The sequence below is a fragment of the Bos indicus x Bos taurus genome, chromosome 2 (assembly GCF_003369695.1).
Source record: "Bos indicus x Bos taurus breed Angus x Brahman F1 hybrid chromosome 2, Bos_hybrid_MaternalHap_v2.0, whole genome shotgun sequence".
Taxonomy (NCBI): Eukaryota; Metazoa; Chordata; class Mammalia; order Artiodactyla; family Bovidae; genus Bos; species Bos indicus x Bos taurus.
This window is the reverse complement of record NC_040077.1, coordinates 114,640,160-115,793,592: the sequence shown is the minus strand read 5'-3', so window position 1 is coordinate 115,793,592 and position 1,153,433 is coordinate 114,640,160. Positions and strand designations below refer to the sequence as shown.

The following is a 1,153,433-nucleotide window of genomic DNA, read 5'->3' as shown; positions in this document are numbered from 1 at the left end:
TGAGAGCAGCTCTAATCACACCACTCCCCTGCTTCAAAGTCTTATCTGGTTCACCGATGCCCAGAGGGTAAAGTCTAACCACCTCAGCCCAGTTTATGAAGGCCCACCAGGGTTCTGGGCCAACTCTAGGCAACCATGAGTTTCTTTTGACTCCCCTTTCGAGGAAGAAAGAGGCCAAGTGAAGACAAGAGACCTGAGAGCAAGCAGGTGGAGATGTAGACAGGCCAGCCCTTTCCGACTCTAGAACCTAGAGGCACTTTAATTTTTTCATTTTGTCCCATTCTAGATTGGACAATCTACTACTGCAACATAAAATTAACATATGCTGAATTAGAGGGGTGGATAAACAGACCCTCTGAAAAGCTGGATTGCCTTGTGGTCCATTTCACTACAGAATTACAGTTATCCAGAAAAATATGACAATTCATATTGAAAAAGAAAAAAAAGTGACTCTTTACTGTAATCTCTTAACACATTTAAAAGTGGGAAATGAATTAAAGAAGCCAGAGAGGAACTTCCCTGACAGATCAGTGGCTAAGACTCCATGTTCCCAATGCCCAGGTTTGTCTTTCTGAACTTTTTTCATTCTCTGCCCTCAGAACTGGCAGGTAAACTCAAAAACTATGGGGTGAGGGGAGGATATCATATTTACTCATGACTTGCCTTTATCTAAGTAATGTATGTGACATTTTATCTAAGATACTGTCCACACACATGCGTTTGTGCCATGCCAATCCCACTGCAGTAAGTTCACCTAGAAATAGGTAGGATGCAAGGGGCTACATGCAAGAGAAGAAAACAAAGCCTCTTCTATGCTCTTTGTTAATGTTTTTTAAATATTTTTTGATATGGACCATTTTTAAAGACTTTATTGAATTTGTTACAATATTACTTCTGTTTTATGGGGTTTTTTTGGTTTTTTTTTTTTTAGCCACAAGGCATGTAGGATCTTAGCTCTCCCCACCAGGGATCGGACCCTTACCCTCTGGATTGGAAAGGGAAGTCTTAACCACTGGACCACCAGGGAAGTTCCGAAGTCTGGTTTTCAATGCACACAGAAACAAGTATTCACACATATTCAGTAAAATGCCTTACGTTCTTTTGAAAACAGAGAATAGTAGCTATCAACTGTGTTAATTATTTATGAAGCTATTTTCTGATGTTTTACAGCCAATTATGAAACTTCAGCCTTTCCTGGTCTGGTGCACTTTACTCTCCTGTGCTGCATGCTGAAAGATTGGATGACTAAGTGTGCCATTCACCCTTATTTTGCATAATTGTCATTCCAGCAAGTGAATAGTCTTTGTGCTGTCTCTGCAGCCAGCTTTTTTCTCTAGGTCAGAACTTGTGTGCAGACCATCACAAAAGTGCTCCAGCCCCAGAGAGTAACTGTAGCTGATGTTCCTTCAAAAGCAAACTGTTCCCAGCTTAAAGTAAAATGTGACATGAAAACATACCTGGACCTGTCACCTTTCATGGACTCACACAGCTTTTAGTAACTGAGTTCTGCTATCAAATGGTTCCTGGGTGCAGGTTTTGGAAAAGAAAGGGAAGATGTGAGTCACTGGACGCAGATGAAAACATGAGCCCTCCCTCTCGACACCCCCACTAACCTAAGGCATGAAATGGGGACAGGTGAAAACCCAAGACCAACCATAATCTTCTTCACCAATTGCTCAGGCCAGCCCTTCAAAATCCATGTTCTGGATGCCAGCCAACTGCCCCTCATAAATTAGCATCACTGGGATATAGTCCAACAACCAAGCACATACTTGTACACATGGTCCACGTCTTACACTCCAGAAAGCCAACAGTCTGTATGATTCGCTACAGGTAAGCAGCTCCTTTACTCCTCTCCCATTTGTTCATCTTTATTTTACTTAGACCTTAATCATACAGATGAGATCATTATGCAACATTGATCTTAGCTTTTGATTCCTGCTTTTCTAAATATCATTGTCATTGCTGAGTCGCTAAGTTGTGTCCAACTCTTTGCGGGTTGCCATTTCCTTCTCCAGGGGATCTTCCTGACCTAGGGATCGAACCTGTGTCTCCTGCATTGGCAGGTGGGTTCTTTACCACTGAGCCACCCTAGGGAAGACCTGTTATTACAGTCTTAGTCAAAAAAATGTCCAGCAAAAAGAAAGTTGTCCCATGAATGGAGAATATACATGGACAATGTAGTTGTGAAGATATACAAGGAATAAACTGTTTTTTCTAAAGTAACAAAACTTTATGTTTTATTACCAAAAAAACTACCAGAAAAGTTATTTTTGTCTACGTTGAAATTTTAAAGTATATATTTTTCTAACACAATGTCTTTTTACTAGTCAAGTGCCACTTTATTCCACAAGATTTTTTTTTCAAGTATAGAAATAAGAATGAAGGAATAACTAGGAAAGAAATTATAGGGTAAAGTCAGGAGTGAGTCTCATACAAAAAAAGGATGCTATGAGGTCTTAATAAAAGATCTTGAAATTTGGGATCAATAGCTCCAAAAGCAGCACTTACACAGACAATATGAGAAAATATTACAAAGTTGTAATTTGTATTTTTGAGACAGGTCATAGGGTGGGAAGACAAGAGGCAGATGGTTAAACCTCCAACTAGATTTCAAAACTAGAGGCTATGAATGGTGTCTCTTGGGGGGAATTCAGTCAAACTATTTTTCTCAAAGTCTTTGTTGGCAAGCATGACCTTGAGGGATGGCTAAGTGGTGCAAAAGAAGAACAGTTCTACAGTACGTGGAAAAAACGTCTACGTTGAAGAATAATTGACATAGACCATCGAGAACACAACACATCTGAATGTCCACAAACAAAAGTGTGAGTATGAAGATCTACCTCTGGAAATGAGAGGAGATCATTACTGGTGCAGTCATCTCTTCCAGTCTCACCTCGCCTACTTCTCTCTGGCATTATACACAATTTACTGTCTTGAAGAATTATTGGGTCCATTTTTTCACCATGCATAAAAATAAAACAGGTGGAAGTTTGAGGGAAATGGGCATATAGAAAGGTTTTTCATAAAGTATGTGCTTTTCCTGCAGGAAAAAAAAAAACAAAACTCAGGGTGGATCAGCAGTAACAGCAAAAAAAAAAAAAAAACATTTTCTTGGCTGAAGTGCAGATGGCTTTTACTTATTTTCTTTTTTGCTTATTTATGTTCCACTTTATTTCACAGAGGACTTGAGATGGCTTTCAAAAAACACACAGAAGATAAAGAGTTGAAAAGGTAATGGCAAAGGGAAAAATACAGGTGTGTAAATCAAAGCTACAAGGAGAGATTAATACTGAGAAATATACATTATTCAGTGCTACTCACCACTAGAGATGATAAAAAGTTGACTTGAGACTTCCTTCCATCAAAGTCAGGCAGTGAGAGTTATGAAACCCATTTAACATTGCATCCTTAATGTTTAAAGTATGTACTTTTGCAAAGTTTTTAGAAGTTTATTCAGAAGATGACTTTTGCACGCAGGGGCACTAGACTGTAGCCCTGTCTCAATAAACCAGACTAACTGATTCCATCATAGTCCCCAAGTACAATCATAAAGGTGCTCTCTTTCTCATTTTTAAAGATCTTTTTTGAAATAATGTTATAGTGTGTATATGTATCCATATCAATGTATAGTAATATTGAGGAAGGTCTTGATGCTATTTAAATTTATGTAAATTGTATAATGCTACATCTTGTTTCATTTACTCATTGTTTCTGAGATCAATATCCTTGTTGACTCAGTTGACCACAGGTGGTACCCAACTTATGATGGTTTGATTTATAATTTTCTGACTTTAGGATGGTGTGAAAGCAATATGCATACAGTAGAAATTGTATTTTAATTTTGGACTATGCTCTTTTCCTTCAATGCACTTGTGTGATATCCAGCCCTAGCTCCCAGTCAGCCATACATACAACCATTCTGTTTTTCCATGTTCAGTACAGTAGTCAATCAACTACATGGGATTAGTTCAGTTCAATTCAGTTGCTCAGTCATGTCTGACTCTGCAACCCCAGGGACTGCAGCACGCCAGGCCTCCCTGTCCATCACCAACTCCCAGAGTTTACTCAAACTCATGCCATCCAACCATCACATCCTCTGTCGTTCCCTTCTCCTCCCACCTTCAATATTTCCCAGCATCAGGGTCTTTTCCAATGAGTCAGTTCTTTGCATCAGGTGGCCAAAGTATTGGAGTTTCAGCTTCAGCATCAGTCCTTCCAATGAATATTCAGGACTGATCTCCTTTAGGATGGACTGGTCGGATCTCCTTGCAGTCCAAGGGACTCTCAAGAGTCTTCTCCAACACCATAGTTCAAAAACATTACATGGGATAGTCAACACTTTATTATACAATAGGTTTGTGTTTGCCCAGCTGTAGGCTAAGAGTTAGGAGCATGTTTAAGGTAAACTAGGTAAGCTATGATGTTCAGTAAGTTAGGGGCATTAAATGTATTCCAATTTTTGTTATCTTCAACTTATGATAGATTTGTCAGGATATAATTTAATATATAATCTGTATTTATAACTGTTATATCATAATCTATAGTATGAAAATATTGTTGTTGTTGTTCCAGCACTCAGTTGAGTGCGACTCTTTGTGACCCCATGAACTGAGCATGCCAGGCTTCCCCGTCCTTCAGTATCTCCCTGAGTTTGCTCAGACTCATGTCCATTGAGTCGGTGATGCCATCCAACCATCTCATCCTCTGTCTCATCCCTTCTCCTGCCCTCAATCTTTCCCAGAATCAGGGTCTTTTCCAATGAATCAGTTGTTTGCATCAGGTGGCCAAAGTATTGGAGTTTCTGCTTCAGCATCAGTCTTTCCAATGAATATTCAGGGTTGATTTCCTTTAGGATGGACTGGTTGGATCTCCTTGCAGTCCAAGGGACTCTCAAAAGTCTTCTCCAACACCACAGTTAGAAAGCACTGAGCCTTCTTTACATCCAATTCTCACATCTATACATGACTACTGGAATTTATTGATTTAGGAATTTTTCATTTAAATTGTGCCATTGTACATAATGCTGCAATAAATACCTCTGTACATATTTTCTTGTATGACTTAGAAGTTATTTTGAAACATGAACTTAAAAATTTAATTGCTGATTTGGACTGTATGCAGAAGCGAAAAGCTACTGCCAAGTTGCTTTCCAAAATGGGGTGTTATCAGTTTATACTTCCAACAGTGTATGATAGCTACTGTTTCCTTGAATCTTTACTAACTGGAATATCTCCTTTCTCTCCCACCCACATGTACACTCCCTAATCTGAGAGGTTATGGCATATCATTATAGTTTTAACTTGAATTTCCTTAAGATTGGAAATTATTTTAATTTCTTTTTATGTAAATGCTCCATTTGTATAGTTTATTTGCTTTTTTTCTGTTGGGTTCTAGGCACTTTAAAAATATATTTGGTCGGGTTTTATATTTACCTTTAAAAATCTTTTCAAGTTTTGTTTGGAATTACATTAAACTGATATATTTATTTGAAAGAAAACAGAAATCCTGACAAAACTATCCTCTTTCCATCTGTGATCCTTGCATATGCCTTCATTAGTTCAGATTTTCCTTTATGCCCTTTAAATATTTTGTTATTTTTTTCTCAAAGATTGTATTCCACATTTTCTCTAAATTTATTCCTAGATGCTTATAGCTTTTGTTAGAATAGTAAAACATGTCCTTACCCCGGGCTTCTCAGGTGGTAAAGAATCCTCCTGCCAGTGCAGAAGATGCAAGAGACATGAGTAAGTTCAATCCCTGGGTTGAGAAGATCCCCTGTAGTAGGAAATGTCAGCCCATTCCAGTATTTTTGCATAAAAATTCCATGGACAGAGGGCTACGATCCGTGGGGTCAAAAAAGTCAGACATGACTGAGCAACTGAGCATGCCTGCATGTCCTACCCTTATTACATTTTTGTTAGTTGTTGTTAGTGTATAAAACATTACTGATTTTTTATGTCACTTTCCAGGAGCATTTCCATCTTATTCAGGGATTGGAGGTTCACTGTGATTGCTAGAGACACAATTATATCACCTACAAATAATGATGATTTGATTTTTCCATTTTGATCCTTATCTCTCTCACATTTTTTTTCCTGCATTAGTAGAATTGACTAGGTGTGTGTTAGTCACTCAGTTGGGTTTCTTTGCAACCCCGTGGGCTATAGCCCATCAGGCTCCTCTGTCCATGGAATTCTCCAGGCAAGAATTCTGGAGTGGGTTGCCATTTCCTTCTCCAGAGGATCTTCCCAGCTCAGGGACTGAACCCAGGTCTCCTGCATTGCACACAGATGCTTTACCATCTGAGCTACTAGAGGAGCATAGCATTGACTAAGACCTTCATTATTGCGGAACAGAAATGGTCACAGCACACACACACGCACACCACACACAGAACAAGGAAAGTGACATCATATTTTTAAGTAGCAACACTGGTACCAAAAATACAATAAAGTAATGTTTTAAATTTTTGAAATAAAAACTCTTTGAATCCATAATTTTATGCCTAGTTAAATTTTCCATTTAACATAATATTGCAATTCATCATTATAACATTTTTAGTGATACTCAAACTGTCTTATATTTGGCCAGTGGGAACTTCTCTAAGTTGGTTTCTAAGTTGTCTCAACAGCTTTTTATGAAGTAAATGGTATTTAGGGACCACAGTCTACGCCCTAGGAGTAGTCATTGCTAGTAGGCTAAGCAGTGCTTTCCAGATCTTCTCAGCAGACAGAATAGGAAAATTTAAATACATCATTGCTACTGCTGCTGCTAAGTCCCTTCAGTCCTGTCCGACTCTGTGCGACCCCATAGATGGCAGCCTACCAGGCTCCCCCATCCCTGGGATTCTCCAGGCAAGAACACTGGAGTGGGTTGCCATTTCCTTCTCCAATGCATGAAAGTGAAAAGTGAAAGTGAAGTCACTCAGTCGAGTCCGACTCTTAGCAACCCCATGGACTGCACCCTACCAAGCTCCTCCGTCCATGGGATTTTGCAGGCAAGAGTACTGGAGTGGGGTGCCATTGCCTTCTCCAAATACATCATTAGCTCATATAAATAGTTCTCATTCAAAATCAAGACTACAGAGGCTTTACCAACTTAGCTCACATCCGTATCCTCTTCCTTCTATACCAAAATCTGGTTTACCAGTTAACAGCAACATAAGTGCTCAACAGTCTCAGTCTGACAATAGCAAACAACCACCAAATATTGGGTCACCAAACGCCAGTTTTGTCTGCTTTCTTTTTAGTTCTTTCGTCCGCTTTTGTAGTTCATTTGTCCTTAGCATATATTTCACTAGAGACGTACAAGTCAAATTATTGTGCTTTTAAGTTGCTTGAAATGATTCCTTTTTGGTTATACTGCCTACTCAGTTCACATTGAAGCACCTCTGTTTCGTTTTATTTTCCATTTTTATAGATTTTCAAATGTGAATTGTGTTGAATAATTATGTAAAATATTCACATGCTTCCAGAGTCAAATGTACAAAACAAGGTACACTGAGAAAAGTGCGACTTCTGTTCCCTCTTGCCTTCTACTAGCAATCAAGTTTTTCACTTTTTCATTTACTTGTGACTTTTTGAAAAGGTTAAACAAATACATACATTTTCAAAACCCTCTTAGATAAACTTAACAAATTCTTTAAAATACTTAATTCCTTTCTTATGAATCTGTGTTATAAAATAAAAAAAAAGAATGAAAACTACCTTTATTATTTTTTGAGACAAATGTCATATGGATTCCAAATTAAAGATCTTGCCAGAAAAGGAATGTGTAGAAACAATTCACTTATAAAATTCGCTAATTCACTATGCTGAAGGAGAAAATTTAGAAAACTATCTTAACTTATACAGAAAAATTCTTATAAAATTTGAAATCTGTTTTTGGTCTTTGAGAATATAAAGAATATCAGTTACTACCTGGAAATTTCCAGGTAACTTACAAAAAATATTATATTTAATGAAAAGACTTTGGCTATATTCTAGTTACTGTTAGAAACAAGACCGGGATACTTAGAAATATTAATAGAACCAACTGATAAATCATTACATCTAGTAAGAGAGCTCAGAAAAGTGCCAGATGTAGAACCAAATGGAAGAAACCAATAGCAGGTCTTTATGTGCCACTCAAATGCAGGATACTTAACCCTGTGTTAATTTCCTAAGATTTCTGTAACAAAGTTCCACAAATTGGGTGAGTGAAAACAACAGAAATGTATTTTTTCACACTTCCAGAGGTCAGAGGAAGACCTGGGTTCGATCCCTGGGTTGGGAAGATCCACTGGAGAAGGGAAAGGCTACCCACTCCAGTATTCTGGCCGGGAGAATTCCATGGACTGTATATTCCATGGGGTCGCAAAGAGTCGAATATGACTGAGCAACTTTCACACTATACACTATTCACACTATGCTTCATAAAGAGTATTTAATAAATGAACTATTTGTTTTAGGAAATTCTCAAAGCACCAGAAAACCACTCCACCCACCACCTTTAAAAACAAAATCAAGGTTCAAGAGAGAGGGGACATATGTATACTTATGCCTACTGTATGGCAGTTCAGTTCAGTTCAGTTCAGTTGCTCAGTCGGACTCTTTGCAACCCCACAGACTGTGCACACCAGGCCTCCCTGTCCATCACCAACTCCCGGAACTTACTCAAATTCATGTCCATTGAGTCGGTGATGCCATCCAACCAGCTCATCCTCTGTCATCCCCTTCTCTTGCCTTCAATCTTTCCCAGCATCAGGGTCTTTTCAAATGAGTCAGTTCTTCACATCAGGTGGCCAAAGTATTGGAGTTTCAGCTTCAGCATCAGTCCTTCCAGTGAATATTCAGGACTGATTTTCTTGGCTGGAAGCTGCCCTTGTTATCACATGGTGTTCTCCCATGGCTGTTTTCTTATAAAGACCTCAGTCCTACTCAATTAGGGGTTCACCCTACTCCGGTATGACCTCACCTCAACTAATTATGTCTGCAATGACCCTGTTTCTAAGTCAGGTCACATTCTGAGGCCCTGGAGGTTAGGATTTCAACATGTAAATTTTTGATGAGGGAGGGCACCATTGAAATCTGCAGCAGGATATAGCAAGTGCCTAAAGAGCAGGCCAAGCAAAAGGCTACGGACAAGAGACAAAAGTGATGCCTTGAATCCCAGCACATCATGAAAGGCAGAGACAGCACTAGGAATTGACCTTATAGATTTGGGGATGGCAGAAAGCATATTCCAGGTGGAAAAACAACCACTGAATTCTTGACATCAGAAATGGTGGAAGAAAGTGTATGAGTTAATGCAAATATAGACTGATAGAGGAGAATTGAAAAAATTCAGTTCAGAAAAAAGACTTGGGAGGATCTTGAAGACATTGGTACTTGAGCAATTAGGAAATCAGACTCTCGGTATAAGCAGCTTTTGGCGGGAAAAGCCTTTTGCAGAAAAGAGCTCTCTGCAGGAGGTACCCTTTTTGTCTCATCACTAACCTTAAACCAGGCACCCCCATGCTCTACTCATTGCTGCCCCCCAGCAAACCTTTCTGTCTTCTGATCACACAACACCTTGCTTGGAAAAATTCAAACAATATAGAAGTTTATGGGCTTCCCAGGTGGCACAGTGGTAAAGAATCTGCCTGCCAATGCAGGAGATGCAGGAGACAAGGGTTCAACCCCTGAGTTGGTAAGATCCTCTGTTGTAGGAAACAGCAACTCACTCCAGTATTCTTGCCTGGGATAGCCCATGGTCAGAGTAACCTGGCTATAGTCCATGGGGTGGGTCACAAAGAGTTGGACACAACTGAGCAACTGAGTGCACACACACACATACACACATATATGCATATATATACATACATGTGTATATATATATATATATGAAAGTGAAAGTCCCTCAGTCGTGTCCAACTCTGCAACCCCATGGACTGTAGTCCATAGAATTCTCCAGGCCAGAATACTGGAGTGGGTAGCCTTTCCCTTCTCCAAGGGATCTTCCCAACACAGGGATCAAACCCAGGTCTCTTGCACTGCAGGCAGATTCTTTGCCAGCTGAGCCACCAGGGAAGCCCAAGAATACTGGAGTGGGTAGCCTATATATATTTATCTATAAATATATATATTTATTTATCTATAAGAGATATATATATAGTTGCCAGTAGAAGGCAAGAGGGAACAGAAGTCGCACTTTTCTCAGTGTACCTTGTTTTGTACATTTGACTCTGGAAGCATGTGAATATTTTACAGAGAATGAGATAGTTGGAGGGCATCACCGACTCAATGGACATGAGTTTGAGTAAACTCTGGGAGTTGATGATGGACAGGGAGGCCTGGTGTGCTGCAGTCCATGGAGTTGCAAAGAGTCGGACACGACTGAATCACTGAGCTGAACTGAACTGAACTGACCCAGTCTTGGAGTCTATGACTCTGTGATAGGGTTACTGGCATCTCCAAAAGGCCTTATACCAACACGCCTCTCAGGACTACTGCTGCCAGTGCTCCTGTCCCTGCAGCAGGCCACTGCCGACCACAGCTCTGCAGGAGACCCTGAAACACTCACAGGCAGGTCTAGCTCAGTCTCCTGTGTGGTCACTGGTCCTTTTCCCTGGGTCCTGATCACACAAGGTTTTGTTTGTGTCCTCCAAGAGTCTCTGTTTCCCTTGGAGACAGATAAAACTGGAAAATGGAAATCATCTTCATTATAATCCCAATGAAATGCAACACCAAAGAATCTTCAAACTACCATACAATTGTGCTCATTTCACATGCTAGTGAGGTAATGCTCAAAATCCTTCAAGATAGGCTTCAGCAGTACATGAACCAAAAAATTTCAGATGTACAAACTGAGTTTAGAAAAGGCAGAGGAACCAGAGATCAAATTGCCAACATCCATTGCTGCTGCTGCTGCTAAGTCACTTCAGTCATGTCCAACTCTGTGTGACCCCATAGACAGCAGCCCACCCGGGCTGTGATTCTCCAGGCAAGAACACTGGAGTGTATTGCCATTTCCTTCTCCAATGCATGAAAGTGAAAAGTGAAAGTCACAGAAAAAAAACATGAGAATTCCAGAAAAACATCTACTTCTGCTTCATTGACTACACTAAAGCTTTTGACTGTATGGATTACAACATACTGTGGAAAATTCTTCACAAGATGGAAATCCCAGACTACCTTACCTGTCTGCTGAGAAACCTGTATGCAGGGCAAGAAGCAACAGTTAGAGCCTTACATGGAACTACTGATTGTTTCAAAATTGGAAAGGGAGTCTGCAAGGGAGTCTGTATATTTTCACCTTGTTTATTTAACTTCTATGCAGAGTACATCATGAAAAATGCCAAGCTGGATGAATCACAGGCTGGAATCAAGAGTTTCAGGAGAACTATCTACAACCACAGGTATGCAGATGATACCACCCTAATGGCAGGAAGCAAAGAGGAACTAAAGAGCCTCTTGATGAAGGTGAAAAAGGAGAGTGAAAAGGCTAACTTGAAACTCAGCATTCAAAAAACTAAGACTATGGCTTCTGGTCCCATCACTTCATGGCAAATAGATGGGGAAAAAGTGGAAACAGTAACAGATTTTATTTTCTTGAGCTCCAAAATCACTGCAGATGGTGACTGCAGCCATGAAATTAAAAGACACCTGCTCCTTAGAAGAAAAGCTGTGACAAACCTAGATAACATATTAAAAAACAGAGATATCATTTTACTGACAAAGGTCCATGTAGTCAAAGCTATGGTTTTTCCAGTAGTCATGTGTGGATGTGAGAATGGACCATAAAGAAGGTTGAGCACCAAAGAATTGATGTTTTCCAATTGTGGTGTTAGAGAAGATTCTCGAGTGTCCCATGGACAGCATGGAGATCCAACCAGTCAATTCTAAGGGAAACCAACTCTGAATATTCACCGGAAGGACTGATGCTGAAGCTCCAATACTTTGACCAACTGATGCAAAGAGCTGACTCATTGGAAAAGATCGTTATGCTGGGAAAGATTGAGGGCAGGAGGAAAAGAGGGTGAAAGAGGATCAGTAGGTTGGATGGCATCACCGACTCAATGGACATGAGTTTGAGCAAACTCCAGGAGACAGAGAAGGACAGGGAAGCCCAGTGTGCTGCAGTCCCTGGGGTCACAAAGAGTCGGGCACCACTGAGAAACTGAACAACAACAACGTGAGCTTGGGGGATACAATTCAGTCCACAGCGATCACTGTGGTCCCACCTTGCCTATTCTGTAATCACGACATCAGAGACATTTGCTGGGTTTTGTATTTGCCCACAAATACGCGACTCTGCCACTGTTTCAGTTCTTATTGCTTGTCCCAGGAACGTGATGTAACTTCAGTTCTCCCCATAAACCATTAACTGTGCAGGTGGCTGCACCAAGTTCCTTCTTGAAAACCTTCACTGGCAACAGCATTGCTGCATGTCAGAGCTCCACCAGCTGCAGCTGTGTGCTCAAACAAGTCATTTAACTTCTCTGTGCAGAGGGCATTGTAATAGTGCTTCTTTCAAAACAGGGGCGTTGTTAGAAAAGTGCCTGGATTTTAAGGGCAATGTGTGTGCTGGTCATTGCTGTCATTGTAAATGATAGATTTAGCATCTTTTCAGTGCTTATTTCTAACTATTTATATTTATATGCTCGTACTTAGGTCAAACACATGGCTTGCTAGTTTCCATATGTGCTTTGAACTTTTCCATCCATCACTTGTTTGCCCTCCTTCTAGAATGTCTGCCTCCAACTATCTCCACTTGTCACAGTCTTACTAATTCTGCAAAACAGCTCAAAATGTCATCTCTTTCTTGAAGTCCCTCTACTTGTTGCACCCGTTTCTCACCCAACAGTGAGGAGTCCCTCCTGCCATGACACATGACGTCATGGTCTCCTGGTATGTTTATTGTTATTCTGTTTTGTGTTCATGGTTATTTGTGTATGGCTGGATTGTAGAGTAAATAAGATTGTAAACCACACCAGGGCATAATTATTCGTGTATCCTTGACAGCCCCAAGCCATGGGAAACTATAATTAATACCAGTTTAATAAGAATATCTCTAAGGATAAAATAAGAGCAAAGGTTCAGAATTTATTTTTGTATTTTATTAAGACATTTTTAGGACATAATCTATTAAAAAAAACTCTATGGCCACAGGAAGGACAGATATTTATGGTAAACACAAGAAGACAAGGCAAAGACAGAAAAGAATTTCACAAAAAAAGTGAGAATCATTACCTCATTTTGCTGAGCTTAGTAGGCAAAATGCCCTCCATCATTTTTCTTGGATAACTTTGAATAAAATATCCATGTGTGACTATATTAAAAAATGGAAAAAGATACTTAAAGTCAGAGCATGAGAACCAGAGGGAAGTACCATAAAGCCCAGGTGCCAAAGAGAGAGCACAGTACAGATGGATGGATGGAGAGCAGTCTCAGCAGTGGGAACAAGCAGATGCCCAGCAGCACCTTCAGACCAGCTCACCTAGTGGCAGCATTGCTTCTGGCAGCTGCACTTCTGCTGACAACAGCTCTTCTGCTGGCAACAGCCCTTCCCACCACCGCAGCCACACGAGTTGCAGCTGCAGGTGCGGCGGTGGCAGCAGACCACGGGGACGCTACAGCAGCCCCCACAGCAGCCATAGCAGCAGGGGCAGCAGCTGGTGCAGCAGCCCACCCGGTAGCATCTGCAGCTGTTGCAGCTGCCACAGCCACCACCGCAGCCACCACCGCAGCCACTGCCGCAGCCACCGCCGCAGCCACCGCCGCAGCCACCACAACTTCCACAACCACAGCAGCCCATGGTGTCAGTAGAGAGGACTTGGACTCAGGAGAGGTGAGGAGGGAGTCTCAGGATGTGAGGGAGGTTGAATGTCACCTTCTTCTAGGGGGACCCTTATATACCATCTTCAGGAGCTGAGCCAAGAATATACAGTTTGTGCCTTGTTGTTCATCCCACTTCCTCTAAGATACCTCACAAGACTCACATCCTTCCTTGTTGAGACTGTGTCCAGTTACTATTGCTATTTTAAACCATTACCTGTCTCTTAAAGCTATATTTGGATTAGAACACACTTCGAACAGCTTTGCGCTCCTAAGAACTTACACGTGTATGTATGTTTTGCCCCAGGGACTAGAATAGTGCCTGACCCCTTGTACATATTCAACAGCCAGCTGTTGTATTAAATGCCTGAAATATTTAAGAACTATCCTCATTTTTTATAACCGTGACAGTTTGCATCTGGAGTCAGGTAAAAGTCCCATTTTTTAACATATGCTTCTTAGTTACCACAGATTAGGAAAAAAGATTGTTTTTCTATCTACTGAGATTCACTGCTTATCCACTAAGTTACAAAAACCTCTTGGAAGAATAAGTGAAAAACCAGACCCCAAACAGAAAGAGCATCCTTAACATCTCACCTTAAAACGCAGGTATGGTTTCCAGTCCAATTTAACAGAGTAGAAAGACACACACTCCTCTCCTCCTCCAAGAACACCAAAATTGCAACTAGCTGTTGAACAACCATCAACAGGAGGGCACTGGAACCCATCAAATAAAAACACCCCATGTCCAAAGACAAAGAAGGAGCTGCAGCGAGACAGTAGGAGGAGCACAATCACAATCAAATCAAATCCCATATCCTCCATGTGAGTGACCCACAAACTGGAGAACAATAATACCAAAGGAGTTCTCACACTGTTCTGATAGTTCTGAACCCCACATCAGGCTTTCCAGCCTGGGGATCTGACAAAGGAACTGGGAATCCCCAGGGAATCTAATCTTAAAGCCAGTGGGATTTGATTATAGAACTTCCAGAGGACTGGGGAAAATAGAGACTCCAGTCTTCAAGGGCACAAACAAAATTTTGCATGCACCAAGACCCAGAGGAAAGGAACAGCTAACCCACAGGAGACTGAACCAAAACTACCTGTTAGTGTTGGAGGGCCTCCTGTGGAGGCATAGGTCAGCAGGGGCTACCACAGGGACCGGGGCACAGGCATTATCAGTCCAGGAAGGTCCTCCTTGGTGTAAACCCTCTCAGAGTTCACCATTAACTCTACCATAGAGCCCATAGACCCCAGGGCTGGGTCACCTCAGGCCAAACAACTACAAGGGAGGGAGTGGAACCCCACCCATCAGCAGATAATTGGATTAAAACTTTACTGAGCAAGGCCCTGCACACCAGAGCAAGACCCAGTTTTTCCCATCACCAGTCTCTCCCATCAACAAACTTACACAAGATTCTTAGCCCCATCCATCAGAGAGCAGACAGAAGAAGAAGCATAGTCTCACAGCAGCTAAAACAAAAACCATATTACAGAAAGTTAATCATGGTGAAAAAGCAGAATGTTATGTCCTAAACAAGATAAAACGCCAGAAAAACAACTAAATGAAGTGGAGATAAGCAACCTTCCAGAAAAAGAATTCAGAGTAATATAGTGAAGATGATTCTGGATCTCAGAAAAAGAATGGAGGCAAAGACTGAGAAGATACAAGAAATGTTTACCAAAGACCTGCTGCTGCTAAGTCACTTCAGTCGTGTCTGACTCTGTGCGACCCCATAGACTGCAGCCCACCAGGCTCCCCCGTCGCTGGGATTCTCCAGGCAAGAACACTGGAGTGGGTTGCCATTTCCTTCCCCAATACATGAAGGTGAAAAATGAAAGTGAAGTCGCTCAGTCGTGTCCGACTCTTAGCAACCCCATGGGCTGCAGCCTACCAGGCTCCTCCATCCATGGGATTTTCCAGGCAAGAGTACTGGAGTGGGGTGCCATTTCCTTCTCTGCAGTTAGGCTCACTGCAATAATAAAAACAGCTTCTTATTAAAACTTTTCATCCTCTCTACAGAGAAGCTGTAAAGTTAGGCAAAGTTCCCAGGTGGCTCACTGGTAAAGAATTCACCTGCCAATGCAGGAGACACGGGTTCAATCCCTGGTCTGGGAAGATCCCACATGTCATGAAGCAACTAAGCCCGTGTGCCACAACTATTGAGCCTGGGAAGCGCAACTACCAAAGCCTGTGTGTCCTAGAGCCCCAGCTCCACAGCAAAAGAAGCCACTGCAGTGAGAAGCCCGCACACCACAACTAGAGAGTACCTGCCCCCCAAAACTAGAGAAAGCCCTCGTGCAGCAATGAAGACCCCATAAGCCTAAATAAATAAATTTTAAAAATTTAGAAACAAAACTGCTTACCAAAGACTTAGAAGAACTAAATAAAGAACCAACAAACAGAGATGAATAATACGCTAGAAGGAATGGATAGCAGAATAATTGAGGCAGAATGGATAAATGACCTGAAGGACAGAATGGTGTAAACCACAGCCCCAGAGCAGAATATAGAAAAAAGAATGAAAAGAAATGCAGACTGCCTAAGAGACCTCTGGGGCAACATTAAAAGCACCAACATTCACATTACAGGAGTCCCAGGAGGAGAAGAGAGAGAGAAAGGACCTGAGAAAATATTTGAAGAGATAATAGCTGAAAACTTCCTGAGCATGGGAAAGGAAATAGTCAACCAAGTCCAGGAAGCACAGAGAGTCCCAGGAAAGACAAACCCAAGGAGGAACACACCAAGACACATAGTAATCAAACTGGCAAAAATTAAAGACAGAGATAAAATACTAAAAACAACAAGGGAAAAACGACAACATACAAAGAAACTCTCGTCAGGCTATCAGCTGATTTCTCAACAGAAATTCTACAAGCCAGAAGGGAATAGCATGATATATTTAAAGTGATGAAAGGGAAGAACCTACAACCAAGAATACTCTATCCAGCAAGACTCTCCTTCAGATTTGAAGGAGAAATGAAAAGCTCTCCAGACAAGCAAAAGTTAAGAGAATTTAGCACCACCAAACCAGCTTTACAATAAATGCTAAAGGAACTTCTCTAGGCAGGAAACAAGAGAAGGAAAAGACAGAAATAAAACCAAAAAAATACAGAAAATAAACCCCAAACAATTAAGAAAACAGTGATAGGATCACGTATATCAATAATTAGCTTAAATGTAAATGGACTAAATTCACCAACCAAAAAACATAGACTGGCTGGGTGGATGAAAATATACGCACATATGTACTCCCACTTACCACATCACTCTGCTCGGCAGCCTCCCCCCCCACCAAACTGTATGTAATTATTTTATATTGTTGTTAATCATGTTCCCATTATGGCTTGTAATTATAATTATCTTTTTTTTTTTTTGGTCTGGCTATTGATTGTGAAAACTGATAAAACATCTTGTACTATTGTGATTATGTTTAAAAAAAAAAAAAGCACAGCTATGCTTTCTCTGGCTCCCTGAGGTCCTTATTTTATAAAAATTGACTGTTCATTAAAGATTACCCTGCCCCTGCCAAAAAAAGAAAACTTGTGTGATGTCAGATGCTAAAACAATAATTTTGTGTAGCCCACACCTAACATCTGCTAGGAGGAAGTTCCTCCTTGTCATTTGTCTGTTAAATAATTGGGTAAACAAAAATAAGAGATTTCATCCAGTGGCTGGCCTTTTCCCATGCCTCTCTGGGTTTGAGACGTGGGGCCAGCCCATCGGTTCAGTCCAAAAATGGCCCAGGGGAATGTTTATCTGAAGTGACTGGTGTCCATCCAGCTGGCTCTGCGGGTATAGTTTCCTTCTTTCACCCCAAGTAGCTTGCAGGTATAAACAGTAGTCCCCCTTGCTTGACTGTGTTGAGAATTGAGGCCTGCCCAGCTAGTCCAGGAACTCCAAAGAGCTCACTGCCAGTCTTTCTTGGGACTTACACTGCAGCTTCTGCATCAGAGACACCTGGGCTTGGGCAGGTCCGTGCTTCTCCCAGGACGTTGGTATCCCTGGATTGACAACTGGCATCTCTTTGTTAAGTTTACCTTTTGAAAGCTAGAGAAGGAAATCTTAACATGCCCTCCTCCTTTGATTTACTTCTCACCATTGAGCAGTCTCTCCCAGCTCCCCATTTCTGTTGCCCAGCGTCGTGGAAAAACCCTGGGGCACTTGTGGGAGCTCTTCAACTCTTCACTCATGTGATCTCTAGGCTGGTCATTTCTGACACACAGGCAACATTCTGAAGCCCCTGAGGCTGCTTTTTCCCTGCACCTTGGCCATCACTTTTCCGTTTCTAAACTAAAGATCTGATACACAAGTACTTCATTCCCAACAGAAAACTCAAAGTTATGAGGCTGCTATTCTAAAAATAGCAAGTTATCATGGCACGGGTATTCAAGAAGGAAGTAAACAAAAAGTCTTGTGAGACTCTTCCAGGGAAACTGGGCCAAAAAACAGGAAAAGGTGTCAGTATATAAGGGTCTCCCCCAGCAGAAGGCGACATCCAACCTCCCACATCTCCTGAGTCTCCCTCCTCACCTCTTCTGAGTCCTCTCTACTAACACCATGGGCTGCTGTGGTTGTGGAAGTTGTGGTGGCTGTGGCGGTGGCTGTGGTGGTGGCTGTGGCAGTGGCTGCGGCGGTGGCTGCGGTGGTGGCTGCGGTGGTGGCTGTGGCAGCTGCAACAGCTGCAGATGCTACCGGGTGGGCTGCTGCACCAGCTGCTGCCCCTGCTGCTATGGCTGCTGTGGGGGCTGCTGCAGCGTCCCCGTGGTCTGCTGCCACCGCCGCACCTGCAGCTGCAACTCGTGTGGCTGCGGTGGTGGGAAGGGCTGTTGCCAGCAGAAGAGCTGTTGTCAGCAGAAGTGCAGCTGCCAGAAGCAATGCTGCCACTAGGTGAGCTGGTCTGAAGGTGCTGCTGGGCATCTGCTTGCTCCCACAGCACAGGCAGTGGGAGCACTGCCTCCATCCATCTGTCTACTCTGCACTGTCTCTACTCTGCCACTTGAGCTTCTTAGGAATTTTCTCTTTGGTTGTGTATATCATACTTTGAGGCTTCAGTGATTCTTCATTTCTTGAGAGTGATGGCAGGACATCTTATACAATGACATCCAGTGGGAAAAGATGGAGCTGCTGTTCATCAGTAGCAGTAGCACTTAGCAGATGCTGACGGTATGGTGGTTGTAGAGACCAACTTCTCTCAATTCAATCTTGTCTGCTTCTCCCAGATCTGTTACCCTGCTGTGTAGGATTTAGACTCTGTGTTGGGACTGTTTTAGTATCTTCTCTTTTTGCTTTGAGCAGTTCAAGTCTTCATACCTTTAAAGTGTTTAAACCCACGGGAATAATTAAATTCAAAGCTGTGAGCACCTCTAAGCATCTGATAGCAGCCCATAGCCCTGATCTCAGACTAGTAGGATTGAGATCCTCAATATTTTGACCTGTAGCAGGTGTTCATTGTTTCTGTCCACCAAGTTTTGCCTTTGCCATCTCTAAGCACAACGGATTCCTGATTTTGCAATGCTTGCTTTATATTTCTAGTTATTACATTGCCATCTTCTAAATGTCAAATAAAATAAACTAAATCATCCTCAAAATATTGACTCATGAGATCTTCTTACTTGGTGGTAACCTCTGAGGGAAGATGGAGAGGTAATGTTGAATAATGAGGAAAGAGACCTCCCTTGCTCGCTTGAATTGATTGTGAGCACAAACTACTTTGATGGAAGACCTACATTAATAAACATTAAAATTTTAAATGATTTGTCTGTTTCTCCTCTATTTTGTGACCTGATTATTTTTTCAAGGATATCTTAAATGAACTGATAATAAGAGCCAAAAACACACAAAGCTGGACAAAGTTTATCTTGGCTGTCAGAATTTCTGCCATTGTGATCCATGCATATTTCCTTCTCGGGCAAAACAATTTCATGAAAGTATGGATTTCACAGGCAATTTAAATTTGATTTGTTAAGAGTGTCTTTTTGACAAGTAGATTTCCTCAATTAAATTTAAAATCCTTGTTTAGTCACAAAAGATTAATTTCCACAGATTTTTTAGCCAACTCTGTATCTAATTACAATCTAAATATCCTCTATAACAAAACACAATACTGCTTCTCAGTTTAGAACTATATTTTCACATTTACTGTGAGCAAATCAGATTTTGGAATTATGAAGCTTTTAGGTGAACTCTGCCATCTCTTTTGAAAAAATGAATTTTCCACAGAAGATCACACTCATCCAACAACCATCACAGCCATCATCACCATCCCGACCACAGTCACCAGCTTCACCACCATCAATTTGCATTAAAAAAAGAATGAATTGAAAGAGTAGCACTGAAACATATACATTATCATATGCAAAACAGACAACCAGTGGGAATTTACTATATATCTCAGGAAGATCAAACACAGTGCTCTGTGACAACCTAGAGGGGTGGGATGAGGATGGAGGTGGGAGGGAAGATGTTCAAAAGGGAAAAGACATATGTATACCTATGGCTGATTCATGTTGGTGTATGGCAGAAACTAACACAATATTGTAAAGCAATTATCCTCTAAATAAAAATTTTTTTAATTAAAATTAAAAGGAAGCGTGAATAGACAAACTTAAGAAACTCACCTTTCAATGGTCTTTTAAACAGTGTTTTCAAGGTTCCCATAAGCTACTTTTGAAAACGAGTAACAGATTGGAATGCACACGGAAAAACAGTCACTCCTCTACAATATCTGTAAGAATGCTGATAATACTATTTCTTGAGACAGCACTTAAGCAGTCTGAACTTTCATTTTTTTAAGTACATGTCTTTTAATTCAGAAATTTCATGTCTTGGACAAAAGCATACTCTTTACAAGCCTATTCACATTACCAAATCAAACTTGAGTCTGCTACCCACACATAAAGCCAATCTATTGACCCCAGGTGGTGGTGAGGGAAAGTACAGCGTTTACTATAAGGCACCTCACAAGGAGAATGGGTGGCTCATGCCCAGAAACCCCAAACTCACCAAAGGATTTCAGCAAAGCCTTTTAAAAAGCCAAGTAAGGGAGAAGGTCACAGGGTCTATGATCAGCTCATGCATAGTGCTCTGACTGGTTGATGGTGAGGGAACAGGGTGGTGTCACAGGGGTTAATATATCAACCCTTAGGCACCAGAAGGTCTGTAGGACATGTGCTCGTGATCATCAAGTCGCTAATTTCTTCCATTTGGTGGAAGTTTCTAAAAAAAAACTTAGAAAATATGCATCAGATATTACTATCTAAGTATTCAGAGAAAAGTGATAGCAGAGGATATAGGGGAGGTGTCTGCCCTAGGAGGGTCCCACTTGGTTGAACTTATGGCATTGAACTTAAAGACTTTGTTGTTCAGTCACTCAGTTGTGTGCAATTCTTTGGGACCCTGTGGACTGCAGCACAGCAGGCTTCCCTTTTCTTTACCATCTCCCAGAGTTTATTAAAACTCATGTCCATTGAGTGGGTGATGCTATCCAACCATCTCATCTGTCACCCCCATCTCCTCCTGCCCCCATACTTTCCCAGCATCAGGGTCTTTTCCAATGAGTCAGCTCTTTGAATCAAGCGGCAAAAGTATTGGAGTTTCAGCATCAGTCCTTCCAGTGAATATTCAGGGTTGATTTTCTTTAGGATTGATTGGCTTGATCTCCTTGCTGTCCAAGGGGCTCTTAAGACCCTTCTCCAGCATCACACAGAAAGACTAGAAAAACACTATCTTCCTCTGTGTGTATGTGTGTGTATGTGTTAGTTGTTCAGTTGTGTCCAACTCTTTTGACCCCACAGACTGCAGCCTTCCAGGCTCCTCTGTCCATCCATGGAATTCTCCAGACAAGAATACAGGAGTGGGCAGCCATGATACCACCCTTATGGCAGAAAATGAAGAGAAACTGAGGAGCCTCTTGATGAAAGTGAAAAAGGAGAGTGAAAAAGCTGGCTTAAAACTCAACATTCAAAAAACTAAGATCATGGCATCTGGTCCCATCATTTCATGGCAAATAGATGGGGAAACAATGGAAACAGTGGCAGACTTTATTTCCTTGGGCTCCAAAATCACTGTAGATACTGACTACAGCCATGAAATTAAAAGACACGTGCTCCTTGGAAGAAAAGCTATGACCAACCTAGACAGCATATTAAAAAGCAGAGACATTACTTTGCCAACAAAAATCTGTCTAGTCAAGGCTATGGTTTTTCCAGTAGTCATGTATGGATGTGAGAGTTGGACTATAAAGAAAGCTGCTGCTGCTGCTACTGCTAAGTTGCTTCAGTCGTGTCCAACTCTGTGTGACCCCATAGATGGCAGCCCACCAGGCTCCTCATCCCAAGGAAAACTGAGCACTGACTAATCGATGCTTTTGAACTGTGGCGTTGGAGAAGACTCTTGAGAGTCCCTTGGACGGCAAATCAAACCAATCAATCCTAAAGGAAATCAGTCCTGAATATTCATTGGAAGGACTGATGCTGAAGCTGAAGTTCCAATACTTTGGCCACCTGACGTGAAGAACTGACCTACTGGAAAAGACCCTGATGCTGGGAAAGATTGAAGGTGGGAGGAGAAGGGGATGACAGAGGATGAGATGGGTGGATGGCATCACCAACTTGATGGACATGAGGTTGAGCATGCTCCAGGAGTTGGTGATGGACAGGGAAGCCTGGTGTGCTGCAGTACATGGGGTCGCAAAACGTCGGACATGACTGAGCTGAACTGAAATGAGCCATTCCCTTTCTCAGGGGATCTTCCTAACCCAGGAATAGAAATCATGCCTCCTGCATTGCAGGCAGATTCTTTACCATCTGAGCCACCAAGAAAGCCCTGAAATCACATTCAATTTCTCTTTATACAACAGAATCCTGCCCAGTTGTCAAAAAAAGGAAATAGATCTCCATGAACTGAGAAGGAATGATTTCATATCTATTAAATGTTCATAAAGCAAGCTACAGTGTACAAGATCAATTATGTAAACTGAAATTTATCTAAAAAATTATAATATACAATCAAGAGAAATGTGTTAACCATGATGTATACGTGAGGTGTTGTCCGAGTATCTGTGGGGGAACAAAGGGGACTAGGGAGCTTTGGGGCTTCCCAGGTGACGCTAGTGGTAAAGAACCTGCTGGCCAGTGCAGGAGATGTAAAGCGATGTGGGTTCCATCCCTGGGTTGGGAACATACCCTTGAGGAGGGCACGGCAATCAATTCCAGTATTCTTGCCTGGAGATTCCTTTGGACAAAGGAGCCTGGCAGACTACAGTCCATACCATGGCAAAGAGCTGGACATGACTCAAAGTACTTAGCACCCATGCAGGGAGGTTTCAGGAAGAGGACCTGATACGATGGCTCCCTGCAGGCTTTACATGGTACACCTATGATGGCACTGCCACCGTTGCAGCATCCTGTGACATCACAGCTGAGCAGTATTAGTGCCCTGGGGAGCACTGAGCCAGGGGGAGCACTGCTCTGAGTTCTTCCTCTTTGCTGGCCTCGCTGGATGTCCAACCACAACTTCCTCGGTACTGGGGCTGAGGGATTCCAGGGAAAACAGAGGCAAAGAAAGCCTGGTAGTGGCTCCCTTCCTGCTGTGTTGGATGCAAGTGTCTGATTCTCAATTGACCAAAGACTTCGATGTCTCCAGATTCCTAGTGGGCAAAATAATTTGGGGGGGAGTCCATGGATTCTTATGTACAAAATCAGCCCAATCTATAGATGTCATTGGCCTTTCCTGGTGGCTCAGTGGAAAAGAATTCGCCTGCCAGTGCAGGAGACATGGGTTCAATCCCTGGTCAGGAAGATCCTCTGGAAAAGGAAATGGCAACCCACTCCAGTATTCTTGTGTGGGAAATCCCATGCACAGGGAAGCCTGGTAGATTGCAGTCCATGGGGTTGCAAAGGGTTGGACATGACTTAGAGACTAAACAACAATAACAATAGGTGTCATTAAACGATTCACACTTACCTTATTTCCTGCATGTTTTTAAATTTCAGTAGGTGCTATCCAAAAGATCTTCTGTAGTCACAGAAATAGACCTACAACAATCTCTCAGATTCCTAAGGAGACACACCCAGATAAGAGAGGCTTGTCTCCAAACACATTCAGGACAGAGTGAGGACTGTATGATTAAATTATCATTATGCATTTAGAAATCTGCAACAGTATCACTGTTGAAGTTGGATAGTTGGAAGTTCATGACATGCTTAAAGTTTCTTTACAATAAACAGTTTAAAAATACAAAGATCAACAAATAGTGTAAAATTAGAAAAAGATGCTCAACCTCACTAATAATCAAGAAAAGTATTGATCTTCTCATCTGCTATAGTAACAAAACATTGCTTTAATACTATCTGGTGTTGGTTGCAGAGTATAAAGCAAGCATCATACAAAGTGGGTGAGAATAACTGATGTACATTCTATAGAGGGTTATTCAGTTAACTTTCATCACTATGCAAAACATAGATAATCTTTGATATAGTAATACCATCCCTAGGAATTTGTTCAAAGGAAATAATCAGAAGAAAGAAAAGATGTAATATATAGTTAACATTTATGGAATGCTTATTTTGCGCTGGGGATTGACTCTTTTAATCTGTATAATAACCATATGGATCAGATATTAATATTATTATTATCATTTCTATTGGTTCAGACACTAAAGAATAGACCTGCAATGCAGGAGACCTGGGTTCGATCCCTGGGTTGGGAAGATCCTCTGGAAAAGGGAACAACTACCCCCTGCAGTATTCTGACCTGGAGAAATCTGTGGACAGAGGAGCCTGGCAGCTACTGTCCATGGGGTTGCAAAGAGCTGGACACAGCTGAGCAACACTCATTTTCATTTTAGGAATAGGAGACCAGAAAGGTGAAGTTATTGCACAAACGAGTGAGCATTAAAGCTGAGAATTGAACCCTGGGAATCTGACCCCATATGGGGAGTGTTGTGTTTGGACATTCATGACAACATTAAAAGTTCACTTATATGGAGACTTCCCTGGTTGTCCAGTGGCTAAGCCTTTGAGCCCTTAATTCAGGGAGCCCAAGTTCCATTCCTGGTCAGGGAACTAGATCCCACATGCCTCAACTATGAGTTCGCATGCCACTGCTAAGACCCAGCGCAGACAAATAAATTAGATAAATAAGTTTTTTGAAGTTCACTCATAGGCATTTGGCCAAATAAACTGTGCTATCTACAACTATTACAATAGTTCCTAGATGAGCATCAAGCACCTTTGACTCTCAGACTCATCCTATCTGTACTTGCATGTGTACAAAGCTGAAGTTCCCTGTAAAATAGCCCACAGCATATTCCAAACAAGGACAAACTGTAGCAACATGCTTTAGCCACCCTAATGTTCAGGCCTCTAATTAGAGCAGGGTCACATTTCCATCAGCCTCCACAGCCATGGTTGTGTCATGTGGGGTAATGGCTGAATCCGCCCCATTTTGTGTTGGAATCGCATCCCTCTGGTAGTCACTGCCAGGCTGCCCTACACCTCTGCACATTCCCACCTCCACTTGTCGTAAGAGATCCCTAGGGTGCCAGGTCACCTACTCAGCTGTCCCTCCTCATGGCACCCACCCACATTCCTCCACTTTCAACCTCCTCACCACAGACCCTCTTTGCTGCTTCTGACCAACTCTTGTGGATCCTTGCTCGGCTGGGCTGAGGGTGCCCTTCTGGCATTCACCACTTTTACACCATCCATACCCACCTCCCCTCCTCTGTCCCAGAGGTGGAGCAGGGTCTTTTTTTAATTCCCCACAACCTTTCAGACTCCAGATGACAACCAAGCTAGTCTCTACTTAAGGTACAAAGACAACAGAAAGGGATTTAAAATCATACCAATTCAGCCATGCTCTTTACCCCTGGATGCCTCTGTGACCCCCTCCATTCCACTAGTGGTGTCTGGAGGGAGCACCAGCCAGCTCCCCTCCTCCAACAGAAATGCCCTCAGGCACCTCTGCTCCCCTTGGAATTCAGGCACAAACCACAATTAGACTCCAATGAAAGGAAAATTGGCCCACCCTGAGTGGGGCCTCACCCTGATCTTATTCTTAAATCTACCCCAGGTCTAGGCAGGGACTATGGGAAAACCTGCTCCCTTCAGGATAAATCCCACTTTATTTTCACCCACACAGATGTGGTCTTGCCTCCAAACCCAGAGTTCACAGCAGGACAATTACTTCAGAACTCAATAAACCAACATCTGTACCACCTGATACCTGGAGTATTTCAAGTGTCATATGTATGGGATGGGCTTCCTGGGTAACTCAGCTGGTAAAGAATCTGCCTGCAATACAGGAGATCAGATCAGATCAGATCAGTCGCTCAGTCGTGTCCGACTCTTTGCGACCCCATGAATCGCAGCACACCAGGCCTCCCTGTCCATCACCAACTCCCGGAGTTCACTCAAACTCACGTCCATCGAGTCACTGATGCCATCCAGCCATCTCATACTCTGTCGTCCCCTTCTCCTCTTGCCCCCAATCCCTCCCAGCATCAGAGTCTTTTTCAATGAGTCAACTCTTCACGTGAGGTGGCCAAAGTACTGGAGTTTCAGCTTCAGCATCATTCCTTCCAAAGAAATCCCAGGGCTGATCTCCTTCAGAATGGACTGGTTGGATCTCCTTGCAGTCAAAGGGACTCTCAAGAGTCTTGTCCAACACCACAGTTCAAAAGCATCAATTTTTCGGCGCTCAGCCTTCTTCACAGTCCAACTCTCACATCCATACATGACCACAGGAAAAACCATAGCCTTGACTAGATGGACCTTTGTTGGCAAAGTAATGTCTCTGCTTTTGAATATGCTATCTAGGTTGGACATAACTTTCCTTCCAAGGAGTAAGCATCTTTTAACTTCATGGCTGCAGTCACCATCTGCAGTGATTTTGGAGCCCCCAAAAATAAAGTCTGACACTGTTTCCACTGTTTCCCCATCTATTTCCCATGAAATGATGGGACCAGATGCCGTGATCTTCATTTTCTGAATGTTGAGCTTTAAGCCAACTTTTTCACTCTCCACTTTGACTTTCATCAAGAGGCTTTTGAGTTCCTCTTCACTTTCTGCCGTAAGTGTGGTGTCATCTGCATATCTGAGGTTATTGATATTTCTCCTGGCAATCTTGATTCCAGCTTGTGTTTCTTCCAGTCCAGCATTTCTCATGATGTACTCTGCATATAAGTTAAATAAACAGAGTGACAATATACAGCCTTGATGTACTCCTTTTCCTATTTGGAACCAGTCTATTGTTCCGTGTCCAGTTCTAACTGTTGCTTCCTGAGCTTCCAACAACACAAGAGAAGACTCTATACATGGACATCACCAGATGGTCAACACCGAAATCAGATTGATTATATTCTTTGCAGCCAAAGATGGAGAAGCTCTATACAGTCAGCAAAAACAAGACCAGGAGCTGACTGTGGCTCAGACCATGAACTCTTTATTGTCAAATTCAGACTTAAACTGAAGAAAGTAGGGAAAACCACTAGACCATTCAGGTATGACCTAAATCAAATCCCTTATGATTATACAGTGGAAGTGAGAAATAGATTTAAGGGCCTAGATATGATAGATAGAGTACCTGATGAACTATGGAATGAGGTTCGTGACATTGTACAGGAGACAGGGATCAAGACCATCCCCATGGAAAAGAAATGCAAAAAAAGCAAAATGGCTGTCTGGGGAGGCCTTACAAATAGCTGTGAAAAGAAGAGAAGTGAAAAGCAAAGGAGAAAAGGAAAGATATAAACATCTGAATGCAGAGTTCCAAAGAATAGCAAGAAGAGATAAGAAAGCCTTTTTCAGGATCAATGCAAAGAAATAGAGGAAAACAACAGAATGGGAAAGACTAGAGATCTCTTCCAGAAAATCAGAGGTACCAAAGGAACATTTCATGCAAAGATGGGCTCGATAAAGGACAGAAATGGTATGGACCTAACAGAAGCAGAAGACATTAAGAAGAGATGGCAAGAATACACAGAAGAACTGTACAAAAAAGATCTTCATGACCCAGATAATCACAATGGTGTGATCACTGACCTAGAGCCAGACATCCTGGAATGTGAAATCAAGTGGGCCTTAGAAAGCATCATTATGAACAAAGCTAGTGGAGGTGATAGAATTCCAGTTGAGCTATTCCAAATCCTGAAAGATGATGCTGTGAAAGTGCTGCACTCAATATGCCAGCAAATTTGGAAAACTCAGCAGTGGCCACAAGACTGGAAAAGGTCAGTTTTGATTCCAATCCCAAAGAAAGGCAATGCCAAAGAATGCTCAAACTACTGCACAATTGCACTCATCTCACACGCTAGTAAAGTAATGCCCAAATTCTCCAAGCCGGGCTTCAGCAATATGTGAACCATGAACTTCCTGATGTTCAAGCTGGTTTTAGAAAAGGCAGAGGAACCAGAGATCAAATTGCCAACATCCAATCATGGAAAAAGCAAGAGAGTTTTTCCATGGATCATGGAAAAAGCAAGAGAGTTCCAGAAAAACATCTATTTCTGCTTTATTGACTATGCCAAAGCCTTTGACTGTGTGGATCGCAATACAGGAGACCCCAGTTCAATTTCTGGCTCAGGAAATTCCCCTGGAGAAGGGATAGGCTACCCACTCCAGTATTCCTGGACTTGTCTGGAGGCTCATATGGTAAAGAATCCACCTGCAATGCGGGAGACCTGGGTCCATATAGTCAAGGCTATAGTCTTCCCAGTGGACACGTATGGTTGTGAGAGCTGGATAGTAAAGAAGGCAGAATTCCAAAGAATGGATGGCTTCATACTGTGGTGCTGGAGAAGACTCTTGAAAGTCCCTTGGGCAGCAAGATCAAATCAGTCAATCTTAAGGGAAATCAACCCTGAATATTCACTGGAAGGACTGATGCTGAAGCTCCAGTATTTTGGTCATCTGATGCACACAGACAACTCATTGGAAAAGTCCCTAATCCTGGGAAAGATTGAAGGCAGAAGGAGAAAAGGGTGTCAGAGGATAAGATGGCTGGACAGCATCACCGATGCAATGAACATGAACTTGGGCAAACGCTGGGAGATGGTTAGGGCCAGGGAGGCCTGGCATGCTACAGTCCATGGGGTCGCGAAGAATCAGACACAACTGAGCGACTGAACAACAACAACAGTGTATGGGACATAAATATTATGTCTCTGTTAAAAAGTGCCCAACTCTGTCTTCTTCATGTTCATGGTCCTTCCCTTCCTCTCTAAGGGTAAAACTGACCTGGAACATCTTTCCTTTGAAATGACTGCTCCAAACCATTTGCAAATATGGGCTTGAACAAGAGTGTGAACTCACACACACTCCCCACACCAAGAAAAGAAATAGGGTGGCCCACACAGTTCTCTACAAACACAGCTAAAATACCCATCAAACAGCTGTTCCCTGAATGAACCTCGCTATCTGCCTCTGCAAGATCAGGATAAATGCTTATCTAGTGGTGGACCCTGGTAGCTCAGCTGGTAAAGAATCAGCCTGCCATGTGGGAGACCTGGGTTCAATCCCTGAGTTGGGAAGATCCCCTAGAGAAGGGAAAGGCTACCCACTCCAGTATTCTGGCCTGGAGAATTCCATGAACAGAGGAGCCTGGCAGGCTACAGTCCATGGGGTCACAAAGAGTCGGACATGACTGAGCAACTTTCACTTTCACTGGTGGACCCAAATCAAAGGAGCAGTAACCTGAAGGTAGCTTGAAGTCGCCATGTTGAAGCCAGACACGGCTTTCAATTTTCCTATGAAACCTTTGCTGCTCTCTCCAAAGTATTACCAAGGGGCATAATCATAGGATGGAAGACAGTTGATAACTTAAGCTTTTCATGTTTGAAACTTAACTCTTGATCTTCCTCAAAAAGATGCATTTGTCACAAACATCCCTTCCTGGTTACCCTCACTTAACAGCAATCTCATCCTTTTGCACCAGCCTAAAAGACCTGTGGTCATGTATGGATGTGAGAGTTGGACTGTGAAGAAGGCTGAGCACCGAAGAATTGATGCTTTTGAACTGTGGTGTTGGAGAAGACTCTTGAGAGAGTCCCTTGGACTGCAAGGAGATCCAACTAGTCCATTCTGAAGGTGATCAGCCCTGGGATTTCTTTGGAAGGAATGATGCTGAAGCTGAAACTCCAGTACTTTGGCCACTTCATGAGAAGAGCTGACTCATTGGAAAAGACTCTGATGCTGGGAGGGATTGGGGGCAGGAGGAGAAGGGGACGACAGAGGATGAGATGGCTGGATGCCATCACTGACTCGATGGACGTGAGTCTGAGTGAACTCCAGGAGTTGGTGATGGACAGGGAGGCCTGGTGTGCTGCGATTCATGGGGTCACAAAGAGTCAGACACAACTGAGCGACTGAACTGAACTGACTGAAAAGACACTGATGCCCCCTGGATCCTGTTTCCCTCACACACAGGCACTGGGTTTATCAGCAAGTCCAGCAGACATTACCAGAGCCCAAAGCACTCATAATCCACTCACCACCTCCGTCCAGCAAGAACTTCCTCAAGATGGTGCAGTTTCTATTCCAACCCCTCCAAAGTCAATTCTCTACGTGCTGTTGAGTCATCCTTTTACAATGAAAGGCAGGTGATCTCTTTTCTAAAATCACGCTCTTCCCAGGTTGCCAGCTCCAGTCACGGTCAAAGCTGAAGTTTACAATTATCTATAATGACACCCATGAAACGCAGTCCCCATCACCTTGCTGAACTCCCTATGCTCAGCACCCTCATTGACCTGCCCTCTCACTGCCCCCTTCCCACCATTCACAATGCTCTTGTCCAATTAACTGGCCAGTTCATTCCTCCATCACTTTCTTCCTTTCCTCAAATGGCACTTTCTCTTTGAATCCTATTTGGACTGCCCAATACAAAATTGAAATCCCACCCATCCTCTCTGCTATTCAAACCTCCTGTACTCTGCTCTATTTCTTTTCTTTTGCATCACATTTTCATTTGCTTTGTTCTTTTTAAAGGACTTCAGAGGCCCAGAAAATGATGGACTGTAATCTCTTTGGTTCATAATATACCCTAAGCATAGTTTTTCTTATTTATTTTGCCAAGCATTTTAATAATTTATCAAGCTAGGATCTTAACAAGATAGCCTAACTATAAGGCTCCTCACCACCCCAACCCACCCCCTGTAACCCCACACCTAGGCAAGTCCCTACCCTAATGCCTGTGCACATAAGTCCTTTGATTTTCTTTGGACATGGATTGCTTACAACTATATGCATTTTTTCTATGAATATGCATCAATTTATTTGTTCATATCCTCTCTGGATAACGGGAAGTTCCATTGTTTCCAAGTTTTGCTATTTTTGACAATGCTGCTATGAACATTCTTGTATATATCTCCTGGAGACATATGCAAGAACTTACACACATTTATGAGTGGAATGCCTAAGTCTTATGGAAATAAATGAAGATCAATCAAAGAAAATGGGTAAAGGTTATTTATTCAGAGTTACTATGGCAAAGGGGCCACCCTCACTGTGTTACAACAGAGACTCAAAGGCAAACAGAGGAGTGGGAAAGTTTTATGGTGGAAAAAGGGGAGGATCCATGTGGACTCGGATTGGAGGCTGTTGTTGTAAAGAAGCTGTTGTAAAGTGGCTAACTAGAAGTAGGGTGTCCTATGTGATGGGTTAGACATACTTGACTTTCTCTGACTCGACCTAAGTTAGAAGAAGGGGAAAAAATTAGGGAAGTTGTCAGCTTTTAATCAAATTGCTATAGACATTATCATTTGACTTCCTGCACCCTTTGCTAGAGATACTTGGCTGCCTGGGCTGGTCATTTAGATAACCATGCCATTGGCCTGCATGCAACACAGAAGATCAGCCCGAGACTAATACTGAGTTGTCCACTAGATCTGAAGTTTCACATATATAATAAATATTTCTGTACAATTTATCTTCCTGAACTTTTTAATTATAAAGTAATTAATTTAATTATAATTATATTATTTCAATTATAAAGTAAATTGTACATATCTCCAAGTTAATTATTTGTTTCATCCTTTGCAACATTTAATAAACGCTCATTCTTTGTAGAAAAATGTGTTAATATTTTCTAATTCTCTGTGATACTTCTTCAAAATTTGCATTGTGTTGTTCCTACATAAGCTCTCTGGAAATATCTATAAGCAATGGGACACATGCAAGCCCTCAAAGATCCATCAGGAATTCAGTACCGCGCAAAGACAGTGTCTGGACAGAGCTTTTAGACAGTATGACCTTTATACTTGTGGATGTCAATGTGTGTATCCATATTTAAGGTGTATTTACTATTACAACTCCATTATCTATTATATTACAGTTATAAAAATCACCATGGTATGTAAGTTTCTAATTGCAGGAACAATCTGAAGACAATGAAGTATATACAGCATCAGTTGTGTAAAAAGAAAAAAAATGTCTGAGGGCAAGAATTTTTATCTCTTTTGTTCATTGGAGGATTCTCAGTGATAGAACGGTGCCTAGTGCATTGTGGGCACTCAATATATATATGTAAAATGAAGGGATATAATGTATCTATAAAATATTATGTTACGGGTGCATATGTTTCATCTTGCCATTACCCTCACAAGTAAAGACTGCATCACTCAGATCTATGTCCCCTCCATTAATGCAGGCTGGCTTCCAGCTTTTGCTTATTTTTATATAATCCACTGCAACATGCACAATGTTTGGCAAAGTTAGTGATCACCAGGTATAGGCTGAAGCAAATTCACTTATTTATATTATTAACCTTTGATGCACTTATTAATGTGAAGGCTGGCAAATAGTAATGAGTAATAACCCCCCAGTAAGCTGGATCACTCCTCATTGTCTAGGGACATCTGAACAAAGACTGGGCCGGGTGGGAAGGGCCTGTTTTTCCCTGAGCCTTGTTAAATCCTCCCACAGCCTCTTCCTAGACGCACCCCTGTTGTTGTTATTGTTGCTGTTGTTTAATTGCTAAGTTGTGCCCAACTCTTTGCGACCCCCATGGACTGTAGCCTGCCAGGCTCTTCTGTCCATGGGATTTCCCAGGCAAGAATACCAGAGTGGGTTGCCATTTCCTTCTCCCGGGGATCTTCCTGACCCAAGGATCAAACCCACGTCTCCTGCACTGGCAGATGGGTTCTTTACCGCTGAGTCACCAGAGAAGCGCGTGTCATTGTTTTTGCGTGTGTGCTGTAACCTTGCACCCAGAACCAGTGTCTTCTGAAGTTCTTTTCAATGCAACACTTCTAAAGTATCCACCCACTGTGAGCACTGCCCAGGGGAGTGGGAAAGACACAGAGGGCAGGACCTCTGTGGTCCCAGCAAAGTCCAGAAGGAATAAGTCACCTTCTCAGCAACTGCCTGACCACTGATGCAGTGACCTGCCCCTTTCTTCATCTCTTGCTTTGACCAGGGAACAGATTTAGGTAGAAAATCCTAAGGGCACTGCATTCCGAGGGTGGGTTTATCAACATCGTACACTCTAAGTGGTTTCACCTTCAAGGCACTGTGAGAGATGTGATTGAAAGTACTTGTTGTAACCTCTTCATTTTTATGTTCCTACAATGTTCACTTATGATAGAATATAATCAAAGTGGGTAGTGTTTCAGTAACTCACTGCTGCTGCTGCTGCTGCTAAGTCACTTTAGCTGTGTCTGACTCTGTGCGACCCCATAGATGGCAGCCCACCAGGCTCCTCCGTCCATGGGATTTTCCAGGCAAGAGTACTGGAGTGGGGTGCCATTGCCTTCTCTTACTAATAGATTTATTCACTCATGACCAGACCAGTATTTTATAATCATAATCTTCCGAAAGAAAGTTGACTAGTACTGGTAATGAAATTTTAAAATCTCACTAAATTGTAGTCAGATGTTAAACAAATAAGACCTACACAAATAAACTAAGATAACCAAGACCTAAACAAATGCACATTGCTTTAGGCATCGAATTTCATCTGGCGGTAGACACTGAGATCAAAATCTGTTAGAAGGTTATCTAGGGGTAGAGAGAAAGTTATGTCATATGAGTTCATTGATATGGTGTTCCTAGAATCCTTTTCTCACTTACGTAAGAGGAGAGTTGAAGCCACAAATTTTTTAAAATTTATTATTGGAATATAATTGCTTTACAATGTTGTGATGGTTTCTGCTGTACAGTGAAGTGACTCAGCTCTATGTATACATATATCCTCTCTCTGTTGAGCCTCTCTCCCAGCTCCCCATCCCACCCCATCCCCATCCCACCCCTCTAGGTGGTCACAGAGCACCAAATTGAGCTCTCTGTGCTAACAGCAGCTTCTCACCAGCTCTCTATTTTACACATGGTCGTGTATATATGTCAGGGCTACTCTCTCAACTCGTCCCACTCTCTCCTTCCCCCACTGTGTTCACATATCCATTCTCTACATCGGCGTCTCTGTTTTTGCCCTGCAAATGGGTTTATCAAAACCATTTTTCCAGATTCCATATATATGTGCTAATATACAATATTTTTCTCTTTCTAACTTACCTCCCTCTTTATAACAGGCTCTAGGTTCATCCACCTCATTACAATGGATTCAAATTCACTCCTTTTTATGGCTGAGTAACATTCCACTGTATATATGAACCACAACCACCAAATTTTTACCATCATGTGAAAACCTATTAGGGACAGATTATTCATTAATTACTTTAAATCCATCTCAGAAAACATCAGGGGGTCTTACTCACTTCAGTGGGTTTAGTTGCATCTTTGCATGAGACACATTCAAACAATGAAAAAAGAGGAGATATTGACACATTTTTGAATGCCAGTTTTGTGGTTTATTAGGAAAAGAACTGTCTACGGTTTACAGAATCAGAAAATAGTAGCAGAGACAGAGAATGCAGAAACCACAGAGAGAAGGAGAAAGAGATAAAACAAACATTTCAACAGTAAAATTTCGAGAAAGCATAGCATTAAAAATCATCACTCCATTTTGTGGGGCTCATACTTTGGTGATGGATGGAGAAAGACTGTGTGGGTGTTTTTCATTTGGAGGCAGAATCTCAGTGACCAGAGGATATGAATTAAATTCCTCAGCCTGAGAATTCATCTCAAGTCACCTATATGACATTCAAATCAGGGAGGACTGGCAGAAAGAAAGAAAATCTTACCAACGAGACAGTTACCAGCAGCACCTTCCCAGAGGCCAGACTGGCAGCCTAGTGGCAGCATTGCTTCTGGCAGCTGCACTTCTGCTGGCAGCAGCATTTCTGCTGGCAACAGCCCTTCCCACCGCCACAGCCACACGAGTTGCAGCTGCAGGTGCGGCGGTGGCAGCAGACCACGGGGACGCTGCAGCAGCCCCCACAGCAGCCATAGCAGCAGGGGCAGCAGCTGGTGCAGCAGCCCACCCGGTAGCATCTGCAGCTGTTGCAGCTGCCACAGCCACCACCGCAGCCACCGCCGCAGCCACCACCGCAGCCACCTCCACAGCCACCGCCGCAGCCACCACCACAGCCACCACGGCAGCCACCACAACTTCCACAACCACAGCAGCCCATGGTATCAGTAGAGAGGACTCAGGAGAGGTGAGGAGGGAGACTCAGGAGGTGAGGGAGGTCGAATGTCAGCTTCTGCTGGAGGGGACCCTTATATACCAGCTCTGGGAACAGGAGAGGGAAGACACATGACCACTTCCCTGTTGCTATTTGGCTCTGTAGTCATGGAAGAACATCATAATATATTAATTAGTACCCTTTTTAGGAATGTCAGCAAGATTTACTAGATGATGTTTATTTTTCTAAGTCAAACACCCTAAACATTCCAGTGAGGGCCCCTGGGAACTCTGGAAAAGGGGGTGCTATGATTGGTCATGGGCACACAAAGAAGTCTCACCTAACACAACATGTTGTGCTTGAAATGACATTTGAACAGCAAATAAACACTATCAGGAGGCTATTTCTGTGTACGGCCCAGAAGTCCTCTTTCCAAAGACTGGAGAAATTAAAGCGGTCTCAGCCTCAAAAGTCATTGCCAAGTTCAATAGCAGCCCCAGTCCCCTCACCAGAGCCTCTTTACTGGGGACTGGAAGGTCCTCACCACATGGTTTAAGGATGGCCACTGTGTTCCATTATGTAGTAGGTTTCACTTTGTGTGCTGGCTTATGAATAAACTTTTTCAATGACTTTTTCCTGTAAAAATTCCTATTGCGATTAAAATAAGAAAGCTTGGACTTCCCTGGTAGTCTAGTTGTTAGGACTTCGCCTTCCAGTACAAGGGGTGAATGTCTAATTCCTGGTCAAGGAGCTGAAGTTACAGGTGCCTTTGGCAAAAACAACAACAACAACAAAAATCAAACAGAAGCAATATGTAACAAAGTCAATAAAGACTTAAAAATTGATCCACATCAAAAAACAAATACATACATATACACATACATAAAATAAGAAAGCATTTCCTAGCTAGAAGGAAAAATGAATTTAGGTGCTTGAAGAATTTTTATTGATTGATATCTAAGAGGAAAATCTTATATGCAAAATCATATGGCCCACAGTGGCAGAGAGATGAAGAGAAACAATACAAAAACCAAAAAAATTAAAAATAAAAAGGAAAATACTCCAGAAAAGTGAAAGTCACTCAGATGTGTCTGACTCTTTGCGACCCCATGGACTATATAGTCCATGGAATTCTCCAGGCCACAGAATACTGGAGTGGGCAGCTTTTCCCTTCTCCAGGGGATCTTCTCAACCCAAGGATCAAACCCAGGTCTCCCACATTGCAGGCTGATTCTTTAGCAGCTGAGTCACAACTCAACTATCAAGGAAGCCCATCCAGAAAAAAAGGAATATAATCACAGTATATAATTTTTATTCTGTGATGAGTCATATTTATATTGTAAAATTTTATCATCAGTTACAGATTTTACTAAAAATAGTGACATAAATATTAATACATTAGGAGTGACATAAAAGAGTTCAATCCTCATTTTAACAAAACTAACAATGGCTACCAAGAAACAGTCATTCAAGAAATTAATAAGAAATATGAGGGTTTCCCTGGTGGTCCAGTGGCTAGGACTTCACACTCCCAATGCAGGGGACCCAGGGTTCAATTCTTGGTCCAGGTCCCACATGCTTCAGTGAAGATCAAAGATCCCATGTGATGCAATTAAGACCAAGCACACTCATATAAATAAATAGTTTTTAAAAATAGAAAAGAAATGTGGGGGTGGGGGCAGCTCCTAGCAGAAACGATTGGCAAGATGGCAATATTGCCTTTGCAGAGTGGCCTAGAGGGTGAGGTGGGATGAGAGAGGGCAACTTAGAATTATTTTAACTGTGTACATACATATATTTTGTTAATAATATTCAAGATATCCTGGTAATTGACTGACACCTCCCCTGTGGCACATTTCACGTGACCCTATTACCCAGTCTTACTTCCCATTCTAAATCACAGATCAAATAGTCACACAAAATTTCCACTTACATCTCCCAGCACAGAACATCTCCACACCAAGAACTCTGCCCACCTTTATTAACTAACTGAAGGACAGTTTTCTTTCAAGCAAGTCTCAGGCAATTATATTGTTGCGAAATACTAGATGGAGAGATGCTTTGGAGAGATAAAACACTATCTCAGACTTGGCACTACTGACGTTTTGAGTCAGAGGTTTCCTTGCTGTGAAGGGAGTCCTATGCGGAATGTGGAGCAGTATCTCTGGCCTCAACCCACTAGTTATGACAACTTCTTCCTCAGTTCTGACAACCAAAGATGTCTCCAAATATTGTCAAGTGCCCTGGGGTGGGGGGGGTGCAAAATTGCCTCCCATTGAAATCTAGTGCCCTATAGAAATGTGAATGGATCCAGTGGTAAAGAATCGGCCTGCCAGTGCAAGAGATGTAGGTTCAATCCCTGGGTTGGGAAGATCCCCTGAAGTAGGAAATGGCAACCCACTCTGGTATTCATGGAATTTTCCATGAACAGAAGAACCTGGCAGGCTACAGTCTATGGGGTCACAAGAGTTGGATGTGACTTAGCAACTGAGCACACACAGAAATGTAATAGGGATAATCCATGCCAAGCTGTTCTGGACAACGATGCAAGTTTAGAAACAGCCCCATGAAATCTGCAAAAGGATTTGGGGTGAAATTCTTCTTTCCTCTTAAATTCTTGGGAGAAGCCCCTGGACATGTGATTCTGAAGGGGCTAAGCCCCTGAGCTGGCTGGTGAAAGAGGACAGGAGAGGCCTCATCCACTCTTACTTCTCCCTGCTGCCGTACTTACGAGCAGAAATGCTCAGAAAATGCTTGCTAGAGTAAATTGATCTGCATTTTCATGTAGCTTCTTTTGTGCTAAATGTCACAAGGCAGGCAGTAACAGTAAGAACACCACAGGAAATTCTACTGATGCCAACAAAACAAAATCCTGCCTTCCCTTTCTAAAAGTGGAGTAGAAAGACACACACACACAAGCAAAAATGCCAGACAACATTCACACGGTCTTGCTAGTCAATTGTAAGCCAACATTTTATCTCGCACCCCTGCAGGAAGTGAAAAAAGGAAGACCAAGAAACACAAGCGATGCTTGGTGAGGGGAAGGGCAACTGTTGGAAGTGGGGTTTGCCTGCTGACTCCTGGCTGCCACAGACATTACTGAAAAGACAGGAGACCTGAGGAAGGGGTCTGGGGAGACGGTCTTTTCTATAATATTGGGTACCCCAGGGAACTCAAAGGGCTTCCAAAAGACCTAGGTTGTGGAGAAGAGAAAGACAATAAGGAAAAGGGCCATAAAAACAGAACTGGGAGAATGAATGCAATGGACACACTCAGCTCCATGCTTCTCCCACAGCTCATCCCCCCACCCCAATTTATATCGTCTATAGGCTAGGTAGCCTGCCATAGCCTTCTTCTTGGCTTCTGTTTGGAAGCCTCCATGGTGGTCCTTTAACCCAAATTAAAGTTTAACTTTAACCCAAGTTTAACCTGGATTTAACATCATCTCAGTTTGAGCCACTATAACCAAATACCAGATGGCTTATTAACAGTAGAAATTTATTTCTCATTGTTCTGGAGACTGGAAGTCTGAGATCAGAGGGCCAGCAGTATGAGGTTCTGGTGAGAACTCTCTTCTAGGTTGCAGACACCCAGCTTCCAGTTGTATCCTTACATGGTAGAAAGAGGGTGAGAGAGATCTCAGTGGTCCCTTTTAAAAGGGCTCTAATCTCATTCATGAGGGCTCCATCCTCATGACCTAATCACTTCCCAAAGGCCTCCTATTAATATCACATTGGGGTTAGGATTTCAGGATATGAATTTTGGGGGGACAGAAACATTCAATCCATTGCAACTTCCTCATTACTCTTCAACTGGCCCTTTATCGTTTCACTTCTGTGTTCCTGATACAAGGATGAAAATATAAATACAATATGATATCAGACTTTGAAAAGTTCACAGTCTGGTCAAGAACACAAAGGGTTATTATCTGTTAATGTGAAGACATCAAGAAAGAAATAGAGAAAGTTCAAAAGAAGTGAGTGTTGATCTCTGGGCAATGATGGTGGGCAGAAGATGCTTCAGCTGAGTTTTGAATAAGACCAGAAATCTTCCCAGAGTCCACAAGTGAGGAAAATAGAGATGGTGAGATTTCCTTCTTAAAAGATGATTTCTTAAAATGATTGATCATAGTATCTTCCCAAGTATAAAAACGTAACAAAGGAATTAAGCTTGACTGTGAAAGCAAGCTTAATCCCCATTCCTCCAGGCTTTGCAATCTATGGTGGCATTTGCAGAGGGTACCTGAGTGGCAGTGTGACATAAGTGCTTCTTGAGAAGTGATGGGTCACTGAGCATATGTGATCCATTGTGGGCTTCTCTGCAGAGGAACATAGTACTGACTAACCATTGTTCTATACAAAATATCTTAAATATAATAGGAAATCATTGTAATCACTGCCACTGATGTTGGATATCAAAGTCATCAGTTCAGTTCAGTCGCTCAGTCGTGTCCGACTCTTTGCGACCCCATGAATCGCAGCACGCCAGGCCTCCCTGTCCATCACCAACTCCCGGAGTTCACTCAGACTCACATCCATCAAGTCAGTGATGCCATCCAGCCATCTCATCCTCTGTCGTCCCCTTCTCCTCCTGCCCCCAATCCCTCCCAGCATCAGTCTTTTCCAACGAGTCAACTCTTCACATGAGGTGGCCAAAGTACCGGAGTTTCAGCTTTAGCATCATTCCTTCCAGAGAATACCCAGGGCTGATCTCCTTCAGAATGGACTGGTTGGATCTCCTTGCAGTCCAAGGGACTCTCAAGAGTCTTCTCCAACACCACAGTTCAAAAGCATCAATTCTTCGGTGCTCAGCTTTCTTCACAGTCCAACTCTCACATCCATACATGACCACAGGAAAAACCATAGCCTTGACTAGACGAACCTTTATTGGCAAAGTAATATCCCTGCTTTTCAATATGCTATCTAGGTTGGTCATAACTTTCCTTCCAAGGAGTAAGTGTCTTTTAATTTCATTGCTGCAGTCACCATCTGCAGTGATTTTGGAGGCCAAAAAAATTAAGTCTGACACTGTTTCCACTGTTTCCCCATCTATTTCCCATGAAGTGATGGGACCAGATGCCATGATCTTCGTTTTCTGAATGTTGAGCTTTAAGCCAACTTTTTCTCCCCACTTTCACTTTCATCAAGAGGCTTTTTAGTTCCTCTTCACTTTCTGCCATAAGAGTGGTGTCATCTGCATATCAGGTTATTGATATTTCTCCCGGCAATCTTGATTCCAGCTGTGCTTCTTCCAGCCCAATGTTTCTCTCGATGTACTCTGCATATAAGTTAAATAAGCAGGGTGATAATATACAGCCTTGACGAACTCCTTTTCCTATTTGGAACCAGTCTGTTGTTCCATGTCCAGTTCTAACTGTTGCTTCCTGACCTGCATACAGGTTTCTCAAGAGGCAGGTCAGGTTGTTTGGTATTACCATCTCTTTCAGAATTTTCCACAGTTTATTGTGATCCACACAGTCAAAGGCTTTGGCATAGTCAGTAAAGCAGAAATAGATGTTTTTCTGGAACTCTCTCTCTTGACTTTTTCTCAAAGTCATAATTGAAAGCAAAAAGTTAGCCCGATAGTCTCAGCAGTAGGTTCTGAAGAAACAAAGCAGATCTTAGAATCGAAGAGTCATGGTAGACCCTTCGCTGTGTGCAGAGTGAGGAGGAATTGAGTTGGAACCCCACTCAGACCCCAAATGTTACCCTGAGCAAATCCTTGGACCCCTCTGAGCCAGAACTGCTAATGAATCTACCTTGAAGGACTATGCTGAGAATAAACACAATAAAGTACCTGACATGTGGTTAGTCCCTTTCTTCTAAGAAAGCTAAGGATAAAAGCTAACATGGTGTGCAAAGTTTCTTATATTTACACGAACCTCATTAACTGGTAGTCATGATAAATGTGTGATTTTTTTCAGACCTGGCAACACAAATATATATGGGACAAATTATTCCAACTAGAAGACTTTCTGGAAAAGGTAAAACTGGAGGCAGGGTTTAGTGGGGAAGGAGGGATAAACAGGTAGAGCATTTTTTAGAGCTCTTTTCTTTAGAGCAGTTTGCTCTGTATGATACTATGATGGTGGCTACCTGTCATTATATTGAGTTTGCCAATAAGTTTGTTTGGACTTTTCCATAAGATGTAATGGAAGAATCCAAATGAACTTTTGGGCAACCCAATACTTATCGAAACTCATAGGATATATAAGACCAGAATTCAACCCTAACATAAATTATGAACCTTGGGTGATAATGACTTTCCAGCGTAGGTTCAAGGTTGCAACAACTGTAGCTCTCTGGTGTGGGATGTTGATGACTGTAGGTGTAGGGGGGCAGGGAGCATATGGGAAATCTCTCAAACAATTTTCCTAAACAATTACTAAAACAATTTTACTATGAACCTATATCTAAAACTACTCTTAAAAATACAGTCTAGTTCAAAAAAATAAACATGATTTAACTTAAACTAAGGAAACTGATTCACAGAGAGACTGTGGTTTTCTGGGGACATGAACTCAGTTGGTGGTTGGGGTTCTTGGTTTCTTTGGCCCTTACCCTGAGTATTGATTGGAGAAAAGAGACAGAGATAAACCAGCATGGGATATTCATTTTGAAACCCATCATCACAAAACCTCCTACCCCATAGCCATCCCCTTGCCAAGCAACTTGCCCATAGTTCAGGTACTTTCAAAATAAGGACAAAAGTGAATCTGCAAATAAATGAGAAAATTCTTTGACTTTTTAGCTGCAGAACCTTATGACCTACAAGGAGAGGCAAATTAGGGTGCTTTGCTTCCACACGTGGAATTCCACTTTGTCTGGGGTTCAGCAAAGAATGTCTGCAAACAGGAGGATTTCCCTCTGAAACTGAGGGAAAGAACGTCACTAGATGCTGAGCGAGTGATCCCAATGCCCAGGAAACAGGCAAGTTTTCATCAAATGAAACTCAAGGGAGGGTTAGACTTGCACTTAAAAACTGCTAGACGAAAACAAAATTTAACATTTTAGAAGCATGCTGTTTTATTAGAAGCATAACCCGAGGAAGGGGTCAATGCTAAAATAAGCAGTTGGATGAGGTCAGCGATGTTTCACAAGGAAATAGCCTCAAGGTCTGGTGAAACTCTCCAGAGGAAGCTCGTGGAAACCATAACAAAGGAAGTGGTCACTTGCTCTGTGTTAAGCCCTGAAGATGGTATTTAAGGGAGGGCCCCTGAGACAAAGGGCGTCAGACCTCCCTCCCTTCCTGAGTCTCCCTCCTCACCTCTCCTGAGTCCAAGTCCTCACCATGGGCTGCTGTGGTTGTGGAAGTTGTGGTGGCTGCAGTGGTGGCTGTGGCAGTGGCTGTGGTGGTGGCTGCGGTGGTGGCTGTGGCAGTGGCTGTGGTGGTGGCTGTGGTGGTGGCTGTGGCAGCTGCAACAGCTGCAGATGCTACCGGGTGGGCTGCTGCACCAGCTGCTGCCCCTGCTGCTATGGCTGCTGTGGGGGCTGCTGCAGCGTCCCCGTGGTCTGCTGCCACCACCGCACCTGCAGCTGCAACTCGTGTGGCTGTGGCGGTGGGAAGGGCTGTTGCCAGCAGAAGAGCTGCTGCCAGAAGCAATGCTGCCACTGAGTGGCTGGTGGGCTCTGCCTCCCAGGGTAAGAGATGTTGGGAGCACAGCTCACAGCGTTTGGTAAGACTTCTCCTCGGACTTCCCTGGTGGCTCTTATGGTAAAGAATCTGCCTGCAATGCAACAGACCCAGGTTCAATCTCTGGGTCAGGAAGATCCCCTGGAGAAAGGAATGGAAACCCACTCCTGTATTCTTGCCTGGAGAATTCCTTTGACAGAGGAGCCTGGTGGGCTACAGTCCATGGGGTTGGGTCACAAAGAGTCGGACACAAGTGAGTGACTAATACTTTGACTTTTCTTTTTCCCTCCATCCCTCCCGCCCACTTCCTCCTGTCCCAGGAACCTGGCTGCCTTGTAACTGATGGTTCTGCCCCTTTACTCTGAGGTTTCAGGGCTTGTTCTTTCCCGTTAGTGTGGTATCATGATGACATTAATTTCTTCTCCCTGTATCTTCAGAACTCAGCATACGGAGGTATCTATTCCCTGTCACCTTTTTATTTTTTGTCTCCACTTGGGGAAAAAAAAAGATGAAAGATGACCATATATTATCAACATTAGTGCTTGGGAACACAGCCACTCATGTCAAAAATCTATTTATATTATAAATATGAAAAAATTAAATAATGATGGTAATAATTCATTTTTTTAGAAAACATTACATTTGATGGACTTTTTGTTCTATTCTATTGTCCATTTACTAATTTTTCCCCTATTTCAGTATTGTTAAAAAAAAAAAAAAGGAACTTTTTCTTAATTAAAAGTGATCTTTATTCTGATATGTCTCTCTGGACTATGAGATAGATAGCTGCCCATGGGTGATCCAAGAGCACAAAAGACAAAAGGTGATACCCAAAGATTGGGATAAGTTTCAGTTAATGGACGATTAGTTCTCTACTATCCTATATCTGGGTTTATAATAAAGATAGGAATTTGGGGGAAGTCCCCAACCTTTGGTTGTCAATATCTTTGAGGGAAGTTCCTAGGCTCTCCTACAGATGCTGTTGTGACATCTGTGTCTGCAACTGAGTTCTGGCTTTAAGAGTTGACTGCACCAGTCTTCAGAGGTCAGAGCTTCACTCCCTCGTTCCATGTGTTTCTTACTCACTCTCATTCAGCAAGCATGGCTGTATTAGGCTAGATATTCAGCCAAGTACTAGAGGTCTGAGACTAAACAATCCTTTGCCCTCAAGGAGTAGACATCTCAGAGGAAAACGGAGAGTCAATTACAATATAGCTTTCTATTTCAGTTTTCTTTGGTCACTTTTCTCCAGGATGGATCCTACATCAGCAATCCAAATAGATTTTAGGGGTACATAACTGCAGCCACTGTGCTGAGTACCAATGTAAGAGACACTCAATTCATTTCCTGGATAAGCCAATCAAGGAAATAGTTGATACTTTTCACAAGGCTTTTCACCCAGCCTCCCAGCTGACCAGTTCCTCCTCCCTAATAACAACCCCCCCCCCCTCCTTTTTCCTTTCTCCTTCCTCTTAAGCCTCCTCTGTAGCTCCATTCCCAACATTGGTACCCAAGGCCCAAGCCTTCATCTTCTTCTCCATCGTTCTATGCCCTCATCTGGCCTCTACTATTTTTTCTTTCCCATGGTACTCAACACTTCCTAACATACCATATAACCCATAAATTTACCATGCTTACCCTTTGTCATTCCCTCCACCTCACCCCACACCCAACAAGAATGTAAAAAGCAAAGATTCTCACTCTTTTGTTCACTGACCTATTTCTGGCACCTAGGATAGTCCCTGGTACGAGTCCAGTTCAGCTCAGTCGCTCATGTCCAACTCTTTGCGATTCCATGAATTTCAGCATGCCAGGCCTCCCTGTCCATCACCAACTCCTGGAGTTCACTCAAACTCATGTCCACCGAGTCGGTGATACCATCCAGCCATCTCATCCTCTGTCATCCCCTTCTCCTCCTGCCCTCAATCCCTCCCAGCATCAGAGTCTTTTCCAATGAGTCAACTCTTCGCATGAGGTGGCCAAAGTACTGGAGTTTCAGCTTTAGCATCATTCCTTCCAAAGAACACCCAGGACTGATCTCCTTTAGAATGGACTGGTTGGATCTCCTTGCAGTCCAAGGGACTCTCAAGAGTCTTCTCCAACACCACAGTTGTATATACTCAATAAATAGTTTTGTAATGAAGAGATGATTTTTCAAAAAGTGTTTAATCATGGAAAATGTCAAACATACACAAAGGCGGAGAATAGTATAAGAAACGCCTAAGAACCATCACCCAAGAAAACAACTGTTAACGTACGGCTCATCCCTTGTCATCTATGCCCTCCTCCACACCCCTCCCATCACCGGATCATCCAGACCAGAATCCCCACGTCATCTCCGCAGCAAATATGTTCACATTTCTGGGAACAAATGGATTCCTCGTCATCTCTCTCTGATTTAGACTATGGCTAAGAGCTATCCGAGGAATGCGGCAATAAACTTCTCAGGGTCCAAAGCGAAGTGGTCTCTCAGGAAATCATTTAGAGGAAAACATGATACCCTCACCTCTAAGAAAACTTCAGCTTTCCCTGGGAGGGCCCTACAACTTATTCTTTGCCACTTCCTAGGAGCATCTTGCTAACTTATAGGCAGACTTCTTAAAAAAATCACAGGAGGATGAGAATAGAAAATCCAAACCTATAGGACAGTGACCCAAGACACCTGGGGAGACCTTTAATCAATGGCATTTTCACTACTAGCCTTCAGAACCAAGCACTGTTCATCTTTGGGGAGAGTTTTCTGTTTCAGCAACAGATACATGAGGGGAGCTGCCCGTGAGAACGGGGTCCTTTGTCCGAAGGACACAGCTCTGGGAGCTGCCTCAGTCCTTGAGGGTTTGCTTGCAAACACAGCTCTCTGTCCCGCCACCCCAGAGATTAGGCGCTTATTTACTGCAGGCACCTGGAGTTCTGTGCAAACTTCTCACGCACAGAGAAATGTTATCTGGTGTAAGAAATAATAACAGGGAGCCATTCTCATGCTCTCAAGATTTCTTGTGACTGTTTGTAAGATGTATAGGCCAACCAGGAAAAAATGTCAACTGTCTTGTCTTTCTCACGCTCTTCTGTATAAATATGAGATGCTGAATAAAGTTGGTGTCAGACTGCGTCCCTTCGTGGAGACGTGTCTGAACCTCTCGACCCCATCTTTGTTGTAGTCTCTTGCTTTAGTTTCTTTCTTAGCCCCGCCGTGCACGCTCTCAAGACCTGATCGACTTTGCTAGCTGGCACCGGCAGGTGGCACCCGAACAGGGACTCGGGAATCGGAGCACGACGACGACAGCCGCTGCCCACCAAGACTGAGGTAAGTAAAGAGGAATTCCTAATTAATTAAAGTAAAGAGCAGGGAGGGTGATTGTCGAGAGTAATAAATCATGGGACAAGGCAATAGCCGCCAGTTATTTGTACATATGTTGAAAACTATGTTAAAAGGTAGGGGAATTCATGTAAATAAGTTACAGCTAGAAAAGTTTTTACTTTTTATAGAAGAGGTTTGTCCCTGGTTTCCAGAAGAAGGAACAGTTAGTCTGGAAACTTGGAAAAAAGTAGGAAAACAATTGCAGACGTATTATTCCTTACATGGTCCCAATCGTGTTCCTATGGATGCTTTTTCTTTGTGGACTCTCATAAGAGACTGTCTGGATCCTGAACATGAGGGACATAAAATTCAAACGGCTCTCAGAGATTCCATAGGACCCGAAGTTGCAGAGCCTTCTGCCCCTCCGCCTGAGCCGCTTTATGCTGTGCCTAAGGGAACAGCTTGTAAGGCTGGAGGGAGTGATGATGTGTTAAGCTCTGATGAACAGAAAGAGTTAAATGAACAAGCAGCTCAGTACCATAGAGAGGGATATGCCTTGGGAGATGATGGTTAACATGCAATCCCCCTCGGGAAAAGGGGAATTAAAGCATTCAGGGCTTTCTGAAGAACAGCTGGAAAATTTAATTCAGAAGATTGTTATAACAGTAAAAAAGGATACACAGGGAGATTCCCACTCCAGCCAGCCTGCGCCTCCAACATATCCTCCCTCGGTTCTTGCTGGACTCGATCCACCTCTGCCTTTCATAGAACCGCGAGAGCTTATATCTATCCCTGCTTCTTTGCCCGGTGAAAACATAAAAATTAAAAGTGAGATATTATTATCTCCTCTTCAACAAGCGATTAAGCGAGCTCATGAAAAAGGAAAACATATTCCCGAGTTTTCAGAAATCTATCCAGTATTTGAAAATGCTCAACAGCAGAGGTATTATGAACCGCTGCCCTTTAAGCAACTGAAAGAGTTAAAAATGGCTTGTGCACAATACGGCCTGACTGCACCATTTACTCAGGCTATTATAGAGGCTTTAGGAAATCAAAATCTGCCACCTAATGATTGGAAACAGGTTGCTCGGGCTTGTTTATCTGGAGGAGATTATTTACTATGAAAATCTGAGTTTGCTGAACAGTGTGGGATCACAGCTGATATCAATCGGCAACAGGGACTGAACACCACTTATGAAATGATGGTGGGAGAGGGAAAATATCGAGACACTAATAGTCAACTTAATTATTTGCCTGGAGCCTACCCTCAGATTAGTGCTGCGGCTCTACGAGCATGGAAAAAACTTCCAAATTCTGATTAAAAGACCAAAGATTTGTCTAAAATTAGCCAGGGGCCAGATGAACCATATCAGGATTTTGTTGCCCGCCTGCTTGAGACAATTGGTAAAATGATAGGGGATGAGCAGGCGGGGATGGTGTTGACTAAACAGCTTGCTTATGAAAATGCCAATTCGGCTTGTCAAGCTGCTCTGAGACCTTACAGGAAAAGGGGAGGCTTATCTGACTATATACGGATTTGTGCTGATATTGGCCCTTCGTACATTCAAGGCATAACTTTGGCCTCGGCATTACAAAGAAAGACAGTCAAAGAAGTACTGTATCAACAACAAAAGCGGGATAAAACTAGTGGTCGGCTTCGAGTCCCTGGCTCTGGCTTCTTTTCTTGTGGCCACATGGGTCATCAGGCCACCCACTGCCCACAGAAACAGGCCCGGAGACCTGCTCAAACCCCTAACCTTTGTCCTAGGTGTAAGAAAGGCAAACACTGGGCAAAAGATCGCCGTTCTAAAACTGACTTACAGGGAAAGCCACTTCCTCCAGTCTCGGCAAACTGGGTGAGGGGCCAGCCCCAGGCCCCGAAACAATGTTATGGGGCGATACAAAATCTGACCAAATTGGAGATGCTTCAAGGCCAAAACGCATAACTGTTACCGAGTTGTTCAGAACAACTGCAGATAGTACAAGATTGGACCTCAGTTCCTCCACCTACACAGTATTAACTCCTGAAATGGGCATGCAGGCTTTACCAACTGGAATTTTTGGCCCTCTTCCGAAGAACACTATGGGCCTCCTATTGGAGAGAAGCAGTACTACGATGAAAGGTTTATTAGTAGCCCCTGGAGTCATAGACTCTGATTATATGGGTGAAATAAAAATTATGGCCCATTCACCACAGGGCATAACAGTAATACAATCTGGTCAACGTGTTGCTCAATTAATTCTACTTCCTACAATTCCAGTTGGAAAAGCCATTAAGCAAGAACGAGGATCCCGAGGTTTCGGGTCTTCAGACGCTTATTGGATTCAGGCCATTAATAAACAGCGCCCTGAGCTGCTACTGTATATTCAAGAAAAGCCTTTTAAAGGTATTTTGGATACTGGTACGGATGTTTCCGTCATATCTCAAAAACATTGGCCTGATAAATGGCCTAAGCAGGTTGTAATTTCTACTTTATAAGACATTGGGCAATCATACAACCCAGAACAGAGTTCAACCTTTTTAAAATGGAGGGACGAAAGAAGACATGAAAGACATTTTCAACCTTATGTTTTGCCAAGACTGCCGGTTAATCTATGGGAGAGAGATGTTATGATGAATATGGGGGTATATCTTTATAGTCCAGATAAAAAGATTAGTAATCAATTGTTAGACCAAGGCCTTTTACCCCATCAGGGGTTGGGGATAAATTCACAAGGGCCTTTACAACCCCTGATCCCTGCAGTTAAAAATGATAAAGAAGGTATAAGATGTTTTTAGGAAGGGTCATTGATCGTCCTGCAATCCATGCTGATCCGATAAAATGAAAGTCTGATGATCCAGTATGGGTTGATCAGTGGCCCCTATCAGTAAAAAAGATCACGGCCGCCAATCAGCTTGTGCAAGAACAGCTTGCTCTCGGCCATATTACCCCGTCAAATTCACCTTGGAATTCACCTATTTTTGTCATTAAAAAGAAAACAGGTAAATGGAGGCTATTACAAGATTTACAAAAGTTTAATGAAACAGTGGAATTGATGGGCCCCCTTCAGCCGGGGTTGCCTACCCCCATGGCCATTCCAAAAAATACTTACAAGATTATTATTGACTTAAAAGACTGCTTTTATACTATTCCCCTTGCCACTAATGACTGTCAAAGATTTGCTTTTAGTGTCCCTTCTACAAATTATAAAGAACCTATGAAAAGATATCAGTGACAAGTTTTACCTCAGGGAATGGCTAATAGTCCTACTCTCTGTCAGAAATTTGTTACTCAAGCTTTAAAAACCACTAGGTCCTTGTACTCCCAAATATATATTATTCATTATATAGATGATATTCTTTTGACATATCAAGATGAAGAGTTGCTATTAACAACATTCGCTTATATGCAAACTACATTACAGGATTATGGTTTGATTATCCCAACAGAAAAGGTGCAGCGCTTCCCCCCCATTCTCATTTGGGGTTTTTTTCTGGAAAAAAAATGGTTTCGAGCTCAAAAGATAGAGATTCGTAAAGATAACCTGGTTACCTTGAATGATTTCCAAAAACTGTTAAGAGATATTAATTAGATAAGACCTTACTTGAAGCTAACTACAGGGAAAATAAAGCCTGTTTTTGATATTCTGAAAGGTGATCCTGATCCAACTTCCCCCCAAACTCTGACTCTGGAGAGAAGACAAGCCTTAGATAAAGTTGAACAGGCCCTGTCTAAACAACAAGCTACTTATTGCGACTATACTCAAGAATGGGGTTTATATATTCTTCCTACTAAACATGCTCCTACAGCAGTCTTATTCCAAGGATTGCCTTTAAGATGGCTTCACTTGCCTGCCTCTCCCTCTCGGGTACTAACCCCCTATTATGATTTGGTTGCTGCCCTAATAGCTCTTGGGCGGTCAGAATCCACTATATATCTAAAAAGAGACCCACATTTTATGTGTGTTCCATTTTCTAATATTCAGCAGGACTGGCTGTTTCAGTTTAGCGACAATTGGGTTATTGCCTTAGCTGGTTTTAGTAGACGACTTGATAATCATTATCCCTCAGATAAAATTTTACAATTTGCTCACTATCACCAATTTCTCTTCCTAAAAATCGTTGTTTCTCAGCCCCTTGCCGACGCCCTAACTGTATTTACTGATGGCTCTTCTAATAAAACAGCTAATTTGATTATACAAGACAATACTACCACCTGGCATACTAATTATAAGTCCACTCAAGAAGCAGAACTATTTGCTGTTTTTCAGGCTCTATTGCAAATTTCTGCTCCATTTAATTTATATTCTGACAGTCAATATATCATAAGAGCCTTAAACACTATTGAGACTGTTCCATTTATTGGTACCCTAAATTCTACTATCCAAACTCTTTTTCATGATATACAACATTTAATTTGTTCCAGAGTTAATAAATGCTATTTCGGTCATATTCGTGCTCACTCTGGGCTTCCTAGACCTTTAGCACAAGAAAATGCTTTGGCTGACGAAGCTACACATATTTCCTTCATTGGAACAAATGACAAAACTTCTCACAGCTTACACCATCAAAACAGCAATAGCTTAAGACTTCAATTTGACATGACTCGAAAAGCTGCCAGACAGATTGTTAAACAATGTCAAACATGTCCTCAATTTTTTAGCATCCCCCATTATGGAGTTAATCCTCGAAGATTGTTGCCAAACGATATATGGCAAATAGATGTTACCCATATTCCTAAATTTGGTAAACAAAAATTTGTTCATGTTACTATTGACACCTTCTCCGGCTTTTTACATGCCTCTCTACAATCCGGAGAAGCTAACAAATATTGTATAGCTCATTACATTAAATGTTTTGCTGTTATGAGAACCCCTAAAACCATAAAAACAGACAATGGTCCAAGATACACTGGAAAAAATTTTCAATTATTTGTACACAATTGTCTATCTCACATAAAACAGGTATCCCTTATAATCCTCAAGGTCAAAAAATCATTGAACGGACACATCAAACTCTCAAACATCAATTGCAAAAACTAAAGAAGGGGGAATTGTATCCTAATATCCCCTCCAACTCTCTAAACCATGCTTTATTTGTTCTAAATTTTTTACAATTGGATATAAGTGGCCGTTCAGCAGCACAGTGATTTTGGAACTTTGATGCGCAAACAATAAGACCTAAAGTCTTTTGGAAAGACTTACTTGTAGGAAAATGGTATGGACCAGATCCTGTACTAATTTGGGGACGAGGGCATGTTTGTGTTTTCCCACAGGACGCCGAAGCACCGCGCTGGCTGCCAGAAAGGTTGGTACGCACGGCGGAGACAATCTCTAGCAAACCAGATGAGAAGATTGACTATTCAAGAACATGATGAATCACCATCTCGGCAACAACTTCAGGCATTGATGCGAGAGGCACAGAATCGTGTTGCTGTGCAGGGCGATCCGATATCGCCTTTAAGCTTCCTGATAACCTTATTAATTATCTTAAATCAGATTAATACTGCACATTCTGAAGAATATTCACGTGCTTACTGGGCTTATTTTCCCAACCCTCCCCTTCTCCAACCGGTGGGCTGGGAGGGTCAGTCTATTCTCATATACACTAATGACACTGTGGCTTTGGGTGGTTTTTCAGATAAACATATTATTCCTAATCAAGTTAATTTCTCTTATCATAGAGTGTTTGATCGCTTACCTATTTGTCTGTCTAGATATTTTAATTCAACAGGATGTCTTTTTGTTGGGGAGTCCGGATATGCTGATTATGACAATGGTTGGAGCCTGTATATTCCTGGAATAACGAAAGAGTCTGGAATTCCTCAATGTCGTAATAAAACTGGTCCTTTAGATATTCCTTTCTGCGATTTGGAACAAAGGGAAGAGTCACTGCTGCACCATGGAAACTGTGTCGAGATGGAACTGCCACGGTTTATAACATATTTGGAACAAATGAGTCATTGTGAGACTGGTCTCCAGACTCGGCCCGAAACCCTGGAGCTCAAGATAATAGAAACTTTGCATCTCGTATTTGGAACTTGGGCGGCTCTAAAGTGTTCCAAACAGAAATCTGGAAACTAGCTGCCGCCCTTGGATGTGAGGGTTCCTACCTTCAGGTGGGATTGAAAGTGAGACACGGTTATTTGTGGAATCTCACCATGAGATACCCTCGTACATGTGTGCCTCACCCTTATGCTTTACTAGTAGGATCTGTAAAAATACAACCTGGGTTACGAAATTATAATGTAACTTGTAACAATTGTACCTTAACTAACTGTGTTAGGGGAATTACTAATCAAACTAGGGTTCTAGTCTTAAGACAGCCTGCTTTTGTTATGGTTCCTGTAAAGATTAATGGGTCTTGGTATGATGAAAGGGAACTTAAACTTTGGAGAGAAGTAGAGGATGCTTTAATGCATTATCACAGGGGAATAGGGTTAATAATTCTGGGATTTGTAGCTTTGGTAACTCTTATTGCTTCCTCGATTACTGCAGCCCTGTCCTTGGCACAATCAGTGCAAACTGCAACTTTTGTTAATAATCTGGCACAAAATACATCCGTTGCCCTGGGGACTCAGAAAGATATTGACAAAAAGCTAGAAGATCGATTGAATGCCCTTTATGATGTTGTAAAACTTTTAGGTAAAGAGGTTCAAAGTATAAAGTTGAGATTACGAGTACAATGTCATGCTGATTTTCGATGGATCTGTGTTACTCCCAAAAAATATAATGGTAGTATAACTGCTTGGGATAAGGTGAAAGCTCATTTAGAAGGTATTTGGCATAATGAAAATATTTCCTTAGATTTGCTGCATCTACATCAGGAAATAATGAACATTGAAAATGCACCCAGACCTGATTTGGATGTTGCAAAAAGAGCTGAGTCTTTTGTTAAAGAACTTTTTCGACATGTACCTACTGTCAATAGTATTTGGTACTTGAGAGCAGCCATAGGAGGACTATTCTTAATAATTTTAACTGTTTTATTTCTTGCACCTTATTTAATTAAAAAACTGATTGATGATCTATGGATGATAAAGGCTTCCATCTATGGAAATGGTCTGCGGTTAAAAGAACATAAGTGTGCGCCTATATAAAAAGAAAGGGGGAGATGCGGGGAGCTGCCCGTGAGAATGGGGTCCTTTGTCCAAAGGACACAGCTCTGGGAGCTGCCTCAGTCCTTGAGGGTTTGCTTGCAAACATAGCTCTCTGTCCCGCCACCCCAGAGATTAGGCGCTTATTTACTGCAGGCACCTGGAATTCTGTGCACACTTTTCACGCACAGAGAAATGTTATCTGGTGTAAGAAATAATAACAGGGAGCCATTCCCATGCTCTCAAGATTTCTTGTGACTGTTTGTAAGATGTATAGGCCAACCAAGAAAAAACGTCAACTGTCTTGTCTTTCTCACGCTCTTCTGTATAAATATGAGATGCTGAATAAAGTTGGTGTCAGACTGCATCCCTTCGTGGAGACGTGTCTGAACCTCTCGACCCCATCTTTGTTGTAGTCTCTTGCTTTAGTTTCTTTCTTAGCCCCGCTGTGCACGTTCTTGAGACCTGATCGACTTTGCCGGCTGGCACCGGCAGATACAGAAAATAATTTTTTTTTAATCCATTTACCAATGAGAATTTCATAATGCTTTTTTAAAAAATCTGGACTTCCCTGATAGCTTAGTTGGTAAAGAATCCACCTGCAATGCAGGAGACCCCGGTTCAATTTCTGGGTCAGGAAGATCCACTGGAGAAGGGATAGGCTACCCACTTCAGTATTCTTGGGCTTCCCTTGTGGCTCAGCTGGTAAAGAACCACCTGCAATGCAGGAGACCTGAGTTTGATCCCTCGGTTGGGAAGATCCACTGGAGAAGGGAAAGGCTACCTACTCTAGTACTCTGGCCTGGAGAATTCCATGGACTGTGTAGTCCATGGAGTTGCAAAGAGTCAGATATGACTGAGCAACTTTCACACTACACAATACTCACACTATGCTTCATAAACAGTATTTAATAAATGAACTATTTGTTTTAGAAAATTCCAAAGCACCAGAAAACCACTCCACCCACCATCTTTAAAACCAAAATCAAGACTCAAGAGAGAGGGGACATATGTATACTTATGGCTACTGTATGGCAGTTCAGTTCAGTCATGTCTGACTCTTTGCAACCACATGGACTGTGGCACACCAGGCCTCCCTGTCCATCACCAACTCCTGGAGTTTACTCAAACTCATGTCCATTGAGTTGGTAATGCCATCCAACCATCTCATCCTCTGTCGTCCCCTTTTCCTCCCATCTTTCCCAGCATCAGGGTCTTTTCCAATGAGTCAGTTCTTCACATCAGGTGGCCGAAGTATTGGAGTTTCAGCTTCAGAATCAGTCCTTCCAATGAATATTCAGGACTGATTTCCTTTAGGATGGACTGGTTGGATCTCCTTGCTGTCCAAGAGACTCTCAGGAGTCTTCTCCAACACCACAGTTCAAAAGCATCAATTCTTTGGTGCTCAGCTTTCTTTATAGTCCAACTCTCTCATCCATGCAAAGCAATTATCCTCCAATTAAAAAGCAGAAACAGAACCAGTGATTATAAACACAACCTGACAAAGATAACCTGACAAAAATCTAGGCTTCTATATTTAACAGTCTTATTTCCTCGATCATCTTATTTGCAAAACTGGATCATGGCTGAATCTCTCTCATAAGCTTCCAGAATAAATGGATTTATGATGTTGTTCAGTGGTGTCCGACTCTTTGAGACCCCATGAAATGCAGCATACCAGCCTTCCCTATGTTTCACTATCTCCCAGAGTTTGCTCAAATTCATGTCCATTGAGTGGATGATGCTATCTAACCATCTCATCCTCTGTCGCCCTCTTCTCCTTTGCCTTCAATCTTTCCTGGCATGAGGGTCTTTTCCAATGAGTTGGTTATTCACAACAGGTGGCCAAAGTATTGGAGCGTCAGGTTCAGCATCAGTCCTCCCACTGACTATTTAGGGTTGATTTCCTTCCAGATTGACTAGCTTGATCTTGCAAATTTACACGAAATGTCATATTTAAAAGCAGATGATTGGCACTGCTCCCAGTGTCTCTTGCGTTGTCACACTGGGTATCAAGCGAGTATGGATACACTACTTTCAGTTAGTCTTTCTGCATACAGAGGTGTTTGCCCACAAACCGCGGATTCCCGCCTCCAGTTTAAAGGTTCTGGAAGCTTGTGAAGAGCACTCGAAAAACGTTGGAGCGGGGTTTCCGACTCCTAGTAGGGCCGGCTCCGCCTCCGCCCCGCCCATGGCCCCGCTCCAGCCCGGTCCCGGCCCCGCCCACCACCCCGCCTCGCCCACAGCCCCGCGCTACCTTTAGATCCTGGTTCACTGGACCGGACTGGCGAGGTTGCTGGTCCCCCGAACTTGATAACCCAGGCTGTGAGCGAGTTGGTGAGCAGAAATCCCCTGCTGTAGGTAAGGATGTCTCTGGGAGGTAAATTAATTGATGAAACAGATACCTTCATCCTTCGGCAGCCTTGTCTCCCCTCCCCCACCGTTGGGAGCGTGAGGGGGCGGGCACCTGCGCTGCCGCGGGCGGGTTCAGACTGGCCTGGGTTACACGCCACCCCCGCCCCCCACCCCCAGCCCTTGGCGGACTGCCAGCTCCTTCCTGCTGCGGCTCCCCTGGGATCCTCAGCCCTGCCAAACACAGTGCTGAGACGCGCGCAAGTAGATTTGGCTACAATTGTTACTCTCAACCATCTGGAAAAAACAGATTACATAAAACCAGAATTCTGATACAGGGCCAGCATTCCCCATGGTTACATCCATGGTCACAGATTTTTAACTGTAAAGAAATCTTAAAGCACAATTCTGAATCCTCATCCAAGAATGTCGAAGAGGTCCTAGTGAGGGAAAGAACGGAAACTTTGAAGTTAGGAGATCTGGGATCCTGTTGAGACGACTGTGATTGAAGTTAACAAATAACGCAACGTGTACCTTACAATGATACTCTGGAAAGGATACCATTCATCAAATAACGTGTATAACAATGACTCATCAAGACCTTGTTGCCGAGGTAAATATGCAAACACTTTGAGCTTGTGGAGTGCTTAAAATTTTTCAAGGGTAATGGAAATAATATTTATAAAAATACACAGAAGAGTTTTCCGTCTGCAGACATCAGAGTCTCCTGAGGTAGAAGATGTATTTCATTAAGATATATATTTTAAAGAGCCGTAAACATAACTTCCAGATACAGACATACTTCCCTTTATTGAGTTTTATATACAAACTGAAGGTTTGGGCAACCTCACCTCTGCGAGCAAGTCTATCCGCACAATAGTTCCAGCAGCATTTGCTCCCTTCTGTGTCTGTCCCTTTTGGTAATTTTTGCAGTATTTCTGACTTTAAATTATTATTGTATTTGTTACGGTGGTCTGTGAGTTTTGCTGTTACTCCCACTATTTGCTGAAGGCTCACATGATGGTTAACATTTTTCTTACTGAAGTATTTTTAAATCAAGGTATGAACATGGGTTTTTTTAGACATAATGCTATTGCATGCTTAATAGGCTACAATATAGTGTAAACATAAATTTTTACATGTCCTGGGAAAGGAAAAAGCTCCAGTGACTCTCCTTATTGCAATATTTGCTTTATTGGGGTGGTCTGGAACTGAACCCATGGTAGCTGGGAAGTATGCTGGTATGTTTTTCTTCAGACTATCTTAGTGGTAGCTGAAATGGACAAAAATACTAGTTTCTTTCAGTCATTATTGGTTATGGGCCAACAGTGGTGTCTCAAGTTTGGGTAATGGTAAATGCAATTCAAGCGTAAATATTTAAAGGTGAATTGATTTGGCTCTCTTCCCAGGTGGCGCTGTGCTTAGTCTCTCAGTCATGTCCCACTCTTTGTGACCCCATGAACTGCAGCCTGCCAGGTTCCTCTGTGCATGGGGATTCTCCAGACAAGAATACTGGAGTGGATTGCCATGTCCTCCTTCAGGTCATCTTCCCAACCCAGGTATTAAACCCAGGTCTCCTACATTGCAGGTGGATTATTTACTGTCTGAGCCACCAAGGAAGCTAGTGGGAGACAAAAGAGATAATGGGTTCCATCCCGGAGTAGGAAATGGCAATCTGCTGGAGTAGGAAATGGCAACCCACTCCAGTATTCTTGCCTGGAAAATCCCATGGACAGAGGAGCATGGTGGGCTACAGTCCATGGGGCCACAGAGAGTCAGACACAACAGAGCAGCCAAGCGTGCACACACTCAGAGACACATACACAACCTTAGCAGTTTAGGTGAAATGAACTACTGTGTGTGTTTCTGGAAATTACTGTCTCTGAACTATGCAGGCCCAGCTGTGTTCATTCTGGTTGGATTTGCAATGCCCGCCTGTATGAGAGAAACAGGAAGGGAGGTGGACTGATTCCCTCATAGGGGCCGAGAACCAGATGGAGCAGCTCCCGAGGCAACCTAATGCGGTGGATGTGATTACCTACATTTTAAGAGGTGGCTCGGAAAGGTAGGTTACTTGCTACAAACAAGGGTGGGGCAAGGAGGAACATGGGCTTCAGACTCCAAAGTCTCTTTCCACAGGACCATACTGATCACAGCAAACCCAAACCTAGGCAGAGGCGGGGGCAGGGGGCGGGGGTTGGGGAGGGGGGATTAAATAAATGAGCTTAAGGCTGGGCAGTCTGTAGTGAGATGTCAAAATATTAAAGCTGATTTGGTAGTTTTAACAACTAGTCCCATATCATTTAAATTCAGAAGAGTAAATTAGAGGTTATGTGCATAGGGCCGAGGCACAGCAAATGCTTAACAAATATTAAAAGATAATTTTCAGAAAGAAATAGTCATGACTCATACAGATATAAAATAAATGCATGCAATAAAGATTTTATTAACTCATTAATAAGGAAACTGGGACCCGGATTCAATCCCTGGGTCGGAAAGGTCCCCTGGAGAAAGAAATGGCACCCCACTCCAGTACTATTGCCTGGAAAATCCCATGGACAGAGGAGCCTGGTAGACTACAGTCCATGGGGTCACAAAGAGTCAGACACAACTGAGCAACTCCACTCCACTTAAAGCTGTTAGAACCAGATCAAAGAAGAATCCCTGAAATTGGTACATTATAGGTCAGGAATGTTGAAATGGAGGTAAAACTGGTTTTCCATGGAAAAGAGGGGCAAAAGGCTATGTCTTCCTTGGATAGAACTCATTTTCATGTCTACAGACAAGAGTTCTTTCACATTGCCTGTGAGTTATTACAATTCAGGGCTCAGTCGCTCAGTCATGTCTGACTCTTGGTGACCCCATGGACTGTAGCCCACCAGGCTACTCTGTCCATGAGATTTCTCAGGCAAAAATCCTGGAGTGGGTTGCCTTTTCCTTCTCCAGGGGATCTCCCCAACCCAGGGAAAGAACCCATGTCTCCTGCATTGGCAGGTGGATTCTTAAACCCCTGAGCCATCAGGGAAGCCCGAGTTACTGCAGAGTTGTAAAATAGCTCAAACAATGCCTAGGTTTTCCTTGAAACACCACTTTCCCCTCCACTTCCACCCACTCCGTATTTTTGACTAGTTACCACATTGCATTTCAGTGACAGGATGTGATGGTTGACTTCTATCAAAGTCTTCCACCAGTTTAAATAGGAATGGTTAAATAGGAATATCCATCCAGCTACATCAGACACCAGATTTATCTAACCATAGACACACAGAGAATAAACAATCTGAGAGGGGATGATCAATTTATCAACAAATGTTTTGTGCAAATTAAAAAAAAAAAGTGATGCCAAATATGATAAAATAAGACTTGAAGCATGTATTTTATTTTATTTTATTTTTTTTTTTTATAACCACGCCTGACTGACTTGTTTTATTGGAGAAGAGGACGTGGAGTTAACAATGTGAATGAAGACAGTTGGGACCTGAGGTTGGGAAGAACACCCTCCCCTCCCCATACAAGCCCACTGCCCCAAATAAAAAATAACCAACTATGGGAGAGCAGCCGAGACAGCGACTGGGGGGCAGGGGAAGGACCATGCGTGTGCTGGGAGGGCCCAGAGGCAGCACCTGCACGAATGCGCGAGTGTAAGTCTCTGAATCTTCCATGTAGGTCTGTATAAATATATAGATACGCTGTTCGCTTGTCGCCCCTTCTCTTCCTTCTGCTCCATGCTGCGTGCCACGGTCCCAGCTCCTCTTTCCACATGAGGGCGAAGGGAAGGGGATGATGCGCAAGTCATCACCGGATGGCTATCAGACCCACATCCATCAGCTTCTGGATCTTCTGTGCTATCACAGGGTTCTTTAAGTGTTCGCTGAGCGCCTGGGGGTCCTTCTGCATCTGTTCCAGGATGAGCCGCATGGCCGGGTCACTCATTATTTGCTGCACCTCCGGGTCGGCCATGGCCCGCCGCTTCACATCCTCGGGGCTGTCGTGTCGGTTATACTGGGCCATCATGCAGTGCTGGTAACCATCTGCGGCCTCCTTGCAGTTAGAGTCCAGGTCGACTGCTTTCTGGTAGACATCCATGGCTTTCGTGTAGTCCTTCATCGCCTCCAGGGCAGCTGCTTTCCAGGTATAACCCTTGATGAAGGTTGGCTCCAGCTGGATGCACTCCTCACAGTCCTTGAGCGCCAGCTGGAACTCCAGGAGCTTGGTGTAGCAGGCAGCTCGGTTGCTGTACAGCTTGGCGTCTTTGGGGTTCCGTTTGATGGCTTCCGTGTAGTGCTTCATGGCCTGGGGGTAGTCCCCTTTCTGAAAACACTCATTGCCTTTGTTCTTCTCCTCCAAGGCCAGGTCAGGGTTTTTGTAGGCCAGCCGCTCTTGCTCCTTCAAGATTTTCTCTGCCTGCTGGCATTTCTTGAGCACATCTGGGGTTCGGTGCTCTGCCAGAGACTTGTTATAGAAATGGATGGCATCCTTGTACTTTTCTTCTTTGAAGTAAGAGTTGCCAATTCGTGCATAAGCTTTGGCAATCTGTCGGTAGTCTTCTCGGTTTTCTCGCCCCACTTCAATGGCCTTCTCACAAAGCTCCCGGCATTGACCATAGTCACCCTTTTCGAAGTACACGGCTGCTTGGTTGGTTATGTACGTCATGTTGGTGGGATCCAGGTCTTTGGCTTTGTCGTAGTGCTTCAAGGCCGTGTCAAAGTCTTTCTTCTTGTAGGCTTCATTCCCCAGCTCTTTTTCTCTCAGCGCCTGCTTCTTATTCTCTGGAAGATCTTCTTCCATTGGCTCTGGTTTTGTCTCCTTTTTGGGAGGAGGTGGTGGTGGAGGTGTTGCAACTTCCTCCTCTTCATCCATACTGCCCAGATCAACTCCGAGCAGGACGCTAAGAGTAGTCATGATCCGGGGATCTTGCAGTTTCGTGCCCAGGTCGGACGGCTTGTTCTGCAGCTGCTCGATCAGTTCCCGGTAGGTAGGATCTGCGAGCAGAGTCTTGGTCCTGGGATCACTCTCCAACTTCTGGTACAGATTAGGCATGTTGAAAGGGTTCATGAATTTCCTTTCTGCCAGCCGGGCCTCCATATTCTGTAAACCTTCTTTGAGCTGAGGATTGTTTGCTTCATGTTTTAAACCCTCCTCATAGGTTTGCTTGGCTTCTTCAAATCGGTTTAAGAATTCAAGAGCCGCTGCTTTTCGTGAATAGCCCTTGCCCCAGTCAGGCTTCAGGTCAACGGTCTTGCAGCCGTCCTCGTAAGCCTTCTGGTAGTCTCCCTTCTTGGCATAGGCCGCGGAGCGACTGCTGTAGAGCACGTGGTTCTGGGGGTCTAACTTAATGGCTTCGGAGTAGCACTGCAGCGCATCGTCAATGTTGCCGGCACTCAGGGCCTTGTTGCCCTTCTCTTTGAGCTCATTTACCTGCTTCATAGCCCGGTCCGGAACCCCGTTGAATAGACTCCGTCGGCTCCGCGTTCCCAACCGCACGCTTGAAGCATGTATTTTAAAGGTCACTTGTATCTACTCTTGCTATGGTTTTGACCAAAAGCAGAACTACCTCAGCCTGAATGTTGAATCTTATTGTTGTTATTCAGTCGCTAAGTCGTGTCCAATTCTTTGGGACCCCATGGACCGTAATCTGCCAGGCTCCTTTGTCCGTGGGATTTCCAAGGCAAGAATACTGGAGTGGGTTGCCGTTTCCTTTTCCAGGGGATCTTCCCGACCCAGGAATGGGACCTGAGTCTCCTGCATTGACAAGAGGATTCTTTACCATCTGAGCCACCTGGGAAGCATATTGAATATCTGGACCTAATTACTTTTTGAAGTGTGGATGCTTCATTTCAGTGAGGAGTCCATGGTTTTGGGTTTGATTTGTTTGGGAGGAGGGAGATACCTGAAGGATTATGAGTGGCTGATGGGTAATAGGGCTACTTCATAGTTTCCTGCGATTCTAAGTCACTTCGACAAAATTCTGGAGAAACTAGATTACTTCAGTAATATTACTCAGAAGAAAGTGTTTTGATATGTTTACCTCCCTAATCATCTGTTGCAGAAGGGAATAGCAACCCACGCCAGTATTCTTGCCTGGGGAATTTCATGGACAGAGGAGCTGGCAGGCTACATACAGTTCATGGGGTCACAAAGAGTCAGATACAGCTGTGCAAGTAACTTTCACTTTCAATCATCTGTGTTTTAGAAAAATCTGAATCTCGATCTTATTCAACAGCATTCCAAAGAGGGTGGCTTCGGAAGAGGGTGGGTTCCAAGATACGAAAGCATTAGAAGGAGGTGTGGTTTGGTGCATATAAAGCCATTGCTCCTGACAACTCAGTTCTGAAGGAGGAGGACTTGAGACTCCAATGAAAGGAAGGGACATTGTGATAGGGACTCACAGCGGCTGCTGGCAGGAGGGAGCCAAAGTTGGATCTGAAGGCAGGAAATTGGACTAGGTTCTAGGAAGAAATAAGTTCAGGGCACAGAAGGAACAGGTAATTCTGACTCTATCTGTATTATTTTTTAGGATGTTATATGTGGTCAGACTTGCAAAGTTTGTTGGCCTGTCCTGAGTTTGATTTATGAGCCCTGTTTCCATTCTAATATTCTAGGACAGACCCAATTTCAAAGATGCTGTTCTATTTTCAGATTAAATTGAGGGCCTGCTCCATTATAGAATTTGGGAAAACCTTAGTAGTTGCAGCAGTAGGAAAGTTCCAGGGCTTTGGAGAGTCATACACAGTAAAATGCTCTGATGGGGGGTGAAGGGGTGGTGGAAGGTAAGGGATATGTTTCTGTTAATTGAAGTATAATGTACATGCAATATACAAAGTATAGATTTTTAGCTTGAGTGTCTATAATTGCATACATGTATGTAACACTAGCATACCAGAACTTAGGATATTTCATTATCCCCAGAAAGTTCTCTCTTGTGCCTTTACAGACAGTTGCCACGTCCTGCCCCTCCTTCTAATTTTAATCAGTGGTGTATCATATAAGGATGTTTTTGTGTGTCTGGATTCTTTTTAGGCAGCATAATATTTGAGATTTACTTGTTTTAGTCCATGTATTAATGATTCACTCCTTTTTTAAAAATTACCTTTATTGAGGCATATAATATACATAAAGTGCAAATAGATTCTGACAAATCTAAGTTTATAATCACCACTACAGTAAAAAAAAAAATAATAATTTTTTTAAAAGAAAGGAAAAAAAAAAAGATGTAGAGCTTTTTCATCACTCCAGAAAGTTCCCTTGTTCTACTGCAGTTAGTCCCCACCCCCATCTCCTACCCCATGCAACTACTGACCTAATTTCTATCACTACAGATTAGTAGTGCTTGTCTTAGGGCTTTATATGTATTAATGAAACTGTATGGCTTTGAGTCTTGGTTCTTTAGAACAGCATAATGTTTTCCATATTCACCCAAATTTTTGCAAATCATTCTTTTCTATTGCTGATTAAAATCAGTATTAGTTGCTTAAATATACAGTATTGGTTATTCATTCACCTTTTAATGGACATTTCAGTTGCTTCCCTTTTTTTTTTTTTTTTACTATTATGAATCACATGAACTTTCTTATATAGATTGCCAAAAGGTTTTCCAAAGAATTGGTACCATTTCACTTTGTCCCAAGCAACTGTCTCAACCCAGTTGCACTAAATCTTTGTGAACATTTGGTATGCTAGTGTTTTTGTACTCAGACCTTCTAGTGGTTATGAAGCATTTTCTGTGATTTTCCTTTCTGGTTTCTAAATGGTATCTCTTAAAGAGCAAATATGGTTTTTTAATGAAATTCCATTTATCTTTCTTTTTGTTTTAAGTTTAGTCCTTGTTGTCATTGCAATGAAATATTTACCAGCCCTGGTCATAAAGATCTGTTTTCTTCTAAATGGTACTCTCTGGTACTAGAGTCTATTATGTGAAATTAGTTTTTCTGTATGGAATGAAGTAGTGATAAGTATTAATGCATTTTAAATAAGATGAAGTCACAGCTAAAATGCAGTCAGTCTCTCAGTAGAAACTGGTGAAACCACTCTCCAACCTTGATTTTGCAACAGAGCAATAGTAGTTAAGCAATTCCCTGGAGGCATTTCCCCAGGCCTTCCTCCAGCATCATCTTGCCTTGCTTAAGCAGACTTGGATTTGGATGTTTTACTCAAAATTATATTCTCTTCTGTTTTAGTAGTAAATAGATTAAAAGGCATAATTAGTTGTTATACTCTATCAGCAAAATGCAGATGTTTCACTTTTCAGTGATTAAAGTTTTGATTTGCGTCTGTCTGTTGAGGGGCTTGGTGTGGCAGGGTTGAAAAATCTAAAAGGGGAGCTTGAGTTTTTTGGAAAATGTAACAAATATTGGCCCTAACTCTATTTTCACAAAGGCTTTGGGCCTTGGGGAGTGAAGTAAAAGTGAAGTCGCTCAGTCGTGCCCGACTCTTAGCGACCCCATGGACTGCAGCCTATCACGCTCCTCTGTCCCTGGGATTTTCCAGGCAAAAGTATTGGAGTGGGGTGCCATTGCCTTCTCCGTTGGGGAGTGAAGCCATTTGCAAATGTCATCTACTTCCCAGCTGCCCAGCCCCTTTGGAATTTAGAGGTTGTGTGATGCATGATCCCTTTGAATTACCAGTCTCATGCTGTGTTGTTTGAGATAGGTGTGAGATTCTGGAGAATAATGTGAAAATTAGGCCAGTCCCCTTCTCAGATGCTGGTTGTCTTGTCAAGCACCCTCTCAAAGGTGAATGGAACAATTAGTAAGGAGGGGTGGATGGGAATGGGGTAGAGACTGGGGCTTCTAGATAGTTTCCCTCTAAATTACCAGCATCTCAGCTAGTTCTGGCAGCATCTTCTAAACAAGCATGGAAGAGGATATGATAAAATGATTGCTTGGTGCTGACCCATCCCTTGTACTCTAGATAAATGTTCTGGGAAACTTCTACAAAACCAGATTTGTAGGTCTTTGATCAGGTCACCTAGACCCCTGCCTCAGGGAGCCCCACAGCTCTGAAAACTGGCTCTGAGCAGAATTCCATCTTCTGGGAGTGGGTGGAGGAATCTAATCAACTAAGATTTTTAGCTAGGAAATCTACCCAGACCTCAAAGAACCAGAAAGCCCAGTTCTTGCTTTTTAATAGCTGCCTTCCTATGCAAATGAAAATATATATTTAGAAATACCTATGGTCATAAGAGTTTTTATGCATATACACAGCCTTTGGATTAGGAAATAGGACACTGCCCATGCCTAAAATTTAGATGAAGTTGTCATAGGCCCAATATGTTTCCCTGTGGCATATAGGAATAATACATGAAAAATTTTTGTGTGAACAAATGTGGAAAAGGTTTGTTCCACACAATGAGTCTACAAGTGAAGACTAACTGAAGTACATACAGCAAAGTGGAGGGTCTGGACTTTAAGAACCAAGAAATGTGAGTTCTGGGTTAACCTTGCAACTCCTTGAAAAGGAGTCAATTTTTTTGTTTGCTTTCCATTTAAAAAAGTTTCATTTTCCCCACATTGTAGAATTATAATGACAAATGAACTTCTTTTGCAGTCCATATAAGAAAATTGAGAGTTTCAGAGATGATATTATAAAATCCAGGAAATACCTAAGATTATTACTAAAGCTATGCACATTCATATGAAAAAGAATGTTTGCTTGAAAGCAGTTAGAAAGATTTAAGGATATGGTTAAATAACAGTAGAAATGGAAAAAGTCAATAACACAGCAATTCTTGGAATAAAAGAGAAGAGGAAAAACTGAACTCTATACCAAGACACTAAAAACATGCAAGAGATTGCATAGAAAGAAATTTTTCCAAGGCAGATGGAAACACCCAGCCCAACTGTTCATAGTTGAAAGACAAATAAATCTTCATTTTTTTTTTTCTTCAGGAAATAAATAAAAACTTATGAGCACCTCAAAGTGAAGTCAGATAAGACATGCCAGTAAAGACATTATGTTAAGAAGGTTGCCGCCCCCACATACCCTGAGAAAGGGAAGCAGCAGTAAAAATATGGGACCTTCGAGACCTAGATCCATGTCCAGTTCTAACTGTTGCCTCCTGACCTGCATACAGGTTTCTCAAGAGGCAGGTCAGGTGGTCTGGTGTTCCCATCTCTTTCAGAATTTTCCACAGTTTATTGTGATCCACACAGTCAAAGGCTTTGGCGTAGTCAATAAAGCAGAAATAGATGTTTTTCTGGAACTCTCTTGCTTTTTCCATGATCCAGCAGATGTTGGCAATTTGATCTCTGGTTCCTCTGCCTTTTCTAAAGCATCTGGAAGTTCACGGTTCACATATTGCTGAAGCCTGGCTTGGAGAATTTTGAGCATTACTTTACTAGCATGTGAGATGAGTGCAATTGTGCGGTAGTTTGAGCATTCTTTGGCATTGTCTTTCTTTGGGATTGGAATGAAAACTGACCTTTTCCAGTCCTGTGGCCACTGCTGAGTTTCCCAAATTTGCTGGCATATTGAGTGCAGCACTTTCACAGCATCATCTTTCAGGATTTGAAATAGCTCCACTGGAATTCCATCACCTCCACTAGCTTTGTTCATAGTGATGCTTTCTAAGGCCCACTTGACTTCACATTCCAGGATGTCTGGCTCTAGGTGAGTGATCATACCATCGTGATTATCTTGGTTGTGAAGTTTGAGTGAACTCTGGGAGTTGGTGATGGACAGGGAGCCCTGGCATGCTGCAATTCATGGGGTCACAGAGTCGGACACAACTGATCAGCTGAACTGACTGAACTGAGACCTAGATCCACATGAGCGACTGAGAGATGCTGGAGACTTAAGAGTAGAATATGAAGGGACCCTGATGAGATGGCTGTGGATTTTAATGAAAAATAATCATTATCTGCCTGCCAGCAAAAAGAGAAAAGAACATGTAGGTCCCAGAGTAGTTTAGGAGAGTCACTTCCAGTCGAAAAGGTGGTGGTGGTGGTTTGGGGGCTTGTTCAAGGGCCCAAGGGCTGGCTGGTCACCCCAGTGGTGCACGTGGCAGTGTACGCCCAGGGCCTGTGTGATATGCTGCCTGTGTGTACAGATGGCACAACTAGATCTGGTCTGTGGGGCAGGCTGAGCCAGGAGACTGCCACCTGCCAGGTGCCACCGTGGCTCAGCAGTGACCAGAGGCTAAAGTTCAGTGCTCAGCTCACCTGTCAGCAGGAGCTCACCCTCCTAGGAGCACTCCAGGGTATCCCAGGCTCCAAATCTCTGTTGATTCATTCAGCCTCCCTTGTTACTTGCAGCATCTTCATTGTAGATTTCAAGTCATGGTAGCCTGATAGGCTGAATTTTGTTTGGAGACCATCGTTTTTTTTCCTTTTTTCCCCCTCTTTCATCCTATTGCCTGCTGCAGTGTTTTTATACCTTTTTAAAAATGGTGATGGAGCATGGAAGTAATATGTGAGAATTGCTGCCACAGGAACAACTTTTGAAAGGGTTGTCATATTTGGAAAACACAGAAATGGGAAAGATAAGCATATTCTTTCAAAACTGCCAACTCAGAAAATCAATGTGATTCATATCCTCAGGTTAGATTCACTGAAGCAAAGGGAAGTTTAAAATACTCTTTAGGAGGAGGAGAATTTTGTGTGGAGTCCAAATGGAATGATAAATGGATAAAGTAGCAAGAGAACAGCTTTTTCAGGATGGTGCATTGCCATGAAGTCTGTGGGCATCCCAGACAGAACAGGTGTTCTATGATGACATAGACAGGTGAGTTTATTATGAGGGATGTGATTAGATATTTAGTTCTCTTCTTTCCTCTGCAACATCTAACCAAGTGGCTATATGCAGTAATGTAATGTAAAGTCCTGGTCATAAAGTTAACCCTTGAACAACATGGTTTTGTGCTGCATAGGTGTGCTTGGTCATAGACTTTTTTCAGTGGTAAGTACTACAGTAGAATACAGTCTGTTCGGTTGTATCCATGGATCCAGAATCGTGAATAGAGTAGAACAGTGGACCACAGAAAGCCAACTATAACTTCTACTCTGATTTTCAACTGTGTGAAAAGATGGCATCCCTAACCCCCTGTGGTTCAAGGATCAACTGTATTGATGAACTGATAATCCAAACTAAAGTTTTGGAAGAAACAGGCATACTCTGCAGTGCACTTTGATACTTACTGTTTTTTATGAAACATTTTTTTTAATTCTATTGACAACCCACTAGAATTTTTTGACACTGACCATCTGAAAGACACAGTTCTAAAATAAATTGGAATTGGAATTCTGAGGATATAGCCAAGCAGTCTCAACACAGTATGAAAGGAAAGATTATTGACCTTGTAATTAGAAAAACTGAGTCCAAGTCCAGGTTTCGATGTTGGTTAAACATGAAAACCAGTGCAAATCTTGTCTCTGGCCCTTGGTTTCATTACATATAAAACAAGGACAATACCACCTCCTTTATCTACTTCATAAAATTTTCAGAAAAAAATTGAAATAACTGGCAGCCACTGAGGAAAACAATATGGAGAATCCTTTAAAACTAAAAATAGAATTACCGTATGATCCAGCAATTTCATTCCTGGGTATATAATCCAGAAAAAATACTAATTCAAAATGACACATGCATCCCAGTGTTTAGAGTGGCACTCTTTATAATAGCTAAGACATGGTAGCAGCCCAAGTACCCATCAACAGACAATTGAATTAAGAAGATGTGGTGTGCATATGTGCAATGGAATATTACCCATAGAAATACTACCATCTGCAGCAACATGAATGGACAGTATTATGCTTGGTGAAATAAGTCAGACTAAAACATGCTACATGATACCACTTGCATGTGGAATCCAAAACTGTATACAAATGAATGTGTATACAAAATAGAAACAGACTCAGACATAGAAAACAAGCTTCTGGTCACCAAAGGAGAAAGGCAAGTAGGGAGGGACAAACTAGGAGTATGGGATTAACAGATAACAACTACTATACATAAAATAGATAAGCAATAGGGATTTACTGTATACCACAGGGAGCTATATTCAGTATCTTCTAATAATCTATAATGCAAAATAATCTGAAAAAGGAAATATATATATATAACTGAATCACTTTGCTGTACACTTAAAACACACAATATTTTAAAGTGACTGTACTTCGGTTTAAAAAAATAATTTTCCAGATGTAAAAATTGTACAAAGAAATTGCATAAGTAACTTGATTGTCATAGTCATAGCCATGATGACAGTAAATCGTAGCATGTCAATAAGATAAAAATATAGTGACCAAAAACTTCCAATCATTGTGAGACCAGTAGCCTCAGGTTTCTCCAGGAGGAGAGCGAGGATTTGGGTGATAACCAGGTGGTTTGGTTGGAATCCTAGAGCTCATATCAATAGTGCTTTCCAGGGTAGCTGGCAAGGAAATGAGGAGGTGGTGGAAATGGTGCCATGGAAGTAGGAAGCATTACCCATCAGAGAAAAGGAAGATATAACCTTGGAACCAACAAACCCAACCCTGAATTCAGCTTTAGCCTTTTATAGCTGAGTGCCCATGAGCTTTGGGGAGGCTCAGTTTCTGTATCTGAGCAATTGGGGGCCATGTATATATTTTATATATATATAAAATGTATAATACATAAATTACAATTTTATATTATAAATATATCATATAAATATACAATTTGATAAAATATATAATATGTTTACATTGTTATTTAAATATATACATTAAAATATATAACGTATAATAAAATATGTGGGTATATATATATATATATATATATATATATATATATTAATAGCTGTGGCAACTAAAGGAGCCAGTTGTTGTTCAGTCACTAAGTTATGTCTGACTCTGCAACCCCATGGATGGCAGCATGCCAGGCTTTCCTGTCCTTCACTATCTCCTGGAGTTTGCTCAAATTCGTGTCCAGTGAATTGGTGATGCTATCTAAAAATCTCATCCTCTGCTTCCCTCTTCTCCTTTGCCTTCAATCTTTCCCAGCATCAAAGTCTTTTCCAGTGAGTTGGCTCTCTGCATCAGGTGGCCAAAGTATTGTAGCTTCAGCTTCAGCATGAGTCCTTCCAGTGAATATTCAGGGTTGATTTCCTTTAGGATTGACTGGTTTGATCTCCTTGCAGTCCAAGGGCCTCTCAAGAGTCTTCTTCAGCACCACAATTCGAAAGCATCAATTCTCGTAGGTCTTCATAGAACCATTCAACTTCAGCTTCTTCAGCATTACTGGTTGGGGCATAGACTTGGATTACTGTGATATTGAATGGTTTGCCTTGGAAACAAACAGAGATCATTCTTTCGTTTTTGAGATTGCATCCAAGTACTGCATTTCGAACTCTTTTGTTGACCATGATGGCCACTCCATTTCTTCTGAGGGATTCCTGCCCGCAGTAGTAGATATAATGGTCATCTGAGTTAAATTCACCCATTCCAGTCCATTTGAGTTCGCTGATTCCTAGAATGTCGACATTCACTCTTGCCATCTCTTGTTTGACCACTTCCAATTTGCCTTGATTCATGGGCCTGACATTCCAGGTTCCTATGCAATATTGCTCTTTACAGCATCGGACCTTGCTTCTATCACCAGTCACATCCACAGCTGGGTATTCTTTTTGCTTTGGCTCCATCCCTTCATTCTTTCTGGAGTTATTTCTCCACTGATCTCCAGTAGCATATTGGGCACCTACTGACCTGGGGAGTTTCTCTTTCAGTATCCTATCATTTTGCCTTTTCATACTGTTCATGGGGTTCTCAAGGCAAGAATACTGAAGTGGTTTGCCATTCCCTTCTCCAGTGGACCACATTCTGTCAGATCTCTCCACCATGACCCGCCCGTCTTGGGTTGCCCCATGGGCATGGCTTAGTTTCATTGAGTTAGACAAGGCTGTGGTCCTAGTGTGATTAGATTGACTAGTTTTCTGTGAGTATGGTTTCAGTGTGTTTGCCCTCTGATGCCCTCTTGCAACACCTACCATCTTACTTGGGTTTCTCTTACCTTGGGCGTGGGGTATCGCTTCAGGGCTGCTCCAGCAAAGCGCAGCCAATGCTCCTTACCTTAGATGAGGGGTATCTCCTCACCACTGCCCTTCCTGACCTTCAACGTGGGATGGCTCCTCTAGGCCCTCCTGTGCCCATGTAGCCACGGCGTGGGGTTGGTCCAAATTTGGCTTTGGAATACAGAATGAAGCAGGGCAAAGACTAATAGAGTTTTGCCAAGAAAATGCACTGGTCATAGCAAACACCTTGTTCCAACAACACAAGAGAAGACTCTATACATGGACATCACCAGGTGGTCAACACTGAAATCAGATTGATTATATTCTTTGCAGCCAAAGATGGAGAAGCTCTATACAGTCAGCAAAAACAAGACCAGGAGCTGACTGTGGCTCACCATGAACTCCTTATTGTCAAATTCAGACTTAAATTGAAGAAAGTAGGGAAAACCACTAGACCATTCAGGTATGACCTAAATCAAATCCCTTACGATTATACAGTGGAAGTGAGAAATAGATTTAAGGGCCTAGATCTGATAGATAGAGTGCCTGATGAGCTATGGAATGAGGTTTCTGACATTGTTCAGGAGACAGGGATCAAGACCATCCCCATGGAAAAGAAATGCAAAAAAAGCAAAATGGCTGTCTGGGGAGGCCTTACAAATAGCTGTGAAAAGAAGAGAAGCGAAAAGCAAAGGAGATAAGGAAAGATATAAACATCTGAATGCAGAGTTCCGAAGAATAGCAAGAAGAGATAAGAAAGCCTTCTTCAGCGATCAATGCAAAGAAATAGAGGAAAACAACAGAATGGGAAAGACTAGAGATCTCTTCCAGAAAATCAGAGGTACCAAAGGAACATTTCATGCAAAGATGGGCTCGATAAAGGACAGAAATGGTATGGACCTAACAGAAGCAGAAGATATTAAGAAGAGATGGCAAGAATACACAGAAGAACTGTACAAAAAAGATCTTCACGACCCAGATAATCACGATGGTGTGGTCACTGACCTAGAGCCAGACATCCTGGAATGTGAAGTCAAGTGGGCCTTAGAAAGCATCATTATGAACAAAGCTAGTGGAGGTGATAGAATTCCAGTTGAGCTATTCCAAATCCTGAAGGATGATGCTGTGAAAGTGCTGCACTCAATATGCCAGCAAATTTGGGAAACTCAGCAGTGGCCACAGGACTGGAAAAGGTCAGTTTTGATTCCAATCCCAAAGAAAGGCAATGCCAAAGAATGCTCAAACTACCACACAATTGCACTCATCTCACATGCTAGTAAAGTAATGCTTAAAATTCTCCAAGCCAGGCTTCAGCAATATGTGAACCGTGAACTTCCTGATGTTCACGCTGGTTTTAGAAAAGGCAGAGGAACCAGAGATCAAATTGCCAACATCTGCTGGATCATGGAAAAAGCAAGAGAGTTCCAGAAAAACATCTATTTCTGCTTTATTGACTATGCCAAAGCCTTTGACTGTGTGGATCACAATAAACTGTGGAAAATTCTGAAAGAAATGGGAATACCAGACCACCTGGTCTGCCTCTTGAGAAATTTGTATGCAGGTCAGGAAGCAACAGTTAGAACTGGACATGGAACAACAGACTGGTTCCAAATAGGAAAAGGAGTACATCAAGACTGTGTATTGTCACCCTGCTTATTTAACTTATATGCAGAGTACATCATGAGAAACGCTGGACTGGAAGAAACACAAACTGGAATCAAGGTTGCCGGGAGAAATATCAATAACCTCAGATATGCAGATGACACCACCCTTATGGCAGAAAGTGAAGAGGAACTAAAAAGCCTCTTGATGAAGGTGAAAGTCGAGAGTGAAAAAGTTGGCTTAAAGCTCAACATTCAGAAAACGAAGATCATGGCATCTGGTCCCACCACTTCATGGGAAATAGATGGGGAAACAGTGGAAACAGTGTCAGACTTTATTTTTCTGGGCTCCAAAATCACTGCAGATGGTGACTACAGCCATGAAGTTAAAAGACGCTTACTCCTTGGAAGGAACGTTATGACCAACCTAGATAGCATATTAAAAAGCAGAGACATTACTTTGCCAATAAAGGTTCATCTAGTCCAGGCTATGGTTTTTCCTGTGGTCATGTATGGATGTGAGAGTTGGACTGTGAAGAAGGCTGAGCACCGAAGAATTGATGCTTTTGAACTGTGGTGTTGGAGAAGACTCTTGAGAGTCCCTTGGACTGCAAAGAGATCCAAGCAGTCCATTCTGAAGGAGATCAGCCCTGGATTTCTTTGGAAGGAATGATGCTAAAGCTGAAACTCTAGTACTTTGGCCACCTCATGTGAAGAGTTGACTCATTGGAAAAGACTCTGCTGCTGGGAGGGATTGGGGGCAAGAGGAGAAGGGGACGACAGAGGATGAGATGGCTGGATGGCATCACTGACTTGATGGACGTGAGTCTGAGTGAACTCCAGGAGTTGGTGATGGACAGGGAGGCCTGGCGTGCTGCGATTCATGGGGTCGCAAAGAGTCCGACACGACTGAAGCGAATGAACACGCACACAATAAATGGTAAACAATGGGCCAATGGACATGTGAAAGTAAGTAAAACATCAGCTAGTGAGTCTCTGGTGTACAGGCATACCCCAGAGATACTGCAAATCTTTCAGACCACCACAGCAAAGCAAATATTACAATAAAGTGAGTCACACACTTTTTGGTTTCCCATTGCATATAAAATTGTGTTTACATTGCACTGTAGTCTATTATCTCTGCAAGACCATTATGTCTAACAAAGATATGATCTGATCAAGGGATTAGTGGGTGGGGCAGGGTTTGGGAGTCTTATCTGAAACATCAGACTGTCTTCCACCTATCTCTTACATTCCAGGGCTTAGAGGACCAGCAAAGAACTTCAGGGTAATAGGTCTATGTGTAGGTTTGGGAACTCTCCCTAGTTGATTTCTACCCACTTCCTTCCCAACCCTGTGGCATGGAGCAGCTCGGCCCAGTGCATGGATAAGGAACCAGGGGTCCTTGGGGCTCTGGCATCAGCATCACTCAGCACCTATAAATGTAGGTTCATGGGCCTCACTAGACTTACTGAATGAATCACACACACTTAAGGGCTGGAGTCCAGGAAGTCATATTTTCACCAAACCCCCAGTTATTCTGATGCTAATCAAGTTCACAGGCATAGTAACTGGCCAGAATAGGGAAGGGCTATGCAATGAGGCAAGTGCTTGACAAGATGACCTGGAAAAGGGGGCGAGGGGTGGGAGGAAGGAGGGATGTGAGGAGTAAGGACTGTGGGGGTAGAACAGCCAGACATTAGCAGCCAAGAGTCCTAGAGTGCCCCAGTGGCAGGCAGACAGAGAGAGGGTGAGTGCAGAGGAAACACTTCAGGCTCACAGCAGGTTAGTATCTTTCCTGTGAATTATGTTGGAGAACTTAACCATGTCCAAGACCACCAAAACACATGTCCCCTTTACAGGGGAAAATTTGATGCAAAATTATGAAGGCACAAGCTCATTGTAATCCACATGAAAAAGCAAGATGTTCTCAAATGTGGCTGCCGTAAAATAAAGGCTTTGTTCTTGTTTTTCTGAGCATTGGCAGATGAGATCCTTCACCGGAGTTTTTGTCTGAAATTTGAATTTCAAGCAATGTTATTGGTGAGCTGGCAAAAGAAGTATGAACTTGTATGAATGATCAGTAAGCTACCTGCCCCCTTGAGTGGTGTGAAACTGCAGACTTAGAGATGAGATGGGGCCCATCATAAAAAAAAGTGGAAGAACAGTCTGAGACATGCTGCATTCTTTTCACAACACAGAGTTACACCAAGATGGAAAAGAAGGGAAATAAGAAAAGGATGGCAAGTCAGAGCTTTACCAGCTCAATTTTTTAACCAAAGAATTACTAATTCCCAGATCATAGACACATAAAAATAATGTGGATGTCTGTTTTGTGTCAAGCACAATACTAAGCAAGGAAAGAGTCTGATGGAGAGAAATTGTGTAAATAAATACCTTCAGCATATTAAGTAAGATTTCAGAGTCAGAAGTTTCTGTGCAAAGTGTACTAGGCAGATTATAGAAACTTTGACCAAGTCAATCTCTGTTCTAGGTTTGACCTCCTAGAAGGTCTTGCACAGACTGACTTCCTTTTATTGCACTTAATTACGCTTTGAAGATTATGCATTTTTACAAATGGAAGATTTGTGGCAACCCTGCCTTGAGCAAGTCTATCCACACCATTTTCCCCAACATCATTTGCTCGCTTCCTGTCTCTGTGTCCAAACTACCCCACAGTTGCACTCATCTCACACGCTAGTAAAGAAATGCTCAAAATTCTCCAAGCCAGGCTTCAGCAATATGTGAACCGTGAACTTCCACATGTTCAAGCTGGTTTTAGAAAAGGCAGAGGAACCAGAGATCAAATTGCCAACATTCTCTGGATCATCAGAAAAGCAAAAGAGTTCCAGAAAAACATCTATTTCTGCTTTATTGACTATGCCAAAGCCTTTGACTGTGTGGATCACAATAAACTGTGGAAAATTCTGAAGGAGATGGGCATACCAGACCATCTGATCTGCCTCTTGAGAAACCTGTATGCAGGTCAGGAAGCAACAGTTAGAACTGGACATGGAACAACAGACTGGTTCCAAATAGGAAAAGGAGTATGTCAAGGCTATATATTATCACCCTGCTTATTTAACTTATGTGCAGAGTACATCATGAGAAACACTGGGCTGGAGGAAGCACAAGCTGGAATCAAGATTGCCGGGAGAAATATCAATAACCTCAGATATGCCAATGACACCACCCTTATGGCAGAAAGTGAAGAAGAACTAAAGAGCCTCTTGATGAAAGTCAAAGAGGAGAGTGAAAAAGTTGGCTTAAAGCTCAACATTCAGAGAACTAAGATTATGGCATCTGGTCCCATCACTTCATGGGAAATAGATGGGGAAACAGTGGAAACAGGGTCAGATTTTATTTTTGGGGGCTCCAAAATCACCAAAGATGGTGACTGCAGCCATGAAATTAAAAGATGCTTACTCCTTGGAAGGAAAGTTATGACCAACCTAGACAGCATATTAAAAAGCAGAGACATTACTTTGTCAACAAAGGTCCATCTAGTCAAGGCTATGGTTTTTCCAGTAGTCATGTATGGATGTGAGAGTTGGACTATAAAGAAAGCTCAGTGCCGAAGAATTGATGCTTTAGAACTGTGGTGTTAGAGAAGACTCTTAAGAATCCCTTGGACTGCAAGCAGATACAACCAGTCCATCCTAAAAGACATCAGTCCTGGGTGTTCATTGGAAGGACTGATATTGAAGCTGAAACTCCAATGCTTTGGCCACTTGATGTGAAGAACTGACTCATTGGAAAAGACCTGGATGCTGGGAAAGCTTGAGGGCAGAAAGAGAAGGGGACGACAGAGGATGAGATGGTTGGATGGCATCACTGATTCAATGGACATGGGTTTGGGTAGACTCTGGGAGTTGGTGATGGACAGAGAGGCCTGGCATCCTGCAGTTCATGGGATCACAAAGAGTCGGACGCGACTGAGCAACTGAACTGAACTGAGCTGTCTCTGTGTCACCTTTTGGTAATTCTCACAATATTTCAGACTTTTTCATTTTTATAATGTTTTTCATGGTGACCTGTGACTAGTGATCTTGGATGGTAGTGTGGCAGAAAGATTATTACGATTCACAGAAGGCTCTAATGGTGGTTAGCATTTTTTGGCAATGAAGTATTTTTTAATGAAGTTATGCACAGTGCTTTGTTAGACATAATGGTCTTGCAGAGATAATAGACTACGGTGCAATGTAAACACAATCTTATATGCAATGGGAAACCAAAAAGTGTGTGACTCACTTTATTGTAATATTTGCTTTGCTGTGATGGTCTGAAAGACTCGCAGTATCTCTGGGGTATGCCTGTACACCAGAGATTCACTAGCTGATGTTTTAGTTACTTTCACATGTCCATTGGCCCATTATTTACCATTTATTGTGTGCGTGTTCATTCGCTTCAGTCATGTCCAACTCTTTGGGACCTCATGGACCGCAGCCTGCCAGGTGTCTCTGCCCGTGGGATTCTCTCAGCAAGAATACTGGTGTGGGTTACTATGCCCTCCTTCAGGAGAGCTTCCTGACCCAGGGATCAAACCCACACCTCTTGCATTACATAAGTATTCTTTACCACTGAGCCTCTGGGGAAGCCCTTACCCTTTATTGCATGCTAAGTCACTTCAGTTGTGTCTGACTCTTTCTAACCCCATGGACTGTAGCCCGCCAGGCTCCTCTGTCCATGGATTCTCCAGGCAAGAATACTGGAGTGGGTTGCTGTGCCCTTACCCTTTATTAGTAGCTACTTATTACCAGGATTATGATGGAGAGCACTATGAAGTGGGCCTCTACTCCCAGCAATAATGAGTAAGAAGTTTGTTGATAAAGTAGGGTTGATTGGCTTCCATAAGAAATATTTGAAAGCAGTTAATCACTCACCTTTTCAGGTCAGCTTGAGATAGAGGAAACTTTGTCCTCTCATAAAACATTTAGAAATCAGCTCTTCATGATAACCAGAATGCCAGAAAGAATAAACCTCAGTTCATTTTGGTTTTGTTTTCACTTGATCAGCCATGAGTTGTTTCCAGACTTCAGAGAGCCAGTCTTGGATTTATCCCACTGTGATCCTCTGCCTGTTTGGATTTTTCTCCATGATGAGACCCTCAGAACCCTTTCTTATGGTGTATTTATCTGGACCAGATAAAAACCTGACCAGTGCAGAGGTGAGTTAATATCCATACGAACCTTAATGTTGTTTAATCTTACAGGACTTACACAAGGACATAGAGTCAGGGTGTCATTCAACTGGAAATAAGATTAATATACTGACCTCAGTGAATCCCATTTTCATGGTATTTGTTATTTTATAGAACTGTTCAAACCACTCTTCGCTCCTCACACTTGCAAAGATGGGAAACCTAAACACATCACATGTATAATAAATATTTTCACTTTTACAGAGTTCTAACATTAGACTTAATGCATGGGAACATGTCAAGTCTCATTGATTCTGTTACACTTATCCTAAAATACAATCACTGCCAGGCACGGGATCTAGTCCTAATAAACTTTTAATTTGCTGGGGTATAAGCAGAATATATTTTTTTTAATTGTAGCATTTCTTTGAAAGTGTTGAGAGTGTTAGTTACTCAGTCGTGTCCAACTCTTTGCCACCCCATGGACTGTAGCCCACCCAGCTTCTCTGTCCATGGAATTCTCCAAGCAAGAATACTGGAGTAGGTTGCCATTCCCTTCTCCAGGGGATCTTCCCTACCCAGGGATTGAACCCAGGTCTCCTGCATTGCAGGCAGATTCTTCACTATCTGAGCCACCAGTGAAGCCTTTCCTTATGACACTTAATTTTGAAAAACTGTTTATCAGCAGATGAGACATTAACAGTTTATCTCCCAGCTTTATCTTCCCTGGAAGTCCCAATTCTCTAATTCAAAAGGTCCGCCGCTTTTTTTTTTTTTTATAACAAGGAAGTGCCCTGACCCAGTTGAAGAATTACCCTAGGCTAGTTCTGTAGTCTCCAGTCCTAGCTAAGAAGACACTGCAGATTGTGAGGCTTCACTTGAAAGGGTCATTGATGCTGTTTTATTTGGTGATGAGGCAATAAGGACAGAAGGGCAAGTTTATTCTGCTGCACTGTAAATCACTTAGGGGCAGGTCTGTTTCAGAGTTTCCGAGACAGGAACGTGACTGTTAAGACAAAGCAGACCACAGACAGAGGTCCAGAATCGGCCAGCGAACGCCAAGCCTCTACTTCTGCAACCATTATGGACCAGTGAAAAAGTGTTAGTCGCTCAGTCATGGCCGACTCTTTGCAGTCCAATGGACTGTAGCCTGCCAGGCTCCTCTGTCCGTGGAATTCTCTGGCAAGAGTACTGGAGTAGGTTGCCATGCCCTTCTCCAGGGAATCTTGCTGACCCAGGTCTCCCACATTGCAGGCAGATTCTTTACTGTATGAGCCACCAGGGAGCTGCTGTGGACTAGCTAGACTGCAAAGGTGCAGCCCAGTCCCACTAGCCTTTCAAATCACTGAACTTCCCCTCTTGTCACTGACACGGGAACCCATTGAGGTTGCTGGAGGAAGCAGAGGGGCACAGAAGAGAGGCTGCTGTGGCTGACCTACACCTGTACCCACCATGCCCCAAAGACCAACAACTTCCTCAGTGCTTTCCATGAATGAACAGTGAGGTCCCCTGCATTTCTGACTAAATCCACGAGATAACTCATATTATGCTGAGACCGAGAATTGAGTAAACAGATAAATCAACAGAACTGAAGAGAAACGGGGTTGGAAGCCCATACAATTTGTCCAGGAAGGAGACAAAATGCATTACTGTTCCCACATCGTAATTCTGCTGGGTGATTTACTCTTTGCTGTCTTCCTGTGTGTGTTCATTCAGACTTGCACGGGCTATTTTTTTGCCATGATAGTGAATCAACACAAAGATAAAGGTTGCTGAATTCTTCTAACGCTGTAGCTGCTTTATGAAGTGTTGTTAATCTTCAGGCAAGACAAGGATAGTATTTTTTTTAATAGCCTGAAAAGCCCACAAGTCTGTTGAACAATTTTTAACTAGTTTGCAGGCATATCTCAGAGACATTACTTGGTTACAGACACAGTAAAGCAAACAATGCAATAAAGTGAGTCACATGAATTTTTTTTATTTCCAAGTGCATAAAACAGTTACGTTTATACCATACTAATCCCTGGTGGCTCAGACAGTGGAGAATCCCCCTGCAATTCAGGAGACCTGGGTTCGATCCCTGGGTCCGATCCCTGGGTCAGGAAGATCCCCTGGAGAAGGGAATGATTACCCACTCTAGTATTCTTACTGGATAATTCCATGGACAGAAGAACCTGGTGGGCTACAGACCATGGGGTTGCAGAGTTGGACATGACTGAGCAAGTAATAGTCTCAGCTGAGCATGACTTTCGCTCAAAGACTATTAAATATGCAATAGCATTATGCCAAAAAATAGTATATACCTTAATTGAAAAATATTTTATTGCTAAAAAAATGCCAAAACAATTATAATAGTAACATCAAAGATCACTGATCATAGATTCCATAACAAACATAATAACAATGGAAAAGCTTTAAATATTGCAAGAACTACCAAAATATGACCAAACTAAACTAAATAAAATGAGCAAATGCTGCTGGAAAAATGGCACCAATAGTCTTGCCCAATGCAGGTTGCCACAAACCTTTAATTTGTAAAAAATAAATGAATAAAAAGAACAAAAAGTAAAAAGCACAGTATCTGCAAAACACAATAAAATGAGGTATGCCTGGACTCTAGTGTGTATACAGTTAGTATAGTTCACATTGGGCTTCCCTGGTGGCTCAGTGGAAAAGAAACTACTTGCCAGCACAGAAGATGCAGATTCGATCCCTGGGTCAGGAAGATCCCCTGGAGAAGGACATGGCAACCCATTCCACTATTCTTGCCTCAGAAATCCCATGGATAAGAAGAGCCTGGCAGACTACAGTCCATAGGGTCTTGAAAGAGTCGGACATGACTTGGCAACTAACCCACAAATTTCCGATTGCACGGGAAGCTGATGTATTCTTGTATTGAAATGCATGTAGATGTATAAAGTGGGTTTTTGAGGGGGTGGGGGAGTTCTCCTTTCCTAGGGTTTCCTTGAAAATCAGTTTTCTATTCTGTTTTCTCGTCATATGAAGATACCCTATCTAATCAGGGCTTCCCTGCTGGCTCAGATGGTAAAGAATCTGCCTGCAATGCAGGAGACCTGGGTTCAATCCCTGGGTTGGGAAGATCTCCTGAAGGAGGGTGTGGGACCCTTCTCCAGTATTCTTGTCTGGAAACTCCCCACAGACAGAGGAACCTGGCGGGCTACAGTCCATGGGGGTCACAAAGAGTCAGACACAACTGAGCAACTAAGCACAGCACCCTATCTGATTAGATACAAAGTTTTATATTGGGCAAGCCACATGGATCAACACTTTAGTAATACACAAGTCTGAGAAAGGTAACCCTCCTCACTTCCCAGTGCTTCGTGGTCACAGAATCCATTTTCCACCTCTGCAGCTCACAAATGAGATCTTCCCCGTGTGGACCTACTCTTACCTGGCACTACTGCTTCCAGTCTTTGTCCTCACGGATTATGTCCGCTACAAGCCAGTCATCATCCTCCAGGGCATTAGCTTCATCATTTGCTGGCTGCTGCTCTTGTTTGGCCAAGGAGTCAGGACCATGCAAGTGCTGGAATTCTTCTATGGGATGGTCACCGCCACTGAGGTGGCATACTATGCCTACATTTACAGCGTGGTCAGCCCGGAGCACTACCAGAAGGTGAGCGGCTACTGCAGGAGTGTCACGCTGGTGGCCTACACGGCGGCCTCCGTGCTGGCCCAGCTCTTGGTATCCCTGGCCGGCCTGTCCTACTTTTACCTCAACGTCATATCCTTGGCCTCTGTCTCCGTGGCCTTCCTCTTCTCACTTTTCCTACCCATGCCTAAGAAGAGCATGTTTTTTCATGCAAAACCCAGCCAAGAAGCCCTTCCAAAGCCACCAGGAACGGACGCTGTCTCAGAGGAACCTCAAAAGAATCACAAACCAGTGGGAAAAGTAGTGTTCACTGATTCAGGGAACCCAGATGATGGCCAGGTGACCAACCCAAAGCCAGGAAATGTAGCTCTGAGAGTTTTTGTGCAGTGGTTACAAGATTTGAAGCAGTGTTACTCCTCAAAACATCTTTTTTACTGGTCCCTATGGTGGGCTTTTTCCACAGCAGGTTATAACCAGGTTTTGAACTATGTTCAAGTCCTGTGGGATTACAAAGCACCGTCCCAGAGTTCAGTATATAATGGAGCAGTAGAAGCTATTGCAACCTTTGGAGGTAAGTAAACATTGATCTATCTTCCTTTCTTGCCCAATCCCTACCCCCTCCACCCCTGCAAACTAAATTCATTTCTCCAGTTGCTGAATTCTCCACAGTGGTAAATTAAGTCTGTTCAGAAGGCATATTAACCATTTTCAGAAATAGAAGGCAATGGGGGAAAAAGACATGACATTTCTGTTTAATGTGTTACAGGAAACTCAAGAGTTCAGGATTCAACACCAAGTGATTACATTCTAACCAGATTCCTAAAATTCCGTTTCCTCATCAAGAAAAGTGTTAATAGTGCCCTCTTTTCTTTCAGGATTGTTTTTAATATCAAAAAGAAAATGGACATTGTGTATTAATATATAAACAAGGTGTTCTGTTATCTTAGAAAATGAACTGAAATAGTAAGACTTCCAAATTTTCACTGGAAGGGTTTTTGTTAATAAAGAATTTGATTTAGCTAGTCCCGGTCTTTAAGCAATTCCAGGTTCTACACCACACATTTCCAAAATTAGCTTTCTTACGAGATTGAAATCAGAAGTGGAAGGTATTTGAGAGTCAAGATTCTAATATCAGAGAGAAGTCTGCCTTTGAAGTTCACTCTGCAATAAATATTTATATCCTGGTTAACAGAAACTTAAATTCAGCTAAGACTTTGAAGATATTTTCTAGGAAGTAGGAGATTTCCACACCCTCCTTTACAAAAAAATTTCAGAAACTTCATGTGGCATCCATTTTACTATTGTTTCCCTTTTAAGAAGACTTACATTTAAACTCCTAGAAACCAGGGCAGTCTTGGAATTGGTTCACTGAAATTATTTATTCCACATTTCAAGTTCTGAGAAGAAAAGTAATTTTATTTCTTTTGTAGTAATGGTTCTTGCCTACATCACGTATGGAAAAGTTAGTCAAATCTCAGTAATTCAAAACATAAATACCTCTCACTTCCTTAAAGAGAACTATAATTACTAACCCTAATTTCTGTCAATTACTCAATCTCTTAAATTCTGTAACTTGTTCACCTCAAACCTGAAGTAGATTAAGCCAAATCTTGAAGACACTGGGATGGAGATTAGAAGAAAGATGAAGATTAGTACTAATGACTAAAACTTACTACCCAGTGCAATATATCTGTAACATATTGCTGAGAAAAACAACAAAGAAAGGCATATATGAACAGGCTAAGTGTACTGCCAGAACAATTGTTTCATCTTTATCTATCCCTGCCCTGAGCTTGTTATATTAAGCAACTGAGTTTATGTATCTTTTTTCCCCACTCTGATGATTAGGAACCTTTCTGGTCCCTCTGGAACCTTTCTGATGCATAGAACAGTGTTTGGCATATAGTTGATGCTAATTTAAAATGTGACAACTAAATGTTTGAAAGAATAGAAATTAAAGAGTAGCCAAGGGAAAACATGCTTGAGAAGTGGATAAATCCCCATTTAGGCGGGTCACATTATTTTCACAAATTGTGTAAGTAATATATTCCTCTTTCAGAATTGCCTGAAACCTGAATTCTTAAGACAGCATGTTAACATTTCACTGGATGTGTTGGATCTTCCTTAATGTTTCTTCTGTAGGGGCCCTGGCTGCCTTTGCGGTGGGTTACGTGAAAGTCAACTGGGATCTTCTGGGAGAGTTGGCTCTGGCCATCTTCTCAGTTGTCAATGCAGGCTCTCTGTTTCTCATGCATTACACGACCAACATATGGGCGTGCTACGCTGGCTATTTGATATTCAAGACTGTCTACATGCTCCTTATCACCATAGCAGTGTAAGTATTACTTAGCATTTCTTCTCACTCCTGAAACAATACCATGTTCTCTTTTCTGTTTTCCTGTAATTCCATTGAGAACTTTGGAAGGATTTTAATCAATGCAATAGTAAATGTTGACTACTTCATATTAAATTAGGCACAGTTAAGCCATCTTTTCATTCAATTGTTTATCCATTGAATATTGCTGATATTAGTCAGCAAGGAAAAATGTTTTGTAAGTTCATAAACCAAAGGCATGTTACAGTGTCATTTATAATTTTTATTTCAAGCAATTTTCCGGTTTGCATAGTATGATGGAATTTGATTTGTGATTAAGTTGAGATTTCGTCTCTAATTTCGCTTGGTTGCTAAAGCAATTCCAGGCATATACTTTTGTATGAAACAAAATATTCTCAGCCCGTCATAACAAGTTGGCTACTGAAAAAAAAGTAAATGCAAAAATCACGGGAAACTATAAATCCCAGTGATTTTTTTTAATGATTAAAAGAATTTGGTTCCATATTTAAGTGCAGAGAAAGTTGAGTGTAGGAAATATGATTTGGTTTCACTGAAAGAGATAAGAAACATTTGAATTTCAAACACATGAAAGAAGTAGTATGAAATTTTAGGTTTTAATCTGTGAAAAATGCTTGATAAGTAATTGACAAAACACAGAAATATAAAGACCCTGAGAAAAGATCATGAAACATAGGAAAGAGATGAAATTTGTGGCATGCTCTTTTTTTTTTTTCCACTGAACGGAATCAGGTTAATGTATCAAACTCATGTGTCTTGAGGTTTTTTTAATGTATTTTGTTAAGGTAGAATGACATTATTTCTTTTCATTTCAGGACTATTCAGAACCCAAAGCCTTTTACCTTCATTCCAAGGAAGAACTGCAAATATCATATATTTGCCAGCCTTTCAAAAGTGTTTTGTAATAAGACTTCAAAATTTATATAATTATTTAAAAAAAAAAAAGAAGTTAGTTATAGATTCACTCACTTATACCACCAGTCATGGTTTGGATCTTCCAAAGAACAGTTCACCTACAAAACTTTAAAACTGCCGATAGAGTCAACAATAAAATGAATAGCTGTCCAAAAAATTCCTTAGGTTGGATATTGCTGATTTTCATAAAAAGTACACTGTGAAACAGTATCTAATATCAGATAGCCTGCCATATTCTCAAGTTATGAGACCTAGAACATTTACGTTTAATTTCCGAAAGTATTAAATTGGATAGGAGCAATTTTGCCGTATTTCCCTTAACTACATTTTAATTCAGCCTTTAAGTATGTATATGTTTTTTCTCTGCTCTGCCTGTTTGTCTATACTGGAGGAGATTTAGACCAAAAGTGCTGGTAGTGAGACACTTTCTCTTCAGTCTCTGTCTTTTAAAGATAAGAATCCCATGTATGTTCATGTTTTAAAAGTTATTATGTGTTGAATGACAGGTTTCAGATCGCTGTTAATCTGAGTGTGGAACGCTATGCCCTGGTGTTTGGAATCAACACCTTCATTGCCCTGGTGATTCAGACTATTATAACTGTAATCGTAGTAGATCAGGGAGGACTGGGGCTTCCAATCAGCATTCAGGTATGTTGCAATACTTCCACTTACCTATTCATGTAATTGGGGGAACGTAGAATGAAAGGGCTTTGTTCAGCCTAACCACTGCCAGTATTTAATGTCTTGAATTCCTTGGCTAGGCAAATTTTAAAATAAGCCATTCCTTTAATTACCACCTGTAAAGTCAAGCAGAGTTTGAGCAGTAATCATTATAGGTTAGCATTCGCTTTGGCTCCTAAAGCCCCATCAAGTGGCGCTTACCATTGTGTCCCCCTTATGCCTCCTCCTCCTCCCGTGGTCTAGGGCCCAGGTTTACTAAGATGCCACTGGGGAGGAGCACATGCTTACCGAGTCTACTTCCCTTTTCCCTTTAGCACTGAGAGACTTAAAATTACACCAGCATCATGTTTTACATATGGTTCCGAAATAAAGGGGATAAGGCAGGTGAAAAATAACCTGTGTTTATAATCCATTCCTGGAGACACTACATATGCACTGTTCTCCAAAAATGGACACATACATCAGTGGGATTTAGTGTTTTTGTTTTTTACCATTAGTGGTATCTGCTAGAATTTAACCCAAGCAATCTTGACTGTAGAGCCCACACTCTTAGTTACTGCATAGCTTATCCTTTCACACCTGGTTCTTCTAAAAGGGGAGAAGGAAGTTTTATGCAAATCTAAAAGATCTGTATTAAGACCCTAAGTCTCAGTAACCCCATAATCCAAGTAAATCAAGTAAATACACAAGCATCGCTGTGTATTATTAAGGACAGTCATATTTCATGTGTGTCTAATTCACTCTATTTGTTTTTCTCTAGTTTTTAGTTTATGGAAGTTACTTTGCAGCCATTGCTGGCATTTTCCTAATGAGAAGCATATACATTATCTACTCAGCCGCATGCCGAAAGAGAGTACAGAACTCTGCTGTTACAAGTCAGAACCAATATAGGCCACACCCAGAGGAACCAAAGAACGTCTAATGAGCAAAGCTCTAACCTCTGTCAAACGCTGCAGCCTCTGAGCAAGGATTCTGCTGCAGGTCACACTCACATATATACTGAGTGTCGTATCTTAACACCCTTCACAGGTCTAGATTCCAACGAACATTTTCAAAACCAGGGAAGGTCAGCTTTGGACTAGCTGTGCCCAACTGACCTGGATGCAGCTGACCAGGGCTATCATCTCAATTCAACAACCCATGTCGGGGAACTCCAATGAATAGCCATGACTGGAAAATTCTGGTTTTGATTGCTTACAAGGATACGCACATGGTGTGGAAACAAACCGTGAAAAAAACCCAGTCATCCTTAAGTTGATGTTCCCCCGCTGTGAACAAAAATACTAACTGAAGTGACCTTGTTCCTTTATTAGATATTTGTTTTATTTTACCAAAATAGGCAACACAATGGACACTTTTTGTCACATGAACCATTGTCCTTCTTCCATTAAATATATTTCTTTAAAACATACAGTTCCTTGAGAAAATTGTAAGACTTGGTCCCATTTGTAAGGCCTCCTTTTCTCTCCTGAGAACACAGTATTATTCACAAGCTATTATTTGTTAATATCACCGCTTAATTTTTTTCAAGATGACTTCTCACTTTGTGCTCTGCTGAGCTTTGTTGTTGAACCTCTACCTCAGGAGTAGCTTCAGACACTCCTGTGTGGCCACAGAATGACATTCATGCCAATTTCCAGTGGTCCCAGGAGAGGCAATAAACTTACTCCTGTCATGACTCCTGAAGACGGAAATGGCAACCCACTCCAGTATTCTTGCCTGGAGAATCCCATGGACAGAGGAACCTGGTAGGCTGCAGTCCATGGGGTCACAAAGATTCAGACACAACTGAGCGACTGTCACTTATCACTCACTATCTTGACTCCAGAGAGGTGTTTTAATATCATGTCAGTGTGATGTCTGCCTAAAACAGAAAAACCTAAATAGACATTTTAGGGATTTCTAGAAGTATTTGTAAATAAGAAAATCTAATTTTTAGATGGGAGAAATTGTGCTAAATAAAATAAATGTGTGCAAAAAAAGAGCCTTTCTCATTTTTTGATGAATTGTGCTGAAAAATGTCTTGAGTTTGCATGTCCTTTGAAACTTCAACAACAGTCCCATTGAACAATCTGCCACTGGGAATAAAGAATGCTGATTCAATATTTGTCTTTCCAATAGACTTTTCTCCAAATCTCCAAATTCAGTCACTGGATGAAAAATTAAAATTCAGTCCAAAAATCAATATACTTGCTTAGTGGAGAAAGCTAATACATAATTATATCAAAAGCAAGGAAAGAATGACCACTGTTGTCCTTCTTGGTTATTGTAGTGAAGATGTTAGTCAACACAGATAACGAAAAGTCAAAAATTGGAAAGAAGGGGAACTCCCTGGGGGTCCGGTGGTTAGGTCTCTGCACTTTCACTGCCGAGGGCCCAGGTTTGACCCCTGATCTGGGAACTAAGATCCCACAAGCTGTGCAGCATGCCGTAAAACAAACAAACAAAAATTGAAAAGAAGGAGGAAAGACTATCACAATTCCAGAGGCTATAGATATGCATCCAAGAGACTCAAATAAAAACAAATAGTAGTAGAGAAAGTAAGTGTATAGAAATCAAGAGTTTTTGTGATACAACAACCATTTAGAAGATACATGTGAGTAAAAGGCCACATTTATAGTAGAATAAAAATAAAATACCTAAGATTACAATAACAATTCAATAAGTGTGTAAGACATATAGAATATGCCTGAAACACTTTTGAAAATTACTTAACAATACCTAAACATATGGAGTCACCTACCTTGTTCTTGACTAGTAAGAAAAATACATATAAAGGCATTACTTCCTAAATAATTTATATGGTAAATCCTATCCTAGAGGGAAAAAATACCTTTTTTAACTAGTATAGGTGATTCTAAATTTATTTGGAAATTAACAAAGAAGAACCAATAGAATGGTTTTTTAAGTGGAAAATGAGATTAAATTATTTGCAAAGAATAAAATCTAGCTCTAAAATCTTAACTACAGTAACATAATCAGCATGAAGAGACAGTTTGAATTAGTGCCTAATTCATATGAAAATTTATTATAAAAATAGCATTTCAGCATAGGAGTGAGCCCAGGACAGGAAGACATTGTCTTGAGGAGCCAACGGCAGACTCAGGATATTTGGAGTCAGCAGAAGTAAGCTCACATAGGTTATCAGGTCCATCTAAGAGGTACAAAGTCAGAGCACAGAAAGTAAAGACACATGAACGCTTTTAAGTTACAAATGGTTGCTCAAACTCCTGCTACTGCTGTAGCTTCCTCCAACTACTATTTGGGGCCCCTGGATAAGATATCCTCAATATGAGGATTAGGAGAATATGTTGCCTCACCAATTTAGGGACAACGCCCCTTGTCAGCTCAAAAGTAGTTATGGAACGAGAACGACGCCCCTTTTCCCTAGACAACATAATTCTCCTAAAAGAAAAGGGGGGAATGAGAGAGTCATTTCCTAGGCAGGTTGATAAGGAGTCTAGGGGTCCCCAAGGAGAGAGGGGTCTGGAATTCTCAAGGAGAAAAAAAGGACAAACTTTTTTTCTTTCTCCACATTCCTTAGGATTATATAACAATAATGTATCCTGCTTAAAGACAATCTCTAGATTAAACCTTCTGGCTAATTCTGTTATCTTAAAATGTAAATTATGGGAGTAGGTCTGGTGAGGTCTTTACAACCTCCAGACATTGTTTAGATTCATTAGAGAGTATATAACTTCATTGCTAACACTGGCAAGCGGGTACTCTTTCTGCCCCCTTCTAATGCCTATGTCAGAAGCTTTCTCTATCTCCTTTATACTTTAATAAAACTTTATTACACACACACACAAAAAAAGTAGCATTTCATACAAGAAGAAACATGAATATTTAATAATATTGAAATTATTCTTTTCAAAGGTAAAACTAAGCTGGACTAGAATAACTATCAATATGTAATGAATGTATTTATGTATCAATAGGCAAATATGAAAAATGAAACTGCAAAACTACCGGAAGAAAACATGTAAAACTTACTTTATAACTTTAAACCTTTCTAAAGTAACAGAAAATCTGGAAGTCATAAAAAAGTGAAACTAACCTTAGGCATGAAAAGTAAAGCAATATAAGCAAAGCCAAAAGACAGCTGATAATCTGGAAGAAATACTGCAATTCATCAAAGCTACTTTTCCTAATTTATATAGAACCAATACGAATTGATAAGAAGTCAAAAACCTGAGGAAAAAATGGGCAAAGAATGTGAACAGGGAATTCAGAGAAAGAAAAATATAAATGACTCAGATATATGAAAAAAATGCTTAAATTAACTCATAAGAGAAATGCATATCAAAAGTACAGTGAAGCTCCAAAATGGCAATCCGTTCCAGCACTCTTGCCTGGAAAATCCCATGGGCGGAGGAGCCTGATAGGCTACAGTCCATGGGATCGCAAAGAGTTGAACACGACTGAGCGACTTCACTTTCAGAGTAGAAAGTAATCTAAATGTGTGATAATAGAATTTGTTCTCTGGGAATGGGTCAATGGCAGTCTTGAAGATTCTTGGTGAGAGTGTACATTGTCTTCATGGCTAGGAAGGAAAATTCAGGATTTTCAAAATTACAAATGTGTATATCTTTCCACCTATAGATTTGTCTGATAGAAATATGTATTACTGATATACTTGCATGCCTGGGAACTGACTTGTGTAAATGTATTTCATTAGAGCAAAATTTCAAGGCACAAAGGATTGGAAGCTATTTAAACTTCATTAAAAGGGGAGAAGGGAAGTGTATTATGGGACACCAGTATATTCACTTGTAATAATATTAACTAGATTAAAAAAGGAGGAATATCTTTTCATTGTGATAAAGGGCTCGGAAGTGTATTATGGGACACCAGTATATTCACCTGTAATAATATTAACTAGATTAAAAAAAGGAGGAATATCTTCATTGTGATAAAGGGCTCTAAATATATTATTACTATTTAGCAAATAATGATAAATTATTGTTAAGTGAAGAAAAATCAAATGACAAAATAGTAATGAATGCAATAGCTCATCATTCATGTGAAAGTAAGGAGAAAAATAACTACATTGGCTTATATACACATACAACTTTTCTGGAAAGATTAGAAAAAGCTGATAATAATCTTTCCCTGCTGTGGGGTAATGGGAACCCGAAGGAGTTGTCATCTCGTCATGTTTTTTGATGTTTGCACCCTCAAGTTAAAATATTAATTTTCCAGAAAAGCATTTAACTTCTTGGGAAATAAATTAGCATGGATGAATAATGAGCTAGAATTTTTCAATTATTTCTATATAACCATTTCAGTGTTTTTACATTTTGGGCAATATGCAAGGTTTACAAAATGTACATTCATTAATCAAAGGAACAAACACACAAGAAAAATTGAGTATTTTTTCAACAGAAAATTTTATTTGGTATCTCAATAAAGAGAAAGGTTATTACTTTTTTGAATTGAAACATAAGTTTGCTTGGTAAAGATGTAGGATTTTGTGACTGATAAGTACACCTTATGGAGAAAAATTTTTAATGCTTTGCTTTGTACACGGAATGACTCAGAAACAACAACAGAAACGGAACTCATAGACAAATAACAGAAACAAGGAGGAAGAAATAGCAAAAGAATAGCCTTTTCTGAGAAGGAAAAAAAATGGTTCTGGTTCTAGCATTTTGGTTTGCTCTCTGCCTGTATTTAGTCCTTGACGAAGGTGAAATATGTTGCTCTAGTTGAGAAACTTGTCACAGAAGAGGCACTTCTGGCAGATAAGCAGGGTCACAGGGCCTGAGGAAGAGGCATACAGGTAACAGAAGTGAATATATCCAAAGGAAGGTGGCAGGCGGCTGGGAGGCCTGGGCCCCAGAGGCCCTGCACGTTCACCGCTGCCAGAGAGAGTCAGGCTGGGGCTGTGTCATCGGGGAAGGACCACTGGGTCCTGACTGGGGCCAGGGAACAGCTTTGACTCCAGTATGCATCATTTAGCTTTATTCCATTACCACAACCACAGACTATATCTAAACCTCCCTATTGTCTTGTAAGTGTTCACCAAGGTGTGGCAGGTTGACTTAGGTGAGGAGATGTGTATTGCTCAGAGCAGATCATGACAGCCTCTAGACACACAGTTGAAAATTCATGTCTTTTGACAATGACTAAATCAAAGGCAGAAACAATTACTAAATCAATTATTAACACTCATTGTCTCAATACAATGAAAGTCAGAAGACAGTAGAAGATAACTGTCAACCGAGAACTGTACCCCAAAGAAACTTCCTTTCACATTTTTTTATCACAGGGAAGAAGGATATCCCCTGTATTTTGGACAGCATTCATTTGCAAGTTTACAGATAAGAATTATTTTCTGTCTCTTTCAGTTATCTACAATGTTCACCTCTGTGAAATAGCCCACCTGGCCTTAAAAGGCTAGAATCAGGTCACTGGAATCTAGATAATGTCTCTAGAATCTAGATAATGTCTAGTTTTCCACTGATGCACAAAGTCTTCCCTATGTATCAACATACCTCATATTCAACAAAAAAGTAAAACAGCAAGATAAAAACAATATTCTAAGACCACCATTCTGTGTCACTTTACTTCTGCAGAGGCTGGAAAAACATCACCTGAGGTGGGACGGGCTAGTGGGGAGGGGAGTATCCTGCCAGCAGTGACTTTGGGCTGGAGGCTATCCTGGGAATCTTTTCTAAATCTATGCGCCTAGGACTTCAGGTCACTGAGCACAACATTCTAAAAACATTCTGAATTTGGTTTCTTTGATCACATCAGTCTAGGAGAAATCTTGGTTTATGATTTTTTTTTTCCTTATTTCCAAGAAGAACTAGATCCAAGAATGGAATTTTGTGTGACTTTACAAAAGAAGCTGGCTTCAGCAAGGTGTAGGCTTCAGTGTCCAGACCCTGACATTTTAGCAGTGGAAGGTGGTAACTCTGGGGCTGTCTCAGAAACTGGGAGGCCAGAGGTACTGGGAGCAGGAGAAGAAGAAATCAGAACTCATCCAGAAAGTAGTCAAAACAGACAGAAATGAGAAAAGGAAACTGCTCCAACCTCCCATTTTCCTCGACAACAGAGAGGGCAATTGGGTGATTTGACATGGTATTCTGATGCAGTTTCAGGGAGGTTTGTGTTTGTGCAGTCAAACTGCCCAGCTTCCCACATCCATGTACTGCATGACTTGGGGACACTTGTCTGCACCTCAGTGTTCTCACCTACAAAATGGGAACAAGAATGGTGTTAGGTTGCAAGAGTGTTGTGAGGATTAAATGGGTTAAGACATACATGTCACTTACCCACAGGGCTCAGGACACAGGGCAGGGTAAGTCTTGGCTAGTATTACTGTTAATAATTATTTTTCTAAACGTGAGATGTTCAGGTATATAAGTTTCCTTGAGTTGCCCGAGTTTTGATTCAGAGATCACATCATTAGCATTTTTCTAAGTAGAAATTTCAAGTATCTCAGGATACTGAGTAATTACCTAGCAGAGCAGTAGCTTGGGTTTCGGAAACTATGGTTACTGAACTACTAGGAAAAATAAAGGTCTTGAAAAGAGACAGTCTGTATGAGGCTGAAAATACTGAATTGTCCTGGAGGAGGTCCCTTCAGAAGTAACACATTTTATGTACTATTAATTAATGGAGTGGGCTTCCCTGGTGGCTCAGTGGTAAAGAATCTGCCTCCCAATGCAGGAAATGAAGATTTGATCCCTGGGTTGGGAAGATCCCCTGGAGAAGAAAATAGCAATCCACTCCAGTATTCTCACCTGGAAAATCCCATGGACAGAGGAGCCTGGCAGGCTTCAGTCTATGGGGTCACAAAGAGTTGGACATGACTGAGCAAGTAAACCACAGCAACAATTAATGAAGTGCTTGATATGAACCAGGCATTGTTCTAGTCCTGCATTAATTAGAAGGCTTAAAAAAAAAAAAAACCCTCCATTTTCCTATTTTCAGCAGAGAAATAGAAATTAAACAGTCTTTTTTCTTCCCTTAGCGTGTGCTTCTGCTCCATCTGGACCAAATTAGATCTTGGACCAGATTAGATCTTGGCCCAGATTAAAACATCATATGATAGTTTTATCTAAATGGATGAAGGATTTTCCCTGCTTTAACACTAGGAGTAAATTTAAGAAATTTATTTTATTTGACTGTATATGAAATTCAGCTAAATCCTTAAATTTCCATTTCCAGGTATCCAATATTGGTAGACCCTACCCTCAACCCCCGATCTATAACTTTATAGTCAGAGTTTGTTTCTGGGGACAAGTACAGAAAAATAGTAGGTTATGCAATGTTCGTTGCAGCACTGTTTACAATAGCCAGGACATGGAAGCAACCTAGATGTCCATCGACAGATGAATGGATAAAGAAGTTGTGGTACATTTATACAATGAAATATTACTTAGCCAAAACAGGAACAAATTTGAGCCAGTTGTAGTGAGGTGGATGAACTTAGAGCCTCTTATACTGAGTGAAGTTAGTCAGAAAAACCGGTTGGATGGCATCACCTACTTGAAGGACAGGGAGGCCTGGCATGCTGCAGTCCATGGGGTCGCAGAGAGTCGGACATGACTGAGCGACTGGACAACAAGTCAGAAAGAGAAAAACAAGTATCTTAATGCATATATGTGGAATCTAGAGAAATGGTACCGATGAACTTAGGAGAGAACAGACCTGTGGGCACAGTGGGGAAGGTATTGAGAAAGCAGCACTGACACATATACACCATCATATGTAAAAGAGATGGTGGCAAGTTGCTAAATAACACAGGGAGCCCAGCCGAGCATTTAGTGTGATGACCTAAACGGCTGGGAGGGAACGCAGGAGGGAGGCTTAAGGTACTGTGTTTGGGTTTATCTCCCAGGATGATCTAGAAAAGACGAGGGATGAATCTTGAAGGGCAAGGGAAGGCTAAAACCGCCCAAAGCAAATTCTTAAGTGTATCTATGAGGATATACATCCCATGCTCTATTCTCTTCTGTGCTCTGTTGCTCAGTCGTGTCCGACTCCTTGCAACCTCACGGACTGTAGCCCACCAGGCTTCTCTGTCCATGGGATTTTTTTCAGGCAAGAATACTGGACCAAGTTACCATTTCCTTCTCCAGGGTATCTTCCTGACCCAAGGATCAAACCTGCGTCTCCTGTATCTCCTGCCTTGGCAAGTGGATTCTTTACCACCGCGCCACCAGGGAAGCCCTGTCCCCTTCTACTTTGCGCAAACTGGAATCTTGGGAAACATTGTTGTTCCTTTTTGCTTTCTCCTTGAATGTCATTTCTCTTCCAGATCTTTCAAAATGATTACGGTTGATTCTGAGGGTTTCACATCTGAGGATTCAATCAACCTCAGAGCAAAAATATTCAAAGAAAAAAATTCCAAAATTTCCTAAAAGCAAAACTTGAGTTTGCCACTTCTTGGCAACTATTTACATAATATGTACATTATTTTAGATATATAGGTACTCTAAAGATGATTTAAAGCACACAAGAGGGTGTGTGTAAGTTATAAACAAAAACTATGCCATTTTATATAGGGACTTGAGCATCTATGGCTTTTGGTATCCGAGGGAGTCCTGAAACCAATCCCCTCCAGATGGCTGTATAAGGACAACTGACCTGACCTACAAATGTCTATGGGCTTCAGGGTCATTACATAAAATCCACAGTGTTGACTGGCAAACGTCTAGCACTGAGCTACACCCACAAACAGTCAGAAGGGTGTTGGCCTGGAGCCAGCGTGTATGTTTTAAAGGAGGTGGTTCAAGAACGGGTTGGAAGAGATATAGCAGGAAAAATGGAGGGGCATGCTGATTATTGATTGCAATGAAAGGAGACAGATGTCTGCATTTTAATCCTAAAAGACCAAAATACTCTTGAGACCCTGGAAGGGGAAACTTTATCAAAGAAAATAATAGGGAAATAATGTAACCAACCTTCAAGATGGGAATTAATAAAATGTCTTGGGGAAAAAGGACAAGCATGCAGACTTTTAAAAATTCAACCCAATTAAGTGTTCCAGGAAGAAAACTGTGACTTTAAAGAAGCCTTCTGGCATAAGATTTAAATACGAAGCCTGTGAAAGAGTAAGAATGTGATGGTTCTTCTGGTCACTAACAAAACCAGGTGCTCACTTCACTCTGTAAACAAGGTTATACCGAGTTCATCGTATACTGATGCATGTACAGGAAATTGAGAAAAACGGTACTGATGAACCTATTTGCAGGGAAGGAATGGAGACGCATTTGTAAAGAACTGACTTGTGGACACAGTGGAGGAAGGAGAGTGGAATGAATGGAGAAAGTAGCATTGACATATATACACTCTCATGCGTAAAATAGATAGCTAGTGGGAAGTTGCTATATAACCCAGGGAGCCCAGCCTGGTGTTCTGTGAAGACCTGGAGGGGTGGAGTCGGGGGAGGGGAGGCAGGCTCAAGAGGGAGGGGATATATGTACAATTATGGCTGATTCACGTTGTATGGCAGAAACCAACACAATACTACTGGAGAGCAATTTTCCTCCAATTAAATATATACATTCGTATATATGTATGTATATATAGGCTTCTCTAGTAGCTCACCTGGTAAAGAATCTGCCTGCAATGTGGGAGACCTGGATTTGATCGCTGGGTTGGAAAGATCCCCTGGAGAAGGGAATGGCTACCCACTCCAGTATTCTGGCCTGGAGAATTCCATGGACTGTATAGTACATGGGGTCGCAGAGAGTCAGACATGACTGAGCAACTTCCACTTTCACATGTATATATATTTATATATATATAAACTAGGTGCTGGGAAAATCCAGAAACTTAAATTCTTCAAGAAGTTGCTGATATAATAACAGTGATTTATTTTTAATACAAGGACAATGCAAAGGTGAAGATTTCGTTAATCTGTGATAATGAAACTCTGACGTGGTTCTTCCTGTTTGCTAAGGATGGCAGCATGCCATGACTTGCTTTATTGCTCAATAAAGACTTGTGGCAGGTGTTATCCCATCTGCCTTATAGATGGAATATCTGAGATTATGACTGTTTGTGGCTGGCCTTTGTGTTCCAAAAGGAACACAGTACAGAGCTCCACACACCTTGTTAATTCCGGGTTTTCTTTTGGCTAACACCCCCTCTTTGTGTAAAGCCTTCTTTTCCTTTCAAGATCACAAAGGTAAACCCAGACGATCTTGGTTTATCTGCTGGAAGGCGCTGCTGATGAAAGACATCTTTCTTGTTTTTGCTTCAGACATTGGTTTCACCAAATGAAACCTCTCTCGCTTGATCTTAGTAGGATAAAATATAGTACATAAAATTATTCATTCCAGAGGGAAGTAAAAAACTTAGAATAGCAAAATAGACAATTTGTATGAATTCCTATTTCTACTCCTCATGAGTTAAAGAGTCATTTAAACATCATTGACCTTGTGATTTTCCATAGGTTGGAGAGGGTGTGCAATATGTACTCAAAATTATAAGCCATTAGGTGCAATAATAAAGGCAAAACATCTTTGTCACAACCTCCAAAACTCTTGTTAGTGGCATCAGCAGCAGACTGGAACAGGTCCTGGGGGATAGAAAAAGAAAGGGTCTTCCCCCTTCCTGTGTCCTGATATCTCATGGACACAAGCATAAGTCTTGGTGTACATGCTCCTTACCTTTCACCCAAACTTTCAATCTAGGAACCTTTCCAGATGGGAAATTAAACATCTTATCACTAAAAGCCTGACAACTAGTAGAGGTCACCAGCGTTAAATCATAAAGGATCGCTTTGGGGGATGCGGTGCTTAAACTATTCAAAGAAGAGCTTCTGTAAATGTGCTCTGAACTGATTTCAAGAACTCATCCTCCACTTCTTATCAATTAGGATGGTACATGACCATTTAAGGACACTTATTTGAGAAGACAATCTTAAGTCAAATACCACACAGGTTCAATCTTTGGGAGTAGCCTGTAAGAACAGAGGAAGTAAACAAGCTTGTGGGTTAACCTGAAAGGAATGAGAGAAAGAAATGAGATGATAATCACGTCCTAACCCAGTAGGTAGGGAAAAAATAAAAAAAAGAGTTTAGGCTTTGCATCCTTACAGAACTGGATTCTAAACTCCATGACCCTGGGCAAGCCTCATTATCTATCCCTGAATTTCTGCTTTCTCATCCACATGGTGGAAATAATATCTACTTTACAAACTTTTCAAAGGATTAGAAACAAAGCATGGAAAACAAGTGCTATTAATATCTGCCCAAATAGGAATTAAGTAAAATATGGCAGCTGCCAGAAATGTTACTTTCATAAGCTTGTTGAAAGCATTTTTTGTTTTTGTGTTTTTGTCCGCACCATGTGGCTTGCAGGTTCTTACCTCTCTGCTCAGGGATTGAACCCTGACCCACAGCACTGAAAGCGCCGAGTCCTAACCACTGGACCACCAAGAAACTCCCAGAATTTGATTTGTTTCTTTTTTAAATTAATTAATTATTTATTTTTGGTTGTGTTGTGTCTTCATTGCTGTGTGTGGGCTTCTCACTGAGGTGGCTTCTCTTGTGGCGGAGCACGGGCTCTAGATCTGTGGAATCTTCACGGATCAGGGATTAGACCCCTGTACCCCACATTGGCAGATGAATTCTTACCCACTGGACCACCAGGGAAGTCCCAGAAATGATTTGGTTTTACTGAAGAGTTGCATGCTTGGAGGACAAGCTAAACACTCAGAATCTCAGGAAATGTGGACAGACAGGAACAACCAGACTGAACTATGTTGCTAGAAACCATATTTATAGGCAGTTATTAAAGTTAAAGGGGCAGGGGCTTCCCTGATGACTCAGTAGTAAAAAAAAAAAAAAAACCCACCTGCCAACGCAGGAGACATGGGTTCAATCCCTGATCCAGGAAGATCCCACGTGCTTCGGAGCAACTGAGCCCGTGTGCCACATATTGAACCTGTGCCCTAGATCCTGGGAACCGCAACTCCTAAAGCCCTCTCACCCTGGAGCCTATGCAGCACAACAAGATAAGCCACCCCAATGAGAAATAAGAGCAGCCCTCACTTGCCACAACTAGAGAAAAGCCCATGCAACAACGAAGACCCAACACAGCCAGAAATAAATAAATAAAATTTAAAAATTACTTTTAAAAAGACCCAACACAGCAAATAAACAAAAATATTTTTAAAAAATTAAAGGGACTTCCCTGGTGGTTCAGTGGTAAAGACTCTGCCTGCCAATGCAGGTGTTATAAGAGCTGCAGGTTCAATCCCTGGACCAGGAAGATGCCCTGGAGTAGGAAATGGCAACCCACTCCAGTATTCTTGGCTGAAAAATCCCATGGACAAAAGAGCTTGGCAGGCTAGTCCATGGGGTTGCAAAGAGTCAGATGCAGCTTAGCAACTGAACAACAACAAAATTAAAATTAAAAAGGTGTTAGAAGAAGACCGGTTCAGTTTCACTTCCAGGGACTTCCAGGAGGTGTGAGGGAGGTAGAAGTCTTCTGTGGGCTGACGAATGTCAGCTATTCGTGTGCCTGTCTCTTTTCGACAGTGAAGCCCTGTCTCTTCACTCCGTGCAGCACTAACCCAGGACAGCATGGAGGTCTGACTCTCAGGTGGTCCCTTTCTGGGAAATCTATCCAGGCAGGGACTCCAGACTGGTCCTCAGCTTGGGGATGGGGCACATCAGAAACAGAAGAATCACAGAATAGAAGCTGAAAATTGCACATAGGAAATTTTAGTACCTCCTCTTGGTAGGGCACGCCAGGATCTTCTTGAGAGACGGGGAAAGCCCTAAGTAAGGTGTAATAAATTCACCTCCCACCTTTGTGAATGTCACTGTGGTATATACCTCAGGAGGTTGCCTTTGGGAGACCTAGACCAATGGAGAGGATGAAATGCAGGGTCCCCTGGTCTGCTGCTACGAACTGTGACCACTCTCCATCAGTAACAACAGTGCTTTGTGAGCATGCAGATTCTTGGGCTTTGAACCTGACCTATCCAGTCAGAAGCTGGAGAGATGAGACCAGGACATTTATATTTTTCCCAAGTTCCCCAAGTGAATATAATCCTAAAAGTTACTCATTACAGTCTTGGTAAATCACCTGCGTGTGCATGTGAACAGATCAAAGGATAAGGTCAGCATGTAAATACGTCAGTTGGGACAGCCACCCACACATTGGAATAAAGGTGGAGCCGGAGGAGTGCCCACATCTGAACATTTGAGAGGCAGGATTCCGGACTCAAAAGCCTCACCGACAGATCTCATAGTTGAGGTTGAAGGTCGAGGCCAATAAAATTGCTCCTTCCCAAGGCATCCTCTGATTCCTGAAAACCTCAGTTCTCTGCAATCCTGGACTCTGGCCTCTCCACCCGTCCTCCCAAGAACAAAGGTCTCCAGTTGTTCTGAGCAGATGATCTGCCTGTCACTTACCCCTGACAGAAGCACCTGCTTTGGGTACAGTGGCTGTGAAGAAAGAACCTCCCCAGAAGTCGACAACAAGCCTCCACCTCTCCCTAGACCACTACTCACTGTTTTCATCTGCCAAGACCAGTATCTGGACCACGAACACCCACACACTCATGCAGGCAAGTAAATAGTTGCTAGTTATAAAATGGAAGAAAAGACGGGGGAAGAAGGAAAAACTGGAACCAAGACAATATTGAGCAGTAACTTCACACCAGATTCTGTGTTGGGTTCCTTACCTGCACAGATATCATTTAACTTTCACAGTCTTAGTCTAAAGTCTGTATTATGCTCCCTAATTCAAAAAAATGAGGCAACTGGGGCTCTGTAGATTTTCCATTCATTAAAAAAATATTTATTAAGCCCATACTCCACCAGATCCTTTTCTAGACACTGGGGATAGACTTGCAATCAACAAAAACACACTTACTTCGTGATGGCATGGAGCTCACAGACTAAGGGAGAACTCAGCTCCTAATACAATAGACACAATAATGAATGTAAAATCACAGACTAAAAAATTGGCTCTGTAAAAATCCCAGTTTTTCCACACAGGTGTGATCAAAGCATTTACAGGCAAGAGAGTTTAGGGCATTGGTATGATTATTACAGAAATAAAAAGGGAAAGAAAGGAGAAGCTTGGGAGATTGGAAGGAAGGAGAACAGAGGTATCTTGATGAAGTGTGAAGTGGAAGTTGTGTTGTTCGGTCGCTCAGTCACGTCCGACTCTTTGCGACTCCATGGACTGCAGCACACCAGGCTTTCCTGTCCATCACCAACTCCCAGAGCTTACTCAAACTCATGTCCATCAAGTTGGTGATGCCATCCAACCATCTCATTCTCTGCTGTCCCCTTCTCCTGCTGCCTTCAATTCCCAGCATGAGTCTTTTCTAATGAGTTGGCACTTCACATCAGGTGGCCAAAGTATTGGAGCTTCAGCTTCAGCATCAGTCTTTCCAATGAATATTCAGGGTTGATTTCCTTTAAGATTGACTGGTTTGATCTTGCTGTCCAAGGCACTTTCAAGAGTCTTCTCTAGCACCAGTGAGAGTAGTTCATCCAGTAATAAGCAAGAGGAGATGCCTGTAGTCAGAGTCAGATGACTAAATTCCTTATTAGAGGGGTAATAGGGTATGGCCACTCCATTACTCTTGCCTGGAAAATCCCATGGACGGAGGAGCCTGGTGGGCTGCAGTCCATGGGGTCCCTAAGAGTCGGACATGACTGAGCGACTTCACTTTCACTTTCCACTTTCATGCATTGGAGAAGGAAATGGCAACCCACTCCAGTGTTCTTGCCTGGAGAATCCCAGGGACAGGGGAGCCTGGTGGGCTGCTGTCTATGGGGTCACACAGGGTCAGACACGACTGAAGCGACTTAGCAGCAGCAGCAGCAGCAGCAGCAGGGTGTGGTCTTGAGAGTGGGTGACTGAGGTAGAATGCAAAAAAAACAAAAACAAAAAAAAATGTCTTTAGAACTAAAGAAGTCTGGGGAACCAGAAAGACAAGATGCCTTTCATGTGGCTGTTGAAGAACTTGCACGATAACAGCAGGACTTGGGATGAAGACTTGATGCCAAAGAGGTTGATGACCAAGGAAAAAGATCAAGAAGTCAACAAATACCAGCAACTTGGAGAAGGTGGTCAAGTTAAACGAGTTTCCAGAAAATGAACATGTTAATGTTCTCCCAAGGAGTTGGGGATAGTTGTCTGGACACAACAGTAAGAAGCAAGAATAATACCAGTTAACATATGTTAAAAGCACCCCTAGAGAATGATGAAGCTAGTATTTGAATTCAAGAACCTGAAAAATCCTGGCAGCATTATTGGTCTCCTTATTAACTGGGCAAAATAACTTCCATCTCCCTTCCTCCTAAAGATCACCTGCCTGCATTTCTCCTTGATCCTAGCACCTTTTCCGATTCATCACCATCTCTATGAGGAGGCTCTCGTCCTCTCCACCCACATTCTTTTTCTGGGGAGTACCATGTTTCATGACAAGCCTTATTTCTACCCTCTTTTTAAAGTGAAATTACCTGAGGACTAACTGATTGTCACTAGCAAGTTAGTGTGAAAGTATTTATCCATAGACTTTCATCTCTCATGTGTACAGGATTACTCTAGCTGATAATAGAAGCCGGGTATTTAACATGTGAGTTATTTAACACATCAAATCTATTTTCAGGCTTTCTTTTATTTTGAAGCTCCCCCCTCCACCCCGACTGCCCCCCCCCCACACACACACACAGCTCTACTCCTAACTCCTATTACCCTATAACCTCATTCAGCACGGGAAGAGAGGGAGGGGCCTTGTGATTCAAGGAGAAAAGAGAAAACCCTCAGAGACTTAAGCATGGCTGGTGGGGAAGGTGGACCTTATCACTGTAAGTCAATTAACCTCAAAAACAACTTTGAAAGATCCTGGGCTTCTTTGTTGGGAACTCAACCTCACCCTTTACCACCACCACCACCTTCCAGGGCCCCCTCCCTCCTGCAAGGAAGAAGTCTGGGAAGGTGTTTGCCTGGATTCGTTTCCCATTATGGTTGTAGATCAGTGTGTTGATCAGAGGCATTCCTGTGACGTTTGGAGAGGGGAATTTTTTACAGTGGCCAGTTTTCTCCAAGGCAATTATCTTCTCTCTTTTTAAGAAAGCTATTGGGTCGGCCAAAAAGTTTGTTCAGGTTTTCTCGAAACATCTTACAAAAACCTAGATGAACTTTTTGGCCAACCAGCCATGAAATTGAAAGATGCTTGCTCCTTGGAAGAAAAATTTTGACCAACCTAGACAGCATATTAAAAAGCAGAGACATTACTTTGCCAGCGGGGGGCTTCCATGGTGGCTCAAATGGTAAAGCATCTGCCTGCAATGTGGGAGACCCAAGTTTGATCCCTGGGTCGGGAAGATCCCCTGGAGAAGGAAATGGCAACCCACTCCAGTACTCTTGCCTGAAAAATTTCATGGACAGGGAAGCCTGTCGGGCTACAGTCCATGGGGTCACAAAGAGTCAGACACGACTGAGCAACTTTACACTTACACTCACTCACTACTTTGCTAACAAAGGTCTGCCTAGTCAAAGCTAGGGTTTTTCCAGTAATCATGTATGGATGGGAGAGTTGGTCTATAAAGAAAGCTGAGTACTGAAGAATTAATGCTTTTGAACTGTGGTGTTGGAGAAGACTCTTGGGAGTCCCATGGACAGCAAGGAAATCCAACCAGTCCATTCTAAAGGAAATAAGTCCTAAATATTCATTTTAAAGACTGATGCTGAAGCTGAAACTCCAATCCTTTGGCCACCTGATGTGAAGAACTGACTCACTGGAAAAGACCCTGATGCTGGAAAAGATTGAAGGCAGGAGAAGGGGACAACAGAGGATGAGATGGTTGGATGGCATCACCGACTCAATGGGCATGAGTTTGAGTAAACTCCGGGAGTTGGTGATGGACAGGGAGGCCTGGCGTGCTGCAGTCCATGGGGTCACAAAGAGTCGGACACGACTAAGTGACTGAACTGAACCGATATATTCAAAGAATCTTCCTGCAAGCTAGGAGACCTGGGTTCGATTCCTGAGTCAGGAAGTTACCCTGGAGAAGGAAATGGCAACCCATTCCAGTATTCTTGCCTGGAGAATCCCATTAACAGAGGAGCCTAGGAGGAGTTGCAAGAGACGGACACGACTTTGTGACTAAACCACTATACATTCATTAAAACTTTTGGTGCAGATTTTCTTGAACACATTGTCTAATAAGGAAACCCATTAAGTCACAATGGGGTTCTTATCTTTTATAATTTTATTTTTTATACTTGTTAATCTCTGCTTTTAATTATTTCCTTCTGTCAGCTTCCCTGATTGTATCTTATTGTTTTCATTTTTTTAATTTTCTTTTAATTTTGGTGAGGTAACACTGGTTTATAATGTTATGTCTTAATTGCATAAAACCCAGTGCAGACTGCCTTCTCAAAGAGCCCTTTCCATAAACATAAATACCCATTACCTTAACAATATTTAAATTCAAACTTCCTGAAGTCTGTAAGAATATTCTCTAACATAAGCAAAGTATATAAAAATAAAAATCACATTAAACTTAAACAATTACTGCAGTGTCAGATAGTGTAATTTTAATGCCAGAAATGCAAGTGGAAATGTTATAAATTGTAAGAGTGTTCATGTTATCTAGGTCCTATTGGAACTATTTCGTAAGGCACTCCAGTTTTTACCATCTAAACATATTTAACATTTAATATTCTTATATGCTAACAATATTGTCCTATTGTTCTGTTTCTCTGGAGAACCCTAACTGATACAATAATGAATCTTATATACTTGAGTACCATTAATTAATTTATCCAGAAATAGGTTAATGAACATCTACTTAGTACCAGCAATATAGCAGACACCAAGATGGATAAAATTCCTTCTGCAAACAAGGATTTACTATACAGGGAACAATACTCAGCATTTTATAATAACCTACAATGTAAAAGAATCTGAAAAGGAATATATATATTATATAGATGTGTGTATATATATATGTGTGTGTGTAGGACTTCTCATGTGGCACTAGTAGCAAAGAACACAACTGCCAGTGCGGGAGACCTAAGAGATGCGGGTTTGATCCCTGGATCAGGAAGATTCCCTGGAGGAGGGCACATAGCAACCCACTCCAGTATTTTTGCCTGGAAAATCTCCATGGACAGAGGAGCCTGGCAGGCTACAGTCCACGGGGTCGCAAAGAGACAGACACGACTGATGCAATTTAGCATGCACGCACGCATATATGTATAAACTGAATCACTTTGCTGTATACCTGAAATTATTAATGAACAATATCGTAAACCAACTACACTTAGATTTTAAAAATCTCTCCTGGGGACTTCCTTGGTGGCCCAGTGGTTAAGACTCAACCTTCCAGTGCAGGGGTCATGGGTTTGATCCCTGGTCAATGATTAATATCCCACATGCCTTGAGGCCAAAAAAGCAAAACATAAAAAAGAAGCAATATTGTAACAATTCAATAAAAACTTTGACGATGGGCCACATCAAAAAATAAATAAATACATAAAAAAGTAAATAAGTAATCCCTTCCATTATGCCTCTTCTATTTTAGAAAGTGAAAGTGAAATCTCTCAGTCGTGTCCAACTCTTTTCGACCACATGGACTATAGCCTACTAGGCTCCTCCATCCATGGGATTTTCCAGGCAAGAGTACTGGAATGGGTTGCCATTTCCTTCTCCAGGAGATCTTCCCAACCCAGGGATTGAACTTGAATCTCCTGCATTGTAGGCAGACGTTTTACCATCTGAGCCACCAGGGAAGCCTTCTATTTTAGAGGGAAGAAACAAATATAAGTGATTAAGCATATTAATATATAACAGATGGTAACAAAGCAAGGCAGGGAAATAGAGGATGATATCAGAAGGGCCATGTTGAACAGAGTGGGTCTGAGAAGTCCTCTCTGATAAAGAGCATTTGAGCACAATCTGTACCAAGTGATGGGGCATGGCCTGCAGGTAACCGGAGGAAAAATGCTCCAACAGGTGGAACTGAAGGTCCAAAGCCCCGAAGTGATACACCAGTCTGGGTGTATCACTGCGTGCAGTCCTGTAGTGTTTGATCCATGTGAAAGAGTCACTTCCTAGGCAGGTTAGTCCAGGGTCCCCGAGGAGGAGAAAGGGGCTTGGGGCTCTTAAGGAGGAGATAGGTGTCTGAAATTCTCAAGGAGGAGGAAAGGACAAACATCTTTTCTTTTTTCTACATTCAGATACAACTTAGCAATGAAACCACCACCACATTCCTTAGTCTTAGTCACATAAAACGGTTTTTTCTTTAAACCCAGAACTGATGATTACACAACAAACAACTCAGTTTAAACTCTGGATTATATAACAACAATGTATCCTGCTTGAGGACAGTTTCTCCTTCCTGAAAACCTTCTGACTAATCCTGATATTTCAAAATGCATATTATGGGAATGGGTCTGGTAGGATTTTTCTATTCTTAAGTTCTAAGCCTGTTACCCTAAAATGTAAATTGTGGGACTGGATCTGGTAAAAATTTAACAACCTTGAGTCATTCTTTTGATTTATTGTAATAATTAATTTTAAAAGTACATAACTTCCTTGCTAACACTAGCGAGGGGGACACTCTCTGTCCTCCCCCTCCTGATGTCTATGTCAGAGGCTTTCTCTGTCCCTTTTAATACTTTAATAAAACTCTGCTACACAAAAGCTCATTGGAAGGACTGATGTCAAAACTGAAACTCCAATACTTTGGCCACCTGATGTGAAGAGCTGATTCATTTGAAAAGACCCTGATGCTGGGAGGGATTGGGAGCAGGAGGAGAAGGGGACGACAGAGGATGAGATGGTTGGATGGCATCACCGACTCGATGGACATGGGTTTGGGTGGACTCCGGGGGTTGGTGATGGACAGGGAGGCCTGGCGTGCTGCGGTTCATGGGGTCGCAAAGAGGCCAACATGACTGAGCAACTGAACTGAACTGACACAGAAGCTCTTGAGTGATCCAAGCCTGGTCCCTGGTCCTGAAGTTAAATCTTCTTTGGAGATCATGAATCTGATACCATAAGCTATCACCGTAAGCTATCACATGGAATGTGCCCTGGTCTGTAGTCAAGGAGGAGATTCTATCACTGTCCAACCACCATTTTACTTTCTGGTCTCTGATTCTTTACAGGACAGATGAAGGATTAGGACCAGATCCTTGTCTCCTGTCCAAAATACTCACAGTCATCCTGCATTCTACATCCTCTTCCTAGCTGTTTGAAGTGGACAAATAAAGGCCCTGAGGAACGTTCCAGTAAAGGAACCTGTATAACTTAACCCAATGTCTTCCAACTTACTTGGTCTCAAAACCTTATCTCCATTATTAATTGACCTTTGGTTCAAAAGCTCAAAATTGAAAACACCCTTAGAAACATGAGTCTCAAAGAGCTAATTCATCTTTCAATTCTAAAGTTGCCTGAATTAAATATCACATGATAATCGCTTATATGTGGAATCTTGAAAAAATTGTGCAAATGAACTTATTTACAAAACAGAAATAGAGTCACAGACATAGAGAACAAACTTATGGTTACCAGGGGGAAAAGGAATTGGGGGGGATGAGTCAGGAGATTGGGACTGACATATATATACTACTATATATGAACTAGATAACTAACAAGAACATACTGTATAACACAGGGAACTCTGCTCAATACTCTGTAATGAGTAGAGTTGGGAAAAAAATCTATATGGGAAAAAATATTAAAAAGAGTGGATATATGTATAACTGTTTCACTTTGCTGTAAAACACAACACTGCAAATCAATTTAAATTTTTTTAAAAATTTAAATAAATTTGTCTGAAAAATGGGACATATTAAAAAGCAGAGACGTTACTTTGCCGACAAAGGTCTGTATGGTTAAAGCTATGGTTTTTCCAGCAGTCAGGTATGGATGTGAGAGTCAGACTATAAAGAAAGCTGAGCACCAAAGAATTGATGCTTTTGAACTGTGGTGTTGGAGAAGACTCTTGAGAGTCCCTTGGACTGCAAGGAGATCAAACAAGTCGATCCTAAAGGAAATCAGTCCTGAATATTTATTGGAAGGACTTATGCTGAAGCTGAAGCTCCAATACTTTGGCTACCTAATGAGAAGAACTAACTCGTTTGAAAAGGCACTGAGGCTGGGAAAAATTGAAGGCAGGAAAAGGGAACGACAGAGGATGAGGTGGTTGGATGGCATCACCGACTCTATGGGACATGAGTTTGAGCACGTTCTGGCAGTTGGTGATGGACAGGAAAGCCTGGCATGCTGCAGTCCATGGGGTCGCAAAGAATCGGACAAGACTGAGTGAATGAACTGAACTGAACAGAATGGAACATAAAATCTTGCACACATATGCCCAGAGCCCCGGTTCTATGACTTTAAAAAGGAGTGCAGCTTTTACACTTATTTTTAGCATCAGAATCTTTCTTATACATACACTCCAATGTGAAACATCAATAAACAAAACAGGTAAAATCAAAGATGCCTGGGCTGCAGCAACAGATGGAAATCAGTAGGCCCAATTCAGTGTGTGTGCTGTGGTGATACCGCCCTCTAGTGTCTAATCTTCAAAGATTAGAAGACTTTTGCAACTTTCAGCCCTAAGAGTTGACCAAGTCAGCTATTTGCTAAGCAGTGACTCTCCAAGTGAGGTCTCCAACCAGCAGCATCAGCATCACCTGGGGACTTGTTAGAAATTAAAATTTTCAGTATGAACCTGTATCTCCCTCTCCAAGACCCATTGAATCAGTTTATGGGGGAGGAACCCAAAACTCAGTGCTTAAACACACCCTCCGGATGAGGAGTAAAATCACAACCCAGCCTGGGTTAAATTTTTTTTTTTTTTTAATCTATCACCCACCCCCAGGTGGAGCAGAAATTTTTTAAACTGTATTGCCTTCAATTAAGAAAAAAATGAACTTGGGAACAGTCTGTCAAAAACCCAAAAGTTCATAAAGAGAAGAGATTCTATACTTAGCCTTTGGTAAGCAGTTTTCATCCATTCCAACAGGATGTTACATCCATTCCAACAAACCACTGGAGCCAAATTGGTGTAGCACTGCTGTGAATAACAAAAGAACATTCTAGAATGGACCTGATCGACCCATTATGAACACCCATTCTAAAAAAAAAAAACCAGGCGTTCCACTTTGAAGCAGTGGTGAAAACGGTATAAAGCTGACCTATGATAAGATGAATAGAGGATGATATTTCTAGCATAAGTTTTGTTTTCTTCTGGTCAGCCTTCATGAAATTATACAATATTCATGACCAGGGAAACCGATAAATATGCATAAATGAACTAAATCAATTTCACTACAAGAAAAATAAATGGCTTTCTTCCTTCCTTCCCCAGAGGCTGCCTGAACTCTTAGAATGGATGAGGGCTCTGTTGGCTGAAAACATGAATTCATGAAATGTCCTGGGAGCACCAGCCTCCTAGATAAGACACACCTCCATTGTCACCATGCTGCTGCTACATGGCACACTTGTTTCCAAAACTTGACAGCTTGATAAAGAAGGTGTCAGTCAAAAGGAGAGCAATAGTTATAAACACCCATCTCAAGTGGAAAATCAGTACAAAATAAATTTACAAGTAATGCTTAAGCTATAACTAAATTTACAAATTTTTTACTTGAAATTTACAATTTGCTTAAAAAGACAGGTCACCCAAAAGGGTGAGGCAACCCTTTATTACTTCTGCAATATATAACATTACATTTAAAAAACTAACCTTTCACTCTTATGAGAACGCTTAAGTTTTCAAACAGCCACCATACGGGGTATAACCAGTGTTTATTACCTAGCTAACGATACTTATGAGTAGCTGTGAAAACAAGCTGGAAAATTTTACTCCGTGTGCAAATGAAGACTCACCTGTCCTACTTACGTTTAATGATAATAAAAGTATGGACACATGGAAATCCAGATAGACTATATCTAATGAAAATCTTTAAATGTGAAATGCATCTACATTTTGTCCAAATTATCTAAAACTCAGAGTAAATATTTCAGAGTCTACATCAATTTCCTAGAGCAGCTGTAATAAAGTATCACAAAATGTGGTTTAAAGCAATAAAAATTTATGGTCTCACAGTTCTGAGGATTCTAAATCCAGCAGTATGTCAGTAGGACCATTCTCTCTCCCTAAAGCCTATAGTGGAAGATCATTCCTGGTGACTATTAGCTTCTGGTGTTTGCTCTCAATCCTCGGTGATCCTTGTCTTGTAGATACATTACTCCCATCTTTGCCTTTGTTATCACATGGCCATCTTCTCCCTGTGTGCCTTTGTGTCTCTTCTTCTTAAAAACATTTCAGTCATAATGGAGGAAGGAACCACCCTCCACCAGCATGACCTCATCTTAACTAATTATATCTGCAATAATCCTGAAAGTGAAAGTCATTCAGTCATGTCCGACTCTTTGCAATCTCATGGACTATATAGTCCATGGAATTCTTGAGGCCAGAATAATGTAATGGGTAGCCTTTCCCTTCTTCAAGGGATCTTCCCAACACAGGGATTGAACCTAGGCCTCCTGCAATAATCCTATTTCCAAATAAATCCCATCCTGAGGTCCTGGGAGTAAGACCTCAGGACATTTTAGGGGAGGACACAGTTTAACCCTTAACAGTCTACCCTCTGCCCTCTCCCCAAATTCATGTCCTTCCCCATATGCAAAATATATTCACCTCATTCCCAACATTCTCAAATGTCTTAAACATTCCAGTATCAACTCAAAGTCCAGAATTAATCTCAATATCATCAATTCAAAGTTTCAATCCCAAATTTCATTATCTAGATCATCTAAATCAGTACCAGTGTGATTTATCTTGGGGTAAAATTCTCCATCTGAGAAACTGTGAAATCAGAGAATAAGTTGTCTGCTTACTAAATACATTATCCAGGCATAGAATAGACATGTTCTTTCCAAACAGGAGAAATTGGAATGGAAAAGGAGATAATAGGTCCCAGGCAAGTCTTAAAAACTAGCAGGGAAAGTTTCATTAGATTTCAAAGCCTGGGAATAATCCTCTGTGGCCTGATGCTCTGTCCCCTGGGCATGATAGGATGAGAGCCTCAGCCCCTTGGTTCAAGGAGATCCCATCATCACAAGCTTCTGTATTTTGGTTCTGTCCTAAGAGTCATTCTTTCTTCATTTCATGCTGTCTCTGTCCCTTTTATCCCAGGCTGGTAGTGTTTTTGCTGGTATATTCTCAAAAACCTTGTCAGTCTCCCATGTAACTTCCAGAGTCCTAAGTCATCAGACAAGACTGTCCTCCTTAGAGCTCTCCTGGATAGTGAAGTGAGTGAAGTCACTCAGTTGTGTCCGGACTCTTTGCGACCCCACGGACTGTGGCCTACCAGGCTTCTTCGTTCATGGGATTCTCCAGGCAAGGGTACTGGACTGGGTTGCCATTTCCTTCTCCAGGGGATCTTCCCAGCCCAGTGTTCAAACCCAGGTCTCCGGCATTGGAGGCAGATGCTTTAACCTCTGAGCCACCAGGGAAGCCCCTGGATAACCCCATCTCTATTCCTAGCTCCTGCTGAGATTAGATCCACTGTTAGTTGCTCAGTTGTGCCCAACTCTTTGAGACCCTGTGGACTGCAGCCTACCAGGCTCCTTTGTCTATGGGGACTCCCAGGCAAGAATACTGGAGTGGGTTGCCATTTCCTTCTCCAAGGGATCTTCCCAACCCAAGGATCAAACCTGGGTTTCCTGCATTGCAGACAGATTCTTTATCGACTGAGCTACCAGGGAAGCCCTTAGATCCATTAGCTAAATATTTAATTTCTTTGCTGCTAAGTCACTTCAGTCGTGTTCGACTCTGTGTGACCCCATAGATGGCAGCCCACCAGGCTCCCCCGTCCCTGGGATTCTCCAGGCAAGAGTACTGGAGTGGGTTGCCATTTCCTTCTCCAATGCATGAAAGTGAAAAGTAAAAGTGAAGTCGCTCAGTTGTGTCTGACCCTCAGCGACCCCATGGGCTGAAGCCTTCCAGGCTCCTCCATCCAGGGGTTTTCCAGGCAAGAGTACTGGAGTGGGGTGCCATCGCCTTCTCTGAATCTCTTTAGCATTAATAAATGATTTTGCAGGCACACTTTCAGTTCTATAAAGTACGCTGTCTGGGTAGCCTGAAAATCTTTCAGATCAAGTGCTGATTCATTTTTGCCTGTCAGTTCCTTCCTCAATTTATCTTTTTACATTCACATTTTACTGTAAACAGTATGAAGAAGCCAAGCTACACCTTCCACACTGCTTGGAAATCTCCAAGCAAAATATCCAAGTTCATTATTTACAAATTCTACTTTCCTCTCAACAATAGAAAGAATTCAGACATGTTCTCTGTCATTGCATAACAAAGATCACATCTCCTTCAGCGTCTGATAATATGGTCCTTTCCATCTGAGATCTTGCCAGAAGCATCTTTACCATCTGTATTTCTACCAGTGTCCTGTTCATAGTGATATATGTTTCCTCTAAGACAGTAGACACTTTCTCTATAGCTACTCTTTCTTCTTTCTGAGCCCTCAACAGAAATTCCTTTAATCTCCACATTTGTACCAACAGTCTCCTCAAGGCATTCTAAGTTTTTTCTATCAAGTACTTCAAAACTTTTCTAGCTTCTACCCAGTATCTGGTTCCACATTTTTAGGTATTTGTTACAGCAGCACTCCACTTCCCAGGACCAAAACTGGGAACTGTATCAACAGTTCATTAGTCCTGTGATTTCCTGGGCGCCTGGGAAACATACTATTGAAATGAGGCCCTCCACCTAGCTCATAGCATCGAAATAGCAAGATGAGTTAAGAAAATCTGTCTAATCACCATTAAAAAATGATGAGGCTGCATAGTCAGTGTGTAATAACCAACACTACGGGTTTTAAGAAGGCAAATCAGGGTCCAGACAGAGAATGTTGTTATGGAATATTGACTTAGTAATCTGGATAAAATCATTTTTAACACTGAGTCATGATGAGCTGGAATATAGAGATCATTTCCTTTCAATTCTTTAAAAAGTACATACAGTAAATGTTCATTAATTTAGACTATTTGGAGAAGAACCTAAATGAACTAGAAAGACATCTGAATGGGGACTTTCCTGGAAGTCCAATGGTTAAGACTCTTTGCTCCCACTGCAAAGGGCATGGGTTCAATCCTTCGTTGGGGAACTAAGATTATCACCTGCTGAGTGGAGAAGCAAAAAAAAAAAAAAAAATTAATTTAACATCTAAGTGGAGAGGTATGTGTATGGACAACATGCATTTTGAGCAGAACCTAAATAAACTGACCTAGTGTTCTTGTAGTGAAAGACCATAAAATTTTGGTTAAAAGGCAAATAGTATTACTTAATTTTTTATGTAAATTAATATTTTAAAGGGGTTTTCAGACAAGGTAATTCCTTCAAGAAATAGTTTTCCTTGTGACCTTACTTAAACTATAAATTTACTTTTTAAATATCTCCTTATTGTCTTAAGATTAATTTTACATTTTGTACTAATGATCAACAATTCAGATTAGCTGGGTCTGATATTATGAGCATTCACCTATTAGCAACTCATTGGACCTTGTGATTTCCTGAGTCACTGAAACTAGATCGAATTCCAAAAGAAAGGCAAGGGAAAGACCCTGGTATTCATTGTGTAGGCACTGCCCTGAATCTGCTCCTGTTGACCTCATTTACTCCTCACACAAAAACAGCTTCTCTGGTGGCTTAGTGGTAAAGAATCCTCCTGCCAGTGCAGGAGACACCAGTTCAATCCCTGGGTTGGGAAGATCCCTTGGAAAAGGAAATGGCAACCCACTCCAGTATTCTTACCTGAGAAATCCAATGGATGGAGGAGACTGGAGAGCTGCAGTCCATGGGGTCGCAAAAGCATTGGACACAACTTAGGACAAAACAGCAATAACTCCTCACAAACAATAAAATAGATAATGAATTTTTATCTTCTAAATCAATGGGACTCAAAAAGACTAAAGAATTTGAGTAAGGTCAGCCAACTATGATTAACTACAACAGAAAAAAAGTATATATCTGATAGCCCACATCACATAATAACTGGGCTATTTATTTAATGCCCACCCACTCATGGAGTGAGCCAGCTCCGCAAACAGCCAGGACTCCAGAACTAAAATGGGACCGGGAAAGACCAGGGTCCTGAAACAGAAGCCCACTACTTTCAATGCACCCAAGTTTCCCAGGAAGGATAGAAACTTGGATTTTAACATCATCAGAAGCAAATCAGAGCATCTGTTTAGTAACATTTCAACTGACTACCAGTCACCTTTGAAGCAATGTGTTAAAATTTAACTAAAAATTATCACCTGCTTCAAATATTAAAATTTGCCCTACTAAGACAATCTTGACATACTCCTTTTTCCTATTTGAAACCAGCCTGTTGTTCCATGTCCAGGTCTAACTGTTGCTTCCTGACCTGCATATAGGTTTCTCAAGAGGCAGGTCAGGTGGTCTGGTATTCCCATCTCTTTAAGAATTTCCCACAGTTTATTGTGATCCACACAGTCAAAGGCTTTGGCATAGTCAATAAAGCAGAAATAGATGTTTCTCTGGAACTCTCTTACTTTTTCCATGATCCAGCAGATGTTGGCAACTTGATCTCTGGTTCCTCTGCCTTTTCTAAAACCAGTTTGAACATCTGGAAGTTCATGGTTCACGTATTGCTGAAGCCTGACTTGGAGAATTTTGAGCATTACTTTACTAGCATGTGAGATGAGTGCAATTGTGTGGTAGTTTGAGCATTCTTTGGCATTGCCCTTCTTTGGGATTGGAATGAAAACTGGTCTTTTCCAGTCCTGTGGCCACTGCTGAGTTTTCCAAATTTGCTGGCATATTGAGTGCAGCATTTTCACAGCATCATCTTTTAGGATATGAAATAGCTCAATTGGAATTCCATCACCTCCACTAACTTTGTTTGTAGTGATGCTTTCTAAGGCCCACTTGACTTCACATTCCAGGATGTCTGGCTCTAGGTGAGTGATCACACCATCATGATTATCTGGGTCATGAAGATCAGAGTACATCATGAGAAACGCTGGGCTGGAAGAAGCACAAGCTGGAATCAAGATTGCCGGGAGAAATATCAATAACCTCAGATATGCAGATGATACCACCCTTATGGCAGAAAGTGAAGAGGAAATAAAAAGCCTCTTGATGAAAGTGAAAGAGGAGAGTGAAAAAGTTGGCTTAAAGCTCAACATTCAGAAAACTAAGATCATGGCATCCAGTCCCATCACTTCATGGGAAATAGATGGGGAAACAGTGGAAACAGGGTCAGACTTTATTTTTTTCGGCTCCAAAATCACCAAAGATGGTGATTGCAGCCATGAAATTAAAAGACGCTTACTTCTTGGAAGGAAAGTTATGACCAACCTAGATAGCATATTCAAAAGCAGAGACATTACTTTGCCAACAAAGGTCCGTCTAGTCAAGGCTATGGTTTTTCCTATGGTCATGTATGGATGTGAGAGTTGGACTGTGAAGAAAGCTGAGTGCCAAAGAATTGATGCTTTTGAACTGTGATGTTGGAGAAGACTCTTAAGAGTCCCTTGGACTGCAAGCAGATCCAACCAGTCCATCCTAAAGGATATCAGCCCTGGGTGTTCATTGGAAGGACTGATGCTAAAGCTGAAACTCCAATACTTGGGCCACCTCATGCGAAGAGTTGACTCATTGAAAAAGACCCTGATGCTGGGAGGGATTGGGGACAGGAGGAGAAGGGGACGACAGAGGATGAGATGGCTGGATGGCATCACCGACTCGATGGACATGAGTTTGAGTGAACTCCGGGAGTTGGTGATGGACAGGGAAGCCTGGCGTTCTGCGATTCATGGGGTCACAAAGAGTCAGACATGACTGAGAGACTGAACTGAACTGAACTGAAGACAGTCTTGGATGGTAAATTCAGTATTCCTATTTTTTTGAAGGTACAACTCCACCCCTAATTTTTAAAATTTAAAGAAAATGCCTTAGGGGGGAAAAAAAAAAAAAAGCTCTAAGAAAGGAGTGTTTCATCTTTCAGGTTGAGTTTGTTTTTTTTTTTTCTTCTCCCTTAGTGTTAGCAGAGACCACATGTTAGGAGGACTATTGTACCCTCATGCTTTTAAAGTTCTTCCTTGGAAGTCATCAGTTTTCCATAGACCATAAGGAAAAATCATTCAGTTCAAAGGCGTTGTCCAGGCAGAACATCCATAGATGAAATAGAAACATGTATATGGATGGCGGGTCGCTTTGCTGTTCACCTGAAACTATTACAGGATTGTTTAATTGGCTATACTTCAATATAAAATAAAAAGGTTAAGAAAAAAAGTTTTTTTTAATTTAAGTAAATTTAAAAAAAAATATTGTCTTTTTGCAGTAATAACAGCAGGGGACAAAATTGGAGCCTGTCCTAATTGGAGCATTGAAAATCTCCCATATGAGGGAATTTGCTGCACTATTTCCCGTGTGGTTTTTGTTCAGTCGCTAAGTCATGTCCAATTCTCTTATGACCCTATGGACTGTAGCCAGCCAGGCTCCTCTGTCCATGGGATTTCCCAGGCAAGAACACTAGAGTGGGTTGCCATTTCCTTCTTGAGGGGATCTTCCTGACCCAAGGATCAAACTCTTGTCTCCTGCATTGGCAGGAGGATTCTTTACCACTGCACGACCCGGGAAGCCCATTTCTCCATGTAATCAATCACTTGTTGCTGAGTCTTTTCCTTCTGGTGGTAATAGATTTCATAGTCTAGCCAAACCAATCCACCCATTTTGAGTCCAATATTCTGCTTTACAAACTGGCTGCCAACATTATGGGTGGAATGAGAAGTCATTTTTAACATAAAAACCTAAGACATGATCTCTTTGAAACCAAAGTCACTGGTCTTAGAAATGATGATATTTCATCCCTGCCAACACCTGAGGCATGGATTCAGAAAGATGATTTGAGATTTCCTCGATATGACCTCTGTTAGAAACTGATTCTACTCTGCATTTTGTTAGTAGTATCCCAAGTATTACTAGTCTCTCAAAAACACTTTCAAAAACTTCAATGGGTATGACAGTGAGAAATTATGAATTTTTATGAATTATACAGTTACTTAATATGTCACTCTTTAGGGGGTTATTTCCTGTTGAGTAGAAATCTCCCTTGGATGTTTCCCTTGACTGCTAGCAGGACTGATCTGTGTAAAAACAATCTAAAGTACTAAGTGTATTCACTTAACACCTAATTGTCTCAGGTTCTAGAACCTCCCTGCAGGTTAAGCATGTCATACTCCAACAGAAACTAGCTCAATGGTGCCAAGCCCCACCACTGTCTAGTATTTTCCCTGTTCATTCCCACAGAAGTTGGGTGTGGATTCTCTAGCTAGAGGCGGGAATCTAGCCCATGTTATATACCTGCAACAATGACAGGCATCATACCAAGAAATTTCCACACAACTACACTTGTATGATGGACATTACTACCACTGTGCAGGTTAAGACAATATTGAGGTCTCAACAGAATAGGAAACTTATCCAGGGTCACAATCGAGATTTGAATTTGCTCAGCCAAAAGCCCATGTTCTTCCCATCAGGAAATCCTCTTTTCCTTATTCCAAAACTGCTCCAAGAGTAACCTACACATCTTGAAAATCAAATGGCGTGCAGTTCCCACTCCAGAGAACGCCTTTAAATAACTGAACACTTGGAAAGCATCTTGCTCTTAGAATTTTGATTTTTTCTGGCCAGTTAGAAAACCCTATTTGGTTCAATAGCTGTACAGCACTTCCAGGAGACCTTCAATATGTCGGATCCTGTGCTAGACTCTGGGTGACAAAGATGAATCTCTGCTCCCAAGGAGCTCCCAGGTTAAGGAGCAGAACTGCGTGTCCATACATTAGTACCTTTCAGGCCATCAATATTACAGATTGCATGCTCATGCTTAGCAACTGGCCTTGTTCTAACAATTAGAGGATTACTAATGTGTGTGCTGCTGCTGCTGCTGCTAAATCGCTTCAGTTGTGTCCAACTCTGTGCGACCCCATAGACAGCAGCCCACCAGGCTCCGCCATCCCTGGGATTCTCCAGGCAAGAACACTGGAGTGGGTTGCCATTTCCTTCTCCATTGCGTGAAAGTGAAAAGTGAAAGTGAAGTCGCTCAGTCGTGTCCAACTCGTAGCGACCCCATGGACTGCAGCCTACCAGGCTCCTCCATCCATGGGGTTTTCTAGGCAAGAGTACTGGAGTGGCTTGCCATTGCCTTCTCCGACTAATATGTGTAATCCTCATTATATAAGGTAGTTATTATCAACCTCATTTTACACACAAGCAATCTGTACGAAGAGGTCCAGAAACTTGTTGAAGGTCACATGGATGTAAGTAGCAGAGAAGGATTTGGACCTATTTGACTCCAGAACCCTGTTCTTGTTAGAAATATAAATTCTCAAGCCCAACTCAAGATCTGCTAAATCTGAATGTCTGCCTTTTGAAAACTGAACAATAATTATTTTACAATGCTGTGTTGGTTTCTGCCATACATCAATATGATTAGCCATAAATACACATATGTCCCCTCCTTGTTGAACCTCTCTCTGACCCTCCACCCCAAATGTCTGTTTTTAGCTGATACAGCCAGCGTTCCTTGGGAAACTGTGACCCAAATTGACTTAAGCAAAAGGCTGACTGAGCAATCTCTCATGGCTCCTCCGTCACAGCCAAGTGAAATAAGGCCAAGAATGTGGAAGAGCAAGATACACCAGTACATTTCTTTCTTTGACTCTCAGTCTTGAAATATCATTTGTTTTATAGTTGCCTGATTACTATGATGGTATCGCAGTTTGATCTGGGCATTTACACTGATGCAGATCAAAAGTGAAGATGCTCAGGTTCTTCCAGGACTGAAACATCCTTTTTACCCTCGTGGTTCTGACTTTGAAGAAGAATAAACGACTAAGTGTTCACAGGCAGCAGTACCTGAGCATGAATTGCCCTGGAACTACCACGCGGTGTGAGAGATGAATGAATGTATGCGTTGTGACCTCTGCATATGCATAGCTTATGCAGATCAAATCACATGTTAAAATGTAAGAAGCACTTAACAAGGACAAGCAGTCTTTCCTTACACTTGGAGGAACGAATCCACATGTTAGAAACATCTATTATCTTTGCAGTTTGTTTCCTCAATTTTCAGTTGTCTTTTGTTTTTCATTCTACTATCAGAAAAACATGTAAAGTATCAAAATGGACCCCCTTGGTCAGAGGCCAACCAATGTGTCCTCAGATTGATACATGCCATATGCTAATGTCATGATGCATTTCTCTTCCTGGAACTTTTTCCTCACATCCTGTCCATTTAATCTTGTAGATCACAAAAGACATCTTTCACTTTGAATCTTTTTTTTAAGTGGGGGGTCTTTTCACTTTGAATACACTCTTATCTAGCATTGCTGCTCCCGGTGTTTTTCCTCACTTATGTCCATTACAAGCCAGTCATCCTCCAGGGAATTAGCTGCATCGTTTGCTGGCTTCTGCTCTTGTTTAGCCAAGGAGTCAGGACCATGTAGGTGCTGGAATTCCTCTATGGGATGGTCACCGCCACCGAGGTGGCCTACTATCCTACATTTACAGCGTGGTCAGCCCGGAGCACTACCAGAAGGTGAGCGGCTACTGCAGGAGTGTCACGCTGGTGGCCTACACGGCCTTCCCATACACACAGTGCTAAATTCCCTAACTTGATACCTAATCTTTGATGTTCAGACTGCCTGCTCCCTTTGTTGCAAACTTGCGTACAGCCTGATTTCCCTCCTGCCTCCTTGGAGCAATTTCCTCAGAGCTACTGAGATGCAACCTCCCAGGCCCAGAGTCCTAAACACTCTCACCAAATAGAATAACTACTTCCAGGTTGTGACTATATTATTTAGTCGACACAGGAAAGAATGCTGTCCCAGAGGAACATCAAAAAGATCACAAAGCAGTGGGAAAAGAAGTATTCACTGATTTAAGGAACCCCGATGGTGGCCAGGTAACTGACCCAAAGCCATTAAATGTAGCTCTGAGTGTGTCCACAGTAGTTCTGAGACTTGAATGAGTGTTACTCCTTTACTCATCATTTTTACTGGTCCCAATCTGGTGCACTTTCTCCATAGCAGGTTTTAACCAGGTTTTGAACTATGTTCAAATCCTGTGAGATTACAAGGCACCATCCCAGAGTTGCATGATACAATATGCAATGTTGTATATGTTGTGGCTACGTATAATTATCTTATATAATTATCTTATACATACCCCCAAAGATAAACTATACTTACCCCCACAGTTTGCAAAAGCTTCTACGCTCCATTATATATTATGGAACTCTGGGAGGTCCACATAGTAAAAGCTATGGTTTTTCCAGTAGTCACGTATGGATGTGAGAGCTGGACAATAAAAAATGCTGAGCGCCAAAGAATTGATGCCTTTGAACTGTGGTGCTGGAGAAGACTCTTAAGAGTCCCTTGGACAGCAAGGAGATCAAACCATTCAATCCTAAAGGAAATCAACCCTGAATATTCATTGGAAAGACTGATGCTGAAGCTCAAGCTCCAATACTTTGGCCACCTGATGTGAAGAACTGATTCATTGGAAAAGACCCTGATGCTGGAAAAGATTGAAGGCAGGAGAAGAAGGGGACAACAGAGGATGAGATGGTTGGATGGCATCACTAACTCAATGAACACGAGTTTGAACAAACTCCAAGAATGGTAAAGGACAGGGAAGTCTGGCATGCTGCAGTCCATGGGGTTGTGAAGAGTTGGACACGATTGAGTGACTGAACAACAATCAATGTGCAAGAAATGTATTCTTTCAAATTGTATTCTTGGATAATCTTGTAGTGATTTCAACAGTGAATACCAGCTACTTTGAAAAATAAAAGAGTTTTGTCACAAAACGTAAAAGAGACAAGGAATATAACAAAATGTTTTGATGAAGCTATACATGAGTTTCAGTCATCTCTAAAAACAGGGGCTGCAGATTGGTATCCCACTGGTCAAACACAGTTTGGCCATGGCAAGTTAGATGGTTTAAGGTCAAACTATCAAAACTCTTTCCTCTCTTTAGCCTTTTAGTAGCTCTAGTCTTTAATCTGTGATTTGCAAACCATTAATATGAGGTGGCAAATGATGGCCAATGGGCTACCATAGCTAACAGTTTTTACACCTTTAAAACATTGTAGGCAGGGGCACTTCCCTAGTAGTCCAATGGTTGAGAATTCTCCTTTCAATTCAAGGGACGCAAGTTCGATCCCTGGTCAGGGAAATGAGATCCCTCAACTACTGAGCGCGGCAACTACTGAGCCTCTGTGCCGCAACGAGGGAAGCCTGCGCGTTGCAGACAAAGAAGAGCCTACAGTGAAAGATCCTGCATGCCGCAAGTAAGACCTGACACGGATTAATTAATCAAAATAATAAAACATTGTAAGGGAGAACAGAGAATATATGACAAGGGTTGTGAAAATACATAGATCCCATCTAATAGCCAAGTAAAAACAAAGAAAGATATGTGGCCCACAAGCCTGAAATACATACTATCTGGCACTTTACAACATACAGATCTTGAAATCAAGTTAGGGGATTTCTAACCAGAATAGAATAGAGCCTATCAACTTGTCACGATGAATTCTGTATTGTGACAATTCAGTTTACACATGCGTATGTACTAACATGTAAAATATATTTCTTTCTCAGACTATAGTCCAAGAAGTTTGGAAGTTACTGCCCTAGGATCTATCTTATCATTTCAAAGATTCCCAGTTGAGACAACTGAAATAATTGTATCTTTCCCTCACTATACATTTAGGGATTTGCCGAAGTTTTTGCCCTCTATTAAGACTATTTTCCACACCCAGCTATCCCCTTCCCTACCATATCCTGATATATGCTAGAATAAAAGTGAATCCAGCCTGGATTCTAATAAACTTCCATCCAGTCTCCTCTCTACAACCAAGCTATTGTGTTATCCCATATACTTGTCTCACCAGCTTTTCATTCATATAATACTTTCACTCAATTGTCATTAGTAAGAACAAGGACACAGTTGCCCTTAGCAAATGAACAGTAATCCTTGATTTTTGGTGAAAATGACAGCAGAGGACAAACAGCATTCCAGAAAGGCCCAGGCCCTTCAAGAGGACATGGTGAACCTGAGTGTTTACAGCTTTTCCTTGAGCTGTCTGATACATGTCTGTTTCATCCTTATTTACTACAGACAGATTTCTGACATTGCGTCTTGTCCAGTAGAAAAAAGCCAGGGAGACCAAGTGGCCTGGAGAAGCCTTGGGAAGGTCTCTAGGGGGTGGAGGGCCTCCAGCTTCTGTTACTGGAGGGGATATTACCTTCCACTCCTCCTGAGCATTTTGTTTTAGTAAAACTTCCCTCCCAGCTGAGAAGCTACGGTCTTTGGTGGTTTTAGATGTGTATCCACACACCCTTCCTTGTTCCTAGAACATATTGTGAAATTTGAAACACTTTTCCAGAAGGAGTAGCATGCAGAGAGAGAGGGAAGGTGGGCTGATGCAGGAGTTAACATCCTAGAGTCTGGGAAGAACCCAAAGCCAGCTTTGAAATTAGCCCAACAATGCACACGGACCTTCCTGAAGAAACAAAGCCTTCATATCAAATAAGACTTTGAAGATAATTGTTTTTGAAGTTGGGGTGTTCCACACCCACTTATTTATTGAGCATTTTAGGGCCCATTGTTGAGCTCATATTCTTCTCATTTCCCTTTCTGGAAATTCTATTTTGACTCCTAGAAAACTGTTCTGGTTGGTTCTCCTCCACGTATTTCCTCTGTAAGTACTTGGTCCTGGGGAGAAGCAGGGGAAAAAATCGTCTTCTCTCCAGGTAATGTACCCTTACTTAGGCCATGTGTACAAAAGATAAAATTCTCATAAAATGTATTCTATACAAGCCCATTAAACACAAACAGTCTTTATAGTCTCTTGGTGATAGGGAAGACCTTACTTAGTGTCAAATTTTTAGGCAAAACTAAGTGAAGTAGGATTGGGTTGCTGACTTAAAGAAGCACGTAAATTAAACCACATCTTTAAGAAAGAAAGCCTTCCCTGGTGTCTCAGATGGTAAGAATCACCCGCAATGCAGGAGACCCAGGTTTGATTCCTGGGTCAGGAAGACTCCCTGGAGAAGGGAATGACAACCATCTCCAGTATTCTTGCCTAGATAATCCCTCGGACAGTGGAGCCTGGCGGGCTCCAGTCCATGGAGTTGCCAAGTCAGACATGACTGGACGACTAAACTTGAAGAAAGCAAGCTGAGAGTAGTAAGAAATTTGACAGTTGACTACTTAGCTCCCAGCACATTGTGGGAACACACTGGAAAGACATCTGTATAATGTATATTATAAAACAGCACTCTCCTAAGGAGGTGTCCTGTGGCCACATGTGCTTCCAACCACTCCATTAGTTGGGCGAGGGCTTGGGTCAGGGTTTCTCATCCTCACACTACTGACATTTTGAGAGGGGATAATTCTTTGTCATGGGGTGGGGGTGCAGGGAGGGGATACTGTCCTGTGTGTTGTAGGATGTTCAGCAGATTCTCCAGTCTCCAGCCCACTAAATCCCACTAGCAACTCCCTCATCCTGTCATGACAACAAGAAATGTCTTCAAATATGGCCATCTTTCCCCTGGAGGCAAAAACAACCCTGGTGATAACCATTTGGTTAGGGTTAGGTTCCATTTGAGTCAGGGTCAGAATTTTTACAATCTTTATCACAAACTATTAAAACTACAAATTTATTACTACATGGTATCACTTATATGGGGCTTTGCAGGTGGCACTAATGGTAAAGAATCTGCCTGCCAATGCAGAAAACTTAAGAGACATGGGTTGAATCCCTGGGTGGGTGGGGAACATCCCTGGAGAAGGAAATGGCAACCCACTCCAGTATTCTTGCCTGGAAAATCCCATGGACAGAGGAACCTGGCAGGCTACAGTCCCTAGGGTCTCACAGTGTGAGATATGACTGAAGCGACTTAGCGTACATGCACACATTACAATTGGAAATGTGACATGTTATCTATGAAACAGAAACAGACACACAGTCATAAAGAACAGACTTGTGGTTGCCAAGGGGGAGAGGAGGTGGGGGAGGGATAGACTGGAAGTTTGAAATTAGTAGATGCAGACTATTATATATAGATTGGATAAACGACAAAGTCCTGTTGTATAGCACAGGGAACTATATTCAATATCCTGTAATAAACCATAATAGAAAAGAATATGAAAAGTAATATATATATGTATAACTGAGTCATTTTGCTGTACAGCAGAAATTAACACAACATTGTATGTCAACTGTAATAGATTTCTTTAAAAACTACAAATTTGTCTCATTTTCCCAGTAAGCTATATGATTTTCAAGAGTCAGCCCTGCAAAGATCCAGCGGGTGGGAGGAAAGCACAGGAGGGAGGGGATACACGTATAGTTATGGCCGATTCCCATTGCTGTACAGCAGAAACCAACAAAACATTGTAAAGCAATTATCCTCCGATAAAAAATAATTTTTTTTTTTTTAGAAAAAAGAGCCAGGGTCCATAGTTTAGCACCACAATTTCCCACAGAGAAGCTCAAAAATTCTTGGTGGGCAAATAAGTGAATGAATGAGGAAGCGAACAAATAAAGAAGAGGATGAACACACACACAAGTGGGGAGAAGTGTGTAGAGAGAATTCTGGAAGAGAAGTTTGGTATCTGTCGGGGATCTTGAAGAAATATTTTAAACGATATTTCAGAGGAGATAGAGAAAAATAGAACCAAGGGCAAAGAGAGGTCGTACTTGCTAGAGCATCACAACGTGGCCTGAAGGAAGGGTGGGCTGGGGTGAGCCGACATTTCGGTTGAAAGACTTGGCACCTCACCAGATCATGCTATTAACTGTCCATTTCTTACCTATTGCTTTTTCTTGACCAAACTTTAATCCAGCTCCTCTCTTTCCTGCAGGTCCCTACACCCTGCACACCCACAACCCTGAGCAAGGACAAAAAAATGTGGACCGCGCCCAAACCCTCTGCCACTGCCTGCCCCTCCTTATCAGCTTCTCCCGGGAATTGGCTGGCCACAGCGGGGCCTTCCTGTCAGACTCCACTGGTCACTTCCCCTGGCTTGTCCAGCTTCCCTCCAAAGTTCTGCTTGCCTCTGCTTGCCAATAGCAAAGATTATCTTTGAAAATATAGATTGATTTTAAGACAATCTTACAGATTGATTTTAAGACACTTGCAGATTCCAATAATCGCAGCACTTCTCCCAATTCCGGTAGTCTTTCTCATTAATAAGGCTCTCCCTGGAGACGTCTGGATTTGCTTTTGACACCAGATTTCTAGCCTGAGTTTAACGTCTAGCAAAGAGAAGAGAAGAGGGGAGAAAAAATGGCCCCTATGGGTCCTTTCCAGTCTTTGCTTTATGGAGACCAAAATTTAGGTGGTCTATTTCAAATGTTAAGAGAAAAAAGCTATGTGCAGTTTGCAGAGTTGGATCAAGTGATTTTTCATTCAAAGTTCACAAGTCAACCTTCTGTACCATAGCCTAGAAACGCTTCAGTGCTTATACAGTTTGGATTTTGGCAAAATGGTGCACTACTTTATCATGCAGAGAATAACGGGATGACTGCGGTTTCCTCTCTCTTCAGGGGCAGAGGGCAGTGGGCCATGTGAGTGTCAGCTGAAATCTTCTGGGAGGGTGGGCTTTGGGACTCTCTCTGCAGCTGATGCAGGTGCTCTTTTTCTCAACCGTCCACAGCTAATATTTGGGTGCGCTCCGCTGGTCTTTGATATTCAAGTCACAAGCTTCTTATAACTAGCAGCTTAGGTATTTATCATTTCTTTATTTAACCATGTAAATCTGAAGCAACAAAATACATTTCTTTCTTTATTCTTCCAGTTTCTCTGCATAGCATTTTGCATTATTTATATATAATGCTTCACATAAGAGACGATGGAATTATATTTCTATTTTTAACCAACTTTCTCTTGGGTCTTATTGTTAATTAGGCAAGAAAATTCATTTCTCACAGTTAATAAACAGGGACATACATTTTCAGGTTTTGATTTTTTATCATTTTGGTATTCTATTTATTTATTTGACAGAATAGTTTTACTGATTTTTTTTTCTTTCGTAGAGCTCCCCCATTTTTCTGGTAAGAACACTTAACATGAAGTCTGTCCTCTTCACAGATTTTTCAGTATACAATACAGTATGGTTACCCATAAGTACAGTGTTGTACATCTGCTCTCTAGAACTTGATTCATGTTGCATTACTGAAATATACACATTTATATTACAGTTCCTCATTTAAATATACAGTTTAAATCCCCAGTTTAAATATACAGATCTTCATTTTCCTCTCTACCCAGCCCTTGGAAACCACCATTCTTTGCTTCTATGAGTTTGATATAATGGAATATATCAGAATAATGGAATCAGGCAGCATTTGTCCTGCTGTGACTGTGGTATAATGTCATAAAGTTTCATCCATGTTGTCCTATATTGCAGAATTTTCTCTTTTGAAAGGCTGACTAATATTCCATTGTATGTATATACCTCATATTCTTTATCCATTAATCCTTCAATGGACATGTAGGTGGTTCCCATATCTTGGTTATTGTGAATAGTGCTCCAATGAACATGGCAATGCTCACAGCTCTTCAAGATCCAATCTCTGCAACTACACTCACATCTAATGGTTATTCTAACTTCTAAGCAAATTTTAAAATGAACTTAACAAGTGTAGGGTATTAAGTATATCTCTAATGCAAAGGGTTAGTGTTCAGGTTTGGAAGAAAGTCTGAAAGTCATTGACCACGTTTTCAACCATCATGTAATATAAGAAGTTCACATAAAATAATTGTGTTTCTTCTATAAAAACATATTTACTTCCTATTTCCTTTTCACAATACAAAAACTGATAAATTTCATTCAATATTAGACAAAGCAGATCAGTTCAGTTTAGTCAGTCCAATTTAGTTGCTCAGTCGTGTCAGACTCTGCGACCCCATGAACCGCAGCACACCAGGCCTCCCTGTCCATCATCAACTCCCGGAGTCCACCCAAGCAGTTATCTAGTACCAATTACTTATTCTCTGATACAGTGTGAGCCCTGTGAGGGTAGAGTCAAGCTTATGCATGATTATATACCTGGTGTTTACCCTAGTTCTTGCTCCATAGTGAGTACTTGACTAGCATTTCTAGAGAAAAAAAAAAGAACAAATACAACATTAAAAAATAAAAATGTGGGCTATTGAATTTTTAAACATTCTATTTTCATATAAGCACAAATTAGTGTTCTTATTACTTTCCTTGAAGCTACAGGGTAAATTGGTAAATGCCAATCTCATGATTCCATAATGGGACATAACCAAATAACAATTCAAGGTGACTCTACCTTTTAAAGTATAGACTATCCCAAAGACTCACTTGTATTAAGTGCTAAATGCCTAACAGAAGAACATGAATACTATTCTAAGAACTTATTAGCTGGGACCAGGTACTCTGCATGGTAGCTTTATGGTGAATAAGCAGGTGCCATTGAGAAATGACCCAGCAGGAATTTTGAAATAAGGTCTTAGATAATATGATTATACATGCAATTTCAGGTATCTGGAAAAGTAATCTCTGGGTTTAGACTGAGAAATCTTAGGAGTCAATGCCACACTCAGCCTGCCCTCAAAATTGTGTTTTCTTCCGAATTCACTATGTGTATAGGTCTTATCGAAAACCAAGTCGTCACTGACAAGCTGTTTAAGCATCTGTACAAGTGAAATCAAGATTCTAGCCTGGAATAATTTACATTCTAAATGGGAATCTGCCATTTGATTTAATCTAGGTTTCGAAACATCAATCTAGTGTAGTATTTGGTCAAGGGAAAAAAACTTTAGCTGAACAAGAAATACCTGGAATTTTAAGGCCCATTTGGACCACCTGCTCTGTTTTCTTTGTGGGACCTCTGATTATTTACGGTTTTACTTATGTTTAGTTGGTAATTCTTTGCACTGAAGTAATGCATTTTCACCAAATCACATAATTTGTAAATGCTTATATTTGTTTTTCAGTGTGAGAATTTGGGAGGGGATATAAAAATAGTTAAAACTTTTCGTTTGGTTTTATATTTTTAAACAGATTCAAGTTACAAGTGTTTGAGCTGCATTACCTGGAAGAAATTTAATTCATATACGCTGCTGCTACTGCTGCTGCTAAGTTGCTTCAGTCTGTCCGACTCTGTGCAACCCCATAGATGGCAGCCCACCAGGCTCCCCTGTCCCTAGGATTCTCCAGGCAAGAACACTGGAGTGGGTTGCCATTTCCTTCTCCAGTACATGAAGGTGAAAAGTGAAAGTGAAGTCGCTCAGTCATGTCCGACTCTTCAAGACCCCATGGACTGCAGCCTACCAGGCTCCTCCGCCCATAGGATTTTCCAGGCAAGAGTACTGGAGTGGGGTGCCATTGCCTTCTCCTTATATACGCTAGTCTTGTCTAACTAAATTTAAAAGCCAATACAATTGCCAGATTGTATCATCTGTGAAAGGAAATAATTTGTGAGTTTTCCAGAGAAAAAAATTCACCTTTAGACTCTGAAACTGCTAATTTAGACAATCAGTGATCCAATGAACAGTCTCCAAAGAAGTAAATGTTTATCAGTTGACCTGTATTTTCACTCACTGATATGGCCCATTTAAAAAGCCACTAATGCTCTGTAAGGGGCTTCCCTGGTGGCTTAGATGTAAAGAATCCACCTGCCAATGCAGGAGATGTGGTTTCAATCCCTGGGTTGGGAAGATCCTCTGGAGAAAGAAATGGTAACCCACTCCAGTATTCTTGCCTGCAAAATCCCATGGACAGAGGAGCCTGGAGGGCTACAGTCCATGGGGTTGCAAAGAATCAGAGATGACTTAGCGACTAAACAACAAATACACTGTAATGGCCCATATGGGGAAAGCATCTTTGAAAGAGTGGGTATATGTACTTGTACAAAAGATTCACTTTGCTGTAATATGAAACTAATACAACTTAGTAAATCAATTATGCCTCAAGAAAAATTGAAAAACTAAAAAAAAGTCTTTAAAAAGTGACGGCCGAACCTCAGCTACATCACATAATGTTCATGTTCTTTAGTTTTAGAGCAGTGGAACACTTGGCTTAATTTTAGAACAAGTTAACTAGTTTTAAATTCTTATCGTAATCTATCACATCCCATGGAATGTTAAAATACAACATTTCACTATCCCATTTATCCTTTCCTTCTTCTCTGCTAGAAGAGTTCTTAACAAGCAACTGTCAACAAAAGCCTGGGCTTCTGAGCAAAGCAATACCATTCACCACTCTGTATTTAAAAGCCCACATATGTGCTCTTTCAAAACTCTTGCATTTGTACCATGTGAGATTTCAGATTGTTTTTAATCTCAGCATGGAACCCTGCTCTCTAGTGTTGGAGGTCATGCCTTCATTGCTTTGCTGACCCAGACCATCCTGACATGGCCATGGTTGAAAATCAGGGACCTGGGCTTCCAGCCAACATTCAGGTAAGTGCATTGCTTCTGTGTCCACACTGACACAGAAGCATATCTTTTAAAATACATATTTTTTTAAAAATCAGGTTTATTGAGGGACTTCTCTGACTGTCCAGGGGTTAAGACACCAACCTTCCAACACAGGAGGTGTGGGTTCTATCCCTGGTCAGAGAACTAAGATTCCACATGCCACGTGGAAAGGCCAAAAAAATTTTAAAAAAAGAAAAAAAAAAAAAACTCTAGATGAGGGGGTAGCTGTCAGCAAGTTTGTCCTTTTGAATAAAAGTCAGCCTTTAAAAAAAAAATGTCCTGGAAATGGAATCACATATTATAGAACCTTTTGTTTCTGGTGTCTTTCATGTCTCATAGTATCTTCAGATGGAATAATTCTGTACTGAGAAATAGAAATATAATGGACTTAAGATGCATTCTGTTTCTTAAGAATCTTTTTCATTAAATAGATGAACTTTTTATTCAACAGGTGAAAGAATTAGAAAAATAGAGCCATAAAGTCATGCCAGTGTAAGTGGATCTCATTACTTATTGAGTTTTTTCCTTGTTACTTGTTTTTTCCTTTTTACTTCTTTCCATTACTTACAAAGGTTGTTCCTTGTCTTGGTTAAAGTTCATTCTTACTAAAGCTTAGTTCACAAACTCTGTAAACCTACCCAATCTCATGAACAAAATGGTCAGCCTTACATATCTCTATAAATATTTATTTCAAAACATTTAGAATATTGAGCCACTTTGGAAACAAAAAGATAAAATCAATTCATAAAGCACAATTAAATAAAATAACATTAGAATATTTTTAAAAATTTATTTTAATCCCCTACTTATTCAATAGAAGGAAGAATATCTTTATTTAGTAAATATTAAAAGTAAGGTTCATAAGGATTCAATAATATTTGAGATAATAAAGCAAGCAGTTTTTACTTTCTAAAATTATTTTTGAATTCCCAATTTATTATCCAGCTGGAAATTTGCTCCCCTATTTTTCAGAAATTATTCAGTGTGTGACGGAGAAAATACAAGCTTAAAATGAGAAAAATATAGATTTGAATCTTCAAGTTTGTTGCGGCTACTGCTGCTAAGTCGCTTCAGTCATGTCCGACTCTGTGCGACCCGATAGACGGCAGCCCACCAGGCTCCCCCATCCCTGGGATTCTCCAGGCAAGAACACTGGAGTGGGCTGCCATTTCCTTCTCCAATGCATGAAAGTGAAAAGTGAAAGTGAAGTCCCTCAGTTGTGCCCGACTTAGCGACCCCATGGACTGCAGCCTACCAGGCTCCTCCATCTATGGGATTTTCCAGGCAAGAGTACTGGAGTGGGGTGCCAAGTTTGTTAGTAAGTTTTAAAAAGCTCCTCATTGTGGAAAATTTCAAATACATTTTAATAGAATAGACAACGTGGTGGGACCTCACCCAACTTCAATCATGATCATTTTGTGGCCAATCTTGTTTCATCTATTCTCCCCACCAATTCCTCATCTTTTTTAATGTCTCAGTTTTCTCATCAAGAAAATGAAAAATGTAACATCTACTTCATGAAGTTCTGCAGTCAAAATGTCAGCCTTTAAACACGTGATTCCTGGCCCACAATGTACTCAATACACGGTGCTTCTCTCTGATTTCCTAACTGAATATTCATATTAGTCACACCGCTAGAATGCACTTACTTTTTCTAAGGACTTTTACATTAATCGTCTCCAGATATTTCCTTTATTTTTTCACAAACCCATTGTGTCGTAATTTGAAATGAATGCATCCCTATGACTGAAGTAGGCAAAATAGAACTTGAGATGGAAATTAACCCATCAATCTCTCTATCCTCCTTCTGCTGCTATTTTGTATAACTCAATTGAAATGCCTGCTTTGTTGGCAAATTATGTTGCCCTTTCTGAGGAGTTCACGCAGGCATCAGAGACTCAGGAAAAAATTAAATTGGGTGGAAAAAGTCAGGGTTCACCTTGTTTCTCCTGATAATTCAAGATTTTTAATCTTTTTAACTTCTCAACTAAGGGAAATTTAGATTTTTAGAAACGTCTCCAAAATCTTCCTTTGTATTCCTGTAATATATTCTCCTCTAGTTTATGTCAACATCCTCAATGCTAGAGCAACTTTCATTGAGATCCTTTCCTTGAAAGTTACTTTAAAACTCAGCTCCCAAAGGAAGGACTTTACCCAAGTGCCAGAGCAGAGTAAGCAAAAAAAAAAAAAAAAAAACCCACACACAGTCCAAAGGCATAACAGAAAACAAATCTTATTTCAATAAAATATTTCCCTAGACAAAAATGTGTTATTGCAAGCTCCTGGTTTTGAAAAGCATACTTCTTCAAAATTGATTTTTGGTAGGAATCTAATTAAATGTACTTGAATTAAACTTCTAAGTGACAAGACTATAGAGATACATTGATTAATAACTCTTCAATCTCCATCATAAACATTCATTTATCATTGATTATACACTTATGATATCCCATGAGCTCTTCAATGTAATGCCATTTTAAAAGATTGGAGCCAAAAAAACAGAAAATACTATGTCAGCATTTTCACATGACACAGAGATTCATCAGATAGAAGATTGCATTGGAACATCCTAAAGTAATTCTTCTATCTTCTCAGCATTTCTCAAACCATTATCACAACATAAGCTATTTATGAATTTCACAATTTAGAAAAGCTATGCATAGCTTAAAAAGAGATTTCAAACACATTTTTGAAGATTAATGAAAGGCTAGAGGTGGGGAAGGCCCATGAGAAAAGCTTAAAAAAATCCTTTTACCTCATCTAGAAAAAGCTAAGGAGTAACTCAATATCTTTAAATATACAGCCAGTTAGGCAAGGAATGCCACTATAAACTATCTTTACTGAAAGCATAAGAATATATTGTTGTATACCGATGATATAAGATAATTTTCTGGGGGACTCTCGTTTTTAAAAAAACAGATGAAATTTCTAAATCTAAAATATGGGCTGGGGGCAAGTGTTGTTGGAGAGTGAATAATCACACAACCTCTCAATAAAAGTTAATTTCTTAAAATAACTCATTACTTAGGCAAATGAAGTAATAACACTTTAGTAGTATCACACCAAAGACCCAGCTATTGACAGACTGTTTGCCTGTTACCATCTCTCTCACACACACACAAACACACACACGTACCCTTCTACCCTCCACCTTGCAAAGATACTCCTCTGAATGGGAAACAGATCGGGTGAACATTCATTTCTTCTTGATCAAGGGAGTTGACAGTAAAAAAAAAAGATTCATATATGATCCATATATGAATCTCACTGCCTTCATGGTTCTCTGCCCTGGATGGTCCAGAGACTTGAGCTACAAAAAAGCAACTGTGTAGTTTTAGAAAATTATTTTTTCTTCCTACCTCCTTTGGTTCTCAGCTGAGTCTCTGTAGCAAAAGACAGATTAACAAGAGAAAAGCGTACAAATTTATTTGCCATAAGTTTTACGTGACACCAGAGCCTTCATAAGGAAATGAAGACCCAAAGAAACAGTTAACCCTGTGTGCCTTTATCTTAGGTTTGATGAAGAGTGGAGAGTCATGAAAAAATGTGATAAGACAGAAAGGATATGAGCTAAGAGTAGTAAACCAAGGGGAACTTAGCGAGGCCTGGTCATTCACATTCCTCTCTGCGTCTCTTGGAGGTAAGGAGTCTCCTTGCCCTTGAGTGGAGGGAGGGCATCTCTCACATGAGTGTCTTATGACCTGCTCCAGGGGAGAGTCAGTCTTTCCTGCATGTGCAGTGTCTCCAATTTCTATTAAAAGATATTTAGTATGTCAAGATGCCGTATTTGGGGGTAGCATGTCCTGAACCCCATCACCACCAAGTTTGGAAAGTACAGATTAAAAAGAAAAGGGGAAGACCAGTAGTGCAGATCAGATCAGATCAGATCAGTCGCTCAGTCATGTCCGACTCTTTGCAACCCCATGAATCGCAGCACGCCAGGCCTCCCTGTATATCACCAACTCCCGGAGTTCACTGAGACTCACATCCTTTGATTCAGTGATGCCATCCAGCCATCTCATACTCTGTCGTCCCCTTCTCCTCCTGCCCTCAATCCCTCCCAGCATCAGAGTCTTTTCCAATGAGTCAACTCTTCCCATGAGGTGGCCAAAGTACTGGAGTTTCAGCTTTAGCATCATTCCTTCCAAAGAAATCCCAGGGCTGATCTCCTTCAGAATGGACTGGTTGGATCTGCTTGCAGTCCAAGGGACTCTCAAGAGTCTTCTCCAACACCACAGTTCAAAAGCATCAATTCTTCGGCGCTCAGCCTTCTTCACAGTCCAACTCTCACATCCATACATGACCACAGGATGGCCCCTTAATGTCAGGAAAACCACAGCTGCTGTGCTGCTCTGTCCTCCCTGTCCTCACTGGGAAATGCAAAGTGATCTTTTCTATCCATGCTGGCAGGAAGCCATTGCACTCAGCTACCCTAGGACCAGCCAGATGGATCCTGATTATACTGTCCATTAGGTTATCTAGCTCGGGTAACTGGTGCTTTCGTCTACCCTAAATTAAATAAAAATTAGAATCATGAAAATGGCTTTTTAGTTGTAACTTCCAAGGGCTTAATAAAGGAAAGGTCACTGTAAACAGAGAGATTATCTCACAGAAAGTAGAGCAGCAATGCTGTTATTTTAAGTGCATGAAACAAGGATGTGTTCAAATTTGGGGCAGCCTCACATACACCAAAACTGAAAATTTTCAGATGTATTTAAAGCACATAATATTTGCAAAATGTCCAGATAATTCAGACAAGTGTTTTCACCCTCATACCCATTCATTCAAACCTGTGATGTATGCAGTTGCTCAGCCTCAGGCTTCACTACTTCATACATTATTTTGTGACCCCGTGAATCACAGCAGCAGTTATTTTGGGGCCAACTCAAAGTATAGCTGAAGTTGAAAGCCAGATTTTCAATATCAAAAAAAATGACAATATATATGGATTTTCGATAAGTTTGGCTCCTGATCATTAGGACAATTTTTTTCTTATCTTTCTGTTCTCATGGAGATGGCCTCATTGCAGTTATTCAGGGGAATAGGATTGAGGGATTGAACCTGAAGGATAAGAGAATTTAAACAATTTCAACAAGTGCTTTTTTAAAAAGCCATTTTTAAAAAATGTTAAAATAAGAAAGGCTTACTTCCATTAAGGCAATAATAGAGTAGATATCAGAAAAATCCTTACACTACAAAACACCTAAAACTTGTGGATATAATTTTAACTTTTTAAAATAAAAATCTGAACTGGTGATAAGTAAGAAAAATTCTCAGAGGCCAAAGCAAGACAGGAAACCAGATAAGGAAGCAGTGAGTCTGTCATGTGCTCAAGGCATCTGCTGATTCAGTGACGAGGAGTTTGTGTTTCAGAGGCATCCCCAAAAGGCTGCACCTTCAGTAAGTGCTGAAATAGAATAAAACGGAGTTGGGGGGACCTAACAGAAAAGATTAATTTGGATAGAGTTGGAGGAATTTACTCTAGGAATTTGTCTTCATAACCTAGCACTCCTAAATCTGGAGCCCAATTCCTACAACCTAATTTTTTTTTTTTTAAAGCAGAGAAGTCAGTGTAAATTGGTACTCAGTGGCAATGGCCTATGTACATATATGTATTAAAAGCAAAGGAAGTGTCCGTCAAAACAAGAATCAAAAAATTGCCACAGATAAAATTCTACCAGATAAGAGTTTATGATAACAAATCCAAAATCACATAAGGATATAAAATATCATAAGCAAGTCAACTGAAATAACAAACAGCATAATCAGACCAACAAAGATTTTAGAGTAATTATCAGCATTAAAATATAAAATATGTAGTATGTTTTTACACAGAAGGAAATAATAGCAAAAGAGAGAACTGATTCATAAAAAATGATCACGAAACAAAGGGGGAAATAGAATTAATCAAAATTTAAAATTTAATAAACATGTTAAGAGCAGTGTAGACATATATAAAAGGAAATTATAGAACTGGAAAAATATCACTTAGAATGTAGCACTTTTTTGTGAGAGATAGAAATGGAAGAATTAACACACACAGAGATTAAAGTGAGAATGTTTAACAAATCTCTCATTGGAGTTCCTAATAGAGGTGACAGAGTGAGGAAGATTTTAAAATTATTGAAGAATTTTTCAGAAGTGATCAAAGTTATGTATTCTCATGCCTTTGATTACTTCTGAAAGTAATCAGAAGTAGTTACTTTAGGGAAGCCCCCAAGATCACACACACACACACACACACAAAATAAGTGAAAACAGATTCATATCTAAGCACATGGATGCTGCTGCTGCTGCTGCTAAGTCGCTTCAGTCGTGTCCGATTCTGTGCGACCCCAGAGACGGCAGCCCACCAGGCTCCCCCGTCCCTGGGATAAACTGCAGAAAACCAAGGGAAAGACAAGCAGAGAAATGAGAACTTCTGCTACAAAGAAATGACAATTAGTTTAACAGCTGATCTTTCAGTGGCACATAATGGAAGCCAGAAAAACAATGGCTCTGAAGTGTTAGAGGAAATAATTGCCAGCCTTCAATTATATGCAAGGAGAAACTACATTTCAAAAATGAGTGGGAAATAAAGACATATTCAGACAAACAGAAATGGAGTGACTGTACTATCATCAACAGACCTTTTCCTGAAAGCAACTTCTACAGGATGCCATTGAGGAAGAAGGCAAATTATCCCAAAGGAAGAGAATCCCAAAAGAAGGAATGCAAAAAAGGAGGTTAACAAAAGAAAACACTGACTCTGTTCTTCTAAAAGATGACGAAATACTGACCAACAATATATTAGTCAAAGAATGTCCGAAATTACAGATTTTTGTATTGTTCTGAAGGAGGGCAAAAACTACACTGACTAGACGCTGCTAGGATTGCATTCGGGAGAAGGCAATGGCACCCCACTCCAGTGCTCTTGCCTGGAAAATCCCACGGATGGAGGAGCCTGGTGGGCTGCAGTCCATGGGGTCGCTAAGAGTCGGACATGACTGAGCGACTTCACCTTCACTTTTCACGTTCATGCACTGGAGAAGGAAATGGCAACCCACTCCAGTGTTCTTGCCTGGAGAATCCCAGCGATGGGTGAGCCTGGTGGGCTGCCATCTATGGGGTCGCACAGAGTCGGACACGACCGAAGTGACTTAGCAGCAGCAGCAGTAGCAGGATTGCATGCGAGCAGGGAGTTGGGAAGCAGACCATGTGGCAGGGAGGCGTTTGTTTATCAGCATCATTGTTGGAAATTGCTGATTAGTGGTAATAATAAAATGTAGACAGAGTTTTAATTAGTTTTATTATTGCTTTTAAATTCTCTGCAGACAATTCTCCCCCTTACTACCTATACCAGGGCAGACAACTCCCACCACCATCATTCTTATACATCCCTGCTTTATTTATTCAAGAATTAATATGTCCAGTGCAACTACCAAAAACTTAGAGATAAATTACATAATTTATAAACAGAAGGGAGGGATAAAACATATGGGAAATGTTAACACTAAAGAACTCAAGAAAGGAATGGGAAAATTAAGGAGCATGAAAAAATAGGAAACGAGTAGTAAGAAATAAATGCAAATAATAAACGTGCTCCTAGATTGAACTACCAATTTACAGAAAAGAGAGGAAATAAAAGGAGTCATTAAATGACATCCAAGGATATCACTCAAAAACACCAGAATCTGGGAAAGTGTGGCTTTTTTCAACAAATGGAATTCCATTTGTTGTTCCATTCAACAAATGGAATTTGAGGGGAAAAGAAAAAGAGGTATTTTTTCTTTTAGGATAGTATTTTAGGAGACCTATCAGTCGCCATGTGTGAATCTTGTTTGAATCCTGTTTCATACCAAGAAACTAAAAATATGAGATAATCAGGACATTCTGAACGCTGACTAGAGATATTAAAGAATTATTCATATTTTTAGGTGTGATAGTAGTTGGTGGTTAGGCTTTGCGTGTGTGCTAAGTTGGGTCAGTCGTGTTCAACTCTTTGCAACCCCGTGGACTGTAGCCCTCCAGGCTCCTCTGTCCATGGGATTCACAGGCAAGAATACTGGAGTCAGTTGCCACGTTCTCCTCCAGGGGTTCTTCCTGACTCAGGGATCAAACCCGTGTCTCACGTCTCCTGCATTGGCAGGCAGGTTCTTTACCACTAGCGCCACCTGGGAAGCGAGTGGTTATGCTTTAGTAAGTTCTTATTTTTAAAGATATAAACTTGCAATCATGAGCCATTAGACCAGCCAATATTCAACAGAGGTGATTTCATGAGTAAACCCGAGGCAGGAATCATGGGCACCATCTTAGAGGCTCCCACTATTAAGAGCTTTTGAAACTTGTTTGCAGGGAGGTGTTTTTGGTATTATTTTCATCTATTTCTCTTCTCGCCTCAATGCCCCACTATCTTTGCGTCTTCCTATCTAGCAGTTTTGTATTAATAGTTATCTTTCCTGCCCCATCCCATAGTAGTTGCAGGATAGCATAGGTGATTCTTGAGCAAGATTGTTGTTCAGTCGCTTAGTCGTGTCCGACTCTTTTTGACCCCATGGACTGCAGCATTCCAGGCTTCCCTGTCCATCACCAACTCCCAGAGCTTGCTCAAACTTACGTCCATAGAGTCAGTGATGCCCTCCAACCATCTCATCCTCTGCCATCTCCTTCTCCCACCTTCAATCTTTCCCAGCATCAGGGTCTTTTCCATTGAGTCAGTCCTTCACATAAGGTGGCCAAAATATTGGAGTTTCAGCTTCAGCATCAGTCCTTCCAATGAATATTCAAGACTGATTTCCTTTAGGAAGGACTGGTTGGATCTCCTTGCAGTCCAAGGGACTCTCAAGAGTCTTCTCCAATACCACAGTTCAAAAGCATCAAAACCAGTGTCTCTGGTGAAGCAGTTTAGAAGCCATAGCCCCAGGCAACCAAGAGCAGTAAATTATTTTTTAAGATCCAAGAGGATCTGGCACTTAACCTCAAAAGTAAGCCTGACTCTGATCCCCCATATCAAGTGAGATACATCCCCACTCTCCGTTTAGCCCACTGACAGACCCAGAACCCAACACATGCAACCTCGTATTCTGCATTTCCATTCTGAGTCTCTTCCACAGAGATATTTGTCTTGATTTTGAGCCCAGCTTTACTGTTAACTTGTTTTATTTTTCTGTTATCCACACTGGATTTTTTCCACTTTTTTGAACATAGAGGTTGCATCAAAGTGAAAAGACTGAACTATTGTGATCCAGATCTCCTCAGCCTCCCATCTCTACTGCTAATAAAACAGCAAAATCTCAACAACTGGAAAAAGTTGTAGAAAATAATCAGACATGATTGGGCGCATTCAGGTTGATACGGCTGTAGACCACAGAAAATAATCAGAAAAAAGAAAAAAAGAAAAGGAAAAGCAGGTAAAGGGGGAGGAGAGAGAAAGAAAGGAATAGAAAAGGGAAGGGGAAAAAAGCAGTTACCCTGTTGCTTTTAATGAAATTTAAGCAGTGGAAGAAAAGACTTCCTCCTGGAAAAATACATTGAAAGCTTCCTTTCCCCTTGATGGCCTTCCATCCTTCCTTTCCTTCATTTCACTTATTACTTTTGCTAAAGATAATTGAGAAGATAGAGGCATTGGGAGAGTTTGTGGCAATTTAATGTGTTTTATTTTTAAATATTTCAGTGTGTTTTTATTGAATGTTGCAGTGTGCTGAAAAAAAAATGAGAAAAGAAAGCATCACACACGAAGAACAGGAAGAGGCAAAGAAAAAGATTGAATATATCAGTAACAGAATTCATCCAAAGCTCAGATAGTCTTATTCCCACCACTGAATTCTGCGTTTGGGTCCTGAAGAGAGTGGCCATGCTTGGCTTTCAGAGCAGCTGCTGATGGGCCACGTTGCGGTGCATCAATAAAACAAAGGAGTCAACACACGGGGATGTAAGGGAGGGAGGGGTCACGGAGGCAAAGTGATGCTTCACTGGGAAGAGAGGTTTGTCCTCCTGGACCTGGCAGAGCTTCTTATATGACCTTTGCTTGCGATGCTGCCACTGCGAGGGAGTTAAAGGCTTTGTTCAAGATAAAGTCTCTGAAGTTTCAGAACAGACAAACCAGGATTCAGAACACAATGAAAACAAAAAGACTGCTTTCTTATGAGTATCTAGTTTTTATTTTATTACGAAATTTGGACAACATTATGGGATAACTAAGAACAAGAAAGGGAAAAAAGAAAACCATGCCTGCAAGCAGGGAAAAGTAGATCAAGGAATGAGCTGAATGGTGGTATTCAGCTGGATGTATTCATATCCATCAAACCAAACATTAGGAATCAAGATTTCCTTCAGCTGAGTTTACTGATGTGCACAATCACTCAGGGGCTGGGCTGCACACAGAATTTTTCCATTAGATGTTTCCTTTTAGTTGGGAAACTTTCCAGATGGTGGGATTTGTGGTACCAAAGAAAGCCAGGAAGAGGGTCCAGGACCATAGTGTAGAGGAAAAATGGGTGAGAAGGAGGGAAGCTTTACTAACAGAATGGGTACCAGCAGCACCCGAAGAGCAGCCCGCCTAGTGGCAGCATTGCTTCTTGCAGCTGCACTTCTGCTGGCAGCAGCATTTCTGCTGGCAACAGCCCTTCCCACAGCCGCAGCCACACGAGTTGCAGCTGCAGGTGCGGCGGTGGCAGCAGACCACGGGGACGCTGCAGCAGCCACCGCAGCAGCCATAGCAGCAGGGGCAGCAGCTGGTGCAGCAGCCCACCCGGTAGCATCTGCAGCTGCTGCAGCTGCCGCAGCCACCACCACAGCCACCGCCACAGCCACCACCACAGCCACCGCCGCAGCCACCACTGCAGCCACCACAACTTCCACAACCACAGCAGCCCATGGTGTCAGTAGAGAGGACTCAGGAGAGGTGAGGAGGGAGACTCAGGAGGGCAGGGAGGTCTGATGCCACTTTCTGCTGGCGAGGCCTTTATATACCATCTTGGGAGACAGGAGAGGGAGTGACCCAGGACTCATGACCAGTGGTCACTTCCTCCTTGCTGCCATTGCAGCTTCCAAATAGGGTTGTCTAGGCTTCTTCCTTGTTCACATGCTTATGGACTACATTTAACCCAACACATTTGCTAATTTTAGCTTTCCTCTTTAAAGTCATTTTAGAAACAAGCCAAGAGGCGCTAACCTGTTGGAGGGGATCTTTGCAGAAGCACAGTTGAGTCTAAGATTCTGAAGTAAGAAGGCCCTGGATTGCTACAAGCTCCCGTTCTGTTTCTCCTTAATGGTTTTCTCTCCAAAGAGTCAGTTGAAATCCCCCTGCTTTCACAGAAATTTTGAGAGGCAGGCAAGTCAACATGAATGCCCACACTGAGCAAGCCATTCTCTTTCAAATATTTCCCCTTTGTTAGTACTGTGTACTTTTGGCCTCATTACGTTGGCCATTTTAGTTCTTATGAAGCTACATGTTCACAGCTCTATTTCCAAAAATTGTTTTTGAATGAAATTAACGTCTTTCCTTTTTGTAACCTCAAAAGTTGTCTACTAGAAGCCTTGATTCATGCTCTCCTCTCTCACTCTACACTATCTCCCTGAATGCTTATGTCCACACCCATGGTTTCCATTTCCCCATGTATATGCCTGGATTTGTTCCTCAGATGCACACATCCAGCTTGGAATCTTCTTCAGATTCCACACTTAGCCAACTTGCAGTCCACCTTCTCCCTGCAGGCATCTCAGAGGCACCTCCAGTGTCACTTGTCCCAGACTCAATTCATAATCTTCCCTGACTCCCCATCCCCCCAAAATGTAAATTTCTCCACAGTTCCTTACCCATCAAGTTGGCAATCCGTTTAAAAAATTGCCTTTGGCACTTCCCTGGTGGTCCAGTGGTTGAGAGTCCGCCTGCCAAAGCAAGAGACATGGGTTTGATCCCTAGCCTGGGAAGATCCCACATGCCCCAGAGCAACTAAACCCATGAGCCACAACTACTGAGCCCACGTGCCCTACAGCCTGTGAGCCACAACTAGAGAGTCCACTGACGTGAGAAGCCCACGCACCGCAAAGAAGACAGTTCCTGCTTGTTGCAACTACAGAAAGCCTGTGCACAGCAACAGAGACCCAGCACCGTCACAAAGAAATGACTAAATAAAATTTTTAAAGTCATCTTTGAGTCTTTCCTTTCTCTCAGCCCATATCTAGTCTTTCACGAAATTCAGTTTACTTTTGCCCCTTTGAAAGCTCTCACATCTGTTCACCTATCTCTGTCTGCTCCACTGCCCCCCTCACCCCAGATGAAGCACCCCCTGAGCAGTTGGAATGCTCTTCAGCCCACATACAGAAACAGCTGTGCTCATTGATAACACCACCTATCAGTCCTGGGGCCACAGCATCTCCTTTCACTCAGATTGCCGAAGAACAGTCTCACCAAATTGACAATGTGGACTCTGAGCAGCAAGCCTGTTGCCAGAGAAGCTCCGGGAGACAGTCAGCCGGCAAACGTGCCCACAAAGGTCTCTGGACTCAGTGATGGCGAGAGATGCTCCTACATCAGCTTATGTGATGAAAAGGCCACTGGCACTCTCATTTTTCCTTCCTTATATTTTTACAGCCTCCGTTTTGGTCCCCAGCGCTCACATCCCCCTAGGATCCACAGCTACATGCTTCACCTCATTGCCACAGACTCCATTTTTCCCCTACTTCTCTGGCCTCTGTACCTGTACTCCTCGGGTATCCACCCTGCTCTCAGAATCATCTAAGTCAGCTACTTAGCACAGGGGTGCTTCTCTCAGACATCAGCTGATGTCATATCATCAAAGACAAAATCAGTCCCTCATCCAAAGCTACACATGCCAAGAATACACGATCAGTATGCAGACTCTTCAGAGGATCTGTTGGGCTGGCCAAAAAGTTCGTCTGGGTTTCTTCATGAGGGGGTACAGAAAACCCGAACGAACTTTTTGGCCAACCCAATATTTGTTTTTAAAAGAATCATTACAGCCTGGCTGTGAGAAGACAAATCACAAAGGTACACTTCAAATGAAGAGGTGGAGAATGAAAACTTCGAGCCTCAGCAGTTCCCACTGGTCATGAAGCCTGATCACAACATCTGGCCTTGTTTGGAATTTGTGGCCATTTTCACATCCCCAGCTTCCAATGTCACTATATTGCAAACTCTTTGAGGTCAGGGATTGTACCTCAAGCTTCACTGTCCCGACCCCCTTGGAAGCTCACAGGTCACCTGGCCTGGGGGCTGTCCAATGGCAGGTGTGGGCTGCAGACAACCCCGCCCAGCACTCACACTCACAGTGATAGTCCCTGGTATTGCGGGATGATAGAGAAGTCTGCCCATTCCTGTTGACAGCTGGGTCCTCAGCATGCTTCCCTGGAACATTTAAGCCTTTTCAAATTGCATTGGAATATAGTTATACAAAAGAAAAAAAAAACATTGAAAATATGGTAAAGACAAAGATATCTAAAAGGGAAGTAAATAAAAGACGATGCAGTCTTCCATGTAAATCCAGACAAATAGTAACAAGGAAGTGGTCATGTGTCTTCCCTCTCCTGTCCCCAGAGCTGGTATATAAGGGTCCCCTCCAGCAGAAGCTGACATTCGACCTCCCTCACCTCCTGAGTCTCCCTCCTCACCTCTCCTGAGTCCTCTCTACTGACACCATGGGCTGCTGTGGTTGTGGAAGTTGTGGTGGCTGCGGTGGTGGCTGCGGTGGTGGCTGTGGCGGTGGCTGTGGTGGTGGCTGTGGAGGTGGCTGCGGTGGTGGCTGTGGCAGCTGCAACAGCTGCAGATGCTACCGGGTGGGCTGCTGCACCAGCTGCTGCCCCTGCTGCTATGGCTGCTGTGGGGGCTGCTGCAGCGTCCCCGTGGTCTGCTGCCACCGCCGCACCTGCAGCTGCAACTCGTGTGGCTGCGGCGGTGGGAAGGGCTGTTGCCAGCAGAAATGCTGCTGTCAGCAGAAATGCAGCTGCCAGAAGCTATGTTGCCACTAGGCTCCCAGTCTGGCTTCTGGGAAGGTGCTCCAGGGAGCCATGTTCTAGGTAAGACTACCCCTGTCTTTCTGTCTGCTCCTCTTTGACTTTCAAGTCACAAACATGGCTGGATCCTTATCATCAGTCCATGGAAATCTCACATTTCTGGAGTTTCTGTTTTCCTTCCTGCATTTAATAAACAACAGCCAAAATAATAAATGTGTAGTCTTCTCTGTTTTGTGTGTGGGGGGTGTGTGTGTGTCTGTGTGTGTGTGTGCATTCATTCACTCAGTCGTGTCTGACTCCTTGCGATCCCATGGACTGTAGCTGACAGGCTCCTCGGTCCATGGGATTTGTCAAGCAAAAATACTGGAGTGGGTTGCCATTTCCTACTCCAGGGGATCTTTCCAACTCAGGGATAAAACCTGAGTCTCATGCATTGGCAGATGGATTTGCCACCTGAGAAGCCCCCTTCTCTTGTCAATTGCTGTTCAAATCATGTTCTCAACAAAACTGAGTCAAGATAGTCAATGTTCCACATTCTCGAAATGCCTCTAACTTTGTTTATTTGTGTCTTATTTTCACCATTGCATTGACATCCCTGTATACACAAAGCCACTGTTTTAGTAAATTGCATTAGTGTTAGCTGTGGCTTCCCTGGTGGCTCAGAGGGTAAAGATTCTGCCTGCAATACAGGAGACCTGGATTTGCATTAGAGCAAGACTCATCACTTTTCTCTTTCAAGTCTCTCAACAGTCTATCAGGAGAAATGTGTTTTGATCCCAATAGACAAGGCAGATGTTACATAAGTAAAGGCAGCAATGAATCAAAAACTAGATACATTTTTTGTCATAGATGTAGTTAGTGAATGAGTAATCTGTGTGGGTTTATAAAGAAGCAGGGGATTAGGGGCACATCCTCAGTGTTAGCACTTCAATGTAGTCCACTAGACTCTCCGCAAATCTCTCCCTGGATAGAGTCTTAGCAGCAGAAGTCTTAGTGCATCAGTAAATATTTGGACAGATCCTGCATGGTCATGGGGTCACTCAGGAGCTTGGTCACCTTTAGGCTCATGTTTATGATGATCACTCTTCGTCTCTTCACAGAGTTTCCTTCTCCTGCATTTTGATTATAATTGTCATGCCTCATTACTAAGAAGAAAATGGCCACCCACTCCAGTATTCTTGCCTGGGAAATCCCATGGACAGAGGAGTCTGGCGGGCTACGCTCCATGGGGTCTCAAAGAGTTGGACATGACTTAGCAATTAAACAATAACAACAGCAACAACTTCAAAAAGCAACATAAATGGAGGTGCTGGGTCCCACATGTTCCTTTGGCACTAGCTCTGCAGTTCACCTGTGCTTTCCAACGAGGCATCTCCCTCACTGACCATCCATATCCTCCAGCTCAGACCTCCCAGAGCCGGACCACGAAGTTCAGCTCTAGCCAAGACCAGCACCATGGATGTCTGAGACCAGCCTCTGAACACAACAAGATCAGCCCTCGGTTATAACGTGAGACTGTGAGCACTGGAATCCAAGCAATCAAAAAGGGCAGCTTTCAAGCACCCTGTTCCCTGAAGAGTCCATATACAGGATAAAACGTGTCCCCAAACACCCCTTCCGTCACTCTCCCATACCCTTCCTTGGCCCTTTTCTGTGGACTCCAGCTGTTTAATCCATCATGGTCAGTTGGGAGTTCCCAGCAGGGTTGGACAGGAGAGTAAAGCCTGAGGGAAGCCAAGCACCTAGGAAATGTCTCTCAGAAGGACATTCTGGCACCAAACCCACGAGGTTCACTTGCGGTGTTTTCTTGTCCCTCTATACAGAGCCTGACACGAGGCAGATGTTTAAACAGGTTGAACTGACCAAATGGAACTAAATAACCAAAGGAGACATGAGTGAAGTAACCATGTCAGGTAAGACTTCCAAAGGAGGTCTTCCTTCTCAGCTCCTTGAAATTCAGAAGATAGCATTTGACGAGAGTGTGTGTCTCCCCCAATTCTAAGTTGACGAGGTAGGTTTTGGCAGCCACCTGACTATGCTTTCATTTTTTTTTCCCCACCTCCAAGAGCCCTGATCCTCTAGTGCTCTCTGGTTACCCACCTCCCCTTAGTTAATCTCAGCCTCAAGGATTTATCCCCTGGGACCTCCACCCTCTGATTCGTCCTTCTGGTCCCACACTCCACTCTTAGAACCACAATCATCACATGGCTATTCCCAGCTAGGAGGGAGTGGTCAAGAGAGAAGCCCCATCCATCCTTCTTACCCAACTTTTCCTCACTGGGGATCCTTGGGGCAGTTTTCCCACAAAGAAAGGTTGAGCAGACAAATTCTGGAGATACAGCCACTCCTCCCATGGAAGATGGAACCCTTTTTAGGCTGTTGGTCCCTTGTCCCTCTCATTAGACATATGCATTTGCTTTCAGTCACTGTGAATAAAAGACACGAGGCTGTCAGGGTGAAAGAGATGTCACATTCATCATTGACACTGATTTGTGAGAAAGGGACCCAGGTGGCCAGTCAACCACTGACAGTTACTGAACATTTATTTGCCAGGCATGGAGCTGGGTCTTACGGGGGGATACCCAGAAGACATGATTCCTTCAGTTAGATAGGTGGCAGTTTGATATAGAAAAGAAGATATGTGTACATCCATAAAGGCTACAGAGAAACAAAAAGCGAAGCAAATATAGGTCACAAGCAAAATCACAAGAATGAAGGACATGTGATATGACATCTCTAGGTTGTGTTGCTCTTTTGTTATGAGTTGAACTGTGTCCCCCACTCATGCTCAAATCAATATGTTGAAGTCCTAACCCTTTGCACCTCCGAACCTGACTATATGTAGAGATAAAATATTTAAGGAGGTAATTAAGTTAAAAGAAGATCATTAAAGCGGGTCCTAAACAAATGCGGCGGGTGCCCTTCTAAGAAGAGGAAGTAAGGACACAGACATGCCCAGAGGGAAGGATAGGCAAGATGGAAGCCATCTGAAACCAAGGAGAGAGGCTGCAGAAGAAATTTAACCTGCTGACATCTGGATCTTGGACTTGCAGCCGAGGAACTTGAATTTGATCTTGGACTTGCAGCCTTCATAACTGTGAGAAAACAAACTCCTGTTTGAGCCGCCCAGTTTGTTCTACTTTGTTATGGCAGCCCTTGCAAACAAATCCACTCTCTCGGTAATGTGTGATGAGTATCAACCACGTGTGTTTCTGTGAGTGTTGAGCTGTAGGCCTAAAGAGATGCTGTGACTTAGGTGAACCTGTGTAATGAACCATTCTTGATGTTTAAATGAAAGAAACATGCTGCTGTTGCATCCATGATGTGGTCCAGGTATGCAGCCTGGTTCCTGGCTTTCCTTGACATGCTCTGCTCTCTGCCTCCTTCTGAACATGGTCCACACTAATTCCCATCACAGGAAACTGCCATGAACAGACTCTATGCATGGACAGGGTTGGGGGAGGGTGTGATGGGGGTTGGAGAGTGTAGGAGGAGCACTCTGAGTTCACACATTCTACACCATAACTCAGTTGGTGAATAGTTTGCTTTCTATAATCCTACTGAGAATTTGGATCTTCACTAGGTTATCTAAATAATTGGCATAAACAGTCTGTATGCCTTACTGTGGGAAACAGATAAGCAGGGCCTACAGGAATTTGCAAATTAAGTGCAAATAATATCAGATTGAAAAATGAAAAGATTTGCTGAGCTCAACTGAGCTACAGAAAAGATTTTCTTTCTTACATTGTGACCCATCACTTTCTTCTCAGTACTTGGTCCATCTGAGAAACTCATGCCTGTAGCAAAGGAATGAGGAAACTTATGCAAAAACAATGATGCTGACCACCCCATCTAGGGACAACAGCCTCTGCCACTCTCTGGCTCTTGTCCAAACTGGACCACGTGTGATGGAGAAAACATACACTGAAAAGGTCAACAAGAAGCCACACAGTTCAGTGCAATGAACCCGTTCTGGGTGTTTGTAAGAATGGTCTTCCTACCTCTGATGGAAACATCTACAAGGCCAGGCATCACATTAGCCTTAGGATTAGAATTATTTGTGTGCACAGTCATCCCCCACAAACATTCTAAGGCAGAGTCTGCTCCATCTTTGACCTGGCATCATCTCTTTAGACCTATCTTTATACCTAGGAGCCTTTCAATGAACATTTGTCAACAGAAAGCAAACTCTTCTGAAATATTCAAATCCTTCTAAATACTATCATGGTTTGAATCATAAACCATCACTTGTATTTCAACTTGCGTCTTCAAAATGAATGACGATTATCGAGGATTAACTAAGGTCTAGTTTCCTCCAGGAATGAAAGAGGTAGATCTTACCCACATAATGATTTTCCAACAGGAAAGGACTTCCAACAGTCTGGGAAAGGGACACAGATTAGATGACGGCTCAAAGTCCCAATAGGCTAAAGAGTCTAAGAAACGGAAATAAATACACAAAAGCATAAATTTTATCTTAAGCTATTAAGATCTGATACAAATTAGAAAGAAACCCTAAGTCTTAACAATAAACCTCAAATGAGGGTAAATTATTTGGTTGGTCAAAAAGTTTGTTCACGTTTTTCGTACGATCTTACTTTTTGGGCAACCCAATTAACATAAACAGAAAAGCAAGCAACAGTTACTTCAAAAGCACCAGTGGGGCCTAAGGCTGGTGCAAGAGAACAAACATAACACAAATATCACATCTACCAGTGCCAACTTGTATAGCACAACCTGATGGTGTTGATTTTTGTAGTTGTTCTGTTTGTTTTAGTCACTAAGTCATGACCCCACTCCTTGCAACTCCATGGACTACAGCCCCGCCAGGCTCCTCTGTCCATGGGATTTCCCAGGCAAGAATACTGGAGTGGGCTGCCATTTCCTTCTCCAGGGGATTTATTCCCAACCCAGGGATCGAACCTGTGGCCCTGCAGTGGCAGCCATATTCTTTACCACTGAGCCACCAGGGGAAGCTAAACTAATAACAGCAAAATTCTAACTGTACACTGCTGCCTGAATTTATACGGGGAAAAAAATGAAAAGGCCCGCACTGCAGGGGTGGAGCTCTGCCCTCTAAGCAAAGAGTAAATGGCCCCAGTGGATGGAAATCTTAAGGCAATGTAGTCATCCATAGTTTGGTAGTAGATGTATTTATGAAAACTTTGTTTAAACTGGTTCTTTGTGAATAATACAGGACTTTTAATACACTAGGGAAACATCCATCTGTAAATAAATCTGTTACCTCAAAACTGAATTCAAATTGTGAACAAAGCCGCACTTTCAAGTATGTTTGTTCTGCTTGTATTGAAACTGGAGTTCATAGACAGTGGAGACAGAAAAACTGTCTCATGGTCCTTCCTGGCTCCGCGGTCACTGCCCCTCCACCAAGAGACTTTTAAGAGATTGAGATCTTCTAGGAGGTAAAATATAATTAAACCAAAACAAAGGCAAAGAGAAACTTCTACATGATAAATGGAATTATTTTATTAGGAAATTTAAAAAACAGTTGTTGATAAACAGGAATATGTGATAGAAAAGGTACAGCAATAAGAGCACATAACTGAGAACTAAACGTTCATCTAAGGATACTGGGAATTGTGATCCTATTTGATGGAGCTCAGTGATGTCGACTCTTCTTTAGGAGTCAGGCTGTACTTGGGCCTTTATTTTGGATGTTTGCTAATCGATTGGGAACTTTTCAGAGAGAGAAACTAAAAATACACAAAGCAGAAGAGACAGGAATCCGAATCCAGGAGCAAAGTTGCAGCCCAGGAAGGTAAGTCCTAGAATCCCAGGTGATGTCAGGTAGGGCAGGTGAACAGGGTAGAGAGACATCCAGAACAGAGACTGAGCTGGTCACCTAGTAGCAGCATTGCTTCTGGCAGCAGCTCTTCTGCTGGCAACAGCCCTTCCCACCGCCACAGCCACACGAGTTGCAGCTGCAGGTGCGGCGGTGGCAGCAGACCACGGGGACGCTGCAGCAGCCCCCACAGCAGCCATAGCAGCAGGGGCAGCAGCTGGTGCAGCAGCCCACCCGGTAGCATCTGCAGCTGTTGCAGCTGCCACAGCCACCACCGCAGCCACCACCGCAGCCACCACCGCAGCCACCACAACTTCCACAACCACAGCAGCCCATGGTGTCGGTAGAGGGGACTCTGAGGAGAGAGGAGAGGTGAGGAGGGAGACTCAGGAGGTGAGGAAGGTCTGATGCCTGCCTCCACCAGGGGCCCCTTAAATACCATCTCTGGGGAGATAAGTGACCTAAGCCTCGAGGTCACTTCCCTGTTGTTGATGCAGATACCCACAGTGGAATCTCACATGGCCTTGTGCACTTCCTTAGTGGATCCTTCTCACTTAAAAAACTTGCTAAATTTAGCTTTTGCTTGTCTTTTTAAAGCCATCTTTAAAAATAGAACAGGAAACAACTATTAACCCCCTTTTCTCTTTAGGGAGTTGTAAAGGTCTGAATGGACCAGAATTCTCTTGGCTGCTTTTACATTTCTCAGCCTGTCAGCCCAGGACAGAGATCCTTCATTCCCGATTACCAGGTTGGGAAAACATTGTTTTAGGGGAACATTTTGAACTCAAAAGGGAAATGGTATCCCCGGTCACATTATTTCATCCTGGGATAATCCCTCACCCTCTAACGCAGGTTAGGACTCCGATTCAGAAGAGAATGGTCCTGTGTTATCAGGGGTTACTCCAGGGCATGCTTTCAGTTGTGTCAGATGATAGAAGCACATCCTAAGAAGAACATTCCCAGGTCACCTGCCAAATTTAAGGACACTTCTGCTATCATCAGCCTGTTCAAAAAGGACAAGCAGCAACAGAGACGCAGACACAGAACAGACTTGCGGACACGGCAGAAGAGGGTTGGACAAGTTGAGAGAGTAGCATGGAAACATATGCTTTACTGTGTTTGGAACAGATAGCCAGTGGGAATTTGCTGCATGATGCAGGGTTCTCAACCCAGTACTCTGTGACAGGCTGGAGGGGCGGGAGGTTCACAATGGAGGGGACATGTTTCAGTCTATTCCCTGGTGGCTCAGATGGTAAAGAATCTGCTGGCAATGTGGGAGACCTGGGTTCGATCCCTGGGTTGGGAAGATCCCTGGAGAAGGGCATGGAAACCCACTCCAGTATTCTTGCCTGGAGAATCCCATGGACAGAGGAGCCTGGTGAGTTACAGTCCATGGCAAAGGGTCAGACACAACTGACTGAGTAACACACATGGCTGATACATGTTGATGCATGACAGAAGCCAATACAACATTGTGAAACAATTATCCTTCAATTAAAAATAAACAGATAAATAAAAAGAAGGACAAATCAAAAAACAGGTTTCTCACATCTCTGTGTTGCTGGGGTAGTCAGAGACCATCCACGTGGAATACTTACTTGAAATCATTGCTTTCACATGGCTGTCACTGCACAGACCACTCTTTCCTGTTAGAGGTAATCACTGGAGTCTGCAGGTCAGGTTCTATTAGCCATTCTCAGAAGATTAAAATACTCCTATGGGTCACCCTCAGAGAACTCTGCAGTCAAGGAAGAAAATATTTTTTGCAGCAAATGAAACTTGAACCCATGGGCTCTTCAGTTGCCTTCACATACACCCAGAGGACTAAAAAGTTTCCTTATCCAGTGACTATACCTTTTTGACTCCAAAGAACATGTAACTACTTCTGTAGTGTTGGGCTTCAATCAGTTACTTGTGTATTAGTATCAGAGTTTACTACAAGATGGCAGAATAGAAGGACGTGTGCTCATTTCCTCCTGTGAGAACTCCAAAATTACAACTTGCCTGCCACAGGGGCAGAGGCTCTGGGTGCAGCAGACCTGGGTATGGCATAAGCTCTCTTGGAGGAGGTCACCACTAACCCCACCATAGAGCTTCCAGCACTTACACAGACCTGGGGAAACAGACCCTTGGAGGGCACAAACAAAACCTTGTGTGCACCAGGACCCAGGAGAAAGGAGCAGTGACCCCACAAGAGACTGACCCACACATGCCCATGAGTGTCCAGGAGTCTCTGGTGGAGGCATGGGTCAGCAGTGGCCTGCTGCAGGTTTGGGGGCACTGAGTGCAGCAGTGTCTGCATGGGACCTTTTGGAGGAAGTCTCCATTATCTTCATTACCTCCACCATAGTTTGGCCTCAGGTCAAACAACTGGGAGGGAAGACAGCCCCAGCCATCAACAGAAAATTGGATTAAAGATTTACTGAGCATGGCCCTGCCCCACCACTGCTGACCCATACCTCTGCAGGAGACACTCAAACACAGTTCCAACTCAGTCTCTGTGGGGTCTCTGAGTCCTAGTGTACATAAGGTTTGTTTGAGCCATCTGAGCATCTCTGCTGGGTATGGGGTTTGATTCTAAATGTGATTTTGCCCTTCCTACCGTCTTGCTGGGGCTCCTCCTTTGCCCTTGGATATGAGGTATCTTTTTTTGGTGGGATCCAACATTCTCCTGTTGATGGTTGTTCAGCAGCGAGTTGTAATTTTGGAGTCCTCACAAGAGGAGATGAGGGCACATCTTTCCACTCTACCATCTTGTAGTAAACTCTGATACTACAAGACCCAGATCCAGACTACAAGAACAAGACCCAGTTTCCCCCTCAGTCTCTCCCATCAGGAAGCTTCCATAAGCCTCTCATCCTTATCCATCAAAGGGCAGACAGAATGAAAACCACAATGACAGAAAACTAACCAAACTGATCACAGGGACCACAGCCTTGTCTAACTCAATGAAACTATGACCCATGCCGTGTAGGTCCACCCAAAACAGATGGGTCATGGTGGAGAGTTCTGACAAAATGTGGTCCACTGGAGAAGGGAATGGAAAGCCACTTTAGTATTCTTTCCATGGACAGTATGAAAAGGCAAAAAAATAGGACACTGGAAGATGAACTCCCCAGGTCACTAGGTGCCCCATATGCATACGCTACTGGAAATCAGTGGAGAAATAACTCCAGAAAGAATGAAGAGACAGAGCCAAAGCAAAAACAACACCCAGATGTGGATGTAACTGGTGATGGAAGTAAAGTCCAATGCTGTAAAGAGCAATATTGTATAGGAAACTGGAATAGGTCCACGAATCCAGGTAAATTGGAAGTGGTCAAACAGGAGATGGCAAGAGTGAACATCAACATTTTAGGAATCAGTGAACTAAAATGGACTGGAATGGGTGAGTTTAACTCAGATGACCATTATATCTACTACTGTGGGCAGGAATCACTTAGAAGAAAAAGAGTAGCCATCAGAGTCAACAAAAAAGTCTGAAGTGCAGTACTTGGATGCAGTCTCAAAAATGACAGAACGATCTCTGTTCATTTCCAAGGCAAACCATTCACTATCACAGTAACCCAAGTCTATGTCCCAACCAGTAATGCTGAAGAAGCTGAAACTGAATGGTTCTATGAAGATCTACAAGACCTAGAACTAGCACCAAAAAAAAGATGTCCTTTTCATTATAGGGGACTGCAATGCAAAAGTAGGAAGTTAAGAGATACCTGGAGTAACAGACAAATTTGGCCTTGGAGTATAAAATGAAGCAGGGCAAAGGCTAACAGAGTTTTGCCAAGAGAAAACACTGGTCATAGCAAACATCCTCTTCCAACAACACAAGGGAAGACTTTACACATGGACATCACCAGATGGTCAATATCAAAATCATATATTATATTTTTGGCAGCAAAAATGGACACGTCCTATACAGTCAGCAAAAACAAGACAGGGAGCTGACTGTGGCTCAGCTCATGAACTCCTTCTTGCCAAATTCAGACTGAAATGGAAGAAAGTAGGGAAAACCAGTAGAGCACTGAGATATGACCTAAATCAAATCCCTTATGATTATACAGTGGAAGTGAGAAATAGATTCAAGGGATTAAATCTGATAGAGTGCCTGAAGAACTATGGACGGACGTTCATGACATTCTACAGGAAGAAATGATCAAGGCCATCCCCAAGAAAAAGAAATGCAAGAAGGCAAAATAGTTTTCTGAGGAGGCCTTACAAATAACTGAGAAAAGAAAAGAAGCTAAAGGCAAAGGAGAAAAGGGAAGATATACCCACTTGAATGCAGCATTCCAAAGAATAGCAAGGAGAGATAAGAAAGCCTTCCTCTGGGATCAGTGCAAAGAAATAGAGGAAAACAATAGAATAGGAAAGACTAGAGATCTCTTCAAGAAATTAGAGATACCAAGGGAAGATTTCACACAAAGATGGGCACAGTAAAGGACAGAAATGGTATGGACTTAACAGAAGCAGAAGATATTAAGAAGAGGTGGCAAGAATACACAGAAGAACTATACAAAAAAGATCTTCATGACCCAGATAACCAAGATGGTGTGATCACTGACCTAGAGCCAGACATCCTAGAATGTGAAGTCAAGTGGGCCTTAGAAAGCATCACTATGAACAAAGCTAGTGGAGGTGATGGAATTCCAGTGGAGCTATTTCAAATCCTGAAAGATGATGCTGCGAAAATGCTGCACTCAATATGCCAGCAAATTTGGAAAACTCAGCAGTGGCCACAGGACTGGAAAAGTCAGTTTTCATTCAAATCCCAGAGAAAGGCAATGCCAAAGAATGCTCAAACTACCACACAATTGCACTTATCTCACACACTAGTAAAGTAATGCTCAAAATTCTCCAAGTCAGGCTTCAGCAATATGTGAACCATGAACTTCCTGATGTTCAAGCTGGTTTTAGAAAAGGCAGAGGAACCAGAGATCAAATTGCCAACATCCGCTGGATCATGGAAAAAGCAAGAGAGTTCCAGAAAAACATCTACTTCTTCTTTATTGACTATACCAAAGCCTTTGACTGTGTAGATCACAACAAACTGTGGAAAATTCTGAAAGAGATGGGAATACCAGACCACCTGACCTGCCTCCTGAGAAATCTTTATGCACGTCAAGAAACAACAGTTAGAACTGGACATGGAACAGACTGGTTCCAAATTGGGAAAGGAGTACATCAAGGCTGTATATTGTCACCCTGCTTATTTAACTTATATGCAGAGTACATCATGAGAAATGCTGGGCTGGATGAAGCACAAGCTGAAATCAAGATTGCCAGGAGAAATAGCAATAACCTCAGATATGCAGATGACACCACCCTTATGGCAGAAAGTGAAGAAGAACTAAAGAGCCTCTTGATGAAAGTGAAAGAGGAGAGTGAAAAAGTTGGCTTAAAACTCAACATTCAGAAAACTAAGATCATGACATCTAGTCCCATCACTTCATAGCAAATAGCTGGGGAAACAATACAAACAGTGACAGAGTTTAATTTTGGGGGCTCAAAAATCACTGCTGATATTGACTGCAGCCATGAAATTAAGACACTTGCTTCTTGAAAGCAAAGCTATTACCAATCTAAACAGCATATTAAAAAGCAAAGACATTACTTTGCCAACAAAGGTCCACCTAGTCAAAGCTATGGTTTTACCAGTAGTCATGTATGGATGTGAGAGTTGGACTATAAAGAAAGCTGAGAGCCAAAAAATTGATGCTTTTGAATTGTGAGTGAATTGTGAATTTAGAGAAGACTCTTGAGAATCCTTTGGACTGCAAGGAGATCAAACCAGTCCATCCTAAAGGACATCAGTCCTGAATATTCATTTGAAGGACTGATGCTGAATCTGAAATTCCAATACTTTGGCCACCTGATGTGAAGAACTGACTCATTGGGAAAGACCCTGATGCTGGGAAAGATTGAAGGCAGAAGAAGGGGACAACAGAGGCTGAGGTGGTTGGATGGCATCGCTGACTCGATGAACATGAGTTTGAGTAAGCTCCAGGAGTTGGTGATGGACAGAAATGCCTGGCATCCTGCAGTCCATGGGGTCACAAAGAGTAGACATGACTGAGCAATTGAACTGAACTGATGGGTCACCTTCAGCCTGTCCAAGCAGCAAACAGCCAAGGAAAGCCCAGGTGCCCCTTCAGCCCTCTTTGGGACCCTGAGGGAGGAATTTGTAATTATCCTGGAATAATGTTATGATTTGGGTCTTTAGCATAGGCTCTCTTCAAGTTAGTTTTTAGTTACTTTAAGAAGTCTTTTAAATGCCTTCTGTATACTCCTTAGAAAGCCAGAAAGTTAATCAAGTTGGTTGAGTGCTCTAAACACAAAACCACTAAACCCTGACTACACTCACCTGACATTAGTCATTACATTTTCAGGATAACCCCCGTGTAAAACACCCAGTTTATTTCTGCTGATATTTTTTGGCTGACGTTTTATAATGTAGTTATATTGGTAGTTTTTCTTTCCTGTAACAGAGTAAAGACAGAATTGTAAAATTACTTAAAGAACTATACCAGAAAACACAGGATGAACAAGCATTTCTTTCATGCCTTCAGCTAGTACACAGTTCTTTCCAACTCTCTAATCTTCTGGATTTGTTTATTTTTATTAAAAGGGCACATGAACTTCTGTTTTAATGCATCTTAATACTTTCCCTTCATATAAACTGAGAGGAAGGCAGTGTAATCAGCTTAATAAATAGTTGTTGAGTTACTTCTCATCCGAGGAAGTGGCTCTGCATGGCACTATGAGAACTTTTGGTGGTGGTTTAGTCTGAAAGTCATGTCCAACTCTTGCAACCCTATGGACTGTAGCCCACCAGGCTCCTCTGTCCATGGGATTCTCCAGGCAAGGACACTAGAGTGGGTTGCCATTTTCTTCTTTAGGGGATCTTCCCAACCTAGGGATCAAACTCAGGTGTCCTGCATTGCAGGCAGATTTTTCCTGACTTAGCCACCAGGGAAGCCCATGAAAACATAACAAGATGAATCCACAAGCTCTTTGTCTTGTAAAAAATGCATATAAAGAAATCTCGATGCAATGGGACCAGAACTAGAGTAACCCTGTAAATAGATGTTCTTAGAGGTCTGGAGTTTGTTGATTCTAAGTGTGTGAGAGAAGGAGAACTGGGATGACTAGGAGGACTGTCACGTGAAAGGCCTCCTACGTAAGAGCTTTGGTAAAGACTGGAGACAGGAAAGTGTGAGCGGTGGTCAGGCAGCAGCTGCTATAGGTCTATGGGTGGGACCTGCAGGATAGGACTTGGGAGAGGCCCAGAAGGCTAAGAACAGTGAGAACAGAATCTGGGGACAAAGTACAGTCAAAAGGGAGAGATCCTTGGGTACCACAGTGAAGACTCATTGGAAGTGTGGAAGTCGGTGAGAACATTACCAAGGCTGTTGCCCCGCCCCTGAATGGAAACAAGCTGTTCTTAAATGGGTTTCAGGCTCAATGATAAAAACAGGAAGCTTCAAAAAGAAAAAAACAACTGGCTTGAACTAACTAAGCTCAAGATGGTGGAAGACCAGACTTCCAGTGGACCTTGGGAATCATTCAACGCTCTGAGTGACTTCGTATGTGGTTCAGTGGTAAAGAATTTGCCTGCCAATGCAGAAGACACAGGAGATGCGGGTTCAGTCCTGGGTCTGGATGATTCCCTGGAGGAGGAAATGGCAACCGATGCCAGTATTCTTGCCAGGACAATCCCATGGACAGAGGAGCCTGGTGGGCTACAGTCCATGGGGTGACAAAGAGTTGGACACGACTGAGCGACTGAACACACACACGCACACTCACTGTAATGCATTAACAAACTAAACGACACTCCTACCAGTGCCCTGACAGCTGGCAGTTGCCATGGCAACAGTGGGAAAAACCCACACAAGAACTGAAAAGTAGTGTTGCCTGAGTTCTGGGTCCCAATCACACCCCTGTTCTTGGATAAGTCATGAATATTCCTCCCTCTCTTTACTCAATTCCCTCCCTTTTACCTCAACCTTCCTATTTATATGGTGCCTATGCCCGAATGGAGCTGAGAAGTCAATATGTGTACTGTGTCCCCATTTCTCCGTTCTTTGGCCATTGAATAAAGCTTCCCATCTCAGCTTCAGTTTCACTGTTGGCTATGCAAATCTGAGCAGAAAAAGAACCTCTCCAACTAAGACAAGGGATCCCAGCCTGAGTTAGGACCCCGGCAGAGGCCCAGGCAACCAATTTAATAACAGAAAATGCAATTCATGTTTCAAGAAAGTGACTAACAGCAAAACCAGGACTTGGGAAATGAAACTGAACATGGGAGTGAGTTAAAGATGTTTGCAACAGTCCTGGCCAGATAGAGTGTGGCGTCCAGCGGGCAGAAGCTGGGGAAGTAAGGGAAGGAAAGAGCGGTAAATTGGGGGTGGAACGTTTCCTAGGGGAGCATCACCGCAGGAGAGAAAACAGAGTCACAGTAAGCGTAGCAAAGAGTGTTTTACCAGACCTGTTATTAGTCACTTAGTAAAGTGGCCGATAAACACTTGTTGAATGTGTTGATCAATTGGTTGATGAATTAAGTGAATCCCCCTTTATGCTCCATGTGGGTCTCCTCACCCTCTTCAAAGTCCTCCTGCTTCAACAACCATTAACCCAGGTGTCCATGTGCTCGGGAGCACAACACACTCAGCTGTCCTGTGGACCACCTCTTTCCTTTGCTTCATTTTCTACCCTACACAGTCTCCCAGGCCAGCGGTGATAAAACCCTGAGGCCTTTCAGCAGGAAACACCATGAAAGTACACGGTGGATGTGACCTCCTGCAGGTACCAGATGAAGGTCCTAAACTGCAGCCATCAGTGTCACCAGCTACCAGGCTGTGTTGTACGTGCTGCCATGGTAACACTCCTGGCCACATCTGCGGCACGTCACCCTGCCCTGATGTCACTCTGCCACAGTGGAAAGAATGTCCTGCCCCCACTTTTTGCCACATTTTGTTATGTGGTCCCAAAATGCTGACTCCCCGTGACTCATAGGGAATTGTTCTCACTGCCTTTTCTCTGCACCGTCAGGTTCAAGTCCATAGTGGGATACAACTATTATAGTTCCATGACTTGGACTACTCAAAAGATCTCCAGTAACTAGGGCGTTGTCATCAAATCAAGCTTCACTGTTGTTGTTCAGTCACTAAGTGGTGTCCGACTCTCTGCAACCCCACGGACTACAGCACACCAGGCTCCTCTGTCCTTTACTATCTCCCAGAGTTTTCTTAAATTCATGTCCATCGAGTCAGTGATGCCATCCAAACATCTCACCCTCCACTGCCTACTTCTCCTTTTGCCCTCAGTCTTTCCCAGCCTCAGGGTCTTTTCTAATGAGTTGGCTCTTCACATCAGGTGGCCAAAGTATTAAAGCTTCAGCTTCAGCTTCAGCATCAGTCCTTTATGAATATTCAGGACTGATTTCCTTTAGGGTTGACTGGTTTGATCTCCTTGCAGTTCAAGGGACTCTCAAGAATCTTCTCTAGCACCACAGTTCAAAAACATTAATTTTTTAGCACTCAGCCTTCTTCATGGTCCAACTCTCACATCCGTACATGACAATTGACTGGAAAAACCACTGCTTTGACTAGATGGACCTTTGTCGACAAAGTGATGTCTCTGCTTTTTAATACGCTGTCTGTTGGTCATAGCTTTCAAGCTTCACTGTCTGATTTCTTTCCTTTAAAATAACTTTACTTGCTTTTCTGACACAGTGGGGAAGGGGATGGTGGGATGAATTGGAAAATTAGGATTGATATATATACACTACCCTGTGTAAAATAGCTAGCTAGTGGAAGCTGGTGTAAAGCACAAGAAGCCCAGCTCGGTGCTCTGTGAAGCCTAGAGGGTGTGATGGGGGTGGAGATGGGATAGAGGTTGAAGAGAGAGGGGATATATGTATATGTATAGGTGATTCACATTGTTGTACAGAAGAACTAACACAACATCGTAAACCAATTATATTCCAATTGAAAAAATAAAATAACACTACTTACTTTTGTTTTTGTTTAAACACCCCTCAGTCTTCATCTCAAGGGGCTCCTGGCAATCCCCCTTCACCATTTCCCTAAATCTCACCAGACACATCAGCACCTCCAGACCAGTGAAGCTGAAGTTCAAGCTGGACAGTCACTGGTGTCAGGGACATAGTGGGAGTAGAACTGATAAAAATCTGTGGTTATTCAAGAGACTTTCCATTTTGTGCATATAAAGAGGGTATGCACACTGTCCTAGAGGAAAGACCAAAAGCTGAGGGATGTGGCAAAAAGGTATGTCAGGGACACTTCACAGAGTCAAAGAGGTGATAGAAGGATTATACATTGACAAAAGGCAGATAGAGGCTAAAGAAATAAAGACTCAGAGTACACCAAGGTCACCCATGGATCCTGGACCATCATTTTTAATCCTAACAACACCTTGCATTGCAAAAGAATGCAGGAGTCCCTATAATTACCTGAAGACTAAATTAGACTTCCAAACAATTGCCATATAATGGATTATTTGCTTTTCATGAATTTTTTTACACAAACTCAGAAAAAATATTGGGCAATAATCAAAACACATTCAATTCACCTACATACAGAGCCATCAGCTTGGCCCCACTCTGTGGGGGCAGACAACAATCCCAAACCCAATTCAGCCAACTTGTATGACAAAGGTCATTGAAAACCACAGGGCATTCAAACTTGTGACCCATTAATCAGTAACACAAATGCCTACATAAAGCATGGCTCCCGATGTGTAAGCATACCAGTTAAAAATAGCCAGGTGCTGCTGACCTAAATATAGGCAATTGTGTAGCATATATATCAATTAACTTCCTGCTTACAATAAACACTTTAGGGACTTCCCTGGAGGTCGAGGGGCTAAGTCTCTGCCCTTCCAATGCAGGGGGCACAGTTTCTTTCGATCCCTGTTCAGAAAACTGAGATCCCACATGCCTCACAATGTGGCCAATAATAATAATAAACTTTAAAGTCTTTTTTTTTTTTAATAAAAAGATAAACACTTGAGCAAAAGCAAACCAAATCAACAAATATTTGTGGAACCTCTGTCATGTGCCAGGCTACATAGATGATACATAGAAATGTGCTTCTAGTAATAAGCAATTCCAAACTAACAAGAAGTCAAGTCCAGTCACTCAGTCGTATTCAACTTTTTGTGACCCCATGGACTGCAGCAAGTCAGGCCTCCCTGTCCATCAACAATTCCTGGAGCTTACTCAAACTCATGTCCATTGAGTCGGTGATGCCATCCAACCATCTCATCCTCTGTCGTTCCCTTCTCCTCCTGCCCTCAATCTTTCCCAGCATCCGGGTCTTTTCAAACGAGTCAGCTCTTCGCATCAGGTGGCCAAAGTATTGGAGTTTCAGCTTCAGCATCAGTCCTTTCAGTGAATATTCAGGACTGATTTCCTTTAGATTGGACTGGTTGGATCTCCTTGTAGTCCAAGGGACTCTCAAGAGTCTTCTCCAACAATCAATTCTTTGGCGCTCAGCTTTCTTTATAGTCCAGCTCTCACATCCATACATGACCACTGGAAAAACCACAGACCTTTGTTGGCAAAGTAATGTCTCTGCCTTTTTAATATGCTGTCTAGGTTGGTCATAGCTTTTCTTCCAAAGAGCAAGCGTCATTTAATTTCATGGCTGCAGTCACCATCTGCAGTGATTTTGGACCCCCCAAAAATCAAGTCTCTCGCTGTTTCCATTGTTTCCCCATCTATTTACCAGGAAGTAATGGGACCAGATGCCATCATGTTAGTTTTCTGAATATTGAGCTTTAAGCCAACTTTTTCACTCTCCTTTTTCACTTTCATCAAGAGGCTCTTTAGTTCCTCTTCACTTTCTGCCATAAGGGTGGTGTCATCTGCATATCTGAGGTTATTGATATTTCTCCCAGCAATCTAGATTCCAGCTTGTGCTTCTTCCAGCCCAGTGTTTCTCATGATGTACTCTGCATATAAGTTAAATAAGCAGGGTGACAATATACAGCCTTGACATACTTCTTTTCCTATTTGGAACCAGTCTGTTGTCCCATGTCCAGTTCTAACTGTTGCTTCCTGATCTGCATACAAATTTCTCAAGAGGCAGGTTAGGTGGTCTGGTATTCCCATCTCTTTCAGAATTTTCCAGTTTTTGGTAATCCACACAGTCAAAGGCTTTGGCATAGTCAATAAAGCAGAAATAGATGTTTTTCTTGAATCCTCTTACCTTTTTGAGGATCCAGCAGATGTTGGCAATTTGATCTCTGTTTCCTCTGCCTTTTCTAAAACCAGCTTGAACATCTGGAAGTTCAACGGTTGACAAATTGTTGAAGCCTGGCTTGGAGAATTTTGAGTATTACTTTGCTATTGTGTGAGATGAGTGCAATTGTGTGGTAGTTTGAGCATTCTTTGGCATTGCCTTTCTTTGGGACTGGAATGAAAACTGACCTTTTTCAGTCCTGTGGCCACTGCTGAGTTTCCCAAATTTGCTGGCCCGGTGAGTTTACCGCACAAAATTGACAGAAGCAGAGAAAGAATACACTGCTGTGGGAGGCAAGGCCAAGGACATCAGCTAGAGCAAGAGCCTTGCAGAACCATCCTCGGCACTCAAGCTGGCCACCCTGGCCAGGAATTCCCAGGCTCTTCAGAAACCACTGCGCTCTGCAGAGTAGGGGGGCTGTGTGAGTTCTGCCTTCCTCTGGGGCCCATCTTTCACCTCCTAGATTTTACAAAAGAAAACAAGACCCACCACATCAGTCCCCACCCTGGAAAAGCCTTGGGCGAGTCTGAGCACCGAGAGACCCCAGGAAAAGACTCATTACGGGGCAGCATCAGAGGGGGCTGGGCTGATAAACACACATAATCGGCTGATAAACGGCTCTGCAAGCAGGAACGGGAGACACCACACCAACAAAGGGACTGATGATACATGTGACAAGTGAACAGTTTTCCTTGGGCATTGAGTCATTTTATTAGACAGCGTAAAACAGCAAGTGTACACACACAGCAGTGGAAAAGAATCCACACAGGCAGGAAATGCCAAAATGACCCAAATTGGGGCCTGAATGGGTTGAAAGATTAAACAACACAATCAAATATCCTAGGGTTTATTTGTAAATGAGGGTTCTCTGCAAACTTGGGCTTTGTCCAGCTATCTTGTCATCAGTTCTTTGCAGTATATTTGTTTCCTGCCGTGATGTGTGGTTTGTGGGCAAAGGAAGATCTCAGAAAGACAAGGCATGGAGCACAGGAAGGAGAAGAAGAAAAGCTGGTGATGGAGGCTTTACGGGAAAGAAATGGACCGAAGAGGGTGAAGTAGCCTTACCAGTAGGAGAGGACGTGTCCTCCGCAGCTCCTGGGTGGAGCCGGGCAGTCACCTAGTGGCAGCATTACTTCTGGCAGCTGCACTTCTGCTGGTAACAGCCCTTCCCACCGCTGCAGCCACACGAGTTGCAGCTGCAGGTGCGGCGGTGGCAGCAGACCACGGGGACGCTGCAGCAGCCCCCACAGCAGCCATAGCAGCAGGGGCAGCAGCTGGTGCAGCAGCCCACCCGGTAGCATCTGCAGCTGTTGCAGCTGCCACAGCCACCACCGCAGCCACCACCGCAGCCACCACCGCAGCCACCACCGCAGCCACCACAACTTCCACAACCACAGCAGCCCATGGTGTCAGTAGAGAGAACTCAGGAGAGGTGAGGAGGGAGAGTCAGGAGGGCAAGGAGGTCAGATATCACCTTCTGCCAGAGGGGACTCTTATATGCCAGCCCTGGGGACAGGAGAGGGAAGACACGTGACCACTTCGTTGGAACTGTTTGTTTCCTTTTCTCTAGGAAAACCTCTTCCTCCTCCTGCTCATTTTCCTTCTAGACACCGTTTGTCTCATTAAGTCACATCTCTTCAGTTTAGCTAAATTTACCTTTGTTTCACCCAATGGGAGCATTTAGCAAAGGACCTGCCCCTGTTTTCAAATACAGCCAGTGTTAGCATAGGTGAACTGGGGATACCTTCCTTCCCACTGGCGTTTTCCTTAGTCACTAATATTTTCCCAGGGGAACCATGTATTTCCCGTCACCTCTCCAGAGAAAACTCCTAGGGGTCTTTTCAGTAGGAGAAAGTGAGTACAGAACCTTAAATAAAGAAGGTAACTTTCAACATGGCTGTTGCCATCATTGGTCTGAAAGCCATAGATCCACACATATATAAGCTAGCGGATATGTCTGTTTCTCCTAACCTGGGATAGAAGCTCTGATTGCAAAAGGTGAACTCAGTCAGCAAATTATAAAAATCACCCTCTCTGTGAGGAAGCCCAGATCCATCTACAGGACTTCCTAACCCTCACATTTCTGTCTTGTAATTAATACTTCTTGCATGAGTCATATGTATGTCCAGTCTTAATCATCGAGCAGGCGACAAAACCACCATGAGATGAGACTTCACAAGCCCTAGGAAACTCTGTCCCCCCAAAGACCCCCTCCTCTGATGGCTGACTTCAGCAGTGTCAGCTCAGGACTCACATTAGATCCTTGGCTAGAGAAGGGCTATACTCAATGTTGAAAAAAGAAAGTGAAAGTGTTGGTCACTCAGTCGTGTCTGACTCTTTGCGACCCCATGGACTGTGGCCGGCCAGGCTCCTCTGTCCATGGGATTCCCCAGGCAAGAATACTGGAGTGGGTTGCCATTTCCTTCTCCAGGGGATCTTCCTGACCCTGGGATCCACCCCATGTCTCCTGCATTGCAGGCAGATTCTTTACGGTCTGAGACACCAGGGAAGATCCCATACTCAACACTGGGCTTCCCAAAATGTGTTTGGTAGAACACTAGTGCCACAGGATGTTAAAACTTACAACAACACAAAAAAAGACTCAGTTATGTTTGAAAAGTAATCCTTTGAAATAAAGCTAACCGGATGTTTTGACTGTAGATCTTCTCAGAGCTTCAGTGAGTCCTGTGACTCTCAACAGAGCAAACCTACTAGACCACAGAGCCTACTCTCAGCTAGGAAGCTCTGCTTTCCTTCACTCCTCAGGTGAGAGAGCTCCCAGGACAGTCCCAAATTCAGATTCTTACGGTGAATTTAGAAAAACGTTGACCACAGGGAATGGAAAGGGTAGAACAGTGGTTCTCAAACTTTCTGGTCTTGGGACCCATTATGCTCTTAAAAAGCACTTATGACCCCAAAGAGCTCTTATTGTATGACTGGTATCTATTGCTACTGACTTTATTAGAAATTAATCCTAAGACATTGTTAATACTTAATTATGAATTCATTTTAAAATAACAATACAATCCCATTACTTGCTCACATAAAATAACACATTTTGGGGACAAAAACACTTTCCAAACAAAGAAAAGTACTTATTGAGCACAGTGGCATTTGTTTTACATTTTTGCTGATCTCTTTCATGTCTGGCTTAGAAGATGGCTTAGAGTTGGCTGGGCGGTCACATCTACTTCTGTGTTGACTCCATCGTATTATGTTGTTCTTGTTGAAGCAAATAAAGAAAACTCAGCCTCACAAAGACAGGCAGTTGAAAAAGGAAGATAATCCAAAGATCCTAGAATCACACTTCAAGGACTGCTAGAGCAAAGATTCAGAAACTTAGTTCCCTGTGGAAACAACCTATGTAAAAATGTTCCCAACTATTGATTTTTGCTTCATCAAGGATACATCTTTATGCTACTTTATGGAATTTTAATGCTTCTATATTAAATTAGTTACCACATGCTGCCATTTTCTAACAGCATTTCTTTTTTTTTTTTTTTTTTGGTTCAATTTATTTATTTAAAAAGTAAATTCAACTCATTAAAAAAAGAAGCAAATTCATAGATACACAGAACAAACTAGGGGTTACCAGTTGGGAGAGGGAAAGAAGAAAGAAAGAAAAAAAGAAAGAAAATGAAGTCACTCGGTTGTGTACTGACTCTTTGCGATCCCATGGACTGTAGCCTACCAGGTTCCTCTGTCTATGGGATTTTCCAGGCAAGAATACTGGAGTGGGTTGCCATTTCCTTCTCCATCTAACAGCATTTCTAACAGTATTTTCTAATGCATTTCCCACTCAACAATCCTGTGATTGTCTCTGTCTAAAGCTGAGACTCACCAGCAGAGCATTCAATGCCCTCAACAATCTGGTTTCAATTGACCCTTACAGCCTAATCCTCTGTCCAGAGTTCCAGGGGGACCCAAGACAATCAACAAGAGGAAGGCTGGAAATTAATACCATTACTAACAGGCTTCCCTGGTAGCTCAGTTGGTAAAGAATCTGCCTGCAATGCAGGAGACCCTGGTTCGATTCTTAGGTCAGGAAGGTTGGCTGGAGAAGGGATAGGCTACCCACTCCAGGATTCTTGGGCTTCCCTTGTAGCTCAGCTGGTAAAGAATCTGCCACAATGCGGGAGACCTGGGTTTGCTCCCTGGGTTGGGAAGATCCCCTGGAGAAGGGAAAGGCTACCCACTCCAGGATTCTAGCCTGGAGAATTCCATAGACTGTATAGTCCATGGGGTCACAAAGAGTCAGACAAGACTAAGTGACTTTCATTCACTCACTCTCTGGAATAATAGTTAATCTTCATGGTACAAGCACTAGGTACTGAACACAGTACTAAGCACTTACAAATGTAAGTGAGCAGGTTCTTTAAGACTTCCTGGAACAGACCCCCACCCCATGTCCTCCACCTGTCTCTTGTATATAGAAAAGCTGTAGTCTCCCAGGCCTTCAAGAGTTAATGATTAGAAGGATGTGAACATGTAGTAAAAAAAGATAGCAGTTGGGTCAGGAGAACTGGTGACAATTTAAACAGTAGATCAGCCATATCACAGAGTCACAGAATCTTTAGTTCCTACATGAAGGACATAGATAAGAGGGTCTGATGCAAATACCTGAGTTCTGCAGACACTAAATCTACCACCAGAGGGAAAAGGCTAACTTCATGATGACCAGACTGTAGCCATGACATAAGCTGCTCCATATTGAGCAGTACAGAATCTGAGGCTTACATATTTCCAAGAACTAGCCTCAAGGAAATGGACACAGACCAACCATGGAGTTAAAGATCAACTGCACTTAAAACAAGCAAGATGACGCTGACCATCACGTGAGTTTCAGGATGACTGCTGGAGCTGACCATGCTGTTCTGCACGTAGTCCCTGCCCACACTCCCCTGAAACTTCCTGATTTTCCCTTTTCCCCCTAATGGGGAATTTGAAGATGGTTTGGGGGACACTAGTGCAACATCTCTCCAGGGTTGCCTACTTCCTAAATAAAGTATCTCTCTTTTTCCATCAACCCTTGTCTCTTGAACATTGACTTTGGAGCAGAGCAGCCAAGCTCGAGTGTGATTCCAACTGCAGCCAGTGACAGAAATGAAACAGAGACAAAAACAATGAAACAGGCAGGACTCAGGCCGTAACACACACATGAAGGAACAGTGTCAACAGAGCAAAGGTGGCGAAGGCAGGGCAACACTAGATCACACCTGTGACGCAGACCTTTTTTCTCCCATGAAAGAAACACCCCAGCCACATGGTCACACCTTGTACTTTTATACTCCCGTACCTCCCTTGTGGCTATGCTTTTAGCTGAAAATGCCTTCTTCCACCATCCAAATTCTACTCATTTTTAAAGATGCCCTTTTTGTCCCACCTGTTTTGGTTGTAGCTCCATTACATTCTAATAAAGGAAGGGAAGAATGAGAGCAGGGAAAATAGGAGGAAATGCTGTTGTCATAGGAGATGAAGGAGACAGGAGTTAAGGCTATCAGCACCACTGCCACCGTGAATGGCATTCTCCACACACACACACACACACACACACACACACACACACACACAAGGTAACTAGGCAAGCAAGGTGATGGATGTATTAATTAACTTAGTTATGGTAATCATTCCATAATATATGCATGTAATAAATCATCACATCTATACCTTAACTATAAACAACAGCTGATTTTTTAATTATACCTCAATAAAGCCAGAAAAAATATTTGTTCCAAGGAGATAGACGTGTTAGGGAAAGATTTGAGTATAATGCAAATTTTGCATTTGTTTTTGTGGGATTCTGCACCTGAAAAACACCAGGTAAATGCAAAAAGCTGCACCCAGCCAACACGTGCGCACACACACACTTCAAACCACCACCAGCTCCCCGTGTGTCCTATGGGTTAAGAGCATCACTATCCACACCGGCAAGTACAACTTTCCCTCCCATTTTGGATACACCCTCTTGCACCACTTGACAATAACACAAGCTGCAACCTTTCTCAGGGCCACTTCCAAAAGCAAACTTTAGGTCTTTTTCAAGGTAAAGTACCATATTTATTGTGCTTTCCTCGTGGCTCAGCGGTAAAGAATCTGCCTGCAATGCAGGAGATGTGGGCTTGATTCCTGAGTCGGGAAGATGCCCTGAAGAAGAGAATGGCAACCCACTCCAGTATTCTTGCCTGGAGAATCCTATGGAAAGAGGAGCCTGGTAGACTACACTCCATGGGGTCACAAAAGAGTAGGGCATGACTTATTGACTGAACAAACAAAAGACCTGTTTATTATAAGATTTATACTTTTTAAACATATAACGTGTTAAATTGTGCACAATTTTTATTGTTTCAACTCTGTGAACAAGTCACTGATGAAGTTTTTTAGTGCTCTTCCCCAATCCCATAGCCCCGTGGTTTTTACTACATGATCTTGTAGAGTGCCATGCTGTGTAAGAACACCTGTGTTGTGTTACAGCTGAACTGTGAGCACCGAAAACCACCTCAGCAGTGAGCGCACCTAGCACCTAGATCTTGGAGTTTAAATACCAATCTCCAATAAAAGAGACAGACTTTTTGGAGAAATGACTGATTTCAGATCTGAGGCTGGGAAGGGATGAAACAGACTTTGAACATTTTGTGCCGGACCCTAAGTCAGTGCTCAAAAACTAGTGGAGATATTTAAAAGCTACAGGGGCCAGCTTGCAGGTATGGCCAGATATGCAGATGACACCACCCTTATGGCAGAAAGTGAAGAACTAAAGAGCCTCTTAATGAAAATGAAAGAGGAGAGTGAAAAAGTTGGCTTAAAGCTCAACATTCAGAAAGCTAAGATCATGGCATCTGGTCCAATCACTTCATGGCAAATAGATGGGGAAAAGGTGGAAATAGTGACAGACTTTATTTTTGGGGGCTCCAAAATCACTGCAGATGGTGACTGCAACAATGAAATTAAAAAATGCTTGCTCCTTGGAAGGAAAGTTATGACCAACCTAGACAGCATATTAAAAAGCAGGACATGAGTTTGAGTAAACTCCGGGAGTTGGTGATGGACAGGGAGGCTTGGCATGCTGCATTCCATGGTTTCGCAAAGAGTCAGACACTACTGAGCAATTACTGAATTGAAATGAATGGAGATGAGCTTCTCCTATGTCAAGTTTTGTTCTCTGTAACCCCTTAATTTATAGCCTCCTTGTATTTTATCTATGTATCTGTTGACTTATCACTTCCCCTAAAATATCTGTATCTGTATTTGTCTATCCATCTCTCTCTCCGCACATGTGTATACACACACACACACACGCACACATTATGAGGATGTGTGCATGCTCAGTCACTTAGTCATGTCTCACTCTTTGCAACCCCATGAGTCATAGGCTGCCAGGCTCCTTTGTATAGGGGATTCTCCAGGCAAGAATATTGGAGTGGGCTGCCATTTCCTCCAGGGGATCTTCCCAACCTAGGGACCCAATCTAAGCCTCCTGCATTGGTAGGTGGATTCTTTACCACTGAGCCACCGGGAAGCCCTAACCATGAGGATGGATCTTCTTTATTCAGTCTACTGATTCAAATACAATTCTCCTCTAGAAATTCCCTCACAAATACACCCAGAAATAATGTTCTACCAGATATACAGGCATCCCTTAGAGTGGGCAAGATGGTTAAAATGTCTTTTATCTATTGAGACTTTCATTCATGAATCTATTTTCCTCATTTCATTTTTTGTGTGCTTCAACATTTAATAAATTCCTCCATAAAGATCCTTACATATCATTAGATTTACTCACTGTTATATTACAATTTTTGTTGCTCTTCAGAAGGTGTTCATTTTTAAATTACATTTCTATTATATGAGTAAGAAATTTCTTTATTGCTGAATACTAATATTTTTAAGGGCTTTTTTTCCCTCCAGGATTTATTATTTCTGGGATGCTTTGTCAATCTCCCAAATGGAGACATAATATATAGCATTTCCTAGGCATATTTGACTAAAAACTCCATTTTAACGGACTCTATATATCTAATTTAGTTTGTTAAGGGTGAGTGGATGACATAATGTACATAAAATGTATCTAAGAATGGCAGACTAAAAGATGGATCAGATTAGAACTGATCTCTTTCCTCTGTGAGGCTCTTACTAATCTGTGCGAGCAGAGGGAAAGCTTGGCTGGCCTTGACTTAGACCATCTAATACTCAGCAGGAGAACTGCATGCTCAGGCGGTCATACTGGGAAAACACAGTGTCTTATTAAATATTTCAGTTCTGATTCGATTTGTGAAGTAGAAGTGAATTTTGCTAAAACTGGAAAACAATCAAGTTCCAGGCATCCACGGAGGTATTAACAAACTGGAAATAAGCATCTGCCATAAAAACTGGTCAAAAGAACAAGGAAGTGACTGCATACCATGTGCCAAGCCCCCAGATGGACTATTTAATGGCCCCTTAGCCGAGCCAAGCATCAGACCTCCCTCTTCTCCTGAGTCCTCTCTACGGATACCTGTGGTTGTAGAAGTTGTGGTGGCTGTGATAGTGGCTGCAGTGGTGGCTGTGGCAGTGGCTGTGGCAGCTGCAACAGCTGCAGATGCTACCAGGTTGGCTGCTACACCAGCTGCTGCCCCTGCTGCTGCAGCATCCATGTGGCTTGCTGCGCTGCTGGTAGCATTTACTGGAACTGGGTTTGTCTGTTGGTAAGTCTTTCCTACAACCCTCCTCATCTTTCTGTGACCTAGAACTCACTGGTGTGCACTCAAGGGCTGTAACTGGATATTTTCCTTTCTGTCACATCACAAACTGTTTAATTTCATAAGACCCTGCGGCCGAGGTGAAAGAAAGAACTGGGCCAACAAGACACCCCAGCCACTGCAGACAATCCACATATTGAAAAAACTTGAAAACCGAATCATGGTCACAAATGCTTTTGCTTTCCTGAAATTCTTTGACATAACTTCAGGGCCTGCCCTTGTTCTCTTTGTGCCTGTACATGACATGCCATTTCTTCTGTATTCTTCTGCCCACCAGTGCTCTACTGCTGAAAATGAAACCATAAATAGAATAAGGCATCATATATTGATGTTTAAATCTTTTTTTTAACTTTTATTAATTGTCTTGCTATGAAAGGACCTTCTCTAGTCTATAAATTCGGGCAAGCCAAATAAAGAAAGCCTTGTTGGAAGAATTTCCCCAGTTGTCAGATTCACTTCTTTTACAATCACAGCTGCCCTGAGATGCATTATGGCAGAATCACAAGCAGGTCTCAGAGTAGCCTGACTTGTCCACATTCCGTCTCCTGATACCACTGTGACACCTCATTTCTCTGAAGTCAGTGAAAGTGAATATGGCAGTCACTAAGTCGTGTCTGACTCTTTGTGACCCCATGGACTGTGGCCCGCCAGGCTCCTCTGTCCATGGGATTCTCCAGGCAAGGATACTGGAGTGGGTAGCCTTTCCCTTCTCCAGGGGATCCTCCCAACCCAGGGATCGAACCCAGGTCTCCTGCTTTGCAGGCAGATTCTTTACCATCTGAGCCACCAGGGAACCCAGTGAAGTCCTTGGGGATGTTACTATTTTTCCAAGAATGCCTCGAACATGAACCCACCTTGAGTTGCTGCCACTCCAGAAAAAGATGTTTTACCTAAATCAGCCGACCCCATCCCTGAGGACATTCTTAAGACAAATGTCATACGTTTCCAAATCTGCCTTAAGTCTTTTCTTTTCAAATCTCATTGGATGTATACGGCTTTTTACATAATAGGCTTATTACAGAGAGTTGTTTTTGGAAGAGGTACTGAACAGCTCAGGCAGATAGGCAGGCATCTAGCTCTTAGGCGGCAATGGCCTGATGACAGGGTGTGTTGAGATGGATTAGGAGCAGGTGTTTTCAGGTGCTTTCAAAGCTCACTGACCCCAGGTTAGGCCTGCCCCTGAAGATTTAGGTCCTACTCTCTGTTTTTATTCTGGTACTATTCTTGGGAATGGTGAATATGTTTTCATTTTGTATTTGAGAGTTTCTGAAGGCAATTCTTCACCCCATACTTATGAGGAGGATAAATACAGTCAGTGGGCCAGACAGAACCAAGATGTTGATCAAGGACCCACTCTCCTACTCTATTTATGTACGTTAATGTGCAAAAGGATGAAGATTTTTGAAATCTCTGTGTGATACAGGGATAAAAAGTCCCTGCATGAGTCTTTGCCAAGCGACACCAGGAACATAACATGAGTACCTGACTGGCAAGACCCAGGAAAATTCTCCTTGTGTGCAACTAAGGGAATGCAGGTCTAACAGAGAGAGAAAATGTCTATAAAATCAAAGGATTCAATGACTATATTTAGGTTTAGAAATGGGGGAGAATTCATCTACACTGACTTTGTGCCATATCCTACATTTTTAGAAACTTAATCATCTACCTTGAAACAGGAAACTTTCAATTCAGAGCAAAGAACGGCCTTTGGCCTTTAGAAGGACTCTCAGTATAGAAAACCCATGCTCTCCACCGTTGGCTTATCCCACTGTAGCATCACCCTGGTTCCTCATGTCTCCCACATGTAGAATCTCCGCTGCTTTCTCTGCTTTTGTTTCTCCTTGTCCACTGTAGACCTAAAAGTAACATCCAGGACTCTGCTCATCAAAACCCTTAATAGATGGGAGGATAATCTTCAGGTTTTTTTTTTTGCAATAACCAATGACCTCAGTTTTCTTAGCCTTCAGTAGAGTTAGAATACACTGGTCTAGTTCAGGGTGTAACTCCTGAGCCAGCAGCATTGGTATCACATGGGAACTTGTTAGAAGTTCAAATTCTCAAGACAGCCAGAGGGTGAAACCAGTAATCTGTGTTCTAACAAATCCTCCAGGAGATCCTGGTGCATGCATGAATTTGAGTCCTTTGGACTGTATCGGTATAGGGGAAGACACTTTTTTCCACCTAGATTTGGAGAACCATCTCATATTAATAGGAATCTAGTCAACTATTTCATTTTTCCAGTGAATATTTTTTTTAATGGAGAAAAAAATCTTTGGAAACCAAGGCTTGAGGAAGAGTTCTTAGACTGCACACAAAAAACAAGAACAGTAAAATTTTTAAAATTCAGTTCAGTTCAGTCACTCAGTTGTGTCCGACTTTTTGCGACCCCATGAATCACAGCACACCAGGCCTCCCTGTCCATCACCAACTCCTGGAGTTCACCTAAACTCGTGTGCATTGAGTCAGTGATGCCATCCAGCCATCTCATCCTCTGTTGTCCCCTTCTCCTCCTGCCCCCAATCCCTCCCAGCATCAGGGTCTTTTCCAATGAGTCAACTCTTCGCATGAGGTGCCCAAAGTATTGGAGTTTCAGTTTCAGCTTCACCATCAGTCCTTCCAATGAACACCCAGGGCTGATCTGCTTTAGGATGGACTGGTTGGATTTGCTTGCAGTCCAAGAGACTCTCAAGAGTCTTCTCCAACACCACAGTTCAAAAGCATCAATTCTTCGGCGCTCAGCTTTCTTCACAGTCCAACTCTCACATCCATACATGACCACTGGAAAAACCATAGCCTTGACTAGACAGACCTTTGTTGGCAAAGTAATATCTTTTAATATGCTATCTAGGTTGGTCATAACTTTCTTTCCAGGGAGTAAGCGTCTTTTAAACTTATGGCGGCAATCACCATCTGCAGTGATTTTAGAACCTCCCAAAATAAAGTCTGCCACTGTTTCCAGTTTCCCCATCTATTTCCCATGAAGTGATGGGACCAGATGCCATGATCTTAGTTTTCTGAATGTTGAGCTTTAAGCCATATTTTTCACTCTCCTCTTTCACTTTCATCAAGAGGCTTTTTAGCTCCTCTTCACTTTCTGCCATAAGGATGGTGTCATCTGCGTATCTGAGGTGACTGATATTTCTCCTGGCAATCTTGATTCTAGCTTGTACTTCTTCCAGCCCAGTGTTTCTCATGATGTACTCTGCATATAAGTTAAATAAGCAGGGTGAAAATATACAGCCTTGACCTACTCCTTTTCCTATTTGGAACCAGTCTGTTGTTCCATGTCCAGTTCTAACTGTTGCTTCCTGACCTGCATATAGGTTTCTCAAGAGGCAGGTCAGGTGGTCTGGTATTCCCATCTTTTTCAGAATTTTCCACAGTTTATCATGATCCACACAGTCAAAGGCTTTGGCATAGTCAGTAAAGCAGAAATAGATGTTTTTCTGGAACTCTCTTAGATAAGTTCAAATTAAAACCGCAATGAGATATACTTACCAGAATGACCAAAATAAAGAATAGTGACAACCCCAAAGCTGGCAAGGAAACCAGTTCAAAGCAGAGAAACCAAGTCATTGTTAGCAATTATATAAAATGGTATAGGTATTCTGGAAAAGTATGTTACAAAACCAAATATATGTTTACAATACAATTCAGCAATTGTACTCTCAGACATGTAGTAGAGAGAAATGAAAACTTAAGGCTCACCAAAAAAAAAAAACCTATACATAAACGTTTATGGTAGCTTTATTCATAATAACCCCAAACTGAAAAAAGCTCAAAAGTCTTTCAACAAGTGAAGGGTTAAACAAGCTATGGTAACGATATATCCATCCCCAGAATAGCACTCAGCCATAAAGGAGATTGATACATGTAAAACTTGGATGATCTCAATGGAATAATGATGTATGCAAAAGCCTAGCTCAAAAGGATATATACTGTATAATGCCACTTATATAACATTCTTTTTATTGGAGTATAATTGCTCTACAATGTTGTGTTAGTTTCTGCTGTACAACAAAGTGATTCAGCTATATACATATATCCCTTCCCTTTTGCACCTCCCTCCTACACCCCCATTCCACCCAACAAGGTCATTATGGAGCACCAAGCTGGCTAGCAGGAACCTGCCATATAACATTATTGAGATAAGAAAAGTACAGCAATGGAGAACAGATTAGTGGTTACTAGGAGTCAGAGTGGAGAAGGCAATGGTAACCCACTCCAGTACTCTTGCCTGGAAAATCCCAGGGACGGGGGAGCCTGGTAGGCTGCTGTCTATGGGGTCACACAGAGTCGGACATGACTGAAGCAACTTAGCAGCAGCAGCAGCAGCAGAAGTCAGAGAGGAAAAGTGGGAAGGGAGTGAGTGTGACTGTAAAAGAGTGACGTGAGGGGTCCTGGTGACAGGATTGTCATCTTCACTGCTGTGGTCATACACACCTACCCATGCAATAACAAAGCATAGAAATAAGTGCATGCAAGTAAGTGCCCGTAAAACTGGTGAAACCCAAACACAGCCAATGTCATGTTAGTTTCTCAGATGCAATTCTGTACTATGTAGCTATGCAAGATGTTCCCGTTGCAGAAAACTAGTGAAGGCTGCTAGGACCTCTCCATATTACTTCTTATTAGTGTGTGTGAACCTACAACTTTCTCCAAATAGAAAGCTTAAAAAATAAATATCACTCAGTTGTGTCCAACTCTCTGCAACCCTGTGGACTGCAGCACACCAAGCTTCCTTGCTCTTCACTATCTCCCAGAGTTTGCTGAAATTCATGTTCATTGAGTCAGTAATGCCATCCAACCATCTCATCCTCTGTCATCCCCTTCTCCTGCTCTTGATCTTTCCCAGCATCAGGGTCTTTTCCAGGGAGTTAGTTCTTCACATCAGGTGGCCAAAATATTAGAGCTTCAGCTTCAGCATCAGTCCTTTCAATGAATATTCAGGACTGATTTCCTTTAGGTTGGACCGGTTAGATATCCTTGCAGTCTAAGGGACTCTCAAGAGTGTTCTCCAACACCACAGTTTGAAAACATCAATTCTTTGGTGCTCAGCTTTCTTTATGGTCCAACTCTCACATCCATACATGACTACTGGAAAAACCATAGCTTTAACTATATGGACCTTTGTTGGCAAAGCAAAAATAAGCTGCAAAGGAAATGTCTAGATCAAAATGGCACCCAGTTTGAGACCCCCAATGCTCTCCTTTCCAGCTTCTTTCTGGCAACCCCATTTGCTCATCCTCAGCCAGACTATGAAGATTATGATCTCTCCATACTCACCCCTGCGCCTGGATTGTCCTGTGTTCACCTTGTGTACTTGGGGAATTCCTTTCCTCTGTCAACAACATCCAATTCTTTCTCCAGCACTATCAACCTTGGGACGAGCCACTGTCTCTTTTCTGAACTACTGGTGTAAACTCCCTATTACTCTCCACGTTTCACCCTTACCACCAGTAAATTCTGTTTTGCATGCTGCAGCTAGGGTTCGGACCACATCATGCCAGAGCTGACAATCCACCAGTGGCTCCCTTCATGCTCTGAATTTGTTTTAATCCCTTACCCCAGCCCACAGGCTCTGCCTGATTGATCCCTGATCGCCTTTCGTTAGCCTCACCCACTTGCCACACTCGCTTTCTTTCCATTTGTCAAACACATAAAACATGTGCCAGTTTGCACACTTTTGTCCTGTTTTCTATGCCTGGAGAAAAGTTTTCCAAATCTTTGCATGATTGATTCCTGCTTAACTTTCAGGCCTAAAATTAAACCTCACCTCCACAGAGTGACCTTCTCTGATCACTCAATCTGAAGTAACTCTTAGGGTACAGTTTATAAACAAGGCAATTTTGCTTCTCCGTTGGCCCTTATTTATTGTTTTTCTCTCTCCCCGTGTGACAGCTGAGTCCTACCTGCCTATCTACTCACACAGTGCTGTGTGCCTGGTGCCTGCAAAAACACCGGGCACAACCTCAGTAAACACCCACTTAAAGAAACAAAGCTCTGGAGGCTTTTTATGCCTTTCTCTGCATCATTCACGGAGTCAATTACTCCCTCACCTGTGCGAGCAGCTGCTTTTTACAGGATCCCACTGGAACACCAACACAATCATGCACATGCTTGTTTACAAGACCTTGAAGTTCTATGAAGGCAGGAACCATGGGTTTTGAAGTCCCAGGTCCTTTCACAGTGTAAGTCCTCAGTTAATATGTGAACGAATGACCTCACCCTCTTTTCAGAGGATGACAGCAGGTGGTCACATCCCCAAGAATACATTTAAAGCCATTTACAAGGCCAGTGATGATGGGCATCAAACAGTGTCTCACATGAGGCATGAGGGTCAGACCCAAATCAACACTTGCCTTCTCACTAAGTATGCAATTCAGCCGTGCCCTTAAGCTTCTGGCCAAAGACATTCTTCACAGAAAACTCACAAAATAAAGGAGCAAAGCTGAAAACCAAAAGCACAAATGTATTTTCTAGAAAGATTTTGGGCTTTCCCGATAACTCAGTTGGTAAAGAACCCACCTGCAATGCAGGAGACCCCAGTCTGATTCCTGAGTTGGAAAGATCTGCTGGAGAAGGAATAGGCTACCCACTCCAGTATTCTGGCCTGGAGAATTCCATGGAATGTATAGTCCATGACGTTGCAAAGAGTCAGACACGACTGAGCGACTTTCACTTTTTTCAGAAAGATTTTAAATTGGAATGCTTTTTTAAAAAGCAAATCATCTAAACACCAGGGAAAGGAAAGCTCCATAATAACAATACAACACAATTAAATTACTGATTTTCATAAGGGATGCCCAGGTGACCTTGCTTCTGGGAGGTCACCAGAGAAGATGATGGAAACTCAAAGGTTAAAGTCAACTTGGAAGTAAGTATTCCTTTTTTAATTCACGCTAATATAAAATCATGCTAAAGTCCTTTTTGTTGCCTGTTACAAAGAAGTGTAGTAATTAGATACAAGCAAAAATGAGCAACCAACAAAAAATACATAGGCCCCATAGCTGGACAAGAAAAAGCCTTGGGAATGAGGTACCTGAAGTGTCCAATCTATGTGGATACTCCATAACATCCACCATCTAAGTGTCTCAGTGGGTTTCCAACAGGCCAGAAACAGCTTCCCTAGGGAAGACTTACCCTGGATGCCTCCCACTTGAGCAAGGACCATGCTGCACCCAGCTCCCCTCACCCTAGCCCCAGGGGGTAGGGCCTTTGCTCAGTTTAATCACCAGCCTCTCAAGGTGGCTCAGATGGTAAAGAATCTGCCTGCAAAGCAGGAGACCCAGGGTTGATCCCTGGGTTGGGAAGATCCCCTCGAGAAAGGAATGGCTACCTAACCCAGTATTCTTGCCTGGAGAATTCCATGGACAGAGGAGACTGGTGAGCATGTGTCCATGGGGTCACAAAGAGTTGGACATGACTGAGCAACTAACATTTTCACAATCTTGGAATATATCAAGGCAAGATCAAAGAGATAAGCCTAATTGCCTGGGACCCACGATCTTCAAAATGGCTATTTTGACTATTTATCAAGAAGGGTGTTCGTGGATATTCCTTTTGACACAGAAAAAACAATTAGAAACTAAGAGCCACTGAGGGGAACATAAGAGGTATGTGGAACACATCATTAACCACCAGGAGCCAGCTGTTTTTGTTATTCAGTCACTAAGTCATGTCTGACTCTTTGCAACCACACAGACTGCAGCACATCAGGCTTCCCTGTCCACTATCTCCCGGAGTTTGCTCAAACTCATGTTCATTCAGTCAGTGACACCATCCAACCATCTCATGCTCTGTTGCCCGCTTCTCCTCCTGCTCTCAGTCTTTCCCAGCATCACAGTCTTTTCCAATGAGTAAGCTCTTCACATCAGGTGGCCAAAGTCTTGGAGCAGGGGATAGGACTAATATTTTCACCAAACACTTCTCAACAAAAGCCACAGAAACACGGGACTGAGTATTTTCACCCAGGAAATAATTTCACCCAGCTCTGTAATTGTTCATAAAACTGGGAATACAACGTGGGAGGCTGTTAATTACCACTGATGGCTCTGTGATGCCTTTTAAACTTGAGGTCAGAATACAGCCTGAGTGCTGTAAGGTTGATGGGCTAGGATGGGTTGGGAGGCTGTGAAAGATGGAAGATATATATTGATTGAACTTGGTGAGCTCAAACAGGTAACTGAAGGGATAATACTAGGTCAGACCTGAAAGGCAAGTGACCAGCATCACTCTTCATCTTTTACTTAAAACAGGAATTGGTACCTTGGAATGAGCACTGACTGAGAAGGATGGGCAGTGTTATCTGGTTTTGTCCACATCACAAGGCAGCTGTTTGCCTGTCGATAAGTCACTAAACCTCTCTACTACTGCTACTGCTAAGTCACTTCAGTCGTGTCCGACTCCATGTGACCCCATAGACGGCAGCCCACCAGGCTTCCCCGTCCCTGGGATTCTCCAGGCAGGAACACTAGAGTGGGTTGCCATTTCCTTCTCCAGTGTGTGAAAAGTGAAAAGTGAAAGTGAAAGTGAAGTCGTGTCCGACTCTTCTCGACCCCATGGACTGCAGCCTACCAGGCTCCTCTATCCAAGGGATTTTCTAGGCAAGAGTACTGGAGTGGCTTGCCATTGCCTTCTCCGCAACCATTTTTTTCCCCCTTGTAATCACTGAGCTCAGACCCTCCCAAGGGTCCTTCCAGCTCTTAATTCATCAATGAGTTTAATAATACAGAATGATCCATTAAAACTAAAAGGTATTCTGTAACTATATGCTCACAAAGGGAATTACTGATTTATCTAAAGAGGGCAGAAGTGATTTTTATTTGATGTGGATTGAAAGTTTCATTTTTTAAACTTGTATACAACTAATTGTGAGATTTCAGTCAAATTTATTTACACGATGAGAGGTTAAACAGATAATGCTAGAACTGTGATTTAAATTAATACAAGCACATAAGCCCACATTTTCTTAAAAATTAAGCCTCATCTAAAGAAATTTAGACTCTGAACAAAAACTAGAAAATAAAACCCATGATGCTAATAAAGAAGATACAATAATTGTCACCACTTACAGAGGGCATACTGCCATCAGTCTAACTTAATTCTGGTGGTCAATACCTTGAACCACCTTTTCAAAGGGAAAAGTGAATGTTTCTCAGAAAGCTGCCCATGGTGCAAGGCTTTCTAAGATGTGGAGCTGGAGTCCGAATCCAGATTTGAGAGCTTCAACAGGTGGCTGCTAGACAAACTAGGGCAAATCACGACCAGATACCTTCATGTATCTTAGCAGTAACTGCCAGCAGTGTTCATTCTCTCTGGACAAACAATTTATCGGGATAACTAAATTCTTTCTTGATGTGAGCTGTGCCAAATGCCCTATCACATTAAAAGCAGCAGAGAAACCTAAATATCAGGTTCTTTCCAAGCTGAGGACAGGATGATTTTCCCTTTGTACCTTGGCCAGTCCAGCCCTTGCTTTTCTCACCCACTCATAGCTTCTCTTTCACCTCCCATGCTGCCTTAACCCACAAGGGGCCTGGTAAAAGTCATCAGATATTTCATCACAGACACAATCCACCTCATGTCTTCATCCATGTTATCATAGCATCCTATAAGAAATCTGAAAATACCCGTCAATAAAGCGTGGAAACAATTATGACCAGACTGCTCATCACATCACTTGAGTAAGTGGATAATATTTGCTAAGTGGCTGATGGCAAAAATCATTCCAGGAAGGGAAGCAGTGGAACCACCAGCCACATCATTAGCAGGAAATGAGACACAGAGATACATTTCATCACTCCTGGGACATGAGTCAAAAGAATTCAATTTAGGATGACATATGTACTTAGTTCACTTGTTGAACTGCTCCAAAAAAAGAAAAAAAAAAACACAAAATCCTACCACTTGCTAGCACCAGTGGTTTGGTGTGAGAGATTCAAAGGAAATCCCCATAGTCCAATTAGGAGAGAGTAAATTTTTGAATAACTCATGCATACAGTCCTTTTATTCTCGCATTTTCAATTGTGATGTCATTCACATAAACTATACATTTTTCCTTCTGTAATTCAATAATTTTTGGTATATTCACAAAATTCTCTATTGTAGAACATTTTTTCACACCCCAAAGAAACCCTATGCCCATTAGCAGTCACTCACTGTTCCTCCATCCCAAGCCCTGGGAACCACTCTTCTGTCTCAGTGGATTTGCCTGTTTTGAACACTTCATATAAATGGAATCATACATATATGGTCTTTCGTATCTGGCTTATTTTATTTAGCATGTTTGCAAGGTTCATCCATGTTACAGCATGCATCTGTACTTCCCGTTTAATGGCTGAAAATTGCTCCTTTGTACACTCATACCACATTTGATTCATCCATCTACCAGTTGATGGACATTTGGGTTGTTTCCACTTTTCATCTATTATGGAAATGCTGAAACGAACATTTATGCACAAGTTTTTGTGTAGACATGTTTTTATTTCTCTTGGGTATATACTGAGCAGTAAAATTGCTGAGTCATATGGTAACTCTATGTTGAACTTTTTAAGGAACTGCCAAAGTGTTTTCCAAAGCAACTGTATCATTTTAAATTCATACCAGCAACATTATGAGGGTTCCAACTACATCCTCACTAACACTTGTTATTGTCTGCCTTTTTTCTGTAGCCATCCCAGTAGGTGTAAAGTGATATCCACTGACTTTTTGATTTATCCTTAATGACTAATGATGCTGAACATTTTTCATTTGTTTACTGGCCATTTGTAAACTGTTTAATAGAAAAATGTCTATTCAGATCTTTTGCACACTTTCTGGTTGGGTCATTTGTCTTTTTATTACTTAGATAAGAATTGCTTCAAATAGTTAAAACTACAAAAAGGAAATGTATTACACTCATGTTTTACCAAATTTGAAATACATGTTTAAACAAATTCAAATGTAGTCATATTTTGCTTGCAATTTAAGTAATTTTTATGAATATTTAGAAAATTAAGATCTATTGTTATAATAAAAAAGGAAAATGCAAGAAATACCAAAAGCTCTACCAACTCTTAAACAGACAGTAACAAAAAGTACCAAGTAAATTTAGATTTTATTATAGGAAAATAATTTCAATACTTGATATATTAATATTATTAAGTCACATATTAAGCTATTCTTTTGTAGACTGGCCACACAATTTTTTCCAATGACAAGAAAAATTACCAACAGTTGCTAGATGTCCATCAATAATTGATAACTGTCTTCATGTAATTTGAACCACAGACTTGTTCAAAGTCAAATTTAGTAACATTTTGTTACGTCAAGATTCAAAGAGAAATGTTATGTGCATTTATTATATTTCTTACCATTAAAATGTCTCCTCAGGAATGTGACAATTCCTAAAAAGATAGAAAATCTTCCTTGCATATAATTTTCAACCTTTTAATATTTCAGAGATTGTCCTATCTTGGAATCTTAGCGGAAATCATTTCAAAGTTTTAAGATGGTACTTCTTTCTCAAGCACCTCAAAGAGTATTTGTAAATATTTTATTTTATAGATAATTCCTAATTCCCCATTATGGTTGAGTTTTATGCATCATATCCACTATCCAGGTCCTGGTTTCCAAGTGAGTCCAGACAAAATATAAGGCAGAGGCTACCCACTGGGTGAACACAGCGATTCTTTTCAGGGTCCAGTCAGATGGGACAAGAATTTGCTCCAAGAGTCCTTGGAGATGCACTAAACCAAAGACAACACATCTGGAAGGAAGCCAAGACTAAAGCCAAAACAGAACGCACGGTGTGCCCAACTAAAAGCATCAGGTGAAGATGGAAAGTGGATGGAAAGCTTCACCCTCACTAGCATAAACTCCACGAACACAGGGGTCTTACTTTTCATCTACCTCCACACATACCATCATGTAGGCACGCTGCAAATAATCTATTATTTGCTAAACTTATGAATGAAAGTAAAGTTTGGAGCTTTATGTTCAGGGGCTGAAAGAAACTGAGTTCTCCCCTATGTGTGCTGAGGGCCCTGGGGAGGAGTGGCCAAGAGCCCAGTCCACAGGTGCTGAGATCAGTGCAAGCAAGAACACCAAAATGAGTGGGGAATAAACAGTTCATCAATGAACATGAATCTACATCTCAAAGAACTGCCAGTCCTCCTCTGGTTGACATGCTGTCGACATTTCTCAAGTACAGGTCAAATTTTCCTACTTCTTTATGTATATCAGGGGTTGGCAAGCTATGAGCCGCTGGTCAGATCTGGGAGGTAGTCTGTTTAATCAAGTTGTATAGGAATATAACAAGTTGTATAGGAATATGTGTACAGTTTGCATATTATCCATGGCTGTTTTCATAATACAAGGGCTGCCCTCATCAGCCTTGCACATACATAGTTTAATCAGATATATAAATATTTTTAAAACTAAGTTTGAGTTGCCCACCATGAAATCAACTGGAGCCTGCACACAGGCAAAAAGCTATAAAGCAGGAAATTCAGTGTTCCCTTCTTCTCATTGTCAACTCCTCAGTATAGCAGTTTCTGCCTGCTATTGGTTGCTCTCCAATGCCTTCAGATCACTATATCCAATATTTTTCCAGAATCCATAATTATTTCTGAGTTGGTCACACAGGAATTATTGAAAGATGGAAGTTCTTTCCTACATTTCTTCTAAATGCTATGAATGTTCAGACTCAAGGCTGTATCTCCAGCTGAGACCTTTCACTTCAGTCTCTGAAACAACCTATAGGTTTTATCTGCATATTGAACTCTCAGTTTATATAAACTGACCTCAACAACTTTTCTTCCAACTACTTCAGCAAATGTCACTCCCATTCATCCAACTGTCTGAGCCAGAACAATCATTTGGGTTGTTCTCTTACCCCTAGAATTTACACCATCTCCCCATTATGCTGGCTCAGGTCACTATCACTTGTCACATAAATTACTAAAAACCTTTTAATTGTCTCCCTGCTTCTACTTCTATCTCTTCAGTAAATTCATTCTTCACACTGCCAGGCTAAGCCATATTTCTAAGCAAGTCTGATCACATCAATCATTTCCTTAAATCTCTTAACATCTAAACACTCTTGTCCACAACTTCTAAAGTCAAAACCCCTAAGATGGCATGTTAGGTGTCTGCATGCTCAGTTGTGACCCCGTGGACTGCAGCCCACCAGTCTCTTCTCTCCATAGGATTTTCCAGGCAAGAATGCTGGAGGGAATTGGCTTCCTCCTCCACGGGATCTTCCCAACCCAGGGATCCAACCATCTCCTGTGCCTCCTGCATTAGAAGGCGGATTCTTTATTACTGAATCACCAGGGAAGCCCATCTAAAATGGCAGCAGTCCTTCAAGACCTGGCTTCTGTCTTTGCAATCTGAGCTCTCATCATTTTGACTCGTCTCTGTACTCCCTTTGAGATTCTCTAGCATTTCCCCAGATTTTTTGCACTAGATTATCTCAGTGCCTGCATTTCTCTAGGCAACAAGCTAGATGATTCTTCCTCCCTCTTCAAGTCTCAGTGGGTTATTTTCATAGAAAACCTTTCTCAGTGCTCTAGTTTGTTAGGTGTTTCTCCTATAACCACAGCACCTGACTATCCTACTTATTTTATTGAGCACTTGTGTCTACATCCCCCACTGCACTGTAACTTATATTACACTGTAATTCTAAGTTTCCCTCTAAACTTCAGAACAGGCACTGTTCCTTCCTGTTTAATCCCAGTATTTTACTTGGTTCCTGGTTCATAGTCCATACTTTATATGTGTTGATGAATCCTCAAAAGGTATGGAGTGGAATTTTTTAAAGGGATTATCTTACCAGTGCCAACTCTTATTTTCTCAGAAGTTGATCCAAGAAACCCTCATTCATCCAAGCAACATTTATTGAATGCTTCGCATGTGCCCAGCCCAGCGGTGGTTACAGTTATTCAGAGGTAACTGAGACAGCTATTGCTAGCGAACGGTTCACTGCCTAGTGGGGCTGCAAGTGAATAAAGGAGTGATGAATACCACGCTAGAGCAGAAGCATACGTTAGACACGTGAGAAACCCTGCTGATGGTAAGAGAGAGACGTCAGGAATCAGCTTTTGGAGAATGGTTTCCAAATAGCTAAAAAGTTGCATTTACTAACCAATTAAGAAACAGGCTAAGGACACCTCTAGGCAACCTCCTCCGGGCACAACCCCTCCCTCCTGGCTGCAACGCCAAAACACTAAGTAGACCAAGCAAATAACTCCTGGGGAAAGAGCCTGCTTCTGTGGCAAGTTAACTATTTAAAATGCAGAAAATGAGATACTGTCTTTTTGCTTATAATAATGCCTAAGACTTCTTACAAGTCCCACATCAGTAAGGATCAAGCAAAATAAACATTCACATCCTGCTGATGGGAGTATGAACTTGGTAAAATCTCTTCAGAAGGCAATTTGGCAATGTAAATACTTAGAAAAGACCAATCGCCAAAAACCTACTCCTGGAAATTAAGCTTTGAAATAGTAACATTATATAGCATGCATACAGATGTATGGGTAAGAATGTTAAAAATACTATTTGCAGTAATACCAATGGAGTGTTGGGGCATTACTTCAGCCTGCGGCACACCAGGCTTCCCTGTCCTTCCCAATCTCCTGGAGTTTGCTCAAGCTCATGTCCTTCGAGTCAGGCAAGGGTGTAAGAAGACAATTTTAAACACGAGTTCTTTAAAATCACCATACATTATCCCTCTTCAGTCAGTTTCCTGCAACCTGGGCCATAACTCAGCCAGCAAGGAATGTAACATGCACGCATCTTCCTCCTCTGAGCCACCATCCTTCTGAGTCACACACTCAATCCCAAGTGGACTGGCACAGTTCAATTACTGGCACCAAGAGATAATTCTGGTGTCCCTGGGTGGTTCTGTTCTGTCTGCAGAGCTGCCTCCTCTTCTCCAGTGACTGGTTTCATGGTGACAGTGAAACCTGTGCTCTTCAAATTCATCCTTCATCTTAAGCATCAACCAATGCCTTATGTGCTATGAGATTAATACTGGTATGTTTCTTTACTAATCCTTCTTCATGAATAGCCTCCACACTGACTCCTAACTCCTAAAAACATTTAACCTGAACATTCTTAAGGAACTTAATTCAGAAGTGCTTCTACATAATTTCTTTTGATGGGCTTTTAGTGTACCTTTTAAGATTCTTTAGAGCAATTTTTCCAAAACAGATGGACTTTTACAAAGATTTAAAAAGCTAAAACAAAAATGACTTATCTAACATAGCGTGCTGTGGTTCATGGGGTCACAGAGTTGGACATGACTGAGCAACTGGACTGACCATAGTACCTACACCAGTGCTTCTCGATCTTGAATATGCTTACAATTTACCTGAGACTCATTAAAATGCAGCCTGTGATTACTATCCTGGGATGAGAATTGACATGACTAACAAGAGTCCAGGCAATGTCCAGGCTGCAGCTCCTCAGACCAAACTTTGAGTAGCAAGTGACCATAATCATCTTTAATGGAAAAGCTGAAATATATATGCTTTAGAGGATTCCAAACTAATACTATTTTACAATAACTTTAAATACAGTTACTGTTATTGACTCCTACTCTGCTTTCCCTGTTCTTTCTGCCCTAAGAACCTGGAAGTATTTGCAACAAGTATTCTTACACACAAACACACACAATATTCGTTATTCAAATGTTGAGGACAAACCTGTACAAAATACTGCAAATAGCTGCTTCTCCAATATGGAGTCCCCACAACACATGCTTAAGAACTGTGGTGCTGGAGAAGACTCCTGAGAGTCCCTTGGACAGCAAGGAGATCAAAGCAGTCAATCCTAAAGGAAATCAACCCTGAATATTGACTGGAAGGACTGATGCTGAAGCTGAAGCTCCAATACTTTGGCCACCTGATGCAAAGAGCCGACTCACTGGAAAAGATCCAGATGCTGGGAAAGATTGAGGGCAGGAGAAGGGGGTGAGAGAGGATGAGGTGGTTGAATGGCATCACCGACTTGATAGACATGAGCTTGAGCAAGCTCCAGGAGATTGGAGGAAGACTGGTGTGCTGCAGTGCATGGGGTTGCAAAGAGTCAGACATGACTGACTAACCATTCAGGTATAACCTAAATCAAATCCCTTATGATTACAGAATGGAAGTGACCAACAGATTCGAAGGATTAGATCTGATAGAGTGCATGAATAACTATGGACAGAGGTTTGTACCACTGTATAGGAGGCAGTGACCAAAACCATTAGAAAGAAAAAGAAATGCAAGAAGGCAAAATGGTTGTCTGAGGAGGCCTTACAAATGGCTAAGAAAAAGAGAGATGTGAAAGGCAAAGAAGAAACAAACAGACAGACCCAACTGAATGTAAAGTTCCAGAGAATAGCAAAGAGAGATAAGAAAGCCTTAAGTGAACAATGCAAAGAAATATTAGAGGAAAACAACAGAATGGGAAAGACTAGAGATCTCATGAAGAAAATCAGAGATACCAAGGGAACATTTCATGCAAAGATGGGCACAATGAAGGACAGAAACAGTAAAAGGACCTAACAGAAGCAGAAGAAATTAAGAAGAGGTGGCAAGAATACACAGAAGAAGTGTACAAAATACACCTAAATGGCCCAGATAACCACAATGGTGTGGTCACTCACCTAGAGCCAGACATCTGGAGTGTGCAGTCAATTGGGCCTTAGGAAGCATTACTACAAACAAAGCTAAATGGATGTGATGGAATTCCAGTTGAGCTATTTCAGTCCTAAAAGATGATGCTGTCAAAGTGCTGCACTCAATATGCCAGCAAATTAGGAAAACTCAGCAGTGGCCACAGGACTGGAAAAGGTCAGTTTTCACACCAATCCTAAAGGAAAGCAATGCCAAAGATGTTCAAACTACCATAAAATTGTGCCCATTTAACATGCTACCAAGGTAATGCTCAAAATTCTTCAAGCCAGGCTTCAATAGTATGTAAATTAAGAACATTCAGATTTTCAAGCTGGACTTAGAAAAGGCAGAGGAACCAGAGATCAAATTACCAACATCCACTGGATCACAGAACAAGCAAGAGAACTTTAGAAAAACATCTACTTCTGCTTTATTGACTACACTAAAGCCTTTGACTGTGTGGATCACAATAAACTGGAAAATTCTTAGAGATGGGTATACCAGACCACTTTATTTGCCTCTTGAGAAACCTGTATGAAGGTAAAGAAGAAACAGTTAAAACCGGACAAAGAACAATGGACTGGTGTAAAATTGGGAAAGGAGAAAGTCAAGGCTGCATACTGTCACCTTGCTTATTTAACTTACAACTTGGCCACCTGATGTGAAAAGCCTACTCACTGGAAAAGACCCTGATGCTGGGAAAGATTGAGGGCAAGAGAAGGGGACGACAGAGGATGAGACGGTTGGGTGGCATCACCGACTCAATGGATGTGAGTTTGAGCAAACTCCAGAAGATAGTGAAGGACAGGAAAGCCTGGTGTTCTGCAGTCCACGGGGTCGCAAAGAGTCGGATAAAACTTAGCAACTAAACAACACATAAAAGCAGGTCAGACAGCACAGTGGTAAAGATCCGCCTGCCAATCAAGAGACAAGATCCAATCCCTGGGTCAGAAGATCTCCTGGAGAAGGAAATGGCAACCACTCCAGTATTCTTGCCTTGAAAATTTCACGGACAGAGGAGACTGGTGGGCTATGGTCCATGGGGTCGCAAAGAATCAACACTACTAAGCTTCTGAATACTCACAGAACACATAAACTCCTCTCCCTCCCATTTCAGTTCAGGCTTAGTCCTCAGTCTTACATTTTATTCCTTCAAGACTGACACTCCTTTATCAGTCTGTTGTACACAGGACTGAGATCTCTCCTAGTCTCCAGAGCCCTTTTCTCTGCTCTTGATTTGCAGGGATCACCCTTCCCCCATCAGTTGCTCCAAGGAACTGGGGTGGAGTGGTTCTGAATGTCTGCTTTGACAGCTGGGTTTAAAGCTCAGTCCTGCTGCTTAAATTCCTTGAGCCAAGTAAACCACCACCTAGTCTGTTTCATCTGGTAAAATAAAGTCATTCCTACATATAAGGTTACGAGAATAACAGGAAATGTTTAAAAAATATTCAGCAATGTGACACCAAATTAATACAGATTAAATGGAAGATACTACGACACTGATATACAGCATTTAGCACAATTTCCTTCACCTGAGAAATCCTCGACCATTACTTAAAAAGTCAAAATTTTCTGCATTTAAAAAGATAGCTCTGAATAAAAGAAACTGAAAATAGTGGCCATAATATGAAACTATATGGTGGTGGTGTTACCTGTACTTTCAAACTAGAAAATACAATAGTTTATGCTCAACCTAACAGCTATTATTATGAAATGTCTAATTCCAATTTCCAAAGCTAATTATTCTCTAAACATATATTCCAAATGGCTGATGGGAATCATGTTTTACCATTTGGAAGATATTTCTCTTTAAAGCTGGGGAACTGGCATCTAAATTACCTGCTCATTGAATGCCGGTTAACGCAGAATTTAAAACTGAAACACAGGAAACTTGACTCTGGGTCAGTACCTTTCAATCCTCACGTTCAGTTTTAATTTTAAAAACGTTAGCATACGACTTAAAAAAAAAATTTTGAGTCTTTCTTCACCTAATAAGACTAAACTAAACTTTAGTCTCCCTCTAGATGGAGGGGAGGGGGTGGGGAGAATAGTGGTAGTTGAGTGAAATTATTGATTCAGAGGAAAATAAATTTTCTTCTGGGTTTTGATGATTAATGAAAGTAAACAACAAAAATGTACAGAATTGGGACACAAAAAATAATGGCTACTACCAGGAAATAAGATTAGACATATGAAGAACCAAAGATAGTTTACTATGTGCCTTTTAAATTTCAGTTCGTAGTAGAGAAATTAAAATCTAATTACAAAAACCACTGTCTTAAAAATCAAGCTAGAACAATATGAATTTCAAGAAAAAATGTCATCCTTTGGGGATCGGGAATCAGTACTGGAAATTCAGTAATAAATACGTGCCTTTAAAAAGCAGATGCTTTGTAATTTAAAAATCAAAGAGAAAGTGACAAAAGTTGCTATTAATGCACAACTAATGGAACAAAGAAAGTAAGGCTGGAAGCAGATGCATCGTGTGCTTGGCAGGAACAAACGTGCACGACAAAAGGGAAATACATTACTCTTCAGTGTTCCAGATGTCTTGTTATGTTCTGTGACCATCAAAGGAAAAAGGCTACTACTTTCAAATGGTACATAAATTCAGGAGTCTTTATTTTGAAAAAATTATTCCAACAATGTTTCACAATGAACAATAAATCAAATATATCTACCATATATTTGAAATGAAAATTGAAATCAACCTGTTTTTGCCTAATACCTAAGACCACCTCTTGCAATTAAGACTGGTCTTCATAAATCTTGTCATATCAAAACATCTTCCAAGATATGCCCTGCTGACTAAAACGGCCTCGCTCTTTCTTTCAGATTTCTCAGTTATCTCATTCCCTATTCTTAGCCTTAAGTGCTGATATTATTTCTCATAAACTATTCCAGAAACCAAGACTTGTCCTTGACTAATGATAAACACAAATAAAGAAATTCTTGACTCTATAATCTTGTGAGGAATGAGAACTGGAACTTTCAGTTATTACCCAAGTCTTTTCTAAGGCAAAGGGAGTTAATTTTGGAGAAGTAATAAATAAAACATGTGGTTGTGCCAAAAGATTTTGCCAAATTAAATTCTATGTTCTCATCTCAAAAATAAGTTATATTCTAAGCTAATGTAGATAAGGAAAGGCATAATACCAACAAGTAGTAATAGAAAATAGTCCCAAACCTTGAACGTTTAGAAATGTCAAGGGTCACGGAAAAATTAAAATTAAGGTGCTAAATAGATGTGAACTTGCACAATTTTCAGTGAACTAACTGAAGGCCTTCACAGTTCAATTAAAAAGTATGAGATTTTTCAAACATCTTAAGACAGTCATACAGAATCTGCAGGTGAGATTCAAAATTGAATGACGTCTATTTTATTGAGTTTAGAGTCAGGCAGATTCATGACTAACCTTCATATATGCATAAGGATATTCTCATTTTAACAATGTTTTTTAAGTAGAAAAACTCTATAAACAAATATTCTTCAAAAGGGGCATCCATATAATGAAATCTTGGAGCTCCAAAGAGATAATGAATTAGAGCTGGATGTGGTAATATGGAAAAATAACCAAGTTAAACAGAGAATCAAGTTATAAAACCATACATTTAGAACAACAGAGGACAGCAAGTGGCATATATATAGAGAGAAAGAAGTATATAATAAATGATAACATTTCTGAAAGACTACAAAAACACAAGTAACTGTATTTCCCTGGGATGTGGGAAGAGAGTCACAGGAAGGAGACACACTTTTCCACTTTATACCCCTTTGTATATTGCGTAATTTTTAAACATCATAAACATGTCTTATATTTTGGTAACATATAAAAAACCTTTAAAGTCTTTAAAAAACCTGATTGTACCCACAGCATTCTATGAAACACTGGGTAACATTAATTCACAATCCTTTCATGCCTTTTACTTAACGATTATTTAGTCAAAATTAGAAGGCTTCTGGGTTGTTTGCTTTCTCTGTCCCTCAAGATTGAGGAAAAGGTGAGAAGTTTTAAGTCTCACTGGTTAAACTGTAATTTGGATAATATCTATTTAAGATTCCAGAGAACCAATTAAGAAACTAACCAATGAACATCTGAATCACCAATTAAAATATTTTATCTAGGATCACTTTTCCTGGTTACAAAAGCCTGAATCTTTAAACTCCATAGCCCTGTGAGTTCAACGACCCTAGATTTCAAAAATATAGTTAAGCATGTTGAATCTTCCTCCATTAGCATAAAATAAGCAAAATACATAGAGGCTATCGAGTTTGAAAGGAAATACATTTTTGGCAAGTCTTCACCAGAAAATAGCATCATAAATTCAAATCCTACAGAACTGACTCCAAAATCAGAACAGTTAACAGCTGGCATAAGAGGATCCCTTTTATGTCTACTCAGAATTTGCCAATTCAAAGGCCTTAAAACGTTTTTGAACGTTTGAGGCTCAGAAAATTTATAGTAGTAGGCTAGTGGCCACCTTGAGAGTACGAACACCCTTCAAACTACACAAAATTCAAGTTTTTAAAACACAGTGATGGTCAAACAAAACACAACTGCAGAGAGAATTCAGAGTAAATGCCATAAATGTGCAACCTCTACATTAGAACAATAATTGGACTTTTTAAACCAGGGTTTTCACAACACTTGGGGGTCTTTCCAGATTAAATACTTCAGTGCCCACTACACTTCTAGAAGTAATTAATTACTATGTTTAGTCGTTCAGTTGTGTCCAACTCTTTGTGATCCCATGGACTGTGGATGGCCAGACTCCTCTATCCACAGGATTCTCTAGGCAAGAATGCTGGAGTGGGTTGCCATGCCCTTCTCCCACGTTGCGGGCAGACTCTTTACTGTCTGAGCCACCAGGAAAGCCCTAAGTAAACTAGTGTTCAAATGCTTACTGAATTAACAACACAGAAGGCTCTTCAAATACTACATACAATCACCTAATAACCAATAAATTTAATGAACTGGGTTGTGGAATTACCCATCTGTGCCCTGCTGGAGCTGGCCTGCAAAGTGAGGCTGATGTGTCTAACTCCAAGTTTAATTAAATTAACATCAGACTGGTAGCTGAAATCAGCCATGGTGAGAGTATTAATATCACATGTATCAGTAAGCACTACAGAACAGGACACTTTTTCATGAGAGAGAAGCATTCACCAGCACAACATATGACCAGCACATCTTGGTCGTATATTCAATTGTTCAAATATACCACATAAAATTTTTAATGAATGACATGTTTTAAAATATACAAGGCAAAAGTTAACTAATGAATATAAATTCAATACAATAACACATTTTAGTAACAGCACCCTTTCAAAAGTAATTTTACTACTGTTTAGGGCACAGACTTAATAGTTGGAATGTTTCTCAAAACAGGAGTTATTGTGATACTTCAAATGTCTCTTAATTTTAAAACCTGACCCACTATTTACCCCCATGAATTTACTTGTAAAGTTTAAATAAAACCCTAGAGAATAAACTACTGATTTCAGCAAATTATGAATGGAATCAAAATTAAAAATGATTTTTATTAGGTATATAAGATATAGAAAGAGATTCTCTTAGAATTTCATGCGATTTTTAAAAAATCTGCTTACACATAAATGTGAGAGCATCTTAATCCAGCAATAAAACACCTGCTCCCCAGAGCAAAAGCCCTGTCATTAGCCAAATGCCTTGCTTCTTTCATCCTTAGTATGAGCCCACTTTACGGACCATATGAGATAATACATGAAAAGCATTTAGCAAGTTTCTGATACACTAAAAGAGCTTAATAAACCACACTCTGTAATACCGTCACCATTATTACTTTCAAGTCATATCTTTAAAGAAATATATCTTTATAAGGTCCCATAGAGATTAACTTTCTGATATAAATCTGAGACTGCAAGTGGAGGCCAAAGATGAGGTGAGTCACTCTGAATGTGAGTTTGGAGCAGGAGCACAAACATGAACAAAGAGGCCCAAGAAGCAAGGCACAGGCCGGCCTGAGGACAGCAGCATGTTTTACTGTATGCCAACCACAGCAGCAAGAGGTGACTGACTATGTATCATAAACTACCTTTTACAAAGTCACAATGTCTTCAAAAGAATTTAAAAACATTCTGTTTAAATGAGAAACAACAAGTGTTCTTTCTAAAAATGGACAAGTATAAAAAACCACTGGGGGAAAAACCCAGAGCAAACTTCTTTCTTAAGTAAATACATCATTCCTTTAACTGTAGCCGACGTCTTGGAAGGTAATGATTTTTGTTAGAGAAATCCTATTTTCATTCCTATATATGTATATATATACACACACATACATACACAAAGTTAAAATTCTTTGTTAACTATAAACACAGTAGAGATAAGAAATTATTCTTCATTTTTGAACTTTCTTTAGCAAGGTGTAATTTTAAAATAGCTATCTGACACTCTACCAAAAGAATACCACAATTTCAAAGTGGTCAAAAGAATAAATAATTCTAATATAAGTACTAATATCCAAGAGCCACAACTTGGAATATTCCTTTTAAAAATGAGATATTCACCAATTTCATTATTACTGAAATACATTCAAATAAAAATCAAAGGAAGAAAATCCAGAAAACAACATTTAAAAAGTTTGCCATTTCAACTGAAATTTAAATTTTTCTCATCAAGCCAACAAAAACACTCAGAAGTTCAGGGAGAAGTATATTTACACTACAACTAAACATCGTTGTCACAGAAAATACAAATTTAAAGTGTTGTGCAGTGGTTCTCAAACCACTGTAGTCTGAGAAACCCCGCGGGTCCCCCGCAAAACCCCAAGTCAAAACCATTTTCAGCATACTAAAATGTGTCTGCTTCACTCGTGGCTTCCCAAGTGCGTGGTGGAGTTTCCCAGTGCCTACACACTGTGTCACCTAAAAGAGCTGCAATGTGAAAGCAGTGTGAGAATCCCACTGCTTCTGTTGGGCCAGATTTTTAAAGAGATGTGCAAAATGTAAACAATGGTCTTCTGTTTGTGGAAAACAGTTATTTGCCATCAAAAACGGTATTTATGTTAATGTGTAATGAGTTTATTATTGTTACATTTAAATGAATAAATATGTTTTAAAACTATCTCAGTACTAATTTCTAATACACCAAATACTGAGCAATACAAGCTACATAAACAAAAGCTTTTTGGAGATCTTCAATAACTAAAAACAGTTAATAGTCCTGAGGCCAAAATGTTTGGAAAGCAGCCAGTTAAGTTATTCTCTTCATTTTACCAACTTACAGGAACTGTACCAACGAGGATATATGTTGGGAGGTGGGGCAACTCAGAAGTAAAAAGCAAGCACTGATGTGCTTCTTCAAATTTACAGAAAGAATTATTCTGCAGAAGCAAGTGACTACTTGATCTCTATCTTCACAAAAATAAGAGTAAAATATACCTTTAAAGTAATCAATAAAGCTTGTCACCCTAAAAGAAAATTTTCTTTCCTGAGCAAACACAAAAGGAGAGAAGATGACTCAACCAGTACAGTAAGTTAGGAAACTGCGTCTTCATGTTGCTACCACTGAGTATTTTCTCCTCTTCACTGTTCAACACAGTTCTGATAGTCCATGTAAAACCAGAAGCAAATCTGAATATGAAAGTCTGAGGATTCAAATCCACATTAAAGTTGGATCACTTCTTACACTAAGCATTTTGATTTTATAGCATTCAAAGTCAACAGGAGTTTCCACTTAATTACAAACCTCAAGGTTTACCCAGAAAAAAATAGTCTTTAAAATAATTTTAATAACAACTGTTTAATTTACTTATTTCTTAGATGGAAAGCCTGGTAGGTTAACTGGGTAATGGCCTTCAATGGTATAGCATAACTTGGTACAAGAGTTGATTGGGACCCAATACAATCTAAAACATAGGAATTCAAAGACATCTCTTAAGTATTCCCTCCATGAGGGGGCTGGAAGGTGACTCCAAAAATTTGGAGAGATTTCAAGTATACACCGACATACACCCAGACCTTTGCAGCATTCATTTAATTCTAAGAGAAGAGGCATACTGTTCAGAAAGGGGGCAGAGACTTCCCAGTCTGATCAAAGTAGTTCAGACAACTATACATTCAGCTAGATAATGCACTGGACAGCAATGCTTCAAGAAGTTTAAAACTCAACACAGATTTTAATATACTATGAAAACAACTCCTGTAGTCACCATTTGAAAAGGTATTCAGCACGAATAATGTTTGAGGAAACTGATGTTCACCTCTTTTAATACCAAAGCTTTAAAAACAATTTTAAGTATTGTAAGAAAACTTTTCAAATATGTATTACATATTTACATATGTAATTTCACCTTTTCTTGATGACACAGAGTCACAGTAATAGGCAATTTTCAGAAGATGGTGTATATAGTGATGCCCTCTAAACGGCTGGCTGTCCCTACACTAACTAGTCTTGGACAGTGTATGCTTGTCATACATTCTATCTCCTTCGTTTCAAGCCATAACTTCTGAACTGTTAATATGCCACGGTCTGGGAAATCTAATAATCAAAATTTCACATAAAAACATGAGCTCTAACATATGGACTGTGTGACTTCTGTGGGCTGCTCAAAGGCATTAAAAAAAAAACAAAAACTATTACAAGTTTTTCAGTTGTGTTCTGTTTTGATGAGATTGCCAGATTATCACTGGATGAATCAGGCATTATATAAATATTTAATCAAGTTCACTTGAATATTAACATAAAGATATAACTAAACATTAGTATCGTTGCCTTTTTAAACAAAGTATTCTATAACTTTAAGGTAACACTGGGTTCCAGTTTCTTTCCCCTAGAAATGAACATAAACAAATGTCCTATTAATATCAGTTTGTCCAAAGAAAAAAAACTGAGGTGCAATCATGTCACAGTTAATGCATGTCTGCTTCCAATACATTCAAAGACAATATTTTTTTTAAAAAATCAATAGTTAAAATAAGCCTTTTGCAGTCTGAGAATTCAAGATACTTAAAAAAATTTGTAAATACACATACATGCAAATTCTTCATATATACAAATTTTCACAAAATTAAGAAGTTGCAAAGAAATTAGAAGGATTACAGTGAATCTAACAAGCTACATTAAATGCTTTACCACTGACATATTCCTAAACATAGCAGTCATAGTAGTTTTAATAAATTTTCTACATGGCCTTTTTATAAAATTTGCTTTTAGACATAAAAGTTAGTTACTAGAAGTCTTCTGAAACTCTAATTTAAGAATTCAAGATGTTCTCAATTCACTACTGATATTTAAGGCCACTTTGGTAAAGGCATTGCAGCAAGAACACAAAACAATAGCATATTTTCTAGTATTTATTTTTTTCACCTGCAAACTGTTGCAAAACATGATCAGCTTTATTATGCAGACAGGTATCCCTCTACATTTTTAAAGAATTTAGGCATGTATAAACAGAAGAGCTCTTCAGAAAGGAAAAATTCAAGAATGACTAAAACCTTCCAATTTTGACTTTGTAACTTTCCAGTAGCAATGGTTAAAGTGATTTTAGGTCATTCATTTCCCAATTTAAGACAGCACCTTAAAAGTGGCTGATCTATTTCCCCAGTAACATTTCTCACATAACAATGTGTTAAAGTTACAAATACTGATATGCACAAATAGCTAATTTCTAAGAAAAATATGTACAGTACTGCAGCATAATGAATGTGGTATCTGCAATAACTTAATATTAGCCAATTTTTAATATACATGATACCGCTACGTTTTTTTTTTTGCCAATTCACAGGTTAAAAGTTGTTACTGGAGCCCTCTGTTTCGCACATATTACCTGGTGTTTAATACACAATGCAGGCTTTTTAAAGACTTCTCTTGTGTTTAAAGCTAAGATCAGTGAAACAAGACAACAGTGCAAGAGGCGGAGAGATGTAATGTGACCATGTAAAAGTTCGTTCCAGTAAAGTGTCTATATAAGGCTATAAGAAAGGATTGGTTGATGAGCTTCCTGTTGGAAATTGTCCTGTTGGTGCACCAGTCTAAAGGAAAACATAAGACAAAATAAATAGACAGACAAGAGTGTGTGGGAAAATAATAATATTTTTTTAATTAATAGTATTTAGATTAAGTATTATTAAGTGAAATCTCTCAGTCATGTCTGACTCTTTGCAACCCCATGGACTGTAGCCTACTAGGCTCCTCCATCCATGGGATTTTCCAGGCAAGAGTAGTGGAGTGGGTTGCCGTTTCCTTCTCCAATTTAGATTAGGGTTTTATAATTACTGGCAACCATATTTATTCATTCCTATTATTAAGAAAGGAGAAGGAGGCAACAAAGGATGGGATGGTTGGATGGCATCACCGACTCAATGGACAGGAGTCTGAGCAAACTCCGAGAGACCATGAAGGTCAGGAAGCCTGACACGCTGCAGTCAGTGGGGTCATAAAGAGTCAGAACACGACTTAGTGACTGAACAACAATTACTGTTCTTAGCAACATACTGTAACACAACTATAGGTTACCAGGCACTGTGTTGTGTCTTTTATATCCATTACCTCACATAATTCTGTTAACAGATTCCAAGAAGGGATTGGTCCTAAAAAATACATTTACCACACAAACCAAATGACTGCAGGATTCCTTTTTCACATTGGTCACTAAATCGGCAGCCTCTCATAAAGCAGAATTTTGATAAGAAAGCACAGAAGTTTCATGTCTACAATAGTTTACTGTCAACGTTTTGCTTTCCAGCTGATTAATGTGTTTTCTTAAATCAACAAAGATTGTGCACAATGGCTGCCTCGATTCGTACAATCTTGCATCTGGGAGGAATCACATCCTGCTTTTCCCACTCTGAAAACAACGCAACGACTTACTTACAAGTGCTTAAAACTGCATCTCACTTACCATAAAAGGATTACTAGACACTCCAGCAGCTCCAACTTGACCAAAAGGGGTTACCACTGGCTTTGTTTGTCCAAATGCTGCAAAACCTGCACCTTGTTTAAAAAAAAAAAAAAAAAAAACCCAACAATTATAACCTATACCTCTGAGCGACAATCAAGGAGTTTCAGAAAAATCCCCACCAGAGCAACAATAATTAAAAAAATCAATGTTAACTTGTTGAGTCTCATGTTCTTCAAAGTAAGTTAAAAATTTCAGTGGCATGTCTTAAAGAGACATGTCGATTCCCCAGAAATGGTTAATTCCAGTCTGTCCCAGCTATGTAAGTTGCTGACAAAGGATTTAATCAAAAGATGAGTTTGTTGACTATTTAAGAGGGGATGTGACCCAAGGATTTCAAACTTCAGCAAATGAACGGCCAAAAAATAAACAAAATCCACCCAAAACAAACAAAAAAGACCACAACAACAAAAACAGAAACAAACCTGAAAACTTTCTCTAGTGAATCTTCCTAAAAAAAGTAACAAACTCGAACTACAATACAGTTACCTTTAGTCTATGTCACCACCACCACCAACAAACAACAAAATATATACAATAAATGCAACAAAATCAACAATTCTCCAATGCAAAGCAAACACTCTAGGTCTATAAAGTTTCCTTTTAAAATCAAGAAGCATATTATAACACAGAACATACAAGAAAGATACTGGAGATCCTGAGAAAGAAGAGGTACTCTTTAGTTTCAGATTACTCCCAAATCTATAATCTGGTCACAAAAACTTACTAAATCACTCAATTTTCTGAGGCCTAACTCACCAAAGGTTTCTATATCTGTGTAATAAACAATCAGTACATAACACTAGAGCATTCTTTAGATAAATCCTTTTGTCCAAACATTCAAATTATGATAAAGGATACATGCCATGAACTTGGCACCAGCCAAATGTTAACTCTTACCATTGGGCTGTTGAGAAAAAGCTGTCTGTTGAGGAAAAGCTGCTTGGGCTGGGAAGGCTGGCTGCTGGAAGCTGCCACTAAAGCTGGTGGGAAGACTATAGGGAGCGGGAGTCCCAAAGCCCGCAGGCATGCTCATGGATGCAGTGCCAAAGGTCGCCGCTGGTGGGAGAAGGAAAGGCTGATCACTTACAAACAAAAACGGAGGTTGTCTATACTCATACTCAACAATGTAAAATAGACATCATTTACCTTAAAAATAGAAAGATGTATTTTAAATCCCCAAACTCCAACAAACTTAATAGCAAGTTTTAGTGCCATACAGTTGAATGTAAGCTATAAAGCTATCATTTGAAATCAAAAGTAAACCTCCCAAAGTAATTATATAAATGAGTCTAAATAGCAGTCTACTTTTAAAGTCCATCATCATGCAATTCACATGTATACTAGTATATATATTTTTAAGTTTTGCTTTGTTATACATAGTAAAATAGTCAAACATTTATATCTAGTGAACTGTCTGCTATAATGTAGTATATGTATTCCTGGAAAAACCTCTGCAAAATAGTTCACTTAAAAATAAAACTTACAGGAGAAATAGGGTCTGCAGCAGGCCACTCAAAACCTATGCAGCTTTGTAACCATAGTCAAAAAATGGATGGGGGATAATCCTAATAAAAACATTAACACAATTAAACTATATAGACTCTCATTCCTTTTTTGAAAAGTATAAATAAACCAAGATTTCTTTGCATAAGGGGTATAAGGAAGATAATATTAGGACCAATGAGTTATAGAAACTGGGGCAAAGTACACAAAAACTGAACAGAAAATGAAATAGGCCTTCTTAAAAGAGGCAAAGAATGTAGGGATTAATGACACTGTACCCAATAACTACCATGGCCTGCCGTATCTACTCACTATAACTTCATGGAATGAAGCACTCATTCACAGGTTGGGGAAATCTGTGTGTGAACTACAGCTATACACACACACACACACACACACACACACACACACACACACACACACACGGTATACACACACACACACACACGGTATACACACACACACACACACACACACACACACACACACACACACACGGTATGCTGCCATCACCCCCCACTTATGGAATGAAGCACTCATTCACAGGTTGGGGAAATCTGTGTGTGAACTACAGCTATACACACACACACACACACACACACACACACACACACACACACACACACACGGTATGCTGCCATCACCCCCCACTTACAATGAGTTTTAAATTCACATTATTATATTACTCATATAAAAACACACATAGTAACAGAACAATATATTACTTTTTCCTAATGATTCAAAACAGAAGCTTTCAACTATATGTTCTAGGAAAGAAGAGCCAACAATGTTGCTTTTAATACAGAACACTAGCAATTACATAGTAAAGCATTTTCAGCACTATGTTATCAAACAAGATAATTCACTGCATTTTCTGATTCTAAGAAAAAAAAATTACCAACTTGAATGCTGACTTAAGGCACTGAAATTAATACTACACGTGCTATATAGAATTATCTTTTATTAAAAAATTAAAAATCTGTTATGGATGTTGCTCAAAGTAATTCTCATAATCCTTATATTTGTAACAGTGCAATTCTCCTCAGTGAACCTAATTAAGATGGTAAAATTTTAAATATTACTTTTTATTATTCATAAGAAAAAGGAAACTAAGCCACTGGGAAGCAAGTGAATTAAAGAATAATAAGCACACTGCAAGGGAAACAGAAGGGTTTCAGAACAGACAACAATACACTGACATAACTTTGACAGCTCACTTTTTAAGAAAGCAGTATAAAGCAAAAGTTGGCTACAGTTAAGCAAAGCCAAACTCCATGGAATAATGTGGTAAAATGGTTTGGTACATAGAAAAGGTGTGTCACTCAAAGTACTATGAATTCAAACTTAAGAAAAATAATCAAAAAAGCTATTAACATTCTAATGTGACCATGGAGGTAAGCAATATGCTTTTCAATATTAAAACATAAATTACCACAGAAGATTTTCATGTAACTATAAAGTAAATATAAGTTATTCCCAATGCCACACATCCATGCCCACTCCATTTTAAAACATGGAAAAAACTTAACTTCACATGCAGGGATCCAGAACACTAGCAGAAGCTTCCACAAGCAGGTAGACAAATTGCCACACAAACCTAGATATTAGCTGTGGCCACCTACCAAAATGAGCGTGAGGAAACACTTGAGAATGCATTGCTCCAGAAAGGCCTTATGGAAAGCCATAAAGAGACCAGTGTCAATTAACTTATGAGTAACTATTGTCGAAATAAAAGTAAATTTATTTCATTAAAAAATTCTAAAATTAGAATACACTTACAAAGGAGATAGCATAAGAATAAACATAAAAACGCACCCAGAGTCTTTACTTCAACTATATTCATGATACTAGTATTTACAGTATTTGAAACAAAGAGATTAGAATAATACCAGAAAAACAAATATCAAACAAAGAAACATTTATGAAATACAACTTTTAAATAAACACTAACATTTTTTTTCATGTGAAGATGCAACAATATACATAAAATGATTTTCTAGGCCTCAGCAGTTACTCCCAAAAATGCTATTCATAGAATCACCTAAAATGATCTAGTATCTACCTTTTAGCATTTAAAAAGTCAAATCTCAGAGAAAGCACCTGAATAATGTTTGTTTTATTTTCAACTCTACATTAACTAGAAACTAGTAAAGACAACTCAAGGGAACAAATTATTCAGGGAAAATTAGTCAGTGGACTCCATAAGAAAGGTGAGCAGCACTTTCAGTTTAAAATATGATGGCTAAAAAGAGAGAGAAAAGAGAAATTCATCCCATGCAGATCTTAACCTGCATGACTGAGGTCAGACAGGTTATACGTAAAGAAAAGTTCTCAACAGAAATCAAATTTAGGTTAAGTACTAGAACCACTGTTTGAACTATACCGAGTGGGACTGTTTCTAAAAATACATGTCCACACATTTTAAAGAAGCACACTTAACTAACTAAATTTGGGGAAAAACAACAACTGAGATATGAAAGTGGTTCTGAGTCTTGGGTCTGTTGTTTTCTAATTTATAGGACACTACAACTTCTTTAAGCCTCAGTATCCTCATCTGAAAACAAGGGATGGAGAGGCAGATACAGTAATACCTAATTTACAAAGCTGCTGTGATTAAAAGTACTAAAGAGTAAATATTCAATGAATCTGTTCTTTTTTCTTGCTAACTTAAAAGATGCTGTTTATAGCTTCTTATAAATTCAACAAAAGGTTGACTGAGGTAGAAGGATTCTGTGATAAACAGGCTTGGTCACTTTATGTTTATCTCCTTTCTTAGAGCATGTTACAAGCTCTGAGAAATCGTGCATTAATAATACTGGTTCAACTTTGTGTTATTAACTCAGCACTTCCCATATGCTTTTGGGCACAGAACCCCTTTCCACGAAGCACTGTGATAACATCACCTCAGGAGACGTGTTCTACATAATACGCTTTGGCAAAACCTGACTTTTAGTCAACAATGATTGTTAACTAGTAGTAATTGCAATACTCAATCTGTAACACTGATGCCTAGTTCTGGGCTGCTATCAAAATATTTTAGACTTCTTTTTAACAAGCTTTTTGAGATATAATTCATGTATCATACAATTTGTCAACTTAAAGGGTAAAATTCAGTGTTTTGTTCTTTTTAAAAAACACATTCACCAGGTGTACAACCATCATCACAATTTAATTTTAGAACATTTTCACACACCTCTCACTAAAAGAAATTCCACACCTATCAGCTCTCCATTTTGCCCCATCTCCTTTCTGTCTCTATAGGTTTGTCCATTATTCTGGACAGGTTATAAATAGAATCACACATTATATGACATTTTGTGACTAGCATCCTTTATTTTCCCTGCTGTTTTCTAGATGCATCAATGCTGTACCATGTATCAGTACATATCATTACTTTTCACTTTTTATTATCAAAAAAACTCCACTGTACAGCTATACACATTTGCTTTATCCATTCATCAGTGGATGTTCACCTGGGATGTTTCCGTGTTCAGTTGTGTCCAACTCTTTGGAGACCCCATGAACTGGAGCCTGCTAGGCTTCTCTGTCCATGGGATTTCTCAGACAAGAATACTGGAGTGGGTTGCCATTTCCAACTCCAGGGGATCTTCCTGACCCAGGGATCAAATCCCCATCTCTTGCACTGCAGGCGGATTACCACTGAGCCACCTCAGTTGAGCCAAGACCATTTCCACCTTTGACTACTAGGAATAATGCTGCTGTAAATACTTGTAATACAAGTTCTTGTGTGGACATATATTTCATTTACTTTCCTGTAAGTGAAATGAGTGGCACCAGTGGAAATAGTGCTGATTTAGATAGAAGCACTCTGGGACTAATACTGCTGCTGCTGCTAAGTCGCTTCAGTCGTGTCCGACTCTATGTGACCCCACAGACGGCATCCCACCAGGCTCCCATGTCCCTGGGATTCTCCAGGCAAGAACACTGGAGTGGGTTGCCATTTCCTTCTCCAATGCATGAAAGTGAAAAGTGAAAGTGAAGTAGCTCAGTCGTGTCCGACTCTTAGCAACCGCATGGACTGCAGCCCACCAGGCTCCTCCATCCATGGGATTTTCCAGGCAAGAGTACTGGAGTGGGGTGCCACTGACTAATTAATACTAGTCATTGGTTAATCAGGCAAATCCATCTAATTGGCCTCCACCTAAATAATAAAATGGCGATGCTTGGCTAGATGCTACCATGGTTCTTTTGGTTCTACATTTCTACAAGTTTATTTCTTGGGGCAGGGGGTGGTAAATGAGACACGTTTAAAATCATTCATTCATTCAATGAATATCAGAAAATAAAGGGTACTCATTCAGGGGCAAAGGAGAGATTTAAGAGTTTTAAGAGAATGTCCTAATAACTGAAAACTATAAAATTATATTAACTTTATTAATTAAAGGGTTCAAGGGCTCTAGAAAAATAGAATGCTAAATATTACAGAATCCTAAAAAAAAAAAAAGCCTTAGGCCACATTGGCCAGCCTTTTGAAGGTTTCTATATAATGTGGTAAAAGAAGGCCCAAAAGCTATTAAATGCAGGAAAAAAAATTATTGTTAAGATGTGCATTTTAACAAAGAAATGTATCAGCAAAACTTTCTAAATAGTTTGCATAGAACTATTATTTAACACCTCTTTCAAAAGCTACCTCAAATGGAATTTAACAATACTAATATATGAGAACAACAAAACATATTTCCTAAAGAACTAATATTAAGTTTGATGATATAAAACACTGAAAGTACTTAAGCATAGTGTATTTGTCAAAGTGTTGTTTATATTTCAGCTTCAACAGAAACACATTACATAGTTAACACTTACTTTGACTCAGTCAATTCAATAAGATGACCAATGTGATAAATCAAAATGGTTTACAAGAGAAAAGATATTTTACCTTGAAATAAAAATTTGTGGACATACTAGATTCACCTTTCAATAAATTTTGCTTAGACTAATATTAAAACTACTTTATATTATCTGAACAAGCTTTTTAAGATATAATTTGTACACTTTACATTATTTCACATCTTATATAGAACCTTAACTTTAAGGACTTTTGTACTCTAAATAACAGCGGGTGTGGGGGTGATAATCCTCAACTCTAATAAACAGAACCAGTCTGGAGGTACAATCACAAAAGAAAAATAACAGGAATGATTTACCAAGTACATGGGCTTCCCAAGTGGCACTAGTGGTAAAGAACCTGCCTGCCAATGCAAGAGATGTAAGAAACGCAGCTTCAATTCCTGGGTTGGGAAGATCCCTTGGAAGAGGCCATGACAACTATAGTATTCTTGCCTGGAGAATTCCATTGACAGAGGAGCCTGGCAGGCTACAGTCCATAGGGTCAAAAAGAGTCAGACACAATTGAGTGACTAAACACACACACACACACCCCAACTATATACAGTAACGCAAAGACGATGCAAGGTGATCTCCATCATCTAATTCTCACAATATCCCTGATAGAGAATACTGTTCACATTCTATAGAAAAAGACAATAAAGTTCAGAGGAGTTAGATCAGCATGATCAAGGTATAATATGTTTCCATCCTTCAGTTGTCAAATGGGGTTATAATAGCTATAAACATCTCAACAGTTATTATTATTACTGCAAATAATGTATTTTCCTATCACTTTTTCTCCATTCATTAAAAAAATAATATACAGAAAGCATTTTTAGAGTAAATGCTAAACCAGGATTTGAACACAGATCTGGCTCTATCCAAAACATATACACTTAACTTCCCTGAGCCTCAGTCATCTCAGCTGTAAGAGTGATTAAAACATCTGATGAGAGTTAAGAGGACTAAATGAGACAATGTACAAAATACCATATCATTAGACATTTTAAAAATTCATTCCATGAAGTCAAAATAATATGCTCAGAAACAGAAATATTATATACATCATTAGTGATGAATAGTATATTTTGTCCAAAACACAACAGAAATCTGAAATAATCACTGATTGTGTTTAAGCATAGTGTATTTATATGTATTTGAATGAAAATAAATCATTACAAATTATGTGCAAAATTCAAATACTTATATAACATACATTCTGTGAGATAGCAACAGATTATGAATGAAGACATTATATGAAAATGGAAGTTATGGTTCAAACTTCCAATATTACAGTTCTCAACCTTGCCAATGACAAAAAGATGTGCTAGTAATTAGTAATTCTTAATGGTGCAAATTTATTGTGATGTAAAGCACCTTACTCTCTCAAAATATCCCATCAACATATGCTATAAGTCAACCTTAAGGCTTTAGTTCTAAAGTTATCTAAATCTAAAAATGGACAAATTCAGCTTAATGGGTACTGGGTCATACCACATGCACCTGCCAACATTCCAAGGTACTGGCAAATATCTCTGGTGTTCAGGGTAATAAGACAAAAATCAAAGAGGCAAAATATAAGAAATACGTGGCTAGCTTACAATATGAATCAAATAGAAAAAAGAGGGGGAAGGATAAAGAGGATTTTTAAAAAAAATTATAAAAAGAGAAAATATTCAAATTATTATATCCCAAATTAAACCAGTTTCAACAACCCCCTCAAAAATGTTAACAACCCTAAAAGAGATACACACTGGAAAAATTCCTCATTATCAAGATCTCATGTATCAATAATAAAATCCATCCATTCCTTGCAATCCCAAGCAAAGGAAAAAAACTGACACATTTTTTCAATTGAGTTATAATCAATAATTGTGAAACCTAGTCAACAAATAAGTCAGAATTATAATGTTCAAGTACCACCTCTGTCATGAACTGGCAGTGTGAAGTCAAGGCTTTAACTCTCATCTCTATGCTTGATTCCACACCTAAAAAGTAAAATCTTTCAGTGGTGGGTGCTAGGTAACTTCCATGGTCCATTTTCAACTATTAGGTTATAGGATTCTATAAACTTTCAGCTAGCATATGTTTTCAAAGACGAAACTAATCCACTTCACAGTCACTTCGGTAAGAAAGGAACCTTATTTTCTAATGTTCTTCACATAGTGTCTTTGCGGTATATACCTTTCCCAAAGTTTAGTGTTCTGTAATTTACATTTCTTACCTGTCGCTCCTCTGGCATTGGTCTGAAATGGATTTGTAGAAGATGCCACAGAAGGACCAGCAGCAGCAACAAATGGATTTGTGGAAGGTGTAGCTTTAAAAAATTATAAGATACACTATAAAATCCTAATGCATTTGTATTCAATTACTTAAAGTATTTGTTCATATATTTATGAAGATAGAAAATTAGAGCTTTCTGATAATAAACTGGTGCTTTGATCATCTTCTGGTATCCCTAAGAAAATGCAATACAATGTATACATATATTTGGACTCCATATAAAAACCAATATGTATACCAGAAACACATACCTCCAAATGGAGCAGGCACACTTGAAGACGCAGGCTGTGTCTGTGCAGAAGCACCCACTGGCACTGTTCCAAAAACATTACTGAAAACAAGTATTGAAAGAATTCATATTTTGAGAGGGGAAAAGAGCAAAGGTAATCTAATAACAGGGTTGCCATAAAATATGGAAAAAATAATATTGAACATATCATGTATCACATCAGCTCTCAACCTTTTTGTTTTGTTTTTTTTATTCAGCTCTCAAACTTTTAAGTCTTAGAATTCATTTATATTCTAAAAAAAATGAGAACCCCAAAGAGCTTCAAGATGCTATAACTACCAATATATAGTGCATCAATTAAAACAGAAATTTAAGAATTTTTAATTCATTTGAAAATAACAATAAAGCCATTCGTATCTGATACTTTTACAAATGTCTTTAATGGCTGGCTTAATAGATGATCAATCTGTTGTGATATGTTGTTTAGCTTGGTGCATTATGGAGAGAAAACTGGCCTCACGTGGCATCACGGTTGAACAAAACAGGAGAATTTTAACACCTTTTCCAGATAACTATGTATATCTTGCTTGATATCATTCCAAAAACAACAGTTACAGTTTCCTAAAGGTTAGCTGCAAAATGGTCCAACTCTCATATCTGTACAGAGGAGAAGGGAAGGACAGAGGATGAGATGGTTGGATAGCATCATCAGCACAATGGACATGAGTTTGAGCAAACTCCTGGAGACAGGTGAAGGACACGGAAGCCTGGCATGCTGCAGTACATGTGGTTTCAAAGTTGGACATAACTTCGCGACTTGACAACAGCTGTGATATGGAATCTGAAACCCTATCAATGAACTTTGATGTACTCTCTTAAAGTAACATCCAGTAGTCTATCTTACACTTTAAATGAATCTTTTACTACTTTTGTATCATTTGGAAAATACTTGATGCCAATCTTCAAAATGTCAATATATTTCCTTATGCAAAATAAAAAAACAACAATCATTAATATCACCATCCATCTCATCAAAAAAGCAATAGGAAGATTAATATTAAGCTCATGGTGGCTAATGAATTTTCCAAAATTCTACTTAGTTGCTTGAGAGAGTGTGTATTTTAGCCATTGTTTTCCCTAAATTGACAGACTTAAAATTTTATTTTTGAAAAAATGTCTAACAAATATCCAAATCTGAATAACCATGGTTTGTTTAGCAATCATACTTCCAAGAAAAAAATGGTGTTCCATAAAACAAGTAGCTGGTTCATTCCACAACTCAAAAAACCATACAAGTTGATTTTCCTCAAGACAGCTTTATACTTCAGTATACAGCAGAACTACTTGATGCATACCATACTTCAATACACAGCAAATTAAGACATGTTTAAGGGTCTAGACTTAATAAAATCAAATTCCTTTACACTGCTTCATCAGGCATATTCATAATAAAAACTGAATCAAAAATATTCCTAATTAAAACTGAATGTGTGGTAGCAAGGAATGACTATTAGATGACTGCTTGTACAGCTTGGCACTGGAGCCATAATTCAATGCTAAGTCACAATCAAGTCTTACCTATTAAGAGTTTCTATACCATCAATACAAACGTCAATTAATGAAAACACAAACAACCACTCCGAATTATTCTGAATTTAGTTTTAACCTCACAGACCTTTGGAATGGGTCTTAGCTACTTCAAATATTCCATGTGTTATACTCTGGGGACCATTTATGATTATAATGTAATACCAATAAACCATTTCATTACATATACCTGTGTTTCCAGACTTTATGGCCACCTCGCTATAGTTCACTATTTTTTACGTCTAATGTAGTCAATATTAGTAAAGCAAATATACAGAAACACTCTGAATTTTATTCTTTGGATTCAATTTTTCCCATCTGCCACACAGAAAATTTGTTCCTGGAGAATAAGCCCAACTAACTAGTGTTGCAATTCTATCATTTTTTTCTGGAAAAGGTGCTAAAAGGGAAAAAAAAGTTACTCGGATAAAAGAGACAATCTATAGGAATGGAAAATCAAGGGTAAGACATTGTACAGATAAGTTACCTATACTTCTGGGTCTGCTTCCTTGACCCAAAAAGAAGTCAAAAAACTAGAGTTTTTAAAGATCAAATGTTTTTAAAATGTGGTAGACTCTCTTCTGCCAAGAACTCCCTACACCAGACATATACAAACACTGTAACAGATACACCTATTTATAAATACCAGTAAGACAGAAAAGATATAGGACTAATTTTGGGTTCTGGTGCAAATCTTTCTAAAACTTTACTTACAACTCAGGCTACAACATGTTACTTTCAGTGTTTAATCTTCATGACTAAGAACTGTACCTTAAAAGTAAGTAATTCTGTAAATGGATTCTCTGAGTATAATTAAATTTGTATTTAACAATTTACCACATCCATTTCAAGATGTGTATATACTCTAAATTACATTTCAGCATTCAAGGAGAAAAGGTGCTTTTGATTAAATAAAAAATATAAAACGATGGTAAATCCCCTATGGTAATTACTCAAGAAGTATATTTTAATTAAAAAATGTAAACTTGTAACTTTCTTCAAACTTAGGAAAATATTCAAGAATCTTTTAGATTAAGCCCCAAATAGTGATTACTTAACAACACTATTATTCAAAGTTGAAAAAAAGTTTCAAATACAAAACACAAGACAATGACAAGCTACCTGCTAGCATTACTTGTGGAAGTATATGCGTTACTGGAGGTGGCAGCAGAGCTGAAAACACTGTCCAGTTCTGCCAGGGCTGCATACTTGTCTGAAGATGCACTTGACTGACTGGGAACTGAAACCACAGAACCAACAGGAGCTTTACCTGTGGTCCCAAACCCACTACCCTGATCACCACCTATGAACAAACAAAAACAAATTAAATCAAAGACTTTAACTTACGCTTATCCTTTCAACTTACCAACAGCATTTGCCATGATGTGTGAATTTAAAACTGATTTGGAGCTTAGCAAATAAATGGACATGATTCTAGAGTCTTACCTAATAAATAAATACTCCATAAAATACTGGACAAGTTTAGTGCTATACATTCCGCTCTGTAAAAAATTAAGTACTCTGTCTGAAATAAAAACTAAGACCCAGTACCAATGACATGTCTAGGTTATATTAAGGAAATTCTCAAAGTGCTACATTAAATCTGCAAGATGGGGACAACTCAATCAAGCACACATATACACTCATTTAATGCTGGATCTATGTGAACTCAATCTATTAACAATATCATCTTCCCAGGGTTGTTTACAAAAAAATTAAGAGATAGTACTAAGATAAGTAAGAGTAATAAGTAATAAGTGACACTTACTATGCGCCAGACGCTGTTCTAAATACCACTCATGCAGTAACACATACGACACAACTTTTTAAGTCGAATGCTATTTCTATTACTCTTGGAGGGGAGATGAGAAATCATGCTCAGAGATCAGGATGCAGAATCCAGTCTGAAAGCAGACCCCAGCTGTTCTTCTTACTACACTATGCACTTTGAGAGGCAAAAATACTAGCCTTACGACCATAACTGGGTATAAAAATACACTGCATTTAGTATTTAGTATTTAAATAAATACTAAAATAGTCATAGAAAATAGTTCACAATTAATACATCATAGAAACCACCAAATAATCCTCTAGTCATCTCTTGGCCTTTTTGGCCTTTAGAACAATAAAGCATGCTAAGACAAAATTAAATTTTTGTCAATTATTTTCTTTTAAATCTAGAAGTTTACAAACTAGTTTCTAGGCTTTCTACCGTGTGGTTATTTCAGATGCAAAATGTGCTAAATAGTCACGAACATTTAATGTAGATAAAACCTATACACAATGAAGAAAAGCATCCTCATAATTTAATAAATACAACCAAATGTAGAAGACTGCTTAATACACAAATTTGTATTCTTTTCTTTAAAGCTTGATACCTTGCCCAGCACTGAAGATATTGTCTAAATTAGCAAGTGCCGCATATTTGTCTGTAGTCTGTAGACCAGCTTTGTTTGCTGAAACTTTACTAACAGCTGAAGCTGTTTGATGACTCTGGGAAGTATTGAAGGTTCCAAAATCAGCACTGGAGGATTTGGGGAAGTTATCAAAATGAGCAAAATTAGCATTTACTGATCCAGCACTTCCACCTGTAATAAAATAGACAGAAAACTTGAAACTGCTAGACTTGCCCAATATCCTTTGATAGATTATATGATCATTTCTTCCTAAACTAAGTTTCCTATAAGCAATCCTAAAATCTTAAAAGTAAAAACTGGCAAATGGCATTCAACTTGAATCATCTACACAGGACTATTCACAATGTGCAAAACTAGATTTTCAAAGGTCCTGACAACATACAGGTCAACAAGTTCCTATGTGTAATTGTGTAATTACCTATCCCGGAAAGAACACAATAATTCACAGGAGAGTCTCCATGCTACTCAGTTTTATTGTACTTGAAGAGCTACTACTCAATTCCACATAATAATTTAATGTACACACAACACTACAAATTAAATTACAAGTAAAATTATGCTAACATATATTTCAAGGAAAAAATAAGAGCACATAATTATAAATAATATAAATATTACATTTTATCATACTAAGATTTTAAAGACTGTTCTATATTCTAAACCTTCCCTAACATACTACCAAAATACTAAAAAAACAGTATATATTCATTCTATGCTTCTGATGCTATACTTTTGACTGTTCTTTATACCTACACATTAGTTTCAGTAATCAAGATAGTAGATATATATGCAGTAACATGTATATGCAGTTATAGATTAAACTGAGAGCAACACGCACTTAAAGGCATTTCAGAAACAGAAAGATTACACCTTATTAAAAAAAAAAAAAAGCAACAACATTTCCATCAATTAGTTGTTTATACATTCTAAAACAAATACATGTCTTACAGAAATTAAACTCTATTTGTTTTTGATTAAAACTAAATAATGTCTGTATTTAAAAGACTGTGATCTGTTAAAAGGAACTGGTGAACAAAGCACATACTAAGTTTTTAAAATCTGTATGAAGAAAGTTACTTCAAATTAATAAAAACAATTATTAAAGCAACTGTTACTGTACACTATTGTGTTCTCCGAGTTTAGCAATAGTGAGGAGAGTAAAAGTGTGAATTTATGGAGAATTATCATGAAAAGATGATTAAAATGCTATAACTGAAAAACCTATAAAATATACCATTAAACATACAAATTAGTAAAAGATGCCTACTTGACAACAGAACTTACTGTTGGAAGCCTGGAGAGGAAAAGCTGAAGTAAATTCACCAAAACTGCAGCTAGATGAAAGCATTCTAAATGCTGGACAGCCAGAAATTATGTAAATGATGAAATTTAAAGAAAGAAAAAGAAAGTTGAAAGAAAAGGCTTTAAGACAATACAGAGTTAAAAGTTGAAAGAAAAGCAATCAGCCAAAGATCTAAACAAAGGTTCAATGAGTTTCTGAAAATAATACAGTTTATGGGTAAGTATTCAATGTTTAAAGACCAATTCCTGCACAGAAAACTATTTGAAGTTTACCAAAGTGATTATTAAATAATCTACTCAACCAATTATTTTCTGAAGCTTGTTGCCCTGAAAATTACTTACATTTTTAGTTCTATGGAAGTAAATTAACTAGCTTCCTTTATTTAGAGCCTAAATTAAATCAAAACGTATTTTGTGAACCTAAAAAACTATTAATACTTTTATGTCTCCTTGTGTAAGAAATTTAAGAAAGATTCACGTGCAGGAAAAGGAGAACAAATGTGAATTAGACAAAACACTAGTGTCCAGAAAAACAAATAAAGAAAAATATAAAGATTTCAGGTTTCCCCAGAGCTTTGTAAAACAGAACTATTTTAAAACCAGATAATCACAGAATTTAAGTTTAGAATAATTTTCCAAAACTATATCTACAGAGTTGTATTCTATTTTTTAAAGTAAACATTTAATCATAATGCTGGAGAGGCTCTACCTGTAGTTTGGGGCTGAAAAGAAGAGTGACTTGCTGTGGGGAAACCTCCAAAATTACTCGAACCACTAGACTGTCCAAATGCATCAAAGTTTGCAAAATCTGCATTTGCAGAATTCTGAGCTGTAAATGGTAAGGAATAATACATGTTAATGAATATGAAAACTATAAATGAAAAATATGATAAATGAGTTTGAGAATTTTATGAAAGTTTCCATGTTTCATAACTTAAAGAAAATTCATTTAGAAATCAGATTTTAAGTTCTACAAATGTTTATTTCACCCAATCGCAAGCAATTCATCAAAGGGCATCCAGTACAATGATAAATTTGTACACAAATAGCCTTTGAATGGCATCACAAATAGTACTATAAAGTGACTCTATTAAAGGAATCTCTGAATTAACAGCACTAAATAACACAAGTTTCAGTAAAGCAGAGAGATGTGGGATACAGGATACATTTGGAAAATTGAGATTTAAAATGGTGATTCACCAGTTACATGAATCATATGAAAATGGCTTGATTACATTAAAAATTTTTGTTGTTTTTAAGCTTGCAACTATGTTACATCATAGCATACTTTAAAAAAAAAGCAAGTATACAAAAAGATGGACATGATCATCAAATAAACTGAAGAAACTCGTATTAGCCTGTCATTTTAAAACACATATTAACTTAAGAAACAATAAAAACTAGTAAAAATTATACCATAAATACACATCAAACCTACTGAAAAAGACCAACTGGCTTTTCCCAACTGGTAACCAATCTAACAGCAAAGTCCTAGGCTTCTATAAAGTTAATATGTAAGGTAAAACAAGACTTTTTTAAAGGCCAAAACAGATGCTGGATAAGATTTTTACAGAGGATAAGATAAGAATAAGAAGTGGTTGATATGCAGGAAAGTGAATGCTAAATGGATGAATGAAAATGAAAAGGATGTCCAACAAAGTGAGTGAGCCACTTTAAATACCTTGGCAGGCAATTCTATTTCTAGGCAGTTTTTGTAAAACTACTACAAATGAGCATACAGCTAATTCTAATAGCTAAACAATGTATTTTTTACAATAATGAAAAATTAGAAACTCAAATGGCCAGTAATTAGGGATTACTTAATTAAGGAAAATCACACGATGGAACATAATGTAGCCATTAAAAAAAATCATGTAAAGAATATTTAGCCTTATACAAAATACTTATAGCAAAGTCAACACGATAAATAGGTTAATAAATTCCAGATATATCTTCATGTGGTAATTTCGTTCAACATGATATCATGTGCATACAAAATCTGTGTTTTAGTTCAATGGAAGTAATGAGATTTCAGGTAGATATCATGTCCTGAACTTGCCAAGCTTTTTCAGTGAGTCTGTACTCTACTTGGGCTTCCCTGGTGGCTCAGAGGTAACAAGCCAAAAGAAGTCACTAAGCAAAAAAACTGTCTATTAACAAAGTAAAACATTATTCTAGGAAGAAAATCAGCAAAACTTACAGCATCTCCTGTAACTGCTCTTTTTTTGTTTTTTTGTTTTTTTTAATCTAAATGGGTATGGTAATGAGCAGGGGGACATGTACATAAAGAAGATCAGACCCCCTTTTCCTACACATCTGTGCCAATCTACCACTTCTGACATGTGGAGTGCTATCCCACTTTGCTCTTGAAAACCTTTTTAAAACCAATTGTCTTGGCCCTCAAATACCACACAGAAGTACCTAAATTAAAAGACTGCTTAACAACATAAATTCTGTATTTTCTGGACTCCCTACATTATTTTGTCTGTTTTTACTTAATAAGATAAAATTCAACTTTACAGGCTGAAATTTTACTTTCCTCAAAATACATATAATAAAAAAATACTAATAGATTAAAAAATGTTTTAATTAATTTCTTGAAAAATATTTTGAAACAAGTATCTACACCAGTTTAAATTATATATAAGGTTAAACACAGTTTACTGACACATTGCTGACAACACCATAAGCAAGTGCAGTTTAGTGAAAAGGGAATCTAAGGTAAGAGTCAAACAACTCCATCTTAACATAAGAAATTGTAAACCCTTGGATTAGTCCCTCATTGTTCTGGTGCTACAGGTATTCTTACTAACAATATGAGAAGACTCATTAGATGGCCTCTACCAATAAAACCAACACTATGATTCTACAACTTATAAAAAAAATGAATAATTTATCAGCTTTAAAATGCTAATCCAAAGAAAATTCTAAAAGACAAATAAGTTTATTAAGGCGAAAACAGATAATACAACTGTAAACCAAATGAAAAGAGAGCATGATATACGAAGTTCTCAAATTCAGAGTAGATTATATTCCAAAAGGCAAGTTTCCAAGTTTTTGGAACCCTTAGCTATTCGGTTGAGAACAACAAATGAAATACATCTGTCCCTTGTAGAAAAAGGAATGGGTCCCTAAGCTAGTTTGTGGCTTATAATCTCAAATATATATGACTATGTAGTCTATAATAATATATACTGAACATTTAACATATTTAGAACATCATATGGGAAAAACTTACATTTCACATGCTTTAAACATAAGGAAAAAAATTAGTTCAATGCTATCCATTTTGCTAATCAAGTCTATTTTATCATATCTATAATTTTCCAACCAGAGCACCAAACGATCAAATACCTATTCATTACAACAAAACAGGATTTTGTAATACTTCTATCAGTTCTTATTTGTAGATACTGAATCTACTCACTGTTTTCAACAACTTTTTACAGTACATTTTAAAAATTATGTGTTATGGAATGAAACTCTGATAAACACAACTTTGGAATTAAACACTGATAATACAATAAACAAAAACTATCTAGAACCTCAAACAACTTCTACACAAAGAAATCCAGACTAAAAAGAATGTGACAAAATAGTAAAGAATGCTTTTTATATACTCTTATTCAAAAAGTACAAAAGGGTCAACTCAGTTTAGAATTTAAGGTACTAAGTCAACGAGCCTGAATCTTGCCCAGAGATGTCTTTACACTTCAGTGAGCAATACAGACTCATGTAAAAGGAAAAAACAAAATAAAAATGTAGAGACCAGAGGATAGCAGCCAGCAACTCTCATCAAATCCAGATAACAGACTTCATTCCATCTATACAATATTTTAGATTATTTTCATCAATTCCTAACATTTAAAGAGAGCATTTCAACAAGATTTCTTGCTTCTCTTAAAAGAATCAATATATTAGGAACCCTGAGCCCGCATTTCCACGTGGCAACAGGAGATTACAGAACATCCGCCTCTGAAAGGGGCACTGTGGTCCCTTCCACAGTGCACTACACCACTCATCTGTGTTAAATGGGTGGCAAGGCGATTGAGTTTGACATCCCTCATATAAGAGGTGACAATAATCAGTGACAGTTTACAGTTTTTGTGATATGTTTATTACCAGGTAAGATAACTATTACATTCCATAGTAAATTATGTTTCTAACTGCCATGTATATTTCCGTAGAAGATGACTTTTTCTGAACATAATACTGACCCCATCATCGATACACATCCACACACACTAACTCAGCCAGAATGTTTAAACGAAGAAGGGTAAAGACTTCTGGTTTTTAAGCCATTAAATTGTCTGTAAAAGAACAGGATTTCCTATAAAATAATGCTAGCCAGATTGGCTTATCTGAATAATTACTGTTTGCCATTAAAGGTTCCATTTGTCACATCAATCAGTTCAGGAGAAAGTTTTCACCCAATTTTTTTTTTTTGACATGAGAATTTCAGGGCAAGAATTCACCTATCAATGAATTTAAATCTGCAAACCATATATGAAAAAGTAAAAATTCAGAGTGCTTACAAAGGTTCTGGGAAAAGATATTTCAGATTGAACCAAGACATTGGCTTACACTTAAAAACTACGTAAGGTAAAAAGTAAAAGATGGCATCAACTATACTAGAAGGGAAAATAAATAACTAATTTTATTAGCTTTTTCTTAAAATATCCATATATATTTTTTACACTCCTGGAATCAAATAAAGTAAGAAAAGAGTAATCTGAGTGGTCCTTTGTAAAAACAAAAGAACTTTAGGCTAAAAAATTATTACTCTCAGACAACCTGACCTATTAAACTACTTCCTCACAGACATATCTGTCCTCTACTATATTTCTGTCATATGTGGAAAAAAGACAAACAATATTTAATATCTTCAATCTGATAAAATCATACATTGCTATTTTTTTAACATTTATATGTCACAATTAAATAATGACAATTATTTTCAAAAAGCATTTTAAGGGAGTTATTGAAAACATAAGGGTAATCATGGTATAAATCAGTCCGTGGAGTACATTGACTTGTCTCTTTTTTTGCTAATATGGCTACATAGAAAAGTGTAACATTAATCCCCTGACCTGCAAATATTCACAAATTGCATTCAAAGACCAAACATACACACACACATGGAACATGAAGTAAGTTGAAAATTTCTAAGAGTTTGGCAGCTTATCTATCTATCATTTCAAATTATATCTCAATAAGCCTAAAATTGAGATAAGTAGAATATTCATAAGTTACAGAAGCTTCACTCTCTATTCATTGATTCTTCCACCAACTCTTTTGACCATCATTCAAAAAGCAAGAGGTAAGAACAGAGAGCTGGAGCTCCTGTCTGCTCAGAGAAGAACAACTGGCTTCCCGCCTGGAGGATGAAGGGGAAAGATTCTTTTCAGTCTCCTGGACTTCTGCTACTTGGCTAATATAAGAAATGGAAAATGTACCACAGTCCCAACAACTTAAGCTTCCTGATTTCTTACCCTTCTCAGTATAATCTCTCTTGAACGAAATCTTCATCCTAGGATCTCTTTTTAAAGTAAACACATACAGACACAAACATACATAAATCACACCACAACTTCCTTCTGTAGCATAGTCTTAGAAAATGTTTTTATTGATATTTAAAACAAAAATTCCTTTAATGCTTGATAGAAATGTGGCTGAAGGTTTTCTATAATTTTCCAAATTATCTCAAACAGCGTATTTTTTGATACATATACATAAAATAATTTGTACCATTATTATCCAACTATAAGCCAGGACATGAAACTGAAAGGAAAAAAAAGGCAGAGAGCATCACAATTTCACAGGTGAGTAAAAAGAAGGTAAAGTAAGTCCCAAAATACAAATAGGAAACCAATTCAGTAAGTACTGGCTTTTGTCATGTTTATAAAAGAGTGAAATACATACATGCAAAAATATGTCTCAAATTATCAAATAAAACTGCTTCAAAATGACCAAACGAATTCTTAATTTAGTGCTCCACATTTAATTTGATGATTATTCAAACACTGGAAACAGCTGCTAGGAAAAAACACTTACCTGCGTGACTGTTGAAATGTGCAAAGTTAGCAAAATTGGCTGTAGCTGTTGACTGAGGTGCTGGAGCAGCAAAGATGTCTGAGCCAAGATCACTTAAAAGGTCAAACTGCTTCTTTTCCTGCTGCTGCGCTTGGGAGCGTCCTACAACAGGGGACTATAAACCACATATTAACTACAAAGAGCTTCCAGTTAGATTTGCTAAACGTTTATAAAACTACTTCCAATTCACCAAACTTAAAACAGTTCAAAGATTATATAATCTACCTAGAGTTTTGAATAAAAAAAGGTAAATTGAAGAAGCTCAGTCGTGTCCGACTCTTTGCGATCCCACGGACTGTAGCCTACCAGGCTCCTTTGTCCATGGGATTTTCCAGGCAAGAGTACTGGAGTGGGTTGCCATTTCCTTCTCCAGGGGGTCTTCCCAACCCAGAGATCGAAGCTGGGTCTGCCGCATTGCAGGCAGACACTTTCACTGTCTGAGCCATGTTTTCTGAAAAGCACAAATTTTCAACATCTATGCCCATAATTATCTTTTAAGTACAGAGTCAAGAGCAATGAAGTATAATTACAGTAGTTGTTACACCTCAAGACACAAAACAGACTTGTTACTAACAGAGTATGATGATAAGGCTTTCACAGAACAAATCTTTTATCCAAGGGAAGAGTACAATATACTGACTTTACCCTTCTCTTCATTTTTTACTCAAAGCTTTGGTGAAAATGGAGCAATTTATCTAGCTGCCCTAGTATATGCATTTTTTAAAAGGGCGGAATTTAATTCAAATAATAACATGCTTCAGAATCATTCTTATGTAAGACAGACATAATGCCACACAGTAACAGATTTGTCATAACTCATCTGACTGTCATGAACTATAGAAGCATAAACTCTAGACACCAACTGCTGAAAAGACTTCAGTCTACTCAGTTTTTTAGAATAAGTTATGTAATGCAAAGCTACCTACATTTCAATGATAAACATGTTTCACCATCAGGATGGGGAAAAAATTCTGTGCTTGAAAAATCCTTTCCTGTAAAAGTATATCACAAAGGCTATACTGTTTTAAGTAACTCTGATGGTCACCACAGATTCATGTTTTACCACTATATGTTACATCTATGACAATGCTCCTGAATACCTTTACAAACTCATATTCGCAATAGCAAAACCCACAAAAATAGACACACTGCAACCACTTAACCAAGTATCTTTTAAGGTATTATAAACCATTAGGACATAATGCTACTGGTATACCAGTAGCATTATGCAACTGTCTTAATTCCCAAATTCATTGTACTCAATCCTCCTCACGTAGAAGCTTCTACAAAGACTTAAAAATGACTCACCTGACTAGGTGTGCCCTTATTTAAGTGCAGTGCTGGTGCTGAATCTCCTAAAAGAGATTTCAGTGGTTTGACCTCAGGTGTGCTGCTCGTGCTACTGGCAGAGGACCCTGAAATAGATGCATGGACTGACGCCACCACTTTGGCTTGTTCTGGTGGGACATACCTAAAACATATGAAAAGTTGAGGAGGCAGTTAACTAAGGAAGAGGTAGGGAATACTAAGCTCAAAAAGCTTAACTCTATAATTCTGTACAAGACTGCTTCATTATTAATCTTATTTGAAAACCCTCTAAGAATTGATACCATAAGAGTACACTTAATTAAAATATTCAGAGAAAAGGTAATAAAACAGCAACCACAAAACTTGCTTCAATTATTTACTTACAGTTTTTCTAAGATAACAATATTAACTGCTTTTTTAAAAAAAGACTTGTAGTTCATCAAGTACTGTAAAATCATAAATAACATTTGAAAGCTGAGCAAAAGGAAGGAAAAATATTTATGTTACAGTTAATAGCCCAAAATATAAAGGTCTATTACAAATCTATAAGAATAAGATTAACTACTGAATTTTTAAATGGACAGAAGACATTCACCAAGAGAGACACAGAAATGAAAATATTTTTAACCTAATAAAAATTTAAATTAAAATGACACGCATTTGGTCTGAGTATAAACTTTACAAATTTTGTTACTCTCTATTAAAATACTCTGTGCCCCAGAAGTACCATTTCCAGTAACCTATCCTTAGGCAATAATTGGGTTAAGTGTAAATAAATGTATGTTACCACAGCACTCTTGAAAATTTCAAAAAAACAGCAATAAACCAAAATTCATCAGGAGAAAAATGCTTGAAGGGTTATGCTAGTTTCTATATAATACACAGCTGCTCTGTCTTGACACGGAAAGATGTTCATAAGACCTTACAGGTTTTTTAGGTTTGACTCCAGTCACGTAAGGATTCATGGGGTGAAAGGAATAAAGGAAAGAAAGAGGGGAAGTGAGAATACAATGCCCATATATTGGCAGTGCTGTCTCCAGGGCTGGCATTCTTTGAAAGCTCTTGCTCACAGAATTTCTGGGTTTGGTTCTAACTACCTCCCTTCCCCATATCACACAGATGGGAGAAGCAGAAAAGCAGAGTTTTTCTACTGTGTTCCACATGTGTGTGCGTGTGTGCTCAGTTGTGTCTGACTCTTTGCGACCCCATGGACTGTAGCCCGCCAGGGTCCTCTGTCTATGCTCCAGAATCAGAGTTCAAATCCTAGCTCCATCACTCAACAGATGTGAAACCCAGGGCAAACAACTTCAGCACTCTGTGCCTCCGAATTTTCTTCTAAAACACTAAAATATGGTTACTATGAGGTATAAACAAATTAACATTTACAAAGTACTTATACAGTGTTCTGGTACACAAGTCTTGGCTATTATCAAATTATATAACAATCACAAACAATAAAACTTCAGTTTTTTCAGTATATGGAAGAGATGAAAACAGGAAGTTACATTTTCCGATAGTTTGGCTTATCAGTAGTGATGCCAATTTCTGAGAATAGCCAAGCCTTTTTAAAGCATAAAATCAGGTAAGAATCTTTGGCTCAAAGGCTTATATAGTTACAAGTACAAAAGCTAACTAAACATGTACAGCATAGGAAATGAGCTCAAAAACTTGTTAACAGAATAATTTCAAAAACCCTTTAGATGACAGCACCAGTCTCAATGTCTTAAGTGTAGCTGCCCACATTGAGGGTTTTTAGGGAGACTGCATTTGGATAATGCTTATGTCGCAGAGAAGGAAATGGCAACCCACTCCAGTACTCTTGCCTGGAAAATACCATGGAGCCTAGTAGGCTCCTCCATCCATGGGGTCACAGAGAGTTGGACACGACTGAGCGACTTCGCTTTCACTTATGTCACACTACAAACCCACTGTACCACCCACTATGTACATGTCACAGGTGTGCAGGAACATGAGTTTAAAATGCAAAAGTCCCAGCCTACCTGAATGCTGTCACTCCCTCTCCCCTACCCACCAACTGAAGTTTGTATTTATCTTACTCTTATTACTATTCTGTTTCTCAGGACAGAAAAGATAACACAAATTATAATAATTATTTGAGGTTTACAATTATTTGGTTATGGTCTGAATAAATAATTTTTATTATTTTATTTTGTGGCTGTTATCACTAATGCAGAGAGAGGGGACTTCCGGTTTTAATTCTATCAACTCTTATTCACACACGCTTTCCTCTTATCAGCTGAAGGTAAAGCATTTGAAAACCCAGCTAAGTTCTATTCAAACTAACTCTGAGCTGGTAAAAGTGAAACTTGAGAAAATGAAAAATTAGGCCAAGGCTATCAAGGAGAAAGGTCTTAACTACAGGATAAAAGGTCTGGAAATTTAGAACTAAAATGATAAAAAGATAATTATATGCCTCATTTTAAGAGAATTATTTATGGCACCATGTTTTTACTATCACCTCATCTTCCAAGTTTTTTTTTCTTTCCTGAACTAAAATCTTGCTGTTATTTTTTCTTCTATATTCATACCTAATGTTTCTAGTAATGCTGAATATGGCCCTGGCAAAAATTAGTCTCCTCCACAGAACAGTAAGAATACAAAGTTCACAGAACATACAAATTAGAGCCACTTCTTTCTACTATGCTCACCCAATGGAGGTGGAGATACCTCACTCATAACCACAGCAAGTATTCCCTCAACTAGAACAGTTGGCAAACAAGAGGCCATTACTTCTTCATTATCCCTCTATTTATGATTCTCTCTCATCTTTTTAACCTCTCAAGAAGGAAAATACACACTACTGAAACTAAAATACACACACTAAAGAAATAACCAAGAATTCATCACTAATGAGTCTTAGTAAGCTGACTTAAATTGTTCTCATACAGCTAAAATGAAGAGCTCAAAGTAGCTGAACATTAGTTCTATGAATATACCCTTGCTCTGCTTTAAAACACTTCACTAGCCACACGTACATCTGTTTTAACTCCTTTTCAAAAATTAACATCTGACAGATCTAGTTTAAAAAGTATAAACACTTCCTTCTTAACAAGGTAGAAAAATGACTTCTTGGGTGGGTAGTTTGAGCAAAGAATTATTGTAACCTGCAATTAAGTGAATAGACTGCTTCATGAGTGCTTTAGCGCAGTGCTTACTATATTAAAGAAACTAAAGAAACACATGCTAAACGAAGGAAGATTTTTAAGAAAGGAGGTTTTACATGACTATAATGTCTAGAGAAGCTAACAGGGGTAGTAAAGGTCTAGAAGGAAGAATCCCCGACTTCCCAAAAAAAGGTAAGAGGCCTGGTGGTGACAAAAAGGCTACTGCCAGGCACAGATGAGTTACGACAAAGCAGAATGATTTCCATTTTATTGGAAATCAAATCCAATAAAAGCCAAAGTATAATGAGTATCTACCTACTTCCTTATTTCCTGTCTACCTACTTATTTCCTTCCTTCCTGTTATACTAATCTTACCCATAATTAATGCAATCTGGGGAGCCTTTGCTCTAAATAGAAACTATTCACTCACCATCTTTTCTTTTCATATTTTTCTTGTAGGAACTCTTTCACTTTTTGTGGATCCCTGAAGTCTGGAATTGCTGAAGATCTATCATCAAATAATCCTAGCCAAATCTGTTTACAGACCTTTGGAAAGAATTACAAAAACAAAAGAGTTAAATTCAACATCTTAATGAAATTTTAAGAGATAATTAAGATTCATTCAGAAAGCTAACCTACTTTAATTTTAATAATATTGCTTTCAATAGGATATTAATCACAATGAGCAATGAAGAAGCAACAAATGAAGGAACTAAATTTATTTTAATGTTATAGCATGCAATAAAGTCTTATCAACAGCATCACAAAGACCAGCTCCTCAAAGGGAAATAAATAGTGAAACGGGATCTAAGAGGACCTCAGATTGTTTGATCTTAGAATAATCATAAGCTGTAAATCATTAGCAAAGTCATGTAACCTTTATGAACCTCAGTTCCTTCACCCCATAAAACAAAGGAATTTGATCAAATTAATCTCTTAATTAATTGATCAATCAATCAATCTCTTAAATCCTTGACAGGTTTAAAAATCAACCAAAAAACAAATAAAAAGTACTAGAATCATATATAATTTGCTTTTAAAGTATAATATAAGAAAAATACAAGGCAGCTATGACTAGCTTTATAACTGCCTCCTATGCTTTTTCCCCCCCAATGGCTAAAAAATGAGAGAGATTATCTAACTTTTTAGTAAAACTCAAAGAAACAAAATGATGCAGTACTCAAATAGGATACAAAGTATAAAGAGAACTGTACAAAAAAAGTTGATACAGTGTGCTTCATCAAAATTTAAAACTGTTGCTCTTCAGATAAGGCAAGCCACCAACTGATAAAAGGAAGTTACAATATGTTGAAGAGTGGATAGAAAATTTGAACAGACACTTCATCAGAGAAGATATACAGATGGCAAATAAGCAGCCCAAGATCACAGGCCATGTAGAAAATGTAAATTAAAATAATACTGAGCCCCACTACACAGACACCCATACAAACCACCAGAATGGCCAAACAGACTAAACCAAGACAAAGCGAGGCTTTTTTCATGAACTATATCAATCAGAAATGTAATGGAGCATAAGTTCCTGCATTTGATCCCCAGGACCCGCACCAAAAAGAAAAGTAATGGAGAAAATGCTTTATGAAGCTTCCCCTAGAAGAATTTTCCTTTTCTCCTCTAAAGATCATTGTTTAACTCTCTTGTGCCAGTAAGTTTTTTGATACAGAACAGTTATTTCTGGACGTTCTTATAAATAAGTGTATTATTATTGAAATAGTTGGTGTTTTGACAAGTATTTATTACGATAATCCAGAAATAACTACTCTACCCAACTCAAACTACACAGAATGCTTATTTCTGAAATAACAAAGGTTCTAGCCAAAAAAATTAAAAATGACTGGCCATATCATATGCTGGTGAGAATGTGGAACAACTAGAACTCTCAGGAATGTAAAAATGGTACAATCAGTTTGGAAGATAGTTGGCAGTTTCTTAAAAGTTAAACATATACCTACCATGCAACCCAACCATCCCATTTCTAAATAAGTACTTAACTCAAGAAATATAAAGGTACATGTCCATGCTCAGATTTGTACACAAATGTTCACAGAAGCTTCATTAACTCCAAACAGAAAACAATCCCAATATCCATTAACAGGTAAGTGAATTAATAATTTTCGAATATTCAAGTTAGATACTTGAATATTTGGCAATATAGATACTTTATTTGGCAATAAAAATGAACAAATTATTGACACAAGAAACTACGTGAATATACCCTCAGTTATGCTGATTGAGAGACATCAGAACCCCCCACAACAAAGTATACATAGTTATGTATACATGCATAGTATACATATTATGTAATTCCATTCATTTAAAATTTGAGGAAATGTAAACTTATCTATGGTGACAGAATGCAGATCAGGGGATGCACTACGAAGGAGCACAACAATATTCTTGGGGATGATGAAAATGTATGTTATCATGTTACTATAATGATGGTTCACATATGTCAAAGCTCATTAAATTGTACATTTTAAATATATACAATTTATTATAATTACTATTCCTCAGTAAAGCTCTAAAAAACAAGTCCACAAGTTTCCAAAATTATATTACTTTAAAGAACAACACTGTGAAAAGAACACAGTATATAACTTCCAAAGCTTAACAAAATTTTGAGAAATCAGAGATGGAAAAGCAGTATCCTTCTCTAGCTTACTTGCATGCTCACTGAAGTAGATGCAGGAGAAATAAAGACAGGAAAAAAGCAGTCACCCTTCTCCTCTCCTACCATGTACCCCAAGCATGTTTCAGAACATTTCTTGTGGTTCCTTACTACTCTGGGCTCAATACAAATACTATAAAGTCATTACTTAAGGCAGTACAACAAACACAAAGGCAGTCTATTATAAAAACATTTCCGTGGAAAAGCCCAAGAAGTGCAAACACTCAGGAATGGTAACGCAACTTACACCGCAAGTACTATATAAACCCTATTAGAGGACCAGCTTCTCTAATAAATACTTAGCTACTTAAAAAAAAAAAAAAAAAGGATCCAAAAGGGTACCTGCACCCCAATATTCACTGCAGGAGTGTTTACAATAGCGAAGACATGGAAACAACTTCAGTGTCCATCAGCAGAGGAATGGATGAAGAAGATGTGGTGCATATGTATAAAATGGGACACTATTCAGCCACACAAAGAATGAAATAATGCCATTTGCAGCAATATCGATGGACCTAGAAATGATCATACTAAGTGAAGTAAGTCAGAGAAAGACAAATATTATATGATATCACTCATATGTAGAATCTAATTTTTAAAAAAAGATGTAAATGAATTTATTCACAAAACAAAAACAGACTTACAGATACTGAAAACAAATTTATGGTTACCAAAGGGGAAACTGTAGGGGAAGGGGGAAAAAATCAGGAGCTTGGGATGAAGACACACACACTACTATATACACGATAACCAACAAGGATCTACTGTATAGCACAGGGAACTCTACTCAATATTCTGTGACAATCTATGTGAGAAAAGAATCTAAGAAAAGAAAAATACGTATGTGTGTGTATAGAATCATTTTACTGTATACATGAAACTAACACAGTGTTGTAAGTCAAGTATACACCAAAAAAATTAATATTTTTTAAAAAGTCCACACGAGACTCTTCTCAACAAGAAACCTATAATGATTCTCCCAAAATGTAATTTAAAAATTTTAAATTCTATGGCTTTAAAATTACATTTATAAAGAAATAACTGGTAGCTCCTAATTCTTTTATTTAAAAAATTTCCAAGTGAGAAAACAAGACATTTGCTCAAAGACTTATTAAACTGCAATTGAAAGCATTAGCTTACGATAATTTATGACATTTAGTCTTTGTATTCCAAAACCCCTATTAACTAACGCATACAGTTTTTTAAACTAAAAACAATTAATGAATAGCAAATAATAAAAATACAAACAAAAAGGAAATGGGTTAAAGACAGATCATATAGTTAACTGTCTTGGCATTCAACATGGTAACACAGAGCAAAGATAGAGTGCCTGATGACAAGTTCTATAGATACCTGAATTAGCAGCCTGTCACTCAGGGCTTCCCAGGTGGCAATAGTGGTAAAGAATCAGCCTGCCAATGCAGGAGACATAAGAGATACCTGGGCCAGGAAGATCCCCTGAAGGAGGGTATGGCAACCCACTCCAGTATTCCTGCCTGGGGAAAACCATGGACAGAGGAGCCTGGCGGGCTGTAGTGCATAACGTCGCAAAGAGTAGGACACAACTAAAGTGACTTAGCACGCACGCATGCACAAGTCACTCAAAATTTCATACTAACTGCCAGAGAGTCTGTTCTTTCTCCCTGACAGGTCAAACTGGTAGGCAAAATCATGAAAACTCACTGCCTCGGTCCACCACAAATTCATGCTATCTTACTATCAAAGCTCCATGATGTTGTTGTGTGTGGTCACTCAGTCGTGTCCGACTCCTTGCAGATCGGACAGGCTCCTCCATCCACTGGATTTTCCAGGCAAGAAAACGGGAGTGGGTTGCCATTTCCTTTTCCAGGGGATCTTCTGGACCCAGGGAATGAACCTGGGCCTCCCGCATTGCAGGCAGACTCTTAACTGCCTGAGCCACCAGGGAATCCCTTGACACTGACGTTGTTGTTAGTCAGCTCTTATTTCTGACTCTGCTACCCTGCAAAGGCTACTTCCTGTATTGCTCAAAATTCTAGCTATACCTGCCACTCATGGCAGTTGATTTCTTATTCAAGTGAAGTGACTCTCAAAATGGGATCCTCCAATCTCTTGGACTTGGCAGCATCAGCATCACCTAAAAACTTATAAATGCAAATTTTTAAGAGCCACCCAAGACCTGTGAAATCAGAACCTCTGGAGGTGGTATGCAGCAATCTGTCTTAGCAAGCCCTTCCAGTGATTGTGAAATAGGCCAAAGTTTGAAAAACAAGCCTTTAGTAAAATCTAGGCCAGCAGATGGAAACTTCCTTCCATACGAATACTATATATAGTTTTCAGCATTTCTCAAATTTACTTAGCCATTAAATCTTTTCTTGGGCGAGATTCATGAAACAAAGACAGTATTCCAGAGACACAACTGGGAAAATGTCACAGTCCTACCTCCTTTTGATCCATTCACATTTTAATCCCTGAAAATGGCTTCTGCTCCTATCATTCTCCTGGAAACTGCTATTTCAGGTTTGTAGATCTTCTGATCATGAACCTATTGTGAAGTTGCTCAGTCGTGTCCAACTCTTTGTGACCCCATGGACTGTAGCCCACCAGGCTCCTCCATCCATGGAATTTTCTAGGCAAGAGTACTGGAGTGGGTTGCCATTTCCTTCTCCAGAGGATCTTCCCAACCCAGGGATCGAACCCGGGTCTCCCACATTGCAAGCAGACGCTTTACCATCTGAGCCACCCAGGAATCAAAACGCTGCACACAAAGTTCTCTTTTCTCCATGTTTGTTTTGGCTTTTTTTTTTTTTTTAAAGAGTAAAATAATGAATACCTTCAACTGAAAAGAGAGGGTTTCTGAGTTGAAGGAATAATGAGAGCGTGAATAAACTACAACTATCAGACAGCATTAAGGTTTTAAGGTACAGGTATTTAAAGTGAAATTAGTCAAAACAGTTTTGTGTTTTCCTCCAGGCTCATCTGGCTGTTTAGGTACAAAGTAGGTAGAGTGCTGGCTTTAATCAGGTAAAATACAACAGGTGTTAAGGGAGTGGTTATAACAAGAGACCTACAGACCATGGAATCAAAGCTAGGTTAAGAAAAACGGAAACATGGTAAGAATGATGCACAACGAAGAAATTTAGCATCAGTGGACTGGAGGTCTTAAAGGTTATCCTAGAACTCTTGGGAGTCAGAAATTAGAGGGCATGAGCTGGGAAGAGAGGAGCAGTGGTGGTCAGAAAACAGGACACTTACACTTGAAATCTAAGAATACAGTTACTGATATCTAAACTAGAACAAAGGATTCTGGACACAAATAGCCAAAGAATTCAGGAGGCTGAGGTATATTATGTGGACACTGGGACTGCCAGAAATGATTAGTAGAAAAAAAATACTCATCATGTGAAGTGTTAAAATATATACTGAATGAGAGGGGCTGACTGGTATGACAGAGCATGTGATAAATTCTACTGACAATAACATGGGGCTGGGGGCCTTGAAACATCACTGAGGACAAGGAGGACACATGAAAGCCATCATTTAAAAGGCTTCATACATGATGAAATTCGTTTTGATGATCTCTTTGGGGAGATGGATAATTAGTTTTAATTACAGAATAATATGGTAGGTGTGGCAGTTATGAGCCTAGTTGAGGAAACCAGATTGCCTTAATGTGAATTCCAACTCGGGTGGGTAAGAGAACCTGCTTCATTGAGATGCTGGACGAGTTAAATGAGTTAATATGTTTTCCACTCAGAACAGGTATATACAAGTGGATTTTAAATGGCATTAGCTATTATTACTTTGGTGCCTAGTCTCTTATGTGGTTTGCAGTGGAGTGTTATGGGGTGACAAAGTAAGCAAGGATTGGAAAGCAGAGGTCTTACCAGAAACGCAGCAAACGGTGGGTCTCTCATTCCTGCTGCAGACAGAATCAAAGTGGTCTTAACGGAACAATCACCCTCTTTGAACTTCTAGAACACTTTGTACCTCTCACAAGAAACTTACCACAAACTGCCCTGTATTAGGATTACTATGTGTCTCATCTACTTTTGAATTCCCCATAATGCTGAAACAATGGGTTGTGCCATACTAAGGGTTCAGTAGCCAGGTTGATAATATTAAAACCAGACCTTATGGAAGAATTAAACATAAAATCACACATCAACCAACGGAATAAATTCGTGAAATTGTCAAAATAATTTTCTCCCTTATTCTACTGCTAATCCACTTTAGAATTGCAATCACGATAAACACTGAAAGAATCTAGAATATTTCAATGTATATTTATCAGTCAGGGTCAGCCTTAGGAAACAGATGACACACTCAATTTGGGTAATCTGAGAATTGCAACAGACTGTTTAAAGCCGAAGTAGGCTGTCAGGAAATCACCAGTGAGAGTATAGTGTCCCAGGGTTATTACCAACAGCTGCTGCTGCTAAGGTGCTTCAGTCATGTCCGATTCTGTGCGACCCCATAGACGGCAGCCCACCAGGCCCCTCCATCCATGGGAGTTTCCAGGCAAGAGTACTGGAGTGGGGTGCCACTGCCTTCTCCGTTATCAACAGCAGGGCCTGCCTATCACCACCTACTGGCAGCAAAGGGAGGAGGAGAGGAAGTGGTCTCAACCTTAACTTGATGGGAGCTTTGACCTTCAGTGAAGAGGCAGCCAGGCTACAGAAATCCCACACTAAAGAAATTAAGAAAGTAAATATCCTAACCTTTCCCTTCTTCCTTTCTTTGATCTGCTAACAATATTCTCCATCAGTTAAACCCTTCCAGGAGACAAGAAAACCCACTCGTGTACCCCGACAAACCAGGTGCTTGGAGACATAACAGGGTTAAAAACTAGGGCTAGAAGGGCAGATGAAAGATATACAGCACTGCACGTAAATCACGTAATAAATACATGCAGTGCAAGCAATTTAACAAACAATTCTGAAAACCAAAAATACTAATACTAATCAATACTAATAAATCAAATACTAATTCTCAATTACTCACATATAAAAGAAAGAGTTAAGAAAAAAGTGTTGCATCAGGCAAATAGATATGACATGTTATAGTTTTATATTCCCTTCAAGGACAACACAATAAAGAAACCTGCTTCAATGGATACTGACCTTTATTCAGACAACCTCAATATTTTCGTAAAATAGATACAAAGAATAAACAATGTCACATGACTCTACCTGTAACCTCTAGGTCCAAAGATACAAAATAAGGAAAATACAGGAAGATGTTCTGGAATTACAGAAACTTTTGTCATTAAGCCAATCTACACATATCAACTAGAGTTCAGTTTTTTGGGGTTTTTTTTCTGCCCCTTCTCTCCTCAGTAGAGAGAGGATTACTGCCTCCTTCTTTTAAGATACAATTACAGCAATTAACAATACTGCCTATAAAATACAGGAACAAATAATAGGAGACTTAAAGAACTGAAAAATTCATGAGCATAATATCTACTTTTGAGGAGCAGAAAGAAAAGATTAACAGAAATAATTATGAACAGGAAACACTGAAACTCTCTAGTGAGTTACCATGGATGTACACAAAGTCTGTCAGCAACATATCATTTTGCCCTAAAAGGGACAGAAAATAAGGGTTTTGGGGGCCTTAGTTTGTCCTAAAAACTCATAATCAGAAAAAAATATACTTCAAATATGTGTCATGACTTAAGTTAAATACTGGGGAAAAAAACTACATTATTAAAATTTCCTATACTCACCCTGACTATATGAGCATGACTATGCTAATATTTCTAACAGGTATTTCTCAGTAACGGCCTATCTATAAAGGATTTATACAAACTAATAATGCTTAAAGAAATAATAACACTATCCATATGCCTTATGTAAAGATACAGATAGTCTTGCATTTATATAAATCCTTTTAGGATCATGTGGTATATTCCATCTCAAAATTTGGTTTTAAAAAATCTTTTAGCAAGAATTAGAACATATACACCTGAGTCACTGAAAACAGGCACACACAAGCTCTATGTGCAGACCACCAGGACACGAGACTTGTGAACCAGATATCTAAATGGGTAGGTGAGGGAGTATCAGATTAAAGACATTGAATCCAATTTATTTAATCCCAGTTTGTTGTTGTTTTTTAATTTAAGCAAAAACTGCCTTATAATGGCTTCCTTAGCATAGGAATCAAATTCTTCGTCACCACCTATTTAGGTCCCAAAGGATCTAACCCCTGATTAACTCTCCAAACTCATCTTACATCATCACTCTCTCCAGCCATAAAGTCTTTCCTAACCACCAATTCCAAAGGGGCAAATTCCCCACACCAAAACACATACAATATTATCACAATGTATTATTTATTTAATACCCTTTATCTAACTTTTAAATGTAAATTTCACATGGCAGGTGCCTTCTCTCCAATTCATCACCATTTATTTGTATTCTCAGTGCCTGCCAAACACAGAGGAGCCTCTGAATAAATATCTGGTGCATGAATGAAAGCAACCTCCTAACAGCCATGAAATATAAGTACAGTAGAACTTTTTTTTCCCTTTGTTCCATTTGAAATACACATGCTGACCTAGAACATTTAGCGTACCAACTTACGAATAAGTAATAAATACACCAAACCAAATTCTCAAATCAAATTTAGGCCAGATGTTAACAAATTATACCTCTCAGGCTAAATCTGGCCTATAGCCTGCATTTACAGCTGAAGTTTCACTGGAACACAGACACGTCTGCTCGTTTATCTATTGTCTAGGGCTGTTTTGCTGGGTAGCTGTAACAGGCACTGTATGATCTAAAAGCCTAACATTTACTATCTGGCTCTTTAAAGAAAATGTCTGCTGACCCCTGAACTACTTGCAAGACCCCTGGACTTACTATGATACTACCCCAGTATCCAAGAATAACAAAGATTTAAATAAGACAATAAATAAAAGCCCGTTTTTGAGGTATGAGTTAATGTACATGGGGAATAACAGAGATGAAAATAAAATGAAAGAAGTCTTTCCCTGGAGGAAGAACTTTCCAAGAGTGAGGACTATCTAAGGACCAATTTATTATATACACCCACTCACTTGAGAATAACAGAGAGAGATTAATGGGTATTTCACACTTATTCTCAAAATAACTGATAATCACAAAGAAATAGAAAAAAGAAGCAAATACTAGGACATCAAAAAGAAATCAAATGAAGCAGAAAGACCAAACTTAATTCCAAGTGTCTGTGGGTTCTGAAGGAGACCAAGAGCTCTAATTCACCAAGAGCTCTAATTCAGACACCTACAGTAGAGACTAAGTAAGTAAGTCAGCGTACAAACCTCACAGCACACTCCATGCCCTGTTCCATTTAATGTTTCAAATGTCAGAACCGCATTCCAGGTAGGCTGCAAAGAATCAAAACTCATCCACATTTGATCAGATAAAACAAGTTTACTCAAAGTGAACAGTAGCTCTTAAAAACTTTATGGGAACCTGGGCTGCAAACAGGAAGTCATCCAGGGCCTAGGCAGTCTGATTACCTGTTTCCTAAGGAGAGTGAAAAAGCTGGCTTAAAACTCAACATTCAGAAAACTAAGATCATGGCATCTGGTCCCATCACTTCACGGCAAATAGATGGGGAAAGAGTGGAAACAGTGTCAGATTTTATTTTGGGGGGCTCCAAAATCACTGCAGATGGTGACTGCAGCTATGAAATTAAAAGATGCTTACTCCTGGGAAGTTATGACCAACCTAGACAACATATTAGAAAGCAGACAACAAAGGTCCATCTAGTCAAGTCTATGGTTTTTCCAATAGTCATGTATGGAAGTGAGTTGGACTGTAAAGAAAGCTGAGCACCGAAGAATTGATGCTTTTGAACTGTGCTGTTGGAGAAGACTCTTGAGAATCCCCTGGACTGCAAGAAGATCCAACCAGTCCATCCTAAAGGAGATCAGTCCTGGGTGTGCATTGGAAGGACTGATGTTGATGCTGAAACTCCAATACTTTGGCCACCTGATATGAAGAGCTGACTCATTTGAAAAGACCCTGATACTGGGAAAGATTGAGGGCAGTGGGGAAGGGGACGACACAGGATGAGATGACTGGATGGCATCACTGACTCAATGGACATGGTTTGGGTGGACTCCGGGAGTTGGTGATGGACCGGGAGGCCTGGCATGGCATGCTGCAGTCCATGGGGCTGCAAAGAGTCCGACACGACTCAACAACTAAACTGAACTGAAGCCCTTCTCCATGCTCCCACTCCCTGCAAATACATAGTTTACACACATATGTCTCTTCCGTGCTCATGTTTAATCTCAGCACAATTTTTTTTTTTCTGTTTACTTATTAACATTGCACATGGCCCAAGTACATACTGCCTTTTTGGTTAAGTGACTTATCTTTTCAGTCCAGCCTCTGTGAACCTTAATTCAATTTCATAAAAGAGAGAGGATCTGATTAGTCCCTAGTCCCTAGGCTTAGGCATCCAATCAGTTGTGTGTTTTGTGGCTTTCCCAGCAGAGGGAGCCTTCCCGCATTTCTTACTTCAGTAAGGGGAGTATGAGCTTGGTAAGCAGCCCCTACCTTCTAAACCCAAGTTTATTCATAAATGTAATTTGTAAACTATAAACAGCTTTATAAATGTAAGATTCATTATATTAGCCAAGGAAAGTAGTCTGGAGAAAGATTATCAACTGCCCTATTTTATCAAACTAAGATGACATATGTAACTTACCCTGTATGTGTAACAAAACAGTCACCTGTCTTTTTTTATATGTCTTTAATAAGTTTCCATGTTTTAGCTAGCTAAATTTATCAATTTTACTTTTGTGATTTCTTCCATTGCTTTTAGTCTATAAATTCCTCATACGTTTAAATGTTAAAATATGTAGTCAGCTATTTTTTATTAATTTTACAGTAATAACTGCTTTTGTTTTTTGATGTTACCTACAAGTGTATACCTCCTTAAACACTATCATTTAGTTTATTAGTTATAAAATAATCTGTTTTACAGAGAAGTTGCAATTGTGGTGGAAAGAAATCCCATAAATGCTATTTACCCACAGTCTAACATCTGCTTTATCATTCCTCTCTCCGAAAAAATTTTTGGAACCAGTTAAATTATAGAAGTAAACCTTTTACCTCTAAATGTGTATCTCCTAAAAAAAGGACATTCTTTTATATAACCATAACACAATTATCAAAATCAGGAAACTAACACTTCATAATATTGTCTAATCCAAAGACTAACCAATTACCATAATAGTATTCTTTAATAGCAAATGGGAAAAGTTCTCCCAGTACAGTATCCATAACTGTCCTGTTTCGTTAGTCTCCTTTAATCAGGAACAGTTTCTTAGCCTGTTTTTGTCTTTAATGACCTTGACATCTCTGAACAGTATAAGCCAGTTATTTTATGTTTCTAAATTTAGGTTTCCTCATAATTAAATTTATGTTATGCATTTTGGGAAGGAATACCACATCAGTGATGTTGTTTCCTTCCCAGCACATCATATTAGGAAGTACATGATTTGTCCCATTCCTGGTGATGCTAACTTTAATCACTTGGTTAAAATGATACAGGCCATGGGACTTCCCTGGTGGTCCAGTGATTAAGACTGCACTTCCACTGCAGAGAGTGTAGAGTCCATCTCTGCTCAGGGAACTAAGATTCTACGTGCCACGCAGTGTGGCCAAAAAACAACTGCAAAACCAAAAAAAAAAAAAAAAAGATAGAGCCTAGATTTTTCCATAGTAAAGTCACTATTTTTCCCTTTAATAAGTATCTTATCGGGAAATACTCTGAGACTACTATTTGTATTTTTATGGCTTTCTTTATGGCTTAACTAAAATTTTTCTGGATTCTGGCATACCATGTCAGTTAACATTTTAACTGACTCTACATTAACTGAATAACCAACTCCTTTCACACAAGACTGAATTTTGTAATAACTTCATATACATATTTACTATATTTACAGGTCTAGGCTACCATGCCTTGTACTAGTTTCAGATTGCTGTAATTAATGACTTCAATTTTATATTACAAATTACTGCCTATAAACAGAGCTACATTTAGTATCTACTAGAGCCAATCCTATTTACTCTTCGCTTCATAAATTCTTTCCTGCTAGTTTTACTTTTTTGATCTTTTGAATAAACTTTAGAATCATTTTCTTAAAAAGGTAAAAAAAAAAAAAATTCCCACCAATGTTTTGGTTCCATTTGTTCTAAACTTAATTTGTGAAGGCTCTTAAAGCAAAGCGTTCTTATTCCCTAAGACAGTATGAATCTGATAAGCAAGCTTGCCAAGAAGGAAAAATTACCAAAGGTTTATGTTTCTCTCTCTACAGAGCAAGTTTTACATTTTTTACATTCCTAAAATATAACAAGAACACGGAGGTAAGCAAGGGAGTAGAATGGGCAAGACAGTCTGATATTTCATTTAGAACTGAAGATTAAGAAGTTTTATTCACTTGTCCTACGAAGTAAGAACTGTTCTCGGATTATCAATGGTTTAGGGACAGACAGCACCAGCACCAGAGGGCTACCTCCAGCATGAACACGACTCACCCATTGTTCAGCTTCATCTAAGGCTCAATGATAGCAACTGATTTAGATGGACACTCTATTGTCTGGTTGTCCTGGTGACTGAAGGCATGCATTTGCCAGGCAGCTGACTAAGGTTGGGAATGTAGCCGTTGGCAAAGGAACAGAGAGATGAACTGGGCCAAATGCAGAACAAGTCTCTGAAGTAAGCTTGATTTGTACCATATTCTACATAAATTAATCATGAGAAGAAGAAACATTTAGTTTTCTTGGAATATTTGCAAATAGATGGTTCACAGGTTAATATAAAAAGAGGAAAAGGAATATTTAGACAAAGCCCTTCTAAGTAAAAATGGAATCTGCAGAAGTGGTATAAGTTATAAATAGGTTTCCAAAAAGATTACCTAACTGTCCAAAGGGGACAACTGAACATCAAGAATAACTGCTACTGACCAAAATAAAGAATTTCACAGTGATACACACACACACATAAATACCAGCTACTTATTGTTGCAGATGTTACAGAACTAACTCATTTTGAAAACAGCTAAATATTGAGGGGGCTTCCCAGGTAGCACAGTGGTAAAGGATTCGCCTGCCAGTGAAGGAGACAAAGGAGTCAGGGGTTCGATCCCTGGGTAAGAAAGATCCCCTGAAGTAAGAAACGGCAATGAACTCCACTATTCTTGCCTGGAAAATGGACAGAGGAGCCTGGTGGGCTACAATCCATGGAATAGCAAAAAGTCAGACACGACTGAGCGACTAAGCACAAGTAAGCAAATATTGAGGACCACAAATGGCTTTATTTATGTGCACTGTATCTACTGATATTTATAAGAAATAGTTTTAATGTATTTATTTTGACTCCTCAAAAGCTTTACTGAGATACCATATAATTCACCTATTTGTACCATTTAATGTTTTTAGTATATTCACAATAGTTGTGACACTATCACACCCAAATTTTAGAATATTTAATTAACATCACCAGAAAAAACCCCACACCCATTAGCAGTTGTGCTATACTAACCCCATGTCTTAGGCAATATTGTTTTTCAGACACTCAGTTGTATCTGACTCCGTGACCCTATGGACTGCAGCATGTCAAGCTTCCCAGTCCTTCACCACCTCCCAGAGCTTGCTCAAACTCATGTCCGTTGAGTCAGTGATGCCATCCAACCATCTTGTCCTCTGTCGCAATATTAATATACTTTTGACAACAATAAAACTACTGTATGCTAATGTAACCAACTTGTAATTGTAAAAATAGCTATATTTTCTAAAAAATAAAAAGAGTGGCACTGCTATACATTTTTACAAATTTCATTAGTACCTGGTTAAACGGAAGAGTTGATTTCTCATCAGCTGCTGCATTTTTATGTTATGCAGCTTCTGGAAAACTCCACTGTATATTCATGAGACTGGGAGTAAACACCACAAATCAAATCTGAGAATTATTATTTAAAAAATCTTGACCTTACAGAAACCCTGTAAAGGTCTCAAGGATTCCCTTCTCACAGGATCCTAGACTAAGTTATCACCATTTTACCATTCCTACTAAATGGATATCAACAGAGTATTAGCCACCCCACCCCAACATACACACAAACACAAAAATGTCTCTACAAAAGAACACAACACCCAACCTATGAGACACCGAGTCTTCTCCCTTCCCTCAGTTAAATGTAAATCTTAGCAATCTACTAGATCTGACTATCTATTTACAGGTAACCGAGATGACAGAGGAACACTGACACTTCATGGATGCAATCAGCAAAATCCTGACAGTGGGAAACTACTGAACAAACTACTGAGCTGACAGAGGAGGAGAAGGGGGGAGAGAAGAACAGGAATGCAAAACAGAAGGGGACTCCTACAGAATGAAGACGACTTAAAAGACAAGCGGAGCAGATTCCACTTCCAATAATGTCAGAGTAGCTCATACAAAAAAAAAAAAAAAACCTCCCAGAAATAACAACTATAAATTCAGCAAACATTATAAAATTTCTCAGAAGATAATAGAAAACAACCACAAGTAAACAGAATCTGGAGAGGACTCAACACCTGGAAGAAACAGCTCAAGGTATTTGCCTTTTTTAAGGATCATCATTGAAAGCAGGCCTCTGTCAAGCAGAGCTGTCAAAACTCAAGGAGAAATCCCCAAACCTTAAAGCTTAAAGACAGAGTTCACCACCACAGCATCCAGAAAGTGGGGGTATGTCCAAAAAGACAAGAGCTACAAGATTTGCATAATGATGCTGCCCGAAACTCTGGCTCACCCTTGACCTTGGCAACCTCAGGAATGATTCAAAGCAGTTCAATTAAGGACTGAAAGAACTGAGCAGAGATTTCAATTGGCTCCCACCAGGAGAGGCAGAGTTTGCTAAAGTAAAATGTGAACAAAACTAACGAACAAACCAATACTTTCTGGACAAACACAACAGAATCCAGAGGCTCTACAACCAACACTTCCAATGGTCTACATATAATCCAAAACCACTACATATCCCAAAAGAAACAAGAGTGTGATCCATGTTCAAAATAAAAGGCAATCAGTAGGTCTTTGTTGATCATCTATTTTAAATATTGTAGTGTATATATGTAAATCTCAAATTCTTAATTTATCCCTCCCCACCACCTTTCCCCTTTGGTAACCATAAATTTGTTTTCCAAGGCTGTGAGTCTGTTTCTGGTTTGTAAATAAATAAGTTCATTTGTATCAATGTTTTTTTAGATTCTACATGTAAGTGATATCCCATGATAAACCTTTCCAGTTTATTTCACTTAGTACAGTAATCTCTAGGTCCATCCATGTTGCTACAAATGGCATCATTTCCTTCTTTTTTATGGTGGAGTAGTATTCCACTGTGTATATGTACCAAATCTTCTTCATCCATTCATCTACCAATTGATACTTAGGCTGTTTCCATGTCTTGACTATTGTGAATAGTGCTGCTATGAGCAGAGGAGAGCTGTTATCTTTTTGAATTATAGTTTTGTCAGAATATGTGTCTAGGAGAGGAATTGCTGGATCATATGGCAACTCTACTTATAGTTTTTTGAGGACCTCCTACAGTTTTCCAAAGTGACTGCACCAATTTACATTTCCACCAACAGTGTAGGAGGGTTCCCTTTCCTCCATACCCTTTTCAGTATTTGTTACTTGTAGAACAAAAAAAGCACATTCTAATTTTATTATATGAGTATGAACAAAAATCAAAACAGTGGTTGCCTCTGGAAAAGGGAGGGACTGAATAGGAAGAGATATCGGGGGAACTTTGGGGATAATGGTCATGTTCATATCTTCACAGGACTCTGGGTCACCAAACTGTATACATTAATCAAAACTCTTTCAAAGTTACATGTAAGACTTTTACATTCACTGTAAGTAAATTATACCTCAAAAAAATCTTACTGAATTTTGATTAACGATATACAAAAGATTTTAGGAGTGATATGAACTAATTTTACAACCTACTGTGAAATGCAAGAAAAATGTTAAGACAGGTGGACAAATGGAGACACAGATATATTTGCTAGTGCAAATATGGCAGTGTTCAATGTCTCTGCATAATTTTAAGTTTTATGAATTTCTCATAATAAAACATTGGGAGGTGTGGGGCAAAAGACAGGCAAATACTGCCACTGTGCTGTGGCTTGAAGCAGCCTCTGCCAGGGACAAGACCTTGCTATGACCACCCATGAGAGAAGGTTCTACAGACAATGTAGCAGATAGGCAAGCAGCCCCCCACCAACAGAGCAGTTGCTGCACTCACTGCCAGAAGACTTAGCTCACCCTCAGTAAGACTTAAAAGCTGCATTATGCAGCACAATGCAGGTCAAGTTCTGCAGAAGATGATGGCTCAGAGCCACCCCCACTCTTGGAAAAATCCTAGCATCACAGGCCATTATGAGATCATCCTTAGGGAACTGGTGAAGTCCATGGTCCACGAGAACACTGATGAAAGACATTACCCTAAAGCTCCATTAAATTCCTACTGGGCATGACCTCTGGCTTCTTCTACAAAAGCTGATCTTGCCTGTACAGGATGGCTTGAATTTCATAAAACAGAACCAAAAAATCTTCAATGTCATCACCAATTCCTCAAAAATCTATGGCCCCAGAGTTTAAGATCCTTCTTACCAGCTTATACAGCACCCCATATCCAGATGGCATCCTCTGTTGCCAAGATGAATGCCTAGCAACCAACTAGCATCCCTGCTCTGCAGCAAGAATTCAACATCAATTTTCAGGAGTCTGGTTAGCAGGTGATGCTGGAGCAATGGAAGATTCACATGAAAGACAACAACTCAATGTGAACCAGGGGAATGTATACTACAAGTTTGACTGCAAGGCTTAGAATTCACCTCAACTGCTATGTTTTCCAGGGACTTGCGCTGGCAGGGCCAGTGGTTACAGGGTATCCGGCCCCAGAGTAACCACCTGGTCTGAGGTTCCCACTGTCCTGGCACAAACCTGGCTCTATCCCACAGACCAAGTGGCACAGGTCCCAGGAAGCTGCCTGGTTCCAGCCAGAATTATGCAAGCCCAACTCTGACCCATCTAGCCTCCAATACTTTGTCAGAGTTTCAAAACCCATATTAACCACTCATTAACATGTGAGCGTTACTTGCACCTCTATTTAAACATACGCTTAAGGGAAGAGAAAAAATGAAAATTATGAAATAAAAGGAAATACGCACACTGGCTAAAGTGAAAGGTGCTCAATAGTGTCTGACTCTTTGTAACCCCATGGACTATACAGTCCGTAGAATTCTCCAGGCCAGAATACTGGAGTGGGTAACCCTCCCCTTCTCCAGGGGATCTTCCCAACCCAGGGACCGAACCCAGGTCTCCCATGTTGCAGATGGATTCTTTACCAGCTGAGCCACAAGGGAAGCCTAGAAATTAGATTACCATTAAGTTTTATGGATGTGAAAATGGTATGGAGTTATATATTTTTTAAAGTCTTTCTTCCAAGATAACATCTAGTTCATGAATTTATAGAGGACTTGTACGTCTTAGACCTGTTTCACATAATAAAAAAGGAATAGGAGTTTGTTATATAATTTTGTCTACTGTGTAGCTATCTGGGAATCTCCATAACAAAAAGTTTTTTTTTTTTAAAGGAATAATTTATATTTTTAATTGGATTCAAACAAATCTGTTTTCTTTTTTTAAGTAACATATTTATGGCAAAAAAAGAAATTAACAAGAAAAGCTGGGAGACAGATGACAGGAAGCAAGAATGAGTGAAGCAGTCGGAAGCAAATAAATAATATGACCTGGGATACCAAGGCAATAAAAAGCGAAATAAACGCTCAGAGTAGTTACATAAACTATCATCAATCTCCTTCTACAGTACCCTTTGGGTTTTCAGTAATCATTCAAAAAGATCCACGTTACAGTACGTACAAATATAACATTTCCTACATTCTTTTTGTTAATTAGTATTAGATATTTCTCTGAAAGCCAACAACTAATACCAAAGAATGCACCATGAATATTTAAAGATTACTATGTCACTACCGATTTGATTCAGAATTTTAAGAAACTCTTAACACCTCGCCTTTCTTTGAAAATAGAAGCTAGATTTAAAATGTTTCTTCACAAATATGTAGAAACTGAAAAAATAACCTATTAAATAATAGCATGTGTTTCAGTATTTTAGCTGGATGGTTTTAAACCTCAAGTATCTCACTAGAAAGCCATTCTCCCAAATAATTCCATATTTTTAGTCTAAAATTGTTTGAAATGTTACTATTATTACTGAATTAGCTTTCCATACTGATCAATACCATCATATTGACTACAGTTCTGCAAAAATCTGCCTACACTAACTGAATTCAGTTCAAAGCACATCATTTTTCTACATGGTACTCCCCCAACCCACTCTGAGCTTAGAAATCAATGAGAAAGTGTATTTGCACTTAAACTGACATCTTTTATCTACATAGTACATTGGTTTTCAAAATGTTTTCACATATACTACCTTCAACTCAACCTCATGAAATAGGCAGGACAGGTACTTCCCATGCAGTACAAAAGAAAATGAAGCTCAGGGAAAAGCAGTTCCCTCAAGTAACAAGGCTTATCAATTGGTGGTGCTGAAACTTGACTACAGAGTATTTTGAATCTAGACTCAATGGAGCCTTCAGTTATTATACTGGTTCTCTCAAAAGATGGTCAGCAACAGAATTACATAGGGCTTCTGGCTGAAAAAGCAGACACTCCTATATCCCACACCCAGGGTCAGAATCTCCGATGGAGTAAAGCCCAGGAATTTTTATAAAAATTAAATAATACATACAAACACACACACAAAAAAATACACACATACTCACAGCTCTAGATGTAATGATACAGTATTTAAGATTATGCCATGGAATTATGTTTTGAGGGTAGTAAGATCAATACAGAAGAAACTGAGAGCAATAAAAAAAAAACACCTGCATAAAATCTTATAGTCAAATATATTTTTAAAAAAGTTTAAAGTATGAGGGGGTAGTTTCATCCCTGTGTGCTAAAATACTCCTGAAAGACTTGATGGAAGGGTAAAAACCAATAGGTCTTGGAACAAAGGTGAATGACAAATGAACAACTTGAGCAAAATATCAAGAAAACTGGGATATAAACAGCATATATAAGAAACAAACCAGAAATCATTGGGGTTTAAACATTTCTATTGATAATGAAGAAAGTTAACTAGGAAAAGAAGCAAGGTTATAAAAGGATTTACAATGAGGACTGGAATTTCATAGATTAGGAGTCTTCAATCAACCACCTGCAGATCAAATTGGGCCATTGGCCTGTTTTTGTACTGCCCCTGATCATTTGGTTCATATATGTTTAAAGGGCTACTTTTTTTTTTCAAACAAGAATATACTATAAGCAGTTGACCTATAAAACCTACAATATTTACTACTATCTGTGCCAACCTCCGCACAGGCAGTTAGGTAACTGTAAACCCTGGAGTAATGAGGATGTAACTTAACTCTGCCACTCAATAAAGACATTTAATATGTCATTATTAAAATAACTACCAAATTTTACTAATATTATTTAGGCTCAGCATGTAGTTAAAATGCTCCAAGAGTTTAAATACTCAACCTAAATATTAATGTAACTGAAAAAAAGACTCTGATGCTGGGAGGGATTGGGGGCAGGAGGAGAAGGGGACAACAGAGGATGAGATGGCTGGATGGCATCACTGACTCGATGGACGTGAGTTTGAATGAACTCCGGGAGTTGGTGACGGACAGGGAGGCCTGGCGTGCTGCGATTCATGGGGTCGCAGAGTCAGACATGACTGAGCAACTGAACTGAACTGATATACTACCATATTCTAAGAAAACTGAAAAATCCTCCAAAAAAAACCCACTTTGAGCAAGAAGTGAAAAAAAAAAAAGTTAATCTTCCTGTAACTTCTACTACCTCAGGTTCTGATTCAATAGATATTTGAATATCATTCTACAACAAGTATGCTGGGAACTCTCATGGTGGCTTGAGCTCAAAGCATTCCACCCTTTCCACAGTAAGATACTATCACCATTTTACACTTTTAGAAATCGAGGCTCAGAGGTAACCTGACCAATGTTCTCAACCCTCCAACTTCAAATCCAATCCTTTCTGCACAAGACCACTGAACTTCAAGTAACATTTAACAAGTCTAGTCCAAATTTTATCAATTTCTGTACAGAGTTGCAGTTTGGGATAGACTGTCTGGTTTTTAATCACACTTTAAATGAATGTAACACTTTGAAGCTATGTAATAGTTCCATACCGTGGTTCAGGATTCATTCAAAAGTTCATCATCTTTACTCTGACAATGGCCTACAGGCTCTTTCAGATATTGGCCTTCCACTTTACAGAGTCCACTATTCTGTACTGAGAGTGACCATCTCTTATTACAGTTTATAAGACAAGATGATTTAGGAAATAACCACAAGTGTCCTGTTTAACATCATAATAGGTTGAGTCTAATACTATAAAATGATACCTGAATATTCCAGCAAAATTGTCACAGCATGTGAATTTGAAATTTAAAATGTTTTTAAGATATCAGAATACTTTTCTTTGTGGCAGTGCTTATTTCTGATTATAAAATAGCTCCAATCTTTCCCAAAGATGCAATTCAACTACCCAAAAGGCCTGAAGTGCTGTCTTATAAAATAAGGCCTATTTAAGCCACAAGTATAACATCTTAAAAAATAGACTGTCTCCATAATCCCAAGCATCTACAATTCTAAACTGAAGCCCTTTCTCACTCTTACCCAAAAATAGAACTGGGGGGAATAAAAAGATTTTTATTGTCTCTCTCTCTCTCCCACTAGACTGAAAACTTTACATGAGGGCAGGAATCATAGGCAGTACCCCTAGTACCCAAAGACAATCCCAGACACAACAATAGGTGATTAATAAATCTCTGCTTCAGGAATGAAGAATGAGATGATCGTGAATACTGACTAGGGAAAAGCACAACTTACCTTATGGGTCTACCACTTTGGAAGGATTTTTTTAAAATCTTTAGTTTCTGGTTTGAGGGTTATGTTTTGAATCTAGCATAAAGATAACCAAATACTGTCAATCAACGCATGATTTTTATTTCTACATGTAGAGTGCATGCCTATGAAGCATCAGCAGTAACCCTTTTACTCAGTCCTGAAATGTAATTAGGAGGGTTAATTTATTACTAGAAAAAAAAAAATGTATGGCTCAAAATAAAACTATTCCTACATTTTCCTTTTACTGAGTTAGCTATATAGCACTGGTACTCAGTCTTCTTTCCATTAAGTCTGATAATCAGAAGTTAACCCAATAGTGAAATTCCTTTGATTGACCCACAATACCATAAAAGAGGGCATACGGAGTAAACCACTAAAGATTTTTTTTAATAACACATGATACAAAAGAAAGCATTATGTGATGTGCCAAAAACAGTGGACAATTCTTAAGTTCTGAATGAAAAGTGAAATCTTTCCCAGATATACAAATGCATTAAGTCACTGCACTGATTGTGTCAATGAATGGCTTCCTCTGTCCAAGCCCTCTGCCCTATAACTTGTGGTCCTCTCCCACACTTTATTCTAGACTTGGCAGCATGACTTTCTCTGACAATAAGTTGTTCACAACTGTAATGAAAGCATGTAAAACAGATTTAAGTTCTACATGCAGACTGACTGTAAAAAGGTTTCTCCCACATATAAATGTCTGGAGGAGAATTCAAAGCATGTGGAATACAAGATGATTTAAAAAAAATCAACACCTTGTGAGTCATCCAGCAACCACGGTGCTTGCCTGATGCAAATAATGACAACCAACAAGCCCCGCAGAATGTTAAAACTCTCTCATGGGGGTAGAAGACCCAAGACTTCTGCCAGTTAATATACATTTTGATCTTTTAAGTTCAGACATGAACCCACTCATTCACCAGACATATGACAATACCTTCTTTTAATCCAACATTTACATGACTGAGTACGTTCCTTTTCAGACAATGGAGAGATTTAACACACTGTTCAATACGGCAACATAATTTGAAATAAAAAATAAACATCTGCAGATTTTCTCTATGCATATTATACTTAAGATTTAAGTGTATAAGATAAACTGATAATTAGGCACTTGTACTTGAAGTCTATATAATTTTTTACCAAGCTGTATCAATCTCCCTGCATTTCATAATATCAATCCTCACCTTCTACACACCTCATAAAACTTTTAAGAATGGAAATTCTGCTAATAGTGTAAAGAATTAAATATACCTACTCCAATATTTTGGGTATAAGATGTCTTTAGGGACACAAGAAAATATGTTTGTCTCCCTTAACAAGTAATTAGAGGAAAAGTAATTAGAAAAGTAAACTTTCTAGCAGTAAGACTGTTGGAAATTTCTCTTTGTGCACTGTTTACTCTGCTTGTAGAATCTTTTCCTGTTAGCCTAAGTCCTAGTCACCCTCAAAAGCCAGCAAATATTTTGCCTCCTCTATGAAATCTTCCCAATCCTCTCCTTTCCACATTACTTCTGAAAATTCTTATTCTTATCATTAATTACTAACAGTGTTACAATTATTTGTTATGTATCTATCTCCTACCTAGACCATGAGCTTTAAGTCTATTGTATCCAAGTACTAGCAAAGTCACTGTAACAGTGAGGGCTTTAAATGGACTATTAATTTGCATGACTCTTTTTAGAATTTAAAATTCATAAATCCATTCCAGTCATCTCTATTGCTTGTATTCTGTTTCCACTATTTAATATAAAGAGTTGTCTAAGATTTCCTTTCATGTATTATAAATTTATCTTGATATTACAGTCATAAAAACTATTTCTTCAGAAATCCTATCATATGCAACATGGATGAACCTTGTGAACATTATGCCAAATGAAATAAGCCAGTCACAGAACAGCAAATACTGTATGATTCCCCTTAAGATGAGATACCTAAACAGTCAAACCCACTGCAGCAGAAAATAGAATGGTGGCTGCTATTCACTGGCTACGAAGTTCAGTTATGCAAGAGTAAGTTCCTAACACTTTGCCTATAGCTAACAATACCACATTTTACACTTAAAAATATTTTAAGAGAGTAAATCTCATGTTAAGTGTACTCACCACAATTTCAGGAAAAATGTTTTTAAAAGGGGTCCTTCAATCATAGTATTTTGGGACCAATTTCCACCAAATCTTATCTACTGATAGGTTTGAATATTTTTTTACTTACTTCTCCAATAGATTGTTACTTTTACAGTTCTACTACTATAATTTTATCTACTGTTATTAGATTTTTAACATTAAGAACAGATGATATTCTTTCATTTCTGACTTCATTCTGATGTCCAAAATTTCCAAAATTCTAAGAAAATAACTTAAAATTTGCACTGGTAGGCTAATCTCAAACTTTATACAAACTGTTCAAATTGTCTTTTAATCGAAATACATTTCTACACTTACTGTCATTATACACCTCTGCCTTTTCATCTTGCTTCAGATTTTCCTGTAATATAGAACTTGATTACTAATGATAATTTTTTACTGACAAAATTTGGAAACTTAAAAATGTGTGCTTACTTCTCTAAATCATGTATTAAAACATATTTCATAATCTTTACTACTTTAGAACCAAATACACACATGCATCAAAAGTTGGAAAGCAAGTTTAAGACATAAAAAGAAGCCACGTACAAAATGCTTGCATACATCTTCTGAGGTGAAAAAGAAGACTGAAACTAATAAAATCTGAAGACTTATTTTCTATTATCAAAAACATGCCAAAAAAAAAAAAAAAATGCAACCACTGTAGTACAACTAAAGTACTTCCCTTCTAGGAAGTGATTAAACTGTCTTACTAAATAATGGCAATTACTAATCAATTGGGTTGACTGGTTCATCCATGCCCCAAGATTATAAAACATGCTGGCTTTCTGTTAATTTTACAGTTTTTTGTATTTGTTTTAAATAGCAGACCACCACTCTTAATAACAGCAAAACATGGAACTAAAACAAGAAAGCAAGCAAAGAGAACGGAATTCCTGGAAGCCCATTAAAGCAGAGTAGAAAGAAAAGGCTCCCCTACAAATCTTGTCTCTGTTGGGTTCCTCATGCTGCTAGGCTGCCCGCTCAGAACTACTAATCCCCACCCTATTGAGCACCTACTTAACACTGCTGTGTTGTGTGTTTATTCGCTCAGTTGTGTCCAACTCTGTGTGACCCCATGGACTGTAGCCTGCCAGGCTCCTCTGTCCACAGGGATTCTCCAGGTAAGAACACTGGAGTAGGTTGCCATGCCCTCCTCTAGGGCATCTTCCCAACCCAGGAATTGAACCGGGGTCTCCTGCACTGCTGGTAGATTCTTTACCAGCTGAGCTACCGGGGAAGCAGCTCAAGATTAAGCATCACATATACATCTAAAGTTAAAAATGTAAGAAGGAAGGAGGGGACCATCAAATGAAAGCCAATCATACAACAGCCTAACAAAAGTTTACTACAGTACCACAATGTTAATTCTCTTTCTCCCTCTTTTTGTCATTTAAAGCCATAACTAAGTTACTCCAATACTAGATGTCCTTTAAAAATGCCTTTTACATTCAATACTGACAAAGCTTAAATACAGGTTTTATCTCAGGTTTAGGTAAAGTATTTATGTAGTAGACATTAATTCCAAATACATTGCTAAATGAGTACATTCTGAAACACCTAAATACAGAATACAAAAATACCTTTTTTAGACAGTGAAAATTTCTTATCATTCTAAACAACTCAAGTTTTTTAAAAGGACTAAAACACTTACTTCATTTCCATGTTTTTGAAGGAATTCAATTTCCTGTTGTGTGAATGTTGTCATGGAGATGGATTTCACCCTGTGTGGTGGATTTAACCCTCGCCTAAAAGATAAAAAAAAAATACCATTACAAACTATAGTATTTCAAAAATTATGTCAATGAAAAACATTTTAATTAGCACATTTAAACTTAGAACTGTTTTATGCTATAAGCTAAATTAAATATTTTAAACTACACACACAATAGATATATCAAGGTGAATTTGTTCAGACTGACACTAATTTATTTAAAGATAAATTCAACTAATCAGTTAGAAATATACAGTACCTGTAACACATTAGTTTACTGGGAACACAAATACTGCTTTAGTGTAAGTCTGATGGAAAGAGAATAATTTATATGATAGGCTCAATGGTAAAGAAAGTTATTAAATATTTTCATATTTTCTAAGAAAGTGATGATGATATGTCAGGTATGGAAATATACAAATACTCAAATCAAATAGCTACCATCTTTAAGACTGACTTAGGAAACTGAAAACTAATCCAAGGAACCTTGAAGGTATTGATGGATAAGAAAAAGTTCCATCTCTCCATCAATTCAAATAAGGGCTGATAATGAAGAACACCTTCAACCATCTCAGGAGGTCCTAAGTGTTCAAGAAGAAATAAAGGGATATGACGGGCTTCAAGAAATACCTGAATATATATGAATACTCTTAAGGTCCTTCACCACTTTGAAATCTTTTCTGTATATGTGGCCTTAAGAGGACTTTTATATTTTTTCACACACATGAAAAACTAAATAGAGATGCACTCAGAGAGACTAAGAACTACTGTGTTCCATCCAACTACCACACAGTGGCCTACTCGACCCACAAGAATGAGGAGTTAAGTAATCTATGCAAAGTAACAAGTTATCTACGCAGTTTCATCTAATCAGTTTGGAGTCATATCCTCTGACAAAGACTTCATCTGAAATACTGGTCTAGGGCAGATCAATCGTTTTACAGAATTTGCCATACTCATTTTGCAATCAACCATGATAATTAAATGAGAGTTAACAATGATGCAAAGTAACAAACTTTCAAAAATATTCTAAAAACATTTCTGAATAATTAAATATGGTACGTAATGTTCTAGAAATACAAAATATTTTACGTTAACATAATAATTCAGAATTAACAGAAGCTCAATTGTTATACACTGCTGCTTCTTTCTCTCCCTTCTGTCAGACATAGACGGCACATATTTCAGCTCACACTTTGAATTAAATCAAGTTGCACTTTATCTGCTTCACATTTCAAGGTGGAGAAACAACAGTTGGGTTTTGTTGTTTTGCTTTAAGTCTTAAACTAATAAATTATTTTTCTTTCAGCTCTTGGTAAGTCATGAAATATAGAAATGAAGATTGCACAGTAAGAAATTGAGACACAGCCATTTCATCCTAGTAAAACTTTGAGGCTGTATATTATCACCCTGCTTATTTAACGTGTGTGTAGAGTACATCATGAGAAACTCTGGGCTGGAGAAAGCACAAGCTGGAATCAAGACTGCTGGGAGAAATATCAGTAACCTCAGATATGCAGATGACACCACCCTTATGGCAGAAAGTAAAGAAGAACTAAAGAGCCTCTTGATGAAAGTGAAAGAGGAGAGTGAAAAAGTTGGCTTAAACTCAACATTCAGAAAACTAATATCATAGCATCTGGTCCCATCACTTCATGGCAAATAGATGGGGAAACAGCTTTGTTCATAGTGATACCTTCTAAGGCCCACTTGACTTCCTACTCCAGGATGTCTGGATCAAGGTGAGTGATCACACCAACATGGTTAACTGGGTCATTAAGATCTTCTTTTTGTATAGCTCTTCTTTGGAGTCTTGCCACCTCTTCTTAAATATCTTCTGCTTCTGTTAGGTCCATACAGTTTCTGTCCTTTATTGTGTCCATCTTCGCATGTGTTTTCCTCTATTTCTTTGCACTGATCACTGAGGAAAGCTTTCCGATCTCTCCTTGCTAGTCTTTGGAACTCTGCTTTCACAACGGTTTATCTTTCCTCTTCTCTGCCTTTAGCTTCTCTTCTTTTCTCAGCTATTTGTAAGGCCTCCTCAGACAACCATTTTGCCTTTTTTGCACTTTGTTTTCTTGCTGCTACTGCTGCTAAGTCGCTTCAGTTGTGTCCGACTCTATGCGACCCCATACACGGCAGCCCACCAGGCTCCTCTGTCCATGGGATTCTCCAGGTAAGAACACTGGAGTGGGTTGCCATTTCCTCCTCCAATGCATGAAAGTGAAAAGTCAAAGTGAAGTCGCTCAGTCGTGTCCGACTCTTAGCGATCCCATGGACTGCAGCCTACCAGGCTCCTCCGTCCATGGGATTTTCCAGGCAAGAGTACTGGAGTGGGGTGCCATTGCCTTCTCCATTCTTGAGGATGGTCTTAATCATCGCCTTCTGTACAATGTCAGGAACCTCAGTTCATAATTCTTCAGGCACTCTACCAGATCTAATCCCTTGAAACTATTTGTCACTTACACTGTAAGGGATTTCATTTAGGTCATACCTGAATGGTCTAGTGGTTTTCCCCACTTTCTCCAATTTAAGTCTGAATCCGGCAATAAGGGGTTCATGACATGAGCCACAGTCAGCTCCCAGTCTTGTTTTTGCTGACTGTATAGAGCTTCTCCATCTTCGGCTACAAAGAATATAATCAACCTGACTTTGGTATTGACCATCTGGTGATGGCCATGGGTAGAGTCATCTCTTGTGTTGTTGGAAAAGGGGTTTGCTATGACCAGTGAGTTCTCGTGGCAAAACTCTGCTAGCCTTTGCCCTGCTTCATTTTGTACTCCAAGGCCAAACTTGCCTGTTATTCCAGGTACCTCTTGACTTCCTACTTTTTGCATTCCAGTCCATATGATGAAAAGGACATCTTTTTTTGGTGTTAGTTCAAGAAGGTCTTATAGGTCATCATAGAACCGTTCAACTTCAGCTTCTTTGGCATTAATGGCTGGGGCACAGACTTGGATTAGTGTGATATTTAATGGAATAGAACAGAAGAGAAACCAAATGAGATCACTGTCATTTTTGAGATTGCATCCAAGTACTACTTTTGTTGATGAGGAGGGCTAGTCCATTTCTTCTAAGGGATTCTTGCCTACAGTAGTATATATAATGGTCATCTGAATTAAACTCATTCATTCCAGTCTATTTTAGTTCACTGATTCCTAAACTGTTGATGTTCACTCTTGTCATCTCCTGTTTGACCACTTCCAATTTTCCTTGATTATGGACCTTGATTCATGAACATTCCAGGTTCCTATGCAATATTGTTCTTTATAGCATCAGACTTTACTTCCATCACCAGTCACATCCACAACTGGGTGTTGTTTTCACTTTGGCTCCATCCCTTCATTCTTTCTGGAGTTATTTCTCCACTCTTTTCCAGTAGCATATGGGGCATCTACCGACCTGGGGAGTTCATCTTTCAGTGTCCTATCTTTTTGCCTTTTCATACTATTCATGGGGTTCTCAAGGCAAGAATACTGAAGTGGTTTGACATTCCCTTCTCCAGTGGACCGTGTTTTGTCAGAACTCTCCACCATGACCCGTGCATCTTGGGTGGCCCTAACAAGGCATGGCTCATAGTTTCACTGAGTCAGACAAGGCTGTGGTCCATGTGATCAGTTTGGTTCAGTTCAGTTCAGTTCAGTTCAGTCAGTCGTGTCCTACTCTTTGCGACCCCATGAATCGCAGCACGCCAGGCCTCCCTGTCCATCACCAACTCCTGGAGTTCACTCAGACTCAGTTCTTCAAAAGGACTTGTGCATGTACTGTTATATTCAGAGTCCCTGATCACGCAGCAGGCCACTGTCGACCCATGCCTCCGTAGGAGACTCATGGACACTCACAAACAAGTCTGGTTCAGTCTCTTCTGGGGACACTGCTGTTCCTTTCTCCTGGCTCCTCAAGTGCACAAGGTTTTGTCTGTGTCCTCCAAGAGTCTGTTTCCCCAGTCCTGTGCAAGTTCTGTCATCAAATCCCACTGGCCTCCAAAGTCAAATTCCCCAAGGGTCCTCAGTCCCTTTGATGAATTCCCAGGTTGGGAAATCTGTTGTGGGTCCCAGAACCTTCTTAACAGTGTGAGAATTTCCTTGGTATAACTGTTCTGCAGTTTGTGGGTTGTCTGCTCGGTGGCTCTGTGGCGGGGCTAATAGCACCTTCCTCCAAGATGGCTTAATGTCACACGCTGCGTGACCCAGGTCTGCTGCAGCCTGAGCCCCAGTCCCTGTGGCAGGCCACTGCTGACCCGTGCCTCCACAGGAGACACTCAAACATTCATGGGCAGGTCTGGTTCAGTCTGTGTAGGGTCTGGGTCCTGGTGTGCACAAGGTTTTGTTTGTGCCCTGCGAACGTCTCTGGTGGGTATGGGGTTTGGTTCTAAATGTGATTTCACCCCTCCTACCATCTTGTTGGGGCTTCTCCTTTGCCCTTTGGATGTGGGGTATCTTTTTTTGGTGCAATCCAACATTCTCCTGTCAACGGTTATTCAGCAGCAAGTTGCAATTTTGGAGTTCTTGCAAGAGAAGATGAGCCCGTGTCTGCCGGGAGCCGGCATATTGCATATTGAGTGCATATTGCATATTGAGTGCAGCACTTTTCAGGATCTGGAATAGCTCAACTGGAAATTCTATCACTGCCGGTAGCCAGCGTGAGGAACTCCGCCCATGACAAAGGTCATGAGGAAGGAGGCTCGGCATACGCAAAGGCGGGATCGAGCTTCAGGAGTCCCCCTGGAAATTCTCGAGCATATACCCCCAAAACCAGAGTCTGCCTACTTTCTGCTTTGTGCTTTCACCTACACCTCTGACTTTACGGGGGGCTGTCCCCCACTACCTCTCTGAAAAAAGTTAGCTTACAGCTCCAGTTAATAATTCCTGGGTGTGACAGTGTTTAACCTACAAACTCCTTTGGAAATCCTCTAGCCTGCCTGAATAGGTTTTTCCGGCCACATGTGATTGTTCAGAGCCTCCCAACTGTGAGAGGCAGGAGATGTTCTAAACTGTCTAAACACAGATTCTTTTGAGTAGTTAAAAGATTGATTAGAAATTGTATTGGTGAAGGGATTTTCACTTGTTGGGCCAATGTTTGCTGCTAAGTTTCCATATCCCTTACCTGCTGTGTCCCTGGCAGTGTATTGATTAATATAATTGGTGTAAGTAGTAGCTTTAATGTTTGTAACCTGGGACCCTTGAGTTAATTCTTTTTCTTGTTGTAGCCCACCACACCTTTGCTCTGTAGGAATGCAACTTTATCTAATGCTTTTGGAGGGTGGCTCCTGACCAATCACCTTTAGAGAAAAATAAGTTTTCTGAAGAAAAGGTCTTAAAATGTTAACAGGCCTCCGGGCCAGAAGATGATGCAAATCACCTAAGCTTTTGCATATGATAAGTTTGCAGGAAGAAAGCCTGGTTTGCTGCAAGACTCTACCCCTTCCCCCATTATCCTCTGTGCATAACTTAAGGTATAAAAACTACTTTGAAAAATAAAGTGCGGGCCTTGTTCACCGAAACTTGGTCTCACCATGTCGTTCTTTCTCTTACCTTCTGGCTGAATTACTCAGCCTCTTTTCTCCACTGAATTTCCTCACTGAGCTATCCTCATTCTATTACTCTTTATATCCTTAATTAACGTTTAATTAAGCAGTTGTTTCCTGATCCTCGCCGACGCCATCCCCGCTTCGAATACCCTGGATCAGCCGGGGCTGGTCCCCGGCAGGTGGCGCCCGAACAGGGACTTTCGAAGGTAAGCTCCCCAAAGCAATCAGAGCCATCAGCCCTATTGCTCCCCGTTCTCGGAACAACTGGGTGACCAGCCCTCTTGTTCCCCCACGGAGCAGTTTGGGTGACCAGCCCTACTGCTCCTCCCTTGGAACAGTTTGGGCCATCAGCTTACTGTTCCTCCCCCGGAACAATCTGGGTTATCAGCCCTATTGTTCTTCCAGTGTTCGGGACGGCTAGGACCCCACTCAAGGGTGCCGCGGACCCCCCTGTAGGATAGACAGGGCGAGAGGAGTGGGAAGTGTTGAAAGTGTTAAAAGAGTTAGACTTAGAGAGAGAAAACGGTTTCTGAAGTTAAAAGGCCAAAGAAGAGCCTGATCTTTTAAAAGCTAAAAGCTTTATCTTCTATTATACTTAATTTTCTGACATGGGTAACACGAAACTAAGAATGGCAACTCTTTATACAAGTAATCTTGAAACTGTTAAAGAGGCTACTGTTAATTTAGATACTTGGGTGAAGGTAAAAAAAACAACTAAAAACGTATCCTATAAATATGATTAAAAATGTTCTGGACCCTCGTCATGAGGCTGTGGGATAGTCTATGGGAGAGGCTATAGCGGTGGATGGTAGTGGGTCTCCACCTTCTGCGCAGATCATATTTTCTGCCATTGATGAAGAAAAGGAGGGAGACTGTGCTCTACCTCCGGAGGAAGGAGAGGGCTTACAGGACGCTGCGGCCGGGCGCCCTGGCGAGCCCCCTCCCCCTCTACACAAACCTTTAAAATTTATCCAACAATTTCTGATTTAAGGCGACTACTCCACCTCCGCTTGCACCTCCCAGGGCCTAAAAATTCCCCAGTTTACATCCAAAGTCTCCCAGAGCATTGCCTAAAGCTGAAAAAGATAAAAAAGATTTCTCTTAAACAAAGGAGCTTTTAAAAAATACACAATATACAGAGCCTACTCCTTGCAGAAAACCCCCTCAGGGGGGCCTCACCCAAGCAAAAAAAGAAAAACAAAAACAAAAAAAGTGAAAAAGAAAAAAGGAAAGAAAATAAAGAAAGATCTAAAGATAGAGAAAGAGCTAAAGAGTGAAAAGGAGAGGAACGGAGAAGGAAGGAATCAGGGAACGCAGCAAGATAGAGAAAGGAAGTTAAAAAAGGAGATAACAGAGAAAAAGATAGGGAGAAAGAAAAAAAAAAAGATTAGGGAAGAGAAGAGGGTAAAGGGAAAGAAACGAAGGAAAGAGAAGGGTAGCGAAAAAGGAAGGGGGAGAGAAAAGTGAGAAAAGCAGGAAGAGAGGAAGAGAGAGACTGTAAGAGACGCTGTGATCAGGTGCCCTGGCGAGCTCCCCCTCCCCCCCACCCCCCCTGCGCAAACCTTAAAAAAAAAAAAGTATCCACCACTTTCTGATTTAAGGCGATCGCCGCCGCCTCCGTTTGCGCCTTCCAGGGCCCAAGAGTTCCCCACTTTGCCCCCAAAGCCTCTCAAAGTGTTGCCTAAGCCTGAGGAAGATAAAAAGTTTTTTGAACAGTGGAGATTTTAAAACAGACTGCGTGCACAATATGCAGAGCACGCTCTTTGGAGAAAACCCCCTCAGGGGGGGTCTCACCCAGGCTAAGAAAAAAGCGGACCGGTAAGGGGATTTAGCAACAATTTTAACCCCGGACTTGCGGTTGCTCCGATTCCAATGGGAGTGGCTGGCCCCCTGCCTGAGGGCATTGTAGGACTTGTGCTAGGGTATAGCTCGCTTTCTTTTCAAGGAATTTGGGTGGTGTATGGTGTAGTAGATTCAGATTATATTGGAGAAATTAAAAGTTTTGATCTCGCTGCCTACCAAAACTGTGCAAATTAATAAAGGTCAAAGAATAACACAGTTTTTGCTTTTACCTTACTATCAGACAAGAAAAACCTTGACTTCTCAAGCTAAGAGCCACAGAGCATTTAGATTTAGTTATCTAGCTTTTTGGGTGCAGGAAATTACAGCTCCAAGGCCTTTAAAAGATCTTTTAATTCAAGAAAATAAAATGTCAGGGCTATTAGACACAGGAACAGACGTCTCTTAACATTGCTGGGAAAGACTGACCCAGCTCCTGGCCAACACATACTACTGAAAATGAGTTGAGATTAGAAAAACTGGTATGCGGGGTGGGAATGCTGTAGAGAAAAAGGTGAGGGAGAGTTTAAAACCTTGAAGAGTAGTGAGTTTCCTGTTGTTGGAAGTATTCAAGCAAAGATTAGATGGTTGCTTGTCATCTAAAAAGCTATAGATCAGATTTAGGTTACAAAACGATAACTGGAAAAGCTTATAAACATGTTGTGCAACACCTCTTTACTTACTTCTCATATTTAGGTCGGCCAAAAGTTTTAAAAAACTGATAATGCCCCTTTGAAGCTGCGGAGAGATTGTTTACTAACTTTAAATGATTTCCAAAAATTATTAGGGGACATTAATTGGATATGCCCACATTTAAAACTGACTACTGCAGATTTAAAGCCTTTGTTTAATTGCTTAAAAAGCGACCCTAATTCCAGTTCTAAGTTGACTAATGAGACAGAGTTGGCTCTTGTTAAAGTAGATGAGACTTTAAATGATCAGTTAATTAGGATTAATATTACCAAAAGATGAAATTAAATTATTCTTGCCATAAAACACACCTACAGGGTGATTGTGACAAAAAGGCCTATTGGTTCCATCTACCAGTGACCCCAAGAAATATAGTTTTATCTTATCCCCGCTTGGTGGCACAATTAATTATAAAAGGAGGAAAAAAAGAGTGTGGAACTTTTTAGAAAAGAAGTAGCAAATATAATAATTTCACTCAATAAGGATCAACTGCAAGTCTTTTATAAAATAGTGATAATTGGCAAGTTGCCCTGATAGATTTCAGGGGTCAAATTTTGTTTCATTTGCCCTCAAGCCCCCACAGTAGTTAAAAGTTCAAAAATGTTAGATTGGCAGTTTGAAGATACCTGTGGAACTTTCCAACCGTATGTAGTTCCTACGCTCCCCTTTACCCTATGGGGGAGGGACGTGCTGTCTCAAATAGGAGATACTCAGAGAAGGGTTTTCTCAATTTCTTAGTTATCAACAGGTGGTACAATTAACAATACTTTATATATTGTTATAAATACATAATATAAATATATTTGCCTAATTACAGTTTGCCTAATTAGATATGGGTATAAATAAAATATAATAAAGGTATACCTAATTCTATTTATAGATCTATACTTACTTAATTTGTATATAAATCAATATATGTATTATATATATACTGTATAATTAAATGTATATTGCAGTAATATAATGTGTGTGGCTGATATTAATTGGTATGGATTGATGTGCTGTGATGATATATGTTCTGTATGCTGTATAATTATATATGTGTGACATGTATTATTACAGTACATTGGTTTGTGTTGGTTGGTATTGGCTGTGTGTGTGTTGTATTGCTGTAATATGTATGAATTGATATATTAATTATAAGATTAATTCAAGTATATTGATTTATATATATTGTATGTCAATAAGTTTATACTTGTTGCCATATATGAATACATTTTACATTTAGCTATATCTGTATACTAAAATGAGATAAGGAGGTTATACATTTATTATTTAAATTTATACGGAGACCTAAACTGAACATTAGACCTAAATTAACATATCTCTAAATTTATATTGTTAAAATGTAAATTTTAAAAATTAAATTGACAACTGCTTGATAATTCCTTTGCCATAAAACCCCCATAGGTGTAATTGGGGTGGCCAGACAAAAAATTGGTTTTATAGCAAAATGGCCCCCTAGAGTGGGTCCATCTTTCCGCTCAAACTAAAAAAGTAGTGGCTTCTTATCCAGGATTGACAGCTACTTTGATATTAAATGAAAAAAGCGGAACATTGAATTATTTGGTAAAGAGCCATCAGAAATTGTAATTCCATATAATAAGGAACAACTTGATGCTCTTCTAATGTTTGAAAATTGGCAGATTGCTATAGGAAACTATTTTGGTCAAAATTTTTGCATCATTTACCCTCGCATGTTTTGCTGAATTTTATATCCAGACATCCAGTTATTTTTTCTGTCAGATGTAAACAATCTCCTATTCCAAATGCTCAAATAGTTTTTACTGATGGGTCAGCAAACGGTAAAGCCTCCATAGTTACTAAAAATCACCAAAAAGTTTTAGAAACACGGGAAATTTCAGCTCAAAGAGCTGAAATAACAGCAGTCATAGAGGCTTTTGCTATGTTTGCAGATGAGGAATTTAACCTTTATTCTGATTCTCAGTATATTGTCAGGTTGTTTCCACACATTGAAACTGCGGTTTTGCCTGAAAATAAAACTACCATATTTCATTTGTTAACTAAATTACAGCAACAAATTTGGAAAAGAAATAAAATATTTTTCATTGGACACATTCGGGCTCATTCCAGATTGCCCGGCCCTTAAAATGCCTTTAATGATTTGGCTGACTTGTTAACCTGAAATACAGTGGCTACTGTGATTGAGGAGGCCAGAGCCTCTCACTTACTTTATCGTCAATATGCTACTGCCTTAAGATATCAATTCCAAATTCCCAGAGAGGCTGCTCAAGAGATTGTGTGTTCTTGCTTATATTGCCCCACTGTTTATAATAGTCTACCTATGGGAGTTAATACTCGCGGTCTCAAACCTAACGTACTCTGGCAAATGGATGTAACTCATGTCTCTTCATTTGGAAAACTGTCCTTTGTTCTTTAACTGTAGACACCTTTTCTCATGTTATTATTGCAACTGCTCATACAGGGGAAGCAATTAAAGATGTAATACAACATCTCTTTACTTGTTTTTCATATTTGAGCCTGCTAAAAGCTCTGAAAACTGACAATGCTCCTGCGTCTAAGTCTTTTCAAGAATTTTGTATAAAGTTTCAAATTAAACATAATACTGTCATCCCTTATAATCCCCAGGGACAGACCATTGTTGAAAGAGCGCATCAAACATTAAAAATCCAAATTCAAAAACTAAAAGAAGGGGAGTTTAAGTATAGTTCTCCCCATCAAATCTTGCAACATGCTCTTTTCATAATAAATATTCTAAATACTGATCTGGCTGGAACTACTGCAACGCTTCGTCATTGATGCCTGGAGCAATTAAATGCAAAACCATTAGTCAAATGGAAGGACCTCCTCTCAGGACAATGGAAGGGTCCTGACCCATTATTAACTAGCGGTCGAGGATGTGCTTGTATTTTTCCACAGGATGCAGATTCTCCAATTTAGATCCAAGACAGGTTGATTCGCCATGTTGCAGACCCCCAGACATCCAGTTCCCCCATTGCTTCGATCACAAAAGAGAAGCCCGCCAGAAGGGGAGGCAATATAAACATTGAGATCCTGGCATGACCGATGGGGCTGCTGCAGCGCGAACTCCAACCAGAAAATAATTCTACTTATTCTGTTTTGGCTTGTCTACCCTCTCCTTATGTTTTTCTCTTTACCAATGGTTCTGGAAAACTTAATGTACATGTGACTTTCACTGGTGGACCCAATGTAGTGACTTGTGAACAATGCATGCTCTCATTTTGTTTAAACCCTCAATATAATGTTTGCTCTTTGGTAGTGTTACAATGTCCACCTTATCTTATGATGTAACCACTTATTGATATAACTATAGTCTTGCTATGTTACAACAACTACAAGATTTAATGTGATCACGACGATTTGTGGGCTTTACTTATTTTAGGAATATCAGCTTTAATAGCAGCAATTACTTCTGTTACTGCGGCAGCAATATCATTGACTCAACAAGTGCATACTGCCCAATATGTTGATACCATGTCTAAAAATGTTTCTTTAACTCTAGCAACACAGGAAGTTATAGATAGAAAATTGGAGATGAGAGTAGACGCCTTAGAAGAGGCAATAATGCATATTGGGACTGAGTTACAGGCTTTAAAAGTGAAAATGGCTCTGTCTTGCCACGCTGATTAACGGTGGATATGCGTGACATCTTTAAAGGTAAACGAGACAAATTATGAATGGGAAAAAATCAAAAATCGTATCTCAGGTGTTTGGAACAGCTCTGACACTGGCCTGGACTTAGGGAAATTTCATAATCAAATACAGACCCTGGAACACTCTCGACTGGATTTTACCACCGCTGGAGCAGCTAATGACTTATTTCACACCTTCTCTAACTTTACTTCTGGAAAAAACATTCTGTCTAATATCTTTAGTTCTAGTTGTGCTTCTCATAATCATTCTTCCTTGTATTGTCAGGATTCTTCGGCAGAACATTCAAAAGCTCGCGACTGAGCTGCATCTGGCTGTTTTAAGAAATAAAAAAGGGGGAGATGCCGGGAGCCGGCATATTGCATATTGAGTGCATATTGCATATTGAGTGCAGCACTTTTCAGGATCTGGAATAGCTCAACTGGAAATTCTATCACTGCCGGTAGCCAGCGTGAGGAACTCCGCCCATGACAAAGGTCATGAGGAAGGAGGCTCGGCATACGCAAAGGCGGGATCGAGCTTCAGGAGTCCCCCTGGAAATTCTCGAGCATATACCCCCAAAACCAGAGTCTGCCTACTTTCTGCTTTGTGCTTTCACCTACACCTCTGACTTTACGGGGGGCTGTCCCCCACTACCTCTCTGAAAAAAGTTAGCTTACAGCTCCAGTTAATAATTCCTGGGTGTGACAGTGTTTAACCTACAAACTCCTTTGGAAATCCTCTAGCCTGCCTGAATAGGTTTTTCCGGCCACATGTGATTGTTCAGAGCCTCCCAACTGTGAGAGGCAGGAGATGTTCTAAACTGTCTAAACACAGATTCTTTTGAGTAGTTAAAAGATTGATTAGAAATTGTATTGGTGAAGGGATTTTCACTTGTTGGGCCAATGTTTGCTGCTAAGTTTCCATATCCCTTACCTGCTGTGTCCCTGGCAGTGTATTGATTAATATAATTGGTGTAAGTAGTAGCTTTAATGTTTGTAACCTGGGACCCTTGAGTTAATTCTTTTTCTTGTTGTAGCCCACCACACCTTTGCTCTGTAGGAATGCAACTTTATCTAATGCTTTTGGAGGGTGGCTCCTGACCAATCACCTTTAGAGAAAAATAAGTTTTCTGAAGAAAAGGTCTTAAAATGTTAACAGGCCTCCGGGCCAGAAGATGATGCAAATCACCTAAGCTTTTGCATATGATAAGTTTGCAGGAAGAAAGCCTGGTTTGCTGCAAGACTCTACCCCTTCCCCCATTATCCTCTGTGCATAACTTAAGGTATAAAAACTACTTTGAAAAATAAAGTGCGGGCCTTGTTCACCGAAACTTGGTCTCACCATGTCGTTCTTTCTCTTACCTTCTGGCTGAATTACTCAGCCTCTTTTCTCCACTGAATTTCCTCACTGAGCTATCCTCATTCTATTACTCTTTATATCCTTAATTAACGTTTAATTAAGCAGTTGTTTCCTGATCCTCGCCGACGCCATCCCCGCTTCGAATACCCTGGATCAGCCGGGGCTGGTCCCCGGCACGTGTCCTTCTACTCCACCATCTTGTTAGAATACAGCGGCTTAATATCATCAAAACAAACAACCCAATCAAAAAAGGTAGACTTAAATAGAAATTTCTCCAAAGAGAACACACAGATGACCAAGACATAGATGAATAGATGTTGACACTGCTGATTATTAGAGAAATACAAATCAAAACTACAATGAGATATCACCTCACACCAGTCAAAATGGTTATCATCAAACAAATCCACAAATGACAAATGCTGGAGATGTTGTGGACAGAAAGGAACCCTCCTACACTGTTGGTGGGAATGTAAATTGGTATAGCTACTGTGGAGAACAGTATGGAGGACCCTTAAAAATCTAAATATAGAACTACCATATAACCCTTTAATCCCACTCTTGGGTATCTATCAGGATAGAAAAATATGGTCTGCAAGGATACATGCACCCCAGTGTTCACTGCAGCGCTGTTTACAATAGCCAAGACCTGGAAGCAACCTAAACGCTCATCAACTGAGGAATGGATGAAGATGATGTGGCATACATATATAAGACAACATTTTACTCAGCCACTGAAAAGAATAATGTCATTTGCAGCAACATGGATGGAACTAGAGATTGTCACACTGGGTGAAGTAAGTCAGACAGAGGAAGATCATATGGTATCATGTATACATGGAGTCTATACAGAATCTAAACAGAAATGATACAAATGAACCTATTTACAAAACAGAATTAGACTCACAAATTTAGAGAAAAACCTATGCTGACCAAGGGGAAGGGTGGGTGGGAGGGAGAGTTAGGGAGTGTGGGACTGACAGGTACACACTGCTACATTTAAAGTGGATAACCAACATAGTGCTGCTGTACAGTGCAGGAAGCTCTCCTCAGTATTATGTGACAACCTAAATGGGAAGCTTCTGAACTGTGGTGCTGGAGAAGACTCTTGAGACTCCCTTGGACTGCAGGGAGATCCAACCAGTCCATCCTAAAGGAGATCAGTCCTGGGTGTTCATTGGAAGGACTGATTTTGAAGCTTAAACTCCAGTACTTTGGCCACCTGATGTGAAGAGCTGACTCACTGGAAAAGACCCTGATGCTGGGAAAGACTGAAGGAAGGAGGGGAAGGGGAGGACAGAGGATGAGATGGTTGGATGGCATCACCAACTCGATGGACATGGGCTCCGTGAGTTAGTGATGGACAGGGAGGCCTGGCGTGCTGCAGTTCATGGGTTGCAAAGAGTCGGACATGACTAAGAGACTGAACTGAACTGAAATGGGAAGAGAATTTGAAAAAGAATAGATACATGCATATGTATAACTGAATCACTTGCTGTATACCAGAAACTATCACATTATTAATTTACTTCAATATAAAGTTAAAATAAAGTCAAAAAAATACTTCATTATCAAAGGGGAAATGGTTAAGTGACAGTGTTGTTATTGTTTAGTTGCTAAGTTATAGCTGACTCTCTTTGACACTATGGATTGTAGCCCAACAGGCTCCTCTGTCCATGGGATTTCCCAGGCAAGAATACTGGAGTGGGTTGCCATTTCTTACTCCAGGGGATCTTCCGGACCCAGGGACAGAACTTGCATCTCCTGCATTGGCAGGGGGACTCTTTACTGCTGAGCCACCAGGGAAGTCCTAAGTGGCAATAAAACTGGCCAGTCCTACTGGCCCCCAACCCAGTAAGAATAATGAAAAATGTTTCAAGATAGTGCCAAATGTCCCCTGAGGGTGCAGGGGGTGGAAGTGCAGAGTACTACTCAAGAACCACTACTCTAAATATACTAAATATGTTAATCACCAAGTGAAGAAAGAAGTAGTTTCTTTGGATCACTACTGAGATATAAATTATACCTAGGTTCAATCGTCTACAAAGCATTCCACACATTCACCATTCATATGTTGTTGCTGTTGTTTTAGTCACTGAGTCATGTCCGACTCCTTTGCAACCCCACAGACTGTAGCCTGCCAGGCTCCTCTGTCTATGGAATTTCCCAGGCAAGAATATTGAAATGGGTTGCCATTTCCTTCTTCAGTCACCTCATATATAACAATAATTTCAATTTTCACATAAATTTACTATTTCCAGCATAACAAAAAATAGAAATCCTTAAAAGATTAAGCCAAGTGTCCACACACACACAAAAATATGATATTAAGTACATTTATACAAATTAAGAGGTGAAAAAAAACTTAATAAGACAGAAGGAAATTAATATCCTAAAGTTCCTAGACTGGCATGCACTTTGCATATCTAATCTCATTAATTTCTATTTACAACAGTATGGCAGACATTTTTGAAAAGTTTCCTCTGCTAAAATATGATAACTTTATAGACTACTAAAAAAATAGAAGAAAAACCCTAATTGCCAATATTTCTAGAAAAATCCTAGTTGTTAACACTTCTAATAAATCTCAAAGGACTCCCCCTTTACAAGAGAAAAAAAACAAAGATAAAAAGTAAAAGTGAACTGAAACTAGAAGAGTGGCCTACGTTATACAAAAAATTCAGTATTGCTCAGAAGGCAAATATAACAATAGCTAAGACAATGTGAGAGGTAATCCTGAGCTATCCCTATTAAACCCAAGACTTTGGATGAAGAATTAAGAAGCTTCAGGGTGGCAATATACCTAGATCCCAGCAGTAGAATATGCAAATCCTCTCAAGAAAAATGCATTTATAATTTACAAATTATGCTATGAGGATTTGGAAATATTAAGTTCAATAAAAGATGAGACTACAATAAAAATCATTACATAAGAGCAAATCATTACTGAGCTTGAGACAGTAGAACACAGATGTATGCCCCCTCTTCCAATGACTTTAGTTACTGGATTTATCAAATACAAAATATAAAGTAAACATAGCATATAGGAAATGTTAAATGGTGGAATAAAAATGAACAGGAAATATGAAATTATCAGAATAAACTGGTAAATCTAAAAGTCAGAACTTATAAAAATGAAAATTTATCAATGTGGAAATCAAAAATTTAACAAATTAGTTAAAGGGCAAATTAAACATACCAGAAGAGAGATTTGGGGAATGAGAAAACAGAAGAAATAGCCCAGAAGGCAGCACAGATGCATAAGGAGATAGAAAAGACAAGGATAAAAAAAAGAAAAAAAAAGAGTGGGGGACACTATTACAAGGTGTAATCAGTATTCTTGCTTTTGCAAGAAAGAATTCAAAGAATGAAGGACAAGCAATATTAAAGAGCTAATAATAGCTGAGATTTTTACAATCCAATGAAAGTCATGCATCTACAAATATAGGAAGCACAGCTTATGAAAATCAGCACAAATAAAATTTATACTTAGAAACATTTGGGTAAAACTTCAAAGATAAATAGAACATCTTAAAATCCATCAGAAAGAAAAGAAAGGAAGTGAAATCTAACTGAAAAGACTTCTTCTCACTGAAAACCAGAAAACAGTGCAATATTGTCTTTAGGAAGTTTTTAAAAAACTAAAAATTAACATTTGTGAATCCAGCAAAAATATCTTTGAAGTGTAAGACAAAATAACAATTTCAGATTAAAAACTGAAGTTTAGCCCCAGGAGATCTTCACTAAAGAAACATATAGTTGGCCTTCTGTGTCCCTGGGTTCTACATCCAGGTACTCAACCAACTGCAGATCAAAAACAATTCCACGAAGCTCAAAAAAGCAAAATTGGAATTTGCAATGTGCCCAGCAACTATTTGGGTGGTGCTAGTGGTAAAGAATCTGCCTCCCAATACAGGAGACGTAAGAGACGTAGGTTTGATCCCTGAGTCAGGAAGATCCCCTGGAAGAGGACATGGCAGCCCACCCTAGTATTCTTTCCTGGAGAATCCCACAGACAGAGGAATCTGGTGGGCTACAGTCCATAGGGTCACAACTGGGCATGCACACACCATTTCATGTTCTGCTTGTGGTGGTAGTTACATGCATCTATACAGATGTTAAGACTCCCAGAACTACACAACAAAAAAGTTGCTTTTAATGTACGCCAACTTAAGAGTCCATGTTACTATCTACAGTAACCACAATTTTCACACAAACTAAAATTTTTCATTGGCAGACCACCTTTCCTTCTCCATCTACCAAATCTGATTATTTATTTAAATGAATGAAATCCTCAAGTAACCAAAACTGAATTATTCATTTATCTAGTTATTTTCAGGATACACTCCTGAAAGCTGGTGCCATTTCCCCGTTTTTTGCTAAGCCAAGTCTAGCTATCATGTGAATCCAGTGTTTATAAAACACTTTACTGTAATGACATTAGTCATAACTATTGGATCAAAGCGTTACACAAATAAACCACATCATTTTTACAGTGCCAATACTGAAGTACCACCCATTCTGGATCCTAAAATACACATTTTAAGTCTCCAGTTTAGTGCAAAAAAAAAAAAAAAATTAATAGTGACTATTTAATAACAGCAGTATTGATGTTTTGAAAGCATGTTTGCCACTTAATTGGCTTCAAGAAGTTTCAAAGTCATCTACTGGTAGAGCCCAATATGTTTTTGCAGCATAATTAAGTCATATGCAGATCCCCAGGAGTTTCAGTTTTAAGGACCACCACCCAGGTATGACTGCAACCAGATGGTGTGACTCATTCCATATGTCCACCAGTATGTTACTCTTAACTATGCCTCAAACAATCTTGCAAATAGCCATTTGTTCAACTCAACAAACAATGTGTGCTGGATGAATAAGTAAGAAAGCTCATTTAGCTAGTTTTATTCACTGCTTTTCTCCTGCTGGAGGAAAAGCTGGTTCAAATATTTCATTAGGCTGTGGAAATTTAAGTGGTTTGCTAACGTTGGCATTAAGTTAAGAACGCCAATTTGACATTTAAATCTATCCCAATCTTATGGAATAAAAATATTGTATATAAATGTTCTGTATTATATAAATTATACATTTAAAATCTACAACAAATAGAAGATGCCTTTAACAAGTTACCAAAAATCTATAGATTTTTAATACCAAGATCTGTATATATTAGATAGTCCAGATATTAGTTTATCCAGAACTCAACTTTAAAATACACACACACACCCCCCCCATGGTGCAAACCATAATTTCTATTTGGAGTTTTTATTTTTAAAAGCCAGCAACACTACACTGAAAGGTCCTTGTAACATTTAGGGCAAGAACCTAAAAAAATAATACTCGGGTAACAATTTAAACCTAACTAATGCATTCCTGTTAACAGTGGACAAAACCCAAGAATGTCTTTACTACCTCTCTAAACCCTACTGAAAAGATAGCAAAGGAATAAAAAGTCATTCTTCCACAAAGAGAGGAATAGAGAACAAGGAGGGAACCCAAAGGCATACAGAAAATACAATACCAGCAGTAACCAACTATGCAGAGTAAAGAAAGCTAAAACGAAGCTCCTGTAGAGGTGGGAGAAGCCAACTAGAAGATGACTCCCACCACAGAATCCCTAAGAGTCACAAAAGCAATCAAGCCACAAGTTGGGGGATTTATGCAGGCTCAAAATTAGATTTCCAATTTCCCTACTTCCAAAAGACTGCTCCCCAGTGGCTCAGCTGATAAGAATCTGCCTGCAATGCAGGAGATCCAGGTTTGATCCCTGGGTCAGGAAGATCCCCTGGAGAAGGGAATGGCAACCCACTCCAGGATTCTTGCCTGAAGAATCCTATGGACAGAGGAGCCTGGCAAGCTACAGTTTATAAGATTTCAAAGAGTCAGACACGACTGAAGCAACTGAGCACACACACATACCAAATGCTAGGTAGGAAAATTTAATCTGCAGTGGTGGTGGTTGTAGTTCAGTCGCCAAATCGTGTCTGACTCTTTGCGACCCCGTAGTCTGCAGCACACCAGGTTCCTCCATCCTCCCCTATCTCTCAGAGTTTGCTCAAATTTCATGCCCATTGAGTCAGTTATGCTTTCTAACTGCTTATTTAATCTGGAGAGCCTATACCTAATACACTGTGGCACAGCTGAGGACTGCTACTGGGTATTATGCCAAAACCTGGAGACTTATCTGAGACTACACACTGAACAACAATAGATTCTATGTCCCCAGTCCCCTCCCTCAACCTGGCACTCAGAATGACAGTCAGACTTTTTTTATTCACCAAAAAGACTGGAGAAAAAAAATCTATGAACTAGAAAAAAAGCATGGATAGAAAGATCATATATACTCCCAAAGAGGGAGTGGAAAATGGGGCACAGAGAATGACTAGTAAGAATAGCATCAAACTTCTCAACAGCAATACTGAAGGTTTAAAGACAATGAAGCAATGTCTTAAAAACTGCAAGGGTTTTTTCACCTTGTGAATATAGACAAAGTATTAATTTTAACATGAGGGCAAAATAAGACATTTTCAGCAATGCAGATATCAAAAATGATCTCCCATTAACCTTTAATCAAGAGGCTAATGGAAATGTGGGGATCCTGGAAAAAGAGGTTTCAACACAGGTTAGGCATGATGGGAATTTCCAGAACTAAGGTAGAAGAAGAAAGTCCAAAGATAACAGCTGCACAGCAGGCCTGCTGCTGCTGCTAAGTCGCTTCAGTTGTGTCTGACTCTGTGCGACCCCATAGACGGCAGCCCACGAGGCTCCCCCATCCCTGGGATTCTCCAGGCAAGAACACGGGAGTGGCTTGCCATTTCCTTCTCCAATGCATGAAAGTGAAAAGTGAAAGTGAAGTTGCTCTAGAGCACATTATTTCCAGATCAAAATGACAGAAGCACCCAGCATCTGACACACCTGATCATACTATAAAAAAGGTACATATCGCAGCCAGAGATAATTTTATGTGAGGAAATATTAATGAAATCCACATGGAAAACAAAGCAAATGAAGAAACCTAGACAATTATAAACTTCAGAGAGAAAAGTCTATATAAGAAAGAAAATGTAGTACTAACATATTATAGGACTTAGCTGAGACAGTATGTAGGAGAAGCCAATGGCACCCCACTCCAGTACTCTTATCTGGAAAATCCCATGGACGGAGGAGCCAGGTGGGCTGCAGTCCATGGGGTCTCGAAGGTCGGACACGACTGAGCGACTTCCCTTTCACTTTTCACTTTCCTGCATTGGAGAAGGAAATGGCAACCCACTCCAGTGTTCTTGCCTGGAGAAACCCAGCGATGGCGGAGCCTGGTGGGCTGCCATCTATGGGGTCACACAGAGTCGGACACGACTGAAGTGACTTAGCAGCAGCAGCAGAGACAGTATGTACATAACAGTAACATACTGTAGGACTTAGCTGAGACAGTATATACATAATAGTAACAAACTGTATGATTTAGTTGAGACAGTATGCACATAATGCAATAAGGTAAATACTTAATAGTGATTTAACCAAAACTGTGATAGTCTATTGAAGTAGATGCAGAGTACACATGCAAAGTGAGAGGAGTGTTAAGAGGGCCAAAGCCTTATCTTCACTCTTCCAGAGCAGAGAAGCCAAAGTTGAAAAAAAAGCTATAAGCCTGTTAGTTAGAAATACAAAGGCAAAAAGAGAAGGGAACAGACTGTCCATGATAAACAGAAATGGGGAAAGGGAAGAAGTGACTGCTGTTGCTCATTATAAGCCTTTTTAAACTATGTGCAAGTATTTTTTAAATTAAAATTAAATTAAAAAGTAAACAGAAAATATGGAAAATAAATGGTTCTTTCCCTTCAAAATGAAATTTGACATATAAACACACTGTATTCTTTAACTGAAGAAAAACCATTTCTAGAAAATATGAGGAATTTTTTTAAATTTCAAATTTCTCGTATTTCAAAAATATCAAGACTCTACTAGACATCAGCAATTTCTTTATAGAAGTACCTCTGAACACAAATGCTCCAAGTCAGAGCCAACAAGATTCATTAAGAGATAAAAGCTTGAAGAGAGAAATGAGGAAGTTTTCCCATCTTCCCACATTATTAGTTCTGCTGACTTTCTTACTTTCCCCATCAAAGATCTTGCAAAATTTAACACAAAAATGGGGCAAGAATAAAAATTTTTGGAATCTGACACTACAAGAAAAATCCCTCTTCTTTTCCTAAACATGTATGTTTCACTATGACTTCCATACCTGGTCTTCTATCTCCCTCTACAGAACCTAGACAGCATATTAAAAAGCAGAGACATTACTTTGGCAACAAAGGTCTGTCTAGTCAAGGCTATGGTTTTCCCAGTGGTAACGTATGGATGTGACAGTTGGACTGTAAAGAAAGCTGAGCGCTGAAGAATTGATGCTTTTGAACTGTGGTGTTGGAGAAGATTCTTGAGAGTCCCTTGGACTGCAAGGAGATCCAACCAGTCCATCCTAAAGGAGATCAGTCCTGGGTGTTCTTTGGAAGGACTGATGTTGAAGCTGAAACTCCAATACTTTGGCCACCTGATGTGAAGAGCTGACTCATTTAAAAAGCTCCTGACGCTGGGAAACATTGAGAGCAGGAGGAGAAGGGGACGACAGAGGGTGAGAATGGTTGGATGGCATCACTGACTCAACAGACATGAGTTTGAGTAAACTCCAGGAGTTGGTCATGGACAGGGAGGCCTGGTGTGCTGCGGTTCATGGGGTCGCAGACAGTCAGATATGATTGAGTGACTGAACTGAACTACAGAATAAAACCTATTACCTTTTCTGCACAAAAAGTGAAAGTGGCTCAGCCCTGTCCAGCTCTTTGCAACCCCATGGACTATTCAGTCCATGGAATTCTCCAAGTTAGAATACTGGAGTAGGCAGCTTTTCCCTTCTCCAGGGGATCTTTCCAACCCAGGGATAGAACCCAGGTGTCTGGAATTGCAGGAGGATTCTTTATCAGCTGAGTCACAACAGAAGCCCAAGAATATTGGAGTGGGTAGCCTATCCTTTCTCCAGCGGATATTCCCAACCCAGGAATCAAACCAGGATCTCCTGCATTGCAGGCAGATTCTTTACCACCTGAGATATCAGGGAAGCTCTTCTGCATAAAGGCCTTAAATTACTCAAAGATAGTGACCACATGTACAGCTCCGTAACCCCACTCCCTAGTTTTTTCTTTTTTAAGCTAATATACTTCTGGTCCCTGGAGCTATTCCGCTCATTCAGAATTTCAAACCTCCTTATCATCCTAACCAATTTTCTTACACCATGCTCCAGTTTGTTAATTCATCTCTTAAGCTAAGTAACTAGAATAAAAGCAAAGAGTAATTACGACTTCCTTCCCTGTAAAAGACAGTTATGATACCAATCAAAAGGAGACCATGTCTTACGCAGGAGTCTTTGGAAAAACACATTCTAACTTAAAAACAAAACAAAACAAAAAAAATTCATTCCCCATATATAGAACAATTCAAATAAGGTTCCCACCCCTCCTCTACTCTAAGTTAATAAATTTCATTCTAATCATGTCCAAGCAGGTGTTTTTAGGGTAACAGCTCTCATGAGTGAGGCTGAAAAGGATGTCTGGAGGAACCTATTAAACAAAGTACCCAAAGTTATGAACCATTTATCTTTTTTATATACATTAGAGGAATCCAAGGTGTATCAATCCTAGACAACGATTGATTTGATCAGGTGGACTGGGAAATGCATAACTGAGTGGGGGAAAAAACAAGCTAATGGCACCTAGTACTGAATATCTCCACAGAAGCTTCTTAAGAATGTAAGCATTATACATGTTGTACAGAAAAGACAGAAAATTATCACTTTGGGTATTTGCTTATTTTCCAAAGACTGTACTGAAACTAGACACAGAAGTTTCTAAAGAGGCAAAATATTTAAATTGAGGTCCAGAGGTCAGCAAGTTCCTTAAAAGAATGTTTTAGTTCTTTTTATTTGTAAAACAACTCACTAATATTTAAAATTTTAATATAAATTTAATTAGATAAATGATACAACCACTGATTAAAGGTCAAAGTGCTTACAAGCACACTGAACCAAATTCACAGACAAATGAAAGAAGAACACAGACAAACAATATAAAAATGCGTGGTAGCAAGTTAAGGTCAAATGATGTCACCATCCCTTGGGTTCCAAAGGACACCAAGACAGGAGGTGCTCACAACAGTTAAGAAGAGTCTCTCTCGATCAGTTTGCTGAATAATCCACGTTTATCTTTCCTGCTAAAAAACCTATAGCAAACGCCTATTCCACAATGAACATTCATGCTAGAAGGTCCTATCTCTTGCTCCTTTCAACTGAGTTTTATGCTTATCTAGAGTCGTTTCATATACTACTAAATCATATTTACTTGGTATAGTATTTGGCAGGTTTTTGTTGTTGTTCAGTTGCTAAGTCATCTCCAACTCTGAGAACCCATGGACCTTCTGTCCAGGCTCTTCTGCCAGGCTCCTGTGCACTGATTTCTCAGGCAAGAATATATGGAGTGGGTTGCCATTTCCTTCTCCAGATCTTCCCACCCAGATAAAGAATCTGAATCTCCTGCATTGGCAGGTGGTTGGTCCAACAGGGAAGCTCTATTTGATAGATATATAGTTTAACTAAACATTATATAAAACAATCACTTGAGTAAGAACTGTTTCCACGAAAATGAAGTATTTTAAAAACTCCACCAAATAGTCACTATGAAAAGCTGTTACTCAACTGTAGACAAGAAATGTAAAACATCTAAACTGAAGAGATCTAGAACAATTCAGCACTCAAACCGCTTTAAAAGTAGCTTAAAATTATAAAAATCTTTTATAACACAAAGTGAGTCTAAATTGTATCAAGGGGACGAAAATCTCATCAGCGGAACCATATTCAAAGAAAAGTCCTAGGTGTTACATAACGCTCTGGCAAATTAACAATTATATGCTAAAATTCAAAAACCTAAATTTTATCTGTGTGTATGTTTTTTAATGACTGTCTTTTTTGATAAACCTAATGACTATCACTGTTTTTTTTCACTGCCTTTTTGGATAAATCTAACCACTATCAATCCTGAACACATGGTATGAGGGGTTTTAATTACAGTTCAAACACAAAAAATAGCAAAGTAATTAATTCCGGACAGGACTGATGTGCCAAATTCAAAAGAATCAATATCAGAACCAATCGCACCATAACCCATCACACTCACAACACATGACATTAGTTTTTGAAGAAATTCAAAGAGCAGACATTTGAAGCTGGCTAAAACTACAATTTAAAGAAAAGCATGACATAACTATAAAACACAAAAATACACAATACATTAATAAACTGCCTGTCCTGCCCTTTAATATCCAATGAAGTAAAATCCACCATTTAAATCCCCCAAATAAGAATTCACAACAATTTACAATAAGCATTAGAGTGTAAGCTAACTTTACAATTTAAAGTTGTTAAGGATTACACTACTTTTCTTTATGACGGTTACTAGAATAACGCCTGACACAAGACTACCTAGTAATTGTAGCTTGTAATTATTATCTTATTTTTCATTTAAATATTTTAATTTTTGTATCCCCTGGATACATGTACTAGTGCCTGGACTTAATGAATATTTACTTAAAAAAAACCTCTGCCCTTCACAATTGAAAAAGTTATCAAAATAGCTTTCCCACTTAAACTGAAATTGTACTACACTGTCAAAATATTTTCACTGAATGTACCCATGCTGCCGCTGCTGCTAAGTCACTTCAGTCATGTCCGACTCTGTGCAACCCCACAGACGGCAGCCCACCAGGCTCCGCCGTCCCTGGGATTCCCCAGGCAAGAACACTGGAGTGGGTTGCCATTTCCTTCTCCAATGCAGGAAAGTGAAAAGTGAAAGGGAAGTCACTCAGTGGTGTCCGACTCTTAGTGACCCCATGGACTGCAGCCCACCAGGCTCCTCGGTCCATGGGATTTTTCAGGCAAGAGTACTGCTAGTGTACCAAAAAAAGTGAAAAGGGAATCAAAGATGTAAACTGCCACTTGTGACATCCATGAGGTTCTGAATATTATACACAGAGGTCCAAAAGGGTATTTGATTCAATCTACTCAAATGCTAGTGAATATATAAAAACAAATGCCTCTTTTCAATTGCCCAACTTTAATTTTAAAGTAAAAATTCTTATTAATAAAGATTCATCTTAAGACTCAAAATGCACACAAAACTGAGTGTAGGTTACTATCTGTTTACATTTATCTACCTGTGAAATCCAAGTTTAAATGCACTGTCTACATAAAAGGGCTGGTATTAAGCAGCTGGACTAGATGTTTCTCAAATGTTATTTTTTATTTTTATCTAAACTCTCTCTGCAAACTAAATGAATCATTTTTTAAGTATAGAACAATTCTTATATTATTTACCAATTAATTAATGCTAACAATCTCCACAAAATAAATAATTTGGTCTAAACCTAGTCTTTTCATCAACTATAAGTTCGTTAACATGAAGGCGATATTTTATGCTGGCTATAATGGAATGCCATTTATAAGTCTGAATAGTTCCATAGATAGAAGCAGCAAGAATGACAAGTCAATCTGTTAGAACACCCCCTTTCTACCTCAGTGACAGTTTAATATACCTAAATCTGAAGTCTATTTTAAAGTTTCACAATCTTAATTCATTTACATATTTTAAATAAGCATCATACAAGCACAGAGTGCAATCATCTGAAAAAAAAAAAAAAAAAAACAGGAAATAAAAGATCAGCTCTGAGTCTAGTAATATTAACAAGATACTTGTTCAATTTACTTAACAAAGATACTGCTAAATAATAAAAAGGCATTTGACTATCTTAAAATTCATAATAGCAGATCAGATCAGATCAGTCACTCAGTCGTGTCTGACTCTGCGACCCCATGAATCGCAGCACGCCAGGCCTCCCTGTCCATCACCAACTCCCAGAGTTCACTCAGACTCGTCCATCGAGTCAGTGATGCCATCCAACCATCTCATCCTCTGTCGTCCCCTTCTCCTCCTGCCCCCCATCCCTCCCAGCAGCAGAGTCTTTTCCAATGAGTCAACTCTTCGCATGAGGTGGCCAAAGTACTGGAGTTTCAGCTTTAGCATCAGTCCTTCCAAAGAAATCCCAGGGCTGGTCTCCTTTAGAATGGACTGGCTGGATCTCCTTGCAGTCCAAGGGACTCTCAAGAGTCTTCTCCAACACCACAGTTCAAAAGCATCAATTCTTCAGCGCTCAGTCTTCTTCACAGTCCAACTCTCACATCCATACATGACCACAGGAAAAACCGTAGTCAGTCAGTTTTCATTCCAATCCCAAAGAAAGGCAATGCCAAAGAATGCTCAAACTACCACACAGTTGCACTCATCTCACACGCTAGTAAAGTAATGCTCAAAATTCTCCAAGACAGGCTTCAGCAATACGTGAACTGTGAACTTCCTGATATTCAAGCTGGTTTTAGAAAAGGCAGAGGAACCAGAGATCAAATTGCCAACATCCGCTGGATCATGGAAAAAGCAAGAGTTCCAGAAAAACATCTATTTCTGCTTTATTGACTATGCCAAAGCCTTTGACTGTGTGGATCACAATAAACTGTGGAAAATTCTGAAAGAGATGGGAATACCAGACCACCTGATCTGCCTCTTGAGAAATCTGTATGCAGGTCAGGAAGCAACAGTTAGAACTGGACATGGAACAACAGACTGGTTCCAAATAGGAAAAGGAGTTTGTCAAGGCTGTATATTGTCACCCTGTTTATTTAACTTATAACAGCAGATACGATTTATTATGTATCAGCATTTTCTAGGCACATCAAGGTTTCTGAAAGGCAGCTAACATGCCTCAATTCATGTATGTATATTCCCTGCTTAGCCCCATGCTCAAAAATAATATATGCTCAATTAATATTCAATGAAGTGTACCATTTAATCCTTTGAACAAACTTAAGGCATATTTTATCATCCTCTTCTCACAAATAAAGAAGCTGAGGGGATGGATCCAGGCCAACCCACACACAGTGGTCTTGCTCAATACTTTACCTTTGCTTAATACTTTGCCCTAAGTCACAAAGCTGGGCTTTCCTGATAGCTCAGTTGGTAAAGAATCCACCTGCAATGCAGGAGACCCCAGTTCAATTCTTGGGTCAGAAAGACCCGCTGGAGAAGGGATAGGCTATCCACTTCAGTATTCTTGGGCTTCCCTTGTGGCTCAGCTGGTAAAGAATCCACCTGCAATGCAGGACACCTGGGTTCAATCCCTGGGTTGGGAAGATCCCCTGGAGAAGGGCAAGGCTACCCACTCCAGTATTCTGACCTGGAGAATTGCATGGACTGTATAGTCACTCCATGGGGTTGCAAAGAGTTGGACACAACTGAGCAACTTTCACTTTCAAGTCACAAAGCTAGTGGTAGAGTTAAAATCTAACTTCATAATAAATATTCTTTCAATTACAGCATGTCATCTAAATATCAAAGACATAATTATCATTAAACTCAATAGCTATTATTCTTTAAGTATTTTCCTATATTATTGCTTTTCAAAGAAAAAATCCTCAGGAATTATTGTTCTTCCAGAATTTCTGAGTAGACATTTCATCAGGGATCCAGTCTTTCCTCCACAAGGATCCCACATTTCTGATTTGGGAATTCTATTTGGGATCTTTGTTATTCCAATAGTATCATCGTACAACGTATCCAATGAGGGTACTGGTTCTATGCAATCATATGACCTAACCCAATCCAGAATGAATTGCAGAATTTCTGGAAGAGTTGTAACAGTAATATAAATTAAGGCAGCTGGGAGCAGCCGTCTTTGAATGAGGGAAATCTAGGCAACATCATTAAATCAGAGCATAAAGTTTCATTTTAAGACAAACAATACATTCCCCTCATATTCTTAAACCAACTTCAGTCACACTGAGTTAAATCTAAAGAATCCAAATCGATAAATTTTTTTATAAGGGTGCTTCTCATTTTATCATCTTTCATACATTGTTCCCTACTCATGGAATGTCCTGTCCCCTTCGTTAATAATGCTTCTCACCTACTGGGCAGCTATTATTAATATATATCCCAAGAGTCATGTGAGATGTCAGACATACAATATCTCTAATATTGAAAACTAACCTACATCCAAAATGCATAAGGTAAACCTCATCCTTGCCTTTCAAATGTGAGAAAATTCACACTCATAGAGGCTGAATGACATTCTCAATACTACACAGCTAATAAGTGGAGCCAGGATTCAAAACCAACTTTATCCAGTTCATAAGCATTAGTATTTGTTTTTTCACTACATAAAGCCACTGCCATGTGGCTCTTATCTTTAAAGGTCTTTGCTCAGCCATTAAGTCTTCTGTGAAGCTTTCCCTATTCATTTACATATTTCGTGGATAGCTCATTCAAAGAAATGAAATTACAATATATTGTAACTGTTTCCATACTGAGAATGTAAGCACCTGAAATACAGTGGGATCCCAACAGGACCAGTGCCTCCCATAGTACACGAAACAGGCCAAGCAATAAATATTTGTAGACTTACAACTAAATAGATACAGAGTCCTATCTGTTACACATTAAATTCCATTAAAGTGAACAACTGGCATGTATGAGATAGCCTCTCATATATAATGTTTCTGAAATGCAAACACTCTAGGAAGAAACTTGTAAATAATTCTTCATATTACACATTTGTGGCAATAAATTCATACTTATAAACAGATACACAGAAAAGTCAGAAATTAAGAAGAGTAAATATATACATTGCTGTTGTTCAGTCCCTAAGTCACGTCTGACTCTGTGATCCTGTGGACTGCAGCACACCAGGCTTCCCTGTCCTTCACTCTCTCCTAGAGTTTGCTCAAACTCATGTCCATTGAGTCGATGACACCATCCAATCTCACATTCTCTGTTGCCCCCCTTCTCCTGCGGCCCTCAATCTTTCCCAGCATCAGGGTCTTTTCCAATGAGTTGGCTCTTCGCATCAGGTGGCCAAAGTTATTAGGGCTTCAGCAACAGTCCTTCCAATAAATATTCAGGGTTGATATCCTTTAGGATGGACTAGTTTGATCTCCCTGCTGTCCAAGGGGTTCTCAAGAGTCTTCTCCAGCACCACAATTTGAAAGCATCAAGTCTTCATCAATGCTTCATAAAGCATCAATTCTTTATGGTCTAACTCTCACATGCCTAAATGACTACTGGGAAAACCACAGCTTTGACTATACGGACCTTGGTCTGCAAAGAGATGTCTCTGCTTTTTTATACGCCGTCTAGGTTTGTCACAGCTTTTCCTCCAAGGAGCAAGCATCTTTTAATTTTATGGCTGCAGTCACTGTCCGCAGTGATTTTGGAGTCCAAAAAAATAAAATCTGCCACTGTTTCCTGTTTTTCCCAATTTATTTGCCATGAAGTGATGAGACTGGACATTTTTTCAAATCAAATACTTTAAATGTGTTAAAGGACCTTGTGTTAAGTAAAAACACAGCCTACTTACTATGCAAAAAGTCAAGTACCACCCTCAAAACAAACTGGACTACAGCCTTCATTGTTTTAAAACCAAAGTTGCCCACAGTTTTTATTTGTAAATGTAAAGAATGAACCAGACTATCTCCTAAGCACTACCCAGCTCTAGGATTCTGTTGTAATTCAACAACATCACTAATTATCAACTTCTCAGAGTGCTTTCTTGATCCTACAATCTAAAAGTGACTTCTCAGAGAAGGTCTCTCCTCCTATCTTACTATTTCAGTGCACTCTTGCCCCTGACATTTTTCTCACTTGATTACTTACTATGTTACCATCTCCCCAACAAGAATGTAAGCACCAAGAGAACAAAAGACCTTGCTCTATTCATCAGCACTCCCCAAGGCTTTACAGAGAACCTAGTAGGCACCCAATAAATATGTTAAAGAAATAATCATCATGGGAGACATCTTTGCCCAACTTAGGAAGATGAAAAATCGTACATAACTGGGCATGCCTTACATTTTCCAAAAAAAAAAAAAAAAAATCAAGTTTTCTCACATATTATACACTTCGCCTCAAGATTAATCTTACAAAGTTTCTGGAGGGGAAGGGGGAGACCAAATAATTGATTTCAAAGAATGGAACGAGAGAAAGAATTTGAGTAGATGTTTGATATAACAAAGGTTTTAAGACCATTTAGTAATCACCTCTTCGTTGGTAACTTACTACAAGATAATTTAGTGTATAAAAACAACTTAGTTCCAGAATCAACTATAAACTCTCAAAAAAAAAAAAGAAAGAAAAGAAAAACCTTCTATCTCAGCAACAAACATCTTAATAGAAAAAAAACAGCTTAATGAAGAAAAGAGGAACAAATGCAAACCATTCCAGTAATTCAAGACGGCAGTCTCCCTTTTCCTGAAACAATACTGTCCTCCATCTCTTCTCGTTTCTGTGTACACGACAGGACACTTGGGTATTGATGGGGAAATCTTACAGATAACACCACCACCATATGGACAATGACACAGCTCCTAGTCAGTCCCTTACTTCCATTTAAAACTTTACCCCAACTCTTCAAGGCTCTCTTTGGGTCATAAAGCTGAAGTCCCACAATCTCACGCCTGCTTTCTCTGGCTCCTTCTCCCGCAATTAAACGCGGACCCTCTCCCCTCCCCTCAACTTTTCCCTTGGGATTCCCATCTCTGCCATCAAAACATTTTAACCCCGCTACTATTTCTAAGTGCTGGCTTTCTCAGTGTCCTAGGAACTCTGGATCCAAGAGAAAAAAAAAACAAACATGCTAAGCGTCCCTGCTCTCTCTCCCACCCCAGCCTTACCCACCACCCCTCTACCGGGGACCCAGCAGGTGCCTCGCTAGGGACCGCCGCGCCCCGGCCGAGAGGCGGGGCACACAAAGGACCCGCGAGGCCCTCCCAGCCTCCTCCCGTCCTCCCACTGCAGCTCCATCGGGTCTGCGCTCCCGGACTAGCGGAGGCCCGAGGGAGGCGGGCAGGCGCCGGCTCCGCGGGGACCAGAGATGCTCACCCCGGGCGCCCTCTCCCGACCCCGACCCCGCCCACACCCCAGCCACCAAGGCTACCCACCCCCGCGCCGGGCCTGGACCCTCGCCCGGCGAAAACCGAAAGCGCATCCCCGGCCTCGCGGGCCCAGCGCATCCCGGCCCATGGTCCCGAGCCGCGTGAGGCCCCCCGCGCGCGGCCAACCGCTCCCCACGCCCGAGGAAGGGCCGGCCGCCCGCCCGGCCGCCCCGCACTCACAGACTGCCGGAGCAGGAGGTACAGACGAAGGAGCCGACCGTCATGTTCACGTAGGTGGGGCCGCGCTGGTCGCAGTCGAAGCACTTTCGGTTGTGCGGGAGGCCGGTCATGTCCCGCAGCATCTTCAAGTGCTTCTCCTCCTGCTTCCGCTTCGCGCTGGCCGCCATGGCCGCGGCGCCGAGCGAGGAGGCCGGCAGGGCCGGGAGCCGGGCGGCGCTGCGCCGGGGACCCTGCGGTCCCACCGGCCGCCCTGGCCGCGGCCGCCGCCCTCCGTCAGCGCGCGCCGCCTGCGCCGGACCCGGGCCGCTGCGGCTCGACTCGACCGGGCTGAGCGCGAGGCGGACACGCTGCGGAGCGAGGGCTGACGGGCCACGCGAACCGGCCCGACGGTCGTGGGACAACCGCCGCCGCCGCCTTCCCGACTTCTCCTGAGGGGAAAAGACGAGGAAGCGGGGACGGCAAGAAGAGGCCCGCCCCGGGCGGCCGGAGGCCAAGTGTCGGCTCGCGCCCTCTGCTGGCCGGGAGGAGTTACTGCGGCCGCACTTGCAGGCAAAGCGCATTAGTTGGGTTGCCTTCCTCCCCCTGCCTGAAGGGGTTCAAGGGCTGCCCAATGCTTTGGGGATAATTCAGAGTTCATCACCCTGTGTCCTAAACAGCTCTCCATCCGTCTAGCCCAGGTTGCCTCTCTCACTTCATCCTAATCTACTCAGCCACACGGGATTTCCATTTGGATCCAGAACACAGTAAGCTCCCTCTTGAGTCAGGAACCCTTGCCGGGGCTGTACACTCTATAGCAGGGTTTCTCCGCTATGCCTCTGTTGGCATTTTGGACTAGATGATTTCTTGGTGTGGAGGCTGCCCTGTGCCGTGTAGGATATTGAACATCATCTCTGGCCTTGACCCACTAGATGCCAGAATGACCTCCCCACCCCATGCCGTGTTGCTGTGGCAACCGAAAATTCCCTGAGGTTGCTAAATGTGGAGTCATGGTAGAGGGAGGTGAAATCCACCTGGCTGAGAACCACTGCTACATGTGGGAGGCTGTTATCCATGCGCCCACTGCAGGCAACTTCTGTAAGCCCAATCAACCTACTTAATATTGCAGCCCGGAGGATCTGCAACATTTCCACGTGAAAATTTCCACGTTCAGGAAAATCACCCGCAGTGAAATGGCTGTGCTGTGTTTTCTTCATAGTTCTGGCTATTTAAAATCCTGTTCCTGCTACTCTAGAAGAGATTAAGGGAGAGCAAGCCCTGCTCACTCCCTTAATCTTATCAGAGACCCCCACCTTTGACCCACTGTTATAAAGTAAATAAAATCCTACTCCTTCTTTAGTGTTTACTGTGTTTTCCCTGGGATCTCCCTTTAAGGCTCCAAATAACCTGGACCCCACTGTTTTCTTCTCTGCTCCACCCCCTACCCCTCCCAGAGCTGCAGGCTGGGTGCTTAGTATTTATGGAATGAGTGCATTATGTATCTCACTTAATCTTCACAAGATCCCTTATGGTTCTTACAATCGGGAAGCCAACACTCTAGAGGATTAAGTAAATTTACCCTTGGATATACATGGGTTGGCCCAGACAGTCAGACTGCAGAACTCAAATCTTTTAATCACTCCAGGAATCCACAGCCAGCAGGATGTTAAAAATCATTCTTGTCCCTCGTTTCCCCAGGGAGTATCCAGGAAGACCCAGAGAGTCCAGAGTCCCTCATCCGGTGAATAGGAAAGTAAGATTAGAATCCAGGTTTCCTATTGCCAAGGCTAGCCTCCAGATCTCCAGTGAAAGTGACTGGACAAGTCGACCAAATGAGACTTCATATTACTAGTAATAATAATGTGTTTAATAGTAAAAGAAAAGGATTGACAGATTTTGGATTGGCCAATGAATTTTTAACTTAGGCTCGACTTGTGACTCAGACAGTGAAGAATCCACCTGCAGTGCAGGAGACCCAGGTTCCATCCATGGGTTGGGAAGCTCCCCTGGAGATGGGAATGGTTACCCACTCGAGTATTCTTGCCTGGAGAATTCCATGGACAGAGGAGCCTGGTGGACTACAGTCCATGGGCTTGAAAAAAGCGGGACACAACTGAGGGAGTAACACTTTTACAATGCCAGCAGCACATGTAAAAAATTAATAATTCCTTAAAATCTTCATATATCCCATCAGAGTTCAAAGTTCCAATTATCAATGTTTAAAAAAAAATTTTTACAGTTTATTTGAATCCCCACCTCGCAATTGAGTAATGTGTCTCATATTGTAAAATCTCTTTTAGTCTATGGTTACCCCTACATCTCCTTTTTTTTTTTTTTTAATTTTATGTTATTTTATTGGCTGCACCATGCAGAATCCTACTTTCCTGACCTTTGATTGGACCCTTGACCCCTGCAGTGAAGGCTTAGAGTCTTAACCACTGGACCACAAGAAGTCCCCACTATCTCCTTTTTTCCTTTCAATTAATGGTCATGTCATTTACCATTGTCTATGTCATTTAACATTTTTCTCTATCCTCTGTTTCCTAAGAAATGCATTCTTGGGTCTAATTCACTTGTATCCAGTTCAGTTTTTTTTTTTTTTAATTTTGGCCAAATTTTATCTTTGTGTTCTTCCATCAGGAGGTACATAATGGGCGGAGGAGGAGGAGGGGAATATCTTTCTGTCTTTTTTGACATTGATAGCCCTTGATGATTAGTGTCTAGATTTATTAATCCGTTACAGTTTACAAAATGGTAACAGTCTAACTCTGTTGTTCCTTCTTCACGTATCAGCTGAAAGAAAATGTTTTTTATAAAGAAAAACTGGCCCTTAGCCACTGTTTAGCACAGTTCATGTCAGAAAGGCAGGGTGACTGTTTGATTCCTTCTGTTTATTCACAAACTTTCAAAATAATATATTGGTTTCCTAACACCTTGCAATGGTGAGCAATGTTTTTTAACGTGTCATTACAAACTCAAGAATTTTTAAATGTATTTGATATATTTCACATCCTCCTTGGAGCTCACGTTGTCTCTTCATGAGTGAGGGGGAGCCTTAGAAAGTTGACTTGGAGTCTTTTTGACAAGACTGTTGACTTAACATCAGCTGGAACGCCAAGGCAACTGGATCCTTGGCTGTCTAGGAGAGGAGAGTACTGAAATGTCCAGTCCTGGACTGACCAAGACAGAAGGCTTCACAGCCCCCCTGTGACCAAGTGTGACACCCAGCCATCTCTCACTCATCACTAACAAATGCATTCAACCCACAGCCAGTGGCTTCCTTGTTTCTATATTTGTAATGCTCACTTGTTTGTATGTTTTCTGATTGTTCATCTCTCCATGGTCTAACATCTAATAAATGCCAAAATCAGAAGGCGTGACTGCAGCCCCTTGTATAAACAGTTTAATAAGTGGTTGTTGTGGTGGTGGTGTTGTTGTGTTGTTGTTGTTGTTGTTGTTTAAAGAATCAGGAGTCGGTATTTCCAGACTGTCATTCTTTAGGAAGGTGGAGTTCAGGTGACGTCCAAAGTGCTTTCTCCAAATGAAGCTCAAAGTCCGTATGACCTGCTGAATTTTAGCTTTTTTAATCTCCCATATAATATCAAAGTAGGTTTCTACTCTCTCAGATCCCAAGGAGAATTTGTGGTGTATAAGGCAAGGCTATTTATTTACTTGTCTTGACTATCACAACAAAAGGAGGTATTTTTGTCCCTATCTCATATATGAGGAAGCTGAGGCTGTGAAGTGCCGGCGTACCCAAGGCCAGAAATGAAGCATGAGGCTGAATTCAAACCCAGATCCAGATGCAAGGTGCCAGCTTCTACTTCTAGTAACTGAATACTGATCCTGCTTATTGGATTTGCACAGAAGTTACCTTCAGAAAAGTTAGCTCTGCAGCCAGTGATCTTTCCCAATGCAAAAATGATTCTGGCATTCTCAGTCTCCTCTCCCTGCCTTTCAGAGACTTCCCATTGCTAGGAAGATAAAGACCCTAAGAAACCCAGAAGCCTTGTGGTCCAACCCGAGTTCTTTCACCCAACACACAGTGAGGCCAAACAAACTAAAAAGTCAGAGTTTGGAGCAGAGAAAGGTTCATTCCAGGGCTTCCCCGGTGGCTCAGCGGTAAAGAATCCGCCTGCAGTACAAGAGATGCAAGAGATGTGGGTTCGATCCCTCGGTCAGGAAGATCCCCTGGAGGCAGGCATGGCAACCCACTCCAGTATTCTTACCTGGTGGATCCTCATGGACCGAGGAGCCTGGCGGGCCATAGTCGCAAAGAGTCAGACACGACTGAAGCAACTGAGCACACACAAGCGCAAGGTTTATCGCAAGGGCCACACAAGTGCATAAGGTCACAAAGAGCTGGACACAACTGAAGCAACTTAGCAGTACGCATGCACCTCTCCTTTAGAGCACTTGCTACTGCAGCGGCTTTATGTTTTTCAGATCGGGTAGCCCCACTACCCCCCAACCCTCCCCACTACACAGTGGGCTTCATCAGGACCAGGTCTGTGTTTGCTCACCACTGTTTCGGCGGCCCTTGGCATGGGGCACAGCCCTTTGAAGCGGCTCAATAAATATTGGTTGAAAAAATGCAATCAAAGAATAAAGCTTCCCTCTGGGTCCGCCTTCTATTTATTGTTGTCTCTGCTGCTTTGGCTCCCAGAATGACTACAGTTCTGTCAAAGCTGCTAAAGGTTTGTTACGGAACTTGCAAATTCTGAAATCAAACCTCCAAGGATAGGAATCTAAAAACCTGACTTGCTTAGAGGCTCCTGCCTGTGCTTATCACCAGGGGTGACTCAGAGAAAATGTCCTGAACAAACCCTGGTGTTTGGAGAGGCCCCATGGAGCCAGCGACCAGGCTGCCAACTCATCCTTGGCCACCCCACCCTCGGGGCCTGTAGGCAGGGCCCGGAGAGGAGGCCCATCCGTGTCTTCTTGAGAGCAAAGCAGGACAAACAGTAGCAAATGTAACAGCCGTGGTTTGATCGCTGGAAGTACTTGAGTGAGGAGAGGAGAGTCCCCCCACTTTTATGTGAAAGACTCAAATTTAGACTATTGACAGGGGCCTCTCTGGCAGTCCGGTGGTTAAGAGTCCTCCTTCCAACACAGGAAACGCGAGTCCAATCCCTAGTTAGGGAACTAAGATGCCATGCTCCATGGGGCAACAAAGCCAGCATACTCAACTGGTGAGCCTGAGTGTTTTAGAGCCTGTGTTCTGCGACAAGAGAATATTGACAGCATCCATCACTGAGTTGCCCGCAGTGTCAACGAGATCCGCTGACAGAATAGAAAGATGTTGCCCGAGACACACACGGCCTGTGTGCATCTTTGCCACCTACAGCACTCTCTGAATTCCTACTTTTAATAAGTCCTGGATTTAGCCTGTGAATAACACAGTTGGCTCGTTTGCTTGTATATTAAAAGGGCTAATCTGTTGAGTGTAAGTATTTAAAAATATGCCACAGTGGCCCTGTTTTGACATCTGTTTTCATATACTGGAAACCTTGAAAAATTTGAAATGGCCATGACCCCCCTCTGAAATGAATCTCCTTCTCTTTCCAAGCCCCCAGACCCCTGACTGCCCCCTGCCCAGCCTCAAACCCTGAAGCACAGAGCCTCTCAGAAACTCTCCCAATCCTCCCTCAAGGCACCCCCGTGGTAGGCTAGTGAGTTGGGGTTATTGGGGACCCCACTTCTCATGCTTGGGGTCTTCAGATCTTCCTTCTGCTCAGGACCCCTTGATGCCTGGAGCTGATTTTGCTTATGGAGAGGAGTTAACCTGATAAGTTAGGAGCCTTTCCAAGGTAGGAAACTGGAGCTGTGGGTTTTCTCTTTTTATTAGCATTCTTCCTTCCCCAGAGCGTGACTTTTTCCAGTTTGTGACCAGGGAGCCAATGCTAACCTTTATGGCCCATTTAAGTAATGGCAGAGGCAAGTCACATGGGCCCATTAACTCCCCCAGGCCCCCGAAGGTCTCACAGAATGAGCAGTCTCGGGGCCTGGATGTGAAGCACTGTGGAATAATACTCAGCTTGGTTTTTTGTGGGTTTTTTTTCCCCTTTTCTTCTTTTGCTAGCTCTTTCCCTTAGCTGTGGTTTGATTATTTTTAACATTGCTTCCTGACTTGCTTTTTAATTTGCAAGAAACAGTGAGATAGAAAGGGAAGAGGGAAAGAACCTACAGAGAACAAGCAGTTGGTGTGTACTTCCTGGAAACATCAGCGTGGTTTCTGGGTACACTCTGCACAAGAGCGCCAGGAAACCGCACACCTGAAGGGCCGATGCTGTGGGGCGAACAGGCACTCGGTCACCTGGCCTCCTGCTCCCCGCAGACCTGCCCCCAAGCAGTCCCCACCACCATCAAAGCTGTACTTCTCTACCTGGATTCATCTTACTGTGGCCTTTGCGAGTTTTGTCTTGAGGCACCCAGCTGAATGGTGTCTGCTCGGAGAGCAGGGACCAGCTGCTAAACGTGGTGTCCCTAGCTTGCCAGACCACAGAAGGACCGTGCCGGTCCATTGACTGATCTAACCTCAGGTCATGCTGGAAGCCCAGAACAATTCAACTAGATTCTAATCATCCATTTGTCAGAAAGGCACTTTCTGGCTGTTAGAGGGAAACCAGAAGTGGCTTTCAGCTTGCATTCATCCATCTGTTTGTTCATTCAAGCAGTATTTTTTGAGCACCTACTGTGTACCAGGCATTGTGCTGGATGCTGGGAACTCAGCAATAAAAAAGAGAGTCTCTACTCTCCTGGAAGATGTGGTCCCATGCAACAGAGACCAGACTGTATCCATGATAATGGAAATGCAGCAGGTGATGCTAAGTGTTCTAATTCTAAATGAAGCAAGGTAAAGGAATATAGTGTGAAGAGGATGCTGCTGGATGTTTGGGCAGGCCCGGAGGTCCATGAGGCAGGGAAAGCTCTAGGACGTGCACCTGTCAGAAATCACAGGACAAATATCATGTGATACTGCTTATAAGTGGAATCCAAAAATACGGTACAAATGAACGTATTTACAACAGAAATAGAGTCACAGATGTAGAAAACAAACCTATGGTTACCAAGGGGGAAAGGGAAGGGAATAAGTTGGGAGATTGGGATGATATATCCACACTACTATATATAAAAGGGATAACTAATAAGGACCTACTACATAGCACAGGAAACTCTGCTCAATATTTTGTGATGATTTAATGGGAAAAGAATCTATAAAAGAGTATCTGTGTATGTATAACTGATTCACTCTGCTATACAGTAGCAACTAACACATTGTAAAGCAACTATACGCCAATAAAAATTAATTAAAAAAAAACCCACAGGTCAAACAGCCTGGTGTAGAGACCCTGAGACCAAGCAGCCCCCCTCCCTTTGTCAGTTTTTACTGGAATCAGGGCCCCTGGGCTGCCTAAAGAGAACGTGAGTCATCGTCTTTGGAAGCCAAGGGACAGAGGAAAGGGCCCCGCGTCTACAGCAGGGAGAGCGTCCCGGGTAAGAAACGTTCCATTCACGTCGTCAATGGAACGTTGTTCTTGCCCGATGCTGAAAAGAGAAAGGGGACCTTCCCTTCTGGTTCGGGGGGAAGAATGGGGCTCCTGTGGGGAGAGAAACCTGCTCTGGTTTCAGAAAAGAAACCCCAGCATGGCTTGTAGGGCTGCCCAAAAGGATTATGGACCCTACCAGCAGCCATCTGTTTGGATGGGCTCAGATGCAGATATTGCACACGCGGGTCTCCGAAAACACTCATCTCCCCCCACCTTTTCTTTTTTTTCACCAAATGCCTGCAGAACAGGTGATGGTTCAACACGGGGTGAACTGAGCACAAAGAAGCTCTCTTGAGCCCAGCTAACTGAGGTGGCCATCACAACTCAGCCCCTGAAAAGTGAAGCGATCACACAGAATTCCACTGTTGATGCCCAGGAATGATGACAAATGTTTTCTGGGACTAAGCATGAGGTGCTAGGCAAAGCATGCTCTGTGGAGTGACTCCATGAATTCTCACACCAGCCTTCAGCGGTAGGCTACAGACATAAAGACATACCGACATGTCCATTTTACAAATGAAGAAACTAAGGCTCCCGAGTCAAGGCCCATGCCAAGGTCTTACAACTGGGAAGTGATGGAGCTGAGATTTAAAGATCAGTGGTGGGGTGACTTCAGAACCCATGATTTAGTGTCTGCAGTCAGCACTGGGCTATCTGTTAGGTGCTCTTGTCAGTCAGACCCAGCCCTACACGAGAGCAGGAAGAGACAGGAATATGTGCTTCTTTGGTCTTGATCTGGCCTTCAGGGGTATAAACACCCTGGAACACAACCGGGCTGGTATAGCCCGAGGATGTCACACCACCCCCAGAGCGTCAGGCTGTGTGCTTGGACCTGTTTTCACTCAAGTTATTCAGATGAGGGAAATTACCTGGAAAGTTACAGACACCAAACTTCCCCCGGTGAAAATGTCCCCAATATTCATTCAGGTAGTTGATGAAGTGTAGATTTGTCCTTACAGAATGTGCAGAGAGTCACAGAGCAGAGTCCACTTCAGAAGTGGGGGAACCCCTGGAGCAGGTTTACAGGAACAAGCCTGTAGCCATTTTTACCATAAAGATAACCTACTGCTTTATTAACAGTCACCCTTCCAGCCCTGGGGCCAGCAATGATTCAGAAGGTCATAGCATTTGGCGAAGGTAAGGCTCAAATAAGAAAAAAGACTCAGTAGGGGACCTGACATTCGAATGTAAGCACTCCACTCATTCTTCTCCGGTATTTTAAAGATGCCTGCTAATTCCAGTTTTCTTTGCTCAGTGTGTGTTGCTTGTAATGTACAAGTCAACTGCAACTGCGGTTTAGCTAAAATTTGCTAGAAGCCACTGTAATTGAACCCCCTTGGGTACGTGGCTACTTTGACCATTGTGACGCTGCACTCTGATTGGTTGAAATCACTTGTGGTCTGTGTGGTTGGCAAGGCAGTTGGTGATGCTCATGCACATCTGTATATCACTCAGTCTTGGACTTTTCTGGTGGCTCAGACAATAAAGAATCCACCTGCAATGCAGGACACCTGGGTTTGAACCCTGGGTTGGGAAGATCCCCTGGAGAAGGGAATGGCCAGAATTCTTGCCTGGAGAATTCCATTGACAGAGGAGCCTGACAGGCTATAGTCCCTGGGGTCGCAAGGAACAACTAACACTTTCATGCTAGTCTTTATTTGTTCTAACTATCTGACAACATCCAGTTCAATGGATTCTGCAGATGAAGTGTCCCAAACTCATCTAACCATGGAAACGACATGCTCATTTATTATTGTTGTTGTATTTGGAGGGGGGAGGGGAGGATGTAGGTCTCTTTGTGTTTAGGAAGTGGTGATAGGCTGCTTTAGTCAGACCTCTGTCTCCTATGTCTGTCTGCTCATAGACAGACAGGACAACAGGGCAGCTGTGAGCACAGCTACTGAGTCACACCGTCTGGATTCCAATCCTGGGTCTCCCCTGGGAGCTTACATAAGGAACTTAAGTCTTCCATGCTTCAGTTTTCTTTTTTATTTTCTGTAAGATGGAAATGATAGTATCACCTACTTCCTAAGATTGCTATGAAGATTAGGTGATTCAGTATACAAAAAGCACTTCATCCCTTATTTTTTAAAGAAGAGGTCCCACATTTTCATTTTTCACTGGACCCCAAAAATTAATGCAACTTGTCCTCCCCGCAGCCCACCTCAGGAAAACTAAATTGAGTGCTTGCAGCTACATGATATATGTTCTGAACTCCTTGCACAAGGAGATAAGTTTTAATTTGCTACCTATTAAAAAAGGAGAAAGAGTGGATTCATAGCTAAATTTAAACATTCAAATTTAAATGCTGCCCTCAGAGCATGCTGGGGTCCTGCAGTGGTCAGCTGACCCATGTGCTCAAGGTCAGCAGCATGGCCAATGTGTGTCCTGGAGGACAGCACTTAAAGGAAAATAAGGAACTCATCCCGTTGTTTATGGTACCTACCATTTGCCCCCCAGGGCTTCCCTTGTGGCTCAGTCCGTTAAGTATTTCCTGCAATTAAAGAAACCCAAGTTCAATCCCTGGGTCAGGAAAATCCCCTGGAGCAGGAAATGGGAAGCACTCCTGTATTCTTGCCTGGAGAATCCCATGGACAGAGGTGTCTGGTGGGCTACAGTCCATGGGGTCTCAAAGAGTTGGATACCACTGAGCAACTAACACTTTGACTATCACCGTTTGCCCCTGTTTCTCCAAATTTGTTAACTTAATCTGGGGTGGTTAATCTTATGTTTATTTCCAAAACTAATGAAAGGGATCCTTCTAAAACAGAACAATAAACAAACAAAGCACTTAGGATAGTGTCTGGCAAATAATGAGCACTCCACAAGTGTTAGCTATTATTAGTATATTTCTCTGTCTTCCCATCAACCACCTCCACTACAATCCAGCCGGAATAAAGGAGTAAATGCATGCGTGTGTGTGTGTGTGTGTGTGTGTGGCTTCTGACAACACCCTTTGTTGTTGTTGTTTCCTTTTGTTTTTCAATATGCTAAATAAAACACGGATACAGACTCATTTTTTAAAAAAGAACTTCAGACAGTGCTAGCGTCATGGGTTGAATAATGTCCCCCATTCACCCAGGACCTCAGGGTGTGATCTTATTTAGAATTAGGGTCTTTGAAGATGTGATCAGTTAGTAAAGAAGACATGGGATCACTTTGGGAAGAAGGCCACATGATGAGAGAGGCAGAGGACAGAGCAATGCAAGCCAAGGAAGACCCAGGACCCCCAGGAAACTGGAAGAAGCAGGAAGGATCCTTCCCCAGAGACTCTGGAGGGAGCACCGCCCTATGACACTGCCATTGTGGACTTTTAGCCTCCAGAACTGTGAGAGAATAAATTCCTGGTGTTTTCAACCTTCCAGCTTGTGGACATCTGTCATATCAGCTGTAGGAAATGAATCCAGCCGGTAAATCCCCCGTTACCCTAAGGCACACGCCCCCCCATCCCCCCTTCTATGTCCCTTCTCCCGCCAGAGTGTCATTTTATTACCTTTCCAGGCCTTTTCCCATGAGTCTGGCATATTTCATCTAGTTGACAACAGCATATGGCCAAGGTGGCTAAACTGTCCTTACTGCATTCTGCAGCCTAGATTGGAGCCGGGCGGCTGGACCACCTTCAGGATGAAGAGAGCTGAGTTGCCTCTCCCAGGGAACCCTCTCCTGTGTCTCCCATGAGCACTGCCTGTGAATGACAACCATTGAAAGACAAAAGAATCCTCTGGAACAATGCCTCCTTTTTCATTTTTTTAGCACTGCCTCCACCACCACCACACAGCATGTGGGATCTTAGTTCCCCGACCGGGTATCAAACCCAGGTCCCCTGCAAAGGAACTGCAGAGTCTTAACCACTGGATCGCCAGGGAAGTCCCAGTGTCTCCTTTTTCATAATTCTCATGCCCTCAAGGGTCATTTTAACAACCGTACTTCCTCTTTCTTATGCAGGTTACACTTTTGTCTACTTGAGTCATCTTCCACAGATGTGACTAAAATGGGTCTATTTAATATTAATATGAGTCCATGCTCTGTAAGAACCGGAAGTTGCCATTTGAAGAGTGCTTGTGGGCCTCATCTTCCAGCTGTGAGCATATATATAGTTATCAGTTACATGAAAAGGGATCTTCACAGACAAAAGTTTCATGTGGAAAGAATTTTAGAAAGCTCCTTACTTCTTAAGGGTTTGGGGGTTACAGCCCCCTTTTGAGGACCTGATAAAAATGCCAGTCCCCTTCCCTGAACTGTGCCCCAAGCATATCCACAAGAATCTCAGGCCGGTCCTTGTGCCCAGGTTAAAGTCCCCCTCATTTCACAGATGAGAAAAATCAGACTCTGAAACATAAAGCAAAAAATGTCTCAGAAGGAGTTGGTGGCAGACCCAGGACAAGAATCTAGATTCCCTGTGACCCACCGCCTCCCTGAGACTCTCTCAGGGGACCCCTGTGTCAACAGGTGGGGGACCAAGGTGGTGAACAGCACATTGTGGGAAGGAAGCCCCAGATCGCAGGAGCCGATGGTTGAAGGCAGGGGAGAGAGTCCAAGGTCTCCACGCAGATTGTGGCCAGGACACTGCAGTAGGTTCCTCGGACATGGCACTTCTCCAATTTCCAGCAAGGCCAAGACAAAAGAACTTTAAAGCAGCAAATCTTTAGATAACACAAGGGAATTTTATTCTAAGTAACTATCTTTGCATTTCTAAAAGAAGTTTATATATTGTCCTCTGCAAGCCTCTTCAAAAATAGAATAGCATCTCATCTATCTAAGATGATTTGAATGTAGACAGTTATGGAGGCAAGAGGCTGGTCAGGAACATTAAATATGTTGTCTGGGCACACACCATTCCTGCCTCCTTAGCCCCAAGCAGACATCATTTGCCCTCATTGTACTATTTCTAAACTGATACCAGGTGTAGCCCTAGAGTCCTTCACAGCTCAGTTCCTCCCAGCTGGCAATGAGGTCTGCAACCTATATGCCATCCTCTGGCTAAATGACCTTCCAATGTTGTTCCTAGTCTCTTGTGATGATGGAATATTCACTGGAAGGACTGATGCTGAAGCTGAAATTCTAATACTATGGCCACCTGATGCAAAGAACTGACTTATTGGAAAAGACCCTGATGCTGGGAAAGATTGAAGGCAGGAGGAAAAGGGAATGACAGAGGATGAGATGGTTGGGTGGCATCACCGACTCAATGGACATGAGTTTGAGTAAACTCCGACAGTTGGTGATGGACAGGGAGGCCTGGCATGCTGCAGTCCATGGGGTCGCAAAGAGTCGAACATGACTAAGCGACAGAACTGACCTGAACTGTGATGACGGATTTCCCTGTCATCCCATTTAAACTTTCTGATGGCTTTACTTGGCTCAGCAGAGGCCTAGGGATCTCTTATTTCTAGGGCAGAAGTCTCCCTTAGGATTTTTTTCCTAATAGCTGTTCTCCTACATTCTCAGTCCTTTGAAATGATTGAGAGCCCTAAGAATCCTTGCTTATGTTTACATAGGGCTCCCCAGATGACTCAGTGGTTAAAGATACTGCCTGCCAACATAGGAAATGCAAGAGATGTGGATTTGATCTCTGGGTTGGGAGGTTCCCCCGGAGGAGGAAATGGCAACCCACTCCAGTATTCTAGTTTGGAGAATCCCTTGGACAGAGGAGCCTAGCAGGCTATAGTCCATGGTGTCATAAAAGGGTGAGACACAACTGAGCTCACATGCGTGCTTGTTAACATAGTCAGTTCTTTAAAACTATTATTGCCACAGGGCTTGTGTCTTGATTTCAAAACCCTCTTTTGTATCAGTGATCAATCTCTCTCTCTCCCTTTCTCTCCATGACATCCCTAATGCTAGATTTTGGAGAAGAAACAAGTAGACTGACACAAATCTAAGCCGCATCAGAAAGTTCAAAGACAATGAGAAGGTGAGGTGCAGTGTGGGGTTTTATGCCTCGTCACTGTAAATATCCAATAGGAGCTCTGTGTCTATGACATCAATTAGATGCATTGAGAGTAGAGCCCAATGCAGGGCCCCGTTCTTGCCTTTGTTCTTTGCTTGCATCACCATGCAGTCCAGAACTACTTCTGGAACGTTCCAACCTTGTATCTGCCTCAGTGCCCCTTGACTTGATGACTCGTCTTGTGTGATACAGCAGTGCTGTCCCCAAAGGGAAAAACCAAGTTAACTTATGTCTCATGCTTCTTGCAAGTGGAAGAAGCCATGTGCTAGGCATGTTGCCGCCTGTGATGAGAGGGTGGGCAAGCTCTCTCTGCAAGAAAGGGACTGAGCAGGAGGTCCTGGTGTGCTTGTCTTTGGTTTTCTATTTTTGAGTCTGATGTAAACCAAGAGGGTTTTTAATATTTTCTGATGTCACTTTAAGAAATCCTTTGGTCTCCCTGCTTCCACACCTACCTCGCTCTCTGCTGTCCATTCTCCACCAGATACAAGGAGGTCCTTTTTTAAACAGGAAGTTGCACCCAGCATATTGCTACTCCGGGTCCTGTAATGCCTGCCCCCACCTTCGTCCTCCCTTTCTACAAGGCTCTGCCTCTTTCTCTCTCTGCCCGGCCATTCTCACCTCTCGCCTCCTTGGGTAGATGCCAGGCTCCTGCCTGGGGCCTTTACTGTAGCTGCTGCCTCTGTTTTTAAGGCAGATAACTGGCTAACTCACCCACCTCTCTCCATCTCACTTTCTCAACAGGGCCTATCTGGATGACCCTATTTAACGTGGCAACCTGCCTCCCAAACATACACACCCCAATCCTCCATCTCCTTAAACTTGCTCTCCTTTTCATTTATGTATTTTACTCTTTCCTGAGTGCTTATGAACTTCCTGGATACGGTATTGTTCTCAACAAACTCACATGTTTGTTGTCGATTATCTCACTGTCTCCCAAGAGGATGTAAGCTCCAGAATGCTAATTATCCTTTTCACTAATGTACTGGAGGCACCTTCAGTTGTGCTAGGTAGTTGGGGTGCTCAGTTAACAGTCGATAAATAAATGGTTGAACAAACAAATAAGTACATGAGTGAATAAAATCTTTGTTCTGGGATGACTGCTGATCGGTAGCAAATATTTAGAAACCACCTGTAACAGTTTCTAACGGAAGCAAGAAAATGGGATGGGGGAATCAACATTGTAGAAAAGGGTGAACACAGATGATCGATAGCATTTATTTTTCCACTTAATATATACTCACTGGGGGTGTTGACCTATTTTTATAGAAGCAAAACTGATACAACTTCCAGCAGGTAGTTTTGACAGTAATTTTATTTTACAAAAGAAAGGTGCAGCAGTTCTCTGGGTCTTTTTGGCAAAATACAAATGGTAGCCTGGACTCAGAGAAGGCGATGGCACTCCACTCCAGTACTCTTGCCTGGAAAATCCCATGTATGGAGGAGCCTGGTGGGCTGCAGTCCGTGGGGTCACGAAGAGTCAGACACTACTGAGCGCCTTCACTTTCACTTTTCACTTTCATGCATTGGAGAAGGAAATGGCAACCCACTCCAGTGTTATTGCCTGGAGAATCCCAGGGACGGGGGAGCCTGGTGGGCTGCCGTCTATGGGGTCGCAGAGAGTTGGACATGACTGAAGGGACTTAGCAGCAGCAGCAGAAGCAGCAGCCTGGACTACCCTAGTAGCACTTCAGATTTTCCTTCATTAGAGACAGCAGAAATGCATGGGCAGGGAAGTTACTTAAAAAGCATAAATATTTTGCCAAAAGAAAGATGCTTTGTGGTTGAGTGATAGAATAATTTATGCTAACTACCTTACAGCATCTCTAATTTTGCATGCAAAGGTGAGCTCATGTGATTAGTTAGTCAAAGTCGCTCAGTTGTGTCCAGCTCTTTGCAACTCCATGGGCTATACAATTCATGGAATTCTCCAGGCCAGAATACTGGAGTGGAAGGAAATGGCAATCCACTCCAGTGTTCTTGCCTGGAGAATCTCAGGGACGGGGGAGCCTGGTGGGCTGCCATCTATGGGGTCGCACAGAGTCGGACACGACTGAAGCGACTTAGCAGCAGCAGCAGCAGCAGCAGCCTTTCCCTTCTCCAGGGGATCTTCCCAACCCAGGGAAGATCGAACCCAGGATCAAACCCAAGTCTCCCCCATTGCAGGCAGATTCTTTACCAGCTGAGCCATAAGGGAAGCCCAAGAATACTGGAGTGGGTAGCCTATCCCTTCTCCAGCAGATCTTCCTGACCCAGGAATCAAATAGGGGTCTCCTGCATTGCAGGTGGATTCTTTACCAGCTGAGCTATCAGGGAAGCCCCTGATGTTACTGACAGAAAGTAAGTGAAAGCTGCTCATGTGATTAGGAGCCAAAAAGCCTTAGTAAGGCATGCTCTCCGACAGTTAATGAAAAGGCAGACCCAGGGTAACACCAAGGCAGTGTAATACATCATCATCGAATAACCATCATACCATCCAATTAACTTTTGCAGAGGAAGCAACCTTGAATCTAAATGCTAACAATACAGGGCTGTAAAAGATACAGAATGATTCTATTGAAAAGAAAGTTGACCCTGGAGGCCTCCTGAAATTATGTCCATAAAATTCTGCATTTGAGAGAGGAGATGCAAAATAAGATAACAAAGGAAATGTACATTGAGTCTGTCTGCTTCGCAAGGAAAACGTGCATTCTGATGGCAATTTGGGTTTCAAAGATTGAAGGGTGTTTATTGTTTGCTTCAGTGTACTTTGTGGAAGTGCTTTTCACAATCTAAATGTCGATGTGATTAATTAAACATGCACACAATGACATTCTTCTGTGTGAGCTTAGAAAAATTGCAAGGCTAACCTTTTTAAAAAAACGCCTAATTGCTAAGACCTGAGGGGGGCTGACACCAATGAAAGACTTTCAGATGAATCTCTGGTTGAAGTCAAAGGTCACCAGCATTTTGTGGCCTGAGAACGGGTTAAACTTGGTTTCTTATTTTTCTTTTGTTAACATTTTATTTATTCACTCTGCTGGGTCTTGGGTGCTGTGAGGGCTTTTCTCTAGTTGTGGCAAGTGAGGGCTACTCTTCATTGCAGTGTTAGGGCTTTTCATGGTGGTGGCTCCTCTTGTTGGGGTGTAAGGGTTCTAGGGCTCAGTAGTTGCTGTTCCCAGGCTCTAGAGTACAGACTCAAGGGTTGTGGCCTGCGGGCTTGCTCGTTCCACGACATGTGGGATCTTCCCAGACCAGGGATTGAACCCCTGTCTCCTGCATTGGCAGACAGATTGTTTACCACTGAGCCACGAGGAGAGCCCTAACCTTGGTTTCTTAGACAAGGTATCTTCCTAAGGAAACAATGTGGAAAACTTGGCTTCTGTGGACTGATGTCAAATCAAATCTCAGAAACAGAGTTCTGGGTGAAGAAGAAAATAATAGCTTTATTGCTTTGCCAGGCAAAGGGGGATGAAGCGGGATCATGCCCTGAAAACCTGTGTCCCAACCTGGGAGGATATAGCAGAGTTTGAGGGCAGAGTTGCTGATAAAGATCAGGGTGTGTGCAGGGCCTGCACTCCTTTAATCAGGAAGTGTCCTAATGAGCTTCTCAAGGTTATTGAACTGTGACATTCTCTCTGGAACATCTTCCATTCGGTGGGGGTTTTATTAAGAGCTCTGAAGAAGAGCTTGAACTGTTATGTGTATCCCTTCAGGTGGAACCAGGACCCTGCCCCAAGGCTGCACTATTGTCTCTGCATCCCTTCCCTTCCCTGATTGCAACTGTTGAAAGGCTTCCATGCCCAGGAGCCTCACAAGGGTTCTGCTTGGTTTCAAACCCAGGCCATGGATTTCAGTATGGCCTCAGTTCAGTTCAGTTCTGTCACTCAGTCGTGTCCGACTCTTCGCGATCCCATGGACTGCAGCACGCCAGGTCTCCCTGTCCATCACCAACTCCCGGAGTTTACTCAAACTCATGTCTATTGAGTTGGTGATACCATTCAACCATCTCATCCTCTGTCGTTCCCTTCTCTTCCCGCCTTCAATCTTTCCCAGATTTGCAAAATCTGGAACCCTCCTTCTTACTGCCTGCACAATCAATAGACATCAGCTGGGCTCAGTGCCAGGCTGTTCTCTGTGACCTCTCTGTGTCCACTGGGGCAACCTTGTCCCTCTTGCCCTTTCATCCCTAAACTTTTTCATCATGCAAGGTTTCTCTCCGACTGTGCCTCTTCTCTTTACATGGCTTCTTCTTGGGAGAGGAGGACCCTACGTTTTCCTTCATCTTCTCTGTTCCTGTGGTGCTTCCCATCATCCCTATACCTCTTATCCAATATCCCATCTCTTCAAATTGCTCCCCGCTAAAGATGCTCTCTCCCTTTCCCAAAGAAGGAGCCACAGAATCCTAAGATGAATGTTCCCTAACATTACCTAATATACTGCCATGTGCCGTAACATACCTCCCTAACATACCTGCCCTAACATACCTCCACATGCCCAGGCCTTGTGCATCCACTGAGTGACTTGGCCTCCCAAATCCCTCAGGATTCCTAGGTGCCCTCCTAGCCATCATCATCATCAATAAAAGCTCCCGGGAAAACAAACAGACAATAACCAGTTCTGTGCTTAGGTTATGAGTTGAAGTTCAGGAGTCAGGCTGCTTGGATCTAGTCCCTGCTCTGATCCCCAAACATCCATGGGACTTGGGGTTCATCACCTTGACTCTCAGTGCTTCACCCTTCTCTTTGCAGAATAAGGATAACAACAATAACCATGTCAGTTCAGTTCAGTTCAGTTCAGTCGCTCAGTCGTGTCCGACTCTTTGCAACCCCATGAATCACAGCACGCCAGGCCTCCCTGTCCATCACCAAGTCCCGGAGTTCACTCAGACTCACGTCCATCGAGTCAGTGATGCCATTCAGCCATCTCATCCTCTGGCGTCCCCTTCTTCTCCTGCCCGCAATACCTCCCAGCATCAGAGTCTTTTCCAATGAGTCAACTCTTTGCATGAGGTGGCCAAAGTACTGGAGTTTCAGCTTCAGCATCAGTCCTTCCAATGAACACCCAGGACTGATCTCTTTAGGATGGACTGGTTGGATCTCCTTGTAGTCCAAGGGACTCTCAGGAGTCTTCTCCAACACCACAGTTTAAAAGCATCCATTCTTCGGTGCTCAGCTTTCTTCACAGTCCAACTCTCACATCCGTACATGACCACAGGAAAAACCATAGCCTGGACTAGACAGACCTTTGTTGGCAAAGTAATGTCTCTGCTTTTTAATATGCTATCTAGGTTGGTCATAACTTTTCTTCCAAGGAGTAAGCGTCTTTTAATTTCATGGCTGCAATCACCATCTGCAGTGATTTTGGAGCCCCCCAAAATAAAGTCTGACACTGTTTCCCCATCTATTTCCCATGAAGTGATGGGACCAGATGCCATGATCTTCATTTTCTGAATGTTGAGCTTTAAGCCAACTTTTTCACTCTCCACTTTCACTTTCATCAAGAGACTTTTTCGTTTCTCTTCACTTTCTGCCATAAGGGTGGTGTCATCTGCATATCTGCTGCTGCTGCTACTAAGTCGCTTCAGTCATGCCCACCTCTGTGCGACCCCATAGATGGCAGCCCACCAGGCTCCCCAGTCCCTGGGATTCTCTAGGCAAGAACACTGGAGTGGGTTGCCATTTCCTTCTCCAATGCAGGAAAGTGAAAAGTGAAAGTGAAGTCACTCAGTCGTGCCCAACTCTTAGCGACCCCATTGACTGCAGCCTACCAGGCTCCTCCATCCATGTGATTTTCCAGGCAAGAGTACTGGAGTGGGTTGCCATTGCCTTCTCCGACTGCATATCTGAAGTTATTGATATTTCTCCTGGCAATCTTGATTCCAGCTTGTTTTTCTTCCAGCCCAGCGTTTCTCATGATGTACTCTGCATATAAGTTAAATAAGCAGGGTGACAAATACAGCCTTGACATACTCCTTTTCCTATTTAGAACCAGTCTGTTGTTCCATGTCCAGTTCTAACTGTACTGTATCTCATTTAATACATCCCCTGCAACCATGTCAGGGGATGTATTAAATGAGATAATACATACAAAGTGTTTTGAACAGTGATTGATACGTTGTTGTTATGTAGTCACTAAGTGGTGTCTGACTCTTTTGCAACCCCATGGACTGTAGCCCGCCAGGCTCCTCTGTCCGTGGGATTTCCAGGCAAGAATGCTGGAGTGGGTTGCTATTTCCTTCTTCAGGGGCTCCTCCTGACCCAGGTTTCAAACCCACATCTCCTGCATTGGAAGACAGATTCTTTATCTCTGAGTTACCATGAAAGCCTGATTGATACACACTGATGCTGAACTCTCAACCTCTATGCACCATTACTGAATCAAATTTCAGAGACGGAGTTTTGAGTAAAGAGAAAAAAGCTTTATTGCTTTGCCAGGTGAGGGGGGACATAGTGGGCTTCTGCCCTCAAAATCTGTGTGTCCCCACCCTGGAGGTTTTAATAAGGAGTTAGCAATGGACTTCCTTGGTGGCTCAGATGGTAAAGCGTCTGCCTACAATGCGGGAGACCTGGGTTCAATCCCTGGGTCGGGAAGATCTCCTGGAGAAGGAAATGGCAACCCACTCCAGTATTCTTGCCTGGAAAATCCCATGGATGGAGAAGCCTGGTAGGCTACAGTCCATGGGGTCGCAAAGGACAGGACTGAGCGACTTCACTTTCACTTTCACTATATAGCAGTAGTTCAAGGCTGGGGTTGCTGATAAGATTAGTGTGTGTGCAGGGCTTGCACTCCTTTAATTTCATCTCAAGTGGCAGGTCTTCTAACCCTGGTGAGCTTCTCTGGTCCCTGTAATCTTGCCTCAGGTGGTTTCTTGGCCGCCCCTCCCTTGATTAACAACTGTTAGAATCTGCCCTTTGGAACTCCGGAAAGGTCATGGAGGCTGGAGGCTTGTCTGCAGAAATGAGCAATGAGTGACAGAAAGACTTCCCCGCTCAGGAACCTCACAGGGTCCTGCTCAGTCTCAGCACTAGCCATTTGCTACCATGTTCTTCAAAGACAGAAGCTATTTTATCCCTCAAGCCTCGGGCCAGATTTTAATCTTCTGTGAAGACTTTCTAGACTTTTTTTCAACAAGATGTGATGATTCCTGTTTAGTTATTTGAACCTTTGTCATACTAGGTTGGTGCTTATCTTATCCCCTTGGAAAGATACGACTTACTAGGTAACTAGATACGTCAGGCACTGAGCTCAGGACTTCATGTGTACTGTCTTATTTGCTTATTTGTTTTTCACTCGTTAAGTTGTGTCTGAATCTTTGCTACCCCATGGACTGCAGAACGCCAGGCCTCCCTGTCCATCACCAACTCCCAGAGCTTGCTTAAACTCATGTTCATCAAGTTGGTGATGCCATCCAACCATCTCATCCTCTGTCACCCCGTTCTGCCCCTGCCTTCAATCTTCCCCAGCATCAGGGTCTTTTCCAATGAGTGAGCTCTTCGCGTCAGGTGATCAAAGTATTGGAGCTCCAGCTTCCACTTACATTTCACAGATGGAGAAACCCACCTTCACAGAAACTAAGCTAATTTTCCAGATTCACAAAGCAAATGTGAATAAACTCTTTTGTCCTCTTAAGTTCATTTCTAGAGTGAATGCTCTCTGAAGGCAAAGTCAGCACCTCTTTCTCAACTGTGTACACCCTATGCCTCAGATGAGAAGGGGTTCGTACTAAAGTATGTTGATCTGAAGTGAACGCACGGTTTGGATACCAGAGTCTGGGGATGTAATAAAAATAAACAGCACTTACAAAGCACTGTACACTTGGCAGTGCATTTTCACATGCCTTATTTCATTAAGACCTGACCACAGTTCTGGAAGACATGTATTATTGGTGTCTCCATTTCTCAAGTAGGAGACTGGGAGGCAGAGAAGCTAATTGGCTGTCCTCAAACCAAACTACCAATCATAGCAGAGCGAGGACTCACATTCAGGCGTCCATCCATATGTCGTCCTTTCAGATCAGATCAGTCGCTCAGTCGTGTCTGACTCTGCGACCCCATGAATCGCAGCACGCCAGGCCTCCCTGTCCATCACCAACTCCCGGAGTTCACTCAGACTCACGTCCATCGAGTCAGTGATGCCATCCAGCCATCTCATCCTCTGGCGTCCCCTTCTCCTCCTGCCCCCAATCCCTCCCAGCAGCAGAGTCTTTTCCAATGAGTCAACTCTTCTCATGAGGTGGCCAAAGTACTGGAGTTTCAGCTTCAGCAACATTCCCTCCAAAGAAATCCCAGGGCTGATCTCCTTCAGAATGGACTGGTTGGGTCTCCTTGCAGTCCAAGGGACTCTCAAGAGTCTTCTCCAACACCACAGTTCAAAAGCATCAATTCTTCAGCGCTCAGCCTTCTTCACAGTCCAACTCTCACATCCATACATGACCACAGGAAAAACCATAGCCTTGACTAGACGGACCTTTGTTGGCAAAGTAATGTCTCTGCTTTTGAATATGCTATCTAGGTTGGTCATAACTTTCCTTCCAAGGAGTAAGCGTCTTTTAATTTCATGGCTGCAGTCACCATCTGTAGTGATTTTGGAGCCCAGAAAAATAAAGTCTGACACTGTTTCCACTGTTTCCCCATCTATTTCCCATGAAGTGATGGGACCGGATACCATGATCTTTGTTTTCTGAATGTTGAGCTTTAAGCCAACTTTTTCTCTCCACTTTCACTTTCATCAAGAGGCTTTTTAGTTCCTCTTCACTTTCTGCCATAAGGGTGGTGTCATCTGCATATCTGAGGTTATTGATATTTCTCCCAGCAATCTTGATTCCAGCTTGTGCTTCTTCCAGTCCAGCATTTCTCATGATGTACTCTGCATAGAAGTTAAATAAACAGGGTGACAATATACAGCCTTGATGAACTCCTTTTCCTATTTGGAACCAGTCTGTTGTTCCATGTCCAGTTCTGTTGCTTCCTGATCTGCATACAGATTTCTCAAGAGGCAGATGAGGTGGTCTGGTATTCCCATCTCTTTCAGAATTTTCCACAGTTTATTGTGATCCACACAGTCAAAGGCTTTGGCATAGTCAATAAAGCAGAAATAGATGTTTTTCTGGAACTCTCTTGCTTTTTCCATGATCCAGCGGATGTTGGCAATTTGATCTCTGGTTCCTCTGCCTTTTCTAAAACCAGCTTGAACATCAGGAAGTTCACAGTTCACATGTTGCTGAAACCTGGCTTGGAGAATTTTGAGCATTACTTTACTAGCGTGTGAGATGAGTGCAACTGTGTGGTAATGTGAGCATTCTTTGGCATTGCCTTTCTTTGGGATTGGAATGAAAACTGACCTTTTCCAGTCCTGTGGCCACTGCTGAGTTTTCCAAATGTGCTGGCATATTGAGTGCAGCACTTTCACAGCATCATCTTTCAGGATTTGGAACAGCTCAACTGGAATTCTATCACCTCCACTAGCTTTGTTCGTAGTGATGCTTCCTAAGGCCCACTTGACTTCACATTCCAGGATGTCTGGCTCTAGGTCAGTGACCACACCATCGTGATTATCTGGGTCGTGAAGATCTTTTTTGTACAGTTCTTCTGTGTATTCTTGCCATCTCTTCTTAATATCTTCTGCTTCTGTTAGGTCCATACCATTTCTGTCCTTTATCAAGCTCATCTTTGCATGAAATGTTCCTTTGGTATCTCTGATTTTCTTGAAGAGATCCCTAGTCTTTCCCATTCTGTTGTTTTCCCCTATTTCTTTGCATTGATTGCTGAAGAAGGCTTTCTTATCTCTTCTTGCTATTCTTTGGAACTCTGCATTCAGATGTTTATATCTTTCCTTTTCTCCTTTGCTTTTCTCTTCTCTTCTTTTCACAGCTATTTGTAAGGCCTCCCCAGACAGCCATTTTGCTTTTTTGCATTTCTTTTCCATGGGGATGGTCTTGATCCCTGTCTCCTGTACAATGTCACGAACCTCATTCCATAGTTCATCAGGCACTCTATCTATCAAATCTAGGCCCTTAAATCTATTTCTCACTTCCACTGTATAATCATAAGGGATTTGATTTAGGTCATACCTGAATGGTCTAGTGGTTTTCCCTACTTTCTTCAATTTCAGTCTGAATTTGGCAATAAGGAGTTCATGGTCTGAGCCACAGTCAGCTCCTGGTCTTGTTTTTGCTGACTGTATAGAGCTTCTCTGTCTTTGGCTGCAAAGAATATAATCAATCTGATTTCGGTGTTGACCATCTGGTGATGTCCATGTACAGAGTCTTCTCTTGTATTGTTGGAAGAGGGTGTTTGTTATAACCAGTGCATTTTCTTGGCAAAACTCTATTAGTCTTTGCCCTGCTTCATTCCGTATTCCAAGGCCAAATTTGCCTGTTACTCCAGGTGTTTCTTGACTTCCTACTTTTGCATTCCAGTCCCCTATAATGAAAAGGACATCTTTTTTGGGTGTTAGTTCTAAAAGGTCTTGTAGGTCTTCATAGAACCGTTCAACTTCAGCTTCTTCAGTGTTACTGGTTGGGGCATAGACTTGGATTACTGTGATATTGAATGGATTGCCTTGGAAACGAACAGAGATCATTCTGTCATTTTTGAGATTGCATCCAAGTACTGCATTTCGGACTCTTTTGTTGACCATGATGGCCACTCCATTTCTTCTGAGGGATTCCTGCCCGCAGTAGTAGATATAATGGTCATCTGAGTTAAATTCACCCATTCCAGTCCATTTCAGTTCGCTGATTGCTAGAATGTCGACATTCACTCTTGCCATCTCTTGTTTGACCACTTCCAATTTCCCTTGATTCATGGACCTGACATTCCAGGTTCCTATGCAATATTGCTCTTTACAGCATCGGACCTTGCTTCTATCACCAGCCACATCCACAGCTGGGTATTGTTTTTGCTTTGGCTCCATCCCTTCATTCTTTCTGGAGTTATTTCTCCACTGATCTCCAGTAGCATATTGGGCACCTACTGACCTGGGGAATTTCTCTTTCAGTATCCTATCATTTTGCCTTTTCATACTGTTCATCGGGTTCTCAAGGCAAGAATACTGAAGTGGTTTGCCATTCCCTTCTCCAGTGGACCGCATTCTGTAAGATATCTCCACCATGAGCCGCCCGTCTTGGGATGCCCCACGGGCATGACTTAGTTTCATTGAGTTAGACAAGGCTGTGGTCCTAGTGTGATTAGACTGACTAGATTTCTGTGAGTATGGTTTCAGTGTGTTTGCCCTCTGATGCCCTCTTGCAACACCTACCGTCTTACTTGGGTTTCTCTTACCTTACTTCCCCCCCCAGTGCCATCTGAGACCCAACCAATGGCATAGTGGAGGCAAAAGAAACTTTACATGACTCTTGAACGCTGCAAAAGAGGCAATGACCACAGATGAGCAGAAAACTGGAAACTATCTGCCAGAGTTCACTCTTTAGAAGGAAGAAGGCATATAGGCCAGAGCCAAGCCAAATTCAAGAAATCTAATCCTCATTCTGTGGGAAGAAATAGTCAGCTCAGAGAGCTCCTTTAATTCAATGATGGATTTATATAAAGTAACAAGCCAGCAGGTGTTTAGGAACTCTGAAGGTTGAACATTCTCACGCTAAGAATTCAGTTTGGGAGCATTCTTCCTTTTCTTTCAGAAAGGTCAGGCATGTCATCTCTACATGTCCCTGGCAGTGGTAGCCTTACAAAGGGGTTGGGCTAGGTAATGTAGCCGTTTTTATATTACTAAATATGAAAGCGCAGGTTGGTGTGTTATACAACAGTGAAAGAAAAGGAATAGCTGAGTCTTTAGTAACAAGCCCCATTTCAAGAAGCACTCAGGGTTTATGACAGTTTTTTCACTGCAAAAAGGTAGAAAGAATGGAAGCAAAAATGCTGACACACATTTGCAAAGGGGATGATTGCAACCTTAATCCAGGGAGTTGAACTGTAACCAGACTTTGTCTTTCTTCAACCTGACAGGGTGGAGAAGAACTTGCCTGCATTATCTTGCCATCCAGAAGAACTTGCTTGGGGTGGAACCAGATATGGACTTGGTATGTAAAAGTCTTTTATTGAACATGTGATCTGAATGCAATGTACAAAGTCCTGAGCCATGTGATATGGGAAATGCAACAAGGAACCAGAAACGTATTCTCCCTTCAGAGGGTTCCCTGGATAATGGGAAAGGAAGCATAAAAAACCTTAAAGCAAGACAGAAAGTGAAGTGTCACAAGAGCTGTGAGATAATAATGTAGTTCAAAGAAAAGTGTGGCTCCCTTGGTCTGGAAGAATAAGGGAAAGGAGACTTCTTGGAGGAGGTGGCAGTTGAGATGGGCAGGATTCAGAAGGCACGTAGCCGTGGGAAGAAAGAACATCCCAGGCAGAGGAAACAAGCCAGGCTAAGGCTGAAAGCAGGAGATCCAGGAGGCAGACCCAGAACAGAGAATTTAGTTTGTTCATGATGCAGGATGCTTGCAGGTCAAACTTCTTTTAAAGTAACTTCTGTTACAGGCTTAGAAAGCATTCTGGGGCTGTCGTTCACTTTATTAGAGAAAGTTTTCTCAATAAGCCGGTTACCTGGGTGACCCTCTCTTGGCAATCCAAGTAGATGTTTTCAGACATGTAAAGCTACGTGGATGGAGCAGCCAGTGGGCCAGGCACCCCACTAAGGAAGTATTTTGTGGAATAATATTTAGTGTTTACAACCAAATACCTGTCCTTGGCTCGTACAATATGAAAAGTTCTGCAGGCTACAGAGAAACTCGTAAAATCCACACTCCCTTCTTTATAGAACCTGCTAAGGCAGCCGTTTGATTTTAAGTGTTCAATGGAAGATTAACAGTATGCAATACTGGCACTGACACATCCATGCCTCATGCTTGATTTCACAATCCAGATGTGTTGAATCAACTTTTCTGATACGCGTGAACACTGTAATTTAAGAGAAAAAAAAAAGAAGAAGAAAAAGGAAGGAAAGAAGGGTCAGGGGAAGGGAATGGTTTCCTTTTTGCCTCAAAGTGTCAATTTCTGCATTTCATAATTCTGCTGAATCTAGGAAGCATAGTGTGATGACTTGCCCAAAAAGGAAAGAAAGCACTTTCCTGCCAAACTGAATGTATAGATTTGGCTGTGATTTTTTTAAGCCACCTGGCAACATATTTCAAGCGCTCTCATTTTGTGACTGTATCTTAGCTCCATCTATGTACAAATATGTGCTGAACTTGAATACAATAAAAAAGGATGACTTTTTATTTCATCTGAATCACTAACATTTTCTGCCTTATGAAAAATGTACACTGCAATGTTGTGTTTGGCCCAGGCTACTAAAAAAGAGATCTTTCTTCAGGAGAAGCTGACCTTGTTCCCATTGTTTTCTCAGCATGTTTTCAGCATCGGCACACTGATTACGCTGTCATTAGCCAGAATACTGAGACAGGAAAGAGATCTATTAGATCATCAAAGTCCATTCCTGGAGCAGGCCTAGGTCTCCTGGGAGAGACAGACACATCATCTTACAAAACTCTAGAGGCGTCTGAAATGTTTCCCTCTACCGTTTTTAATTTTTGAGTGTTTCTGAAATAACTCCCAGAGACTGTTCAAGAAACAATGACATGGCTAAATTTAGGTCAGTGGTTCTCAACTCGGGGCATGTTGGGTCCCCAGGAGACATTTGGCAATATCTGGAGACCTTTTTGATTGTCACAACTCAGGAGAGGGTGGGGTGCTACCGGCATCCAGTGGGTTCAGGCCAGGGTTGTGGCTAAGCATCCTACATTGCACAAGTCAGCCTCCCAGCAATGAAGCATTATCCGGCCTCAACTGTCAGTAGTCCCCAAGTTGAGAAACTCTGCTTTAGGTCTTTTTCTAACTCTTTTCCCTGAAGTTTAGCTATTCACTCAGCTCCAAACAAAGCAGAGTTGCTTGACTATATGGCACCAATGAACATATGCTATTCCGGAATAAACTATTTCAAATGAAATTCTTACTAACTCTGGTTCTTTTTCAGAACATAAGCAAGTATTAACAATCAGAGAGAGAAAACAAAAGCCCCTTTTCTAGTTACTTCAAGCGTTAGACTGTGGGGACTTCCCTGGTGGTCCAGGGGCAGACTCTGTGCTCCCAAAGCAGGGGGCCTGGGTTCCGTCCCTGGTCAGGGAACTAGATCCCACATGCCAGCGCTAAGACAGATAAATAAGTAAGGACTAGGACTTTTAGACTGTGTCAAATTTTGAAAGACTCCAGATCCAGTAAGTAACATTCCAGAGACTTTAGGAAAAGGAACTGTTATAGGCTTAAGGAAAAAGAAACCACCATATTTTCCTAAACCATTAGTATCTTACTGTTCATTAGAAGCTTATATTTTTCTTTCTACACATTCTTCAAAATTTTATAGGCAGAGTAGATCTTTAAACTCAAAGCTAGTGGAGGTGATAGAATTCCAGTTGAGCTGTTCCAAATCCTGAAAGATGATGCTGTGAAAGTGCTGCACTCAATATGCCAGCATATTTGGAAAACTCAGCAGTGGCCACAGGACTGGAAAAGGTCAGTTTTCATTCCAATCCCAAAGAAAGGCAATGCCAAAGAATGCTCAAACTACCGCACAGTTGCACTCATCTCACACACTAGTAAAGTAATGCTCAAAATTCTCCAAGCCAGGCTTCAGCAGTACATGAACTGTGAACTTCCTGATGTTCAAGCTGGTTTTAGAAAAGGCAGAGGAACCAGAGATCAAATTGCCAACATCCGCTGGATCATGGAAAAAGCAAGAGAGTTCCGGAAAAACATCTATTTCTGCTTTATTGACTGTGCCAAAGCCTTTGACTGTGTGGATCACAATAAACTGTGGAAAATTCTGAAAGAGATGGGAATACCAGACCACCTGACCTGCCTCTTGAGAAATTTGTATGCAGGTCAGGAAGCAACAGTTAGAACTGGACATGGAACAACAGACTGGTTCCAAATAGGAAAAGGAGTTTGTCAAGGCTGTATATCGTCACCCTGTTTATTTAACTTCTATGCAGAGTACATCATGAGAAACGCTGGACTGGAAGAAACACAAGCTGGAATCAAGATTGCCGGGAGAAATATCAGTAACCTCAGATATGCAGATGACACCACCCTTATGGCAGAAAGTGAAGAGGAACTAAAAAGCCTCTTGATGAAAGTGAAAGTGGAGAGGAAAAGTTGGCTTAAAGCTCAACATTCAGAAAACAAAGATCATGGCATCCGGTCCCACCACTTCATGGGAAATAGATGGGGAAACAGTGGAAATAGTGTCAGACTTCATTTTTCTGGGCTCCAAAATCACTGCAGATGGTGACTGCAGCCATGAAATTAAAAGATGCTTACTCCTTGGAAGGAAAGTTATGACCAATCTAGATAGCATATTCAAAAGCAGAGACATTACTTTGCCAACAAAGGTCCGTCTAGTCAAGGCTATGGTTTTTCCTGTGGTCATGTATGGATGTGAGAGTTGGACTGTGAAGAAGGCTGAGCGCTGAAGAATTGATGCTTTTGAACTGTGGTGTTGGAGAAGACTCTTGAGAGTCCCTTGGACTGCAAGGAGACCCAACCAGTCCATTCTGAAGGAGATCAGCCCTGGGATTTCTTTGGAAGGAATGATGCTAAAGCTGAAACTCCAGTACTTTGGCCACCTCATGCGAAGAGTTGACTCATTGGAAAAGACTCTGATGTTGGGAGGGATGGGGGGCAGGAGGAGAAGGGGACGACAGAGAATGAGATGGCTGGATGGCATCACTGACTCGATGGACGTGAGTCTGAGTGAACTCCGGGAGTTGGTGATGGACAGGGAGGCCTGGCGTGCTGCGATTCATGGGGTCGCATGAAGAGTCGAACACGCGACTGATCTGATCTGATCTGATCTTAGGTGAAAAACATTTAGTAAAAAAGCAAACACCTCTGAGTACTCAACAAATACCCTTCTGCCCTCACCCCAAATCATATCCACCATCCATTCTTTTCTAATAAGTTTAGAAAGGAAGAGCTTCCCTGGTGGCTCAGATTGCAAAGAAACCGCCTGCATTGCAGGAGAACCAGGTTCAATCCCTGGGTCGGGAAGATCCCCTGGAAAAGTGAATGGCTACCCTCTCCAGTATTCTTGCCTGGAAAATTCCATGGACAGAAGAGCCTGGCAGGCCATAATCCATGGGGGTCACAAAGCACCGGACACGAAAGAGCAACTAACACTCTCACTTTCATCGAAAGGAAAAGAGAATATAAGATAGAATGCAGGGCTAGACTAAGGACAAGGTAAGGAAAGGAAAGGAGAGAGAGAAACCAAAGTTTTGTTTCTGCAGGTTCAAAAGGACCTTGGCTGACAGAAACTTCCTGGGGGGTTGTTTAACCCCCAACTTGCTGTGCATTTTAATACTGATCTTGGTCTCACTTGAAATGTATATTTTAATAGTTCAGGTCAGGGAAGGCGGTAAAGGGGAAAACGGGATAAAACATTTAAAACAGTGATGAATTGTTACCAAAATACCAGCATCAGAAAAACAAGCAGTATTAGAAATATATTGGCTTCACGTTCTCCCATATCATAATATTTGTTTGCTTTGAGTTTCTAGGTTTGAATCTAATCTGAGTGAAAATTTTCAAAGACCAAAGGAGTTGTTATAAATTCCAGATTAGCTCAGAAGCTTTGAAAGTGTGAGAAGCAAGCTGTATCCACTGCAAATCCTTGTTAAAAACCTGGGGTTTTGTTAGTTCATTGGTTTCGGTAGCAGAATGACACGTATGCGTTTGAAGTATGACAGCTGTTTACTCTTGGCCTATGAGGCAGCCATCCCTTCTTTGAAACTGTGCTTTGACTCTGACCTTCTTCCTTCTCCGCTGTCTCAAACAGAATCAAGGTTGAAACTTTGTGTGCTATTAGGCTAAATTAAATTAAAATCTGTCACTTGTGTTCAGATACAACTCTGTTACATCTCCTAATAAACTGTGTCCCATCATCTGGCATTTCCTAGGGTACTTAAGAGAAGGGGAAAACTAAGGCTTAGTAGGGACTTCATGGTGCTAGTTCGTATGTGAAGCATCTTTACAAAGCGCTCAGTCTAGAATCTTCATTCTTTCTTGTTATTAAAATCAGTCGCCCACACTCCTCCCTACTAAATGAGGCTGTCCAGGAGAACTCAAGCACAAAATCTTCACAGTCATAGCAGAACTAGGAACTGATAAATCCGCTCCTTTCTCTCTAAACCAGGAATACATTTAATAAGCTCTTTTGCTTTCCTTTTATTTTTATTGAATTTGTACAAATTTCGATAGTCACATAATCTCATGACAAATGAAAAAATGTCTACCACACTAAATGGTAGTGAAAACAGTTTCCTTTCTCGGCCTACCCAACCTCCAGCCCCATTGCTCAGAAACAAGCACTATTAATAGTTCTTCATGTGTTCTGTTAGAAATTTTCAGAGAATACAGAAAAATGTTTTCTGTGCCCCAATTCCCTTTTTTTTTCTTTTTATCGGAGTTCACAGTACTTTATATCACCACTAAATCTTTACCGGGCCAATCCCATAAATATCTCAGGCAATTCCAAGTAAATTAGAACAAGAATTAAGGAAAATAATCTCTGAATATTAGTAACAGACATTAAATAACATTCACCCCAGCCTTCAGCGATTCTTTGTCTGTTTACCTGCTTTTAATTCAAGCCCCCAAGTTCATTTTGAGTTCTTAGCTGTTTTCCTTTCATTACAAGTAGGGTTCCATTTAGTGAAATTAATTGGAGACTTAAACTAACATTGATCCTGCAAATCCATGGAGAGAGTGTGAAACTAGGGTATTCATTAGAGATCCCACAGACCTGCTCTGATAGCCTTGAATATCTTGTTGCTTCAAACTGCTTTACTCTCACTATTTCCTTTATTTATTTATTTATGGCTGCACTGGGTCTTCACTGCTGTGTGCAGGTTTTCTCTAGTTGTGGCAAGCAACGGCTACTCTCTATATCTATACACATACTCTCTAGCCTATGCATGTGGTGTATAGACTTCTCATTGCAGTGGCTTCTCTTATTGCAGAGACAGGCTCTAGAGCACAGGCTCAGTAGTTGTGACACACGGGTTTAGTTGCCCTGCAGCATGTAGAACATTCTCACTGCCTGCGTGCCTACTCAGTCGCTTAGTCGTGTCCGACTCTTTGCAACCCCATGGACGGCAGCTCACCAGCTCCTCTGTTCGTGGGATTCCCCAGGCATGAATTCGGGTGTGGGTTGCCATTTCCTTCTCCAGAGGATCTTCCAGACCCAAGGATCGAACCCGTGTACCCTGCACTGGCAGGCAGATTCTTAACCACTGGACCCCCCACCCTCACCCCAGGAAGTCTCTCACTATTCCCTTTAAATCTTAAAACAGGAATGCAGCACTCCCCTGGCCTGTCTTCCTGGCTGATTTCCTGCTCTCCCTGGATGTATCTTGAACGTTCGATGTTTTTGAAACACATTCCACTGCTGTATCTAGGTTTGCCCCCAGCCTCTTTATGGAGTCATCTGGCCTCTGGATTGGTTTTACGGAAACTCAGCAACTTCGCCTGGGACATTAACAGGCTCTGCTAGGTGACAGATCCCATCTTCCTATTACCTACGGGGCACTCTCTGGCTTCCTGTCCACTTGGAACTGAAGCTCCGCCTGGGTCTTTTCCCCATGAGCCTGTGACGTTCCACCCTACTGGTGACGTTTCAGTTGGTAACACGCCCCCTCTGGCTCCAGCCTGAGGCCTTTTAGCATATATCCTCGTGGATGGGAGGCGTGTGAGAGAAAGTTTTTCTCTTTCTTTCTTTATTTCTGGCTCTGCTGGGTCTTCGTTGCTGTGTGCAGGTTTTCTCTAGTTGCTGCGAGCAGGGGCTTCTCTTCATTGGGGTGCGCGGGCTTCTCATTGCTGTAACTTCTTTTGTTGCAAAGCACAAGCTCCAGGTGCAGAGGCTTCGGTAGTTGTAGCACCTGGGCTTAGCTGCTCCTCGGCACGTAGAATCCTCTGGGATCAAGGTAGAAACCCATGTCCCCTGCACTGACAGGTGGATTCTTAACCACTGGGCCCCCCAGGGAAGTCCTTTTTTCTTTTCTTAAATGCAAGTCAACCCAGAGTTTTAAACCCCAGTTGGGTCAGCTGGTAAAGAATCCACCTGCAATGCGGGAGACCTGGGTTCAATCCCTGGGTTCGGAAGATCACCTGAAGAGGGGAAAGGCTACCCACTCCAGTATTCTGGCCTAGAGAATTCCATGGACTGTAGTCCACGGGGTCGCAAAGAGTTGGACACCACTAAGCGACTTTCACTTTCACTTTATGACACAGTTAATAGAAACAAAACAATAGATTTGCAGAAAGAGAGAGGAATAAGTCAAAGCCACAGCATGAGGGAGGGCTGACAGGGGGATTGGGATGGATTTTATTATTAGCCTCATCACCCAATCAGAACAACCTGAGTTTTGCTCAGGATAACTCTCAGGTTCTCAGGAGCAGCTAAACCTCCAGGATCGGGGAAGGACCTGGCTGGTGCGTGGCCAATCCCATCCCCCTCTGCTGGGAGCTGGTTCAGTGATGGGCTTGGGAGCTGATGGGATGAAAGGAGAGGTTTTCTGGGGCAATCTGCCGTGTCCTCACTCTAAGGAGAAAGCGAGAGAAAGAGAGGGTCTTTTCTGCCAGAACTTCTCAATATTCTCCTACAGATGAACTCAGCCCCCAGGGGAAAACAGAGCCCCTGGAAATGGAACTCCAGCTTGTGGATTCGGTCAGCCCTGACTGTGTCCTGTGAATGTTCCAGCTGTGGGAGCCAAGAGAGTTTCTCGTTGTGTCAATATAAGCCGGTTGAGTTCAGTGTGTGTTACTGGACACCGAAAGCGTTCTATTTACATGATACAAATAGAGGAAAGCCAGCATCAAAGGAACAAAAACAGAATTTCTACCCCGCAAACCATATTTTGTCCTCCTGGGCAAAGTAACTACTTTGGAGAAAAGCACGTTGTGGGTACTTTTTAATACCCTTATGGTTTCTTTGAATTTCTGTGACTTGTATTTGTTTTGGCCTGTTTTGTTTTCTTTATGAAATGAAGATCCAAGTTGTGTGGGTTTTGTCTTCCTTCTTTTTAGTGTTGAACCCTAGGATAACAGCTAAATGTGTGTGTGTGTATCAGTAAGAATAATAATTGCATTTAAACCATTGGACTAAGTATGGGGGTTACAGGAAGAGGTACAATGAAAGATGAATAACTTGGTCCTAGGAAGATATTCTCAAACTGGTTCTGTCCCCGGAGAATCACGGAGAAAGAGCAGTTAATGTAATTCTGACAATAGTTTTGAGCAGAGGTGACCTTTAACCTAAGTCTTGGAGCTTTTTTTAAATAAAGGAAATTCAAACATTAAAAATACAAAAAATTATGCACTAAGCACTTGTGTACTCAACACATTTTTTGAATAAATATTAACAGTGCCATTTTGACTTTAGATTCATTTCTAAAATTAATTTTTAAATGTTGAGACAATTGTGGACTCAAATGGCACCCCAGTCCCATACTCTTGCCTGGAAAATCCCATGGGCAAAGGAGCCTGGACAGACTGCCGTCTATAGGGTGGCTAAGAGTCGGACACGACTGAGCTACTTCACTTTCACTTTTCACTTTCATGCATTGGAGAAGGAAATGGCAACCCACTCCAGTGTTCTTGCCTGGGGAATCCCAGGGACGGAGGAGCCTGGTGGGCTGCCGTCTATGGGGTCGCACAGAGTCGGACACGACTGAAGTGACTTAGCAGCAGCAGCAGCACACAGTTTTAAGAAATAATACAGAGATTGATGGGGTAAGTTACATATTAAGTTTTTTTTTCCTGTGCATTTATTTATTTTTAATTGGAGGATAATTGCTTTACAATGTTGTAATGGTGTCTGCTGTACATCAGTGTGAATCAGCCATAAGGATATATATATGTATTCCCTCCCTCCTTCTTGAGCCACCCTCCTCTAACCTCAATTCCTCCCTTCTAGGTCATCAGAGAGCTCCAGGCTGGGCTCCTTGTGTTGCATAGCAGCTTCCTGCTACTTATCTATTTTACACATAATACTGTATATATATCAATGCTACTTTCTCGGTTTTTCCTAGCCTCTCCTTCCCCCACTGTGTCCACAAATCCATTTTCTACGTCTGCACCTCCATTTCTTCTCTGTAAATAAGTTCATCGGTACTGTTTTTCTAGATCCCCTATATATGTGTTAATATAAGATACTTGTTTTTCTCTTACTTCACTCTGTAGAACAGGCTGTAAGCTTTGGTAATGACCAGGGAGATTGGTGAAGAATTCCAGTCCCCCAGTTGGATGTCTATGTAAAGGGAAACTGTGAGAAGTTATAAGATGCCTTGTTTTAACAGCTACACGGCAGACTTCCCTGGTAGTCCAGTAGCTAAGACTCTGTGCTCCCAATGCAGGGGGCCTCGGTTTGATCCCTGCTCAGGGAACTAGATCCCACATGATACAGCCAAGACCCGGTGCCAATAAAAAAGTAAAATTTAAAAAAAAAAAATGCCTTTTCCCTTTCCTTGAAAAAAATAAAGGTTATCTGACACCTTTTATAAGAAATAAATTCAAAATTAAAAAAAGAAGAAATAGTACCAAGAGGTCCCCTGCAGTCTTCCCCCATTTTTCCCAATGCTAACATCTTATAGATGTAGGTAATAACAGTATCAGGACCAAGACACTGACTTTGATACAATCAAGATACTGAACATTTCCATCCCCCAAAGGATCCCTCATCGAATCCTGTTATAGCCATGCTAATATCTCTCCCTCTAGGACCCTCTCCTTAAGTCCTGGAAACCACTAGTCTGTTCTCCATTTCTATACTTTTATCATTTCATAAATGTTTTATAAATGGAATGATACAGCATGAAACCTTTGGCATTTGCTTTCTCACTGAGCATAATTCCCTGGAGATTCATCAAGCTGTTGTGTGTGTTAATAGTTCATTTCTTTTCATTGCTTAGTAATCCGTGGTACGGATCTGCCACAGTTTGCTTAACCATTCATCCACAGAAGGACATTTGGATTGTTTTTTGGTTATTACTAATAAACATTATTATTATTGCTACAAATATCCATGCATAGTTTTTTTGTATGAACATAAGTCTTTATTTCTCTGGGGGAAAAGGCTCAGGACTGCAATTGCTAGGTCCTAATGCTAGAATGTTTAATCTTTTAAGAAACTGCCAAACTGTTTTCTAAAGAGGCTATACCATTCCATATATCCACCTGTAGTGAATGAGCGATCTGCAGTTCACTCCAGCATCTTGAGTTGTCACAATTTTGTAGTGTAGCCATTCTATTAGATGTCTAGTGATATCTCATCATATTTGTTTTTTTTTTTTTGACTGAAGTAGAGTTAATTTACAGCATTGTGTTAGTTTCAAGTGTACAACTAAGTGATTCAGTTATACAGGTATATATGTTATTTTCCAGATTCTTTTCCATTATACAAGATATTGAGTATAGTTCCTTGTCCTATAATGGGAGAGTCTTGTTGTTCACCTGTTATATATATAGTAGCAGATGTAAATTAATCCCAAACTCCTAATTCTCATTGTGATTTTGATTTGCATTTCATTCATGACTGATGATGTTGAACTCCTTTTCATCTGCTTATTTGCCAGCTGAATATCCTCTTCTGTGAACTGTCTCTTCCAGTCTGCTCATGTGTTTGTTTTGCTTTTGAATTCTGAGAGCTGTTAACATAGTCTATATACCAATCCTTTGTCAGATGTACTGTTTGTGAATATTTTCCCTCATTCCGTAGTTTGTGTTTTTATCTTCTTAACAGGGTCTTCTGAGGAGAAAGAGTTTTTAATTATATGAAGTCTGGTGTATCCATTTTTAAGTATTTATTTTATTTATTCATTCCACCGCACTGGGTCTTAGTTGCAGCATGTGGGATCTTCAGTCTTTGTTGCGGTATGTGGGATCCTTAGTTGCGGTATTCGAATTCTTACTTGAGGCATGTGGGATCTGGTTTGCTGACTAGGAATCAACCTCAGTGCCCCCTGCTATGGGAGCATGGAGTCTTAGCCACTAGACCACCAGGGAACCCTGATATGTCAATTTTCATTTTCAGGGATTATTCTTTTGCTATCAAATTTAAGAATGCCTTGTCTACTCCTAGATCCTGAAGATTTTGTTCTATGTTTTCTTTGAATTTCTTTATAGTTTTATGTTTTGCAATATGTCCATGATGCATCTTGGGTCAGTTTTTTATAAGGTTTGAGACCTTAGGTTGGGTTTCATAATATGGCCTATAGATGGTCATCCATGTGCTCCAGCATCGTTTATTGAAATGGCTGTATTTCCTGCATTGTACCTCTATCAGACGTCAGTCAGGCATATTTGCATGGGTCTATTTCTGGGTATTTTATTCTGTTCCTTTGATCTATGTGTATATCCTTCCACAAATACCACACAGCCTTGATTACTGTAGCTCTATAATCAGCCTTACTATCAGCTAGGTTCCTTTCTCCTACTGTATTCTTCTTTTTCAAATTATTTCAGCTATTCTAGTTCCTTTCCCTTTCCATATAAATTTTAGAATAATCTTGCCTATATCTATAAAAAAAAATCTTGCTGGGAATTTGATAGGAATTGTTTTAAAACAATATATAAATTTGGGGGGAATTGATATCATCATTATCTTCTTTTAAAATCATATTTGTTTATTTGCTTATATTTTGGACACACCATGAAGCTTGTGGGATCTTAATTCCCCAATCAGGAACTGAATCCAAGCCCTTGGCAGTGAAAGTACAGAGTCTTAACCACTGTACCTCCAAGGAATTCTCCATTATTATCTTAAGTATTCCAATCCATATACACAGTGTACCTCTCTTTTTTTTTCCTTAGAGTTTTAAAAATTTCTTTCATTGGCTTTGTGATTTTCAGCATACAAGATTTATACATGTTTTGCTAGATTTACATTTAAGTATTTCATTTTTTAAGCTATTGTATCTCAGTGTCCATGTGTTCATTGCTTGTATGCTGCTGCTGCTGCTAAGTCACTTCAGTCGTGTCCAACTCTGTGCAACCCTATACGGCAGCCCACCAGGCTCCCCCATCCCTGGGATTCTCCAGGCAAGAACACTGGAGTGGGTTGCCATTTCCTTCTCCAATGCAGGAAAGTGAAAAGTGAAAGTGAAGTCACTCAGTCGTGTCTGACTCTTAGCGACCTCATGGACTGAAGCCCACCAGGCTCCTCCATCCATGGGATTTTCCAGGCAAAAGTACTGGAGTGGGTTGCCATTGCCTTCTCCCATTGCTTGTATATGGAAATACAATTGATTGTTGTAGGTTTATCTTGTATCACATGGCCTTTCACTCACCACTGCCAGGAGGTATTTTTGCTTTTTTTTCCCCCCTGTGATTTTCTACATAGACAATTATATAATCTTCATGGGGACAAATTTTGGTACATTGTATTTCCATTTTCATTCACATTAATGAAAATTTTTTTTCAGTTTCCTTCGAGACTTCTTTAACCCATGGGTTATCTACCATTATACTGTTTAGTTTCCAAAAGTTTCAAGCTTTTCATACTATCTTTCTATTTTTGATCGCTAGTTTGATTCCATTGTGGTTGGAAAACACATTTTGTTTAATTTTGATTCTGTCAAATGTTTTGAGGTCTGTTTTGTGGCCCAGGATATGACCTATCTTGGTATATGTTCCATTGGTACTTGGAAAGAATGTGTATTCTGATGTTTTTAGGTAGAATGTTCTATAAATATCTGTTCCCTTCTGTTGGGTATTGATGTTGAGTTCTACATCACTGCTGATTTTCTGTTTGGTTGTTCTATCAATTTCCGAGGGTGTCGAAGTCTCCAACTATAATTGTGGATTTGTCCGTTCCTTCTCTTAGTTCTAACACTTTCGGCATCACCTATTTTGCAGCTCTTTTGCTTGATGTGTATATATTTAGGAATGTTCACTAAGTTTTCCTGGTGAATTGGTCTTCCCCTTTACTTTTAGTTATATAATATCCTCTTTATCTCTAGTGATGTTCTTTGCTCTGAAGTCTACTTCCTGTGATATTGCCATAGCCACTCCTGCTTTTCTTTGACTAATCTTTACATGGTGTGTTCTTTCCATCCTTCTACTTTCAATGTGTGTATCATTATATTTGAAGTAAGTTTCCTGTAAGAGCATGTAGTTGGGCCATGTTTCTTAATACAAACTACCACACTCTATCTAAGTTGTTGTATTTAGGCCATTAATTAATAAGGTAGGGATTAAATCTGGCACTTTGTGGTCATTTTCTGACTCTTCTGTTTTTGTTTTCTTTTTTCCATTTTTATGTGGGTTACCTGAATATTTTTTAGAATCCCAGTTTGATTTATCCATATTTCTTTGAGTATATCTCTCTTTTCAGCCTTTTAAAAGTTTCTCTAGGGGTTACATTATATATGAAAACTTATCACTGTCTACTGGTGTTGTCATCTAACCCATATGAACAAAGTGGAGAACCTCAACCTCCTTTTACATCCATTTCACTCCCTGTTTACATTATTATCTTAAATATTGTCTCTATATGCATTAAGAACCATATTAGACTGTGTTATAATTTTTGCTTATTCTGAAAAGCGTAATTTAGAAAACTCAAGAGGATAGGTCAAGCCTGTTTTTTTCAATCCATAGTTTTGTTTACGATGTTCTTTCTTCCTTAAGCGCCAAGGTCCCTATTTTTATCATTTTCTCCCTGTAGTCATCCTTGAGGGTAGGTCTGCGGGCAACTATGTCTCTTAGATTTCTTTCATCTGAGGATGTCTTGATTTCCCCTTTATTTCTGAAGCATATTTTTGATAGATATAGGACTTGGGATTGACAGTTCTTTTCTTTCAACACTTGAAAACCATTGTGCCTCTTCCTTCTGTCTTCCGTGGTTTCTGGTGACAAATATCCTGCCTTGCAAATTACATATCCCCTACAGGTATTGTGTAATTTTTCTCTGGCTGCTTTCAAGACTTTTTTCTTCATCTTTAGTTTTAGAAAGCTTAATTATAATGCACCATGGATTTCTTTGGGTCTATCCTATTTGGGATTCAGTCAGCTTCAGTCAGAATCAGTAGGTTTATGTTCCTTGCCAAATTTGGAGAGTTTTCAGCTACTATTTCTTCAAGTATTTTTCAGTCCTGCTTTCTTTCTCCTTTCCTTCCAGGACTCCAATGATGTGAGTGTAGAATCTTTTGTTATAGCTTTAGCAGACTTTCTGTGACACTCGTAAGGCAAGGGAAGGGGGGATGCCACCTCACTGTGCCAAGTGGAGACAACAGTCCAGATTTCCCATTAGGTTTGCACTGATACCTGAGAGAGGGGTTCGTTGTTACTGCTGGTCACAGGTGGGGTTCTGGCTCCACCAACTCTTCACGGGATTGTGGGGGGAGGAGTGGCTCATGACTGCTGGGCTCGTGTATAAGTCCTAACTCCCTACTTGGCCTTCTCTGACACCATGCCAATGGGTTCTGGGCATGTGGTTACAGGCTCACAAGGATTGGAGTCTAAACTCCCTACTCAATCTTTACTGCCTGGTAATGGGTAGAGATGAGAGTACAGTTTTCAATATAGAGCTTGGCTGGGGTAGAGCAGTTATTGTCTAAACGTATTACATTTTGTTAGGCTGTCCCTTTACAGGTCCTTTGGCTGGAGAAGATTTTGTTGGTTTTTTTTTTTTTTTTCTATGCTTGTTGGCATTTCCAGGTTAACAACTACTTCAATTCTAAGTCTGCTTCTATATGCAACAGAAAGAAAACCCAGAGAACGTACCACCCTGTTATTCCTTGGGTCCTGAGATTCTTAGCAGTTCTGCCTTCTCCTTAGCTTTCAGAGTCTTTTTATGTTTGTTTTACATATAATTTCTAGGGTTTTTAGTTACACTCAGTGAGGGGATTAGGGAAAATTACATATACCCCAAACTTTAAGATTCATTAGTCTTAGGGAAATAAAATGTTATGGTTCTTGTTCAACATTTCTTTGTAAATCTTACATAATCTTATGATCTTTTCTCCTACTTAATGTATCTATCATATTTGTTTTTATTTTCGCATAGTGGCATTTTTAATGGTTTGAAGGTTTTCATGTCATATCTAACACAAAAATGAATCCAACAGTGGTCATAGGCTTAAATGTAAACCATAAATTTATAAAACTTTTTGAAAACAACACATTAGTCAATGTGTTCTTAGATATGATGCATAGTAATGATTCTTATAAGAAATAAATTAATAAATTGGACTTCATCAACATTAACAGGTTTTGTCCTCTGAAAGACATCTTTAGGAGGATGAACAGCAAATCATACATCTGACAAAGGATTTCTATATAGACTATATAGTGAAAATGAAAGTGTTAGTCACTAAGTTGTGTCCAACTCTTTGTGACCCCATGGTCTGTAGCCCACCAGGCTCCTCTGTCCATGAAATTCTCCAGGCAAGAATACTAGAGTTGGTTGCCATTGCCATTTCCTTCTTCAGGGGATCTTCCCAATCCACGGATCAAACCTGGGTCTCCTGCATTACAGGCAGATTCTTCACCATCTGAGCCATATAAAGAACTCTCAAATTTCAACAAATAATGCAATTTTTAAAATGGGCAAAATATTTGAAAAAAAATTCTTCAACAAGAAGATATGCCAACATGCAAAGGTGTTAAAAATGTTAGTAGTTGGAAAAATTCTAATTAAACTACAGTGAAATATTACTGTACAAAGGTCCATAGAGTCAAGGTTATGGTTTTTCCAGTAGTCATGTATGGATATGAGAGTTAGACTGTGAAGAAAGCTGAGTGCTGAAGAAAGCTGAGTGCCAAAGAATTGATGCTTTTGAACTGTGGTGTTGGAGAAAACTCTTGAGAGTTCCTTGGACTGCAAGGAGATCTAACCAGTCCATCCTAAAGGAAATCAGTTCTGAATATTCGTTGGAAGGACAGATGCTGAAGCTGAAACTCCAATCCTTTGCCACCTAATGCGAAGAGCTGACTCATTTGAAAAGACCCTGATGCTGGGAAAGATTGAGGGTGGGAAGAGAAGGGAACAACAGAGGATAAGATGGCTGGATGGCATCACCCACTCAATGGACATGAGTTTGGGCAAACTCCGGGAGTTGGTGATGGAGAGGGAGGCCTGGCATGCTGCAATCCGTGGGGTCGCAAAGAATCAGACACGACTGAATGACTGAACTGAACTGAATAATAAAATGAAAATTTGACCATGCCATGACTGGTAAGGATGTTAAGCAGCTAAAACTGTTACATAGTCACTATGGAAAACATGGCAGTTTCTTATAGAGTGAAATATGTTTACCACAAGATCCAGCAATTCCACTTCTACATTTTTACCTAAGGGAAATGAAAACCTATGTTCACACAAAAACATGTATGCAAATGTTTATAGCAGCTTTATTTATCATTGTCAAAAACTGAAAATAACCTTAAAGTCTCTTGTCTTGGGATTGGATAAACGAACGAAAGTCTGTCTACCCAATGGAATACTGCTTAACAATGAAGAAAGATATTGGTACACTCAGTGACTTGGATGGATTGCAAAGGTATTATGTTGAGTGAAAAAAAAAAAAGCCAGTTTCAAAAGGTTATATTCTCTGTGATTCCATTTTTATGACATCCTGGAAAAGGCTATGGTGACAGCTTATAAATCAGTGGCTGCCAGAGAGTCAGAGCAGTTTAGGGGACCAAGGTAAGGTTGACTATCTTGAGGTACGACAAGGGAATCTGTGCGTGTGTGTGTGTGTGAGATGAAACTCTTCTGTATCTAGATTATGGTGGTAGTAATATAGCTGTGTGCATTTGTCAAAACTCACAGAACTGTGCACCAAAAAAGAGTGAATTTTACTATATGTTACTAAAAAGTGAGGAGAAGACATACATGAATGTTGTCTTCCTTCTGTAACCTTCTAATTTACTCATCATTGTTTTATATCCAGACCTACTTCTTCTACATACTAGGAGAAATTCTAGTATGTAGAAGATTGCATTCCAAGTGATAGAAATATTAAGAACACAGATTCAGAATTGATGTGACCTTAAAGCCATTTATGCACTTGATTCTAAAATGAGAAAACGTCATTAAATGGAGCAAGTTCCAGATGATCCCTGGGGAACATCACTTTGACACGAAGGTTGACAGAGGTTATCCATCACAAGCCATTGACTCTGACCTTAAAAGCTGTAATTCTCAAAAGGTGAATCCTTCCAGGGACCTCAGCTGTTTCAATGTTAAGTGAAAAATATGAGGAACCAGTCTCTACATTCTCTTTAATTTGTTTTTTGTCCAGTCCTGTGAAAATCAAATTTATTTGTCCATACTGCCTTGGAAAAAGTATGCAATAAATTCTAGTCCTGTTTTATCAACTAAGTAAGTGGATGATGTTGACGAGTCATTTAACTCCTCGGAGTCGCTTTCCTCTTCCTTATGCAGCTGCATTGTGTTAAATTATGTGAAGTCTCTTCCACCTATAAAGTACCATAGGATATTAATCAAACCTCCGAAGCATTCAGTTGTCCATTCAACTGTCTGACGTGTCTCAGGAAGTTATCTAGGTGCCCTAGATACACGAGTCCCTGCTTGAGTGTGGACAACCGCAGGCCCATAGTACAATGGCTTGGTTGGTCAAGGTCTTGGGAGAGAACCAGCAGGAGAGCAGATCATGAATGAGAAAATGCCAAGTAAGCATCCAGCCACTCCCAGATTCACTGCTGCTTCTCTGCTCTCCCCATCTGATTTCCTTTGAGAAAGAAAGGAGGTGGCTTTTCCTCTGCTTTCATTGGTCTGTCCATGGTTGTAAAGGAATAAGGAGCTACAGACTCTCAAACTAGTTAAAGTCCAGCTGTATATCCTCTCAGATCTTCATTTCTTATTTAACTAGACATATAATGAAAGCATCTAAACCTGGAGGGTCCTCAGTAAATGTGAGACTCTAAGAGCTTTCCCAGTGATGAGTAAGCATTTAGAATCTGGTTGTTTTGATGGTTTTTATTTTTTTGGTGAGTGGTAACAGCCTAGCTTTGAGAAATGCGTGTAGCACATTTTCCCACACTTCTGCTAAAGAAACAGCAAAATAAAATAAGTATTCTGGAAGATGATTTTAAAGAATGAACATAACTCTTGCCCATTAATTACCACATGATTGGATTCCAGGAATGTTCGTTTAAAAAACAGTTAACCCACTAGTTTAAATGACAAGGAAAATTATTGTGGTAAAATGCTAAAGGTCCATTGATACAATCTCACATGTATATGGAAAAGTATAAAAATTAAATGTGGAATAAATCTTACATTAATGCTAGGAATATATTTGTCAAAGATGAAACTGGATTTCTGTATATACTAGAAAAGCACTATTAATCAGAAAGCTTTCATTCATGTTTAAATAGGAAGCAGAAATTTTTTTTTAACACTTTTCCATCTATCGTTGAAACCATTGGTAAAATATATAAGCTTTCCTCACTTTCTGAGCACAGAAGAGTCATCAAAGTTAAGTTAACCCTTGAAGACAGGTATTGAAACATCCGTGATGATAGTTAATATAGTCGAAGCCAGGACTGAAGACCAGACCTCAGAACCTCAGGTGAACCCTAGAGAATACTTTTGGAGAGATGAATTTCTGACTCAGCTTTAAAGCATTGAGTTCTCTCCTTTCACCAGGTTGTAGGGAGCCAAAACGGAGAGTTTAGCGAAGGATAACATGTCCACTTTGTTGACACTGGCCAACTGAGATTTTTCTGTCTTTAGAGAAGAAAGTTCATGAGTCGAGATACTAAATAATGTACTGGATCTCAAAGAATATTCCCTCCAAATACTTTTTAATTACAAAGGCTAAAATGGCAAACTTTTCAGTGAGGAAACCTGCAAGATACTACCTTAACCAAATGATCAAAGATAACCTTGCAGCAATGGAATAAAAACTACAGCATGTGCCTCCTGATAGTGTCAACTACAAATTGGCACTCACCATGGGCACTTGCCATCTACCTCTCCAAGGATTAAATCACGTGCTCCTGCAGCTGCTGATTGCAACATCGGCTGAAAGGAGTTCAGGGTGGAGAGCAGAAATGAGGCACTCTGTGTTTGGGGAAAAGCTGGCAGAACACGTCTTTAGATAGTTATTTTCAGGAGCTGATTTATGAGCCCAGTTCTTGCATTTCCTCCTATCTAGAAAAGCACTAAAATCCTTCATGATGATGACTGTTTCCTTGCAGAAACCTTCTGGGGAAATATGTGCTTGATTGTGTGTACTCTCCCTTCACCAAAATCACATATATACTGACCTTCCCTCCTACATCTTTGGAGTGGCTTCTCAAAGCTGTCTGAGGTGCTGACTCACAGACTTCAGTCCTTGTTCTACCCCAAATAAAGCTTAACTGGCAACTCTCACGTTGTAATTTTTTTTTTTTTTTTTAATCAACAGCAGGGTGCTCTAGGAAGAACCCAGCCTCACTACTGTGGAATTCTTGCCTAAAGTGCAGCAACTGAATCGACTCATGAGGAAATAGCCAACAAATCCGAGTGGAAGGATAATCTGTAAAGCAACTGGGATTCTGCTCTTCAAAAATGCCAGTGTGAGACAGAAAGAGTCAGAAAACGTCCCAAATCACAGGAGACCAAAGGGACAAGATGACGGAATTCAAGCATTGCATTGCTTAAGATAAAATCTTAACAAGGTCTGTAGATTAGATAGTAGCATTATTTCAGTATTAATCTCCTTATTTTTGATCACTGTCCTGTGGTCATGCAAGAAAATTTAAGAAAATACAAACAAGTGTTCTGTAAAAATAGGGAGTAAAAGATCGTCATATCTAAACTTACTCTTCCTGATACCTCAGTTGGTAAAGAATCTATCTGCAATGCAGGAGACCCCGGTTCAATTCCTGAGTGGAAAAAATCCATTGGAGAAGGGATAGGCTACCCACTCCAGTATTCTTGACCTTTCCTTGTGGCTCAGCTGGTAAGGAATCTGCCTACAATATGGGAGACCTGGGTTCAATCCCTGGGTTGGGAAGATCCCCTGGAGAAGGGAAAGGCTACCCACTTCAGTATTCTGGCCTAGAGATATTCCATGGACTATACTGTCCATGGGGTAGCAGTCGAACATGGCTGAGCAACTTTCACTTTTGCTTTCAAACTTACTCTTAGATGGGCATTAGAGGACTTTCTGGCTAACAAAAAAGTTCCATACCTTGACTACAGTGGTGGTTACAAGGGTTATATAAATGTATTTATTTGCCAAAGGTGTCAAACTTAAGTGCATGAATTTTATTGTTTGTAACCATATCTCTATAAATACAGCTGATTTTTAAAGCTGCTGTTCACTTTGATAGTGTATAATGTTGTTTGTGAAATAGTTACATAAGTAATATGAACTAAGTTCCTGTTGTTTTTTATGTGTACGGTTTCAAAATGATTGATTGATTGATTGCCTGATGCGTGAAATTCAATAAGACTGTCACTAAACTTTTATAAATTCACTCTCTCCATTGTCATTTTATCTGATCTATTTTAAGTAGTTTGCAACTACGCAGGTAAATTCTTATTCTAATCTCACTCACTTTTTAAAGAGCTGCAAATATTTGCTGTCTAAAAGCATGTCTTCTTGTCAATCAAGATATCCCCGACATAGAACAATTCTTATATTTTGTATTATATAAAAGCGAAAAAAGAAGAAAGGCATGCTGGCTGCTTCAGAGGAAATGAAAACTAGGACTGGGGCCGTTTCTGATGACTAAATAATAGGATTTCAGTTGCTCTGTGTCCCACAGGAGCTTAGCTATTAACTCAACTTAGGAAAAGGATTGCAAAACGGACTGCTTCCTGTTGTGAATAGATTCTGAGGCCTTTACATTGCGTTACCAAAGGCTGGAGGAAAGGTGAACAGTCAGGGTCAGCAAATACCACAGAAATTGGCTCCCAACCCTCAGGAGTGAAAGACTATTAGTACAAGTAGAAGCGATTCTGACCCACACGTGAATTCAGACCTGACCTACATTACCAAGGCAGGAGGAGGCTGCCGGCCGCCTCCAGGGGCCAGAGCCCAGCAGAGAAGCGAGCTGGGAGTGTGAAGGCTTTTCTTAGTCCTGCTCCATCACATCAGCCCAGGGTCCTTGTACATATTCCTTCTCTGGGGCTCAGTTTCCCTTTCTCATCTGCAAGATGAAAGGCTGCCACAAATGTTTTTTAGAGTGAACATCCTATATAATTCTGAATCCGAGTATCTCTGGTGTGGGGCACTGAGGTCTTCTCTGCTTCCTCACTTCTGCCTTTTCTTTGCCCGTGGCTTCAGTGTCACATCCACTGTCTACAGGGCTGCTTGCGGCATTCCTGGGATAGAGGAAACATTTAAATTGTTTCCATTGTGGTTTTTGTGGAGGGTAGATAGATAATGTTTCTCTCTCGCTCCTTTTCCCCACTAATTCCTGGGAATATCCATAAAACCCTCCACAAGATGTACAGCCATGGGTTGGACATAGCTAATAAATAGAACTATTTTATGTGCGCTTAACTTACATCTCCAGAAATTTCTAAAGAACTGAATAATCCTATCCAGCAGGTAGTAATAAAATCTCTGTGAAGGAGCAACTTCAAATTGGCATTTGCCATTGGCACTTGCCACAGGCACTTGCCATCTACCTCTACAAGGATTAAATCATGTGCTGCTGCAGCTGCTGACCTTCAACACCCCCTGAAGGGACTTCAGGGTGAAGAGGAGAAAAGAGGCACGCTGTGGTGGGGTGGGTAGCAGGGAACTGGCAAGACAGGTCCTCAGATAGTTACATATTTTTGGAGTTGATTTTATGAGCCCAAGTCTTTGTATTTCCTCATATCTAGGAAAATACTAAAATCCTTCCTGGTGATGACTGTTTCTCATGATCAGCAGAAAGCTTCATGAGTCTAGCAGAAAGTTTCTGGAAGAATATGTGCTTGATTCAAGCATGTACCCTCCCTTCACTAGAATCACATGTATACTGGCCTTCCCCCCTGCCTCTCTGGAGCTGTTTCTCAAAGCTATCTGAGGTGCTGTCTCCTGGGCTGCAGTCCTCATTTGGCCTCAATTCAAACTTAACTCGCAACTCTTACATTGTGATTTTTTCTTTAAACTCAACAGAGCCTATTGTTGTTGTTCAGTCACTACATCATGTCTGACTTTGTGACCCCATGGACTGCAACACGCCAGGCTTCCCTGTCCTTCACCATCCCCTGGAGTTTGCTTAAACTCATGTCCATTGAGTCAGAGATGGCACTCAACCATCTCATCCTCTGTTGTCCCCTTTCCCTCCTGCTTTCAATCTTTCCCAGCATCAGGATCTTTTCCAATGAGTCAGTTCTTTGCATCAGATGGCCAAAGTACTGGAGCTTCAGCTACAGCATCAGTCCTCCCAGCGAGTAGAGAAGACTCTATACATGGACATCACCAGATGGTCAACACCGAAATCAGATTGATTATATTCTTTGCAGCCAAAGACAGAGAAGCTCTATACAGTCAGCAAAAACAAGACCAGGAGCTGACTGTGGCTCAGACCATGAACTCCTTATTGCCAAATTCAGACTGAAATTGAAGAAAGTAGGGAAAACCACTAGACCATTCAGGTATGACCTAAATCAAATCCCTTATGATTATACAGTGGAAGTGAGAAATAGATTTAAGGGCCTAGATTTGATAGATAGAGTGCCTGATGAACTATAGAATGAGGTTCGTGACATTGTACAGGAGACAGGGATCAAGACCATCCCCATGGAAAAGAAATGCAAAAAAGCAAAATGGCTGTCTGGGGAGGCCTTACAAATAGCTGTAAAAAGAAGAGAAGTGAAAAGCAAAGGAGAAAAGGAAAGATATAAACATCTGAATGCAGAGTTCCAAAGAATAGCAAGAAGAGATAAGAAAGCCTTCCTCAGCAATCAATGCAAAGAAATAGAGGAAAACAACAGAATGGGAAAGACTAGAGATCTCTTCAAGAAAATCAGAGATACCAAAGGAACATTTCATGCAAAGATGAGCTCGATAAAGGACAGAAATGGTATGGACCTAACAGAAGTAGAAGATATTAAGAAGAGATGGCAAGAATACACAGAAGAACTGTACAAAAAAGATCTTCACGACCCAGATAATCACGATGGTGTGGTCACTGACCTAGAGCCAGACATCTTGGAATGTGAAGTCCAGTGGGCCTTAGAAAGCATCACTACGAACAAAGCTAGTGGAGGTGATAGAATTCCAGTTGAGCTGTTCCAAATCCTGAAAGATGATGCTGTGAAAGTGCTGCACTCAATATGCCAGCAAATTTGGAAAACTCAGCAGTGGCCACAGGACTGGAAAAGGTCAGTTTTCATTCCAATCCCAAAGAAAGGCAATGCCAAAGAATGCTCACACTACCGCACAATTGCACTCATCTCACACGCTAGTAAAGTAATGCTCAAAATTCTCCAAGCCAGGCTTCAACAATATGTGAACCATGAACTTCCTGATGTTCAAGCTGGTTTTAGAAAAGGCAGAGGAACCAGAGATCAAATTGCCAACATCCGCTGGATCATGGAAAAAGCAAGAGAGTTTCAGAAAAACATCTATTTCTGCTTTATTGACTATGCCAAAGCCTTTGACTGTGTGGATCACAATAAACTGTGGAAAATTCTGAAAGAGATGGGAATACCAGACCACCTGATCTGCCTCTTGAGAAATTTGTATGCAGGTCAGGAAGCAACAGTTAGAACTGGACATGGACCAACAGACTGGTTCCAGATAGGAAAAGGAGTACATCAAGGCTGTATATTGTCACCCTGCTTATTTAACTTCTATGCAGAATACATGATGAGAAACGTTGAACTGGAAGAAACACAAGCTGGAATCAAGATTGCCGGGAGAAATATCAATAACCTCAGATATGCAGATGACACCACCCTTACGGCAGAAAGTGAAGAGGAACTAAAAAGCCTCTTGATGAAAGTGAAAGTGGAGAGAAAAAGTTGGCTTAAAGCTCAACATTCAGAAAACGAAGATCATGGCATCCGGTCCCATCACTTCATGGGAAATAGATGGGGAAACGGTGGAAACAGTGTCAGACTATTTTTCTGGGCTCCAAAATCAGTGCAGATGGTGACTGCAGCCATGAAATTAAAAGATGCTTACTCCTTGGAAGGAAAGTTATGACCAACCTAGATAGCATATTCAAAAGCAGAGACATTACTTTGCCAACAAAGGTTCGTCTAGTCAAGGCTATGGTTTTTCCTGTGGTCATGTATGGATGTGAGAGTTGGACTGTAAAGAAGGCTCTGTGGTGTTGGAGAAGACTCTTGAGAGTCCCTTGGACTGCAAGGAGATCCAATCAGTCCATTCTAAAGGAGATCAGCCCTTGGATTTCTTTGGAAGGACTGATGCTAAAGCTGAAACTCCCGTACTTTGGCCACCTCATGTGAAGAGTTGACTCATTGGAAAAGACTCTGCTGCTGGGAGGGATTGGGGGCAAGAGAAGAAGGAGACAACAGAGGATGAGATGGTTGGATGGCATCACTGACTCGATGGGTGTGAGTCTGAGTGAACTCTGGGAGTTGGTGATGGACAGGGAGGCCTGGTATGCTGCAATTCATGGGGTCGCAAAGAGTCGGACATGACTGAGCGACTGATCTGATCTCTGATCTGCTATAGATAGGGCATATAGGTTCTTTAATCATCATTTATAAATTAATGGATTATGGATTTAAAAATGAGTTGCTTAATGTGGGAATATTCTTTTCATAGAATATAATCAAGAAATGCATAGAAAAAAAAACCATTCCAGCCAACATAAGAGAGCAATTAAAACTTCAGCCTCGACTTCCTATCTCTCTACTTGATGCTGAAAATGGCTGCTTTCAATATGGACCAGATTTTGAAGCTGAAAAGTGCTGAAAGGTATCAAAATCTGCCACCCCAAAACTTCTTTGGCATGTGGATTATTTTAAGAACCACAGATGCAGGGAAAACAGGGCATACAGCTTTCTTTTGTAAAGAAAATTTCCACTTATATAGATGTTTCCTCTCCTGTATCAGTAAGAGGAGGACTCAACTTTTATCAGTGGAGAAGGCACCATAATAAATGCTACTAAACAGCCCTCGTGTACCACATGTTTCCTGGTTACTTTTTGTTGCTGTTGTTTAGTCACCCAGGTGTATCTGACTCTTATGACCCCATGGACTGCAGCCCACCAGTCTCCCCTCTCCATAGGGTTTCCCAGGTAAGAATAATGGTGTGGGTTGCCATTTCTACTCCAGGGGATCTTCCCAACTCAGGAATCGAACCTGTGTCTCCTGTTAGGGTGGCGGATTCTTTACCGCTGAGCAACTTTGGAAGCCTGGTTTGCCTCCCCATAACTTGTCTCTCCTGCACAGAAGCCCAAGACCCCTTTTCCTTTGTTTGTCCTACAATGGTTTATAAGCCCAAGTTCTAACCATCCCTTTGGGTCGCTCCTCACTGGGTGCTCCCATATATATGTATGATGTACAAATCAATAAACTTCTGTTTGCTGTCTCTTGTTCATCTGTCTTTGGCCAGACTATTTTTTTTTTTTTTTTTTGGACAGATTTATTTGTCCATCCCTACAGTGCTAGAATATTAGATTAAAATATAAGAATAAACATTTTTACCTTAAAGAAGAGAAATGTGCCCAGACTGATGGAAGAAGCCACCTTTCATTCCTTTTGTGATTGCACAGGGGCAGTTTGTCAAAGCGTCTTCCTGAGAACAACAGTCATGAAAGACAGGTGTGCAGAGAAAAAGACTCTGAGATCAAGGGGGTAGAGAAATACTGCATGCTCTACTCACTATGGGAGAATCACAATCCACGTTACCCATTTTCAGGGATGTTCTGGCTGCATTAAAACACGATTAACTTTATCATTAACTTGAGCATTTCAAACCCAAGTGACCTCAGAACACTTGATCCACCTAAACCTTTCCTGTTTAGCAGGACACACTTTGGGAAACCCAGCCCAGTAGGGCTCAGTTTACTGATGAAGAGTCCACTTAAGATTTGGTAAAGAAAATAGGAGAAAAGAGGGTTGCTCATGGAATTTGACGTTTGGGCCTGAGTAGGCTCTGCTTTTTTACCCTTTTGAAAGCCGTATATTACAATCCGGGAATATGTCGAAAACTGAGCTCAATTTTCTTTGCCATATTGCTCCTTCTGTTCCTCTCCCCTGCCCCACCCTCCTAGACCCCCTCACCCAGCCCCACTTCTCACCTAAACCACAAACCTGAGTGCTGGTGTGCACTGCAACTCTCTAGAAATCAAAGAGGATCCCTATATACACGTACATTTATTAGGAGTTTTTCTGATAAGAAGAATGTGTGGGGCCTTCCCTGGCAGTCCAGTGGTTGAGACTCTGAGCTTCCACTGCAGGGGGCATGGGTTTGATTCCTGGTCTGGGAACTAAGATCCAGAATGCCATGTGGTGAAACCAGAAATAAAACTGGCACTGAAGCCCTCAAACTCAGTGTTCCTCAGTGTTCCACAACCAGGTACATGCATAATACCCAGGTGGGTCCCTCTGTGTCATCCCCTTGGGAACTGGGAGAGGGAGAACCAACACAATATTATGTTCATGCTTGGTCTACCATAAGTAATAAAATCTTAAAAAGAGAAAGAACATATGGCACACAATTTACAAATATAATAAAATATACTATGATCTTTACTGTAAATTCCATGTGGCCTGGGGACTTCCCTGGTGGCTCAGTCAGTAAAGAATCTGCTTGCAATGCAGAGGATTTGGGTTCAATCCCAGGGTCAGGTTGATCCCCCAGAGAAGGGAATGGCAACGCACTCTAGTATTCTTGCCTGGGAAATCCCATGGACAGAGGAGCCTGGAGGGCTCTAGCCCACGGGATCACAAGAGTCAGGCATGACTCATCGACTAAAACACCGCAGCCACACACCATGTGGCCTATTGATGCTTGTGCATGCGAGCTAAGTCGCTTTAGTCGTGTCTGACTCTTTGTGACCTCCATGGAGTGTAGCCCCCCAGGTTCCTCTGTCCAAGGGCTTCTCCAGGCAAGAAGACTGGAGTGGGTTGCCATGGCCGTCTCTGGGGGGATCTTCCCGACCCAGGGATTGAACCTGGGCCTCCTGCATTGCAGACAGATTCTTTACCACTAGCCACCTGGGAAGCCCATCGATGCTTACCAAATGCTTTCACTGATGTTTACTAGCTTCTGGTAAGCACAGCCATCCTATGGTGCAACTGCTCAAGGACTGTGGCCTTGTCACCCATGCTATGCAGCCCAGGCCCCTGGTGCAGAAACTGTTTTTTTCTTTCTTTCTTCGTTTGTTGTATTTTATCAGCAGTATGACACTAAGGCCTGAGACAAAACCGGGCTGAATGGACTAAGTCCAAGATGGTGGGCAAAGTAGGCTAAAGGCCACCAATTTTCTTGCTTTGCTTTATCTCTCTATTTCCATACCAACCCCTGAGAGCCAAAGGACACTGGCCTTGCTTTATTTCTGTGTTTATTTTCAAAAGTACCTGACATTTGGCAGAGATGCTTTGCTGCTGTACTTTGAGAGATATGCGCTTTGAGAAATATAGGATGGTCAACTGCCTCAGCCCTTCCCTGTCTTGACCACAGGAATGCACCTGTGCAGGTGAAACCTGGACATGTCAGAGAGTTACCTCTGCTTCTTTGTCATGCTACAATCTCCACCCAAAGGGAGAATTTGCACTCTGCTAGGCACAATTTGTGCCACACGCAAAGGAGTGTGGAAGACTGTGAGTGCCCTTTTCCTAGAGCCCTGATCACCTGTCTGCCTCCTAACTCTTCAATTCAGTTCAGTAGCTCAGTCGTGTCCAACTCTTTACAATCCCATGGACTGCAGCACGCCAGGCCTCCCTGTCCATCACCAACTCCCGGAGTTTATTCAAATTCATATCCATTAAGTCAGTGATGCCATCCAACCATCTCATCTTCTGTTGTCCCCTTCTCCTGACTTCAATCTTTCCCAGTATCAGGGTCTTTTCTAATGAGCCAGTTCTTTGCATCAGGTGGCCAAAGTATTGGAGTTTCAGCTTCAGCATCAGTCCTTCCAATGAATATTCAGGACTGATTTTCATTAGGATGGACTGGTTGGATCTCCTTGCAGTCCAAGGGACTCTCAAGAGTCTTCTCCAACACCACAGTTCAAAAGCATCAATTCTTTAGTGCTCAGCTTTCTTTACAGTCCAACTCTCACATCCAAACATGATTACTGGAAAAACCATAGCCTTGACCAGATGGACCTTTGTTGGCAAAGTAATGCCTCTGCTTTTGAATATGCTATCTAGGTTGGTCATAACTTTTCTTCCAAGGAGCAAGCATCTTTTCATTTCATGGCTGCAGTCACCATCTGCAGTGATTTTTGGAGCCCCCCCCCAAAATAATTCTGAAGGAGCCCCCCCACCTCCTCACTTTGGGGAGAAGGTGCTTCTAGAACATAAGCTCCCTCTCTCTATTTTCTGGCCACTGAATAAAATCCTGTCTTGCTTGCACCAAACTCAGTTTCGTCATTGGCACTGCGAAACCGAGTGGGAAAGAACCTCCTGACCAAACCAGGTGGTCTTGGTCCAATTTGGTAACAGCCCCAACACAGATGTTGGCTCATGTCTTTGTTTATAATAGTGAATATGAAGCAGAAGACACATATTGGAACTTCATTTGTTCATCAGTGATGCAAGTGACTTCTAAGCTGAATCAGATGACAGATCTCAATATTGGAAGAGTTTATTTCCTCAGGTTTTTACACTATTATGTCCTGGCTATAGACATAAAACTCTTTAAAGCATAACTTACATTATTAACACTTTCTCCAGCACATGTTTGTGGGCATAAAACCAAAACAAAAAAAACTGGCCGCTGCCTATTATTTTAAACTTTTTATTTTGTATTGGAGTATAGCGGATTAACAAAGTTGTGATAGGTTCAGGTGAAGAGGGAAGGGACTCAACCATATATGTACATGTATCCATTCTCCCCCAGACTCCCTTCCCATCCTGGCTGTCACATAACATCAAGCAGAGTTCCCGGTACTATACAGTAGGAACTTGTTGGTTATCCATTTTTAAATATAGCAGTGTGTTTACATCCAAAACTACAATGAGATATCACCACACCAGTCAGAATGACTATTATCAAAAAATTCATAAACAGTGAATGCTGGAGAGGGTGTAGAGAGAAGAGAAATCTTCGGTACTGTTGGTGGGAATATAAATTGGTACAGCCACTATGGCGAACAGTATGGAATGTGTGCTAAGTCGCTTCAGTCATGCCTGACTCCACATGACCCTATGGACTGTAGCCTGCCAGACTCCTCTGTCCATGGGATTTCCCAGGCAAGAATACTGGAGTGGGTTGCCATTTCCTTCTCCAGGGGATCTTCCAGACCCAGGGATTGAACCCATGTCTCCTGCATTGGCAGGTGGGTTCATTACCACTAGCACCACCAGGGAAGCCCAGAACCATATGGAGGTTCCTGAAAAAATTAAAAATAGCACTTGCCCACTGCGATGGCCCACATTCTCTCTGTGGAGTGTGCTTCTCTCTGTATTTGAATAAATCCACTTCTTACCTATTAAAAAAAAAATAGAGCTACCATATGATCCTGCAATCCCACTCTTGAACATATATTCAGAGGAAAACATGATCCAAAGGATACATGCCTATTTCATCAATAAAATGTGATCAGAACACAATAGCACTCATGGTTTACGATTTTCTGTGGCTGCTTCCACTGGACGACAGCACAATTAAATGGCTGTGATGGGAACTGTGTGGTCCAGAAAGCCCCAAATATTTTCTCTCTGGCCCTTCATAGTCAATGTTTGCTGACCCCTGAGCTAGAAAATCAACAAAACAACAAACTGAGCCCTAATTTGTAGCCTTGACCAACTTCTGTGTTTGTATATTCCCGCCATGGCAGGTTTCAAGCTACTGGGGGTGATGGTAGAGAGAGATACAGAAATGCCCTACTAAATGGTATGTCCATTAGACAGATACAGCAGATGTAAATAACCTCCAGAGCTTGGAAAAGAGTAAAATGTAGTGCGATAATTAGGCAGTGATGACTTTTGAGAATGCGTTACCATTGCTTTTAACAAAATGTATTTTATTGTAAATGTATATAATTTGATTTTGTAATGGCAATGTAAAACTTACCATCGCGTCTCCTGCTTCCTCTTGCAGGTCCCTTATGTCATCAGATTTGTCCCCAGGTCCTATAATTTCATCCCTAAACCTCTGTAAGGAGGTCCTATAATTTCATCCCTACACCTCTGTAAACCTCTGTTTTCCCTCCTCAGTGCCAATGTGTGTGTTTTTTTTAACCTCTGGACATCTTGTCTCTTGCCCAGACTACTATAATACTTTCTGAGATCTCCCTTGACTTCAGAACACACGCCTCCAATCCATCTTGTAGACAATGGTTCTTAAACAGCGATGCGCATCTGAGTCATCAGGATTCTTATTAAAATGCAGATTCTGATTCAGTCAGTCTGGGAGGAGTCTGAGGCTCTGCATCTCTAACAAGCTCCCTGCTGTTCGAGGTTCTCGGGTCACACTTTAAGGAACAGGCTGCTAAAGGCTCCTGCAAAAATGTGAATCTCACTGTTTTACTCCCCTGTATAAAACTATTTATGGTTCCCCAAACATAACAGGCTGTTTCACACCTCTGGGCTTTATTAATATTGCTCCCACTGCCAGAAATCGCTCCCGCTCCCTTTCGCATCTGCCCAGGAAACGCCTTCTTTTCTTGCAAAGCCCAGCTGTGTGACAGCCTCTTCTGACGTCCTCCATTAGAAATGAGCAGCACCCCTCTCCCCTCTCGGTTCCTGCTACAATGCGTCAGCACAACCATCTCCTGACACTGCTGTATTTATTTGCTTGCATGACTTTCTCGCTCCTTAAACTCTTGTCAACCAAAATTCTCTAAGCCTTATTCTGACCTCAGCTCAAATGTCATTTCCTCAGTTTTTCTGATGTCCCCAAGAAGCCCTTCACCCCTAACCTTGTTACTCTTTTTAAATTTATTTTCACTAGAGTATAGTTGTTTTACAATGTTGTGTTAGTTTCTGCTGTATAGCAAAGTGAATGAGCTATACATATATCTCCTTTTCTTGTTTTTTTTTTTTTTTTTTTTGATTTCTTTCCCATTTAGGTCACCACAGAGCATTGAGTAGGTTCCCTGTGCTATACAGTAGGTTCTCATTAGTTACCTATTTTATACATAGTATCAATAGTATATGTACCTCAGTCTCAGTCTCCCAATTCATCCCGTCATCTTGGTATCCACACATTTGTTCTCTAGTCTGTGTCTCTATTTCCGCGTCGCAAATAAGATCATTACCTCATCACTCTTCACGCCCTGACTGTGTCTTCTAGAATGTCATTCAGATCCTGTGATTATTTTGGTTTAATTGTTAGTAGATGCAGCCTTATTTGACTCAACTGACACCAGTAGAGGGTAAGTCGATTATAAATTAGACACTGATATTGGGGAATCATAAAAAGTGGTATTTATTTATGTTAAATATTTTTATGAAAATGTAAATAAAGGCATATTTGTTTACCTCGGTTTTAACTCAGAGACAAAAGCATCATTTTGAATGTGTTTGTTGATTCAAGTTCAGTATCATCTTTCTTACATAAATTATAGCCAAAAAGTATCATCTACAATTTCCAGCTTCAGTTTCTTTCAAGTGGAGCGTGAACATAAGGAAACTTGTAAAAGCAAGATTGAAAAAGAATTTTTTCTGTATCTTTTACAATTAGGTTTTGCCTATGCCTAATTTAACAGCATTGTTTAAAAACAACCTACCATTATCTAATCTTCCAAAGCATGTAATTTAGTTTTTTTAAAAAACAAACATTTTATTTGAGGGTAATTTTAGACTTACGGATAAGTTGCAAATATAGCACAGAGTTCCTGATTACCCCTCACCCAGTTCTCCCTGTCCTTACCATCTCCATTTGTCAAAATTAAGGAACCAACATTGCTACATTATTATTAACTAAACTGCGGGCTTTCTTTGGACTTTACAACACTTTTTCTATAGTCTCTTTCTATTCTGTGATCTAATCCAGGGTGCCTGGAGAAGGCAATGGCACCCCACTCCAGTACTCTTGCCTGGAAAGTCCCATGGACGGAGGAGCCTGGTGGGCTGCCGTCTATGGGGTCGCACAGAGTCGGACACGACTGCAGCGACTTAGCAGCAACAGCAGCAGCATAGATTTGTAGAAAGAACACACAGATGAAATGCTCCTCTCAGACACGTAATCTCTTCTCGTGTCACTACTGCTTGTAACAGTTCAGTTCAGTCACTCAGTCATATCCTACTCTTTGCGACCCCAAGGACTGCAGCACGCCAGGCCTCCCTGTCCATCACCAACTCCCAGAGTTTTCTCAAACTCATGTCCATTGAGTCGGTGATGCCATCCAGCCATCTCATCCTCTGTCGTCCCCTTCTCCTCCCGCCTTCATCTTTCCAAATGAGGGTCTTTTCAAATGAGTTGCTTGTAACAACCTTCATATAATTTAGTTTTAACAAAGTAATACTCATCCTTTTACATTTTATTGGTTTACATATAATTTCATTGAATAATGTAATCAGAAATGTAAATATAAATGTCAGACACAGGACTGGGAGCAAGCACAAGGGACTCCTGATCAGTGTGGGTTTCCACTAGCGGGAGCAGAGTGTTTGCCAGCATAATTGTCAGCCTAACAAGGACGTCTATCAGTGAGGCTTATATGATGATGTAGGAAGCAGTGGCTACTTCAGTATTACAAATTCACTGAGAAGCTAAATGAGCATTAAGCATTTACATTAGAAATTGAGAGTTTGAATTTCTTCCTGCAGTAAAGGGAAGTGGGGTAAAAGATTCCATATGCTTGTTAATTGCATTTATCTCTCCCCCCTTGAATGCAAGGAGTTGTCTGGCTTGTTCATCACAGCATCCCCAGGCCTGAGCACTGTGCCTGGCACCCAGTGAGAACTCACTACATTGTTGTTGAATGAATATCTGAACAGAGCAAACCTTAAGAGTAAGTCAGTCAGGTTCCAGTGAAGAAATAGTTGAATTGAGAAGGCTTAATTGTTAATGAAGTACACATCTGTGGACTAGAAACCGGAAGTGGCAAAATTATTAGGAAGTAGCATATAACTTTTCACTTTCATGCACTGGAGAAGGATATGGCAACCCACTCCAGTGTTCTTGCCTGGAAAATCCCAGGGACGGGGGAGCCTGGTGGGCTGCCGTCTATGGGGTCGCACAGAGTCGGACACGACTGAAGCGACTTTGCAACAGCAGCAGCATATTATTAGGGAAGTGGCAACAGTAGGAAATGGCTATGACCCCTAGGGCTTGGAGAACAAAGAGGCTGAAATGATTGAAATTTAGATGCTTGAAGGAAAAACCCCACAGAGCTGCAAACCAAACCATCCAAGAGGAGTGCCAGCTGGTTGGTGCTGATGTGTCTGAAGGGGTGTGAGGAGAACACTCTGTAAGCACTGGAAATACTGCAAACTGGATTTGGTGGTTGCCATGGGCAGGAATTGCTGCTGCTGGGGTGAAGATGTGTTGCCATGATGTTGCTCCCAGGAGCGAGAAGTGGTCAGGAAGGAGTATGACTTTCTCCATCCTCCATGCAGACCACCCTAGTATCGGTCCTGCAGGCACAGCTTTACAGGGAACCAACTCCAAAGCAAACACGTGGTTTGTAGAGACCCAGCCCCAGAATCCGGAGAAGGCAATGGTACCCCACTCCAGTACCCTTGTCTGGAAAATCCCATGGACAGAGGAGCCTGGTAGGCTGCAGTCCATGGGGTCGCTAAGAGTCGGACACGACTGAGCAACTTCACTTTCACTTTTCACTTTCATGCATTGGAGAAGGAAATGGCAACCCACTCCAGTGTTCTTGCCTGGAGAAAGAATCCCAGGGACGGTGGAGCCTGGTGGGCTGCCGTCTATGGGGTCACACAGAATCAGACACGACTGAAGTGATTTAGCAGCAGCAATAGCAGCAGCAGCCCCAGAATCACAAAGCCAAATGGAGGTTGGGTTTGGAGCTGAGAGAAGATATCTGGGTGGTCACCCGGGACAAACTGCCTGCCTGCCTGCCTGCTAAGTCGCTTCAGTCGTGTCTGACTCTGTGCGACCCCATAGACGGCAGCCCACCAGGCTTCACCGTCCCTGGGATTCTTTCTCCAGGCAAGAACACTGGAGTGGGTTGCCATTCCCTTCTCCCATGCGTGAAAGTGAAAAGTGAAAGTGAAGCCGCTCAGTCGTGTCCGACTCTTAGTGACCCCATGGACTGCAGTCTACCAGGCTCCTCTGTCCATGGGATTTTCCAGGCAAGAGTACTGGAGTGGGGTGCCATTGCCTTCTCCGAGGGGCAAACTGGATTGCAGTAATTGTTAATTCATCATTTCACTACCTCAGTTTCCTCTTCCTACCCATACTACTGCAGGGCATCAGCTCCTACTTCTTGGCTCCTTTCCCTTCCAGTGGGTCTGCTAGGTGTGTCTCAATTACAGTAAGAAGGTCTTTCATGAGCAGATTTCAACTCTGCCCCTGTTTCTAAGGCAATGATCAGGGATATGAAGATCCTAGCCAGTCTCATCTCCTTCCTCCCACTGCAGAGAAGTTCTACCTCTTCCGGATTCTGCTGTCTTAAATGAGTTGCTTGGACCCAAGATGTAACATGGTTAGCTACACCATTCTGCTAATTTTATATAAGATTCTTTCCTCCCCAGGCCATTGACACACCTCTACTTTCTGGCTGGGTCAGGTATAGGCTCAAGGTCAGGTGACTCCAGATTTAAGATCTACTTGGTTTCTGGATAAAAGTTACAAATTGAACAGACTACAGTTGAACACTTACTATCTACCCCACTTTTGGAAGTCTGTTCAAACCATGAATCTGTAGACATTTATTTTGACAGTAAAATAAAATTCAAGCAGATACATTTGTAAACAGCTAAGAATGTGAACCCATACATTTAATATCAAAGCTGTTTGGGCAATTATTTTTTGGAGGAGATTTTTCTTAATTGAGATGTCCTAATCATGGCATCCAGTCCCATCACTTCATGGGAAATAGATGGAGAAACAGTGTCAGACTTTATTTTTGGGGGCTCCAAAATCAGTGCAGATGGTGACTGCAGCCATGAAATTAAAAGACGCTTACTCCTTGGAAGGAAAGTTATGACCAACCTAGATAGCATATTGAAAAGCAGAGACATTACTTTGCCAACAAAGGTCCGTCTAGTCAAGGCTATGCTTTTTCCAGTGGTCATGTATGGATGTGAGAGTTGGACTGTGAAGAAAGCTGAGTGTTGAAGAATTGATGCTTTTGAACTGTGGTGTTGGAGAAGACTCTTGAGAGTCCCTTGGACTGCAAGGAGATCCAACCAGTCCATTCCGAAGGAGATCAGCCCTGGGATTTCTTTGGAGGGAATGTTGCTGAAGCTGAAACTCCGGTACTTTGGCCACCTCATGCAAAGAGTTGACTCATTGGAAAAGACTCTGATGCTGGGAGGTATTGGGGGCAGGAGGAGAAGGGGAAGACCGAGGATGAGATGGCTGAATGGCATCACTGACTCGATGGACGTGAGTCTGAGTGGACTCCGGGAGTTGGTGATGGACAGGGAGGCCTGGCGTGCTGCAATTCATGGGGTTGCGAAGAGTCAGACACGACTGAGCGACTGAACTGAACTGAACTGAATATATAAATCCAGAGAAGGCAACGGCACCCCATTCCAGTATTCTTGCCTGGAGAATCCCAGGGACGGGGGAGCCTGGTTGGCTTCCATCTATGGGGTTGCACAGAGTCGGACACGACTGAAGCGACTTAGCAGCAGCAGCAGCAGCAGCTTCTTAACCATTTCACAGTTAAAAAAAATTAATGCCAATAGGCATAGCACAGAGGGTTTTTAGGGCAGTGACCCTACTCTGTATGATGGAATCATTGTGGCCGTGTGTCAGTCAGTCATTTCAGTCTCTCAGTCATGTCCGACTCTTTGGGACTCTTGGACTGCAGCACGCCAGGCCTCCCTGTCCATCATCAACTCCCGGATCTTGCTCAAACCCATGTCCATCGAGTCAGTGATGCCATCCAACCATCTCATCCTCTGTTGCCCCCTTCTCCTCCTGCCTTTAATCTTTCCCAGCATCAGGGTCTTTTCCAATGAGCCAGTTCTTCGCATCAGGTGGCTGAAGTATTGGATCATTGAGAGTGAAGTCTCTCAGTCGTGTCTGACTCTTTGTGACCCCATGGACTGTAGCCTACCAGGCTCCTCGGTCCATGGAATTTTCCAGGCAAGAGTACTGGAGTGGCTTGCCATTACCCATTTACCAAAAACCGTAAGAATGTACAACACCCAGAGTGAATCCTAGTGTGAACTATGGACTTTGGATGATGATAACATTTCAGTGCAGGTTCATTGATTATAACAAACAAGCTGAATGGAGTGGGATTTTGATAGTGAGGGAGGCTGTGTACATGTAGGGCCAGGGGTATATGAGAAGTATCTTTACTTTCTGCTCAATTTTGCTGTGAATAGAAAACTGCCTTAAAAAATCTATACCCTATTGTAAATCAGCCATACTCCAATAAAAATTTTTAAAAGATTAAAAAATAAAAATCTATTAAGAAAACTAAAAAATAAAATAATTTCTTTGCTGAAATCGTTTCTTGGTTTTAAGGTATCCACCATGATGATGTTTTTCTCCTAAGGAATTGTATTATTTCCCTTTTAATTTATGGTCTATTGTTCACCTTCACCCTTGCAAGCGACATTCACCAGACCTAGGAAGGAGTGGTGAGGGAGAAAGGTTATGAATATTGGGGCTTTGGTCACCAGACAGACTTTAGCTTTTGACATCCAGGAACCCAGATCACTATTGGCTTTTCAAGGGCAGGGGCCAGGTCTGACTTATCTTGACTTTCCCAGCTCCTAACAGTGCCCGGCACATATCACTTGCTATTTAATAAATGTTTATCGAGTGACTGAATACATGAACAAACGAGAAAAATAAATGGAAATTCAAGAGTCAAGTAGAAGCATTTAGTGGAGAAAAAGCTTTGAATAAAAAAGAACAGAGAGATGACAAAGCTTATATTTTTAGTATCCTTTCTTCTGTTCCTTGGCAACTGATGTGAACAGCGACAGAGGTTGAGTCAGAAAACCTCACTCAAGGTTTAGAAAACATTGTCAGGGTGACAGAGAAAAATCTAGTCCCATCCTTCCTGCTGCCCTAGCTCAACCTGATTCCTTGCTAAGTCGCTTCAGTGGTGTCTGACTCTTTGCCACCTATGCACGGTGGCCCTCCGGAGTCTCGTCTATTCGTGAGATTTTCCACGAAAGAATATGGAGTAGGTTGCCATTTCCGTCTCCAGGGGAATCTTTCTGACCCAAGGATCAAAACTTGCGTCTTTTATGTCTCCTGCATTGGCAGGCAGGTTCTTTACCACTAGCACCACCACCACCCTGATGCCTCACTTGGGAAGGCACGGCTCAGAAGCTGCACTTAGAGAACCCCAAGAACTTCAGTCTCCAGAAATAAAGGGGAGAGAGAGAAACTGGGTATGAGACTGGATGAGTCAGATACAGACACTAAAATACACACGGGCAGACCCTACCCTGAAGCGAGGTTTTGAAATGGACAATGATGAGCACACATGAGTTCAGAGCGATTTTGACCTTCGACTTTGCAAGACAGGGTGGCCAGGGAAGGAGCGATAAACTGAGAGCTTATGGCTGGATCCAGCCCATAGACAAGACAAAAAAAAAAAAAAATGTCGGGCGTAGGTAGGGCTTGTTTTTTTTTTTTATGTAATGCATTGCTAAGATTTAGACATTGGGAAATTTCAGATCAAATCTGGATTTCCAGCTTCTCGTGATAAAGCAGATCTGGGAACCGCAGGCCCGAGATTCCTCAGGGCCACAGTGTGCTACTGGGGGAGGCAGCTTTCTCCACCTGAATGGCCTTGCTCTTGAACCCTGCAGCCTGGCCTTGTGGACACTGGCGTGTGCACACACACCTGCCCCCACCTCCCTGGACACTATTCAGAAGGGCCTTCCTGGGAAAGAAGCTGATGGTAAGGGCAGATGTGTGTGATGTATTTCTTCTTCTCTTAAAAAATTTTTAATTTATTTTTAGCTGCACTGGGTCTTCTTTGCTGCACGGGTTTTTCTCTAGTTGTGGCGAGTGGGAGTGACCCTCCAGTCACGGTGCACAAGCTTCTCTTTGCATTGGCTTCTCATTGCAGAGCACGGGCCATAGGGCTTCAGTGCTTGTGGCTCCTGGACTCTAGAGCACAGGATCAAAATCTTAGTTGCTCTGAGGCATGTGGGATCTTCCCAGATAGGAGACTGAACCCATGTCTTCTGCATTGCAGGCAGATTCTTTCCCACTGAGCCATCTGGGAAGCCCTGTGTGATGTACTTCTGAAAGGATAATGTTACACTGATGAGCCATTCTGCTGAGTAGGAATCGAAATTTCCCAGAGCCTTTCGATTATAAACTCAGAGGCTGTCACAAGGCTGCACCTGGATAGGGTGATTAAAAGATACAAAGGTCAAATTTTGTAAAGAGGATGGCTGGCTCCTCTCTTTGCTTTGGCGCATTCAGCCGGTTCTAAACGGCAGGAAGAATGCCTTCATTTTTCTATCACATCTATACCCGGGCCAAATAAATGAAGGTAAGTGTCTTCCACATTGAGAATTCTGCCCTCGTTCAGATTAAGGCAAAATTGCTATGATAAATAGTATAAGCAATTGGCTGAATTATGAAATTTGCACTTATTTGAAATACTGTTTCCTACTGACATTTCCCTTCCGGCTGCCTTGGCATTAATGTAAGAATTATTTATGACTCAGCATTTCCCCACAGCAGCTGCCCATGGGACAGAGCATGAACTGATGGAAATGAAAGAATCAGCTGACTCGGCTCTCTCTCGCCTGACAAGAGACCACGCGCTCTAGGGGCCAGGGCACAGGCTTCACGGGGGCCAAGCTGGGTTCAAACCCTGGCTTGGGAATGGACCAGCTCTGTGACCCTGAAGCTGTTGTCTACAGCTGGGGTCAGCCAACATTTTCCATAAAGGGCCAGCTAATAGATATTTTCCACTTTGCCCACTGCTGTAATTTCTCAACTCTTAACAACTCCCATAGTCCTCAAACAGCCAGACATAATATGTTAATCTCCTACAGTGGCCATGCTGAAGGGACACAGGCTGAGTGGCTGAAACAACAGAAAGTTGTTCTCTCACAGTTCTGGAGACTAAACGGCCAAGACCAAGGTGTTGCAGGCGTTGGTTTCTCCTGAGACTACCCTCTGCGGCTTGTAGATGGCCATGTGTCTTCACATGGTAGTCCATCTCTCTGTCTGTGTGGTCTGTGTCCTAATTGCCTCTTTTTACAATGACACCAGTCATATTGGATCAGGACTCACACTGAAGAGCCCATTTTAACTTTGTCGTGTCTTTAAGGGCCCTAACTCCCAGTGCAGTCACATTCAGAGATACTGGGGTTCAGACTTCAACATATGAATTGGGTATGTGGTGGAGGTGGTTGTTGTTCAGTCGCTAAGTCATGTTTGACTTTTTGGGACCTCATGAACTATGGCCTGCCAGGCTCCTCTGTCCATGGGATTTCCCAAGCAAGAATACTGGAGTGGGTTGCCATTTCCTTCTCCAGGGGATCTTCCCAACCAAGGGATGGAACCTGTGTCTCCTGGATTGGCAGGCAGATTCTTTACCACTCAGCCACCAGGGAAGCCCATAACAAATAGTAAGTATGTGGATGAGTTAGGGGACTGTGTTCCTGTGAAAGTTTCTAGAACTGAGCCTGCAGCCTGATTTGGACCATGGACCCAGGTTAGCAGAAGGCTGGTCTCCACTGGCTCCCGCCCCTCCCTTCCCACGCACTCTGAACCAGCTCTCACTGGACTCGCGCGCACACCATTCCACCTGTAAGGTCACCCGTGGCCCCAGCTCCCTTGGCTCCCAGCACTGTCATTTCTCCCAGGTGACTTCCTAGTGAGCCTTCCCCCCTGGACTTTAGCAAGGCCACATTCCCTGGACTCCTTCCCCCTTGTGTGCTTTGCTGGCACCTCCTCTTCTTTCCGGCCACTCAATGCTAGACTGTCTTAGAGCTCAGTGGTGGCTCCGTTCCCTTCTTCCAAGGTGATCTCATCAACACCCCCAATTTCAAGTACCCTTTGTAAGCTGAAGACTCCCAAATATATAGCCCCAGCCTTCATTCCTCTTCAGTGCTCCTGCCCACGAACCTAAAGACCTGCTTCACATTCCCTCTTGTCAGTGTTTCTGTAATTTTTGTGTTGTGTGTCCTATTTGTTTACTGTTTGTTTTTCTTTCACAAAGACGTTCTCCAGGGTGAATTAATTTTGTTCTAAAACTATTTCCATGGGCTAACTTTCCCTGACCTGCCTCCCTGTCCCACAGCCTAGGTCAGAACCCTCTTGTACATGCCCTGCAAGAACACTGTATGTTTCTTCCTCATTCTTCAGTCTGTAATCAGAAATTTATGTGTGTTTGTTTTCTCTGGAGGACAGTAAACCAAAGGGAGGCTAAGATCCTATCTGTTGTTCTCTGAGCACTTAGCACAGAACCAGATACATATACGAGGGCTTCAGTCAATATGTATAAAATGATGGAAGAACTGTAGGTAAATGAATTAAACTCTCTGAGATAGTGAGAATTGTCTGATTTTGGTTCAAAATATTTTGGCTTAGACTGTGCTGCTGCTGCTGCTGCTGCTAAGTTGCTTCAGTCGTGTCCAACTCTGTGCGACCCCATAGACGGCAGCCCACTGGGCTCCCCAATCCCTGGGATTCTCCAGGCAAGAACACTGGAGTGGGTTGCCATTTCCTTCTCCAATGCAGGAAAGTGAAAAGTGAAAGTGAAGTCGCTCAGTCTGACTCTCATCATGGGTTCTCCTAGTTTCCTAATTTAGTTTCAATGTATATTCTGCCATTCCTTCCATTTTCCTACATTCTACTCATGCAGAAAACTAAGGTCATTTGAAGAGTGAACACACTCACAGTCCATGGATATCGTTAGTTTCTGTGTATAGGAGAAGGGATAGCACCCTAGAGGCAGACATTCCTGGTTCAAATTCCAAGCTGACTCTGCACTAACTGTATGACCTTGAGTAAGTGGCTTAACCTCATGACTCCTCATTTTCTTCACCTGTAGAAAGATGAAGCTGATACTCACTTGTGTTAAATGTACAGTGTGTGGACAGGGCCTGACCCAGTGCTGGCATTAGTAGCGTTTCCTTATTTGCTTAACAAATATTTTTATGTGCCCACAAATGGGGCAGGCACTGTTTTAGGCACTGGGAGAATAGCAGGAAGTGAATCAGACCAATTCTATGCTTGCAGGGGGCTCACATACTGGTTGGGGAAACAGGCAGTAAAGACAAAGCCAAGTGAGGGTATAGAGATTGACAGTGAGGGGCAGAAGTTGGGGGGAGCCTCGCCAAGCCTCCACAGTGAGGTGAATCCAAGTAGACATGAGAATGAAATGAGTCTCCACAAAGTACCATGCTTTGCGCTTTCTGCTCTATCGCTGGGAGGACTCCTGCTCTACCAGGTTACTGGGGAGGAGGCTTTGCTCTAACCTGATCCATCTGAGTGGGAGCAGCACCAACAAAATAAGGGGTAGGATTCAGGGCACTCTGGGCTGTTATGTGCGTAGATATTCCACTCAGCTGGGGGATCAATATCAAGGCTTTGGTTGTAGATTCCATAAAAATTGTTATGCAAATGCGATCAGGTGCTGAGAAATGCTCCTGTGGAATGAAACTTCTGCTTGGAGAACAACAAATCAAACACCAAGAAAACCCATGTCCCCTCCCTCTTGAGCCTCCCTTCCATACATACCTATGGCTGAGTCATGTTGATGTTTGACATTAAACAAGAAAATTCTGTAAAGCAATCATCCTTCAGTTAAAAAATAAATTCATTAAAAAGAAAGAAAGAAAGAAATCCCATGTCTCAAAAAGAAAGAAAGAAAGAAATTCCACGTCTTGTTCAGTGAATTTGAGGTAGGAGTTGGCAGGTTCGTTTTTGCCTTGGCTTGCCTGGGAACCAGATGAGTCAAAACACAGTCACAATAGAATAACCAGAACCTTGGGCCTACACCGGGAAGTCTCAAGGATTACTCAGGCCCCAGGGGTCTACACTTGATCTTAACCAAAAGGTGGAGAAGTCAGTCAATCCTAAAGGAAATCAGTCCTGAATATTCATTGGAAGGACTGATGCTGAAGCTGAAGTTCCAGTACTTTGGCCACCTGATGTGAAGAACTGACTCATTGGAAAAGACCCTGATGCTGGGAAAGATTGAAGCCTGGAGAAGGGGATAACAAAGGATGAGATGGTTGGATGGCATCACCAACTTGATGGATATGAGTTTGAGCAAGCTCCGGGAGTCGGTGATGGACAGGAAAGCCTCACAAAGAGTCAGACATGACTCAGCAACTGAACTGAACTGAACACTGTCTAAGAAGGCAGTGGCTTAATTTGGCTGTGCCCCAGGCATAGCTGCTTGTCATTTCATTCCACACCTGCGCCTTCTTGAGGAAGGCTGGCTTGGTGGAGTTATTTATTGCCCTGGAATATTCAACTTGGATGATATTGGAAAGACTCAACGTCTTTCCACTCCATCATTTCTCCTCGGGAGGTCCTATACACTTTCTCCTCCACGGTCACCAAAGGGAATGAAGAAGGAAGAACCACATCCCCGTTGAGGACTACAGGTATATTTTATATCATTAAATAAATCCAAAGGAAAGGATTCCCCTTCTGTCTCTGGGATCCCTCCCCAGCTTCATGGCCTGCAACAACAAGGAGGAGGGGCTCTATGATGTGAGAGATATATTGGGCTGCTGCAAGACACCAAAAATATCAACTTTTCAGTGGAAATTTCATTTCAGTCAGATGAGTGACTGAACCACAGCAGAGGTTGAGAAATTAGTCAGAAGGTTGATACAATAAAATCTTGGAAGCTGAGACCTTTTTTAGAAGCATTTGATTGGTCACCAGGTCACAAGTATTGGGTTGGCTAAAAAGCTCAGATGGATTTTTCCATAACATCTCACAGAAGACCCAAGGTACTTTTTGGCCAACCCAATAGTTAGAGCTTTCCAGGTAAAGAATCTGCTGGTGATGCAGGAGACCTGGGTTCAATCCTTGGGTTGGGAAGATCCCCTGGAGGAGGATATAGCAACCCACTCCAGTATTCTTGCCTGGAGAATCCCATGGACAGAGGAGCCTGTTGGGCTACAGTCCATGGGGTTACAAAGAGTCAACGTGACTGAGCGACTAACACTTTCCAGACCCAACACAGCAGGGGGTGGGGGAGGGGGTCCTGTATACACAAGAGTCCCCTTCACTCCATAGACTGAGGAGGGGAATTTGAAAGCATCTGAGGCAAATCCTAGGCAAGGAAATCAGACTCCTCTCTCAGACATCAAAAAGTACCCAGCAAAATCAATTCGGTGACCAGGTATCTTGTAATCTAGATCAAAGTGAATAATTGTAATTAAAAATGATAAAATAAAATAACAGTACATGCTATAAACATTTATTTTTTAATTTGTTGCCTTACGATAGTCAACATTTAAGGATGGCCTACTTTGTATAGGTTTATCTTCTAGAGGCTATAGAGCAATTAAAAGACAAATTGCACCCACTCCTAGGCCTGGAGAGCTTTCCCTTAGGCGTGGTAGGAGGTGGAGTAGGGCAAAGAGAAAGATAAGTGACACGTTCCCTGGGCCTGAGTGCTGACCTCTGGCAAGAAGCTGAGCAGACCTGCTGTGTGGAGATGGGGCTAGGCCAGGCCTGTTCATTGAAGATCAGGCCACTCAACCAGCTGCTGTAGTTCCAGCCCATTTTAAGCTTCAGGAGCAAAACAGATGTGTCCTCCAGACCCAGCCGATTCCCTGGATTGTTTAATATGCCCCAAGTGGAGGGAGGTTCAGGAGAGAGGGGACATACGTGTACCTGTGGCTGATTTATGTTGATGCATCGCAGAGACCAACACAATGTTGTGAAACAATTATCCTCCGATTAAAAAAAAGAAAATAAATATGCCTCAAGTGACCAAGGGTCCCCTCTTGGAGTATGGCCAGGTGGATCTCCAGCTAGCTTTTCCCTTGGGTTTTAATAACAAAAGAACTCATCTTAAAAAAAAAAAATCTGTTCTCTCATTTTCAAGAATTGAGGCCCTACCCTCCGTTTCAAAGGGATATGAGTAGTAGCCAAAACTAGGAAATGATGAACTGGACATTAAGAGAGAAGTAACATGCTGTATCAAGAGTAAGTCAGGAAGGGATAAATTAGAAATTTGGGATTAACACATATTTACTACTGTGGATGAGACAGAAAACCAACAAAGACATACTGTAGAGTTCAGGAAACTCTGTTCAATATTGTGTGACAACCCATATGGGAAAAGAATCTGAAAAAGAATGAATATATGTCTGTATATCACTGAATCGCTGTGCAGTACCCCCTGAAACTAACACAGCATTGTAAACCAACTATATTCCAATTAAAAAAAAAAAGAAACTTGCCTTATCAAACTCCAGAGTACCTAAAACGCTTCCAGACTAATTACAAGTTCAGTCACATTTCTATAAAAGCAATAAAAGCAAACACCAAACAAATCACGAGGTCTAGCTTCAGGGCTTTCATTGGACAACCCATTTTGGTACATTTAACGTATATTTTATATATTGGTTTCAGAATTATCTGAAATAGGAATTAGAAAAAGTTACTTTCAGAAGCCATATGAAGAATGCATGCATGCATGCTCGGTCACTAAGCGTGTCAGACTCTTCTGTGACCCCATGGACTGTAGCCCCCCAGGCTCCTCTCTTCATAGGATTCTCCAGGCAAGAATCCTGGAGTGGGTTGTCATTTCCTCCTCCAGAGGATCTTCCTGACCCAGGGATCAGACCTGGGTCTGCTATGTTGGCAGGCAGATTCTTTACCACTGAGTCCCCTGGGAGGCCCATATGAAGAATATCTCTGCTAATTTATATGGAATATATAGGAATATGGAGTTTTCTCCCCTGTACTCACATTTGAACTTTTTGAATGTACTACCTACTCAAAATAAGTATTTTTTATTACATATGAATAAAGTGCTGTAATATTTATTTTTGTCATGAAGTCACTCCATACCACCACTTTCCCTCTGAAGAAGTTCTCTCAAAGCCTGAGGAAAATGATGAATTAAACTTTTCCTGACAGGAAAGGCAAAGTCTGAAAATTATGCCTGATGGAGAGAAGGAAGAATCCTGGCAACAGACACGTTGCTGACAGCCAAAGAAAAACACGTCTGACAGAATTTGGACTGTTCACCCAAGCTGAGCTAGAACCAGAAAGCTAAACATGTTTAGAATGATATCGTCCGTCTTAGCATCAATTTACTCAACCAATCAACGCCTTTTGGAATCAGGGCAACCTAGTCTCCGTCCACATCCACCTACCCATGGAGTTCTATTTTCATTTCTTCCAAACTGATGGATGTAAAAGTTGAGTTCCACTTTTGGTTGGAAGCACAGTGCTGTCAGGCTGAAATTTTCACTGCACTGCAGTTCCCAGTGCCCCGGGGCGAGGGGTGAGCTGTGAATGCCACTGTCTCAGGAAACTGGAAGATGCAGCAATGCAACAGAAAGGAAAAGAAGGGGATAGTAGCAGAATTGCCCACTGCAACACTTGGCGGGAGGAGAAAGGTACACTTTTCCTGGACTGCCTGGCAGAAATGTATGTGGTTTGTGTTTCAGGTCACAGCCAATGCCTGTCTTTGCTGGGACCTTTGATCCTATTTGGAAGAATGCTACCAATGACAAACCCTGAACTTGAACATGCACACCTGGAACTTGAACTCAGATGAGAAAGCAAGCCAAGTGCTGGTCATGACAGGGCCTTATGAACTTTGTGGTTGCACAAAGAATGATGAAAGGGTTTTCACGGGGAGGGTTCGTGGTGCTACCATCCAATAGGTGATATGTGTGTGAAGGAGGGGGGATGGTTTGTGTAACAGCTGTAGCTGCTTCCCATTTCCTCAGATCCCAATTTTTCAAATAGATAATGGCTGAGCAGGCTCTGGCTTCCGTCATAGCTCAGTTGGTAACGAATCCACCTGCAATGCAGGAGACCCCAGTTCAATTCCTGGGTCAGGATGATCCCCTGGAGAAGGGATAGGCTACCCACTATTCTTGGGCTTCCCTTGTGGCTCAGCTGGTAAAGAATCTGCCTGCAATGTGGGAGACCTGGGTTCGATCCCTAGGGTAGGATACGAAGAAGCTGGTACTGAGATAAAACAGGATACCATGGGCAGGGATCTGAAGTAGCCATCATCTCCCCCAACAGTGTCATGTTGTACAGAACGTAGAGCTCTGTACGAAGCATTAGAGCTCGCTTCTGGTTAGATAGGTTAGGTGCGGCTTCATGGAAGAGGGAGCGGGCATTGTTCACTTTGTTGTTCAGTCGCTAAGTCATGTCTGGCTCTCTGTGATCGCATGGACTACAGCATGCCAGGCTCCTTGTCCTCCACTATTTCCCAGAGTTTGCTCAAATTCATATCTATTGAGTCCGTGGTGCCATCCAACCACCTCATCCTCTGTTGCCTCCTTCTCCTTCCACCCTCAATCTTTCCCAGCATCAGAATCCTTTCCAATGAGTCAGCTCTTCGCATCAGGTGGCCAAAGTATTGGAGCTTCAGCTTCAGCATCAGTCCTTCCAATGAATATCACTTTGTTGAGTAAAGCCCCAAATCATTTGAATGCGAACAGGCCAGGCCAGAGACCATCTCCATGGCAATGATGAAACGCTTCCATCACCCCCTTTCATTTGGGAGAAGGCTGTTGCAATCTCCACTCTCCACTAGACTGTCAGATCCACTGCAGCCAGATGGTATCTCTAAAAATGTGGCCGGCAGCCATGCTTGGGAGTTGAATGTGTGACTCGCATTCTCTCTCAGAATAAGAATACATAATGTAACCCAATTAAATGCTTTTGTGTAGCAAAGGAAACCATCCACAAAATGAAAAAACAACGTACTGAATGGGAAAAAATTTTAGCAAATGATATGGCCGATAAGGGATCACTATCCAAAATATGTAAACAACTGATACAACCCAACCTCAAAAACACAAACAACCCCATTAAAAAATGGGCAGAGACCTGAAGAGACATTTTTCCAAAGAAGACATACAGCTGGCCAAGCAGGCATAGGCAAAGATGTTCAGCATCACTAATTATTAGAGAAATGCAAATCAAAACCACAATGAGATACCATTGAACACCAGTCAGCATTGTTGTTGTTCAGTAGTTTAGTTGTGTCCGACTTTTTGTGACCCCATGAACTGTAGCCCAGCCGGCTCCTCTGTCCAGGGGATTTCCCAGGCAAGAATACTGGAGTGGGTTGTCATTTTCTTCTTCTGGGGATCATCTCGGATCAAGGATCGAATCTGCATCTCCTGCATTGGCAGGAAGGTGCTTTACCACTGAGCCACCAGGGAAGCCCCACCTGTTAGAATGGCCATCATCAAAAAGACCACAAATAACAAAAGTTGGAGAGGATGTGGAGAAAAGGGGACCCTTGTACACTGTTGGTGGGGATGTAAATTTGTGCATATGAACAATATGAATGTTCTTCAAAAAAGCAAAAAATAGGGTGACCATAATTCCCACCAGTTCTACTCCTGGGTATATATCCAAAGAAAATGAAAGCACTAATTCAAAAAGATACGTGCACCCCACTGTTCACAGAAGCATTACTGATTCACAGTGTTACTATGTAACTGTAACTATGTTACCTGTAACTTTTGTCATATTGTAAATCAACTATAGCTCTGTTAATAAAAAAGAAAAAAGAATAGATAATGTAAATGGTGCTGGTTGGGACCAGCTGAGAAGGAAAAGAAACTACAAGATGGGAACACTGAATGTTTCTGAAGTTAATGATTTGTGTCCTGTTTGCGCGTTCCTCTCTCCTATTGGAGAGAAAGCTTTAGGTGGTTACGGCCAGGGCTATCTGACTCAAGGCTGTTTGAGTCCCAAGGCTCAGTCAGGCCTGGCATATAGCACGTGTGCAGTAAGTTTCCCACAAATGAAGAAGAGACTTTCTCAGAATAAGGTTTCTGTGATCAGGTATCGAGACAGGGGCAGACTCTCTGCAGTCTTGAAGTCTGACTTTTCTGAATATCCCCACAAGGCCATGTCTCGATTACCACCATCATGAGCATAGATTGCTGCACAGACAGTGCCATGATTCCAAACACAAGAATGTGAATTCCTCCCCAGCACCTGCCAGGCTGTCTCCTTGCGCTGACTTTAGGTTGGGGCCTCTTTGATTAAGTTTAGGGCCAATCTTGCCCCTCGAGAACCTGTTTTATGAATCCCTTTTAGGTCTGGGAGTTAACCCAGACATGGCTGCAGAGGGTGAATGTCTCGCCCTTGCCCAGGTTGACTCCTAAGCACACACCGCCCCCTTGTGTCTATGATGCATTTGACAACGTAGCTTCCAACAGCTGCTAAAGCTCAGCCAAGTGACGCCATTCATGCAGAAAGACCTCAGTATTAGGGGGAGGCAAAGCAAACACATCCAATTGCCCTGAATGTCCAGAATAGCCGACACTAACTACCCAAACCAGAGCTTTGAAAATGAAAACAAAAAAATCAGACATGATAAAATCCAAATCCAAGAGTTCAGAGACAGAAAATTCTACTTTCTAATGGAGCTGAACGTTTCCATAAACTGAAATTATGAATTAGAAAATGAAGATGTACTCCTAGATTCTTCATATTCCAATTCATTGCCCTGAAGCACTTTCAGATTCTTTTTTTGGAAGGGTGAGTTGCATTGTCCATTCACAGCACTCACACCCACATATGCAAGCAGTGTGAGGTACAAATATACCCATTCCCTGGGTTTGTACTCTCAGTCTCAATGTAAGACTGTTCATTTTCCTCACATACCTTGGCTTGGAGAGAGAGAACCCTGGATCTCTACCCTGGCCAGTCCTCTCCTCTCCAACCATTTCAGCGGATGCAAGCTGAGCTTTTGGCACAGCAGAAAAACATCTGGATCTGAAAAGCCCATGTTCACTGGCCCGGAACAGCGTGGATGAGACTCGTGACCTGAGCCTCTATTCTATTTGTTTCTAAAGCAGAGACTAGAATGAAAGACACTTCCACTGTTGACATTTAAAAATTATCTCCCAAACACTCAATTGTGTGTTGTCCTGCACAGTTAAAAAGACACTGTAGGAATTTGCATTGTAGGAATGTATGTTCTATGGCTACATCTCTCAGACAAGTGCACCTCACCTTCAGAAAATTGCAGTTAGAGCCTCTGCAGGAGACCCTGGTTGTGAAATAAACATTGTTTCAGAGGTGTGCCATGCACAACCTGACCATCCTTGTGAAGCAACCCTCATAAAATACCTTCTCCACAAAAGGGCACAGATGTTCAGACTATGCCTCCAAAACCCTGTTTTGCTTGCACGAGTGCTAAGTCTTCGGGAAAGCAGTACATCAAGGCTGTACACTGTCACCCTGCTTATTTAACTTATATGCAGAATACATCAGGTGAAATGCCAGGCTGGATGAAGCGCAAGCTGGAATCAAGATTTCCGGGAGAAATATCAATGATCGCAGATACTACCCTTATGGCAGAAAGCGAAGAAGAACTAAACAGCCCTTTGATGAAAGTGAAAGAGGAGAGTGAAAAAGTTGGCTTAAAACTCAATATTCAGAAAACTAAGATCATGGCATCTTGTCCCATCACTTCATGGCAAATAGATGGGGAAAAAATGGAAACAGTGACAGATTTTATTTTCTTGGGCTCCAAAATCACTGCAGATGGTGACTCCAGCCATGAAATTAAAAGATGCTTGCCCCTTGGAAGGAAAGTTATGACCAACCTAGACAGTATATTAAAAAGGCAGAGACATTACTTTGTCAACAAAGGTCCGTCTAGTCAAAGCTATGGTTTTTCTAGTAATCATGTATGGATGTGAGAGTTGGACTATAAAGAAAGCTGAGCGCTGAAGAATTGATGCTTTTGAACTGTGGTGTTGGAGAAGATTCTTGAGAGTCCCTTGGACTGTAAGGAGATCCAACTAGTCCATCCTAAAGAAAATTAGTCCTGACTATTCATTGGAAGGACTGATGCTGAAGCTGAAGCTCCAATACTTTGGCCACCTGATGTGAAGAGCTGACTCATTGGAAAAGACCTTGATGCTGGGAAAGACTGAAGGCAGGAGGAGAAGGGGACGACAAAGGATGAGATGGTTGGATGGCATCACCAACTTGATGGACACGCGTTTAAGCAAGCTCCGGGAGTTGGTCATGGACAGGGAAGCCTGTTGTGCTGCAGTCCATGGGGTTGCAAATTGTTGGACACTACTGAGCAACTGAACTGAACCGATCAGGCTTGGGCTTTCCTACCTCTCCTCTTGGATTCTCTTTTTCTTTTTTTAAAAATTTTAACTCTTAAATTTAAAATTTATTTTTATTTATTATATGGGGGGGCTGAGTTGGGTCTTTGTTGCGGGGCACGGATTCTTCATTGGGGTCCACGGGCTTTCTCTCGTTGCAGCGTGTGGGAGCTTCTCTTGGTGAGCTGTGCGGGCCCCTCTTGGATTGTCATTCCACCATTACTGTGCTTTTCCCTGTCCGTCATTATGCCTCCTTCATCCTCTGTCCTTTGAGGTGCACCCGTTTTTAATGGGTTCACAATCCCTTACTTCAGGGAACAAAGCTCTGCTGAGAAACTTACAGACCATGTTGGTGACCAGGAGGTGAGGCAGGTATTTGGGTAGCGTGACATTTCTAATAGCCCTTTAAGCAGGCTTTCTGTGTCTGTGTTTGTCATCTCTGTGAAAAGAGGCTTCTCGCTTCTCTCTCTCTCTCTTTACTCTCACTGATCAAAGGTCCAATTGTGTCCAGTTACCAGAATAAATCTGACCTTTGCCTCCAGGGGCTCCAACAGGCAGTGGTGATCACAGCAGTCTACCTAGGATAGGCGGAGTGTTGTTTGCTCTGAGCTAATTATTCCGGTAATTTTTTTTTTTCTGATTTTCTCTTTAGCGTAAATTGAGATTAATGGTAAAGGGCAGGGCTCTTGGGTTCACAGTTTTCTTCTGTAAAAGGGATAAGATTAAAGATTAAACACATAACAACTCTGTCTCTAGGCCGGCTCCTAAGGGTGTAAGATGCCCAGTCAGATTGATCAATTGGAGTTTCAGAGTGATTACCAAAGACATTTCCCTTTTCTGAGGCCTGAGATAGGGCTCTTCTTGGTTGGAGACTCCAAGAGAAATCTCAATGTAACGCCCACCTCCATTTTTCAGCCCACTCTAATGGAGCCTGTCACAGCATTCAGTGGCCCTTCCTTGCCGTCCATGTTGCTGGATGCTTTGTGCCATGTCCCGCCTGCCCCATCCCTGTGACCTCAGCCCAATCATTCAAAACCACCCCAACAACGAAGTCACTTCCCACACCTGGTGACTCAGAACCTGGAGCAATCTTAACTGCTCCCCTCCTTCCTTTACCTGTCCTCCTAAACATATGCTTAGTCCATTCACTTTTTTCCACAGCCATTTCTACCCCTACACCCAATCCATCCCACCTGCTCGCCTATCATAATGGCTTCCTCATTGTCTCTCCATCTCTTTCCAACCCACTCTCCACACAGCAGCAAAGGGACCACTCACTGCCCTGCCAAGAGTATACCTGCTGTCCCAGGAGAAAGGGGACTTCCCAGGTGGTGTTAACGGTAAAGAACCTGCCTGCCAATGCAAGAGACACAAGAGATGTGGGTTCAATCCCTGGGTCAGAAAGATCCCTGGAGTAGGAAATGGCAACCCACTCTAGTATTCTTCCCTGGAAAATTCCATGGACAGAGAAGCCTGGTGAGCTACAGTCCATGGGGTCACAAAGAGTTGAGCATAACTGAGCACGCATGCGTGCGCACGCACACACACATTCCAGGAGAAGGATCAGGATTCTCACTGGTCCTGCAATGCTGGATAAGACTTGCTCCTTGCCACCCCTGCAGTCTCATTGCAAGCATCTCCCTTTCTTTTTCCACAGTCCGTAATCTCCAGCTTTCCCTCAAGTCCTCTGATTCTAGAACGTTCCTACCTCAGTTTCTGTTCTTGTCTTTGCCTGGAATGCTCTCACTCCCACAGGCTGAGTGGCCAGCTCCTGTTCAGACTTTAGCCTGTAGTTGTCTCCTCCAGAGGAACCTTCCTGAACCTACAAACTTGGTTAAGCTCCCCCTGTCCTAAGCCTCTCCTTCCTAGCACTCCCACTTTTGGAACCAAAATAGATTTTTGGTTCCTTGTAACCACTATTGCTTTCCAACGAGGGTGGAACCCATGACACTGAAGGATCTCTTGGCTTCTGGACTAAGGAGTCTGACTGTGAGAGTGTACGGGAAAACAAAAACATTCTACCTCATATAGTGGTAGAAAGTAACAATAACAATGCTGGATTCTCAGAGAAATCCCAAGGACAGGAGCAAAGATGGATGGCGTGGGTGAATGCTATGGGACAAAGGGTCCAGAGAGGACCCAGGTGGAGTGACCGGAAAAGCCCTTTGAAGTGAGCATGTTATTAAAATGGGCTTCCCACGCGGCTTAGTGGTAAAGAAGTTGCCTGCGATGCAGGAAATGCCGAAGACAGAGGAGATGCAGATTTGATCCCTGGGTCAGGAAAATCCCCTGGAGAAGGAAATGGGAATGGCAACCCACTCCAGTATTCTTGCCTGGAGAATTCCATGAACAGAGGAGCCTGGCGAGCTACAGTCCGTGGGGTCACAAAGAGTTAGATACGACTTAGCAACTAAACAACAGCAATTATTAAAACGTCTTTTTACCCAGGACTCCATCAACAGATTTACCTGTCTATGTAACAGACTTCTCCCCAGATAATTCAACTACTGTTAAACTTGAGTCCAGAAGGTTTTTCCAAGTAACAAGGACAGCTGTGGCAGGAGAAATGTCTGTGGGATCTGATAGAATCAAGATAGAATCTGGAGGGATGGATGCCCTCTACCTGATCACACCCCCCTGCAAATGTGTGCCTTGCAGACTTGGGGCAGAGTGGGGCATGGAGTGGAGGGCTAAACAGGAAGTGGGCGGGAAGACGCAGAAGTGGCCAGAGTGGAGGGCAGGCTGGGTGGATTCCACCCTTGGACTCCTCTTTCCTCGGAATGAGCTGGCCTTGGGTTGACATATTTTATGTATGTAATATTACAGCAAAAGCTGTAAATGTTACCTTGGAAATTCTCCAAGATCAATCATTACCTGATAATCCATCCAATGTTCCCAGAGAGGTGCTATTAAGGCATATTTATAGCTAATCTATGTATTCCTAGACACACCTAGATAGTATAAATCCCAGGAGGATGACGGAGGTGAATACAACATCAATTGGTCATTGGTTCCTCGAGACCTACTCCACTGGCTTACGTATCTCTGTTTTATCAGTTTATGGAAAATCTCCAGAACAACAATCATGCTTTCTTAATTAAGAAAAAAGTCTTAGTCTCATTCTAATCAATCGAGTAAACCACAAAACAGTCTAAGGGAAGTTAGACCTTTAGAGCAGCGTCACAGACTTTTCCTGTCAAGGGGCAGGTAGTAAATTGGTTAGGCTTTGTGGTGATCTACCATCTCTGCTGCATATTTTTACTTTTACAATATAAAAACTATTCTGAGCTAAGGGACAGCACAAAGCCAGGCCAAGGACAGAACTGGCCTGGGGCCATAGTTTGCTGTCCCTTTCTGTAGAGTAAGGAGAAATAGTGATAGTACCAGTACTATCTGGTCTGGGAGTACCAGACCACCTGGCTTCCCAGGTGGCACAGGGGTAAAGAATCTGCCTGTCGATGCAGGAGCCACGGAAGACAGGAAGATCCCCTAGAGTAGGGCACGGCAACCCACTCCAGTGTTCTTGCCTGGGAAATGCCATGGACAGAGGAGCTGGTGGGCTACAGTCCATGGGGTCACAAAGAGCCAGGCACGACTGAGCAACTAGCTGCATACACAGTACCAGATCATACTTTTTGATGCAATGGGAAGAGGCGTCAGATGGGGAGGCTGAGCCTCAGAGATGTAAAACAAATCCTGGAGTTCCGTAACCAGAAAAGGCAGAACCTAGGTTCAAACTTCTTCTCTGCCTGCCAGTACCTTCCAGGGCTCCTCTCTCCATGAAGCTGTGAGTGACAGACCCTAAAGGATGACCAGGAGGGACTCTCAGCTTCCACAAGCACCAGCAGAAGTCTTGCAGGCGAGCAAGCATGCAGACAAAGGATGGATAGTTGATGAGAACGCCCAAGGAGGCAGTCACAACCACGCTCTTCTCACAGTGGGTCCACCACGCTCACTTGTCTTGGAAAGCCAGCCCGGACTGTTTGGACTGCTGTCTTAATAGAATCCTTCTAGATGTGGCTGTGAGGAAGCGGTGGGGGAAGGACACTGTTTCTCCTGTTTCTGCTCTATGGCAGGCACTGTTGTGAGCCCTAGGTCTACACACTGAGTTCTGTGTCTACAAGGTGCAGGATCTGATGTGTGTACAGAGTCTCCAGTTGTGCCTGTGTGCATGCTCAGTTGCTCAGTTGTGTCCAACTCTTTGCAATCCCATGGACTGTAGCCTGCTGTGCTCCTCTTGCATGGAATTTTCCAGGCAAGAATACTAGAGTGGGTTGCCATTTCCTCCTCCAGGAGATCTTCCCAACCCAGGGATCAAACCCACCTCTCCTGTGTTTCCTTATATATCACTGCAATTCTATATATACATATATAGTGGTGGAAGACAGAAAATACACAAGGAAAAATGTATGATCAGTAATAACTTACATGCAGAGTACATCATGCAAAATGATGTGCTGGATGAAGCACAGGCTGGAATCTAGATTGCTGGGAGAAATATCAGTAACCTCAGATATGCAGATGACACCACCCTTATGGCAGAAAGTGAAGAGGAACTAAAGAGCTTCTTGATGAAGGTGAAAGAGGAGAGTGAAAAAGTTGGCTTAAAACTCAACATTTAAAAAACTAAGATCATGGCATCTGGTCCCATCACTTCATGGCAAATAGATGGGGAAACAATGGAAACAGTGTCAGACTTTATTTTCCTGGGCTCCAAAATCACTGTAGACAGAGACTGAAGCCATGAAATTAAAAGACACTTGCCCCTTGGAAGAAGAGCTATGACCAACCTAAACAGCATATTAAAAAGCAGAGACATTACTTTGCCGACAAAGGTCTGTATACTCAAAGCCATGGTTTTTCTAGTAGTCATGTATGGATGTACGAGTTGGACCATAAAGAAGGCTGAGCACTGAAGAGTTGAACTGTGGTGCTGGGGAAGACTCTTGAGAGTCCCTTGGACAGCAAGGAGATCAAACTAGTCAATCCTAAAGGAAATCAACTCTGAATATTCATTGGAAAGACTGATGCTGAAGCTCCAATACTTTGGCCACCTGATGCAAGAGCCTACTCATTAGAAAAGACCCTGATGCTGGGAAAGATTGAAGGCAGGAGGAGAAGGGGATGAAAGAGGACAAGATGGTTGGATGGCATCATCAACTCAATGGACATGAGTTTGAGTAAACTCCAGGAGATGATGAAGGACAGGGAAGCCTGGCATGCTGCAGTCCATGAGGTTGCAAAGAGTCAGACATGACTTAGTGACTTGAACTGAACTGATCTAAGTTCTGAGGGAAGTCAGGACTTCTAAGCAAGAGTTACTGGGTGAGGGAGGGGTTAAAGACTCTAGAAAGCTGATTGGATGAGAAGAGAAGGCCTCTGGGCTGGTGGGCTGAAGCTGAAGGAACATCTCTGTTGGTTGTTCTCTTTCAGCTTCAGCCCCAAACCCCATCCCCAACCCTTCACCACAGGTGCTAGAGGGCCGGGAACTGTGTTTCCCGCACCACCCACCCACACACCCATGGCACTGTGGGAGGAGGCCAGACAGGTCCATATGCTTCCTCCTCGGGGCAAGGTTTGGTCTTTCATGTGCTGTAGCTCAATATCCCTGCCAGTTGCCCCTTTGGCAGTTGTACCCATCAGCAGCAGTTCCCTGAGCTCCATAGGCCTGTGATGCTCAATTGTGTCTGCAAAGCTAATCCTTTATAATCCTTTCAACCAACACATTGGATCCCCTAAATGGCATCTTTCTCTCCTTCAAAAGCAATCATTAGAGTGGTTTCTCTTTTCCTGATTCAATTCCAGCTGAAATAAACCATGAGTGCAGAGTTCTGAGGTGGGAACACATGTATTGGAGAAAGAGAGCCCGACAGGGCAGGAGGAAGGGAAAATGGTGTGGTAGCGGGGAGACTGAAGAGTTGATTCTCACACACCCCAAAAATGGCCTTATGAAACACTATAAGTCTGGATTTTATTCTGAAAGCTCTGAGAAGGCACTGGGGAGTTAAGATGAGGGAGAGAATTAAATAGGAAAAGGGAAAAATGGGCAAGACTGAATTGAAGAAACAGAGCTAAGAAAGTATAAATAAGTAAGTACCTAGAGGGGTGGGATGGAGGGGGGTTGAGAGGAGGCTTGAGAGGAAGGGGATATATGTATACATATAGCTGATTCATATGGATGGTCATACAGCAGAAATTAACACAACATTGTAAAGCAAGTATATTCCAATTAATGAATTAAAATTTAAATTAAAAAGAGAGAGACTTGATTATGATCCAAGCCTCTAGGCATGGCCAAAGGTTCTGGAGAAAAATAATTTGGGCACTTATTAGGTCACAGCTGCTGGAGCAAGGGTGGTTTTCCAAGGGTATTACAAAGTAAACAGCTCATTAAATTTTTAAAAAGTAAGTAAATAAATAAGTTAAATAATGAGGGTATGAATAACATGTTCTAGAAAAGAAAAGAAAATGGCTAAGTCGTGTTCGACTCTTGTGACCCCATGGACTGTAGCCTGCCAGGCTCCTGTATCCATGGGATTCTCCATGAAGTGGGTGGCCATTTCCTTCTCCAGGGTATCTTCCTGACCCAGGAATCAAACCCAGGTCTCCTGCACTGCAGGCAGATTCTTTACCAACTGAGCTATGAGGGAAGTCCAATATAGTAACTATTTGTCAACATCTGAAGGGCTCTTTTTAATTTCTTGCATTTGCCAGATGTTTTCCATCTATTCCAAAGACAGAGGAAGACCAAACTCAAACTACGGAAGTGTTTAGGTTAGTGACATGGGGAAAAAAAAAAATCCCTGATTGCAGAAAGAGTTTGAACACCCTCTTTTCTTGGGAATCTATATAAACAAGATAGACAACTAGTGGTTTTTAGTGGGATGAAATCTAATTTGAAGACAATACTGCATGTCCCTAGCAGTTGGATCTGCACAATTATGGATAATTTAGTCTCATGTTTAAATTCACTCCTGGAAATTTTGGTCTTAATTCTAATACTGTATGTTTGTTTACCTTCTGTGTGCTCAGAAAAGCTGGTTTCTCCATCTTCCATAAAAGAAAGATAGTCTTCGTGTAGAGAAACAAAGTCTAGAAATTACCTTATAATACTGTCATATAGTATATCACTAAATTAACAGTGATAAGAAATCATGAGTCATTGCGTCTTGAACATGTGATAGAGCTGTGGCAGGAACCCAGGTAACTGGGCAAGGGGACCCATAGGCAGGCAGAGATCAAGGAAACAGGGCAGCCACAGTCTGTAATGACCAGCCAGCTCACCCACTGACGTAGGCACTCCACTGAAGTTGCTGAGGTCAAGGTTTCAGCTAATCACGATGATGTCACAGGAACAGAATATGAAACATGACATCCAGCACTCACACAGCCTTCACCTGTCAGCTCTGGGCCCAGAGGGAGACTGGTCCATTCGAATCAGGTCCCACTTGGACTAGTGGTCTCTCACCTGGAGTTGGGAGGGGTGGGGCATGGAGCATGTTTTTGCCCTGAGGATGGAAACCTGGAAAGCAGACCTAAAACTACATCCTGAATCCTGAGGCCAAATGGAGCGGGAGACCCAGGTCTGGGAGAGAGGATTAGATACAGGAAGGGGAACAAGTCATGGGGGAGGTGGGCTGGAGCGATGCTGCTGGTGCTGCTGCCCCTCCCTGGCGTCATGCTCGGAAGGGACAGGGCCTCAGCCTGACTTCACTGAGACCTGGCCTAGAAACCTGGCTCTAGGTCACTGCTTGGGGTATGCTGGGCAAAGTACTTGACCTTCTTGAGTCTCTGTATCCTCTTTTTGTAAATGGGAATACTGTAGGTCTTCATTATCCAGGAATAATTGGTATGGGGAAAAAAGCTTGAATCTATCTAAACAGGAACTGAAGTTTCACAGCAAATAATTTAGTAACAAGTTTGACTGCAACCCGATCTTTAAAAATGAAGCTAAAAGTAATGCCTAATAATTATTTTGTTTTATAGTTAGTAAAATGCATGTTATAATTACTGCTGTGTGCTCATTTCTAGAACAACAAATAAGTCAGATTTGATTGCAGGGTTATGGCATGTTTTTCCTGATGACATACTGGAGGGCTCCATCATCTTCTCTAAGCATCTCTGCTAATATTTTGATAGGCAAAGACTTTCCTCCCATAATGTGGCATCCTATTGTCAATATATTCCTTTCAAGAACAGATAGGGAAAGAATAAATTAATTGTCTTAAACTGTAACTTTTTTTTTTTTTTTGTCTTAAACTGTAACTTTTTACAGCTGCTTTGGAAATTCTATTGATCATTTTCATTTCTGGCAATATGGTAGGCTAGCTATCCCCCCAAACCTTCCCTCTGCAAAACATTTAGATTCTGCACAAATGAAAAAAAAGCTCCCCTTTAAGTGTAGAGTTGACTCATGAGAATAAAGGCAGGTCTCAGGTCAAGAAATGGAAGAAGGCTCTACAAATTTGACATGCAGCAGAATGGTTGGGCAAAGGGGAACTGAAGCAGAGACCACTGTTGGAAATGCGGACCCTCAAAGGGCACCCTCAGTGAAAGGAGGGCTTGGGAAAAAACCCACCCAGGACAAAGCGAGCTATATAGTGTCTGCTGCAGTTTGGGTAGTGGGGATATGGGAGATTTGCACAAGTGTGTTTTGTTGTATATCTCCTAAGATCTTCTCAGACATATGCGCACATGCATGTCTGCATGAGTTCCTAGCAAACTGTTCTGTAATTTGCTTTTTTCCTCTTCCTCTTAGAGCTCTTCCATTGTGTCCATATGCATTTATCTGATTTTCTAATAGCTGCAGATAGCACATAGTATGGATATGATTTAATGTGAAATTATAAAACCATACCACATTTCTAATTTTCCTTTACTTTTCCACTGAATTTAGCACTTTCTAATGTACTTAATACTTATCCACTGTATTTATTTTCTGTTTCCTCCCATACTAATGGAAATGTCAAGGGTGCAAGGATTTGTGTTGTGTTCATTCATTGATGGACCCCATGTGCTTTTAGAACAGGGCCTTTCACATAGTAGATTCTCAAGCAAACACTTGCTGAATGAATTGAATTAATCAATGAGTTACACTTCAACCAATTCCCTAATGACTTACATAATTTCATGACTCTAAAGACTACTACAAACATCATCACATGTGGTTCTACTATACAAAACCACAGTCAGATCCTCTACATCTAATCTGCACTAGATTAGAAGCCGTATGGAAAACTACCTTGGTGGACGAGAGAACTTGCTATGATTTCACTCATGATTATTTATAGTAGATATGTAATAAACAACTGTATTAGAAATATCAACAACCTCAGATATGCAGATGATACCAGTCTAATGGCAGAAAGTGAAGAGGAACTAAAGAGCCTCTTGATGAGGGTCAAAGAAGAGAGTGAAAAACCCCGTTTAAAACTCAACATTCAAAAAATTATGGCATCCAATCCTATCACTTGATGGTATAGAGAAGGGGAAAAAGTGGAAGCAGTGACAGACTTTATATTCTTGGGCTCCAAAATCAGTTCTGATGGTGACTACAGCCATAAAATTAAAATACACTTGCTCCTTGGAAGGAAAACTATGACCAACCTAGACAGCATATTAAAAAGCAGAGACATTACTGTGCCAACAAAGGTCCGTATAGTCAAAGCTATGGTTTTTCCAGTGGTCATATATGGATGTGAGAGTTGGACCATAAAGAAGGCTGAGCACTGAAAGGACTGATGCTTTCAAATTGTGGGGCTGGAGAAGATTCTTGAAAGTCCCTAGGACTCTCAAATGATGATCAAACAGTCAGTCCTAAAGGACTGATTTCAATGATACCAGTCCTAAAGGAAATCAACCCTGAATATCATTGGAAGGACTGATGAAGCTAAAGCTGAAGCTACATGACTTTGGTCACCTGATGCGAAGAGCTGACTCATTGCAAAAGACCCTGATGCTGGGAAAGATGGAAGGCAAAAGAAGAAGAGGGTGGCAGAGGATGCGATGGTTGGCATCACCAACTCAATGGACATGAATTTGAGCCAACTCCGGGAAATAGCAAAGGACAAGAGAACGTGGAGTGCTGCAGTCCATGGGTCGCAAAGAGTCGGACACAACTTAACAACTGAACAACAACAATAACACAATGTGTAAAATAGATAACTAATGAAGACCTACTGTACAGCACAGAAAAGTCTACTCAATACTTTGTAATGACCTCTATGCGAAAAGGATCTAAAAGACGGTGGATATGTGTATAACTGATTCACCTTGCTATACAGCAGAAAAAACAACATTGTAAATCAACTACAATCCAATAAAAAAAATTTTTTTTAAAAAGCTATGTTTATTTTCTTCGAGAAATGTTCTCAGACAATGAAATGTGGAATGTGATAGAGGATCAGGGAATGACCACTACATCATAGCAACATAAGATGTGAAGAAGAAATTTGGTGAGTAAAACACAGGAAGCAAGGAACCAGCAGAAGCCCACCGTATAGAGGGGCCACCTTGCCTCCTGCCTCCCAGTGCATTTTCCTACTATATCAGGACTTTTTCCCAATTTCACACTCCATAGCATTCCCCTGAAGGATATTCTATCCATCAGCATCCCTTGAACAAGCAAGAAATGACCAGATATTATATTTTAAATAATACGTTCTTTTTTTTCTTAATATTTTTCTGCCTCAGGTGCTTCAGAGAAGAACAGTAACAAAACCCCACTGCTCTAAAAGGGATGCAACTCCATATGAAAGCAGGATTTGCATTGGACTTCTCCAAACCCTACCTCCCGTCCTTCAACTGAAGGGGCACAGCATCTTCTGGTTCCTCTCCCAGGAGGCATGGTTCTGAGCATCCTAACCGACTGGCCTGCAGAAGAACAGTTCACCTCTTCACTGTTAGGGCTTCCTCCTCCCACACCTCAACTTTCGGGGCTGCCAGTCCCCACTGGGTCAGCCAGACAATAAAGAGGGACTTTCAGGACTTCCCTACTGGTCCAGTGGTTATGAATCTGTCTGCCAGTGCAGGGACACTGTTTGATCCCTGGTCCTGGAAGATTCCACATGCTGAGGGGTAACTAAGCCTGTGTGCCACAGCTACTGAAGCCCGTGAAGCCTAGAGCCTGTGCTCTGCAACAACAGAAGCCACCGCGATGAGAAGTCCATGTACCACAATAAGAGAGTGGGCCCCGCTTTCCACAAATGGAGAAAATCTGCAGGCAGCGATGAGGACCTAGCACAGTCAAAAAAAAAGAATAAATTACTAAGTTAAATTTTAAAAAACAGTATTAAAAGAAAAAAAGAGTGGCTTTTCCCAGGCCTCTTTGACTGTGGCCCCTGCCATCCCTGCTCCTCTCTGCTCCTTCCATTCTAGACACACATACCCTGATTGTCCTGAGCCTGCCCTAATCTCTGTGTACCTCTTTTGTACTTGGCTTGGATGCTCTCTGCTTTTGTCTGCATGTAGCAAAGCCCTAACATTTGCAGGGCTGGGATTTGAGAACATATGGAACTTCAGACTGTATAGTTGCAATACTGTAAAGCAACAAATTATGCTAAGAAACTGCTATAATGTGCTTCATTCTTTTGCCTGGTCAAATGTACCATCATAAAAACCATATAAAAATTTGTATACATGTGTTACTTTTGGCAAAATATCAAAGACAATTGAATTTAATCACTAATGCTTTGTGTTTGGGTATTCTGTTGATGGGTCAGGATGTAGAGATACACATATTTTAGCTTTACTTAAATAATTTTAATTTACAATGGTCATTAATTATAATTTGATTTTCTGTTAATTTTGTAGGTAATTTTGAAGTGTTTTTTTTTTTTAGTTTTGAAGTTTTTTTTTTTTTTTTTTCCAAAAAAGTTAAGTTTTAAGCATGTGAAAAAAATACTTTGACCTTTGGCCATACCATGCAGCCTGTGGGATCTTAGTTCCCCAATCAGGGATCGAACCTCTGATCCTACAGTGGAAGTGTGGAGTTCCAGCCATGGGACTGACAGGGAAGTCTTCCTGGGACTTGACTTTATAAACCAGGACTCAGCTCGTGTCACTGAACTGGCTTGTTTGTACACAAGTGCCCACTCCAGTGCAGTTTCCTTGAGGGTCTGTGGCTTAAAGCCAAAATTTATTTGTATTTTGTTGTGTTTCAAAGGTAACACATATTTAATTTGTCAAATGAAAAATTATATTGACTCTGTTTTCCAACTACTCCTGCCATCTGTTTATATGCCTGCATGCTAAGTCACATCAGTCGTGTCCAATTCTTTGCAGCCCCATGGACTTGTAGTCCACCAGGCTCCTCTGTCCATGGAATTTTCCAGGCAAAAATACTGGAATGGGGTGCCATGCCCTTCTCCAGGGGATCTTCTCAACCCAGGGATTGAACCCGTGTCTTTTGTGTCTCCTGCATTGACAGGCAGGTTCTTTACCAGTAGTTCCACCTGGGAAGCTCCATCCTGTTTGTGTGCCCGGGTAGAAAGCCACCATTCTCTGGGGAAGAAGATGCTTCCTGTTCCTGGGCTGATAGGCTCAGCCATGGGTCCATCTGTGGATCTCATTCTTGCTGTGGGATCACACGTGGTTTCTGTGCACCAGCTGCTCTGAATCCTGAGCCTGTGACCCAAAGTCCTGCGGTTCTGAAAGAGTCTTCTTTTTGCCTGCTTTGGAGTGAATCCCGTCTTTGTAGAATCTGAACACTAACCAGGGACAGTAGAAAGCCTGGAAAAGAATGGGGAAGACCCACAGATTATTCTTCTCCTTTTATGTGAGACACAGGAAGTTTTGGAAATGTTAAGTTTGAGGCCTCTTATTGGTAGAGACATCAGCCTCAGAAAGTATTTCTTTGCTTCATCTCTTAAAGGATCAATGAAGACACTGAACAAAAGATGGGAAAGATTAAATATCACAATTTTATTCATTTTACAATTCAGTTAAGACTTCTGAGTCAGACTTGCATGGATTGAACAGAAAATAAAGACGACAGTAATGTATTTCAGACCCTCATAATCCTATTCTAAATATGCCCCTAAAACAAATAAATTCAGAACTGAAATAAGCTATTTCGTGAGGCCATAAGTCCTTAAGGAAGTAAACCAGAGGCACTGTAAACTTCTCCCAGGGAAATTGAGATAAACAACAGAGAACTAGTCATGTGCTTGGGTCAAGGCCAAGCCAAAAAGAGTAACAAGGGCTTCCTCCAGCGGAAGGAAGCTTCAGACCTCCCTCCCCTCCTGAGTCTCCCTCCTCACCTCTCCTGAGTCCTTTCTACTGACACCATGGTCTGCTGTGGTTGTGGAGGTTGTGGTGATGGCTGTGGTGGTGGCTGTGGTAGGGGCTGTGATGTTGGCTGCAGTGGTGGCTGTGGTGGGGGCTGTGGTGGGAGCTGTGGTGGGAGCTGTGGTGGGGGCTGTGGTGGGGGCTGTGGTGGTGGCTGTGGTGGGGGCTGTGGTGGTGACTATGTTAGGGGCTGTGGTGGGGGTTGTAGTGGGAGCTGTGGTGGGAGCTGTGGTAGGGGTTGTGGTGGGGGCTGTGGTGGGGGTTGTAGTGGTGTCTGAAGTGGTGGCTGTGGTGGTGGCTTGTGGTGGGGGCTGTGGTGGTGGCTGTGATAGTGGCTGTGTTGGTAACTGTGGTGGGAGCTGTGGTGGGGGCTGTGGTGGTGACTATGTTAGGGGCTGTGGTGGGGGCTGTAGTGGTGAGTGTGGTGGTGGCTGTGGCCATGGCTGGGTGGGAGCTGTGGTCATGGCTGTGGTGGTGGCTGTGGTGAGGACTGTGATAGTGGCTGTGTTGGTAACTGTGGTGGGAGCTGTGGTGGTGGCTGTGGTGGGGGCTGTAGTGGTGAGTGTGGTGGTGGCTGTGGCCGTGGCTGGGTGGGGGCTGTGGTCATGGCTGTGGTGGTGGCTGTGGTGAGGACTGTGATAGTGGCTGTGTTGGTAACTGTGGTGGTGGCTGTGGTGGGGGTTGTGGTGGGAGCTGTGGTGGTGGCTGTGATAGTGGCTGTGTTGGTAACTGTGGTGGGGGCTGCAGTGGTGGGTGTGGTGGGGCCTGTGGTGGGGGCCTTGGCCGTGGCTGGGTGGGGGCTGTGGTGAGGTCTGTGGTGGGGGCTGTGATAGTGGCTGTGTTGGTAACTGTGGTGGGGGCTGCGGTGGTGGCTGTGGTGAGGTCTGTGGTGAGGTCTGTGGTGGTGGCTGTGTTAGTAACTGTGGTGGGGGCTGTGGTGGTGGCTGTGATAGTGGCTGTGTTGGTAACTGTGGTGGGGGCTGTAGTGGTGGGTGTGGTGGGGGCTGTGGTGGGGGCCGTGGCCGTGGCTGGGTGGGGGCTGTGGTGAGGTCTGTGGTGGTGGCTGTGATAGTAGCTGTGTTGGTAACTGTGGCAGTGGCTGTGGTGGTGGCTGTGTTGGTAACTGTGGTGGGAACTGTGGCCGTGGCTGTGGTGGTGGCTGCAGTGGGGGCTGTGGCACCTGCACCACCTGCAGATGCCACCAGGTCAGCTGCTGCACCAGTGTTGCCCCCGCTGCTGCGGCTGCTGTGAGGGCTGCGGCTGCGTCCCTGTGGTCTGCTACCACCGCTGCACCTGCAGCTGCAGCTCGTGCGGCTGTGGTGTGGGAAGGGCTGTTGTCAGTAGCGAGGCTGCCACTAGGCAGTGTCCTCTTGGCGGGTGCTTCGATTTTCAGACGTCCTCAACTTTCATCTCATCCGGTTCATCTAAACATCAAGCTTATACTTTAATAGAAAGACAACTGATTGGAGGTCAGAAATCCCAAATTCACGTCCGTGCTCTGCCAGAGCAAACTAACCATGAGTGAGTCACCTCAGCTTCCCTGAATCTTACTGTCTTACTTACTCATCTATACAGCAAAAAGATTGAGCTAAGAATCTCCATGAACCTTTACACTTTAGCAGTACATATATCTACTGAGCTCTCAAAATTAAATTCACGGTTTCTCCACCCCACAGACTCATGTATATTCTTTGTTTATAGCGGGCATTAAATTTGTTTATGTATATATGAACAACTCTCAATCCAATATGATCCATTAATCAAAATTCTCTAGGCAAGCTTGGTACTGAGGGTGCAAAAGTTCCTATTAATGAGCTCAGTGGAATGACATAATACTCTTAAAGATATTTCATTCTTTTGAAACATTTACTTTTCTGTTTCTGGGATTTCTCCACTTGTATTCCTACTTTTGGAGAAGGCGATGGCACCCCACTCCAGTACTTTTGCCTGGAAAATCCCATGGACGGAGGAGCCTGGTAGGCTGCAGTCCATGGGGTCGCGAAGAGTCAGACATGACTGAGCGACTTTCCTTTCACTTTTCACTTTCATGCATTGGAGAAGGAAATGGCAACCCACTCCAGTGTTCTTGCCTGGAGAAACCCAGAGATGGTGGAGCCTGGTGGGCTGCCATCTCTGGGGTCACACAGAGTCGGACACGACTGAAGTGACTTAGCAGCAGCAGCATTCCTACTTTATGGGCTTCCCCAGTGGCTCAGCAGTAAAAAATCCACCTGCAATGCAGGAGACGCAGGAGATGTAGGTTCAATTCCTGGTTTAGAAAGATCCCCAGGAAGCAGAAATGGCAACCCATTCCAATATTCTCACCTGGGAAATCCCATGGGACAGAGGCGCCTGGAGGGTTATAGCCTATGTGGGTCACAAAAGAGTCAGACATGACTAAGCACAGCTTCCTTATATTTGTTATATACTGTACATTTCTTACAGTTTCTAATGTTCCCTAATCTTCCTGAATATAATTTATGAATAAAACTCTAGGAAAATATGGTATTTCACTGTCTTGTTTTGATGTCACTTTTTCAGAGAGGCGGGAGTGACATAGTTGATGTTTGGCAACATGTTGCAAAGGTTAGGAAGGTTATAAGGCCAAAGACAAGGGGTACACTGGGTTTCCTGGGGGTAATGCTAGCTACTCTAACACTGACACATTATAAGATGACAACGCAATAAACATTTATTGCTTGTCGATGTCAACTTTCTTGAACAGTTCTAGATGGACAGAAAGGGAAGGGCATGGGGCCTCTAACTCGTAGAGATTTAGGTTAATGAAAGCTGATATTTTCAGCACATGACTTCCAAGGCAGCTTACTTGTCTGCAACTATGGATGGAAAAGAAGAAAATAGATAACGTCCGTCACTTTGTAAGTGTCTTAGATTGAAAGTGACTTCTCATTGGTTAAAATAAGTCACATGGCCCAACCCAGATGCATGGGAAACTGGGAACTATAGTTCCCAGACAGTTCTCAACCACTGTCTTATGAAAGGTAAAAACATGAATGTTGATGGACAGTTAGCCATAACTGTGTATAAAGCCCAAGTTCTAATAAAACCCTCAGCTGGTTTGACTGCAGTGTGTTCAGAAGAGGATGCCTGACAGAACATGGGTGGGTGTTTAATACCCATTCAATATTGCGTGAATTCCTCCTGGCGTAGCTACCCAGAGTACTGTGAGGCGTACTCAGAGCATGGTTGGAGCTGCTTAAGATCACATAACCTTTCATGTGGGTGGGCTGCTGCTGCTGCTAAGTCACTTCAGTCGTGTCCGACTCTGTGCGACCCTATAGACAGCAGCCCACCAGGCTCCCGCATCCCTGGGATTCTCCAGGCAAGAACACTGGAGCGGATATGCGGGTGGGCAGAAGATGGTAAAAGCTAGAGAATTTTAGGAAATGTGGTCTCTGGTGTTTGACTATGATCCTTACTGCCCCTAGGTCCACAGTGTGCATGGGACTAGGAGGGGAAGCTTCGGGTTGGGGGAAAGAGCAGAACAACGTGCTTTTGCATTACCTCTTATTTTCACTAATGGCACAAACATGACTTGACCATGACTCCATGCTCTCTCATACGTTAACTCTCTTCTGTCTTGAAGAAACACATTTTCCTAATATTCTTAAGGGTGTTCTCATTTGGAATGTTACATGTCAGCCTAGACGTGTAAGCATATCTATAGACACCCTAGACATCCAAGCCATGGAAGAAACAGAAACATGATCGAAATCACTTAAATGATACATAGTAATGGTAATACTCCATACTCTAGAGAAAGTTTTCCTTCCATAGCATTTAAATGAAATCACTGTGGTGAATTATCTTGCTCAATGTCCATGTCAATGTCATTCTAGTATACATTTCTGTACAGTAGAGATTGTGAGGATTAAACACTACATTTTCCGGAATACTCTACCTCTAAGGTCTGGATGTTGCAGTGATTAGATCAATCCTTGTGCTCTACTGAAACAGAGGAAGATCCTATTGTCCTTGCCTCCTCTTCCGTGTCGTTACCCTGCTTTTTGTCTGCAGAAAAACTTTGACCAAAGAATAAGTTTAATCAGAGAAGGAGAAAATGCAGAAACAAAGGAAAACAATCAAAGGAGACCAAACAATAGCTTGGTCATTAAGGAAAGACAAGGACCTTTAGTTCCTCTTCAAGAGCTATAGATAATATTCTGAGGCATGTCCTGTGAGCTGTCTTATAGATACTGAAACCCCAGGTGGAGAAGTTAACTATATGAAGACCAGACTGTAGCCATGACGTAAACTGCCACAATTCTGACAAGTGGTCTCAAGGAAATGAGAACAAACCAACCCTGGAACTGAAGATTAACTGTGTTTAAAACAATCAAGATGATGCTGGTCAGATCACCAATTTCAAGATGACAGTCAGAGCTGACTGTGCTGTTTTTGCATGTAGCCCCCTCCCTCAGCCTATAAAAGCTCTTGTACCATGATTGTCAGTGGTGGGGGACAGCGGGGGAGTCAGCCTTTGGACTGGAGTCTGTCTTCTCTTTGGTTGCTGGCATCTGAAATAAAGCAAACTTTCCTTTCCCCTGGTTTGCTTCTTTATTAGCTTTTGAGCAGCAAGCAGCCAGACCTCACTTTTGATAACAATATGGAAGATGGCAGGGTTTCCCAGATGGTGCTAGTGGTTAAGAACTCATCTACCAGTGCAGGAGATGTAAGAGATGCGGGTTCGATCCTTGAGTTCGAAAGATCCCCTGGAGAAGGATCCCACTCCAGTGTTCTAGACTGGAGAATCCCATGGACAGAGGAGCCTGGCGGGCTACGGTCAATAGGGTCACACAGGGTCAGACACGACAGAAGTGACTTAGCATGCACTGGAAGACAGCAAGGAGGCGGAGGCCCTCTTTCAGCTACTTCCGTCTGTGGCTCTGAAGGAAGATGGGTGCGGGAGGAGGTTTTGAGCTTTCTGTACTGTCACAGTGTTAAGAAGCAGTTGCAGCGACAGCAGAAGTCAAGTTCAGTGTTTCGGGGTCTTGTTACCACTCCTGTGTGTGTGGAGGGGCAGGGGCAGCAGCAATGGCTGTGGCTCCCTGGACTGTGACTGTTGTGGTGCATGCTTGAGTCTGACGCTCACAGAGGTGGTTTCTCAATTTCCCTGCCTTTCTGAGGGCTGCAGAGGCGGAAGCTCTCCCTTGGCAGTCACGTCCTGGGAGGCATTCCTGGAGGCCATGCTGGAGCCTGCCCCTCCAGACCTCCCAGCAGTTCTGTACACACGGATCCCCAGTTACACCAAGCGAAAGTGAAGTTGCTCAGTCATGTCCGACTCTTTGCGACCCCATGGACTGGAGCCCACCAGGCTCCTCCATCCATGGAATTTTCTAGGCAAGGGTACTGGAGTGGATTGCCATTTCCTTCTCCAGGGGATCTTCCCAACCCAGGGATCGAACCCAGGTCTCCCGAATTTCAGGCAAACACTTTACTGTCTGAGCCACTAGGGAATCCCTCAGTTACACTTCCTCCAGCTTAATATAGCTAGAAGAATTTGGGTTTTCTGCAACTGACTCTGATACACAAAATATTATTCTGACCATCTTTTTGTGTCAAATTCTAGCCATCTTCCAAAGCCTAGAGGAATCCTAATTCTTTGCCCATCTTGTTAGAATCCTTCCTTTTTTTCTGACCTTCTTTTGCTGTTTTAGTATGGCATGTGACAAGTTACCTGTATACTTTTCTTGGTGTTAGTAACTTCCAGCTTTTGTTTGAAAAAAAGGAAAAAAAAAAAAAAAAAGGAACCCCAGTTAAAGTATTAACAAAGAGAAAATTTATTATAAGAATAGATAGCCAATGGGAATTAGATGACAGCCAATGGGAATTGAGTTTCTCAGGAAACTCAAACAGGGGCTCTGCATCAACCTAGAGAGGTGGGATAGGGAGGAAGATGGGAGGGAGGTTCAAAAGGGAGGGGATATATGTATACCTGTGGTTGCTTCATGATGAAGTTAGACAGAAAACAATAAAATTCTGTACAGCAACTATCCTTCAATTAAAAAATAAATTAAAATAAAGAATATAGCAGCATCTCAGGAAACAAAGACAGGACCCGCAGTCAGTCTTCACAGGGTAGAGATTAAGAAGTAGAAAGCCTGTTTTGTGTGTATGAGCATACAGCCTGAAACTGAACCCTAACATTTCAACTAATTAAGAATGTTTGCAGCGGAGAAAGTTTTTTTTCTCCCAATCTTATATATATTCATTTTTTTTTGTTGAACAACTTCAAAATAAGGAACTTTCATAGTTGATCAGATCAGATCAGTCGCTCAGTTGTGTCTGACTCTTTGCGACCCCATGAATCGCAGCACGCCAGGCCTCCCTGTCCATCACCAACTCTCGGAGTTCACTCAGACTCACGTCCATCGAGTCAGTGATCCCATCCAGCCATCTCAGCCTCTGTCATCCCCTTCTCCTCCTGCCCCCAATCCCTCCCAGCATCAGAGTCTTTTCCAAAGAGTCAGCCCTTCACATGAGGTGGCCAAAGTACTGGAGTTTCAGCTTTAGCATCATTCCTTCCAAAGAAATCCCAGGGCTGATCTCCTTCAGAATAGACTAGTTGGATCTCCTTGCAGTCCAAGGGACTCTCAAGAGTCTTCTCCAACACCACAGTTCAAAAGCATCAATTCTTCGGTGCTCAGCCTTCTTTACAGTCCAACTCTCACATCCATACATGACCACAGGAAAAACCATAGCCTTGACTAGATGGACCTTTGTTGGCAAAGTAATGTCTCTGCTTTTCAATATGCTATCTAGGTTGGTCATAACTTTCCTTCCAAGGAGTAAGCGTCTTTTAATTTCATGGCTGCAGTCACCATCTGCAGTGATTTGGAGCCCCCAAAAATAAAGTCTGACACTGTTTCCACTGTTTCCCCATCTATTTCCCATGAAGTGGTGGGACTGGATGCCATGATCTTCGTTTTCTGAATGTTGAGCTTTAAGCCCACTTTTTCACTCTCCTCTTTCACTTTCATCAAGAGGCTTTTTAGTTCCCCTTCACTTTCTACCATAAGGGTGGTGTCATCTGCATATCTGAGGTTATTGATATTTCTCCCAGCAATCTTGATTCCAGCTTGTGCTTCTTCCAGTCCAGCGTTTCTCATGATGTACTCTGCATAGAAGTTAAATAAACAGGGTGACAATATACAGCCTTGACGAACTCCTTTTCCTATTTGGAACCAGTCTGTTGGTCCATGTCCAGTTCTAACTGTTGCTTCCTGACCTGCATACAAATTTCTCAAGAGGCAGGTCAGGTGGTCTGGTATTCCCATCTCTTTCAGAATTTTCCACAGTTTATTGTGATCCACACAGTCAAAGGCTTTGGCATAGTCAATAAAGCAGAAATAGATGTTTTTCTGGAACTCTCTTGCTTTTTCCATGATCCAGCGGATGTTGGCAATTTGATCTCTGGTTCCTCTGCCTTTTCTAAAACCAGCTTGAACATCAGGAAGTTCAGGGTTCACATATTGCTGAAGCCTGGCTTGGAGAATTTTGAGCATTACTTTACTAGAGTGTGAGATGAGTGCAATTGTGTGGTAGTTTGAGCATTCTTTGGCATTCTTTGACCTTTTCCAGTCCTGTGGCCACTGCTGAGTTTTCCAAATTTGCTGGCATATTGAGTGCAGCACTTTCACAGCATCATCCTTCAGGATTTGGAATAGCTCAACTGGAATTCTATCACCTCCACTAGCTTTGTTCATAGTGATGCTTTCTAAGGCCCACTGGACTTCACATTCCAGGATGTCTGGCTCTAGGTCAGTGACCACACCATCGTGATTATCTGGGTCGTGAAGATCTTTTTTGTACAGTTCTTCTGTGTATTCTTGCCATCTCTTCTTAATATCTTCTGCTTCTGTTAGGTCCATACCATTTCTGTCCTTTATCAAGCTCATCTTTGCATGAAATGTTCCTTTGGTATCTCTGATTTTCTTGAAGAGATCCCTAGTCTTTCCCATTCTGTTGTTTTCCCCTATTTCTTTGCATTGATTGCTGAAGAAGGCTTTCTTATCTCTTCTTGCTATTCTTTGGAACTCTGCATTCAGATGTTTATATCTTTCCTTTTCTCCTTTGTTTTTCACTTCTCTTCTTTTCACAGCTATTTGTAAGGCCTCCCCAGATAGCCATAAGTTAAATAAGCAGGGTAAGCTTATCAACTTATTAATATCAACTATGATATCAATGTCAATACAAGAAAAAACAGGTTATATTAATTGGATACTCCTAATTTTACTTTTTTTCCCCTCCTTTTCCTAAGGAGGAAAAAAAAAATAGGAAATAGGAAAAGGAGTACGTCAAGGCTGTATATTGTCACCCTGCTTATTTAACTTATATGCAGAGTACATTATGAGAAATGCTGGACTGGAAGAAACACAAGCTGGAATCAAGATTACCAGGAGAAATATCCATAACCTCAGATATGCAGATGACACCACCCTTATGGCAGAAAGTGAAGAGGAACTAAAAAGCCTCTTGATGAAAGTGAAAGAGGAGAGTGAAAAAGTGGGCTTAAAGCTCAACATTCAGAAAACGAAGATCATGGCATCCGGTCCCATCACTTCACGGGAAATAGATGGGGAGACAGTGGAAACAGTGTCAGACTTTATTTTTCTGGGCTCCAAAATCACTGCAGATGGTGACTGCAGCCATGAAATTAAAAGACGCTTACTCCTTGGAAGGAAAGTTATGACCAATCTAGATAGCATATTGAAAAGCAGAGACATTACTTTGCCAACAAAGGTCCATCTAGTCAAGGCTATGGTTTTTCCTGTGGTCATGTATGGATGTGAGAGTTGGACTGTAAAGAAGGCTGAGCACCGAAGAATTGATGCTTTTGAACTGTGGTGTTGGAGAAGACTCTTGAGAGTCCCTTGGACTGCAAGGAGATCCAACCAGTCTATTCTGAAGGAGATCAGCCCTGGGATTTCTTTGGAAGGAATGATGCTAAAGCTGAAACTCCAGTACTTTGGCCACCTCATGCGAAGGGCTGACTCTTTGGAAAAGACTCTGATGCTGGGAGGGATTAGGGTCAGGAGGAGAAGGGGATGACAGAGGATGAGATGGCTGGATGGCATCACTGACTCGATGGGCGTGAGTCTGAGTGAACTCCGAGAGTTGGTGATGGACAGGGAGGCCTGGCATGCTGCAATTCATGGGGTCGCAAAGAGTCAGACACGACTGAGCAACTGAACTGAACCGAATTTTACTTTTTATATGGCATACTAGTAAAATGTAAAATGTATTAAAGAGCGTATCTTAAAACAAATTTTTGTTGCCTATTTTCATGCATAAATTTATCTAGTAGCACTTATAGATTTTTTTCCACCTATCCTCCTCCACCCCATCATAATATAAAATCGTCCTTACTTCCTGTAATACTCATAATAATGTCCTGCCCTATTGGACTCTGAACTGCTTTCTGTCATTTTTTTTATAAGTGCCGAGCTTTATCTAGAAGGCACAGAACAAAAGGTAAAACAGTGCCAGACAAACAGCCACCCAGACAGGATTTCTCCTAAACCAGGGGGTGATCATGACCTGCTGCGAAGGATGGACATCCTGCAATGGATTCAGCCTGCTGGTTCTGCTTCTGTTGGGAGTAACTCTCAACGCAATACCTCTAATTTTAAACTTTGTGGATGAAGACCAATTTTTTGAAAACCCCATCTCCTGCTTTGAATGGTGGTTCCCTGGAATTATTGGAGCAGGTGTGATGGTGAGTGAAATTTATTTGACTCGGTTTGGGGAAACGCCTACCTATTATATTGAAGATGACCTAAAAACAACCTTGCAGCCTTGCAGTGAGCTATGTCTTGGCTTAGGATATACTGCAGGGAAATGAGTATGGTATTAACTTGTATTGGCATCAGTAAAGAATGGCAATTTAAATGAACTGTGGTATAGGCTAGGGAGCTTGGGCCAAAACATAATAATACATTGATAAAAGTTGGTTGGATTATTATGTATCATACTGTTACCAAATCCAGGTCTGGCAGCTCACTGCTCAAAAGCCATTAGAGTTCAGGCTGGTGGAAAGGAAATTTTTCTTTATTTTGGATGCCGGCAATTGACTGTGTGTGTGGGGGTGGGTAGGGGGGGATGCCTCCAAAATCCAACTCCCCCAAACTAACAATCAGTGGGCAAGAGCTTTTATAGACAGAGGGAGGCGGCTACATGCAACAACAGTACAGTCAGCTCTGATGGCCGTCTTGAAATTGGTCACTGGTGGTCTGACCAGGGTCATCTCGATTGTTTTAGGTACAATTAATCTTCAGTTTCAGTTTGTTCCAATTTTCTTGAGGCTGGTTCTCAGAATTGTGGCAGTTCATATCATGGCTACATTCTGGTTGCCATGTAGTTAACTTTTTCCACCTGGTGGGGATTTTAGTATCTATAAGGCAGCTCACAGAATACAGCTCAGAATATTACCTATAGCACTTGAGAAGGAATTAAAATGTCCATGGAATTCTCTAGGCAAGAATGCTGGAGTGGGCAGCCATTCTCTTCTCCAGGGGATCTTCCTGACCCAGGGATCAAACCAGGGTCTCCTGTATTGCAGGCAGATTCTTTCCCATCTGAGCCACCAGGGAAGCCCGTTTAATGACTACAGTGTTCTCATTTGGTTTCCTTTCACTGTTTTCCTTTGTTTCTGCATTTTCCCACTTCTCTGATTAAGTTAATTCTTTGGCTAAAGTTTTTCCACAGGCAAAAGGCAGGCTGAGGACCTGAGGGGCAAGGATCATAGGAGGCTGCTCCATTTCAATACTTCTTCGTATATAAGTCTGCTTTCCCAAGCTTCAGAGGTAGTGGTAAAGACTTTTTGAATTCATTGCCTCAGCTTTCTTTTGCCATCCCAGTCTCCAGGTACACCCAGTGAATACAACAGGAGCAGGAAGAGCTCAGTAGGAAGGGGGAGGGTCATTTCAAGCCCAGTGAACCTACTGGATGAAAATTGTGAGGCATGAATATGACACTGCCTGCCCCTAGGGGAGTTGACCTAAGAGGTTTGAGACTTGAAACCCTGGCTCTCTCTAACCTCAGGGACTTTTTTGACTTAGATCTTACTTACAACCCAAACATCATGGTGCTTGTTTAAAGTTTGACAATTATTAATAGGTCTATCTTTGTTGAAGTCTGTAGCCGAGCAGTGTAAGGCAGAACTGCCCAACGTACCTGGCCATAAGTCACCCCAGGCACTTTTAATACATGCAGATTTATATGCCTTTTCCTGAGAATCCTGGTGTAGGTGGGTTAGGTGTGACCCATGGTGTGGCAACAAATCCTGTTTTCAGACCTGGCAGAATATCTCAGTTCTGGTTGAGTCCCCAATATATTACTACTAGCAAATCATTTATCCTGTGATTTTGTTTCCACATCAGTAAAAGTGGGAATGTAACTAAAGTTGGAAAATTCAGCATTCAAGAGGCTCATTTTTGTTATACCATTGAGGGCCTACTTAAGGGTGGTCTCATGAATGCTAGAGAAAAGCTCCCTTGTTTGGATGTGCATTTGTGTTATAATGATGATCGGTTACTGTTCTTAGTCTTATTCCCTGACTTACACGAAAACAATCTTTGTTGTTGTTGTTGTTGTTCAGTCCCTCAGCCGTGTCTGACTCTTTGCGACCCCCTGGACTGCAGCACGCCAGGCTTCCCTGTCCTTCGCCATCTCCCGGAACTTGCTTAAACTCATGTCCATTGAGTTGATGATGCCATCCAACCATCTCGTCCTCTGTTGTCCCCTTCTCCTCCCGCCTCCAATTTTTCCCAGCATCAGGGTCTTTTCTAATGAGTCAGCTCTTCACATCAGGTGGCCAAAGTATTGGAGGTTCAGCTTCAGCATCAGTCTTTCCAACGAATATTCAGGGTTGATTTCCTTTAGGATTGACAGGTTCGATCTCCTTGCTGTTGGGTCATTATATATGAAACAGACACCACTGACTTCATACATTACACTATCTTATTTAAAGTCTATAAAAATCCGGTTGAGTAGTTATTAACATTCGTATTTTAACAGACCAAGAGAAGGTTAAGAATGTTAATAAGGTCGCACAGTAGGCGTGAAACCCAATTCCAGATTTATCAGACTCCAAACCTGTTTCCCATCAGTATTAGCACCATAATCCTCATCACCTGTCTCAGGCTGACAAAGGGAAAGACAAAATCTACAACTTAACCCATAAACTCAAGTAACCAGGAAACCAAAGCATAGAAAGATTACATAAGTATGAAACTGTTTCAGAGAATCTAGACTTTCTTTCCAGATAAAGTTTCCTTTATCACCCTCAATAAATACTAACAATGTATTGCTATCACACCAGGTTCTTGCTATTACTCAGTATGATGCAACATCTTCACAGCATCAACAACTCTCTGAAGCATTCAATAGACATTTTATTGACAGAGATTCAAACTCTGGACTAGGATCACAAACAAATAGGTGGATGATAGAAAGGCTATTTTCTTGATCCTCAGCCATGTATAGAATGTGGAAGAATATCTTTTTCAAAGGAAATTGTGTCCTTTACATCAATCTAAATACTGACTTAGTTAAAAATATTGAACTCTCAATATACTTGTATATACACAGAAAAGTTAATGAAGAAGAAATCACTCCATTAATAAGCACTTTTGTCGTAGTTCTTGAAATCCAGTTCTAATCTGCAGCATTTTAAACTAGTTTCAAAAACAGGGAACTTTGCAGGGAGTCATTAATAATAAAAAGTATGGAATTCATCATCGATCACTTCATAAAATACAGTTATTTTATGGCTTTATGATTTACCCAAAACAGAAACGAATCTTTTCATCTTTGAAACCATGACTAAGAGTATTCAAATATTATTATCTTCACTTATTATCTACTAAATGGAAAATCAATACACATTCTTTTCCCAAGTACCAAAAAAACAACTTGAAATGTTTCCTTGAAATATTTCCTCTAAAAAATAGAAAGACTGTTTTATTTTATAGGTTAATTATAAGCCTAATCTTAATCATGATTACTTATTGAGTTCACTTACTATGTAATAATCAATTATTAAAGTCTTAGAGTAGAAACGAACGTTAAACAAATTAGAAAATACTGTTTAATAAGAATTTTCAAAATACAGCTTTTATATTTATAGTGAGCCATGGTCTTGTGTTACTTTCATATTCAAGTACTTTGAGGAGTCCCAGAAATCTGCATTCTAACAGAGCTGTAATGGTCTAAAGCTATTCTGGACTTCATTTATAAAATCCTATGCCATCGCAAAGAGTTGGACATGACTAAAAGAAAAGAAAAAAAAAAAATCCTATGCCTTATTTCTAAAACTGGATGAAAGTATGAGCTTCTGTAATGAAAAGTGAACAATGCTACTTCTTTTCTTTATAAAAACAAAAGAAAAATATCAAGAAAAATAGTCTCACAAAAACTCTGATACGTTCGAATGTGCTTAGGAATTGAAGAGAAAGAGTATTCTCCAGATTACGTATTTTTGTAGGAGACAATCTGGAAGATTTATAATTCAGTCATACACACACACACACACACACGTGCACATTTTAATGTCCATCCTATAAAGAATCCCTCTAATCTCCAAAGTTCTGAATGGGCAAAATCGTTGAAATACAATGAGTTATCAAATTGCCGGTAATAATGTAACAAAGATGTGTCAACATGCCAGAAGTCAACCAGGTGGGGATTCATATATGAAAAGCTATTATTTATAAAACCCCTTTGTAAGAGAAGGGAACTATGAATGTATCTCAGCATCTCTGAAATAAGTTAATCTTCAAGAAATTTAGCAGAGTTTAATTTGTATCAGTAAGGAACATGGAATGACTTATCCATCTAAATTATAATTTAATGTTGCTCCGACTTTCTTTTAACAGATTAATTTTCTAAATCGGGGTTAGCTTTTTTTTTTTCTCTGTGAAAAGCCAGGTAGTGAGTATTTTAGGTTCTGGGAGCCAGCCAGTCTCCCTCACAACTATTCACCTCTCCTGCTCGTGCACCAAACCAGCATGAAAAGTTAAGTAAGTGAACAGGTATGTCTGTGTTTTCATAAAACTTTACAAAAAAGAGGCTGTGGGCCATAGTTTGCCAGTTCCTGTTCTAAACAATTTGTTCCTTAAGCTCAGAAGGCAGTATCACTTACAGGTACAACATAAGACCTGTAGCCCGTGAACCCTGACACCTATTTGGGTGCATACATTTCTTTCCTCTTTTCTTCTGGGCTCTCAGCAATTGAGGGTCTAGGCTAACATACATACATGTACCTTCTGAATCATAAGGGTGCTGGTGTTCAAGGCAGTCTGTAAGCAAATCTTGATAAAAATACAAAGTGTTTTCGGAGTCAGTTCATGGTCAGAGAAGGGTGAAGTTTGTCAGGAAAGCTGCCTTGTAAGGTAGGAAAGCTGCCTGTTCTCTTGGAGAAGGAAATGGCAACCCACTCCAGTATTCTTGCCTGGAAAATCCCATGGACAGAGGAGCCTGGTAGATTCCCAGTCCATGGGGTCCCAAGAGTCGGACACAACTTAGTGACTAAACCAAGGTATTCAATTTTAGATCTGCTCTGAAAGGATAAAGGTAGACATTGTATTGGAAAGATAGATTGGGGGGAAGGAGCAATTAGTAGGACATTGAGATGACTGAGGGAGGTGACGATGGTGGTAGGGAAGAGAATGAATAAGCTCTGTGAAGGAAAAGAGAACTGTTAAGAATTGGCCAGTGTGGTTGGAAGGGTGGTTAAGAGTCTGGGCTCTGGAACCCTAGTGGCCAGCTTTGACCCGCGCCCCCCCCCCCCCCGCCCCCCGCCGCCCCCCGCCAATCTCTTTTACTTTCTCAGGCAAGTTACTCAAGCTTTCTGGGCTTCAGTTTTCTGGCCCAGTAAAATGGGGATAGCTAGCACCAACCTCATAGGAATTTTATGAGGTTGCAAATAAACTAAAACACATACAATAGCTATAACAGTGCCTGTTATGCTGTTAGAACTCAACAAAATGTTACAAAGAAAAGAGTGGGAGGACAGAGAACTACCCAAGGGCAGCTGTGCTGAGACAGCAAAAAAACAGAAACAAAACCAAAAACCCTGTGGCTAAAATTTCTTAAGTGGAAGGAAGTAATCGACATCCCTCCCTTCAACGATATAAAACTTCTTCCAGGAAGAATTTCTAGTCATACCTGCTGACTGCATGAGTACCTGCTCAGTCGCTTTAGTAGTGTCCGACTCTTTGCAACCCCATGGACTGCAGTCCACAAGGCTCCTCTGTCCATGGGATTCTCCAGGCAAGAATACTGGAGTGGGTTGTCATGTCCTCCTCCAGGGGATCTTCCTGACTCAGGGATCAAACTCACATATCCTATGTCTCCTGCATCGCAGGTGGATTCTTTACTGCTGAGTCATCAGGGAAACTCCAGCTGCTGACTAGTTATTAGTAAACATTTGAACTTAACTCCTGAGAATGTGACATCATTCCTTAGAGCTTTCACCAGCAGTATGTATTCGACACTGAATGTAATACAAGATTTCTAAACATCAACGTGAAGTGAAACCGTTTCATACCATGGACACAGGAGTGGAAAGGAGAATGTAGAGCTAAAAATAATTCTCAAATCACAAGTTTGGGGAGTGAGGGAGGGAGCTGGTGGTGCCCCTGGGAGTGGGAGAAGGGTGATGATAGAATTGTTAGTTCCCAACTTCCAGGCAGACAAAACCATCAATTTCCTTTCTGAACACTTGCTGGATTAACTCACACCATTTTAGGGAAATTGGGTAAGTGCTTGCAGATTATAGTTTTTTTTAAAAAAGTGAATTTTGGATGATGCAACCAACTCTTTCAGAAGCATTCCTTTCAAAATAATTGATAAATAACTCACTGTATTTAAAGTCCAAGTCTCTCTCATGGTGACTCAGAGTAGTGTTAAAATGTAGATGGGAAAGTCTGAAACTGCTATCCTGAAATCCCCTATCCTTTGCCCTCCCTTGTAATCTTTATGGTCCAAATGGCGATCACAAGATAAAGGACACTGCCACACTTCCTTCTTGTTCTCTTAAGCCTTGGCTTCCCACAACTGCTGGTAAGTAGAAGGTGAAGATTACTGCTTTATCATCTGCTGGGAAGTAATCATATTCATCGTTCCTGTTGATGTACTTTCTAGGCGATTCCAGCAACAACGATGTCCTTGGCAGCGAGGAAAAGAGCGTGCTGCAACAACAAAACCGGGGTGAGCACAGTGCAGCTGGTCTGGGAGCAGAAGGGCAGAAGCAATTCCTGGCACCTCAGCAAGGTCGCCGAGGCGTCAGCATCAACTTCATCAACTGTGTGGCTCCAGTGGTGGGACTGGTCCTAGACACGTGCTATTTAGGAGGATTTATGCGATAATACTGAGACTGAAGTTTGACTTTCTGCTTTCCCGTAAAGCTTTATTTTTGGAGCCAGCTTTTGGACCTTTCCTCAATCTTCAGTTTCAGTCTAGAGGTTTTCAAAGAAAGATTTATAAGTCACTCTCAGAGCTGTAATCAGTTTCATAATACTCAAGTACTCATTATTTTTGTGATGTGTATAAAATACTTAGGGAAAAGTACTCTGTTTTCTCATGCACGTGAAAGACTGGTTTACTAGGATCAGAATGTTAATTGTCCTTATGCAGTTAAGTTAAAAGAGAACATCACATTTTTTCCCCCAAACATTTTGGTATGTATAAGATTGTTTAAGACTGTAACTAAGTCAAAAGTGAAGGAGGACTTCCCTAGTGGTCCAGTGGTTAAGATTCCAATGCAGGGGACTCAGGTTCGATCCCTGGCCTGGTCAGGGAACTAAGAACCCACATGCCATTTGGTGCGGCAAAAAAAAAAGAAAGTTTGAAAAGTAAAGAAAATTAATATTTACTAACCTTCTCTCACTGTGTATGTGTTAGTTGCTCAGTCATGTATGACTCTTTGCAACCCCATGGACTACAGCCTGCCAGGCTCCTCTGTCCAAGGGATTCTCCAGGCAAGAATACTGGAGTGGGTTGCCACTTCCTTTTCCAGTCTCTCACTGTACTCAGAACATTTTCAAGCATGTTATCTTATTTTTCTGAAAATCGATATTTTATGATTTATTGACTGAGAAATTAATCCTCAGAGAAAGCAAATAACTGCCAGCGTTGCACCATTAGCAGGTCGATTTGTATCCACACCACCACCACCAGATTCCAAAATTCCCAGTCTTTATGCCATGAAAATGGTTACACAGTAACTCTGAGGACAATTCTTTAAGGAAGCAAGCAGATCAATAAACCAGAAATCACAGTACATATTCCTGGCTGAGTCTAAGGTTTTAAAGCAATGATTCTCAGCTTGATGGGAACATTAGGACCACCTAGGGAAAATGTTAAAAATACCCATGGCTTGTGGCCCTCCCTAAGATTCTGTATCAGTATTTTTCAAAAGCACCTTAAGTGATCCTAATATGCTCCCAGGGATAAGAGCCATTGTTTAAAAGTGTCATATTTATAACCATAAATTAGAAAATTAATTTTTAAAAATACCTTTTCTGACATTTGGTATTTGTCTAGCATTATAGTTACTTTGCTGGTTATTTATAGTCTCTCTCTGGTCCTGACACATTGCAGTGGTCCACTGAAATGGACAAGGTTCAGGTAGAGCATACAGGTTCAGGTTTTTCAGAAACAATGGCAATGATCAATTATTTTTAGTTGTGGCTGCAATGGGTCTTTGCTGCTTCTGTGGGCTTTCTCTAGCTACAGCATGTGCACTTCTCGTTGCAGAGCGTGGGCTCTAGGCATATGGGGTCAGTAGTGGTGCACAGGCTTAGTAGCCCTGTGGCACGTGGGATCTTCCCAGACCAGAGATCAAACTTGTATCCCCTATACTGGTAGGCAAATTCCTAAGCACAGGACCACCAGGGAAGTCCAAGACCAACGATCTTTTGAAGAGTCTAATGGAATGGCAGGGACCTTGCCCTCTGCGTTCTTGCATAAATCCCACCTAATCACTCCTAGATCCTAAGATCGAGGTCTGTAAGGTAGCTGGACAATGGCAGCGATGGATGATAAAGACCACATATGCTGCTGAAACTTGCAACAGACTACGCTCGTGTAATAAAGTGTGCAAACGTGCCTACTTTATTTTTCAGATGTTTCTTTCATCACTTCTGAACGCCATCACAGTCATTGGAGCTGCGTATTGCCTGCTGGTGTCCATCCAGGCTCTCGCGGAGGGCCCTCTCATTTGCAACTCTCAAAGCAACACAACTTCCAGTTGTGAATTTTCCCTTAAAAACTTAACGTGAGTAACTGTTTGCTTCCTTACACAGCTGCAGCTAATTAGGTTAGAAGACTGTGGTGCTGACCTGGTGCCATGTTTCTTTCATGGACAGTCTTAGGGATTTAGTACAGTAATCCGAGCTGGTGCAACCTCAGAGAAATGGAGGAATCACTGCATTCAGAATGCTTTGGGTATGGTCTTGGCTAAAAGGAGCAGACTTAGATGGATTATCCTTGTCTTCCAAAAATCTACGGCAGCATATGTGCATGTATATAAAAAATTTCTGAAAATGGGCACCAGAAACTTTCATCCTTGAAGAATGGTAATGAAGGATGCCCTCAGGGAGTGAAAGGAGCACTACTTCTGATCAAAGTAAACTTGTAGCGAAATGGCTGAAAGTGTTAGTCACTCAGTCATGTCTGACTCTGAGACCCCATGGACTGTAGACCGCCAGGTTCCTCTGTCCATGGAGTTTTCCAGGCAAGAATACTGGAATGGGTTGCCATTTCCAACTCCAGGGGATCTTCCTGAACAAGGGATCAAACCCAGGTCTCTTGCATTACAGGTAGATTCTTTACTGTCTGAGCCATGAGGGAGCCCAATTATACTTGTAAAACCTAAGCATATATTATTTGAAAATCTGAACAAAAACAAAGTAAGTAAATAAAATAGAGGCTTACCATTAAGCCCTAAAAAAGAAACAAAGCAGCAGCCAGTGGAATCATGCAAACATAATATAAATTACACTATAGGCACGGGGATGAGTCAAAAGTTTAAGTCATGGAGTAGCAAGTAATGCTGAAAAGTTACATGGAAATGGTTCTGTGCCTTAATCTAGGCACAACTGGTAAAACTGAAAGAAAATAACAATCTCATTTGTTAGTTATATATTGTTCAGTATGAAAAACAACTAGAATTCACTTTTGTGGTAAAAAAAACCTGCTCCCCTTTTTCCTTATCTTGAATGGTTAAAAAATAAAAGTCTCTCAAAATTTGCATACCACAGTTGTGAATCAAAATGCAAAGAAACTCACTTTACTAATAGAGTTGGAATAAGAAATCAGAGGGCTTCCCTCTGGGTGGCTCAGTGGTAAAGAATCTGCCTGCCAATGCGGGAGACTTGGGTTGGGCCCCTGGTCAGGGAAGATCCCCTGGAGAAGGAACCCACCACTTTCACTTTCCTTATTTATGGCTGTGCTGCTGCTTGGGCTTTTCTCTAGTTGCAGCAAGTGGGGGCTATTGTTGCAGAGCACGGGCACTAGGGCTCACAGGCTCAGCAGCTGTGCCTGAGTTTTCGGCTTAGTTGCTCTGCAGCATGTGGGATCTTCCAGGACCAGGGATCGAACCTGTGTCCCCTGAACTGGCAGGCAGTTTCTTTACCACTGAGACACCAGGGAATCCCTAGAAATGCTTGTTGATGAGTACATAATGAACAAACTTTTACAGCTGTTAAGCATACAAGGGTACATCCTCTGGAACCCTGATCCTAGCTAGTTTCTTGGCACAGTATTTTCTTTTTTGTTGGGGGGCACGATATTTTAAAAGCAGTATCTGTTTTACTGGACATGTCCTTTTCTGGAGGTCATGCTGCATTCTCAAGATGATCAGTGGTATTTCTGAATATTTTTTTAAATCATTTCTTTCCTTTTTTTTCAGTGCCAATTATAAAGAATCCTTTGATCTGCAGTGGTTCTTCGAAGACTCTTGTGTTCCTCATACGGATTCCAATAATCCCTCCATCACCAACACAACAGCCAATAACTGGAGAGTATACAACTTGCACTTCAATTCTATAGAAAACCAACACAGGATTATCCATTTCTCAGTATTTTTAGGTCTACTGCTTGTGGGCATTCTCGAGATTCTGTTTGGACTCAGTCAGATACTCATCGGCTTCTTTGGCTGTCTGTGTGGAGGAGTCTCTAACGGAAGAAGCCAAATCGTGTAGTTTAGTAACAATAAAACAGAAATACTAGTTCAAATCATTTGAGAACATTTAAAAGACATGCTTTTAGAAGCTCAATAATAGAACATTACCTAGAAAGCTGTGGATGAGTTAGAAAGGTTGTTTTTAAAGTCAACTTTGATATAATTAAAAAACAAATCACATTTAAGCATGCTAGTAAATGCAAATTCTCATATGGAAAAAAAATATCAGTCATTGACTTTGGAGAAAAGTGGAGAGAAGCTTTCTGGTTATTTTGTGTCTTTCTGTACTTGTGTATTATTTGGATTTTCTAACTATATTCCCATATGTGGAGAAAACGAGGGAGAGTAAGCAGGACAGAAGTTATAATAAGTCAAAGTATGTGATTTTTCTTTTTTTTTTTTATTTCTTTATAATTAAAAAAGATAAATACATACAATTGACCGTTGAACAACTCAGGTTTCAACTCTACAGGTCCACTTATGAAGCAGATTTTTCCCAACAGTAAATACCAGAGTACCACATGATTTTCGGTGCTGTTGGTTGAATTTGTGGGTACAAGAGCCCTGGATACAGTCAAACCAAGGATATGGAAAAAACAGGCATATTATATGGAGGGCCAGCCACATTTTCTTGCCTGGAAAATCCCATGGTCAAAGGAGCCTGGAAGGCTACAGTTCATGGGGTCACAAAGAGTCAGACACCACTGAGCAGCTAACACTTCTAACATTTGATTGTGTAGAAAGTTGGTGCCCCTAACCCTCCAAGCTGTTCAAGTGTGAAAGGTCATCTGAATATAATCAAGTTTTCAGACCTCATACAGGAAATCCAAGAAAAGAGGACATATTCAGACAAATTCAGACAAATTCAAAAGGTGGGACAGCACATAACAGTCAACTGTTTTCAACAAGAAAATGTAGTACAAGAAAGAAAACAAAAAGTTGGATGGGTTGAGGGAACTATTCTAGATTGAGAGACCAAAGAGACAGGTATGATTCAACCAAATGGACTATGTCATTTGGTTGGACCTTGGCAGGGTAAGTGGGGGAACGTGTACAAGTTTTAGGTATTATTAAGGACTTATTGTTTGTTTTTTATGCCTGATGATGGTTTTATGGTTATGCAGGAAAATGTCTTTATTTTTCAGAAATGCATATTTATGGGGGAAAATCAAGTCTTTCACAATCTGGCTTATACATATGCCAAGTTCAAAAGACAGGATAACGAAACAGTGTATTGGCCATATTAAAATGTTATAGACAAAACTTAAAATCTACCATTTTATGAATTATGATCATGCCTGCATTTTTATTTCAATTATTTATATATTATATTCACTGGGCTTAAGATTCTAGAAATAATATACAATTCCTATAGCTGCCTGCATCCCCCAATCAATGACATCAAGCGCTTACAGGCATTTTTTTCTGAACCAATTTACTGTATAAAGATCTTCTCCCTATGCTCCTATAAACACCTATTTACCATTAAATATCTCCTACTTGAGAAAGCTCCCAGAGTGCATGATTTCAACAAAAATCAGCAGGTACCAAAACCACTGTTATCACATCTCATCCCATGTCGCAGTGTACCAAGTTACTTGTTCTAAGAGGCTTTCCCTAATAGCCTAATGAAAAGTGGGCTTCCCATCCTCTCTCCTTCAGCATTCTTTCATTTACAGTACTTATAGCAATGACAACAGCATTTTAACTCCCTCTTGTTCCTTAAATTTCACTCTCCCCCATAAGACCATAAGCTGCACGGGGTACAAGGATGTTTCTTTTATTCACTCTGGTAGAGTCAGTACCAAGTAAGTACCTGATACAAAATAGCAACCCTATGAATACTTAACTTTATTGAATAAATGAATCCTATTTTTAGATCTCAGCTTTTAGCCAAGACTCACTGCATATTAAATGAAGGCCAAACTGCTAAGAGTCATAAAATTAAAACACAAGTAAATGTGACAGCTCCCTGTACTTGACTGAACAAGTCAGTGACGATGTATATAATCCTCATCAGCCTGGAAATGGCTGAGAGATGACCCCAGTTCTCTACAGGGTCATGAACAGAGACTTGAGCCTCTCATTTTGGAGGGCAAAAGAAAGGATGGTTGACAATGTAGCACAATTGGCTCAAACGGCTGGTAAGCTACTTCTTTGTTATTTGGCCTTGTGGAAACTGCTGCCATGGTGTATAGCAGATACACCTAAATGCCTTTAAATGCTTAAAGCTGATGGGCCACTTGCGGTGGGTTGGCTACATGTCATCTCTACCCTGGTACCTAAAATTGCAAATGCATGTCTGTACAAATGCCCTCCACCCCCACCCCAATAACATACACCTATACTTGAAAGTGTTAGTCACTCGATCGTGTCCAACTCTTTGTGACCCCAAGGATTGTAGCCCGCCAGGCTCCTTTGTCCATGGGATTCTCCAGGCAAGATTACTGGAGAGGGTAGCCATTCCCTTCTCGAGGGGATCTTCCTGACCCAGGATCGAACCTGGGTCTTCTGCATTGCAGGCTGATTCTTTGTTGTCTGAGCCACCAGGGAAGCCTAACATGCACCTAAGTCACTTAAGCTTATTGCTTTTTATTTCTCACTTCCACCCCATGTTCAATCTCATTTTGGAATTTTTTTTTTTTTTTTACTGTATCTACCATCTGAAACAGTTTCTCCCTATTCTTCAGCATATATCTCAAGTTCCTCTCCTTCATAAAATATTTTTATAATCCTCTAATTCATTAATGAGCCTTATTTCCCTCCTCCTCCATCAATCTATCAATTTCTTAACAGTGGGGCTTGTGGTGGTGTATTTGCTGAAGCCAGTGCTGTGCACACAGGACTGTCTGCTTATTGACATAAACTGTAAGTAAAAGAACAGTTACAGTAATTCAATTTTTCCAAACTTGAGGCCAGAAAAGTTCAAATTCAATGACAAATATAATTAAGAAGCTGGATAACAGACATTTATGCAGGAAAGGAAGGAAAATTCTCTTGCAAATATATTTTCATAAAATCATCTCCCAAATGTAAATAACCAGCAAATGCTTTAACAAATATTCTGAGAAGTGAAAAAAACTCCCACCTTTAAATAGAGTTCCGAAAGTAGTGGCACAACACACTTGCTGCACTTGTACTTGCTACTGAGCTGTTATGGCCCTGGTGAGCCTGGGAGGCGGAACAATGGGTGACTGGCCCCAACTGTATCCTTTTCTCCCACTGCTTCCTGCATCTGAAATCTTTTCTTCATTCTCTGCTTGTTGAAATCACGTCTTTATTTACTTTGAGATTCAGCTTGAATATCTAAGATGTATTTCTAGACCATCCTGTTTTTTAAATCATTTTTGTAGTTTCAATTATTCACAGAAATTACCTTGAGATATACATATAAAGAGAATTGCTATAATGAATGATATCACAAGGATATTATTAATATGAAAGTCAGAAGACTTTCATGGGTAAAAAAAAAACTGTCACCAAACTCATGATAAACCCTAAGAATTAAAGAAAAGAATCCCTTCTCCAAGTATTTTTTGAAGGACACAGAAGAAGCAAGAAAAGAACAGCTGAATACACCTTTAAGGAATTTTCCCTAATTGCCTTTCTCAAAACTCACTGTCTTGGTAGAAAGATACTGAAGATGTATGGCAAATGCTGTACCTAAGTAAAATTCTATCCATTTCTGAACAACAAAAAAAAAAACAAAAAACAGTTTGGAAATTAAAGGCTCCCAGCACTTGGTTTTCTTGATGCTTTTAATCTCATGAAATTTAGAACATCAGCTAAACACAACGGAAAAAGCAACAGAACTGACGGTGTTTCTATCTGAATCACTTTATAGACACTACATATTAGAAAAACAGCTGTAACAAAACCAGTGTCTACCGCTACCAGGACGAAGATCCGACTCGCTACCTGCCATGTCATTAACTGTACTAGTCGCTCCAGACATGGGGAGACTTAGATGCATATAAAGAAATACGACATGGAATATAGCACACAGCACAATATGAAATAAAATCTTTCAACAGACAAATACAGCTTTGGTTGACAGTTTATTAAATACACCACATTTGTACCTTATTCTGTAGTTTTTTAAATCATTCACACACAGACTTAGTAAAAATGTACTTTATAGAAAACCATCTGCAAAATAAAAATAAAAATGCACATTTTTGCCCACATTTTAGATAAACCGCTGAAAATGTTAGGAATTATTATATTGGAGGTGATCATGAAACATGGGGTAGCTTGATTTTATTAAATCTGACACCAGACCAGGACTTCAGTAGTGTTAATGTTGGAATGTGGATGCAAAAATGTCTATTAACTAAATTGTTTAATCTAATAGGGTTTGAGAAATCACTACAAATAGGACAAAATGAAGTACTATTTTTCCTTTACAGACATTTTGCTAAACCCATTTTCTATACACTTTCTCACACTCAGAATTAGTGGTGCAGACTGAAGAGGCAAAAAAAAAAAATTCCTTAAAAAAAAAAAAAACCAACTAGATCCTATTTACAAAACATGCAAAGTGTGAATTTTAAGTAGGTGTTATGGCGGAACTGGTTAAAAGTAAATATGGTCAAGTGACAGAATATACCTTTACTTCTGCAAATGTAAGTCCTTCCCCCTCCTTTCTGGGAGAAATACATTTTCAGGGCGTGGACTGTGAAACGGCATACAATGCAAAGACAGAAAACAAAGAAGTTTGCAAATTCTTTATATTTCCAGCTGTTGAGACAATATTTCTGAGAGCTGAGGTTACCTCTAGCGGCGAAACCAGAGCCAGCTATTAAGCAGCCAGAATGCTACAGTAATTGAATACATGACCATTTCTCTTTTAGCCCGTTCTTTGTTCTCCTCTTCCAGAAGTTGTAGACGTCTATTTAGTTTGATTATCTGAGTGAAAAACATCAAAAAATGAATAGAAGCTTTAATGCATGATTCATTCAGATTCTTATTAAGTAGTTTAATTTCTCAAAAGAATTATTACAAACATGAGAAGTTTTATTCGGCGCCAAAAAAGAAAGTTGTACATAGGGAAAAAAATGTTATCCATGACAGCTTAAATTCATTAAATTCTCTTAAGAGCTTCTGTCACTCAGCTTCAAGTTTTTCCTATTTAACCCGCTTTAACTGCTTTATGCTTTCTCTAAGTTACTCAGAGGGCCCCATGTATTAACCTACTGGAGTGGGCCCTGTGATCTGCCACCCAGGCCTTCAGGACTAAAATGCTAATTCTCCACCTGCCAGGAGTGTCACTGGTCAACAGCACTGTTCCTGGCTGTTGGTCCTTACTATGAGCAGCCCTGGGCCGAACAACTGTCTTGCCAAGTTCACGCTCCCTTATGAAGACAGTGTGCATCCCACAACTGGTTTGTGATGGCGTTAAAGGCCCAGGTTCCTTGCTCCAACTCTGAAGGGTTATCCCAGCTTCAGAGCAATATACAGCTGTATAGATTTGCTTAAAATGTTAATACCTCGTGTTGCTGGCTAGAATTACATCAATCCATTTTGGTAATACTGTTTTATGATGATGAAAACCTGTAAACCATGATTTAATATATCTTTAATCAAAATGGGAATATCAATTACAGTTTAATAAAGTTTGACAGAGAAAGTATTTTAATTCATGGGTTACAATGGAGAGAAAACTGATAAAATGGATAAAATGTTAGGAACTACCACTTTACATGTAACATGAATGGAATTTAGGGTCACATGCTGTTTGGTACAGTAAATACCTGTCGTCTTAATGAAGCTGCATCTACAACTGTCATGTCTTCTGAAGTTCCTTCAATCATTGCATCTATATTTGAAATGCCATACCTGAGAAATAAAACACGATTCAATATTAGAACAGAACTAAAAGTACCTTGCAAGTCACATAACATATTATGTAATGTTCAGAGGACTGTTATAAAGACTGGTATTTAACAGTACAAATTATTAAAACATTTATCAATCTGAACGGGTATTAATAAAGAGAAGAGCTTAAGGGAACAACTATCTACAATCCTGGGAAAGTGTCTTGAAGGTCAGAGAAAGAGAAGAAACCCTGACTAAGGACGTAAATAAGTAGACAATTCAACTCAGAGAGACTGGCAGTGTTAAAAAAGGATACCTGGTTGAAAAGATCCGAGAGCTGTCACTCTGCTCAGAAGTCCCTGCTGAGACTCACTGGCAGGGAACACAAAGTAAACACACTCCAGCTAAAAGCCTAAGACTGATCAGTTTTTATTTCTCCATCTCTTCTCTTCTACTTCCCCTCTTGCCATTTCTACTCTTCACTTATTTCCAATTATCTAATCTCTCCTGTATCTCCAGAGAAGCAGTTCTAAAATAACCTGAACACACTTTGCCACTACATTCAGATCCAGAATTTCAGTACCGTAATTAAGGAGCTGTGTATAAAATAATGCTGGAAGGCCGCTAAGACAAACTCTCGAGAAAACATTAAAAAGTTCTTCTTGTTCAAATGCAGTTACTTCTAAAGGGGCAATGATTTTTAAATAAGTGACAATCAACTACTGAGAAACATACAAATGCTATTATTCCTCTTTGCCTCGACTTCCACTTTTAAAATATATTTTAAGATACAATTTACATACCTGATAATTCACTTCACACATGTACAGTCTGTTTAATTCTGTATGGCTATTTCAATAAAATGGCTCATTAACTTTTCTGAATGAGATTATAAATAAATCAGATTTAAAAGTTACTCCTATGTAATCTAGAGTTGGCACATACATCATGTTTTTAATACTTTAAGCAAGTCCCCATAACAAAAAGCACATTACCATACAAAGGGGTACAAAGGAGTATGAAGAGAATTATATTTTTCATTCAGACATGTTAAAGACAAGTCTATTTAGAAAATCCTTTTGTTATAAATGCTACTGAAAATAATTCAAAAATACTTTAATAAATAATGTGTAACAATTTTTTATTTTATAATCCTGCAGTGCCATCATTCTGAACACCAGTTAGAATTATATAGGTTGCGGTTTCAATGACACTTGGTGTGTACTGACTTCAGATAACCTAGAATGATCTCTAAATACTCCTTTTATGGCTAAGTTAACTTGCTTTCTCCTAATCTGCCCTTTCCTTTATGGGGGAATAGAGCAAATACACTGGAATATTGACAGTAACTGCATCAGGTAGAGAAGTAAGCTACCAAGTCAGTAGGTGATCTGCCCTTTGCGTCATGAGAATAGAGCAAATACACTGGAATACTGAGGATAACTGCATTGGGTAGAGAAGTAAGCTACTCAGTCAGTAGGTGCTAGAACTATGGGTTTACAAACATCTGAATTCCTCTTAACATTAAGCAGAATTATTAAACGGTTAGTGGAAAAAAATAAAGGTTGAAGATTCCTCTTCTCTACACTTTATCCTCAAAATAAAAGTTTTCTATTTCTGTGAGGTCATATATGAGAATAAATAATTGGGGGGAAAAATCAAACAACAGAAGCAACTGCTTCAAAGGTAAACGGACCCAGACTGAATGCAGAGAAATGAACTGTAACTGAAAGGAACTCCCCACAACTTACATTCTGAACTAACTATAATTTTAAATATCTGTAAAGGAAATCTTCATTTGCTAAGAAATCTAAGGATATGAAAAAGACTCTACCTGTATAATTCAACTTAAAACATGTGTGTTTTAACCAAAACATGTATTTATCAGACCTAAAATATCTGTAAGAAATTCTAAGTCAGATCACTGGCTGAAAATAACAGAAAAATAAAAGGATCACAAATTTATGAGAAATATACAAGGAAAAACTTGTTAATAATGTAAAAATAAACTAGTCAGTTGAGTGGAATGGGACTCCTAAGGACATATTTTTCAATTTTCCAATCAGAATTTAGTATTAATGAGAAACCCATGTTTCCCTCTTCTGCCTGAAGATGAACGGTGCCAACTTGCTTCCTCTTATCATTGAAATAATGCTGCCAGTTTGAAATCAACTGCTGCAGATGTTGCTTAAAATGAAATTGGCTCTGAAAAAATTAAAGTAATGGTATCATTATTGTACCAACCATTTTTTTTCTAACCGTACAACTTGGGAAATGAGATTTTGGGTACTTGAGAACCTTAAGTATTAGTATGTGCCATTCTATCTGTCCTTGTGCACGACAGGAAGAAACACCTACTTTAGGCTAAGCATAACTCAAAGTGAAAGCGACAAAATAAGAGAGAAAAGCTTCATCAACAGATGACAAAAATGCTTAAAAACTAAATTCTCTTTCTAAACATTTACTTCTCAGGCTGTCAATCCTAATTGCCCCAATTTAAAATGATGCTTTATAGACAAGTTTATCTATACAGTGAAAGTGACGAAGTGACACTATAGACAATTAACAACTAAAAAGGAAATGCTAGACAGAACCTCAGGCAACAATTAACATAATGCGCATAAAGCAAGGTTTAAGATTCTTTTTTTCTGTGTACTAGTATGATCGTCCATTAAAACTGTGCTTAAATACACTGTCTTAGATGTTCACATGGTAATGTATTATAACTTTTTCTTTATACTCTCTTGGCCAAATGTCACAAATGATTAGACTGTTTTTAGAGAAAAGCAGGGGGTCCACCTAGAGAAAACTCTAGAAGTTAAAGCTATAATCTAAAGACATGGCTACTGCATGCATTACATCCGGCAAAATAAAACACATTCAACCAACTGTTCACCCTGGTAATTACAAAGTCTCAGAGTTTACCTGACGTTGTCATGATGAGGATTAGAAGTGGCGGCAGCAGACCCACCACGCAACACAGGTCTAAGGCAGGTTTTTGCAGGAGAAGGCACAAGACAGAATCAGGAAACAGAGAGTAATAAAATAAAAGCAAAAATAAGACAAATAAATGTCAAATAGGATTATATTGTATGTTTCAATACAATATAATATATTTCAAATACTTTACGTATCTTCGTCTCGCTATCCTCCATGTTATGACTTTCATGAATTGAGCATTTTACAATGAGTTAGAAAACAAAGGGAACCTCTTATTTTCGTAACAAAATAGCACCAACACATGAAATAATTTTTTGGTGCTCATACTTGACATCCTACTAATTCTGTTCCAAACGTGTAACTCCTCTCTTTGAGTTGGAAAAAAAAAAACATCAGCAACTTTAGAACCATGTCCAGAACTGGTTAGTAGCACCTGCATGGTAATGGCTACTCATCTGGTATCAATAGCTATCTCGAAAGCTAAAAATCTGAAGTGACTCCCACGTCCCACAATTCCTTGCCTCCACCTCATTAATTTTGCTTAGTGCCTCGTATCTTAATACAGCCGGGTCTCACGCAAACGCTCAGCTCCCAAGAGCAAAACTGGAGCTCAGTTCTGGAGCTGAGGAGGTTGGGGACAGGTCCTGAGGCATAATACAGCACATCATAGGAAGTGCAACTGAATGTGTGCGTCTGATCCCGAGAGGCAACCAGGAGTGACATACAGGGCTGCTGGAGACGAAGACTAAGGCGCACTGGAAAACTGTGGGGATTTTCACTGAGTACACACTTTGATTCTAGAGGACAATTAGTTCTCTACCGGTAAGAGGTAACCTTTTCAATAAATTTTACTTTTTAAATTAGGAAACAAAGGCTCTGTGTGGTCACTGGTCAACTCCCCCAAAAGTAATCAGCAATACTTATAACCAGAGAAAGGAGGTTGGGGTGCAAAAGCCACATTAAGGATTTGAAGAATTATTATTTTATTTTGAATGTCTCATTCTCTACAGGCTGATCAGGTTCTACCTGAATTTAAGTATTGAATTTAAGTATCAACACAATTCTTAGAGGAAACATTTAACACCAAATGCTACTACTTTTTTTCTGTAAGTTGGCACAGCTATAGAATTTTTGTTACAATATAGACCACTATTTTATGTCAAATCAGTTTATAAGAGAAAATCTTAATGCTTAGGTTGTATGTTTCCTAAAGGCACTACTGGTGCTTAAAGAAATTTATAGAACCTAGAGGGAAAGGGACTTTTGAGTCAGATATTAGACTTTTCTTTGTTGGCTAAAGAACGGTAAGAAATCATAATGCTTGAGGCAGGTTTTTTAACTCACCCCATCCTACTAATTCATTTGTTCTGTGACATCAGGAAAAATTACTTTCCAATCCTGTATCACAGTAATGTGAGAAAGGTTAAAAGTGAAGCCACTGCTGTGTGCTACCTAAAGCTTTTTTAAAAAATTCAAGCATATGCTCAAAAGGATCTGCCACATCCAACATATTCCACTGCAGAGATTTCCCTTTTATAATGCAGAGCCAGAAAATAATACAGTCTTTACCTTTCACAACGTATTTCATTTTGTCTTCTCACACTGGCAATTGACACATATAATATAAAAGTAAATTAGACAGGTGTTTGGCAAAGTTAGAAACTTTATTCAAGTACCACTTTCTACTGTAAATATGACTTAATACATTAAAGAATCATTTTAAGTTTGAAAATAAGATTTAATATATTAAAAAATCTTTTTAGGTTTGAAAATATGTTTTGTAATTAAAGTGGTAAAAGGGAATGAGATTCAAGACTCTTCCAGGATTAACTTGTATATCAACATTTTTAAGTAAATAAATGGTCTTAGTAGAATGTTATTTGCTAAAAAAAAAAAAAAAAAACATGGAAACTGCTACAGTAAGTAAGCAAGGTAGATGTACCGGCAATTACATGTATTTTTTTAAAAAGATAAATTATAAATAACAGATACTGTCTCAACTGCAACTCTGCATTTCTGGGTTTTCCAAGTAATGCATTTACATGAATACTTGCAAAAAATATAAGTTATTTACAGATTGGCTTCTTTTTCTATTGAATCAAACCCAGAAATAATCAAGCCCCTTCTTTTTTTGGACTGTGCTTGAGCAATATGTGGGATATTAGTTCCTTGACCAGGGCTCGAACCTATGTCCCCAGCAGCTGTAAGTGAAGAGTGGAGTCTTAATTACTGGACTGTCAGGGAAGTCCCTCAAGTATAAAACTTAAGCATGCTTAGCATGACTAATCTGAGTACTTAAATAGTGTTCTTTCAGAGGTACTAAGTTCCTTTTTTTAAACATTAATATTTTGTATTGGAGAGTGAGATACAGAGCTCTAGAAGGTGTCAGGAGATGTGAGCATTTCCTAACTAGCAAGGACTAAACAGCATTTTTAAATCCAAAGAACACACCTGGTACTTGCTATTTCAGATGTTTTGGTAAATTTTTTTTCTTCTACCTCAGTTTTCCAAATGCACAGCACTGACCTATGTAAGTAAACTTTTCTAATGTATACCTAGAATTTAACTTTGTTTTCACGTTGAACTTGGTTTTGGGTCATATAAGTTCTCAAGACGAGAAAACAAAAACAAAATACACAAACCTTTTAACAGTGACCCTCAGAGTATAAACTAAAAATAGTTCTTATGCCAAGCAACTGCAAAAATGCATTATTTTATGATAATAAAACAGGCAGAAAGGTTTTTTTCATTCTTTCTGTCAAACAGTTCTAACTTTATTAAATGTATCTAATGCTATGGCTTAAGACCAAAGATAAGACACTGCATTAGCATAACAGCCAGGAATAAAAAATAAGAAAGAAAGAAAAGATGTACAGAGCAAGAAACATAAAAGCACTTCAAACTTTATATGCAATATTATTTAATAGTCATGCAAGTAGAACATTATCCAAATTTCACATTCCTATTTCTTGTATCTGATAAGTCAAGCTAGACCGTTCTCCTAGTAGAAATAAAAACTAATTCGACATCTACAACTCTGATTAAATCTTGCATAACACTTAGATTAGTAAATACATTGGGGGAAAAAAAAACCTTTCAAGTTGAAAGCAACCAATAATACTAATGATAATCCACTCTTCCAGGTTCCAATGTATACATACAGGAGCAAAGAATTATTACCACAACTACTTTATGAATTTTTTAAAAATCTCACTTAAGTGAATAAGAAAAATACTTCCTTCTCAGAAAAGGGAATTTTAAAATTATCAATTTATTTCAATTAAAAAAATCACTTAAAGCTTGATAATTTTTCATAAATAAAAGAATATAAAGCAAATTTTACAATTAATAAAATTCCTTATTTTATACTTTTGAATTTAAGGCAAAACTGTTCCATTATGGATTAAAAAAAAATCCAACTATTTTTCCATATACTGCACTGAGCTGTGTGTATGCAGGGGGACGGATCTTTGTCATCTATATAGGATTTATAAAACATCTTTCCCATTCATATATTTTCACTGTAATAGCATTTGATATAATAGAATTTGACCTAATAATCTAGCCTCTTCTAAGGACCTATTACAATTAAAAAGTTAAAGAGGATACCTGGTAAAGAATAAATCTATGTTAGGGAGGGAGAAGAAAACAGGCATTTGGAAATACTAGTCAAGTGCCAGGTACTTTATATTCAATATCTTTTTAAGTATCTCTCATGACACTAAACAAAAAATTTGAGGCCATCTTTATATCTTAAAATAAAGACAGGGGAGGAAAGAAGAGTCCTCACAAGAATCCAGAAAACTAGGTAATATTAGTTTTAACAGATGAAGAAAACAAGGCCCAGAGAAGCTAGGCAATTTGTCCAAGGTCAGCATGTGGCTAATTACTCAGTATGGTGGACCAAGAATAAATCCGATCCCTTTAATCCAAGCTTTTTGTTCTAAACCATGATGCTTCTTATAATCTAATATAGTCCTTGAAGCTTTAAAGAGTGTAAGAGGGACTCTAAACCCTCAGGGAGGGATATATATACACACATATATATATTCATAATATGTATATATATACACCCACACCTATACATGAATACATGTACACATAGATGCAATTTTGCCCCTGCCATGAGCTTTCTCTGTTACGCTCTTTCTAGCACGGCTTTAAGTCCCTGGGCCCACACGTATGGGAACTCTGGCAAGGGTCAGGAAGCCTAGTCCAGCGGAACGACGGGTGTTCATCAAGGATGGTGAAACACCTGGGGCTTGTGTGAGGCTCAAGAGCAGGTAATAAGCAAAGGCTGGTTCAGAGCAAGTCACGAGACATGTCAGTTCCAAAGGTAAGAAAGGTTTACTGGAAAGCCCTGCTTAATTTATTGGGAATTCTTCAAGAAGCAAAGTTAACAGCCTAATAAAATGATTATGCAAATTCAAGCACTGACTCAACAGAGTTATTATTACATAAAACGTTTAGAGTTGAAGTGAAATTGACTGTACTTTCCTCACATTCTGCCAAAAAGCTCTCAAATTTCATCTTTTTAAAACACTATCTACTAATGAAGCAAGGAGAAAAAGGTATTTGAAATAATGGCAAAAAATTCATTTGAATGAACAATTCTAGGTATACTACTAGTGATTTTACCTGGAGACATTCAAAAGTGAGACACGCCATCCATACTGAGAACAATCAGTATTATTAATAAAAAGACAACAGCACCTGGGATTTTTAGCACAGGCTTAGAAATCTCTAGTGAAGAGGAAAGGAAAAATAAAAAAAAAAAGCCCTGGCAGCTACACTGACTTCATCTTCTCAGATTTGCTTACTAATCCAACCACATTAGTATCATAAATGATTCAAGACTTACTAACAAAAATGAGTACAATTCAGCCCAACATCCCACACTGGATCCAAAGTACCCCTCAGCATACCCAAAATGGAATCAAGTACTTAGAACAGCTCAGCAAGGTCTTGGGGGAAAAAAAAATCTGTATTTCCCGTGTATAAATAGTTATTAACTGTATCCCACCCCTCCCGCCATACCTCGACTGAAGAGAAGCTAACAGAATCTTCTGAAATGTGAATTTTGGACAATAATTTCAAATTAAAAGAAAGCAAAGCAAGCTCTTTAAATCATTGCATCTGAGAAGGAGACAAAGGTGCAAACACAAAAGGAAGACACCACAGTCCACTAATAAGGAGCCAAAAAATAATGCAGAAAAGTTGACAAGAGTCAGTGATGGCCAATCACCTGCGATTTTCATCCAGCACATCCAAGATCTGCTGGTAAGCCCTACGAGTGGAAGACTGGATAAGCGACAAAATGCCACGAGCAGAGGAAAGATTAGCTCCGTCTTCAGGTAACATACGGGGAGGGCAAACCCGAACCTGCGGTGGCGACGGTGTCACGCTGTTCACACAAGCACAGCAAACGAAGAGAAAAACACTCAAGTCAGATTTTTGTAAAACCCCAGCTCAACATTTTCCCAAAACACCCATATTTTAAAAATTAGCTTAGTTTTCTTGCCCATTTCCCCCACCCTTCATTTTCCCCCAAAAGAGTCAGGCCAAATAAGTTAATAAACATGTTAAATTGTTTCTGTGGTTTTTTTAAAACCCAGCTACCATGAAGCATCTGTAACTGTGTAGCTTTAAGCATCAAATTAAACAGACTGAATGTGAAAGGACAACTTTAAGAGGGAGGAGAACTACGGCAGAGCATCTGCAACCTCCAGCTCTGGAGAAACAGCGTTCTTAGTGTAAACCCGAGCCTCTAACAAACCACATGGCACTGCAGCTTACAGATGATCAGAAGAGTTAAGATAGGGAATTTCAGGATACAGGTGTCAGGCAAAGTTTACATGCATAAAACGAAAGGGATTCCGTGAAAACGCCAATTTCAAATACTTCACAAAGACAATGAAGCAATTAGTTTATGACGAGTAAATTTAAAGATGAACCAAAGTTTCAGAAAGCTAACAAAAAGCATTTTGATTACCCAATTAAAGCATACGTTCCCTGGCTAAATGAACAATTCTGTGAATACACTGAAAAGGCAAGGATACTTCTTAAATTATCCAGATGTAGGTTACATGATCATTTTTTGGTTTCTCAGTGACAATAATCTTGGTCATTCTTTTATGTGTGAGTTGAGACTTACAATGTCTTTGGTTCCACTTACAGTTTGTCCTAAAAGCTAAGCACGTTTCAATGAAGAGATTTTACAGTTCTAATCTGGACTCTTATTTTCAGAGAACTAATTTTAGAGCATGATCAGCAATATGAGGTATTTAACTGATCTAAGGACTTGGCATCCAATTTGTTACAATAAGATGTTTTGTTACAGTAAGAGAACTATGGGATGTGGGCTCAATAATTTTTCTCAGTGTCAGGGCAAGAACACCTTAGACTAAGCCTCATCCTTGCATATTATATACAAAAGAGTGAAGGTAGAGAAGATAGTGAACAATTGAAAGATAAAAGATTGTACTTTGATCCATGTAAGCTTTTCTTACTTAATATTTTTGGGAACCAAGAAATGAGTAGGATAATTTTTTAAAGGGTAACTATCATCTAATATCATTCCCAGAGTCCCAGAAAATTAAAAACAAAATCTTCTCCACAATTTTGTGAATAACTTTCAATGTCTTGATGATCCAAAGCAAAAAGTACAAAATACATGAAAACCATGTTTTCTAAAGACTACTTAAAGAGAGATTTAAGCCAAATATTAGCATACTGAGAAAATCTGTCAGGGCTGATTCACCATATGAATGAGGCCTCATGGTGTCAAGATAAATGTAAGTTTTCAGATGCAGACTCATGGATGGTCACCTGAAACATCTGTCCACAGACTAGGAATCTTCTGGAATACATATAGCTTATCAACAACAATAAATATCAACTGATCCATGGTACTCAGCAGAACCCCAACTGGCTATCCAAAAAGAGTAAAAGAAACAGTATATCTGGGACTCAAAGTCTAGGTACTAGGCTTGTACTCAACATTCTCTTCAGGCAGCATAGAGAATACCTGACATTTTTGCTCCTTCTAAGAAAACAGACTCAATTCATGTTAGAAAAGTGTGACCAGAGGCAGGAATAAAATGGCCAGTTCTTCATCAACATAAACAGGCACCCATCTGACACTGTTCTTAACAGCAACACCATCATACCTAGCTAAACTGACTTAACCAAGTTTTAAAAGACTATTCAAGACAATATCTACTGACATAATTGAAGCTTTTGTCTTCATATTCTGGGGCTTAAACTGAACACTGCATATACCAATTTGAAATAGTATATAAATGAGCTACCTATATAAAGTCTATGCTGCTGCTGCTACGTCGCTTCAATCGTGTCCGACTCTGTGCGACACCATAGATGGCAGCCCACTAGGCTCCTCTGTCCCTGGGATTCTCCAGACAAGAGTACTGGAGTGGGTTATATAAAGTCTATAATGATCTCTACTTAGAATTATAATATTAGAGCAAAAATGCCAACAAACTGAATCCAAATCCATGAAAAAACTTTGATGGATTTTTGCCCATCAGAATTCAAAAGGAAAGAAGGCTTCCTTGGAGTAAACTCACTTTGTCAGAAATAAGCAATAGGAATTGTTTATTTAAATTCTAAAAGTACAAGTGTTTCCTGTCCATACATGAGAAATCAGGTCATCAAGCATAAATTATTTTCAGATTAACTGCAAAGCATTCTTCAGCTGGAATGCACAGAAGACTGAGTTTTAAAAAGTCTGTAAGATCACCTTCAATTTTAAGATTCTACGATCATAAAATTAGAATATGGTAGTAAGTGGGAAAAAACCATACACAGTCCTCAATGGTAACTTAATAAGAAACATACTAATGTAGAAAGATAAAATTAAAATTAAGTCTTAATTAATGCTGCTGCTGCTGCTAAGTCGCTTCAGTCGTGTCCGACTCTGTGAACCCACAGACGGCAGCCCACCAGGCTCCGCCATCCCTGGGATTCTCCAGGCAAGAACACCGGAGTGGATCGCCATTTCCTTCCCCAATGCATGAAAGTGAAAAGTGAAAGTGAAGTCGCTCAGTCATGTCTGACTCTTAGTGACACCATGGACTGCAGCCCACCAGGCTCCTCTGTCCATGGGATTTTCCAGGTAAGAGTACTGGAGTAGGGTGCCATTGCCTTCTCCTCATTAATGCTAGTAAAGATATTTCATCAAAGGTTAACATCAAAAACATATTTGGATTTCAGGTTGTTTCCAAAAGAAAACTTTTTCTCAAAAGTTTCAAAGATTAGTTAAGAAACTTAACTTTTCATAAACAACGTTTCATAAACAGCAAAATCAGAGTAGCAAGTATTTCATACACTGATGCCCAGTTTGGGCAGTATATGTACAGATTAAATGCCCTTAATGGTTAATCTATTTCTATCTACAGATGAACTGAATGATTAAATCATAAGACGACCATAGCTACACGAATTAGAAGAAAGAGTCTAGTAATTCTTTCTTTTCAAAGCTTTAAGCAGTCTTGCGAGTCTCTTTAAAAATAAACAAATCTAAGAACAAAAAAAGAATAAGCCCCGTGTTAGTGATAGGCCTGATGCTACCTGGGATGCCCGGCACTGGGGGTATTAACCATGACAGGAAACAGTGCTTTCAGAGCTGAGTTTCATCTCTGCCCACCCACCCAAAGTGGAGTGACTTTGGTTTTTTTTTTTTTGACACATGAATTCCTGTGAAAAATAAGTAAACATATTGCAAAGGCACTGAGATTATTCAAGCAAATGTTATAGTATTAGTGATTTAATAAAAATGCATGTTGATGACAAATTCATCCTAGTAATGTTACAAAATGGCAAAATCTCAGCTTTACCTTTTTCTTTTATAAAAGTAAGGAAATTTTGAAGAATGTACTTATGTTTGTCATATTATTTCATTAGTAATAGCTCTCTCTCATGCCTATATGAACTTCTTACTATGCGAGTGTTGAATAAACAACACAAGCCAATGTTAGAACTCAAATTTAAATGAAAAGTGACTTGGCATAACTTTTATTATAATGTAAGTCCAAAGCAAAACACCTCTTTTTTCCACGGGTTTTCATAGGAATAGTGTTTCTCAAACTGCGAGGATAATCTCTTTGGTGAGGCTCCAGTTTACTATATTCCAAAAATACAGTAAAGGTAAAACAGTCAGAAAGGGAAGAAAAAATTTTCACTGAATCACAAATTTTGCACCATTTCTCTTGAAATTTTAAATACAGATAAAGGTTTAATTTCTTGCCACTAAGGTAATTTACTAGTTCTTAGAAGTATAATAAGAGAATCAGAATTAATAGAGAAATCACTGGTTGTCAGAACGGTTTCTGGTCCTTGAGAACTAAACTGGCTATTGAATCTCATACCACATGCCAAAGTGCCCCCTCCCCATAAGAGGCCACTCATTCCCATCCCGTGCTGTATCACACACACAGAAAGAGTGGGTTTAATGATCTCAAAATATTATTCCAAAGCTTAATTTTAATATATGGAATTAAAAGAAAAAACTTAAATGACTCGTTATACTTAAGACTCCTTTTCGCCTTCTGAGTGAAAATAAACAAGAAAAGATAGTGTGTTAAAATTTTTTAAAGATTAAAACTACTGAATCTGGTTGAACTGAATCCACAGAGAACTCATATGCCAACCAAAGCAAAATAAAGGAACTAGAAAGGATTTTTGGTATGAATTATTCCATTCTACCTTCACCATTATACTGCAAATCATACATAACTTCCTTAGTTGATCTAGCTTTTTTTTTTTTTAATAAAGTGTTTGATAACAGCTTGAGAAATCCTCAAACAGAGGTACTTAAAAGCCAAACAGTAAGAGAATTAGGGCAGTACATGCCAATTACCTGGTGAAGTATTAGTGTCACATAAGCCTGCAAAATTAAAACAACTCCTAATTGTGAAAAGCAGAGCAGACAGATAAAATCTTACGTGTACTCCGGTGTAGAAATCGGTGCCTGGAACCTTGAAATTTTATTTCTTGGGGCAGAATCTGATCTGTGCCACCTTAAATAATAATTATGCTTCTTTTACATATTCAGCTTTTATAACACAAAGAAAAAAGCTAAATACGAATCTGCTGATCATTTTCATGTCAATAATAAGCCCTATTATCTCTTTGAAAGTAAGGGAGAGAACAAGGCCAGCGCTCCTGCTCTTATACTCCTATGGACTTCTATTCCTAAATCCAAGGAATAAAATAAGGTGGAGGCAGGCAAACGTTCATGCACAATGACACATAATCAGATCACATCACAGAGAAAAGGCTGAAGTAGGTAAAGACAGGAAGAGTCCAATAATTACTTTGGTAGAGGTAAAATACAGCTGACCCATGTTAGTGGTTTCTTCCTTACCGTATTACCAGCATTAAATACATAATTTGCTCATTATATAAAAATTTGAAAGTTTATCAAACGTAGATTCTTAAAGATGAATACAATTATAAATAATAAAATTAATAACAGCAGCAGAAGAAAGGGCAAGGTCACACTATCAACAAAAAGACGGTTAAGTATCTTACCATGGTAACATACATAACTACCAAAACAAAAAGTATGGTTAAGGAAGGTAAGCATTCTATTGCAAAAAACTGTATAGTTAAATATTCATGCTATTTTTACAACCAAAAAGTAAAACATGAGATTCTGTTTTATTAAACATCTAGAATAGCAGACCCCAACCTTTTTGGCACCAAAGATTGGCTTCATGGAACACTTTTTCCACAGACAGAGGGGCAGAGGTGGGATGTTTCAGGATGATGCAAGCACATCACATTTACTGTGCACTTTATTTCTGTTTGTGGCAATCTCAGGACATTCTGCCTGACGCTAGAGTTAGTGTTTGTGCTCCCATGAGAATCTAACGTCATCACTGATCTGACAGCAGGTGGAGCTCAGGCTGTAATGTGACTGACGGGGAGTGGCTGTAAATACAGAAGAAGCTTTGCAGGCTTGCTCACTTACTGCTGTGTGGCCTGGTTCCTAACAGGCCACGGACAAGTACTGGTTCGTGGCCTGGGAACTGGGGTAGAAAATGCCTTTCAAGGGACTTAAAGAAACAAATAATTCAAATATTAGCTAACTTTGTTCATCTTTTCTGAGGAACTTTCATCACTGGTAACTGCAAAAATATCTATGAACTAGTCATTTACTCTAACTCATGCTTCACAAGGCTGGTTTTTATATATTATAGAGCAGAGCAGTTTCCTTTCTTGTCAACTGAACTTAGCTATCAGTAATATATACTGTTCGAGGGAAAAAAGTGATGCTATAGTAAAATAGTCCTATTTTTATTTCATTATGGGAAATTTCAAAGTAATCATGGACCTAAATAAAAAGCAATATCTTTATATAACAGGAAAGTTAATTAGAAACTTTTGGTGCCCTAAAAAGTATTACAAATAGAAAATAACAAAAGCCCTTAGGTTTATGTTTAATCATTCTGAGAGGGTTCTAAATATCAAGAAGCTACCTTCACCATAAATTAGGTAGTCTTTTCACCTTTGTGTAACATATTTTAACATAGTCTAGAAAAAGGAATTCCATGGATTGGCGATCACTGCTAGCCATGGACCTGCAGGAAAACATACAATTATCGCAAAAAATTTCATTATTAAAAATGGTTGAATCTTTCAGATAAGCCTTCCCTGAAGGAGACATATATTCTTTCAAACTTTCTATCTTCCTATATTATGCTTCAGAATAATTATAACTACTTGAGGAAGCATTTCAAGATTCTCCAAGAAATGAAAACAGTTACAGTTCTCCTTTGCACCTAATGCAAAAAAAGAAGAGACTCAATCCCCATCAAAGTCCCTTCTGTGTCCCTATATTCTTTAGTCAAGCCCAAGTTAAAACTTCATATGGTTTAATACAAATGGCATAATTGTATTGTATGCTATTTTCCATGTAAATTTAAATGTCTTGCTTTTTATCTAGGTTTGCAAGCTGTAAGGGACATTATCACCTCCTGATTCTTTATTCGTTCCCAGAGAAATTAACGTGATGCCTGACATCAAATCAGGTTCATGATAAATGAGCGTATGAAAGTTGAAAATTTAATGAGGAAGAAAGAGTAATTTATATAATTTAAATCACCAATGGCTTTGAAACTTAAAAAATTCTGACCAGTTTTTAAAGGGATATTTTATTTTAAAAACCAATCAATTTTAATAAAACAACAAAAATGACTTGTCCAATTTAAAACATCTAATGGTAGGGGTAGTTTTTAAGACCAGGGTATGATAATGTAACCAAATGAGAAAGAAAGGTTTACACAAATAGTCCTTTAAACAATGTACTTAAATTTTTAGAAAAAGAAAAGGGTCTAAGAATTCTGTGACTCAGTAGGAAGAGAGCTAAAAAAATAATCCTGGAAAGCAAAAAAAAAAATGCCATTTGCTTATGCTATATTCTTTACCATGGCTCATTAGAAGCAGAGTGGCTAGTCCTTTTACAATCTAATCACAAATTAAGTAACCTGAAAATGAAGATGTTTCCTTAACAAAGTGTTTATGCTTTATTTTCTTTCCCCAAATTTAAGGTTATAAAGAGTACTACAAAAATATAAAACTGATGTAAATGTATTACATAATAAACTGCAAACACTATTACAAGTAAATGACTTTTTTCTTCAGGTTCTTAGGTATAAAACATAACACTTCATCCTTTTTTTCTTTCTAAATATTTGAGAGTAAGTAAATCATTTAGAAAAGGATGGGACAGGCAGTGTATAGAGACAACTATGAATGAGATACAATGCTTAGTGGTTCTACTCACATGGAGTCAGTTTTGACCAGCTGTCCATTTTGGCGAACAGCATTTTCACTCATAGAGCGTTCTCTTTTTAGCCTGCCAACTGCACGGATCTGTTAGGCACAAAGAAAGGGAAAGGAATGGTAAATATTCTTAGTAGTCTAGTAGTTGCTTAGCATCAAAAGGACCTTAATCTAAGGCTACTCACAAAATTAAAAAATAACACAACCATGAATTGCTACTCGGTGTGTGTATTATATGCAGGGCATGTTAAGGAAAAAACCTCTACTTACTATAATGCAGATAAACTGGGGAATGTTTATTTTCTTTATGAAAATAGTGACTTCTAGTTGCTTTTTTAAGTCTCAATCTTACCTGGTACAATTATTAATATTTTTATTTATTATAATTATGCAATATACTTGCATTCAGTTCAGTTCAGTCCCATCTGACTCTTTGCGACCCCATGAACCACAGCACGCCAGGCCTCTCTGTCCATGACCAACCCCCAGAGTTTACCCAAACTCATGTCCATTGAGTCGGTGATGCCATCCAACCATCTCATCCTCTGTCATCCCCTTTTCCTCCTGCCCTCAATCTTTCCCAGCATCAATACTTGCATTACTTAACGAACAATTCACAACTGCTTTTAAAGGCACTTACACTATAGGAAATGGGATAGATTTGTAAATATTACAAATAAGGCTTCTGAGGTTAAAATAAATTCAGATTAGTTTAGATATTTGAATGGAGAAGGCAATGGCACCCCACTCCAGTATTCTTGCCTGGCAAATCCCATGGATGAAGGAGCCTGGTAGGCTGCAGTCCATGGGGTTGCTGGGAGTCGGACACGACTGAGCGACTTCACTTTCACTTTTCACTTTCATGCATTGGAGAAGGAAATGGCAACCCACTCCGGTGTTCTTGCCTGGAGAATCCCAGGGACGGGGGAGCCTGGTGAGCTGCCGTCTGTGGGTTCGCACAGAGTCGGACACGACTGAAGCGACTTAGCAGTAGCAATTTGAAAACTAAAAAAAATCTCACATGCTTAAATGTTTTAGAATTCTAGAAATAGTTACAATCTTCCACCTTACATGCTCTTCCTACAAAATGTTATTGGTCTCTTTCCATTAAATAGATGGAATTAAAGGATGAATCTATGTTTCCTTCCCTTGAAATTAGATGGGCTAGTGACTGCTACAGAGATGATAAATGTGACTTCTGAGGTTAAGTTAGAAACAACACTAAGGCTTCTGCTTTTTTCCCCTTTCATTGTTTGGAACAACAGCACCAAGACCCAAGCGGCCAGACAGAAAGGCTATGTGTGGTTATACCAGCCAGTAATCCTGGCTGAGGTCTACACAATAGCTAGTTATCAACTGACCTATGAGTGAGTAAGCCTTCGATGACTGCAGCCTCAAGCTGTTGAGTCATCCTGAGCCTTTGAGACTTCCTAGCCTAGGCCCAGATAATATACAACAGAAACAAGCTTTCCCCACTATGCTTGATGCAAACATCTCACCGACAAAATCCATGAAAAAAATAAGCAATTTCTATTTCAAGCCACTAACTTTAGGATGGTTTAATGGGCAGCAGGAGATAACTGGGGCTTCCCTGGTGGCTTAGACAGTAAAGAGTCTGCCTGGAATGCGGGAGCCCAGGTTCAATCCTTGGTTTGGGAAGATCCCCCTGGAGAAGAAAATGGCAACCTACTCCAGTATTTTGCCTGGAGAATTCCATCAACAGAGGAGCTTGGCAAGCTACAGTCCATGGGGGTCACAAAGAGTCGGACAGGACTGAGTGACTAATAGACACACACACAGAAGATAACTGAAACAATGGTAATCACGAACTTTTCTGCTTAAAAAAAAATTTTTTTTTTTTTACTGGAAATACCTCTGGCAACTTAATGGTTTAAAAAAAAAATAGATTTTATTGTAAATGACAACTGGTATGTGAACCAACAGACTTGAAGATTAACATTCTCAAAAATGCAAACCCAGTATCTATTAATGGTCTTAAAAAAGACCTGGGAATAGATCACCAGGGTATAAGCACCATCAGAGCAGAAAACAATCCTGTATTTCATGCCAACAAAACTTAAAATCATACTAAGCGGCGCATAACTTCAAAGTGTGGTTTAAATTTGGTTATGATTATGAACCACTTACCCATCTGAACAAAAGAAAAAAAAAAACCAAACAGAAAAGGAGTTGGCTTGGAGCCTACTGCAAGAGTTCTTTACAGTTAAACCAAAAGTCAAAATTACTTGAAGGCATTTATATATAAAAACTAATCTTGGACAAATCAATGTCCATGAGGTCTTTGTTTACTGGATCTGCAGATTTATTCAGATCTTATCTCTCCCTCAAGAATCTGCTCAGATGCCTTAATATTTTCCCCTATAATGGTCCGTTTTATTTCATATAATTTTTAAAAGTTACACTCTATTTATAGTTATTACAGAATGCCGCCTATATTCCATGTTGTACAACACATCCTGGTAGCCTGTCTTACACCCAATAGTTTGTACCCCCGACTCCCCAATTCTTAATGCTGACCCCTCCACTAATAACTGCTAGTTGGTTCTCCATATCTGTGTCTGCTTCTTTTCTGTTACGGTCACTCGCTTGTTGCGTGTTTCAGATTCCACGTATAAGTAATATCATATAGTATTTGTCCTTCTCTGACTTATTTCGTTTAGCGTAATATCCTTCAAGTCCATCCATGCTGTTGTAAATGGCAAAATTTCATGTTTTATGGTTGAGTAGTGTTCCACTGTATTTGTGTGTGTCTCTGTGTGTATCTCACGTTTTCTTTATCCATTCATCTGTTGATAAGACACTTATTTCCATATTTTCTGCCAGAAGATGCTAACTTTCATAACAGTGATATTTGTACCTACTGATCTTTTAACATCAATTAGAACCATTGCTAAACATACTATACATATTATTACACCGAATTCTCTCAATAATCTTATGTACTTGGCATTATTCTCTTCTTTATTTTAGAGATGAGCCTTGCTTTGGAACAGTTAAACAACTAGATGAAAGTTATGTGGTTAGTAAGCAGCAAAGTAGGCCCTCAAAATTAAGACATTCTCAGGCTCAGTTTTTCGCTTCAGTGCTATACACTTTGGACATTTATCACATTTGACTAAATATCATAATTATTGCAGGAGTAAACCCCACACAGGCTTAGAATCTAGGTCTACTGAGGGAAATCTTGGTAAAAAATTTTCTATCACTCATCCTTTATCATTCAGAAAAAAGGGAGTGATTTACAAAAACATAAGTGCCACTTATTTATTATTTTAAAATAAAATATTATTTTAATATAAAATAGTCATTCACGACAATGCTCAGCTTGTTTTCAGGCTGGTTATCCACACCAAGCAGTGTCTAAAACAGTGGGATCATGAAGCTAGGAAGGCAAATAAAACTAAATGAATATCAAAGGGAGGGTTTCTCTTCTGGCAGAATCCTCATTCCAAGACAGTACTATTCACAGCCGTAGAGGTCCTTCCCTCACTCAGACCACTGTGAAGGAAGCGTGTCTCACTGTCCTGTCTTACCCAAAAGCTTAAAAGATGTCTGTTAAATATAGTCCTGCTGCATTTACCTCAGTGCCTTTTCATCATGTGAAGATTCAAAGTCAGTACTTTTCATCAAGCAAATATGTGGAATGTCTAAACTGGCACCTGTATTATCTGAGTCACCTCAGCACAAACTTCCAGCCTAGGAAAAGGCTATACCTAGTACTGGGAAACTGCACTCCTGTAGATTATGTGCATGATTTACCCTCTTAGGAAGGACTATATGAAAGATGAAAGACAAAGGCAGTTTCATTACCAATAAAAACTTATCTTCGCATATTGTCTTTTATTAGACTCATGACAACATAAGAATTTAGGAATTTTAATGAAAAAATGGCAACTACAGAAATCACAGCAAAGGAGTTTTACAAGACTGGCCCTAAATCAACAGCAAAGGCAAAATCTGAACTTCGCTACTAACATCTTAGTAAGTCCATACACTGCCATACTGAGATCAAAAGGGCTAGTAACCTTACATAACACGGTAACTAACTCAGTAGAAACTTCGGAGCAAGCAAGAGAATAGGTAGTGTCAAGGGGATAAAAAGAGCTTTCGCCAACTGCCAGACAGCTCTTATAACAAAGTGATGCGTTAATTTTTTCCCATGCTAAAATTCCCCAAATTTTCTGTATTGCTTAAAGTGACTCCTACCCATAAAAGCTCTTCCTTCAAGACCCAATGAATGTTAATGCCTTCCACAAAATTGTCATTTTCCTGAAATATGATATTTAAATAAAAAAAAAAGCACAGTATCATATTTTGAGTATTTATAAACCAGAATTTATAGCAATCAATGGTTCATGCAGAAGGATATTATTACATATTGCTAATGACATGATTTATAGGCTCTTGATGCCTCTTTCTGGAGAAGGCAATGGCACCCCACTCTGGTACTCTTGCCTGGAAAAATCCCATGGATAGAGGAGCCTGGTAGGCTGCAGTCTATGGGGTCGCTAAGAGTCGGGCATGACTGAGCAACTTCACTTTCACTTTTCACTTTCGTGCATTGGAGAAGGAAATGGCAACCCACTCCAGTACTCTTGCCTGAAGAATTTCAGGGACAGAGTGGCCTAGTGGGCTGCCATCTATGGCATTGCAGAGTCGGACACGACTGAAGTGACTCAGCAGCAGCAGCAGCAGCAGCAGCAGCAGCAGATGCCTCTTTCACTTTTGCTGTTGTCTATGTTATTTCAAATTCAGATACTGTTAAAACTCTAGTACTTACTTCTTCATTTTGAGGAGTTGGAGCAGGTCTTTCTAAATCCAGAAAATCTAGTGGTCTTTCACTCAGCGTAAGCACACGAGGTGGTGTTTTTAGAGCCAGAGGCTTAAAGGGAGTTGACTGTATAAGGTCAAGATCTGCTGGTCTTGAAAATGGAATGTCTTCATTATTTCCTGAGAGTAAAAACAATAAAGAGGAGGGAGGTTTTTAAAAAGATACTGGTTTTATTCAAATGTATTTGCCACTACACACCCACCAGGAATAGCTAAAATTAAAAAGGCTAACAATACAAAGTGCTGGCAAGGATGCGGAGCAAATGGAGCACTCATATGTCACTGATGGGAACATAGCAGGGTACAACCAATTTCAAAAATAGTTTGACAGCTGTTCATAATATAATGTGATCTAGCAACTCATTCCTAAGAGATATGAAAACACGTGTCTTCATAGCAGCTTTATTCTTAATAGCACTAAAAAAGGAACTCAAATATTCACCAACAAGTGAATATATAAACTAATTGTGGTATATCCACAGTATTAGAAATAAAATGGAAGAACAATCAATATAAGCAATAATATTGAAGACTCTCAAAAACCTAACACTAAGCAAAAGAAGCCAGACCCAAGAGTATATAATATAGTGTTATCATTCTATTCATACAAAATTCTGGGAAAGATAAATCTGATCTCTGGTTATAAAAAGGAGATCATGGTTGCCAGAAATTGAGGGGTAAGAACTGAATAAAAAACTGTTCAGGGTGGGATAATGAAACATTCTATATCTGGACTGTGGTAGAGTTACATAGGAGTATACTTTTGTCAAAAATCATCAGGCTATCCACTTTAAAATTACACACATTTTATGTACGTAAATAATACTTCAATAATTATTTGAACTATTAACAAATACTATTTGAAATTTCAGACTATGGTAATTAATAAACTTTTTGAAGAAAATGTAAAGTTGCATTTCTCAACCCCTTTCCTGTGTGCTCAGTCGCTTAGTTGTATCCAACTCTTTGCAACTCCATGGACTACAGCCCATCAGGGTCCTCTGTCCACGGAATTTTCCAGGCAACAATACTGGAGTGGGCCCCAATCCTTTTTCTAAATATTTTGAAAAGTTCCAAAAGTTTTCATAAAAACATGTAATATAAAGGTTTATCAGACAACTTTATAAACAAATATAAAATACCTGCTACCACAATTCTCTCTGGAACTTGCATAATCACACTAGCGTTTGAAACTCCTTCTTGAAATCCTTGTTCCAGGTCAGCATTTGGTGGCGCTACCTTTAATTTTTCTGGGACCCTCATTCGCTGACTAATACCTTCGGTGTATTCCATTTCATACTGAATTCGACTAATTTCCGCCATCTCAGCAGCAGTGGGAGAAGGAAAGGCCGCCCCACTCACTCTGCGGGCAAAAAATTTACAGACGGGGTGAGTGAGTGCTAAAATGCTCGTCTTCTCTATGCAGTGAAGTTAGAAGACAATACCTTTAGAAAGAGCACAAGAAGACTTCTCGTTTGTGAGTACTGAACACATACAAAGGAAAAATGCAAGACTGAAGAAAACGCTTTTCTCAACATAATACCTTCCCACTTAGTTGAAGTTGCACCTTGAGTTTATTACTTAGGAGCAGATTTTTAAAATTTGTGTATAACTACAACATGAATATGCACACAGATACACTCTCCTCCTCCTCACTGCATAAACAGATAGGCATGCTGCTTATAACTAAAAACCGCCGAAAATAAAACTCAAATAGAAATTTCCTAGTGAATTATTTGAAGGGAAGCTGCTAGGACTTTATAAAAATGAAATTAGAAACTGCTATCATGCATGGAAAAAATAAAACTTTTTAATGATGAAAATCAGATTCAGAAGGTAAATAATGTTAATTCTCAATTTACTAAAAAAGAAGCAACCCCCCTGAGTTTCACAAAATACAAATTAAAACGTCTCTTACTGAATGTATACCTGATGACTGAGATGAAATTTTGAAAATCAAATAAAGAATATACATTAATAAAGCCTTAATGTATGCATTCATTTTGAGGGACCATAGTGTGAAAGGTTCACACTATTCATCATTTGTACTGAATACATTTGCATGTATATTTAAAAAAACATGACATGCCTTCAAAGGGAAAGGCAAAACATATGCACTGCAAAATCTTCTAAATTAGAGAAGCATCCATGCTCCAAGGAAAAGCAGCAGAAAGGAAGTTGCCCGAGATAAAAAAAATATTGATCACGATGTAAAAGATGATTAGCCTGTGGGCAATCAGCTTTAAAGCCACTATGTCTCAAGCCTATAATACCAGCTCAACTGAATAAAATGTCACTGACCTTCCTAGTGATGTGTCATTGCTTGTTCTTTTACTCATTTTTAATACAGTAAATACACGTCTATAAAAGCTATTAAAATACTGCTACCCTGGAGTTGTTTACTTTACACAACAATTCCCCTACAGATCTGAACTTTTTTGGAGGTGTACATAACAACACGGACACTGCTTTTCCAGCTGTAAAAAAGAAAGAATAAAAATCAGTATTTCAACAATTCATTTCATATGAAAACTACGAATCAAAGTAAATATCTACTTAAAATTATTTTTGGATTTCAACCAAAACCAATGTTCAAATCTCTCATAAAAAGAGTTCTTTACCTCAAAAATCACAAGGGCCATTTTAAGCATACTCACTATACTATGATTTTGCAAACAGGGTCAAGAAAAGTTAAACAAACATATATACAAATGTGAAGTCAGATTAGAAGAAAACATTTTGTCACAAAATTCCTCTTAAGTATTATATTCTGAAGGGGGGGATCCTTTTCTTTTTTAGACTGAGTACAAATGAAGAAATCACAAAGATAATGTAAAAGGCAGAAAAATGTATTTGCAGTAACTTAATATTTGATGTATAAGTAATGATTTCTTTAAAAGCAAATAACTTTGAAAACTAAATTACACTAAGTTTTCAGTGAAAGATATTATACTTAAGTCAAGGTAAATAAAAATTAAAGACAATAAAAAAATCAAGGAGTATAAATTTAAGTCACAGTGGGGACATTTCCTAAACTCCATGTCAGAGACATATCACACATCTCAAACTCCACGTCACTGACATGCTTTGGAGAGATCTTAGAGGCTGGTTAAGGGGCTACACCCTGACAATTGGTTAATTATGACTGCTAACTTGCACCTTTTATTCTTTACCAAAACGTGTGAATTTTAAGGATCTGGCATGCAGATGGTTTAAAGACTAACACAACAGACCCAAAAGAGATAATTTTTACTCACAAATGTGTACCAATTACTGCTTGCTGTTTGGCATTATCTGCTTCTGTGCTTCATATTAAATCCATTAACTTGCCTCAGTATGCACGTGCTGGATTTAGAGCCACTTTTGTCCCTGGGGGAGAAAAAACAGGAGCTGACTGAAAAACTAGATGATACTGACATCAGAGATTCATTGCTGGAAATCCTCTGCATGATGAAAGCCACTAAAGATGCATAGCCTTACATTAAAAAAACCACTAAAATAAATAAAGAAAAAATGAACAAACTTACCACCAATTTTAAGCCTGGAGACAGAACCCTACAACCATTCACTAGTTAATACAAGATAAAAGACTACTGTTTCTGATTTGAATTAGAAAAACTTAGCTGACAAAATATACATATGTTTAACAGAATCTTAATACTTAGGTGTATATGTAAGTGTATATATACACACACAAATTAAGGAGAAACAAATGCACTGGCGAAATTTTCATCCAGCTACTTTCATTCAGTATTTAATTTCATTCATAACTTTAATTCAGTATTTAATTTGAACCAGTAACACATGCACACGGTACAAAGTACACAAGAACATACAGAACAATAAAGTGTCCCACTGATCCCATGCTATATAACAACTCAGGTCCCCAGAGGTAACCTCTTATCAATTTCTGTGCATCATTCTAAATAAGAAATGAGATAGCCTTCTTATACTTACATGTACCTGAAGCACAGTAAAAGCTTGTATTTGGAAATAACACTGAAAGAGACACTTCAAAAGGAGTACAGCCTTAAGACATTATGAACTGAAATTTTATAATAATAAACAAGGGATGCAAATTGCTAGAACAGTATCTCCCCAAAATGTGCTGTTCTCTTCACTCCATTCACTACATTTCAGCCTTCATATTAACTTTCCACTACTACATAACATGGGTCTCAACATTTCATTCTACAGCAACATCTTTGTTTACAAGACTTTCTGAGTTTGTAAAGTATCATGGATTTAAATCACCAAAGATGGACACTGAAAAGACAACTTCTAGAAAAAGCCAAATTCTCCTGTAGCCAATCTTAGCTACTTACAAGGTAGATTAAACTTTCCTACTAAGATTTAACATTGTACTGTTTTAATTACTGGCTTTTCTGCTTAAGCAAATTTGATCAAAATCTCATTTTTTCCCCTCTCTCTCTCTCATTAGACTATGACATTTTTGGTAGTATCTTTTGGCAAAAAAGAAAATAAACTTCTCATCTGGAGTTAAGACATTAACTCCAGTTTTGTCACTTACAATCTACTAGGTTACATGAGTCTCTGTGATATAACTAAAGAGACAAAATCCTTTAATGTACACATACAAAAACAGGTAAAACGTAACTCTTAAAAAAAACCCTCACCCGCAAACCACCTAGAATCAAGTCACATCCAGTATCCTGTGACAGAAAGTGTCCCCAACTTGGGCACATAATGAATCAAGCTTTATGTTCTCATTTTCTGTATTAGAATGCTGGAATCGAAAGACACAGCCCAGGAAGTCACAGAAAGAACTTGGGTCAAATTGATCGTGGTTACAAAGATTTCTATAATTCCCCAAATACCAAAAAAAAAAAAAAAAGCCAGGTTGTTTGTCATTTATTGTGTGGACCTAGTTCAAGGCTTTTATACTGATCACCCTATTTCAGTTCTCTTTTCAAGCAACTATACTTAAAAAGAATACGTCTGCAATGTGGGAGACCTGGGTTCGATTCCTGGGTTGGGAAGATCCCCTGGCGAAGGGAAAGGCTACCCACTCCAGTATTCTGGCCTGGACAATTCCATGGACTGTATAGTCCATGGGGTCGCAAAGAATTGGACATGACTGACTTTCACATTTAAATAATGGGTGTATAAGAAAATCACAGCGTAGTAACCCAGGATTCATTTTTATTTTTAAAGAAAAGTCACTGAAAAGTTGGAAAAATACGAGTTAACGAATTTTAAAATAAGGCTATCAATCCACAGGAAACAAGTTTCAACACCAAAAGGAAGACAGTAACCCCTAAACTTTGTAATCATAAAATGCGGTAGCCCTATCAGACAGGAAGGGATAGAAAACACAATTTCCTTTGGGAAAAAAAACTAAAGAGCAAAACCAACTCACAAGTGCTTGCAACCAAAAAGAAAAAGATAGCAGGTCCTACACACAATTTAATTACACGGGCAGAGACTCCAAGGTACAACAAAATCGTTCTAATTCTCTCCGAATCTATTTTCCTAAGGGTTTTTCCTTTGGGATCTCATTAGGTGATGTAATCAACACCGAAAGAAATGTTTTTTCCATCTAGGGAGAGAAAACACTTAAGATCCTTCAGTTAAAGTCCCTCTGTGGGGTGAGAGGCCTGTATACAACTGGTTCTACATTTGAAACAAAGGCGCTAAGGCTTTTTATCTTCTGCAACTAAAAGACGCCACCACTTTTGAAAGGGTTCTCGTCCCTCGAGAATGCCCCTAGTAAGAGGCAGCCCGTGGTTTTCTTCTACCGCAGAAGGGGAACTCGTCCTGCAGACGAAGAAGGTCACACGCTGACGGAAGGGGAATCCGCGCTTTCTCCAGTTTCCAGCTCCTGGAAGGAAACCCTGGAGCATCTCCCGACATCCACACCTGCAGCAAGGATGCTTCCTGATCGGCGCGACCAGGGGCCTCCCCGGGGCGCCTGGGCTTCCAACAAGGCTTTTCTTCTCCAACACGTCCCGCCTCCCCACACACACAAAGTAAAAGAAAAACAAACCAAAAACGACTTTCAAAGAGACAGGTGTCGGGTTCAAGGTCATACGGGAAGGTACCAGGACCTTGGCTGGGAACATGACAGGAGACTACCACTCAAGCCTCGCTTGAAGCTCAGGTCGCCCTTAGGGTTTCCCACGCCAGAAACTATCTTCTACGTGGAAAACTCAATTTTTCGACCTAACGAAGGCACAGAACTAAAGCGGGCAAGGTTAGCCCCAGAACGATTGCAGCAGGGTGCGCTGCTCTCCCGTGCTTTCCTCAGACACTAAAGGGGGGAGCAACGCCCCGAGAAGGAGGAAAGGTCAGGGTTGAAGCGGGGAGGCCCCTGGGGAAGGCCAAGACCGCACCATGGACCGGCCCAGCCGGTCGCTCCATAGCCGGAGGATACCGGCCACAGCGCTAGGCCCCGCATCCGGCTCGGGCCGCGGATCCCGGGTCGGGAAGACGTCAGCACTCACCCCTGGGCCCGCTGGAGGGTCCCCGGCGAGGGCCGCCGCCCGCCGGCTCCCGGGGTGCTCGGGTGGGCGGTCTCAGAGGCCGTTGGCCGAGCGCACGGAGGCGCCCGGGCAAATCACCGGCCGGAGACGCCCGCAGCGGGCGGGGAGAGAAAGAGAGACGCGAGAACGCCCGGGACTGGTCCCTTCCGGGAGCTGTAGTTGAGACAGGTTCGTGGTCATGTGACGCGAGGAAGGGCGGACGTAAGACCCACGTAGAGGAGCGCGGCTGTACGACGGCGGTTCCGCGACATCTTTGTTGTGGGCAAAGTGCGCCCACCGCATCTCGTGTTTAAAAGGTAAACCTTCGGTAGCTAGTTAAATAATTAGTTTTCAGGACTGTCCGCATCAAAATCAGAACTGGTGTGAGGCCTAATAATCTGCATATTTCGCCCGCTCTGCAAGTGGTTCTTAAACACTATACTCCAATTTTGACGATTTTTCAAGCCCTCTGTGTCTTCCTTAACAGTGATCCCTACCCTGACCTGCTTTACTAACCCTTAAAGGTAAGGATCTCGGAAAAGAAGTTAGGTTTCACAGTAGTTAGAAGCCCTGTTTAGTTTCCAAGAACTGTTTGCTGTCTAACCATTTAAAGTGAAAGTGAAGTCGCTCAGTCGTGTCCGACTCTTTGGGACCCCATGGATTGTGTAGCCCGCCAGGCTCCTCCATCCATGGGATTTTTCAGGCAAGAATACTGGAGTGGGCTGCCGTTTCCTTCTCCAGGGGATCTTCCCCACCCAGGAATCCAACGGGGTCTCCTGCACTGCAGGCAGACAACCACATAACCACTAACTTTCTAGGAGAAAGACAATACCTTGTTCGTCAACACTGGGCGGACTGAAGCCAATTCAAGGAATACATTTGTATTCTTCGATGTTAACAGCTAAAGACATACGCATGAGTATGTACTTCTCTAGAACCTAAAGATACTCTAGAGATGTTCAGTCCAGTTCAGTCACTCAGTTGTGTCCGACTCTTTTCGACCCCATGGACTGCAGCATGCCAGCCTTCCCTGTCTATCACCAACTCTCAGAGTTTGCTCAAACTCATGTCCATCAGGTTGGTGATGCCATCCAACCATCTCATCCTCTGTGGTTCCCTTGTCTTCCTGCCTTCAATCTTTCCAGCATCAGGGTCTTTTCAAATGAGTCAGTTTCTCACATCAGGTGGCCCAAGTATTGGAGTTTCAGCTTCACCATCCATTCATATATTCATTCCAATGAATATTCAGGACTGATTTTCTTTAGGATGGACTGGTTGGCTCTCCTTGCAGTCCAAGGGACTCGCAAGAGTCTTCTCCAACATCACAGTTCAAAAGCATCAATTCTTCGGAGCTCAGCTTTCTTTATGAGAGATGTCCAACTCTCACATCCATACATGACTACTGGGAAAACCATAGCTTTGACTAGACAGACCTTCATTGGCAAAGTAATGTCTCTGCTTTTTAATATGCTGTCCAGGTTGTTCATAGCTTTTCTTCCAAGGAGCAAGCGTTTTTTAATTTCATGACTGCAGTCACCATTGGCAGTGATTTTGAAGCCCCCCAAGATAAAGTCTGCTACTGTTTCTACTGTTTCCCCATCTATTTGTCATGAAGTGATGGGACGGGATGCCATGATCTTAGTTTTCTGAATGTTGAATGTTGGTAACATCTAGAGATGTTACCATTCTTTAAAACAACGTAGGAAGTCCTCTGAGAATTTCCTTCTTGGGCCCATTTTTAATACTGACAAATCATCCTTTAAGTGCAGATGATCTTAGGAATGATCATCTATTCCAGGCCAACCTTTTGGGGGAATTTAGAGGCCAAGCTAAATAAGCTATGACCAAAACCTTTAGAAATGAGGGTCTTGCTGCTCCACTACTATCTTTCTACTTTTTAGTACTTACAATTTGGTTCTTACTCCTGTCCATTCCCCACTAAGAAAACTGAAATAAGTTTCAAATGAAGATTGTGATTCTGAAATATTGAATCTTCCATGTTACCATCTGTATGATCATTCTACTCTTTGACTCAAAGTCTTCAATGGGTCTCTAATACAAACCAATGATGTACAAGTTCTCCATGGTGTTCTAAACTCTAATATGGCCCTCACCTCCTGCCATGCCACTCCATTTACTACAAGTGTGAATGATATATATCTATACGGTCTTGATCATTGATTGTTCTCTGAGATTAGTTCATGCTTTTCTAACTATTGATACTTACCTTTATCTATTTCTGCCACCTATAATGCCATCCTGCCTCTGATCAACTTCTGTTTCTTGAAATTCTAACTAACCTTGAAAGACCACCTAAAAAATCCACTTTTGTGATTTTATGAGGCCTCCAACTTATGAACCATTGTCTATTGACTCTTAAAGTATTTGTCACATTCTGTTGTGTATTATAATTATCTATGTATTTGCTTTATTTTATCGTACCAGATGATAAGTTCCATGTTTGAGACCAAGGTCTATATCTTACTCATCTCACTGCTTTCATGGAGCAACCATATTGAGCATGTTGTAGGTCTTGGGTATAAAGTAATGAGATCTATTTCCTTATTTGACCGATAAATTGCAGTTAAGGATAATTCCAAAGCAATAGTTCTAAAAAGGTTTTGAGCAGTGTTATCATTTTTAGAAACACCTTAAAGTCTCCAAAAACCTAGAGAGGGTAGTATTTCTCTGGTCTGAGAATTGAGCCTGGTCTGAGGAGGCCTTGCAAATAGCTGAGAAAAGAAGAGAAGCAAAAGGCAAAGGAGAAAAGGAAAGATATGCCCATCTGAACGCGGAGTTCCAAAGAATAGTGAGGAAATAAGAAAGCCTTCCTAAGTGAACATGCAAAGAAATAGGGGGAAACAATAGAATGGGAAAGACTAGAGATCTCTTCAAGAAAATTAGAGATATCAAGGGATATTTCATGCAAAGATGGGCACAATAAAGGACAGAAACAGTATGGACCTAACAGAAGCAGAAGAGATTAAGAAGAGGTGGCAAGAATACACAGAAGAACTATACAGAAAAGATCTTAAAGACCTGAATATCCACAATGGTGTGATCAGTCACCTAGAGTCAGACGTCCTGGAGTGCAAAGTCAAATGGGCCTTAAGAAGCACCACTATGAACAAAGCTAGTGGAGGTGATGGAATTCCAGCTAAGCTATTTCAAATCCTAAAAGATGATACTGTGAAAGTGCTGCACTCAGTATGCCAGCAAATTTGGAAAACTCAGCAGTGGCCACAGGATTGGAAAAGGTCAGTTTTCATTCAAGTCCCAAAGAAAGGTAATGCCAAAGAATGTTCAAACTACCACACAGTTGCACTCATTTCACGTGCTAGCAAGGTAATGCTCAAAATCCTTCAAGCTAGGCTTCAATAGTCTGTGAACCGAGAACTTCCAGAGGTACAAGCTGGATTTAGAAAAGGCAGGAGTCAGAGATCAGATTGCCAACATCTGTCGGATCATAGAAAAAGCAAGAGAATTCCAGAAAAACATCTACTAATGCCTCATTGACTACACTAAAGCCTTCGACTGTGTGGATCACAACAAGCTGGAAAATTCTTTAAGAGATGGGAATACCAGACCACCTTACCTGCCTCCTGAGAAATCTGTATGCAGGTCAAGAAGCAACTGTTAGAACTGGACAGGGAACAACAGACTGGTTCCAAATTGGGAAAGGAATACATCAAGGCTGTATATTGTCACCCTGCTTATTTAACTTACATGCAGAGTACATCATGTGAAATACCAGGCTGGCTGAAGCACAAGCTGGAATCAAGATTAATGGGAGAAATATCAATAACCTCAGATATGCAGATGACACAACCCTTAACAGCAGAAAGTGAAGACGAACTAAAGCGCCTCTTGATGAAAGTGAAAGAGGAGAGTGAAAAAAAAAAAACTGGCTTAAAACTCAACATTCAAAAAATGAAGATCATGGCATCAGGTTCCATCACTTCATGGCAGACAGATGGGGAAACAATGGAAACAGTGAGAGACTTTTTTTTCCCTTGGGCTCCAAAATCACTGCAGATGGTGACTGTGGCCATGAAATTAAGAAACGCTTGCTCCTTGGAAGAAAAGCTGTGACAAACCTAGACAGCATATTAAAAAGCAGAAACATCAGTTGGCCAACAAAGGTCCATGTAGTCAAAGTTATGGTTTTTCCAGTAGTCATGTATGGATGTGAGAGTTGGACTATAAAGAAAACTGAGTGCTAAAGAATGATGCTTTTAAACTGTGGTGCTGGAGAAGACTCTTGAGAGTCCCTTGGACAGCAAGGAGATCAAACCCATCAATCCTAAAGGAAATCAACCCTACTATTCATTGAAAGAACTGATGCTGAAGCTGAAGCTCCAATACTTTGGCCACCTGATGCAAAGAGTCGACTCATTGGAAAAGATCCTGATGCTGGGAAAGATTCAAGGCAGGAGAAGGGGACAACAGAAGAGGTGGTTGGATGGCATCACTGACTCAATGGACATGAGTGTGAGCAAACTCCAAGAGATGGTGAAGGACAGGGAAGGCTGGCGTGCTGCAGTCCTTGGGGTCGCAAAGAGTCAGACGAGACTGACTGAACGATGTTGATGATGATTCAAAGTCAGTTGCTTTGCGTTCTGTGTTTGGTTGTCTTTTAGTTTCCAGTAAGCAGAGCTGGGGTAAGACTGAGGTGAACTAGCCACACTAAGTGCTCTGCAAGTGCCCTGTCAACAAGTTACAAGGAATCCCTTAGAGACTGATGAAGGCTTTTCTTTCTATAGGACTTTTATTTCTATAGGACTTTTCTTTCTTATAAACAGGCTTATAAGTAGAGATAATGAACTCAACACAGCATTCATTCTTCTGCTTGTAAAAATAAGTTCATTAAAATGCATTAGTATACTTTTTGATCAAAATGTTTTCTAATTAATTTTTTGGTCCAATTATCAAACTGTTTCTAAATATTTGGGCAACTATTTTCTTGGTTTTCTTAGAATTATTGCCCAGCATCACCATTCATTCTGTGTTTTCATATGATGATATCTTTATTGTCATTTGACACACCCCAAAAGTTCCTTACCCATGACAGTTCAGATTTTTGTCTATTAAAGGCATTCATCTTTACCAATTCTCTACCTTTGAAATTTTATGAATATTTTTCCTTGAATAGGGTGCATTATAAATGGGAAACATCAAAATATAAGATCCATAACTTCTGTAATTTATACCTTTTCCTCTTGATTTATGAAAACTCTTTAAATACCTCAATAGGAAATGCATAAAGATATGATTAGGCCTTTCACAGGAAAAAAAAACCTCACATATTAATTAAAATATATTAAATAAAAACCCCAATACTAATTTAAAGTGGTAAATGTTCAGCCTTGCTGATAATGAGCAAAATGTAAATTGAGACTGGCAAAACTGTGAAAGAACAGCAATGTCCAATATTGGTAAAAGCATAAGGAGATAAAAGTTTTCATAACATTGCATTGATGCAACTAGAAATTCTAGCCATGTTTCTGGAGAACATGTGTGTATGTATATAAATATATATATATAATCTCAAAGGCCTAAGATTGCAACTCCTTTGATTTTTGCAGTTTTCCTCCTAGAGATTTATCCTGAGGAAACAATTGGACAAATATGAAATAAAATGTTCTTAATACATCCATAATAAAACTAAATGTCATCCTATTCATTGATTTATGTAGAAAAATCCATATAAATACTGATTAGTTCTTACCTATTGATTTGAAAATATGTCAACAAGAAAAAAGTCTGAGATGATAATATCTTAATTTTCTTGGATGGGGGTGAGGGGTTAGATCATGGCAATTTTTATATAGTCTTCATAATTACTGTTATTTTTTACAGTGAACATATACTATTTTTACAATCCAAAAAAATTAATTTGTTTATATTTTGAAAAAAATAAGACCAGATATAAATTTTTCAATTTTATTCTTAGACAATACAACAACAAAATATTTAAGGTGTAATTACAGAAATATTAGTACAACATTGTAATTCTGTCAAGATATAATAATATAAAATATTCAATATATTTTAAATATATTTCATTTGGTTATAGAGTAAATATTAAATTAAGTTTAGTAGCGGTAAGTTGCACTGGATGCATAGAAAAATCTTTGTAAGTTAAATTAGCAATAAAATTCAAATTTAGAATTATTGTAATACTTTTATAAATAAGTTATTTAATAATGTTTATCTTGCAAAAACACCTCTGAGAAACCCATTATTTCAGCACACTGTGAAATTCCAAAGTTGAAGCCCCAGATTTAAAAGAAACAAGTTATTTACATTTTATCTACAAAGTTAAATCTTCATAGCTTTATAAACTACTGATGGGTATCTGGAAAGTAACGCTCATGAGCTGTGTTTCAATGCTCAGTCTTACAAGGGGAACCGAGCCACTTTGAATACGGCTTCATTGGGATCTAATGTTTAGCATCACTTGTTTTCCTCAGAAGTTAAACACTGATAATGGGACAAGAAAAGAGGGAGCCTGGGGACAAGCAGAGGCCAGTCATTTGCCATTAGCACCAATATAAGGCTTTAACTTACTAGTAAAATTAGATGACCTTGAGGTCACTTGTGATTTTGGACTTTAAAGAGAGCTATGGATGGAGTAATATTGGTTGGCCTTAACTGGTAACTGTCTGTAGAATAGTTTCTTGGATGTTTGCCTAGAACAGTTCTTCTCAATCAGAAATCACCTGGAGAAGCTTGTTAAAATATGCATTTCTGGGCCTTTCCCCCAGAGTTTCTGATTCTAAATGTCTACGCTAAGCATTTGCATTGATGGCAAGTACCCAGATGCTGCTGATGCTGCTGGTCCAGGGACCACATTTTGAGAATTGCTGACCTACAGAGGGTTTGTGTAGATCAGCTAAGCCCTATGCCATTATGGTACAATTAAGAAAGTTGGATATTTTTAGAGAAAAAAAAAAGTCTTAGTATAAGATGAGTCTAAGCAAATAATCTAAGTAAAATGCACTTCTCAGCTTAAATGTAAAAATCATTTGACAGCAGTCACATGAGCAGTGAGGGATGCCAACCAAGGTCACACTGTGTGCTTTCCTCTGGGGTCACACCTTCATTTACAAAGCAACTGAGGTCGAAGCAATAACCTGAATTTAAATATCAGCACCACCAACTCCACCTTGGTGGATTAAGAAGCATCTGCAGAGCTTTATCTCTGAACATCTGGCCTCTGAGATTAATCAAATAGTGCTACTATCAAGTATAAATGGTCTTTAAGGTTTTGTAGATTTTCATTTTCTTAACATTTTCACACCTTGACTTCTGTAATGCCTAGGAGAAGCTAGATGTCCTGGGCTTTCCCTGGGCGTAAATATTATTTTTGAGCCTTTATTGAGGCCTGCTGAATTATTCTGATGAAATATAAGAACAAAGGGAAAAAAGGAGGAAAAACAACTTAGACATGTAGAACTCTTAACAGAAACAGTAAGCTACCTTCTCTGAGATATTGGATCAGAAACAAGTCTCTTTTCATCCCCTTAGTGTCTATAATTTAGTGCAGTGCCTGGGATATGACTTGGTGTTGAATAAAATCTTAAGTTGAATTAGGTAAACTTGGGAATGTATCAACACACTGAAAAGCAAGTTTTAAGACATACAACCACCAATCTATACAATTTGTACATCAAAATTTTTACACAATGGACTCTTCAAATGGTTTAAGAATATGTAATATCAAAAACATGTCGTTAACAAAGGAAGAATTATGTAGTTAACAAGAGAATACATCTCTGAACACCCAGGTTAAATGGAATATTTAGAGCAAATGAAAAATATTTTGAGCCTGATTAGCCAACAAATGCCTTCAGTTATTCCATGGGTTGCTGAACTGCTAGTTTATAAGGTATGCACCAACATTTATAGGGATGGGGATAAAGTGCATATCAAGGAATTTGTTATTTGTGTGGGTGTAGTTAATTTACTAAGGGTAAAAATTATATCTATTTGAATATAAGCAAGCTATATTGCTGTAGTGAAATGAATTCAATGGACAAACAAAAATGTCTTTTAAAAAATGTAAACCAAAACCATACAGTATTTCCAAGGCTATTATTATTCCATTCAGGGCAATCCCCTTCTGGCCTTAGTCTTGGGTGTGTTTGAAAAAGCACTAGACAATCCATGAGCCTCAATTCAATTCTGGTTCCCTTAGGTCTTAGATTACTCACCAGGTTTGAAAGTCCAGTTTATTCATGATGCTCTAATATCCCATTTCATCCCCTTCCCTACCCAGGGTCTAAAGCTTTGGGAAGCGGGTGATCAGGCAATCTAAAACAGAATTAGCCTCCCTGAGTCTCCAAGACTGGAACAGAAAGGGGGTGAATCCTGGGAATCCAGTGGACCAAATAGCTCTTCACTTGTAGTATCAAACTTTATACAATCGCCATTTACTTAGTGCATTGGATAAAAGTGGAATACAAGATTTTGGTGATACTTTGTGAAAAGCTTAGTGCTTTGCATTAGGGAACTTTGATACAGTACAGATTTAGAGACCAGTATCACAGAACTAACTTAAAAGAAGGCTTTGTTGTGTGGGGAAACAAATAGAAACTTTGTACTGCTGTTTCAAGGGAGAAAGATACTTAAATAAGTGCATGTTCTGCAATATTACTTAGTTATTTAGGATGAAAAGTAACAGTTTTTATTTTTTATTTCTTCATGGTCTCATCTTCATGCACACTTGACAGCGACTTATTATGTTTTCTAACTCCCCAGCTTTCACAGTTGATGGAATAGGTTTTCTGAAATAAAAAACAAAAGCAAAAAACCACCAAAAATCTCATCAATGTACAGATAAAAGGGAAATACACCCTGGGTCTGAGTTTTGTTAATAAATATGGTAGCTCACCTAAACTTTATTTCAGGGAGGTATGTTTATGAAAAGATGTATATGTCAACACTTTATCATTTTAGTTGTATTTAGCAGTAACTTACAAATGCAAACTTACAGATCTTTTTTTTCCTGAAGAAATATTCCTACCCTTTTAATTCTCTGTAATACTCAAAAGTCTTCCAACACGATAAATTAAAATTAGTAGATCATGTAATAGTTTTTGTGGTTTTTTTTTTTTTTTTTTGAGCCCTGCTGCTGCTAAGTGACGTCAGTCGTGTCCGACTCTGTGCGAACCCATAGATGGCAGCCCACCAGGCTCCCCCGTCCCTGGGATTCTCCAGGCAAGAACACTGGAGTGGGTTGCCATTTCCTTCTCCAATGCATGAAAGTGAAAAGTGAAAGTGAAGTCGCTCAGTCGTGTCCAACTCTTAGCGACCCCATGGACTGCAGCCTACCAGGCCCCTCCGTCATGGGATTTCCCAGGCAAGAGTACTGGAGTGGGTTGCCATTGCCTTCTCCATTTTTGAGCCCACTTGTGGCTCAGACAGTAAAGAATCTGCCTGTAATGTAAGAGACCCAGGTTTAATCCCTGCGTTGGGAAGATCCACTGGAGAAGGAAATGGCAACCCACTCCAGTATTCTTGCCTGGAAAATTCCATGGACAGAAGAGCCACAGTCCATGGGCTACAGTCCATGGAGTCGCAAAGAGTCAGACATGACTGATCAACTAACACCTTCACTTTAGTAGTTTATTCAGTAGTCTATAAATTCATATATCAATATTAAATCTTTTTAACGATGACAAAAATAATATTTTTTGGTCTTTATTGGTACAGTATCACAAACCAGGGCTACTTGTTGACTCTAGACCTCTTGTACACTGACAGTGCCAAGCTAAACAGGATTCTATTGGCACAGGGAGATTTTTTTTTTAATGTAAGTACATCAGCACACGGGGAATGAAAATCTAACCCAGGCAACCTTTGAAAAGTTACGCAGTTGAGTCATCAGATTAAACTTAACTTTGAATAGTTACCTGAACATTCTTTTGGGGTCTAATGAAGCCAACCAGAAACTGTAGGAGTTTGAATAGTAGTTACATGTTCCTCTTCCGTGACATTCTATAAATGGACTGGCTCGGAATTCTTCCAGGCAGGAGCCGGGGGATGCGAGTGCTTGCCCAGCACCCTCCGAACCAGCACTTGTGAACTATCACAAGAAAAAGATCCAAATAAGAATTCTGTGCATAGTGCTCACATTTTCAATGCCCTACTTTTTTTTTTTTTTTTTGGTAATAGAAGACAAAAAAAAAGCAAGCATGAATTGAACTTCTTGTGCTTATTTACCCAAATTTACTGTAACACTCCAGGTGCCTTCCAAGTTGAAGGATAATCATCGAAAATAATCTAAAAGCTGTTTATTTTGCTTAGAATGCTTTTCCCCCCCAGGTCTGACATGTTCTTTTTTTGTCATTCAGGGGCCTGCTCCACAAAGCTTTCCTTGACCTCATCCCTATCAGTCTCTCCTCTTATCTTGCTTTATTTTCTCCATAGGACTGCTCACCATCTGAACTCACTATGTACTACTATTGTTATGTTGTCTTCTCACTTACATGTCTACCACTATGAAAGAAGCTCCATGAGAGCAGGAACTTTGGTTCACTGCTGGTATCCTAGTGCCTAGAATGATCATAGCACAGAGTAGGCATTCAATAAATACTTGTTGAATTAGTGATTGAGTAAAGAAGGGAGAATAAGGTATCATAAATGATGTTACACAAAATATGAATAATCACCAGCCACATCTGTGCAGGTATCAAAATCACAAATGTCAATCCATAGATTTCTTCACTTAGTACTTACATCTGGAGAATTTTTCTTTAAAAGGCTATTTCTCTTTTAGTTCCCATCTTCATAGGAACTTCAAAGGGTCTTACTTAGAATGTGTGGGTAATCTCTTTCTGAGAAGTCTGTTTTTTTAAATGCTCTATTATTTACAAAAACAAACTTAAAGCATATTTTCAGATTTTCAAGCAAATATTCACAGCAGATTGTGCATACTGATGTCTAACAATATCATTCCTGGAGAGCACATAAGATTCCATGGATAATGTTTACTATGAATGTACTGTTCCTTTTCTCCTTACCATGATGAAAGAAAAGCCTTTCCAGAGAGAAATCCAGCCAGCAGGACAGGGGGGGATATCAGTGGTTTGGCTGTGAACAGCTATGGCAATTGCAGGACCTTCACAGACTGTACATCTGTAACATAAAACAAAAAATACAGGCGCATCAGCACTTTCTGCACCACGGTGTGCTGCCTTGTATTCTGTGGCAAAGGAAGTGATTCACCTGTTGCCATCATGAAACTAAGGGACTGGGATTTTACCTGCTAATATAAGGCTCCAGGGCCCTGCCAGTAATTGGAGCCATGTCCATTGGTATCATAGCTGGTGTTGACAGCCAGTATGAATAATCGTTTCGAGATGCAAAATTACATACATCGTTGATATTGCAGAATAAGAATGGCATTGTGGTAAATCGCTGCAGGCAGCTGCCAAGTGTTCCTAATAAAACATCAGACTGAGTATCACTTTCAATGAATTCCAATTATTTTGATTATCATTACTAGATAGAAGCTAATTAAAACATAACATGTGGCAAAAACTGGAGAAAAACAGCACAAAAGAGCTATTTGCAAAATGTGTGGTTGAAAAGTTTTAATACTGATAGGAATTAAAGATCCAATAGGGACATAAATCCTCCTTCCTTCTTCCACCTTTAACACTTTCCAGGGCCCTTTCTAATCATCTAGAACTTGAGGACTAGCGGAGGTCTTTGAGAAAATGTCTTTGCTTCAAAGTCTCCCCAGTTCTTCATATGTATGTGATGGCCAATAACCAGGCCAAGCTTTGGAACAGATTTTACTTTTAAGCCTGAACAGCAGACAGGTTATTTAAGCAAAAGTTGTTTTTGTTGAATAAGACCAACTAGATTGGCTCCTTCTAGAGCTTACAATCCAGAATGAATATTAGACATGAGGTCAACGTCTTATGTACTCTCTTTAAAAAGTATTGTTGAACTTATTTGCAGGGAAGGAATGGAGACACGGATGTAGAGACTTGTGGATACAGTAGGGGAGGGAGAGAGTGGGATGGATGGAGAAAGCAGCATCAGTGCAGATATATACTATCAGGTGTAAGATGGATAGCTGCTGAGAAACTGCTGTGTAGCCGTGCTCTATGGTGACCTGGAAAGATGGGCTGGGGGGAGGGGAAGGAGGCAGGAGATAGATATATAATTCTGGCTGCTTCGCATTGTTGGATGGCAGAAACCAACACACCATTGTAAAAATTAAAAAACAAAATTAAAAAAAAGTGCTAAAGATACTCAGGTTGTTTATACTTAACTTCAGAGGGAAGTACCCCATGCCATAAAAATGTACTGTCTGTATATGGAACGAAGTGGATAGAAATTAAACAGGGGCATTACCCAGGTCCTGTCCATGGGCTTGTTCATTTCCTTGTACAAAGAGAAGAGAAAACCCACTATAGAGCGGCTCTGTCCCTTCTGGACAGGAGGGAATCGCTGTGGTCTGGCTGTGCCGGGTAAAGACAAAGCCCCTCATCACTGCCCCTGCTGCAGGTGGTCCAGTGTCTCCAGGTTTCCCCTTCAAGCCTGGCAGGCCATCGGATCCAGGTGGTCCTTTAGAAAACACACTATACATGTGGCAACACAAACAAAACCTCAAACTTGTTTATCCAAAATACTAATTCAAATATTTATATATATTTATTAAGCCTCAACTGTAGAAAGGAGTCCTAAAGAAGTATGGTTTATAAAATGGCCAAAGAACTTTATTAAATGTTGACTATTTTATTACAAATGCCTATGTTATAAATATTTGTGTATATCTGATGATGGGTTTTTTGAGATCAGTTCTTCATCTCTATGTTGCCCTGTGGTGCCTGGCATCAAGACCATCTCTGTCTACTTGCTAGTAATTCTCAACACAGTTTGTTTTGTAGTATCCTCAATCTTGCTATGGCCCCATTTTGAAAGCTAGATGTGGCCAGTAAAGTTTTTAAATTCATATAATTATTAATAGGAGTTTTGCTTTTACCACTTCGAAAAACACACTTTGACGAAAATCGAATGATTAATAGTGTCTTAAAGTGCACTCAGGACAGTACTAAATCATGAGCAATTATGCAATTATTATTATTAGCTAGCTGAGCGACTTCACTTTCACTTTTCACTTTCATGCATTGGAGAAGGAAATGGCACCCACTCCAGTGTTCTTGCCTGGAGAATCCCAGGGATGGGGGAGCCTGGTGGGCTGCCGTCTTTGGGGTCGCACAGAGTCGGACACGACCAAAGTGACTTAGCAGCAGCATTATATTTGAATTTTTAAAGACAAATCTCTAATCTTTATACAATTGTGTCATAGTAGATCTGGGCATATGTCAGTGAATTGGGAAATCACATTTAGAATTTTTTCTTACTTTAACAAAGACTCAATCCTAAAAACTAAGATTTGGACATTTAGATATTTTCTAGAAGGGTGCTTTTGAAACTTTTGCAGAAGGTAGACTTCGATTCGGGCATATCAAATTGACACATATAAGCTTATGTTCAGACTGAAGTACTTAAAAGAGGCCCCTTTTCAGGACACACACAGGAGTTGTTGAATTGTATTCAAGAATGGCATAGTTAGAAGATGGCTTTCCTGAATAATGATACTAAGTTGCTCTTCTATTCATATCAAAGTAATATTTTTCCAACTATAACTTAGGTGCCACTGTTTTTTTCTTCTTTGGAAAAAAATGTGCATTTCATATATTTCTGTTGTAAATTAGATTAATACTAAAAAACTGATTTTAACTTATTTTACAATAGCAAAATTATATAAGTATGATAGTTTGCAAATTCTATATCAATCTATGTGCTTTATTAACTCTGCCATGCTCTTATCTCATAAGATGCATGTGTATCAACATGCCAATAAGTAAAACCCATTCTTAATTGAAGTCTATAAACCTTAATCTTAAACAAGTAGATCATCACTTTCTACAGTAGGTATCAAAATCAGGTGCCACGCTTAGAGGTAGATGTTATTAACTAAGTACGCAGTATCAGCTTTTCTGAAAATAGAATTGGTGTTTCATTAGATCTATGAGCCTGCAGGTTAAAAATCAGGAGTACATTTGCCCAGTTAAGACATAGGAATAATGGTATATTCCAATAACTCTTGATTGTCTACTTCAAAAAGAATGTTTTGCCCCTGGCTTAGTCTTCTTTGCACTGCACACGCTGAAATATTTAGAGTTCTCATAAGTTCAAACAAGTCTCCTTTCTCTGTATATACAGAGAATAGCTCTCCCTCAGTGAAGAACAGCCAGCTGGTTTTTTGTTTGTTTTTTTTTACCTTGCTCTCCTTTAGAACCTTTGTTGCCTTTTTCTCCAGTTGGTCCAGGAGTTCCTGGTGGACCATCCTCCCCTGGTTTACCTTTTGGCCCACAGGGTCCTAAAGCAAAAAACCAACATTGTATTGAATGGTTCATATAGGATAAAAGGCAAGGTGGCCAACCATCCCAGTTTACCCGAGACTTCCCCAGTGTCAATAACAGAGGTCCTAAAAATAGAAGAGACCCTCATCCCTGTGCAGACTGGGACAACTGGTCATCCAACATGCTACAATCTACTTCCCAAGGGAGAAAAGAAAACTAAAAAATGAACTAGGGGTATATGAAATACAGCATTTTAGTACTGTGCTACCATTTAGATTAATGCTACCCTTATGGCAGAAAGTGAAGAGGAACTAAAAAGCCTCTTGATGAACATGAAAGTGGAGAGTGAAAAAGTTGGCTTATAGCTCAACATTCAGAAAATGAAGATCATGGCATCTGGTCCCACCACTTCATAGGAAATAGATGGGGAAACAGTGGAAAGAATGTCACACTTTATTTTTGGGGGCTCCAAAATCACTGCAAATGGTGACTGCAGCCATGAAATTAAAAGACGCTTACTCCTTGGAAGAAAAGCTATGACCAACCTAGATAGCATATTGAAAAGCAGAGACATTACTTTGCCAACAAAGGTCTGTCTAGTCAAGGCTATGGTTTTTCCAGTGGTCATGTATGGATGTGAGAGTTGGACTGTGAAGAAAGCTGAGTGCCAAAGAATTGATGCTTTTGAACTGTGATGTTGGAGAAGACTCTTGAGAGTCCCTTGGACTGCAAGGAGATCCAACCAGTCCATTCTGAAGGAGATCAGCCCTGGGATTTCTTTGGAAGGAATGATGCTAAAGCTGAAACTCCAGTACTTTGGCCACCTCATGTGAAGAGTTGACTCATTGGAAAAGACTCTGATGCTGGGAGGGATTGGGGGCAGGAGGAGAAGGGGACGACAGAGGATGAGATGGCTGGATGGCATCACTGATTCGATGGACGTGAGTCTGAGTGAACTCCGGGAGTTGGTGATGGACAGGGAGGCCTGGCGTGCTGCGATTCATGGGGTCGCAAAGAGTCAGACACGACTGAGTGACTGAACTGAACTGACTCCAGAATTCACTATGCCCTTGTACTGATCAAAGTAATAAAATCTCTCTTATCTCTCAGGTGACTCAGGTGAACCTAGAACACAGCAATTCCATCCAGAGGTCTATTACAATATGCTAGGCCAATAGAAAGGGGTTAGTTCAATTTCCATGCACCAATAATTTTAAAAGATTTCATAATAGTAAGTACATTTGCATTTATTAATTTTCCAAGTGCTGTGCAAATTGTTGGGAAGGTATAAATATTTTACATAGAACTTGGGTTTATTCAGGCAGTCATTTAGAAATAGAGCTCTAAGACTGGCAGTTTTCAGAGAAGATAGACTTCATACTTTTACCTTAATAAAAAACAATCCTGAATGGCCTATAGTGTATTTGCTCAACTTTATACTATAAACACCAATTGTCAGTAGGGTCAAAAGTTCTTTTATTTGCTGGCCTAGAGTAAAATAAGCTCAGTCCTTTGGCCACCTGATGTGAAGAGCTGACTAACCCTGATGCTGGGAAAGATTGAAGGCAGGAGAAGAAGGAGATGACAGAGGATTAGATGGTTGGATGGCATCACCAACTCAATGGACATGAATCTGGTAAACTCCGGGAGTTGGTGATGGACAGGGAGGCCTGGCATGCTGCAGTCCATGGGGTTGCAAAGAATAAGACATAAGTGAGCGACTGAACTGAATTGACTGAAAGCTGATTATTAAAAACACTATGAGATCAGATCAGGTCAGTCGCTCAGTCGTGTCCGACTCTTTGCGACCCCATGAATCGCAGCACACCAGGCCTCCCTGTCCATCACCAACTCCCGGAGTTCACTCAGACTCACGTCCATCGAATTGGTGATGCCATCCAGCCATCTCATCCTCTGTCATCCCCTTCTCCTCCTGCCCCCAATCCCTCCCAGCATCAGAATCTTTTCCAATGAGTCAGCCCTTGGGTGGCCAAAGTACTGGAGTTTCAGCTTTAGCATCATTCCTTCCAAAGAAATCCCAGGGCTGATCTCCTTCAGAATGGACTGGTTGGATCTCCTTGCAGTCCAAGGGACTCTCAAGAGTCTTCTCCGACACAACAGTTCAAAACCATCAATTCTTCGGTGCTCAGCTCTCTTCACAGTCCAACTCTCACATCCATACATGACCACAGGAAAAACACTATAATGTGTAACATTTTCTGTGAAGTTGTATCATTTGTTTCCAAATCTCCTACAAGAAGTTTGGTTCAACTGCTTCCTAGTGATCCCACACCTGGATCTCCTGGTGGTCCCGGGGGCCCGGGTTCTCCTTGCATCCCTGGTTCTCCAGCTGAACCAGGTGGGCCTGGGCTTCCTGGAAGGGAGATGATCTTCACTGTGCCAGGCTCTCCACGTACTCCTATTGGCATGAACAGAAAAGGATGACGGCTTTCCTGACGAGCTACTCTTTCTTCACTGAGAGCAACATGAAGGAAATAATATCTTTACCAGGTGGTCCTTTTGGTCCAATTTGCCCTGGAGGTCCAGGTGGTCCTGGAAATCCTGAATTACCCTTCTCCCCTTAAAAAAAAAAAGGCAATGTCATTCCACATAGAACAATGGGTTTCCTAGCTCTTCAGATTGATTGCTGTCTCTAAGGGGGGGTTCTGGGAGTGATGACTGGAGGTTGTGAGCTGCATGGCAAGGACTGCGACTTAGTTATATTCATGTGGGTTGTAGCATTTCATTTGGACCCAGTTGGTCATGCGTAGTGTCTGTTAAAGATGTATTCTAGAAGTACGTACTAAGTACTAGTATCTTAGCATTGAAGGGGAAGAGTTCTTAGTTCTTAAGTTCAGAAACCAATTTAATATTTAAGGTAAAATATGAAGTGATATTAAATCTTATTTTAGCACTTCCTAGTGAGTTATATTGGTTGTCGTAGTTATCTACTTTCTCAGCTTATTACTCTAGCTTTACTAGTAGCCCAAAGATAGTTATATTAGGAACTCTCATGAACTCATATGAAATATCTTGTTTGATGAAAACTATCAAAGTGGTAAGGTTTCTCTCCCAGCCTTTGACATGAATAAAAAGTTACCAAGAAACACTGGTTTGGAGAAACACTCTTTTTAAAAATCTTGACACAATGTACATATCATATCTAATTGTTGTTGCTGTTTTTAGTCCCTAAGTTATGTCTGTTTGCAACCCCATGGACTGTAGCCCACCAGGCTCCTCTGTCCATGAGATTTTCCAGGCAAGAATACTGGAGTGGGTTGCTATAACATCTAATTACTTAGAACTTAATACTAAATATGATATTCATAGCAGAAATATAATAAAACAATTATATTATCAAAAGTTAACTGGCAATCACACTATAAATTATCCACTTGATACCAGAACTTGAGGATATGTTAATATTTGCTTATATCTACCAGAAGATGCCTAATCTTTTGGGGAATAAACATTTCCAAATAAAGAAGTTCAAACTCATTAGTGGTGCCAGATGATGGACAGTCTTATTCTGATATCTAAGAGAATAACTGAATGTGTTTCATAGAATATATTTCAAAAGAACTGGTTAATACTTCTTATTTTATGAATCTTCCTTGGCTTCACAGGCTGCACCGCTGGTAAAGAACCCAGCTGCCAAAGCAGGAGACATGAGGCACGGGTTCAATTCCTGGGTCGGGAGGAAATTCCTCCCTGGAGGAGGAAATGGCAACTCAGTCCAGTATTCTTACTTGGAGAATCCCACGGACAGAAGAGCTTGGCGGGCTACAGTCCATGGGGTCGCAAAGAGTCAGACATGACTGAAGCAACCTAGCATGCACACACACATGCCCTCAATATACATCTAAATATTTCACCAGAATATTTCTTTCTTTGGTATTCAGCATTTCTGTAATTTTTCAAGTCTTAGCTGTTCCTGTTCTGAGACTTGGAAGAGTGACAAATGGTCCCCATCTTCCCCAGGCCAGTGTCACCCACCCAGGAGCTAGTGAGGTTTCTCAGAATCTCTTGCTTTGGTTTCTCCTTAGTTATTTGCTCTTTGAAGAGCCAGTGATTGAAAAACTGAAAAGGCTATCTTTGACCTCCACCTTATCCTCCCTCGGAACTGGAAAAGTGTCTTTCATGGAAATGTGGTTTTGTTCACTTTGGTTAATACTAATTTAGCATCTATTTATACTATGATCCGGAGAAGGCAATGGCACCCCACTCCAGTACTCTTGCCTGGAAAATCCCATGGACGGAGGAGCCTGGTAGGCTGCAGTCCATGGGGTCGCTAAGAGTCAGACACGACTGAGCGACCTCACTTTCACTTTTCACTTTCATGCATTGGAGGAGGAAATGGCAACCCACTCCAGTGTTCTTGCCTGGAGAATCCCTGGACGGGGGAGCCTGGTGGGCTGCCATCTCTGGGGTCGCACAGAGTCGGACGCGACTGAAGTGACTTAGCTATACTATGATCATCAATTCCCTGCACACACAAAACAGTCCCAGTGCATTCAACCTGCTAAGATAACACATCCAATATTCAAAATGTCATTTGAGGTCATAGTACCATTATGGGGGATTTTCTGAAAACCTGAAGTTTAAATTTTATGTGTATGAATGTTTTAAACTTAAAACTCCAAATTATGTTTTCTCTCATTAAAAAACATAATACATGTGCCCCATAAAAAACCAAATGCTTAAATCTGCATATAAAAATTTACTTACCCTCCCACATGATCAGTTTGTGAATATTCTTTTAGATTTTCTGCTTTTTACAATTATCACACAGGCACAAAGTAAAATAAATCATTCAAAGCAACACTGCTGCTATTGATGTAGTTCCCCATTCTCTAGCCCAACACACATCAGTACACTCAAAGGTCACCACAGTTTTAAGCTTTTCTAGAGTTTCCATCCTTAAGATATGGTTCAATTTTTAAGGCCTTTGGGCTTGGGTGCTGGAGTAGTCTTCCTGCTTCATTCTCCTTCATTCATTCTGTTTGCATCCAGCCTGTTCTGACACTATGGGTTCAGTAAACATCTGTGTGTCCTAAAATGTGACTCATGGTCATTGTCTTTGCATCCACAGAGGACTGAACAAAAACGGTACCTTTCATGCCTGGAAATCCATAGAATCCAGGATCACCTCTGGCCCCTGGCTGACCGGGGACACCTGGTGCTCCCTGTATTTCAAATAAGAAGTAGAACCAAAGACACATTTTTAAAATCACAATATTAATTATAGTTTTTTAAAGCATATAAGATATTTTATCATATTGGATCAGAATAATCTAAAGTTGACAGACATCATTTTTACTTTCCAATCCACTATATCACCTCCTGTAACTTCTGTGCCACCTAGACCCCACTGTAGGGCTATGATTTTTCAATAAAAAAGAAGTTAAAACTACATTTGAACACAAGAGAGAGCATAACTTCTGATGTGAATGTATGTTAGTGTATCAGATACAGTTGGATATTCTGTATTCCAAAGTGAACTGCCCAGTATTTGGAGATCTTTCCGGAAGAACAGGTACCAGATTGCCAGAATGAAAATTATAATTTGTATTTGTAATTCTTGCAAAGATAACAGAGATGCTATTGCACTGTAACAACCACCATCATTCTAACTAAGCCCTCAGAGTTACAACTTATTCTGGTCGGAGTGATAGAAGTACAGGTTCCAGGGACGGGAGTAGGAAGGGGGTGTCAGTGGAGTTTTGACACCACTCTTGGCAAGGATGCAATGATCTGACTGGGCCGAGATGCTCCCATCCTATGAGGCTCATACTAATTGCCCTGGTGGCCATGAAATGCTCAAGCAGGGCCATAGGAGGAGAGGGGAGGGAACGAGGCTTCCAGAAAGAGCTGTTTGTCAGGATGTTTGCCACCCCTAGTCTTATACTGTCCGTATGAACTGAGACAGAATGCTATTACTTGAAAACAATGAATGGAAGGTCCTGAAAATGCCAACAATAACAAAACTGGTCATTGAGCTAGCTGTCTTTGGAGCCTGAAGACCAAAGAAGGAACAGTCCTATTTCTTAGATAAGGTGGTGTGAGGTTAAAAAAGGAAGGAGAGAAAACAGGAGCATGTGATCAAGGATTCTCAGGCTTCTGAAGTCTGGCCTGTTCTCCAGAGGTAAAGGTAACCAGGGAGAAAGGTCTGGTTCCAGGCCCTGCCCTCGGGTGGGAAGGAAGCTGTTTCCTGCAAGGAGAGAGTTGTTAAGGGCCAGGAGTCAGTTTTCATTGAAAAAGACCCTGATGCTGGGAAAAACTGAGGGCAGGAGGAGAAGGGGATGACAGAGGACGAGATGACTGGATGGCCTAACTGACTTGGGGCATGAGTTTGAGCAAACTCTGGGAAATAGTGAAGGTCAGGGAAGCCTGGCATGCTGCAGTTCATGGGGTCACAAAGAGTTGGACACGACTTAGCAACTGAACAACAATAAGAACTATCTTTCAGGTGCAGATACAGAAGCCTACACTATAGAAGATTTAAGAGAGACTGCATTTCCAAACTAGACTTTCCACATTCCAGTGTTCTTGGAAGAATTTCAATGTGATTATAAGATCAGTGTTTTCCACTTTTAAAAAATCAGGAACAGGAGAAATACCTAATGCTGGAGATAGGTAAGTATCTCATTTAAAAAAAGAGTTGTTAAAAAGTAGATTCAGGAAACCATATACCAAGAGAGCTTAACATGTTTCCTGACAATAAACCAGGTCAAAGAACCTCATAATCCATCAAAAGATAACACAGACTCTCTATGACATAACTCTGATTTCCTCGTTAGTTTCTAAGAATTTTAGGTAAACAGAGAAATCTTTTCAAATATGCTGCTGAGAGAAAGCTAGGGAAGGTGCTATGGTGTTGAGTGAGATGCTATGATTGAGCGATCTTAATAGGTTGGGAGCATGAGCCTAAAGGAACAAGATGATATCTAAGAAAGGTAAATGTGAAAGTTCTGCACTTAAGTCACAAATACACAAAAGGACAAGTAATGGAGGAAACTCAGTAGCCGTTCACGTGAAAAAGGCACAAGGGCTTTCGTTGACCATAAACTTAATGTGTGATGATAATGTGGTGACTAGGCAGCCCAATAGCCCATGTGGAATTCTGTTTTTATTGTTGTTTAGTGGCTCACTCATGTCTGACTGTTTGCAACCCCATGGACTGTAGCCCGCCAGGCTCCTCTGCCCATGCAATTCCCCAGGCAAGTATACTGGAGTGGGTTGCCATTTCCTTCTCTAGGGGATCTTCCTGACTCAGGGATTGAAACCCACATCTCCTGCACTGGATGGCAGATTTGTTTTACCACTGAGCTACCTGGGAAGCCCCATGTGGACTTGTAGGCTGGATTATAAAACAGAATGTTCAGGATAGTGAGACTCGTCTGTCTCTAGCTACTCTCTGGGGTACTGAATTCATATTCCTGGAAGGTGTTCAGCTCAGGGTCTGCATTCTTAAGGTATTGACAAACTAGGATATATTCAGAATAGAGGCATATTGACGAAAGGTTAAACTGAAATTGGGGGGGGGGGGGGAACATGTACTTATTGGGAGAGAAAATACTCAGAAGGAAATGACAGCTATTCATAAATACTGGAAAGCATGTTGTGGGGAACACTAGACATTTAGGGGATGGCAAAGATGATTCTGAAAGCCTATTAATAGAGAAAATTTTTGTTGTCATCTAGAATGATTCCAAGCTTCTACATGGAATTGTTCAGAGTCTAAACAAGAGGAGGTCAGGAATGACATAGAGAAGGGCCCCAAATAGACTGAACTTTCACAGGCTTCTTAGAGACCAAATCTGCCCAACTCTTAAGGTCCTTTGATTCTTTGAACCTTCCAGACTCTGTCATTTTTGGGGTTCACTGCACAGAAACATCACAAGTGGGAGACTGGTGTTGCCTCCAGGTACATCTGAGCTGGGCAGTCAACTTAGAAGAATTCAGTTCAGTTCAGTCACTCAGTCACGTCCGACTGCAACCCCATGGACTGCAGCACGCCAGGCCTCCCTGTCCATCACCAACTCCTGGAGTATACTCAAACTCATGTCCATTGAGTCGATGACGCCATCCAACCATCTCATCCTCTGTCGTCCCCTTCTCCTCCCCCCTTCAATCTTTCCCAGCATCAGGGTCTTTTCCAGTGAGTCAGTTCTTTGCATCAGATGGCCAAAGGACTGGAGCTTCAGCTTCAGCATCAGTCCTTCCAATGAATATGCAGGACTGATTTCGTTTATGATGGACTGGTTGGATCTCCTTGCAGTCCAAGGGACTCTCAAGAGTCTTCTGCAACACCACAGTTCAAAAGCATCAATTCTTCAGCACTCAGCTTTCTTTCTAGTCCAACTCTTGCATCCACTTATGACTACTGGAAAAACCATAGCTTTGACCAGACAGACCTTTGTTGGCAAAGTAATATCTCTGCTTTTTAATATGCTGTCTAGGTTGGTCAGACATCAAAATAATTTCCCACTTACCGGATGACCTGGTGACCCCATGTCTCCTACAGCTCCAGGTGGACCTCTTTGGCCAGGCTCTCCCATCAACCCCTTGTCTCCTTTTATGCCTTCTACAGGACTCCCTGGAGGTCCAGGAGGACCAGGCATGCCTGAATTCACAAAAAGCCTGTCAGTATTACCACTCAGGGAGCTTTGCAGGTTCTGTTACTGCCCTTTTGAGTGAAGAGCAAACCCTGCACCTTAGCGTTACCTGGCACAAGGCATGAGGCAGGAACTCTTCTCCTTGATGACGGTTTGTTAGAGCAGAATCAGTGCCTGACCCAGTACCTTACATACAGTAGGGGCTCAGTCAGTACTGGTGAATGGATGCCTCTCTCTTTCCCAGGCTCATGAACTTGATATTTACTAATTTTTCTTTCTTTTTTTTTAATATATATTTTTTGATGTGGACCATTTTTTAAGTCTTTATGGAATTTGTTACAATACTGCTTCTGTTTTATGTTTTGTTTTTTTGGGCCACCAGCATGTGGGATCTCAGTTTCCCAACCAGGGATGAAACCTGCACCCCCCTGCATTGGAAGGCAAAGTCCTAACCACTGCACCACCAGGGAAGTGCCAGTATTTACTAATTTTTCAAACAGGTCCCTCTGCTCCACACCAACAGCCTTATGCACCCCACGTGAGGACAGGTGGGCATGGGAAAACAGAGAAGACCAGAAGGAAAAAGAAGCAAGATGTTCACATGAGTGGGTGGAAAGCTTCTGCTGTCAAATGTTATTTTCATTCTTTATCATATTTAAAAGTAGATACTTTACCTGGGTTTCCTCTGGAGCCAGGTGGACCTCGATCTCCTTTCTGGCCGGGGATGGTTACACCAGGAAAGCCTGGTGCCCCTTGAGGTCCTGTCACGCCAATGGGCCCTGGAGGCCCAGGATCTCCCACTGGCCCTTTCCTGCCAGGGAGGCCAGGCAAGCCTGGCGCTCCCCTGTCTCCTTTGGTTCCTGCAAAGAAAAAAGTCTGGTAAGTTTCTGTAATGCCCCTGTATTTGATGTTATAGTTTGTGGCTATCCCTAATAACAGAGACACTTTGCTTAAAGGTATTAAGATTATATATATATATATATATATATATATATATATTTTAAAGAGGCCAACAAGAGAGATGTAAGTCTATGAAGACAGAGTCCAGACTAGACTCAGTTCTGCCTCCAGCTATCTGTTGCTCCTGGTAAAGTCATTTCACTGTTTTCTTATTTTAAAAATAGAGGTAATATCTGACTTAACTCAGTTCTTTAAATATCAAGTGAGAGAACATGCAGATGAAAAGCATGGTATAAGCCCTAAAGTGTTCTGTCTGTTATTATCTGGTGAATTTTAATTACAATGACTTTATTTAATCACTGATGATGCAACAGAGCATTAAAAAGCTAAACTTCAGGGTCAGTTTGTGCATTTCAAGTGTTGCCCAGCCAAACCCTGACAAATGAATGACAAAGCTGCTGTCCCTGTTCTGTCCTCTGATTACTTCTCCCCCATAAGATAAACACTAGTCTGGGAGAAATGTGAGATTTGGATTTACCAAAGAAGACTCCCCCAGAAGGTCACAACTTAATACTAATATTTTTAAACTCAGAAAACCTTCAAGAAATTGTGCTTTGACATTCATGAATGGAAAATGTTTTATGAATTGAAAATAATCTCCCCCTCCTCTCTGCCATCTTTGTTTTACTCTAGAAATATTCTAGGAATAAAATCTATAACATCATATGGAAAAAACCTGAATGAAATTCTTGGCCAATCCAATAGTAAATGGCATGACAATAGGAAAAGATGGGAGGAAGAAAGAAAAGTGAGGATGAGGCTGGTGGCAGAGGTAAGGGCTTGGAGAGTTATATATCATGCAGAGAATGCTTAAAGTGATGATGAAAATAAAACAGAATATCAAACACTTTGTTTACCATGTTCTTTTTTCTGCCTGTAATTTATACTTAAAAAAAAAAAAAGAATTTAGATGATTTCAGCTCTCTGCAAGCTCTGAAATGCTTGAAGGGTCTGGCAACAGTCTGAGGCAAACAAAAACGTGTATGTTCTTAATGACATGTTCAGTAAATTGCCATGTCTGAGATCCTGAGAGAGTTATGGGAAAGCCCTGAAGAAACAGTAGCCTGAGCCACACACTGGCTCCAGGGGTTGGAATCAGACCAATGAAGAGAACAAGGTGGCAAAAGATTAGTGTTACTAATGCAGCTCAGAATAGCACGGAGAGGAAACTCCTTGAGAAGCAATCAGTTCCTCCTCCATCTTTTTAGGAGGTGATCCATTTAAATCATGCTGATAGCAAGAAAGGAAATACAGAAGAAGTCTTTTTACTTCCATAGATGGAAATTTGGAAGTTGGATTACTGTGTCTAGTTTGTTCATTTTGTTGTGATGGTAAATAATGGAACATTTTTACTTGAACACTAGGAATATAAATGTTCTGTGTTACCACTGGGACTTCTTTAATTCAGAATGCTAAGTGTATCTGTCAGGGCTATTAAATCAGATTCTGTCCTTGAAAATGTATATCACCAGGTTTGGGAGGAAGAACCACTCACCTTGAGGACCAGGTTTCCCTCTTGGACCTGGAGGTGCTCCCAGCAAGCCTGAAAGAGAAAATGTTGGTATTTCAATCTGTTATATATACAGTTAATTTATATCATATAATATATATTATGGAGAAGGGAAATGGCAACCCACTCCAGTATTCTTGCCTGGAGAATCCCATGGACAGAGAAGCCTGGTAAGCTACAGTCCATGGGACTGCAAAGAGTTGAGAGGGTAACAGGAAGGCTAGGGGTCTGCAAACAGAGGAAATAGGCTGCAAGTGTCAGATGTTTTTTTATCTCTTAAGCAGCAGGAGGAAACAAACTACAAGCATCAGATTTTTTCCCTTCTCTATACAAATTTAAAAGGAGGTTTCTCTTAAAAATCTGTGTTGCCATGATGACAGCTGGTTCCACCTGAACTTAACTTTTCTCAAATCATGAGCTAACCAATGCATTTTTCTTATGGAAATGTTTCTCTTAAACTATGTTAATGAATTTACCCTAAATTCTGTCTTTCTTCAAGTCAGTTCCACTTAAGATTCAGAACCAATAAGGGCTCAACAAACCAGTATGTTTTACTCACATGTTGTTCTCCTAATCTATGTTAATGAAACTATATATTTACCTGGAAACCTGCCTTCCTTCAAGATTCATGTCAATCGTTTTATGGCCCAGGATGACTCACCTTGTGCCAATGTTATCTCAAAATGCATGTTGTGGGTGAGGGGCCTGGTGCCTGTTTCTGAGTTTGGAGACATTCCCTTTCTCTAATTAGCAGCCTGCTGGTAGCTATATAACATCCAGCTAAAGACTAGCAGGGGGGCACTCTTTCTGCCCCCTTCTGATGTCTATGTCAGAGGCTTTCTCTATCTCTTTTACACTTTAATAAAACTTTATCACACAAAAGCTCTGAGCAATCAAGCCTCGTCACTGGCTGTGGCTTGAATTCCTCTCCTCCTGAGGCCAAGAATCCCAGTGTCTTTCACAGCTCAGCAGCAACCTTTCAGAGTTAAACATGACTGAGTGACTAACACACACAATACATATTCATCTTCATGCATATATATATATATATATATATATATATATATATATATATATTTATATATGGCTTCCCAGGTGCCACAGTGGTAAAGAATCTGCCTGCCAATGCAGGAGCTACAAGAGATGTGAGTTTGATCCTTGGGTTGGGAAGATCCCCTGGAGTAGAAAGCGGCAACCCATTTCAGTATTCTCACCTGAAAAATCCCATGGACAGAGGAGCATGGTGGACTACAGTCCATGGGGTTGCAGAGTTGGATATGACTGAGCGACTGATGTGCACACATATATATTCCCTAGTGTGAAACTGACCTATATATAAAATTTATTCTACTTGGTCAACTTCACTTTGGTAACAGAATTATTGCAACCCAGAACAACTTAAAGGTCATCAGTTCTGTCAGGGAAGAATTTATAGAATGGTGAAGAATTACAGTGTCACTAATCATTCTATGAAAAATAAAACTAGTATATCCATGATGAGCAAGCTGTACCTGTTTCTCCTTTTTCTCCGGCTGGACCAGGAATTCCATCAAGTCCTTGATTACCTCTCTCACCCACTGGTCCAGGATTTCCTGGCAATCCTGGAGGACCTGGAAAAAAAAGCCATTCAAAGAGAGGACTTACTTCCTATCAATGGCCTGATATGAACCCCAGATGTGTGGAATTCTGTAAAAAGTGTTCATTTTTCAGAACTGTAGTGACATGAAGCTAAATTCACAGTGAAAGCCATGGACTGGTTAGTGCTATCATGAGGATTTTCACTTTGCATAGGTTGGCTGATCTTTGAATTGGGAGAGAGAGCAAGCTAAGTCGCTTCAGTCATGTCTGACTTAGCAAACCTATTGCCTGTAGCCCACCAAGCTCCTCTGATGGGGATTCTCCAGGCAAGAATACTGGAGTGAATTGCTATGCCCACCTCCAGGGAATCTTCCGGACTCAGGGGTTGAACCCATGTCTCTTATGTCTCTGGCATTGGCAGGCAGGTCCTTTACCACGAGCACCACTTGGGAAGCCCGATCTTTGAATTATACCTAACCTCGCTTTTCCACGTTGTTGTCTGGAAACGGGGTAACTGGAAGCTACCTTCCAAGGAGCAGTTGTGGGTCAGAGATACAGGTAGGTAGAAAGATATTCCAGCCACGTGGAAAACATGCTTCCCTCACAAAAGGGAACTAGACAAAATACAAAAATGGAACCTGGAGGGCCTTTTGTTCCTGGAAAGCCAGGGAAGCCTTTAATTCCTTTGGACCCCAAATCACCACCAGGACCAGATTTCCCTGTAAATGAAGAGAGAGGGAAAGGAAAGAAGAAAACCACAAGATGAATGATTCCAACAATGGCTAAATGCTAGTTAAGTCAATTGTGCTCAAGCTGGTCTTCAGGGGTCGCTCTTGCTACCAGTCACAGTGGGTTTTGTCTTGGATGTTATTTCCCCAGAGAAGCACAGCAGAGATGTGCCCACTCATTTTCAAAGGGATGTGTACCCCAGCCAGGTGAACAGCTGAATATCTGATTTATTACTTTAATTGGGATTTAGCAGCAAATCCACTGAGCCTTTCCATGTTTGGAAAAAACAGTTTAAATATTGCCTTTAGAGTAAGACCTGAAGCTGCAAACCAGTGACTGAGTAGTTGTTTTTGATCAAATGATGTGAAAACCCAAATAACAAGCAAATATTAATAAGAAAGCAACCCAATGTTCAAACTGGAAACATGTCAGAAAAAAATAAAAAGTCTCAGATCAACCGTGTTACAGGTTAAATTGTGTTGCCCCCAAATGCCTCTGCCGAAGTCTTCATCACTTACTATTTCAAAATATCACTGCATTTGGAGGTAAGTCTTTATTTATTTTTTGCCTGTGCTGCCCCAGTTGTGGGATATTAGTTCACTGACCAGGGATAGAACTCTGGCCCCCAGTGGAGTCCTAACCACTGGACCACCAGGGAATTCCCAGGCAGGGTCTTTAAAGAAGTAATTAAGTTAAAAAGAGGTCACCAAGGCAGATGGTGACCCTAATCCAACATGAATGATGTCCTTATAAGAAGAGATTGTGACACAGATACACAGAGGAAAGACAGTTGGAGAAGGAGGCCACATACAAGCCAAGGACAGAGGCCTCAGAAGAAATCGGCTCTGGGACACCTTGATCTCAGACTCTCAGCCTCCAGAACTGTGAGAAAATGAATTTCTGTTTAAGTCACCCAGTCTGTGTATTTGCTTTGGAAGCCCTAGGAAACTGATACAAATATCCTGAGTACATTGATCTAACATTTCATGTCTTTAGGTTGAATTCATGTGAGGTAGCACTCCCAAAATTTTGTTTATAGGAGGTTTTAAGATTTCAGGTAACCAAAATGGACTGAATGGGCTCCTTGCAATTCATTTGCTGTTTCTTAGTGTCTTTGATTTTAAAGATCAAAGGTGAAAGAAGGCAACTGTAGTACAAAAGCCTAAACAGCTTTCCATTCACTATTCTAGGAAGCGAGGGCCATACACGTGTCAGGCTTCCAGCACTCAGGTTGCAAAGCCAGGCTCACCTGGGTGGCCAGGGGGTCCGGGGCTCCCAGGAAGTCCCTCTGGTCCAGCAGGCCCCGAACGTCCAGGTGCGCCAGGTGGTCCTCTTTCGCCTTTCTTGCCGATGTCACCTGGCAATCCTGGATCTCCCTTAAATTCAGTCAAACACCTTTAAAATTCTCATATAAGCAGGACATGTGATCAGAATTAAGTATAAACTATGTTAGTTTGCATTTATTGATTTATTTAGCAATTCATGGTAAATGTCTGCTGTGAGCCAGCACCCTGAAAACTTGCTGGAAACAGGATGGCTATGTAATTTGTGGGGTGCAGTACAAAATGAAAATGCACTTCTCTTGTTTTTTAAAAATAAACTTTTTAAAAGCAATTCAAGACAGAAATGGCAGAGCATTAAACCAAGCATGGAGTCCTTATCAGCATGGGACCTCTGTGGCTACACAGAGAGTCCTATGCCCAGGAAGCCAGGAATATGATGGTAATTGCATACAGATATGTGATACATACAATTCCTGCCTTCATGGAACTTTAGAGACCACTGGGAGACAGATGTTAATAACAAATGTATAAGTTCAAATTGTAATGTTTAACTCAGGTGTAAGAAGCAAGCAGAACAAATAGATGCGTGTTCATCAAATACTCTGCATGCAGATAAATAAATGCAAAAAACCCAACACTTTCCATAGTTTTCTAGTCATTAAATCTGTACTTCACTTTTATGATAAGCTAGAACATATGGATTTGATAGTGACTTATAAAATCTTGAAGGTAGCTGATTAAAAACTACTCTGTTACTAAGATTTGCCAGCATGATAAAGCCAGCTCATTTTGTGTTCAATGTACAGTTTAAAAAAAATTTCTTCTGTAGTTACCTATGAAAAATTTAAATCTAAATGAAACTGTTAATTAATTGAATGAATTAAGTTAAATACAATTTCTCATTGAGGAAAGAATGGAAAGAATCTCTCCCTGGCTTTCTGAGGATCTAGTTAAAAATAAAAGGCAAAGGAAATTTGTTTGTACTCCATGTAATAAAGGGTTACTTTCTTGGGACTTTGTGGTTTCTAAAAATTTTTCTTTCTTCTTGATTTATAGCTGGAGGAAATCTTTAGGAAAGGTGGTATTTTATTGGCTCAAAAGAGAGTCAGGGAGAAAGTCCCCTAAGTAACAATTTTTACATTCTTTGGAATCATATACTCTTGAAAGTCTGATGAAAAATAACAGACTCCTACAAAAGAAAAACAAACAAACAAAAATCCCCATCTCCAAACAGTTTTCATTCAATTTCAGGATCGATGAAATCGATCTGGGTTCAATTTTTCTTTGGCTCCAATAGGCTTCCCCAGTGGTCCATGGAATTACAAGTTAAAACCCCCTGCTTGTGGGAATTACTGTTAGTTATTCTCTATCAGCCTCGCTCTGAATCTTAGTGTAGTTGCTATAGACAGAAAGGTTGGAAGAAGATAAACCTAAAGAACAACTGAGCCCCGCTGAAACCTTTGGTTACTTCGTGATAAAACATACAAGGGAGGACTTCGACAGAGCACAAGCACTGAAAAAACTGTGACGGGATAAATAAATCCTCTGAGTAATGCAATGAAAATAAAGTTCTAAAACAAGAAAAATGTATCAGGATTTTTTGTGTGTTTGCTTTTTAATAATGCTCTAAATCTATTTTATTTTATATCTTTTATTATGTTTAATAAGTGTGTTTTATTATAAAGTTGGGAAATTTGTTTTTGTAAGCATGTGTAATAAATTTGAATCCAGAGCAGAGACTGACCCCTTTGTGCCGTGAGAAAAACAAACACTGCGTGGGCATCTTCTATGGGCCTGTGGTCACCGACTCCTTCTGGCAGCATACATAATTTGCAGGGCCAGTTACGAGAAATATCTCACGGGTTGAAACTGGAGAAAATAAACTCAGAAGTTGAAACTGTGTGATAGACATCCTCAGTTACATGTTTGTATGCGCTTAGTCGCTCAGTTGTGAATGACTCTTTGCGACCCTGTAAACTGTAGCCCACCAGTCTCCTCTGTCCATGGGGATTCTCCAGGCAAGAGAACTGGAGTGGGTTTCCATGCCCTCTTCCAGGGGATCTTCCCAACCCAGGGATCGAACCCAGGTCTCCAGCATTGCAGATGGATTCCTTATAGTCTGAGCCATCAGGGAAGCCTACCAGGAGGCATACATAAATTGCAGGGCCAGTTATAAGAAATATCTTGGGGGTTGAAACTGGAGAAAATAAACTCAGAAGTTGAAACTGTGTGATAGATATGCTCAGTTATAGAGAGAGAGGGAAAAAAAAAAAAAAGCCCAGACAAATGCCTGAAAATACAGTAATGTTTTCAATTTTCCTTGCCCACAATGAATCCAGACATCTGCTGATATTTAAAAGGACTCATTCCACTACCAAAATGTAAATACTTTAGTGGCCTACATACCTGTGGTCCTGGTGGTCCTGGCCTTGCACCTTCTGAATAACCTGGCTCTCCCTTATCTCCTTGGAGACCATGAATACCCGGGAGGCCTGGACTTCCAGCTAGACCTGGGAACCCCACAGTTCCCTTCATTCCTTTAGTACCTGAAATTAGGAAAGAAATCAGGTAAAATAGGTAAAGGCAGAGATCTTGAAGGATTCTATTTCTGACCTTTGCACAAACCATCTTTCTCCCATGAAGCTGGTTTCTCAGAAGCTCTAAAGCATCAGGTAGCCTTGGTGGATGATTTTCTGCACAGTGTAAATATTTATTTCATTCTCATGTTCTTGCTGCATACACTACCTTTGTCTAAGAGCATATCTAATTGTTTTACACCAACTTTCTACCAAGTGGAAAACCAAAGTGACAACACAGAAAATGTAGAAGCAGGACTCATCATGAGGTTGTAGGCTCACAATAGGACCTTACGCCTTACCTGGCACTCCCAGGTTTCCCATGCTTCCTGGGGTGCCACGTGGTCCTGGCTCACCGGGATTCCCAATGCTGCCGGGCTCTCCTCTGGGGCCTTAAGAACAAATAAATAGTCATAGGTTCTGTGTAGTTTCTGGACACAGTAGATGCTCAATGAACACTTGTTGCTTGCACAAATGAGTGAATCCAGAGCAACCAGACCAGCTCTTTAGGTACTTGTTTAGCTGCCTTTATGCCTTCAAACAGGGAAGGGACTGGCAACTCAGAAAATATACAACTAGAGTAAATTATATTTTGGTCAGCAGGCCTGGAGTTCAAACATCAAAATCATCCTAGGACCAAGGCCAGCAGGAAAAAAGGGGCTACTGTGAAAATACAGTAATAGATTTCCAAATGCAGTAAGGAAATTTTATTACCATGCAATAAATTTCATCACTGATGTTGTTGCAGGGAATAGGGGACTACTTTATTTATTTAAAAAATTACTTTACAAATTGAATAACGTGTTTAGAAAGAGGCAAATTTGGAAGCCTCTAAAGCATTTTCTTACTTTCTTCCAGGATATATGATATTGTAATAAATTATAGTGTACAATACATACCACCAATTTCAAAATAACATTTTGAATGCAAAATAGAACTTCATGTAGGTTAATATTTTTAGTTAAGACAGGCTGACCACAATTTTGTTAAATTATAAGAAGTAAATTCCTGTTGGGACAACATCGGGGCAGAATTCATATTCTAAAAACACATTTTTGTTAAATTTAGGCCTGGGAAATCTTAACACCTGTTATTTTCTATTAGAGAATCAGTCATACCTGGTGGTCCTGGTGGTCCAGGAAGCCCTGAGAGTCCTTTGATACCTGGGAACCCTGGAATGCCTCTATTTCCTTTCTCACCAGGCTTTCCTGCAAGTCCTAATGTTAAAAAAACATGTATTGAATATACAGGTTAGAATTCTATCAGACTTTTCCAATCCTGATTAAAATTTATGAGCTATTATTATAGTACACATAGAATATTTGTTAAGAACATGGGCAGATTTAGACTTATATTTTATTTAAAAAGAGGGTTAAATGAGATAACACATAAAAGCATTAGTACAGTTCCTGGCATGAGTTAGGTATAGTTCTCAAAGAACACTAGCAATTATCATAATGTTTACACTTTGAACCAACATTTTAGGAATTAGTGACCTAAACACAGCTCTTCTCTTTTTTCTTTAATTAATGACAGAGGGTCATCTACTACACTATTCTTATTTGGACTACTGCATTCTATGCAGATGACACCACCCTTATGGCAGAAAGTGAAGAGGAACTCAAAAGCCTCTTGATGAAAGTGAAAGTGGACAGTGAAAAAGTTGGCTTAAAGCTCAACATTCAGAAAACGAAGATCATGGCATCCGGTCCCATCACTTCATGGGAAATAGATGGGGAAACAGTGGGAGCAGTGTCAGACTTTATTTTTTTGGGCTCCAAAATCACTGCAGATGGTGACTGCAGCCATGAAATTAAAAGATGCTTACTCCTTGGAAGGAAAGCTATGACCAACCTAGATAGCACATTCAAAAGCAGAGACATTACTTTGCCAACAAAGGTCTGTCTAGTCAAGGCTATGGTTTTTCCTGTGGTCATGTATGGATGTGAGAGTTGGACTGTGAAGAAGGCTGAGCACCGAAGAATTGATGCTTTTAAACTGTGGTGTTGGAGAAGACTCTTGAGAGTCCCTTGGACCGCAAGGAGATCCAACCAGTCCATTCTGAAGGAGATCAGCCCTGGGATTTCTTTGGAAGGAATGATGCTAAAGCTGAAACTCCAGTACTTTGGCCACCTCATGCGAAGAGCTGACTCATTGGAAAAGACTCTGATGCTGGGAGGGATTGGGGGCAAGAGGAGAAGGGAACGACAGAGGATGAGATGGCTGGATGGCATCACTGACTTGATGGACATGAGTCTGAGTGAACTCCGGGAGTTGGTGATGGACAGGGAGGCCTGGCGTGCTGCGATTCATGGGGTCGCAAAGAGTCGGACACGACTGAGCAACTGATCTGATCTGATCTGATCTGATTCTTAATCCATCTATTACAACTATAATTTATTAAGTAACTGGTTTATGGAAGACATTATTTTCTTTTAATTATCTGATTTAACCTTCAGGCAATCTCAATGAATTCTTGAGCCTTTCCAGACTGAGTGGTGAGATGAGAAAATTGAGACTCCTTAAGAAGTCAATGAACTAATGTAGAGTTACAACATCAGTTAGTGGTAATGCTGGGATCTGAACCCAGTCCCACAACACCATCCTGCTTTTCCTAAAACATGGTTTTGATCATATTATTCTCCTGCTAAAAGATATTCATTGCCTCTCTTTTGCCTATAGAGTAAACGATGAATTCCCTTCATGGCGCTTAGAGCATTCTACAATCTGTCCATGGCCTCGCTTATGCCTTTCCTCAAGCAGAGTCACTTCCTTTGTCTATTTCCCCGCTTACATATTCATTCATTCACATATAGGATGAGTACTAATTAATAGACAGGTCCTGTTTTGAGTACTGGAGACATAAGTAAATCACATTCCCTTTGTCCTGGTTTTTAGTATTTAATTGGAGAGAGCCAAATAAAAAATCACCACCCAGTGAGATAGTTTCTGTAACAGAGTTGGGCACAATGTGCTACAGGTAAGAATTCTGAGGGGGAATTTTAAAATTTTTATTCGATTTTTATCTTTGGCTGCACCATGAGGCATGCCGGATCTTAGTTCTCCAACCAGGAAACCAACTTGGACCTCCTGCATTGGGAGCACAGAATCTTAACCACTGCACCACCAGGGAAGTCCCAAGAAGAGGGGATATTTTTAAGCTCAATCTTGAAGACCAAGTGGGAGCCAGCTGGATGGAGAAAGCGTGCAATGGAGCAGGAATTCCTAGACAAGAAAATACATGTGCGAAGGGGTGGTGAGTGGCAAGAGGTGAGAATTTTTTCTTTTGTAACTTTTGTTTTTTTCCATATATGTCCTTTATCATAACCTAAAATATGTTTTATTTAGTTTATTCATTTGCTTTGTATTTTAAGGGGTGGCAAATGACTGCCTGTGGGCCAAATTTGGCTTAATGTTTTATGGCTGGAGATCCAAGGATGGTTTTCACATTTTTGTGGGTTGTAAACAAACAAACACCAAAGAAGAATATGCAGCTAGGGTCACAGGTGGTCCACAAAGCCTAAGATATTTTACTACCTGGCCTGGATATAAATCATTTCAGAGACATGACTGCCTCTTTCCTCCACTGAGCTGTTAGTTTCCTCATGACCAGGATATTAGCACTGCTTTGTTTACCTCTCTGTCTTTAGGACAGAGTAAAATGCCCCGTCAGTAGGTTCTAAAAATAATTGTTGAGTAGATAAATGTTATGTGGCTGGAGAGGTAGGCGAAGGGCAAGTGGTAGAGAAACTTGGATGCTGGTCTAAGAAAGTTGAATTCTTAAAGCAGGGGGAGACTTGGAAAGATTTTAAGCCAAGAATACTCCCTTGCTCATTTGAAACCTACTCACAATTTAAATACTCCTTCATGGAGGATTCTTTTAAAATTTTATTTTATTGAAGTATAGTTGACTTACAATGTTGTATTATTTCTGTTGTATAGCAAAGTAATTCAGTAGTATACGTATATATTCTTTTTCATATTATTTTCCAGGATAGTTTATTACAGGATATTGAATACAGTTTCCTGTGCTCATGGAGGCTTCTTTGACTACCCCACTTGAGGTATTCTCTGCTTTGTTCATCTCCCACAGAGCTCAGTGTCTTGGTACCCAGCCGACAGCAGAGTGAGAAGGCTGAGTGTAGACTTTGCTTTTTACCTTTTTATTTTGTACTGGGGTATAGCTGATTAACAAACAATGCTGTGACGATTTCAGGTGAACAGTGAAGGGAGCCAGTCATACGTACACATGTATCCATTCGCCCTCAGTGAGTATGGACTTTGGAACCACATCAGAGTGAGGTCCATCTCTGCACTTCCTATCAGAATGACACTGAGTAATTTGACCTTTCTATTTCCCATCTGTAAAATGGGATGATAGCAATCATCTATTCGTAGGGTTGTTGTGAGAATTAAATGAGTCAATGTTTGTAAAATTTGGAATAGTACCTGCATGTGGGAAGGGCTTCATAGGTCTTTGCTAAAAGTAACACAACAGTTCTATTGTGTTATTCATTTTCTTTTTGTTGTTGTTGAGTTGCTAAGTCGTACCTTACTCTTTGCGACCCCATGGACTGTAGCCTACCATGCTCCTCCGTCCATGGGATTCCCCAGGCAAGTATACTGGAGTGGGCTGCCATCTCCTTCTCTTTGTACATATGCCTAAATCTCCCATGCAGACTCCTCAAGGAGAGGAAGACTGCTTTTTTGTATCCTTAATAGCTCTTCCACTATTTGCAATGGATGTTTTCAAGTCAGAAATTCAGATAAAAAAAAGAATCATATTGAAATTAGAGAGGCCTAGATAGTATGATCTTTTGCTGCTGTTGTTCACTCTCTGCTCCTTGGTTATGTGTTTGAAAAGCCAAAAGGAAACATACAGGACAGCCTCCATGTATACTGTACTTTGTTAGAAGCATAGAAATAACATGCGTCCATCTATATTTCACAGAAACAATTTTTCAATTATAAATTAGTCTCCATTGTGCATTCATGATGTTAGAGCCAAATTTTAGTTCATGCAGGCACAGATATGCTATTCATATTTTTTTTCCCAAAATGTTTGCAACACTACTTAAATCATCTAGGATAATTTAGCGAAGCAGTGTTTGTTTATGAAGACTGGACATTTGTGCCAGTATTTTTTTTTTTCTTTTTATATCTTGACTTAGACCAGTTCTAGAGGAGTTTTATAAAATTAATACTACTTTCTATTTCATTGCTAAAAATGCAACACAATCTTCTGTATGCACCTAGAACTAAATTATCTCTTTGACAGCAGATTAGTGGGGGACCATCCCAAAGACCTTAGAGTTAGGCATGACTGAAGTGACTTAGCACATGTACACATGCCCCAAAGACCTTGACTTGCTCATTTTCCTTTATAGAAAAAAAAAAAATTGTAGTTTTTTCTAGTGCTTAGCCATTTTTTTAAGTTAGAGAATCAGTTGGATTCAATCACTCTCCAGAACACTGGTCGAAGTCACTTATGTGAAGTCCTTCCAAATTCTAGGAGAGATGGCTACTTAGCTTGCCAGCTTGGTCTACAGAATTCTATACAGAATTGTAAAATCAAATCTGTACTTGGACTGTAAATCCTTACCTGAAAAACAAGTAAATATTTGTTGAATACAATCTGACTTCACAAAATTGATTACAAATTACCCAAAACTTTATATGGTTTTGCAACTACAAACACATTATCTTCCCTGCTATATAAGTTTGATCTGCAAACATTTAATTTTACCCAGCAATTCTGTTTTACTAAAGTTACTCAATTTGATCAGGAAGACTGCACAGCTGCTGCTGCTAAGTCACTTCAGTCGTGTCCGACTCTGTGCAGCTCCATAGATGGCAGCCCACCAGGCTCCCCCGTCCCTGGGATTCTCCAGGCAAGAACACTGGAGTGGGTTGCCATTTCCTTCTCCAATGCGTAAAAGTGAAAAGTGAAAGGGAAGTCGCTCAGTAGTGTCCGACTCTTAGAGAACCCATGGACTGCAGCCTACCAGGCTCCTCTGTCCATGAGATTTTCCAGGCAAGAGTACCAGAGTGGGGTGCCATTGCCTTCTCCACACGGCAGACTTTCTTGAATTTTGATTTAATATTGATTGCATTGATCATATGACGAAACCTGTCATACAAAGAGCTTAAATAATTTGAAATAATGTGAATGGGTTTGAATTTGAACTTAACAGCTATGGCTAACAATTCTCAGCCTTTTTAAGGCATTGACTTGTAATCAAAACACATTTTCTCTTCAGTAATTATTTTCCAAAGGTCTCTGAGCATGAGAAGCAGTTTTTAGATGCAATCAAAAGAATTCATCCTGGCAGTTGATAGAATAGAGTAGAATTTGAGGTGGAGATTTCTATTCCCGCCAGGGAACTTTTTTATGTGGAGTTTTCTAAAGGTTTCATTTTCACCATTCTTGGCCAAAGTGCGGCTTTGAGGCTTAGAATCTAAAAATTGACTGGTGATAGTTTAAAGACAGCAGACTGAAATGCAGAATTAACTTAGAATAAAAAGTTATGATTAAAGAGGTGATGTATTATTATTAAAGCACACAAAACCCAGTTCTAGTGGAGCTTAGCCATCAACTGGCTTTGTGAGCTTGGGTGCAAAATTAAACCCTGGTCCTCACTGTGCTCATATGGCAACTAAAGGGATTTTCCTGGATAATTTCTTAGTCCCAGAATCAGCTCTGATGTTCTGCTCTAAATGTAGAGAAGTCTTTACCTTTGAGTCCTGGCTCCCCTTTGTCCCCCACTAAGTGGAATATCTGAGGAGACCCGGGAGTTCCTCTCTCTCCTTGCTCCCCCTGGGCTCCTGGGGGTCCTCTTGTGCCCTTTACTCCTGGAATTCCAAAGCTCCCTAAAAGACAGGAATAACAGCATCAGTTCCTTAATTCTTTAGAAGTCCATGAGGATTCAAAAGCTAACAGTGCTTATCATAAAACAAGACAAATAAACCAAAAAAGGTTAATAGGGCTAAGAACTTGATGAATAGTTGCTCCTCAACAGGCAGCCACATGAGGGTAGAGGTCAAAGCCTATAGGGAGAAAAATATGCCTCTATTCAAATTGGAAAAAGGAATACAGAAAACTGCAAAATTAAATATACGATTCCCTCAGAAATAGTTTCTCCTCAAAGGATAAAATACAATTTATTTTTCTGCTAATTAAATGAATATTGTTCATACCTTCTAATAGCTGGAAGATACTCCATCACTTACCCTTCTGTCCTGGGGTGCCTGGGCTCCCAGGAGGCCCTGGGGGACCAATGTTGCCTGGAAACCCCATCATCCCCATTATTCCTTGTTCACCTGTGGGAAGAAATTAACACAAGGCAGCACATGTTGTAAATAATGAGAAAAGTAAATACTCCATAAAGTAAAGTATACTTAGAGGAAAGAGAGTTAAAAAATGGTTTCTGTAAATAGGAAAATAATCATAATAGTCTATGAGACGGATCAGGAAATCATAGGCAGCACATGTTGTAAATAATGAGAAAAGTAAATACTCCATAAAATAAAGTATACTTAGAGGAAAGAGAGTTAAAAAATGGTTTCTGTAAATAGGAAAATAATCATAATAGTCTATGAGACGGATCAGGCCTTTTTCTTACATCACAGATGTAGAAGTCATTGGTAGTACATCACACTTGTGGGTGAGAAGAGACTATGGCCGAAGTTCGGGAGCCTTTCCTCCTCCCAAATAACTTTCAATCAATAACTTTCTGTTATATTCCCTTATCATACTTCCTTCACAGCCTTTGTCTCTAGATGAATCTAGGGCCTGGAACAGTGATGGCATATACTAGAGGCTCAGTAGTATAAATGAAAGGTTAATTAGCAGATTGAGTCCTTTGTCGAATTTTTTTTAAACTTTTTAAAGTTTGAGTATAATTGTTTTTCAGTATTAAATTAGTTTCTGTTGCACAACAAAAGGAATCAGCTGTAAGTATACACATATTCTTTCCCTTTTGAGCTTCCCTCCCACTCTGCCACATTCCAACCCTCTAGGTCATCACAGAGCACCGAGCTGAGCTCCCTGTGCCATACCGCAACTTCCCACTAGCTCCCTATTTTACACATGGTCGTGTATATATGTTAATGTTGTTCTGGGCTCTTCTCATGAGGAGAGATCAGCAAGGTCCTTACACCATGAGAAGACTATTGAAACATTCTCTCCCAAACATACAAACCATAAAAAGTGATGAAATAAAATGAATTATAAGGGAATACTATGAACCATCATATGCCACCAAATTAGATAACTTAGACAAAAAGGACAAATTCTTAGAGAGGCACTGCTAAGTCACTTCAGTCATGTCCAACACTGTGTGACCCGATTGATAGCAGCCCACCAGGCTCCTCTGTCCCTGGGATTCTCCAGGCAAGAACACTGGAGTGGGTTGCCATTTCCTTCTCCAATGCATGAAAGTGAAAAATGAAAGTGAAGTCGCTCAGTCGTGCCTGACTTAGCGATCCCATGGTTTGCAGCCTACCAGGCTCCTCCATCCATGGGATTTTCCAGGCAAGAGTACTGGAGTGGGGTGCCATTGCCTTCTCCATAGAGAGGCACTGATTACCAAAATTGACTCAAGAAGAAATCGAAAGTCTGAATAGATCTATAAGAAATGAAGAGATTGAATTTGTAATTTTATTTTTCTTCTAGGAGTTTTATTGTTACAGGTCTTAAAGTCTTTTTTTGCTTGTTTTTGTTGTTGTGAGTTTTTATTTTTTTCTTTATATATATATTATTGAAGTATAGTCGACTCACAATGTTTCAGGTGCACAGCAAGGTGATTCAGTCATACATACACACATATATTATTTTTGAGATTATTTTCCATTATAGGTTATTACAAGATATTAAGTATAGTTCCCTGTGCTATATAGTAAACCTTTGTTATTTGTTGCATATCTATTTTTTTTTAAATTAGAAATATAGCATTCTATTCATGCTAAGGCAAACAAGTAGAAACATGACTGACAAAACAACAGTAACTTAAAAGGAAAATATGGAAGAAGAGGGAAGAAGAATAACAAAAGCAAGGGTACCTGGTGGCCCTAAAAATCCTGGGTTTCCTGGATATCCTTTTGGACCAGGTGGTCCCATCTCCCCTCGGTGACCTGGCATTCCTGGTAGTCCAGGTTCTCCAGGAAATCCTGACCTATCCAAGCCCGGGATACCTGGGTCTCCCTTTGGCCCTGTTTCACCTCTTCTGCCTGTATATAAATGAATGAATGAAAAAATGAACACACAGTTGCTTTCCCCACCAACTCCAGATATATTTCATGGCTCTAAATATTTAGCTTTGTGATTTGAGCAAATCACACACTTATCTAATTGATTGAATTAGGTCCCCTTTTGTAGAATTCAAAGATCCCTTCTGGCTTTAAGATTCTGTGTTTCAATGCTTCATGAAGTGATGATAATGTAGAATTTAGATTTATTTTCTAGTGCTGCAGGCACATCTTGGGAATGCACTTTCTGACCATGGCTCAGTCTTTAACCTGCAGGATTGGTACTGAACCACTCATCTGGCAAGTCTCAGATGATTCTGGAAACAATAATAGCACCACTACAACAATTAGCATTTTAGCTAAAATTTAGCTTGTGAACATATTAAAAGTGTGGTAGCTGAGTCTTGAAGGATTTTTTCCCCCCGAAATAGTTCACAAATCTGGTTGAGAGAAGCCAAAAAGATAGTAAATTTTCCATGACCACCTAATCTTCATAATTAGATTTATTTTCATATTCTATCTTTTATGTTGCTTGTAAAGCAACTGACTATATGTTCTAGTTTGTAACTTATAAAAACATATATATTTGCATACATTCACTCTGTTTCAATAATTAGGATAAATTTATCACTTTAATATATGTGTAAAAGTATTCAAGGTAAAATATTTTTGAGAGTTTATATGTGCATATATACATGTAAATATATATCTGTATGTAATTTCAGTGTTCATATTTTCTTGCATACAAGACACAGACCAATTTTACTGTAACTTCAGGTAACTTAAGGTCTCTTACTCTCTCGATGGTACTCACTGCAATGAATCTATGACAACAGGTTTCTGTTTTTGAAATCACTTTTCCCACTGAACAGTGGTCGGGACTTGTTACTGGACAGTTCTCATGTTAGGCAGCAAAGCTCAGAGTAGGAGTCCCATGTCACTTGTCCACCTGGTGATTGGTTTCAAGGGCCTCCCCCTACCTTGTTGCCCTTTCAATCCATTTAAGCCTGGAAGTCCTTGAGTTCCCCTGGGACCCTCTGTGCACCTTCCTGGGGGTCCTCTTTCTCCTGGTGGCCCGGGCTTCCCTGGATCCCCTGCAAAAGAGAGTCCAAAACACAATAAGGTGCCCAACCCAGGGTCTAGTATTGCTATTCCAGTCATTCTCCTATAACCTTCCCCCCTGAATGGAACTTATATTTAGTGCCATTGATAGTACCATAGTCCTATGTCTAATACAGAGGACACTGGTTAAAAGAAAAGAAGGAAGGAAGAAGGGGGGAACAAAGGTAGGGCAGCAATGGAATGGAAAGTTGAATGGAAAAGTAATGAAGCCTCCCACATTCTATTTATTGAGCTAGAAGTTTGAGAAGAATTCTTCACTTGTAGAGCACTTGCACACTCAAATGGCAGCATTGTAGCTGAGCTCACAGTGGAAAAAGGTAACCATACTTGCTATTGTACCTCGTGGTCCATCAAGACCCCCAGTTCCTGGAACTCCAGGGAGACCCGGAAGTCCAGGGAGTCCAATTTCTCCATGTTCCCCAGAGCTGCCTCTTTCTCCTGGCAAACCTGGCGCTCCGGGTTCTCCAGGCATGGCTAGTCCTGGCTCTCCCTAGGGCACAAAAATGATGTTAGTTTCACTGCATCATGCTTTCAAATCCTTACTGACTATAGACTGGTCTTTAGAGCTATTTACTTGAAAATAATATATCCAAGATGGAGGTTCTACATCCCTTTCTGCATAGTCACCACCATTCCATCCACTTCCTTTTTCAACTCTAGTTGCTGACCTTTTAAATAAAATTGTGCTTACTAATTCTTCCTAGCCTCCACTTTTTAAGACTGTGGAATTTCCTACCAACAGTCTAGATATCTCTCCTTTTGACAATTTTTCTCATAGCTATCCATGTTTGTTTCTAAAGTTTTTCCATTTTAAGAACTCTGAATGCTTCTGAAGATTAAAGAAGAAATAGAGAGGCAACTTGGTATTCTTACACCTTCTATCTCCTTTCTAAAGGGGAGGAATAATTTAAAGAAACTTAAAAAAATCAGTATCTTCATTATCTACAAATATATTGATAATTTCTGCACGTAGAGCATCCCCTACTGGCAGGGGCATAAGAACTGGCCAACTGTAATTGCCCCTCTACTCCCCCATATTAGTCTAAATTTTAATTCTCCAAGACCTTGATTCCTGGGAGACCGGGCTTTCCAGGTAAGCCTGGCTTTCCCATTTCTCCAGGACAACCTGGTGATCCTTTGGCTCCTGGAAACCCTCGGTCTCCTAGAGAAAAAATAATACAAGTTATAAGTCTTAAAAGAGCCTAAGCAGTAGCTCTCTCATCTTAAAGTGCTTTTGCAAGGCAAGTAGCCTTAAGTGTTTTCATGAAAGTCTGAAAAATGAGAAAGACAACTGCTAAATTAGCACTTTAAAAAAGTCAATTCCAAATTAGACTACATTGGTTCCCAGTTTAAAAAAATTAGCTTCTGTATTTTTGTTGTTTATAGCCACTAAATTCTGGCAATTCTAGTTTAAACCACTGATACTAATTGACAATTTGGCTGCTTTTTTAAAAAAAGTATATTTCACATACAGTGTACAGCCAAATGAAATTTTACATGGCTATCTGATGTGAGCACTGACTCATTGGAAAAGACCTGATACTGGGAAAGATTGAGGGCAAGAGGAGATGGGGGCAAAAGAGGATGAGATGGTTGGAAGGCATCATCGGCTCAATGGACATGAGTTTGAGCAAACTCTGGGAGATGGTGAAGGACAGAGAAGCCTGGCGTGCTGCAGTCCACGGGGCTGAAAGAGTTGGACATGACTGAGTGACTAAACAACAACAAAAACGGACAGGTATCTATTAAGAAAAATAAATTCCTTACAATCCCACAATCAAAAAGAATCATTATTACCATTTTGGTGAATTTCCTTCCAGTTTTTTTCTGTGTATTTTAAAAAATACGATTGAGATGAGATTGCATAAAATGTGAATTCTTCCTTTTTTGCTTAAAATTATTGTAAGATTTTTTTCCCCCATTTAAGACTAGTGGAAAACATCATTTTGAAGGATTTAATGGATATTTCCTACACTATTCATTACATGTGTTTACATTTTATAAATATCCACAATGTGTTTAAAATTTTTTGAAAACTTACCCTTAGGTCCAGGAGGCCCGGGGAATCCAATTCCTGGAATTCCTGGTTCACCATCAGGCCCTGGGAGACCCAGGTCACATTCTCCTGTGGATCCAGGGATACCTTGAAAACACACAGACATCCATGTCAGCACCTTCCCTGTATCTTGCCATAAAACAAGATGTTTGTTTCTGCATCGTCCCAGACCTTTTTGGAAATTAAGAAATAATAAGCCCAACTTCCTACCCATTTCTATCTAATGAGCTTATCATTAGGAAGCACAAATAATTTTTCAAAATTTTATTGTTAATTGGAGGATAATTACTTTATAAATTGTGGTGGTTTCTGCCTTACACCAGCATGAATCAGCCATAGGTATACACATGTCTCCTTCCTCCTCTTGAATCTCCCTCCCACCCCCCACCCATCTGACCCCTCTAGGTTGTCACAGCACAGTGGCTTTGGTTCCCTGCATCATACAGCAAATTTCCACTGGCTGTCTATTTTACATATGGTGCCGTACATGTTTCAATGCTACTCTCTCAAATCATCCCACCTTCTCCTTTCCCCACTGTGTGCTAAAGTCTGACCTTTATGTCTGCGTCTCCTTTGCTGCCCTGCAAATAGGATCTTCAGTACCATTTTTCTGGATTCCATATATATGCATTAATATATGATATTGTCAATAATTTTGAAAATATAATTTTAACTTCTAAAATGAATTATTTTTGATATCTTGAACTATATGCCCCCCCCCCCCCATGAATGTAATGTTAAGTTTTAGATGATGTTGGCAAAGAAGTTAAACTTTCAAATGAAGAAACTATGGGAACTGTCCCAATCAACCACCAGTTCACATTGCTTGCTCCTCCACCAAAAATCCAGGAAGTCTGTTCTCTTCAATCCCTCTTAAGGAATTGTATCGATTCTCTTTTGGAATCAGAAGTACTAATGGGAATAGTCCAGATAACCTCAAAGGACAACAGCAAGTCTCCTGTCTGTTGAGTTGTCCCCTGTGACCTGAGCTCTTTATTGGAGCCAATGAATCTGTTTTCCTTCTAATGGGAGAGTTATAACCAGGAGAGTCAGGGTGCCATCTGTTCCCATGTACCACATGGCAAAGGGGATACTCACCAGGTGGACCCCGGGGGCCAGCACGGCCTGGAGGCCCAGGGGGTCCTGGGAGCCCTGGGACTGGTGTTGAAACACCAGTTTCTCCCTCAGGACCTTAAGAAAATTTACAGCATAAGATTGGTTTGCATATTGAAGTTTTTATTTGTTCAGAAGGGAAAAACATAATTATAAGGGATTCATAAACATACCCAAAGGGATATAAAAAATAATCTCTGCTTCCATAGGCTTCAAACCTGGCTTAAAGATGACCAGCTCTCTTATTCAATTGAGAGACTCTTATTCAATTGACAAATTGAATAAGAAACTCTCTTATTCAATTGACAAATATTTATAAGTATCTGTTATTGCCTAAGCCTTGTTTTAGTTAATAGTCCAACATGCTGATGTATTAAAAGAGAACCTATTCTAAAAAAAATATTGATAATATGGAATTCAGCCTTACTGCTAGGGAATATTTATTGGGTGACTAGTTTTTACAGGAAGACAGTATAATTTACTGAATAAAGCATGAAGTGAGGCTTGACAAGTTGAACTGGGCTTGAATCTTGTCCCTGCTCTTTGTGAGGTTTGTGAGCTTGGGCATGCTTTTTAATCTGAGTTCCTCGTGTGTTGAAGAAATAATGACTGCCTCCCAGGTAAAGATTTGAGATCATGTTCTGACCAAAGTGCGCGTGTGCGCATGTTCAGTTGCTTCAGTTGTGTCTAACTTTTTGCAACCCCAAGGACCATAGCCTGCCAGGCTCCTCTGTCCATGGGATTTCCCAGGAAAAATACTGGAGTGGGTTGCCATGCCCTCCTCCAGGGGATCTTCCTAACCCAGGGATCAAACCTGGGTCTCCTGATTCTCATGCATTGCAAGCAGATTCTTTACTGCTGAGCCACTAGATAAGCCCTCTGAAAACAGTGGCCAATATTAAAATAATTTTTACTGATTAGAATCACCCATATATTCATATATTTACAGAAGAAACAAGTTTATAGTAATGTGATGGGACAAATTTGATAATATATTTTATGACAATGGAGTCCTTCATTAAAATTCCCTTTTAAAGAACAGAGGAGGATTTGAAGATGAATTAGAAGAAGGTAAACTTATTCATTAAAGGGACAGATGGTAAATAATTTAGACTTTATGGTCCAGATGTGTCTCTGTTGAAATAACTCTGCTTTCCTAGTGTGAGAATAGTGAGGAACAATCTGTGTGCCAATAAAACTTAATAGGAAATACAACTTTTAGTGTCTATTGTATTGCCTGTAATTTTCACATGTCACAAAATATTATTCAAAAAAATTTTTCCAATAAATTGAAAATATAAAAACCACTCTTAGCTTGTAGACTGTACATAAGTAGGCGGTGGGCTGGATTTAGACTGTGGTCTGCTATAATGTGCCAATCTTTGGATTAGAATATCAGCCTTAAAGTAAGGTGCAGAAAAAAATACTCATGCAGCTCATATAAGCATATAACCAGAAAATAAGCTTTACATATGTGTATGGACAGAAATGCATGCATGCAATTTATAATGTACTTTTGACCCTTGAACAACATAGGTTTGAACTGCAAGGGCCCACTTATTGGCAGATTTTTTCAATAGTAAATATTAGAGTACTACATGACAGGCTAGGTTGGAATACACAGATAGGGAGGAGCTTCACACAGAAAACCTGACTCTAAGTTATACTCGTGTAGAGTTGGTGCCCCTGACTCCCATATAGTATTGTTCAAGGAATGTATATATAAATGTATGCGAGTAATACAGGGGATACTGCATTCAAAATTTTATTCCTGGTGAGGAATGCTATAAAAAGATCTGGAGACCACTGGTATTGAATCACTAAAGTGATTTTAGAAGTAAAAAAATTACCAATGCAGCATTACTTAACACTGTCAGTAACAGGAAATTCTCCTTTTCAGCCATGTTTTCCACCACAGGTGAACATGAGGGTCCAATCCCTCCTGAATGCTGCAGCTATGTTCAGTATACATAGATCCCAAAGTCAATGGCACTTACGACTATTGTCAATACAACTTTTCTTCATTTGCCTTAGATATTTTGAAGTTTTATTCATAAACCATTTATAAGGTTATGGATCAAAAATAACAAATTGCAATAACATGAGTGGGCCCTGGGGCTAGGAAGCGGCTTCTCAAGGTCAATTCTACAGGTTTCTGCCTCCCCCTTTTTTGTCATAACTGACTTCCACTCATCTCTTAGGATCTATTCATTCCATTTATCTATATCAGGAATGGATATAGACTATTCCTAGGAAATTTCAGCTGCGTTGCCCAGTAGCGTTGCTCGGTAACATTGTTTTCTACCACAGCCTCCGTGTTCTTTCCCAGAGTCTACAAGTTGACACAGTCTTCTTATTAGAAGTAAGTTTCTATATATTCATTAGTCTTGGAGTAGTTACATTCCGTCTAGCTCTAGGAACCATCAACCCACTCCACAGGAAAACAGGACTGGAAAGAAAACTAACCAACCGGCTTCTCCAGGTGGTCCAGGGGCTCCAGGAAGTCCTTGGGCTCCCTTTGGACCAGGCTCTCCCTGTGGTCCATAGTCTGATGGTCCAGCCGGTCCTATGGGTCCTGGGGACCCAGGGATACCAGGATCCCCTGGAAGACCTGGGTCCCCCTTCTCACCGCTCAGGGCCTGTATCAATAGGAATATGTTTGGATAGTGATTCATCCAGTATCTCCTTACATAATCTCACATGAATATGAATACCAGTTAGGTCATCATTGAGAAGATCCTGAATTAAAAGGCAGTTGTTATTGAAGGCATTGTTTCTAAAACAAGCACTGAATGATGTCTGTTGTTTCCTGCCTTTTGGGATCCAGCAACATGTCATTAACTCTCTCAAGTCCCACTTGAGATGTCCTACAATGCGATGCTATGCATGTAACAGCCCAGAAAACTCAGCTCAAATTGGCCAACGATGCAAATGGCATCAGAGTTGACATTCATGTTAATGTCACATTTCTAAAATAAACCCAGTACAACAAATCATCATTTGATTGGTTTTCACCAGGTATCTTCATTACAGAGGAGATATTGAGTCTGTATTAATTTTTTCTTAAATCCTTTGTTGTTGTTGTTAATTTCATCATCTCTAGCTTTGAAAATGAGTCGTATCTTTTAAAGTTGAATTTGACAAAATAACCGAAGTTCCTCTTTCTCCCCAAGTGAAAGTGAAAGTGTTAGTCACTCAGTTGTGTCTGAATCTTTGCGACCCCATGGACTGTAACCTGCCAGGCTCCTCTGTCCATGCGATTCTCCAGGCAGGAATAATGGAGTGGGAAACCATTCCCTTCCACAGGGGATCTTCCTGACCCAGGGATCAAACCCAGGTCTCCCACATTGCAGGCAGATTCTTTACCCTCTGCACCACTTTCATTGTTCAATGTCCCTCTTTTATGACGGCAGGGTGTAAGACTCAAAACAGCTCCTTGATACTCCCTTATTTTCTGGGACATAATAAGAACTAATAAAAAAAATAGGGAGAGGCAAATAAGAGTATCATATGGACTGTATTGGGCTTCCCTGGTGGCTCAGATGATAAATAATCTGGCTGCAGTGCAGGAGACCCAGGTTTGATCCCCAGGAAGGGAAGATCCCTTGGAGAAGGGAACGCCAACCCACTCCAGTATTCTTGCCTGGAGAATTCCATGGACAGAGGAGCCTGGCAGGCTACAGTCTATGGGGTCGCAAAGAGTCAGACACGAATGAGTGACTATAACTTTCACTTTCATGGACTGTATTAATACTAGAACAAAAGAATTCTGTACTCCAGCCCTTTTTAAGCATAACTACCTCCTTGGAGGGACAGCTGGCAGTTTGCCAAAGATGAATCTGAAACATTGACACTGCTAGCTACTCTGGCCAAAGAGGGTTTTTTACACAAAAAGATGTAGGAAAGATTGCATATCATTTCTACATTTGGGGAGTCAATTCATATTCTCATATTAAAGGGTTTGTGAATGAAGCTTTAAATTGTTTCCAAGTTTCCCTGTTCAAGGTAGAACACTTTTGATTGGATGACACTGATAAGCCTTGGACACGCTGGGTAGCATGCCTTGTGAACCTCTCGAATAGATGTGATAAGTGGTCAGCCTCTGCCTCATTGACATTTAAAAATAAAGGTCAGTAAGAACTTCTCACTTGAACATGTGAGAGATTCTATACATGAAAAGACAGGATTTATACAAGCTTAAATACTGTAAATGACAACACTTTAGATTTTTTTGACTACATTAATATTTTGTCCTTTCGGCATTTATTTTTACTTAAAAGAATGAACAATGTCCCCAAAATACTGACTAAAATTTTCTGTTACTAATCATTTTCTGAACTTCCTTATAAACTCATTTGATACAAATGTGGAATTATTACTTGTGTATGAGACAAGATCATTGTCAATGTGGAATTTTATTTGGGCTGAAAAATCATTGAGAAAAAAAGATATTGAGTGCTACATATTTATTTTGTCAAAATACTATAAATATTTGTTCTGGTTTGAGGGATGAACTGTGCTGAACGACCAATAATTTTTTGAAACGAGACCAGCTGATGTCTTAACTTTAGAGCCCTTCATTCAGAAGGAAGGTAATTTGGAAAAAGTTGCTGGGTACCAACCGGTTCTCCTTTAGGTCCTGGTAATCCTTTCACTCCCGGAGTTCCAGGAATGCCATCCAAGCCCTTTCTTCCAGGATGTCCTTGGAGTCCTGGATCCCCTGGGGCACCCACTTCTCCCTCTGGCCGAGGTGTTTCACCTTTTTCTCCTTTAAGTCCTGGCTGACCCTGAGCACCTGGGAATCCCTAGGGTAGTACAGAAATGTCTCCATTGCATTGGGTACAGTTGTTCTTATCAATCTTAAAAAAATGTCAGTAAGAACTTTTCAATTGTAATGAACATAAATTATTTTCCAGACACTTTCTTTGACCCACAAGTATGTCAAGGTTTTTGGCTTTATTTGTACTTCCAAAACTATAAAAAAATTCAGTTAGTATAATTCAATGCAACGTCTATAATAATATAATTCAATATGATGCCACCATTATCATAAGTCAGATTATGTTTGAATACTGGTAAATTTTAATATGTACCCACGGATAATTGGATTCAAATACATTTATCCAAATATTACTTTCTGGTTTTAAATTTTTAACAATTTTATTGAGGGATTTACCTGACCCAGGGATCAAACCCAGGTCTCCTACATTGCAGGCAGATTCTTTCACTGTCTCAGTCACCAGGGAAGCCCCAAAATATATATCCATGGATAAATTGATTTAAATGCATTTATCCAAATATAACTTTCTGATTTTAATTTGTTAACAATTATATTGACATATAATTTAAAGATCATAAAATGAATCCTTTGTAAGACTACAACTCAATGATTTTTAGTAAATTTACACATTGAGCTGCGATCGCCACAATCCAGTGTTAAAACATTTCTATTACCCCTCCAAATTCCCTCAGATCTACTTGCTGTCCATCCCTGTTCCCAATCTCAGCCTCAGGTAACCACTGATCTACTTTCTGTCTCAGATACCATTTGAAATGATGCTAAATTCATGAATTCACTTATTCATTCACACATCATTCATTCATTCAATCCAAAAGTATCAAAGTGCTTTACTATTAAGTAAGCCTCTTTCTGAGGCACCAAACTGACAACTTACATGGACAGCAACCATTATCTCCAGAGTGCTCCAAATTGAACCTAAATAAAGCTTCAAAACTATGAAATCTTACTGGAAATCCTGGAAGACCAGCACTTCCTGGGGACCCTGGGCTTCCTTTAATGCCAGCTGCCCCTGGTTCTCCTGCAAAGCAGTAAATTATTAAGCAGTCATTGAACACAAACTTGGAGTAGCCAGGGTAATGCAGTGTGTGAGGAAAATAGGGTGTTTTCTTCGAAGAAAGAAAATTTCTATCTTAAAAAACACAGTGGAGGATGACAATGGAAGTTAAAAACCTGGAAAAAGAGTTAATGTTCAAAATAAGTACTCAAATTTTAGCTTCCTAAAATTCTTGTCTTTATAATTTTAAGGAATACATTAATTTTTTTCTAATGATAAAAGTAATGGATATTCATGGTAAAAAATTATACTGAAAGAAGAGAATAAGAATCGTGCATAAATCTACCACCAGAAGATAATATTCACTAAAATTTTCATGTGTGTTACTCATAAATTTTATATCCATAAGTGCATAGGAGTTCATAATATACTTTTTTGGTGTCATACTATGCATATGTCAATAAATATGGATTTATAGCTTCACTTTAAATGGCTGTAGCTTATTGTGTGGGTGTGCGTGTGCACATGTGTGTGTGTTTAGTTGCTCAGTTGTGTCCAACTCTTTGCGACCCCATGGACTGCAGCCCACCAGTCTCCTCTGTCCATGGGATTCTCCAGGCAAGAATACTGGAGTGGGTTGCCAGATCATTTATTCAGCAAACAGCTATTTTTAGACATTTATTTTAAGATTTTTTTGACATGGACCATTTTTAAAGTCTTTATTGAATTTGTTACAATATTGTTTCTGTTTTATGTTTGGCTTCTTTGCCTGAGATACATGTGGGATCTTATCTCCTGGACCAGGAATCGAACTCACCCCCTAAATTGGAAGTCAAAGTCATAACCACTGGACCACCAGGGAAGTCTCTATTTTCAGACATTTGAATTGTTTTACTCAATTTTAGCTGTTGTAAGCAGTCCTATGATAAATACCCCATATTTAGTTCTGCAAACTTAACCAATAATTCCCTCTACAATAAATTCCTAAAAGTGTACCTCCAGGTCCAAAGAGGAAAACCTTTCTGAGGCTCTGGCTATCTGTTGCTAAATTGCGTTTTGCTGTACAACTGTATAGTTCCTCTGGGTATTTAAATATTTCGGTAAAGAGGATCCCTTTAGAGGGTCTTTTGGATGGATCTAAGGTCAGTTTATTAACAAATGTTTATTCATATTTTATTTCATGCAAGATTTGAGTCAGGAGAATTCTTTTATAGTAATTAAAACAGTTTTACCATTTATGCATCTTCTTTAAGCTATAGCTGTAGTTCCTCAAACGTAAGGAAACCAAGGAAAATATAGCAATACAACTGGTTGGGCAGCAGCAATGAGCTGCCCACCTGCATCTCAAGCCTTGGGTCAGAGATGAGTCTGGGGATGTAGGAAAACTACGATAGCTTTCCTTCTGTTCCTTCTCTCCTCCTTTCCTTTTGGTTTTTCACCACTTTCCCCCAGAGACTTGGGTACTAAATAGAAGCTGCAGAAAAATACTTCCCCTGTTCTTTGCCCCATCCTTTCCACTCAGGCTTGTCTCAGGTAGTCAGCAACTAAAATGCAATAGAGGGAAATGCCATGTTTTATGGGGTTTTTGGCTTTCTTTATGTTAACAGAGTGTGTTTTTGAAGGTTTCCCTCCAAATTCACATAGACCACATCCTGACATTGAGCAATCTGATGTCTTTTTTTTTCTGTCCAGTGAGCAGAGCCTTCTGGTACTTGCAAAAACACTTGGGTGTAAACTGTCCTACCTTGGAATCCTTTTTCGCCTTCTAAGCCTGGAAATCCAGGGGGGCCTGGAGACCCTGGGATACAAGGACACTGTGTACACAAGAGGCCTGGCTCCCCTGCAATGAGAACACACTTGCATCACTCAAAATCCCACTCACAAACCCGAGTCCTCAGAAAGGACTGAAAATTCCAACCACATGATCATTTATTACATCCAAATTTTTTTAATGTAGTGAAAATTATGTATGCATTCATACATATCTAGGACATGTATATTCATAAAAATAATTCATCTATTATATCTGCTTATCATATCTGAGCTTTTTTTTTTTTTTTTTTGCATTATAGAAAGGAAATCCGAAGAGCCCAGTAACAAACATTTACTATCTCAGTTTTTCTCTCCTTGAGTGCAGGATAAAACTCACATGCTAGGAACAGCCAATGATTTATTGCACAGGTGCTAAATAAATGATTGATTTCCAGAGAAATAAATACTATTAGGTAATCCTTTTGGAAAAGAAGCCATCTGTGACTGTCTGCTATTTGGGATCACTGTCTCTGGGAAGTATAAAATAAGTGATGATGAAGGTGATGAGAATGACTCATTCTGATCGAACATCACCAACTGAACTAACCTTTGGGTCCACCGACTCCTGGGATACCTGGAGACCCTATATGGCCTGGAAGTCCACCGACTCCAGGTGGACCTTCGCGAAAAACAATACCACCTGCAAAGAGACAACACCAAAGCTAACTTTTTATTTAAGTATTTTTTTCAATTAGCAAGTGTTTTAGTAATGTCTTTATTTTATATGCATTTCCCCATCTCTGTTTTGCAAGTTGAATCTTGTGAAGGTTATCTGCAACTGAAAAGACTGACCAGCTTTCCTTTCACATCACACACACGATTTTTTTTTTTTTTTAATAAGGATGCAGTTCTATTGCAGGTGCCCCGGGTTCCAGATTCTGACTCAAACATTCCTGAGCTTCAGGAGTTATGCACATCAGGCTTGTCAGAAATAAAATGAGGACACAAAACCTACATTTGGGAAAAAAACCCAGAGGGCTAAGAGCCCTGACATATAGGGAAGCATTTTAGTTTAGTTTTGCTTTGTTTTCCACATAGATTCACTCCTTAACAGATTTGTTCTTAGACATTATGTCTATTAGTAGGATAATTTCTTAGATGGTTGTTAGCCTAGAGGAAAGCTTTTATTTATTATTTATTTAGACCGTTCAGCTTCTCAGATCTTAGTTCTCCTGACCAGGGATTGAATCTGGGCCACGGCAGTAAAAGCGTCAAGTCCTAACCACTAGACCACCAGGGAACTCCTTTTATTTATTTTTTAATATTGTTCATATAACTAGGTACTTAACTGAATTTCTTTATTAAGGTTTCCAGATTATTTTCTTAATTTTTACATTTTAATAATATTGTCTATAAATAATGATTCCTCCTTTCTTAAAAAGATCTCTGGAAGATTCTTAAGGCTAGTAGGAGGGCTGAGTATAAAACAAGACCTCCTAGGTACCTGCCAGGAAAGGCATTTTAAAATACATGGAGTGATGTGTATGTTCTTGAGGTTCTAGACTCCTATCAGCCAACACATTTTGTGAAGTGGCTCTGTCATAGGATGGGGAGAAAAGGACAACTTCATCAGAACCTCCAGGTACCATTTCACATCCTCTGGGCGGCAGCTCTGAGGTTTCTGATCCACTCTACTTGGCAGCATCTTGCCTCGGTTCACGTTGCTCACCTATAGTTTCCTGCTCTGGAGCTTTCCTGCTGATGCCAAGGCATGGGATGGCCTGGAAGCCATGGAAACAGGGTCTGGAAGTGTGTGTGTGTGTGTGTGTGTGATGGTGGTAGGGTGTTAGTCCTATCCCTAGATAAACTTTTGCCTCTTGGTCCCCAGGAAAAGTGTATCCTGAGACGAAGTTATACAGCTTCTTGGAAGATAGTCTCCAGGAACTGAATAAGACGTTGCACTTGGCCTAGGCCAACGTGATAACAGTCACTCCTTCTCTGCTCCACTCCTCTGTCCCTGCCTCTCTCTCTGTCTTCGGGCTACTGCTGGGCTGATCTTGCCAAGCAGTCACGCTTTTACAGGCAGCTAATAAAATGAAACACCAGTGGAAAGATAACACCTAAGATCCACACGGATGGCCAAGCTGCATGTAAGGCTCATTGCCCCCATGGGCACACCTCTGTCATTGGGTATCGTGCACAGAAGGGCGCCATGAAGCATCTTTACCTGGTGGGCCTGGAGGTCCTGGGAACCCCATAGGACCTGGAGAACCAGGACAGCCGGGGGACCCCGGAAGCCCTGCTGCAGTCTTTCCTGGGGGCCCTTGCTCCCCTTTACTTCCTTTCACACCGGGTACTCCAGGGGCTCCTTGGAGGCCAGGCCTTGATGACCCTTGGAAAAAATAATCATTTATTGTACTTAAAAAGTTCCCCCTGATTAACATATGCATTTCAATTGCAAAAGGGAGATAGTCTTGTAAACGTTGTACAATCGAAAAGTATATAGAGCATATGAAACAAAGTGAATTTTCTTCTCTGCCTCACCTGTGACCTGGTTCAACCACCACAATACAGCAGAGCTCAGACCACTCCATTCCCACAAGGTAACTTATGTGCTTTATTACAAGGGAATGAAACAGAAGTTGGGATTCACTGTAATCTCTTGATTCAAACGGATTTCAGAAGAAATTACTCAATACATGCTAAATATTTTGTAATTTTGTTTTTAGAGACTAGAAGATGCCTATCTTTCAGTGTCTCAAATAAGAAAGAGAAAACTGTAATTGAACTTTTGTTGTTGTTTAGTTGCTAAGTCATGTCCAACTCTTTTGCAACCCCATGGGCTGTAGCCCACCAGGCTCTCTGTCCATGGGATTTCCCAGGCAAGAATAATGGAGTGGGTTACCATTTCCTTCTCCAGGGGATCTTCCTGATCCAGGGATAGAACCCACATCTACTGCATTGGCAGGAGGATTCTTTACTACTGAGCCACCAGGGAAGCCCGTTTGAAGTTTATTTCTGCCAATTGTCTTGTGCACTGCTTGCTAAGTAGCTTCAGTTGTGTCTGACTCTTTGCCATCCTATGGACTGTAGCCCACCAGCCTCGTTTATCTATGGAATTCTCCAGGTAAGAATAGTAGAGTGGGTTGCCACTTCCTGTTCCAGGGGATCCTCCTGACCCAGGGATCAAACCCATGTCTGCTGTGTCTCCTGCATTCCAGGCAGATTCTTTACCACTGAGCCACCTGGGAAGACTACTGGAAGGAGCTCTTTCTTAATATTTGGTCGGACCTCTAAAATCTCCATTTGCATCATTTCACCTTCAAGAAATACCTGCTGTTAAGAGTTTGTTATATATTTTTCCATGTATATGCAAGTACACATAATATGTATACATTTTTTCTTTTCTTTTACAATAAAATCATAATGTACATATAGTCCTTCACTCTCTTTGTCTTAATTCATTTTCAAAATTATTTTTAAAATATACAGCATAGTATAGAAAAAAAAAAGAAATATAATCAATGCAAGGCTTTATCAAATCTTTGCTATTCTGTTCTTGTTTTGTTTCCTTTTGACAAGATGGCCCATTACAGAATGACAGTTAAAACTGAGGCCACTGTAGTTAATCCTTAACTAACCATCCTTGACCCTATTCTTCTTCCTCTTTCAAGAGGCAACCACTCTAATGACTCATGAATATTTTTACACTTTACAGAATTGTGTATGTACCACAAACAATATATGTTAAAATATAAAAACTATAATCTATGTCTCCTTAGGCAACTTGTGACACATTATGAAAACTATCACCTTAACCAACCTAATTGCCACGAAATTAATGTTTTTCTTTCTCTGTGCCTTTTTCTGAGTTTCAAGCCTCCTGCTCCCACACCAAAGTTACTGCCTGACAGTTAAAAATGCATGCGTGCTAAGTCTCTTCAGTTGTGTCTGACTCTGCAGTCGTGTGGACTATAGCCCGCCAGGCTCCTCTGTCCATGGAATTCTGCAGGGAAGAATACTGGAGTGGGTTGCCATGCCCTGCTCCAGGGGATCTTACCCACCCAGGAACTGAACCGGCGTCTCTCACGTCTCCTGTGTTGGCAGGCGGGTTCTTTACCACTAGTGCTACCTGGGCAGCTCAGCAGTAGTTAAAACTACTGAGAAGTGAAAGAGAGCATTTCTGTGTCACTTTGTGTCAGCTTTCCTCCCTTTTCCTCTGAAGGTCCCAAAGTTAATGATGAAGAAGTTGGAAACACTTGTATATCAATTAATGAAACATCACTCTTATGCAAATAATGCAAACTCATTAGAAAGCAGCATGTTTTCCTTTTGATAGTATTTGTATTGGTATCTGAGAAACATGTACATACCAGGACTTCCAGGGGCTCCAGGGGGACCACTGGGACCTGAGGACACATAACAGTAATTGTTCACAAAGATAGAAATATCCCCTCCTTCCGTTATTGAAATCTTAGATGGCAATATAATGATAATTACCAATACATTTTTCATACTTTGCCTCTACTCTCACATAAGTAAGTGTGAGAAAAGTTCAGTCATTTAGACAAACTGCGAAGAAGAAACTAAGTTCATCTTAGATGTCTAACACTCAAAAACAGGGAGGGGGCGAAGTAGGGCATTAAGGGACATGAACTACTATGTATAAAATAAATAAACAATAAGGACATATTGTATAGCACAGGGAAATACAGCCCTTAGTTTTTAATAACTTTACATGGAGTATAACCTACAAAAGTATTGAATCACTATGTTGTACACCTTAAACCAATATAATATTGCAGATCAACTATACTTTTTTTTTTTAAGTAAACTATAGTGCTTTATCATCCTCAGATAACTCACAGACATTTCCTAAGAGCTGTTCTGTGTTTAGTGCTTTGCTGGGATGATTCAGAGGCCAGAAGATCAAATAGCTGAAATTGTCAACAACCTCAAGTTTGGCCTGGATCCATCTCAGACCACTTATAGCTACAACACCGAGTAGGGTTCTAACTCTTTGACGTATATTAGTAACTTGTAGTGAGCGTATCAGATTTTTTAAAACCTGTGTCTAATAATTATCTGTCCATTTGTTTAAAACAATGAGAATTTTATACATTTAAATAAAATTCTCCTTTGAAATCTTATTTATATCAATCATTTTCCTGGATCAGTGGTTCTCAAGCCTGCTACACATTAGAATTAATCTAAGGAGCTTCTATGACCTGCCAGTATCCAGGGCCCTCCTCCAGGCAATTACATCAGAATCATGGGGAAGAAATGGGGACATGGTTCTTATTCAGCAGTTCTTGGGGATTTCAATGTGCAGTGAGATATAAGAGCTTATTAGCCAAGATTATCTCAACCCATCAAAAGGGACAGAATATAAGTCAATGTGACTTTAATTCATGGTCCTGGAAATCAGGAACCAAGGGCTTCAGTCCCTTCTTGTCCCTATTTGTGTAGATTTGCTCAAATGAGAGCTGTTTGGGGCTGCATTTTCTCTTCTGTAATCCCTCTGGGACTGCTGGTTTTGGACACTCCCTCTCCCTGCCCTCTGGCTATGTTAATGTCTTCCTATCAGATATGAATGTTATGTTTAAAGATATTTAATTATGCATAAAGATAAGCAGTTACTGTCTGCTGTATACCACCTAAGGGATTTTTTTAGGAAAATATGAAAATTAGGAAACATCAAAAAATACCATCACCTATGAACATTAGGAGACTGCTCCTTTCCTCTTGCAAATTCTAGGTCTAGAAACACATTTTGCCATGAATGAAAGACACATGATGATCAGCAAATGCTTCAGGAAGAAAATTATTCTCACCCTGCGGGCCACGAGCTCCCTTGGGCCCTGGTAGGCCTGGAATTCCTTCATCTCCCTTTTCCTGGTATGCGTCATAATATTCTGTCTTAAAGGAAAATGAAATTGAAAAAAAAAAAGCTATTTATGGTAACTCGCCAAATACAATTACTTCAATTTCATATTTTTTGACTAAAATGATACTTTCCTTGTTTTCCTGAATTCACAGGCTTATGTGTTAGAAAAACATGGCAGTTTTATGGGATGGATAAATTTAAAAGTTAACCTGGTATCATGACAGTGGATATTTCATGGGCTTTCATTTAGAAATACATTTTATGATGTAGCCCAAATCATATACACACTCTTAAATATATATATACATATCTATATATGTGTGAGTATGTATATAGAAATTAAAGTTTTACAAAAGAGTAACTTCTTACAACATATGATCAACTCTGATATTTTTTATTCTATTTCATTTTTAAATGAAAATATTTAATGCTTGTCCTGTGGACTAAATTTATTTCAAAGTACGTTGGGATGTATACATCAAAAAAATACTTCATTGTTTCTCTAAATTTCAGGACAGCATTGATCTTCAGACAAATGTTTCCTTAGTCCAAGGGCTGAGGATTATTAGTATTTCTGAAGTGATCAATGGACCTTCTGCTCATTTCCTTAACCATCTTCTTCCAAAGCAAAACTTTCTCTGAAGTCAGTAGTAGCTGCAAAACTATGTGGAATTGAGCATTAAAAAAAAAGATGGAAATATAAAAGTTTAAAAAAACTTTTTTCATATGTTTCATGGGGCCAATTAGTTTACTGATTTGTTTAAAGAACTATAACAAGAACTTTGTAGTTAAAACTGTATGCATAAAGTAAAAAAAAAGAATTCATAATAATAATAGTAGTAACAGTGCAATAAACTCCTCCATCATAAAATCCATCAAGATATGTATGTATCTGCCAAGTATTGGCAAAGTACTTTCACAAAATAGCCTTTCATCTTCCCAGCAACCCCTTAAAAGGATCTTGGGATTGTCATCTGAATCATTTGCTTGCAAGGTAAAGAAGCTGATTTCTGGGACCCTCCTTCAGTTACTGAGTTAACTTACTTGGCCTGGGGGGTCTGGGAACTGCATTTGTAGGAGGACACAAACACACTCCCCCAGTGACTCCTCTGCCACCAGGGAGCTTTTTGTCACACCTGCAGGTCTTAAATGGGAGTTCTGCTCTGCACTCTGAACGTGAGAACCACCGTCATTTGAGGCAGCAAAGGAAGGTACCGGAACTCAGAGCCTGGGTCCCATTCACACTCATCTCCTCAAGCTACAGAGTCACTATATACAGCGTGGCCACCCTGTTGCCAGGAGCTGACGGACATCAAATCCATGTCCACTCGAGAAGGAGGATCACCTGCCTCTAAGGAGCTTAAAAGTGAAAGTGTTAGTTGCTGAGTCATGTCTGACTCTGCAACATATGGAAGATAGCCCACCAGGCTCGTCTGTCCACGGATTTCTCCAGGCAAGAACACTGGAATGGGTTGTCGTTCCCTTCTTTAGGGGATCTTCCTGATCTGGGGATCAAATCCAGGTCTCCTGCATTGCAGGTGGATTCTTTACCATCTGAGCCACCAAGGAAGCTTGGGCTGCGGTCACTGGGTTTTGCAGGCCCTGAATTCAACCCACAGTTGAGCTGCTGCTGCCTCATAGTTCAGGGCTGTCATAACAGGGCCCAGAAGGTGAAGTCCTTCTCCCACACCCCCAGGACCTGACCTGTCCTTCACTGCTGCCTTCCTATGCTACTCAAAGGTGCAGGATGATCTTAGGCCAGGCCTGTTTAGACAAAGGCTTTTTCTTCTCTGCAGCCCAGGATGGGCATTGCTAGTACATTCCAGGGACCAAGTAGGACCAGATAAAAATATTTGTCCATTACTGAATGGACAAATAATGACAACAGCTATTTTTTTGGCCCTAAATTGATAAAAAGGTAAATACTATAATCTCTATCATAGCAGTTAATAAGGGACACTGATTCAAAATTTCCTTGATATTTGGAAAGACTTGATCAAGCATAACGTTAATATTGTCCTTCATTACACTTACTGGACCACGAAATCCTGGAGGGCCAGAGTTTCCTTTCCACCCCTGTATAGAAAGACAGTTACAAATTATGAGCACACTAATCAAAAGTATTTACATGTTAGGTATACTTAGAAATCAAAAAGCATAGTTAAACAAATCTATGCTAAAACTGATATCATTTCTATGAAACGTACAAGTCAAATTAGCACGAAAGGGATATTGACTTTTGATTATTTTCCTGGAGGGCCATATCTCAGGCAGAAATCTTATCTATAAGGTCTGGAAGAAGTGGCTCTTGTTCTCTAGGTTTCCTCCACATCACTCCCTTCAAAGGATGCTTGCATCCTTGCATGCTCTCCCTGTTCGCACCTGGACTAGAGGCACAGGGAAGCCAGGCCATGGGTTGTAGGCAATTGTAGAAATAAATTGATGTGAAACACAGTCCACAGTTCACCAATGATGACCATTCAGTTCATCGTGACCCAGGTTGAGACTCACAGGGTTCAGACCATGCTTGACCTCCGATGAGCTGATACTTCCTCCAATTACAGGTCCCTTCCAACTCCTTTCTCATGGGAAGCTAAAATCCCACTGGTCCTAAGCCAGCTTCCACTACACAGAACAGGTTTAACATCTTTCCCTTCAAGTGTTTAAATAAAGCCGCCACAGCTCTCCCTTCTTCCTAACAAATATGCTGAGGTATTTTATTGAACTCTGACTGCAGCTCCTTGCATTGAGTTTCAGGATGTGGGGAGGAAAATGGTGAGAAAACCCAACCAATAATAAAAGCTGAAAGCAGATGTCAGGAAGGGAATTACCTTAATGCCATCTTCACCCCTTAACCCAGGGAAACCCCTGTCTCCTTTGGCTCCCTAAGAGAAGAGCAAAGTGAAGAGATCAGAAGACACACTGATAATCAATTTCTTCTGTAGCAAGCAAAATGCTTTAAACTCCTTTTGGTGGGGTGGGGGGGCGGGGAAGAGTGTTCAGATGACCTCTCTCCACAGAGAGGGCGTAACACTAAAGGTGCATGCGTACTCAGCCACTCAGTTGTTTCCATATCTGCGGCCCCACGGACTGTAGCCCACCATGATTGACTCTCAAAAACCCTTCTTGGTCTAATACGACTGACTTTCATTACTTCAATGGACCAAGTCATGACTTCATGACTTTACCTCAGTGCCAGGGAAACCAGGGGCACCATCTTTTCCAGGCTTTCCCTAAAACAAAAACAAAAGAAAAACATGTAACTTATGGATACTTTAATAAACACGAAAAACTTAAATGATACAATCTCTTGATCTTAGGCAAGAAAGCCTAACTGAGGTTTCCTTCAGTTATTAGAAGGAAAAGCTATTAATTGCAGAACTGACGATGACCTTCTTCTGCCAGGAAAGGCAGAAGCCAGTGAGATTGGGAAGTTAGGGAAGGTCATGGGATTCTCCAGGCAAGAGTTAGATATGACTGAAGCAACTTTGCACACATACAGTATTCCATTGTATATATGTACCACATCTTCTTTATCCATTCATCTGTCAATGGACACATGTTGTTTCCATGTCCTGGCTAAACTAAAGTTAGCCATCCAAGCTTAGAAAGAAAATCAGGGAAGCGCTGAGCAGAGAAGTAAGCAGGAAAATTCAGAGAGAGGCGTTCACAGTCAATGTATTTATTTGCAATGTTGGCAACTCCTTGAACTGCAGACGTGTCTATATCTAAATATACATATAAAAGGAATTTTACAGTGTTTAAAGAGACAGAGCTGTTTAACTATTATGGGATTAACTATTATGGTACTTACCTTCCATCATAAAATTAAAAACAACATTAGTTGAATATTTTTCTTAGAAAAAATATACTTTTCCCAGTGTATGATTTTTAGCTTTTAAACAATGAGAGTGCTGCATGCTGGGTACTATGGGCTAAGTCATTTCAGTCCTGTGCGACTCCTTGTGACTCCATGGACTGCAGCCCACCAGGCTCTTCTGTCCATGGGGATTCTCCAGGCAAGAATGATGGAGTGGGTTGCCATGCCCTCCTCCAGGGGATCTTCCTGGCCCAGGGATGGAACTCTTGTCTCATGTCTCCTGTGTTGGCAGGCAGGTTCTTTGCCACTAGCGCCACCTGGGAAGCCCTAAGCATCTTATACTTGCCACCTATAAAGTCCTGAGTACTGACTAATTTGGGGCTTCCCTGGTGGCCCAGATGAATCCACCTGCAATGTAGAAGACCTGGGTTCCATTAATTTAGGCTGCACACGACACTGATTTCCAAACTCACCTGTGGGCCTGGTTCTCCAGGAGCACCTTTTTCTGATCCATAAGATTCTCCAGGTGGCCCCTGAATCAATGAGAGTTAGGTCAAGTTTTGTAAATTACTGATCTTTGACTTACATCGATTTTTATTAACTTTTCCCTTCCATTAAAATTTTTGAAATGATGGGTTATCTAAGTGAGACATTTTATTTATGAATATCAAGTTAAAAACAGATGCTATAGAATCAGATGCTGAAGATAAATCACAAGATGGGTGACAGAGGGTGCATATAAAACAGTGCAGGGATTTCAGCTAGAAGCGGCCATAAGATAATTCTAGTATTTATGATCCCTGCAGTAAAATGCTATCACGCTTTAGCTAATATTAAGCCTTAAAGGTAGGTCATACATCAAAATATGCTCCAAGTTTCTACTTTTAGTTTCAAGGGAACAATATGATTCTAAGTGACCTACAGAGGGTCCAGGGGGTCCGGACTGTCCCATGGCTCCCAGGTCTCCCTTCTCTCCCTTGAGGTCCTGTCACAAAAACAAGTTGAGGTCATGAGAAAGAGAGCAAACAAGATATTATCGACTACATTTGGAAAAGTCCTCTAGCTGTCCAATGAACTGGATTTTCAACTTACATATATACCTCCTATTAACATATCACCATTTCTCACATTTTGAATTTTATACCTGTTAACCCCCTGAAACGATACTCAAACATTCTGTGTGCTGGATTTTATTTTTTGAATTGAGGTATAGTAGATTTGGCTGAATAAATAGTAGATTTACAAATATTATATTAGTTTCAGGTGTACAATGTAGTGATTTAAGATTTTTGTATATTATACCCCATTTATATTATAAACCACTGGTTGTATTCCCTGTGCTGTACAATATATCCTTTGTACAGTCTCTTTTTTAAAAAAGAAAGTAATTTAGATCAAACTATATTAAACTAATTTAACTCCTGAATCAGTTTTCTATAAGCATAATCAGATCATTTCCAATATATTTTACTCTCATTTTTAATATATTGAAATTATTTTCACTGAGATCAATTATTTTCTGAGTAAATGCTATAATGAGGATTTGAGTCAATAATCAGGTTTGTTTTGGCCTTATCACATTTTATTAATATTTTGTAAAAATATAATTTTCAAAAACATCATTTTTTTAAAAAAGAAATTTTTATCCCTTGGGTCAAATCTCCCAGCTCTTAATGTTCTCAAGATAAGATTTTTTTAAATCAATTTTTCAGCCAATAAAGCTTTAGATTTTATTAAATATACTTTTGTTGATTAATTCTGAAAAGTTCAGTTATTTTCCTCAGGCAATATTTTTTCCAGTATTCAATGAGAGTTATTATTTTGGTCATATAGAACTTCGCCGTGTTTTAACTTATCAGTTTTGTTTGATAACGTCTATCATTAAAAGTTAATTATATTGAAAAGTGATGGCTAAGGTATTTCTTTTAGGGTGATGAAAATGTTCTAAAATGCCCACAGTAAGTTGCACAACTCTGTGAATACATTAAAAGCCACTGAATTGCACATTAAATGGGTAAATTATATGTTATGTGACTTATACCTCAATAATGCTGTTAAAAATTAATTGTAATGAAAATCCATGAATTTCTTCTTTAAAATGGTGAAAATCACAGCATGTAAATTATATTGCAATCAAGGTATTATCAAAACAATTAATCATAATTTTAAAAAAGAGAAATGATTTATGTTTACTTCTTAGTTTGTTTAGTTACTCAGTCTAGTTTGACTCTTTTTGACTCCATGGACTGTAGCCCTCTAGGCTCCTCTGTTCATGGTGTTTTCCAGGCAGGAATACTGGAGTGGGTTGCCATTTCCTTCTCCAATTTCTTAGTTAATCCACAGGAAAATTATTAACTTCCCTCTCACTCCCTATTACCTGTCCCAGACATTTCAGGATCAACCTAGTGTCTAGGATTGGGGTATTATGCTGTGATGCAGTTCTGAGCATCTGATTCAATTTTGTTCCCCAGTCCTTCCAGCTACCCCAATGTGAGAGCAAAAAGGACCTGATAATTTCAGAATAAGAGTCATGGTGTCCTTGGAGAGGAATGGGGGCCACAGTGTCTTGGGGTTATAATGGCAGGGTAAAAACATCCCATTTGATTATGATGACACTCCACCCTTATTTTTAGGCCATTACCACCCTTCCCTGGTGGCTCAGTGGTAAAGAATCCACCTGCCAAGCAGGAAACACAGGTTCAATCCCTGGGTTGGGAAGATCCCCTGGAGAAGGAAATGGCAACCCACTCCAGTATTCTTGCCTGGAGAATCCCATGGAGGGAGGAGCCTGGCGGGCTACAGTCTATGGGGTCACGAGTCAGACATGATTGAGTGACTAGATAGCAAAACCACCATCCAGTTGGATCAGAGACATACACCCATTGTGTTACCACCTATTCAAAAATACACACTGAAAACCCAGCCTGTGTTAGGAACAGTGAGAGGGATGAGGATAAAGGGTAAGCAAAATTAGATTGAGGCTCCTCCTTCAACAGTCTTGAAAGTGGCTTGCCTTGGGTCTTCTCCACCTCATGTTTTCCAGTTCTTGAGTAAAAGACAGGAAAAGAATAAAATCCAGAGACCCAGGCTGGCTGGACTGGAGTTAGGTGTTGTTACTGTTTTTAGTCACTAAGTCATGTCCGACTCTTTGTAACCCTGTGGACTGTGGCCCGCCAGGCTCTTCTGTCCATGGGATTTCCCAGGCAAGAATACTGGAATGAGTTGCCATTTCCTTCTCCAGGGGATCTTCCCAACCCAGGGATTGGACCTTTGTCTGCTGAGTTGGCAGGTAGATTTTTTTACCACTGGGCCACCTGGAAAATGGACTTAGGTGACAGAGCTTATAAAAGAGGTAAGGGATCACAGAGCCTCATGGCAGAGAGGGGAAGGCAGGAGCCTAATAATAACACAGAAGAGTTACCGTTCTGTTATCAGGGCCGGTTAGAGTCACAATAACTGTTCCTGGTGGTCCAGGGGGTCCTGTCAATCCTTTCACACCCTGAAGACAAACACACTCAGGAATTACAAAAAAGCTTAAGAGATCTACATTTCCTCTTTAGTTCTTACCTAAAAAATAAAGCAAACAAAACTTGAGACACAGCAAATGCTTTGGTTTCAATGTGACTTAGTAAATAAAATGTGTATTCGTAAGTCTTTTGTTGTTGGTGGTCAGTTGCTCAGTTGTGTCTGACACTGTGATACCATAGACTGCAGCACTCCAGCCCTCCCTGTCCTTCAGCATCTCCTGGAGTTTGCTTAAACTCATATCCATTGAATTAGATAGTTAGATGCTATCCAACTATCTCATCCTCTGTCGTACCCTTCTCCTACCTTCAATCTTTCCCAGCATCTGGCTCTTCGCATCAGGCAGCCAAAGTCCTGGAGCTTCAGTTTCAGTAACAGTCCTTCCAATGAATATTCAGAGCTGATTTCCTTTAGGATGGACTGGTTTGATCTCTTTGCAGTCCAAGGGATTCTCAAGTCCTCTCTAACACCACAGTTCGAAAGCATCAGTTCTTTGGTGCTCAGCCTTTATGGTCCAACTTTCACACGTGTACATGACTACTGGAAAAACCATGGCTTTGCCTACGGAGCTTTGTTGGCAAGATAATGTCTCTGCTTTTTAATATGCTGTTTAGATTTCTCACAGCTTTTTCCGAGGAGCAAGTGTCTTTTAATTTCATGGATGCAGTCACCATCCACAGTGATTTTTGAGCTCAAGAAAAGAAAGTCTGTCACCCTTTCCATTGTTTCCCCATCTATTTGCATGGGACTAGATGCCTCAATCGGAGAAGGCAATGGCAACCCACTCCAGTACTCTTGCCTGGAAAATCCCATGGATGGAGGAGCCTGGTAGGATGCAGTCCATGGGGTCGCTGGGAGTCGGACATGACTGAGCGACTTTACTTTTCACTTTCCTGCATTGGAGAAGGAAATGGCAGTCCACTCCAGTGTTCTTGCTTGGAGAATCCAGGGACGGGGGAGCCTGGTGGGCTGCTGTCTCTGGGGTTGCACAGAGTCGGACATGACTGAAGTGACTTAGCAGCAGCAGCAGCAGCAGGATGCCACAATCTTCATTTTTTGAATGTTGAGTTTTAAAAGCCAGCTTTTTCACTCTTCTCTTTGACCTTCATCAAGAGGCTCTTTAGTTCCTCTTTGCTTTCTGCCATAAGGGTGGTGTCATCTGCATATCTGAAGTTATTGATATTCCATCCGGCAATCTTGATTTCAGCTTGTGCTTCATCCAGCCTGGAATTTCTCACAGTACACTCTCAGTTCAGTTCAGTTCAGTCACTCAGTCATGTCTGACTCTGTGACCCCATAGACTGCAGCACGCCAGCCTTCCCTGTCCACCACCAACTCCCGGAGCTTGCTCAAACTCATGTCCATTGAGTCGGTGAGGCCATCCAACCATCTCATCATCTGTCATTCCCCTTTCCTTCCACCTTTAATCTTTCAGGGTCTTTTCCAGTGAGTCAGTTCTTCACATCAGGTGGCCAAAGTTGGAGTTTCAGCTTCAGCATTAGTCCTTCCAATGAATATTCAGGACTGATTTCCTTTAGGATGGACTGGTTTGATCTCCTTGCAGTCCAAGGGACTCTCAGGAGTTTTCACCAATACATAGTTCAAAAGCATCAATTCTTTGGCATTCAGCTTTCTTCACAGTCCAACTCTCACATCCATACATGACTACTGGAAAAACCATAGCTTTGACTAGATGGACCTTTGTCAGCAAAATAATGTCCCTGCTTTTTAATATGCTATCTAGGTTGATCATCTTTTCTTCCAAGGAGCAAACGTCTTTTAATTTCATTTTGGAGCCCCCCAAAATAAAGTCTGTCACTGTTTCCATTGTTTCCTCATCTATTTGCCATGAAGTGATGGGACTGGATGCCGTGATCTTAGTTTTCTGAATGTTGAGTTTTAAGCCAACTTTTTCACTCTCCTCTTTCACTTTCATCAAGAGGCTCTTTAGTTCCTCTTTGCTTTCTGCCATAAGGGTGGTGTCATCTGTGTATCTGAAGTTATTGATATTTCTCCCGGTGATCTTGATTCCAGCTTGTGCTTCATCCAGCCCGGCGTTTCTCATGATGATACTCTATATATAAGTTAAATAAGCAAGGTGACAATATACAGCCTTGACGTACTCCTTTCCTGATTTGGAACCAGTCGTTCCATGTCTGGTTCTAACTGTTGCTTCTTGACCTACATACAGATTTCTCAGGAGGCAGGTAAAGTGATCTGGTATTCCCATCTCTTTAAGAATTTTCCACAGTTTGTTGTGATGGATCACTGTCAGAGGCTTTAGTGTAGTCAGTGAAGCAGAGGTAGATGTTTTTCTGGAATTCTATTGCTTATTCCATGATCTAGTTGATGTTGGCAATTTGATCTCTGGCTCGTCTGCCTTTTCTAAATCCAGCTTGTACATCTGAAAGTTCTCAGTTCACATACTGTTGATGCCTAGCTTAAAGGATTTTGAGCATTACTTTGCTAGCATGTGAAATGAGTGCAATTGTGCAGTAGTTTGAACATTCTTTGGCATTGCCCTTCTTTGGGATTGGAATGAAAACTGAGCTTCCAAATTTGCTGGCATACTTAGTGCAGCACTTTAAGAGTATCATCTTTTAGGATTTGAAGTAGCTCAGCTGGAATTCCATCACCTCTCTAGTGATGCTTCCTAAGGCCCACTTGACTTCACATTCCAGGATGTCTGACTCTAGGTGAGTGATCACACCATTGTGGTTATCTGGGTTATTCAGACTTTTTTGTTCTGTTTTTACCTTATTGGAGTATAGCTGATTAAGAATGTTGTGATAATTTCAAGTGGACAGCAAAGGAACTCCGCCATATATATACATGTATCCATTTTTTTTCCCCAAACTCCCCTCCCATCCAGGCTGCCACATAACATTGAGCAGAATTCTTTGTGCTATACAGTAGGTCCTTGTTGATAATCCGTTTTAAATACAGCAGTGCATACATGTCCATCCCAAAGCCCCTAACCATCCCTTTCCCCCATCCTTCTCCCTGGCAACCATAAGCTCTTCTCTAAGCCTGTGAGTCTGTTTCTGTTTTGTATACAAGTTCATTTGTATCATTACTTTTTCAATTCTGCATATAAGGGTATCATCAGATATTTCTCCTTCTCTGTCTGACTTACTTCGCTCAGTATGACAATCTCTAGATCCATCCATGTTGCCGCAAATGGCATTATAAAACGTGTTGTTTACTAAGGAACCTAAAATATTTTGCCCACAAATAAACCACAGTATATATATTACCCGCTCTCCTTTCTGTCCTAGCACGTTATCACCCATGTGACCCTGTAAGAAAAGACAAAACCAAATTATCTTTTTAATGAATACAAATATACAGTCTAAGCCCATTAAAGTTCCAATGTTTGTAACTGAACACTTACATTTTAATCATAATGTTAGGACTGTAAAAGTTACTTTATTGCTTGGAGTAGAGTGGCAACATGTTTCTTTTAAAAGGAGAGATCTTAAAGTGCAGAAAGTTGAAGGGAGCTACTTAAAAACGCAAGTGATGGCATGAAAGGGTGTGGGGTGGAGGAGGAAGCCGGCTCAGAGGACCTTTTTTTTTGGCTTAGCCAGACACCAGCTACTTTTGAATCTGCTGGCTGGATACATAACTTCTGGTGCCCTGTTTTCTAGTCTTAAAAATAAGAGGGATGTGTAGCTGAACTTCAGGATTCTGAAATTCAAAACTTAACAGAGAACTAAAAACAGAATTAAAGCTAACCTGACTTCACTAGTAAGTTAGAACATGAGCTAAGTCTAATGTGAATCATCTCTCTTCAGTAAATCTATCGTTTCAACCAATGTCTCTTTGTTTCTTTGCCTCTGAGTTTGCAGATTTTCATCCCATTAGGCCACAAGCAGCAGAGAAAAGCTCAGGATGACGAATCAAAAGATTTTAAACTTTAGTTCTGCCAATTACTGTTTGATGATTCACTTAACCTGAACCTGTTCATCTCACAGAGAACGTATGTGTGTGTCTGCGTGTGTGTATATACACGCACATCAATGAAACAGTAAATGTGAAAGCACCTTGGAAAGTACCCTACACACAAAGGCTTACCTGATAGTAAGAGATACTGTGTTCACTACTAATTTCCTGGTGAGGCTCAGCCCTCTCTCAACATTTTTTTAACTTTAACTAATGAAGGAGATCAGACTATCCAGCTCCAAAATACACCACTTTGGCAGAAGAACTCTTTTTGAGCTGAAGGCATTTGAGAAACAGGGAATGCAGAAAAAGTTCTCTCCTCTCTCCCTGGGCCTCAAGGCTGGGCACAGATTTCCCCGTGTGAATGTGTCACCCTCCCCTCTCCTGTGCACAGAAGAGAAGACAACTCATCATGGGAGACAACACCAGCTTAAACCTGCATAAACAAACTTCACTGAAATAACCCTTATCTTCCACTAGTTTCCCCCATATATTTACCTTCCCACAATTTGTTGCCCCTAGAAGCTCACAACCCACTTCCTATGTCTTGATACTTCACCACAAATGTATCACCCTTTGTTAAAACGGTATACAAGCCTCTGGGTCTGATTGCTTCTTTGGGGTTTTCATTTCATTTCTGTGAGGTCTCCATATGCATATGAAATCAACCTTTTTTCTCCTGTTAACCCAGTCACTGAACCTAAGAAGATAGAAGAAAAAGTTTTTTTTTTTTTTCTCCCCAATCCTAACAGTTGGCTTTTGTAACAGAAAGACATGCAGGACCCTGTTTAATGAGCACATGAACAGTCATCTTTTATTTTCTAGTATGAAAATAACTAGAAAATAGTTATCGGTTGGTTTTGGGAAGCAGCCCAGTACAAAAATGTATAAGATAAAGTACTGAGAGATCAGCAGGACTATGAGAAATGGAAACTTATAGACTAGGAATCCTTGCTCTTTTCCCAACAAGGAGCTCCATATAATTGAATTAAGACTCTTTGTATCAGAGATCAAGTTACTGAAGTGCAGGGAAAGGAGAAGAAAGAGGTGGAGAACTGTTCACGTCCCTGCTGGGGATTCTTGTGAGTCCCAAAGAGAAGCCCCGGCAGAGACCTGCATGTGCAATCAGACTGAGTTGGCTTTTAGATTGGTTAGGATGTTCTGGCTGGTACAACATATAGATTGCAATCTACCTTAGGTCCTGGAGGTCCCATGGTTCCCGGAAAGCCCTAGAAAAATCCATCAGTTAAAATTACAGCAGATAGTGCACCAAACCTACAACATGTTTAAAATCTTTAAGCTATGATTCTTTTATTAGTTACAATGTCTATTGCAATGGTGGCTTCATACTCACAAGGAATCCTGGAGGGCCAAGTGGACCTGCAGGTCCAGGAAAACCTGGAAGGCCTGGCAAACCCTTTAAATGAAGAGAAGAATTAGAGTAAGTTCAAATTTACTTCTTACTGAAGAACAATGTCCATTAGTTAAATGCCTTACATTATTTTAGTAAAATCAGAGCATAATGTTTCCCGTTTACGCCTGCAGTTAATTTCAGTAAAGGCCATGTGCCATGTATAACTACCAGGACTATCTTGCTGGTACTACATAGGGGTACCACCATCCTGGTGGTACTATTTCCAGAAAAATGACCAAAGCACTTGCTTTACTTTAGAAGACTTTTAAGATTTTTAGAAAATTTTCCTCTCCCCGCCTCTCTTTCTGTCTCTCACTAAGCATGCTCCTACCTCTGGATCCTTCCACCTGCATTCCCTCTGCCTAGAATCCTCTTTCCCCCGATGTCTATCTCTATGACTCACTTCTGCTCCCTTTTCTTGTCTTTAATTAAACATTATCCTTTCCATGAGCCTTCCTGCATATCCAATCTAAAGCCACAGCACTCCTTCTAACCTAGATACTTCCTATCCTCAACCCAACATTAATTTTTCTCCTCAGCATTTATTACTATCTAACACAACACACATGAATGTGAGAATTGGACTACAAAGAAAGCTGAGCACTGAAGAATTGATGCTTTTGAACTGCGGTGTTGGAGAAGACTCTTGAGAGTCCCTTGGACTGCAAGGAAATCTAACCAGTCCATCCTAGAAGAGATCAGTCCTGGGTGTTCATTGGTGGGACTGATGTTGAAGCTGAAATTCCAATACTTTGGCCACCTGATGCGAAGAGCTGACTCATTTGCAAAGACCCTGATTCTGGGAAAGACTGAGGGTGGGAGGAGAAGGGGACAACAGAGGATGAGATATTTGGATGGCATCACCGACTCAATGGACATGGTTTGGGTGGACTCCAGGAGTTGGTGATGGACAGGGAGGCCTGGCGTGCTGCGGTTCATGGGGTCACAAGGAGTCGGACACGACTGAGCGATTGAACTGAACTGAACACAACACACAGGAAGTAATTTACATTTTGAAATATTTTCTCCTTCTAAAAGGCATGTCCCATGAGGGCAAGAATTTTGGTTAAACTGTTTTTGGGGATTTGTGCACTATGGTATCCCAGAGCCTAAATAGCTCCTGGTACCTAACTGGCAGGTGGATGGTAAGAGGGATTTCTTATAGAACTGAAGGTCCCACTCTTATACCTTTAGCAGTAGCATACTGTAGTACATTGCCAATGCTCAACACACATTTAAGGGATACATCGTGTCCCAGATTGCTACTGTCTCCTCTTTCTAGATCCCCTGCCCTCAGCATCTGACCCCTTATTGCTTCCTAAGGAAACAAACAAGCAAACAAGAAACAAACGAAGAGCTATCGACTTTTGCGTCTTTTCTCAAAAGCCTACGACTGGGCTTCCCTGGTGGTCCAGTGGTTAAGAATCCGTCTTGCAGTGCAGGAGACACGAGTTTCATCCCTGATCTGAGAAGATCCCACACGCCACAGGGCAAATAAGCTCTTGAGCTGCAACTACTCAGCCTGTGTGCCATAACTGCTGAGGCTCGCACGCCTTGAGCCTGTGCGGCACATCCAGAGAAGTCACTGCAATGAGAAGCCTGCACATCGCAGCTAGAGAAAGCTCGAGAGCAGCAACAAAGACCTAGCACAGCCGAAAATAAGTAAATAAGTAAAATTCTCTGATGACTTCTAATCGCATCACTGTTCAGTTTGGCAGCCCATCCATCACCAGCTGGCATGGCTCACTGGATGGACGTTCAACAACCTTAACTCAAACTCTTTGACTTGCTCAGGCAAATACCAACCTCTACTCAGGAATTTCTACATGTATTTCTGAATTAAGATATTTATGATTGATTAATCTGAAAGTGAAAGTGAAGTCGCTCAGTCGTGTCCGACTCTTTGCGACCCCTTGGACTGTAGCCTACCAGGCTTCTCAGTCCATAGGATTTTCCAGGCAAGAGTACTGGAGTGGGTTGCCATTGCCTTCTCCAGGGGATCTTCCCGACCCAGGGATTGAACCCAGGTCTCCCGCATTGTAGGCAGAGGCTTTACCCTCTGAGCCACTAGGGAAGCCCTAATTAATCTGAAAGTTAGTATCAAAAGACTCCTTTGAATCAGGAAGTAAAGGATATTCGGGGGAACAGCTGTTTCTTTGTATCTATTCTGGATCACCCTCAGGCTACAAGCATAGATATCAGAAAGCAAACTATTCAGCAGGAGAAAGATGCATTTAAATAAAGTATTACTATCACGCATACTTTACAATAGGACTGTTATTTAATATTACAGTTTTAAATCGCATTCAATGTGGGATACAAACCTATCCTGGATTTTGACAAATACTAAAAGGAACATAACCATTCCTTGAAAACTCCTCCTTAGATTGAAGAAAGCTTGGGTGATTGAGACTTGAGAAGAGACTAAAATACATATGTACAAAAGCATCTTTTTTATATGAGCTTAATGTAGTTTCTTATAATGAGGTGAAAGTTTTAGAATAAAATGAAATATATAAATAGGAGAAACATGAATGTGAAAAATATTTTTAAGAGGGTGAGAAAGATATAGGGAGAGGAAGAGAGAGAAAGAAGAGAAAAAAAGAGGTGGAAAGAGACAGAGAGAGAGATGGAGAATGATAGAGACCTTCTCTGAAATGTGTACCTGGAATCCAGGAGCTCCTGGCAACCCAGGGTCACCTTTTCCATCAAGGCCTACACCTTCTCCTTCAGCAGGAGCACCCTTGAAAAGGAAATTCATCAAACATCAGCAGCATTTTATCTTCAAGACATCTTTAAATGATTATTCAAGGTCATACTGTTTCAAGGATAAAAGTGCTTCCAGGATATATACTTACAGAAATGCTATAGGATTTTTTAGTTATTCTGTTTTGAAGAATTCAAAGCATTTTCATGTTGTCTAAAACTGACCATTGGCTATAGAGGGAAGACACAAGAATAATACACCATTTCCCAAGACACCAAAATGAGTGGCACTTCCTGACCTAGAATCTGGAGCCTTGAGCATAAGATCAGTTCTCCTTCCCCAGACCTTATTTTCCTAAAGGATGATGCAAAGCTTGCATTCCTTAAGACATATTTATGACAAGAAGTAGAAGATGCTCAATACGAATAAATATCATTTCTGAATTAATCATGAAATCTGATTTGTAATGATATATATTAAGAGATGTGCCTTTAATATGTGCAGTTAGAGATTTTTCAACAACAACATGCCACAAATCACTTACCTTTTCTCCTTTCAAACCAATGACACCCTAGGGAAAAGAGCATCATATTAATAACTAGAGGCAAACCAAATACAGAACATCCCTGCTTTGTCCTTCTCTCTGCTATTCTGCCTTCTCTTCCTGCCGCAAGCCTCCTATTGGCTTTTACATTTGCTCAAGTCTTTCTCATTTAAACAAAGTGTATGTCAGTCGCTTAGTCATGAGACACCATGGACTGTAGCCATTAGCCCCCTCCGTCTATGGAATTCTCCAAGAAAGAATACTGGAGTGGGTCATCACTCCCTTCTCCAGGGGATCTTTCTGACCCAGGGATTGAACCTGGGTCTCTCACACTGCAGGCAGATTCTTTACCATCTGAGCCATCAAGGAAACCAGTCTCCCCCAGAATACACTGCCTCATCCTGTCTTACCTATCCTTCCTGTCATCTATAAATTACTCACTTTGTTCATCCCCACTGATTCCTTAGGCCCATATCTGCCTCCTGCCTCCATCTGTCAAGGAAATGTTGTTGTTCATTTGCCCAGTTGTGTCCAACTCTTCGCGAACTCCATGGACTGCAGCACACCCAGGCCTTCCTATCCCATATCCCTTGCTAAAGTCTGCAATGACTTTGATGTTATAGAAACCAAGGACAAAACATTCGTTCTTGTTTTACTGAACTTCTCGACAGCACTAAGAAGCTGTCTGTTACTCGCCTTTACTGGAATTTGTTACAACAGAGATGAAGCCAAAATGGAATCACTCCTGCTAGGTCCAGTGCAGCAAACCAAGACTTAATACCTGCCTTGACTATGGTTTTAACCTTTTCCAGGAATGTGACCTTTGACTGGCCAACCTGGAACTTCCAGGTCAGCACTAATAAGATACTCCACCCAATAGCCCCTTCTGTTTCCCTTAACAGGCTACCTTGTCTAAGACAATGCCTTCTTTGTTAATAAAACAATACATTCTTTGCTAAGAATGTCAGATTTCCATTCTCTCTCTGACTTTAAAATCCTTTGCTATCTATGGCTGGAGGCAACTCTTTCTTTGCTGGATAGGAGAGAGCTGGGTTTGTGAATCATCCAATAAAGCCGGTTAGATGCTCAGATTTACTCAGCTGAATTTTTGTTGTTTAACAATATCTTTCCTGGGCTTACAGAATATACCCCTCTTGCTTTTCTTCTACTCCCAGGGCCCTTCTTCCTTTACAGGCTCATTGTCCTTGACCTCCCTTCACACGCTAGAGCTCTCTAAGCCCCACTTTCAAGGCCCTTCTCTCCTCTCTCCATCCTTGAGTCACGACCACCCATCCAGGTGTCTCCCATTGTCTATCTCAGATCTCTACTTCAATGTCTCAAAAGCAAAACAAAGTCTCAAAGTGCAAACCCCAGTGCATTTATTCATTCCTCTCAACTACTGGGCTCCCCAGGTGGCTCAGTGGTAAAGGATCTGCCTGTCAATAGAGGAGATGCAAGAGACTTGGGTTCAATCCCTGGGCCGGGATGATCCCCTGGAGGAGGGCATGGCCACTCACTCCTGTATTCTTGCCTGTGAAATCCCATGGACAGAGGAGCCTGGTGGGGTTGCAAAGAGTAGTCAAATGTCTACTGTTGACTGGCTTCAACTTCCCCAAGGTCATGACAGATTTCTGTATATGATCGCTTCAAAGGAAACTCCGTGTCTTGGATGGGGAGTTAGAAACATAAACCTACCGGTATTCCTGGGTAGCCTGGTGTCCCCCGAAGTCCTGGGAACCCTGGCTCTCCCTGGAAGACACATGACGCTTGTCATTCTTCTTAGTTGTTCTAGAACAGCCTATTGTGATATTTCCCCTGTTCCTTGCTTCCAACCCTGCAGCAGTAAATTTAGACAAAGTAACCCAAATTCCTCACAACTACTGGATCATGAGGCTAAAGACTAGAAAACCGTTATCTTAATTGAAAACAGGATTAGAATTTACTGTTTCTCAAATTGTGCATAAATGGCAAAAGGTTAATTGTGCCAAGAACTTTTTAATGGCTGCTTCCTTGAAATTTTTGTAATTAGTCCTTTCATGGCCACCATCCTGGGGAAAAGCAGAGTGCAGTCAGGAGACAAAGGAGATGAGTGCACATCGGAAAGCTCAGTTTTTCTCTTCCAACTTTGCATTCTAAGCTTCAGTTTCTGGTTTATATACAATCGCAACCTCAGATGCAAATATCTGTTTGAGCCCTAGTCATCTTTCTGTGGGAGAACACGAGAGAACTTTCTTAAAACATAATCTGAAAGCAAGATGGGTGGAGGGAGGGGGGATTGGGTGCAGGCAGTCAAACGGTACTCCAAACTCCCAGCTATAAGATAAACAGTCCTAGGGATACAATGTAAATGTGAGAAATCTAATTAATGCTGTTAATTTTTTAAAGTTAAGAGAATGGAACCTAAGAATTATCACACACAAAATGTTTTCCTTCTTTAATTTCATATCTATAAGAGATGGTAAGCTTACTAAACTTATGATGATAATCATTTCATGATGTATGTAAGTCATTATGCTGTACACCTTAAACTTAGGTAGTTCTATGTGTCAACCATATCTCAATAAAGCTGGAAGAATAAAGAAACAAGCATGAGGAGAAAGAAAATCATCACCTTTCTGTCCTGAAGACATATACCATTGGTTCTGGCCAAAACAACATCTCAAGGAAGGGCTAGGCCATCTCATTGCTATGTCACCCAGGTTTATTCATTGAGCAAAACACTAACTAACCACCTCCTGCGTGAGAAGATACACACCTTGGAACCATTGCATCCTGGCAAACCAGCAAGTCCATAAGGTCCAGGATGGCCCGGGATGCCCTAAAAAACAGAGAAAGTCTCAAAAAGAAAATATAATCAGGCTCTGGGGCAGGTAGAAGCAGCGCAGAGCACACAGTAGGAAGAGACAGGCTAATTTAGATAGTTATTTAAGTATAAATGGTTATTTAAATAGTTAAGTAGTAAACTGGCTATTTTAGATAATTTAAATTAAAATCATAGGAAATAACATAGGCTAATTAAAACCATAAATTATCAAGTGAGATATATTATTTAAGATAAAGCAAAAGGTCTTTCTATACAAAATGAGTCCATTAACATGCTATATTAAGCTGGGGAAAAGGAGAGGAGGGAAGTGTTCACAGTGGTAACTATCTGATTATTTTTATTCCGTGCTATTAAGTAGATTTATCCTATTCTATTCTATTCTGTCTCATCCCATCCCATCCCACCCCAATCTATTCCATTCTATTATGCTTACATTTCAGGAAATGTAATTTGACTTGATATCCTATAAATCCACACTCTTAATACACTGTAATTCTGACATTTTCATCATGTAGCCAAAACATTATACTCATTTTCTTGTGTTAGTGCTTTAACATCTTTATTAAAATGAGCTTGCTTATTATTCCATTTACACATATTCTCACTACTTACTGGAAGTCCAGGAGGACCTGAAAATCCTGGTAATCCAGTTATTCCCTAAAGACATAAAAAAGAAGAAAGATGGCAAGAAAAAAACTAAAAATGTTCAACCTGTAAACAAGACATGATTTATCATTCCAATACCCCCATTCTGTAACTATAATTGGGAACAGCTAAAAGCGATTTGAAACACACAAAAAAGCTGGACAAACTTTGTAAATCTTACATTTATATAACTTTTAAATAGACATGATTAAGATCATTTTTGGCTTTGGGGGGGATAGATTTTTTTAAGGCATAATTTGCATAAAGTGCTCCAGTCTTCCACAAACAGATTGAGGAATATTCACCTGTGTACATACGCACGTTTTGGTGATTCCCACCCAACCAGACACAGAACCTCTCCACCACCCCATATGGTACCCTCATGCAACTTTCCAGTCGATTAACACCTACCCCCAAGTGAGTAACCACTATGTAGATTTCTACCATTATAGACTGCTTTTACCTGCCCTTGAACGTCATCTACAGAATTGGCTCACACACAACCTACTCCTTTGTGACATCTGTATATCTTTTACAGTGCCAGGGTTCTTTTTACTTTTTAAAACAAGATTTCTCATCAAACAAGCAGGATAGACTGGTTAGACTACTAACCCTCACGCCTTTGGCACCAGTCAGTCCTGGAGATCCTGGAGAGCCCTAGATCCAAATGCAAAAAAACAAGGTAAGCACTGTGACAATTACTCGGCACTAATAAGCCCGTACATGAAAGGTCCTGGTTTTATTCACACGCCACACAGTTTTGCTCTTGCGATTATTTCATTGTTAACACGGTTCAATTGCTTGCTTGTTTCATTGGCGCTATAGTTATGTATCCGAAAGGACAAACAGAAATCCATTCATACCCCTGCTACTCAAGGTGGGGGGTCCAACAGTAGCATCATCTGGGAGCTTGTTAGAAATGCGCCATCCTGGGTCTCCCCCACCTCCCAGACCTATTGATTCAGAATTTGCATTTCAACAAGATTTGATGGTGATTCTTGCTCACATTAGTGTCTGAGAAGGGCTGCGGGAAAAGCCCCACATTAGCCAGACAGCTGCCGTGGGCTGATAAGGATGAATGACACAATTACAACGGCGGACGAGAATGGCAGGCAATATTTCTGCGCATGAGAACTACTTTATTAACAAAATGTGCCTGGCAGGCACAAATAAATAAATAGCAAACCGAGAACTGCCTGAACCAGAGATAAACTTGCTTGGAACACACAGTGAATACACATGGAGGTCCTGTTTCTTAGAGAATAGCCCCAAACAAAACTGTTTTAACGAAACCACTTGGTGTGAAAGTTCCATTGTCATCCAAAAGTTTTTCTTCATTCCTGGGAGTTTCAGTATGTTTTGGTATTTCTGATTATTTGAGGACAGGGTTGTTACAGAGACTTCTGAGATGGGACCGTCAAGGCCAAAGTCAGTCTTTCTTGTCTGAAGCGGAATTCCTAGGTGCGTGACCATGACCCCCTCCTCTGCCAGGGGCTGTCTGTAATCTGCAGATGCCAGAAGCGTGACTTGCAGGTTTCAGTTCGCCATTATAAACTGTCTCATATAGAAAATATTCAGAATGAAGACCTTTATAAACCTGCAACACCTTTTAATCAGGTTTTAATATTCTCTGATTGCCTATCTTTGGTTCAATTATCATTTGTGGCTATATTTTTAAGCTATGGGCTTCCCAGGTGGAGCAGGGGTAAGGAATCTGCCTGCCAATGCAAGAGACTCAAGAGATGTGGGTTCAATCCCTGGGTTGGGAAGATCCCCTGTAAGGAAACGGCAACGGCACTCCAGTATTCTTGCCAGGAAAATCCCGTGGACAGAGGAGCCTAGTGGGCTGCAGTTCATGGGGTCAGAAGGAGTCAGACATGACTGAGCACATCACAGAACACAATACAGCCGCTCTAAGCTATAGTTTACTATAGCTTTATATATATCAGCTTTTTATATATCAGTTTTCTGGATGAATGTTATGGAATACCTACACATCATGTAACCCACACAAAGCACCGTGTGTTCACAACTATAATTTTAATCCATTACTGACTTCTCTAGAGAAAAGCTAAGGAAACCAGCAGAACGGAGTACAGAAAACAGAATAGGAGTGAGTTAGCATTAGGCTGATCTTAAGTCCAGTGCTGAAGTGACAAATTCCCTTCCAGGGAAATGGAGGGAAATCTGAGACCACGCCCTGAAGGAATGGAGCAGAATGTTCAGACACTAAACATGTCTGGAACCAGACACTAAATATCCAGAATCGAAATGACTTTTTTCATATTAGGATTAGAGAAAGCAGGAATGAAGAAACAGAATGCATACATGAACACAGTAAAGTAGAATCCCTGGAAAACAGCAAGTTTTGCAACTGTAGGAATGGGTTTAATTTCTTTGACTGTAGGAATTTGATTCTGGCATCATATAATCCTGGATTTGAACTCTGATTTTACCACCTATTAGCTGTGTAACCCGGGACAAATTGCTTCATCCTCTGAGTGTCAGTTTCCTCATCTCTATGATGAAGATAATAATATGTCACCATCCTCATGACCAATGAGATCAATGTGAGGAGTAAAAGAAATCCAGTCAAGAAGAAAAGTCCCAATGCCTCAGTGCCTGACTCAGAATAGGGGAAACACACTGACTGAAACTGCCCACACTAGTCAGGCACCATGGTAACTATTTGTGTGTTATCTTACGACAGGAGGGACTGGTAAGGAACACGGAACTAATAAGATACCACCAAGCGGAAGGCTTGGGAAAGGTCAAAAGGAGACACCATGTATCCCAGAATCCTCCTCACTGGAATCCATCTTGACTGAGCGATGCGTGTGCCACCAGGAAGGACCCTGAGTCAGAATAATTGGCCAGAGACAACCCAGAAACTAACCCCATCAATAAAACCTGAGCCTGCAAGCCACACAGCAGAGCAGTTCTCCTGGGTTCCCTTACTCGGCTGCTGTCCATTCGGGTGCCTCTTCTCAGTAAAGTCTCTTGCTTTGTCAGCTCGTGTGTTTCCTCGCATAATTTATTTCCCAGTGTTAGACAAGAGCCTTGGAAGGGGTGCCCCTTCCTGCAACAAATTCACATAAAATGTTACCTAAATATTCTGTAACATTCCTTAGGAAATTTAAAAAGATTTAAAATTATAATTTAAAAATTATAATCACCCTCACAACTTATTAGTTAGTTCATAGCTTCCGGGGAAGCCAGCAGGCAGGGGAGTGACCCAGAGGGTGCGTGAGAGTCCAGGCTTGAGTCCAGGCTTAATTCCACAGCAGAAAAGAGCCATCAGCAAATCTAGTGGTTATGCAGTTATTTAGCAAATCCTCTAGGGCATTTATTTAAACAAAGCCCTTTGTTGTATCACAGACTTTAGGATAAAAATGTGTGATGAGTGTGAAGGGCGGTGGGCTCTGGTAAGAACCTTAGGAGGCCCGACATTGAAGAACCCAGCTGAGAAACAGGAACCTGGGAAAGAAGGAAAGCATTGGGGAGGGAAGAGAAGAGAAAGGAGGGTTCCAGAAACAGGCCTGTGTTTCAAGGAGAAAAGAGGGAGCCTCACAGCTGGAAACAAAACAGAGGGGTCCAGGCCAGACAAAAACACAGAGTATTCTCCACTGACCTTTTGGGGGTAGAGCGCAAAGTGGAGGTCATGGGTTTTCAGGGAGGGAGCAGAAGGCAAATTGTTCCTGGCTGAGGAGTGAGTAGGAGATGAACCACAGCCTGTGTGGTTGGTTCTTTTTTTTTTTTTTTTATTAAGAAGTCTGACAGATAGGAAAGACAGAAAGGATGGCAGTCCTTGGATTATAGTGTTGAAAAGATCCAGAGGAAGTTATATGCTGGTATGGGTTTTGCATAAAGATGGAAAGAGAAAAACCAATAACCAAGTTGACATAGCTGAGAAAGAGGACACACCATCAGAATGTGATTCTAGTGGAAATCCCAGTGACCAGGATACTGGTAGAGGACAGGGCTTGAATGGAGGCAAAAAAAACCTCACCAGGGGCCAATGCAGGTGTTCAGTTCAGTTTGGTCGCTCAATCGTGTTTAAGTCTTTGAGACCCCATGGACTGCAGTACGCCAGGCCTCCCCATCCATCACCAACTCCTGGAGTTTACCCAAACTCATGTCCACTGAGTCGGTGATAGTATCCAACCATCTTATTCTCTGTCGTCCCTTTCTCCTCCTGCCTTCAGTCTTTCCCAGCATCAGGGTCTTTTCAAATGAGTCATCTCTTCAATGCAGGTGTTCAGTTCAGTTCAGTTGCTCAGTCGTGTCCGACACTTTGCGACCCCATGAATCACAGCACACCAGGCCTCCCTGTCCATCACCAACTCCCGGAGTTTACTCAAACTCACATCCATCGAGTTGGATGCCATCTAGCCATCTCATCCTCTGTCGTCCCCTTCTCCTCCTGCCCCCAATCCCTCCCAGCATCAGAGTCTTTTCCAATGAGTCAACTCTTCGCATGAGGTGGCCAAAGTATTGGAGTTTCAGCTTTAGTATCAGTCCTTCCAGTGAACACCCAGGACTGATCTTCTTTAGAATGGACTGGTTGGATTTCCTTGCAGTCCAAGGGACTCTCAAGAATCTTCTCCAACACCACAGTTCAAAAGCATCCATTCTTCAGCGCTCAGCTTTCTTCACAGTCCAACTCTCACATCCATACATGACCACTGGAAAAACCATAGCCTCGACTAGATGGACCTTTGTTGGCAAAGTAATGTCTCTGCTTTTGAATATGCTATCTAGGTTGGTCATAACTTTCCTTCCAAGGAGTAAGTGTCTTTTAATTTCATGGCTGCAATCACCATCTGCAATGATTTTGGAGCCCCCTAAAATAAAGTCTGACACTGTTTCCACTGTTTTCTCATCTATTTGCGATGCAGGTGTGGAGACCCCTAATTCAGGAAGTAGGAGGACGTAGAGCTGAGGACTGAAAGATACTGATAGTCTTTTCTTTTTTTTAAATTGGAGTATAATTGCTTCGAATTGTGGTGGTGGAGAAGATTCTTGAGAGTCCCTTGGATTGCAAGGAGATCAAACCAGTCCATCCTAAAGGCAATCAGTCCTGAATAGTTATTGGAAGGACTGATACTAAAGCTGAAGCTCCAACTCTTTGGCCACATGATGTGAAGAACCAACTCACTGGAAAAGACCCTGATGCTGGGGAAGATTGAAGGTGGGAGGAGAAGGGGACGACAGGGGACAAGATGGTTGGATGGCATCACTGACTCAATGGACATGAACTTGAGGAAACTCCAGGAGACAGTGAAGGACAGGGAGGCCTGGTGCGCTGCAGTCCATGGGGTCGCAAAGAGTCGGACACAACCTGATGGCTGAAACCAATAGAATTGCTGTACAATATCATGTTAGTTTCTACTGTAGAGTCACGTGAATTACCTATGTGTATACACACAGCCCATCCTTCTTGGACCTCCCACCCACCACCACCCCTATCCCATCCCTCCAGATCATCAGAGTGCTGAGCTAGCTGCCTGTGCTATAAAGCAGCTTCCGTGCTGCTATATAGCTAATTTACACATCTTAGTGTAAATACATTGATATATATACACTTTCATTTGTAAAATAGATAGCTTGAAATAAGCAGCAGTTCTGAGGGCCCAGCTAAGACTGGAGCAGGAATTTACCATGGCATCCATCGTCATAAAGAAGCTTAAGTGGACTGGGGGTTTTCCAAACTCATAGGCTAACATACCTTGGGTCCCTGTGGTCCAGGCAGGCCTTCAGGACCTGGGTATCCCTTCTGGCCGGGAGGCCCAGGGGGTCCTGGGAAGCCTTTCTCCCCCTGTTAAGACCAAAACAAGACAATACACACACAGAATAGCAATGCCCAGGAGTAAACATAACCATCATTTTCTTTTCTTTATGATATAATGGTAACATTTTGCACATTTTTTTCTTGGATTAAAAAAAAATAACACTCAATGCTAAGTGTAAAAGACACTGGAATGTTTCTATTGTTTTTGTTAGTATTTGTCTGTAGGCTTGAAAGCATTTGTCTTTGGTCTTCTGGAAACTCGACTTTTACCCAAATGGCAGAGCTACACAGAGCAGAGATTCAGGGAATCAAGAACCGAGAGGGAAAGCCCAGTTAGAAGGATGGAGGTTGGTGAAGGGTGTTTTTTGGGGGATGGAGAGAGAGTGACAATCAGGTTCAGGAATGTCTTGGGAGTGTGCATAATTGCTATGTAGCTTTAAAGAACAACACACAGGCTATGAGTTTCAGTCCTTTCTTGATTACACAGGAATTAGTAATTCAATCTGCTATTTGTGGAGGAGATGCAGGAGAGATATCAAGAGTGGCAAAACCAAAAGTGTGAGCTACATAGTTAAGAGATGATAATATGGGAAAGCCCTTAGGGATCAGGGAGTAATTTTAGGCCCAGTAAGGGACGTGGTTCTGCCAACAAATAACCTTCCCATGAATACAGATCCTGGGATTACTCTTCAACAGTTAAGGCCACTGGTTTGATTCAGATAATCTAGTAGACAAATGGAAACTTAGATTTTTAAAACAGAGCAAGTCAGCTATTTCACATGATGTGTGCATACACACACTCAATAAAAAGAGAAGCAGAAGAATTTGCTAGGCCCCTCTCAAGACTGTTACCTTCACACTTTGAACAGCATCTCACCCAGAGGAGGGATTCAATAAATGCTTCTTGAATGAGAGAATGGGTCATAGCTTTTCAACACGGATCTGAACATACCACTTTCACAGCTTCAGGAAAAACCCTAAATCAAACTACACATGAATCATAGAATACTTTAAATATGGTAATTTTTATTGTAATTAACGTGCAAATTATTTTGTCTACAGAGCTTAAAATGCATTCTTTTAAAAATATTTTTAAGCGGTAATCTTTCAATATTGTTAAGCAATTCATTAGCGTATCTGAGAAAAGGGTTTTGTAAACAAAGGAAAAATTTTAGTTCTGGCTCCGTCTTAATTATCACAAATTGAAAGTTAATGGAGCGAATTAATGAGATTTCACGGCACTCATTTTTTACTCCAATTCTGCAATGGAGCTACTTTGTCTAGCTGAATTTTTGCCTGGAGAAAGTGCTTGTGCAAGATTCTTCCACCAGAGGGCGCCCTTACACCAATGCTGCAGTACAAAATCTGCGGGTTTCGTTTGTGTCCGAGTGAGCGGATCACGCTGTTTTCAATTCTCTCGCCTTCAGCAACAATGTAAACAGGGGATACATACGGATCATTCTCAAAAACTTTCTTTTTCTTTACCTTAATATTTTTTGTTTCCAGATCGAGAGAGTTACAGTAATTGCCCGCATTTATACCAGTTATCTGAAGCTCCCCTCCAAGGCTTTTCCACCACTCCAGATTAATATTTATATACAATTACTTTAAAATTGTTTTGGGGGAAGGACTTTCCTGACTGATAACACCAGTGGTTAACACTTCACCTTCCAATGCAGGGAGTGCAGGTTCAGTCCCTGGTCAGGGAGCTAAGACCCCACATACCTCCTGGCCAAAAAACCAAAGTATAAAACAGAAGCAATATTGTAACAAATTCAGTAATTCAAAAAAATTGGATTTGGGGAATGGAATATGGTACTGCTGATCTGTCTGCTACCAATGAAGGAAGAGTGTGAATCGTTAATGAACTCTATGGAGAAAAGAACCAGAATGAAGGTTTTGTTTTTACCTTCTCCCCTTTGGCCCCATCACAGAAGCACTGGCCTTTGTCTTTACAGATACAGCCCTAGGAAGAGAGAAAGAGAAAGGGTTTTGTTTAAAAACGGCTTAATAAATTCCAACTGACAGAACAAAAGCAAACATATTTTTCTGTTCTCTGAGCATCAAACACCATTTAGCAGGAGTCCTGTGATACCGTAGCAATTTATCAATAGAGACTGAGTAGAAAAGTGAGAAGTATATAGAACCGTCAGATAACTGTACATCATTTTTATTGTATTTAGGAATTTCAAGTGATTTATTCATGGAAAAGACCAAGTCAGCTCTCCTTTTTTTCTTTTTTTTCCAGAACAATATATAGTTGAATCATATGAAATTACCATTGTTGTAGGGAGAAAGTGGTCTAATATTTGCAGATTTCTTGGTTCAACAAAATGAACATAGCTGAATTTGTATATACTAACTGGTGATATCGTCTGTAGATAATTCTATAGTTTTTTTTCCCTGAAATAATGTTTAAGACTGAAAAAGGATGATCAGTATCCATCATGTATTTTCAAGAACAAACTAATTCACTGGTGCTGATATAAAAATGCTCTTTCTTATTAAAAAACAAAACCAAAAATTGAGCTGTGACCCTGGGAACTCACACATCTAAATGGTCACTTAGATCCACTTGCAACCCTAGCTTTCTCACCTATGTGCATGCCAACTCTAATGAAGGTGTTTTTATTTATTTATTTTATGAAGGCCAGTTTTTAAATTCCTCTCTGCCAGCGGAGAAAGAGAGAGAGAAATAGTTTTAAATAGTGGATTTAAACATTTTGGACACACATTCTATGGTTATATATTTATCTTTTCTGGGGGGCTGTGTTAATATTAACTGAAAATTAGTTTATTTTCCCCAGAAAAAAAAAAAAATTGATAACAGAGGCAGAGCAAGCCTAGGAGATGTGCTGGCTGGTAGGAAAAATAAAAAGAAATTGCCTCAGATAGTCCCAAAGTGAGGACTCTCTGCAATCAAAATAAAAATACACAGGGAATTCCCTGGTGGTCCAGTGGTTATGGCTCCGAGCTTCCACTGCAGGGGGCACGAGTTCCATCTCTGGTCAGGGGACTAAGATCATACATGCTGCCTGGTATGGCCAAAAAAATAATAATAATAATTTAAAAACAAAATTATAAGTACACAAAAATTTAAATTGAATCTATTTTCTAATCCCAAGGCAGTAGGTTATGTAGTTATTTAAGAAAGGGGAGACCATAGTCATTTTCATACACTCATCATTGATTCTCACCACATTTTCACCCATCACAATTTCTATGAGTGAAGAATAAGTAATTGAAAAGGAAGGTCTATATTTCCCCCAAGGGTTAGCTATTTGGCATTCTTTAAGTAGACTAAATTTTTCCACTTTTCCTCCCAGATGCTGGGGGTCATTAGGTCATATTTAGCTTAATTATTTTAATCTTGTTTCTCTGGATTTTTAAACCTTAGTGTTCATTTCAATCACATATTTAAGTATACTAAAATATATACCAAATCTAGTATACTAAATTAGTATACTAGTATACTAATATCTGGACTTCCCTAGTGGTTCAGTGGTAAAGACTATGCCTGCCAATGCAGGAGATGGGGGTTTAATCCCTGGGTCAGGAAGATCCCCTGGAAAAGGATATGGCAACCCATTCCAGTATTCTTGCCTGGGAAATCCCATGGACAGAGGAGGCTGGCGGGCTACAGTCCTTGGGGTCATAAAGAGTTGGACAAGACTTACTGACTGAACAACAATACTAATATTTATTAAAGCAGTTGTTCTCAAAGTGTGGATTTTCAGAGTAGTATCAGCAGTATCTGGAAACCTATCAGAAATGCAAATTCTTGGCCTCACTCCAGACTCACAGAATCTATAACCCTGGTGCTGGTTGCAGTAATCTATAAAAGGCCCCTGGGGTGACTCTGATACTACCAGTCTAAACCAACATCTACAAGCCCAGTCCGTAGGGTAGAGCTAATTCTTTAAAGATTTCTGAACACTTGGACCCTAGTCTGCATATCTGCTTTTTGTTTGTGATGCCATTTTCCCTCTCAATCCAAGAAAGTAGCCAGGCTTTAGGGAGGCTTTCGTCACTGGGCTGAAAGCAAAAGCTTCCTGAAGGTAAGATTTTTCCTGGCTTTTGTTTCTGGAGTGTAGGGACCTGTTGATGGTTGGCCCCAAGAATGGAGGGACCACCAAGCTGTTCCTCCACAGTGTCTGGAGGAGGCAGTAGGGCCTCAGAAGAGGAAAGTCTGAGTCCTACACCCAAGGGAACCAGATACTGGAGCAGGGAAACTCAACCCCACACAGACCTGGTGCTCTAGTTTACACAGCAGTGGTGGCCACTGTTTCATGTAGATCCTGAGCCTCGCTGACTCTTCTGACTCCCAGACCTCACACCAGACCTGGATTTGGAGCATCTCGGGACCACAGGTAGGAGAAGGCAAACTGGCCATCCTCTAACTCCTAAAAAGGTGCATGCTGTTGTTCGGTTGCTAAGTCATTTCCAACTCTTAGCAGCCTCATGGACTGCAGCACGCCAGGCTTCCCTGTCCATCACCAACTCCCAGAGTTTGCTCAAACTCATGTCCATCGAGTCAGTGATGCCATCCAGCCATCTGACCCTCTGTCGTCCCCTTCTCATGCCCTCAATCTTTCAGAGTCAGCTCTTTGCATCATGTGGCCAAAGTATTGGAGCTTCAGTCCTTCCAGTGAATATTTAGGGTTGATTTCCTTTAGGATTGACTGGTTTAATCTCCTTGCTGTTCATGGGACTCTCAAGAGTCTTTCCCATAAAGGCAAAGCCATAGCTCACACAAAGCCAAAAAAAAAAAAAAAAGAGTCTTTCCCAGCACCACAGTTCAAAAGCATCAGTTCTTCATAGATGAAGAATTGCCATCTTAAGTTTTATTTCTTGGAGTCACAGTCATATATTATTGAGAATCTTTCAGTCTTAGTTTGAACAAATAAATGTTTGCTGAACTCCTCCAAAACAAGGATCAGGTCCCCTTTCCTATATGCTCCAACGGGCCACTTGCAGTTATATGTGCCATGTATATTTTTCTTGATGCCCCCAAGCCTCAGAAGAGAAGGAATTGTCCAGTCTTGTTCACACTGTCAACCCCAGCTGTAATATGTCCTGAACAAATGCTTGTGGCTTGACTGAATGGATCAATGAGTGAATGGAGCACTGGTAATTTGTTTATATCCAGATTGGTCCTGGAATTTCAAGGCATGTGATACATATGGCTATTGCTGGGCTGCCATGATTAAGATGTTTTCTGTATATATATATACAGGCTCCTTCATCCATGGGATTCTCTAGGCAAGAATACTGGAGTGGGTTACCATTTCCTTCTCCAGGGGATCTTCCTGACCCAGGGATTGAACTCAGGTCTCCCGCATTGCAGGCAGACGCTTTAACCTCTGAGCCACCAGGGAAGCTCAGTCATATATATATACACACATATCTATATATTCTATATGTATGAATTCTGAACAACTTTGTTTGAAGTGGGAGAGAATGAAAGTAGAAGCTTTGGCTATTTTAACACATGTTAAAATTAACACAAGGTTAATTAGATGTTAGTTGCTTGGATATACACATTTCAGGGGGAAAAATTTTTAAAACCTCAGAACTGAAAACCAGTATAATGAATACCTATGTATCTTTTCATCTAGGTTTCCCAACTGTTAACATACTCGCCTAGTCATTCCAGCTGTCACTTTTTTTCCATTTCTCTCTCTCTCCACACACACACACACACATACACGCACACGCACACACTTCCCTGCCAGTCCATTGAAAAGTAGACTGTAGACACCATGACACTTCACGCCTAACACTTCTGCATGCATCTCCGCCAAACAAGAGTACATTCTTATTCAGTAACAACATCATTTTTAAACCTAAGAAAAGGACTCTGATGCAATGACTTCAAGTTACTATTAATAGCTCTTAAACAAGATCTTCAGCTTTCCAAGGCTCTTGATGACCGTTAGAAAATGAAAAGCTATTTAATTTTTAACAAATCTTTTCATACCAGAGATTTAGTCTCAATCAATGAGTTCACCTATAATCAATACATGAGGTCTGAACAAGTGACTGCCAGAGATCCAAGTGGCTTTAGAGCCCACACGACTGCACCCAGAGAGCAGGTGTGGGACTCTGGTATCAGCCTTCACTTGTTTCCTTGAATCCCCTGCTGTCTGGGGATGATCCTCCCATCGCCACCCACAGCGACACTGATCACCGTGCACTGTCATCGAAATCACGGTCCCTGACTTTTTACATTATTGTCCTGAGGTTGGGTCTTGAACCTTCATGGGTGACATATTTAGATTTTGTTTTTATTTGGTTTCATGGTTTTCACATGAAGGTAGAAGTCTTATTTTGAAGGAGGAAGGAGAACAGGTTCTATCTTGAAAGCAGGACTCCATCTTGGGCCAGACTGTGGACTTTAAGCTCTATGCCCAGTATCTATGGAACTGACACACCAACTGGAAAACCAGACCCAGGGCTCGTACCTAGACTCTCTGTCACCTAAAAGAACACCCTAATTATCTGTGTGACCGAATAGAATAATACATTCTATGATGCTTATTGGGGTATGACCACAGGCCTATTGATAATTGTCCACTGTTAACTACCTAGGCTTAAGGCGTATGAATCATGGGTTAACTTTGATTGTATCTTTCTTTTTCCTTTGTTCAGACTAGTTTCAGGGAATTTGGGGAGGCAGGTTTGTGCACATACACTTAGGGTATATAAGGTTTTCACAAAAACTGGTCGGGGTCCTTGGCTAAGAGGACCCCTGCTTTGGGCTCACCAGTGGAATAAACTGCACTCCACTATCTGCATTGTACTTCTGAGTGAATTTGTTTTCCAGAACACGTGGCTACAGCAGTTTGATGGTTTGGAGCTAGCTGGTTGGTTAGCTTAATAAGTTAAAGTGAGGAATCAAAAACAGATAGACAAAAGATACATGAGCACTTTAGGCATTTTAACTTAAAACGTGCACACCAATTCTTCAGTCTTGTGAAATAGGGCCCAGGTCCCTTCTTTGGGAATGGGGCTGCTGTTTAGAGGTCTACAGCATCATTTTTGCTAAGTCACACCCATAATGTACCGTTGCAGAAACCAGTACTCAAGAAACCAAGCACCACACTTGGAGAGTGGGAGAACTAAGGTTTATTATGTTAACTCCTCCTCTCAGCAGGCTCAGAGGAGTTAACACTCCAAGCTCTGAGCCCTGAATAAAGGGATTACAGAGTTTTTATAGACAGACTGTAGTGGGCAACATTCACTGTTAATAGGCTGGTTTAAACTAAGGGGTTTTGCGTTCATGAGAACAGCAGTCAAGATGGGGAAGGGGATGTCTGACCTGGACAGGCATGATTAAGCAGGGTTTGCAGGGACTGGGCAATTGCAAAGAGCAGGACAAGGGTGAGTGAGATAAACTCCAGTTCCTAGTATTGCAAGTCTCCACTTTCTGAGACTACGTGACCTACGTGATCTAGACTTTGCAAGGGCCAAGCTCAGTTACAGAGACAGAAGGAGAAGGAGGTCAAATTTTAACTTTTCCTCTTCAGAACCACTGACATTTCTAGTTTGGATTTTCTTGGAGCAGGCCAATTGCTTAAAGATGCTGGTGATGCAATCTGGGTATAGAGTCCTTCTAGATACGAATCCATATTTCTAACTTTTTAAATGTTGTCTCAGCCACCCTTAATTGAACAGCAGTTTCTTTTCAGTTTTAATCTTATCAAATCTTCCAAGCTAGTTTTCACAGAAACATGTCTTTTTCTGTATTTGTATTTAACCAATTTGTTATTTAATATTTAATTAGATGACTTTGTTATAATAATAAGTACAACTGGCAGAAGCAGCTAACTCTTGGCAATCATACACCTCCACCATCGAGCAGGCGAATGTCGGTGTGCTGGGAAAGCCTAGGAGTGTCAAGGGGGAGGCGGGCACTGGCACCCATCGGCCTATTGTACACAAGGTATGGAGAGTTCTGGTTAGAGGCTGACCGCTAGAAGGAGAGTCAGTGAAAGGGAAATTATCGGGCCATCTGCTCATCCACCGTATCACCCACGTGTAGACGTTCAGTGCTGTTGGCAGGACTCCAGAACCAGGTCTGGGGCTGTGTTTCTGGGCCCAGGTGAGCAGAACTGCTCCAGAATTCTTCCAACTTGAATTTTCAGTGAAATTGGCAAGGCATGGTCTGGCTGTATATCCACACAACTGAACTGACTAGGACTTCAGAGGCTGTGAAGTTGCTGACCTGTGGATGCTCCAGCTGATTTAGTTAACTCAAAATTACCGTCTGGGCAGCCATCCGGCTGATGCTCAGCTGCTTCTCTAGTAGCAGGGAGCCCAGCCCAGGGCCATATGAAATAAGGCATGTCACTGTCTTTGGATGGTGGTGACAGTAGCCCCAGACTCAAGAGACCCATTTCTCTTAATTGTACTGCTTTTCTCAAAATAATTTTTCTTTATGTTTTAAATAAATTTTTAACTCTGTGAATGTGTTTTAATAATTCAATAATTCAGACAGATCTGTTGACTAGAATATAACAGTGGCCATATTTTCATTTCTGTTGCATTTGATCCACTTTTTTGGACTCACTGTTGAAATACCATGATTATATTAACATAATATAACTCACTAATTACTACTCAAATGCTAGATCATTTTAAAACCAGTATAGCCAAATGCTGTGAACTATTAAGAAAGCATAATTATGGAAACTTCTTAACATTTTAATGATTTTTCCACTTCCAACAATAAAGTACCTCTTAGTTTCCATGTACCTTAATGAAGTAATAAATCATTCATCAAGAGCAGAAAACCCTCAATAGTGATTTTCTGACTTTTCTTCTAATCACATCAGGAAGTAATCCAGGATTCCATGATATTTTAGCACTGTTGCATATTAAACAGTTAAACTTGTGAGACTCTTAAACAGTTAAATCTTGTAGCCAACGAAGCCTAAAAGTCATAGGCCTTCTGCCAAATATTTGGGATCTATTTCCAGATTTGCCAGCTACTATCTGGAGCTTGATACGGTACCTGATGAACTATAGATGGAGGTTCGTGACATTGTATAGGAGAAAGGGAGCAAGACCATCCCCAGAGAAAAGAAATGCAAAAAAGCAAAATGTCTGTCTGAGGAGGCCTTACAAATAGCTGTGAAGAGAAGAGAAGCCAAAAGCAAAGAAGAAAAGGAAAGATATATCCATTTGAATGCAGAAGTCCAAAGAATAGCAAGAAGAGATAAGAAAGCCTTCCTCAGTGATCACTGCAAAGAAATAGAGGAAAACAATAGAATGGGAAAGACTAGAGATCTCTTCAAGAAAATTAGAGATACCAAGGGAACATGGGCTCAATAAAGGACAGAAATGGTAGGGACCTAACAGAAGCAGAAGATATTAAGAAGAGATGGCAAGAATACACAGAAGAACTGTACAAAAAAGATCTTCATGACACAGATAATCATGATGGTGTGATCACTCACCTAGAGCCAGACATCCTGGAATGTGAAGTCAAGTGGGCCTTTAGGAACCATCACTATGAACAAAGTTAGTGGAGGTGACAGAATTCCAGTTGAGCTATTCCAAATCCTAAAAGATTATGCTGTGAAAGTGCTGCAGTCAATATGCCAGCAGATTTGGAAAACTCAGCAAGTAACCACAGGACTGGAAAAGGTCAGTTTTCATTCCAGTCCCAAAGAAAGGCAATGTCAAAGAATGCTCAAACTACCACACAATTGCACTCATCTCACACGCTAGTAAAGTAATGCTCAAAATTCTCCCATCCAGGCTTCAACAGTACGTGAACCGTGAACTTCCAGATGTTCAAGCTGGTTTTAGAAAAGGCAGAGGAACCAGGGATCAAATTGTCAACATCCGCTGGATCATCAAATAAGCAAAAGAGTTCCAGAAAAACATCTATTTCTGCTTTACTGACTATGCCAAAGCCTTTGGCTGTGTGGATCACAATAAACTGTGGACAATTCTGAAAGAGATGGGAATACCAGTCCACCTGACCTGCCTCTTGGTAAACCTGTATGTAGGTCAGGAAGCAACAGTTAGGACTGGACATGGAACAACAGACTGGTTCCAAATAGGAAAAGGAGTACATCAAGCGTGTATATTGTCACTCTGCTTATTTAACTTATATGCAAAATACATCATGAGAAATGCTGGGCTGAATGAAGCACAAGCTGGAATCAAGATCCCTGGGAGAAATCAATAACCTCAGATATGCAGATGACACCACCCTTACGGCAGAAAGTGAAGAACTAAAGAGCCTCTTGATGAAAGTGAAACAGGAGAGTGAAAAGGTTGGCTTAAAGCTCAACATTCAGAAAACGAAGATCATGGCATCCACTCCCATCACTTCATGGCCAATAGATGGAGAAACAGTGGAAACAGTGGCAGACATAATTTTTTGGCTCCAAAATCACTGCAGATGGTGACTGCAGCCATGAAATTAAAAGATGCTTACTCCTTGGAAGGAAAGTTATGACCAACCTAGATAGCATATTAAAAAGCAGAGACATTACTTTGCCAACAAAGTTCCATCTAGTCAAGGCTATGGTTTTTCCAGTAGTCATGTGTGGATGTGAGAGTTGGACTAAAAAGAAAGCTGAGCACTGAAGAATTGATGCTTTTGAACTGTGGTGTTGGAGAAGATTCTTGAGAGTCCCTTGGACTGCAAGGAGCTCCAACCAGTCCATCCTAAAGGAAATCAGTCCTGAATGTTCATCAGAAGGACTGATGTTGAAGCTGAAGCTCCAATACTTTGGCCACTTGATGAGAAGAATTGATTCATTGGAAAAAAATCCTGATGTTGGGAAAAATTGAAGGCGAGAGAAGAAGGGGATGACTGAGGATGAGATGGTTGGATGGCATCACTGACTCAATGGACAAGAGTTTGAGTAAACTCAGGGAGTTGGTGATGGACAGGGGGGCCTGGCATGCTGCAGTCCGAGGGGTCACAAAGAGTTGGACACAACTGAGCGACCGAACTGAACTGATCTGGAGCTTTGGGAAAATTACTTAATCCTTCCAAGTTACATTACCTGTAAAGGAAGATAGTAAGATCTCTCTTTACACAGAATGCCCTGCCTTCCGTAGCAGACTCAGTCTTTGGGGGCTGCTACCCTCTCCTTTTTTGCTCCACTATCTTGTATCAGGAGACATTCATGTTAATGTCTGATATGTTTTTCCAAACAAACCTTTGCCTTCCCAGGCAGTTCTTCCTGAAGTCGTTTGTCCAGTATCAATTGTCCTGAACAATTGTCAGAGAGACCAAAAAGTATCATTTGTTGTTAATCCTCTTAGAGTATATTGAATATATTAGTTAATTCACCGAATATGATTTGTACATGAGCACAGAAACAACTTGTTTTATTTGTTTAATAAAATAAACTGGTGTTAGAGGCACCAGTGGTACTGGGTGCTTATAAATGAAAGGTGGCATATCAAATATGTTACAAAAGCAGGAAGCTATTTTGGGCACGCTGAACAATCAGCTCTCACACTTTGCTTTCTGTTTCAACTTCCACTGTGACCATGTATCACCTGCTATCTGACTTCTGTTTCAGGCGTTTGTGACTGAACAGTTAAGGGCACTGCCTTGGGGTAGACTTCTTAGGTCTAAATCCCAGCTCTGCCCAGCCACCTGTGTGACTCTGGGTGAGCTCCGGTGCCTCACTTTCCACATCTCTAAAATGGGGTCAAGTGGGTTACCTCTTAGAGGAATGCATAGGACACCTGCAGAGGGCTGTGAAGGAAATCAGAAGTGTCACGCCCAAACCTGCCTCTTTGATATACAAATTATTTTGAGTTGAAGGCAACTAAAAATCACTAAGTGCAGAAAAAAACTCCTCCCTTTGTTCTTAAATTCAGGAAAGAAATTTAATAATTTAATAAAGATAGAATTTATCACCCCAGAGAGGGCACTAGAGGAATCTGTATACAAACTCGTTAATCTAGTCCTATCTTCTAGTTACTCCTTCACCTTTCACTACCTCGAGCCCAAACCCCTTTGTCTAATCAATTCTTCACAAATTTACTGCTTCTTTGTCTAAAAGGTCTAAATGCTTCCTCCTCTGGTCACTTCTTTGGGTCTTGATTCTCTTGCAAAGACTCCCAGGCACATGTAAAAAAAAAAAAAGTTTTTAAAAATACATGTATGCCTCTCTCCTGTTAATCTGTTTTTCTCAATTTAATTTTCAGACCCAGCTAGGGACCCTAAGAGTGTCTAGGAAAACATTTTCCTCACCTTTGCAGGCAGACTCTTTACCCTCTAAGCCACCAGGGAAGCCCTTAGCTGTTACAGAGAGCAATCAAGAATGTAGGTTATTACTCATTTATTAGCTTAATATTGCTACTCAGATGCTTGTGAGTTGAGCACTTATTAGATTGACTAATGGCAACCCACTCCAGTGCTCTTGCCTGGAGAATCCCAGGGACGGTGGGGCCTGGTTGGCTGCCGTCTGTGGGGTCACACAGAGTCGGACACGACTGAAGGGACTTAGCAGGAGCAGCAGCTTGCAAGTAGGAACTGTGTCTCACAAAATTTACATCTCTTCAGCACTGGCAGGCAGTAACAAAATTATTTAATTTCTACTCCTCAAGCTAATGAAGGATCTAGTTATGGGCACACCTTTTAAACATTCTTCATTGAATAGACCAGGAAACAATTTCCAAAGGAAGCTTGGGTGTTTCCTCCTTCTACGCTGGAAGCATCATCCATCGCACGCCCAGGCCCAGTTTCCCTGAATCCCTGTGAAACAGAAGTGCCCAGCCCTCCCTCGGGGCGCCCCTCCCCCACACCCAGCCCAGCCTGGTTTAGCAGAAGGGGAAGTTGGCAGCGTTCAAAGCTGGTTAACACTCTACTGAGCAGCTCTGTTGATTTTGCATTATGATTATTGACCCTCTGCCCAGCCAATAGCCTGAGGCCAAAGTTTCTGTGTGTGAAAAGAAGAGCTGACAGAGTGCGGGCCAGCCGTGCCAGACAGACTGCATGAGCTGCTGCTCTTTGCAGGGTCCCTCCATCTGCGTTGGGCTTCCGTGGTGGCTCAGACGGTAAAGCGTCTGCCTACAGTGCGGAAGATCCGGGTTCAATCCCTGGATTGGGAAGATCCCCTGGAGAAGGAAATGGCAACCCACTCCCATATTCTTGCCTGGAAAATCCCATGGATGGAGGAGCCTGGTAGGCTGCAGTCCATGTGGTCGCAAAGAGTCAGACACGACTGAGAGACTTCACTTTCACTTTTCACTTTCATGCATTGGAGAAGGAAATGGCAACCCACTCCAGTATTCTTGCCTGGAGAATCCCAGGGACAGGGGAGCCTGGTGGGCTTCAGTCTCTGGGGTCGCACAGAGTCGGACACGACTGAAGTGACTTAGCAGCAGCAGCAGCAGCAGTCTGATGGCTGCTAGGTGGCAGGTATTCTTTCCTTCCTGAGTTCCCTCAGGGCTGGGACATCCTTGTTTACTGGTATGGCTGTATTATTTACTGAAAATATTCCATTCTCACATACCTATAATCATTAACCAGCAGGTTTTTCTTCTTGCCCTAAAAGGTTCTGAGTTCAGTAAAACTATGAGGTCTTTGGCATTCATGTAAGCTGAACAGACTCTGCAGAATTCCATGTAACAGATACTGTGGAGAAAATGAACTTCAATCAGGACTCTAATGATACCGGTAGGTAACATTTTGGGAGCACTGCTCAGGGTGCATTGCCTCGCACATGGTCCAACGGACATCTGATAACAGCTCTAGGAGATAGGTGCTATCATTAGTCCCTTCTTCTAGATAAGGATGGGAGATGATGAAGGGGCTAGAAGTGGTCAGGAGTGGAGCTGGGGAATCCAACCCAGGTGGTTTGACTCAAGCCATAGTCTCAACCCTATGCCCTGTTTTAGTGTTGATTGGCTCTGTGGGCCACTAGGGCTTCCTGACAGCTCAGTGGTGAAAATAAATCTGCCTGAACTGCAGGTGATGCAGGAGACGTGGGTTCCATCCCTGGACTGGGAAGATCTCCTGGAGGAGGAAATGGCAACCCACTCTAGTATACTTGCCTGGGCAATCCCATGGACAGAGGACTGTGGTGGGCTACAGTCCATGGGGTTGCAAAAGAGGTTGGCATGACTTAGCGACTGAGCAGCACCAACAGGGGGCCACTGAGACTTCAGTGGAGAGAGAATACACATCTCCTGTCCTCATCCCGTCACTGTGCTATGAGGCTGTAATCAGATCCCAGCCATAAGCATAATATAACTATTCATGAAATCAGCAGGGTGGCCCAGGGAAGCCCACAGGTCAGATTTAGTCTGCCTTCTGTGTCTGTGCAGCCTGAGAGCTAAGAATGGTTTTTCTATTTTCAAATACTTGAAAGAAAATTACAAGAAAAACAATAGTTTGTTATCATGAAAATTATGTGAACTTCAGATCTCAGTGTCTGTAAATAATTGTGTTTCATGACTAAAATATCTGTGGGATTTGTTTTCTGTCTTGTTATATGGGTGGGCTTCCCGGATAGCATAGTTGGTAAAAAATCCACCTGCAATGCAGGAGACCTCAGTTCAATTTCTGGGTCAGGAAGATCCGCTGGAGAAGGGATAGGCTACCCACTCCAGTTTTCTTGGGCTTCCCTTGTGACTCAGCTGGTAAAGAACCCACCTGCAATGTGGGAGATCTGGATTTGATCCTTGGATTGGGAGGATCCCCTGGAGAAGGGGAAGGCTACCCACTCCAGTATTCTGACCTGGAGAATTCCATGGACTGCATAGTTCATGGGGTTGCCAAGAGTCAGACACAACTGAGTGACTTTCACTTTCACTTTCATCTAGGTATCTACCCTTGATTTTTGCCTCTTGACCATTTAAGGAAAAAAACCTGTTAATTGCTGGTGTGAAAGACCTTGATTATATTTTTGTGTTAGTACAAAAGTTACATTAAAAGTAGACATGATCCTCTACATAGAAAAGCCTAAAGACTCCACCAGAAAATTACTAGAACTAACCAATGAATATAGTAAAGTTGCAGGATATAAAATCAACACACAGAAATCCCTTGCATTCCTATACACTAATAATGAGAAAATAGAAGAGAAATTAAGGAAACAATTCCATTCACCATTGCAACGAAAAGAATAAAATACTTAGGAATATATCTACCTAGAGAAACTAAAGACCTATATATAGAAAACTAGAAAACACCGGTGAAAGAAATCAAAGAGGACACTAATAGATGGAGAAATATACCATGTTCATGGATTGGAAGAATCAATATAGTGAAAATGAGTATACTACCCAAAGCAATTTATAGATTAATGCAATCCCTATCAAGCTACCAACGGTATTCTTCACAGAACTGGAACAAATAATTTCACAATTTGTATGGAAATACAAAAAACCTCGAATAGCCAAAGCAATCTTGAGAAAGAAGAATGGAACTGGAGGAATCAACCTGCCTGACTTCAGGCTCTACTACAAAGCCACAGTCATCAAGACAGTATGGTACTGGCACAAAGACAGAAATATAGATCAATGGAACAAAATAGAAAGCCCAGAGATAAATCCATGCACATATGGACACCTTATCTTTGACAAAGGAGGCAAGAATATACAATGGATTAAAGACAATCTCTTTAACAAGTGGTGCTGGGAAAACTGGTCAACCACTTGTAAAAGAATGAAACTAGAACACTTTCTAACACCATACACAAAAATAAACTCAAAATGGATTAAAGATCTAAATGTAAGACCAGAAACTATAAAACTCCTAGAGGAGAACATAGGCAAAACACTCTCTGACATACATCACAGCAGGATCCTCTATGACCCACCTCCCCGAATATTGGAAATAAAAGCAAAAATAAACAAATGGGACCTAATTAAACTTAAAAGCTTCTGCACAACAAAGGAAATTATAAGCAAGGTGAAAAGACAGCCTTCAGAGTGGGAGAAAATAATAGCAAATGAAGCAACTGACAAACAACTAATCTCAAAAGCAACTCTTACAGCTCAATTCCAGAAAAATAAATGACCCAATCAAAACATGTGCCAAAGAACTAAATAGACATTTCTCCCAAGAAGACATACAGATGGCTAACAAACACATGAAAAGATGCTCAACATCACTCATTATCAGAGAAATGCAAATCAAAACCACTAGGAGGTACCATTTCACGCCAGTCAGAATGGCTGCGATCCAAAAGTCTACAAGCAATAAATGCTGGAGAGGGTGTGGAGAAAAGGGAACCCTCTTACACTGTTGGTGGGAATGCAAACTAGTACAGCCACTATGGAGAACAGTGTGGAGATTCCTTAAAAAACTGGAAATAGAACTGCCTTATGATCCAGCAATCCCACTGTGGGGCATACACACTGAGGAAACCAGAAGGGAAAGAGACACGTGTACCCCAATGTTCATCGCAGCACTGTTTATAATAGCCAGGACATGGAAGCAACCTAGATGTCCATCAGCAGATGAATGGATAAGAAAGCAGTGGTACATATACACAATGGAGTATTACTCAGCCATTAAAAAGAATACATCTGAATCAGTTCTAATGAGATGGATGAAACTGGAGCCTATTATACAGAGTGAAGTAAGCCAGAAAGAAAAACACCAATACAGTATACTAACGCATATATATGGAATTTAGAAAGATGGTAACAATAACCCTGTATACGAGACAGCAAAAGAGACACTGATGTATAGAACAGTGGGAGAAGGAGAGGGTGGGATGATTTGGGAGAATGGCATTGAAACATATATAAATCATATATGAAATGACTCTCCAGTCCAGGTTCGATGCACGATACTGGATGCTTGGGGCTGGTGCACTGGGACGACCCAGAGGGATGGTATGGGGAGGGAGGAGGGAGGAGGGTTCAGGATGGGGAACACATGTATACCTGTGGCGGATTAATTTTGATATATGGCAAAACCAATACAATATTGTAAAGTTAAAAAATAAAATAAAAATTAAAAAAAAAGTTACATTAAAAGTATTAAAGGAGAAGCCAAGGAATTTATCAGCTCTGAGCTCCAGTGAGAGAGTTTTCTGCCTCCACATGTCAGACAGAATTTCTTTCTTCCCCCATCCCCTCTCACCTGCCTCTCCTTCCCTCTGTCACACTTCAGTCCAAGCTAATGCAGTTTGGGAATTGGAAGATCCCTGCAGATCATCTAATTCAAAAGTTCCTAGTGCTTTGGAACTTGAAAAGTGAAAGTGAAAGTGAAGTCTCTCAGTCGTGTCCGACTCTTTGCGACCCCATGGACTGTAGTCTACCAGGCTCCTCCGTCCATGGGATTTTCAAGGCAAGAGTACTGGAGTGGGTTGCCATTTCATTCTCCAGGGGATCTTCCTGACCCAGGGATCAAACCCAGGAATCCTGAGTTGTGGGCAGACGCTTTTACCGTCTGGGCCAATACAATAATTTTTAAAGTGGACACCAACAGAGGACTATCTTATTTGTAATTTGCTATGTAAGGGTAATGACTTTGTGTGTATGTGTTCACTTGTGTCTGACTTTTTGTGACCCCATGGACTGTAGCCCATCAGGCTCCTCTGTCCATGCAATTTTCCAGGCAAGAATACTGGGAAGGGTTGCTATTTCCTACTCCAGGGGATCTTCCCAACCCAAGGATTGAACCTATGTTGCTTGCATCTCCTACATCGGCAGGCAGATTCTTTACCACTGGGAAGCCCATATGACCATCTACAACCACAAACAAATCCACTCTCTCCCTCATCAGTCTATCTTCTACAACTGTCATCATTCTGTCAAAATAAGTGAATTTGAAAAACTATAAAGGAAACAAGTAAATGCTCACAGAGAACAAGACATTCCTTTAATATGAAAACAAATCAATTTTTCTTCATAAAAATCTCAATACTGTTCTTATTTTTCTTATTTGCCTTAGTTTGGTGAAAGTTTACACAGGTATGAGTTTGTGATGTGCTAACTCCGGGAGTAGGTGATGGACAGGGAGGCCTGGCGTGCTGTGATTCATGGGGTCACAAAGAGTCGGACACGACTGAGCAACTGAACTGAACTGAACTGAAACTAGGCATGACGGCCCACTTCTCTGCCCCCCACCCACTCTGGTCAGCCACTGCTTGCTTAGTGATCTATCAGTGGGTGGTTTTTCCCTTTGAGAGGTGATGCAAGTTCATCTCATACTGTATAAGGCATGCTAATGAGTTAATTTTTTAAAAATCTGTCATCTTTCAAGAATCAATGCACACACACATATGCACATATACACACCCCTGCCACAAATGTCACACATGGTAGAAAATTCCAGCCTCAGACCCACAGGTGGAGACATGTTGGGGAATGGGTCCCTTAGTCTGCATACCTGGTGTGCCTGTGTGTAGGACCAGGTCTTTCAGAAAATATTTTATAATATTTTTATAATATTATAATATAATATCTTTTATAATATTGTTTTTTAAAAAATAAAACATAGCTTGTATACAAAACTCAGCTCTCCCTTTTTCATTTGCTAATCAGTGAATAAGCACTTAATAGGATTTTACCTGTTAACTGACAATTGAACCAGGCACTTCTGGATTCTGGTTGATCTCTCCAGAACGTGCTGCTTCAGGTGGGTGAAAACCTCCCTGGAGAAGCCACCCTTTATCTCATCCATGTGGAACCACCACATGCCTTCTACCACTTTCACAAGCTGCTACTTGGCTACCTAGAGTGACTGTCAATGGTGAATCTAGAGGGAATTTAAATGTTTTATTATTTTTCATCTTTGGTTCTGGGATGGTTGCTAGAAGGTTTTAGAAACCCAGTACTTAGTCACAGAAATGTAAGACATTTTAAAGACAAATCCATTTTGTATCTGTGAAACTTAAAGTATGCAAGACGGAAGGTGTGCCTCACTCATAAAATAGGACCCCTTTTCCAAAAGTAAGTCTACTGTGGATTCGGGGGCCAGCTCTGATGTCACATTATCTGGAAATATGGACACTGCTTACATGACAATACTACTCTGAATAAAAGCAGAAAAGGTGGTGCTAATGGTAAAGAACTTGCCTGCCAGTGGAGGAGATGTAAGAGAACATGGGTCTATCCCTGGGTCAGGAAGACCCCCTGGAGGAGGGCATGGTAATCCACTCCAATATTCTTGCCTGGAGAATCCCATGGACAGAGGAGCCGAGAGGGCTACAGTCCATGGGATCACAAAGAGTTGGACATGACTGAGCAACTAACACTTTCTTTCTTGTGAGACTAAATTCAGAAAGAAAGTCAATTAAATAACTTTGTATGTGTCCTCTCCTTGTGAAAACCAGAATATGATGATGGATAAAGAATATTAAAAGTAACAACTCATAAGACAAGTGAAGTAGGTGAGAGGACAAAACCAGATTAAAAATGCCAATTAATTTTTGGAAGATGGAGGTGAGTGGAACCTTCAAGTCAAGTAGAATGGTACATATTGTCTGTTCCAATAAAAGATAAGATAAAAAAAAAAAACAGACACACTCAAAAAACAAGATGCATATTCTCAGTGTGTGGAATGCAAAGGCAACACGCAGCAGAGGTAGGGGGCCATGTCTTAGGCAGCCACACTGAGTCTGAAGCTAACCGAGGTACCCAGGAGATGGGCTCCTATACAGAATGGGGGGCATGAATCAAGAAATACCATTTTAATACCATTTGCATGGGGGTCCTGGAGGACTCCCAAGGGAGGCAGCCCTAAAAAGTGGGCATATACAGAGGAGAAAGAGAAAAGAAATAACAAAAGTTGGAACCCAGAGCTTTGGTAGCCAGCCTTCAGGATGGTCTCAGGGATACCTCGCCCTGGTGGCTACGCCCTTGCACGGCCCCTCCCACACTAACTGAGGCTGGTCTGTATGACCAAATAGAATAAAGTGGATGTGATGTTGTGTCATTTCTGAGAATAAGTCATGTAGCACTATTTACAAGAGCCAGGACATGGAAGCAACCTAAATGTCCATTGACAGAGGAATGGTTAAAGAAGGTGTGGCACATATATACAGTGGAATATTAGCCATGAAAAGGAATGATATTTTGCCATTTGCAGAGATGTGGATGGATCTAGAGACTGTCATATAGAGTGAAGTAACTCACAAAGAGAAAAACAAATATTGCATATTAACACACACTTATATATATTATGTGTTATGGCATCACCGACTCAATGGACAGAGGTTGAGCAAGCTCTGGGAGACAGTTAAGGACAGGGCAGTCTAGTGTGCAGCAATCCAGGAGGTCACAGAGAGTTGGACGTGACTTAGCACTGAACAACAACAACACATAAATGTGAAATCTAGCAAAAATAGTGCAGATGAACCTATTTACAAAGCAGAAATAGAAACACAGATGTAGACTATGGACACCAAGAGGAGAAAGGGGGGGATAAGTTTGGACTGAGACTGACATATACACATGACTATGTATAAATTAGACAACTAATGAGACCCTACTGCATAGCACAGGGGAAGAAAAGGGCACAGTCTGCTTGTAGAACATATATTAATCTTAAAAATGCATTCCAATATACAGTAGGTGGTGCAGCCAAATACTGTTTGACTCACTTACATGAGTTACCTAGAACAGTGAAATTCACATAGGCAGAAAGTACATGGGTGGAAGCCAGGGGCAGGGCAGGGCATGGAGTGGGGGATAGGGAGGGAGGTTGAAGAGTTAGTGTTTAATGGGGACTGAGTTTCAGTTTAGGAAATTGAAAAATTCCGGACACGGATGATGGTGAGAGCTCCAGCACAATGTGAGTGTACTTAGTGCCACTGAACTGTATAGTTAAATATGGCTAAGATGGTATGTTTCATATTATGTGACTCTTACCACAATAAAAAGACATTAACAACAACAACAAAAAAGATAGTATGATGTCTTCTCTCTTCTGGATTACTTGCCCTGGGAAGCCAGCTGCCATATCAAGTCAAGGAGCCTTAGGAAGAGGCCCATATATTGAGGAACAGTCTTGTGAATGACCCATTTTCAAGTATATCTTCCAACTCTGTCCACCCTCAGATGACTACTGCCTTAGTCTGTAGCTAGACTGCAGCGTCATGGGAGACACTGAGTCAACACCAACCAGCGAAGTTGCTCCCAGATTCCCGATCGTCAGAAATTGCATGAGATAATCCATGTTTGTTGCTGAAAACTACAAAATTGTATGAGTTGTTAGTTCAATTGCTCAGTCATGTCCAATTCTTTGAGACCCCATGAACTGCAGCACGCCAGGCCTCTCTGTCCATCACCAACTCCTGGAGCTCACTCAAACTCATATCCATTGAGTCAGTGATGCCATCCAACCATCTCATCCTCTGTTGTCCCATTCTCCTCCTGCCCTCAATCTTTCCCAGCATCAGGGTGTTTTCAAATGAGTCAGCTCTTCGCATCAGGTGGCCAAAGTACTGGAGTTTCAGCTTCAACATCAGTCCTTCCAATGAATATTCAGGACTTATTTCCTTTAGGATGGACTGGTTGGATCTCCTTGCAGTTCAAGGGACTCTCAAAAGTCTTCTCCAACACCACAGTACAAAAGCATCAATTCTTTGGCACTCAGCTTTCTTTATAGTCCAGCTCTCACATCCATACATGATTACTGGAAAAACCATAGCCTTGACTAGACAGACCTTTGTTGGCAAAGTAATGTCTCTGCTTTTTGATATGCTGTCTAGGTTGGTCATAACTTTTCTTCCAAGGAATAAGTGTCTTTTTATTTCATGGCTGCAGTCACCATCTGCAGTGATTTTGGAGCCCAAATGATGAGTTGTTAGGCAGTAATAAACAATACAAGGGCCCAACTAAAATTGAAAGTTTGGTGGAAATGATGAAGGAGAAATTCAGGAAATCTTTCATACTAAACTATAGGAAGTAGTGCAGGAAATAGTTTCATACTAAACTACAGGAAGATGTGCTCCAATAAAGAGAGAAGTAGATCAGGAGGGGGAAAGACATGGGGTCCAGGTGTCTCAGATGACACAGGTACACCTGACCGAGATTGGAGCCAGAGTTTGGGGCTCCAAGGGGACCCCAAGGAAACAAGAAAACTGTCTGATGAATGAGACAGTAGCAAATTTTAAAACTGCAGGAGAAATGAATGTTTGTTCAAGAAAGTCTACAAACGTGAAAAGTTGTGACTCATCTGTACAATTTTTTTCTAGATTCCATGAACGCATGAATATATATTTGTTTTTCTCCTTCTGACTTTCTTCACTCTGTATGATAGTCTCTCAGTCCATCCACCTCAACATAAATGATTCAATTTCATACCTTTTTATGGGTGAGTAACATTCCATTCGGAGAAGGAAATGGCAACTCACTCCAGTATCCTTGCCTAGAGAATTCTGTGGACAGAGGAGCCTGGTGGGCTGCCATCTATGGGGTTGCACAGAGTCGGACACTACTGAAACGACTTAGCATGCATGCATGCATTGAAGGAAATGGCGACCCACTCCAGTATTCTTGCCTGGAGAATCCCAGGGACAGAGGAGCCTGGTGGGCTGCCATCTATGGGGTCACACAGAGTCAGACATGACTGAAGCGACTTAGTAGCAGCAGCAACATTCCATTATACTATATTAAGATGTATGTACCATATCTTCTTATTTGCAGGGCAGGAATAGAGACGCAGATAGTAGAGAGTGGATGTGTGGACACAGTAGGAGAAGGAGAGGGTGGGATGAACTGACAGAAGCTGAGAATGGAAGAGCTGATGCTTTTGAACTGTGGTGCTGGAGAAGACTCTTGAGAGTCCCTTGGACTGCACAGAGATCCAACCAGTCCATTCTAAAGGAGATTAGTCTTGAATATTCATTGGAAGGACTGATATTGAAGCTGACGCTCCAATACTTTGGCCACCTGATGGGAAGAACTGACTCACTGGAAAAGACCCTGATGCTGGGAAAGACTGAAGACAGGAGGAGAAGGGGACGACAGAGGATAAGACGGCTGGATGGTATCACCAACTCAATGGACATGAGTTTGAGCAAACTCTGGGAGCTGGTGATGGACAGGGAAGCCTGGAATGCTGCAGTCCATTGGGTCACAAGGAGTCAGACACCACTAAGTGACTGAACTGAACTGAACTGATATACACTGCTGCTGCTGCTGCTAAGTCGCTTCAGTCGTGTCTGACTCTGTGTGACCCCAGAGATGGCAGCCCACCAGGATCCCCTGTCCTTGGGATTCTCCAGGCAAGAACACTGGAGTGGGTTGCCATTTCCTTCTCCACTGCATGAAAGTGAAACGTGAAAGTTAAATTGCTCAGTCGTGTCTGACTCTTAGCGACCCCATGGACTGCAGCCCACCAGGCTCCTCCATCCATGGGATTTCACTACCCTGTGTAAAATAGAGAGCTAGCAGGAAGCTGTTGTATAGCACAGGGAGCTCAGCTTGGTGCTCTGTCATGACTTAAGATAGGTAGGATGGGGTGAATGGGAGGGAGGTCCAAGAAAGAGGGGATATCTGTACACATATAGCTGATTCATTTCACTGTAGAGCAGAAACTAACACAACATTGCAATGCAAATATACTCCAATAAAAAAACGAGAGAGAAAGAAAGTAGTCGCTCAGCAGTGAACAAAATTTCCATAATCATACAGTACTGATTTAACCAAAAGTTACAATATAAGCATGATAAGAAGATTTGAGGAAAAGGAGGGAGATGGGTCATGGAGAGGCCTAACCTACCCAACTGCAAGCTTATAGATAATGACAAAACTTGCAAATTGAGGAATAACTCTAAAAGCCTGTTTTTTAGAACAATTGAGGTTAAAAAAATAATTGGCAGAAATAGCTACAAGAATTAAAAGTGATTTCATCTGTGGAGGGGAACTTGGGGGAGGGGAACTTGGGAGAGGGTAACCAGAAGGACTTTGTTTTTGTCCTGTCTTTATTATCACAAGTATTTTGTTATTATCACTATTATTTTTTTCCACCATCTGCCTATTTACTTTGCTAAAAATAAATAGTAAAAAATAAAGTTCACCCAGAACAATAAAAAAAGAAACTTCATCTTAAAAACAAAAAATTTCCTGTTCCTTTACATTTAAAGTTTTATAGTTTACTGTCTTCTCAAACAAAGCAGCATTCTAAGTTCATCTTAAGGGATGTTTTCCATCAATTTGGAAAACTACCAATTTAGTTTTGACTTCCAAGTAGTAAAAAAAAATTGAATAAATATAGGAAAATTATAAAGAAAAATGACTCAGACATGTGATAAAGAAACTGTGTGTGTGTGTGTGTGTGTGTATATGTATTCAGTCATGTCCAACTCTTTGTGACCCCATAGACTACAGCCTTCGAGGCTCCTCTCTCCATGGGATTCTTCAAGCAAGAACATTGGAGTGGGTTGTCATTTTCTACTCCAGGGGCTCTTCCCCACCATGGGATCGAAGAAACCTTAAATTGACAATTCTCTGCAGACAAAGGTAAAATTGGAGGTTGCCTGAGCGCTCAGTTGCTGGTAGGGGAGACCTCCTTTGTTACAAGTCACAGAATATCAAGACAGCTGAGGGCCTGAGGGTCATTCATCTCACGCTAATTCTGAGGTTGGTCCAGAATTCATCTGTAGCCCTGAACTTGATTTTCCCTTGGATAGAGGCGCTGATGGCATTTTGGGGAGAGTGCAAACTTCAAGCACAGAGACTGTGCTGCCTGCAGGCTTTCCTGTCCACAAACCTGCAAGCTCACCATCGAGCAGGCTAACTCTTCGTGGCTGAGTGGGCTCAGACCCAATTCCTGGCTTAGGAATTTCACCCTTATGAAAATATCTTGTCTTTAACAGTGGATAGTAGATGCTATCCAATTAATATTTTGATCACGGTTGAACATAAGCCAATAAATCATGAATGTAACTCTCTACAAAGCATAAGAAGGGAATCTGACACCCAGAATCTGCTTTGGAAGATGCACACTACAAATGTTTGGGATAGTTTTGTTGTATTTGTTACGATCAGCATCATTCTTTGATAGCACCAGTTCAAATCTCATTGTGATTCAGAAAAATTTCTCTCTTTTGTTTCATGTGACTACAGCTAAAATTTAGGATAACTGCTCTCAGCTTTTAGTATTTATAAGTTACCTGGAGTTCTTGGCAGTCATGCTTTTTCCTTTCCTCATAGAGTAGGTCTGGGTGCCTAGCACCTGTATTTGAAACAAGCAGCCCTGATAATTGGGTTGCAGGGGTTCCAAGACAACACTTTGAGAATCCTCAGCATAGGCAGCTCAGTTGGTAAAGAATCCACCTGCAATGCAGGAGACCCCAGTTCAATTCCTGGGTTGGGAAGATCCACTGGAGAAGAGAAAGGCTACCCACTCCACATCCTTGGGCTTCCCTTGGGGCTCAGCTGGTAAAGAATCTACCTGCAATGCAGGAGACCTGGGTTCAATCCCTGGGTTGGGAAGATCCCCTGGAGAAGGGAAAGCGTACCACTCCAGTATTCTGGCCTGGAGAATTCCATTGACTGTATAGTCCATAGGGGCACAAAGAGTTGGACATGACTGAGTGACTTTCACTTTCACTTTTCACTTTCAGCATATCAAGCATGGAGCAAGAACTAAGACTTATCTGGAAAACAATTATACTAACCTCTGTGCTATTTATGAAATATGAAAACAGCACTTATTTTAAAAAACATAGAAGATAGTTGAGATTAATTACCAACTCTAAATAAATTCTCCACATGGCTTCGTATCACTTCCTGGATGAAAATGATTTGTTCCTCAGCTCGATACTCATGAGTGGATGTCTGAGCCTCTTTGTATTCTGGTCCCTCTGTTTCCCCAGCCTCAGAGGTCACTGCTCACCCTCACTCTCGTGTGCTTTTCCTGTGCTTTTCCACATGGTCCTTCTTTGGCCTGCGAGCCTACTTCTCACCACCCCTTACCTTGCTTGGCTAAGTTTTGCTCATTTGGAAGCCATTCAAAGGTTACATTTTTCTGGAAGACCTTCCTAGGTAGTTAGTGGCTCTCTCCTCTGTTTTGTGCATAACTGCTCTTAAAATACATGTCTAATTGCATTGTATGTATCTGTTTACACGTCTCCCTCCACCACCTGACAAATCTTCTCACAGAAAGCCACACATTCCTCATCTCTGTGTTTCTAGCAGCAGGGACAGTTCCCAGGGCAGGTCTGGGAGAAGCAGTTCTCTCAGGGGAGAAACTGTCTCCTCAGTTGGGTCACCGGACATCATGGGCCCTTTGGCTGATAAAAGGAGGCCCTCTAGACAAACGGGAATGGTGGGAGTGGGGGACCATATGTATGAACAGGTAAAGAGAGTCATGTAGCAAATGACTCCACCCAGAGTAAGAAACAGCACATTAGGAGTACATTCGGGATCTTCGGCATTGTCTCTGGCTCGTCCATTAAGATTATTCAAAAAATTGCCTGGTTCTGGGGAAATTGAACAAGCAGCTCTCTGCCCCGCTCTGACCCATGAATGGAAGAAGAGTGTTGAAAACTGAGATGCTTGGGAGATTCAGTCTCTAGCAAGCACAAGAAGTCAGAAGGAGAACCTACCAAGAAAATGCAGACCTCAGCGAATCTGTAGAAATCTTGGGCAGGACTTGAACTTCCCATGGATTTGAGATGGCTTTCAAAGAATTTCAAGTAGTTTTAAACCTCAGAGGACAGGATACTTTGAGATAGCGTTGGGGCTACAATCACCATCAGGGGATGCTCAATAAATGTTGCGTAGATGAAAGACAGACTACAGGTTGCTAAATGCATGAAGTTGGTACCTAAAGCTGGTGGTAGGTGGCATTTACATAACTATGAAAATATATGCAATTGTAATGACAAAATGAGGTTAAGAGTGAAACTGTGTTATCAAGAGTAATACAGTGTTTCACAGCAGCCAGAGAACGGACCATGGAGGGATAAGCATGTGAATGTAATGATCACAGCTGGAGTGGGACATCCTACAAAAATAAATAAGGAAATATAAGCTCTGTCTCTGGTAAAAACAAATATGTGGATATTTTAGACATTTTGATGACAGACTGAGTTTTTTTCTTACCAACATGACTCAGTTCAGTTCAATTCAGTTGCTCAGTCGTGTCTGACTCTTTGCAACCCTGTGGACTGCAGCATGCCAGGCCTCTCTGTCCATCACCAACTCCTGGAGCTTACTCAAACTCATGTCCATTGAGTCAGTGATGCTATCCAACCATCTCATCCATCCTCTATCATCTCCTTCTCCCGCCTTCAATCTTTCCCAGCATCAGTGTCTTTTCCAATGAGTCAGTTCTTTGCACCAGGTGGCCAAAGTACTGGAGTTTCAGCTTTAGCATCAGTCCTTCCAATGAATAGCCAGGACTGATTTCCTTTAGGATGGACTGGTTGGATCTCCTTGAAGTCCAAGGGACTCTCAAGAGTCTTCTCCAACACCACAATTCAAAAGCATCAATTCTTCGGTGCCCAGCTTTGTTTATAATTCAACTCTCACATCCATATATGACCACTGGAAAAACCATAGCTTTGACTAGATGGACCTTTGTTGGCCAAGTAATGTCTCTGCTTTTTAATATGCTGTCTAGGTTGGTCATAACTTTTCTTCCAAGGAGCAAGCATCTTTTAATTTCATGGCCGCAGTCACCATCTGCAGTGATTTTGGAGCCCAAGAAAATGAAGTCTGTCACTGTTTCCACTGTTTACGCATTGCCCAACATGACTAATGCCAAGCAAATAAAATCTTAGGAGAAGATAAATGAGAAAGCCATGGGAGAATTAACTAAAGTCCTTAGGATTAGCACTGGGGGGAAAAAATCAACTAGCTGGCACAGTGTCATATTGTAAATAGGTGGGGCACTAAGTGAAGAATAAATGCATGAGCTGGAAAGCAGAGTAAGCGGAAAAGGTAAAGATGAGTGAAAAATCCTGGGTCAGAGGATAGAGATTTCATTCTACACTCTTTTATTTTTGATTCGAGGATGAGAAATTCTGTGCAATGGTGAGAGTTGTTTTGCAGGAATGTAAAAGGATATGATGAAAGAATTTTTATGAATTTGTATTTTAGAATCAAAAATACAAGTAGGCAAAAATAACATAATTTAGAATGCAAAGCAATTGAAATTCAGATCACTGACTTTCTAAATGTTAAGCATCAGATAGATACATTTTGGAGCTCTGAGATGATTCTATTTGCACACTTTGATGTTTTGCTTTGCTTTTCTCTCACGATTAAAAATATCTCTGTGTTGTTGCTGAAACAGAGTTTGATTGTTCAGAGCAGGCATCTAGATAACTTGCTTCACTGTTAGTTTTGGAAGGAAGACTACAGAAAGAATAACAAAAGTGCATTCAAATTAGTTTTCTTAAGACAGAGATATAATCAGTATCACATCCTAATAAAAAAACTGCAGTGTTTTTATATGACATCTTTTCAAATGTACAATTACATTTAGAAAACTAAAAGGGATTTAGCAATTCTGGCAAATTCAAAATAATTACACATATATATAATCTATACACACATTATATACATATATATGCAGACCATTGTACAGAAATATAAATGAATGCACACACACAAACTGGAGAAGGAAATGGTAACCCACTCCAGTATTCTTGCCTGGGAAATCCTATGGACAGGATTGCCTATGGATGACTATTGCCATGCCAGAGTCATCACACAATGTTGACACTCAGTCACGTTCAAGTTTTTTAAAAAGCATTTACTCTGGGAGTTGAAATGTGCATTTTAATGGATAAATGTGGATATCATAGCAATCCCAAGAGCATTACCTGCTCTTCAGCAAGCACAGTCTTATTTGCAGAAATACTCTGCAGAATGGAACAAGCAAAACCAGTAATGTCCAAAATAATATTTAACTTGAAGGCCTCCATGTTGTAAAACTTCATCTCCAAAGAGAAGTACTGAAGTCCCATCAGAGACTGGTGTTCAAGTCTTCTTTACGAACACATTTTTCTTGAACAATGATCTCTGCTATTGAATTCAGTTGCTGATACCACAAACTTCTGAATTTTCATATGGCAAATACATTGATAGATGACATACTGACAATTTTTTACAATTTACAGCTTCCCTGGAAAAAGGGAGGAAGATCCCAGAATTCACTATCATGTAGTGATGTAGTGTACAACAAATATTCTTTTTCTCTCTGACACTCAGTTCAGTTCAGTCACTCAGTCGTGTCTGACTCTTTGCGACCCCATGAATTGCAGCATGCCAGGCCTCCCTGTCCATCACCAACTCCTGGAGTTCACTCAGACTCACGTCCATCGAGTCAGTGATGCCATCCAGCCATCTCATCCTCTGTCGTCCCCTTCTCCTCCTGCCCCCAATCCCTTCCAGCATCAGAGTCTTTTCCAATGAGTCAACTCTTCTCATGAGGTGGCCAAAGTACTGGAGTTTCAGCTTTAGCATCAGTCCTTTCAAAGAAATCCCAGGGCTGATCTCCTTCAGAATGGACTGGTTGGATCTCTTTGCAGTCCAAGGGACTCTCAAGAGTCTTCTCCAACACCACAGTTCAAAAGCATCAATTCTTCAGCGCTCAGCTTTCTTCACAGACCAACTCTCACATCCATACATGACAACTGGAAAAACCATAGCCTTGACTAGATGGACCTTTGTTGGCAAAGTAATGTCTCTGCTTTTCAATATGCTATCTAGGTTGGTCATAACTTTCCTTCCAAGGAGTAAGCGTCTTTTAATTTCATGGCTGCAGTCACCATCTGCAGTGATTTTGGAGCCCAGAAAAATAAAGTCTGACACTGTTTCCACTGTTTCCCCATCTATTTCCCATAAGGTGATGGGACCGGATGCCATGATCTTAGTTTTCTGAATGTTGAGCTTTAAGCCAACTTTTTCACTCTCCACTTTCACTTTCATCAAGAGGCTTTTGAGTTCCTCTTCACTTTCTGCCATAAGGGTGGTGTCATCTGCATATCTGAGGTTATTGATATTTCTCCCAGCAATCTTGATTCCAGCTTGTGCTTCTTCCAGCCCAGCGTTTCTCATGATGTACTCTGCACAGAAGTTAAATAAGCAGGGTGACAATATACAGCCTTGACGTACTCCTTTTCCTTTTTGGAACCAGTCTGTTGTTCCATGTCCAGTTCTAACTATTGCTTCCTGACCTGCATATAGGTTTCTCAAGAGGCAGGTCAGGTGGTCTGGTATTCCCATCTCTTTCAAAATTTTAATCCTGTTGCAAATGTTTAAAACCAAACAACTATTCCTTCAGAACCTGCACACCTGCTGCTTGGGGGAAGAACATGCTTATAAATTGCTTGGCTACGAAAGCTGCAAAATGGTTGAAGTCAAAGTTAAGTCACTAATTCATGAAAGTGAAAGTCACTCAGTCGTGTCCAACTCTCTGCGACCCCATGGACTATACAGTTCATGGAATTCTCCAGGCCAGAATACTGGAGTGGGTAGCCTTTCCCTTCTCCAGGGGATCTTCCCAACCCAGGGGTCAAACCCAAGTCTCCCACATTGCAGGCAGATTCTTTACCACCTGAGCCATCAGGGAAGACTATACATGATGATTAAAAAGAAAGTCTCATTTGGACCCAAGGTTGTTGGGAAAGATGAACTATTCATAAATTAGAACTATTCTAATTTATAGATAACTGGAGTTTATGTCTTAAAGTGCCCAAACTTTGATCTGTCATTGTATTCCATGCTCCTCTGCCTTTGTAAACAGATTTTAAGTGACATAATCCTTCTTTTCTAAACACTATTGCAGTCGCTGTCAACACTCTCATGTCCTAATGGTTTCTTGGCACATCAGTGATGATTAAGAAATATTTGTTGGCTGATGGTATTACATGTAAAGGAGACGTGCATTTATATTATTTGACTGCAAGGTAGTATATAGTTTCAATTGTTAACTATGCTTTTCTTTATGAAAGAATTTTTTTTTTTGGTATTGGCATTCTGCCCTTCTTCCTCTCTACTGTTAGTGTACTCTCTGCAGCTGTCTGTACTTCTTGTTGCATTTCTGCTTCATATGTGCTACTTATTAAGAAATCAGGTAACTAGAGTTTGGTAGAATTGTTTATAAATTCAGAATAACGAGACTTGGGATAAAGCCTAAAGGCTTCAACCGTAAACAAAGTTCAGGAGTTTTGTAGACTCGTCTAGGTTTTTTAAAAATTATCTTCTAGATAAATGAAATTGCTGGGTAAGGGTAGTGTTTATATAGCTAATAAATTAATACTACATTTTTTTACTAAATAAAATATATAGTCACATTTTATATATTCTTTTAAAAATTGTCACACAACATAGATAACATCAAATTTACCATTTTAATCATTTTTACCTGTCAGTTCAGTAGTGTTAAGTGCATTTACATAGCGTAATCAGTCTTCAGAATTCTTTCCTTCTTGAAAAATTGGAATGCTATACCCATCAAACCAGTTGCCCTCTTCTCCAGCTCCTGGCAGCCATCATTCTGTCGCTATGAATTTGAGTAAGTGGAACCTCATGTAAGTGGACTCACAAATGATTTGTCTTTTTTTGTGACTGACTTATTTCACTTACCATAACGTCCTCAAGGTTCATCCATGTTGTAACATGTAAACACTCTCTTATTTGTTTTATAATAATTAAAATTTTAATATCAATAAAAATATCTTTAAAAGCCAAGGTCATAAGGGGGGAAGGGGTGGGATGGAAGGAATTGGGAGATTGGGCTTGACACATCCACTATTGATACCATGTATAAAAGAGAAAACTGTTGGGAACCTAGTGTACAGCACAAGGAACTCTACTTCATGCACTGTGGTGACCTGAATGGGAAGAAAGTCCAAAACAGAGAAGTTACATGTATAGCTGATTTATTTTGCTGTGCAGCAGAAGCAAATGCCATATTGTAAAGCAACTACACTCCAATAAAATTAATTAATAAAAAAAACATAAAAAATCCAATATCATGAAACCTATACCTGCCTATATGAAGAAAGAAAATACTGAGGGAGTATAAGTATGCCCATGAAAGAAACAAGATTCCAAAAGGGGCTAGTTACATACATTATACCATATTAGTACAGTGAATTATTATGGGGACACATAAAAAGTGAACAAATTTTTATACGTGTTACCTTGGAGAGGAGATATGACTGCAAGTGAAGAAAGCAAGTTGCTAAACGGTATGGTAATATTTCACATTTTTGTATGAAACATATATGTGTATGTGTAGAAGTTCTGGAAGTATCTCTGGAGGTGGGATTATGTTGCCTTTCATATTTGACTTTTTACTCTCTTGAATTGTTTTCAGACCCTTGTGTTTACCTGACCTCATAATCAGGAAAACAAACAATAAGAACAATTTTAATTTTTTTAAAAAGAAATAAAGGTGATGGTGATAATAAGGAAATAGTAGGCTGCAGACTTATCCACAAATATAAAAATAAAAATTCATTGCTGAGAAATGTCTATGTTTTAGTTTATGTCAGTTTCTCATGTTAGTCCAACATTCTAAGCCAGCTAAACAACAAACAGCAAAAAACAAACCTTCTAATACAGATTTCATACATTCAAGAATGAGTCAATCTGAAAACAAATATTATCGGGCACACTTTTCATTTCTGTGGATCGGTAAATAGTGACCTTGGGTAATGATGTGATAAGAGGCTCTTAAAGCAGACGCCCAGACTACAGAGCTCTATGAAATTACAAGAAAGCCCTTCAGAATATGGGACACTACATAAATGAGAAGGAAGCTAACAATATCCATGAGCGTATTTCAAAGGACTTGGCAATGAGTCACAAGTTCTCCAACCACGAATCTTTGACATGTTTTTCACTTTACACAGCTGGTGTCTATAACTGGTAATGAACAAGTGTTTGAAGAACGGAAAGCCAGTTGTACATCAGGACATAGTGTTAGGACTGTGATGTGTTATTAAAGCCTCTGGCTTACAGAATAGAAAATGAAAAAGACACAACTCTGAACACACTTTACAGTCATCTGGATTTAGAGCAAGAAACAAAGAAAAAATGTTTGGATGCTGAGCTGCCATGAATATGCAACTGCCTTTAAAAATGCGATAAACAACGTATGTCTAAATCAGAAAGGATATAAATGACAAAATCCCCATCAGAGAAGTCTTTACTCACAGAACATTCAAAAAATTAATGACCTGTCCGATATGCTTTCTCAGTGTGAATACTTAAGGGACTTTATTAAATAATACTAAAACATTGTATTTTAATAGGTTATCAAGAATTTTCACATTAATCACCACTCCTAATTTTGTGGTTTGAAACCAAAGAGTCCCCAAGCCATACAGATTTCTGAATGTGTGGAAGGTGAAATGAACCAGAATCCAGTTTACTCAAATCATATTCAGAAGTGATTCTCAAATAAAAAGCGTTAGTTTCTTCCCAGGAACATAGTTTCATCTGTGGTTACTTATAACATGTAATCAGATTCTTTGTTCCACTGGGGCTCTGATTTTATTTTCGTATGCTTCTTATCACCAAATAAGACTGAAACAAGAATTTACATCTCATAGGTGTGGTTTAGAGCAGGGGCAGACATACAGCCGGCAGGGCAAACTCGATCTACCACCTGTTTGTGTATGGCCCTCAAGCTAAAGAGTCCAAAGATGTAAAAACATTATCAGTATTTCCAGGAGAGCAATTGCTTAAAATATTTACCTTCTGACTCTCCAAAAAGAGTTTTCTGGCCACTGGTATAAAGTAGAAAGAACTGGAACTAAACAGAGAGCAAAAGGAGTTATTTTTCACACTATGTGATTTTGGGCTGGTTAAAGACCTTCTCTAGGTTTCAATACTCCTGTACCATATGGTCTCTTTTAATTTAATTTTAATTTGTGTTTCAGGCTACACTGTAGCTATTTAAGAAATTCTAACAAACGTTAAGTTGCACAGCACCCAGAGAATAGCACTGTGACATCAATTTGCTCTGGATAAAGCCAAGTTGTGTCAGGATGAAAGGAAGTAATTATGGTGTTTACAACTTTCTAAATGTCAAACCAAAAAGTTTGAATAAAACAGGTTTGTTTATGAATGGCCAAGGCTACAGAGATTGAGGCAAGAACTATCTCTAGTGCAAGGGCCTTGAGTTTTACTTTTTCCTTTTTAAATTGTTTATTTATTTGACTGTGCTGGATCTTAGTTATGGCATGCAGGATCTAGTTCCCTGGGTGGGGATTGAACCCAGGCCCCTTGCATTGGAACAAGAGTCTTAGCCACTGGATCATCAGGGAAGTTTCTTGAGTTTTACTTTAAGCAGATTTATCAGTTCAGTTTAGTTGCTCAGTCATGTCCCACTCTTCACGACCCCATGGACTGCAGCACGCCAGGCCTGCCTGTCCATCACCAACTCTCAGAGCTTACTTAAACTCATGTCCATCGAATCAGTGATGCCATCCAACCTTCTCATCCTCTGTCATCCCCTTCTCCTCCTGCCTTCAATCTTTCCCAGCATCAGGGTCTTTTCCAATAAGCCAGTTCTTTGCATCAGGTGGCCAAAGGATTGGAGCTTCAACTTCAGCATCAGTCCTTCCAATGAATATTCAGGGCTGATTTCCTTTAGGATTGACTGGTTTGATCTCCTTGCAGTCCAAGAGATTCTCAAGAGTCTTCTTCAACACCACAGTTCAAAAGCATCAATTTGTCAGCACTCAGCTTTCTTAATTGTCCAACTCTCACATCCATACATGACTACTGGAAAAACCATAGCTTTGACTAGACGGACCTTTATCAGCAAAGTAATGTCTCTGCTTTTTAATATGCTGTCCAGGTTGGTCACAGCTCTTCTTCCAAGGAGCAAGCGTCTTTTAATTTCATGGCTGCAGTCACCATCTGCAGTGATTTGGAGCCCAAGAAAATAAAGTCTGTCTCTGTTTCCATTGTTTCCCCATCTATTTGCCATGAAGTGATGGGACCAGATGCCATGGTCTTAGGGCCTCTGGGTCCTGATGTGCACAAGGTTTTGTTTGAGCCCTCCAAGCATCTCTGGCAGGTATGGAGTTTGATTCTAAATGCAATTTCGCCTTCCTACCATTTTGGGGGGGCTTCTCCTTTGCCCTTTGATGTGGGGTGTCTTTTTTTGGTGGGATCCAACATTCTTCTGTAGATGGTTTTTCAGTAGCGAGTTGTAATTTTGCAGTTCTCCAAGCAGGTTTATAGTCTTCAAATAAACAATAGGGTCAGTCCTGTGTCTTGACTTTGAAATCTCCTATGACTTTTACCAGGACCTACAAATCAAAGATGTTCACTATATTCTATGGCCTGATGTCTGAGGCCTGGGAGTGAGCTGAGAATGCGCTTTTAGCAGTAAGACAGGAGCAACACGCACCGGGGATGCCCAAGAATCACGGCAAGTGAGAAGCACATTCTAAAACGTACATAGAAGTGTAATAGGCCTGCGATAGCCAAAACAGATCTGAATAAAAGGACCAGGAGGAGAACATACTGGTGTAGATTTCGAGAGCTATTATATAAAACTATGGTAATGAAGCTCTGTGGCGCTGGTATAGAGATAGACAACAGACTGAGGGAACAACAGAGAACCCAGACTTAGACCTGCATATCCGGAAACCTTGTGTATGACAGTAGCATCGCAGGGCCCTGGGCGAAGGAGAGACTACTCAGTCAATGGTGCTGAGTTAGCTGGTCATCTGCACAGAAAATAATGCAAAGTTTCTCCATCTCATACCTTACAAAGGCTCCATACCAAAATGCACTAAGAATTCAAAGGGGCAAGATGCAATATTTAAACTTTTATAAGAAAATCTGAGTGTCTGTTTATGACCTCAGTAGAGAAGGCTATATAAACAAGATGTAAAATCACAGATTATATATGAAAAGATTGATAAATTCTACCATATTCAAATGAAAATATTATCTCTTTACCAAAGATACTATAAAGAGAATGAAGAGATAAGTCATAAACTGCAATATGATATGCACAACACATACAGTTAATCAAGAATCAGAAATGCAAGAACAGACAACAGATATGACCAGCCACTTCACAGAGGAGGGAACGCAAACAGTCCATAAACATATATAAATATGTCCAACATCATTAGAAAACTGAAAAACTGTATATTTAATCAAAATCTAGGCATGACTTCACATGTACCATTTTTTAAAAACTTTTTATTTTGTATTGGGATATAGCCAACAACAGTGTTGTGATAATTTACAGTGAACAGTGAAGGGACTCAGCCATACATACACATGGATCCATTCTCCCTCCAAACCTCACCCCAATCCAGGCTGCCACATAACACTAAATAGAGTTCCCATTGTGCTGTACAATAGGTCCTTGTTGGTTATCCACTTTAAATATAGCAGTGTGTACGTGAGCATCCAGCCCTCCTAACTATCCTGTGCCCCCTGCGACCATAAGTTTGTCCTCTAACTCTGTGAATCTCTTTCTGTTTTGTTAGTATTCATTTCCTTTTAGATTCCACATATAAGGGATGTCATAAGATATTTCTTCTCCGTCTGACTTATTTCACTCAGTATGACATCTCTAGATCCATCCATGTTGCTGCAAGTGGCATTATCCCATTCTTTTTAACGACCGAGTGATATTTCATTGTATACATACATGTACCATTTTGATGAAAGTCAAAGTGGGTCCCATGTATGCTTAGTCATGGCCAACTCTTTGAGACCTCAGGACTGTAGCCTGCCAGGCTCCTCTGTCCCGGGGATTCTCCAGGCAAGAATACTGCAGTGGGTAGCCATTCCCTTCTCCAGGGGATTTTCCTGACCCAGGGATCTAATCCAGGTCTCCTGTACTGCAGGCAGATTCTTTACAGCCTGAGTTGCCAGGGAAGCCTAAAAGTGGGTCCCAGATCGGCAAAATTCAGTCCGACAGCACCAAGTGTTGGTGAAGGTGAGAAGGAACTGAGTCTCCCACACCCTGCTGAGAGACTGTTAGCCGTTTTCCAACAAGAACACTGGAAATGTTAGCATTTTCTAATCAAGATAACAGGGTGCACACCCACTCCATGGCAATTCCACACCCAGGATACTCCCTAGAGAGACCCTGACACACGTGCACCAGGACAAATGTACAAACATTCACAGCAGTATTGCTTCTAATAGTAAAAAGGCAACCCCCACACATGTTTCAAGGAAGGATGAAAAAATCTACTTTATTACGTTCATAAGATGACATATTATATAGTAATGAAAACGAGACTACAGTTTTACAATAAAGAAGGATGTCTTGAAAATGACACATCTACTTGTTCTAATTCACAGGAAGTGAAGATCATTTAAGATTGGAGTTACAGAGGTTCTACAGGAGAGATGGGGCTAGAACTGGGTTCTACAGACTATGTAGGATTCAGAAGAAGAGATCTATTGGGGAAGACATATCCTGAAAGAAGAAGAATAAGTGAAGACTGAAAGTGAAAGTGAAAGTTAAGTTGCTCAGTCGTGTCCGACTTTTTGTGACCCCGTGGACTGTAGCCCACCAGGTTCCTCCCTCCATGGGATTCTCCAGGCAAGAATACTGGAGTGGGTTGCCATTTCCTTCTCCAGGGGATCTTCCCGACCCAGGGATCAAACCCAGGTCTGATGAAAAAACTGCAAAGCATTTTGAGGACTTCATGCTATTGGACTCAGCTGGCTAGAGTGAGGAGAGCAGGAAGGGAAGGGTGGGATGGTCCGCTGCGAAAGCAGTTGACTTGTAGACAACTGACATTGAAATCAAGCATCCTGACACAGCTGGATGCAGCCTGGACCACACATTCCTGGGGAACCTCCCAAGGTTATTCTCAGATAACCTTCAAAGTACCCCAGCATGTAATAGGACCCAGCACTGAGCTGGTGGCTATACCATGTTGGTGATATATGACCGTGGGTAGGCACAACTGCTTTTCCTCAAGCCACATTTAGTGTTCAAAAATAGCTGGCTTAGGCTAACACATGTTATTTTTTTAAGTTTACTTTTAATGGCCTCTTCCCACTCTGCTTTGGGAATTTCTCAGCTCTTCCCCTCTTCCCTGTCCTTCCTTCCTCCATCATTATTGTTTTAAGTAAAAATGATTTTGTGAAAACTTTAGGTAAAACAATTTTAGTATGTTAGAAATATTTGATACAGCACAGGTTCTTTTACTTTTTGTGTGCTCCCTAATTTTTTTTCTTATTTTTTATTTTGAATCTTGTTACTCTTTCTGGAATTCTGTGTCAAGGTAACTTCTATATGTGCAAGTGTGTGTGTCAGAGAGAGGAGGGAAGAGATAGGAAAGGAAATAAGTGGAGAGAGAGAGAAATACTTGGAATAGATATTTATTTTTATGTCCTTTTAGTCTGTGTTTCGGAGAAGGCACTGGCACCCCACTCCAGTACTCTTTTGCTTGGAAAACCCCATGGACGGAGGTGCCTGGTGGGCTGCAGTCCATGGGGTCGCTAAGAGCGACTTCACTTTCACTTTTCACTTTCATGCATTGGAGGAGGAAATGGCAACCCACTCCAGTGTTCTTGCCTGGAGAATCCCAGGGACGGGGGAGCCTGGTGGGCTGCGGTCTATGGGGTCACACAGAGTCGGACACGACTGAAGTGACTTAGTAGTAGTAGTAGTCTATGTTTGGGGCTTCCCTCGTAGCTCAATTGGTAAAGAATCTGCCTGCAATTCAGGAGACCCAGGTTCGATTCCTGGGTTGGGAAGATCCCCTGGAGAAGGAAATGGCAACCCACACCAGTACTCTTGCCTGGAGAATCCCATGGACAGAGGAGCCTGGTAGGCTACTGTCCCTGGGGTTGCAAGAGTCGCACATGACTTAGTGACTAAACCACCAAACCTCTGTGTTTGGTTTTTATTAATATTTTAAGTCTGAGTGACTAAGCATTCCATTTGCATGGGGGTGTTATCTTTTGTCATCATTTTCCTAGAAGTTTTCCTCTAAGGCAACAAGAACTCCTTTTTAGTAACTTAGAATGCAAGGCCAGGGGTGCAGGAGTGGGAAAGGTTAGGGGTGCGGACAGCAAGCCCCTGAGTTGTCCTACTAGAATGCTGGCAAGGGGGTGGGAGTGGGTGTCTTTGCCCTTTCACAGGCCTGCTCTTCCTTGTCCAGGACTTAGATTTCTACCTGGGGCTATCTCAAAGCCATCCTCCTCCAGGGGGTTCCCTAGACTCCCCTCAGACCACAGAAATGGTGACATGTTCTATGACCATAGGGCAAGAGCTTTGGAGTTAGGCATCCAGAGTTCAAATCCCTGCTCTATCACTCTCTAGCAGAGCAAACTATACCAAACTCTGCTTAGTTTCAGTTTTACCACTTTGAAATTGAGCTATGATGAAGACTACTTCCTCATGGCTTGATAGGAGGCTCGGCTGAGATGATAACGTGTAAAATCATATGTGAGTATATAAATGCCAGTGGTTGCCATCATGGCTGTCTGCGATCTGGCCTGTGCTTCTCAACCCTTGCTGTAAGTCACCTGGGGGTCTTCTGAAAATGCAGAGTCTCATTCAGTAAGTCTGGTGCGGGGGTCTGCATCCCCAGTGAATTCCCAGGTAATACCCAGCATGTGGGTCTGCAGGCCACACTTTGAGCAGAAGGATTCAGACAATTCCTCCTATTCCTTCTATTGGTCCCACAATAATTCACTCACCCCCACCCACCGCCACTGGCTCTCCTCTTGGTCTCTCATCCTTTTATTCCTCTCCTTAGTCCCCATCCCGATCTATTAAAATCACATCAATTTTCAGAAGCATGCCAATTGATGGCAGTCACTTCTCTGGTGGCTCAGATGGTAAAGAATGTGCCTACAATGTGGGAGACCTGGGCTCTATCCCTGGGTTAGGAAGATCCCCTGGAGAAGAGAAATGGCAATCCACTCCAGTATTCTTGCCTGGAGAATCCCATGGACAGAGGAGCCTGGCGGGCTACAGTCCAGGGGTTCTCCAAGAGTTGGACACGACTGAGTGACTAACACACTAGAATCATCCGGGGAACTCTTAAAATCCTCCAAAGTTCTAGGATACAGCCCAGACCAAGTGAATCAGATCCCCAGAGGCTGAACTCAGGCATCAGTATTTTGGAAAATTGACCACTGATTTTCACTGGGGAGACCCAGGTGAGAGCTGCTGCTCTAGAATCTCAGCTCAGAGGGTCCCATCTCCACAGATACACGGCAGACTTGCCAAGACCCTTCGCTTATGACATTTGACTTCTTGCTATTGGGTTCAGTCACATAGACCTTATCATATTCAACCTAATCAAATGAGAGCGGTTTAAAAGCAGGAACTGTGTCTTAACAAGATTTAAAGCTCAAGAAACTCAAAAGAGAGTATCTTGAACTTGGGAAGATTTCAAAAAATATTTATTGTACTGAGATGTATACCAGTATACTGAGATGTATTCTAATAAGTTTCCATCATTATGAAACAGCATACAGTACCATCATTGATAAAGTACCATATTTGCTTCCTTGTTATTTTAAATTTTGATCCATAATAATTTCAACTACAAATTAATCTTCTCAAGAAAATGTACTCATCTCTGGGATGATTAACAACTTTAAAAATAAATTCCAATATGAGGTATAAATTCTGTCACTATGGGGTATAATATTGGAGAAGGAAATGTCAACCCACTCCAGTGTTCTTGCCTGGAGAATCCCAGGGACGGGGGAGCCTGGTGGGCTGCCGTCAATGGGGTCGCACAGAATCGGACACGACTGAAGCGACTTAGCAGCAGTAGCAGCAGCAGCATGGGGTATAATAGAAACATTGCATGTCCTGAAGCACTGAAAATAAATTCTCTCATTATAAAGGAATACAACGATGTTTGTGTTATTGCAGATTGCTGATCTAGAACAAAAGAATTTACTGTTGGTTCTAGCTATCACATTGAGATAAGACTGTTTAAAACTGAACTAACAGATGTATCAGACCTCCAAATTTCAAGATAACACGGGGAAGTATTATATAATTTTTGTAAAGTAACCAATTACTTCTAAGGAAACTTTTGTTTCTTAAATGGAATATAATTGAATATTTTTATAACTTTCATTTACAAAATTTATTTTTATGTTTTTATTTTATTTTTTTTTATTTTTTTAAATTTTATTTTATTTTTAAACTTTACAATATTGTATTAGTTTTGCCAAATATCAAAATGAATCCGCCACAGGTATACCCGAGGTGAACAGAGAGGACACATGAATCTTGTTTTTCATCACTGCTGTTGCACCTGTACACAGGTTCATGATCTGTACACCCATGCATATGACCAGCCATTAGTCAAGTATGCGTGCATGCTCGCTAAGTAGCCAGTCGTGTCGGACTCTTTTCGACCCATAGATGGTAGCCCCGCCAGGCTCTGCTGTCCATGGGATTCTCCAGGCAAGAATACTGGAGTGGGTTGCCATTTCTTCCTCCAGGGAATCTTCCCAACCCAGGGATCAAACCCAGGTCTCTCCTGTGTCTCCTGCATTGGCAGGCATATTCTTTACCACTGAGCCACCTGGGACACCCTTCAGTCAAGCATACAGAAAATTAAAAATTGGTCTGATTTTTAAGATTTGTAATTATATGTGTGGACATTCACAAACATGTTTGACAACACAAGATTTTTCCCAAGGATCCAGACACACAGTGAGGGAACATTTTTTAGGTCCCTGATTAAGTAGGAAAGCTACATATAAGCAAGAGACAAAGTGTGGTTGAGGCAGGTCTGGGAATAAAATGTGAAAATCCCTGGGTTTTTGGTCCTGTGTTCAGCTAGGCAATTTTTGGCAACAAGATTAAGCTAGAGAAGAGGACTTCATAAGAAAAACACCAAAAAGGGATTCTGTTAGCCCATCTCTAGAAACTCAGCTGGAGAAGGCAATGGGACCCCACTCCAGTACTCTTGCCTGGAAAATCCCATGGTTGGAGGAGCCTGGTAGGCTGAAGTCCATGAGGTCGCTAAGAGTTGGGCACGACTGAGCGACTTCACTTTCATGCATTGGAGAAGGAAATGGCAACCCACTCCAGTGTTCTTGTCTGGAGAATCCCAGGGACGGGGGAGTCTGGTGGGCTGCCGTCTATGGGGTCACACAGAGTCGGACACGACTGAAGCGACTTAGCAGCAGCAGAAACTCAGAAATTCTGTATTATGAGTCAGTATGGGCCCCTTCGTGTATATGATGAATTTAATAATGCTTATGAGAGTCCCTGCCAGGATGAGAGCGAAGGAGAAGGGGAAAGGGGAAAGGGAGAAGCAAAAGTAATTGAGGTAGAAAGAAAGGAGAGAGACAAAAAGAAGCAAAGGAAGAAAAAATCAAAATCAAGCTAGTACCAAGTTACATCTAAAAATAATAGCTTAGATTTATTGTACATTCATGTGCCAGGCATTGTTTTTTTTTTAATTGAATTATAGTTGATTACAATGTGGTATTATTTTCAGTATACAGCAAAGTGGGGCTTCCTTGGTGGCTCAGTGGTGAAGAACTCTCCTGCCGATACAGGAAACTGCATGTCCAATCCCTGGGTCAGGAAGATCCCCTGGAGGAGGACATGGCAACCCACTCCAGTATTCTTGCCTGGAAAATCCCATGGTCAGAGTAGCCTAGTTGAGTGAGTCCATGGAGTTGAAAAGAGTTGGACACAACTTAGCAGATATACAACAATGTACAGCAACGTGATTCAGTTACACACACATATATATATATTCTTTTTTCTGATTCTTTTCCATTATAGATTATTACACAATATTGAATATAGTTCCCTGTGCTATACAGTAGGTCCTTGCTGCTTATTTTATATATAATAATGCATATATGTTAGTCCCAAACTCCTAATTTATCCCTCTCTCCCATCCTTTTGCTTTTGGTAACCATAAGTTTAGTTTTTTATGTGAGTCTATTTCTGTTTTGGGCATTGGTCTAAGTATGCTATTTATATTATTTCATTTAATCTTTACAACATATTACAGTTGAAAAAACCTGAGGCACAGAGACTCAGTAATTTTCCCAAGGTCACCCAGCTAGTAAATAGTGGAACTTAGATTTGAATTCAGATAGTTCAGATCTACTATGTGCCACTGAGATGCCAATCAGTGATATTCATGCTGCAAATTGCCCTGCTTGTGAATAATGTAAGCTCCGTGCTACCAAAGATCTTATTATTTTTCACTACTGTATTCCCAGGTTCTAATTAAAACTGTAAGTCAATGAATATTTATGTGCCTTACTATGTGCCTGGAAATGATCTAGCTGCTGGAGATCCAGACATGAACATCCCATATTCAAGAAGCTTTTGTTCTAAGGGAATGTCTATATTATGTTGATAATTTTGAAAATATTTGTAAATTTTTTTCTGTGGAATATTATTGCTGAGAAAAAAATGAACTGGGAGATAAAAACTGACTTTGCTCCTGTGATATATGGCTTCTTTTTAAAATTTATTTTTATTTATTTTTGGCCATGCTGAGCAGCATGTGGGATCTTAGTTCCCTCACCAAGTATTGAACTTGTGCCCTCTGCAATGGAAGGGCCGATTCTTAGCCATTGGACCACCAGGGAAGTCCCTGTGGTCTCATTTTTAACACCGGCAACATCGTTCTAGAACAAACAGCAAACTTGGGATGACAAAGAAAGACAGCCAAAGTATAGAAATTAAGGTTTCAAGAAATACATAGATTAAAAATGGTAACATTTGCTAAGAAGGACAATTAAATATGAAAAAAAAAATTCCATGGTAATAGTCACGAATGCAGACTAGGCTAAATTACCCAGCAGTCTGACCACAGGTGAAGTATACACTGCAGGCCGGCTGAACTTGTGCTGCCTTGATCACCCACTGGACCCCTACAGTGTCACATCATGTTGAACACACGCTGCACTCAAACATCAAACTCAGTGACCCTGTATTTAGTAGAACATACAAGAATTCTGGAAAGGAATTCTGAACATGGATTTTTGTGCTGCTACCAACCCTAAAATCAAACTTATTAAATAGGGCTTAGTGCACTGGCATTTCAGGTTAATGGTTAAGGGTTGGTATTTAAAGTGTGCTGCAATCCAAAAGTCTACAAGCAATAAATGCTGGAGAGGGTGTGGAGAAAAGGGAACCCTCTTACACTGTTGGTGGGAATGCAAACTAGTACAGCCACTATGGAGAACATTATGGAGATTCCTTAAAAAACTGGAAATAGAACTGCCTTATGACCCAGCAATCCTACTGCTGGGCATACACACCGAGGAAACCAGAATCGAAAGAGACACATGTATCCCAGTTTTCATCTCAGCACTGTTTATAGTAGCCAGGACAGGGAAGCAACCTAGATGTCCATCAGCAGATGAATGGATAAGAAAGCAGTGGTACATATACACAATGGAGTATCACTCAGCCATTAAAAAGAATACATTTGAATTAGTTCTAATGAGGTGGATGAAACTGGAGCCTATTATACAGAGTGAAGTAAGCCAGAAAGAAAAACACCAATACAGTATACTAACGCATATATATGGAATTTAGAAAGATGTTAACGATAACCCTGTATGCGAGACAGCAAAAGAGACACAGATGTATAGAACAGTCTTTTGGACTCTGTGGGAGAGGGAGAGGGTGGGATGATTTGGGAGAATGGCATTAAAACATGTATAATATCATATATGAAATGAATCGCTAGTCCAGGTTCGATGCAGGATACAGGATGCTTGGGGCTGGTGCACTGGGATGACCCAGAAGGATAGTACGGGGAGGGATGTGGGAGGAGGGTTCAGGATGGGGAACATGTGTATACCTGTGGTGGATTCATGTTGATGTATGGCAAAACCAATACAATATTGTAAAGTAATGAGCCTCCAATTAAAATAAATTAATTAAAAAAATTAGTGTGTATTATAGTTTCTTGGCCACTGGACTGCCAAGGAAGTCCCTATGGCCTCATTTTTAACACCAGCATACCAGCATCATCGGTCCAAAATAAACAGCAAACTTGGAATGCCAAGGAAAGACAGCCATAGTATAGAAATGAAGGTTTCAAGAAATACATAGAGTAAAAATGTTACATTTTTTATGTAACATTATATAAATGTTACATGTCCTTCTTAACATTTGCTAAGAAGGACAATTAAATAAGAAAAAAAAATTCCATGGGAATAGTCTAATAGAGGGATTGGGGGCAGGTGGAGAAGGGGACGACAGAGGATGAGATGGCTGGATGGCATCACTAACTCGATGTACATGAGTTTGAGTAGACTCCGGGAGTTGGTGATGGACAGGGAGGCCTGGTGTGCTGTGATTCATGGGGTCACAAAGAGTCAGATACGACTGAGTGACTGAACTGAACTGAGCTGAACTGAATAATACAACATCCTTCGGTGTCTGAAGAATCTATCAAAACAAGTAATGGTAAACTAGACCAATATTTTATTTGGGATTACGGGGTGCTTATGATAATATGAATCTGATTATGTTTCCAATAGATGTATTTGTGTATGTTCAGTTGCTAAGTCTTGTCTGACTCTTTCTCGACCCCATGGACTGTAGCTCACCAGGCTCCTCTGTCCATGGGATTTCCCAGGCAAGAATACTGGAGTGGATTGCTATTTTCTTCTCCAGGGGATCTTCCTGATCCAGGAACTCCAAACCTGAGTCTCTTGCATCTCCTGCATTGGCAGCTGGATTCTTTACCACTGGGCCACCTGGGAAGTCCTTCCAATAGATAAGAGTCATAAATTTCAATAAGAGAAGTACATATGATTGGAATGCTTAAGTCCCATAAGTGGTTTTAAATATCTTGTTCCATTCAGAATCCTTGCTATTCTACAATTGTTTTTGACTGCTGTCTGTAATAACATCAGGCATTTCTCAGAATTTAGAATGAACTATTTGTTTCTTTAAACACATGACCCCACACCTTGGATTTCAGTCTGTTAAAATCAAGGTCAACGGGAAGCTAATCTCTGCTTCCATTCTTTTTGCCTTCAGAGTTCAATTAAAACCACTGACTGAGAAGAGAGCCCCCAAATACAGTGTAAGTCTGGGATGCAACAAATTTGCTTTTTTAACCCAAAATATGTTGGATTTTCTTTCTTTGATTTTCCTTATTTTGGATTTTGCTTTTTGAACTCACTAAACTATGTCCCTCCTATTAAACTACTGTTAAAATTTTACCAACAGGGGGAATTGTTTTCCTCTTCAGTGGAAAAGTTTCATGCTTTAAAACAGCTCATGAAGTTGTAAATAAGAGGATTTGTTTATATATAGAGAAAATACCCTCTTACTCTTACACAGATGCTAAGTCAATACTGTTCACATTTTACTTTCTTGGTTCCTTACTGGGGCTGTTAGACTCTAGAAGAGAGATTCAACAGGGTAATATCTCGATCTAATTAAAGTAAATTATTTGTATAAGCAAAACCATTTTGAAAAACATTTGAGACATTTTTATGATTTTCTCATTAAAATTAACTGTAAAAGATAGAATTTCTAACCAGAATTTCAGTCAATTACAGGGAAAAACTCTTGCAAATTTTCTGCATTTAAAAAAAATTTGCATAATAAAATTTTAGAAAAAAATACAACCAAAAACCAAAAAACAAGCAGAGATTTGACCTTTGTAGTTGAACACTGAAACCATAAACTTAATTGTAATTAACATTGTGTAACTGATTAAAGAGACAAGTTTAAAAATATAAAGCACAGAGAGAACTAAAACATTCTCTTAGAGAACCGTACTTTGGGAATGTGTGCCTAGGTTTCTAGAAACTAGACTCCAAACATTTTAGCTCTATTTGTGCTGCTGAAGGGGATCAGAATATGTTACCTCGAAAATTTCTACTTTGGGTTAAGGATTATTTTGAGCTGAAGGTAAATGTGAATAGATACAGAAAGTGCCCTCTGCCCTCCCCTTATCTGCCTAAAAGCAGGTCTTATATTCCCCTTATAAAGGTGTTCTCTCCTCTCCATTCCAGGAAAAGGAACAACCCTTATCCCCAGGGACAAAGCACTGAGATGAGTCTGCATCAACAAACCTTAAGAAGTAATTTTATCTACCATTAGATTCCCCCATATATTTCAGTACAGTTCAGTCGCTCCGTCATGTCCGACTCTTTGCAACCCCATGAACTGCAGCATGCCAGGCCTCCCTGTCCATCATCAACTCGCAGAGTTTACTCAAACTCATGTCCATTGAGTCGGTGATGCCATCCAACCATCTCATCCTCTGTCATCCCCTTCTCCTCCTGCCTTCAATCTTTCCCAGCATCAGAGTCTTTTCCAGTGAGTCAGTTCTTCACATCAGGTGGCCAAAGGATTGGAGTTTCAGCTTCAGCATCAGTCCTTCCAATGACTATTCAGGACTGATTTCCTTTAGGATGGACTGCTGCTGCTGCTGCTGCTAAGTCGCTTCAGTCGTGTCCGATTCTGTGCGACCCCATGGATGGCAGCCCATGAGGCTCCCCATCCCCGGGATTCTCCAGGCAAGAACAATGGAGTGGGTTGCCATTTCTTTCTCCAATCAATGCATGAAAGTGAAAAGTGAAAGTGAAGTTGCTCAGTCGTGTCCAACTCTTAGTGACCCCATGGACTGCAGCCCACCAGGCTCCTCCATCCATTGGATTTTCCAGGCAAGAGTACTGGAGTTGGGTGCCATTGCCACTGGTTGGATCCATATATTTAGCACTTGCAAAAGCCCAATATCCTCTTTTTCTGTCTAGTCACTTCTCCACAATTTATTGTCCTTTGTTAAAATAGCATATAAGCCCCCAAGTCTAACCACTTCCTGGTTTTTCACTTCTTTTCTGTGAAGCTGTCATGCATATAAAAATATTAACATCAAATAAAAGTTGTATGCTTTTCTTCTGTTAATCTGGCTTCTGTTCATTTAATTTACAAGCCTCAGGTACAAGCACAAGAGGGTAGAGTTAAAGATTTTCCTCCCCTATACTGATGCTGAAGCTCCAGTACTTTGGCCACCTGATGCGAAGAGCCAATTCATTGGAAAAGACCCTGATGCTGGGAAAGATTGAGGGCATGTTACTGTCCATGGAGTCACAGAGTCAGACTTGATTTAGCAGCTGAACAACAATACTGCCAAAAGTTCTGCCATGAATGATTTTGTGAGTCTGAGCAGTTTTGAGTTTTAGCTTTAGTGTATACGAGAAACATCCACCATCATCTTTCTTGTTTTCTAAAACTCGGCAACTCTTAAGTCTACACGCATTCTTTAAGCACCAACCTATGCACCGTAGATGTGTTTGGAATTACGGAAAAAACTAGATAGTGGGCCAGTCCTAAAGAGCCAAGGATGTAGAAGAGAAGAGGATGGATGAGAACCAATAAGAGAACAAAGCATGAAACCCTATGTGGGAGTCAGTACTATTTGAGACAATGGAGACCAGTAGGGTGCCTTGGGCTGCTGGTACCCAGGAAGGACTTTGTGAACACTTGAATCCCATATTCTATTGGAAATTAGCTCTAGACTGGAAAAAAAAAAAAAAACCAAAACCTTGCTTAGAACTCAATATGCACACATACACTGTGGAAGGGAACAAAATTTATTCTTGTTCTTTTTCTTCCAATGACTATCATATCATAAAAAGAAATGTCTGAAGACAGGCCAGGTTCAGCCCACACTCAGGTTCTGCTAGCATTTAGACATGTGCACACATTAAAGGCTTCAGTCTTTTTGATGTTCAGCTTCCTTAGGTTGGTCAAGGTCATCTCTATGATTCCTTCTACTTTGAGCATGCTATTACAAGGTCAAATCATGTTCATGCCTAGGGAATGTAGTACCTTCAAGGCTATGAGCGAACATGCAGTATAAGTTATGAATTAGCATATAAAATATAAAGATAACACTTGCTTCAACCTTCAAGTTCTCTTAAAAATCATCCAAGGCACAACCCATCCTTCATACTAGTTTTCTAATGTTTAGGTGCATAAGAATTACCCAGGGAGCATGGTAAAAGCACAAGCCTTTCTGAACTTCTGCTCCCTGTAACCAGTCTTCATTTTGATTCATCTTAAGCCTGGGATTTTGTATTTTTAAGAAGCTCCCCCAGGTGATTTTCATGCCATGGTTGTTGTCCTGGAACACAGAAGCAGGGGATTCAGCCTGACCCTGAGTCATATCTCCAGCTGAGTATTTTCAGGGACTTTAGGGACATTTCAAATCAATCTCTTTGGAATGTTTCAGATTAGAGATAAATCCTTTAGTCTGTTTTGACCCACTCCTGTTGTAGAATGAGCCAAAATGAATTACAAAGGGGCATTGATTACCTGGTTACATTTAAGTCTCAAAAACACTTCTTTTCTACAATGATGGTGTGCCACGGGCAAGAATTTCCAGGGGCAGATATGTCCAAGTGGTGTGAGTGATAGAAACAACCCACGGGACGGTGGGCCGGGGATGATAGATGAGGAAATTGGTAACTCACTCTGCTATAAAACCACAGCGTTTGCAATTACCCAGGTAAATCCTCCAGAGGAAGATGGAATTTTTTTTGTGATAAACATCACAAGACATTTATTTTGAGATGCCCCATGGCTATGTTTACCAGTTTTTGTGCTGCGTGCTCAGTTGCTAAGTCATGTCTGACTGTGACCCCATGGACTATAGTCCGCTAGGCTCCCCTGTCCATGGAATTTCCCAGGCAAGAATACTGGAGTGCGTTCCCATTTCCTCCTCCAGGGGATATTCCTGATCCAAGGATTGAACCCGAGGCTCCAGAGTCTCCTGCCTTGGCAGGTGGATTGTTTTACCACTGAGCACACTGGGAAGCCTTTTACCAATCTTCACTTACTGGTAATGTGCTTCTCTGTGCCTCACCTGAATTTTTCATTCCTCAATTAAAATGTTCTCTCCTGTGTCCTTGAAGTGAAGTGAAGTGAAAGTTGGTCAGTCATGTATGACTCTTTGTGACCCCATGGACTATACAACCCATGGAATTCTCCAGGCCAGAATACTGGAGTGGGTAGCCTTTCCCTTCTCCAGGGGATCTTCCCAACCCAGGGATTGAACCCAGGTCTCCCACATTGCAGGCAGATTCTTTACCAGCTGAGCCACAAGGGAAGCTTAACGGTGTCCTTAGTTAAGACTGAAAAACAGCTGGTATTCTCCAGTGTTAAACCAACAGAGGAAACATTTTAGATATATTAAGATAGACCTCCAGTTTAGTCATCTTATTTTTAAGTTTTGTGAGCATTATTTTGTTTTGTTTTTATACAATTTTTAAAGATTACATACCATCTACAATTATTACAAAGTGTGGGCTATATTCCCCATATTGGACAATACATCCTTGGGTCTATCTTACGTCTGACAGTAAGTACCTTCTACTCCCCACCCCTACTGTGAGCGCTATTTTGAATCTTCTGTGAACATTTCTAAACTTTTAGAGAGGGAAGTCCCTTGTCCAAAGTCCCACTCCCTCTGTGGGCCAGACGGCATGTGACGATGGCGAGGTAGGGTGGGGTGAAGGGCAAGTTCTGGGTTCCTTGCTTTGTTTCCTTCAATTCTCACAGACCATCCGAATTCCTGCTATTTCCAAGTCACTCAGTTCTCCTTCCGGCCATCCTTCACGCCTGCACATTGTTCCTAAAATGTAAATCTGTCTTGTGTGTGTGTGTGTGTGTTTGTGTGTGTGCGCTTGCGCGCATATCCAGTCTCCCAGTCATGTCAGACTATTTGCAACCCCATGGGCTGTAGCCACCAGGCTCCTCCGTCCATGGGATTTCTCCAGGCAAGAATACTGGAACAGGTTGCCATCCCCTCCTCCAGGGGATCTTCTTGCCTGGAAAAATCCCATGAACAGAGGAGCCTGGTGGCTACAGTCCATGGGGTTGCAAATAGTCCGACATGACTGGGAGACTGGATGTGCACGCGTGCGCACACACACACACAAGATAGATTTACATTTTAGGAACAATGTGCAGGTATGAAGGATGGCTGGAAAGAGAACTGAGTGACTTGGAAATAGCAGGAAATAGCAGGAATTCGGATGGGGTCTCAAAGAGTCAGACACGACTGAGCATTTGTCAGCATGCAAATAAGGTCTTCAATTGTACTTGGTTCATTAGAAGCACAAGTTTAATACTTGGTTGACATAATAGTTTATGTTCTTAATACATGATACATTATATCTGAATTTTTAGACAAGCATTATGATAATTAAAAAAAATAAAAATTTGAGGTTAAGAAGCCACTTCTCATCAAGCTATAATGGCCATTCACATATCTAAGTTTGATTAAATCCTGGTGCAGGAAACAAATATCTCAGTTCCAGACTTTAGTTTCAATGCCACGAGTGGTTACAAAATGAAGATAACTGCCCAGCTATCACTTACATGAGATGATCCACATAGATAGCTAAGAACTGAATTTAATCTATTCTGACCAAGAGAAACATGCAACAATCCCAAGAACAATAAGCCTACAAGCTGGGCCAGCGACTCAGGTGAGAGTCAAAGAGGGGCTATTTCCAAGAGGTTGGGCATTTTGCCTTTTCTTCACCTGGGCATAAATATGATTTCTGCAAATCACAAAGCATGTGGGAAAGCAATAAACTGGAATGATGACACCCAGAGTTCTAGAGCCAGACTGCTAGCCTAGCATCCCTGCCCCACCACTCAGCAAGCCTGTGACCCTACCCAGTTACCTCATTAGTAAAATGGGATACCTCATGCCGTCATTTCCTCATTAGTCAAATGGGATAATAATTGTAAGCTATCTCATGGGAGTACTGGGACATTCTAATTAATACCTATGAAAAGCTTACCACCATGCTGGCATGCTGGCCCACAGTAGGTGGGCTCAGTAAGTATTAGCTATTATAATTATCCAACTGCTGTTTCTTTTCCAAGTTGTGTGTATGTGTGTGTGTAGTGAGAAATGACTGAAAAATTTTCTAGTGCTTTCTAGTACCTACAGAGATTTGGTTATGTTTTTTCTCTTTTGACTTACAAACATGGTCAAAAATAATTTATAAATATTTTTATAAATACAATTATATATAAAATAAATTATATTTATTTATAAAATAAAGCATTTATAAATACTTTTATAAATAAAAGTATTAAACAGTTTTGTATTTCTGGAATGACTCTCCTTGGTCCTGGTGAAATATACTGTGTTTTTATTATTTTATTTTGTTTTGCTCATGTTTTACTCTGGACTTTTTCATCAGGACTCTTACATGATATTATGATCTTATGTTTCCTGGGCTTTTTGCTCAAGTTTGCAATTGATTTATGATGCTTTGTAAAATAACAAAAATGAAAACAAAAAAATCAGGACATCTTTTATTTTTCTCTATGCATGGAACAGTTTAACAGCCCGAAACTTAACTATTTTCCTGGGATATTTACTTAATTTTCTCCATCTGATTTAATTTTCTATATTTGCATTATTAAGAAACTTTCTGAGTGGATTGCTTCCAGTATTTATCTTCTTTCTTTTGTTAAGAATGTGGCTTACGGTGGTGGCAGGTAGCTTTCAGCGCTCCTCTGTCCTGCAGGGGCAGGGGGCTGACTGTGCGGTCACACAACGAGGGGCTTCTGAGTTGTCAGGCTTCTGGCCAGAGATGGAGGGAAAAAAGGAGAGGTGAGGGAGGGAGCAGATGAAGTCAAGGTCTTTATTCTCTTGATTCCCTCCCTGCTGAGTTGCCTCGGACTCCCGGATCCCTCTACTTTTGACCTTGGCACTCCTCAAAACAGTGGTCAACTTGATACCACTGTATTTCAGGGTCCTGGGAAAGGAAGCAGACAGAACTGGAAACAGTCTGGCTGTTGTACTATCTCAGATGGTCTCTCTGAACCTCACCCTTGTTAACAATGTCTCCATAAATAAACTGCTCAAAGTATCTGATTTTTTTTTTTTTTTTTCTTTTTCAAGGTATCTGATTTTGGCTATGGCACTTGTTTCTCATTGGGACCCTGAGGGACACAACAGCTATGCATTTTCCTCAGAGGATGCTATGGACACATCCTATATAATTTCATTCCTCATCTTCTCATTATCAACATTTATTTAAATATCCTGCTACTCTGATCTTGACTTCCTCTTTAAGTTAAGAGTTATTTAGGAGGAAGATTTAACGTGTATAGGTAAGGTTTTCATTGTTGTTTCTAATTTTATCGCATTGCAAATGGTTTTTGAATCTTAACCTTTTTTTGGTGAAATTTGTGGGATTCTCTCAGTTTTTCTTTGTGGTTACGTTTTATTTTTGTAAGTATTCTAAGAACACTGGAAAAGATGTATCCTTGGATGCAGGAGAGAGAGTTTGACATCTCAGATTAATTTTTAATTGCATCTTTCAATTCCTCTAAAACAGTGCAATTCAAACAGTGTATGGGTCTCAGTTTCTCAGCTTAGAGCAACTTGGCAGAGCAATTTCATGTTGGTTAATTCTAAAATAAAATATTCGGGCTTATATTTTATATTTTCTTTATTCTACTTTTCTGTAATTCACATTCATTAAATTTTACAAAAGTACTGGTCCATGACAGAATGAAAAGTAAAACAAAACTGTTCCTTCACCACAGAAAGATTGAGAAACATGGCTCTAAACTCTTACTTTGGTCAAATTGATTGATCAGAGATCTCTTATGCACTCTCACCATACAGAGGATACATCACACCTCTTTCTGCCTTTCAGGCCACTTCTATCCCACCCCCACTCTCTACACACAGAGAAAATTCCAGAAAAAGGGGCATGTTCAGAGATTGAGGATTTGGGGCATTTACATCCCAATACCACTGCCAGGGCAAGAGGATCATGTTTATATGTAGGACATCATTTGATCCCCACAATAAGCTGAGATGTAATAAGAGTGGATAAGAAAACCGAAGCCCAGGGGTTGGGTTGGTATTTATCTTACTCTTCTGACTTTATTACTCCCTTGTTAGGTTCTGGAGAAAATGAAATGAGTAAGTCAAATGAGATAATGTATCCTAAATCACATTTAACATTTCAAAGCATTCTACACACATTGTTGTTGTTGTTTAGTCACTAAGTCGTGTCTGACTCCTTTGCGACCCCATGGACTGTAGACTGCCAGGCTCCTCCATCCATGGAATTTGCCAGGCAAGAATACTGGAATGGGCTACCATTTGCTTCTCCGGGGGATCTTCCTAACCCAGGGATCAAACCTGCGCCTCCTGCATTGGCAGGCAGATTCTTTACTGCTTGAGCCACCAGGGAAGCCCCCTGTACACTATAAAGTGATAGGGAAAAGATAACAACTGGACACAAACCTAGTCTTCTTCAAAACCCTATAACTAGGTTTGGACAAGATATTCAAGATGAAATAGGATGTCAGCACCTGGAGTCACACTTGTTTGGGACAAATTAACCCCCTGTTTTTCAACTACATTTTGCATCTGAATGGTAAAATGTGACTTAACATTAATACTGTGTGCTAAAATTATGTCCTGATTTTCAACCTACAACCAGAATGACAAAAAATGAATAATTTAGAGCAAACAAATTCTTTCTTCTAAAAAGTGTACTTTAGAGAATGAAGAACTTAACAGTGGCACATTCACAGTTGAAATTTAAGCAAATACAACTTTCTCCTGTCAACTATTGGGGTTATTCTGTTTTCCTCTTTATGACTAGCCTTAGCTTGTTTGATAAGAGCACTGCCTATGAAGAAATGATCAAATTTACTCCAATGTATTTGTTCTTAAAAGCACTTGCAATACTTTCAAGTTTTCACTATTATTAGTGTCCCAGAAATGAATTATGAAAAGAATCTTTAATTTTATGCTTTTCAATAATGAACAGTGGTTTCCATTAAAAGTTCACAATTTGTGTCTATCAGAATTACACTGAAATGTCTTGAAGTTGAAGGCAGTAGTATAAAATTTTAGCTACGCCTGCCCCCAAGATGAGTTATTAGACTGACTTTGAAATCTGATAACTCTGTTTTGCTGAGTCACTGTAATTACTGATTGCAGCCCCTTGGCATGTTTTACTTTTGAGTCCTTGATACCAGGCCTGGCTACCAGGGGTGCTTCATAAATTCTTTTTAGATGGAGCCATTCAACATTTTTATACTGCTGAGGCAGAGTGATTTTGTGGACTGCTTTTCAAAACACTTTCCTAAAGCTGATTATATTTCCTACTTTCTCACTTGCCCTCCCTTTTTTTGGAAGAAAGTCCAAATTCAAAAAATAGGTCTTTTGTATACATCAAGAATTTTGAACTTTCAGATTCCTTCATACCGGAATTCCACTTCTGGGAATTTATGCAGAGAATATAATCTAAAATCTGAAGCAGTTTTATATACAAGTATGATTATAGCAGCATTATTTAAAGTAATAAAAAAGTTAAAAGGTTCTAAATGTCCAATGAGAGAGAAGTAGCCAAGAAAGCATGAATGTTAGAAATGTTTTCAATACCACACAAATATTATTTACGGAGTCCACTTTTATAAGATAAAAAAAAGGGGCCAAAGAATTGTATGTACAGTATTTTTACACCTATATTTTAAAAAATTCTATACATAATAAAAATGCTAGAGGAAAATATTGAAAACATTAATGATATTGCCTTTAAGTAGTGAAATTATGATTAACTTTCTCTTTTTAAACTTTCAGAATTTTGCACATTTTCTTCCATGAGCATATATTACTTTTATAATAGAAAATAATTGATACATTTTATTTTTAATTAACCATTATACATCTCAGCCACAATACAGAGAATATACAAAGTTCCTCATCCATAACAAGCTTGGACCTGAAATAAAAAAGTATGTATGTTTCTAGATAATTTATAAAACACATTTATCTATTTATGTGTTTGACTTATACTGCAGCAGTATTTCAATTTTAGTTATTCAGGAATAGCAGACTTCTATGAGAAGCATCATTTTATGTCCATGTTTTAAAAGAGTGTCAGAATCTGGAAAAGATGAGATTCAAGGTATGTTTGGTGAACAAGTAGAGAAAGTAAGAGAGGATCATGGAGCAGGTGGGCCAGGGTGGCAGTGAGGCAGAAGCACCGTTCAGTCGACTATGCCTCCAGCTCTGGAGGGACATGCATATGCTTTGCACTAGAAGAGGATAATTTATTTCAAAATATCCTTGTTGGTGAGTATTTCTACTCATTTACAACAGTGCTGGCAGTCAAGATGCAAAGGGAAATGTGCTGAATGTGGTGGATATTTGCTTTTTCCCCTCTCCCCTTGACATCCTTCTTCTTCCCTCTTTTCCCTTCCATCCTTGTCCCTGGCATCTGTGACTGCTTGAGAGCACAGGACTCCCAAACATTTCCCTGAAGAGTCCTGAGAAATGAAGCTTCCTGATTTGGGAGTTGGGGGGGCGGGGAATAGTAATAACTGGTGTAGATTATTTCTCTTCATTGTGGATGTAACACAACAGGCAAGTATGTTGTTGACATAAACATAAACCGTGACAGAAAGCAACCTTGGGATGAAGCAGACATTATACAAAGAGCAGAGGCACAAGAAACCAAGTCTTTCATGATATCACTGAAACACTGAAAAAAAGAAAAAGAAACACTGGATCCAGCCTTACCCGAAACCTTCCTGATCCTGCATTTTTAAGTTACGGGGACCAAAAAAAAATTCTTTCTATTGTCTATATCATTTTGAATAGAGTTTTAGGTTACTTACAATTACAAGGCTGTTAACAGGAATTCTGAGTTATTCAATTCTTACTTGATTAAAAGGAATACCTACTAATATAGTAAAACAAACTCTCCACTGATAGTAATTTGAAAATGAATGAAGCACTAGTCCTTAGTTGAAGGCAGTGCTTTGATGACGACTTACGGTAGATACGGGCTTCCCTGGGGGCTCAGCTGGTGAAGAATCCGCCCGCAATGAAGGAAACCTGGGTTCAATCCCTGGGTTGGGAAGATCCCCTAGAGAAGGGAACGGCTACCCACTCCAGTGTTCTGGCCTGGAGAATTCCATGGACTGTACTGTCCATGGGTCGCAAAGAGTCAGACACAACTGAGAGACTTTCACGCTTAGGGTAGATACGGAGCCGTCCATCTATCATCATCAAGTTCTAGTGATGAGATCTTAAAAACGCACAGATCTGCCTGCTTCTCTCCACCCTCTTGACCTTACCCTCTCTTGAACTGCCTCCATCTCTCACTTGGATCACCACCATGTCTTAGCTTCTCCCTGCCTCCAATTTATTGTCCATACCACAACCAGAGTTCTCTTTCTAGAGCATAAATCTCATCATATCTCTGGTCTCTGTGTTCCCTATCACTCTTACGATCAAGTCCAAACCCCTTAACGTGACCCTGTATGATGAACCCTTGCCTAGCTCTCTAGCCTCCTTCCTTCCTCCTCCCAGGCATGCTGATCTTCTCTCTGGCTCACCAACAGGAAGCCCTAATCCAGCGTGGACTGCTCTCTCTGCTGGAAACTTCTTGCCTCCCTTCCTTCCTGGCTGGCTTTTCCTCATCTTTCAAGTCTTAGCGTGGATATCACTTCCTTTAGGAAGCCTTCTTGGACACGCCTCTGTTGCAGGCATCCTCCACCACCACAGTGCAGTCCTATCGTATGACACTGCGATTGCCTGACTCTTATGGGACTGGACGCTGTATGAGGGCAGGCCCACCTTTCTCACTCTTGTGTCCCCAGCAGCTGGCACACAGTAAGTACTTCAGAAACACTTGTTGAACGAGTTAATTAATTAGAAAATTATTCATTGGGTAAACCCAATACATATTACCATATGTATCTAATAATGCAAAAAACTACATTCTGTGTACACATACATTTGTGTCTAATCCAGAACGTTATTTCTCTGGTATTGTAGCACATTTAAGTGAAAATGGTTCCAGCTTTAAACAAGTGAAAAACATTTCATTTGGGTTTTCATTTCATGAATCACAGAACCTGTGCCAATTTTCTAAACAAACTGCTGTAACCCTGTTACGTGAGATGGTATCGGGGAGGAGGCTTTAAAAATAGCTGACCGGATATCCCTCTTGATGGCTTGGGTTATGTAAAAGTATTTTGTGTTAAGCCAATGTCTCACAATGGATCGCTGAGCTTTGAAAAGGCTATTTGGGATCCTTTTTTTTCAGTGTTAAATATCTGCTTATCAACAGAATCGGACTGAAAATCTCCTAGAGAAAGGGTACAATGTCCAAACAGTTATCACTTTTTAACTCCAGGTACTTAAAAAAAAAAAAATCCAATGTTAATACTAAAACTGAATTTAAAAGAAGAAAATCCTTTAACAACTTAGTGAAAAATAAACCAGAATTCCTACAAAGAAATGTTAGATTTGGGCTTAAAATACTTTTTATTGGAGCAGAACAATCAGATAAATATCTCGTGTTAATAACATTTACTTTAATTTTTAAAAGGAAGTACTTTTGAGACACTGTTTTCATAAGACCCCATGCTGCTGCTGCTGCTGCTGCTGCTGCTGCTGCTGCTGCTAAGTCGCTTCAGTCGTGTCCAACTCTGTGCGACCCCATAGACGGCAATCCACCAGGCCCTGCCATCCCTGGGATTCTCCAGGCAAGAACACTGGAGTGGGTTGCCATTTCCTCCTACAATGCATGAAAGTGGAACATGAAAGTGAAGTCGCTCAGTCGTGTCTGACTCTTAGCGACCCCATGGACTGCAGCCTACCAGGCTCCTCCGTCCATGGGATTTTCCAGAAGCAAGCTAATAGGGGTTGTTGTTTGTGAGTTTATTATGGATCATGTCCTTGGGTACAGCTCATTGGCCCAAAGCGGTGAATCCATTGTCCTATGATCTACCCTGACCCAAAAGCTATTATCAGGGCAGAGATGCAGTTATTAGCTGCATAGATCAGATTTCTCCCTGGAGTGGGGAATTAGGTGCTTGATAGTGGGAACAGAAGCCCAGACCAACACAGAGAAGGCAGAAGGGAGACAGTCTGGCAGGAGAAGATGTGAATGAGAAGATGTGAAATCATGATGTAGAAACTGAGTCAGCAGAAAGCAGGAGCCGGAACACACAGGGAAGACGGTGAGGTGGCTGATGAACTGGGACAGTAACTTCTACAGGGTTGCTGTAATTCCTGCTGTTCCAGGGACAATGAGGTGACTTGGTTACTAAACATACACTAAATTAACTAAACTAACTTCCATTAGATCTGCCTCAAGATTTAAATTCTGGTTTCTCTTATTGTTCAGTGTATATATTTACAGAAAACAATTTCTTGAGATACTGGGAGAATCTTTGTTCCCCATTAAAAAAGCATCATTCACATATATGTATGTATGCATGCACATTTATGTCTCTTTGTGTCTATCTATATCCAAAACAGCAAGCAAATGCATTTGTGTTGTTCACTGGGCTTCCCTTCTGCCATACTTTTCTCCTGCCATCCCCACACCATTCACAGTCCATCTTAGCACAAGCACAGCCAGGTGTACCAATTTCATCCCAGCTGGAAAAGTGTGATCACCATCATTCCCCCATCCTCATCTCACCTTATCTCTAATTTTCTCAGTTGGCAGAAGGACCCATTCAGTAACTTGTGCTTGGTTGCTCAGTCATGTCTGATGCTTTGCGACCCCATGGACTATAGCCTGCCAGGCTCCTCTGTCCATAGGAATTCTCCAGGCAAGAATACTGGAGTGGATTGCCATGCCCTCCTCCAGGGGATCTTCCCAACTCAGGGATTGAACCCAGGTCTCTCCCATTGTAGGCAGATTCTTTACTATCTGAACCACCCAGGAAGCCCATTTAGTAATTCAGTAAGTCAATATCTGAAAGGTTGCTGAGCTTCCCGACTCCTGAAGAAAACAGAGAATTATTCTATTATCCTGAGTCAGGTCCTCTGAACTTTTAGAGACCATGTGCCATTGGATTACAAGGATAGGAGAGCTGTGCTGGTAAGCACCTGCAGTTTCACCATGTGTAGTGAAAATAACTGGAAAATGTCTGGTAAGTGAGGAGACCCATCAGGGAGAGGAGTTGGTCCACGTAGTTCTAACTAGTTGCTCTGGGTAGAATCTTCTGTCCCTCTGAGAAGCACCTCAGATTGTGATAGTGTCAAGAACTAAATTGTCGTTTTCCCTACATTTTGGCCCTGTATTGCTAGTATTAATGGTTATTTAATTTTCCTGCTAAGTGTATTAAAGATACAGTAAATACTTAAATATACAGACATTTCTTAAATACTTATTCCTTGATGGGTTCAAATTTTCTTTTGAAGATATAAGTTAATTACATCTTCAAATATATTTGAAGTGACTTGGGACCACAATTGGGACCACAATTACCCACAGGTCTCAACAGGGCCCTCACCCTCTGATCTCAATGGGACCAAATATTTATAAAAGATTAAAATAGCAGCATGGGAGAGGAGGGAAACGGTACACTGTATAAAAAATTAAGTGAAACACATTCTCCTTTTGTGTTTGAAGATGAACCTAAAACCTGCATTTTGCACTGCCTTTCCCATAGTAACGAAAGCTTTGCCTGATACTCAAGAGCAAAAAGAGCTTGTTAGCCAGTTAGAAACAAATATATGGATACCAAGGAGAAAAGACAGGGTGGGAGGAATTGGGAGATGGGATTGACACATATCCACTATTGATACCATGTATAAAATAGGTAACTATTGAGAACATACTGTATAGTATAGGGAACTCTACCTAATGCACTGTGGTGACCTGAATGGGAACAAAAGAGGATATATATATATATACATATGGCTAATTCATTTTACTATATGGTAGAAACTAACACAACATTGTAAAGCAACTGTGTGTGTGTGTTAGTCGCTTAGTCTTGTCAAACTTTTTTGTGACCCCATGGACTCTAGCCCACCAGGCTCCTCTGTCCATGGAATTCTCCCGGCAAGAATACTGGAGTGGGTAGCCACTCCCTTCTCTAGGAGATCTTCCTGACCCAGGGATTGAATCTGAGTCTCCTGCAATGGAGGCAGATTCTTTACCATCTGAGCCACCAGCAACTATACTCCAATAAAAATTAATTTTTTAAAAAGAACAGCTTACCAGGTTGCTTTTTTTCTCAGACAGCTAGAAGTTAGCTAGTCCACCTGGAAATCTTACCTTTTCTTGGTGTTCTGACTAGCAATCACCTGTACTAACTATCTGCAGTAACTCTGAGGCGAATCACCTCAAGCCACCCATTCACTTCATCAATCATCAACTAAACCTTGTCCTTGGCCAGAGCTTTTTATTTTTTACAATTTGGTTGACTGAATCCACTTCTTAAAAAAAAAATAAGCCTAATGTCAAGAGTCAAACAAGTCAGCTATGAAAAGTAAGGGTCAAGAATGTGTACACAAGTTTAGACAGAAGTTTTCCAAAATGTGCATAATGAGAAAAAGAAAATATCAGACTTTTTATATCGTTAAAATGCTCTATTCAGTTTATTTGGTTCTGGGTATGAACTTTGAGCATGTTCAAATTAAGTTATTTAAAGCAGTTAAAAATTATTGTTGGTAGAGAAGAAAAGGCAGGGCTTGCAAAGTAAAAGGATATAATTAATGAAAATAGACATGAATACCAAAATATAGCAGTGCAGCAAAAATTTTGACCAGGTCTTTCTTGTACAAAAAGCAGAGGCCAGAACTTTTTGAGGGCTGAAATCAAGCTGGCAAACAAAGTTACCTTCATCAATGTGCTAAATAGTTGTTCCAAGTGACATCTTTTGGGAAGAGACAATATTTCAGAGGTGGTTTAGTTGCCAGCTCATGACTTGATGGCCTCGAGGTCCCCCAGGCTCCTCTGTGCATGGGATTTTCCAGGCAAGAATACTGGAGTGGGTTGCCATTTTCTCCTCCAAGGGATCTTCCCGACCCAGGGCTCAAACCTGGTTCTCCTGCATTGCAGGTGCACTCTACCGACTGAGTCTCTGGGGAAACCTAATATTTCAATGGCTACTATTTCTTTCATCAATTGATTGAGTCAATTTTGATTTGACTGGGGCCAGCTCTCAGTTGCATACAAAACAGAAAGAGCCTCATAATTCGGTGATAAGCAATGATTAATCAGTAACTCAGTTCTCACATTCCCCAGGCCATCCTGGATGACTGCCAGATGAGTTTCCTAGCAAAAGTTCATCCATGCGCACTTGTCGACCTGAATGTTGCTTCTAAGGGAAACTCTCTCCTCACATGTTAATATAAGAGACTCCTTGACTGGGGTGGAAGGTTGCTGACCCACCATTTCTGCTGGCCAGACTGCTGTCTGGATTCCTGAATCCCTGCCAGGGTTCTTTGGTGGCAAGCAACAGAAATTATGTAGGCTAACTCAATGATAAAAGAGGAATTTGCTGGAATGACATGGAGCAGCACACAGAAGTTGAAGAAAAGTTAAATAAACAGGCCTCAGAAAAGACCAGCCTGAGGGCTGTGGTGAGGATCAAGGTACAAAAACGAATGGAGAGTTTTTCGGGGCACTGCTGTCAGGATGAATCAGCTCCTTGCACTTTCAGTTGAAGATTCAAATTCCTGGGAGAGGGCACTTGACTGGCTCAGCTGAGGTCATGTGCCAAGCCTTGGCTGGAGGGCTGACAAGCAACGAGGTAAAATCAACGTGCTATCTCCAGAAGGAAGGAAGGAGTCTGGGCAGGCGAAAAGAGCAGGTGTCCACTACTCTCGGTTTTTGGGTGTTGACTGGTTTCCCTCTGTCTGTTTGTTGGCCTTGGACATACTGTCTCCTCTCAGTTTGGGTCCTTCTGGCCAAGTTCGATAACCACCAAGTTTGAGCCCATCTTCTCCTTGGGTTGACCAGGTAGATCTGAAGTCAAATACAGTTAAAGAGCCCTCTGATTTATGTTTCTCTTATTCCCACGCACTATTTTCCTCTGGTCTCTGATAGGAATATTCAGATGTTTCTGGGTTCTGGTTTCTGAGAAATTCCTCAGATTCACCCTGTCCTTATGCTGCTCACCATTATCACAGGCTCATCTGCCCCCAAAGCTTTATATTAAGGAGAACAATTCAAGATGTGTATCTTTATAATTTCAATTTTTTTTTAAATGGCAAAAAGGAAAGTGAGCAGAACCACTCTCCTCCCTTTAAAAATGCATATGGCCCACTGATAAAGAATCTGCCTGCCAATGCAGGAGACATAAGGGACAGGGGTTCGATTCCTGAGTTGGGACAATCCCATAGAGTAAGAAGTGGCAATGCTCTCCAGTATTATTGCCTGGAGAATTCCATGGACAGAGGATTCTGGTGGACCACAGTCCATGGGGCTGTAAAGAGTTGGATATGACTAAAGTGACTGAGCACAATAGTACAAGCTTTAAGAATGTATCTACTTGGAAATCACTTCACATGTTGGAAAGTCAAATCTTTCATAAATTCAACATCCTTGAATACAATGTTATTAGGAACAATTCTAATATAATTCATGTGTATCCCTCTTGGTAAATTGAAATTAAAATAAATAACTTGCCATATAACCAGGATCTCATTTTTAAAAATGAACAGCTCAACAGATCTCTCCATATGCAAGAAGAGATTGCAAAGTTAACAAAAGCAGTTTGACTGCTGGGGTCTAGTAAGAAAAACCAGATCTGATTTGGTCAAAAACTGCCAAATACCACCACCCACTGCCATGAACAAGTACTGAGCTCCCAACATGCCAGTGGTGGTTTGGTGGTTTAGTTGGTAAGTTGTGTCCAACTCTTTGTGACCCCATGGACTATAGCACACCAGGCTCCTCTGTCCATGGGATTTCCCAAGCAAGAATACTGGAGTGAGTTGAACATGCCAGACATTATGCTAAACATTTATAGACACTGTAACATTTAACCATCATCATATATAGAAATCTATAGGTGTGTATTATTATACTCATGCATGGCTATGCACACTTGTATTTCTCTTCAAAGCCCCAGAGATGGACTGTTGGAAACCATCTCCCGGGTCATGGTTCACTGTGGTGGTTTTGATGAACATGATCATTTTCGATTTGCTTATAGTTAGAACTACCACTCCAATTTTAGAAGCGAAAAGCACTGTCCTTCTTCACAGTGAGTAAACAGGAAAATTCTAGACCAGAAAAGCTTATAATAACAACAACAAAGAACCCACTCTATTTAGACCAATTCAGTGATTTATTCAAATGAAAAAGCACAACATTTTCACATGCAAAAACAAGTCTGGCTTTAGCAAAGCTTTCCTTACTGCTACCTCCTGAAGGTAAAATTCACTGAAATAGACTCCCAAGTAAATAATTTACAGTATGTTAGTGGGTGGATGCTGAGAGTAATTGGTATTAGTCTCCTGTCAGTCAGTTCAGTTCAGTCGCTCAGTCTTGTCCAACTCTTTGCGACCCCATGAACCACAGCACGCCAGGTCTCCCTGTCCTTCACCAACTCCCGGAGTTCACCCAAACCCATGTCCATTGAGTCAGTGATGCCATACAACCATCTCATCCTCTGTTGTCCCCTTCTCCTCCTGCCCTCAATCTTTCCCAGCATCAGGGTCTTTTCCAGTGAATCAGCTCTTTGCATCAGGTGGCCAAAGTATTGGAGTTTCAGCTTCAGCATCAGTCCTTCCAATGCACACCCAGGATTGATCTCCTTTAGTCTCCTGATCTTACATCAAAAAATGCTAAACACATTGCATTCATGTTCAATTCAGTTCAGTCGCTCAGTCGTGTCTGACTCTTTGCGACCCCATGGACTGCAGCACGCCAGGCTTCCCTGTCCATCACCAAGTCTTGGAGTTTGCTCAAACTCATGTCCATAGAGTCGGTGATGCCATCCAAACATCTCATCCGCTGTCGTCCCCTTCTCCTCCTGTCTTCAATCTTTCCCAGCATCAGGGTCTTTTCAGATGAGTCAGTTCTTTGCATCAGGTGGCCAAAGGATTGGAGTTTCAGCTTCAGCATCAGTCCTTCCAATGAATATTCAGGACTAATTTCCTTTAGGATTGAGTGGTTGGATCTCCTTGCAATCCAAGGGACTCTCAAGAGTCTTCTCCAACACCACAGGTCAAAAGCATCAATTCTTCAGTGCTCAGCTTTCTTTATGGTCCAACTCTCACATCCATAAATGACTACTGGAAAAACCACAGCTTTGACTAGATGGACCTTTGTCAGCAAAGTAATGTCTCTGCTTTTTAATATGTTGTCTAGGTTGGTCAAAACTTTTCTTCCAAGGAGCAAGCGTCTTTTAATTTCATGGCTGCAGTCAGCATCTCCAGTGATTTTGGAGACCAAGAAAATAAAATCTGTCACTGTTTCCATTGTTTCTCCATCTATTTGCCATGGAGTGATGGCACTGAAAGCCATGATCTTAGTTTTCTGAACGTTGAGTTTTAAGCCAGCTTTTTCACTCTCCTCTTTTATTTTCATTAGAAGGCCCTTTAGTTCCTTTTCACTTTCTGCCATAAGGGTGGTGTCATCTGCATATCTGAGGTTATTGATATTTCTCCCGGCAATCTTGATTCCAGCTTGTGCTTCATCGAGCCCAGCATTTCGCATGATGTACTCTGCATATAAGTTAATAAGCAGGGTGACACAGTCTTGACGTACTCCTTTCCCAATTTGGAACCAGTCTGTTGTTCCATGTTCGGTTCTAACTGTTGTTTCTTGACCTGCATACAGATTTCTCAGGAGGTGGGTAAGGTGGTCTTGTATTCCCATCTCTTGAAGAATTTTCCAGTTTGTTTTGATCCACACAGTCAAAGGCTTTGGTATAGTCAATAAAGCAGAAGTAGATGTTTCTCTGGAACTCTCTTGCTTTTTCAATGATCCAACAGATGTTGGCAATTTGATCCAATGAATGTTTGGCAATATTGTAAAGAGCAATATTGCATAGGGACCTGGGATATTAGGTCCATGAATCAGGGTAAATTCAGGTCAGTTCAGTCGCTCAGTCGTGTCCAACTCTTTGCGACCCCATGAATCACAGCACGCCAGGCCTCCCTGTCCATCACCAACTCCCGGAGTTCACTCAGACTCACGTCCATCGAATTGGTGATGCCATCCAGCCATCTCATCCTCTGTCATCCCCTTCTCCTCCTGCCCCCAATCCCTCCCAGCATCAGAGTCTTTTCCAATGAGGCAACTCTTCGCATGAGGTGGCCAAAGTACTGGAGTTTCAGTTTTAGCATCATTCCTTCCAAAGAAATCCCAAGGCTGAAATTAGACGTGGTCAAATAAGAGATGGCAAGAGTGAACATCGACATTTTAGGAATCAGTGACCTAAATTGGACTGGAATGGGTGAATTTAATTCAGATGACCATTATATCTACTACTGTAGGCAGGAATCCCTTAGAAGAAATGGAGTAGCCCTCATAGTCAATAAAAGAGCCCAAAACAAAGTACTTGGGTGCAATCTCAAAAATAACAGAATGATCTCTGTTCCTTTCCAAGGCATTTGTGTTAACTTGTTTAAAGAAAAGTTCTTGAATCCTTTGTGTGATGATTCAAGAGGGGTCTGTCTGATCCTGTGTTTCAGTAGGTGCAGGTCAGAATTTCCAACATTTTCCTCCTTTACAAAATTGTGAGTTTTTTGGGCCTTTTCATTATATCAATCCTGTTTTTATGTACATTATTATTTGCATATGAGATTATAATACAGTCACTATATAATTTACTCTTGTGTTTATAATGCACTAGAATGCTTATCAAGTTACTGCTCAATTTGACATAAGGAAATCAATTTAGTTCTAATTTAGATGCATGGTTTTAGCCAGATTGGCCTTCAGGAAACCTAAAATAAAAATAATTTTAAAAAATGCAGTAGATTGTAAGCTCAAATGTCACCTGCTGGGAGCTCATACAAATGCATGAGAGAAGCATGAGGAGATAGGGTAGGTAGAGTGCAATTGAGAGGGAAAAAAATTCACTGATTGAAATCAAGGCACATTGGGAAACAGCACCTTCTGTCCAAATGCTTGGAATGATCTAAAACCAATGGGATGTTCTATGGTAAGGGATAATGCAGATCTTTGAGTCAACCTCATTCTAGATTTACAGCTGAAGACAAGGGTGCAGGGCTCTAAGAAATGGTGGAGTGGCTGAGGAGAGAATTTTTAAGTCTATCTAACACTAGGCTAACTCCAGGCCTTTAACAAGGGGAATAACTGCTAAACACCATATTTAATTTGCTGTGTATCTCATCCTCAGACCTGGAGAAGGCAATGGCACCCCACTCCAGTACTCTTGCCTGGAAAATCCCATGGATGGAGGAGCCTGGTGGGCTGTAGTCCATGGGGTCGCTAAGAGTCAGACACGACTGAGCGACTTCACTTTCACTTTTCACTTTCATGCATTGGAGAAGGAACTGGCAACCCACTCCAGTGTTCTTGCATGGAGACTCCCAGGGACGGGGGAGCCTGGTGGGCTGCCATCTATGGGATCGCACAGAGTCGCTCACAACTGAAGTGACTTAGCAGCAACTTAGCAGCATCCTCAGACCCAGAGAAGGCAATGACACCCCACTCCAGTACTCTTGCCTGGAAAATCCTATGGACGGAGGAGCCTGGTAGGCTGCAGTCCATGGGGTTGCTAAGAGTCGAATATGACTGAGCGACTTCACTTTAACTTTTCACTTTTCACTTTCATGCATTGGAGAAGGAACTGGCAACCCACTCCAGTGTTCTTGCCTGGAGACTCCCAGGGACGGGGGAGCCTGGTGGGCTGCCGTCTATGGGGTTGTACAGAGTCGGACATGACTGAGGTGACTTAGCAGCAGCAGCAGCATCCTCAGACCTTAGTTCTAAGAAAATCTTGACTGTATTCAACATATCCACTTTAGGGGCAGAACTGAGGTCACTAGAAATTGATGGGGGATGGGTAGATCACTGCAGATATGATGGGAAAATTTGCTACTTTGGAGAAATTTTAAAAATTTATATCTTCTGCCTATATCATATACCAAGTCATATTTTGGTTTAAGTTAAAAAATAAAATAGAATTTATATCAAAATGCTAGCTCTAGTTATATTTACATAATAAGATTTGGCATAATTGTGTTTTCTTCTTGCTTAGTACTTAAATTATGTCTATTACTGGATGAGTAGAACTTGTGGTAGAAAGAAAGAAAAAAGCATGCCAATTGATCGAAATAATTCTGTGAGCTTATTATAAAAAATTATAAGCAGGCAAGAATTCTTCATAGTTTTGTTTATAATATCAAAATTTTAGGTTAAATTATGGTATATAAACACGATGACAGGGGAGCCTGGCATGGTGCAGTCTATGGAGTCACAAAGGGTTGGACACAACTTAGCGACTGAAAAAAAATGACAACAAACACCATGAAATGTATGCATTCACTTTTAAAGATGGTTAATGATCTGAGAAAATATTAACAATGTGATGCAACATCAAAAAAGTGGGATACAAGATGCATATGATGTATGGCCTTATTTTTATATAAATATACCAAATTATTAACACTGGCTGCCCCTAGGTTCTTATACTAGGAGTACTTTTTTTTTTTTTTTTTTGCTTTATCTTTATATTTATATATCTCAAATGTTCACAAATGGGCATATATTACTTTTATTGTTAGGGGAAAAGAATCAACACAGAAAAAATATTTTGCCAGGTCTGATAATGAGTTCTAGCAACTTCAGCATGAAACTCCTCAAGGATCAATCCTCTGTTGGAAGGCACTCCAAGAGTTTCCTTAGCTCAATGCATTGCACCTCAGATGATCTGTGAATGGGCACAAAATGAATTTACACTTTCTACGCAGTTGTAGCGGATTACATATTAACAGAATTTGAGGGAGGGAGTGTGCCAAAGCTGGCTACATGGCTTGTCTTTTAAATACAGGCCAAAGAGCCTATATCTTAAAGATTAGAAAGAACAGATTATTAGTATTAAGTGTTATCCAGGACTATCTCTAGACTTAACAGGTATTTTAGTTGCGGTGTTTGGAAAGTCACCACCAAAGCCATGAAATCACTGGCTGAGTTCTAGCATCAGTATTTGCATGGGATAGTATAAAGTCAATAAACTGTTCATTTTTTGACGGGGACAGTGCTACGGGAGGATGCCATTTCTGCTGAGGTATCCAAACTATGTTATTAGAAAATACCAGCAGCAAAGAATGCACTGAATAATAGTTTTGAAAACAAGGCACTCCTTAATACATTCCAGGAAGTAGATACTAGGTCACAAAATAATAGGAGAATTAAATGAGTATAAGAAATGTATTTGGACTACAGCTTTCTTGATATTGAAACTCATTCCTGTCTCAATACTATTTGGCATTTGTAGCAAGATAACTGTGTGCAAAATGTGTTCAACTGTATTATTTCTGGAAATACGAGAGAGAGGTTTTATGACCACATTTTTATGATTGAGGAAATGAAGAATCTTAGAATCCAAGTGACTTGCCCCGGACTGTCACAACAGTGCTGGCAGAGTGCAGGGCTCTGACTGCGGCTCAGCGTGGCCTCTCTCGGCTGGCAGGGAGCCTCAGATGTCCTTGCCCGCAAGACTGCCCTCCTAGGGTCTGGAGATGCTGCTTGTTCTGGTCACATGCACTCTGAATGCTTCATCTCCAAGAGGTCTGAGCAGGTCTCAGTGAGCAGGCACTCTGACTAGTGCTGTGGGCATAGCCCCAGGCCCACGCGGTACTGGATAAATCAACCCCTTGGCTTTTTCCAGCCTTATCTGCGGCAATCAGAGAGTGCTGGCATCTTCAGGGGCACATGGTCTGGCCTCCAATCAGCAGGAATCTTATCTCATGAGACTTCAGATACAGTATTGTTCTTAAGTTTTTATCACTTTTTGGAAGGGACTGTGGAATCTGCTTTTGCCTAAGAGAGCAAATGAAGGAGAATCCAGTCCATGTGTATAAACCTTGAGGACATTGCTGCCAAATGCTGAAGAGCTCTAGCTGAGGCAGAGGCTGAAGAAGGTGAAAATACCACCTGGTAACTCCACGCGGTTATATAACTACACTCATTCCACCTCTTTTTTTTGGTACTCTACTTTGAGGATAAGCTATGTTTTTAAGTCACTGAAATCTTACTACTTTCTGGCTCCACTGCCATCATATATTTGATTAATACACAGCCTACATGTTCAATGTTCCGTACATTTACGAATCTCTCTTCTTTCTCAGTTCCGCTCTGATTTCACTTTTGCATATTTGCCCGGTGACAGTATGTATAATTTCATTGCTACTGTCTGCATACTTATCAAAACCCTGCAGTTGGTGGCATATTCCATAAATGGAGGACGGGCCATGCTGGTTGCATCTTTGCATTATTAATTCTGATTAGCTGAATTGATGAATGAAGCATTCAATATTTCATTTGAACCACAAATAGCAAATGTTGGTAGGGATGTAGAGAAAAGGGAACTCTTGTACACTGTTGGTGGGATGTAAATTGGAGTAGCCACTATGGAAAATAGTATGGCGGCTCCTCAAAAAACTGAAAAATATTGATAGAACTACCATGTGTGCATCCATGCTAAGGCGCTTCAGTTGTGTCTGACTCTGAAACCCTACGGACTGTAGCCTGCCAGGCTCCTCTGTCCATGGGATTCACCGGGCAAGAATACTAGAGTGGGCAGCCAACCTCCAGGGGGTCTTCCCAGCCCAGGGATCGAACCCAAGTCTCTTACGTCTCCTGCATTGGCAGGCACGTTATTTACCACTCGTGTCACCTGAGAAGCCTGGTAGATCCACCCTAAGACTCAGTAATTTCACTCCTGGGTATATAGCTGAAGAAAATAAAAACATTAATTTGAAAAGATATATGCATCCCAATGTTCACAGCAGCATTATTTACAGCAACCAAGATATGGAAAAAATCTAAATGTCCATCAAGGGATGAATGAAGAAGATGTGATATATACACATAATGGAATAGTGCACGCATGTGTGTGTGTGTGTGTGTGCACTAAGTCACTTCAGTTATGTCTGACTCTTTGCAACCTGGTGGGTTACCATGCCCTCTTCCAGGGGATCATCCCCATCCATGGATCAAATCTGCATTGCAGATAGATTTTTTACCCCTGAGCCACCGGGGAAGCCCCCATGGAATACTACTCAGTCATAAAAAAGAATGAAATTTTGCCATTTGCAGCAACAATATGGATGGACCTGGAGGGTATTGTGCTTCGTGAAATAAGTCAGACAGAGAAAGATAAAATACTGTATGCTATGACTCATGTCTGGAATCTAAAAAATAAAACAAAGAGTGAATATAATTAAAAATAAACAGATTCACAGATATAGAGAATGAACTAGTGGTACCAGTGTGGAGAGGGCAGGAGAGAAGGGCATGTTAGGGGGAGGAGATTGAGACGTACAAACTACTATATATAAAATAAAATAAATAAGCCACAAGGATATATTGTAAGGGAATACAGCTAATATGTTATAATATCTATAAATGGAGTGTAATCTTTAAAAATATTTCATCTGAAAAATAGTGTTTTATTTTTATTCTTATGCCAAAGGATTAAAAGGTATGTTCATTCTTTTTTTTCAAATAGGCAGGCTTGTTTTATTTTTTAAATTTATTTATTTTTAATTGGAGGATAATTGCTTTACAATATTGTGCTGGTTTCCACCATACATGAGCATGAGTCAGCCTGTTAATTCTTCACTGACCTTTTTGTTTTAGTGTTTAATAAAATATACATTCAATTCTACAAACATTCATTGGGGATCAGTAACACCAAATATGATGTCAAGAGCTGGAATCCAAAGATAGGTAAGACATAACGTCTGTCTTCAAGGAGTCCAGTAGGGGAAGCGACATGGAAATTAGTTAAATTCTTTCTAGATTGGCAAGACAAATAAGTAAATAAAGGTATTTCATTAGTGTTGTGGTTGTAAAAAGATAGCAGTGTCGGGAATTATTCATTTTTGATAACTGAAGCATTTATTTATTTATTTAAATTTTATTTTATTTTTAAACTTTACATAATTGTATTAGTTTTGCCAAATATCAAAATGAATCCCCTACAGGTATACATGTGTTCCCCATCCTGAACCCTCCTCTTTCCTCCCTCCCCATACCATCCCTCTGGGTCGTCCCAGTGCACTAGCCCCAAGCATCCAGTATCGTGCATTGAACCTGGACTGGCATCTCGTTTCATACATGATATTTTACATGTTTCAATGCCATTCTCCCAAATCTTCCCACCCTCTCCCTCTCCCATGGAGTCCATAAGACTGTTCTATACATCAGTGTCTCTTTTGCTGTCTCGTACACAGGGTTATTGTCACCATCTTTCTAAATTCCATATATATGCGTTATTATACTGTATTGGTGTTTTTCCTTCTGGCTTACTTCACTCTGTATAATAGGCTCCAGTTTCATCCACCTCGGTACATATACACAATGGAGTATTACTCAGCTATTAAAAAGAAAACATTTGAATCAGTTCTAACTGAAGCATTTAAAAATCAATTTTATCTCAAACAGTACTTAGTTATCTAAATAATGGATGAAGTGGCATCTGATACTCTTTCCATTATCTGTGATGTTTCTGGTAGGAAAGAGCCCTATTGAAGAGCCCTAACTCCCAGTTCTAAATCCACTCCCTCCACTAACTTCGTGAACACTCTTGGATCAGATCCTCACCTGTAAATCAGGAATGATATCACCTTGCCATCTAGCTCTCAGAAAAGCACAAAGTCAGACATCTAATAAGAAAGTATATACACACAAAATCATTTAAAGTGTAATTTTAATGAATGTTTATCTTCAAGGAGTTCCACTGTAGTAGTATTTCTAAACAGTTGGAAATAACCAAAATATTCAGTAGAAGGGCATTAGTTAAATAAGTTATAGTACCACCTCTAATGAAGCATTCTGTAGATATTTAAAAATAATATTTGGAAAAATTAATGACTCAGAAAATTTTTTTCAGTCTATTCTTAGGTGGAAAAAAAAGCAGAATAAAAGTCGGGAAGGAAACTGACCAGAAGTTAACAGCAATTGTCTATGGGTAATATCATCATGGATAATTTTTATGTTTATAATTCATTTTGTACTTTTAAACATTTTACAAAGTTTGTACAACACATACAACCTTTTATTTTTAAAACCAGCATGTAAACTCTTCAGTCTTCCCAATTTCATACATAAATAAACAGCATAAAATTATCCTATCATCTGGTTAAACAATGAAATGAATATTAGCCTTGTTGCTTCTGCTCAGACATACTTCGTCATTTGACTCAAAAGGATAATATTGTAAATTTCTCAGCTTTCCACTTGTTGAACCTTTGTTTGAAAAGTTCATACAACAACAAAATATCTCGGTGGGAAAATAAATCCAATGACCTGACTGTTTTGTCTACATAATGACAAACCTCCCAAGGTTTCTAAATACACTTGAACTTATTTTTAAACATTGGGGTCACTTCTCTAAGAATTCAATTCGGAGAGACAATCTAATTAACAAACATCAGTCTTAAAGATTAAAAATGGAAAATTCCTAACTTACCCAAAAACTACTGTCAGAAAAAGAAAAGATTCTTATATGGTTACATTTTTAAATAGTTCTGAAAATTATACTTTTGGAGGCCATTATCTTTCTATAACAATCAACATCAAAATTCTGAGACTATAAAATATTCTTTAAATATATTTGTGTGTATATTTACATGTATACACACATACATATATAATACCCTATCAAGATATATGGAGATATTTTTCTTTTAAAGTTTGTTGTATCTTGTTAAAAATTTTTTTATCGGAGTATAGTTCCTTTACAATGCTGTGTTAGAATCTACTATGCAGCAAAGTGAATCAGCTATACGTGTACATATAGCCCATCTTTTATGGACTTCCTTCAAAGGAAATATTTTTTGATAGTCTGATCTTGTGTGTACAGAGCAGTACACCATGGACTAGATTTTTTTTTTCATGAACTGGATTTTTAACCTTCCTCTGTTTGTACATAAATAATTATCAAATTAACCTCACTGAATCAATTAAGACAGACTGCACACCTGCTCTACTGGTCTAGACTGGTTCTCTTCCCTTCCTTTCTTTCTGATTTCCAAGACATCAGAATCCAAAGAGAAAGCACCAGCAAGACTTGATTCCTGCGTGGTTACTTCTTCACATAGGCTGGGTTCCCAGGGAGAGAGCAGTCAACCTTCCCTGGGGATCAGCCACATGGATCTTTAAAATTGGGATCATGTTACTGTCCTTCTGAAATACTCCAGGGCCAATCACTGTTTGAAGGACCCTCCAGTGTCCTTATCAAGCCAATGCAGTTCTCGGGCAATAATATACCCAGGAATCCTCTAAATACATTAACTGCAGAATCCAGCTGGGGAGGCCTGAGTGGAGCCTGACATGACATTCTGTCTCCCAGGCCTGCACCCAAGAGAGCTTGGTGCTACTGGGTTTGGAGTGAGGAGGTCTCCAGTCCTTAAGTGGATTTCATCCTTCCCCGGTTTAGAGCCTTCCCTGGCCTGGGCCTACATCACCTGGGACAAGATCTCTTTGGCTCAGCTTCACCTCTTCATAGCCACATGGGGCAAACCCAGACCCATTCCTTTGAGGCTGAGAAGAGACAGTTAGCAAAAGAAGGTTTTCATCACACCACTTTATATGTGGGCCCATTACCAAGCTGTGCTGTGAATTTGTTACTCATCCATTACTAATGTGACAACTATCTTGTGAATAACATAAACACAGCATCATACCTTTTTTTGTTAAAATACTTATTTGTTAAGTGCAGACCTTAAAATCATACCACAATCAGCTACATACAGGCCTGTGGACTTATCCTACCCTGTTTAGTGAGCAGCTTTCCATCCTTATTAGCAGGACCACCATGAGTCATCCTTCTCTGGGGTCCCCTGCCTCCCTGTTCCCCATCCTTCCTTCCACCTCTAACAAAACACTCAGCATATTCCTTCAGGGGCATGTGTTCCCTTGGTGGTGAGTAAATAAACTCAGCTCTTTTCTTCCCTCCTTCCTTTTAAAAAAAAGTTCTGTTGGTCTTAGTTTTATGCTTTGACAACTCAGGAGCCAAAAGATTGAAAGTGTCTTGCCTCCCTCCACGGTCTAGAAGTCCTGGACCATATTTCTCAGTTCTTCCCAAGGCTATCTCCGTGCTGGTTTCTTAGGCCTTATCCTGTATGCTGCTTTCTAAGAAAGGTGGGCCAAGATAGAACTTCTTCTCCATCACCACATCCCATTCTCTTCCAGCAGGTACCAAAGTCCATAGTTGCACATTTGTTTACTGAGCTCCTGTCTCTCTCTTCTGCTCCACTAGAATCCCAAATCCATCATGGTTAGGGATTCAGGCTGTTTGGTTTATCCCCAGCGCCTCGCCTTGTGCCCATGTCTCTGTCCTGTTCTCTTTCCTGCTTTTATTAAAGATAATAAAATAACTGTGGCTAGAATATAAAAGCTGGGTACTACTTTGTATCAAGTACTGTATTGAGCACTAATGATAGTAGCATCATTTTCAGGTAAGAAAACTAGAGACCTTTTTGGGTTTTCAGGCTAACAGTAACCTTGTTACCTGGCTGAACTTTAGTGATAATTTAGTCTATAGTTTGCCTTCCCAGGTAGCTCAGTGGTAAAGAACTCGCCTGCCAATGCAAATGCAGGAGACATGGGTTCAGTCCCTGGGTCAGAAGGATCTCCTGGAGGAGGAAATGGCAAACCACTCCAGTATTCTTGCCTTGATAATCTCATGGACAGAGGAACCTGGTGGGCTACATTTTATTGAGGTTGCAGAGTCAGACAGGACTGAGCACACAGTCTATAGTTTAAGATGAAAGGTAAGCTATAACATGTTGGTTTTCAATACATTCATAATTTTCTCCATTTCTTTTGCCAAGTGTTTGCTGTTTCTGTGATGTGTCTTCAATTATTTTTGTGTGTATAACTTACTCATATTTTGATAATGGAGCAATGTAATTGCAATATAATTAAACTTGTACAAATGGTAATCTGCATAGTTTTAAACATTGTAGCCAAGGCCAACTATCTTACTTTTCTGGAGAAAAAAATTGCATGGGTATTTAGACACAACCCATGCTGATTTACTGCCTTTAATTGATGTTTATTATTTGGCCACATGTTTATTTCTTACGGCAAATAATCAAAGCAAATGTGTTCTATCCAGAGATAAATGCTTATGGACTATAACCCCTTCTCATATCTGGATGTAATTTACCTAGATTTCTGCTATCTAGAATGATGGCCACACATGGCTATAGACACCTGAAATTAGTTAGTTGAACTGGAAGTTTCTAGAAGTGCAAAACAGCAGATTTTGAAAACTTAATACAAAAAGAAGATACATATCTCTCAATGTTTATAATAGTGATTACATGTTGTGATGATATTGTTATGGATATATTAGAATAAATAAAATAGATCAAAATAAATTTCATCTGTTTCTTTTTTAATGTAGCTACTGGAAAATTTTAAATTATATATATGACTCCTAGTTATGGCTCCACTCCTAGGATGGCGTGAACATAGACATTTATTTATCCAACTTACAAAAGCAATGAAAATGAAAAAAGCTTATATTATATATAAAGCTGATATAATTTAATTCAATTTTGGATAAGAAAACACACTTGAAGCCAGAAGTCTTAATTGAAGGTTACCGGAAGAACCCCAGGAGAAATGAGAACATGCATGGGTGGGTGTTTAGAGAAGACAAGAGCCAGTGATTAGATCTTGTGAAATGATGTAGAACTTGAAGTAAGATGCTTTCTTATCAGACTGTTAGAGATGAAGACAGCTCAGAGAGGTTAAGCTCCAGGCCATGGTAGTAGAGCTAATATGGAATTTGTCTATCCTGTTAAGTTGATATAAGTTTGGTTTCCTTATTTTCTTAAACTGAAAACAGAGGTGAAATAAATGACCTATGGTGAAAATCTGTTATGATTACAAAGTTTAGGCTGAGGCTGGATATAAACTTTGTAGAACAAAGTTTTTTTTTACTGATCTTGAAAAATCTATGACTGGTGGATGGCTGCTTTTTACACTAGATCTTAGCCGAAAGGCTGAGAAGCGATGGATGGCTGCTTTTTGACTGAAGGTCAAACATGTGTGTGGTTAACTGCACAAGGCTGAAGGACCAGAGGATGTGTGTAGACCAGACAGCCCCGCTGTCAGGCGCAAACACATATAGGTTTGGGGGTCTTAATCAATTGCAGTATTTAACAAAGTTAACCTTAGGTACAGGTAACACTGGGCAGTTATTACTGTGTTCTGGGTAACACGGTAACAGTGATAAGGGAAATACAATGACAAATTGCATTTAATTCAGACTATTTCCCTAGACCATGTTTGGATACCAACCAAGGACTGTAACCCCACAGAAACACTCAAGGAGCAAGACCCTTAGTCTGTTCAGAGAGACGAAGCTGGTGGCTTTGCTGTGTGGCCTTGACCTTGCCCCGGTCATCAAATGTAAGTCTAGGCCAGAGCTCATCCTGGTGCTCTGGGACAACGAAGATGGGTGGGATGGGGGTGGTTAAGTGGGAGGGAGGTTCAAGCTGCTGCTGCTGCTAAGTCACTTCAGTCATTTCCGACTCTGTGCGACCCCGTAGATGGCAGCCCACCAGGCTCCCCCATCCCTGGGATTCTCCAGGCAAGAATACTGGAGTGGGTTGCCATTTCCTCCTCCAATGCATGAAAGTGGAAAGTGAAAGTGAAGTTGCTCAGTCGTGTCCGACTCTTAGCGACTCCATGGACTGCAGCCCACCAGGCTCCTCAGTCCATGGGATTTTCCAGGCAAGAGTACTGGAGTGGGATGCCAGTGGCTTCTCTGGGGAGGTTCAAGAGGGATACATATATGTATATCTATGACCGATTCATGTTGATGTATGGCAGAAACCAACACATTGTAAAGCAATTATCCTGTAATTAAAAATAAATAAATTTTAAAAACACTTTAAAAAATGTAAGAATAGCATGTTTGGAGGAAGTGGGCAGTAGGAGAGTCTTGAGGAGGGTGACCTTGAGGACAGGAATGGAAACGTGCTTGGGTGCCCATCCCCCTCCCCCCAACCATTACTGTTATTGCATTAGTCTGTCTAAGTGGGGAAAATCCCCCTGGGAGCCTTAGAACTACTCTGCTCTTTTTTTTCTCCCAAGGCAGGACAGCTCCAGTGTGGGAGTGATGAGTGGCTGAGGGTGCAAGCTGTGATGACAGAGGAGGCTTATTTCCCCCAAATCTCTCATTTCTAGAGTCTCCCCATGAGTGAGAGTCAGTCAACAGACTGAAGAAATAAGATGCACTACCAAATCTTGAAATCATACAAAAAGAATCAGAAAGATAATACAAATAAGTGCAAAATGACTAAAGGTATAAAAAGGAGGAAAAAATCCCTACATAAAATACTGAAAAATAACCCCAACAAATCAGAAAACCCTAGACAGACTTAGAGTCCAAAAGAACATCTAGAAATAAGAATAGTCATTTAAAGTAACATTTAGGGAATAAAAATAATCACATTTCACATTTACTGGATGATTACTATGTGACAGGCATGGTAGAGTGTGTGTTGTATGTGTTAAATCATTTAATCCTCATACAATCCTGAGGTAGATCTCTTACTTTCATTTTAAGATGAGGAAACTAAGGCAGAAAGTTTTAAAAAACTGGGAATTAATAGGTTTGGGGTTATAACCCTTGTTGAATAGTTCCGAGTTCTTTTTCATTATGGAAAATTACAGTAGATTGAAAATCTCCTGGACATTACAAACAGTAGCAGAGAGAATTAAACATTGAAAGATGGATGGGAGCACGTCATTAGATACAGCAGGTTGGGAAACAGAAGTCCAGTATGTTAGCAATAGTAATGATTGTGATGACAGTAATAATGAGAGTGAACAGTTACTGAGCCCTTGATGGACACCAGAGAGACTGTCTTGAGCATTTAAGTTGTTGACAACTTTCGGTGATGAGGGATATGGAAATGCAACAGGGACACCTTTTTCAAGGTCACAGTCACTGTGTATAGGGACTTGAACTGAGGTGGGTCATGACCCACCGGGCTCCTCTGTCCATGGAATTCTCCAGGCAAGAATACTGCAGTGGGTTGCCGTTCTCTCCTCCAGGGGATCTTTCCAACCCAAGAATCAAACCCACATCTCTTATGCCTCCTCATTGGCAAGCAGTTCTTGACCACTAGCACCGCTTGGGAAGCCCATAAGAAAGGCAGCTACTGTGATTTCTTGGGTTTACTCTCCTTTGCTGCTGCTGCTGAGTCGCTTCAATCGTGTCCGACTCTGCGATCCCATAGATGGGATTCCCAGGCTCCCCCGTCCCTGGGATTCTCCAGGCAAGAACACTGGAGTGGGTTGCCATTTCCTTCTCCAATGCACAAAAGTGAAAACTGAAAGTGAGTAAAAGTTATTATAAAGAAGCCTTAGGTTTTCCTAGTAGTTTTACTGGGGCCTATCAAGATTGCTGGGAGAATATCAATAACCTCAGATATGCAGATGATACCACCCTTATGGCAGAAAGTGAAGAGGAACTCAAAAGCCTCTTGATGAAAGTGAAAGTGGAGAGTGAAAAAGTTGGCTTAAAGCTCAACATTCAGAAAACGAAGATCATGGCATCCGATCCTACCACTTCATGGGAAATAGATGGGGAAACAGTGGAAACAGTGTCAGACTTTATTTTTCTGGGCTCCAAAATCACTACAGATGGTGACTGCAGCCATGAAATTAAAAGACGCTTACTCCTTGGAAGGAAAGTTATGACCAACCTAGATAGCATATTCAAAAGCAGAGACATTACTTTGCCAACAAAGGTCCGTCTAGTCAAGGCTATGGTTTTTCCTGTGGTCCTGTATGGATGTGAGAGTTGGACTGTGAAGAAGGCTGAGCGCCGAAGAATTGATGCTTTTGAACTGTGGTGTTGGAGAAGACTCTTGAGAGTCCCTTCGACTGCAAGGAGATCCAACCAGTCCATTCTGAAGGAGATCAGCCCTGGGATTTCTTTGGAAGGAATGATGCTAAAGCTGAAACTCCAGTACTTTGGCCACCTCATGCGAAGAGTTGACTCATTGGAAAAGACTCTGATGCTGGGAGGGATTGGGGGCAAGAGGAGAAGGGGACGACAGAGGATGAGATGGCTGGATGGCATCACTGACTCGATGGACGTGAGTCTGGGTGAACTCCGGGAGTTGGTGATGGATAGGGAGGCCTGGCGTGCTGTGATTCATGGGGTCGCAAAGAGTCGGACACAAGTGAGCGACTGATCTGATGAGAATTATCCAGGTTTCATTTAAACCCAGAAGTGACATCCAGCTTAGGGTTTTCTGATCAATATTCTACCTGCACAGGTTTATACTGAAGATATTGTCGAGGTTTCTGGAAGCTTGTTACTAGGAAAGGACCTGAGCTAGCCTTCATTTGTAGTGTATACAATCATGTGGTTTAAATTATAAATATCTGTTATAAATGATAAATATCTTTCTTCCAGAAAAAAAGAAAAGCTCAGTATGTTACAATTTGGTCTGGTACAACTGATGAGGGGGTCTCCTGGAGAGTCTGTGAGAACCTCTGCAGTTCAAGACCCTTCTTCTGTGGGGAAAAGAGAATAGTTTATCCAATGGTTCCCACCTTCCACTGGTCAGAGCTTTGCCTTACAGGTGTTAGTGGCCTGCACTTTTGGGGTGCAACAGGAAGCCATGGGGGAGTCTCAAGGCACATAAGGCCGTGCCTGTGTGAAGCCCATGGCCAAACTGGCCTCTCAGGGAGGAAGCGCCAGGAGAAGCTCAGTCACACAGGAAAGATATCTAACATAAGAAGTCAGGAGAACTGGAGGAAAAATGAGAAGGCTGAGCTTGGCTCCTGAAAATGCCAAGAGTAGAGAGCGGGGAGGAGAAATATAAAAAATAAACGTCTGACAGAGGAGAAATATCGTATGGCATCCCTTATATGTGGAATCCAAAAAGATATGATACAAATGAACTTACAGAACAGAAGAGATTCACAGACTCAGAGAATGAACTTACAGTTGCCAAGGGGAAGGAACATTTCGGGCGTTTGGAATGGACATGCACACACTGCTATATTGAAATGGATACCCAACAAGCACCTACTGTGCAGCACAGGGAACTCTGCTCAGTGTTAGATGGCAGCCTGGATAAGAGGGGAGCTTGGGGGGAGAATGGATACATGTGTATGTATGGCTGAGTTCCTTTGCCGTTCACCTGAAACTATAGCAATATTAATCGACTGTACCCAAAAACAAAACAAAAGTAAAAAAAGTAAATTAATTAAAAACATTAAAAAATCTGAGAATGTTCAAGATAATGGAAAATAGATAATCTCAGGTTAAATACAGGATATACAAAAAAAATCCCACGTATGCACACATGTCACAATTTCAATAACACAATAAAAAATCTTGATCTAGTGACAAGAAATACAGAAAAAATTGAAGTCAGAATATCATCTCTACCACAATTCAATAAAAAAACTAGAAAATTTTCCTATGTTTCAAAATTAAGAAATAAACATTTAAATAACCCATAAGACAAAGAAAAAATTGGAAAAGATTTTGAACTTAATGATATTAAAGTAGTTTTTATCAAAACTTGTATGATGCAGCTGAAACAGTGTTTAGGGGAAGCTTTTTAGCCTTAAATGCATTTGGACTATTCAAAGTTGCTCGATCAAAGTCCAAATATAAAATTCAACTACTTTTTAAATAAATTTATATTAATTAGACTATAAATTTTTAAAAGAATATATGATTTATAATAACACTAAGAATGTCAAATACTTGGAAATTAGAAAAACCCAGAAAACTCTAAAACATTGTGAGAAATTAAAGCCCTGAATTAACAGACCCATGTAAGAATTCAAGCAGATCAAATATTAATGAGTGCTTGGTTCACATGTTTGCAGATGTAACATAGCAAAACAGTGAGGAAAAGGATGAACTTATTAATAAATAATATTGGGACAATTCTTTTTCTATATGGAGAAAGATAAGATTATAATCCCAGAAATAGAAAACAATTCAAAGATTGAGTCTTAAATGCAAAAGAATTAAACTATAATTTTTTTAACATAGGAGAACATTTTTATAATCTCGGGGAAGGAAAAGATCTCAACAAGATGCAAAACACAAAATCAATGAAATCAAGGAAAACATGGATAAGTTTGAGATTATAGTGAAAAGAAAAATTATACGTTAAGGCACCAATAACTATATGAAAAGGTAAGCCAAAACCTGGAATGAAGTATTTTCTGCACATTTAAATAGCAGAATTAATTCAGCATCCAAATATAAACAACTTCTAATTAATTAGTAACAAAAAGGCAAAGGTCACAAAAGATAAATAGGCAAAGACCTATTTATGCAATTCACTCAGAGAGAATTATAGACTGTCAATCAAAAAATGCTAAGGTTCCTAAACTCACTAGTCAAAACAACATCCGATTTCACATCCATTAACATCTCAGTACATCAAGTTTTGCTGAGGATATAGGAAGACAGATATTCTGGCAAGTTGTTGGAGTCGATTTGACAATCCCTAACACAATTTAAAATATGTTTTCTCTGATAACCCTCTTTGAATTCCTCCTAGCAATTCACCATCTGGTTGTCACAATGGTACATATACAAAAGCTGTAAATTTCAATTCTGTAAGATGAGAGCAAAGAAACAAACTTACTGTTTGGGCAGATGGAAAAATAAATTGTATTTTATTTATGTAACTGGATACTATGTGGCAGCTATTACATATGTGGCAGCTATTACATTTATATGTATGTAAACAAATCACATCTCTATGTTTCAATGTGGATGAAATCCAGAAACATCCTGCTGACTGACACAAGCAAGCTCCAATAGGTATGTATCATGTGAAATCATTTATTACACTTGAAGGACCATACAACAATAGCATTTATTTTTTATGGTGACTGACATACACACAGGCATCCATGGTGCATAAATATAAAATCATGCGTGGAAGAGGAGGCAAAAAATGAATGTAGGGCTTTTTGTATTTACTTATTCTTTTCCTGAAGGGAGAGATGTGAGAACGAACAGGTCTAAACTTAATACTTGCTTAATCTCAGAGATGGATAAACTGGAGTTTGTTACATGACTTTTTGTTTGTTTGAAATGTTTCTTAATTCAACTTAATTTTTGTTTTTAGATTTAAAAACCAAATCAGTTGAGAAGCACCCTCCCTAAACACAGCTGTTATTCAGCTCCTGATATTTGCTGGCCATATTCCTGCCCTGTCTGGAATTTTAAGGCAAAGAGAGGAAGGATAAAGTACGATATCTCAAACCATGACTCTCACCTTCCCCAGATAATCAGAGAAGGCGCTTTCTCTGTGCTTCTCCCAGACCAGCCGCTGGTGGCAGTGGCAGAGTGCCTCCCAGTTTCGAGTTGGGCCTGGGAACAGCTATAAAAACTGGGCATGTACTGAATAGTCAGGCCTGGAACTGGATGCCTTCAGCAATGCAGCAGCAGGATTTTACTCAGGGTTCTTCAGAACAAATTGTGTGGGTGGACAGTTCCACCCTGCCTGAATTCCGAATAGAGGGTGAACAGTGCTATTTCTTTGTTTTGAGAAATGCTAACATGAAATCACAGGAATTTTGAGCAAAATATGTCCGTAACTACGTAGCACAAAGATGATAAATAGGATGGCCCAGTGACTATACCTGGCTCTTAACTTACAGTTTGTTTCTTCTGTAAAGTTTTAATTTCTTTGCTAATATTTAGAATTTAAGAGATTTCTAACGGAAACTAGATTCCCAGCTTCTTTTCTGAAAAAGGTGGATTCTGGTATTGCTAATTCTAAATTCTAGAATGCCAAGAGTTAGTTGGCCCTAAAGAGTGCCCCCACTCCCCGCAAAGCCTCACTCAGTTAAACCTCACCTGCTGACCTCACAAAGGGTTTAAACTCCCTCATGTTATAGATGAAAAAGAGTGAGGCTCAGAGAGGTCAAGAGCTTCGCCCAACATCAGAGTTACCCTTGGGAGGGAGCCATGCTGGCACCGTGCAAACCAGTTATCAGTTAATTTGCTGTGATTTCTTTTTTTCTATGTGATGAGGGCACATTTCATGCTTTCTAATGACACTGTGTAACTCAGCAAAGTTTTAACAGAGGCTCACTTCAAATCATGATAAAAATAATACGAATGGATTCATTGTAACATCAGCAGTTAGCCTCCAAGATTTGGCCAAAAGTAAGACAGAAAATTTCTTATGTAAAAAACAGTAAAGGAATATGACAGTATAATTGAAAATTGGTATAAGTAGAGGCGGTAGGATCACAGAGAATCTTTTTTCAGGCTGCTTTATACTCGGTAATATTTCCCCTCTTTCTCCACCTGTCCCTAATCTCCCCTCTTCTTTGGACTCTAGAAGAATGTGCAAACCCAGCCCTTCTCATACACACATACAGATACTTCAGCTATTTTTTTTTTCACTTGTATTTGTTTCTGGATTAATGCTGGCAGACATTCTATACTGACTTAGATTGAATTCTATCCATCATGTTCAGAAGTACTGAGCTACCTGGGTTGGTCATCCTTAGTCTAGGTAAAGCACATTTTTATTAGAACCAACTTCATGAAGAGATTACATGGATTACAATATCCTTTAGAGTATAAAACACTAAAGAGCCTAAATGTTCATTGATAGGGAAATGGCTCAGTTAAACTTGGCATATTCACACTGTGGTAAACTGCAACAATGCAAAAAGAAAAAGAGGTAGATCTGTCTTAAATACTGGTGTAGATAGACCTGTAGAAGGCAAAAGTATATATACAGCATAGGTATATAGTACCAGTTATGTTAAAAATACATACAAGACATATTGTTTGTGGGTCTATACATGCATATGTGCATGCACAGAAAAATATCTGAAAAGAAACCCAAAGTGGTGAGTGGATACCCTTCTTTAGACAGGGGTGGGGGAAGGTATGGAGATGATAAAGAGGGTTTTAGCTTCACCTGCAATGTCATAAAGTTTAATTTGAAAAGAAAATGCTTGGATTACTTATGGCTGTAGGTTGGAAGAATCTTTTCATGTAACACATACTTATGTGATGATTAATTTCCAATCACAATCTTAACCATGAAATTGGTAAAAAAAAAAAAAAAATCTGATCATCCTGGGAAACGAAATTTATACTGCACTGTCATCCCAAATTAAGTTCTTAAAACTTACAAAAATAGAAGTCACAGAAAGCAGCTGAAAAGTTAAATTGCACTTACACCAGTTAAAATCGAGTAAGTCTACTCCAGGAGTCCTAACAGCTTTGAGGACAAAAAAATGTATCTTCTCAGATAACAAGAAATATGCAGGGGGATTTAAATGAATCCAGGATCTCTCACATTTCGAACAGAAATGACGGAGACAGATTGCTTGATTTATCCTAACATGAGTTCTGTACTAACTTTTCAGTGATGCATTTGCTTTTCTCAACAAAACTGATGGAACCCCGGAGGGCAAGTATTGATAAGGAGGAACAGGAGGGGTAAGAGTTCGGTGTGAGATGACATCTACCAAGTGGCAGGGCTGGAACTCCAGCCCTCTGTCCTCTCTGCCAGGCCATGCTGCCTGCTCTGATTCACCAGGGTGACCTCGCGTGTCTCTACATCCGGTGCTCTTAAGCGTTCATCCCTGGCGATTATCTATCCGCCCACATCTCTCTCTCTGTATCTGCCTGCATTTCTATCCATCTATTCATCCATCTATCTACCTGCTTCCCTCTCTCCCTCCCTCTGGAGGGCTAGCTCCCACCCCTGATCTCTAGGGAACCAGAAACAAGCCTCTCCCCCCTCGCCTCTTCCTCCAACCCCGCGCATTCCACCTGTCCCGGGGCATCCTCGCTTGCTCCAACCAGGGGTCTGCCTGGAGCCCACTGTCACCGCACCTACCAGCAGAGGTTCAAGGCCAGCGCTCCCCGCGGACGGGGCAGGCTGCCAGGGGAAGCGGCGCCCCCCGCCCCTCCCCCGGGTACTCACCTTGCCCTCCGTGGGCGCCGCCACCAGGAGCACCAGCAAGAGCGTCAACAGCAGCGCCGGTGGTCTCGGCGCGGTCCTCGGGCGCATGGTGGGCGACCGCTCAGAGCCACGGCGTGGTCCAGGGACCCGCAGGCTCTCGGGCCCCCGCGTCCCCGGCGCGGCGCGCTTTGGGAGCCCGGCAGTGAAGCTCGCCTGGCCAGCCCGCCCGGGGCGGGTTTTGTAGGGCTCAGCCTCCCCACCGAGGCTTCCAGGGAGGGAAGAAGTGGCTCAGGTCCCGCCCTCGTCCCCCCGCCCTCCCCTCCAACTCTCCAGGCGACGTCCCTCAGCCCCGGGCAGCGCGCGCGGGAGGCGAGAAAAGGCTGCGCGCCTGCGGGGCAGGTGGCCGCGGGGCCAGGGTAAGGGGTGCAGGAGGTGATGCGCCCAAGGTTCAGGAGTCGCGGCGCGGCAAAGGGGTGCGAGTCGGGGTAAGAGGTGGCGAGTCGGAGGTGGGGAACTGGGGGGTGTGCGATGGGGAGGTGGCCGAACAGGGTGGAGGGAGTGGCCAGCGGCCCTGCCTCAGATTAAGCGGCAGGCGCGCCGGGGTGGGCACTCGGGTGGCCCCGCTGGCTCCGGGCTTCCCGGCGGTGCCGTCTGGCCACTTTCCCCTTCTCAACACGCCTCCATCGGGCAGCTGCAGGACGCAGCGGCGGTGAGAGCGCTGTGAACGGGTAGCCGAGTGGCGCGTGGAATTGGGCGCGGCGGAAGGTGCGCGCTGCGCGGGCGGGCGCCGCGGCAGCTCCTCGGGGCTGCGGGTGTCCCTAGGAGGTAAGGAGACCACGACTGGGTCTGGGCGATCCCGGGCCCAGGGCCCGGGCCACCGGCCGGGGGCGCGGGCGGCGGAGGAAGAGTGCGCGGCATCCCGGGGTGGGGCGCACCGGCGGGTGGGGCTGGGGAATTGGGCCCGGGGGTCACGGGAGGAGAGCTTGTCTGGCTCCAGTCTTGTCTGCCTGGGCTTGAACTGGGTGCTGTTGTGTTTTGATTAATTTGGTGGCTCAAGTTACCAGCCTGGCGGTCTGGGCACTCCGAAATGCCAAGAGCAGGAGGCAGCTGAGGGGAAAGGGAAAGCTCATCCAGCCGATTCTCCGCCGCGTTGAACTGGCTTTTCACGTTAAATCTTATCTGCGGAAGTGCATGGGAGGCCGCGCGCCAGCTTTGTCGGGGTGCCTCCGGCCTGAGAGGGCGCTTCTCCTTTCCTGAGGTGGCCTTGGAGGCGGACGTGCTGGGCACCGTGCGCAGAGCAGGGCTTGTGCCTTTTTCTTGTGCCACTGACCACATGGGCTCTGGCGAAGCATTCAGATCCTTCCTACAGTATTGCCATTCTCAGAATCTGTTTTACTGGAACAAATTATCAAAGTAGTAAAGTCATGATCTAGTAACATACATGCATCATGATTATTGCACCGAATATTTCGATCTAACAGCAGATCTGTTAAATAACCGTAAATCAAAGTAGTGATGACTGCAAAACTGAAACGTGACCTAAAGATACCAGTGGGTACAGTCTCAGGAACTGCCGATACTGTTGTGGTTTGTTAGCTGTGTTCATAACTGAAGAAACTGCTGGTCTCCCAAGAAAGTTTAGTGAAAAGACAGATGGAGTATTGATTCCCATCCACGGTTCACAGACCATCTGAATTCCATCTCCAGGTTAAGAACCTTTACTCTGTATCAGGGTTGCTGATGTCTGCAGTAGCTGGTCATCAGATACCACGTGTGAAATGTGTGGTTTGATGGCTGATGGTGGAGAACCACTTGTTTGCAATTAGAATGGGGTCATGGTATATTAGACCTCTGTAGGTAGGTGAAACCCTGACAGTGAATGAATGAAGGTGCACACTCCCCTTTATGGTTGTAGAGGGAATAATTATAAACTCCCCTCTCTTCTTTTTACGCCACCAAATGTCAACTCTGGCTGTATATTAGTATCTCTTATGGAGCCTCTAAAAATCCTAAAACATCCCAAGCCAATTACACCGGACTCCCCAGCAATGGGAGTCTGTATACTTAGGTGCCTGCGTGCTAAGTTGCTTCAGCTGGGTCTGACTCTTTGCAACCCCATGGCCTGCCCGTCTCCTCTGAGAATGGCATTCTCCAGGCAAGAATACTGGAGTGGGCTGTCACGCTTTCCTCCAGGGGATCTTCCCAATCAGGGATCGAGCGAACCCAAGTCTCTCTGGTCTCCTGCATTGGCAGGTGGGTTCTTTACCTCTAGCACCACCCGGGAAGTCCCTAGATGTTGAAGTATCTTTATTTAAGCTCTCTGGAGTTTCCCACGATGTTGCTATAGCTTCTCCACATTGATAAGAAGATTTCTTATGAAACTTTCTCCTGCCATCCTTATTAGATGAGATATAAGGTGCTCTGTTGATAAAATAAGGGTCCAAGAATACTTAGAGGCCTGTGACAGTCTTGCATGAACTGACATTACTTCCTGGAAAAAATAAAAACTCTCAATGCCGGAGTTAAATGCTCCTTCCATATGTTGAAGTCCAGAAGCTTTCTTAATTTGGATTTCAATTGCCTTTTCTTGAAACAATGTCATTTTGACTGAAATCCAGGCTAGGCTTTATTGACTTTAGAAGGGGTGGCAACAGTCAACTGCAAGTCACTTCTAATGCTACAAAAGAGCAGGAAAGAAACTTGTGATGTAAACAGGGTTGGGAGGCAGGAGTTGTTAAGTGTGGTCTCTGCAGTACAGTTTAGATTTTGCATCTTTTCCACACTTACTAGTGTGGCTTAGGGTCTTTTCTTCTGTAAATCGGCATCATCAGTGTGCCCACCTTAAACAACTGTGGGAACCTAATTCAGCAGTCAGCGTCAGCCCTTCCAGTGAACATTCAGGGTATGCTCACTAGATGGTGTTAATTAACCAGAATTTTTGATTTTTTAAAAAATGGTCTCAGAATGGACAGTTTCCCAGCTGGCTCTTGAAATGTATAAAACAAAAGGAAAGTGAGGGCAGTCCTTTTTGTAAGTACAAAGGACACAGAAATCTCTGCTTTTGACTTGGTGCCAGATGAGAGTTTTGAACAAAGTGAAATGGTAATGACCTTTGACAAGGCCTGTATTATTGTTTTTGCCCCCTTTTCATGGTCACAATATCAGGTCTGTTTTCTGCACAGGGCTTAAATGTGTAGTGTTTGCTTCCCTGTTTTTGGAGTTCAGCTCCAGTAGGACAGTGGCCTTTTTGGTGTTCTTTAATGTTATTGAATGAATGAAGTTAGTGCATGAATGAAGTTGTTTACTATTTGCTGAATGAATGAAACTGGATGACTTGACAAATTCACTCAGGATTCACACCCAGGTCTGATTTCTTCCAAAGTTTATGATCTTTCTATAGCCTTCTCTGGATAGGAACGTGCCTAGGCTTTTGACGTGATGTATTTTGCCAGACTGCTAGTAGCTCCTTCTTCAATCTTTCTGAAAGATTAAATTTAATATTAATTACATTTAAAATTAATTATTTTCAAACTTCACCTCAGCACTTAGTCATCTCTCTTCTTTCAAGAACCTTCTGTTTTAAATACTCGAAAACAATTAGACACAGGTTCTTTCACAGTCTCAATTCAGTTCAGTTCAGTTCAGTCACTCAGTTGTGTTCGACTCTTTGCGGCCCTGTGGACACCAGGCTTCCCTGTCCATCACCAACTCCCGAGCTTACTCAAACTCATGTCCATAGAGTCGGTGATGCCATCCAACCATCTCATCCTCTATCATCCCCTTCTCCACCTGCCTTCAATCTTTCCCAGCATCAGGGTCTTTTCCAGTGAGTCAATTCTTCGCATCAGGTGGCTGAAGTATTGGAGTTTCAGCTTCAGCATCAGTCCTTCCAATGAATATTCAGGACTGATTTCCTTTAGGATTGATTGGTTTGATCTCCTTGCAGTCCAAGGGACTCTCAAAAGTCTTCTCCAACACCACAGTTCAAAAGCATCAATTCTTCAGTGCTCAGCTTTCTTTATAGTCCAACTCTCACATCCATACATACTGGAAAAACCATAGCTTTGACTAGACAGACCTTTGTTGGCAAAGTAATGTCTCTGTTTTTTAATATGCTGTCTAGGTTGGTCATAATTTTTCTTCCAAGGAGTAAACATCTTTTAATTTCATGGCTGTAGTCATCATCTGCAGTCATTTTGGAGCCCAAGAAAATTAAGTCTGTCACTGTTTCCATTGTTTCCCCATCTACTTGCCATGAAGTGATGGGACTGGATGCCATGATCTTAGTTTTCTGAATGTTGAGTTTTAAGCTAACTTTTTCACTCTCCTCTTTCACTTTCATCAGGAGGCTCTTCACAGTCTCAGAATTATTTTCAATTCATATCAGTTCTTGCCATTACATCTCCAAACTCTTTCTCTGCTTTTCTATGATCATGGCCCTTCCCAGGGCTTGGACTTATCATCTGTGAACTATGGTAGCCTTCTAGCTGGTTCTCTGCAATGTTTGTCCTCTGAAATCCCTTCCATGTTACTGTCTGAATAAAAGCTCACTTTGGATCAGAAAGAACCAGTTACCTTGGGGGCATCTGCAAATAACCCCCAAAGTTCTGAGGCTTCCAATAAGACTCTTCTTCTCCATTTATACATATTCTGGGGAAGGAAATGGCAACCCACTCCAGTATTCTTGCCTGGAGAATTCCAAGGACAGAGGAACCTGGCGCAAAGAGTCGGACATGACTGAGTGACTCACACATACACACATATTTTCTTCACAGGGTATAAGGAGGTGGGAAAGGGGTTGCGGGGCCGGGGGTTCTGCTTATCAAAACCACTCAGAAACCTCCTGGAAATTCCCACTCAACCTGTTCTCTGATCTCCTCTGAAGGGGAAGAGAATTCAGCGAATCAAAAACGGCTCTAAAAGCTGCCAACTACTGTGACACTTGCTACATCTATTTCACATCTCATTGACCAAAGTGGTCACACTTCATTTTGAAAGTGATGAGGCAATAATCTCCCACATGCCTGAAAAAGCACTAGTAAAAGGTTTGGTGAATGTTAGTTACACTCCTCACATACATCGTGTAACTTGCTTTACTAAAGCTTCCAGAAGTTTCTCTCTTTCTTTACAGATTACTTCACCCTTCTTTGGGTAGAATAGAATGTTCCAAAACCAACTTTTGAAAAATCTTGTGTATCACTCATGTCTCAAGTTCACCATACACCCTTCTTTACCTTATGCCTTGGTACTTGCCATTCTTTCCACTTTCAGACACCACCCACCCTGCCCCCACCCCCCAACCTGGTGTCTATCTGATGCAACCCTTACATTTTGAGATCTAGGTCAAAGGTCAAAGATCATGGTCTCTGTGAAGACCTTTGTCCAGACCTTTATTATATAACACTGAAACAGTCGTGCATTTTACTTTTTTGTACTATGAGACCTTTGCGAGCATGAACAAAGATTCATTTTATTTTTAATATGGGAACAGTGGTATTTAAAAATAAATTTATTGAGGTATAATTTCCATACCAAAATCTGTACCTATTTAAAACACACAATTCAAGGAGTTTCACCAATGCATATGCCTTGTGAAATCAATAGCATGAATCTGGATACAGATCTCTTTAATCACTCCCCAAAGTTTCCTCCTGTCCCCTTTTAGTCCATCCATCTCTCCCCGTCCATTCCCAGGCAACCACAGATCTGCTTTCTGACTCTGCAGGTTGGTTGGCATTTTCTAGAATTTTATTTAAATAGAGTCATACAGTATGTACCATTTGGTATCTGGGTTCTTTGACTCAACAGAACAATACTGAGATGGATCCATGTTTTGTGTATCAGCAGTTTGTTCTACTCTGTAGCCATGTAAAATTCCATTGTATGGACATCACTTTTTTAAAGATCCCTTTACCTGTTAGATTTTTAAATTGTTTCCAGTTTGGGAAATATGGCCACTATGGCTAGTTTTGTACTAGGATTTGTGGGAACATGTGTTTCCATTTCTCTTGAATAAATACCTGGAGTGAATAGCTGGACCATATAGTAGGTATATGTTTAATTATAAAAGAGTTTTCCAAAGTAACTGTATCTTCATTCTCATCAGCAGTGTATGAGAGTTCTGCTTCCCCCGTATGTTTTTGGTGCCTACTTCTGGTATTGCCAGCTTTTAAAGTGTTAACACTTCAAATGGTTACACAGTGGCAGTTAGTGTGCTTTTGTTTTCTCTAGTAACTAAAGATGTTGAACATCTTTTCAGGTACTTATTAACTGTTCAGAGAACTTTTGCAAAGCATCTACTCAGATCTTTCCCTATGAAAAAAACTGGTTGTTGCTCTTACTGTTGAGTTGCAATAGCTATTTATATATTCTGGATACAAGATCCTTGGCAGATGTATTTATTTTGAATATTTTTGCCCATTCTGTGGCTTTTCTTTTAAGTGTCACTGTCCATCTTGAAGTCCATTTTTAACATAGCCAGTCTACTTTCCTCGTGCTTACTGTTTGTGTGGTGTATCTTTTTCCACCTTTTCACTTGTAACCTCTTTGAGTCTTTTTATTTAAAGTATGTATTTTTTAGGTAGCATATACTTGGGTTTTTTTCTTTTTTCTGTTTTAAATTCAACGTTTTGCCTTCAATTTTTAGTGCGTTTTTACATAGTTGATATAGTTATTTTTAGGTCTGTCATCTGTCTGTTTACTTTTTATCTGTCTAATCTGTTTTTTGTCCCCTTTCTTCTTCCTAGCATTCTTTTCTGTTAATCAAATATTTTTTAATGTTCCATTTAAATTTTTTCTACGTCTAGTTATATCTCTCTGTGTTGTTGCTAGTGGTTACTATAATGATTATAGTATGCATCTTTAACTTTTCCCAATCTACTTAAAAGTAATATTGCATATTTGAGCTCAGTTGAGTTCAAATTGAGTTCAATATTCGGTAAATTGAAAACTCAATTTACTGAATATTAAATTCAGCTAAATTGATTTCATTCTTGTATCCACAGTGCTTAGCATGGCATTTGATATAAACTGGAAAATTGACAGATACTGATATGATAGATATTTCTTGAGTGAATAATAATCATAGGTGTTTTTATGTCTTATTAAAGGTATATAGAAATGATTAAAATTTTGTTTTGGTTAATGTCAGGCTAATTAGTAGAAAAATCACTTTAAAATGTTATTACATATTTAGTGGACTTGCATTTACAAACCCTGTAATTTTCACGTGTAGTCAAGATTCTATGTATTATTTTATTTTGTTTCCATATCTTAATTGTTAAAGAATCCACCTGTGATGCAGGAGACCCTGGTTCAATTCCTGGGTCGGGAAGATCTTCTGGAGAAAGGATAAGCTACCCACTCCAGTATTCTGGCCTGGAGAATTCCATGGACTATATAGTCCATGGGGTCACAAAGAGTCGGACACAACTGAGCAACTTTAAAGAAAATAAATGTTTAAAATTTTAACTGTAAAAATTTAATATAGATCTCTTCTTACCATTAATTTTTGAATTAAAAAAAAACCACCTCATTTTCAAAGTGTAGGGGAGAAGCAATCACTTTAATAATGGAATTTCTTATGGTTTTGTGAAACTTCCAGACATTGGTTGTCTTGACTACTCTGCCCATGTGATATCACGTCCAATACACAGCACACTTTCTTGGCTTTGCTCAGTTATTTTCCGATGTGTAAAGCTGACGCTGAAACACTGAGTGTTTGGTCTGTAGCTTTATGGTCTGTAGCAGAATAGGAAATGACACAGCTCTGAAGTCCAGGGGTGAGGGATGGAGTCTTTTATAAGGTTCCCAAGTGGCAGACGCATTTCTAAAGGAGTCTAGTTCCAGGTCTTGTCCTCTAGGGAAGCACCTGCTAAGGGGACCCAGTCTCTAGTATCAGCTCCTGCCTGAAGGAAGGCAGACAGAGGTGGACAGAAGGCAGGATGCAGACACAAGGAAAAGGAGATGGTTAAGCTCTCCTTAGAAGAGCTATGACCAACCTAGACAGCATATTAAAAAGCAGAGACATTACTTTGCCAACAAAGGTCCGTCTAGTCAAAGCTATAGTAGTCATGTGTGGATATGAGGGTTGGACCATAAAGAAAGCTGATTGCCAAATAATTGATGCTTTTGAACTGTGGTGTTGGAGAAGACTCTTGACAGTCCTTCACATAGCAAGGAGAGCCAACCAGTTAATCCTGAAGGAAATCAGTCCTGAATATTCACTGGAAGGACTGATGCTGAAGCTGAAGCTCCAATCCTTTGGCTGCCTGATGCAAAGAAAAGACCCTGATGCTTGTAAAGATTGAAGGCGGGAGGAGAAGGGGACGACAGAGGGTGAGATGGTTGGATGACATCACTGACTCAATGGAGTGAGCACGAGTTTGAGTAAGCTCCAGGAGTTGGTGATGGACAGGGAAGCCTGGTGTGCTGCAGTCCACAGGGTTGCAGAGTCGGACATGACTGAGTGACTGAACTGAACTGAACTGAGGTTCTCCTTAGAAAGGGCCCATGTGTGTGCTTGGTCACTCAGTCATGTCCTACTCTTTGCAGTCCCATGGACTATAGTCCACCAGGCTTCTGTGTCCATGAAATTCTCCAGGCAAGAATACTGAAGTGGGTTGCCATTTCCTCCTCCTAGGGTATCTTCCCAACCCAGGGATTGAACCTGTGTCTCCTGCATTGGCAGGTGGATTCTTTACCACTGAGGCACCTGGAAAGCCCAGAAAGGGCCAAGACTCATATGAATACAATGTTCCTTCCCCGCCAAGACAAAGCTTTCCTCCTATTTTGAAACCAACTGCATGCTTGTCTCAGTATTTCTGTTTAACCTTAAAAGTTCATTTGGAAACTTCTGTGAAATCTTTCTCTCTCTTTTTTCTTTTGCTTACATAGCTGCTTGAAATGCTTTAACTTTCCTATAGTCTAGTTAGAAACAGTGCCTTGAAGATAGCCAACTGTCCTGTAGAAGTTTCTAGAGGTGAAATTCCAGACATGAAGACCTTCACAGGAGAACTCTCTTTTTCTAGGATTCACAGCAAACTAAATGTCTGTGTATCACAGTGCATCACTGCATTTACATGTGAATCTACTATTATATTGAAGGCCAAAGTTGTTCTTTCCAGAGATGCATTTCCTGAAATGTGCCCAGGAATTTTCATGAACTTTGAAACTGTGTTGTGTAGTGGTTAATAAGGAAAGCTTTAGCGTTTGAACCCTGGAAATGTCTCTTACTAACTATGATGGTGGTGGTTTAGTCACTAAGTTGTGTCTGACTCTTGTGACTGCATGGACTGTAGCCCGCCAGGCTCCTCTGTCCATGGGATTCTCCAGGCAGGAATACTGGAGTGGGTTGCCATTTCCTTTGCCAGGGGATCTTCCCGACCCAGGAATCAAACCTGGGTCTCCTGCATTGCAGGCAGACTCTTCACCAACTGAGCTATGAGGGAAGCCAACTACTAACTGTAGTTACTTGTGAAAGGACATTGTTGTGTAACTTACCTTTTAGGGTTATTGTGAAGATTGAAGATCGGTGTTAAACCTTTAGCACAGGATGTAGCATATAAGGAACTGACTGACAATGCTGCTTTTTATAATTTCTTATGGTGGGGAAGATGTTGACGATGGGGAAGAGGAGGAGGAGGAGGAAGGGCGTGGGGTTGGAGCAGCAGCAGTTGTGGTAGCAGCAGAAGCCTCTCTCATTGATAAAAACAAATGCTGACCTTTTCACAAGTGTCCTCTCAGAGTCCGCTTACGTTAACTCTGATTCTGGCCAGACTTGCCCTCCTGTATACCTGCTTCTACACTCACTGAGGAGTCATCCCTCTCATTGACTTCTCCCGATGTTTACAAGGTCCTTTAAGAGAGACTGTCACTGCTTATTTCTCCTCATTTCTCCAGATCTTCCTTCATTCCCAGATCAAGTATTGCCTCCCTCCTGAGGTCTGCCAGGCTTGCCCCAGTTCCCAGTTTTCTAACCCTTCTCTCATTTATTGGGAGCTCATTTTACCTGCATGACAAATTAGGAAGGCTGGAAATAGACATATATTGAGCACTACCACATGCCAGAGAACTTCCCTTGTGGCTCAGTGGTAAAGAATTTGCCTGCCAATGCAGGAGAAACAAGAGAAGGAAATGGCAACCCACTCCAGTATTCTTGCCTGGGAAATCCCACGGACAGAGAAGCCTAGCGGTCTACAGTCCATGGGGTCCCAAAAGAGTCAGACACGACTTAGTGACTAAACAACAATAACAACATAACAGGGACTGTGCTAGGCATGCATTTTGACTCATGTAGTTCTCTCCAGCATTAATTTTACATACTGAGAAATGAAGAGCTCAGAGTGGTACAGATTTGCTCAGGGTTATACTGGTAAGTGATCAAGATCTGAACACAAATCTTTCTACCTCTTAGAGTCCTGCCTTCAATCCCTCACATGAGATCACCAGGTACCAGGAGAAGGTAGCCAGTCTCTAGGGAGGAGGGAAGAAGTCCTCAAAGGTCAATGCCAGTCTTTCAGTACACTTGGTTGCGGATGGGTACTTCTCAGTGGGCAGTGGGATTTGCTTACACCAAAGGCAGCTCTCAGAAATCTGAAACCTTAACTTGGAAGTAAAGGGCACATCCAGTTTTGAAAATCAGTTGTACGTTTGTGGAACAGTGTCCCCTCTGTGTGTTTCCCACCTATGACATTCTTATGATTGTTGTCAAATGTTCTGTTGATACTGGGGGGAGACCTCATGGACAAAAATGATAATAAAAGCTTGTATTGGCAGAATTATAGATTAGCTGAGATATGGCCCATTCGGCCCTGGACTAGCAAACTCAACTCCAGGGTCCCCTGAGGACTGTACAAAGACTCTCAAACAATTCAGTTGAATCTAGAAGGAAGGCAAGGTGGGGGCGGGCTTGACCACAATCCAACAACTGTCTGGTCCTGTTGGAATGTAGAGATACTTTCAAGAATTTACTTGAGTCCTTCTCAAGTTTTTTCCCCAGTTCCTTCTCAGGGAACATGATGCTCCAGCCACATTCAGGTAGTCTGTGGACCACATGGGTTTGTGACTTGCTTTAAAAACCTTTGTGATGGTTGATGGGATTGACTGTTTTCACTAAAAAGCTCTCATCAACCTGAAGGCTTTGTAAGTCTGCAGCTAGAGGCAACCCAAAGATATGGGATTTTAGAAAGTAATCAACCTGGATGTTGGGGAAAGGTCAGGTGATCCCTTAACAGGAAAGGTATAAGCCTCAGAGGAGATATCCAGCCCCAGGCATGCCATTCTTTTTCTGGGAGCATTTTTCTAACCCCCTACCCCTGACCCCAGGCCCCTTGATTGTTTCTCTACAAAAGCTTATCCTTTAGGAATTCTACTTTGGAAAGATGAAAGTATATAGAAATACGTGTTCAGACCATCCAAAAAATTTAGCCTTGGAGAGAGAGTCTTCAGATAGCTCAGTGTCAGAAAGTCAAAGGAAAGAACATGTAGTTATTGAGTTAATAGAAAATGATTTCCCTGAAAGGGCAAATATTGTTCGAAAGAGCTCAAAGACTTAATGTTCCTTGAGAAAAAAAAAGACATTGTATCTCTGCTACCTTTTGTGGCTAGAAGATTCCAGTCCTCAGTCGCCTGTTTATCTGGTCCTCCCCTGCCCCCCTCCCCACCCGCCACAACCATGCCTAGCCCCTGGTGGATGAGAACTCCAGCAGGATGTATTTGTATTCAAGATTAGGTTGCAGAGAAAACAAATTCCCCCGGGTACCGAGAATGGCTTGGAGGCGCTCAGATCCTGTTCCCAGACCTTTGGAAAGCACTGGACAGACTCTTAAGGAGTCCCAGGGAAATTGGAGTCCAGGCATTTTCATAAAGAAGTGAGGGGGTGGTGGGAGGGGGGTGCAGAAATCCCAGAGAGTTGGAGGAAGAGAACACCATGATATCTGCTGAAAGTACATGCTAGAAATTACTGATAGAAATATACTGCTGGGCGAGAGCCTATTACGGACTGGGTTAATGCACGAAATGGATGTCAAAGGCCCAGGGAACATATGTTCAGCTTCCCTATTGGGGGTGGGTGGCCCCAGATGGCCTCCCGAGGTGTGTCGCATGCAGCCTTGGGACCAGCTGCAGCGAGGGCAGTGCTTTTTATCAGACTCGGCCGCCCAGGTCAGTTTGCTCACGAAAAGGGAGTTGACCACAAGACTGCATCAAGAACTGGTGGGGTAGGGGAGGGCTCTCAGGAATGAGCTGGTTTTCCTCCTTTCTTGAGACTATCTGTCTTTCTTTGTTTTTGCATTTTCTTGGAAACAACTTTGTCTGATTATGCAGCTTATCTGTCTCTTCCAAACTCAGACTTGCACTTGACCTTGACTTGTCGCAGTTTTCTAACACCCAGCTGTACTTGAGGATGTACTGGACATATCCTTCTTCCCTCATCTCCCTTTCTTTTCTTGGTGTCCTCATTTCAACCCTCCAAGAGGACTGGTTCAGACGATGTTTTTGTACCATCCTCCGGCCTAGAGTTCTGTGTCACTAAGCCAAGCTCCGGGTTGGGTCAGGGGGTTATCCTTAACCTTTCCATGTGCCTGGAAGATGGAATCAGGTGACGGAAACCTGGTTATCCCCTCAGTTAAGAGCCAAAGATGGGGCCTGAGGTGGAGGGCTCCAATATAGCCCTCCATAGCACTCAACACTCCCTGCTTGAGAATAACAGTTGGCAGAATAAAGCATACCCTTTGAAAGGTACAGAACTTTTGCAAAAGTTTCCTAGGTAGACAGTCTCCCAAAGCTGTTGTTTGCATATGTTTTAGTGGCATAGCACTTGAATTGTTTATACCTTCTTCTTTTTTAAAAACAAAGGAGAATGGCATTGAAACATGTAAAATATCATGTATGAAACGAGTTGCCAGTCCAGGTTCGATGCACGATACTGGATGCTTGGGGCTGGTGCACTCGGACGACCCAGAGGGATGGTATGGGGAGGGAGGAGGGAGGAGGGTTCAGGATGGGGAGCACATGTATACCTGTGATGGATTCATTTTGATATTTGGCAAAACTGATACAATTATGTAAAGTTTAAAAATAAAATAAAATTGAAAAAAAAAATAAAAACAAACTTCAATAGAAACACACTGTCTTGGCCTCTCCTATGTGATGACAGCCTTTTATTTATGAGAAATTTTATTCAGTGTCATCAAAAGCATGGTTGAGACAAAAAGTTTTGTGCTTTTAACATAGGTGGTTGCAGCAAAGGAAATATTTGTACATTGCTGTGGATTGTTGTAGACTGTGTGACAACTTTTGGGGAACTGTAGAGTCCAGTACACACCATCGTTCATGGTGTCCAGCTGACAGCCAGCTGGGCCTCTGCTTAGCTGTGACTTGGGAGCGGCACTCTAGCCAGGAGAGTGGTTCTAAAGTCTCTGTGACTCCTCTGTGGCTTTGTTTTCAGGCTAGACAGATGCGTGAGATGAGCACGTAGTCATCTGAGGCTTGCTCCGGGTAAAACTGTGAACAAAACTGTTTTACCTTTGACAGCTTGTTTACTTAGCAACTAAACAACAACAACAACTGTTTATCAAGACATGCTTATTTTTTTGGATGAATTATATGCTGCTGCTGCTGCTAAGTCATGTCAGTCGTGTCCGACTCTGTGCGACCCCATAGACGGCAGCCCATTAGGCTTCCCCATCCCTGGGATTCTCCAGGCAAGAACACTGGAGTGGGTTGCCATTTCCTTCTCCAATGCATGAGAGTGAAAAGTGAAAGTGAAGTCGTTCAGTCGTGTCCGATTCCTAGCGACCCCATGGACTGCAGCGCACCAGGCTCCTCCATCCTTGGGATTTCCCAGGAAAGAGTACTGGAGTGGGGTGCCATTGCCTTCTCTGGAATTATATGCTACTAATAACCATAATAATGTCAACCCAGGAGAAAAAAATTTTTTAAGACTCAGAAATTTATGATCATAAATGAAAATATTGAATTTATATACATATTTTTGTTGCAGAGAAGTATAGTGCGGTGATTAATATGATTTTCAAATATAAAATTATATTGCACTAGGATAGAAATGGGGGAGGGATACACTTTATCACATTAAGTGGGCAGACTAATTGCATGATGTATTTATTTTGGGATTAAAAAACAAATACCTCTGGTGTTCTTTAATTTTTGACTGTGTTTCCTATTTGTCTGAAATATCAAATACAGTTTGAATGTTTCAAGCCAATTTATGTATTCCTCTTAAAACAGTAATTTGTTTTATTGAGACATGCTTCTAGAAGGCAAATAGAAAACTACATCAATGATGGATTTAGGAATGGGAAAAGATCTAGTTACTCAAAATGATTCTGTTTCTACTTGGTTTTGAAATTATCATGGAACATCATTCTGATGCTTACTTGGAAAACTAGTCTCTCATAAATATAACATTGATTGAGTTTATATAGATTTTATCTAGAAATTTAAAATTAAGTTGTAACATTCTACACTCCCATTTCCTTCTCTGTACTTAATTCTGACAGGTACGGGTCTTTAGAGAAGCCAAAGTTTTAAAGATGAGACATTTCAAATTCTTTGAGCCAAAGAGAGCTTTTTTCAAAGTATATGGTACTTGGAGTCAAGATATTTTTTCTTTTTTAAAATTGAGATGTTTCAAAAATGAAACACACCATTTTCACTCTATTAAAGTTTATAATTAGTGGTTTTTAGTGTACTTATAATATTGTACAACCATTACCCTATCTAAATCCATAACACATTACTCTCCAGAAAACTCCATACCTCCCATTCGCCCCTCCTCCAACCTTTGATAATTACTAATCTATTAATATTTTCTGTCTCTATGGATATGCCTATTCTGACATTTCACACACATGGAATTATACAGGACGTGATTTCTTTCACTTGGCATCACATTTTCAAGGTTCCTCTATGTTGTAGCACTGATTGGTACTTTATTCTTTTCTGTGGTCAAATATTCCATTGTGGGACTTCCCTGGTGGCTCAGTGGTAGAGAACCTGCTTGCATGCAGGAGACATGGGTTCAATCCCTGGGTTGGGAAGATCCCCTGGGAAGGAAACAGCTACCCACTCCAGTGCCCTTGCCTGGGAAATCCCACGGACAGGGGAGCCTGGAGGGCTACAGTGCATGGGGTCTCCAAAGAGCTGGGCACGACTTAGTGAGTAAACAACAACAACAAGTATTTCACTGTACAGATGTAGCACGTGTTGCTTAGTCATCAACTGAAATGAGTCGTTCCCATTTGTGGCCATTACAAATAATTCTGCTGTAAATATTCATGTACAAGTTTACGTATGAACATATTTTGTCAGTTCTCTTGTGTGTATACCTAGGAATGAAATTGCTATGTCATATGGTAACTCTGTGTTTAACTTTTTGATGACCTGCCAAAATGTGATACCATTTTACATAAAACATGTTTATATGTCTTTGCTGTTTGTAGGCAAAATGTGCATTTCTATACTAGGGGATTCCTTTTTAGTTTCAAAAATTAAAAAAAAAAGCACTTGAGTGAATTTTAGCTTGAATTTTTAAGAGAAAAGACTAAATAGAAGAAAATTTCACATAACAAAGTGAAACAATAATTTTTGTAAAAGTTTTCCGTACGTATATCTTTTCATTTTTGAAAAATGTGTTTATGAACGAAAGGATTTGGTATTTTTATTTCTAAGAATTAAAAATTGATATGTATTCAGTTTACTCATCACTAAGGAAAGAGTGTTAGGTCAAAACAGTGTTGAAGTTCCCCTTTAGAAAATATTTCCATCACTAACTCTGAATAATGAAAGCAATTATTTTAGATGTGGTAATGCATACTGTATTTAAAAAGATATTTTATATTTGCCATACACAGACTTTAAAGCCAGGACACAGAACCTCAGTTATAGATGAGAGTCTTCTGGAAGAGAAGGGAAGACGGGCAGCGTTTTTGTTGAGCGCCAAGACTCGAACATGAAGTAATTTTGCACATGGCACTGGTAAGGCGTCCTTTCAAGTGCAACAAGCCCTTGGCCACCAATTCCTGGTGAGTGTCCTCAAAAGCCGATCACTGGCTTTTATTTGGGAATTTCTCCCCAGTGTTGGTTTTATAGATATAAATTATCTGAGTGTCAAAAAACCAAAGTATTCCAGAAATCTATAAATTTTACCCACTGCCGTTCTATTAAACAGCACTTTTCTTATTAAGCAGTAATTCTCTCTCCTCTTCCAGAATTTCAGCCGCACAGTCACCCAGTGGGAGAATGTACAAGGCCACAGATTCTTGCTCTCCTGTTCACTGGGTTTGAATAGCAAAAGCCTTCTCGTTTCCAGAGCCGCAGGGTCCCTATAACTAGCAGTTATAGTGGTTAGGACAATGCACTGCATGAGTGTGGTAGGCAGAATGATGACCCCCCAAAGCTGTCCACGCCCTAATCCCTTGAACCTCTGAATGTGTTCTGTTACATGGCAAGGGAGAATTATGGTTATAGATGAAATTAAGGTTGCTAATCAGCTGACTGTGCAATGGGGAAGTTATCCTGGATTATCTGAGGAACCCAGGATAATCACAAGGGTCCTCCAGCCCACTCAGCCACAGTGTCCCCTTTTGGCTTCCCTGGTGGCTCAGGTGGTAAAGAATCCGCCTGCAATGCAGGAGACTCGGGTTCTATCCCTGGTCGGGAAGATCCCCTGGAGAAGGAAATGGCAACCTACTCCAATACTCTTTCCTGGAGAATCCCATGGACATGAAGAGCCTGGCAGGCTACAGCCCGTGGGGTTGCAAAGAGTTGGGCACAATTGAGGGACTAGAGCACTGGAAGTGAAGGAGGGAGGCAGAAGATTGAGAGTCGAGAAGGAGATTTGATGATGCAAGCAGATGTCAGAGGGATGTAGCGGGAGAGAGACTTGACTGGTCACTGCTGGCTTTGAAGGTGGAAGGGACCACAAGCCAAGGAATGCAGGCAGCCTTTAGAATCCAGAAAAGGCAAGGAATCCGAGTGTCCCTTGGAGCCTTCAAAAGAGACACAGCCCTGCCGACATCTTGATTTTTTTTTTTTTTTTTCCGCCAATGAGGCCTATTTCAGACTTCTGGCCTCTAGAATGATAAGAAAATAAATTTTTGTTGTTTTATGTCACCAAGTTTGTGGTCATGTGCTACAGCAGCAGTAGCAAACTATTAATAGAATGAGATTGTTCAAAGTGACTACAAAAATATTGGGAGTTATGACAGGGAAATGTTAAATAGTGAAAAATATGGAAAAATTTGAAGCTGATGAACACGTATTGATGAGCAATGAAGGAAGAGAGGGTGATGGGAAGGAGGCTTTTTCCATACTGTTTCCCAAATCATCTCCTCAGCCCAGTTAGGTTTCTTCCATTCTCTCTCCTTCTGGTTGTTCCCACTTAACAGCGTCCAGAATACCTTAATCTTTGCAGTAGTTCCTGGGCAAAGCTGCTTGCTTCCTGCTCTCCTCTAGTTTTTATTCTGAGAGTCATCTCCCTTCACGTATCTATCCATCCAAGTCTCACCTTCCCAGTGTCCCTATGGTACCCAGCACAGTGAGGGCCATATTAAAGGGTGTGCGTACTTCTTGATTGATTAAAAAGAGGAAATATGGTGATGCTATCTGGAGAGAGGGTAACGTTTATCTGGTCACTGATGACCATCAATTGGTCATAGTAGCCTATTAGAAACTAAAAAAAAAAAATCTTTCTGGAGTTAATTCCTATGTCCTTTTGCTTTTTAGTTTGTTTTGCACAAAACCCAACAGTTTAAATTAATCTGCATTTTTGTTTTCTTGTAGGTCACTCATACTTATTTTGTTTTCTGTACAATATGCATATGGGGTAAGTCCATTAATGAGCTCTGATTCCATGTTGAAAATTTACTTTACTGAATGCATTACTTTTATTATACTGTCTTAAACCATTTTTTAAAATTGAAGTATAATTTACAATGTTGTGTTAGTTTCAGAACTAAAAGAAAAATGATTCAGTTATATATCTCTATCTATCTGCCTCTTGATTCTTCTCTATTATAGGTTATCACAAGATATTGAATATAGTTCCCTGTGGTATACAGTAAAATCTTGTTGTTTATGTTAGGTATAATGATGTGTTTATGTTAATCCCAAACTTCTAATTTATCTCCCCCACACCTTTGGTAACCATAAGTTTGCTTTCTATGTCTCTGAATCTATTTCTGTTTTGTAAATAAGTTCATTAGTATCATTTTTTTAGATTCCACATGTAAGTGAGATCATATGCTATCTTTCTCTCTCTGACTTACTTAACTTAGCTTCACTTACTTCATGGATAATCTCTATCCATGTTGCTGCAAATGGCATTATTTCATTCTTTTTTATGGCTGAGTAGTATTCCATTGCTGCTGCTGCTGCTGCTAAGTCGCATCAGTCGTGTCTGACTCCGTGCAACCCCATAGACGGCAGCCAACCAGGCTCCCCCGTCCCTGGGATTCTCCAGGCAAGAACACTGGAGTGGGTTGCCATTTCCTTCTCCATATACATACTCCATTATGTATATGTATATATACACACACATTTCATTATATATATGTGTATATATATATATGTGCATATAATATCACATCTTCTTTATCCATTCATCTGTTGATGGACATTTAGGTTGATTCCATGTCTTGGCTATCATAAACAGAGCTGCTGTGAATATTTTTTTGCATTTGTCTTTTCGAATTAGAGTTTTCTTTGGATATATGCCCAGGATTGGGGTTGCAGAATTGCATAGTAACTCTATTTTCAGTTTTTTAGGGACTTCTATATTGTTCTTCATACTGCCTACACCAATTTGCATTCCCAACAGCAATATAGGAAGATTCCCATTTCTCCACATACTCTCCAGCATCTATTATTTGTAGGGTTTTGGATGATGGCCATTCTGACTGGTGTGAGGTGATACCTCATTGTAGTTTTGATTTGCATTTCTCTAATGATTAGTGATATTGAGCATCTTTTCATATGCCTGTTGGCCACTTGTGTATCTTCTTTGGAGAAATGTCTATTTAGGTCTTCTACCCATTTTTTTTTTTTTTTTTGGTTGCTAGGGTTTTTTTTTTTTGTATTAAGCTGTATGAGCTCTTTGTCTATTTTGGAAATTAATCCCTTATTGGTAGCATTATTTATAAATATTTTCTCCCAGCCAGTAGGTTGTTTTTTTCAATTTGTTTATGGTTTCCTTTGATATATAAAATATTTAAGTTTAAATAGGTCCCATTTGTTTATTTTGGTTTTTATTTCCATTACTCTAGGATACGGATCCAAGAAAATTTTGCTGCGACTCATGTCAAGGACAGTTCTGCCTATATTTTCATCTAGGAGTTTTATACTATCCTGTCTTTTTAGGTCAATAATCCGTTTTGAGTTTATTTTTGTACATGGTGTTAGGGAATGTTCTCAATTCATTCTTTTACATGTAGCTGTCCAGTTTTCCCAGTAAAATTTATTGAAGAGATTCTCTTTTCTATATTGTGTATTCTTGTTGCAGATTAATTGACCGTAAGTTCATGATTGTATGTCTGAACTTTCTATCCTGTGCCTTTGATGTATATGTCTGATTTTGTGACAGTGCCATGCTGTTTTGATTATTGTCACTTTGTAGTATAACCTGAATTCAGGGAGCGTGATTCCTCCAGCTCTGTTCTTCTCAAGACTGTTTTGGCTATTCAGGGTTTTATGTGTTTCCATACAAATTAAAAAAAAAAATTTGTTCTAGTTCTGTGAAAAAATACCATTGATAATTTGATAGGAATTGCATTGAATCTGTAGATTGCCTTGATTAGTGTGGTTTCTTTTAACAGTATTGATGCTTGCAATCCAAGAACATGATATATCTTTCCATCTATTTGTGTTGTCTTTGATTTCTTTCATCAGTGTCTTATAATTTTCAGAGTACAGGTATTTTTGCCTTTTCAGGTAGGTTTACTCCTGGGCATTTTATTCTTTTTGATATAATGGTAAGCAGGATTGTTTCCTTAATTTCTCTTTCTGATATTTTGTTGTTAATGTATAGAGATGCAAGAGATTTTTCTCTGTGTTGATTTTTATCCTATAACTTTACTAAATTCATAGTTTTTTTGTGACATCTTTAGGATTTTCTATGTATAGTATCATGTCATATACAAACAGTGACAGGTTTATTTCTTCTTTTCCAATTTGGATTCTTTTTATTTCTTTTTCTTTTCTGATTGCTGTGACAGGACTTTCAAAACTGTATTAGGTGTAAGTGGCAAGCACTGGCATGCTTGTCTTGTTCCTGATCTTAAAGGAAATATTTTCATGTTTTCACCATTGAGTATGATGTTAGCTTTGGGTTTGTCATATATGACCTTTATTATCTTGAAGTATGTTCCCTTTATGCCCACTTTTTGGAGATTTTTTTTTTAAGCTCATAAGTGGATGCTGAATTTTATCAAAAGCTTTTTCTACATCTATTGAGATAATCATATGGTTTTTATTCTTCAATTTGTAAATGGGGTTTATCACATTGGTTGATTTGCAGGCAGATCTTGAAAAATCTTTGCATTCCTTGGATAAATAAATCCCACTTGATCATGATATGTAAGCCTTTTAACATATTGTTGGAGTTGGTTTGCTGGTATTTTGTTGAGAATTTTGCATCTATGTTCATTAGAGATATTGGCCTATAATTTAATTTTTTGTGATATCTTCATCTGGTTTAGATATCAGGGTGATGGTGGCCTTATAGAATGAGTTCAGAAGTGTTTCCTCCTCTGTAATGTTTTGGGATAGTTTCAGAAGGACAGGTGTCATCTCTTCTCTGAATGTTTGGTAGAATTTCCCTGTGAAGCCATCTGGTTGTGGACTTTTTGTTTGTTGAAATTATTTTAGTCACAGATTCAATTTCAGTACATGCAATTGATGTTTCATATTTTCTATTTCTTCCTGGTTCAGTCTTGGGAGATTGTACCTTTCTAAGAGTTTATCCATTTCTTCCAAGTTGCGCAATTTATTGGCCTCTAGTAGACTTTTACGCTCCTTTGTTGGTGTGTCAGTTGTGACTTCTTTTTCATTTTTAATTTTACTGATTTGAGCCCTCTCCTTTTTTTCTTGATGAGTCTGGCTAAAGGTTTCTCAATTTTGTTTACATTTTCAAAGAACCAGTTTTCAGTTTCATTGATCTTTTCTATTGTTTTCTTGTCTCTATTTCATTTATTTCAGTTTTGATCTTTACATTTCTTTCCTTCAGCTACCTTTGGGTTTTGTTTGTTGTTATTTCTTTATTATACTTTTAAACAAGTCACTCTCTGGGGCTTTTTTCCTCATTTGTAAAAAGGAAGTGTTGGATTAAATGGGCTATAAGATTTCTTTTATATCCTACCATCAAGACTAGTACAAAATTGCCTAGGTATTAGACATTTCTTTGTTTTATAACAGAACTATTTTTTCAAAACTTTTTTCAGAGGGCAGAAGGAAGCAGCTGGGCCATTACAAGATTAAATCAAGAAGTATAAAATTAAATTTGAACATTTTAACTCAGGAAAAGGATAAGCCTTGAACATTCTGTTCTGCTCCTCTCTAGAGAGTCTAAGTGATTAAACCCAACTTCAGACACATCTAGGAAATCCTATTGGAGGCAGTCTGTATTCAGGTTGATCTTGAGACAGTCAGACTGGTTTAAATCATGCTAATAAATACATCTCTGTCTATCCATCCTGTAGCTTGGACCTATCCAGTCCAGCTTCTGTGATTCAAGTTATCATAGGTCTTTTCAAAGTGAATCAAAATAGAAAGTTGCCATTCATTCTCCTTTATCTTTTAGTCGGGAGCAGAAAGCACATGCATTAAAGAATAGGATGCCCTGGGTTCCTCTGCCAGTGATTCATCTCATAACCTATTCAAGACTCAGTTTTCTCCAATGGGAAGTGGGCTTGATAAAACCTGCCCAGCTTAGTTCACAGGCATTTCAGAGCATCACCTCAAATAATGAACCGAAACACACTGAAATATATGTTTGTGGATTATTTGTCCTCTTACCTGACTTTTTAAAGTTTCTTTTGTATTATGTTCTTTTTTTCTATTATAAAAGTCTATAGAGTGCTAAATTGTACATCCTTTACTTCTTTATGTTTCGTATGAGTGCATATAACACCTGAACAAAGATTATTCTATCTTGGCTCTTCCTGCCAGCTTCTGGTGTGCAGAGATTCTAGACATTTCCCCAGAGCGAGACTGTACTGTAGATGGATTTTAAAGATAGAGATATAAATTGATAAAATCTCCGTGGAAAGTCAATTTGGCATCATCTATCAGGATTTTAAATGCATGTGCCTATTGACATAGCAATTTCCCTATTTGAAATTTATCGTATATATTTATTCTGACATGGATGAATATATATGCACAAGAATATTAGTTTAAAGGTAGCATTCAGAAGCAAGAGGGGAGATAATTAAATGTCCATTAATAAAGACTAGCTAAATAAGTTATAATATTGAGTTGGCCAAAAAGTCCACTTGGGTTTTTCTGTAAGATGTTATAGAGAAACCCAAGCGAACTTTTTGGCCAACCCAATACTTTGTTTAATGGGTAGCCATATGCAGTAATTCGGAATGACTTTGAAGACATAAGTGAGAAAAGCAAGGTACAAAGAAATATACCTTTTGTATAAAAGCAAAAAAAAGTTTTATATGTGTTTCTTTATTAGAATTCTACTAATCTACTTTAAACTGATTCTTCTCTGAAATGTAATTTTGCTACAAACATCTCCGTAATATTAGCGTAATAAAGTTTAAAAAATAACAAACTTGCCTCTATTATCAAACCATCTAATCAACTGACCTTCTTTTTTCTCTGGTTGTTTTGGTATTTAACCGAACACATCCCAACCTTAAATGAACCCAAATGTTCAGAATAGTTATTTTAAGTGCTTTCATGCTGTCCTGACCTGGCCCTGAGCATTTGATTTTTTTTTTTACCTTATCAGGGTTTTGAACTTAACATTTCTGCATTCATAGATAACAGTGTTACCCAAAGCTCAAGAGGTATATGTTTCTGAAACTTCAATTACATTTTTTAACTTAAATTATCTAATTCCTTAGCTCTTGTCAAGATTCAAATTTTTATGTATTTTTCAATGACCCATAAGAGTTATGTTTATAAAAATATATTTTTAATTAATGATTAATCAAAATATTTTATTGTTTCTGAGCATATTTTTCAAGAAAAAAGAGGTCTTAATCGTATGATTGAAAAGAAAAATATACCACTTAGACTCCTTGCCCTCACATCACATATACATATACACTTGTGTATGTATATGGGGCTGTATACTTTTGCACATGTATATGTAATGAAGGGGATATGTATACATTTGTGCATTTCATACATATACCTGTATACTCATGTATGTTTTACATAAGTGTGTTTGTATGTTTATGTATAGTATATTTATGTATATACACATCTTCTATCTGAACTGTGCATATTGCTGTGCAGAATCTTTTAAGCTTAATTAGGTCCCTAAGAGAAAAACAAGTTTTTTGTATTAATGCATATACGTGGAATCTAGAGAAGTGGTACAGATAAACCTAGTTCCAGGGCAGGAATAGAGATGCAGACATAGAGAAGAGACACATAGACACAGGGGAGGGGATGAATTGGAGATTGAGATTGACGAATGTGCACTGTCATATATAAAACAGATAGCTAGTGGGAACCTGCTACATAGCTCAAGGAGCTCAGCTGCGTGCTCTGTGGTGACCTGGAGGGGGCGGGAATGGGAAGAGGCAGTGGGAAAGCCACAGGAAGGGGATGTATGTATACATATAGCTGATTCACTGCAAGGACTGATGCCGAAGCTGAAGCTCCAGTACTTTGGCCACCTGATGCGAAGAACTGACTCATTGGAAAAGACTGGGAAAGATTGAGGCCAGGAGGAGAAGGGGACTACAGAGGATGAGATGGTTGGAGGGCATCACTGACTCAGTGGAGTGAGCATGAGTTTGAGCAAGCTCCGGGAGTTGAAGATGGACAGGGAATCCTGGTGTGCTGCAGTCCATGGGGTCACAAAGAGTCGGACATGACTGAGCTACTGAACTGACTGATAGCTGATTCACTTTGTCATACAGCAGAAACTAAAGCAACATCATTGTAAAGCAAATATACCCCAATTTTAAAAAAGAGAACAGTACGTATTGGTTCAGTTGTATGATGTTTCCCCGTTATGTGTTGGTCTAAAGGCTAAAGTTACAGGATGGGGAACACATGTATACTAATTAAATAATTTTCTATTAAAGAAAAAAAAAGAAAGGCTAAAGTTTACACTGTTGTTAGTTTTAAAAGATCTATTAATTATAGAAGTGTGTGGCCCTATCTGGGGCTTCCCAGATGGCACGAGTGATAAAGAACCCACCTGCCAATGCAGGAGATGCAAGAGACACAGGTTCAGTCCCTGGGTCAGGAAGATCCCCTGGAGGAGGGCATGGCAACCCATTCAAGTGTTCTTCCCATGGACAGAGGAGCCTGGTGGGCTACAGTCCATGAAAGAGTTGGACACAACTGAAGCGACTTATCAGGATGCACGTGGTCCTGTCCATACTCTCAGTTCCCAGCACCGAGAGCTGATAAACCACCTCTTCCCTCTCAACATGCAGCCCAGACCACCATGAACGAATCAATGCTCAGTGTGTTTTCACTGCAGGAATGCCATTCTGGCTGTCATTAAGGATCTCCTATGGACACCATTCCTATGACTATACTTTTGTATTTAAGTGACTGAAGACTCACCATGTACATAATGAGGGTTTGTGATTCTTCCCATAGGGGGGTGTGTGTGTGTGTGTGTGTGTGTGTGTGTGTGTGTAGGATGGGTTAAAGTTAAGAAAATATGTGATCATGTTGTAATTTAACTTTCTAAAGAGCGTGGTAGAAAAGCTAGCTAGAAGTGGGGAAAAGGAGCAAATTACTCAAGTTCAGAAGCTTTCGGTTTGAGAGACACGTCAGAGGAGCCGTCTTGGGGTGTCAGCAAGCCGTAGGAGGAAGACTCGTAATTCAAGCGCAAGACTGTGACAGCAGTGCTGACCCATGAGGGCCTCCCTGGGGGACGCATGCCCTAGCTGATCCTGGAGGGACAGGAAGAGAGTCTTGGAAGAAAAGTCACTCTTAAATTTAAGTTAGACACCGTGGTGTATGTGCGGTTTTCCCAGCTACATAGTTAACATTCTGAAATTGTTCACAACTTGATAAACAAACTCTTACCAAGAGAGACAAATCATAGAAGTTTCTGGTTAAACATAAATGACTTCAAAGGAGGTCTTTTAAAAAAAAATCCTAGCTCATGTAAACTTTTATTCGCTCACATAATCATCAACTCTTTAAAAAATTTTTTTAATTAATTATTTTTGAGTATAGTTACTTTGCAATGTTTTATTAGTTTCTGCTGTACAGCAAAGTGAATCAGCTATATGTATACATGTATCCCTTCTTTTTCAGATTTCCTTCCCATTTAGGTCACCACAGAGCACTGAGTAGTTTCCTGAGTTACAAAGTAGGTTCTCACTAGTTATCTATTTTATACATAGTACCAGTAGCATATATATGTCAATCCCAAACTCCAAATTCATCAACACATTGATTATCAAGCCACAGTGTAAGTTCTTTGCCTTTTTGTATATCAGTATTAGTCTTTCCAGAGACTCAGAGATAAAACTGTACTGTGAACTTCTCATGAGTTAGAAAAACCAAGAGTACTTGTCTTAATGTATATATCATGTACCCAGCTAGGTGATGAATACCGGTCAACTAAATCAATGCTTCACTTTCTAGGGTGGAAAGAAGTTTATTGGTCTCTGTGGAGGAAGAGATTGCTCTCTTTGCCAGTGCTTTCCTGAAAAGGGATCTCGGGTGAGTCATGTGAAATTTAGCATGGGTGGTGGGAGGGCAAAATGGGAAATTACTAATCAAAGGGCGTAAAGCTTCTATTATGCGAGATGAATAAGCTCTAGAGATCTTCCACCCAGCATTTTATCCACTGTCATCAATATGTTATTGTTGAATCACTTTGTACAGAAAGGGTCCTGGTGTACACAGCCCACTCTGGGTCGCCATATTGATATTCATGTTTTAAAAGCACTAGTTGCGAAGTATTAATACTGCAGTGAGTTAAGAAAAAACCCACTTAACTTTGTTTAAAGAAGTGTTTCTAGACATTTGACTGCATGACTCTTGGACGTCTTTATAACCTTGTGGAATAGTGTTCCATAATCAAAGTGATAGTTGCAATTATCACATACTCCTTATGTGCCAGTCACTGGTCTGACGTGCTCAAAATGCTTTAGCTCACTGATCCCTCACAATAACTCTCTTCCCATCTTATGGTGCCATCTTTGCAGAGCCAAAGACATCAGCACAGAACAACTGAGCACCCTGCTCAAGTCCACAGTGCTTTTGATGACCACACTCGATTCTCTGTCCTGAGATTCACAGTAATAACCCTCTTGGTTACAGTATATGGGGTCTCTTGAACATTTATTTATAAACCTCTCTCACATATCCTGACAGCAGCAGTTGGCAGGCACTAATTCACCTGTGCTGGGACTATTAGATCAAACTATCCCATTGGTTTAAAACACTCCCACAGTATTACAAGAAAAGAATATTTCAGAAGTTTTAGACAATTTTGAGTCAGATCAGTGATTTTTGAAATGTGTCCAGATGGATCCAATAAGGCTGTGTGTGATGCTCAAAAAACACAATTCCATAAAGATCAGTCCACCAGGATCCAAAATATCATCTTTCTGAGAGAAAGGACTGTATATTTCCCCCACAGTATTCCTTTATCTTCACACAGTAGTCATACAATATGTGTGTGGTTCCTTTGTCAAGTCCTTTGCTGTAACCAGCTTCCTTGTTGAGCTTAAGTTATGGAAAATCCCTTTCTGCTTGAACTGGTTTGTTTCTTCTCCAATACATCACAACTTTTGGTGATCAGAATCTATCTTGAGCTTTTTCCCCAGCCACTTTTATGATTTATTTATTTTTTAAAGTCTTCATTGAATTTATTGTAGTATTGCTTCTGTTTAATGTGTTTATGGCTGTGAGGCACATGGGATCCTAGCTCCCCCATCCAGGGATTGAACCCGTACCCCCTGCATTGTAGGGTGAAGTCTTAAGCACAGGACCACTAGGGAAGTCCCCACGATAAAATTTGAAAACCACATTTGCCAGAAAGCAAAGTTAGGACCCTAAAAAGGAGCAGCCTAAGAAATGCTTTAGCTTTTTTCATGTCAGTGGACCCAATAGTCAGAAAAAAAGCCTCATGTTTTTGAGGTTGTCCATGTAAACGTGCCAAGATTGCAAGCCAAGATTTTAAGACCCTTGGAGCTTGAGGTCCAAGAGAAATGGAGGGATCGGCTCCATGGCAGGAATGGGATGGGAACACCACAGAACAAAGGTGAGACCGGGTAGGTGTGGTCCTGACTTAATGATGTTTGGAAAGATTTTCTTTTTTTACTGACACACCTGCATGGACGAGTGGTGGTGCTCCTGGCTCCAGTGGTTCATAGGCCATGATCGCTTGATATCTACAATGCAGAGGACAGCCCCCATCAAAGAAGGATCCATCCTCAAATGCCGGTAGCACCGATGTTGAGAAATCCTGCTCTCAGTCCACAGAAGTTCTGAGGCTAGAAGGATTATTATGTCCATCGGTCAATACGGGGAACCCTGGATTTCCAAGAGTTTTAAATAACTTGGTTAAATGTGGAAGGGGTGGGTGTCCCTGGTGGCTCAAACAGTAAAGGGTCTGCCTGAATAAAAGAGACCTGTTTTCGATCCCTGGGTCAGAAAAACCCCTTGGAGAAGGAAATGGTAACCCACTCCTGTACTCTTGCCTGGAGAATCCCATGGACAGAGGAGCCTGGCGGGCTGCAGGGACCTCCATGGGGTCACAGAGAGTCAGACACGACTGAGCAACTAACACTTTCACTTTCACGCGGAAGGAGCAGGGACTACTTCCAGATGTCTGGTCTCAGTCCCAGCATCTGCCCCGTGGTCCAGGAGAAGAGAATGGCACGTGGGTTCAAATACCAGTTCTCATCCTAATATTCGGGAACCCCCATGGCTGCTTGAATCTGCCCAAGCCTGGGTTCCCTTATATTTGCTCCCTTGGTGCTTTGTCTTCCGTGTCCTTGGGCTGTGGAGCCATCACAGGCGTTTGCGTCCATAGGGGATGTGTTGTCTCTGATCACCAGACCTTCAGCAAGGTGGGTCAGGAGGGCTCACGGGGGTGGGCCTCTGTCTTCGTGCACTGCTGTCTTTGTCCCAGTTTCTGGGTGGTCGAGAAGAGCTGTGTGTGGAACACCGGTCAACCTCTGCCCTTCCTGGCACAGATGGATCCCTGATGATGGCTGTGAGGCGCTGGCGACGTTCTCTAGCTAGGAATTTGGGAGTGTGGCTTGTGCGTAACCGGGAAGAGGTTTGGGAGGCGGCCAGCCACTCTCTCCAGTCACTGCAGTGACAGCTCAAGGTGGGCGATAGAAACAGGAATAAGCTGAATTACGAGGGTTGAAGCGCTTTCCAACGTGGCACAGCCCCTGAGTGGAACAGCAGGGCCTTCCTAAGAGGGAAGTGATGCCTCTTCTGGTTGAATGGCTGACTGAGTGGTTTGTCCAGCCCCAAATCAAAGCTGCTGTGTCTATAGTAAGGGTTGGGGAGCCAGGCTGGGTGAGAGTTTCAGTGTAGACAGAAGCTGGGGTTTGAGGTGGAGTTGGGATGCATCTCCCTTCTCCAGTAGACCACATTTTGTCAGTCCTTCCTAAAGGAGATCAGTCCTGGGTGTTCATTGGAAGGACTGATGTTGCAGCTGAAATTCCAATACTTTGGCCACCTGATGTGAAGAACTGACTCATTGGAAAAGACCCTGATGCTGGGAAAGAGTGAGGGCACGAGGAGAAGGGGACAACAGAGGATGAAATGGTTGGATGGCATCACCGACTCAATGAAGATGAGTTTGAATAAACTCCGTGAGTTGGTGATGGACAGGGAGGCCTGGCATGCTGCGGTCCATGGGGTCTGGAAGAGTCAGACACAACTGAGCCATTGAATTGAACTGAACTGGGAAGAATCTAAGGGCAGGAACCAAGGGGGCTCCTTCAGTCTCACCCCTGCATTGCTGGAGGCTCACAGTCCAGCTCCCACATGTGTTCTCATCAGTAATCACCATCACCTCCCCTTGAACCGTCTCCCACTGCATCAGCTGGGTCGCTCACTGTCCCTCAAACACAATCTAAATATTCCCACTCCTCTACCTTATTTTTTTAAATGATTATAGCGGATTTTATTGTAATATTCATATATAATTATTATGGACCATTTAGATAATACTGAAAAACTTTTTGTTTGTTGTTGTTCAATCACTCACTCGTGTCCAACTCTGCAACCCTATGGACTGCAGCATGCCAGGCTTCCCTGTCCATCACCAACTCCCAGAGCTTGCTCAAACTCATGTCCATCGAGTTGGTGGTGCCATCCAGCCATCTCATCCTCTGTCACCCCCTTCTCCTCCTGCCTTCAATCTTTCCCAGCATCAGGGTCTTTTCCAATGAGTCAGCTCTAGAAGCAGCATAATAAAGCATCCAGGGATTCACAACCTGAAAGCAATCACTCAATATTTATTGATTTTATGACACATGCCCTCTCCCCTTTTCTGGGATGCCTCCCCACTTCCGCTCACTCTCCATCTTTTCCGCCCTCCCCAGAGGAACTCAGGAGAGACTCCACCCCTCACAGCGTCTCCTGCCTGGCCCCAGACAGTGCGGATGGCCCCCTAAGGGCAACTTGGTTCCCTCTGGGATGCTTTTTGCGCTCTGACCTATAGCTCTGGGTTCGACTGTGGATGTGTCTGACCTTCTTGATTAGATTGTAAGCATGTTCTCCTAAGAAGTGGTTGTAAAGGACACACGCAAAATGTTTATGCTGGTTCCTGGCTCATAGTGGATGCTCTAGAAAAATAAGCTGCCTACATTAGTTTCTCCTCTTTGAGAGCTGAGAGTCATTTTTGGAGGTATTTCTTTGAGATGATCACAGTAGATGGCACCTAATAGATAGTTAACACACTTAAATCAGTAGCTTAAAATTCAGATTTGAGCCTGGACAGGATTTGGGAGTCTGAGTGGGTAGCCAGGGCACAAGCAGCGTGTATGTGGGAAGACCTGCCACGTCCAAGGGAAATGGGAATAGAATTAGCAGGAAGTCTCTCCTCCGAGTCTTTTTACATGCAACATGTGAACCTGTTAGTAAGTGAGCATCTCACCGAGTTTAGAGTTTTTTGTGAATATCAGGGAGAACCAGAAATAAGCACTTTGAGCCACAGAAGGGAACATGGCCATTGCTGTATTTAGATCTTTTGAAGGTTTAGTAGCATCCTGGAAAGACCTCGAGTCTGAGGGTAGGACACTGGGAATTACCACTTTGGTTTTGGGGGGAGTTCAGAGCCCTCACCTGGGAAATAAGAGTTTGTATTAAAGGACTGGTCCTGTCCTCCTAACAGCCTATGGTTCTGATGTGGGCATGAATTTTCACATATGACAGTAATTTAATTGGCTTCTAAAATATTTTGTGACTCTGCATAACATTTCCCCAAACCCCATAGTCCCTCTTTATGGATATTAATGACATACCATTGGGCATGATATCAAATTATTATTTATCAGTTTTAACGGGAAGATCTTCTGGAGGAGGAAATGAATGGCAACTTACTCCAGTATTCTTGCCTGGAGAATCCCCCAGAGAGAGGAGCCTGGCGGGCTGCAGTCCATGGGGTCATAAAGAGTCGGACACGACTGAGCACAGCATAGTAGTTTCAAAGGAGAAATAGCTGTGTTTTTGATGGATGTCTTCTTGTAGGGAAAATTACATACATGTCATCACAGACCAGGATGGAATATTTTATAAGGTTGCTTTAGTAACTCGCTTGATAATAGACACCTTCTATATTTTATTCCAGAAAAAAAAATATTGTTTTCCATTCAAGGGAGTCTTGTAACTGTTAAGTCAATAGAACTTTATAGTTTGGTAGTTTTATACATAAGAAGGGCAAATGGCTTAAAACTCATGATCTGACTTAGTTTATTTTTGGTTTGAAAACCAAAATCACCCATTAGCAAACCAGTCTTTCTTTTGGGAATTTTAAATCACCAAAATACATACAGGTATTTTTTTCCTGCAATCTCATTCACTTGTCCCTTCCATTCCTAAGAGCTTGCAGTCTCTTAAAATTTCCTTGGGAAATTTTAACTGTTGTTAACATTTTTGGTTATCATTAAATGATTTGCACACAAAGTTCTAGAATTCAACCTCTTTATCACTCACACAACTGTGTTCTAGTACTCTCTATAACTGCAGCCCGATAAATGGTTCAGAGCAATTATTTTCATGTTCTCAAAGCTTGCGTAAGTCGATTATGTTACATTTTGATAGCAGCAAATTCCAGTGACAACAGAGAAGTTGGCGAATTTAGTCTGTCACTACCCCTTTGTGATTTGGTTCTGATGTCTTCTTTTTCTTGCTGCATCTTTCTTCTCCGAGGACCGACTCCCTAGCTCATTGTGTCTCTGCCGGAGAATCGTCTGATACATGAAGTCTTATCCGAGCTCACACGTGCAGGTGCCTTGAGGTGACAGCTGGTGACCTGAGTGAGGGGTCCCAGGAAGGGACCTCAGCCTTGGGGACTCTGTGGGGCTGAGTGGTCCTTTTGTCATGTAAAGGGATCAGCATTTAAAAAAAGCAAACATAGTGCCTAATAATTAAACAGATTTCCTGGCAGAATTCAACCTGCCACCTGCCACCTGCCAGCTTGTAACTGGTTTAGCTGGTTAAAGTAGTTCCCCTTGTCATATATATTAACCTTAAATTTTGAAGAATGGAAAACATACAGAAGTTAAAAGACTGAATCCTATATGTCAGTGCACGAGAATATTTCTGAACAGGGCATGGGAGACCTGGGGATAGAGGGGAGATATCATTTTATATCATTCAGCTTATTAATAATATCATTAATAGCCAATATCTATATAGAGGAAAATTCTGAAAGAGATGGGAATACCAGACCACCTGATCTGCCTCTTGAGAAATTTGTATGCAGGTCAGGAAGCAACAGTTAGAACTGGACATGGAACAACAGACTGGTTCCAAATAGGAAAAGGAGTTCGTCAAGGCTGTATATTGTCACCCTGTTTATTTAACTTCTATGCAGAGTACATCATGAGAAACGCTGGACTGGAAGAAACACAAGCTGGAATCAAGATAGCCGGGAGAAATATCAATAACCTCAGATATGCAGATGATATCACCCTTATGGCAGAAAGTGAAGAGGAACTAAAAAGCCTCTTGATGAAAGTGAAAGTGGGGAGAAAAAGTTGGCTTAAAGCTCAACATTCAGAAAACGAAGATCATGGCATCTGGTCCCACCACTTCATGGGAAATAGATGGGAAAACAGTGGAAACAGTGTCAGACTTTATTTTTCTGGGCTCTAAAATCACTACAGATGGTGACTGCAGCCATGAAAAAGACGCTTACTCCTTGGAAGGAAAATTATGACCAACCTAGATAGCATATTCAAAAGCAGAGACATTACTTTGCCAACAAAGTCCATCTAGTCAAGGCTATGGTTTTTCCTGTGATCATGTATGGATGTGAGAGTTGGACTGTGAAGAGGCTGAGCACCAAAGAATTGATGCTTTTGAACTGTGGTGTTGGAGAAGACTCTTGAGAGTCCCTTGGACTGCAAGGAGATCCAACCAGTCCATTCTGAAGGAGATCAGCCCTGGGATTTCTTTGGAGGGAATGATTCTAAAGCTGAAACTCCAGTACTTTGGCCACCTCATGCGAAGAGTTGACTCATTGGAAAAGACTCTGATGCTGGGAGGGATTGGGGGCAGGAGGAGAAGAGGACGACAGAGGATGAGATGGCTGGATGGCATCGCTGACTCAATGGACGTGAGTCTGAGTGAACTCCAGGAGTTGGTGATGGACAGGGAGGCCTGGCATGCTGTGATTCATGGGGTTGCAAAGAGTCGGACACGACTGAGCGACTGATCTGATCTGATATAGAGGAATAGGGCTTCCCAGGTTATTCCAAAGAACCCACATGGCAATGCAGGAGATATAAGAGATGTGGGTTCGATCCCTGGGCTGGGAAGATCCCCTGGAGGAGGGTTTGACAACCTACTCTAGTATTCTTGCCTGGAGAATCCCATGGACAGAGTAGTCTGGCAGTCTAAAGTCCATAGAGTTGCAGAGAGTCAGACAGGAAGTGACTTAGCACTCGTTGTATATAGAGGAATTGGAGAAGGACATGGCATCCCTGTCCTGTGTTCTTGCCTGGAGAATCCCATGGATAGAGGACCCTGGTGGGCTACAGTCCACAGGGTTGCAAAGAGTCAGACATGACTTAGCAACTAAACAATCCAGAGGAATAACTCCAGCTAATTAGCATGGCTTTCAGTATGCTGACGATCTCGCTCTTTAAACCCACGTTTGTGCTTGAAAAAGGAAAGCAAGCCTATATTTTCCCGCTACTTTTATTAAATAATTTGCCTCTATTATTTACCAAACGGGATAACTGCATGAAACCTCATCAAGAAACCCCAGTGACAGGTTGGGTCTGAAGGTAGATTTTGGTAAGTCTGCCCCAGTCAGTCACCTCATTAAATGGGCGGTGTTTTATAGCCGTGCCCTTGGTCTCCTGGGTGGAGTTCAATCCTGTGTGTGTGTGTGTGTGTGTGTGTGTGTGTGTTCGCGCACACGCTCAGCTCAGTCCCATAGCAACGATGATTGCTGAGCTCTGCGACCCAGCGTGAACTGTGGCCAGGCGGGAGCAGAGCTCAGCAAATGTGGGACTAGGCTGAACTTGAGAGGATCAAGGTCATTACCAAAGTGGAGTCAGCCTTGGTGGTGGTGGTAAGAAATAAGGTGCGTTTCCACGCAGGGCATCTTCCACACAGGAACACGGGAGCAGAGTTTGTGACTACGAGAACAGCTGTTTTGCACCAAGGTAGCATGTGACTAAATTAGTTAAAGTGAATTACAGAATTTTTAAGAGAGAAAATTGTATTTCTCCTTTCACATGCCACTTTCTATAAGTTGCTAAGAAGTCCACAGGGAAACAGCTGTGTTTTCAAGTGCTGTTTTTTTTTTTTTTTTTCCCCCAATCCTCTGTCACACATGTGTGAATTTGCAAATCACTCAGTTATTAGCCATTCATTCCTTCTATGCCATAAAGAAGGCTGAACACTGAAGAATTGATGCTTTAGAATTGTGCTGGAGAAGACCCTTGAGAGCACCTTGGACTGCAAGGAGATCAAACCAGTCAATCCTAAAGGAAATCAACACTGAATATTCACTGGAAGGACTGATGCTGAAGCTGAAGCTCCAATCCTTTGGCCTTTGAATCCTGATTCAAAGAGCTGACTGACTGGAAAAGACCCTTATCCTGGGAAAGATTGAAGGCAAGAGGAGAAGGGGGCAACATGAGTTTGAGCAAACTGGGGAAGGACAGGGAAGCCTGGCGTGCTGCAGTCCATGGAGTTTCAAAGAGTCGGACACGACAGAGTGACTGAACAACAGCAACAACGATTTCTTCCATTCATTCAGCAAACAGCCATTGAGCATTCACCATGTGCCAGGTGTTTGAGGAGGCTGTGAGGCCTTGGGGGTAAAGAGGTGGGTCCCTGTGGCCCGGAGCTGGGAGTCCATCTAGCAAGACAGACTCACCTTCCAGCCGTTCCTCCTGGGTGCCTGATGAGTGCCAGATGTGGGGTGGTCTGGGTGTTTCAGATGCATCATGGAAAAGAATAGACAAAGACCCTTTCTTCCGCCCTGGGTGGATAATCTAGTGCCCTAACTTGATTTTGCACAGAAGCCTATGTGTGCATGGTGGACAGTGCCAGGATATCTTGGACCTGGTGGAAACAGAGGTCACCCAGCGATGGCCTAGGGGAAGAATGGTGTGTTCTCCCCATAGGCAAGATGGAGACCCATTCTCTGCCTCTTCCAGCCCCGGCCTGTGGCTACATCACTTCAGTCTCTGCCTCCATCATCACATCACCTTCTCCCCTGTGTGTCTGGACCAAATCTTCGTCCATGTCCCTCTTATAAGGATACATGTAATGGCCTCTAGGACCCACCTGGATAACACAGAACAAAAATAATCCTCTCAAAATCCATAGGTTTATTACATCTTTTGCCACCCAAGGCAATATCCACAGGTTCCAGGCTTAGGGCATAAAAGTATCTTTTTGTGGCCACACTTCAAACCACTGTAAGTGTTTGGGCAGAGACAACAGCCCCTACTTAGGCCCTGAAGTGAGAAGGAGATGGGCAGGTGTGTTGGATGGGCCACGAGGTGGCCAGCAAGGTTTGACCATGTAGGTGAGGGAGTGAGTGGTAAAGGATGCAGTTGAGAAACCAGATACGGGTTATCCTGAAGGATAGGAAAGGCTTTGAAAGATGTTCGGAGGAGTAGACACAGGTTGGATTTATAAGAACATGCTGGCTGCTCTTCAGAGAATATAGTGAAGGTGATGAGGGGTGAGGAGAATTTTAGGGAAAATCTGTCAGGAGGCTACTGTAGTCGCCCTGGTGGGAGGTCATGGTGGCTCAGCAAAGGGGCGAGCGTGGAGGGGAAGAGCGTGGGTGTTGAGAATATTCGGGAGGCAGATGGGTAGGAAGGAGGAGACTCCAGGTGGGGCGGGGAGCCCACGGGATGCCCTGGGGTGATATGAACAGCTGTGTGAATAGAGGCGGGTGGCCGAGGAGCACATAAGGGAATGATCATGGGTCCACTTTGCATACTGATATGTGGCCAGGGCCCAGAAGAGAGTCTGGGCTAGGGAGGGAAACAGAGGATACTCAGAGCTGGAGGTGCCTGACTCCAAGAAGATGGGCAAGTCTGCCCAAGAGAAAGTGGCAAGTGGTCAGGGCAGCCCAGCGGAGCTGCAGAAGGAGGAAGGGGGGCCAGCACTGGAGACTCAGGAGGGGGAGAAGGATGGGAATGGCCAGGGGCAGGGACCCCAGGAGAGCAGAGGAGGGAAAGAGAGACACCTGGATTCTAGCTCCTCGAGTGGCGTTCCAGGAGCTCTCGGCGCTGCCTGTTGCATTCCCATAGCAACTGGAAAGCCAGATATGGGTTATCCTGAAGAATAGGAAAGGCTTTGAAAGATGTTTGGAGGAGTAGACACAGGTTGGATTTATGTTATAAAAACATGCTGGCTGCTCTTCGGAGAATATAGTGAAGGTGATGAGGGGCAGGGAGAATTATTAGGGAAAACCTGTCAGGAGGCTACTGTCACCCTGGTGGGAGGTCTGGGCTGGAGACCATTGTACATGGAGGGGTACGAGGGTGGGCAGATGTTACACCATTTCTGAAGATGGGAAAACCAGTGTTCCATGATCAAGGGGTGACCTTATTATTTTTTTTTAATTGAACTATAGTTGATTTACAGTGTTAAGGTGTATAGCAAAGTAATTCAGTTACACACACACACACACACACACACACACACACACACACACACACATTCTTTTTCAGATTCTTTTCCAAACAGGCTATTGAAGATAGTTTCCCATGCTGTATAGTAGGTGGGTGACCTTATTTATCATTCAGTAGCAAAGCCATGTCTTCTACTTCTCAGTACAGCATTTTTCCCCATTGCATCAAGCTTCTTCTTAAATAAACAACTTTTTTCTTTTATTTTTGATCTATATTATATGAGGTGAGGAATGTTCACTAACCTTATTGTGATTTCATGATGTATGTGAGTTGAATCATTATGCTGTACATCTTTTTTATTTTATTTTTTTAAAATTTGGCTCTGCCACTCTGCATGCAGGATCTTAATTCCCTGACCAGGAATGGAACTGAGATCCTGGGAATTCCCTTTCTTCCAGTTTTAATGATACACTTGATACAGCACTGTGTTAAGTTTAAGATGTATCCCATAGGGAATTAACCTGTCTGTCCGCTGGTTAGGGCTTTGCACTTTCACTGCCATGGGCCCAAGGGAACTAAAATCCCACAAACTTTGAGGTGTGGCCCTCCAAAAAAAAAACTGGAAAAAAATGATACAAAAATACAGCCTATTTATCAAATTAAAAGACATTAATAAATGAATTTTACATGATTTGGAAGAACACATTATTGTCCTGCTTATATTAATGAAAAAAAATAATATTCATTTTACCTCCATTAAGATTTTTTTTAAAACACAGCTGAAAATCCTGAGTCAGTGATGTTACAGACTTAACTGACCAATTTGTTCCTTCATTGAGTGAGGTGAACTTAAGGCACAAGAAAACACTTTGCCGTTGCAGTCTGGTCTCCTTGGACTGTCCACTCTTTGAGTAACACCTTTTATGTTATTTATTTTATGATCCTCCTATATCTCCAGCAGTTGTTTCTGCAATAGAGGAGGACTTTGGAGGCACCCCTAAAGGGTTCAGGCTGCACATTAAGGCCTAGTTGAGCTTTAAGTGCAATCTAATCACACTAGGGCCACAGCCTTGTCTAACTCAATGAAACTAAGCCATGCCCTGTGGGGCCACCCAAGACGGGCGGGTCATGGTGGAGAGGTCTGGCAGACTGTGGTCCACTGGAGAAGGGAATGGCAAACCACTTCAGTATTCTTGCCTTGAGATGAAATGGCTGGATGGCATCACCGACTCGATGGACCTGAGTCTGAGTGAACTCCGGGAGATGGTGATAGACAGGGAGGTGGCCTGCTGCGATTCATGTGGTCGCAAAGAGTCGGACACGACTGAGCGACTGAACTGAATTGAACTGAACTGAGCTTTAAGTGATGTTATAGTGCCACCTAGTGGCATAATTGTTGAATTACAATCAAGAATTAAAAAGACAGGGTTGGGTGCAAACACTTCTTTGTTAATTTCAATTATAAATAAGTGCTTGAGTGTATATTTAACTATACTGTGGAAGGCAGTGGCCAAAGTGGGCTGGGGGTGGTTTTATTATACAGATTCCTGGTCCCAATAATCTTACTGGACAACATCACCCCAAGTAGATATTAAAGTAACATGCATAAAACAATAATGAGAAATAAGTGCTAAGCTTATGTGGGTATTAATTGACGGTGGATATGAGAGTTTATACAAGAGTGAAGTTGATGAGGACTGTAGTGAAAAGGGAAGCAGCGGCTTTGAAGTCGGGTGTGGCCCTGCTTCTCCAGGTGGTGGCCAAGTGGCCTTCATCTCTCTGAGCCTAGGCTTTGTCATTTGGGACAAGTAGACAGAGGATGTCTTTGTGCTCTAAGGATGTGAGGATTCCATGCGAGGAAGGCACAGTACTTTTCCAGGGACCAGAATGGAGTGAGTGCTCAGTGAAGGGTGTCCTAGCATCGTCATTGTTGTTGTCATCATAATTTGGGTTGGGGGAAGGTTGAATCTGAGCTGCAAATGGGCCAAGGCTGCTATTCCTTCAGGCAAAGAGAATACACAAATGTGACTGGAGGAGAGGGTGTGGGTGCAGACGCTTAGGGACCACGGTTTGCTGGGGTGGAGGAGGATGGGCTGTGCTCACTGCAGTGTTGATGGAAGCATGGACACAGCAAAGGGAAGACTAAGGGTTAGTTGACATTGGTATGTGCAAGTGAGGGGGAGACTGGACTTAGGGAAGCGGGGGAGGCTGGTGCGTGGGTCGCCCATGTGGATGACCAGACCATGACCCAGGGCCTCCACAGTGGGGTGACAGAGGGACAGACATCTGAGAATTAATTCAGAGAAAGAAGCGATAGACTTGGTCTTGGGAGAAGGAGGGATAGAAGGTCGGCAAAGCTGACAGCTGGGTGGTGAGCTTAGCTGGTGGAAGAAACCCAAGCTGCCGTCTGCTGAGTCAGGGAGGAAAAAGGCAGGAAAACCAGTCTGGGCGTGTTGACCTCAGCTTCTGACATGATGAGTGTGAATGTACAGGGAAGAAGGTTCACGGAAGTTTCTAGAGAACGGTCAGAGATACAGGATGGGACTAGGACATTAGATTTGAGAACAAAAATAGAGGTCTTTAACTAATTTGATGAACACTGTTGTATGTGGACTTTCCTTATTTATACAGGGATAATAATCCACAGTCCTCAGGGCTGCTGGTTGGATTAAGTGAAGTAATATATGGACACCGCAGGTGTATAACCCAGCTTAATAAATAAATACCTTTCCCTTCCTGCGACACTTTTGACAGTCAATGTCATGGTCTTATTGGCCAAGAGTGATTTGGAAATTTATGTGTAAACAGTGTGATAAAAGGCTTTCCAGATGGCTCAGTGGTAAAGAATCTACCTGTCAATGCAGGAGATGCAGCAGATGTGGGTTCAATCCCTGAGTCCAGAAGATCCCCTGAAGAAATTGACAATCCGCTCCAGTATTCTTGCCTGGAAAATTCCAAGCAAAAACAGGGGAGCCTGGCAGGCTACAGTTCACGGGGTTGCAAAAGAGTTGGACATGGCTTAGTGACTTCACTTTCATTTTTACTTTCTGGCTCAGACGGTAAAATGTCTGCCTACAATACGGGACACCTGGGTTCAATCCCTGGGTTGGGTAGATATCCTGGAGAAGGAGATGGCAACCCACTCCCATATTCTCGCCTGGAAAATCCCATGGACAGAGGAGCCTGGTGGGCTACAGTCCATGGGGTTGCAAGAGTCGGACACGACTGAGTGACTTCACTTTCACTTTAGTGACTAAACAACAACAGTATAATAAAGACATCTTTCTTGTTTGTTCATTCATTTCATTCACTCAGACTTCTGGCACTGATTCTCCGATTCTAAAAGAGCAAGAAGTAGTGGCAGAAAGAGTGTGATTGTATGTGCATCTGCCATTGTCTTTCTGTAGCTATTTCTCCCAGTCTTCACACTGCTCAATAGATGAAGGATTTCTTTTTTTTTTTAATTTATTTTAAGTAAAATGACTTTCCAATATTGTGGTGGTTCTTGCCATACATCAACATGAATCAGCCACAGGTGCACCTATGTCCCTCCGTTCCTCTTAGGGTTTGCTTCCTGGGAGCAAGCAGACCAGTGGCAGCCCAAAAGGCTGATTTGAATATTTAGGTGTTAAAAATGTACATATCGTCTTCTCTGTTGGTCTCGTCTACTAAATGTCGTGAAATAAAGATAGTTTGTTCCTAGCCCAGCTCAAGAGACGCATCTGACACGGACGGTTAATGAGGGGGAATCCTAAAGGAATGCTCTGGCCTCCGAGAGCCAGGCAGGCGTGGGAGCCAGTGTCCACTCCGATCGCCTTCAGCCTTTATTTGTTCAGCTGGCCCGAGAGCCCGGTGCGGCTGCAGCCACAGTGGGGAGGCGCGTGAATGGGTCTGATGACTCGGCGTCCGGCTGGCCTTTGGGTAGAAAGCCATGGCCTGGCAGCTTCCCATGGCATGCCAGAGCTTCCTCGGCTGTCAGGCCGATTGTCCTTTCTGGATTCAGTGAATCCTTTTTCTGACTTCACTGTCTCTCACCGAAGGTCATAAACCACAGAGGCAATTCCAGACCCACAGTAGCAAAAAAAGAAAGAAAAAAAAAAAGAAAAAATTCAGAGACCCTACCTCTGACAGCCAGCCATTCATTCCCTTGGGCATTTTTTTCTTTTTGCTAGTGACTGAAATGCAACGCTCCATTGCCTAGCATGGGTGAAAAGTGCAAGGGTAGGAGTGGAATAGTTCTTTAAAAAAAAAACAAAAAAAAACACCTTTTTTTAAAGATGCAAAATTCTTGTGATTATTTAATGGTTCTGTAGTTACGGAAGTGTCTTGTCTTGTTCAGTTGCTAAGTTGCCTCCAACTCTTTGCAACCCCGTGGACGGCAGCACTGTCCTTCACTATCTCCTAGAGTTTGCTCAAATTCACGTCCACTGAGTCAGTGATGCTGTCTAACCATCTCATCCTCTGTCATCCCCTTATTTATGTCTATTCATTGTGAAGTTACTTTTAGTGTTGCCTGATAAATTAGTAAGCTCAACTCTTTTAAACATGTTTTCTTTTAGTGATCCCTTCTTTTATATGAAGTGATTTAATGAAAGTGGAATCATTCCATCACTGTGGATAAATGATTTACTCAGATTAGATAAACTCACAATGACTATTTCAAATATTGGTGCTCGGAAAGTTTTTGTGAACAGCTTTCTGACATAGTTAATACTGGTATACAAGGTTTTAGAGTATTTTTTAAGATGTATTCTGTAATAAGATAATGATTAAGAGGAAAAAAACAGCACTGCATGTAGAACAAAACGCAAAGTCTATCCCGTAGAGGGGAGGCCTTTAATGCTCTCTGTTAGATTTTTCACTTACACGGTAGGGGTTGTATGTGCAGTTTAGTGTGGTTGAAGGAAGACCCCTATGTCAGATCTCAGCAACCACAGACACCAACAGGGCAGCGTTCAGGGCTCAGCCCGGGTGGAGTCATCTCAGGTCCTCATCCCTACTCTCAGCCACTTCCAGGGACAGCAGTTCAGAGCCAGGAGAAAGCAGATCCTGGACAGTCTTCCCTCGGGTTGGGTGGGCGATCTGACCACGTGATTTTGTTAAATGTTGTTCTCTGCCTTTCTTGCATCATGGCCTTGGGCACCTAGACTCTTTCCGCCAGGAGCTCTGGTCTGGTGGGTGTGGGGCTGGGGACACAGAGACAAAGAGGTGATCACAGGAGTGGATGGGAAGTGTCATTACGCAGGCATCTTGGACAAGCATCTCATTCTGAAGGGTGTGGGGTGAGGGTAGCAGACAGCGGGGTTTTTCCAGGGGAGGAGTGAGAGATTACTTGGGGGGCATGGCAGGGGCACTTCAGGGACAGGACACAGAAGTCTGTGAAAGAACGGAGCTTGACATCCCTCGTTCAGGGATGTCAGTGTGACTGATCAGGGCTGGGGAGGTGGCAAAAGGAGGGACGGAGAATTTAATAATACAAATTACCATCGCTCGATGTATTTCTGTTTAAGGGTGTTTTAGCTGGCGTGTTCTCAATCAGGACACATTTCTATACTGAAGGCAGTTTTATCATTCTTGCCACTGTGCTCAGTATTTCCACCCCTTTTCTTTTTCTCTCCAAAGTTCCATTAGGCTTGGACTCGGCATCGCGTGTCTAAAGCGAAATACATTAAAGAGAATTATAGCCAGTGAGTTGGCTGTCCTTTCTGTTCCCCTTTTCTGTCCAGACATGCATTTTGTTGTTTTTAGATCATAGGTTTTGTGAAGTACAGTGTCCACAATAGATAATTTAGAACTTTTTGTATAAATGATATGTAAGACAGATAATTTCCAAACTTAGTGAAAAAGCAGTTATTTCCTGAGCCTTATGGTAATTAACCAAAACCAACTGAGATTAATTAACACGTAGAAAAGGTCAGCTGAAGTCATTATTTATGCTGACATTTAGGTTGTAGTTTAGAAACTGTATAATATCTAGAGTAAATAGATACGCCCTCAAAGTGCCCCTAAATGGATGGGGCCCATATGATTAGATTTTATATTTTATTGTTGTCTTTTTTGTAACACTTATGTATACATTTAAGCTTCCTTGAAAATTCTAAGCTTATAGTATTTTTATGGGTGCTCAAGGAATAGCAGCTATTCTAATGATAATGAAAACGCATGAAGAGAAGGGAAAGTACGAATAAAGTATGATTTTGACTTACAAAATGTAAGCAGATGTTAAAGGTTGTCAATAATGAAAAAAGGAATGAGGAAGAAAGCATAGAGTCCAGGGTCAGCTTGGTGTTAGGGGATTGGCTGAGTGGACAGAGCCCATTTTCAGTCCTGTGGATCATCCACAGGGACAGAAAAGTTATGGAAGTTCGCTTAAGTGGTACCCAGGCAGTGGCAGCTCCAGCTTGGGCTTTAAGTAGTTTCTGTTTATCCTTTGGGGGTTGAGCACATGAGGAGCTCTGGGGCTCATGCTCAGGGCTGGGGCCCATGACTGGCCCTGGTGTCAAGAGGATGGCCGCCTAACAGAACAGTCTCACTCGCCCCCTTGTGGGATTTCTTTCATAGGATTCCTGATATTGGGTCACCAGAACGGTGCTTACACATTGATTTCAGATGATTCAAATTTTTATGTAGATGGGATTCTTCAAAAAATCTTTTTCCCCTGGGCCCCACACACTCAAAGGCTGGCTCTACATTCTTGGGCAGGGTCCTGTGCACACTGGTGGTTTTTGTTATTCAGTCACTAAGTCATGTCTGACTCTTCGCGATCCCATAGACTGTAGCCCCCCAGGCTCCTCTGTGTAGGATTCTCCAGGCAAGAATACTGGAACAGGTATTCTTCCCTTCTCCAGGGGATCTTCCCAATCCAGGGATTGAATCTGAATTAGACAACACAGCTGGACATGGTGTGCATAGCACACGGTGTCATGTGGCCAGATCACCCTGCACTGGCGAATTCACTGTTATAAACTTCTCATTGAAAAGCTTCTCTTCACCTCATCTAGAGGTGTTATCTTAAGACTGCAAAGTGAGTTATTTTAAAAAACATTTGAATCTAAGATACTCTCTGCTCACATCAAATTATAGACAGAGATTGAATGCGGAGGCTGGAAGTATCATTTAGAAACCCTGACTTTAGATTCTAAAGTTCATTCAAAGAGCCTCATAATTCCCATACATGGGTTATTTTATAAAAATAAATTTGAAGTATAAAATCAAGGAATATGTCATAAACATTGCATTTGATAGCATTCCTTTTTGCAAAGTTCAAAAATCACTTTCCAGGGTCGAGGTAGGGTGTTTCTGGAGTGGATGGATGGTCAGGCTGGACCACCAAGCCTGAGAGCATAGTTACTGCCACACGAACCCTTCATTCATTCATTCATTCCTGAGCCAAAGGCCATGGCAGGTGGTAGATAGAAGACTTATATGGTGAGCAGATGTCCCCACCCTCATGGTACTAGTATCTCATTGGAGAGCAGACAGTGAACTGATGAGCAAATACATAATTGTAAAACTGTGAGGGACTTCCCTGGTAGTCCAGTGGTTAAGACTGTAATGCAGGGGGGAGATGTTCGATCCCTGGTTGGGGAACTAAGATCCCACAGGCTGTGAGGAAGGGCCAAAAGTTAAAAAAAATGTGAAATGCTAAGATCTTAAGAAGGAAGTAGACCGAGTGCCCTGCTGGAGACTAATGGGGATGTGGATGAACTGAGAATCCTCCTTCACTGGTGGCGGTTCAGGAGAGACTCATGTCATGTGCAGATCTAGGGAAAGAGCCTTCGAGGAAGTGCTTGCACCGAGGCCCTGGGACAGATAAGAGCAGCGTGCTGGATGCAGTGAGTGTGGGGTGGGCACAGCACAGGGCGCAAGGGAATCTGAGGCCACACTCTGTGAGGCCTGGAAGATGAGGAGCACGGGGTTTATTTTGCTTGCAGTGGGAAGGCAAGGAGAACTTGAAAAGCAGGGCCATGCCATGATCTGATTTCTGCTTTAATGCCACTTGGAGAAAGGCCAGGAGTGGGTAAAAGGAAGCTGGAGAACCACCTGGGAGCCTAGAGTGCAGGTCTCACTGATGCTGGCTGGACCAGTGTGGCAGCAAGGCAGCAGACAGTGAGGTGGGGAGGCTTCAGATCTCTTTTAGAAGTGAAATGGCTAGGAACTGAGCATGGGTCAAATGTAGAGTGGGAGAAAGAGGAATAGCAAGGGTGATCCCTAATTTTCTGGAGCTGGAGAAGGTGAATGGAAGATCAGATCTGGGGAGAAAAATTAGAAGTTCTATTTTGCATTTTTTTTTTAAGCTAGAGGTATCATTGTATTTGGGGCTTCCCTGGTGGCTCAGACGGTAAAGAATCTGCCTGCAATGCAGGAGACCTGGGTTTGATCCCTGGGTCAGGAAGATCCCCCTGAAGAAGGGAATGGCTACCCACTCCAGGATTCTTGCCTGGAGAATTCCATGGACAGAGGAGCCTGGAGGGTTACAGTCCGGGGGGCCGCAAAGACACAACTGAACGACCAGCAACAACAACCATTGTATTCAAGGAGATGTCAAGGAGGAAGCTAGATATGATCATCTGGAAACTGATCAGAGAAACTAACGCTGAGATACATCAGCCTGCCTACTTCAGAATAGAAAGAGTTGTGAGATTTGCTGTGGTAGCTGAACATGCATTCATGGCATCAGTGCATCTAAATGCAAAGGGGAACAGGCTTAAAGAGAGAGCTTTCCTCATCTTTGCCCCAGAGATATTCCCACTGTGTGTTCAGGGGGAGAGCTGAGTTCCTGAAACTTCTTTGCCTAAAATAAAAGGTGATATTTTCATTCATGGAAAGGAAGTTAGATTGCATAAAAATAATGTGACGAGGAGAGCCAGCTTCCAAATTAGGGATAAGAGAGCAGATAAAATCAGCTAAAAAAGAAATGTTTCTCTCTAAAAAGGCAGACAAATCATTAGCCATTTGAAGGAAATGAAAGATCTGGCAGTTTTTCCTCACTCTTGTGTCACTAACATAATGTTAATGAGACTTCATTTAAAAATTACTTACTTCAGGGGACTTCCCTGGTGGTCTCCTTGTGATGCCGGGGACGTGGGTTCGATCCCTGGTCAGGGAACTAGGATCCCACATGCCACAACTACTGAGCTCCTGTGCCACGGCTGGAGAGTCCATGCATGGCAAATGCAGCCAAATAAATTTTTAATTTTCAATGACAGAATGAAAAGAATAAGAGGACTATAATCAGTATATAGATGTGTGTGTATGCACATGCGGTGATTCAAATTTACTGTAAAGCTTTGATTCAGATTGAAAAAGACAACATTCCTTTCTTTTTTGGCAATTAATTCATCATTTGTCCTTCTGTTATTAAAATTTGCTCCATCTTTAATTTTGCAGTCTTCTGTAAACCCAAGTCACTGTATATTTGTGTTAGAAAACTCTACTTAAGGCTCACCCACCACTCCCCTTACCTTTTTAATCTTTCTTCTTAGGGTCAACCGGGACCAGCAGGGCCACAGGGTCCTATTGGACCCCTGGGACCACCGGGACCCACTGGGATCCCAGGGGAGAAAGGGATGAAAGGTGAAAGTGGCCGTCCTGGAGCAGCAGGTGACGTAGGTGACAAGGTAAGCCTCTTCCTAAGTGAAAGGCTCATTAACCACTCACCAGCGTTGCTATACCACATTTTTTTTTTTTTGGTATAATCACAAGTAGTACCTATTTGCACCTTATAAAAATTAAGCCTGAACCCCTCTTGTATAATCAGCCCTTATTTCTAGCCCCCTTTCCAGAGGAGCATGCCTCTCTGGATGTTTTCTAGATACTTAAAGAGAAGAGCATGTCAGGCTTCCCCAGTGGCTCAGTGGTGAAGAATCCGCCTGGCAATGCAGGAGACACGGGTTTGGTCCCTGATCTGGGAAGATCCCACATGCCACAGAGCTACTAAGCCCGTGCACCACTGAGCCTGTGCCCTAGAGTCCAGGAGCCGCATCTGCTGAAGACCACAATCCGGGGAGTCCATGCTCCACAGCAAGAGAAACCACCGCAATGAGAAGCCCGAGCATGACAACTAGAAAGTTATCCCCACTCGCCACAGCTGGAGAAGAGGCTGTGCAGCACAAAGACCCAGCACAATCCCAGATAAAATAAATAAATAAAATGATATGAAAAAGCATGAATGTATCCAGTGAGGAGTGGTTTTCTTTATGACTTTTTCAAAAACCTAAATGATATTATGTGTATCATGCTGAGTCTTTTCTTTTTCCACTCAATCACATGGCTTGGAAATCACTCCATATCAATTGATGTAGATTGAACTTATTCCTTTAGAAACTTTGTATAATATGCTATAATACGGAGATAAAACTATTCTTTATTCTCTGCTGAGAATTTGAGATCTTATTGTAGTGCAAGTGTGCAAAAACAGTCCTGTCAATTACCCATGTTTACATTTAAGGTTTTGTTTCTCTGGGATAAAGAGATTCCAGGAAGTTGAATTTCTAAGTATCCAGTATTGTATGCTTTGAACTGATACTGCCATGTTGGCTTCCCAAGTACAAAAAGAAGGAAACACAATGCTGATTTCTAAATGTTGGCATTTGAGCTCCTTAATGTAAAAGTAGATGACAGTGCCCATTAAGGGTTGTTTTTTTTTAAAGCAAGCCATTAATTACTAATGCTTTTAAGTAAATCAACTGGTTAATCTAATAATTTAGTAACTTTTATATCTTTGTTTTATTTTCTGGGATTTTAGGGTCCAACCGGAGTTCCTGGATTTCCAGGTCTGGATGGGATACCTGTAAGTATCCTTAAGTTTTCTCCATTTTGGGGGGGAAGAGACTCATCAAAGCCTTAAAGTCACATGATCTAATTATTTATATGATATATAGTAACTGAACAAAAGCAACAGCAAATGGCGAACTTTATTTTCTTATTTTCATAAATGGCAGGGTATATGCATTTCAATTTTGTGTAATAACTCTGAGACCAAAACACTTTACTTGAAGAACAAGGTTTTCAAGCAGATTGGAGAAAAACATTTTAGAACATGAGCTAGATATACTTGTCAGCTCAAGTATAATTTTCTGGAAATAAATTTATTCTCATTATGAAATTTTTTATTAGCTGTGAGTCCTAATGGTGGGAGTGGGCTTAAAGCTCTCATTTCTAATGTGAAAATCAAAGGAAAGAAGAGAAAGGTATTTGGCGACAGTTATAATTCATTAGAGTCTTTCTGAGGATTTCAAGGAAGATTTCCTCCCAAATCTCTGAAAATACTCCAAACTAAATGAATTTAAATTAGAGTGTATGAAAATAAATTTATGTCTTCCCAGGTGGTGCCAGGGGTAAAGAACCCATCTGCCAGTGCAGGAGACATAAGAGACATGGGTTTGATCCCTGGGTCAGGATCTCCTGGAGGAAGGCATGGCAACCCACTCCAGTGTTCTTGCCTGGAGAATCCAATGGACAGAGGAGCCTGGCAGGGTTCAGTCCATGAGGTCGCAAGGAGTCCCAAGAGTCGGACATGACTGATGTGACTCAGCATGCACATATGCACTGTACTACATAGTATTTGTGGGTGGGAAAGGAAGATTCACAAAACTGAACAACATGTGAGTCATAAAGGCCATAATCTGGGTATCCATATTGCATAACCGTTTTGTTATGATCAGTTCAGTTCAGTCGCTCAGTCATGTCCGACTCTTTGTGACCCCATGGACTGCAGCACGCCAGGCCTCCCTGTCCATCACCAACTCCCGGAGTTTACTCAAACTCATGTCCATTGAGTCGGTGATGCCATCCAACCATCTCATCCTCTGTCGTCCCTTTCTCCTCCTGCCTTCAATCTTTATATTCTTGCAAAAATACTCACCTATAACTTTGTTTTCTGTAGGGGCACCCAGGGCCTCCTGGATCCAGAGGCAGACCTGGCATAGATGGCTACAATGGCTCAAGAGGTGATCCAGGGATTCCAGGAGAAAGAGGAGCTCTTGGCCCACGAGGGCCCCCAGTAAGAGATCCACAGCTCATTTTAGTGGGAATCAAGTGAAAAGAGCCTCCAGTGGGAACAGAATTGATGTGTTCAAGAAACAGAGTTATTACAAGTATCCCAGGAGCCTGGTGAACAGATGGGGGTGACTGGAGGATAAGAACAGAGAGTTGACATGACAGCTCTCTCAGTAGCTGACATGGGGCCTTGTAGACTGTGGAAGGAAGCTGGGTTTTCTTTTCCATGACATGGGAAGACACTGGATGGTTTTAAGGAAGGAAGTGATCTGATCTGACTGATGTTCTACCAAGATGCTTCTGGTTGCTGGATAGAGAATGGATAGTAGGGGAAGGGAGGCCGGTTAGCAAAACTGAGGTTGTTTATCCTTCAGGGTTCACTGCAGCCACTTAAACCCCTCTAGGTATTTCAAACAGAAAGGAATTTAATACAGGGAATTTGGCACTTAATATAACAGTTGGAGGATTAAAACTCTGGGGTCACTGCAAGATTTCAGGGGCTCACACATAGCTGAGATCCAGAAGTTAGAAGCCGCTCCTGCACCTCAACCACTACCTCTTATCCCCACTTCAAGACACCAACAAACACTTAGGTTTCTACCTTCCTGCTTGGCAGCATCAACAGTACCAGAAGAGGATGTTTTGTTCATTTCTGCCTCCCAAATCTCAGAAGTACATCTCCCAGGTGGACCCTACTTCACAGCCAGCTGCAAAGCAGTCTGGGAAATGTAGTGTTTAGCTTTCTAGCCCCCATTATGCAAAATAAATAAATAAATGACAGGAGTTTGGAGTGGGGGTTCAGAAATAGTTGACAATATCCAGCACTTAAGAGGCCTTTACTGCTCTTAGTGGTTTTTATTTCCTTCAAATGTTTGCGCTTTTATTTAAATATAACTTTAGTAAGAATGACTCTTTCCTCTACCACGTATATCCCATTTCTCTCTTTTCTCACTTAAAGACTGGAGATGATTAGGCCTTTCAAAACTGATTTTCTGTGGCTGTTTTTCAGCCTTTCTGCTTCCCTAATTAAATATCATCACCCACAATTCCTTATAAAAGGTTTTTTCATCACCACCAGTCATCTTACTTTCTTCTATGCATTTTCCTTTTGTTCCAGATGCTAGTGGAAATGGTCTGAACACAGAACTTAAAAAAGAATTTCCATAGTCACCTTTTTCTTGTGGTATCAAGTAACACAACTGACTTCCATGGTTAAGCTTCTCAACCACCATTTATTTTCAAACTCAACCCCTTGAATATGCAAGTGCAGTCTGGTGAATGCACATTTCTTAAGATCTTCAAATTAGATCACACCGCATTCTACTGAGCGTCCATGAACATTCAAGAGAGCAGGATTCTCAATTTTAGCTTTAACACAGCAGGTTCTTCTGATCACAGTACTGAAGTTTGTCATAATGGTCTCTTTGTAAAGTGATTTTTTTTTCCCTTGACCCATTTTATACATGGGCGGTCCTCACTTTGCACAGGAGTTGAGACTTTAATAATGGCATGCAATCCGAAGGCACACAAAGCAACCTTAACATCCAATGGGAAAATTACTGTTATTCCATGACCTTTAAGATATCTCATTAAAACATCATAAATATATAGGGGTAATTTTAAAACTTAATATTTATTTATCACATTATAATCTAAAACATTAGAAACATTGAGAATTAAAGGGTTTTCTTTCTTCGTAAAAACTTGTCAAAGACAGTTTGAATTGGGCTTGCCTTCTCCTGGTCCTGTAACTTAGGACATGAAGTGGAGGGGTTTTCTGTGCTTTGGTGAATATCACCCTCTTTTCCAAGTTTGGACCAGCTTCCAGTGTGGTGAAATATCTCTAAGAGTTTCTGTAACATGAGGTTCTTCTGTCTGTGTCACTTCCTCTGGTACGTCTTCATTCTTTTGGTCACAGCCGCTTCCTTCTTTTGCGTGGATATGTTTATCTTCGCTGAATTCCTCTGGCTTGAATGACAGTAGTGACAGCACTCTCACAAGGGCTCTTTTTCCCATAACGCCACTTACATTCTGTTTGAATTTCGCCTCCAGTATTAGCGTTTTTCACTCCCTTTTCATCTTTGTTGGCCAGTCCTCTCTGTCAATGACTTATTTTCATGAAATGTCACTTGGGTGTGTCACTGGGAGGGAAGCAGGGGGCAACACAGCTACACACTTCGCTGTCTCTGTGTGAGCTAACAGATGTTAGTGACTGGGCACTGGTAGACTTTGAGAGGAGTGATAGGATCAGCTGGTGATCTTGATTCACCGGTTACTTATATAGCGATCTGTGGACCATTGAGCTAGCAGTGATGTTTGTGTTTTATGCGTTGACTCAGTTAATACACAATGGTAACTGAAATTTGAAGCCACTGGTTGGAGGACTGGTGTGATATAACTTATTTGTGGAACTGAAACACACATATTGGAACTGTGAGAAGCAACACTTGTCTGTATAAGCGAATCTGATGTCTCAAGGAAACTGATGGTGTAATTTACCACGAAACTCTAGTTATCTCCTTTTGGAAGCAAAGTCAAACACTCTCCTAACAGGGATTAACTTTGTAACCTGTATGTGCTTCATAGAAATTTGATATAATGGCACCTCACTCCAATATTCTTGCCTGGAAAATTCCATAGACAGAGGAGCCTGGCAGGCTATAGCCCAAGGGGTCACAAAGAGTCAGACACGACTGAGTGACTGAGCAACCAACTTATGATGTATTAAGATATTAAGTAGGACATTAAGATGGAGAAGGAAATGGCAACCCACTCCAGTGTTCTTGCCTGGAGAATCCCAGGGACGGGGGAGCCTGGTGGGCTGCTATCTATGGGGTCGCACAGAGTCGGACATGACTGAAGTGACTTAGCAGTAGCAGTAGCAGGACATTAAGATATTAAATAGGGAAACTTTGGGGTGAAAGTACATTAAGGTGTTTTGATCACTTTTAAAAATTACTCTAAGTAAACAAACTTGCAGCTACATGCAAAAACCTTCTAAAAGAAACAGGTTATTTTTTTAAAAAAGCTAATCTAAAGGGTACCTAAGCTCTGTTTTGAATACAAATAGTTAAATGGATAAAATAATTTTTTTGCTATTTCTGGGGCATAAATTATTAACTGACAACTTCAATGTTATTTACTTATAAGAATAATCCAAGTACTATATACATTATGTTGTAAGGAAAAATGCAATTTTTCTGCTGAATAATAAGCAAATAGCTATAAATATATTAGCATTATGTATAACCTATATAAATATATAATGTATTTATAATGTATAATAAATATTTGTAATATGTTTATGAATATATTAGTAGATATTCCATCTTAGGAGATTCCTTAATCTTAAGCAAATATTAAATAAGTATATATGAGTAACTGAGGATGATAATAATAATGAGAATAAAATAATCTCCACTAGTGAAATATGATTATAACAGTAATTTTATTGGTAATATTTCAGTTGCTAAAGAAAATACAGAAATAGTAATATGCTCTTTTCCTCTCTCAAGTGAATATTTTGTTTTCAGGGCCTTCCTGGAGAAAAAGGAGAAAAAGGAAATTCAGTGTTCATTTTAGGTGCCACTAAAGGTATGCAGGTAAGTGCTATGATCAGGGTGGATTTCAAATGAATTTTTTTCCATACAGGTAAACCCATGCAGAAAACACATGGCCTGAGATTTCCTTTGGAATGCTACAACATGGATGAACCCTGTGGTCATTATGCTGAGTGGAATAAACCGGTCAAAAAAGGACACAAAAGGGGTGATTTCCACTTAGAGGAGGTTCTTACAGTAGTTGGATTCATAAAGTTGGGGAGCAGAATGGTGCTTGTCAGGGACTGGAGGGAGGAGGATTAGGCAGCTCATATTTAGTTGGTACAAAGTTTCCACTGAAGAAATGAAAAGTTTTGACAATGGAAGCTGGTGATGGTTATATAACATGATGAATGTATTTAATGCCACAGAACTGTGCACTTAAAAATGATTGAAATATTAAATTTTACCGTATGAATGTTTTACAATGTATTTTACATTTTGCGGGGGGGGGGGGGCGGGGGGGAAGCCCATATTCAAGAGAATATACACTCCTTGATTTTTTAAAAGTAGGTAAAGTCTCAGGACAGAGTCACGAAACGGTAGATGAGCACAAAACAGGTGTGAGAGAATTGCAACACAAATTCCCTTTACACCTGCTCTGGGGTGATAACAAAGTGTCCGTTAAGGCAGCCAAGCTCTGCCAATCAGGAGAGATGGTTAAACGCTGATGAAATGGAACCGTTCAAGTGAGGATTTAGAAATGAAAGATGAAATCCTCTTTTAAAAAATTCATAATTTATTTTTATTGGAGTATAGTTGCTTACAATGTTGTGTTAGCCTCCACTGTACAACAAAGGGAATCAGCCATATGTACACATATTCCCTCCCTCGGGGGCCTACCCTCCCACCCCGCCTCCCATCCCTCCCCTCCAGGTCATCACAGAGCACCAAGCCGAGCCTCTGTGGTTACGGCAGCTTCCCCCTAGCTATCTCTTTTACGCCTGGTAGTGAATATATCTCAGTCCTGATCTCCCAGTTCGTGCCACCCTCCCCTCCCATGTCCATGTGTCCGTTCTGTACGCTGCCATCTCTATTCCCGCCCTGCAAATGGTTCCACATTCTCACACCTTCACGTCCTCACACCTTTCCCTGGTGTTGGTTGGTTTTGAATGAGTAAAAGTGCAGTTCGGGGCTTAAGACTAAAACCAGGAAAGCGCCTCCACAGAGCTCTATCCACAGCTGTCTGTTCTGTGCTGACAAACTGAGCAAACTGCACAGACTGTCCAGATAATTCCTGCGTGTGTGTGTTTCTTCTTTCATGTCCTGTGTGTTTGAGGGGAACAGTGTTGCTCTTCTAATGCGTTGTACCACTACTGTTGCAGGGCGACAGAGGGGACCCAGGACCTCCCGGCTCACCAGTAAGTCCTTGGGGCAGGCCCTGAGCTTCCGTTTGCTCCTCAAATAACCTATGGTCCCCACTAGTAGGTTAGTAGGTCCCCACTAGCAAGACAGGTTACCTAGATTTGCAGGGCCCGCTCGGTGCAAAATGAAAATGTAGGTCTCTTGTTCAAAAATTATTACAAATTTCAAGATGATGACAGCAGAGCTTTAAATCAAACACAAGGCCCTTTGTGACTGCACTGATCACAGGCTCAAGGGGCCATCCTTGAATCTCAGCTGGCTCCTGCTTCTCTGCCTCTTCTGTCTTGCAGTGACCATTTGGTATTGCTCAGGTAGCCACAGTCACTTTTAGGAAAATGTACCTCTTTGAAACTACCTAAATCATATATGTCCAGTGAAAGCAATTTTTGCCTGCTGAATCAGTAATTGTATATTGTGTTTAATATTTTTCACCATCCTCATGTTCCTGGAATTTGTAATTCAGTGATTAGACTTGTTCCAATTCATCAGTGTTCACAAGACTAAAGCGGAAAGCAATTTTGCCTCCTAATGGTTCACCGTAATTTCATTTGGTTACTTCTGGCTGTTGATGGGATTATTTCCCAGGTTGGTTCTCTTCCTACTCCGGAAGCTCATTGCAATGTTTTCAATGAGATACCTCAGTATCAATGTTAAAATAAGTAGCAGTTCATCCTCTAGGAGAGAGGAATGCCACTGCATGCTCACAAATCATCGGATGTGGGCAGGGTGAGCTGGAGAACAGAGTGCCTCTGTTCATACTTCTAGAACTGCCCCGCTATTACCCTTCCTTGTGAATTTGTGTATCATGCCACAACTTAACATGTTCCAGAAAATTGTTTAAGGCTGAATTGTCTTGATCTTGAATTGGGGACATTCCTATTCACGTTGATCCTTTAGGCATGTTGAAAGAATAGAGTATAAGTACATTAATATTTTAATTTAATGTTCAGTTCAGTCAGTCAGTCGTGTCCGACTCTTTGTGACCCCATGGACTGCAGCACACCAGGCCTCCCTGTCTATCACCAACTCCCGGAGTTTACTCAGACTCATGTCCACTGAGTTGGTGATGCCATCCAACCATCTCATCTTCTGTTGTCCCCTTCTCCTCCCACCTTCAATCTTTCTCAGCATGAGGGTCTTTTCCAATGAGTCAGTTCTTTGCATCAGGTGGCCAAAGGATTGGAGTTTCAGCTTCAGCATCGGTCTTTCCAATGAATATTCAGGACCTATTTCCTTTAGGGTGGGCTTGTTGTATCTCCTTGCAGTCCAAGGGACTCTCAAGAGTCTTCTCTAACACACAGTTCAAAAGCATCAATTCTCCAGCCCTCAGCTTTCTTCACAGTCCAACTCTCACATCCATACATGACCACTGGAAAAAACATAGCTTTGAGTAGATGGACCTTTGTTGGCAAAGTAATGTCTCTGCTTTTTAATATGCTGTCTAGGTTGGTCATAATTTTTCTTCCAAGGAGTAAGAGTATTTTAATTTCATGGCTGCAGTCACCATCTGCAGTGATTTTGGAGCCCCCCAAAATAAAGTCTCTCACTGTTTCCACTGTTTCCCCATCTATTTGCCATGAAGTGATGGGACTGGGTGCCATGATCTTTATTTTCTGAATGTTGAGTTTTAAGTCAACTTTTTCACTCTCCTCTTTAACTTTCATCAAGAGTCTCTTTAGTTCTTCACTTTCTGCCATAAGCATGGTGTCATCTGCATATCCGAGTTTATTATTTCTCCCGGCAATTAAAAGCATCTTGATGTCTATTAAAGTTATATGTAGAACAAGTTTTCTTTGATCTCTGGGTCTTAATTTAGTCTCAAATGTAGGGGTCAGGCACCCCCACCTGAGCACTGCTCCCTTCCTGCTCTGTGCCTTTTTCCCAGCTGTGTCAGGGCTGCTGTCCAGGACCACTCAGGAGGGCAGGTGTGTCTAGAACTGACTTCTCCTAGGTCTTTATCTACCTGGGATTACATGCAGCTCTTGCAAGAACAGTGCTTATAGTTTTTAGTAACAAAGGCATTGATTTTTCTCTTGTTTAGGGATCAAGGGGAGTGAGAGGCCCAGCAGGCCCAGTGGGGTACCCAGGAGAGCCCGGGTTAGCAGTAAGTACCGCATTGCTGATGCTGTTCCTCTAGAAGCCCCGACTTGACGTTTAAATAAAGCAGAAGAAAGCAGAATTGCAGTCTTGGGTCAGGCAGAGGTGGGTCCTTTGTGAGACCTGATGAATCAGCGCACACCCACCATTATGAGTGCGAGTCCATTCTGAAGCACAGATCCCCCCTGGTGGTGGCATTGGGGTGGGGGACAAGCAGCCCAGCTGTGGTAGGAAGTCCATTGTGCATGTTTCAAAATTAAGGGTTTCCTAAAGAAGAGCTTGGGACACCCAACAAGGACACGTTCAGATTTCTGTGACTGATGAGTGATTTGTGTGTTTTTGCTGTTGATTTAGGGACCTCCAGGCCCCTCTGGGAGTCCAGGCTTAAAGGTAGGCAGCCATGAGTCACATACACAAGTAATGTCCATGTCCAACAAGACAACTGACCACTGATGTTTGTCAGAATCATGTCTTCCCTCTTTTTAAAATTCCCAGAGTATTTAATAAATCGTTGTTTAGTCACTTAGTCACGTCTGACTCTTTTGCGATGCCATGGACTGCAGCCCCCCAGGCTCCTCTGTCCATGGGATTTCCCAGGCAAGAATACTGGAGTTGGAGTGGGTTGTGATTTCCTTCTCTAGGGGATCTTCCCAAGTCAAGGATCGAACCCAGGTCTCCTGCATTGCAGGCAGATTCTTTACCACTGAGCCACTGGGGAAGCCCTATTTAACACTTCAACAAATTACCTAACCAGAAGTCTTACTTGCTTGTAGTTATTCTTTAATATTCAAAGGCAATGAGTTTCTGTTTTGTTTTCTTTTCCAGGGTAATCCTGGCGTGGGAGTAAAGGGGCAAATGGGAGACCCGGTAAGAGTCCCATTTTGCATGGAGGAGCAGGTGTTAAAATGCATGAACTGCCCGTGTCTAGGAGGCTGTTCTGATTATCACTTAACCTGTGTTCATCCTCTCATCACTGCCCACTTTTGTGGCCAAGGATTTGTCTTCACTGACTTATTAAGTTACCCTTACCCTTGGCCATAGAGTGACAGTTCTGACAAAATCTAATAGTAAATTCAAATTAATTTATATGACACACTTCCTCCTAGGCTAAAGAGATGGAATGATTCTGGGAATGCATCCAGAGTAACAATTATGTTTAATTACAGATTTGTTTGACTTAATTTCACAAATTTCATCAGAATCTGAAACTTCACACATAAGTAAAAACATAAACAGCTGCAATCCAAGGCATTTAGCCACACATTCTTCCACTCCCTCCACCCCTCATACTTATAGTCCTTTCTGCTGAAGTAGGACACTAAATAAGGACAAGCTTCAGCAAAGTGCTTTATGGTGGCTGTTCATCTAGAAGCAATCTGCAGTGTTTAAGAGTTGGTGAAGGGCTCTTTTAAAAAAATATTTATTTATTTGGCTGTGTTGGGTCTTAGTTGCAGCATGTGGGATTGTGGTTTTGTCATGTGGGATCTTTCACTGCAGCTCATGGGTTCAGTAGTTGCAGACTGAGGCTTGCGAGCTCGGTAGTCGCAGATTGCAGGCTTAGTTGCTTCCAGCATGTGGGATGCTAGTTCCCCAACCAGGGATCGAACCTGTATCCCCTGGGTTGTAAAGTAGATTCTTAACCACTGGACCATCAGGGTAGTCTCTGGTGAGCAGCTCTTTCAACAACTCTGCGTAAAAAGACACTGAGCATCCACCCTGTGCCAGGCTAGGTTTGGTGCTGGGGGTGGGGCTTTAGTGCGACAGACCTGATCCCCCCTCTCTTGGGGTCCCAGCATGGTTGGGTAAGTTACTGTACATCCATTTAACAGAAGGACACACTTGCCAAAAATATATTGGAAGACATCATGATGTGGGGAAGAGCAATGCTAAGCAGAAAGTGCAGGTGACAAAGGGCTAAGCTCAACTTTGTAAAACCAGAACAACAACAAAAATTATTAAAATCTACATGTAGAGTAGGATTTCTCAACCTTCACAATACTAATGTATTATCATGGGGCTGTCCTGTGCAAAGTAGGATGTTTAGCAGCATCCCTGGCCTCTACCTACTAGATGTTGGTAAGATTCCTTCCGCTTCATTGTGACAACCAAATATGTCAAACGCTCTTGCCAAATGTTCCTGAAGGGAAGCACATCCAAACTCTCCCCTCCCTCTCCATGCCCCCCCACTCCCAATCTTGAGAACCACTAACTTAGAGAAATGACTGGGTGAAAAATAGATGAAAACAATGTTTTCCAAACTTGGAATATGTTTGTCAGAACCCCTAAACCTGTGCACCCCATTTTGAGAAACCTCACACAGTGAGGAAGCATTGCCAAGTTAGAGAAGTCAGCACCAACACAGTTGCATGTGTTTGCAAACTCAGGCCATTATTCCTATGCTGCTGCTGCTGCTGCTAAGTCGTTTCAGTCGTGTCCGACTCTGTGCGACCCCATAGACGGCAACCCACCAGGCTCCGCTGTCCCTGGGATTCTCCAGGCAAGAACACTGGAGTGGGTTGCCATTTCCTACTCCAATGCACGAAAGTGAAAAGTGAAAGTGCAGTCGCTCAGTCGTGTCTGACCCTCAGTGACCCCATGGACTGCAGCCTGCCAGGCTCCTCTGTCCAGGGGATTTTCCAGGCAAGAGTACTGGAGTGGGGTAACGTGGAAATATTTGACTGTGAGGTGGCTGTTCAAATTATCCACTATACGCTTTTAAAAATTTCTTTTGGATTGTTAAGTAAATAAAGGCATAATTTTGAAATGTTGGTGCAGAGCTCTCACAATGCCCAAGACCATGTTGCCCACTCCATTTTTAGAGCAGACTGTCCTAAATGGTTGTTACTCATGTTTTCATAGGGGATATGATTATGGATCATTTACATTTTGTTCTTTATAATTTATCTTTCTGTACTTTTGACTTAAATGAATATACAGTACTGTCACAACATTATAAAAAAGAACCAGTAGCATGACCAACATTTGGAAGAGGCTCCTTGCTTGCCAGCCTATATGGGTTTTGTAGTTTTATTCCAGTTACAGGAATAAGTATCGTTATCTTACCAATCCATATTATGTATTTATTAAGTAAGCAAATACACAGTGTTTATGCATTTGTTCAATTACTTATTCATGCAACAGACGCCACTAGGATGGCTGCTACACCCTCACTGTGTCAGGCACTAGGGCACATCAAGAGAAACAAACTGAACCCACATCCCTAACCTCCTGGTTCTCTATAGTTTCCCAGGTGTGGGTGGGAATTGAATTATTGGTTATATTTTTTCATTTACTTTGCAGAAAGTAATAAGCATTTTATGTGCATTATCTATTCAATAAAAGAATACTTTGAGGCAGGCAGTATTATATTCCCCATTTCACAGAGAAAGAGAGAAAGATTTTGAGGAGTTAAGGATAAGGAGATTTTAAGAAACTTGCCTAAAGGATCCCAGTCTAGTAAGGGCCTATTTCTACACACAGGTGACAACCTGACCTATCACCTGTTTTTAACACAAGAGGGAAGATAATTCCAGGTGCAAAATATTAGAAATATTTAGAAAAGTATGAAATAACTATCTTCTAATTAAGGGTGTGTTTTGGTTGTATTGTGGCAAAACCAATCCAAGGAACATTTTTTTCTTGTAGAGAACATCTCTAATGACCCAAATGAAAACTTTTGATTCATGATTTCCTACAAAGAGATGTAAAATATATTAATGAACTAGATATAACCTAAGTCAAACCAAAGTGGAATAACTCAGTAAGTGATAATATATTATTATGACAGATTATTGCATAGGTGTTGAAAATCAGGTTTTTTTTAAAAGAATTTCTAGTATAATAGGAAAATGTACAAAAAATATTGTTGTAAAATATATTAAATGACTTAACATTTTAATAAAATATAAAAATATAAACTGTATTCTATATTTAAATGACATTATATAGTTTTACTAGTTTTATAATATATTTTAATATGTTTAACACACCATTTAGTCACATATACACGTGTGTGCACATGCATATTATGCACATATATGTATATGTATACATGTGTATATACACAAACATATACAATCACACGCACACCAAAAGAACTGTACCAAAGTTTTCATAAATATTGTCTCTGGATAGTAGGATTATGGATCACTTTTATTTTTTTAATTCATTTTTAACAATAAGTACGTATTATTTATGAAAAACAATAAACATTTAAAATTCAGTGACATATTTGCCAAGTTTTTTATTTTAAATCCATGATACATGTTACACAGGATTATAAGCATTATATCACAGTTATGAAAAGCTTCTTTGTTTCAAATTTCAGTTCAAAATAAAGTTAAAAATGGCATTCTTATTATCTTGATTTTTTTTTTTTAAAGGGTGAGGTTGGCCAACAAGGTTCTCCGGGGCCCACTCTGTTGGTGCAGCCACCTGATTCTGGTCTCTATAAAGGAGAAAAGGTAATTCTTAACTCATATGATACTTTGATAGCTGACGTTTTCTGAACACGTTCCCATGCCAGCAAAGAGCTGAGTACCTACGTGCCACACTGCCTCCATCCCAAGACTTCACCGATTGTTACTATTATTAGCTCCACTATACAGAGCTGAAAAAAGGAGGCTTGGGAAGGTTTACCAGTGTTCTCAAGTATACCCAGCTGTTGAGTTGCAGACCTAGCTTGGGCTGCAAATGGTGACATGTCCTCCAGGATCTAGTTCCCCATTCGTGTCTTTGATATGGTGGCTGAAAAGACCACTGGAAATCCAGTTGTCCTTTAGATGTTACATATGGATCTGATGCTTGGGTAATTGAAAAGGTGACAGCTGCATACATAATAGACTCTTGGCAAATGTTAATTCCTTTGTCAGCCTCCAGCACTGATGTTATGATGCCACGTGCAAATTCTCCTATCAGTTTTCAGTCACTGGATTCAATTTCACTATGTTGTTCAAAATGAGCCTCTCCTCTCAACAGTTATATTGCATCTCCTGCCCTGGTTCCATGGTGGCTCCCTCCCCACCGCCCCTCCTCCACGCCCCATGAGGCTACACTCTCACAGAGAACCAGCCTGAAGAGTGTCAGGTTTAAAGGTGCCCTTGGATCTTAGTTGTTAATTAGCAACAGTTGAAGGGTAATCCTTTATTAAAAGGTTAGGAGAACAATTGTTGAAAGAGGTAATTTCTGAAACAGGTGTAATTCAGTATGTTAAATAAGAGTAAGCAGATTATATTCTTTGTAAATTTTAGGGTATTAAAGGAATGCCTGGAATGACTGGACTTCCTGGACCACCGGGACCCAGGGTAATTTATTCAAATAATGTTAAAAAAATTTGTATGATGTACTATCTTCATTTTTAAAAATTTTACTTGGTTATTATCCTTGCTTTAAATGCTGATCTGTTACTAGAATTTTTCACTATTTTATCATAATCATGTAGGAATACTATTCCAAAATATTCATTTTCTTTAAGTTGATGGCAGTAATTTTTATTTCTTATTTTGTTTTTGCATTCCATATTGCTGAAATATAGTTGCTTAAACCCCTCTAAACGTTGTTATGTCTTTAAGGGAGAGCCTGGTATTGGGAGAAAAGGAGAGAAAGGGATTCCTGGGTTTCCAGGACCTCGGGTAAGGCTCCTTCCTGCTCTCTTGAACTTAAGTGAGTTTGGAGGCATTTCTCTTTCACATTTTTATAAGATTCAATCAATAATTCTGAGAGCTCAAAAGTGGAGATTTTCTCAAAGAGGAGTACTGTCTTGCTCAGCAAGAATTGTGTGATAGCTAAAGGTCCCAGAGCATCCCTTCTGTGCACATCATTTGGATAAAACAGGCAAGCAAAAGATGGGACAATTGGCAGGAAGTAATGGGATCATGGTCAAAGCTCTGATTTTTCCAGTAGTCATATGCAGATGTGAGTGACGGACCATAAAGAAGACTGAGCACTGAAGAATTGATGCGTTTGAACCGTGGTGTTGGAGAAGACTCTTGAGAGTCCCTTAGACTACAGGGAGATCAATAGTAGTCAATCCTAAAGAAAATCAGTCAATCCTAAAGAAAATCAACTCTGAATATTCATCGGAAGGCCTGATACGAAGCTAAAGCTCCAATACTTTGACCACCTGATGTGAAGAGTCAACTCATTGGAAAAGACCCTGATGCTGGGAAAAACTGAGGGCAAACGTGAAGGGAGTGACAGAGGATGAGATGGTTGGATGGCATCCTTGACTCAATGGACATGAGTTTGAGCAAACTCTGGGAGGTAGTGAAGGACAGGGAAGCCTGGCGAGCTGCAGTCCATGGAGTTGCAAAGAGTTGTACACAACTTAGAGCTAAACAATAACAAAAATGGGATCATGACATTTTCTCACTGGCTCAGTGTCAGTGTGATTGTAGCTTGGAATTGTTCAGTTAAGCCTATTTGACAAAAGAAAGTACTGATCTATGGATAGTAGCTAGAAAAAAAAAGTACAGCATCAGGCCTCAACATCTCCATACCTGTCACTAATGGGATCCCCATTCACAGAGTCACGATGAAGGCCAGACCCCAACAGCCATGGACACTGAGTTTATTTGACTCCAGATTTAGTACTTAATGAGGCAATATTAACTTCCATAGTAATTTTTATTGCTGATAATGCATAGAGCAACTATTAATCTCCAGACAAATTATATTGCAATGATTCAAAGGTATTTAGCTCAGTGAAAGCATTACATTAAATAAATTAAAGTGGAAGAGCAATACAAACAACAAAACTATATTCTTAATTTATATCACTGGAGAGGACATGATTTTTTTTAATAATATTAAAGAGTAATTAAAATAGCAAATGTTGTAAAGAAATGGAATCTCTTTTATGTTTATTTCCTTTATTCAGTTATCTTTGTAGGCATGATTAAAAATCCCAAAAGCAATCTCATAAGGGGAAAAATGATTTACTGAATTGGTTTATGTATTTTTATTTAACTTTGCTTGCGTTGATTTTTGTGAATTTATTAGGGGGACCCTGGTTCCTATGGATCTCCAGGTTTTCCAGGATTAAAGGTAAATGTATACCATTACAGAGATGATAAATACATTTTCATTAGTAGATGCAATTCAGTATCATTCAAAAGTTGCACCAGGACATACAGACTCATACACAGTAGAGGAAACACATTTATTTTATAAATTATATAATTTTGCTGTGGGTGCAAAAACTAGAGCACAAAACTCTCTGATGCAACCTAAAACAGTGTTAAGATTTTATATAGAATCTCAGGGAGCATGTGTCATTCAGATAAAATGAGAATGAGATAATTTGTCAATGAGATAAAATGTCATAATCACATTTTTTTTTTTAAAAAGGGCATGCTTTTTGTTACTTGTAGGGGGAACCAGGACTGTTTGGAGATCCTGGGTCATTTGGATTTCTTGGCCCAAAGGTAAAAAAGTGAGCCTATTTGAGTACAATCTAATAATAGCTTATATCCCTTATGCTATCTAATTTATTTTTTAAAGTATTTCAAAATATCATTTTTTAAATGTCTGTTTTGCATATATTATTTTAATGCATGTTGTAATTATTATATTTTACATTTGTGAATTGATCTTTTTGAAGCAGATGAAAAGTACTGAAAGTTTCAAAAATTCCTTAGGGATCATATAGTATCATGATTCACAACAGAGGGACCTGTGGAGAACTTTGCTTTGACCGTCACTACAGTTATTCTTTCCTTTGTAACCTCTGGCCTCACCTTCAGCACTTGTGTGGGACAAGCCATGGTGGCATTGAGATGACACAATTAAGGAGGGACAAAATTTGCTGCAAAAAAAAAGCGTAGGTTCAGATGCTATAGGCAAAGAAACCATTTGTCCTAGAGTGCCAAATTAGACATTAATGCTTATTATAGATAAAGAAATTCCATGGCTTCAGAGGTATCTAATCTATGGGCATGGAATCATTTTTGGAATTCGGATATATTTTTCTTTAGGGAGAACTTTGTTAGCTGGTTGTTTACTTCTGCTTATAGGTAGGAGGTTACTTAAATTTGTTCCTCTTAGAACATCATGAGTTATTTATTTCTCTGGTAGGCCTACAAGCTTTATTTCTTATACAAATGTACTCTTGGCCCTTCTAATATTTACTTAGTGCCAGGAAACAGGAGAAGAATATTAATATTTCTAAGAAAAGTGAATGAATGAATGATTTCAGGGAGATCCTGGAGACCGAGGGCACCCAGGACCACCAGGGGTTTTGGTAACTCCATCTCTTCCACTCAAAGGTTTGTGTTCCATTTGACTTCTCTATCAATTATGCTGAAATGGGATTTAAGTTGTCCTGAAAGAAGAGTTTGGTCCACTCTTTCTGTACTGTATACACTAGGTGGGCTAAATCTATGAACTTTACCATGTATGCGTAATTGTTGTTGTTGTTCAGTCGCTAAGTTGTGTCTGACACTTTGCAATCCCATGGACTGCAGCACGCCAGGCCTTCCTGCCCCTCAGTATCTCCTGGAGTTTGCCCAAGTCCATGTCCATTGAATCAGTGATGCTATGGAACATCTCATCCCCTGCCGTCCCCTTCTCCTGCCTTCAGTCTTTCCCAGCATCAGAGTCTTTTCAAATGAGTCAGCTCTTCGCATCAGGTGGCCAAAGTATTGGCTTCAAAATGTATAAATTATACAAGTGCTAATAGAGATGTACATCTTGATCATCTCTATCAGCATAAGACATCAAATTTTATGTTAGTGTGTAAACTGCCTGCTGGGATTTTTATTATGTTACCTTTCAGAAAGTAGGTATTTTAATTGCTAAACAAATTTAAAACCATTTGACTAAGCCCTGCCACAAGGCTGCCTCCAGGAAGAAGGCAGCCTCGACCAATGACATATTCAGCACTACTTCAACTTCACATGTCTGTCGGGGAGGGTCTAAAATACTGCGTTTTAAATGTGATGAGAAACTGCAAAACCATCTCCCAGTTGTACTTGAGCAAGCCTCCCAAAAAGTAATTGTGCATGAATTTTCTAATGTATACATATGTTTGCTGTATGCATGATGTCATTATTTTTGGCAGGCCCTCCAGGGGATCCAGGGCGCCCCGGCCGCTATGGAGAAACAGGGGCTGTTGGACCACGTGGTCCTCCTGGTGCCCCAGGTAGACCAGGGGAAGCCTGTCCAGGTATGAATCCCCTGGCTTTTACAGCTCAGGTTTGCTACATCCTCCTCCACACCAGGGGTTCTCCATTCTAGCTGATACTAAAATCATCTTGTTGTTTAGTCATGAAGCTGTATCTGACTCTGTGACCCCATGGACTGTAGCCTGCTGGGCTCCTCTGTCCATGGGATTCTCCAGGCAAGAATACTGGAGTGGGTTGCCATTTCCTTCTCCAGGGGATCTTCCCAACCCAGGGATTGAACCTGCGGCTCCTACCGCGTCTCCTGCATTGCACGCAAACTCTTTTACTTCTGTGCCACTGGCAAAGCCCAACTCATCTTAGGATTGTTTCAAAAATACCGATGGCTGAGCCTACCCAGACTAGGAATGTCAGACTCTCTGGGAGGATGGATGCACCCAGGCATCTACTGTTATAAAATCATCCCCCTACTTCTAATGCACAGCTAGGATTAAGAAGCACAGAACTCAAACAAATTGACTAATTAATTGGAGAAAATCCAGGTTCCTAGACTGCTGCTCAGAAATATTCAGTCACTATCTCAGGGGTATGATAAGAAGCATCTATGTATAATGGGCTTCCCACAAGATTGCATGCATGCTAAGTAGCTTCAGTGGTGTCCAACTCATTGCGACCCTTTGGACAGTAATCCACAAGCTTCTCCGTCCTTGGGATTCTCCAGGCAAGAATACTGGAGTGGGTTGCCGTTTCCTCCTCTAGGGGATCTTCCTGACCCACAGATTGAACACACATCTCTTATGTCTCCTGCATTGGCACAAGAGTTTTTTACCATGAGGGCCACTGGGGAAGCCCTCCCACAAGATTACCACATGCAGATAAGATTTCGAAACCACTGCTAGGATTAGCGTGTGTCTTCAGGTTTTTACCACCTTCTTGGAAGGCTCTCCCTGTGGATATATAGTTGTTAAAATTTAGTTTTATCCACCTAGTCCCCAACTTAAATATTCTGTATGAAATGTGGAAATACAAATTGTGAATTAAAAAGTAGGATTTTGATTCACACTTAGTGAATAATAATAATAATAACAAAAAGCCACAGTTTTCTCCTCCCTTCCCTCCACACCAAAAAACAACAGTCTCATCCCCCACAGAAAAACCCTATGGTTCATGGTCATATTTGATGAAAAGCCTGAGAAACAATCCTATTGACACAAGGACTTTCAACTCCTTCAAGTGCTATCTTAGTTAATAGTCTCAGTGATATTAGGAAAAGTTTACAGGGTATTTTCATTCTGTGAACCCAGGAGAATTGATTAAACATGTGAGGAGAAAAGTCTGGAATAAATGTAATTTTATTCAATCTGTCTCAAGTTACATTTCCTGAGGAGTAAAAAATTTTCTGAGATATTCAACTGTGAACTACAGAGTTCTTGTTTAATCTTCCACGAAGCTGGCTTTCACTTGGGAGAGTCTGATGACCACAAAGTCAGTAAATAAAGCTTTGTTTAGTTCATTTACTCTTTAGACATTGTAGCCATGGTTTAATTGACCCAGGACTGTATAAATCATACAGACTACTCTCTCAGTCAGGAGGTACTAGGCTCTCATCTTACATTTCTCCTTTCAGGCTTGTTTATAATAAAATAGTGCTTCCAGCAGATTGAAATCAAAACCCAGTGGGACTAAGTAACACATGTCTCTAGGGAATTTCAAACCAAGTATAACAAGAAGCCTCTTTAGCCCAAAAATCTTTTAAAAAAGAATTAACCCATATTTGGACTTCAACCCATAGTAAGCTGTAATTTTATATGGTATAGTATTTACATTACATCATGCACATGTATGTATCCATAAATACATATGGTTGAAACACAAATCTCACAAAATAATATCTGTGGAGTATATGAGACATTCCCATTTCTATTCCATTCTTTTCTTTTGGAAAAAAAAAAAAAAGGTTTTAATGCTGGCCACAGCTTCATTGATACTGTGCCCTGTCGGTGGGTGATTGAGGCTGCAGTGTTATGTACACTGTAACCCATTCTCCCTGTTGGAAGCTGGTTGAGCTTTTTTCCTGGCCCTGGGGTGAGACAGCAAGCAGGCAGCATTCAGGTTCATTCTAAGTCGGGTCTAAGGAATGTTATAAAGACAAGATGGCAACCAAGTCCATAGGAGTACATGTTCATTTTGTTTTAAGGACACCCATGTATGTAGCCTTTATTATACCTATTCAGTTTTATAATCATCTATAGTATTTACCATGAAGTTTTGGAGTCAAACACCTATGATTGAATCCCAGCGTTTACAATCAACATAGTGCGGTGGAAAAGTTACGTGTTTATACAGTGAACTAACAACATTTCTTTGGCCAGCTGATGCGAAGAGCTGACTCATTTGAAAAGATTCGGATGCTGGGAAAGATTGCGGATAGGAGGAGAAGGGGACGACAGAGGATGAGATGGTTGGATGGCATCACCGACTCAATGGACATGGGTTTGGGTGGACTCCAGGAATTAGTGATGGACAGGGAGGCCTGGTGTGCTGCGGTTCATGGGGTTGCAAAGAGTCAGACATGACTGAGCCACTGAACTGAACTGAACGATGTTTCATGTGCTAGTGCTTACAAGCTGTGTAATCTTGGGCACTTGTTAAACCTCTCTGCTCCTCAGTTTTCCCATCTAGAAAACTAAGTTCTTGTTACAGTTGAAAGAAGTAATATGTATAGTTTTTAGAATACAACTTGGCATACAGACTCACTATGTTAGCTATTATTAGCATTTCTTATACTGGGACTAAATTTACTGTGCCTTATCTATAAGGTTCAACCTTTAGAAGTTGTTGAGAAACGCTGGGCTGGAAGAAGCACAAGCTGGAATCAAGATTGCTGGGAGAAATATCAATAACCTCAGATATGCAGATGACACCACCCTTATGGCAGAAAGTGAAGAGGAACTCAAAAGCCTCTTGATGAAAGTGAAAGTGGAGAGTGAAAAAGTTGGCTTAAAGCTCAACATTCAGAAAACGAAGATCATGGCATCTGCTCCCATCACTTCATGGGAAATAGATGGGGAAACAGTGGAAACAGTGTCAGACTTTATTTTTCTGGGCTCCAAAATCACTACAGATGGTGACTGCAGCCATGAAATTAAAAGACACTTACTCCTTGGAAGGAAAGTTATGACCAACCTAGATAGCATATTCAAAAGCAGAGACATTACTTTTCCAACAAAGTTTCATCTAGTCAAGGCTATGGTTTATCCTGTGGTCATGTATGGATGTGAGAGTTGGACTGTGAAGAAGGCTGAGCACTGAAGAATTGATGCTTTTGAACTGTGGTGTTGGGGAAGACTCTTGAGAGTCCCTTGGACTGCAAGGAGATCCAACCAGTCCATTCTGAAGGAGATCAGCCCTGGGATTGCTTTGGAAGGAATGATGGTAAAGCTGAAACTCCAGTACTTTGGCCACCTCATGCGAAGAGTTGACTCATTGGAAAAGACTCTGATGCTGGGAGGGATTGGGGGCAGGAGGAGAAGGGGATGACAGAGGATGAGATGGCTGGATGTCATCACCAACTCGATGGACATGAGTCTGAGTGAACTCCGGGAGTTGGTGATGGACAGGGAGGCCTGGCGTGCTGCGATTCATGGGGTCACAAAGAGTTGGACACGACTGAGCAACTGAACTGAACTGAACTGAGCTGAGGAGTAAAGCTAATGTCTGAAAATATATGTAAAGCCTCAGCACATATGCACACAAGAATGAAAGCCATCTATTTACTTTGGGTGCTACATTACTGATGACAAATGGGGTTCCAATTGTCTGTTGCTAAACAAGTAACCCCAACATTCAGCATACACCCTTCACTCTTTCCATGGTTCAGGAATTCAGGAGGCATTAACCCAAGTGATTCCAGAGCAAAGATTTTCATCTAGTTATAGCTGTAGACTAGGGACTTCCCTGATGGCTCAGATGGTAAAGCATCTGCCCTCAATGCGGGAAACCCGGGTTTGATCCCTGGGTTGGGAAGGTCCCCTGGAGAAGGAAATGGCAACCCACTCCAGTCCTCTTGCCTGGAAAATTCCATGGACAGAGGAGCCTTGAAGGCTACAGTCCATGGGATCACAAAGAGTCAGACACGACTGAGCAACTTCACTCACTCACTCATAGCTGTAGACTAGCTGGAACAGAAACATGAGGACTGGCCAGACATCTCTCTCATTTGTCTCTCATATAGTCTCAAGCCTTGCTATGTGGCTCTGCACTTAACTTAGACTTCCTTACAGCATGGTGGCTTCCGGGTGATAATATTGCTTCCATGGTGGTTCAGGACTCCAGTCCCAAGCATTTCAGCTCACAAGGCAGAACCTGAATTGTCTTTAATAATCTGGCCTGGGAAGCCATACAGCGTCACTCCCACCATACTTGATTAGTTCAAACAGTCACCAAAGGCTGCCACATTGCAGGGAAGAGGGACCTCCACTTCTTGCTAGGAGACTGTCAGGGTTCTGCAAGGGCGTGAGAAGCAAGAGCTACCAGGACACCAACTTTAATAATGACCATCTTCCATCTGAGAGATTCTGGTACTAGGTGTGCTTAGGACGAAGCAGATAGAAGTGGTTGCTATCATATGAGGGCTTCTGGCTGTTTTGAAGCCAAAGCTGTCAGTATGGGGTTGGTGAGTAGGGTATCGAGGAGGGGCAGGATTCAGCTGCTCCTGCATTACTTTGACTTCCCCTGAACATACTGAATATTACTTTGACCTCCCCTGAACTTCCAATCCTTTGCTGAGAACTTCCTATAGCCAGTCCCTATACATTAAGGTCCTTATGTGGATTATTTTGTTTCATCCTCATTAGAAGCCTCTGAGGAAGATGTAGAGAATTAAATAAGTTACATAACCTACTTTGGTACCTGTGGCTGGAGAGACAGAGGCCAGGTTCAAATCTAGCATCTCTATGCTTTCCACCAACCTACATGGTTATAGTATATCACCTCTATATAGATAATTATATGAGTCCAAGTTTTTGGCTGTGTTAATAAAGTATGCTCCCCACTTAATTTGATCATAAAAGATTAGAAGACTATCTCCATATAAGCATATTATTGCTGCTGCTGCTGCTGCTAAGTCACTTCAGTCATGTCTGACTCTGTGTGACCCCATAGATGGAAGCCCATCAGGCTCCCCTGTCCCTGGGATTCTCCAGGCAAGAACACTGGGTGCCATTTCCTTCTCCAATGTGTGAAAGTGAAAAGTAAAAGTGAAGTCAATCAGTCGTGTCCGACTCTTAGTGACCCCATGGACTGCAGCCTACCAGGCTCCTCTGTCCATGGGATTTTCCAGGCAAGAGTACTGGAGTAGGGTGCCATTGCTTTCTCTATGCATATTACAAGCATGCCCAAATATCACATTTTAGTACCTAAAAGGCAACACTAATTTTCTCATTAAATTCTCCTGCTGCTGCTGCTGCTAAGTCGCTTCAGTCGTGTCCGACTCTGTGCGACCCCATAGACGGCAGCCCACCAGGCTCCCCCGTCCCTGGGATTCTCCATTCAAGAACACTTGAGTGGGTTGCTGTTTCCTTCTCCAATGCATGAAAGTGAAAAGTGAAAGTGAAGTCGCTCAGTCGTGTCTGACTCTTCACAACCCCATGAACTGCAGCCTACCAGGCTCCTCTGTCCATGGGATTTTCCAGGCAAGGGTACTGGAGTGGGTTGCCATTGCCTTCTCCTCAGATCAGATCAGTCACTCAGCCGTGTCCAACTCTTCGAGACCCCATGAATCCCAGCATGCCAGGCCTCCCTGTCCATCACCAACTCCCGGAGTTCACTCAGACTCATGTCCATCGAGTCAGTGATGCCATCCAGCCATCTTATCCTCTATTGTCCCCTTCTCCTCCTGCCCCCAATCCCTCCCAGCATCAGAGTCTTTTCCAATGAGTCAACTCTTTGCATGAGGTGGCCAAAGTACTGGAGTTTCAGCTTCAACATCATTCCTTCCCAAGAAATCCCAGGGCTGATCTCCTTCAGAATGGACTGGTTGGATCTCCTTGCAGTCCAAGGGACTCTCAAGAGTCTTCTCCAACACCACAGTTCAAAAGCATCAATTCTTCGGCGCTCAGTCTTCTTCACAGTCCAACTCTCACATCCATACATGACCACAGGAAACCTTGACTAGACGGACCTTTGTTGGCAAAGTAATGTCTCTGCTTTTGAATATGATATCTAGGTTGGTCATAATTTTCCTTCCAAGGAGTAAGTGTCTTTTAATTTCATGGCTGCAGTCACCATCTGTGGTGATTTTGGAGCCCAGAAAAATAAAGTCTGCCACTGTTTCCCCATCTATTTCCCATGAAGTGATGGGACCAGATGCCATGATCTTCGTTTTCTGAATGTTGAGCTTTAAGCCAACTTTTTCACTCTCCACTTTCACTTTAAAATTATATGCTAGATACCTATCTGAGGGCTACCCTAAGAGTTCAGATGGTAGAGCATCCACTTGCAATGCAAGATATCTGGGTTCGACCCCTGGGTCAGGAAGATCCCCTGGAGAAGGAAATGGCAATCCACTCCAGTATTCTTGCCTGGAGAATCCCATGGACAGAGGAAGCTGGCCGACTATAGTCCCTGGGATTGCAAAGTGTCAGACACGACTGAGCGACTAACACACACACACAGACACCTATCTGTATGATTTAATGCATTACCTCTTTATTTTCTCCTTATTTAAAAATTTTAGTGAAGTATAGTTGCTGTACAATATTATAAGTTATAGGTGTCTGAGTGAACTCCGGGAGTTGGTGAGGAACAGGGAGGCCTGGCATGCTGCGATTCATGGGGTCGCAAAGAGTCGGACACGACTGAGTGACTGATCTGATCTGATCTGATAGGTGTACAGTATCAGTCAGTTCAGTTGCTCAGTCGTGTCCGACTCTTTGCAACCCCATGAATCGCAGCACGCCAGGCCTCCTTCTCCATCACCAACTCCTAGAGTTTACTCAAACTCATGTCCATTGAGTTGGTGATGCCATCCAGGCATCTCATCCTCTGTCATCCCCTTCTCCTCCCGCCTTCAATCTTTCCCAGCATCAGGGTCTTTTCAAATGAGTTAGTTCTTTGCACCAGGTGGCCGAAGTATTGGAGTTTCAGTTTCAGCATCAATCCTTCCAATGAGTATTCAGGACTGATTTCCTTTAGGATGGACTAGTTGGATGTCCTTGCAGTCCAAGGGACTCTCAAGAGTCTTCTCCAGCACCACAGTCCAAAAGCATCAACTCTTCTATGCTCAGCTTTCTTTATTATTCAACTCTCACATCCATACATGACTACTGGAAAAACCATAGCTTTGACTAGATGGACCTTTGTGGGCAAAGTAATGTCTCTGTTTTTTAACATGCTGTCTAGGTTGGTCATAACTTTTCTTCCAAGGAGCAAGTATAGTGCTTCACAATTTTAAGGATTATGCTCCAGTTATAGTTATTATAAAATATTGGCTATATTCTCCATTTTGTACAATATATCTTTGTAGCTTATTTTATACATAATAGTTTGTTGCTCCATACCCAAGTATTGCCCCCCTCCTCTCCCCACCAGTAACTACTAATTTGTTCTTTATGTCTTTGAATCTGCTTCCCTTTTTTTTATATTCAGTAGTTTGCTGTATTTTTTAGATCCCATGTATAACTGATATCATATAGTATTTGTTTTTCTGTGAGCTCATGTTTTAATTCACTGAATGTGTTGATATGTTTGTTCAGGTTAGGTTCTATCAAATTATCAAGGTGGACAGATTTTAAAAGTAAATTTAATTAAATAATATATACTACTTTCCCATTAATTCCAAAGAATGGACAAAAAGAAAATTTAATTCCCCAAATCTTTCTTATTACCACTTGTGTTCTTGTTTCAAAGGAGTTGAGGCATTTTGATGGCTGGGATACTCAGTTATTTTTAAACTACAATTTTTTTTCCTTAAAAAAATTCCACTGCCTAAGAAAGATGCACTGATTTTTATTTCTTACACAGAAAAAAATTTTGAGAGTATTAATGTGAGATTATCTGAGTATATGTGGTTTTCATTCTTGATTTCTCTTGGAGGCATGACGGGACCTCCTGGGCCACGAGGATTTCCTGGTCACCCAGGATTTCCAGGGGCAGCTGGGGTTCCTGGAAGAGCTGATTCTGCTCCAGGAAAACCAGGCAACCAGGGACCAACTGGGCTGCCTGGAGTGCCGGGACTGCCGGGACCTCCGGGATCAGATGGTAAAGTGCTCTTCATTCACATTTCATAACATTTACGTTGCATTTGATATTTGCAGTATCATACAGAAAATGTGACTTTCCAAATTTTTTAAAGGTTGTCTAATATTTCATAAGCCAAGTTAGTGTTATTAACAATACAAAAACGTCAACTGATATTGACCTACCACATCCATTAAAGTATGTGAAAATGTTTGGTTGAGAATTTTAGTGTGATGATAGAATTTTGTAAATGAACACAGTTTTTATTTTTTGAATATAGTTTTAATTTTTAGGAGTCATATGCAGACCAGACTTAAGAGTCAAACAGCTCTATAAAGCCTTTTGTGAAAAATAACCATCCCAGAGTCTCCTATTCTGTCCACCCCAGGGGCAATTATTTCCACACAGTTAGCTGAATCTTCTGTTATTTGTCTTTTATGACCATTTAGCAAACATGTGTCGCTATTTCTTAATTTTTCAGTTTGAGCAGTATTATTTGACTTTCCTGTCCACAGATGAACGTCCCTCTTTCCTTGCCACACGTGCACGTTTTCTATTTCTACAACCTATCAATACAGTTATCATCATTATTTTAGTTAAATGTTCAGTATCTATACTGAAAGATTATATAAATGTTATTCATTGGTTTATTCATATAATAATATATATTACTCTTGTGCTTTCCCAGCATGGCATTTAGTTAATAATTGTCTTAACATTCTTTTTTGTGTGTTTGCTTGGTTTTCAATATACTTATTGCTAATTCAACCTCAAATCATCGAAAATTGTATAAATCTCTTAATCATGCATTGTAACTCATTACCAGTGTTATCTCTTTGAATAAGTCTCTTCTGGAGCTTTATGACTGTTCAAGTTAGGTCAGGTTACAATTTCAAAAGCTGATGCTAAGATCCTGCCTGAGATCTTCCTTCATCGTTATCCTACATATTGTATCTCTACCTGTCTGTCTGTCTCTGCCTCTCTTTCTTTGGGTTCCTTTTTCCCCACAACTCATATATTTCTTTGGTCGCTTTCAGTTCAGTTCAGTTGCTCAGTCGTATTTGACTCTTTGTGACCCCATGGACTGCAGCACACCAGGCTTCCCTGTCCATCACCAGCTCCCAGAGCTTGCTCAAACTCATGTCCATTGAGTCAGTGATGCCATCCAACCATCTCATCCTTTGTCCTCCTGCCTTCAATCTTTCCCAGCATCAGGGTCTTCTCCAATGAGTCAGTTCTTCACATCAGGTGGCCAAAGTATTGGAGCTTCAGGTTCAGCATCAATCCTTCTAATGAATATTTAGGACTGATTTCCTTTACGATTGACTGGTTTGATTCTTTACAGTCCAAGGGACTCTCAAGTGTCTTCTCTAACACCACAGTTCAAAAGCATCAATTCTTCAGCACTCAGCTTTCTTTATAGTCCAACTCTCACATCCATACACGACCACTGGAAAAACCATAGCTTTGACTAGATGGATTTTTGTGGGCAAAGTAATGTCTCTGCTTTTTAATACACTGTCTAGGTTGGTCATAGCTTTTCTTCCAAGGAGTAAGCATCTTTTAATTTCATGGATGCAGTCACCATCTGTAGTGATTTTGGAGCCCAGGAAAATAAAGTATGTCACTGTTTCCACTGTCTCCCCATCTATTTGCCATGAAGTGATGGGGCTGGATGCCATGATCTTCATTTTCTGAATGTTGAATTTTAAGCCAGTATTTTCACTCTCCTCTTTCACCTTTATCAAGAGGCTCTTGTTCCTTTTTGCTTTCAAGCAGAAGGGTGATATCATCTGCATATATGAGGTTATTGATATTTCTCCCAGCAATCTTGATTCCAGCTTGTGCTTCATCCAGTCTCACATTTCTCATGATGTACTCTGCATATAAGTTAAAAAAGCAGGGTGACAGTATACAGCCTTGACGTACTCCTTTCCTAATTTGGAACCAGTCCATTGTTCCATGTCCAATTCTAACTGTTGCTTCTTGACCTGCATACAGATTTCTCAAGAGGCAGGTAAGGTAGTCTGGTATTCCCACCTCTTGAAGCATTTTCACAGTTTGCTGTTATCCACACAGTCAAAGGCATTGGCGTGGTCAATAAAGCAGAAGTAGATGTTTCTCTGGAACTCTCTTGCTTTTTTGATGATCCAACAGATATTGGCAATTTGATCTCTGGTTATTCTGCCTTTTCTAAAACCAGCTTGAACATCTGGAAGTTCTCAGTTCATGTATTGTTGAAGCCTTGCTTGGAGAATTTTGATCATTACTTTGCTAGCATGTGAGATGAATGCAATTGTTTGGTAGTTTGAGCATTCTTTGGCATTTACTTTCTTTGGGATTGGAATGAAAACTGACCTTTTCCAGTCCTGTGGCCACTGCTGAGTTTTCCAAATTTGCTGGCATATTGAGTGCAGCACTTTCACAGCATCGTCTTTTAAGATTTGAAATAGCTCAACTGGAATTCCATCACCTCCAATAACTTTATTCATAGTGATGCTTCCTAAGGCCCACTTGACTTTGCATTCTAGGTTGTCTGGCTCTAGGTGAGTGACCACACCATCTTGGTTTTTTGGGTCATTAAGATCTTTTTTGTATAGTTCTTCTGTGTATTTTTGCTGCCTCTTCTTAATATCTTCTGCTTCTGTTAGGTCCATACCATTTCTGTCCTTTGTGGTGCCCATCTTTGCATAAAAGTTTCCCTTGTATCTCTAATTTTTTTGAAAAGATCTCTAGTCTTTCCCATTCTTTTGTTTTCCTCTATTTCTTTGGATTGATCACCGAGGAAGGCTTTTTTTTATCTCCCCTTGCTATTCTTTGGAACTATTCAATTGGATATATCTTTTCTTTTCTCCTTTGCCTTTCGCTTCTCTTCTTTTCTCAGCTATTTGTAAGGCCTGCTCAGACAACCATTTTGCCTTTTTGAATTTCTTTTTCTTGGGGATGGTTTTGATCACAGCCTCCTGTACAACATTACAAACCTCCATCCATAGTTCTTCAGGCACTCTGTCTATTAGATCTAATCCCTTGAATCTACTTGTCACTTCCACTGTATAATTGTGAGGGATTTGATTTAGGTCATACTTGAATGGTCTAGTGGTTTTCCCTTCTTTCTTCAGCCTCATCTGTTGGTTTACTCTCTCATTATGCTTTGTGAGAAAGTGTATACATTTGGGATATTTGAAATACATTTATTCTGCTGTGAAATTTGATTGATAGTTTGGTTGAATATAAAATTGTAGATTGCAATCATTTTTTCCTTCAGGTTTTTGAAGGCATTTTCCTTTCTTTCTTTCTTTTTTTTTTTTTTAGTGTTTTTACTAAGAAGTTCAATAATCTTTAGATAGTTGATCCTTTGTTTAAAGTCTCTTTTTTCTCTGAAAGCTTCTAGGAATTTTTCTTTGTATTCAATGTCCATAAATTTCACAGTGATTTACCTCAGTGTGGGTAAATTTGCAGGCACTCAGAGCAGTTTCAATTGAACACAAATCCCTCATTTCTGGAAAAATGTCTTGAAGTAATTTTTTTGAAAATATTCTGTGATTTTTCCCTCTGCTTTCTATTTCTGGACACAATATATTTGTCTGTTTCAGAATCAATCCTATACCTCTCTTTTTCAAATCTTCACCTATTATCTTCATCTTTTTATTTTTCCTTACACTTTCTGATACACTTCCTCAACTCCATATTCCAACTCTGCTTCTGAATTTTGAAATTTCTGCTTTAATAACCATTTTTTTTTTAATTTCTGAGAATTTTGTTGTTGGTGTTGTTCTCTCTTAATGTGTCTTTTTGCAGCAGCTTGTTCATGTCTCAGGGATGAAATGCTTTCCTTTGTCTGTTTTTTAAACTATATAGTTTATTTTTTAAAGATTTCTTCTTACTGTATTGTCTGTTTTCTCTTATTTGAGGGAGTTTGTTTTTTCCTGCTGCAATTTTTAAGAAAGATTTCTTAACTGTTTAGCTGTTTCTTTGACCAGTCAACCTATGTGGGTCCTCACTGTCATTCTGCTTCAGAGGTACCAATGCCTGAACTTTAGGAGAGATTTTTCAGTTAGCTATGCTCTTTTTCTGCTTCCCCTACAGCCTGCTTGGAGTTCAGCTTTTAAAAATCTGCTAAATCTTTTTACATTTTTTTTTTTTTTTTTGCTGTTGTTTCCTTTCTCTTGTTGTTTCTTTGTCTTAAAGAATTCTGTCTTTTTATAATATTCTTTTACTGTCTGTTTGGAGAGAACAAGGAACTTACTGTTTGTACTTTATCTGTCATTTTGGTCAGATATCTCTGAATTTTTGCTTTTACAAACTCTGCTTTATGCTTTCTTTATTAGGTAATTATTGATAAATGAATGGGGGAAAATGATCTGTGCCATACACTGATTCTTACTTTATTTGTTTTGTTTTGGTATATTTGTTTGTTTTCTAATTCCCTACCTTACCCTACAATCCACTAAATTAGGGCTGAGATTAGGGATGGTTTTAATCAATGGTTATGGTACCAGAAGCTTGCTGAGACAACTGTATGGTCTATTTGTGTACATATTCTTATATCAGAGAGAAAGAATCTTAAGAAAGGAGTGGAAGAAAGAATAGGGGTAAGGGGATGATTGAAGTATGAGAGACACTTCTACTTGTTTGCTAGTAGGTATTCACAAAAATCGTGTGATTCTCTCTGCACTCCCCTATCCCACTGTGAAGCTGTATATTGTACTGTTGGGCAACCCGGACCACAAGGAACAAAAGGCAAAGTGGGTCCTCCAGGAAGACGAGGCTCCAAAGGAGAAAAAGGCAAGTATTCCTCCAAGTAGAATTTCTAGAAAAAAACAGCAGTGGAGGGTTGGGAGGCATTATGTGATATGTACAGTATGGCCTTTCATTTAGGTTTTTTTACTCCCTTTAGTTACCCTGTGACCACCTAACTCATTGTGTGCTTGTGACGTGATTAGACCTTGCCAAAAAGTCAAATCCATATTTTAGAATATAAAGGAGACATTTATCTGCCATGAGATTTGTCTCAAAGTGGTGACTCTTTTCCATGAGATCCTCTCAATTCCTTGAAAAAAGCAGAGATAGGACAGTTTTGATCTTCAATTTCAATTTCTCTCTGTGGGTCCCATCTTTCCTAGATTCACCAAATGCCTCTAGCTCTCTGTTTCTACACTCTAAATTGTTTGGTGTGTTTTTGGCTAACAGAGTCAGGCAGGTATGAAAGCTGAGCAATTTGATTATCCTAATGGTATTTTTTAGACTAAAAATCCTGATGAGTAGAAAATGCATTTAGTGAATTATCAACTGTGATATGCATTCAATAATCCTCTTTACATATTTTATTTGGATTCTTTAAATGTTCAAAGTTTATACTCTAACCAATTTTAATTGTTGTTTTTTCAGCAGGAACCAAATTAAGAGTTTTTTTTTCTAAGCAGGATCCAAATAAGAGCTATCTAAACTTTTAAAGATAAGAAATTTTCTTATTTTCAAAGTTTCTGCAATAGAATTCAGCATTAGCTTTTCCCCTTGATTTTACCAGGGTGAATTTTTTAAGACACAGAACACCCCATTGTCTAGAAACAATATGTCCAGCCACATAGACCATAGCTACCTCCACATCATGCTCTGTACCCCTCCCCCATCACATGTTGTCAGTTGTCTGCGATAAGAATTGTGTGCATCAGACCCTTTTTGTTCTTATTCACACTATTGGTTTTGTATAGTAAGGACTTTATTGGGATTTCATTCAGGAAATATAACAAAGCTGCCTTTTATCCTCTGTCTAGGGAGCTCAGGGCTCTGTGCCTGCCAGCCTGGTCCCATGGGCCCATCAGGCCCTCCAGGGCCTCCTGGGAGGCAAGGGAGTAAGGGAGACTTGGGGCTCCCTGGGTGGCTTGGAGAAAAAGGTTCCCCAGGCCCTCCTGGTGCCAAAGGATCTCCAGGGCCACCGGTGAGTAACTTCCCAGTTTTTTTATCTTTTAACAGAGTTATAATTCAGTTGTACCCCTCTGTAATTTATAGTGCTATATATATGTTTTTAATATATGTATTGTATATATTGTAATATATATAATGTGATATATATGGTTTTTAAGTTTTTAAATTTATTTTTATTGATGTATAGTTGAATTACAATATATTATATGTTTCGAATCTATAAGTATATTAATGGCAAAAAATTGTCTCTGTCCTTTTATTCATCCATTCATCATTCATTTGTTCAATCAATTGTTTATTGAGGACTTACTATGCTCCAGGTGCTATTCCAGATACAGCAGGGACCAGAGCACAATCTCTGCCCTCCTGGGGCTCCTTCTCTGTGGGGAGAATACACACCTCATGACAGATAGACAAGTGAATGTGCACTATGGCAGACGGCAATAAAGTCCATTGCCATCTAGTGTGGTTTGAGTGGAGAGAATGAGGGGCAGAGTAGCAGATGAAGTCATAGAAATGGCTGGAGGTTAGGAGGGGTTGGAGAGCATAGGGTTTTGTAGAAGGGCTGCTTAGAACTTGTGCTCTGAATGTCATGGAGCAGCTGGTGGAGAATCTTAAGGAGGGATAAATCTGAGCTTGGTTTTAACAGTATCACACTTGTAGCTTTGTTAAGGACAGACCAGAGAGGATAAGGGAGGAAGTAGGAAGATTTAGCTGAGCGATTGCTCCAGTAATCCTGGTGAAATATGAAGGTGGACAGGTTTCCATATTAATGTTGGGTGTGGCGGGAGGTGGTCGGATTCTAGATATATCTTGACCACAGAGCCAACAGATTGGCTGTGAGACCAGACATGAGATATGAAAAGCAGAGAAGTAAAGGATGGAACCAAGATGGGGGAGGAGGGGCAACGTGAAGAGTAAGCATGGGGTAAGAAAGGATGCAGAGCCATTGGGCACATTTTAAGTTTGAGGCACCAATTAGACAAAGAAGTGAAAGTGCTGGGTAGAAGCTGAGATGATTCAAGTAAGGATCCAGATGAGCGATTGATTGGCCTGGAGCTATAAATATTGGCTCTGTCAGAGTTTACATGATGTTTTGTGCCAGAGGGTGGGTGAGATCTTGCTGTGACTCTCATTTGCTGACTGTTCCAAGGAACCATTACAAGTGCCCTGGGCTGAGGCTGTCCCTCTGAATAAGATCAGTGCCCTCCAGGGCACGCTCCTCTGGAGGCTGGAGACAGCCTTTGTTACAGGGGCTTAATCCTGGGGTGGCCTGGGGCCCAACCATCAGCCCCAGTGCACTCTTTTCCATTTCCCTCAGGAAATCTTGGGAAAATAAGATCCCAGTTTCAGAGCCTTAAGTGAAGGTTTTTGTTTCACTCTTCCCACACCCCACTTGTAACATTAGCAAAGTCAACTCAAGGAGAAGCTGCATCCTTCATACACATATGTTGAATGAACGTGGTTGTAATTACTAAGTATGTTGCATTTTATAGTCTGATTTTTTTAATTCAACATTTTTTCATAGTCATTTTTCTGTGTCGTTACTTACTCTTCTTAGTGAAGGTTTTATTGACTCTAAACTTTTTCCTGCCTTCACACTGAGTTGCTTCTCAGAGCTAGCATCTTGGATTGTGAGTTACAGATTCATCCAGGGTTATCCTGGTAAAAGTTTATGTAATGCAGTTGCTCCAGGGCTTACCTCATTAGTGTTTTTAAATGTTTAATTTATATTGAAGTATAGTTCATTTACAATGTTGTATTAAACTGGCCGTATTTCTGATGTCTTTGTTCTGTATATGCTTCTGTCCATATGACTTCTCTGTATTAAATTCATCAAATTGGGATCACAGTTAGGGACCAGGTTCACACCATGGGGCACAGGAAAGGAAAGGAGGGAGTGAGGGATGAACAAAAGGACCCACAGACAGGGTGCTCTCACTCCTCCGTACATCTCTCTTCTGCTGATCCCTGGCCTCAGCAGCCACAGGTTGGTGGCAAAGTACCAAACAGAAAAATAGGTTTATGTTCTCAGCCATTTTTTTCTGTGATTGGACCAAAGCTTTATATTCCTTGCCTTAGCCTGAGAGCACTTCCAAGGAAGGGAGTTTCCCGCTAGGATGCTCTAGTGCAAGGCATAGGGCTTAGGAGCACGTGGACCAAGCTTTACACCCCAACCCTGACACCGGTGATCTCTGCGGCCTTCCTGGAAAATCTGTATCACATCACTATCCTCCAGGGTTAGTAGGAATTCAGTTCAGCCATGCATTGAGAGCTGTCACACAGCAGTGAACCAGATGACCAGGGTCACTGGCCCTGAGGAGCTGCAGGGCAAACCAAAGGTCACAGAATGACAAGGGCTCAACCTCTGGCAGTTTTGGTTTTGTCCTCACGGTCTTTCTTTTTGTATTCTTCATATGAGATCTGTGGCTGCCTTTGAGAAACTGGAAGTTCGTTAACACAGGTCAATGTGTTCCCACTGCTGCCGCAAGCGGAGAGGTGGTCATGCCTATGAGAGGAGGTTGGGGTGCTCTAGTCTCCACTATGCCCTTTTGCCTGCTTCTCAGAAGGGCACAGCCCCCTGATGGGCATCTATGGCTGAAGTCCCTGCTTTGGCTTCATATAAAATAACTGATACATGCCTGGCAGAGAGGTCTTCTTTGTTGCTGCTGAGATTTTGTTGTTGTGTTAACCTTTGCCCTGGAAGTTTTTTAGGTTCCACATTTGTTTCACTGGAATCCAGGGCCGTGAAGGCAAGATGGTTTTGTTAACTATAGTGTCTTCTGTACCCAGAATAATGCCTGGCAACTTGTAGGTTCTCAGTAAATCTCTTTATCAAAATCCAAACACAGTGCTGGTAATGTTTTTTCCCCTTACTAGCTCAACTAAGTCTATGATCTAACTCTAATACTTAAAATTCTATACCTGCAGAGTATTAGAACTGTTTGTCCTAAGTCTCCAGTGTGCTGGCCAATAAACTTCTTAGACTCCAGGGTCAATTTGATCTTCAGGGTGAAAGTGCAGGGCTTCCCTGGTGGCTCAGACAGTAAAGAATCTGCCTGCAATGCAGGAGACCTGGATTCGATTCCTGGCTCAGGAAGATTTCCTGGAGAAGGAAATGGCAACCCACTCCAATATTCTTGCCTGGAGAATCCCATGGACAGAGGAGCGTGATGGTCTACAGTCCATGGGGTTGCAAAGAGTCCATGGGGTCACAAAAGTAAACTGTTCAGACTCCCAGGGTGAGTTTGATCTTTAGGATACCCCGGTCTTGTTTATTTAAGCATGCCACTGTCAATCTCTTTCTGGAGAGAAACTGGTTCATGTGCTCTGGCAATAGCTTTCTGTCTTGATAGTTCAGGTACTAGAAGGACATTTTCATTAACCAACTCTTGGATTGGATGCTGTCTGGCATATACTTTGGCCAGTCTCATTGTTAACTCAAGAGTTAGCATAGACAGTAAAAGTAAGAATTAAGACAACGAACACTTCACCTATACTTCCACTTTATGATTTCTAAAGCTCTTCTCTTGTCTCATTTGTCTGTTTCTACAAAGAAATTTTTTCAACTCTCCCTTCTGGACATCATTGCACACAGGATGGTGTCCTAGAATGATATTTTGGGGAATATTGAGTGGTGTGTGCAAAGTGATATTTTCTTTACATTAAGTGGCTCCCAACTGTTTGGTCCACTTTAATTTTGATATCTGTTGTATACATTTTAGGCTGTTTCTTCTCTCACTGATGCTGCCATTGTGCTTATTCCCACTGGTAGCTCTACTCCCCTTCATAGTTCACCGCTCACAAACTGATAGAAACCAGGCAAAAAGATAATGAAGTCTGCTAGAACATGTTGTTAGATTGTATGAAGATAAGACAAAGTAGCATCTGTATAAGCAAAGCAAATATTCCATCCAGTCATTTTTACTTCTTTCCAGATTCTTATCTATGTTTCTTGATTATTGAAGTCACTAGATAAGTGACCTTAAGCTATGTACAGTGTGTTTCTATAATTGTATTTACTGTAATGCTTGGTCGCTCTAATATACCAAAAGTAGGCTAAAAGATTTTTGAGATAGCTTAATATTTGATCATATGTAATGCTTACAAAACCATGACCCAAATAGTCCAGTCTCAGAGCAGCGTTGAGATCAAAAGATGATAAACCCATTGGCCAAAATTAGTTGTTTACTTGTCATAAAGTGGAAATACATCGATTACAGAAGGTGTTCTTATTTTGCCTTCTCGTGTTCATCAGTGTTCATCAGTATCACAGTTGTTTTCCTCCCTAGGAATTTTCATCCCTCACGTCTGCATTCAACTCTAGTGGCAGCTCTTTTTTTTAATTGTTAAATTTTTTGGCCGCACCTTGCAGCATGTGGGATCTTAGTTCTCTGACCAGGAATTGAACCCTCTGCATTGGAAGCACAGAGTCTTAACCACTGGACCACTAGGGATGTCCCTAGTGGCTCAGATGGTAAAGAATTTGCCTGCAATGCAGAAGACCTGGGTGTGGTCCTTGGGTTGGTTGGAGACCACTGAGTGACTGACGCTTGCCCTTTCACCAGGGAGGTCCCTCTAGTGGCAGCTTTTGTGGTTACCGCCCCTCCCTTTCCTCCCAATTTTACACTGCTGCTGCTGCTGCTAAGTCGCTTCAGTCGTGTCCGACTCTGTGCGACCCCATAGATGACAGCCCACCAGGCTCCCCCGGCCCTGGGATTCTCCAGGCAAGAACACTGGAGTGGGTTGCTATTTCCTTCTCCAATGCATGAAAGTGAAAAGTGAAAGTGAAGTCGCTCAGTCGTGTCTGACTCTTTGCAACCACATGGACTGCAGCCTACCAGGCTCCTCCATCCATGGGATTTTCCAGGCAAGAGTACTGGGGTGGGGTGCCATTACAACACCCAAAATAGTAAAATTTTTTTATTATAAATTATTTTGAGATGCTTTTATTTTATGGCTCCCAAAAAGTTGCACAATCATACGGAGAGGTCCCGTGAATCCTTCACCCAGCTTCCCCCAGTGATATCTTGTTGTTGTTTAGTCGCTACATAGTGTCTAACTCTTTTGTGACCCCATGGACTGCAGCTTGGGCTCCTGTCTACGGTATTTCACAGGCGAGACTATTAGAGTGGGTTGTCATTTCCTCCTCCAGGGAATCTTCTTGACCCAAGGATCGAACCTCTGTCTCTTGCATTGGCAGGCAGATTCTTTACCACTGAGCCTCCAGAGAAGCCCCCAGTGATATCTTATTTAAACAGAGTATATTGCCAAAACCAAGAAACTAACAGTGATTTCTATTGAACCCAGTGCAGACTTTTCAGACTCCACCAGTTTTACATGCAGTTCAAGAACCTCAATTTTGTAAGGCAGGGAGGAAAGAGAATGATACCAATGGTGCCAAACTAGAATCTGGAGCAGGTGATTTAGAAGGAAAGAGGAGAGAGGTTGGAGGTATTCGAATGACTTTTGACTCATCACAATTAAACTGACTTGTTCTTCTTTTCACCAAGGGAAAACCTGGTGCCTCAGGACTACCTGGCAGCAAAGGAGAAAAAGGTGACATGGTTGTATCAAGAGTGAAAGGTGAGCATAATCAATCACTTGGCTCCCTGCCATTTTATGAATGATGTATGAACCATTCTTTTGCATTAATTTTCCCTGTGACCTAAGATCAGTTCTGTAATTCGATTTGAGATTGTTGAGATTGCTTAAACATATTCCCTGCCCTTCAGAGTCTTGTGAATGTTGAGCCTAAATCCTCTGTATCTTATCTGAAAACACAAATACTCCTTTAGTCACATACTCAAATCCTCTTTGTTGTGAATTGGGTTTGATTGAAACAAGACCTCGCTTGACTTGTCCAGTGGTTATTCACTGCATTGTATATCTTGTATTAATCAAGAAAGTTTGGGGGGACTTCCCTGGTGGTCCAGTGGTTAAGACTTCACCTCCCAATGCAGGGGATGCCAGTTTGATCCCTGGTTGGGGAACTAAGATCCCACATACTGCAGGGCAACTGAGCCTGAACGCTGCAACAAACATGACCCAACAAAGTCAAATAAATATTTTTTTAAAAAGAATATTTTGGTTGTAAGTGACAGAAACTCAGCTTGAAGTAGTGTTTTTAAAGAAGTAATTTATTGACTTACCTAAGAAAAATTTGAAAGGTTAGATGTATGATTTGCACTGGGATGCCTGCATCGGGAAGCTGTCTTGGCTTCTTGTATCTTTCATTGTGCCGTCTGCATTTTCTCCCCATCTGGTTTTCTCTGGTCTATGGGTACGTGCCCGCAGGCGGCTCCAAGTTCATGACCAGAGGTGAAAGAGAGCTCTACTTCTTTTTGCTCCAGTTAGGGAAAAAAGTCCAGGAAGGATTGGATTAGCCTGGGGCACATGCCCAACCATGGACCGTTTCCCCATTCACTATGGCCAAGGGCTGGGTACAAAGTTTGGCATCACACAAGCTGAGGAAGATGCTGTAGAGACTGGCACCTCCACACACAATCTCTTTGTCAGAATGAGAAAAGAAACACTTCTCAAATAAGAGAATCAGCAGGTTTGGCCACTGTCAATCTCCCCTCTGATTTTTGCGTGATTATCTTTGTGTGACTTTAGTCAGCTGAGACACTCAGAGGAATCTCTACCTGCCCATGCAGAGTCAAGGTCATTGCTTTATTTTTAGTCCTTTGTCTCCTTTCACCTTTGCTCACTGCTGCTGCTGCTAAGTCACTTCAGTTGTGTCCGACTCTGTGCGACCCCAGAGACGGCAGCCCACCAGGCTCCCCCGTCCCTGGGATTCTCCAGTCAAGAACACTGGAGTGGGTTGCCATTTCCTTCTCCAATGCATGAAAGTGAAAAGTGAAAGTGAAGTCGCTCAGTCGTGTCTGACTCTTCACAACCCCATGAACTGCAGCCTACCAGGCTCCTCTGCCCATGGGATTTTCCAGGCAAGAGTACTGGAGTGGGGTGCCATTGCCTTCACTGCTGAGAGGGACTTAAATCTTTTGGCCTTTGTTCCCAGGACACAAAGGAGAAAGAGGGCCTGATGGGCCCCCTGGACTTCCAGGGCAGCAGGGACAACACGGTCGAGATGGATATGCTGGAGAAAAGGGGGACACAGGGCCGCCTGTATGTATAATTCTCCTGCTGTAGAGTTTCACTCATACGGTCACAAAGCATCCCGGTTTAAAAAGCTAAACTCAGTAAAGCATCAACATGCTGCAAATCAGAGTCACCTTTGATTTACTGCCATAAGAAGTTGGTTGCTGTAAAGATATGGCATATTGCAGATAGTCTAAAATCCTGAGTGGTGGTTCATCACGGCAAGGCGTTCTGTCTCTAGTCTTTGTATTATTTTCACGGTGTTTATTTCCTTCTGGGACGCTTGTCTCTGTGAAGCCCCCACTGGTTTCAGGTCTGTTCAGTTGACTCTGTAGGGTGGAGGATACACACAGGTTCTGAGAATTGCCTTCAGTTCTGTTCCCTGATGGAGAAGCACTTGAGGCAAAGCAGCAAACAAGAAGGGAGGAACTAGTGCAGCTCTACTGGATAGACATATTGGCTGACGCAGGGTCCCACGAATAAATGACATTTCTGCATTTTTCAAACATGTTTTGGATGGAGATTACATGTAGCTAATGAAATTCATAAGAAAAGACTATGAGACATAATGTAGGGGATATGGTTTGATCCCTTGTCAGGGAACTAAGATCCCACATGCCTCGGGGCCAAAAAACCAAAACAGAAAACAGAAGCAATGTTGTAACAAATTCAATAAAGACGTTAAAAATGGCCCACATCAAAAAAATCTTTAAAAATAAAAGATGTAACACACATAACTTTCTGTATTTGAGGCATAACACACATGCCTGAAGAACATATGCTGTATATGTCTGTAAAAAATCTAGGTTAAACATTTTAAATTACACGTGCTATTAATTACTTCTGGAATCACTGGCTTTCTGCATGTGTTTCTGTAGCCTACGATGACAATGAGAGCTTTGTGTTCATGGCCTTTCAAAGACTGATGATTGACTTGTGATGCAAATGTTCCTAGGGTGATCACGAGGATGCAGCCCCAGGTGATAAAGGGCCTCCTGGACCGCCAGGGCCCCCTGGCAGAGCGGGACCTAGGGGGCCCCCAGGCCTGGGATTTCCTGGCCCTCCAGGAGACAGAGGGCAACCAGGAGCTCCAGGCTACCCAGGCAACAGGGGTCCTGATGGTCGGAAGGGTCGGAAAGGTAACTGAATGAACTTTCTTGTGGCAGAATGTCAGGTGCAATTATGGAAACTAAAGTGAGCCTCTCTTCTGAGCAGAGATATTATAGCTGTGGCAGAACCTCTAAAATAAAATTCCTACAACTTGCTGTTCAAACCTTGAATGTTATCAAACAAATAAAAACGTTACAGCACAATCAATATTTAAAACAAGCCTTTAAAATGCTAAGCTGTCTTTGCTGTTTTATTGGTTTGGCAACTTGCCTTTCATTCATTTCTCCATATCACTGTGGACAATCTGACTGTGTTAAAATTACATACGTGTATATATTTAAAATCTCTTTTTTACAGTCTTTTGAGATAATTTGTAGTATTTTAATAAAAAACCACCAACATTTCATTTTAAAATACAGCATTGCCCATGAAAACCCATTTGTAAGCATTCTAGGGAGAAAAAAAATGGTCTTTTAAATATATTTGACAGTTATTTGAATTCCAAGCAAGAAAATGATTTGTAGTTTTATAGCTGAAAACTTTTAAAAACTTGGAAACAGATTTATTTAAGATTTTCTCTTTTGTAATATCTCCATGTATCTTGGGTTACATAGTTAATTGTGGAATTTTATAATATAATAATATCTTTGGTTCTTGTTTTGACGACAAAGACAAATACCTCAAAATTTGATATGGATTAAGATTATGGTCGGTGACCATCAAAATCTTCTAGCATGATTTGTATTCATGTGGTTCATTTTTTATTTGACAGCATTTAGTGTAACACATTAGGAGATATCATTTCTATTAAAAGGGGAACATTGAGTTTTAAAGGAGAAGAGAACTCAGAGGCACAACTTTGGAGTTTTTTTTTCACTAAATAAAATGAGGGATGACAAAAACCACATTGCAGAGACATTAGGAAAACAAGAGAGAGAGAATATATTTGAAACGTTGCAGGCCTTCAATAAATGGCATTTTTAAATTACTCTCTCTCCCAGTCTCTTTTTCTTCGGGCACAATTCCTCCGCATCCAGAGCCAAATCTTGGAATCTCAGTGCTGGATGCTTACTACTGTTTCATGGTTTATCAGAGCTTCTGACTCCACTGTATTAGGTATCCATGGACCTATAAATTTATTATTTTCTATAGGCTATTAATTAAACTATTTCTTAGAATCAACATTTTCCTTATTCCCCTTCTGTTTATTACTGTTCTGACAGCTGAAGTTCAGATTTCAGGATAGATCTTCTGGAAATTCAAAATAAAAGTAATTCAAGTGACCTAATGATGGCCAGAAGTCTTGTTTTCTTTTGAATTTCACATTTTCTATATGAAAAGGCATTTTGATCAAGCTGTTATTGAGACGTGCATTGATCTATCAATCGTATGAATGTCACTTTTCTTTTTTCATTCCAGGTGATACAATTCCTTGTAACGTAACATACCCTGGGAGGCCAGGCCCTCCAGGTTTTGATGGTCCTCCAGGTACTATCAAGGAGAAGTTCCTGTCATACACATTCTCAAAGTAAAAGAACCTGCAAGACAGATAAACCAATGGCAAATCCTCAGGGAGTTCTTCAGGCTATTTCTACCCTGATTATAAAGTTTTGAGGGACTCTGGAGAAACAGGATTTGTAGGCATTACCCCTAAGTCCCCAGTCTACCGAACACACTCTGAATAATATTTCTGTGCAACAAAATTTACCTTGATTTGATCACATATCAGCAAAACTGACTGCCCTTTTAACACAAAAACTAAACATTTTAAAACTGAATCTTTTCTTTACCTCTGCCCAGAGAGTGAAAAAATTGCTTACTAATTTTAAATTTTACTCTATTCTGTTGTCCAAAAGACCCAGATTTCTGAATAGAGACATTCTGAAAAATGCCCACACATCTACATCCCGACTACACTTTTATACAATCATGTCACTTGACTCAATCACTTATTTATAGCTGAATTTAACCCAAAATTTATATAAGGGATTTTTTTCCTAATTCTTTTATACTGAGTGGGCCCAAAAGTTCATAACATCTTATAGAAAAACCTGAACAAACTTTTTGGCCAACCCAATATTTATTCAGAGTTCACTTAAATTGATCCATTAAGTACTAGCATGGCCACTAGAGGTCACCTTTTTGTTCTGTGTCACTACAGAAATTATTGAAAGGTTGAATGATGAATGACCTTTTATTGCCCTCTATAACCACTAGCTTGCATCCCAATAATGTTGTTTAACAACCTGCAAATTGCAGTAGGCTTAATAAATCATATTTATTTTCTCTCATATGGGTCTGTAGTTGGTTGGGGTTCAGCTGACCTCAGATGATCTCTATTGACTTGGTCCCTGGCTCCAGGTCAGGTCAGGTCTGCAACATGCACCTCTCTGCGGTGCCAGGGTGTGCCCTGCTCCTGTGGCTGCAGAAATGCAAGAGGGTGGGGTCCAGCTTTACCAGCACACCTCATACCTCTCATTGCTTCATGGTGTGTGTTAGGATCCTTTTGGCCAAAGCAAGTCACATGACCAAGCCCCAGATCAAAGTATGGGACATACAGGCCACCCACAACAAGATGGTAGCTTGTGGAGGTGTAATTTTGAATCTATGTAGTGAAGAATTGTTGGTTGATTCACTGAATGCTCATTTTCACATCGAGCATTGTCATGGATACTGTCATGGATAGATATATCTGTCACTCAGATATATCTGACTATCCGATATATCCGATATATCTCTCAGTTGTATCCAACTCTTTGTGATCCCATGAACTGTAGCCTGCCAGGCTCCTCTGTCCATGGGATACTCAAGGGCAAGAATACTGGAGTGGGTAGCCGTTCTTTCTCCAGGGCATCATCCTGACCTGGGGATTGAACCTGAGTCTCCCACATTGCAGGCAGATTCTTTACCTTCTGAGCCACCAGGGAAGCCCCTAAGGATGGATAAAAAAATGCTTATGATTACTTTCAGCAGCTTCACCCTCAAAGGAAGTGAACACTCAGAGTTTCAGTTAACAGTTGTTAACTCCTTTGAAATCCATAATTTATAAGTTATTTTAGCTGAGATAGCTCCTAGTAAGAAATCACAGGAAGTTTAAAAAAACTCAATTCTTTTTGCAGGTACTTTTTCCCTGTACTTCATATAAGGGCAAATGAAGTAAATGCAGGGAAATAGATTGGGTCTTTATTCTGGTGTTTTCTCATCAAGCTACCCACTGGCCACCACCTCTATCCTCTTAGAAGGAAGGTTGTACTCATGTATTTGTGTTTGAGACTCAGCGCAGGAAGGTACCAAAGGGTTCATCTGAATAGTGGTGTAAATTCTTTACTGTATGGCTTCTGAGAAAGTAACTGAATACACATCTCTGTGAAATACAGTTTGGAGCACATGACATAAAATGATTATATAAATATGGCTAAGTCTTCCCTGGTGGCTCAGTGGTAATCAGCCTGCCTGCAGTGCAGGAGACACAGGAGATGTGGGTTCGATTCCTGGGTCGAGAAGATCCCCTGGGGGAGGGCATGGTAACCCACTCCAGTGTTCTTGCTGGGAAAATCCCATGGACAGGAGGAGCCTGGGGGCTACAGTCCACAGGGTCACAGAGTCAGACTCAGCTGAGCAACTGATCAGGCGCATGCAGGCAACACTTTTACTTCCATAAAGTAAAAATATCCTAAGAAAGATTTAACATAGTTTTGGGTTTTTTTTTTTTAAGTCATCTTATTTTGTTCTCATTTGCTTTGTGTTTTACTGAGTCTGTGTTTGTTGTTATTGTTTAGGTCCAAAGGGACTTCCAGGTCATCGGGGTGCTCCTGGGCTGAGGTGTTTGGATGGACAGAAGGGTCAACGTGGCAAACCAGGAATCTCAGAAAGACCCGGTCCACCTGGTAAATAAGAGCTTTTCATTTAGAAACGTCTGGATACCTCTAAACTGGATCATAGTCAGCAAATGGCCCAGGGATCCCTACCTGAGTGGGGAATGGTTTTTTTGTTTTGTTTTGTTTTTGATACATTAAGCACTTAGCTGTTTTGGTAACTTCTGGGTTATGATACTTTTGTGACTTTTCAGGGCTCCTCAGGCCTGGAGCATGAGTTACAGGCTGTTATTGGTCTATGTTGTTAGAAACTGCTCAGTCTAGACAGTTTGCCAGTAAATGAAAACAATATGGAAACATCATTGGCTTATAGGAAACACAGTTATGATTTATTTTTCAACAACAAAAAAACCCCCAATATTGCCTATTAAGTTACCCTTTAATTTTAGTAAGTACCCCTGTATTTTAAAATAATGTGTTTTTAATTAAAGTGGTATTCTTACACATGTGTTGATTTTATATTTGTACGTGTAAAAATTTAAACACTTTTCTGTTGGATAGGTTTTCGTGGTGATATAGGAGAACCAGGTTTGGGAGGTGAAAAGGGGTCCTCGCCTGTTGGGCCCCCAGGCACTCCAGGTTCACCTGGAGTGTATGGTCAGAAAGGACCCCCAGGAGATCCTGCTATCGGCTACCCAGGACTCCCGGGAAAGAGCGGTCTTCCAGGAGCACCAGGGTCCAAAGGACTCAGAGGCGATGCCGGGCGTCCAGGGACCGCAGGTATGAGGGCTGCACTGTCCTAGGTCCAAGCCAAGTCCCTGAACAGGTCCCTGAAGAATGTCTAGACTGTTTCGCCTTAAAAATCTAGCATGTAAAATGCTCACTCGAGCATCTTCCCTCATCTATGGGCAGTGGCTCATTTCTAATAACCTGCATCCCCAGGGTTGCCTCTGCATTTTATTGGTTGGTTTTGAGCCCGTCTTACTGTGGCTCAGTCAGTTCAGTCTGATCCAGTGGCTACCAGATGTCCTCCTGCTTTGGACTCAGGACAGTACGTGCGTGCTGAGGAGTAGGGACCCTGTGACCCGCCCACTGCCCTTGCCCCGCTGAGAGAGGGCAGGACAGAATGCCAGCAGAAGCTGTATTACGTGGACAGGTGACAGGCTGGAGGAACTTTCATTCCAGCAGGGCTACCGGGCAGGGCAGAGGAACAGAAGACAGGGAGATGGCCCCTGGCACTGATTCACATTCTGTTCTGAAATCACTTTGGATTCTTCAGGATCCCCAGCAGAGGCTTTCAGATTTTAATGTACTTAAAAATAAGGTGGGGGTAGGGGTCATTAACATCATTGTCTTCTGGGGCCCAGTCTCAGAAATAGTGATTCATTGCATCAGAATTGCGTGGAACCCAGCACTCCAGTCTGAACTTTAGCCCCTGAAGGATGATGACCAAAAGTGGACCCCAGGCCAGACTTTCACAAACACTCTTCTAGTTTTTTTATAACAATGGACGGGCCTGTATTTAATAGGTACCCAGGATAGTACTATACAATAGTACAGGGAAGATGGAGGGCCAGGGAGTAAGTTACATTCTTTGTCCTCGGGGAGCTTATTCAATAGTTTGTATATAAACCAGAAACATTCATAAACAGAAACCCATTTAATTGGAACAGAACAAGATAATACATTATGTGAGTCAATGAAAATAATTTTGACCCAGTAATCCCACTATCTCACTTATGAGATGTATTTAAGGCAAGTGTTCAACAGAATGTGAAAGTTAATATTAAAATACTGTTGTAGTATTATCCACAGTAGGGGAACAATTGAAAACAGTAAAGTAATATATATACATGCACAATGCTCACATACCACGCTCAAAGGTATACTATTCAGCTATCACAATTAATGTTTCTCGGGTGGCTCAGTAATAAAGCATCTGCCTGCCAAGCAGGAGATGCAGGAGACATGGGTTCGATTCCTGAGTTGGGAAGATCCCTTGGAGAAGGAAATGGCAACCCATTCCAGTGTTCTTGCCTAGAGAATCCCAGAGACAGAGGGACCTTGCAAGGCTACAGTCTGTGCGGTTGCAAAAGAGTCCGACACGACTTAGCAACTGAACAGCATTAACAATTAAAATTATATCTGTAAAGATTACAATCAAATGGAAAATTTGATTGTAATCAAATGGAAAATATTTGCATATTAACTTGCAATGTAAAATAATGCAACAACTGAAAGTGCTCTGTGATTGCTATTTAAAAAATGCAAACACATGAACCAAAATACAATGAAAACAAGAAACAGTAAAATAGGTTTTTAGGTTAGAATACAGAATTATGGAAGACTTTTTCCCCCTCCTGAAAAGTATGGTATTGTCTTCTCAATATATAAAAATTTGAGAGTTCCAGGGATGAAATCACTTACAAAATGCAAATTCAGACAATGCACACAGGGTGTGTAAGCAGTGTGGATATTTGTTGGAAGGACTGCTGCAATTTTAGAGGTTAATTAAAATCAGGAAGAGCTACTTTTTTTTTTATTTGCATAAACAACGTCTGTATTGTCTGCATAACCTTACCAAGTAATTCTCATAGACAAGCATGGTTTTTAGGTGCACTCGGAGCTCACTACAATCTATGACAAGAAAATCCATTCAGAGGCGTAACTCATTGGAGCCCTGAGCCAGGATCAAATTTTTTACCTCCAGTACTGACCCACACGAACACCATCGTAGGCCATCTGTATAGTTTATGCCCTGAGTGTCAAATGAACTGTGTCATTTCAGGGCCAGCTGGCATGCCCGGATTTCCGGGTCTCCAAGGTCCCAAAGGCCGAGAGGGAAATGCTGGGTTTCCAGGGATCCCAGGCCCACCTGGTCACTCCTGTGAAAGAGGTGCTCCAGGGATACCAGGGCAACCAGGGCTCCCTGGGGCTCCAGGCAGTCCAGGTAAGCATTGGCAGGTATCAAGAACTGCGACAGGTATGGGATGTATCTACTTACAAAGGAATAACCTCACTTGTTCTTTTGTGGGTGCTGACAGGAGCAAGACTCTTGGGTCAAGACATTGTTATTCACAGCACAGCAAGTAGCATGAGCTTCTTGTTGGTGACATTCCCCCATGTCACCCAAGTCTCTCTGGTGTGATGTAAGAGCCTGGGCTACCATGGCTGTGTAGTAATACATTATTGATCGGAGATGTATTAATACATTTTTAGAGAGTGATTACAATTAACATCACCATGTGAAGTTGCTAGAGCTTAAAATTGATCAAGAGTTCATTATACAACTTATTGTCATTATCATTCACATTATCTTGTGTTAGGTTTTTGTTCTAGGCACGGGGGAGCCCAGTGGGCTGCTGTCTATGGGGTTGCACAGAGTCGGACACGACTGAAGCGACGCAGCAGCAGCAGCAGCAGCAGTGTATATTATAAACCCAAGTTTATTACCATAAAATTTTAAAAATTAATGCATTGCAAAAATTTTGACTGAAGAAGAATTTTTTGGTGGATTTTATACAGATACTTTCTCTGATTGTCCATGTTAAATATATAGTATTTTCTCAGGAGATGATAGTTGTTCAGAATATAGTTCTGATTCAGACAATACGAATATTAGGCCAACAAAAAGACAAAAAACCGTAGTGATTGACTCTGACATGGCAAGTGAAACTAAAACTCATGGTACCAATACATGGTACAGGGTATTACAGGTGTGTCAGATGTAACTGGGGCTTCTCCAATGGTTCAGCGGGTAAAGAATCCACCTGCAACGTAGGAGACACAGGAGACACCTGGGTTTGATTCCTGGGTCTCCCCGGAGGAGGGCATGGCAATCCACTCCAGCATTCTTGCCTAGGAAATCCCATGGACAGAGGAGCCTGGTGGGCTACAGTCCATAGGGTCGAAGAGCTGGACACGACTGAGTAACTAAGCACACACTGAATGAAATAGCCAGCAAAGAGTTAGTGAAAAAACAGAATTAATTTTTGGCCAGACAAGATAAAAATCACTGGCCACAGGCGTTAGTTTCTGTAAAAATCCTCTGGTTAATAATGAGGTAACCTGCATGATAGCTTACTTTTCTTACCGGAAAGAAAGTAAAAGTGTTAAAGTGTTAGTGGCTCAGTTGTGTTTGACTCTTTGCGACCCCATGGACTGTATCCCACCAGGCTCCTGTGTCCATGGGATTTTCCTGACAAGAATACTGGAGTGGGTTGCCATGGCTTCCTTTGGGGATCTACCTGACCCAGGAATCAAACCCACATCTCCTGTGTCTCCTGCACTGCAGGCAGTTTGATTGCCACTGAGCCACCAAGGAAGCCCCAGTTTCCTTCCCAGGGGAGGTCCTAAATCATGTCAAGGCTGCTCACTGCCAATGCAACCTTGAGAATATTCCAGATAAGGGTGGGTCTGGACTCTGTGTTCTTGGCACACCCAGAAAGACATCATAGGAGCTCAAAGAGACCCATGAAAAACTATCTCTCAACTCAGGGTGCCAGGGGGCTATTTCCAACGGGCTCTTTATTTCATCATTCAGATTGTCATCTATTGTTTAGATCCTAACGGCATTTATCCAAATCCAGGAATATGCCTTCTTGAAGGAGCCGAATGAGATGAGAGCAAACTGGGCCACTAGAGCTTTATTTTTACCACCGTAATGCCAGATGACACTGCTGTTTCCTGTGGTTCTCTCATTGCAGTAAACAGCTTGACCAAAATTCACTTGGCGATAGCTTCAAAAAGCACCTGGAATGTTTTCTTCTGTTAGTTCCCACCCTCTCCTCACCCTAGAGTAAATACAAATTCTTTACCCTTATCCGTTTTCCATTTTAAAAGACTCTTTATAATGCATCTCAACGGGGAAATATTTACTTAAATAATCTGCCTTTCTTTTTATAGCAGCCAGAAAAACGTAACCTTAAACTGATGGAAAGTCGCTACTGTTATTTTAGCTGATAAAAATTATTTACTTGGCCATAGATACACAATTGAAACTACTATGGATTTTTTTTCCTGCTCATGTGTGAAGCCAGTTCTCAGTCTTCATGCCTTGTTGTCACTGCTGTTTGTCACATCACAGGTGCCCCAGGTTGGAAAGGACAGCGAGGGGACATGGGACCTCTGGGACCTGCTGGAATGAAGGGCCTTCCTGGAGTCCCGGGATGGCCGGGGGCAGATGGAACCCCAGGTCTTCCAGGGGTCCCAGGCCCCACTGGAGACGATGGGCTACCTGGTCTTCCAGGCCCAAAGGGTGTGTATCATTTTTCCAATATGTCCCTCAGTTTATAAACGTAAAATCCACTGCCTGGTGAAAACTACTCTTGTACATGTGACCTTACTGTAGGATGTACCTGGTCTATTGAAACGGAAGGAGCAAGTCACTCAGTCATGTTGGACTCTTTGCGACCCCATGGATTATACAGTCCATGGAATGAGTTCTCCAGGCCAGAATACTGGCATGGGTAGCCTTTCCTTTCTCCAGGGGATCTTCCCAACCCAGGGATCGAACCCAGGTCTCCTGCATTGCAGGTAGATGCTTTACCAGCTGAGCCACCAGGGAAGCCCAAGAATACTGGAGTGGGTAGCCTATCCCTTCTCCAGCGGATCTTCCCGGCCCAGGAATTGGCCTGACTGGCCTATTAGCCTGACTTTATCATTTCCTATGGGACTCCCTTCTTCGTGTCCTCTGTATTATGATTTTCGCGGGCAGAATGTTTTGGTTTAAGTTAATGGGAAAAAAGGGTGTGATGGAGTTAGGTGTACAGAACCCATAAACACTTCTGCCCAAAGGACTGGGGGTCCTGATAGAGAGTGGGGTCAGGGCAGGTGTGCTTCCACCCGGGATGGGCCCCCACACTTCACCCCACCTCCCCGAGGCCCAGTTCTCTTGAAGTTTATGGAGTTGGGACTCAGAAGCATAAGGGCCTGCAGTTGAAATCTGTAGGGTGGAAAACTGAAGCTTGAGTGGGACAGCCTGGCTATTACAGGTGTGAGGTTGATAGCGCTTGAGCATAAGCTCAGAGCTGGGGCAAGTCTGCATCTCTACATGGATGGCAAGAATCACAGATAGGGACTTCCCTGGGGGTCCAGTGGTTCGCACTTCGCTTTACAATGCAGGAGTGGAGATCTGATCCCTGGTGGGGAAGCTAGGATCTCACATGCCTTGTGGCCAAAAAAAAAAAAAAAAAAAAGACATAAAACAGAAGCAACGTTGTAACAAATTCAATAAAGACTTTAGAAATGGTCCCCATCCGGCTTCCTTGGTGGCTCAGTGGTGAATCCACCTGCCAATGCAGGAAACACAGGTTTGATCTCTGATTGGAGAAGATCCCACATGCCGTGGAGCAGCTAAGCCTGTGCCCTGCAACTAACTGAGCATGAGCTCTAGAGTCCGGGAGCCACAACTACTGAACTCATGTGCTGCAACTACAGAAGCCCTAGCACCCTAGAGCCTGCGCTTCGCAATGAGAAGCCCGAGCTCCACAACAAAGAGTAGCCCCCGTTCTTCGCAACTAGAGAAAAGCCCATGCCGCAGTGAAGACCCATCACAGCCGAAATAAATAAAAAACAAAAAATGCTCATCAAAAATCTTAAAAAAAAGAAAGAAACACAGATCCAGGAACCATACTAGCCTATAAAACTTTCCCTAAATTTTCATATTCTCATTCATCAGGACCCCAGGGGCTGCCTGGCTTCCTGGGTTTTCCAGGAGAGAGAGGAAAACCTGGTCAGGATGGACACCCTGGCAGAAAGGGAGAACATGGAGAGAAGGGTTGGCCTGGCTTCCTGGGAGACCGAGGATTGAAAGGTGTCAAAGGTAAATGCAGCTGACAGCACCGTGATGCAACACAGCTTGTTTTTAGTCTTTGGACAGAAACTGTAAGTACAATCCCTGAAAAATAAAATGGATCCTTCTGCTCCTTCTGAATCTGTGGTGTTTGTTTTAGGGTTTTAAACAAAATTTGTTTTCCCTACCTCTCAGTCTTATCACATATGACTGTGGTAATGGACTGTTCTATTAACAGAAAAAAAATAACAAGGGCCTTGATGGGTAGCTTTGGGGTTTCAGAAAACGTTCTCATCTTTTGAGAATGGGATCCAAGCAGGGCTCCTGACCCCCAAATCCTGCTTCAACATTTTTAATGAAAAAAACAAACAAACCAGTTTTTTTTTTTAAGCCAGATATAAATATTTCAGCCTTTGCAGACCCTACAGTCTCTGTCGAAATTACACAACTCGGCATTTAGAGCGCAAAAGCAGCCTGGGACAAGTAAACAAAAAAACATAGCCATGTTCCAGTAAAATTTATTTATGGACACTGAAATTGGAGCTTCATTTAATTTCACATGTCATTCTATTCTTCTTATTTTGAGTCCCCTCCCCCAGTGATTAACATTGTGAAATCATTCAGAGCTCACAGATTCTGTAAAAACTGATAGCAAGCAGGATTTGGCCCTTGGGCTGTAGCCTGCCGACCACTCAGCTGTTTGAGTATGCTTTCATCTGGGCTGTGAGTTGCATCTCTCCCAGGCTTCATTTAAAAAAAGAGTTTTCATTAAAAAAAAGTTTCAAGACCACTGGTGTCAGTGTTCTGTGCCCATTCTTGTTAAATATTTACTTTGCTCTCTTGGCCAAAGAGGCTGCAGAGAGTGAAGGTACAAATTCATTTCCATTGTTAAGAATGAAGGCTTGACAATTTCTAAAAACAAAGTTTTTATCTTTAAAACCCTTTGGGCAAATAGCCTCATACTTTATTCAAATTTCTTTTAGTTGATTGATTGTACTATTATTTTTTGTTTTACTAGCCTGCAAATTATTTATGTAGAATCAAGGAATGAAAGAGTCATTCTCTGCTAGCTTAGATAAGTGATGTTTGCTGTGCTATTATGCTACTATATAATTATCTCACTAAAAATATTTAAAATTGGGTTAATGTCAGTGATGTGCCGGTAGGCTGACTCTCAAATAAATTTTTTAAAAAATGCCCAGATCTGTAGTGTTTGCAACTACTCCCACCATGGCTGATTTAAAACAACCAGTGGTTTAGCAACTAGTTTACAAAATTCTTGACTTGTTAGTAAGTGGCTCTCGCCAAGCTGGGATGAGCCCACTCCATCCCACATCTACCACTGGAAAGTGCTTGCCCAAACAAGGAGAAATATTGTCCACTCCTCCTACCTTTTAGAATTCTCTATGTGGAAAACCAAATTAATTGTCCATTCTTTTAATGTAAGAGACAATTGGTGGGTAGTTAGCAAGGGGAAAAATGAGGAACTGGAAAATATGAGATGGACAATTTAAAATTTACGGGATAAAGAGATGTATTTTAGACCTGGAACTTTTCAAGCCTTTTTTCACTGAGACCAGTTTGCTTGAATTTAGCAAACATTCCCTGAGCACTCAGTGTACAGTAAGTCCCCCACACATGAATCTTCAAGTTGTGAACTTCCAAAGATGCAAACGTGCGTTCCATCAATGTCAGGCATGAGTGAAACTGCCTTTCGCCCTCTGTCTCCTATTGCTGACGATCCTTCAGCTCTGCCATCTCCCACCTCCTGTCCCTCCTCCAGTTAGTAACTCTTCTTGCTTGTTCACTCCATGCCAGCCCCTCTATGCAGCTATTGGCTCAGACGGTAAAGCGTCTGTCTACAATGTGGGAGACCTGGGTTTGATCCCTGGGTCGGGAAGATCTGCTGCAGAAGGAAATGGCAATCCATTCCAGTACTATTACCTGGAAAATCCCATGGAGAGGAGCCTGGTCGGAAAGATCCACTGGAGAAGGAAATGGCAATCCACTCCAGTACTATTGCCTGGAAAATCCCATGGACAGAGGAGCCTGGTAGGCTCCACAGGGTCGCAAAGAGTCAGACATGACTGAGCGACTTCACTTTCACTTTCTTATTTTTCAAGATCTTCTATTATAAGATTAAAATTTGTGTGTGTGTATTTGCTTTTATATATTATTTGTGTAAAAAATATTATAAACCTATTACAGTATAGTACTATATAAGCCAACTATGTTAGTTGGGAACCTAGGCTAACTTTGTTGGACTTACAAACAAATTGGATTTACAGACGCACTCTAGGAACATAACCCGTTCATAGGTAGGGACTTACTATATATCAGACACCGTTGCTGGACAGGGTGGGAAAGGAGTGTAAAAGGCATAGACCTTCCTTTATGAAGTCAATCAACAATGTTGATACCGTGCAGTCTATGAACATAAATACAGTTTAGGTTGAATGAGAATTTGCAAACTGGATGTGAAGAGCCACAAAGGAATAATCACATGTCTGATGCTTCTTATACAGTCATAATTTGTTTTGCTCTTATATAATTAATATCTAAAGGAGCAAGAGGATCCCCGGGATATGAAGGAGAAACGGATATTATTTCCAAGAAGGGGGAAACTGGAGAACCTGGACCTTCTGGGGATGGTGGATTCCCAGGAGAAAATGGTAAATGCTTTTGTTTTTTAACCATACCAAGTAAATTAACTTCTTTATAGGTCATTCAAACAAGCATGTATATTAGACCACTTTGGCAAGGAAACTGTAATACAGAGTTTAGGAAAGGTCATTCTTTAGATAAAAATAAAAATACATGCTTAGGAATCTCCCTCATGGTCCTTTTTTTCCCATGTTAGAACTTAGTTATAGTTCATATGTGTTTAGGGGCTTCCCTGGTGGCTCAGTGATAAAGAATCAGCCTTCCAGTGCAGGAGACACGGGTTCAATCCCTGATCTGGGAAGATCCCATCTACTGTGAAACAGTTAAGCAGAATAAAAGAGAAATAGATTCGGATATTCCCAACTAGAATCAATCCAGACAGATACTTGAAATACTGGTTCCAGGTTTACAGTATTCCTGGGTTTGGGCTTCCCTGGTGGCTCAGACAGTAAAGAATCTGCCTGCAATGCAGGAGACCCAGATTCAATCCCTGGGTCAGGAAGATACCCTGGAGAAGGGAATGGCAACCCACTCCAGTATTCTTGCATGGAGAATCCCATGGACAGAGGAGCCTGGTGGGCTACACTCCATGGGGTTGCAAAGAGGCAGACAGAACTGAGTGACTAACACTTTCATTAAAACGAGCAGCACAGTGACTATCCAGAATTTCAAGTACAAAAGGTGTTACTCAGCCTTCAATGGGCAGCCCTTGTTAAAATGCAGTTACTGAATCAGCAGGTCTGGATTTCTAACGTGCTCCTCAATACCTGTGCTGTTGGCCTTCAGATGCACTGCATAACAAGGGTTTTGATGGCGAGTTTGTGTTCCCCTTCCCTGGTTTAGACCTGATCTGCATGAGATCTGGGTTCTTTCTTTAGTTGTTAGAGGATGAATGTTTTAACTTCTCTGGGTGAGTCCTTCCTCATCTGTAAAATAAGCGTGTTATAATAAAGCAAGTGATGCTGGAATAAATTAAGCATCCTTCTCTTGGATAGCCCTGGGTCTCTTTATGGAGGAATCCTTTTTACAGTGAGATCACAGAAGCCAGAAACCTTTGTGATGTGGTTTAGGGCAGGAATTAGTATTCTTAATTCCTAGGACATGGCTTCATCTCCTATATGCTTAGTCAGTCAATTGTGTCTGACTCTTTGCCACCCCATGGACTGCACCCTACCAGGCTCCTCTATCCATGGGGATTCTCCAGGCAAGAATACTGGAGTGGGTTGCCATGCCCTCCTCCAGGGGATCTTCCTAACACAGGGATCGAACCCTGGTCTCCCACACTGCAGCCAGATTCTTTATTATCTGAGCCACCAGGGAAGCCCTCATCTCCTATAAGCAGGACCAAAGACCTATAGCCTAACTATCGCCCAGCCCCAAATTTCCTCCGAGAGGTCTGTAACTCTTCCAACTCCATCAGGTGATAAAGGTCATCCTGGGATGCAAGGAAGGAGAGGAGAGCCAGGAAGCCATGGACCACCTGGATTTCACCCTGGGGAGCCCGGAAGAAATGGACAGCCAGGGCTTCCTGGACCCCCAGGCCCTCCAGGCTCACCTGGGCTGAGAGGAAACATTGGTTTTCCAGGATTTCCGGGTGACCAGGTAAGCAGCTGCTGTTTTGGAAGGAAAGAAATAATAAAACCTTTCTGTCCTGGGGATGCCCGTTAGGCATCTTACTTTGCCAGTGTATGTCAGGGTCCTTTCAACAGCTTTTAGAATATAAGAAGTTGGTCAAGAGAAGAATGGAGACTCTGGAAGGCCATGATGTAACTAATTTCTGACCAGTGCTCATGCCTGGTTCCAGGCGTGATAGATGATCAAGTCACTTACTCCGCATACTACCCCTCCTTTGTTTAAACAGCTTCAGAAAGACTTGCCTCAGGACTGCTGGTTCACCAGATTAAAGAGTCATGTGAAAAAATGACCCAATTTCTGCTTTCAAAGCCTTCCTATCTGATGGCAGATATCATAGATTTTGTTGTAAATATTTTTTATCTTTACAATCATGAGCCGAATACCCCAGGAAGTACAGCTGTAGGAGCCTAATTTACAACTTCTGGAAAAATGTATAGCATACTCTGCTACTCATTTTTTGGAGTAAAATAGATTTTTAAAGCTTTATAATATTTTATTTGGTATCAGTTCATTCATTCAAAACTTAAAGTTCAAATGATGTGATGCAATTACTGTTTTACAATCAAATATAGAGAATTGGATACCTCCTGTTGGTATCACTACTTCTGGAAGCATTTTGCCAACTTTTTACAAACTAGATGTATGCAGTGATATGCTTGCAATCCATTTCCAATTTTCTTTACCACAGCAAATTATAAAAGCCAACTTTGTTATAGAAAATGATAACTGGGTCATGTCAAGAGTGTGTCATTTGTATTTGAAATTCGGTTAAAGTCTTACTTCTGTTTCATTAAACTATCAGGGTGAGCCAGGTTCTCCAGGGTGCCCGGGACCTTCAGGAATGGATGGTACAAGAGGACCTAAAGGTATGGCTTGGAAATACAGTAGCCATCCACCAAGCTCATAGTCCTGGATGTTTGTAAGATTGTGAGCAAGTACCTTTGGCATGAAAAGCAAAGTCTATCAAGCAGCATTTAAAGAGTTCTTCACAGACTCTACTAGCTAGTCAGATAAGACCTAAATCATCTGTATATGTCATTCAGGCCCAATGGTACTGTGTAGAAAACATGTCTGCGTGCTTGGTAGGAGTCCTCACACCTGTTGTAGTGACTGCAGCTCTGTAAGTGACAGCTCAGGTGCAAGGAGACAGGGCCACATTGGTGGCCCATGTCCCATGCCCCAGAGGAACCAGTATCTCTTCTAAAAACGCATAGGTATAGCTTTTAGGGGCTCGGTTACAAGAGTCATGGTAGATAGAGAAAGCCAAAGCCATGGCTTCTCACCAAGTGTTAATAGTGCACTAAGAATTCCTGGGCCAAGTGTTATTTAAAATTGGGATTTTTTTGCCATAAGCTAAAGGTCAGTAAATGTATTTTTTACAGAGGGCCGGATCATAAATATCTTTAGCTGTGTGAGCTCTGCTGCAACAGCAGTACATGAAAACACAGCATGCATGAAAGCAGCATGAAAACAAAGGGGTATATCTGTGTTCCAATAAAACTTTATTTACAAAAGTCTGCAGGCTGCATTTGGCCTCACAGGACTTAGTTTAATTTATGCCAGGGGCAACGTTGCCTTGTCATTCTACCTTTATCATGTCAACGTACATTCTACCTTTATCAGGTTTCCAGGAAAACAGGAATAAAATGTTAACCCCAGGTTAAAAATGTCCTTAGAAAAAGAGGTTTCATTAACTCGTTATGCAGATTAAACAAACAAACAAAAATCAGGCTATCTTAAATTGCAATGTTTACACACAAGCTTTAATATTTTTCCTATTTTTGCGTACCATTGGGTTAATATTTTTCTTTAAATCTACTTTAAAATGATTCACCTTTTAAACCTTAGCCTTACCCTCACTATCTGTGAATTTATAGGCTTGATGTACAGTTATGTTTTATTTTAATATAAGTTAAAATAAATAACTCTAAAATATGAAACAGTAATTAGAAGCTGCCTAAAAATCTTCTCCCTTACTACCAGTGAAGCATGCTTTTTACTTTGAGAGACACTCCATAAATAATGGCATAATTGTTATATGAAAAACATGAACTGTGCACCCTTACTTATTCAGAAAGACTAATTTAGATCTCCTCTTCAGAAATACTTACATATAGGAAAATTTTCATGTTTGATTTTGACATTGTATAGGTTCAGTGCTCAGAACACACTCCTTGTCTCTTCTTCTACTCATCTATGCATTTATTATAGATGTTTCGCCTCTCTCAAAGAACAAACCTATTTCTTCTCATTTCCCTCCTCCTTGCATTTGGTCATCTTTTCCAGAAAATGAAGTACAATGAAGGTACTGAAGTAAGAGCTGTCTCATGGAGCCCACCAATATGAGCTATAGTTCTGCTGGACCACAGTCTGATGGAACCTACCCCTTGGGAAATCCATAGTTTTTCTCTTGAGACTTGTCTCCATTGTCTGATTTTCACTTATCTGCCTACAACTGGCTTTATCACTCTGTATTCAGTGTCCTTTCTGGATCTCTCTGGATTTGTTTGGAATGCACTTGAACATGATCTGTATCAGGACATTGTGATAACCAACCTCCATCATGAAAATGCTTTTGATTTCTGCCTCAATAGACAAGGACCTCAAATTTTTACTTTTTATTATAATTTCTCAAAGACTGGCTGACCTGGGATGGACCAGATTTGTACCCTTCAAATGACTAACCCCAATTATAAGTAGGGTCAGGTAGAAGAGAACCTTCTCTAAGGTGTGGGTGGGACCCCTTTAAAGGGGTGTTGGTGGGCGGGTGCTACAACATATGCCTAATTAGCTCTCTTCTTCTCTTACAACCTCATCAATTATTTTGCCCTTCCCTACTACACCATTTTGAATCCTCTGTTTATAATTGGCTCTCAGTTCAGTTCAGTCACTCAGTCGTGTCCGACTCTTTGTGACCCCATGAACCACAGCATGCCAGGCCTCCCTGTCCATCACCAACTCCTGGAATTTACTCAAAGTCATGTCCATTGAGTCAGTGATACCATCCAATCATCTCATCTTCTGTCATCCTCTTCTCCTCCTGCCCTCAATCTTTCCCAGCATCAGGGTGTTTTCAAATGAATCAGCTCTTTGCATCAGGTGGCCAAAGTATTGGAGTTTCAGCTTCAGCATCAGTCCTTCCAATGAACACCCAGGACTGATCTCCTTTAGGATGGACTGGTTGGATCTCCTTGCAGTCCAAGGGACTCTCAAGAGTCTTCTCCAACACCACAGTTCAAAAGCATCAATTCTTCCATGCTCAACTTTCTTTATAGTTCAACTCTCATATCCATACATGACTACTGGAAAAACCATAGCCTTGACTAGATGGACCTTTGTTGACAAAGGAATGTCTCTGCTTTTTAATATGCTATCTAGGTTGGTCATAACTTTCCTTCCAAGAAGTAAGTGTCTTTTAATTGACTCTCAGCTATAATGTATTAATGAATCTTTGTGTCTGAAAGGACACAGCAGCAGTGTGGAACAGCTCTGTGGGACTATGGGAATCACTGCCTACAATGGCCTTTGAATGTGCCTTGTGAAGTCATCAGTAAGATGACTTTTTGTGATTTTTTTTTACAAGGACACTGAATTGAGCTTCCTTGCAGAGAGCTTGAAATGTGATTGCAGTAGCCGAAACAGTAACAGTTTCGGCTTTCTTTTCCTGAAAAACAGTATGAAGATATAGTTACTCAATGCCAAGTAATTTCTTAAATAGACATCTAAATTTGAAACTCCTTTAGAAAATTAAAATTTTAAGCTTATTAAGAATAAGCTTAAGAATAAACAATCTTGTTTCTTATGACTGTCATGAACTATAAACGTGTGTGTGTGTGTGTTTAAATCACACTTTGCATCTGTGTTCTTACGTGTATTCTTAAATCTCACTTTGGATTCCCTATGTTCTTATGTAGGGGGGAAAAAGCATTTTTCAAAAAAATTCTTTTCTGGAACATTAAAGATAGACTATAAAGACACAAATAAGTGAATGTTATTATGTCACTTGAAAGAAAAAATATAAACTCCCTTAAATGATGTGTGTATTTTATCACTTACAGGAGACAAAGGGGAATCTGCAAGTCAGTTTGGCCTGCCTGGTCCAAAGGGTGAGCCGGGTGGCCCTGGATATCCAGGTACAGACCCATCATTTTTATTCAAACAAAAAAGAGTAAGTGTGTTTTGAAAAATAGAACAATTACTTCATCCTCCTAGCCGGGAATGATTATATCAGTATTTTCTTCCCCCTTTACTCATTAACATACGTATCAGAAGACTATGTATAGGGACTTCCCTGGTGGTCCAGTGGTTAGGAATCTGCCTTTTAAGGGTTCAATCCCAGGTCTGGGAACTAAGATCACAGATGCCATGGGGCGAGTATATCCATGTGCCACAACTAGAGACGCCTGTACAGTACAACAAAGGCCTGACATAGCCAAATAAATAAATAAAACTTAAAAAAAAATAAAGAAACAGAAAACTTGTGTATAACCACTGGTCTAGGAGAATACCAGAGACTCTTCATCTTCTTGCCATCATGGGTCCCATGACCTGGGATGTTAACAACACACTTCCCAGGGTCAAAAATGAAAATTTGGACCCTTTTGCAATCTCTGTAATTAAAAATGATAATTAAGCAAGAACCACTCAGCTGACTACAGTGGCAGGTTTTCATTCCAACCCTTTCTTTTCTACTCAGAAAAGCATAGGTGAATGCCCTGAGGGCTGCTGTTGCTGAGATATAATATTATAGAATACTGCATTTCCTGTGGATCTAGTTTACTAAAAACCAAACCAAAAAAGGAGAAGGCAATGGCACCCCACTCCAGTACTCTTGCCTGGAAAATCCAATGGATGGAGGAGCCTGGTAGGCTGCAGTCCATGGGGTCGCTAGGAGTCGGACACGACTGAGCGACTTCCCTTTCACTTTTCACTTTCACACATTGGAGAAGGAAATGGCAAACCACTCCAGTATTCTTGCCTGGAGAATCCCAGGGACGGGGGAGCCTGGTGGGCTGCCGTCTACGGGGTCGCACAGAGTTGGACACGACTGAAGTGACTTAGCAAACCAAAAAAAAAAAAAAAAAGGTAAAGCTCCATCATCCACAAGTCTTTGGAAACAGTACTCTGTTTATCAGCAACAGTTGATGGGTAATCCCCTCAGAACAGATGACGGTGTTCCAGTGAGTGCTTGCTCTCCATAGAGGCTATGGTTGCCTACAGTAGATGACCACAGCTGACAAAATACACATAGCCTTTTACTAATTCCGCCTGTTGGAATATACCTGAAGTCAATAATCAGACAGATGTACAAAGGTGTGTACACAGGGATATCCACTACCAGGAAAGAATATTTGTTTCTCCACAGGTAATTGGTTCAATCAGTGATGCCCAGAGCTGTTAAGCTGTAGTGGACAGGTTAGAGACCAGGTTTACATTTAGATGAGCACCTTGTAAATGAAGGGCTTCCCAGGTGGCTCGGTGGTAAAGAATTCGCCTGCCAATGCGGGAGACACAGGAAACACTGGTTCAATCCCTGGGTTGGAAAGATCCCCTGGAAGAGGAAATAGCAGCCCACTCCAGTATTCTTGCCTGGAGAATCCTGTGGACAGAGGAGCCTGGTGGCCTACAGTCCGTGTGGTCACAAAGAGTCGGATGTGACTGAGCATGCACTTGTAAATTAAATATCTCGTATTAATGGTTTCATGCTTTATCTTCAAATTCTCTTTGGTGATGGTCATGTTTCATTCCATATGACAGACTATCTGAGCAGACCTATTATGGGAATTTTTATTTCATTTGTTTACGTATTTATTTATTTTAAAGAATAAATAAAAAATTGTTTTTTTAACTTTAGACATTTTATAGAATTTCAGTCGTCTTTACACGCTATGTGTGTGTGTTAGTTGCTCAATCGTGTCTGACCCTTTCTGACCCCATGTACTTATATAGCCCACCAGGCTCCTTTGTCCATGGAGTTTTTCCAGGCAAGAATACTGGACTGGGTAGCCATTCCCTTCTCCAGGGTGTCTTTCTGACCCAAGGATCACACCCACATCTCCTGCATTGCAGATAGATTCTTTACCATCTGAGCCACAAGGGAAGCCATTTACACTCTGTGCTGCTGCTGCTGCTGCTAAGTTGCTTCAGTTGTGTCCGACTCTGTGCGACCCCATAGATGGCAGCCCACCAGGCTCCCCTGTCTCTGGGATTCCCCAGGCAAGAAAACTGAAGTGGGTTGCCATTTCCTTCTCAAATGCATGCATGCATGCTAAGTTGCTTCAGTTGTGTCCAACTCTGTGCGACCCTGTGGACAGCAGCCCACCAGGCTCCTCAGTCCGTCTCCGCAATTCAATAAATTATAGGTACAGGGAAGCCATATTTATAATAACAATGAATTAAATTTTGTTTTTATTCCATAAATTGCTAAAATGGAAATCTAACAAAAGAACAAGCCATTACCCTGGCAAAAACTTCCTTTTCCATTCCCTTCCCTTTGGGTATTTTCCCTCTGGCATGTCAAATAGATTTAGATAATATAATTTTAACTGAGATGTATAGCTTATGTGTGTACATTTGGAGGGGAAAATAGCTTTGAGGTTAGCATTGTAGGGGTTCATAAGAAGTACCAGAATGAGGTCTCAGAAAGGAAAGTCACTGGTTCAACAAAGTCAACCTCCATTACCACTGAACATGTGGTCTTGAGCCAGTTGCTTATCATCTCTGAGCTGTTTGCTCATCTGTAAACTGGCCTTCAGCAGATTACAGGTTGTTCTGAAGATCAAATGAGATTCCTTGAAAGCGATTTGTAAACTGAAAAGTGCTACACAAATGTAATGTGTGATTCATCATTGTCATCGTCAGCAAAACATGAAGAAATATTTCCACACTTACTGCTATTTTTATGTAAAACCTTTAAGAGAGTAAGATTTCATGAGCTGAAAATAGTCCAAAATGGAGACCTTTTATATTACCTAATATTTTAAGTTAAAAATCATAAAGCTGAGTTATTTTATGCATAGGCTCACTTTTTCAAGAAAATTTGCCTTGGTGTTATTTCCCTGGTCTCCTGTGGTTATCACCATTTAAATCATTCCCTTTCCCAAATGCCATAGCTTTTGCTTAAATTTTTAAAGTTACATCATACTTTATGTACCAGCACAGAGTTTACCTAAACATGCAATTTTCATTGACTGGGAAAAAAGCTGGATTGAATTTGAACAAGCCTAACAGGAAGGCATGGACCTGCAGCCTGTCTCAGGGGACTTTATATGATTGTACTGGGTTCTGTTCTACTTCCCCTTCCTTTGTTTCAGAGAGCAAATACAGTAGAGATTAACTCAGAAGTTCTGTTCTTAATACAACTGTGATTGGAGAGGCAAGCCTTTAATAGTTCAGTTTTTTCATTTGCAAAAGGGCTTCCCTGGTGGCTCAGTGGTAAAGAATCTGCTCGCCAGTGCAGGAGACTGGGTTCGATTCCTGGGCAGGGAATATTCCCCTGGAGAAGGAAATGGTAACCCACTCCAGTATTCTTGCCTGGGAAATCCCATGGACAGAGGAACCGTGGCAGGCTACAGTTCATGGGGTCGCAAAAGAGTCGGACGTGACTTAGTGACTAAACAACTTTCATTTGCAAATAGGAAAATGCTGCCCTCAGATGGTAAAGAATCTCCCCACAATGCAGAAGACCTGGGTTTGATACCTGGGTCAGAAAGATCCCCTGGAGAAGGAAATAGCAACCCACTCCAATATTCTTGCCTGGAGAATTCCATGAGAGAAGCCTGGCAGGCTACAGTCGCAGAGAGTTGGACACGACTGAGCGACTAATTCAATGAACACCTTTACTGCAGGGATATTTTCAGGATAAATAAAGCAATACACAGTGAAGCTCATAGATCTAAAATTTGATCAGGAACAAGTATAGACTAACACAGGCTTGTTTCTTGTGTTTTAGAATAGTGACTATGACCTCCGTGGGTTTGTAAATACAATACCATGTAATTTATTTGCAGATTCAACTGATGAATTTTGGCACAGACTATTGGTTTGTCCTATAAATATAAATTGTATTACAGGCATAGATAATGAATAAATACATGGCAAAGTCAACTTCTCTAGTAATCAAATATGACTTAGAGTCTGAAGTATCATTTCATTCTTACTAGATTAGCAAGAAAACAAATCCAAAAACTGAAAAGTCTTCAGTGAGCACATGCTATGCTCTCGGAGTTGTGGGGCTGTGGGTGGGTTACGTGTGGTGATGTGAGTTGATGGAGACTTTATCCAAAACCACTAGGCAACCTCTTTCAAGAACCAAATGCTGAGGGGTCTGTTCTTGAACACTAAAAGCAGCTGAGCCTTTCTCTTTAGCATGTCACGTCCTGAGAAGAGGACCATGGTCGATTTTTTTTTTTTTTAACCTAGTAGATGTATCCACCAGATGTAATATGTGGTTCTGGAAGGGGACCCAGTGAGGACAAAGCAGCTGTGAAGGACATTAAGAGGACAATTGAGGCAACTCAAGCATGGAATGAGTATTGAACATGATTAATTTTCTTGGCTGTGATGATGTTATTTTGGCCACATAGGAAAATGTTCTTATGTTTTCAGACATACCTCCTGAGATATTTAGGGATGAAATTCCATGATGTCTGTGATTTACTTTAAAATACTTCAGCCCTTAAAAATGCATTAAAAACAACCAAAATATCAGACTCTCTTACCTAAAAATTCTACTCCGAGGAATTTTTCTTAAGGAAACAATTTAATAGGAGAAAAAAAACTGATTGAAAATATATAAAGATCATTATGCATAACAGTAAGAGTTAGAAATAACTCAGATGGCCAATAGTAGAGAAAATTAATTAATTTAACTAGGGTTAACTCAATAAGCTATCAGCCCGTTGTTTCAAAACAATAATTAGGAAAATGATATGAAGCTTGGAAGATTACTTATGATACAATGCTAATTAAAAATCAGAATATAAAATTGGAGGCCTTATTTGCACAGTGTTATACATATGAAATACTGTGTTAAGTTGGTGGGATTATAGGTGTTTTGTTTTCCATTTTTCCTATATGTTATCTTTTCAATAGAAAAATTGTATGTATGTAAAAGTAAGAGTAGAAAAGAAAGAGCTGAAACTGGAGGTTTCATAGATTCACTGCTTTGGAGAGCAACTGCCACTACTCAGATGTTCGATCCTTCTTTCTTTAGGACGTTTGGGAGCATCTGGAGAGCAGGGCTTGCCCGGTGCTCAAGGTCCTGGAGGACCACCCGGAAGGCCAGGACCTCCTGGCTTGTCTGGACCAACAGGATGTCCAGGTAACTTGAAAGGCTCCTGGAGACTTCCCGGGCACTCATCTAGCTCTTGTCTTTTAGACTGGTCCAGAGCTGGCTCTGCCATTTCCCAGACCTGTGACTCTGGACAAGTCACTTAAACATACCTATCCCTGACCCCTAAGTTGGAGATAGACTGATCTCCCTGGGTTGGTCTGGGAACAGATGAAGACAGACCTGTCTCCATCCAAGGAGGATGCCAGGTGCAAAGTGATGGGCTGACAGATAAAAGCTCCTCTCCAGCCTTCCCTGAGGCCTCTTCCATTCAGGAAGCTGGTTTCCTCTTCTTTAGCCTTCAGACAAACCTCACCCATTCAACACCACATTTCAATGGCTCCTCCTCCTGCCAATTCAGAACCAAGTGAAAATTTCAAATCAAAATTGGCAACTTTAATCTGAAATGTATTTTCTCCTCTTGAGATTAAAACTAGGAGGTTAAGGAAGAAAAAGTAATAAAACAATATCCCAGGGACCCATATATTAAAAATATAGATTGTCTCCCAAGTTAATGAAACTTGTATATCACCTGGATGCCTGCAAAACCTCTCTGTTGTCCTCAGGTAGTCCAGGGGGGCCTGGGCTGCAGGGACCCCCAGGAGAAGTGGGGGATCCTGGACCAAGAGGCGTCCTGGGGGACCCAGGAGCACCAGGTCTTCCAGGAATAAAAGGTAAGTCAGAAGGAACCCTGACCCCTCAGAAAGTTCTAGCCAATGATGCTCCCACAAGTTCAGAGTGCCTCTCTTGCACCCCAGGGACATGCTCTGGGGTCCCCCTTTTTTCCGGGATGCCTGTGGACACCTCCTTTTCTTTCTTACTCAGGCAGCACTGGCCTGGTCTCCTGACCGGCTCTACCAAAATGATGCTCATTTTTTAGGACATTTCTCCCATTGTTTTCCATAATTTTTGAGCCTTTGCATTTATGCTCACCCCAGAGAATCAAGCTCTTGTGTCCTAGGTTTCTCTGTTAGACACTAGGCACATAATGTTGATGAAGACGGACATAGTTCCTGCCTTCATGGAGTTCACAGTTTAGAAGGGGATATAGGTATTAAATGTGTATTTGCCAACTGTGAAAAGTAGAAGGAAGAGAAAAGAATAAGATGCTATGGTGAAGGAGGAACCCGTGTTCATTATCTTTGATGAAGAAATGTTTTTGTCCTGGTTAAGTTTTTATCCCTTTAAAAGTGTAGTAGATTGGTTATAATATAGGTCTTGTGGAATAGAGTAGAATAGAATATATATAAAAAAGTCTCATACCCCTCCATTCATCCATGGCACTAATTCCTTTTCAGTCCTTTTCTTTCACTGTAGAAAAAATATTTTTTTCCGTGGTACTTTTTGTATACCTCTAGCAAAATACTTACATTGTACCACATTTGTTTTTGTTTAGAGGTCTTTCTCACCAAGCAGAATGTAATGTTTAGTTTTTTTTTATTTTAAAAAGTTTTTAAACTTTTTGCCCACACCACGAGGCATGTGGGGTCCTAGTTCCCCAACCAGGGATCAACCTCTTGCCCCTTGCACTGGACGCGTGGAGTCCTAACCAGTGTACTGCCAGGGAAATCCCAGAATATAAGCTTTTTTAAAAACCAAGAATCATTTTTAAGAATTGAACTATAGTTCATTTACAGTGTTGTCTTAGTTTTAGGTGATTCAATCATATATACATGTATATCTATTTTTTCATATTCTTTTCCCATATAGGTTATTACAAAATATTGATATTAGCTTCCTGTGCTATACATAGGTCCTTGTTGATTATATTATATATAGTATTGTGTATATGTTAATCCCAAACTCCTAATTTATCCCTCCCCCCATTTCTCCTTTGGAAACCATTAATTTGTTTTCTATAACCATAAGTTTGTTTTCTATATTCTATTTCTATTTTTAAAAAATATAATTTATTTATTTTTAATTGGAGGACAATTGCTTTCCAATATTGTGTTGGTTTCTTCCATACATCAACATGAATCAGCCATAGGTGTACATATGTCCCCTCCTCTATTTCTGTTTTGTATATAAGTTCATTTGTATCATTTTTTTTTGATTACTACATATAAGCATTATCATATAATATTTGTCTTTCACTGTCTGGCTTACTTCACTTAATATGATATTCTCTAGGTTGATCTATGTTGCTGCCAATGGCATTATTTCATTCTTTTTTAATGGCTGAGTAATATTTCACTGTATATATGTATACACATCTTCTTTATCCATTTATCTGTTGGTGGACATTTGGCTGCTTCCATGTCTTGGCTATTGTAAATAGTGCTTCAGTGAACACTGGGATGCATGTATCTTTTCAAATTATGGTTTTCTCCAGGTATATGCTCAGGAGTGGGATTGCAGAATCATATAGTAGCTTTTTAATTTTAAGAATTATTTTTTATATCCTTGGTACAAGCAGATTCCTAGTAAGTCTGTTGGTTGGTTTATTGTGTTTATTTATAAAAATAAATAAAATGTAAATATATATATAAATTAAAATTACAATTTATAAATTTATTTTTGTGAATAAATACAATTAATTATTTAATTAATGGAGAAGTGGAAGAATGAACAACTGAATGAGTAGCTATGAAGTTGAGAGTCTGTCTTCACCTCCGTCAACAGTTGAAGGGTCAAGCCTTACTTGGTAGATCTCTGTAACCAAGACCCCTCTATCTCCTTCCTCCCTTTTCTTTCCACTTCTGTTTGTTGGCTTATATGTGTGTGTGTGTGCTTAGGCACTTCAGTTATGTCTCTTTGCGACCCCATAGACTGTAGCCCACCAGGCTCCTCTGTCCATGGGACTCTCCAGGCAAGAACACTGGAGTGGGTTTCCCTACCCTCCTCCAGGGGATCTTCCCGACCCAGGGATGGAACTTGGGTCTCCTGCTTTGGTAGGCAGGTTCTTTACCAGTAGCACCTGAGAAATCCTTAGTTGTCTCATAAGTACAGTAAATTTTGGTAAAATAAAGAGTACTTCCTCCTAGAAGAACTGGAAATCCCTTCTTTTGGGCTCACTGAGTTTATTGTTTTGAAAATCTAAGTAACATTTTTCTACACTCTCACCTCTTCATTTGTCAGATAGATAGAGGGAAGTTGTTTATTTTGAGGATCTGGTATACACTTATGTATTTCTATGCAGCCAAATAACTAGAGCAGGGCAAGCTCACATCACCAGTACAGAGATAAGATATCTTTGCACTGTTCTTCTTCCTCTTCAATGGCCTTTTTAGTAATGTGAAATGCAGTGACTGGTGGTAAATTTAGGATTCCAAGCAAAATAATTTTGTTATTTTAAGAGTTTCTCTGATTACTGTGGCTGTTTCCTGTCACTGACAAACCCTACAACTCTGTTGGGGTATTCTCTGATGCCTTTTTGAGTGTTTAAAAGACTAAGTTGGTAAAGAACCAGAAGAAAATATTTCCATTGTTTTACTTCTATGGAATCTCCACTTCTTCCTACCCTCCTACTATAGTAAAATGGCAAGGATTTTCAAGTGTCCTGAAAATCGAAAATGTCAGTTGCTAAGTAGTGTCTGACTCTTTGCAACTCCATAGACTGTAGCTCACCAGGCTCCTCTGTCCATGGATTTCTCCAGGCCAGAATACTGGAGTGGTTTGCCATTCCCTTCTCCAGGAGATCTTCCCGACCCAGGGATCAAACCCAGGTAGACTGCATTGCAGGCAGATTCTTTACCATCTGAGCCACCAGGGAAGCCCTGGTGCCATTTTATACACTCAGCTTGACTAAAATGACAAGGCTCATGTTGTGATTGTTGATTCTTCCTTTCCTTGAATTCATTTGCACTTACCACATAGCTTCAGTATGATTCAGTTCAGTTCAGTTCAGTCGCTCAGTCGTGTCCGACTCTTTGTGACCCCATAAATTGCAGCACGCCAGGCCTCCCTGTCCATCACCAACTCCTGGAATTCACTCAGACTCACGTCCATCGAGTCAGTGATGCCATCCAGCCATCTCATCCTCTGTCGTCCCCTTCTCCTGCCCCCGATCCCTCCCAGCGTCAGAGTCTTTTCCAATGAGTCAACTCTTCGCATGAGGTGGCCAAAGTACTGGAGTATCAGCTTTAGCATCATTCCTTCCAAAGAAATCCCAGGGCTGATCTCCTTCAGAATGGACTGGTTGGATCTCCTTGCAGTCCAAGGGACTCTCAGGAGTCTTCTCCAACACCACAGTTCAAAAGCATCAATTCTTCGGTGCTCAGCTTTCTTCACAGTCCAACTCTCACATCCATACATGACCACTGGAAAAACCATAGCCTTGACTAGATGGACCTTTGTTGGCAAAGTAATGTCTCTGCTTTTCAATATGCTATCTAGGTTGGTCATAACTTTCCTTCCAAGGAGTAAGCGTCTTTTAATTTCATGGCTACAGTTACCATCTGCAGTGATTTTGGAGCCCCCAAAAATAAAGGCTGACACTATTTCCACTGTTTCCCCATCTGTTTCCCATGAAGTGATGGGACCAGATGCCATGATCTTCGTTTTCTGAATGTTGAGCTTTAAGCCAACTTTTTCACTCTCTACTTTCACTTTCAAGAGGCTTTTTAGTTCCTCTTCACTTTCTGCCATAAAGGTGGTATCATCTGCATATCTGAGGTTATTGATATTTCTCCTGGCAATCTTGATTCCAGCTTGTGCTTCTTCCAGCCCAGCGTTTCTCATGATGTACTCTGCATAGAAGTTGAATAAGCAGGGTGACAATATACAGCCTTGAGGAACTCCTTTTCCTATTTGGAACCAGTCTGTTGTTCCATGTCCAGTTCTAACTGTTGCTTCCTGACCTGCATATAGGTTTCTCAAGAGGCAAATCAGGTGGTCTGGTATTCCCATCTCTTTCAGAATTTTCCACAGTTTATTGTGATCTGTGTGATCCACACAGTCAAAGGCTTTGGCATAGTCAATAAAGCAGAAATAGATGTTTTTCTGGAACTCTCTTGCTTTCTCGATGATCCAGTGGATGTTGGCAACTTGATCTCTGGTTCCTCTGCCTTTTCTAAAACCAGCTTGAACATCTGGAAGTTCACGGTTCACATATTGCTGAAGCCTGGCTTGGGGAATTTTGAGCATTACTTTACCAGTGTGTGAGATGAGTGCAATTGTGTGGTAGTTTGAGCAGTCTTTGGCATTGCCTTTCTTTGGGATTGGAATGAAAACTGACCTTTTCCAGTCTTGTGGCCACTGCTGAGTTTTCCAAATGTGCTGGCATATTGAGTGCAGCACTTTCACAGCATCATCTTCCAGGATTTGAAATAGCTCAACTGGAATTCCATCACCTCCACTAGCTTTGTTCGTAGTGATGCTTTCTAAGGCCCACTTGACTTCACGTTCCAGAATGTCTGGCTCTAGGTGAGTGATCACACCATCATGATTATCTTGGTCATGAAGATCTTTTTTGTATAGTTCTTCTGTGTATTCTTGCCACCTCTTCTTAATATCTTCTACTTCTGTTAGGTCCATACCATTTCTGTCCTTTATCGAGCTCATCTTTGCATGAAATGTTCCTTTGGTATCTCTGATTTTCTTGAAGAGATCCCTAGTCTTTCCCATTCTGTTGTTTTCCTCTATTCCTTTGCATTGATCGCTGAAGAAGGCTTTCTTATCTCTTCTTGCTATTCTTTGGAACTCTGCATTCAGATGTTTATATCTTTCCTTTTCTCCTTTGCTTTTCACTTCTCTTCTTTTCACAGCTATTTGTAAGGCCTCCTCAGACAGCCATTTTGCTTTTTTGCATTTCTTTTCCATGCGGATGGTCTTGATCCCTGTCTCCTGTACCATGTCATGAACCTCCGTCCATAGTTCATCAGGCACTCTATCTATCAGATCTAGTCCCTTAAATCTATTTCTCACTTCCACTGTATAATCATAAGGGATTTGATTTAGGTCATACCTGAATGGTTTTCCCTACTTTCTTCAATTTAAGTCTAAATTTGGCAATAAGGAGTTCATGATCTGAGCCACAGTCAGCTCCTGGTCTTGTTTTAGCTGACTGTATAGGGCTTCTCCATCTATGGCTGCAAAGAATATAATCAGTCTGATTTCAGTGTTGATCATCTGGTGATGTCCATGTGTAGAGTCTTCTCTTGTGTTGTTGGAAGAGGGTGTTTGTTATGATCAGTGCATTTTCTTGGCAAAACTCTATTAGTCTTTGCCCAGCTTCATTCCATATTCCAAGGCCAAATTTGCCTGTTACTCCAGGTGTTTCTTGACTTCCTACTTTTGCATTCCAGTCCCCTATAATGAAAGGGACTTTTTTGGGGGGTGTTAGTTCTAAAAGGTCTTGTAGGTCTTCATAGAACCGTTCAACTTCTTCAGTGTTACTGGTTGGGGCATAGACTTGGATTACTGTGATATTGAATGGTTTGCCTTGGAAATGAACAGAGATCATTCTGTCGTTTTTGAGATTGCATCCAAGTACTGCATTTCGGACTCTTGTGTTGACCATGATGGCTACTCCATTTCTTCTAAGGTATTCCTGCCTGCAGTGGTAGATATAATGGTCATCTGAGTTAAATTCACCCATTCCAGTCCATTTCAGTATGATAGGTTATTCAAAAACTTGATAGCTAGTGAGTTTGATCAAATAACAAAATTATCTCCAATGACATCATAATTCGGTGCTATGAAACAAGTTTGCTAAGAGGAGGAGTGAGGAAATGAGTGAACTGAGCCAAATGTACACCACAGTGTACAGATGGACGCTGCAGTGATGTTTCCTGGCCACGCGGGGACACTGTTTCCCTGCAAACAGCCCAGTGAACAACCAGTCTTTTTTTTTAAAATCCACAAAACAGTGAAATACATTCTTAGGAATGAAAACGTCTACAATATAAATCCATTGCTGTCATTTATCATGCTGATAGAAAAATGAAACACACTCTGGCAGAAATGCTTTGAACTGAGAAACTAAATATTTGAAGTATGTTCTAAATAAGTCAAGGGGACTGATTATCTTGTTTGAACAAACCAGCTGCTAACTCCAAGTTGTTTGCTCTACTAGAACAGGCCATATGGATTCTGAGTCCTGCTTATATTCCATCAGATTTAAACTTTCACTTCAACATAGGTAAAAATAGCTTGGTGCTCAGACTTCCAGTATCTATATATGCTCAATTCCTAGATAGGCATTCATCATTGCTGTTGTTTAATTGTTAAGTTGTGTCCAACTCTTTGCCATCCCATGGACTGTAGCCCACCAGGCTCTTCTGTCCATGGGATTTCCCAGGCAAGAATATTGGAATGTGTTGCCATTTCCTTCTCTAGGGGATCTTCCTGACCTAGGGATCCAGCCTGCATCTGTGGCATTGTAGGCAGATTCTTTACCACGGAGCCACCTGGGAAGCCCCATAGGAGACTGTAATAATAGAAGCCTAAAATAATAAGCTTTGGCATGAGAGCATGTGAAGAATGTGGGCTGGGTTATTTTGGTTGATGGCAAGTAAACTGTTTCATAAGAACAAAGCACCTAGAGATGTCTTTTATCAGCACAGACAGGCCGGCACCTCACAGCTGTGAAAATCAGAAACATCCTCCCTTTTTACAACTAGCGCCCCCTCCTTGACCCTGCCCCGCAGCATTTACCACTCTTGAGGCAACTGCCTGATTGTTCTGTCAAGTCAGGGATGGTTTCTTTCTCAGTCCCGTGTCTCCTCAGTGCCTGTCACCAAGCACATTTGGGGTCTGAAGCTCCAAGGTTAGGGGGCCCTATCTTAGGCTCTTGTGCATTGCCTAAGTAGGCACTCATGTATTTTCTGAATTAAAGGAGATTTCAGAATCTGTTTTGCTAAGTTTTCCACTTTGTTCATCTATTACCTAGAGGCTCAAACAAAGGTCTCTTTCCCAGCAGCTTTCAAGTTAGGGTGACCAGCTGTCCCGCCTTGTCTTGGCCAGGGCAGGTGCTCAGAACACAGGATTCACGTGCTAGATCTAGGCAAGGCACCAGCGGGCAAGGGCAAGTTGGTCACCCTATTAATGGCATAAACTGTGAAAGGTTCCTGGGGATAGGGAAGCATTTTCAGTTTGACAACAGAAGAAAATCTCCGAGTGGGCATCCAGTCACGAGTCTGCTGGCTCACAGAGATGGAAGCTTTAACTGTGCTTACAGTTGGGAGATGAGATCAGATTCTCCGACCAGAGAACGCCCTCGCCTGTGTGTGCAGCGATATGCAGCCTTAAATGATGGTTGTTAAGCCGGAGGATGACCAGAGAGGTGAATTAAAAAAAGCCTCATTACCGAGGACTGTGTTTTGTGAGCCTAATTGCCTCTCATCTGCCCTGTATGTATTTTATGCATGAACAACTTTCTGATTTAGAGATGGGATGGATAAAAAGCTTTCAGTAAAAAAAGGAAAAATTGCCCTTAAAACCCTACCCAGATGTAGCTGCATTCAATTTAGAAAGATAACATTGGGTCAGATAAGGGTCGGCCAGTTCAACAATGGCGAGAGGCTGAAACTGTGACAGAGCAGGATTTGGACGTGTTGATGTGACAATAGAGAGTTGGCAGGAGTTGAGACATTCCACCCCCAGCCAAGTCCCCAAGCCATCAATCTCAGTGGCTTAAGCTGGAGATCAAAACACATTGAAATAGCAGAGTAGTCTCAAAAAATGTATTATCGTTTCAGATAGATGGCAATAAATATCCAGATTTGGCAGATGAAGAAGGTCTGTGTGTTCTTTTGGTGCAAACTTGAAACATTTGCTCATAAGTAGAAAAGGGAATTGAAAAATAAGCTCAGCTAGACCTGATAAAAGTGGTTAGGAAATAAGAGCTTTGGGGAAAATGGGGGTGCACTCCCCCCTTTCTGGTTCTGAGAGAATATGGCTCATTTGTACCAATGTAATGTTTAGATTTTAAAATAGAATAACTGTTTGCAGTATTGATAAAAAATAAATAAATAAATAAATAAAGTGGAACCAACGAACTGTTCCATCTTCCAATAAGAAGTCTACAGAGGACTTACCTTAATGAAGAAATAATAATGAGTGCTTGAATTATTTATATACACATTAACTTCCCCCAATCTGACTCATCCTATAAATCTATCAATGAAAAATGTTACATGCAAACAGAGATTGGAGTTCACTCTTTTTTATAGCTTTCTCTCACCCCGTTCAATCCCTCACCCTCCTTGATTACAATCCTAAAAGATGATGCTGTCAAAGTGCTGCACTCAATATGTCAGCAAATTTAGAAAACTCAGCAGTGTCCACAACACTGGAAAAGGTTAGTTTTCATTCCAATTCCAAAGAAATCTGGAATGCCAAATTGTGTGCAGTGCCAAACAATGTTCCAACTACTGTACAATTGCGCTCATTTTGCATACTAGTAAGGTAATGCTCAAAATCCTTCAAGCTGGGCTTCAGTCATGTGATCTGAGAAATTCCAGATGTACAGGCTCGACTTAGAAAGGGCAGAGGAACCAGAGATCAAAGGGACAACATTTGCTAGATCATAGAGAAAACAAGGGAATTCCAGAAAAACATCTGCTTCTGTTTCATTGTCTACATTAAAGCCTTTGACTGTGTGGATCACAACAAACTGGAAAATTCTTAAAGGGATGGGAATACCAGACCACCTCACCTGTCTCCTGAGAAAACTGTATGCAGGTCAAGACATGGAACAATGGACTGGTTCCAAACTGGGAAAGGAATATGTCAACACTGTATATTGATTATTTCACTTATATGCAGAGCACATCATGTGAAATGCTGGGCTGGAATCAAGTTCGCTAGGAGAAATATCAACAGCCTTAGATATGCAGATGATACTACTTTAATGACAGAAAGCAAACAGGAACTAAAGAGCTTCTTGATGAAGGTAAAAAAAGAGAATGAAAAAGCTGTCTTAAAACACGACATTCAAAAAACTAAGATCATGGCATCCAGTCCCATCACTTCATGGCGAATAGAAGGGGAAAAAGTGGAAACAGTGGTAGATTTGTGGGCTCTAAAATTACTGTGGACGGTGACTGCAGCTGTGAAATTAAAAGACACTTGCTCCTTGGAAGAAAAACTCTGACAAACCTAGACAGCATATTAAAAAGCAGAGACATCACTTTGCTAACAAAGGTCCGAATAGTCAAAGCTGTGGTTTTTTCAGTAGTCATGTATGGATGTGAGAGTTGGACTATCAAAAAGGCTGAGTGCCAAAGAACAGATCCTTTTGAATTGCTGGAGAAGACTCTTGAGAGTCTCTTGGACTGCAAGGAGGTCAAACCAGTCAATCCTAAAGGAAATCAACCCTGAATATTCATTAGAAGGACTGATGTTGAAGACGAAGTTCCAATACTTTGGCCATCTGATGGGAAGAGTTGACTTACTGGAAAAGACCCCAATGCTGGGAAAGATTGAGGGCAGGAGGAGAATGGGGACAGCAGAGGATGAAATGGTTGGATTGTATCATCAACCTAATGGGCATCAGTTAAAGCAAACTCTGGGAGATAGTCAAGGATGGGGAAGCCTGGCATGCTGCAGTTCATAGGGTCACAAAGAGTTGGACATGACTTAGCAATAAACAACAACTCCCCCTGTTCAGTCCCTCACCCTCCTTGTTCTAGACTTGGTCATTTCCTCATTCATTCACTCACTCACTCAACAAACATTTATTGAGCACCTACTGTGTGTCAGGATATATGCTAAGTGCAGGAATAGAAGGAGTAATAAGATCTGATCTTGCACTCAATTAATTTACCCAAAGCCAACCAGTCACCACAGACAGGACTGCTATACAGAGTGGGATAGGTTGGGCCGAAGGGCCTAGAGGGTGCTCTGTAAGTGTCATGGGAGTTGCTGAGGGCACTTCTCTGTGTAGGTCATAAGCAAAGATGCGATTATCACAATTTTAAGGGCTATGACCTAAACTGAATGAATGCCTGACTGTGCTCTGAGGGGCTTTTAGCCTTAGGTGAGAAAGAACAGCTTCTGGATGGGAAATCCACTAATGTAGTGGGAAGGTTACCAGGCTTGGCCAGGGGCTGAGAAGATTCTTCTCCCACATCCATCAGTGGGATGTGTGTGGAGCTCTGGGCAGAAGACTCAGCAGCCAGGGATGTTCTGTACAGATTAGTAACCTGTCTGTTCCCTCCCTCTGTCCCTGCTTCCCTTTACTTCCTTCCTACAAATCTATATATTTATGTCATATAACACATACACTGACCTAGAGCCAGACATCCTGGAATGTGAAGTCAAGTGGGCCTTAGAAAGCATCATTACGAACAAAGCTAGTGGAGGTGATGGAATTCCAGTTGAGCTATTCCAAATCCTGAAAGATGATGCTGTGAAAGTGCTGCACTCAATATGCCAGCACATTTGGAAAACTCAGCAGTGGCCACAGGACTGGAAAAGGCCAGTTTTCATTCCAATCCCAAAGAAAGGCAATGCCAAAGACTGCTCAAACTACCACACAATTGCACTCATCTCACATGCTAGTAAAGTAATGCTCAAAATTCTCCAAGCCAGGCTTCAGCAATATGTGAACCGTGAACTTCCTGATGCTCAAGCTGGATTTAGAAAAGGCAGAGGAACCAGAGATCAAATTGCCAACATCCGCTGGATCATGGAAAAAGCAAGAGAGTTCCAGAAAAACATTTATTTCTGCTTTGTTGACTATGCCAAAGCCCTTGACTGTGTGGATCACAATAAACTGTGGAAAATTCTGAAAGAGATGGGAATACCAGACCACCTGATCTGCCTCTTGAGAAATTTGTATGCAGGTCAGGAAGCAACAGTTAGAACGGGACATGGAACAACAGACTGGTTCCAAATAGGAAAAGGAGTTCGTCAAGGCTGTATATTGTCACCCTGTTTATTTAACTTATATGCAGAGTACATCATGAGAAACGCTGGACTGGAAGAAGCACAAGCTGGAATCAAGATTGCCTGGAGAAATATCAATAACCTCAGATATGCAGATGACACCACCCTTATGGCAGAAAGTGAAGAGGAACTAAAAAACCTCTTGATGAAAGTGAAAGTGGAGAGTGAAAAAGTTGGCTTAAAGCTCAACATTCAGAAAACGAAGATCATGGCATCCAGTCCCACCACTTCATGGGAAATAGATGGGGAAACAGTGGAAACAGTGTCAGACTTTATTTTTTTGGGCTCCAAAATCACTACAGATGGTGACTGCAGCCATGAAATTAAAAAACGCTTACTCCTTGGAAGGAAAGTTATGACCAACCTAGATAGCATATTCAAAAGCAGAGACATTACTTTGCCAACAAAGGTTCGTCTAGTCAAGGCTATGGTTTTTCCTGTGGTCATGTATGGATGTGAGAGTTGGACTGTGAAGAAAGCTGAGCACCGAAGAATTGATGCTTTTGAACTGTGGTGTTGGAGAAGACTCTTGAGAGTCCCTTGGACTGCAAGGAGATCCAACCAGTCCATTCTGAAGGAGATCAGCCCTGGGATTTCTTTGGAAGGAATGATGTTGAAGCTGAAACTCCAGTACTTTGGCCACCTCATGCGAAGAGTTGACTCATTGGAAAAGACTCTGATGCTGGGAGGGCTCGGGGGCAGGAGGAGAAGGGGACGACAGAGGATGAGATGGCTGGATGGCATCACTGACTCGATGGACGTGAGTCTGAGTGAACTCCGGGAGTTGGTGATGGACAGGGAGGCCTGGAGTGCTGCGATTCATGGGGTCACAAAGAGTCAGACATGACTGAGCGACTGAACTGAACTGAACTGAAGTGGTGCTAGGTAAAGAATCCACCTGCCAATGCAGGAGACACAAGAGACCCAGGCTCGATCCCTGGGTTGAGAAGATCCCCTGGAGTAGAAATGGGAACCCACTCCAGTATTCTTGCCTGAAAATTCCACAGGCAGAGGAGCCTGTCAGGTTCCAGTTCACGGGGTTGCAAAGAGTTAGACACAACTGAGTGACCAAGTGCACGCATCAGATTAGTAGATGGCTCCTTAGTGACATCTGACAGAAAGTTCTGGAAGGAGATGCAGGCATCAGTGAGATCTATCCAGTTACAGAGAATGGAGTTCTCAGTGATCATCATGAAATAAATTTGTTTCTGTAAAGAGGCATCAGAGAGGTTCTCTTTGACAGAATTGGTGGCAGAGAAATGGCGGCAGCCACGTTTGAGCTGCAGGCCTCTTCTCTCTGAATGGCACGGTGCTCAAAACATCAGCAGGACATGTATTCCTCAGCGTGCCTCAGACCTGCCCTTGCTGTCTTACTACATTTATCCAGGTAGATTGTGATGAAATTCAAATATGCAGACTGTGGTGGAGAGGGAAGATTGTGGGCATGGGAGGAGGGAAGCAGGGGTTTACTCCCACCCAATCTCTTCCTTATCTAGAATGACTTTTTTGTTGTAAAGTTGGAGGTCATTTCCTATGCCAAGATTCAGTAATTCTAGATTGTATCTGTCTAGAAAGAGAGAAAGAGAGATTCATGATATGGTCAGAAACTAACAGAACTGTGCTAAAACCCAAGAAAGGGAGCCTTCGTTCCCTGGCGGTCCAGTGGTTAAGACCTCACCATCCATTGCAGTGGGTGCAAGTCCAGGCCCCAGTCGGAGAGCTAAGATCCCACATCCCTCGCAGCCAAAAACATAACACACAAGAAATATTGTAACAAATTCAATAAAGACTTTAAAAATGGTCCACATTAAAAAAAAAAACACATTATGAAAAAATAAAGTTATGTGTTAGGATATATGCCAAGTTAAGGATGGAGTGGGAGGTTGGGTTAGCAGATGCAAGATGTTATATATAGAATGGACAAACAACAAGGTCCTACTCTATAGCACAGAGAGCTATACTAAATATCCTATGATAAAGAATAATGGGAAAAAATTTACTATATATATATACTTCCCTGATGGCTCTAATGGTAATGAATCTGCCTGCAGTACAAGAGACCGTGGTTTGATCCCTGGGCCAGGAAGATCCCCTGGAGAAGGGAATGGCTACCCACTCCAGTATTCTTGCCTGCAGAATTCCATGGACAGAGGAGCCTGGCAGGCTATATAGTCCATGGGGTCGCAAAGAGTCGGACATGACTGAGCCACTAACACTTTCACTTTCACTATAATAAACCATAATGGGGAAGAAAGAAAGTGAAGTCACTCAGTCGTGTCCGACTCTTTGCGACCGCATGGACACCAGGCTCCTCCGTCCATGGTCCATGGAATTTTCCAGGCAAGAGTACTGGAGTGGGTTGCCATTTCCTTCTCCAGGGAACTTCCCGACCCAGGGATCGAACCCAGGTCTCCCACATGGTAGACAGATGCTTTATCGTCTGAGCCACCAGAGAAGTCTGCCATAATGGGAAAGAATATTTAAATATATAATATATAAAGGTATATATTAAGCAGTCTATGTTAACAGAAAACATCCATCACATGACCGTGTTTAGCGATGACCACTGGCGTGGATTCTGCCTTCCTAGTGATGTTTAGATGGTGAGGTCTCATGGTTCCCACCTAAAGAATTTGTGGGTCCCCGTCAGTTAACCTTCCCCTGGACCGTGCGTGCGAGGTACAGTCAGAGAATGTGAATGGACGGTCTTCCCCTGTGGGTCACAGACGTGTGATGTGTTTCAGGTCCCTCTGGGTCGCCCGGCCTGAACGGCCTGCATGGTTTGAAGGGTCAGAAAGGCAGCAAAGGCGCTTCAGGTAAGAGAGAACCTTTGCAAGAGGCTGAACAGCCATTAATGAACCATGAGAGTCCACTCATGTTTCCTCCCTTCACAAGATACAGGTGCGAAACTGAGACACTGGTTTAGCTTCGATTCACCGTGTTGGAACTGTTTCTAGTTTTGATGATGACTTATCAAACAGGCACTTGAGAAAGCCCAATTTAAGCAGGAATGGTGGGTTAACGGTGCCTATTGTTGATACTGCTTGTGACTACCTATTAAAAATATTCTGCATAATCACTTAGGTGGAGCTAGGTTTCAAAATGTTATGAATAACAAGTAAATAGTCAGGATACTGGAGTATTGTTTTATGTGTTGTCATGCCAAGTACAACCACGTGGGTCTAATTAGTACTTCAGCATCCTTCAGTGGCCTGCTGTGAACACAAATTACCTGAACAAATTGCTGTTATTTTTGATGCCACAAATAGGCTAATCATCAACATCTTAGCTTGTTCTGTTATTTGAATAGAATTCACGTTGGTTGCATTCGTTTCTCAGAAAAAGAGCTTGCAATCAGACCAGGTAGCTGGAATGAGACTTGCATATGTGTGAGATAGTGAGAAAAGGACCGAATTGTTGTGTGGCTGGGTTTGGATCTGTGGTTGGGGATTTATATATATAAATGGGTTTATATATATATACGTTTATACGTTTATACGTATATACGTTTATACGGTTTGGAAGATCAAGACGTCATTTAGGTCACTTAGGATTTTTATTGGCTCTTCCAAATCGTCTGGTAAAATGTGTGCCCTCTCCAAGAAACCAGTGCAGTTCTGCCTTTTCAACGTGAAACTGCATGATGGTTCTGTTTATTTTCCAGTGTCCATCTTAAATGTCAAGCCAGTTTATTCACAATCACTTACTGTTCCATCTCATTCGTTTCACTCTTAACCATTGTAGAGGTTGAAGGGTTGGTATTGTCACTAAGCGGTTGTGTTTTTAAATCTGGGAAACAGTTATAAAAATAAATCAGAGCTACGCTGGACAGGTGTGATGGGTCGTAAGAGAGGGGACAGTGACCCCCGGAAGACTGCAGCCACTCGGATCGCTCTTGTGGACAATGTTGGTCTCAGCAGAATGCGCTCCTTTCCTGTCCTGTGCCCATTGGGAAGCAGTTCCTTTCCAGCCTCCATGCCAGGGACACACCAGGAGAAGATGCAGTGCTAATGCTGTTTTCCTCATTAAGGTTCGCATGAAATGGGCCCCCCAGGTCCAGTGGGAATGCCCGGCCCTAAAGGGGAGACAGGAGACCCCGGGAACCCAGGAATTTCTCCTCCGGGACTTTTTGGAGAAAGAGGTCCCCTGGGTCCCCCAGGACCCCCAGGTAAGAAAGCAGCATGCTTTGCCCTTCCCTCGATAACTGAATCCAAACCTCCCAGATGTCGTGAGACTAACAGCTGAACACGTTCCTCTTCAGGGAGAGCTGGACCGCCTGGTCCTCCAGGTGCCCCAGGAAAAGCTCTTAAGGGTGACATTCCAGACCCGGGTCTGCCTGGAGATCAGGGGCCTCCTGGCCCCGATGGTCCAAGAGGTATGGGACAGTCATGGCAAAGGGTGGTGGTGCTGCTTTCCTTAGACACTTGCCAGCTCTGTTGGGCTGGAGGAGCGGAGAGGATGGTCAAGTAGAAGCACGTTAGCAGCCCCATCAACTTGGCAGATGGAAAAGGGGGAGGGTGGGCAGTGGGGAGCATACCCAGGACCAGCATTTAGACCCCTCAGTCTTCTATTTCAACTCCATCAGACCACCTCTGACACAGAGCAAGTCTTTCCCATCGCTGGCTTGATGCGGAGCTTGAGGGTGCAGAAGGGAACAGCAGGAGGCAGTCTCGTCATCCCTGTTGGTCTCAGTATCAGCACATAAAGCACTTCTTTCAGCCCGGAGATAACAGGACCCCTGCCTCTCTCTCTCTCTCTCTCTCTCTCTCTCTCTCACACACACACCCACACCCACACACAGAGTCTCTTCATGTGCTGCTCACAGTACGTTTTGTTCCTGTTATCACTTCACTGGGATGAACTCTAGCTAGTCAATATTTAACAAAGTAAGATTGAACCAGAGCTGACTGGGGAGTTGGAACAAGAGTGTGGCTCAGTGCAGCCTTCTGCCAAATGCAGGCAATCATATTCCTACAAGCTCATAGAACTCTTCCAGAGAGACAGAAACCTTTAAATCTTTAGGTTTTAGTGGGGGTGGGATTAAAAATATGTAATTTTGCTTTACAGTATGAAAAACTGAAATGCCCCAAAATATGCTAAGGTTAGAAATAGGAATAGAACTTGGGCTCAAATACCATGTGTAGACAATGGTTTTCAAATAGGATTTTAAATTTAATTGAGTGGATATTCCTTTCTCATCAGCCAGATTTTCTCTCTCTCTCTCTGTTTTTTTGGTTTATTTATTCTTGGTTGCACTGCATCTTTGCTGCTGCATGAGCTTTCTCTAGTAGCGGTGAGCAGGGGCTACTCTTGTTGCAGAGCACGGTTCTAGGGTGTGTGGGCTTCACTAGTTGTGACACATGGGCTTGGTTGTGGTGTACAGACATGTGGGGTCTTCCCTCACCAGGGATCAAACCCATGTCCCCTGCACTGACAGGTAGATTCTTAACCATTGGACCACCAAGGAGCCTAGTCAGACTTTCTTAAAAATCTATTGTCTCTCTGTCCACCCACCCATCCATCTATCCATTCATCCATTTACCATCCATCCAACTATTCATCTATCCATCCATCCATGTATCCATCTATCTATCCACCCATTCGTCCATCTACCCATCCATCCATCCATTTACCCATCCATACATTTATCCACCCATCCATTCATCTATCCATCCATGTATCCAGCTATCCATCCACCCATTCATTTATCCATCCATCCATTTACCCATCCATCCATTTACCCATCCATCTATTATCTATCTATCCATCCATCCATCTATCACATGAAAGCAACGGGAAGGCGATGCAAAGAAAAGTCACAAACTGATGCTTCCAAAAGGAATGGCTCTGAAGGGAAGGAAGGTTTTGCATAGCTCATTTTGTCCTAATAGTTACTAACAGACTATTTACATTTCTCAACTTGGGCTTCAAGAGACATACTGCTTCACCTCTGATACTATTGACCTTCTTATTCTAATTCCTTGCATCCATTGCTTGTAAACAATTAAATTCCTTTCCTTAAGAAGCTCTTAGGCAGCCAGCATGCACATTTGTTTTTGACTGAAAGAATCTTTTTGCCTACTCATGTGGTCAGGAGTACCCGGGCCTCCAGGACCACCTGGGAGTGTCGACCTTCTGAAAGGAGAACCAGGAGACTGTGGTCTGCCAGGGCCTCCAGGTCTCCCGGGCCCACCAGGCCCTCCAGGACACAAGGGCTTCCCAGGATGTGATGGAAAACATGGCCAGAAAGGTATGAATGTGATAGTTCTTTTAAGTAGCACTAGATGACTTTCCCTATCTGGCTTGCAGGTCTGGGGTATGCACCACTGTGAGGTGATTCTCATTTCCTATGGCAATAATGACTACATTTCCGAAATGTCCTAACTTGCCAAGAACCCTAAAATGAGGGTGACAGTTGGACAAGTAAGAAGAAGAAACACAAGTTCATCTTTAGTCCCTAATGACATGCTTGATAATCTTCTAGACAAGAACTATACAATAGAAATTTAATGCAAGCTACATATGTAATTAAAAGATGTAATAGCCACATTTTAGAAAGTAAAAAGAAACAGATTTTCCTAGTTTGACATAATATACTCAAATATTATTACATTTTAACATAAAACAAATATAATTTATCAAAGGGATAATTAGGGCTGGTTGTACAAACCTAGTTTCTTTCCCAAATAAGATGCTCCTCTTTGATGGTGAAATATGGTGTGTATTTTAAACTTATAGCATAACGCAGTTCGGCCTTGCCAATTTCAACTGTTTAATAGCCACGTTAGTGGCTTCTGTATTGGACAGTTCAGTTTTAGACTGCTGACTTTGCCTTTTTATATTCACAAAAATGTCTCCACTACTGAATTCTCCCACTATTTAAGACTAAAATATTTATTTTAATTAAGTTTTACTTAACTGCTAGTATTTGGGGAATGCGAAGTCAAGTGGGCCTTAGGAAGCATCACTGTGAACAAAGCTAGTGGAAGTGATAAGATCCCAGTTGAGCTATTTCAAATACTAAAAGATGATGCTGTGAAAGTGCTGAACTCAATATGCCAGCACATTTGGAAAACTCAGCAGTGGCCACAGGACTGGACAAGGTCAGTTTTCATTCCAATCCCAAAGAAAGGCAATGCCAAAGAATGTTCAAACTACCGCACAATTGCACTCATCGCACACGCTAGCAAGGTAATGCTCAAAATTCTCCAAGCCAGGCTTCAACAGTACATGAACTGTGAACTTCCAGATGTTCAAGCTGGATTTAGAAAAGGCAGAGGAACCAGAGATCAAATTGCCAACATCCATTGGATCATCAAGAAAGCAAGAGTTCCAGAAAAACATCTACTTCTGCTTTATCAACCACGCCAAAGCCTTTGACGTGTGGATCACAACAAACTGTGGAAAATTGTTAAATTCTTACCTGCCTCCTGAGAAACCTGTATATAGGTCAAGAAGCAACAGTTAGAACTGGACATGGAACAACAGACTGGTTCCAGATAGGGAAAGGAATATGTCAAGCTTGAATATTGTCACCCTGCTTATTTAACTTTTTTGCAGAGTACATCATGCAAAATGCTGGGCTGGATGAAGCACAAGCTAGAATCAAGATTGCAAGAAGAAATATCAATAACCTCAGATATGCAGATGACACCACCCTTATGGCAGAAAGTGAAGAGGAACTAAAAAGCCTCTTGATGAAAGTGAAAGAGGAGAGTGAAAAAGTTGGCTTAAAGCTCAACATTCAGAAAATAAAGATCATGGCATCTGGTCCCATCACTTCATGGCAAATAGATGGGGAAACAATGAAAACAGTGAGAGACTTTATTTTTTTGGGCTCCAAAATCACTGCAGATGGTGACTGCAGCCATGAAATTAAGACACTTGCTCCTTGGGAGAAAAGCTATGACCACCCTAGATAGCATATTAAAAAGCAGAAACATTATTTTGCCAACAAAGGTCCATCTAGTCAAAGCTATTGTTTTTCCAGTAGTCATGGATGTGAGAGTTGGACCATAAAGAAAGTTGACCACCAAAGAATTGATGCTTTTGAACTGTGCTGTTGGAGAAGACTCTTGAGAGTCCCTTGGACTGCAAGGAGATCAAACCATTCAATCCTGAAGGAAATCAGTCCTGAATATTCATTGGAAGGACTGATGTTGAAGCTGAAACTGCAATACTTTGGCCACCTGATGCGAAGAACTGACTCATTAGAAAAGACCCTGATGCTGGGAAAGATTGAGGGCAGGAGGAGAAGGGGATGACAGAGGATGAGATGGTTGGATGGCATCGCCAATTTGAGGACATGAGTTTGAGCAAACTTCGGGAGTTGGTGATAGACAGGGAGACCTGGAGTGCTATAATCCATGGGGTAGCAAAGAGTTGGACACGGCTGAGCAACTGAACTGAATATCTGGGGACCTTAGGTTTTGGCTGTAACAATTTTAGACAATTATAAGGTTCATAGGACATTTTGTTGAGAAAAGACCAATAAAGATTGTCCATTTTACCTCTCTTATGTCATAAATAAGGAAACTTGATACCGAGATGCAAATATTGAACTTTGCAGGAGCCCAGTAACTAGCACTCTGTCTGATTTCTGAAACAAATGTGAAATAAGTAAACGATTAGAGCAGAGGGAAGGTCAGAATCACCATGAGGCTGCTATTACTAGAACAGAAATTGCATCCCTGAAATGGTGCCGTGCATAACCTCTACAACAGTACTCAGCAGTCCTATTCACCTTTATTAGCGGTAAAATCAATTTTAGAAATTGTGGCTTATATCTGCAGGCATTTTGGCTTCTAATTATTAAACTCCCGGATTGGACAGATATACCTAGCATTCAAGTCACCAAGAGAGAGGAGGAAGGGACTGGCTATACAGCTTTGTTCCTCTGCCTAATAAGTCAATCCTCCTCCCCAGTGGCTTCCCTAGAGAATTAGCTTTCACCTGGAGATATACTGGAAGGATTAGGGAAATAGCAAGACATATAAATAATAGCAAGCTACAAAAGGATATACCAAGAGCTGGAAATATTGGTAGACCCTCTAATCATGCTTCTTAAGTCCCATTCCAGTGAGCCTAGGGCCAAAGAGTGTTTAACTGTTAAAAGGATGAGGGAATTTCTTCAGCTTACCTTTTTTAGACTTACCCAGTGGGAAATATTTGATCTGTTCCATAAATTACTATTAGGAATCCACAGAAATATAGTAGTGAACAAATTCAAAAGGAGTACCCACTAATTAAGTTAAATATATGGTTTCATAAGGGAAGATACATTAAAGTATCCATCTATATTAACTGAGTTGGACCATAAAGAAGGCTGAAGTGTTAGTCACTCAGTCGTGTCTGACTCTTTGAGACCCCATGGACTATGGCCCTCCAGACTCCTCTATCCATGGAATTTTCCAGGCATTTAAGAAATACAGGAGTGGATTGCCATTTCCTACTCCAAAAAAAGTCTGAGCACTGAAGAATTGATTGTTTCGAATTTTGATGCTAGAGAAGACTCTTGAGAGTCCCCTGGACTGCAGGGAGATCAAACCAGTCAATCCTAAAGGAAATCAGCCCTGACTATTTATTGGAAGGGCTGATGCTAAAGCTGAAGCTCCAGTACTTTGGCCACTTGATGCAAAGAATTGACTCAATGGAAAAGACCCTGATGCTGGGAAGGATTGAAGGCAGGAGGAGAAGGGGACGACAGAGGACAAGATGGTTGGATGGCATCACTAACTCAATGGACATGAGTTTGAGCAAGCTCTGGGAGATGGTGATGGACAGGGAAGCCTGGCGTGCTGCAGTCCATGGGGTCGCAGAGTCTGACACGACCAAGCAACTGAACAACAAGATCAGTACTAAATGAGAGACATGCTTTGGGTGGCGAGGCACGCTTCTCTGAGTGCTTATTGCAAAGCAACTGGACTTGGGTTGGGATTCCAGGGAGGGCCTCCTTGATGTGATCTGCACCTACAGAATGTGGAGGACTTCCTGGATGAGGAGGAGAGAAGGAACAGTGTGTAGGAGGCACTGAGTGGCTGGTCTGGCTGAACTTGAGAGAGTGGGAAGGAGAAGGGTGGAATCTCAGGGTCAGGGTGGGTGTTCCCAGATAGTGGAGCATCTTTCCTAAGTTTCCCTTTCTGTGGCAGTCCTTTGACTGTCTCCAGAGAAAGTTCAGGGTTACTGGGTTTTCATCCTCACTTAGTTTTGTTTTGGTCATGGAACGATTTCCCTTTGTTTCCTTTGGATTGTTGTGTTTCCTTTAGACAGAGGCAACTCTTCTCAGCCTTCCAGAGGAAAGAGGGAGCTATTCTCCAATCCGAGGCTGACTTTGCCCTGCATTTTGCTGGCATGAACCTCTGAATTCAGTCCATCAAGCTGTTGTTGTCTTTATAATGCTTCATTCTAGCGCCCTCCTTTTCATGTTCCTTTTAGGACCAATGGGATTCCCGGGGCCGCAGGGGCCACCTGGAAGTCCTGGGCCACCTGGAGACAAAGGTTTACCTGGACCTCCAGGCAGACGAGGGCCTTTGGGTCCTCCAGGTAAGCTTCTAATGCCTAATCATCTCCACCTAACCGACATGGAGTGTTTTTTTAAAAATATTTATACATGTATACCCGTGGCGGATGCATGTTGATATATGGCAAAACCAATACAATATTGTAAAGTAAAAAAAAAAAAAATTTACTATGAGGGTCATCTTTCAGAAAGTAATTATTCTGAAATTATCAGCAAATTCTAGTAAGTTAAGCCAATGGCAACCCACTCCAGTACTCTTGCCTGGAAAATCCCATGTATGGAGGGGCCTGGTAGGCTGCAGTCCATGGGGTCGCTAGGAGTCGGACACGACTGAGCGACTTCACTTTCACTTTCACTTTCAAGCCCTTTTTTATAAAGATTATGTTTATCTCAAGCTGCATGACAGAGTCTCAGGTTTGGAAAGCTTACCTATAATTAGAACAAGTGAGTTTGAAAGTTAGGAGTTGGTTTTACATACACTATTTCTAAGATAAATAAACCCTTGTTCCTTCACACAAGATCCAAAGACAGACTTGATTGTTATATGTGAACATTGTATATTTAATTCTTGTTTCCGAATTCCCTACCATTAATTTTTCTAGCGATTTTATTTTAATGTTTCTTGTCAAGTACATTAGTTTCTATGAAGATGAAAGGCTATTTGATTTTTCAGCTCTATAGACAACAGGTTTTCATCAGAAAGTCAAAAGAAGCCAAGGAAGAGTTGGAAGGGCACACGTGTGTACCTGAGATTGGCAGAAGTCATATCTTTCAGGATCCTAAGTCAATACTACAGTGTGCTATCAGTTCTGAATATTTTGCAATCTCTTAAATTAGCACTCTAGTCCAAATAGTAAGAAAATTGTACTGCTTTTTGATGGACCACAGAACAACACGATGGAGAACTACTATGATTCATCTTGTATTTCCTTTCTGTGAATAATCTACAGAACTTGGCAAATTAATATGGAATTTCCAGAAGCCTTTAAAAGGACAGAATTTTTCCATACGTTAAATTAGAGCATATTTGCCATAAGAAACCAACTTGAATCTTATATTGCGCAAGAGGGTTTCATTTCAGGTCTTTCTAGAAACGAAAACTTCATTCATCATGGCCGTTCTTGTCAGTAACAGGAATGTGGACTTTTTATGTAAATAAGATGCCGTCATTCTGCTTGTCGTCTATGCTGTCCTCAAATTATTATTTGCGTTCTCAATCTATTTCACTTTTGTCCTAACTTACACATTTATAATCTCTTTCCACCTTATGAAAATCGTTGTGTGGCCTCACATTTCTGGCTTTGGATCTCTCCAGGTTCCAGAGGTAAGCATTGCTATAAGATGAATAATTTCCTTTACATCTTGTTTCCAGTCATTTTCACACTTGCTTTTTTTTTTCACTGTATTTGTGAGGGCAACTTTGTTCAATTTTTTAGATGGGGTGCTGTAATTATGTTAGGTTTTAATGCTTCTGCTTCCTCATTATAGATATAGTAACCCTATATTAGAGTGTCCCAGTGCTGAACCTCCTTAGAGGTTGTCAAGGCAGTGTAGAGACTCGGCTTATATAATTCAGTTCAGGCACAGGGTATGAGCTTTCTCTGTGAGATGCTACAGTACATACCAGTGTAAGTTTCCTTTCTAAATTCTGCAATATGAATACAGAGAACATCCCTAAAATAAACGATATCAACAACATGAAAAGATGGGTCCTGACCACCCAGAAGGGACTGTGACAAGCCTTTCCCATCACACCCAAGGCCCATTTTCAACAAGCAAGTTCCTTTGTGTATTAAAATGAAAATGCCATTCTTTTCAACTAAGTGTGCACTGAATCCTCTACAATGCAAAAGCAACGTATGATTTTGTGTCTGGCGTTTTCAAAGAGAATAAAAAGAGTTTCTCAAAAGAAGGAAAGAAAAACCCTGAATGTGGGCATTTGTTCTTTCCAGGCAACTGTTATTAACCCCAAGGAATGTTGCCCTGAATACAGATGCCATATATTATTTTTAGGGCCCTTAGAGGAGATGCCTCAGCCCCTTTCTTTCAGCTTCTGGTTTGTCAAAAAGTAAAGAAAAAGCAAAATCAGAATTTTAAGAAATCTTGCTGCTTTTAATGTTTATATTTTAAAATTATTGCTGTATATTTAATGTTTTCACTTCAGTCTTTTTAATGTCTATGACTATATATATAGTCACAGTATATACTGTGACTCACTAGATGATAACATCAACATCCCAAATATAAAGTACCAGCCGAATACCCAGCCCTGCCTTTACTCACCTGCTTTCACTCCACCCCCCACTGGTGAATTTCCACCATAACACACCAGATTATCTAGTAAAAATAAGAACTATACCTCTCTCAACTCACCCAGAGTAAAAAAGCCAAGTTTTACATTAAACTATTCATACTGTAAAAAGACCTCTAACTTGGTGTTATTTGTGATTTCATACAATATTTTCCAGGAGGTTAAATTCCAAACTGCTTATAGCATTCAAGTCCATTTTCCACAGGCACAGTTACTATTATGTAGACTCCGTTGCCATTATGGCCAGGCTTTCTAGGCTTTTCTCACTGCTTTATCATTGTCTTTTAAATTATTTGGCACATTTGTATGAATTTTAAGAAAACGATAACTAATAAAGGGTGTGCTTCACAATATGTTGCACTTCTTAGAATTCAGCACGTATTCGTTCAGAGTCCTTAAGGAGGACGGTATGAGGTCGGGGTGAAAGGCACAGTTTTGGAGACAAGGTGTCTTGGATTTTAATCTAGACTATGCTACAAACTGGCTGCATGACATTTATTTGTCAAAAAATAAATGTCATTTATTTGTCCATAAATAAATGTCATTTATTTCCCTGGGCCTGAGTTTTCCTCCCTGTAACATTCTAATGACAGCAGCACATACACACAGCCTGGGTGGGAACATTCAGTCATAAAACATTTAGCATGAGATCTGATGCATGTTGAGCTTCGCTGGTGGCTCAGATGGTAAAAAGCCCACCTGCAAGGCAGGAGACCTGGGTTTGATCCCTAGGTCTGGATTGGGAAGATGCCCTAGAGAAGGGACTGGCTATCCACTCCAGTATTCTTGCCTGGAGAATACAGATGAGCCTGGCAGGCCGTAGTCCATGGGGTCCCAAAGAGTAGGACACAACTGAGTGACTAACACTTTCACTTCTCATGCATGATAAAGCGTCCACTAGGTGTTATCGGTCATCATTTTTGCTTCACTTCAGTTCAGTTCAGTCGCTCAGTCGTGTCCAACTCTTTGTGACCCCATGAATTGCAGCACGCCAGGCCTCTCTGTCCATCACCAACTCCTGGAGTTCACTCAAACTCATGTCCATCAAGTTGGTGATGCCATCCAGCCATCTCATCCTCTGTCGTCTCCTTCTCCTCCTGCCCCCAATCCCTCCCAGCATCAGAGTCTTTTCCAATGAGTCAACTCTTCACTTGAGGTGGCCAAAGTATTGGAGTTTCAGCTTCAGCATCAGTCCTTCCAATGAACACCCAGGACTGATCTCCTTTAGATGGACTGCTTGCTTAGAGCTATTATTTCTTTCCTTTGTGAAATGATTGCAGGGAGATTGAATGAAGATTTAGGGAGGAAAAACTGTCTTAAGAGATGTGAATGTAACCAAGAATTAAAAAATTTCAACATTTAGGGCTGCAATTCTCAAAGTGAGATTCCCATATCAGTACCATTGAGCTCATCCGGGCACTTATTACAATATGCAAATTGCTGCCCTTACTGACTCAGAGACTCAGGGCTCTAACAAGCCTGAGAGACAGTCATGATGTATTCAGGTCACAGCTGCAGCTTTCCAGTGGTGCTTCTTAGCATGGGCGAATATTGGAATCATCTGGAGAGTTTAAAAAATTAGTGATGCTTGGATTTCACTCACACAAATTCCTTTTTAATAATCTAGATAGGCTGCTGGGAGTAGTACTTAAAAAAAATTGGACTACAGTTCCTTTACAACAAAGTGAATCAGCTATATGTATACATATATCCCCTGCCTCTTGGACCTCTCACCCCATTGCCCATCCCACCCACCTAGGTCATCACAGGGCACCAAGCTGAGCTCCTTGAGCTATATAGCAAGTTCCCACTAGCTATCTGTTTTACACTTGGCAGTATATATACGTTAATACGTCAGTCCCAATCTCCCAATTCATTCCCTCCCCGCCCCGTGCTCACATTTCCCTACTCTATGTCTGCATTCCTGTTCCTTGCCTGCAAATATGTTCATCTGTACCGTGTTTCTAGATTCCACAGCAGTATTTTTGAAAATCTCTGCAGATGGATTTATTGTACAGTCAAGCTTGAGGTCACTGCCCAGGCTACATCCTGTACCAATTAAAATATTTCTAGGATGGGGCCCAGATATCTGAATGTTTATAACTCTCCTGGATAATTTCAACGTGCACTCAAGGTTGAAAATCACTGCTGCCTCAGTGCCACTAGCTATCCTGAAATCATGTCTCCTTGAGTAGCAGACACTCTGGAAACCCAGCTGGCTGCAGTGTAGATGGCTGAATTAAAGCAAAGTTAAGCTGAGTGTGAGGAACCCACCAGGACCTCTCCCCATGCCACCTGTGTAAGAAATAACCTAGTAAGAAATAACCCAAAGATGGCAAATCCTGTGAAGTTCACCAAACGGTCACTGTTTCAGCCAGATTTCACTATTTCCTACTTTTGCTTCCTCTGAAATCCCATTCACTCATTCATTCAGTCACTCAATGAAAAGTTTTGGAGAAGTTTGTCTGCCCCACATAGTGAACAAGACAAAGTCCTGCCCTCACAGGGCTGACATTGGATGGCTGAACATTCTTGATAACATTCCAGCGTGGTGTCAGAAGCCCATCCAAATTGTAGAAGGCACTGGTTCATAAGCATTTGAACCCTTTATACAGGTGGTGATTCCAATTTCAGGTGAGCCTGGGCCCCCAGCAGACTTGGATGCCTGCCCCCGAATCCCAGGGCTTCCTGGGGTACCAGGCCCCAGAGGACCGGAAGGAACCATGGGGCTTCCTGGCATGAGAGGCCCGCCGGGACCAGGTATGAACCTCACTCTGATTTCTGGCATTGAAGATTGCTGAAATAAAAATCTGGGTGTTTGCTATGTAGGTTTTTGTATGGAGCCTAACAACTCTTGGGAATCAAGCATGAAAATCTCCTTCCCCTTTAACATTTTTTCTACATTTATCCAAAAGTTTAATCATGTAGTAGGGGGATCTATCCCCACTCCAGTACTCTTGCCTGGGAAATCCCATGGACGGAGGAGCCTGGTAGGCTATAGTCCATGGGGTCGCTAAGAGTCGGACACGACTGAACGACTTCACTTTCATTTTTCACTTTTCACTTTCATGCGTTGGAGAAGGAAATGGCAACCCACTCCACTGTCTTGCCTGGAGAATCCCAGGGACAGAGGAGCCTGGTAGGCTGCCGTCTATGGGGTCGCACAGAGTCGGACATGACTGATGCAACTTAGCAGCAGCAGCAGCAGGGGGATCTATGGGCTTCCCAGGTGGACCTAGTGGTAAAGAACCCACCTGCCAAAGCAGGAGACATAAAAAACCAGGGTTCAATCCCTGGGTCAGAAAGAGCCCCTAGAGGAGGGCATGGAAACCCACTCCACTATTCTTGCTTGAGAATTCCATGGACAGAGGAGCCTGGCGAGCTACAGTCCATAGGATCACAAAGAGTCGGACATGACTGTAGTGACTTAGCATGCATGCATGCAATGGGATCTACAATATCCCTTCTATTTTTAGGGGAACACCTATTTTAACTTTTATCCTTGGGCGGCTTTTGGACATAAGGTTTTTTCCCCCCAAGAAATAATTATCTTCCTAAATTATTTATGTATTTGGCTGTCTCAGGCCTTAGTTGTGGCACTCAGGCCTAGTTGCTCCATAGCATGTGGGATATTAGTTCCCCAAGCAGGGACTAAACCCATGTCCCCTGCATTGCAAGATGAATTCTTAACCACGGGACCACCACGGAAGTCCCTGGACATGAAGCTTTGAAATCTCTTAGCATCACTGAATAAACGCTCTACAAGTAGTCATTATTAGGTGTTGATTTGACCTTGAATTAAAAACTATTGAATCGGGGCTCAGTGGAGCAGAAACAGCTTATAAGAAGGGAGGAGGAGGTGTATTTCTTAGAAAAGGAAGAGGAAAGAGGGGGAGGGTCACTCTAAATTCTGGCAAAGGTGGCCTTATTCACCTAATGGACTTGGGCATTGCTCAGTCATTGTCAGGACAGCAGGATTCTCAAGTATTTAAACGAAACCGTTCAGTTTGTAACACTGTGAGGGAGGTGGTGACCAAAACCATCCCACGAAAAAGAAATGCAAGAAGGCAAAGTGGTTGTCAGAGGAAGCCTTACAAATAGCTGAGAAAAGAAGAGAAGTAGAAAGGCAAAGGATAAAGGGAAAAATACACCCAACTGAATGCAGAGTTCCAGAGACTAGCAAGGAGAAATAAGAAGGCCTTCTTAAGTGAACAAAGCAAAGAAATAGAGGAAAACAATAGAACGGGAAAGACTAGAGATCTTTTCAAGAAAATTGGAGATGCCAAGGGAACATTTCACACAAAGATGGGCACAATAAAAGACAGAAATGGTATGGACCTAACTGAAGCAGACGATATTAAGAAGAGCTGGCAAGAATACACAGAAGAACTGTACAAGAAAGATCTTAATGAACCAGATAATCATGATGGTGTGATCACTCACCTAGAGCCAGACATCCTGGACTGTGAAGTCAAGTGGGCCCTAGGAAGCATTACTATGAACAAAGCTGATGGAGGAGACGGAATTCCAGCTAAGCTATTTCAAATCCTAAAAGATGATGCTGTTAAAGTGCTGCATTCTATATGCCAGCAAATTTGGAAATTGGGAACCCTTATGGGTTTGGGTCATCTTTCCTTTTCTGAAGGATATTCTTTCAGCAGGGTGAGCAGGGCATTAAGGACTACCCCGAGTTTGGTTGTGAAGGATCAACTGCCCCACAGAAGTACCATCTCTGCTTAAAATAATATGATTTTCTTCCTATTTTCCATCAAGACCTCTTTCATTTCTGAGCTGATCTTGTAGCCAAGTGCTGCAGCTGAGATCTACAGAGAAAAAAAATGAACTTCTGGCTCCTTCCTGCCCAGTCTGAGTGGGTAATGGCCACACCAGATAAAACTTGTACCTGTTAAGAACCCTGGATAACAGAAGGTCTAATACTTTTCTCCTCATGTGTCTCATTCATCTCTACAATTATCCTTCCTGAGTGGCCCTCAAAGGCTGAGGTTTCCTGTGATGAACTCAAAAGTGGTTTCCGTTCTGGGTTGAACTGTTACTGTCTCATTGACATTCCCTACATCCTGTTTTGGAGCGTTTATCTTCAACACCTGACCCTCTCAGAGGAGGGACTCCATCTGACAGTGCTGGGCTTTCAGATGTAGGTCTGTTCTTGGCGCAATGGTAAAGAATCTGCCTGCCGATGCAGGAGACGCAGGTTCGATCCCTGGGTCAGGAAGATCCCCTGGAGAAGGAAATGGCAACCCACTCCAGTATTCTTGCCTGGGAAATCCCATAGACAGAGGAGCCTGGTGGGCTACAGTCTATGAGGTTGCAGAGTCAGACTCCCCTGAGCACACGTTTGTTTTTCTGTTCCTGCAAACAAGTTCCAGATGAAAAGCTCTGGGCCTACATGTCAAGTTAACAAAAGCTTTCCTTCCTGGGGCTCGGAAAACGTCATCCGCTTACAATTTCCGTTTGTCTTCCTCGAAAGGGAGCAAAGCCCACATTGTAACATCTGGTCGGGGGGCTCTTCCAGATGGCCAGCGGGCTTGCTGCATATGAGGACTTGGGAAGAAAAGGCTCCTGCCTTCTCTGCAATACACCTGCTTGTTTGCTGGCTCGTTAACCTTGGGTAGCCCTTTCCCGAATCACCCTGTGGCCATGTGTTGGAATCATGTCTTTGGATGGGAAAGAGAAGAATGTTCTGAGCTCACCGCGGGGCCCTAGGTTCCTTCCAAACTAACAGATACTCTCTTTGAAGCTGGTGGAAAGAGAGCAGCGCCATCTAGGAAGAAGCGTCTGCCTGGTTAGACAGGGAGGGGCACCCCTCCCCTCACTAGGGAGGAGGAGGAGAGGGGTTCCTTTCTCACTTACTGAGTGATGACCATGTAAGAACACAGTCCAGGCGAGCAGCACGTTCCATGAGAATTTATGATCCAAGAGGTAAGGAAGTGACATGACAGCACGCCAAAAGCCAGGAGCACCCTTGATGCCCACATCGAATGTACTGCAACCAACATTGGGTATGGGGGCTGCTGGTTGTGGGACTAAAAGAGGAGGTTTGTGGGGGCCACTCAGGCAGGGGATGCAAAATGTAAAGGTTTGGGGGCATGCATTTCAGATGGCTCTAAGGGGGGCCTATGTGAGAGGGGAGGTGAGTGAGAGATCTGGTCCCCTGAGTGTGGCAGCCCCTCCTCCATTCCCTCAGGGGGCTCCCACTGCCTCAAAGAACACAGCCCCCGCGGGGAAAAGTGGGGCAGTTCCTGGAGTGAAGCCTCTTTGACATAATGATTGGTTTTAGGCTGATTTATGGCAGAAAGAGAGAGATTACCTAGAGAAGGACAATGGTTGAGGAAGGGAGAGAGATTAGACACTGGAAACCTTGAGGGGCTAGTAATTCAGATAATTACGGTAAGGGCTGCAAGCTCTCCCACAGGCAGGGACCAAATCTGCTTCCCAGACCAAAACAGATCACTGCTGATGAATTAATGCCTTGGCCAAAATAAACCAAACACTTAAAGAAAGAACTGTTCAAGTCTCAGGGTGACAGCTAGCTCACGGGGCCCCAGGGAGCACTTCTGAGCCCTGTGGCTTGTCCCAAGCGTGGGACTGGTGATACCTGGCACAGCCTGTGCACTTGGCCTGCTGGGTCCATGTCCTCTGCACACGTGACCCTCACTGTGGCCTCTCTAAGCCTCCATCTCCCCATGTGGTAGCACCTAGTCATGTGGCTGCTGTATAGACTGAATCAGATAATTTCACATAAAAAGATTACCCTGCTCCCTAGTGCTTTGAACCCTCAACAAATAGCTGGTCTTTAAAAGTTGCTTCTCTTGCTTTAAATTTAACCTTTCTCTCAAATGAATGCTGTTCAGTTGTATTCATTCCTCTATTCAGGCTTCTAAAGCATCATTATTAGGAAAATATTCAATGACAAAAGCCATAGATGTTCAGTGTAAAAACAAAAAAACAAAAACCCAACCAGGTCCAAATACAAGACTATGAAGAAAATATGAAAATGCTTCACTCAACACCTTGCTGGTCTGGCTTCAGATCCTGGCTCTGCCCATTCCTGGCTCACTGGCCTTAATTGGTCAAGTTTCTTGACCTCTTGGAGTCTTAATTACCCAACTGCCAAGTAGAGGCGGAGAAGGCAATGGCAACCCACTCCAATACTCTTGCCTGGAAAATCCCATGGATGGAGGAGCCTGGTAGGCTGCAGTCCATGGGGTCGCGAAGAGTTGGAAATGACTGAGCGACTTCACTTTCACTTTTCACTTTCATGCATTGGAGAAGGAAGTGGCAACCCACTCCAGTGTTCCTGCCTGGAGAATCCTGGGGACAGCGGAGCCTGGTGGGCTGCCGTCTCTGGGGTGGCACAGAGTCGGACATGACTGAAGCAACTTAGCAGCAGCAGCCAAGTAGAGGTGGTATAATCCCGACTTCACATACCTGCAAAATGAACAAGCTAATGCAGGTGTGTCCAGATGGGAGGCCCAGGCTGCCAAGTGGAATTCAGGAAGTAAGTGCTAGCCTAGCAGGTGTCACGTCATTGTCACCATTGCTGTTGTGAACTTTCCTGCAGGGTGCAAAGGAGAGCCTGGGCTGGATGGCAGGAGGGGTGAGGATGGCCTCCCAGGGTCCCCTGGGCCTCCGGGACATAAAGGTGACATGGGAGAAGCAGGCTGTCCAGGAGCACCAGGTAAAGGGTTTCCATTTCTCTTCTTTTCTCTGGCCCAGTGAATCTGAGAACTGTGTACAAGGTCCCTAGCCTCGTAAGCATTTGCCTTAGCCTCGTAAGCATTTGCCTTAGATACCAGCTCACCAGGCTTTAGGGAGACAAAGCAACAGGAACAGGAACGAATGGACCCCCGACGTTCTAATTGATACTCGACTATCATAAAAACAGGTCAAGGCCTTGTATCCATTACTCTTCCAAAGCACTATTCATTATCATAAAAGGCTCAGCCATTTCTGCTATTCACTTTCCTATTGTGAGCCTGGCATGGCTGTACCACTGAGAGGCTGTACTGAAGATCTTAGGGTCGGCAGGGGTGGTCTCATGTCTGTAACTGGCTGAATCACTTGGTCTCTGGTTTTCTGAGTTCATTCCTCTTATCATACAGCCATCAATACATTTTGTTGTTCAGTTGCTCAGTTGTGTCCAACTCTTTGCCTACCCCATGGACTACAGCATACCAGACTTCCCTGTCCTTCACTGTCTCCTGGAATTTGCTCAAACTCATGTCCATTGAATCGATAATACCACTTAAAAAGAATACAAGGCTTTTCTTTAAAAATACTTGAGAGTGGGCCTTCGGTGAAGGCAGATAAGACCCTTTAGAATATAAATCTGAAATATAACTCATCAAGCAATATGTTAGGGCTTGAAGACTCCAAGAAACAGTTTTCTCTGTGGAGAGTATCTGGCAGTAGCAGGTTAGTAATGAGAAGCAGGTGAAGGGGTGCGGGGAGCTGGGATGCTGAGGAAGGGGCCTCAGGAAAATGGGGGCTGCAGTCTGAAAGCAAAGATTGGCTTCTGTTATGTGGAAATTGTGGCCATGTAGAAGTGTGGGCCCACTGTTCCCTATACTCTGCTTTTCTAGTCTGAAATCTTAACTCATCAAATCTTGGTAAGTCAAACAAAACACATGAGCAGGCCTGATGCAGCCCACAAGCTACCAGGTTGTAGCCTCTGGTTTACAGCATAGATGAGAAAATCAGCCAGTCTTCCAGAAACAAAAACTTTTAACAAACACCTTTTTTAAAGGTGTCGAAGTCTAACTCCACCCTCTGCTTTTGGCAATTAGAAGTAGCCACTGACCTTCTTCAGTAGGTCACCCCCTTAGAGAGGCCAAAGGAGATGTCCCTGCTAATATTCTGTACAGCTGTTCATTTCCCACCAGCCAGTTAGAGATCTAGAATTTGGGCTTCTTCCACCTCCCTTTCTTATAAAAGAAAAGATACAAAGCAAAACATATGGGCCTCCCTGGTGGCTCAGCAGTAAAGAACCCTCCTGGCAATGCAGGAGACCTGGATTCAATCCCTGGGTTGGAAAGATCCCTTGGAGTAGCAAATGGCAAACCACTCCAGCATTCTTGCTTGGGAAATCCCATGGACAGAGGAGCCTGATGGGCTATACAGTCCCTAGGTTGCAAAGAGTCAGACATGACTTGGTGACTAAACAACAGACACGATGGATTCTAAACCCTTGTCCTTCTTAGAATGGAACTGACAGTATGGGAGAACCATGGAACGCGTCTAGGAGGTATAAGACAGACCAACTTTTGAGATTCACCTTTTCAGATAGCAGACTCCTGATCTAGTTGGAAAAGTCTGGGAGATCCCACACTGGCTGTCATTACCCCACCGTTCTTCTCAGCACTTATCCTTTATTAAGTATTTCATAGTTTACCTTTTCATTATGCTTATTGCTTTGTCATTTCTCCTCTTCAAATAGAATGTAAGCGTAGGAGGGCAGGTATTTTCAGTTGTTTCTATGCTGATGTAACCCAAGCAGCTAGAAGCTGCTAAACCATGTCCTTGTTGAATGAGTTGTTGGGGTGCATGGCAGTTGTGTGAGGGGGACATTCCTCTCTGTTCTCTGAGTACTTAGCATAGCACCAGACAGAGGTACTCAGAAGTATCTGTTAAACGTAACTCCCTAAACCACCTTTCTTTATGTTTCTTTATTCTTCTAGGCCCTCCTGGGCCCATGGGGGATCCTGGGCCCATAGGGTTTGGCCCTGGATACCTCAGTGGCTTCCTCCTGGTTCTCCACAGTCAGACGGATGGAGAACCCACCTGCCCCATGGGCATGCCCAGGCTCTGGACTGGGTATAGTCTGCTATACCTGGAAGGACAGGAGAGAGCTCACAATCAAGACCTCGGTACGTAGACGGGATGTGGTCACCCAGGTTCATTGCTTATGAGCAAAACTTTTGGGTTAGTTTCATGGATTCATCAACATCTTAAATGATCACTCATCTTCTATGAGATTGGTTTTTTACTTTTTCAACTACCATGCTAATTCTCAACTAATTCTATTACACCTATGACCCTGTGAGGTGCCAAGAAAGCTCATTCTAGCTATATCATTATTATATTTTTATTTCTAATTTTAAATACTAATTATTATAACATTTAAAGTGATTAATATTATTAAATTTTTATAAAATTTTAAATTATAATTATTATAAAATAAAATTGTAAAATAATTATTTTATAATTTAGGCTATTTATAATTTTTAATAATTATTATAATCTGACTATATTATTCGTTTAAAAATAATTCTTCCTCAGTAAGTATAACTCTGATATAAAATGCAATTTTTATTTCCCAATGTAAATGATTTAATCAGGATATGGTTGGTTCCTGGAGATGCTGCCTCAATCCCTGAGTCGATAAGATCCCCTGGAGAAGGGAATGGCAACCCACTCCAGTATTCTTTTGGAATTCATTGTCAAATGAAATACATTTGACACATAACATGATGTAAGTTTAAGGTGTACAAGGGTTGATCTGATGCATATATATATATCATAATGACTTCATTGTATCGATTGTTGGCACCTCCATCATATCACATAGTTATAATTTATTTTTTGTGGTGGGAATAATTATGATCTAATCTCTTCATAAATTTAATGATTATGCTACAATATTGTTGTCTATATTCATTCCACTAGGCACTGGATCACTAGGACTTATGTATCTACTAGTTGCAAATTTATACCCTTTAACAACTTTATTTTGAGAAAAGTAAAGCTTACTTTACTTTACTTACTCAGAACTTTACTTTGAGCATCATTCCTTGGCACTGTTTGTCAATTTCCAACAGTGGATTCGTAAGCCTCAAGAACTGACTTCTAAGTTGAGGGTGGAGTCCCTAGGTGCTGACACTTATGATCCCCTTAAGACAGCGGTGGTTGCAGTGGTGGGTGCAGGAGGGCTGTGCCCACAGGCTCAGCTGGTGGTGAGGTGTGTCCTGTCACTGGGCGTGACCCCCACTATCGGTAAGGGTGATAAAAGCATGCAGGCCTGTGGGGGGGCACCTGCTTTCTTGTGTACCACCAGGGTCACCTCCCTTGCCCTGCTCTAGCCAGAGCCACCCCACTGTGGCCTCATTCTGCAGAGCTCTTGGAATAAAATCCAAACTCCTTAATGAGATGGACAAAGCCTGCATCCTCTGGTCTGCTTTATTGGGTTGGCTGAAAATGTGTAATCCTACAGAAAAACCACAAGGAACTTGGCCAACTCAATACTCCAGCAACGCTAGAGATAGACCCAGACCTGCTCTCCCAGCCTTCCCCAGGGCTGAACTCTGAGTCCTTTGAGCTCCGTGCTCCCTAATTACCTCTGACCCTCTTTACTGCTGTATAAACAGGCCTTTCCTTTGAACCATCACCACCATCTCCAAACCTGGCCAAACCTTGTTCGGAATTCAGGTTCTGGCTTCTAATCACTTCTTGCAGCCATCCGGCTTGGATGCCTGGGAGCTCCCACTTCTCAAGGCTTGTCTTGCTGTATTCCCATGGCCCCTTGGCTCCTCCAGCTCCCCACCCCCACCAAACCGGGCTAGCAGCTTCCTGAAGATTCCTGAAGCTCTTGGAGAAGAGGTGTGCTCACGTCTCTCTCTCAAGCATCCTGGCCTGTTGCTTGACTCAGGAGAGCAATCCAGGAAAAAAAAGCAGCCTGGTCCGTGAGACCAAAGAGGCCGCCAACGTGGTCAGGTGCCCACAGAAGTAGGCTTTGGCCAGGGCCCCCCACCCCGCCACGACTCCATCCCCCACCCGCTGCCAATGCCAGACGAGTGTCTGCAGAGGGCCCAGGTAGGGAAGCTCATCCCAGAGCACAGCACTCAGCCTCCACGTGGTCTCCCCTGTCCAGGTCTGGCGGGCTCCTGCCTCCCCATCTTTAGCACGCTGCCCTTCGCCTACTGCAACATCCACCAGGTGTGCCACTATGCCCGGAGGAACGACAGGTCCTACTGGCTGGCGAGCACAGCGCCTCTGCCCATGACTCCGCTCTCGGAGGACGAGATCCGCCCGTACATCAGCCGCTGCGCAGTGTGCGAGGCCCCCGCCCAGGCCGTGGCGGTGCACAGCCAAGACCAGTCCATCCCCCCATGTCCGCGGGCCTGGAGGAGCCTCTGGATCGGGTACTCCTTCCTCATGGTGAGCCCCAGCGCCTCCGCCATCCCTAAGACCCCCCTCCGCGCCCCTTCCACCTGGACTGGACGGTAATTTGAGAATCCAGGGCCGATGGTCAACAGTTTGGCATGAGGGTCATGAAGGCCACCCGAAACTAAAGCCTGCTGAGGCACAAGGCCACTCTTTTCTGCTTATTGTGGATGAATTTTTGTATTACTTGGGTAGAATTTAGAGGATGGATTTGCATCAGCCCGCAGTGAATGGGGCTTCCCTGGTGGCTCAGACGGTAAAGCGTCTGCCTACAATGCAGGAAACCCGGGTTCGATCCCTGGGTCGGGAAGATCCCCTGGAGAAGGAAATGGCAACCCAGTCCAGTACTCTTGCCTGGAAAATCCCATGGACGGAGGAGCCTGGTAGGCTACAGTCCATGGGGTCGCAAAGAGTCAGACAGGACTGAGCGACTTCACTTCCACCTTTCAGTGAAAGGGGTTTCTTTTTGTGTGTGCGCCCATCTCCTTTCCCATGTACCCTTTCCTTTGTTGTCCTTATGGAGTCGCTGTGTCCTGTCCGACTCTTTGTGACCCCATCGACTGCAGCCTGCCAGGCCCCCCATCTGTCCGTGGGATTCCCCAGGCAAGAATACTTCAGCGGGCTGCCATTCCTTTCTCCAGGGCATTTTGCTGACCCAAGGATGTCCTGCAGTGGCAAGCAGGTTCTTTACCACTGAGCCACCGGGGAAGCCCATCCTTTCCTGCTTGCTCAGTCCTGTCTGACTCTTTGCGACCCCATGGACTGTAGCCTGCCAGGCTACCCTGCTCCATGAGATTTTATACGCAAGAATACTGGAGTGCGTTGCCATTTCCTCCTCCAGGGGATCTTCTCGACCCAGGAATTGAATCCGTGCCTCCCGCGTCTCTGGCATTGCAGGCAGATTCTTTACCACTGAGCCACCTTTCCTTAGCAGATCATAGTCTCGTCTTTCTGGGATGATTTTTAGGGAAAATGTAAAGTCAGGCCCAGACCTGGGTGTGTCACTGGTTGGGTCTGGGGTTGTCTGTGCATGTCTGAGCCCTAATTCTCTCCTGTTGTCTGGGTAGCACACAGGCGCTGGGGACCAAGGAGGCGGGCAGGCCCTCATGTCCCCAGGCAGCTGCCTAGAGGATTTCAGAGCCGCACCGTTCCTGGAATGCCAAGGCCGGCAGGGAACTTGCCACTTTTTTGCCAACAAGTATAGTTTCTGGCTGACAACAGTGAGACCTGACTTGCAGTTTTCCTCTGCACCATTACCGGACACCTTGAAAGAAAGCCATGCTCAACGCCAGAAAATCAGCAGGTGCCAGGTCTGCGTGAAGCATAGCTAAGATCCCACCTTTCACAATCAGGTCGCCAAGAGAAACTTGCCAGGAGGCTGAGACATCCTAGGATGTGCTAAGAGATTCAGTGGTGCTCATCTTAGACTCCTGGTTTAGCCGTTCCTTCTGTTTCGATGTGGTTATTCCCAGAGGACTATATAATTCCTTCCTCTGTTCTGGACAGATTAAGCAAGTGCTACACATATGGATTTGTTTGGACCTACCAATCTAGACGAAACCCAGATATTCTTCTTTCATGAGGATAGTGGGAAAAGCTGGCTTTATTTAAAAGTATGCTAATTCAGGGGAAGGCAAATAGACGATAAAAGCCAGATTACAAATGACATTACTGGAAACTTCATTCATTGGTTAATAGCAACTCAAACAATTGAAGTCAATTACTCTATAATACAGTGGGCTTCTGGATGGATGTTACAGGGGAAAAAAAAAAAAAAAAAAGGCCAGCAAATGAACTAGGAAGTAGAAATTTCCTACGTTTCAAAATGATTTCCTCTGTAATCTATTTTTCCATGCACTTTAAATAATTGTAAAACCATGACCCAAGGAGATTAAAAAAAAAAAACCCACACAGCCAGCCTTAACAGTTCATTTCAAAGCAGAATGAATCATTATGCCATGAAGGACCATGGTTGCTATATTCCAGAGATGAAACATTAGCATAAAACACATCGCAGATGAACATAAAACATTATGTTCCCTTCTGCATTTTTCAGAGAATAGAAATGCCTACTTTGGCAACCCTTTGGAAAAGTGGCAATTATGGGGCAAAAATATGTTCAATAAGGGATTAAGAGCCTAAAAGCTATTAATGAATATTAAGGCAGTGATTCACAAAAATTGATTCCCCACTGCAGTGAACTTCCAAACAGACCGCTTTGGCCCAGTCGGGGTCCAGCTTGTCTTCCGCGTGTGTGTGTGTGTTAATGGGCCTGGAGCCACATGGGGCCACGTTCACACAAAGCAGACCCCTTCCCTCCCCTGGGCACGCCTACAGAGCCGCCCCACAGCCCCACAGAGGACACTTTCCCTCCATCCACATAATGGCATCTCATGCAGGGAAGTGACAGAGCTATCATTATGCGCTTGGGAGAAAATGAAGGGCCGACTTAATTAAACTAAGGTAAGAAGATTCATTTAAGTCATCGTCACCCCTGCCCCCACCAAAGACCTGGCACTCTGAAATGAAACAAAGACAACCTACAGCTTGAATCTTCTGTTCTGTTATTGGTTTTTACAGGAGCATCCTGTTTTTCCTATCCTAAAAACATTCTTGTATTCTGTATCAGTATTAGACCAAGGCAGCAGTTTGATATTTGGCTTTTTTTTTTTTTTAATAAAAGCTTAGAGGTCATGTCATTTTATAGTGAGTAGTTTTCTGTCTAGCAAAAGGATACGTCTTCTATTTTGCTAGAATTCTGTGATCTAATCCTGAAAATCAAAAGGCTTATTGGAAAAGACTTTTATTAAATTCCCTTTTAAAAAAAATGGTATTTTAGAGAAAACTAAAGAAATTTTCCCATGAGAAAGTAACATTCATTTTAGTGCTTAGCTTCAATGCACTTAATAATAATTAAAACTTTGTTTATAAGAAATGCTTTTCTTGCCAAATATTGATTGGGAGTGTGCTCTTATACGCAGAATATATTTCAAATGAATCTTGCTCTGGGCTGCCCCCAGGATGGCAATTTATTTTAAGGCTGCTTCCTGGTAAAAAGAGAAAAAAATGTACATTTTAAGAGAAAATATTATCTTGATGTACCAGAATATTTCCTAGTTCATTTGACCCTTTATTAATTTTTTTAAACTCTGCTATGGCATGTTAAATATTTGCATACACCTGAAATTTAAGCCAATTTCAACCTTATTTATAATTACAATTTTCTGATTCCAAAAGTTTTCTCATATATTACCTAAATTCAGGCCTTCCAAAAATTCATCTCGTTCATTCATGAAATTGTTCTGAGAACATTTTCTGGGAAGACAGAAGGGTGATTGATGGATCATAAGAAAACATATCTTGTTTGCTATTTTAAACACCTTCATTTTAGTATCAGAATATTATTTTAACTGGCCAAATAAATTTTAAAAAACATCCTGAATTAAGTGGACAAGTTCCTCCACAGTGAGTCCAAGCTAGTGTACAAGGCTGATTTCAAAATGCTAGTGTCACAAGAGCCCCCCTAAATGCAGTACAAACGCTGCCTGCTGATTTTGAAAAATTATTTTCAATGCTCAAAAAAGCAAGACTATGGAAAAAATACTATCTGGCATTAGAAAACCACATTATTTTTTAGGCCATTAGTTTCTTTATCTGGTTACCCATCAGTGTACTTCTCTCCTTTCTCTCTGAAGGATGAACAAAGCTTTAAAGTTCTTCTCCTAATCCCTTACTGGTGATTATCCTTATCAAAAGCTCCTTCTCCCAAACCCTGTCCCCCAGTGAGTTAGTTGAAATGCTTCTGGACGGCCCAAAGACAGTTGCTATGAGCTGGGGGTCAGGGTGTTTCCTTTCAGGTTCTTATTCTCAATGAGTGGAGCCCATCCATGCTGCCAGCAGAGAGAGGCTTAGCCACCATAATCCCTCCCCTCTGAGATTCCCCCAGACCTCAAGTTCAGTTGTCACTTCCTGTGGATTGCTACCTTCTTCTCTGACCTCACTGCACCTGTCTTAACATAGCCTTTGTCCTTCACCGCTGCTTGTGTAGTAGACCTCTCCCAGCTGCTGCCTCCAGTTTCAAATTCTCATCATTTCTCTAAAATGCAAACTTGATTTTGTTATTCTTTGGCTTTTGTTGTTGTTCAGTTGCTCGGTCGTGCCCAACTCTTTGCGACCCCATGGATTGCAGCACACCAGGCTCCCCTGTCCTTCACCATCTCCCAAAGCTTGCTCAAACTCATGTCCATTGAGTCAGTGATGCCATTGAACCATCTCACTCCCTGTCATCCCCTTCTCCTCCTGCCTTCAGTCTTTCCCAGCATCAGGGTCTTTTCCAACAAGTCAGCTCTTTGCATCAGGTGACCAAAGTATTGGAGCTTCAGCTTTAGCATCAGTCCTTCCAATGAATATTCAGGGCTGAGTTCCTTTAGGATTAACTGGTTGGATCTCCTTGCAGTCCAAGGGACTTTCAAGGGTCTTCTGCAATACCACAGTTCAAAAGCATCAATTCTTTGGTGTTCCATCTTTATGGTCCAACTCACATCCATACATGACTACTGGAAAAACCATAGCTTTGACTATATGGACCTTTTTCGCCAAAGTGATGTCTCTGCTTTTTAATACACTGTCTAGATTTGTCATGGCTTTTCTTCCAAGGAGCAAGTGTCTGTTAATTTCATGGCTGCAGTCACTGTCCGCAGTGATAAATGACCCCACTGCCCACGAAGTCTAGATGGCTTCCCACAGCGGGTAAAGGCCTGTGGGAACTCTGTGCTCATCACAGAGGCACGTTCCTCTGTGACTTTGCTCCTGCTCTTTCCACCAGCAATGTCCCTGTCCCACCCCCTAAGTTTACCTGGCAGACAACAGCTTATCTTTGGACTGAATTAGCTAGTAGGGAGGACTGTGGGCATTTCTCCACGATGACCTGGCCTCCGTTCTGCTGCTCCCAGTACGAGTCAGGGATTTGCTCACTCTCTCATGCTTTCCCCACAGCTCCTGTAACGTCTCATCCCTCTGCCTTCATTCTCTTGCTAAAATGTAAGCCCAGAGGGCAGGGGCCATGCTTCATTCATTGCTGTATGCTCAGGGCTCACATAGAGCTGAGCATGTTATTGACTTTTAATTTTTTCTTCACTGACAATTCAAATAAGCATCATTAGACATTAGATGTTCAGCTCTGGGTATTGGTTCTCATTGACAAAATGGTTACAAGTATAAACCATTTCTTACTTCAAATAATTTTAATGTGACAACCTATCTGCACACCCACAATCTCATCTTACAATTGTTCACAGAAAGCCGACTGATAAACTTTAACCATCACCCACTCCTGAAATGTAGCTTATTTATGTTTAGTCACTAAATCATGGCCAACTCCTTTGTGACCCCGTGGACTGAGCCCGCCAGGCTCCTCTGTCCATGGAATTTCCCAGGCAAGAATACTGGAGTGGGTTGCCAATTCCTTCTTCAGGGGATCCTCCTGACCCAGGAATCAAACCCATGTCTCTTGCATTGGCAGGCAGATTTTTTTACCCCAGTATCACCAGGGCTCCCCTGAAACGTAGCATACTTTTCCATAAACTTAAATTTTAGAAATAACGTTTGAGAGATTTGACAATGAGAGAAGACTCTTCGTGGAAATGTGGTATGTCGTAACTCATGCTGTAGGCTGTGTTCCCTCATGATCTTGAGTGTCCTAGCATAAAATCCCCTCTACAAAATCTGTACATGTTATTGGTGCTGAGGAAAAAAGTAACAGAATGGTTTACTAAAACTGGATTTATCAAGGGTTTTATTTTGAGCCTCTTAGAGATTATAATAAAACAAATCATTCTCTGTGTTTCAGGAAATTACATGGATTTGTTCTTCTGTCAGCTCAGCAGCCTAATTTTATCATTGTTACTTTTATTTGGTGTGGCTGCAAGAACAGTGGAAAGATGTGGCCTTAAAGTTGGTTGAACCTAGGTTTCAATTCAGCTGTCCCTTTCCAGCGACAGCACCCTGGGTGATACACCGACTCCCTGACCCCCATTTCCCACATTTCCAAAATGGGGCTTAATGCGTACTCTTGAATTGAAAATTAAGATTATATGTCCAGCATGTAGCTGACCTCGTACATTTATTGTGGCCACATCTCCAATTTAAAACAAGCCCTTTCATATGGAAAACATATTTCTTGGGATTCTTTACATAGTAGAACATGATGATTCTCACAGGGCATATAAATTACTGATTAGAATTATTTATACCTGGTCAACTCTTAATGTCTTTGGGAAAGCTATTTTTCCAATTCTCGAAGTTACTGTACCACATGTGAAAAAAGTCACCATTTCCTGCAGGATCATTATCAGGAAGTTCTTCAGGGAACAAAACAATTGACATTAAAAATCAGTACTCTGCAATTGCCACTGTTATTATCTGCCAGAGATTCTGCATAATGCATTTTCAACCACCAAGGTTGGCTGCCACATCCATGTGAAATGCTTGAATTTTATGGTGCTTAAATATTTAATGATTCATAGGAAAAAAATGTGAAACATGTCTGATAAATTGCATCCCTTTATCTAACCTACAGTTGTAAAGTTAAAGACTTTTCAACATGTAACAATTGCAAGGTGCCTGGTTTGCTATTGACATTGAAATGTTGTATTGCAATTTATACTATCACTTATTATATATAAAATTCTCTGATGACCTCCAAAAACAACTGTGTTTTATCTGGTGCATTCATTTTCTTTCAAGCCAAAGTGAGTTTACTACTTAACCTACCATGGCCTGCCTTAGGTTTGGCTCGGGGGTTGGGGGGGGCAGGAAAGGTTACATGGTAGACGTGTGATCTGCAGATGGGAGGAGCATGAGCAGAGCATAGACAGTGACCCCCGATCCCGCCCCGCCGCCCCCGGGCTTGGGAAAGCATGATTCTGAGGCTCCAGGGAGCACTGTCCTCCATGCAGTGGTGAGCTGGGGTGGACATGAAAGCAAACCTCTGCTGATTTGCATTCACCTGCCAGCACGGGGCTCTGCTCTCGTGGTTCTCAGTTGTCCCACCAGCTGAAGAATGAGACCACTTGCCTCACAGGGTTGCTCTAAGGGTTAAAAGTAAGAGCTATAGGGGACTTCCCTAGCAGTCCAGGGGTTAGGACTTTGCCTTCCAAGGCAGGAGGTGTGGGTTTGATCCCCGTTCAGGGAGCTTATATCCCACATGCCTCACACCAAAAAGCCAAAACATAAAGCAGAAGCAATATTGTAACAAATTCAATAAAGACTTTTAAAAAGTTCAAAAAAAATCTTAAGAGAAAAATTAAGAGATATAACTACAAAGAGATATAAAATGTAAGGTACTGTTACTGACAACCAGAGTAACTGGAAGTTAGGGGTTAGGAGGTATTTTTATTCTCATAGCACAGGGGTGGGTGCAGTGCAGATATTCAATAGCTGTTTAATGGAGCAACTTTTGTTAATTAGGAGGGAACGTCAGTGGTTATTTGGTCCAACTGGGCTTCCCAGGTGACTCAGTGGTAAAAAAAATCTGCCTACAAATGCAGGAGACACAGTTTTGGTCCCTTGGTTGGAAGATCCTCCGGAGGAGGAAATGACAACCCACTCCAGTAGTCATGCCTGGGAAATCCATGGACAGAGGAGCCCAGCAGGATACAGTCCATGAGGTTGCAAAGAGTTGGACATGACTTAGCAACTGAGTATGCACAGTTGTGTACTCACTCATAGAGCAATAATGTTAGCAAATGAACATCTCTTCAACACCTACTATACGACAGGAACAGTATGAACCCTGTGGTATGAGCTCCCCTCAACCTCTCAACTATCCTATCTTACAGATGAGGAAGCTGAGGTTGAGAGAGGATAAATGACTTGCTCAGGGTCACACAGTCAACTCCAGGAGAACTTGAGCCCTGGTCCATCAATTGCTGAAGATTGTGCTCTACCCACTACACCACGGCCTCCCATACTACTGGCTTTACCACACAATTCTCTACCCAAGCAGCAATATGTATTACAAACAAATTCAGTGATTTCTGCTGGTCATGTTCTGGTTTTCCTTGATAAAGTCTAAATCGTATGTTCCAAACTGCCAGTTCATCTGAAGATCTTGAATAAGATGTCAAAAATGCCATGGGGGGAAAAGCAGTGTGCACAGACACACAAACACACCTGCAAAGGAACAGTGGCCAGATTTGGTGGTATCCACAGGGGCTCCTTGGTGACACACTTTGAAGGTCCTGGAATCTTGAGTTTTGGGCACTACGCTGCGGCATTCGTGACATGGAACCAGCTTGGGGCACAGGAGGATGGAGACCTCTCCCCACCATCTGGTAAACCTTGGGGAAGGCCTCGATGTTTCTGCTTCTATGGGCAAGAGACTCTGATGCTGGGAAAGATTGAGGGCAGGAGAAGGGGGCGACAGAGGATGAGATGGTTGGATGGCATCACCGACTCAACGGACATGAGTGTGAGCAAACTCTGGGAGACAGTGGACAGGGAAGCCTGGCGTGCTGCAGTCTATGGGGTCGCAAAGAGTCGAACAAGACCAAGCGACTGAACAACAACATGGACAAAAGCTTTCTTTCAAGTGATTCTTTCCTGTGACTCAAGAAAACACACAGTCAACAGTATCAAGCAGCAACAGGCACCTCTTTTAACGTGTGCCACTGGTGATGTTATAAATGAGCTTGTTTCACTCCACAAAAACTTTATTGGTTTTAACATTTCAGACATTGTGCATGAAGAGATGCATAGAAACACAGTCAAAGTCCTGCCCTTGTGAAGCTTACAATCCAGAGACCTTCTCTTACTTCCAGATAACTAGCAATTCTAAGCGGCTTGTGGAAACTGTGGTGAACACCATCCAAGGGCAGATCATTCTGGGGGCAGAACGGGGAGGATCTGGATGCGCTGAGAGAGAGGAATAGGCTACTGCATGGAAGCCACAGGGTCAGAAAAGCTCATGGCCTGGACAATGATGAGACCTGTTAGCAGCAGCAAAGACTCCCTTAGGGATAAGTGAGGGTGAGGCTGAAAGGCTGGCTGGAGCCCCATTGTTGAGGCGAATGAGTTTGACCTTTATCCTTTGGCAACAGAGAAATGAGAAAAAAGTACTGAGATGGTGAGTGGCATCACAAAAATAGATTTTGGAAGATTAATGGGCAGTGCTATGTAGAACTGAGTGAAGACAAATTTTAAGTATTGAGTGGGGCAATGAAGAGATTTTAAGCAGGGAGTCTGTGACTCTAAAATAAAAGACTGGGGCAAAAGCAGAAAGAAAATGATTGCAGTAATCCATACGAAGGGAAGGGAAGAGATGATAGGATTTTGTTTTTTAATGACTTGTTGTTCAGTCACTCGTGTCTGACTCCGCGACCCCATGGACTGCAGCCCGACAAGCTTCCCTGTCCTTCACCATCTCCTGGAGTTTGCTCAAGCTCATGTCCATTGAGTTGGTGATGCCATCCAACCATCTCATTCTCTGTTGCCCCTTTCTCCTTCTGTCCTCAATCTTTCCCAGCATCAGGGTCTTTTCCAATGAGTAAGCTCTTTGCATCAGTTATTAATTGAATACAATTCTTTGCTGACTCTTTCAAGAGAAACTAGGATGAGGAAGGAGGCGGCCAGGTCTGCCACATCCCCTGGGTTTTATTTTCCTTTTCTGGTGATGGGTCTCAGTCTTTTAATCCCCCAGGTGGCTCAGTGGTAAAGAATCTGCCTGCCAAAGCAGGAGACACTGATTCTGTCCCTGGGTCGGGAAGATCCCCCCTGGAGTAGGAAATGGAAACTCACTCCAGGATTCTTGACTGGAAAATTCCTTGGATAGAGGAACCTGGAGGGTTACAGTTCATGGGGTCATATAGAGTCGGACACAACTGAGCAACTCCGCTTACTCAGATTCTTAACTTACTTCCTAAGCAGCAGAACATGTGACGGATATGTATACTGGCCCCAATTCTACAAAAACCAGCCTTTTACTGTCCAGGCCTCAACAACAGACAGCTTAAAAGGACAGAGGGGCTGTGAACAATCATGTACAACTTTGGAATCACAGGCACTAAATACATTCAAGGTCATAAAGAGGAAGCAATTTTAACTGGTTCCTCATCTTGAAAACCAAGGAAAGAGTGAGTGGCACTCTCTTAAGTGAATTAAGAGGTCTCCTAAGTTGACTGATCACAACCAAAGCGTGGGAATGTTTAACAGACAACCAGGAAATCACTATTAAGCAAAGAAATCAGTTTAAAACCAGCTCTAAATGCTTACTCCCTGAGAGATAATTAGTTGAATACACTGGTTTTTATTTGTCTTTCTCAACCCAATTTCAGTTTTGTGGTGTAACTTTGGAGACTCCTTACTGTAGAAGAAAAAATAAGATGGCTATTGAAAATAATAAGCACTGGTGACAAGCAGGCCTATTAACTGAGCAAAGTAATTATAATAATTTCCAAAACGTCTTTATTGTTGTGCTAAGGTAACTGGTTTATATTTATAACTGAAATGACCTTTCCCACATCTGTAAAGTTTAGTGATAATCCACTCCATAAATAAGATGTGCTTATTACAGTTACACCATTTGAAATCCAATTCTGGTGTCTTTACATCTGACAAGTGAAACAGAGCAAGGAGCTACTATTACTAGACTTGACAGCCATAAAAAATATAAATACCTCCATATACAGTGGCTGGACTTTTTACTGCATTGAAAAAACACTCTGGTGAGAAACCAACACTGAATAAGCCTCTACTGGGAGGCAGGGGCCAGCCTTTGGGTGATGCAGTGAGAGAGCTGCAAAGTGCGGAGTTAACAAGACCTCATTCCACAGCCATTCATAAGCTGTGCTCCTGTGTAGAAGGCATGTCTTTCTACAGTTGTATACAAATAATCATAAAGCCAAACATAAATGTCAGAGTTACCTTTACAATGTGCTATCAGAAGATGGAGCGTAAGAATGAGGTTATTCCCAGTAGGGGGCTTTCCAGGTAGCGCTAGTGGTAAACAACCCGCCTGCCAAAACAGGAGACGTAAGAGACCTGGGTTTGATCCCTGGGTTGGGAAGATCCCCCGCAGGAGGAAATGGCAACCCACTCCAGTATTGTTGCCTGGAGAATCCCAGGGACAGAGGAGCCTGGTGGGCTACAGTCACAAAGAGTCGGACATGACTGAACCGACTTAGCATGCACGCATCGCCAGCAGAGGTCATGGGAAACAACTTCGAAGAGTTTGGGAGAAGAGGAATGACATTTGGCTTAAACATTTCAATTTTAAAATGTTTGGAGCTGCAAGACTCAGAGATACAATTCATACTATAAATGTGCTGCATGTCACTTTGTATCAGTCATAAATTAAGCTGAGGAGCTCAGGTAACACTGTTCCAGCTGGCAGGTCAAAGTGCTCCCGGTCTCACATGGTTTGTTAGCTCATTTACATGCAGGTGACAGAGGCTCACCCAGGTCAGCTGAGGTCAGGAACCAGGCACAAAACTGCATAGTTGGCATGCTCCAAATCTGTGAAACAAAGACTGAGAAAGCAACATCCTTAAAGTCTTGACCCTGGTGGAGACACAGGTGATTTTTAAATTGCGTATGTATTTTTTTGTATTTCTGTTTATATTGTAAATTTTATCAACAGAGACACAATTCTTATTCTTGAGTCCATTTTCCTGATTATATATTTCTTCATTTATTATTATATAAATCAGTTTCCCTGCTGCAAAAGTAGTACACATATATACATATACACACATTTTAAAAAGAGAACAATATAAAATTGTGAAAAACAGAAAGCAAACTCCTATGCACTCCACTTTCCCAAATAACCTGTTAATATGTGGGTGCATTTCCTGTCAGATGTTGGCTTTATGCATATACAAGGTATATATATTACTTTCATAATCAGAAAACTATATAAGTGCTAGATAAAGCCATAGAGGAAGATCCTTTTCTGCTTTTAACTCTTTTTAAAAATAAATATCTCAGTGACATAAGACATGAGTGATATTTGACCTTTTCCTTTTATTCATGAAACTCAAGCACCAGGAAAGACGTCTTAAGTGACTTGCGGTCTGTGTGCTGGGGAGTGTCTTGGAGGGTGGCTGTTACAGTGGTCAATTAAAAGGCACTTTTATGAGAAAAAAAAATACTTCCTCAGGAAGGATTTCTCTGTGACCAAGCTGCTGGTCACTCTTCTGCATGTGGCACCTGCTGCTGCTCTGCTGGTTAGTTCAATACAAGTTGCATCTCCAGGATGTGACATCATCCCTGGAGAGGCTCTTGTAGCTGGATTGTTGGTGCCACCTGCCGGGTCGTGGAGTGTGGAACTGGTTTCCTGTCCAAGGTCTCACTTAAGCTTTTCCACTAACACATCCGGGAAGGCAGAGGGGCATCAGAGAAAAGCAGGTTCACTGCAGACACCACTCAGACGTGGGGGCCCCAGGAACCGAAGCGCCTGGGCAAGGGAGGCCGGGACGACATCCTGCAATGATGGCTACATCCAATGCCTGGAAAGTCACCATGGCAACATGCCAGGAGGATGAGGGATGGCTCCCCACTTCCTGCCAAGTTGGGCACTGAGCAGGAGGGGGGCCTGATCTTTTGGGCTGGTGAATACAAACCTCCTGGCAAAGGTCAAGGTCTTCAAAGACATAACAAGGCAGGGCCTCCACTGAGTCAACAGTGAGAGAAGGGAGCGTGGAGACTGGTCCCCAAGTGGAGACGCCCAAGCTCCTGTCTGCAAGAGAACAAGGTCGGAAGTACCATTCCCAGAGAGCTGGGGGCTGTCAAAACAAGCCTGGTCTCAAGACATCAACCAGCTCAAGACATCAACTGGACTCATGGTGGCCGTAGGATGACAGGCCACTGCAGGTGTGAGCAACTGGGATGGCAATGTGCCCGCTCTGCTTTTGTACAAAACGGAGGGTCTGGGGGTAAGTACTGCACAACTGGACCATGTTTGTTCACAAGGCTGGGTCGCCTCGCTGGCTATCGAATCTGTGCAGCCGCTGTCTCCTCATTTCTTCTTCTGGTGAGAGACGGAACCCATAGGCCGGGGGGCTGCTTCTGCGATTTCCTGAAGAGAGAGAGCACAAGGTCGTCAAGCACTGCCCTTGTTCTGACACTCACAGGGCTCTGCATCCCAGATTCCAAGGGTGGGGGGAAATGGCTTGGGCGTTATCTTTAGCACGAAACAGAGACAGAACAAACATTTCAGCTGCAGCTGTCAATGTGACATTGTGACATCGAGTACACGTGTTAGTGAGGTCCAGTCCATGAAGCTAATTTGACTCATTTTGAAACTTGACAATCCTCCCATTTCTATGTTGTTTCCCCCCCGACCATGCTGCATAATTTGCATCATTTAATTTCCCTAATGTCTCAAGGGCTTAGTTTATCTTTTCTTAATGCCCAGAAATAACTTTGTCACTATCTGTAACGTCCTCACCAGATGGTGAGGTGTCGGAGGTGTTTCCCGATGAGTCTGAGGGTCTCCCTTTCCCTCCCTCTAACCTGCTATCTCCTGAACCTCACCAGCCAGTGGGAATCACACCTGCCTGAGATGCACAACACCCGCAGGGCATCATGGCCCACAGAGCAGAGGCTGTGTTACCATAATGACCAGTATTGGGGCAGGCAGACAAAAATACAGGCATAATCTGCGAAGATCATATGAAAGACCATGGAAGTCATTACTGAAAAGAGTTTCTTGGCGCTGCAAACAGACCAAGAAAATCATCTGCAATGATAGAAGCACTTCAGTTTACTGCATTAAAAACAAAAGACAATGGGAAGATCCAGGCATTGTTGGGGGTGGGTAATAAAGGAATAACAACAGACAGTCCTTGATCTCAAGGAACCAGCAACCTAACTCTAATAAAAGAGCTTTAACGTCCACGATGAGGCAACCGTGCAGGGCATCACTGATGGATACCGACAAATAGTAGATTCACTTTTAAGCATGTGGATCAAAAAGACTGTACTTTTTCCCTTCTGAGCCTCTGCTAACTCTGTGAGCTCACTTTGAAAGGCCTGCTCCCCTTACCTACATCCATCAAAAGTTCTATATGTTACAGCCAGACCGCCACGCTCAACACTGCCCTCTGAGGTTCTGACACAACTGAGACTGGAAGTCCTGGCCGAGCCATGAAGGCTGGGTGGTGGGCAACGGGGCTGGAGCCACGAGGGAAAACAAGTCAACAGCTGGTCCCTCCTGCTCACGCTCCGAGTGTCGATGTTGACAGGTCAATATATTGATGTGGCGACTGTTAAACCTATGATGAAAAGATGATACAGAAAGCAGTGTGAAGCTAACGGTCAGTTTGCTGAGCTACAACTAGAATTTCAGCGGTCAGACAGAAAATTCTAAGAAGGCAGTTTTTGGTCCACACTGTGATAGAGACCCCAAGACTCACCCATATGTGGTTCTCCTTTCCTTTTGAGACATGAGGGAATCACCCTTCCCAGACCTCCTGTAACATTTTCTGACTAGTCCACCCAAAAGTGAACGGGGTGGGCCAAGCCCAGCACTCACTCCCACTGGGTAAACTCCACTTCGAGACACAGAACACTTTTACCATAGAGATTCTATGACTCCTATAAGAGCAAAAGTTTTACTGGATACAGCTTTCTCCATATACATTTGTAGAGGGCTTTCTCTCTGTTTAAAGTGGTAAACACTTTGAAATTACAGAGAAACTCATGAATCCAATTACCATTAGTTTATGGCTTCAAATTGCTTTATACAATAAGATCCAAATCCTGCTTTTCCTCTGACAGTTGTTTTTAACAAGTCCATCCTTAATTGCACTCATGAGCACGGACCAGTGTGTGACAGCCCATTCCAGCTGGGCAGGGAACTGGGAGGCCTGGGCTGTGGGCAGAGTCAGAAGAGAGCTCAACGTGGCATGTTGACTCTGGGCCACAGGGCGCGAGCCCACAGATGCTGAAAGATGCTCAGACGCCCAAGGGGACTCACAGTGTCCAAGAGAAAAAAGCTGTTCCTCGAAGGGAGGAATTAGAGAGGACAGACTGTGAAGGTTCCAGGGGTCCAGCTCTCAAAGTGGGCAGCCCGCACAAAAGCTCTCTGGACCCCCGCTTGGGGCACTGGAGGAGAACCAGGGCTGAGCCAAGGGCAGAAATGCCACGTGCCCACGTAGAAAACTCACATCAAGAGAGGAACAAATAATCACTCCTTCATGAGAGCCTTGTGAGGTATCCTATTTCAGTTAGTTTTTATTCCTAATTTCATGAAGCCAGCCTTACAGAGGAGGAGACTGAGGCTCAGGGAGAGTTAAGGGCAAACCTAAGGTCGTGAAGCTCGCACGAGAGGAAGCCAAACTTGAACCCAGGTGTTCTGACTGCAGTTTGCGTTCTCCTCCCCTTTCCCGCAATCCTGTATCACTGTTCCTTCTAACACACCGAGTATGTTAAGCATCTCATCTTTTCCTTCTACCTTATCCTCCTGCCCAAACCCAGAGAGTCCCTTTCCTGTATGGATATGTGGGGAGCTCACTATTTGAAAAGAGGAAAAGAAGAACCAGCCTAAGTCCTCAACTTGATGGGACTCTGCTGTCATCACAGATGTGGCCACAAAGTTCCCACACAGAAGGGAAAGTGTTAGTCACTCAGTTGTATCCGACTCTTTGCAACCCCATGGGCTGTAGCATGCCAAGCATGGAATCCTCCTGGCAAGAATAGTGGAGTGGGAGCCATTCCCTTCTCCGGGGGATCTTCCCGACCCAGGTCTCCTGAATTGCAGGCAGATTCTTTACTGTTTGAGCCACCACAAAGTTCCCACTTTGGGTCCCCTTAAACTCTACTGACTGCTGGAGTGGTTGGGTTTTTTTTTTAGGATCGGAAGGCCTTTGGTATAGCAACCACAAAATAACAATGACAACAATGCCTGACTTGGATGTTTTCATGGATATTTTAAGTCCTTCAAACGCAGTGTTTCTGATTTATCAAAGCCACCCTATTGTCTGAAGAATGACTTAATCCTTTCATTTCAGGTTTTGAACTCCATTCTTCTTAATGCTGGTGGTTAATTTTCTTGGAAAGTTTTCAAGTCTAAATTAATCTGTGATATTTTAAAGGCAATTGAGTATTTGGTATCAGATGGCAACCCACCCATCCTATTCATCACATCTGTACTTTAGGTCAGTGCCTCTCAGCTGCTATGCTCAGTCTCAGCTGAGCTCTATTTTCCAAATCTACACTTTTTCATTTGTTTTTTAACCCATTTCTGTGTTTTCCTCTTGTGTCACATGATCTATCACTTCTCTCTTTAGACTCCAGGATCCTCTGAAGCTATTTCTCAAAGGGTCTTAAGAAATGTGCTTTTAATATCTACTTATATTGATTACATATGTACTAAGTCACTTTAGCTGTGTACGACTCTCTGCGACTCTATGGACTGTAGCCCATCAGGCTCTTCTGTCCACAGGATTCTCCAGGAAAGAACACTAGAGTGGATTTCCAGGCCCTCCTCCAGGGCATCTTCTCGACCCAGGGATTGAACCCATGTCTCATTATGTCTCCTACACTGCAGGCAGGTTTTTTACCATTAGGGCCACCTGGAAAGCCTGAGCACACAGAAAAAGATCTAAACTGGATGGTAAAAGAAGAGGTCCCTGTGGGTGACTGGAAACGGGAGATGTTTCCAGCCCTGCGTACAGCTGCGGGGACACCCGAGGGAAAACTTCACTGCATCAGGCTCTGGTTGGGTCACTTGTCAGGTGAGGCTGAGGAGCAAGGTGACTGCCAGGGTCCTTGCTACAACTCTGGAGTTTGACGACTGGAATTCAATTGTGCCTCCTCCATGTATGGTTATATATCCTTGAGCAAGGTTACTGGCCCTCAGCCTCAGTATTCTTATCTATAAAATGGGAATAGTAACAGTACCTCCTCTGTTGGGTTGTTGAGAGGATAAGAAGAGATGATGCATATAAAACGCTGAGTGCCAAGCATGCAGTTAGTGCCTGATGGCCAATGGCCGCTGGGACTTTTAACTGTAACATCAGTGAGAATCACGGGTTAAATGTCTGCTTGTTACTATCACTGACAAAGACAGATATAAAATAAAATTACCAATGACTTCTTAAAAGATAAGAGCCCAGGAAGTCTCTGGTGGTCCAGTGGTTGAGAATCTACCTGCCAATGCAGGGGACACAGGTTCGATTCCTGGTCCAGGAAGACCCACATGCCAGGAGCAACCAAGCCTGTGTGCCACAACTATTGAGCCTGTGCTCTAGAACCTATGTTCCGCAACAATAGAAGTCACTGCAACGAGAAGACCATGCACTGCAACTAAAGAGTAGCCCCTGCTAGCCACAACTAGAGAAAGCCTGTGTGCAGTAGCGCAGACTCAGTGTAGTCAAAAATACATACAAAATTTTTTAAAAGATAGAGCCTAATTCTGTTTGAGGAACAACTGGGAGTGTTTTGTACAAAGTGTGGGGTCACTACTTATTAAATATTTGCCCTTCAAGAAACAGATACAAAAAGGGTAATTCGTGAGCCCCACTTTTGTAACCAGAAGGAGCCTTACAGGCTTTGGGAAAGTTGGCGACCTTCTTTTCTCTGCTGAGTAAAACCATGCATTGAACGTTTACAGACTTAGGTGAAGTGGCCTCGCTCTGATGAACTTGGTACAGAATATTAGTATTTATGAGCCTTGCTTCTGTGCTCCTGTAAATGGAGGTCAGCCCTCAATTTTACTGAAAGAAAGAGTGAGCATGCTTCAAAGAACCTCAGGAACAGTGCCTGGTTTAAGAAGATTTAGCTCAATTATGGCACCAATGGTGAGATCATAAGATTTATTGACTTGTGGTTCTTGATGGAAAAATGTTCAGTTCTCTACGGTTATGTATAATGCAGTAACCTCTGCGTTTTACATCTGAGGGAGGAGAAGCAATTCCATCCACATAAGAATTGCTAAAAAGAATGCTGTGAGTTGATGGCCCTTTTCCCTACTGTTCACCATTCCTGTAAACAGAGATGCTTAATTTGCTGGTATTCATAGATGCTGCCATGATCTGATGAGCCCTCTAGGCCATTCAGTGAAATTATACTAAAATGAAGTCGCAGGATGGTGTATCTTTCCCTTAAATCAGGGACCCATGGAGGCAATCACTTAAAAATTTTTTTTAAATCAAGAAACCTCTAAATGTTCTTCTCCTTTGTCAAATGAGGGCAGTAGCATGGGACCCATAGTCTCTCTTTCAAAAATGTTACTTGATTAGAATTCCATGAATTCTAAAGCTTACAAAACGCTTTCTGATAGCACAGTTGCTAAATCATTTACTACGACCAAAAAGGCCTGGAAGAAATCCCAAGCGCAACAATTTGCAAGATATTCTTTGAAAGTGGGAGGTGCCCAAGGACAATAAGACCACTCTATTGTTTGAGTCACTAATTACAATGACCTATCTATCCATCCATCTGTCCATCTCTAAAAAGAGTTTGAAATCACTTAAAGTCTCATAATTTTCATACAGATGGAAGTTTCATTATGGTTTATAGTAAATGTAACACGTATTAACAGGTGTGACTTGAGAGAGAAAAATTCACATTTCTACTCCTCAACCAATGAGTTGAAAAAGTAAAGACTCTGAAGCTGGGAAAGACTGAAGGCAGAAGAAGGGGGATGCAGAGGATTAGATAGTATCATTGACTCAGTAGGCATGGATTTGAACAAATTCCAGGAAAGAGTGAAGAACAGGGGAGACTGGTGTGCTCAGTCCATGGGCTGCAAAGAATCAAAAATAACTTAGTGACTGAACAACAACAAAAACCAATCAAGTAACCGGAGTAGGAATTTCTTAGTTCTGAGACAGTACCTGGAATCCCAAAATGAGCAGCTTTGAATGGAAATCAACTCAGTTACTACTTTCCCTGTTGTACTTATCTGCCTGTTCTAGTTGGCTACTTTGGGGGACCTTAACTGGCCACAACTGACTTAAAATCAACAGGCTATATATAATTCAGTCACAATTTGAGTAATCCAAAATACTGGGTCTACTTTGTCAGATCTAGAGTTTTCTGCAATATAGACAATGCAATGTCTGAGCTCTGAAACAAAAAGACCAAGTCCAGGACTTCCCTCGTGGTCCAGAGGTTGAGACTCCAGGTTCCAATGCAGGGGGGAAAGGTTCGATCCCTCGTCGGAGAACTAAGATCCCACATGTGTGCTAAGCTGCTTCAGTCGTGTCTGACTCTGCGACCCCATCGACTGCAGCCCTCCAGACTCCTTTCTCCATGGAATTCTACAGGCCAGAATACTAGAATGGGTTGCCATGCCCTTCTGCAGGGGATCTTTCTGATGCAGAGGTCAAATTCTCATCTCTTGTATCTCCTGCATCGCAGGCAGATTCTTTATCACTGAGCCACCACATGTCATGAAGCAGAAAAAAAAAAAAAAGAGAGAGAGAGAAAGTCCAGGGGGAGATAGTGTTTTCTGGGCAATTGCTACAGGCTTTCCCTACTTACTCTCCCTGCCTTTGAAAAAGTGTACAACTTGATTAATTTTCATGAACAGAACATATGGAAGCAACATCCAGACCAAAACACAAGAGTATTTCTAGCACTCACAAGCCTCCATGTGCTCCCTCCCAGCAGTGGTCCACGGACTTCTCACAGCAGAGATTTGTCTATTTTTGTCCACAAGTGGATTCATACAATATGTACCCTTTGTGAGTAGCTTCATTTTACATTATGTTTATGAGATTCACCATATTGCTTTATGTAGTTTTTATTCTACTTATTCTTCTGAGTAGAAGTTCATCTGTTTTACAGATAGAAAAATTGAGGCTTAAAGATTTTAAGGAGCTTGCCATGGCCACACAGTTTGGTCAGGAACTGAGTCCAAAGTCAAATTCATGTTTATTTCTACTCTGCTCCAGACATGCAGTGTGTCAGTTGTCTTAATTCTGAAACCAGACTCTGTAAACCTGAACAATACTATTGCTTTTACACTTGATTTGGAGGCAGGGTCTGTTTAGAATGCAGTGGGAAAATGTTACCTTCTGCTGTAGATAAGCCTCATTGCAAACAGCAAGATTTTCTGGATAACAAAGTAACTAGAATTAGGATCTCCCTTGACAAGGTTTTAGGCAAGAGGTCCAGTTGTGTATGTCATCCTTGGTAATTAACTACATCATGTATTTTCTAAACAGAGAACAGCCTCTAAGTTCTTATGAAATAATTCTCAATAGGCTGGAGGAGCAGCAAACAGACAGGCTGAAGACTTCCCTGGTAGTCCAGTGGTTAAGACTCTGCTCCCTATGCAGCGGGCTTGGGTTCAATCCCTGGTCAGGGAACCAGATCCTGCATGCCACAAGACCCAGTGCAGCCAAATAAATTTTTAAAAGAAGAGAGATAGAGTGAGAGGTTGAGGAGCAAAGTGTCTCCCATTAGGAACCACTGTAACATGAGGTATGTATTACTTTAAACAAATGGATGTAGATTTTCACACTAAAGGGATTTTCCATTTTTTTAAACCAATCTGTCTGTAATCCTTTCACAATTCTGTCATCATCTTAACACTTTATCAAGAGGGATTTTAATGAAATTAGGAATGATCTTCAAGCACCTTTTATATATATTTATACATAAAATCCCTTTAGTAAAAATCTCTTTAGTATTAAAGTCAATACAATGATTGATATACATTGAATATGTAAATGTTTCAAATTTTAGGATGTTTCCAATTCTCTTTGATCTAAAGCACTGATCAATTCTCTTTGATCTTTGAGCATCTAACACAGAATGCTCACCAATCTAGAGGTACCTCAGATGGAGTTTACTCAGTGACTTCAGCTGATTCTGCAAACTGAGGTTAACTGTCTCCAAGAATATCTTTCCCAGTTCCATACACTCTGGGACTGCATCTTTATTTATTTTTTTAAATTCAAAATCATCTAAGAATATCCACTGGACAGATATGAGAAAATTCTTGGAAAACTAGAAGCAGGCCTCCCTTTGCTCCCATACCCTCATTGCCTAGTACCACAAGGTCCCACATGCCTGGCTGGGATGGCAGAGAGAAACCGGACATGAGCTCTGTCTGAAGGGACAGATTGGAGAACATACTTCACAACAGAAAAAAGGAAGCCAAATAAGGAAGTCTTTTTGTGGGCAGAGAGTTCTGATAAAAAAAAAAATACACACACACGCACACGCACACATACATATACATGAGTACAGACAATGCTAGATAAAAGACGAAGGCCTTTCAGAAAGATAAAATCCCACACTCTTCTCTGAAGCTCCAAGACCAACATGCCTGACTTGCCCAGGAGGGGCGGCTGCAGCCTCTCTGGATGTTTTGATGGAGATCCCACACCTGCCCGCAAACAGGGCCCTAGCAGGACCTCAAAGTGGGGGGCCACTGCCCTGCACCTCCTGCCTGGCCTGCATCTTCGTTGCCTGCAGGGAATCTCGAGGGCCAAATGGTTACCTATTAAAGTCTCTGGCTCCTCTCCTCTGTCAGCTCTGACTTCTCATCTTTATCTCGCAGACAGAGGAGGCCTTCCACTGTCTTCATTGCCTGGACTTTCTGATGAAGTTAAGACGGGCCACGGTGGGGAAAGGACAAGCAGGATGGGACTTCTGGTGGCTCCTTGGAGCCTGGATCCCACGCCTCCTTTTGTCTATTGGTCATGGAGTTATCTTTGAGTAACTTTTTTTTTTAATTTTTACGTTTGGTTGTGTTGGATCTTCGTTGCTGCGCGGGCTTTCCTTTGGTTGTGGCAGCAAGCAGGGGCTGCTCTCTAGTTGTGGTGGCTTCTCCTGTTGCAGACGACAGGCTCTAGGGCACGCGGGCTTCAGTAGTTGCGGTTCCCGGGCTCAGCAGTTATGCCACTCAGGCTTAGCTGCTCCATGACACATGGGATCTGCCTGGATCAGGGATCAAACCCATGTCTCCTGCATTGGCAGGAAGAGTCTTTTACCGCTAAGCCATCAGGGAAGGCCTGAGCAACTTATAATTTAATTATGTTTTAAAAGGAGAGGGAAATGGGTATGAGATTATTTAAACTATGATCAATTGAGCTCAAAAAGATATTAAATAGCCTCCTCTCGAGACACACAGGGTTCTGGTCGGGCAGCTCACCACCTGCCAGGGCATCATCATAAAAGAGTTCAGCTGTGACTGAATTCTCCCCTCGCAGGCCTTTTAGTAGCCCTGTGCTACGAGCACAGTCTCCATAGAAAGCAAGCAGCTGGCCAATGGAGACAGGAGTCAGAGCCCTTCAGGAGGTCAAATGCAAGAGGTCTGGGCAAAGCTAGCCTGTCTTGGAGAATCTATAAATGGGACAGTTGTCTGGTTTTCTGCAAAGATTCTTTAAGTTTTGTGTGCACAATAATGAAGAACTTGTTAAAAATGCAGTTACTAGATCCTAAAGGCCAGAGATTCTTTGCATTAAGTGCTTGGGGCCCAGGAAGCTATATTTTAATGAAAACCCACCTAGGTGTTTCTCCTGTAGACAATGTATCAAATGACTGAGAATCACTGAGGAAGAGAACACAGGTCTTTACCGGTGGGCTTGCATCTGGCTCCACCAGAATTCTGGACAATTCACTTCTCTCCAGGGTCTCAGGCTCCTGTCTGCACAACGAGGGAGCTGGACTGGACATCTTAGACCTCCACACAAAGATGGAAGATCCCACCCAATGAGGCAGCAGGATTGGCTGGCCAAAGAAGGCAGAGTGGGCCGTGCCAGCAACCCGCCTCCTCCATGGCTGGTGGTCTGGGCAGCTCCTCTGCCTGACTGTCAGCCAGCCTGGCCGTGACTTCTGACAGCTGGACTGAGATTTGGCCAGGCTGTGCTCCTTGCAAACTTCCTCCAACTTATCTGATTGAACTCAGTGTCCTTCCCCACCCCCTGATATTTTAATTTTTAATAAACTTTTTATTTGGGAATAGTTTTTAGATTTAAAAAAGTCTCCAAGGTAATACAGCCAAACATATTACCACGGTCTAGTTGTCAAGACCAACCATTTACAGGGATGAGCATGTTACTGTTAACTGAATTCCAGACTTGCCTTGGGTCTCACTTGTTTTTCCACTCATTGCCTTTCTCTGTTCCAGGGTCCAACACCCCATCTAGTTGTCAGGTCTCCTTAGTTTCTTCCTGCTGGCGGTACTTTCTCAGTCTTTTCTTATTTCCCGTGACCTTGACAATTCTGAGGAGTACTAGCCTATAGAATGTGCCTCCACTTGGTTTGACTGATGCTTTTCCTCATCATTAGACTGGGGTTAGGGTTTTGGGCAGAATCCCAGAAAGGAGAAGTGCCTTTCCCATTACTCCATGCAATCATATGACTTATCACTGGTGATGTCACCTTGAGCCCTGGGGAAGGAATAACTTTTTTTTTAAGTTTCCTTTCTTCCCCCTTTTTGGTTGTGCTGGGTGCTGTGTGCGAGCTTTGTCTAGTAGAGGTGAGCAGGAGCTACTCTTCCTTGTGCTGCATGGACTTGCACTGCAGTGGCTTCTCTTATTGAAAGCACAAGCCCTAAAGTGCAGGCTCAGAAGTTGTGGGGCACAGGCTTTAGTTGCTCCATGGCATGTGGAATCCTCCCAGACCAGGGATTGAACCTGTGTCCCCTGCACTGGCAGGCGGATTCCTATCCACTGTTACCCACTGGGCCACCAGGGAAATCCAGGAATAAAGCCTTGCCTCTCACCACCAAGAGTTACTAATATAGAAGTGGGTACCTAAAGTTGGCTTCATCACTTTCCCTGTTCGAGGATGAGCAGGATAGGGTGGGGTCATCCCTGACCTTCGCTGGCTCAGATCCCTGAATTCCAGATTCTCTAACAGAGATGTGAGTGTATGAATCACCAGGAGAGCTCTTTGAGAGTTTCCGATTCAGTAGGCTTGGCACAGAGCCCAGGCCACTGTATTTTTAATGAGCTCCCAGGTGACTCTGAGCTTTTGAGAATCCCTGAGCTACAGCTCAGAATTTTTTTTTTTTTCCAACTGAAAATATCCACCCGGGGTTTCAGGCCAGTATTCATACTTGCCAGCAGGTGGAGTGAGAGGCCTATGCCTCGGAATCTGCTGCAGAAAACTAGGACAAATTCCAGTCAACAAAGCATTCCGCATAGTAAGCAGAATTAGGGTTATTTTGAAACAGATGGGCTCTCACAGAAGCTGCTGCACTGAATATTATGGAGTTGTTTATTGTCTGGATGGTCTGAAACCCAGGGATTATTGGCCAGCGTCTAGCAGTTTCTATGTCATATCAGATTTCTTCCAGGGCAAAGGAGACTGACAAGGCCCTGGGAGAGATACAGATGTGGTTATGGGTATGGATGTGGATGTAGATATTTTAACCAGCTCTAAATTCAGAATTTACCCTTGCTAGGGTGCATACTGCCTTTCATGGCTGCATGCTTCTTCCTGGAAATGACTGGTATCATTCTAACTCCAAATGAGAAGAGAGAGAGATACAATCCATGATAATCAGACAACGAATCCTGGATGCAGCAGTCCTAAAAATGCTTTACATTGCCTAATCAAAGTGGCTCTGCTTCCTGGTTTACATTTACCCAGAACCTCACTTACATGTGCCCCGACCCTCTATCCTCCTGCCCTTCTCCTTGCGCTGATGATCCCAGGGTCCTTGCTACCCCGGGGAGGAAGCAAGGTCAAGGAGGGCCATGGAGCGCCCATGTTCACTGTGCCTGATGCAGTGGTTCAAAGCATGTAGGACTAGGGTGTTACAAACGGAATATTAGTGAGTCCTGGAAATCTTCAAAGGCCTTTAGCACCTCCAGGTTCCTCCCTGGAGAATGTTTTCCTTAACTAATTCCTTAGCCTGTGATCCTGGACACTCAGCTGCTGCTGTCCTGGCCAGCCTGGGCTCAGAGAGGCCCTGAGGGTGTCTTGGAAGGCAGCAGCTTGGTAACCAGTATGTCAGAACAGGTCTGAACTATCTCTGGTGCTGGGCAGACCCTCAACCATCTGAAGGATGCGTGGATGTGCTTCCTAGTGGGTGAGGCCCTGCTTTAAGTGGTGGGCTCACAACTGCCTGGGACAGTGGCTCCTCCCCAAACAGGATAAAACCCCAGTAGACGGCACCCTCTCTGTCACACACGGGGACAGGTCCTCCACTCAGAAAACAACAAAATCCCCAGTACACTTGCTCTTTGCCCAGACTCGCAGGCAGAGGCAGAGAGCAGAAGCACTGCTGATGATATTTAGACCTGTTTCAATTTTTTCTCATTTCCTTCAACTTGAGTTTGGAATCAATGTCCGGCTTTTTAAGCAAAGGCCCAAGGTAATGTTTTCATTGACTTTTAAAATCATAGACCACTTGGAGTTAGCCATCTTTCCCTCAGAAACCTCAATGCTTTTAAAAAATTGTTCACAATGTTGTTAGTTTCTGTCATACAACAATGCGAATCAGCCATAATTATACATTTATCCATCCCCTCTGTCTTGAGCCGCCCTCCCCTCCCCAACCCCACCTCCCTAGGTCATCACAGAGCACCGGACTGGGCTCCGTGCGTTTTACAGCAACTTCTCACCAGCCATCTATTTTGCATAGTATATGTAAGTATGTTGGCTCTACTTTCTCCATTCGTCCCACTCCCTCCCTCCCTCACTCTGTTCACAAGTTGTTTTCTACATCTGTGTCTCCACTCCTTCCCTGCAAATATGTTCATCAATACCATTATTCCATATACATACATTAATAAACTATATTTGTTTTTCTCTTTCTGATTTACTTCACTCTGTATAACAGGCTCTGGGTTCATCCACCTCACTAGAACTGACTCAAATAATAATCTTCTGAAAATACCTTTTAACCTTTGGGCATAAAAAAATACTGTTCATGGGGTTCTCAAGGCAAGAATGCTGAAGTGGTTTGCCATTCCCTTCTCCAGTGGACCACGTTTTGTCAGAACTCTCCGCCATGACCTGTCTGTCTTGGGTGGCCCTACATGGCATGGCTCATAGTTTCACTGAGTTAGACAAGGCTATGACCCATGTGATCAGTAAAGAAAGCTGAGCACCAAAGAACTGATGCTTTTGCACTGTGGTGTTGGAGAAGACTCTTGAGAGTCCCTTGGATTGCAAGGAGATACAATCAGTCAATCCTAAAGGAAATCAGTCCTGAATATTCATCGGAAGGACTGATGCTGAAGCTCTTATACTTTGGCCACCTGATGTGAAAAGCTGACTCATTAGAAAAGACCCTGATGCTGGGAAAGATTGAAGGCAGGAGGAGAAGGGGACGACAGAGGATGAGATGGTTGGATGGCATCACCGACTCAATGGACATGAGTGTAAGCAAACTCCAGAGATGGTGAAGGACAGGGAAGCCTGGCATGCTGCAGTTTATGGGGTCACAAAGAGTTGGACATGATTGAACAAGTGAACAACAACAAATAAAAAAATATAAGTAAAGATCATCCCAAGAAATCAAAGAATAAAAGAAAGTAAAAAGATGGAAGGTCAACAGGAGAGCTTTGAAAAGGGGCAAAGAAACTTTGATCAGGAACTTCTGCTGAGAGCAAGCACTCAGGGGTCACGTCCAGATCACACTGGACAACCACTGCCGGGTTACCGAGTGTCAGGAGAAGCGAGGGTGTTGGGCCTGGGAGGGAAGGGACAGCTGGCCCCAGGCTTGGTGGCAAGACTGACTGGCAGCAAATAAGATGAAATATGTAACAGGTCCTACATCCACCCACTGCTTCCATGTCACCATCCTGCAGAGCACATGGCGCATCAAAGCTCTAGAGATTAGATACCGGGTCTAGAATAGTCACTTCCAAACTTGCACGTGGGCGAGCGTGGCAAGAGGCAGGTTCTAGGTTTTAACGTGATCAAGGAATCTGCTCTTTTCACAAGCACCCCAAGTGAGTCTGATGCTACCGAGAAACTTGGGTCTGAGGGATGCTGTGCTATATTCTGGGGTTTTGTTTGGCTGTGACCATCAGCACTGGTATGATGCCATTTGGTATTGTACACATTGTCTTCTCTCATGTCTTCCCTGGGGCTTCCCTGATAGCTCAGTTGGTAAAGAATCTGCTCTGGTGGTTTCCCAGGATGTGCTGTGCTTAGTCCTGGAGGAGATGGATTTTAAACGTAAGACACCAAAGCAACCCTGTTCTCCTGACTGCTACTGCTGCTATTGCTAAGTCACTTCAGTCATGTCCGATTCTGTGCGACCCCTGAGACGGCAGCCCACCAGGCTCCTGTCCCTGGGATTCTCCAGGCAAGAACACTGGAGTGGGCTGCCATTTCCTTCTCCAATGCATGAAAGTGAAAAGTGAAAGTGAAGTCACTCAGTCGTCTCCGACTTCTAGTGACCCCATGGACTGCAGCCTACCAGGCTCCTCCGTCCATGGGATTTTCCAGACAAGAGTACTGGAGTGGGTTGCCATTGCCTTCTCCGCTGTTCTCCTGAAGAATATACCAAATATGATCACAGTGTTGCCCTGGTGAGTCTATTAATTATAATGTGAGAGTGGTTGACACTGGCCGCTCAGGCAGTCCTAGGAACAAAGCCACTCACCTCTGAATCTCAGGTGCCTGGGACACTGTGGGGGCGTCATAAATGTTTGCTGAATGAACCAAAACAACAACTAACATGACAGCAGGGCTGGGCAGAGAGGAGGCTGGGGACCGGGAGGCCAGATCAGGCCCTTGGGGCTAGAGGACCCTGAAAGATACAGGTAAATAGTAGCAGCTAGGGAATTTCAAGGGCCAAGAATCTTGGTTTCTCACCTCTGCCAACAACCAGCTTCCAAACCCTGAGACATAAATGGGTGAGAAAAGGCAAGAGGAGGCTTCGGAAAACAATTCATCTATTTGTTTCCCTTAACCAATGTATGGAGGCTGTCTGGGCTCCGGGGTTCTACTACATTAGAGGCCTTCAGTACCTGGATGCAGGCTGAGATATGAGATGTGATATGTGTATCCATGATGAATGCTATCACAAAGGCTGTAAAAAGTCAAATTATTTCCACTTTCAAATAAACCTGATTTAACTACACGTTAGGGATTGGGGGAAGGAGGAGAAGGGGATGACAGAGGATGAGATGGCTGGATGGCATCACTGACTCGATGCACATGAGTTTGGGTGAACTCCGGGAGGTGGTGATGGACAGGGAGGCCTGGTGTGCTGCGATTCATGGGGTCGCAAAGAGTTGGACACAACTGAGCAACTGAACTGAACTGACTGAAGTGTGTAACTACACGTCAAGAGACATCAGTATCAATGTGCAATTACGAAATGATCCCTGACCTAGGAAACGGTCCCCAAGATGCTGAGCAGTCAAGGAGAACACTGTGGTTCAAAGCTCTCACAAGAGTTGGAAGCTGCTGGCCAGCTTCTCTTGCAGGTGGAAACAGAGGAAGACAAGCTGTTCGGGGAAGAGCCTGCAATGAGAGTGCATCACAGCTGGTCTCAAAGGGGCCCAGCTGGCAGGGTGGGGTGGGGTGGGCATCGAGAGACTCACCAGCTAAAGCCCACGAGGAAACAGCAATGCAAGGGCCTTGGCAGATGCACTTGCTGGGTTAAAAAAGGGCAGGGACCGAGAGGAAAAGTAACTGGAAGAGGAACAACATCCATGTCAACAGTCCAAGCCCCGTGATTTCTGAATGGTTGGTGGATTAGAAAACCAGGGTGGGCTCCTTGGCCAAGGCCTAGATAAACAGGGAGGTGAGGATGACACATGTGAATCTTCAGAGTGGGCAAGCTCTGTGAACCAAGTGGCAGGGACAGGCTTGTGCACAAACACGAACAGGCGTGAGCCTTGCTCTCTGCACCAGGAGCTGAGAAATGCTTCCTCTGGGTCAGAGCTGGCCCTGAACTGGGACGGTGGTGAACTTCCATGACGCGATAAACTACCCCAGAGGCAGGACTGCCATCTTAAAAACTTGCTTGTTTTTTGTATTCTACGGTATTTAACCTGAGCTGCACTGCTGTTTTTTGTGTTCTGTTAGGTTTGACTAACTCGCCCCACCCGTACCAAGTTCTGATCCATTAAAGAAAGAGCGTGTATGTGTGTGTGCATGCTTGTGTGTGGGCATGAGTATGTGTGTTAACAGATATGCCTTGTGACTGAAATGTCTCCAATAAACAAGCCCTCCCAGTCTGAGGAGGAGCCAGGGGCTTTCTCAGACTGTAGGCACACCTTTGAAATAGCCTGCCTCTAACTAACCTAGAATTGTTCAGAAACGATTCTAAAATGGCCTGTGCTATGGAGACTCAGTAACAAAAATAGCTAATTTTTGCTGTGCCAAGTTGCTTCAGTCGTGTCCGACTCTGTTCGACCCTATGGACTGTAGCTCATTAGGCTCTTCTGTCCATGGGATTCTCCAGGCAAGAATACAGGAGTGCCATTTCCTTACCTTCATCTTACACGTCTATCAAACAATTTCTAGTAAAAGCAAACTTATGAACAGAAAGGGAGACCTCAGTACGAAATTTTTTGAACCTTAAATTCCAAGTTAGGAATCTAGAGTGAAGCTTATTTTGGATAACATGATTTTAGGTAAGTGGGGAGGAAAATGTTGCTCTCTTGAGCATGTTTGGGAATATCTAAGTGTGTGCTGTGACCATAGCAAAGGCGAGTACTGAAAGGCCTACCTATAGTTTCAACAAAGAAGCTTTAAAGACTGTGTCACGGGTGGAAAGGAGATTCTATGTGAGACGCAGCCAGCACATCTTAAAATCATGGATTTTCAGAGTGAGATTGAGGAGGACCTGGGATAGCGGCATTCTGTCTGCATTTCAGAGCCGGGAAACTGAAGCCCAGAGAGGGTGACTGGGTCTCCTGCTTTGCAGAACTAAGAGGGGGAAGAACCAGATGCTGCATTTCTCGGGGCTCTGGTCCTGTCACCAGGCTTCACTGTTTTCTCTTTCGGCCATTTCATCCTGAAGAATCCAACCCCCCTTTCAAGTCTGGAGTGGACATCGGAGTTTATAAGAGGGCCCTCCGGCACCCGGCTCTGGTGGAAGGGAATGTGCTCTGGTGCCAGACAGAGCTGCCTTTGAATACTGGCTCTGCCCCTTCCTCTGGACCCTCGGAGAAGTCACTTTCCTCATCACGCCTCCATTTTCTTGTCTGTGTAATGCAGAAACCTACCTAGAGATGTGCTCTAAATGGACGGGAGTAAAGGATGCCAGGGTCTGGCACGAAGCGTTGGAGGGTCAGGGTCTTCTGCTATTACACTGATGACTTTCTGCAAGCTGCCCCACCCCAGGAATGTTCCTGCCATCCACTCAGTTAGTCACAAATGCTCAGATCCCAGTTGTTCTGGAAGTTGCCCCTCCCTCACCTGCCCCCTGCAGCCCATCACCAAATCCTATCGTCATCACCTGAACATTCCTCTGACTCGTCCCTTCCCCAGCACCTGCCCCATCACCAGCCCTGCCTAAGCCACCTGCTTCGGGAGCCTGGGTGGTGCCTGAGCCCTGAGACGGTGTCCTGACCGAGCTCTGGTCTTCCACCAGCCATGCTCCACAGGGGTGCTGAAACGCTTTCCTAAAACATTCATCTCATCAACTTTATCCTCGGCCTAAACCCCTCTAGGAGTTTCCTTTCATCCAAGAACAAAGATCAAGCTCTGTAGCCAGTCCAGCAAGCCTGCCCTCCCTTAGCACCGAATCCCAGGATTGTTCCCCGCCTCCCCCAGCTCTCAGGCAAGTGGCCATGCCCCACTTTGCTCTGTGCTATCCCAGGATCACGTCCCCTTTCTCCAAAGCACACAATGCCACGGTTAGTAGTTTCTAGCAAATTACAGGATTCTGGTGGTCTCAGTCTAGCGCATCCTCCTAAGGTGGTGAGCTTTGTGGGGTGAGCACTGAGGCTTTGTGTTCATATTCTCCCCTCCGGGATGAATAAATAAAGGAACCAGAAACAGGAGGGAGGAAGATGCGGAGGAGTTTAACCACTGTCCTCATTTTACATCCAGACTGAGGCTCGAGTGTGGCGTGTGATTTCCCGAGGTCGAGATCCCCAGAGGCCAGACCAAAGAGCAGTGCTCCCCACACTACCCCCAACCACGCTGCTTCAGAAACCACCACCCACATCTCTCTTCACATTAGTTGGGAGCTCAGCAAAAATAAATAAATAAATAAATAAATTGTGGGTTCTTTTTAAAACTGGGGGACTATGAGGACACAGGGGTGTGTGTTGGTCATTCAGTCGTGTCCAATTCTTTGTGACCCCATGGACTGTAGCCCGCCAGGCTCCTCTGTCCATGGGATTTTTCAGGCAAGAATACTGGAATGGGTGGCCATTCCTTTCTCCAAGAGATCTTCCCAACCCAGGGATCGAACCCAGGTCTCCTGCATTGCAGGCAGATTCTTTACCATATGAGCCAACAGGGAAGCCTGTTGCTCAGTCATATCCGACTCTTTGTGACCCCATGGACTACACACTGTAATTGTCATGTGGATAAAATAAAAAATTTAGAGTTCATAATGGGGAGATTTTTGAGTTAAAAAAAAAAAAAAGACCATGAAAATGCACAAAATTTATTGCTATTTAGACCAAGTGGAACAACATTTCCAGAGCTGTCTCTATGGATCTGAAGATTCTAGGTTAAGGCCAGCTGATTTTGTCAAAGGCTTGCAGACTTGTTTTCTGACACAGGCACTCTTAGGCAAGGAAAAACAAGGGCGTTAAAAGCTACACTAGTATGACTGATCTAAATGGAACATACTTCCATGAGTCATTTGCAGCTTTAAATACTATAGAAAAAAGAATTTATGAAACATGCCCAAACAGCCTCCCCCTTTGATGTGGTGAGCTCTTTTCAAACCACATTGTTCAAATTTATGTTAAAATGCAAACCCTTCATGTTTACAACGGGACTCTTGGAGGAATGCAATATAAAAGTACAACTGCTAAATTTCAAAGACAAGACTTATAACCCCAGAACAATGGGGCATTCCCAGAGCGAATTTATGAGCTGTTAAACCTCAAAAGGTTTCCTCAATTAGCAGTGAAGGTTCTTGACATATTTGCAGCCTGATACAGGGGCTGCTTTTATATAATTTGGGGTGTACTGCTTTTATCGGAACTTTCCCTTACTTTGGTGGACCTCGGACGACAACCATTGTGCTCCTCTCTGGGCAGCGTTTGATCCTGCTAATTATGCTGTGGGGCTGGGATGGCATTTCACGGTTTACCGTTGCTCCTGGGGCGTGCTACAAATTATACATAATGCATTGCATTGTAATTGCTGCACTGTGAACTTGGCTTGCCTTTCCAACATAAAATACTGACATCCAAGTAGTTTTATTATAAAAAAAAAAAACAGAAGGGATTCTTTTGGATTATAAACATCTGAAGATCTAACATTCTCATGATTCCGGCGGCTATTTTGGACACACGGCGGGTGGGGGGGTGGGCGGTGGTGGTGGTGGCAGGCAAGGCTGAAAAGCAAAGCAAATATATTTCACATTAATGCTTACAGAGAAAAAGAGGAGGCGGTCACGAAGGCAAGGCCATAGTGAATGCAAAACAAAAGGGAGGAGGAGCTGTAGGGCCGACAGAAGTCCAAACTGGGAAACCAGAGGGGCAAGGTCTAGCCCTGGCCCTTCACCTCGCTGGGCTTCAAGGTCCTCATTTTGAAAACAAAGGCACAGGATGAAATGACCACAGAGGTCCCTTTTCCATGGAGAGAGGAAGCTCAGGAGGGCAGTGACTTTGTTTCCCAGTCTGATTTGTCAGGCACAGCCTTGTCACAGCCAGGAACCTGTATCTCGTGCCAAACACACGGCCTCTTGCCGTATTGGTGCGGGGCCTCTTAGAAAAAGATGATGTCTCTTTAAACAACTGGGGCAGAATAAATGAAGCACAAGTTTTACATATGCAATACCATCAAGAGCAAAAAAAAAAAAAAAAAATCACAAGGATGGGGGCTTCCCTGGTGGCTCAGTGGTAAAGAATCCACCTGCCAATGTAGGAGACATGGATTCGATCCCTGATCCAGAAAGATCCCACGTGCTGAGGAGCAGCTAAGCACGTGCACAACCACAACTTCTGAGCCTGTGCTCTAGGGCCCAGGAGCCGCAACTGCTGCCGCCTGTGCGCCCTGGAGCCCGCGCTCTGCAACAAGATCGGTCACTGCCACGAGAAGCCTGTGCACCGCAACCAGAGAGTAGACCCTATTCGCCGCAACTAGAGAAAAGCCAGGGCAGCAATGAAGACCCAGCAGAGCCAAAAATAAAATTAAAAGAAAAAAAAATCACGAGAACAGTACTGGGGTCCCTCCAGACGCCTGCAGCAGGCCGGTCACAGGACCTGCTGCAGGCTTAGAAGCAGTGCCCAGGCGCCAGGGCACGCCCTCCTAAGGCTCCTTCTCCCTGTAATGGGACAGCAACCTGATGTACAAGGCAGACGGGTTTCCTTCCACTTCTCAGAAATAAGTGTCCTGGAGGAGCCAGAGGTGCTCCAGAGAGCAAGCTTACAAGCACAAGGGGTCCTCACCTGGACAGCTCAGCGGGCCACAGGACACAGTCCGCTGTGCTCAGGCAGGGTAGAACATGACTGTGTTACAACTGTGGCTTCTCTTTGAAGTTGGGCCACAGATAATCCAATGTGCAGTTGGTAGGTTGTTAACCTTCCACGAAAGAATTCTGTGCCCCTCAACTGACTTTCTCCTCCCACCTGGTTCAACAGCAGGCAAATGGCCCAGTTAATTTCAAACCAAATTTCAGACTTACATTTGACGGTTAAGTATGCTTAGAACTCTGAATGTTTAGCAGAGGAGAGTCGGAATTCTGTTTCCTTAAATTTTACACCTAGTGCTGTGTAAAAGATGTCCTGGATGAGAAACATGGCCGCCATCTGTCAAGATTGAGGAAAGGCTGTGAGGCATGTAGGTCTCCTCTCTTCAAAGCCTCAAGTTGACCATGGGTAGGTGGGCATTCTGCTACTGACTAGCTCATGTGAGCAAAAGGGGACACACAGGAGTGGGCAGCTAGGAGGGTAAATAGTCAGGATTACAACTCTAGGACAGAATACTCATAGTTCTTGGCCCTAGAGCTGTATGTGAAGGCTCACAGGCATGCTACCAGGGAGAGAAAATCAGCTATGATTTTGTCAACAAAAGAATCAGGTCAAGGTTCTTCTCCCCTGGTTATCACTCCTTAAAAGACAATAATAGCAGTGATAATATGAGGCCTGGCCTTTCCAAGAATGGCCATCTCTATGACTTTTCCACTTGCTTATTCTCGGTCGAATTTACCTTGCTTTCTAAAAAGAAAACAACTCAAATGTAAAGTAATGGAAAAGTTCCTGGTGAAGGGGACAGGGCAGGGAGAGTGAGAGGTCATATCTAGGAACTGTTTTGGAAAATACTCCCAAGGCAATGGAGCTTTGCTCTAAATAAAGAAAATACCAATCTTCAAAAGGGGATAGTTTTGGGTAAATGGCAAAGCATGAGGAAGTTGAGTGGAATATGCAAACACTACCTTCCTGACAAATACCATATGATATCACTTATATGTGGAATCTAAAATATGACACAAATGAGCCTATCAGTGAAACAGAATCATGGACAACAGAGAACAGACTGGTTGCCAAGGGGGAAGAGCCTAGGGGAGAGACGGAAAGGAGTCTGGGGTTCGCAGATATAAGCCTTTATACATAAACAACAAGGTCCTACTGTCTAGCACAGAGAACTTACATTCAATATGCTATGATAAACCATAGTGGGAAAGAATATTACACACACACACACACACACACACATATATATAAATAAATCTATGCTGTACAGCAGTAATTAACATAACATTGTAAATCAACTACACTTCAATTAAAAAAAAAAAAGAAAGAAAATACTATCTTCCCAACTTCTTTAGACAAAATTAGGCCTGAGGTCCCCCCACGCAGGCACCCACTTCATGTCACCAGAATCTCCAGTGTAAGAAAACATCTTGCACAATTTTCTTAAGTAATTATTTTCTTAAATTGATGCCAGGCAAATCTTGTTCTTTCTCTGGGGAGAATATACTTTGGGATTCCTGCCACAAATTAGATGCTCTAGATGAGTTTAGAGAAAGATCATTTAAGGACAATCAAATCATTTAAGGATAATCATATACTCACATATGCATACATATATATACATACACGTGTGTGTATATACACGGCCATGTGTAGGACACATATGTATATACACAACATACACACCCTGGAAAAAGCAAATACTGAACACGCACGAGTGCCTAGGTTGGAAGTTCAGGCAGGAATCCGTGAGGAAGGATAGTGCCAGGGGACAACACAAACTCAAAAGGGCTCTGCATTCCTCTGTTTTGAAGTCCAAGTCCATCAAGAGATTTGGAAAGAAATCAGAAAAAATAAAGCAGTGGAGGAACTGAAGTTTTACATTTCCATTTTCTATGTTACAGGCTTTCTTTCCCTCTCCAACTTTATAAGCAGAAGGTTTCAGCCGTTTGAAAACACAAGGACACTTGTGCACATACAACCAAATCCAACCAAAAAATGAGATATAAAAACCAGGGTCATTTCAAATTATACCTCAGGCAAGAGCTTGATCGAGGGTCTGGACTCCAGGGAGAAGTCTGTCTGGTCCTGGTGGTGGTCCCCATGCAGGTGGCCAGTGAGTATTTGTTGAAGGACTCAATGCCAAAGACTTTCCATGGATGGAGAGTAAGCTCCATCATTGCACCTCTGGCCCACAAACTCAGCCAATCAAGGGGCACTGCAGGTCTTTACTTTAGCCCTGGTCTGTCCTAGAGCCATCCAGCGAGATCCATCACAGCCTTTAAAGACCTTGGGATGATCTGAGAAGAGCAATCTATCCTGGTATCCATTTACATAAGAAAAGTGAGGATCCACTTCTCTAGGGGTGAACCAGGGCTTCCCAGGTAGCGCTAGTGGTCAAGAACCCACCTGCCAATGCAGGAGACTTAAGAGATGTGGGTTTGATCCCTGAGTCAGGAAGATTACCTGGAGGAGGGCATAGCAACCCACTCCAGTATTCTTGCCTGGAGAATCCCATGGACAGAGGAGCCTGGCGGGCTAGAGTCCATGGGGTGCAAAGAGTCAGACACGACTGAAGCGATCTAGCGTGTAGAGGTGAACTCAGGGCTGAGGAAGGAAAGCATGGCTCTGTCCTTTACACAATCTTCATCTTTCCCTCTCCTCTCGTGGCTCCCTTTGTATTTCTTTCTTGCCTAAGAAGGGAACTCTCTAGCTTTCTATCATGTTCAATAGTTACCAAATCCAAATCTAAGAGCTCTGAAGAGAAACCACAAAGATTCACTTTTAGATTAAAAAAAAGTCACATCTCCTGAAAACACAGATATCACATGAGAAATACTTGAGGGCTGACACTTAGAATGCTAAACAAAACAAAAAAGACAGGCAAAAACACTTCTTTGGTTTTGTCAAAAAAATGAGTATCTGAATACTAATAACAGCTACCATTTATCCCACACTTGTAAGGCAAAGCAAATAAATAGGGCAATTAAACAGAGAACTGATTATCACCCCAAGGTAGTTACTCCATAAGAACTCGGTGTGTATGTGTAGTCACTAAGTTGTGTCCAACTCTTGCGAATCCATGGATCGTAGCCTGCCAACCTCCTCCGTCCATGAGATTTTCCAAGCAAGAATACTGGAGTGGGTTGCCCTTTCTTCCTCCAAAAGATCTTCTCAACTCAGGGGTCAAACCTGAGTCTCCTCCATTGGCAGGCAGATTCTTTACCACCAGGGAAGCCCTCATAAGAACTACCAAAATGCAAAGAACCTGTAGTCTATTCTTCTGTGTGCCTTAGCTGGAACAGGGTAGAAAATCGGCTCGAAAAAGAACAATGAGAGAAAGACAACGTCTATGTTTTGAATGCAGTTTGGGAATGTCCACCAGGATGGCTGTGTAAAAGAAATAGGCCATCCAGGGCTTATGTGGGCTTTAATATCAGACTTTACCATTTACTATTCACCCATTTGTTCATTCCTTCACTCTGTCACTAGGTGGTCATCATCCAACAAATATTTATTAAGCACCTTCCCAGAGCAGAAAAGTGAGCAGGGGGATGGCTTTATCCTCTGTGGGACCAGTGCTCAGGGACTAAGCCTGTGAAAATGTCTGAGATCTCAAAATAATTAATTGGCTCCCTAAGTGGGGGGGGGGAACGGAAACCTATAAAACGCAACAGTAATATTTTATTAAATGCCTATGAAATGTACCATATTGATCATTTAATATCTCAACTCATAAATATATATATATTTACAGCCATTTACTTAAAAATGTATTAATATACTATAGCTGGGATGTCACGTTTGAACACATTTGAGATGATACGGAGTATGAGGTGGGGCTTCCAAAATTAAAGCCCACAGAAGTCCCTAATGCCCCCACAGGATGGACAGGACATCTCTGCCCTCCTGGAGTGTACAGTGCAGCAGAGGCAGAGCCACACGCGAACAACCCCTATCACCTTGTGAAATGCCTAAGAAAGTTACCCCTCTGGGCCTCATTTTCTTCATGAAAAAAATAACCAACCAGAAACCATAGCCTTAGGGGCAGTAAACATTGAGGACCAATGTTTTATTAAATGATAGGAAAGTATTTCATAAGCTCAGAGTCATGAGAAGTCAGAATTTAACCCCTCTCATCTTAGCTCCTCCTGGTGGGAAATGTCTCTTACCCTGTTGGGTGCTATACCTGCTAACCTGAGGGAATTAGTGCTCAGAACAGAGACAAATCTCCACCGCACCCTAAAAATAAGGCTGCTTTGGTGCCCTTCTGCAGCCCACACATGTCTCTGAGAGACAGACGTACATAAACCAGGATGCTTCATGTAAAGATAAAACCGGGTCCATATCATGAGATTCCAAAGAGACAATGGTTTAAAGGCTCGGCAGGTAAAGAATCCTCCTGCAATGCAGGAGACCCAGGTTCAATCCCTGGGTGGGGAAGATCCCCTGGAAAAGGAAATGGCAACCCACCCCAGTATTCTTGCCTAGGAAATCCATGGATAGAGGAGTGTGGCAGGATACAGTCCATGGGGTCAAAAAGAGTCAGACACAACTTAGCAACTAAGCATGTGTGCGCACAAACACACACACAAACAAACAAAAATTGCTTACTTTGGTAAAAATAAAGCCATTTTCCAATTAGCTCAGCCCTAAATAGACACCACCATCTATTCTGCCCTAGGAATAAGAAGCTGCAGAGCGCTCCTAAATTTGACTTTACTTCTTGTTTTTGTAGACATTTCCTGAAATAACTTAATCTTTCCAGGGGTGGCAATGTTAGCACACACGTAAAAGGAGAAAATGAACTCAGCTTTGGAAAGGAAGGATCACATGGTATAACACAGAAATGTGTCCTAGGAGGCAGTCTGATTCTATTACTTCTCATTTTCCCTTTTCCCTATTCATCTTCATGGGCACCCTTTTAGGGAGCGGGGTAGGAGAAGGCTGGGGTAGGGTGTGCCCAGGTGAAAAGGAGTCCAGGACACAGTATAACAAACTGAAGAGGGATAATAGTTACAAACTTCTTCAAGTAGAACCTGGCTGCTTCACCTGTGTTAGAATAGCCCCTCCTTCTGGCTTGAAGATTCCCTTTGTGTCTCACCACAGGATGTGTGTTAAGATCATATACAATGAGTTTAAATAAAACAAGAAAACAAAACAAGAAAAAATTTGCATGACGAAGAACGAAAATCTACTAAAAATACTTTACGGTGACTTCAAACATGGAATCACATTTTATAAATAATGTTTTTGTGGCTTGGGCATGAGAGACTCAGGAGGAACATGTGGATTAAATTTCATCCAAAATGCATAGGGCTTTAAAAATCAAGGGGAAATTGGCTTGGCAAAATTAGCTTGGTTTGTAGAGCAGAGCTTGGGGGGTGGGGGGTGGGGGACAGAATAAAGAAGTTTGCAAATGGCAGTCACTCTGGCATTCCCCTACCCCCACCCGTTCTCTTGGATGACCAGGTCAACTGGCTACAAGGGCCATTGCCTGGGAACAACTTTCTTGGAAATTATTTAACTCTCTCTCCCTATTTAGGCAAACTCTTCAATAAGTGTATAATAAATGACTCTCCCTTACCTCTAATATCTCAAGCATCAAAAATAGAGGCCTAAGGTCTACTTGTGTAAAAAATGTTGAGTTATCTTAGGTGCTGATCAAATGCCTACCGCACCTTTGTGGCAATCAGGTGGGACTGCATATGTAGGGACATTTTTATTTCCTATTAATCCAATTGAAACTATTGGGTTGGCCAAAAAGTTCATTTGGGTTTTTCGGTATGCTGTAATGCAAAACCATGAACAAACTTTTTGTCCAACCTTATACTCTTTTCTCCCCAAACAAGCATTATTTTGGACAAAGCCCACAAGAATCAGGCTCTTTTTTACTGCCCAAACCTTTTTTGTTTTCCTTCGCCACGCAAACTTATACACAAACACTACCACCACCACCACTGCTATACAGTGTCTGAGTCTTCACGGTGCGCTGCTGCTGCTGTTGTCGTTCAGTCCCCCAGTCGTGTCTGACTCTGTGCGACCCCATGGACTGCAGCACGCCAGGCCTCCCTGTCCCTCACCGTCTCCTGGAGTTGCCCGAGTTCATGTTCACTGCATCAGGGATCCATCCAGTCCCCTCATCCTCTGATGGCCTCTTTTCCTTCTGCCCTGCATCTTTCCCAGCATCAGGGACTCTTCCAAAGAGTTGTCTGTTCGCATCAGATGACCAAAGTACTGGAGCTTCAGCATCAGTCTTTTCAGTGAATATTCAGGGTTGATCTCCCTTAAGACCGACTGGTTTGATCTCCCTTAAGATTGATTGGTTTGCTCTTGCTGTCCAAGGGACTTTCAGGAGTCTTCTCCAGAACCACAGTTCAAAGGCATCAATTCTTTGGCATTCTGCCTTCTTTACTAGAGATCAAATAGTGTTTATGGTTTCAAAAATGCACCCTCAAACACAACTTTGTTCCATTTTGGGGGACAGTTATGACAAGCATTTAACCCATTTTTTTTAGATGGGTTAAGGGAGATTCAGTGAAAGATCATACAGCAACAACTGGCCACTCTGCAAATACCAATTGTACTTTCCTGCCCTGGCACCTTTTATTGCTCATTTTTCTCTAGAATATCCATTCCCTTAGTCCTCACTGACTAGACTCTACCATTCTTCAAGGAGCAGAACAAATACCACATCTTTCAAGCTATGATCCTTTATGTCATTATGTCTCTAATCAGTTGACTTCAAGGGAGACCATCCTAGTAAATCCAGGAGGACCTGACTGAATTAGATGAAAACTGCAAAGAGCAAAGCTGAGGTTTCCTGGACAAAGAAGAAATTCCACCAAAGAACTGGAGCTTCTGCCACCCTTCCTGAAGGCCTGTCTACAGACTGCAGACTTGCTGGTTCAGTTCCCAGAACTGTGAGCTCCTCAATGAGTCAGGCACTGCTCATTACTGGATCATGAGAAAATAGCTAAAAAGATTTTCATAAAGTTCATAGGGTACACTCGGGATATCCTGCAAAGTATTTGTTACATGGCATTTATGGAACTGACTCTTGGGGATCTGGGGTCACCTCACAAAGAGAAGGCCCATTTGGTACATCAGGTTCTCAAAGTCATCTCCGGTTCAGCTTCTGAGCATTACCTGGGAAACTCTTAACAAGTCAAGTGTTTACTGTGTGACAGCCTCAGTCATGTCCGACTCTGTGCGACCCCACGGAGTGCAGCCCACCAGGCTCCACTGTCCAAGGAATTTTTCAGGCATGAAAACTGTAGTGGGTTGCCAGTTCCTCCTCCAGGGGATCTTCCTGACCCAAGGATTAAGCCTGTGTCTCCTGCATTGCCAGGTGGATTCTTTATCACTGAGCCACTTGGGAAGCCCAAATTCTCACACCTCATCCCCAAACCCATTCAGTCAGGAATTTTAGGGGTGGAGCCCAGCTCTAAACACGGGAAACCATTCTGTTCAGTGTGTAAGAGAATCACCTGCAGAGCCTGTTGAACTACAGACTCTTGGGTCCCACCCAAGACACATGGCTATTTCCACATTTAAATGAATTAAAATGAAGTAAACTTAAAAATACAGTGTCTTAGTTGTACTAACTACATTCCAAGCACTCAGCACGTGTGGCTAGCAGCTACCATTTTGGACACAGAAGATAAAAGGCCATGTCCATCACTGCGGAAACTTCTATAAGATGGTGCTGCTCTAGAGCCACTGAGCAGGACCCTGAGGAGAAACCCCTCCATATACGGTCATGTACTACAGCGGGGAGATTAGGAATTTCCATTATTGGCCTTACACTGAAAAAGCACAAGGCGAGATGGTCCACACCAAAGGCAAATGTTGCTTTGTGGTTAGGCCGCTTCTCACACGGGCAATTGATTCTGTCGCTTAGGATGAGTAGCATCAGGAATTTATATATTTACTACTACTTAAGGCTAGGGAACCCAGCAGTAGCAATGGAGCTTATGTGAGTCACGAGGGTCCTTCTCTTTACTCTTTGTTAGGGGTGGGGGATGATTAAGAAACTCAAAGCTTTTAGAAGCTCAGGGCTTTCAACTCTGGTGGAACAAGGGACAATAGCAGGGTCTGTATCACACCAGGAACTGTTCACATCCTGAAACAGCTCCTGTCAAGGCTTCCGCTGACCTCGGCATTGCTAAACCCAGGGGTCATTTCTCAGTCCTCGTCTACCCAGGACCACCGGGGCACCTAGCACAGAAAAATGCTCTTTCCTCCTAGAAAAACTTGTCTTCGAGGATAGCGGTCCCCAACCTTTTTTGGCACCAGAGACCAGTTTCATGGATGGCAATTTTTTCACAGACCAGGGAAGCAGGTGGTTTGGGGGGATGATTCTGGTGGCTCAGTTGGTAAAAAATCTGCCTGCAATGTGGGTTGACCTGGGTTTGATCCCTGGTTGGGAAGATTCTCTGGAGGAGGGCATGGCAACCCACACCAGTGTTCTTGCCTGAAGAATCCCATGGACAGAGGAGCCTGGTGGGCTACAATCCATGGCGTCGCAGAGTAAGACACGATTGAGTGACTAAGCACACACACAGCACACACAAAGTATTAAATTTACTGTGCACTTTATTTCTATTACTATTCCCATCAGTTCCACCTCAGATCATCAAGCATTAGATGCCAGAGGCTGGGGACCGCAGCTCTAGGACCACCTGCTCTCTTTTTCTCTGTTTTTTCACCCTGCTTCACTGGTTCCTTCTTCTCACTCTCTTTTGCTGGTACCTCCTTTTCTCTTCAACCCCTTAATGTTGGAGACCCCCAAGGCTCAGTCCTTGATCTTCTTCTCCATTGATATTCACTCCCCTGGTGATTCCATCTACGTTCAAGAATTTAAATATTTACATCATGCTGATACTTCCAGACCATACCTGTCATCTAATCTCACACTGAACCACCTACTCCATCCCCACGTGGAGCTCTCATAAGCCTGTCACTCTCTTCAGGTCCAAGACTGACCTCTATTTTTTTCCCCTGCAAATCTTCTCTGTGTGTTCAGGTTAATGGGAACTCCAACTTTTCAATGCCTTCAGCCAAAAATGTTACTCCCCCTTCACTTCTCTTTCTCTCATAATCACCACCATTCTGTCAAAGATGCTTCCACTCTGCCTTCAAAACGTATCCAGAAGCTCTGTGCAGAAGACCACTCTGCACTCCTCCACGGCTACCATCAGAATCGGGGCAGTGGTCCTCTCTTGCCTGAATGACTGCAGCAGGACCCTAACTGGTCTTTCTGCTGCTCCCCTCTGCCTCTGTCTCCACTTGTGCCCCTTCCTCTGTGTCTGTCTTCTTCGTGTCTAACTCATCAGCACAGCTGTCACTGGGTTTCAATTCAGTTCAGTCCCTCAGTCATGTCCGACTCTTTGCGACCCCATGGACTGCAGCACGCCAGGCCTCCCAGTCCATCGTCAACTCCTGGAGTTTACTCAAACTCATGTCCATTGGGTTTAGGTCCCAATGGACCCAATCAGGATGATATCACCTTGTACTTTATTACATCTGCAAAGAGGCTTACTCCAAATACAGTTATATTCTGAAGCTCTGGGTGAATATATCTCTTGGGGGGGGGGTCACCATTCAACCCACTATGCCACCCCACAGACTATTTTCAACACAATAGCCCCAGTGACCCTTTACAAAATCAAGTTAAATTATTATGATACTCCTGGGCTCAAAACCCTCTAATGGCTCCCATCTCATCAAGAGAAAAACTGAAGGCCTTCAATGGCCTGAAAGGCCCTATGGGATCTGGCTCTTACACCTCTTTGTCCTGACCTCCTACAGTCCAGTCATAGCAGTGGCCCAGACTAGTGGACGTGGATTTGAGACATATTTTGAGTTAGCATCAAGATCACCTGGTTACTGACTGACACCCAGGAGGTAACACCTGACGGGGAGCAAGCTGGGGAGGTAGAAAAGCTACCATAAATTCAGGTTTGTACATGATGCACGTGAGATGTCCTTGAGCTCATTTACCTATGATTTCAGAAAGAGATCTGGGCGGAGGAGATAAATTTGAAGTACAAATAGTAACTAAAGCTTAAGAGAAGACAAGAAGACCTAGAATAAAGTAATTAGGAAAACTGATATTCCAAGGTGGCAGGGGATGGTGGTAGGGGTTGGGGGTATGGGGGAAGCCTGCAAAGTAGACCAAGAAAAAGGTTCAGAGCAGAGTAGCAGTGGGAGAGCTGGGAGGGTGGGCATCAGGAGAACTGGAGGAAAAAGGCAGGGTTTCAAGGAGTGGATGGGTAACGTTAAGTACATCTAAGGAAGAAAAGTGTCTCCAGGCCTCAGCAACATTGAGATCACTGGGGAACTTTCATTAGAGTAAGGGGGGGGGGTGCGGGGTGGGCAGCAGCATGACTGAAGAAGTGGAGGGAAGATCCAGAGTGAAAGTGAAGACTTTGGAGACTGTAAATGGAAAGGAAAGGTGGTGAATAAAAGTCAGTCAAGTTGTTGACCTGTCTCCTCCTCTTTGGGATGAGGGAGGAAAGAGACTTAAGTAGGCTGACATGTTGATAGGAAGGATCTGGTAGACTCAAAAGCTGAAGGCAGAATGGAGAGAGGGTTAATCAGTAACAACAGATTTTCCTGAGCAGAGAAGACAGGTGAACGACTAGCTTTTGAAAAGAGGAATGAGCCCTCCCTGCCCAGCTGTCAGGAGGAACAAGTGTGGGAGTGGATGCAGGTAGGTTTGTAGTTTTCATGATGGGATGCCGAAGGTGTTACCTACAGGTGGATTCTATTTTCTCTGGGAGGTCGAGGACAGGGGAGATGTTGATGTCATTTATAACAGGCTCAGTCTGCTCTGTTGGGTCACATTCTCCAATTGAGCTCAGCCGCCAGATGCAGGGTCCCAGATGCCCTGTGGCTGGGCTCATTGAAGTCTGAGGATTTTTCCATATAGGTGGACGAAGGGCTGAGCAGCAAGGGCATTAACGTATTTGTAAGAGCGTAACAAAGGACTAGACATCTAAGCACTGGATGGAGGCAAGACAAGAAGGGAGCAATTCATGAACTTGAAAACAAAGAACACCTGCAGCTGAGTGTCCTTAACTTTAAGGTCATCTTAAAGTGGTCAGAACTCTAAATGTTAAAATCCACGAAAGCTAAGAGCCCAATGTATCTAACACAAGAAGCAAAGGATTTTAGATACAACTACTCTTCTATTAATACTAAACACTACTGTACTTACAATCCAAGAGAACCAGAGGGAACCTGATACTGAAGGAGGTACTGAAATTCAAGGAACATCATTCCATCTGAATTTTATATTACCAAATTGTTTTTAAGTGATGTGCTTTATTGATTTTGCTACAACTGCTTCTATGTAAGCATCCTATACACAAGTTTACCTGATTCTTTTTTCATCTAAACTTACACTCTGGTGCAGTGGTTCTCAACCAATTTAGCCCACCTAGGGAACAATGGCAGTGTCTGGAGATATTTTTGGCCATCACAACTGGGAGGAAGGATGCACAAGCACCGAGTGGGTAAGAAGTCAGATGCTACTCAACACCCCATGGTGCACAGGATGGCCCCACCCCCACCGCAACAAGGAATTATCCAGCCCCAAAGGTGGTGCAGTGGTAAAGAACCCGCCTGCCAAAGCAGGAGACACAGGAGATGCAAGTTCGATCGCTGGGCTGGGAAGATCCCCTGGGGAAGGGAAAGGCTACCCACTCCAGTATCCTGGCCTGGAGAATTCCATGGACTGTATAGTTCATGGGGTCACAAAGAGTCAGACAAGATTGACTGACTCACACTTTCTCAAGATGGTGCAGTGGAAAAGAACCCGCCTGCCAATGCAAGGGACACAGGAGATGCGAGTTCGATCTCTGGGTCAGGAAGATCCCCTAGAGGGGGAAATGGCAACCCATTCTAATAATCTTGCCTGGGAAATCCCATGGACATGGACAGAGGAGCCTGGGAGGCTACAGTCCACAGGGTCACAAAGAGTCGGACGTGACTGAGCACACACGTGCACACGCACACAATACAGCTCAGTTAGAAAAACCCTGTTTTAGAACAGACGTCCTTGTTTGAAAAGTAGGCTATTTACATCAGAGAGAGGAGGGCTCAACTTTGGATCCAGGTAACAAATTGTCTTCAAGTTTTCTGTACCATGAGCATATGAACAGCCTAAATAAAACTACCTTACTTTTTAGAAAAACACTGAAATATGAGTTCACAAAACCTTGTAGATGTAGATACGTAAGAAAGGATGTGGATGCTCTTGATGACTTCCTCTCTCCCTCCCTCCTTCCTTGCCTGGCTTTTCCCATTCTCCTGTTTGTTTCTCTGCAGAAGGAGCTCTGTTCTTCACCACTTCTGCACACCAGACCATTATGTTCCAATGGTAAATTAATTTTGACAAAATTCCTTTACGAGTGGTAAATGTAAAAGTCTGAAGAATTTAGTCAGCTGGCCTTTTGCCCATATACAGAAATGATTAAAGACTAGACTGCAATTAAATTCTGAGCAGAGTGACATAATTAGCAAATTTATGAATGGGTCTTCTTTTCACAGTTCTACTGTCAGGACTAATTACTTGTATTAATTAGAACTGTCAACACATGAATATGCTTGTTGAAGCCGCTTCCTATGGTAAAATATGAGACTGGTAAATATCAAGATGCTTGGAAAGATGCAAAGACTTTCATTTATTAGCAACTCTAAATGATACAGAAGCACTGCCCGCACAATGAGCCCTGGGGATTGTAAATAGATTCCCAGTTAATGAATTCACTATTTGTTCTTCCTTGCTTAGGCGTTAGTCTTGGTTTCGCCTTTGGATGAAATAGTCAATATATCACTACTTCAGAAGGACTGTAGCAAGGCTAAGGAAAAGAATTCTGCAAGTTTACTGGAAAAGCAGAAAGAATAGCTGGGATGGTTAAGGATGCTGTCTTCTCATTGATTAGTCTGAGACTTATTGTAAAACAAGTGTTAAGAACTGCTTAAGTGAAAGGGGAAGGACAGCTGGGGGCTTTAAGAACCAGAGTTTGAGACCCAGTTTACACTCTGTGACCTTCTGTAAGTGGACAGGTTACTGAGCCCCTCTGTGCCTTGGTTTTCTCATCTGAAAAATAGGAACATCAGTAGGACTTCCAGAAAGTTACGGTGAATCCTAATTCAGTTAATACATAGGAAGAGCTTAGAGCAGCACCCAGCTCAAGGTATATGCTGGTTGACTGTTGTGTTGTTTCAGTTGCTAGGTTGTGTCTGACTCTCCTGCAACCCCACGGACTACAACCCGCCAGGCTCCTCTGTCCATGGGATTCTCCAGGCAAGAATACTAGAGTGGGTTGCCATTTCCTTCTCCAGGGGATCTTCCCAAGCCAAGGACAGAACCCTCATTCTTGAACTGGCAGGCAGGTTCTTTACCACTGAGCCACCTGGCAGGCTTTGGATGGCAGTAGAAACAGAATTTCACACTCCGAGAAGAGATCCCTGGAACAGGAATCAGAACCGAGCCCTAATACGTTTAATATATAAGCCTCAACTGTGCCCTGCCTCATGAGTTCTTGTACAAAGTAAATTTTTAAAAATGCATGTAATATCCTTGCTGGGCCTGGTACATACAGGGGGGCTTGCTAAATATTAGTGCTTCAGCATTCATTACCTTTATCATCTTTTTTGGAGATATCTCCAGGATGGCTTGAAATGAATGCCAAAAGATAAATGTTAGCCAGTGGCCTGAGATGAGCGGAGACAGCACGTGTGAAAGAGGAGGTGCTCTCCCAGGGCCTTCTCTGGGCAGGGGAGGAGGGCGGGCGCTCATCCCAGGACTCAGGCGGCTGTCACCACGGCCCCAAGAGGAGGGTCTAACCACCAGCCACAGAATCCCCATAAATCCCCTAATTACCTTGTTCACTGGTGAAGGAGACAGCTGGGGCTCCAACTGGGGCCTGACTGGCTGTGAAGCCCACACTGTGTGGAGGCGTGAAAGGCAGGCTGCAACGGGCTTCCTCACAGACTGAGGCGGAGACAGACTCTCCGCTCTTCCTATCTTTTCCCTGTTTCCCTGCTTTACATATTTTTTTAAAACAAAGTCATCATTATGGTTGCCTGGGGGAAACGGAGGGATGTGTACACATTGCTATATTTAAAACGGATAACCAACAAGCAGCTACCATGTAGCACAGGGTACGCTGCTCCATGTTATGTGGCAGCCTGGATGGGAGGAGGGTTTGGGGGAGAACGGATACATGTATATGTATGGCTGAGTCCCTTCGCTGTTCACCTGAAACTATCAGAGCAGTGTTAATCAGCTATACACCAATATAAAATAAAAAGTTCAAAGGAGAAAACCAAATTCTTGATAGGCAAAGCTTCGGCTGTCTAGCTGAACTGTATCTGATAACTACCATAAAATAACTACCATAAGACAATTTTAAATTAAGTTGGGTTAATCAACTTTCTGATCCTCTTAAGTACCAACTTGGGCAAGGGGGCTCAAAACAGAGAATTATTCTCGCTTTATGTTGTTTTGAAAGGTCCTTCCAAAGAGGCACATTTCTGACTGTGTGATGACGGCCCAACACATGGATGCTGCTGGGAGTGTTTAGGGAATGAATGAGAAGCATTTGCTGGAGTCCCCCCTCAATTCAAAGAGCTAATGTTTGGCATTTAGCAAAATGTCAATACTAGGGCTGATTTCAACTGAAAATCCAATTGTGTACAAAGGTTATAAAATTAGACTAAGAAAATATAAGTTGACTCCTAATTTTGTCTTAAAAATCATTTGATACTTAATTTAATCAATTAATTAAAGATTAATCTAGCCAAAAATTCACATTATCAAGACACTCAGTGCATAAGAAGAAAATCTAGTTGGAGGATGTTCTGGATCCATCCACAAGAAAGCTCAGTTAAATACAAGATGCAAGAAAACCCACCAGAGTTCCCAACGTCATGTTAGAAAGCAAGCTGATGTGAGCTGGTCGATGGAACTTGTTAAAATTTATTTTAAAGGATAGATCCTTGCCTATCTGCTCTAGTTGCTCAATCAATAGGCACGTCTCGAAGCAAAGGCAGGCACCAAAGGATCTTACTGACAACCCTCTAAGGTAGAGGGGGCTATGTATTGGGTTGGACCAAAAGTTCATTCGGGTTTTTTCCATAACAGCTTATGAAAAACCCAACAATTTTTTTGGCCAACCCTGTAGTTGTAATGGTGAGAATGTGTATTATTACTCTGAATAATCCCGTTCATTTTTCTGATCACATATTATGCTTAAAACTGAACTTGGGGGGATACGGGAAAAAACAGCTCTGAACAGGGAGTATGATTCTGCAGACTCCAGGGCGAGCTCAGGGATGGTCAAGCCATGTGGCTCCAGCCAATACCCTCTCTTTCTAGGGTGCACTGTGCCAAGGGGGTTAAGACCAAGGTGGTGAGTGCTAAGGCTCTTACAGAGTTACTATAATCCAAGGAATAACTATATTATTACAAACGAACTCTGTGGAATTCTTATAAGGCCAAACTGCTGCCACGGAGCTCTTAGACTAACATTTTTTTGCAGTTTCTGAAAGTGTCAGCTGAGCTCTCCTCAAATGGCAGAGTCGTGCCCGTCAGGTTATAATAGTCTCTAATTGGTGCTCTTGTGAATTACAAATTTCCTAATCACTAAAAGGCCTGGAAAAGAATCTCATGCCTCTGTAATAAGAAACATGTTAAAAAGCAAAATAATTTAAAAAGAAAACACACTACAAGCAATAATCATTAAAATGTGCTGCTTTATGTTTATGTCAACATTCCTCATTAATAAAGGCAAGCCTAAAAAACAGAATAAATGAAAAACAAACATGCTCTTCTACAGTTTCTTAATTGTATGATTTCCAGTAAGAACTAGTATGTGATGTAAGTTGGTCTTAACGGTTTCCTTTCTCGTCATGTAAACCTAAGAGGAAACCATTCACGACTCGCTCTCTCTCCTTCTCTCCATCAATCCATCCCATTCCTAAATATTCCCGACCATCAGTCACCCTTCTCTTTGATTAACAACAGGTTAACTCAGACAACGGCTGTTTCTGTTGATTCCTTCTTAGTTCCCTCCTTCTAATCTTCTCCTTCTCTCTCTTCCACTTGACTAAGTTTCCTGCAGGCAGAAACTTTGGTTTTAATCTTCATTTTAGGGGAAGAGGGGGTGGCTACCTTGCTCATACCTGGCACAATATGGGTTTTCCATATATTCTAAAAATTACATAGAATTTAGAAATCTAGGTAACTACTAAATGGATGGTACTATTTGTACTTTCAATTAAAAAAATTTTTTTTAAAAAAAAAGGTACCCTCTGTCGTCTTCTACAGCTAAAGAATGATATAGAGATAAATGGAAACGTCTCTCCTTTGTCCTCAAGGAGCTCCCCATGTGAAGGCCTGCACACATCACAGGATGCTCATAACACAACCCTAATGCCTGCGCCCACATGGCTGTCTCAGTGTATGCACCCTCACCCCTGCCCCACTGGCTGTGCACTCTGGTTTATTTGGGGGTCCAGGCACCGATAATTTTTAAAAGCTCCTCAGATGATTCCGACGGGCAGCCAGGATTGAAAACCACCAAAATCTCTGAAACATCGTCTCGAGTTACTCAGTAACAGTACACTTGACCTTCCTTGTCTCATAGGCCTTAGATGGACCCATAGTCTTGCTGGATACCAATGGTGATTCTCTTTTTTCCAGAAATCAAGTGTGGTCACAAATACATTTAATTCTCCTTGATGTCAGTGAGCTGTACCTTTCATAAAAGTCCTCCATTTAATATCATCTTTTCTAACTTTCCACTGAAGTGGGAGATTCTGTCTATAGTTGGCTGAGTGTTAGCTGTGGGCTGGAAAATATCTGGGGATTTTATATTCCCTCCACTTTCACACGTCTCCATTGAAGGTTCTGGAAACACTCGACCATGAAATGTGTAGTAGAAATTCCCATAGGAAAGTTAACGTTGACCAAGAAGACATTAAAAAACCTCTATTTGGAAAACTTAATTTGAAACTTTTTGATAACTTTTTAATTTTTATTTAATTTTTGGCTGCCGGGTCTTCATCGCTGCTCGGGCTTTGCTCTAGCTGCAGCATGCAGGCATTTCATTGTGGTAGCTTCTCTTGTTGCAGAGCATGGGCTCTAGGGCATGCAGGCTCAGCAGTCTTAGTTCCCAGCCTTTAGAGCACAGGTTCAGTAGTTAATGGCACACGAACTTAGTGCTCTGTGGCATGTGGGATCTTCCTGGATCACGGACTGAATCCGTGTCTCCTGCATTGGCAGGTGGACTCTTTACCACTAAGCCACCAGGGAAGCCTGAAAGTTTTTGATGAATATTTTACAGAAAACTCTAGCTCATTATAATTTTTAATTTCATTCCTATGAGTATGAATACCAAGAAAAAGTTCATTAAGCCAGTAAAATACTAGTTGCATTTAGAATACTATTAATTATATTAATTATCAAGTAAAATAATATGACGGTGACCCCAGCAATACAATATGAAAGGCGAAACAATGTAATGATTAAGTAAATAGACTCTGGAACCAAGACTCCTTGGGCTCAAATCTCTGCTCTACGACCTAGCAGCTATGGGACCTCAGTTTGCCTCCTTTCAGCTTAGTCTCCTCTTCTCTGAAATGGGTAAATGGTAACACTTCATTTGCAGTTGTTGGATTGAGTGAACACACATGCACATAGACACTCACATATATATGCAAGCATATGTCACTAAATAATGGTGCCTGGCGTGCTGGAACTCAAACTCCATCTCTCTCCTGTAACCCACACATAGCAAAGTGGGCTTAAAACCCAGATTTCATCTTATTGCTACCCCCGCACTTGAGTCTCAGTGGTTTCCCCTGGATCCAAGGTCAAGTGCAAAACCCTTAAGCACAACATACTGGGTCTCTGACAACCTGATTCTCACCCATTTGCCACTCTGGTCCGCACACTGAAAAATCTATTGCTGCTGCAACCACTGTAGTACGTACAGTGGGCCACCCTCTCATCTCAGGGTCTTTCCCCATGGTCCCCTCTCTCCTTTGGTCACACCCTTCCCTAACCTCTCATCACATTCAGGGGAAAATCAAAATCCTTAGATGGTCCATGGTCTGGAGCCCACTAATTCAAATTTAGGATAGATACCTTGACTGGCTCAAACTTTAGATATGATACATGTATTCACATGGGAAAGCATGCTCACCCCCTAAATGTTTGTCTGCCAGTCTTTAGGACAATCAAAGTGAAAGCAGTTGCTATGGTATCATTACATCCTCTCAAGAGGAAAACCTGTGAATCCTGAGTAAATAGGATCCTGTCTGTATACCTCTCTTATGTCTGCTGTAGGTGCAGTTTTTATTTTCATGTTAAACAGTTGTCTGTCTATTCATGTAACTAAAACAGCAGAGAAAGACACTCTTCTTAGAAAATACAAGTCTGGGTGTTTTTAAGGACAGTGCTCATTTGATCTCATTATTCTACCAGTTAATTGACAGGAAAGAATGTCCTAATAGCTCATTAACTCTGAAGATGTCCCCCTTATCTGGTGTCAAGGTCTGAGATACAGAGTGCACAGCAGCTGTAGGACTGCTGCTACTTTAAGAGGACAAAGCATTAGGTTCGCACAGTAGAAAAACAGCAGATGTTTTGATGTGGGTTTCAAACAATCCTATCTACACTATGGCAGAATTTGGTGGTGAGTTATTTTCCCCTCAGGCTAATAAGATGAACCACATGGCTGGTTAAACATTATTTTCTGGGGCCATAAGGGTTTTTCACAGCCACGCTTATGGAAATAATTCTTGGTTAGATTATAATCTGCCAAAATGGTAACTGGTTTGAAAGGCTCTCTGAGAAAGCACTCCTTGCTGCTCTTCCCCTTCTATGCATCCTCGTCCCTTACATGCAGGACTGTCTGCTCCTGCAATAATGAGCGAAAGTGTAAGAGAAACAAGCCATCAACACGGGCACTGCTCAGTGACTACTCAGATCCCTTCCTCAAAGCATACAGTGAAATTATGCCATTTGCAGCAACACAGATGGATCGAGAGATTGTCATACTGACTGAAGTTTAAGTCAGACAGAGAAGGAGAAATATCTTATGGCATTCCTTATATGTGGAATCTAAAAAGAAATGCTACAGATAAACTTACAAAACAGAGAGAGATTCACTGACTTAGAGAACGAATTTATGGTTGCCAGAGGGGGAGGGAAAGGGAGTTTGGGATGGGCATGTACACACTGCTGTATTTAGAATGGATAACCAATAAGGACCTACTGTATAGCACATGGAACTCTGCTCAGTGTTACGTGCCAGCGTGGATAGGAGGGGAGTTTGAAAGAGAATGGATCCATGTACACGTGTGGCTGAGTCCCTTCACTGTTCACCTGAAACTATCACAAGATTGGTAATCAGTGACACCCCAATACAAAAGAAAAAGTTTAAAATTAAAATTAAAAAAGAAATCCAGAATCCAGAAAACAGCTATGCCCGTAAACCAAGAAACACGGTCTTCATGCCTTCCTGATGCATAAAACATTAAAATGATAATAATTAGCAAACAATTAGGGCTGCCGAGGGGGTAAGAAAACATTGTCGTAACCTGACAAGTGTCACAGTGTCAAAGTTATGCTCAAAATGGTTCTCGCTGGGCCTGAGTGATCTAAGGCAGGGGCTCATTTTCCTCCTCAGCCCCACGTCTCACTAAAAAGCATCTTCCACACAATGGTGAATTACTCGGGGCTTAAAGTTTATCTCTGTCACAGCACAGTGTGCCAAAAGAAGGGCCTGCTAACCCCCAGAGACACAGCTCATTTAAAGTTATAATGAAGACAGCAGGTGTTCCATACAGATGTCACTTCTTTCTAGAAGACACTGATTAAACACTTTATCTCCCTTAATGTCGGTAGGCTAGGCTACATTTTATTTCGGCATCACCCCGAGCTCCTTTCAGTCTCACTGAGCTGAAAATTACAAACTACTGGTTTTGGGTTGTTCTGTAGGGATTTGTAGGGAATCCTGAACACTATGATCTGAGAGTCAACTCCCACTGTTTCCTAGAAACACAAAAAGTGTATTTTGCGATACAAAAATTCTCTTCCACAGAAAGCATGCCAGACTCTCCCTTTCCTTGGCGACCCAAACTTCTGAGTGCCAGTCACTAGACACCTTCCACTGAGGTGATGCACAACTGATCTGAAAAAAAAACACGCTTGGTAAAATGTGCGCAGCTTTAACTTTTGTAAACTGTAAAGTCAGATGGCAACACGTGGTGCTGTGGCTCCTGAAGGCTTCAATGAGACAGGATCCAGTGTGTTCTGGATCCCTTAATTTACAGGGCAACAGTGGAGAAACAGACATAGAGAATGGATTTATGGACATGGGAAGAGGGAAGGAGAGGGTGAGATGTATGGAAAGAGTAACATGGAAACTTACATTACCATATGTAAAATAGATAGCCAACGGGAATTTGCTGTATGGCTCTGGAAACTCAAACAGGGTCTCGGTATCAACCTAGAGGGGTGGGATGGGGAGGGAGATGGGAGGGAGGTTCAAAAGGGAGGGGATATATGTATACCTATGGCTGATTCATGTTGAGGTTTGACAGAAAACAGCAAAATTCTGCAAAGCAATTATCCTTCAATAAAAAAAATTAATTAAAGAAAAAAAATTAATTAAAGGAAAAAAAAATTACTGAAGCAGCCAGGGAGAGCTAGCTACTGGTAACTGAAGCCACTGTTCTTCATGCCCAGAGTATGTGGATACTTTCAGCCTGGAAGGATTGAAGGATAGATAAGAAACCAAAGAAGGAAATGAGCAAAAAGGAAAAGTGGAGACTGGATGTAGAGAAATCCTAGTTTGGATATCAGCTCTGCACCATCTCCCTCATCACTCTGATGGAGTAAGTAGCCCACAGAGGCTGGAGGTGAAGGCGTGAGGTGGAGTTTTCTCTGCATTCCTCTAAAAAAAACAGCCTGATGCCTTTAACAGAGTGGGACTGTGGATAACATCAAAGAAGAGGAAGGCCAATACTGCATATTTTTAGCAGTGTGTAGATTTTCATAAAAGTTCTACGTGATTTTGCAGACATTTGAGAGAATGGCATGAAGTCAAAACAAGAAAGTAAGTCACCATAATCTTATTCCCGAGAAATAGGATGAGTGGCATTTTGCTAAATATTATTCCAATCTTTTTTATAGTACATTTAGTAGGTCTTACAAAAATAGATGTGTCTCTACTAAGAATACTGCTATATCCTGCTCATTTGACTCACTGTGAACCTGCTTCTCTTTTTAGTGGCTGAGTATTATTCTAGATCATGATTTATTTCACCTATTTCTCCTTTTGGGGCATGATTAGGCCATTTGCGATTTTTCTAAAGCAGATGATTACAATGTAATTTTAATCAGCTTAATATTTATAGCAATCTTAATAACGCTGCACAATTTTGGTCCTGTGTTACAACAAAAGTAGATTTAAATAACACAGATGTGACACAGGAAGACTGCTGGTCCCTAATTGAGATTCACGAAGATATATAAATACATATTATGCATGACTCTCACATCTGGCTCTCTATAACAAAGTACAACAGAATTATAAATAGTTTTGAATCCTTGGAGAACTGCCATGTGATGAAACTAGACCACTTTGAAAGCTATTTGTGATTCTGTAATAAATGGAAACCAACATATGACTCTTGATTTTTCTCACTAGCAAAACAACACAACAAAATGGATGAACACGTGCAACTCCAAGTGAGATTCAAGAGGCTGAGTAAAAGACAGTGAAAATTCTCACATGAATGATTCCTATTAACAAGAAGCTAGCTGCTGCTTAGTCGCTCAGCTGTGTCTGACTCTTTATGACCCCATGGACTGCAGCCCTCCAGGCTCCTCTGTCCATGGGGATTCTCCAGGCAAGAAGACTAGAGTAGGTTACCATACCCTCTCCTCCAGGGGATCTTCCCAACCAAGGGATCGAACCCAAGTCTCTTGCACTGCAGGCGAATTCTTTACCACCTAAGCCACCAGGGAAGCCCAGCAAGAAACTAGAAGAATGTGTAAAATGTTGCTGTTTTTGTCTTGTGCTCAGTTGCTAAGTCGTGTCTGACTCTTTTTGATGCCATGGAACTGTAGCCTGCCAGGCTCCTCTGTTCATGGGATTTTCCAGGCAAGAATACTGGAGTGGGCTGTCATTTCCTCTTCTAGGGGATCTTCCCAATCTAGGGATCGAACTGTCTCCTTTATCTCCTGCATTGGCAGATGGTAGCTCAATGTAAAATTCTGATGTCTTAAGGCAAACTTGGTGCAAGCGCATTTATTCCTTTTTGTTATGAATCTTTTTCTAAAAAGAAAGCCATAGAAGAAAAATTGAATCCTATTTAAATGAACAGTGCAAATATCAATTCAAATGACATTAATTGAGCCCACGGTAAACACAATATTTTCAAACTCACATGCTATAGTTTTCGGTAGAAATGAATGACTGCCCAGAAGATTATTTATGACTGTCTATAGGAAGCACATTTTTTGGTGTGTGTTCTATTAGATACCTAATATGCAAGTTTCTTGCCATAAGAAGGGCATTCTTCTCCTATACAAACTATTGATTTCACAATTTTAAATTAATGTCAGGATTTCTTTTGCTTAAAAAAAAAATCAACCAAAGAACAAGGCCAATGATGTGAGGACAATAGTAAGAGAAATGTCACTGTCATTCTATAAATGATACTGTCTTTTTCAATTTAGCTGAGACTGTTCTATCGTGACCATGCCTACCTAAGAGTTTTCAGTGTTCTCATGTCAGGATGATTGCAATGGCCAATCCACCTCCAAGAACACAAACATAACTCCAGCTCAGCCATGCGGGCTGACTATGTGGAGGGCTACAGACAGATTCATGCTGGACTCTTCCGTATCTGAAAATTCACAGCAGCCCACAAGTGCTTTTTCTGAAGAGGCTGTGTTGGACAATGTAGAAAGTGCCCTGGCAAGGAATAGAGGAGTCTGGTCTTCTCATCTGTTGTCTGCCACTCAGCATGTGACCCTGGGCCTGGCAATTAACTTCTCTGTGCTCTGTTTCCCAATCTAAAACAATGATTACAATGATAAATGCTTATTTCATAGGGTTCTGTGTGGGGGTGTGAACCTTTCTGGCACAGAATCATTAATGCTCATGGACCTGGGGAAAAAATCACCAAAACATGTACAGCGGTTTCTTCTGGGTACCTACCTTATGGGTAGCTGCAAGGAGTCAATGTGAGTGGTTTTAATGTGGGTGGTGGAGTTATGAACTATTTTTTGTCTTTTCTTTTTGGTGATTTGTATTTTCCACAGTTAATATATTCTTTTCTAACCAGCATGACAACACTTGTCCAAATCCTAGAAGACCATAATAACTGAACTGAGGTACTCATCACCACCTGCCTCAGGCCCTCAGCAACACCCACCCTGGGACGTCTGGAATTCAGGTAGGACTTTGGGAGAAAGCTGGGAGTCCCTTTGCAGGCAGCCCAGAAGACAGATGTGGAAGCTAATTCAAGGCTCAGCTCTGCTCCCACCTGGATTCATAGGAGCACAAGGAAATGTGGATTCAATCTCGCACCTTCCAGGAAGGTTCTGACTCCCAGGATCCTCATGCCTGGGGAAGCCGACCTACATCACACTGGCATCCCCAGGGCAGGCCACTGTCCACAGTTAACAGACACAGATACACACTGAGACAGGATTTAAGTCTCTTGACTTCTCCTAGTCTGCTTCCGCATTGGGTAAAATCAAGGGTCAGACAATGATGACCTTTAAGGTCACTCTCCGTGCCACTCGTGTTTGAAAATGGTATGGTCTTATATCATTCTCCATTACCTACTTTAAAAATAATTTAAGTAAATTAAGCAAAGGATTGACTTAAGAGGTCCCTCCCCAAGACTGCAGTTATGTACTTAAAATTATATGGTACAATTATATGGTATATGTTACAAGAAAGGCTCAAATTAAAAAAAAAAATTATTTAATTTTATTCATTAAAATATCAACTGCTGAGTCAATGAAACAAAGTCTAGGCCTTTAGCTCCAAAAAAAGAGAATTTGTTTTGTTTCCTATTTTAGTACAGATACACAGAATTAGAAAATTTTTCACACCTCCAATTGTTTGATTAATAAGAATGTAGAATCTACTATAATTTTAAAGCACTATTTGACAACTCTCTTCCTAATGAAAACATTTTATAGGAATGAAGAGTCTCTTAAACAGGCCTATAGTCTGATCTTACGAGAAACTGAATATACCCATCAATAACTTTGGTATTAAAGACTGTACAGATTAAAAAAAGAAAAAAACTGTATAGATAACCTGAGTATCCAAATCATCATATTAATAAATTTGCTATTCTATAAAATTCTTACACAGCTTAAGGAATCACAGTTGTTGAATCAGAGAATTTCATAGATGGATAAGTAAAGGGACTAACTCATTTTGAAAGTTACTTTATCTCTTTCCTAAATCTAATATATTGGGGTAGCTGAAGTGAAGTCACTTACATCTCCTATCATTCAGCAAAAAGAATAATACTTTTGGTTTGATAGCAAAGAAGACGACTTACTCACTTCTGTACCCTGTTATCACTCAACAACAGTATCACATATAGACAAGGGACTCAGAGAGGGACTTGCTAAGGAACAGAATGAACAGTCATCCGGAGCGATGTGACAAATGCACCAGGCAACAGGCCTGCAACCACTAAGACCTGCTAGCCCCCAAAACAGGGTGGAGAAGGTGTGGGTGGGTGGAACTACTTCATTAGAGTTTTGTTTATTGTTAAACCTACTCATTAGCATCTGAATACTGCTTTAAATAAATGGTGACTGGGGGGTAGGTGGCAAAGGAAAAATTATAAAATAATTCACAAAGAACTATTAATGTCAATTTCTCAATGTGTTTCAATTCCATGTATCATTATTTTTTTTTTATTTTAGCAATGGCCAAGATATAGTTAATCTTTCTAAGTCTTAAACCTCAACAGAAGGCTGCTCCTTCCCAATAGCAACCTAAACAGAACCTTGGTCCACTTATTTTATTCTTTCTCTTCCTGACTGGGATATATTCACATGTTAGTTCACAGGTTTGAAAAAGCGTGTATTTATATTTCTTTACACGCACAATTTCACATCTAGCTACAGTCTCGAATACCAAACTTTACTCACTGAAATGAATATCTCTAATGTCGAGAGTAGGGAGTAAGAACCAGTAATCTAAAGGAAGCGTTCTGCAATGAAATTGCTTTTAGGAAATCTGGCAGATGGCACTTTTTCATTACAGAGAAAGTTTTCCTAGGGGAAAACACACCAAATTACTTAAAAAAAAAAAGTTAAGTGGTCACACAGAATGAGCTGTGCATCTCTGTCCTGGCCTCCAACACGCCTGCAAAGCCAAGCAGACCAGCCGTGAACATTTGCATACGTTAAAAATCACCAACTGCATTATGCCTGCATTGGGCCAGTGAAGAGTCATATAATCAAGCGACTAAAGAAGGTACCACCATCAAACGTATTTACATATCAATGTAGATTTGCCTTAGACAGTTGTGTGACTTTATCTTCCGATACAGAAATGATCTTTTATCCGTCAGCCCTGAGACCTAGATGACAAACGCACCAGTATTCCTGACACCTCTCAATGTCCCCATTTCTGGCTACACCTGCCCTATTCAGTCCATTACCACAGAATAATGGAAAAGAAAGAAAACTCTGAAGGGGACCCACTTCAACTCTCTTATCAACCCACTCCAGTATTCTTGCCCGGAGAATCCCATGGACAGAGGAGCCTGACAGGCTACAGTCCATGGGATCACAAGAGTCGGACACGACTTAGTGACTAAACCACCACCACCACCATTATTAAAAAAAAAGAATAGTAATAATGCAAACGTCTGATTAGGTTCAGTGACATACATCTTAAGTAAAGTTAGTTCACTGAGGACTGACGCTCAGACCACTGCAGTTCCCAGCCTCTTCTCTTCATACCATGTGATGTACCATATGATGAAAGATTAAAAACATGTATGTAATTTACTCCATTTTTTCCAAAATTTTCTGTACAATAATAAACAAGACAAATGTCATTTGCATATACTTTGGTGCAGCTTCAATAAAAGGCAAAACAGACAACTCAGTTAAATTCTCTTTGTTTTTTCACTTACAATATACCTGAATTGATCCCTATGAATATAAATGCCTATAAAAAGGATTCAAAGATACTGTCAAGTGATCTTTGAGCAACAAAAGCCCTACATACTAATTTGGAACCTAGATACTCTTTTCCAATATAGCTCCCCTGGTTAATTTTACATGTGAAGACTTAGAGACAAAGCAGGAACCCATTTCAATCTAAAGCCAAGACCTTTGTATTATAGTTTATCCCACCACAGCTCCACATATGGCCAGCCAGTAACCCCAACCGTACAGTCTGGGGAGGGGGTGACAAAACTGCTTGATTTTCACAAGAGAGCCGGAGTGTGATTGTGGCCGTTTGCCTTTCAGAGGAGTCTAGGAAAAGCAACACAAGTTACTCCACATGTCATGAGGATTTCCAGTTTTAACCAGTACACATGCTCCAGGCTGGCAGACAGAAGTTGAAAAGGACACAGCTTTGTACCCAGCCGCCAGCTGAACTTGGTGACAGGCTATTTAAAAAAAAAAAAAAAAAGGCACAAATTATACATAGAAGGATGTGGGGGAGGGGGAGAGGAAAATGGAATGAGCTAATGTTCCTAGTTGGCATCTGCCTTTTGACTCAAAGAAAGAGATGGCTCTCATCCAGAATTTTTCTATTATTGTGGCATCAGCTGCCTCTTGGATTCGTTTATAAAAGCTGAGACTGCCAACAGAACAGGACAAGATTTTTGTTAATGGTAGTAAATGTGCAAAAAGCCTCTTGAAATAATAGGGATTTCGATATTTCTTCTACAAAGACTACTTTGGTATTATTCTTCCTGGCATGAGCTTTAGGACTTGTAATTATAGCCAGGTACACTGTTAGGAAATATGACAACAGCAAATTCTGAGGTTAAAAAAGTTGCTACCTTGATTCTTTAATTTACTCTTCCAGTATATCGACCTAAAGAGAGGTCTGAAACTAATTTGGTGCTGGATGTTTCTTGCTGGACTGGCATTCCACCAAATGAATTTCCACTACTTGGCCCTTTCAAGTCCCAGTATTAATGGTGACTACTACGCTAACTTCTCTGAAAACTGGGAATCAAAGAAAAAGAATTAAGCGTTTACCCTGCCTTTTAAAACAAGCCTATAGATTCTACCTTCTTCATGAGGGAAAGATTTTCCTTATTTTTTTTAAAAAAGCTGATAAATAAATGTACTAAGATGATAAATTGAAACCCCAAATGAAGAATCAGAAACACTTCTGGTTTCCACTGGGGACATAGAAAATTGGAAAAAGCACCACTATCATCTTTAAGCATAAATTCTGCACAATTTGCAAATTAATATTCTGCCTGAACCTATGAGAAAGGGACAGCAGTAGGGCAGTCAGCTAGACAGAAGTCCAAGATGTTACAGGAGCCCTTGTTTACCCAGGACAGGGTCTACTGGACGCTTACGAGAATTCAGCCAACACTGTTAACACATTGCTAGGGCAGAGCGACAGCTAGCAAGATTATATTCTTAGAATACATAACACAGAACACATGGGGGCTGCAATATAAAGGAATTCACACCCACTTTCAGGCTCTTCTCAGGACCTCCAGTGGTCCTTATAAAGACACAGGTGAGTTCAGAGCATGTGTCCTTTGTCCTCTGTCCTTCCTGGGATAGTCCTGAGGGACAGAACAACAGCCACCGCAGGAAAGCCTGCCTGGATCTTTCCTCCCTACTGTCCCTAAGGAACAAAAGACTTAAGTGCCTGCAAGAAAGACAAAAACCAAGTTTCCCTTAGGGAAATAGTGAGAGCCTTCTGCAGCTTCGAAAAGGGAAGAGGAAGGAAAAAAAAAAAAACAACCACCCTCTAAACTGGAGGGTCAGGGATACTGAGAAGACCATGCCTCCAAACCAAGGGACACAATGACTCCTTGGACTGAGCCTTAATCAGAGCACACCCTACACCAGCCTCCCGCTGCTGCTGCTGCTAAGTCGCTTCAGTTGTGTCCGACTCTGTGCGACTCCATAGATGGCAGCCCACCAGGCTTCCCCGTCCCTGGGACTTCCCCGTCCCTGGGATTCTCCAGGCAAGAACACTGGAATGGGTTGCCAATTCCTTCTCCAAAGCATGAAAGTGAAAAGTGAAAGTGAAGTCGCTCAGTCGTGTCCGACTCTAGCGACCCCATGGACTGCAGCCCACCAGGCTCCTCCGTCCATGGGATTTTCCAGGCAAAAGTACTGGAGTGGGGTGCCCCTGCCTTCTCCGACACTAGCCTCCCGCAGCCAAGCTAAAAAGCAGAGAGCAACAAGCAAATGGGGCTTCTCTGGTGGCTCAGAGGTAAAGGATTCGCCTGCAATGCAAGAGACCTGGGTTCAATACCTGGGTCAGGAACGAATAAAAGACTGATGCTGAAGCTCTGATGCTTTGGCCATCTGATGAGGAGAGTCAACTCATCAGAAAAGACCCTGATGCTGGGAAAGACTGAGTGCAGGAGGAGAAGGGGGTGACAAAGGATGAGACAGTTGGATGGCATCACCGACTTGACCGACGTGAGTTTGAGCAAGCTCCGGGAGATAGTGGAGGACTGCAAAGCCTGGTGTGCTGCAGTCTACGGGGTCACAAAGAGCTGGAAACAACCGAGCGACTGAACAACAACGAGTAACAACAGTGTGCCACCCACTGGAGAAGGGGTGAGGGAGGGGACAGAGTACCTAACCCAGTTACAGCACCAAGATTTAAAAACGAAGTCCAAGTAGACACTGAGAAACACTCAGGCACATCAGCCCCCGCCCTAGAAACAAGGTAACGGCGGAGGAATTCAAAGCCGTTGGTACGCTGAGGGTAACCATATAGTACATATTGAATATTACAGTAATTCTACAAAATTCAAAATACAGTGCTCAATAGAACAAGTAGACAGATAATCCGCAAGGATTAGAAGACCTGGGCAACACTATCAACTCAATTAATTTAAATAACATTTGTAGAATACCCCACCCAACTACAGCAGAAGACGCAGTCTTTTTGGGTACACATGGCTCTTCACCAGGATGCACCAGAAACATCACAAACAGGAGATTTAACCTGGGAATGCAAACCTGCCTCAAGTTTGAAAATCAAAATTATTTAGTATGTTATTAATAATAGATTGGGGCTTCCCTGGTGGCTCAGATGGTAAAGAATCTGCCTGCAATGCAGGAAACCCAGGTTTGATCCCTGGGTCAGAAAGATCCCCTGGAGAAGGGAACGGCAAACCCACTCAAGTATTCTTGCCTGGAGAATTCCAAGGACAGAGTTTGAAAATCAAAATTATTTACTATGTTATTAATAATAAACTAAAGAACAAAAAGTATATAATGATCTCAACAAACACAGAATTAAAAATACTATTATTAATAACACACTGTGCCTGCATGTAGTGTCCAGCTCTTTGTGACCTCATGGACTGTGGCTTGATACGCTACTCTGTCCATGGATTTTTCCAGGCAAGAACACTGGAATGGGTTGCCCTTCCCTTCTCCAGGGGATCTTCCCAACACAGGAATCAATCCCATTTGTCCTGTGTCTCCTCTATTCACAGGCAGATTCTTCACCACTGAGCCACCTGGGAAGCCCCTACAGCACATCTCCTGTCTTAAAAAGAAACAAAAAAAAGAAACAGGTGTAAGTTTAAGAAAATATATGGAGGGTCTGTATGTTTCAAAGTTTTTAATGGCATTTAAAAAGATGATTACAACATAATAATGAATGAAAAAAAATAAGGTTCAAAACAAGTGTACCTACCATAATGGTCAACGGTTATAAAATAAACCAAATATTTTTCTATAGGAAATAAAGGTAAGAAATAATAAAGCCCGTTTTAAAAAATGTCTCCTTGGCGTCTCACTCTTAGTAAGACAGACATGAATATTTTAAGGGAAATAAAGTTGAAATTAATATAAACAATTTGCAAAGTGATTTCCTTCGCTGTCACCCATTACTGTACATATACGCACTTTAAGACATCAGTTCAGAACAGTTTCATTGGAACTAGTTCCATACGCTCTTAAGAACATTCATTGAAAATGAAGTTCTGTGGTCAAGTAAGTTTAGGAAAACATTAATTTCATAAATTGGTTTCTTAATTGCAGAACTAAGAATTGTCAGTATTGTCATTCTGGATTTTCAAGAGATAAATTGCAGGGTAAAGTTTGCAGTTTCTTACCTTTATTTGAGTGAATGAGAGAGGCAGAATGAAAAGGAAATAGAGGAGAGAGCTGTTTTCAGCTAAAAATTGAAAGTAAGTTGCAGACTTATTACTTTGCTTCCAAATACTTCAGTGGATATCTCCCAAGAATAAGGGACCTTCTGGTACTTATCCATAATACCACTGTCACCTCAAAGAAAGTTAGTCCAATTCCCAAATAACATCTGACACAAAGTCCAAATACAAAGTTTCTGTTTCCTCAGAAAAGGTCTCTTTATAGGAACCAGTTTTTCAAGGTGCTGTGTTATGTTTGATTGTTACTTCCTTTTAATATAAAAATCACATCTTGCTTTCTTTCTGACATTGATTTTTTTCCAGGAGACCAGTCTCACTAAACTGTAGAAACCTCATGTTTTGTATGATGTCTTGACTTATTCCTCTATTCCATGTATTTCCTGTATATGGGCCTTTCCTCTGGAAGACGAAACATTTTTAGTAAGAATATGTCATAGTCGATGCTGTGTTCCTCATATGGCGTCGCATCAGGAGACATACACTATCAGGCCATCCCATAATAATGCTGCCAAATTTGATCGCTGGGATCAGGTGATGACTCCTAAGTCTCCCTGCTTCCCTATTAACACATCCTCTAGGAAGTGACCCTTGATCACCATGTGAATGACCCTTTTCTTTTTCTTTTTCTGGTGGGGGGAGTATAGCTAACTTACAATGTTGAGTTAGCTTCAGGTGTACAGCAAAGTGAATCAGTTATAACAATGTTCCATTTCTAAACAAGACCCAAAGTGAATCGTTGCAACAATGTTCCATTTCTAAATAAGACCTTTTCACTAATGATTTTTATAGTGTTTGTTTGCAAGACTACCAGTTATTTCATTGGGTTTCTTGCTAATTTCTATTTACATCTTTTAAAACTCCTTTTTAGGAAAATGTTCTCTTTGTGGGATACACTTAGGTGAGTTTTGACAAACACAAAGAGTAGTGTATCCATCACAACAACCAAGATACAGAATAGTGCCATCACTCCAAAAATCCCCTCCTGTTGTCTCTCTATGGTACTAAAGTTTTGTACAAAGTCCAGGCTTAGTAGCTTTGCTCTGACTTCCTTACATTTGTGTGTGTGATACGCAGGGATTAATATTTTTATCAGTGATAACATTTCTACTGCACTTCTAAGATTTACATCCAATAGAGCATACCATATTTACATTCAGTGGACAGTCCAAGGTAACAAATTCAGACACAGTTCTGTTAAGATTATGGTTTGTTCCAAATTAAATTAAATACATAATATCCTTACCTCCCATAATATTGCATGTCTCACCTTGCAGTGATTAAGCACCTGCTGTGCCCAGGACTAACCTTTAGAATTTGTTAAAATACAGCCTCTGGGCCTTGCCCCCAGTGTTTAGGATTCCAAGGCTAAGGCACGCTTCCAGTGACCGTGATATCAGCGGTCCATTAAGGCTGGTGATGGCAAGAATATACCTGGTTATCCCCCTCTGTTTCTGTGCATCCTCTTTGTAATGTGACTCTACAGCTTGGCCCAGGAAGAGGTGGAATCTACTTCCTTATCCCCTGAATTTTGTCTGGTCTCCTGATTTGCTTCGGTAACAAAATACAGCGGAATCAACAATACACCAGCCTAAGTATGTTCCCACATTCTCCCTGGGAACCCTCGCGCTGAGGCCTTGTGGACGAACCTGGCCTGGCCGGCTGGATGACGAGTCACATGTGGACCAATCGCCACCATCGCATCAGATAGCGGTCAGTCAGGCAGGTAGAGGAGGTGTCCTAGAGCAGCTAGCCCCAACTGACCACCGCAGACACCTCAGCACACCAGCCGAGACCAGCGAAGCCTGGCCCATGGGATCATCCGTGCAGAACCATAAATGTGGAAGAAACATGTATTGTTTTAGGCCAAGTGTGTCTGGGCAATTTTACCCAGTAATAGACGACTGATAGGCCACCGTTCTGAGACTCTTCATCTGAGAAGTCCTGATGTATCTTCCTCTCCACTGCCTCAGCCACCTTCATCATCCAGACTCTGTTCCATGATTAGACTACTTCAAGTCTTCTGATTTGTCTTCCCCTCTTGTTGTCACTGCCTACCTCCATACACACTTACTGCTAAGACCGTATTCCTAACATCAGAAACCAAGTTGTAGGAATCTGTGTGTTCCCGTCATATGTTGTAATGCCTGATACCCCCCTTCATGCTCAGTCCTTGTTCCTGGCATGACTGTTGCTGGATCCGTGAAACACAGCTCTGATCAGATCACTCTCCTGTGCAGAACTCTTACTGGAAGTTACATCATAGACCAGACCCATTTTCCACGTGGCCTATTTAATTCTGGGACCTCTGTGATCAGGCCCCAGCCTAGCTACCCACTCTTCTTCCCCTTCTTCTCTTAGCACTTTATTCAAAAGCGAGGATGGGATGACCACACCCCTTACTCTTGTGTCTGAGAAGATATGATTCCTGCCTCGAAGGCCCTTTCACATCTCAGCAAATGCTACACATTCTTCAAGGATCAATTCAAATACCACCTCTTCTGTGAAACTCTGATAGATCTAGTTAAGAAAAAGCTCACCCCTTCTCACGGATTCCAGCAAATGGCTGAAGCCTCTCTTAAGTACCTGATATTATGGTTACTTATGGTATCGAGCAGGCTTCCCTGGTGGCTCAACAGTAAAGAATCCTCTTGCCAATGCAGTAGATGTTGGGAAGATCCCCTGGAGATGGTAATGGCAACCCACTCCAGTATTTTTGCCTGGGAAATTCCATAGACAGAGGAGCCTGGCAAGCTTCAGTCCATAGAGTCACAAAGAGTTGGACATGACTAAGTGACTAACACTCAGACACACAAACAATAAAAACAGGAATACCAAAACTTATTACCAAACCTAGAAGAAAGATGGCAAAATAAATAGGGCAGTTTTCATGTACTATTTCATATAGGGCTTCCCTGGTGGCTCAGACGGTAAAGCATCTGCCTGCAATGTGGGAGACCTGGATTCGATCCCTGGGTCAAGATCTCCTGGAGAAGGAAATGGCAACCCACTCCAGTACTCTTGTCTGGAAAATTCCATGGACTGAGGAGCCTGGTAGGCTACAGTCCATGGGGTCGCAAAGAGTTGGACATGACCGAGCGACTTCACTTTCACTTTCTTTTCATATACTAATTGGTAAAAGAATCGTCTGGAAAGTCAGTTAAAAATACAAATTTCTAGGTTCTGCTCGCAGGGAGACTGGTTCAGTAGGCCTGCAGCTAAACCCTGAGTCTGCATTCTCACCAAGCTGCCCATGTGATTCTCAAGAAGGCCTGTGGGCGACACTGATGTACAGTGACATATAGCCTGCCTTATAGATATGCATTTCAAAGTAAACCCTTCCTTCATGTACCTAGAATTTTTTTCTTAGGCTTCTTGACTTTAATGCCAAAGCACTGAGTGCGGCAGGCCTATAAAAAGAACCACTTTAACAATACATACATAGTCTGGCACCTTATTAGCTTAGGTTGCTGGGAATATGGCATCGCACCCCATTCTTTGTAATCACAATCTGCACACATTTTTTTCATCTACATCTCCTTTTTATAAACTATTTAAAGTTTAATTTGCTACAAACAGCCCTTTTTCAGACATCACACCATGTGAGGTATGTACTTTAAAATAAGTGAAGGGTGCAAATTCCCTACCTTGGTCCAAGAGGCTGGCTCTCAATGCTCTCTCCAGCTGCTCCTCTTCACTCAGTCCCGCGGTGTACGTGTCATAGTTCCTGGGGACATCTTCATAGGCACCTCGCCCGCCATATGGGTAATAATCCTGATATCCAGAGTAGCCTACAGGTGCAATGAACAAGTTATGGAACAATGCCATGGACTATTCCTTTTCATACTTCCTATTTTGTAAGCAAAGACATTAAAATAATGTATGTCATTATTCTGATAATAGTAATAATTCTCAAAATAAGAAAAGATGACTGGTGCCGTATGATGACCTGGGGGATGAGAGGGGGTAGGGAAAGGAGACCAGAGAGGGAGGGGACATATGTATAATTATGGTTGATTAGTATTGCTATATAGCAGAAAATAATACAACATCACAAAATTTTAAAATATATATTTAAATTAAAAAAAAAAAGAAAGTTAAAAAAAAAGATGACCAATGGAGAATGCCTTCATGAGGGTGGGTGATAATCATCCTGTCACCATGGTACCACAGTGTCCACGTGGGACTGGACACGCCTGAGTCCTTATGTGCTGAAGATGAAGTAGATACTAATTTATGTAATTGCTTTTTATTGGAGTATATCTGATTTACAATATTATGTTCATTTGTACTGTACTTCAAAGTGAATCAGTTACACATACACACATACTTACCCACTCTTTTTTAGATTCTATTCCCATACAGCAGGGCTTCCCTTATGGCTCAGCTGGTAAAGAATCCACCTGCAATGTGGGAGACCTGGGATTGACCCCTGGGTTGGGAAGATCCCCTGGAGAAGGGAAAGGCTACCCACTCCAGTATTATGGCCTGGATAATTCAAACATGGACTATACAGTCCACGGGGTCGCAAAGAGTTGGACACGACTGAGCGACTTTTACTTCACTTGGGCTTCCCTGGTGGCTCAGATGGTAAAGAGTCTGTCTACCTGCCGTGCGGGACACCTGGTTTCGATCCCTGGATCAGGAAGATCCCCTGGAGAAGGAAACGGCAACCCACTCCAGTATTCTTGCTTGGAAAATCCTCTGGACGGAGGAGCCTGGCAGACTGCAGTCCATGGGGTCACACAGAGTCGGACACGACTGAGCGACTTTACTTTCTTTCACTTTCACTTTCCCATACAGCAAGGAGATCAAACCAGTCAATTCTAAAGGAAATCAACCCTGAATATTCACTGGAAGGACTGATGCTGAAGCTCCAATACTTTGGCCACCTGATGTGAAGAGCCAATTCACTGGAAAAAACCATGGGATTTTCCAGGCACGAATACTGGAGTGAGTCGCCATGCCCTTCTCCAAGGGATCTTCCTGACCCAGGGATTGAACCTGCGTCTCTTGCATTGCAGGCAGATTCTTTACCACTGAGCCAACTGGAAAGCCCGTGCTCTACATTAGGTTCTTATTATCTATTTTCCACAAGAAGACACTAGTTTAGAAGGCACGAGCAGTACTGGAGGGGACGGGAATGGGCCACTGACGTATGCAGTGAGTTCTTTCCGTTTAGAGCTACTTAACACCGTCGGTGAAGACTTGTTTGGACTTGAGAGAAAGGTTAAAATGACAGTTGATAAAGCCTTACTGTCCAGTGGTTCCAAACAATGACAGACAGACCAATATTTAATACATATACTGTAGGACTTCTGTGTTAGGCATGATGCTTCAGGCGGTAATAACTACAGTAAGATATAAAAGATAGAGTTTCCCTCATTGTAATTCTATGTCAGAGATCATAGTTTCTATTACTAGCCCTTTTGAGAAACTGGTTGCTAGATCAAAAGAGAGAAGAGATAGCGTGGCCATTAAATAATGCTTTAAGAGTCAAACTTTTACATACTATTAACAAGGGGCAAATTGACTTTTGCAAGATGTTTCCATCAAACTTTTCAACTCAATTTGAGTTTATTTTATTGCTCACATTTATGGAATTTGTTTGGAAGAGGTTATTTTTCCCCACAGAAGACTGACGACTTAATTCACAGAGTGAGAGTGAGCACATGCTAAGTCATTGCAGTCATGTCCGACTCTTTGCAACTAGATGGACTGTAGCCCACCAGGCTCCTCTGTCCACGGGGATTCTCCAGGCAAGAAGAGTGGAGTGGGTTACCATGCCCTCCTTGTGGGGATCTTCTTGAGTCTCTTATGTCTCCTGCCTTGGGAGGTAGGTTCTCACTACCTTATGGAAGCCCATAATGAGAGAGGATCCACTTACTTTTTTTTCCTTCTCTCCTGCCACTGTCATACCCTTTGAAGATAATGTTTCAAATGTTTAATCAATGTGCTCCCTGTTGCTGATGAAAATTCCTACCCTTCACTATGCATCTTGTGCCATATGCCTCCATATCATTCCATGTCACCATAGTACAGGCCTGAGTTTAAACTTATTGCTTTAATAAGACTACAGGGGGGAACAAAAAAGCCAACAAGAACTCTGTATGGTAGAACCTGGTTAATTAAAATTTCGTGTTCAGAATTTCTGGTAATTAGTCTTTAAAAAGGAAATGACAATAGAACTCAGCTGGATAATCTAACTATAAGTGCTTATATAAATATTTGCCATGCAAAGTATCTGTGTCTGTTGGTTGTGTTTTTACAACGACTTTCAAGAGATTTAACTGACATACTATATATAATTCATCAATTTAGAGCATATAACTCAATGGATTTTAGTAAATTCATGGAGTTGTGCCGTTATTACCATAAACAACTTGAGAACACCTTTATCGTCCCCTAAAGAAACCTGCACTCTTTAGTGATGAGAGAGTTAACAGGCAGGAAGGGCAGAGGTTCCCGAGCGGCAGGAGGAAATAAACTGCAAGTGGCCGTCTGTTTTCCTTCTCCACACAAAATTAAGAGCGGCTCTTTTTAATTCTGTGTTGAGGACACCGGGTTCTGCCTTGAGCTAACCAACGTGTTTTTCTTATGTTAATGAAACGATGTATTTGCTTCGAAATTCGCCTTTCTTCAAAATGGTTCTTCCTAAGACTTTTTTCCTTTCCTCAAACCTTGGACTCCGGCTCAACAAACCAGTATTCCTGTCAACTGTTTGATGGCCTGGGGATGACACACCTCATGCCAACCTATCTCAAAAGTACATATTGTGGGAAAGGGGCCTAGTGCAACTCCTTCAGCCTTCAGGCATCTCTCTTATCTGATTAATAGCTTTCTAACAGACATAAAACACCTTGCTAAAAACTAGGAAGGCAGGCACTCTTTCTGTCCCTTTCTGATGTCTATGTCAGAGGCTTTCTCTATCTCTATTATACTTTAATAAAACTTTGCTACACAAAAAGCTCCAAGTAGTCAAGCCTCGTCTCTGACCCCGGATCAAAATCCTCTCCTCCGGAGGTCACAAATCCAGTGTAACACACAGCTCACAGCAGCAACCTTTCATCCTGGGGGCTTGTCCGGGATCTTCAAGACAAGGAAAGGATGATTGAAGCTTTAGTTCCTTACTCTCCTAGTAAACATGTTTTCTGCTATACTTTACTAACTCTATGGTGTGCCTGTGTGTGTGAAATCAACAACCTTTCACTTACCAGCCCCAGATCAGCCTCAGTTCAGTTCAGTCGCTCAGTCATGTCTGACTCTTTGAGACACCACGAACTGAAGCACATCAGGCTTCACCTGGAATGACCATCACCAACTCCCGGAGCTTGCTTAAACTCATGTTCGAGTCGGTGATGCCATCCAATCATCTCATCCTCTGTCGTCCCCTTCTTCTCCTGCTTTCAATCTTTCCCAGCATCAGGGTCTTTTCCAATGAATCAGTTCTTCACACCAGGTAGTGAAAGTATTAAAGTTTCAACTTTAGCATCAGTCCTTCCAATGGATATCCAGGACTAATTTACTTTAGGATTGACTGGTTGGATCTCCTTGCAGTCCAAGGGACTCTCAAGAGTCTTCTCCAACACCACAGTTCAAAAGCATCAGTTCTACAGCACTCAGCTTTCTTTATGGTCCAACTTTCACATCCATACGTGACTACTGGAAAAACCATAGCTTTGACTAGACAGGCCTTTGTCAGTCAAGTAATGTCTCTACTTTTTAATGCTGTCTAGGTATGTCATAGCTTTTCTTCCAAGGAGAAAGTGTCTTTTAATTTCATGGCTGCAGTCACCATCTGCAGTGATTGTGGAGCCCAAGAAAATAAAGTCTGTCACTGTCTCCATTGTTTCCCCATCTATTTGCCATGAAGTGATGGGACTGGATGCCATTATCTTAGTTTTTTGAATGTTGAGTTTTAAGACAGTCATCCTAGTCCTAAACAAACACTGGTCTACTTTCTGTTTCCATAGCTATGCCTATTATGGACAATTTTATAAAAGGAATCGTATAATATGTGGTGTTTCATGTATGGCTTATTTCATTCAGCATAATGTTTTCATGGTTCATCCATGTTGTAGCACAAATCCTTATTTCATTCTTTTTTGTGGCCAAGTAATATTTCATTGTATAAATATATCACATTTTGTTTATTCACTTACCAATTGATGTCTTTTGGGTTATTTCTACCTTTTTACTATTGTGAATAATGCTACTACAAATATATTTGTATACAAGTTGTTATTTGGACATATGTTTTCATTTCTCTTACCTAAGAGTGGAATTGCTAGGTCATATGGTAATTCTATATTTAACCATTTGAAACCGCTAGAATGTTTTCCAAAGAAGTTACACAATTTTCTACTCTTTAGGTGGCTTAGAATATTGGAGTGGGTAGCTGTTCTGTTCTCCAGGGGATCTTCTCAACCCAGAGATCAAACCCAGATCTCCCACATTACAGGTGGATTCTTTAGGTGGCTCAACTGGTAAAGAATCCACTTGCAATGTGGGAGACCTAGGTTTGATCCCTTGGCTGGGAAGATCCCCTGGAGAAGGGAACAGCTACCCACTCTAGTATTCTGGCCTTGAGAATTCTATGGACTATATAGTTCATGGGGTCACAAAGAGTTGGACATAACTGAGTGACTTTCACTTTCACTTTCTTTACCAGCTGAGCCACCAGGGAAGCCCAGAAATTAGTGGGGATTTACCAAACACCTCCTGTTTAACCCAACTTCTGTATTCTCTCTCACATTTCCCATGTCAATATATAAACATTATGATATTTAAATCAGGATAAGGATATATCCTCAAATCCCCTCAATGATTTGGGACTGAAATGGGATCTGGACACAATTTTTCATATGGACACTCTTCCTCAAATTGGTTTCCACTCAACAGAACAATCAGAAATATTCAGCTCCCACTACTGTGTTGGGCAACACATACCAGCAAGTTTCATATCCTAAGATAAAGGAGACTATGGCACTGCTACAAACCTTGCTTTCTGTGCTTTTCACCGAAAAGCCAAAAAACAAAACAAAACAAAAAACCACCAACCAAAAAAATAACCCCCCAAACCTTTCACATAAGGACAAATAATCAATACATAATAAATACATCTACTTCACAAAGAACAAAGACAGGGGCAACCATTCCAGAACATAATAGAATATTTATGGACAAGTCACTGAATACCACAGGATGCTTTAGCAATCCTGAATAGAGAGACTGCCCAATTCCCTAAGAGTGCCAATTATTTTATTGCAACACGAAAAGCACACTGGGCACTTTCCCATATGGCTCATTACCACTTTCAAATCCCTGGGGAAAGTCATTTTGTTGCAGAAGGTCTAAGCAGCATTTCTACCTATCTACCCTCAAAAATATTCAGCTAATTCAAAATCCAAAATAGCCCCAAAGCTCTGAATACCTATCTACACAGATACCAGAAACACAACATACATCTGTGGAGTTTCAATTGACAGATAAATTTGCTACGATTTGAGGCAATGTTTTCTTGATAGAGGAGAACATCTTTCTTCATGTTATTTCTTATTCAAAGTACAACTGAACAGTGCCTTCACAAAATAAAGCCTGCAACTCTAAACATCTGAATATTATAAAATCTAATTTGGTACTTGCCAGACAAAACATGGGGAGAGAGAAAGGGAAAGTTGTAATGCTTTAAGTCAAAAAGACTAGTGTGGTTAAACGTTCTACATCGTCAGTCACGAGTTATCAACAGGACTGAAGATCCCATCAATATCTATTACAATGAGAAGAGGTCTCCTAGGACCAAAAATTTTCTACAGCTGTTCTAGTGGCCCAATCAGATATTTTAAAATCTTCATAATAAACATGGCTGGAAAAACCTAACAATCAAACACTTAAGATAAATAAGTTTAAATTATATCCTGCGATGAATGCTAGTCTAATATTCTTTTGTAGTTATATACTTTGGCTCTGTAATAAAAGAAATTCTGGTTATCATTATTCTATAAACTACTCCATCTGTTCCTTATACACATACCAGGATTTCACGGCAAAAGAGATCAAGAAACACCACCAAGATCAGAAAGATTGGTAACCGCTTTTTAAACATTCATGAGGTTCTGTGACCTATAAATTCTTTTCCAGCTAAGGACAGCCATATTCAGAATAAATCATTGCCTGTAAGAGATACATATGCTCTCATAAAAGTTCCCTAGGTGACCATTAGCATGGCCACCTGGCCTTATGTAGTGCTGCCTTTGAAGAAATCCAATCACTTCAGCGGAAGAAATATAAATATGATAATCTTACAGGGGATAGGAAAGGAAGGCAAGAGAGGCTTTTATTGTTGCCTTTCATTCTCTGGTCTGTGTGTCTGCTCTGCTTATGCCTCTTTCATATGAAGGAGGCTTTTAGCAGCTTTCCCTTTTTTCTTTGTAAGTTCAAAAAAGATGAAAGAAAAGTCAGTAAGGAAACCTGCCCTCTTTGGTAAGGTTAAATCAGCAGAATGCCTATGTCATATCCCTGTACAACAGAAAAAGCAGGGGCTAGGAATCAGTGACTGGCATGTTTAGTCCTAACTGTATAACTAAGTACCCGGATGACTTTAGCCAAAATACTTAACATTTTTAAACCTCAATTCCCAATTGTCACAGAAGATGTTGGGATGAGGTCATTTATGATAGTTTAAGCCACGTCTGTGCACAAATATGTTATTATTCTCTTCATCCAGAGGATCATTCCCGTTTCTCTTGGAGATTTAAAAAATGAACCAGGAGAGAAGCCCCTTTTCCTTGAGTACTCTGAGGTATTAGGAGCCATAAATACTAGAGAGAATAAGGTCAATAGGAAAAGAGAAATCACAATGGGAGACAGCCAAAACAGTCTTCCTGTATGATTCATCTCTTCTGAGTCACATGAGCTGAGAAACCTCTACTCAAACTTAAGTCAGTGTGAGCTGGCCTCCATAACCAACAACCAAAAGGACCCAGTGTTCTTCCATAAGACTGTATCAGCTCTGTTGACAACTAACCATCACACCTCCTCTCTTCAGGTGAGTTCAGATAGAAACAAGTGAGCCCGCACTGTGTAACAACTGTTCCTTTCCTGCACCAAGACCACAGTTCTAGGATTTTAAGCCTCCAGAGCATCAGAAGTGAAAGCCTCAGAGTGAAGCCGCTGGGGAACAACAGTATTCTTCACTGTAGTCCATAAGCCTAGGTAATCCCAATCATCTAAGCCTATGATTTTTCTTCCTGAATCCATTAGAATCACTTGAGAAGCTTTTTTTTTTTTTTAAAAAGGCCCAAGTCCCTGTCTCTATCCCAATTATAACTTAACTGGTCTGGGTTGAATTCAAGCCATGGACACACTGTAAAAGCTTCTCAGGTGGTTCACATAAACAGCCAAGTTTGACCATCATGATCCAAGCCTTTACAACTACATCAAAAACATATCTTGATTGTAACTCTTAACAGTATCATTCTACTGAGTAAATCATTCAGTGGCATTCCACTACATTCTGGATAATTCCAGGCAGGCTTTTTCATAAAGAACTGAAAAGCCCTTTCCTTTCATTGCTTTCCTTAACTTCATCAAGTAAAGATGCTTACTTAACTCATCAAGACCCAGCACTCCACCTCTTCTGGATGACCTCCAGTAACTGCAACTCTGCTCCCTCCCTTCCAGGCTGAGCACTGACTGCACTCATCAATATCTCTGAAATGGACTCCTACCTCTGCCAGGAAGGAGCAACTGGGACTGGACTAGATCTACCAAATCAAGTAGAAGATGGGAGAAAACATATGAGATGGATGTTTTCGGGCATTGTATAATTGGCAGTTCAAGATTCTGAATCTTGAGAGAAGGGAAATAAAGGAAATGAGCCTGAAGGCACTCTCTAGACTGTGGTTCAGGGAGCAGGGAGGGACATAGGTGGATGCCGCTGGCTCCCTGAGTAGAGTTGGAATTTTCAGGGCGGAATACAGCAAAGGAGAAAACTATGTGGACAGAAAAAGCTCCGGAAATCTTCCTGGGGTCAACTGGAGATTCTGTTGAACATTAACTATCATCATGTTATTCTGTACTACTCGATTCCATGGTTCATCATTCTGTTTTCTATACCTAGATTAGTCCTATTCGCTTCTACTGTTTTGCCTTTCCAAATGTATGGCATCTACCATCAAGTCCTGGTCATAAACTCTGAGACAAGGACTATAGCTCTTTCTTTCTCTCCCGCAGTGGTCAGTCTAACAAACGTGCACAACACGACCACTCAGAGGGTGCTACTGGGTAAACCAGACTGAGGGTCAGAGCACTGTATGGGAGAACAAAGCAAAAGCACCGATATATATCTAGCTACACAATTCTTTGTACTTGTATCATTTAATCCAGGGGTCAAAAAGCTACAAGTAGGAGTACAAATACAACCCACTGCCTGTCTTTATAAATACGGTTTTACTGGAACACAACTAAGGACCCTTGCTTATGAACAGTATATGGTTGGCTTCCCAGGTGGCACTAGTGGTAAAGAACCCACTTGCCAATGCAAGAGATGCAGAGACTCAGGTTCGATCCCTGGGTTGGGAAGATCCCCTGGAGGAGGCAATGGCAACCTACTCCAGTATTCTTTCCTGGAAGATTCCATGACAGAGGAGACTGGTATGCTAGAGGCCACGGGGTCACAAAGAACAGGACACGACTGAGTGACAGAACAGTGTATGGTCGTCGTCACACTATGACGACAGGTTGCCTCGTTGAAATAGAAACTACATATGGTCAACAAAGCCTTTAAACTCTCAAACAGTAGCTACCTGGCCCTTTACAGGAAAGGTTGCTGACCCCAGATTTAAGTTACAGTGGTTCTCAACAGGCAGGACTGTAAAGCCACCCACTGCCTCTGGTGCTTAGGTTCTTCGACGCTTGTCTGCTGGTACCGATTCAGGATATTACAGTGCAGCCTTGCCAGGCTGGAATGTAAGGGCTTTAGCTTAAAAAAGGTCATATGCTTCAATAGGAAATCCTTTCTACCTATTTACAAAGACCTCTAGAAAAAAATACCTTCTCCTCTTTAACTGTTAAAGGAATGCCTATCTTAGCTTCTTACAGTAAATGTGACTCTTCCTGCATATGTAAGTGGAGTGGACTGTGGAGAACTATATATATATGAAAGTAACTTCTAACACTTAGCCAGTGAATGGTCTCTTAGGCTGAGTATCAAGGGGCCTGTTTCTCATATATATCTTAACATGTCTGAGAAACCTCAAACCAATCATTTAACATTTTCTTGCTGGAGTTCCCTCCTTCCTTAACCATGCACCCAAATATGCTCCCTGGACAGTGTCCCCGTCTAGCTTCCAGTAACATTAGAGGTACAAGGACCTAATGTCTGGTGTACTCTCCAATAGCAATAATATGGGTTTACCCATATTACCTTACAGGAGCTCTGTAGTAACAAACAGTATAATTTTTAAAAACAAGTTAAACTGTATTAAATGAAATAAAGTTACTTACCTGAACTATTAAAGTAGTACTGCTGTCCTGGGTAATCACTATTGGATGGGAAAATGCCTAAAAATGAAGGAAAAAAAAACATTTTAATTGTAGCCATAGGCTCTGCCCTGACCCCTATTGCCAGTTTTACTGAGGTATGATTAACAAATTAAAATTGTACATGTTTGGGTTGGTCATGATTTTTTTAAAAGGTGTACAATGGAATGATTTAATATACATATATATTATGAAATGATAACCACAATTATGTTAATTAACACATCTATCACTTTATATACTTACCATTGTGTGTGTATATATATGAGAAAATGTAAGATCTATTCTCTTAGTAAATGTCAAGTACTATTTCAAATATTAATAAAGTGCTATTAACTATAGTCACAATGCTGAACATTACATCCCCAGAACTTACTCATCTTATAACTGAAAGCTTGTATCCTTTGACCAACATCTCTGCATTTACCCCACATGCTACCCGCTGGAAACCACTGTTCTACTCTCTGGTTCTGTGAGTTCATCGTTTTTAGATTTCACACATTGTAAGTGACAACATACTTAATTATCTGGCTTATTTCACTTAGCACAATGTCCTCCTGGTTCACCCACTTTATCAAAAACAGGATTAGAGTTCTTTTCATGACTGGTAATACTCCATTATATATACACACATACCACATTTTCTTCACCCACTCATCACACATTTGGGATGTTTCCCTATATTGGCTATAGTGAACAAATGCCCCAAGGAACATGGGAGTACAGATAGATCTTCGAGACGCTGATTTCATTTCCTTTGGAAATACACACAGAAGTGCGATTCCTGGATCATACAGTAGTCCTATTTTTTATTTTTTGAGGACCCTCCATGCTATTTTCCATAGTGGCTGCACCGCTACACATTCTCACTAACATCCTCACCTAACTTTGTTATCTCTTGTCTTTTTGATGATAGCTGTCTTAACAATTCCTGACTGCGATGGATGTTATAAAGCTACAGTAAACAAAACAGTATGTGCACATGTGTGTGCCCAGTCACGGAGCCGTGCCCAGCTCTTTGCAACCCCTTGGGCTGTAGCCCGCCAGACTCCTCTGTCCATGGGATTCTCCAGGCAAGATTAGTAAAGTGGGTTGCCATTTCCTTCTCTAGGGGATCTTCCTGACCCAGGGATCGAACCTGTGTCTTCTTTGTCTCCTGCACTGGCAGGCAGATTCTTTACCACTGAGCCACCTGGGAAGCCCATTGTATACTATAAAGCTATAGTCAACAAAACAGGATGGTACTGGAATAAAAATAGACATGTTGTCTGATAGAACAGAATAGCCCTAAAGCTGTAACTACCAGCCTTTCCAACAATTATTAGCTTCTTTGCAACAAAGCTCAAAGTCATTATAAATAAGTTCTGAACAATTAAAATATATTCTCTTTTGTTTGGGGTTAGTCCTACAGGGAACACAATGTGGTGGGGACAATGAAACTCTAACTTATACTCTCTGAAGTTCCTTAAGGTTCCTGACGACATAAGATGGTCTCTGCCTTCTAAGGGACCAAGCTTGGTCTTTGAGATCTCTGTACAAGTAGAGATGCTCTGGCTATAGAGAGAACATGCCCCATAACAAGGGTGTTCGTGAGCCGTGTTCTTAGCCTTCCTAACGGACTTTCCTGTTTCTTACCCCTAAACACAGGACAGAAAATTCAGCACTGGTGAAGGAAAGGAGAGGGAAGAGTAACAGGGGACACCTTCAGTGTGATGCTCCTTTCCCAGGAGCTACCAGACAGCAGCTTTCATGTATTTTCCACAGGGCTCCTGTGTCACCTTAGTTCTCAAATCACTCTAGATCTTTCTCCTGCTTTACCGGAAAAAAGGCAGAGATTGCAGGCTATTTGCGAACAGCATTGAAATGTTTCAACTTCTAGTATTCAATTTTCTACTTATTATACTGAAAATAGAATGATATAAAAATAAGTCTCCTTAGAAAACAGGCGAGGCTTCAGGGAGGAAAGTAAAAGTTAAAATGTTACAATTATGGGGGAAATCCTCTTTAAAAACAAAACATTTGCCTAAATTTCATAATATGTCTGTAAGAAAGCTTTACTTAACCACTTAATCCTCAGACACACACACACAAAAAGGAAACAAAATACTAGATTCCCAAGAATCATTTCTTTTCCTGTATCAGCACTGAGGACATTTGGGCAACAAAACTCATATCTGGATTTCCATTAATTACGTTGTATTAAAAATATAATAAAACCCTACATTTTCAATACAGGAAGCTCCTGCTGCCTCCTCCAGGTACACACACCAGAAAAACAGTAAGATGCAAAGGTAGGAAAATAAAAATTTGCGTGGATGCAACACAGTCTGTAAAAATCGCCCAAAAGTGAATACAACCAGCTAATAAAGGCAAGGGGACAATGTTTAGAAAGCTTTCTAATATCATGAATATTATATGGTTTGCAAGAATACCAGTTATTAGCACAAATAGTGAAAACAAATTATTTATGGTTTAAGAGAAGGTAAAATAGTCTCAGAAGATTCCCCATGAGTAAAAGATGAAATATTGGAACTCATATGGTCTATAGAACAAGTGTTTGCAAAACAGTTTCCTTATAAGTCATGACTAGTATAGCATTTCCAATTAAGAGAGCCAAAAAAGTTATAGGTTTCCTAAGTAAAATAAAGTATTTTCATTGAGCAGCAATTAGAAGGGAAATAATTTTTTAAATTAAAAAGCAGGAGCCACGCTTCAGGAAAAACAGACTTGGTTTGGCCATCCATGAATATATGTCTTGCCTGCCAAGGACCTAGTGGTCATTCTGAATTGTTTAAAATACTGACCTTGTACTTCAATACAGATTTGTCTTTCTTTTTTTAACTTTGCCTTGCACTTTGAATTCATGGAATATTACAGAAGAAAGCATATTTTAAACCAGCTTTAGTTCTATGAATTTCAAGGAAATAGTGGTTTTTGGTGAGTGGCAATAACGCTGTGGGTGTAAGTGTGTACTTCATTTGTCCCCTAAGAAAGCATCAGGTTTAAAACTGGGGTTTTCAGTCTCCTTTTTGGACCATGAGAGGACCAGCGCCAGCTGGTTCACCTCTTAGTGTAAAAAGAGCCTATTAGGGACTTCCTAAGTTGAATCACAGGGAAACTTGGGGTTGCTTTTATTCCCATTAGAATGAAGATGAACTTCCAACTAGTCAAGCCAAAGGTGTTCTGTGCTTGTGTGCTCAGTTCCTCAGTCGTGTCTGACTTTGCCACCCCATGGGCTGCAGCCCACCAGGCTCCTCTGTCCATGGAATTTTCCAGGCAGGAATACTGGAGCGGGTTGCCATTTCCCACTCCAGGGGATCTTGCCAACTCAGGGAACGAACTAGTGTCTTTCGTGTCTCCTGCGTTGTGGTAGGTGGATTCTTTACCATTGAGCCAATGGAGAAGCCCTGTTCTCCATACCTGTGCACAACTCCATGATCTTCTTCAGAGGCCCATGAGTGTACATCAGTCCAACAAGAATTCCAGCCAGATGCCCGGCAAAGGAAGTCCTAGGAGAGAAGGAGGACCTTCGTGAGTGTTTGCTCTGCTGCAGACTACACACTGTCTTCTCAATGGCCAGGGGCATGTCAGTTAGTCACAGTTGGCAGGCTCTGGTTCTGCATCACATCTTTCATGCGGAGCAGCATTTAACTCAGTCCCAAGGACATCACTTCCTACCTTACAATAAAAAAAAAAGTACAGTGAATAACAAACATAACAGGTTTAAAAGGCAATCTCCCTCCTTGACCAAGAGAAGTGAGCTGGCTCCTTCAGGGCAGCAGAAGCGTTTTTGTCAAGACAACCCATTATACTTCTTCCAGTTTTATGTCTGTAGCTCTTATTAGGAAGTATCAATGAAATTCATTTCCTCTGAATTAAATCTTGAATTAGTCAGCCACTGTGAGGGACAGGTGTTACCTGTGTTCACTGCAGATTAGACAGCTACAGTATTCCCACCCTGACGAGGGAGGCAAAGAGCAAGAGAAACTTTGCAGAAGAGATTGAGATGTCCATCCTCTTCCGCACCCCTCACATAAATGTGGATCTTTCAGTCCCTCAGCCCCCCCAAAACCCCAAAATGTAAACTTCAAGCTTGAAAGATGAGACAGAGCTTTAAATCGGTTCCACTCTTCTTAAAATAGCGTCTAAGATTAGCAATTGCTTCTAAATATAAATACAAGGCAAGCCCCAGCTAAGTATATGCTGAATGAGTAAAAAGAGTAAATTGAAGATCATCCAGCCTGGCTTTCTGCCGCCCCCAGCTCCTGCTCTCTGTGCAGCCCACGCCCTCCATCAGTTATTTTCCCCCAAACAGAGGTGAGGTCTTGTATGTCACGGCCATCCTGTAGGGGGTCACTGACTCCTCTGCTTACAGACACTTTAGCCTGTGCTCAAGGCCTTCCCACTCATGGCCCTGCCCATCTCTTCTCTCCATCCTCATCTCCTACTAAACCCACCCCCACAGCCCACTGCCATACCCCTCAAGAGCTCACTGGTGACCCCAAGGCTAAACTGAAGAGTACCCCATCATAAAAACTCTTCACATCTCAGGTGAAGGGTTCCTCTTCCTTTGAAAGTTACCAAGGAGCTGATGTGAACTCCAAGAGCACGGGGACTTTTGTGGTTTACACAGGGGTATCTCGCACACCTAGGATGGTGCCAGGCACAGGACAGACACCCAAATATGTGTGGAATGCATGATTCCAGTGTCCCAGGATGGTTTCAGCAAGAAGAGCAGAAGGCAATTTAAAGTCGTTGTACCTTCAGCCTCAGATGGCTGTGGCACGGGAGGGACTGAGCCATGCCACTGATGCCGTCACCCTCGTGAGATGTAGAATCAAATCCAATATACCTTGTGACCATGGCAGCAAAGGACAGGGGCAAGAGGCCCTTAACGCCACAAGTGAGGCAGCCGCAAGTAACTGCCACGGTCTCAGGGCCAGGGAGAGTTGCTGGCTCACAGGAAAGAAACAGACAAGGGAGCACTTCAGAGAAAAAGATGAAAGGAAGCCTTGTGTAGTCAGGACAGTCCTGCCCAATAGCCAACTCAATCACACTACTGCCCAAACAAGGCTCTGCATACGTCTACACACACTGAAGGTCACACCACATGTGGGCATGCATGTGTGCACACACATACACATAATCATTCCTTAAGGATAGCTGTTATTTTCATCAAATATCTCTAACTAACAGCATGTGTGACCTGATAATAAAAACATGGGATCAGACAGTCAGTTTCCCATTTTCAGGGAAGAACAATATTAACTGTGCTCTCCTTTAGATTTTCCAAAAAAAAAAAAAAAAAAAAACCAAACTGTACTTATTTTATTCTATTTTTAGGCAAATAAACTCTCCAACTAGTTAGAGGAATGGCAAAGAAAGTGGTGGTTTGAGCAAAGAAGAGGCCAGAATCAAAATTTTAAAAACAGTAACTTCAATTTAACTGAAGAGAATAAAATACATCAATATCTTTGAAACTTTTCAAGCAAATCTTTATGATAAGTTATACAGCTATAACATGATATGGGAGAAAATGTCAATTTTAAATCCCAACCTATTAAACAATCAGCTTTAAACCTCATTTATAAATTAGAGCATAATAGTTAATATAGTAAAAAAAAAAAAAAAAAAAAAAAAAAGACGTATATTTTGTATTAAGCTTCCCTGGTGGCTCGGCAGTAAAGAATCTGCCTTGCCAATGCAGGAGACCTGGGTTCTGTCGCTGAGTCGGCAAGATCCCCTGGAGGAAGAAATGGCAGTCCACTCCAGAACTGTTGCCTGGATAATCCATGGACAGAGGAGCCTGGCTACAGTCCATGGGGTCACAGAGAGTCAGAAAACAACAACATACTTAAATGAATTTTTTGTCTCTCTAAATGGGTTTGTAGAAGTCTAAGCTATAATCACAATACAAATAACTAAGGAAGGGAGGCTAGCAGACCAGAGACTATGTTTCATTCAGTTCAGTTCAGTCACTCAGTCGTGTCCGACTCTTTGTGACCCCATGAATCGCAGCACGCCAGGCCTCCCTGTCCATCACCAACTCCCGGAGTTCACTGAGACTCACATCCATCGAGTCAATGATGCCATCCAGCCATCTCATCCTCTGTCGTCCCCTTCTCCTCCTGCCCCCAATCCCTCCCAGCATCAGAGTCTTTTCCAATGAGTCAACTCTTCGTATGAGGTGGCCAATATACTGGAGTTTCAGCTTTAGCATCATTCCTTTCAAAGAAATCCCAGGGCTGATCTCCTTCAGAATGGTCTGGTTGGATCTCCTTGCAGTCCAAGGGACTCTCAAGAGTCTTCTCCAACACCACAGTTCAAAAGCATCAATTCTTCAGCACTCAGCCTTCTTCACAGTCCAACTCTCACATCCATACATGACCACAGGAAAAACCATAGCCTTGACTAGACAGACCTTTGTTGGCAAAGTAATGTCTCTGCTTTTCAATATGCTATCTAGGTTGGTCATGACTTTCCTTCCAAGGAGTAAGTGTCTTTTAATTTCATGGCTGCAGTCACCATCTGCAGTGATTTTGGGGCCCCCAAAAAGAGAGTCTGACACTGTTTCCATTGTTTCCCCATCTATTTCCCATGAAGTGATGGGACCAGATGCCATGATCTTAGTTTTCTGAATGTTGAGTTTTAAGTCAGCTTTTTCACTCTCCACTTTCACTTTCATCAAGAGGCTTTTTAGTTCCTCTTCACTTTCTGCCATAAGGGTGGTGTCATCAGCATATCTGAGGTTATTGATATTTCTCCTGGCAATCTTGATTGCAGCTTGTGTTTCTTCCAGTCCAGCGTTTCTCATGATGTACTCTGTATAGAAGTTAAATAAGCAGGGTGACAATATACAGCCTTGACATACTCCTTTTCCTATTTGGAACCAGTCTGTTGTTCCATGTCCAGTTCTAACTGTTGCTTCCTGACCTGCATACAGATTTCTCAAGAGGCAGGTTAGGTGGTCTGGTATTCCCATCTCTTTCAGAATTTTCCACAGTTTATTGTGATCCACACAGTCAAAGGCTTTGGCATAGTCAATAAAGCAAAAATAGATATTTTTCTGGAACTCTCTTGCTTTTTCCATGATCCAGCAGACGTTGGCAATTTGATCTCATTATCTGCCTAAATTCAGCATTTTCCACTAAAGTCTCATCTCAATACTCTTACTGTCCTTATCATTTCATTTAAGCTATACAGAAGTGTTTTTCTTTTAAAATAAAAAACAAGAAGAGCTTATGATCTTATTCAGTCAAAACTGAGAACCTCTCAGGACTTCCCTGGTGGTCCAGTGGTTAAGACCCCACGTTTCCAATGCAGTGGGTGAAGGCTTGATTCCTGGTCAGGAAACTAAGATCCCACCTGCTGCACACAGCATAGCTAACATAAACAACCAACCCCTGAGAAAGTCTCAATATTATACACAGAAAAGGTAACGATGCCATCCATGACAGAGGAATCACATGCTTGTCTCAAGAGGTGAGTTAACCTGCTCCATGCTATAGGTAACTGTTTGACAAACCACTGCCCTTCGCCTTCTAAGAGATACCCATGTCATGAGAGAGGAAACAGACGTGCAGACAGGAAACGGAAGTGGAGCTGGGAGCTACCTTCTCCCCAGTAGGATGGGGCAGCCCAGTCCTAGGATTAGGACACTTTATCCCGGCCCCTGGGAGTGCTGGGAAGGAGGCAGGGATAAAGGAGGCCTGGGGCTTTGAGGGAAGAAGACATACCTGGGCTCTCTAATTAGTGGCTGGGAATGTCAAATGTCACAGCTTTAGAAACAGACTGTGTTACTAGGATCATAATGACACATGCTAAACAGATGTTTCAACATTTTTGACATCTGAGGCTCCCCGAGCTCCACAGCAGCCCTCCTAGAAGGTACACTCTTCTCTGCTCTTACTTATACCTGCTGGCTGACACCCCAGGTGGCAGGCTGGGGAAACTTTGCTTTTAGGAACAGCCTGAGAAGATCTCAGGCTGGCGTGAGGATTTGGTGGAGACCTTGTCTCCTCCATCCTAATCTATGGCAATTCCTCAGAGACGGAACCGCTGTCCTCAACTCTGCATCCATGACCACAGCTGGTACAGCATCAGCAGCATTGGTGAGTGGCCTAACTCTAGTTCTTAGTAAACAACTCCTGAAGGAGCGGAGAAGTAGAATTAAAATTAACACACAAACGCACACATCTGACCTACAGTACAACTACACTCTAAAAGCACAAGTAACACCGGTCACCAGTGAATAGCTGCTTTAGTATCAAGTTTCACTGGGAGAGACAATGATTGAACACACACTTCCTCCCCGTGCTCACTCCTGCACACTTGGACAACATATTACACAAACCATGTGTTCACTGAACAGAACAACAGCACTAAGTCTATTATTATAGCCAAAAATTGATGACTTAGAAGTTTTGTTTCTTCTCATAGCTCAAGAGGGACTCTTTAGAAAATCCTAACAGCTATAGTCAAACATTGACTGTGATGGTGAGATGTGGTCACAAGAGCCAGATATACCACTGCTGTGTGTGGCCACACAGGTTGTGTGCTGTGTGAACTACAGACAGAAGGCAAATCACCTGTCCAGGGTCTCAGTGGTTCTGCAAAGTAACTGACAGATCCGATATTCAAATCCAGATGCTCTGATCTCACTGTCAGGGAGAGTTAAGTGCTGATATAATTTCTTCTTAACGGGGGGACAATACAATAATCCAGTAGTCCTTTAGCTTGTCCAGGTTCTAAATCCCTTTAAATGTCTGATAAACGCCATGGGTCCTGTCTGCGGAAAGACTCCACATTCACAAGGTATGTCACTTATCATTTTAAGAAGTTCACAGATGCCTTGAATCCTATCCATGGACCTCTGATTAAAAATCCTTGCCTGAAAACAATTCATCACAAACAGAAGAATTTCCAATACCGGCACTAAGTCTAAGCAGTTACATCCTCAATTGGAAAAACATTTTGTTTGTATTCAAATCCTAACACAGAGGCAGCCATTTCCTTAGATCATTTAAGTTTATGAACATGTCCAACTTCTTTGTTGGCCCATTGCTCTCTCATGGTGGAACCTACATCTGGGATCAATTTCTTTCTCTCTAAAATCCAACTTTTAGCAATTCTTTCAGTTCAAGTCAGAGAGTAAAAAATTCTGCCAGTCTTTTTGTTCAAGAACGTCCTATTTCTGAATCTACTACTGCTGCTAAGAAATGCTCTGACCATTGGACAGTCATTTTTCTATAGGTGATCTGGCTCTTCTCTCAGCCTTTAAGATTTCCTCTTTATGTTAGATTTACTGCCATTGTGGACCAATCCAGCTGTAAACTGGTTTAATTCCCTCCTTGAGATTTGCTGTTGCTTTTTCAACCTGAGGTCTCATGTCGTTCTATAGTTAGGAAAAATCTTCATTGTTTTTCATCCTGTGGACCTCCAGCGATGCAGCACTTCTGTATTGAGCACAGAGTGGGGGTTCAATACGTGTTTATAGAAAAAAACTGAAAAAAAATATGAAAAGCAAATATCAAATCAATGTTGCTACATGTAAGGAATAGTAATAGTGGAAAGATAATTTGGGAGCAAAACTAAGATACTATTGTGGATCAAAGGTCAATTACCTCTCAATAAAGCTGAAGAAAAGATACTATTGTGGATTTTAGTTCCACAGACGATATGCAGACAATATTATTAATACCAGCAGACAGTGTTCTTTCCTACTATGCCAGCCTCGGCTGATCCCCACTCCTTTAACAGGCTGAGCTAAGCAGTTATACAAATGTCACACGCGCTGTTGAAGAATCAAAACTAAAGTTATGATCAGAAGCCAGGACAAGCTCTACAGGACCTCTGTTAAATGGCAAACTCTGCCCACAGTTGCAGAGGTGATCCTCTCAGGCACAGTTCAGAAAGCAGGCAATGAATTACTCTAAGACGTGATCTCACCATGGATGAACAGCAAAAGACCTCATTAAGGATGCAACTTGATGGAGACCTGGTCTTGGACAAGGTAAGATGGTAAGGTAGGGTTAAAGACAGTCAGGTAGAAGTGGCCTCTGGTACCGGATGTTCCAGAATTTCCTCCTGTAAAAGCAGTTACTACCAGGCAGGGACTGAGTGGATCAGAAGGTCTGGGGATCTTAATAAAAGGCCCCTGACTGCCATGACAGAAACAAGATGTAGCAAGAATTCTTCAGCTTTAATGAACATCACTATGGAAAATCTTGATCAGATGGCTTCTTCCCAAGATACCCTGTTCTTAAACCATCTGTTTTCTATCTGTGATGCTTTGTTCAACCACAGCCAGACTGTTTCTTTAGCAATGGCACTTTGGGAGATGCCTGAACTGTGTGTCTCTCACCATAACTTCCTCATGCCCTCTCCAGCTCGCTGTGGCCTCAGAAGGAAAAACTAGTCTCCTTCCAGTATTATATCTCCTTAAAGGTAATGCAATCTCTAGTCTCCATGTTGGTTTGATAAACATGGCACCAACCTCAAACATAGAGCTGGGAGCTGACTGCTGACATTTACTTCAGTCCCAGACAAACAAGACCCAGACAAAAATAAGCATGACAAAGGTTGGAGGAGCCTCTCTTGCACAAGCACTTCCAATATAATAGATGATACCAAGCAATTCCTTGGCTCTCAAGTCCACGTCTCTTAGCCTGGCGGCAAGAGAATCCCACGAGCTGGTTCAAGGAAGTAGCATTCGTTCATTCACCAAATACTTATTGACTGACTACTACATAAACAAGACAGTCACTGCCTCACAGGGCTTATAATTGGTGGGGGAAACAGACACCCACACCCACACTAACTGTAAATTGTGTTAAGTGTAGGGAAGTGACTCCACTTTCCCTAGGGTGGTCTGGGATGGCTCCTTAAGTGGCATTTAAAGTGACATACACAGGATTTGAAGCTGGCAGGCCACGAGGCGAGGATGGGAGCCTCTGGCAGGGAAAAGTACATATGGAAGAACGTTGAGGGAAGGAAGAACTTGGTGTTTTAAAAACACTGAGATGGCTATGAGGTGGCTGAATATAGCGAGATGATGGAAACCATGAATTTCAGCATGAGATGAATTTAGAAAAACAGGTAAAAGTTAAGTCCTATAGGCCTTATGTGCCATGTGGAGGAATTTGGGTTATTTCATAAGTACATTGGGAGGCCACCAGAGAAGTTTAAAAAGGAGAATTCTTAACAGTGATCTATTCTGTCTGCTGAGCAGACTATCAAGTGTCAGCATACCAGGAAGGAGGCTAATGTAGCTCAGTGAGAGGCAGCAGCTTGGAAGAGGGTGGGAGCAGTAAGCATGGAGAGGAAAAGAATGGCTTGAGGTCTATTTGGTGGCCAAGATAAAGGATTTGTTGATACATTCAGTGCAGGGGGTGAGGAAAAGGGAGAAAGCTAGGCTTCTGGCTTGTGTAATGAGACAGATGAGGGAACTACCTACTAAGATGGGGAAAACCAGAGAAAAAGGGGAGCGAAGGGGGAGAATCTAAGAGCTCCATTTTGATGTGTTTACTCTGAGATGCCTGCAAGACAATTAAACAGAAATACTGAGGGGAGTGTTCACTAGATAGTTGGATACCAAGTTGGAAATTGAGAGGAAGAATGATTCAAAATTCATATATTTAACTTTACTTGACTCCTCGAATATCTGTATACATAGGGCCATGATATTATAGCTTTAAGTATATAACATATGAGGCTCCTCTGTCCATGGGATTCTCCAAGTAAGAATACTGGAGTGGGCAGCCATTCCCTTCTCCAGGGTCCTCCTTGACCCAGGAATCGAACCAGGTCTCCTGCATTGCAGGCAGAATCTTTACTGTCTGAGCCACCAGGGAAGCCCTGGTTCTGATGCATTATACGCACACAAATACACATATACATATCTAAAAATAGGAGATACATAGAAATAGCAACCAATAATATGGGGGAAACGAATATCCCTGCTTCTTTGTTCCAAATTTCTTAAAAGAGTGTTTTTACTATGTTGCTGGGTGCTCAGTCATGTCCAACTCTTCGCAACCCCATGGACTGGAGCCAGCTTCTCTGTCCACGGAATTTCCCAGGCAAAATTACTGGAGTGGCTTGCCATTTCCTCCTCCAGGGCATCTTCCCAACCCAGGAATCAAAACTGTATTTTCCTATGTCTCCTACACTGACAAACAGATTCTTTACCACTGAGCTACCTTGGGAAGAATGTCATTATTTTTTAAAAATATATAAAGAAAACAGTAACTGGACAAGGTTCTTGTTTAAAAGACAACATTTCTCTCATTGATGTGGTGGATAAATCTAACTATTTTTGCTGTTGAGGTAAATTGTTAAGAAAGCTTCCTCCATTTGGCACATGCTAGTGTTTCCAAGTTGACCTCCAGATGGAAATCAAGATCACTAGCTTTGTAGCATTAATAAGGTTCTTTAGAGACTGTGCTATTATTCAAATCTCCTTCAAAACATAATGAGAAGTTGTGCCAAATTAAATGAGAAAAACAGGTAAGTGAAATTACACACACAATAAATGAATAACCCAGTACACTTAACTGGAGCACAGATGTTAGAGTCAGTGTAATTCCCTAAGTGAGGCTGGTGTTCTTTTCCTCACCAGACACTTCATGTAGCTGGCTACCTCCTAGGTTCCCTCTCTCATATCTTCCATATCACTGTTGAGTAGGTTCCATTTGCCCCAAATCTCTCCATCTGCTCTGCACTGCCCTCAATCCCTGTCCCATCCCAGGCTTGAGCCATTTGCAAACGCCTTGATTCCACTCCGCACAGCTTAATATGCACTGTGCCCTTTGCCTAGCTGAGCCCGAGTGAAACAGCCTTCCTGATCACCCTTGACTGCTGCCTCAGGACAAGGCAGGGGCGGCTTCTTGGCTCTTGGAGTATCGTCTGAGTTTTTAAGACGATAGCATTTAAGACTTTCTTTGTCTGCAGGTGTGTCTGCCGTTGCCCTGCTGCTTAACCTACTGGCTACGAACCCTATCACACCCAATGACCCCCAAGCCCGAATATTCTTTAATGCTCACTCTGTTTTCTTGTAATGGAATTTATAAATAACATATCTATACACACATTTTTAAAAACACAGACACAACACATATACTCAATCTCAATTCAACGCCCCAGTTGTAAACACTAGAAAATTTTAAATCACACAATAAAATACTATGAATTACAAATGTTCAGGGACTTTCCTGGTGGTTCAGTATTAGTAGCCACCTGCCAATGCAGGGGACATGGGTTCAGTTCCTGGCCCGGGAAGATTCCACAAGCCGTGCGGCAGCTGAGTCCATGCACCACAACTGCTGAGTCCACACTGCGACTACTGAAGCCCCCGTGCCCCAGAGCCCATGCTCCCCAACAAGGGAAGCCCCTACTCGCCACAAGTAGAGAAAGCCCTCACAAAGCAAAGCAGACCCAGCACAGCCAAAAATAATAAACGAGATTTTAAAAAAAACGTTCAGGCACACCACCACCAGAAGACACACAAAGTGATCCTTTGTTTGCCCCCATGTACAGAATCTGCATGAAGGAGAGATTCACAAAGGCAGGTGGGGACAGATGGGCTCTCTGTGACTCAAACACCGCGGGCAGGGTTTCATTGGTGACGTGACTTTATGGGAGACTTTTGACTCTGAATAATGCAAAGTACAATCTTCTCTTAAGTGACATTTACAATTCAATTTACAATTTTCCTGGAAAAAGTCACTGCCTATTAAATCCATGCCAAAGAGAAAATCTTTGTGTTTACATGAAAAGCACAATTAGGTTTCAGGCTCAGATAATCATAAACAGGTTTTTCACCTACATAAAAGTCCTTTCAACAGAATGGGGGTGTGGTGTATGCAGGACATTCTTGTTGAGGGGGACAGTCCTGCAGGCTGCAGGGCAGCTGGTACCTGTGGTCTTCACAAACCAAGTGCCAGTAGCTCCCCCACTAATCATTATGATACCTGAAAATAACCCTGTAAATTTCCAACATCCTTCCTGGAGACCACACCACCTATCCTAGTGGAAAACCACTAGCTTAGTACACAGCAGATGCTTACGAAATGTTTGTTGAATTGATGACTTTTAATCATTAAGCTTCAAAAATATTTTTCAAAGTACTTTTCATGTGACTACACCAGGCACACATTCCAAGGATTCCAAGTAAATCTACAACATATTGAAGTGATACGCAAGAAAACTTCCCACCACAACTGAAATGCACACGGGAAGTCAGACTATTTGAAAGAGGCCATGATCACTTCCACACTGTGCTGCGGCAGAGTAAATGCAACTTGGCACAGGAAAATGCTCTGCCATCTGCTATTACTACAGACGAAAATATTTCTGGATACCACATGAATGGTTATGTGCATATCACCTCCAGAAAGTAAATGTGAAATGAAAGAGAAGTGGGATTGTTTATAGCCTGATTTTAACATATGCTACTGTTATGAAGCAAATCAGCCTTTTAGAGGTATTTTCAGAAGGAGTGTCATAGAAATCTCATGGCCCTATGGTAGTTGGGCTCTTTGAAGCTGTAGGAAGAGACTGGCTTAGATGACCCCAATTAATGACAGTTCATTATGGGGTACACAAGAAGAGAAGGACAGCAAGGAACAGTCTTGGCTGGGAACTGTGGCGGTGACTTCTACACTGTGCTTATACATACCAGAACACCAATGGTAGGCTTCTCTTATCAGGTGGTAGTTTTAATCCACTGGCTCTCAATCCTAGCTCTCAACTGAGACTTTTTTTTTTTTTTTTTAAACTTTACAATATTGTATTGGTTTTGCCAAATATTGAAATGAATCCGCCACAGGTATACATGTGTTCCCCATCCTGAACCCTCCTTCCTCCTCCCTCCCCATACCATCCCTCTGGGTCGTCCCAGTGCACCAGCCCCAAGCATCCAGTATCGTGCATTGAACCTGGACTGGCGACTCAACTGAATCTCTTAAAGAGATTTTCAAAGTCATAGTTCCTTGGACACCACTCGCAGAAATTCTGCAGAATTGTTCTCGAGTGGTATCCTGACATTGCTGTTTTTGGGTTACTTGTTGATTTATGTTGTTTTTAATTCCCCAGGTGATTTTATGTGTTGGGGTTGAGGCCCACTGATCTTAAGCCAAAATTCAAATTCTAATGATGAGATTTCAGCTGGCATGGCAGGCTAACAAGAAAAACATTTTGAGTGTTGGCAAGACTCTTTACCCTACAATGTACCCCCAGAGAAGTGACATCTGTTTCCCTTCTTGGTAAGTTGGTCTTAATATATTCTGAAAAGCAGCAAGAGAGTAGGTATAGCTTTGAAAATACGTGCAAGGAAACATGTGAACTTACTTCAAAAGATTTACAAGTTTTTTGTTCTTAGGAAAACATGATAATTTAGCTAATACACCCACGTATTCAAGAGAGTCATATAAACATGGTCAAAACTGAAGACAGTAAAGAGCTACGGTAATCCCTGAGCCTCTAAATCCAACAGAAAGATTAGGAAAGAAAACTGGATCATAAAGCTAACCTATAATTTCAGAAAAGGTAAATTCCATTTGTGGTTAAATCTGGTCTGAATCAAAATTACAAATGCCCAACCTTCACCACGACTTAGAGACCCAGACATGCCATGGACATCACATGCTGCTCCTGTAGCCGCTTTATTGGTATGCCTGTGAGGCACAGTTGATGTTGAACAAGGGCAAAGAACCGCCAGCTGCAACAGTTCTGAAAACCGCCCATTAGAGTAGAATGTGTTTATGTAAGACAACATACTAGGCTGAACATCTGGGTGGACAACGTAATCCCAGTGAAGCCATGAGATCCACAGGGGCTCATCTCAGGAGCACTGTCACAGTTGAAGATACACAGTCCCACCTTTGATGGAGGCCCATGCAGGGCAGATGTCCCCTCACCTCCCCTGCTGGCAGCTGGAGCACAGACACGGGACCGATACATGGCCAGTGAGACACACCTCACACCTAATCTTGAGAAGACAGTGCTGAGAGTGCAGTGAGGCGGTGACAATGGCACAAGGGTCGATCCAGTTCTCACAGGTCTTCCCCCAGCCCAATACTTCACTCTTCTCAACAATTCTAGGAGTTGCTTGTCATCCTTCCAGTACATCTTTCCATGGTTAAATATGCCAGAGTTAATTTCTGTTTTCCATCAAGAATCCTAACTGGTAAGGAACAGGTACATATATGGATGACAAGGAGGTAAGTGGCTCTGTTTTCTCTAGAATCACTAGCTTTATGATGACGTAAGACAGGAGCTGTTGGTCTACCCTGTCACTGTGTGGAGAGAGCTCTCCTGAGAAAGAAGCTCTGGTGGACAGATTCTAAGAGGAGCTTGGTGGTTCCTAGTATTCATGCCCTTCATAAACTCTTTCTTCATAAGCATGGATGGGATTGGGACTTGCTTCTAACCTATAGAATAAAGCATTCTACTTCCATGATCATATGACATAAAATTAATTTTTGCCTTGTGAGCAGACTCTTCCTTGCTGGCTTTGATGAAGGAAGTTGCCATATGGTGAGCTGACCTACAGAGAGATTCAAGTGGCAGAGAACTAAGGATGGCCTCCGGCTGAGAGTCGACAGCAAGGCTCTCAGTCCAACAACCCACAAAGAACTGAGTTCTTTCAAAAGCTACATAAGCATGCAAGCAGCTCCTTCCCCAGTCATGCCTTCAAATGAGACCTCTGTGCTGACAGACATCTCTGCTGCAGTCTCGTGAGAAAGCCTGACATGTAAGGCTTGAAAATTCTAATAAAAGTGTCAAAAAGGATGTTACCACACTAAAGAAATATTAACCCAAATGTTCAACTCAATGTATGAATTCCCAGTGAGCTGTATTTGGAGAAGGAAATGGCAACCCACTCCAGTATTCTTGGCTGGAGAATCGCCTGGACAGAGGAACCTGGCAAGCTACAGTCCATGGGGTCATAAGAGTAGGACATGACTTAGTGACTAAATCAACCACCATACCCTTGTATTAGATACAGCTCAATTTGTCACGTGTGGGAGAAAATAAAAATACCATTGCAAGAAATAAAAGAGAAAATACATATAAAAGTGGTCCATATAATGCTTAATACACTGGAAGTGTTAAAATGTGAGTGAAAATCCACTCACCTCACTTGTTAAAATTGAGAAACACTATTTTTAAATACTCATTTACTATCTCTAAAGGGCTTCTCAGATGGCACCAGTGGTAAGGAACCTGCCTGTCAGTGCAGGAGACATGGGAGATGTGAGTTCAATCCCTGGGGTGGGAAGATCCCCTGGAGTAGGAAATGACAACCCACCCCAGTATTCTTGCCTGGAAAATTCCATGGACAGAGGAGCCTGGCAGGCTACAGTCGGGACCTGCAAAGATTTGGACCCTATTGAGCGACAGAGCACCTACTATTTCAAGAGCTCTCTGAAATACGTAGATACTTTTGTCCAGTAAGGTGTCATTCTCAGGGACTCTGATGTCCTCAGACTTGTGTGAGCTTCATCTGCCATTCTTCTACCCACAGAAGACAGCTCAGAGGCACTGAAATGGTGAGAGCTTTTCCAATGAGTCTGATGCTGATTTCAGGACTTTTTCTGTTTATCTTTTTAGTCCTCCCAACAAATCCATGAAATGCATACTGTTGCAGTTCCTACATAACAGATGAGGAACTGAATCTTTGAAAAGTAAAACCAAGGGCCAGGGTTATGAAAGGGAGATCTAAGAGAAAGCAGGAGTGATGCTCAATAACTGTGTGTTGAAAGGAGGAGAACTGAGTAATGCATCTGTACCCAGTACTTCCTCACTGATGGATATACCTTCTTCTTGCTTTTGCTCAGACTTTTTAAGTCTGGGAAAGCATAATTAGGATGTATAATCTTCAACGAGGAACATGAGGATAAGACGCCACACGTGTGACCAGAAGCCATATAACTGTTCATGTAACACAAGTCTAACAATATACTGGATCATGTTTTACCCATAAAACATTTCCCCAAAATGAACTAATGTACTGATTTCTAATTTGTACCCCTCAACAAACTTCTTCAAAACAGCTATGTGTGCCTCCTTCAAATCTACTAAAAGACTTGTTTCACCAGGTGGTTTTAATTTTCTTTACTGTTTTCTAAGATCTTTTGATGCCCGTTCCCCATCCAATCTTTTTTCTTTTTAAAGCGCTGATTCTGAGTTGAACCTTATGAAAACTCAACTGAAACCAGCATGCAAAATTCTATAGAATGTAGATCAAAAGACGTCAAAGTCATCATTAAAAATGAAGACTTCGGAAGAGGATCTTAGAACAACACAGAGCATAGGAAAAACACCCATCTCGTTAGCTGGGCAGTCCACCTCTATGTGGACAGGGAACAACAGCTCTCGTGAGTCATTTCAGGCTAAATATAACAGTGTCCCCTTATCCATGATCGTGCATTCTGAGGTTTCAGCAACCCAAGGTTCAACCATGGTCCAAAAATATTACATGGAAAATTCTAGAAATAAAAAAAATTCATAAATTTTAAATTGTGTGCTGCTCTGAGTAGCCTGATGAAATCTGTCGCTGTCTCGGTCTGTCAGCTACCCTTTTGTCCAGCATATATGTCTGGAGATATTGAGTAGCATCTGGGTTATCAGATCAACTGCCATGGTATCCGAGGATTTGTGTTCAACTCACTCTTATTTTACTTAATCACAGCCCCAAAGGACAAGGGCAATTCAGATCTGCCACAGATAAGCCATAAAGTTTTTCCTTTAAGTGAAAAGGTAAAAGTTTTCAACTTAATAAAGAGGAAAAACCGTACGCTGAGGTTGCTAAAATCTGCAATAAGAATGAATCTTCTATCAATGAAATTGAGAAGAAGGGAAAAAGATTTGTGCTAGCTTTGCTGGCACATCTCAAACTGCAAACGTTTGGCTATCATGGTGTGTGATAAGCATTTAATTAAGATGGAAAAAATATTAAATTTGTACAATAAGGTATTCTGAAATACCACATTCACACAATTTTTATTGCAGGATATTGTTGTGATTGTTCTATTTTATTATTGTTACTGTTACTCTTTCCAGTAGTTATGTATGGATGTAAGCATCAGACCATAAAGAAGGCTGAGCACAGAAGAATGGATGCTTTCGAACTGTGGTGTTGGAGAAGACTCTGGAGACTGCACTGGACAGTGAGGAGATCAAACCAGTCAATCCTTAAAAAAATCAACCCTGAATACTCATTGGAAGGACTGATGCTGAAGCTGAAGCTCCAATACTTTGGCCACCTGATGTGAACAGCTAACTTACTGGAAAGACCCTGATGCTGGGAAAGACTGAAAGCAGGAGGATGTGAGTGACAGAGGATGAGACAGTTGGATGGCATCACCGATTCAATGGATGTGGACTTGGGCGAACTCCAGGGGATGGTGAGGGACAGGGAAGCTTGGCATGCTGCCGTCCACGGAGTTGCAAAGAGCTGGACATGACTTCGCAACTGAACAAGAGCAACAACAACAACCGTTAATCTCTGTGTCTAATTTGTAAGTTGAGCTTTATCCTCGGTATGTGTGTAGAGGAAGAACATTCATACAGGGTAGAGCATGATCCCTGATTTCAGGCATCCACTGTGGGTCTCGGAACATATTTTCTCAGAAGAAGGGGGTCCCTACTGTACTCAGAACAAGTCAGTCTTGTATTATCTGAAACACCATTACAAAGGATGTGTGTTAAACAGTATATAATCAGTCTGCTCAAGACATTTGATAGCAATCTTGATAGCAATCATATGTGGTGCACTGAGAGACACTGGAGTGCAGTTTATGAATTTTAAATGAACTTTTACCATTTCTTAGGGCAAATCTTTAAAATTTGCCCTAAAACTGCTACAACGCAAAACAGCTTAAAGACAGGTGTTTTCAACCACTATGACTTTACGGTCATTTTTCCATCCTGGCAAATACACCTTAAATCTTTTGCCATGAAAGCCATTTAATGCCTAACTCTGAGGTTCTCAGGTTAGAGATCTGACAACTCCAGAACATGACTCAGTTCAGTTCAGTTGCTTAGTCATGTCAGACTCTCTGCGATTCCATGGACTGCAGCACGCCAGGCCTCCCTGTCCATCTCCAACTCCAGGAGTTTACTCAAATTTATGCCCATTGAGTAGGTAATACCATCCAACCATCTCATCCTCTGTCATCCCCTTTTCCTCGCGCCAATCTTTCCCAGCATCAGGGTCTTTTTCAGTGAGTCAGCTCTTCACATCAGGGGCCAAAGTATTGGAGTTTCAGCTTCAGGATCAGTCCTTCCAATGAATATTCAGGACTTATTTCCTTTAGGATGGGCTGGTTGGATCTCCTTGCAGTCCAAGGGACTCTCAAGAGTATTCTCCAAACCACAGTTCAAAAGCATCAATTCTTCGGTGCTCAGCTTTCTTTGGGAGAAGGCAATGGCAACCCACTCCAGTACTCTTGCCTGGAAAATCCCATGGACGGAGGAGCCTGGTAGGCTGCAGTCCATGGGGTCGCTAAGAGTCAGACACGACTGAGCGACTTCACTTTCACTTTTCACTTTCATGCATTGGAGAAGGAAATGGCAACCCACTCCAGTGTTCTTGCCTGGAGAATCCCATGGACGGAGAAGCCTGGTGGGCTGCAGTCCATGGGGTCGCACAGAGTTGGACATGACTGAAATGACACAGCAACAACAGCTTTCTTTATAGTCCAACTCTCACATCCATACCCAAAGATGACTACTGGAAAAACCATAGCCTTGACTAGATGGACCTTTGTCGGCAAAGTAATATCTCTGCTTTTTAATATGCTGTCTAGGTTGGTCATAGCTTTTCTTCCAAGGAGTAAGCGTCTTTTTAGAACATGACTAATACCACTATTAGTGCCAAACACCCGAGGGAAACAAAACCAAATATGAGCCATAGTAATGACCATCATGAAGAAGAAAATTCTTCTGCCTTCAGAAAACCTGTAGTTCTTTATGGGCAGGAAGAAGAACTGTACACAGGATGATGCATGCCACTTAGCTTTATCCAGGGATGAGCTTTCCTGGATGAGATCAGGAGAAATATGAGAAGAGTGATGAATCAATGAGAAATGTGGTGAAGACTCATAATAATCCATGACCCTTACTTTTTTACTCCCAATTAGACTCTCAAATCAAGGAGAGGACTTTTAATCTTCCACAAGGTTACTCAGACACCAACTGTCTGGATGGGCATGCTCTGAGGACTCTGACACTTACTCAAAGTGAACTACCTTCCACATGGACTCTTTCCTCATCCTTTAGTCAGCAGCACACAAGAGGGAAGAAAAGGGAAGGAGGCTGCCAGGAGTCAGCCATCAGGACAGACAAACCAGACACCGCTCCTGCTGGAAACCTATTTCACCGTAAGTACACACGATGGCTTCCCAGGTGACAAAGTGGCAGAGAACCTGCTTGCCAGTGCAGGAGACGCAAGAGACACAGGTTCAGTCCCCGGGTGGGGAAGAGCCCCTGGAGGAGGAAATGGCAACGCACTCCAGTATTCTTGTCTGGAGAATCCCACAGACGGAGGAGCCTGGCGGGCTACAGCCATGGGGTCACAAAAGAGTCAGACACAACAGAACATGCATACACACACACACACACACACACACACACACACACACACACACACAAGACACCTATGCTTAAATAACTTCAAGGCAATTTTCTAATGGGAAAATGTAAAAAAACAAAGAAAGAAAAAACAGTAACAGTGAATTTCCATCAACACTACACTGGTTATTAGTAAAAAGATGGATTGGATAGTGTTCATTTTTAATTCATAGACTCTACTTGTATATTCAGTACAAAAGAACACTGCGAGTTTATAAAGCCGTTTTTCTACCGCCTGCATAGTACTGAATTATTTAAAACTCTTTTGAAAAACACACACACCTGACAGTTTTTAAAATACCATTTGACAACAACGTTTTCAACATCTATAAAAATTTGTGCTAGAGAAGCAGACTCTGTATACAGTCTTGCACTATCAAGTCCTTAAGTATTTTTACCCACTGGAGCAGCACACTTCGCAAAATCTCTGGAGAGGAATAGGAAGCAATGCGAGCCTTTGTTCAGAGTTCAAGTTACTTGGTCTATATCATTCGATGAATGCATGCCACCCTCCAAGTAAAATCAGCTGGTTCATCAAAATCTGCACAATGTCAGGACTTCCCTGGTGGTCCAGCAGTTAAGACTCTGTGCCTCCACAGCAGTGGGAATGGGTTCTACCCTTGGTTGGGGAGCTAAAGTCCCACATGGCCACTAAAACAAGAAGTTCTAAACAAGAAAAAAAAAAAAAAATCTGTGCAATCTCAGCTACACTGGGACATCTTCCCTCCAAAGTGACAGGATTTAAGTCCTCACAAACTGACACTTGGTAAGATCTCATCAAATAAATTCTACAAGTTTGTATGCAATACTGATGTTGGAATACCTCTTGGAAACTCAGAGAATTGTAAAAAATTACATACGCGTATTATTTGTTCCATAATGTTTTCTTTTATAAAGAAATTTTGGGTTTAATGAGTCCAAAATTTTAATAATCAAAAAAGCTATCTCTTAGTACAGGGAAAAAAAGTTTATGAAAACATACATCCATTTGAAAGTATTTCCTCTTCATCAAGGAGTTATTTAAATTTCCAAGTGATTATGAGTAATTATTGGGATTGTTTTTTTTCCTTTTACTCAAATTCAGTCTTTTTTTCCCCCTAAGTATTTGTGTATTTAGCTGCACCAGGGCTTAGTGGCAGCACGTGGGATCCAGTTTCCCAACCAGGTAGTGAACCCAGGCCGCCTGCATAGGGAGCTCAGAGTCTTAGCCACCGGATCACCAGGGATGCCCCTCATATTTACTTTTTTAAGTCCTTATCATTACTTTGTGATCAGATAATATAGCCTATAAAATCTCTTCAGTTTTAGAGGTGATTCAAGCTGCCTTTGTAGCCAGTGCACAGTCCCTGTTTATCTCATTATCTGATGTAGGAACATGTGGTCTCTCAGGAGGATGAGATGAGCCCAGGGGCACTTCCACCATTCTAGCCCCATTGCTGAGCTGCCTCTCAGCCTCATGAATGTCATTTTCTCTTTGCCCATTTGAACGGACACTGCCTTCTAACTAGGCACTCAGGTTTTACATCTGACTTCTTTCCATGCTAGACTTCTGAACAAGGTCAGTAACTCAACTTACACTTTGCCTATTATCTTTAATTGGGCTAGTCACCTCAAAAGTGTCTTTATTCAACAAACATACATTTTACTGAGTAGCTATGATGTACCAAGCACTATTGTAGACACTGAGGATACGCAGAGAACAGAATAGATGATAGCTCTGCCTTCCTGGAACTTGGGAGGGACAAGAAAGTTAAGGATTATGCAAATACGGTGTTTATATTTTAATAACTCAAGTCTTTCCATGTAAATAATGCATGCTCACTATAGAGAATCTGACCAAACACAGTTAAAGAAAGATGATAAAATTCCACAACATTAACACTAATAATATTGTTATTTGTTTTTCCTTAGCCCTTTTTGTTTGGAAAAAAAAATTGAAACCACATCACATGTAACACTTTGTATTCTACTTTCTACTCAACTTGAAGATCTTCCAATTCTATTAAGATAATCTCTGAAAATAGCATTTTAATGGCTATATAATATTCTACTACATTATATTTTAACCATTTACCTGTTATTGGATTGTTAAGTGGTTTCCAATTTTCCAACACTTTATGACAATAAATACGCTTACATCTATCGTTTTTTGTATTTACTGTTATTTCTAATTTGGACAATTAGACAAAAAAGTAATTATCAAATTAAAGGGTATAAACTTTTTGCAGCTTTCGATACATATCACCAAATGACTTTTCAGAAAGTTTATACCAAGATACAGCACCAACAGAAGTTTATGTAAACTCTCATTTTACCAAACTTTTAACAACAGTGATAATCTTTTAGTCTTATTGGTTTAATAAGTAAAGTAGCCCATTATTTTAATATTCATTATTTGGTCAATAATGAATTTTTGTCATACATTTATTAGGTTACGCATTCATTTTTTTTTCTGTTAACAGCCTATTGATGGACTTTTTCTTGCAATTAGTACCATTCACCACAAAAATATGATCTTCTTTTTCCAAATATATTTCTAATATATTTTTGGTCTTTTAACTAATAGTATATTTGGACCTAGAGAAAATTGCTTTTACCTACATTTGAGATTGTGTTATTGTTTTATGTTTAGAAGTTTCCTCTCAACTCAAGACCTGAAAAATTTACCTCACTGAAATTTCTTAGACATTTTTTAGATGATATTTTTTAAATCTTCTAAACATAATACATGAAAGTTGTTTTAGGCTATAGTGAATTAAAACTATAAGTTGAACAACAACAGTTTCTTGAACAACAACAGTTTCTTCCAAATGGTTAAAGTCTTCTTCAAGTACCATTTGCTAAATAACCCTTATTATCCCCACAGATTTATGATGTTATCTTTATTACGTTCACGGCTTATTTTGCCCTAAAAAAGATGCAGGGGGAAAAAGTATGTCTTAGAATCAAGAAACTATGGTAATATAAATCATAAAGGAGACATATATTGCTGGAAATAAAATTTGTTATTTATTTGACCTGTGTGTTATAAACAACTGCAAAATTAAAATGATCTCCTCTTGAATTCAGAGGGGAACAATGTCCATTTAAAGAGAGATAAATTAGAATCAAATTATTTTATCTCTCATATAAGCTAATGAGAAGCCAAGTTGAAATGGAAGGAACATTCATGTAGTCTGAAGCCTGCTCTCAGCTGGTTATCATGGAATAATTGATGCACTAATGATTTCAATTCATAGCACCGACTGTCTTCATTTTGCATAATTTAAACCAAACCTGAATGTAAATGGAAAACAGTCCTCTTGACTATTTAACTCCCAAGACTTTTAACTAAAAATCATTTAATCCTGCAGAAGAGGAGGGAGAAATTAGCAAATATAAAGAGCTTTCTATTTAAAAACATTCCTTCTTATACTGAAATGGGAAGAATTAAGTAAATATACCACAAAATCTCCAGAGATGTGATTTATCATCTTACTAGTTGAGAGTGAACTCTGTGTAACATTTATCTCCAATAAATGTCTCCTGAAAAAAAGATCCAAGTAGACCTAAGTGCACATTCTAAATACTGATACTCCCAAGGGAAATAAATGTACTATACTTCACAGGGCTCATTTTTTTAATGAAAAAACTATTAGTAAGAAAACAATCAACTCAAAATAATTGCTGCAATTGGTAATTAACTTTTCAGATCAAAAAACACATTTTCCTGTAAAACACATATTACACAGGGCTCTTTAATTTAATAAGATGCAGCTATTAACTTACGGCATATCACTTTTTTAATTTTTAAAAAGTTTCATCTTTTAAAACTAACTTGTAGTCATCATTACCTGAGACAGTCAGTATAGTAAACCCAAGCTTTGCACCTGTCACCAAGTCACCAGAATTGATCATTAACAAGCCTAGTTAGTTAAGTACAGATTAGGTAGGTATTATCATCCACAAACCCACAATTACATCACAGCATGATGGCCAATTAGTTTCAACCTGCGCAGTGAACCTTATTCCAGACAACTCTGCACTCAACTGGAAAAACAGCTGCTTCCTCATTTCTGCCTACTGTTCTTCTCTGTTATTCTGAGCCAACAGATTGGGTGAAGCAGGTCTGAAACAAGGTCTGAGTAATTTACGGACAGCAGGAGTCCTCCACGCTAGTGTGCTCTAGTTGGGATGGAAATTTCTCATATCTACCTCTGTGTATGACCTGCACATCTTACAATGGAACCACAGCAGTGCCATTTAAGAAAAGACAAGACATGTTCATACACATAAATTAAAACTTACTTAGAGGAATGGGGGCTCAGGATGGGGTACACATGTACACCCGTGGCTGATTCAAGTCAGTGTATGGCAAAAACACCAGAATATTGTAAAGCAATCAGCCTCCAATTAAAATAAATTAATTTAAAGAAAAAAAGAAAACAAAAAACTTGCTTAGAAATCCTGCCAATGGTTAACTGAACACTGCTTCTGAATCACAAGAGGGCAAATCAAAGAAGTTAATGCTTATACAAATGGACATTTAGGAAAAATAGCGTCTAACTATGACCAACCTAGACAGCATATTAATAAGCAGAGACATCCAGATGGGTGACACCGAAATCAGACTGATTATATTCTTTGCAGCCATAGATGGAGAAGCTCTATACAGTCAGCAAAAACAACACCGGGAGCTGACTGTGGCTCAGATCATGAGCTCCTTATTGCCAAATTCAGACTTAAATTGAAGCAAGTAGGGAAAACCATTCAGGTATGACCTAAATCAAATCTCTTATGATTATACAGTGGAAGTGAGAAATAGATTTAAGGGACTAGATCTGATAGACAGAGTGCCTGATGAACTATGGACGGAGGTTCATGACATTGTACAGGAGACAGGGATCAAGACCATCCGCATGGAAAAGAAATGCAAAAAAAGCAAAAGGGCTGTCTGGGGAGGCCTTACAAATAGCTGTGAAAAGAAGACAAGTGAAAAGCAAAGGAGAAAGGAAAGATATAAGCATCTGAATGCAGAGTTCCAAAGAATAGCAAGAAGAGATAAGAAAGCCTTCCTCAGCGATCAATACAAAGAAATAGAGGAAAACAACAGAATGGGAAAGACGAGAGATCTCTTCAAGAAAATTAGAGATACCAAGGGAACATTTCATGCAAAGATGGGCTCGATAAAGGACAGAAATGGTATGGACCTAACAGAAGCAGAAGATATTAAGAAGAGGTGGCAAGAATACACAGAAGAACTGTACAAAAAAGATCTTCATGACCAAGATAATCATGATGGTGTGATCACTCACCTAGAGCCAGACATCCTGGAATGTGAAGTCAAGTGGGCCTTAGAAAGCATCACTACAAACAAAGCTAGTGGAGGTGATGGAATTCCAGTGGAGCTATTTCAAATCCTGGAAGATGATGCTGTGAAAGTGCTGCACTCAATATGCCAGCACATTTGGAAAACTCAGCAGTGGCCACAGGACTGGAAAAGGTCAGTTTTCATTCTAATCCCTAAGAAAGGCAATGCCAAAGAATGCTCAGACTACCACACAATTGCATTCATCTCACATGCTAGTAAAGTAATGCTCAAAATTCTCCAAGCCAGGCTTCAGCAATACGTGAACCGTGAACTTCCAGATGTTCAAGCTGGTTTTAGAAAAGGCAGAGGAACCAGAGATCAAATTGCCAACATCCGGTGGATCATGGAAAAAGCAAGAGAGTTCCAGAAAAACATCTATTTCTGCTTTATTGACTATGCCAAAGCCTTTGACTGTGTGGATCACAATAAACTGTAGAAAATTCTAAAAGAGATGGGAATACCAGACCACCTGACCTGCCTCTTGAGAAACCTATATGCAGGTCAGGAAGCAACAGTTAGAACTGGACATGGAACAACAGACTGGTTCCAAATAGGAAAAGGAGTACATCAAGGCTGTATATTGTCACCCTGTTTATTTAACTTCTATGCAGAGTACATCATGAGAAACGCTGGGTTGGAAGAAGCACAAGCTGGAATCAAGATGACTGGGAGAAATATCAATAACCTCAGATATGCAGATGACACCACCCTTATGGCAGAAAGTGAAGAGGAACTAAAAAGCCTCTTGATGAAAGTGAAAGAGGAGAGTGAAAAAGTTGGCTTAAAGCTCAACATTCAGGAAACGAGATCATGGCATCTGGTCCCATCACTTCACGGGAAATAGATGGGGAAACAGTAGAAACAGTGTCAGACTTTCTCTTTTTGGGCTCCAAAATCACTGCAGATGGTGACTGCAGCCATGAAATTAAAAGACGTTTACTCCTTGGAAGGAAAGTTATGACCAACCTAGACAGCATATTCAAAAGCAGAGACATTACTTTGCCAACAAAGGTCCGTCTAGTCAAGGCTATGGTTTTTCCAGTGGTCATGTATGGATGTGAGAGTTGGACTGTGAAGAAGGCTAAGCGCCAAAGAATTGATGCTTTTGAACTGTGGTGTTGGAGAAGACTCTTGAGAGTCCCTTGGACTGCAAGGAGATCCAACCAGTCTATCCTAAAGGAGATCAGCCCTGTGTGTTCTTTGTAAGGAATGATGCTGAAGCTGAAACTCCAGTACTTTGGCCACCTCAAGCAAAGAGTTGACTCATTGGATAAGACTCTGATGCTAGGAGGGATTGGGGGCAGGAGGAGAAGGGGACGACAGAGGATGAGATGGCTGGATGGCATCATCGACTCAATGGACGTGAGTTTGAGTGAACTCCGGGAGTTGGTGATGGACAGGGAGGCCTGGTGTGCTGCAATTCATGGGGTCGCAAAGAGTCGGACACAACTGAGCGACTGAACTGAGTTGAAGGTCATGATGGTCGCATGCTCTCTCTCTTTCAGTCTCTCTGTTATGTGAAGACCCAGTAAGAAGATAGCCATGATAAACTACGAAGAGACTCCTCGCTGTGGGATTCTCCAGGCAAGAATACTGGAGTGGGCTGCTATTTCCTTCTCCAGGGGATCCTCCTGACCCAGGGATCAATCAAGTCTCCTCTGTTACAAGTTAATTTTTTACCACTGAGCCATCAGGGAAGCCCCAAGTTATTATTTACATAACTTAAAACTGTACTGTGTACTTAAGGTCCCTTAGTATATGTAATCTAATAAGAACCCCTTGAAATTCAGTATCACCACTCATTAACAATAAACAATTAATTTATTCATATTGTTCAGTCACTAAGTTGTGTAGCATCTTGAAAGCATGTTGGGGACACAAAGATAAGTCATGGACAAGGAAATAAAATTTATTAGAAAGGAATACAAAGTTGTCCCATTTCACTAACAAAAGATTATAAACAACCGTAAGGAAACAATTTTTGTTATGTATCAAATTAAAAAAAAAATATTATAGCAAATATTCAGTCTGGTCAAGAAGTGGAGAAGTAGGCACTCCCATATGCTGTTGGTGGGCTGTAAATGAGAACCAGCTTAGAGAAAACAAGTTAGAAAAATGAATAAAAGAGCCATGAAACATAGTTCAAACCCATGAACTGATTCTGGAAATCTACTCCAAGGACATATTCAGATCTGGGAGCCAAGACTAGCAAATAATGCTTTAATAAACATTCTCACTTCTAATTTGCATGATTAGGTAATAAAATTAGCATGTTAAATTAGTGAATGAGAAAATAAGGAAACTACAACACGAATCATTATACAACCATTAAAGCTGAGGCTTCTGAAGAGCTGAGCTTGTAACAAGTTAAACAAGAAAGTAGGAAACAGAATTGAGTTTGAGGGGAGGGGTGTGCAATGGCAGAATGCTGAAAGTGGTTTTCTCCCGGTAGGAGATTATGGGCAATTTGTGTTCTTTATCTGTATATATTTTGAACTTTCCTACAGTGAATACCCCTTCGTGGATCACAGCCTTATCAAGGCGAAGGGGCTTGAGTAACTCAATGAAGCTATGAGCCATGCCATGCAGGCATGAATATACTGGTTTTCAATTAGGAGCTGAGAAATTAGGTTACACTCTCATTTGGCTACTGCTTTCTTTTCAGTTTAATTCTTTAGGTAATATAACCAGATTTTAAAAGAAACTGTTACACTAAATCTCTCATTAAAAAAAAGAAGAAAACACAGTAATCAGATAAAATTCTTTTCTGCTCTTGATGCACTTCCTATTCAGCTTGAGGCTCTTCGTTAAGTGGTCAGGGATGGTTCAGCTGTCCAGGACAAGGACGGGCCTTCTCTCTTGCCACAAGCTTGGACTCCAGAGCCAGGGAAATGATTTATACACTCCTCTGTCCCTCAAAAAGTTCCAGGGAGGGAAAGTTCTCTGCCTCCAAAGTTCTCATTCTTATCTCATAAAACCTAACCCTAGGGAATCATTGCTTTCGTTAAGTACTGCTCTCACCTTGAGCTCTGTTCAACTGTAAGCCCTCCTGGGAGACAGACAAACTCACTCACTCTTTTCTATAACTCACGCAACTTTCCCTTATGGGAGCCTGTAAAGAGAGAAGGAAGGAAATGTATAAATGGACACCCAAGGAATGCAGAAGAAGAATCTGCTCAGGAGAGTCCTGGAATGTTGACTCAAGCTGAACTGCTTAACAGGCTGTGAAAACATGCTTCCATGAAATAAAACAGAGGGTGAGTATCAATTCTATATACATGTGTCATCCAACTTTAGTAGAAAAATGCAACCGTGCCAGTAGATACAAAATAAAAGATGTCATTGTATAATATAAACAGAAAAACAATGCTTCAGAAAATGCTCACCCTGGCCAATAAATACATTTGTATATACACACATACACAAACACACCAAACAACCTGGCAACAATACATTACACCTACTAAAAAAGTGGGTTTTTAAAAAAAATTATGGCCCCTCCAATACAGGTCAATTTGCATTAAAACTGACAAAAATGACATGATGAATTGGTATAACTTCTTGAAAAAACAGCTTAACCTACACTTGGAAAACAGGAATCTCTTACGGCTGCCGTCTCTCCTCTCAGTGAGCTGCCACTAACCTCCCTGGCCCTGAGAAGACCACGGTTCCTCCTTAGCTCTCATCCCTCAGGCCATTTTTAAAAACTTTACTTTGTATGGGAGTATAGGCAATTAACAATGTTGTCAGAGTTTCAGGTGAACAGTGAAGGGAGTAGGCCATATATACATGTATCCATTCTCCCCTAAACTCCCTTCCCATCCAGGCTGCCACATAACATTGAGCAGAGTTCCCTGTGCTATACAGCAGGTCCTTGTTGGTAACCGGTTTTAAATATAGCAGTGTGTATGTGTCCATCTTGTTAAAGGAGCTTTCTCTCCAAAGCACAATTAACTTGGGTATCATTGGATTTACCCATTTGTCATTTGCTTGTTTACACAAACTCCCAAGGTGTGTTTTAACCCTATATTCATTTGGGTTTTATTTTCTACTAAGCTATTGGAAATGAATCTATCAATATATTAAAAAGCTTGGAAAGGAACGTTGCACTTTTGGGCAAAATGTGTTAACTTTTATACTTCATCGTCTCCTTTGCTCTAGACTAACCCTTTCTCTTGAATTCCAAAGGATTTTTAAGAATAATGTTTATAACTGAGCAATCGTTACTAGCAATTCTGATTTAGGTAGGTGAAGTCTAAATCTGTGAGCACACATATCCATATAGACAGCTATCTGGAGAGCTGGCATGATTATTAATTAATAAGTCTTGTGAATTACTACTTATTCTAATGAAAAACAATAAATTGGCAGAAATCTGTCATCACAGCCTATTCTCATCGTCCCTCAAGACCCGGCAATCTAAAGCTCTTCCACTGAAGACAATAAATGTCCCGGACCTTAGAGTAAATGCATTTAACTCTAGTTTAAGCAACTAATAGCTGCTTTAAAGCAGCACCTCCCCAAATTTTTGTACTGTCCCACACTAAAAATACACTTTAGAAATGCAGCACACATACACCTAAAACAAAAGTGCCTGGAAATAACACCCTTACCACATTCAACACTGGTCTGTCTTTCTCTTTTCTTTCCTCTCTCCCTTCCTTCCTTCCTCTCTTCCTTTCTCTTTCAAACGCTGCTTGGGTCTCACTACACTGATTTCAGAACCCTTTAAAGGATTAGAACCCCCAAGTGCCAACCGCTGCTTTAAAGCCCTGTTACCTGATGGGGGATGCTGTCGTGACCCACGGTACCACAGCATCCCAGCATGCATTCCTCCCCAAGCCGCCCTCCTTGGCTCTCTTCCACCTTCACTCCAGACTCTCTCCCATACTGTCCTTTGTACTCCTCTGCTTTTCATTCTACTTTCCCCACTTCTTTTTCATTCACCTGTCTGGCATTACACAGGACAAATCTCCCCACATGCAGAGGCATAAAATAACACTTGCTTTCTTCCACTTGCAGATTCTGTGGGTCAGGAATTCAGGAAGCACACGGTGGCTGGTGTCGCCCCCACCATGTTGAGGCTGGGCTGACACACGGCTATTTCTAACAGCCTTTCACTCACGTGTTGTGTGCTGCTTGCTCACAGCATGGGTGAACCAGGGAATGTGGGCTCCACGGGCCAGTGTTGCCGCTCATAAGGCAAAGGACTTCTTGCTTCAGAAGTAGCATGGCATTTCTGCTGCCATCTATTGACTGCAATGAGCCACAAACCCACTCAATTCAGGGGGAGGAGCCCCAGACCCCATCTCTAAGTGAAGTTCTAGAAGAACACTTGGGACAGGAGACAATGTAACCATCATCGTCCAAATTGTTATTCCTCAACCTCATTCCTAATTCCCAAGGCAAAAGTCCAACAGACTGCTATGAAGCTAACTCCACAGAGGTGTCAACTGGCACTCAAACACAAGGTATGCCTTTTATGTTCCCTATCCCAGCACTACTGGGGAAGAAAGAACATGCGTGTTGCATTTTAGATGAATATGCCAGAAGCACCTTATCACAAAATGTAAGCAAGGAGAGAACTCAAAGCAGGACCAGAGTTCCCTGCATCTAAGTTCATGTGGAACAGAACTTATAATCAGTCCCTGTAATGACAGAGACAAGTGGCCACTCTCCTTCGGACAAAGCGTTAACAGTTCAGGCTAATTAGGAATTGTTAATTAGCGATTTCAATGGTTACATGTGTTCTTGCATACTTCACTGCTTCCCTTTCTCTCCCAGCCCTGGCTGCATGAAGCCACCATCTTTCCTTTCATACAAGTTAATGATCCAGCAATCCCACTGCTGGGCATACACACTAAGGAAACCAGAAGGGAAAGAGACATGTGTACCCCAATGTTCATCGCAGCACTGTTTATAATAGCCAGGACATGGAAGCAACCTAGATGTCCATCAGCAGATGAATGGATAAGAAAGCTATGGTACATATACACAATGGAGTATTACTCAGCCATTAAAAAGAATACATTTGAATCAGTTCTAATGAGGTGGATGAAACTGGAGCCTATTATACAGAGTGAAGTAAGCCAGAAGGAAAAACACCAATATAGTATACTAACGCATATATATGGAATTTAGAAAGATGGTAACAATAACCCGGTGTACGAGACAGCAAAAGAGACACTGATGTATAGAACAGTCTTATGGACTCTGTGGGAGAGGGAGAGGGTGGGAAGATTTGGGAGAATGACATTGAAACATGTAAAATATCATATAAGAAACGAGTTGCTAGTCCAGGTTCAATACACGATACTGGATGCTTGGGGCTAGTGCAATGGGATGACCCAGAGGGATGGTATGGGGAGGGAGGAGGGAGGAAGGTTCAGGATGGGGAACACATGTATACCTGTGGCGGATTCATTTTCATATTTGGCAAAACTAATACAATTATGTAAAGTTTAAAAATAAAATAAAATTAAAAAACAAACAAACAAAAAAAAGAACACTGGAGTGGGATATACTAGGCAATCAATAAATTTTTGTTAAATTAAAAAAAAAAAAAAAAAAAAAAGACACAGCGAAGTGCAGTGCCAGAGAGGCAGCCTGAGAGAGCTGGGAGTAGTGATTCTCAAAGTGGGCTCCTTGGACCACGGGAGGTCCCAGAGGCCCTTCCGGCAGTTCATGAAGTCCAAACTATTTTCATAAGAATACCGAGGCATTATTTGCCCTTTCCCATGTACTGGCATTTTAATTAATGATATAAGAGCAACGGGGGCTTCCCTGGTGGCTCAAGGGTAAAGAATCCACCTGCCAATGCAGGAGACAGGGATCCGATCCCTGGGTGGGGAAGATCCCCTGGAGAAGGGAATGGCAACCAACTCCAGTATTCATGCCTGGGAAATGCCATGGACAGAGGAGGCTGGTAGGCTACAGTCTAGGGGGTTGCAAACAGTCGGACAAGACTTAGCAACTAAACAACAACAACATAACAGCTACAACTGCTTGTGGCTTGGCTGTTTGAATCAAGTGAATCAAGGCAATGACTCCAAAAAAATATCAAGAGTTGCTGTGTGTCTCACAGCCACAGATTCACACTCAAAGAGAAAAATGGAAGCTCTGCTTAAGAATATCCTTGATAAATAGTAAAATTTTAATTTCTTAAAAAGCATACATCTTTTTCATATGCTATGTGACAAAATGGGAAATAGGCAAAAAGCACTTCAACTCTATATCCAACTAAGGAGCTTATCTCCCAGTAAAGCACCAGTGTGGCTGGTTGAGCTATGAGATGAACTGGCCACTGTTTTTAAGGGCTCTCCCTCATCACATTTACTCGAAAGAAAAACTGACTGCCCATGGTTAAATAAATGGAAAATGGCACACATTTTCTTAAAAATAAACAATGTGAGCCTTCAAAAAAACCCCATAAAAACCCAGTGGTATCTATTGTCAATAAAATTTGAGCTTTAAGGTGAAAATTAGAATTTTGGAATCTCCTCCCTCCTGTGCCACCTTAGGAGCAGGGTCACTTCTTCAGACACAACCACCAAGCGGGGTCCCAGGACACACAGGGAAAGGAAACGACCAAGTGAGGTGCAGCTGTCACTGGCACAAGCCACACACGGGAGCCACGACAGGGACACCGTGCAGGGCCCTGTGGGGCTCCTGGGCACAAGGCCTCTGTGGCCCCCATTTCTGTGACGATAGGAAACAGCCTTCATTCAGCCTCCAGGACCTTCCCTGAGTCCCAGTGGGCAGATTCAAGCAGTTGTTAATCAGGGAAGGGAGAGGATGCAAAGCCAGGGAGAAACAGTCAAAAGAGCAGCCTTGAGGCAAGGTCCTGTTTCTCCATCAATGGATACACACAACCTCTCTGAGCTGCTCTGTGGATACTGACCCCTGCTCAAAGGGGAGAGGTTAATGATTAAGGATAGTATGCTGCCCACAAGCCTGTAGACCCCAGACTAGTTGGACCTGAAAACTGATGATGTTGACTCTTACTTACCTCACCACCAGTTCATCAGAAGAAATGGCCATGGACTGATCATTCCCTCTTCGAATAATTACTATAACACTTCTATCTTCCCCAAGTGAGGACACAAGGTTTTGAGGGCATTGAACCTGCTGTGTGTCCCCCTTTGACTAGCAAAGCAGCAAAACTATCCTTTTTTACTTCACCCAAAACTGTCTCTGAAATTTGATTCAGCATTGGTGTACAGAGAAGCTGAGCTTTCAGTATCAAAAGCAAAAGGCCCAGCAAAGAAGAGTGGTGACTTCACCCTGCTGTGCAGGTCCATACGCCTCACAGGGCTGGCTGTTTGGAGTGGCTTCCCTCCATAAAACTCCCTAACTGGGGGAAATTACTAATTCTGTGGATTTCATAAAACACAGAGGGCCACAAATGTTTGCTTGGCAGATTTTTTTTTTTCCCCTCCCAAAGGGCAGCTCATTAAGTCCATCAATAAAGCAGGCTTTGTTCTAAAGATTTACAATGTTTTCCCAATGAAAATTCTAATTGACAACCACCAGGAGAATAATAATGCGGAACAGCAGAGCTCTGGTTTCTCCCATTCTTCCAAGATCCCTCTCAAAGAAGCACTCCCTTCTTAGGTTTGCTGGACCAGCGCTCAACTCTGTCTCTACTGGACACACACATAAGGAGATGCCTGGATATCATCAGTTTATCATTCTAAAGTAGTCAAATCTTCAAAAACCAAAAGATTTAGTCTTTCAGACTTCAAAGGAAATTCCATTTAATTCCCAGGCTCAGAATATCAGGTCCCTCCATACAGAATAAGCATATTACATAAAAATGCAACCATGTCTTTTCTATGTAAAAGGAATGGAGGCGGGGGTGGTATTGCTAAAAAATAAAAATGCAAGATGAGAGTCTTAAGCAATAGTTGCATGAGAATATTAAAGGCACAGCTATTCAATGGATTCATTATAGAATAAAAGTTCAAGTACCAGAGGGAGTGATTTTCATATGAATGTTGGGTGTTGCCCTCACACACAAGAGTCTCTGGTCTACACAGAGAACCGAGTCACATCGAGCAAGTCAGGGAGCTGTGAGTGACAAGGTATAGAGAGGGCTGTTCAGATATGGGACACACATTACTGGACCCTTTTTCAAAGAAAACTTTGAAGATTTTGTTAGGCTTTCTTGGTAGAACTGTCACAAGATAACAATACAGTTGCAAATGAGTGGAGTTCAGCGGCCACACCACTGCCTTTTACAGACCAGCTGGCGAAGGCTGCCCTGACGGGAGGGGAAATTAGCATTAAAGAAGGACTCAAGGTTACTGGCCTGACATGCAGCCCAAGGAGAACACTCTCAAATAAAGTACAACACCCAACATAGTCACACAAACCAAAAGCAAAACAAAAGAGCTCCTTACTGAAAAGAAAAGCAGCCAAAAAATATCCATACTTCTTTCTGAACCTTCCTGAATCTCTCCCTTCTCCAAATAGCTTCCAGGTCCCCAGCGTTTAAAAATAAATGTGCAAACCATGGGCTTCCAGTTGCATTACACAGATTAAGAGAAGTGCAGCTGGTGGAAGAGGTAGGGAAATAAAAAACAATTCATTCCTTTTTCTGAAGAGAAAGCAGAGAAAAGAATCAACGTAGGGAAATAAAAAAAAATGATTCACTACTTTTTCTGAAGAGAAAGTAGAAAAAAGAATCAGAGTGGAAAAGCAACCCCCAACTCCATCCCCACTCCCCTGGGAACATTCAGACCAGGAATCAGAAGGCTGGAATCCTAACTAGCCTGGTATCTACCACCAGCTGTTCAATGAGTCTCCAAGCTTTCTGAATTTCCTTGTCCTGATCTGTAGAGGAAAAGTTACAGATGTCAGGGATTCCCAAACTGTATTCCCTGGAGCTCCAGGGTTCCAGAGGTGCTTCTGACACAGCCACAGTGACATTGAGGTGAATCAAAGGGAATGGGGTCCTGTGCTTCAGTCCACCCAAAACAGTTCAGAGTTGATCCAGTTCATATGTCAAGACTGTGGGTAAAATCTGCTTATCATCAAATCACCAAGACAATTCACAACTTAAGTGGCTTAAAAGCATTAGTCCTGTAAAATATCTTTTGATATTTTAATCTTTAAAATTATATGGTTTCTAGCTGCCTCTCTGAATTATCATTATTAGAATTAACTAATTGACAGGCTGGTTAATATTAACCCCCTAAGTTGTGTACCAGGTTCTACTTAAAAGGTGAGAAAATGGAAACTCACATAAGAGAAGTACATCAAAATCACACAGCTCAGTAGCTGACAGGATTCAAACACAGGAATATCTGATATTAAAACCATTAACTGTATTCTGTCCTTAGAGTTAAAGAATAAACTTCACTGTAAAAGAGAACGGGTTACCTCATTATTACTACAATTCTTTCTCCATGGAATATCAGGTCCTTCATTTGTATTCTCTAAGAGTAAACACTCACCCTGGCGAGATGAAATGAATAGCCAAGAGTTCCACCCAACAAGCAAATCTGTTGGATACAGGAAAGCCCAAAACGTTGACAAAGCCTCCAGGGCAACAATGGTTGTTCAGAACTTTCAAAGCAAACAATACTCCTAAAAGAGAATAAAGAGCAAACAAATATCAGCAATCCAAATGCAGAGATGATCAACACTGGCAAAAAAAAACTAACTGAAGTAAAAATGATTATCTGACTACATCCAACCCTTGACTTTGAAACATATTCTATTCCTTATAACAAGTCAACCCAACATTTGGCAGAAAGACAATCCTCAAGGTAACCATTCCTTCAATGTTTCTTTTTTTTTTCCTTTGATCTTTTGGCTGCACCGAAAAGCATGCAGGACGTTCGTAATCCAACAGGGTCACACCCTCAACCCCTACAGTGGCATCCCGGAGCCTTAAGCACTGGACCACCAGGGAAATCTCCTTCAATGTTTCTTAACAGAAGTTCATACTGCCTTTGAGTATGCTATTAAATATATAACACATAAAAAGGGAATAACATACTAGTAATGGTACTAAATGCGGAGAAGGCAATGGCACTCCACTCCAGTACTCTTGCCTAGAAAATCCCATGGACGGAGGAGCCTGGTAGGCCAGTCCATGGGGTCGCTAGAAGTTGGACACGACTGAGCGACTTCAACTTTCACTTTTTACTTTCATGCATTGGAGAAGGAAATGGCAACCCACTCCAGTGGTTTTGCCTTAAGAATCCCAGGGACAGGGGAGCCTGGTGAGCTGCCATCTATGGGGTCACACAGGGTCGGACACGACTGAAGCGACTTAGCAGCAGCAGCAGCAATGGTACTAAATGCAACTGAATTTAAACTTCAAAATCATTAATTGTATGCTATGTGATTTTTAACTCAATTTGAAAAAACACCATTAATGTGTTTTTTCCTAACTCCTATGGAAAGACATATTGAAGGCAGGGCATATTTCCTTTCTTCTCACATAATTAGATGCATGAAGATGAGGAAAGGGGAAAGGACAGCAGGGAAAGAAAAGGGAAGGGTTTATTTTCCTTCTGTTTCAGAACAATTCCCCTCCTACCCTTCACATGATAATTTTTAAAGAAGACCTATTTTAAGTCTGATGGCAATTCAGCCCTACAAGAAAAATTTAAGAAAAGAACTAGTGAGGGGCAACAGTGAGAGGCAACGTAACACGTGGTTTAAGTCATGTAGACTAGTTTCAGATCCCAGCTCCATCACTTACGAGATGTATAACCATGACTGATTTCTCTGTGCCTTAGCTTCCTTACTTAGAAAATCAACACAAGGCCACCTCCCTATGGACCTGTTACATTAATTAAATAGCATAAATTGTGCATAGAGACTGGGCTCCCCAAATGGCGCAGTGGTAAAGGATCCAGCTACCAAAGCAGGAGATGCAAGAGACTCAGGTTCAATCCCTGGGTCAGAAAGATCCGTTGGAGATAGAAATGGCAACCTGCTCCAGTATTCTTGCCTGGGAAATCCCACAGACAGAGGAGGCTGGTGGGCTACAGTCCATGGGGTCACAAAGAGTCAGACATGACTGAGTGCACACACACGTATAGAGAATATCATGGTAAGGAGGTGCCATCAGAGGGTGTGGTACCTTTAATGGCTTTTAATTAATGGTATTAATTAATTAATGGTACCTTTAATTATTGAGAGGCTGCTGATCTTTTTAGAGAACTCCCTATCACAAATACACCAGTGTATCTCTCTCTCTAGCCCCATCACAATGGAGCTAGGGCATAGTTCCAAAATCCTATTTCCTGCAAAACCACCTGTGGGCAGACCATAGTCTAAACTGTCCAAGAATGAATAATGCAGCGTAATAGGAAATAGCAAAATCAATGACTCTCCTGTGCTCCAATCAGCCTCTTCTCCAAAATCCAAGCCCCCACAGTCCTTAGCCACTCAGATGTCAGTTCCCTCACCAGCTGGGACCCCCGCTTCATAAGACAGCAACAGCTGCACCTCCCTTACTGTCTTCAGGCAGGCTACCTTTAGAAATGTGTCTGCCTTACCTGAGAAACCGACAGCACAATTCCTTTTGAAGTCAGGCTCATTCAGAAATTCTGCCAGAGCAAATTCCAAGAACAGGTACACCACCCCAGTGAGGAGGGAGAATGTGACGATGATGTAGGCAAACCATCTACTCCCCAGTCTTCTCTCCAGATGAATTCCTTTCCACAGCATGGATACCATATTGAAATACAGGTGCCAGTCATCCGCATGGTGAAGAGGGGAAAGCAGCAGGCGCTGCCAGTCCTTCTGATAGTAACACTTCTCCACGCTGAGGCAGGAGCTAAGCAGTGGCTTCAGGGGATTCAAGAAGAACCAGATGTTGAGAGCCAACGTTGCCAGGGTGACAGGTGGAACATTGTTGATCCCAACCTGGAAGATTTGAGAAAGGAGCAGAAGCAGCCCGATGTTAACTCCTCTTGATCTCCGATGCATGGTGAGATATCAAGCCGGAGATAGGAAGATGTGGTCAGGTTTGGGGAATACACAGGCAGCTGAGTCTAAAATACAATAAAAAAATGCACATGAAAATCCACCAATTAAGAATTAGGGCATTGACAAGATATGCTCACAGGAAGATGAGCTTATGTTACATATATCTCATCTCCCATTTAATGGAAACATTTATATTCCATGTCGTCCAGAGCAACTCCCAGGACACCGGCTGCCGTCTCTCCTCATTGTACATCCTAAAGGAGAAATGTTATCCCAAATCCCAGTGGGCCAGTGAATGGTTGGGTATGCTTTTTTGGACAAACATGCCATAAAAATGTGACTTGCCTCCTGTATAAAAAATACTTATAACCTAACAAAAAGACAAAGATACTACACAAATATTTAATGATACTACACAGATACTTAGTGATTTCTTCTCAGAATGCTAATTTTAAAGAAATTTCAATGTTGATATATTAGAGTCTGCCCCAAAGTTGTTCGACACTGGCAAGTCTTAAAATGCAAGGATATATTATCTTCTAGTCCGTATTGCCAGATGTTAACTGCTACAATGCTTTATTTTCACAAAAGTTTCCACTTTTAAATGTTCCACTACGTGCCAAATCCTGGACTGAAACACGGTCACTGTCTTTAAGGAACTCATTTTCTCCTAAGAACTAAACCAACAGCAGCCACACCGTGTTTTAAATGCAGGGACAGAGGAAGCCGCGACCCGAGGCCGCGACTCAGCCTGACGTTATGGTCTTGAAGGGTAAACTGGATTCACCAGCGAGGAAAGAGTACCCTGTTCACTGGTCTACTTCTCCATGCCCTGGGCTGACCTTGTGAACTACTTTGGTTGACAGAATGAAGAGCAAAGGACACTAGTTCGGAATCTAGGCTCAAGGTGATTTGCAGACTTCTGTTCTCTTTTGGAACCCTCCCGTGCAACCATGCACACAAGTCCAGGCTAGCCTGCTGGAGGATGGAAGACACGTGCTCTAGTCACCTGATGGCCGCAGCCACTGATCAGCTAATGCCTCAGAAACAGACCTGTTGAACTGACCAAAAGTGAATAAGTAAGTCCAACTGGGGGCTTCCCTGGTAGCTCAGCTGGTAAAGAATCCACCTGCAATGCAGGAGACTCCAGTTTGATTCCTGGGTTGGGAAAATCTCCTGGAGAAGGGCTATCCACACCAGTATTCTTGGGCTTTCCTGGTGGCTCAGATGATAAAGAATCCGCCTGTAACGTGGAGACCTGGGTTCGATCTCTGGGTTGGGACGATCTCCTGGAGGAGGGCATGGCAACCCACTCCAGTCTTCTTGCCTGGAGAATCCCCATGGACAGAGGAGCCTTGCAGGCTGCAGTCCATAGGGTCACAAAGAGTCGGACACGACTGAGCTACTAAAACACAAATCCAACTGAGCCCAGACTAATTTGCTGACTCACAAAACAGTGAGCTAAACAAATGATAGCTTTTATCAATAATAAGATATTTAAAGTTTTTTGTTTATTTTTGGCTGTGCTTGGTCTTTGCTGTGCAGGCTTTTCTCCAGTTGTGGTGAGCAGGGTCTACTCTCTACCTTCAGTGCCCACTACTCAGTATGGTGGCTTCCCTTATTGCGGAGCACAGGCTCTAGTGTGTGTGGGCTTCAGGAGATGCAGCTCCCAGGCTCCAGAGAGCAGGCTCAGTAACTGGAGTGCTCGGGCATATGGGATCCTCCTGGACCACAGATCAAATCCATGTCTCCTGGATTGACAGGTGGATTCTTTACCACAGAGCCACCAGGGAAGCCCAGTAAGTATTTTAAATTAATTTCTCTAAGTTTTGGAGTGGTTTGTTGCACAGCAATGACTAAACAACACCAAAGGCCTTTGCTTTGGAAGGAGTCTGGGTTATGCTTTTGGGAGGAAGCTAGTAAAGAAAGGGGCACAGATTAAAGATGCAAGAGATAAACAGAATCAAGTCCTGAGAGGAACAGCCTTGTCCACCACAACAAGGAAGAAGACAAATGTCAGGTACAGATATGGGTAAACAGGCAGATTAGGGGAAAGGATGCTAAAAAAGTTCTCCTCTAGTGGTTTTCTGATTTGCCTGATTTCCCCTTTTCTGAGCTTTCTTGGCTTCCAGTCAAATACATACCTCACTCTGATACACTAAAGATTCTCATTCAGACAGCACACTGGAAAGTGCACAGCTTTGGATTAAAAAATGGCTAGACTCTTCTACTTACTAGCCCTGGGACATTGGGCAAACTACTTAAACTTCAATTACTTCACTCTAAATTAGTAATAATACCTCCTTCCCAGGATCACTGTAACATGTCTAGAATAAAGTAGGTGCTGAATAAATGGTAGCTACTATCTTCACTGGGGCTTCCCAGGTGGCTTAAGGGTAAAGAAACCAGTTGCCAATGTAGGAGACGTGGGTTTGATTCCTAGGTCAGGAAGATCCCCTGGAGAGGGAAATGGCAATCCACTGAAGTATTGTTTCCTAGAGAATTCCATGGACAGAGGAGCCTGGCAGGCTACAGTCCATGGAGTTGCTAAAGAGTTGGACACGACTAAGCAACTAAATAACAACAACTTTTCATTACAATAAAGTAATCTCACTTAAGAGAAAAAGCTTTCACAAATGAGAGCATTCTAATAAGACTCAAATGTACTCCCTAACCCACCCCCCATATGGATTCTTATTAACATCACACCCAAAAGAAAAAATTATACATATATGCACGTGTCGTATGTGTATCCCTATTATTAGCACTCAAATTTCTTTATTGCCAGGGCTTATCATTATAGCTTTGTAGCAATCTCATAAACTAGAGAATTTAATAAAATTTCAACTGAAAAGCTCCCAGATAATTTTGGAGAAACAGTCTATATTTTTCCCATTGACTTTCATGTTGATTTTCAAACCTCCAACTATTGTGACAAGTTTGCAATTACATCATTACCTGTAATGGGAATAATGGAAAAATATGGCCATGGTCATTAAGTAACCAGCTTAAAAGAGATCACAAAATAAACCCTTCAGTATTAGTACAGTGTCCTATGATACCAGGCATATGTGCAGCAGAAAACCAAAAGTAATTGTCTTTGCTTAAGAAAAGCCAAGACATAAAAGAAAAGCAAATTCCTCTCAACTGGAATTACTAGAGATGAAGAGTACAAACAAAAAGATAGTGGCATTTCCCCGAGCCTCTCTTACACTGTGCACCCAGGCTCACGTTACACTTGCTTGACTTCTGCTCAGACCCAAAGGCCCCCTGTTGTTCTCCTCCCTTCTCACCTCTGTCTCCCCACTGATGGCTGCTCCTGCTCCCCTGGGCCGCTGGGCTCTCCTGTAGATCTCCTGACTCCTTCCAATCCCCCTTTCTTTACTTTGCAGTTTCCCTCCATTCTTACACTCTACTTTGCATATACTCATTGAATTCCACTCTCATGGTTTCTATAATTCTTTTTATCAGGATGGTTCCCAAATTTATATTTTACAGCCTTTATTTCTCAGATTTCAGAGATATAACCTTCTAGGAAGAATATAATCTGCCCGTTCTCTTGCTCTCACAGAATGACTATTCAGCCATACCTTCAATCACTAATTTATTTAATAAATAACAAGTGCTGATTGCATGCCAGCCCCTGTGCCAGGCACCAGAGGCACAGCAAAGACCAAAACCCTAGCAATCTCAGTCCCTAAATGGCCCATTTCTATTTGTTGAAGGAAATAAAAATACTGGCTGCAAAAAAATCACAGGATGAATAAAACGACACGCTTAATAGTGCAAAGGCAGATAAAACCATATGTGAGAAGTGCAAAATATGTATCAGGCTCTGCTTTCACAAAGGCCAACGGAACATAAAGTTTTGAGTTTTAAGTAGCCAAGATCAATCCAAGTCTTTTAAGTAGCCAAGATCAAGCCAAGTATTGTTTCATATCAGATCTGTGGCCCAGTTTCCTTTCTTGTAAGTTATACCAAGTCAGACATCCAAGGTGAGGGGTGTAGCCTGTTTGTAACAAGGTAACAGAAAATCCAACTAGTTAATGTGAAGATCAAATATGTAATTTGACCTTGTGGGTCAGGCAGGCACAGTTCTAAGAACACCAAACAGAACAGATCACAAGTGGCATTTCCTATAAGATGAATATTGTCCTGTCCATCAATATACAGAAATTTCTAGAGAGTTAAGCTAAGCTTATTTAACTTATATGCAGAGTACATCATGCGAAATCCTGGGCTGGATGAAGCACAAGCTGGAATCAAGATTGCAGGAAGAAATATCAATAACCTCAGATAAGCAGAAGACACCATCCTTATGGCAGAAAGTGAAGAAGAACTAAAGAGCCTCTTGATGAAAATGAAAGAGGAGAGTGAAAAAGTTAGCTTTTTCACAGAAAACTAATATCATGGCATCCAGTCCCATCACTTCATGGTAAATACATGGGGAAACAATGGAAACAGTGAGAGACTTTATTTTCTTGGCCTCCAAAATCACTGCAGATGGTGACTGCAGCCAAGATATTAAAAGACGCTTGTTCCTTGGAAGAAAAGCTATGACCAACCTATACAGCATATTAAAAAGGAGAGACATCACTTTGTCTACAAAGGTCCAACCAGTCAAAGCTGTGGTTTTTCCGGTAGTAATGTACGGATATGAGAGTTGGACTATAAAGAAAGCCGAGTCCCCAAGAATTGATGCTTTCGAACTGTGATGTTAGAGAAGACTCTTGAGATCCCTTGGACTGCAAGGAGATCCAACCAGTCCATCCTAAAGGAAATCAGTCCTGAATATTCACTGGAAGGATTGATGCTGAAGCGGAATACTTTAGCCACCTGATGCGAAGAATGGGCTCATTGGAAAAGACCCTGATGCTGGGAAAGATTGAAGGCAGGAGGAGAAGGGGACAACAGAGGATGAGATGGTTGGAAAGCATCACTGACTCGATGGACATGAGTTTGAGTAAACTCTGGGAGTTGGTGATGGACAGGGAGGTCTGGCGTGCTTCAGTACATGAGGTCCCGAAGAGTCGGACACAACTGAGCGACTGAACTGAACTGAAGCTGTGGGAGACAGCACAGAAGCAAGATTGATGACCTGGAAACTGGAGCAATGTGTTTGGTTTTGAAAGTGATTTGTTTATTCTAATCTGTACCCAGACCATAACCAGTTATACCAGCTCAAGGAAGAGCAGGTTGGGCCCTCACTCCAACCCTGCCCTCGCCTTATAAACACTTTCTTTCCCTCACACTCAACATGTCCCAACCTGAACATTGGAAGGTCCCTTCCAAGTCTGGCCCTCCCTCCACGTTCCAGATCTCAGGACACAGAATCCCCATCCACCTAGCTATTCATGTTGGAGATGCTGATAACATCCTGAACACATACTTTCCCCTCTTTATCCCCAAATCCCAACCACCACACTTTAATTCTTCCAAACTACTTTTTATCAATCTCCCTCTTTCTACCCCTAGATCCACTACATTAACCTAAACCACCATCATAGCTTGCCTGGATTACAACAAATTCTGCTTCTCCTTCTTATACCCACCAACCACTTTCCACCACTGCTCAGAGTAATCATTATAAACTGAAGTTGGAATACCCTGCAGTAAGCCATCAAAGGCTTATTGTTAAAGGCTGGATGAAGTCCAAACTCTTGACCACAATTACATGCTTGTGATAACCAGTGCCCTGCCTGCCCCTCTGGGCTCATCTCACACTGGTCTCTGCCTTATCCGCTATGATCCAGATACTCAGGTGCTCCCACCCGAGAAACTTCAGGGTCACAGCATAAATGCTGAGGGCAGAGTTATCTGTTTTAGCCACACTGAATACCCAGAGCCTAGCATAGTGACTCATATACTCATATGACTTGTGTTTGTCCAATGAATCATAATTAGCATGTTAAATATATCTACCTTATACAATAAATTAGACTGACTGACAAGGTCTGAATACCTATGATACATTCATCCCTAAGTATTCTTCCTACAATTGCAGCAGCCTTCCTCACAGCACTATACATATTATTCCACTTAATACTTTCAGTTTTTGAACAGTGTTTGTAACGTTTACCTCAACTTTACAGGAATAAACTTCTGCTGCATTTAAAATGTATTAGTAAGTTGCTTTGCCAGAACTATTTGATAAAATAATGGCATTTTAATTATGCAGTAATACACACCAGACAGAGCTACATCAAGGTTGTGACAGAGAGAAATGGAAGACCTCTTAAAATATTGATAGGAAAATTAGCCGCATTTACTTTTAATGAGAAATTAAAAATTAAACAGGTATGTAATAAGAAAAACTAAGTGGTTAGAACAAACAAAAGAAACTGAATTTATAATCTGGGAGCCCAACGTGTCTCACGGGCGGAAGAAAGGAGTTTTACAAAAAGGGAAAAGAAACTAAGTACAGTGATTTTCAATTCTACTTACAAAAGCAAGAGATATTTCATCATCACCATTTACCATGGTGACCCTGTATCTCAATTTTCAGTTTAAATGTTCAAGGACTCAGGCTATTAAACTGCAAACATATATAAACTATATTATATATAGTTATATATAATATAGTTATAAACTATATTCCCGATTTGGCATCTGATAGTAACCAAATTAATATCACAAGAAAGAAACTACAGTCCTAATAGGAGTAATTGAACACTATTCTGAAAACAGCCTTCTATGTCATTAAAAGTGCAACAGATCTTAAAATTATTCACTGAGAACTTTTAAAATTGTGTGAGCTTTTTCTTTAAGAATCAATAAAAGGATTATCAATACATATTTGAGGTAGAATAATGATATGTTATTATTACTATTTTCACGCCTTTGGAAAACTTCATTCATATATATATTTATATGAAAATAAAATAACTCCATATATATATTTAAGCATATCCTCTTTAAAAAAATCATAGAGGAGAACGTATGTTTGTCCAAGTCACTTTGCAAGTATTTATCAGAGGCCCGCTATCACTCAGGTTGAATATTTTGCTAATGCCTGACTTTCCAGATGCTTAAATATTGATTTTTAAAAATTGAGCTATAATTCACACACCATAAATTTTACTCTTATACTACACATCTCAGTGGGTTGTGTATATTTCACAAGGTTTCACAATCACCACCATCATCTAATTCCAGAATATTTTTGTTCCATCTAAATGAAACTCTCTGTACTTACCTCCTCAACCCTCCACCTACCCAGTACCTGGCAACCACTAATCTACTTTTCACTTCAATGAATCTGCCTATTCTGAACACTCCATACAAACAGAATCATACAGTATGTGGCCTTTCGTGTCTGGCTTCTTTCACTTAGCACACTATTTTCCAGGTTCATCTATACTGTATGAAGTACCGGTACTTAAGAGTTCCTTTTCATGATCCAACAATATTTTATTATATAGATAAACCACACTGTTTTATCCATTTGTGATGGACATTTGGGTTACTCCCACTTTTTTGGCTATAAAGAATACTGCTGCTATGAACATTCACGTACAATTTCTTTGTAGAAACATACCTTTCCCGTTCTCTGGGACATATACCTATAGGAAGAGAACTGCTGGGTTAACTCTGGGGCTTCCCAGGTGGCGCTAGTGGTAAAGAATCTGCCTGCTGACGCAGTAGACTTAAGAGATGTGGGTTCAATCCCTGGGTTGGGAAGATCCCCTGAAGGAGGGTATGGCAACCCACACCAGGATTCTTGCCTGCCTGAAGAATCCCATGGACAGAGGATTTTGGTGGGCTAACAGTCCACAGGGTCTCACAGAGTCAGACACGACTGAAGTGACCTAGCACGGTAACTCTATGCTTAACTTTTTGAGGAACTACCAGACTGTCTTCCAAATTTTTGTGCCATTTTTCATTCCCCTTCAGTGTAAGGAGCTCCAATTTCTCCATACTCATACATACTCAACAGCACTTGTTTTTATCCATCCTTTTTATTACAGCCATCCTAAGTGTGTGTGAAGCAGTACCAACTTGCATTTCTCTAGTGACTAATGATGTTGAGCACATGCTTAAATTTTTATTGCTTAAAATATAAATATGCATGTTCACTGGTACATGTAACCATACAGATGAACATGTCCCTTCCCTCAGCCTCCCTCCCACACCCCCTTCAAGAAACAGTTTAACAAATGCCTCAGAAAAAAAAAAGAAAGATGATGGAAAAAAAAGATGGAACCACAAAGTCATTCTGGTTAAACTGCCAGAATTTTAGCACTACCATCCATCTCTTCCCCTGTGATGTGATGTGTTAAAAGTGAACGAAAATGTACTTCAGTAGCAGGGGCCGGGCTGGGGCCAAGACATTCAACTCTACACACTGTAAAATCTTGTTTTGAAAGATGCAGAGGGTCAGTGTGATTTATCGATTCAAATAAAGCAAAAAAACAACTATGGAAATAGCAGATTGGATATGCTAAACATAAAAACGTCCTCCACTTTTGAAATTACAAGAGCTGAACAGCAAATTAGAGCATCATAAATACCACACTGACTTGGATATTCACCCAAGTGAATTCACAAAACAATTAGATGCATTTTCTCTCTCTCTCACTGCCAGCATAGTCTATTTTCTCTAAGAATGAAATGAAATGGACCATTTCTTCTCATTGCCACCAACTCTCTGCAACCTTTTCATTCATGGTTTTTCTAATCCAAACATAGACTGTTTTTACCACCTGTTACTATAGGGCCAATAGATGAGAATGCTTTGTTCCAAGACAATAATAATATAATCTGTTGTTCTTCCTGTAATACATCTTAGCATAATTTTATTTTTCCTAAAGGTATTAGCTCCAAGAAAATCCAATTACAAAGTGCAGATTTTCAAGATATTTTTGAAAGTAAGAAAATGCTTCAGTATAATATGTATTTGCATTTAGTGGAAAATAAGAATTTATGAACCAAACACTTGTCAAGTAATTTGTTCCCCTTTTCAAATATATGAATGCATTTCAAAAAGCTTACATAGCTTAAAATGTGATACAGTTGTTAAATACAATATACACAGTTATATCAATAACATAGGAAGTATACTTTTAAAACTTAGTATTTAAAACATTAACTGTAATAGCAGATGGTCTGGCTTCACACCACTGTGTGGTGTTCAATTGACCAGAATGTATCATCTACCTGAGTTGATGAGTCAATGGGGAGCTCCAGGGGTGCAGTGTGGAAGCTGCGACACAGCACCATCAGCATTTAAGGACATAAACAACAGATTTTTTTCTGGCCATCAAAATCTGTTACATGACTTCATGAGCTACGTTAATGGTAAAAAATCAAAGAGAATCAGAGTAGGATTCTGTTTTCTTATTTCACATTAGAGGCAGAGAGATACAAAGAAATGAGGACAATTGAATGAAAACTGACTTCATGAACAAACAATGAAAACTGGAATCAAATTATAGGAAGAAGGTAATTGGAATCTAGTCTTCAGGAATACTGTGACACTCAGTAATTACACTCCAGTGTCTATGCATGGAAATATCTACAGCTTGGACTGGTCCAGAAGAAACTGGGAATTGAGAACACTTCCCCTTTTGAAGACTGCTGACATCGCCATGTACACAAGGGTTCTCCAATCTCGTACGCTTCATCTTCCTAGCTATGTAAGAACCTTACCCGGCTCGAGACGACCATTAAACTCTCTCAGATACCAACGGGCTAAGTCTTTCTGATTTTCAGCTGCCAGACCTAGCTTAAAGACACAAGACCTAGTTTTTAACACATGAGACCTCCTCTTTCCTTCTCCCCCTTATATACCATCTCTCCAAGTGAAAACATAAAATTTCCCATACCTTACTGGAACTAGGTCCAACTGTCTTTTACAAGGCCGTCTTAAGTACTAATATCAATGCTGTCCATGTGGAAGGCAAAATAGATGACCTCTGGGGAGTTAGGATTTAAGACCACTAAAATGACATAGAAGTTAAAGAATGTTCCAGACAAGTAAGAAGCCATTAATAAGGTCATATGTGTGGTGACAGACCCAACCAAAGGTCAGACCCTCATCACCTGATGCTCCTCCCCCAATCTTACTTAAGTTATGCCTGACTCGATTTGCTTAAAATCCAATGTCATCATGTTATTCCCTGCCCCCAATCCATCATGTTTTCTTACTAGATCAGCTTTCTCTACATCATCATTGTAATAAGACTGAATAGTATAGTTAACAGAGTAGACTCTGAAGCTTAATGGCTTGGGTTCAAATTCCAGCTCAACTATTTGGAATTGTATGACCTTGTTGTCATTTGTATGAACTTGTTGTGTTCAACTTCTTGTGACCCCATGGACTGTAGCCTGCCAGGTGCTGTCTATTGGATTTCCCAGGCAAGAATATTGGAGGGGGTTGCCATTTCCTTCTCCAAGGGATCTTCTCAACCCAGGGATCAAACCCATGTCTCCTGCATTGGCACATGGATTCTCTACCACTGAGTCACCAGGGAAGCCCTTATAAAACAGATATTAAAGAATAATAAGACCTATCTCATAGAGTAGTTGATGAGTGAATATATGTAAAACACATAGGACAAGGCCTGAAACATAACAAGGACTTTGTAAGTATTAGCTGATATAATCATCAGATCAACTTCAAGCATTTTAGCCTATACTCCAGTCCTATAATATTTCTATATTGTTCTCAATAATAACTAATATTTATGTAGCTATTTATAGTTTACAAAACAGTTAAGTATACTTGCTTCATTTCACTTAATTCTCACAATCTGGGGAAGACAAAGTTAGTTCCATGTTATCTACCAGCTGGTCTACCCAGCACTGGCCCAAAAAAAATGTCACTTTACTGTCTTGCTAGTCATTCTGAAGCCTGCTCTGTACAGCTGTCCAGATGAGAAGGCGCTCAATGAAGCTTCTGCCCTTGAGACTTTCTGGGGATGTTAAATTCCTCTGTCCAAGGTGCTAAATAATTATGGCCATCTCCACTGATGGGCAGTCCTATGGGGCTCTCTCACCACCAGAGGTCACCAAAGTGAATTTTACATACATACCATAGCTTTTAAGTCTGAGTTCTTCCCTCATAGCTCAGTTGGTAAATCATCTGCCTGCAATGCAGGAGACCCTGGTTCAATTCCTGGGTCAGGAAGATCCCCTGGACAAAGAAATGGCAACCCACTCCAGTATTCTTGCCTGGAGAATCCCATGGACAGAGGAGCCTGGCAGGCTACAGTCCATGGGGTCACGAGAGTCGGACACGACTTAGCAACTAAACCACCACCACCACCATTCAGAACATAACTGCCCAGTTTAATGGAAATCCTTTCAGCAGTTTTAGTGAGAAAGCTTCAGAGAGAGAAATTCCATTTCTTTCTCATTTAAAGAGACCAAGATGACAGTGCTCTTAAATTGGACTACTAGAACTCAAAATCAGCTCATCATACCAGACAGTGCTTGTTTATCTGGCAAGCCCTTCAACCTTCTGCCTCTCACAAACGCCATCCTTGCCGCTACTGTCTATGCTTTTGAGACCCCTCCATGGTCCTATCCATCACTCAGAAAGTAAATGTCCACATTTCCATGGGTTTCCCAGGTAGTACTAGTGGCAAAGAATCCACCTGCCAATGCAGGAAACGCAGGAGACCTGGGTTCAATCCCTGGCTTGGGAAGATCCCCTGGAGAAGGAAATGGCAACCCACCGTAGTATTCTTGCCTGGGAAATCCCATGGACAGAGGAGCCTGGAGGGCCACAGTCCACAGGGTTTCAAAGAGTCGGACATGACTGAGCACTTGTCAGCAGCACGTTTCCACAGCACGTAAGAAATTCCTGGAATGACTATATGGGGTTAAATAAAAATCTTTTGCAATTTTAGTTTGTGGTCTAGAGGCAGACCAGGAAACAGCTCAAACTTCTGATGCACAGTCCATCTTTTTTTTTTAACTTCATAGAAACCCTGAAACAAGATGTCAGCTACTTTGCTTTCACATAGCTGTTTCTTGGTGGTAAACTCAAGTTTAAGAGAATTCTTATAAGTTCTTAAAAAAAAAAAAAGAGAGAGACTAAAACATTTCATTTTTAGCTCAATCTCTCCTTATATAGCATAAAATTCAGTGAGAACTATTTTAGGTAGTCATAAGTGAGAAAAGGGTGAATGTTTAAATATTTCCATTTAGCCAAGGGTTTGCTTGTATGAAAAGTAAGATCTCACCAAAGAGCTAAGATAGAGCCACCCAGTTTAAGGTAGGTATTGCTCGTGGCAATAATGAGACCCACTGAAATGGATGCATTGTCAAGTGAGCTATCACTGTGGGTGCCAGGCTTTATCTTACCAGGAACTCTGGGAGCTGGTACAGATAATACCCTCAGTGTTAATGCCAAGGGCTAGGACTCTGCCTTAACTCCCTGTCACTGGTGGCTTGTCAGAGCAGTTTCCTGGGTGTCACGGGCTACAGAAACACTCGGGTAAAGAACCGCAGGTACTGAAGGCTGGAAGTCTGTCAGAGGACACCAAGGGCACAGGGATGTGGGCATCATGCCCTGACGTGAGACACGCTCCCTGCCACTCCTCCCAACCCGTTCAACTCTGCCCCAACCTTCAGAGCCCCTCTCCTGAGTTGCACCCTTAATGTCAGATTCCTCAGCCATCTCAGCATTCACAAAATCTCCCACAATGCCTTCCACGTGTACGATCCACCTGTGCCAACAGGATGTCTTTTTATCATCTCCACTACACTGTGTTTTCAGGATACCTCAGGGTTTGAGAGCACATATTCTGGAGTCTAAACTGGTCCCAGTGACTGGCTTTAGCCTTAAGAGCTGTGTGAAGTTGTGTAAGTCACTTAACCTAAGCCCCCATTTCCTGCTGTGAAAATGGAATAATAATAATAATAGCTAAACCTGATCCTGTCCAAGTCTCTTGGACAGCAGGGAGATCAAACCAGTCGATCTTAAAGGAAATTAATCCTAAATATTCATTGGAAGGACTGATGCTGAGGCTGAAGCTCCAGTATTTTGGTCACTTGATGCAAAGAGCTGACTCATTAGAAAAGACCCTGATGCTGGGCAAAGACTGAAGGCAGGAGGAAAAGAGGGTATCAGAGGATGAGATGACTGGATGGTACTACTGATGCAATGGACATGAACTTGGGCAAACTTCGGGAGATGGTGAGGAACAGGGAGGCCTGGCATGCTGCAGTCCATGGGGTTGCAAAGAGTTGGACATAACTGGGTGACTGAATAACAACAAACCTGATCCTAGAATTCTTGCAAGGATTCAGTGACCTAAAACACCAAGTTCTTAGAATGACGTCAAGCACACAGTCAACACATTCAATCTCAGCTCATGTTTTAATGACTTAAACAGAGATACCCATTTGTTACTGAGTTTAAGTTTTCCTCAACACGTTGACTAAAGTTACACTCTCATATAGTACGAGTTCATCCTTGGCAGCACTGTCCTCAAGCTTTACACCTGCACTATTACCCGATAAAGTTAATTCACAGATCAGGACCCACGTAATGAAGGCTGCCTCAAAGGTCTGGCTCATGCCACAAATCTAAACCCAAGTCAGCCTGCTTTTATGGGAACAGCCTCGCTGCCCAAGAAACCTAAAGCCAACCACAATCCTCCAGATCAGCTTTAGTCAGGTCACCTTACTCTTTTGAAAAAACAGGTCCTGCTCGCCTCAAAAGGAAACCACCCCCTACCCCCTAGCCAACCATGCTGTTTCTTGCCTCTTCTAACATTCTGTAAAACTCATGCATGTACATGTGTGTGTGCTCAGTCATGTCCAACACTTTGTGACTCCATAGACTATAGCCCGCCAGTCTCCTCTGACCATGGAATTTTCCAGGCAACGATACTGGAATGGGTTGCCATTTCCTACTCCAGGGCGTCTTCCTGACCCAGAGATCGAACCCACATCTCCCGCGTCCCTGCATTGGCAGGCAGGTTCTTTACCATTATGCCACCTGGGAAGCCCTCATAAAACTCACTCTGGCCCCAAATTCCCCAGGAATAAGGCTCCGCTGCTTGGGAGGTGCCCTGTCCCCCCACTCTATGAACAAAGGACATCAAACTCATCACTAAGTTGTCTTAGTTTTGTCATCCTGCATATCCCATTCAATCCTCGAAACTTTATGTGGCAGGTATTATTTCATTTTACAGATGAGTGGGGATTTTAATCAAGATAATCTGGCTCCAGAGTCCTTGTTCTTAAAAGGGAGTTGTGAATCAGGTCTGTCTGCATGAAAGTTGTGAGTTTTTAACTCTTAAGATAGCCTATTCTTGTAGTAGTTTATCAGAACTGCCATGTAAGCATTTCAGTGAGTTACTACTGCTCAGTGGCCATGGTTCTAGGTAAGCTGTAGGGCAGGAGAGGTGCACCCCCAAACAGGCCACTTGGCATAAGGATTATCTTGAGCTGAATATAATTAAGAACAAGCAGATACAACTAAAGCTGCTTCCCCAATCTGCTTAAAAGCAGGACATAAATATGTGTAACCCCTCCCCCTTTACCAGGCAGGACAAAAGTTAATCACCAGAGACAACCTTAAAATTGGCTCCCCAAAAGATGTGCACGGCAAACTCTGTCAGCTAGCCCTGATCTTCCATTAGTTCCCTGACCCTTTTGCCTTCCTACCATTTGCTGCCCTAGAAACTCAAAGCCCTTTTCCTTTGCCTTGTCACTTCTCAAAGAAATGTATCGTTCCTTTGCTAGGATGCTGTATAAGCCCAAGTTCTAACCAACTCTTGAGCTACTCATCACTAGCTGTGGTACTTCCACCATCTGAGCCACCAGGGAAGCGCACTAAAAGCTGTACTACATGAATTCTCCAGGCAAGAATACTGGAGTGGGTAGTCATTCCTGTCTCCAGGGGATCTTCCCAACCCAGGGGTTGAACTCGGGTCTCCTGCATTGCAGATAAGGAGAAGTGGGCATCAGAGGACGAGATGGCTATGAACATGAACGGGGGCCAATTCCGGGAGATGGTGAGGGACAGGGAGACCCGGCGTGCTGCAATCCATGGGGTTGCAGAGGGCTGGTCATGACTGGATAACTGAACAACCACCAAGATACTTCCACTGTGTGCACAAGCTTAGCTGCAATTCTCAAAATGAGCCTTTATCTCCAGATTTGGGGGTGGCAGTTTGCCCTGTGACCTCAATTCTGACAGATCTAAGAAAAAGTCACTGATTTTCAGTTTGTTCAGGGTTCTTCTTGTTGTGAAAACCAGGGTAATGACCTGCAAGCTCTTCACATGTCATTGCTGAAATAGGAAGTCACTCCTACTGTCTTTTGATAAGAGAAATGACACTTCAACCACCAAAAGAATTAGGAAGGACATTATTTGAGCATAAAGACTTGTCTTTGCTAAGAAAGTGCAATTGGTGACTTTCATCACACACCAAAATATATACGCACTTTGAAGTATTTCAAATGTAGAAAATTTCAGAACATAGAGCTTTTACTCTACCAAATGTAACTGTTTCTTGACACAAAGTAACTTGAGGTACAAAGTAATGCTCAAATACCCAACCTCTTTTGGTAATTGTCATTGTCATAGCTTAAAAAACAACAACAACAAAATCTGTTTCTAAAATCAAGTTAAGAAACAAAACAGTAACAGTAATCCAAATGTCACTTTTCTCATTTTGGAATATACTCTACACACATAGAGAAGCTGAGGAACAAAAGCCCCTGCTCCTTTGCTGACTTTCCTCCCACCAGGACCAGGGCTCGACCTGGCAAGGACTCTGGAAAGAAGGGCATGAAGCACAGGGATATGAAGGGTGCCCTGCCCAGCATTCTTTCACCCTCAGGCCCAATCCTGCAAAGTAAGGCTTAATCTAAGCCACAGAACGGCAAACATCTTTTCTACCTTTTATGTGGACAGTAAGGAGATCAAACCAGTCAATCCTAAAGGAAATCAACCCTGAACATTCATTGGAAAGACTGATGCTGAAGCTGAAACTCCAATACTTTTGCCACCTGATGCGAAGAACTGACTCATTGGAAAAGACCCTGATGCTGGGGAAGACTGAAGGCAAGAGGAGAGGAGGGCAGCAGAGGATAAGATAGTATCACTGACTCAGTGGATGTGGGCTTGAGCAAACTCCAGGAGATAGTGAAGGACAGTGAAGCCTAACGTTTTGCACTTCATGAAGTCACAGAGTCGGATTTAGTGACTGAACAACAACAACCTCTTAAGTGACACTTTTCCAACTCTTAGCCCTGTGTTTCACCCTGGAAGGGGTATCTTCTTTTCACATTCAACAAATACTTAGGTAGCACTCATGAAGTGTAAAAATTTCTATACAACAGCCTCTTTGGGAGGAAAGGGTAACCTTTACCCCATCCTTGCTCTCATTTTATTCAGGGTGATCATGATTCATAAGAAAGTACCCAGTGATGAGTAACTCAAAAGATGGCTAGAACTTGGGCTTATACAGAATCTTAACAAAAGAACAATACATTTTTAGAGAAGTGACAAGGCAAAGGAAAAGGGTTTTGAGTTTCTAAGGCAAATTTCTTTGCCAAATCTCCAAATGCTGCCTGGTTGGATCACATCATTTTGCCTTTGAAGGACTTCTGCAGAAATGTACCTTCATATTATTTGAGGCCCTGACATAGGTCTCACTCACCCGAGGGACTGCTGCAGAGGAATCATTTTCACATTGTCATAAAACACTGTTCAGACTTCTCCGTCCCTGTGCAAAATCCTACCAGAGCTAGAAAGGCTTAATTTCACCTAAGAAGTGCCTGTGCTCTCTTCTGCTGAGAGCTACTAGTCATTTGGTTGCTTTTTTTCCCCCTTTACTACCAACTTCTGTCTTAAGTCATTTCTAAAACTGACACTTTCTGGAAATGGGCAAATGTACAAATTTGTGCCAATATAAATGTACAAATATGTGCCAATATAAAAAGGTATTAAGTCAATTCAATTCAGAGAATACCTTAGGAAGAATCCCTACCTGCATCAGACTTTGAAAAAGCAGATAAAAGGAGGAAAGGTATTTGTGCTGTTAGTATATGTGTTAGTCATTCAGTCGTGTCCAACTCCTTACAATCCTATGGGCTGTAGCTCGCCAGGATCCTCTGTCCATGGAATTCTCCAGGCAAGAATACTGGAGTGGGTAGTCTTTCCCTTCTCCAGGGGATCTTTCTGACCCAGGGATCGAACCCAGGTCTCCCTCATTGCAGGCAAATTCTTTACCATCTTAGCCACCAGGAAAGCTGTTAGCATAGAGACAGCAAATAGGTGAAACATGCTTGTGTGTGCCTGCTCAGTCATGTCTGACTCTCTGTGACCCCAAGGACTGTAGCCCACCAGGCTCCTCTGACCATGGGATTTCCCAGGCAAGAATACTGAAGTCGGTTATTTCTTCCTCCAAGGGATCTTCCCGACAAAGGGACTGAACCCACACCTCCTGCACTGGCAGGCAGGTTCTTCACCACTGCGCCACCACAGAAACCCAAAATATGCTTAGCGAAGTTTAAACGCATTAGGCTGCTCAGTTCTGCTATAATGCTTGTTTTGTAACAAGCAGATTTGTTCAAATGCAATTAATATTGATATATCAGGGAACAATCTGAATACAAAGTCTGCATTGGATTTGCGCAGTTTCATCAGCAAGTCTTAAGTGAATGCAGGAAACTGCACTCTGCTAAAGCAAGCTGTACAGACATTCATAAAATGTACACATTTGCGCACTTTGAACACTCACCAGCGGCCTAAAGTTCACTGCGTATTTAATAAGTTACACACCTCCACGTCCCCAGCTACGACTCACCCATCCAGATGATCCTTCCTCCACCACTTGACAGTTATTCACAAGCTTCAGTCCTTCTGACAACCACTTCTGACAGCAAAGTTTAGAACTTTGGGAAGGGAAAGTGCCATATTTCTTATGTACTTCTGTATTTATCATTTAAGGAGTGTAAAACCATGCTACCATTAGGTTCCTATCTTTTTTTTTTAAAGGTACCACTGATAAAGGTTTTGAGTGTTTTGCTCCTAGTACCCTTTGCGCCATAAGCTCTCTGGTTTTTACCACATGATTTTGTACAGTCTGGTGGTTTGGGGAATGCCTCTGTCACTTTTGGCAGAGCTGACTATTCCTCGAGTCTAAAGTGTGTGGGAAGGAGGACAGTCTGTATTCGGGAACTGCTGCTCTTTAGCCAATGTTATCCCACATCCACTCTGTATTTTATTTCTATCATTCCACTCTGTAACCCAAACTACCCAGGTTAGAGGCTCTTGTCACTCAAATATTTAAACACCATATACTCTGAACTTTCTTGGACAAATTAGAATAAGAGGGGATAAATTCTCTTTCAACCTACCAAATATGCCCATTTTTCCCCCCTTAAGTCTTCTCTACCAAAAGCTATTTCACCTTCCTTCACATGGAATTTAAAACCAAGACTCATTTAATTTTGGCATTTGTTTACTTGACTGTATGTCCTAGGAGTGTCAAGGTTTCACGTCCGATTACAATTATTCAATGACACAAAACATCTGTGTTTGGCCAGATGCTTTTAGTAAGAGATATCAGTACAACATTCGAGGGCAACAATTTCAGCAAAGAAGTAAAAGCAGCGTGAAAGTAAGAACCCAAGATCAGATGTTCTGACAACACATGCAGCTCAATGAGCCAACTGCATTTACATGCATTGTGCATGTGTGACTCCAGACAGCATACAAGGTCAAACCGCTGTCAGTGACAATAAGCTTCCAAACTTCTGGTCAATTATCTGGTTAATAACAAAAGACAAGGCTATGACATCATTACGGCTATAATTAATTTACACAGATCTGCTTCCTGTTAATCGAATACATCTTTAAAAGCACTTAATTACTTTTCACCTAGAAAGCCAACACTCAGCTTTGTTAGGCAAAAAGCAACCTTGCTGAATTCAACATGAGAGGCTGTCAGGCTACTCTAAGACATAAAGGACAAGTCTTCACAGGGCACAATGCTGCAATACAGGAGCTGCTGCCACATCCACAGCAAACAGATGCACAAGATGATGGATAGCACAACACATTCGAACAGTTTCTGAAGACAAAGAAGTTGTCAGCGAACGGGGGGGTAAACAGACAGATTCTAGCTAAGGAAACATCACGGTGTTTTTTGTCAAAATGACATACAGGACTAGTAATATTAACATATGGAGTACAGGACAGTAGTTAAGGGCATGGTCTTTGGTAAAAGCTCCAAAATACGCCAGCCATGTGACTTTATAGGAAAGTTACTAACTGCTGGTTTCTCACCAGTACAAGGAGATAATGTAGCCACATGTGGGACTGTGAAGCTCAAATGAGATTATGTATATAAAATCATAAATTGGAAAGTGATATGATTTTTAATGCATATAAACACATAAAATGAGGTTTAAGCCGAATAATTGATGCTTTTGAACTGTGGTGTTGGAGAAGACTCTTGAGAGTCCCTTGGACTGCAAGGAGATCCAACCAGTCCATTCTGAAGGAGATCAGCCCTGGGATTTCTTTGGAAGGAATGATGCTAAAGCTGAAACTCCAGTACTTTGGCTACCTCATGCGAAGAGTTGACTCATTGGAAAAGACTCTGATGCTGGGAGGGATTGGGGGCAGGAGGAGAAGGGGACGACAGAGGATGAGATGGCTGGATGGCATCACCAACTCTATGGATGTTAGTCTAAGTGAACTCTGGGAGTTGGTGATGGACAGGGAGGCCTGGTGTGCTGTGATTCATGGGGTCGCAGAGTCAGACATGACTGAGGGACTGAACTGAACTGATTAAAAATTCTAAAAAGCTTGATTTTATAACTTAGTAACCAAATAGCCTTTTTCTGGGCTACCTATGATCCTACATTTTTAAACTGTATTGTGTGATACAATTATACACTTTTTTAAAAAACATGATGGGCTATGTGGAAGGCACAACAAAACAGAAAAAAAAGTTTAACTAAAATAAATTTAACAATAAAATTTCAAACCAGAGTTTTTGTCAAGATGATCTGAATCATTACATTTGAGAATTTAATGAGCCTCCATTTTAGGATTAAAAAAAAATGTCAGATGGCAAAAGTTTAATTTCCCCCCCCTTTTTAGAGTGTTATACTCTTGATTAGATGATCTTTATACATGAAAAGTAAAATACTGGATTTCGTATATAATCTTGACTTGTGCTCCATCGTGAGGTGAATTAGTGCCAACTCCAATTCTGATCCATCATCACTTATGATTTCCAGTATCAATCATAAGCCGGTTCCTTCTCTCACAGACTACAAGTTTTAGTGTAATGAGGGCTCATTAAAGTTCTCCGACTGACAGCCCTTCAGACGTGGGTCCTTCAACCAGGAGGCGCTCAGGGAGCAGCAGTGCCAGCAGTCCACCGTCACTCCCTTCAAGAGGATTTAGGGAACTCCACGCTCACGCTCACTCCACACCGGATTTCTTTGTTTACCTAAAGTCCGTGAAAAGGTGAGAGCCATAACCCCATTTAAACTAACGCATGTAAGAACTGTTAGTGAATTATTTATGGAACTGAAATCCTCCTAGCACAGGAAGAAGTCAAGAGGGGAATGGCACGCCAGACATCAGAAATGTTCATGTTCCTCAAGCACAGAGGACGTCGGCTAATTACCAGGTGGTGGAGACAGCCTGGGTTTGTTTGTTTTGCTTTGCTGTCTGGCCAGCATCAATTTCGTTCTTTTAATAACAGGTGAGAGATGGCTCTCACTCCCATTGGATGTGGTCCTGGAAGGACCACAAATCAGGGGTGCATTTCCTACATGGATTCGAGGGTGACACTGACCAAAACTGGAGTAACAGCTCTTTTCCTGGAATCTAAAACCTGTGCAGAGATACTAAACAGCTTCTGGATCTGATATTCAGAACATTAAAGAATTTTCCAGATCTACCCAAGTCTACTCTGGAGAAGGAAATGGCAACCCACTCAAGTATTCTTACCTGGAGAATCCCATGGACAGAGGGGCCTGGTGGGCTACAGTCCACGGGGTTGCAAAGAGTCGGACACGACTGAGTGACTTCACTTCACTTCACTTCACCCAAGTCTACTCAAGCCTCGAGTGCTTATCTGGCTGCTGTCCTGTGGTTTTGGCTTTTCTGTAGATTTTCTGAGCTTATTTATATATTTCCATTAAATCTCCTGTTCTTGAATAAGTTGGGCTTCCCTTGTGGCTCAGCTGGTAAAGAATCTGCCTGCAATATGGGAGACCTGGGTTTGACCCAGGGGTTGGAAACATCCCCTGGAGAAGAGAATGGCTACCCTCTTTAATATGCTGGCCTGGAGAATTCCATGTATAGTCCATGGGGTCACTAAGAGTTGAACACAACTGAGCAACTTTCACTTTCTTGAACAAGTTATCAAGGTAACTTAGTTAACTTCTGTTTTCACAGTCGAAGAACCCTACCCAGATATTAGGGCATTTGCCAAGGGCGAGCAGCAGATCCTAGTATCTTTCAAGCATCACCAACTCTCATTTTTTATTGAGTCCATACAACACTCTAGCTGACCAGAAGAACCGCAACTGGGAGGGTATATAAGCAGCATCCCAAAGGCTGGCCATACACAAGCTATTCCCAGAGAGAGAAGCGTGCACAGAGCTGAGGAGGTGAGCACAAAAGCAGCTTCTGCATACACAAGGCAAAGCCCTCTCGGTGCCATACACTTGGTGCATAAATTTGGACACTAAATGAAGGAATATTATTTCAAAAGGAAGAACTGATTGTCTTAAATGTGGCTTCTACTTATACAAAATTGATGGTTTTTCAGGAAAACTTCTAATTACTGAAGTGATGTACTCCCTTTGTTCTGCATTGAAAGTAAGACTAGTCTATACACCTAATAAAATGTTATCAGTTGATAAAACTTCTGGCTAGAACTTTAGGACAATGAATTATTCAGATTCATGGGAGGAAAGGAGGGAGAAAGGAGAGGAGGAAGAGAGAGAAGAAAGGAAAAAGGGGGTAAGAGACTTAAATTTCATAGCCTTCAGAAAGGAACGCAGAGGTATCCTGCATGCTTTTCTGTGGAAAGGTTTAACCCTCCTTTCCACCACAATGCACTTTCATTAACAGATCTAAATATCCACATTTCTCTAATCGTGAACCCAGAGAAGAAAACCAATGAATGCGAAACGACAGCAATAAAAGCACTAAGCATGTAAGTCAATATATCTTCATCTATATTCCATCATTTAAGAAATATCTGAGCATCTACTAACAGACAAGCTCTGTCCTTATAGACAACCATAGTCTTGAGAGAGAGACAGACAGACAAACAGCAACATTACAGTGTGATAAAGAACTGTAACAGGTCTGCAAATAAAGATGCATTAAGTGTCTGGAAAATAGCAAAGGTAAGTTTTAAAATTCAGTATGGGATGTGGACTTTTCTATGGCTCTGTAAAGAATCTGACTGCAATGCAGGAGACCCCAGTTCAATCCCTGGTTTGGAAAGATGCCCTGGAGAAGACAGTGGCTACCCACTCCAGTATTCTTACCTGGGAAATCTCATGGACAGAGGAGCCTGGCAGGCTACAATCCCCAATCCACAGTCACAAAGAGTCAGACACAACTGAGCTACTAACACTTTATGGGGTGTGGACGGAAAGAAAGAAAGAAAGTCCTGGATCAAGTATTATCCTGTGGGCAACGCGGAGGGAGATGAAATGTCCAGGACACAGAGTCAAAGCAGTGGAGCCATTCCACAAAAAGAAATGGATGAAATTTTAAGTCATCATTTGGTGGATGTAACACAGGGTGAATGTTTAGAAAGCAAAAAGGTCCCTTATTAATACAAAATGAACATTCCTTGGAAAGAGAAAGACCTGAAGACTCTGGTGTGTAGGAACTTCTACTACCTGGGCAGCAGGCACAATGTTTATTCCTACATCTGTTCAAAGTCAGCATCACAACTGATTCGTTACAATATACATCACTGCAAATGTCTTGTATTTTTAACATAAAAAAAAGGTAGCAAAATTTCTTTCACAGTGTTGCCCAAGAGACTTTGCTCAAGGGAAATACACATAGGCCCTTATATATTATTTATACAAAACTGAAGTCATTGCCATCTGTATCTAAATTTCATTCATAACTATCCTGATATTGTGACTTTGGATTTAAAAAATGCATAAGCAAGAAACAGCCATTGGTGTAGTAACAACATTCCTGGGGTTAAAGCCAGATTTGGGGTCAAATCTAGACACTTACTAGTATGTGGTTTTGGGCAAATCACATAATCAATCCTGCTTCAGTTTCTTTATCCAAGGATGATGAAAATTCCACTTACTTTCTGGCATCATCAGGAAGAAGAAATGCAATAGCCTGTCATGTAAGAGCACATAGCACATCCCCAAAGTTTGTTTTCCATTCTCCCTTCTTCTCCATAAAGTAATGAGCCTTCTGCCCCCATGGAACTAGACTTTATTGCTTTATAATTATGATATCCATGTAACAATGTCCAAAAGAGGAGGTGGTAAATAACACCAACATGCAAACCTGAATGCACACATTGTTAGCTGGCTACCAGCTAGATCCCCAGGGGCTCTTGCACACTATCTATTGCTTCCCAGAAATTTGATACATTTTCTCTTCTGAATACAGCCAAAATTATCCACTGGCTTTGAAATATCACCATCATGATGTTGCACAGAGCAGCTGGTTGATTGAAAGTGACTCCCCCTCCCCCACACCCCAGCTGTCACCAGGAAACCCTCCTCAGTGTGTGAAAAAGGACAATGTGATAATACTACTACTGCTATTAATAACAATCTAACAAATACTTAGCATTTGAGATTATTTTTCTTATGAAAGCTCACTCTTAACTGGAAATTAACTCTTTAAGAAAAACCTTTTACCATATAAATGCAAACCAGCTGTTTTCATACAACAGAAAACCAAAGGACAGTAAACACAAGTAATATATTTCCACTGACTCCTTGTTTCTTGTTCCTTGAGTCACTTATAATGCTAAACAACAGCCAGTTAAAATACTAAATAGTTTTAAATGTGCTAACAGATGTCACAAGCTTAGAGTGATTATAAAAAAAAAAAAAAAAACCTCAGATGATTTCTCAAAATATGTGCCTAGATTCCTATTTTTGTATTAATCACGTTGAAGGTTGGATTTTTCTTTTCTAATAGCCACTCATTTCTCTGTAAGAGAAGCATATGTATGGCATGTTTGACATTGCTGAAAATGCTGGAAGTTGTTTTTAGAACATGTTTGTGAATCCCACTCAGGAATTCTCAGCGCCCAGACTTCTTGGGTACAGTACAGCTCAATCTCCTGAGGATTTCCACACCAAGATGAGGAGTTTCACACCTTCTGACTCAGCCGGGTCACTGCAGGAGGTTCAGGATAAGCCCTTCAAACTCTCTCAAAGCCTCTCAGCTCCTGAGCTTTACAAGATGCTGCTAAACAGTTTCCCCTGCTACAAAAATCTGAGGTCCCCTGCTTAGCTGACTGACTGGAACTGCAGCACAAAAGGTGATCTTTTTAAGGCATTTCTATCTCTGTAATGGCTTTTAAAAGAATTTTTACAAATACACATATAATGTATAGATTATCTGTCCCCACTCCCACATTACATACATTGCCAAGTAAACAAAATTACGACCTAGTAATGACACCTTCCGTGCTCACATATTCATACGTAATATACACAGAAATAGAAGAGATTTTTGGTATTTTAAAAAATGGAACACAAAACTTTTTGCTTTGCTATCATTAAGCATCCATATTGCAAACTAATGATTTCAGAGCTGACAGCATTTTCTTATTCTTTGGTGCACGTCTTCAGTGAAGTCTCATCTCCTGTGACAAGTGCCCCTTCCTCTAGCTATCCCTGTTAACTGAAGATACTTAAATATTAACCCCTGATCCTGACCCTGTCCTTTCAGTACACACACAAAACAATGCAGGAAAGTTGCTCTGTTACAGTGATAGACCTGAAAATGGTGTTCTTCCATTGGGCTTAGAGGTTTAACTTTCTCCAAGTGTTTGCTTTCTCTCATACGTAATAATGTGAAAGCTTTGACTCCTCAGCATTTTGCTTTAAAAAAGAAAAAATCAGTGCAGTTAGGTAATTAACAGAATCACCTCATTTATAAAAATATTACGAGGCAATGAATGAGATCAAGCTAGATTTGAGGTGATAACCACCTTTTCTCCCTTGTCCAATGTTTAGCAGTTACCTGAGCCTCTCAGTGTCACAGACGTGTTTTGCACTGGATTTTATTTTATTCAATGTCTTAAGGTAGTCCACACCATGCTATGCTATGCTATGCTAAGTCACTTCAGTCGTGTCCGACTCTGTGCGATCCCATAAACGGCAGCCCACCAGGCTCCCCGTCCCTGGGATTCTCCAGGCAAGAACACTGCAGTGGGTTGCCATTTCCTTCTCCAGTGCATGAAAGTGAAAAGTGAAAGTGAAGTCACTCAGTCATGTCCAACTCCTAGCAACCCCATGGACTGCAACCCACCAGGCTCCTCCATCCATGGGATTCTCCAGGCAAGAGTGCTGGAGTGGGGTGCCATTGCCCTCTCCGTCCACACCATGACTCCTACTCTATAGGAGAGGAAATGAATACTGGGAAGATATTAACTTGTCCGCTGGACATGATGAGTACGTAACAAGAAGCGGGGTTCAAAGCAGAGTCTGCCTGACCCCAACCGCAGAGACCTGCCTCTCAGACACAGAGGACAAGAAAAATGGGCCTTTGTGAAAACTGAAGGCTTCATGGTGGGACAGTGTTAAGTTAGTAGCAGCATTAACAAAACTACTTATAGGAGCTGAAATCTACGCTGACTCCTGTTTATCTGAAAACTCACCACAATACCCAGGAACCACAGTGCAGACTTAGGAGCAAAGACTTATCAAAGTGATGTGTAGTCTCAACCACAGTGTGGCACTCTTCTCAACATCACAGTGAGTCTAGGCTTTAGGGCAGCTGCTTCAGGTCCTGAATACTTCTCTATATACCCCCAACACTGACGCCCTGAAAAGGGAAGGAAAATGTAAGCAAACACCGCAACTGATGTTTGGTCAAAACAGTGGATGGAGGGCATATCTAACTTAATTCCTGTGATGCCTCCGGAAAACAGAGATAAGTGGATAGGATGAGGCCTTCTCTGCTAATATTGCGGAGCTGTATGACACGCGGGAAAAAAAGATAAGGAGAGAAACATCTTCAGTCTTGCCTCTTGTTTTCAAGTCACTGCTCTGTAATACTTCTCAACTCTAAGGCTGAGGCTGGTCTATGGTCAGTTATCCACTTTATTTTATTTTTTTTAACAAGTTCTGGGGCAAAAGAAGGTTGGGAAAGACCAAAAGGCCAAAGAATTAAAAACTACTCTTTAACACAATTACTAATGTGGTTCTTAAAAATACCACAGCAGAGGTATTAACTGAATATCCTACACTGGACAACCTCAACTGTATACAACACAATGAGAATCCATAAACAAAATGCCCTCTAAGCAGCAGCAGAGGCACAATATTCATGCACTACAACTCACATCTAAACCAAAGAAGAATCCTTCTAGCATAATCTATGTACTTATTTTAGGCAAATTACTTAACATCTCATTCTAAGAAATTACTTAATAACATCTCATCTGTTTTCCATCTGTGTTAAAACATTTTTCCTGAATTTTCACAAAGAATACCCACAGCCTTATGAAGTTATCTGTAACTAGTCCAAGGTCCTACAGGACTTCCCTGGTGGCTCAGACTGTAAAGCATCTGTCTACAACGCAGGAGACCTGGGTTCGATCCCTGGGTTGGGAAGATTCCCTGGAGAAGGAAACGGCAACCCACTCCAGTACTCTTGCCTAGAAAATCCCATGGACAGAGGAGCTTGGTGCAGGCTACTGTCCAACGGGACGCAAAGAGAAGAGTCGGGCACGACTGAGCGACTTCACTTCACTTCAGTCCAAGGTCCTACACCTAGGAAAGGCTTCACCTGGATTCAAATTCCATTCTGTGACTCCACAATGGCTGGCTGCTCTTTATCAGTCCCGCCAGCATTTCTCAAACTTTAGCACCCAGGTGTACTGGGATCAGTTGGCAATCTCCTTAAAACAGATTTCTGATTCATGGAGTTTGGGGTAAGACTCTTCACTTTGCAGTTCCAACAAGTTACCAGGTGTTGTTGATGCCAGTAATCCTGAGACAACTTAGGAACGCAATGCACTGCATTCTTCTAACATGACTTGTTTTCTCAACCCATGCCACACCAGCAGCAAATTAGAAGCTTTAGATTTAAGTTATTAGAACCAGAAGTGTGTCATATAAATGTGAGACATCAGACAGATTTTTAAGAAGTAATTCCAAAGGACAGCAACAACAAAAAACCCCAAAAAGCCGCAAAGTCCAGCTGTCACTGCAAAAGGGCCTACCCATCTCGATGACTCAGTCATAACTACGCAATTATTTATTGTGCTGGTAACCCTGAGTCTTCAAGAGAGCTTATGCTTGGTTTAGAAAAACATACACGCATAGGATCCGTTTTTGAATAGGTTTATAAGGCCTGGATATAAAAGGGTTGTGTACACTTAGTTTACTTCCTGTCCCCTATTAAGGGAAATATCACTACTCAGGTTAGGATTGTTTGCCAAACACAGGTGCAGAGAAAGAGTTCCTCTTTACAAGAGAAACTGAAACCACAAGCCACTGCTGATGCAACACCACTTTAAACTTCGAGCTTTCGTCAGGGATCCTTTAACCACCCCCTCTCCCCGAAACCAACGATCCCATCCTCCCAGCGCCTCTGCCCGTCCTTCCCGGTGCGATCGGCCTCAAGCAGAGACGCAGGGTGAAGACGGTTAGATCTCCAGATAGAGTTGCTCCAGGAAATCCCCATTCTCGGACCGGCCGAGAGATCCCTGGATGCGGAGGCTGGGCCTCTAACCCCGCCCCAGCTCGGGTCGCAAGGAAGCGCCGACAGCCGCCCGCAGCCCTAGCCCCACAGGCGCCCGCGCCCGCGGCCCCGACTGGACTACCAGAGCGGCGACGAACAGACGCGGAAACTTACGCTCTCTTACGGCCCGCCTGCGTCCCCACGTCTTCGCGAGCAGGTACGTCATCACGCATGGGCGCCGGCTCCCGGACGCTCCAGGTCCCGGCGGCCTGGGGGCGGGGAGAGAGAGTGGTTGACTTTGCGACGTCGCTTCTACTGCATTCGCCCAGTGGGCGGGCCACGGCGCATGCTCAGTTGCGCGCACGTGCGCGCTCTTCCTCGCAGGTTTCCCCGAGGGACCGCGAGCGGTGTTGGTGGCTTGGAGGACGCTCCTAGGACGCGACAGGGAAAGGGCTGCGGCCGAGCATAGTGTGGAGGGTTTGTACCTTCCACTCATCTTCCAAGCTCCGAGTGACACCTAGATAATAATATTCCTTCTGCCATAAGTAACTGTTGGCTGCCTGTCATGCGTAAAGCAAGTGAATGGCCTGCATTCGAGTACATGGACGTGGGATGGAGTAGGCCCGATCGGGCTGAGAAACTGCCCTTCCGAGCCCTCCCACGGGCTCAGGACCAGCTGTGTGGAAGAGTAACACACGTGGACTGGATGGCGGAAGAGATACCTGTTCATGAGTTATCAGACTCCGAAGAGCAGCCGACCCTCAGGGCGGAACCCGTGGTTACAAAGCAAGCTAGCAAAACAAGATTGTGGGTGTACATTTCACTCCGTAGAGCTTCCACTTGAGGCTACATTTCGAAGTTCATTTGCCATTTTAAGGCTTTAGGTGTTAAGTAATTTTTGTTACTGTATCATTTGATGTTATTTTGATTATGGATCCATTTCTGCCCTGGAGCAAGTTTTATGTTCGGTTGTGGGAGTCAGGTTAAGTTAAATGCTGTATTTCATACAATATAATAACTAAGGGGACAATAACGTGTTTTCCAAGGAAGAAACCAAGAGCAGGTGGTTCTATGCTGCCCTGTATTTGTTGGAAGTTGTAGCAGCTGTGTTTAGATAGTCTACTTAAAAACTGCCTGAATCAGAAGCCTTTTGATTATCGTTTGTTATTATGTATTGCAAGAATTCTTCATGGAAATGTTTATTTTGGAGTTTGGAATTTAAATGAAGATTTAGCTCACGTGCAGGGTGTATAACAGACTTTCAAGTGATAAAGAAGATTCTTGGCAGTTTGCAAGTATGTTCCTTGAGCCTTGCAAGTTATTCCTTTCTTCTGAAAACAATATGCTGATCAAAAAGTTTGGCTGACAAGGAGAAGCTGCGTTTCTCCAAATAGAAATTCAGTTGAAGGGTGCAGGTGAATTGCCAGTAGGAATATTTTTGTATCAGTTCAGTTCAGTCGCTCAGTGGTGTCCGACTCTTTGTAACCCCATGGACTGAAGGATGCCAGGCTCCCCTGTCCATCACCAACTCTCTGAGCTTGCTCAAACTCATGTCCATTGAGTAGGTAATGCCATCCAAGCATCTCATCCTCTGTCATCCCCTTCTCCTTATTTCCTTAGAAAAATAAAAGTAATTTCTCAAAAAGAAGGCATTCCCTTTTATCCCTGTCCATGATCATGAGCATCAATTTAGTTAATACTAATCCTTAGCTTCCATTCTCTACTACCGTTTGCACCTTTCTATAATCACATAATTTTTATTGTCCTTTTCTTAACATATCAAATACATAGGCGATTTTAAGAAAGCCACAAATCAAAGAGGCTCAATGCAATAATCTCATAAAAATGTCATCATATATGGGGATTTAGAAGTATACTTAGGCAATTATATTCAATTCCAAGTATTATCAATGAACAATTTCATAGCCATTTAAGAGTACAGAAAAAGTCTAGCTTTTTAAAAAATGACCTTTTTTGTCCTATAGGATTCATTGAGCAGACAAATTTTTTTAAGCCCATTGACATCAACATGTATCAAACTCAGACCCTATTTAAATTGACAAACAGATCACTTGGATAATAATTGTAATGTCTTTAACATTACCATATGTGGCAGTCAGCAAGATCTTTTTTCTGAGGCAACGTTTCAAAATATCAAAGAATCAATACTCAAAAAGGTCATTTAGCACAAGTTATACAATTATAAATTACCTTGTAAGATCATGATTCCTAAAGTTCAAGTGTACTCTTATATCTTAATTGCGAGAATAAGCAGTATTAGGCACATTATGAATAATATCAGAGACCTATGTAATGGTCTGGACAATTTTTTTTTTAATATTTATTTATTTGGCTGTACTGGGACTTAGTTGCAGCCTGCAGGGTCTTCAACCTTTGTTGCAGCATGCAAAGTCTTAGTTGCAACATGTGGGACCTGGTTCCCTGACAAGGTGTTGGACCCGGGCCCCCTGCAATGGGAGCATGAAGTCTTAGCCACTGGACCACCAGGGGAGTCCCAATTTTCTTTATAAAAGTTTTTCATGAGAGCAGTAGTGCCTAGGATTAAGCCATCTGACTTAAATGAGTGTTCCTAAAATGTGATTCTTGAACACAGAGGAGCTGTGGTAACAACCTTTGTACACTTCATAAGTCTAGGATTGGAACTGCAGGAGGGCAGGTAAGTGTCATTCTCAGGTTTCAAAACCTGGACTGAAGGTGACAAAGCATCAGACGACAACACTGTTAGCAAATAACACAACTGGATTATTTTGTTTAAAGAGGAACTTGTTTGTTATCTGATTGCTTTTAATGGATCAAGTATTTATTATACCCAACACTGTAGGGAAAGGTGTGTGAAACTCATCAAAGAATTTATAGCTTAATTATTATGAAACTTGAAAATTAAAACAAGAACAACTTTAAGTACAAAATTGCATCATGTATTATGACAAAAAGACTAACAACAATACTTAAGAGTAAAAGTGAAAGTGAAGTCGCTCAGTCGTGTCCGACTCTTAGTGATCCCATGGACTGCAGCCCACCAGGCCCCTCTGTCCATGGGATTTTCCAGGCAAGGGTACTGGAGTGGGGTGCCATTGCCTTCTCCAGTGAAGTCCCTCAGTCATGTCCAACTCTTGCAACCCCATGGACTGTAGCCCACCACGCCCCTCAGTCCATGGAGTTTTCCAGGCAAGAGTACTGGAGTGGGTTGCCATTTTGATAGGCCCTGCAAATGGCAACCATAGGAGATTTGCAGTGGCAATAATAATGACAGACAAAACGACTTTAAGACAAGTATTTCTAGAAACAGACATTTCGTAATAAAATAGTCAATGCATGAAGAAACTGTAACAATTAGAAATGTACATGCACCCAAAACAGTCCTAAATACGTGAAGCAAATATTGGTGTGAATGTAGAAATAGACAATAACTTAATAATTTAATATCATACTCTCAATAATGGGTAGATCAACTAGACAGGAAACCACTAAGGCTATAGAAGCCTTGAACAACACTGTCAACCCAACAGGTATCTATAGACCTCTGAACTTAGTGACAGCAGAGTTTATATTCTTTTAAAGTATATTCTCCAGGCCACAAAAACAGTGGGGTAAACACATATAAACATTACTAGAATTAATAAATAAGTTTAGCACAGTTTTTGAATATAAGATCAAAATTTTTTTAAATGTATCTCTAATACAAGTTAAAAGTCCAAAAATAAGATCATTTCTGTCAACTGAAAGAATACATGCAGCCTAAAAGTTGAGTTAGGTTTATTACATGGGATTCATGAGGACTTCAACCCAGGAGATGGCATCTCAGGTGACCCTGAGAGAACTGTTTTGCAGGAGGCTGGGGGAGGAGTCAAGCTATATAGAAGTTTTGCAGCAAGGGGCAGGTAATCTGAATATTAAAAGATGATTGTTAATTAAGGAAAACCAGATATCCTGCATTAAGGGATTTAGCACTCTTTTATGTATGGGAAGATGTAAACATCCAAGCTTACTAAAATCATTTCTTTCGTATACATCTCACCTGTTCATTGTTCAGTTGCCAAGTTGTGTCAGACTCTACACGACCCCTTGGACTGCACCACGCTAAGCTTCCCTGTCCCTCGCCATATCCTGGAGTTTGCCCAAGTTCATGTCCGTTGTGTCGGTGATGCCATCCAACCATTTCATCCTCTGTCATCTCCTTCTGCTTTCAATCTTTCCCAGCATCAGTGTCTTTCCCAATGAGTTGGCTATTGGCATCAGGTGGCCAAAATATTGAAGCTTCAGCTTCAGCATCAGTGTTTTCAATGAGTATTCAGGGTTGATTTAAGGTTGACTGGTTTGAGGTGTCCAAGGAACTCTCAGGAGTCTTCTCATCTATCTGGGGCCAAATCCTGGTTTTCACTTTTCTCTTCCTTAATCCCTCCTTCTCCTTAAGGGGTTGCAGATGTGGCTGATGGCTGCCTCTTGCACTTTCTAACATCTACCCAAACTCCCAGCTCCTCAGAGCTTACCTGAGAAGCAGTTCAGTTCAATTCAGTCACTCAGTTGTGTCCAACTCTTTGCAACCCCACGGACTGCAGCACGCCAGGCTTCCCTGTCCATCATCAACTCCTGGAGTTCACTCAAACTCGTGTCCATCGTGTCAGTGATGCCATCCAACCATCTCATCCTCTGCCATCCCTTTCTCCTCCTGCCTTCTATTTTTCCCAGCATCAGGGTCTTTTCAGATGAGTCAGTTCTTCACATCAGGTGGCCAAAGAATTGGAGTTTCAGCTTCAGCTTCAGTCCTTCCAATGAATATTCAGGACTGATTTCCTTTAGGATTGACTGGTTGGATCTCCTTGCAGTCCAAGAGACTCTCAAGAGTCTTCTCCAACACCACAGTTCAATAGCATTAATTCTTTGGCGCTCAGCTTTCTTTATAGTCCAACTCTCCCATCCATACATGACTAGTGGAAAAACCATACCTTTGACTAGATAGAGCTTTGTTGGTAAAGTAATGTCTCTGCTTTTTAATATGCTGCCTAGGTTGCAGTTGGTGCCTGTCTAATAACCAGTATTGCTTCCTGGGCTAAGAAATTTGTATTTGAAAGGCTGGAATCCCTCCTGGCTGTGACATCCTTCTTTACCTATATGGCAAGAAATATTTCATTGCACATTTCATTACAAATAGCATCACAAAGAATAAAATGCTTGGAAATAAATCTAACAAAAGAGATGAAGATTCATACACTGAAAACTACTTAAAATGGCTGAGAGAAATTGATATTCCATATTCATGGACCTGAATTGTAATATTGTTAAGATGGCAGTTCTAAATTGATAATAGAATCAACATAATCTCTCAAATTCTTAGGATTTTTGGATAGAAATTGGACAAGCTGATTTTTATAATACAGAATAAAACATCTATAATAGCCAAAACAACTTTGAAAAAGAACAAAATTAGAGGAATGATGCTACTCAAAATGTACTCTAAAGTTACTGTTGCAGGGACAATCCAATTCTGACTCCACATTGAAACTGTTTCTTTGACTTGCTTTTGTTATTATATATATGTGTATTAGTTGCTCAGTCGTGGCTGACTCTTTGTGACCCCATGGACTGTAGCCTGTCAGGCTCCTCTGTCCATGGAATTTTCCAGGCAAGAATACTGGAGCAAGTTGCCATTTCCTTCTTCAGGGGATCTTCCCAACCCAGGGATAGAACCCAAGTCTCCCACATAACAGACAGATTCTTTACCATCTGAGCCACCCTGGAAGCCCAATCATACATAATGGCCTACCTTAGAGAATCCTGCCCCTCTGCCTGACTTTTAAACTAGAGTGACTGTCTAGAACCCTATCCTCCTTACTTAGGTCAATTCAGTTCAGTTCAGTCGCTCAGGAGCTCAGTAGTGTCTGACTCTTTGCTACCCCATGGACTTCAGAACCCTATCCACCTTAGGTGGCAGAAAGGAAGAAATTAACACATCCCACTGCCTGAGGCTTGCCATTCTAGGAGATATTTGCAAGATTAATGGCCTCTTTACCTTGTTGTCTCACCTCCTCCTATCTCTGATTTATAAAAGAACCTGGCATCCAGACCCAGATAAGATGGTTACTTTGAGACATCAGTTTGCCATCTTCTTGGTAAGCCAGTTTTCCAAATAAAGTCATATTTCTTGCCTCAACACCTCATCTCTCGGATTCACTAGCCTGTAGAGCAGGGAGCAGATTGAGCTTGGACTCGATACCATTACAAATATCAAGACAGGTTATTATTGGTGTAGGAATAGGCATTGAGATCAATGGAATGGAATTTAAATAAACCTTTATGTGGTCAGTTGGTTTTCAACAAATTGCCAAGGCAAAGGATAATCTTTTAAACAAATAATGCTAGGAAGATTGGATATTTATATTAAAAAAGACTATTAATTTGGACTCATACTTTTGTAAATAGACATGTGAAAATATTGGGGGATGATAGAAATGTTTAAAATTGGTTTTTGAAGATGGTTACAGAACTCTGTAGATTTATTAAAAGTCACAAAGACACACTATACACAGATAATGGGTGAACTTTATGGTATGTAAATCCTGTTGATACCTCAAAGTTGTTTTTGGATGCTATACTCTAGGATCTTTTAGTCTTGTATTGGAGTAGAGGGGTCTACATACATTTCAGTGAAACCAGATAGAGCTAACTGCTCTAAGTGAAGTTTAGTTAAATTAACTTAAGACTTCAAAGGAAGATCATATTGACCGAAACTGCAGAGATGAGTGAATGCTTTGTGGAGTTGATATCTAAATAGTTTATTTGAGGTCCAAGTGGGATTGGACCTACTGATGATAGATCAAAGCTTACAGTGTTCTGCTGGATTCATGGTCTCCAAAGGAGAAGATTTAACTCCGGGACCAAAGACAGTCTCAGTCATTCAGAGCTTTGTGTAGTAGAAATGTTATTAAAGTAATAGTGACAGAAAGAAGCTTCTGACATAGACATCAGAAGCGGGTAGAAATATTACCCACTTTGCTAGTTTTAAGCAGGGAAATATATACTTTTCTGCTAGTTGTTGAGAATAGAAAAAAAAAAAAAATAATACCTCAAGACTGTGAAAATTTTGCACAGACCCTTTCCCATAACATACATCCTGGGTTGACATCAGCACGAGATTAGCCAGAAGGAACAGGTTAACCCAGAGCTCAAGGCTGTGGAAGTTTTACCCAGACCTTCTCCTATAACATACGTTCTGAGCTAAAAAAGAAGCGAGTCCTTGAATGAGAGATACTGCTAACTTTGAGGCCTATGTGTCTAAGGCAAAAGAATGTGAAAAAGAAAGAAAGTTCACCTCCTCCTTAAAGGGGCCTTAGCTTGGACTGCTTATCAATTTGCCTAAATTAACTCTTTCACTGAGATGAATGGAAGAGAATTCCAACCCCTCCCCACACCCCCACCGCGCAAAAAAAAAAAAGTAAAGTGAGAACAATATTACAAGGAATCAATCGTTAACGTGATTTATATTTTGTGTAACATCTGAGTAGGGTGTTATTTTGGTCAATAACAAGGAATGAAAAGGAAAAGTTTATGCTATTATGTCCAGTATTCTTGGTGTATGAGGTGGCTTGGTGATAAACAATCTGCCTGCCAGTGCAGGAGATTTAACAGATGCAGGTTTGAGCCCTGGGTCCGGAACACCCCTTGGAGGAGGAAATGGCAACCCACTCCAGTATTCTTGCTTGGAAAATTCCATGGACAGAGGAGCCTGGCGGGCCACATTCCATGGGGCCACAAAGAGTCGGACACAACTGAGTGACACTAAGCACAAGCAACCTGGGTGATGAAGCTGTCAACCCAGGATGTATGTTATGGGAAAGGGTCTGAGCATAATAATGTATGTGCTGGACCAAGTGGAATGGGAAAAAAAAATTAGGAGAATAATGGGAAAGTTTAGCTGTAAACTGTGGATGTAAAATATAGAGAATATTAAATACCCCTTGAAAAAAATTAATAATAAGAATGCTATCAACATGCTAATGTTTTGGAAATTCTTACAATGAATGATCTTTGAGCCTTTATAAGGAAACATGTGCTTTAGAACTTCAGTGGTTTCCATTGGTTTAAATGAAGAATATAGAATTCAGAATCTATCATGATTGAGTTCATTCTACAGCCAACAAGAGAAGTCCTGGAAGTAATAGTTATCACTAAAACTGCAAATAGGAGCAATGCACTTGCAGTAGACCTGTGATGGTTAATTATCTTGACATTATTATGGTCATTATTATAATTGCATATCAATTGTCACTAATCGACTCAGTCAGGCTAATGAAGCAAGAATGTAACTGGGAAGCTGTCAGTCAAAGGCTCTCTCTTGGGACCCAGGCTCTTGGAAGGATCTAGAGATGGTGAGGCCATACTCATCTCAGCATCTGAAATGGCAGTACCTTCATGGGCGAGCTGGGGGCTGAGTACTTTTCAAAGCACCCAGAGAAGGGAAGGGTATTAGCTTAACAGTCTCAGGATTCCCCGAACTTTAACCCAACATTTGACTCTCTACTGCTATGACCTTCAGATACAGCTTTCATTTTCTTACAACTCAGTATTATTTTAGTAAATGTAAAAATTGTTTTGTCACTCCTCTAAGATCTTACAAGATCTCACTATTACCATCACTGTGACATCTACCTGACAAGTAAGATAATGCATTTAGACCTCTCTTATGAAAGTGCCTGGGACACAATAAACACTCTATGCACATGAACTGTTTTTCTAACTACTACTGCTGCTGCTGCTGCTGCTGCTAAGTCGCTTCAGTCATGTCCGACTCTGTGCGATCCCACGTCGGCGGTCCACCAGGCTTCCGAGTCCCTGGGATTCTCCAGGCAAGAACACTGGAGTGGGTTGCCATTTCCTTCTCCAGTGCATGAAAGTGAAAAGTGAAAGTGAAGTCGCTCAGTTGTGTTCGACTCCTAGCAACCCCATGGACTGCAGCCTACCAGGCCCCTCTGTCCATGGGATTGCCACCATTTGTTGATTGTCTGCTATGGGCCAGGCACTTCACCTCCGTTTTGAAAATAAGGAAACAGGGGATCAGAGAGTCTAAGTAACTTACCAAAGCTCACAAAGCTAGTGGTTAGAGGGATTGATGGTTCAAGCTTTCTTTTTTAAAAACATGTGTTTACTTGGCTGTGTCAGGTCTTCACTGCGGCATGTGGGATCTTTCCCTGATGCGCATGGCTTAGCAGTTGGAGCAAGCAGGCTTAGTTGCTCCGCCAGCACGTGGCGTCTCAGGTCTCCACTGAGGGATCGAACCTGCACCCCGTGCATTGCAAGGCAGATTCTTATCGACTGGACCACCAGAGAAGTCCCTCGCTCAAGCTTTCTCATACGCTATTCCTACTTTTGAATATTAAAATCCAGTACTGCTTTGCATTGGATATATCATTGTCCACATAAAAGGTAATTTTGTTTTTATTCATGTACATGTTTACATAAAGTTTTCATTGCTTCTAATTATCTAAACTATAAAAGATAAAATGACAGCTATTTATTATCCCTTTCAGAATTATTTTGAATGACTGTGTTTCTTTCAATTTTCTACATTTTTCTATTTCAGGAAGTTTTTTTTTTTTTTTTTTTCTATTGAGTGTTTGGATAAATCTTCCTTAATCGTATTTTGACTCATCATGATTATTATCTAAAAATTAAATTGAGTTTACAGATGTCCCATTGTTCTTATGTTTCCAGGATAATAGTAGATATTGTTTGACCGTTCCTTTTTCTTTCAAATAATAAATCCTAAATAAGCAGTTTATTTTAAAAATTGTTCCTTTAACAACATTTTTCTTTCACATCTGCAACTGCCACTTCTGTTTTCATATCAACTAAAATTCTGATGCTTCCATGACTACAATGAATAATTTCACTCCAAACTGCCATATCACATTTTCTATGTGCCATGAGATCTCATAGAAGGCTTCCCAAACTACATCTCCTCAAATCTGACAGAATATATCATGATGACTCTATATGTCCTTTATGAAAAAACAATTCAGATAATGAATTCTTAGCAAAGGAAGATCTGCAAATGTTCTTGCTAGGAAAAAATATTCAAAAGAGGAATTTGTATCAAGATACGGAAAATGAGGCTGTGATGATGGTAGCAGTAGGTGATTCAGGCTGTCTTTCCCACCAGCCCATAGTCCATGGTGATTTTAGGACCTTCTTTAAGGACATATACACAGCTGTATCTCCACCACTGTTTGCTAATAGTTAAAATCTCTTCAAAAAGTGCCCTTCCATCCACCATTAGGCATGAGTGTGTGTGTAGTCACAACTCGTGACTCTATGGACTGTAGCCCGTCAAGCATCTCTGTCCATCGGATTTCCCAGGCAAGAATATTGGAGTGGGTTTCCATTTCCTCTTCCAGAGGATCTTCCTGACCCAGGGATCGAACTCATGCCTCCTGCATTGACAGGCAGATTCTTAACCACGGAGTCTCCTGGGGATGACAAAAGATGAGATGGTTGGATGGCATCACCAACTCGATGGACGTGAGTTTGAGCAATTTTATTAAAGGTCAATGAGTCCACCTGTCTCCCAGCTTGTGGCAGTCCTGACTAGAGGGAACAAGAAGCAGAGAAACTGGGATAAAAGACACAGTAGGAAAATTTGCAGAATTATTACTAAGGTTTTGCCCAATTTCCTACAATAGGACTAGGGAAAACAGAAGCCATGGGCAGAGCAGAAGAGGAGGGAATTTTTGACATCACCTATGATCACAGATAGCTTCACTTTACATAATTTAGATTTTTCTTTTTCTAACACACCTGACTTCTAACAAAAGCATCTCTTTTCCAGGGAATTTATTATTCAATTGATAACTATCTAAGTAAAGGCTGACCTTTATCTGAGAATGTTAAATATAGTTAAGTGAAGATTTTTTATAGCTTACTGTTTATTTTTCTTAAGTTATCAGAATGTCAGTCTTTAAGTGGATGGTATATCACATAAGTTTTCATGCTCCCAATTATGTTTTTAATTTATTTTGAAATAGTTGCAGACATTATAGAAAAGTTGCAAAAATAGTACAGAGAATTTCTGTATATTTTCAAAATATCCTAAATGTTAACATTTGTTGCTTTTTCTTTCTCTCTCCCTCTCTATCTATGTAGGCTGTATTAATATTAATATATTAATTGACATACATTATATACATACACACGATTTTGAATCATTTTGTTGTCAAAGCCAAGTTTGTGTACCTGATGCATAGTGAGGCCAAACAAACCATAACTGCAAAGGCTAGAGCAGAGAAAAGCTTATTGCAGGGCTACGCAAGGAGGAAAACTGGGTGGGTGGCTCATACTGAAAAACCCAAACTCGCTAGTGGTTTTCAGGGAATGTGATATTCAGCTCTAGCACTAGCTCTGTGGTCTTGTGTAAGCCATTTAAACCCTCCAAAACTCAATTTTCTCAACTGTAATATGGAATAATCACATGAAATTATTTCCAAGTTCTCTTTCAGCTTAAGTATTTTAAGATTCTACGATCTAAAGAAAAAATAAATAGCACATTTGGAAAAAACCAAAGATAGTAAGATATTAAAATATGACTAGACCTAAGAGTTGTTGAGCCAAAAGGAAGATAAAGTTTGAGATATAAAGAATCATCATAATTTTTAACACTTAAAAATTCACTTAAATTTAATTAAAACTTTAATGGTGTAGAAAAATGGGTAGAATATACAGTTTTGCTATATTTTGGAACAGAGAAAATAAAATCGAGGGAGTCAGTAAACTAAATATGACTTGCAGTTACTTAATAAATATATCCTGTGCTGTCATGTCCATGAGAGGCAATCACAGCTTTGTACAAAGAAAATTCCTAAATTATAGGGCATGAGTCAAAAAAAAAATTAAGCTTAAAAATCTCTATCTACTGAGAGCCAGTAAGTCATAGGAAAAGAATAAAGAAAAAAATATAACTAAACAAAATCAACAACTCTGGAACAAACTCAAGCAAAGAATAAGTTGATTATTTTAAATTTAACAAGAAAAAATATATTCATTCACTGCTTTAAAAAAAAAATACAGAAAACACTACCAATCATTATTGCATTTATAACTGGCTTGAATTCAAGCAAACCAGGCTTCGGTCCCAGCCCAACCAAGGGACTGTGTGATCTGACCAACCTCTTAAACAGAGCAATAATCCCTTCCTTTGTGGCTTCTTGTCAAGATTGATTGTGATGCTGCTGCTGCTGCTAAGTCGCTTCAGTCGTGTCCGACTCTGTGAGACCCCATAGATGGCAGCCCACCAGGCTCCTCTGTCCATGGGATTCTCCAGGCAAGAACATTGGAGTGGGTTGCCATTTCCTCCTCCAATGCATGAAAGTGAAAAGTCAAAGTGAAGTCGCTGAGTCGTGTCCGACTCTTAGCGACCCCACGGACTGCAGCCTACCAGGCTCCTCCGTCCATGGGATTTTCCAGGCAAGAGTACTGGAGTGGGGTGCCATTGCCTTCTCCATTGATTGTGATAAGTCATATAAAATATATATGTTAGTGATTGGCAGATAGTAAGGGTTCAAAAAGATGTTAACTGTCATATCAACCTTTCCATCATTCATATTCAGTCTTCTGCTTTGAGGAGGAAAAACAACAGCTTGAGTGGCAGGGATAAGTGAGGATGGGTTTACCAGAAGTCTAGAAAAGGTCTGCCTGATACTAGGGGTGTTACTAATCCACCTTCCTGGACTAGTAAACAGGCCCCATTTCTTCAATGCGATTCTTTGAAAGATCACCTGACTTTCTAGCAACTCCTTTTTGGATCTGTGTTAGTAGATTTTTTGATCTTACTTTCAAAAATAAAAGTTAATCTTTAAAAGAAACATTTACTTTTCTGTAGACCTTAATTTTTAGAGACTGAACAAGAGTCAGCAGTGATGATTAGCTATTAGCCTAAACACTGCTTTGTCATGAATAATACATTCCTTTGCCTTTCTTTTATTAGGTGAATAAATTTCCTTTAAAGGAAAACTGAAACAAGGGTTTACGGCATACTTTTTTAGGGATTTTTCTTAGGACCTATGAAATATTGTTTAGTCAGTGTCAGAAGAGCCAACTCATTGGAAAAGACTGATGCTGGGACAGATTGAAGGAAAAAGGAGAAGGGGGCAGCAGAGGATGAGATGGTTAGATATCGTCAGTGACTCAATGGACATGAACTGGAGCAAACTCTGGGAGATTGTGAAGGACAGGGGAGGCTGGCATGCTGCAGTCCACGGGGTCACAAAGAATCAGACATGACTGAGTGATTGAACAACAATAGTATCAGAAAAAGAGTCACCCTCATTGATTAAAACAGAGCTATCATTTATTGAACCTGTGCCATGAACTTCATTCATAAAACTACATTTATCCTCCTAATGAGTTTATAAAGTAGGATTATTATCACATTTTACAGACAAGAAGCTCAGAATCAAAATGACTAGTTTTAAGTTCACAGAGACAAAATATGAGAGACTTAGAACCCAAACCTAAATCACCATGAACTCATCCACAGAGCTTCCACTGCCCTGGCTAAAAGGGACAGCTGGACTGCAAGAGAGAAATGATATGAGATGCAGTTTTCAAACTTAAACCCAGGCAATATTTCATAAACAGATTTTTATTTTGAATTTCCTTGAGACTTGTTTTCAGTGTGCATAATCAAGGGAATTAAAATAATGAAGAGAAAGGCTTGTTTTTCCATTGCCAGATTATATTTGGTCTGGGGTAAAGGTAACACATTTTATTTTTGAGGCCTTGCTGAGAAATAATACACAGTATTTTAACTATATTTTTTATAGAACAAAGAAAATGGACCACATGTTGCCTATTTTAATATTCTTGGGCTATTAATCACATGTGATTGATTTAAAGTGAATTTTTAAGAGTTTCTTAAATTTATTATTTATCTTTATTTTTGGTAAAATATAGTAACCATGTTTTCTGTAAAACAACAATCTTTAGCAGTATCTTTCCTTTTGCTATAAAAAACACGTACAAAATAAAATATGCACATCAATTAGACAAGGCAAATTGTGTAGCCTCTTAGAAAGACTTGAGTTAGATTGGGCCTTCTTTTGATTAATGGCCATTCTTTAAACGAATTAGCCCAGATTCTGCCCAGGAGCATAGTATGGACATCCCAGGGGGATGCAGTCGAACAAGTCTGAATGCAGAATATCTGTCTTCATCATCAAATACTGTTCAAAAGCAATTGGTTTTGAAGCACCCTTAAGACAGGGGTCACCAACTCCAGTGCCTCCAGGAGGTAGGCAGGTGATACAAATGAGTCAAGTGGGCTGGATGGAAGAAAGCATCTGAAACATTGTGGTGACAAATGGCACCTGACACTTGGCCATGGTGTCAGGGGGTGACCTGGAGCCACGTGATCATGGCAAACTGGCCATCAAAAGGGGCAGCTGCTTTTCAGTTCTGGCGGACTGAGGCCATCTGGGAATCAAGGGCCAATGCTCTCAGATCATCTAATTTTTAAAGAGAAATTAGAATTTCAAATTTTGATGTATCATCTTCTAATCTTTATGTTGACAATTAATTTTAAAAATGCTATTTGGACCAATTTAAAAAACCACCCATGGACCACATCTGGCCAGCAGGCTACCAGTTTACAGATTTAAGAAAGTAAGATAATAGTAATAGAAATAATACCTGAAAATGATATCATAGTTTTGAATTCTCATATCCATTTTAGACTTCATATACATTAAAAATACACTTAAGTTATACTTTCCCAAAAGAAACAAAAGGATGGTATAGGCCTAGGGTTCTAGGTGAAACCATAAAGTGTATTTCTCAGTATGTAAACTATACACTGTCTACTCCAGAATTAACTAAAGAGCTTATTTAAAATGTGCATACTGGATTTGCATTAATGAGGTCTCAGGTGGCTTCTAGCAGTCTGACTTTGTCCAAGCACCCTGATCCCCAGATGATTCTAATAGTTATTAATGGAGTTCCTTGGAGAATTTGCAGGCTATGTGGTCGTTTTACTGCCAGTCGTAACTTCTGCATCCTCCCTATTTTCCCAGGCAGAGACAGCTGTGATTTAAAGAGGGCTAGGCTTTGGATCCTTTGGATCCCTGCTTAGTTGGATGATCATAACACATCTGTGTTTTGGGGTCATTCAGTCCCATAGTTACAGGTTGATACTTCATAATGACAAATGTCTGCCCCATTAGCTTGCAGTTTATGGTTGCTCAGTTTGTGTCTTCATTTAGCTAATGTCTTAGTGGGTTATTTCCTTGTGGCTCCCTACTGAGTATCAGTGTAATGTACCTGATCGGTGCCCAGTAAGTAATTTTTGATTGACTATTATAATGCATTAATTAGAACATTGTCAACGAGGCCTACCAGATCAACTGTCTGTGACTTAACTGAATAATCATTTACTTTAACCCACCAGGCATTTTAGTTAAGCCAATAACTTGACTAATTTTTAGTTCTCAGAAGATTGTTTGATGACATTTGACCAAATGAGCCCATCCCCAAATGATTAATGTAACTTCTGACCTTGCCTGCTCATACCTTCACGGAGTAAACATAGTATTAGGAGTATGTAACTCACTATGTGCTGTCATACAGGACAAAAATAGTATCATCAAAGTGGTATTGTCACACCATTTTAGACACTGGAAACAATAGCTGTAGAAAATGCTGATAGACTGACATGTTCAATGAACTCCACATTTTAGTGTGCCGAGGGAAAACCACAATTGAAATGTAAATTGTCATTTTGCTTCAGTGAAAAATCAACCAAAATGCAAATTTTCTTTTAAAAACATTGAGAGTGGGGAAAGGCATTAAACCTGTGTTTTCTATCTTGTGTTCACACCCTGTAAATGACAGCATCTTGGATATAGGGCACAGTTAAAAAGATTATTCATCCCTTAGCCTGGACTATAAGTAGGAACGTTTCTTTATTCCAACATTGTTAGACAAAAGAAACATTTGACCTCCGAGATAACCTTCTCCAGAAGATGAACTGATAATTCCTTGCACAAGTTGCCTTTTTTTCATCATTTCCATTCCAGTCTAGTTAATGCAACCAGTTCTGCAGTTTACAATATTCAGATATGCTACTTGGGTTCTGGACACAGTGATAGGTCTTGAATTCTCCCTTGCAAAGGTGAAGTGACATTAAATTTGTCACAGTCTCGTCTAAGTCAGCAAGATGGCACTGTATAATATCTTTAGAAATACTAAGTTAAGAAGTCCATGGGGAAGAAGGTGAAAAGAAGGTCAGCTACTGACATAAAATCAGACTTCAGATGTGATGACCTTTCGTCAGAGGCTTTGTAGCCTGCAAGTCAGCATAACATTATTGAATCCACCTCCTAGCTGAAGCCAGATACGGTGACAAAGACAGCCCAACCTGCACACTAATAGAGGAACCATCAGCATTACCTCACAAATGAGACACCCAAAGCAGTTCTTTTTGTAAAACAAACAAAACTTAAAGCTATAAATACCCACTTTGGTTTTTACTTCCTTAACTTCAAAGTGTCGACCTTTATTTTAATGTTTGAAGCACCCACGAATATATTACAACTTAGAGAAAGATAAGAATTAATCTTTGGTAGCCAGAGTCTTGAAAGTTATACTTTGAAGAATTCCTGGAAAATTCACTCTTCCAACTGACAAGCAACTAGACTAATAATAACAATAAGCATTTTAGTTTTGCTAGAGACAAATCTAGTGACAACTCTTCAAATAACCCTTTTCCTCCATCAAAAAGAATTAATGAAGTGGAATAGAGATCACAAGTTTTAATTTTTACTTTTGCCTCATGTTACGTGAGTTTATGGTGTTTAGAATCAATCGACCTTGATATGCTTCAATTAATACAATACAAAAATTCCCCAAAGATTTCTATGTTACCTAGAGGAATTAAGCAGTAAAATGTTCAATGCATTTTTAAAGCTCAGATGAAATGTTTAGTAACTGTATTATCTGATGTTCTGATCCTTATTTTGGAAAAGAATCTCCAAACTAGATGCAAAGAAGGATTCCAAAAGCAGATTCTAGGAAATTGCTCATAACACACCATTATTTTGAGTTATAAAAATAATCTTCACCATGCTTATTGCAGAAATTAGCTTATATAATTACTGAACAGAAATTTCATGACAAAAACCAATGTTACTTACCAACAATTCTAATTAATAATGAATAAGGATTAAGAGAAGAAAAATTAATTAGGTTAGAGTTTGAGCAAAAAAAGAAAAGAACTTCAAGCAAGTTTTCCTTAAAACTGATCCAATGAGTATACTTGAAAAAAATGGCATTGGGAGGGGCATCCTCCCAGGGCCCAAAGCAGTCTCTGAAAATTGTTTCTTAGTGTCCAGCTGGTACACAGATCTGTCTTCTGACGTTGGGCAGTTTCTGTAGCTAGTCATATGAGCAGTCAAATAGATCAAGGAGCACACAGAGTGACTGCCGGTATCTGCTCACTCCCTGGAGAACGGCAAGGATGGAGGGTGGCTTGTTTGCCGCTTGTGAGGCCTGTAGCCCTGGACTCCTCTCTATATTCTATGCAAAGTTTGTATCAGCCAACTAAGTCATCCTTGTGGGCTTGAGGGATTGGGAACTGGCACAAACATGCTGACTTCCAGCTACTACTTTTTCTGTGCATAATATAGTCTTCCATTTCTTAAAAAAAAGAAAAGTGTAAAAAGTAGTCAGAGGTCCCACCATCCTCCCAACTGCTAAGGACCAAAATCCCAGTCATCTTTGACTTCTCTCTTAAAATTGTTCCAAACAGCTGGCTGTTTTCAAAGTTCAGTATCCCCACCTCTTGAGTTGTTTCTTTTTTTTTTCCCACATATGTTCCTTCCTCCTCATTTCTAACCCGGACCTTCATTATCTCATTTGATCTTTTGAACAGGTTTCTACCTAACCTACCTTGCCCAAGATTTCCATTTTATTCTGTTTTCAGATCTGCTCATGTTACTTCCCTTGTTTATCATAAGTACTCCTTATTATTTGCCAAGTAATTCCAAACTCTTTGATCTGCCTTCAAAGTCAGCAGTGTGGGCCCTCGAGTTAATGTAAAAGCACTCAGTTCTACAATGGGTACTGAGTGCTTGCTATGAGTGATTCTCAAATGAAGAGGACCCTCTTCCCCTCGAAGAGTTTATAAGTCCCTGCTTCTTATAATGGAACTGTGATGATTATGTGATGATTAATCCCTTACATGCATGATCTCATTTATAGTCAGGCAGTGTATTCCTTTTCTTCCAGTCCACACAGAACACCTGCTTTTCTTCATGGCTTTCCCACCATTGTTCAAATAGTTCTCCATGCCTGGAATGCTCCCTTAAGCCATCTTTATTCAACACATATTTGTCTGGAGATATATTTAACTTGTATCTTCCCAGGTGGTGGCTAGTGGTAAAGAACCCACCTGCCAGTGCAGGAGATGTAAGAGATGTGAGTTCGATCCCTGGGTTGGGAAGATCCCCTGGAGATCTTCAGTATTCTTGCCTGGAGAATCTCATGGACAGAGGAGCCTGGTGGACTATGGTCCATAGTGTCACAAACAGTCAGACACGACTGAAGCACACATGCATGCATATTTAACGTATGTAACTTGTGATACTTAAGAAAAATAAAGTAAGTTAAGGTGAGAGTCAACCTAGCAAACTCTTACTCCTTCTTGAAGGATAAAATTTCTATGATTCTCACCACTATATGGTAGGCTCTGATCTGCAAAGGATGAGGGATTAAAGATGAGAGAGATGACGGGTGGGAGTAATCTCATTCAACATACATGGCTAAGACAACAATAATGATGGTGACTAATATTTATAAAGCATTGATAATATAGGAACTATCTGTTTAAAATCTCACAATGGCCCAGGGAGATAACCATTATTATTCCCATGTTTTTAATACTTGAGACATGAGGCAGGTTAGATAATTACCAACATTTACAATGATGGTAAATGGCAGAGCCAATTGAACAAGACAATTCAGTTCTAAGGAAGGCTTAAATTAATTGCCTTCTATGAATTAATCCACAGAGGATCAGGGTGCTCTTGGCAGGAGATGAAGAAAGTGAATGCTGTGTAGATGCCTAATAAATTTCCATGTTGATTACCTTTCTTCCTCCAACCTTTTCTCTTCTAAGTCCATCCTCCAAAACTACAAGAGTGATCTAACTACAAAGTCCAACTTTGTCATTACCCAGATTAAACAATTTAATGGCTCCAACTGCTGGATAAACTATTATTATTCATTGCTCTCTAGTGAAATTTACAAAGTGGTGTTTACCTTAACTCTCAGTTTAAGAAAACCTCTACCCCAAATCTAAGTACCTGGTACAGAAGGGTAAGCTTATTCTACTTTATTAGTCATTATGAAGAAATCCTTACTGGATGTCATTGATAGACTATCTACAAGGAAGTTTAGTTTTTTATCCACAGAAATCTGTCCTTGGGTGTATTACAAGAAAGTCAGGAGCAACTCATGGAGGCACAGGGGTGGAATGGTTAAAGATAAAAGCTCTGGAGCCAGGGTTTGGAATTATGGCACTTTGAATTAAGATTCTTTGAGCCTTATTTGCAGCAACGTCAAGTGCAATTTGAGAAACACATTTTTCTTACAGGGTTGCTGGGAGGACTGAATGAGAAAACATATTAAAGGGCTTAAATCAATGGTTATATAGAAATTCCTAAGCAAATGATAACCATTACGTGTTATTAAAATTTTCCTTGTTCTGCACATGCTATATTAAATATCATGGTTTAATTCCAGTAGTAATACAAGAATGTAGTTGAAAAATCAAACAAGCACTATAAGAGAATATGGGAAAACAGAGTCCCTTTCCCAGAGAAAACCATTGTTAAGATTTGTTTGCCTTTCTAGAGTTTGTCTATGTAGAAAAATATACCTGTGATTTTTAAAAAACGCAAATGAGAGCATTTATATTACAGTTTTGTACCCTGACTTTTTTTTCCTGTGAGAATTGTTTCACAGTGATACAAATAAGTTTCCTAAATTATCTTTAATGGCTATGCAGTATTTCAACATGTAAATATGGAATAACTTATTTAATAATTTCACTATTGATGGACATGTATGTTATTTTCAGTCACAAGACAAATTTCAGTGAATATCTATGAATGATTATTTCCACAGAATTCACTTCTGAAAGTGGAATTGCTGGATCAAATGGCATATGCATTCAAAATTTGTATAGCTCTTGTTTAACTGCCTTCTGAAGAGCTTAAAGATTAATATACTCTTACTCAGTTCTAGTACAGAGAAGTTATTTAAATACATTCCTTATAAACCACTTCAATTTTCTTAAGCTCATTTTCTCACTGTCCCAGAAAATCCCAAGTTACATTCCTTCTTCCTTGCTATAAACTTGTTTTGCTTCTAGCCTAGAATTACTTTTCTTCTCATTTATCCATCTCATCCTACATATCTGCAGTAGTAGGACACAGTTGCAAGTAACAAAACTCAAATGAATCTAGCTTATGGAAACTAAAAGGAGAGAAGAGGAAAACCACTGAAAGGATTCTGGTAGTTCACAGAACTGAAGGACAAGCTGCGAGTTCCCAGGGCAGGTCTAGAAACATAAGACTGGAGCCTTCACACACTCCTCTAATTATCCATCCTCAGCTTCATGTATCTCTGAATGATTTCATTCTCTTCTACGGTAGACGGGTGAGGCTCATAACTGTTAAAAAATGTGAAAATTTACATAAAAGGCCACACATCATAAACATGAAACCTCAAAAGAGGTTGTGCACTGGCAGTTTCTGGCTCTGCCGACTTTTGGTGTCTTCTTGTCTTTCGTTACATAGAATTCGATGAAGAAGTTTAGAAAACACTGAAATGATGTCAAGAAAAATACCTTCTCCCAAATATCAGAGAATCAAAATTCTACTTTTCTTCATTACAATAATGTCCTTTAAGTGAAAGTTGTCCAGCAACTATTTTAGGAACATCTTTTCCCCCACCTGTATGACTAGAATATGTTGGTAGTGCCTCTTCCTCACGCTCTCCGTGGTCCTGAACCACCTGCTGGCGCTTCATTTTACAGTCAGTTGAAATGTGATAGGAAGGGAATTAGGGAAAAGAGAAATTGAAAAGGCTGTTAGGGAGAAAGAAAGATTTTTGTCAGTTTTATTGCCAACAAATAAACCACAATTAACCTTGGCCAAACTGAAAGAGAATAAGCAATTTTGGTGGGAAGCATTGCAATCTGTGCAAATGTCCATATGCACAAGCAAGATTGCATGGTGATATTGTCACTGTGCTTATTTAACTTAAATGCGAGTACATCATGAGAAATGCTGGGCTGGATGAAGCACAAGCTGGAATCAAGATTGCAGGGAGAAATATCAACAACCTCAGATATGCAGATGACACCACCCTTAGGGCAGAAAGTGAAGAAGAACTAAAGAGCCTCTTGATGAAAATGAAAGAGGAGAGTGAAAAGGTTGGCTTAAAGCTCAACATTTAGAAAACGAAGATCATGGCATCTTGTCCCATCACTTCATGGGAAATAGATGGACAAACAGTGGAAACAGTGGCTGACTTTATTTTTGGGGGGCTCCAAAATCACTGCAGATGGTGATTGCAGCCATGAAATTAAAAGATGCTTGCTCCTTGGAAGAAAAGTTATGACCTACCTAGATAGCATATTAAAAAGCAGAGACATTACTTTGCCAACTAAGGTCCATCTGGTCGAAGGTATGGTTTTTCCAGTAGTCATGTATGGATGTGAGAGTTGGACTGTGAAGAAAGCTGAGCACCAAAGAATTGATGCTTTTGAACTGTGGTGTTGGAGAAGACTCCTGAGAGTCCCTTGGACTGCAAGGAGATCCAACCAGTCCATCCTAAAGGAGATCAGTCCTGAATATTCATTGGAAGAACTGCTGTTGAAGCTGAAACTCCAATACTTTGGGCACCTGATGCGAAGAGCTGACTCATTCGAAAAGACTCTGATGCTGGGAAAGTTTGAAGGCGGGAGGAGAAGGGGACAACAGAGGATGAGATGGTTGGATGGCATCACCGACTCAATGGGCATGAGTTTGAGTAAGCTCTGGGAGTTGGTGATGGACAGGGAGGCCTGGCGTGCTTCAGTCCATGGTGTTGCAGAGTCTGACACAACTGAGTGACTGACCTGAACTGAACAAGCAAGATCTCTGACGGAAGTGGGCAGATCATCACTGAGCAAAGGTGAGATGGCTCAACTGCCATTCTCAGTTGAGCCAAAACAAATTATACATGGATTTTCTTGATTTTTTTACTTTTATATCATGATGAGAAAATTGCAGAATTGAAACAATAGTAAAGTCTTCCAATTCACAGATACATGTGTTTAAGTATATTTAGTAATTCTCTAAATATTCAAGAGTTATGGTTTTTACTTTTTGGTAAATTGTGTGTCCACCAGTGATATACAGGGCTTCCCTTGTGGCTTAACTGGTAAAGAATCTGCCTGCAATGCAGGAGACCTGGGTTTGATCCCTGGGTTGGAAAGATCCGCGGGAGAAGGAAATGGCTACCCACTCCAGTATTCTGGCCTGGAGAATTCCATGGACTGCGTAGTCTGTGGGATCACAGAGTTGGACACAACTGGGTGACTTTCACTTTTACCAATGATATAATCATTTCAGTTTTGCATAATTTTATTGTTGGGTATTGATTTATTTTACATAAGATTTTGTTTCTTATTTTTCCAGTTTAACATGAAGTGCTGATATTGATATTTGTCGTTTGAATGTGCTAAATTATTTTCCATTAATCTTTAAAAGTAATTCAACCTCTTGGCTGGAACCATCTTCTTCCAGCAATTCACCAAAATGACCAGCACAAAGGGAGAGAGGAGGGGCACCCTCCACATGTTCTCTAGGCCTTTTGGAGAACTTGGAATTGTTCCTCTGGCTACATACATGCAAATCTACAAGAAGGATGATACTGTAGACACCAAGAGACTGGGTAATGTTCAAAAAGGAATGCTCCAGAAATGTTATCATGGCAAAACTGGGAGAGTCTACATTACCCAGCATGCTGTTGGCATCACTGTAAACAAACAAGTTAAAGGCAAGATTCTGGTCAAGAGAATTAATGCGTGTATCAAGCAGATTAAGCACTCCAAGAGCCGAGACAGTTTCCTGAAATGTGTGAAGGAAAATGATCAGTACAAGAAGGAAACCAAAGAGAAAGGGGCTTGGGTTCAGCTGAAACAACAGTTTCCTCCACCCAGAGAAGTATACTTTGTGAGGATCAATGTTAAGGAGTTAAAAACAGTTCTAACAGTTGACCTGTTGGAGCCCATTCTCTATAAATTCACGGCATGATGGGTGTAAAAATAAAGACTGTACAAATGTACAAATGTTTCTCTTAATTGAGTAGAGGCGTCGTGTCCCCTCCCCAAGGAAATACTTAAACCACATTGTAATTGTGTCCAAATTCAGTGGGTGCCATCTTCTCAAATTTAGTCTTTTTTTTTTCTTTCTGAAAGATATAAAACAGTTTGTTGTTTGGTATGCTCTGTTGTTAATAAATTGCCAGATAGTATTTATATAAAAAAGTAATTCAAGATAAAGAGGAAAACTGTTATTTGTTATTGGAAAAATTTTAAATCAGTAAAGTTTAATAAATCTAGAAGTAGATTTCTAGAAGTAAACTTTCATCTGAAAATATTTTTTTAAAGGATTGGTAAAAATAAGAACACACTATCTTGGAAATCTTTCCTATAAATTTCTCTATCCCTCTCTTCTCCTCTCCCCTCTCTCAAAATTTTAAGAAATGTCTAGAAGTTTACATTAAAGACACAAGAAGGCAAACAAACTTTTCACACTGTTAGTCATGACACCTGAATGTGCTTGGAAATTAATTTACTAGATCTTAGCAAGCTTTGGCGGAGAAGGCAATGGAACCCCACTCCAGTGTTCTTGCCTGGAGAATCCCAGGGATGGGGGAGCCTGGTGGGCTGCCGTCTATGGGGTTGCACAGAGTCGGACACGACTGAAGCAACTTAGCTGCAGCAGCAGCAGCAGCAAGCTTTGGGAAAAAAAGAGCCATGGGAACAAAAGAGGGGGACAGAAAGAAAGTAGAATGATCTGAGTGCATTACAAAGAGTAAGAATAAGTTTATTTCGGTTAAGTGTACCTGTGGACAGGGCTTGAGGTACAAGGTTTGTAAATGTATTTTTGTTGTAAAGTGAAAAATGAAAGTGAAAGTCGCTCAGCCGTATTCGACTCTTTGTGACCCCACAGACTACACTGTCCATGGAATTCTCCAGGCCAGAATACTGGAGTGGGTAGCCTTTCCCTTCTCCAGGGGATCTTCCCAACCTAGGGATCAAACCCAGGTCTCCCACATTGCAGGCGGATTCTTTACCAGACGAACTACAAGGGAAGTCCTTTTTTCTTTTTTTTGCTCTAGGTCATGGTCAAAAGTTTTAAAGAAATATGGTAGAGTATTTCTGAATAAAACTATTGACAGAATGTAGCAATTACTGGAGTTCAATCCATAGGAGTTTCATAATATCCTACAGTGTAGATGCAGGCTAATGAGTAGTGTTCAAATCTCAGCACACATAAAATTCCTGGGAGTAGGGGTGGGAATAGAGAAGGCAATGGCAAGCAACTCCAGTACTCTTGCCTAGAAAATCCCATGGATGGAGGAGTCTGGTAGGCTGAAGTCCATGGGGTCACTACCAGTCGGACGTGACTGAGCGAGACTTCACTTTCACTTTTCACTTTCATGCATTGGAGAAGGAAATGGCAACCCACTCCAGTGTTCTTGCCTGGAGAATCCCAGGGATGGCAGAGCTTGATGGGCTGCTGTCTATGGGGTCACACAGAGTCGGACACGACCAAAGCAACTTAGCAGCAGCAGCAGCAGCAGGGGTAGGAAATGGGGAAGGGCACATGGATCTACAGAACATCCAACTTTGGGACCCTGTGGGGAGAGGGCTAGTGGGGGGTATTAGGGAATATGTAAGCTTTGAGTTTAACAAGCACCCAGATGATTCTGATGTGGGTGGTCCTCTGCCCATCTGAAGAGTCACACCCTGCAACACCGCTGGTAGCTCTGTAATTACAAACATCTTGAGTTCAGATTAACTCCTATCTTCCTAATCCACACATAGCAAATATGTCTAAACTTCTAATCAGCTGGTTTTTGTTTTTTAAAATGAAGGACCTGAAGTCATGAGCCCAGTCTGAAGTTTGAGGAACTATTTTTAAAAAAGAGAGAGAGAAGAAAAAAACATGGTTTTTAATCTTGCATTTAAGGAGAGAGTGTGAGAAAAGTGAGGGTCATGTGGATCCAGCAATTCTTTGTTAGTAAAACCTATTAGTTTTTACCTCTAGAGCCCTGGGTACGTGGATGTTAAGTCATTTCAGTCGTGTCTGACTCTATGCGACCCTGTGAACTGTAGCCCACCAGGCTCCTCTGTTCATGGGATTCTTCAGGCACGAATACTGGAGTGGGTTGCCAGGCCCTCCTCCAGGAGATCTTCCCGATCCAAGGATCAAACCCCATGTCTCTTCTGTCTCCTGCACGGGCAGGTGGGTTCTTTACCTGAGCCACCTAACAGAGGCATTGAAAATTCATCATTACTTCAATTTCTGTTAAGAAACAAATATTATTTTGAAGAGATTTTTTAGTTATCACATTTTGTACTGAGTGCATTGCACCAAAAAACAAACAAAAGAATCACAACAACTTTAAGATGAAAGATAAGGCAAAATCAACAAGAAGTGTTATAAAGTTTACAAACCCTTCTAGGCATGTGCTTTTCTGCATAAAACATATGTCTCTTTAAATACAAGAAACAGCTGAGGCTTCTCTCTTTAGATTAACTAACTTATCAACAGATTTGATGGCATTATCTAAGACGACAAATTGCCAAACCTCAATCCTCACCAAAGAATGCAAAGGAAAATGAAAACACATTAAAGCAATCAAGACAATTTTTAAAAAGCAAAAGCAAGTCTTTTGGATAAGTGTCAGTTATTAAGGGCTAACCTAAAAAAATCACCAATTGGTAAAATTTGTGAAATGGAAAAATTAAACAACAGCATAAAGTTTTTACCCCCTCCCTTTCCTTCAACCTCATCTATTTATTTCTGGCTTGCATGCTTGGGTGCTCAGTCGTGTCCAACTTGGTGACCCCACCAATCTTCTCTGTTCATGGGAGTTTTCAGGCAAGAATACTGGAGTGGGTTACCATTTCCTTCTCCAGGGGAGCTTCCTGATGCAGGGATCGAATCCTTGTCTCCTGTGTTGGCAGGCGAATTCTCTACCACTGAGCAAAGCCCCTTATCTCTGGCTTAATTTATATCAAAACCAAAAAATGTCTTGAAATTGTCTTTTGAAAGTATTAGTGTCTTTCTGAAATCCTGTTCCCAAAGTATTTAATTAATTTTCCTGTGTGCCTAAACCAGTGATTCTCAAATTTTACTGTAAGTAACATTCTCTGGGGCTTCCCCGATGGCTCAGGGGTAAAGAATGTGTCTGCAGTGCGGGAGACTAGGGTTCAATCTCTGAGTGGGCAAGTTCCCCTGGAAGAGTAAATGGCAACCCACTCCAGTATTCTTGCCTGAAAAATCCCATGGACAGGCAAGCCTGTGGGCTACAGTCCAGTCTCACAAAGAGCTGGGGACCCGACTGAGCACTCACAGTGCATTTATCATCACACTTTGGAAAACACTAACACAAATGTTTGAGAGAGAATTAACTCTTCACATTTGTCAGAAAGATTTGATACTTGAGATAGAAAAGAGAGAAACCTTCATGTTGTATTGTCCTAGTTAAGTTGATTTTTTTATTGCCGTTGTTCTTGGTATGCATACAATCCTAAAATGTAAGTATCTTGCTTGACTTTCACAGCCTCATATTACCGTGCCTTTAAATGAACCATCAATCACTTAGAACTTCACTACTGAAAGTGTACTGCCCGCATCTACCCCCTAGCAGAATCAGCATCACTAGGAGTATGTAAAAAATGCAGACTTCAGCCTGCCCTACACCTTCTAAATCAGAACCTGCATTTTAACAAGATCCTCAGGTTTGAGATGTGTTGATCTTGCAAATTTTCCAGCTAAATGTGATTTTTAGCTAACTATTTTGATTTCACTGTTTCACATTTTTAATCTAAAAGGATGAAAGATTTTAATTACAAGAGAAAATAAGATTATTAAGGAGAGAGACAACTGAAGGGTCCCAAGTTGACTCTGTGACTTATGACTTTTAAAATCAGAAGGCAGTTGGTTTTTATGGAATCTCACCTGAGATCACCGTTTTCTGTAGATCACAGAGGCCTGAGACCCCAGTACCCTGAACTGTATTCGTTTGTCTCTCTTCACTGTAAGCTTCTTGTGGGCAGGATCCCCTCAGGGTATTTAAATCTTCTGTGGCCAGCCTAAGGCCTAACCCAAGGAAGTGCTCCGAAATGCCTGAATGTGGGGGTGGGATGGGGCCGGGAATTGCCAATCACTTATGAATTATATCCACCCTTCAGGTTTAAGCTTAAGGCTTCTTTCCTCTAAAATATTTCTTTAGTTATTTTACCTAGCATAATCTCCATCTGCTCTAAGTAAATATCACTTATTTGACATTTAATGCTAGTGGTAAATAACCTGCCTGCCAGTGCAGGAGATATAAGAGATGACGGTTTGGTCCCTCGGTTGGGAAGTTCCCTTGAAGGATGACATGGCAACCCATTCTAGTATTCTTGCCTGGAGAATCCCATGGACAGAGGACCCTGGTGGGTTACAGTCCATAGGTCCCAAAGAGTCAGACACGACTGAAGTGACTTAGCATGCACATGCACGCACGCACGTACACACACACACGCACACACACACACACACACACACTTTGGTTATCAATTATTTTGTATCTCTTATTAGCCCACCAAAACTGTAAAAAGCTGCTTCTTTTTATACTTTTCATACTGTCTTGCAGAGTAGGCACTCAAATATTGCTTACTACTGAGAGCAATCTTAAAAAAAAAAAAAAAAAAAAACCACTGAAGTTAGAAAAACTACACAATTTTATTTTCCTCCAAGCATCATTCTAAATTGTCCAAACTAATTCTAGAATTGGTAATATTTAAACAGCTCTTCCAGTTGCAATCTATTTCACTGAAATAAAGCATCACTTTGATATAAGAAATACTTTAAAATTTTCAAATGGTTAGTTGAGCCTTCAGCCAACTCAATTCTCATTTTGGTTGTTTTTGCCAGTAACTTATACTTCTGTATGTCCTAGGCTTGATCCCTGGGTTAGGAAGATCCGCTGGAGGAGGAAGTGGAAACCCACTCCAGTATGTTTGCTTGGGAAATTCCATAGATGGAGGAGCCTGGCCGGCTAGAGTCCATGGGGTTGCGTGTCTCTCAGACATGAGTAAGAGACTAGTAACTGTCCCAGTTTAGCCTGTTATGCAAGTCATCTCTAAATGTCCTATAGATGGCAGCATTGAGCAATAGATTAGTATTTGATAAGGATGCTGTTTTGGTTTCTGAGAATTTTCAGTTGGGAGTCAATTTTTCATACAGTATATCTCATTATAGTACACCAAAAGACTAATTTAGCATAGGCTGGCAGGATAATACTTGTACCTGCTCAAAATTACTTCAGTTAGTTTCCACAAAAGCATCCTTTTTATTCTGTATCTAAATCATATACGCATTTCCAGAGTTAGCTCAACCCATTAATAAAAGAAAAAAGTAAAGAAATATAAATTACTATAGTATAATTTTAATTAACTATTAAACACCTTTAACATTGGTAGTAAAACATCAGCAAGTAGGAAGAAAGGACAAGAACATCTTACCATCAGTGATTATCTATAATGGGAAATCCATTGATTTGGGGAAAAAAAAGTCAACAATCTGACTTATTTCATGATTTCTAATGAATATATTAGCCACTGAAGTTGTGCTTTTAAAGTAGAGATCCTTTCCCACAGAGTTTTTTTTAAAAAGCTTTTATAATAAAAAATAACATTTTTGTATGACCAAAATTCTAACCTTTCTGTGAAGATTTTTCTAAAATATTTGCAAATTAAGTTGATCTTTCAGATCCCTCTTTTTCCTAGAAAAGAGTATTTTGTTTCCCATAGAGGTATACTACCTTCATTTAGCTTTATTTTTGAACGGAGGCATCATTTCTAAAGTAAATGGGTTTGGATTATTTTTCCCACAAAATGTGAAATATTCTCCACCCCCACCCTGCGCTAAACATCAAACCTGTAAAAAGCCCTTTGGCCTTAGCTTACATTGTTACTAGTAAACAACACTTTTACCTTTTTTCCCCTCTCCAAGGGTAAAACCCCACAATTACTTTACTACTAACTTCAGACTTTCCTATTCGCATTCTCCTCTTCTACTCCCCATAAAACACGCTATTCCCCCAGAATCCCGGTCACTGTCTTTGCCGCCTAGTTACCGGATTACATCTGCTATTTATAGCTTTGCTGTTGTGGGCACGTGTGCCCACATCACCAAGCTGTCAGAGGGAGAGAAGGGCGGGCTTTCAATTCAACAGCTTGTACACAAATTACAGATGAACGAGGCTCAGATGAGGCTGCATGATGGCAGGGAATAAGAAGGTGAGGGAAGAAATGAAAAGCTCCCAGGCTTTGGTGGGGTGTAGCTCCTCTACAGTTACCGGCTACCCCAGTTCATGTATCACACGCTGCTGAATGGCGCCTTTGGTTCTTTTTCTTTCCTCCTTTTTTTTTACTACGCTTTGCAACCTACCTTGGTACCCTCACCCTCTCTCCCCACCTCCCCTCCTGCAGTGCAAGGTTTGAAAGACAGGCAGCCCCACCAATCAGCAGGCTATCCTAAGAAATTCTCCCCGCCCCTCAGCCCGGTATTAGGCCCAGGCTGGCTTCTCCGCAGCCCAGCGGGTCCTGCCCAGCGCATGCCCAGCGCCTGCACTGCCGCGAGCCTCGGGTAGTGCTTGAGTGCTGGCTACTAGGGAGTGTCTCCTGCGCCGAGGGGGTGGTGGAGACCCCCAAACGGGCCAGGACTGGGGTGGTAAAATAAGATAACGTCAAACAGATGAGGAGTCATTTTTTAAAGGGTCCTTAATGATCTGTAGATCACCTTAACAAACAAAACTTTGGGGAGCGTTTGCTTGTGGTGATTGATACCGCAAGCTAACAGCCTAACAGTCTCCGCAAGTAGACCTAAGCTGTTGACCTCTGCTACCCACGAAACACCCATTTTCCTGTACAGCTCAGCTGGCACCGTCCTTGTTTTCTCACGATTATCCTTGTAGTCAAGGGTAAAAATTTTATGGGGTGGTTCGATGGGTGTGGAAGCTGTGTGTGAAACAGACACTTCGGCCAATGTTTACCCAGTAGGGTTTTGACCTTACGAACCCTCTGTAGGTCCCTAACTTTTTTTTTTTAATCACAAATAGATTTCGGAATGTGATAAGGGGCGTCTCATTTTCTCCCCAAGCCTTCACTCCCAAGGTGTGACTCCCCGACCGCCCGCTAGGATGAGACGGGAGTGGGATGGGGTGGGGAGAAGCTGTGATATTTACATTCTCTCCCTAATGGATCAGCAGCTAACCCCACCATTCCGGACACACGACATTTCCCCCGAACTCTTCTTGTTTGGGAGTGACCATAACCTCCTCCTTCCCTCCCCCAGTCGCTGCCCTTGGGCGTCCCTCTATTCTTTCGTGGTACTTCACTGCAGCAAATTCGGGGATTCCAAGGTGAAAGGCTGGCCCGGAAGTCTTTTAGTAAAACCTCACGAAAATACAGATATCACCATGGCCTATCACACTGAAACTGAAATCCAGCTTTTAGATTTCCAGGGAGGGAAGGAAAAAAAAAAAAAGCGTTGACTAGAAACACTCTCTCCTGAGGGGCTGCTCTTACCTGTTAGGTAAGATCCAGCCCAGCTCTCGAGTCCCCTCCTCCCCGGGCCCTCCCACGCAGGGCCCAGTAGCCGCAGTGCCCCCCCCGTCGCCCCCCACCCTCACTCCTGCGTCTTCCCGGGTTCGCCCCCCTCCCCCGTTTTCCCAGACTCCCCTCGTGCTTTCGGGGAGACACCCAAACACCCCCGCCCGCTCCCGCGGCGGGGATTCCTGCGGGCCGGGGGGCGCCCTGGGTGGCGCGCGAGGAGGCCGGCTCTGAGCCCGGGCTGCCGGCCGCGTAGGGGCGCTGCCCGAGCGCGGTGCCGAGGCCGGGCGCGGGCGCCTCTGCGGCAAGGCCGGGGGGCGGAGAGGGGCGGGCGCGGGGCGGGCTCGGCCGGGAATGTAGAGACCCGGGCGGGAGCCTCCCGGCGGCGGCGGCGGCGGCGGCGGCCGGGCTGCGGAGCGCGGAGGCTCCGTCACGTGTTTTTTTCTCCTCCCGAGTGAGACGGCGGCGCGGTCGGCGCGCAGAGCCAGACGCCGCCGCTTGTTTTGGTTGGGGCTCTCGGCAACTCTCGGAGGAGGAGGAGGGAGGAGGGGAGAAGTAGCGGCAGCGCCTCCCGGGAAAGAGGCGTCTTCCTCCGACTCCTTCCCCAGCCTCCCGCTCGCACCCCCGACACCCCCCCCTCCCCGCCTTCGCCTCCCGCCCTCGTCCCCTCCCCTCTTCCCCGGCCCACTGGAGCAAGGGGCAGGGATGAGCCTGTCCCTTCGGCGCGCCCCCAGCTCCCCAGGCTGCCTAGTCGTGTTTCGCGTGGAAAAGCCACTTTCTCCGCCCGCCGACATGGGCCCGATCGGGGGCTGCAGAGGACGCGTCCGCGGGCTGCGGCAGCAACAGCAACAGCCGCAGCGCCGCGGTCTCCGCGATTGAGCTGGTATTTGGGCGGCTGGTGGCGGCGGGGACGGTCGGGAGGTGGGAGGAGGCGGAGGAAGAGGCGAAGGAGGAGGAGGAGGGAGAACCCCGTGCAACGTTGGGACTTGGCAGCTCGCCTCCCCCTGCCCAAGGATATTTAATTTGCCTCGGGAATCGCTACTTCCAGAGAGGAACTCCGGAGGGAAGGCGCGCGCGCGCGCCTGGAGGGGCCAGGCTAGGACCACCCCCCCACCCCCCCCCGCCCCGCCACACACACACACACACCCCGCCCGCCCGCCCGGGCCGCCGCCTGCCAGCGCCGGACTCTGGCCCCGGCGGTGAGAGATGCATCTTAGCTTCTTCCCGACCGCGGCGGCTGAGAAGAGACTTGGCTCTCGGGGGATCCGGGCTGCACTCGCGCCGGACGCGTTGCCTCCCCCCCAGGGCATGAAACGCCAGTAAACTCGGGTCGGGGCTATCTCCTTGGCGCAGCTGCTGCGTCCTCCCTCGACCGCCCCTCCCCGGCGCAGAGGGCGGTGTGGATTTCGGAGTCGGGGTTTCTGCCTCCTCCAGCCCTGTTTGCATGTGCGGGGCCGCGGCTAGGAGCCTCCGCCCCCCACCCGGTTGTTTTTCGGCGCCTCCCTCTGCTCGGCGGCAGCGGCAGCATGGCGAGCCCTCCGGAGACTGACGGCTTCTCGGACGTGCGCAAGGTGGGCTACCTGCGCAAACCCAAGAGCATGCACAAACGATTCTTCGTGCTGCGGGCGGCCAGCGAGGCTGGGGGCCCGGCGCGCCTCGAGTACTACGAGAACGAGAAGAAGTGGCGGCACAAGTCGAGCGCCCCCAAACGCTCGATCCCCCTGGAGAGCTGCTTCAACATCAACAAGCGGGCGGACTCCAAGAACAAGCACCTGGTGGCCCTCTACACCCGGGACGAGCACTTTGCCATCGCGGCAGACAGCGAGGCCGAGCAGGACAGCTGGTACCAGGCCCTCCTGCAGCTGCACAACCGTGCCAAGGGCCACCACGACGGGGCCGCGGCGCCTGGGGCGGGAGGCGGCGGGGGCAGCTGCAGTGGCAGCTCCGGCCTCGGAGAGGCCGGTGAGGACTTGAGCTACGGGGACGTGCCCCCAGGACCCGCCTTCAAGGAGGTCTGGCAGGTGATCCTGAAACCCAAGGGCCTGGGTCAGACAAAGAACCTGATTGGCATCTACCGCCTCTGCCTGACCAGCAAGACCATCAGCTTCGTGAAGCTGAACTCGGAGGCGGCGGCCGTGGTGCTGCAGCTGATGAACATCAGGCGCTGCGGCCACTCAGAGAACTTCTTCTTCATCGAAGTGGGCCGTTCCGCAGTGACGGGCCCCGGGGAGTTCTGGATGCAGGTGGACGACTCCGTGGTGGCCCAGAACATGCACGAGACAATCCTGGAGGCCATGCGGGCCATGAGCGATGAGTTCCGCCCTAGAAGCAAGAGCCAGTCCTCCTCCAACTGCTCCAACCCCATCAGTGTGCCCCTGCGGAGGCACCACCTCAACAACCCTCCACCCAGCCAGGTGGGGCTGACCCGCCGCTCGCGCACCGAGAGCATCACAGCCACCTCCCCGGCCAGCTTGGTGGGCGGGAAGCAGGGCTCCTTCCGCGTGCGTGCCTCCAGTGATGGCGAAGGCACCATGTCTCGCCCCGCCTCAGTGGACGGCAGTCCTGTGAGTCCTAGCACCAACAGGACCCACGCCCACCGCCATCGAGGCAGCTCCCGGCTGCACCCGCCTCTCAACCACAGCCGCTCCATCCCCATGCCTTCTTCTCGCTGCTCGCCTTCCGCCACCAGCCCCGTCAGTCTGTCGTCCAGCAGCACGAGTGGCCATGGCTCCACCTCAGACTGCCTCTTCCCGCGGCGGTCTAGTGCTTCTGTGTCTGGTTCCCCCAGTGATGGCGGCTTCATCTCCTCCGATGAGTATGGCTCCAGTCCCTGCGATTTCCGAAGTTCCTTCCGCAGCGTCACCCCAGATTCCCTGGGCCACACCCCGCCCGCCCGGGGTGAGGAGGAGCTAAGCAACTACATCTGCATGGGAGGCAAGGGGGCCTCCACCCTCACTGCCCCCAATGGTCACTACATTTTGCCCCGGGGTGGCAATGGTCACCGCTACGTGCCAGCCGCCGGCTTGGGCACGAGCCCAGCCCTGCCAGGAGAAGAAGCAGCCGGTGCGGCAGATCTGGATAATCGGTTCCGAAAACGGACTCACTCTGCGGGCACTTCGCCTACCATTTCCCACCAGAAAACCCCGTCTCAGTCCTCTGTGGCTTCCATTGAGGAATATACCGAAATGATGCCCGCTTACCCACCAGGAGGTGGCAGTGGAGGCCGAGTACCCAGCTACCGGCACTCCGCCTTCGTGCCCACCCACTCCTACCCAGAGGAGGGTCTGGAAATGCACCCCTTGGAGCGGCGTGGGGGCCACCACCGCCCAGACACCTCCAGCCTTCACACTGATGATGGCTACATGCCCATGTCCCCAGGGGTGGCCCCAGTGCCCGGCAGCCGGAAAGGCAGTGGGGACTACATGCCCATGAGCCCCAAGAGCGTGTCTGCCCCGCAGCAGATCATCAACCCCATCAGACGCCATCCCCAGAGAGTGGACCCCAACGGCTACATGATGATGTCCCCAAGCGGCAGCTGCTCTCCTGACATTGGAGGTGGGCCCAGCAGCGGTGGCAGCAGCAGCGGTGCCGCCCCTTCTGGGAGCAGCTATGGCAAGCTTTGGACAAACGGGGTAGGGGGCCACCACTCTCACGCCCTGCCACACCCCAAACTTCCGGTGGAGAGCGGTAGTGGCAAACTCTTGTCTTGTACAGGTGACTACATGAACATGTCGCCCGTCGGGGACTCCAACACCAGCAGCCCCTCCGACTGCTATTATGGCCCCGAGGACCCCCAGCACAAGCCCGTCCTCTCCTACTACTCATTGCCAAGGTCCTTTAAGCACACCCAGCGTCCTGGGGAGCTGGAGGAGCCCCGGCACCACCAGCACCTCCGCCTTTCCTCAAGTTCCGGTCGACTGCTCTACACTGCGGCCGCAGAAGATTCCTCTTCGTCCACCAGCAGCGACAGCCTGGGCGGGGGATACTGTGGGGCTCGGCCGGAGCCCGGCCTCCCGCATCTCCATCATCAGGTCCTGCAGGCCCATCTGCCTCGAAAGGTGGACACAGCTGCCCAGACCAACAACCGCCTGGCTCGGCCCACGAGGCTGTCTCTGGGGGATCCCAAGGCCAGCACCTTACCTCGGGCCCGAGAGCAGCAGCCACCGCCCCCCTTGCTGCTCCCTCCGGAGCCCAAGAGCCCAGGGGAGTATGTGAATATTGAATTTGGGAGCGATCAGCCAGGCTACTTATCGGGCCCGGTGGCGTCCCACAGCTCGCCTTCCATCAGGTGTCCGTCCCAGCTCCAGCCAGCTCCCAGAGAGGAGGATACGGGCGCAGAAGAGTATATGAACATGGACCTGGGGCCGGGCCGGAGGGCCACCTGGCAGAAGAGCGTGGGGGTCCAGCCCGGCAGGGTGGGCCCGGCGCCCCCTGGAGCTGCTAGCGTGTGCAGGCCGACTAGGGCAGTGCCCAGCAGCTGCGGCGACTACATGACCATGCAGATGGGTGGTCCCCGGCAGAGCTACGTGGACACCTCACCTGTCGCGCCCATCAGCTACGCCGACATGCGGACGGGCGTCGTTGTGGAGGATGCCAGCTTGCCCGGGGCCACCGCGGCCGCTCCCTCCTCATCTTCGACAGCCTCTGTTTCCTCCACTGCGCCTCCTCCGGGAACAGGGGAGCTGGCGGCCCGCTCGGCCCTCCTGGGGGGCCCGAGCGCCTTCACGCGGGTGAACCTCAGTCCCAACCGCAACCAGAGTGCCAAAGTGATCCGTGCCGACCCTCAAGGGTGCAGGAGGCGGCACAGCTCCGAGACCTTCTCCTCTACACCCAGTGCCACCCGGGTGGGCAACACGATGCCCTTCGGAGCTGGGGCTGCCGTCGGGGGCAGCGGTGGCGGCAGCAGCAGCAGCGCCGAGGATGTCAAACGCCACAGCTCTGCTTCCTTCGAGAACGTGTGGCTGAGGCCTGGGGAGCTCGGGGGAGCCCCCAAGGAGCTGGCCCAAGTGTGCGGGGCCGCTGGGGGTTTGGAGAATGGTCTTAACTACATAGACCTGGATTTGGTCAAGGACTTCAAACAGCGCCCTCAAGAGTGCCCACCTCAACCGCAGCCTCCTCCACTCCCGGCCCCTCATCAGCCTCTGGCCAGTAGTCAGAGCGGCCCCACCAGCCGCTCCAGCGAGGATCTAAGCGCCTATGCCAGCATCACTTTCCAGAAGCAGCCAGAGGACCTCCAGTAGCTCAACTGGACATCACAGCAGGTGCGTTTCATGGTGACAAAGTCAGAAGACAAAACTGCTTTTAACCTGGTGCTCGAATTCTGTGCCCCAGGGCCCTTCTCTCTCCTCCCTCTGCTTCTGTAGGGAGTGCACTCCTGGGAGGGAGAGGTCTGGGCACAGGAGGGGACATGTGCCTGATGGTTAGATAAATCTATAGGAGCAGCCACTCCAGAGGGCTTTTCCTCTTGAGTTTCCCAAGTGAAGTACTTTAGTATTTCCAAGACATATATCCTGTTAATACCAGTTCTGAGGTTTGTAAAGTTCGTTTGTAAGAACCTTGATCTCCTTATGGAAGTTTTCTTTTGACTATATACTGAGGTCAGTCTCTAGAAGGGACAGTTCTACAAAAATATTTGTTAATCCAGGGGCTAAGCCCTTCATTTAAAGGTAATTTCTCAGAGCTCTTGAGGTTGATCTTATCAAGTTGCCCTGTGCACTTTAGTTCTGTGATTTCACAATACCAAGGCAACATAACTAGTAGTGGGAAACATCAATTTTTATTCCTGTTGCCCTAAAAAGATTCAGAAGTACGAGCTTGCTTTAGGCTTACAGATTTAGAGAAATAGCTGTCTGTCTATGACTCTCTTTAAAAAGTAATTATTGGTGACATTTTGTTTCTGAATGAAGATTTATGAAATATTACCCACACACGGACCCATCACCTCACAGGCATGGCTGCTTTTACACAGTGAAGTCTGCATGCATCTGGGACCCATTATTGAGTTAAGAGTTATGAAAATTCAGCCCACTGTGTCAGCCTTACAGTTGTCTGTTCTTGCAAAGGCCTGTACAGAGACCCCCACATAGATCATATGGGGGCTACTGTACATCTTCTGTAAAATTACTTAACATTTTTACTTTGAAAAGAAATATTAAGTCAGGGAGATGGAAGAGTTTGGTTTTCATCTGCATTGAATGTAAGAGCTAAACCTTGTCCTCTTCCTTTGTAGGATACTTACTGTTTACCTTTTAAATTCTAGAGTGGATACCTCACTAAATGTTGAAAGTTGGCTTCGGGTCTTCTATGGCTAAGGCTGTACTGAAAATGAAAAACATTTCTAATAGGAAATTAGCCTACTCTTCATTCTGTTGAGCCTTTTTTCTGGTGGTCATAATTGTGGGAAGAGGAGAGGAGTATAGTTTGCAAATAATGTGATGAGTTGGCAATGTAGATGTTTCCAGCATTTGGAAACACTTTATTCTGACAAACATTATCTTGTGATAACCTTTTTATATATGTTTCATCTAATGTGCTTTTACATTATTCTTCTTAATATGTGCCCATCCATAAGGAATTCATGTGTATATTGGGTTCATATTCCTATTGATTCTAATATTTGACCCATATCATTTGCTGTTTTCTGGAACAAGGTACAGGTATAGAAACATTCAAACTAAGATTTTAGGGGATATATATTATGCAAAACATTTGATTAGTATTTAGATTTACATTCATGATTCCTTCTCTAGAAGAGAGATTTAATTGTGTGCATCAACAGTAAAAATTTTGGTTGTTTCAAATGATGTTTTGGGACATGTGGATCCCTCTAACACTTTAACTGTTTGTGTTGCAAAGTTTCTCATTTATAAAGAATGGGAATTTGAAGGGGGAAAAAAAATCCAAGCAGAACCAAGATTTTGGTTTTAAAGAGGAAAGAAGAGGCTAAGAAACAATAAGTTTTCCTCACCTGTTTTCTTAATTTGATCAGGGTTTTTTTGTTTTTGTTTTTGAAAGTAGAATAAATAATATTTTGCTTTGAAGGAAGTTGACCAAATAAAGTTTTCATTTTTCAAAACGGCTTTAAAATAAAATCCTCCTTTTATGGAGGATACATTAAAAACAAACCAACGCAAACAAAACAATCTTCTATTCTTAACTTTCTGAGGGAAAAATGTAGTATTCTGGAACAACCATATAATCATTCCTTAATAATTTTGGAGCAGCAATAGACCAGCAATGGACAGCACCATGCCAGAAAAATTCTACAATGTGTATTTGTAAGATGTAAATGGAGAGAGGTGAGGGTATGTGTGTGTGTGTGTGTGTTTTAAGTGAGGCACCAAATGCTACTTGGCACATTTACATCTTGAATTCTGCTTGTTTGCCTTTGCCCTGTTGCCTTTAAATTTGTAATTTAATAGGTAATTATCATATGAAACAAAAAGAAATCAAGCCTGTCTGTGGCAAACCCCTTTGCCTGGGAAGGAGTATGTTACTTTGTGAAAACATTGTTTTCCTAACTTCTCAGCAATTGCTATCTTTGCCTGTCTTTCCTATTTCTCAGGTAAAACCTAAAACAGGAAAAGGAATGAGGGACTTGGAGATGTGTGTGTGCTCTTTCCCTTAACTCCTCATTTTAAACGTCTCTGCTTGTTGAATGTTTTTCACCGTCTGTTACAGGAAAATGTTTCTGAGGCATTTAGCGCAGGTGCCCAGGAGTGTTGGTTGCCCTTGATTCACCTTCTGTCTGATCACCTTTTCTGTTTATCTTCTCCTCTCTCGTCCATCGGTGTCTCCTCTGGGTTCTAACCTGCTGGATTTTTTTTTTTTTTTTCTTGGTACCCTCCTTTCCCATCCCCCTTGTTTTCCCACCTCTTATTTCATGTTCCTGCCATTGTCTTTTTTTTCTCTCTCTCTTTCTCTTTGGCTCCATTTCAGAATTTCGCAGTACTTGTGGCCTACTCTCCCCAGAGTTAATGGAGAGCCCCAAAAGCAGGGCAGAAAGGGCACAACAGCCAGCTATCTTCAACCAGCGTTTACCTCAAGTTTGTTTTGTTTGGAAACTGCAGCTGGGCAGGTAGAGCAGGCTTTGGCAAAGACATAGGCTCTTGCCATTTATTTTAGGTTCCTTTTTTTTTTTTTTGGTCGTTTTGTTCTGTCCCCTTGGGAAAAAAGTCCATTTTTCTTCCTTCCACTGCATTTCCTAATTGTGATTTCCAGGACTCCTACCTCCAAGTCTGCCTCTCATCTCTCCTTCCCCATTCCTCCCTCCTGTCACCTCGCTGTGTGGCCTTTTTGTCTGGCACTTTCTCATATCCACGGTCACCTCTGCTTCTTACATGCCTCTCTATTTATTTGGCGCTTGGCTCCCTCTCCCTCCTGCAAGTCCCTTTTGGCCCGGGGTTGGGGGGCTTAGTATCGAGGCGGAGGCTACCCTCAGACTCCCACCCGGTCCGTTGCCGGTTGCCCGAGGGCGCGGGGGGCGGCTGGGCCCCTTTCTGCGAACCGCGCGTGGTGGGCGGCGGCGGCGGCGACGACCGCCGCCGAGCCCTTGGCCCCAGCAGAGCGCGGCAGAGACTGGCCCCGAGTGGGCGGGGCAGCCGGGCGCTGATTGGCCCCCGCCAGAGCCAATCAGCGCGAGCGCAGGTCGTGCTGCAGCAGCGGTGGGGTGGGGCCTCGGGTGAAGGGGGTCGATTGGGGGGCCTTGGTCCGGGGTCCGGCGTGGGCGGCGGGCCAGGCATCCGGGTTGTAGCCTACCTCTCTCCCGCCACCCCTTCCCTCTGGTGCCGGGAAAACGGAGCCAAACACACGCCCCCTCCACCCCCTTCCCGGAGGATGTTGTGCAGCCGGCCCTATTAGTGTGCATCCAGACCAGAATCCTAAGAATGAGAAAGTCCAACCAGCCCACTGACAGAGGCCGGAAACGCACACTTCCTCTTATATTTAATTGAGAAAAATCCAGGCCGTGACCATGTGACGTGCCCCATTTTGTTTCCCTCCTCTCTTTACTACGGTTTACTACTACGCCACGTTCCTGTTCCTTCACCTTCCCAGAAAACTACAGCACGTGGCTTAGGATTGATTGGGTTGGCTCAGGAGTTTTACATTTACTTCTCTCACTATTGGGAGGGAGGAGAGAAAAACAAAACAAAACATTGGAGTAGAAAATACAAGTGCTGTGGCAGGCACCGTGTGGGGATCATTCGGAAAACACGTTTGGCTTGCATTTGCCTTGGAGTTAACACTTAACTGAGTGCTTGCAATTTGCAAAGCACGAAGCTAGGTAAGATCAACAAAAACTAACCATCCTAGGCCCTCGGGAGTTCCCAGTGAAATGAAAACATCTGATATATCTTTGCCAGTCGTGAGAATCTAGAGATTCATTATAAGAGCTTGGGTAGGGTTCCTTACTGAGTTTGGAGGTAATTCGGATTGCTTCTAAAAAACCGATCCCCCACCCCCACCCCCCATCAGTGACAGCTCTAGTGACAGCTCATCAGACAGGCTGGACGAACTGATTTTGAAAGCTTGCTAAATTTGTGTTGTGCTCCCTCAACATAGCCAAACTTCTCTGCGCTGTATAACCAGATGAGATTGGAAATTTGTTCAAATTTGTCTTTTCTACAGTAAAGAGGGAAAATAACAAAGACAAATTCTGTGAAAGTATTTTTTCTCCATGCCTCTCAAATAAGTATTTCTCAGCAGCCAGCAATCACTGTTGTAGTCGCTGAATCATAAGCCCCAAAGGCAGCATTTTTCCTTAGGTGTCGATTGAAACATCGCAGGTGAAAATGTAAGGAAGTAACTCTATGCCCCCTGAGTAATTCTGTCCCCCAATACTGTGTCTGAGCAGGTGGGAGCAAGCTTCTCTGTTCCAAAAAACTTTGAGATTTTCATAATTTCTACCACTGTTTGGGTAGCTTTTTATTTTAAGAATAAATCCATAAAAATTTCACATATTGTAGTCATTTATCTGATTGCCCCCTGCTGCTGCTGCTGCTGCTAAGTCACTTCAGTCGTGTCCGACTCTGTGCCACCCCATAGAAGGGAGCCCACCAGGCTCCCCCGTCCCTGGGATTCTCCACCCAAGAACACTGGAGTGGGTTGCCATTTCCTTCTTCAATGCATAAAAGTGAAAAGTGAAATTGAAGTCGCTCAGTTGTCTCCGACTCTTAGTGACCCCATGGACTGCAGCCTACCAGGCTCCACCGTCCATGGGATTTTCGAGGCAAGAGTACTGGAGTGGGGTGCCATTGCCTTCTCCAGATTGCCCCCTGACCCGCCCCCAAATAAACAGTATCTCTAAGTTGTCTTAGAGTAAGAGACTTGGAATTCAAAAGGGCATACTACCCTCCTGTCTCCCTATTCTTTTTAGTTGTTGTTGTTTATCAAAATTTCTGGAAAATAATTTAACGCCATCTTGAATGATACAATGGAAAGAACAGTTTCTGGGAACCAGAGATCTTGGGTTGTAACACAGTCTGTGTCCTTTGCTAAGCCGGGTGACCTTGAGAAAGTCGCTTAATTTCTCTGGACCTATTTCCTTTTCAGTAACTTGAGAATTTAGTTCTAAATTATTCTAACTTCTTTTGCAGCTCTAAACATAGTGATATTTTGTAGAAAATGACAGATATTCTTTAATGGGTCAGTTGTAATGAGGGTTCTTTCTGGAGAAGCTGTTGTTGTGGTTGTAATAAAGTGCTTTAGAATGTTCTGTCCCGTTCTACCTTCTGAATCACTCTTTTGATTTGATTCAGGACTGATTTCAACCTTTCTTATTTGGATGGAACATTTTCAGGTTTTAACAGACCTTAAGACAAACCTTCCTGACTATACCAGTCTAAATTTTTAGAACCTTCTCTAAACTCAGTTTGGCTCCTCTCCCTCCTCCCCTTTTAAAAATAAAATTTATGTAAGGATGTAAGTTGGAGAAGACTCTTGAGAGTTCCTTGGATGGCAAGGAGATCAAACCAGTCAGTCCTAAAGGAAATCAGTCCTGAATATTCATTGGAAGGACTGATTCTGAAGCTCCAATACTTTGGCCACCTGATGTGGATAACTGACTCATTTGAAAAGACCCTGATGTTGGGAAAGATTGAAGGCAGGAGGAGAAGGGGATGACAGAGGATGAGATGATTGGATGGCATCACTGACTTGATGGACATGAGTTTGAGCAAGCTCCAGGAGTTGGTGGTGGATAGGGAAGGGAAGCCTGGTGTGCTGCAGTCCATGAGGTCACAAAGAGTCGGACATGACTGAACTGACTGAAGGATCTAAGTTACCTGCTGATTCCTTCACTTTAAGGTCAGCTGTTAGAAGCACCCCTCCCCACCTGACAATATGCTGTTGTTTAGTCACTAAGTCCTGTCCCACTTTTTTTTTTGCGACCCCATAGACTGTAGCCTCTGGTGGCTCGGTTGGTCAAGAATCCGCCTGCAATAAGGAGATCCAGGTTCAATCCGTGGGTGGGGAAGAGTCCCTGGAGAAAGAAATGGTAACCCACTCCAGTATTCTTGCCTCGGAAATCCCATGGACAGAGGAGCCTGCTGGGCTACGGTCCATGGGGTCACAGAGTTGGACATGGTTTAGGGACTGACTACACCACCACCAAGACTGTAACCCACCAGGTTCCTCTGTCCTTGGGATTTTCCAGGCTAGAATACTGGAGTGGGTTGCCATTTCCTTCTTCAAGGGATCTTCATGACCTAGGCATCGAACCCTTATCTCCTGCTTCGTAGGAAGATTCCTTATTGACAGTTTAGGTCAGGCTTTAACCAATCCATGTCCATGACGTTATTCTGTTGGAATAGAGCTGGTGGTCTCTTTATGGATAATGTTTCTCAGTTGTTCCATCAGAATCCTTCAATGAGGTAGCCACTTGAATGAATGGAGAGTAAATCAGAGAGGCTGATTGGGAACTCTAGGAAGTCATGCACAATTTTTTGTTTAGTTTTATTTTTCTCTGTTAGGTGTGTGAAAAATCTCAAAGCTTCTCTTGCTGGCGGAAGTTAGCACTGTCCAGTTTTTGTGCTTCAGATTTTTGATTGGTCGTCTGAGCTGTTCAGTGCTTTGCTGACCCAGTGTAACCCTCCCTGACCAGTTGCCAATGCTTTCAGAAGGTTCTAGCCTTTGGGCACTTCCATGTGGATTTCATAAATCATTAGAATAGTCTATTGACTCTTTCATTCAAAACTTCATTGACCTATGCTTTTCCAGTTCTCCTCCTATAATCAGATATGTTTCTTAGCTGTATTGTATATAAATGATTCCTTTTATTTTGGTGGGTTGGTAGTTTTAGAATAATGGAATGCTTCACCATTTTGTTTTGCTTTGTTTTAAAGAAAACCATTTCCTCAATTATTTCCTTATGTTACAGACTTACTGGAAATTGTATTAAGGGAAAATTGCTTCTGGTGGATTAACTTGAAGTCAGTTTCACACTAAATATTCTGTAACTTTTTTTATGCTAGTACTTTTCTTGTATTTAAAATTATAGATACTGTACCACATTTATAATTATGTAATTGACATTATTTCATTACCATGAAAGTCTATAGCTATGTGGCAAACTTGAAAAGTTCTCTTAAAAATGTTGAAATAAGCTCAGAAGTTGTAATCACTTTGAACTTGAACAGAATTACATTTTGATGAATTTGTGGGGGAGAAAGTGTTCTTCCCATCCTACTCCTCCGCCATCTTAGCTCCTCCCCCAAACAGAATTACATTTTAATATTAGTATGGTATCATAGTATACTCATTTCAAACTATGGTGAAATATGGCAAAAAATAAGTTGTAAAGCTTTTTAAAATGATGGACTAGTGTATCTTTTTTTTTCTATTCTTATCTTCCATTATGAAAATGGTAGTATTTCTCCCATTCTTAATTTAAAGGAATAGGGGGAGAATAGAGCAGATAAGTATAAGGTACTATCATCTATGGGAAGAGGAACATTTTCCATCTTAATAGTCTTGCTGCAGGCTCTACTGTAGTCTGTTTGTTAAAACAAATTTGTTTGGCTAAATGTTATTTGTGCTTCTTCAATGAGTCAGTGGTCTTTGCATAACACAGCTTTTAAAAATGCTGCTTTTCTTTTTTAGCCCCCTTTCTGCATTTTTGTTAATGATGGCCATGGAATTGAATATGGGTCTAAGTATAATTTTAATTGTATTTATCTTCAATCAGAGAGGAGACTTTTGTGATTTTATTACCCTAGTTTGAATATTTTATTGAGTAAACTGAGTTGCATTCATGGTCTTTGCCATTCCTTGATTTTGTTGTTTTTGTTTTCCATTCTATGTCACCCTGTCCAGCATCACCCTGGCTCTGTTAGAGCCAAATTCATATGCATCTGATAATAATTGGTCAGGCTGAAGAAGATGTCTGTATAGCCCAAGTTGTAGTAAGGGAAAGACTGTAGTAAGGAAAAGACTATACCCTCCCCTCTTTTTTTCTGTTGACCAAAAAATTCTTAAGTGTGAGTTCTCTGATTGTCCTTGACATACTTAGGTCATGTAACTGAGCAGTATTAGTTCATCTTGAGAAATTGATAGTTGTATTATGTTTGTTGAAATGATCAAAGAGGCATTCTTTTTGTTGTTTTCCTTCAAATATATCTAGTGTGGCAAACAAATTAAATTTTGCACAGAGTCATGATTCATACTTTCATGAAGATTATGATATAAATGAGACTGGCAACATTTAAAAAAAAGACATTTGCTAAGAATAGAGCAATTGAAGGTCTCTGAAATATTCAGTAATTACTTTGTTATTTTGTTACTGTTTAGCCATTAAATCCTGTCCAACTCTTTTGTGACCCCATGTACTGTAGCCCACCAGGCTCTTCTGTCCATGGGATTTCCCAGGCAAGAATACTGGAGTGGGTTGCCATTTCCTTCTCCAGGGGATCTTCCCAATTACTATGTATTTAACTATTATGCAGTATTCTCCAATAAAATAATCTCCATTTTTTTTTAAATTATTGAATGGGCTCTATGGAATGTGAGGAATAATCATACTTATCCTTGAGTCTAAGGGATTGTGGAAATAATCAGAAAAACTTTCCAGATCTATAGAGGCCACCCACCTCCCTTCCTCAATGTCAGTGATCTTCTTTGGCCAGACAAACCCTAAACTACAATTTCCTGTTGGTTTCCCTCCCCTTTTGCCTCAATAAGTACCATTGAGCACCTGTTGTATTCCAGATGGCACTTGTTTTGCTAAGAGGGTGGGGATGGAGACAAGGAAATGGGGATGAAAATGGGAATGAAGAGAGTTTATCCAAGAACTACCAAATTTCTTCTGGCAGAACTTGGTGGGGGTGGGGGTGGGTGCTGGGGAAAGGTAGAAATCAAGATTTAGAAGGTGTGTGTGCACGCACTTAGTCGCTTAGTTGCTCAGTCATGTCGGACTCTTTGCGAACCCATGGACTGTAAGCCCGCCAGACTCTTCTGTCCATGGGGTTCTCCAGGCAACAATACTGAAGTGGGTTGCCATGCCCTTCTCCAGGGGATCTTCCCAACCCAGGGACTGAACCCAGGTCTCCCGCATTGCAGGCGGATTCTCTACCATCTGAGCCACCAGGAAATATTAAGAAGCCACCAGGGAATATTCAGAAGGTGTAATTTATGAACATTAGCATTTTCTCCTACACTTCAGGTGTCCATCTACCTTTAAGTTTTGTACTTTTCTTAATCATTCTAACCTCAGCTTCCTGCCTCACCATAACACTAGTATATTGAAAGAGTTTATAAAGCTGTTGTAATTCTCCTTTGGAAAAATGGTTCATTTTTGCCTCTTTTGATAGCAAACATAACATTTGCAAGAAACATGAAAAAGTTATCTTTAGTCTAAGTGGAGTAGCCAGGAGAGGGGTCCAGGTGTTACATGAGCAGAAGTTTAGTGAGTACTTGTCATGGGTTGGTCAGTGTTAGGAAACATGGGGTGAGGATGAGAACTGTAAAAAAAAATAATAATAAAGTGAAATCTCTTTTTTTGGTCTTAGAAGCTCTATATTCAAGGACATTTCCTCCCTGCCTTTGGGTGGGTGGCTTTTATTTTTAGTAGTGAAAACGTCTAGCCCTCTGATCTCTGGTTCCTGAGCCTGCTTCTGGCGGGAAGTATAATCTCTTTTGAGATTTGCCATTTCTCTTTTCTCTCTCTTTCTTTGTTTTGATGGTGTGCAGTCATACTTGTTTTTAAGCTTGTAGTAGTTTCTTCTAGAAATATTTAAAAAAGCATTTTTTAAAAAAAGTCCACCAAGTTTTATGATAGTTTGCTGTATCCAAGCTTTTTTTTTCCCCTTTACTGTTTTGGTACAGGCAATGCATATAACATGCTCTAAGTTTCAAGTGGTTTACACATTTTTTAGAGGTATAGAGTCACCATTAAGACTTCCTTCCACTCCTGTACCCCAGTTTGTCTTCTCAGAGGTCACCACCAACACTGTTTTATTGTTTATCTTTCTAGAGATGAGCTGCTCATAAATCTTGAAACTTAGTTATATAAAGTTGGTTACATGCCCAACAACTCAGTCTTCCATGGAAGAACAGGCTCAGACCTCACATTTCTGCAGGAAAGGAACACAGCAGACAAGATACCTCTTCGAGTGGATTCAATGCTTTGTTCCTGTTAAAGGGAAAAAGAAAAGTACTCTATTTTCCATGCCTCTTTTGAATCATCAAGTTAAAATAAGCACATAACCCAGGAAGAAGAAAAGCATTGGTTAAAAAATGGTCTCTTTTTCTAACTTTGAAGCATTTCTCCTAATTGTTAGAGAAGGGGAAGGTATCTAGATTTTCACGTACTATCATTTTATAGCTTTCTTTACTTCCCCAGTTCACTTTCATAGTAGTACTCGAGCATTCAACACCCAGCCCTTAACCTCTTTAAGACTGAATGAATAACTAGTTCTTAATATAGTGTAGTAGGATTAAGTATAAAGGTTAAGGATCTTTCTGAAGAGTTTCTGGACACCGAAGTCTCATAGTTCTGAGAGTTCGAAAGAATGAATGCCTCTTGCTGGATAAGTGAAAGCTAGAAGTTCACCTCTGAGAAAAACAAAAAACGTGACTACTGGGGTTTCTCATACCAGGCTGTTGTCTATATTTTTAATGCCATTGGTGGTTGGTAAAAATATTCATGGTGTTTTCCTAGACTGGAGAATTTTCCTTTCTAATAGTCCTCAGATGGCTCAGATAGGACTGGAAATGAAATGTCCTGGAAAGGCATCCAGAGCCCAGGGGGGCTTTAGACATTTTGAACAATCCTTTCTCTACCTCTTCACCCAAACTGCCCTCTCCCCACGGACCCCTGAAGCTGAAACAGATGAGAACTGAAACTTGAGTGGGGAGAGCTGGGAAGCCATGACCGAAATAGTGTCAAAGACTTTTAAATGGCTTAAAAGAGGTTTTCCCACTTGAGTATGAGTCCAGATCTGGGAACAAGAGTTGCTAATTATCGGAAAACAAACCCAAAGGGTTGGTAACATCACACTCAAAGCCGAGGCAGAGTTGTAATTCTTTGCCCCAGATCATGTACCAGTCAGCATTTGCTTTTTTCTTTTACCAGAATCCCCATGCCGTAAATGCTCCCAGGGTTACAGAACAAAACAAAATGGGGCCCCTGTAGGAAGTATGTCATGGCAGGGGAAGGGGAGGGACATCCTGAAAATGTTTCGAGGGCCTGGCTGAGCGGGATATCTATAACCTACTTTAGGCAACTCCCACCTAACCCCCAAATCCTCCCTTGATTGCTGTTTCCCCCCTGCCCAATTCCAGTGTATGCTTTAAACCACAGCTAAACAATAACTTCCTTTCAAACCTGATCCCATTCCTCAGGTTAAGGAATATAAATATTGCATTTTTTAAAAAAGAGTAGGTAATGACTTAATTTCTGAAAATACTTTACTTCCACTAGTAGGGCACCCTAGATGTGTGTGTAGGCGGGGAGGTGAGTAGGTGGGGAGGTGAAGCGGAGGGTTATGGAGAGGAAACTACAGTCTGATAAAAAGGGTTCTATTCCTAAAACTGGGTCTTTAAAAATATCTTGCGGGCTTGGTCCCTCACAAGTCCCTGCAAGGGATGACCTTCAGAAAGTGTGCAGGCTTGTGTTTCTTGGGCCTTTGAACTGGGTGAGGAATGTGTCTCAGGACGGAAAAATGAATGGCTGGTACTTTTAGCCTCCAGCTTGAAACTCGCTGGAGGAATGTCATTGTGCCTTCAGAGCCTGCTTCCCACCCCACTGGGCTCTTGCAAAGTGTCTTTGCAGCATCAAGTACTCAACAAAACCCCATGCCACCCAATTTGATCTAATTCACTAGCTACTTTTTGGTGGATTTTAAATGAATGTCTCTTCTCTAAGAATAGAACACCATTCCATGGTTACTCATGAGATAAAGACATTTCAGGCTTTTTCTTTTTTTGGCTTGCAGAATATTATTTAAAAAAATAGTGGCAGGAGGTATTTAGAGACATAAATGAAAAGTTCTTAGCTCTGATGAGTTCAGAATGGATTTTCACCATCTATAAAATTGCATTTGCAGTGTAAAATCAATTCATTTAATTGATCAAAGAAAATATCTAGAGCCTTTGGTTTCCTGGGTTCCAGTGTACCTAGCATGCTGTCTCTTTCCTTTCTTTCAGAAAGTTTACCCCTTCCTGAGAGATGCTGGAAACCCCTTTCCTGGCTTGAATCACTGGTTTCATGCTCCTCTTTCCTCCTAGAAATTGTAAGCTATTTGAGAGTAGTCTCACTTAATTATTTCATGACTCCAGTATTAGTGGAGGTGCTCACAAAATGCTTGCCAAATTAAAAATTTGTTTATCAACGGTTAAGGAGAGAGTTGTTGAATCCAGGAAGAGGATAGCTTTAGAAAAATCCTAAATGAAGACAACACTGCGGATCTGTTTTGAGGCCCTCAAACCCTTTCATTTGCCAAATATTTTTAAAGTCAAATTCAGATTTAACAAGATATTTAAAAAATCATCAAACAGAATTATAGGAATCTTTGCAGTCTGATATGACCGGATGTGAAAACTGGGGGAAAATTAATTACAGCTGCATCATTGCTGTGTCTGAAATCCTTGCATACTTCCTCTGCTCCCCCAAACCATTCTTTGAAAGATTGACAGAAATTTTGCTTTGTTTTGACAAAATTTATTTCTCTGCTTCCAACAGTAGTTCATCAACTTTTGTTGTACTAATAGAGTTCTTCTGATGTTAATTGTAGCCTACTGATCTAGGTCAAAGCATAGCGTTTTTACTGAGGTTTGAAGATATCAAAAGCAATGCAAAAAGTATTTGAAAAATAATTATTGTATCATAGTTACCTCTGTTTTTTCAAAAAAGAGGCCAGTTATTAAGTATGTGATTCATAGAGGACCCTTCTAATTTGTCCCCATGCTCATCCTTTTTTTTTCCTCTTGAGTAGATTGTTGCTAATTCGCCTTTCTACTAAAATATGAATAAGGTCTGGGGAAAGGAATTAAATTTAAACAAGTCCATTTTGCCAGTGTGGTACTTGTTATTACTCTGCTAAAAAGTTACCTTGGTCTGAGCAGTTGACCCTCATTGCCAAGATATGAGACTTTCCTCTTGCATTCTGTTTCTGCGCTTGGTTGAAGCTGGAGTAGTTTGATGACCAAAGGATTAGACTATGTGTTCTAAACTAGCTTATCACCTATTATAGTAATTTTTTTCAACATTGCTTGAAGTTTTAAGTATTACGCTAACAATTAGCATCCAAGCAATTTTATATATAGCAAAAATTTTTTGTTTTTAATATAAAACCCCACAAGTCCCCAAGATCTATAACATAAATATGTTCTGTTTTATTTTAAATAGGACTTCAATTTTCTTGGTCCTACATAGTCACGTTGGCATTTATGCTACTTTCTAAAATGTGAAAGTATTTTCAATGGGCATGGGTCTGGTATTGAATTAGGCTATTTTTCTCTCTGCCAGGGTGGTTGACAAGGTTTACATGCTTAGTGCAATGCCTCTGGCATTTGGTCGACACTATTTGTTGTAGATACTGAATGAATGAATGTGGGGCCATATGTTTTTAAACTACAGTATGGGAAAGGTGCCAACACCTCATTTATCTATAGAACAGATTCATATTCTATTCAGGAGGACAGAGAGTTAGAGTTTTTCTTAGCTACATTACCACTGTCTGACACTTGGTAAGTACTTCTTAAACATTTCCATTCATTCCAAAATTAAGCTGTTGTAATTACTGAACCTGGAAATTTGAAGAAATCATAACCCGACTTGAAGATAGCTGTGGGGAAGTGCTGAAGACTCAAACGTTCTGGTTAATTAATGCAACAAGGAGTTTGTGAGTTTCTCCTGAGTGCCAAGCATATCCCTGAGTTCTTGAATTACAACTGTAAAGAAAACAGGTGAAAATTTAGGCTCTCATAGAGCTTTTTTTTTTTTGAGGACCCGTTGAAAGAAAGGCTAGAAAGGATCGGCTTCCTTGGGGGACAAATAAGGCCCACTGAGAGAAGGAACAAAAACTGCCAGCCCTTTTCATGGACTTGAAGGGTTCACATTGATTTATTCCTGTACTTTTACTCATCACATCCTTTTGCCTGGATCTAAGTATGTTTTTTATACTCCTTGTGGCTTTTCACTTGTGATCAGGGTTACCTTGTGACTCACAAATGAAACAAAGTCACATTTTTCTGACCTCATGGGACAGGATATGAAACAGAAGGAAGTAAAGACTTGAAATTGGTGTGTGTCTGCTTGGGAGAGGTTGCCTTATGTGAAAGGCAATATCTGGAACATGTAACACTCAGGGAAGGGTGTGAGGGGTAAGTAAGGTCTCCAGGAGGCCCCAGAAAAGACTGGGACTGTGTGTGGCCACCACCGTGTGTTGGGCCACGTGTGTATGTTGATGCCGTGAACCACAGCTTATGTCGTGGTACTGGATGGTAGTAGTTTTCACTGTTTAAGAGGTTTCTTTTGAAGACTATTATGCAAAACTGGTTATGGCTCATACCAATTCTTTTCTGAAGTTTTGTTTGAAAATTCTGATGGAAAATTATTTAATATGTTTACTTTTCTCTGCATCTATTCTTTGTATAAAATGTTTGGGAGGAAAGACCAGTATCTTGAAACTACTTTTTAAAAAAATGCTTTTATTTTTATATTACTGTGTAATTTACTAATAAGGATATTCGGTATGTTCCTGGTATATCCATACATCACAAGAGTAAATTCCACAATTTTGAGGTGACTTTTTTAGTGGTTACCAGTTTTTATGGTGAGGAAATGTGAGATTATTTCCCTCACTCTGATTTTAGCAGTGATAACAAGGAACAAGGCCCCTGTCCTTTTTATTTTTAAATTGAAGATATAAATTATATTTTTATCAGAATATTTAAATTTATATATATATATAAACTTCTGTAAGGTACAGTAAGGTTCTAAAAAAACATTGAAAAAATAAAACAATGCATTTAAGTGTGCAGAATATAAAACAGGAAATCATAACAACATTGCTGTTGTTATTATTCAGTTTACTAAAAGAGGAAATGAGGCTGGAAATAAATTTAAACAGAAATTCTTAGAAGACAATAGCCATAAACATGAACTGTTTCATCAGTGAGTAGACAATGTTCATTAAACTGAATATGACTTTCTGGGTTTCAAATATATATTTATTTGCTGACATTTAATTGCAGTCAGTTTCCTCTGAAAGCAATTTTGCATCATCCTACTTTTCTGTAAAAAAGAAGAAGTCATCAAATACAATTAACCGTTTGCTGCTGCTGCTGCTAAGTCGCTTCAGTCGTGTCCGACTCTGTGCGACCCCATAGACAGCAGTCCACCAGGCTCCTCTGTCCATGGGATTTTCCAGGTAAGAACGCTGGAGTGGGTTGCCATTTCCACCTCCAATGCATGAAAGTGAAAAGACAAAGTGAAGTCGCTCAGTCGTGTCTGACTCTTTAGCGACCCCATGGACTGCAGCCTACCAGGCTCCTCCGTCCATGGGATTTTCCAGGCAAGAGTACTGGAGTGGGGTGCCATTGCCTTCTCCAAATTTACCATTTAGGGTTCTTTAAAGTGGCCAGGAAATTTAAAGGTGTTTGAAAACCATTTAGAGAGCAGAACACATGAATATTTTTAAAATCACCTAACCTTGTTTTCAGAGAAGGCAATGAGTGACTTCACTTTCACTTTCACTTTTCACTTTTAGGCATTGGAGAAGGAAATGGCAACCCACTCCAGTGTTCTTGCCTGGAGAATCCCAGGGACGGGGAAGCCTGGTGGGCTGCCGCCTATGGGGTCGCACAGAGTCGGACACGACTGAAGTGACTTAGCAGTAGCAGCAGTAACCTTGTTTTATTGCTCATTTTTAACCCAGTAGGAATGTTTTAAAACATTTCTCTACTTTCTATTGCTATAAGATGCTCCACGATTATCTTATTTCCTGCCCCTGTCCTAATATCATCCATTCCTCTAGGGAACTCTGATTCCTTTTACTAGAGAATTGTGTTAGAAACCAAGATCTTGGCACTAGATTTGTTTGTTGCTACTGGAATGTTATTTCTTTTTTGCTCTCTCAGCTGTCAGAGCAAGGAAATGTATGTGTGTGTATTAACCTAGATATATATAATACTATATATATGTTTATAAATTATATATACTATATATAATTATATAGTATATATTATTATAGTATATATAATTATACTATATATATTTATACTATATAATTATACTAAAATTATATATTATAGTATATATAATATATACTATATTATATATACTATATATAATTATATATAGTATATATGATATATAATAGATAGACTCTCTCTCTCTCTCTCTCTCTCTATATATATATATATATATATATGTTTGCTCCGTTGTGTTTGACTCTTTGTGGCCCCATGGACTGTAGCCTGCCAGGCTCCTCTGTCCATGGAATTTTCCAGGCAGGAATGTTGGAGTGGGCTGCCTTTCCCTATTCCAGGGTATCTTCCTGACCCGGGGATTGAACCTGCATCTCCTGCATTGCAGGTGGACTCTTTACCACTAGCGTCATCTGAGAAGCTCATGTGTGTGTATATATACATTCACATATACATGTACATACACATATACACATATACATACACACACGGACAGAGTCGGCTGGCAGACTACAGTCCAAAGGGTTGCAAAGAGTCAGACATGATTGAGCAACTAAACACGCACACATATCTATAAAAATTTCTGCATGTAACCATCTGTAAGTAACTTAAGCTAATCATGGGTTCATGCTAATGTCTGAACTCTGATCACTGGATCATTATTGGTCAGATTATTGGTGGATTATTCTAGCTTCTGCCCTTTGCTTAACCTTACGTCCCACCCCAACAGGGAGAAACTCGGCTGTCACCATCCTTCATCCATGTACTTACTGGTTCAGTTTCACTGCATATGTGTATGTAGCAGTGTCAGATTGTCAACACATGCCCTATAGGAAACGACTTTATCAACTAGAGTGCAGTTTCTTTTGCCTTTAGTTTTGTAGATTTTTGCCACATTTCCAGAGTTACTTAGGTCAGCACCTCATATCTCCACCTGCCTCAGGGAGATTGCCTCATGCATTTGTGATATATCTAGATGCTTCCATCACATTCTGTATTCCACCTGTAATCAATGACCTCTTGAATTAAAAAAAAATTTTTTTTGCATACACTTAAGGTTTATTCTTTTTGATATAAAGTTCTAGGTTTTGACAAATGCTTGTGGTCTTGTGTTTACAATTACAGTATCATGCAGAATAGTTTCACTCTCCTGAAGATTATCTGTGCTTCCCTATTAAACCTCTTCCTAATACCCAGCATCTGGGGGTAAACCACTGATCTGTTTAATATCTCTGTGGTTTTGCCTTTTCCAAAATGTTATATAATTGGAATCACACAGTACATACATTTATTTATCAGACTGTCTGTTGTTGCTTAGTGGTATGTTTGTTAAGATTCATTCATGTCCTTTTTTGTGGCTTGATAGTTCATTTCTTTATGTTGCTGAATAATATTCCATTATATGGATGTACCATAGTTTGTTTATCTAGTCCACTGACCTCTTATGGGATATTTTCTTACATGTGTTTGAAGACCTTTGTGAAGTCAGCTTTTAGTTTTTTCCTTTATATTAAACATTATTAGATTTTAGTTGGCATTCTGGTTTCTCAAACCTTTAGTCAATTTTGTGGTTCTTCCCCAAATCTACACAATATCCTGCATCTTTTTCCTGCCCAGAATTGGTCAGTATTCTGGAGTAGAGTGTTTCAGACCAACCCAGCATACAGTTGGAGATTTGCTTCCTAATTTCTCCAGTTCTTTCCATTTTAATTGGCTCTTTGTCAGTGTTTCTTTGTTCAATAACAGCAGACCATTATAGATTTTTTCCCCTAAACTTTAAGCTTTTTATTTTGTATTGGGGTATAGCCAATTAACTAAACCCTGAACTGAACTGATAGCCAATAAACAATGTAGTAGATTCAGGTGAACAGCAAAGGATTCAGCCATATAAATATACATGTATCCATTATCCCCAAACTCCATCCCATCCAGGCTGGCATATAACACTGAACAGAGTTCTATGTGCTATACAGTAGATTCTTGTTGGTTATCCATTTTAAATATAGCAGTGTGTACAGGGCCTTCCCAGAGTTCCTAACTATCCCATCCCCTTGGCAACCATAAGTTCATTTTCTGAGTCTCTTTCTGTTTTGTAAGTAAGTTCATTTGTATCATTTCTTTTTAGGTTCCACATACAAGGGATGTCGTATGATATTCCTCCTATGTCTGACTTACTTTACTTGGTATGATACTCTCTAGGTCTGTCTTTGTTGCCGCAAATGGCATTATTTCATTTTTTCAATGGCTGAGAATTTATTTTGTTGTATATATGTACCACGTTTTCTTTATCCATTCTTCTGTCGATGGACATTTGCTTCCATTGGACTGCAAGGAGATCCAACCAGTCCATTCTGAAGGAGATGAGCCCTGGGATTTCTTTGGAAGGAATGATGCTAAAGCTGAAACTCCAGTACTTTGGCCACCTCATGTGAAGAGTTGACTCATTGGAAAAGACTCTGATGCTGGGAGGGATTGGGGGCAGGAGGAGAAGGGGACGACAGAGGATGAGATGGCTGGATGGTATCACTGACTGAATGGACGTGAGTCTGAGTGAACTCTGGGAGTTGGTGATGGACAGGGAGGCCTGGCGTGCTGTGATTCATGGGGTCGCAGAGAGTCGGACACGACTGAGCGACTGAACTGAACTGAACTGATTGGCTATTATAAATAGTGCTGCAATGAACACTGGGGCACATGTATCCTTTGGGGTCATGTTTTTCTCCAGATATATGCCCAGAAGTGGGATTTCAAGGTGATGGTAGCTCTATTTTTAGTTTTTTAAGGAACCTCCATAGTCTTCTCCATAGTGGCTATACCAAGTCACGCTACTACCATCACTGTAAAAGGGTTCCCTTTTCTCCACACCCTTTTCAGCATTTGTTGTTTGTGGATTTTTTGATGATAGCCGTTCTGACCAGTGTGAAGGAGGACATACAGATGGCCAATGGGCACATGAAAAGATGTTCAAAATCGCTAGTTATTAGAGAAATGCAAATCAGAACATTATAGATTTTTGTATCACCTTGGAGCCACTGTGATCACCAGCTCCTTCTCAAGCTCTCTTCCTCCAAGGACCTAGCTACTTGGATTTTTTAAAACAGTTTTATGAATCCTTTCGCTAGTAATCTTTTAAGGAATATTTTATGATATTGCCTTACTATAGATATTTTGGTGGCGCTAGTGGTAAAGAACCCACTTGCCAATGCAGGAGACCTAAGAGACGTGGATTCGATCGCTATATCGGGAAGATCCGCTGGAGAAGTGCATGGCAACCCACTTGAGTTATTCTTGCCTGGAGAATCCAATGGACAGAGGAGCCTGGTAGGGGAGGCTATAGTTAGGGTTGCAAAGAGTCTGACACAACTGAAGCAACTTAGCATAGATATTTTAAAAACACATTGTTTTTCTTACCATAATTCTTTCCCAGGTCTCAAAGAATCAAGTTAATAATCCAGATCATGTGAGCGTGATCATCATCGATTCTGCAATAGGAATCTGGAACTGGCCAGGCACCGCTGCCTGGTCTGGGTGCAGTGTGTGGTTCACACAAGACGTGGTTCACACCAGACATGGATTTCACAAGACGGCCACAAAATTCATTCCTGTCTGGACCTGTAGTCTGGGGACAGGGCTTTCCTTCCTGGATTGCAGAATTGTTCCTAGACTCATAAAGGGGCCACTCTGTGGGAATCTGTGCTTATCATTTGGGCTTAAAAAAAAGGCAGTTACTTAACAAATGTCTAAAAGGGGCTTGAAGAGCATATTGAAGAGTTTTTCAACACTCAACAAAAATTTTTGAGCATTTACTGTGTTCAAGGTGAAATCAATCTTAAGGCTACTCTTGTAGACTGACTTCCATTGAGAACAGTCAAACCCCTTTGTACCCGCCTGGGGCGAGCGAGTGTGCTGTAGGGCAGGTAATCATAGCACAGAGTGATAAGAGGGCCATAAAGGCATAGATATTTTGCTCAAATACAAAGACACAAAAGACAAGTGATACGGTCCCAGGCCGTTTATGTTATGTGGCATAGTTAAGGGGGAAACATTGATTTTTTTTTTTCTCTCTCTCTCTTTCTGAAATGGTCTCAACTTGTTGTGTAATTCTGGCAATAGAATTCCTGACATACTAGATCATAAAGATTATAGCTAGGCGTCTTTTATACTGTGTATGTGTGCGTCTGCATGTATTCTTACCTTGGGTTACATGTGTAATTTTTCAAGCACATTCCCGTATAATCAGTTTTGTTGTCTGTACTTGTTGACTAGCAAAGCTTCTGGAAAAGTTGTTTAAAAATATAGGGCCCAAGGGTTTCCTTAAACACATCCTTTTCATCAAAATGAATCTCTGGGCAAAAACTATTTTTAAACTTGTTTAAAAATTAACTGACCTGAAATAAATCTTCGTTCCTTTACGAACCAGATATTAAAAATAGGGATCTGTATCTGTTAATGGCTTTTGTTTCAAAATTCCAAAAATACCCAAATAGAGGTCCATAGGTCATTGACTGGGGATATTCATGGGATCCTCTGTAGAATTTCTGGGGCTGCTGGATTTTGCGCCTTCTCGATTGCCACCAAAGTCTAAGAGGAATTGGTGTGACTGGACTATATTTGCATTTAGAGTGTTAGCAAGCCTCCAGAGTACATATGCTGGGCTATTTATGAAACAATTTCAGCTGACAGCTGAAGATCAGAAGCTCCTATTTTGGGACGTGTCCTAAATGTGAGGTTCTGTGGTAAAAAAAAAAAAAACATTTAGTGTCCTCCAGATAAGAATACTTAAAACAGGAAGCAATGGTAATTTATTGCATCCTGTGTAAGTATGTCCTTATCAGTCAGATAAGCTTTTGGTTTCAGTTCTGCTTTCCTGATTTCTTGTAATGAGCTTCTGTAAGAGGATTTTAGAAAGGGGGGTAGGGGGGCTTAGGGGTCTGGGGAGAATTTGCCAGCATCATTTTTCCTGTCTCGATAAGATTCTTTCATTTCCTACTACTCAACAGTATTTACTCTGCTAGGAGAAGAACCTTATACTAATGTTCACTCATCCCATTGGCTCATCTACTGTGTGTGTGCATATAAGGTTGATTCTGTATTGTTTACAAGGCAAGGCCAGGTAGACTATAATATATGAAAGGTCGAATGATACGATAGAACCAGCATGGGCAGGAAATGAGGAGATGTGAATTTTATTCCTGATTCAGCCACTTCCTGGGATCCAGCTTTCTTTGACCTGATTTTCTGGTCCGTAACATTGGCTGTGGTAGTATTTCCCCAATCTCACAGTTTTGTTTGAATCAAGTAAAAGTGCAATTGGAAACTACGAATTGCCTTTTGAGCCTAAGATTTGCAGTGGTTTGAGTTTAAATCCCTCCACTTCCCTTTTGCCCTTACAACACAAGGATGCTTTTGGTTTATGTTTGTTCCTTATTCAAAATGCTTTTCAAGTTCGATCAGCTTCCTATATACATCTTGACTGGAAAAGTATATTGTGACTGAGTGCCTGAAAAGATACATTGACTCTGACTCTCTAGTTCAGATATTTGTTTCTCGGTGCATGAGTATTTTGTACTGTGAAATTCTAGGAATTATTAGTTTGGCACAGAAGGAACTCTACACGTGGGCTAAATTATTTTAGAAGCTGAAAGTATAAATCAGGATTAAAGACTGCGGTGTATTTGTTAAATTTTAAAAGGAGGTATGTGGATGCATTTTATAGTTCCTATGGATTTTTTTATACACTAAATATGGAAAATAAAAGTACTGATGGGTGGCACTGAATGTTTCCTTCCACAGAATTCTTGTTGATAAATATCTCTACTCTGGCACCCTTTGCCAGAGAAAACTGGTGTTCCTTGCTGTGCTGGGTAGAATGGTGACCATCTTGAGGCCACAGGGAAAGGAAAGTATGACTCACTTAGTGAAGGAACTAGATTAACTCTTTAAAGTTGATCTTAGAATTTGAATGGTGCAATTTACTAGTCCTAAAGAAAGCAAGCTTTGGAATCTGTAAGCTGGCTGAAAGAATGGGATTTACTCTTGCTGGGATAAAATGACCTTGGTAGTGTGGGCTATGTTGTGATTTTGAAGGTTACCCTTTATTTTTACCCCACAGGGGAGAGTGGGTATTGAGATGTGAGCACATTCTTGGTCCTGACTTGCATTTTTCAAGGTCATGGTTTTTGGGGAAGAATAATGACAGTAGGATAATGACCCTGAATATTCATTGGAAGGACTGAAGCTGAACCTCGGATGCTTTGGCCACCTGATGCGAAGAGCCAGCTCATGGGAAAAGATCCTGATGCTGGGAAAGACTGAAGGCCAAAAGAATAGAGAGAGGCAGAGGATGAGATGGTTAGATAGCATCACCAACTCAATGGACATGCGTTTGGGCAATCTCTGGAAGATAGTTGGAGGAGAGAGGAGCCTGGTGTGCAGCAGTCCATGGGGTCACAAAGAGTCAGAAATGACTTAGCGAGTGAACAACAGCGACAAAAAATGACAGGAGGGTACACGTGACTGAAGATGCGTTTACAGCGGCGTGCTCCTTCCTTTGCTCAGGTGCACAATACTAGTTAGCTATCCAGAGCAGTAATTTCAAGGGCTCACTAGGTGCGTTTGTAGTCCAAAGTTCAGGGCATTCAGCTCCATCAGTCAAGGAAAAAGAAAACAGGGGAAAAATGAGAACAAAGGAGTAAACTGGAGGAGGTGTAAAATTGTGTCACACTTCTGTAGCTAGTCATTGGCCATAGTTACTTAATAATTTATAATTACCCAGAGGTCAGGAGTTAGAATTTTAGTTATTTTGCTATTTTATTTTCCACGTAGAGTGGATTATATAAACCATGTATGAGTCTCTTGAGTTTATTAAGAAGAATATTAGGGTTGTAAGCATCCTTAAAGACTATAAAGCTTAAACCATTCATTGTATAGATAAATGGCAACCCACTCCAGTGTTCTTGCCTGGAGAATCCCATGGATGGAGGAGCCTGGTAGGCTACAGTCCACGGGGTTGCAAAGAGTCGGACACAACTGAGCAACTTCACTTTTAAACTTAGGCCCAGAGAAGCTGAATAACTTGCTCAAGATGACACAGATTTTTTGTGGTAGTATCAGCCAAGAACCCTTATTATCATCCTGAGTGAGTGCTCAGTCACTAAGCCGTGACCAACTCTTTGTGACCCCATGGACTGTAGCCTGCCAGACTTCTCTGACAAATGGGATTTCCCAGGCAAGAATACTGGAGTGGGTTGCCATTTCCCTCTCTAGGAGCATCTATGACTTAGTCAACCCTAACCATAAAGTTTTAAAAATGCATTTATGACTACTAGAACTTTATTAATGCTCTTTTTTTCAATCTCCTGTTTTCTTTCTGGGAGAGGAGTATATTTCCAGTGACTGTACTTCTCATATAGGAGAGCAATGAAAACCATGATGCTATATTTTACACAACTTGAAAGGGCATGTCTTATATAATAGTAAGGCAATCAATGGATGATATATCTTAACTAAGGTAAATGTATGCTTTTTATCAGTGTGACCCGAGTTCATTCAGAAGAGCTGGAAGACTGTTCCATGGGCTTATGACTTTTTGCACACACCTGTTTTCCAAGAGTCATAGATGCAAAGTTTTCTAGAGATAATGACCAGAAGAATCATCCTCTTATCTCCCCTTTTACCACTAAAAGAATCACTTTATTGAACAACTTTGATATTATAATGATGGAATGGTAAGTTGTTGCTTTTCAAATGGAAGTTAAGTCTCTAGCCTCTTGTGGAACTCTTTGGTTCAGTTCAGTCCCTCAGTTATGTCTGACTCTTTGTGACCCCATGGACTGCAGCACACCAGACTTCCCTGTCCATCACCAACTCTTGCGCTTGCTCAAACTCATATCCATTAAGTCGGTGATGCCATCCAACCATCTTGATCTCTGTCATCCCCTTCTTCTGCCTTCAATCTTTCCCAGCATCAGGGTCTTTTCCAATGAGTCAGTTATTTGCCTAAGAGTCAGTGAAACTCTTAGGGAGCCTGAAATGACATGTCCTGCATGGCTATGTCTTCCATCCATGGGCTGGTTGGTTGGAAGGCCAGACCCAGAAGTGGTTCCACAGGGTGTTAGAGCCCTGGACTGCTTTGGTCTAATTTTGAACTTGCCAGAGACACCGTGGGCAGTCTTGATTGAGCTTCTTTTTCCTTGTCAGTTACTGATCATAGGAACCTGGACTGTCCTGATTTTGCGTTTGTGTTCTGCATTGTCAGTGACCATCCTTGGCTGGGCAAGGGCTGATGTCCTCAGTTGACTTCAGTTTCATTGTTTGTTCATAACTCTTTTCTGACTCTGTGCCATTGATTGCAATCTTTGGCATGTCTTCAATGCTTTTAAGAGCATTCTTGTGGTCACAGAGTGATTTGGTGATGGTGGTAGCATTGGATTCGGAGAATTCTAGTACCAGTTTCTAGGTTCTGATTATCTTTTCAGTTGCATAAACAATATTGAGCTATACTGAATAGAGTTCCATAAAATACAGTGTGTGAATGGTCCTGTCATGCAAATAAGTGTTACAATGCTGTTGGATAATGGGTCACAGAAGGTACCATCTATCCTGCCTCAGTCAGCTCTGATGACTTTAAAGAAGAATCAAGAACTTAGTGAACTTTTGAGGGCATCCAAATCGGTAATAGCCAGAGCCTAGTTTCAAGTGGATTTTAAGGTCAGCAAATACAGAGGAGTGCTCCAGGCAGTTTTGCCAGTCAACTCTTGGCGTATTATGCAGTACACAAACACTTTTGCCTTTGATTAGCCCTTTGGCCATGACTGGGGTTGTTTTCATCTTATCAGTGATTATTTGCTTATTTTCATTATTATGTCATAAAATTATTTATATCAATGCAATCGAAATGTGTCCAATTACTTGTTGAGTATTTATTCTGTGCCCTGTGATTTATTCTGTGATATGTTTTTGGAAAATGAAGATTCTCTAGTGAATCAGGCAGAGTGAAAATTTTTTTGTCCTCATGGAGTATATATGATCGCAGTGGAAGAGACAAATGATAAACAAGCAAACAAAAGTCCTGTAATTTCAGAGACTAAGCATTGCAGAGAATATTAAGTAGTGTATAGTGATAGTGGTGAATAGTAGTGTGGGCTGTTTTCGATAAGGGTAGTCAGAAAAGGAGGCAGTGTTGAGCACCTGAATGAGGTGCAGGAGAAAGTCGTGTAAACTGTGCCGGTGACGACTGTTCTCAGGAGGAGCAGCAGCAGATGGAGTCCTACAGTGGAAAGGATTCCAGCATGTTCCAATGCTTCCAGAGGAGCAGAGAGAGGGGTGGAAGATGCGCCTGGACTAGTAATTTAGGGCCAGATCCTGGCGGGTTTGATAGACTGTGGTGAGTCATTTGGATTCATTCTAAGTGTGATGGGAATTCCATTAAGAAGGTTAGCATATGTGCCAGGACCACCCAACATGCCTACCAAGTTTCCTGTTGCAGAGACATGGAGTTCTTCTGTATGGAGTTCTTCTTTTGACAGAGCCAATCAGCTGGGATCTCTTAGATAGGAACTAAAGCCACCTGTGACCTAGATTGGTTTTCCTACATTCATTCCCAGCATCACCCAGGGGTGCATTCAGGAGATTTCCTCTTCAGTCTTGCCATTGCAGCCTACTGCTCAGGCCCCTGGGATGCCCACTGGCCAAACGGGGCCCTTTGAATATTATGACTACAGTTTGGTCTCAGTTCCAGGCCAATCTGGATGCTCAGCCGCCTACCTGGTGATTGTTGACACATTCCTTGTAAGACATACCTCTCTAGTTTCTTTAAAGCCAGATCCCAATTCTTCTGTATAGAATGGCATTATTAATGCATATATATATATATAGAGAGAGAGAGAGAGAGAGAGAGAGAGAGAGTCTAAAAGCCTGGCAGGCTACAGTCTGTGGGGTCACAAAGAGTCGGACACAACTGAGCGACTAACACACACACACACACACACACACACACACACACACACACACATGGAATCTAGAAAGATGATATTGATGAACTTGTTTGCAGGGTAATAATGGAGATGCTTGGGCAAACTCTGGGAGATCATGAGGGACAGGGAGGCCTGGCATGCTGCAGTCCATGGGGTTGCAAAGAGTCAGTCATGGCCGAGTGACTGAACAATAACAACAACAGTGGAGTTGCAGACATAGAAAACAGACTTGTGGACACAGTGGGGAAAGGAGAGAGAGTAGAATGAATTGCAAGGGTGGCATTGAAACATATACATTGCTATATGTAAAATAGTTAGTAGGAATTTGCTGTATGACATAGGAAGCTGAAACTCAGTGTTCTGTGATAACCTAGAGGAGTGGGATGGGAAATTAAGAGGGAGAGGACATATGTATACCTATGGCTGACTCATGTTGATGTGTGGCAGAAACCAACACAACATTGTAACACAATTACCCTCCAATTAAAAGTAATTAATAAAAAAATAAAATAAACCAAGAGAGATCATCCAACATCTCCCCCCTGCTCCCGCCAAAAAAAAAAAAAAGAATGGCAAAAGCCCTTCCTTCTGGGGTAGGAGCTTTGATATAAGCCTCCAACAAGCATACCAACTGTAAATAACTAACCCAGTTTTTATATACCTCGATTCGGTTGTTTTGTTTTGGAATCCATGTCACCTGACATGACCCATTCCCATATTGGCCCTATTAGTACTTGTACTTATTTCAGCACTCTTTTTATTTTAAGTGGTTTTTAGATTATGAGATCCAAATTTAGACTTGCTGGTATCACTTGGCTGTCAGTTGACTGGCCCTGAGTGGAAATCTGTATGTTTTAGGAAGTGCAGTATTAGTTCATTTTAATCCTTTAATCTTTTGTATGCTAGAGACTAGTCTGCTCCAACTCCTACGTTTCAGAGCGTTCTTTCTGTGACATTTAAAACCTATCATGGAAACATATGGCACCAGTCAGGTAGCATGAGTTAGCACTGACTTTTATTGCTTTCTTTAAATCGGATTTTACCTACTTCCTGGAAAATGTTGGCCGAGGTAACTTTTCATGATGTTTGGATATGCTGTGTGCTTTAAGGTGTTAATTCTGTGATCGTTCTTATTTGGAGTTGCTCTGGACAGCTGGCTATAGTAGTTGCATAGGGACGTGTGAACGGGTTGATGAAACCCTAATAGATGGGTAGCTGGGGTGGGTGGTGGTGGAAGAGTGATCTTCATGATACGAGTTCCTGCAGCTATAAGGATTTAGTTGGGAAGTAGAAGCTATAAAAATATCATTTATGAATGAACCGCTTTAAAACTCCCATTGTGTATTATCTCACTATCATTAATACCAAGTTTCCCTAGTGGCTCAGTGATAAAGAATCCACTGCGAATGCAGGAGAGATGGGTTCAATCCCTGGGTCGGGAAGATTCCTTGGAGAAGGAAATGGCAGCCCACTCCAGTATTTTTGCCTGGGAAATCCCATGGACAGAGGAGCCTGGTGGGCTACAGTGCATCAGGTCGCAGGGAGTCAGACATGACTGAAGCAACTAAACAAGAACACAGTTAAATGAATTTTTTCTCTCTCTAAATGGATTTGTAGAAGTCTGAGTTATAATCACATTACAAATAACTAAGGAAGGGAGGCTGGTAGAGTCCGTACAGAGTCGGACACAGTTTAGTGACTGAACAACAATGATCATTAAACCAGGGACTGTGCCTCCATCATTATATTCAACATTGAAAACGTACATTTTGCAAAAGGTGCAGGATTTCATGAAGTCAATGAAAGTGGTTAAAGAAGGGCCAGGATTCACAAGTAGTCATGATAAGATCTAGCAGAATTAGATGAGTCAATGGTTGAAGAAACAAATCAAAGATAATTATTTTCCTAGGACTTTTAATGCACATGGTAAAGCGATCAGATTAAGAGAGGCCCTTGGGGGAAACTAGTGAAGCCTTTGACTGTTTTTATAGAAATGATCCTTTATATGATTGTTCTATGAAAACCAAACAAGAAATCAAAGATGAAACATGAAGGATAAATAATCCAAAAAATGAGCACTCAATCACAGTCTGTTCATTCTGAGACTTTGCTAGTAGATGCAAATGAGGCTTTTTTGATAAGCATAGAATAAAAGAGCTCTTTCTCATATATTTTAGTTTGAATATGTCCAATATTTTAGTTTTCCGATATAAAATTCCATTCAACCTCTCCCTCACCTTTTTTTTTTCTTAACTATGAAAATCAGGTCCCTGTGTTAAATAAATTTTACTTTTGAAAATGACCTTATTCTGGTACCAGTTAGGTTCAGCTGGTAATGGCATCATACATATTCCTTTTCAGGGTGTGGTAGAAGACAGCCATGGGAAGCCCATTTTTTTTGCTCCCTGCATTTTGCTCAGTAGAAACTGGAGTTTCTTATTGTTTCAGAGCTGCGAGGCCAGTTGTTAAACAAGCAGGTGGCAAAGCTCCAGGGATATTTCACTCCTATGGGCCCAAGAAAGGCCACTAGTGCTCATGGGTTGTTTTCAAGAACTCTCTGGAACAGTGATGCTAGCCAACTTTGTAGCAAACACAAGTAAATTGCGGATTTCTCACAGGGCCCCCATCAAAATTCCTCCTGGCCCTGAGCGCTGGATATGAACCAGTCCTGAAGACAGCTGCATCAAGAGGACCCTCCAAAGAAGTTTGTCTGACAACAAATAGCTATTCATGAAGAGCTTGCTACTTACTAGTCAATAACATTTTAGATCTTAAAGGGATTATCTCATGTCCAATTCCCATGTCAGCTCAACTGTGTGTTTCCTGAAGGAGGAGAGTTTGAGCAGATTTTTTTTTTTTTCCTAAGAAAGAAATATGATATGATGAAGTGCTAGCATGAGATTGAGGTAGATAGGGGTATAATCCAAGGGGAAGGAAATGGAAATACAAGTGAATTGTCTTGGCTTTGAAGAGAATTACCAAGAATCCAAATGTGGGCAGTAGCGTTCTAAGCGTTATAGTGATGGCATTTCTGTACCCATCATGTCAGTGTGATTGTGCCCCATTAGGTCTTTATTTGTTTTAATTAATTTTTTTGTTGACATATAGTTGCTATACAATATTAAGTTATAGATGTACAATATAGTGATTCATGATTTTTAAAGGTTATCTCCATTTTAGTTGTTATAAAATATTGGCCATGTTCCCTGTGTGGTATAATATATCCTTGCACCTTGTTTTCTACCCAGTACTTTCTACCTCTTACTGTCCTGCCCTTTCCCCTCCCCCCTTCCCTGTCCCCACTGCTAACCACTAGTTTGTTCTCTAGATCTGTGAGTCTGCTTTATTTTTGTTATATTCACTAGTTTGTTGCATTTTTAAGATTTTTAGGGAGCACTTCGTTAGTAGCACGTGGGGCATAATCTTGTAGGAAAACCAGCTCGGCAGGTGATCTGGTTCTGATCTGCTCACGTATGTATGCATGGGTGCTCCTTTGTGTCCAGCTCTTTGCGACCCTATAAACCATAGCCTGCTAGGCTCCTCTGTCCATGGAATTTTCCAGACAAGAATACTGGAGTGGGTTGCTTTTTCCTACTTCAGGGGATCTTCCTAGCCCAGGGATTGAACCTGCATCTCCTGCATCTCCTACATTAGCAGGCACATTCTTTAGATGACTGAGCCATCAGGGTTTCCCTCACATATGTACAGATGAGCATAACAACTTGATGACTCCAACACTGAACTTATACCACTTATATCTTAAAACACTTATAACACTTACAACACTCATGAGTTAGAACACTGAATTTATAAGTTGACTATAGATCATTCTCACACAGAGATGATGATGCCACAATGCCAACACCATGGTCTGCTGCCTCAGCTCCTTTTCTGGATTCTTAACATCCTCCTTTGTTCTCTCCTTTCTCCAGTCTTTATGTGTTAGGTTTGTGGAGTCCAATTTTAAAAATTCATATTTTAAAACTTGAATCTTTGTCACATTTCTGTAGCGATCCCTTGTTATCACCAAAGGAGCACACACTTTAATTAGTGCAATAAAAGCAAAAGCAAAATATTATTTAGAAAATTTGGTGTGGGGAAAAAATAATAAAACTTGTTTTCAAATGGGGTAAAAATGATACTGGATTGTGTACTGTTAAAAGTTATCCATGCTTCTTTTGCAAAGTTATGTCAAGGGTTTTCATCTTAGTACTAGTATTTGTGGCTTATATATTGTATCACATTGAGATAAATGAGTTTTGAAGCTCTGACTACTAAGTGACTGGTTCAGAGATTTTTATATTAAGTAGGATATCTTAAATGTCCTGAGGTTCATTGTTGGTATTGCCAAAGAAGAAAAAATAGTTTTGGTATTACTAAAGAGAAATTCAATTCAGAAGTCAGAGTTTTTGTGAATGGGGGATTTATATAAGGTCCTTTTTGATGACATTTAAAATTGATTTGAAATTATTGTGAGGATAATGAATAATTCCAAATGGAATATAACTTATAGAAACCAAGAGAGAAAGACCACAAAGAGGTTGATACCTTGGCCATTGGAAATCAAATGTACCATAATGGTTTGGATCATTGGGGTTAGAGAGGGAGAGAAAGCAGATGGTATCTTTTAAAAGTCATGCTCTCTGAATGGCTCATTTCATTGTCATGCTAGCATTCAAAGTGGGGGAACCACCAGGATCTGAGATGTGTCTCTTTGGCACTTTTCATGGATTTTCTTTGTCATATTTTTGTCATAAATGTGCTTAGTAGCCTTCTCAGAGAGCCTTCATACAGAACCTTGCATAATTTCAGGACTGAAGAAACCACAATATGGTATAAAAAGAAAAACCCTAAAAATGTAGTCATTTGAATAAAAAGGAGCCGAAAATAGACTGGTATGGGGAATATTTAGAGAATGGTGAATTTAAAACTAACAAGACCCTCCAGTGTAAGCGCTTCAGCCATGTGGTCTTTGAAGCTTCTTTATTCCTTTCACTATCTTCATCCCTTGCCTTTAAAGATATTGTCTCCTTCCCCCTTTTATCTTTCCATTCAGAAAATTTCTGTGCCTTCTTTACTACAAACACATTTAAAGGAAGATAAAGACACAGAATGTTCTGAAGGTAGTCTTGTTCTCTTCTGGGTGATCAAAATAGCATTATAATATTCCATAAGAATAAAAATAACCTATTTATATTTGGGCAGACCACTTGTTAGCTATTTTCCTTACCTGATTCCTTGCATTTGAAAGGTGCTTTCGGTTTGTAGGGTTGTTACTGTGAGCTGATTTTTTTTTTTAATTGAAGAATAGTTGATTGACAAAGTTGTGTTAATTTCTACTGTACAGCAAAGTGATTCAGTATACACACACACACACACACACACACACACATACACATTCTTTTCCTTTTGTTTTCTGGTCACACTGCACAGCTTGCAGGATCTTCATTCCCTGACCAGGGATCAAACCCAGGCCCACCGCAGTGGAAGAATGTAGTCCTAACCACTGGACTACCAGGGAATTCCCTATATATTCTTTTCTGCATTACGGTTTATCACGGGATATCAAATATAGTTCCCTGTGCTAAATAGCAGGATCTTGTTTATCCATTCTGTATATAATAGTTTGCACCTGCTGCTGCTGCTAAGTCGCTTCAGTCATGTCCGACTCTGTGCGACCCCATAGATGGCAGTCCACCAGGCTCCCCCGTCCCTGGGATTCTCCAGGCAAGAACACTGGAGTGGGTTGCCATTTCCTTCTCCAATGCATGAAAGTGAAAAGTGAAAGTGAAGTCACTCAGTCGTGTCCAACTCTTAGCGACCCCATGGACTGCAGCCTACCAGGCTCCTCCGTCCATGGGATTTTCCAGGCAAGTGTACTGGAGTGGGGTGCCATCTTTCTAACTCCTGATCCATCCCTCCCTTGCCCCCCAGTTTGGCTTTTATGTGCAGTCCCTTTTGTATTCTTAAAAGCTTCCCACATAGCTCAGTCGGTAAAGCATATGCCTGCAATGCAGGAGACCTGGGTTCAATTCCTGGGTCAGGGAGTTCCTGGAGAAGGAAATGGCAATCTACTCCAGTATTCTTGCCTGGAGAATCCCATGGACATAAGAACCTGGTGGGCTACAGTTCATGGGATCGCAAGAGTCGGACATGACTTAGCACTATCTTTCTTTTGTATTCTTACTCCTGATTTACAGTGAAATATGTGGTTTACTGACTTCACATTAGATTGAGTCAACAAATTAGTCTTAGAGACTAAAATCTGACCATCGCTTGTTTCTGTCGCTTTGCGGGGCACAGCTAAACCCATGTATGTATTGTCTGTGGTTGCTTTCCAGCTGTGGCAACAGAATTGAAGTCTTGCAACAGAAATTGTAGGTAGACCTGGTAGGTAAAATGTACATTGTAATGTTTTGCTCCTTATCTTGTTTTTACATTTCTATAGTCTCATGCCTTTTTAGATGGTTATATCACAGGAGACATGAGTTATGTGTCTTCAGTTATTAGTACACTATGACAGACATAATGGCTTCCCAAAGAATTCTGGGCATTGATTCTGAGTTAGGATGCTACATTCAGATGGTAATAGTGCGTTTTTCTACCATGAAGAGCAAGGTTTTTAAAAATTTTGCTAATCAGTCAAACCAAAGTTAAACCTGTGTTGTTCTGGAAAATGATTCCCAGTTGTTGGAAGAGCATGAGCCTTAGGGAGCCTTCTAATTGTATTCAGAGTGCTTCTGTAGTAAGCCAGAATTATATGGATCTAGGACTGTAGATCAGCCCTATATACAGATCAGTCATTTTTGCCCACCGTTATATGCTTTTTGGATAATCAGAATGAAGTGCCTGTACAAGCCAGTAATCAGGGATCTTTGCTTAAACTAATGATAAACCTTAATATTCCTGTAGTTTATGAAGGAAAGCAATGTCACTTGGCAACCTCTCTTATTTGTGACCATGTTTATGGCTCTATCATGATTTCCAAGTTACCTTAATGAAACAGTCATTTAAGTGGCTGACAACTTAGAACTTCGCTAGATCAAAAACCACTTCTTCGGGCAAATTCCTTGGCTTGGGAGAATTTCAGATTTATTGAAATACCTGTAAAATCTTAGTTCTGTTCAAATTTTAGAACTTGTTATCATCTGCAATTTAGGATTCTTGGTGGGAAGAAGGAGGTTCTTTGAAACCTCAACTGACCTTTATTTAGTGTAAATTTAGATGAGAAGCAAAACTTTATCACTGTAATTGACAGTTGACCAGTGTGGAGAAAGTGGCTGGGAAGAGTTACATAAACATAGTATCAGAGATAAAATGGATAATTTTCAAGTATACCTCTGGGTAGACTTAATAAAACCCACAACCAGCTGATCACCACTCCTTAGGACTGTTTCATACAGATGATGGTGTAAATAGCACCCCCTGTGGTTGTAATGTCAAAACCTCAGGTTCAACAAAAGCTAAATTTAATACGGAGCGTGCATGTGTACTAAGTCACTTCCATCCTGCCTGACTCTTTGCGACCCTACGGACCGTAGCCCACCAGGCTTTGAAAGCATTCCAAAACAATTATGCTGTTGTAGTTAACTTATCTGGAGAGTTGGGTTTGATTGCCCTGCTTTGCTCGTTAAAAGCAATAGTTAATTGGAATCGTCTGTACGTTTGCATTCCTGTCTACAGCCAGTGAGATGTTGTAGCTTGATAGAGAACGCAGCTTGATGTCTAAGTTTAGCTTCACATCGCGAGCCAGCAGTGAAACCTAGAAGTGTTGGTTTTCATGGAAGCAGCGTGGAAAACCTCAGCACTTCCCGAATCTCCACGGCAAGGCACATGTGTGAGTCTACTGCTGGGAGGTGGGCAGAGGTGCAGGATTAGATTTCACAATGTTACTTTCACAAAACTGGCCTTAACCTTGTACACACTGGCTTCCAAGGTTTCTAGTGATGGTTAACACCCTGGACTTCAGACAGCTTCTCTGGCGAGTTTTCAGGCTTTGTTCTTGCAATATCTTTTTAACAAAAGAATTGTTAGGTGTCTGATAATAGTACAGAATTCAGTGATTAAAAAAACCCACTCAGTTCCTCACTGGCTTCATCGGAAGGTGGGAAGAAGAGGGTATATGCGGGATTAACCATTGAGCCATGTGGATGTAGGCACTTAAGCGGGGTTCCTTCCTACGTGCCCAGATCTCTACCAGCTGTGTACTTGTTCATCTTTCACAGAGGGGTGAGGGTTTTCCTCTGACGTAGAGACATTCCAGATGGATAAGAGTGTAAATGCCAGGTTACATTTTTAGGGGCTTACTAATGGAGCCACAGCAGATTAAGAAGGGAAAAAAAGGATGACTGCTTATCTTTGTAGGGAAGTGTGCGCCGGACACCATTAGATTTGCTGTTCCTGAGATTCTCTGCTACTGACATTTTATAAACTAACTGGGTATTTCAACTTGCTCCAAGGAATAGAGAGATTCTAAATGCTACCTTTTGTTGAAATAATATTTCAGACAACATTTTCATAAAGCCACTTATGGAATCTTGGTTTTAAAGTTAACTTTTAATTTTGTCTTTAGGACACCAGACAACAAAACAAGCAATGTAAAAATAAAACAAGCAAAATGAACTCCAAATTTCATTTATGCACCTAAAGGAGAAGACTTTTGTTTGGAGGGTGGGCTTATTCTGTGAGTGACTTTTCTCTTGTCTAAGCCTGTGTATGAGTTCTAACAGATCTCTGGAAGACAAAACATCTCAGTATGTTTTCATGGCTTCATGATTCATGGCATATTTACATTTTATTGTGACGTTCGAGTCTCTATAGAGTTTTCACTAGCGTAAAGAAAATGGCATGTTTTAAATTAGATTTAAAAAGTGGTTTTTATTTGCCTTCACATGAATTTTGAAAATTGTTAAGTTTTGGTGTTATTTTTCATTCACTTTTAAAATACATATGAAAATTTCTCTCTGCTCTGTTTGTAATGAGCTATTCTCTGCTCACATGATCTTCATTCAGCCTTAGTAGAGGAAATAAATTTCCCTGCACATCAGCATTTTATTACATTGTAAGAAGAGGTTGTAGAGTTTTGGAATGTGGCTTGCTTCAGCTGCTGTTCGGTGGGTTAATGGTTAGGAATGTTTGCCAGCTGCCATGCTTTGCTGGCAATGTCAAAACCTTTGTAATTTCAGACTCAAGAACCCAGTACTCATTTGCCCCTCTATTACATGCAGGTACCATGTTTAGAAGCTCATTTGTTCCAGACCTCCATAAAAGTTTGCTCTGAACAAGGTGTTTTGCTTTGTGGAAAGAACTTTTCCATTTACCAGCATTTCATTTGTAAAAATACAGCAGTTTTATCTCACATTTATAAATGAGCATTTAGGTTTCCATACTACATGAGTGCCTAATGAATATTACTTACTAGTTGTGACTTTGTGCTTTGAGCCTTGTGTAATATTTTTTTCCCCTGAAACAGGCAGTTTTGGATATTAGGGCTTATTTTTACTTGATCCCCCACTGGGCCTCTGTGAGTCATCTTCTGGGCACAAACAGAAGTGAATGTATAATTGCACAGCCTCTCTTATTCTGCAATTATTGGCTACAGTAATTTGTAATGTGCGTTGAGCATTTTTGCTTCAGGGATTTATAAAAACGTCTTCAAGATAATCCCTGTGTCTATCAGAAGAGTTGCAAAAATTCTACTTCCTTGGACATTTTAGGCATCTTCGATTGGACTGTGTCCTCTCTGGCTGTGTCCTCAGCAGCCCTTCTGGGGCTGTTGCCGTTTACATCTGGTGCTTTAACTTCCCTTCCCTGCCACCGTTGCCTTTTTGATTACTCCTATAAAATGTTATGCTCTATTTCATTTCCATATTTCTGGGAGTTTATAACTTATATACATAAAGATATCTTAGAAAATATGCATATCATTGCAGCCTTTTGGAAGCCAAGAAAGGGATCAAAGTCATAGTCTGAGTCATTGTAATTATTTCTATATTAATCAAGGTTTAACCTCATAAGGTAAAATTTCTGCCCATCTAAATATTCACATTTAAACATTCAGACTTCACATTCTTCCAGTATACCCAGCAGTATCTTGAGAAATGATTTAGGCTAAAAATAATATATTCTGTTTAATATTTTGAAATAATGTATGATATTGTCATTAATTTTCTTTTTTAATTTTAAATGTACTCATCCTGGGTGGTTGGTCATAGTGGTAGACTCATGGTAGGGTTGGTTTTTCTAGCAATGTAAAATATTTTTACTTTTGTCTGTATTTCTTCAATTATTATTTAAAACTATTTGTACAGTAATAAACCATTTCATTTATATGACCTTTATCCACCAATGCCATGAAGGCGAAAATAAAACACCTTTCATACATGAACCAGGAAAACTAAAGGATGGTTTTCTGAAGTCAAATCAAGTCTATAAAGGATTAGGGAAGGAATTTTGCTCTCGCCACTCTTCATTTTATCTCTGTACATTCATTTTCTTTCAAAAATCAAAGCGGCAAATAATACTTTTGACACATGGCATGCCACATTGTAAATTATTGACTACAAATGATATTAGGAATTTAGGAATAAAAAACAGATGAGATACCCTCAAAGTATATTTTTGTGTTCAATTAATTTTTTATCGACTTTTCCATCCCCCAATACATTTCTTTAGTTTATCTCTGTATATTATTTTGTCTGATATGTCATCATAATATTTTTTGAATAGCAAAGTTCAGGGGCAAATGCTTTTTTGCAAGGAATGGGGATGGGGGAGGGGGCTTGGAATTTTTAACATAGTCTTTTCCAAAGTGTGTTTTACAGGATGTTAGAGTCATTAGTGTGAAATAAAATCTACATATTTTTTGATCAGAAGTTTAGGAAACACAAGGTTAAACAAAATGTAAAGGTTCTAATGTCAAGAGGGAGATACTGCTTAAGTGTCATTGGCCACAGAACCTTCTTTCTCTTGGAGCGCCTGTTCTGTAGAACATGTTTTGGAACTGCTGGCTTTTTGCATATCCAGGACTAGGTCTGCAGAAGTGGTGCTAACCATTATGTACTAGGACTTCTCACTCTGTGTATTGTAGGTCCCTAAATGCTGTATTACTTGGAGTCATTGTTATGACTCCATTCATTGTAACACTTTATAAACAATCAAATTTGTACTTCTTATACCTGCCTTTCATCATTGAAAATAAGGATACAGTCCTCCAGACCTCTCTTTGGCTACATGTGGTTTCCTTCTCTGAAGACTATTAAGGAGAGAAACCATCGTATCTTTTTTCTTTTAAATATATTTGTTATTTTTTGGTCACACTGTACAGGGTATGCAGCATCTTTGTTTCCCAACCAGGGGTAGAACCCATGCCCCCTGCAGTAGAAACATAAAATCTTAACCATCTTTTTTTTAAATTATAAAAAGAAGATATTAAATTTAATTTAAATTTTAAAAAGTTTAAATTAAATTTAAATTAAAAAAAAGATATTATAATATCTTTTTTTTTAATTATAACATTTTTGATTAGAAGAGTTCTCTTCCAGAGCATTGAAGCTTCTACAGACCTTTTCGATTCCCTCTTTAGCAAACTTATATACATAAGCCAACCTTTTTAATGATGACTCTGGGCAGCAAAGATCAATAAAAAGCCTTCTCGGAACCATTATATCTTAAAGGAGTCAATTTGGTGCTTCCTTGTAGTTCTATCGGAGTTGTGGTTTGGACCACTGAGTCAATTCACATTGCTATTGTATCAGTAAAGGTATAATTGATCAATAAAGTCATCTGATTTCAAAACTACCTTTTTTCACTAATATTCTAAAGGTGGAATATATTGTTTTGTTTATTCATCATGAAACCTCTAGGTGTGAAACACTTGCAGCTACCTTTTTGGATGTGAAGACATTGACCTTGTTGTAGGGTTAATGTTTACAAACAGTCCTTGGAAACTTTTGGGCAACCATGATTCACTGACAAGGAAGGCATATTCAGGGCTGTTTCACCACCTTCCATGGAGCATGTGTTTTGATTTCATTGAGATCATCAATGCCAGATTTTAATATCAGAACTTTCTCAGAAAGATGAAGCTGGTGATTCACCTTGGCTTGTACCTGAGACACGTGGGTATAGGATAAGTGATTTCTTAATGGTAGTTCAGGACAGCCAAATCTTTTATCTTCCTGAATTTTTTATTGGCTCTCATTAATTGGCTGCTCCTGATGGAGTGGGCTTGTGTTCACTTAAAGCTGGAACATTTTAGAATGAAGTCTCTCCTTTGATATATGGACAGTTCAAAGTAAATGCCATGAGGTCTGTGAATGGATGGCGTATTTTAAAGAGGTTTTGCCAACTGCTGGTATCTTGAGAATGTAACAAACTAGACTTTTAGAGATTGAAGTCCTCCCTTCTCCTCTTCCAGGTGCATAGGTGATGATGGGATGGGGAGATCCATGCCCTTAGGGATCATTAATTGTGGATTCGTGTTGTAATTCTCAAAGGCAAGAATCTGAACAGTGGTTATTGGTATGGGGCCAGTAATAGTGATTAGTATCAATATCAATGCTGAGAAGTATTTATGGGTGGCTCTGAGTGATAGATAGGTAGAAGGGATTAGGGGAAAGAGCAGGGGGGGAAGTTGGGAGGAGGAGGGGGTAAAGTTGGGAGGAAAGTATGGGAAATGAAGGGACAGAGTGCCCCCAGTAACTGCATTCAGCGTCAGCCAGGGCTTGTGCTACCCAAGTTCAACTTGAGAAGGCTTTTTGGATTATTTTGATTGGTGAAGCCAGTAGTATCTTATACCGTAAATGGGGAACATACACTCAAGCTAGAGAATTGTAAAGGTCACCTTTGTATTTTAGAGTTTTCTGTAGACAGATAATTAACACAATGATAGCTCTCTATTTGAGCCCTTCAGATCTGTTCTCGACAACCAGAATAAGGCACATAAACTCAGCTCTGTTTATATGTAAACTGTGTAATATCTTAAAGCTAACGTCATTGTTTGCCCCTTCTCAAAGTACAGCCTGTTTTTGATCTACGTAGGGAATATTTTTGAAAAGTGGATGTCTAAGAATGTAAACAGTTGGGAGGGGAGATGCAGCTGTTTATGATTTACTTTTTCATCTTCTGTTCTTTTGTGGCTTTTTATGTCAGAGGACTTCTCTTTACCTATTCTAGTGTATGGCTTATGGCTCTATAAGTATACTTTTTTTGGTTTTTATTTTGGCTTTCTAAATAAAGGATGGAAGGGACTGAAGGAAAAGTTGTCAGATAAAAATAGCCCCGAGCCCACTAGATCTTGAGCTGCAAGCATTGGGCCAGAAGAGCTACGATCCTAGAGTGAAAAGGGTTTCTATTTTATGGGGCCAGTAAATGTCAGCCTCACTCTTTACCTTAGGGCTCTGTTTGTGTGTGTTTGTCAGAATCTATTAGTCACACCCAGTTATTGCATCTACCACTGTCTAGACTCTCCAGGGAATGAGAGAGTTCATATTTACTGTTTTTCCAGGAGGGCATGAATTAAGGGATGAAGAGGTACTTTTATGATGACAATCTCTTTTGCAAACTATTTTCCAGAAGTGAAGGCATTTCCGATATCCAGGTGCCTATTATGTGAAATGTTGTTCTAGCTGATTTCATATGGATTTATCAGAATGGCATTTCACTATGTAATTTCTCATTACCCTTTGTAAACACGAAGCGTACTCTTCATTTCCTTTTATAAAAATAACTTTGTGTGTTCTAGTGGCCTCTATTTAGATGAGAGGTTTGACAGCACTTCCACCCATTCTTTTTATAGCATTGTCTATACATTCATGATCAAGAGCATGGCTTTGAATCCAAATTGCCTCACTTACTATCTTTGAGATCTGGAGGAATTTACTCATTCTTTTTGAACCTCAGTTTACTTATTTTTAAACAGAGACAGTAGAACAATCTTAGGGTGGCTGTGAGGATTAAATGAAATAATGCATATTAAAACCCCTAATATAGTGCCTGACATGGAGCAAATGCTGGCTATGTTGTTGATGAAGACTCTAAATTACTGTGATGTGTTCATGAGTGTTAGTGGATTTGGTAATTTTATATACCACATCTTTACCCTAGGAATAGTTTGCTTAAATACTTGAGGAGGAAGGAGAAGACAGGAGTTTGTATTATTTGAAATCAGTTATAATTGAGATTAAAATTTCTTAATTTTCTTAGCCATATTTAACTTGTAGCATTAAAAAATTGATTGAGATTTTAATATTATTTAGCAAAAGAGGATATTACTTTTAAAAGGTTAACAAACCCTGACTTTACTCACTGCCAAATGTGAGGCAAATCTCAGAAAACTTAATAACCCATTTCTTCTTAGGCTGAAATTACCCTTAATTAAGTCTTTTGGACATTAGAATATGTGTATGAGTACTTATGATTTTCCTATAGATACTTTTTTAGATAATACAGTTATTGAGTGCCAATTATGTATTAAACACTGATAAGTCAAGCTGAGAGTTGCAGAGAAGAAACCTCAAAAACTATTAGGGAAAAGATATTAGTCAGTCAAATGAAGCTTTTTCACAGTCTTAGGAAATTAAACTTCATGGAATATATGGAATATGGTGTGAACTTATCATGCATAGATGTAGTTTTTCCTTTCAACTAGTAAAGCGTAAAGTGCTTTATACTCACTAAGGACAGTCAATTTTAATAATGGATCAGCTTTTAAATTTTAAGTTGAAAACAACATAGGAAGTGCCTTCATGCTGCTGCTGCTGCTAAGTCACTTCAGTCGTGTCCGACTCTGTGTGACCCCATAGATGGCAGCCCACCAGGCTCCCCCGTCCCTGGGATCCTCCAGGCAAGAACACTGGAGTGGGTTGCCATTTCCTTCTCCAGTGCCTTCATACCCAGTGTTAAAACAGCTGTAACTTGGGAAATACTCCTAATTTGAGACTAGTGGTGTCATATGATAAGTGTAAATGTTGGCATTTCCATGACAACATTTTTTGAGATATTCCCCTCTGCAGACATGTCTGCAGCATGACCAAGAGCAGAGAGCTTCAGTGTCAGGTGCTTTCCTTCCCCTTTCGTTCCTCTTCTGTCCCCCTCCCATTATGGTTTCTGGTGGCTTCTAGCTACTGGATAGAATGAATGAATTGTTCTGTAATTGGCTCAATTGTCAGAGTCTGTGTCACATGTTATATAGTCACCCTCTCATTTAAGCCTTGTTACAGGCTAGTGACTTAGGTGCTTTTAATGGCATTTTACCAGAAACTCACTGATGCTGTTCGAGGTTGTTCAAGTTCCTGCCTCCCCGACAGGTGGCACTGGGGGCGCTAAAGTCTTCCACAGTGCAGTGTCCACGTGGGTCCAACAGCAGTTTCCCTTCCTGTTGTCTCCCAGAGATCTTGGCAAAATACGTTCTCTGTCCCAAATAGTTGGGGTAACAACTTGTGTGAAAGGCATGGCATGTGAACTGCCATGCCCAGTGGAATTAGCCCTTGGAGGCTATCTCTGGCCACCTCATCATTTTCCTGCTATTTCCTCAAGCCACTAGAAATCTATGCTTGCCTTGCCTGGGCTTCTGTTCCAGACCAGTAAACTTGTACCTCCTGGTCAGAGCACACGGTCCAGCCCAGGGAATGAAGCTGCCATCTAATAATGAAGGTGTTGCATTCCTGTGAAACTTCATGGATAGGGCAATGGAATCTGATAACTGACTACCTGATAAATCAGACTGATGGCCATATTCTTGACTCAGGGCTGTTTGCCTTTTTGTAGAAATGGGGATCAATTTCCTACTGCCTGTTGACCTGAATGGAAATTATTAGCACACACAGACTATCTTTTTGTGCTTATTTTTCAGTTTTTCCCAAATGTTGATTCCTTTAAGTTATGGTGGCTTTGCCTCGTCCCCTGATACTATACAATGTACTACTTCTGGGTCTTCCTCTGCACACATCGATTGTTCTAGGGATGAGATTCTAGCACGTGGAATCATCCTTGTTCTTCAGAGAGATTTTGGAGGATGAATTAATACTCACGGGGAAGTTCAGTTCAGTCGGTCATTCGTGTCTGACTCATTGTGACCTCATGAATCGTAGCATGCCAGGCCTCCCTGTCCATCACCAACTCCCGGAGTTTATCCAAACTCCTGTCCATCAAGTCGGTGATGTCATCCAGCCATCTCATCCTCTGTTGTCTCCTTCTCCTCCTGCCCCCAATCCCTCCCAGCATCAGGGTCTTTTTCAATGAGTCAGCTCTTCGCATGAGGTGGCCAAAGTATTAGAGTTTCAGCTTCAGCATCAGTCCTTCCAATGAACACCCAGGATCGATCTCCTTTAGGATGAACTGGTTGGATCTCCTTGCAGTTCAAGGGACTCTCAAGAGTCTTCTCCAACACCACAGTTCAAAAGCATCAATTCTTTGGCACTCAGCTTTCTTCACAGTCCAACTCTCACATCCATACATGACCACTGGAAAAACCATAGCCTTGACCAGACGGACCTTTGTGGGCAAAGTAATGTCTCTGCTTTTGAATATGCTATTTAGGTTGGTCATAACTTTCCTTCCAAGGAGTAAACGTCTTTTAATTTCATGGCTGCAGTCATCATCTGCAGTGATTTTGGAGCCCCAAAAAAGAAAGTCTGACACTGTTTCCACTGTTTCCCATCTATCTGCCATGAAGTGATGGGACCAGATGCCATGATACTAGTTTTCTGAATGTTGACCTTTAAGCCAACTTTTCCACTCTCCACTTTTACTTTCATCAAGAGGCTTTTTAGTTCCTCTTCACTTTCTGCCATAAGGGTGGTGTCATCTGCATATCTGAGGTTATTGATATTTCTCCTGGCAGTCTTGATTCCTGCTTGTGTTTCTTCCAGTCTAGTGTTTCTCATGATGTACTCTGCATAGAAGTTAAATAAGCAGGGTGACAATATACAGCCTTGACGTACTCCTTTTCCTATTTGGAACCAGTCTGTTGTTCCATGTCCAGTTCTAACTGTTGCTTCCTGACCTGCATATAGGTTTCTCAAGAGGCAGGTCAGGTGGTCTGGTATTCCTATCTCTTTCAGAATTTTCCACAGTTTATTGTGATCCACACAGTCAAAGGCTTTGGCATAGTCAATAAAGCAGAAATAGATGTTTTTCTGGAACTCTCTTTGCTTTTTCCATGATCCAGCAGATGTTGGCAATTTGATCTCTGGTTCCTCTTTTCTAAACCTCTTTTCTAAGCCTTTTTTAAAACGAGCTTGAACATCTGGAAGTTCACGTATTGTTGAAGCCTGGCTTGGAGACTTTTGAGCATTATATTGGTAGTGTATGAGATGAGTGCAATGGTGCGGTAGTTTGAGCATTCTTTGGCATTGCCTTTCTTTGGGATTGGAATGAAAACTGACCTCTTTCCAGTCCTGTGGCCACTGCTGAGTTTTCCAAATTTGCTGGCATATTGAGTGCAGCACTTTCACAGCATCATCTTTCAGGATTTGAAATAGCTCAACTGGAATCCCATCACTGCACTAGCTTTGTTTGTGGTGATGCTTTCTAAGGCCCACTTGACTTCACATTCCAGGATGTCTGGCTCTAGGTGAGTGATCACACCATCGTGAATATCTTGGTCTTGAAGCTGTTTTCTGTACAGTTCTGTGTATTCTTGCCACCTCTTTTTAATATCTTCTGCTTCTGTTAGGTCCATACCATTTCTGTCCTTTATCGAGCCCATCTTTGCATGAAATGCTCCCTTGGTATCTCAAATTTTCTTACGGGGAAAGTGGAAGCATATTTTGATTCAGTGTGTAATCCTTGATGGCTCACTGGTAAAGACTGCACTTGCCAGTGTGGGAGATGTGGATTGGATTCCTACGTCTAGAAGATCTCCTGGAGAAGCAAATGGCAACTCACTCCAGTAGTCTTGCCTAGGAAATCCTGTGGACAGAGGAACCTGGCGGGCTACAGTCCATGGGGTCGCAAAAGAGTCAGACGCAATGTAACGACTTTACCACTATCACCACTCCTTTGCGCCTTGAAGTGTGGTCCTCTGATCAGTGGCCCTGGCATCACCTGGGAGCTGGTTAGGAATGCAGAATCTGGGGCCTGCCCCACTCCAAACCTAGAGATTCAGAATCTGCATTGTTAACCAGATCATCAGGAGACCCTAAGCACGTTAAAGTGAGACAAGCACTGCTTCATTTTCTCTTTGTGATTCATTTTTTCTGTACTCTTCTCTAGTATGCCTTAACAGTGGAGGCCAAAGTCAGCCATGGTACTGCAAAAGCAGAAATATTTTTAGTGAAGTATTCTTCTATCTCAGTTCCTATTCATACCCATGATGTTAAAAGATTTCAAACTAAATTGCTGTGTAATCTTCAGTTACAGCAAATATATAGTCTTCAGGGGCTTTAGAGGACGTCTTTTTCTGCTCCGTATTGACGTCCATCACCTAAAGAAACCCCCTGCTTGTAGCTGAGTGACTGGGCTGCCATGGAGTTTGTTTTGCACGTATATATACAGAATACTATCCTATCTTCTTTTTCTATTTTGTTTTTCTAAAGAGTTGGGCTATTGAGTTCAGTGACTCATGATTAGAAAGAATATGGGTGGAGACTCCATCTTACCTCCGTGCTACTACTAACCAGTTTTGTGAGCTCAGGCAACTCATTTAGTGATCATTTTAACTCTTAACTAACCACACGGTCAAGGTACCACTGTGCTCAATTGTTCAGTTGTGTCTGACTCTTTGCAGTCCTTTGGACTGTAGCCCGCAAGACTCCTCTATCCATGGAATTTTCCAGGCAAGAATACTGGAGTGGGTTGCCATTTCCTCCTCCAAAGTATCTTCCCCATCCAGGGATTGAACTCATGTCCCTTGCATCTCCTACATGGGCAGGTGGTTTCCTTATCTGCTGGGCCATCAGGGAAGTCCCCATAATATCAGCCCTGGGACTACTTTGACTGTTCTGTTCCTATTAATCCATGAGACCTTTATACAGTGGCTTGATCATGCGGTGGAAGTTGCCTATAGCAATAGGAATGGGGTGTCTAGAACAAAAATTGGGATAATTGTCATCCATATGTATATTTTGCTTAGTCATTGTACCATCCTCCTTACTACTTTGATAGAACTGATAGAACTCTCAGGTGGGAAAAACTTGCTAAGTGGACTTTTTAAAAATTGAGGTATAGTTGATTTATAATGTTGTGTTAGTTTCTGGTGTACAGCAAAGTGATTCATAGATATATTCTTTTTCATATTCTTTTCCATTATGGTTTATTACAGGATATTGAATATAGTTCTCTGTGCTATACAGTGGGACCTTACTATTGATCTATTTTACATATAGTAGTGTGTATCTGCAAATCCCAAACTCCTAATTTATCTCTCCCCTGCTTTCTCCTTTGGTAACCATGAGTTAGTTTTCTAAGTCTGTGAACTGTTTCTCTTATGTAAATAAGTTCATTTGTATCATATTTTAGATTACACATGTAAGTGATATTGTGTGAGTCACTTTTTGTTGAGTTTTTCTTATATTTCCTGGCTTTGTCTCTGGAACAAGTGCTAATAAACCACTGAATGGCCAAAGGCAGAGGCAGAAGGCCACCGTGGAGAAGGGTCCTAGCTTATTTACTTATGTGCAGTGGTTCTCAAGTCACTTTCCTATTGACTTTCTCCAGCTAATGCCTGTAGCACAGGAATTAGCGAAGATCTGGGTGTTCCCAGTGCTTGCACCTCTGTTGAAAGACTCTGCAAGGGCTTTTATTTCTACTGGAAGTTCTCTGAGGTTCCAAGAAGACACTATGTGTGTTAAGTCAGTGGCTGTGTTAGGGTCTCTGTTAGGAACTGCTGATGGTTGGGAGTGAGGAGAGCTGAAAGTCAGAAGACGAGTATCTCTGAAGAATCCGTCTTGGTCTGGACCTCAACCTAGTCCCATTCTTCTTTAACTGATTGTTGAGGAAGGAAAGCGTGGAGAAACCAAGTAAACAGGTAGGCCATTGTCCACTGGTGACTTGGTTTTATGGAAAAAATGTAAGGCAATTTTTGAGCAGAATTCAGCAGAGCTCATCATAGAGCTGTTAATTAAGTGTTAATTATAGCCTGTCGCTGGTGGATAGTAATGGTGAAATTGTGTGGTTCGGTTTTATTTTGAAGGCATTTTGTCAGCAGCTCAGACTACAGTCAAGAAAGAATAGAAGCTATTGTTTTCTTTGTGTATCTTAGGACCGTAGCAGCTTCTGGGGCCAGTATTGAAAAGAGGATCTGTTCTTATTACTATCACGAAGTTTTATCAGAAAAAAATCTGTATCTAACTACCTGGAAATCAATTTGTTCTTTCTGCTCATGGTCTAGATTTTAGAATTTTGAACCCTAAATTCTCTTACTGATGATGGTACATGTACCCTGCCCGCTTCTTCCACCTCCTCTGTTATTTTTCTTCAAGTTTAAGTTGAGGGAAAACAGACCTAAAAGTGTCTTCCTGGGAACACATCTTATATTTAGAAATTCCAGTTGCTGTTTCTATCTCAGTCTTGTACTTTGACTATTTTTTTTTTTTGGTAATAAATCATCTTCCAAGGTGGATATTTATTTCATAAAGTGAAAACGTGTGGGAAACAGTTTTGTGACTTAGGAGTCGCCCCTGAGAGAGCAAAGTTAGTGGATTTAATTTAAAAGTTGACTAACTCTGGAATAGAGTTGACCTAATCCTTAATTTTTTTCCCCCTCCCAGATATTTGAAGGGCAATGAGCAGGACTAATAGTCACAAGCCACATAAGGAAACTGTCTTCTGCTTCACAATGTCCTTCTCTTGTTATCTAATGGAGTTTTGCAAGTGACTGTGAAAACGAGGTGTTTTCTCCACTTCATTGTACTGTGGAGGCAAAATGAGATCAAATGACTCATCCAAGACCAGACAGAAGGTCCTGGCTCGGCTGGGCAGAGATACAGACCTGGGAGTATTCAGATGCATTTCCTTGTGGGGTTGATCTGTCTCCTGTGGGTCAGAATAAGAGGAGCATCATCACACCATGATAGTCTTCCCCTAGATCTGTTGCTTTGGCCTCAGCAATCCTGCTAATCTAACGTCTTCAGTCAGCTTTGTTCCCTGCATCCAGAAGATTCCTGTTTTCCTTTGGAGCAGGGACAGAGGCAAACGTGGGGTAGGACTGGTTAATCAGATTAACTAGATGTCTTCTAGGTCATGAGGCTGCAGGACTCAGTAGAGGTAACTTCCCATCAGTGATAAGTTGGGAGGCACCCTCGGGACTCAAGTCATGGTGTGACAGTCAGAAATAAAGCCTGAGAACCAAGAGCACGTCTTCCCTCTGATTCTTCCCTAAAACTGGTGGGGATTCCAGAAACAGCTGATAAGCATGTGTATGTCTTCCTCCATTTCCTCTGCTATAGCAATAACTTCAGAACAGGGTTCCTCAGACTCAGCTCAACTGACATTTGGGGCCAGGTGATTCTTTGCTGTGGGCTTCCCAGGGGACTTAGTGGTAAAGAACCCTCCTGCCAATGCAAGAGATGCAGGTTTGATCCCTGGGTTGGGAGGATCTCCTGGAGAAGGAAATGGCAACTCACTCCAGTGTTCTTGCCTGGAGAATCCCATGGACAGAGGAGCCTGGCAGGCTACAGTCCATAGGATTGCAAAGAGTCGGACACAACTGAGCGACTAACACTTTTCACTTCTGGTCTCTACTTACTAAATACCAACAGCTTCTCTCTTACTTTAACTCCAACTGTGACAACCAAAAGTGTTTCCAGGCATTGTTAAGTGTCCCTTGAGGGGGGAAATTATCCCTACCCATTCAAATTGAGAATTATTGCTCTAGAGACTTCATGGAATACATGGAGGCAATGGCAGCCCACTCCAGTACTTTTGCCTGGAAAATCCCATGGATGGAGGAGCCTGGAGGGCTGCAGTCCATGGGGTCGCTGAGGGTCGGACACGACTGAGCAACTTCACTTTCACTTTTCACTTTCACACATTGGAGAAGGAAATGGCAACCCACTCCAGTGTTCTTGCCTGGAGAATCCCAGGGACGGGGAAGCCTGGTGGGCTGCCGTCTATGGGGTCGCACAGAGTCAGACATGACTGAAGCGATTTAGCAGCAGCAGGAGGTCTCAGGCGTGAGAAGTGGGCTTAGCCCCACAAGTACCGTTTAGCTAAAGTCCAGGTGACTTTTGCCTGGTACTCCAGTGGGGCTGGGGATCACCTTCACAGACCCCATTTATTTCCTTTGGGACTGTGATTACCTCAGAGCCCCCAGTAAATATTCTTCATAAGAATTCCTTAAGAGTTGTCACTACATCTTCATTAAGAACTTGGCCCAACTGTCTTCAGAATGCTTCTAGTTCAGCCCTGAACTGGCATGAAGCACTTAATTCAGCATGCTGGTAGGGAATTTTCAGCAAATATCATTTTCCAAGTCAAAAATGACAAGGCTGAGATGTCTGATAATGGAAGAAAAGAGGGAAGAATGGGCACAGTGGGTGGTGAGACTTGAAAGATGAAAGTGGAGGACCAGGAGCCTGGGGTCAGTGCATGAAAGGTCAGCCCCCCTTTTCCACTGGAAGAGCTTTGCCCCCTTATCTGAGACAATAAAGAAGTGTTTGCAGTTGGTTAGAAATATGCATCACTGCTTCAGAGACCTTAGAGATGTGAGTGATGTGTCCATTATCAATTATTCCAGATCATCTTTCTGATGTCTTCCCTTCCTTTTCCAGCTGCCAACAATTAGACATGTGCATCTGGCAGCAATTTCAGTTTTTCGTCAAGTTCCTCAAGCAGCATTGACCTCACTCTCCTGTTCAGTTGAGAGATTGGGGAAAAGAATTCGGAAACAACAAGCACTCAGTCCCTTCCCCAACAATTAGAAACATGCTTTAGCACCTGGAGAGAGTACCTAAGAGTCCCAGTGACCATCCATTTAAGCCTATTCATGAGAACTCTTTGTAAATTCTTTCATGCATAAGTCTTTTCGTTAGCTGACTTAGATAGGGTGGGGATCTTCAAGCTTCTAATTTCTTCCTGGCAAGCAGCAGAAGTGGCCTTTCTGTGACATTTCTGTAGATGGCATCCATTGAAGAGCTGCTCAAAGACCTGGTGATGCTGTTTATCCCAGTGTTCAACTGGAGCTGTTCCCTTTGTATTCAGTAGGTAAGCAGGTCTTTGTCTTGTCTGAAGACAAGACTTTTTGTCTAAAGATCAAGGACTTCATCTCACAAGGTCCTACTTTTAGCATTTTACTGCTACAACTTTTACTACTTTTATGTTTTGTTCTGGCCTTTCCCCCATACCCACCTCCTCTCTGAAGTAACTTTTCTCTCTTCCCAAGACACCTCCTAATCTTGACTTCAGGTTCGGTTCTTGGCCGCCATCTTGTCTGTGGCTTCCCTGTTGCTTCCTTCTCCCACCAGGACATTTTTGTCTGCCATGTATTCGGGTTATCAGAAGGGGATAGGAGATCCAAGGATTTCTAGTTCTTCATGAGAATAGTACCAGTAAGAGTTAATGTCTGAGGGCTTATTATGTGCAAGGCACAATGATGAGAACTTTTCATGTGTTATCTCGCTGAACCTCAAGAGATGACCCTATAGAATGGGCACTGTTAGCCTATGTTATGGGTGACAGCACCGAGGTTTACAAGAGTTTGTAACTTGCCCAAAATTACGGAGGGAAGAGAAGCAGGAGAAGAGAGAATGTACATTCTTAGTTTTTTTTTTCTTTTTTAAGTTTAACTTGGACATAAGTCCTGAGTTAAAATTGATCAGTCTAAAAACATGCAACAACCGTGTAATGGCTCTATCTTCATTCTCAAAATAACCTTTGTGGGTGGAGTGTCCTAAACTACATTTTAGAAGGCAAGATTGCTTACAGGTTATTTGCGTATCACTCAGGTAGTGGCAACTCAAGGGAAAGAGTTGGTTTCAGAGAGTGTTCTTTCATTATTTAGGCTGCTTAAGGAAAAAAAAGAAAAACAGCTCACTTAACTACATGGTGCAGTAGTGAAGAATCTGCCTGCCAATGTAGGAGATGCAGGAGCGACGAGTTCCGTCCCTATGTTGGGAAGATCCCCTGGAGAAGGAAATGCAACCCACTCCAGTATTCTTGCCTGGGAAATCCTATGGGCAGAGGGATCTGGTGGGCTCCAGTCCCTGGGGTCACAGAGAGTCAGACATGACTGAGTAACTGAGCATGTACATGCATATTTAACTGCCAAAAATCCCAGATGAATTCTTCCCAACACTTCCCCTTGATATACTCAAAGCAAAAAGAAGGAAGACAAAGGCTAAATCCTTTTTATTTGTGATTTAGAATGATGTGTTTCAGGAGATGTTAATCAGATGCGTGTAGTAGGGAAAGTCCTCTACTGAGTCTGACCTTCGTAGGACCAGCTGGCAATGGCCCTGCTCTCTGTTAGGCCAGTTTAATGACCAAAACACCTACAGGAGGGAGATCAGGGCCACATGGCTGTGGTACCTCGTGGTTCCTTTGAAAGATGCTTGTACAATTCAGTACATTTTTCTTGCATTACCAAGTTCTTCCATAAAGTCAACCACAACCCATATTATCGGGGACTCCGACTAAAACTTGTGGTGAGTAGGAAATAGATTAAACACAGGTTTTCCCTTTTCTCTGGCTGCCAAAAGTGATGTCAGTGGCGTTAATGATCCTTGCCTCAGCCCTCTGCAGACCTACGGCCGTCTGTGCGAATACTTGTTCTACACTCTTGTTCCTGGGCTGTTACAAAAATGCTGATGATGGCTGATAATGAACAACTGAGCAGCCAGACAGTTACTCGAAGGTACACTCAGGCGCTTGTTTCTTTCAGTTTACGAGAAGACTCTAGGGAGTGGGCAAAGACTGTGACGTCTATTTAGTGTTTAACAGCAAAAAATAAAGGCAAGGGGATGAGGTTCACCCGCTTTCCTTTTGCCTAATTAGTAGAAATGGTTTTGCAAACACTTTTTACTCTCTCTACACCACATTGTAAATGAAGTGATTGTCATTTAAGTCTACAGATTTGTATCAGAGCCAAATAAAAGCTATGTCCCATACTTCTGAACATGACACAAACAAACAAAACTGGTATGAAATTACAGTATAAACCTCAGAGGTGCAATTGTAATTCCTGTTGGGGAGAATATACTGCAGAAAGCGCTCCCATGAAAGCGGAAGAAAGCAACTTTTATGACCTTCTTCCTCAGGTAGGGAAGATGAGATCATATTATTTTCATGTCTTCAAGTAACAGGTTTATTTTAGTTGAGCTCTTTGAAAATGAAAACTTCCTGTCCCCCAGCACACGTGATCTGACTTGAAATGTTAGAGGGATTGTTTCTCTGACTTCCTCTGCCTTGATTTTCTCGTACTACTACATGGGGATAGATTAGAATTTTGGCAGAAGAGAGATTTGAGGCATTTGGGTTCACATTTAGTGGGGGAGACTATTAGGGTGTTGACACCCCCTTTGCTTTATGTTTTAATTACCTTTGGCTTTATCAGCATGCTCCATCTTTAAGAAAAATATGGGTAGTAACTGAAGTGATTAGTCTTTGGCTTCAGAGATTTCTGAATATTTATTCAGATTTCCTTAGTAGATCATTGATGGAATACTTTTCATGGTTGAGGACCATATGTTGTCATTGTTTAAACCAGCTTCTCCATAAGTCCCTAGCCTTCTTAAAAGGTTTCCAGTGCCTTGCATCTTCTGCCCCTTTGTTGCTGGGGAAGGAGAAATCCAGCATCACCCGGTCCAGCCTCACCTGGCTGGACCACAGCGGGAGCCCACAGGTGCGATGGGCAGGGTCTTGGTCCCTCCCTCTCTTCTTTCCTGTGCATAATACGTGTGCCTGTCTTCATTGGTGGTCTCCTGAAGTCACCAGCCCTGCCAGAAGGTCTTTCCCTGGGACAAAAGGGAAGCTGGAGTGAGATGGCCTCTCACATGTTGGCAGCTCTCCCTGAATTTCTTTCCTTGGCAACTCTGCGCCATGGAAGGGCTGGCCAGCAACCGTGTTATTTTCACCAGCCCTCCCCCATGTGACTCGCACTGGGCAAAACTGCTATTTAAGCAGCTCCATTAAAGCACTGGCTTGGCCGGTCGGTTACCCTTTGCCATTTAAGACCATGAAACCAAGTCTTTCCAGCTCACTTCTGGCCTATTTTGAAAGAGGTTGGTTGCCTTTCTTTAGCTAAAATGACTGTCTCCTTTCAACATAAAGTAGCAAATACCTTGGGTCTTACTTCTGACTTGACTTCTTGAGTTCAATCCTCACTTGATTTTTTTTTCCTTCTTTTTGGTGATGATGGTCTGAAGGCTTTAAAAGAGAATGTTTTTTCACTACTTAGATCTGTCTTTTCCCAAAGTCTCAGGTTGCCTGTACACTTCAGTAGTACCTTGTGAAAAGCAGAGAGACAGTCCCCCTGGCCCACACTTGAAGCTGTCTGGATTTAATTCTCTGTTCCTTGGGTAGCTGGGCTGGTAACTCTGCTTCCGCCTTAGATGCTACCGTCAAGCGCGCTTGGTACAAGCCAAACTCTGAGCCAGGAAATTCTTTGCATAAGGACTTTCACCCAGTCCATCAGACAGATCCCTGCTCTTGCTTATCCATCTGAGACTGCATGGTACACTTCGGGGACTATAAATGTATTTGATACTGATGATTTAAAAAAGAATTACTGGGCCTGTTTTTCAGGTTTCAGGTACACTTAAAAACAGTAATTTTGCAGTGTTTTCTAAGGTGTTCTATTATACGGAAGCGTTCTAGAAGGCTCGGTCAGCTTTAAATTGGCCATGTGTTGTTCAGTTGTGTCCAACTCTGTGACCCCATGTGACCCCATGGAAGCATGCCAGGCTTCCCTGCCCTTTACCATCTCCTGGAGTTTGCTCTAACTCATGTCCAGTGAGTCATGAAACCAGCTCATCCTCTGTCGATCCCTTGTCCTTCTGGCCTCAAACTTTCCCAGTATCAGGGTCTTTTCCAGTGAGTTGGCTTTTTTGCATCAGGTGGCCAAAGTATTGGAGCTTCAGCTTCAGTTCTTCCAATGAATATTCAGGGTTGGTTTCCTTTAGAGTTGACTGGTTTGATCTGTTTGCTGTCCACGGGACTCTCGAGAGTCTTCTCTAGCACCACACTTCAAAAGCATCAATTCTTTGGTGCTCAGCCTTCTTTATGGTCCAACTCTCATATCCATACGTGACTGTGAATTAATTGCATTAGCATCAGTGGGGTAGCCAAAGAAATAAACTGTGGTCATGGTTAGTGGTACACAGTTGAATATAACTGTGTGAAAAAGAAATGAACAAATCTGGGAAGACAGGATAAAGAGAGATATCACCGGTGCCGTGTTCAGCATCCTGCAAGGTACAGAGCTCCCCACCAACCTCTCTGCTCTCACATCCCTTCCACCTTCTTTCTTTTTCTAATCCCAATCAAAGGTAATCTTCTCTGAAAGGAGTTCCCTTATGCCCCCACCAGTTTTTCTAAATGCTTTGCATGTGCCATTTCCTTAAGGACTTAGGCATTTGGAAAACAAACCCAAGAAGCCAGAGGGTTTTTGGTTTTTTTTTTTTTCCTGCTTTTAAATCATCATACTTCTCCCCATACACAATGAATTGGGAGGATGGGAAAGGGGTTAAAATACCAAGAAGGTTTAAAAAGTTGGTTAACATTTTATCTTATCACAGATTTTTCAGAATGGGAAAGATCTAAATATTAAATCTATTAAAGCACTATCTTCCTCGCTACTTAAACATCTTTGACATTAGATATAGAATATTAAAAGTTCAAAATTTTTAAGTAAATAGTAAAATCAGAACCATAGCTAAATAGTAGTTTTCCTTAGGTGACAGGAATTATAATGATTATAATGAATTATGTTTATTCCTTCCTTACATTTACTGTCTCTTATAAATTTTCTTTATTATGCTGAAGGTTTTTTTGTTTTCAGTCACAGCTGTTTATGTTAAGCGAAAGAGAAATATGCTGTTTGACACATTTCTTCAAGTGGAGGAATTTATTTATATGAATTTTTCTAGTTGAGTCTACAGTGTAAGATCTCAAACAATGATCTCCATTGAAGAAAAGTCATTACTATAGTCTTTTTTTTTTTTTTCCCAGCCATAGTTGGATGAAGAAGAGTTTCTTTCTGGCTACATTTTAGTGCATGACAACAGCCAAGCAACTTACAATATTTTTACTTCTGTTTTCTTAGTAAAGTAGAAAGTGGTGTTCTAACCAGGTATTTCAACTATGTTGCACTTAATAAGTTGGCAGGAAGTTTCAAGGTGTTTAAATACAAGATAAAAACTTTTAGACAGTGGGTTTGACTAAAAATGTATTGCTGAAAAGGAGCAGATCCTTCTTTTGTGCTTATATCATAACTGTATGCTGTTTCAGCTGCTCACCCAGTGGAGACTAATCAGTAGGCTGAGACAGTGTGAAAGGAAGCAGAAGCTTTATTTGTTTTTCAGCTCTAGCCAGCAGAGTTTAAGTGGGTCGAGTCCAGGAGATGTAAATTCCTACTGGATACAATAATGCAATAATCCATAGGTCTCAAGTAGCATAGTCAAGTGTTGACTTATTTGATAATGCTTTAAAAATTGCATTTTTCATTACTGGCAACGGGATTAGGCGGATTTTATCCTGTGAGAAGACACATGCGGACCATAGATGCTGATGTGGTGATGAAATTTTTGTCAAAATGTAATTTCCTGCTACTAAATCTTGTGCCAGGTGCATCGTATTTCTGGGTTCAAAAGTTATTCCCCAGTGATGTAACTCGAGAGAATAGATCACAGGAACATCACCATTTGATATTTACACAGTTCTTCTCCAAGGATATGTTTTGCTTTTTCTTGTTTCCAGTTTATGAGTGCTACAAATGAATTTTTGTAAAACATCCTAGCAATGTTTGCCTTGTGTGGTTGATTGGGAGTCTTGAAATTGTGTATATAAAGTGCATTAAACACACATTACCCATGTCTTCTTTTTCAGTATGTATTACAGTCTTTACCATTGTATTTGTGGCACTCAACAGATGTTTATTGCATTTAATGACTGTGGGAGCTTAGAATGGATGGGTATATTTCCAAGTTGCAAAAATGTATGAATATACATTCATAGATGTGTATTTTTGTCGTTTAGTCACTATATCATGCCAGGCATGCAAATAAATTTGCATGGTTGCCCTTCTTCAAGTGGGTTGCTTTATTCAAGCTCAGCCCTTATGGATTGCAAGTAGTGGCAGGCATATAGACAGATAAACTGAAGTCCCATGAGGCATCTGCTAAGGTCTGTCTGTAAAGTTAGGACAGTTCCTTTCCAACAAAACTCTACAGTGATGTTTTTGGAACTTTAGTTTTGGAGTTCTTTGGCTTTAGATAATACCTCACTGGGAACCATTACCCAGCTTAATCAGCTCTTTTATTCACCATATTTGGGTCTCAAAGCTTTTTGCCTGTCTCCAAAGATCAGATGTGCCCTCCAAGGGCCAAACTGGCTGCTATAGAGACCATTCAAAAGGGTATGCCCAAAGCTGAGAAGGCAGTTGCAAGAAAGAAAGAAAGGGGACTTGAAGAAGGCATTCCAAAAATGCTTTGAACAATGCTGCATGCTTGGAATAAGTATGCAGATCTGAGGTGGCTGTGTGCAAGAGTCCTCACTGAGGATCTTTGTGAAAAATCTGTCTTGTTTACTCAGTAGCTAAACTTTATGTACGGACACACACACACCCTTGCACAAAAATAAACTGGGCAAACGTCAGACTGTCCCTTTAAATTTTCCTCTCTTGCTTATCGATAGCTTCTGCTCCTGTCCCCTCCACGTCAACCTTACCTACCGCTTTCTCACTTATTCCTAGACCAGCTGGCACTGGTAGGTTGCATTAGTGACTGAGGCCTGTGTTGATCAGGATTTATGATGAAGGCTTTGAAAAGTAGTATGCCGAAATTTTTTGGAGGGGACGGTATATGATGGGATTGATATATCCTTTGATTTCCTGCCCTTTGACCATACTGCTTGTGGAAAATTACCAGGATGGTTTCAAGGGTGCACGGGTATGTGTGTGTGGTCCACAGCAATAGATTTCAGCCTCCAGGCACTATATATTTTTCTTTTCCTCTCCTCAAAGGGGCCCCAATTTCCACCCTTGTGCATCCATGCAGGTTGGCACGTGTGATGACACCGCTGGTTATAGTCTGTTCCTGTGCTAAGCTGTTCATTCAGCTCTTCTGGATAAGAGCCAGATGTAAAATCAAAAGCATACCCTTGACTTTTTAAATTGGCAGCATGTTTGTCTCAAGCCTTTTAATAAAACATGGCCTTCTTACCTAATTTTAGGATGTATGAAACTGTGTTAAGCTGTACATAGATATCCTGGTAGGAACATTTTGATAGATTGCAATATAGGTTCAGAAGAAACTTGAAAGTAAGTAAGATCTCTGGGGTTTTAGAAAGGTTAGGTTATTGTTTCACTTGTAGCCACCACATGAAGTAAATCCTGTCTCTTTGATAATAAAAGAGACAAGCCTAGTGTGGTTTTTTGTTTGTTTGTTTTTACCTTGATGTCTCCATGTCAAGTCTTTATTTGTAAGTAGAAACATAGACTTTATCTGTTATTTAGGGCTGAAGTTAATACTGTGAAATGAACAGAAATCTCTTAGTAAAACTTGAATCCTTATCTGGTAAATTTCAGCTTACCTGAAGCGGTTTTGTAGACGATCAATGCTGGTGGGTCCCAGCCATACTCTCCTGCAAAGAGGAGAGCGAGAGGCAGAGGGGAAAAAAAAAATTTGTATTGGTCAACATTTACCTTGTGTGGACTTTCAGGTCTGCTGCCGCCCTTGCCATGGACATGGATCGTTACTGCTGTGTGCTGATCATATCACAAAGCATGTCCTTGTGGTCCCTTCACTTATTTAAAGATGTCTTGGTCTCTCATTCACGGTGCCTCACCACCTACACAACCCGCGTTTGTAGACGTCTCTCCTCTTTCCCCTTTGCAGATACCCTGTGTTCTGACAAAACTACCTTCCTCACTTGGCCTAACCAGGGCTGTGTGCTCATCCCCCCTGGGCTTATTTTGTCCTGTGCCCTCCGTGGGAAGTGTGCCTTGTCCCTTTCATTCCTTCCACTCATATTTAGTGAGTTCCTGCTCTGTGCCAGCACTGAAACACCATTTCCACACCTCCAGACTCTTCCATGGCTTCCAAACCAAGCCAAGTGTGTCAGTGAGGTGCTTCCTTTACGCTCCCAGCTAGAAATGTTCTTCTCTCCTCTGTACATCCAGGGCAGGAGGCCCTAATCCCTGGACCATGGACTGTTACTGGTCTGTAGGCCATTAGGAACTGAAACACACATCAGGCAGTGACTGATGGATGAGTGAGACAGGGAAGCTTAATCTGTATTTACAGCTGCTCCCCGTTGCTGGCATTACCGCCTGAGCTCTGCCTCCCATCAGATCAGTGGCAGCATTAAATCCTCATAGGAGTGTGAACCCTACTGTGAACTGTGCATGCAAGGGATCTAGGTTGCATGCTCCTTATGAGAATCACTTCAAAACCATCCTTTCTCTGCAGCCCTGGAAAAAATTGTTTTCCATGAAACTGGTCTCTGATGCCAAAAAGATTGGGGACCACTGATAAACACCTATTGTACCTTTTGTGGAATTCACCCTGTTTCAACTTTGCATTCTCTATTTGTGAATGAAGCTTACCTTCCTCGCTAGAATTTCTGGAAAGCGGAGCCTATAGCAGAATTCACCATTGTAGCCTCGGTAGTACTTAATGCAACCATTTACTTATTTGACAGGTATTTATTGATTAGCTCTGCTGTGCCTCCTCCTTCTCAGGACATCCTATAAATATTGATGTTTCTATAGATACCTTTTGGATGCGTGAAAAATAAGGCTCTCAGAAGGACTATCTAATGTTAAGATTGAGAGTGAATGAGACTTTATAAGTTTGAGAAGGGGTCTACTCCTAAGGGGAATGGGTAACGCTCATTGTGATCTGACTTTTAAACTGCGTAGAAGAAATGCTGTGTTTCTGCCAGAATAACTTATCTCTGTTAGACCTAAATTAGAACCCCCTTTTTAAATTTAATGATTAACTAGGTCTCTTTTGCTTAGACATTCTTTTGCATCTAGAATTTTCCTATCAACCAATGTCAACTTAAAAACCAATTTCAGATTTTATAATGGGAAAACCCTGCAACTTCAAATTCTAAAATCTCCATTTGACTTTTAATCAAAAGAAGATTAAACATAGCCTGATGGTAACCTGCTTACCATATTTTGTAGTTGTTTTACACAAAAGCTTCAGTGGACGTTTTTATTTTGATCATAAGAACATCAAAGTGTTCTGTGTTTTTGTGTTGCTAAACCTCTGAAACCTCCAAACCACATCGATTGGTTTGCTGACTTAATATTGACTATTGTGACTTTGTGATTGCTTTAGACTCTTGCATTTTAAAAGAAAAAAAGAAGTTAAATACAGTTTGTTTATTTTTCTGAAGTACTCAGTACTGCCTGTGCCTGTAACTTCAGTTTATCCCATGCTGTCCTGCTGTCCCTTTTTAAAGAAAAACGCTAAAGAAGTGATTGAACGTGTGTTTTGAGATGCTGATGATGACGGATTCTTTCATTTTTCTTTTCAGAATGAAGACCTAAATGACCTCAGCAAATCCTCCTTTAACTCATGGGTACCCAGACTCTAAATATTTCATGATTCACAACCAGGACCTCACATCTTCCTCCTCAGTAGATGGTACGATGCACCCATTTCAGTTTGTTTACTTTACACAATCCTCAGGAGTTTGTTGACTGAACTGCACGTTCTATATCGTGCCAAGAAAAAAGCACTGTGACACCAGAACAATGAGTCTGCATAAACTTCATCTTCAACCTTAAGGACTTAGCTGGCCACATGAGCTGATGGGCCACCGTGCCACAAGAGAATGAGTTTACGCTCATTGCATTTACAAGACACATTTCATCTGCTGCTGAAACCGTGTACGACAGAGCATCATTGTAAATTATTTCCTATGGAACTGTTGCGTTGGGTGGAGAGAGTATTAAATATTTAACATAGGTTTTTGATTTATATGTGTAATTTTTTTAATTAAAATGTAACTTTTCTTACAGCACATCTTTTTTGGGGGGGGATGTGGAACTGAGGTATACAGTGTTCTATTGGAAAGAGTGGAGCAAATGCTTAAAACAAGGCTAACAAGAGTAGAATAGGGTACGATCCTTGTTTTAAGATTGTAATTCAGAAAAGTAATATAATAAGAATCATAGTGCCATAGATTTTGGTTCTCAATTGTATAGTTCTATTTGCTGATACTATCTCTTGTAATATAGCCTTGATGTTGAGCTGAGATCCTTACAAGAATTGATCTTAATTTTGTATTTTTTTTTTTCCTGTAAGGCAATAGGCCATGTTAATGAAACTGAAGAAGGATATATTCTGCTGGGTATTTTCAAGTGTCAGCTTAAAATTGGCAATTGAATGGAAGCAAAATTACAAGAAAAGGCAATCAGTGTCTTCCTTTGTATATACTGTAAAGAGGAGGAGACATGGGTGATCCCTTTGAATCAAAAGCTCTCTTTGGAATGAATAATGTGGGTGTTTGTAAATTCTGGAAATTTCTTTCTATTCATAATAAACTAGAGACTGTTGATCTTTTCTTCTCCCCCTTCCCCCACTTCCTGTTCCATTGCCACCAAATTTTTTTTTCCTGTTGCACACGTTAGGATCTTTCATTTCCTGCATTGTCTCAAAAAAGATGTAAGACAAGTGAGTACTTGTCTTTCATTTCTAACCAGAAATTAAAATTCCAGAACGTGTCTTTTACAATGACCAGGGCTACATTGTCACTTTTCCTTAAGACTCTTATCTCATGTTTTCTGAGAACGTCCAGTGTAACATTATTTAACCAAATGTAATTTGGTCCATTCGCCCTGGTGGCTACTGGCCTGTGTGTGATTAGTTAATAAAACCCAGGGTGCAGAGAGCACATCAAAGCATAATGACCTGCTAGGGAAACATCTAGCCAGCAGTGAAAATGTTAATCCTTTTCTTGTTTGGAAAGTACACACATCTTGGAATTTTTCCTCATGAAAGAGAAATGGCAATGAACATACTAAAAGAAATTGCCTACAGAGTTTTGAATCTTTTGATCAGGAAACTTCCTAAAAGTTCAGTGAATTAAGTCTAGTATCAGGCTCCCCTGGAGTCCGTGTGAATGCTCTATCAGGAATCCCCAGCCCTGCTGTTGAGAGGAGCAAGATTTTCTTTCACTGAAGGGTTGAGCTCCCTGGTTGGGGGAGGGGTTGCCAGGAAGGGGCCAGGGTTGGGGGCCATCGCAGTGGCTGCTCATCAACGGGTCAGGGACCCCCACCCCCACCCCTCACTCTACTCAAAAGGGAGTAGGGATCAGTGGACCCCTTCACCTGCTGAGGCCCGTGTTACTGTTAATTCAGCCGGATGACATGTACCTCACAGACTCTTGTACAGTGTTCACCATTGCAGATTCTAAGCATTTGCATGCTCATCAATTTCTAAGATAAATACGTCTGTAGTCATAAGAACCCATTGTTTTCAAGGAACTTGCTGAATGACATCATTTCCTATTAGGAGACAACACCACTGATTTTTAAAATCTGATATGAAACGGTTTTGTTTTTGTACCCTTTCATGAAAAAGACTTTCTTAGTCAAGCTCTTATTTTTCAAGTATTGTGACTCATACTCTCGCTTGTGTAGGAAGGAAGCAAGCTGTCCCACTCTCTTCCCTTGAGGACATAAGTAGTCAAGGACAGATATCAGTGAACAAAGTCAGCCCCACCCACTTTCCTATAAAGGTGGTTATTTCTCAAGGAACCTAAACTTTGAATATGTATTACCAAGGTACCTCTTTACGTGGGATTATTAACATATTTTGGGTGCGAACAAGAAATGAACCAGACGGGAAAAACGTCTCTTGGTTTCTGTTCCTCTCATCTGTTTTGTTGAGTCATGTAGTATAAAGGTAAGACACTCCTATTTAAGCTGTTTCTAGTGGTCTCTGAGCTGGGTTTGCTGGTAGTACCAAACTTCACCCGTTTAAAACTGGAAGTTGCTGGTATTTAAGGAAAAAACTTATGCTCTGTCTCCCTGAGGGGTTGACCTTCAGCTGCTAAGTCCTTGTATTCAGTTCTTATTTGGGAGACTTGGCTTTTATCCGTTTCAAAGTATTTGTCAGCCAGCCAAGGGCTTACATTAATGAGACTTCTAGTGGCCTCTGGTTAACCTATAAGTTAGTGGCTTTTTCTTCATGAGACCAACCTTTCACAGTGTTCTTTCTTAGAGACTTTAGGCAGAGTTTTAAAATTCTCCTTTGTAGAAAGAACAAATATGTTCCATGACTTTGATGATATCTTTATCCTGGGGGGACAAAAAAGTTCTAGAACCAGCTAAAAGTGAAGAGAATCCATTAATGATCAACCACCTGAGTCAATAATGACAATTCAGTACTGATGTTACATTTGTGGCTATTTCTTGCTAACTTTCAAAGGTCAGGGACTCTCTTGACGAACTGACGTTGACTGCAAAAACTGAATTTTCCAAAAATCATCTAACCAAAAGTAGTGATTTTTAACTTTTCTTTCCCTGATGCTTGCCTCCTAGCTGTCTTTTAAATCTGAGATCTTTAAAGTGTTAAACAGTTTTACTAAACCGTAAGAAACAGTATTTGACAATGCTGAAGCCCTGTTTTGTTCAGTCCTGCATCTTGAATGCAATATGCCATGTAGTTGAAAACTGATTTTTATTTACTACAGGTGGTTTCAAAGTGGGGCGGGGGGCGGTGGAAGGTCTCATCCACTGAAGACAGAGCCACAAAAAATGAGATGAATGTACAGTGTTCAGCTGCTTTGGCAGAGCTCTGTGGGTTGGTCTGTCACACAGGGAGGCACTGAAACTAGAAACACTCCACACATTGAGACCTTGACTGGGGAAAGATGAGACCCTCTGGAAGGCATGGGAAGGAGAATGGATGGAGGCCAGATAGAAACTCGATCCTTTGCGATGACTTGACAGGAGAGTTAGCGTTCCTAGGACCTCGTATATGTTCGTTGGAGGTAATGCTGCATTTGCATAGGTTGCTGAGAAATTCGAAAGGAAGAAGCATAGGCTTCTAGGGATATGAGGACATAGGACCTTGCCAACAGTAAGAGAAAAGACTTTCACTCTGTAAGCTTAGTCATGGAGGGCAAGTAGAGCCTTGTAATCAGTAGACCAACAGGTTAAGCACTTGGTGCCGTTGGTCATTTCTAAAGCTAAGCCAGAGAGGATCATGAGGGTCCCTCCACAGCTCTAGAAATCAGTTTACTAAGGGTGGACAGACAAGGCATGGGTCAGATAGCATATTGGGTTTCTTGCCTACTTGTAACCAGAGCATCAAATTAGATGCTGGGAGGAGATGGAATGATATTGGAGGTGTTTGACCCTAGTTTTAATGAGTTTATCAGTAATCCAGAGCTTAGAATTAGCTCATATGATTAGAAAAACAAAGGCATGGCTGGAGAGGTGTCTTCCTAGTTTGTTGATGGCATCTGTGATGTGTACACCAAGAGATCTTGGTATTATAGACTTTGGCTATTCACCTCTCTCTCTGTTTTTTTTTTGTTAATTTCCTCAGTGTTAATCAAGATGCCACATGATAGGATAAATTCAGTAAACAGAAAAATGTGTCTGTATGGACATCTTTAGTGCTTTTTTTTTTCCTTCTTGTTAGAATTTTGCTATTGGCTTAAGAATATAGTTCCCGAACCATTTTTCTTACAAAGTTCTTTCTTTACACCTCTTGGCTACAGGGTGGGCCAAATTAAATCCATCTATATTTTTTCATTTGATGTGTGTGCAGTTAGGTTTATCATCTTAAGATGGTGGCGCTGCTTCTGGTGCTACTTCATCTGTGTTCAAAAGGACCAATGCATGGTCTGTATTGCTACCAAAACATTTACTGTATATATGTGTATACCATATGTATGATGTATATATGTAATGGGTACCAGGCCAGGTCTATATTTTTATTTAGATTCACTTTTTCCAAGTTTTCTTTAGAGTGTTATGCTTATTTTTCAGTTTTTCTTTCCCCCCTGATTCTGTCTGGTACTTAGAACTGTAGTGTCTTCATCGTTAATTAAAGAAAACTGTCTAAATGAATTCACGGATGTGAATGCTAGTGATCCTTCATGTTTTCAATTATGGGACATGAAACAAACTGCCAATTAAAGTTTTCTGGGCCACTTGATTGGGTAAGAGCAGTGTACACTGTTTAAATGCTGTAATAAATGATTTTTGAATGGATAGATTTACCTCACCCTGTCCCTCTTCACCTGGCTTCCAATGGCCAAGAGGATAAAGAAAAAGACCTCTGAAAAGACAGACTAGGAGTTGCTTTTGGTGGTGGTGAAGTAATGGGAAGAGAGAGAGGAGCAAAAATCCATCCTTCCTGGAGTAGAAAGATATGTGTTCTGTTGCTGTGCTGAGTTGCATCCAACTCTTTGAGACCCCATGGACTATAGCCCACCAGACTCCTCTGTCCACGGGGATTCTCCAGGCATGAGCGCTGGAGTGGGTTGCCATGCCCTCCTCCAGGGGATCTTCCCAACCCAGGGATCAAACCCAGGTCTCTTGCATTGTGGGCAGATTCTTCACTGTCTGAGCTACCAGGGAAGCCCAAGAATCCTGGAGTGGGTTGCCTATCCCTTCTCCAGCAGATCTTCCCCACCCAGGAATTGAACTGGGGTCTCTTGCATTCTTTGTTGATCTTCAACAAAGCTCTTTTTCTGATGCAGATCTGGGTAGCTTTTGAAAAACAAAACTGACCAGGCCACCTCCAGCGAGGCTGATGCACTTTGTCTGGAGTGGAGCTGGGTATCACTGCTTTCCTTTTTTTAAATTATTTAAAATTGGAGGATAATTGCTTTTCAATGTTGTGCTGATGTCTGCCATCCACAACTACATCAGCCGTATATCCCCTCCCTCTTGAACCTCCCTCCCACCCCACCATCCCACCCCTCTTGGTTGTCTCAGAGCACCAGGTTGAGCTCCCAGTGTTATACGGCAACTTCCCATTAGCTATCATTTTTCACATGGTAATGTATATGTTTTGCTGCTACTCTCTCAGTTCCTTGCACCTTCAGTTGCTTTTTATATTCTCTAGGAGACTCCAGTACAGGTCAGGGCTGAGAATGGGTATGGGAACTATTGCTCAAGCTTATCTGATGACTGGAGTCATCAAAATGCCAATCCCCTGGAGCTGCCTGGGAACGTGTATTTAAATAAGTGACCCTTGTGGTTGGCATGTTTGAAAAATCCTGATTTCTGTACAAGTGGAGTCTTTGGATTGTTTCACTATAAGAAGGGGTAGAACATCAATGATTTTTGAAAATAATAAACTATGTGGCCAATATATAAACAGCCACCTCCCCAGGTCCTCCCAAATTGAGCTTTCTTGCTTAAACAAACAGATGATGGACGAGTCTCATGTTGTTAGGGCAGACCCAAATTATTGAACACTTTGGAAACAGATTTGAGATACAATTTTCTAAATTAATTTCTGGTTAATGAGCATATTGCTCCACTGAAAGTAAAAAGACTGATACTTCTGTCTTTCCTATCCTTACTTGGTACACCAGGACAGAGACTCTTCGTTCTGCCTGGCATGCAGTGTAAATGATATCTTTATTGCTCAGAAGTCGCACACAACGTGACTGAATAAATGCTTGAAGTCATTATTTTCTCTTCACTTTATATTGGCTTCCTCCATTTATTCTTTTAAAAAACATGATTTTTTCCCCTCCCAGTGGTATTGCAAAGCAAACATCACTCTAACTTCTACTGAAGTTACAAGTAAACATCGCTAATTAGTATTAATTTGAGGGAAGTCTAGCTGGAGTGAATTAATGGTCCAATTTATAGCAAAAATTGTCTTATTACCTTTACACATATGCCGGACTATAGCAAGTAAGATGTTGTCAATAAGATGCCTGTGAGAATGAACAGGCAAGGATAATCTGTAATTACCTCACTGATTCTATTATAAACAATAGCAGCATTTATTCTGTATTCATAGTTGCCAGGATGTACAACAGTTATCTCATTTTATCCTTTTATCAACCAGAGGTATATACTATCTTGGTCCTTATTTCCCAGAAAGGCAAGCAGAAGAGAGAAAGCGCGTGATGTGGTCCAGGGATATTATGGGATGGCCAGCCTCTCAACCATGGACTGAGCGATGGCAAAGTTTGTATTCCCATCTTCACCACTGCAAGTTTCTGGTTTCCAATTACTTTTAAAAAATGAATTCTGTACATTAAAAACACTATCATTCCACCTGCCTTGGTATTATTAATGTACTGAGCAAATATGATTTCACAGGAGCCAGAAAGAAGAACTCTCTCCAACTTATAACTTTCACCCTACAAAGTAATAGACCCTTATTACATTTATTTCAATTCCTTATCTTTGTGTCTAGTGTGAAAAGTCTTTTTCTGATTCCATACTGGTTTGCTTAAGAAGTTCACCCCTGGAACCTCCCTGGGGGTCCAGTGGTTAAGACTCTACACTCCCACTGCAGGGAGCACAGGGTTTGATCGCTGGTGGGGAACTAAGATCCTGAAAGCTGTGTGGAATGGCCAAAAATAAGCAAACAAAAGTTTGCCCTTTTTCAGCAAGGACTGTTTGAGACCCCAGGGACTGTAACCCGCCAGGCTCCTTTGTCCATGGGGTTTCCCAGGCAAGAATACTGGAGTGGGTTGCTCTTTCCTTCTCCAGGGGATCTTCCCTACCCAGAGATCGAACCCCCATCTCCTGCCTCTCCTGCATTGGAGGGTGGATTCTTTAGCACTTCAGCTACCTACATAGTCCCCAGCAGCAGAATAGAGATGATTTTACTTCAGGAACATAGCAGGAAAGTAGGTGAGATGTGAAAGCCACAAAAAATCCAGATGCGTGTGTGTGTGTGTGTGTGTGTGTATGTGTGTGTGGTGTGTTTTGGCATCAGGTTTTACATATTGCCTCCTTAAACCCTTTAAATCAGACCTCCTTACATTCTCTGGTAGGGAGACTGATGCTTAGATCAATGACGAAGATTGGCGATAGGAAAAAGTGGGGTCATCTGAGCTGGAGAGGGTCTTGACTTGAAGTGATAGAATGGTCAAAGCTGCCTCAGTACAGGAATCCCCTCTCTCATATTCCCTGTAGGGCAGGAAAAGGTTTTCCTTGACTCTCTGGAGGTCCCTGGCTTGGACTGAAAATTAAAGACAAACTGACAAGAGAAAAACCTATAAATTGAGATGTATGAATTTTTACATGACATGGGAGCCTTCCTAAGGACCCGAAGAAACAGCTGAGTGTTTTTGTGCTGCATTTGATGAGTGCAGACCCTCATGGAGGAATAGGATAAGAAGTCTGGGGCTAGTGTACCAAACTGGGGGAAACTTAGCAAGTCCTGTCTGTTTGCATTCTTTTTAATGTCTCTTTGTCTTTGAGAATAAGGATGCTCCTCTGCTCTGAGTATAGGGAGGGCACCTCTCACATGAGGGTTTTATGACCTGTTTCAGGGGAGAAGGGCAGGAGAAGGTCAGAGTGACCTTCCTGCTGCTGCTGCTTTCTCAGACTCATTTAGCTTAAAATATTCAGTGGCCAGACGGTTGTATTTGCGGGTGGTGTGTCCTGAATCCCATGAACCCATAGTCCTTCTCAAAACTTGGACTGTATACTACCTACAGAATCTCCTGACAACATAAGGATTTTTAACAGGGGCCTCAGGAAGCTATATTTGTGACAAGTTGTTTCCCCAACATGCACACACACACACACACACACACACACACACACACACTCCTTCTCTCTGGGGCTGTTCTACACCCTGACCTTGGTGGAATGTGCTATTGGCAGTCACGAGGCAGTATCCTTTCTGCTCCCTTCTCTGTATAAGTTTCTCCAAATCTCAAGTCCCATAGCCTCTAACTGTAAATGTGAGAGAAATGATGATGTTGCTGGAGTTTCTCGTGGCTCTTGAAAAAGCACAATCTATAAAGCAGAAATGTAAAACTTAGCATAAAAATACAAGTACTAGGTAAATATGCAATAAATACAGCATTATCCTGATTCTATAAAATAAAATCCCAAACAAAAATCTCAAAATATTACAAGTGGTGGCATGTTTAATGGCATTATGGATGAATTTTAAATTTTCTGGGTTTTTTGATCATGTCTGATTTTTATAATGAGAAAGAAAAAATATTCCATAAAACACAAAGGGAGTTCGTGAATCCCCATGTGCTGGTTTTACCATACATCACAACACTCCGTGATCATTCAATCAGCTATAGTTTGTCAGCTATAGTCCAGGAGCCACATACAGCCCGGGAGCCTGTTTCTGTAAATAACATTTTATTGAAATATAGGCCTGCTCATTCATTTACATATTGCCTACGGCACCACGATGGCAGAGTGGAGTAACTGTGACAAAGACCAAACAGCCGCCCAGTTAGCACACTTACCGTCTGGTCCTTTATCAAAAAAGGTTGTCTAGCCTTATTTAAGAGAGACAATTGGAATGAGACAGAGACCCTTTCCCTGAGCTTCTGAAATTCTCCTGGACCTGTTCAAGCAGCTTTTTGGATCTGCTGATACAATTACAGTCCTGTTGGACAGACTGTAGCCCACCAAGCTCCTCTGTCCATGGAAATTTTCCAGGTAAGAATACTGGAGTGGGTTGCCATTTCCTACTCCAGTGGATCTTCTCAACCCAGGGATCAACCTGTGTGGTTGATTATTGAAGTGCTAAACAGACTTCTTCAAGTTTTGCCTACAAATACTAAAATACTTTTACAGTTAGGCACATGGAGCTGAGTTAGAGTAAATTTAGAATGATACTTTGTCCTTGGTGCCTCAGTTTTTCTAGATCAACAGCCAAAAAAAAAAAAAAAAAAGCACAAATCATCAATTAAATGTTATCGCTTTGAAATAGAGGGTTTCCTCAAGAGATTCTAAAGGAGGTTTAAAATAGAGTATAGTCTCTAGAATAGCAGGACTTCGACCAATGGGAGAGACAGTAAACAGGCATCCTTTCCCTTTTCCCAACTTGTCATCAACTGGAGTGCTGAGAATGAAAACAGTGCCAAGAGCATGGATTCTGGTCAGGAAGATAATACCTAATAACCTATGAGATGAAGATTATTGCATTAAAAAAGGAACCATTGTTAAAAGTTATTAGGCTGGAAAGGAATCCTTGGTATTTTAAAATTATAAAATCCCACTGTTTATTCCTTCATCACATCCATGGTATTGTTGAGGAACTATTATGTGCTATGGAGAGGAAATAGCAGCCCATTCCAGTATTCTTACCTGGAAAAATTCCATGGACAGAGGAGCCTGGTGGGCTACAGTCCATGCATGGAGTCCCAAAGAGTCGAACATGACTGAGTGAGCTTGTAAGCATTATGTGCTGTGATGTGGCAGCGTAGAGAGTGTATGCTCAGTCGTGTCCGACTCTTTGCAACTCCACAGATGGACTGTAGCCTACCAGGCTCCTCTGCCCAAGGAATTTTTACAGGTAAGAATATTGGAGTGGGTTACCATTTCCTACTCCAGTGGATCTTCTGGGCCCAGGGATCAACCCATGTCTCCTGCGTCAGCTGCCCCAGTTCTTGTTCCCGTGGTGCTCTCATATTTGTTCTGAAAGTGATCTATGTCTGGACCACTTGTTTTGTGGGTAAGAAAATTGAATTTCTGTTCCACTGCTATTTAACATGACTTTATTTTAAAATTGTATCTGTACCAGATTGATTAAAACAGACCCTGAAAGGGCTTTAACGCCCTTTTAGCACCTTTTAAGTTGCTCTCATGGCCCTGTCTGCAGGGTATGAAGTGCGCGCACACTGGGAAGTCCTGTCCTGGAGGGTGGCTGAGGTTGACCCGGAGAGTCAGTGAGGTGGGGAGTTTGGGACAGAGACAGCGTTGAAATGGGACAGCTATAAGGACCAGAAAGCTGGAGTGTGGGAATCAGAGCAGCCAGGTGGAAAGGCTCCTGTAGCCAGCTTTCAAAGAGACTAGAAGGCATCAGAGAATCTGAAAGGGTTAAATCCTTTACACATCAATGGTACAACTCCTTGTTCCTAGGTAAAGTCAGGGATCTAAGGGCCCCAGTCCCCTGCCCATGAATTCAGAACTCCTTCTGGATCAGATATAGTGAAAACCCAAGGAGGAACACCCACAGCTCACATTTTCAAGCATTTTGCTGCGTGCCTGTCACTGTTCGTGGATCAGCTCCTATGCCTTCATCCCAAATGTTTGTAGATATTGCATATAACCCCACTTTGAAGAGTAAAATAAACTAAGATCTAGAAGGAAACCTGTCTAAGGTCATTTGATGGTAAGTGTAGCGCTGGCCTTCCCACTCATTCCCATCTTAACTCCAGCGTTTCAACAACTGCAAGACATGGAACCTGGAAAAAAGAAATGTTCACTGAAATCCTGATACACATTTCTGGCACAGGGTTGTCAGAAAATGCCTTGTGGAAAATTCTCTCTCTCTCTCTCTCTTTTTTTTTTGTTTGCTTCATTTTCTTTTAAACTTTGTTGCTGTTCAGTGGCTCAGTCATGTCTAACTCTGTGACCCCATGGACTACAGCATGCCAGGCTTCCCTGTCCTTCACTATCTCCAAGAGTTTGCTCAAACTCATGTTCATTGAGTTAAAGATGCCATCTAAACCATCTCATCCTCTGTTGCCCTCTTCTCTCCTTGCCCTCAATCTTGCCCAACATCAGGGTCTTTTCCAATGAGTCAGCTCTTTGCATTAGGTGGCCAAAGTATTGGAGTTTCTGTTTCAGCATCAGTTTTTCCAATGAAAATTCAGGGTTGATTTCCTTTAGGATTGACTGGTTTGATCTGCTGACTTACTTTATTTGTTCTCCAGCTGCTAATATATGGACAATAAATCTATTTTAAAATATATTTTTTTACTTCCACATATTCTTATTATTATTTGTTTACTAATGTAGCCATGGGGAGAGTTCTTGATTCACACTCCCATTGCTGGACCCAACATGTGCCCTTCCCCCACTCCCACCTCCCAAGTCTAACGTTCTTCTTGACGATTCTGGGGGGCTCTTGTTAGGTTGGGATGCAAGTGCTCCTCAGCTGTCTCTCTTTAACCTCTTGAAGCTCAATTAAGTACAACTTAACATTTGCTTTTCACAGAAGATGGCAGCCAAAACACACACACACCCTCCACAGCACATCACAGCACGTCTCACACGCACACGCACCATATCACACCACTTATACACACACACACACACACACACACACACACACATGCACACCACAGCCCCCTTTCCTTCCCCACCCCATCATAAAATTCTAGGAGGAAAAGTTAATGATGCATCTAAAATGACTAAATTGTTTTTTACATCAGCAGCGAGTTTCTGGTTTAAATTCAAATTGTTCCTTTAATTTTACATACCACTTTCATCACTACCACATACCAACTACTCCAGTTAGCAGGGTCTCATGCCCCATAGGTAAAAATGTATTAGATTTCTGAATCTGGTTTACTTCATCTGTTGAAAAAGAAAATAAGGTTGGCTGAGCTAAACAAATTTCTTCCTGAATAGAGTAACCCTGCTATTTGTGTTTGCTGAAATGTTTGACAGATGAGAATCTGATGGGGGTATTTCTTTTAGTGACTGTGCAACACTTCAGCTCTCATCTTTGCTTTGCCACTGAGTGACTTTGAGCAAAGCACTCCTCTCTGGCTCTTTCCTTCATTGTTTATAAAATATGAAGTTTATCTGATCTTAACCTGAGATCCAAAAATTTGTCTACACTCTAAAAGCAAATGTACTGTTTTTCCTGGGTATGACTGTGCATTTTTTATTCCTGGGCATGGCGTCTGTGACTTCTACTATAGTCATTAAAGATTCGAAACAAATAGATGGCTTCTTAGAATCAGAAAATTTCATGATTTTTATGGTGTGCAATGGCACCCCACTCCAGTACTCTTGCCTGGAAAATCCCATGGATGGAGGAGCCCGGAATGCTGGAGTCCATGGGGTCGCTGAGGGTCGGACACGACTGAGGGACTTCCCTTTCACTTTTCACTTTCATGCATTGGAGAAGGAAATGGCAACCCACTCCAGTGTTCTTGCCTGCAGAATCCCAGGGCCGGGGGAGCCTGGTGGGCTGCCGTCTATGGGGTCGCACAGTCGGACACGACTGAAGCGACTTAGCAGCAGCAGCAGCAGAACATTTTAATAGAATTTAGGGGCTAGCCTATGGCAAAATATTAGATCAGTGAAATTTGTCCCCACCACTTTCTCCCGTCAGCTCTACAGATGGGTTGAGGTTGGGTATTTTCCCTTCACAAAATGATTTTTTGGAACCCAAGGCCCTTCTGGAGCGACAAAAACACTTCTGATAAACTGGGCTTTTTTCCCTGGAATACACAGAACTATACAAAAAAGATTTTCATGACCCAAATAACCACGATGGTGTGATCACTCTTCTAGAGCCAGACATCCTAGAATTCGAAGTCAAGTGGACCTATGAACAAAGCTAGTGGAAGCCATGGAATTCCAGTTGAGCTATTTCAAACCTTTAAAGACGATGCTGTGAAAGTGCTGCACTCACTATACCAGCAAATTTGGAAAACAGCAATGGCCACAGGACTGGAAAAGGTCAGTTTTCATCCCAATCCCAAAGAAAGGCAATGCCAAAGAAAGTTCAAACTACTGAACAATTGCACTCATCTCACACACTAGCAAAGTAATGCTCAAAATTTTCCAAGCCAGGCCTCAATAGTACATAAACTGAGAACTTCCAGATGTTCAAGCTGGATTTAGAAAAGGCAGAGGAACCAGAGATCATATTGCCAACATCTGTTAGATCATTGAAAAAGCAAGAGGGTTCCAGAAAAACATCTACTTCTGCTTTATTGACTATGCCAAAGCCTTTGACTGTGTGGATCACAACAAACTGTGGAAAATTCTTAAAGAGACGGGAATACCAGACCACCTTATCTGCCCTCTGAGAAATCTGTATGCAGCTCAAGAAGCAACAGTTAGAACTGGATATGGAACAACAGACTGTTTCCAAATCAGGGAAGGAGTACATCAAGGCTGTATTTTGTCACCCTGCTTGCTGCTGCTGCTAAGTCGCTTCAGTTGTGTCTGACTCTGTGTGACCCCATAGATGGCAGCCCACCAGGCTCATCCATCCCTGAAATTCTCCAGGCAAGAATACTGGAGTGGGTTGCCATTTCCTTCTCCAATGCATGCATGCATGCTAAGTCGCTTCAGTCATGTCTGACTCTGTGCGACTCTTTGGACAGCAGCCCACCAGGCTCCTATGTCCACAGGATTTTCTAGGCAAGAATACTGGAGTGGATTGCCATTTCCTTCTCCATGCTTATTTAACTTATATGCAGAGTACATCGTGTGAAATGCCAGGCTGGATGAAGCATAAGCTGGAATCAAGATTGCTGGGAGAAATATCAATAACCTTAGATACGCAGATGACAGCACCCTTATGGCAGAACTAAAGAGTCTCTCAATGAAAGTGAAAAAGGAGAGTGAAAAAGTTGGCTTAAAACTCATTTTAAGTTTTCTCATTTAGAAAACTAAGATCATGACATCCGGTCCCATCACTTCATGACAAATAGATGGAGAAACAATGGAAACAGTGACAGACTTTCTTTTTTGGGGTTCCAAAATCACTGCAGATGGGGACTGCAACCATGAAATTAAAAGACTCTTGCTCCTTGGAAGAAAAGCTATGACCAACCTAGACAGGATATTAAAAAGCAATGACTTTGCTTTGCCGACAAATATCTGTCTAGTCAAAGCTATGGTTTTTCTAGTAGTCATGTATGGAAGTGAGAGTTGGATTATGAAGAAAGCTGAGTGCCGAAGAATGGATGCTTTTGAACTGTGGTGTTGGAGAAGACTCTTGAGAGTCCCTTGGACCCTTGGACTGCAAGGAGGTCCAACCAGTCCATCCTAAAGGCAACCAGTCCATCCTAAAGGCAATCAGTCCTGAATATTCATTGGAAGGACTGATACTGAAGCTGAAACTCCAATACTTTGGCCACCTGATCTGAATAATTGAGTCATTAGAAAAGACCCTCATGCTGGGCAAGATTGATGGCAGGAAGAGAAGGGGATGACAGAGGATGAAATGGTTGAATGGCATCACTGACTCAGTGGACATGAGTTTGAGCAAGCTCCAGGAGTTGGTGATGGACAGGGCAGCCTGGTGTGCTGCAGTCCCTGGGGTCTCAAAGAGTTGAAAACAACTGAGCAACTGAACTGAACTGAAATGAAATTAATATATCAGCTTCCAGGCTATCTGGATCAAAAAAGAACGGCTACCCAGGAAGAAGAGTTAGACACAACTGAGCAACTAAACTGAACTGAACCCAGGAAGAAGAGAACATTTTGGCAAATGAGAACCAGTTGCTAATAGTGGAGTTTTGGGAATCCATCTGAAGAGTGGTTTAGTAGTGGGGGGTGAGGGGCGGTTGTTTAGTTTTATTGGAGCAGATTTAGTGCTGTACAATGAGTCTTGAGAAGGAATCAGGTGAAAGGTGGTCCTTTTTCTGTTTTTAAATTAAATTAAAATGAAATTTTGCTGTGACAATGACCTAAAACTTGAATGTTTGCAGTCAATAAACTTTACTTCTAGATTTTATGAACAATTTTAATTCTAGATATAGTCATCAAAGCTAAATGTTTTCTCTTTTGTTTTTAGCGGATGGAGTCCCTGCTGGGCTGTTGCCCTCAATTCTTGCCTGGGATCAGCTCTCCTATCTTCACAACTCTGAGGTCATCTTTTGTAGATAACCACCTATTCTATCTATCACTGTGGATGGTGACAGAAAGCGTGATATTAGTGCTTACTCCTTAGAAGAAAAGCTATGACAAACCTAGATAGTGCATTAAAAAGCAGAGACATTACTGTGCTGACAAAGGTCCGTATGGTCAAAGCTATGGTTTTTCCAGTGGTCATGTATGGATGTGAGAGTTGGGTCATAAAGAAGGCTGAGCACTGAAGAATTGATGCTTTTGAACTGTGATGCTGGAAAGTCCCTTGGACTGTAAGGAGATCAAACCAGTCAATCCTGAAGGAAATCAACCCTGAATATTCATTGGAGGGACTGATACTGAGGCTAAAGCGCCAATACTTTGGCCACGTGATCTGAAGTATTGACTCCTTGGAAAAGACCCTGATCCTGGGAAAGATTGGAGGGAGGAGGAGAAGGGGATGACAGAGGATGAGATGATTGGATGGCATCACTGACTCAATGGACATGAGTTTGAGCAAACTCTAGAAGATAGTGAAGGACAGGGAAACCTGTTGTGCTACAGTCCATTAGGTCATAAAGAGTCAGACACAACTGAGTGACTGAACAGCAACAACAACCTATTCTACCAGTACATGAAATTGGCTCTGACTCACCCTCTGATTAATTGCTGGCAGAAAAAGAGCTAAAGCAGGAAAAGAATGAATTTCCTTCTGGCTGACAAACAACTCCTACTTGTTGCTACTAATGGGAAATCTATTTTTACTCTTTGGTGTCCCGGCAATGGAGTTGATCCTCATGACACGAGGAAAACCCCAGCCAAAAATTTACAAAGACCATTTCTCTTTGGAGATTATAAAGTCAAAGTATCTTCTCTAGGAAACTATAATACGGTATTTCAGGTAAGAAAACTATATCCGCTGTGTGTATTGCATTATAATGTTCAGCCTCCAATGAAAACATCATCAATTATCAAAGATTTTCACCAAAGATGACTGTGCAGATGAAATCTGTCCTTTAATTTTTTTCTTTTTTGTCAGTGCCATTTAATTTTTCTATGTAGCTGTGGAGTGATGCGTTTTTGTTCCAGAAAAGCACTGTAGTGTTAGGATTAGTCAGTCCTAGGCCACCCTGGAAATCCAATTTACTAGCTGGGGGACTGTCTGAAAATTGCTCAAATACTTGGAGCCATAGCTTTACCTTTTGGAACATAGGGCTGATGACATTTACTTTGCAGAGGTTTGGAGAGGATTCAAGGCATTCTCACCACATGCAGAGAGCACTTGATACAGTGCTTCGCCCATACCTGGCACCACACACATTGTAGACCCTGCAGAACAATTTAAATTCTAAACATTTTTACAACTTTTGGACAAAATCTCTTCCTTCATACCAGAACAGTTGGGTCTACCTTCTTATGACCGTGAAGTTTAAAAGGCCTTAGACACAGGAAGTCTTCCTTGTTGGAAGTCTGGAGTCTATATTTCTGGTGGAAAAGGCCTGTGGTCCAAGGAAGGTTATGACGAAACCATAGATGGAGTTTTGTAACCATGGCACCCCTTCTCGGAGATGCACTCGTGCAGTTTCTGAGCACAAAGGTGGCACCAATGAGGAAACTGGACATGTCAAATGTCAAATATATGAACTAGTTCTGCCTTTAATTCTGATCATTGCTTTACTTTCTTCAAGATCTGATCTGAGGTTAGAAACGCTCATCCCTTCCACGTGTGCTCACCTGTAAGTTGGATTCGGATATGGCCCCCTGGTCTCCCACCCTCATACTTCTTGCTTATCCAAAAACTGCTGTTTTGTTCTGATCCATAAGCCTTCTTGGAGAGAGGTTTGTCTCTTAGCAAATAGCCCTGCACCATTTGGCCCCTGGGGTTGAATTCACGTCTTTTTAGATTTAAGACCCAAATTAATGTAGAAATATCTTTAACATGAGGTTGTTGTGTCTGCTTCATCAATAGTCTAGATTCTTCCTAACCAGAGTGTTCTTACAGAGGAGGGGGTCCAGGGAGAACGTGCCACCGAGGCTGTGAAGGGAGCGCTCTCTAAAAGACAAAAGGGCCAGGCTCTGGCCCCCTCGCCCTGACTCATTTCTCATCTTCCCCTACTGCCTATCATCTCTTTCCCTTCATTTCTGGGCTGGCCCAACCTCTCACGGCATTATTTTTAGTTCTCCTGCGACAACACTGACTTGTTTCTCTTGTGGTTTCTTTTTCCCTTTACCAGGGATGTGTGATGATTTTTCTCCTTGTGCGTTCAAGGGCGTCAGGAACACTGTGTGCTCGTGTTTAACCCATTGCATTTCCCGGAGGTCCTTTGTTCAGTTGCTCATGAACTCTTAATTTTTTCCAGGCTGGTGTGTTTTGTCCAGACTGCAGCTTTCCTGGAGCTTGGCTGGCCTCTTTGTTTTGGGGAAGCTTATTGCTTCATAGGGAGACCATCTGACAGTTGTTATCTGTGACCTGAGAGACAGAACTGCCAGCAATGGGAGTCAGGGGCAGTGATGAGCGGTGCTCCTCACCGATCTCCAGGCTCCTGAGCCCCCACCACCATCTAGGACCATGCAAGGAAAGGGACCAGGGTGACACCAAATGTTCACAGGAGGATGGAAGATTTCCCCACCCACTAGCGCTGGCCTTGGTGTTTCCTGGAGCCCCTGACAATGGAGAGAAGCATTAAATTGCACGTATGGATGGTTGGCTGTATGGATGTCTGTACTCTGACCCTCCTCCTTCCTTCCCTCCAGCTCTCTTTCCTTTCTCCCCTCCCATCCTCCTTCCTTCCCTTCATCTCTACCTTTCACAGCAATCTGCAGTCTTACATCCTGGGCAGCATCTCTCCAGGAGGCAAACATAATGGCAGACAGAATGCCGAGTACAAGCCAGGGGATCATGTCTTCAAGGAGCTGCCCAACCACAGTGAGAATAAAATCCGGGCTCTTTCCCACCGACACCACCCTTTCTCCACACCCTCTCCAGCCTTTATTGTTTGCAGATTTTTTTTTTTTTTTTTTGGTTGATGGCCATTCTGACAGGTATGAGGTGATCGTCATTGTAGTTTTGATTTGCATTTCTCTAATAATGAACCTGTTGAGCACCTTTTCATGTGCCTTTTTTTTTTTTAGTTGGGGTATAGTTGCTTTGCAATATTGTGTTATTTTCTGCTGTGTAACAGAGTAAATCAGCTATTTGTATACGTGTATCTCTTCCCTTTCAAGCCTTCCTCCCACCACTCCACCACCATCCCATCCCTCTAGGTCATCACAGAGCACTAAGCTGAGCTCCAGGTGCTGTATAGCAGCTTCCCACTAGCCATCCATTTTTCTCATGGTAGTGTATATATTCACCCCACTCCAGTACTCTTGCCTGGAAAATCCCATGGGTGGAGGAGCCTGGTAGGCTGCAGTCCATGGGGTCGCTGAGGTTCGGACATGACTAAGCGACTTCACTTTCACTTTTCACTTTCATGCATTGGAGAAGGAAATGGCAACCCACTCCAGTGTTCTTGCCTGGAGAATCCCAGGGACGGGGGAGCCTGGTGGGCTGCTGTCTATGGGGTTGCACAGAGTCGGACACGACTGAAGTGACTTAGCAGCAGCAGCAGTGTGTATATTAGGGCCTTCCCTGGTGGCTCAGATGGTAAAGAATCTGCCCATAAGGTAGGAGATTCCTGGTTCCATCCCTGGGTTGGGAAGATCCCCTTGAGAGTGAATGGCTACCCACTCTGGTTTTCCTGCCTGGAGAATTCCTTGGACAGAGGAGCCTGAAGTCTCCCAATTCAGTCTCCCAATTCATCCCACCTCCCTCCCCCACTTCCACACCCTCACCTTGTGTCCACGGGTCCATTCTCTACCAACATGTCTCTATTCTTGCCCAGCAAATAGGTTTATCTGTACCACTTTTCTTGAGTCCACAGATATGCTTTAATATACGAAATTTGTTTTTCTCTTTCTGACTAAAACAAAACAGCTCACAAAGTGTACCAATAGTGCAAAGATTAAAAAGGATATAATGAAGAAGAAAAAATCCATACACAAAATCAGAGTCCCTGGGGGACTCGCCATCCCTTTCCATCCCCCAACCTTGCCTTCCTTCCTGATACTGCTGTCAGTTCACTCCTCACTCAGAGCTTCCTCACTGAGGTCTCCTCCTCCTGAAATGCTCTGGCTTCAGAACCTCTCGTAGGTGCTGACCTCTCATCCTGATGTTAACCCAATTTCTCCATTCCCGGAGACACCTTTCCTCTTTCCCCCTACTTCTGATGCTCTCTATCGCATGTTTTGTTTTAGTTTCTTCACAGCATTACTCTTCATCTGAAACTATCTCTGTGTTTGCTTGCTGTTTACTTCCTGCCTTTGTGCTCAGTCACTCAATCGTGTCTGACTCTTTGTCACCCTATGGACTGTAGTCCGGCGGGCTCCTCTGTCGTGGAATTCTCCAGGCAAGACTGACTCTCTTTTTCTCCATGTGGTCCCCAGTGCCTGTCATGTTAGTTTGTCTTCAATAAATGTCTGTTGAATAAATGGATAAATAGATACTCTCATAGGGGGCATAAGAAATACAAAATAACATCATAAATAATGATAATAATAATGACTGACTCTTTTTGTATGTTACCGAGCACTGTGTTTTATGTATACTATCTCCTGTCTTCAGAACCATCACGAGAGGAGAGTATTACTTTTATATTTTGCCAAAAAAAAGGAGGCCCTCAAGAGTTGGTATTTTCCCAAGGCCACCCACCTTGTGAGGGAAGGACCTGGGATCCATCCCCAGACAGGTCTGACTCTCAAGCCCACAGCGGTTCTTTTCTCTGGACCATGGTGTCTCATACGTGTAAACAACTATGATACAAGCCAGAAAGCGATAAGCTCCATGAGAGGCACAGATAAAATATCATGAGAATTCAGAGAAGGAAGACGTGGCTTCTGGATGATGGCAACAGGAAAGAGTTGTGACAAGGTGATTTTGTGTTTCTGGATCTCAGCCCTTGAAGATTTGGGGGTGGAGGGAGGAGGTGGGAGGTTCTGGACATTTGGAAGTGGAATATGAAATCCCAGGGTGTGTTGTGTGTATGTGTGTTTTATAGTAGAGAGTAGAAAGGTGAGAATGACTATGAGTTTAAATTCTGTTCTGAGAAAGCTTGTAAGTAGCTGTGGGAGGGCATAGTTCCTTCTTTTATCCAGCTTTGTCTTTCATTCTTTTTTCAAGACAAAACTACACATCTGTATCTATTAGAGTAAGAGATTCGTATAAACATCTATAATCCTGCATTTCTGTTTTAGCAGACCTTGCTATTTATCTACCCCCAAAAATGTATTTTCCTACTGAGTCACATTTTAATGTCAGATGTAAGCTAAATGTTCCCAGGCCTATCTAGCCGGGGGGTGGGGGTGGGGGGCAGAGGGGAGGTGGTCACATGTGACCACTTTACCACTTAAACCCAGATTTTCATGATTCAGTGTCTCCGTCTTCTCAAGCAGAATTTATGTCCTCCACCAAGCCTCTGCCCAGATTATCCTTGAGTTCCAGGAAGGCACATCAGCTGCGTTCACACAAGGCTTCCTCACTGGCATGGCTTTGCCTTCTTTCTGCTGAAGGATGTGGCCTTCTCCACAGGCTCTTGGATTCTGTGTTTTCTACCAAGCCTCCTGCCTAGGGCTCCAAACCCAGAGTCACTAGATTCCAAATTGGCTACATTTCTTTCAGCCCTCCCAGAAGTGAAGCCTCACAGGACAGGGACAAAACCTCCTCTCTTCTGAGAGCTAGGACCTGTGGGGAATGCTGGGAACCAGAATCGAAAGCACAGTAAAATAGCCAGCATCGTAATGGATTCCATTTAGACTGATACCGATATGTTGTGATGGAACTGAATGTGAGAATATTATCAGTCCTGATGATGTTGAAGTGATTGTGATAGAGAATGAAATGGAGGTCATGAACGTACACTGATTTTCTGATCTTTCGGTGAAGACACAAAATATAATTTATAAGCAAAACAAAATATAAATAAATGAAAAGGGTAGAAGTAAAAATATATTTAAAATAAAAATATAAAGATAAATATAAAATTGAATAATGGGGAGGAAGCAACTATAATAATTGTGATCTACTGTGATCTAGTTGTGATCTAGTTGTCTTCATAACTACAACCATATCACAGTTTAACATGACTAAGAGCCATTAGGAGTGAAGATCTAACAGTTTCAACCCTTGTTGTTGTTTAATCGCTAAGTTGTGTCTGACTCTTTTGTGACTCCATAGATCGTAGCCCACCAGGATCCTCTGTTCATGGGATTTCCCAGGAAAGAATACTGGAGAGGGTTGTCATTTCCTTCTCCAAAGGATCTTCCCAATCCAGGGATTGAACCTGCATCTTCTGCTTTGACAGGTGAATTCTTTACCACTGAGCCACTGGGGAAGCCCAGATCCGTTCCAGGTATCTCAAATAAAGGTGAATATTAAATGAGTTTAATGAGATAATTAAATTTCAAAGATAAATTTAATATAAAAAAATACAGGACACTATTTTTGTTACCTAGAACAGAGAAATATTTTTAAAATAAACTGTCAAAAGCAAGAGAATAAACTAAAAATCTGAGACATTTGATTATAAATAAATAAAACAGAATAAAGGATTTTTATTCAATAAACATCATCATGACTAAAATGGATAAATCAGTGATAGAATGAGGGAAGATATTTTCCACATCCAAGACAAAGACTAATATTTAGATTAATCAAGAAACTTTTGAAAACCAAAAATAAAAATACAGCAAGACCAATTAGAAAGTGAGCAAAGGATATGAATAGGCAAGATACTGATGAGGACACTTGAAAAGCTAATCAGTGTTTGAAGAGAAAAAAATCAAAATTAAAGTAACAAGGGTATATGGTATACACCCATTGGACTGACAACAGAAAACTCATCAGTGGGGTTCAGGGCATAGAAATCCTTATATACTGCTAGTGGGAGTATAGGCTGGTCAGTCATTTTGGTCAGATTAAACAGCCATATACCCTATGATTTGGACACGACTGAGCGACTAAGCACAGCACAGCACCTTAGAATTAGGAAGTCCAGCAGATGAGTTATGACACCATTAGGTTCCTAAAGGACTTGCGAGTCCCTTGGACAGCAAGGAGATCAAACCAGTCAATCCTAAAGGAAATCAACCCTGAATATTCATTGAAAGGACTGATGCTGAAGCTGAAGTTCCAGTCCTTTGACCACCTGATGTGACGAGTCGACTCATTGGAAAAAAGCCTTGATCCTTGGAAAGATTGAGGGAAAGAAGAGAAAGAAGTGACAGAGGATGAGATGATTAGATGGCATCACTGACTGAATCGACGTGAATTTGAGCAAACTCTGGGAGATTTGAAGGGCAGGGAAGCCTGGCATGCTGCTCTCTATGAAGGTGCAAAGAGTCAGACACAACTGAGCTACTGAAAAACAACAATAAAGAGCTAGGTACAGTGATATTAGTTACAGAGGCATGTGTGGTATCAGGGAACCTGTGTGCTCATCACCGGAAGAGTAGAGATGTATAATCAAGTGGATGTTCATCTTGGAGTTCATCACACCAGTTAGAAGCTGTGGGTTCCATGTTTGCACAGTGATATGGATGGGTCTTAAACACAGTGCTTGAGGAAAAAAGGCAACAAATATTAATAGAATAAGATATTCTAGTCAGCTCTCTGTATCCATGGGTCCTATACCCATGGATGCGCAAGGCCAACTGTACTGCACCGTTTTATACAAAGGACTTGGGCGTCTTCGGATCTTGGTACCCATGTGTGTGCTCAGTTGCTCAGTTGTGAGCACACTTTGTGACTCTTTCTGATCCCGTGGATTGCAGCCCGCCAGGCTCTTCTGCCCATGGAATTTTCTAGGCAAGAACACTGGGGCAGGTTGCCATTTCCTTCTCCAGGTGATCTTCCCAACCCAAGGATCGAACCCCCATCTCCTGCATTGGCAGGTGAACTCTTTGCCACTATGCCACTTGAGAAACCCCACTGGTATCCATGGAGGTCCTGAAACCAATTACCCCATGATTCAGCGGGACCACTATAGTCCACCCTAGCATTTATGTCAGAGAATGCAGGCACACACAAAAGCTGCACAGTTTGCAAGCATATTAATTTTGAGAAAGACATACATGAAACATATTACAATGGTTGCCTATTTGAGGGGGAAGGGTAGGGGAGGAAGTATGGGGATAAAAAGGAAAAGATACTTTGAAAGAATAAATAAGAGGGGCCTTGTGTTACCAATGATAACAATGTGCCATGAATTGAAGCGTCTGATAAACCTAACCTTCTGTTCCCGAAGCTTAAAAAACAAAACAAAACTGAAATATAAACTAGACAAATAATATAAACAAAATAGAGAAGTTTGTGAAAGCGAAACCTTGGAAAGTCCCAGGCCCAGATGGCTTTTCAGGGAGGTTCTACCAAATCATTAAAGGACAGATAACTCCAGGGTCATGCAGGCTGTTTCAGAGCAGAAAAGGGGGAAGCTTCGAAATGAGTTTTTTGACGTTAGTAGTCCTCACAATGCAACAAAGATAGTATAAAAAGAAAGCCATAAACAGTATGACACTGTTAGGCAAAAAGCCTAAATAAAATATTGGCAGATAGATTCCAACAACACATTAAAAAAAAATAACTGACCCCAATGAAGGGTTTATTTTAGGTCCATAAGGCTGATTTTCAAATAGGAATTTTAACATGGTTTAGCAAATCAGTAAATGAAGCTACTAATATATAAAGGTCATTTGCTCTAATAGATGAGGAAAAGCATTTGATAATATTTAATACTGATTTTTTAAATTGAAACAGGTCCCTTAGCAAAATATTAGTAACTCAAAATATTAGACAACTTGAAAAAGAAATAAATACTAAATAAAAAAAAGAAATGCTGAAGCTAGCATTTATTGGGTCCTCTCTATAAGAAAGGGACTGAGTTGTATCCTACCTGCAGTAACACAGTCAATCTTCATAGCAACCGAGTATCATGAAACCCATTTCACAGAGGAAGAAACAGGCTTTACAGAGGCTAATTCACTCAGGTTCACACAGCTGGTCAGTAGCAGAACTGAGTTGCAGACGTAGGAAATCTAACACCAAAATTACATATCCTTTGTTACTTTTCGGGTGCCTCTGTCATAAGCTTTTAAAAATTATTTTATTTTTGGCTGCACTAGGTCTTTGTTGCTGTGCAAGGGCTTTCTCTAGTTGCGGCTCTAGAGCACAGACTCAGAAGTTGCAGTGCACAGACTCAGTTGCCCTGTGGCATGTGGGATCTTAGTTCCAGACCAGGGATCGAACCTATATCCACTGCATTGGCAGGTGGATTCTTAACACCGGACCACCAGGGAGGTCCTTTATTTTAAAAAATAGTTTCCTTCCCTATTTTTTCCTCTCACATCCACTGAGTTAGATGTGTCTTCTACTTAACGTTTTCATGAATTTCTGAATGCATTGAGTTCCAATGGCAGTCTACCAATAGTTCTATTTGTCAGCATTTCATCTCATCCAAGACTTCAATTAAGAAGAAATAGAGTGTTACAAGTTTATTTCTCTTTGTCAGGCACCTACACTTTGGCAAGAATAATTTTGAATGATAACATTTGTTAACATGTGCCTAATGTAGATTGTAGCCATAAGGATAATATGTTAATTTGTAGTTTTTTTCCTTAAAGAAATTAGTTATTGAGTGTTAATATAAGTTAAATGCATTATAACTTTTAAAGAAATGTTGTTTGCATTGTCTTTAAGTAAAAATACTAAGTCAAATAAAGTCAATAATCTATTGCCCAATAAATATCTTAGGGGGTCTCTTCTAATATATAAAGATGACTTATAAAGCACACACCCAACTACTTTAATTTTTATAACAAATAAATATTTTAATGTGCTTGAAATATTTTTCTTTAATGGCTTAGATATTTTCAGCCACTTCTACTTACAAAAATATAATTGATTTAATGCTCAGCAGGATGCTGAGTTGAAGGTTTTAACATAGTGTCAAGATATAACAAATGCTCACACCACATACAAAAATCAACACAAAATGGACCAAAGACCTTAATGTAAGAGATAAAATAGTAAAAACTCAATTCCTAGCAGTGAATTTAGAGCAGTCAAGGCAGGGCAGTGATGTAATACAGAAGAAAGAGCAATTGTGTGAATGGAACAGGAAGGAAGTGGCACCATGTGCAGACCTATAGAATCCCTCTAATCGCCACATTTTCCAGGAAAGGCTCATCTGTGCAGTGTCTATCCTACCTTCTGGCTCTGCCTCCCAGCAAGATCAACACTTCCCTGTGCAAAAGTGAGAGAAAAAGAGGAAACCCTTGCATAGTAAATAACACAGAACTAACAACCTGAAGAGCTGCAAGTGCATTTTCTTAAGTGTGGGGCTGTGGAAAATATTCACTGATAAGCACTTTCTCACCTACGGCACCTATAGTACTGCATACGTTAATTTTTTTTTAACAAGGAATGATCAGCACTTTGTACAGAGTGTCTTGATTTTAGAGACTTCATAGGTTTATTTCAAAAGGTGCTTCACGAAAAGGTATATGTCGTGGTGGCTTCTACAAGTTTATATAATTCGTTAAAGTTTGGCAAACATCTGGCTGTGGACACATGCTTATACCCAAGGTCAAATGAGAGGCTTTGAAATGTGATATTTGGTTGAATGCTTGGTGAGTTAGCAGAGGACTTCACTATCACAAATAAGACAGTTAAAGTTCCAGCTGGTATTATTTTGATTCCTCTCTCAAAGTACTGCCTTCAAAAAATAGTCATCTCTACTGAGAATTTAAAAAGAATGCTGCTCATTCTACATAGTTTTATCTGTAAAAGGGAAAATAATGTTCATTGCATATAGATTCTAAAAAAGACTATTTCTCAGCTACACATTGAGCAATGATATTTAAACTATTTTGACAATGCAGACCAATGAAATTAGTAGATAAGAGATTCTGGTGTGCAAACCCTGATCTAAGCCAAACCTTGAATCTTACAGATGAGGACACTGGGGCTCAGATGTAAAGTGTCAAAGGTGAGTTTGTCTTATTCTAAGGGCTTCCCTGGTGACTCGGTGGTAAAGAATCTGCCTCCAGTGCAGGAGACTTGAAGGAGACATGGGTTTGATCAGGAAGGTCCCCTGGAGAAGGAAATGGCAACCCACTCTTGTATTTTTGTCTGGAGAATCCAGTGGACAGAGGAGCTTGGCGTACTGCAGCCCAAGGGTTTGCAAAGAGTCAGACACGACTGAGCGACTAAACAACAACAAAAACCTGTCTGCTGTCTACCCCCCAATGCTGACAGAGGATTGGAGTGTGGCCAGAACTATCAAATGTCTTGAACAACTTCCTCAAAGCTCTTATTCAAAGTCAGCTTGGCCCAGAAAATAGGAACTGAGTTACTGTGGCTAAGTCCATTTTGTCCCTTAGCTTTATTCCTTCCTTTTGAGGAAAAGAGGGAAGAACTTTTATATTTTGCCCCTAATCTGTAGGCGTCATGCAGACATTGGTTTCAGTCTCTCTACACCTACGTGAGTTGAAGTTGCAGGGAAGCAGTGGTCTGGGGCTGTGTTATCAGACTGATAGCTGTGAATTTGCGATGTTTTACTGTGCTACTTGTTGAGGAGAAACAGATGATCTCAACGGACTTTGAGATGCATGGATCCTATTGAAGCCTGCCCCATACTTGAGTGCTCAGTCCCTAAGTGCACGGGAGCGTCACTGTGGTGGCTTCTCTGGTTATGGAACACAGGCTCTAGGCACGTGGGCTCAGCAGTTGTGGTGCATGGGCTTAGTTGCCCTGTGGCACATAAGATCTTTCCAGAAGGCATGAACCTATGTCCTCTACATTGGCAGACAGATTCCTGTCTACTGTGCTGCCAGGGAAGTCCCCACCACCAAGACTTTATATTCAATCTGTACTGCTCTTTGGAAGAGATCATGGTAGCTTGAGTTTGTGCAGACAAGGATTATTCTTTTCTCTTCTTGTGCTCTTCACTCTTCCAAATGTAAGTCTCATCATTGCACAGGAGCACTAATTGGAAATCCTACTGGCTCAGATCTTTCTGGGCCTCAGTGGGGTCTAGAGGGATCCTGTGTAAAGCTCTGAGCTTGGCTGCTTTCTACTCCCCATTTGGGAGTCCCACCTATGACACTGGCCAGTGAAGTCCCTCTCAACCTTTAGATTTAACCTGTGTGTGCCTGTAATGTCTGGTGCTATGGATGCTGTCAATGGAGAAGGGGAGGATGAGTCTTATTACTGGATAGGATGATCCATATAATGTCAGAAGGAGAATCTGCCTTGAGATTGAAGGGCCCAAGATCTAGAGTTAAATTGCCAGAGCCTGAATTTAGTCTGTGTGATCCTGGGTGGGTTGAGAAGCCTTAGGGAGCTTTGGTTTCTTAACCTGCAAAATGGCAGCTCTTAGCTTCCAGGTTTCTACAAAGACTGAATGTTACAACCTTGAGTCTGGCTCTTAGGTGCATACTGGTTATCTGGAAGCAGTCAATCCATGGACACACTTGCGAATGTTGTGTCAAGCCATGGGGACTCTATGAACATGGTTTTGATGGTTAATTTATCAAGATGATGCTGAATCTATGTGTGTGTGTGTGTGTGTGTTGTGTGTGTACTGGATCTCAAGTCTCATCTTTAGTCATATTTATGGAGATTCTAGTTAGCAGTCAGTGCTGTGGGGAAGAACAATGGAATATTACTCAACCATTAAAAGGAACAAAATTGTGCCATTTGCAGAGATACGGATGGACCTAGAGACTGTCATGGAGAATGAAGTCAGAAAGAAAGAAGACAAATATTGTATATTAACGCATGTATGTGGAATCTAGAAAAATGGTACAGATGAACTTATTTTCAAAGCAAAAGTAGAGACACAGACATAGAAAACAAATGTATGAACACCAAGGTGGGAAGGGGGGTGTGGGATGGAGATCGGGATTGACATATACACTATTGATATTATGTGTAAAATAGATAGCTAATGAGAACCTACTTACAACATAAGAACTCTACTCACTGCCCTATGGTGACCTAAATGGGAAAGAAATCTGAAAAAGCGTGGCTATATGTATATGTATAGCCTGTTCACTTTGCTGTACGAACATAACATTGTAAAGCAACTATACACCAATAAAAATTTTTTAAATAGATAGAGCTCACTGTCTGAAAGAAGAAACTAGATAATAAAATTCTTGTAAATGCCACAGGACTAAGGCAGCTAGTCATACCCTAGGAATCCAGAGCGAGATAGAGGGATTTGGGGCTATGGAAAGGAGGGTCAGCTTCCTCAAGAATGCAGGGCTCCACTGACTTGCAAATCTTTGCATACCAGGCTCTTAATTCTCTGAATTTGTTTCCATTTATGATAATTTGGTGTCTGTTTATAGTTAAGAGGGTGGCATGGAAACATGACCGAGCATTGTGTCTGCACGGACAAGCTGGCTGATTTGCCAACCTCATGAGAGTGCAATAGGGCTACTAACCAGGACAGTCAGCTTCTCCAGAGGTATCTCTTCCCATCTCCTGCTCATGCTGGGGAGGGCTGGGTGTGGAAACCCAGAAACTGAATTCTGGAGCTGAGAGGACAAAGGATGCTGATGGGAGCATCCTTTACCACTGAGTTTGAGCAAATTCCAGGAGATAGTGAAGGACAGAGAAGCCTGGTGTGCTGCAATCCACTGGGTCACAACGAGTTGGAAACAGCGTAGAGACTGAACACTGATAAAGCCAGGACAATGCACTGCTGTCTTGAACCCCTGACAGCCTCTTCGAAGTAAGGTGACAGTGTTACCTGCCTGGGGCTGCTGTCTTGAAGTACCACTAACCAGGTGGCTTAGAATGACAGAAACTTATTTTCTCACAGTTCTAGAGGCGAACATTTTAAATCACGATGTTGGCAGGGTGGGTTCCCTCTGGAGGGGTAAGGCAGTCCGTGCTTCTCTCTAGGTTTCTAGCGGCTGCTGGCCGTCCCTGATGTCTTTTGACTTGGGGCAGCGTGGTCTCCATTTCCTGCCTCAGTTGTCACAAGGCCCTCCTCACTGTGCCTCTGTCTTCCCCTTTCTGTCTTGTATAAGGGCTCTCTTCGTGGGATTAAGGGCCACCCTGATTCAAGATGGTCTCCCTTTGAGTTTCTTACCTTCGCTACATTTGCAAAGATCATTCCAGACAAGGTCATATTCTGAGGTTCCAAGTGGATATTTTTTGGGTGACACAATTCTATCCAGTACAGTGACCACATATTTTTTGTTTAGACCAAGATACTTTGCCGTTGACAATGCTAAACTGGACAGAAACCAGTCAAGCATCTTGGCTTGGGCACTTCCTTGGATACGAGGACTGGTTCTACGTTCATCTCTAGGTAACCACCTACCTTCTCTCTTGAGAGGAGCAGCTCCAGGATGTGGGCTGGGAAGACGGAGTGCGAAGATTGAATGTTTCCTAATACCAACTTCTGAATGTTTTTGATATCCTCTTAAAAATATTCACTCGCTCCTTGACTAGTTCTCTCCTTTAGGGACACCAAAGTTGAAATAGAAGTCTCTTCTCTCGTCCAAATGTTTCGACACTCTCTTTTGCTATTATTCCCGCTCCTGTTGTTATTAACCATCAACCACAAGTGGGAAACACGATGGTGAGGAAAATACTTCCACAGGCATTGGGAAGGAGTGGAGATAAGTGTCCCTGTCTGCTTTTGTGTAAAAGAATGTGTATTAGAGGGCCTTTCCTGGTAGTCCAGTGGTTAAGACTTGGCCTTCCAAGGCAGGGGGTGCAGCTTCAATCTTTGGTTGGGGAACTAAGATCCCACATGCCTCATGGCCACAAAACGAAAGCTTAAACCAGAAGCAATATCATAACAAATTCAATAAAGATTTTAAAAGTGCTCCACAACAAAAAATTTTATAAAAAGAATATGTGTAAGGGAAAACTGCACTTGTTTTACTTTTATGTTACAACACAAGACGTGAATACTTGTAAGAGAAACCGCACCAATAATTTAAAAAATTGCAGTGGAAACTGCAGTATAACACTTATAAACCCAACAGATTCTTTTCACTGTAATATTGTGATATTTAATGTGACTGAGGATGCAGGGTGAATGGACAGGCTCATACGCTGCTGATAAAATATAGAGCAGTAGACTTTTCTGGAGGACAGTTTGACATCAGATATCAAATGCCTGAAAGATATATACAGCCATTCACCTAGTTTCACTTCAAGAAACCTATCTGGAAGAAAAATAAAAAAGAGATTTGTTACAGTCCTCTGTGTGAGGGTACAAATTTTCTTTTCTTGGGCTCCAAAATCAGTGATAATGACTGCAATCATGAAATTAATAAATCATGAAACTAATTTCATGAATAAATCATGACATTAAAAGATGCTTGCTGCTTGGAAGAAAAGCCATGACAAACCTAGGCAGCAGTGTTTTAAAAAACAGAGACATCACTTTGTTGACAAAGGTCCAGATAGTCAAAGCTATGGTTTTTCCAGTAGTCATGTACAGATATGAGAGTCGGACTATAAAGAAGGCTGAGTGCCAAAGAACTGATGCTTTTGAACTGTGGTGTTGGAGAAGACTCTTGAGAGTCCCTTGGACAGCAAGGAGATCAAACCAGTCAATCCTGAAGGAAATCAACCCTGAATATTCATTGGAAGGACTGATGCTGAAGCTGCAGCTCCATTACTTTGGCTACCTCATGCAAAGAGCTGACTCACTGGAAAAGACCCTGATGCTGGTAAAGAATGAAGGCAAAAGGAGAAGCGGTGGCAGAGGATGAGATGGTTGGATGGCATCACCAACTCAATGGGCGTGAGTTTCAGCAAACTCTGGGAGATGATGAAAGACAGGGAAGCCTGGGGTGCTTCAGTCCATGGGTCACCAAACGTTGGACATGACTTAGCGACTGAATAACAGCAACACATCACATACTATGTGTAGGTCAGAATCCTTTGAAATCCGAGTATGGTTATAGTTGGCTAAATGAGAAGGCATTCATGTGACAGCATGGCACACAGCCAGTAAAACCATGTTTTAGGGACTTCCCTGGCAGTCCAGTGGTTAAGACTCTGTGCTACCACTGTAGGAGGCTTGGGTTCAATCCCTGGTCAGGGAAATAAAATCCTGATGTTGCACAGTGTGACCAAAAACAAAACCAAACAAACAACAAAAAATCATATTTTAGAAGAAATATTTAATGGCATTGCCAGATGATGAGGATTTTATTTAAAATTTAAGAGGCAGGTTACAAAGCAGTATATTCACAATGATTCCCAATTTAAAAAAAGAAACAAGCAACTTTATTCATTGAGAAAGAGTGACAGCTGGATGGGTACATGTCAGAATGTTCAAGTTGAATATCTCTGAAGGATGAGCTTGCAGGTGGTATTTACTTCTATTTTTGTGTTATTCTGCATCTATGTATTTTCTACAATAAACATATATTAATCTGTATTGCTATTATGTTAAGAAATACACCCAATAAAACAAAAAGGAAAGATAACATAGTAGGAAAAAATAATCTGAGTCCCTGTCCTTTGCCCTTCCTCCTTCTCACTGTGTTCCTTGCATAGTACAAGGTCAAGCTATTTAAGGACTGGAATCTATATATACTCCCCAGTGACTGCCATCCCCTTCTCCCTGACCTGTGTACTCACAGCCAAGCCCTTGGTGGCATGCCTTTCAGACTCTCTGACCCTGACAATGTTTCTCTAAGCCTGGCTTGTTCACATGTCATATACCTTAGTAACTCTTTGAACCTCTGGGATGAAAAAAGGTTGGGCTTTCTGGGTGGCTTAGTGAGTAAAGAATCTGCCTGCAACGCAGGAGATGAGAATTTAATTGCTGGGTCAGGAAGATCCCCTGAAGGAGGGCATAGCAACCCACTCCAGTATTCTTACCTGGAGAATCTCAAGACCAGAGAAGCCTGGTGGGCAACAGGCCATGGGGTTGCAAAGAGTTGGACACGACTGAAGCGATTTATCATGCACACATGCACAACGAAAGGGACTGCTTTTCTTTTAGCTAACAGTCTGGAACAAAATTTGAGCAGTCTTTAGGGTCACTTTCCTGTCCTCCCATAGTGACTCCTGCTTCTAGCCGCCCTGTTGGGAGGGCAGGACACACGGTCGACACTCAGTGAAAAACTACTTTGACTCACTGCAGTAAGTCGAATCTGCCATTCTAGCCTTTCATGTTGTCATGAGCTTTGCTCTGAAAGCAAGTCTTTTGGTTTATGAGTCTTGCCCTGAAAGCAAATCTTTTGTTTAGACAGATAATCTTTTTTTAATTTTTTATTAGAGTATAATTGATTTACAATGTTGTATTAGTTTCATATGTACAGCAAAGTGAATCAGTTATACATATACATATGTCTAGTGTTTTTAGATTCTTTTCCCATGTACGTCATTACAGAGTATTGAGTAGAGTTCCTTGTGCTGTACAGTATAGTTATCTATTTTAGATAACTAAAAATAGTCACCTATTTTATATATAGTAGTGTGTATTTTGGACTTCTCTGGTGACTCAGCAGTAAAGAATCTGTGTGCAATTCAGGAGAAGTGGGTTCGATTCCTTGATCAGGAAAATCTCCTGGAGGAGAACACGGCAACCCACTCCAATATTTTTGCTCGGTGAATCCCATGGACTGAGGAGCCCGGGGGCTACAGTTCACGGGGTCTCAAAGAGTTGGACACGAGTGAAGCGACTGAACACACACATGTATACATACAATGTGTATATTAGACAGATAATCTTTAACTTACTCTATTTTCAGTGTTAATCAAGTATTTGAAGTTTTTATTTTCTTCAAAGCTGCTCATTGACCAGTTCTATATATTTAAAAAGAAAATCCATACCCACACTCCCTCTGTTCAGTCCCTACCTCCTGACTCACTCACCAGAGCTGAGATGTTACAATTTCTGATCTTTTATATCACTGTTGCTATTGCTCATTTTCACCTGACTCCTTATGCCTTCTAGGCACCTTCTTCATGCTCAGCTTAGTTTCTCAACTTCATTTGTGTGTGTGTGTGTTTAAGATAAGTAGATATATGGGAAAATTACAGTTGAGTAATTGGCTACATTTGTGTGTGCTAGTGGTAAAGAATCCACCTGCCAATGCAGGAGATATAAGAGATGCGGGTTTGATCCCTGGGTTGGGAAGATCCCCTGGAGGAGAGCACAGCAACCCACTCCAGTGTTCTTGCCTGGAGAATCCTTTGGACAGAGGAGCCTGCTGGGCTACAGTCCATAGGGTTGCAAAGAGCCGGACATGATTGAGCAACTTTTTCTTTGTGATAATAAATGTAAAACTCTCTATTTACATTACTCCATGAACATTATTGGAATCCCAGGTGGCTCAGTGGTAAAGGATCTACCTGCCAGGGCAGGAGACGGATGTTAGATACCTGGGTCAGGAAGATCCACTGGGGAAGAAAATGGCAATCCACTTTCCTGCCTGCGAAATCCCATGGACAGAGAAGCCTGGAGGGCTACATTCCATGGGTTCAAAAAGAGTTGGACTTGACTAAACAACAACATCAATGAATATTTATATACCATTCCTTTGTTTAAATGACCCTAGATTCTAAATCCAAAATTACAACATGTGGTATTTTTTCCCCTAGTGTTTAAATATCTATTTGGTTGAAGTCTCACAAAGGGATAAAAATGAAAGAATGTTTACTTTAAATGGTATCTGTATTGGTAATAAGAAAATTCAATGATATTAGGATTGTTTTAGAAAATCTTTGTCAGCTGACTATCATTGTTTTTTTAATCCTTTGGGGTGTATGTGTAAGTGTGTGTGTTTGTATATCATGCTCACAGATGCTCAATCTACATTGTATACAAGTAGCATTATATGAATAATTCCATGGGTATTAAAATATGTGATATCTCAAAATGCAGTTTATATTGACCCATCAACTCGTTAACTTATCAGCCTCAGACACATTCAACCCTGAGCAGCAATTGTTCATGGTAGGTTATTGCTTGCTCTTCTCAGCTGACAGATAAAGAAATGCTGAAAAGAGCTTTGTAGATTGGGAAACCTATACTTGAAAAAAGTGATATTACTTATGAGGAACACAGAGTAGGAGTTTTAGGATGAAAGTTCCAGATTCCCATGGCTTAGATGGGGGTGTTACTCACCGTCTTACCTGTTCTACTATTTATCTGTTGATGTAAGTTGTTTACTGAAAATAATTTTTAAAATGCTGAAGTATAGAAAAGCATAATGAAAAATAACAATAACTTACAATTTCAACACTGTAGAGACAACTTCTATTGAAGGATTTAAGTTTTAAAGGAATTATCTGTGACTATAGGAATATATGGGGCTCTCCCAATAGCTCAGTGGGTAAAGAATCCTCCTGCAGGACAGGAGACAAGGGTTCGATCTCTGGGTCGGGAAGACCCCTGGAAAATGAAATGGCTACCCACTCCAGTATTCTTGCCTGGAGAATCCCATGGACAGAGGAGCCTGGTGGACTACAGTCCATGGGGTCGCAAAGAGTCGGACACAACTAAGCAATTAACACTTTCACAGGCATATATAAAGATCCTGCTGAATATGTAATTTTGAACCTTGCTTTTTTTTTTTTTTAATTTCACATCATAATGTTAAGCTTTGCCTATACAATTAAAGGCTCTTAAGAGCATAAATAAAAAATATTAATTTATTTGGCTGTACCAGGTCTTAGGTGCAGCAGGCAGGATCTTTGATCTCTATTGCAGCATGCTAGATCTTCAGTTGTGGCATGCAGACTCTTCCTGCAGCATGTGGGATCTAGGTTCCCTGATCAGGGATTGAACTCAGGCCCCATACATCGGGAATACAGAGTCTTAGCCACTGACCATGAGGAAAGTCCTGAAAACATAATTTTTTAATGATTCGAACTCCATTATTACAGAGATCTTTGTTTTCCTAACTGATGTTCATCAGGTGCTGAGGACAGTGCCTGGCCAGGTAGGCACTTAACAGTTAATGAATGCTTCTATGTATTATAACCATTCAAACATGGTCCACTAGAGAAGGGAATGGCAAACCATTCTAGTATTCTGGCCTCTAGAACTCCACGAACAGCATGAAAAAGATGATACTGGAAGATGAGCTCACCAAGTTGGTAGGTTTTCAATATGCTACAGGGAAACAGTGGAGAAATACTCCAGAAAGAATGAAGAGGCCAGGCCACAGCAAATGACACTCGGTTGTGGAGGCTTCTGGTGGTGACAGCAAAGTCTGATGCTGTAAAGAACAATATTGCATAGGAACCTGGAATGTTAGGTCAATGAATCAAAGTAAACTGCATGTAGTCAAGCAGGAGATGGTAAGAATAAGCATCAGCATTTTAGAAATCAATGAGCTAAAATGGATGGGAATGGGCAAATTTAATTCAAATGACTATTATATCTACTACTGTGAGCAAGAATCTCTTAGAAGAAATGGAGTAACTCTCATAGTCAACAAAAGGGTCTGAAATGCAGTACTTGGATGCAATCTCAAGAATCACAGAACGATCTTGCTTTGTTTCCAAGGCAAGCCATTCATCTTCACAGGAATCCAAATCTAAGCCCAAACCATTAACGCTGAAGAACCTGAAGTTGAATGGTTCTTTGAAGACCTACAAGATCTTCTAGAACTAACATCCAAAAAGATGTCCTTTTCATCATAGGAGATTGGAATGCAAAAGTAAGAAATCAAGAGACACCTGGAGTAACAGGCAAGTTTAACCTTGGAGTACAAAACGAAGCAGGGCAAAGGCTAACAGAGTTTTGCCAAGAGAACACACTGATCATAGCAAACACTCTTCCAACAACACAAGAGACGACTCTACACACGGACATCACCAGATGGTCAATACTGAAATCAGATTTATTATATTCTTTGCATCTGAAGATGGAGAAGCCCTATACAGTTAGCAAAAACAAAACCAGAGCTGACTGTGACTCAGATCATCATCTCCTTATTGCAAAATTCAGGCTTAAATTGAAGACAGTAAGGAAAACCACTAGGCTATTCAGGTATGGCCTAAATCAAATCTCTTATGATTATACAGTGGAAGTGAGAAATAGATTCAAGGGATTAGATCTGGTTTGACAGAGTGCCTGAAGAACTATGGATGGAGGGTCGTAGCATTGCACAGCATGTGGTGACCAAAACCATTTCTAAGAAAAAGAAATGCAAGAAGGCAAGAAGGCAAAGTGGTTGTCTGAGGAGGCCTTACAAATCGCTGGGAAAAGAAGAGAACCAAAAGGCAAAGGAGAAAAGGAACGATATACCCATTTGAATGCAGAGTTCCAAAGAATAGCAAGGAGAGATAAGAAAGCTTCCTAAGGGAACAATGCAAAAAAATAGAGGAAAACAATAGAATGATTAAGACTAGAGATCTTCTCAAGAAAATCGGAGACACCAAGGGAAAATTTCATGCAAAGATGGGCACAATAAAGGACAGAAGTGGTAAGGACCAAACAAAAGCAGACAAGATTAAGAAGAGGTGGCGAGAATACAAAGAAGAACTATACAGAAAAGGTCTTAATGACCCAGACAACCACAATAGTGTGGTAACTCACCTAGAGTCAGACATTCTGGAGTGTGAAGGCAAGTAGGCCTTAGGAAGCATCACTATGAAAGCTAGTGGAGGTGATGGAATTCCAGCTGAGCTATTTCAAGTCCTGAAAGATGATGCTGTGAAAGTGCTGCACTCAATACGCTAGCAAATTTGGAAAATTCAGCAGTGGCCACAGGACTGGAAAAGATTAGTTTTCATTCCAATCCCAAAGAAAGGAAATGCCAAAGAATGTTCAAACTCCCATACAGTTGCGCTCATTTCACACAAAGGTAATGCTCAAAATCCTTCTAGCTAGGCTTCAGAAGTATGTGAACTGAGAACTTCCAGATGGATTTAGAAAAGGCAGAAGAATCAGAGATTAAGTTGCCAACATCCATTGGATCATAGAAAAAGTAAGGGAATTCCATAAAAACATCTACTTCTGCTTCATTGTCTATACTAAAGCCTTTGAGTGTGTGGATCACAACAAACTGTGGAAAATTCTTCAAGAGATGGGAATACCAGGCCACCTTCGTCTCCTGAGAAACTAGTATGCAAATCAAGAAGCAACAGTTAGAACTGGACATGGAACAATGGACTAGTTCAAAATTGGGAAAGGAGTATGTCAAAGCTGTACACTGTCACTCTGCTTATTTAACTTCTATGCAGAGACCATCATGCAAAATGCCAGGCTGGCTGAATCATAAGCTGGAATTAAGATTGCTGGAAGTAATATCAATAATCTCATTTATGCAGATGATATCACCCTTATGGCATAAAGTGAAGAGGAACTAAAGAGTCTCTTGATGAAGGTGAAAGAAGAGAGTGAAAAAGTTGGTTTAAAACTCAGCATTCCAAAAACTGAGTTCATGGCATCAGTCCCATCTCTTCACGGCAAATAGGTGGGGGAAAAAGTAGAAACAGTGACAGATTTTATTTTCTTGTGCTCCAGAATCTCTGCAGACAGTGACTGCAGCTGTGAAATTAAAAGACCCTTGCTCCTTGGAAGAAAAGCTAGGACAATCTTAGCGTATTAAAAAGGAGAGACATCACTTTGCTGACAAAGGTCCATATAGTCAAAGCTGTGATTTTTCCAGTAGTCATGTATGGATGTGAGAATTGGACCATAAAAAGGCTGAGCACCAAAGAATTCATGCTCTTGAATTGTGCTGGAGAAAACTCTTAAGAGTCCTTTAGACTACTAGGAGATCAAACAAGTGAATCTTAAAGGAAATCAGTCCTGAATATACATTGGAAAGATTGATGCTGAAGCTGAAGCTCCAATACTTTGGCCCACCTGATGCAAAGAACCCATTTATTGGAAAAGACATTGATTTGGGGAAAGATGGAGGGCAGGAGGAGAAAGAGACAGCAGAGGATGAGATGGTTGAATGGCATCACTGACTTAATGGACGTGAGTTGTACAAATTCCAGGAGACAGTGAAGCCTGGCATGTGACAGTCCATGGATCCCAAAGAACAACTACTGAGTGAGTAACACTTTCACTTTTCTGCATATCTGAGGGAATCTCTAAGCTATCCCGTAATATTCACTGCCCCATAAAGGCATAAAGGCAGAACCTGGGTTTACAGACAAGCAGAAGACTTAGGAAGCTTCCTAAGGTAGTTCATGATTAGCTTAAAAAAATCTTTATAATAAAACCAGCAAAATCAAGCCTGCCTTCACCCTTTGCCCATTCATCTGGACACCACATCTTTTTCTTGGTCGTGTGCAGAGACCAGAGCATCTAAGAGCACCATATTGATTCCCTTTACACTATTTCTAGGTTTACAGTCTGCCCTAAGATGATAAGATGTGAGATTTATGTTGTTGCACAGATACTGAGTACATTCCTTTTATTGCATTTGTTTTATTTTAACTTTTTGGTGTGAGGTCATGGTTGAGCACCCGTCTACATTCTCTCCTAGATGAGCAGTAGCTTGGGATACTTGCTAGATGGTACTGAAAGGGCCAGGCATGGCCTTGGGTGCTAATGCTGAGTCTCTGAAAGAATAGCCCAAGAGGCAGCATCTGGGGCAGAAACAAGCAAACAAAAATCAGGTAAAACCGTCCAGCCAGGGTCCTCCTTGGTGGCTCAGTGGTAAAGAATCTGCCTGTGAATGCAGGAGACACAGGTTTGATCTCTGGTACAGGATAATCCCACATGCCTCGGGACAACTAAGCTCATGGGTCACAACTCCTGAGTCTGCTCTAGAGCCCAGGAACCACAACTGAAGCCCTCCTGCCTACAGCCCATGCTCCGAAGCAAGAGAAGCCACTGCAATTAAAAGCCAGTGCACTGCAACTAGAGAGTAACCCCACAACTAGAGAAAACTCCGTGAGGCAACGAAGACCCAGCACAGCCAAAAAAAAAGAAGCATGCAGCTAATATCTCAATCTGAAGGACATATGCAGAGAAAGAGAGTTCAATTAATGAGAGAGAAACCAGATGAGTCAAGAGAGTTGAAAGTGGAAGGGAGACAGAGCCCGAGCTGGAAGAGTGACTATAAGCAGCTTTATATAGGCACCTCGTTACCTCTAGGGATGGCAGAGTGTCAGCGTGAAGAGCAAAAGCTGGAGCTGGCCAACAATTCAAAGACCAGAACAGTAGCTGTAAATAGGCTCCTGGCTGGCTGGAAGCCAGGAGCAGATTTTACAGGAACTGCCACAGCAGCTCAGGGCCAAGGAGCATATGGCAAGACCCCTGAGTCATCTGCATTCTCTCTAAGCACTTCGAGAGATGCAATGGAATGCTCACCTTTGCTACTGAGTGATACCAAATGACTTTGTATCACCTGGAATTATAGTAGATTGTATTTGCTTGGGATGAACTGCCTCATGATACTTTGTTGCCAGGGAGCTCAGCAAAGGAGAGTGATGTCAACCTTCAGGGCTACTCTGTAGCAGCCTTTCTCAGGTAAAGAGCACTTTTGGATAGATGGCTAGACGACAGAGTGCTGGGTTTCTCTGCCTCAAGGGATCAAACACTCAAAAAACAGTTAAAAAAGAAAGAAAACCCGCTCCACCAGGTATAGATGATGATGAAAAGGAAACTGGTATTCCTGGTTTTCTCAGTTCACTTCAGTTGCTCAGTCGTGTACGACCCTTTGCGATCCCAGGGACTGCAGCACGCCAGGCCTCCCTGTCCATCACCAACTGCAAGAGCTTACTCAAACTCATGTCCATCTAGTCAGTGATGTCACCCAACCATCTCATCCTCTGTCATGACCTTTTCTTCCTGCCTTCAATCTTTCCCAGCATCAGGGTCACTTTCAGTGAGTCAGTTCTTCCTATCAGGTGGCCAAAGTATTGGAGTTTCAGCTTCAACATCAGTCCTTCCAATGAATATTCAGGACTGATTGCCTTTAGGATGGACTGGTTGGACCTCCTTGCAGTCCAAGGGACTCTCAAAAGTTTTCTCCAACACCCCACAGTTCAAAAGCATCAATTCTTCGGCGCTCAGCTTTCTTTATAGTCCAACTCTCACATCCATACATGACTACTGGAAAAACCATAGCCTTGACTAGACAGACCTTTGTTGACAATGTCTCTGCTTTTGAATATGCTGTCTAGGTTGGTCATAACTTTGCTTCCAAGGAGTAAGCGTCTTTTAATTTCATGGCTGCAATCACCATCTGCAGTGATTTTGGAGCCCCCAAAAATAAAGTCTGTCACTGTTTCCATTGTTCCCCCATCTGTTTGCCATGAAGTGATGGGGCCGGAGGCCATGATCTTAGTCTTCTGAATGTTAAGCCTTAAGCCAACTTTCCCACTCTCCTCTTTCACATTCATCAAGAGGTTCTTTAGTTCCTCTTCACTTTCTGCCATAAGGGTGGTGTCATCTGCATATCTGAGGTTATTGATATTTCTCCTGGCAATCTTGATTCCAGCTTGTGCTTCTTCCAGCCTGGCATTTCGTATGATGTACTCTGCATAGAAGTTAAATAAGCAGGGTGATAAAATACAGCTTTGATGTACTCCTTTCCCGATTTGGCAATAGTCTGTTGTTCCATGTCCAGTTCTAACTATTGCTTCTTGAGCTGCATACAGATTTCTCGAAGGCAGGTCAGGTGGTCTGGTATTCCCATCTCTTGAAGAATTTTCCACAGTTTGTTATGATACACACAGTCAAAGGCTTTGGCATAGTCAAAAAAGCAGAAGTAGATGTTTCTCTGGAACTCTCTTGCTTTTTTGATGATCCGACGGATGTTGGCAATTTTCTCTCTGGTTCCTATACCTTTTTAAAATCTAGCTTGAACACCTGCAAGTTCATAGTTCACGTACTGTTGAAACCTGGCTTGGAGAATTTTGAGCATTACTTTGCTAGTAATGTTAAGTAATGTGTAAGATGATGACAAAACGACAGAATGATCTCTGTTCGTTTCCAAGGCAAACCATTCAATAGCACAGTAATCCAAGCCTATTCCCCAACCAGTAATGCTGAAGAAGCTGAAGTTGAACGGTTCTACGAAGACCTACAAGACCTTTTAGAACTAACAACCCAAAAAGATGTCCTTTTCATTATAGGGAACTGGAATGCAAAAGTAGAACGTTAAGAAACAGGAGTAACAGGCAAATTTGGCCTTGGAATATGGAATGAAGCAGGGCAAAGGCTAATAGAGTTTTGCCAAGAGAATGCACTGGTCATAGAAAACACCCTCTTCCAACAACACAAGAGAATACTCTACACATAGACATCACTAGATGGTCAACACCGAAATCAGATTGATTATATTCTTTGCAGCCAAAGATGGAGAAGCTCTATATAGTCAGCAAAAACCAGACTAGGAGCTGACTGTGGCTCAGATCATGAACTCTTTATTGCCAAATTCAGACTGAAAATGAAGAAAGTAGGGAAAACCACTAGACCATTCAGGTATGACCCAAATCAAATTCCTTATGATTATACAGTGGAAATGAGAAATAGATTTAAGGGACTAGATCTAATAGACAGAGTGCCTGATGAACTATGGACAGAGGTTCGTGACATTGTACAGGAGACAGGGATCAAGACCATCCCCATGGAAAAGAAATGCAAAAAAGCAAAATGGCTGTCTGGGGAGGCTTTACAAATAGCTGTGAAAAGAAGAGAAGTGAAAAGCAAAGGAGAAAAGGAAGGATATAAGCATCTGAGTGCAGAGTTCCAGAGAATAGCAAGAAGAGATAAGAAAGCCTTCCTCAGTGATCAATGCAAAGAAATAAAGGAAAACAACAGAATGGGAAAGATGAGTGATCTCTTCAAGAAAATTAGAGATACAAAGGGAATATTTAATGCAAAGATGGGCTCGATAAAGGACAGAAATGGTATGGACCTAACAGAAGCAGAAGATATTAAGAAGAGGTGGCAAGAATACACAGAAGAACTGTACAAAAAAGATCTTCATGACCCAGATAACTATGATGGTGTGATCACTCACCTAGAGCCAGACATCCTGGAATGTGAAGTCAAGTGGGCCTTAGAAAGCATCACTATGAACAAAGCTAGTGGAGGTGATGGAATTCCAGTTGAGCTATTTCAAATCCTGAAAGATGATGCTGTGAAAGTGCTGCCCTCAATATGCCAGCAAATTTGGAAAACTCAGCAGTGGCCACAGGACTGGAAAAGGTCAGTTTTCATTCCGATCCCAAAGAAAGGCAATGCCAAAGAATGCTCAAACTACCGCACAATTGCACTCATCTCACATGCTAGTAAAGTAATGCTCAAAATTCTCCAAGCCAGGCTTCAGCAATACATGAACTGTGAACTTCCAGAGGTTCAAGCTGGTTTTAGAAAAGACAGAGGAACCAGAGAACAAATTGCCAACATCCACTGGATCATGGAAAAAGCAAGAGAGTTCCAGAAAAACATCTATTTCTGCTTTTTGACTATGCCAAAGCCTTTGACTGTGTGGATCACAATAAACTGTGGAAAATTCTGAAAGAGATAGGAATACCAGACCACCTGACCTGCCTCTTGAGAAACCTATATGCAGGTCAGGAAGCAACAGTTAGAACTGGACATGGAACAACAGACTGGTTCCAAATAGGAAAAGGAGTATGTTAAAGCTGTATATTGTCACCCTGCTTATTTAACTTCTATGCAGAGTACATCATGAGAAACACTGGGCTGGAAGAAGCACAAGCTGGAATCAAGATTGCCAGGAGAAATATCAATAACCTCAGATATGCAGATGACACCACCCTTATGGCAGAAAGTGAAGAAGAACTAAAAAGCCCCTTGATGAATGTGAAAGAGGAGAGTGGAAAAGTTGGCTTAAGGCTTAACATTCAGAAGACTAAGATCATGGCACCTGGTCCCATCACTTCCTGGGAAATAGATGGGGAAACAGTGGAAACAGTGTCAGACTTTATTTTGGGGGGCTCCAAAATCACTGCAGATGGTGATTGCAGCCATGAAATTAAAAGATGCGTACTCCTTGGAAGGAAAGTTATGACCAACCTAGATAGCATATTCAAGAGCAGAGACATTACTTTGCCAACAAAGGTCCGTCTAGTCAAGGCTATGGTTTTTGGATGTGAGAGCTGGACTGTCAAGAAAGCTGAGCGCCGAAGAATTGATGCTTTTGAACTGTGGTGTTGGAGAAGACTCTTGAGAGTGCCTTGGACTGCAAGGAGATCCAACCAGTCCATTCTAAAGGAGATCAGCCCTGGGTGTTCTTTGGAAGGAATGATGTTAAAGCTGAAACTCCAGTACTTTGGTCACCTCATGTGAAGAGTTTACTCATTGGAAAAGACTCTGATGCTGGGAGGGATTGGGGGCAGGAGGAAAAGTGGATGACAGAGGATGAGATGGCTGGATGGCATCACTAACTCGATGGACATGAGTTTTAGTGAACTCTGGGAGATAGTGATGGATGGGGAGGCCTGGCATGCTGGGATTCATAGGGTCGCAAAGAGTGGGACACAACTGAGAGACTGAGCTGAACTGAAGATGAGTGCAATTGTGTGGTAGTTTGAACATTCTTTGGCGTTTCCTTTCTTTGGGATTGGAACGAAAACTGACTTTTTCAGTCCTGTGGCCACTGCTGAGTTTGCCAGATTTGCTGGCATACTGAGTGCAGTGTTTTCATGGCATCATCTTTTAGGATTTTGAATAGCTCAACTGGAATTCCATCACCCTCCACTGGCTTTGTTCGTAGTGAGGCTTCCTAAGGCCCACTTGACTTCACATTCCTGGACGTCTGGCTCTAGGTGAGTGATCACACCATCATGGTTATCTATGTCATGAAGATCTTTTTTGTATAGTTCTTCTGTGTATTCTTGCCACCTCTTCTTAATATCTTCTGCTTCTGTTAGCTCCATACCATTTCTGTCCTTTATCATGCATGAAATGTTCCCTCAGCATCCCTAATTTTCTTGAAGTGATCTCTAGTCTTTCCCATTGTATTGTTTTCCTCTATTTTTTTGCATTGATCACTGAGAAAGCCTTTCTTATCTCCTCTTGCTATTCTTTGGAACTCTCCATTAAAATGGGTATATCTTTCCTTTTCTCCTTTGCCTTTCACGTCTCTTCTTTTCTCAGCAGTTTGTAAGGCCTCCTCAGACAACCATTTTGCCATTTGCATTTCTTTTTGGGGGGATGGTCTTGATCCCTGTCTCCTGTACAATGTCATGAACCTCTGTCCATGGTTCATCAGGTACTCTATCAGATCTAATCCTTTGAAGCCATTTGTCACTTCCCCTGTGTATTCGCAAGGGATTTGATTTAGGTCATGCCTGAATGGTCTAGTGGTTTTCCCTACTTTCTTCAATTTAAGTCTGAATTTGGCAATAAAGAGTTCATGATCTGAGCCACAGTCAGCTCCTAGTCTTGTTTTTGCTGACTGTATAGAGCTTCTCCATCTTTGGCTGCAAAGAATATAATCAATCTGATTTTGATATTGACCATCTGGTGATGTCTGTGTGTAGAGTCGTCTCTTGTGTTGTTGGAAGAGGGTGTCTGTTATGACCAGTGCATTCTCTTGGCAAAACTCTATTAGCCTTTGCCCTGCTTCATTTTGTGCTCCAAGGTCAAACTTGCCTGTTACTCCAGGTATCTCTCAATTTCTTGCTTTTGCATTCCAATCTCCTGTGATGAAAAGGACATCTTTTTTGGATGTTAGTTCTAAAAGGTCTTGTAGGTCTTCATAGAATCATTCAACTTCAGCTTCTTCAGTGTTACTGGCTGGGGCATATTCTTGGATTACTGTGATATTGAATGGTTTGCCTTGGAAATGAACAGAGATCATTCTGCCATTTTTGAGATTGCATGCAAGCTCTGCATTTCGGACTCTTTTGTTGACCATGATGACTACTCCATTTCTTCTGAGGGATTCCTGCCTGCAGTAGTAGATATAATGGTCATCTGAGTTAAATTCACCCTTTGTAGTGCATTTCAGTTTGCTGATTCCTAGAATGTCGACGTTCACTCTTGTCATCTCCTATTTGACCACTTCCAATTTGCCTTGATTCATGGACCTAACATTCCAGGTTCCTGTGCAATATTGCTCTTTACAGCATCGGACTTTACTTCCATCACAAGTCACATCCACAACTGAATGTTGTTTTTGCTCTGGCTCTGTCTCTTCATTCTTCCTGGAGTTATTACTCCACTGATCTCCAGTAGCATATTTGTCACCTAGCGACCTGGGGAGTTCATCTTTCAGTGTACTATCTTTTTGCCTTTTCATACTCTTCATGGGGTTCTCAAGCAAGAATACTGAAAGGGTTTGACATTCCCTTCTCCAGTGGACCACGTTTTGTCAGAGCTCTCTTCCATGACCCATCTGTCTTGGGTGGCCCTACAGCACATGGCTCATAGTTTCATGGAGTTAAACAAGGCTGCGGTCCATGTGATCAGTTTGGTTAGTTTTCTGTGGTTGTGGTTTTCAGTCTGTCTCCCCTCTGATGGATAAGGTTAAGAAGCTTATGGAAGCTTGCTGATGGGCGAGATTGACTGAGAGGGAAAGTGAGTCTTGCTCTGATGGGCAGGGCCATGCTCAGTAAATCTTTTACCCCACTTTCTGTTGATGGCTGGGGCTGTGTTCCCTCCCTGTTGTTTGACCTGAAGCCAAACTATGGTGGAGGCAATGAAGATAATGGGGACCGCCTTCAAAAGATCCCATGATGCACTGCTGCACTCAGTGCCCCTGACCCTGCAGCAGGCTACCACTGACCCAGCCTTCTGCCAGAGACTCCTGGACACTCACAGGCAAGTCTGGGCCAGTCTCTTGTGGGGTCACTGCTCCTTTCTTCTGGGTCCTGGTGCACAGAAGGTTTTGTTTGTGCCCTCCAAGAGTCTGTTTCCCCAGGTCTGTGTAAGTCCTGGTGGCTCTATGGTGGGGTTAATGGTGACCTCCTCCAAAAGGGCTTATGTCATACCTAGGTATGCTGCACCCAGAGCCCCTGCCCCTCTGGCAGGCCACTGCTGACCTGTACCTCTGCAGAAGACACTCAAACACAGTTCTGTCTCAGTCTCAGTGGGATCTCTGGGTCCTGGTGCGCACAAGGTTTTTTTGAGCCCTTCAAGCATCTCTGGCAGGTATGGGGTTTGATTCTAAATGTGATTTCGCCCCTCCTACCATCCTGCTGGGGCTTCTCCTTTGCCCTTGGATGTGGGGCATCTCTTTTTGGTGGGATCCAACATTCTCCTGTTGACGGTTGTTCAGCAACGAGTTGTAATTTTGGAGTTCTCACAGGAGAAATGAGCACACATCCTTCTACACCACCATCTTGTAATTTTCTACCCCCCAATTTAAAAGCTGGCAAGATAGTTACATCTCTATACAACTATGATTATGCCAAGGAACTGTGTAGTCAGCTCATTTGTCCTCAAGTGTTTGGAAGACTTGAACTTTACTCTTTCCTCATTTTAATATCTCTAAGGGCCAAATTGGTACTGAGTGTACTAGTTTAAAATTTTCCTCTGGGACCCTGCACCATTTCTTCTTGTACTGGTTGTTCCTCCTTTATTGAACGGTAGCAAGTGTGCTACCCAGTTTTAAGTCCATATTTAGCAAGATCTCCATGGTCCAGACAGAAGTGCCAAAACAGGAGATGGGGTCAGCTTTACTTGACTTTTTATAAGAGATTTAATTCTTCATTTCAAAAGCAGTCTGTCAAGTGTTTACGTTAAAAACAAACATATCTGCAAAATACTATTTGACTCAAATTAGGATAGGCTACGCTTTGAATTTAGATGTGATGAACTGTTTGGCTGAATGAAGATTTATTCAGTATTCAACAAACATTTATTTATTTCTCACTGTTGGCCAGGAATTGTGCTAAATAGTATAAGGTCTGCGTTGATATATGAGATAATCCTTGTCTTCTAATAACTCATAGTCTCTTAAGGGAGACACCTAATGAAAGATTAATGGCATGTTATGATTAATATTTAGGTGTAAGTAAGTACAGGAGGCTTTGAAATAATTTGGGGGGCTCCAGATAGGAACTATCAGGCTCCAATGATCACCAAAGACTTCTACAACTACAAATATGGATTCTTATTTCTTTGAATATCTCAGATACTCTCTACATGTTACAAGGTTTGGTGTCCCCTTCTCTTTGGGACATTTCAGTGTCACCTTCCTATTGAGGTCAGCCCTGAGCATCCTGTTTTAAATTATACCTTCTGTCTGTACATCCCCAGTATTCCCTGCTTTTCTTCCATACTTTATTTCTTTTTCTCCAGCAACTTCCACCATCTGATGTAGCATATATTCATTTTTATTTGTTATTATTATTGCTAGTCATCTATCTCCCCTCTCCCCGTACTGGAAATGTGAGCTCAATTTTTATGCAGTTGTATTCTCAGCACTGAGAATTGTGGCTTTCAGATAGGAGGTGCTTAGTATGTAGTTGTGGGCCAAAAGAAAGGTTGAAAAGTTTTATTATTTGTACAAAGTTAAGAATGCATGTAGTGGCTTGAGCATTTTACTTTTATGCTTTACATAACCAAAAAATTTTGAATTGTGGTGCTGAAGAAGACTCTTGAGAGTCCCTTAGACTGCAAGGAGATCAAACCAGTTAATTCCTAAAGGAAATCAACCTGAGTGTTCATTGGAAGGGCTGATGCTGAAGCTGAAGCTCTGATACTTTGGCCATCTGATGAGAAGACCCTACTCTTTGGAAAAGACACTGATGCTGGCAAGGATAAAAGGCAAAAGATGAAGGGGTTGGCAGAGGATGAGATGGTTAGATAGCATCACCGACTCAATGAATATGAATTTGAGCAACTCTTGGGAGATAGTGAAAGACAGAGAAGCCTGGCATGTTGCAGTTCATGGGGTTGCAGAGAGTCAGACATGACTTAGCAGCTGAACAACAACAAAAGCCAAAAAAACTTAAGGAGAAAATGTTAGATAAAAGTAGGATAGAAAAAGGATCAAATTGCTTAATTTTATTGAGGGCCTATGACTTACTAGGTATAGCACTGGATGATATGGCAAATACAGTGAAGCTCAAGAGAGATCTTTGCCTTCAAATAGCTTATAATTTAATTGATGGGGGAGATATGAAGCTATATACTGAAAGACAACACACAGAAAAACAACATGATAACTCAAACAGACAAAGGAAAAAAAAAAAAAAACTAAAGAAATGTGCAAGCAATCTTGGCTGAGGGTAAGCTGGTTTGTCAGGAAAAGTTTCCTGGAAAATGTAAGACTTGACTTTGGGAACAGGATTAAAGGAGAAAGAAATGAAACCTATGGGGCAGGGATGATGGTGGTAGAGAAATGTACATTACAGGGCACATCACTTATGGAGAAGATTGCAAAACCATGACGTTGGGAGGTACACTACAACATCATATTTAGATATTTACATGATAACTTTAGAGAAATTATTTTGGGGAACAATAAACTTTCAATAATAATACCTCTGCTCAAATCATTGTGAAATGCCCCTTTGGAAACCAACTTCAGAGATTGTGACTTGTGCCTTTGAACTTTCTCACTGGGGGCATCTTTCATTATTGGAAAGCATGCATAATATTTTGGGAAAAGCCAATGATAGTTCATGGTCAAGTTGGGTGCTATAGACTAAATCTGGTCCTCTCCACATCCCTCACCATTTATATGTGGAAAAATCCTAAAGCCCAAGGTAATAATATTAGGAAGTAGGGCTTTTGGGGAAGTGATTAAGTCATGAGTGCTTTCATGGGATTAAGAGTGGCATTAGTGCCCTTATCAAAGAGACTTCAGAGAGCTCCCCCTCTTCTTCCACCACAGTGAAAAGTCTAAGAACCAGGAAGGAGATTCTTACTAAACATGTAGTCTGCTGGTGCCTTGGACTTGCCACACTCCAGAACTGTAAGCAATAAATGTTTGTTGTTTATAAACCACTCAGTCCCTGGTATTTTGTTATAATAAGCAGCCTGAATGAACCAAGACACTGGGTTAACAGAATGAATGACAAAATCAGGCAATACAGTTTGGGCCTCAACTGAAGTGTGATTTTAAAGTAACGGGCTAGACTTTCAGAGGCGTCTCATACACTGGAGCTGAAGGTAACTCCAAAATCGGGGTTTAGAAATATGTTGAAGAGAATTGTTTCTTTGGCATAAGTCTAGGCCAATTGCTTTGAAAGATGTTGTCCACTAGGAGAAATGATTGTCTAAAAAAAGTCAGTGTTACACTTTAATAAGTCACTCTTTACAGTTGTGAATATGGAATTTTTTCTAATTTCTCTGAATTTTTTTCACTAACTCTTTGCATATGGAAATATGTTCTCTGTTTCTGTATTTATTGGAATTGAACCAACTAGCTGTGAGGGTGAGAAATGACGTCTTTGACTCAAGAACAACACTAGAAAAAGAGATGAGCATTATTGGTGTGGTCAAAGGAGGTGCTTAATAAAAACCTTTGTGCTTAATAAAAAACTCAGGCATGGCTACATCATGTGAACAAGAGATTTGGGGAAACATGGTAACCCATTCTACTTCTGTTCCTTTCTGTTCTGCCATATCCAGCCATCCTCTTCAAACAGACTTTGGCCTTAGGCCTGAGTTCTGAAATACTCAGATGACAGGTGAGCTAAGGTCATCATAATCTCTACCTTCCTGGGTAAATGTCATTTCCATGTTCTTCAACATTAGAGTTTTCGGTGGGAGATGGATTGTAATGACCAAACCATTTCTATTTTATATACAAAAGGGAAGACCAATAATCAGATTTAATGTCTGGAATCCATATAATTGACTCATTTACAAGAGCTTACAGAAGATTGTGACAGCACCAAGTGCTAACAGATAGCATTAAAAAGGCAGATTTGGTTACCATGGCTTTGGTAGTATTTACCTCCATTTATCTATCCCAGTGTGGACCATCAGAGAGGGGAGAGGTAAGTGCAGATTATCGGCTGGCTAGAGTTTCACTTCCTGCTGACAAATAGATCCTAAGTACGAGGGATCACTTGGTAAGAACCAGCCTTGCTGAAAGTGACAAGGTCAAGTTTCAGGAATGGCAGTTCAATTGTCACCCTGGGTCTTAACATCCACAAGACTTACAGCCTGTAAGACATAATGGAAGCCCTCTGGTTATACCGTCCTAGAATTCATATGCAATGAAAGTAGAAACAGACCAGAAAAGATAATTCATTTTCCCAAATTTCCATTTAATTAATCTATAATGGATCATTGTTGCTTAATATGGATTAGACTTAGCTCTAAGATTGGATTGTGTATTCCTTGGATAGAGTACAGAATATTTGCACTTATATTGCTTCCACTTGGGTTACCGAGCATTGGACTAATTGAAAACACACAGTTAAATGTCTGTTGAGTTACCGTAGGGACTAATCATTTGTAATTATTATTGGGTTTCACAATATCTGTAGAAATATACAGAGCTCAAAAATGAAGGGAATGAGGGAGAATAAAAATGCACACAGCTAGAAAGTGACAAGAGACAAATTATTTTACAGCAGATTTTTCTACCTCTCTGTAGCTCTGCAAGCATATATATCCTTTAGCCATGTGGTTTTAGCACTTTATATTATTGCTGTCAGATCTACAGTGCATTTTAAAGGCAGCGTCCTAACTGGTGTTTAAGCAGGAAGAGACAGCCTGCAGTATTCGCAATGTAATGTAGAGAGAGCCGGAAACAGTGAGCAAGTTGGCACTTTGTAGATCATTATTGCCCTTGCTTAATAAAGTAATAGATGCTTGGACATCTCTTTGAAGTGGTTGCCAACTTCCTCACAGTGCTGTGAAACCTGATACTTCTGCCTTTAAACAGTGTGTGAGAGTGCAAACAGTAGTACTTGTGAATTCATTCAGCCACTTCCAAACTGAAGTCTAAGCAGGGAGCCAGGATCCAAGACTGAGAGGAGGGGGAGGTGGCCTATGCAAGTTTCCCCGGCTGGATGCAGATCTCTCTGACTTAGTTATGCGGACTTGAACTTTACAGAGATAAATGCTGGTTTCCCCAAAGGATCTAAAGGAATTAAAAGAAGGAACTTTGATCTTCATGGCAGGTTTTTTTCATTTAATAAGCTCACAGCAGAGTTTAAGTCAAAGCCAACTCAACCCACTTTTAATAAAATGCTTATTGGGTGACCAAATTTAATAGGTGCATTTTAGAAGGTGGAAATATGTCCAAATAACAGAGGGGTGGGGGGCAGTCAGGAGAATATTTTTCAGCTTGAACTGAGATGACTACTCAAAAAGGTTGGCTCCATCCTAAGGCTGAAATAATTTTCTGTTATCTGCCTTCCCGTCCTGAGCGGGTGGTCCATGTACTAACATACTTGAAAATGTCGAGTCATTTTTGTATGTATCCTCAATGCCACCCAGGAAGCTGAGGAAGCTTTATTTCCAGAATTGTATGCTGACCTTGGGTATGTACTCACAATCTCTGTTGCATTTGGAGAGAACATGATATCTGGGTTGCTGTCCTTGCTCAGTTTGCTTGCTAACAAAGTGGTTTAGAACAAAGGTTGACTCCTTGGCAGCTCATGGCCCACTAAATTGTGTAAGAGAGTCAGAGGTCTGAATATGCCACTTTGGCTATTGCTGAGGCCACAGGCCACTATGTCAGAAGAGAAGAGCGATGACGCTCCTGTGCTACTCACTGGCAAGCGGCAAAAGATCGTGTGGTACAGAGAAGAACTGATTTGAACAATTCTCAAATAGAGAAGTCTTGATTTGAACACTGGTCCAGAGCAGTGCAGAAGGGGCTTCCCTGGTGGCTCAGTGGCAAAGAATCTGCCAGCAATGCAGGGAATGTGGGTTCGATCCCTGGGTAGGGAAGATGCCCTGGTGAAGGAAATGGCAACCGACTCCAGGATTTTTGCTTGGAGAATTCCATGGACAAAGGAGCCTGGTGGGTTACAGTCCACAGGGTCACAAAGAGTGGGACATGACTGAGTGGCTGAGCACAGCACACACCAGAGCAGTGAAAATCCACTCCCAAAATGCATGCATCCAAAAATGTAGATCTCCATGTTTTTTCATGAAAAATCCATATTCTGTTGAAGCATTGTTCAACAAACACTTTCCCCAGTGAACGAAATGGCCTATATATCTGCACTGTCCAATATGGTAGCCACAAACCACATGTGGCTACGGAGACAGAGACACTGAACTTTCATTTTACTTATTTTCAATTCATTTTAATTTAAACAGTCACATGTGTCTAATAGATTTTATACTGCACAGCACAGTTCTAGAGGGACCACAGCAGGAATGTGAGTCCCTGCTTTATGTGCTACTTAAAATTGATGGAGATGGTGTCTGCTGTGTGTGTTTAACATTTGGGAGATTCTATTTAGTCTTCCCAGGAAGCTGCGATGCTGATTATGAAAGCAAAACACATTCCTGCAACATGGTAAGTCCCTCATTAAAAATCAGAATGAAAAAAAATGAAAAAACAAATAAAACAAACTTGAGGCTACAGATATTCCTAGAGCAGGATTGATGATTATTTCTTGGCCAAACATTCTCTACGATGAAAAGTGGTAATGTCTCAGCAAGTGGATCTCTCTCCTATTGTCATTCATTTCTGGATACTGGGTTCCTGCACTTTTATCTGTGTTGGGGAGCTAACTCCTTTCCAAGACATCTTAGAAAAACAAAACATTTTTCTCTCTAAAACAGAGAAAGGAAGATGTGCTAGGTGTGGGAAAATGCTTAACGGCACAGGCTTCAACTTGCTACCAAGTCATGTCGTATGTAGCCGTAACTCACTTATTCAGAGTCTGCACGGTGCTCTCTATGGAAGTGCTTATATAATTTACTTATTTCTAAGGCTAAACTCTAGCAGTCTATTTTGCTCATTATGGAGAGGATGATGGTATATTTGCAGTAAAGACAGTAGAAAATATCTCTCTGGAATACTCATTGTTAATGGAAGACTGGATCAAAACTCAGCAATGTTAATTATTTGCTGTGTGTGTGCTCAGTTGCTGAGTTGTGTCTGACTCTTTGCAGCCCCATGGACTGTAGCCTATCAGGCTTCTCTGTCCATAGGATTTTTCAGGCAAGAATACTGGAGTGGGTTTCCACTTCCTTCTCCACAGGATCTTCCTGACCCAGGGATAGAACCCGATCTCCTGCATTTCCTGCATTGGCAGGCAGATTCTCTAGCCACTGAACCACCTGCAAAGTCCTAATTACTTGATACTACTCTCCAAAAATATGGTTGAAGTTTGAAAAAATTGAATGAGAACCAATATATTTTCAGTTTGTTCTGAAGTGTTGACTGCTCAAAGAAAAGCAGATTAAACTTAGAAGTAGAAGAGACTTCTGGGAACATTCTAAAGAAGTTATTTGGTATTTTGAACTTATTTTTAAGGCTGCTTGGACTTATTAACACTAGTCCTATATTTCACTTCAAATACTTTATTTCAGAGTTGATGGTTTCCCTTTTCTTGTCTGTGGCTGTATCAGTACTGTTGTTATCAGGATCAGTAAGAGCCTTGTTTTGATTTCTGAGTTGGGCAAAGAGCAGGAAAGAAAGGAAAAATTGGGGGAGGCGGAGAGACTAATGCATAATAGAAGTTGAGAGAAAAGGAAGATGTCAAGGTTTTGGATGATGATGAGGGGAAATTTACAGACTTGTGAGTAACATGGGTGCCCACTTACAGAGCATTTCCTTCCAGCACTGGGAACTGAACTAGAATAGTTACATTAATTATTTTGCATCATTATCATGAAGTAGGTTTTTCCTCCCATGCTGCAGATGGGGAAATCAAAGTTTAGAGGTGAAACAACTCACTCAAAGCACTCCCTAACCTGCTTCCAGGTAAAAGGAGATGAGCCTGGATTTAAAAGAAAAGCCTGCAGAGTGCCAGGCCACTGCCCTCATGTTACAATGTACCCTCAACTGCAGTGAGCAGTGAAAGCCTGAGGGTGTGGGTGGTCATGATGTGCGGGACCCCTTAGAGAAGGATGAAAGAGGTGGTGCAGACAGCGTTGGGTGGGTTCCAGGTGCTCATCACCGGGCCCCCAAGAGAAATTAGGAAATGAATTACAAGCTGGTGAGGAGTGAGAAGGGATGATCACGGGGTGACTGGCTGGTGGTGGGTACCAGAATTTTCACAAGCCAGGAGTTCCAAACCCAGCTTGCCTCTCCTTGCGTCTCTGCAAGTAGAAACTTATCACCACCAAGGATGTAGCTGAAACACCTTGCAAACGGATGGTTGGATTCATTGCTGGAAACGTGTTGGATGCTTTGTGGGTTGGCGATGTCCACCTTTCCAAGGAATTCTTTTCAGAGAAGGTTCTCTCTGATCTCAAAGGGTTAACTGTGCCAAAGGATGTACTCACTCAAGCAGTAAGCCTTTTTGGAATATCTGCTACATAGGGTCAGTTCTTCTGCATGCTGTAAATATTGGATGAATGCTTACTATGTCTTAGATAATCTTAAGTGCCACAAAGTGTGAACAACTCCACGTATTGGAGAATACTTTCAAAAGGTTGCCCGCTTGTTGGGTGCTCAGTCGTGTCTGACTCTTTGCAACTCCAGGGCCTGTAGCCCACCAGGCTCCTCTGTCCATGGGATATTTCAGGTAAGAATACTGGAGTGGGTTGCCATTCAAAAGGTTAAATGTACTCAATCTCTTATTTTAATACAGGCTCCTCTCAACCCTTTATACCACAACACTGCGGGGCACTAAAATCCTACTTAAAGAAGAGAGTGCCTTTTCCTTGCAGGGTATTTATAACTTCCTCTCAATTTAGGGTTTGACATGGTTGAGGAGAAAACTAAATATAACCAGTGTTTGTATTTTCGCTTATAGGCCTATCGGGCATTGAAAAGGAAGGTTGAGAACACAAGCTTTGTTAGAAAGGCTCCTAGTGTTAATCAGCAGCTGTATGTATCTCAGGGAAACAGTTTGTAACTAAAAATAGAGCCTCTCTAACTATAGCAACTCAGAGCATTTAATACCCAGATTCTACAGGGGCAGAAATAAATCCCCAAAGAGTATCTGATTAAGGAGGGGTGGAGTGGCAGGGCTCAAGGGGTGGGAAGGACTGTGCCCCCCAAATCCAGGGCTGTGATAATCTGCATCAGTTTCAATCAAATATGCTTACTGCATTCACAGGAGATTTACCCAGTCTCCAAGACTATTAGAAATCAGTTAGTAACAATGAAGCTAGAAGGAAAAACAGAGCACACAAGCTATTTTTAGCACACTAAGCCAAATTGTTTTTTTTTTTTTTTAAAAAAAGGACCAGGAGAATAAGTATGCAGTAAGGAAATATAAACACTAAAAGGAAAGGGTAATATAAACTTGTTGGTATGTGGCCATAGTTTACTATACATGTGAGATTTACACATACATTGAAGACATTTGTTTTAGAATGGCCATCTTTGTATTTCATTTGTTAAATTCAGATATCTAGAAAGCTGCTTTTTAAATGAATTAGAACTTTGAAGATTTTTTTGGTTGTTGTTAACTAGCGCTGTGGACTGATTTGTCCTCCCCACCCCAACCCTGCCAAGGTCACATGTTGAAGCTTTAACCTTCAAAGTAGCAGCATTTGGGGCTTCCAAGGTGGCTCAGAGGTAAAGAGTTTGCCTGCCAATGCAGGAAACTCAGATTAATCCCTGGGTCAGGAAGATCCCCTGAAGGAGGAAATGGCACCCCCACTCTAGTGTTCTTGCCTGGAGAATCCCATGGACAGAGAAACCTGGTAGGCTACAGTCCATGGGGTCACAACAAAGTTGGAGATGACTGAGAGCACTGTTGGATCTTTAGACCCAATTTAGATGAGGTCATGAGGGAAGAGGCTGCATGATGGAGTCAGAGACAGCAGAGTCCTTGCTCCCCCTTCTCCTCTCCCTCTCTTTACCTTGTGAGGACGTAAGAAGTCAGCTACTGCAAGCCAGGAAGGGGTCCCTAATGAAGAACTCAATCAGCTGGCGCCTTGATCTCGGACCTGCCGACTTCCAGAACTGTGTCTCCAGAAATAAATGTCTGCTGTTTAAGCCACCCGGTCTGCTGTGTTTTGTTACAGCAGCCACGCAGACTCACACCATCAACACTGCCACCGTTGTGTTGAAAAGATAAATTGCATGGATATTGTTCAGCAGTCAAGGAACAACCAATTAAACATCTTTCTTCCCCCTCTCCATTTTTTCCTTCTTCCTAGAGGACTGAAATCCTTTGGAAATGTCAGCAGGTAAGGACATCTCCTAATACGTGTTCTGATCCTCACTGGTCTTGATAAAATGTTTAAGGTATTTCCACAATGTGTAGAGTTTAGTTTGTAACTAAAAGGCAAGACCTGAGGAGCTGAGAATTTCTGTGTCTGTGGACTTTTAGGATTAAAAACTAATCCTAAAGTATTTAAACTATTTACAGTCACACCTTTGTTTGGAAATAGTAATTGTTATGATCTAGGCAATGGAGTATTACCTAGTTCCATATATACAGGTAAATAAGTTAAGGAACTTTTCCCCACATTGAAGAACTTTGAGCCTGGTAATACGTATTTATGATATATTCGATGAATACCCTCCTTGCAACAACAGCAATCAGATTAACTTGAGAAACGAAAACACAACAAAAATAGGAAAAGAATAGAATCATTCTTCTAAGCCCATCTTGCACATTATCTCATTTTTCTTTGTATTTTGGGGTCAAAATTATAGTGGCAGCTGTAATAGCACCCTGTACTGATCGGGGCAACTCAGTCAGAAAAGTTTAAGTTAAGGGATCGTTTATTCCTCAGAAACTTTAAAATAATAGCTTTCCATTTCAAGAGGACTTAGACCAACCATTCTTAAATTCTGTTGATGCACTTTTTGTTGTTGTTTTTTTAGAGTGATGAAGGGCCCAGAGCCGAGGAAGAAATTCCATTGCTATTCTCAGATGTATATAGCCAAACATGGATAAAAACAAGGAAACTTTTATAGCACTGTATATTGTTGAAGTCCTCTTGGTTAAAAATGGAATAAAACAAAACAAAACAAAAACATTGTGGGCAGCCTCTTTTCCTTGATGCAGACCTATCGGGTAGGGCTGGATGATTTTTCTTGGTCTCTTTCCCAGGTTGTTTTAATGCACTGTGAATGATATTAAATGGACCCATGTGAAAGTGCTGCTTTTGTGGGTCAAAAATGGTCTAATATTGGCAATTTCTTCTGGTCAGATTTCGAATGGATATTTCTGGGTTTGTGTTATGCAGGTTGATTACAAAACTGATCAACAAGAGTACTCAGGCATTTGGAACTTTCTTCTCTCCCCCTTCATCACTCACCTGCTATGATGAGCTGACACTTCCATATGCTGCATTCTGCCTGGATGTGCTCAGATTTCATTGAAACATCAGAACAGGAGGAGAGTGGAATCTGGAATTATAGACAGTAAGTTTTTTATGGTCACAAGAATTAAAAGCCTGAGGCATAGATAAAATAGGCCTTAGGCTATGGTTTATTCCCAGTACTGACATGTACAGCTCTCTCTCCCATTAAAGAAAGGGTGAGTGTTAAATATAATTGCCATTGTTAAGGAATAACTTGGAATTGGTTCTTATTAAGTCAGTCAGTTATTTTGCAATATTAGCAGTGAACTCTTTTCAATACATCTTATACCTAAAACCCATGATGTCCTGACCCCATGGATGAGAACCCCTGGTGTCGCCAAACAGTCCATGGGAACAAAGGGGTTAAACTCTTAAAGCCTTGAGCCTGGGCTCCTGGGAGTCTGTATAATGTGCCTGCCAGGGACGATCAAGAATTCCATGTCTGGGAAACCTCTTTCAGTTTGGATCCAATCTGTAAGTTAAAATCAGTTGCTTTAAAAACCCTCCCAAACGCTGCAGTCCCTTGGAGGAGGCTGAACAGAGCCTCAGAGGGTGAGATCCCTCAAGAGGCAGAAAGAGCTGGAGTGGCCACAACCAAGCCTAGCCACAGAGCCCTGTCAAACAAGTGCTGTATTTCAGAGGGCAGCGAATGCAACAATCCCAGTAGGGCTCTGCTTGATAAAGACCGAACACCTGAAATGGCCACTTAAGGCAACTGCAGACTGAAGATCTGTGCAGCGGATAGAAAATGCCTTGCTACAGAGAAACATTCCCAGAACTCCTGGAAATGGGTCTTCAGGTGACAGAATGGAACCAGGGCAGCAGCAAAGGATGCACACAGGCATGGCCAGGGACAGGTCCTTCACTTAGTGAAGGAAGGCTTGGACGTGAACACCAGAACTTCATAGAACAGTATCTGATGTTTATTTTCGGGGTGTGGTGGTGCTAGCTGTGGTTCTGCTGGTGTGTGTGCACACATTCTTACACTAATTAGTTAGTCACCTCTCTCCAGTTTTTTTACTTCATAGTGTGGGTTTCATCACTCTCAATGGACTCTTTATAAAGTCTTGAGTAGAAGAGTCTGTTCGGATTTTTTACAGACATATTTGTACCAGATGGAATCAATGAAATTCTTATGAGTCTCAGATCCTCCCAGAAGGCTGACCAGATAAAGAACGATCCTTCCAGAGTGCGTCCCGGCAAGGCTTGGTGCGGCCTGGGCGTGTCTACTGTCAGCTAGGACAAAAACTTGCTTGCTTTTGGTCATGTCCTCGCTGCTTATATTTGGCAGAGATAGGGCAGGAAACCCATTTATGTATTCTTTTTTTCCCTCACAGCAGAGTTTTGGGAGAGAACGAATCAAATTCATAAGGACAAGGGGACTTGCCTGGTGGTCCAGGGATTAAGAATCTGCCTTCCACTGCAGGGGACACGGTTCAATCCCTGGCCAGGGAACTAAGATTCCCACATGCTGCAGGGCATCTAAGCCCACACACCAGGACTAGAGAGAAGCCCTCAAAGAAGCCAAAAAAAAAAAAAAAGAAAAGAAAGTTAATACTAAAAAATAAAGACCTTCGGAATAGCTATACAAATGACATCATTGTGTGTCATGATATGATTTGATGATTTGGAATTGGATTAATAATATGATTGAGGAAGACAAAGGCTTGAATCTTAGGAGCAACTATTTGGGCAGTCATTTAAATCAAAAAAAATAAATTTCCAGAAAGAGGCTACTTGAAGACCAATCAAATACGGGTGAATATTTAAGACAAGGTCAGCGTTAAATCAATTAGCCTCCCAGGTGACCCAGTGGTAAAGGAATCCGCCTGCAATGCAGGAGACCCAGGTTCGATCCCTAGGTTAGGAAGATCCACTAGAGGAGGAAATGGCAAATCGCTCCAGTATTCTTGCCTGGAGAATCCCATGGACAGAGGAGCCTGGCAGAGTCCATGGGGTCACAAGGAATGGGACATGGCTGGGGGACTAAACACACACTCACGAAGCTTTTTCTTTTTTTTCTCTCTCTCTTAATTTCAGTCTCCTAGTTGGACATGAGAAATTATGGTAAAAAATGGGACCTTTTATGGGAACGAAGTGGGAACTCTACTTGGTCATGGCCATTCAGGGTAAACCTGAGTCTAATTCCACCAAGACGTCTACAGAGAAGTGGGTCATCTTCCGTGAGACACAAATTCCAAACTTACTGTGAAAGAACTTTCCTGATATTAATACACAGTTGGAATAAAAGTAGTATCTGGAGCAAGAATTTCTAAATCTATTCCTTATCAAGTAGAAATTAAATGGCTTTCAATGTTGGTGCTCGTTGTTTCTTAGCTGTTTGCTCTGGGAAGAACTTGCACTTGGGACCTGTAACGAAAGCAGGGCTTGAGGGGAGAGTCTAGGGCAAAGCTCCTAGGAGTTGCCGAATGGCCCATCACTATAATTAATAAGATCGCCTTGCTGATCCCAAAAGACACTCACTCATTCTAATAATCCCTAAAAATATTTCTGGAGCGATACAGGGTAGAAATATATGAATTGAAAATAAAAACATGCATTGAACACTTTTGCACAGTTTATAGGCAATTTTTGATCAGAGAAAGGCTAGAAAGAAAAAAATCTCCAACCTAGCCGTCTTGTATCATAGCCTTCCTTCACACAGACTTAATTTTTTGAGGACATTGATGGACAGATATGACTGGATTAAGGGAAATGAGGAAGGAGATATCAAATCTGAAGGAATAAGATTATTTAGTTATTTATGATTTACTAACATCTCTTCCCAGGTGGTGCAGTGGTAAAGAACCTGCCTGCCAGTGCAGGAGACATGGGTTCATTCCCTGGATGGGGAAGATCCCCTGAAGAAGGAAAATGGCAACGCACTTCAGTACTCTTGCCTGGAGAAACCCATGGACAAAGGAGTCTGGTGGGCAACAGTCCACAGGGTCACAAAAAGTCAGACATGACTGAGCACGAACACACATATAATATCTCTTAAGGTGAAAGCTCCACTTCTATTGCCTCACTTTTCTATGTGGAGGGTCTTCAATCAGAGCAGAGATTCATATATTTTGTGGCACGGGTGGCGGGGGTGGGGGGGGGGCTCTCTTAGGAAGTCTGACAAAGCCTATGGACCCCTTCAGAGAATAATGTTTTTAAATGTATACGATATGGTATTTAGAGGCATAGAGGAAATTAATTATAGCTAAATGCCATTTTCAAAATACTAGGAAAAAAAACCATGAAAAGTTATGATATAATAGCATATATGTTTCTTCAGTTCAGTTCAGTTCAGTCACTCAGTTGTGTCTGACTCTTTGCAACCCCATGAATTGCAGCATGCCAAGCCACCCTATCTATCACCAACTCCCGGAGTTCACCCAAACTCATGTCCATTGAGTTGGTGATGCCATCCAGCCATCTCACCCTCTGTCATCCCCTTCTCCTCCTGCCCCCAATCCCTCCCAGCATCAGAGTCTTTTCCAGTGAGTCAACTCTTCACATGAGGTGGCCGAAGTACTGGAGTTTCAGCTTTAGTATCAGTCCTTCCAAAGAACACCCAGGACTGACCTCCTTTAGAATGGACTGGTTGGATCTCCTTGCAGTCTGAGAGACTCTCAAGAGTCTTCTCCAACACCACACTTCAAAAGCATCAATTCTTTGGTGCTCAGCTTTCTTCACAGTCTAACTCTCACATCCATACATGACCACTGGAAAACTGTAGCCTTGACTAGATGGACCTTTGTTGGCAAAGTAATGTCTCTGCTTTTGAATATGCTATCTAGGTTGGTCATAACTTTCCTTCCAAGGAGTAAGCATCTTTTAATTTCATGGCTGCAATCACCATCTGCATTGATTTTGGAGTGCCCTAAATAACAAGGCAGAACAGCAGGTCTGAACCTCGGTGATTCTGAAGTTCTGATACCCATGAATGAGCTTCCAGACCTTTCCAGGGTAGTAACGTGCTGGGAACACACCTGACAGAGTCACATGTGCTGCTTATGTGAGTCTGGCTTTCTCTCTCCTTCCATAACATAAGGAAATGCTGAATTTCAGCTAGAGGTTAGTAGGTTGGAGAGAGGTCGATGACAATAAAGAAATTTTTCCTCTTTCCAATTTCATAGGCCCCTGGGATTCTCTCCAGGGACCTCTTGTTAAGAGGCCACAACTTTTCATGGGAGGAGGTGGGGCTCTGGGCCTCCTGACTCTGAGAAGAGGCACTCCTGCTCAGCTCAGCCTCTCTCTGGTGTTTCTCTTTTCCATCCAGCCTGCTGGCACAATCAGTCCTGAATATTCAGTGGAAGGACTGATGATGCTGAAGCTGAAACTCCAGTACTTTGGCTAGCTGATGCAAAGAGCTGACTCATTGGAAAAGACCCTGATGCGGGGAAAGATTGAAGGTGGGAGGAGAAAGGAATGACAGAGGATGAGATGGTTGGATGGCATCACAGATTCAATGGACATGAGTTTGAGTAAGCTCCAGGAGTTGGTGATGGACAGGGAAGCCTGGCAGGCTGCAGTCCGTGGCGTCACAAAGAGTTAGACATGACTGAGAGACTGAACTGAACTGGTGTCAAAATGCATATGTTCCTCTCTGTCTGCAGAGCCACCTGCCCCTTTGAGGGAGACCCACAATTTTGAACTGTGGTAGACACTGATTGGGCAAATCTCTCCGTTTCAGGGGTTTGTTGTTGTTTAGTCACTAAGTTGGAGAAGACAATGGCAATGCACTCCAGTACTCTTGCCTGGAAAATCCCATGGACGGAGGAGCCTGGTAGGCTGCAGTCCATGGGGTTGCAAAGAGTCGGACACGACTGAGCGACTTCACTTTCACTTTTCACTTTCATGCATTGGAGAAGGAAATGGCAACCCACTCCGGTGTTCTTGCCTGGAGAATCCCAGGGACGGGGGAGCCTGGTGTGCTGCCATCCATGGGGTCGCACAGAGTCAGGCACGCCTGAAGTGACTTAGCAGCAGCAGCAGCAGTCACTAAGTTGTGACCGACTCTTTTTGATCCTATGGACTGTAGCCTGCCAGGCTCCTCTGTCCATGGGATTTTCTAGGCATGAATATTGGAGTGGGTTGCCATTTCTTTCTCCATTTTAAGGGCTGGTGTTCACAATTCTTTGTAGGGGTACTAAATAAACTGTGCACTCCAGTTCAGCTCTTCTCAGTCATAAGGCTGCCATTTTGGTGTCCAATCATCTCTGTGGTCTTCCTCCTCTGTTACCTCCAGTAGCTCGAGTATGAGTCTGAAATGCTTATAGAGATTCTGGAGGCAGACTGGCTGGGTGCACAAGTGCCTCTGCCACTCTTGACCTGGGACTTTGCAAAAGTGATCTATTCTCCATCTTAGTTTCCACATTTGTAAGATGAGGATGATGATGGAACCTGCCCCATAGGGTTGTATGAGAATTTAAGGAGTTTGTTCAAATTAAGGTCTTAGAATGACATTGGGAACTACGTGTAAGCTCAACAAATGCTTATTTTCATGGTTCTGTGGTGTGGTGTGGAGAAAGGTATGCTGTCGATTGAGCTCCTAGCCCCAGCAGTTTTTGCTTGGAGTTGCCGGTTGCCTCGATGGGTGAAATCAACTAGATACCTGTCAGATCATATCTACTTGTGCTGGGTAAACACAACCAAAGTGTCAAACTTTGCTTATTTGCAGAGAGACATAATCCCCACATACACTTTGATATGACTGTGCCAGTTATTAAAATAGTGAGGTTTTAGGCTGCATTCCATGAAATCATGAGTTTTGTAGCCCCAAATGGTTAAATACCAGGAAGTTCATGTGATTGTACCTGATTGTACCTGATGCTTCCATTTTGTTGTTCAGATGCTCAGTCACGTCTGACTCTTTGTGAGCCCATGGACTGCAGCACACCAGGCTTCCCTGTCCTTCACTATCTCCTGGAGTTTGCTGCAACTCATGTCCATTGAACTCGTGATGCTATCTAACCATCTCAGCCACTGCTGCCCTCTTCTCCTTTTGCTTTCAGTCTTTCCCAGCATCAGGGTCTTTTCCAGTGAGTCAGCTCTTCCCATCAGGTGGCCAATGTATTGGAGGTTCAGCTTTAGCATCAGTCCTTCTAGTGAATATTCAGGGTTGATTTCCTTTAGGATTGACTGGTTTGATCTCCTTGCAATCCAAGGGGCTCTCAAGAGTCTTCTCCAATCAGTATGGAAGTATCCATATCAGTTGTAATTATAACTATTTAACAACCGGTATGGACAGAGGATGAGATGGCTGGATGGCATTACCTACTCGATGGACATGAGTTTGAGTGAACTCCAGGAGTTGGTGATGGACAGGGAGGCCTGGCGTGCTGCAATTCATGGGGTCGCAAAGAGTTGGACACGACTGAGTGACTGAACTGACCTGAACTGAACTGATGGAAGTACTTCCAGTCCCCAAAGGCCACCACAAAATTCCCCAGTGCTTTCCAGACAAAAGGGTTTCCAAGATCTTGCTGTGGTGTCAGGCTGACATTCATTTCAGCTGTCTGGTGCCCATTGAGTTATTAAGAGAAAGGTTTTCAAGAGTCGCTTACTTACTGAGTATCTGATGAGTTGAACTTCCGTGGTAGCTCAGATGGTAAAAAATCTACCAGCAAGGTGGGAGATGAGGGTTTGATCCCGATGTTGGGAAGATCCCCTGGAGAAGGGAATGGCTACCCATTCCAGGATTCTTGCATGGAGAATTCCATGGACAGAGAAGCCTGGTGGGCTACAGTCTATGGGTCGCAAAGAGTCAGACACAACTGAGTGATTAACACTTTCACTTTCAAGGCCCTCAACTTATGGTTTGGGCTTCAATTTTCCTAAACAGTCACTTAAAAAAAAAAAAATCAGGGCCTCTGGTTGTTTACTTTGAAACATCAAGGCATCCATGACACATTTTGAACCTGCACAGTATGTCCCTCTAATTATCTCAGATCTCAGTTATGTAAGATTTAGTGTCTAGTTCTCTCAGCAAAAACCCAGTGTGATCATTGATCAAGCTGGGATTTCACAAAGGATTAACAGCAGGTACATGGCTCCCTATGCTCCCGGCTGAGGCCAAACTCCTGGGGGATGAAGTTTCTCTGTGCCCAGCAGGGAGAAACAGACTGGACCTGGGAATCAAGTTGTAGTATTATTTCCTGGCGTGTGTAAGTCATCTCACACAACCAATCTGACATCTGAGCTAACTTGGGGAGCAGATCACAAAAGATGGTTTTTCAGAATGTCTAGTTCCTCCCAGGTGATTTTTCACTTCTGTATGTTTTCCCTTCTGAAGTATCTTTCCTTCCACCCTTCACTGCTGAGATGTAAAATCCAGCCCAATTGCTACTTCCTTCCCAAAGCCTCACAAGACAGACTCTGTATCCTGATGATTCCTGGATCACATTAAGGCTTCAAGTAGGGTATGCTCACCAGGGCTTGTGCAGATCAGAACTCCCTTCTTCCAAAGGCTGTGACAGTTGGAGGAGGAGGTTTGATGAGGTGGCAGTAGCTGAGCTCCTGTTAGGAATCAAATAGTTCTGAGAACTGCTGTTTGATCATCCGTAGGCAAATATTTACGTGCCAGGTATGTTCTAGGCACTAGAGACAGAATGAAAAGGAGAGAGTATCTATTTTCAAAGGGACGCGGTTCCTAAGCTACTCTTCAGATCTAGATCTTTCTTTCCATTCACGAGGCATAGCTTTTTGTGAGGTGGTTTGCTAATCTCTCTTTTCTTCTGTCAGGGGAAAACACAAATGCATATGGAACAAGAACTAGATATATAACCCTTTCCTTCTCCAAATAGAGAATTGTAATCATGACTCTTTTACCTTGACCATATATATACTCTAGTATGAAATAGAAGGACCATAGAAATAAATCAAAATAAAAGAGCCTAGGGTAAATGTGCCCCTTTTCCCTTGTGACTGAAGACCAACGGATTTCTCCCATGTCTCTGTGGATTTTGGTGGGTAACACCCACGATAACACCAAGGTTTGTCACTGGGCTACAAAGGCGGTGCATATACAAGCCAGGCCACCTGCCTGGAGAAGCCTGCTTAATTTACCAGCCAGCATGTGCAGATACGAAGCGGCCAGACTGAACTCAGTGGCGAGTTCATGCTCAGATAAGCAAGGTCAGGCGTCCCTGGGGCAGAGGCAATTACAGAAAAGGCAGCTCATTGCAGCCCCACAAATAGGTTGCCATTTGCTTCGTGCTTCTTTTGGGCTCAGGGCCAATGTCTTTCAGGGAGAATTATAATATTCATTTGCAAAAAAAAAAAAAAAAGAGCTCGTGTTTATTTTTTCATAAGGACAACACGTAGTCTTATTAATCAAACAGTTTTGAATTTTATAGTCTTGAGGCCTCACTTTTCACTTTGAAGGTAACTAGGTTTTAAAAAATTGTTTGCATTTTGCTTACTTTTGCAACCATTCTAGTTTTTAGTTGTAATTTACTGTTCCATGTAAGTGAGCTTTTTTTTTTAAGTAGTTTTTTTTTTTTTTTTTTAATGTAGACCGTCTTTAAAGTCTTTACTGAGCTTGTTACAACACTGCCTCTGTTCCATGTTTTGGTTTTTTGGCCCCAGGGCACATGGGATCCCAGTTCCCTGACTAGGGATCGAACCCACACCCTGCATTGGAAAGCAAAGTCCCAACCATTGGACTGCCAGGGAAGTCCCTATTGTTCTTTTTTTAATGTGAGTATTATAACTGCTGTATGTGATCAGGTGACGATTCTACAGTTGAAGTATTCTGTACATCTTTGTGTCCAAACATCCTTTCGATTGGGCAAGTTTCTCTGAGATGTGAATGTGGAGCCAGTCTTTGGAGAGGATTTTTACAGAGCTATGCATATCAAATATAGTAATTTCTAATTAGCAAAATGACTTTGAGTTAAACAAGCTAGCCGTGTGTCTAAGGAGCAACGTCTTTAATTGCCCTGTGATAAACGATCAGTGAAACCCACAGCTGGATAACAGATAGCAGTAAAACCTGTCAATAAAACCAATCTTGTTCTGCCTCAGCAGCCCTGCTCACTTGTTCGAGTGCTGAAAGCAGAATTTTAATGGAGAATTATTTAAAAGACATTGAGGCAGGCTGGAACACATCCAGGCTTGTATGATATGATTTGGTGAATTTTTAATCCTTCAAAGCTAATTATAAAGGAGCACAGCACATAAAAAAACATTTAGGTAAAAAGATTCCTCCTTTGAAGACGTATGTGTCTAAAAGGAGAACCCAGCTAGGATTATCGGAGCTCAGATCAAACGTTGGCTGCTCCTGTTTCTTATGTATGAACACTGTGTACTGGCCCAGTGTGATTACCATCTAATTAGGCTAAACTTCATTGAGGTTAGTAAACACTTTCATCACAGTAGTATTCCCGGTCTGTTTTGTAACGTTTGTTGTTAAACATTTTGTGATATTCAATTTGCTGAACTCTTCATCTATTAGGTGATTTTTACACATCACTCTCATTTGGGTGGATGGAAATTACTATGATTTTATTATAGATTCAAGGTGGGAAGCTGAACATATTTAAATGACTTTTGGAGAAGTCATGCACAAAGATTAAGACCTAAGAATGGGTGAGACTGTGAGGACTGGCCTCTAGCTGCCACCGTTACTGTTCCAGTGTCCTTCTCATCACAGCCCTTTGATTTCCGCTGGGTGCTGACATGCCCATTGCATGTGAACTTGGTGGGGCTGGTGCCCTCCTCTCACCGCAGGAGTGGGGCACAACGCTCAAGAGTATCTTTTTGGTACAGCTCTACCAATTGCAAAGAGTCGGACAAGACTGAGCGACTGAACTGAACTGAACTGAAGAGTGATTGGTTCGGAGATTGTCACGTGGACCAGTTTGACCCAACCACTGACTGCCTCCCCTAAAATGTCTCAGTTGGAATTAACCGTTTCCTGCCGGAGTGGCTAAACTGAGAGGATGCTACTGGTGGTAAAGATGACCAGAGGCCATCTTGGAGAGACACAGGTTGAAGAATAAAGCCAAGCTGGATCAAAAGCTGCGAGGTCTAGAGAGATGGAATCCTGAAGACCTAATTTAAATCCTGACACCAGCTGTGTCTCCATCAGTGATAATTCTAGACCTTCCAGAAGTAAAGGGTTGCCCTTTTTGCAAGAGCTAGTTTGAGTTTTTGTCATTTGAAATGTAAGGCGTGGTGGCACATACAGAAAGGTGTTTGATTAGGCAACATTCAAAGCAGACTTACCTGGGTATAATTACCTACAAATGCCACCAAGACAGGGTGGAAGAGTTTGGAAAAGAGTTATGCTTAGTTCCACAAAATATATTGGTAAATTAGAGATCTCCAAAACCCATTTTACACTGCATTTCCACGTAATTTCTGCTTCAGTTAAGCACTCTTTTTGTAGAGGGTGTCCTCTTTGTGAGATAATTTAGTTTGTTGAGTTATTCATACAAAGTGATACATAAAAAAGAAGCACCCTTCATGATTAAAACAAAAGTGAACATTCTCCTTTCCTACTGGTAGTTATAAATGCTGCCTCCAAATTGGCTGAGTCTTGGCCTAGTGGCTCCTCTGAGGATATATTACTACTGCTCGGCTTGCTCCCAAAGATCCCATGCCCGGGTCTTTCTGATTTAATTTCAGAATCTTCTGGTCCCTCAGGCTGACTCCCACCTTCTAGGCTTGATTAACATTCACACTTTCATCTTGTCTTCATTTTGCCATTTCTCGGCCTTGATCCAATTTCTGAGTCCTCTTGTCCTCAGCCCCACACTTGTCCTTTCTGGACCATGCATGTCTAACAATGGTTCTTTAGGTAAAACTCCTCCTGGACTGACCTGCACTCTGGACCCTTCTTTCCCTTACACTGACTTTGGGAAGTCACCTTTCCTCTGGAAATTCAGTCTAACATTTCTAGGATATGACTTTAGAGTCAGTCAGACCTTTGAAATCTAAAATTTCAGATATTCATTGCCTTGTCTCGTTTCCTGCTTTGATAAGATGCTGATGTTTCCGGCAGAAGTGACACACCAGTCTCATCAAGAAGGTTTCCCCTGGGGCACGCAGGCTGTTGCGTCCACTCCACTGCCTCTCCTGTGTGTAGCAGCAATGGGGGTTAGGGGTGGTGGTGGTGGTGGTGGTGAAGTCAGCTCCAGAGAGGGGGGAGCCTGATTCATCTCAGCGGATCATGGCAATCTTCTTCCCCTTATCAGCAACAGATTCAGGAACTCAAAGTGCAGCATTCTTTGTGTGACAGCTCAGGGTCAATGACATAGATCCTTTCATACAGACAGAAAAGAAAGCTTTGGTTCAATGGCTTGGGAACGCATCTTTCACTTCCTCTCTTCCCCATCCCCATTCACTGGCCCCTCTGTGGACAGGAACACGAAAGCATAGGACCCTAACTGATACATATAGCCATCTTATAACCATGGGGCAAACAGCCTTAGGATGGAGCTGACACTGTGTTTAGCAGAACAGAGCTAGAAAGAACCTGAGTGTTTTGTGACACTGTCCAGCCCTCAGATCATCCAAACCTTATCAAGACTTCCAGATAAGTCATACATTCTGTGTTAAAACCTTTACCTTAAAAAAAAAAAAGCTGATGTGGGACTTCCCTGGTGGTCCAGTGGCTAATACTCCATGTTCCCAATGCAGGGGGCCCAGGTTCAATTCATGGTCAGGAAACTAGATCTCACATTCTGCAATTAAGGCCAGTGCAGCCAAATAAGTATTTAAAAACAAAACAAAAATTATGTAAATAATGGACTTTACAGGTGGCTCAGCAGTAAAGAATCTGCCAGCCAATGCAAGAGATGCAGGTTTGATCCCTGGGTCAGGAAGATCCCCTGGAGAAGGAAATGCAACCCAGTCCAGTATTCTTGCCTAGAAAACTCCATGGACAGAGAAGCCTGGTGGGCTATATAGTCCATCGGGTCACATACTGCTGGGCACGCATGCACACACACTAACATTTACAAACCACATTCTGCTTTAGGAAGGGCTGCTACTACTTAATTTCATTTGAGCCTGAGAGTAGTTCCCTAGAGTAGATTTGTATCATCTACATTGTACAGATGAGGCAATTGAGACTCAGAGAGGTGAGCTGAATGGTACAGACTGCCAGGCTAGTGTAGAGAATCCAAGACTAAATGTTAGAGCTCTGACTCAGGGGCTTCAATGCTTTGCCCACCCCAGGCTGCCTCTCTGGTGTTCCATGCGGCCTCTCTGTTCTCTGGCAGGCAGCCACTTCCTCTAAATCCAGAATCAGCTTTCCTTGTTGGCATCTCTTTGGGAAGGCAGCCCGAGGGCTTTCCTTATCGGTTTGTGGTTGCTTGAGTTCTCTTACCATGAAAAGGGCTTTATTTCTTGGCATCTAATCCCCTTCCTTATCCACTCCCTCTTCTCTATGACTTCACTGGGCTTCCTGTTGGTTTTGAGTTAGGAACACCCTGGGTTGACAACTGGAGTCAATTTCTGCATTTGATTCAAAAGCAACTTGATTGAATGGATTCTACACAATGGGGAACTTGGTGGATCATTACAGCTTAAGTAATCCCCAGGAAATGTGATGAAACAAGAGAAAAATTATCCTTCATAGGAGCTGAGAGTGAATAAGCTCTTGGGTTTTTAATAACACCCGTGAGATGACTGATGTCTTACCATAAATATGGAAGAAAGAAAAAAGAAAAAAAAAAAAAGTAGTGGAAATGCAGGAGAGAGGAAGAGAAATAAATAAATATATAAACATTGGGAGTCAAAGAGGACATATATGCAATAATTTTCTAACCTCTAAAATTTTTCTCTCATTTTTGAGTTAAATTAGGCATTGCTTGGTGAGCACAATTACCCATTGCCTGGGGGCTCTTAAATTCCACAGAATATATTAACTCAGTAATTTGTGGGATAGGCTGCTGGAGTTAGCAGCTAACAAAAAGGCAAATAGAATCAAGAACCCTACTGACCCACAAACCAGTTGATTGGGCCCGCAAACACCTATTTATGTTTATTAGTTAATCTTATGAAGAGACTAGATAAATTACCAACGGCCTTAATCATTTCCTGTAGTTGTTTACTTTTCCTTCTCCCAATAAACCCTTAGAAATTAAAATAGGAAGTGAAGGTTAGGAATGAATAGGTCAAGTTTTGCTTTTTTCCCAGTGCTCATTTGCATTTTTGATGGCCCAAATCCCTCCCTTCTGCTTCCATGAGGCATGCGATTGTTTCATTCTGTCTTATAAATATCATGATTTAGCTAAAGTGAAACTTGAATGAAAGTCAGAACTTGTTAACCAGGGAATATTAGGTCAAGGGAACTGGCAGTCATATTGCCATAGACCTCCACCTCTGTGTCTTGTGATGTCTTTAAATCTGTGGATGTGGGAGGCTTGGGTGCTGGGATGTCAACGCTCAAGAAAATGACAGGATGAGTTTCATATGTACTTAAACGTCTTCTTCTGTAACCAGGTGGCAGCCAGTTTATTTAAAGCCCTGATGAATAAGAGGAACTCTGAAAGGGAACATTTGACTCATCCTTATCTTTACTTTGAGGATGACGATAATCCTTGGAATCAAGGAACATGAAAATAAACCATGTAATGGTGAATTCATCTTATTAGCATCATTAGTAGAACGGTGAGATTAATTGAGAACAATTAAGAGTTGGATTTGGCACAAATCTTAATTGTTAACATGCAGAAGGTAAAATAAAGAAAGACATTAGATATACCAGATGAAAGAGTTATAGTGTAGTTAAGCATGGGGAAACATCTGAAAGGTTTACCCACATAACATTTTTTGAATTGCCATGTTAATGTATTCGTGCAGTTAAAAATGTGCAAGAGAGCAGACACCATGGCATACGCAACCTAGGTGGTAGGTCTCTTAATTGGTAGAGAGGATCTTGGTACCAGGAGAAAAGTCATAAATTCTGCACTCATTCTGATTTTGTATTCACTTAATAGAAGATTTTTAATGCTTTAATTTGCTTTTACTTTCCCTAGACTTTATGATTCCTACCTCACTGCCTTGGTATGCATTTACATAGCATAGCTCAGTTGTCCAGGGAATTTTGTTTCTTTCCTCCCACTTTCTATCCAATCCAAAGTGGACAGGAGACGAGGGATGAGGGCCGGATACTATTAGAGAGTCAGGAATAGGTCAGGGAATATGAGCAAACTGTGTTGCAGCTTCATGCTATTTACAGCTTTTCTCTCTTAAGCTTTCTGATCTGTGTGCGTTTGGCAATGACGGGAGACAAAAGGAGGTCATCTTTCCAGTTCCTATTTCAGGAGGATAGCAGGCATGACAGCCACAGCAAACGGTCACCGTTATTTAGCACACACTAGAAATGCGCAAGGGCAATCCACTCCAGTACTCTTGCCTGGAGAATCCCAGGGACGGGGGAGTCTGGTGGGCTGCTGTCTTGGGTTGCACAGAGTTGGACACGACTGAAGCGACTTAGCAGCAGCAGAAATGCTTTTAGATCCATAATCTTATTTAAACCTTTCAATAACTTGGGAGAAAGGCAAGGTTACTGCAGTTGATGGATGAGGAAAAGAAGATGCAGAAAAGTTGGGTTATGAGCTCCAACTTGCACAGCTGGTGAATGAAAGTGTTAAGAGCTCAAACCCAGATTCATCTCCTGCTTTTGTTACTTGTGCTTTCATCTGTGTTTTATTACTTTATTCCGCTGCTTTTTGAAAAGCTAGATTTTGAGAAGGTATGGGATGAGATGGGGGCCACCGGTTACATGAGTATTTAAACATGTGTCACCGCCATTCTCTTGACTACATTCTACTCTTGCTTCTCCATCCACCATGCCCAAGCAAGAACAATAGGCAGGACCCAAAAGAGACATCAGTTGTCACTGATTTAAAAGAGGCTAGTCTTGTAAAATCAACTTTAGAACCCTATTCTGCCATGTTTCCACATTTTAAACCAGAGGCTCAGACTTTTCCATTGAGCAAATTATCACGAAATCATTTGGATAGGATTTCCTGTGAAATGTAGATACATTCTTATTTCAAAATTTGGGGTATAAAAGACACATTATCATTTATTTGCATCTCAGTCTTACTCTATTGGTCTGATCCAGTGGTTCTCAAACCTTGTATGAATAAGACTCATTCTGGGGTAAATCAGTTGGTGTTCTTTGGTTGCAAGTAAGAGAAATCTTCTCAGGTTACTGTAACGAGCAAGGATTTGGGCAGCTCTGAGAACCAGAGGGAAGCTTGGAGAACAGAGATGGAAAAAGGAATGAGACAGACAGCTTTAGGGGTATAAGTAGGAGAAACTAATTCTTTTTCTCTCTGTACTCTACATTGTGATTTCATTTAATCCCAAGATTTAAAAATAACTATCTATAGTAGTCAGAATTCTAATATGGGCCTGCTTCCCTTGTAGCTCAGTTGGTAAAGAATCCGCCTGCAATGCAGAAGACCCAGGTTTGATTCCTGGGTCTGGGAGACCCCCTGGAGAATGAAATGGCAACCCACTCCAGTATTCTTGCCTGGAAAATCCCATGGATAGAGGAGCTTGGTGGGCTATAGTCCAAGAGTTGGACACGGCTTAGCAACTAAACCTCCTAAGATTCCCACACACTATGTACTAGTCAGTGTTTTCTGGAGAAACAGAATCAATAGGATGTAATATATATTAATAATATGTATATGAGATATGTATTTGTTGTATGATTACATGCTCTGTTGTGTCCAACTCTTTGCAACCACATGGACTGTAGCTTGCCTGGCTCCTGTGTCCATGACATTTTCCAGGCAAGAATACTGGAATGGGTTGCCATTTCTTTCTTCAGGGGAATCTTCCCAAACCAGGGATTGAATCCATATTTCTTGTGTTTCCTGCATTGGCAGATGGATTATTTACCACTGTGCCACCTGAAATGTGTATAACATATATTGTGTTCAGTATTTTTGCCACAAACATCTACACTACATAATTAATTGGCTCTAAGGCTATGGTTTTTTCAGTAGTCATGAATGGATGTGAGAGCTGGACTGTGAAGAAAGCTGAGCGCCAAAGAATTGATGCTTTTGAACTGTGGTGTTGGAGAAGACTCTTGAGAGTCCCTTGGACTCCAAGGAGATCCAACAAGTCCATTCTAAAGGAGATCAGTCCTGGGTGTTCTTTGGAAGAAATGCTGCTAAAGCTGAAACTCCAGTACTTTGGCCACCTCATGTGAAGAGTTGACTCATTGGAAAAGACTCTGATGCTGGGAGGGATTGGGGGCAGGAGGAGAAGGGGACAACAGAGGATGAGATGGCTGGATAGCATCGCTGACTCCATGAACATGAGTTTGAGTAAACTCCAGGAGTTGGTGATGGACAGGGAGGCCTGGCGTGCTGTGCTTCATTGGGTCGCAAAGAGTTGGACACGACTAAACGACTGAACTGAACTGAACTGATGGCAATTATGCCATAAAAGATAGAATAATTGGTTGACAGTTTGGTGTCATTTCTCCATTGATGCAGTACTCCCAGTTTTAGATCTTAACCCTCATAATGGTCTCTATCTATACAGTGATGAGTGGACATGGCAGTCTTAAAATAGTGGATGATAGCAACTATGTGTATGGACTTGATAGAAAATGCAGTGACAAAGCTTACTGGTTATGTGAAACAAGAGACTGTAAAGTCAGATCGTAAAGCACTAGAAAATGATAACTTTTTAGTTTACAAATCCTTTGGTGACTTGAAGGCCCAGAGTTGAACCCGCATTTCCTATAGAACTTTGAAATGTCTATCAATGAACATGGAACAATATGCCAAGAACAAACAACTGCGTCGAGGTTTTCACAAGGCAATACAAAGCTCCGCAGTATTTAGAAACTGATACCTCTTTCAATGAAAGAAGTTTTGGCAAAAAGTAAAAGTGTGGTACTGAATGAGGAGACAAATCAACAAGCAAAAAACAAAAAGTATAAAATACTATGAATGAAAGACTCGGAAAGCAACACTTAGGTACACCCACAAGATAAAATTAGTTATCTAAGAATTGTCATGAATCTATGTGCATTTTAAATGCATTCAGATATTTCATATTTTGCAATAGTCTTCTTAATGTTGTTATCCATTTCTCATGTTTCATATTTATGTCCTTTTGAGTGTCCCTTTTAAAATTCTTCAGTTTTTTTTTGGGGGGGGGGGAAATTGCCTTATGGCCAATTAGTTACACAGTGAAAATGTAAAGTCTTTTTAACTTTGTTATTTATTTTTCATGTTTCATTATGCCTATTTTAATGTCCCTCTTTATTTGCTTTTGTGTTTAATCTTTTATAGCATAACTGTTTTATGCTGCTGCTAAGTCGCTTCAGTCGTGTCCGACTTTGTGTGACCCCATAGACGGCAGCCCACCAGGCTCCCCCGTCCCTGGGATTCTCCAGGCAAGAACACTGGCATGGGTTGCCATAGCCAGTTATCAATAGTTATTTGTTGAAAATGTTTGCGATGAAAATGGGTGCACAAAAATGCTCACTGCAAGAGTACCTTTATGTGTGTGTCTGTGTGTGTATACATACATACATATCTATATATATCTATATATATCTATATATATATATATATATATACACACACACACATACATACAAAGAGATTCATTATGACAGATTGGTTCATGTGATTAGGAAGCTGAGAAGTCAGACAATCTGCTGTTTGCAATCTGGAAGCCCCAGGAAAACCAGTGGTGCAGTTCTAGTCCAAACTTGAAGTCTGGAAAACCAGGAGCACCCATGTCCCGGCTCAAGAGAAAGCCAGTTCACCCTCAGCCTCTTTGTTCTATTCAGGCTCTCAACAGGTTGGATAATGCCTGCTCTCAGTGATAAGGGCGATAAGACTTCTTCACCCAGTCTACCATTCAAGTGATAATCTTTTCTGGAAACACAGATACACCCATGAATACTGTTTCACCAACTAACTGGGTACCCCTTAGCACAGTCAAGTTGACACATAAAATTTACCATCACACTCTGGTATACATGTCCTGTTTAATCCTCTCCCCTTCAGTGTGAGTGAGATTATGAATATGATGAGATATTACTGCCAGGATCTGGTTGCTAATCAGTTGACTATGAGTTCATCACAAGAGAGGATTAGCCTAGGTTTGTCTGATCTAATTAGCCAAGCTCTTAAAAGAGAGCTGAGCGCTTCCCGGGGTGAGGGATTCTATGAGAAAGAGATTCTCCTGGTGACCTTGAAGCTGAAATCTGCTGTGGACAAGGCCACGAGGCAGGGAGCTGTGGGTACCTCCAGGAGCTGAGAGTGGTTCTGAGCAACAGCCAGCCAGAAATTGGGACCTCAGTCCGATGGTCACAAGGAGCTGAATTCTGCTATCGAGCCAGCTTGGACAATGATCAAACCCTATTGAGGCTCCAGCCAATACCTTCATTTCAGCCTGTGAGAGCCCAAGGAGGGCGCTCAGCCACACTGAGTCTGGACTCCTGACCTACAGAACTGTTGAGACAATAAAAGGATATTGTTTTAACTGCTCAGTTTGTGGTACTTTGTTACAGAGTAGTAGAACATAGGTGCATACCATATATGTTGATGACCCTGAAATTTAAATTTCCAGTCCAGACCTCTTTTCTGAACTTCAGTCTGATATCCAACCATCTACCTAACATCTCTACTTGGATGTCTAATAGCCATCGCAAACTTAGCATGTCCCCAACTTCCCTTTCTTCTAGCTCATTGCTCCTGCAGCCCTTTTGTGTCAAAAATGACAATGCTACACTTACAGTTGCTGAACTCAAAAAATGGAATCATATTTCACAGTTAGTGGAATTTTGACTCTAGTTTCAAAACATTTCCAGGATTAACCCAGTGGCCCAGAAAGCTCTGTGCATGCTATACCCATGATGGGCTAACTTCTTCCCTACCACTCAGGTGCTGTGATCCAGTTGCACTGACCTCTGGGCTTATCCTTGACCTTGCAGGGCTCGCTTCCACTCAGGCCTTTGTATTTGTTCCATGGTTTGCTCCCCTACTGACTTCAGGTTGTCACTTAAACATCATTTCCTCAGTGAGAGCAGTTTGCAACTGCAACCTCATCTGTCTTCACTCACTGCCTCCCTTTCTTCATCTATTTTTCTTAAAATGTAAATTATACATATATGTATTTTACAGTGCGTATATATATATATATAATCCTTTGACCACACTGCGCAGCATGTGGGAATCTTAGTCCCCTGACCAGGGATCGAACCCCCTCTTTCTGCATTGGCAGTGTGGAGTCTTAACCACTGGACCACTAGGGAAGTCCCCTGAAATTTGTTTTTTTACAGTACTGATGTCACTTCTACATATTTTATTATTTTACTTTTTACAGGTTGTTGCTCCCCCCCGCCCAACATGTGCAGCAAGAATGTAAGCTTTGCAAGGTAGGGCTTTTCATCAGGTATGTTCACTCCTGAATCCTTAGTTCCTGGACTGGTGCTCAGTAATCTTGACCAAATAAATGCAGGCATAAATGAATTCATTTCTGATCATTTTAACAGGGAGCCACATTTTTTTTTTTCTTCCTCATTCTGTATCATTCTGCTGAAGAACCAGTGTCTTAGGAAGGACTAGGCCTGGTTTGCATCTCAGTGCTACTCTTTGGACAGGGCTGAGCAAGACATTTTTATTCATGGTCTCTCCAATGGGGAGGGGGATTCCTGCAAAAGGTGTCACCTAAAGACGAGGGAATGGAGACTTCCCGTGATTCAGGGTTAAGACTCTGAGCTTCCATAGCAAGGGGGCATGTGTTCGATCCCTTGTCAGGGAACTAAGATCCCACGTGCTACACAGCCAAAAAAGAAGGGGGAATTGATGACAGGAAACCCAATACCAGATAGCAGTCCTTTACTCCGGGCTCAAGTTGACTGTGCCCACCCTCATACCTCATTCTAGAGCTTCCACCTCAGTGTCTGCAGCTCATACCGTGAGAAACATCTGTTGTTGTTGTTTAGTTGCCAAGTCGTGTCCAGCTCTTGTGACCCCATGGACTGTAGCCCGTCAGGTTCCTCTGTCCACGGAATTTCTGAGGCAAGAATACTAGAGTGGGTTGCCATTTCCTCCTCCAGAGGATCTTCCTGACCCAGGGATTGAACTCTCACCTCCACATCTCCTGTACTGCAGGCGGATTCTTTACTGCTTAGCCACCAGGGGTGAAGAAGTCCTTTGAGGATCTCAAGGAAAGATGGGGAATTGAGTCTCTTCTCCATGTGCAAGGGGAAGAGGAGAACCCATCTGAAGTCCTGGGTTGAAGTAAGCCCTGGGATCTGGGATGGGGAACCCACTCAGAATAGGTAGCATCCGAATGGATTGTGTCTCCAGCATTCCCCACCTGTTGGCATCTGGAGTCCTGGATTGAACCCTTCATTCTCCTCTTGGCTCTTTTCTCCACCTGAACCACCATCCTAGGTCTCAGAGGCCCAGTGGACCTGGGCTCCTACTTCCTGGTTAGCAGAGACGAGGTGAAAAGTGGCTTCCGCCAGGTGCCATGGCTGCCTCGCTGGGTCGGCCTCCCAGCAGGACTTTCCACTGTCAACCATGGCAGCAGGTCACTGTGACTGCAATATCTTCAGCTGTATTGAGCCTGGGACTCCCTCCTGGGGGTTGGCCCAGGACCTGACTCTACCATGCAAATATGGTAAAGAGGATTCAGAGTGACAGATACCAAGCATCTGACCCATTTTTGGAAAGCAGGTTACTCATAAGTTGGAAATTGACTGTGCTTTTAGGGAAGGAAAATTACGCAGTCTTTCTAGGTAAAATGACTCAGCATTTAATACTTCGCCGAGATTAATTTCCTTCCTTACTGATCTTCCTGCCAATTTGATGTAAACATCAACTTCAGATATTGGGTTATGAAACTGGAATATGGTCTTTGATTTTCATGATAAGAAACACTTGTCCCCAACTTTTACCAGCGTGGCTTTACCATGGCTTAATCACTCAGTTATTCATCTTCAGTGCTTCCTGTTCAGTGGGAATAAATATATTTCTTATCTAGATAGGTCATGTAAAAATTGATTAAGGAGATGAAATTCCATGAATAACTGTGAGCTCTTTAGAGAGAGTTGCTATTTAAATTCAGTCATTTATTCTGCATTTTGATAATGTGTTTATTGGCTTGTCAACTTTCCTACTGTTATTAGTTCAAGGCATTTAATGTTTTGCTTATGATTTTAACACCATACGTATTTATAAGTCCTGGAAATTAGGTTTGGAGGGTCACATTATATGAATAATGACAGTAATAGTAGCAATAGCAGTAGCAGTAGTAGCAGTAAAAATAATAGTAACAGTCATTATAATCCTAGAAACAACCATTTCTGAGAATTGTTTGTGTGCAATAGACAGCACTATTGTGTTCTTTAAGCTTTCAAATCCCTGTTTCTTTCATGAAATGTGTTTGGGGAGTGCAGGTTGTAAAGCCAGATGAATGTGGGTCTGAGTCCCACCTCTGCCACTTAACTGACTGTGTGATATCCCACCAGTTACTTAACATCTCTGCAAAGTGGGGACAGCTGTTCCTATCTCAAGACCTTTGTGAAGCTAAATGCAGTGATGTAAATAAAATCCTCAGTATGAATTCAAATGTGCATGTGTGCTAAGTCGCTTCAGTTGTTTCTGACGCTTTGTGATCCTAAGGACTGTAGTCTACCAGGCTCCTCTGTCCATGGAATTCTTCAGGCAAGAATATTGGAGTGGGTTGCCATTCCCTCCTCCAGGGGATCTTCCTGACCCAGGGACTGAACCCAAGTCTCTTTTGTCTCCTGCCCTGGCAGGTGGGTTCTTTACCACTAGCACTACCTGGGAACCCATGAAGTCAAATCAGTTTCAGTTTAGTCGCTCAGGTGTGTCCGACTCTTTGCGACCCCATGAATCGCAGCACACCAGGCCTCCCTGTCCATCACCAACTCCCAAAGTTCACTCAAACTCATGTCCATTGAGTCGGTGATGCCATCCAGCCATCTCATCCTCTGTCATCCCCTTCTCCTCCTGCCCCCAATCCCTCCCAGCATTAGGGTATTTTCCAATGAGTCAACTCTTCACATGAGGTGACCAAAGTACTGGAGTTTCAGCTTTAGCATCATTCCTTCCAAAGAAATCCCGGGGCTGATCTCCTTCAGAATGGACTGGTTGGATCTCCTTGCAGTCCAAGGGACTCTCAAGAGTTTTCTCCAACACCACAGTTCAAAAGCATCAATTCTTCAGCATTCAACTTTCTTCACAGTCTAACGCTCACATCCATACATGACCACAGGAAAAACCATAGCCTTGACCAGACGGACCTTTGTTGGCAAAGTAATGTCTCTGCTTTTGAATATGCTATCTAGGTTGGTCACAACTTTCTTTCCAAGAGTAAGCGTCTTTTAACTTCATGACTGCAATCACATTCTGCAGTGATTTTGGAGCCCCCCAAAAAAGTCTGACACTGTTTCCACTGTTTCCCCATCTATTTCCCATGAAGTGATGGGACCTGATGCCATGATCTTCATTTTCTGAATGTTGAGCTTTAAGCCAACTTTTTCACTCTCCACTTTCACTTTCATCAAGAGGCTTTTTAGTTCCTCTTCACTTTCTGCCATAAGGGTGGTGTCATCTGCATATCTGAGGTTATTAGTATTTCTCCCGGCAATCTTGATTCCAGCTTGTGCTTCTTCCAGCCCAGTGTTTCTCACGATGTACTCTGCATATAAGTTAAATAAGCAGGGTGACAATATACAGCCTTGATGTACTCCTTTTCCTATTTGGAACCAGTCTGTTGTTCCATGTCCAGTTCTAATTGTTGCTTCCTGACCTGCATATAGGTTTCTCAAGAGGCAGATCAGGTGGTTTGGTATTCCCATCTCTTTCAGAATTTTCCACAGTTTATTGTGATCCACACAGTCAAAGGCTTTGGCATAGTCAAAAAGCAGAAATAGATGTTTTTCTGGAACTCTCTTGCTTTTTCTATGATCCAGTGGGTGTTGGCAGTTTGATCTCTGGTTTCTCCGTCTTTTCTAAAACCAGCTTGAACCTCTGGAAGTTCACGGTTCACATATTGCTGAAGCCTGGCTTGGAGAATTTTGAGCATTACTTTACTAGCGTGTGAGACGAGTGCAATTGTGCGGTAGTTTGAGCATTCTTTGGCATTGCCTTTCTTTGGGACTGAAATGAAAACTGACCTTTTCCAGTCCTGTGGCCACTGCTGAGTTTTCCAAATTTGCTGGCATATTGAGGGCAGCACTTTCACAGCATCATCTTTCACAATTTGAAATAGTTCAACTGGAATTCCATCACCTCCACTAGCTTTGTTCATAGTGATGCTTTCTAAGGCCCACTTGACTTCACATTCCAGGATGTCTGGCTCTAGGTGAGTGATCATACCATCGTGATTATCTGGGTCATGAAGCTCTTTTTTGTACCGTTCTTCTGTGTATACTTGCCAGCTCTTCTTAATATCTTCTGCTTCTGTTAGGTCCATACCGTCTCTGTCCTTTATCGAATCTATCTTTGCATGAAATATTCCCTTGGTATCTCCAATTTTCTTGAAGAGATCTCTAGTCTTTTCCATTCTGTTGTTTCCCTCTATTTCTTTGCACTGATTGGTAAGGAAGGCTTTCTTATCTCTCCTTGCTATTCTTTGGAACTCTGCATTCAGATGCTTATATCTTTCCTTTTCTCCTTTGCTTTTCGCTTCTTTTCTTTTCACAGCTATTTGTAAGGCCTCCCCAGATAGCCATTTTGCTTTTTTGCATTTCTTTTCCATGGGGATGGTCTTGATCCCTGTCTCCTGTACAATGGCACAAACCTCTGTCCATAGTTCATCAGGCACTCTATCTATCAGATCTAGTCCCTTAAATCTATTTCTCACTTCCACTGTATAATCATAAGGGATTTGATTTGGGTCATACCTGAATGGTCTAGTGGTTTTCCCTACTTTCTTCAATTTAAGTCTGCATTTGGCAATAAGGAGTTCATGATCTGAGCCACAGTCAGCTCCTGGTCTTGTTTTTGCTGACTGTATAGAGCTTCTCCATCTTTGGCTGCAAAGAATATAATCAATCTGATTTTGGTGTTGACCATCTGGTGATGTCCATGTGTAGAGTCTTCTCTTGTGTTGTTGGAAGAGGGTGTTTGCTATGACCAGTGCTTTTTCGGCAAAACTCTATTAGCCTTTGCCCTGCTTCATTCCATATTCCAAGGCCAAATTTGCCTGTTACCCTAGGTGTTTCTTGGGCTTCCCTGGTAGCTCAGATGGTAAAGGGTCTGTCTTCAATGCAGGAGACCTGGGTTTGATCCCTGTGTTGGGAAGATCCCCTGGAGAAGAAAATGGCAGCCCACTCCGGTATTCTTGCCTGGAAAATCCCATGGACGGTGGAGCCTGGTAGGCTGCTGTCCACAGGGTCACAAAGAGTCGGACACAACTGAGCGACTTCACTTCACTTCACTTCCAGGTGTTTCTTGACTTCCTACTTTTGCATTCCAGTCCCCTATAATGAAAAGGACATCTTTTTTGGGTGTTAGTTCTAAAAGGTCTCTTAGATCTTCATAGAACCATTCAACTTCAGCTTCTTCAGTGTTTCTGGTTGGGGCATAGACTTGGATTACTGTGATTCTGAATGGTTTGCCTTGGAAACGAACAGAGATCATCCTGTCATTTTTGAGATTGCATCCAAGTACTACATTTCTGACTCTTTTTTTGACCATGATGGCTATACCATTTCTTCTAAGGGATTATTGCCCACAGTAGTAGATATAATGGTCATTTGAATTAAATTCACCCATTTCAGTCCATTTTAGTTCGCTGATTCCTACAGTGTCGACATTCACTCTTGCCATCTCTTGTTTGGCCACTTCCAATTTGCCTTGATTCATGGACCTGACATTCCAGGTTCCTATGCAATATTGCTCTTACAGCATTGGACCTTGCTTCTGTCACCAGTCACATCCACAACTGGGTATTGTTTTTGCTTTGCTTGCATCCCTTCATTCTTTCTGGAGTTATTTCTCCACTGATCTCCAGTAGAGTTTTGCCGAAAAAGCACTGGTCATAGCAAACACTCCACTGGGCCCCTACTGACCTGGGGAGTTCCTCTTTCAGTATCCTATCATTTTGCCTTTTCAAACTGTTCATGGGGTTCTCAAGGCAAGAATACTGAAGTGGTTTGCCATTCCCTTCTTCAGTGGACCACATTCTATGAGACCTCTCCACCATGACCCGCCCGTCTTGGGTGGCCCCACAGGCATGGCTTAGTTTCATTGAGTTAGACAAGGCTGTGGTCCTAGTGTGATTAGATTGACTAGTTTTCTGTGATTATGGTTTCAGTGTGTCTGCGCTCTGATGCCTCTTGCAACATCTACCATCTTACTTGGGTTTCTCTTACCTTGGACGTGGGGTATCTCTTCATGGCTGTTCCAGCAAAGTGCAGCCACTGCTCCTTTCCTTGAAGGAGGGGTATCTCCTCACAGCCGCCACTCCTGACCTTGAACGTGGAGTAGCTCCTCTCGGCCCTCCTGTGCCCATGCAGCCAAATAGTCATGTCTTAATAACTGATGGCTCTTGATAATGATATAAATAGATCATACGTTACACATAGCAAAGCTCCTTATCTGTGTGAACAATCAAAGAGGAGTTGAATGAGTATGAAAAACTCCTAGTGCTCAGGGCTCAGGGAGACAACACACTCATTTTGATGTTGATTGATCGTCACAATTTGCTAACTGTCAGTAAATGAGAGGAACTTCCAGGGACTCTTTCGTGAACTACATCCCCAAATCTAAGACGGGCACATCGCCAGTTGTTGCTTCTAAACACGTTATTACTTTCTCACTGAGGTTTTAGTTGTGAAAATACCATCCACAAAAAGCAGAATTCATGGGAGGTGGAGGTTGGGAGGCAGGAAAGACAGCCTTTAAAAAATCCTTTGCCCAGGATAATTATAAACACTGGAGGACGATGCAGGCAAATTAGCATTGTAATGTATGGGAGCAGAAGGCATGGCGATGATTTTCCCACAAGAAATGCATCTATTTTGGAATTCTCAGTAGTTTACTACTTTCTCTACCATGGGAGTCAACACAGTTTGGAGTTACTGACTCACTGTCCCTGGAGTCTTTTCCTCTGAATTTTAAACCAAGAAAAAAAAAAACATGGGGCGATAAAAAATAGTGGAAGGACTACAAGGCCAGGAAGAAAAACAATGAGGAAAGAAAGGAAATGAGAGAGAAAGCAAAGGAAAGGGAGAGGAGTGGAAAGAAGTCAGTGTGCTGTGACAGAGGGCTAGAGTGAAAATATAATATTTCACCTTGTTCCTATTGAGTAACAGAAAAGTTCAAAAGATTCTGATTATTTAAGCATTATTGAAAATACTGGTTAAAAATCTGAGTGTTTTTTAAATCTGCAAGCATCTTATTAACCTAAGTGTTTTATGCATGTTTGAAAGTGAAAGTGTTCGTCATTCAGGGTCCAACTCTTGAACACCCTATGAATTGTAGCCCACCAGGCTCCTCTGTTTATGGAATTCTCTAGGCAAGAATACAAGAGTGGGTAGCCATTCTCTTCTCCAGGGGATCTTCCCCACTCGGGGATCAAACCTGGGTCTCCTGCATCGGTAGGCAGATTCTTTACCATCTGAGTCACCAGGAGCATTTACCGTGTATCTAATGTTGCCAGGGGCTGGGGTGGCAGGTTGGGCTTACCAATGGATCACTGTCTGCTCCCTCAGCGCCTGTGGTCTGATTGGGGGTTTAAAACAATGAGAAAATTAGATAGCCTATTAGCATGAAGAAAAATTAGTAGAAAGGGAGTTTGTTTTAATTCCACAGACTTCTAGAAAGAAAAAAAAGAGAGGCCAAGTTAATTACCCTTGGGAAGTTCTGCAACCTGCCACTTCTAGGAGCATCACCATATTCATATATTGCTTCTCTCCATCACCATATTCACATATTGCAGATATTGATCCATTGTCTTAGCCCAGGTTTCCTCAAGGGCAGAGGCTGCCTAGGCTGTGTGCAGGGAGTTTTTCAGGGAGTGTGAACCTGGACAGCACAGGGAAAAGGGGAGTGAGGATAGAAACAAAGGGAGGAAGCCAACACAAGTGTGTTACTGAGTCTGAGTTGCCTTCATGCAGGCTTCCTGGTGCTTGACCATGTGGGGCTTTTCTTTCCTTTTTTTTTTAACACAAATTTTATTTTCTTGGGCTCCAAAATCACTGCTGATGGTAACTGCAGCCATGAAATTAAAAGATGTTTGCTCTTTGGAAGAAAAACTATGACAAACCCAGTTAGCATATTAAAAAGCAGAGACATCACTTTGCTGACAAAGGTTCATCTAGTCAAAGCTATGGCTTTTCCAGTAGTCATGTATGGATGTGAGATCTGGACTGTAAAGAAGCCTGAGCACCAAAGAATTGATGCTTTCGAACTGTGGCACTGGAGAAGACTCCTGAGAGTCCCTTGAACTGCAAGGAGATCAAACCAGTCAATCCTAAAGGAAATCAACCCTGAATATTCACTGGAAGGGCTGATGGTAATGCTGAAGCTTCAGTATTTTGGCCACCTGATGTGAAGAGCCAACTCATTGGAAAAGATCCTGATACTGGAAAAGTTTGAGGGCAGGAGGAGAAAGGGGAGGCAGAGGATGAGATGATTGGATGGCATCACTGACTCAATGGATATGAGTTTGAGCAAATTCTGGCAGATAATGAAGGATAAGGAAGCCTGTTGTGCTGCAGTCCACGGGAATCACAAAGAGTCAGATATGACTTAGTGACTGAACAACAACAACAATCATTATTTTTATTTTTTTTAATGTTTCAGTCCTAAAGTATTCAGGATCTTAGTTCCCCAACCAGGGATGGCACCTGTACCCTCTGCAGTGGTAACACAGAGCTTTAACTAATGCACCACTAGGGAAATCCCCTTGTGGGGCTTTTCTGCTGGCAAATGAAACCAAACCATGGAAAAGTAGGGTGAGAAGTTGAGAAGGAGAGAGTGGAATCTTGGGAGGCATCGTTTTGGCCTGTGACTAGAGCCCTATCAAATGTGTCTCAGATTATCCACCCAGAAGATGAAAAAGGCAGCAATGATCCACTGACTTCTGCATTCCTTGGTCAAGGGTGACCCCCACGTGGACTGACTCCCTGCTCCTCTGGGTTGCGCATAAATGATTGCTGGGCAGTTCCCATGGGAGGATCGTGCTGCAGGGTCAGAGATGCTCTGCAGTGGGAAGTGAGAGGCTCCAGGCAGTGGCCCAAAGTGAGGTGCTGCCAAGTGGCACTGTGTCAGCCTGGTTAAAACCTCATGGACTTGGACTCTATGAACAGTGGCTGGAAGAAGCAGTGGACCCAAGAAGATTCGCAATGGCCCACAAGTGCTGGCCAATTCAGACACCCGCTGAAGCTATAGAAATTCCTGTTATCTGCCATCCCGTGGAATTATTATTCTGCTGAATATTGATAGACACAGGATTGCTTTCTTTGCGTGACAAGTATAGGAGCTGGTCCAACTTTAGACATGGCTCTATCCAGGGGCTCATATAATGCTTCTCAAATAGCTCTTTTTCTCAACTTTTATCCTGCTTTGCTGTTTTGGATTAATTTTCTAGTAGGCTCCTTTCCACGTGGTAGGAAGGATGACCCTGGTAACTTGCACTGCTTCACCTGTCCCATCTTATTTTGTCCCTTGGTATGCAGCTGGACCATTTATCTCAGACTCGCTTGCAATTAGGTGTGACCGTATGATGGACTCGGGCTCATGCAAGGTGTGCAGAGTGGTGTGCACTGCTGTCCCTCATGAATTTTCATGCTCTCTTACTTACTTTCCCCAGCTGCCAGTGGGCTGTGGGAGATCCAGCGAGGACTCTATGGCCCTGGAATGGAGGGAGCCTGGGTTCCCAAGTCGCTGTGTGGAAGGCCACCTGCCAAGTCCCTCTTGGAGTGATGGGTAAGAAGAACACTGCTGCAGTGTTTCAAGCCACTGAAACTTTTGTGTTGCTTACCACAGCACTTAGCCTCCCCTGCTCATGATCCATTTGTCCCCATCAATTCTGGAAAAGAATTCTCATTATCTCAGTTTGGGTTATTTGACAACATACTGAACTAATGAGAATTTCCAGGGGATGGGAGGGTGTTGGGGGTAGGTGGAGACATTTGATCCCCATCAGAAACACATGGAATGGGACAAAACAGTTTATAAAGTGGAAGAGAAATGGGACAGAAGAAAGAAGATGCCATGGTAGTTGTTATTGGATCATATCCCAGCCTCAGATTCTAGGCTTGGCTTTACCATAACTTGCATGGCGGCCCAGGGCAAACTGCTCACCTAGTCTAAGCCTTGTTTGTTTCCTCAATATGATGCAAATGTCGGGTTGTGTGTGCTCAATCACTCAGTCGTGTCTAACTCTTTGCAACCCCAAGGACTGTAGCCTGCCAGACGCCTCTGTCTCTGGAATTTTCCAGGCAAGAATACTGGAGTGGGTTGCTGTTTCCTCCTCCAGGAGATCATCCTGACCCAGCAATTGAGCCCTTGCCTCTTGCATCTCCTGCATTGGCAGGTGGATTCTTTATGACCGTGTCATCTGGGAAGCCTGAGCATGGGTTAGATGGTTTCTAATGCTTTTTTCCATTTTGAGGTTATTTTCATAATTAAATGATAAGAAATTAAGCTGCACAGTTTCTACTGTTTCCTAGGTGGATTGGGTGACACTGCAGAGTGTGTTCTGCTCTCATCTTTTGGTGGGGATGGGGGGAGGTGAGGAATGCACCACACAGCATATGGGATCTTAGTACCCCGACCAGGGATCAAACCCACACCCCCTGCAATGAAAGTGCAGAGTGTTAACCACTGGACCACCAGGGCAGTCCAGTCCCTCCTCTTTGCAAGTGTCATGAAAACTGTGAGCTGCTGCCACTCATCCTTGGCAGTGCCTTCAGCTGTGCTGGTGGACTAAGCGAGGACCACGGATATTATGGAGGCAGAGGGTGTGTGTCCCTTCCATGCGGTGAAGAAGGAAAACACAGGCAGCTCTTCCACTGATTCTGCACCTGCCCATCCATCTCCCACTTGAGTAGGAGTATTTTGAGTGAAAGAAACAAGGACGCTTGGGTCAGAGCTATTTCCCTAGTAGATGGTCTCCCTGGTGGTCCTATCTTGTAGATCTGGAGCTTTCTTCCTGAACTGTGGGTATGATGAAGGAAATAATAATCCTGCCCATTTGATAGTTATTAATCAAGAAGGGCATTGAATGCAGATTTAGAAATGGCAGAGGTTGGTCAGTTCAGTGGCTGGCAGCCATGTGTGGAGGCTCCATGGGCAGAACTAGAACAGATGGATCTAGTGAGAAAATGCTGAAGCAAAGCAAACATTTCCAGGTGCAAGTAGAATGCCCAGAAGGGGGCAAAGCAGTGAGAAATGGCATTTATAAGGACTTATAGGGAAAAAGGCAAAGAACAAAGATAGTAAAAATCACGTCACTGGGTCACTTTGGAGGCATCCATAAGGTCTTCATTGTCTCCTTAAGAATGTATCAGACTGTAAGAAAAAGGGGAAAAGGAAAAAAAAAGAATAAGAATGGACATAAAGAACATCCATAAAGCACATCTCATCTAAAAAATACCTTCACAGGAGCATCGAGGATAATATCTGACCAGATATCTGGGTCCCCCCCCCAAAAAAGAATAAGAATAAGAATAAGAATGGTCTGAGATGCAGACCTATCTGGTCCTGGCTAGATGATCTTTATCCTGTCTCTGTGATGTGGAATCTGTAGTCACAAATAATACAGTTGTGTTTTAAAGTGAATTATTTTGATCATGCTTGCTAATTTTTCTCATGCTAATCTTTTCTTGCGGCAAATCCCTTCCTAAGGATCCTAATCAGACATTTTCTCTGTATTAGGGGTTCTACTTTGTTATTTATTTATTTTTGTCAAAGTCTAGTTGATTTACAATGTTTCGGGGGTATAACAAAGTGATTCAGTGATACATACATACATTTACACATGTATATATATACTTTTTCAGATTCTTTTTCCTTATAAGTCATTACATGATACTGAATATAGTTCCCTGTGTTATAAAGTCAGACTTTGTTAATTTTCTATTTTTATTTTAAATATAGAAAAACAATTTTCTATTTTGAATATAGTAGCATGTGTCTGTTAATCCCACATTCCTAATTTATCTCTCTCTCTCTCTTCCCCTTTGGTAACTATAAATTTGTTTTCCATGTCTGTGAGTCTATTTATATTTTGTAAATAAGTTTATTTGTATCATTTTTTAAAGATTCCATATATAGGGGTCTTATTTGAATCTGAACTGATGTCTTTGCATATTAGGAAAACTAATAGTGTTGCACTCAGATATCTTATCATGAGGGACTAATTGTGTCCAGAGAGAGGGATGCCTTAGAGAAAAGATCTGGGCTCACGTTCTAAACTCAATAGAGAATAGTGTTCCAGGGGCAGGTGAATCTTTGGAAGCAATTGCCACAGTGACCAACCTTATAAATGCAAATCTGAGTTGGTAGGGATGTGAAATCAAAAACACGGGGAGAATCACATTCCCTAAACATGTCTAAGACATTCTTTCTTTCTTTTATCCAACAAGTCTTTGATGAGCACTTACTTTGTGCCAGTCAAGTCACTTGTCTCTGGGATATAGTGATAGATATCCATCCCATGTACATTTAAGGTGGTAAGATCACCGAGGAACGAGGTCAGCTAGTGATGTGGATGTCATTAGATTAGTGAAATGGAGAGGAATTAGGACCTTGCAGGGACAGGGTTGTTTGTTTAAACCTGAAAGACGACAAGGAACCAGCCATGCAAGGACAAGGGTGTTTCAAACAGTGTTAAGACCAGTTGCAAAGTCCCCAAGGAGGGAAGGAATTGGCCTGTTCTGTAACCTGAAAGGAGGTCAGAATGACTGCAGCATAATGAACAGGGTTAGAGAGGCAGGAAGTGAACTGGTCATTTAGAGCAGAGCTTCTCAACCGCAGTGCTATTATTGTCATTCCGGACCGGAAAATTCCTTGTTGTTGGAGGCTGTCCCGTGCATTGTAAGATGTTTTGCAGTATCCCTGGCCTCCACCCACTAGATGCCAGTAGTTCCCCCGAGTTGTGACAACCAAAAATGTCCCTGGCCACTGATCCACATATCCTAGGGTGCTGAGAACCCAAAGAGAGGTGGAACACCAAGGAGGGTCACCATGCTGTGAAAAAAAGAGGAAAAAGGCATTGTGATTTTATGAGTCTGCTGGCTGGGACATGGGACCCAGATATCTGGTCAGATATTATCCTCGATGTTCCTGTGAAGGTATTTTTTAGATGAGATTAATATTTAAATCAGTAACTGGTTTATGGATTTATTTATGGCTGTACTGGGTCTTTGCTGCTGCCTGCGGGCTTTCTCTAGTTGCAGCAAGCGGGCTTGCTCTTCTTCTCGGTGTGTTGGCTTCTCACTGTGATGGCTTCTCTTGTTGCAGAGCACAGGCTCGCAGGCTTCATTAGTTGTGGTGTGTGCCCAGGCTTAGTTGCTCCGCGGCACGTGGAATCTTCCCAGACCAGGCGTTGAACCTGTGTCCCCTGTATTGGCAGGCAGATTCTTTCCCACTGTACCACCTGGGAAATCTTAAATCAGTAGCCTTTGAGTAAAGCACATTACCGTCCATAATGTAGGTGGGCCTCACCCAAGCAGCGGCAGATCTTAAGGGAAGAAAGACTGACTTTTCCCCAAAAGAGGGTATTGTGGCAGCAGATTGCCTTTGAAGTTGAACTGCAGCACCAGCTCTTTCCTGGGTCTCTAACTCTATGGGCTTGCCCTGTGGAGTTGGGATTTGCTAGCCTACATGGTCTCATATAGCCATGGACTCCAGCATCTGATCAGTGCCACTGCCTGGGGATGGAGCTAGGGGGCTGGGAGCAACAGAACAGGTGGCTGGAGCCCAACCAATAGGTTTGAGAATAACGCAGAAAACAAAGGCTTTGTCAGAGAGGGCAGATTTTTTTTCGTGTGACAGGGAAAGTGACACAGTTAAAAAAAGCCTCACTGAGAGCTGGTGGGAGCTGGTGAGATGGGGACAGAAGCTGGTCCATGACACCCTGGGTACTCCTGCTAACAGGCAAGCAGGACTTTGAGGGAGGTTGAAGATAACATCAGAGGAGGTGACAGGCAAGGAAATACAACCATCATTGTCTTGTGATGATATTTTAACTCCTACAGTGGTGTGGGGGGAGCTGGGAATGGAGATATATTCCAAATCCCTCCTTTGACGTGTAACTTACTACCTGGGGGGAGGGGGGGTCTCAAAATGGCACTCACGTTAAGAACAGGTGTCTGTTTGCAGCCTGATTCAGAGGGAACAAAACCAGTGCCTGGAAACCAGGGACAACTCTATCTCCATTTCTGCTGCTGCTGCTAAGTCACTTCGGTCCCCATAGACGGCAGCCCATTTCTAGGAGCATTTAAAGAGGTGCTTCTGTTGCCAGATAAACATACCTGATTCTGAGAAACAAAAGACACATTATCTCACTGAATGTGTGAATATTTGGATTCTTTCCCAAGAAAAGCCAGAGGGAAGAGGAAAAAGTGGTTTCCTCTATACTTCCTGCTAGGAAGACACCCAGGTTTGCTGAGTGGAGGGGAAGATTGAAGAGAAGTTTCTTTTTACAGATGTGGGTTTTTGGGGAGAGTTCCAGTCGGCATTACAGGTATCCATCCAGTCTCCTCAGTAAACTTGCTGTGACCCAGCCTTAAGGGGAAGCTTTGGCGGCCTCTGCTTCTGGGCTATGTTGCTGACCCAACCTGAAATCCCTCTTTAGGTTGAGTCAGCAACATATCCCATGACTTTTGGGTGATAGCTTCTTTTATATATGACCATAAAGCAAAAGGCCCTTGGCTACATCGTGTTGAATTTCCCAGAGGCTGTGACCAGGGATTAGATTGAGGGAAAAAAGTTTAAGAGATACTGCTAAAGAGTGTTGAGTTACACATAACGTGGCTTAGTCACGGCTTGAAGTATTTGTGGAGAGCAAATAAGACCATGGATAATTGAGAATAAAACGTGTTGCTTTTCACACACTGGGATGGCTCAAGTGCAAACAAATCCCTTAAAACATTTTAGCTTCAATTAGCTTCATATCATAAGACACACACACACACACACACACACACACACACACATGAGTCACACTTTTATTTTTTGATTTCTGTTGCTTTGGCTATTGATGTGGTTATCCAAATCCAATCCTCTACAAGCACATAAAAGTTTTTGTTAAAAGTTATCCAATTTATGGGACATCCCTGGTGGTCCAGTGGTTAAAAATCTGCCTTCCAATGCTGGGAACGTGGGTTCCATCTCTGGTGAGGGACCTAAGATCCCATATGTGTGTGCTGTACTAATTCGCTTCAGTTGGGTCCGAGTCTTTGGAACCCTATTGATTGTGTAGCCCACCAGGCTCCTCTGTCCATGGGACTCTCCAGGCAAGAATACTGGAGTGGGTTGCTGTGCCCTCCTCCAGGGAATCATCCCGACCCAGGGATTGAACCTGCATCTCTTAAGTTTCCTCATTGACTGGTGGGCTCTTTACCACTAGTACTGCCTGGAAACCCTTAGGATCCGCATGCCCCAGGGCAACTAAGTCCAGGCATTGCAACTGCTGAGCCCGTGTGCCACAACTAGACAGGAGCCTGGGTGCAGACACGATACCCGGAACGGCCAAATACATGAATTAATTTAAAAACGTTATCCAATTTATTATATACTCTAAATATAAAAATCCCCCCAAAAGTGTGTCAGTATGCAGCTAACCAAACACGTCTGGTCTTTACTGTTCTTTATTTGCTTGTTTGCTTCGGCTTCTTGATACTCATTCTATTGACAGGTCTTTGGTTCCCCTCTGTTGTTTTCTCACTAGTGCTGCCCGGGACTCACCTTCCTGTAGGTATGACAGCTCCCCTGTCCTCAAGTATTGCTCTTAGACCCTGCAGTATGATGATAACCCAGTGTCAAGGTTGGGAATCACTGCTTTATAAGATGGTCAGTGTGATAAAACCATATACAAACACTTCAAATAAACTGATGACCTCCAGCTCTAACTGCTGGGTTGGAATCATCTGAGTCTGTTCATTTCAGTGTTTTATTTCAATAGGAGGCATTTTTTGTTCAAACATGAACAAAAATTGATATTACTTAATGAGGGAGTAATTGTAGTAGCACAAAACCTTTGGTCTTTGTCCTCAAGAAATCTTTTTGTGGTTAAACCTGACAGGTGACATTCATAGCTCTGTGACTGAGCAGATTGCTCAATTTATTCTGACTTTCAATTTCTTTATCTATAAAGTGGGGTTAACAACCATCAGCCAAGCAATAGGATGAGTGAAGTGGTGGTAAGTTTTAAAGCACTGTGCTTTTATAAGTTTGTATCCCATCATGAATACTTTTTGAGCATTTATTTATGAATCTGCTGGCATCCTTTGTGTACTAAGCTTCAAGTGTAATATCCAATATAGAATAAACAGGTCAGATGTGTTCCCTGCTCTGGGGATTGCAGTGGGAGAAGCCCACGAAATGAGAAAGAACTAACACTCTCTGACTCTTTATCTAAGACATATGAGAATTTAAACTCTGATTAATTAGCTTCTCAAAGATTTAAAGAGCACTGGTTGAATTTTTGTATGTTGGGTTCTATGTTTGGTTTTGAGTCAAGGTGGGTTGACACCCTTAATTTGGTTTTTAAAATAGAGCTCCTTTTAAAATTATATTTTTAAAAATCTATACTCATTTAAACTAAAGGCTACAGAATTGCAAAAATTAGAAATTGTCAGTACCTTGGCTTGAGCTGAAATTGAACCCCAATAGGTCATTGATTCCTGTAGGTATGGCACAATCTTGTGAGAATTAAGAGAAACATGATTCAAAATGCCAAGCATAATATTTGGTGGGTATTTAATAAATGCTGTGGGTCTTTTTTCTTCTTCCTATATTTTGAAAGTCAAGTTGAGTGGAATTAACTTTATATGTAATACACTGATCTGAAAAAAGCTTGATCTACTATGAATATATATTTGGCTCATTTGGGGTTCCATTTATGCATATTCGGTGTTTCCAAATGAATGCCGGGTAGAAGGCTCTTCCTTACCATTTTACTAACCATTTTACTAACCAAGTCTCAAGGGCTTTTCACATAATTGATCATTAACTCTCAGAAAATGCCTAACCCACAAATTATCCTGGCTGCTTTACATTTTTGAGGAAAAGATACATTTACAAAATTGTCTTTTTGTTTGTTGAATAACTTTAACCTCCAACCACAGTCATTTCCCTGCGGGTGCAAATGTAGTAAAGTGTCCTTTCTGAGTATTTAAAGAATGGAGCCATCAAAATCAGTAAATAGTGAAGTTTCACTTTCATTATTTTGCAGTCATAGTTTTATTATAAATTAAGGAAAGAAATTGGCCTGTTGGCAAAGAGGCCAGAGAGATTTTCTCTTTTATTGATGTCTGCAGGGTTGTGACTCAGAGTCTGTCAGATGAAACAACATCTACACTAATGGAAATGGATTTTGTTTGCTTTTCAGTTAAAGTACGAGGTCCCAAAGAATAGAGGATATACTGAAAGTATTTCTCAAAAGTCTTTCTTGAAGTAGAATATTGCTCGGCATCCCATGACATGCTCCTCCTTTATTATGCAAAAGGAGGAGGTCATGGATTTACAGACCAGGCCTGCACTTTGGTGTCATCAAATCAGTTTCAGGCTGGACTCCAGGGCTATCTTGTAATCCAGGCAAGCTGGTCAACCTCTTTGAGCCTCAATTTCCTCATCTCTGATGAGGCAAATACTTCCTGCCTCATAGTCAGGTCAAAAGGAGAGCATGGTTGACTAGTCACATTTCCTAGTAGGCCTGTAGTAAATCTTTATTTTTTCACACTCTTCTTTTTTAAATTAAAAATGTTAGAGTAGGTAGTTTCAACACTAAGAACCTCTCATTTGTATGGCTGGCTACAAAGTGTTTCTAATATACATTTTCTCCTTTGATTTTTCAAAATAGCCTTGTGAAATAGGTAGACCTGACTTAGTCTTAATACTATTCTACAGATACAGAAAGAGTGCTCAAAGGACTTATGAGAACTAGCTGCTTCCATCACTTGGCTGGTGAAGGAAGACGGAGGGGGAGGGTCCAGGCCATTTGGTACTTGAGTCTTTGCTTTCCCCACTCTCGTTTGTAGCCCCTTATCTCTTTGTAGAAAATACAAATGGCTAACTTGGATATAGTCTTCTCTTTTTTTTTTTTTTTGTTTTTATTTTATTTTTTTAAATTTTTGGCCAAGCTGCATGGCATGTGGGCTCTTAGTTCTCTCACCAGGGATCGAAAATCTGTCCCCTGCCTTGGAAGTGCAGAGTCTTAACCACTGGATCGCCAGGGAAAGCCTTCTTCTTGTTTTCTGATAATCACTATGTGTCAGGGTTCAATCAGAGTTTTATCACAAGGGATTGGCTTATGTAATTATGGGAGCAAACTAAGCAAGCCTGGGGTGGTGGTGGGCGTGGGGGTGGGGCTTTCCTAGTGGCTCAGATGGTAAAGAATTTGCCTGTAATGTAGGAGACCTGCATTCGAACTCTGGGTTGGAAGATCTCCTGGAGAAGGGAATGGCAATCTACTCCAGTATTCTTGCCTGGAGGATTCCATGGACAGAGGAGCCTGGTGGGCTACAGTCCATGGAGTCGCAAAGAGTCAGACATGACTGAGGGACTAACACTTTCACTTTCATTTCTTTTTCACTTTCTAAGCAAGCCTGGAGAGTGTGTGACAGGCAGTTAGGAGGGAAGATTGTGATCATCTAGAACCACTGAAACATGAGCTGGAACTTGGAGTCACTGAACTCAGAGGGCAGGAAGAGTGGAGGTCTCTTCCCTCTTTTAAAGGGCTTCCAACTGTTTAAGTCTCAAAAGTATTCTCCATCACCACAGTTTGAAAGCATCGACTCTTGAGAGTCCCTTGGACAGCTAGGAGATCAAACCAGTCAATCCTAAAGGAAATCTGTCCTGAATATTCATTGGAAGGAGTGTTGCTGAAACTCCAATATTTTGACTGCCTGATGTGAAGAGCCAACTCACTGGTACAGACCATGATGCTGGGAGAGATTGAGGGCAAGAAGAGAAGGGAGCAACAGAGGATGAGATAATTGGATGGCATTGACTCAATGGACCTGAGTTCGAGCAAGCTCCGGGAGATGGTGGACAGGGAAGCCTGCAGTCCATGGGGTGACAAAGAGTTGGACACAACTGAGCGACTGAACAACAACAAAGCATGAAAAACAATCTGAGCTTCCTGGAGGGCCTCTAATCCCCATTTCTCACATCTGAACCCTGGCCAGATAATTTATGACCAAGCCCAGGCGAGCCTGGTGGAGAACGGGAGATTATGTGGAATACAGATGAGTCATTTCAGCTGAGACCATTCTAGATTAGTTTAACTCAACTGACCTAGTTCAGTTCAGTTCAGTAGCTCAGTCATGTCTGACTCTTTGCGACCCCATGAATCGCAGCACTCCAGGCCTCCCTGTCCATCACCAACTCTCGGAGTTCACTCAGACTCACGTCCATCGAGTCAGTGATGCCATCCAGCCATCTCATCCTCTGTTGTCCCCTTCTCCTCCTGCCCCCAATCCCTCCCAGCATCAGAGTCTTTTCCAATGAGTCAACTCTTCACATGAGGTGACCAAAGTACTGGAGTTTCAGCTTTAGCATCATTCCTTCCAAAGAAATCCCAGGGCTGATCTCCTTCAGAATGGACTGGTTGGATCTCCTTGCAGTCCAAGGGACTCTCAAGAGTCTTCTCCAACACCACAATTCAAAAGCATCAATTCTTTGGCGCTCAGCCTTCTTCACAGTCCAATTCTCACATCCATACATGACCATAGGAAAAACCATAGCCTTGACTAGACGGACCTTTGTTGGCAAAGTAATGTCTCTGCTCTTGAATATGCTATCTAGGTTGGTCATAACTTTCCTTCCAAGGAGTAAGCGTCTTTTAATTTCATGGCTGCAATCACCATCTGCAGTGATTTTGGAGCCCAGAAAAATAAAGTCTGACACTGTTTCCACTGTTTCCCCATCTATTTCCCATGAAGTGATGGGACTGGATGCCATGATCTTCGTTTTCTGAATGTTGAGCTTTAAGCCAACTTTTTCACTTTCCACTTTCACTTTCATCAAGAGGCTTTTGAGTTCCTCTTCACTTTCTGCCATAACGGTGGTGTCATCTGCATATCTGAGGTTATTGATATTTCTCCTGGCAATCTTGATTCCAGCTTGTGTTTCTTCCAGCCCAGCATTTCTCATGATGTACTCTGCATATAAGTTAAATAAGCAGGGTGACAATATACAGCCTTGATGAACTCCTTTTCCTATTTGGAACCAGTCTGTTGTTCCATATCCAGTTCTAACTGTTGCTTCCTGACCTGCATACAGATTTCTCAAGAGGCAGGTCAGGTGGTCTGGTATTCCTATCTCTTTCAGAACTTCCCACAGTTTATTGTGATCCACATAGTCAAAGGCTTGGCATAATCAATAAAGCAGAAATAGATGTTTTTCTGGAACTCTCTTGCTTTTTCCATGATCCAGAGGATGTTGGCAACTTGATCTCTGGTTCCTCTGCCTTTTCTAAAACCAGCTTGAACATCAGGAAGTTCACGGTTCACATATTACTGAAGCCTGGCTTGGAGAATTTTGAGCATTACTTTACTAGCATGTGAGATGAGTGCAATTGTGTGGTAGTTTGAGCATTCTTTGGCATTGCCTCTCTTTGGAATTGGAATGAAAACTGACCTTTTCCAGTCTTGTGGGCACTGCTGAGTTTTCCAAATGTGCTGGCATATTGAGTGCAGCACTTTCACAGCATCATCTTTCAGGATTTGAAATAGCTCAACTGGAATTCCATCACCTCCACTAGCTTTGTTCGTAGTGATGCTTTCTAAGGCCCACCTAGCAGCCAACCGTAAATGCATTCACAAACCCAACTGAGACCAGAAGAGACACCCAGTGGATCACTCATCACAGCCCTAGTTATCAACCTTTATAACTGTGAACTAAATAGATGGCCATTGTTTTAATGCTAAGTTCTGGGATGGTTTGTTATACAGTAAAAACTAAGGGGGACAGTTATTGATTTTTACCTTGAGTACAATTACTGGTGGGCTTCCCTAGTAGCTCAGCTGGTAAAGAATCTGCCAGCAGTGCAGGAGACCCTGGTTCAATTTGTGTGTTGGGAAGCTCCCCTAGAGAAGGGATAGGCTACCCACTCCAATATTCTTGGGCTTCCCTGGTGGCTCAGACGGTAAAGAATCTACCTGCAATGCAGGAGCCCTGGGTTCAATCCCTGGGCTGGGAAGATCCCCTGGAGGAGAGCATGGCAACCCACTCCAGTATTCTTGCCTGGAGAATCCCCATGGAGAATCCCCATGGACAGAGAAGCCTAGAGGGCTAAGTCCGTGGGGTTACAAAGAATCGGACATGACTGAGGAGTCATGCACACAGCACAGACACAATTACTGATAGGGACTGTCTGAGCATTTTGTAACTTCCTGTTTTGGAACAAAGAATTAATAGGATGTTTCTGCTGGTGTAGTTAATAGGTTTCTTCTGTCTAGCATTTTTCTGATATAGCATAGCTCCTATACTCTTAAAACTGAGATATGGATATAGAATAGAGTTTAGAAGTTTGATAGAATCTCCACAATTTAGCACAGAATTCTGAATGACATAAGACACTAGGCTTTGAATAGCTGTTTAAGCAGATCTTCCATGGACCCCTTAAGGGTTTAAGAAGGCATGGGCTCTGGCTCCCTTCTTATTCTTATTCAAGTAAACTCAGGTTTTAACAGGCCAAGTGGCCTAAGTAGGTGACAACTACACTCATTTCCTATTGCATTCATAATCTCCTGCCCAATTTCCTTGACTTCAATGGGGTCACAGATTTGAAGAATTACGGAGCTATTTAGTGGTAGTGAAAGAACAATTTCAGAGGAGATTCATAGATTTTGATGACTATGAATCATACCTTAAGAATTTGTGGCTACCTTTGAAGTGCAAACCACAGGATGTATCTGATTTACTCAGCGTCTGTGCTGTTCCTGTGGTTCAGTTTCCAAAAGTCCTGACTGAGCTGAAAATGAACTGCACCCACCAAGAAGACCGTTGGTAAAAATGTTGGGTATGTTGACCAGAACTGCACTGAATTTTCTGGCCCCTCGGCCAACATCTTGCTCAAGTTTGGAGTTTATTGGCTTTGCAGAAATGTTTTCTTTCAGGAAACTCTTGAGATCAAAGCCGAGTCTCTCTTGGGGATGTAGATTGTGATGAGATTGGCTCCAGAGGAGTGTACTCCTAACGTTCTTCAGAAGAGCTCAGTTTAACATGCTTTCTTACTGACTGGTCAAGGCATACATAAGACTGCTACCTGACAGACAAGAACAGATTTTTGACTGTGTTTGATAGAACACTTTTTTTTTTTAGATTCCTTCATATTGAGTGAAGAGAAATTGCACACCTGATGGTCCTCTCATCATGAACCTAATCTGGTTAGTGGGCAAACCTGGCAGATATTTTAGTGTGACACCAATGAATATTTTTGTTTACTATACTTGGTGTATTTAGCTGAAGGTTCTGGTGGACCAAATACGTAAATTTCTAGGAACTAGGTCTCAGTTGAAGGGATGACCAAATTTGCCGGAGAAATCTAGTGGCTTTATCACCCTGGAATGTGCACATTTAAAAAATATTTTCTATTATGACTGAAAAAAGATATGACTTTTTAACTAACAAATTCATTAGAAACCTCTTCCTTTTGAAGTCTAATTTTATTTTGGCAGAAGAGAGAGGCTATACTTTCCTAAGGGGTGACATTATGCTTTCAACTCAGCCAAGCCCAGTCTATTAGATTTCCAATGGGAAAAAAAAATTAATCCAATGACAATTTGATTAGATGATGATAATGACGATTAGTACAAGTTACATTTATTGAGCACTGGGCAAGACACTAAATGATCCATATTAATCATCTTATTTAATTCTCACAACAACCCGGTGAGGTAGGCACTATATTACCCCCATTTTCAGGTGATGAAATTGAGGGACAGAGAAATCAAATGCCCAGGTGGCATAGCTGGTAAATGGAAAAAGATGGGGCCCAAATATGATTTTGTTAGACACGAAACTCAAGCATTTCAAAATGTTATATAGGATTAAAGTACCAAAGAATTTCTGTTTTTCATGTTTTTATCAAAATGTGCTTAAGCAGCTAGTGGCAGCTCTTTTTTACATTATCAAAGTAGATGCTTATAACAGCAGGGGAAGAAAAACAATTTTCTCTACACTTCTGAGTACTTAGTGAGATCTTTGTAATAAAATACAGATTAACACAAGAAAAACAAGTGAATTTATTAACGTGTAGACTTCATGTATACAGGGGAGGTGCCCAGGAAAGAAATGAGTAACTCAAACAGGGGACTTAGAATTCAGGCTTCAATACCATCTTGATGACTTTTCAGGAAAGTTGAATGGGCCCCTAGGAGAATATATGGGAGATATTATTGTTGGTGACAAAGTTTATCTGGGTATGGTGTCTACTTCTAGTCCCCCTCCTGTGATAAGTCAATCTTCCCTGATTGATGAAATTCTTGGAGAAGGAATTTATAACAACTGAGTTCATTTTGGAGGATCTATCTTTAGTCAGATAAGGGAAGTTCAGAGAAAGTCCCTCTGGCCCCACACTTGCTGTTTTCAGAAGCCCACAAAATAATCAACATACTAAAGTAGCGTATTTTGGGGTGACAGGTCCTATGAGCCTTTAAAGCTTAATATCATTTGGTTTAACTTTTGGCTGAGAAACACCGGAGTGTTAACTCCTAGAAATAGAGTATGAGAAATGATGTCAAGTTTACTGTCTCTATTGGATTACATTCTGAAGAATCTTTTAGGCTTTTCATTCCATTCCTGAAAGAATATTTTTGCCATAATTCTGTTGCAGGATAGGAGATTCCTTCCAGAGGCCAAGAGTAGGATCTTGTCTAATGCTTGGAAATGAATTGTCTAAGGAAACAGATGTGATGACAAAGCAAGAAACTTTATTGGGAAGCGTGCCTGGGTGGAGAGCAGCAGGGTAAGGGGATCCAAGAGGACTGTTCCGCTACATGGTTCACAGTCTCAGGTTTTATGGTGATGGGGTTAGTTTCAGGGTTGTCCATGGCCAATCATTCTGACTCAGGGTCCTTCCTGGGGCACACACATTACTCAGCCAAGATGGATTCCAAGGGGAAGGATGCTGGGAGGTTGGTAGGACATATGGGTTGGCATCTCCTCTCTCCTTTTGACCTTTCCTAAATTCTTACATCTGGTGGTACCTCGTTAGTTCCATATTTCTTACCAAGACGCCCTGATGTAAGTTGACTCATGTGAGTGGTTTCCATGGTGCCTGGCCAGGGCAGGTGGTTTCAGTCACTGGTTCTCCTAACAAGTCTAGAGATAGGGGAAAGAGAGATGAACAAAAAGGGTAGAGAAGAGAAAGAATGAGAGAGACAGAGGGAGGGAGCATGAAAGAGGGAACTGCCTTTACCACTACCAACCAACAACTGGCCTTCTTACATCTCTCCAGACTTCTTTTCATACATCCAAGACATGTCAGTGCAACTCTAAGTATTTCTGTTGTATTGCTTGGAAAATTAAAGGTCATCACACATTGCAAGGTGTGGTCTTATTTTACTTAATTCTATATACAACTGGCTTTGTTTGAGCTCTGTCAGCTATTTGCCTTCCGTGGGCAGCTACAGTTGGCTGGCACGCAACTAGCCAAGTATGTGTTAGTCAACACGTGAGATACAGTTTGTGTAACCATGTAATGAAAAAGCCCATGAAGTTTAGGCATGTTGAATCTTCTTCTAAGACGTCCAGTGGGGTTCTGTAAGGAAACCTTTGGCTACAGGGAAATGTAGGGCCAATGCCTTTCCCAACCAAAATATGTTGGTGAAATTACCCTGTATAAACAAACATCAGCTTTGATTTGCGAGGAAATCCTTGGTGCTTGGAGAGGTTAGAGAAATGGATTCAGAAGACATTCATCTCATGGAATGTCTGCAGCAGTACAGCTGGCCACAGAGAGAGCCTTGGACAAAGAAGGAAGCCAGGATGACTCACTCCACGTTGGCTGGGTGGTTCACACGCCTGCCTGCCCAACGGAACAGGAAGGCCCTTATTGTGCTCAATTGTTTTCCTGAATGCCTTTCTCAACAACAGCGAAAGGAAACATTACTGTTTGGCTTCGAGCCATCCAGGCCACTCGGTACTTACAGTGCTTAGAATGTAAAAGCTGGGCTTGGCCGAAACCTGCAGAGACACACGGCTGCTGTTGTTTCTGTCTGTGTTTCAGATTAAACGGCTGCCTTTTGCAGTAAACAATCCTGGGTGATTTAAGACAACGGGAACTCCCTTTACTAGCAAACCCCTCGACCCACGTTTGACCGTTCGCTTTACAGGCCCGTTTTTTGTCCAGCAACCCCATGGGGGTGCCTGATCACCACCACACATTGACTCTCACTGGAATAAAAGACAGCTACGCCCTTTTTGCAGGGGATTGCTCCAGAGGGACTGGGTAGGTGGGGGAAAGTGTGGCCTGGGGGAAAAAAGAGGAAGAGGAAACCAGCAGGTTCCTTAATATAGAAGATGCCTGGAGAGCTTGGGCCTCCGGATGGAATTACAGGCACAGTGAGGCCCCAGGGGGCCTTCCCTGGCAGAGCTAGTGGTAAAGACCATGCCTCCCAATGCAGGAGACATAAGAGATATGGGTTCAATTCCTGGGTTGGGATGATCCCCTGGAGGAGGGCGTGGCAACCCACTCCAAGTATTCTTGCCTGGAGAATTCTATGGACAGAGGAGCCTGGCGTGCTACAGTCTATAAGGTCGCAGAGTCAGACACAACTGAAGCGACCTAGCACGCAGGCATGGCCGGAAGTTCAGCGCTCTTTTCCTCAGAACCCCGAGACCTCACAAGCCTGCCTGTCATGGTCTGGGGTCTCCAGTGTCAAGGTGTCCCTCTTGGGGACAAGCCTGGTAATTCTTCCCCTTCAGACACTCTGCCTGGGCCCTGGCCTGTTCCTCTGCTGCCCACCCCTGAGAAGACTGCTTCAGGGGAGCAGAGGCTGGACTCGTGCTGCAGTTTGTGACAGAAAATGGGGTCTGGGGCTGAGGTGGAGAGAAAGCTTCTCTCCTTGACTCAGGATGGCTCTGGGCACTGAGTGTCAGTGTGCCAGCGTCCTCCAGGCTTCAGCTTCCTGAACTGGCCTCAGCTCTCTCTCCTCAGAGGCTCAAGCTGGTGGCAGGAGAGGGGGCTCATGAGGGTGGGCTGGTGGCAGCAGGAGGCAGTTTCCACACGGTACCTCTTGGCTTCCTCATTCCCTGGCTCCCGCCTTCTCTCAGATTCCCCTGCACCTGCTCCATCCTCAGCCTCAGACAAGCTCTCAGGCAGATCACCTCCCACAAAGTGACACAGGCGAAGGGTTTCCTGGCCCATTTGTTCTGACACAACTGAGAGCTGGAATCCATTAGGGCTCATCCAGAAAAACCTCCCTCTTGAGTTTATGCCACATCCTCCAGGGGTTTTGTCAGTTCAGAGCCATACATACCCAGAAACACAGGTTGCCAAAGGCTTTCCCATGCTCCAAATAGTTTGGGCAGCTAGGTTAAGGAAGAGCAACCAGGTTCTTTGTTGTAGGACTTCTCAAAGACAGAACTGTGTGTCTGCGTAGCTTTACAAAGAGGCTCAGATACGTGGGGTTAACTTGTCCTTTGGGGCATGCGTGCCAAGTTGCTTCAGTTGTGTCCGACCCTTTGTGACCCTGTGGACCACAGCCCACCAGGCTCCTCTGTCCAAGGGATTCTCCAGGCAAGAATACTGGAGTGGGTTGCCATGCCCTTCTCCAGGGGGTCTTCCCAACCCAGGGATCCAACCAGCCTCTCTCCTGCACTGGCAGGTGGGTTCTTTACGACTAGCGCCACATGGGAAGCCCCAGCTTGTGCTTTAGTCTGGTTAAGTACTAATCTCTAGTTCCAAAGTGGGAACAACAGGCAGGAGATTTTCAAACAGTTGAGAGGGCCTTTCTCAGAGAATTCGGACTCGCCGGCCAGGAATAATGCTACAGGCAGCTTTACGGCTGCCTCTGACTCCCCTGAATCCCCTGAGGGGAGGGGAGTGTCTGAGCTCGATGGAGGGGAAGGGTTACAGCTTTCAGAGCCCTGAGCAGGTTGACCTGGTTGTGGCTGGCCGGAAGAAGCAACAGTGTCTGGACTGAATGCCCTTCACTGGGAGTGAGGTGGGGACAGCAATTATGACCTCACGTTCCAGGCAGGGTGGGGTGGGGGAGACAGCCATGGGACCTCAGGCTGCCCCTGAGAAAGGGCCAGAAGACTTAATCTTTTGGGAGAGCTAACTGGTAGCCTCAGGGCTCCTAGCGGAAACAAGCGGACTTGCCCAAGCTAGGGAGCGTAGACTCACATGGTCCACAGTTCTCTAAGGGACATCAAAAAATAAGCAAACCAAATCCCAACAACAAAAGCTAAATCACACCCTTAAATTCAAACATCACGTTTGTACACGCGTACTGTTTCTAACACATAAACACATACTGTCAGGATGTTATAACCGGACGAAACCATCAAGCTCACTCATTGGGGCCAGAGTGAACATCTCATTATGGAGCAATATTTACCTAGAAGCCTAAACCCTGGGGGCCAAGGGTGAAGGAGGGCTGTCTGCAAAACACAATCAATACACAATCTTGCTGTCATTGGACCACTGCCGCCTTTTTTTTTTTTTTTTAACTCTTCAGCCGCTCCACCATGCAGTTTGAAAAATCCCCTCAACACCCTCTCCTGCCCCCAGCCGACTCCAACACCTCCCCGACTCCTGCTGCAGTGGAAGTCGGAATCTTAACCACTGGACCACCGGAAAAGTCCCATTGCTGCCGTTTTCTTTTCTTTTTCTTTTTTTTTTAAAGAAACATCACCTATTAAAACCTCTTGGAAACAGAATTTTATGGAACTCAGGAACACATTCGTCTATATAGATTCCAGTTTTCTTTGCTCTTTTTTCAGCGACAAAGAGACCAGCAGAATACCCAAATCGGAAATGAACAACATCCAGCCATGTGGGAACTTGACAAATCTGCTTATAAGAATCATCCTCTTTCACTTTCCTCTCCTCTTGTTATATTCCAAGGCAACCAAGTGAAGGAGGCAGTGCTGGAGGAAAGGAGAAGGGGGAAGGGGAGAGCCAGGGGGTGTAACTAGCAGGTGACAATCAGTGTTCCCTGAGAACAGGAACAGGGGAAGCTGCCTGGTTCTTTGAAAGAGATGGAAGATAGTGAGCTCCGTTTGGACAGGCTTCAGGCATGTCCAAGTGGAAAACTCCACTAGGCAGGTAGATATATGAGCCTGGAGCTCAGAGACGTCTGGGCTGGAGGCATAACTTTGGGTTAATAGAGAATTGAAACCATGAGTGTGCATGACATCATTGGAGACAGCTCAATATGAGCAGGAGAAGGGCCAGGCTGGGGTGACCAGGCAAAGGAGACTGGAAGGAGACCAGGCAGGAGGAGCAGAAGGATCTCAGGTACCCATGCAGTTGGTAATGGTGTTTAGCTGCTCAGTCGTGTCCAACTCTTTGCCATTCCATGTACTGTAGCCCTCCAGGCTCCCCTGTCCATGGGATTTCTCAGGCAAGAATAGTGGAGAGGGTCGCCATTTCCGTCTCCAGGGGATCTTTGCAACCCAGGGATCCAGCTGGGGTCTCCTGCATTGGCAGGTGGATTCTTTACCACGGAGCTACCAGGGAAACCCCACCCCACAGTTAGTCTTTTTTAGACACACACCACCCTGCCTGGCCCAGGATACAGGGGAACAGCACAGAAACATTAACTAGTTAAATGGGGCCTGTTTTTCTTTTCAAGTGTCACCTTTAATTTATACATTAAAACAGAATTTTCAAAGCATTCTTTTGATACTTTTAATATAAAAATTACATTCTTGTGATGAACCAGCATGGAAGTTCTAGAAGGTATTAAGAACCTCCCCACTTTTTCTATTAATAGCTTTATTGAGGTATGATTGACGAAATAGTAAGATATTTAAAGTGTGAAACATATTGATTATATATATATATATAATCACATTATATATATTTGTATATAATCACGCACATTGTGAAAGAATTCCCCCATCAAGTTAATTAACACACCAATCATCTCCCATATTTACCCTTTTACTTTGTGAGAACAAGTTCTCTTAGCAAATTTCAATGCTACTATACAGTGTTACAGGCTTCTCTGGTGGCTCAGACAGTAAAGAATCCGCCTGCAATGCAGGAGACCTGGGCTTGAACCCTGGGTTGGAAAGATCCCCTGGAGGAGGGCATGGCAACCCACTCCAGTATTTTTGCCTGGAGAATTTCATGGACAGAGGAGCCTGGTGGACTACAGACCATGGGGTCACAAAGAATCAGACACAACTGAGCGACTCAGCGCAGCACAGCAGACAGTGTTATGGGCTATATTTACCGTGTTGTGAGTCTCACTCATCTTGTAAGACTGGTTTGTACATATGTATCAACTTCTCCCTGTTTTCCCCATCCCCTCTTGTCCAGCCCTTGACAACCACTTTACTCTAGGAATTCAATGATTCCACATATAAGTGATACCATAAGGTATCTGTACGAGCCCGCTTTCACAATAAAGAAGTTGAAGCTCACCTGTGGGGGAGAAAGAGCTGCTGCTGCTGCTGCTGCTGCTAAGTCGCTTCAGTCGTGTCCGACTCTAAGGGCAATTAGGGTTGATTGTCGTGTGACGTTAGTGTCTTCCTGAGGCAGGAGATGGATGGGCCCCAGGCTGAAGTGCTGGAGTTCCCCTCCTGTGGACAGATAGTGAGACGTGAAGGAGAAGAAGGAGCGAATCCTTGTCCAGATGTGTGTGTGCGTGTTAGTCGCTCAGTCGTGTCTGACTCTTTGCGACCCCATAGACCACATATTTCTCTCAAAGTGAGAATGAGACCTTTCCAACTACACGTGCACAGAAAGGCTCCTTGGAGTCTTTCAAATGGGAATGATGGCAGCCTACCACAGGTCTCTTCACTGATGCTCGTGTGCACGTGGGAAGACCCTGAGATAAGACACATACAGACTCAGAACCAGGCAAAGCAAGATGACTGGCCAAAGGAAACCCAGAAGAAATGTCCCATGTAAGTGCTTCAGGCCACCACGAGAGTGTGTCTCTTTCTGAGTCTACCTGTGTGTGTATCCACACGTACCTTTTTTTCCTCCCAATAAGCTCTTGTTTCATTATTTTCTGTGTTGATGGGAATCCATTTTTACAAAGTCAAAGGGCAGGGCCTTGTCACTGGCCATTGGTCTAGTGGCTAGGATTTAGCATTTTCAGTGCCACGACTAGATCTCAATCTCTAGCCAGGAACTGAAATCTGGCTTCAAGTTGCTGCAGACTGAGGCCATGTGAGATCATTCCTATCTCTTTATTATTTTTATGTTGATTTTTGTATTCTTAAAAAAAATTGGTACAATTGCTTTACAATGTTGTGTTGTTTTCTCCTGTACAACAACGTGAATAGCTATAAGTATACACATTTTCCTTCCTTTTGGAGCCTCTTTCCTACCCCCCACCCCATCCCATCCTCTAGGTCATCACAGAGTACTGAGCTGAGCTCCCTGGGCTACACACAAGCTTCCTACTAGCTATCTATTTTACACATAGTAGTATAGTATATATGTGTATCAATCCTACTATCTCAATTCCTCCCACCCTCTCCTTTCCCCTGTGTCCACAAATCCGTCTCTCTGTCCTGCCCTGCAAAGATGTTCATACCCCAGAGTTCACCACTGCAGCACTATTTACAATAGCCAGGGAATTAACCTAGTTCTTTATTTTTAATTCCCTTTCGTCCCATCTGTGCTCAGTCGTGTCTGACTCTTGGCCATCCATGGATGGTAGCCCACCAGCCTTCTCTGTCAGTGGGATTTTCCAGGCAAGAGTACTGGAGTGGGTTGCCATTTCTTCCTCCAGGGAATTTTCCTGACCCAGGGATTGAACCCACATCTCCTGTGTCTCCTGCATTGCAGGTGGCTTCTTTACCTGCTGAGCCATCACTGGGGAAGCCCTTACTTCTTTGGCTCATTGCGTATGATTTGTAATCTTGTAAATACATCTGTCCACTTTCCTATTGGATTGTAATGTACCCAGGATCCTGACTGTGTTTTACTCTCCTCCCGGGCTCTGCTTCTTCCATCCAGTACCTTGCTTTGTAACTCCAAAGTATTTGATAAATGGCAGTGAATAGAATCAATGGTAGGACCAAACATTGGTGTTTTGAATGCTTTGAAACTTCTTCCACTGCTCAGCAATGTCCTCCCCTACTGATCAGTGGCACCTAAGAGGAGTTTTGTCATAATTAGTATTAGAACAGCACCATAAGATGCTATGGAAAAACTCAAATGAACTTTTTTGTCAACCCAGTACTCCATTGTGTACCCAATACTCCATTCTGTAGGGGAGTCTTCTGAGAGAATACATCATGACCAGTTGCACAAAGACTTTTTCATTCAGCATGTATTCTTACACAATCTCTTTTCATTTTGATTTCCTAAGCATACAACACTGCATGGGAATTTCTTTTCGGAAACATGGAGAAGCAGTTTTCTTTGATTACATGTCTACACATGTAATTGTCCTATTTTGCATAAAATATTCTATTTTATGCAATTTTGAGTTTATTTCCTTTGAGTTTAGACACACATAGGATGCCTCATTTTGGCCAGTTTCTGCCCTGGGCTATGAGAAATGATGGCAACTCACACAGTATAGAGGAGAGAGAACACGGGCTTTTTGGGGGTGTCCGATGTGTGTACTCTGTGACATCAGGCAACTTACCCTCTCAAGATGTGTTACCTCATCGGTAAAGAAACCTTATTGCCTTTATAGGGCTTGTAATGAGAATTAAGGGAAATGAGATCTAAAGCTAGTGCATACCATGTGCTTGATACATGTTTATTTTCCATCCACTTCCTCTATTTTTAACTCTGACACATATTTATTATGTAACCTTGAGGGAGCTCTTTCAACACTTAGGTATCATATCAGTGTATGTTTGTCATTTACTGCTTCTTACTTTATTTTTTTTCCATTAGCCTAGGCTTCCCCACAATAAATTCTGAACGTTCCAAGGATAGAACAATGCATTTTATTTTTTAGGTGTTTTTATGCCCACCTATGATTTGCTCATCACCAAGTAGGTGGTCGGATGCTTCTTAACTAGCTTTTCTTTATTTCTGCTTCATCATTTGTCATCTGGTGATGATGACTGTATTTATCCTGTGTACAAAATTAATTATAAATTGAAAAAAAATCCATAAATCTCAGGTATTCATGGTGGAGATCTAAGGTGGTGTTGCTGTGACTATTGATTTACCCTATGGCTTCCCTAATCAGAGGACCCTGGGATCTATACTCATCACTCTTTTCTCTCTGCATAGCAGGATTCCCAGCTCAATCTGTAAATTGGCAAGCAGTGAAGTCTGTGCAGACAGGAGAGTCAGTTAGAAATAAAGTGCCTCTATAATTTGTTGTCCAAATGGGAATACATGTGAACGTGAAAAGGGGACCTATTAGTAATTGTGGCAAACCAGGGCTGTCCAGGGCAAACCATGGTCACTCTGGCTATACCAGTTGGGTACCAAAGTTATCTTTGCCCTGTGACAGCCACTCCACACTAACCCCATTGATATCAAAGCATATTGAAGCAATTATAATGTTAACTGGATTTTGTCTGCACTCTACAGCATGTATTTAACATGTCCATTTTTGAAAACTTATTTTTGTAGTTTTTCTTTATTAGAACATAATTGGGGCTTCCCAGGTGGCTCAGTGGTAAAGAATCTGCCTGCCAGTGCAGGAGATGCAAGAGATGCAGCTTTGATCCCTGGGTCGGGAAGATCCCCTGGAGTAGGAAAAGTCAACCCACTCCAATATTCTTGCCTGGAAAAGTCCATGGACAGAGGAGCCTACAGTGGTGGTGGTCTACAGTCCATGGGGTACCAGAGAGTCAGATACAACTGAGAAACTGAGCATGAGTGAGCACATGCTGCTGCTGCTAAGTCGCTTCAGTCGCATCCCATTCTGTGCGACTCCATAGACGGCAGCCCACCAGGCTCCCCCGTCCCTGGGATTCTCCAGGCAGGAACACTGGAGTGGGTTGCCATTTCCTTCTCCAACGCATGAAAGGAAGTGAAAGTGAAGTTGCTCAGTCATGTCTGAATCTTTGAGGCCCCATGGACTGCAGCCTACCAGACTCCTCCGTCCATGGAATTTTCCAGGCGAGAGTACTGGAGTGGGTTACCATTGCCTTCTCTAGAGTGAGAATATAATCGTTATTCTTTTTCTTTATTGGAGCACAATTGCTTTACAATGTTGTGTTAGTTTCACAATGAAGTGAATCAAGTATATGTATACATATATCCCTTCCTTCTTGAGCCTCCTTCCTGCTCTACTCACTTCTCCCCCCATCCAACTCCTCTAGGTTCTCATAGAGCACTGAGTTGAGTTCCCTGTGCTGTACAGTAGCTTCCCACTAGCTATGTATTTTACATATAGTAGTGTATATATTGGAGAAGGCGATGGCAACCCACTCCAGTGTTCTTGCCTGGAGAATCCCAGGGATGGCAGAGCCTGGTGGGCTGCCATCTATGGGGTCGCACAGAGTCGGACATGAATGAAGCGACTTAGCAGCAGCAGCAGCAGCAGCAGCAGTGTATATATCAGAGAAGGTGATGGCACCCCATTCCAGTACTCTTGCCTGGAAAATCCCATGGATGGAGGAGCCTGGTAGGCTGCAGTCCATGGGGTCACGAAGAGTCAGACACTACTGAATGACTTCACTTTCACTTTTCACTTTATGCATTGGAGAAGGAAATGGCAACCCACTCCAGTGTTCTTGCCTGGAGAATCCCAGGAATGGGGGAGCCTGGTGGGCTGCCGTCTCTGGGGTTACACAGAGTCGGACACGACTGAAGCGACTTAGCAGCAGCGGTAGCAGCAGCAGCAGCAGTGTATATATATCAGCCCTACTCTCCCAGCTGGTCTCATTCTCCCCTTCTCCCTTGTGGTCACATGCCTCTTCTTTATGTCTGTCTCTCTATTCCTGCCCTGCAAACAGGCTCATCTGTACATCTTTCTAGATTTCATATGTATATATTAATATACAATATTTGTTTTTCCTCTTTCTGACTTACTTCACTCTATATGATAGACTCGAGGTCCATCCACATCTATGAAGGACCCAGTTTTGTTCCTTTCTATGGGTGAGTTATATTCCATTGTATATATGTACCACACCTTCTGTACCCATTCATCTGTGAATGGACATTAAGTGTCCTTCCTTGTCCCGGCTGTTGTAAATAGTGCTGCAGTAAACACAGGTACATAACATGTGCTTTTCTTGACTGCTGTCTATTAGTATCTGATTAGGGCACTGTGTTGCTATATTAAGCATATTGTGTTGATGAGAACTATCTAAGAGAAGATTCCAAGTATAGTGGAAGTCCCTAGTGTCTTTAAAAAAAAAAACTTCTCCATGGAATCTTTTAATCACACAACTCACAATTGAATGAGAGCCTCAGGTGTCCTACTGCTCTCTATGTCACCTGTGTTTCTTTTTCAAGCTCCCTGGTCTCCAGTCCTTGGGCAGCATAATGCTAGCTGTAACAATATTCTCTGTAAGGTAATGATCAATTTTGCTCCAAGAGAGCTGGCTCTTGTAGAATAAGGTCTTATAGAGCAGGGAGAGAAATTTCCTTGCAAACAGAAGATGCCTAAATTGCCAGAGCTATTAATTCTTTATATTTGTCCTCATTTTGTTAGAAGTTGGCTCTCTGGGGAGTGGTATTGTCTTTAGTGACATGGTAATAGCCGCTGAAACTGTAACCTGGACTTTCATGGAGGGCAAATGAATCCATAAAGAATTTAAAATAAAGATGGATTTTTAAACTGTGCATATATGAGATGACTACCTGTTAACCAGACGGAAATCAGAGGCATCTTGATTTACAGTTACCCAGTGTAACTGCAATTTTTTTTTGAAATAAAAGTAATCATTTTGATTAGGAAGGTGAGACTTTTTGCTGTTTCTTGCCTAACAATGGGGCTTTATGGCTTGGCTGAAGAGCCTAAAGATGACCTCTAACAACGTGTTAATGGTACTAAGATACTGTAAAAAGGATAGAACTTGTTTTGAAAATCAAGTTCAAATCCATAGCTTACCTTTTATTAGCTATTAGACTGGCTGTAAGCCAGTCACTTTATCTCTGTGGCCCTCCGTATTTGTCTAGTTCTTTTATGGATCAAATGAGGTAAGATGTGCCCAACACTCTATCTAGTCTAGAGTCAAAAAATTAATAAACCTAATTTGGATATAGGACAATGAGGTGTAGGCCTTTTGTTTACTTCTGTAGCATGAATGCTTGTACACCCAATGAATAGTAGGGGAACGGATGAATAGTACTGACGAGAAGTGTATATTTTAGTCTAACTAGAAGTGTTAGTTAGTACTCCCTGCTCTATATGTTACCACTATCATGGGTGGCAGCCGAGAGGAGCTACCCCATGCCCGAGGTCAGGGGCAGCAGCCAGGAGGAGTTACTCCACATTCAAGGTCAGGAGAGGCGGCCGTGAGGAGATACCCCTCGTCCAAGGTAAGAGAAACCCAAGTAAGATGGTAGGTGTTGCAAGAGGGCACCAGAGGGCAGACACACTGAAACCATAATCACAGAAAACTAGTCAATCTAATCACACTAGGACCACAGCCTTGTCTAACTCAATGAAACTAAGCCATGCCCTGTGGGGCCACCCAAGATGGGCGGGTCACGGTGGAGAGGTCTGACAGAATGTGGTCCACTGGAGAAGGGAATGGCAAACCACTTCAGTTTTCTTGCCTTGAGAACCCCATGAACAGTATGAAAAAGCAAAATGATAGGATATTGAAAGAGGAATTCCCCAGGTCGGTAGGTGCCCAATATGCTACTGGTGACCAGTGGAGAAATAACTCCAGAAAGAATGAAGACTGGTTCCAAATAGGAAAAGGAGTTTGTCAAGGCTGTATATTGTCACCCTGCTTATTTAACTTATATGCAGAGTACATCATGAGAAATGCCGGACTGGAAGAGACACAAGCTGGAATCAAGATTGCCGGGAGAAATATCAATAACCTCAGATATGCAGATGACACCACCCTTATGGCAGAAAGTGAAGAGGAACTCAAAAGCCTCTTGATGAAAGTGAAAGAAGAGAGTGAAAAAGTTGGCTTAAAGCTCAACATTCAGAAAACGAAGATCAGGGCACCTGGTCCCATCACTTCATGGGAAATAGATGGGGAAACAGTGGAAACAGTGTCAGACTTTGTTTTTTTGGGCTCAAAAATCACTGCAGATGGTGATTGCAGCCATGAAATTAAATGATGCTTACTCCTTGGAAGCAAAGTTATCACCAACCTAGATAGCATATTCAAAAGCAGAGACATTACTTTGCCAACAAAGATCCATCTACTAAAGGTTATGGTTTTTCCAGTTGTCATGTATGATGTGAGAGTTGGACTGTGAAGAAAGCTGAGCACTGAAGAATTGATGCTTTTGAACTGTGGTCTTGGAGGAGACTCTTGAGAGTCCCTTGGACTCCAAGGAGATCCAACCAGTCCATTCTAAAGGAGATCAGCCCTGGGTGTTCATTGGAAGGATGGATGCTAAAGCTGAAACTCCTGTACTTTGGCCACCTCCTGTGAAGAGTTGACTCATTGGAAAAGACCCTGATGCTGGGAGGGATTGGGGGCAGAAGGAGAAGGGGACGACAGAGGATGAGATAGCTGGATGGCATCACCGACCTGATGGACGTGAGTTTGAGTGAACTCCGGGAGTTGGTGATGGATAGGGAGGCCTGGCGTGCTGTGATTCATAGGGTCACAAAGAGTTGGACATGACTGAGTGATTGAACTGAACTGAACTGATTAGTTAGTTAGTACTAACTAGAAGTGTGTGTGCTCAGTCGTGTCTGACTCTTTGAGACCACATGGACTGTCACCCATCAGGCTCCTCTGTCCCTGGGATTCTCCAGGCAAGAATACTGGAGTGGGTAGCCATTCCCTTCTCCAGGAGATATTCCTGACCCAAGGATTGAACCTGGATCTTCTGCATTATAAGCAGATTCTTTATCATCTGAAACACCAGGGACTAGAAGAGTGATAATTTTAACATGTCTGCATGAATTCATTTAGCGTAGTGTTGTACACATGTCATACCTTCCTATTCTGAGAGCAGAAGTAAAAATGTGAAAGGCAAATAGAATCAGCACATTCTGTAATTCAAGTTATTCAATCGTCATTCACTTGTTTCTTTGTTCTTGCCTTCACTCCAGCATCTATTACATGTGTAGGTCATTATGAATCTCTGTGGCTTTGCTACTCACGACCAGTGGCATCTGAGAATTTGTTAGGAATGAAGAATCTTGGGCCACCCCAGATTTACTGAATCAGAATCTGTGTTTTAACAAGATCCAGATGATACAAGTGAACATTAACATCTGGGAGGCACTGCTGTAAGAATGAAGGCGTCTGTTCAGTATCTTCTAGGAGCTCAGCATTTCATTGGGAATGCAAACATGTGAGTAGGTAGCTAGTATGGATCTCAGACTACATGCCTTGGTATGTGCAAAATATGACTTTATTTTTCTAGTAACTCAATTTAATTCCTGTTTCTAGCGCCATATGTGACATGGTGGAAACTTCATCTCAGACAACGCAGAGCATGTCTCACTCTCTCCTGATGCAATAGCAACTTTTGGGGATGAGGGATGATTGTTCATTAGTCATGTGTTCATTGGGGAATCCTCTGGGATTTCCATGGGCTGCATCGGCTCTTGATTTCTGATTGATGTGACAGTCTTACTGTTTTTTAAAAAATTATTATTTTTATTTTTATGGGCCCCTTAGAGTCTAGTGACTGAAGGTCTCTAAGCTTGAGGCCACGTGGGGACATGGGGATTTCAGTGGGGCTTTCCAGGGTCCAGTGGGCTTGGACACAGCCCATGAGCCTCTACCCAAGAAATAGGACAGGTAGAGAGGTTATATGGTGTATGTGTTTTCTGATCCCCACTCCAGACTTTGCTCTTATTTCTCTCTCTTACTCTTATTTCAGCTCAGGAAACCTTTCTATACTCAGAGAAGTCCTTCCCTCTCTTAATTTCTTTTATTTTCCTCAGGGGCACCAGCATGGTTTCTTAATGGGTTTAAGTTCTTGGAACCACAATTGCAAAGAAATTCTGCTATACACAATTCCCTGAAGCAAGGGCACTGGGCCTCCTCTTCATTTGCATGAGGAAAGAAGGGGAGATTCCCTTGAGGCAAATTCAAATAAAACAATATCTCAGCAATATTACTTTGCTAAGAATAATAGAATGGAAGAATAAAGAGAGATTAACTACAGAGTAAGATGTAAACTGGGGCTTGACTGTGAGCAGCACATGAACAAGAAAGTCATTTATTAAGGAGACGTCACACAAGTTCCCATCTTTAACCAATGACATCTCCTCATTATTATGGTGAGCACTCCTGGACCTGTGCTCAACCTTCAAGGATGAATTCAAAGATGCCCTGTGTGGGGCCTGGATGGTGCTAACTTTGCTTCTTTGCTTCCTCATCAACTGAAAGCTGCTGTTGAAAATGAGGTTGTCTTGTCTTCACTGAAGTAACTCTTTTTTATTCATTTGGCTGCACTGGGTCTCAGGTGCAGCCCTCAGGATCTTCAGTCTTCGTTATGGCGTGCGGGTTCTTAGTCGTGGTACGCAGGATCCAGTTCCCTGACCAGGGATCGAGCCTGGGTCCCCTGCATTTGGGAGCATCAAGTCTTAACCACTGGACCACCAGGGAAGTCCCTGGAGTGAATCTTTTAAGGACTATGGACTGAGACACTTTGGCTGTTTGTTCTCCCTCAGACCACATGAAGGTTTGGATGTTCTATTTTCTGTTCCTATCCAAACCTTCTTCCAATGGCAAACATTCAAAGGGCTGAAAGGTGTTCAGTACAGGATTAAATGAAGTTCTGTCAAGTAGACACACCATCACTGCTTTTCCCTGCACAACCCTCAGTTTGCGTTTTCAATGCAAAGTAGGGTTTCCTCCTGCCTTTTGTCTGTCTGTCTTTGTACGTCTGCTTCATTCATTCTGCCTTGTGAGACTGTTGGATATTTTCCCAACTTGGTACCTTCTATGATGATGGAAGTGCTGAAGAATTGATGCCTTTGAACTGTGGTGCTGGAGAAGACTCTTGAGAGTCCCTTGGACAGCAAGGAAATAAAAAAAGTCAATCCTAAAGGAAATCAGTCTTGAATATTCACTGGAAGGACTGATGCTGAAGCTGAAGCTCCAATACTTTGGCCACCTGATGTGAAGAGCCGACTCATTGGAAAAGACCTTGATGCTGGGGAAGATTGAAGGCAGGAGGAAAAGGGGATGACAGAGGATGAGATGGTTGGATGACATCACCGGCTCAATGGACATGAGTTGCAGCAAACTCCGGGAGATAGTGAAGGACAGGGAAGCCTGGCATGCTGCAGTCCATGGGGTTGCAAAGAGTTGGACATGACTTAGTGACTGAGAAACAGCAATGATGATAGAATACTGACTCATAGAGTAACAGATCCCAGCCTGGGGATCATGTAAGACGTTGTGCCAGCTTGCCTGGTATGAAAACAAATAACCATTTTTCTTCTCTCTTTTAATTTTTATGTATACTACATTCAGAGCATCTTCCTCCTGTAATCAGAAATCATTAACTTAAAAGGGAAAAGTTTTTCTGACCAGCTTGTATTTGTAAACAGCATTTAGGTATAGCATCTGAAGGTTGTGACAATGAGGCTGGGCCATTGTAAGAAATTTTAAGCTGGTACCAGTGTCACTGGTAAAGCGTCTGCCTGCAGTGCAGGAGACCCAGGTTCGATCCCTGGGTTGGGAAGATTCCCTGGAGAAGGCAATGGCAACCCACTCCAGTACTCTTGCCTGGAAAATTCCATGGACTGAGGAGCCTGGTAGGCTACAGCCCATGGGATCGCAAAAAGAGTCGGACACGACTGAGCGACTTCACTTCACCTTCACCTTCACCAGTGTCACTGGTCATCAGAGTTGCTTTTTCACGGGAGTCATTTTACAGGTTTTAAAGCATTGTTGTAAATATATTTGTTAATTCGTTTGGGTTTCACAACAACCACAGAAATAGATAAGACAGGTTTTTCCTGTCTCATAAATGAAGAGATTGCAGCTAACGCGATTTGCCTAAGGTCATGTAGGTAGTCCCCAGTAGACGTGGAACTTTAGCCCAGATCATCTGATTTCAAGGCCTCTGATGCACAGTGTTGACTAGAGTGACGTAGGTTTATTTCTTCATTCAAGTCTCTACTGGATAAACTTGTGTAGGTTTATCATCAGAGGCCTTGAAATCTGATGATCTGGGCTAAAGTTCCTCGAACAGCCTTAAAATTCCAATAGATTGACTTATGTGGTAATTGGTGTGCACACCTGGTGATTTTGCCTTCTCCACACCCAGCCCTCTTACTTCCGATGATAACAGAATGCTGATTTTCCCTTGAGGGCTGAGTGTTCTCGGTTGTATATAGATTTGGTGGGACAGCACCCTGGTTCTTTACTGGCCTAAGGCTGAGGATTGCTTGTCTCTGACCTGAGAATTTGAATCTTTAGCTGGTGACTTGATGGGAAAAATTTCCCCATTCTATGGTAGAATCCCTCAGAGACTCCAGTTTTCTGTTATCTATATCTTTGTGGCCTTCCTGGCCCTAATCCCTTCCCAGGCTTGTATGATTCGATTTTTCTTTCATTTTTATGTAGTAGTAGTAGTACTGTGTTTTCAGTTATGTCTGACTCTTTGCAACCCCGTGGACTATAGCCCACCAGGCTCTCCTGTCCATGGGATTGTCCAGGCAAGAATACTGGAGTGGGTTGCCATTCCCTTCTCTAAGGGGTCTTCCTGACCCTGGGATCGAACCTGCATCTCCAACATTGCTAGAAGATTCTTTACTTCCTGAGCCACAAGGGAAGCCTGAATTTCTTCAAATCCTTCCAATGAATCCCTTTTGTGATTAGGCTAGCTAGATTGATTTTAGTTGCTGACACCTAAATTTCCCCTAACTTATATAGGAATTATGAAAGAAGTCAAGAAGAGAAACAAGCCTTTTCTTGTGACAAATTTCACTACTGTCAGATACATCCCCTTCCTTTTATCTCCATGGAAGAAGAAAACTTTCCCACTCCATTAATGCTGAACTTGACCATGTGACTGTCTTTGGCTTCAGAGTGGGCAAATAGTACTTCTGCAGCCCTTGATTTGGGCTTGAGAATGTGATTTGCTTTGGCTAATGGGATGTTAGCAGGTGTGACTCGACAGAGGCTCTTGCTGTGGCCTGAGAACATTCCTAGATTAGTCCACAGATTTCAGGAGGAAGCTGAGAATCTCAAGGAACAGGGTCACTCTGTTGAGCAGCCCAGCTTACATCAGCAGATTCCCAGCCAGTCCAAGGATATGTGAACTAAATAAGCATTTATTATTGCATACCTGTGAGATCGTTTGCTGTTTGTTATGCAACATCTTTATAGCAATAACAAACCTACCCAGGAATTTGTATTAAGTCCTGTACTGGGTACAAGAAAAACCTAAAATATATGGAATAGGAGGTGGGTGTAGGCTGGAAAAATGTTGAAACTGCCATGAAAGCCTGAAGAAGTGATGGCTCATGTTATATAACCATGAAGCATTTGGTATAATGATCTGTGAGAAACTAGAAATTAGAAATGTAACCAATGAATGGTGGATTTCCACAACATGGTTTCTATTGTTGAAGTATTTGCTACTGTCTTTTAGCTACATATGATGAACTCAGAAAATAAATAACAAGCTGGTTTGAAATAGAGAGGGACAGTAGAGAACCCAGAGGGGCTAGTGGTAAAGAACCTGCCTGCCAAGGCAGGAGACATAAGAGACCCAGGTTCAACTCCTCGGTTGGGAAAATCCCTTGGAGGAGGGCACAGAAACCCGTTGCAGTATTCTTGCCTGGGAAATCCCATGGACAGAGGACCCTATGGGTCGCAAAGAGTAAGACATGACTGAAGTGACTTAGCATGCATGCACGCAGAGAACCCAGAACTTGCTGGCTCAGGGAAAAATAGATCTCTTGTACTATTTTTCTATTCATTAACTTTCTTTTTCTGTGATACCTTTGTCTGGTTTTGGTATCAAGGTGGTATGCCGCTGCAGTGTTCCTTCCTCTTCAGTTTTTGGGATGCATTTTGAGGATAGGTGTTAAGTTTTCTCTAACTGTTTGGTAGAATTCACCTGGGAAGTGATGTAGTCCTGGACTTTTGTTTCCTGGAAGTTTTAAAATTACTGGTTAAATTTCTTTACTGGTGATTGGTCTGATCATATTTTCTATTTCTTTCTGGCTCAGTCTTAGGAGATTGTACATTTCTAGGAATTTGTCCATTTCTTCCAGGTTGTCCATTTTATTCACGTATAGTTGTTCACAGTGGTCTCTTAGAACCCTTTACATTTCTGTGGTATCATTCAGTGAGAGATTCTTAAATAAAGATGTAGCCTGAGACCAAGGCATTCAGGAGCTTCACCAAGACATGGCTTTCTACTGTTGCCTTTGCTCCAAGGCTTATAGATGAAAAGCAAGTGTTGGGTTGTAATGCCTTTCAAAAAGCCCTTGAAAAAAATCAAATGGCTATTAGAATGTCCTTTCAGCTGGATCTTAGAAAGCTTAAGGTTGTGTCTCCCAGAAATTTGCTAACCCAGAACCAGCTATTAAGTCTAGAGAGCCAGGTGTGTGTGTCTTGAAAATAATGGTGGGTGTGGTTTTTTGAATATGAAATAGACCACATTCATTAATAATATACAAGTACAGTAGATAATTCAAAGAGATTAAAAATTATATAAAGAACTTTTCCTTCTAAAAACTCAAAATGTCTAAGCAACGATAAACCTGGTATCTTTCATACGAAGACAATGTACAATAAAGACATGGAAATTCTAATATAATGGAATGTAAATTAGAATGAAATATCAGGTATTTCTCTTTTCTGCCAGAAATGAGTGGAGATATTATTGCCATTACCAAACTATGAACACACAAAAGTTTACAATAATAAAAGGCAAATATCAGTGATTCAGGGAGAACTTCACAAGTCATATGATAAATATCAGGAAACAAATTCAGAGCAGGAAGTTCAGAATTAAAGACAGATGAAATAACACTCCTAGTGAGCCCTCTGAAACTGAAGACACATCATTGAAAAATAAGGAAGACCAAAATTAAAGTTGGCTAAGACAGATTTTCTTTAGTGCATTTCTTAACTTTCACTTCTCAGATCACCCAAAATTACAAAGTTAAAAATGGAATGAATGTGTCAATAATATTTAAAACACCCAATCATTTTAATAATGAAAGAAGTTGATCTAACCTCCTTATGTTTTACCAGTAAAAATTGAGACCAGCTTTCTGAAAGCTTTATGTGATATAGTTTAATGAAGTTGACCCATGCTGACCCATTTTTAGTAGTGAAAAAGAATTTTTATCCTCTATTTTCTAAAACTTTCTTTGTTTTCTTTAGTGGGATCCTTTCTTTGGTAAAAGGTAAGATCCAAGAATCAAGCACCATCATAACTAACTCTTTCACAGCTGAGTCCTTAGAAATACATTGTCAGATATGGTAACCTCTAGCCATATATGGCTATTAAAGTTAGAATAAAATTAAATAAAATATTTAGCTCATCAATTATTCTCCAGCCACATTTCAGGTACCCGGTAGCCACAAAGGCTAGTATTAGACAGTGCATGTAATGTTTCCATCAACACAGAAAGTTCTTGGAGAACAACACAGTCCAAGAATATAATACAGTACCTTGCCCACCATATTACTGTTGTTCAGCTGCTAAGTTGTGTCCAACTCTTTGCGACCCCGTGGACTGCAGCATGCCAGGCTTCCCTGTCCTACACCATCTCCCAGAGTTTGCTCAGATTCATGTCTCCATTGAGTCAGAGATGCTATCTAACCATCTCATCCCCTGCTGCCCCCTTCTCCTTTCGACTTCAGTCTTTCCCAGTATCAGGTTCTTTTCCAATGAGCTGGCTCTTTGCATCACATGGTTGACGTATTGGAGCTTCAGCTTCAGCATCAGTTCTTCCAATGAATATTCAGGGTTGATTTTCTTTAGGATTGACCGATTGCCTATAATAATTAATAGATATTTTCAGCTAAAGTTATAAAAACTAATTGCAGTTTTCAAAATCTTCGGAAAGTATGCATATGATCTTATGCCAAGGGACTCCATTTCCAAGGAAATGAGTATAGTCCAGGAACACCCTGACATTACCAGTTGAGGGTGCAGCAAGGAGAACTGAGATGGAGTAAATGAAGTAGGTGAAATCTCCCCTCCCCTCACCTTGCTCTGTGACCTGGCAGCCAGTGAGGCAAGATGTCAGCGGGGGGAGTCATCAGTTGGTCATATGTTGTTCATAGGTTAATAAGATGAGGACTAGAAACTAACCATTTCTGGCTTTATGCTTCTGATAGTTTCCTGGTTACATAAAATGATATAATTATACTTTTCTTTTCTCATTGAATATGTCAGTATGGATCTCTGCTCTTAAAAGTGAAAGATGTATATGAGTTATACTCACTTTTTAAAAACTCTTCCTTTATAGGTTATGTTATAGTATTTAGTTCATACTAACCTATGTAACGGAGAAGGCGATGGCACCCCACTCCAGTACTCTTGCCTGGAAAATCCCATGGACGGAGGAGCCTGGTAGGCTGCAGTCCATGAGGTCGCTAAGAGTCAGACACGACTGAGCGACTTCACTTTGACTTTTCACTTTCATGCATTGGAGAAGGAAATGGCAACCCGCTCCAGTGTTTTTGCCTGGAGAATCCCAGGGACGGGGGAGCCTGGTGGGCTGCCGTCTATGGGGTCCCACAGAGTTGGACACGACTGAAGTGACTTAGCAGCAGCAGCAGCAGCAGCAACCTATGTAACTCTATGCACTATGCTTATAGTTTTCTTAGGCTGTTCAGTCTGCTGTAACAAAACAATACAGACTGGATAGCTTATAAGCAACAGAAATTTATTTAACAGTTCTGGATGCTGAGAAAAATCCAAGATCAGGGTATCAGCCTGGTTGAGTTCTGGTAAAGTTCCTCTTCTGGATTGCAGACTGCTGACTTCTCATCTCCTCACATGGTAGAAAGAGGGCTAGGGAGCTGCTTGGAAAACTATAATTCAAAAAGATACCTGCACCCTTGTGTTCACTGCAGCACTGTTTACAATAGCCATGACAAGGAAACAACCTAAATGCCATTGATAGATGAATAGATAAGGAAGATATCATACGTATATACAATGGAATACTGCTCAGCCATAAAAAACAATGACACAATGCCGTTCGCAGCAACATGAATGGACCTAGAGATGATTGTACTGAGTGAAGTAAGTCAGACAGAGAGAAACAAATAGCATTTGAGATCACTTATATGTGGAATCTAAAATATGACATAAATAAACTTACCCATGAAACAGAAACATACCCACAGACATAGGGACAGACTTGTTGCCAAGGGGTGGAGGCAGCATAGGGAAGGGATGGATTGGGAATTTGGGTTTAACAGATGCAAACTATTATATATAAGATGGATAAACAACAAGGTCTTACTGAATATAGTTTTACAGGGAACTATATTCAATATCCTGTAATAAACCATAATGGGAAAGTGCCGGGAGCAGGAGCTCCGCCCCTGGCACAGGTCATGAGGAAGGAGGCTCGGCATACGCAAAGGTGGGATCGAGCCTCAGGAGTCCCCCTGGAAATTCTCGAGCATCTACCCCGCAAAACCAGAGTCTGCCTACTTTCTGCTTTGTGCTCTCACCTACACCTCTGACTTTATGGGGGGCTGTCCCCCACTACCTCTCTCTGAAAAAAGAGTTAACTTACAGCTCCAGTTAATAATTCCTGGTGTGACAGTGTTTCAACCTACAAACTCCTTTGGAAGTCCTCTAGCCTGCCTGAATAGGTTTTTCTGGCCACATGTGATTGCTCAGAGCCTCCCAACTGTGAGAGGCATGAGATGTTCTAAACTGTCTAAATACAGATTCCTTTGAGCAGTTAAAAGATTGATTAGAAATTGTATTGGTGAAGGGTTTTTCACTTGTTGGGCCAATGTTTGCTGCTAAGTCTCCATATCCCTTACCTACTGTGTCCCTGGCAGTGTATTGATTAAATATAATTGGTGTAAGTAGTAGCTTTAATGTTTGTAACCTTGGACCCTTGAGTTAATTCTTTTTCTTGTTATAGCCCACCACACCTTTGCCCTATAGGAATGCAACTTTAATGCTTTTGGAGGGTGGCACCTGACTAATCACCTTTAGAGAAAAATAAGTTTTCTGAAGAAAGGGTCTTAAAATGTTAACAGGCCTCTGGCCCAGAAGATGATGCAAATCACCTAAACTTTTGCATATGGTAAGTTTGCAGGAAGAAAGCCTGGCTTACTGCATGACTCTACCCCTTCCCCCATTATCCTCTATGCATAACTTAAGGTATAAAAACTACTTTGAAAAATAAAGTGCGGGCCTTGTTCACCGAAACTTGGTCTCCCCATGTCGTTCTTTCTCTCACCTTCTGGCTGAATTATTCAGCCTCTTTTCTCCACTGAATTTCCTCACTGAGCTATCCTTATTTCAGCCTCTTTTCTCCACTGAATTTCCTCACTGAGCTATCCTTATTCTATTACTCTTTATATCCTTAATTAACGTTTAATTAAGCAATTGTTTCCTGATCTTCGCCGACGCCATCCCTGCTTCGAATTCCCTGGATCCACCGGGGCTGGACCCCGGCAGGAAAGAATATGAAAAAGAACAAATATGTATGTATGACTGAGTCACTTTGCTGTACAGAAGAAACTAATGCAACGTTGTAAATCAACTATACTTCAATGAAATAAATTTTTAAGAAATGGAACTTAGATATTATATTTTAACTTAAAGCATTTAAATACTTAAATATGTTTATTTGTTCATATTCTAATGTAAAAAGGTCAGGACATTTTCTTTGAGAATGTCTTCCAATCACTAGAAGAGATTTGTAAAATTTGAATCTTAATACCATTTGGAAACAGGCCTTGCTTGGAACAAGACATTTTGGGTCACTGTAATGACAGGTTCCACGAATATGAATAATACTGTCCAATAAATGACCTATTAAATGGCATGAAAAGAAAGTTTGCCTGAAAAATTCCTTTTGCTGTATAATTATTACATTCCTAGAGTAGGCATTGTGTTAATAACATTAGAGTTGATTAAAGAAATGTTTATGCATACATGAACAAAGCTATTGCTTTTATGCTACAACCTCCCTTCCATTTCTTGGCTTTATTCAGTGGCGAAGCAATAATGAAAATGACAAATAATACTAAAGGAATAAAAATCCAAATTGTCTGCAAAATAATCATTTATATGTATATGGCACCATCCTCTCCATGTAAATTTTTTTATTGGTCTTTCCCAGCATTCCTCAGTGGGAATTTAAGTGCCCTTGCCCCTACTTCCTCCAGAATTCCCACCTGAAAGGTAAAGAAACTGCCTTAACAAATGGTGAATTGGGTTTTTACCCTGTGCTTCTCAAACAGATTTTGGGGGTAGGTTCCAAGTTCGGCAACCTTGATGTTCTGAGTTGTTTTCAAGTAGCCATTTGGCTTATTTTTCATCTCTTGGTTCGAAGTAATGATACTTGATAAAAACTTCTTTTTGAATCACGAAAGGATTGTATTAGAACAGAAAATAAATTTACGCATCCTACTGGAGTCTTGTTATTCATGGGTGCTGATTTGGTATAATAAGCAGAGTCCACATATATATTTTTTTAATATATAAAAAAACATTTGTGTTTCTAATACCTAGAGGTGTACTTTGTTAACATTTTCTCATGTTTGCCTCTAGTCTTTTTTTTTATGAAAGAAATAAAATGGTCCCAGTTCTTTTAAATAAAATTCTACACATATACACTAAGAACAAAGAACGATTTTGACAGTGTAGAATTCTCAGAGAGAGGTCCAGATTAAACAAACAGTAAGTGCCCCTACATCTCCTGCCAAAGGAACAATAGTGCTTGGGTGATGTTTTCCAGGCAACCCCACGGCATAAATCTTTAATCCCACTGCCTTTCATGTGACGTTTATATACAAAAAATCTGTTTATAGAGCAACACAACCTTTTCTTGTGTTCGTTATGGTTTATCAGGGCCGCCAGTGCTTCGGTTCTTATGATATAACTATTCAGAGTATGTCAGCAAATATTATCAAGGCATTTTGATTTTGTTCTTTGTTTGGAGTTTCACCAGAACCAAATAAGGGGCTTATGTACTCATCACAAAACAAGGTCAATGGCAAGAATTCAGGAAACCTTACACAGCCTACATTTGCAGACTCCAGAGTTTGCGCACCAGTGAATAGTTTTGCCTCAGACCAGAAGGGAAGACTTTCTCTTTGCAGTATCCATAAATTTTGACTTAGTTAATCTTCACAGAAAACCTAGGCAGGATAAATCTGATTTCATTTAAATAAAAGAAAAGTGATCCAGGAATAAACTGGCATGCTATATTAAAAAATAATCTGCCCAAGTTAGGGAACAGAATACATTTTAGCATCATAGGCCTGGAAAAAAGCCATTGAGAATGATTTTCCCATTTATTGAATAAATTAGAAAGTCAGTTTATAGGAATACTCAGCAAACTGTATAAGGCTCTTGATTGCAAATGATGAAAAACCAACTCAAACTAGATTTAGTTTAAAAAAAAAAAAAATTGGTTGACAAAGCTAACTAGAGAGTCAAAGAAACGCCCTTGACTTTGGGCATAAATGGCTCCTGGCCACTTAGCTACACTTACTTTCCTCTTGTCCTCTCCCCAGAGGTGGCACAATGGCCCCCAGATGTTCCAGATGCCCATGGCCTTCAGTGTTCATGGTTATAGGGAAAGAGTGCCCACATCTCATGACAAGAGTCCTGGGGACATTGGCTTAGCCTGGGACACATTCCTGATCTAATCACTGTGTCCAGAGACATAGGCTTAGTTCTGTGGGTGACCTAGCCAGGGTCATGGCCACCTCTTCAATCAAATTGTTAGTCATTCAGTCCTGTCTGACTCTTTGCAACCCCATGGACGGTAGCCCACCAGGCTTCTCTGTCCATGGAATTCTCCAGGCAAGAATACTGGAGAATGGGTTGCCATTTCCTTCTCTAGGGAATATTCCTGACTCAGGGACGGAACCCAGGTCTCCTGCATTTCAGGTAGATTCTTTACGTCTGAGCCATCAGGGAAGCCCTTCTTCAGCCAAAAGTGGCATCACTTCCACCTGCACTTTATGGCCTAAGGAAATGTCTATGGAATGGTGGAGGAGTCACTCTCACAAAGAAGGCATGCTGACAAGGCCAGAAAACTGTATGCCAACTACTTGACACTGACAAGTTTAGGTAGAACATGAAGTGAAAGTGAAGTCACTCAGTTGTGTCCAACTCCTTGCGACCCCATGGACTGTAGCCCACCAGGCTCCTCCGTCCATGGGATTCTCCAGGCAAGAGTACTGGAATGGGTTGCCATTTCCTTCTCCAGGGAATCTTCCCGACCCAGTGATCGAACCCACGTCTCCCACATTGCAGGCAGACGCTTTAACCTCTGACCCACCAGGGAAGAACATGAAGTACATGAGTCCTAATGCCAAGTTTATTTGTATTGATTGCTTTTTAGTTTCTACTGTCTGCCTAAATCAGTGCTTCTCATCTAAAGATGGTAAATGTGTGTGTAAATGTGCAAAAATCAGTGCACACATTTGTGCTTGAGTTTGAAAGGCTAAGGGTTGGACAGGAAAGTATAGCTAAGAGATTGGGAGCCATTTATGCTCAGGGTCAAGTGCCCTTCTTTGACTCTCTAGTTGCTGCTGCTGCTGCTGCTAAGTCGCTTCAGTCGTGTCCGACTCTGTGCGACCCCATAGACTGCAGCCCACCAGGCTCTTCCGTCCATGGGATTTTCCAGGCAAGAGTACTGGAGTGGGGTGCCATTGCCTTCTCTGGACTCTCTAGTTAGCTCTGTCAATGAATTATTCTTTTTACCAAATCTAGTTTGAGTTGGGCTTTCATCACTTATACAGTTTGCTGTATAGGTTAACAAAGTTTGGACCTATTGGATGATCAGGAGAAACTGTCTCTTTACTAAGAAGTTTATAAATGGATCACGGACTAAAAAATATTGAGAAACTTTATCACTAAGGCATGCTGTCTTCTCAAGATGTAAATTACTGTACAGCACTGATTTGGGTTTTAAGGTGATGTCTGATGGGCAAGCCAAAAAATGCACAGTTGGAATATAAGGGACCTATCTGAACCTTTTGAGTGTAAAGAAGGAAACTCACAAAACAAAACAAAAAAGCAAACACTGGTTTGTGTTTTCATGAGGAAAAAAAAAAAAAAAAAGCCTCCTGAGATTCATCTCTCTTTTCCTGACAGTCCCAGCTGGAAAAAGGAAATTTAGCAAGTGAAATTGAACAAAAGGAAACTTTTTGGGTGTTCTGGAAACTTGCAAACTTCAAAACAGTTCTGTTTTTATTTCTCCATTTTTATTCAATCAGGTCTTCTTAAATGTCTTCATACTTAGGTTGAATAAAAACAGAGAACAAAGAGTAAAGATTGCAGTGGGACTATTTCTGCTCTAATGTATTAAAGAGTTAATACAGTAATACATGAACATGTTTAGATTGAGCATGGCACCATGGCAAATGTATGTGAGGCAATGAAAGAAAGAGGATCTTCTGTCATTGTCAGATGTCAATAGATTTCTCTCTGCCCTGGAATGGTGGTTCTCAGACTGTCGTGCGCACCGCAGTCACTTGGAAGACTCATCATAAACCCATGTTGCCTGACCTCACCCCCAGGGTTTCTGATTCAGTAGGTCTGTGGTGGGCCTCCAGATGTGCTTTCCTAGCAAGTTCCTATGTGCTGCTGATGCTGCTCATCTGGGACCACACTTGGAGAATGATTCCTCTAGATGAATCTCAAAGAGCAGCTATGCGTGAGTCATCATGGTCCACAGTTCCAGCTGAGAGGTGGGTTGAAGCTGCCCTGGGGGCATCATTACCAGAGCTTCTTGCCATGGTGATGGTCTGAATTATGGCACAGGCATGTTTCCAGGAGGGAAGCTTTGGGCGAACACAGGATTCCAGCTCGTGTGTGTGGTAAAATAGTAGAGACTGCATCCTCGGGAAGCTGTACCAAGTAATAATTAGGCAGGTCGCGAGGGCTCTCACCACACACTCTGGGATTTTCAAAGCAGAGTTCCAGGACTTGCTGGGAGTTTGAGTACCAATTAGGAGAGAAATCTAACTGAGAAGCCTGGCGCTTGTCATGGGGTCACAGGAAAGGTTGAAACTGGAGGCCATGTGCATTCCCAAGAAACTTACCTGGACTAGGTAAACCAAAAAGGCCAGTTTTAGTCCCATGCAAGAGGGAGCCTGGTGCTGAATGAATACTGAGCCAAGACGGAGGATGCAGACCTGTCTGTATCTGAAAGTTGTCTGTTCAATGCCTGTGTGATTAGAATTAGGTCAGGCCAGGTCTGTCTGGAAAAGTATTTTCTTAAATTTGTTTTTGACTTTGATATACACTAAGAGGGCTTCCCTAGTGGCTCACATGGTAAACAATCTGCCTGCAATGCAGGAGACTTGAGTTTCATCCCTTGGATCGGGAAGATCCCGTGGAGAAGGAAATGACTATCCACTCCAGTATTCTTGCTTGGAGAATTCCATGGACAGAGGATCCTGGCGGACTATAGTCCATGGGATCGCAGAGAGTTGGACACAACTGAGTGACTTACACTTCCATATACTAAGAAATACGAAGTATATTATAACATGGTACATATAAACACACACACACAGCGTGCAGTGTATTCTATTCTGTTTTGTGGTCTCTATTCTATTCTATTTTATTGTTTCATGAAAATTAAAAAAGCACCTTTTCCTATCCAAGGGTTGTTTTATGACCCACAAATGGGCAGACACTTGCAGTTCAAAAACATTCACTTAGAACTTGCAATCTGTACTGTCCCAAGCATAGCCCTACAGCTGGCCCTCCTGTCTCTGATGCAAGAGTTCACACTTCAAACCAGTTGCAGACTATAAAGTCACTTCCAGTTAAGAGGTCAAGATCTTGCTGCACTCAGCCTGCACTATTACTTCCTGGAGGCCCCTTTCCTGGGTTAGAATTCTTCATTACAGGACTCCTGGATTTATTGGACCTCCATGACTTGCACTAGTTTTGGTTTTGATCTCTCTTGACACCCTTAACAACCTGAGGGAAGAGACCTTCTCCTCCAGATCTGGCTTTGGGAGCCCCATCAGCTAGGGTAACCCTCTTTCCTCCTCCCCTGAGATTAGACCCAGACAAAAAAGCCAGTTGTGTCTTCTAATCCTACTTTCCTTTATATGCTCTGCCAACCTAGTTCCTCTAGCTGAAAATCAGCTTGATTTTCCTTTCTCCTTTGTTTAATTTCTCTTCTCAGCAATTGTTTAATTTCTCTTCTCTCCAATTGTTATGTCTGGATAACAATTTTTAAAAAGCCCTTATCTATGTTACAAATAATAGCTAAATTAAAATAACTGCTGACAAATTCCACCTGATAAGCAAACAAAATCATACAAGTATGAAAACTAAAACCATGGTCCTGTTCAATAATGAGCTTTTCTAATATCTGTAGAAATTGTAATGTAGAAAAGATGGATATTAACCGGTCAGTCAACTAACCAAGCAGACAAGATTCCCATCAACCCAACTTTTTGAAGAAGCAAGTCTTAGTTAAAGCCTTTTACACATAGAACCAGAATAGATGACATGCTAATAAGTCACACTTAAAAAAAGGCAAACTTTTCTGTTGCTCACAGTAATAAAACAAAGGGTAAGCTATCTGAAACAAAGATATCTATTTCTAGGCCACCAACTGAATCTCTGCCCAAAGATATTTTCTAGTAGTTTAATTCTTTAAAGAAGATTGCCATTTTTATAGCTGCTGTGGAAAACAGTATGGAGGTTCATCTAAAAATTAGAAGTAGAACCACTATATACTCCAGTAATCCCACTCTTGGACATATACCTGGAGAAAAACATGGATTAAAAGAATACATGCACCCCAGTGTTCATTGCGGTGCTCTTTACAATAACCATGACATGGAAGCAACCTAGATATCCTTCCACAGAGGAATGGATAAGGAAGATGTGGTGTGTGCATATATAATAGAATATTACTAAGCCACTAAAAAGAATGAAATAATGTCATTTGCAGTAACATGGATGGGCCTGGAGATTATCACACTAAGTGAAGTAAGTCGGAGAAAGAAAAATATCACATGGTATAATTTATATGTGGAATCTAAAAAAAATGATACAAATGAACTTGTTTATAAAACAGAAACAGACTCACAGACTTAGAAAATGAACTCATGGTTACCAGAGGGGAAGGGTGGGTGGGAGGGATAGACTGGGAGTTTGACATGTACACGTTGCTCTATTTAAAATAAAATGTCTTTCCACGAAAAAAATAAAGAGGAAAACTTGTGTGTTTCTCACAGTAGTAAAATGAATGGCAAGCTATTTGAAACAAAGAGATCCATTTCTAGGCCACCAGATACGGTGGCCTATCTGCTCAAAGATATTTTCTAATACGTTAGTGCTTTAAAGAATACCGTCACCTGTATAGCCACTGTGGAAAACAGTACTGAGGTTCATTAAAAAATTAAAAATAGTACTGCCATAAGATCCAACAATCTTACTTCTGGGTAAGAAGCCACAGGAAATGAAACCACTATATTGAAGAGATCTACACCCTTAATGTTCAGTGCAGCATCATTCACAGTGACCAAGACAGGAAAACAAGCCAAGTGTCCATTGATGGATATGCTGGATGAATGGACAAAAATGATGTGATTCATATATATATGATACATAGGTATATGGCTTCCTAGGGGACGCAGTTGGTAAAGAATCTGCCTGCCAATGCAGGAGACACAGGAGTCGTGGGTTTGATCCCTGGAAGACCCCCTGGAATAGGAAATGGCAACCCACTCCAGTATTCTTGTTTGGAAAATTCCATGGACAGAGGAGCCTGGAGGGCTGTAGTCCATGGAGTCACAAAAAATTAGACACAACTGAACATGCACACTCATTTGTATATGTGTGTATATGTGGGTGTATAAATATATGTATCATTCAGCTATAAAAAGATGGAAAACCTGTCATTTGTAATGGTGTAGATAAGCCCTGAGGACATTATGCTAAGTGAAATAGGTCAGACAGACAAATGCAGTATGATCTCACTTATACAAGGAATTTTTTTTTTTAAGCTGACATAAAAACAAAAAGTAGAATGGTAGTGGTCAGGGGCTAGAGGCTTGGGAAATGGGAGGTGTTGGCTAAAGTGTGAAAAAAATATTAGGTGCTCAGTTGTGTCTGACTCTTTGTGACCCCATGGTACTACAGCTTGCCAGGCTCCTCTGTCCATGGGATTCTCCAGGCAAGGATACTGGAGTGGGTTGCCTTTTCCTCCTCCAGGGGATCTTCCCTACCCAGGGATTGAACCCGGGTCTCTTGCATTGCAGGCAGATTCTTTACCATCTGAGCCACCAGGGAAGCTCAACCACCTTCTAATTATGAGATAAACAAGTTCTGGCAATCTGCTATTCAGCATGGTGACTAGGGTTAACCTGCTATTCAGCATGGTGACTAGGGTTAACAATACTGTATTATATACTTGAAAGTTGCTAACAAGTTAGGTCTTACATCTTCTTACCACATATACATACACACACACACAAAGGTAATCATGTGAGAAGCTGAAGTGTTAGCTGACCTTATTGTGGTAATCATTTCATAACATATGCATAAATCAAGTTGTACATCAAAACATTTTTTTTATATGGATCATTTTTAAAGTCTTTATTGAGTTTATTACAATATTGTTTCTGTTTTACACTTTAGTTTTCTGGCTGCAAAACATGTAGGCTCCTAGCTTCCCAATCAGGGGTAGAACTCCTGCATTAGAAGGCAAAGTCTAAACCAGGGAGGTCCGCCATGTTGTACATCTTAAACTTACATAATGCTGTTTATCAGTTACATGTCAATAAGCCTGGAAAACACACTGTCACAATGGCCAAGAAATGTCTAAAACGTACCATTCTTTTTTTTATCACCCTTCAGTTTTCATCCAAAATGGAATTTTCTTGAATAGGGTGATTGCTCTTTTTAAACAGGTGCTTTTAAATGATCACAATGCAGGAGAATCAACTTGGGAAAGGCAGATTCCCAGACCCTGCCAGTCACAAAGGCCACACACTAAAAACATTGTGAGGAGATAAAAACAGTTTATTTCAAGGGGTCATTGAGCCTCTTCCACACATGCGTGTGTCAGGAACTCGACATTTGATGGAGCGATGACGTTGTTTTTCATATTTCTTCTTTCACTCAGTGAATGGTCAGTTTCCAGAACTTTCCATGTGATTCATCTTAAACTCAGGCAGGCTAGCTTGAGGCAAAACCTCCAAGATCCAGAGGCCCCAAAGGCTGTGCGCATACATGAATTAGCAGAGGAGAGAGTGACAGGAGAGACTGAGGAGCATACCTGGCATCTGACTCCCGCCAAGGCAGCAGTGTGTGACCCCATTCAGTCCCGGCCCCACCTGCTCCCTCGCAAGCCTTCTTCACTCTCAGGAAGTTCCAGAAAATGTCACAGATCGAAATCTGAGATCACAAGTAGAAAGCAAATTTTACCTTGTGAAATCAAAGACGGATACAAAAGTAAAATGAAATGCTAGGTCATTTCCAGTCAGAAAGGGGATTTAAGCAAAAGCCTAATCTTAAAAAGAGTATAGTTGTAAAACATACCTAAAGAAAGAAACATGGTTTTTAAGAACTTGGCGGCTCATAGTCTGGCTTAGTCTCAGAGACCTGGAATTTACCATCCAATAAAGTCATTTTATGCCTGTCTGGCTGAGTTTCTTATCTGTGAAATGGGACCTAAAAGCTATCTGTTCCTTACATGACACACAGGAATTCCACATGAAATTCTTAGGCGAATCTAGGCTTTTCAAAACAACATATCCTTGCAAGCCTCTTGTGCAAACAAGAGAATTTATCTTCAGCTAATTTGTACCTTCAGTCAGAGAGAGAATTTTTAGCATGCCATTAAAAATGACAATAAATGTCAGCACCTTACTTAAAAAATCAAGTAAATAAAAAGGATTTCCCAGAAGTCACAGACTGCTTAAATAAGAAATCAAGTTCTTTGCGAATTGAAATGATTAAAAAATTGTTTAAATTTAAAATTTATTTTTATTATCTATTTAAGATTTTTTGGAGTATAGTTGCTTTACAGTTTTGTGCTGTTTTCTGCTCTACAGCAAAGTGAATCAGCCATATGTATACATATATCCCCTCTTTTTAAAATTTCCTTCCCGTTTAGGTCACCAGAGAGCTTGGAGTAGAATTCCCTGTGCTACGGATTAAAGTGATTTATTCTCGGACAATTCACCTAGAGACTTTTTTCTCCAATTACTAAAGGTCTGGCAGGAAGACTCTTGAGTGATACATTCAACAGAAGATCTCTTGGAAGGCCCTCTTAGTTCCTCTTGGAGATCCAACAAGGGGACAAAGTTAGAAACTAGGAAGCATTTGGCTGGCTCCTCATCAAAAAAAGAGATATTTAATCCCATCTAGTGTTACATGCGGCTTTGCTCAAAATGAAGCAGCTGCTGGGGAACTGATTTGAGTCCGTTCCTGTTTAAGCGGATCCATTTTTGTGCGTGCGTCTTCTTCAGATGAATCTGACTTGTCAGGCTGAGAACATATGCGTGCGCCGTTCCAGAGAGAATGCACATTTATTTTCCTCCCATTGAATGTTTGAACATGATCACAGTCACCAGATGGGTCAGAAAAAACAATGACAGCGTGGCATAAATCTTCAGAGGGTGTATCAATCTGATCGAATTGAGAAGATAAAGTGGATTTTGCTAGAAATCCAATAAACTCTCTCCACCTCCATAATAATAAGGGTTTGTGCCAATTTTCTCCCTTATTATGCTCTCTGCCCTTTCACTCCTTATTCCCTCTTCTGTTTCACTTCTGTACCCTTATAAGGCTTATTGTATTCTCTACAGCTGTTTGGTAAGCCCATGCTCTTTTAAGCCTAATTGGTCAAGGAACTTGGAAGGGGTGTGCTGGCAAGAAAAGCAGCAGTGTGGAGCTGGACACTCTTCTTTGAATGGGGTCTGCCTTCACCCAACTGTGTGGTCCTCTAGACTCAGTTTCCTTGCATAACACTGAGGTTAACCTTTCCAGAGGTTGTGAGAGTTAGAGATTTTGGATATGAAGCAACTAGTGTGATTCCCAGCACCCTAAAAAGAGTGCCTCTTATTATATTGGACACCCAAGATTAGATTGGTTAGCCTGAAGTTCATTCTTTTTTTAGGAGGCAGGAAGAAACCAAGAGGAAGAAACATTCTTTACCAAAGACTTCAATAGTATTTGTATTCTCTGATGGCACTGTGATCCTGGTTGTAGGAAGAGGAAATGCAGCTCAGTGATTTTCTCTAGGCACTGAAATGTTAAATTTGCTATTTTGTACCAATCAGAAAACTGCAAGTTATAGGTAGCCCTACGTGCAACGTTAGGCAAAAATAAAACTTTAGGACTCTATTTTGCTCTAACATGACATTTCAGATGCCCCATTCTTAAAAAATATATGGTTAGGCCTACCAGATAGGTTCTGTTGGAACTTACCAGAGTTCTCAGTAAACTTAACTCCCCATGGTAACTCTAACAGATGGTGTGCTAGAGTTGTGTGCATGCTGAGTTGATTAATCGTGTCCGACTCTTTGCAACCCTATGTACTGTAATCTGCCAGGCTGCTTTATCTGTGGGATTTCCCAGGCAAGAATACTGGAGTGGGTTGCTATTTCCTTCTCCAGGGTACCTTCCTGACCCAGGAATTGAACTCGCATCTCCTTTGTCTCCTGTATTGTCAGGCAGATTCTTTACTACTGTGCCACCTGGGAATCCCCCAATAGATAGAGATTTGCAAGATTAAGCCACTGACAACATCTGAAGTTAAATTGACTTCATTTTGGTCACTGAACTTAATAGCTGCTAAAAGATTTCAGTTAGGTCAGTGTTTTTTATGGGAATTGGGAACAGAACATAAGAACAAGTATGGCTAAACAAGGTCTCAGAGTGACACAGGTCATGATTGGTTGTCTCTGGGCAGGTAATAAGATGATCACTCTGGCAAGAGAGTGGATTTAGGGAGAAATACAGACAAAAGCAGGGAAACCAGTTAGGAGGCTATTATAGCAGTATAAGTAAGAGATATCAGTGTTATTTACTGGGGAATGGCTGTAGAGATGGAGGGAAGAAAGTGGATTCAGGATATATTTTTGGAATTGGCCTTTGAATAGAATGTGCTGATCAGTTGGTTATTGGAAGCAGAAGTGATGAGACAAAAAGAGAAATCAAGGATGACTCCTAGGTTTGGAGTTTGCCCAAACAGAAGACGATGGGTGAAATTACAGAGATGGGGAGGTGGAATATGAATAGGGAGAAACAGTTTGGGGATCAAAAGCCCAGCTTCTGTTTTGGCTGTGTTGCTTTAACCCTAGTGATGCTCATTAGACTTTGATATGAATTTAACCATGTTATTAGCGAGAGAACAATGTGCTGCGAGTTGTCGTTAAAGATCAAATTACTGACTGTCCTGTGTGACTGTCCTATGAAAAGAGAAACCTAGCTTACGGAGGCAGCATAGTGTAACTCTGAGATGTTGTTTTGACCTGCCTCTCTTCTTTCCTTCCACATCTCTCAGCTCCTCCTTTGGGTGCCTCCCTGCATCCTGTGCTCCCTGGCAACACGCCCGGACCTTGCAAAGATGTCTTCTTTTCTCTTACTTTGTTGCGCGATGTTGTCTTAATCTTCACTTGCTCTCTGTGCCTGAAACAGTGCCTGGCAAAAAGTTGGTGGTCACAGGATGTTTTTAAGTGAATGAGTGAATGAATGAAGGTGTGCTGAGGCCCCCAGATCTCTGCTTCTGGTGGAGCCCATCCCAGGCTGTAATTTGACAGTGGGGGAGATGGAACCCCTAAGTCTCTGGTGGAGCCCATCCCAGGCTGTACGTTGACAGTGGGGGAGATTTAAGGGTCTTAAGATGTACATCAGCATCACTTTGCTTCCAATTTGTCTTTTTCCCTGTTCATGGCACAGTTTCCATCTTAGACTCTAGTTTTGATAAATGGCTATGAATTCTCTTGTGCCTAAATTCCAGCTGTGTTAAGCTAGCTGTACTTCCAGAGCCTTGCAGACAGAAGCCCAGCAGGATCTTGCCTGCTTCCCGTCCCACCTCTATTCCATCCTCTTCCTGCCCCCTTGAGCCTGAGCCTGTGACCAAGGCTTACTCTATACTACAAGAGACTCTACTATTTTCCTGAGGGTCTCAAAATGGCCTGCATCCAGGTTCTCGTTTTCAAGCAGCTTGGCCCATCAGCAAAGTCTGTCATCTCTTTCTGGACCTGTCCAGTGACAGCTATTTGCTGGTGTTTCTATCAGCTGCTTATCTCTCTTTGGTCAGGACCGCCTCTGTACTTAGCCATATGCCACCACTGAATTCCACTTTAACTCTTATCCCAATTCATGTACCATCTCAAGGAACAGAGTTAGTTCAACTTGGAGGCACCATCAGGTATCCAAGCCTACAGCTATCATTCTTCAATCTGGCCTGCTTCCAGAGACGACTAATATAAGGAGGAGAAATATCTTACTGGTGGTAAAATAGCAGCAGGGCTGGATGAAGCACAAGCTGGAATTAAGATTGCCAGCAGAAATACCCATAACCTCAGATATACAGATGATAACTCCCCTTATGGCAGAAAATAAAGAAGAACTAAAGAACCTCTTGATGAAAGTGAAAGAGGAGAGTGAAAAAGTTGGCTTAAAACTCAACTTTCAGAAAACTAAGATCATGGCATCTGGTCCCATCACTTTATGGCAAAAAGATGGGAAAACAGTAGAAACAGTGACAAACTTTATTTTGGGGGGCTCCAAAATCACTGCAGATGGTGACTGCAGCCATGAAATTAAAAGACACTTGCTCCTTGGAAGAAAAGTTATGACCAACCTAGACAGCATATTAAAAACTAGAGACATTACTTTGCCAACAAAGGTCCATCTAGTCGAAGGTATGGTTTTTCCAGTAGTCATGTATGGATGTGAGAGTTGGACTATAAAGAAGCTCAGTGCCGAAGAGTTGAGCTTTTGAACTGTGGTGTTGGAGAAGACTCTTGAGAATCCCTTGGACTGCAAAGAGATCCAACCATTCCATCCTAAAGGAAATCAGTCCTGAATATTCATTGGAAGGACTGATGTTGAAGCTGAAACTCCAATTCTTTGCCCACCTGATACGAAGAACTGACTCATTTGAAAAGACCCTGATGCTGGGAAAGATTGAAGGTGGAAGGAGAAGGGGCCGACAGAGGATGAGATGGTTGGATGGCATCACTGACTCGATGGACATGAGTTTGAGTAAACTCCGGGAGTTGGTGATGGACAGGGAGGCCTGGTGTGCTGTAGTCCATGGGGTTGTAAAGAGTCCCACATGACTGAGCAACCGAACTGAACTGGTCACATGATTTTGGAAGATCTGGTTATATGTTGTTAAGAATGTGTGTGTATGTGTGTGTGAGAGAGATATATTTGTCTATAACAAATGTATATTTGCTATATACATATATATATTTATATATGTATACTATGTGTGTATATATATATATATATATATAAATGTCTATATATATTTCCATCTTTCAGTTGTTTGCGCCATTCATTTTCTAGGAGAAAACCTGAGCTTTGCTACATGATCATAGGTCAACAAACATTGACAAAAGTCTTCCTAGGGAGTTGAGTATGCCCTGGAAACTAGCAACACCAGTTTCCACGCCTTCACCTGTTGAATAACATGACTGAACTCTTGCTAGGTGTCAGCTCTACTCTGGCCTGGGATCCATCCTTGACTGTGTTTACCAAAGATGAATTTCCACTGGTTTTCCCTCTTCCAGGAATTAGAGAGTACAGATAAACCCTTTGGTGGCCGCACCAACCCAGAATACAATTCATTTTAAAAATTTATTTTCTGTTGGAGTATAGTTGCTTCACAATGCTATGTTAGTTTCTACCGTACGACAAAATTTATCGGCTATATGTTTACGTAGATCTTCTCTTTTGGGGATTTCCTTCCTGTTTAGGTCACCCCAGAGTACTGAGTAGAGTTTCCTGTGCTACACAGTAGGTTCTCATTAGTTATCTGTTTTATATATGCTATCAATCATATATATATTTTCAGTCCCAGTCTCCCAATACATCCCAGAATACAATTCAAGTCCAAACAACACAAAACTGTAAAAAAAGTGAAAGGAAGTTCCACAAAGGATTCCCCTGCCCCCACCCCCGTGATGATAACGTCAATGATGTTGTTAAAATAAGCATCGATTATCAAAACATTTTTACTATTTTCTTTTTCTGCTGTGGTCACTGCCTCCCCATTGCCTAGCACATTTTCCTGGTTGGTAATCCATCTCTACTCCAGGCTAATGGAAGCATCAGACAGATCAACAGATTCGAGTAAATAATTGCAATATGAAGAGACACACCCTCTGATAGGAGTGTATCCGGAGTGACAGGGTTGTAAACACAATGCCGTGTGAACACAGCATTTCCCACCCTGCCCTTCCTTTTGTGTCTTCACATTCATATTCAGGGGAAATTATTTCCAGATTCAGGGGAAAATGGAACGTATGAATGTAAATCACAGCTCTCACAAAAAATAAGGTAACATATGGCCGTTCAGGTTTTTGTGTGAGATGAAGGAATGAACTCAGAAATACCCGCCTGTGCTTTTGAAGTTTTGTAGGTCTTGTTATTGCAACCCTAAGGTGTGAAGTGTTTGCACTGTGTTTGAAATTAAGGATTGGAATAGCTGGGGGCTCCAAAACTTCCTTCAGATGCCACTTTTTTTCTTCCTCAACTAAGTCTTCGCTTACACAACTTGTTCAAAGGATAGCATCAAAGGATTGTTTTATCAGTTAGTTTAGGATAATACGAACTCTAGTCAATAAAGGGAAACTTTTCAGACTTCAGTAAAGGGAAACTTTTCAGACTTAGAGTTCAATCTGTTTTTCTTGGCAACCGGCCCAAGATGGGAGAAGAATTCATGGGAGAGACTTGTGGGCCGGACAGCTCTGTGATCCAGCAGTTGCTCTGAACAGATCACAGAATGGAATGATCAAATGAATGTTCACGCACCATTGACAGCAGGGAAATATTTCCCTTTTCTTATGAATCTCTTTTTTTAAATGCTGTCTTAGTGTTCCTTCAATATAGCAAAATCTCACTCATTGTGAGAGCACATTTTCAATAGGAAAATCTCACTCAGTGTTTCCACGTGGATTCAATTCTGGTGTTCATTAGGTTAAAGCAATCAAGGATGTATTTCCCCTGGGACTTGTGTTTCGTCTTCAGGTTGAAGGTGATTACTTGGCATTCTGATCAGATTGGTGATTTCTTCCTCCCTGATGCCTGAAGACAAGAAAGAATTTGTGTCTGGTGCCACTTGTGAAGTGATGAAGAACAGGAGAGAGCCGAGACAGTGCCAGGCAGCACATCTGGGTCAAATAAGCTTGACACTGGTCTTTTGGAATCCAGGTGCCAAAAAGAAGGAAGGGGGTCATAAGAACAGAAAAAGAGGGAATGAGAGGAAAGAAATTGAGCCATGAGGATCCAAGACTATGTAATGGATGAAGACGCTTCATTTCATAATCCCTGGGGACCTGTCTCCTGCTGTTATAAGGAGGTCATCTCTGGGCACCTCTCTGCTGCTCCTGAACACACGCCACGCACTCTGCTGTTCTAGTGGACCCTGGGCAGCCTGAGCGTCTGTGAAAGATGTGCTAGGGGATGGGAGCTGGCTAGTATCTGGGCACCAACATCTTGTCTAAGTCTGTGGTCCCCCCATTTCCTTGTGGAACCTTATCTGGGTTCCACTGACCTCTGTCTGCTCTGTATCTCACCCTGCCAAGACCCAAGAGATGTTCTGGTGTCTGGTAGAACTGTTGTTCTCCCCACCCATCCCCTCAACAGAAACACATGTATTCTCCACATCATTTAAATCATCATTTCAAAATTGTATCTTACCAGTTATCACTTTCCTCTTTTATTCCAAACAGCTTAAGGGGGAAGAATAAGAATGAAAGTGTCACCAAATATGTTCAGAGATGATAAACCCATTTAGAGGTAAGATATATATGTATCTTTTAAAATTTATTTTATTGAAGTATAGCTGATACAATGGGGTGTTAATTTCTACTGCACAGCAAAGTGATTCAGCCATATATATATAAATACATATGTGTATATATATATGTTCTTTTTCACATTATTTTCCATTATGGCTTATCACAGAGTATTGAGTACAGTTCCCTGTGCTATGCCATAGTACCTTGTTGTTTATCAATTCTATGTATACTAGTCTTTATCTACTAATCTCAAACTCCCAATCCATCCCCCCTCTACTCCTCATCCTTCCTGGCAAGAACATGTCAGCTCTCTATGTCTGTGAGTCTGTTTCTTGTTTCATTTAAATTCATTTATGTCATACTTTCCTGGTGGCTCAGACGGTAAAGAATCTGCCTACAATGCAGGAGACCAGGGTTTGATCTCTGGGTTGGGAAGATCTCCAACAGAAGGGAATGGCTAACCATTCCGATATTCTTGCCTAGAGAATCCCATGGACAGAGGAGACAGTCCATGAGGTCATGAAGAGTTGGACATGACTGAGCAACTAACACTTTCACTACTTGCACTTTCATGTCATACTTTAGATTTCACACATAAGTGATATCATGTGGTATTTGTCTTTCTCTGTCTGACTTACTTCGCTTTATATGATAATCTCTAGGTTCATCCATGTTGCTGCAAATGGCATTATTTCATTCTTTTTTATGGCTGGGTAGCATTCCGTTGTATACATGTACCACATCTTCTTTATCTATTCATCTGTCAATGGTGTTTTGAATTAGAGTTTTCTTCATATACATTCCCAGGAGTGGGATTGCAGGATCAGACGGCAACTCTGTTTGTAGTTTGGCTGCATCAATTTACATCCCCACCAACAGTGTAGGAGAGTTCCCTTTTATTCACACATTCTACAGCATTTGTTATTTGTAGACTTTTAAATTATGGCCATTCTGACCCATGTGAAGTGGTATAGAGATAAGATATTTTTTAAACATACAAGTTGAGGGATTTCCCTGGTGGTCCAGTCGTTAAGATTCGATGCTTCCAGTGACAGGGTTGCAGGTCTGATTCCTGGTGGGGAAATAAGATCCCATATGCCTTGAGGCTAAAAAAAACCAAAACATAAAACAGAAACTATATTGTATTCAATAAAGCCTACAAAGTGATCCACATTAAAAAAAAAAAAAAACAACTTAAAAAAAAACTTGAAAGGTAACAAGCATGGTTGAAATCCAATTGCTCAAACAGATTAATAATAAAAGCAATGCAAGGCACTGTTTTGAGGGCGTTGCTTACATTAATTCATTTAATCAAACTTAATGAACTTGATACAATAGCTACCTTCATTTTTAATAGATAAGAAAACCGAGGCAGAGAGATATTAAACATCTAGTCACACGAGTGATAAGTTCAGACCTGGATCTGAGCCCGTGTAGTCTTGCTTCAGAGTCTGTGTACACAATTAGGACTTCATAGGGGTATAACTTACACAGTTCTAAGCAAAAGGGCACTCTGCATGATAGGAAAACCAGGTGGATTTTGATTCAGAGGGCTTTGCTGCTAGACAAGTCATTAAACTAATTTGGGAGTCACCACTGGAGAAGGAAATGGCAGCCCACTCCAGTATTCTTGCCTGGAGAATCCCATGGACAGAGGAGCCTGGCAGGCTACAGTCCATGGGGTCACAAAGAGTCGGACACGACTCAGCGACTAACACACACACACACATCCTCATTAGAGCATGGAGATAATGTGCCTGCTTCCCAAAGCTTTGTGTTTCAAGATGACCTCCATGGGAAGGCACCTGGCTCTAGGCCTAGCATGGAATGGGTGTGCAATGCTGTTTCCTTCTTCCTACATTCACATGAGCCCTCACCCATCAGATTCTGTTCTCAGGTGTATTGCTGCATAGCAGAGACAATATTATTAATGTTTGCTTTTAGATGAATCCCTCATTTATTAAAAATTGTTAATTGAGTGTTGTGGCTTGTATAATGCGTGTGTGCATGCAAGTTGCTTCAGTCATGTCCACCTCTTTGTGACCCTGTTGACTGTAGCCTGACAGGCTCCTCTGTCCATGGGATTCTCCAGGCAACAATACTGGAGTGGGTTGCCATGCCCTCCTCAACGGGATCTTTCCAACCCAGGGACTGAACCCACGTCCCTTTAGTCTCCTGCATTGGCAGGCAGGTTCTTTTACCACTAGCACCAGCTGGGAAGCCCAGCTTGTACTATGATGGCCCCCAAAAGATGTCCTCAGTGTAACCTCCCAGAACTTGTCAATTTATTAGTATTATGTGGCAAAAGAGACTTAGTAGATGGAAGGAAGTTTGCTAATCAGCTGTAAGGAGATTGTTGCAGATTCTCCTTTGAGGGAAGCTTATATAATCAAATGGACCCTTAAAGGTGGAAGAAGGCGGCAAGAGGGAGAATCATGGCAGAAGACTTGGGAGAGATTCAGAGCATGAGAGAGGGACCACACCCACGTCTACTGGCTTTGAAGATGAAGGAGGTTGTGATCCAGGGAATGCAGATGGCTTCTAGAAGCTGGGAAGGGCCCTCATCTCACAGCCAGTAAACAAACAGGGATTCAGTCTTAGAATCACAAGGCACTGACTTTGGCCAACAACCTGAGTGACCTTGGACGTGGCTTCTTCCCCACAGCATTTCGAAAGGAAGGCTGCTGGCACCTTCTTTTCAGCTCTGGAGATCTTAAACCCAGGGCTCCAGTTGATCCTTGATATTTCTGGACTTTGAACCCACAAAACTGTGAGACAATAAGTGTTGTTATAAACTAACTTTGGGGGAGTATTTTGCCATAGGAAAAAAAAAAAAAAAAAAACACCTAAATCAAGAATTTGCATTGTCCCAGGAACTCTGAGGGGTCCTGGGAACAGAGCTGTGGGCTGCCTAGACTGCTACCTGGGCGACAGGCTCACCCAGTCCAGACATCAGCAGAGGTCATTTATTGCGTGTCTCAGTTGTCCCCGAAGGAAGCCACTTACTCGTTCGTGCCTCAGTCTCTGCAGCTGTCAGACAGTCATAACCGCACAGGGCTTTTCTCTGGAACTGAGGTGTAAACACTGGGCTGTTTTCCATATGGTTCTTGGGGGACCTGTGAAAACTCAGCTGTCTCCTGACACTGAAGTGCGTGTCTCCTACCAAGATGCAGCTGTGCCCCCGTGCCTGAAGATGGGGTTTGGAAAGACGCTGCCTCCAACTCAGGGGGAACGCTTATTTGACGGGATAATTAAATCAGTGGTCCAAATTAGTTTTTTTTAAAAAGCGATCCCCATGTGTGTCTTGTTTTACTGTGGCCCTTTTTGTAGTTCTTTAGACAATGGTAATTATCAGATGAAGGAAAGGATTAAAATGGAAAAGACAACGAAAAAGTTCTCACTGTACTGATCTCAGACAAATTTGAGATCACCAAACAATTGGTTGCAACAAAATAAGGTCACATGTAATCAAACGCAGTTATCTAAAAATACAAAGTACTGTCCTCAGCAAACAATCTCAAGAACTGAACAAATATTTAGATTTGCCAGCATCTGCTGAAAATCTGTATGAAATGTCTCCAGTAAACTGAACAGTGCTTAAGAAACACTTGGGCTAAATAACCTAAGAAGTTATTCATACTTACTAAAGAATTACATACATCAAAGCCACACTTGCCGGAATATAATTGTATATGGAGCCGTTAGCTCCAGGGATAAGCTTTTTTCTGACTGTCTCACCTGATTTATTACACTGTTTATTTTCTTCGGAGTACTTAGCACTGTTTGGCATTTCATCTTTTTTAAAGTGTTTTGTTTATTGTCTCTTTTCCTTTTTAGAATGTGAACTCCATGAGGGCAGAAACTTGTCTGTCAGTTGAGATACCGTTCATCCTACTTCTGGTACTTGGCCTGATTTTTTCCTCTACCCATGCATTTTCAAGGAGCAGAAGCTACCCTGGACTTGTCTTTTCTTTTTTAAAAATATTAATTAATTAATTAATTTTTTGGAGGCTAATTACAAATTTACAAACTTGCCATAAATTGACATGAATCTGCCACGGTGTACATGTGTTTCCCATCCTGAATCCCCCTCCCACCTCCCTCCCCATCCCATCCCTCTGGGTCATCCCAGTGCACCAGCCCCGAGCATCCTGTCTCATGCATCGAACCTGGACTGGAGATTCATTTCACATATGATAATATACATGTTTCAACGTCATTCTCCCAAACCATTCCACTCTCGCCCTCTCCCACAGAGTTCAAAAGACTGTTCTGTACATCTGTGTCTCTTTTGCTGTCTTGCATACAGGGTTATTGTTACCATCTTTCTAAATTCCATATATATGCATTAGTATACTGTATTGGTGTTTTTCTTTCTGACTTACTTCACTCTGTATAATAGGCTCCAGTTTCATCCACCTCATTAGAACTGATTCAAATGTATTCTTTTTAATGGCTGAATAATATTCCATTGTTCATATGTACCATAGCTTTCTTATCCATTCGTCTGCTGATGGACATCTAGGTTGCTTCCTGGACTTGTCTTGAAGTCTGTGCAAATATAGCCTGAACCAATCAGCGCATTCCATTCCACTGGCTAGAAAGAGTGCTTTATTATGGGTAAAACAAGTCATGCCTATCAGGATGAATGTGATTCAATTTTAGGATTTTCCTTTGAGCTTTTCTGCTGAGTCTTAAGCCTGAGAGGATATAGGGGCTAGAGATGTTGCCACCCTACATCTGCATTGACTTTATCAGGATGGATGAAAAGCTGAGCCCAGAAATAGGAAAAAGGGACCGTGGCTAGCATAAGTGTATGTTAGTTGCTCAGTTGTGTCCGACTCTTTGCGATCCCATGGACTATAGCCCACAAGGCTCCTCTGCCCATGGAATTCTCCAGGCAAGAATACTGGAGTGGGTTGCCATTCCCTTCTCCAGGGGATCTTCCCGACCTAGGGATAGAACCCTGGTCTCCTGCATTGCAGGCAGATTCTTTACCATCTGAGCCTCCAGGGAAGCCCTTTGATAGCATAATATGGACCCTAAATCCTGTCATGTTCAACTCAGCACAACCATGGAATTTTCACTTACATGGACCAATAAACATCTTTCTCAAAACAAAGAGCCTCAGACTGAATTTTAATTGGTAATCCAGATCGATCAAGAAGCATAAAGAACTGTGGAATAATTATCTCATTGGTCTGGGCACAAAATTTCTATAACTGCGGTTGGAAAATCATGCATAAAAATCATTCATGGGGGTGTTTACCAGTCAGTCATCATTCTGTGTCTTAGGGTCAAGGCAGGTGAAACAGTGCAGTATATTGACTGCTTCCTAAAATATTAAGTAGAATCTCTGACTAGTGGCTTTGGAAACTATAACATTTCTATTATACCCACACTGGCAGCTCCAAATCAATTAGGTAAGAATTTTCTGCTTTACATGTTGACTATAATCAGCCTCAATGCAAATGATTAGTGAGGTAGTTTAGTTTGAATTCACATACTGTTTCAAATTTTTGTTACAATTTCCTATGTAGTCAGGTTACTAGGAGATGGCCATTATGCTAGGATGAAATTTACAAAAACAAAAGCAAAAATCCTTGAACATAGTTATTTCATGAATGTCTCCTTAGGAAAGATCAATTGATTGTTGTATTGTCATGAGAAAAACAAGACAGCTGCATTGCTGGGTACACTGGTAGGGGGAAGGGACTCAGTAATCCAACTGGTGCTATATTTCAATCTGTGGCTTACTGAGTTGTTTTTACTATAGATTTTAATGTGAAGAAAGAGGAGAAGTAGTCAATCTAGGAAGTTATATAGCAGCAAAAGTGCAGACTTGGAAGAAGAACCTTAAAACACCAGAAAGAAAGTCAAGAATCAATGATTAGTCCTCTCTTGAACATCTACTAAGTACATATTGAAATTTTAGGTATGATAAAATTTAGTAAAGACTTTTTGGTTGGGTCATAGATGGGAACAAGATAAATTATTTGGAAGGCCAAATCTTGATGATCTTGAAAAGCACAAAGGAGAAAAGCAGAGACATTGTAAGGATGGACATTTAGGATAGACTTCCAAAGGTATGTCATAAACCCCATGCTTCAGTCACACAGGGGCATCGTGGCAAATACCACTGAATGCACCATGAGGACCCTTGGCAAATGCCCAGAATTACTTCACAAGAAATCCACATGTGATCAGAAGGCCCAGTAGACAGGGGAAAATGAGATTTCAGAGGACTGGTTAAACATCTCAGCAAGAGTTGGAGACTTGAGCCCAGGAAGATCCATATTTTCTTGTCTATTTAGACAAACACATCACTGAGAGGATCAACAGACATGAATGTACTAAATTAAGAGTTAAAATATCAAAACTGACTTAAGGTTTAGCCAGTAAATGACTGATCTTATGTTGTTAACCCTTTTTTTTCCCCTTTTAGTTGCAAGTATTGTGTCTCCTGCAAATGTAATAAAGTATTTCATATTTAGACCAAATAACTGCAATTCTGATTGTTAGACCCTACTGAACCATGTGTAATTGAGTACTGAAAGTGAAAGTGAAAGTCGCTCAGTCATGTCTGACTCTTTGTGACCCCATGGATTATACAATCCATGGTCTTCTTCAGGCCAGAATACTGGAGTGGGTAGCCATTCCCTTCTCCAGGGGATCTTCCCAACCCAGGGATCAAACCCAGGTCTCCCGCATTGCAGCAGATTCTTTACCAGCTGAACCACAAAGGAAGCCCAAGAATACTGGAGTGGGTAGCCTATCCCTTCTCCAGCATGGTGTACTAGATAAAACTATTTTAAAAGATATATTTAAATATATTAGATGTATCAAGTGCCCTGAGTCCTGATGTTAGGTGAAGCCCACTTTTGGGGTACAGCAGAACACGGGGGATTTTGGACGCCCAAGAAGTATGTGTTTTCACAATAATCCTGCTACAAGAAGCTTTGTTTTCTTAGACATTTAGAGAAAAAAACAGATGAAATGGGTAGCGTCTCATTATCCTCATCATTGTTCTTCTTGAGCCATGTTAAAGTCAATTTTTTTTTTAAAATTCAGAATGTGGGTTATGGAATCCCTTCTCTTGCCTTTCATTTTAAATTTCTTTTGGCACATCTTTTCATATGTTCCTAATTTCTGAAATGTTGTGTGTGTGTTAAGTCGCTCAGTCGTGTCCCACTCTTTGCGACTCCATGGACTGCAACCTGCCAGGTTCCTCTGTCTGTGAAATTCTCTAGGCAAGAATACTGGAGTGTCCATTCCTTTCTCCAGGGGATCTTCCTGACCCAGGGATTGAACCCAGGTCTCCTTCATTGCAGGCAGGTTCTTTACCTTCTGAGCCACCATGGAAACCCTGAAATGTTACTCTCCCCCAGTAAGCAGATCTTTAATTTGTTGCATGATTCTAGCATGAAAAGACTCTTTTTCCTTTTAAATCTGAGTTAGACTTGTGACCTGATTTCACCAATGAAAAGGGAAGGAAGTGGTACTGTTCTAGGCTTAGCCTTTAAGATGTCTAGTAGCTTCTAATCCTCTCCTGTAGTACAGCTGCCATGATGTAAGGAGCCCAAACAAGACTATGAAGTGACTGAGCACCACGTGCCAAGTGACCTGGGAGAATGAAAGACAACCTTCGATGTTCCTGCTCCAGATGTGCCCTTGCTGAACGCTACTACCTGGGTGACCTCAGCTACTACCACAGTCATGGAGCAGCAGAACTCCCCTGATGAACCCAGCTCGCCCATACGATTATGAGAAATTTTAAAAAATATGTGTTGTTTTAAGCTAATGAATTTTAAGCTAGTGGTATGGAAAGACTGAGGGTAGGAGGAGAAGGGGACTCCAGAGGATGAGCTGGTTGGATGGCATCACTGACTTGATGGACATGGGTTTGGATGGACTCCAGAAGTTGGTGATGGACAGGGAGGCCTGGCGTGCTGCAGTTCATGGAGTTGCGAAGAGTCGATGTTGTTGTTCAGTCATTAAGTTGTGTCCAATTTAGTGGTTGGACTGGAACCTGGCAGGTTACAGTCCATGGAGTTGCAAAGAGTCAGACACGACTGAGCGACTTAACACACACAACATTTCAGAAACTAGGGACAATGTGACAAAGAACTGATGTTGTTCAGTCACCAAATTGTGTCCAACTCGTTATGACCCCATGGACTGCAGCATGCCAGGCTCCACTGTCCTTCACTATCTCTCGGAGTTTCCTCAGATACATATCCATTGAATGGGTGATGCCATCCAACCATCACATCTTCTGTCTCCCCCTTCTATTTCTGCCCTCCATCTTTCCCAGCATCAAGGTCTTTTCTGATGAGTGGTCTTTTTTCTCTTTGCATCAGGTGGCCAAAATACTGGTGCTTCAGCTTCAGCATCAGTCCTTCCAATGAATATTCAAGGTTGATTTCTTATAGGATTGATTGGTTTGATCTCCTTGCTGTCCAAGGGACTCTCAAGAGTCTTCTCCAGTATCACAATTTGAAAGCATGAATTCTTTGGTGCTCAGTCTTTTATGGTCCAATTCTCACATCTGTATATGACTACTGGAAAAAGTTACACAAGAATAATAAATATTAATAACTGAAATATTTAAAAGGACAAATCAATGTGCAATTTCAATTCACAATATTATTGGCTATAAATGAAATAAGAGAGAGAACATAAATGGATCACAACACTTATCTAGAGAAGTCAGAAAAGGCTTGCAAGGAGAAATGGTGCTTGACTTGAATTTTGAAGACTGAAACAGAGTTTCTGGGCAGAGGAGGGGGAAAGAGTCTTTTTAGGTGGAATAAGCTGCCTGGAAGAGGACTTGGAGGCATAAAATAACAGGACATCCTCAAGGTGGCTGATGACACTGACAAGGGTTCAGTCTGATGGTCTAGACTAAAATTAGGAGGAATAACAGAAGTGATCTCACACTTTTCCTTCTTTTGTATCATTTTGTCAGGGGAAAAGATCTTGTAATTGACGCGTTTCACCTACTTATATTCTACACAGCCAAATGTTTTCTCAAGTATTAATGAGACAAAAGGAACAGCTTTTGTTGAAAGGCGTTGTCTGATCTTCATTTAGTATCCTAGCAAAATGATTAATCCATTCCAGAAACAAAAACAATGACGTAGTCATGTTATAAACATTAATTCCTCAAGAAATTCATCTGTGGACCACCTCGGAGGTTCTTGAGGACCACCAGGCGGGACTGGTCTGGGCAAGATTACGAAGCGGTTGGAGTTTATCTTGGTGTTATGGCCTCCCATCTCTGTGTCTTCAATCTAGTGTCTCAGTAGCGCAGAGCTCTCATCTCCATGGAAATCTGCTTCCTAGAAAGGGCCAGATACACATGTTCTTATTTAGAAGTATGAGCCCATAAAGAGGAGTGTGGCCACCCTTCAAGAGGGATTGATTAACCAATATGTCTATTTGACTTCTCAGAAGACAAGGATTTAAATTAAAAAATCATTCTATGATGGTAGAATTTTTTTTTAAATAAGCAATTCCAGGTGAAAGAATTTGGAGTTGTGGGGAGGGAAGAGAATATGCTGCCTTCTGAATATCCCTATGATTACATGTTGCTAAGAGTCTGACCATGCCTCTCATAGCCAATCCATTCAAGGAGATACTGGAAGAAATCTGCTTTATTCAAGCACAAGACCAAGTGCTGTAAAGAATATAATGGTTAAAAACAGTCCCTGCCCTCAAGGAGCTTGACTTCCCTGGCGGCTCAGATGGTAAAGAATCTGCCTGCAGTGCAGGAGATCCAAGTCCGATCCCTGGGTTGGAAAGATCTCCTGGAGAAGGGCATGGCAACCCACTCCAGTATTCTTGCCAAGAGAATTCCATGGACAGAGGAACTTGGCGTGTTACAGTCCATGGGTTCACAAAGAGTCGAACACGACTGAGTGACTAACACACACACAAGGAGCTCACAGTCTAGTAAAGGCGATAAGAATTGGCAATGGATAACAATAAAGCAAGGCCTTCCCCGATGGCTCAATGGCTAAAGAATCCTCCTGCAGTGCAGGAGATACAGGACACCTGGGTTTGATCCCTGGCTCTGGAAGATACCCTGGAGAAGGAGTTGGCCGCCTGCTTTAGTATTCTTGCCTGAAAAATCCCTTGGACAGAGGAACCAGGTAGGCTACAGTTCAAAGTATCACAAACAGTGACACTGAGCATCTAAGCTCAGGACATGATTGAGCATCTAAACAAGCAAGCAACAATAAAGTAAGGCAGAATTCAGTTCAGTTCACTTCAGTTGCTCAGTCGTGTCCGACTCTTTGAAACCCCATGAATCACAGCACACCAGGCCTCCCTGTCCATCACCAACTCCCGGAGTTCACTCAAACTCATGTCCATCGAGTCGGTGATGCCATCCAACCATCTCATCCTCTGTCATCCCCTTCTCCTCCTTCCCCCAATCCCTCCCAGCATCAGGGTCTTTTCCAATGAGTCAACTCTTCACATGAGGTGGCCAAAGTATTGGAGTTTCTGCTTTAGCATAAGTCCTTCCAAAGAACACCCAGGACTGATCTCCTTTAGAATGGACTGGTTGGATCTCCTTACAGTCCAAGGGACTCTCAAGAGTCTTCTCCAACACCACAGTTCAAAAACATTAATTTTTCGGTGCTCAGCTTTCTTCACAGTCCAACTCTCACATCCATACATGACCACTGGAAAAACCATAGTCTTGACCTGGTTGGACCTTTGTTGGCAAAGTAATGTCTCTGTTTTTGAATATGCTATCTAGGTTGGTCATAACTTTCCTTCCAAGGAGCAAGCGTCTTTTAATTTCATGGCTGCAATCACCATCTGCAGTGATTTTGGAGTGCCCAAAAATAAAGTTTGACACTGTTTCCACTGTTTCCCCATGTATTTCCCATGAAGTGGTGGGACTGGATGCTATGATCTTAGTTTTCTGAATGTTGAGCTTTAAGCCAACTTTTTCACTCTCCTCATTCACTTTCATTAAGAGCCTTTTTAGTTCCTCTTCACTTTCTGCCATAAGGGTGGTGTCATCTGCATATCTGAGGTTATTGGTATTTCTCCCGGCAATCTTGATTTCAGCTTGTGCTTCTTCCAGCCCAGCGTTTCTCATGATATCCTCTGCATAGAAGTTAAATAAACAGGGTGACAATATACTGCCTTGACATACTCCGTTTCCTATTTGGAACCAGTCTGTTGTTCCATGTCCAGTTCTAACTGTTGCTTTCTGACCTGCATATAGGTTTCTCAAGATCTGATAGACAGAGTGCCTGATGAACTATGGACGGAGGTTCGTGACATTGTACAGGAGACAGGGATCAAGACCATCCCCATGGAAAAGAAGTGCAAAAAAGCAAAATGGCTGTCTGGGGAGGCCTTACAAATAGCTGCAAAAAGAAGAGAAGTGAAAAGCAAAGGAGAAAAGGAAAGATATAAGCATCTGAATGCAGAGTTCCAAAGAATAGTAAGGAGAGATAAGAAAGCCTTCCTCAGCAATCAATGCAAAGAAATAAAGGAAAACAATAGAATGGGGATGACTAGAGATTTCTTCAAGAAAATTGGAGATACCAAGCGAACATTTCATGCAAAGATGGGCTCAATAAAGGACAGAAATGGTATGGACCTAACAGAAGTAGAAGATATTAAGAGGTGGCAAGAATACACAGAAGAACTGTACAAAAAAGATCATGACCAAGATAATTATGATGTTGTGATCACTCACCTAGAGCCAGACATCTGGAATGTGAAGTCAAGTGGGCCTTAGAAAGCATCACTACGAACTAAGCTAGTAGAGGTGATGGAATTCCAGTTGAGCTATTCCAAATCCTGAAAGATGATGCTGTGAAAGTGCTGCCCTCAATATGCCAGCAAATTTGGAAAACTCAGCAGTGGCCACAGGACTGGAAAAGGTCAGTTTTCATTCCAATCCCTAAGAAAAGCAATGCCAAAGAATGCTCAAACTACTGCACAATTGCACTCATCTCACACGCTAGTAAAGTAATGCTCAAAATTCTCCAAGCCAGGCTTCAGCAATATGTGAACCGTGAAGTTCCAGATGTTCAAGCTGGTTTTAGAAAAGGCAGAGGAACCAGAGATCAAATTGCCAACATCCGCTGGATCATGGAAAAAGCAAGAGAGTTCCAGAAAAAGATCTATTTCTGCTTTATTGACTATGCCAAAGTCTTTGACTGTGTGAATCACAATAAACTGTGGAAAATTCTGAAAGGCAGAATTAATCATAGATAAGTACATATAGAAAGTACTATAAGGGATTATCCCCTCCCTCCCAAAAAAGAAATGAGTATTTCTAAAGCATAAAAGTCATGAAAGTGGAATAGTGGTTAAGCATGGAGGAGGCAGAGGGGCAAGAGAAAATGTGTAGCTGATATTTTTGGTCCTATATATGAAGCGTTGGAAAAAGGAGGCTCATGAAATTTAATAACTTCCCAAGGTAAATTTGTTAGTAACTGACATGGCTGGAGCTTAAGGTGAGTGAAGGCATGTAGTGGGTGGAGTTGCAAGGGTCACACTTCAATTTTGTGCTAGGAAGTTTAGTTTACTATTCTGGAAATAAGGGGAGTCACCGAAGGCTTCTGTTTATAGAGTAGAGTGTGTAGTCAGGTGAAATATGATATAATATGTATTTAAGATTGTTTCTCTGATATCAGAAAGGATGGATTAGAAAGGATAGAGATTGCAGGCAAGGAGATATATTACAATGATTTATCCATCCGTTTATCTACCTGTTCAACAAAAGTTCAATCAGTGTCTACTATTTGCCAGTAGTTACATAAATCTATTGCAATAACCCAGTAAAGAGTATGAGATAAGGAGAGTGAGTAAGGAAGGTCGCAGCAGAGGATGCATCCTTCTGATAACTTCCCTTTGGTATTTTTCTCAAATGCGGGGCATGGGCCTTCCACAGTTGCCCAAGTTGCTCCCCTACTTCTCTATTCAGCGACTGGCTGGCTGCCAGAAGGCAGAGTGTGGGTAACAGTAAGGCTCTGGGTGGGGCCTTTGGTCTCTGGCAGCCAACACTGGGCAGAAGTGGAGATTCTGAATCCAGAGCTTCTCCTCTGAAGTCCAGAGGGAGGAGAAGCTTCTACAGACATCTCCATCTCACTTATGCCCTGTCTCTAATAAGACCCTATAATTGCCTGTGTGTCTTGTTCCCAGACTCTCTCTGTCTGCAGAATTACAGGGATCTGGGATTTGAGCTGGAAACCAGAGAATTAGGCTCAATGCTTTTCTGCAAATTACAGAGAATAAATATCTAAATATAAAATTAACCACAAAACTTCTAAACCACAGATGTAAGTGATATCAGCCTCTGGCAGCCTTTGGGAATGTTCTCTCTCCAACAGTGCTAACCTGGGAATGTGGACCAAAAATCAGGATGGTGTTGATCAAAGGGTATATCCCAGTCACATTTGCAAATATCCATTATGACATCATGATTGGTACCGGTCATAGAAAATATGGGTATTTTCTTTTTCACTTGTTACATGTGTATCTTACTTTCATCCTCTGTCTCTCCCTTACTTCATATTATTTCATATGAGGATTATTGGAGGTTAACTTTACAAGATAGCGATTAGGCAACAGTATATCCAGAAGAGACCTTGACTGAAATGCAGACTCTCAAGACTTTCTGTCTCCTCACTTGGGGAAGAGGATAAGAGTGTCTTGGTTTGTAGGAAGACAGTTGCATCTTGGCAGACTGAAACAGAGTTGTTTTATGTTGTGTGTGAAAAGTAAAAGTGTTAGTTGCTCAGTCATGTCCAACCCTTTGTGACCCCATGGACTGTAGCCTGCCAGGCTCCTCTGCCCATGGAATTCTCCAGGCAAGAATACTGGAGTGGGTTGCCATTCCCTTCTCCAGGGGATCTTTCTGATCCAGGGATCAAACCCAGATCTCCTGCATTGCAGGTAGATTCTTTACCTGCTGAGTCGTCAGGGAAGCCCTTTTATTGTTGTGTGGAAGTTCAGATAACTGTAGAGGACATGTATGGTGGCTGAGATCTAAAGGTATGGATAGTGTCAGATTTTAGCTACTGTCTCTTAGCCCTCAACCCACACTTTTATATTCTTCTGGGTGATTCTACTTTGCCAGCTGGCTCTCTGTTATGCTCTGCTAACAGAGAACTCTAGAGAGAGGTTATAAGCCTGGAGAAGAAAAAAGAGAATGCTTCTTCTTGTATGCTTCCCGTTCCCATGAGGGTGACCCTAGCAATGCTTAATTTCAGTAGTGACAAGGTTTTCCTGTGCCAGCAGGTGAGTCCAATTTGCACTTTTCCAATGATTGCTAGAACCATCCTCATTTACCTACTAGGGATGAGAGTACCTGATGGACAGTGACCTTTCCGCAGAGATCCAGGCCCATTCTGTAGGGCTCCTTACCAAGATTCTAGAAGTTTAATAATTTTATTTCACAGTTCCAACCTCTGTTCTCCCAGTCGTAGGGGTGGTAGCGGCATTCTGCAGTTGCTACCTTTGTGACGCTTGAGTATTCTTTTTCTGGCTTTTCAATTATGTAGGTGAATGAAGAGTATCTAGGAGAAAAGGTTCATTTGGAAATATGAGTAGAGATTCTCTATGGAAGAAAAGAACTGAAATTCAGATATGGATATTTTGGTCCTCTCAGTTTCCATAGGTGCAGAGGGGCCAGCTACCTGCAAAGTTACCAATAAGCATCTCTTAGCAAGATAGATTCGGTTGATGTTTTATTTTGGCTGATGTCATTGTTTGCCTACTTCATTTTTGCATGAAACTGTCTCTGCTCAAGCAACCTTGGGCAAACTGTCTCCTAATGGGATCCTGCCTGATACAGTGGTTAATAAGCCTGCTTGTTATAGATGGATCAGCTTTAAACAGGGCATCGGCAATCAAAAATTCGAATCCCACCACCTGTGACTTTCTAACTCAGTGCATGGATGAGTAACATGGTATTTTTTGTGATTTAGAGTCCTCTGGAATAAATGAGGAAGATGGTATCTGTTCAGACCTGACTGAAAGGTTGGGGTGGGAACTGAAAACACTTGTGCGTAAGGCAATGCTTGGTCAGTTTCAAGGAACTACATGTGTTTCAGGGGTTATGATGACAAAAGCTCAAGACAGTCGAACGAAAGCATCAACCTCCCTCCTTCGCACTAAGAGATGCTTATTGGTAACTTCTCAGGCCGCTGGCTCCTTTGCAACTGATGCAAACTGAGAGGACCAAGAGGTCCATAGATGAGTCTTAGTGCTTTTTTTAGATAGAAAATCTCTACTCATATTTCCCAATGAACCTCATCTCTTCCCAATTGCTACCTCCAAATGTTACCAATGTTCTATTTTAGTCTTGCCCAGTTATGAGAAAAATGTCAACATTATTATTGTTGCTATTTTGCTCTTCTATTCTAGATTAAATTTGGTTCTCTTACTTATAAAGCTTGCTGGATTTTCTTGCTATAGAGTCTGGATTCTAATTACATTTTTGCCTCTTGCTAACTATAAGCCAGTTATTTTATCCTTCCTGGTCTCAATTCCCTCATCTACTAATTGGAAAAAAAATATACGATCTGTCTCACAGAGCTTTTAAATCTCACATAAAAGTGCTTTATAAATTTAAAAGTGTTATAAGGGATGCTACTATTATTTTTGGGAGTGTTCATAGTAGGAATTTAGAATCGTTTAAAAAGGATCCTGTAAGCAGTGTCTGGAAACAACACCTTATAAATTAGCATTAAATTTTTTTGTTTCAAACCTTTTCCATTGATGTATATCAAATACATGCTAGTTAAATACATGGTATTGAATTTCAACAGTTTCTGGAACAAGATCAGACATTTCAGTCTATTTCCAGTCAGTTTTGATCTTATGAATTTGTCCTAATACTGCAACCACTTGCTTGTGTCTGAAATAGTGATTACATAGAAGAAACACTCACGTGTCAAGAAGGAAAGACTGACAAACGAACACTCAAAGATTTGAACCAGGAACAACTGATTTCAAGGTTTTAAATATCAGGGGTGTATATGCTAGAAGCAACATGTACGATACGACTGGCAAACGGTAGCAAGGAACACACCACAGAACAAATTATTTCTCTGGTGGTCTCCAAAATGCCTATGTACCAACCAAGGCTTCCACGCCTACATTTTTCTTTTGGCTACTGTTTTCAGCTGCTTCCAGACACAAGGAGGAAAAGAGGATGGAATCAGTTGTCTGCAGAATTCATGTTGCTAAGATGCTAAGTCACTTCAGTCGTGTCCGACTCTGTGCGACCCCATAGACGGCAGCCCACCAGGCTTCCCCGTCCCTGGGATTCTCCAGGCAAGAACACTGGAGTGGGTTGCCATTTCCTTCTCCAATGCATGAAACTTAAAAGTGAAAGTGAAGTCGCTCAGTCATATCCGACTCTTAGCGACCCCATGGACTGCAGCCTACCAGGCTCTTCTGTCCATGGGATTTTCCAGGCAAGAGTACTGGAGTGGGTTGCCATTACCAAGCTCATTACATACTTATTAATTCATGAGAAATCAGTTATGTCTGATTTATTTGTGTTGGCTGTCTATAGTGAATGGATTCATTGAGTAATTGTTGAACAGTTGAAAGATGGAAGGATATTGTTCATTTAAGAAAGAACAGAGACATAATTGCCTCTGTGTGTCTGTGTTACTTTCATTTCCACTATGAAACTGACTTTCCCGGTGGCTCCGATGGCAAAGAATCTGTCTGCAATGCAGAAAACCCAAGTTCGATCTCTGGGTTGGGAAGATCCCCTGGAGAAGAAAATGCAACCCATTCTGGTATTCTTGCTTGGGAAATCCCATGGACAGTTGAGTGGGGCTTGGTGGGCTACATTCCATGGGGTCATGAAGAGTCAGACACTACTGAGCAACTAACACTTTAATAAGACAATTGAACCAACTCCTGCCAAAATAACACACATAAAATGCTTAACAGTCATTTAGTCTTAAAATCACGTACCAGGCTGTTTCGTGATGGAAAGGGCATATGTTCAAACATAGTAAGTAGGGCAAATCAACCTTACTTATGGTGAATCACTGAATGTCTCTCCAACTGTGAAGATCATAAGAAGTAATTTTAGCTTTTTATTAGATTTTCCCCTAGATAGATTAGAAATAGTTTACAGCTCTCTGTACAGCTTTCCCAGACCATTCTCTCCCTTGAAAAGGATGCCTTAATTTAAGGCTACTATTTCCCTGGAGTGGGGGAAGATCTGTCACTTAGAACTTCAGTTAGACCTCGAGAAATCATTACATTGCCAGAGACCCACAAAACTGTCATCTGTGTTTGTAGGTGTAAAGCTGTTCAAACATGATGGCTTTTTAGATGTTTTACTTCCAGGACATATCAGGTTTTCTAGTGAATTAGCTCCTTTTCCAGTTGCCTCCATGTAGCATTGGTTTATGATTTGTCACACAGCATCAAACTTAGGAGGGCTTCCCAGATGGCTCAGTGGTAAAAGAATCTGCCTACCCTGGTGGCTCAGCTAGTAGAGAAACTGCTTGCAATGCGGGAGACCTGGGTTCAGTTCCTGGGTTGGGAAAATCAACAGCTACTTACTCCAGTATTCTTGCCTGGAGAATTCCATGGACTGTATAGTCCATAGGATTGCAAAGAGTCAGACATGACTGAGAGACTTTCACTTTCATAATACAGGAGGTGTGGGTTCAATCCCTGGGTTGGGAAGATCTTCTGGAGAAAGAAATGGCAACCCATTCCAATATTCTTGCCTGGAAAATCCCATGGACAGAGTACCCAGTCCGTGGGGTGGCAAAGAGTTGGACATGACTTAATGACTAACAGCTTCTCAGGGTTATTATTAAGTCTAATGAGTTAAAACACGTAAGTGCTTCAAACAGTTCCTGGCACATGGTAAGTGCTCAAAGAATGTAAACAAATATTAACTTTGTTTTTATTAGTGTTTGATCAGTATTTGTTTCTGCTCTGGAAGATTTTTACCTGATATAAGTATTTAATACAAGATTTTCATATTATATTATGTAGTATACATAATATATGACATATACTATATGAAGCTACTGTTGTTATATTATTTTGTGGTATAATAGATATTATATTGTGGTTCAAGAAAATTGTGATGTTTCAGAAATTCTTTAAATTTCAACATAGATTTGGTAACACTGATTTCAGTTCAGTTCAGTTCAGTCATTCAGTCGTGTCCAACTCTTCACGACCCCATGAACCGCAGCACACCAGGCCTTCCTGTCCATTACCAACTCCCGGAGTCCACCCAAACCCATGTCCATCGAGTAGGTGATGCCATTCAACCACTTCATCCTCTGGTGTCCCCTTCTCCTTCTGTTCCCAATCCCTCCCAGCATCAGGGTCTTTTCCAATGAGTCAGCTTTTCACATCAGGTGGCCAAAGTATTGGAGTCTCAGTTTTAGTATCAGTCGTTCCATGAACACCCAGGGCTGATTTCCTTTAGAATGGACTGGTTGGATCTCCTTGCAGTCCAAGGGACTCTCAAGAGTCTTCTCCAACACCACAGTTCAAAAGCATCAATTCTTTGGCGCTCCGCTTTCTTTATAGTCCAACTCTCACATCCATACATGACCACTGGAAAAACTATAGCCTTGACTAGACGGACCTTTGTTGGCAAAGTAATGTCTCTGCTTTTGAATATGCTGTCTAGGTTGGTCATAACTTTCCTTCCAAGGAGTAAGTGTCTTTTAATTTCATGGCTGCAATTGCCATCTGCAGTGATTTTGGAGCCCAGAAAAATAAAGTCTGACACTGTTTCCACTGTTTCCCCATCTATTTGCCATGAAGTGATGGGACCGGATGCCATGATCTTAGTTTTCTGAATGTTGAGCTTTAAGCCAACTTTTTCACTCTCCTCTTCCACTTTCATCAAGAGGCTCACTGATTATTTAGAAGGTAAAAATGGTTCCCTACATATTATAGATTGCAAATTGGACTGGACTGACGTTTCTAAAGTGGATGTTTGCTTAAACTTAAAATGACCAGCATTTTTGTCACTCCCTTTCTCAGATAATTACAACAATTACCTTGTGAGGCAGGACTGACATGAGGGATGCTACCATCCACTTAGTTTCTACACATTAAAAAAGAGAGGCTTGAGTGAATTGCATATCTTCTCAAAGCTTTATTATTATTTTTAGGCACTGACTGGGCATTTTGAGTTATCTCTCAATGAAAACTTAGGAAACTTTCTATTACACAAAGAAAGACCTTTTATTATTTAAGGGAAAAAATAACCCCTGTAAAGTATACCTTTGCAAAAGGAAGAAAATTCTAACCCTAAATACCTACTTTGCTTTATCTCTGTCAATACAACCAAGAGTTTGATTTAGGTTTACACACACATACAAAGGAAGATTCAAGTGTGAGAATCAAATAGTAAAAAAAAATTTTTCTGGGTTTCCCTGGTGGTTCTGTGATAAAGAATCTGCCTGTCAATGCAGGAGTCGTGGGTTTAATCTCTGATACAAGAAGATCCCCGATGACTTCAAACAACTAAGCCCCTGAGCCACAGCTACTGAGCCTGTGCTCTAGAGCCTGGGAGCCCCAACTACTGAAGGCTGTGCACCCTAGACCTTGTGCTCTGCATCAGGGGAAGCCACCGCAATGAGAAGCCCGTGCACCGCAGCTAGAGAGCCGCCCTCACTCATCAAAACTAGAGAAAAGCCTGTGCAGCAACGAAGACCCAACACAAACAAAAATAGATATTAGGAACACATTCTTTTCTTTTCTTTTTTTCCCACTATCTGTGAGTATACATCCCATGTGTTATAAGCCTGAGATACCCAGGGACTGTATGCGAGATATACATTACAGTGAAAGTGAAAGTCGCTGAGTTGTGTCTGACTCTTTGCAACCCTATGAACGATGCAGTCCTTGGAATTCTCCAGGCCAGAATATCGGAGTGGGTAGCCTTTCCCTTCTCCAGGGGATCTTCCCAACCCAGGGATCGAACCCAGGTCTACCAGCATTGCAGGCAGATTCTTTACCAACTGAGCTACCAGGGAAGCCCATACATTATAGTATCATGTTTAAACGGCCTTCCCCTTACGTCCCCATAGGCGCCCACCTGCCCCGCCCTCCACCAACCCCCACTGCCGCAATAAGCTAATCCCTTTGGTTCCAGGTACTCATTCTGTGCTTAGTTCGCATTTCAGTCATCAAAATGAATGGATACACATGCTCTTTGATGTCAGACTGACTTGCCTTCCTCTTGAATAGTGGCTGCAAAAATGTATTCCTACTTTCAACATATCAGATTTGCCCATTATCCTCAGAGAAGCAGGCTGGCTTTTCTTCCCTGGGAAGAAGTTCTCCTGTAACAAGGGACACTCCAGGACAATGTGAAAATTAGAGGTTCGAAACATCTGACAAAGAATATTCAGTGTTCAGTGAGAGAGAACAAGAGCAAGAGTGTGTTCGTGAAAGGATGAGAAAGAGAGAAAGAAAAATCCCTTTGTAAACAGCCATTGAAATGTGACTTCAAATAACCTGTGTTTCTGGGAAGAAAGCCTCTATGTAAAATAAAGTAGCGTCCCTCCAGTAAGTTCTAAATTAAGTTAATAAAAACAAATCGAAGCAGAGGGCCAAGCCTGCTTTCTGGAGGCCTCTGTGAGAGTCGGACTCAGGCAACCTTTTCCATGAGAAAAAATGGTTGATTGTGGGAATCTAATGATTTCTTTAGATTTATTTCTGCCTCAGACACATGGTGAATCAGGGAATCATGTCGCTCTTTCTCTCTTGTCTTCTCTCTCTTTAATCTTCCTTAAAAAGTTTTCCCTTTCTCATCTCAAAGTAAAACAAATAAAGTTCCCCAATCTTCCCGCCTTTGGGGGTCAGTTGCAAGGGAGTAGATTTGTCATGGACCATTCAGTGCTCTTGAATTAGAGCAGAGCTGAGGCTCTGAGATAAAAGTGGGTTGTCCAGCTCAAAAAAAATCTGTTTTTCTTTGACTGCACCTCAGGAAAGGTCAAATAGGATTAAATTTTTTTTTTTTTTTTTCAGTTGACCAGAACAAAGATAGATGACTTGATTTTCAGGGCAAATTTGGTTATGTCAAACCAAGTAGCACCAGAAATATGATCGATTAACCTCTGGAGAGTCAATGGCATATTTCATTTCTCTCCCTTGGGCGTCACCATGGGTACGGTGCTGTCCTTCAGGATGATGGATTTATAGGGATTCCCAAATGTCTGTGAATGCCCTTCACCTACCTTGCTGAGATTAGTCATCTGAACAAATGGTTTGAAGGTTTTGTATGAAGATGCTATAAAAAGAGTCATTGGTGTCTCTTGCTTGTAGCAGTTATTAAGCATATGGGTTGTGTGCTGTGCTTGCTGTTCTTGGTCGCTCAGTCTGAGTCTTTGTGACCTCATGAACTGTAGCCCGTCAGGCTCTTCTGTCCTTGGGGATTCCCCAGGCAAGAATACTGGAGAGGGTTGCCATTCCCTCCTGCAGGGGATCAAACTCAGGTCTCCTGCACTGCAGCTGGATTCTTTACCATCTGAGCCACCAGGGAAGCATATGGGTTGATGGGAGCCTTAAATTCAAGAATTGATGTCAGTGAAAATAAGAGCCATGTTTGAGAGTCTTGAATTATCTGGAGAGTTCAAATAGAGATGTCTAATCTGAAGATCTCTATTTTCCTACAGATTTTCTGGGAGTATATTTTCTATAGTTTTCCTTCCATGTGTTTTATTTTATGTATTTCTACCTGCTGTGCAGAATGGAGTTGGTAAGAAGGAATGTGGGAGAATAAAAGCAAAATGGAGATTGTTTGTAGAGAATAAAAATAATCATGGAAAGCAGTTGTAATTCCCAGTGTTCTGACCTAGTATCGGTGAGGGGATAGCAAGGAGTGTGCAAGCCGCTATCATCTTCTCTAGGTATTTCCACATCACTACAGGGTGAAGAAAGAAAGAAAAAAGCAAATATTGTATATTAGCACATATGTGTGGAATCTAGAAAGATGGTACAGATGAACCTGTTTGCAGGACAGGAATAAATATGCAGACATAGAGAATGGACATGTAGGCACGGGGGAGGGGGAAGCGAAGATAAATTGGGAGAGTGGCACTGCCATATATGTACTATATATACTACCCTGTGTAAAACAGAGAGCTAGTGGGAAGCTGCCATACAGTACAGGGAGCTCTGGGATGACCTGCAGGGCTGGAATGGGGAGGGGTGGGAGGGAGGCTCAAGAGGGAGGGGATATATGTAGACATACAGCTGATTCACTTTGTTGTACAGCAGAAAGCAAACACCATTGTAGAGCAGTATATTCCAATTAAAAACAAACAAAAAACCAGAACAGGACACTGGCTGAAAACGGCATTCTTTATTTCCAAGGGAAATAACAAGTGAAATACATGAGAAACATATGTATATATTTAAGAATCTTCTATTGAGAGATTGCTACATATTATGGACTGAATTAGTTACAATGATCATTTTGAACAGTCTACCCAGAACATGATAAATGGGGTGGGGTCAAATGATCACAAGAGACTGTAATACAATGTGTTAAACCTAAAACTGGAGAATTTTAAACTAAACACTGCCAGGAGGACAGAAGAATGGATTGATCTACTAAGGAAGGGGAAAAGGAGTAGGGTGTTAAGTGGAGAGGATCTTGCTAAAGAGGAGAAAGCATGAGCCTTGAAGCATGAGTAAGATACAAGCTTTTCAGTGGAGATACAGACATAGAGAAAGAACAGTGGACATGGGGCGGGGGAGAGGAAGGAGAGGGTGGGATGTATGGAGAGAGTGATATGGAAACATATATTACCACATGTAAAATAGACAGCCGATGGGAATTTGCTGTATGACTCATGGGACTCAAACCAGAGCTCTGTAACAACCTAGAGGGGTGGGATGGGGAGGGAGGTGTGAGGGATCTTCAAGAGGGAGGGGACGTAGATATACCTATAGCTGATTCATGTTGATGTTTGGCATAAAACAACACAATACTACAAAGCAATTATCCTTAAGTTAAAAATAAATAAATTTAATTTAAAAAATGTAGACTTTTTAAAGAAAAAAGATAAAGAAAATGAGGAAGCAGGTTAAGAGGAGGAGAGGAGGTTGTGGGCGATAAGTTCCTTCATTCAACAAATATATATATAGTGCTGACCATATGTTGGGCGTTGTTCTAGCGTATTTTGGCTGGGAGTGTTCTCTGGATGTGTTCCTTGAGAAACCTTGTGGGAAGATAGTGAACGAGATAAATAATGCTAAATGCTGAAGAAAAAAAAAAAAAATCAGGGAAAGGAATGGGAAGTCTGGAGAAAGAGAGCTCTTTTAGGTAGGTGATCAAGAATGTTTTCACTGAGAACCTAAATTTTGAGTAGCAGTCTGAAGGGAACAAGGAGCTTTGCAGGTGGCTCAATGGGTAAAGAATTCTGCTTGCAATGCAGGAGATGTGTGTTCAGTCCCTGGATTGGGAAGATCCCATTTAGGAGGGCATGGCAACCCACTCCATTATTCTTGCCTGGAGAATTCTATGGACAGAGGAGTCTGGTGGTCTACAGTCCATGGGGTTGCAAAAAGTCAGACACGACTGCAGTGACTGAGCATGCATGCTGAAGGGACAAAAGAACAAGCCTGGCTCCTGGGGAAAGAACATTCTAGACAGGACAAGCGAAGGCCCCAAGGTGAAAGGAGGTCTGGGAGAGCTCTGGACTGCTGTGGCTGGAGCAGAGAGGAGGGTGGGGGTGGCTGTGAGGGCTGAAATTTTCCCAGCGTATGGTCGGCACTATATATATATTTGTTGAATGAAGGAATTATCGCCCACAGCCTCCTCTCCTCCTCTTAACCTGCTTTCTCATTTTTTTTTTTACCCTTTTTCTTTAAAAAAGGAGGAGTTTTGAATTTGAGGCAAGTCATTGGTCTTTCCTCTGAATGAGAAGGGAAGATGCTGAAAGGTTTTGAACAGAGGTGCGACATGGTCTGGTATGATTTCATAAGATCTCCCTAGCTGCCGCCCTGAGAACGTCCCATTTTTGTACCACTTTACAGTTGTAAAGTGCTTTCACACACCACACCACACAGCTCCTCATTCCCCCACGGAAGTAACTAAAGCTTGTGTCCAAATAACCAACTTGAATTCTTTTTTTTTTAAGATTTTTTTTTGATGTGGATCATTTTTTAAAGTCTATATTGAATTTATTTCAATATTGTTTCTGTTTTAAGTTATTATTATTATTATTTTTTGGCCAAGAGGGCTGTGGGATCTTAGGTCCCTGACCAGGGATCAAACCTGCACCCCCTGCATTGGAACAAGAAGTCTTAACCACTGAACTGCCAGGCAACTCCCCCGGCCTGAAATTGTATAGCTAAGTCTAGTCAAGGCTATGGTTTTTCCAGTGGTCATGTATGGATGTGAGAGTTGGACTGTGAAGAAAGCTGAGCACCGAAGAATTGATGCTTTTAAACTGTGGTGTTGGAGAAGACTCTTGAGAGTCACTTGGACTGCAAGGAGATCCAACCAGTTCATTCTAGAGGAGATCAGCCCTGGGTGTTCTTTGGAAGGAATGATGCTAAAGCTGAAACTCCAATACTTTGGCCACCTCATATGAAGAGTTGATTCATTGGAAAAGACTCTGATGCTGGGAGGGATTGGGGGCAGGAGGAGAAGGGGATGACAGAGGATGAGATGGCTGGATGGCACCACCGACTCGATGGACATGGGTTTGTGTGAACTCCAGGAGTTGGTGATGGACAGGGAGGCCTGGTGTGCTGTGATTCATGGGGTCACAAAGAGTCGGACACGACTGAGCGACTGAACTGAACTGAATAAGTAGCTGATAAGGAGTTACACCAGAATCCATCACCCTTGGCAGGATCTAAGTTGGAACTGTTTCCATCACATGCCGTTGTCCCCATGGTTGTAGGAAACACACAGGGACACACAGATAAACGGAAACTTCAAAAGTCCCAATTTGTTTATTTCATTTCCTCTTTGTCTCCTTTTCTTTCCTCCTTCCACCAAAACATGTTCTTTAGGAAGTTGCTGTCCCCACCTCCTACTTCAAATGCTGTTTTGATGAAATGCAGCATCTGAATGATTAGATGGGTGAAATCAAGCTCTGAATCATTGATGTCGATGATCAAATGATTGACACCTAAGCATTTAGCTCTTCTTAAAGGTTGGAAATAGGTCGAGGGTTGGAGCTGGTCTTGACTTTCAGTCTCAGAAAGTAATTCTAGCAAAATCATGTAGATGTACCTGCACACTCGTGTGCTAAATTGCTTCAGTTGTGTCCGACTCTTTACAACCCTATGGACTGAAGCCAGGCTCCTCTGTCCATGGGATTCTCCAGGCAAGAACACTGGAATGGGTTGCCATGTGCTCCCAGGGAATCTTCCCAATCCAGGGATTGAACCCAGATCTCCTGCATTGCAGGTGGATTCTTTACCACTGAGCCACCAGGGAAGCTAGATGTACCTGGCTGCTCAGGATTTTGGGGTAGAAAGGCAATTATCAAGTTAAGGATAGATGGTGTGTGTATGTGTGTGTGTGTGTGTGCGCTGAAATTTCTTCCCATGTACTTCCTGGCTGACTATACTATTGCATTGAAAGGGGTAAGTATATATGGGTAATGGATCATGTTTCCAATTCTTTCTTGTCCTCACCAGAAATGTTTACCGGATTCTAGAAAAAAAATATGTTATTTTTAATGTTCAATGCTTTTTATGAATTTTTACCTTTTTTGGAGTTTTGTGTTAAAATTGCTCATTTTTAGCTCTTTAGTTGAAATGTATGAAATGTAATTAGTGCACTTAAATCTTGATGAATGTTTACAAAAATAAAGCTGTGGAACCACTACCCAGATCAAGATGTATAATTTTTTCCAGCACCCTAAAGGGCTCTATGTGCCCTTTCCCATCGACTGGCCCTATTTTAACTCAGAAGCTTATCTGTGGTTTTGGCCGTATCTTTGACTTTCCATTTTGGCTTGTCTTTGGCAAAAATTCATTCTGGTTCAAAATAGAATAGGTTGTGATTGTATGGTTATTATCAATGTCTCTTAGAAACATCTCTTTTTGATGAAGCCATGTAAGAAAACACTAATTATATTTTATTTGTCATCCATGTATGCTAACCAACAAAAGAGGATTTGGGGTCAAATACCACTAATTTTTCTTATTCAACACAAAAGTATGACAACAAGCACTTGGAAACACAGTGCCAAACCCAAAATGCCTACTGCCCTCCCACTTATCATATGCTCTAAGCCCACAGAATTGAAGAACTTAATGGGGCCCTCTGTTAGGGAAAAAAATAATCCTCATCACTTTTTCTATTTCTTGATATAGAATGTTTACCTAGCCACAAGTAATGTGGAGGAAGATATTTTCAGCCATTTTTCATTTTACTCAAGCCAAAGAGAAAAATGACTGTGACTCCTGGTTGGGAAGAACAATCAATATCCAGCTACCAAAACATCAGTATCAACTATAGGTGTAGATTATCAACCAGTGATCACATTTATCATCTCCTCTTACTGAAGCCCATTATAAATGGGCTTCCCATGTGGTTCAGTGGCAAAGAATCTGCCTGCCAACGCAGGAGATGTTGATTCGATCCCTGGGTCAGGAAGATTCCCCTGGAGAAGGAAATGACAATCTACTCGAGTATTCTTGCCTGGAGAGTCCCATGAACAAAGGAACCTGGCTGGCTATGGTCCAGAGGGTTGCAAAGAGCTGGACCCAACTGAGCTACTGAGCATATATGCATGCATATAGTATATACATGTATAGCTCATTGACCAGTGGTCACGTTTACTACCTCTTTTTTACTGACCATTTTCACATTTGTATTTTTGACAATGTATATATAATTCCTATATATACTTATACATGTGGTAAACACCAATTTCTTAAAGGGCATTGATAAATATGTTTTGTGCATTTTTTTCATACTTAGCACCTGGTTTTTGAATTTTAGGATTTTTTTAATGTTCTTAAAAAAATATTTGAATATTCTGTTGAGTCCCAGATCTATTGTCACATAGTCGTGAACAAGTAGACAAAGTCATGAGAGCCATGAGCCAACCAGTTTTGTTGTCATAAGAAAGCTTGTCCCCAACAATGTGGATTTTGGTTTTCTGCTTAATCTTGTTTTCTCCTTGATCTTCTCGTGTTTTTCTATTGCAATAGATTCACTTTCCCTACTAAGAGATGTGGTGTTCATGAACTGAGGAACAACGAGGATAATTTGGATTCAAGCTCATTTATCTTCTTTTCTAATTATCAATATATTTTTAGAAAGTGGCATGAAGTCAATAAATGTTTCTTTGTTATTCCTGTCATCTCTCTCAACTGAAATGTTCAATGTGAATATTTTGAAGGGAGGGGGACTTAGTGGGGAAGAACTTTACTGGGAAAAATTCATCTTTCTTATTTTCAATAAATGGGTTATATGTCTCCCAGAGCTCATCCTGCCAAGTTCTGTCCAGAGTCTCTTTGATGTGCTCTCACTGCCTTATATGGCTGTGGGAAGGACTAATTAATTAGCACTTACAAAGAGCTTTGAAGATGAAAGTGCTTTGTTTGTGCCACCATCTTCTCTTGGCTTTCCCAGTCTCCAGATTTTATTGTGTAGAAGGCTCTCTCCCCACCCCTCTTCGCCAAGGCCAAGACTATGTTTGGACTTGTAGGGATAGTTTACTGAGCTTTCAAAGAAAGCAAGCCTAGGTTTTGCATTAGAGAATAAAACAGACCCAATGGAAGCATTCCTTTTACTCCTGGTCTTGCCTAAACATAGACATCCCATTTTAGGTCAAACTCTTTGACTTCAGATATTTTTTGAGTCAGTGGGCACTGTATACAGTAATGGTTTTATATCTTCCAAGCCCTTTTATAACCTCAAATCCCCTTTCCACCATGTGACAATGTCAAAGTTGATCATCTTCAGTAACATTTACTTCTTGTGCCCACATTCATCCCAGGGAACTGGAGGACTAGCCTTTCACCCTCCCTGCAGTTGGCACTTCTCGAAGTGTGGTTCAAACTTCACTTTTCTTTCAGAATGGAATCTACATCTTCAGAACATCTCTGCTGACTTCTTCCTGAAACCACATAGAGAACATTATGGTGTCAACATTCTTTCCAGTTGGAACGTGCCTTCTCATACTAACGTGCTACCTAGAAAGTAGACTGGTCTTGATGGGCTCTTGAATGTGGTTGGTAGAATAGATGCAGCCATTGGGAATTTCCTGGCTGTCTTAGGGCTCTGTTTCTATTCTGGTGGCCTGGGTTCAATCCCTGGTTGAGGAACTAAGATCTCACAAGCTAGGCAGCATGGCCAAAAGAAAAAAAAGAAAAAGAAAAAGCTTAAGAAAGCAATGAAAAAAACAAAACAAAACAAAACAGATGCAGCTATAGATTCCACTCAGGACTGTCATGGGAGCATGACCTTTCTACTGACAGTACCATGGAGTCTTCCCATGAATACTCGTGAGTATGAAGACCAGCCTCAAAGCCCCAGAGGACTTGCTGTTTTTGGGAGATAGGGAAGCTTGTGTATTTATCCTCCAACTCCTATCTGTACTGACTAAGGGTTGTTTTTAGTGTTAACCTCTGACACAAGGAGATCAAACCAGTTAATTCTAAAGGAAATCAGTCTTGAATGTTCACTGGAAAGACTGATGCTGAAGCTGAACCTCCAATACTTTGGCCACCCGATGCAAAAAGCTGACTCATTGGAAAAGACCCTGATGCTGGGAAAGACTGAGGTCAACAGGAGAAGGGGCCAGCAGAAGATGAGATGGTTAAATAGCATTACCGAGTCAATGGACACGAATTTGAGCGAACTCCGGGAGATAATGAAGGACAGAGGACCCTGGTGTGCTATAGCCCAGGGGTCCCAAAGAGTCGGACACAACTAATCAACTGAACAACATCCTGATACCTCTGACCTGCCCTGTGCCTACAGAGAACATTTCCAAAAGAAACAACCAAGTTAAGCACCCAAAGAAACAAAAACCCTTACAGTCACAAGTGTTTGTAATAGGCGGCCATCCATGGGCATGATGAGTTCAGGGAGCAGTAGGCAGGTTCTGCTGCAACTGGGGATGGACTGGGAGGGTGGAGACAGAGGAGAGGAAAGGAGTAAGGGGATTGGCATGTACTGAGTGCCGAATACATACTGAACACCAAGTGTTTTAGTGTGTGTGTGTATGTGTGTATTTCAGTCTCCTTTCATCCTTACAACTTTCACATGAAGAAACTGAAATTTGATCCAACTCTTCGTTATGTCATCTAAATGCAAAGTCATTCCACACTTAGCAAGTAAACCTGGGGCTTTAATGGGGGCATGGTTGAAAAAGTGGCCTGTGGTGTGTTTGGACAGATCATCTCATCTAAATGATGCTCTTTGTTTCTGAATTTGTGCTTTCATTCTTTCCCTCATTTAGAAGGAGTCATTAATAGTTCAGTTTTTAAAAAATCCCCTGCAGGCTTATAGGCTGTGCACGGAAATAAAAATAACTAAAAGAATAATGAATTGTGCTAACAAAGGATATTATTATCTCTGCTAATTATTTATGTTGTGAGAAACTCAAATCTAGGATTTGCTATGATTACCCTGTAATGCTGAAAAAAGAAATCATCACACTCATCCTGTCCCATATGATTCTCTCCCTCCCTGCTCCTTGTACTCTTTCCGGAGCTTCATCCTTTGGGTCTCCTACCTGCGCTCAGTGCTTTCAGATGCTGCCTTTCTGGGGCTCTGATAACACTGATGAACTCTGGCCTCCCTAGTTGGAACTCTACCTTCTCTTTCAATGCATCATTTCACCCCCTTTCCTTAAAGGTCCCTTTCTCTATCTACTCACGTCATCATGTAGCTCAGGCAGTTGTTGTGCTGTTTCTTCTGCCTTCCTTGGTGCCCTTCTCTTCTGTGTCCTAATCCCTAGGCAGTTGGCACCCAACCCCGGTTAATCTGATCAAGATCATTCTGGTGAATGCTCTCAAAGGGAGGGACCAGAGCTGCAGGAGGCCCTGCAGGCAAGCTCCTCCCTGCTTCCCTCCCTCCCATTCTCTCTTTGAATGGTTGTATTCTGTTAATGATTTTCCAGTTTTGGTTTCATGTTTTAAAAATATAAGATATAAAAATAACAGTAAAGACTCCTCTGAAAGAACGGAAATGAACACCCTAATCCCTCCCGCCATCTTGACACACAAGTTGTTTTCTTTCTGCTTTTTCCCTGTTAGTCTTTATTCTAGTATGGTGTTTCTATCTCTGCATTTTAAAACTTAGCTTTATTCCAGAATCATTTAAGATCTATTTCTACACAATCATCATAATTGTCCTGTTTAATAACCAATTACTATTCCATTGTACTGGTGGCCCTCTATTTAAGAATTGTCTTCACTGAGATAAGTTTTTCTTTCTTTAGGACAAAAACCCAAGAGTACAATTGCTGGGCTGTGATAAATCTATTTTTAGTATTAAAAGAAACTGCCAAATTATTTTCCTGAGGAGCTGTAGCATTTTACATTCCCACTAGCAATGTGTGAGAGACCCATTTTCTCCACATCCTTCTCAACACTTGGTATTTATTATTCTCATTATTTAAAATTTTTTCATTCTAATAGGCTTGTCTTTGATAATCTCAGATTAAGCCTATTGTTCAACTGAGTGTTAATAGAGCCTCTTCCATCTTCTTAGGGTACTGTTTCTTTAATGCAACATCTGGTCACCCCACTAAATCATATAAGAGTAGCTAACTACTTTGTCTCTACTCACTAAAGTTTTAGCTCTCAGTGGTTCTAATTTACATTTTCTTAATGGCCAGCAATGTTGAATATCTTTTCATGGGCTTTTTTTCTTCTTCTAGTTTTGTTGAGATATGACTGATATACAGCATTGCATAAGTTTGGGCTTCTCAGGTGGCACAGTGGTAAAGTATCTGTCTGCCAATGCAGGAGACATAAGAGATGCAGATTGGATCCCTGGATCAAGAAGATCCCCTGGCATAGGAAATGGCAACCTGATCTGGTATTCTTGCCTGGAAAATTCCATGGACACAGGAGCTTGGCGAGCTGCAGTCCATGGGGTCGCAAAGAGTTGGACATGACTGAGCAACTGAGTGTACTCACACGCACACACATACACATTGTAAAAGTTTATGGTATACAGCATGATGATGTGACTTACATAAATTAATAAACATTTACCACAAGTTCATTCATAAGTTTAGTGACCATCCATCATCTCATGTAGATAGAAAATTAAAGAAATAGAAAAAATATTTTCTCCTTGTGATGGGAGCTCTTGTGATAGATAGAGACCTATCTATCTGGCTATTACACTTCGTTTATCCATTCATCTGTTGATGGGCACTTAGGTTATTTCCATATCTTGACTATTGTAAATAATGTGCAATGAACATAGGGGTGAAAATATCTTTTCAAGTTAGTGTTTTTGTTTTCTTCACATATACAGTATTGATACCATGTATAAAATAGATAACTAATAGGAACATACTTTATAGCACAGGGAACTCTACTTAATGCACTGTGGTGTCCTGAATGGGAAGGAAATCTAAAAGGGAGGGGATATATGTATATAAATGGCTGATTCACTTTGCTGTACAGTAGAAACTAACATTGTAAAGCAATTATACTCCAATAAAAATTAATTAAAAAATAAAATGATTTGGAAATAAATGCTAGGTAAGTGTAGAGTACCCTGAGAGGACAGAGGAAATATATTCTACCCTGAGTGTAGTGGGCAGGGAAAGGGTAGATGCGTGCTTTTGAGTGAGTTCTAAAAAGAAAATGCCAAACACATAAATTGTGAGTAGAGTAGGCAGGTGATGGATATTGGTGATGTTATCTGAGTTAACATATCAGGATATCTCTGGAATGGTATTGAAATGATGTTGTTTATTCCTTGGTTTGAAAAGTCACAGTTTGTTCTTTTGTGTGTCTACATCTCCTCTGAAACACCAACAGAGAAACTTCCCTCTCACATACTACTCTTTCAGTAGGTAAAGATAGAAGTGGGACTTCCCTGGTGGTACAGTGGGTAAGAATCTGCCTGCCAATGCAGGGGACACGGGTTCCATCCCTGGGCCAAGAAGACCCCACATGCCTTGTGGAATAAGGCTGTGTGCTCCAACTACTGAAGCACACGAGCCGAGAGCCTGTGCTCTGACACAAGAGAAGCCACTGCAATGAGAAGCCCACGAGAAGTCCACAAGAAGCAATGAAGACCCAGTGCAACCAAAAATGACATCAACAAAATAAAATAAAAAAAGATAGAAATGACCTGAACACATGTGTCAACAGAACCTGAAGCTTTGGTTGTCGTCCAAGTCTCATCTTTATTTCTGAAGCAACTTTGCTCTCATTTGCCATCATGTCCCTGAATAGAATAGATGTTTATTGCTCACTGGTAAATATCCAATTTATAGCAAGTAACTAGAGGAGGCATAAAGATACACTTAGTTCTGACACTACAGATGAAATTCCTGAAGATTATATGAGAAATCAAGTGAATGGTCTGGGTAATATACCATTAAACTCTGAGCAATTATTATCAGAACAAGTTACAGTTGCCTCTATTTAGATGGTGTCGGAGTGTTTCAAGTTATATTACTAGCTGCTCTAGAGGGGTTTGAAGAAAAACAATAGAGGATTCAGTTAAAATTAAATAGATATTCAAACATCCCTTCTAACCCAGCTTGAATTAGAACCAGAGAAGGTGGAAAATAGAAAGAAGCCTATAAATGTCATATTTATTTTAACTATATTGATACTGTGAAAAAGAAATATTAAAAATTTGGGAAGGAGTGGTATTCTGGAGTGTCTGGAGGTTACCTGCTTTCAAACCCAGCTTTGAATCCTGACATGAATCTTGGTGCTGCTGTGCACATCTATGGCCTTGACTACTTCTTTAGTCTCTGTGATTCAGTTTCCTCTGTCTCAAAACGGGGATATTAGTATTAAAACCTACTCCATAGTCTGATTGCAAGGATCAATTGAGAAAACCCATGGAAAGAATTGAAAATGGCAGCTGGCAGTAGTAAGCCCATAATATGTGTTGATTTTTATTTGTACTGTCTAAAAACATGTACTTCTAAGTCAACTTTTCAATAGAACAGGTTTTTGAAATTTACACACAACATCATACGTAACATCTTGGTTTCCATCATGGCTTCTCAAACTGTCTGTTGAGAAGGAACAGTTTTCAAAGATTTTAATTTCTAATATACCTAACTGGACTGATTTTTTTGTAAAACCCTTAAATTTTGCTTACAAAGTATGAAATTGCTGTAAGAATTTCTAAGTGTTTCATCTTACTATTCTTCTTATCTCCTCATTGACCAAAAACATCAGTTCATGTACCGGTACCACTCCATCAATGACTGTCTGAGCAGCACTGGCCAAGATTTCACCCTTTGCCCTTTGCAGTCTGTTGTTCAGCATCTCTTTACCTTTGCCCTGGAAATGGCATCTCCTTTGCCTTTGGGAACCGCCCCTCCTCCATCCCATATGCTCCAGTGAGGTTCCAAAGCAGAGTGCCCTGCCCATCCTGAAATACAGGGTGGATCCATCATGGTCCCGGCAGGAAACAGATGGCACCTTCAAATAGGGTAATGTGAGGACAATTTAATAACGGCAGTGTTTACACGGTTAGGGAGCAGGATTTGAGAAACAAACAAGAGATAAGACAGTACTTTGGAACCGGGAAACATGGGATACGATGGCTTCCTCTAAGCGTAAATGGTGAGAGGAGGAAGTGGTTACCAGGCTCTGGTGAGAGCAGTTGATGGAAAGGCTTCCTGATAGTAGCTGAGGTGTTGAGAAGTGTGATGATTCAGAGGGCCAAGCGCCATAAACCCACCCTTTTCCCTTTCACTAATTGTTTCCCACTTTCTGCATCCAACTGAAAGCCAGAGAGAAGGGCACACTGAACGCTTTCCATTCAGCAGCCTCGTGGGCAGAGAGCAGACACAGGCAGTGAGTGGATCACAAGATCACCCACCCCTGTGCTTTGCCTGGGCCTGGGGGGTTTTCTGGGAGAAGGACCTGGCTAAAGCCATGCCCGTCCCAGGCAAGCTAGGCAGATTGATCACCCTAGATCTGAAGGAGCAAAGAGAGGGTGACTTGGAGTCCCAGTCTGATCTATCACAGTATCTCCATTTTCTCAGCACAACAGTGTGTTTGTTTTGTCTGTTCGTCACCCAAAGTAGCGTGTCTGTGCATGTGTGCCTGTTGGCTTGTATTCACATGGGGGTGATAGGTAATCTGATTCAATTAAGTCTAACAATAAATGCTAAGGCTCAATGAAACTGTTGGGTTTTCTGGGCAGGGGATTGCTCTACAGGGATGATGGGCATAATCACAGTCAAACTGACCAGTGGTCCTCAATTTTAGCTCCAC

At 41.5% G+C, this 1,153,433-nt stretch overlaps 9 protein-coding genes, 2 long non-coding RNA genes and 2 pseudogenes across 41 annotated transcripts; 7 read left to right on the top strand and 6 right to left on the bottom strand.

Annotated features, from left to right (window-relative positions):
- Positions 1-46,271: 46,271 nt before the first annotated feature.
- Positions 46,272-47,251, top strand: LOC113876258 (endogenous retrovirus group K member 7 Gag polyprotein-like). The gene has a single exon (XM_027515271.1). The coding sequence runs from the start codon at positions 46,330-46,332 to the stop codon at positions 46,825-46,827; it is 498 nt and encodes a 165-aa protein (XP_027371072.1). The 5' UTR covers positions 46,272-46,329; the 3' UTR covers positions 46,828-47,251.
- Positions 47,252-55,564: 8,313 nt separating this feature from the next.
- SLC19A3 (solute carrier family 19 member 3) lies at positions 55,565-86,936 on the top strand. 3 transcript variants are annotated; one of them, XM_027515250.1, is made up of 7 exons: positions 55,565-55,690; positions 57,577-57,746; positions 77,266-77,417; positions 80,764-81,574; positions 83,146-83,338; positions 84,778-84,919; positions 85,713-86,936. In XM_027515250.1, the coding sequence occupies exons 3-7, from the start codon at positions 77,268-77,270 to the stop codon at positions 85,872-85,874; spliced, it is 1,458 nt and encodes a 485-aa protein (XP_027371051.1). In that variant the 5' UTR covers positions 55,565-55,690; positions 57,577-57,746; positions 77,266-77,267; the 3' UTR covers positions 85,875-86,936. The 3 variants fall into 3 exon arrangements, with proteins under 3 accessions (XP_027371051.1, XP_027371040.1, XP_027371060.1); XM_027515239.1 differs by lacking the exon at positions 57,577-57,746; XM_027515259.1 differs by lacking the exons at positions 55,565-55,690; positions 57,577-57,746 and adding an exon at positions 61,938-62,166 and having other exon boundaries at positions 85,713-86,934.
- LOC113876239 lies at positions 59,377-61,162 on the bottom strand (annotated as a pseudogene). The gene has a single exon (XR_003506448.1). The product of XR_003506448.1 is annotated as a stress-induced-phosphoprotein 1 pseudogene (transcript).
- A 101,564-nt stretch (positions 86,937-188,500) lies between the features above and the next one.
- AGFG1 (ArfGAP with FG repeats 1) lies at positions 188,501-278,955 on the bottom strand. Of its 7 annotated transcripts, none has more exons than XM_027515167.1 (15): positions 278,375-278,955; positions 247,008-247,101; positions 221,962-222,077; positions 218,407-218,569; positions 217,060-217,213; positions 211,715-211,834; positions 210,988-211,059; positions 209,665-209,874; positions 208,409-208,589; positions 205,722-205,801; positions 205,412-205,504; positions 199,962-200,009; positions 197,734-197,892; positions 196,777-196,868; positions 188,501-195,907 (listed from the first exon to the last, which is right to left on the bottom strand). In XM_027515167.1, exons 1-15 carry the CDS (start codon positions 278,932-278,934, stop codon positions 195,848-195,850), a joined length of 2,202 nt encoding a protein of 733 aa, XP_027370968.1. In that variant the 5' UTR covers positions 278,935-278,955; the 3' UTR covers positions 188,501-195,847. The 7 variants fall into 7 exon arrangements, with proteins under 7 accessions (XP_027370968.1, XP_027370985.1, XP_027370975.1 ...); XM_027515184.1 differs by having other exon boundaries at positions 208,409-208,526; XM_027515174.1 differs by lacking the exon at positions 199,962-200,009.
- Positions 278,956-377,055: 98,100 nt separating this feature from the next.
- Positions 377,056-389,138, top strand: TM4SF20 (transmembrane 4 L six family member 20). The gene is made up of 4 exons (XM_027515154.1): positions 377,056-377,367; positions 383,796-383,861; positions 385,778-385,929; positions 387,565-389,138. The coding sequence occupies exons 1-4, from the start codon at positions 377,185-377,187 to the stop codon at positions 387,854-387,856; spliced, it is 693 nt and encodes a 230-aa protein (XP_027370955.1). The 5' UTR covers positions 377,056-377,184; the 3' UTR covers positions 387,857-389,138.
- A 2,738-nt stretch (positions 389,139-391,876) lies between these two features.
- MFF (mitochondrial fission factor) lies at positions 391,877-420,923 on the bottom strand. Of its 15 annotated transcripts, XM_027515016.1 has the most exons (13): positions 420,717-420,920; positions 417,510-417,621; positions 416,554-416,729; positions 415,395-415,615; positions 414,203-414,372; positions 409,403-409,491; positions 406,557-406,631; positions 405,658-405,735; positions 401,840-401,998; positions 398,164-398,196; positions 396,580-396,639; positions 393,591-393,675; positions 391,877-392,745 (listed from the first exon to the last, which is right to left on the bottom strand). In XM_027515016.1, exons 3-13 carry the CDS (start codon positions 416,589-416,591, stop codon positions 392,614-392,616), a joined length of 1,140 nt encoding a protein of 379 aa, XP_027370817.1. In that variant the 5' UTR covers positions 416,592-416,729; positions 417,510-417,621; positions 420,717-420,920; the 3' UTR covers positions 391,877-392,613. The 15 variants fall into 15 exon arrangements, with proteins under 15 accessions (XP_027370817.1, XP_027370840.1, XP_027370826.1 ...); XM_027515039.1 differs by lacking the exon at positions 416,554-416,729 and having other exon boundaries at positions 420,717-420,923; XM_027515025.1 differs by lacking the exon at positions 398,164-398,196.
- A 6,548-nt stretch (positions 420,924-427,471) lies between these two features.
- COL4A3 (collagen type IV alpha 3 chain) lies at positions 427,472-590,576 on the bottom strand. 2 transcript variants are annotated; one of them, XM_027514994.1, is made up of 52 exons: positions 590,367-590,576; positions 506,474-506,530; positions 504,502-504,591; positions 499,386-499,430; positions 498,741-498,785; positions 498,060-498,122; positions 497,000-497,053; positions 495,305-495,331; positions 494,719-494,796; positions 491,994-492,056; positions 491,833-491,868; positions 489,952-489,993; positions 486,591-486,668; positions 484,092-484,154; positions 483,643-483,702; positions 482,538-482,582; positions 482,181-482,234; positions 481,384-481,425; positions 479,297-479,381; positions 477,836-477,871; positions 475,690-475,854; positions 474,070-474,162; positions 473,455-473,550; positions 471,664-471,734; positions 470,538-470,720; positions 468,386-468,554; positions 465,901-465,993; positions 464,788-464,889; positions 463,811-463,908; positions 463,086-463,236; positions 462,605-462,718; positions 461,439-461,606; positions 459,609-459,698; positions 459,114-459,248; positions 453,497-453,595; positions 452,681-452,770; positions 452,209-452,348; positions 449,769-449,895; positions 448,429-448,509; positions 447,724-447,822; positions 446,198-446,245; positions 444,417-444,602; positions 443,620-443,750; positions 440,238-440,310; positions 437,633-437,704; positions 437,418-437,543; positions 435,043-435,141; positions 433,107-433,319; positions 432,004-432,181; positions 431,762-431,876; positions 430,652-430,824; positions 427,472-429,523 (listed from the first exon to the last, which is right to left on the bottom strand). In XM_027514994.1, the coding sequence occupies exons 1-52, from the start codon at positions 590,451-590,453 to the stop codon at positions 429,439-429,441; spliced, it is 5,013 nt and encodes a 1,670-aa protein (XP_027370795.1). In that variant the 5' UTR covers positions 590,454-590,576; the 3' UTR covers positions 427,472-429,438. The 2 variants fall into 2 exon arrangements, with proteins under 2 accessions (XP_027370795.1, XP_027370804.1); XM_027515003.1 differs by lacking the exons at positions 427,472-429,523; positions 430,652-430,824; positions 431,762-431,876; positions 432,004-432,181 and having other exon boundaries at positions 433,191-433,333.
- Positions 590,577-590,672: 96 nt separating this feature from the next.
- COL4A4 (collagen type IV alpha 4 chain) lies at positions 590,673-746,556 on the top strand. Of its 6 annotated transcripts, none has more exons than XM_027514961.1 (48): positions 590,673-590,761; positions 606,218-606,388; positions 608,148-608,190; positions 616,164-616,241; positions 636,313-636,447; positions 637,575-637,619; positions 638,715-638,831; positions 642,361-642,429; positions 643,752-643,787; positions 645,833-645,895; positions 646,243-646,278; positions 646,714-646,755; positions 650,271-650,351; positions 651,138-651,191; positions 651,459-651,518; positions 652,888-652,932; positions 653,259-653,312; positions 654,083-654,152; positions 654,947-655,051; positions 663,102-663,266; positions 667,941-668,030; positions 669,020-669,183; positions 674,684-674,756; positions 676,195-676,301; positions 677,230-677,413; positions 678,804-678,872; positions 681,164-681,271; positions 681,761-681,979; positions 683,988-684,149; positions 686,286-686,456; positions 687,879-688,022; positions 690,557-690,664; positions 692,077-692,258; positions 693,094-693,157; positions 696,350-696,424; positions 701,506-701,613; positions 702,189-702,296; positions 716,202-716,273; positions 717,488-717,625; positions 717,719-717,832; positions 719,552-719,707; positions 723,892-723,999; positions 725,292-725,300; positions 728,922-729,047; positions 733,870-733,986; positions 735,986-736,174; positions 738,175-738,461; positions 739,535-740,269. In XM_027514961.1, exons 2-48 carry the CDS (start codon positions 606,333-606,335, stop codon positions 739,796-739,798), a joined length of 5,070 nt encoding a protein of 1,689 aa, XP_027370762.1. In that variant the 5' UTR covers positions 590,673-590,761; positions 606,218-606,332; the 3' UTR covers positions 739,799-740,269. The 6 variants fall into 6 exon arrangements, with proteins under 6 accessions (XP_027370762.1, XP_027370776.1, XP_027370767.1 ...); XM_027514975.1 differs by lacking the exon at positions 739,535-740,269 and adding an exon at positions 746,306-746,556 and having other exon boundaries at positions 590,726-590,830; XM_027514941.1 differs by having other exon boundaries at positions 590,727-590,830.
- A 2,354-nt stretch (positions 746,557-748,910) lies between these two features.
- On the bottom strand, positions 748,911-884,077 carry RHBDD1 (rhomboid domain containing 1). 2 transcript variants are annotated; one of them, XM_027514934.1, is made up of 8 exons: positions 883,894-884,077; positions 881,690-881,856; positions 855,425-855,922; positions 853,364-853,496; positions 819,341-819,429; positions 815,885-815,941; positions 806,026-806,169; positions 748,911-751,539 (listed from the first exon to the last, which is right to left on the bottom strand). In XM_027514934.1, exons 3-8 carry the CDS (start codon positions 855,855-855,857, stop codon positions 751,427-751,429), a joined length of 969 nt encoding a protein of 322 aa, XP_027370735.1. In that variant the 5' UTR covers positions 855,858-855,922; positions 881,690-881,856; positions 883,894-884,077; the 3' UTR covers positions 748,911-751,426. The 2 variants fall into 2 exon arrangements, with proteins under 2 accessions (XP_027370735.1, XP_027370725.1); XM_027514924.1 differs by lacking the exon at positions 881,690-881,856.
- A 22,284-nt stretch (positions 884,078-906,361) lies between these two features.
- LOC113881187 lies at positions 906,362-907,322 on the top strand (annotated as a pseudogene).
- A 7,742-nt stretch (positions 907,323-915,064) lies between these two features.
- IRS1 (insulin receptor substrate 1) lies at positions 915,065-979,962 on the top strand. The gene is made up of 2 exons (XM_027514912.1): positions 915,065-919,929; positions 978,931-979,962. Exon 1 carries the CDS (start codon positions 916,195-916,197, stop codon positions 919,906-919,908), a length of 3,714 nt encoding a protein of 1,237 aa, XP_027370713.1. The 5' UTR covers positions 915,065-916,194; the 3' UTR covers positions 919,909-919,929; positions 978,931-979,962.
- Positions 979,963-1,034,837: 54,875 nt separating this feature from the next.
- On the top strand, positions 1,034,838-1,038,774 carry LOC113881180. The gene is made up of 3 exons (XR_003507964.1): positions 1,034,838-1,035,354; positions 1,036,363-1,036,540; positions 1,038,520-1,038,774. It is a non-coding gene; the product is annotated as an uncharacterized LOC113881180 (long non-coding RNA).
- Positions 1,038,775-1,145,742: 106,968 nt separating this feature from the next.
- On the bottom strand, positions 1,145,743-1,149,018 carry LOC113881176. Its single transcript, XR_003507963.1, has 3 exons — positions 1,148,876-1,149,018; positions 1,148,032-1,148,118; positions 1,145,743-1,147,108 (listed from the first exon to the last, which is right to left on the bottom strand). It is a non-coding gene; the product is annotated as an uncharacterized LOC113881176 (long non-coding RNA).
- Positions 1,149,019-1,153,433: the final 4,415 nt, after the last annotated feature.

Bases quoted from the DNA above. Each gene is read 5' to 3' on its own strand.
- COL4A4 (XM_027514951.1), top strand. From the start codon at position 606,333: ATGGCACTGGTAAGGCGTCCTTTCAAGTGCAACAAGCCCTTGGCCACC. The intron at 637,620-638,714 runs GTAAGTATCCTT...TGTTTTCTGTAG, and splicing joins CAGGTCTGGATGGGATACCT to GGGCACCCAGGGCCTCCTGG. The intron at 651,519-652,887 runs GTAAGGCTCCTT...TGAATTTATTAG, and splicing joins CTGGGTTTCCAGGACCTCGG to GGGGACCCTGGTTCCTATGG.
- LOC113876258 (XM_027515271.1), top strand. From the start codon at position 46,330: ATGGGACAAGGCAATAGCCGCCAGTTATTTGTACATATGTTGAAAACT.
- RHBDD1 (XM_027514934.1), bottom strand. From the start codon at position 855,857: ATGCATCGGAGATCAAGAGGAGTTAACATCGGGCTGCTTCTGCTCCTT. The intron at 819,430-853,363 runs GTGAGTGTTTAC...CTTCTCTCCTAG, and splicing joins ATTCATTTCATCTCGCCAGG to GACTTCCTTTGCCGGGCATC. The intron at 751,540-806,025 runs GTAGGGAATTTG...CTCTCTCTTCAG, and splicing joins AGCCAGCCTCTTGGACCAAG to GAAATCGCAGAAGCAGCCCC.
- MFF (XM_027515016.1), bottom strand. From the start codon at position 416,591: ATGAGTAAAAGAACAAGCAATGACACATCACTAGGAAG. The intron at 406,632-409,402 runs GTGAGTAGAACC...TTATTATTTAAG, and splicing joins CTGGTCAAAACTGACTCCAT to GTGGCACAGATCAGATTCTG. The intron at 393,676-396,579 runs GTAAACTCTGAG...TTTATTTCTCAG, and splicing joins CCTCATCATGACAACGTCAG to GTATGGCATTTCAAATATAG.
- IRS1 (XM_027514912.1), top strand. From the start codon at position 916,195: ATGGCGAGCCCTCCGGAGACTGACGGCTTCTCGGACGTGCGCAAGGTG.
- SLC19A3 (XM_027515239.1), top strand. From the start codon at position 77,268: ATGAGTTGTTTCCAGACTTCAGAGAGCCAGTCTTGGATTTATCCCACT. The intron at 81,575-83,145 runs GTAAGTAAACAT...TTTCTTCTGTAG, and splicing joins AGCTATTGCAACCTTTGGAG to GGGCCCTGGCTGCCTTTGCG. The intron at 83,339-84,777 runs GTAAGTATTACT...GTTGAATGACAG, and splicing joins CTCCTTATCACCATAGCAGT to GTTTCAGATCGCTGTTAATC.
- AGFG1 (XM_027515167.1), bottom strand. From the start codon at position 278,934: ATGCGCTTTGCCTGCAAGTGCGGCCGCAGTAACTCCTCCCGGCCAGCA. The intron at 200,010-205,411 runs GTAAGAAATGTA...GCTTTCCATAAG, and splicing joins CAATGCCAGAGGAGCGACAG to GCCTTTCTGGAGCAATGCAT. The intron at 195,908-196,776 runs GTAAGTGAGATG...GTTTTCCTTTAG, and splicing joins TGTCTAGTAATCCTTTTATG to ACTGGTGCACCAACAGGACA.
- COL4A3 (XM_027514994.1), bottom strand. From the start codon at position 590,453: ATGCGCCCGAGGACCGCGCCGAGACCACCGGCGCTGCTGTTGACGCTC. The intron at 489,994-491,832 runs GTAGATTGCAAT...CTTTTCTTACAG, and splicing joins TGGGACCTCCAGGACCTAAG to GGTCACATGGGTGATAACGT. The intron at 440,311-443,619 runs GTAAGTGGGAAA...TTTGAAATACAG, and splicing joins TGGGGTCACCAGGTCATCCG to GGAGCACCAGGTGTCCCCGG.
- TM4SF20 (XM_027515154.1), top strand. From the start codon at position 377,185: ATGACCTGCTGCGAAGGATGGACATCCTGCAATGGATTCAGCCTGCTG. The intron at 383,862-385,777 runs GTGAGCACAGTG...TTTATTTTTCAG, and splicing joins GCTGCAACAACAAAACCGGG to ATGTTTCTTTCATCACTTCT. The intron at 385,930-387,564 runs GTGAGTAACTGT...CTTTTTTTTCAG, and splicing joins TTTTCCCTTAAAAACTTAAC to TGCCAATTATAAAGAATCCT.